At 43.8% G+C, this 1,153,433-nt stretch overlaps 8 protein-coding genes, 7 long non-coding RNA genes, 1 other non-coding gene and 1 pseudogene across 54 annotated transcripts in view; 12 read left to right on the forward strand and 5 right to left on the reverse strand.

Moving 5' to 3' along the window:
- The first annotated feature begins 70,097 nt into the window (after positions 1 to 70,097).
- On the forward strand, positions 70,098 to 71,197 carry LOC131520133 (G-protein coupled receptor 183-like). The gene is given in 3 exon segments (XM_058743944.1): positions 70,098 to 70,275; positions 70,278 to 70,540; positions 70,543 to 71,197. Coding segments are annotated over 3 exon segments (930 nt in total). The 5' UTR covers positions 70,098 to 70,151; the 3' UTR covers positions 71,086 to 71,197.
- A 7,122-nt stretch (positions 71,198 to 78,319) lies between these two features.
- Positions 78,320 to 345,291, reverse strand: UBAC2 (UBA domain containing 2). 7 transcript variants are annotated; one of them, XM_058744171.1, is made up of 12 exons: positions 344,938 to 345,291; positions 303,376 to 303,496; positions 272,975 to 273,544; positions 230,268 to 230,395; positions 227,949 to 228,068; positions 226,893 to 227,002; positions 150,940 to 151,063; positions 146,359 to 146,406; positions 123,299 to 123,541; positions 102,101 to 102,223; positions 90,142 to 90,227; positions 87,345 to 88,510 (listed from the first exon to the last, which is right to left on the reverse strand). In XM_058744171.1, the coding sequence occupies exons 3-12, from the start codon at positions 273,087 to 273,089 to the stop codon at positions 88,465 to 88,467; spliced, it is 1,143 nt and encodes a 380-aa protein (XP_058600154.1). In that variant the 5' UTR covers positions 273,090 to 273,544; positions 303,376 to 303,496; positions 344,938 to 345,291; the 3' UTR covers positions 87,345 to 88,464. The 7 variants fall into 7 exon arrangements, with proteins under 7 accessions (XP_058600165.1, XP_058600154.1, XP_058600128.1 ...); XM_058744145.1 differs by lacking the exons at positions 272,975 to 273,544; positions 303,376 to 303,496; positions 344,938 to 345,291 and adding an exon at positions 262,327 to 262,807; XM_058744193.1 differs by lacking the exons at positions 272,975 to 273,544; positions 303,376 to 303,496; positions 344,938 to 345,291 and adding an exon at positions 232,175 to 232,220.
- On the forward strand, positions 158,640 to 174,073 carry LOC131520212 (G-protein coupled receptor 183). Of its 3 annotated transcripts, none has more exons than XM_058744233.1 (3): positions 158,645 to 158,762; positions 166,918 to 167,086; positions 172,431 to 174,073. In XM_058744233.1, the coding sequence occupies exon 3, from the start codon at positions 172,444 to 172,446 to the stop codon at positions 173,530 to 173,532; it is 1,089 nt and encodes a 362-aa protein (XP_058600216.1). In that variant the 5' UTR covers positions 158,645 to 158,762; positions 166,918 to 167,086; positions 172,431 to 172,443; the 3' UTR covers positions 173,533 to 174,073. The 3 variants fall into 3 exon arrangements, with proteins under 3 accessions (XP_058600204.1, XP_058600216.1, XP_058600214.1); XM_058744231.1 differs by lacking the exon at positions 166,918 to 167,086 and adding an exon at positions 171,611 to 171,648 and having other exon boundaries at positions 172,429 to 174,073; XM_058744221.1 differs by lacking the exon at positions 166,918 to 167,086 and having other exon boundaries at positions 158,640 to 158,762.
- GPR18 (G protein-coupled receptor 18) lies at positions 216,570 to 220,525 on the forward strand. The gene is made up of 2 exons (XM_058744243.1): positions 216,570 to 216,813; positions 219,313 to 220,525. Exon 2 carries the CDS (start codon positions 219,346 to 219,348, stop codon positions 220,339 to 220,341), a length of 996 nt encoding a protein of 331 aa, XP_058600226.1. The 5' UTR covers positions 216,570 to 216,813; positions 219,313 to 219,345; the 3' UTR covers positions 220,342 to 220,525.
- A 999-nt stretch (positions 345,292 to 346,290) lies between the features above and the next one.
- On the forward strand, positions 346,291 to 636,905 carry DOCK9 (dedicator of cytokinesis 9). Of its 21 annotated transcripts, none has more exons than XM_058743962.1 (55): positions 346,291 to 346,732; positions 476,995 to 477,111; positions 499,291 to 499,380; positions 503,410 to 503,492; positions 505,222 to 505,291; positions 507,129 to 507,224; positions 508,226 to 508,360; positions 513,979 to 514,153; positions 515,054 to 515,121; positions 524,911 to 524,985; positions 526,250 to 526,390; positions 526,697 to 526,900; positions 527,289 to 527,411; positions 531,163 to 531,245; positions 531,870 to 531,992; positions 542,761 to 542,840; positions 542,920 to 543,107; positions 543,240 to 543,305; positions 544,714 to 544,806; positions 546,080 to 546,203; positions 546,744 to 546,865; positions 547,958 to 548,044; positions 548,404 to 548,493; positions 549,879 to 549,994; positions 550,267 to 550,336; positions 551,146 to 551,271; positions 552,017 to 552,088; positions 560,663 to 560,809; positions 561,224 to 561,307; positions 561,973 to 562,084; positions 565,228 to 565,406; positions 565,650 to 565,763; positions 567,651 to 567,771; positions 573,501 to 573,634; positions 575,673 to 575,787; positions 581,164 to 581,230; positions 583,099 to 583,146; positions 585,959 to 586,095; positions 593,841 to 593,956; positions 599,963 to 600,100; positions 600,217 to 600,399; positions 601,981 to 602,094; positions 602,189 to 602,404; positions 604,121 to 604,178; positions 605,121 to 605,198; positions 606,619 to 606,725; positions 616,907 to 617,029; positions 617,739 to 617,852; positions 618,538 to 618,573; positions 619,432 to 619,578; positions 624,047 to 624,257; positions 629,692 to 629,882; positions 633,205 to 633,305; positions 633,441 to 633,579; positions 635,618 to 636,905. In XM_058743962.1, the coding sequence occupies exons 1-55, from the start codon at positions 346,604 to 346,606 to the stop codon at positions 635,738 to 635,740; spliced, it is 6,399 nt and encodes a 2,132-aa protein (XP_058599945.1). In that variant the 5' UTR covers positions 346,291 to 346,603; the 3' UTR covers positions 635,741 to 636,905. The 21 variants fall into 21 exon arrangements, with proteins under 21 accessions (XP_058599945.1, XP_058600006.1, XP_058600083.1 ...); XM_058744023.1 differs by having other exon boundaries at positions 586,028 to 586,095; XM_058744043.1 differs by lacking the exons at positions 346,291 to 346,732; positions 635,618 to 636,905 and adding exons at positions 413,876 to 414,189; positions 634,537 to 635,605.
- On the forward strand, positions 359,839 to 364,449 carry LOC131520232 (uncharacterized). Its single transcript, XR_009265999.1, has 2 exons — positions 359,839 to 363,723; positions 364,092 to 364,449. It is a non-coding gene; the product is annotated as an uncharacterized LOC131520232 (long non-coding RNA).
- On the reverse strand, positions 518,176 to 519,989 carry LOC131520230 (uncharacterized). 2 transcript variants are annotated; one of them, XR_009265998.1, is made up of 4 exons: positions 519,659 to 519,976; positions 518,868 to 519,056; positions 518,680 to 518,755; positions 518,176 to 518,343 (listed from the first exon to the last, which is right to left on the reverse strand). It is a non-coding gene; the product is annotated as an uncharacterized LOC131520230 (long non-coding RNA). The 2 variants fall into 2 exon arrangements; XR_009265997.1 differs by having other exon boundaries at positions 518,680 to 519,056; positions 519,659 to 519,989.
- A 9,966-nt stretch (positions 636,906 to 646,871) lies between the features above and the next one.
- LOC131520238 (uncharacterized) lies at positions 646,872 to 653,231 on the forward strand. Its single transcript, XR_009266001.1, has 2 exons — positions 646,872 to 647,299; positions 650,714 to 653,231. It is a non-coding gene; the product is annotated as an uncharacterized LOC131520238 (long non-coding RNA).
- Positions 653,232 to 698,463: 45,232 nt separating this feature from the next.
- SLC15A1 (solute carrier family 15 member 1) lies at positions 698,464 to 755,497 on the forward strand. Its single transcript, XM_058744287.1, has 23 exons — positions 698,464 to 698,684; positions 715,845 to 715,861; positions 716,478 to 716,559; positions 716,661 to 716,802; positions 718,180 to 718,299; positions 725,193 to 725,292; positions 725,469 to 725,559; positions 728,235 to 728,318; positions 730,800 to 730,882; positions 733,898 to 733,984; positions 734,773 to 734,862; positions 736,931 to 736,975; positions 737,135 to 737,167; positions 737,252 to 737,340; positions 737,842 to 737,923; positions 739,743 to 739,862; positions 741,313 to 741,459; positions 742,314 to 742,363; positions 751,396 to 751,503; positions 751,617 to 751,728; positions 752,272 to 752,415; positions 753,388 to 753,495; positions 754,416 to 755,497. The coding sequence occupies exons 1-23, from the start codon at positions 698,681 to 698,683 to the stop codon at positions 754,599 to 754,601; spliced, it is 2,124 nt and encodes a 707-aa protein (XP_058600270.1). The 5' UTR covers positions 698,464 to 698,680; the 3' UTR covers positions 754,602 to 755,497.
- Positions 755,498 to 764,175: 8,678 nt separating this feature from the next.
- Positions 764,176 to 781,670, forward strand: LOC131520244 (uncharacterized). Of its 2 annotated transcripts, none has more exons than XR_009266005.1 (4): positions 764,176 to 764,310; positions 779,923 to 780,071; positions 780,917 to 780,953; positions 781,337 to 781,670. It is a non-coding gene; the product is annotated as an uncharacterized LOC131520244 (long non-coding RNA). The 2 variants fall into 2 exon arrangements; XR_009266007.1 differs by having other exon boundaries at positions 781,369 to 781,670.
- A 21,070-nt stretch (positions 781,671 to 802,740) lies between these two features.
- TRNAE-CUC (transfer RNA glutamic acid (anticodon CUC)) lies at positions 802,741 to 802,813 on the forward strand. The gene has a single exon. It is a non-coding gene; the product is annotated as a tRNA-Glu (tRNA).
- Positions 802,814 to 804,297: 1,484 nt separating this feature from the next.
- On the reverse strand, positions 804,298 to 815,306 carry LOC131483403 (uncharacterized). Its single transcript, XR_009247640.1, has 3 exons — positions 815,167 to 815,306; positions 807,118 to 807,386; positions 804,298 to 804,484 (listed from the first exon to the last, which is right to left on the reverse strand). It is a non-coding gene; the product is annotated as an uncharacterized LOC131483403 (long non-coding RNA).
- Positions 815,307 to 834,563: 19,257 nt separating this feature from the next.
- On the forward strand, positions 834,564 to 960,264 carry STK24 (serine/threonine kinase 24). Of its 2 annotated transcripts, none has more exons than XM_058744321.1 (11): positions 834,564 to 834,939; positions 882,228 to 882,458; positions 926,200 to 926,256; positions 936,057 to 936,165; positions 936,467 to 936,624; positions 946,399 to 946,584; positions 948,879 to 949,024; positions 950,752 to 950,881; positions 952,153 to 952,221; positions 954,870 to 955,006; positions 959,227 to 960,264. In XM_058744321.1, exons 1-11 carry the CDS (start codon positions 834,898 to 834,900, stop codon positions 959,261 to 959,263), a joined length of 1,302 nt encoding a protein of 433 aa, XP_058600304.1. In that variant the 5' UTR covers positions 834,564 to 834,897; the 3' UTR covers positions 959,264 to 960,264. The 2 variants fall into 2 exon arrangements, with proteins under 2 accessions (XP_058600304.1, XP_058600293.1); XM_058744310.1 differs by lacking the exon at positions 834,564 to 834,939 and adding an exon at positions 880,626 to 880,718.
- On the reverse strand, positions 941,323 to 943,744 carry LOC131489206 (small ribosomal subunit protein eS1-like; annotated as a pseudogene).
- Positions 960,265 to 963,533: 3,269 nt separating the features above from the next.
- FARP1 (FERM, ARH/RhoGEF and pleckstrin domain protein 1) overlaps positions 963,534 to 1,153,433 on the reverse strand; it is a 294,480-nt gene continuing 104,580 nt past the window's right edge. For 3 of the 4 annotated variants that reach the window (XM_058681516.1, XM_058681505.1, XM_058681494.1), the window contains exons 3-27: positions 1,063,814 to 1,063,918; positions 1,044,534 to 1,044,576; positions 1,041,951 to 1,042,029; positions 1,033,413 to 1,033,510; positions 1,031,357 to 1,031,471; positions 1,030,321 to 1,030,468; positions 1,027,681 to 1,027,776; positions 1,025,660 to 1,025,823; positions 1,024,886 to 1,024,954; positions 1,022,272 to 1,022,347; positions 1,020,952 to 1,021,192; positions 1,007,636 to 1,007,823; positions 1,006,451 to 1,006,540; positions 1,005,278 to 1,005,411; positions 986,611 to 986,692; positions 980,234 to 980,471; positions 977,159 to 977,289; positions 972,752 to 972,820; positions 972,466 to 972,555; positions 971,742 to 971,824; positions 971,554 to 971,666; positions 970,853 to 971,019; positions 967,128 to 967,235; positions 966,452 to 966,603; positions 963,534 to 965,020 (exon numbers count right to left, since the gene is read on the reverse strand). In XM_058681516.1, the coding sequence (XP_058537499.1) occupies positions 964,939 to 965,020; positions 966,452 to 966,603; positions 967,128 to 967,235; positions 970,853 to 971,019; positions 971,554 to 971,666; positions 971,742 to 971,824; positions 972,466 to 972,555; positions 972,752 to 972,820; positions 977,159 to 977,289; positions 980,234 to 980,471; positions 986,611 to 986,692; positions 1,005,278 to 1,005,411; positions 1,006,451 to 1,006,540; positions 1,007,636 to 1,007,823; positions 1,020,952 to 1,021,192; positions 1,022,272 to 1,022,347; positions 1,024,886 to 1,024,954; positions 1,025,660 to 1,025,823; positions 1,027,681 to 1,027,776; positions 1,030,321 to 1,030,468; positions 1,031,357 to 1,031,471; positions 1,033,413 to 1,033,510; positions 1,041,951 to 1,042,029; positions 1,044,534 to 1,044,576; positions 1,063,814 to 1,063,918 (2,961 nt within the window). In that variant the 3' untranslated portion in view covers positions 963,534 to 964,938. The remainder of the gene's footprint in view (positions 965,021 to 966,451; positions 966,604 to 967,127; positions 967,236 to 970,852; positions 971,020 to 971,553; positions 971,667 to 971,741; positions 971,825 to 972,465; positions 972,556 to 972,751; positions 972,821 to 977,158; positions 977,290 to 980,233; positions 980,472 to 986,610; positions 986,693 to 1,005,277; positions 1,005,412 to 1,006,450; positions 1,006,541 to 1,007,635; positions 1,007,824 to 1,020,951; positions 1,021,193 to 1,022,271; positions 1,022,348 to 1,024,885; positions 1,024,955 to 1,025,659; positions 1,025,824 to 1,027,680; positions 1,027,777 to 1,030,320; positions 1,030,469 to 1,031,356; positions 1,031,472 to 1,033,412; positions 1,033,511 to 1,041,950; positions 1,042,030 to 1,044,533; positions 1,044,577 to 1,063,813; positions 1,063,919 to 1,153,433) is intronic. The other variant, XM_058681520.1, reaches the window with a different exon arrangement.
- LOC131483427 (uncharacterized) lies at positions 980,468 to 981,876 on the forward strand. Its single transcript, XR_009247667.1, has 2 exons — positions 980,468 to 980,694; positions 980,975 to 981,876. It is a non-coding gene; the product is annotated as an uncharacterized LOC131483427 (long non-coding RNA).
- On the forward strand, positions 983,054 to 1,004,173 carry LOC131483414 (uncharacterized). Of its 5 annotated transcripts, none has more exons than XR_009247655.1 (6): positions 983,054 to 983,141; positions 983,239 to 983,334; positions 983,630 to 983,724; positions 997,179 to 998,203; positions 999,308 to 1,003,080; positions 1,003,659 to 1,004,173. It is a non-coding gene; the product is annotated as an uncharacterized LOC131483414 (long non-coding RNA). The 5 variants fall into 5 exon arrangements; XR_009247664.1 differs by having other exon boundaries at positions 997,464 to 998,203; XR_009247658.1 differs by lacking the exon at positions 997,179 to 998,203.

The raw sequence follows: 1,153,433 nt of genomic DNA on the forward strand, positions 1-1,153,433 counted from the left end.
ATTTGCTTTCTTTCAGGACCCTGCAGCTTTCAAATGCAGTTTATCAACATTTGCTGTGCATATAACCAACAAAGGGTTCCTACCCAGGATATAAGAATTCTTAAAAATCAATTTTTTTCAAAGACAACTCAGTAGAAAAATGGACAAGAGACAGAACATCACAAGAGTAAATCATCAGTGGTCAACATAAATGAAAACATGTTCAACTTCGTTACTTACAAGGAAATTGCAAATTAAAACTTCATTGAGAGGGGTGCCTGGGTACCTCAGTCAGTTAAGCATCCCATTCTTGATTTTGGCTCAGTTCATGATCTCACACTTGTGAGACTGAGCCCCACATTGGGTTCTACGCTGGGTATAGAGCCTGCTTGAGATTCTCTCTCCTTCTCCCTCTGCCCCTCCCGGGCTTGTGTGCTCTCTCTCTCTCTAAAAAAAGAAAACAAAAAACAAAAAACCTTCAATGATTCAATGAGATACAGCTACACAGCAGAAGAGCTAAGATTTAAGAGACTGACAAGATCAAGTGTTGGCAAGGATGTGGAACAACTGGAAGGCACATACACTGCCAGTGGGAGTGTAAAGTGATGGGAAATTGTTTGGCACACATATTCTGTAGCCCAGAAATGTCACTTCTAGAACCAAATGCCTATTTACATTCACCAAAAGATGTGTTCACCAAAACAGAGCTCTAATGTTAATCTACAGTAATATGGATAAATATAGTAGAATTCTACCATAGAATACCACACAACAATGGAAACAAATTACTATAAAACACAACAACATGCATTAATGTCACAAATACAATATTAAGTTAAAGAAAGAGAAAGAACACCGGCAGGATTCCATTTACATAAAGTTCAAAAACAGACAAAAGTAATCTATGATGTTAGAGGTCAGGATTGTGGTTACCTTTTGGGAGCTATAAAGAGGTGGTGATTAGGAGGGCATGTGATAGGGACTGCCGCAGTGCTGGTAATGTTCCGTACCTTGATCTGAGTGGTAGTTACCTGGGTGCAGTGACTTTGTAATGATTCATAGAGCTGTACACATATGATCTGTGCACTTTTTAATATGTATGCTGTAATTTCAAAAAAGCTTATTAAAATATTTATCATTGTGAAAAAGTTGGTAATCATTGAAGTTGGGTGTTGGGTACAGAGGTTGATTATACCATTTTCTCCACTTTTGTGCATTTGAAATTTTCCACAATAAAAAGTTTAAATATATATATACACATACACACATGTTTGTGTGTATGTATATGTATATGTGCATGTATATTTATGTATGTATATTTTTATGTTTATTTATAAATGTTTGAGTTTCACCCTGACCTGCCAGTCTATTCAAAAATGAACGTTATTTCCCAGAGACCACGGCAACATGAATAGAGCCGTGTGGTTTCTTTATAATGTGTTAGATTTGGAAATTAGCATATAAAGAGAAAGTTTGTGTGCTTAGATGGTACTAGCCAACAAAAACAATGTATCTAATGTGTAAAACAACAATCTGACTGAACCTTTTCATATATATTATTAAATATATATTATTTTATTATAAATAATAAAGCATATTATTTTTATATTATAGAATAGATATAAATATATGGAAGAGAACACAGACAATATGACAGAGCCACTTATCACAGGCCAAATCATATTAAAATGAATTTAGGCTAGGATGACACATTTTTTATTTCATAGGAATATTTTGAATATACTAGAAATACATGAGATTTGAATGTCATTCATGAATTGTTTGAGAAAAATGAATACATATTTTTTTTTAATTTGAGAGAGAGAGAGAGAGAGAGGTGGGGAGAGGGTCAGATGGAGAGAGATTGAGAATCTCAAGCAGACTCCACAATCAGTATGGAATCCGATGTGGGGCTTGATCCCACAACCCTGGGATCGTGACCTGAGCCTAAATCAAGAGTCGGATGCTCAACCAAGTGAGCCACCCGCCCCAAAATGAATACCTCTTTCTATAAATTTTGCTTTGGACTTCTGGCTAATGATTGATTTGAAACTTTTGAGCATCAATACGTATATTACACTAAAATGTAATGTTGGGCAAAGTTTTTAGAAAAACATCCATAAGAGAAATAAAGACAAAGGATGCCTGAAACAGCACACGATTGCATAACTAGCGATACAAGGCCCATCGCCATGATTACTGTTCAGTAGCTGCTGAATGGGCCAAAATATACACGTTCCCCCAGAAGAAAAATATTTGAGTAGTTTGGGGTCAGAATGTTTATTGAAAATACAATTTGGACTGGGAGAGTTGGGGAACATGGACTGAAGGGTAACTGTATAAAAATAATTCAGTGGAGTCACAGCCTAGTCATGTTTTCCTTGAGAGCTAACTTTAGAACATAATACCCATGTGAGATGAACTTTGCTACTGTATCTTGTTGAATTACAACTACCAATAAATAGTTGTTTCAACATTTTAGAAACATAGAAAACAGAAAAAGTTTGTAGGCAATCAGGAGCACGTTAGCTTCCTTACCTTTTTCCTCCCATTCTTCGTTACACAGAGTGAAGTGGTTTAAATGACCAACCATCTGCCCAGGGACTTTCTTTCTGTTCCTGAGAAGTTCTCAACTTCACTGAGCCTAAGTATTACTATATTACTATATAAGGTAGAAGATAGAACCCTTGAATACTGATTTTGGAAAGCTTTCTTTCTTTTTTCTTTCTTTCTTTCTTTCTTTCTTTCTTTCTTTCTTTTTTTTTTTTATTAATTTTTTTTAAAGTTAACATGTGCATAAAAGGAAACTGAAAAACACAAGAAGCAAAGAACAAAGTCATCCATAATCACAAGCAGTTTACAGTTTGACTTCTAGGTCCCATGTGTATCTATACATCTAAGCATTTTCATGTAATTAAGATCATATAGTTATGTGCCATGCTTTTTTACACACCATGAATATTTCCTATTTCAAAGTCCCAAAATTATGAATGTCTTGATAACCAAGAATACACTACACCAATACCATCAGAAAGAAAAAAATGTAATCCCTGTCTTTCTTGGCAACAAAAACGGCAACAGTCCTAAAGATATTGGCAGATACTGGAAGAGTTACAATTAAAATACTGCGTTTCCTTAATGTTCAATTAAAAATGAAACATAAAGTAACAGAGTACACAAAATATAATGCTTCTAAAAGAATTCATTATCCAATCTATACTATTCAAATATTAGCAAGGAGGTATGTTTCCACTGAATCACTTACTGTTTTCCTAAAGTACAGCCAAAGAGATGCACACACATTAACAGTTATCATTAGCATGTAAATGTGAACACATCCACACATGTCTCTCCCACTATACTTCCTTCTGTCCCTCTGCTGCCAGTCTAATGAGTAAGTCCTGACATACATCCCTCAGAGACAGCTTAACACTTCCATGCCCAAGGTGCTTCCTTTGATTTTGGAAAGCTTCTTAAAGGACTTTTGAAGGCACCTTTGGCTGTACACAATTTTTGCCAAATGTGCTGAGTTTAGAACCGAACACTCAATTCAGCCATTGCTTTACTATAGTGGTGACCCCTGGCTGGGTTGCCAGATTACATCCTCAGATAAATGAAGAATAATTTTTTTAGTATAAGTACATCCCAAGTCTATTTGGGGCATAATTATTAAAAATTATTTGTTTATTTTTATTTGCTAAATCTGGCAACCCTCACACTGATGGATCCTTCACTCACAAGGATTCCAACAAGGCCACAAAGGGGCTTTGCACAATTAAGGTACATTGAAATGAAACTCTGGGGAAAAACATTTGCCATAAAAGAGTTATTATAGAATACTAGGAAAAAGATGAACCTCCCCCATATAAAAATGCACAAAGGACATGAAGAGACAATTTACATACACAAAAAGATATGCAAATGGCAAAAAGGATGTAAATAAATATTCAGCCTTATTGGTAATGAAAGAATGGCATATTTTTAAAAATCAGTGAGATACATGGGAATGCAAGTATCAGAGTGCAGCCACTCTGGATAACATATAGAGGTTCCTCAAAAAATTAAAAATAGGGGCGCCTGGGTGGCGCAGTCGGTTAAGCGTCCGACTTCAGCCAGGTCACGATCTCGCGGTCCGTGAGTTCGAGCCCCGCGTCAGGCTCTGGGCCGATGGCTCGGAGCCTGGAGCCTGTTTCCGATTCTGTGTCTCCCTCTCTCTCTGCCCCTCCCCCGTTCATGCTCTGTCTCTCTCTGTCCCAAAAATAAATTAAAAAAAAAAAAATTAAAAATAGAACTACCCTATGACCCAGCAATTGCACTACTAGGTATTTATCCAAGGGATACAGGTGTGCTGTTACCAAGGGGCACATGCACCCCAATGTTTATAGCAGCACTATCGACAATAGCCAAAGTATGGAAAGAGCCCAAATGCCCATAAATGGATGAATGGATAAAGAAGATGTGGTATACACACACACACACACACACACACACACACACACACGCACAGTGGATTATTACTCGGCAATCAAAAAGAATGAAATCTGGCCATTTGCAACTACATGGATGGAACTAGAGGGTATTATGCTAAGCAAAATTAGTCAGAGAAAGACAAATATCAAATGACTTCACTCATATGAGGACTTTAAGAACAAAACAGATGAACATAAGGGAAGGGAAGCAAAAATAACATAAAAACAGGGAGGGGGACAAAACATAAAAGACAAATATAGAGAACAGAGGGTTGCTGGAGGGGTTGTGGGAGGGGGGATGGGCTGAATGGGTAAGGGGCACTAAGGAATCTACTCCTGAAATCATTGTTGCACTATATGCTAACCAACTTGGATGTAAATTTAAAAGATAAATTAAATTTTAAAAAAGCTACCAAGGAAGCAAAGCTAAAAAGTAACAATAGCACCTGGTCTTATTCCATACCTTGACAATGGGAGTTAAATAGCCTTTCTGGAGGAAAATTCAGCATTGTGTATTTTTTTTTCAAAGCCTAGAAGTGTATATAATCAGAAAGAATAATTCCACTTCTCAGGATCTGTTCTAGGGAAATACGTTGAATGTGGGAAAAGACTGAACTTTAAGGATATTCCCCAGTGTAATGTTTTTAACAGTAAAAAATAGAAAACAACTTCAATGTTCAACAGATGAGTTTGTTAAATAGATTATGGTTCTATATGCACACAGTGGAATACTGTGCAACCACTGGAAGAATGTTGGGAAGAACTAATCACATAGAAAGCTATCTAAGACACATTGCTAAATGCAAAAAGCACATTAGGGGCACCTGGGTGGCTTAGTTGGTTAAGCAGCCAACTTTGGCTCAGGTCATGATCTCGCGGTCCGTGAGTTCGAGCCCTGCGTTGGGCTCTGTGCTGACAGCTCAGAGCCTGGAGCCTGTTTCGGATTCTGTGTCTCCCTCTCTCTGACCCTCCCCTGTTCATGTTCTGTCTCTCCCTGTCTCAAAAATAAATAAAACAACGTTAAAAAAATTTAAATGCAAAAAGTACATTATAAAATAGCATGCACATTCTGATTTCAGGGTTTCTTACAAAATTTTTTAAATGTTTATTTATTATTTATTTTTTAGAGGGGCAGGGGCAGAGGGGGGGGAGAGAGAGAATCCCAAGCAGGCTCCACACTGTCAGTACAGAGCCCAACGTGGGGTTCAAACTCATGAACCCATGAGATCATGACCTGAGCCAAGATCAAGAGTCAAATGCTCAACCGACTGAGCCACCCAGACGCCCCTGATTTCAGTTTTATTAAAAAATATATATACACGCTGTCACAGGAATACAAAGATAAACTACAGATGGGGAGAAAATATTTGTAAATCACCTAGTCAACAATATATAAATATTTCAATATATAAAGTGCTCTCAAAACTCAACAATAAGAAAAAAAAATTTTTAAATGGTGAAACACAGACACTTTATCTAAGGAGTATATGTGGACAGCAAATAAGTATGTATGTTTAACATCATTAGCCAATAAGAATATGCAAATTAAAACCATGCTGAAATATCACTATGCACCTATTAGAATAACTAAAATTAAATACGGTGATAATAACAAGTCTGACAAAGATGTAGGGCACCTGGAACTCTCATATATTGCTGTTGAGAACGTAACATGATACAGCCACTCTGGAAAACAGTTCGACAGTTTCTTACAAAGTAAACATACACTTACCATATAACCCAGTAATGTTACTCCTAGGTACTTAAACTTTACTTGTACACAAATATTTATAGCAGCTCCATTCACAGTTATCAGAATTGGAGACAACCCAAATGTCTTTCAACCTGGAAATGTATAAACAAACCATGGTACATTCATACAGTGGAATACTCAGCAGTAGAAAGTAATGAGCTAGTGACACACAAAACATCTTGGATGAATCTCATACATGCTGATTGAAAAAAGCCAATCTCAAAGATTACACACTCCATGATTCTATTTATGTGAAATTTCAAAACCCCAAATCCTGTGTGAGAGAGAAGTGCTTGCTAGTGCCAAGGGTTAGGGGTAACGGGAAATACGACCATGAAGGGATAACAAGAGGAATTTTGGGGGTGATAGAACTGTGCGTATCCTGATTTTGGTGAGTGTAACATAAATCCATGTATGTGTTAAAACTCATAGAAATGTTTAAAAATTTAAAAATATGTATAAACACAGAAAAAAGAATGAAAAGGGGCACTTGGATGGCTCAGTCAATTAAGCCTCTGACTTGATACCGGCTCAAGTCATGATCTCATAGTTTGTGAGATTGACCCCTTAGTTGGGCTTTGTGCTGACAGCACAGAGCCTGCTTGGGATTCTCTGTCTCCCTCTCTCTCTCCCCTCCCCGGCTCATGCACACACGTGTAATCTCTCTCTCTCAAAATAAATAAATGAACATTAAAAAAAAAGATTCTCTGCCCCTCCCCCACTCACGCGCGCACGCTCTCTCTCTCTCAAGACAAAAATAGGGGCACCTGGATGGCTCAGTCAGTTAAGCGTCCGACTTCAGCTCAAGTCATTATCTCACAGTCTGTGAGTTCGATCCCTGAGTCGGGCTCTGTGCTGACAGCTCAGAACCTGGAGCCTACTTCGGATTCTGTGTCACCCTCTCTCTCTGCCTTCCCCAACTCATGCTCTGTCTGTCTGTCTTTTTCTCTCTCAAAAATAAATAAACCTTAAAAAAAATAAAGAAAAGACACAGGTACCATTTTTACAGTGGGTTATTTCCATGCAGGCAAATACAGGTGATATCTTCCCTCTTGATTGTGGAGTATTTCTAGATTTAAAAATAATGAACATTTGTTCACTTATGAAGAGACTTTCTTTAGATAGGTAATATATACGTACATAAAAATTGTTATAGGAAAACTTGAGTGATGTCTGCCATTATTTCCTATTGGCTCAGCCTTTTGGAGGTAAAGAAGCTTCACTGAGTTGTTAGAAAAAAACGATCTTTTGGATAAGATATTTCTTTTCCTTACGAAAGAACTGGCAGTGCTATCTTTGCTCCATAAATCTTGTGCTTTTCCATGAGCCACAGCACAAAGTGTCCCGGCCTTCTGTGGCACCATTAGGTGTCCCATTAGCATCCATTAACAGACAGATTCCACTTCCTGGTATGTAGCCAGAATTCCTTATGAAATGGAAAATGTAGGGGTACTGATGCAATACCATAGATGAGGTATTTGCTTCTCTTTCTCATCAATTCTAGTTTGTCTTACAAACAGATGAGAATTCTCATCAATGATTAAGCATTAGGAAACCAGGAGTTCCCAAGTGAGGGTTGCTGGAGGGGTTGTGGGTGGGCAGATAGCTAAATGGGCAAGGGGTACTTGTTGAGATGAGCACTGGGTGTTATATGTAGGGGATGAATCACTGGATTCTGCTCCTGAAATCATTATTGCACTGTATGCTAACTAACTTGAATGTGAATTAAAAAATAAAAATAAATTTTTAAAAAAGGGGGAAACCAGGAGTTCCAATAGCACTTGGATTCTTTGATTTTGCTTGAGGACACTAACCAAAGTTATGCTAGAAAAAATTGTTCAATGGTTTTATTCACAAACCAAGAAGGAAAATTTAAACCATGTTTCAGGTAGGCATTTGGCATGCTTGCTCATTATTTGCCACCTGTATGCAGGAGCCTGAGGTTCCAACAAGAGAAGGTTCTCGTCCTGAGAGCAGACGCCTCCTGGACCATGGCAACTAATACTTCCATCCACTCCCTGAGGGGGTCCAGCCTCTCTCATTTCTGTCTGCCATGGGTCCCAGCAGGAAGTGAGACTATAGGCATCCTATAGGCCAGTTTGTTTCTCAAAAATCCACAGTTATTATCGGGCATTATGCTTTAGTTTGGTAGTTTGACAGTGAGTAAAATGGCTGCCTTGAGAGCTATACCACCACTCAGGGCAAGGGTATTACCAAAGGCTAGAACAGACATGTTGTAATTTCTTAGGGTTTGGCCTTGACTCCCATGAATAGTTGCATAACTCCAACAAAAGCCAAAATGTTACAAATTTCCACAGCTACCGAAACATATATGTGCATGTATAGGAAATACCTAGAGGGGTTCACACCAGCCTGGTGACAATTGTGAAGATTGGAAACGGGGCATTTTAAATTTGTCCATAACTATTGAAGTTTTTACATATTATATTATCTGCGTGCTTTAAAGTTAAATCTTAGGACCCTTTTGGGGGGAGAAGAGAGACGGATAAATTCACCATGTTGTCATTTTATAAGAGCAGGTGTTCTGAAGGAATTGAGGACAGATGAGTTTGACAGGAACAAGGTCTTCCATTCTTTCCTTAACAGAAGTCTGGAGGAGTATACACGACACCAAAAGAAAGAATTGTGACTTGAATAACACTGAATAGAGAAGGTAGTGTCAGAGTTGGGAAAAGAACCTTAGAGGAAGTACACAGATGGATTTGATGGTCTAGTAATACTCAAACAGTTCTCAGATTGGATTATTTTTGTTTTTACTGCTGAATGAATGTGAAGTGTTAGAATATCCAGAAACAAAGAGTGACCACATGACAGAAGAAAAGAGATGAGATCTGGAAGGGAACATATGGTGAATAGCTTCTGGAGACAGGAGAGTGAGCTGGGGATGAGGGTAGGAGGAACAGGTTCAGAACCATCCACACCATATGAGTGTCCAGAGCTCATGTCACGGGCCATGCGAGGCCAGGAGAGGCCTTTTGAGAAAGAGCCTCACTGAATCTGTGTCTCAGCTTAAGAGGAAGATTTTCCTGCGTAGAAAGTGAAAACAAAGGGTTTTCACCAAGTCCCCACCGAGGGGGGATTTCAAAGGTTCTTATTCCTGAGGAGTTCCCTGTTCAATGAGGAAGCCAGACAAGAGAATGGTGATAATTCAGTGTGACAAATTACTCATTATTCGGGAGCTGAGAAGTTGTGACAGAGTATCTGGGGAAGGTTTTTAGAGGACTTGGTGATTGGGAGGGACCAGCAGGGTGTGTGTGAACGGGGCACAGAGGACACAGCCTAAAGAGGAGGAAAACCAGGACCACTAGGATGAGAAATTTAGATCTGGGGGGCAGAGAAGGTTTTGGAGGATCAGCACAATGACGAGTGGCCGGAGGTCTGCCTAGAGGAACATCTTAGAGGAACAAGAGGTGTTGTGTACAGTATTAATAACTCCCACAGAAAAGAGAAGAGTGAATTAAAGAGTCAGTCTTGAGAAAAAGCTGAAAGGGGCACAGCACAGGGAATATGGTCAACGGTATTGTAACAGTGCTGTGTGTGACAGATGGCAGCTACATTTGTGGTGAGTTTGTGCTGTGACAACCCACAGAGTTGTCGAGTCACTGTATTGTACACCTGAAACTAACGTAAGATGGTGTGTCAACTATACTTCAATAATAATAATAATAAAAGCATAGATACCACAACAGACGGAATGCAGAAGCAGGTAAGAGAATTGAGCTTTCCGTTAAATCAGATATTAAAGAGACCTGCAAAGGTATTTTAAAAAAAGAAAAAGAAATAGCTGAAGGGTTGAGTCACTGTATAGGTTTTTTGAGAAGCTTGCTTCTGAATCGGGTTCAGTGATGAGTAACAGCAGAAAAAGCAGAAGGCTCTTCTTTTCTCTTTTTCCTCCCTCCCTTCTTCTTTCCCTCTCTTCTTTCATTGTCTCCTTCCTTCCTACCATCATTAAGGAATTCTTCAGGAGAATCAAGAATGAGAATGTTTCAAAGGGACCATAACAGATAAAAGACCATTATCTTTTATTAGGAAGTTACAGTATGTGATTCGGTACAGGAAAGTGAGTCACCATGTTAGGTTAAAAGCAATGGAAGTTCACAGAAGTTACAGGGATAAATGTTCTACCAGGGAGGGAACAAGTCACTAAAATAAAACACTGTAGTTATTAATATATCCCACATTTAAGTATTCAGAATTTCCAAGTAAGAGAATTAGACTCCTTGATGATTGCCCTTAAATTCTATCCTTATTTTATTCTGGGTACAGTCTGACATGTTTTGATAAGAAAATAAGTAATTGAATAATAATGTGCCTCTCTTTTATGTATACATTATTATACTTTTCCCTTTACTAAAATTTAAGATATTATTGTCCAAGACATTACTAAAATTATACATATCCTCAGTGTCTCTCAGAAAATAGTTACAAGAATAGCGATAGATCATTTAATATTTGAAGAAAAACACCTGTTTTTAGAGAGAATGTCCTTCTCTAATGTATTTATTCATTTAATTAATTCATTCTTTCAGATTCTTTGCATCTTGTTCTTCAGTAATAAAGTAAAGGAAATTTGCATGAAGATGAAGATTTTCTTGTTGGTTGCACTGGCATAATAAAGCTGAATAGAGACCCAGAGTCTCCAGTGGAGCTGAGGGCACAGAACCTAAGAGAGAGCCTTGTATGGTGGGCAACAGAAGAGGACAAAGCCAGCTCAGAAGAATCACTTATCTACGATTCCCCAAAGTGACTCTCTCCAGCTCCCTGAACTGCTTTCTGTCCAATTGTAAAGGTTTCCATTCTGTTGAGTGGAAAACATGAACTAAGCGAGGAACTTTGCTGGGAAGCTATGGGGCACACCAAGCGGACAGGATAGTCATTGTCTTCTAAGGGCTTACGATAAAAATGGAGGAAGGAGACTTCTGATTAAAACTATCATTACAGACAAGAGTTGGGAAGTACAGTAATCAGGGGCACAAAGTATAATGGCCAGTGAAGATGAAGTGATACATTCTGACCAGAATCTAGGAAGCCAATGACAGTAGAATGTCAGCAAGGCCTTCAATGGTGATTAGGATGTTGACTGCTGGAATATTGGGAAAAAGGGGGAAGAGACTGGTCCCACACTGGACCAGGTATGGGGCTGAAGAACACAGGATGTATTAAAATACGGCTTGTCCAGTATGTCCAGCTGTGGGTGCAAGATGGTGTGAAAAGGGAAAGGTATAGTGGACAGTAGTGCTGAGAAAACTAACGGGAGCCAGATTATGAAGAGCACTGAAGTCAGTTTGGCTTTTATTCTTTTTTTTTTTTTTTTTTTTTTTAAATTTTTTTTTTAACGTTTTTATTTATTTTTGAGACAGAGAGAGACAGAGCATGAATGGGGGAGGGTCAGAGAGAGGGAGACACAGAATCTGAAACAGGCTCCGGGCTCTGAGCTGTCAGCACAGGGGCCCGATGCGGGGCTCGAACTCACGGACCGCGAGATCGTGACCTGAGCCGAAGTTGGCGCTCAATCGACTGAGCCACCCAGGCGCCCCATTGGCTTTTATTCTTTATTGTAATGGAGAGCCATTGAAGATTTTCAAGGAATGAGGTGGCATGTTGATACACACAGACACAGCTTTCTTCAGACAGCTAACTCTAACAGTGGGGTAGAGAACAAATTGGCATGATAGGGCCATTTCTTGCACAATGTCAAGGCACCATTCACAGCTCAAAAGGATGCAGTACCAATGGCACCTTCTGGAGTTGGGCAGTGCAGAGCCCTTCAGAGCGGAGGCAGGAGAGGCCGAGTGGTATCAAGTAGGATGTTTTGGTTGCAAGCAGCAGAAAGTGATTCTAACTTAGGATTCAGGCAGCTCAAAGAATTAAAAGAAAACACTTATAGGAGTCAGAACTACTTCATGGGTCTAAGAGTCAAGTTACAGAGAAAGAGGATGTGATGGGCCCATCTAAGTCAAGTATTTACTTTTTGACCAAGAGAACATAGTGGCATCTGGACTGAGAGTCCCACCAAGACTTCAGGCAATGGGGAGGGAAAACTGAGGTGCTGTCACCAAAGGAAGGGGTACAGATGCTGGACCAGACAGTCAAAACCAAGGGTGTGAGTTATAATAATCATGGCAGAGACTGCTACTTGCCCAGCAAATAACCAGTCTATTTCTCTTCCTTAGTAAAAGACACTAATTATATGCAGGTAACACTATGTCTAGCTAAAAGGCTTTATTTCCTAAGCTTCTTTATAGCTAGGTATGGCCATGTGACTCAATTTTCTGTGAGTCCCAAAGTTGGATGGGAACTCATCAAGAGCTCCTTAAGAAGGTGGGGGGGGGGGTGCCTGGGTGGCTCGGTCGGTTGAGCGTCCGACTTCAGCTCAGGTCATGATCTAGCGGTCCGTGAGTTCGAGCCCCGCGTCGGGCTCTGTGCTGACAGCTCAGAGCCTGGAGCCTGTTTCGGATTCTGTGTCTCCCTCTCTCTCTGCCCCTCCCCCATTCATGCTCTGTCTCTCTCTGTCTCAAAAATAAATAAACATTAAAAAAAATTAAAAAAAAAAAGAAGGCGGGCAGACACGTGCTAGTACCTTTTTTCCTCCCCTCACTCCTTCCTCTTTTAAAAGAATTTTTTTAATGTTTATTTATTTTTGGAGGAGAAAGAGAGAGAGAGAGAGCATGTGGAAGCAAGGGAAGGGACAGGGGATCTGAAGCAGGCTCTGCACTGAGAGTGGAGAGCCTGGCGAAGGGCTCAAACCCACAAACTGTGAGATCAGGAGCTAACCCAAAGTCAGATGCTTAACCGACTGAGCCACCCTGGTGTGCCTCCCTCACTCCTTCCTCTTATCTTCTTCCTGAAAAGCAGAGATGAAGCACCAGCAGCAGTTCTTCAATTGCAGAGCAGAAAGACAAAAGCTTGGGTCCTTGATGACATTCGGAATGGCTGTATTGGCACTGGATCTGCTTCCCCTGGACTTCATTTATAAGAGAGAGAAAAATACTTCTGTATTTTGAAGCTTTTCTTATTTCCAGCCTTTGTTAGTAATGGCCTATTTCTCTCAGGAGCCTAGGATAATAAAGATGCTTATGACTGTGAGGAAAGCTGAAATTGAAGAGATATGTGGATAAAAGATGAGGGAGACCAAACAGGAATAGCTAGATCAAATAGCAAACCAGAAGAGGACAAGGTTATGGAAGTTAAGGGAAGTGAGAATTTCCAGAGTTTAGAACAAAAGCCAGGAATAGAAAGTGGTTTGGATGATTTATACCTCTTAGAAAGATAAATTTGGTACTTGAGGGGCGCCTGGGTGGCTCCATCAGTTAAGTGTCCAATTCTTGATTTTGGCTCAGATCATGATCTCACAGCCCAGCATGGAGATCTCATGCCCAGCATGGAGCCTACTTAAGATTCTCTCCCTCTCCTGCTGCCCGTCCTGTGCTCTTTCTTTCTCTCTCTCTCTCACTAAAAAGAAAAAGGAGGAGGAGGAAGAAGTGGAGGAGGAGGAGGAGGAGGAGGAGGAGGAGGAGGAGGAGGAAGGGAAGAAGAAGAAGGGGGAGGGTGAGGAGGAGAGGGAGAAGAAGGAGAAACTCAACTGATTTCTGTATGTATGACCAATAGAGTTTGGAAGAAAAATTAATATAGATACATGGAAAACTAAACAAATGGAAATATAATTTTTTGTTAATTCTAGAGCAATCAGTTCTGTAGTAAAGGAATTTATTACAGTATTCTACGTGGTTCAACATGAAGGAATACTTATTTTATCCTAATGTAAAGTTCATATATTAATTTCAGTAATGTCAAACTGTTATTCTGGGAGGGTTGTGAAGTGTATGTGTTTGTGATGATATAAGGAAGAATAATACTCATTGATCATAACAGGAGCCAATTGATGTCATCTTGTGATAAAAAGATTTAATTTATTATAAACATACTGTTTAGAAACTTGGGCATATATACCAGATAAAATAATTAGGAAAGTTGAAAGTGGCTGCCTCTGGGAATTTGGAATACAATGATAACCAAGCCAGACAAGGCAAGAGTTCTTGCCCTTGTATATAATGGAAGTTAGTGGGAATTGCACACAACTGAATGAGCAACTATTTTAAAAAGTGTAATAGTGTTATAAGAGAAGTACAGGAAGCAAATGGGCCACTTGGGATATGGCTGATCTGTTTTACTGGGTTTTATGTTAAACTGGGCTTTGTCAGGAAACTATTTGTTTCTATCCTTACTTCTAGAAGACCTCAAAACTATCTGTTGCGGGGCACCTGGGTGCCTCAATGGTTAAGCGTCTAACTCTTGATTTCAGCTCAGGTCATGATTTCACAGTTGTGAGATCGAGTCCTGTGTTGGGCTCCATGCTGATCGTGGACACTGCTTGGGATTTTCTTTGTCCCTCTCTTTCTGTCCCTCCCCCACTTGTGTTTACTCTGTCTCTCTCTCTCTCTCTCTCAAATAAATACATAAACAAACAAACAAACAAACATAAAACTTGTCATTGAAAATCTTGACTGTGGTGATATATACACACACTGGTGATAAAATTGAGTAGAACTAAACACCCACAGGAGCATAACTAAGACAAAACTGAATAATATGGATGGGTTGTATCTGTGTCAATATCCTGATGCTGATATTGTACTCTAGTTTTGCAAAATATTACCTCTAAACCTGGGTAAAGTGTATACTGGATCTCTCTGTCTTATTTCTTACATGTGAGTTACTACCACTATCTCAATAAAATTTTCAACCAGAAAAACATATTATTGGTTGCACAGATTCAAGATCTTTCAGGTTACAGGGAACAAAGGCATATTCAGAGTAGATCAGAGGGTGCCTGGGTGGCTCAGTCAGTTGGGCGTCCCAACAGGTCATGATCTCACAGTCTGTGAGTTTGAGCCCCATGTTGGGTTCTGTGCTGACAGCTCAGAGCCTGGAGCCTGCTTCAGATTCTGTGTCTCCCTTTCTCTCTGCCCCTCCCCCACTCATACTCTGTCTGTCTCTCTCTCTCTCTCTCTGTCTCTCAAAAATAAACATTAAAAAAGTATTGAAAGTAGCTCAGGAAATAGGGAATACAATAAGAATGAGGGAAAGTGTTTCAATATCAAAGATAGCTGGCTTGAAAGGAAATCACAACAGTACTCAAATCATCTGATAATAACTTAGAAGACACAAACGTTGAGTCTGTTGTCCCCTAGGTTAGGGTCCTGTCCCTGTGAATAATTATCCGTGTCTCCATATCTAGTGCTCCTGCCACTATTGATCAACCAATTCATTGAGCCTTGTCATTCCAGCTCCCTAAGAGAAAGCTGAATTGATTTATTCCTCACTGTCCATGAGAGGGTGCTCATGGTAATCAGAAGTTTGGTTGCACGTAACAAACTCTATTAATTTTCTAGGGCAGCCATCACAAAGCACTACAAACTGGGTTGTTTAAATAACAAAAATGTATTATCTCACAGTTCTGGAGTCTAGAAGTCCTGGATAAGATAGGGTCGTATCCTTCTGAGCTCTGACAGGGAAGGATCTGTTCCAGGCCTTTCTCCCAGCCTTATAGTTGGCTGTTTTCATGTTCACATGGTATTCTCTCTGTAAATTTAATCACAAATTGAATTTTTAGAAGAACCCTTTCATAGGGATGCCAGTCATATTTGATTAGGGCCTACCCTAATGATGTCATTTTAACTAATTACATCTGCAATAACACTATTTCCAAATAAGGTTACATTCTGAAGTCTGGGTATTTGGGCTTTGACACGTGAATTTGGGGTAGAAATTTGGGTGGATCGGAATTCAGCTGATAACACAAACCCAAGTCAAAAAGAGTTTAAGTTAAGGGGTTCCTGGGTGGCTCAGTTGGTTAAATGTCTGATTTTGGCTCAGGTCATGATATCACAGTTCATGGGCTCAAGCCCTGCATCGGGCTCTGTGCTGATGGCTCAGAGCCTAGAGCTACTTCAGATTCTGTCTCCCTCTCTCTATGCTCCTCCCCCACTTGCACTCTGTCTCTCTCTCTCTCAATGTTAAGAAAAAAAGAGTTTAAGTTAAAAGGGGATATAACTGTACATCTACAGGAAGGACAGGGGTCTCAGGAACAGTGGGAATCAGGGCCTGGAAGACCACCTTGACTCTTGCTTCTACTTGATGAGCTTCATCTCTCTTTCAAAGAGTTTACTTGCACAGGGCAGGGAATGTGATAACTGACAGCTCCAGAGATCCACGTTTCCATCATCAGAGAGGCAATGAATCTAGACTCACTGGTTCTGAATTAAAATGTTTCAGGATAAAGACTGTGATTGGTCCAACATGGTTTTGGAACCCACCCATAGACTAATTGCTGTGGTCACAAGTCTTGCCAAATATGTTCCATATGGTCTGAAGGAATGTTTTTCAAAAGAAGGGAGTATTTTTCTTGGTAGAACAAACTAAAGATCCCTATTATCTTGGTGGGTAAAGGCCACTTCCAAAGCTACTTGCTGCTGTTGGACCAGGCCCCTGATAATGTTTTAATCAGCGTGGCCAGGGTCACAATGTGGTATGAAACCATGCGGTGCCAAGCATGGCATACTATACATATCAAAGATAAACAAGGCTGGATGCTAGCTGGCATGGTAAGGACAGATTTCAAAGAATTGCAATAGGGAAACGAATCCAGAGTGGACTGAACTTAACCCTGATCTATGCGGAGGAGATTGGTGTTTTAAGGGGGGAAGGGCAGGGGAGGGAAGTGAAAATTTACAAAAAGCATGAATGGGGGTGGGGGTCGGTCCATATAAAACCCAGTTGTGTTTGCTAACCCGCATTTGTAAAAGTTAGGCTCCTACTCTTCCCACAAAGGCAGGTGGACAAAGGCCCTATCTTCAGGTGTCAGCTAGAACAGTCAATTCTCTGGGAAGCCTTGTGCTTTCTCAGGCAGGTACCTTGAGGGGGCTGGGGTCATCCTTGGGCTGCTGCTGTGAGCCCTTAACAATTACGTTAGTGTTTGTTCAAGTCTTCCTAGGCCAACGTTGAGGCCTAGTGAAGAAAAAGCTCAGAGGAGCCTGGATAAGGTTACTGTCAGTGGTTACCAGGGGTTTGTTGGTGGGAGGGAAGGAGGCATAAATAGGTGGGAACCAGGGGACTTTTAGGGCCGTGAAATTCTTCTGTATGATACTGTCATGATAGATACCTGTCATTATGTATTTGTTAAAACCCACGGAAAGTACACCAAGAGGGAACCTAATGTAAACCAAAGAGTTCATCTGATATTAATGTATCAGCACTGGTTCATCAACTGTAAGAAATGTACCACCCTGTGCAGGATGTTAATACAGGGAAAGGATGTATGGGGAAGAGGGAGATATATGGGAACCGTAGGTACTGCTGCTAATTTTTTCTATAAGCTAAAACTGCTCTAAAAATAAGTCTATTTATAAAAAAAGATTTTTTTCAGATGGTATTTTTTTTCATTTTTCATTAGGTTTGAAATGACTCATTAAATGGGAAGTGAAGGCTACTAATTGTCCTATTTATATAATAAAGTACAGACTCAAAGACACTTTAACACACTCTGTGTAAAATAAAAGTAATTATTGAAAAGTTGATCGTTTCAAAAGTAATGCATAATGTTAAAAATGTCTAAAGGGGCACCTGGGGGGCTCAGTCAGTTAAATGTCTGACTCTTGGTTTTAGCTCAGGTCATGATCTCATGGTTGGTGGGATTGAGCCCTGTGTCGGGGTCTACGCTGATGGCACGGAACCTGCTAGGGATTCTCTCTCTCCCTCCCTCTCTGCCCCTTCCCTGCTCCTGTTCTCTCTCTCTCTCTCAAAATAAATAAACTTAAAAAAAAAAAGTCTAAAGTAGAAGGTAGCATCCTACCCCACACAAGTAATCGCTCTTAGGAGTTTGAAGTACCCTCTCCCAACCCCATCCTACCCCAACTACCTTCATTCATTTTGTCCTCACAAAAACTTTGTGATAAAAAGTTGTGATACAAGTAGGGAAGCTATTATAGTGTCTGCTCAGAGAACCAGTGCTATGGAGCCTCTGGGGACAGTTTTCAGTATGTGGTTTGGCCGAGTTTCCACTAGAAACACCCAGAAGGCACATACTCAGCACCTGGCAAGAGGAAGCCTTGAAGAAAAGATGTTTTCCCTCTGTTCTCTGTAACGAATATTTGGAAACAGACCCCTGTATGTGAGGTAAAGCTTTTTTAAATGTGCTCGAACAAAAAGATGAAAGGTTCTATAAGGAGAAAAAAAAGTGTTTTTCCAAAAACTGAGAGAAGTTGCTGAGGAGACAGCTGACTTCCTGCCTTATTTCCAGAGACTAACTTTCTTAAGGTATTAGCAAACCCGGTCCCAGGAAAACTGCCTTTGAATGAAAATCTCCAGTATTTGGTGAACATTAAGTAGGGCGCCCTATTTGGGTAATGACTCAGATTCGATATCCAGCTGTCAGTAATGTTAGCATTTGTCGGGTTTCATGAAATCTTTTATTGACTTAGGCATCCTGATTCAGGTTTTGCTTGTTTTTGTTTTTGTTTCCTATTCTCCACCTGTTTGTGGGTAGGTTTTTATGACCAGTGTGGAATTCCTAATTTTACACATTTACTTATAGTTCATGCTTGAAATTTGATGAAGGAAATTGAGCTGTTCTATCTACTGCCTTACAAGCGGGAGATCCTAGGGTAAATGTGTGTGTGACAAACCAGGACCGCAGAAGTAGTGTAGAAACAAGCTTGGAAAAGAGAGGTAATTATCTAAAATTAGATCAAGTAAAAACCGCTCTGTTAGGTAAATCCTGTTGCTAAATTACCTACAGCAAGCTAAGCATGTAATACTGTGTTCCACGAAAAAAGAATTCGAAAGCCTTAGCAACAAGAAAGTGTTTGGAATACCTAGTGTTAGCAAGTCCTTTCCTGTTTTTCTTTATTACTTTCCCAGCTTGCAAAAGGACATGGGGAAGTTTATGGAGCATTGATTTAGGGCATGGAAAAGGGCCCAATTTTTATAAATGTCCTTATAAATAAACAAATTAATCACTCTGAGGTCAAGGGATGTTCCTAAGCAATCAGTGATATTTTTCTAGAACTTAATGGATACGCTATGTTTTCACAATTACCATTTGTTCTAGTTGCCCTCTTTTAATTGTAGTCTTACGCCTTCGACAAAAAGCTTTGCGGTGTCATGGGGATTGAGCTCCCCAAGAAAAAGGTCATAAAACAAGTAATGCTGAACCAAAGAGCCAGGTATCTTGACGAATTTGTAATTACAGCTGTTTGTAAAGTTCCACTTTCTCCTCCAGAGCTATCAATTCAGCCCCGTAGGAGAAATTTGAACAATATACTTTGTCTAGCTGTCTTGACACCTGTTGGGAAAAATCTGCAGTGACTAGGGAGAGAGGACATTGTATCGTCTTTCCTTTCTCTCTCTCTTCCCCCCACACCTACCACACATAATTTTCATAGACAGGTGTCTGCTCTAAATCAAACTAGGATCTAATAAATCATTAAAACAGGACGTTTGAAGACCGATGTAATGATTTGGGGGAAATTCTTATGAGGTAATGTTACTCAAAAGAAGCAAGACGCAAAAATGAACTTTGCTGTGATCACAACTGTGTAATAACTGTGCGTGTATACACACAAGGTCTCCGAGATAGCAGGTAAAAATGAAAAACATCTGATCTCTGGGGAGATTTAAACAAATCTTTTAGGTGGATTTGCTTTCATCTTGCTGTGGTTAGTGCAAACTGAAAAGGAAAAGGAAAAGAAAGGCAGGTGTGACATTCAAAATATCAAATAAGGGGCGCCTGGGTGGCTCAGTCGGTTAAGCGTCCGACTTCAGCTCAGGTCAAGATCTCGCGGTCCGTGAGTTCGAGCCCCGCGTCCGGCTCTGGACTGATGGCTCAGAGCCTGGAACCTGCTTCAGATTCTGTGTCTCCCTCTCTCTCTCTGCCCCTCCCCCATTCATGCTCTCTCTCTGTCTCAAAAATAAATAAACGTTAAAAAAATTTTTTAAATTATCAAATAACCTGTGTTATAGGCTATGGAGGCTGTTCCACCAAGCAGCTGCCGTAATTTTGGAGGGTTCCAGATGGTGGGAGGTAAATACGGCCCTCGCAAAGCCATGTCGGCGATGGTCATTTTTCCGTGGGTCTGGGGCCCACGAATGAGGTGGGAGCTGTGGCTGCCCTAGCAGGATGCTGGGGCAGTTACCAAGGCAGCCCCTCTGGATGCCTTACCTGGAGCCCGAGTGGTGGATGGACGGAGGCACCAGGTGCTCAAACTTCACCTGGTTACCAGCCAGTCCCGTAGTCTTTCCGTGTTTGAAAAACTGGCCCAACTGCGACAGTGCCCACGAGCTGACAGGAGCCCTGCTTAAGGACTATCCTGAAAGAGAGGAAATGAGATAATGCCCATAAAAGCTTTTATTATAATGCCTAGCACGTGGGATATACTCCATAAATGTTGGCTGTTGTAATCATGTAGCATTCTTCGTTATGTTTTCTTTTTTAAATGTTTATTCATTTTTGAGAGACAGAGAGTGACAGAATGTGAGCGGGGAAGGGTCAGAGAAAGAGGGAGACACAGAATCTGAAGCAGGCTCCAGGCTCCAAGCTAGCACAGAGCCTGACGCGGGGCTCAAATCCACAAACTGTGAGATCATGACCTGAGCAGAAGTCAGATGCTTAACCGACTGAGCCACCCAGGCACCCCTCCTGCTTATGCTTTTATTCTTATTAATAAGCAAAAATCACACATGCATATGGAAAGAGAGAGAAAGCCCCAGTGACTCTTCCTTTTCTTAAATGGGTAATAATTCTATCATGAGGATCCTACCTTCCTAAATTAATCTAATCCCAATTACTCCCCAAAAGGTGCCACCTCCAGATACATCACATTGGAGGTTAGGGCTTCAAACTATGAATTTTGTGATACACAAACATTCATCCCATAATACAGATCCTATACAGAAATCTTAGAGGGATAGCTACATAGATTAAAGTGGGCTCTAACCATCCCTCCATAGACCCATGCAGTCATTTACTCACCCACATACCCATCCTTCATCCATCCATGCATGCATCCATCCACTTAATGTTTATTTATTCATTTTGAGGGGGGAGGGGCAAAAAGAGGGAGGGGGGAATCGCAAGCAGGTTCTGTGCTGTCAGCACAGAGCCCAACGTGGGGCTCAATCTTATGAACCATGAGATCATGACCTGAGCTAAAATCAAGAGTCAGACACTTAACCCACTGAGCCACCAGGCATCCTCCTGCATCCATTTAATAAACATTTACTGATCATCTATCATATCTCAGAAGAACACACTAACAGGGAAAATAAATGATACACTATATCTAAATGCTACAACAGGACATTCTAAATGCTAAACAAGATCTATGGGAAATCAATGAGATAGAAAACTCATATTGATTGAGAATGGCATCAAGTTCTTTACCAATTTATTTGCCCTAGTCTGAATTAAGAAATACTCTTCTAGGGGTGCTTAGGTGGCTCAGTCTAAGTGTCTGACTTCAGCCCAGGTCATGATCTTATAGTTTGTGGGTTTGGGCTCTGCATCGGGCTCTGTGCTGACAACTCAGAGCCTGGAGCCTGCTTTGGATTCTGTGTCTCTCTCTCCATCCCTCTCCCACTTGTGCTCTCTCTCTCTCTCAAAAATAAATACATAAACATTAAAAAATATATATTTCTGGGGCACCTGGGTAGCTCATTGATTAAGTCTGACTTTGGTTCAGGTCATGATCTCATGGTTTGTGGGTTCAAGCCCCGTGTCTGGCTCTGTGCTGACAGCTCAGAGGCCGGAGCCTGCTTCGGATTCTGTGTCTCCCTCTGTCTCTGCCCCTCCCCTGCTCACTCTGTCTGTCTGTCTCTCAAAAATAAATAAACATTAAAAAAATTTTTTTAAACACGTTTCTAGTTCCAAAGTGAAATTAGAATCAGGTTCTTTTTCCTCCAAAGTGCCTTTCATCCTAAGATTCAGCGGGAAAGAAGGGATGAATTCATCTCCAGCCAAAGAAGGTGATAAAGATCACAACTCCTAACCATCCATGTATGCCAGCGGTGGGGGGGGGGGGGCGGGGGACGGAGGTATTCTCAGGGAACCCACTTCTGTTCTCTGGTTAGTGGAGGAATGCTGCACTCAGCAGGTTCCAGTAGCAACACAGGTAACTTGGGTTGTACTGCCAGGATGGACTTCGGGTCTTCACTCTTCAGGGTCAGCAGGGAGGAGCCCTGGGTCTTCTAAGGAGTGATCCACGAGGCAGTCTAGTTGGCATTATGAATCCATAGAGAATAGGCAGGCAATTAGAGGCTGCCCAGGCAAAAATATCCACCCAGCCCCTTAAAATATTTAGCTAAAAGCTAATCATATATTTATATTTTAAAAAGTACTGCGGCCAAATCTAAGTGCTTTATTATAACCAAGTTGTAACAGCAAACTTTCTTTTAAATTTTTTAAAAAATTTATTTCTGAGAGACAGAAAGAGCGAGCAAAGGAGGGACAGAGAGAGGGAGAAAGAGAATCCCAAACAGGCTCTGCACTGTCAGCACAGAGCCCGACGTGGGGCTCAAACTCACAAACTGTGAAGTCATGACCCGAGCCAAAGTCAGACCCTTAAGCAACTGAGCCACCCAGGAGCCCCTGTAACAACAAACTTTCTACTTAGAGATTTGAAATACTTTGAGGATTACTTTAGTAACCAGAGGGCAAACATCTCATTACAAACAGGTATCTATTTTGTGGACATAAGGGTGTTATCCTTGGAAACCCTTGCTAAGACCCTATTCTATGAGAGAGATGATTTTTTTTAAGTTCATTTATTTATTTTTGAGGGAGAGAGAGAGCCTGAGCAGAGGAGGGGCAGAGAGAGGGGGAGAGAGAGACAGAATCCCAAGCAGGCTCTGTACTGTCAGTGCAGAGCCTGACGTGGGGCTTGAACTCACAAACTGTGAGATCATGACCTGAGCCGAAACCAAGAGTCAGATGCTCAACTGGCTGAGCCACTCAGGCACCCTAAGAGAGGTATTCTTAATCCCATATCATGGATGAAGAAATTAAGTCTCAGCAAATTAATTTGCTAAGTTGTTTTAAACACTTGCTAAAGTTAGGTGACCCTCTTCTCTGGAATAAGCCTATTTTGATTCTCGCTCTTTCTCTCTCTCAACTTTTTATTTATGAAAAGAATCATATTACACATAGATTGGGAGACAGTACAAGAAATTTCCATGTACCCATCACCTAGATACATCAGTCACCAACTGGGGGTATCTCTTGTTTCATAAAGTGGTAGCCAGCCAAATGGGGAGTCTCATATTATGTCTCTTATTTTTTCTCTCAAACAACTTGCTTAACAAAATCTAGGAATATCTACATGATTCTCCAGCCCCTTGCTCTGAGATGAATTTTCCAAATGCCTGAGCATTTCTGGGACTCTATTTGATCTTAGGGGCTGGTACAGAAGTGCTGTGTGTGACCCACAGGCAACCTCTGTGGAGAGGGGAAAATGCAAGCTTCAGGAAGCTGAGGACCTCAGCTCCTTTTGATGACCTCTCCTGGGACAGTCATGATGGACCAGTCCTAATTCTAAATGGGAATTTCAAGCACATTTAATGGACACTTCCTTCTTTATTCTTTAATAGAAACATTAAAACAGTAAGGAAGAATAATTTATAGACAGGTTTCTCACGGGGATTTGGCAAATATTATCCAACCTGTTTTCTCACTGCAATATGTATAATTTATCTTCTGAAAAAGAAGATGTGTAACTGTGACTTAATACCAGTATACGACAGTCGCGATTTCTTCACCCTATTTTTTTTACAAGAAAGACAAAATCATTAACTATATTCAATTTATAAGACTATAAAGGAACATTTGACCAGGAGTCTTCCAGAACATAAGCTTCCTCTAGCAAATGGTACTGACACAATCAGAAACTCAGGCCTGCCAGTCTGTATTAATCAGCTTTGTTACAGTACACAATGGCCCATATAGAGGAGGAAAAACTTTTCCTCTGTGTTCTGTACCCAAAGCCCATGAATTAAACTGACAAAAACCAGGGGTGCCTGGGTGGCTCAGTCAGTTAAGCGTCTGGCTTCAGCTCAAGTCACGATCTCATAGTTCGTGGGTCGAGCCCCGTATGGAGCTCTGTGCTGACAACTCAGAGCCTGGAACACGCTTCAGATTCTGTGACTCCCTCTCTCTCTGCCCCTCCCCCACTCACACTCTGTTTCTCTCTGTCTCTCAAAAATAAATACATGTTAAAAATAATTTTAAAAAATAAGCTAGCAAAAACCAGGTTAACAGGGGAAAACCCCAGTTTACCTACATGTGTAACACACATACACATGTGGGTCAACAATGATGAGTAACACAAAAGGATGGCTAGAATTTGGGGCTTATACACCATCTTCAAAAGTGAAAGAGAAGGGGAGAAATGCACTTGCAGGGAAACAAATGAGTTTTTGGAAAGGTAAGTAGATTTCCAGGAGAACAAAGAGGAGATGAGAAAGTTATTGATAGTGTTTGTCTATACAGCTACAGTGATCTTTCTGTTTCCTTCAGAGCCATATATCTCCCCTGGAGAAGGGATTTGGGATAGGTTTTACTTTTTTTCTCCCTTCCTGGAAGAGATCTGCCCTAAAGAGAAATCTACGGCAGCATTATTTCCCAGAAGTTGCTTTTAGTTAGCTTCCTGTAACAATCTTGTAATAATTTTGTTAGCTTCTTATGATAATTATACCAACTCTGGGGTTCTGAGTTGGTTCCCACACCCCAAAACCTCAGTAGCTTATGAGAACAAAGATTTACTTCCCAATCATGTCACACCTCAGCTGTACAATGGTGACAGTTCTCTTCCATGGGTCTTCTTCACTCCAGAATCCAGAATGGGGGTCTGAAAGAGCAGCCCCCAATGGGAATGTGCTGTTTTCCAGTGGCAGAAAGAAAACAGAAGAGCCTTGCAGTGTCTCTGAGAACTTCTATTTGGATGTAGCGTTTGTTACTTCTGTTCAAGTCCATTTGCCAAAGGCAAGCCATATGGCCAACCTGGCTATTGGTGAGGCATGAAAATCATAGTCCTTCCACAGAGAGGTCACTGCAAGTCACAGAGCAACAAATAAGGGACTATTACTGGTAAGGGGGGGGGTGATTAACTGGGAACAATACTGTTGATCAGAGTCTGCAAAGATATGCTCCGAGGTTCTGAAAATCATCTGTAAAGGTTTGAGTGCCGCCTTAAAAAATAATGAGAAGTTTGCATTCTGCATCAGAAATACTCCTCTCTCTCCACCAAAAAACTACTGGAACTGATTCATGAATTCAATAAAGTCACAGGATATAAAATCAATGCACAGAAATCAGTTGCATTCCTATACACCAATAATGAAGTGACAGAAAGAGAAATCAAGGAATCAATCCCATTTACAATTGCACCAAAACCCGTAAAATACCTAGGAATAAATCTAACCAAAGAGGTGAAAAATCTATATACTGGAAACTATAGAAAGGTTATGAAAGAAATTGAGGAAGACACACAAAAAAAATGGAAAAATATTCCATGCTCCTGGATAGGAAGAACAAGTATTTCTAAAATGTCAACACTACCCAAAGCAATCTACATATTTAATGCAATACCTATCAAAATGACACCAGCATTCTTCACAGAGTTAGAACAAATAATCCTAAAATTTATATGGAACCAGAAGAGATCCCAAATAGCCAAAGCAATCTTGAAAAAGAAAACCAAAGCTGGAGGCATCACAATCCCGGACTTCAAGCTGTATTACAAAGCTGTAATCATCATGATAGTATGGTACTGGCACAAAAACAGACACTCAGATCAATGGAACAGAATAGAGAACCCAGAAATGGACCCACAAATGTATGGCCAACTAATCTTTGACAAAGCAGGAAAGACTATCCAATGGAATAAAGACAGTCTCTTCAGCAACATGCAGAAGACATGCAGGGGGACAGTGACATGCAGAAGAATGAACCTGGACCACTTTCTTACACCAGACACAAAAATAAACTCAAAATGAATGAAAGACCTAAAAGTAAGACAGGAAGCCATCAAAATCCTAGAGGAGAAAGCAGGCAAAAACCTCTTTGACCACGGCCACAGCAACTTCTTACTCAACACGTCTTTGGGGGCAAGGGAAACCAAAGCAAAAATGAATTCTTGGGACCTCATCAAAATAAAAAGCTTTTGCACAGTGAAGAAACAATCAGCAAAACTAAAAGGCAACTGACAGAATGGGAGAAGATATTTGCAAACAACATATCAGATAAAGGTTTAGTATCCAAAATCTATAGAGAACTTATCAAACTCAACACAACAAATAATCCAGTGAAGAAATAGGCAAAAGACATGAATAGACATTTCTCCAAAGAAGACATCCAGATGGCCAACCAACACATGAAAAAATGCTCAACATCACTCATCATCAGGGAGATACAAATCAAAACTACAATGAGATACCACCTCACACCTGTCAGAATGACTAGCATTAACAACTCAGGCAACAACAGATATTGGCGAGAATGGGGAGAAAGAGGATCTCTTTTGCATTGTTGGTGGGAATGCAAACTGGTGCAGCTACTCTGGAGAACAGTATGGAGGTTCCTCAAAAAATTAAAAATAGAACTACCCTACAACCCAACAATTGTATTACTAGGTATTTACCCAAGGGATACAGGTATGTTGTTTCGAAGGGGCACATGAACCCCAATGTTTATAGTAACACTATCAACAATAGCCAAAGTATGGAAAGAGGAAAGAGCCCAAATGTACATCGACGGATGAATGGATAAAGAAGATGTGGTATACACACACACACACACACACACACACACACACAATGGAGTATTACTCAGCAATCAAAAAGAATGAAATCTGGCCATTTGCAAGTACGTGGCTGGAACTAGAGGGTATTATGCTAAGTGAAATTAGTCATTCGGAGAAAGACAAATATCTTATGATTTCACTCATATGACGACTTTAAGATACAAAACAAATGAACATAAGCAAAGGGAAGCAAAAATAATATAAAAACAGGGAGGGGGACAAAATATAAGAGACTCTTAAATCTGGAGAACAAACATAGGGTTGTTCTAGGTGTTGTGGGAGGGGGGATGGGCTGAATGGGTAAGGGGCACTAAGGAATCTACTCCTGAAATCATTGTTGGACCATATGCTAACTAACTTGGATGTAAATTAAAAAGTAAATAAACTATTAATAAAAAATACTCCTCTCTCAAAAATAAATAACTCTTTCAAAAATAAATAAACATTTAAAAAAATTTTTAAAAGTCGGTGCGGGGGACCTGGGTGGCTCAGTCGGTTAAGCATCAGACTTCAGCTTAGGTCATGTTCTCACAGTTTGTGAGTTCGAGCCCTGTATTGGGCTCTGTGCTAACAGGTCAGAGTCTGGAGCCTGCTTCTGATTCTGTGCCTTCCTCTGCCTCTGCCCCTCCACTGCTCATGCTCTGTCTTTCTCTCTCAAAAATAAACATTAAAAAAATTAAGAAATACTCAAGGTGGCAATAATAATAATAATAATAATAATGTTATATTCCCCTGAGAATCTTCAAAGAAAATAGCCCCCCCTGGAGGCAGCACTACTCTCAGCCATGCCTGTGCTTGGATTCCTGCTCCCTGGCACCAGACCAAGCATCCCAGTGAAGACTGTGTCTCTCGCTTCCCTCCAAGTTTAAACCTTTCCAAATAAAAGCCTGGGAAAAGGAAATCCTATAACTCCTTGTGGCATACAGTTAGTTCCTGTATGACTGATTAGTTTGTCTTATTAACTATATTGTTCAGACCCTTTGTCTCTATAGTGATTTATTTCGATTTGATCACATTAAAAATGAAGGATTAAACTTTACTATTACAACCTTATTTCTATAGATCTATTTCTCCCTACATTCACCTATGTTTTCTGTTTGGAATGTGTTTGCATGGTGACCTCTGCTCAACCCCTTTCCTCCCAAACCAATTCCTGCTCATCTTTTAAAGGCAACTTACCACTTCTGTGGAAACTTCCCTGATCCTAGTGGTTCATGCTCTCATCCTGGGAATGACGTCTGTGCTTTGCATACATCTTTCTTTGGAGAAAAGAGACTTTATGGTGACAGAAATTTTAGTGTTATCCAAAGGAAGGTAAAGATGGATGAGAGAGGAGGAGATGGGGAGAGAGTGTTTCAAGAATGAGCTGAAGGTCAAGGATAGAAACTTGAGGAATTCTCTAGCAGAAAAAGGAAGAAGAAAAATACTAGATCTCACAAGAGCAGGAACCTGCAGAGTGAGGGAAACAATCTGCTCCCTATTCTCACGAGCAGGTTGATAGTTCATTTCTCAAACCAGTTTCCAGGATACTGCTGGCACTGTAAGCAATTCACACTGCAGCCAAACTGACTTGGCATGGGTCATGTTTTCTATTTCTAACAGTCGCTCAGTGCATTCGCCATACCTGGGTTCTGTGCCCACTGCTGGGACTGAGGATGAGGGTGAGGGCAAGGAGCCCAGCCCACCCAAACTCCACCGCTTGAAAGGCTCTCGGTTTCTCTGGAAATATAACCCTGATAAACCTGTGGTATCCTCTCATCCAGTTTGCACTTCATCAAACGCTTGAATTAGTAATGCTGAGTCATTCATTCAACAAACACTAAGTGTTTACAGGTACCTGCTTACACAATATAGCAATGAAAAAGATAAAGTCCCTGTCCCAAGGACCTCACGTTCTAATGACCCTTGGCTCCTTAAGTTCACTCGTGGTTGGTCATGGTGATGATCCTAAAACCTCGACATAGAAACTGATGGATTTGGTCTTTGAGAAACAGGCATAGATGCCCCCTTCCCTTTTCCCTCCAGGGCTCTCTTTTATTTCAAAGCTTGCCTCTTTCTGGTAAGATGCTACTAAAAGCCTCAAGGAATAGCCAAGACATGACATCCGTTCTCAAGTGCCCTAAAGCTCTAGCTACAGAAGATACATGGACAGAATTCCAGGATACAGCAGAATCTACATAGCCAGGAATTTCTAACCACTTTGTGGGAATCTCTAACTTCCCAGTGAAGAATGGGAACTTCTCTTGTCTTATCTTGACTCAGCCAATTCTAGGTGGTGGAGTTTGTCCCTTGCAGTATCCCCCTTGGAGGCACTTGCTCCGGCTTCTCTGAGTATAAGCAATAGAATCCAACCTTGGTTAACCTAAGTAAAAATGGAATTTATTCAAAGTACATGGCATAGCTTGCCGAGTCAAAGAAGCCAGCATGATGCCTGGTATGCAGATAAATGAAAGATATATATACATATATATAGTGGTGCCTGAGTGCTCAGTTGGTTGAGCATTCAACTCTGGATTTTGGCTCAGGTCACGATCTCATGGTTCAGAAGACCGGGGCCCGCCTTGGGCTCTGCACTGACAGCGTGGATCCTGCTTGGGATTCTCTCTCTGCCCCTCCCCCACTCATTCTCTCTTTCTCTCTCAAAATAAATAAATTGACATTAATACACACACACACACACACACACACACACACATTTAAAGAACATCCAGACTCCTACTAGCACAAAAGGTAAGTCACAAAGTCACAACACAAAATATAACCAAAACATATAATACCATGAAAACTACATATGAGTATAAATAAATAAATTATTAGCAGGGTGCACATTAAACTGTCACAGTTGCTAAAGCTACAGCAAAAACACAGTTGGGGTTAGTGGTGGGTGACAGTAGCAAGGTAGGACTTCATGTTTTACTCCAGAGTCTTCTGGGTTGTTTGAATCTTTTATGAACAGAATATATTCATGTATTATTTGGCATAGTTAAATTAAAATTCCTACAATTAAAGTAAGACAATACCAACATATTTTAGAATATTTGTAAAGTTCAGAGAAAAATATTATCTTCCAAAAAGATAATAATAAAAATCATCAGTAGAGTCATTATCTTCCAGGAGCAAAGTCATTTGGAAGATTGGCCATACACAGGATTCTCTTGTTTTGATAAACTTTCTGAAAATTAGACACCCATAAGATAACATTTTGTGAAACCCACCTACAAATAGCTTTAAGCAGTTGGTTTAATTTTGTTAGCAGCTAATAAAATTCAACCTCAAAATACTTAGAGTAACCACAACTGATTGCAAAAGGATTGAGGGAAAATTGCGATAGAAAACTGAGCTACTAAAAGGTGTCTAATGCGAGAGAAGTTTCTGGATTGGTGTTTGTTTAAAAGAGAGTTTGACTAAATCCCATGACTGTGTGGCTTAATTCAACCAATCCCATGTGGCCCTGCTGCCAAGTTTATTACCTGCTCAAATCAAATCAATATTCTTGGTGCCTTATATAAGGCACGCTTCAGTGGTTTCCATTTTCTTTTGTCATCAGAAGGACTGAATAAGAGCTGACGTAACTAATGGAAATTCTTTTCATTCTTCATCAAGCTGAGTTAGAGGTTTCCTGAAGCCAGATTTTCTCCCAACCATATAAATCATTAAAAGCCTCACACCCCGAAAGCCACGCACTGCTGTTTTCATCCTCAATGCACTTTTCCCTAGGCCTTATGCTGTACTCTTCTTTTTTTTTTTTTAATTTTTTTTTAACGTTTATTTTTGAGACAGAGAGAGACAGACCATGAACGGGGGAGGGTCAGAGAGAGGGAGACACAGAATCTGAAACAGGCTCCAGGCTCTGAGCTGTCAGCACAGAGCCCGACGCAGGGCTCGAACTCACGGACCGCGAGATCATGACCTGAGCTGAAGTCGGCCGCTTAACTGACTGAGCCACCCAGGTGCCCCACTGTACTCTTCTGTATTAGCACTGCTACATCATTCATTCTAAAAGTCCCATTCATTTTATAAAGTGTCCTGGGGCTAGAATGCTTTTCCAATCCACTTTTGTTTTGATGACTATCCCATTACTGTATTTATGCCTCATAGTGCCAAGAAACCATCCCTAATGGCATTATGTAACAAATATAATACTATTAGATTTTGAGGTGCTAGGTACTCCTGTGATTTTTGGAAACCACTGAACACTGTCCATACGAAGACAGTGCAGCCCGGGGAGATTAGGTGACTTGTCCAGCTCATAGCCATCAATATCTGATGGATTTCCAACAGCAAAGTTGTTTTGCCCAGCACCACCTGGATTCTGATTCAGGAGCAGCAAGGGTCCTGGTATGCAGACAGACAAAGGATGAAGGCAGGCCCCGAATCCCTGTGCCTGTGGGCAGTTTTAAGTCTCTTGTGGCATTTTTTAAAAGCAGCTTTCTTGAGGGACACTTGGGTGGCTCAGTCAGTCAAGCGTCTGACTTTGGCTCAGGTCATGATCTCACAGCTTGTGAGTTCAAGCCCCACAACAGGCTCTGTGCTGATAGCTCAGAACCTGGAGCCTGCTTTGGACTCTGTGTCTCCCTCTCTCTCTGCCCATCCACTACTCATGCTCTATCTCTGTATCAAAAATAAATAAACCTTAAAATAGTTTTTTAAATAAGAAAGACACTTTTATTGAGGTATAATCTGCATACCATAAAATTCATTTAAGTGTATGATTCAGTGATTTTTACATTTACAGAATTGTGCAGACATCACCACAATCCAATTTGAGAATGTTTCCATCACTGCAAAAGAGCCTTGGAGTCCATTTACTGTCACTCCCTGGTCCCACCCCCTAGCCCCAGGTGACCATGAATCTGCCTTCAGTTTCTAGAGATTTGCCTTTTCCGGACATCTCCTGTAAATGGACTCTTTCAATATGTGGCCATTTCTCTGTGCCATTTTTTTGTCTTTCTGACTACAAGTTCAGATTGTCACTTGGCATGGTAGTGCATTCCATTGATTGCTCTCTGTCTCTGTCAGGTGTTCACATCTTCCCTTGATGAGACTTAAGGCACAGTTTCATACCCCCTATAGTATACTTTCCCAGTGACCTGCCTATATCTCCTTGTTCAAACCATTTCAGGCACACCAGCCCGACTTCAAACTGCCAGAACCCCCCTTTTTCTGTTTTAGTGTTGAGCTGTCTTTGGCTATCTTTATGGCAGGGGCAGGGAATTAATATCCCTCAAGAGTTGTCTCAACCAATGGCTGAAGGAAGAAGAGTATAAATACCCCAGATCCCTGGTCTCTCAGGAGACCTGAAAGGTTATGTGCTCTGTAGTGACTCAGAGTTTCCCAAGGGGGACCAAGTTCTCCTTGTCCACCCACAGTAGTACCTGGCTTGATTGCTGACCCTACACTAGTTGCTTTGCCTTCCAGTTCTCACTTCCCTACTCCCTTTCCAGTGTTTTCTTTTCCTTCAAAATAAGCTACTTGCACTGGGATTCCTGTTTCAGTGTCTAATTCTGAGGAAATGCAAATTAATTCCATCCCCATCATGGGCTCGATACATACTGAGCCTAATGTAGATGTCTGTTCCACCCTTGACCTTCTTAATTTGGTACTTTCATTAATCTATCCTGGACACCCCAAAACCAGCTGCTAAAGGATGGCTATCACAAAAAAGACAAATAATAACTACTGGTGGCAAGGATGTGGAGAAATTGAAACCCCCATACCCTGGTGGGAATGTAAAATTCCACTGTGGAAAATGATCTAGTGGTTCCTGAAAAGGTTTAACATAAAACTGATATATGATCCAACAGTCCCAATCCTAGATATATCTGCAAGAGAAATGAGAACACATATCCACACAAAAACTTCTAAATGCATGTTCACAGCAGCATATACCTAATGGTCAAAAGGCAGAAACAATCCAAGTATCTATTAGCTGTTAAATGAATAAATGAAATGTATCATATCCATACAATGGAACATCACTCAGCTATAAAAAGGAATGAGGTACCGACACATGCTACAACACGGATGGACCTTGAAAACTGCATGCTGCATGAAAGAAGCCGGTCCAAAAAGCCACATATGGTACACTTCCATTTATATGAAATATTCAGAACAGGCAAATCTATAGAGACAGAGAATAAATAAATGGTTGCCTCAGTTGAGGGAGTGCAGATATAAAGTTTGGGAGATGCTGGCTACAGGGCATGGTGTTTCTTTGTGGGATGATGACAATGTTCTAAAATTTATGTGGTGATGGATGAACAACTGTGAATATACTAAATTTACATTGAATTGTATACTTTAAATAGGCAAATCTGAGCGTACGTGAATTATATCTCAATAATGCTTTTATTAGAAAAACAAACAAAACAGCTGCTAACTAGTGTGGTTATTTAGGAAATTACCCAGGCCGTACTCTGCTTCTATTCACCAATACACCTTTGTATCTTGGCTTTCAGATTTCTGGCAGCAAACGCAAAACTTCAAGACATATGGATGGCAAATATGTGCAAGAGAAACACAGACAGAAGTTTACTAACCTGTAAACTTCACGTATACAGGAGACACACACACACACACACACACACACACATGGAAAAAATGAGTAACTCTCAGAGGTGGCTTAGAACTCAGGCTTAAAGGGGAGGTGCCTGCGTGGCTCAGTTGGTTTAGTGTTCGACTTTGGCTCAGGTCATGGTCTCACAGTTTGTCAGCACAGATCTCACTGTTGTCAGCATGGAGCCCACTTCAGAACCTCTGTCCCCCTCTCTCTCTCTGCCCCTCCCCTGCTCACGCTCTCTCAAAAATAAATAAACATTAACAAAATAATTCAGGCTTAAATATTATCTTCAGCTAAAGACACAAGAAAGATTTAGGAAGGCCAGTTATGGGGAGGTGCTCAGGAAAAGTAGGTTAACAGGGTAAGGTTTGTTCTGTAGCTTTCAGTTGGTACCATCTCAAGTGATAAGGGTTTAAAGTTGTCTCTGGAGGTTAACCTTTGTCCTTCTTGGTAAGAAGGGAAGAGTGACACCTTTATCAATTTATGTCCTGCTATTAGGCAAATAGGGAAGGATAGAGAGCTTTTTTAGTATTTGTTTCTTCTCTGTTGCCTTCAGCTCAAAATAATCCTTATGCCAAAGTGGCATATTTTGGGATGGCATATTCTTTCTCCCCTTCAATAGCTAACAATCATTAGATATTGACAAAGTGCTGTGCAGTACTAAGGGCATGACATAGTGTAAATGCTCCTGAAAGCAGAAACTCACTCTTTGTTGGATTATCACATACTAGGTGATATCAGGACTTCAGAAAAAAAAAAAGTGGTTATTCTTACACAGACATTGGAGACTTCTGCCAAACAGTACTGGGTATGATCTAACACACATCACTGAAGACAGTTAATTGGTTCACTAAGAGTCAAAACCTTAACAATCCCTACTCATTAAAGGACAGAAAAAATGACAAGTCCAATATCCCCTAACTTGGGACCTAGTGATCCTACATTTATTGCAGCAGACATGATTACTTTTTTCCCCCTAATTTTTAAAATTTCTAAAACTATTTTGAAAATTTTCAAGCATACAGCAAACTTGAAAGAATTTTGTAGTGAGCACCTATACACTTACCCCTAGATTGTACAGTGAACATTTTACTATATTTTATCAATATCTGTCCCTCTATCCTTTTCTCTACTCATCCATAACCCATCCATTTTTTTTGAACAAAGTAAATTTGCAAACATCAGTACAATTACCCTTAAATATTTAATTAATCAGAATTCAATATCTGCTTAGTTTTTTTTTCCTTTAGTGTAAAACTTACTTTCAATGAAATGCAAATCTTAAATGTATGTTTGCTATTATGAAAATGCCATTATACCTGCAAGAGCAGTGCAGCCTGATTTGCCTTTGCCTGGTGAGGTTGCATGGCCAGGACTCACCCTCAGGGTCCTGCATGTACAGGGTTGAGTCCTCTTTTCATTTAAAATGTTTACACTTTGTTCATCATAGATTTTTTTTTTTAATTTAAAAAAAAATTTTTTTTAACGTTTATTTATTTTTGAGACAGAGAGAGACAGAGCATGAACGGGGGAGGGGCAGAGAGAGAGGGAGACACAGAATCGGAAGCAGGCTCCAGGCTCCCAGCCATCAGCCCAGAGCCCGACGCGGGGATTGAACTCACGGACCACGAGATCGTGACCTGAGTTGAAGTCGGACGCTCAACCGACTGAGCCACCCAGGCGCCCCCATCATAGATTTTTTAACCCACTTGCTCTTCAGCATAGAAGTCAGGTAATTCAATCAATAAACATCATGATTTTGGGTCACTTCCCTTGTGCATGTAACTACTAACCCTGAGTGATAAGCAAGGCACTATCTAACAATGACAGATGACCAAACTGACCAATGCAGACCAAATGCTGACCCATTAGCAACGTGATGGAACCGCGCTGGGACTAACATCCTCCTGAGCTGATGAGTGGAGGTGGGAGGGTCTCAAATTGGGGTGAGTTTCAAAAATGTGAGGTGTTGGTGAAAGAATTTGTTTTGTGTTAGTAAGCAGACTGCTTGAAAATGGAAGCTAGTGGTGCTGCTCTGCTAGGTAGAGAGCTTTAGCTGAACAACTGCTGGATATGAAATTGAGTAGAAGACCACCAAGCTAGTCAATTCCCCCCCCCCCCGGCCCCCTCACAGGCAGCCCACCTGCCCTGGCTGCGGTCTGGGAGGGGGATGTCAGCTTTGGGGCCAAGAGGGGCTGTGTGTGCACTGCTGGTACTTTCTTTGCAGCAATGCATGGATTCTTAGCAAACAGCTAAGAGCAGATAACTTTGCTCTATGACTAGGTCCTTGATTTTTAGTGCTTTCACAACAGACTTGGGCCAAAGCAGGGTGGTATCTGTATGATCTAATTCTAGGAAGAAGGAAATAATAAAGGAGCCCATTGTTACCACACATATCTTCAGTGGTAGAAAAAAAAATGTTTCCCAATGGAAAATTATGCATACTCTTCTGCCTTATCTGATTCTGATTTTTCCCCCTTCTGATTCTGGGCTGTTTTATAACTCTATGAGCTGCAGATAACTAGTATCCATGTGAATTCTGCCTGTCTAGGAGAATTCTAATGGACTCTCCTCCCCAACTTCTGGAAAAAAAGCAGCTTTGCCTCCTTTCAATTCATTTCAATATTTCCTTTACTCCATATACATTTTTGCTTTAGATTTCTTTATTGGACTTAGTGTTATAAAATCTGTCTGGTTCCTGAATTGAATGGAGGAGCTAAATAATACCGTTAGCACATGTCCATTCTTATATTTGAATGAGAGTCATGATTTTATCTTTTCCTGAAATTTACCTTTTAACAGCCCCCACCCTGCCTCTTTCTAAGTCTTTCGGGATCATGAAGTAACATGCATCTTGTTCTGTGTAGCTCTTCCAAGGAGAAGGAGGCATGTGTTTCAGGGGAACAGGAGTGGATTGGGGCTCACATTGATGGAATACGTACTCTGCTACTTTACAAACAAAACTGAATCCAATTTTCACAACAACCCCATAAAACAGTAATTGCTACCCCATTGTATGGAGGAGACAACGCACGTTCAGATTATTTCAAAGATGCACATTGTTCAGAGATAAGTATTAATGGAGATAAGTATTCAGAGTATTCAGAGATAACTTCATTATTCAGAGATAGTGTTCAAAGACAAATAATTTGAGGGTGCCTGGGTGGCTCAGTTGGTTAAGCATCTGACTTCAGCTCAGGTCATGATCTCACGGTTTGTGAGTTCGAACCCCACATCAGGCGAGCTCGAGCCCCACTTCAGATGAATCTGGCTTCTCTCTCTCTCTCTCTCTCTCTCTCTCTCTCTCTCCCCCTCGTGGGATTCTCTCTCTCTTTCCCTCTCTCTCTCTGCCCCTCAGTCACTTATGCCTCTCTCTCTCTCAAAAAAAAAAAAAGATAAGTAATTTGACCAACATCACTTATGTTGTACAGTTAGGATTTGAAGTCATATTTGTCTAAACCCAAAGTTATGTGATACTATTGCCCTACGATGTAAGGAGGTGGCCCTGCCCTGGATAGAGTTTTTAGGCTTGGGGAATATTTCTCCCTGGTCCACAAAGATACACAGGATATCCTCCTGGAATGTTAAGTTGTTAATCAGAGGACTTATCGATGTCAAAGGAAGAAATGGGTGGTGCTTACCCGCCACAGCATTTCCCTTATTCTCTGGTCCTGTTCCACCAGAAAACCCAGGCAGAAAGAAGTCTGTGAAGAGCAATCATTTGGGGGTTAGACTGGTCTCCCAGTCAAAACTATTGTGTAAGATAAGCAACTGAATAGCCCAGCACCCAGTTCATTCGGATAACTTAACAAATATCAAAGTGATCACACCCTCTGAGAAAAAGCATTCTGAAAGGGTTTCATTTGCTAAGAGAAAAGAAGACTATGTTAGGTATACTAGGAAGCCTTTAGATAATGTTCTAGTTGGGTTAGGCAAAGACTTAGAAGCCCCTTTCAAACTGTTATCACTATGAATCACATTATTTGGTGTTTTGTCACCCTATTTTTTAAAGTAGGCTCTACTCCCAAGGTGGGGCTTGAACTCATGACCCCAAGACCAAGAGTAGCATGCTCTGCTGAATAAGACAGCCAGGCCCCCGGTCAGGCTATTCTTTATATTAATTTATATTTTATGCTCATTGCATACTTTCATACAGGACATATAAATTACAAAGTAGTGCCAGCTATAGGAGACAATTTAAAAATAACTTCAGTACCAACTGTTCATTTAAGCATTTAAAAAAATGGTATGGAAATTTTAAGAATCAATAAATAGGATAGCAGGCATGAAAATATTTCCATATTCTGATCACAGTGCATACATTATTAATAGTCTAAAAATAATATGAATTTAAAGAGAGTTCTGTTTCTGCAATGAAGGAAAATACAGTAAAATAGGCAGCATTAAGGTAGATGAAGCTTTGCATAGGTGCTCTAGTGCCCTCTGCTGGAAATGTTTTAGTACTGCAACTCACGCTGACCACAGGGCCATGGAGCCTTCAGCATTCTGGTGAAGTCTTCTCAGAATAATGGTTTTAAATGCATAAAGTAGATGGGGCGCCTAGATGGGTCAGTCAGTTGAGCGTGTGACTCTTGATTTTGGCTCAGGTCATGATTTCACGGTTCATGAGTTTAAGCCCCGTGTCAGGCTCCACACTGACAGTGTGGAACCTGTTTGGGATTTTCTTTCTCTCTCTCTCAAAAAAATAAGTAAACTTAAAAAAAAATAAATAAATAAGTGAATAAAATAAAATAAAGAAAATAATTATGTTTAAACACGGTTATAGGAATATCAAAATATCTTAAGACAAATATATAAGTTATTTATTGCCTCATTAAATAAAAAGATCTAGCTTTGGGCCTAATTACTGTAATTTCAAAGTTACTGATGCACTTAAACAACGTTTCAAGATGTTGTGACAATGATAATCTTGCATGAAAATATCTGTGATTTCTGAGGTGCGTTGGTGGCTCAGTCGGTTGGGCATCTTCAGTCTTGATTTCTGTTCAGGTCTTGATCTCAAAGTCTTGGGTTCAGGCCAAGTCGTGGGTTCAGGCCTTATGCTGGGCACTGTGCTGGGTAGGAAGCCTACTGTAAAAAAAAGAAAAAGAAAAAGAAAAAATGTGTGATTTCTATTGATGATGAAATTTAAGATAGTGTGTGTATTTGTTTCCTGGGGCTGCCATCATGAAGTAACACAAACTGAGTGGTTAAACAACAGAAATGTATTGTCTCACAGTTCTAGAGGCTAGATGTCTACAATCAAGGTGTCGGCAAAACCACATTCCCTCTGAAGCCTCTAGAAGAGGATCCTTCTTTTCTTCCAGCTTGTGGTGGCCCCAAGTCTTTCCTTGGCTGGTGGCAGGTCTCTGGACATCTGCCTTGCATACCTGGAAATTACTTTTGTGAAAGGTAATTAACTACTCCACTGTTTGAAAAAGACTGAATACAATGGAAACGTCCATTAATAGACCAGATTAAGTAACCAAAGGCACATCTATACAGTGACGTGGAGAAGGAGGCAGGGGTGGGGGGGGGGGGGGGTGGCTCCAAGCCCAGGAAGGGCAGTAGAAGCCGGAGAAGGCAGGGAATGGATTCTCCCCTACAGCCTCCGGAAGGAGCAGGGCATTTTGATATTGGCCCAGAGCAACTGATACTGGACTTCTGGTCCCCAAAAGTGCGAGAGAATTAATGTTTTTGGTTTTTTTAAGGTACCCAGTATGTGGTAATTTGTGATGGTCGTTCAGCACACAGCCCAGCAGGGCTGGGTTACTGCCCCCGCTCCACCAGTGCGGGCGGGATAATGAGCTCAGCCAGGGCGGACAGCCCCCCTTGGGCGGGTAGACAACCTTGACATCACTCTACACACTTTGCAGAGGGCTCTGGTGGCGACTTGGCAGCACGGCTTGTGTGACTCTCCTTTGTCTCCCCCTCCTTCACTCCTGCCTCCTGGGGTCACTTCCTGGTCAACCAGATGAACTGAGGCCCAGGCTTTGTCTCAGCTCTGCCCTGGCAGGGGTGGGGGTGGGATGGGGACTGTGCCCAAGGCAGGTCCATCCCTTCAAGACTCAGATTCAAATGAAATCCAAGAAAAGACTTATAGAATTTTTAAAAATATAGCAATTAAAGGGCCACCTACTTAGGAAGTGTTAAAGGGGCCCTGTGGCACCACTGCTTTGTTCTTTACCCATACTCTCAACCAGTTCCCAGACTGGGGCTTTTAAAAATGGTTGGCAGAGTGGATGGGGGTAGGCAGTGCCTTGCCCACATGCCCCTTGAGAATTAAATTTAGCTATGTTTTCATTTCAGTGATAATCTAGAAAAATGGGTGGGAGGGGCGCCTGGGTGGCGCAGTCGGTTAAGCGTCCGACTTCAGCCAGGTCACGATCTCGCGGTCCGTGAGTTCGAGCCCCGCGTCAGGCTCTGGGCTGATGGCTCGGAGCCTGGAGCCTGTTTCCGATTCTGTGTCTCCCTCTCTCTCTGCCCCTCCCCCGTTCATGCTCTGTCTCTCTCTGTCCCAAAAATAAAATTAAAAAAAAAAAAAAAAAAAAAAAGAAAAATGGGTGGGTTTACTCTGCACCAACTAGATGACGCCATCCAGGAAAGCCCCTGGCAGGTGGGCCTTGGTGCCATATGGATGGCTGTGGTGGCATCAGGGAAATCGCCTGTGGTTACAGAGCTCTACTTCCAGTGAAGTTTCCCAAGAGTCTCAATTTTCTTTGGTTCATAAAGAAGTATTATCTCTTAGGGGCGCCTGGGCGGCTCAGTCAGTTGAGCATCCGACTCTTGATTTCAGCTCAGGTCATGATCCCAGGGTGGTGGGATCAAGCCCCACATCAGGCTCTGTGCTGAGCATGGAGCCTGCTTGGGATTCTCCTTCTCTCTCTCTCCCTCTGCCCTTCTCCCTGCTCATACACACACTCTCTCTCTCTCTCAAAATTAAATAATAATTAAAATAAAGTCATTTGAGAAGCACTGTTGTAACCAGATGTGGTGTATGGTGGGGCTTGCTGCAATGGGTAAGTGGTCAAGGGCAGGGGTTAGGCCTGGGTTTAAGACCCACTGTTTATGAGTTGTGTGTTGCTGGACAAGTTTTACTCAACCTGTCTGAGCTAGAGCTTCCTGCTCAATCATTTGCAGTGCTAACAATAGTTACACCATAGGATTGTTATAAATCTTTCATGAAATGAAGTATGAGAAGTACATAACACGGTGCCAGGATATAGGGCTAATAGTGTCCTCATAAATAATAACAGGCAGAGGAAAATAGAGTGGTAACAACAATGATGATGATGATAATAATAATAATAAAATAGGGACAACTGACATTCATGCAAAGGAAACATTTTCAGAGCCGCAGACCAGTCACCCTGTCTTGCTCTCTTTCCACCACAAGGGGGCGGAGGCATAAACTCAAGCTATTTTATGAGAAAAGCCCCTAGGCTTACCCTCTGGCAGCAGTTTGATATATAAAGGAAGAGTCCTCGGTCCTGGGTGCCTTAGGTCCATACTCCCAGGGCCTCCATTTTTGTTCACACTCCATTCTAAAGGCTACAACAAAGTAACAAAGTAACAATAATAGAACAAATATAATAAGAATAATATAATAAAAAATAATGGAACAAAGTAAGAAAAGGAATAATAGCTGTCATTTATTGCCTGCAGGGCACTGAATAAAACTGTATGTGTGCATGCACATACACACATAGATGCACACACACACACACACACTCAAATATATTCTAGGAATTTGGTATGTTTCAGGGTGAAGGGTAGAGTTTAAATACTATGAAAAAATTGTGTAGAGAAGCAGATATTCTCAAATCAAAATATTTTAAAAGCTACTCGTAACCAAGAAGAAATTGTGCAAGGCTGAACTTGAAGCGGTTCCCCCTTTCTGTCCCTTCATACACACATGCACACACACACACACACACATACACACACATCACACACATATACAAACATACAGTTACATGTCCCCTTATATATCAAGGGTAGTTGGGCTCATTAGCACAGAGGTGGAGGGGCTCAATTATCAAGGGAAGATGTCAAGGCTTGAGAGGCTCTCACCTGTGGAGCCTACAGCTGTGATGACTGGTGTGAATCACCCACCAAAGCTATGGTTCTGCTTATACTTCTGGTGCGAAATTGTGGACCCTGCCCCACATCAGAAGAGGTGTTTGACAGCCCAGCGGGACTCCACAAATCTCTCACACCTGAGCCAAAGAATCTCAGCATTGCTATTTCCTAAAAATGCTTTGGATCAGATTAAGTTACCCAGACTTGCAAACCCACTTGACCTCCTGGCTGAGCGCCCGGCTGACTTTGGCCAAGCGAGGAATTAACAGCCGTTTGACAGTTGAGAGGCACCCTGTACTGGCTCTCAGATTGTCTCTGTGAATCTTTGATCTGGGGAAAGGATCCGGCTTGGGGGGCCCACAGTTAGGTTCTCCTCAACCAGAATAAAACCAAGATTACTATATTTCTTCATTTAAATGACAAAGCACAGGACAACCTGGAGAAATGCATCCCTTTCCATCATTTGCTTTTCTCAAACAGGTACTCATTACAAGCTGACAGCCTGGAAACACCCCTGGAGGCAGCTTTCCTGATTGTATTGTTGATACAGGGAGCAGACTTTGCTATCCGCAAGGCAGAAACGTGAGACTCTAGGTACCGCCATGCAGACAAGTCAACTGTCGACTTTAGGTCTGCGATCAGTGAGGTCTTTTCTCTGAGGCTTGGAAGTGGGGCAGTTGTTCCTCCAGGAACCCTGGGGCAAAACTCCCTGGAAGGCTCAGGCCACTGTGTAAGACAGATGTGAGCACGCATAGAAGAAAGACTGGAAAGAAATATCGCAACATATTAACCAACAATGAACTCTGGGGGTTGGAGGTGGCTATGATATTTATTTCCTTTTTTATTCTTATAAACACAGTTCAGACTGACTCTGAGGAGCATGGGTTACTTTTATCAGAAATTCACATTCTTCAAAGAGGGTCCCGGGGGAGCCAAAGCAGATGAGAGACATGTGGAATGTGATGGAGACCAGGAAAGCGATTCATCAACACTCTTTATTGGGATCTCAGGGAGAGTGGAGTGTGGTGCCATGGGGACGTGGGGGACACTGAGTAGAAGCCACAGTCCTGCCCTCGAGGAGGGACGGGAAGAAAGGGAACAGACATCGGGGCTCGCCAGATCCCTGACAAGTCCTTACATGCGTCAGTCCCTTAATTCTCTGAGGCCCCTGAGGGGCTGTTTTTATGATTCTCACTTTACAAGGAGCACACAGAAGCCCAGAAAGTGGGGCAGCTGGGCCAGGTTGCCTGGGCCCGTGAGGAATTAATTCGCTAATGTCCCGCAGTGTGGATGGCGGGTGGGGGCACCCAGCCACGGTTTCACGCAGGAGTTTTGGCCATCGGTCGAAACAGTTTTGGAAACTGTGGAAGGGGCTCTCTCTCTCGGGAGGCAGAGGGGGCTGGTCTTACTAAAGTGGAGCCCAGCTGGCAGCCCTCATTTGTGGGGCAATTTGCAGCAGGGGGAGTAAGCGGGGGTTGGGGGTGGGCTGCATTTCCAGAGTCTTCTGAGGCTTTTCCGGGTAATCAGTGATGTGAAATGCATTTAAAACTTAAAGGCTGGCTGCCAAGTACCTTATGAAACTTCAAAGTTGGACTTATTTTTATTATTCTCTTTGTGCTGTAAATTCAGACACATTTCTAATAAACCTAGCAAAAGACTAAGGCATGGCATGAGTTTTGTTTTTGTTTTTGTTTTTTTTAACATCAAACCCCACTAACCTCCCTACAGATATGGGCCATTTATGCTTACTCAGGGCCTGTGGTTCTCCTTCTCAGCATGCAAAATTGACGTTAGCAAACATCAGCATCTCTCATGCGTGGGTCCTCTGACGTCAGCAAGGAGTGGCTTGTCCTTCTGGGACATTTGAGCTCTGAAACCCTGATTTTCTTACTAAATAAGCCTTAAGGTCACCAAATAACCAAATAACCATTCCTTGAGTCAAGAGGCCTTTCTGGCCTATGAGACTTTGAAGGATATTTCTGTTTATTTCTCCTTTCTGGTGACAGAAAGTGTGGGTGTGATCTCTGAAAGCCCGTTGAAAAAAAAATTCATGCAGTGGAATTATTTGTATGCGTTTGCTAGGGTTGTTGTAACAAAGTATCACAGGCTAGGGGGCTTAAACAATAGAAATGTATTTCCTTACAGTTCCGAGGCTGAAGTCTAAGACCAGGAGTTGGGAGGGGTGGTTTCCCAAGGCCTCTCTCCTGGGCTTGTAGATGGCTGTCTTCTCCCAGTCTTTGCTCGGCCTTCCCCGTGTATATGTTCTGACCTCCTCTTCTTAAAAGGACTCCACATCGCAGAGTACTATTGAATTAAGGCGATCCTAAATACCTCATTTTTAACTTATTTCTTTAAAGACCCTACCTCCAAATGTAGTCATATTCTCAGGTGTTAGGGGTTAGAACTTCAACAGATGAATTTGGGGATTGACAGCCTGTAACATCACTGGAGGGAGCAGAAATGGGGTGGAAATGCTCTGCTGTATCCTTCATGGGCCCCATGGGGAGATGACCTTCCTCACCCACTGTGAACTCAAAGATGAAGTTTCCATTGGGGATGATACCAGCCCTCTGCCCCCCCTCACCTGGGACCTCAACCTTCCAGCTTCTACTGAGGTGAGGAAAGGGATCCCCGTGACAACGCCTTGCAGTCCCAGAAGCGGGCAGAGATGATTCGCACCTGAGCAGCACAGGTGTCGGGCTTTCCACCTGTTCAATGCAGCAAAACAGCAAAACGCATAGGAACCCACGGGAGTTTCGCTGGGGGATCTTCCTAGGTCACCTAGAGTGCAGGGCAACGCGGGGATTGGAGACACAATTGTCAGACAGATAGGCAGAGTCATGGCCTGCCCCCCCACCAGCTGTGGAAGGATGTGGCTTTATTTATTCACCCACTAAACAAATATTGCAGGGGTCAGATCTGTGCTAGGTGCCCGTGCTTGGGATTCATCAGCAAACAAAACAGGCAAGGACGTGTGAGCTCCCGAGCTCAGAAGCTTCCATTCCAAGGAGGGGGTGGGGACAGATGCAGACTGCCCCCCTCCCAGGTGCTTCCTGGGAAAATGTCCACTCAGTCCTGGGGAGCTGGGAATCCCCGCCCTCCTGCTTCTGAGGGTTTCTGGGTGGTTTCCTGTTTCAGCCCCACAGCCAGGGGAAATTTCTGCTTTCTACTCTTCTGAACTGTAAGCTAAGATTGGCACACGCTCCAGGAGGGATTTTTCTGGTTAAAGGAGAATCTTATGTCCCTGCACACACTTCTTAATACATCCTGAAAAAGTCAGTTTAAATGTCATTTCCCGTGAGAAGCCTTGTCTGACCCTCCAGGCTTTCTTCTAAGCTCTCAAAGCGTGAGTCACTGAGTCATGCTGCATCGCATTACAGCTCTAGGCCGGGTCTCCACCTCATCCTGTACCTGCTCTAGGCCACTAGTGTCCAGCTCTGAGAATGTGCTGGGCCGCAGGAAAAACCCGAAGACCCAGCTGGAACTGCCTTCAGTCTGGTCCTTAAGGGTCCGTCCCTATCAACTCTGAAGCCCACGGGTCTATGACCATGTGATTCCAAAGTAGCCACAAACATAAACGATATTTTATTATCGGCAACAACTAAAGTGTGGTATGAAAATCTGTTATTTTTCCTGTATTTTTTTCTTTTGAAGATTTTTTTTTAATTTTTTAAGTTTATTTTGAGAGAGAGAGAGAGAACAGGAGTGCGGGAGGAATAGGGAGAGAGAGAGAATCCCAAGCAGGATCCGCACTGCCAGCACAGAGCCTTATGTGGGGCTCGAACCCACAAACCACGAGATCATGACCTGAGCCAAAGTCAAGAACCGGACACTTAACTGACTGAGCCACCCAGGAGCCCCAAGATATTGTTTTAAGTAATCTCTACACCCAACATGGGGCTCGAATTCATGCCCCTCTGTTATTTTTCTTGATGAGGGTAAAATGAAATGTTTGTTGCCTCTGTTCATAATAGAAGGAAATGCTAAATGTCAGTTATAGATTAGTAAAAATAAAGAGGTAACTTTTTCCTATTTAAATTCATGGATCTGGGGCTCTTGGCTGGCTAAGTCAGTAGAGTGTGTGATTCTTGATCTCAGGGTTGTGAGTTCAAGCCTCACATGGGGAGCAGAGATTACTTAAAAAATGATAAAGTTTGGGGCACCTGGATGGCTCAGCTGGTTAAGCATCTGACTCTTGGTTTTGGTTCAGGTCACGATCTCATGATTCGTGAGTTTGAGCTCCATGTCGGGCTCTGTGCTGACAGTGCAGAGCCTGCTTGGGATTCTCTCTCTCTCTCTCTCTCTCTCTCTCTCTCTGTCTCTCTCTCTGCCCCACTCTGCCTCCCCCTCCCACCTCTCGAGATAAATAAATAAACTCAAAAAAAATTTTAATAAAAAATTTTTTTAAACTTCTTTAAAAAATAAATTTGTGGACCCCTTAAATTCTATTCACAGACTCCTTAAAGGACCTGCCTGTACTTGTTTAACAGCCTCCAGACTAGACCTTTCTTCTCCCAAGTTGTACTGAGCTCAGGCACCATGCAACCCCCAGTAAGCTCAAGTGCAAGTTTCCACCACCTCCTAAACCTTGGGGTGGTCTGAAGTCAGGTGCCGTCAGTTCCTACCCTCTACATGTACAGTGTCCTCCATGCAGAGAGAACTCGGCCCTTGTTCCTGCCCACCCCCCACCACCAGTGCATCAGCATCATAAGCCCCAGGGAATTACAGCAAATAGCCCATGAGTCCAGTAGACCTTCCCTTCTCCCCACTGGTGTTCCTTGGCTGCCCCAATGCCAGAGTTTGCTTCATTTTCTCTTGCTCCTTTCTCCCAAGCACTTCCTGGTCTCTCTGGCTTCCCCCTTCTTCCTTTACTTCCTCTCCTTTTCATTCATATAGAAAGCTCAGCTACAGTCCTGCCCATCCCAGCAATTCAGGCTCTTAGACTAACACAGGCTAACTAAGGCTCTCTTTGGGTAGGCAGGTCAACAATTGCAAGCTGTTAGACTCTCTTTGGGTAGGCAGGTCAACAATTGCAAGCTATTTACCCAAGTGTTTCTTCCAAACACATCCAGACCTCTTTTTAAGATTAACTTTGATAAATAAAATCTTCTTCATCCTGTTACAACAGGTAAGGTCTTGGGGCACCTGGATGGCTCAGTCAATTAAGCATCCAAATCTTGATCTTGACTCAGATCATGATCTCACAGTGAGATCAAGCCCCATGTCAGGCTCTGTGATGACAGTGTGGAGACTGCTTAGGATCCTCTCTCTCCCTCTCTCTCTGGTTCCCCTCCCCCCCTCAAAAATAAATAAATAAATAAATAAATAAATAAATAAATAAACTTTAAAAAAAAATTTTTTTTTCAACGTTTTTTATTTATTTTTGGGACAGAGAGAGACAGAGCATGAACGGGGGAGGGTCAGAGAGAGAGGGAGACACAGAATCGGAAACAGGTTCCAGGCTCCGAGCCATCAGCCCAGAGCCTGACGCGGGGCTCGAACTCACGGACCTCGAGATCGTGACCTGGCTGAAGTCAGACGCTTAACCGACTGTGCCACCCAGGCGCCCCAACAAATAAACTTTTAAAAAAGACGGATCAGGTCTTTGAAAAAACCTTGCTCCTTTGGGATTTCCCCTGACTAATGTGCCCTCCTCAGGGCAAGGACATGATCCATTTTCATCACTACCTCTTCTTTTCTTTAACCATTGGCCACTTGTTCATTTGGGCTCATAGTCTAGTGTAGTCCAGGGACTCTACATAAACACAAATACTTTATGACAAGTAGGTTTATTCAACAAATGCAAGAATGGGTTATCATTAGGGGATCGATCAGTGTAGTTCACTGCATTGATCCATACAGTTATCGCAATAGACTCCCAAAAAAGCACTTGACAAGGTTGAATACTGTTGATAAAACTCTTAGCAATCCAGGCGTAGAAGGCCACACCAACCCTAACCAGGTGTCTACCAGAAAGTTGCAAAAATCACGACATGTAATAGTGAAATACTATAAAGAAGGGATTACCTGCCATCCTTGCTTCTCTTCAACCTTGTAATGTGGGTCCTTGACAACAAAGTAAGAAAATGGGGCCTGAGTCTAACGTGGGAAAAAATATATTGTCGCTATGGCAGGTGATGTGATGAACTACCTAGAAAATGCAAGACACCAAATGAAAAGCTAATAGAATTTGGTAAGGTGGTGGAATACAAGATCAGCATATACATATCAGTGGCTTTCACAATTATTTGGATGGCTATTAAGAAAAAAAAAACAGAAAATAGGTATTGGTGAGGGTGTGGAGAAATTGGAACCCTGCTGCATTGCTGATGGGAATGTGAAATGGTGCAGCCACTGTGGCAAACAGTATGGCAAGTCCTCAAAAAATTAAACATGGAATTGTCCTAGGACCCAGCCATCCCACTTCTGGATATATATCCAAAGAAGTGAAAGCAGGGACTCCAACAGATATTTGTACACTGGGTATTCATCACGTCCATGGCACCATTATTCCCAACAGCAAAAAAGTTGAAGCCGCCCAAGTGTCCATTGCCAGATGAATGTATAAACAAGACGTGACATATATGTACAGTGGGATGTTGAAACATAAAAAGAAACGAAATACTGACACATGCTACAATATGGATGAAACGTGAAGACATTAAGTGGAAGAGTCAGTCACAAAAGAACAAATATTCTGTGAGATTCCTAGAGGGGCCAAAGTCATAAAGACACAAGGTAGAATGGGGGATGCCAAGGGCTGGAGGTAGGGCAGCCTGGGGAGTTACCATTTAATGGGTGCAGAATCTACCTGGGAAGATGAAAAGGTTCTGGAAATGAGTGGTGACGATCGATGGGCAACAATGTGAATTTACCTGATGCCACCGAACCATTGGTCAAAATGGTAAATTTTATGTGTGTGTTATCATAATATAAAAATCAATGGTTTTCTTAATCACTAACTATAGTCAATTAGAAAATGTAAGGGGGAATGGAATCTACTCACAAAAGCGACCGAATCCATAACATGATTACAAATAAAAGCCCCGATGCTAGTGTTATAATAGTCACCAAAATGCTATAGGCTCGGGAACAGGCAAATGAATGAACAAAACTGAATGGAGAGTTCCCAGACATACCTTGGCTAAGAATGGACCTTATTAACAGAAAAGTAGACATGTGCATAGAGACAAAGAGGCTCACAGAAATGACATTTGAAAGAGCAAACAACGTTAACAATGTACATTTTCGGTGGTGGGGCATGGTTGAAGGAGGAATGTCAGTCACCTCGCCTTTTGTGGCTGGTTTAGAAAGGAAGCACAGACGTCAGTTCTGACATGAAATTATCTTGGTGATCTGTTGAGAAGCATGTTTTCACATAACACCTCAAGCATTGGACATAATCTCATTTGTTTATGAACCAAATAAAAACTACACATTTGTATATTCATCTATGGAGGTAAATGCATCGAAAAATGTCTAGGAGTATACATATCAAACTGTTATGATTGACTGCGGGGGACATTTTTTTAATGTTTTATTTACTTTTGAGAGACAGAGAGAGACTGACAGCTCAGAGCCTGACGAAGGGCTCGAGCTCATGAGCTGTGAGATCATGATCCAGGCTGAAGTCGGATGCTTAACCGATTGAGCCACCCAGGGGCCCCCCTTTTTTTGTGGGGGACATTTCCTTTATGAATTTTCTATGAGAAAGTATTCATGTTGTACTGTGAAATTTTCTTCTTCAATAAAACAGGAGGAATTGGCCTTCTCTGTCCTGTGACAAGCTGGTCTTGGCTATGTCTCCACCGGGGGAAGTATGGGTGGTGGCTCAGGACTCCAGAGGTGCTTGCCTCAGGCCCTCTCTGTGGGGATAAGCTTTAGGGCAGGTAAGGGCAATAACCACACCCTCCTTCCAGAAGAGGAGGTCTGCATGGGGCTGTTGGGGAAGGACCAGGATCTCTTCCCCTGGAAAGGAGGGCACAGGACCCTACCTCCTTGTACAGTTGGGTCAGTTATTTTGGGTGCCTAGTAACCTTTAGGGCAGTCATCCACGACTTTGACCTTGGCTGTACATTGGATCACATAGCTCCTGATGCCTAATCTATGCTGGGAGATTCTCATTTATTTGATCCTGGGATGGCCCTAGCCTTGGGCCATGCTGATATGCAGCCCTAAGGCCATCTCTCTGAATTCAGGGCTCTTCTGTTCTCCCATTGGAGCCCTCCTTTAGTGTGTTTTAGCACACTTCTGGCACTTACACACTTGGTATTTGAAGACGTTTTTGGCATTTGCCCTAACTGGTTTCTGCTTATCCTTCTCTCCCCTGAAGATTTCTTTGCGTCTTTTCCATCCCGTGTACTTTCCATGTCTCCATGGTTATGACAGGATGTTCTCTCTGTCTCCCAGGCACTGAAGTCTTGCACTGGCCAACCTCCTTATAGTTGAGTTCTTGAAGGAAGGGATGGTTTCTTTCTTCCCTTTTTTTTTTTTTTTAAGTTTATTTATTTATTTTGAGAGAGAGAGAGAGAGAGCAGAAGAAGGGCAGAGAGATAGAGGGGGAGAGAGAGAATCCCAAGCAAGCTCCACACTGTCAGCGGCAGAGCCCGATGTGGGGCTTGAACTCACATCACGAACTGTGAGATCATAACCTCAGCCGAAATCAAGAGTTGGACGCTTAACCAAGACACCCAGGTGCCCAAGGTATGGTTTCTGCATTACTGAAAATATCTTTCCCTTTTGTTGATAAGAAACCAAGACCCAGGAATACTCTTCAGCAATAAAAAGAAACAAACCGCTGATACATGCTCCGTGAAAGAAGCCAGACCCCAAAGGCCACATACTGTATGAATCTATCTGTAATAAACATCCAGAAAAGGTAAATCTATTTCCAGAGAGAGAAGATTAGAGGTTGGCTGGGTGTGGATGGCAGGAAGAAGGACCCCAAAAGACACATGAAGAATCTTTTTGGGGTGATGTGGATGTTCTAGAAGCAGATTGTGGTGATGGCTGCACAACTCTAAATTTACTAAGAATCACTGACTCGCTCTTAAAAAGTGTGAATTCTATGGTATGTCAATCATATCTCCATAAAGTGCACCAGGCAGACTAGAATTAAGCCCTCTCTCCAACAGATACTCACTCTTTGACAATGGTCGACAGGTACGGCTGGACCACTGCTTGGGTGAAGTGGTTTCGAACAGCTCAGCTTTGGCTCCCAAATCATAACACCTCAGTACACCAAACCAAAGCCCCTAGGTCAATTGCTCCCACCCACCTCTAAAATTTTTTTTAATGTTTTATTTGTTTTTGAGAGAGAGAGAATACAAGCAGGGGAAGGGCAGAAAGAGAGGGAGACACAGAATCTGAAGCAGGCTCCGGGCTCTGAGCTGTCAGCACAGAGCCCGACGTGGGGCTCGAACTCACGGACTGTGAGATCACGACCTGGGCCAAAAGTCGGATGCTTAACTGACTGAGCCACCTAGGCATCCCTCTCTCATGCACCTTTTTACACTGGGCTGGGCCTTCCCTCTGCACCTGGTCACCTTGGCCAAGGCCCCCTCCTAACCTTGGACAGGACTGCCCCTGAGGGCTGCAGACTCGCCCGTCCACCAGGTCTGTGCACTGCCTACTGGCCTCTCTCTGCTCTCCAGCAGGCTGCTCACTGGCTCTCCGCTGAAAGGGTACACGCCGCCTCGTTAGAGCCAGGGACACTGTCAAACCTTTTTTGTGGAGTGACAGAACTGCTCGGGCCTTGCTGATAATTGACCCTCTCCCCTTCTTTCTCCCTGCCATCCTCTCCCTTCTCCCCTGTATCCCTCCTTCTCTCCTCCCTTTCCCCTCCCCCACCCGCCCCCTCCCCCGCCCCCCACCCCCCCCTCCGCCCTGTCTCCCACACACAGCATACTGGGCACCATGTCTGGTGCAGACACTGTGCTGGAAGGTGGGCACACAGCAGTGAACAAAACTAAGTTGGACCTGTCTTACAGAGTTCACAGTTTATTGGGAGGGAGAGATATCACCCTAATAATAGCACAAATCAAAACCTGTCTTGCAACACATAAGGTGTTTGAAGGAAGGGCCTATCACCAACAGGGGTCCTTCCAGCCCACTTAATCAACCAAGATGCTACTGAGGTAGAGGCTTGAAAGGCAAGAGCAGCTCTGGGTGAGGAGTAGGGAGGGCCGGGGGAGGCCCAGGTGGTGGCCTTGGGCCTGGGAGGAGCAGAAAGTGATCAGTGAGTGGAAAGGGGCTAGAAGGGGGAGTCTGGCCCCTCCCCAACAGTGTCCTTGGCCTTTTCACCTCCTCTCATCAAAGCCAGCCCCCAATGGAGAGAACACGATCATTGGAAATTGTTGCTGTGCAAGCCAAGTCCCCAGCTGCTGCTCCCGCCACCCCACCCCCCATGCTGTGCCCACTTGGTTAAAAGGGCCCCATCTGCTGCCAAGGGGCAGTGGGTGGGATTTCGGGAAGGTGTTGCTGGGCTTTTACTAGGATGAGACTGAGCTGAACTGTTGTTCTGACACGGCAGCAGGTGAAGAAGGGCTAATGCCACGCGAGACCTTTTGAGCTGAATGACCCCGGGGACTCAGGTCCAAGGCGGGATGGGTCCCCTTCCTCCTCAGGGGGCTGTCTTGGGTGGACTTGGGTGGTGACTGGCTGGGGCCGGGCTGTGGAGACCAGGCCAGAGCACTTGATGCCAGCTCTGGTTTTGATGGGCTGAATAGGAGGCGGGGCGGGGCGTGGGGAGGGGCCCCCTGAAAAGCCCCGCCAGGGGCCTGGATGTGGAGGCAAGCAGGTGTTCTGAACACACTTCCTCCTCCCCCACTGCTCCCCCCTGTGGCCCCTTCTATTTATAGTGCTTCCTCTCCAGAGCTCCTCACTTGAAAAGTGCCCTTAACACACACAAACACACAAGAAAAAAAATTCTGAAAAATGTCAAACCACAGGTCCTTTCCCCACTTTTCTTTTAAGTTTCTAGGTTTGCACTGTTCCTGGTTGACCCTACAGCAGACAGGGTCAAATGGGTGCCCTGGGTTTGAAGAGGTTCAGAAGGTGCTGGTAGTTGAGGCCAGGCTCCTTCTGCAAAAGTTGCTAGGGACCAACTCAAGGGGCAGAGAATAGGAGGTCCTTTCTCCCCAGTGAAATAGGAGGCCTTGAAGATGAGACCACTAGTAGCTGGAATGTTTGCCTAGATCAGCTGGAAATTTATTGTATGTATTTCATCATAACTAAAAAAAAAAAGTTTTTAAACCCTTTGTGGATTTCAACTGAATGGTTAAAAAATACCGCACGACACAGTATCTAACTTCTCCAAATACTATTTGAAAACTCTAATTGTGCAATCACAGAGGAAACGTTTCTTTTGACAAAGAGTTATTTTTTTTTTTAATCTTTTTAATGTTTATTTATTTTTGAGAGAGAGAAGGGGCAGAGAGAGAATCCGAAGCAGGCTCCGGGCTCTGAGCTGTCAGCACAGAGCCCGATGTGGGGTTCTAACTCACAAACCACAAGCTCATGACCTGAACTGAAGTTGGACGTTTCACTGACTGAGCCACCCAGCACCCCTCGTTTTGACAGAGTTTAAAGTTTTTTTCAGATAATTAAAATTTTTGTCACCCTTGGTCTCTTTTTCTCTTTGAATATCCAAAAAGGGTGGTGTGGACTAAAGCTAACTACACACAAACCCTGTGGCCCAGGAATCCTGCTCTGGGCATTTACGACCAGAAATTAGTACTTAGGTTCATTAAAAGATGTGCTCAGGGATGTTCACAACACCACTGTTTGTAATATGCTCAGTCTGGATACAGCTCAGATGCTCATCAACTGGAAAAATGAACACACAAGCACTGGCTCACCCAAAGGAATGTGTGCAGCAACGGGCCTGAGTGAGCTGTGACTATTAGCAATATGGAGGAAGCGCTCCGAAATAACGTTGAGCACGAGAAGATGGAGTTGGAAGCAAGCATACCATGTGATTCCATTTACATAAAGCTCAAAACCAGGCAAGAGCAATCTGGGGCACAGTGCTAACCTTGGGAGGTAGTGATTGGAAGGGGCTTCTGGGTTCATGGAACATTCAGGATTTTTTATCTAGGTGATAGTACATGGGTGTGTTTGCTGTATGAAAAATTCATTGAGTTTATGATTTTTGCTCTCTTCTGTAAGGATGTTATATTTCCAAAGAAAAGCTTAGGTAAAGAACAATGGGGGCCCCTGTATGGCTCAGTCTGTTGAGCATTCGAGTCTTGATTTCAGCTCAGGTTGTGGACCTTGGGTTGTGGGATTGAGCCCTGCGTCAGGCTCCATGCTGAGCGTGGAGCCTGCTTAAAATTCTCTCTGTCCCTACTGCTCTCTGTCTGGTTTTCTGTCTCTAAATAAGTAAATAAGGAAAGAAAGAAAGAAAGAAAGAAAGAAAGAAAGAAAGAAAGAAAGAAAGGAGGGAGGGAGGGAGGGAGGGAGGAAGGAAGGAAGGAAGGAAGGAAGGAAGGAAGGAAGGAAGAAGAAAGAAAGAAAGAAAGAAAGAAAGAAAGAAAGAAAGAAAGAAAGAAAGAAAGAAAGAAAGAAAGAAAAGAAAGAAAGAAAGAGAAATGGAAAAAAAGAACAATGAACTGATACTCCTTTTAGGAGATACTCCTTTTACATTCAACTTCTGCAGTGGAAAAACCAGAAAGAAGAATGCATGTGTTCATGAATGGATTTTTGGTGACTGACCTGGGCACACGTGGATTCTTGGTGACTGACTTGGGCACCGTGTGGGTCCCAGGGAAGGACGGCATCCCCTTCTTCCTGGAAAAGCATGGGTCTGGGAGAAAGTCTAACACAGTGATTACAGTTTTTAATCTCATTTCATTGATTCTGTGCTTTTTCAGCTATAGGCTCCTCGGCGAAGTCAGGCAGCCCAGTATGGCCATGCACAGAGGTGGATCAGGGGTGGGAATGGAGGGGAGCCCAGGGATGTCCCCGGAGTTGTTTTTCTGACTAAATCTCTCCTTGGGGCATTTTCCTGTGAAGTTTTTGCAAACTGTCTTCCTTGCCTGAACCACCCATTTGGCCTTTCCCTTGCATTCTTGGTATTGTGCAGGCTCATGTGCCTTGTTCCCACGGCTTGAAAAGCAAGGGTGGGTTTTTCTCTCGAATCTTCAGCTGTGCCCAGCACAGTGCCTTGAGCATGAAAAGAGCTTAAACCACAATTATTGACTGAAAGAGAGGAAAAAAAGAGATAATTCAATTATTTTATTTTATTTTATTTTTTAATTTTTTTTTCAATGTTTTTAATTTATTTTTGGGACAGAGAGAGACAGAGCATGAATGGGGGAGGGGCAGAGAGAGAGAGGGAGACACAGAATCGGAAACAGGCTCCAGGCTCCGAGCCGTCAGCCCAGAGCCTGACGCGGGGCTCGAACTCACGGACCGCGAGATCGTGACCTGGCTGAAGTCGGACGCTTAACCGACTGCGCCACCCAGGCGCCCCTAGAGATAACTCAATTAAATTGTGACTTCCTCTTGAAGAAAGAGTAGAGGAGAGAAAATACAGGTTGGTTCTAGTGAACTGAGGGTTTGCTTGCATTCTTGGTGTGTGTTGGGTGAAGTGGGAGGTGCCCACACCTTCTTTGTATTTTATGTATGTATGTATGTATGTATTTTGAGAGGGAGAGAGGGAAAGAGAGAGCGTGCACACACACACACACACACACACACACACACACATGAGCGGGGAAGGGGCAGAGGGAGAGAGAGAATCATAAGCAGACTCTACACTCAGTGCAGAGCCCAGCTCAGGGCTTGATCCCACGACCCTGGGATCATGACCTGAGCCAAAAGCAAGAGTCAGACGCTCTCAACCGACTGAGCCACCCAAGTGCCCCTATACCTTCTTTTTCTTAAAGAGCGTTTGGGAAGCCCCAGGCTGCTCTAGGCTTCAGTGTCATCTGTAGCTCCCTGTGTGACTATGGCTGACTCACTTTACCCCTCCGGGTCTCTCTTCCACATCTGGAATGTGGGCGGATCAGACAGGAGCCTCTGTCGAGTTCCTCTGTCTGGGGACCCTGTGAGGCGAAGGAAGACAGAAGGGGTCTGGCTTCTCACCCCAGGCCGTCACCCCCGCGTGCAGCACCGCTCGGCTCTCAGTGACCTGCCGGGTCTCCACTTCTCACTCAAACCAAAAGCTCCCTTGGTGTGGATGTTTCTCGGACTATGCTGCATCCCCACCCCGCTGGCTGACTCAGGATACAAAGTAGATGCTGGATGAATCCTTGAGGGAAGAAGGCTTTGGATGAGGTGGGAAGACAAGCCAGCGGGATCTGTGGCAGACGGGTTTGGAAAGCAGCACCTCGCCACCGCTCCACCGTATAGTAATCGCTCACCACGCACGTCTTCCATGCCTGGCCCCTCTGTCGGACCCTCGGGGGACCCAGATGCATGAGAGCCCATCACTTGCCTCGACGGCTCTGACAGATGGTAGTCATTCATCTAGCTAGCAGAGATGTGCAGATACACAAGAGGAGTATCTAACTTAGGTGGGGGGCAAGAGCAGTCTCAGGAGACTGCCTGGAGGAGATCGTGCCAGAGCGTTCTTGAACCAGGAGGAGTGAAGTAAAGTAACCAGGATGTGTGGTAGAGGCAAGATGCATTCCAGCAGAGAGAGTCTCAAATGCCAGGTCATGGAATTAGGGTTGTGTTCTGAAAGGAAAGTAGGGCAGGGGCGCCTGCCTGGCCCAGTCAATATAGCATGTGACTCTTGATATCAGGGTCATGAGTTCAAGCCTCATTTGGGGGTAGCACTTATGTAGACCAGACAAACAGGGTCACTGTGCATTTGAGCAAACTCAGTCTGGCAGCAGGGTGGAGAGGGGGATAGGATTCAGTGTCAGGACTGACGGCCAAGACTGGGGCGCAAAGCTGGTGTTGCCTTTCCCGAGACGGGTGTCAACGCCTCGGCTACAGTGACTGCCTTGAGCCTGTCGTGGAGGAGACTTGGGGTGGATGGCACATGGAGGCGGGAGGGAGGCTTGCAGGACGCCCCTGGGTGTGTGCCTTGTGGAGATGGGCCAACCCAGGGGGGCAGTGGGTCTGAGGGGTTGAATACAGCAGTCTGATCCCAGCGTACCCAGGAGGTGGCCGGGAGACAGCCGGACACGTGAGTCCTGGCTGGAGAGACAGACACAGCTGGTGGCGTGGGAGTCTGGTTTTCTGGTGTTTCTCCCCAGCATATGGCAGCATTCCACCCCTTCCCTCTGGAACTTAGGTGTGGCCAGGTGACTTGTGTGCGTCAACGAAATATGAGTGAAAGTGACCCAGTGCACAATCACCACTCTTTCCCTCTGCTTTGCTGGGGGGAAATGTTTAGCAAACTGCTTCTCAGCCTCATCATTATCTCTGGGAAACGACTCTGACTACTCAAGACTGGAAAGAACCTCTTTCTGGATGTTTTCGTAGTGCCCAGAACTCACTGGCATTGGCATCTGTCTCCACAGACGTCTTGTCTGCCCGCTTTCCTGTCTGCTTCACCAGAAGGGAGGGGTTTGTCACTGTCGTGTCCCTACCTAGCTCTGGGAGTTCAGCATATGGCAGACATTCACTGCGGATGAGTTGTCGGGAAGCGAGAATCCCTGTCCTCTTACAGGTCCTTCTAGCTGGACTAAGAAACAAATCAACATGAGACTGATTAACAGGAGAAAATCAAATTTAATAGGCGTACGTGTGAGGAATCCACATAGACATGGCAATTCCAAAGACAGGCAAAAGGAGGTATATATGTTACTCTGAACTGAGGACAGGGGTAAGGGTTGGGACTTCAGAGGAAAAGAAGGCATTTCACAGGGCCATAGAAAGAGCAGATGTATGGTAATTAGATGTTTGCCCTACTATGCCGATGGTCACTCAGATAAAATTTATCTCTGCTACTAACACTTATTCTGGAAAAGGCCCTCAATTTACACTCTTCCATGTGGTTAAGGGAGGAAAAAAGTTTCTCTTGGGCCCACAGGGTCTCAAGTGCCTTCAGCTCAAAATAATCTACATGCCAAGTGGCACGTTTAAGGTGGAGGGTCTGTCCTGTACCTATAAGTGAAAGAATATGTTATTCAAGTGTCTGAAGTGAGATCGAAAATTAAATGTATAAAAAGAAGAAACAAATACATCTGTACCAATCCTTTTCCTCCTTACCATTTAAAAACAAAAGGAAAAAAAAGGGATTGGCTTTACAGACCCCACCCCCCCAGCCCCAGCCCCGGACAGCAGCTGAACCCTGTCTCCCACGGTGGCTGTACCCGGAACTAAACCACACTGGGCCTCTCCGCTTACGCCTGGGGCTGAAGACGCTCACGGAGCATAGATGTGCAAACCACAGATGAGATAGGGTGCCATCTCTGCCTTCCCCGGGCAGGCACAGATTGTGTCAGAAATCAGTGCCTGGTGAAGCTGCTCTAAGGGTAAAAATACCCAGGATGGCCGCCGAGCTGAGACGTCACCAGCCACAGCTGCAGTGGTTCCACCTGCCGCGGGAAGAGCAACACCAACTTCTTCAGATCTGGGTGACACTGTCCCTTGGCCACCTCTCTCCAGCCCCAGCTACAACCTCCTTGTAACGGAACCTGTCAGAAACACCTGCTCTTCGATGCAAGTGGCTGTGTGGCCTTGGACAAATCACTTAACCTCTCTGACCCTCATTTTCCTCATCTATAAAATGGGGATAACAATGCCTCTTTGGGGACAAAGGGAGGCATATATAAGTATAGCTACGCGTGGCTGACATAAAGCAGGTCTTCAATTAAGGATGCCATTATTGTTACTGTCATGCTATTGGTTTCCTGGGCCTGAGTGAGCAGAGAAGCCACTGTGCTCCATTCAGGGCAAGGTGGGACATGACAAGTGGATGATGAGGAAAGAGGCTTGTTGGGGCACCTCACTGGCTCAGTTGATAGAGCAGGTGACTCTTGATCTCGGGGTTGTAGGTTTGAGTCCCACTTTGGGTCTAGAGATTACTTTAAAAAATAAAATCTTAAAAACAAAACAAAAAAGGAGCGCCTGGTGGCTCAGTTGGTTGAACATTCGACTCTATTTCAGCTCAGGTCATGATCTCGAGCCCTGTGTCGGGCTCTGCACTAATAGAACGGAGCCTGCTTAGGATTCTCTCTCTCTCTCTCTCTCTCTCTCTGCCCCTCCTTTGCTCATGCTCTCTCTCAAAATAAATAAATAAACTTAAAAACAAAACAAACAAACAAGTAAAGAGGCTTCTCAAGCCATCAGAAGAAGAAATCAGGACAGTGAGTGGGTTAGGGAGCCACACCTTAGGTCCAAATCCCAATTTTGGGGAACAAGATTTGCTGAGTCATCCTGTGTTTGGTCCTGAGGGGAAGTAGGGTGTAGGGAATAAAGGGCCCTGCCTTGCAAGGGGAGATCCAAAGAGGAACCGGGAACCAAGGGTTCAGGTCCCCGCCTGGATGCAGAAGATGGGAGGCTTTGGGGGTGGGGGGAATCTGGTGCCTCTTTCCCCATTTGGAAGACAAAAGCGTTACACTAGATCAAAGGCTCTCCACCTTTCCTTGTGCCACGGACCCCTCAGGTGAAGCCTAAAGACCCTTTTCAGAGCGGTGGTGCATGAGGTAAAATATATACAATTAACAAAAAGTTCGTATTAAAATACAGTTAAGAAAATGTTAAAAAACTGGCCGCCGCCCCTCACGAACGCCTGCACCGCCTCTAGCTTGCAGAGCTCCAGCCCAAGGAGAAGCAGTGGGGGGGAGTAAGGAGGTCTCCCGGACCGTGGCTGGGACAAGCAGGCGCCGGCAAATCCCCCCGCCCCAGGCAAAGCCCCCGGGAAGCCACGGGTTACAAAAGCTGCGGGCCAGAGCGCCCTCTGCTGAAGGGTGAAGAAGCCGCATCGGTTCAAGCGCTCGGCTGCGGCCCTGGGGAAGCTGCACGCGGGCAGAGGTCGGAGCTTAGAATCCGCCAATTGCCTTTCGAGAGCGTTGGGGCGAGAAACGGCTCGGGACCTACTGATCTGCGCTTCCAGAGCGCAGCTACTGGTTCTTTGCGGGAGGCAAGCGAGGCCTACCTGGTGCGTCTCTTTGAAGACACCGACGCGTGTGGGATCCAGGTCGAACGTGTCGTGATTATTCCAGAAGACGTCCGGCTAGCACGCCGCGTGTGTAGAGAACGTGCTTAAAAATCCACTACTGTGGAAAACATTTCATTCTTAAAAAAATTTTTTTTACCTCTTTTTCCTGTTACTGGGAGCTCTGAACGTTAGATTTTTTTCTCCGTGGGGTCAAAAGGTACCTAAGTTTATGACTGCAAGTAGAAAAATAGGGGACAGAAACCAGGTATTGGCAGTTTTTCCATTTCCATTGTGTGTGATTTTTTTAAAGTGTATTTATTTTGAGAGAAAGAGAAAAGGAGAGAGCGCATGTGCAAGGGCGGGGGTGGGGGGTGGGGGTGGGGGGGTGGAGAGAGAGAATCCCAAGTAGGCTCCACTGTCAGCACAGAGCCCCACAGGGGGCTCCAACTCACCAACTGTGAGATCATGACCTGAGCTGAAATCAAGAGCTGGATGCTTAACCTACTGAGCCCCTAGGCACCCCAATTTGTGTATGAAGTAAAACAAAATTTTTTTAATGTCTATTTATTTTTGAGAGAGAGACACACAGTGCGAGTGAGGGGAGGGGCAGAGAGAGGGAGACACAGCATTGGAAGCAGGCTCCAGGCTCCGAACTGTTAGCACAGAGCCAGACACGGGGCTCCAACTCACAAACTGTGAGATCAAGATCTGAGCTGAAGGCGGGTGCTTAACCCACTGAGCCCCCAGGTGCCCCGATTTGTGTGTGAATTTTTAATATAAATATGGAGGCATAAATCATTGATGCAAATAAAAATGTTTCAGTGAACAGAGCTCAGCAGGTCAACTTTATAACAATTATAAATAAATCTGTTAAAATGTTCTGGACAATGCCAGCATTTAGATTTTTTTAAACACGTAAATTTCCTATTTCTGGCAATTAAGTGGTGCTTGTGGCTTTTTTTTTAATCACATGTTGGATTCCATCCATTCACTGCACTTCTCCAACTGGGTTGTCCTACATGCAAGTACCTGTTTTTAAAGCTGTCTGTTTTCTGTGCTGTTCCTCTAAGTTTGCTATTAAAATACATTAAACTATTTTTAAAAGTAGATTTTGGACATAATGTTACAAATGATTCTTTTTTTAAAGATTTTATTAATCTCTACACCTAACGTGGGGCTCAAACCCAAACCCCAAGATCAAGAGTCAACATGCTCTACCGACCGAGCCCGCCAGGCGCCCCACATATAATTCTTTATTAACTAATAACGACTATATTTTCTAAGTAGTGATGAGCATACATCATATTTTGAGGTTCCTAAATCGTCTGTAATGGGCTATGAAAAGATCCATGATTTCTATCAGTGATGCGGTCACGGGTACATGTCACATCACTGTGGCTGACTGCCCACGTACATAACTGTGGTACCACATTGCAGTCAGAACCTAGTGAAAACACAGCTGTCATTGTTTCCCATCCAGGTTCACAGACCTCCCAAGTTCTGGCCCCCATGGACTAGATGATGTCTCTGGCACTTTCCATTCTAGCAGCCACTTTTGATAAGGTTTTGGAGTGACAGTGGGGTTTGGAGCTGATGGCCAAGAAAGAATTCTTGAAGACATCTTTGGTGCAAAAAGGGTGATTTTATTAAAGCACGGGGACAAGACCCGTGGGCAGGAAGAGCTGCACTGGGGTTGTGTAGAATGACTGGTTGTATACTATGGACTAGGGGGAGGTAAACTCAAAAGGGAAGTTTCTAAAGACACTTTCATATGCTGAAGACTCACAGATTACTGGAGCCCTAGCTGTTGTCAAGCTAAGGTGGTTTTTCCCTCTAGCAAAGCATTAACATTAGGAAGGTAAGGGGTTCCTGGAGAAATGTTATACTCTATGTTTGCCTCAAGTATTTGTCAATGGGTTGCAGGTTATGAGGAAATTTAATTTTACCTGCCATTTTCTTCTGCCTTTGTTCCCCACATCACTATGGAGGGGTGATGTTGGGGCTTCAGGAAACGGAGTCTATTGCTTTCTGGAGATTAGGCTATGGATAAGATTGCCTTTTTCTTGTAATTTACTAAGATATTTGTGAACTGATGGAGACTCTATCAGTTTAACCATTTGTTTTCTGTCCTTTCCTTTGTCCTTGGGCAGCCAGGAGTGCCTGAGGAATATCACACATATCCCACCCTGTGCGTGTGCGTGTGTGTGTGTGTGTGTGTGTGCTGGCTTGTACCTTGCCCTCAGCCTGCCTTATGCTCCCTCATCAGCATTGATAAAAGAGCCCGCTGCAGGCCTTACCCCTAGGTTGCTGGCTGACATGCAGTCGCCCCCGCCCCCACCACAAGGAACAACTGGACAACGGCCCAAAGACATCGGGAAGTCCAGGGCACTGTATAGGCGATCAGCACAGAAGGGGAATGGAAAGGAGACAGTGGCTGATGAGGGAGCGTGCGACGAGCTAAGGACAAAGTACAGGCTGACACCACTGGCCCCTCACCCCCAGGCGGATTATGTGTGATGTTCCGCAGACACTCCTGGCTGCTCTTACAAAGGAAAGGAGTTTAAGTGCTTGCCACAGTGATGTACGGAACTTAAGCAAATGAAAAATGAAATTCCCTTACTGCCTACAGCCCATTGATGAGTCCTTCAAACCTGCAGAGTGATCTCCCTCCAGGAGCTCAGCTGCCTCCAGGAGGACACTTTGCTGGAGGCAAAAGGGAATCTTAGCTTAACTTTATCCCAGCCTTGAGGACCCTGTAAGTCTACTTCCTTTATCTCAACTCCCCCAAGATATATGCTGGCAATCATACTCCAAGCTTATGGCCCCCAATGTGCATCTGAAGGGTCTCATGACTGAGGTTTTATTAAATGGTAATAAATGGCATTTCCCTAGCAACAGCTAGCCCTTCAAGGTCTTGGAAACCTTGCTTCCAAAATTCCTTAGAGACCTGCTCCTATCCCTGACCCCCTCCCAACCTGAGGGTATGTAATAATGAGTTACCAGTCACGACCCCAGGGCAGCTCTTCCTGCCCATGGGTGCTGTCCCCAAGCTTTAATAACATCACCTTTTTGCACGAAAGACGTCTTCAAGAATCCTTTCTTGGCCATCGGCTCTGGACCCCACCATCACCCTAAAACTTCATCAGTGGGGGCTGCTGCTTAGACAAGCGGGAGAGAGGGGCTCCTGGTGAGGATCAGCCAGATCCCAGGGCAAGCATGTGTGCAGTGACTCATCTGTGTGTTCGTATGGCCCAGTGAGGGCCTGCCACATACTCCCAGTCTCACATACCCACGAAGGTGACCAGAATGTGGCACCCAGATGAGCCACCGTAGCAGAAGGATTACTTTGGGTTGAAGGCCATTAAGAAATGGAAGAAACAGAAGGAGAAGGCTCTCTGTCCCCCTCCATCTGTCTCCAAGCAGGACATAAATCTACACTTATAAAGGTGTTTCACTCTCCACACCAGGAGAGGATTGCCTGAAGCCCAGAGCCCACAGAGAGCTCTCTGCATGACAGAACTCAGAACAGGCCTTATCTCCCATTCCTTTCCCTGCACAGTTACCCCCTCCCTTCCTCTGTCTTGACACCCTCCACAATGCATCGCTTTTGTGAAAGTGCTTTGCCAACGCTGAGGTCTGACTCCTTATTTGGGTCCCCACTACTTTTCAATGAAGGTTCCCATGCCACTTAAAATGATTAATATCAAATAAAATGCATATGCCTTTTCTGTTCATCTGTCTTTTGTCAGTTTAATCAGCAGAGCCCAGCTGCTACCTGCCCTGGGGAGGGTGGAGGACAGCTTTCCCCCCCCCCCCCCCCCCATGTGTACTTTGCCCTGCCTGGCTCCAAGCTGGCACTCAGTTTATGCTTTTTCTTTTAAGTTTATTTATTTTGAGAGAGAGAGAGAGAGCTGAGGAGGGGCAGAGAGAGAGAGAGAGGGAATCCCAAGCAGGTCTGTGCTTCCCGTGTGGAGAACCCACAGACTGTGAGGTCATGACCTGAGCCGAAATCAAGAGTCAGGCCCTTAACCAACTGAGCCACCTGGGTGCCGCCAGCATATGCTTATTGAATGAATCCTGAGTGAACAACAGTGCAGGAGATATTTTATATTGTGTTGCCCTTCTTAGGCCTTCTATGTCCTTTTTCTAGGAGAATCTTAAATTCTTGAGGACTCGGAGGAAGGTTCTCCTAGGGCTCATGACCTGTGTATACGTCAGGCACCTCTGGAAACTGCCTTAGCTCTTCCTCCTGAGGGTGGAGGGGGGAAGTTTCTCGTAAAAGTTTCTGGTAAGATAAGGCTTCTTTATGCAAGTTCTCCAACAGATCAGGAGATTTGGGGGACATGTTTTGGGGCCCAATATATACATGGGAAAAATTGGGTCCCATGGCCTTTGTCAGTGGGAGGCCAGGTAGGGGAGCCCGTTGACCCACATTCTGGACTCAGGAAACCCAGGCACGTGGGTTGCCATGCGGGAGACACAGGGGTCTGGGAGCAAATGTCTCAGGCTGGGCTGGATGGCCTCACAGGGTGTTCAGAGAGAGCCTCAGGAACAATGCACACACTGACATCCCTGTGGCGGCAATTTAGGAACGAGGCATGATGGGTTTGATGCCTCATTTACTAGACTGCTGTGCGGTGAGGAAAACCGTTCTCCAGAAATGAGAGGAAGAAAAGAGCAGTAGCAAGGGACACCGGGCCTCGCCCTGCTGGGGGACATCCCGGCTTCAGCTGTGATCCGGCAGGTCCTGCCCCAGCTGGATGCAGCCCTTGGGGGCACGGCCTCCGAGGGCTGCAAATTCGGCTTTCAGGCTCCATCAAAGCATCTCGCTGGGATCACAAGGCCCAGGGAATCCCGACAAGGTGCGGCCCCCCTCCACTTTCCGAGGCTGAGTGTGTTCAAGTCCCCAGATGGCACTTCTTGCTTTCCCCAGCTCACCGCTCCCAGTCAGGAGGGAGAATGGTGGCCGCTTTTGAATTTCCTGACTGTGGTGGTTCGATAGTCACAAATATGGCTTAAACCCCAGCCTGTGGGGGGCACAGAAATGGAACAGAAAGGGAACTGGCTTCCCAGAGCGACTTTCCTCCCCTCCCTCCTTCTCAGCAGCTGCCGGGAGCCCTGTGGCTGAGCGTGTACATCCTGTGCAGGAAGATCACCTTGTCTGCCACCCTTGGGTTTTGTGTTTTTTCTCCCGTTTCTTCTTTTTTCTGCAGGAGTGGGTGAAGGGAGGTAGGGCGTGGAGTGGAGTGCGTTGATCTGAGTCAATTCTGCAGCGGGGAGAGGGCACCTCCCGGCTGCTTGGGAAGGCATCTGGGCCCGGCCAAGGCTCTGCTGGGCTCCCTGTGTGCTGGCCTTGGTCAGCAGGTAAGTGGGCCAGAGGTGAGTCTTCTCGGGGCGCGAGGAAGGCACTGGGCTCCGAGAGAAAGGCTCAGATTGTAACTGCTCCTCACCGCTTTCTGCTCTGCAATCAATAGGTCCAGCATCCCAGCAGATCCCAGCTCAGCAGCGGGACCCCTGCCATTTCTCGTCTGAGCAGAAGCACAGCTCGGGACAGAAGGTACGAAGGCCAGGGTCACCTTCAAGTCACTGAGTGAAACCCGTTGATGGGACCGAGTTGCCTTCACTGGGCCAGACCTGGGGGTAACCCTCTGGAAGCACTTTCCATAACTCTCCCCTATGATTGCACTAACTGACAATCCCTTAACAGCGGCACACCTTGCCCTTTACAATCACCACTCTGTGAGTCTCAAAAGGCAAACACACTTGTGAGAGGGAAATGCATTAGTAACTTCATGTTAAGGCATAAATGACCAGTATTGGGTCATTTCCTATGATCAGAAGGGATGGGGTAGGAGGAATGGGGTGCTTTGTGCCTGTCGGGGAGGGGGGAGGTCCCATGGGGTGGGGATGACGGGCACAGAGAGGGGCCTCCCCTCCTCCCCCTTCCCTTCCTCCCCTTCCCTTCCTCCCCTTCCCTTCCTCCCCTTCCCCTCCTCCTCCTTCCTCTCTCCCTCCTTCCCCTCCTTCTCCCTCTCCTCCTTCTCCCTCTCCTCCTCCTTCCCCTCCTCCTTCCCCTCTCCCTCCTTCCCCTCCTCCTTCTCCCTCTCCTTCTCCTTCCCCTCCTCCTTCCCCTGGTCCTCCTTCTCTTCCTTCCCCTCCCCCTTTCCCCTCCTCCTTCCCCTCCCCCTTCTTCCCCTTCTCCCTCTCCTTCCCCTTCCCCTCCCCTTCCTCCCCCTCCTCCTCCTTCTCTCTCTCCTTCTCCTACTCCTTTAGCAATTTTTAACTGCATACCTTATCTTTCCAACCAGACCGTAAGGCTCAAGTAATAAAAACTTGATTCTTTTGCATCTTCTGAATATAACCAGTAGCTGGCACAGCACTTGGGAATTACTTGATAAAATCAAAAATATGTTTGAATTCGTCTTTTAGGGAGACTGATCATACATCTCTCAATGGGATCATCTATCTATCATGTTGAGATCTGGCCAGCTAGCCTTCTGAGGTTCGAAGGGCTTTTCAGTGCTCCTCTTTCTCTCTTTCAGCCTGACTTCTATTTTCCATTAGAACTGAGGCCCCTTCTCCCATCTGTAGGGACTAGACAAAATCTTCTTTTTTAAATTTTTTTTTTTTTTCAACATTTTTTATTTATTTTTGGGACAGAGAGAGACAGAGCATGAACGGGGGAGGGGCAGAGAGAGAGGGAGACACAGAATCGGAAACAGGCTCCAGGCTCCGAGCCATCGGCCCAGAGCCTGACGCGGGGCTCGAACTCACGGACCGCGAGATCGTGACCTGGCTGAAGTCGGACGCTTAACCGACTGCGCCACCCAGGCGCCCCTTTTTTTTTTTTTTTTTTTTTTTTTTAATTTTTTTTTTTTTTCAACATTTTTTATTTATTTTTGGGACAGAGAGAGACAGAGCATGAACGGGGGAGGGGCAGAGAGAGAGGGAGACACAGAATCGGAAACAGGCTCCAGGCTCCGAGCCATCGGCCCAGAGCCTGTAAAATCTTCTATGCCTAGGTTAAAATAAGCCACAACCTACAGCAGGCTCCCCACCAGCCAGCCCCAAATTGATCAAGGAGGGGACAGCTGTGTCCTGATGCAAGTGAGATTTGGGGGCTCAGGGAGCTGGTGCCCCTCGAGTCAGCATCTGACTGCAGACGCGCAGCATTCTCCAACTGGGTCTGTGATCCTCGTTCTATGAGCTACTGTGGTCCTGGGGCAAACTACACGCCCCCTGCAACCTCAGTGCTTACGTGTGCACCACAGGGACAGCCCCTCAGGCCCCACCTGCTAGGCAGGGAGCTTTGGGTAGACCTGCCCCAGCTCTTCCCCTTACCATCATGGTATAGAAATTAAAAGTTAAAGGATGATCAGAACGCAGATAATAAAAATGGAGGTGTGCATATCAAAGGCATGGCTAAGTTAGCAGATTGGGGGAAATGGATTGGAAAAAGGAAATCATAAACTTTTTTTTTTTTTAACATTTACTCATTTTTTTTCTTTCTTTCTTTTTTTAACATTTATTTATTTTTGAGACAGAGAGAGACAGAGCATGAACGGGGAGGTTCAGAGAGAGGGAGACACAGAATCCAAAACAGGCTCCAGGCTATAAGCCATCAGCACAGAGCCCAACACGGGGCTTGAACTCACAAACCGCAAGATCATGACCTGAGCCAAAGTCGGCCGCTTAACCGACTGAGCCACCCAGGCGCCCCAAACATTTACTCATTTTTGAGAGATGGAGAGACAGCATGGGTGGAGGAGAGGCAGAGAGAGAGAGACACACACACACAGAATCGGAAGCAGGCTTCAGGCTCTGGGCTGTCAGCACAGAGCCCGACGCAGGGCTCAAACCCACGGACACGAGATCATGACCTGAGCTGAAGTTGGATGCTTAACTGACTGGGCCACCCAGGCGCCCCAATCATAAACATTTTTGACAGACAATCCAATAGAAAAAGGGACAAAATATTCATACAGGCACCTCATAAAGAAGGTATAAACACAGCCAGTAAACATGTGACTATGTTAGTAGTCATTAGGGAAATGCTAATTAAAACCACAAGAAGATACCCCTACAGACCCATCAGAACGGTTCACTTGACAAAGACTGCCAACACCAAGTGTTGGTGAGAACGAGGGGCTGCAGGAACCCCCACACATTTTGGGGAGCATGAAGAGCAGCTCCTTTGATGAACTATTTGCCAGACCATACCAAAACCATACCAAAACCAAGCACGCACAGAACCGGGGACTCACCAGCTATATACTCCCGGCTGGTGCAGAGAGGGGCAGAGAGAGAGAGAGAGGAAGACACAGAATTCGAAGCAGGTTCCAGGCTCTAAGCTGTCATTACAGAGCCCAACACGGGGCTCGAACTCGTGAACCTGAGTTCACGACCTGAGCTGAGATCAGACCTGAGCTGAAGTCAGACACTTTACCGACGGAGCCACTCAGGCCCCCTGAGCAGTCTGCAAAGTGAAAACGATTTGGATGTTCCTCAACAGTAGGATGGACAAATTGATGGTGATGCATTCATACAAGGGAATATCTTATAGCAGTGAGAACATAAAGAGCTTCAACCACACCCAACAATATGGGTAAAACCCACAAACTAATGTTGACTCAAAAACGCTACCTGTGTGAGAATACACATATACATTGTGATTTCATTGGTTTAAAGTTCAGAAGCAGGTGTGCAACTGAGTTGTGATTTTTAAATTTTATTATTAATTTTCTTTGAGAGAGAGAGAGAATGTGCGCGAGCAGGGGAGAGGGGCAGAGGGAGACAGAGAAAGAGAGAGAATCCCAAGCAGGCTCTACACTCAGCACGGAGCCTGAGGCAGGGCTCAATCCCACGACCCTGGGATTATGACCCGAGCCGAAATCAAGAGTCAGACGCTCAACCGAGCCACCCAGGCATCCCTGAGTTGTGATTTTAGAAGTGAGGACAGTAGTTACCCTGGTGTGGAGGCAGAGGACACAGGGCACAAAGGTGAGCTTTGGGGAGGCTGGTGAGGTATGTTTCCCAATCTGGGTGCTGATCCCTTGGAGGTATTCACTTTGTGAAAATCATCAAACTGTACCTGTATGACTTGTGCACACTTTTGCATGTACGTGTTGGGATTTTTAAGTGGGTATGAATTCTTTGCTGTTCCTCCTATCGAGAGGTGGGAGCTATGTCCCTTTCTCTTGCTTCTGCGTGGGCTTGTGACTCACTTGTAGCCAAGTGGAGGTGGTGGGGGTGATGACGTCATTCTTCTGTGGCCAGGTCAGAAAAGGTGCTGTAAAATACAGCATATTAATAGAAAAACTGACGTTCAGAAAGGCCAACGGATCAGAAGACGACTGCCATCGGTAAAGACAGTTTGTCACTCACCGATCCCGAGAAGAGGGGACAGGCCACATCACAGGGGTCACAGGGGAAGCACCAGCATCAGCCGGGAGACAGAGAGAGGCAGAAAGGTGGGCAAGAACTGCTGGCGTGATTTCTGCAGGACGAAACCCACGTGAGGTGGGGCAAAGCAGACTTGGACTGGCTAGTTTGGATCATTTCAGGGGGCTCCGGGACACAGGGGCTGCCCTGGTCATCTGGCATCTGGCCCTGTGGGTGATTAAGGCAGGTGGAGAGTGGCCCAGACAGTCTGATAAAGGAGGTGGTTGGGGTGTGACTGCGGACTGGCTGGTTTACCCTCGAAAAGCACACTCAAGGAATTGGCTGACCCAGGAAGAGACAGTTCCTTGAGGGTCAGCAAGGCCCCAAGACATGAAAGCATCAAAAGTCAGAAAATAACAGAAGTGGTTAATGCATGGAGCGTCCACGTCGCTTCCAGGGCACTTTTCAAGCCTAAGGCGGCCGTGAAAGAAATGCAGTTCCCTTCGGGCTGCTATGCTGAGGAAGCCCAGTCTCGTGAGGAGTGCACGTGAGGGACCTTTAGTTGTGACACCCCTAGCTGAGGTTCCAGCCAGAAGCCAGCACCAACTGCCGTTCATCTGAGGGAAGTCACCCCCACATGGTCCCAGGCTCTGCCATCGAGTAAGCCCCCGTTGTGACTTCCCAGCTGAGGCTCCCAACACAGAGGAGCGGAGAAAAGCCATTCTTACTCTGTCCTCTTCAAATCCTGACTGTGAACATAACGAAGTGTGTTTCAAGCTGCTAAATTTTGGGGGGTAACATGTTACACAGCAATAGCTGCACAGAGCCCGACGTGGGGCTGGAACCCACGAACCGCGAGGTCATGACCTGAGCCGAAGTTGGGCCCTTAACAACTGAGCCAGCCAGGAGCCCCAAAGTTTACCTAAAAAGACATAGGTTTTTCATTTGCGTGTTGTTTCAGCAAATTTATTACTACTACAGAGGCATAGCCCCACAGATGCCATATTATGTTTTCTTTTCTTTTTGTCTCCCCAAGGACCTCAGTGACATGACCGCCAGCATGGCTGACCCAAGCCGCCTCCTCCACAATGCCAGCTCCTGCCTTCCTCACTCCCCACCCCGGCAGTCAGTGTGACCCTCTCTCTGTTCTACACAGCCCTCTTGGTCTTCAGTGCTCTGGGAAACATCCTTGCCCTACGCCTTGCCCGTCAAAAGGGCAAGAAGATCAACTCAACGGGCGTCTACTTGGTCCAGCTGGCAGCGTCTGACCTCCTGTTCACGCTGGCCCTGCCTGGAAGGATCACTTACTACCCGCTGGACTTCAGCTGGCCTTTTGGTGAAGGGCTCTGCAGGCTGACGGCGTTCATCCTCTACGTGAACACCTACGGGGGGGGATCTACCTCATGACGTGTGTGAGCGTGGACCGTTACCTGGCTGTGGTCCGCACCCACCGGTGCCCCCAGTTCCGCGATGCTGGCCGAGTGCGGCTCGTCGGTGTGGCTCTCTGGGCCCTGGCGTCGCTGCAGACGGCACCCCTGCTCTTCATCCCCGTGACCAACCCCGTGGCAGGCAAGCCGACCTGCATGGAGTATGACAGTGTTGAGGGAATCCTCAGGCTGCCCCTCGTGGTCCTGGTGGCCTGTGCCATAAGCTTCTGTGGGCCAGCGGGGATCATACTGTTCTGTTACATGAAGATCGCCTTGAAGCTGTGCAGGATGGCCCGGGAAAACCCTCTGAGGAGCCAGAAAGGCTGCCACCGGAGGGCCCGCCCGCTCACCCTGGTGGTGCTGGTGGCCGTGCTCGTGTGTTTCAGCCCCTACCACCTCACCATCATCTGGTTCATGCTGAGAGAGATGCTCCATCCGCCATCTTGCCCGGGGACTGTCCCTTCAGCTCACCATGCCCCTCATGAACATGAACGGTGGCAATGACCCCATCATTTACTTCTTTGCTTCCGCACGGTACAGGAAATGGCTCCTCAGCTTCTTAAAACTCAGAGCGTCAGCGTCTTCCTCCTCCCCCACCCAGGGAAAAGCTTCCTCAGAAACACGGACTATCAACCAGGCTGGGGGCTCAGTGCCCTTAGAAGAGAATAAGGTCTAATGACTCACCGGCTTTGAGACTTTATCTAGGGAGGGGGGCAGGACTGAGGGCCTGAAGCTTATATAATTTGAGGGGTGGGTTCTTTAAGAAAAAGAATACAGGGGAATAAATACAAAATTAGGTACAGAGTCTTGGATGGTTAGGTGGGGGCCCCAGAGCTTGAACTTGACAGCTTCAGGATGTAGCACCTCTCATGGACTGAAATAAAGAACAGGGGGCTCCTGGGCCTCTGAAGGTGGGGGGGGGGGGAGAGAATTTGCATAATAAATGCAGAAAAGACCAAAAGAACGAGGCTTCGAGTTTGGGGACGCAAATGTTGTAAAGAGCAACAGTGCCCCTCCCTCCGAGGCAGAATTTGTAAAAGCTTAAAGTTAACATTCACAAAACGCCAAGGTTTCCCCGGAAATGTCAGAAAGCTCTGGGGACGCACCCGAGCTCCGGACCTGGGGGCGCGCGGGTTCGGACGGAGAGGAGTGACAGGGGCGCGGGCGCCGGGCTCCCTGTGCGGACCAACCTCGTCCCCATTACCCGTGCGGCGGGGACACGACAAAGCCCGGGAAAGCGCACGGGTTTCTCACTAGCTGAATGCCTGTGTGGAAGCGCTTATCCAAGGGAGCGTTGTTGACAGGCGATCCAGACGAACCTTTCATTGCACCTTCCCGACTTGAGAGCGACTTGCGGCGCGTTTGGACTGGGGCGATTTGCGCAGGGCCCTGCTCGGCGGCGCGTCAGCCGCCCCCGCCCATCCCTAGGGTCCCCGCCCCCAAGCCGCAGCAGGGTCTCTCCGCGGAGTCGTCAGTCCCTATCCCACAGTGACCTTCCGCTCCCGATGCGCCGCTTCGTGCATCTCGCAGTTTCTGACGTCTGGGGCACGTGTCTCTCCTCCGCCTCCAGTCTCGGGCTCTGCTCTCTGGAAGGGGTGTTACTTGTCACCTGGGCCGGGCGCTCCTGAGCCCGGCTGTGGCTGAGCCCCCTTGTCGCTGTCCCCCCACAGTGCAGGGCGCCTCCACCTGTAAGGAGAGGTGGTGCTCAGTCCGTTCTCACTGGTTTAGGCCACGAGGATAATTCCTCTCTTGCAGTCGGATACACTGCACCCCATCAAGAGGCCCCAGGTGGGGCGGGGGGCGCTCAGGGCACAGTTCAGGGTTGCTTTTCCTCCATTCTGCCTCGGTGTCTGGCTCCACTGGGCTCCGAGCAAGGAGGACACTCAGCTTTTGAGTTACCCTCGGACACGATGGCCGTGTGACCCTCCGGACAGACAGGTCCGGGCATAGATGTCACCCTGGGGACACGACGGCCAAGTGCTCAGTGGAGGCGCTTCTGGCCTGCTGAGGTAGGGAGTGGGGGTGGGGGGTTACCACAGGCCTAAAGAATTTGGAACTCTGCCCTTGGGGTCCTGTGCATTCACCATGCAAGAGCTCCCCTGAGAGCCCCCCCCCCCCCATGTTGAGTAGATCCCAGCTGCCCACAGTGTGTGCCCACACCTGGCTGGAGTGCAAAGCTTCCATTTCCACGCTGTTTGCACTAACCCACACTTATCAAAGCGGGGGGAGGAGGCGGCAAGAGGGGGCCTGGCTAGCCAGCAGTGTGATGAGGCGGTGGGAGCTTGGTAACTAGGAGGCCTCCTCCTTGGAGACCGGCTGCCCAGACCTGCCTGACTTCGGCCCTTTCTAGTCCTTCTTGCCATTCTCTGGAGTTTCTCATAACCGGTCCGCCCTGACACCGGGCTTCTCAGCTCCAAACTGCTCAGGTGGTTTACTGGGGCACATGGAAGCAGGACGAAGGCACAGCCAGAGGGCACTGGGGAATAAAACAAGATCAGAAAGGAGGACCAGGGTTGAGAGATGCAGTGGCAAAGAGGCGGGGACAATGGGTGGGGGGAGGGAGCCGGGCTGAGATGCACCTTTGGTTTGCAAAGCCAGCCACAGGTGGACAGGGATGGCTTGCTCTTCAGAGGTGGTTTACTAAGTGGGACATGTGAGTTCTGAGGGCTGGACTCGCCAGGGGTGCTCCCAGGCCAGGCTCTGAGTGGGAATCCTGAGCTCAGGGAGTCAGGAGGGCAAAGTGTCCTGTTGAGGACTCCTACCCTCACCTGGGCCTCCTTTTCCTGTCTGTAAACATTGGGACCCCAGCACCTATCACATGGGGTTATTACTGGTGGGGGGTGGGGGAGGTCCACGAACCAACTCATGTGTAAATCACTTAAAACTAAAGAGATGGAAGGTACATGGGCAGCCCTGTCGGCTAGGTGACCGACCTCAACTCACGTCAGGATCTCACCGTTTGGGGGGTCAAGCCCCTCGTCGGGCTGTGTGCTGACATCTCAGAGCCTGGAGCCTGCTTCAGATCCTGTGTCTCCCTCTGTCTCTGCCCCTCCCACTCTCATGCTCTTGCTCTCTCTCTCTCTCTCTCTCACAAAAATAAATATTAAAAAAAAGAAAAAAGCTAAAGAGATGATTTAAAATGAAAATGGACTGTGGCCACTGCAGTGTTCTAAGTGGGCTGGCACAAGTCACAGTAGTGGGGATATACGTCCCATCATTACTGGGGCTGGAAGGTTGCAATGCCTAGGTCACATCCTGCTCCCTAGTGCAGTGGTTCTCAAAGTGTGGTCTCTGGACCAGCAGCACCTACAGCCTTGTTAGAAATGCACATTCTCAGGCCCCACCCCAGACCCACCAAAGCAGCCCCTCTATGGCAGGGGCCCAGCACTGTGTGTCTGAACAAACTCTCTGGGCAATCTCCCCCCACCCCCCTCCCGGGAGACTTCAGGCGTCATCCTTCTTGCCCACAGTGTTACTTTGCTAAAGCTACTGTTACAAAGTACCATCAACTGGGTGGATTAAAACAACAGAAACTTACCCTCTCACCCTTCTACAGGCTAAAAGCCCCAAACTGGTAGGGCTGGTTCCTTCTGAGCCTGTGGGGGAGAATCTGTTCCAGCCTCTCCCCAGCTTCTGGGGGCTATCTGGCGATATTTGGGGGTTCTTGGCTTGTAAAGCATCACCCAGATCTCTGTCTCCATTTCCACGTGGCATTCTCCTGGTACGTCTCTGTCTTTACTGAGGTCTTTTCATAAGGACACCAGTCATCTTGGGTTAGGCCTACCCTAATGACCTCATTCATTTTACCTGGATTATACCTGCCAAGAACCTGCTGCCAATTGTGGTCACATACCCAGGTACTGGGACTTCATCCTATACTCGTGGGAGAACAAAATTCAACCTGTAACACCCATTTCTGAACACCCCTGTTTCCAGACTCTTCTGAGCCCCACCTCCATCCCTAACTTCTCCCCAGCTCTAAGCCCTCACACTCACTGTGAAGGTGAGGTTCGGCAGAAGGGGTGAGAGGGTCCTGTTTTAAACCCCCATTGGAGTTTAGCTATCATGGTTTATTTTCCAGGCCCTATCAGGATAACCCCATGCCAAGATGGAAACATCAGAGTCTCCTCACCCTCCACATGGGAGGCCAGTCCAGAGTATGCCAGGAGGCCCAGGGCAGCCCTGAAGGTCAAGGCCCTGTGATAAGGTCACCGGGTCCCATTCCCTGGGGGTGGACAAAGGGTGTCCAACCAGCAGAGGTGTGCAGGGGTTTCTGCCACTGGGTGGAGGGTTTCATGATGACTTCTAGGAATCTTAATCACTTGACATTTTAAGGGGGAAGAGCAGAGTTTCGTAAATCAAGTTTGTAGATACCCAAATGTTCCTATGGCCTCTTGGCTTTCTCCAGAAAACATGTTTTCACTGAGAATCACATTTCCTTGGGATTTTGCTGCATACCACAAGTTACCCACGATTTGGCTTTCACTACAGTTTTCTTTCTCACTTCACCAAGTGACTGTGTACGGGACAGACACGGAGACTGAGAAGCTCGTCTGGCGGGTGAGGGTTGTGGGCAGCTGGGCTCAGGGCCAGGCCTCGGCCCCCTCAGACACCCCAACCCTGTAGTGCACAAGTCAGATCACACTTCAGGCCATAGGAATCCCTCGTGACATGGATGTCCTGGTTCCTCTGTAACCACTGAAGTCTCAAAAGCCTTGTTTTCTAATGCCAAAGGTCTACACCACCTTCCTGTACCCACATTCTTTGATCCCAAGAGGCCCTGAGATGTGTTCTGTTGCCTTAACAGCCCTGCAATGGCTGTGGGAGGCGGTCTGTCCTCGGGAGGCAAGGAACCCTCTGTTTGCTAATGCCTGACATTATTCCCTTTGCTAGGCTGCACATAGGGGGTGAACTGCTGGAAACTTTGCCAGAAAGTCCCAGTAAACACTCATCAGCTGAATCCACAAGTGACTTCTCTCCCAGCACACGGAGATGATGGTGAGCCCGTGCAGAAAGGGCAGGCTGTTGGGAGTGGGGCGGTGGGGAGGCGTCTGGGAGGCTCAGTCGGTTAAGCATCCAACTCTTGATTTCGGCTCAGGTCATGATCTCACAGTCTGTGGGTTCAAGCCCCACAAGAAACGGCAGGGGACACCCCACTTCTGCAGTGAGTTCCAATTCTGTCTCTGGGCCAGTACTCCGCTTCATTAGTTCACACATTTATCAAGTATTAGCCCAGGGGAATATGGGGACATGGCCCTTCAACCTCATGGATTGTGTAGACCAGCAGGTGCCCACACAACTGCAATCAGACGACGACAGGAGAATGTGTTCAGTGTTAAGTGGAGACTCAGACAATGGGAGAAGAGAATGGGGAGGCTGTCTGGGAGGGCTCCCAGGTTTGGGGCTGGAAGATCAGACGGATGGTGGTATCATTCCCGATAGGGAATCTGGGGTAAGATATAGTGTGGGGGTGGGAGAAGGTGGGCAGGCATATGGAGGTGTCCAGTACAGAGCAGGACATATGAGGCCTGAGGCCGAGAAGACAGATTTAGGGAGATTTGGGAGGCCTGAGGTGGACAATATTCTTAGAGTTGAGGGAGGCTGTTGTACAACGTAGGCTTTATTACTGTTCAGGAATGGTGGGGCTGACAGGTCAGCAGACGCTTGCCATTGAAAAGCTAGTTACGTACGGTTCCCAAGAGGAGGGGGTGCGAGGCCACATGCAGATGCACCGGTGTGTGTGTGGGGGTCAGGGGTCAGAGGGAACAAGGGGAAAAGAAGCAGGAGCCTTTGCTGTGCTTCCCAGAGGCACAGTAAGGAGATTTGGGACAGGCCAGCTTGAATCACCATGCATCTGATTGTGGCCCTGCAGGGTGATGCCAGGGCCCAGAGTGGCCAGAAGCCAGATGCTAGCAGGCTGAGGAGGTGGGGTCAGCAGGTGTCCAAGCATGCCTCAAGAGACTGGTCTCTAAGGATGAATTGGAAGATGGGGTAGGGAATGAGGGATGGGATTTTTGTTTAAACATTTATCACTCTTTTTGTTGTTGCTGTTATTTGTTTTTGAGAGAGAGAGAGAGAGAGAGAGAGCAGAGGAGGGGCAGAGAGAGAGGGAGAGAGAGAGTCCCAAGCAGGCTCTGCACTGAGAGCAGGTGAGCCCGATGTGGGGCTCAAATTCACAAACTGTGAGATCATGACCTGAGCTGAAATCAAGAGTCAGACGCTCAACTGAGCCACCCAGGTGCCTTGGGATTTTTTTTTTTGGGGGGGTAATCATAGAGAAATTGTTATGGTTTCAGTCTCGAAAAGGAAGGAGTCAGAGAAGAGGCTGAAGGTGAGGACACACAGAAGGAAGAAGACAGTGGAGAAAGTCTCTGGTGACCATTTTAAAACAAAACCTTTTTTCAGGAGGAGAGAAGGACGGGGTTTGGAGGCACAGGCACAGATGGTTTCCAGGTTCATGGGAACAGCTCTTGACTAAGGTCGGCCAGTGCAGTCACATGACATTAAAGATGCCAGAATCTTCAGCATCCAGTCAAAATCAGGTGGTAGCTTATTATTAGTATCATAACACATGAAGAATATTCCACAAATATGCTATTTCACAGTTTAGGAAGCAGGTCCACACTCCCATGGGGACTGCCAGCCAAAGCAACCCTCTGAGGTGCCTGGAGCTGGGCAGGTAACACTCTCACTGCATGGGAAGGCCATGGCCATTGGCAGTCACACAGCTGATGGGGCCCGCTGAGTCCCGCCTGGAAAGGCCGCATTTCTTACACACTGGGCTGCCTCTGCAGCGTATTTGTTGGCCCAGTTATAACCAAGCTGGGAAGCAATGGCTGCCCCAGCGATCATCGTCATGGAGTGGAGTATGGAGGGTCATGTCGTCAGCAGTAGCATCCTTCATTCTGTCCTTGAGAAATTTGTTATGGGATGATTTGCATCCAGCCAGAATTCATGGTGAGGTCCCAACCTCCAAATGGGACTGCATTTGGAGACAGAGTCTTTATTTTTATTTTTTTTAATGTTTATTTATTTTTGAGAAAGAGAGACAGTGGGGGAGGGGCAGAAAGAGAGGGAGAGAGAGAGAATCCCAAGCAGGCTCCAGTGCAGAGCCCGACGTGGGGCTTGATCCCACCAACTGTCAGATCACGACCTGAGGCGAAACCAAGAGTCGGACGTTTAACTGACTGAGCCACCCAGGCGCCTCTGAGACAGTCTTTAAAATGAGGTCGTTTGGGGCACCTGGGTGGCTCAGTCGGTTGGGTGGCCAACTTCGGCTCAGGTCATGATCTCGCGGTCCATGAGTTTGAGCCCCGCGTCGGGCTCTGTGCTGACAGCTCGGAGCCTGGAGCCTGTTTCAGATTCTATGTCTCCCTCTCTCTGACCCTCCCCCATTCATGCTCTGTCTCTCTCTGTCTCAAAAATAAATAAATGTTAAAAAATAAAAATAAAAAAAAATAAAATGAGGTCGTTAGAATAGGCCCTAATCCAACAGACTGGTGTCCTTATAAGATGAAATTGGGACACAGGAACACACAGAAGCAAGACCACTCAAAGACACAGAAGGTGGCCGTCTGCAAGCCAAGGAGAGAGGCCTCAGAAGAAACCAACCTAGCTCACCTCTTGGTCTCAGACTCCCAGTCTCCAAACTGTGAGGACAAAACTTTTGTTGTTTAAGCTGCCCCAGTCTGTGGTACTTTGCTACGGCAGCCCCAGAAGACTCATATGGTATTTTTAACCTTTCTACTCGATTTCAGGAAAGGATATGGATCCTGCTCTTTTCTGCAAACTTCACACCTCCTACCACCTGTTGAAAGAAAAGGAGAAGCCCAAATACAGCAAATGTTATTTTTCCCACTTATTTTTTTTAGGCACCTCTAAGAGCTAACAATGTGTCACATCTGATGTGAGCATGGCGTTTATGCCGGAGAGTGAGCCTGCTTTTGCGTCTCGCAGGGCCGATGACACGCAGTGTGAGGTTAACTGGCGGCTGGAGCTGGAGGAGGTGCAGGCACCACACACAGTACCGTCTGCTCACATTCTCTCCCTGGGTCAAGTGGATGTCCCGGATTTACTGAGAAGCTTTCATGCAGAGCCCCTGCTCATCCTACAGCCTAAAGATTATGTTTCCGACGCCCAACTGCCCTACTCCTTTAAGCACTTCTGCGGAAGTCTATTAATCTTATCTGTTGTTTTATCCATGCACTCATCTTTTATATTTGCAGAGTTCTGGTACGTGTGTGGGGATGTGACTGAGAAGGGGAAAGGTAACCACCGTAGCCTCTGATGTCACCTGCCCGGGCAGAGCTGGTGGAACCGGCTTCCACTTGGCTAGAAGAGGAGAGAGGCCAAGGACCCGGAGGCACCTTCCTTGGGAAGTGCAGTCTTGAGAGCTCTGTTACCTCCACCCTTATGGCAAAAGCCCACCACAGCTGGTGGGGACAAAGGGGACTCGTCAGATGGGGACCTCATGAGGTGCGGGTTCCATGCCTGCTGGGCCCCAAGGAGCCTTGGTGAGTCACTGGCAGTTCTGGAACCTGGTTTCATGTGCAAACAGAGAACATCAGTCACGATGATCACTGATGTCCTTCCAGCTCCGAGATCTGTGTGATTTCTGTATCCGAGACTTTAAGATGGGTAAGTGCAGCCTGGTTTTCCATGAGTTCATGGGTTTTGCTGTATCTTTAGGGGTTTTCTGTGTGTGTTCTATGTGGGTGGCTTGACTTTGATCACCTGTTTAGCCTCTGGCTGGTGTCTACTTCCTCATCTAGGAAAAGAGTGAATGGTGTGGGGCCGGGCTCACACAATGCTGGGGACAGAAACCTGAAGAAAGAGGGGAGGGGACGGCAGGTGGCGGAGCCAGGGAGAACAAGATAGGGATGTGGGCTCAGGAGCTAACAAGTCAGCTACCGTGCAGCCGTGAGGACGTCCTGCCTTGAACCCCATGTGGGAGGCAGGGAGACCAGGCACGCTGCTCCCCGGGGCCCAGCAAGATCTTGGTGTTGGAGCTGGTGAGACGCTGTTACTCATTCAGTGAGGCCAGGGCAGTGGGGTGCGGGCAGGCATCTAAGAAGCAGAATAAGAAATCAGGGACAGAGGCCCCTCAACATCCTAATGCTGCCTTTTGGGGGACCTCTTTGGTGACTCTCCCTTATCTGAATGACTTTCTGCACTGTTCGCGGTGATTGTAGCTATGATGGAAATTCTCTCGGCAGATTGCACTCAGCTTGGGGGAAGCGTGGGTCTGAGGGTCGCCCACACCACACGTGTGCCAGTGGCCGGTGGCCTCTCCTAGCCCCTGTTCCTATGTCCCCAGTGGTGTGTCATGCTCACAGAGACACAGCTGTGGTTGTTCCCAAAGCTTCGCGTGTCAGTTGTTATTGAAATTAAATAATTTAAGTAATTATTATGTAAACTGATAAAGTACACAGGTGAAAAGAGCTTTATTTATATGTTTGTTTGTTTGTTTATTTATTTATTTATTTATTTATTTATTTATTTATTTATTTAACAGAGGGAGAGAGAGAGAGAGAGGCAGAGAGGGAGAGAGAGAGAGAGAGAGAGAGAGAGAGAGAATCCCATACAGCCTCCACACTGTCAGCACAGAGCCTAACGTGGGGCTCAAACTCATGAACCATGAGATCGTGACCTGAGCTAAAGTCGGATGCTTAACCAATTGAGCCACCCAGGCACCCCAAGATTTTTTCACTCTTATTTTTTTAATTTTAATTTTTTTATGTGTGAGACAGAGAGAGAGTGAGGGTGAGAGGGGCAAAGGGAGAGAGAGAATTTTTTTTAATGTGTATTTATTTTTGAGAGAGAGACAGAGCATGAGCAGGGGAGAGGCAGAGAGAGAGGGAGATACATGTCTGAAGCAGGCTCCAGGCTCTGAGCTGTTAGCACAGAGCCCAACGCGGGGCTTGAACCCATGAACCGTGAGATCATGACCTGGGCCGAAGTCAGACACTCAACCGACTTAGCCACCCAGGTGCCCCGGGAGAGAGAGACTCTTAAGCAGGCCCCACATTTGTGGAATCGGGGCTCAATCTCACAACTGTGAGACCATGACCTGATTGGAAATCAAGAGTCAGACGCTCAACTGACTGAGCCACCCAGGCACCCCAGGAGCTGTTTTTATAAGAACTAAGTGCAATGCTTTGGAAAGTTTCATGGATGTAAACTGCTAACAGAACCAAATCTGCTGTAAAAATAGGTGTGAGTGTGACAACTACGAGACATCAGAAAAATGTAAAAACCCAGGATGAAATGCACTCCTCTCTGATTGCTTCACTGAGTTCCCATGCTAGCTGTGATAGAGATCCAAAGTGGGACCTGTAATCCGTGCAATATGGGTGTGGATTTTGAAAGGTACAAGCTTCTAATCAGCACAACTATCATTAAAAATAAAAAGGCCTTAGCTCCAGCAACACCAGAAGATTGATGAATTAATTACACTGTCATGCTCTAACTTAAAGTATTTAATATATGGGTTCTATATACATATACATGGGCATATATATTCACATCCAACATTAACTGAGTTAGTACCAGTCCCCAGCTTAAGGTAGGAGAGCTTCTGGGGCGCCTGGGTGGCTCAGTTCATTAAGCGTCTGACTCTTTATTTTGGCTTGTGTCGTGATCTCATGGTTTCTGAGTTTGGGCCCCACATGGGGCTCTGCACTGACAGCTCAGAGCCTGGTTAGGATTCTCTTTCTCCCTCTCTCTGCCCCTCCCCCACTCCCACTGTCTCTCTCTCCCTCTCTCTCTCTCAAAATAAATAAACGTAAAAAAAAAAAAAAAAGACAGGTGGGCACCTGGGTGGCTCGGTTGGTTAAGCATCTGACTTTGGCTCAGGTCATGATCTTGTGGTTCATCGGTTTGGGCCCCGGCTCCAGATTCTGTGCTGACAGCTCAGAGCCTAGAGCCTGCTTCAGATTCTGTGTCTCCCTCTTTCTCTGCTCTTTCCCCCATCGTGCTCTGTTTCTCAAAAGTAAATAAATGTGAAAAAAAAAAAGAGATAAGAGAGCTTCTGCCATGTGCCGTTTCTATTAAAGATAGTGGCCATTCTTTTAGAGGCTAGAGATTTATTTTATTTTATTTTATTTTATTTTATTTTATTTTATTATATTTTTATTTTATTTTATTTACGTGAATAAATTAAGCAATATATCCTTTTTTAAGATTAGAAAAATAATTTTTTAAGTTTATTTAGACAGAGAGAGACTGTGGGTGCATGTGAGCGGTGGGAAAGGCGGGGGCGGGGGGAGAATCTCAAGCAAGCTCCACACTGTCAGGGCAGAGCTGATGCAGGGGCTCGAACCCACAAACCATGAGATCATGACCTGAGCCGAAACCAAGAGTTGGACCCCCAACAGACTGAGCCACCCTAAGACTGAGCCAGGTGCCCTAAGACTGTAGTTTTAAGTCATCTCTATATCCAGCATGGGGCTCCAACTTACAAGCCTGAGATCAAGAGTCACCTGCTCCACTGACTGAGCCCGCCAGGCGCCACCTTATTGTGTCCTCTCTCACTCACTCACTCACTCACTCACCCATTGGATGCCTGGCGCATGCGAGGAAAGCACAGCTTTTGCCCACAGGGGACTTATTACGGTTATTCCAGCCCTTGCAGGGAGGCACCCAGCAGAGAATCACTGGCGGTAGCAGAATCGCTGGTTAGCTGTCAGGTACACCAGGAGCATCTCTTAGCTCGGCTTCTAGGAGGGTCCCCTTAGAGGGCTGGGCCTGTGCTGAATGCTGCCTCCTGTTCTGTCAGGTGCTGGCTACGGGTCCCTGGCCCCTGACGCCAGGCCTGAGGAACCAGCCCCTCCCTTAGTCCCAGCAGATCCGTACCCTGCACCTCCATGAGGTGGAAGGCTCTAGACCCCATGTGGCTGCAGCATATGCAAGGATCAAGGTGGGTTAATTTCCACCCGAACCACAAGCCCAGGCTGGACATCACAGTCCAGGGGTGGCCTGGGTCTGGTGCTCCTTAAGGACATCTCTACCAGCTTTGGGCAGGAGGGATAAGGTTTGAGCCCATGCAGGAATCTCCTGGAAAGCATCAGAATTCCTGGGTGAGTCCTGAGGAAATGCTGTGCTCTGCACCCAGCCCCAGCAGGGGCTTGGCCAGAAGTGTCCTCATGGTAATGAGGGTGGGGGTGTGTGAGAAGTTCCCTTGGTGCTGTTCCTCTGGGCTGCAGCCACACTCCACTGGCGGGGGCACTCCCAATGTAGGGGTGCACTAAGCCTCCTTGTCTGAACCCCCAGAAGTCTGCAAGCCCTGAAGAGGGATGCAAGATTTGTTTGGAGGGTTTGAACTTCGTATCGAGGATTTTATAATACAGAGGTGTACATATAACAGCATCTATGTAAGATGTTAAAAACAGACCCTCCTTTGCTCCATACCTTCTCCACTTCCTTCCCCTGCCCCCAAAATAATGATAACCCCCGAATTTGTTTCTATCATTTTGGAGTGGTTTTGAACTCTGAATTTAGAAATGTCGTAAGTATTTAACATGGCTCCTCATACAAACAATCAGGATCAAGAGGCTGGGAGTGGGTATTTGGCTCTATTTGTTGTTCTGTTCACATTCAGCCTGTCTCTTCCCAGACGGGAAAAGGGCTGGCCTTGGCCTGCTGGCTTTTCCAAGTATTTCCTTGACTTTTTTTTGCTTAAACAAAATAAGTGCGCTTCCTCCTTTTAAACAGGTGCTCAAGGCAGAGGCGGATGTGGACATCACATTCATCTTTGTGCAGATTTAAACACAACCTGGTCCCCACCTGCTGAGGAAGCAACATCTTAGCCACCACACCCCCTGGTGTGCAGATGTGGCCTGTTCTGGAAAGACTTCTGTGATTCTTGCAGCTTTATGCATATGAAAGACGGGTTAGTTCATAGGGACAGAAACAAGGGTTTTACAAGATCTGCACACATAGTAGGAGGCCGGACAGTTTTCAGATATAATGCAGCACTTCTGTCGAACATCATTACAAAATCTCACAATAAAACCTCTATACAAACAGCTGTTGAGACAGCAAAAGAGCAAAACCGACCACGGTCCCCTGCGAACAGGATGACAGAAAAGTCAGCTAGCTGGGCTGTTGGGGCACCTGGGGGCACAGCACATCTCTGAAGGTGCAGGGGGGACAGGAGAGGAGCTAGGAGCTGGGACCCCCTTTCCCACCGTGAAACAGCCCCTCAGCTTTGGTGTTCCCTGTGGCTTTCTGATACATTCTCCTCTTTACAGCCCAGCCTAGCGAGGAATTACCTGACATCTGCACTCTCAGTACTTAATTCAAGTGCTAAATTTAGAATAAGTCTCTAGAGACTGGCACCACAGGAAATCACAGCCTCTGTTTAAAGATTCCAAAGGCATCAGGAGTGCCTGGGTGGCTCAGTCGGTTAAGTGTCCGACTCTTGACTTTGGCTCAGGTCATGATGTCATGGTTCCTGAGTTGGAGCCCTGACTCCGCCTCTGTGCTGATAGCTCGGAGCCTCCTTAGGATTCTCTCTCTCTGCTCCTACCCTGCTCTCTCTCTCTCTTGCTCACTCTCAGACTAAATCAACTTAAAAAAATGTTAAAAAAAAAAAAGATCTCAAAGGCATCAAATCCAGTCTGCCACTTGGGTTCCACCTGGCCACCATGGAAAAGATAGCACACTCAGCTTTGCTGGTGGAAGCCACGTCAGCCGGGGCACTGAAGACTGAGCAAAGTGGCAGAAATCCGACTGAATGGGGTTCTCACATGCCTGGGCTGAGCACTGGGGATTGTGGAGGTTTTCTCTGGTGTGAACCACTGTGGGTGGCTGGGTTACCCTGCAATCTTTTTGCTGATGCTCCTTTTGCAGCAGCCAAGTGGAAGCCCTGGGATGTCTGGGTCCGGCCACGGCAGGGGGCAGGGTGGGGTGGGGTGGGGGGAATAGGGGGGTGGAGGGCGATACCCTCCTGGACAGCCTTGGAGCAGTCCCAGGGTCCCTAAGGCACTCTTGTATTTGGGTGAGAACCAGGGCGGGTCAGGGACCCCTGTGCCCTACGCCTTCTCGGGAGCGGCCTGCTCTCTCTGCCCTCTCCCGCCAAGTCTCTCCTTAGACCTCAGGGCAGCTCAGAACAGAGAGAAAGGGCACAGTGTGGGTTGGCCTGAAGGTACTACGAGGGGCGGTGTGTGCTGCTAGTTCCTGGGACCGTCTGAATTTGTCTAAATCTCTCAGGGCTCTGAAACTCCCACGACATATGGGGTCAGCAGACCAAAACACTGCAGCTGATCAGCAAAAGTGGCCAACAAGCCTTTATCCACCTCTGGTTGGCCCCACGTCATCCACTCTCCTCAAGCTCCCGGCCCCTCGCCTTCCTGCTTTATTAAGAAGCCAGAAACTAGCACTTGAACTTCTTCACCTTTGCTCAAAGTTTATAACTCACCTCTAACTTCCTTAACTATCTCTGGTTCTGGAGGACAGAAGCCTTCTTCTTCGTTCCCAAGGCCAACCTCTCTTCACAGTTCTGATTATACCCCTTCCAGGGCCTACAGCTCCGGTCTCTCATCACCAATTTGGTTACCTTGACCCACAAGCTAACCCAGGAACAGTGTCCCTGCCCTGTCTCCTCCCTCCACACATTTCCCGGACCAGTGCACACAGCCGACCTCTGCTCTCTCTCCTGTTCTCTGTTCCAGCTCTTGTTGCTGGCATCCGCCATCGCTGTGCTGACACTAACCCCCCTTTCCCTGCAGCACTGCAGATGGGCCCCCTATGCTCACCTCCTCCACTAGAAATGCAGGAAACTAACCCTCTTCTTTCCTCTCTCCATATTCTGTCACCTGCCTTCCTCTGTGATCCCCAGAGCAGGACTCCGGATCTTTCCCCTCTTTCCAGATTCATTTTTCACATCTGGTGCCCACTCTTCCAGCCCCCAGGCTCCCAAGCCTTGTCTTGAAATCCCAACTCTACTGGGGCACAGCCATTTAGCTAGTGTGGGTTCTCCATGAGATAGCAAGCAGGTTAGCAAATTCACATGATTCTGGTAAGTCTTCTTACATGAGAGACTGAAGTTTGGGAACTAAAATTTTAGTCTGAGCCAGAGGCAATTTTGATATTCTTGGTCTGTCCCTTTACAAACACACTACAGGGGTTAGGGGATTCTGAAAAATAAACTTTGATTCTCCCAAATTAAATATCACTTCAGCTACCTGAGTAAAACAAAACAAAACAAAACAAAACAAAAAAACAAAAAAAAAAACCCAAAAACCCCTCAAGTTTATGATTCAGACCCTGTCATTTGCACTTGAGAAGCACTGTGGCAGAAATCTATACTCAGGGACTCAAAGTTCTAGGTGCTACTGTGGAATGCGTGCATTCACAATTTTATGCTCAATTTCCTTGAAATTATTTTCCTTTTGGAATCCCAAACCAGGTCCAAGCTGATGAATCAGAACTCCAAAGGCAGAGTCTCCTTAATTTGAGGAAGAGGGCGGGGGGGTTCACAACAGACAACAACTTTTTCCTTCTTCCTCTTGTCAAGTGGAACTGGCTTACTTGAAAATGAGGCCCGATCTGTTGCTGCCATTTGCACAAAGTCAAGTGTCTACATGAACTTTTCTAGACGTCAGGAAACCAAGCCAACGGCTCGCTGATGCCCCCGCCTGGCACGCGTCACTATGCATCAAACACAAAAGGTTTCTCTTTGCGGGGGTGGGGGGTTGGGGGGGCGTCCCATCAGCCCCAAAGATTTCTGGGGGTCTTGACAGGATGCGGGGTATTTTTGGGTATTCAAACCTGCAACCGGTGGCTGTTGGGTCAAAATCTGCAGGAAGCAGCAGTGGGCCAGCGATGGGAACTCCAGCCAGGTCAAGGGGACGTGCCCAAGACTGAAGAGTCGGATGTGTGTGGGGTTGGGGAGTGGTCGGGATCGGGATGATCTGGGGGGTGGTGACTAGGAAGGTGGCAAAGGCCGGGCAGTCATATGAAAAGGATGGAAGCTAATGGAAACTTGGCAACTACAGGCAGCTGGTAAAGAGGCTGGAAGTCAGGAAAAGCCTGAGGGGGTCTCCCAGCTCTGCCAGTTAGGTGCAGGGCTGTGGCCACACGGCCAGCACTGCCTCAATTTACACTAAATTATACTTCCTGCTGTGGAAGGGTGCTTGGGCTCCTTGGGCAGGATGAGGGTCTCTGAGGTGTGATCACCTCTGCTTGAGGCCTCACACTGGGCTCCTCCCCGTGGGGCTCTCTGCCCCCATCCTCTGTGAGATGCATGGAGAAGCCTCAGGTGAGTGAGCACTACGCCGGTGGTTTGGTGTGACTTTGCTCAGTGCTGTTTGAGAAAAGGGGCATCGAAGATGGCGGATCTCTGGACGCGGGGCACTGTCTCCTGGGACCCCTGCACCGGAAGGTCAGGGGTGGATCCAGATGGGCTCAGAGGTTAGTACTTGCATACACCTCTGTGCTGGGAGCCACTGGCCTGGAATGCAGCTGCAGATGCCCGCTGCCGTCCCTTCAAGCTGACAAGAGACACTTGGAACCACCTGGGCTCCCAAGTCATCCCAACTCCCCGTTCTGAGCAGCCTGATGCCCTAACAAGCCTACGGATGAGGCCTCACGGGGCCAGCGTTACAGGAACAAAGGGGCCTTTTCTCTCACTTCCAAAGAAAAAAAAAGCACCCAAATCTTCTGAAGAATGATGAGCATTGGCAAAAAAAATGTTTTATATTTGATAAATTACACAGCTTAGGACAAAGATTTAGGTAAGTCGAATAAAAAATACCGCAAAGTAAAACACATTAAAAACTTTATTATAAGTATTACACTTGTCCAAATTTGCATCAATTTGATACATTTCTGCTCATTTTGCAGAACGTAGGAGTCACACAATTGCCTTTCCCACCTCTGCCTCCCTTCGGCCTGGGCCCGTGTCCTCCGCTGTGTGCCCTGCCTGCAGCGGAAGTCCTGATGTGCCTGGGCCGGGGAGGACGCGCCTCCAGCGCAGTGGGCCCTGTGGCTGTTCCAGGGCTGAGCCCCTGCTCTCTCCATCCTGTTTCCACGTCCAGCCTGAGAGGCTAACTGTAGATGTTCTGAGCAAAAGGAACCCCAGCTAAGTTTCACAGAGTTTTCCAGAACCTTGAATCAGTACTTGATGATCATTATTTCTTAATGGAGGTGAGGGAAAGGGAGTTGGAAAGATTCCCTGGACTGAAATGGGCCGGAACAGTGTGGATAGGGTTTGGTTCTCTGTTTCTCCCTTCACACTCAGGCCTGGCCAAGACTGTGTGCAGCAGACATGCCCTGCTCACCCCCTAGGAAAGGTGGACACCAGACAGCCACTGAGGCTTGAAAGCAAATTTGAGGAAAAAAACAGTGATGAGAAAAAGTCCATAAGGAATATTTTGCCATGTTCTTCCTGAATAACATTCCCCTTTGTCCAGTGGTAGCATTTATGATCGGATATAATGTAGGAGGATCCATTATAGTAAAAAGAATATTACAGTAACTTCCCATCAGCGGTGCTATTCAATTGCTTACAGAAACCTGCAACTTTAATGTATTTTAAACACATCAGGAATGAGTGATGATTTTCCAAACTAAGGAAAATGCCCAATAAAAAAATACAGAAAATACATGCTAGTTTAATGGCAAACTTATTTTCGATACTCTTTTAACAGCAGTGATCTTGGAATTAAGGGAGGAGCAGCGGGGACCGCCCTTTGCCCACGAGAACATGGGAGACCGTCAGCGCCAGAGAGCGTGACCTCAGGCTGATTCAGTAGCGGGGCCGGTGCCCGCCCGCTGTGGGCGGCAGCTTGGCCAGTCTGTGTGTCGCTGCCCAGGACCCTCAGTGCTGCAGCAGGAAGTTGGTAGCCACATTCAGGTCATTATTTGAAGCTCTCAGGGCTTCTAAAGCATCACCCCTGGAAAATCCCATCTCCATGAGCCTCGCAACCTGAAAACAAACAAAACCAGAAACCTGATGAGGCTGAGGACCCTGCTACTAATCCATCAGCCCCCCAGGTGTTCTTCAGGAGAGTTTTGCAGAGAAGGTTAAAAAAAAAAAACAACCCTAATTTTCATTTCAGTGTGAAATAGGATTAAAAAAATTTTTTTTAACAGGCACATTTTAAAGTGCTTAACGTACGGCTAATAAGTGTAAGTGTAATTATCTCATTTAACTCTCATTTGAGAGACCAGGAATGAGTCTCCAAGGGTCAAGCGACCCGCCAGGACCAGCAGAGGGTGGACGAGCCCGTGGGGTGTGGCCTGGAAACCCAGTCTGCACAGCAGCCCTGCTCACACGACTCTGCACGCCCTTTCAGCGTCAGGTGGGATTCCCGCGAACAACTTCTCCAAGTCACGTTTCCTTGTGCGTGTGAACAATCGCTTAGTTGAACATTAATTTCTGATGCTGGCAGACACCGATGACAAAAATGTGTGTAGGTTCTTGGAATCACACGGCCAGGGAAGGAAAACCTGCCATGTGAGGTGCAGCATTTGCTAAGGTCCTGGCTGCGGGGGCTCTCCAGGCAGCAGCCGTGCGCACCGGGAGGTGAAGCCTGGGGCAGAACCAGGGGGAAGGACGTAGCGAAAGTCACCAAGGGTAGGATGAGGCTTGCATTTTCGTGACCACAAATCCTGAATCTGTAAACACAGAGGTTTCCTGCACTTTCAACATAGGATTTCCATGAAGCAGGCAGTGCCACTGAAATTTAGGCATAACCTATTTTCCCATTTACAAATGTATTATAAATAGATCTATGACGCCAGACCAGCCAAAGGAAGCTATTCTTTGTACGTATGTTGAAACATACTTTTGTAAGTTTTGTAACACATGTTGAGATTTTCCCCACGTGTGGGTTAAAGAGGCTCTTGTGGACTGAGGACTTGGTCACCACTTCTGATCCTTCCTGTAGAAAATAGTGCCCTTGGTGCAAAGTGTACGGAAAACGCCTGATGCTGCGGGGGTCAGGGTGGGTTGTGGGCAGGGCTGGGGGAAAGGAGTGAGGAGGAGGCCGGGGCCGGGGGGGGGGGGGGGGGGGGGAGGGGGGAGGGAGGAAGGTGGGGAGCCCAGTGGGTGGCAGGGGAGGAGATGGGAGTAAGCTCTCTGCCCTGCCCACACCCAGACCCCTCGTCCCTCAAGGAGCCTCAGGGAGACAGATGCTAACCGAGCTGAGCAGAGGCAGACATGCAGGCAACACTTCTGAGAGGCGGGTTCTAGCTCGTGTTTTCCAAACCGAGGCTGTGATCCCTCACGAATGCGTCATGAACACTCAGTGGGTTAAGAGGAGCATTAAAAAATGTATGCAGCAAGGGCCCTCCTTCCAGAAAGCTTCCTTTCCGTTCTCCACACGCACACACGTGTCTGCTGCAGGCATCTCTTGCTGTGGGCTGTGGTGAGACACCTGACAGCTGTTTTCTGAAGGGACGCTCGGTGCCTGGGAAAAAGGCCGTCACATGTGGGAGACCCACTCCCCGGGCTGGGGGACAGTGTGGACAGAACGGCAAGAATCTTCTGCTTTCATTTCCTGCTCAAGGAAAGAACCACCTTTCCCAGAGTATCACAAACACTCCCTCACTTACTGGCCAAGATGGACAGTTCTTCCTCCACAGAAGCAGAATCTGCCTCTCGCTGTCATCCGTGGGACTTCAAAGGTCCTAATTTCACCCTTTCAAGTAACAGAAAACAATCCTAGCCCCTTTCCTGGGTGAAGCACTTTGAAGGTCTGAAGGCCGTCCTCCCCCATCTTTCTTGCTCCAGGCCAGTGCCCCAGCTCCTGGTCTGGCTCAGGTGCCGTGGAACCCTCTCCTGCCTTTACTGCCAGGGTCCCTCTACCAGAAGGCTCTTTTCCTCTGCCCTTGGCCTCGGCAGCTCCTCTTCATCCACTGACTCTGGGGGCACCTGGCCCTTTCCCATTCTCCCAGACCAGAAGGAAGCCCAGACAAAAAGTTCTGTGGCTCCACTGACCTGTGTCCTGGGCTCCTTGTCACTGTGTTGTGAGTCTCCTGAGAACAGGGGCCGGGGCTGCTTTCTTCATTCCTGTGCTCCAGGATCCATCTCTGTCCAGTGAAGTGCCCCACCCCCCCACCGCTCTCCCGTTGCTGCTGTACTGTGCTCGCAGCCCTTGTCACAGCAGTGGAACACTTCGGTAGCGTGCACACGTGTGTATGGGCATGTGCCTGTGCTCGTGTGCATAACCACACCATCCCAGTGTGGCCAGTTACCCTGACGCCTACTGAAAACACTCCCTGGGCTTCTCAAATCCTACTCTGTAAGTTTATATTTGATCTTCTGGGTTTAGGACTGCACACATCTGTTAAATTCCCTCTGGTCATTTTCTAGCCAACCAAAACGAAATTTCAGTTTATTTATTTTTAATTTATTATTATTTTTTTAATGTTTATTTATCTTTGAGAGACAGAGTGAGTGTGAGCAGGGGAGGGACAGAGAGAGGGAGACACAGAATCCGAAGCAGGCTCCAGGCTCTGAGCTGTCAGCACAGAGCCCGATGCAGGGCTCGAACCCATGAACCATTGTGATCATAACCTGGGCTGAAGTTGGATGCTTAACCAACAGAGCCACCCAGACACCCCTAATTTCAGTTTCAATTCTGTTGTCTCCTAGGTTATTCAGATCCCTCAAAATTTTATCACCCCCGAACTGGAGTAGCAAACCTCTATAATGTCCCCGTCAAATGACTGATGAAAATGTCAAGCAGGCAAAAATCAAAGGTAGGGCCCCAAACTCACTACAGACCTTTCTATTCAAGTGGCTGACCAACTTTTTTTTTGGTCTTTTCAGAGATTTTTAACTGGTTTAAAGCCCACTTCATATTATTATCCATTCCACATGTCACCAATGTATCTCTTACAGTCGTCAGATGTCTTGATGACATCCTGTGTGAGCAGGAGTAGGGTGGTGTCGACAGACCACAACACTCTTCTTAACACTCAAGTCATCTGATGCTCTATTTTAGGCTCTGCCAGACGTGAAACATCAATTTTGCCATTTGATTATGAGGATCCACATTTTCCTCTTTCCTTGGGGGGATTTCAAACAGTATGACCCGCCCTGCTTTCTCTACCCCGAGCAGCATACTTGAGGACCTGGGCTGGGCACACGTCAAATCCAGGTGATCCTTCCTAGGTCATTTTCTGGACTGAAATAACCTTTAATGACGTTTATTCCAGTAACTGACAGTTAAGAACCACTATCTTTAGTGGAACTAATGTGGCCCAGGAGGAGGTGGGCAGCTCCACCTGCCTTCTCTCTGTTACCACAAACACGATGCTACCACCCAGCAATGTGGCGGTCCTTAACGACTTCAGTTTGGCTCACGCGACATTCACGATCACCGCTTTGTCACCGTTAGTGCTTCAAGCACAGCTAAAGACTGGCTGCTTCTTGGCACCTCGCCAGCAGGAATAAAAGTATCTATCTGCCAAATCGTGATTCATACCAGAGCTGATGGCGTGTGAGCCAGACCCCCACTGCCAGAAGGTGAGGGTGCTAGGCCACAACTTCCAGCTGGTGCTTGAGTCTTCCCTCCATGGACTCTGAATTTGGCTTGGAGGCTGATGATGGGCTGGCCACATAGGCCACCAAGGCACAGCTCCAGCATGGGCTGCACCACCTTGGAGGGGACCCCTCAGGCCTTCGACGGCCGGGTCGTGTCCTACGTACATACGCGATGTCGGTGTGGAGAAGCCTTCTCTGCACGTGAGGCTTCCTCCCGAGTTCACTCAGTCTCTCAGAAACGAACAACCACACGTGCACCATTGCTGGTTTTGGCAACTGGGCCGTGTTTTTCACAGGTTTTGCTGAGAAGCGTGTTTGCTGTACTTAGAAGCTTGCGGCAGGCCGCTGGCTGTCCATCCTCTGGAGGCCGGCAACCGTGCCCCTCTAGCCAAAGCTGGCTTTCTGCATTGTTTAGGGGTGAGAAGAAAAGTGTGACTGCAGAATTTTCACGGCGGAACCACCTGGTGCTTTAACCAGATGAAAAAACAAAGTAGAAATAATGTTAACAATTCTTTTTAAAAACTGAACAATTACACTAAGAAAGTGTATCTGTATTGAGAGGGCACCTGTTGGGATGAGCACTGGGTGTTGTATGGAAACCAATTTGACAATAAATTTCATATATTAAAAAAAAAAAAAAAAAGAAAGTGTATCTGTACGTTTCCTCTGGTGTCCCAAATAGTAAACATCTAAGGAAAAATGAAATTGTATGCTTGGGCTTAGGAATGTGGACAATAATCAGCCAGAAAAGACGAGAAGCAGAGAGACAGCAGGTTCAACAGGTGTTTTCTAACTGCTGGCATCTCTCAGTGGAGGCTGCCTGGAAGGGGGCTGTGCACCCCACTGCTGTCCTTTCTTGGGAGCTGGTTCAAAGCTCACATCCAGATATAAGAACTGGAGCCGAACTGGGGATCTCCAGCTCCCCTGGGTGGCAGAACAATCTCGTTGTCATGTAACAATTGTAACAATGCAGCCTTTACTTGTCGCGGACTTATAGTTCCCTGTGCGGAGAAGCCCAACTTGCCCAGTGCTAGCGCACTCTGTCATTGTCTCTGTGTGAAGGTTGCATTAGCACGTGAAGCATGAACTCCTGTGCTCAAATGGCAGAAAGAGAAAACCGAGACCTATGCAGACCTGTGGTCAGATGCACAAATACACACAGGCTTCCCAAAGTGCCCAATTCCTTCAAAGAAAAACACAGAGGAGGCTGGCAGCCATTTTAGATGTTACCCAAGTGCCAGAGAGTCATCCCAGCCACCACTGCTGGGAGGAGTGAGCCTGTCAGTGGGCAGGGAGAGTCTGAGCTCTGGGCTCAGGCCCCCATACGCCATGTATTCACCACGTGAGTCAGGTGGGCCACTACACCGTGGGCTCTCAGTGCTCCCACAGTCTGGCGATAAGAGACGTGAGTGAAGGACCTGGCCTGGTCGCCTGGTAGCTGGCGCCTGACAGGTGCTCAGTGAGCACGGCCCCCTGTCATAATTCTCACCCTGCTGAAGACTGACTGGCCCAGGTGTGCGAGTCCTTCCCTGTGACCCTTGCGGCCTCAGTTCAGAGGTTCCCACAGCCTGACAAAACCACCCCTGGCTTTGGTTTTCAGCATTCACTTGAGCTGCTTTCACTTTACTTGCTTTATATCCTTTGTTGGTCGAAACACTGATGTGTGTTTTACAATGATCAAGCGGATGCGTGTTCTCAGGGAGCCCCAGCGAGCACTGAGCGGCTGGAAGGAGAGTGTTGGGCAGAAAATCGGCCCTCCCGGGACGCTCAGTCAAACACGGGGTTCAAGGTGAAATTCGCCCTCATGTACACATCCTGCCACAGTTAAACACAGCCACGCTTAAAACCAACGCCAGAATGATTTGTTACATATTTCCAGTGTTTAAATGGCACATGCAAGAACTGGCCTAAGAAAACTAACATGGTGAGCCCAGATGAAGTAGAAAAGATAGGAAAAATCTTTTCTTAAAAGGTGAGCATAAAATTCTAAAAGCCCACATTATTTTAGTGACTCTTAGAAAACTTTATATTTGTATACATTCTAGCAAATATTCAGCTGTGATGATTATATAAATAATGGTATTTACAGATACTCAGTTCACCTCCCTCCCCATCCAAGGCATATATATTAGCCACATAACACATCAAATCACACTGGAAACCTAATTTCTTTCCTCTACAGGCTGTTTCTTGTCTTTTCAGTTCAGCTCTTGGAATGAGAGCCATCTGTTACCTGATCAGATAGAACGTCCATGGGAAGAGAAAAGTCCATGGTCTTGACTATAAGATAAAAATACAAAAACACCTCCTGATCGGTTTAAGTCAAGTTGTGGACAGTATAGGAATGTCATTCATTCACCGAACGTTCACAGACTCCCCGAGGGTCTGTGTGAAGTATCCGCGGTGAGCTGGGATGAGTGATTTCCGTGTTGCCTGTCTTCCCCGGCAGGCAGACGGTGAGCTCTGTGGGGGCTGGGACTGTGCCTGCTGTGTCCCCCACCTGACACAGAGCCTGGCACTAAGAACGTGCCCAGCAGTGGCTAGAGAAGGAGTTTCAGTTTAGTGATGTAAGTTCTTTAAGTAACTGACCGTCTGCTGGGGGAAGACCACCAATAAACAGCTTGGAGCCGGAATGATAAAGCTGGTAAAACACTCAGGACGCTGCACACACCCGCTGCCACCATGAGACCTGCAGATGCACACCTGGTGTCTCAGTCAGTCTCGGACTGGCTGGCTTTGCAGTGGTCTGTCTGGGAAACTTACCAAAAAAAAAAAAAAAAGGGCCCATAGAATTTTCTGAAAAGCATTTCTTTCAACATTCCTTCTCCATCTTGGAGCACAGTTAAGTCCCCTCCTTCTGCTCATGCATCACAGGGAATCTTCTGTCTAAACATTCTCACCACAGAACATCAGAATAGAGTTCATCTGGGTTTCTAGTCTAAACAAAATAATCCTTTTCTCTATTTGCTTTAAACAGTAATTGGGTTATAACATGCAGAGTGTTAGGCCCTCCTGTCTCCCACATCCCTCATTCATAAAAACAGAAGGTGCCTGAGTGTAACCCCAGATGCCTGTCTTCTGTAACTGAAGACTTGGCTTTCTAGAGGAAGGTTCAGAGGTATCTCTGCATAAGGGTCGGCAATGAGGGGCGGGCACTGGAATTCTAGCCTAGCCGTGTGGCACATCCGCCCAGCGACCTGTGACTCTGCTGGCAGCTCTTGGTCAAGGGCCCGTGGCCCCCCGTGTGCCAGCCCCACACAAGGCAGGGAACGCGGACAGGAGCAGGTGCCGCAGGTGAGCTCTCCCACCACCGATGGCAGTGCTCTGAAGACAGACAAGGCAGAATGAGTTTTTCCTAGAATACGTTTTCCAAAGAAAGACCCTGTTGAATAAGAAAAGAAACCTATAGGCATGGAAATAAATCCCTATCAGTTTTCCTTTCCTTAGAAAAAACAAAAAACAAAAATAAAAAACAAAAAACAATCCTCGATGATTTGGGACATGTGGGCCTCCGATCTCGAGGTAATTCTCACTCAAGAAAATAAATGAAGTCCTACTTTGCCTTCTACCGACGATGCAACTACTCTCTGGCACCAGTGAATCAGGATGTTCATCCCAATGAAACATGGCAATTCCTCTCAGTGACATACTCCTCTTGTTTTGTTCAAGTGAAGACTGTGGTTTTCTTTAACTTCCCTTTAGCTAAGGGTGTCAAAAACAAACGGTTTTTGGGTTCTACTTCCCAAATTCTGACGCTTGCAGGAAGTGATGCCCACCTGAATGATGCCCGCCCCAATCCTACGCTGGTTGCCCCCTCACGGCACAACACCATCTGGGCCACACGCAGGCCCTGACGGGAGGAGCACCCCAGCAGAAGTCTTGGGGATGTGGCTCACCCTTCCCTCCCCTTCATTATAACAACCATGTTGCCGCTCAGGGCAAGCTGACTCTCCTACCTCATGGCTTCCCCACTGCAAGTGCACGGTCAGGTCACCTGTGGTTCAGTGTGCTTCTCTCCCCTGGATACCTGGCCATTCCCCTCCTCCTCAGAAATGCTGAACCCCTTTGATCACACACATTGGGGGAGTGGATGGTTTCTGGTTATTTTATGCTCCTGTCTGGCTACAGGCTGCTCAGAGGCCCCTTATTTTTGCATTTCTGCTTTGCTCAGGCTTTGGTACTGAGAAGGCCCTCACAACAGACTGGATGAGCTCCACTGCTTATATCTTTTAGAAGACACAGCAGAATGAGGCACCCCCCCCCCCCCCGGAGTTGGTTATTTGACTGCCACACAATATTTCATTCTAACACAGTTAGCTTTGCTATTCTCTGAGAAAACCTATTTCCAGCCTACAGATGGAAAAGTCTGACATAATACCACTCTCACACCTTCACGTTTAGCCCTGCTCTAACCACGGTCGGGCACCTTCTGTGTGTCAGGCTCCGTGTGGCATGGGAAACAGGAAGAGATGGGATTAGCCCTCATGGAGCTCGCCATCACCAGGGAAATAAAAGCTGAGTCACTGCTGGACCAATTCCCAACTCACAATTATAAATACACAGAAGTACAAAGTGTACCCCAAAATACATACATGTTAGTGAGGGGGAACTGTTTGTTATCAGGTGAGTTTTTATGGTGACAGTGGTGAAGATTCTGGAGAAGGGAAGAGAGAAGAAAACCTCACTAAGATTAAGATTCTCCTGACTAAATGCATTTTGCTATTTATCAGCTAAGACTGAAAGTGTTCTGTGTGCTGAAGGCCATTCTCTCTCTAGTTGGGTCAATGAATATTTTGGACGACATGAGTGGAATCCACAGGACGGGCCTCACGTATTATCAACTTACTAAGCAAGAGTCTCATAAGCACTCATAAGCATATTTCCTGGGCAGGGATGGAATAAGTTACATTATGGTTATAATACGCCCCTTCCTCCATGGGTAGTCCACCCTCCAGGGGAACCCCGTGATGTGACTCCCGGTTTAAGATCCTGCCATGGTTCCTCAGGGCCTACAGCATAGAAGTGGGAGTTCACACCCGGTGGCAGGACTATGGGAGCTGGCCCCGCCCCCTGCACTGGCGGTCCTTTCTTAGTTTCAGTGGCACTGGAATACTTCTGCACAGTTGACTAGAGATGTCGCTGAGCCTGGCTCCCCATACCGGGCTCTGCACCACTTGAGGTCAGGAAATTATGCCTTATTTATCTCTGTATTTCAAGAACCTAGCCCAGTGGCCAGCCTGATGCAGAACAGACAGCTGGTAATTCTTGGCTGATTAGGAGGTAAAGAAGTGTGACAGGAAGGCAGGAAGCTGGAATCTGTACCAGTCCATTTATCTTCCCTCTGTCGAGCCCTAGCTTGGTTTAGTCCTGCTTAATTTCCTTGTCCGTTTTTACCTATGTATTCCATTAAGGATAAACTTAAGGGTCATTTTCTAAGCATAGAAGGGTTCAAGAAAGACAAACTTGGTAAGTTTTTTCCTCCTTTGATTAAAAAAAAAAGTAGGAGGCTAATGACAGAAGTTCATTGTTATTTTTTTTTTTTTTAATTTTTTTTTTCAACGCTTTTTATTTATTTTTGGGACAGAGAGAGACAGAGCATGAACGGGGGAGGGGCAGAGAGAGAGGGAGACACAGAATCGGAAACAGGCTCCAGGCTCCGAGCCATCAGCCCAGAGCCTGACGCGGGGCTCGAACTCACAGACCGCGAGATCGTGACCTGGCTGAAGTCGGACGCTTAACCGACTGCGCCACCCAGGCGCCCCAAGTTCATTGTTATTTTTGACTATAGGTGTAATATTAAAATCCCTGTTTAAAAAGAAAAGAAGAAAGAGAAATGGAATAACGTATATATTTCTTTTTAAGATATTAGACATTTGAGCACATTTTATTATTAGAAAGAGTTTTTATAGGGTGGCACTTGGTTTTGACAGATTCTTAAAAGGGGCTGGGGCTGGGGGCACCTGGGTGGTTCAGTCGGTTAAGCATCTGACTTCAGCTCAGGCCATGATCTCATGGTTTATGAGTTCGAGACCCACATTGGGCTCTCTGCTGTCAGCACAGAGCCTGCTTCGGATCCTCTGTCTCTTTCTCTCAGCCCCTCACTCACTTGCTCTCTCTCTCAGAAATAAATAAACATTAAAAAAATTGTTTTAAAACGGGGGTTGGCTGGGGACGGCATCTTCAAGGGACATTAAACTGGCAAAGGTGTTGAGTCCACTTGTTGAAAAACAGTAGACTCTGAATACCCAAAAATTCAGGAACTTACCAACAGCAGAAGTACAAAAAGTGGCAAAATTTTTCTATGGCTGTATGTTAGACTATTATGAGATGTAATAAGAGATGCACATTCATTCTTAGAATATTCTTTGTTTTCCGAACTGAAAGAACTCTCACTAAAATTCCTTAAGTACTTTTTTTACATCAGAAAAACGGAAAACAATAGTTTTCATTGTTCTTGACTTAGAAAATTATTAAGTTCCCTAATGCATTAAAATTGCATGACTCTGATATTTAAAAGATACAGCACATTTAATTGAAGAATTAAGCATCGAGAGGTTTTGTCCATCCAAGCTATCTTACTACGTTACTAATAGATAATATTTTAGATAGTGTCTAGCCTCAACAAACTAACCAAGAGATTATATATTAACTATACATTTCTAAACATTGTTGTCAATGTCCTGAGGGCAAGAACATTTTTTCCCCTCTTTTAAAGCTTGGCTAGCACCTATCGCAAATATTGCCAAGGGTCTACATAATAAACAATGCCAGGGAAGAACCTGGGTTTTAGGGCAATGACAGTCTGTAATGACCATTTTCAGGAAAATTAATAAACACAAGAAACAAGGTTTAGAAAATCAATGATGAATAAGGAAGCATATGTTAAAAACAGCTTCTCACATATTTACATCTTTTCATACCAGAGCAAGGAAGAAGTTAATGCTGTTTAAACTGATAATGACAACATGTTAACCTGCTGTCATTCTGGGAGGATCAAGGAAAATGATTCATTAAAAAACCCTGAAGACTTCAGTTACACACATTCTCCTTATTGTTATTTTTGACACTTTTTTTTTTTTGAAAGTGCCAACACAAAGAGCTATCTCACCTTAAATACCTCATATCCTTAACGGTCTGTGAGGAATGTGACTTGTGGTTCTAGCACAAGTAAGTAAACAGTAATATAACAGAACTCTTTCTTTTTACCTGAATTTGAGAGCATTAGCTTATTTTTGAATCTGTTATCATAAATATCTTACAAAATGAGTTACTGGGCTTTATTTTCATAGCTACAGGGATAACATTTTTCTAGAAATTCTCTAAGGGCACCAAGGTGGCTCAGTCAGTTAAGTGTCCGACTCTTGGTTTCCTCTCAGGTCATGATCTCACGGTTTCATGAGTTGAAGCCCCACATCAGGCTCTGTGGGGATTCTCTGTCTCCTCTCTCTGTCCCTCCCCTACTCATGCTGTCTCTGTCTCTCTCAAAATAAATAAATAAACTTAAAAAAAAATTCTCTAATGGACGTGGAAGAAAACTGGCTCCTTCCTGCACCTCTTACAGTCCTGAGGAGCCATGAAAATGATCAGTCTGAGTGAGAAATTGTGAGGGGGCAAGCCGGATCAATTCATCAGGCACATTCAACTGGGTTCTTTCCAAGGCGTTTACGGTGGCCTAATCCAGGGTGGCCGTGGGAGCTCTGACCAGAGGCCCCTCATGAATTCCAGAAAAAGTCAGGATACAGCTTTGCCACACAGACTGGGTGCCCTGGGTCCAACTGACCTTTATGTCCTCTGGGGACAGGGGTGGTGATGGCCTGGACGGTGTGACCAGCTATGAAATGCTGCACCTGATTTATTTGATGAGTAGACAACAATGTATGTAGAAGGAAATTTAAAAGTGCAATGCTTCTCTACAATGCTCTAAACTTCTTTCACAGATTTTTTTTTAACTTTCTAGTTTGAAATAATCTCACACTTCTAGAAAAGTTTCAAGAACAGTACCTAGAACCAATTACTTTTCATCCAGATTCGCTGTTACTTTGCCACAGCTGCGTTCCCTCTCTCTCTCCCTTGGTCTATATGCTCTCTCACTTATTCTTCCTGAAACATTTGAGATTAAGTTGCACATACCATGTCCCTTTACCTCTAAGTACTTCAGTGTGTATTTTTCAAGAATAAGAATATTCTCTTTCCTAATCACAGTCCATATAGATACCAAATCGCAGACACTGAACATTAATATAAAACTATGATCTAATCCACAGTCCAATTTCATCAACTGGCTCTAAAATGTTTGTTCACCAAAAATGTTTGCACTGCATTTCAGGACAGAATGGACTGCATTTCTGGACCACATCTGACATTTCGTTAACATGCCTCTTTGTCCCCTTTAATCTGGAACAGCTTGCGGCATGAGTATTGTTGAAGAATATGGGTCAGATATTTTATAGAATGTCCCTCAAACTGGTTTATCTGCTTTCTCTTTATGATCAAAGTTACGGATTTTTTATTGTAAGACATAACTGATGTGTCCTTCCAGGACATGCCAGCAGCCTCTCTGTTCCATTACCGGTATACTGATTCTGATGATGTGGTTAAGCTGGTGCCCAGTTTCTCCACTATATAGTTAACTATTTTCCTTTTGTAATTAATAAGCAACTTTTGGGGAGATACCTAGAGATTATATAAATAGCCTGTTCTTCAGATATTGATGATTTGTCCCTGAGTTGACTTTTACTCTGATAGTTGCAAAATTATGATTTTCTAATACCATCCACAATCCTCTCTACTTATTTCTTTACATTCCTTTTCCCTGTGGATGCATATACCTATATAAAAATTTATCTCCTAACATCAGTATGAGCTCATGGATTACCCCCCTGCCCAGTGGATTATATTAAGTACTGTCCTTACTTACTTTGATACCCAAATCTGATGTCCCAAATTTGGTCACTGGGACACCCTCAAGCTGGCTCTGGTGTCCTTGGGACCTGAACCCTTAGTTATGAGAGTACTTTCTTAATTCCTTGCATGGTGGTCCAGGGTCATCTTGTTCCTTCCCAACCCTGGGCCTGGGACCCACCATTTCTCTCAAGAAGCTTGTTTCTGTCAGTGGGCCAACATATTTGGAGATGAGATCTGGGCAGCAGGTGTGGTCAGTGTTACTGGGATGCCACTGCTTCTGATTCCTTTAGGTTGACAGAGCTAAAACACATGTACACACACACACACACACACACACACACACACACACACTCTTATTAAATCACGAGTTTATGCTGATACCTCTAATTCCAATCCAACCCTACAGGGTTCTTCCTTGCTCTCCCTTTTCTGTATTTGTATTATCCTTCTTCTACAGTAAGATCAACCTATTTCCTCATCTGCTTAAATCTATAATACAACCAACATAATTTCAGAATTGCTATACTCATACTCCCGTGAAAATAAACCTAGGAAGAGCTTAAGATTTCTTTGCAATCCTTTTTTTTTCTTTAGAATGAGGGCATGTTATGTTCAAAAGTTACAAAAATTAATTTTTCCCTCTCTCCTATGTTATTCATTTAAAATACAGTTGGATCTTTTATTTGTTTCTTTTTAGTTTTACAGCACTCCCTATTGTTGATTTGCTTTCTGTGAAACATTGTGAAACATTAACCTGATTCCTAAGTCAAAACCATACAAAAGGTTCTCTCAGAGAAGCACCACCCCTCCTGTCCTCCAGTCCTGTTGTCTCCTACCCCTTACGGAGAACAAACCTCAGTAGTTTCTTATATGTATAAAGTATTATAGATTTCAAAATAAGTGATCACAATGCATTTTTTTTTTTCAAATTATGCCTTCCTCAAACTTATAAGATCCTCAGTAGCTAATAAAGGCCCAAGTGTCATCACTGTTAGCAGTGGTTTAACTGTTCTCAAAATCTTTGCATTCATATGCTTGATTTCTTTCAAGTCTTGTTCACCAAAACTCTTTTTAAATTTGAAACACAGGTTTAGGGTAAGTACCAGTGTTACTGATTACCTGTTCCTCAGAAACCTCTAGAGGAGGAGATGCTTGTTGTTCAGACCGCCGATCGTCCTGATAGTTTACATTTCGTCGCTGACGTAAAGGAGGGAAAAGACGATTCCAATTGATCATTCCTCCCTAAAAAGAGACCAATACACAATCATCAGACACAGAAGAGAACCATCTTATTAATACTTGGAAGTGCCTTTTCTTGCCATGAGGTCACATGTAGAGACTGGGAAATAAAAGACTGGTTGCTGAATGCAAGCCGTCCAAACCCTACAGCATCACACCACTATAGTAAAATAAAATAAAATAAAATAAAATAAAATAAAATAAAATAAAATAAAATAACCCATGTTTTTAGCTATCTGCCAATATTTTATCAATTTATATCTTCTCTATTTCTAGATTTAGGAAAAATTACAGACTAAGACAACATGAAAATTTTCCTACTATGAACATCTAAAAATGCTAGACAAAATAAAAGAATATTTCACATGCGTAGTTGAACATAGAAGGAACAAATGGAGGCCCCAACATCCCCAAAACAAGTGCTGGAAAACCAGAACAGTAAGCAAGCAAGCTGCCAGGGGTGGGGCTGTATGGGCGAGCACATCCTGCTAACCTAGAACCACTTGGGTTTCATCATCTATTTGGGTTCAGGTGCTGAGACCTCGAGTATGAAAGAGGTAGTGACTCTGAGCTTATTACCTACGTAGAGGCACAACCCTCAAATGGCAACAACACCCTCAGTGAAAGAGAAGATGAGAAAAAAACAAACCCGAAAGGTAGTTTCTCTGAGGGAGAGGGCAGTAATCTTGGCCTGCCTGAGAATTAAGAAATAAGAAATGAGAAATCTGAGGTTGAAGTTACATGAAAAATGTGTTTTAAAAACCCATCAAAACTGACACAAGAATTGGTTCCGGGATAGAGTTGGGATATATCTAAGGAGCCAAGCAAAAGGAAATGTAAAATTACTCTAGAGGGCCACTCTCTTACCCTGGGATTACATGGGATTTATAGCTAAAACTCCAGTTGGGAAATACCTAGAATTCCAAATTCAAAACCCACGAGGAAAAAACCCATCATAAGCAAGGCTCAGTGTGTAAAATAAATAGAAGGATTAGATCCTTAGTGTCTAGGAATCAAAAGCACTGGCACTTGGTCTATGATAAAGGAGACATTACAAGTCAGAAGGAAGAGGACACATCATTTAATAAACAGCAATGGGACACATGGCTACATGGAAAAAGATAAAATTAGACTTTACTTCATACCATATACAAAAAGAAGTTTATTGAAAAAATAAACTTAAAGATTTAGATTACACCAATACATGGAAAGACATTCTATGCTCATGGATTGGAAGAACAAATATTGTTAACATGTCTATACTACCCATAGCAATCTACATATTTAATGCAATCCCTATCAAACTACCAATGGCATTTTTCACAGAACTAGACCAAACAATCCTAAAATTTGTATGGAACCACGAAAGACCCCAAATAGTCAAAGCAATCGTGAAAAACAAAACAAAAGAAAACAAAACCAAACAAAACTGGAGGCATCACAATTTCATACTTCAAGTGCTATTACAAAGTTGTAGTAATCAAAACAGTATAGTACCAGCACAAAAATGGACACAGAGATCAACGGAACAGAACAGAAAGCCCAGAAATGAACCCAAAGTTATACAGTCAATTAATCTTTGACAAAGGAGTTAAGAATATATGATGGGAAAAAGGCAGTCTCTTCAACAAATGGTGCTGGGAAAATCGTTCAGCTACATGCAAAAGAATGAAACTGGACCATTTTCTTACTCCATACACAAAAATAAACTCAAAATGGATTAAAGACCTGAATGTGAGACTTGAAATCATAAAAATCCTAGAACAGAGCATAGGCAGTAATTTCTCTGACACTGGCTGCAGCAACATTTTTCTAGGTATGTCTCCTGAGGCAAGGGAAATAAAAGCAAAAATAAACTGTTGGGACTATATCAAAAACAACCTCTGCACAACGAAGGAAACAATCAACAAAACTAAAAGGCAACCAACTGAATGGGAGAAGATATTTACAAATGACATATCCAATAAAGGGGTAGTATTAAGAACTAATACAACCCAACACCCAAAAGACAATTAAAAAATGGGCACAAGGCATGAAGAGAAATTTCCCCAAGGAAAACATACAGATGATCAATAGACACATGAAAAGATGTTCAGCATTACTCATCACCAAGGATATGCAAATCAAAACTACAGTGAGATATCACCTCACACCTGTCAGAATGGCTGAAATCAAAAACACAAGAAACAAGTGTTGGTAAGGATGTGGAGAAAAAGGAACCCTCGTGCACTACAAATTGGTACAACCACTGTGCAAAATAGTATGGAGGTTCCTCAAAGTTAAAAATAGAACTACCTTACGATCCAGTAATTGCACTACTGGGTATTTACCCAAAAAAATACAAAATCACTAACTCAAAGGGATACATGAACTTCTATGTTTACAGCAGCATTATTTATAATAGCTAAATTATGGAAGCAGCCCAGTGTCCACTGATAGATGAAAAGATAAAGAAGATGTGGATGTGTGTATATATATATGTGTGTGTGTGTGTATGTGTGTGTAGACACATATGTGTGTGTATCTATATCTATAATAACCAATAACCAGAATATATAAAGAATCAATGAGAAAAAATAAATGACTCAAGAGAGAAATGAATAATGTACAGCTAAGCCTTGAACATGGATTTGAGCTGTGTAGATCCACTTATATTCACATTAAAAAAATTTTTTTTTATGTTTATTTATTTCTGAGACAGAGACAGAGCATGAATGGGGGAGGGTGAGAGAGAGAGGGAGACACAGAATCTGAAACAGGCTCAGGCTCTGAGCAGTCAGCACAGAGCCCCACGCGGCGCTGGAACTCACAGACTGCGAGATCATGACCTGAGCCGAAGTCAGACGCTTAACCGACTGAGCCACCCAGGCACCCCAGAACAGTTATTTTGTGGATATATACCGGTGGTGATTTTGCTCCCCAGGCAGTATGTGGAAATGTCTTAGGGGCATTTTTGGTAGGGGCTGGGAGGCGGGGGACAAGACAGTGGTGATGCTGTGTGTAGCGAGCAGGGATGCTGCAGGGACGTCCTATAATGCTCAGGACAGACTCCACCACAAAGAATGGTCTGGACCAAAATGCCCATAGTGTCTAGGTTGAGGTACTCTACCACAAAAACGTGCTAAAGACACAAGCAGGCACAGGCCTTAGACACCACCTGCCGGCTGCAGGACAGCAGGAAGGGCAATGAACCTTTGGTTGAAACTGCAACATTTTATTTCTTCAAAGGGAGTGACAGTGGAAGAGCAGCAAAGCAAAACTGAACCCTAATCCCTCTGCTCCTGTGATGGTGAAAAAGTGCTTAAAAAGCAGAAAGTTACAGGAGCTCTAGGCTCTAGGATGTTTTGACACTAATCTGCTCTCGATGCAGGTTAACTATGAGCTTCTACAAACAGGAAACATTTCCTTCACTTTGTCTTCTTCAAAAGCAATAACCACATATTTAAAAGAGGAAAAAGGAAACAGCTTGCATTTTGAACAACCGTTTTATGAAATATCTGTTATTAGTTGGTAAGGAGATTTTCAAATAAAATAAAATTTCTTGTAAAAAAAAAAAAAAAAGACTAACTTTCCAGTCGAGAACAGTAAAGTTTGTAACGTTTTATTAAGTGGACATCACATGGAATAGAACTGCACCTCAAAAGGCTTTGGCAGGTTTCAGGATGGGATGATCAGGTGGTGTGTATACTGAGAAGCGTCTACACTGAGAAGCTGGGTTGGAGGAGCGCACTAGTGGCTTTCTGTGGGCAGCTCCCAAGGGAGGGCACGAGCCAGGTGCATGTGGAGCCCATGCCCTCCTCAGGGGAGGGCAAGACATGCAGAAATGGGAAAAATCAGGAGGCAAGGTGGTATATAATTAAGAAGGAAGCTGAGTGGCATCAGCTAAAGGGCTCGGAAGGTGCAGGGTGGGCACCGACCAGTCAAAGCACGGGGGTCAAACTTCAAAGAGGATGGGGGCTCAGTTGAATTTTAAAGGATGAGGATGATCTCAACAATGGAGAGGAGAACCACTGTCAACCTGTTCAAAAACAGGGCGCTGAGCATAGGTTTACACCTACTTCAAGGGGCAAAGCGGTGCTAAGGAGTCATGACAGATGAGCAAAAAGGCAGAGGAAGCTGAGTGACTGAGAGCGGTCTCTAAAGCCAAATTACCTGGGTTTAAATCCCAGCTCTGCCACTTACCTTAGGCCTTAGTTTAAAACAAAATTCCTCTGAGCCTCAGTTTTCACATCTGGAAGATGGAAATAATAACTGCACTTATCTCATAATGATATTATAAGAAGTAAATGAGTTAATACAAGTAAAGCATTTATTTTTAAAATTTTTTTTTTTCAACGTTTTTTATTTATTTTTGGGACAGAGAGAGACAGAGCATGAACGGGGAAGGGGCAGAGAGAGAGGGAGACACAGAATCGGAAACAGGCTCCAGGCTCCGAGCCATCAACCCAGAGCCTGACGCGGGGCTCGAACTCACAGACCGCGAGATCGTGACCTGGTTGAAGTCGGACGCTTAACCGACTGCGCCACCCAGGCGCCCCTACAAGTAAAGCATTTAAAACACAGTCTGAGAACTTCTAAAAGTTTATTATATATTGGCTATTACTACCATCTAATATTTGCATTATGTCTTACAGTGTTACTTCTGGTCTTCCCAACTCGACTATGGGATCCTACAGGGTTGCGATGGGGTAAGAATGGAACTCCCTACGACCTTCCTAGGTGGCTGGCACAGCTCTAGGCTCAGTGCAGCCTAAACTCAATTCTCCAGCCAAGGAGGTGTTTTGTTAAAGAGCAAAATGAAGACCAATTACAGAGTGGACACTGTCAGTGTGATGGTTTAGAACAATTAAAATTCTTTCCAGAAGCATCATCATCTTATTTTAAAAAGGCTGGTCACTGGATGGGGCGCCTGGGTGGCTCAGTTGGTTAAGTGTCTCATTTGTGATTTCGGCTCGGGTCCCAATCTCACAGTCGTGAGATGGAGCCCCACGTAGGGCTCCCTCTTTCCTTCTGCCCTTCCCCCACTATGTGTGAGGGCATACCTTCTCTCTCAAAAAAGAAAAATAAAAAAAGGTTGGTCACTGGGAAAAAAAAATGCATCCTTTGGTGATCTGAAAGGCTTTACCACCGGTGTGCTGGGTTTTGAAGAGTAAAACAGGCAGCAGGACCACCTCTCTCTACTGTGCTGTCTGTAGCTGCCTGGGGACCGGTGTCAGGAAGATTCAGAGGGAGGGTGTGGGTTCAGCAGGGAGAGTGATGACACTGTGAGGTGACGTCTGCCTCAGGCAGACAGGTGAGGCAGCACCCATACAAGGAATTACTAACCCTGTTACAGACCGAGACTTTCCATGGCACACAGAGATCAATCTGCATGACACACAGGACAGACAGCCAAAGTTGCTTGCCACCAGCTGCCCTGTGGGCTGAGGGGATCAATATCTCAGCCCATCTGTGACCATAACCCAGTGGCTGGGAAGTTCTACTGCAGATGCTCAGGAAACCCCTATTCATTTAATGTGAGCAATTTACAATGGGGATGACCTACCGTGAGGTTCAAGGACAGAAAAGACCAGTCTGTTTTAGTAGCACCAGTGAAGGTAAAATCAACAGAACTGACTAGTGTCTGCTAATGTACCTGCTAGTACCTTAGGCAAAGAGGCCAGAAAGAGAAGACAACGCCCTGCTTTCTAGAAGCTCAGTCTGGTCTTCTATCCATTAGTTTTTTCCTTTTTCTTGCAGGGTACCAATTACACTCTTTGCTTGACCCAACGGAGCCACTTCCGCTTCCTGCCGGAAATCCCAGAGGGACTGAACCCTACAGCCATTCCCTCTTCGGCTCCTGTGGCACCCCACTTTCTTGGGCTTTCTAGCTCTCTAGTCAGGCCTTCTCTCTTCTCTCAGAGCCATCTTCTCCTGCTTATATCCTTTAAATACAAGTGTCCCTTAAGGTTCCGTTTAGGATTACTTCTCTTTCCACGTTCTGTCCCTAGGTGCTTGTGCACTCCTAGGGCTTTAGTGCACCCCACAGCCACATACCCAACTGTTGCCTGGACACTTCCACTCAGATGTTTCAGAGACATCTAAAATGACACATCGCTTGGGACGCCCAGGTGGTTCAGCCGGTTAAGCCTCTGACTGCAGCTCAGGTCACGACCTCACGGTTCGTGGGCTCGAGCCCCACATCGGGCTCTGTGCTGACAGCTCAGAGCCTGGAGCCTGCTTCGGATTCTGTATCTCTCTCTCTCCGCCCCTCCCCTGCTCATATTCACTCTCTCTCTCTCAAATTAAAATAAACATTAAAAAAAAACTTTTAAATGACACATGTCCCAAATAACACTCACCTTCAATCCCACCCCTCTGCCTGTGTCCCCAATCCTGGGGAATGCCGTCAATACCCACCCCACCCACTTGCAGAAGGCAGACCACTAGGCTCTGTCAACTGTAACTCCTCAGTGTCTTTGACTCCATTCATTTCTCTCCACCCCACTTTTGCTGCCTTATTTCACACTTGCATCAACAGTAGTTTCCTAAGACACAAATCTCATCATGTCACTCTTCTACTTAAAAACCCTTCAATGGTTCCCCGTTGCCTTTTCATCAGTCTTAAAATATTTACTAACTCATTAATAACAATCACAAACTTATCACTTGCTAACATAATGTATTTTTACAAAAAATAACAATGTGTTCCAAAACCTGTTTTCTATGAGGGCTGATACATTCTTTAGGGACATGAAAAAGAAATCAATTCACAAAAAGAAAGCCACTGTTTTCTTTTGCTGCGAATCTTTTAAAGGTCGGACCTAACAGAAGATAGTTGGAATCTCATATTGGCTCCTGCATTCAATTCTGTTACATGTTACTTTGGCCTTTTTTAAAAAAAATATTTTTGAGAGAGACAGAGACAGAGAGCATGTGCAGGGGAAGGGCAGAGACAGAGCAAGACAGAAAATTCAAAGCAGGCTCCGGACTCTGAGCTGTCAGCACAGAGCCCGATGCGGCACTTGAACTCATGAGCCCTGAGCTGAAGGTGGATGCTTAACCGAAGTGCTACACCCCTGAGCCTGTCCGCAGTGTGTTACGGTGTCACCCCCCTGCGTCTGCCCACAGTGTGTTAGTGTCTTCCCGTGCTGTCCAGCAGCAAGCAGTCTTAGCAGGTGTTGGGAAAAATAACAAGCTGGAGGGAGAGACACTCGATGAAAACTTGCACAAAATCCCAGGCTAGTTTCACAGCTCTTGGTTTTCCTTTTTCTTTGTGGTTTATGCTATTGACCAGTTTTGGGGGCTCAGATACTTCATTTCATACCACTCTTCTCAGCAAAACAGAGAGCACTTTCCACACTAGTAAGATCAGGAGACAAAACACATCGTTCTGCTCAGTTTCCAGAGCCTCTGGCTCGGAAGGCAGAAGTTCCTGAGGTACGCTCCTTTCTGCCCATCTCCCCCTTCTGTTCTTGCCCCGGCCTCACTGCCCGCCACGTTCTCGGGTCGGGGCGGGGGGCAGGCCCAGGGGTGTCGGCCTGGGTGTCAGTGAGGGGAAGGGCACTTCCCCAGTGAGGGGAGGGGCTGCCATCAGGAAGGGCTGCGAGGAGCAACGTCCCTGGGGCACGAGCCACCGAGCCACCAGACGTGCGCCCCAGGTCTCGTGTGTTCCACACAGTGACATTTCTCTCAGGAGGCCCCGGGCTCCCACCCCAGCCACTCTTACTTATCCTGAGACACGGGTACAGTTTTAATAACAGTTAGTTTCAACTTTAGCTGCAAACTCAAGAGACGTATTCTCCCTCTGCTGCCACAAAGCAAGGCTCCCGACGGGGCAGGGGGAGGACTTGGGAAGCAGAACAGCAGGATCTGAATTCGGCTTGGCCGTCCGCCCTGCTGCCTGCCCTCCACGGCAAGGGTCCGGTGTGGCCTGGGAGTGCTCAGCCCGGCATCATTTCCGAAGGCCAGTGTGCCGACCCCTCTCTTCGGATGGACACCTTTTCCTCCAGGGAAAGCCAGGATCAGAGCTGTCCCCAGTTTTCTGCGGGGTGGGGGTTCTGATTTTGGCAGAGCATGAGAACGCTCCACCTGGGCTGGGAGGAGGAGGCAGTGGTGAGGGCGGTATGAGGGAGACAACACATTCCCCCTCACACCCTGGGCACATCTGGCGCAGGAAGAGGACATCTAGCTCTCGTTGTACCAGTTTTCTCTTAGTTTTATTTACATGCTTGAGAGCACCAAGCACAAGTTACGGTAAGGGCCGCACAGGGCAAGGACTTCAGTGAGGCTTCCTTGAACACAGGACTAAAAGCATCTTTCGGTATGGAAATTACTCACCTCTGCATTCTAGCTCTTGTTTTCCCCCTTCTTTGTCTGCAGAAGTTCTGGTCATTATTTTTAATCCTTCACTTAAGCTCTCAACAAAAATTATTAAGTAAAAGTCAAAATTAAAATTAGTGCTGGTGCTTGTTACCATAAGTATTTTGATAGAAGAGGTGAAACTCATTATTAAAAATGAGATCGGGTGTTACTCAAGATTTCCCCTCTTTCTACATTTACCTCCACAGAGAAGCCATCCATTTTCATGTCTTCAGTGATCACCTCTCGCTCCCCTGCCTGTCCTTCAACGAGCTGTGAGCCAGGGCGGCGGCAACCGTCCCTCCTAATTTTAGCGTCGCATCCTGAAAGCCTGGTGACTCTTGGACCCAACTCTTTTCTTTGTACAGAAAATCCAGCCAGTTCTCAAGTATGCTGATTTTTCCTTCAGAGGGGATCTGCCACTTTTAAATCCTTGTTGTTCCACTGAGATTAAGCCAACAGCCTCTTGGATGACATCACTGTCACCAACTTTGACCCCATCCAAAACACACGATCTGGCAGGTGAGTGACATCACTGTCACCAACTTCGACCCCATCCAAAACGCAAGCTGGGCAGGTGAGTGACATCACTGTCACCAACTTTGACCCCATCCAATATGCGCAGCCGGGCAGGTGAGTGACATCACTGTCACCAACTTTGACCCATCCAATATGCACCCGGGCAGGTGAGTGACATCACTGTCACCAATGCTGCTCCCCTCCAATTGGTACACCAGGTGAAACTTCCTTATTTTCACAATGCCACTGCTTCAACTGAAAATCTTACTGTATCATATCTCAACTATTCTGTCCTGTTTGAAGGTCCTCCAAAACCAGACCCATCCTAAATTATTTCCTACTCTCTCCTGCATGTTCCCTCCACTCAGTGTTCTTTGAGACAATGTCTGCTCAAAGTGTGTATGTCCCTGAAACGCCCTCCCCTGGTCCCTCTATCCTCCCCCCAGCAGTCTGTACAGTGCCCAGCCCTTGTTTTGTGTCTGTAACTGGCCTCTTTCTTGACAATCCAAGTCCTTACTGTTCTCTCTCTCTCTGCTCAACTTCCAGAGAACTCAGTCAAGTTGCCAATTTTAGAGAATATAATAGAGTCTAAGTTTCCTCATCTGTAAAATGGGAAGCTGGACTAAATGATCCTCAAACTAATTATGAGTTGCCTCTTCCTAATCAATATATTAAAGAATATCTTGAAGCCAAGCAGTTCTCACTCAAAGTGAGCCCATTGGCCACCTGCCAGAGCTGCTGCAGGAGGGATTCCTGGGCAGACAGACACTGGTCCAGAGCCTCCATTTTATACTCTCCTGTACTACTCTCGAGTGTCACCGTACTGATCAAGGACCTGGAATGAACTGTGAGCTCCTTGAGCAACCACACCTACCAGAACTGCAGCGTGGACAGTCTCCGAGTGAGGAAAGCCCATGCAGAGAATCGCTCCCAACCCAGAGCCCATGCTTTGAGCCACCAACTATGCCTGTTGCCCAGCGTCCTTCCACCCTGGGAATCCAGCCTCCATAAATGCGTGCATAAATCTCTATCATTTTTAAAAGTACGATTTAAAAAAATCTCGGTATCACTCATCTATGTTATGATCTCAGATGAGAGTCATTACTCACCACTCTGGAAATTCCTGGCCTCCTGCTACTTTATTCACAAAACCACATCTGTCACCCGCAGAATCAGGCTGCTGGGTCTGAACCTGGAGTGGGTTCCATGAAATTCAAGCCCTTTCAAGATGATCAGAAGGATTTTTCCTGAGAAACTTCTGGGTACCCCAAGGATCCTTCCTGACTAGAATCATTTTCTGGTTTCAAAAACCCAAGGGGATGGCTTTCTTGGGGGAGGAAAAATTTGTCAAATGATTAGGAGGATGATATTTCTAATATGCCCCTGCTTAACATTATGTCTGCTTCAGGGTTCATCTCTAAATTCATTTGTGGTCTGAAAAAGTGATTGATAAGAGATAAAAGAAAAAAGTTATAAAAAAGACTAGGATTGCTGATACCTTCTGTCTCTCCAAAATACTGAGTATGTCATCATGAGACTGTCCCACATTCTTCTTTCTCATGAAGACACAAGGCAGAATGGAAAATAGAAATGATTTTCTCGAGGTCACTTAATGAGTCAGTCTTGGAAAGGGATTAGAATTTGGCTTGATCCTATCTTTCTCTTCTGAATTTTGTCAAAAAGGTCAGTGTGATCAGCTAGAAGAACACCAAAACCGTGACAGCAGTTTCTGCAAGGAGGTACAGATTGACATCAACAGCTTAGCTTTAATTTCACTTGAAAATAGAGTTCTTGCACCTAATTTTCATTTAATTTGCAGATTTTTATCAGCTAAGCCCTAGTAACTTATCCTACACCTGATGCTGTACACTTCATACTCATAAAAGAAAAAAGTCATAAAAGAACTAGCTCTAACTGATTAGATTGCTTGGTTGACAAGGCAGCACAGCAACCTTACAAGAATGGTTTTTAAATCAAATTGCACCAAAAAGTGAAAGAGCAAAGCTAAAAAGGAAAAGTGCTGAGAAGTATGCCACATGCTGTCTTTAAAGTGGCCTGGGTTCATCTAGGTTGAGAACTTGCTCCCTCTGGATTCAAGGTGGACCCCTCAGCTGCGCGCGCGCGCACACACACACACACACACACACACACACACACACACATTCTCACACACATGTGAAGGTACAGGTATATAGTTTTCAGGGCTCCATGCAGAATGTTCCTCCTCCAGAAACTATTTAACCCCCACAGGTGAGGCTAGGTGCTTCTCCTATAAGAGTGCTCATGACATTTTATTATAATTGTCTTTGTTCTACTCTCAGCTCAGGGAGAGGAAGGATCATGCTGTCTTGGTCACTGTGACACTCCCCAGAGCCTGGCTGGACTACTAAATATATTTTGTGGAAAGTAAGTGTTAATGGAAACTGTAGTGCTGGTGGGGCCAAGAGATGAGTAAGAAGCTTAGAGACCCAGCCAGATGAAGGGGCAATGACAGAAACTCATTCGATGGAATGGCACCTGCCAGCATAAAGGTCTACTAGATGGGTCCTGCTATTTAAATACATCAAGCATGCATACTGCAATATGGATGAGCTGGTCACAAAGCACCAGATAGTGTATGAACTGTCCAGAATAGGCAATTTTTTTTTTTTTTTTTTATTAAGTAAACTCTGCCCCCAACATGGGGCTTGAACTCATGACCCTGAGATCAAGAGTCTCATGTTCTACTGACTGACTGAGTCAGGCACCCCCAGAATAGGCAAATCTATAGAGAACAGACTACCAAATATGCCTAGGCCTAGGGATATGGGAAGATTGGCAAGTGACTTCTACTGGGCAGTTTCTTTTGGGGGTAAAAAAAATGGTCTCAACTTGAATGTGGTGATGGTTGTACAACTCTGTGCATATACTAAAAATCACTGAATTGTATACTTTAAGTAGATGAATCATAATGTATGTGAAGTTGACCTCCATAAAGCTATTAAAACTTAAAAAACACATTGAGAACTTGAGGGCACTTTTAATAAACTAAATATATTTTACTAAATAAAAAATACTTGATTAATGATAGAAACTACCATGATTTACAAGGCAGATATGAGTCATAATAACGCATATGTTAGATGTTGCCTAACAACTGTCGCTGGGGTGGATAACGAGAGAAACAATCTTCACAGCCACAAAAGGTAACTAAGCGAGGGTGAGAGAATGTATCTAGTTCAGTTTAACTGAACACCACGAAAATAACTGAAATGCATGAGTGAATAATGGGGAGCTGCTGTAGGCACCAACATCTTCTCTCCTTGCAGGTCAAACAGACTGCTTGTTACCGAAAACAGAGGTGCTAATCATCCAGGAAACACTGGAAGCCAAAAGAAGTGAAGAGCTAATGAAGAAATTAGTGCCAACTGACTGACTCCATTGTGTTGCTGACAAAACTCCCACTTGGCTTCCACCAAGCATGATGCATTCATAGCGGGCCTCACCTTAACTCTGCTTCTAAGGGAAATGGAGATTTTACAGAGGTACCTTCTGGAAAGTTCAATCACCAAGTTTACATTGTGGCATATAATGGTATTATCATCATCAGCCAAGAGAGAAAATGGTGGTCACACAAATAACAGACGATCAAGATCCAGACAGAATGAAGACTTCTTGGTAAAACTTTGCTTTGAAAGCTATTGGCTACGTAATCTTCTAGAGCAGTGGGCTGGCAAAGTTTTTTGTCTGTTTGTTTGCTTTTAATGACAGGTCAGACAGTAAATGTTTTAGGCTTTGAAGACCCAGAGGCAAAACTGAAGACACTATGCAGGTACTTACAGAACCAGTGAAAATGCAAAAACCATTCTTAGCGTTGGGTTTGGCCCAGGGGCCATGGCCTACTGACTCTTGTTCTAAAGGTTCCAAGTTTTTAAGAGTTGGAACTATCAGCTTAGCTGCTGAATCAGAACTCTCTCTCCAAACTTCCTGAGAGCCAGAAAGCAGAGGTCCAATGAATAAGATCATAACAACTAATATCTGATAGATCTTTCTGGTACGTGAAGTAATTTTGTAGAAATTACTTTATTCTCATGACAACGCTATTAGGTAGATAGTGTACAGAGCTTCCTGTCACCCAGGGCTGATCCCTTAACTGCAAATTCCTTGCTCCTTCATTTACATTCCGAGGATTTTCTATTGTGAGCACGTGGGTTTCTTCTCTCATGACTGCAGAGAGGGAACGATAAGCCCAAAAGCCATGGGGACACGTGCAGCAACCCTGTTCAGATGCTCATGACTGTAGGAATTTCAGTGACTTCCCTGGAGGTGTGAACACACAGAGGCCCTGTAAAGCTTAACTGTGGCCATTCACTAGCGTTCAGTGAGGCTGCTCTGTTTCGCCACCATGAATACCCTGAAAACACAGAGTCCTCATCACCTCCCCGCTGGTCTTCTTCCTCCAGCATCACCTTTTCCACTGATCGCTCAGATTTTGGCCCAAATAATCCTCCTTAAAAACAAACCTAGGGGCGCCTGGGTGGCTCAGTTGAGCGTCCGACTTTGGCTCGGGTCATGGTCTCGCGGTTTGTGAGTTGGAGTCCCGAGTCGGGCTCTGTGCCGACAGCTTGGAGCCTGGAGCCTGCTTCAGATTCCATGTCTTCCTCTCTCTGCCCCTGCCCTACTCGCACTCTCTCTCTCTCCCTCTCAAACATAAACATTAAAAGCAAAAACAAAAACAAAACAAAAAAACCCCTAACCTGCTCTTCTGCTTAAAAGGCTTCATGGACTCATTACTTCTAGAACAAAAGGAAAAATAACTTTTCGTGTGGCCCAAGACCCCCTCTCTCCCGGCCTCTGCGTTCTCCCCAGCCTCACCTTTCACTGCCTCTTAGGGAAACCTGTGCTCAGGCAAATGCAATTGCTTTTTGCTCCCACAGCTGTTTTGAGCCCCTCTGATTTCTCACAAGGTTCCCTGGGCCTGAAACGCCTACCTGAAAGTGGGCGTCTTCAAGATTCCCTCAGCCACACAGGGAGGTCAGGACTCTTGCTTTGCTGCATACAAACTCCAGCAGTAGCTCAGCACCTGGGACTGAGTCATCTACCCTCTCCTGGTGGAGCTGCAGACCTCTTAAGGGTCAGAGGAGTGTCCTTTAGTCCCTCGGGGCTACACGCTCCAGTAGGACCAAGAGAGACAAAAATACGTAAAACACACAGCTCCTGGCCTTCAAGAATTCACCCTACTATTGGATGAATGAATAAAAGACAAACTTGTGAAAAGTTATGTGATGGCCCCTAATGGAAAAATGATCTGCAGCTGTAGGTACCAAAATGACTAGGAGCTGTCACCAGCCACACGGCCAGCGCCTCTGTGGCGCAGGGGGAGAGGAGAGAATCTGAGAGTGGAGTCACGGCGGACCTAACACCCTGGCCCACACGGACGCACGCAGAAGTGGGAAGGCTATGGTGTGGGTGGCAAGGAGAACCACAAGGAAGGACTGGGGCCTTACCATGTGGTGAACTCAGCAATCACAGCTACAAGTCCTCGAGACCATCATCCAGGGGCTTTTTGGCAGTAACCACCATGGCAGGGTCCAGAAAGATCACATCGTAAGGACATAAGGACACTACACACTTGACCCCCTGAGTGCTCGGGTCTCAATCTTTAGATGAAGCAAGGTCTACAGTCTCCCCACTGTTCGTTGTCCTTTAGAGCCGTGCAATCTGTAGACACTATGGAGCATTCTAAAAGCGTTTTCAGTGGTGTAAACTTGGGTGAATGGAGCTGTGATGACCACAGCTGTGTCCTGGAATTAGGCCAGTGGATCAGACGGAAGGGATGCTGTTTCTCCAATCCACAGGTGGCTGCTCTGTGCTGCATTCCCAAGGACACTCCTTTCAAAAGTGAACCAATTCTTTCTGAGTCTCGTGGTCTTTTTCTCCTATCTCTGCTTGGATTTTTAAAAAAAAAAAAAAAAAAAAAAAAGTTTATTTTTGGGAGAAAGAGAGCACGAGTGGGGGAGGGACACAGAGAGAGAGGAAGACACAGAATCTGAAGCAGGCTCCAGGCTCTGAGCTGTCAGCACAGAGCCTGATGCAGGGCTTGAACCCACAGACCGTGAGATCATGGCCTGAGCTGAAGTTGGATGCTCAACTGACTGAGCCACCCAGATGTCCCTCTGCTTGGCTTTTAATTTGCAGGGGTGGGGGTGGGTGGCACCTGAATCTGAACACCCGCTCTCCCATGACCCCTCAAACACTGTCTTCTCTCTGGTTTTCTCCTTACCTCCCTGGAAATGCTTTCCTTCTTCCTCTCCTCTCTGTGCTCTGGGCACATGGATCTCAGGATATCTTTTTTTTTTTTAATAAGTGAGTCACATTTTTATTTATTTATGTTTTTAAAGTTTATTTTATTTTTTGAGAGAGAGAGCACACACACGAGCCTAGGAGGGGTGGAGGGACAGGGAGAGAGAATCCCAGGCAGGCTCTGAGCTGTCAGCAGAGCCCCATCCAGGGCTCAAACTAACGAAACACGAGACCAGGACCTGAGCCAAAATCAAGAGTTGGATGCTTAACCGACTGAGCCACCCAGACACCCTGTGTCAGGGTGTCTTTAATGGTTTGCTTCACACTTGTCCTCTTAGAGGTTATTTGTATACTTTCCAACCCTAATTCACCTGTATTCAGCTGGCCTCAGTACATTAATTCTGTAAATACTGATTATACACATATTTAGTCATTAATTCCCTAAATATGTGAGTTCCCAACATGTGCCCAGCATTATTCACATACTGGAGATACAAAGAAAAAGTCTCCACCCACCCCTGAGACACACTACTGAGACAGGGAAGTCACCCAAGAGTGAGGTTGAGCGCCATGAAAGAGACACCCAGAGGCTGTAGGAACAGAGAGAGGATAATCAGAGCCGACAGGGGAGGCTCAACAGGTTTCCCAGAGAAGGTGATATCTGCAAGGGACACGGGGGTAAAAGGAGTTAGGCAGGCAGACCTTGTGTGTGTGCTGGGGTGGGGAAGCTGGCGTGGGGATGTCTGTTGTAGGCAGAGCGAGGGGCAGAAGTGAAGGCAGGCAGTGAGAAACAGTGGGGCTCTGACACACTGCAAGCAGCTGAGCAAGGTTACCCTAAGGCTGCGTGTGGGGCCGGGGGAGGCCATGGAAGGGCTCTGGATAATGAGTGTTAATGACCTTAAAAGCCATAAAGGGCTTCAGGAGTTGGGTGGAGCAAAACGGTCAGATTGGTGGCGTCAAAGAGATCACTCTGGGGAACGAGTGGGGCTGGGTGGGGACAGGGAGGTGATCGTGGCAAGACTCCAGGTGGGATGCAGAGAGGGAGTGACAGCTTTCCTTCTCTCGGGTGAAGCCAGATGTCCTGGCTCAGGTCTTTGGGCAGGTGATGGTGCTCTCTGTGAGGGGAAGGAGTGAGGAGGAGAAGCCAGTTCAGCAAAGAAATGGAAGGCATCAGGTGCCTGTGGAGCATGTGAGTGGAGATGCCCAGTAGGCGGTGGGAGGTTTAGGTGTGGAGCCCAGGAGAGAAGAGTCTGGTCCTAATCTAGATCTGAGCTGGAGCTTAGTGGGGTGGACTGGAGGGACTGGGGGTCCCCTACTGGGATGACTGAGCCTCAGGCAATAAGAGGGAGTCAGAGGAGCTCAATGAGGAGACTACCCTCATCCTGGCCGTGGCGCTCACAGAGCTGAATTTCAAGATGGCCTCCTATCTGTCTCCTCCTCCCTGCTCTCCCCTTTCTCCCTTCCACCATATGCACTGCAAGAAGATGGATTTTTCTAGAACACTGTCTACCTTTACTACCAGCTAAACTGCTTTTCACAGCCTCCTATGTCAAAACCCAAATCTGCTGTCAGGTGTAAACAGCCCTCCCTCCATTACAGGTGCAGCATGACTTCCCATTTCTCACTATGTGCCCTCCACGCCTCAGTCAAGGGGCCTCTATCATGTGCATGCTGGTCCTCTGCTCAGGGGATAATCTGCCTCGTGTCAGCCCACCCAGTCCTGCCGATCCTTCCAGGCCCTGAACCCACACAGTCTCAGGCTGCACTGACGGCACTTCTTCTCAGACACCTTACTGCTCCGGGAACTCAGGCCAGTGTACCGTTGTTCCCGGGTTTTATCTCATTCAGTCTGTCTGCCCAAGCTCCCTGAAGTTGATCACAAATTCGTTAAGGGAAAGGACATGTTTTTCACTTCGCTTGTGCCCACAGAGTACCCACCAGTCTTGCTCAGAGTTTCCAGTAATGACCGACCGACTCTAACCCCAGAGCCAAGTGAGGCCCACAGGGGGTGGGTGACAGAGAGAACTAAGCCACTGCCAGGCAGTGAGAGGAAATATGACAGAACAAGGCAAAAGAAATAAAAATGAATACACTGAAACAAACATTCCAAAATAATGCTGAAGTCTTATCTATCAGAAACCTCCACCACAGAAGAGGGGGACAGAGTGACTCAGCCAACAGACATGAGCCAGCCTCTATCACCGGCCACCCCAGGGTTGGCACATGGACACAGAGGCCATGAGGGCAGAGATAGAGGCCCTGTCTCGCTTCAAGGGTGAACCAGCTACTGACGGCAACAGACACCAACACTGAGCCCTCATACACCATCCCTCGAGAAGAAGCAAGTCGGTGCGAGACTGACTGCACCGGGCCCTTCTCTCTGGAATGTGCCCACCCCCAAATTCATAGTTGAAGTTCCTAACCCCCCATGTGACTGTATTTGGAGACAGGGCTTTTACAGAGGTAATTAAGGTTAAATGAGGTCCTAAGGGTGGGACCCTGATCCAACAGGACTCATGTCCTCATAAGAAGAGATGCCAGGAGCACACATACTCTGGGGCAAGGCCACATGAGGACAGAATAGGAAGGTTGCCATCTGCAAGCCAGGGAGAATCCTCTCCAAATACCAAACTTCCAGCACCTTGTCCTTGGACTTCTAGTTTCCAGAACAATAAGAAAAAAAATTTTCTGTTGTTTAAACCACTTAGTCTGTGGTACTCGGTTATGGCAGCCTGAGCAACTATAATAAAGGCAGCAAATCTTTTTTTTTTTTAATTTTTTTTTAACGTTTTATTTATTTTTGAGACAGGGAGAGACAGAGCATGAACAGGGGAGGGTCAGAGAGAGGGAGACACAGAATCCGAAACAGGCTCCAGGCTCTGAGCTGTCAGCACAGAGCCCGACGCGGGGCTCGAACTCACGGACCGCGAGATCATGACCTGAGCCGAAGTCGGCCGCTTAACCGACTGAGCCACCCAGGCGCCCCAAAGGCAGCAAATCTTAACTGAAATCGACACATATTCAGGTTATAGGTCTGTCTGCCTTTTCTGTCAACCACCATCACTAACTGTGGGGTTTACAGAAGTTTCATCTACTGACCAGGGTTCCAACTAACATCACATCAGACCACAAGGCCACTTACAACAAAGTATGCACAGCAGCAAAAAGACCACGGGATGTAGTGACCCTCACGTATCATATGACCTGGGAGCTGCCACCTTGCCAGATCAATGAGACAGCCAGTTGAAGGTGTAAGCGAAATGCCAGTTTGGAGAGGATGCCCCACAAGGACAGCACTCTTGGCCCCAGCATACAGTGCAGACCCTAAATCAACAACCGCTATCCGGGGCTGCATCCCCAACAGTTGGATCTTGGAAATAAGAGACAGGAGGGGATGGGACCCTGATTACCCTCTTACCCAGTGACCCACTTGGGAATCCGGCTTCCTGCCCCTGAAACTCTAGACTCAGTGGGTTTAGAGAATGTGCCTCCCAGGAGTGGAATGCTTCCACCAGGGACACAGTAAGAGGCCATTACATCTGGAGTTACAGCTGTGGCCCAGTCATTCTGGGCTTGTGTGCCAAAAGACCAGCAGGCAAGGAAATAGATCACCACCATGGCAGGATTAATTAGCCCTAATCCTCAGGAAAAGGCACAGACAGGGGGACAAAAAGTAGGAGGGAAAAATATGTGCAGCACCAGGTGCTGCACTAGGACATCACTTGGTACTCCCCTGCCCCGAGGTTTACAGTAAATAGATAGACAAGGGCAGCAGACACAGCCCGAGAAAGGCATGGTGACAGGGACTCAGACCCCACAGGGATGAGGCTCCATGTCACTTCACCAAGTGTGCCTTTCAGCTGAGAGTGGAATGGGAAGTAGTGGAGGGAGACGATGACCAGTGTGGCCTGGAGACCAGCTGCAGCAGAAGGGGGTGAAGTATGTCCTGCTAACACTCCTCTTGAAGGTTTCTCCTGGGAAAAGAGCATCGCTGGAATCTGGGAAGAGCCGCTCCGAGAACTTATTACGTGAACCAGGAGGATGCAAACGGCACAGGGGGTGGATACTTTGGTCCCCCCTCCCCCCCCGAGCCGCACCTCCCCCAGGACTGAAGGCTCCACCTTCCTGCTGCTGTGGGGGTGCCGGCAGCTGACACCTCTCCAGGGATGCCCCCTCTGTGGATGGTGTGCATCTGACAGCCAGTTGGCCCAAGACCTGCAATCTGTACCCAGTGACTGACCGGTGGAGGTTCCATGGTTCAGCTCCTGGGCCGGATCTGGGGTTCTCTCTGTTCCACAGCTCTCTGTAAGGCTGGCTCAGACCCTCTTCATAACTGCTGTTCAGCCACCCTGTGTCCTTCGCCACCCCTCCCCCAAAAGATGCCGATCCTGACAATGTTGTCTGAGAAACTTCATGCACAAAAATGTGCCTGGGGACGCCCAGCTGAGCAATGTAACTTCCCCGGCTTGCTCATGAGTACAAGGTCCACAGCTACCTGACAGGGAGTCCAGGCATACTGAAGGCACCTCAGTCAATCTATTTCCCCCAAATCTGCTCTTCAGATGTTGGTGAAATGGTGCTGTCATCGATCTATTATATCCCATCACCTAAGCCAGAAACCTCAGAATCATACCCTCAGAATGGTACCCTATGTCTTTCTCTCCCTCACAGCTCTGCCCGTTCTGCCTGGAACATATTTATACTCACAATGACTTCATTTTTGGGACACTGATTATTCTTAGTTCCCATACTTTTCATTCTTCCTTCTGTTTCCTTGAAGGATCCAGCTCCTCCTCTTGCTACATACAAAGCTTTGTCTATAGCCTATGTTCATCGTGGACGTAATTCTCTTAAAGAACTCATCTAGCACCTTGCTAGATGCATCTCTCGACCCTACAGAGCTGACTCCAGATCTATACCTCCAGCTCTGACCTCTCTAAGAGGGAGGTCTGTTCTCCGCATTTAGCACACAGATACATCGCAGGTATCTTTGTTGTATGCTTCAGAGTCATCTCAAGTTCAAATACATCTCTGGGGAACAACCTGTGCTTCCCTCTTTCACCAGTGGACTCAGCCTGTTAATAAGGGGCCCCTTCTTCTACCCCAGATACAGACTTTGGGACTGACATCTCCAATGGGACACCAGATGCCACACTCGATCTCACTTCTCCAGACCAGTGTGAGGCCTGCAGACCTAATTCTCACACCCAGGGAAGGCAGGAGCTAGAGAGATGGCAGGAGAGAACAGTATCCTCTCTCATACCCCAGATGGTAAAGATGGAGACAAGAAATGAAGAGCCCACTCACTGCGCTGGCTCACAGAATGGCGAAGAAAGATCAGGTATGAGGTTTTGGCTGATAGATAGTAACCCTTGGAAGACAAGTGTGCTAAGAGAGTGTTTGAATACAGCAGTGTTTGTAGATAAATGCTCAATATTCCCTGATGATTGATACCAAGCCTACAAAAACTGCATTTATTTGATTCACTGGTTGTTCCCCTGAAATTTTCTTACCTCCGTCTTCTCTCCATTTCAACCAAGGAAAATCAAGAAGTTTTAAATGTGCTCTTCACCCCAGAGCACATGATAATAAGCACTTTAACAGGAAGACATTGTGGCTTTTACAAGATCATAAGAACAGATAAATATCACGTCTTGTTAACTAGGTTGGTGTTTCTCTAAGAAATAACGTTTATCTAATAGAAGTGGAACAAGAATGTCCAGTTTGACCAGTCTTTCAGCTGCCATTTATTTTTTTACCTTTAAAAAACCCCGAGAATAGCCACTATCAGAGACCTACATCCCACCTGGGAAAACGTCAAATTATCCACACTTTGACCTGCAGGACTGAAATATCCTCTCTCCTGCACACACAGCCATAGAGGCAAGCATACCCAGGCCTCTGAGAGCTTCTGCGGATCCCTATCTTGTCGCTCACCTGCTGCCTCTGTCTTCTCACTTGGGCAAACTGAGACAGCATCAGCTGCCGGTCCAGCAACTCCATTGTCTGCTGTCTCTGGATGTCCACTGTGGCCCCCATTCCGACTCTGGCTTCGGCCGTGGGTTCTGAAGATGAGAAGATGGGCTCAAGTGTCCGGGAAAAGAACTGTGCCATCCAGCTGGGAACGTAGAGAACCCGGTGAACTTGAAACATTTTGCTGTTGTAGCAGATGCCTGATATCTGAAAGAGGAAAGTCCAGCTGGGTTGTTTCACTGTAACAATGTTAAAGAACATATTTAACACAGAAATCAATAACCACAAGGTATTTCAGATCGTATTTTTCATCATTTTAGCAGTGTCAGGTGATAACCAAAATCCTACCAAGTTGCTGAATGATAAGCAGCACAAATCAACAAAAATTTATTCAGTAAACAAATTTGTTTTTTTAAAGCTAGAAGAGACAGCAAAATTCTAACCACGTAACACTCAAAGTACTGGTAAAATATTTAAAAAGCAATATTTTCTTTTAAAAAAAGAAGCTATCTAAGACCTGGTTATCAAAACACTTTCACACTATACTAGCACTGTGGTTACTCTTATTGGCAGATGGCCATCAAAGAGAGACACTGGCAGAAAACAACTTTAAGGGTGTAATCCAGCCATGTAATACATTGATCAGAAAATAGGGGCGGCTGGTGGTTCAGTTGGTTGAGCGTCTAACTCTTCATTTTGGCTCAGGTCATGATCCTAGGGTCATGGGATCGGGTGCCCGCATGAAGCTCAGTGCTGAGCATGGAGCCTGCTTAAGATTCTCTCTTTCCTCTCTCTCTCTCCCTTCCTTTCTCTCTATCCCTCTCCCCAGCTTCTGCATGTGTTCTTTAAAATAAAATTTAAAAAATTATCAGAAAATAAAGACAATTTAAAATTTACATAGTGTTCTAGTACATTTTTCAAGTACTGATTTTTCTAGTTTTAAAATCCTCGCCAATAGTTAGTAATTAATAATTCTATTTACAGCCAAGCCTACAAAACTCATATCTTTAAGGTAATTCATATGGTAATAGATGTCTAAAGACTCTTGGTTTTCTAGGTTAAGTGAGTATGGCAATTCCTTTGTAAAAAAAAAAAAAAATCTTTAGGGGCTCCTGGACAACTCAGTCGGTGAAGTGTCCAACTACGGCTCAGGTCATGATTTCACAGTTTGTGAGTTCAAGCCCACGTTGGGCTCTGTGCTGACAGCTCAGAGCCTGGAACCTGCTTCAAATTCTGTCTCCCTCTCTCTCTGTCCCTCCCCTGCTCGTGCTCTGTTTCTCTCTGTCAAAAATAAGTACATATTAAAAAATTTTTAGTGAAAAAAATATTCTGTGAATTTGATTCTTAGGATAAGAGATTATTCACACCAAATTAGAACATAACTGATAATATGCTAATAGGAGAAAAGTACACTTTAATATTTTCTTAATAAAATTTAAATCAAGTAGGCAAGACTTGTTGAGCATCTAGTATACACCAGGCACTGTTCTAGGCACTCAGGGGACAGCAGAAGACAAGGTAAACAAGATCGTACTCTCAAGGAGGCAACAGTGGCCAACATGGAGAATACACAGTAAATGAGCAAACAACAATTCCAGATATGTTCTGTGAAGGAGACAAAATAAAGTGGCTTGGAGAAGGGACCATCTTTAGGTCAGATGTCAGGGAAGCTTTGGAGAAAGTGACATTTGAGCAAATATCTTCAGGATAATGGGATGCCAGTGATTCGAAGAACTGGAGGAAGAACATTTTAGGCAGTGAAAACAGCAAATGTGATGCAGGAGTGAGCCTGGGAACATCTATTAGAAATCTTAGTGGTGATATCGACTGGGCAGTTAGATAGACAGACCTGGAACTTAGGGGGGAAACTTAGCACAGCTAAAGATTTAGAGGTCACAGGCACCGACAGCGGTTAAAGCAATGGGACTAGATGAGATAACAGCAAGGGTGCGGGACGAACAAAAGGGCGAAGAGGACTTAGGATTCAACCCAGCAACATTCTGTGGATGGACAGAGTAGGAGAAGCGAGTGACGTGATCTGAGAAGGGCTTTCAGGGGACAGGAGGAAAACCAGGAGGGCTCAGCATCACTGAAGCAAAGAGAACAGTGTTTTAGGCTGGGAACAGCTGGTGATGAACCACACAGCTCCGCCACGTTCAAGCAGGACAGGGAGGAAAATGACCGCTGGACTTGGCAAAATGGAGGCGTCTGATAACCTTCTAGGAACAGCTGTGGTGCAGTGGTAGGAGCCAAAGACAGACTGGAGTAGAGGGAAGAGTGAAGGTAGAGGAGCTCTGGTTTCAAATAATTTCCATGTCACTTTTCTCAACAACGGTACAGAACATAGAAAATGAAAACAAACAAATTCCACGTTCAGTGAAACTAGAAAGCATCTGTAATCCTGAACTACACTAAACCAAATGGAAAACACATTGAGGAATTATAAAATACCTTGGCATATGGGGAAAAAAGGTAAATCCAAATGCTGGCAAGGTGGCTCAGAGCTCAGACAGGCTCAGGGATCAGAGGCAGGCGGGGGTGAAATGGGGCACTACTTCACTCTGTGGGAGAAGCGGTCTGGCCTCCTGCCCCCACCCAGCATGGTGCATGCCACCCCTACCCCCCCCCCCCCCCCCCCCGCCGCCTCAGTGTGGCTCGTGCCTACTCTCCTCCACAGGGAGAAGGTAAGAGCTCTGTGGGGCACGAATCAAAGAGGCTCTAAAGTGGGCAGAGCAAGACCAGAGGGGAGGCCTGGGGTTCTACCCATGAGATTCCACACAGAGGAGACAGGTCCTCGCAGAGGGCCCAGAAGAAGACAACAGAGCAGGTGCAGGGAGAGGGGGACTCTACTTCAAGAGATAATAGTTAAAAGAGTTTTCCAGAATTAATAAAGAATACAAATCTCAGATTGGAAATGTTCAAGAAGGACAACAAAAGGAAATTGATATCTAGATTCACTGTAGTGAAACAAAGAAAGAAGTCCTTAAAAATAACTGGAGATAAAATATAGACAGCCTAGAAAGGAGAAACAATGAACTCTCTGCAGAACAGCAAACTGTTATAAAGAAAACTAAAAAACTATAAAAAGGCACATAAAAAAAAACGCTAGTAATAAATAAAGGCATCATATCCATGAATAGGAATTTACCAAATTGTTAATATACTAATTTTCACCAAATTAAGATATAAATTCAATATAGTTTGAAATAAAATCTTTTTTTTAAAAGTTTATTCATTTTGAGACACTGAAAGAGCAGCATGAGGAGGGAAGGGCAGAGAGAGAGGGAGAGAGAGCATCCCAAGCAGGCTCCTTGCTGTTAGCACATGATGCCCCACGTGGGGCTCGATCACACAAACCGTGAGATCACGACCTCAGCCGAAATCAAGAGTCAGACGCTTAACTGACTGAGCCACCCAAGTGTCCCCAAAATAAAATCTTACTAGGGTTTTTTGTTGGAACTTAAATAACAACTCTAAAAGGCATTTGGAATATTTAAAGGTTAAGTGTTAAAAACATAATGTTGGGAGAAACAATGCAGACAAAAAAATGTATACATTATATGATTCCACTTTTGTAAATGGATTGATCTGAACTATATATAAATAAAGTGGGAAAACCAGGAAGGGAGCATGAGGGTGATGACCATATGTCCTAGGAGAGGAGTCACAGGAGGGAGGGGCGCCAAGAGGCTTCAGAGACTGCTAGGACTCTAGCATGCATGGGTCTCAGGTGTGTTCACTTTACACTGATTTGTTGGTTTCATGACATTTATGGTTTAGGCACATTTAGTATACCATATATATATATGGCATACTATATATACTATATATATATATATATATATATATATAAATATTTTAAACATATATAGTATATATAGGCTATATATATATATATATATATATATATATATATATATATATATAAACATATTTTAAAATAAAAAAGAAAGGATCCAGAATGGCCAAAGTAATTTTAAAGAGACATAATAAGGCTTATCAGATTTTAAGATCTGATCTAAAGGTGGAATAACTAAAATAATATGGTCTTTATGTAGAGCTACCCAATCTACCTAAGGAACAAGAGCACAGAAGGAGACTCTGGAGTCCCTTATGGTAAGGGCATGTGGTACACAGCAGGAAAGGGTAAGTGGAGGGAAAGACCAGCTGAACTCAACATGGGGATAAAGACAAAACAGACCCCCTCTCTCCAACACCATGCATCAACTCCCAATGCATTAAGGAAACAGATAATTCACCGTACTTTAAATCTCTCTGCACAAAATATGGAAGGCACATCTTTTTGACACTGGGATGGGGAAGGATTTTTAAATATGGATCAGAGAGCACAAACTATAAAAGAAAACATACATTTATTTAGTTTACAATTCAAAAGCTACAGTGTGCCAAAAAGTCACCATAAATGAAGGGACAAGAGCCTAAGGAAAGTACTCAGAATCCTCGAAGTCAATCAACAAAGGTAGTATTCAAAATAAAGAGTCTCTATACATTTATCAGAAAAAGACAATCAACCAAACTTAAAAAGCAGGTGAACAGGCAATTTCAGAAGAGGAAGTTCACAAGGGCAACAAACACATGAAAAGATTTTATTCTCACTCGTTTTTAGGGAAATGCAATGTTAACTATTATAATAATTTGGAAAAAATGGGAAAAATCTGGGATCAAGTTTTGGTGAGGACGAGGAGACCTGACAACCCTCACAGTCCTGAGGACAAGTAAAATGGTGGTTCAAGCTCTCTGGAGATCAATGTGGCTGTGACCAGACCTGAGCTGAGCTGAAGGCTTGCCTCAGGGAATGCTCTACTGCAGTGCTGTATTTAACAGTTAGGAAATGAAACAAAGTGTCTCCAGGAGATGAATGGTAAAAGACCGGCTTATTCATCCAAGGGATCACTAAACAGCAGTTAAAATAAATTGGGTGTATGTGTGTTCATATATTTTTTATTTAATTTATTCTTTAAATTAATTAATTAATTTTAATATTTATTTACTTTTGAGAAAAAGAGAAAGCGTGTGAGCAGGGGAGGGGCAGAGAGAAAGTGAGACACAGAACCGGAAGCAGGCTCTGGGCTCTGAGCTGTCAGCACGCCGCTTGACGTGAGGCTTGAACCATGAACCGTGAGATCATGACCTGAGCCAAAGTTGGATGCTTAACCGACTGAGCCACCCAGACTCCCCTTAATATATTTTTTAAATGTATCATACATTGTAGCCATCTTTCCCCATGATTTCAAAATTAAAATAATAGTATAGGCTATTTATGGACACATATAGTAAGTACAGAACCACAGAGAGTGTCTTCTTCTACAGCAGGATGGGGAAGAGGGGAGTTGTGGGGGTAGCACTATCCGTGTGTGTGTGTGTGTGTGTGTGTGTGTGTGTGTGTGTGTAATTTTTTTTTAACAAGGAAAGAGATAGGAAGTGTTATGGCAAAAACATATAATGGATTGGAGGCAAGGAATTAGAAATGCCTTTTCTAAAGATCTGGGTAGGAAGGAAAACAGAAAATAGGGCTGTATTGCATTGATTTTGCTGAAGATAGCAATGTGATGTTATAAACATAACAAAATAGGAAAATAATTGACCAAATTAGAACTGTGAGATTTGAATTAAATAAAAAATTTAAAATGTTTGCTTTTTCGATTCAAAGCCTCAACCATGATTGTGAGTTTGTCTATTTCTCCCTTTATTTCCCTTTTAATGTCTTGTATGTATTTGGAAACTGTTATTAGGCACACATATACTTATAATTGACCCTTATCATAACAAAGTATCCCTTTTTGTTTTTAGTAATACTCCTATAGCAACCTACTTTGTCTGATATGAATGTGGCATTTCAGCTTTCTGTTTCCATGATATATCTTTCTTTATCATTTGACTTTCAACCTTTGTGTGTGTGTGTGTTTACAGTGTGTTCTGTAGGTTGTATATAGCAGTTTCTGACTTTTAATTCCAGTCTGACCATTTCTGCCTTTTGATTAGAGTGTTGAACTCTTCATACTTAATGTACTTACTTTGATATATAGTTGGATTTTGCTATTTGGTTTCTATTTGTCTCATCTGTTTTTTGTTGTGTCTCCTATTTTTCTTTTGTGTTAAAACAATAGTTTTTAGTACTTCATTTTAATTAATTAATTTTTTTAGCAATATCTCACTGCATATTTTTCTTGTGTTTGCTATAGGGATCTTACAGAATCCATCTTTAACTTACCACAATGTGTTTAGAGTTAATATTGAATTACTTCAAGTAAAATATAGGAAACTTGCAAGAGTTTAGTCCCACTTAACATCACCCCTATCCAATGCCACTTTTTTGTCTTATATAGTACACCTATATACTTCATACTATCAATATGGTGTCATTTTTGCTTTATGTAATCATGTTTTTTACAGAAATTAGGTAAAATAATAAAAATCCACAGCTTTTGCCTCTATTTAAAGAGATCACAATTTAGCAGAGGTTCTTAATTTGCAGAGTAGGGGAGTAATCGATTCTTTCAAGGAACTGATGAAAGCTAAAGATTTTCACTCTCTTGCCCATGTCTATGCCTGCCCCCCACCATCATGGAAACACTCACCAAAATTGTGTGTTCAGTTTCAGTAAGGCCATCCTGTGAACAATTAGGATAATTTATAACCCATTAATAAATAAGTATACTACTGTAAATTCTGGCAGGGATAAAACAGGGCTTTTGTGCTCATTTGCTTAAATTTCATCGGAAGGGTTCGCTTCCTATTTGAATGTGTGCTCTGGAAGAGGAAGAAATGTGGTTGGTTTTGATCCGTTTGACCACTGTACCTAGAACAGTGTCTGGCACATAGTAAGAATCCTTTAAGTATTTTCTGAGAGAATGGCTCTACAAAAATAAATACGTTATTTTAGATTCACCTGTCTATGCCTCTGGTACACCAGTATGACCTCAAGTTGTCAAATAAATAAAATGCTATTCATAAATGTTTTAGCTATTCATAAAGGATTAAAATATGAAGAGCTCAGGCAGTTTAGTTTCCTATTAATATTTGATAATCACCACCCTTTTCTACGACAAGATGGGGAAGTTAAGAACACTTGCATTAAATTCTAAGTTATATACCTCATTACTACCATGAGCTTTCAGAGTGTATTATTATTACACCACATTTAGACATTACTTTTTTTAATGTTTACTTATTTTGAGAGAGAGTGTGGGCACTTAAGCACGAGAGGGGCAGAGAGAGAGGGGGACAGAGGATCTGAAGCAGGCTCCAGGCTCTGAGCTGACAGCATAGAGCCCCATGTAGGGCTTGAACCCACGAACTGTGAGATCATGACCTGAGCTGAAGTTGGACACCAACTGAGCCACCCAGGTGCCCCTTTACACATTACTTTTAACTTTAATTTTCATAATCGCATAACCCTATCACATACTGGGACTTCTGAATGAGAGTTTTCTCGAAACACACAGTTTGTGGGGGGGAAAAAGACAAAGAGGCTTTAAAAATAGACCAGATGCTCAAATTTGCATGTCGAGAGGCCAGGGGAAACACTAACAGAGGGGCTCCGGTTAGGCCCTCAGAGCGGGAAGCCCAAGATCAAGCTGACAGGCCCAATGACAAGGGACAAAGCAGTAGCACTGGTCTCGGGAAGGCCGGGACTGAGGTCCAGGATGACCAGATATGGAACAAGTGGCTTGGTCCTGGGAAGGCCAGCTAGAGCCAGAATCAGAGCATTCAAGCCACAGGAATCAGGAATCCTGGCCCAGGAAAAGAAACCCAGAGGTCAGGAGAGCATTCTAGGCCACGTGCAGTTGAAAGCACAGACCAAAGAGCCAGGCCACAGCCCTGGATTAGTGCTAGGAGCTCCCCATAAGCTAACAGAAGCTATTACCTCATAAATCTAACTGAGAATGTAAAACTCAGGCAATGCTTTTCTTTTAGGCCATTAGTAAACATGGGCATCAATTACACTTATGCTGATTTTTCAGGTTAGTAGTCCTTTTAGAAAGGGAACCATGAAATAATGCTCATCGGGCAAATAAAGAATTTAATTTGCCGGGCATACAGTAGGTGAAACCCTCTTGATCATAGACAGTAAACCTCAAGTGTCCTCTGGTCCTGCTCAATATTAGCATGAAACCACAGCCGACAAAGGTGAGAAACCATGACTGGGCAAGGACACCCACCCAGGTGTTTAATGATCTCTTTCTGCAGGCAGCTGTGGCTGAACAGAAACCTACAAAGCAAACTGCACCTTGGGGTCCTGTGAGCCATGGTCCCAACATTCAGAAACCTATCCTCTAATGGGACAATAGGATAAACACCAGGAGCTGCTCTTCTGGGGAGAAAGCGCTGCATTCACAAGACAGGGACGAACCAAGGGAACAAACGTCCCTTGGCACCGGGACCCTGTCATAAGGACTTCATATGCACTCAGGTCCTAAAGAAACCAGACTGACTGAGGTTTTTCATCCAGCATTTATTCTCTCAACACATACTTAACATTTACAATGTGCCAGGCTGTGTTCTAAATGCTGGGATACATCAGGGAGCAAAACAAAATCTTTTCTCTTAACAGAACTTACATCTACCTATTCCCTTTCTTCATTAAAAGAAACAAAGGAGGGGGGCGCCTGGGTGGCTCAGTCGGTTGAGCGGCCGACTTCGGCTCAGGTCACGGTCTCGCAGTCCGTGAGTTCGAGCCCCACGTCGGGCTCTGTGCTGATGGCTCAGAGCCTGGAGCCTGTTTCAGATTCTGTGTCTCCCTCTCTCTGACCCTCCCCCGTTCATGCTCTGTCTCTCTCTGTCTCTCAAAAATAAATAAACGTTAAAAAAAAAATTAAAAAAAAAATTAAAAAAAATAAAAGAAACAGAGGAGGAAACTTTGGAATTACTTTTTTTTTAACCCAAAGAATATGTATGCAAATTAGAATTGCCTAAAGTTATTTCTGCCATTTGTGATTAATTATGAAATGATTATTCTTTTCATAACAGACTGAATCATGGGACTTTTGCATTTATTGAAAGAGTCTTGCAATCTTGCTCTTTGTCAAGTGCAAAAATGATTCAGATGAACTTCTTGTAGCTTTCCTCTCTTTTAACATCACTTAAAAAAATTTTTTTTTAAACGTTTATTTATTTTTGAGACAGAGAGAGACAGAGCATGAACACGGGAGGGGCAGAGAGAGAGGGAGACACAGAATCTGAAACAGGCTCCAGGCTCTGAGCGGTCAGCACAGAGTGAGATCATGACCTGAGTCGAAGTCGGACGCTTAACCGACCAAGCCACCCAGGCGCCCCTAATATCACTTTCAAGTATCTGATTAAAGCACTGGGTATCCTGATTCTTGGGGAGTTAAACTGGAAAAGGGATGGAATTAGATTGATCACAGAATTTTTCTTTTCTTTTCTGTTCTTTGCTTTGAGGAAAGAGGGGAAAGGGACAGAGGGAGAGAGAGAATCCCAAGCAGGCTCCACCCTCATCATGGAGCACAACACAGGGCTCAATCCGACAACTCTGGGATCGTGACCCAAGCCAAAATCAAGAGTTGGATGCTCAACTGACTGAGCCACCCAGGTGCCCCACAGATTGTTTCTAAATAAACTGTCTTAGGAGGCTGCTCTAAACTTCTCCTTTTGGAAAACCACAAATAACAATGCTTATATACAGAAGTTTATTCTCCTTCATGTTATAAAAGCTCTAACTAACTTAACTGCATTCCAGGCAGCAGAGGGAAGAAAATGAGGGAGGACAGAAGGACAAACGCTACTTTAAGGAGCCTTTCCAGAAGTCCCACCAACATGTGGGTTTACAGCTCACTGGCCAGGATGCCAGGATTTAATGTGATGGCAATACCCAGACGCAATGGAAACTGGGAAATGTGATATTTATTTAGTTGGAGGCAATATTGACCCAAATGAGATGAAGGTTCTGCTACTAAGGAAAAAGTATGTCAGGAGACGAGCGTCTTCAGCACATGGGAAAAGCTTAATCAGGTATACTAACATAAATCCCTTTCAATACTCCTTTTAACAAGGATATCATCCCCCTTTAAAATTACATTCACTTTCATAAACTGATTTAAGAAAATAAAGAGAAAAGAGACTTATATTGAAACTTGTTTCCTAAATAAACTAAAAATGAATGTGAAGATGTAGGACGAATTATGCGTTTACAGATATAGACTCAATGGTAAAAAACCCAATGCTTTCTAAGGCAAGAACAAGACAAGGATATCCATTCACCACTTTTATTTAACACTGTATCAGAGGTCTTAGCTAATGCAGTAAGAAAAAAAAATAGGCACAGAATGGAAAGGAAGAAGTAAAACATATAAACAAAATGTATTTCTTAATGACATGATCATGTATGTAGAAAACTCTAAGGAATCCATTGAAAAGCTACCAGAAATAATAAATTTAGCAAAACTGCAGGATACAATAGCAATATATAGAAATCAATTGCATTTCTATATACCAGCAACAAATAATTAGAAAAGAAGTTATAAAAACAACTCCATTTAAAATAGTATCAAAACCCACAAATACTTAGGAATACATTTACTAAAAGAAGTGCAGGGCCTATATATACTGAAAATTTAAAAACTGTAATGGGGACTTAAAGGCTTGCTAAATAAATGTAGAAATATACCATATTCATGGATTGGAAGACCCAATATTGTTGAAATGTTTATATTAGTTATTTATTGCTGAGTAACAAATTGCCCAAAACTTAGTGGCTTAAAAACAATAAGCAGTCGTTATACACACAGTATATATGGGTCAGAAATCTGAGGGCAGATTCATTAGGTGACTGTGGTTCAAGATCTCTCACAGGCTGTAGTTAAGATGTTAGACTACCTGTGCTCATATGATGACTGGACATGAAGGATCAGCTTCCATGGTAGTTCAAAAACACAACTGGCAAGTTAGTGCTGATTGCTGGCAGGAGGCCACAGTTCTTTGCCATGTGGACCTGTCCATATTGCTGCTTCAGTGTCCTTGGGACATGGCAGCTGGCTTCCCCCAGAGCAAATAATCTGAGGGAGCAAGACAGAAGCATCTGTGTCTTTTATGACCTGTTCTTTGGAGTCACACACCATCATTTCTGCCATAGTGAACTGTTAAGTACAGGCCACACTCTAGGAGAGGGGAATTAAACTCCATTTCTTGAATTCTGAAAGGATTTGTGGGCACATTTTCAAATAATCTCAATGGCAATTCTCCCCAACTAATCTATAGTTTCAGTGAAATCTCAAACAAAAACTTAATTTGTTTTTGAAATCTTAATTTCTTTTTTTTTTTTTAATTTTTTTTTCAACGTTTTTTATTTATTTTTGGAACAGAGAGAGACAGAGCATGAACGGGGGAGGGGCAGAGAGAGAGGGAGACACAGAATCGGAAACAGGCTCCAGGCTCCGAGCCATCAGCCCAGAGCCTGACGCGGGGCTCGAACTCACGGACCGCGAGATCGTGACCTGGCTGAAGTCGGACGCTTAACCGACTGTGCCACCCAGGCACCCCTTAATTTCTTTTTTTTAAAAGAAATTATAAGCTGATTTAAAAATGCATATGGAAAGTAAACATTCCAAAAACAGCTAAACAAGTTTTGAAAAAGAACAACACTGGAAGACCGACATTATGTGATTTCAACTTAACATAAAGCAAAATTACTCAAGACAGTATGGTACTATGACATATGACAGTATTGGCGTAAAGATATGCATATAAATCACTGGGACAGAAAAGAAACTCAAGAAAGAGACCCACACTGGTTAACTGATTTTCAACAAAGGTGCCAAGGTAATGCAAAGGAGCAAAGAGTCTCTTCAACAAATGGTGATGGAATGATACTAGATAACTGTATGGAAGAAAATATACCTCAGCTCTTACTTCACAAGAATGACACTCAAATGGGATCACAAACCTAAATGCAACAGCAGAAAGTATAAATTCTAGAAGAAAATATCGAATAAAAATCTTTGTGGAATTGGATTAGCACAGATTTCTTAAATAAGGCACCAAAGGCTCAAACTATTTTAAAAACTGAAACACTGAATTAAATCAAGATTAAAAACTTTTGCTCACTGAAAGACATAATTCAGGAAACAAAGAGGCAAGCCACAGACTGGGATAAAATTTTTACAAAATATATCCAACAAAGGGCTTATGTCCAGAATATAAAAAGAATCCTTTTAACTATTATAAGACAAATGTAACCCAATGAAAAAGTGTGTAAAATATTTGAACAGATACCCCACAAAGGAAGATACACAAATGGCCAGCAGGCAGAAGATGTTCAAACCATTAGTCATTAGAGAAATGAAAATTAAAACCCAAGGTATCACTACATGCCAACTAGAATGGCTAAAGTTAAAAGAGCTGACAAAACCAAATGCTAGCAAGGATGTGGAGCAACTGGAACTCTCACGTATTGATGGTGGAAATGGACAACAGACAGCCACGGTAAATCATATTGTACTACTTTATAATGTTTAACATACATTTATCACATGACTCAGCAATTCTCCTCCCAGATATTCACTCAAGAGAAGTGGAAACATGTCCAACACAGCATTATTCCTAACAACTCAAACCTGGAAGCAATCCAAATGTCTATCAACTGGTGAATGGACAAACTGGTACAACCATACCACAGGTTAATACAGTAACAAGGACTGAGAGTAATAAGACCAATCTTAAAAACATCATGTTACCTGAAAGAAGTAAAATACAAAAGAGTTCACACTGTACAATTCCAATTATATGAAATTTTAGAAAAGGCAAAACTAAAATGACATAAAGAATATGAGTGGTTACCTGGGCATGGCAGTTGGTAAGAGGACAGAGAGCAAAAGCAAAAGAAATGAAAAAATGATCAAGGTGAGGGGGCTGTTTTCTACCTTGATGGTAGTGTTCATTACCTGACCATATATAATTATCTTGATTGTTACACGGCTGTATACAATTACCAAAATTTACCAAAATTTACACTTAAAACTGAATTTTATTGTATATAAATAACACTTTAATAAAAGTTTTGGAGAAAAAGAAGTTTTCATAAGAAAGTGAATGTGAAGATCTAGAAAGATCTAGACATTTCTAGATACATTAATCTTCTTTTCAATTTTATAAGAGGTGGGACGTTGGTAAACTAAAAACAATCTTCAGCAACAAAAACTTCTGATATATTGAAAATGTTCCCAGCTAACATGAACTAACAGAACTTTTTGGGAGTAAGCTATGCCACTGTTTATAATTAATAAATTCAAAATCACATGCATTGATTTTACCATAGTCCTTTCCCACAGGCTATCATTAGGATAGAAGAGAAATATCAACACAATCAGTCCCAAAAAGGAAGGAACATTGGACACTTCTATTTAAAAAAAGCAACCAAGAAACAGTTTAAAGAGATAATCAAAAGTGATTGAAGGGTTTCCATCTGTTGATAGGAAAACAATGAGAAGACTGTGGGAAACTGCTCTGTGCTGCAACTGACATGATAATCTACCAGTAATCATCTAAAATTTACAAGTACGGGTGTTTTCTTGGTAATCTCGTCCTTATCTTCATTTCTTTCTCCTTTGACCAGTAGCACTACATTATACACATGCACGCGCACACACATACACACACATATTTAAAATATATATATTTAAAATATACACGTGCATATATATTTTTTAATTTTTTTTAATGTTTGTTTATTTTTTGAAAGAGAGCGTGAGTGGGGGAGGGGCAGAGAGAGAGAGAGAGAGAGAGAGAGAGAGAGAGAGAGAGAGAGAGAGAGAGGAGACACAGAATCCGAAGCAGGCTCCAGTCTCCGAGCTGTCAGCACAAAGCCCCTGATGCAGGGCGCAAACTCACGAACCGTGAGATCATGACCTGAGTCAAAGTTGGACGCTTAATCCACTGAGCCACCCAGGCACCCCAATATATATACATATATATATGTTTAAATGTTTATTTATTTATTAAAGTTTATTTATTTTTGGGGAGAGAGAGAGAGAGAGAGAGAGAGCGCGCATGAGCGGGCCTGGGGCATACAGAGTGGGAGAGAGAGAGAATCCTAAGCAGGCTCCACACTGCCAGTGCTGAGCCCCCTATGGGGCTCAAACTCATGAACCGAGAGATGATGACCTGAGCTAAAATCAGGAGTTGAATGCTCAACTGAGTCACCCAGGTGCCTCCAGGTTAATATATTTTATTTTTTTTAAAAAAAAAATTTTTTTTTCAACGTTTTTTATTTATTTTTGGGACAGAGAGAGACAGAGCATGAACAGGGGAGGTGCAGAGAGAGGGAGACACAGAATCGGAAACAGGCTCCAGGCTCCGAGCCATCAGCCCAGAGCCTGACGCGGGGCTCAAACTCACGGACCGCGAGATCGTGACCTGGCTGAAGTCGGACGCTTAACCGACTGCGCCACCCAGGCGCCCCTCCAGGTTAATATATTTTAAATTATCCTTTCAGCTTTTTCAAAGCCTTTTAAATTTCATTTTCTTGTACATGACAATGCCAGAAACACAAAGCAAGGAACTATTTGTTGAAAGGTGGGGTTTCAGCTGTAATTTTTTTTTTTTTTTTTTTAGTATTTCTTTGAGAGGGAGGTGCAGAAAGTGAGGGAGAGAGAGTAGGCTCATGCTCAGTGTGGAGCCTGATGTGGGGCTTGATCTACAACTGTGAGATCATGACCTAAGCCGATATCAAGAGCTGGACACCCGGGGAGCCTGGGTGGCTTAGTTGGTTAAGTGTCCGATTCTGCTCAGGTCATGATCTCATGGTTCTGGAGTTCAAGCCCCGTACTGGGCTCTGTGCTGTCAGCTGGGAGCCTGCAGCCTGCTTCAGATTCTGTGTCTCCCTCTCTCTCTGCCCCTCCCTACTCATGCTCTGTCAGTCTGTCTCTCTCAAAAATCAACATTAAAAAAAAACAAAAAACAGAAAAGAGTCTGACACTCAACTGACTGAGCCACCCAGGTGCCCCTGAGCTACACCTTTAACCCATTATATGGACGACCAGTTAAATATCTTAATCCTAGAAGAACAAGTATAGCAATAGGCTGGATTCTTTTTTTTTTTTTTTAATTTTTTTTTTTTTTTTATTACGTTTCTTTATTTTTGAGAGGCAGAGAGAGACAGAGCCTGAGCAGGGGAGGGGCAGAGAGAGAGGGAGACACAGAATCCGAAGCAGGCTCCAGGCTCTGAGCTGTCAGCCCAGAGCCTGACATGGGGCTTGACAAAACGTGAGATCATGACCTGAGCCGAAGTTGGACACTCAACTGACTGAGCCACCTAGGCGCCCCTGCTGGGTTCTTCACATCAGGATAGTAGGGGCTGCCAATGGGATAAGCCCACAAAATTCACAACAAAGGTTACAGAAAGTTGTTGACATGTGTCTTTCAGCACTGCTGGGTACTTTTAAAATTTCTTTATATCCAGGATCTCCCTCCTGATTCATGTCTACAACTGACAATGAACAGGGCCCCATGTTAGTGGTGTAGTCTAGGGAGGATCTAACAGTAACTTTGTGCATGTCTTGTGGTTGAAACTGACATAGATGAGAGCCCTGAAAGGAGCAATGGGAGGCCCTGGACCCACTGGACTAGGACAAAACGTCTGGCCGTTGGTCCTGGCACTACCACACATCAGTTGTGCAGTCAGAACTTCAGCTGCCCCATCTCTGAAATCTTTGATTTCCCATTTGGGAAGCCCGGTTTCTCCACCACTGCAGAGCTTGTGTTAACAACTTAGTATGGTAGTACACACTGAAAGCACCCTGACAGTCACAAAGCATTACAAAGTAATGCTTCGTAGCACAGAAACTATTTTGTGAATTCTGTGAATAGTGAATTTTGGAACTCAATAATTATTTATAGATTATTTTGGGATTATAAAGAATACTGTCTAATTCCTAAACTGAAAGACAAGATGACTCAGAAAAAGCTTCAGAGTCAGGACCTAAATGAGTGAGATTTTGCTCGGAAAAGAAGGGACCTAAGGGTGAAAGGAGGGATATAGTTGGAAGAAACTGCATGTGGTTATATAAATCTACCTCTTAGGAGCACAGACACTGAAGCTAGACTACCTGCATTTGAACTCTGTCTTCACTACTTATTAGCTTGTATTTTTAACAAGTTACTTAATCCTCTGTGCCTTTGTTTGTTTCATCTATAAAATGGGGATAACAGTCCCTATTTCATCAGGTTTTTATAAATGCTAATTAAGATAATATTTATAGGGGCGCCTGGGTGGCTCAGTCGGTTAAGCGTCTGACTTCAGCTCAGGTCACGATCTCGCGGTTCGTGAGTTCAATCCTCACATTGGGCTCTCTGCTGATAGCTCAGAGCCTGGAGCCTGCTTCAGATTCTGTGTCTCCCTCTCTCTCTGCTCCTCCCACCACTCACTCACTGTTTCTCTCAAAAACAAATAAACATTAAACAAAAAATATATAATATTTATAAAGTGCTTGGAAAAGAGCTGTATTAGTCTTTCTCTAGGCTGTCTATGCTGTGGGAACAGACCATCCCAAATTTCAGCAGCTTACAGCAAACATTTATTTTTCACTCATTTTATATGTCGGCACAGCCATGCTCCATGTGTCCCCTTCATTCTGAGGTTTGGGCTGAAGGAGTAGCTTCTGTCTGGCACGTGCTTTTCTCATGGCAAAGGGAACAGAGGAATGGTGGAGCTGTGCAGTGGTTCTCAGAACTTCTGCTTGAGAAGCATACATCACTTCTGCTCACAGTTTAGTGGCTAACCTGAGTCACAGAGTAGAGGCTGATGTTGACAGAGCACGGGGAGGCCCTGCAGGGCAGCCCCCACTAGAGAAGGGCAGCACATACTTCGAGCAAGCAAAAGTATCTGAAGAAATAACATAATCTCCTACAAGCGCATGGTACGAAGTAAAGAATAAGTGGCGACTTAATGGCACAGAATCCCAAGATAGGACAAGATGTTCGGGAAGAGTCAAACTTAGCCAGTTTCTCTGAAATATATGGCACATAGGGGACAGACTGGTACATGAGGCCAAATTTTGAAAGGAGGCTGGGTGTTTGCCTACAGGTGAAAGATAAAGTGCAGCAATAAAAATTTAACACCTGTATTTTATAAGCACTTCTGTGACAGCTTTATCAAGACACTGGTGACAATAAGTTCACTGATTCTACACTGAGCATGTAAAAATCAAGCCTACTGGACATTCCCTCCCTGTGGACGCCTGTCTAACAGGACCTTCGTACTGTCAGCCTTGAACTCAGTGACAACTGTCACGCCATGGTAGAGGACAAAAGGGTTCTTTCAGTAGGTCCTGGCTACATGCAGTCAGGATGGGTGAGAGGGGCAGAGAGAGGAAGGGGAGGAAAGGGGGCTAAAGGAGGAGGAACAAATGAATCCATACGAGAGAGACAACGTGTGCTTGTGATGTGCGATATGCCGATAAGCACTCCATCTGGTGTTGGGATTATAAGCACCATGTTAACTGCAAGAAGGTGAAGGCACCCTGTACGTCTGGATGTTCCTGGGAAGTCACTACCGTCTTACACTTCTACACATGGCCCTTCCACAAGCCCAGCCAACTTCCCAGCTCTATCCAGCCTTGACTTCTCTCTGCTGGGTCTGCCCTCAGTTCAATGAACTGAAAACCTCAGGCATCAGGTGAGTTTTTGGACCCACTCTATTGTACCATTCTTTGGTCAATCCAGAGAAGAAACAGAAGGGAAGAAAGAAAAAAAGGAAGCATGAAGAGAAGAAAAAGACACGAAAAGGAGGAAAAGGAACAGAGGACCCAACACACCATTCTCATTCACCAGGGAGTAGTCAGGGCTCCAAACTTAACTCCAAAGAGTTTAGATCTCCACAGATTATGCTAGTTCCATAAGCTTTCCCCTTAATGTTATACCATGACTTGGAAAGCCAATCAACATATGGTTCTGGGGACGCTTCACTGGCTCAGGTGGTTAAGCATTCAACTCTTCATTTCGGCTCAGGTCATGATCTCACATTTGTGGGATCGAGTGCTGCGTCACTGCTTGGGATTCTCTCTCTCTCTCTCTCTCTCTCTCTCTCTCTCTCTCTCTCAAATAAGTAAATAAACATTGTTTTTTAAAAAAATCCATAAGGTTCTGTCTGATGCTTTTTCTTTTTCAGCTACCATAAGACAATGTCTTATATTTTTTCTTTAAAACTATTGTGGATGGATGAGTAAAAAAGCAATCATAGCCCACAAATGAGGCATCCTGACTTCTACAGGATTGCTCACTTTTCCCTTCCTCTTTTTCATGATTTACAAACCCTAATGAGACTTCTGTAATCTCCCACCATTGTGAGGCTTTTTTGTTTTGTTTGAAAAGCTTTAAAGATCCCCAATGCCTACAGAAGGAAATACAAACTCAAACCACATTCAAAGTTCTAAATAATCTGCCATCAATCTATGTTTCTAATCTTATTTTTGGGTAGGGCAGATTTTTTTTTTTTCTCCCATTAGGTTGCTTGATCATAAGCTAATCAAAGTCTGACATATTGTAGAGAACAGGGAAAGAACGCAGGAAACAGGCAAAGGATAGCTGAAAGGGGATAAGCCTGGAGTCTGAAAAAGATAGGCCTGTCTCTTAATTTGTCCCCAGAGAGTTCAAAAGAGGACCAAATGACGATAAATATATGAATTGTAAAAAGAAAATTGGCGAAAGCAGGCTCTTTCTGTTTTAATCATTCCAGAATCAGCTCAGGCCCGAGACTTCAGCTTTTGAGAATTAGGGTACATCCCAGTGGTGATGACTCACTACTCTATGATTCATAAAATGGCAGAAAATGAAGAAGTACAGGGATATGGATGGCCCAAAGGCTCTCTGCAGAAGCACAGAAAGAACTTAAATAAAGTTCAGTAAGGAAATAACATGGTCTCTAAGGAGAAAAAGTATTAATGTGTAACAAGACCAGAGAACTTGTTACTATATAAAAAATGCCCCCAATTTCTGAAGGCCGCTCACCAGAGACCTTAAGAAGACAGTCAAATATGACAGTGAAAATGTGATGGAAGCAGGTGGGCACTAACACCTCGAAGTTCCTGCTTGCACTGAGATATTTCACTTGGCTATTGTAGCCAAGCTTTCCAATTACAATTTTGTGACCTTTCATGGAAACAGTTGTTATTTTAAATATTAAATGTTGGTTTTAAAAACCAGAATTAACAAAGGAGAAACAATACAACATAAAATACGTATTCATGACACATGTGAATAATCTCGAAGTAATCTTTAAGCAAACCTGAATGCCCCTGACCCTTTCTGGGCAGCAGGTGGAATCTGGGCTGGATCACAAAACAGAACTGAAGAGTGACAGCTGTCCTAGGCAACTGACTTAGTACTGCCCCTGGAAAGCTAAATACTCTTCCCCTCTGAACCTAGGAAAAAAATTTAGTCCTCCTTTTCTCTGTGACATCACTGAAGACAGAAAGCAGGCTCCTACTTAAGTAAGTGCTGTCCTGACTCAACTCTATCAACCACTCTCCTTTCAGTCAGTGAGGTATTTTAAAGTTTTATATTCAGAAACATTTATAATCATGCAAGAATAAATAACACACGGAGAGATTAAAAACTAGCCTACCCAAAATAAACCCACCAGTAACTAAATAAAATAAATCTGAAGTTGGCAGCTTTCCAGAAAAGCATGAGTAAAGTTTGTGGTTTCTATGACAGCAGATACACATGACTTATGTTTTACACAAATGTCTTTTTCAAAAAAAAGCTCCTTCTCCTAAACAACACAGAATGGCCAGATTGAAATAAAATCGCTTCCTTAACACACACAGTATGTCAGGAGAACTATTGGTTTCAATGCTGGAAGGTGAAATTTCATTAACAGGTTTCCTAATATGCCCCCAGAACACTCAATACCATCTGTGCAGTTCTTTTTGTAGTAAGAATTTTATTTTATTTTTTAGCATTTGATGTAGGATTAAGAAAAAAAAAAAAAAGGGAAGTCACTTGATATACATGGGAGAGAAGTCACGTTGAGCAACAGACATCTGGGACAAGCTGTGGCTTTGTGAATCTCAGACCCTGATTCTATAATCAAGTAATGTGTAAACCGAACATTCACAAATAATTTTAATATCCTTTATAATTATCCGTATCTAAAGTATACTATATTATATTAAATGTTTCATAATAAAAACATGTTTTTTTGGAAAAAGTCAGAAATAAAATATTCATTAAATTCAATACAAGCACCAACATTACTGTAAGGCATGAAGGAAAGGAACACTGGCTATGATTATCACTGATGCTAATCACTGTAAATAAACATAATATCACCTAATTATGATGGAATAATAATGAAGAACAAAACTGAAATGAATATTTGTCAGATTTGTGTTCATTGTAGGTCAACATAGGCTGAATTAATTATTGTTAAAAGTGAAAATTCAATGGGCTCAGAGGTGTTCATGAATAGGTAGACTGTTTAAATGCTAAATTCTGGGAATTATATTCCAAATACTGTGCAATGCTATTTACTCTTCTTCTTCCTCTTTTTTTTTTTTAAGTTTATTTATTTTTGAGAGAGACAGAGATAAAGAAAGCACAAGCTGGGGAGGGGCAGAAATAGAGGGGGACAGAGGATCCAAAGCAGGCTCTGTGCTGACAGCAGAGAGCCTGATACAGGGGTCAAACCCACAAACCGTGAGATCATGACCTGAGCTGAAGTCGGATGCTTAACCGACTGAGCCACCCAGGTGCCCCTCTATTTACTCTTCTTAAGGGATTTTTATGTTAAAAATTTGTTAAACTTCTGACTCTTAAAAAGAAAAAATCCAACAATTCCATACATCACACAGTTCTTATCACGACAAGACACCCCAAAACTAATATAACACTATGTTTACTATACTGGAATTAAAAACTTAACTGTAAGAAATTTAAACAAGTACCTACTACCTGTTAAACATGTACTGGAAAAGACTGTGATCACAACACGCATATTTTAGATTTTAAAAAGACTACAAAGAAATGAAAAAATGCAACCTCCAATTCTAGAGCACTGAATGCCACAAAATGAAACTTTCTGGGGTGATAGCAAGCACTTGATTTAAAACCAGAAGTCTGAAAACAATAAAGAAACAAAATGAAATGTTTCAAAACAAATGTCACATAATGAGTGATTAAAGAAGGGTTTGGATAATACGACCCAATCAATAGTAAACCAGCACAGTGAAATAGCATATAGTCAGTCCGGTACTTCTCAAATTCTTGAATGCTTCAGGAAAATACTGAAAACAGGACTCAAGACCATTTACTGCTAAAAGAAACAAAATGTATCAGGAAAGAAATAGTAGACCATCATGCTGCTCTTATTATGAGAGCATGGCACTATCTATTGTTTGCAGGCTAGTGAAGTAGCTGTTAATCAAACTGACAGTTCAAGTGGGAGGAGATTAGGAGATTAAGAGACAGCTTGGTGACCATGCCCCACAGATGCAGTCTGATCCCACACTGTCACCAGTCACTATGAAGTCTTAGGAACACAAGAGGCTTGGATGGTTTGAAGACCACCTAATGGAGGTCAGCTCTGTGGGCCTGTGTTATCTGGGTGCCTGAGACAGGTATTTCTGGAGGCGGAAACAAAGTGACTTCAACCCTCAGGATGTGGGCTGGCAGCCTGGAGAACGAAGGACTAAATTGTAAATGAAAAGAATGAGCACACAGAAGAAACTGTACAGAGTGCATAAAGGAAGGAGAGGTGAGCAGGTCTAAAGTAACAACACAGGGGCCCAAATCCCACCCACCAGGAAATAAGACTAAATCATAACACTGAAAAAGTCTGCAGGGACTGAGTGCATGGTTATTTCCAAATCCTTTCCCGGTGATGCTATATATATCACGATGAATCCCTACTTCATCAATCTTCCCCAAGAAAAAAATTAAAACTATATTCCATACACACTAATTATAAACTTATTTTTATATAAGCTTGGGAGTACAAATTTAAGTTATGGATGAAAAATAAAACAACTTCACGTTCTAGATTTCTTTTTAAATATCTCATGAATACAGTTTAAGACAAATGCTTGATAAAATAGCACAGCAGGGGACGGGTGGGATGAAGCCATTCCAGTGCACAGGTGAGGACGCAGCCCAAACCCTTCAGCTCATCTCTGCCGCCTTCTCTGGCCACCACCCAGACGATTCTCCTGCCAGTTCTAGTCCACCTGACTTTCCATTTTGCCTTATTTTCCCCTTGCATGACAATGTCTCTTCACAAAACAAGAACATCTCTGGTTATTTTTAGTAAGTCCAACTTCAATTTTTTCTGTCATTTTTTTTCTACTCTGAGTTCGACTGCTAAGGTAATTTTAAAAAACAGTAACAAGAGGGGCACTGGGGTGACTTAGTCAGTTAAAGGTCCAACTCTTGATTTCAGCTCAGGTCACGATCTCACCGTTTATGAATTCGAGCCCTGCATCGGGCTCCACGCTGACAGTACAGAGCCTGCATCTGATTCTCTCTCTTCCTCTCTCCCTGCACCTCCCCTGCTCACACTCTCTCAAAATAAATAAATAGACTTAAAAAAATTTGAGGGGCGCCTGGGTGGCTCAGTCGGTTAGGCGTCCAACTTAGGCTCAAGTCATGATCTCAAGGTTTGTGAGTTCGAGCCCCGCACTGGGCTCTCTTCTGTCAGCACAGAGCCTGCTTCGGATCCTCTGTCTCTCTCTCTCTCTCTGCCCCTCCCCTGCTTGTTCTCTGTCTCAAATAAATTAATTAATTAAAAAATTTTTTTTGAAAAAAAAAATTAACAAGAAACTCAGCTAAAACTTTCATCAAAATTACCTTGAAAACTGAGACAAACTGGCCCCCTTCATCTTAACTGTTGATGTAACTGGCCCCTCTGCATTACTAAGGAAGCAGCACTGAGATGGAGCTGACACAGTTAAAAGAATGTTGGAGACCAGTGAATATACCCATAATCCAAGGGTGACATTTTCCCTAAAGTTGCTTCAGAAAAGTGAGTTTAGGGGGAGGGAAATCACACTTACAAGTCCACTTATGGCTATAATCCAGATGTAGGAACCAGAGGTGAAAAGCTATAAAAGAAAAAAAAAAGGCAACTAAAAATTAAATTCAACTGCCAGTCACAGCATACTTCTGTTTACGTAACTACAGTGATATCCATTTAAATAGTAATTGTATATCTCTTAATATAAACAAGTAGAAAATTAATAAGTATCAATTCTGTCATTCAAAAGAAAATGATATACTTTTTCTTTTTTTTAAACCAAGCTCTTAGCCTTCCCATAGCCTAAAATAGACTGGTTGCACCTAATCCACTCCTGTGCAAAGAAAAATAAGTTAAATTCAAGTATATTCTTATTTATAAATGGACACTAATTGATTTAAACAAAGCAAAATGCCACATACCAAGCAATTATTACAATCAACAACATACAAAATGCGTAGTCACCATCCCATGCCTGGTGCTGAGTAATGGCAGGTGACATTAGTTTCCACAGTTCTCTCATTTTAATTTCTCATCACTGTCACTCTAATTTTGGACGGGCCGACTTGTGTGAGCACACAGGCATGTCCAAGGCTGCTCGACTTACCTGCTGTGCCTCTCATTCCAGACCACTCAGGGAAGAGCAAACTAGACAATGACACTGAAGTTAATCCATGCAAAAGTAATCAGAATTAAGCCTCATAAAATCTCTCCCTTTGTTTTCCAAATCATTTACATAGGAGAGTTGTGCTGAGGTTAAACAAAAAAAAGTCGTAAGACATTCAAAGTGTTGCTGTGAGAAGGGAAAGATCTAGAACCTACTGTTTGTTCATATTTATACCATTATATTGGGTGTATGAGGACTTCTGCTCCTAGACAAAGAAGCATGACCAGGGGTTAAGTACAGACACTGTGCTAAATGGAAATCTCAAAGTTCTGCACATTTATCAAGGATCTATAAAAAGAGAGAGAGAGAGAGAGAGAGAGAGAGAGAGAGAGAGAGAGAGAGAGAGAAACATAAACAGAAGAGAGATACAAAGGTAAGAGAAGACAAAGTACAGGCAAAAAGGAGGCTGACAAATTTTGTTCTTAGTGCTACCTTACAGAGAAAGGAGCACTGGTTGCAAATTTAAATTTAATCCCTTGATCTAAAATTTAATCCTTTTACCTAGTGTAAACGACTTTGAAAATAAAAAGGATGGGGCGCCTGGGTGGCTCAGTCGGTTGAGCGGCCGACTTCGGCTCAGGTCACGATCTCGCGGTATGTGAGTTCGAGCCCCGCGTCGGGCTCTGTGCTGACTGCTCAGAGCCTGGAGCCTGTTTCAGATTCTGTGTCTCCCTCTCCCTCTGACCCTCCCCCGTTCATGCTCTGTCTCTCTCTGTCTCAAAAATAAATAAACGTTAAAAAAAAAAAAAAGAAAAGAAAAAGGATGAAAACTATGTGGAAAAATATTTTTCTGTAGTTTTATTCTAAAAATATAAAGAATAATAAAATAGCTAACACTTTTTTGCCATTGTTTTATTTTGTTTTTGTTTGTTCGCTTTTAGCTAACACTTTTTTTTTTTTTTAATTTTTTTTTTTTTCAACGTTTTTTATTTATTTTTGGGACAGAGAGAGACAGAGCATGAACAGGGGAGGTGCAGAGAGAGGGAGACACAGAATCGGAAACAGGCTCCAGGCTCCGAGCCATCAGCCCAGAGCCTGACGCGGGGCTCGAACTCACGGACCGCGAGATCGTGACCTGGTTGAAGTCGGACGCTTAACCGACTGCGCCACCCAGGCGCCCCAGCTAACACTTTCATAGCACTTACTATGTGCCAAGCATCGATCTTAACGCTTTTCATATATTAAAGTTATTGAATCCTCCTAATCACCCTACAAGGTAAGTTCTATTATTAACTCTATTTTAATCATAAAAACGGAGAGGTTAAGTAACCTGCTAAGATCAGAGAGCTGGCAGTGTACCCAACAGGTCTGGCTCTGCCGCCCAGTGATCATGACCTCCAAGCTGTCATGTCTCATACACGAGTAAGAAGAGTGTATCATTAATTCCGTCAATAAAAAATTATTTCCTTTGGACTCTTAAGCCCCTCATCTTATTGCATGTTTGGTCCCAATTGTGTCTGGTCATGTTTTAACAGTAGGTATGTTTTTTCTCACTGCTGGGCTCCTTGAGGACAAGGGTGCTAAATCTCATACTTCATTTTATCTTCCACAGCCCCCAGCATAGGGCATTACGTGACTGGCTCTCAAGCCATCTGATACCTTCAGAAACATTTTTGCTCTTCTGATAATAATTAAAATCATTCAATCATTCATTCATTCATTCATTCATTCATCCAATGTCCCTGGCTTCAAAAAGTGTTATGCAGGAGACAGAAAGACACAGAAACATATGTGAAGGTCAAGGGAGGAGGGAGGTAGGGAGAGAATAGAAACTTAGAGAAAAAGGGGTCCCCATTCACATCAAGGTGGGGAGTGGTGGGAGTTGATACTGAATAGGCAAAAAGAACCCTGGATGCCATTTATGGTAAGGATTTTAGATGTTATCAAAAGCCAATGAGGCATCTCCACCTCTATTTCCCAATACTAACTTCTACCTCACCAAAAAAAAAAAAAAAAAAAAAAAAAAAAAAAAAAAAAGATAACATTCACAATCTCAGAAAAACCAATAGAGACAGAAATTATTAATTAATATTGGAACCAAATGACTTAGTTCTTACTATCTGTTTGGATTATCTTGACCAACCAACAGTATTATCTCTAATCCTTCAAGGAACCTTGTAAGATAGACATTATCATCCCCACTTTATGGATGGGCAAATGGAAGCTCAGAAAAGTGACAAAGCAAATAACTACCAAAACAAGTAATCAAACCAAAGTCCATTTGGCTCCAAAGACCTTCCATAATGCTCCACTTAATGCCTACACCATAATTAATAAAACAACATTTTTCACCCTCAAGGATGCTCTATAACTTTAGTTATATAAGGCACTATAGAGTCAACAAGAGGCTCCGAGGGTTTTCAAAACTGACCCAAGTCTCATCTCCTTGCTAAACTAGAACTTGGGTCTCCTGCCCCAGGTCCAGGGTACTCTTCTATCACCGCATTCTGCCTTCTGCTGTAACTCTTTTTAAAAAGTAAACATGCGGGGCGCGTGGGTGGCTCACTCAGTTAAGCATCTGACTCTTGATTTTGGCTCAGGTCATGATCTCATGGTCCTGAGACTGAACTCCATGTTGGGCTCTGCACTGGGTATGCAGCCTGCTTAAGATTCTCTCTCTCTCTCTCTCTCTATGGGGCACCAGGGTGGCTCAATCGGTTGAGTATCTGACTTGAGCTCAGGTCATGATCTCACAGTTCGTGGGTTTGAGCTCCACGTTGAGCCCTGTGCTAACAGCTCTGAGTCTGGAGCCTGCTTTGGATTCTATGTCTTCCTCTCACTCTCTACCCCTCCCCCTGCTCATACTCTGTGTCTGTCAAAAATAAATACACATTTTTTTTTTTAAAGATTCTCTCTCTTTCTTTCTCTCTGCCCCTCTCCCTCTCTCTCTCTCTCTCGCTCAAAAAAAAAACCCAAAAACCCACAAACTAAAATCTTTAAAAAAGTAAACTGCCACCGCAAATCCTAGCAGTAAGAATAAACTGCAGAAAAGTGCTATTAGGTGATACATTAGGAAGGATAAGGGAGAGTGACTGTATGCAGGCTGAGAGACGAAGAATATACATTTCATGAGAAACAGTTGTAAAAGTGGTGAGGAAACACTCACCCCAGATGAACCATTGATAACACCTGACAGCACGCTAGACAGGTTGGAGGAAATATCAAAGGTTAAAAGGGGAGGGAGGAGGGCATTTGACAGAGACACTAGTATCCGGTTTGATATATGTGGGATAAGGAATGTTATGAGTATTAACAGTGGATCAAAAGGCCATGGTGCTGCAGGGAACAGCAGAATAAAAGTTCACATCAAAAGCTCTGAGAATGAAAGAAAAGTGAGGAGTATTACAGGGAGAAAATGAAAATCCTGTTATCTTCTGTCACTTGGCCTGGAACCCAGCAGAGGTAGGTCAATGGCACTGGATATTGGTGAACATAACCTTTTCCAATTTAGATCAAACAATAGGAACTCTCGAAGGTCTTCGAATCAAATCACTTAGCAAAGTGGCCATACAGCACAGAAGTTATAAAGTTGGTAAGGCATGTCTGGTTTCTTCTTCAGCGCTCTATTTGTAACACTGTACTCATTAATTTTGACAGTGAATTTCCACTTTCCACCTTTTGACGGGTCTCATTTGTTTCCACTTCATACTGTGATTTGTAAAAGGTACTTACACGGAATTGTACAATGAAATTAAAATATTTTCCACTGATACAAATTACAGTGAAAGCTCTTATCAGATTTCTAAAGACTATGAAAGTATTCTAGTACATTATATACCTTGATGTTCTTGTTCTGTAACACTTCCTTTGAACATTTGATATAGATCATGAAGCCAAACTTATGGGGAAAAGAACATTGTTTTCAAGGAGATCAAATGAGAAAAAGACATCCCCCCCCATACCAAAAAAAAAGATCTGGTTAAAGAAACATGAACATAAAAATGCATACTGTACCTGTAGTCCCAATATATAAATCAATGTCTTGTTTGTGATGGACAATGGGCCCAGAATTTGTGCCACTTGGACTCTCGGTATGGAGCAGTAAAATGGTACAAACAGAGCAAACACAGGTGCCAGGCTATGCAAACAAACAAACAAACAAAAAATCACTATAGTATAATACTCAACTTAAAATACCAATAGCAAATATATATTTGAAGCAACACTGCTTATTTCTATCTGAAAGCATGGTCTTAGATATACAAACTAGATTCTACATGTGCATCACATCTGAAATAATTTGTACTTATATAATATATAACACTTTATGAAAACTCTAACTATCTAAACACTTATTGACTCTCCTAAAACTATTGCAGAGGTGGTTTAGCATCTACTAATTGTCGGGCATTGTGAGAAAATTTAAAGTTGCCACTGTGTTTTCTTCCCATGAATGACTTAAATCTAATGAAAGAGATTTTCACAAAAGCAACAAACGTAATCTATCATGGTCACATCCCAAAGTCTCCTCTCACACTGTCCAACTATATCACCACAGCGCTTGACACTCTTCCCACTCCTGCCTTTCCTTCCTCAAACCCCTTCTTCCCCCTACCTTAAAACCTGTTCTTGCTGGTCCCCCAGATTTCTCCTGCCACTCTTCTTCTACCCTCTCCAGGGCTCGCCATAGCCTCTTCTTACTCCAGTGTCTCCTTGTTATCGTCTCGAGCCATTCCATGGCATGGATTACAAAAATGGAGTCCCCAAACTGTCAGCCTGTCCTTCCCCTTGGTTATGAAACTCAATTTGATACCTTCAACTTGACATACTCAAAAGTCACGAAGTGTCTTTCTAATTAAAGTCTTGTTTCTCTCCAGTCTATCTCTTAACACTGTTGACACACAAAACATAACACTGATCATGTCACACCCCTATTTAAACCCATCCTTCCACAGGCACCCCAGATCCAAAAAGGAAATATGAATATTAGCATGAAATAGCAACGCCCTCCAATTCGTGCTTGTAAGTGTAGTTTCTTATTAGTATAATGTAGTGTAGTCTTTCTCTCCCTTCACCCAGTCTGGCTCCTCCCCACTATCTCAACCCCCAAAGATGCTCCCGGGGCACAGTAGGCTCTTTTGACTATTCACTGACACAAGTTATTCTTTCAACCTAAATGTCCTTTCTACTTTTCTGCTTAGGAAACACTTCTGGCACGTGACAGCCCAATTCTTTCCTGTAGCCACCACTCCAGCTCCTCTGGGCAGCCCGAAGCTCCCTCCTCTGACCTACAGGCTCCCTCAGTTTCACTGTTTCAGTCAATCAGTGAATCTCCTGTGCACTACATGAGGCAGCAGCCCAGCTACAGGAGCTCCATCTATGTCTACGAGTAAGAAGCAGTCTCTAACCTCCAGGAACTAGCTCCAGGATTGCACACTCACATTCCTGCAAGGGCTAGGCAGGAAACACGAATGAGGAGAGTGGTCTGGAAACACGCTCACACCCATTCATCATTAGACGCTTGGCGTAATGACTCAATATAGCCTTTATTTTTCCTTTGTAGTTTTGTTGTTGTTGTTTTGTGTGTTTGGTGAGTGGCATGAGTACACCTTTACCATAAAAAAAAAAAATGCAAGAAACGTTTTCATTTCCACTTTTGTGGAAACACAGAATGCTCTTGACCTCTTGCACAAAATTTTCCCTTCTCTGATAGAGATCATTAAAAAAAAAAAATCACTCATTGTCCTCTCAATTCTGCTTCCAAAAACAGAGTGAAAGCAAACATACAGTACAAATCTGAAAGATGGCAGCAGCATCTATAGGCATCTACAAGAATACAGCAAATACTAGAAGAGGGAAAACCCTAACTAGTGAGCACCTAAGTGTCAGACACTGGATAAGGACTGGAGACACAGACGCAATCTTTCTCAGTCTTGCAAGAAGGACAGTGGAGACAGGGCAGCCAATGTATGTAGGCAGAACAGTGGATCAGCTTCAAATGCCTCACTCATGGGGCGCCTGGGTGGCTCAGTTGGTTGAGCATCCGACTTCGGCTCAGGTCATGATCTCGCGGTCTGTGAGTTCAAGCCATGCATCGGGCTCTGTGCTGATAGCTTGGAGCCTGGAGCCTGCTTTAGATTCTGTGTCTCCCTCTCTCTCTGCCCCTCCCCCGCTCATGCTCTTTCTCCCTCTGTCAAAAATAAACATTAAAAAAAATATATGCCTCCTTCATCTGGCTCTCCTCCTAGACAGAGTACCTCCCATAGCAGGGAAGGAAATGCACCTTCCTGGATCCTCCAGCATGTGCCACAGTGCTTGGCATAGCATGGCAGCCTCATCCAATTGAAGGCCATAAAATAATCCTTATTCTTGAACAGCTGTATGATCATTTATTTCAAAATGGGATAGTAATTATGAGAAGAATAACCTAGTGGCTATAATTCTAGTCTTTTTTATTTACTTTTATCTGAAGTAGTATAATTAACATATGGTGTTATATCAGTTTCAGATGTACAATACAGTGATTCAACATTTCTATACATTACTCAGTGCTCATCATATGTACTCCCTTTTTTATCTAGGGTTAGAGTTAAGGTTAGAATTAAGGCATGTGCTTAGTATCCTACAGTTCAGAGACCTCTCCAGGGGATCAGGGTTAGGGTGTTAGGGATAGGGGTTAGGGGTTAGGGTATGCCTAGTATTCTGCAGTTCAGGGATCTCTCCAGAGACTAAAACCCCAGACTTCTGCTGGGTTGAGAACAGACTAGGCATCCATCTACCCAGCTGATACTCTAGTACTCTTTAAACAGATATTTAATTAGTCCTTCTGCATTTATGTCTACCTTCACACTCATTTACAGAAATACTACCTATTCTTAACTGTTTCAGTTCTTCTCCAGGATAACTAGGCTGGTTCTCAGTTTTTCTTCTTGTGTGTTCTGGAAGCCACTTTCTCAGATCTAGGGTAGGGTTAGGGCTTTCTTTTTTTCCCACATTCCTGCCAACACTTGTTATTTCTTGTCTTTTTGATTGTAGTCATTCTGACAGATTAAGATATCTCAATTGTGGTTTTGATTTGCATGTCCCTGACAACTGAGCATCTTTTCATGTGTCTGTTGGCTATTCGTAGGTCTTCTTTGGCAAAATGTCTATTCAGGTTGTCTGTCCATTTTTAAATTGAATTATTTGTGGGGCTTTTTGGTGTTGTGTTATAGAAGTTCTTTACATATTTTGGATATTAACCCCATATCAGATAAATCATTTGCAGGATCTTCTCCCATTTGGTAGGTTGCCTTATTGTTTTATTGATGGTTTCCTTCACTGTGCAAAAGCTGTTTATTTTGGTGTAGTCCCAAAAGTTTATTTTTGCTTTTGTTTCCCTTCCCTGAGAAGACATATTTAGAAAAAAGTTTGTATAGCCCATGTGAAAGAGGTTACTGCTTATGTCTTCTAGGAGTTTTATACTTTCAGCCCTCACATTCAGGTCTAATCCATTTTGAGCTTATTTTTATGATCACATTTTAACTATACAGTGTTTTAAAAAGTCTATTAAATTGTCAGAAAGCACAGTATTTTATTTAGCATTGCATCCTCCTAATACCTAATGTAAATCCTTACACATAATTGACTCTCAATATTTGTCTGATTATAAAAAAACTGACAAAGCAATTTTAATGAACACAGACTTATTTTTTAATTTTCAATTTTTTTTTTTTTTAATTTTTGAGAGAGAAAGTGTGTGCAAATGGGGGAGAGGGGCAGAGGGAGAAAGAGGGAGAGAATCTTAGGCAGGCTCCACATAGGGCTTGATCCCACAACCCTGGGATCATGACCTGAGCCGAAATCAAGAGTCTGACGCTCAACCAACTGAACCACCTACACGTCCCCATCACCAGGTTTAGAATGGTTTGTTAGGGAACGAAAACTATCTGATCTACTTTGTAACCATCACCTCTGCTGATCTCTCAACTCTGCACACTCAGCAGTCTTAAGAATTATTCAGCAAAGATGCAAAGTTTACTAATTCCACAAGAGAAAATAATTTTATTCTCCATGAAATTTCAAGCTTTGAAATGTAAAATAATAGAGGAAATAGCTTAAAATGTTGGCAATAGCTTTCTATAAACAAACTTCCTCTTTGTGACTGTAGTTGAATGAGACATACGTCCAAGAGCAAATCCAAGCAAATATGTAGTCGTCTTTCCTGAAAGAATATTCTGGTTGTTGTGTAGAAAATTCTTCTCTTCCTCATCCGGTAAATGTTAATTGACCTCCTTTCCTATTCCATGCCAGACCCTGAGCTACACATTCCCTCTCAGAATTAATCTCTGCAACAGAGACTTATTTAAACTGCCATTCTAAATAATACACAAAAACTGTTTTGTTCCAATTCAACTTACTTAACTCAAACAAAGTTGACTAAGTAGCTGTGTATTCTTTCTGTTAAAAAGTGCAAGTTAATCACTCCTGGGCATAAAATCCTCCAGTGAGTCCCCAGACAAGAGTAAAAGCCCAAGCCTTTACAAAGACCTACATGGCCCTGCATTCCAGATCTCAGACTTGGTCTTCTACTCCTACTTGTACTTGACCTCCCCACCACTCGCTGTCGCTGTCCCAGCCATGCTGGACAAGGTATGTCTCACTCCGGCACCAGCAGGCACTTGGTGCCCCAGGGTGCGTGCCTGTCCTGGCCACCTTCCCATAGACGTGGTGCCATTTACTCCCTCACACCCTTCCGGTCTTTACTCAAAGAGCTCCTTCTCAGAGAGGCCCTTCTTGGCTGCCTCATTCCAAAGTGCACCCCTTACCCCACCTCACAGACCCATCCCCACTCTGCATTCTCTATTTCCTTTCCCCACAGCACCTATAAGCTCCTAATCTGCTGTGTGACTTATTTATCCTCTATCTCCCCAACTGGAGGGAAACTCCACAGAGGCTGGGATTTCTGCCCGTTCTGCCCGTTTTGTTCATTGCTTTATCACCACTCTCTAAAACCATGCCTGGCAGAGAGGAGTTGCTTAAAAAATATTTGCTGAATAAATGAGTTTCTCTTTAAAATGGCAAACTACCCAGAATTTGCCTTTTATTTAAAAAAGCATCTTGTTTTATTATTTTTAGTGGGATTAAAACATACAGTTTCATATATACACGCAAAATATGGCCTGTGGGTCTCTTGGTAATAAGAAGAAAGCTCTATTTTGGTTGTACTTGAGAGATCTCACCACAGAACATATTCTTTGAGGTACTTAATTTATAGAAGTTCCAAAAAAGTGTAAAGGATGATGTTACAATAGACAATCCGAAACCACGTTCTTATTTGAGGTTACATTTCAATGTAAACTAAGACAAAACTGATAGGAATTTTTAATGACCACAGTTCATGTCTTATATACCAATAAAAGAAGTTTAAAAATTCCTTAGAAGTTATTAATCACTGTATAGTTTTAAATGATGACTAAGTACTAGACCACATACACCCATAATACAAAAGCACACATTTCAGACCACGAATATACAGGTTGTTTTGTAGAAATTTCCGTTGCTATTTCTATACACACAGACTTCACAAAATATCATAATGTTATTAGTCACTGACCAGTTTTTCTCTTTTCCTTATTTTATGACACAACATATGTTCTGTATATTGTCAACAATAATTCAGTTTGATCCTTTCCAAACTGTGAATAGCTAACTTCTGGAAGCCCTATCTGACTTAAGCATATGAAGGTGAAGTAAAGAAAAGAGGAAAACAGGATATAATTCATTCATTCACTATTTCAACTGATGTCACTAATATTTATTATCTATTGTATACTCACAATTGTACTTGAAAGAAGAAAATAATAAAACACAGTTCAGGTCACGAATGTCCATCTTATCTCTTCTACAGAAAAGTACATTGACTGCACTTTTATAGTACAGCAAAAGAAATCCTGGTAACTTTCAATAACAATAAAAATAAGGTTTGTGGGCTCATGAAGTTAACGCACACTAAACCCTCACAGCATCTCACAGGACAATCAGCCTGCACCCTTTTCTTTATATATTCAAACACCCTAATACCAAATAGGGGTAGATCCAGTTCGCTAGAACATTTACTTTACCTAGTTGAGTTCTTCATCATATAACAATGCTTTACTTAATAAAAACTCTTTCAAAAATTAAAAACCAAAACACCGCACCAGGATGTTCTTTCAACAAATCGAGAAGCTTCTCAACACTGTCTTCTTCAAATATTCTTCAATCCAAGTTTTAAATAAATTCTAGAATATTTTATCATATTTATCACCAAATCATAAAATATCTATATTGCCCCCTCAGGATTTTTGCACTAGGAATTATCTTGGCGATCATTTACTTCAGTACCTTTATTTTACAGACAGTGAGGTGGAGGCACAAAGAATTGGGTAAGTTGTTGCTCTTCTGTTTGACAGTGTTCGACATCTCCAGCATTTTAGAGCTTAGAAGAACCTAGTAAGCTTCTAGATGGAATGATACCACTGAGGGGCTGAAGCCCCTTGGCCCTTCTGACAGATTCTGGAGTGGAAGATGTGAAGTCAGAGTTACAAATTCCTACCAAATGATTCAATTCTCCCTGTGTCATCCCTCAAGACAGTCAACCAGTTTATGTAGGCACCTAAATAAGAAAGAGCCTCTTCCATTTTTTTTTTTTTATGACCCTAACTTTTGGGAACTACCTTCATATTTTGACTTGAAAGCTGTCTCTAGTGGGTTCCTCTTACTGGCCTTCTTTCTATTCTCTGGAGTTGGAAGGACTGACATACACAACTAAATCCTTCTCTATGGGACAGCTTCCAGTGCATGAGGAAGATGATCACATCTTGGCCAAGCCTAAACATTCTCGGTGTATTCAATCATTTCTCCTAAGACCTGGGATCCAGACCCCTCACCAGCCCTATCACATGGTCATCTATGCCCTTCGTAAAATGCAGCACACAGAACTGACTGGGAATGGCCAGGTCAGTTCTGGGTAAGTGTAACTATCACCTCTCTCATTCTGACCACTACACTGCTATTCATTAGCCTACACAGAAGTTGCATTTGGATAGCTAATGCTGGTTTAAACTGAGCCACCTAGAACTGAAAGGTGAATAGCACAGGTCTCCATCCTCTGCAAAGGACTGGGCTATCAGCTGTAAGATGTCCCCCTTCAACTCTTCGCTTGTCATCCATGTGTCCATGCAGTCACTGATCCTGTCAGCTGGGCTCCTGCCTGAAAACATCCACCTGTCCCTGTACAATGCAAAAGAGCATCGTTCTCCCACTCACCACAGAAACCTTTGTTTCTTTCTCATTGAGATAGAGAATGAGTAAACTGCTCTCTGCATCAAGTTTCCAGGTAGACAAAACTGTCACAGTTGACGTTTTTTTCTTTAAAGCATTAAAAACTCATACTTTTATACAGAATCTAGATACAAAATTATCAGTAATTATCTTCTTTTTTTTTTTCTGGTTAAGGTTTATTGCTTTAGTCTTCCTTTCAAAGAATTTTTTTTAATACTGATTTAAATCTTTATTTAAAAAACTTATAAAGTTCCACAGATATTGGCAATGCATAAATTCCTAGGGGTTTTTGGATAACTGGTAAAAAAAAAAATCACTAACAGAAAAATTTCACTTCCCATTTAAAAAAAAAAAGTGCACACGCATATATGAGGGTAACTAATCATTGCTATGCTCAGTCACAGCGTGACAAAAAAAGCCACCACCATAAAAGGATGTCTGCATAATCTCTCAAGCAACATGCCAAAGTAACCTACTTCAGTTGGGCAAACACGGACTGCTACCGCACAGAGGTCCCAACAAGTCACCGAGAGGTGAGTACTAGATATTTCATTTCTTTTAAATATTTTGTAAAACTTTAAAAGCCTAATTAAGGTATAAAGTAAAGAAAACAATCTATTCAATGACAACTATAAATATTTCTAACAAAAATCGTATCAATATAGTTTAGTCTCCGCTGACTGGCAGTTCTAATTAGCTAATACCGAGGTAGGTGAGAACAAGGGACCATGACAGAAATCTGTGCCAAAATACGGGGCTTACTTTGTACTTCTGTGTGAACTCACAGTTACAGAAAACAGCATCAAGTGTAAGTCAGCAAATAATGCCAATATTTCAGGGTACTTTAGTATGAAGGGAAAGGAACAAAATTATTTTAAAATGGAGTATTCCTACACTTAAATGCATGTGTATAGAAGTTATTTAGCACAATTTGAAACAAAAAAAGTTGTCACATTCTACTATTTGACCATGTCTATATACCTAAAGGTCTTTTCTATACACTATTACTTCTATACTTTCTAATATTTTTCCAGACAGAGTGCCAATACTAGAATTCATTAGGCAAAGGGCATAAATGTTTCTAAAGGTTTATATATAAACTGGTAGTCTTTGGTTTACAAAAATATTTTACCAATTTGCTGCCCACCCCCCTCCCCACCAACCAGTGACAGTTTGGGCTTCACTGCTTCTTAGCCAACACGAGTATTTTAATTCTAAATATAAACAATTAATTTGATAAGTGTAAATTGAATCTGTTGCTTGCTTTATATTTATTTGATGATCACTAAAGCTAAACAGGTCTATTTTTTCTAGAATTTCCATGTGTCTAAAAAAATGTCACAAAACAATGAAGTACATGTAATGATTTGCAACATTTATGTCCAGGGTGGGAATGGAAGTAACAGAAATTCTTGGCAAAATGTAAGCTATGAGGAGAGTTCCTCTAAAGGAAGGCGTGTCTGGGAGCTCTAGGGGGTATCAGTCCAAGTACAATACAGGGCATTGGTTCAGGGCATGGGCTCTGGAATCAGGTTTAGACCTGGGTTCGATTATTCCTAAACTGTGTGGCCTCGCGGGAGTAATAATACTGCCAAAACCTTGTCACATTGGCTGTCATAGGTAAGCGCCAGAAAACTGTCTGCTATCATTCTCTCCTCCCTCTACCCATTAAACTACCAAAGGATGAATCCAATAAGTTTCCTTGCCCTATCATTTTGTGAGAATTATTTTTCTTACACTTATTTGCAGATCTTCACAGAATATTTTACATAAAGACTGAGTCTATGGAGGGTAAACATCTATCTGTGCTTGCTGTCTGGATCCACTTGCTTCTGCTACTACTTCAACTTATGCTTTCTCCCCAGGACTCAATCATACTTTGGAGACATAATGCTACAAAGAACACACTGCTGCACAAAGCCTGCTCACTCACTGGCTCACCTTTCATGAGGTGGGGGTGGGCGTAGGGGTGGGGGTGGGAATGCCTCTTATAAATTACTTTAACTGGCTTCCAAGAACTTATTAGTAACATGACCAATCATTTACTAGAATAAACACTACCTCAGATCACTATATGACTTTCCTTCGCTTAAGAAATCCACAGACATTTACTAGGTATCTACTGTAGGATCGTTCTGAAACACTCTATGGGGTAAAATGTTGTAGGGGAGAAAGCCACCATCCTTAAGAAGAGTGCATTTTAAAAAAAGAGCTTCCCACCCAGCAGAGGAGTTTACAAGTAATGCCTCCCTCCCTGCCACGGGTAAGGGCCTACTGCAGGGTTCAAGGCCACAGAGCATGGAGTGTGCTAACGGTGTGCAAGTCCTTCCAGCCCATGTAGTTCCTGAGCTTTCCAAGAAATGTGTAAAGCCCAGGGCTTCAATATCAGATGAGATAATGCATGTGAAAACCATCTGAAAACTGTAGAGTTAACAAAGATCCTTGTGGTGTCTTGAAAGCTCAAAGAGAAGAATAAAAAATATTTTGTTAACAGTCTACAAACACCTAAAAAGTAGCGTAAATATAAATTAATAGCATCAAAGCTATCCTAGGTAGTCACCATTTTCTTTCAGTCTAAATTGTTTTATGCAAATATTGTTAAAAATGGTAAAATCTAAATTCATTTGTAAAAACTTTTACTTACTTTAAAATATAAGTAAATTAATGAGTGCCTTTATTTAAATCAACATATTTCCCTCCTCCTCTCCCTCCTTCCAGCTCCCCAGTTCTCCTCTTCTCTCTAGTTCAGACAGGATGAGTTGGTACATGTTAAACTTTTGAGATGTTTTCCTATTTTTAACCTGTTTTCTACCAGTAACATCAGATCGATTTGGTAACAGGAGCCAGGGATAAAACACTTTGCACGAAATACGATTTTAGGAGCCAAACTGCCAGGATTGAATCCTGACATTTAACAGCTATGTCTTTAAGACAAGTCATGAAAGTGCTCTGTGTCTTAGTTTCACCACTGGACATGGGTTTGTGAAAGTTCTATGATGATTCAGTGAGTGAATATACGTAGAGTGCCCAGAACAGTGCCTGGAGGAGAGTCTGCGCTTAATGATACTGGTTCCTACTACTAATCAAGAATTCTGATAAAGAGCCTTTGCCTAAGGATCTAGAAAGCTGGGACTCTGTCATTCTCTAGTGGGTGTTTATTGTGCCTCAGTCATGGGTCAGCTGGAGATAAACAAAATTAACACAGTTCCCACGCACAGGACTCCACAGGCTAGTGGGAAACAGAAAAATAACAATACAGGTGCTAGTAGAGAACACAGTGCCCTCACGAGGACACTGCACGCTGTCTTTCTGGAGGGTGCTCCAACAGAGCAGGACAGGATAAGATCAGGGAAGCTTCCAGGCACAGCGGACTCTGAACTAAGTCTTGGAGGAAAGTAAGAGCTGAAGATACAGGACAAAGAAGAGGAGGCGTCCGAAAGAAGGAAAAGCGCCAGAAAGGCACAGAGCTGTGACAGAACACAGAACGTCAAGAAACTGCACATAATTTAGGAAAGCTGGAGCCAGGGCATCACAGGGAGAAGATGGCCAGAGAGCCAGCTGAAGAGTAAGGCAGAACCCAGCCACAGGGAGTCAGAGAGCTTCCCATCAGCCCAGGGTTCAACATGCGTCATTTGAAAGGCACTATGAAAGGTGTGGCAGGAGCTCCAGAGAGATGGGAGAGAGGCCTGAAGGCAGGCAGTGGGAGTGAGAGTAGTATACAGACAGGCAGATGGACCGACAAACACATGGTGTAGAGGCGAGGCCGAGTGTGGGAGACAGTCAGGAGGCTGCAGGCACAGGAACCGCTGACTTGATAGGAGTTAGCAAGTGAGGGACGGCATGGAGTCCCAGACACCTTTGTGACTCCTGACTTGGTACCTATACTGATGGAGGACCCTGAGCAAATGATCTAATCTCTCTGAAATTCTGCTTATCCACAAAATAAGGATATTTAATGTTTCTGACTAATTTCCATGAGATGAGTCAAAAAACAAAACCTGAAACTCCCTTGAACTTTAAGGAGAAAAGGCACATAGAGATAACACAGACTGAGATCTTTACTACAAAGAATCTTTTTATGGGGCGCCTGGGTGGCTCAGTCGGTTAAGTGTCCGACTTCAGCTCAGGTCATGATCTCGTAGTTCGTGAGTTTGAGCCCTGCATCGGGCTCTGTGCTGACAGCTCGGAGCCTGGAGCCTGCTTCGGATTCTGTGTCTCTCTCTTTCTCTGCCCCTCCCCTGCTTGCACTCTGTCTCTATCTCTCAAAAATAAGTAAACATTAAAAAAAAATTTTTTTTTAAAGAATCTTTTTATATTATCCAGTTATTGTACTTATAGGTCAAATCATGCCACATGGAAACACAGTATTTGTCTTCCTCACTGAAATGTGTATTATAGCGGGATTGTTTTCTTACAGTTCCTAAACATTATGTGATGTAACTCCTGTCCTTAGTATTACCACCTCCTTTGTCTTCATGTTGGTAACTTTCACATCAACCTACTCAGTTTGTTAAAGCTGCCAAAAGCCACACAAAGAAAATCAGTGAAAGTGGAAAGAAAAATAGCTGGAATATATGAAACCCTAAATGGGCAAGTAGGTGTTTAATCAAGTAATTCAAATGTCAGGCCCCTTTCACCTTTGCATCAATGCCAATGCATGTGTTTATGGAAGGCAACGTGGTCTTCCTCAGTCAGTGCCTATCAGGTCAGGATGCTGCAGAGGCACTAAAAGTAAACTACAAACTGGCGAACACGTTTTTTTGTTTTTTGTTTTTTCTGTCTTCAAGAGGTTCTCAGGGCACCTGGGTGGCTCAGTATGTTCAGTGTCTGACTCCTGATTTCGGCTCATATCATGACACTAGGGTGGTGGGATCAAGTGCCGCAAGCCCCAGACTCAGCTCGGGGCCTGCTTAGGATCTCTCTCCCTTCCTCCCTCCCTCCCTCCCTCTCACTCTCTCTGCCCCTCACCCCTGCTCACACACTCCCCCTCTCTCTAAAATTTAAAAAAAAAAAAAAAAAGCAAAGAAGTAGTTCTCTGTGCACTGTCCTGTAAGTGACCCTCTGCAGACCTACTGAGAGGTGGTCAGAAGCAGCCTGTGCCATGGGGTCAGCAGGAGAGTCACACTTCCACAAACCCAGAGGCAGGGTAGGGAGGTCCCCTCAGACAGGCCAACCGCAGACAACCACAGACAACCGCACTCTGAACATAAACACTCTGGCAGGTGTGAGATTCTATCCTGAGAAAGTTCAGGCAGCTGTCAGTGTCCCACCTTCCTGGACAACGTTCCCTATATCCTTCCAAAAATGAATCCTGACCATAGACATAGTGAGCCATCAACTTAGGACTCAAAGCTGGCTGGGGAAAAAAAATCAGCTGACAGTGTAGAAAGACTTATTTCACTAAGTGAACGGGGGCGCATACTGACTGTGAAACAAACAGCCGAGTGGCAGCTTACTGGAACACACAACCTGACTTTGCCAATGGAGTGAAGAGAGGCTGTGCCAGTGCTGGTCACAACCCGGCTGTGCCTCAGGTTTCTTTCCCACAATTAAGGAATTAATGTTTCCCACCTGCCCCCTTTATGGGCAAATGGCCCACACAACTGCCCAGGTGGTGGTTGTTTAGCCAACTAAAAAGAAGGTGGGCAAAAAATCACTGGTTGAATGGTAGGCCATGACATGTGCGACACTGGACCGAACTTACAAGTCCCTGTGTGAGTCAGAGCAAGAAGGTTTTTTCCAAGTAACTGACAAATACTCATAAAACCAGGTAACCAGGGGAAGAAGCAACGATTCCTTTCTTCCGTGGAGTAGGTTTCCTCTCAAGGGCACCGACCAGCTTCTGCCTGCTATCGTGATACATCTGTGCTCGCCTAGTTCCTCAGCACACCGAATTCTTGCTCTTCTACTGAACCCAAGCTTTCGCCCACCCCCTCCTTTCTCAATGATTTCATTTTTTCCCACTCCAGAAACTTTCCCTCAACCTTACCTCTCCTCAACAACACAGCCAAAGGACAGTGTCTCCAGAGAAATCAGAGAAAGAATCAGATCAATCAATACTCCTCATTTAATAATATGCAAATACTATTCATATCTCTAAGTCCACATTTTTGCGGCTCTTATTTTTTTTTAATTTTTTAATGTTTATGTATTCTTTTTTTTTTTTTTTTTTTTTTTTTTTTTTAAATTTTTTTTTCAACTTTTTTTTATTATTTATTTTTGGGACAGAGAGAGACAGAGCATGAACGGGGGAGGGGCAGACAGAGAGGGAGACACAGAATCGGAAACAGGCTCCAGGCTCCGAGCCATCAGCCCAGAGCCTGACGCGGGGCTCGAACTCACGGACCGCGAGATCGTGACCTGGCTGAAGTCGGACGCTTAACCGACTGCGCCACCCAGGCGCCCCAATGTTTATGTATTCTTGAGACAGAGACAGAGCATGAACAGGGGAGGGGCAGAGAGAGAGGGAGACACAGAATCTGAAACAGGCTCCAAGCTCTGAGCTGTCAGCACAGAGCCCGATGCGGGGCTTGAACCCACAAACTGTGAGATCGTGACCTGAGCCGAAGTCGGACGCTCAACCAACTGAGCCACCCAGGCGCCCCTTCGGCTCTTATTTTTGAAAGTGCGCTCCTAGAACTTCCTTTTTGGTGCATGCCACCATGGGCACTTTGAGTCAGATCGTCTTGAAGTGTAAACATGGCCTTCAGTAGACTTGGCCTTATAGAGAAGCCACCTCTTACAGCTTATCATTTCACATGACTTGAACCATTCAACCCATTGCTAAGGCCTAACTTTAAACAAAATTACTAAAAGTTTAACTCCTTTTCATTTAAGGCTGTTGATGCTTATTAAGTGAATAAATATTAGGGGTAAAGGTGACATTTCAGAATCTTAAAGCAAAAACTAAAAGCCAATATTCTAGTTCACACTAAATCTACAAGTACAGTGAAGGTTTTATTTTGTTTCTGCCACAAATAAAATCTAAGAAAATAATTATCCAAGCAAGTAAATTGGGACCGCAGATCTGTGAACAATCACAAATGCCTCCAAGTCGGTAGCCAGGGCAAATATTTCCAGAGAACAAATTACATTAGCGCTCAATTTTCTTAAATACTAATAGATGAGTTTTTTTTGGGGGGAGCCTTTTATTTTCCTCCTTTCTGTGGCTAGAAAGAACTTGTCAGTTCATGTCAACACGTCCGGTTATGCAAAAATGAGATGATAATGTCTTAAGATATGTTAGCTACTCTAGCAGCAATGAAATCAACTCTAGAGAAACACACACAGACCCACTTCCGAAAATATAAGTAAAAATACGGTGGAGGATATTTTGCTACGGAAGAGCTTGCTGTTTTGCATATGTTAGAATGGCAGTAGAGTTATCATTACTGCATTACAGAGACAAAACTGGGATAGACCCCTTTGCTCAGTGACATAATTGGTAAGAGAACTGGCGCAGATGGCTGCCAGGGTGGCTGCAGCCAGCTGTCAGGAGGTAAGGGGGTTCCTCAGGTGGAATCTGAATGCGGCCCCCACGCTCCATGCAGCCCAGTTACTAACTGTGCCCACAGGGCAAAGGCTTCAGTCCTCATTCATGTTCCTCAGGGTGTGGGGCACTAAGGACAGTTTAGTGGCCACACATACCTTGTCATTAGAAAGCATTATAAGGGAATTAGAATTCTTATAGATAAAAGTATTCTAAGGAAAAAAGATGAAGAACAAACACTTCGTGTTTTTCTCTAGGCAGTGAAATGATAAGTCATAGTACCTCCAAGTACAACTCAGTATATTTATCCTAATAACATGACAGAGCTGTCGTCTAAAGATTATAAAAATGTAAAATACTTAAGGGGTGCTTGGCTGGCTCAGTCAGTAGAGCATGCAACTCTTGATCTCAGGGTCATGAGTTCAGGCCCCATGTTGGGCATAGAGCTAACTTTAAAAAAAAAAAAAAAAAGGATGAACTTATTTTAAAAACTGTAAAATACTTAAGATGTATTAAAAAATAAACAGATAAAGGAAGAAAAGGAAGAAGGGAGGGTGAGAGGAAGTTAGTTATACCTGAAAAAATGATTAAAAGAACAACTGGCCATCCAAAGGTTGGTAAGGAACACAGTAATCCAAACAGCAAGCAGAACCCTAGTATGTGTGAGTAGGAGTCCTTTAAACAACAGTGAGACAATGCTCCCTCACTCAGATAACAGCACATTCCCAACATCATACATTCATCCTTCCGTTTCAGGCCCTCCCATATTGAAAGATATCATCTCGGTAATTTCAGGACCTAGCATATGAAGGCACTGAAAACAATTTTTGCTGAATAAAAGAATGGTGTAAGTCAAGGTTCAAGAAAGTAATCTTGAGTCCTCAATGATTAAAGGAGGATATAAAATAATATCTCAGGGATGATGATAATAAACTGGGATTGATTCAGGTAAGAATGGGATAACAGTCAAGTACATGAAAGAATATTTCTCTTAATTTGGAAAAGATAAAAATGACTAAAACTATAGCATGAATAGCCCAGGATAGATATAATCAAGAACTAAGGTAACATACTAGTGCCATTAACAGAATCAACCTTTGAGAGGGTACTGAAACATCACCAGATTTCAAGACAGCCTAGATTCATCTTTACCAAAGACCATTTCTGAGCCATCCCATTTACTTGTCCGCACTGTGCAGGTGTCTTTCTCTGACTGACTCAGGACAAGGGTGGGCAGTAAGCGGTCCCTCAAGAGTCTTCCCATCAGGGATCTACACTGTCCTAGAAGTGGGGACCCCACTGTCCTTAGGAAGTATCGTTGCCTGGCTCTGCAGCGGAGGGGACACCTTGTTCCCAGGCTATTTACAGGTAAAGATGCTTCTTAAAGCTTAGACCACTTCAAAACCACAAACTCTCAGTTCTTCAAGGGCAATATGAACCAGCTGCCCTTGCCAAGAATTGGACAGGGTAGGAGACCTGAAGCCAGATCACCAGAGAGAAGGATCTAGCATGACCTTTTAAGCTCTATGGCACTTGCTTTCCTCATATGGCAAGTAGGGAGTGGACAGCAGTACTTAGCCCACAAGGGTCAATACAAGTGTTCTTCCAGATAGGACTTAAAGGTAGGCACCTAATAAAAATTAATGCATCAATCTGAGTAAAAGGCACTAAAGGGCTAGCTTTGAAATGTATGTCAGATGACAAGATTTTTGAAAGAACTGAATTAAAAAAATGTTTTTCCTCACATGAAGTTATTTGCCCATTTACTCATTTCATAGTCAATTCATGTTCAGTATTAAAAATTTAAATTCATGTTTAATATTAAAAATTTAAGCATATATTCAGGCACCTGGGTGGCTCAGCTGGTTGAGCAACCAACTCTTAATTTCTACTCAGGTCATGATCTCATGGTTCATGAGGTTGAGCCCCACATTGGGCTCTGTGCTGACAGTGCAGAGCCTGTTTGAGGTTCTCTCTTTCTCTCTGCCCCTCTCCTGCTCTGTCTCAAAATAAATAAATAAATATTTTTTAAAAAGAACAAAAGTTTAAGAGTTTATGGATGAAATTCAAAAGTTACTTATACAAAATTATGTCCTGGCATACATATCCATGCAGATGTGTGTACATGTATGTATACATAATTGCTTTTCCTCCAAAGTGGCATGTTGTATAATCTGCTTTCCTTACTGAACATTATTCCCTGTCAAGAAACAGGCATCCACAATGTCATTTCCACTCTATGGCTATACCATAAAATATTTAGCCAATGTCCTGATGATGGACATTTGATTTGCTTGCAAATGTGCATCTTTATAATTAACACTGTGTTAAATATTCTTGAGCATCAGATGTTCTGAAACCCCTGCCATTTCTGGCTCTACCAAGTGCCATACTTCAGTAAAGAAGCTGGACACACATTTACAACATGGCAAGCAATGGGACATTCTTCTCTGAGTCTTATGTTAATGTGACTTTCCTAATCTCTACAATGGCATTTATTCATATGGAGAATTTCTATCCTAATATTTGTTTTAGAAGCATTTCCCGAACCTGTTGAGAAATATTCCTCAAAATAAAGCATACACATTGAGGTTTTCAGAAAAAAAAAAATTCACAGAAAGTACAAAAATAAAAGAAGTTCTTGCTATCTGTTCCCAAGTCGCAAGCCCTGCCTGAAATTTTCACCTCTCCATGTCTAGTCTCAGTTCTTGAAAAGTTACTTCTCACAAGAAGCCTTTCTCAACTCACTGGATAAGGTTTTTCTACTTTCATTCCACAACTGCAATTCCCATGATTTCCCTTTCAAGAATCACTCTATTTTTTTTTTCTGCACAAAAGAGAAATTCCATATTTATTAGGTGTTTGTTTTGCTTTCTATTTTATTAATTTCTGTAATCATGTTTATTATTACTTTCTTCTACTTTCTTTGGGCAAACAATTTTCTTCTAGCTTCCTGAACTGTATATTTATCTATTTTCAATTAAATAAATTCAATTAAAAAATAAATGCATTCACAAGCATATAGAGATGTTGAATCACTATGCTGTACACCTGAAACTAATGTAGCATTATGTTAATTATACTCAAATAAAAATTATTTCAAAATAAAAAATCTGCAAATAAAATAAATGCATTCAAGGCTCTATATCTATCTTAGATTAACACTTCAGCTGCATCCCATTGTTTGGCATATAGTATTTTAGTCATTTTGTTCTAACTGCTTCAATATCCTATAGTGATTTCTTAACCCAAGAGTTCCTTAGAAACATATTTTTTTTAGATTCTAAATGTATCCTTTATCTCTGTATTGTTCATTTCTAATTTAGTTGCACTGTAGTCACTGGAATGTCAGCTGCTAGGTAACATATTTTCTTTTTTTTCTTTTTTATTTTTTTTATTTATTTATTTTTGGGACAGAGAGAGACAGAGCATGAACGGGGGAGGGGCAGAGAGAGAGGGAGACACAGAATCGGAAACAGGCTCCAGGCTCCGAGCCATCAGCCCAGAGCCCGACGCGGGGCTCGAACTCATGGACCGCGAGATCGTGACCTGGCTGAAGTCGGACGCTTAACCGACTGCGCCACCCAGGCGCCCGGTAACATATTTTCTAAAAGCTCTGAGGTCCTGTGATGACCTAGTACACAAACTTGCAAAAAATGTTCATGTACCTTCAGCACAAATTCTGTGAAGTCTCACTGGGTAAATCTTTTAAGTCTTTAATCTTTATCTGACATATTCTAATGAAGATGTGTTAAAATCTCCAATTTCTCCTTTAAATTTTGCTGTTACATGCACAGTTCAAAATTGTTTTTATATTCTGGGTGAACTCCTCTTTTTATCTTCTGTAGTGACCCTGTTCATCCCTATTAATATTGAATTTGCCTTCAATTCTGTTTTTTTCTGATGTTAGTATTGCTAACTCTAGCTTTCTACTGGTTGGGATTTGCCTGATACATGTTTTCCCATATCTTTATTTTCAACTTTTCTGAGTCACTTTTTTGAGCCCTCTCTCTTCTAAACAGCATACAGCTGGATTTTTTTTTTTTTTAAATCCAAACCAATAGTCTCTTTTAATAGGTGAGTTCAATCTATTTATATTTCTTTCTCATAGTCTCTTTTCCTATATTTTCTTGATTAACAGAAAGTACTACTTCCAGTTTTGTTCCCTTTTACTTTAGGTTGTATTTCCATATTTTAACAATTAACCTATGAACACTGTATGTAACACACACCTATAACATTAGAGCAATGCTCTGAAAACCCCCACTCTCTGTTGCTATCACTGTTTAAGACTGTTAGAAGTAAGTTAGCAGAGATGCAGTTCATTTAATACAGCGGTCAGAGTAGTAGTTGGTGTTTTGATATGGCTAGGGAGAGAGTTGTTTTCTTTTAACATAAACCATCGTCACTAGATATATAGACATTTTCCCTAATTTTGGTGACTTTCAGATGAGATTTGTGCACACAGTCCTATCAGAGTATCATTTTTCTTCTAAAGATAACATCACAGAATTTACTACTCTGCTCTTCCTAAGTTTTATCAAAGCTCAGCCTCCTATAAGGAGTTTTATTATTGTTTTCTACTTTTCAACGTAGGAGTTTAAATTTCGTCTTAACATTATTTATAACAAGAAAAGAATTGGAAATAACCCAACTATGCATCAAGGAAATAGCTAAGCAAATTATGCACTAACACACTGGAATACTGCAGAAATATCTATAAAATGTCTACGTAAGATCTACACATGACAAATAGATGACACTGATCCATGAACACGTGAGGTGAATAAAGCAGAGCACAAGACACCACAATGTGTAATGCTTACAAGCACGCAAAACGTAGGAACGCACACTGCACGCATCAGTGGCATACTTGTGGAACAATCTAGTTCAGAATTAATCTTAACATTTCCCCTGAAATGGCTTCAGTTTTTTCTTTCTTTTTCGTCGTTTTTGTCGTGGTTGTCGTGGTCATCATCTTCTTCTTTTTTAAAAGAAAACCTAACTTTCAGTTCCTAACAAGGCCTTAGCCTGTTTCTCATACTTTTTAGGTTAACACAAATCAGATCACTGTGGTAAGTTCGTATTTCACTAAATAAATGTGTGACTGATTTCATTTCCTGGCAGTGATATGCATTTAGAAAAAAAAAAAAATCCAACTGAAGTTCAATTTAAAAGCAAAGTTTTGCTCCCATCTGAAATGTGGGGTGCCACACATGATTTTGTTCTTAACCAGACAATAATTCTGAAAAAAGGCGGGGCAGGAGGGAATTTCTGCCTAAAAAGTTAGCATGTTCCCTCTTGTCACAAAAATACACTTGCTCTATTTAGATGGTTCTTATTTCCTCTGCCAGGGCTTTGCCAAAATCACCAAGTTGTAAGTAAAAACATAAATTTTATTCTCTGTTCTTGTTACTATATATGTAAACATATTACATTTCATAGATTTTGTTTTTCTTTTGGAGGGGTGCTTCTTTTATTTTAAAGAAAAAAATTAAAAAAAATTTTTAATGTTTATTTTTGAGAGGGAGAGACAGAGTGCGAGTGGGGGAGGGGTAGCGAGAGACGGAGACAGAATCCGAAGCAGGCTCCAGGTTCTGAGCTGTCAGCACAGAACCTAATGTGGGCCTTGAACTCACAGTGAGATCAAGACCTAAGCTGAAATCAGATGCTTAACCAACTGAGCCACCCAGGTGCCCCTGGAGGTATGCTTCTTAATAATCCCCTTTATCTAGTTCACCTATTCCCTCCCACTCATTTCTCCTCTGGTAACTACCAGCTTATTCTCTGTATTTATGGATCTGTTCCTGCTTTTTTTTTTGGTTTGTTTTGCTTTTTAGCTCCATGTATAAGAGAAATCATCTGGTATTTGTCTTTCTCTGTCTTACTTAGCATAATACCCTCTAGATCCATCCACGTTGTTGCAAATGGTAAGACCTCCTTTCTATGGCTGAGTAATATTCGTGTGTGTGTGTGTGTGTGTGTGTGTGTGTGTGGTATCTACTGACCTACCAATGGACACTTGGGTTGCTTCCATATCCTGGCTATTACAAATAATGCTAAAATGGTACATATTAACTCTTTGAATATGTGTTTTTGTTTTCTTTAAATACCCGGTAGTGAAATTAGTGAATCATGTGGTATTTCCATTTTTGATTTTTTAAGGAAGCTCCATACTGCTTTCCACAGTGGCTGAACCAATTTACATTCCCACCAACAATGCAAGAGGGTTCCCTATTCTCTGCATCCAGGGCAACACTTGTTATTTCTTGTCTTTTTGATATTAGCCATCTGACAGGTGTGAGGTGATACCTCACTGTGGTTTTGATTTGCATTTCCCTGATGATTAGGGATGTTGAACATCTTTTCATGTGTCTGCCAGCCATTTGTAGGTCTTCTTTAGAAAAATGCCTATTCAGGTACTGTGCTCATTTTTAATCAAGATTATTTTTGTTTTGAGTCATAAAAGTTCCTCATATATTTTGGATACGAACCCCTCACTGGATATATCATTTGCAAATATCTCCTCCAGTTTACTAGGTTACCTTTTTAAGGTTTTGTTGATAGTTTCTTTACTGTGTAAAATATCACAGATTTTAAAAAATTCTATAAATTTTCACAAATTTTAAGTTTGATCTATAAAAGGCAGTTTATATTACTTTTAGTTAAATGCACTTCTAATTAAAAGTACTCTCCCTGGTTCTCTCTAGAGACTTTGAACACCAATGATGGATACAAAAATGGACAACAATTTTACTACAGCCTCTGCAGCAACTCAGGAAAGTGACTGTGACCTCTATTCACACCACAACACAGCCAGGATACTAATGCCTCTGCATTACAGCATTGTCTTCATAATCGGGCTTGTGGGAAATGTGCTAGCCTTGGTTGTTATTGTTCAAAACAGGAAAAAAATCAACTCTACCACCCTATATTCAACAAATCTGGTGATTTCTGACATACTTTTTACCACTGCTTTGCCTACACGGATAGCCTACTATGCACTGGGCTTTGACTGGAGAATGGGTGAAGCTTTGTGTAGGATAACTGCTCTTGTGTTTTACATCAACACATACGCAGGTGTGAACTTCATGACCTGCTTGAGCATTGACCGGTTCTTTGCTGTGGTGCACCCTCTGCGATACAACAAGATGAAAAGAATTGAACATGCAAAAGGCATTTGCATATTTGTCTGGATTGTAGTATTCGCTCAAACACTCCCACTACTCATAAAACCTATGTCAAAGCAGGAGGAAGAAAGGACTACATGCATGGAGTATCCGAACTTTGAAGAAACAAAATCTCTTCCCTGGATTCTGCTGGGTGCGTGTTTCATAGGATACGTGCTCCCTCTCCTAGTCATTCTCATCTGCTATTCTCAAATCTGTTGCAAACTCTTTAAAACTGCCAAACAAAACCCACTGACTGAGAAATCTGGTGTAAACAAAAAGGCTCTCAACACAATTATTTTTATAATTGTTGTGTTTGTTCTCTGTTTCACACCTTACCATGTTGCAATTATTCAACACATGATTAAGAAGCTTCAGTCTCCTGATTTACTGGAATGTAGCCAAAAACATTCGTTCCAGATTTCTCTGCACTTTACGGTATGTCTGATGAACTTCAATTGCTGCATGGACCCTTTCATATATTTCTTTGCATGTAAAGGGTACAAGAGAAAGGTTATGAAGATGTTGAAGCGTCAGGTCAGTGTATCAATTTCCAGTGCCGTGAAGTCAGCTCCTGAAGAAAACTCACGTGAAATGACAGAAACTCAAACAATGATACATTCCAAGTCTTTAAATGGAAAGTAAAAACGAATTAAATCTTGAGTTTATAGCAAAGAGACCGCATGATGAACTTTGGTGGACTTTTCTTATAAAGCAAAACGATTGTTCAACTTCCAATTAGGATTCTTGTAAATTCCTTTCATGGGGCATGAGCTCCCACCTCCAAATTGGAAGTAAACTGGTATATATTATTTTTTGTACTCAAGAAAACAACATAAAGCAAAGTTCTAATGTGTAAATAAAATACTATACCAAAAGGGAGGTTATTTTAGTATCTCTCAGTATAAAAAGCTTTTTATGTTAATGAAAAATTTAAACATCAGTATTTCCTACCAATAATTTGGCAAAAGAAAAAAAGACTGTAGGATTGTATATTGTCAGTGTAAAAATGTCAATATTGTAACATGTTTCTTTTTGTTAACATATTTCTTTGACCCATACTTCTTTCAATCTTAGACTTTAATTTCCTTGATAACATCAGCATTTTCTTTTCTTCTGTTCTGAGTCATAAAATTTTGTTTCAAGGAACTCTTTTGGAATAAAGAGCAGGATGCTACAAAATTAAGAGTGTGTCTTTCAATGCTTACTTAAGGAGAGAATAGAACTAGCAGTGGATAGATTCGGATGGCAACATTATGATGGTGACTGAGGCAGATGAGAGCACTGAGCTCTCTTCCCAAGCAGCCAGTAGCTAAGGGTCCACAGCTCAGGAATATGACAAGGATTTTATGTGGAGGTACACACTGAGAGGAGTGTCATCCACTTGCTGAATTCTGGTTGGGAATAAAAAAATTTGCAAATATGCTTGGTTTTTCTTGGGTTTAGGGGATCATTCCTCTTTTATTCATAGGTTGGTAGTTCCCTCCTCTGCATTTCAATGGTCTGGGTTACCAGAAAGGGTAAGGATGAGCAGCAGGAGGTATAGCTACTGCTTGCCTAAATAAGATAGGGGGAAATGCAAAATTATAAACTTGAGCTCCCAGGACTCTTTACAACATTATACATTTGCTCACATAAACACCTGAGCATGAGTAGCATGACCTTTTGCAAGTGCAGTCACCCTGTCTGCCGGTTCAAATTTGTTTTACTGAATCCTCAAGTTGCCCCAATGCAGCATTTATGTTAGTAATGATACCAATTTTGATAATGGAACATACAGAAATTAAGTGCTACATCGTAAGTCATGCTTAAAATTTTTATTAGGCTTTATATCCTGGAAACCTTTTCTTTTGAATTTTTTTTAAAATTTTTTTTAACATTTATTTATTTTTGAGACAGAGAGAGACAGAGCATGAACGGGGAAGGGTCAGAGAGAGGGAGACACAGAATCTGAAACAGGCTCCAGGCTCTGAGCTGTCAGCACAGAGCCCGACGCGGGGCTCAAACTCATGGACTGTGAGATCATGACCTGAGCCGAAGTCGGCCGCTTAACCAACTGAGCCACCCAGGCACCCCTTAAATTCTTATCTTACTCATTTTCAACTTTGATCCAGTAAGAAAATTTATCTCTATGGTTACACCATTTACTGAGTACTTTCGGATTTGTATTATGTGAATTTCACAAAGAACTGCTGACCTTGAAGCCTCTGACTAAACGGGGGCACTGATCTTTGTAACAGCTGATGGAGACAGGTGAGACAACATGGATGGAAGTCAGGATGTGAGGGCCTTTTCCTCACTCCACACATAAACCTCCAAACGTGAAGTGTAAGAAAGAGCAGAAGACTACATGTATGTAAGGTGGCACTTCACGGTCATTTGCATTGGATCCCAAAACAATTATGAAAGCAACTGAAGGAAAACCTGAAACAAAGCCTCCTTAACTTCAGAGCGTCTGTATGGTGCACAAATTCTGTGACAACATTTGAGCACAGACCAGCTTATGTATGAGCCGACGGGCGGCTTTGCAGCAGATGAGAAAGTCCTCTCTGTGCTGAGGATCTTAAGATCCTTCAAACAAGGAAGTAAACATCTATGTCACTCAGCCAAGAAATACCACACTCTTTTATCTGTTTAGTTTTCTGCTTCCTGCCTCAAATATACCGCAAATCCATATAAATGATTTTCCCCAATCAGTAGTCATATTGCCAAAAAGGGAAACTTTAAACCTATCTCCAACTAATCTTAAAAAAAAAAAAAAAAAAAAAAAAAAAGCTGGTACTCAGGCAAATTCAACTATTCACTCTCCTCCAAAAGGCCCTTATTGCCTATTTTATTCATGAAGCCATAGTTTACCCATGGCCTCTGGGCACCCTTTCACTGTCTTGTATTATTAGTTGGCTTTACATTTATTTCCCTCATGGAGTAGGTAAACTTGGAGAACAGGGACAGTGTTGTATAATTTTTGTATTCTGCTACAGAACAAAGGAGTGGCCTTATATACAACACATTGTTTGAAAATCACAAACCTGTAAGTATTTTCTGTATGAATCAGGTGATGTTATTAACAACTTTAAATTATCATCTCGAACTAGAAAAACTCATCTAGGAAAGCTGACAGTTTTACAGCAGCTAATCATATTTATCTCTCCATAATTTTTTTTCCTAAAAGGATATTTGGTTAGTTTAAAATAAAAAACCTCAAAGCTATTTAGTTTGAATCAGTATAAATGCATTAACTCTTCAATGACAGTATAGAATAGTAAATGTTAGATGTTAGAAACAATATTGGTTATACGTCACAAGCTCAATAATTTACAAAACAGTCCATACTTTATGTCTTCCTTTTCATATTCCTGTGAAACAGGATGAGCACATAGTATCACTCAGACTTTATAAAGAAACCCAAGTTCAGAAAAGGCACCTGGTAAATGAGAGGCAACATTGGAAATGTAACCCTAAGTCTATATCCTAGCCACAAAGTAGACAGAACTGCATCACACAGACCCTGAAAAAGTATTAGAAGGCTTAACTGTTTTATTATATGCCAGGAGATCATCTAATTCCTAAATAGGACAAAAAGTCAGCAGTAGGTAGATTATAAACTTGTTTGGGCTGTGAGTTCCATGAAGACAAGGATACCATCTGTTATGTGCACAGCACCTGGAATAGAGCCTGGCTCACAAAAAATTCTCAAATATCCATCTAACTGAATAGCACCTGTTTTGTACTATTACCAACAAAATTCTAAAGCTCTACTGAAATATCTGTGAAGTTCTTAATTTTCAATGAAAAGACATGCCTTACATGCTTAATTACATGTACTAAAGTATATATACTAGAGCATATGTGTAATTGAAGACAGTGATCCTCTAAGACTCTGAATTTAAATTAGGCATATTAAAAAATAGAGCTGATTACTCAACAAGCCAATTTAAATCTAGATACAGAATACATTCTGTTTGGAAATAATTTTATATTTCAAGAGGCAAGGGCAGTGACTCCTACCAATCAGTAAAAAGTACCAGACAATTTTAAAAGGGGAAGCACTGATCTTAAATTGGTTTTTAAAATGGTCTATTTTGATCACTCTTTAGCCCATTGTAATTTGTTATTCTTTGCAAAGTTAAAAACATTTGCCTATTGACCATTCAGGGCAGAATGAAAAATTGAAAAGCTGATGTGGTGACAACACGGCCCATTCTTTTGAATCCAGGGAGGGCTAAAAGCACTCGTGAGAACTCCTGCCAGTGCAGGTCTGTTTAGATCAAACTCTGAGAAAATGGTCATTTAAAAGATAATCCCTAAATTTTTTAAAATAAAAGCTCCATTAGCTAAAAAGGACATTTATTGAGTCCTTCTTCATGCCACGTTTCCAAGCATTTGACAGGCATTATTTATTTCACTTACTTCTCATTGCCCTAAGAGATGGGGACAATTATTATCTCCATTTTGGTGATGAGGGACATCAAGTGCCAGGTCACATGGAGAGGTGGAGTCAGGAATGAAATCCACAGCATCCAACCCCCATGCCTGGAGGTTGACTCTGAGTGCAAGCATGTCCCCGCTTACAGAAGCAGGTCCATTAAGAGATGGCTCTCCCCCCCACCGCCTTGTGTGCCTTCCTGTGGCTCTGGCATCCTCCACCAGAACATCAGGGCTTCCATGCACCCTCTTTCCTGCAGGGCTTCCAATTTCTCTGCAAACTCAAGCTTCATTCTCTCAGACACCCACTCCCGATGGCCCTCCTGTCATCTGTAGGATCTAGCCAGTGACTGCTGCTTGAGTGTCCCTCTATGCATGTTCCTTTGCCCATCTCTTCTGGGATGAAAAGATGCTGGCATCTCACACCTAAATTTACTACAGCGTCTTTCCCCCAGCCCCTCAACTACAGTTAGAAACTAGCCTTCCTTTCAGATGCTATACTGGAAGCCAGCAGAGTAGTAACAACAACAAATGCTTGCTAACAGTTACATGGCATAATACTCTGAACAATATACATACATATATATCATCTCTCTCTCTCTCTCTCTCTCTCTCTCTCTCTCCACACACACACACACACACACACACACACACACACACACACACACACACACACCTCATTCAAGCCTCATAATATTTCTGTGAGGCTCATCTCATTACTATCCCTGTTTTACAGACAAGAAAATTATGTCCCAGAGAAACTGAGTACGGTGCCCAAAGTCACACAGCTATAAGCGGGGAAGCCAGGCTCTAGACCCTGGCAGTCAAATTCCAGGGTCTGCCCTCTTAATTACTGTATTATTTCTCTTAAACAAGTAAAGTTATACCGTCCAGATCTTCAAAGAGTTGTGGGAAAGAAGAGACACTGTCGATGAAATACCCTCAAATTCCCTTAGGGGAATATGTGTGACTACTTCTGGCCAATGGGTTGGGGGCAAAAGTGACATATGTCACTTCCAGGCTGAAGTGTTAGAGAGCAGTGAGAGATATTCCATTCCCCTCTTGTTTCCTGCCACAGTGACCAAAGATGTTCTAGATGGTGGGAATCTTTGTTAGCCTAGATCCCTGAATGAGTAAATGGAGAACTTCTCACCTCATACCCCACCCACCTGTGCTGGCCAAGGATTGCAAGTAAGAAATACACTTATGTATTTAGCCACCGAGATTTCAGGTTAATTTGTGGCTGTAACATAAGCTGGTTTTCTGACTAATACAGTACTTAATCTACTTAGAATGAAACAGACCAATAACAGAGCATAAGAAAAGAAAAATACAGACACTATCCAGTTCTCCTGGCAAACAAATATAATCTTCCTTAATCCCACTTTCATTGTGTCATTTCATGCTCCAGGACTGAGAACAGTTCCCCATGATCTACCACACGAAGTCCAGGTTCCTCTCCCACACTTGCAAGCCCCTGCAACCTAATTTCCCTCTATTTCCCAACATGTGCCTTTCAAGTTAATGGAGTTGGTTTTGTTTCTGTACCATGAACACAACAAATATTTGGTTCTCAATCACTGAATTATTCTGCTTCCTCTATTTATTCTTTATTTCACATCCCAATCATAACTCCTCCTTAAATTCTTCTTGGACTGCTGACAGCCACCCATCTTCCTTTTCTCAACTTATTTGGATTTTATATAGCCAATACCACAGAGTTTTAACTTTAGATGTATATTATCCTATAATAAAAGAAAAGAGAAAACATACTGGCCTGGAAGCCTGGGGCCTCGTTCTGGTTTGACTGCTAATCAGCTAACTACCTCTGTCCAGTCTTTTAGCCTTTCTAGATTTCAGTTTTCTTATCAGTGAAACAACAGCACTAGATAACATGGAAGGGCGCCTGGGTGGCTCAGTCGATTAAATGTCTGACTTTGGCTCAGGTCATGATCTCAGGGTTCCTGAGTTCAAGCCCCTCATCGGGTTCTCTACGGTCAGCGCAGAGCCTGCTTCAGGTCCTCTGTCCCCCACTCTCTGCCCCTCCCCCACTCATGTGCACACATGGGCTCACTCGTTCTCAAAAATAAAAATAAACATTTCAAAAAAAAAAAAGATAATGTGTAAACTCTTTGCCAACATCACACTGCCCATGATCTATTATTTCATGTGCATTATGCTTACATTCCTCAAAGGAAACACAAGCTCCTCTGGGGCAGAGACCTTGAATTTTCCTTCTTTCTATTCTGAGTAACTCCAAGCACAGCATCTTGCACATTGATAATGCTCATAAAATGTATGTTGACTACAGGTCATCAAATATTAGCTGAACTTACTATATGATTTGTACTATTAAAGTATGATGCACGAGGAGTTTTATTATTGCCTGTCATAACTTACTAGACAGCAATGATAATACATGCTTCATATTGAAATATTAACCATGAAAAGTATACTAAATTGGAAACTGGAATGACACTGAAATCAGTCAGGATTCCCTTTCCAAAAATAAAGGTTTTCCGTTGGGAGTACGAGGAGTGCCCTAGCTTTTCCTCTTCCTTCCACATACAAGGAAGCAATGTATGACACATACATTTGTTTAATGTCTCCCTGATAATACACATCCAGATAATACTCTACCTCAAAGAAATCTCTGCCACACTGCAGCTGTTAGAAAGAAGAAACCATATAAGAGGGTAACGTATATAGGAAAATACATGATCTTATTCTTCAATAGTTTATCTTCCTCAAAAGTTTTAAAGACTTTCTTTTTGTCTTTATTTGCATACCTACTCTGTGGCTTCTTGCTGCTAATAATGCTTTTTCAATGTCTTGTCTAGTCAACTACACAGCAAGCCACTCACGGGCACCTTAGTCTTCGGCCCCACATGGCTACCTACTACAATGGATCCAAACTAAGAATTCAAGTAGCATTTGATTGGCTTTTATCAGTTTTCTCAGAGTGTGAGAATATTTATTCCTGATTTCTATACTTTTAAGAAAGACTTTTCCCATGCAGGTTTTGAGAAGAAAACAAAATGTGTCAGAATGAAACTACAAGGAGGCTACAAAAGGTTTAATCGAGCTCTAAAAATGGTAACATCGTGATGTGTTCTTATTGCGGGAGGGCACCAGTTCTACAATTTTTCCCCTTACGTCTGTGAAACACAGGCATTTTTTTTAAACATATATAGTGAAAATATATGAGGTTACTGCCTGCATTCGGGTTTGAAAAATGATATAACAACTAGATTACACACTGGCTTACCATACACATATTACAACTCAAGAGGGTAAGGAAAATATCACAGGTGCTTGTGTATTACTGCCTCTTTTCCCTGTTAAAGGATCAAGAGCAAGGAAAGGTCATGAATTTTGAGTGTTATTAGCTTTACCTAAAGAAGAGCTGTTAAGAAGACATCATCAAAACAGACCCATACACACAATACTCACAGAACAAGGAAATCAAAGCATCCCTGTTTGTAGTCCCACAACCTGGTAAATGCTCTACCTGGGACATGGCCTTCAACTGTGCCTGTACCCATGCACTCAGGTCTCTGGAGACACCCAGGAAGAGACCAGTCAGTCGGAGGCAGGGGCAGGGCTGAAAGATGCTGTAGGTCTTGGCCATGCAGAACTGAGGAAGCAAATGATAAAATGGCACATGGAAAGAAAAAAAGTATCCCATTAAGGATCCAGTTGTCATACAATTTGAAACTTGTGTGTTTGGCAAAATGCCAATAAGGTGATGCATACATGCTAATCATAGTATTCTCTCTGCATTTGTGTATGTTTGAAACCTTTTTGTAATATATTTTAAAACCTGGTAAGTGTAGTCTCCAACACATTCCCATACTCTTGGTATGTTAAGGGTGGAAGCAGAAAATAAGGGACTGACCAAGGATTGAGAGAGAAAGATGGTGGCATATATCAAGTGGCTATGTTGTCTCTAATCAAGTGAGCTGCACAACCCAAATCATACAAAAAAAAAAAAAAAAAAAAAGACAGGAATGGGACACATGGAGTCACATTCATATTTTAAGATCACATGGAAGAATGGTCTCAACAGCCCTTCAAGAAGTCCTAGTAAGAGATGGCTTTTGGTGACAAAGTCACCAGCAAAGAACAGGCTATACTAGAAATCCACATGAAAAGACTGTGTTTCATAAAAATACACACATGCACACACATAATGCTCCATTGATCTCCTAACACAAAGGGCCACTTCCTTTTCCTTAAACCATGTTCCAGTTCAAATCTAGGTATTTTAGAGTCAGGTACACCACTTTGTATACATACATTTGAAGTCAAATGTAAAAGTTGAATTTTCTTGATTACTAGTCCTATCAGCAAAGATTTACTTACAGATGACAGAATAGCTCTCAAGATGTCTTGGGCAAAAAAAAGACTTAGTACACAGATTTAGGTACTTATAAAACTACTGAAAGGGCTAGAAGGGCAGGTCCAGACTGTGCCTCCAGAAGCAACACAGAACAATTGGTCTACCTGGAAGACTGCTTCCTCTGCCACATTCAGGACCCTGGGAAATCAGGAAGTCATTACATCATTACAATAGAATCTAGGAACCAGGAAGTTGTATGAACTATAACCTCGAGAGCTCTGTTGGGTCTGTAGAACTAGACCACAAAGTTGGTATCTATATGCTCCTGCTTTGGCTCACACTGAACTCGATAAGCACCATACAAGTTCTTCTGACTGGTAGAGCCTAAATCATACCCAGAACTCTGGATGCAAGGGGGCTTAAGAAATAAAGCATTCAGCTTTCCACCCTCTGCTTTATGTGCAGGTACCCTAGGAGGACCATGCAACAGATAATGAGCAAGCCAATCTCAGTGTATCCCTCATACCATAGAAAATACCAAAATACTCTACCAAAAGGGAGGAAGGGGTATTTAACTTTAAAAAGAAGAAATGAGACATCACAGTCAAGTGCAAAACCAAGTATAAAAGGGCTTCTAAGTAACAAGATATCTGAACATAGTTTTTGCAGTATATAATATTAAGAAATTACAAATAATTTTGTTAGGTAAAATAATATAGTTATACAAGAAAATTTTATTTTTTAGAACTCACTATTTTTAGAACATGAAAGAAAATATTATGATGTCTTGAAATTGCTTCAAAATACTTAAATTACTTTGTTTTTGGGGGAACAGATGTTAATTATTAAATCTGGGTAAGCGGGCTCATTTCTTATTCTCTCTGTTTTTGTGACTGAAATTTTTCATAATAAAAAGCTTTAACAGGTTATACCAAAATAAACACGGGAAGTACAAATTATTTTTGCTTCATTTTTAAATGAAATTTTAAATAAAAATGCTTCATTTTTAAAACTTTAATTTTAACGCATTATTAAAATAAGGTCCATCTTCTGTAAAGTAACTGGCTTATACTCCTTAAAATGTCAAGGTCATAAAAGACAAAGACAGAATGGGAAATGTTCCAGATTAAAGAATTAAGGGACATTACAACTAAATGCACAATGTAATAACGGACTGGACCACAGACCAGATTTTTTTTTCTTTTTGCCATAAAATAGGACGTTATTTGGACAATTGCCAAATATGAATAAAGTAATACATACTGATGTATTTAGGCATAAAGGGGCATTACATCTACAACTTGCTCTCAAATGATTCGGGGAAAATACCATAGATAGATAGAAAATGACAAAGCAAATGTAAACAATGTTAACAATGAGGACATCCGGGTTTATGGGCTAAGGGAGTTCTTTGTCCTCTTCCTGTAACTTTTCTATAAGCCAGAATTACTTCATAAATGTTTGGGGGGTGCCTGAGTGGCTCAGTCGGGTGACGGGCTGACTTCGGCTCAGGTCATGATCTCATGGCGTGAGTTTCAGCCCCGCAATGGGCTCTGTGCTGACAGAGAGAAGCCTGCTTCATATCCTCTCTCTCTCTCCCTCTCTCTCTGCCCCACCCCTGCTCTCTTTCTCCCTGTGACAAATAAATAAGCATTAAAAAAAAATGGTTTTTAAGTATAAAATGTAGTGGCAGCACTGGGGAGCTTGAAGAGGAATAGCACAGTTTCTTCTATTAAATGAAAATTAATAGGGGTGCTTGGGTGGCTAAGTCATCCGGATAAACGTCCAAACTTTGGTTCGTCATGTTGAGGTTCACGAGTTTGAGCCCCATGCCAGGCTCTGTGCAGACAGCTCAGAACCTGGAGCCTGCTTCAGATTCTGTGTGTGTATTTGTGTGTGTGTGTGTGTGTGTGTGTGTGTGTGTGTGTGTGTGTCTGCCCCTCCCCTGCTCGCACTCTGTCTCTCTCTCAAAAATATAAAAATAAATAAAACATAAATTAAAAGAAAATTAATAGCCAAATAACTGGAGTGCCATGTAGTTAGTACTTTTTCAGAACCTGTTCCATGGGGCATAGTCTCCCAATCTGAAAAGTTTCTTGCAGCATGTGCTTATTTTGTACTTCTCATTTTAGCAACAAAATTTGAATACAATCTAACAGCTGTCTTTAGACACTTAACATCTACTTTTATAAACATCTGCAACACTGCAGTTGAAAATGTATATAGGAAGTGCCAGTTTGGTGAATTTACACACTCAAATTACTTTCTAGTTCAGCAAAGAGAGAACCATGAACTACATTTTTTACCTTAAAAAATGCATTAAAACTGTGTTACACAAAAGGAAATGTCTGAGTTAAGAGTCAGACAGGCATGAATTTCAATCTAGGCTCTGCCTGTTAAATACGCAGACATGACCCTAGTGACTCAATCAATTCTCAGAACCTCTGCTTTCTCACGGACACAGTGAGACTAACATCTACTCTTGTAAGATTGTTGTGGACGTTCATTTAAATCAGGAACATACGGACAGTAAGACTCTAGGGTACAAAATAGTTATTCAATATGTATTTATCAAGATTCCTTAAAAAAAAAAAAAAAAGTAAATTCTGCTATCCAAAAAAATCTCCAAATAGAATATATAATATTAACATTTCATAATGCTACTCTGTATTTTTTCTCCATGTTGTTGCTAACATTAACATATCCTTACGTTAACTTATTTATACAACAAATGTTTACTTAGGGCTTACTATGAACCTAGCACTGTTCCAGGCACCAGCACGAGAGCTGAAATTAATACAGACCAACTTGTCCTGGTGAATTCATCTTAGGTTCTACAAGCCACCATTAACCATTGAGTAAACAAATAGTATCAGTTTAGGGGAGGGGATTATTTTGAGTGTTATTCTGGCTTCCTTGCATCCATGACTGGTTCTTTTGCCCTTCCAGACATTCTCTGAACTGCATTAATTACAAACTCCCTTTCCGCTAAATAAACCCGAGTTGATTCTATTACTTCAACTGGCAGGCATGCCTGTGCTCTCCTAACTGAGAAAGCCTTTTTCCCTTTGACGTCAAATAATAAAAGCACATCAGATACTTCAGAATTCAGCATAGATCGCATACAAAAAAAATTCAACCCTAAGATAGGTATAGATTATTTTTGTGTGCTGTATATTTTGCTATGGTTACCAAGACGTGGTTAGCATTTTGACTTTTTTTTTTCTTAGAATAATGCAATGATCTGAATCTCAAATCTTTCATAAGGTGCAACTTTCCAATGATAAACAAGAACAGGAAGTAAATCTTGAATACACCAGACTTCAAGTTCCCTTCACTATTATCTACTCTGCTGTCATCTCAGCTTAACTTAACATTAAACTTTCCACTGTCCTACCCTAAGTTGATGTTACTAATATTTTTTATTTCTGCTCAAATAAAACATTTCCCATTAAACTGGAAATTCTGACATATACTCAAATATTTTAAGTTCTAAGAGGAAGACATCTAAAATAAAGGAATTGAGTAGCAAAGCAAGTTACAAAAGCAGAAATGAAAACAGATGTTAAACTTCTTTGAAACAAATTTTTACTAATAGCCTCAACCAAAGCTATTTCAGTCACCTACTAGAAATATTGTATCTAGTCAAAAGATCTCAACAAGCTTCACAGGCCATCAGCAACTCAAGGGTGTGGGCTCTCTTCAAGGTTCTATTTACCACTCAGCACCATGCATGTTATGGGATTTCAAAACAGAGGTGGGAAGTGCTGTAAAAGCTCAGTTTAGATCAGCGGCTGTCCATCAGGGGTAATTTTGCCCCCACCCCAAGCATCATCTGGAAAGATCTGGAGGCATTTCTAGCTGTGATGATTGGGTGGGGGGAGGGGTTGCTACTGGCATCTGGTGGGTGGAGTCTAGGGATGTCGCTGAACACCCCGAAGTTCACAACACAGCCCCCTATAGCAAAGAACTATGCAGCTAAAAGTGCTGACCAAAGTTGAGAAAACTGGGTTAACTATGCCTCACACAGGTTAACTTTGTCCTCACGTTCATATATAAAATCAATGCTCATGTGGCTTCTCATAACCTCTGATGACAGCCTACAGACCCTTTCAAACAGGATACATTAAATCCATCCTCTGGAAAGCCGCTCTGACCACTGAAACTGTCAATGAAATCCCTGCAGTGTGAAAAGCCCAAGTCTCCTTCCATAATTAACCAACAATCTCCAAGGTAAGAAACTCTGAATGCCATTTTATTGGACTCTGAAGACATTGGGCTTCAAACATTACTAATATCTGGATTACACAGAGTAGCAACTTTGTTTCCTAATCGCTCCTGGGACAGTATCAAATGCATAAGTGAGGCAACAGAAGCCGCTTCCTCTCCTTACTTATCTTCTAACGTCACGATTTTACTTTCATCACTTTACAGAAAATGGTGCTCAAGTTTCTGAGCCTGTTTTCTCAAAGGAGAGGATAGTAGTTCCTACTGTACAGGATTCTTCTGTTGTTGTTTTTTAATGTTTTCCATTATTTATTTTTGAGAGAGAGAGCAGGGAAGGGGCAGAAAGAGGGGGGGAACAAAGGACCCAAAGTGGGCTCTGTGCCGACAGCAGTGAGCCCACATGGGGCTTGAACTCACGAACCATGAGATCATGACCTGAGCAGAAGTCACACACTCAACCGACTGAGCCACCCAGGTGCCCCTGTAGAGGATTATTCTGAAGATTAAAGTGACATCAAGGTGGCACACAGTGCCTGGGATACGAATGGGTGTCCTCACTGACTCCTAACAGATGATGTTAGACACAGGGCATTACACACCCAAATACTGAACCAATGGAGAGATGGAAACTTTGGTTAGGAAAAAAGATACCCTGAGAACCTAAGAATTAATTAATTCTATGTTTCTCTTTAGATAAGATGTTGGAAATAATTCTATAAATCCATGTTTTAATCCTTTAAAAATACCACTAAACTTAAATTTGAAATTCAATACTTATATTTTTCTGAGTAACAGGTTTGAGGTGACTCACTGAAAGAGAGAAAGAAAAAGAAAGGGGATTAGTACAAAAGAATAATTCAAGTAACTAGCATGTGGCCGACCAAAATTTCAATCATAGCCATATCTCTCTGGTATTAAAGAACACTCTTTTCACTAATCCATGCTGTCTCCCAGACACTCCATACTGAGAGCCATAAAAGAGAGGAAGAGCCTGATCTTTAGAAAGCATCAAGTTGAGAGGGGGGTCAATTAGGTAAATAATTACAAAACTAAATAATAAGTGTTATGTGTAACTTGTAAGGATAAAGTCACCCGTGATCACAAAGGAAGGAGTGACGGATTCTGGCTGGCGTAGGGTTCCACAGAGTAGAGATATCCAAGGTAAGTCTTGAAGGATAATCAGAATCTGCCAAGCAAGGGAGAAAGGACACTTCAAGCAGACTGTCTACATACGTAAATTCAGTGAGATGTGAGATGACACAGGAGTGATAGGTTGTGGTGAATAATGCTCTGTAGCTGGTGTGTAGAGTATAAAGGGGGTAATGAGAGAAAACGAGACTACAGAAGTTGGTTGGAACTCAACTCTGAGATGCCTTACTAACAAACAGCAGTGGGAAGTCACAGGTTTCTGAAGGCGGAAAGGAATAAGATAAGATCTCCTTTGGTGATAACCTAGGGGAGTGTGGAACAATACAGATAATAGCTTTGAGATGGTAACACTGAGAACAGTTAGGAAGCTCCTGCAATAGTCCAAACAAAAGCAGAAGAAATGCAATCAAAAGACCAATGTCTTTTCATCCATTTATTTACTCTGTGCATCCATCCACCATCCAGTCACCCATCCAGCTAACACAGGTGCTCACTATGTGGAGCCAATAAGCTAAATGAAGCATGATCAGCAGTGAGACTGACATGGTCTGCTTGCATAAAGCTTATATTCTAGTGGAGGAGACGATTAAACCATTCATGATACAATGAATTATTCAATTTCAATGGTAGTGAGTGCTGTGAGAAGTGTTCTAGGAAAGAATCTCTCAAGAGACTGTGACCTAGTCTGAGGTCAAGCTGCTCAAAAAAAGCTTCTGCAAGAAGTCACCTTTAAGCTTAAGTCACCTTTGAGCTGAGGCTATTATCTCATATCTCTCATTCTAAATAACTGTTCAGAAACTTCTCTTTCATTAGTCAACTTTGCTTGGTGTAATCACATTTTAGTATCTACTTATTAAAATCTCTGGTAAGTCCAGCCATGCCAGTAGGTATTGCTGGAAGGGGGGAAGAAAGACTAGGGGTGAGCAAAGAAGGGTGGGAAAAAGTTAAAGGGTGAGGGGGGTGAGAGGAATAGAAGGGGGAGAGAGACTGGGAAGGAAACAGGACTGAAATTCCAAAGGCTTTAGTTACACAGTAGACTTTATAAAGAGAAATTCATTAGGAGAGAAGCCTAAACATTTCTTGTGATCAATACTCAGAAACATAATCCTCTGCAAACTGATAAACAGGATGAACCATCAACCTGTCAACTTCTACTTCTACTCTGTTTTTTTAGATCTAGGAGTGATCTAGGTCAAAATTCCAACTCTGTCAACTGAATCTCATACTCCTGGGCAGATTTCTTAGTCTCTCCGAGAATCTGTTTTCTTACCAATAAGACAGATATAACCAAACCAATTTCACAAAGTATTTTTTAATAAGAAGCAAAGAAGAGAAGAGATTTAAAATATCTATTCATTCAATTCAGTTAATCTATCATTCTAAACACATTAATGTGATCACTTCGAATCTGGAGGTCCTGGTGGCTCTATCTTTATCTTGAGAAATATAGCTTTTCTTCTAAAATAAAGGTACTGATAGGGGTGCCTGGGTGGCTCAGCCGGTTCAGTGTCCAACTTCAGCTCAGGTCATGATCTCACGGCTTGGGAGTTTGAGCCCCACCTCAGGCTCTCTGCTGACAGCTCAGAGCCTGGAGCCTGCTTCAGATTCTGTATCTCCCTCTCTCTCTGCCCTCCCCTGCTCGCGCGCTCTCTCTCTCTTTCTCTCTCTCTCAAAATAAATAAAAATTAAAAAAAAAATTTAAATAAAGCCATTGATCATCATTCAAGATATGATGACTATTTATATGTTAAATATTCAGCCCAAGTTCAAGACAGAGGGACAAAAAATTTAGAAAGTTAACTGTCACTTATTGTTAACTTTGCCCACAATACCCACTTCCCTTAAAATATCCCAACGGTTGATATTGAAGATGACCACAGATGATTATAGGTGTGCTGCTACTCTCCACTTGGCCCTCAGCTATAGAGAACCCGATCCCTCAGCACTTTTAAGATTAGAAGTTAACACCACCTCTTGGCACCAACACTTTTTTATCACAGTAACACCACAGCCCAACTGAAAATCTTAACAAAGGACTACAAAATTCAAAATTACATTTAAATATCCATGGCTGATTCTTTTAAATAGGTCCAAATAACCAAATTGGTCCATCAAATAATTATGGTGGCATGACAGTATTTGTTACTTAACCTGAATCATCTGTGCCCAGTCCTGGAAAGTTTTATCCCTTGCAGTGCCAAAAAGCAGATTTAGAAAACTGGATAAAGCAAGATCTGTGTTACATGTGTGATCATCAAGAACATGAAAGGTCCTTCTATGATGAGGTTAGTAGGAAATTTATCCTGCTAGAAATGGGGTATTTGCAGAAATGAATAGAACACTAAATTCCTGGAGATGGATCCTGAGACCAAGAATGTTTCTCCTTGCTCCCTTCACCTTCACCACCACCCCTCCAGCAGATTACAGAGAACACTAGGTCAATGCCTAAAACACAATCTGCAAAGAAACAAAGAATGAGCCTTAAAGAAATGCTCATGCTTGCTGTGACGGGGTGAGAACTGGGATGAAACAGGACTTTAAATACCATTTCTGAATGCCTGTAGATGTATCTGATACAATCAATGGAGAAAAAAGAAGCTGATTCCACAATTTTAAGTGTTCTTAAAATACACACACACTTTTAAACAATACTGCCAGTTAAAGATGGTGGATTGAACACATGTACTTGCCTCCTCTGCTGTCTCCTAAAACCTTGTAAGAATGGAATTAAAAGATTTCCTTAAAGGCATAAACCCACAAAGATAGAGAAGAGTTAATGAATGTAAAAATTTCTCAAAGTGGGAAAACAGGAACAGAGTGCTAACTTGGCATATCTGAGAAAACGAAATACTAAACCAGCAACAGTGAGGTCTGAGAAGCCAGGTTTGCCTGGAACTGTGAAGAGGCAGTCTGAGCACTGATCCTCCCCCAAAAGTCTGCCTATCTGCTGAGGGCTCCTTCCTATCCCAGTGGATGACTAACGTTTCTTACCTAGAAATGGTAACAAGGAATATCTTGCAACTGGGGGGCTCCCATGCCCAGTTGAGAGTGCAAACAGAATACTAAAAACCAATGTTTATATACTAAATGTTAAGGCTCCCAGGCTTACATCTTACAGAGAGTAGATGAGAGAGTATGCTTTGGGCAATTTGACAATTCATGAGGGGGGAAAAAAAAGACACAAATGTCCAGATCCTAATACTGAGAGTTAGTTCATAGTGAAACCACGAGGCCCTACAATGAAGTCCATGGTCATTCGGTGCCTTGCATACTTCCATCAGCCCCTTTTAGAAGCTGGCTCTTAAATATAAACAGCCAAAGGCTCAGAGAAAACCCTTAAGATCAGAAGCAGACAACGAGGAGGAAAAGAAGGAACTCAGAAGAAACAGAAACTGTGGAGGGAAATGAAAACCTTGGCGGGGGGTGGGCAGGGGCAGGGATTCTCCTTAATATCATGAGAGATGTAAGAAAAAATACTAGGTGCATGAAAAAAAAAAAAAACCAAGATGCCAGCCAAAATGGATATTCCAAAAATAAAAAGGAACTACTGGATATTAAAACTAGGAGAGCAAAAGTATAAGTACTCAATATTTGAAAAGACACTTCATCTCATTAGTCATCAAGGAAATGCAAACTAAAGCCACAATAAGATATTACAATATACCCTCCAGAATGACTAAAAGGACTGCTAACTCTCTTGGATCACTTGCTCTGGGGGAAGTCAGCTGCCATGTCATGTTGATATCTAGGCAGTTTCGCGGTGAGGAACTGAGGCTTCCTGCCAATAGCCATGTGAGTGAGCCATTTTGGAAGAGGCCTTCAGATGACTGTGGTCCCTGCTGGTATTCTGACTATTACCTTGTGAAAGACTCTGGGCCAGAATCACCAAACCAAGCTGCTCCCAAATGCCCGACCCACAGGAAAACTGGCAATACATTCTCTAAGGGAGTCTGAAGGTAAACATATGCACACCCTGATTCAGCTTCCGACTCCCAGGTTCATACCCAACAGAGGTGTGTACATATACACACAAATGACGTTTGAGGACGTCCGCAGCAAAAGTATTTGTAATAGTCCCAAATCAGAAACAACTCCAATGTCCACTAACAGTCAAACGGATAAACGGTAGTGACTCACATGACAGAGCACTACACAGTAATGACACAGTAAGATCTACTAAGAGGTGCAGCAACATGGATGAAACCGAGAGAAAGATACTAGACACAGAGTCTACATTTCCATTTATACCAAGTTCAAAACCAGACAAAAATAAACCAGGTGTTAAAAGTCAGTACAGACTTTGGGGAGGAAGTAGTGGTTGGGAGGCGGCAAAAGTGCAGGAGATGCTCTACTTCATCTGGATGGTGTTTAAAAGGATGTCACTTTGTAAAAATTCAATGCGCTCCAAACTTAGGATATACTTTTCCATGTACATGCTGCCCTTCATAAGAGTTTATTTTAAAACATTAATTAGAAAAGTTAGAAGACAGAACTGAAGTAGTTTTCCAGCAAGGAGTGCAAAATTACAAAAAGGAAAAGGAGAAAAAAAGGCTTAAAGATAACAGGATCTTTGGAAAGAGAGAACCAAGAAAATGAAAGGGGAGATAATCAAAATAATTCAGGAAAAATTCAAGAAGAGAAATTCATGAGTTCCTTGATTGACAGGGCCTGCCAAGTGTACAACCAAGAGAGATGAAAACCAGAACCAATCCAAAGCGCCTCATCACAAACTGTCACGGAGTATTCACAGTAAGATCGCCACCACATTTGTCAACAGCATCGCAAGGCTGGTACTGGCACAGCATTTCCTCACCTACTTCTTCCTCTACATCCTTCTGCACCTCCCTCCCCGGACACATTATCATATAAAGAAACTAGTCCTTCCCAATACTATCTATCTATCTATCTATCTATCTATCTATCTATTTATTTATTTATTTTCCAATACTATTTATTTAGAAGAATGTGACGGTGAATTCCCAACTAGCCTACATGCCTGATGGAACATCAGTCAACAAGAGTGGGTGACAAATGGTTCTGTGGTGACTGTGGGTTCTCTATCCTGGGGGGCTCAGAGGATAGAGGGGGGCCCCTCTTATCTGATCTGTCATTGCCAAAATAACTTAATATGTCCCAAGGGAACATGAGTGAGAGGCCCAAATAGCTAGACATCCTTAGAATACAACCACAACGAAAGAGAAACAACAAATTGCACAGTATTACTAATGAAGCAGAATTTTTGGAAGAACCCCAAGTTATAATCTGTATTAATATTTATACTAATTTAAGAACAAAGAAAAAATATTAACAATATGAAATCAGACTATGTGGAAACACATTAAATGTGAAAAACATAGCAGATGGGATAAATATAGTTAAGGAACAAATTACCAAGCCAGAAAAAAAAAAAAAAAAAACCCCACAAAACAACAACTAAGGAACTTTCCTGGGAGTCAGCATAAAAGGCTGATTGGGAAGGAGAGGGGATGGAAAGAATATATTTAAAGAACACGAAAATATTTCAATTAAAGGTTAGCCATACAATTCAGATAACGATAACCTATATGTAGATGCATCACAGTGATATTTAAGAAAGTCAAGGGTAATTCAATAACCTCCAAAGGCAAAGACTAATAAAGGACAAAAGAACAAGATCAACCTTAGATATCTCAAGACAGAGGAGATTCAATAAGCTTGTGGGGGAATACCACAAAAATACTGAAGAAAAAGAACTCTGACCTAAAGTTTTTATCCATACAAATCATTATTATTTAGAAGTGACAGCAAATGAAAAAATATCTTCATTTATATGAGGGGTCATAGCTTTGCCATGTACAAAGACTACCTTTGAAAATACTTGTGGAGGAAGTACTCCATTAAGAATTAAAGAGGAAACTATAGAAAGCTGAAATTAAGGATGATCAGAAAGGAGAAATAAACAAACCCACAATTAGGAGCAACTAGGTGGCTCAGTCGGTTAAGCATCTGACTCTTGATTTCGGCTCAGGTCATGATCTCACGGGTTCTGAGTTCAAGTCCCGCATCAGGCTCTGCACTGACAGCACAGAGCCTGCTTGGATTCTCTCTCTCTGTCCCTCCTTGCCTCTCTCTCTCTCAAAATAAATAAATAAACATTTTTAAAAATCCACAATTAGTGCTCAAGTATTCAACATTCCTCACTCCTTAACAGAACAAGTGGACAGAAAACCAGTAGGGAGAAGACATAAAACATATCAACCAACTTGACTGAAGTGATATTCACAGAACATACCATTCAACAACATCAGAATACATACTCTTTTTAAAAATTGTTTATTTATTTTGAGAGACAGAGGGAGCAGGCACAAGCGGGGGTAGGGGGGCAAAGAGAGAGGAGGAAGAGGAGAGACAGAGAGAGAGAGAGAGAGAGAGAGAGAGAGAGAGAGAGAGAATCCCAAGCAGGCTCCATGCTCAGTGTGGAGCCCAACACAGGCTCAATCCCACGACTATGAGATCATGACCTGAGCCAAAACCAAAAGTCAGATGCTTAACCAACTGAGCCACCCAAGTGCCCTAGAATACATACTCTTTTTAAGTGTATATGTAATAGTCAGCAAGACAGACCGAAAAACAAACTTCAATAACTGAAATGAACTGGAATCATACAAAACAGGTTCTCTGAATACACAGAATTAAATTAGCAACCAGTAATAGAAATATATTTGGGAAGTCCTGGAAATTAAACAACACACTATTGAATAATTCATGAATCAAACAGGAATTCACAAGGGTTGTCAGAAAACACACACACACATACACACACATTCTTTTTTAAGTAGCCTCCATGCCCAGTGCAGAGCTCTCAACACAGTGCTTGAATTCACTCACCACCCTGAGATCAAGACCTGAGCTGAGAGCAAGAGCTGGATGTTTAATTGAATGAACCACCCAGGCACCCCCAAAAATGTTTTTAATTGAACGAAAACAAAACATGACATAAAACTTGTGGGATGCAGCTAAAGCAGCGCTTAAAGAGAAATGTATAGCATTGAATACTTATACTAAAAGAGAAAGGTTTCAAATCAATGATGTAGGCCTCTACCCTAAGGAAGGATGAAGATGATCAAATTAATGTCAAAGTAAGAAGGAAGGAAATATCAATGATGGGGCAAAAAATCAGTGACACTGAAAATAGAGAATAGGAAAAAAAACATTAAACTGGTTTTTTCATTTGAATATTTTATTCTTTCTAGAGCAGTTTTAGGTTCACAGTATAATGGATATCACAGAGATATCACCCACACATGCATAGTCTCCTCCATTATCAACATCCTCCACCAGCGTGGTATACTTGTTACAGCTGACGGACTTACACTGCCATATTATCACTCAGTCCACGGCTTACAGGACAGGTCACTCTTGTATATTCAATGGACTTGGACAAATGTATGATGACAGACACTCACCATTCCAGTATCATAAAGAATATTTTCACTGACCTAAAAATCCTCTGTGTTCTACCTATTCATCCCACCCTCCCCCTTAACCCCTAGCAACCACTGATTTTTTTTACTCTTTTCACAGTTTTGCCTTTTCCAGAATGTTATATAGTTAAAAATCATACAGTATGTAACCTTCTCAAATTACCTTCTTTCACTTAGTAATATGTTTTTAAGGTTCCTCCATGTCTTTTCGTGGCTTGATATCTCACTTCTTTTTAGCACTGAATAATATTCCATTGTCTGGATGTAACCAAGTTTGTTTATCCACTCACCTACTGAAGGACATGTTGGGTGCTTTCAAATTTTGGCAATTATAAGTAAACACCCATGTTTGTGTGTAAACATCCAAATAATTTTTTTATAGTTGTTAATATGTAAAAGAAACTGAAGTCATGGAGAAAAAAAAAGATACCTACAAAAACAAACAAACAAACAAAAAAAAAACAAAAAAAGAAACTCTAGGCCCACATGGCTTCACTGGCCAAAACTGTCAAATATTTAAGGAAGAAATGATACTAATTCTACAGAAATACTTTAAAAAAATAGAAGAGAAGGTAACAAGTCCCAACTAATTTTATCAGACCAGCATTACCTTAATACCAAAAGTACACAAAGATATTACAAGAAAACTATGGACCAATATAACACATAAGTATAGAAATAAAAATTCTCAACAAAATATCAACAAATCAAATCTGCAAATATATATATCTCAAGATCATAAAAGCCAAATATGAAAGACCCACCGCTAATATCATCCTCAATGGGGAAAAACTGAGAGCTTTCCCCCTAAGGTCAGGAACACAACATGGATATCCACTCTCACCACTGTCGTTCAACATACTATTGAAAATCTTAGCCTCAGCAATCAGACAACACAGAGGAATAAAAGGCATTCAAATTGGCAAGGAGGAAGTCAAACTTTCACTCTTTCACTCGCAGATGACACAATTCTCTATATGGAAAACCCAATAGATTCCACCAAAAACCTGCTAGAAGTGATCCATGAATTCAGCAAAGTCACAGGAATCGATGCATAAAATCAATGCACAGAAATCAGCTGCATTCCTATACACCAATAATGAAGCAACAGAAAGAGAAATCAAAGAATCGACCCATTTACAATTGCACCAAAAAACATAAAATACCTAGGAATAAACCTAACCTAAGAGGTGAAAAAATCTATACACTGAAAAGTATAGAAAGGTTATGAAAGAAATTGAAGACACAAAAAAATTGAAAAATATTACATGCTCGTGGATAGGAAGAACTAATATTGTTAAAATGTTGATACTACTCAAAGCAATCTACATATTCAATGCAATCCCTATCATAATAACACCAGCATTCTTCACAGAGCTAGAACAAACAATCCTAAAATTTGTATGGAACCAGAAAAAAACCCGAATAGCCAAAGCAATCCTAAACAAAATAAAACAAAACAAAACAAAACAAAACAAAACAAAACAAAACAAAACAAAACCCAAAGCTAGAGGTATCACAATCCTGGACTTCAAGCTGTATTACAAAGCTGTAATCATCAAGGCAGTATGGTACAGGCACAAACACAGACACTCAGATCAATGGAACAGAATAGAGAACCCAGAAATGGACCCACAAACGTATGGCCAACTAATCTTTGACAAAGCAGGAAAGAATATCCAATGGAATAAAGACAGTCTCTTCAGCAAATGCAGTGAAAATTGGACAGAGACATGCAGAAGAATGAACCTGGACCACTTTCTTATACCAAACACAAAAATAAAACGGATGAAAGACTAAGACAGGAAGCCATCAAAATCCTTAAGGAGAAAGCAGGCAAAAACCTCTTTGACCTCAGCTGCAGCAACTTCTTACTCAACACGTCTCTGGAAGCAAGGGAACCAAAAGCAAAATGAACTATTGGGACCTCATCAAAATAAAAAGCTTCTCACAGCAAAGGAAACAATCAGCAAAACTAAAAGGCAACTGATAGAATGGGAGAAGATATTTGCAAATGACATATCAGATAAAGGGTTAGTATCCAAAATCTATAAATAACTTATCAAACTCAACACCCAAAAAACAAATAATCCAGTGAAGAAATGGGCAAAAGACATGAATAGACACTTCTCCAAAGAAGACATCCAGATGGCTAACAGACACATGAAAAAACGCTCAACATCACTCATCATCAGGGAAATACAAATTAAAACTACAATGAGATACCATCTCACACCTGTCAGAATAGCTAAAATTAACAATTCAGACAACAACAGATGTTGGGCAAGGATGTGGAGAAAGAGGATCTCTTTTGCACTGCTGGTGGGAATGCAAACTGGTGCAGCCACTCTGGAAAACAATATGGAGGTTCCTCAAAAAATTAAAAATAGAACTACCCTATGACCCAGCAATTGCACTACTAGGTATTTATCCAAGGGATACAGGTGTGCTGTTTCAAAGGGGCACACGCACCCCAATGTTTATAGCAGTGCTATCGACAATAGCTAAAGTATGGGAACAGCCCAAATGTCCACTGATGGATGAATGGATAAAGAAGATGTGGTGTGTGTGTGTGTGTGTGTATGTATATGTATATATATGTACATATATATGGTATGTATACACACATTTATATACATATACACACACATATATATGGTATGTATACAATACATATGTACATATATATATGGTATGTATACACACACAGACACACACACAAGGGAGTATTACTCGACAACCAAAAAGAATGAAATCTTGCCATCTGCAACAATGTGGATGGAACTAGAGGGAATTATGCTACATGAAATTAGTCAGAAAAAGACAAATCATATGACTTCACTCATATGAGGAACTTAAGATACAAAACAGATGAACATAAAGGAAGGGAAGCAAATATAATATAAAAACAGAGAAGGGGACAAAACATAAGAGGCTCTTAAATACAGAGAACAAACAGAGGGTTGCTGGAGGGGTTGTGGGTGGGCGGAATGGGCTAAGTGGGTAAGGGGCACTAAGGAAGACACTTGTTGAGATGAGGAGTGGGGGTTATACATAGGGGATGAATCATTGGAGTCTACTCCTGAAATTATTGTTGCACTATATGCCAACTAATTTGGATGTAAATTAAAAAATAAATTACATAAATAAATAAATAATCTGCGAATATATAGAGAGTATACCTCAGGTGCAGTTCATCACAGGAATGACCGGGATGTTTGACATTGAAATATCAAGGTAACACCACAGAAGCAGTCTGAGTAAATCATATCAGTAGATGAAAAAAAATTATTTGACAAAATTCAGCTTACTCATGATAAAAACTCTAGGCCAACTATAAATTAAAAAAGACTTCCTCAATCTGATAAAGAGAACGTAAGAAATATCTGTGCTAACATACTTAATGATGAAAGCTGAATGTTTCCCCACAAAAATCTGGAACAAGACAAAGTACGTCAACTCTCCCCACCTATGTAACATCACACACTGGGTGTCCTTGCCAGTGCAAGAGGCAAGAAAATGCATAAAACGCATATTGATTGAAAAGGCACAAAAATGTCTCTATTCTCAGACAACACAAATATCTATGCAGAAAAAGAAGAGCTAAAAGGATCAATAACAACAACAAAAAGCTACTAGAACAGATTGGTGAGAAAGCAGAATAGTGGTACAAAGGGCTAGGAAGACTGGGAAAGGGGTGTTACTGCTTAATGAGTACAGTGTTGGTTTTGCAAGATGAAAAGTTCTGGTGAGATGTTGCACAACAATGTGAATATATTTAACATTACTTACCTGAACACTTAAAAACAGTTATAATGATAAATTTATACTATGTTGGATTTTTTTTTACCACAATTAAAAATAAAATAAAATTGGGGCACCTGTGTGGCTCAGTCAGTTAAGCATCCGACTCTTGATTTTGGCTCAGGTCATGAGCTCACGGTCATGACGCTGAGCCCAGCATCGGGCTCTGCGCTTAATTAACATGGATCCTGCTTGGGATCTTCTCTCTCCCTCTCACTCTGTCCCTCCCTGCTCATGCGCAAGCACACAAGCACACTCTCTCTTTCTTAAAATAAATATTGAAATCAGTAAATTAAATTAAAAAGCAATAGAAAGCTATGGTTTTGTTTTAAGCATGGGCATGACTTGATTATATCTGAACTGTCAAATGACCACCTTTGCTGCCTTTGACCTACTGATGTAAACACATACACGATATTTGCTAATAGATGTTTATACTGAATTATATCGACTTTCCTGGAGTAAACCCCACTGGAAAAACTACTGTATTTCTATATACTAGCAAATCACTAAAATTGTTTCAACATGCAAATACCATTTGCCATAACACCAAACACCATGAAATACTCAGATATGGATCTAGCAAAATTTGCTGAAAACTAGAATTCCAGAAGAGAGAAATTTTTTAAAAACAGACCTTAATATATGGAGATAATCCATATGCATGGATTTAAATGCCAATTTTCCTCAAATTGATGTATAAAGTCAGCTGCATCCCAGTGAATTTCCGAAATTCATAATAAAAAGCAAAAGAATTAGAATAGCCAAAGCAATTTTCAAACAAAAAAGTTTGAAGATTTGACAATATCTGACCTCAAGATTTAGAAAGTTACAATAATCAAGACAGTGCACTATTGAGAAAAGGAGAAACATTCATGTCAATGAGACTGAAGAGAATCCAGAAATAAACCCGTATATACTTGGGCAAGTAATTTTCAACAAAGGTTCCAAGATAATCTATTAAAGAAGATACTCTTTTCAAAAACAAGGGCTAGAACAATTGCATATCCATATATAAACATATGACCTTCAACTCATAATTCATATCATACATGAAAATTAACTTAAAATGAGTCATACACCTAAATTAAAAAAAAAAAACCTAATACTGTCAAATTTCTGTACCTATAAGTTAGGTAAAGTTTCTTAGAATGAACACAATAAACATGAGCTATTAAAAAAACCCCTCAAACTGATAGATTAGATTTCACCAAAATTTATGCTATGCTCTTCAAAGATCTATTCAGAAAATGAAAAGACAAGCCAGACTGGGAGAAAATATTTTCAGAATACACATTTGATAAAAAAACAAAACAAAACAAAAAAACAATCCTCATGTCCAAAATTTAATGAACTCTCACAATTCGATAATAAGAAAAAAAAACCCCACAATTTAAACAGGAAGGATTTGAAAGAGGTACCAACAGCAAATAAGCATAGGAAGAAATGCTCAACACATCACTAATCTTTAAAATGCAAAATAAGATAATAGTAGGCAGTACATACCACTGTACATCCACCGGAATGGCATTTTTTTTAAATTTTCTTTTTTAACGTTTATTTATTTTTGAGACAGAGAGAGACAGAACATGAACAGAGGAGGGTCAGAGAGAGGCAGACACAGAATCCGAAAGGCTCCAGGCTCTGAGCTGTCAGCACAGAGCCTGACACGGGGCTCGAACTCACAGACTGTGAGATCATGACCTGAGCCGAAGTCAGAGGCTCAACCAACTGAGCCGCCCAGGCTCAATTAAAAAAATGGCATTTTTTTAATTGATACTGCCAAATGACCTGAGGATGAAGAGCAACTGACTCTAATACATTGCTGACCAGAGTGCACAATGTTATAGACACTTTGAAAACAGTTTGGCGGTTTCCTAAAAAGTAAAACATCCACTTATCACGCCACCTAGAAAAATGAACAGAATCAGTAAACAGGAGGGTTCAATATGGCTGCTAAATACAAGATCAACTTACAAAAATCAGTAACTAGAATTCTGTGTCAGCAATAAAACAGCTACACTTAGGAAATGTAATAAATACAATAGCACTCACCATAACAAAAACTACGTGGTATCTAAAAATACAAAAGATCTGTACAAAACATGTGTAAATCTAATAAACATGTTATAAATAAATGGAGCAATAGTGCTTGTTCTTGGATGAGAAAACTTAACAAAGGTATCAGTTCTCTCCCAAATCAATCTATAAATTAAACACCATCTCAAAGTGATTAACTTACTCTAAATCTTATATGGAAGAATAAAAGTACATGAATAGTTAGGTTACTTTTTAAAAGCAATTTTTAAAAAATATTTATTTTTCAGAGAGAGAGCCCATGTGCTCAGGGAGGGGTAGAGAGACAGGGAGACAGGATCTGAAGTGGGCTCTGTGCTGACAGCAGGGAGCCGGATGCGGAGCTCAAACTCACTAACTGAACTGCAAGATCATGACCTGAGCCCAAGTCAGACGCTTAACCGACTGAGCCACCCAGGTGCCCCAGGTTATTTTTAAAAAGATGAGGGGCGCCTGGGTGGCTCAGTTGGTTAAGCGTCCAACTTCGGCTTAGGTCATGATCTCGCAGTCCGTGGGTTCGAGCCCCGTGTCGGGCTCTGTGCTGACAGCTCAGAGCCTGGAGCTTGTTTCAGATTCCGTGTCTCCCTCTTTCTCTGACGCTCCCCTGTTCATGCTCTCTCTCTGTCTCAAAAATAAATAAATGTTAAAAAAAAAAAAATTAAAAAAAAAAAAGATGAACAAAAAAGTGGCCTGTTCTACTAGATATTAACAGATACTTCAAAAGCAAAATAATTTAGAGATATTAGAATATGGAACACATGAACAGATAAACAGACCAATGGCATAGAATAAGGACCAAACAAGCAGGCATGTATGAATACACACAACACACACACACACACACACACACACACACATCCTATGACGCTACAGATAAAACAAGATGGCTGTGAGTTGGTCACTGTTGAAAGTAGGTGAAGTTGAAACTCGGTTTCAGGGGCACCTGGGTGGCTCAGCCAGTTAAGCGTCCAACTTCAACTCAGGTCACGATCTCGCGGTCCGTGAGTTCGAGCCCCGCGTCAGGCTCTGGGCTGATGGCTCAGAGCCTGGAGCCTGCTTCAGATTCTGTGTCTCCCTCTCTCTTTGCCCCCCCCCCCCACCCCCGTTCATGCTCTGTGTCTCTCTGTCTCAAAAATAAACATTGAAAAAAAAATTAAAAAAAAAAAAAAAAAGAAACTCGGTTTCATACAGTATTCTCTCCACTTCTGTATATGCTTAAAAAGTTCTGTAATAAACCCAAATTCAGAACAAAGACAAAAATCAAAGCATATACTGCTTCTGTGACCCCAAGGTACTTAGATATGAGCCCCCCAGGACTTGGGGCTGGATTTTTAGGCCTAGTCAGAGATAGAAGACATGGCCTCAGGTTGCTTAAGGAGGAATACTTGGGACTGAGCCCAGATGCTCAAAGACCTGTTATACCTTAGAGAAGGCTAAAAATACTCCATTTAGGGACACCTGGGTGGCTCAGTTGGTTGAGTGTCTGACTCTTGATTTTAGCGCAGGTCACAGTCTCACAGTTCTTGAGTTTGAGCCCCACATCAGGCTCTGAGCCGAAAGCAGAGAGCCTGCTTGGGATTCTCTCTCCTTCTTTCTCTGCCCCACACCCTTGCCCCCAATAAATAAATAAACATAAAAAATAAAATAAAAATATATTCCATTTAGCCAAATGAAGCAGTGAAGACATTTAGCTCACATCAAAAGAAAAGATAAACAGGTCCAACAAATACTTAAAATCCACAGCCTGTATCATACCTAAATTTGTGGTCTAGATTTAATGGTATGGAATGGTATGGAAACTCTAAGGTAAGAAAATAAAATAAGTTAGTCCAGGACAACAAAAATGCCTAGGGACTCAGCAGTAGTAAAATACAAAGTCCTTCTGTAGGGATACTTCCATGAGAGGGCACATGGGAGCTCCAACAGCACACAAAATCCACTGAAAATGAGTTCACAATCAAAAAATCACAAACCACAAGAGGCAACAGCCTGCCCTGTGGGAGAATCTGATCACTGGAGAACTACAAGTAACTAGCGTTACTAGAAGTTAATGTGTAAAACAATTACATACCTTCTTAAGGAAACAGGAACAATAATGGCAAACATAGTACAGACCAATGTGCCTCCAACTCCTGAAGAATCATAAATGATCCCCAATGCCCTCTGAGTAAACACCAAAGCTTGCACAATGGCCTGTAAGGCCCTGTGACCTCTCCTATCTCCGTGACTTCATCTCCTACTAATCCCCCTGGCTTACTCTGCTACAGCTACACAGTTGCCTAAGTCAGTCCTCCACCTGAGGGCCTTTGCACTGACAGTTCCTTATGCATGAAATATACTTCCCCCAGATTGCCACATGGCTCACTCCTTGACTCCTCCATGTTTCCATTCAAATGTCACCTGCTCACTGAGGCCATTTCTGACCATACTGTTTAAAACTGCAACTCGACTCATGCCCTGCTATTCCCTGCACTGGCTGACTGGTTAGTTGATTTTTACACAGTGTGTACCATCATCTCTCTCTCTCTCTCTCTCTCTCTCTCTCTCTCTCTCTCTCTCTCTCTCTCTCTCACACACACACACACACACACACACACACACTACACATATATTATCTTGTTTACTGCCTTCCACCCCAATTAAACTGTAAATTCAATGAGAAATACTGTGTCTGTTTTGATCAGTTCAGGATCCTTAGAGCCCAGAAGAGTGTCTATCATAAAGTTGGTGTTCAACAAATACTTATCGAATGAAAAAAATGAGGAAATTAGAGAGAGATGATCATTCTTGCAAAATATGTGGTAGAATTCTCTCATTAATTCATGCAAATACACATGCATGCTCAAACATTAACTAAGTAGTTACTTTATACAAGGGAGGATCAAGATAAGGGTATTCCTTTCTCTACTGTGGAAGTTCTTTCTTCTTTTCCTAAAAAAAAAAAAATGACTAAAACTGACTTTTCTAAAATATAATTTACCATAAAACATTAGGATATTTTCTAAGTTATGATAAGTACACAGACAGTATAATAAAAATCACCTTTCACAGTTCAGCTTCCTGTTCCTTATTTTTATCCTTCCTTAGAACTAACTCGTGTATGTCCACACCAACAACACCAATTTCTATATGACTACGTGTCTAAGTGCAAGTTCTTGTCTCCTACTTTCTCAGTTTATGGGTTTTGAGCATTTCTACTTATTGTTGATACCTATACCCTTGGAGATATATACAGAAATGCTAGAGGTAGGTATCAAAATCTACTACTCCATCTGTGCTCAAGGTACATTATTTGGAAAGACAAAAGCCAAGGATTATAATACGGTATTGTAATATCCACCTCTGCTAAATTCCAACTGTTTTCTTACTAACAGTTATACACACGTGCATTCTGGTAACAATACAGCTTGTGCCTCATCCAAGACTTCAGAGATACAGAACACTGAACAGAATACTGTATCCCTCTGACAAAAATCTCTGCTCATTATTCTCTTCGGCTAGTCTAATAATTTTCAGATGATACAGAGTATTTTTTTTCCTTAAGGTTCCTATTGGAGCCAAGAAGGATGTTCCCTCACCTTGTTTAGGGATAAATTTGGATTTTTGCTGTATTGAGCCCACTAATAATCAGAACCTAAAATTATTAGATGCATATCACAGGAGTTTCACAATTACTATACCTATGGCATTTGAAATCCTTTGTCATGGGGGCATCTGGGTGACTCTGTCGGTTAAGCATCGGACTTCGGTTCAGGTCATGACCTCGAGGTTCACGAGTTTGAGCCCCATGTCGGGCTCAAACAGTTCACAGCCTGCAGCCTGCTTCAGATTCTGTGTCTCCCTCTCTCTCTCTGCCCCTCCCTCGTTGGCACTCGCTCTCTCTCTCTCTCTCTCTCTCTCTCAAAAAATAAACATTAAAGATATTTTTTTTAAATGTCAGCATACACTATTAAAAAAAAGAAATACTTTGTCATGTCGTTTAGGAAAAGCTAAGCACACTTACACAATACCTATTTTAAATTCTATGGTATACATGCTCTAAAAAGTACTTACAGTGTATCCAAGCTGTTCAAATGTTTGTACAATTATGCAACAGGTCTCTCTCTTATTTGATTACAAAACTATTTTGCCTTTTGGGCCACAGTTAATAACTTTCAGAAAAGGGTTACAGCTTCTATTATCAAGTTCTGCCTAACGCTGCCATCTAGTGATTCACAGTGTGACTGCAGGCAAAATACATTAAATTGCTGAGGTGCTCTTTCAGAAAAAGAGCTTTAACACCGAAGTGTAAATAGTCCTTATTAAAGTTCTGTAACAATTGTTAGTAATATATTAAAAATATAAATTATTTTGTACATTTTATTTTACAAATGTTTCAAAGATGTCACCTTACCAATCCCTTATTTAGGTCTTGTCATTTTGCCCTTATTTTAAAGGAGTCAAGATTTCTTTCATTCTGTTCCTCTTTAAGAATTTAACGTTTTCATTTATTTTTGAGAGGCAGAGCATGAGTGGGGGAGGGACAGAAAGAGAGGGAGATAGAGAATCCAAAGAAGGCTCCAGGCTCTGAACTTTAAGCACAGAGCCTGATGTGGGGCTCGAACTCACAACTGTGAGATCATTACCTGAGCCAAAGTCGGATGCTTAACCAACTGAGTCACCCAGGTGCCCACTCTTTAAGAATTTTTAAAGTATTTTCTGGAACCCATGGGGGAGGGGAAGGAAGGAAAAAAAAAAGAGGTTAGAGTGGAAGAGAGCCAAAGCATAAGAGACTCTTAAAAACTGAGAACAAACAGGGTTGATTGGGGGGTGGGGGGGAGGGCAGGTGATGGGTATTGAGGAGGGCACCTTTTGGGATGAGCACTGGGTGTTGTATGGAAACCAATTTGACAATAAACTTCATATACTGAAAAAAATAAATATTTTCTGGAAGTATATATTTCAAAAAATTTTAAATACTCTCTGCTCATAAGAAAGTCAAGTCAACCATTCAGACTATGTCAAAAAATAATAGACCCTTTTCATTTTACAGTTTATTTCAATAGTGTAATAATTCTATATTGCACTGAATTATGGCCTTGTTATTTTATTTTTATTGAGGTAGAACTGATATAAAAATTATATTAGTTTCAGATGCACAACTTAATTATTTGGTAGTCATATGTATTGCAAAATGATCACCATGGCAAGTCTAGTTAATACCTGTAACCATATATAGTTACAGAATTTTCTTTCTTATGAGAACTTTAAGATCTACTCTCTTAGCAACTCTGATATATGCAATATAGTATTTTTTAATGCTTAATGAATCTGTGTGTCTTCCTTGCATGGGGGTCATGCTAATCTCTGTACCCTCCTGATCTTTGTGTATGTGCTGCCAAAGTGATGTGCAATATCACTGCAATATAATCACTATGGTGTACATTCTATCGCCAGGAGTTATTTTTATCCTATAACTGAAGTCTGTACTATTGGCTCCCTTGAGCCATTTTCCCCACCCCCTCGGCCCCTGCCTCTGGCAACCATCAACTGTTCTCTTATCTATAAACTTGGTTTTGTTTGGTTTAAAATTTCACATTAATAAGTGAGATCATACAGTATCTTTCTCTGTCTGACTTATCTCACCTAGCATAATGCCCTCAATGTCCATCCATATTGTCACAAATGACTGGCTTTCTTTACTCTTAAATGAATATTCCGGGGGGGGGAGGGTGTGCACGCAATGAACCCCACAGTAAAGAAGAACATGGAATCAGAGATGCTCAGGGTTTAAAGGGCTTTCACAGGGACTTCATTCTTGCTACCTACTCAGTGTGTGGATTTTCTAGACAACAGCCCTGCCCCGTGCTTTCACTGCTAGAGTATCTTCAGTGTCCAAAGTGCAGCACCTCCCAAGAGAATCACTTTGCCTTGAGACAGTGAGTGCCAGAGTTATTGCTTACCAAGTCCAATAGCTTCCTGTAACATCCCTCTGTAGTCTTAATTCACCCTTGGCCATTTCTCTGCCCCCAAGTTTTAACTCTGCATTTTTTTGAGAAGGGGGGCAGAGGGAGAGGGAGAGAGAGAATCTTAAGCAGGCTTCACACCCAGTGTGGAGCCCGACGTGGGGCTAGATCTTACAACTATGAGATTGTGACCTGAGCCGAAATCAAGAGTTGGATGCCCAACCAACCAAGCCCCGCCCCCCAGGCGCCCCTGACTCCACGTTCATAAAGCAGCCAGTAACTGAAGACTGTTCTCTTGCCCCCACCTTCTCCTCTCCTGCTCTCTCAACAATTTCTCACATGGCAGGTCTGCTTCCTCACCCATTCCTGATGTCGACCAGGACCATCAGATCCATACTTGTTGCCCTGGAATACCACGCATGGCATCTACAAGTACATAAACGTTAACTGGCAGTCACATCTTGATGCTATTTCATTGGCTTCCCATGGCTTTTCCAAACGTGACTGCCAAAACAATTATGACATTCAGTGCTCCACAGTTGATTTCTATAGGTTGAACAGAAAACCCGATGTTCTCTCTTCAGTGTTTTATATGTTCATTTTGAGCCCATGACTCCAGTTTGCTAAACCAGCTAATGTGTCATAGCTATTGCTCTTTGAAGACATGACCAGCAGTTCCCCCCAAAACCCATTTATCCCAAGTATCTCTAGGGATTTGGCTGCCTTGCTAAGGACTGTTTCCCAGCCTCCCCTATGGCTAGGTGCGACTACATAACCAAGTTCTTGCCAGTGATGTGTGAGCAGTAGTGACATTTACAATTTCCAAAGCACCTGGTGAAAAAGCAATCCCTCATCCTGGACTTCCCTTCTAATTCCTCAATGCTGGCTAGAAATGGAAACATTGACAGTCACCTTGGAGGATGACTGAGTCCCACCACCTCAATCCCTTAATGACTTCTTAGAACAGAGTTCACTTACCTACCAGGTATGTTACAAAGAGAAAACATATCTGTTCCCTGAGTCCCTGCATTCAGAGTTTCTTTGTTACAAGAGCTTAGCCTAAAGATACTAAAACATCTTCCCAGCTTCTGTAATTTGAAAATATGATGAGCAGACATGCTATATTTTTAAAGCAATCATGGATAAACATCAGTCAGGACAAGCACAGAACAAGAACACTGTAAGAAGGTAAATGTTATTCTTCATTTTCATATTATTATAATAGCAGAGACAAACAATTCTCAGAGCATAAGAAAAAGGCACTAGCAAGTGGGAGGCTCTGAAGTAAGCCAATTCTGGAGCACAGCTGGTTTCTGCCTACCCTATTTTACACCCTCCTGGATGATGGAGAGATGTTAAATACTCAAGGTACTCTTCAGATTAAATCACTGGGAAAGGTCCTTTAAAACCACATGGATTTTACTTGAAAATCTACCCTACCCTACCATTTAAAAACTTAAAGCTTTTCAATTAATCCTTACATGAGAATATGACAAAATGAACAGACTTAAAACCAAGCCAAAAAAATTTCTGTGTATCACAGGGAACACTCAGAGTAAAAAGACAACCTACGGAATAAGAGGAAATATTTGCAACCATACATCTGATAAGGGGTTACTATCTGGAAAATATAAAGAACTCCTACAATTCAACAAAAAACAAACTGATTTAAAAATGGACAATGGAAGGGTGCCAGGTGAACGTCCGACTTCAGCTCAGGTCATGATCTCACAGTTCAGGAGTTGGAGTTCCACATCAGGCTCACTGCTGTCAGCACAGAGCCCACTTCAGATCCTCTGTCCCCCCTCTCTGTCCCTCCCTTGCTCACACTCTCTCAAAACTAAAACAAACAAAAAAATGGACAATGGACATGAATAGGCATTTTTCCAAAGAAGACATACAAATGGCCAACAAGCACATGAAAAGATGTTCAACATCAATAATCACCAGGGAAATGGAAATCAAACCCACAATGAGATACTGCCTCACACCCATTAGAATCACTATTATCAAAACAAAACAAAATAACAAGTGTTGACAAGGCTGTAGAGAAATTTGTACCCTTGCACATTACTGGTAGAAACAAAATGGTGTAGCCATTATGGAAAACAGTATGGTGGTTTCTCAAAAACTAAAAATAGAATTAACATATAGTCTAGCAATTCTACTTCTGGGTATATACCCAAAAGAACTGGAAGCAGGGTCTTGAAGAGATAGTTGTAACCCATGTTCACAGCAGCATTAGTCCTAAGAGCCACAAGGTGGAAGCAACCCAAGTGTCCACCAGCAGCCAAATGGACAAAATCTGCTGTAACGCAACAGAATAGTACTTAGCCTTAAAAAGGGAGGAAACTCAGCCACATACTGCAACATGGATGAACCTTGAGGACATCGTGCTCAGTGAAATAAGCCAGGCACAAAGGACAAACATGTAGGATTCCACCTACATGAGGTATCTGAGGTATCTAGAATGTAGAGCGGTTGCCAGGGGCTGAAGGGAGGGATGAGAGTTGCTGTTTAATGCGTACACAGTTTCAGTTTGGGAGGAGGAAAGAAGTTCTGGAGCTTGGTTGCTCCTCACGTGAATGTACTTAACACTACTGCACTGTATTTCATGTTGTTTCATTTTCCTGCAATTAAAACATTTAAGAAACCATATCAAATTTGTTCCAAGGCCACCTTTATGTTGAACTCTTAGTAGAATATCAGGCACAAATAACATTTAAAATGGAATCTTCTCAAGGCCCTCGCCCAGGGATACCATGTTCTACAGAGGAAAATGGTTTCCTAAAAAAAAAAAAACTGCGATGAAGGCAGATCTGGTCTATAAGCAAAAATGTTTTATCAGAGGAATGAGGACATGTCCACTACTGAATACTACCCAATACAGGAATATTTAGAAATTAGCATGAAAATATTTTCATTACCTTCTACCGATTAACGGCTTTCTAAAAATTTTATTTCAATCTCAACAAGACTTCTGATCAGATAAAAGTGAAGAACCCCAAAGCCAGCTAATCACCTCTAGGGGGCAGTAAAAGTACAGAGTTTGTTGATGAGCCTTGCCATGTGGGTCTGTAAGGCAGAATGACATACAGGAGTGATCTAACACTACTTCCAGCACTACTAGCTGGGCCGGTTCTCCTCCAATAGTAAATTGCAAGGATGTCTCTGATACTCTAATAATATTTCTCCTGCTCAAACAGTTTGACCCCAGGGCTGGTACTCCACCATTTGTGGTCTCATTCTTTGGCTTACTATGTCTTTGTGATCATAGAAACATGAGGTATTCAATTCTGGGGACATGCATAGTTTTCTTTCTTACAGAAAAATAAACACATAGACACTAATCAAATCAACAGCCTATTTACTAAGGGCCCTGATTGTGAAGCAGTCTGTTAGGTGCTCTGAAATCCCTGAAGATGGATGTGGCAGGTCCTTGTTAGCCAGACACACACAAAACGTGATGAACAATACGAGAGAGGAGTGTGCCATCGAGGGAAAAACAGCCTCACAACCGTAAGCACAGACATCAGGCACCTTTAACTCCCAGTTCTGAGAACCTCCGAGGACTATGAAGAGAAGAGGCAGGATGAAGCAGCTCCAGAGTCTGTGTCCCTGGGTACCAACACACACCCCTGCTGGCTGCCTTCTGAGGGTGGTAGCACCCACTTCCTTCTCTTGTCTGTTAAGATTCTATTTACACCATGTGGCTCGCTGATGGCAAGAGGATGTATGAGCCAAAGGTCATCAAGACTATCCATGTGAAAATATAAGCAATAAGAAGATAACATCAATGCAAAAGTGTAACTGACTTGTCACTGGGGCCACATTAATTTTTCAGCATAAGAAAAAGAGTTCTGGCAAATAGCTCTTCTGAGTAAGCCAGATCAGTGCAGTTCTATTACCAAGGAAACAAAAGCCCGCACAACTTTTCTGTCTTCCTCTGCAGGCTGATTATAATGCCTCCAAGAGGTTCTCTACTATCAAGAACGACAGCTCTTCTCAGAGAGAATAGGAGACCAAGTGACTGAGAGAGGGCAGTGTGGACCTGGCGTGTTCTCACGGCCGCACCTCCTGTCTGCTGCATATAAAAGGAATGGTTACAGGAGAAAGGTAGAAACAGATAAGCAAATCAGCTGGAACCATGGAACAATCTCCTAGAAATGGATAACCAAGTAAAGAATAAATAAAATAAAATCTGTTCAGAAGAGTAAGTTAACCTAAAGGTAAAGGAAAAACGAGTCAAACACACACACACTGAAAACCACCACCACGACACAAGGCATGAACAGAGGGCAAAGGCCAGGAATGTGCAGGACCCCTTGGGGCTCTGGGTGCTTTGGTTCAGAGGAGGCCCCAGGCATCTATCTACACACACATTCAAGGCTCTCTGGGATGAGGTTTCCCCAAATTAATCCCGGACACATTGAGGTTTCCGTGCAGAGATGTGAGGGCACAAAGCCCCAGGTCCACATCTCTCATCTGCGGGCCTACAAAAATTCAGAGGGAGACCAAGATAAATGACTCATCGCTGAGGGAAGAGTGTCTTAGAGCTGTACAGTGCCGCAGGTGGGAGACCCTTGCAGAAAGCCTCATCCCACATCCCCTTTCTTCCAGGTGGGGAGAGTGAGAAACAGAGAAATAAACTTTTTTTTTTTTTTAAGATAACTCAACTAATCAGTTAGTGGCGGAGGCAGAGCTCCCATACTAACCACTCCTCGTCTGAAAATTCCCAGGAAAAATTTATATGCGCCACCAAGAAAAAAAAGAGACATCTCAGGCAGGAGAGAGACCAAGAGAACTAGTATTTTGGTGTCTAAAACCATAAGCTCTAACGAATGAGATGATTCACAGGTAAGAACTGAGACAAGGTGTTTAAAAAAATTACTCCTAGAAACAGCTTCCAAGAGGCAGAGACAGTCAACCCATTCTTTGCCAAGTCAAAGCTCAAGCTTTTTTAAAAACAAAAACAAAAATAGACACAACTGGGTGGCTCGGTCGATTTAAGCGTCAGACTTTAGCTCAGGTCTTGATCTCATAGCTCATGAGTTTGAGCCTTGCTTTGGGCTCTGTGCTGACAGCTCAGAGCCTGGAGCCTGCTTCGGATTCTGTTTCCCTGTCTCTCTCTGCATACGCCCCCCTCCCCAACCCCACCCCCCGCCTGGCTCACACTCTGTCTCTGTCTCAAAAAATAAACAAACAATAAAAAAATTTTTTTAATTAAAAAAAAATGAAAATAACCTTTTTGAATATGAAATGTAACACACATACAAAAAAGTGCAGCACACCCTGGAAAATCCATATGCTTCTATTCCCTTCTCCATCCTGCTCTGCCCAGGAGGCCGAGGGCACAGATTCCATCCCAAGGCTCAAGGCACCCCCCACCCCTACCCCCAGCTTCTGCTGTGTTCTGCTAATGGGGCCTCACAGCAGGTTTAAGTGAAGAGAAGCCTGAGTTGGGGTACTTATGGCGTGGTTCCCTCAGGCTTACTGTCCCTCAGCAGAAAGTCATTACTGTTCTCCCGACAGCTGACTATAAGGGGCTTCTCCCTCCAGGTTCTAGTAACCTCCCCCTCGCTGGATCTCTTTGGGACTGAGCGGGGCGAGCACAAGGCAAAAGTCCCACCAGTTTCCCCTTTTCTCATAAAGCTCCGTTCTTTTGTCATGAGACCCTTACAAACAAGCACTCCTTGACTAACCTTACTTTATTTTTCCTTGACTTATTTTAAATGTTTTCTATTGATATCCTTACAGATACAAGGACAAAACAAAGATATACAGCTTAATGAATCACCACAAAACACACACTAGGGTTATTAGCAGGTGGGTCAATAAACAGAACTTGCCAGCCCTGGAATCTCTCCCGGTGTGCCCTCCTTCAAATTACAGGCTCTCATAACCTTCCAGAAAGTTTCAGCACCTAAGCATGAATCCCTAAAACATGTTATTTCCATTCTGTCTGCTTCTTGAACTTCATATAAATGAAATCATACAATATAAATTCCTTCATGTCTGGCTTTTTTCACTTAACACTGTATACGTAAGACTTACCCACGTTGTTGCACGCACCTTCTATAGGATTCATTCTGATTGTAAAAAGCATTCACCTGTATGTCTACACAATTGATTTATCCATTCTATAGCTGAACAATGGGGTTGTTCCTACATCTACTGGAAATAATACTACTATGAACATTCTTATCTAGGTTTTCTGATACATAGGAGCATGCATTTCTACCTACGAGTGGAATCTGAGTCATAGGGTATATGTATCTTCATTTTACTACTTAATAACCAACGGTTTTCCAAATTTAAACTCTCACCATCAATGACCAAGAGGTCCCGGTTGCTGGAATGCACTATTTCCTTTAACTGTGAGACCAGAGTCTATAGAAGGCCGCTATGTACCTCACGATAACCACAGAGTTCTACTCAATCAGCTGTCCTCAGGACTCCAACTGGAACTCTAGTCAATTAGTGAAATGTCACACTGCCAACTCTTGGCCTGGGGTCCTGCAGGATTTCACTAGGTCCAGGACTAATGTCACTGTCACGCAGCAGCCTTCTCCTAAGATCCTCTAAGTGAGAGAATCCTTAACATCTTTAAGGAACTCTACTTTCATTGCTGATTTAGATCTACTCTACCTAGAATTATATACCACTTTGGTTTTCTGGGTTCAATTTGTTTGCTGTAAGTAACTACCTGTCTATATGTCTGTAAAATTTTTAAACTGCACAAAAGTTGCCAGGGAAAAGGAATTTGAGAATTGCTAAATTTATAATACAATTTAGGGAATCAAAAGAAAAGGAGGATGGCTGTAAGGTGCTGAAATTTTTCTTAAAAACAGATTTAGACAAATAGTATCTCAATATTCTTTATCCAGAAAACACTATTCGATATAGCTCCCTAATTAAAACAAAAAACAAACAAACAAACAAACAAACAAAAAGCCAAAGAAGTCTGTTAGATACAAGTTTGAAAAAGAGAGAGGTAGGGGAACAGAAATTCCATAACCTCAAAGTGGGAAACCATTAAGGCCACACAGTAAGAGCTACCCCCGCCCCCCGCACTAGTTCAGAGCACCCCTCACTTCCCTCACAACCCTCTTCTTGAGGACAGGCTATCCACTATCCACCCCAGTCTTCTGTAGCAATGGCCTGATGGTCACCCACACAGGGAAAAACAAACAAGTACAGTGATCCCCTCATTGCAATACTGGGGTACGCAATTAGAACAAGACTCCCCCTGTTAGAGTGGGAGAGAGCCAAAGCATAAGAGACTGTTAAAAACTGAGAACAGACTGAGGGTTGATGGGGGGTGGGAGGGAGGGGAGGGTGGGTGATGGGTATTGAGGAGGGCACCTTTTGGGATGAGCACTGGGTGTTGTATGGAAAGCAATTTGACAATAAATTTCATATATTGAAAAAAAAAAAAAGAACAAGACTCCCCCTTACACGTGCTGTGATAAACAGAAATACGTCAAGAACAGGAAATACAATTCTGTGGTATAGACAACCCTCTAATGCAGAGCATGTTTTATAGGGATTTACTGTATAAATCTAATAACTACATCCTTTCTATATGAAATTGGCCTAACTAAACTACATTCGCTCAAAACCTGGGCTCCAGTGCTAAAATACTCACTGAAGGCTTATAACATCTAAACCAGAATTCAAAAATGGAACTGAAAAAGACTATTTCATAAAATGAAGGGAAGTGAATCCCCTAGGATATGTGAAATCCCTCTTTTGCAAGGTGAAAAAGTTCTCTTTCACTCCTATTCCGAAATAAGTGAGGAAATCATAGCTGCGTGAATAGTCCCTGAATGAGGTAAATTCTTCTATCTGAATAAAAAACTCATAAGGCTCAAGTATTAAAGAAGCGAGCTAGACACTACGGAAGCTTAATTCTTGATCCATTGTTAACTTGTTGCCAATTGGTTTGGGGGCATTTTTTTTCACTGTGAGACTTTTCTAGCGTAAAGGTATTGTTAAGGGCCAGGAAAGGCCAGGAACAGAGAATGATGAAGCACTGCAGGGGTCACAGAGAGGAGAGGAGGGTCACTGCCCAGTGCCTGAGTCTCCAAATCTGCCTTGTGATTGGCAAGTTCCCTCCCATAAGTTGGCCAAAGTGTCCCTGATGCCATCACTGGGCTCAGTGATCCACCCACGACTCCCTTAAAACTCCCATTTCTTCACCTACTACTGTTTCAGTCACATGTTCAACCAATATTTTTATTTTTTTAAACTTTTTAATTTAATTTTATTTTTTAAACACAGCGCGAGGAGGGAGGGGTAGAGAGAGAGGGAAAGAGAGAATCCCAAGCAGGCTCCACGTGTAGCACAGAGCCCAATGCAGGGCTTGATCCTACAACCCTGGGATCATGACCCAAGCCAAAATCAAGAGTCAGACGCTCGGGGCACCTGGGTGGCTCAGTTGGTTAAGCATCTGACTTTGGCTCAGGTCACGATGTCGCGGTCTGTGTGTTTGAGCCCGGCATCGGGCTCTGTGCTGACAGCTCAGAGCCTAGAGCCTGCTTCTGATTCTGTCTCCATCTCTCTGCCCCTCCCCCACTTAAGTTCTGTCTCTCTCTCTCAAAAATAAATAAAATTAAAAAAAAAAATCAGATGCTCAACTGACAGCCACCTAGGTGACCCTCAACCAATATTTATTAAATGCTTGCTACACGTGCACATCTACAACATATGCCAACCCCCAGAAAGCTCAATGTAGTGGAGGTTAAAAGGCAAGGAAATACTCAGCAACAATACAAACACAAGCCACTACAGGGGGAAATACCAAGCACTAAAGAAGCTTACTGGGGTGAAGAACCGACCCAGCTTCAGAGGTCAGAGAAAATCTCCTGGAAAAGGCAGCACCGAAACTAAGACCTGAAGGCTGAACGACAGCTGGCCAAGCCAAGAGATGGGAGTGCAGTGGTAAGGGCATCTCGGGCTGGCAGGACAGCACGGGAAAGGCAAGAAGAGCAAACGCAACAGGCCTCCTATGATTGAAACGAGAGGAAGAGGGAAAGGAGCTGATCCACCCTCAAGTCACAGACTTACTACAGTTTTTATCTAAGGACAAAAAGCACACGGGCCCTCAAACTGTCTTAAATTAAAAAAATAAAAATAAAAATAAAAAATTAAGTTCATGTACGTTTCAAAACCTGACAAATCATGCATAACCAAAAATAATGTAAAATTTTAAGACAAGCAAATGAGATGATGACTTTTTTTTAAGAAAAAAGAAAGTAAAAAATTTAATGTAATGAAGCAGGCGACAATTGGGGTTGCTCACTTCCCTTTCCATTGGTTTCACTTCCCTTCCTAGATTAAAATACTCCCAATATGTAAATTAATCCACTAAAGAATTCCAGTCCTTTCTTAGTAATTTTAAAATTTCTTAGTAATGTTTATACAAAAGGAATTATTTCTAGACTTCCATGTGACAGAAAAGGGATATGATGTACTGCGGACCAAAAAACAAACAAACCTATGTGGATAAATGTATATGCAAAGCAGAAGCAAATAAATGAGATTCCAATTTTAACCACTTAGAAATATTTTAACAGCAAAAGTGGATATTTTATGATTTCAAGAACTTTGTAGAAAAGGGTTAACTCTGTTTAGGAATATCTAAATTAGTACTAAGTGCCAGGTACTATGTTAAACACTTGGGATTTTTCTGGTTTAGAGTCATCACAATCCTACCAGATGAGTATTATCTCTATCCTAACTGTACAGAAACTAAGGAGGAGCAAAGACTCAGAGGGATTAGGTAACTAGACAAAGTCACACAGCTTAAAAAGAGAAGAAGCTACACTATGAATCCCATCTTAGTCAACATCAAATCTCATTCTTGGGGCGCCTGGGTGGCTTGGTCAGTTAAGCGTCTGGACTCTTGATTTCAGCTCAGGTCATGATCTCGCAGTTTGTTAAGATGGAGTCCTGCATTGGACTCTGTGCTAACAGTGTGGAGCCTGCTTGGGATTTCTCTCCTCTCTCTCTGCCTCCCCCCGCCTCTCTAAAAATATTTTTAAAATCTCATTCTCTTTCAATAGATGATGCAGACTTTAAACATTAAAGTAAATGAACCAAATATATTTTCCTCTTTTTGTTTGATTCTCTTAAATATATGCCATCATTTCAAAGGGAGCTTATGCTAAGCATGACTTCATAAACAAATCACTTGTGAAAGAGAGAAACCACATCCAGGGTAAAGTCATAAGTTGAAAAAGGCTTATTTCAGACACTACTTCCTGAAAGAGACAAAGCAGCAACTACAGCCGAACAAGTACCAACTCCTTTACCAGGCATGATATTTGAAACAAGTTTGTGAAGCAACAGAAGGGCCTAAGACAAAAGAAATACTGCATTTCTTAGACACACCATTTCCAGAAAGAGCGATTTTAACACAAGATTTCTCTTTTACATTACTGGATATAATGAAAAATGTTCCTCTCCAACACAGCCTTTTGATGGGCAGAAGGTAAGTAGCATTTAATTTCATCACAGATTATCACCAAGTAATGCTATACTTCAGAGGTATACGCTTCCAGGTGTAAAATAAGTCATGGGGATGAAAAGTACAGCATGGGAAACATGGTCAATAATATTGTAATAAATCTGTATGGTGGTGACAGAAAAAAAAAGTAAGCTGTACTTACTAAATTTCAAAATCATTTGTCTCATTTTAATAATACATTATGGAAACTATGTTGGCAAAGGACCTTGAAATGGGTTGTGCTGTCATCTTCCTGCATTATTAATGATTTATTTAACAGTAAATGTAATTTTTTTCAACTTAAGGAACATGCTAAGATGATAAATCATTAAGTATATTTACAAGCCTTTGTCACCTGGTTCCACACTGTTGTCACACTGTTTCATAAAATGTACTCAAATGCTTTTTAAAAAAGAAAGACTAGAGATAATCACTGAATCTAAAGTTTTTGAAATGCTGACTTGAAAGCCAATCACTTTTTAATATTTATCCAAAAATGTATCTGTGTGTACAGAGCATGACCTATCTGGTAATGCCTTTAAAACAACGCATCACACGTAGTTTTTTCAACCTTAAGCAAATGGATACAAGTGTTGGTGACATATGAGCAGCTTGAGCCCAACGAGAGCTAAAAGATTTACTCAAAAAGGCTTTGTAACTATGAAATTTATGTGACAAAATTCAGGGATGAGGACAAGGGAAGTGAGTCCTGAAACAATATCAAAAGAGAAAAAAAAGATACAAATTTTCATTTACATTACAATTGCTACCATTTTTAAAAATACAATGAAAAGTAAAAATAAGAGTCAAGACTCCAAAGTTATTCTTCTTTGTATGATACTGGAGCTTTAATTTCTCTCTGTAGTGCTTTTCTCATTTGACAGAAATTAATATTCTAGTCACACCAATATTTGGAAATTTTAGTATAGGCTATTAATACACAGAATTCCATTCCAAAATCATATCTAACTTAGATACTTGGCAAACTAGCTGTAGTCAGGAAGGAAGGAAAGAAGGAAGGAAAAAAGGGAGGGAGGGTGGGAACGGAAAAACAAACTCATACCTTGTATGTGTCCACAGCAATTGCTCAAATTCATTTTAAATTATCAACAGCCCATGATGCCACTAACTGGACTGCTCACCACCCCCACAGCTCTCACTGAAGAGAGACTCGGGGCTGAATCAGAGACAGCCCACTGTGCAAAGTGACATTTCTGAAGGAAACTTTTCTTACACCTCCATGTTTCAAGGGGAGACCACAAGATTCCATTTCTTTGCAAGGGAGCTTATTTTTAAATCACTGCTGTTGACGTTGCACTGAGGATGATCGAAGTCTCACTCTGACGGGCATCCCATCAATGATATTTACAATCACATCTAAACTCCTTTCCATTAGAAATGGGTCCTCTTTTTGCATACACATAAAGTTATTGAGTGACTTCTAATTAATAACTATTTGTCTCTGATATTCCTTTTTACATTTAATTTGACAAATATGCTTAAGTTTCTGTATCTAGATAGAGTGAGGGCAGGAAAGCTACTACACTAGCTTCCGTGCACATCAACAACATCCACTTCTAGGATGCTGGTAATAAACACCATCTGGAGGACAGCATTAGGGACTCCCAGCTGTGCATTAAAAACGAGCTTATCTATTGTTCTAAGAGGTTCCTGATCTGTAGACCGTGGCACAAAACACTGCTGTTTCTAGAGCTACAATAACTGAGACAGCGTAATACTATGAAGAAATGTTTCCACTTAAAAAAAAAATAGGTGTAATGACCAACCAAGCAAGTCTTCACTGACATACTGGAAAGTAGCTGTTGTGGGTCCTTCCTTCACTCCATCAATTCAGCAAACATTTTCTTATCGAGCACTTCCGGTGGGCTCATAAGCAGTGGGAATACAGCAATGAAAAGTCCCTGCTCTCAAATGAGAATTCCTGTGAATTAGATACTTACATGGTTCCTTTATATTGGTTTTCTAATGCACATTTTATATATTAAGACTATATTTAATGAGTAAAAATTCATTATTTGTACATTATTAACCTGGGTCACAAAATATTTAAACAATGGTAAAAAGTAGCAAACTATTTTCAAAATTCAGAATGGCCTTCTCCCAGTTAGTCCCAATCAAAGAATGTTTATTATAAGAATACTTGCTACCCAATTTCACACTACAGGAAAAAATCATTTTTAAAAAGGTTATTTTTTAGGGGAGACGCGAGGTGAGCAGAGAGAAAAAATAAATTTGCCAGTGCATTATAACACACCAGACCATTTTAATAGGTTGGTGCATATTAGTAATAATATCTAAGACATGAATTTCTTAATAAATACTAAGACACATATATTGTCTCTACAACATAAAATACTCACACAGTTAAAATCCATTGACATGCCAAGTCAAGTATGAGAGTTTTAAGCATTTACTTTTCAACAAAGGGTTTTATTCCTCCTATTCTTCTTAACTATTTTGCAGTTTCTAGGTGCCATTCCCCCAACAAGCTATAAGATGACCACTCCTCATGATCAAGCTCAACCTGGCCCTTATAACACCTCACACCCAGAAGAATACAAGATCGCAGCCCTTGTCTTCTACAGCTGTATCTTCATAATCGGATTATTTGTTAATGCCACTGCCTTATGGGTTTTTAGTTGTACCACCAAGAAGAGAACCACTGTAACCATCTATATGATGAATGTGGCATTACTGGACTTAATATTTATAATGAGCTTACCCTTTCGGATGTTTTATTACGCAAGAGGCGAGTGGCCATTTGGAGAGTACTTCTGCCAGATTCTTGGGGCTCTGACGGTGTTTTATCCAAGTATTGCTCTATGGCTTTTTGCTTTTATTAGTGCTGACAGATACATGGCCATTGTACAGCCAAAATATGCCAAAGAACTTAAAAACACAGGCAAAGCCGTGCTAACATGTGTGGGAATCTGGATAATGACCCTGACGACCACCATCCCGCTCCTACTGCTCTATGAAGACCCAGATAAAGCCTCCACCCCCGCCACCTGCCTGAAGATTTCTGACATCATCCACTTAAAAGCTATTAACATGTTGAACTTCACTCGGCTCATATTTTTTTTCTTGATTCCTCTGTTCATCATGATTGGGTGCTATTTGATCATTATTCACAGTCTCCTTCATGGGAAGACATCTAAGCTGAAACCAAAAGTCAAGGAGAAGTCTATAAGGATCATCATCACACTCGTGGTGCAGGTGCTCGTGTGCTTTATGCCTTTCCACATCTGTTTTGCTTTCCTGATGCTGGAAGGGGAGGAGAACAGTTACAATCCCTGGGGGGCCTTTACCACCTTCCTCATGAACCTCAGCACCTGTCTGGATGTGATTCTCTACTACATCGTTTCAAAACAATTTCAGGCTCGAGTTATTAGTGTCATGCTCTACCGCAATTACCTTCGGAGTGTGCGCAGAAAAAGCTTCCGATCAGGTAGTTTACGGTCACTAAGCAACGTCAACAGTGAAATGTTATGAATGAAAAGAAGGTTTTGGTCTTTAATTTCTTTATATTCACTTTACTAACTACTCTAAGGCCAGTGGATATTCTGTATGATACTACCAAGTCCCTTCCCTCCTGAAAAAAAAACCACACATAACACTTTTGCGAGATCTTACTACTGTGGCAACATAATTAAATATTCTGAAGTATTCTCATGAACTCATTATTTTTATTTTCAAAACTTGTATAAAACATATTCTTGAGTTACTGGGAGAAAAATATCCAATTTGTATTTCATATTCAAGCCTTATCTAAATACATAGTTGACAACTTTTTGGATTTAATTCTACATGCAAGGGAATCGTGATTTCTACAAAGTCAGTAGGAAAAAAAAAATCCACCTTCTTTTCAAAATACTTCAAATTTTCTTTTTGAGGGGGGAGAGTGCAAGTGAGGGAGGGGCAGAGAGGGGAACAGAGCATCCGAAGCAGGCAATGCGCTTACACACTGACAGCGGCAAGCCTGATGTGAGGCTCCAACTCACAAACCACAACATCATGACCTGACCTGAAATCAGATGATCAACAGACTGAGCCTCCCAGGTGCCCCCAAAATGGTTTAAATTATTAAATTATAATTTGATTAGGGGCACCTGGGTGGCTCAGTCGGTTAAGTGGCCAGCTCTTGATTTCGGCTCAGGTCACGATCTCACGGTTCGTGAGTTTGAGCCCCACTTGGGGCTCTGTGCTGACAATGTAGAGCCTGCTTGGGATTCTCTCTCACCCCATCTCTCTCTGCCCCTCCCACATGCTCTTGGCTCTCTTTCTCTCTCAAAATAAATAAATAAACTTAAAGACTTTTTTTTTTTTTTTAATTGTAATTTTATGGGCACTTGGGTGGCTCAGTCGGTTGAGCATCCGACTTCAGCTCAGGTCATGATCTTGTGGTTTGTGAGTTGGAGCCCCGCATCAGGCTCTGTGCTGACAGCTCTGAGCCTGAAGCCTGCTTCGGATTCTGTGTCTCCCTCTCTCTCTGCCCCTCCCGCACTCATGCTGCCTCTCTCTCTCAAAAATAAACAAACATTGAAAATAAAAAATTTTTAGATTATAATTTTATTAAACCAAAACCAAAGCTTCATTTGATTTAATCTATATTCAGGACTGGTGGTCTAAATTTTACAACGTTTTGTGTTCTAAACACCAAACTTCCAGGATTCCTACACAAACAACTATGTTCAACCCATCACTGTTACTTGCCACAGACCAAAATCAGCAGGAACAATCACCTGAAGGGGCCTGCAAAGGCAAGTGTCAGCAGCCCTCCCCTACTCGGAATTTTTTTTCTTTTGGAAACAGGCTATAGTCATTCAGTAAACACTGAGAGCCTACCATGCACCATACTCTACCTACAACTAATGCAGGAGACCTAATCCGAGACCCTGTTTTTGCCCAATAACCCAAGTTCATTCCTATGACATGAAATTTCTGCTGTATGGTGAACTATCATTCTCCAATATAGTTTAAGCTTCTTACGTGATCAAACATCACACTATAGGAGAATGATTTTTTTTCCTGGGCTGTGTATCACAGTATAACAGCACAAGTCAGGGACCTTGGATTCTCGTCCTAGCCTTGCCATTTAATTTCCCCTAATAAAGTAACAACCAAGTAACTTCCCATTAAAAAAAATTTTTTTTAATATTTTATTTATTTCTGAGACAGAGAGAGAGCATGAGCAAGGGAGGGGCAGAGAGAGAGGGAGACACAGAATCCAAAGCAGGCTCCAGGCTCTGAGCTGTCAGCACAGAACACAACACGGGGCTCGAACCCACGAACTGTGAGATCATGACCTGAGCCGAAGTTGGACGCTTAACCAACTGAGCCACCCAGGTGCCCGTAACTTCCCCATTTAAAAAGAAAAGGAAGTGAACCATCATCTGTAAAGTGTATATTATTCTAAATATTATGGAAGTACGCAAATAAGCCAGCCATAACTTCCTCCCTGCTAAATCACCTTCATTACTCTTTTTTTTTTTATTTTTTAAATTTTTTTTTTTCAACGTTTTTTATTTATTTTTGGGACAGAGAGAGACATAGCATGAACGGGGGAGGGGCAGAGAGAGAGGGAGACACAGAATCGGAAACAGGCTCCAGGCTCTGAGCCATCAGCCCAGAGCCTGACGCGGGGCTCGAACTCACGGACCGCGAGATCGTGACCTGGCTGAAGTCGGACGCTTAACCGACTGCGCCACCCAGGCGCCCCACCTTCATTACTCTTAAGATGATCACCTCCTATTGGGACTAAGAATCAAATAAATGCTTTAGTTATAAATGGATTTCTATAATTAACATGGGTAAATTAATATTCTTTAAAAAAAGATAAGCACAAAGGAGTCTAATCATAAAAAAGAGTTTTAATACTAGAAGATCCTTTAGATGATCTTCTAGTCTTATATATAAAGAAACTAAAGTCCAATGAGGTTAGGTGACTTGCTCAGCTGAAGAACCAGGCCTACAAACCAAGTTCCTGTTATGTCAACCACCAATTTTTCAGTAATAAAAAGCAAACAAGCTCACAGAACATAAACATTCTCAAAGCTACATAAGATAAAGGAATCAAGGTGATAACTGAGATGTAGTTTCTCAACAAAGAGACAACTACTTGAAGTTTTTGGTTTGGACAGTCAAGTGAGCAAGATACCTTAACAAATATCTTAAAGATAGTAAGTATCTTTAAACAAATAATTATTTCTGGAAAAAAGGAAGTAACTCCTGTAACTTATGTATAGGTTTATAGGTTTATAGTCATAGCCTACTCTCAACTATACAGTCTAATCTGTTCTTATGTATTTATCATTTTTAAATTTTATTTTTAAAGATATTATTTTTAAGTACACCCAACATGGGACTCAAACCTACAACCCCCAAATCAAGAGTCACATGCTCCACTGACTGAGCCAGCCAAGTGCCACTTATATAATTTATTAAATGGCAAGTTCTCTGCAATGGCTTTTCTCAATGAGAAGAACTTAATTTGGGAGCACAAAATACAACAAAAGAGGTGTCTGGCTGTCTCAGTGAGTAGAGCATCCAACTCTTGATCTCAGGGTCATGAGTTCTAGCCCCACATTGGGTGTGGAACCCAGTTTAAAAAAAAATACAGTGAAAAACTTTGTTGATACAAAGTGAAAATGTATGTTATGGTTTCCACAGTAAAACTAAATAATCTACAACACAATTACAAAATAATTTTATTAAGTGATGTGATCAGATACATTTTAACATGATGTGTAAAAACTCACGTATTCTGGAGGGATTTGATTCTGAGAAACAATATAATGTCCACATGTAAATACTAACAACTAAAAAATAATGGGTATACAAGGACAGGTGTGTGATGGGCAAGGAGTACTAGAAGCATCTGACATACATAGCTTTTAATGGACCTATCTTTACTTTCAAAACATAATGGTCACATTTTCTGAATTTCAAACAACACTCATGAGAATGTATCAGATGCTATGTATAATTTCTATGCAGAGCACTAGAAAAAGAAATGTACAGGCCTATGGTTCAAAGACCTTACTTTATAGTCTTGTGGGGCTACACTGTAATCAAGACTAGCCCTTCCACATTACAGAACGTGAGGCCATGAGTACATCAAGTAAAACCAGTCCTCCCTCAAACAGCCAGAAGGATGGCATGGAAGGCCCAGGTAATAATGACAATGACAATGACAACGTAATGTAATAAATGCTAGGGATCTTAATAAAGTTATTGGAATACACATAAAAGGACAATTACTCATGCCAAAGGGCAGCAGGGTGCAGAAAGAAAACCAAGCAGGCATGAGTGTACGTATACACAGCATGTTAAGAAAGCTGAGTGACTGACGAAGTGACCTGAAACACAGGACTGGGGCCAGACTATGAGGGATTTGAAGAGAAAGAAGAAAATCAGTGTGAGGTTGTTACTGCTAGGATGTTTGCATGAAAGAGCTTACTTAATTCTTTCCACTGCCTGGGAAGTATACAGTACTGACCCTCAATTTACACGAGGGTCATCTATAAACTGAGCTTAGGAAATGGAACTTAAGAGAAGTAACTTGCTCTAGATTACACACACGTAATAACGTGAGACAGGTGGAATCTTAAATCTGGCATATCTGATGGCAAAGTCTCTGCATTCCCACTATTCCAGGCTGCTGCGATGCCATCTTGGAGGAGTCTGATTTTTATTTTGAAGGAAATGAGGATTTAAAGGATCTTAAAAGGAAGACTGGCATGGTCAAACTTGCATTTTGGAAGGATTAACTTCTGACAACATTGCATGGGATGCTTTGAAGTGAATAGGAAGACTAGTTAGAGAATTGCTACAAAAATCTAGGCAGGAAAAGATTTGAGTTTAGACTGACCTGACAGAAGGAGGAGAGAAGATGGGGTGAATGAGTGATTTACACAGGACTTCGAACTAACAGGACCCGGGCCCTATGCTGTCAACAGGGATGGAAGCCCAGAGATGAGAGCTCCAGAACAGGACAAATTTTCTCTGAGTTGTAGAAGGCACCAGGAAATATAACTCTAGCAAGGTCAGGAGAGGAACATGGACTGGAAATAGAGAGCTGGGAAACAAACAACAGATGTTAACTGTGAAGGAAGTCATGGGAGTGGGCAAGAAAGCCCGGAGTGAGCCGCAAGCAGTAGAGGAGGTCAAAAAGGACCAGGAGAGAACAGTGTGCTGGGGCTCGAGGGAGTAGGTTAGTTCATGAAATAATGGGAGGTCAAAACCATGTATGAGCTACTGAAAGGTCAAATAAAACAACTGAAAATAAGCCACTGCTTTTAAAAATTAGTCAGTTACACAGGGGATAAATCACTGCAATCTATTCCCGAAATCATTATTGCACTGTATGCTAACTTGGATGTAAATTAAAAAAAAAAAAACATACATACGTAAAATTAAAAAATAAAAAAAATTAGTTACTGGTGACATTTATAGGAGAAGTTTTAATAATAGGTTAAAAAAGAGAGAATTAAATAGAAATGAAGAATTGTAGAGAGTGCAGATAAATTTGGCATTGGTGGAAAAGAAAAAGGGTAACAAGATGTTACGTGAAAAATACTGCAAATTATAAAGCAGGCTGACAACAAAAAGAGAAGTTTCCTCTCCTGAGCTTTTGATGCTTCGCTACCATCAAATGAAAGATGTATTTACAAAATACAGAGTTTGTTGAAATAAAGATTTATGTTCCAAGAAGTCTGTTTGAGAAAGCTTTCAAGACTCTAAAAAGCCATACTGTAATGTCTCCTGATTTGAAAAGAGAAATATGTTCTCATTCAGGTGATGGCAAAATTAACATTCATGCTGTCTTCCAATATATTTCCGTAACTCAGGAGGCTGTATAAAGAACCAAAAAGAACTGGCCTAGATAAGAAATGTTTGGGGAAAACTAATGATTTAGTAACACTGCTGCTTTTCTGAATCAACATGGAATCATCCCTGATGACTACACTATTGTCTGCAAAAGCAGAAGAATCACTTCAAACCTCTCAGTGTGATCATAATTACAACCCCTGGAACTCAACAAAACTGTGTAACAATCTGACTCTGACACAGAACTTTACCTGTCTCCATTCAGATATCATTCAGAATCACACATTATTAAAATAGCTAATTTAATGAGCTCATTTAATGACTATGACTATAATTAAGTAAATCCCATAAAGGCTACACTGTAAATAGTAACAACATATGCATGAAGGCCATTTAGATCACTAGCTGTATTTTTAATGTAAAGAAGCAAAGCAAATCTGAATTAAGATATATACAATATCCAAACAGTCCTCAAAAACATGCATCTAAATTAAAATAAGGCAGAAGTTAATACCCACAGAATTTTAAATATCTGATCTTTATTTCACAGTATCTCATCTCTCAGATACTTAATTCCACAACAGTCTAAGGTTATCTATATGTGCTAACTCTACTTTTAGATACTAGTTACTTCATAAATGATTTTTTTGTTTTGTTTTTAAAGAAGATCAATACAATATGAAAGCATATATATATATATATATATATATATATATATATATACACACATACATACATACATACATACACACATACAAACTCTGAGTTAGGTTAGACATTGCAGTCTGGCTACAAAGTTGTAAACTTTGCTTTCTCTTTGGCATAAGTATCTAAATAATATAAATTTTTAAAAACATCATTCTTCAGAAGCTTAACTTCAGACAAATTATTTCCTAATCTAATTAAATTCTGTATTTTTGTGTTTAATTACTTCACAAATCTACAAACAAAATTTCACGATAAAAATACAAAATTAATTCTCTCTTCTGGACCAGGACAGGAAATTCATTTAAAATTCCCTAAAAAAAGACTATAAAACAGATTCTGTTTCAAGAACATAATGAAAATGTGACTAAGTATACATTGGATTTTTTTTACCCATAAAATTAATTTTACTACATCTGTGAGTTTAAAATATTATTTTACTGATTTACAGTAACTTAACTTAAATCAGATTTAAGTAATTATTAAGCTAATCTTTGAGAGCTACTTACAATCCAGAAGGCAAATTCCCGGCTGCAGCAATACCAAAGGAATACCACACAGCCTCAACGAGGATGAAGTCAACCAAGGCCGACAAAACCCAGGAACCCAGCAAAAAGGACTAAAAATAAAACAGGAAGAACATTATTGAAAGGAGTCTTTCCGGGGGCACCAATGTGGCTCAGTCAGCTAAGCGTTTGACTCTTGATCTCCACTCAGGTCTTGAACTCAGGGTCATGAGTTCAAGCCCCGCATTGGGCTCCACTCTGAGCGTGAAGCCTACTTTAAAAAAATAAATTAAAAGTAAATTAAAAAAAAAATTTTTAAGTGGTGTTGAAAGGAGTCTTTGAAAAATAAACTAACATTTATTTAATTAGAACCAGCTCTATATTACTTTTTAATATTTGTTTTTATTAGAACAGTGTTTTCAGAACAGGGGAGTAAAGCCATATTGGTCAAATGAATTAACACTTCCATAATTTCCAATATGGTAAAAAAAATAGATATTTATAGCATGATTTATTTTTAACAAGTAACATACAAACCATTAAGCAAAATAAGTGATTAAAATGTTATTAAAGTCAGAATCCTAATAAAAATTTTTATTGCCCACACACATCTGATATTATCTATTATCATTATCATTTTATTATGTTAGTGGCTTAAATTTAAAATTCCTGGGGCGCCTGGGTGGCGCAGTCGGTTAAGCGTCCGACTTCAGCCAGGTCACGATCTCGCGGTCTGTGAGTTCGAGCCCCACGTCAGGCTCTGGGCTGATGGCTCGGAGCCTGGAGCCTGTTTCCGATTCTGTGTCTCCCTCTCTCTGCCCCTCCCCCGTTCATGCTCTGTCTCTCTCTGTCCCAAAAATAAATAAAAAACGTTGAAAAAAAAAAATTTAAAATTAAAATTCCTTGGTTAATAGTCATGCTCCAAATCAGATAGATAATTAAAAGATAACTGTTAATAATAACACCAAGCTAAACAAAATAAAACTATTTAAAAGTAAGAAAACAAAAACATTTTTTTCCAGTACCTAAGTAGCAAAGGAAAAATACATAAAAACTTACTGCAAATTTTCTGCTTCCATATCTTCTTTCAAATATCCTAAAATTATAAATAAGCAGACTACTGCAGAAAGTATCTTTCAAATCAAGGCAAATTATTCTTCCACATATCAACCTCCAAATCTAAATGGGGATTTAAAACAGAGTAAGAGTAAGATTTGTTTAGATCTCTGCCTTACCAAATTTATTACATTTACTTTATACTGCTTATTTTCAATGCTCTAATTTAATAAAAATAATGACGTACACACAAATGGAAAACTCCTCCATGTAGGCGGTCGCCACCTTTAGAGCACAGATGCCCATAAAGTGGAGCATCAGAAGGGGACTTTTGCCTACTTGGCCAGATAAACCAAATCAATCCTGCAAATCAGAAAGGTACCAACTGAGGGCCAAAGGGACCTTCCGTTCCCTTGCAACAGTGGTTCTCAGGGCTGGCCATACACTAGAATCCCCTGGGGGGGTCTTATTAAAAAGCACACCAAGGCCCAGGCCTACCGCTAGATTTTTCAACTCAGTTGGTCTAGGGTGAGGACTTGGCATCAGTATATGTGAGTACATGCGTGTGTACGTGTGTTTGTGGGGAGAGGGTTAGTTTATTCAGGTGATTGTAGCCAGGGTCAAGAACCAGTGCATTATAGCAACTGAAACAATACAGAGGCTGTATTGTATTCTAACAGAAAGCAGTGGTTTGGATAAATAACTGAAAGACTTTCAGAGGAACTTGACAGCTCCAACATTTGCAAAGGTATTAATTATACCACTATGAAGAAAAGTTTCAGTGTTCCAGAAGTAGAGTGTTATGCTTAAAATGGCTATTCAAGTATGTAGCAAAGAAAAGGTGGTAGGTTATATACCATAATTTGCACTAACACTGTGATATTGTGATTTATGATAAGAAATACAGATTTGGTCTTGTACTCTCATTTCTGGCACACAGCCCTTAAACCCTTGGAATTTCCTAAGCGATGAAAGCCATAAAGGGTGTCTTTTATTATGTCAATGTGTGACTTTTAGATGCACCTAAGAATGGGGCTGGCTGCCAGGGGAATCAACCTCAGGATTAGGGGGTTGTAACTCTCAGTCCCACCCTCTGACCTCCCAGGGAAGAGGCAGGGGCTGGAATCTGGATCAACTGCCAATGGCCAATGATTTAATGAAGCTTCTTCCATTAATACCCAAAAGGCCAGGGTTCAGAGAGCTTCCGGGTTGGCGAGCACAAGGTGCCTGAGAGAGACCAAGGAAGCTCTGTGCCCCTTCCCCATCCCTTGCCCATTGCATTTCTTCTATCTGGATGTTTATCTGTGTCTTTTATCCTATCCTTTTGTAACAAACAAGTAATTCAAAGGTAAAAATGTTTCTCTGAGTTCTGTGAGCCATTCTAGCAGATTAATCAAACCTGAGGAGGGGGTCATGGGAACCTCTGATTTAAAGCCAGCCAGTCTTAAGTACTAGTAACAATTTAGACTTGCAACTGGCATCTGGTGTCCAAAGGGGAGATCATGGTAACCCCTAATCTGTTGCCACTTGGTCAGAAGCACAGGTAACAATCTGGGCTTTGCATGGTGGAGGAGGAGGAGGCAGCCTTGTGGGACTGAATCCTTAACCCGTGAGATACGACACTATCTCCAGCCAGTTATCAGGAGTTGGCTGAATTAGAGGACACCTAATTGGTGTCCAAGAATTGCCTGGTGGTATGGGGAAAGCTCCTCCATTGGAACTGGTGCGAGAACGTCCCTTTCACACTCCCAACTCACACACAAGACCCAGCAGCAGCATTTTCAATGAGACCAGCCCATAAATCTCAAAAGCCATAGAGTTCTGCTCTTCCCAGAAGCAAAAACCCAAGGGAAATTTCCTACTTGATATAACCACCACTATAAAAGTATTTCATAGATTCACAATCTGTTAGACCTGGAAGAGCTTCAATCATCTGATCAATACTCAAACGTTGAATATAAAATTTTGAAATGTTAAGTATGAAAATGTTTCCAAAAATGTTAAAAATGCATACTAATGATTTAAAAAACCCAGATTTAACATTGTTTTTTCTTTTGAAATTGTAAATTGCATTTCCATGAGTAAGAAGTGAGAAGGGACATGCCTAGTAGTAAAAGGATATACTGCAACTGCTTCATTATAATCTGCTTTCCTGAATAGCAATATAAAACTAGAAAATTTACTTGCTAATGGAATATTAATAAACAATCATTTGTTAAAAATTTAGAGGCTTCAAGGGACTAAGAATAGCAGAAAAGAAATAGCAAGTCAAGAAAAAGGTCCATCTCCTCTCCTCCCACGGGCCAGTAGAACAGAGCTCACCTGGAAGTCATCCTTGATGGCTTGGAGGTCATACACGAAGAACCTCTGACAGTGCGGTAGGAGGAGGGCCAGCAAGAGGGACAGGGCACTGGGGACCAGCAAAAGACCCTTGGACAGAGGGGCCTTATCTAGGAGAAAGAAAACTTCTTTCAGAATGATTGATTCTAAGATTTAAAAAACTACCTGGGTGAAAAGTAAGAGAATTCACTTCTATTACAATGAAGACCAAGTTTGCAAACTCTGGAATTTAGTTCTTATTAACATGTATTTTCAAAACCTGTACCTGCAGAGGTAAGTGATCAAAGGGCACTGGAAAACACGTGGAATTTGCTGGCAGGGGTTCACTGTTCTTTGGCTTTTACATGAGACCAAACCAAGTTTACAGCCAGTAACTTCCACCATTAAGAAAAGTCACCGAAGTGTGAAGAAATTGAGGAGGATGTCTTCTATTAAATTGACCAGTTAGCTCCGAGCATGCATGGGGTTCACAACACATCAACATTTATTTAAAAAATTTAAAGGGCAGTTAAAAGTGCTGCCACTTCTGACTACAGTGGCATGCTGAGATTTTCCCCCATGGGTACTACCGGGGCCCAAGTCAGTTTCTCATCTGAGAGCCGCATCTGAGTCTTATACGGCCTTCACGTTACAGCTCAATGGCCACTTCCTCCATCAGCCCCAGTGAACCATTTAACCCTCAGGGGCTTTTCCCCACTCTGCACCCTTGTTTCCAGGTACAGCCTGTCACAGCTCCTTGGACGTATGAAATGTTCAGATCATCAACAGGTAAGGCCAAGGGAAAGTATCACCGATGGCAACATTCTCAGATTGTGCCAAGTATACTTTAACTGTATTCATGAGAAATTCCTGGGAGTGAATCTACTAGTTACAGTTGGTAATGTGGTTATTGCACCCATTTAAGCATATAAAAATAGACCAACTGTTTCCTTTCTGGTAAGGTCTTGCACACATCTGAATTGGAACCATTAGTAAAAGGAGCTACGTGCTGTCTTCGTGACCCAGCTGCAATCAAAGCTCCAGGGAATCTAAAAATTGAGAGCTCGTCATTGCCTAGCATCTCAAAAGTATGGAAGAGCACTGTGGCTATGAGCATGACCAACCTAAATTCTATCCTGAGCCATTTAAGCTTTTATCTGCTCACCTACAAAATGAAGGGAAGACAATCTATCTTAAAAGTATATGAGGAGCAAGTGAAACGAAGAATGCAGAGAGGGGAGACGGCTCTTGCCACCACACTCTCACCACCCAGGAGAAAGGGCTTCCTCTGCCCCAGAGAAGCTCCGTCATCTTTCTGACGGGGCAAAAGACGGAGTAGGGGTGATAGAGTTGCACCCTGAAGGGGCAGTGAGGATCCTGTTTCCTTCTTCAACTTGGGTTTCCACCTATCCTCATGAAATGGGCCTGACAGTCATTCCTGCCCCTACCTTGCCAGCTCAGGAGCAGCTTGATGTTACTGGAGGAAATGGTACGGCTGAGCTGCAACATTTCCCTGCAGGTGCACGGTCTCAAACCTCAGTGGACGCTCTCCACCAACCAGCAATCTACTGCTTTTCTCCAACTTCTCATTTTCATAGGACCTCCTCCCCTCTCCTCAAACCTCCCTGTTCCACACTCCTGACTTGACTCACATGTCACCAAGTGAAGAAATAAATAATGACCTCTGATTATTTCAACCATGCCCTAAAATTAATAAGCACCTCTTATAAACACACATTATCCGACACCCTGGGGTGCAATAATTAATGATGGACAAAGTCACACTCCTTTGTGGCCTAGACAGGATAAAAAAGAAAATACACAAAGCTAGGTGATAATGTATTGTGTCAGAGGGAAACAAATGCTATAGAAAAATGAAGCAGGATAAAAAGTGTGGTGGTGTTACCCACCGTGGATTTCCTGGTCTCTTTCCAGATACATGATAAGACTGCTTAGCCACTCATACCTGCTCCTAGCTGAAGTTAGGTATGACAACATGACTTGCTTTGGCCAAGTAAACGTGACAGATGTCACTCCTGTGGAGATACTTGAAGAGCAGTGAATGGTGTTTCCCTCTGCCAGTGCTCAAGATGGCAGCTAGACTATGAGACGGATCCCAGAGTGAAGACAGTGTGGAGCAGACCTCCCAGGTGACAGAGGAGTACCTTCAGTGGGAAACAAAACTTGTCATTAAAACGACAAGGTCCCCAATATTTTGCAGTTGTTTGCCACCGCAGCATGACCTAACCTATCCTGATTTAGGGGAAAGCACAGTACTGATGGGAAAGAGGGGCGTTGTTTTACATAAGGTGATTCAAAGGCCCTTCTGATATGGTGACATTTGAGCAGGGACCTGAGGAAGTGGGCCTTGCAGGTATCTGGGGAACTGTATTTCTGGCAGAGAAACAGCAAGCTTGAGACAGGAACATGCTCAGTACGATTAAGTAGCAGTAAGGATGCCAAAGGCAGCTGAGAGCAAAAGAAGCAAAAGGCAGACAGGCAGGATATAAGGTCAAAGAAATGGGGTAGTGGACAGTGCAGAGCCCTGTAAGCCAGCATAAGGACTTTAACCTTTCCTCTAGGAGTGAAAGAATATTTGGGGGGATTTAAGGAGAGGAATAACATTATCAGACATGTTTTCAAAGAATCATTTTGGTGGCTATACTGAGAAGAGATTATGGGAAGGCAAGTGTAGAAGAAAGGAGACCATTTAGGAGGCTATCATGATAATCCAGGAAGGGGTAAGGATGGCCTGCACCATGGTGGTTTAGGTAGGGGTGGTAAGACTGGCAGAACTAGGATATGCTTTGAAGGTACAGCAGGCAAGATTTGCTGGCTGACTGGGTGTAAAGTATGGGCAAAATGGAGAAGTCAACGTTTTTGTTCTGAGCAACTGGAAAAACTGCTGCCAGTTACTAAGATGGAAAATCCCAGGGCTCCTGGGTGGCTCAGTCATTGGGCGTCCAACTCTTGATTTTGGCTCAGGTAGGTCATGATCTCACAATTCATGGGATCAAACCCTATGTCAGATTCTGCACTGACAGCACAGAGCCTTCTTGGGATTCTCTCTCTCTCTCTCTCTCTCTCTCTCCCTCTGCTCCCTACCTCAAAATAAATAAATGAACGAATGAATGAATGAATGAATGAGAAGAGAGAGAGAGAAAGGAAGGAAATTCCATCATCCTTGCCTTTCCTATGTGTACAAGACCTAGGCCCATCTTGAGAATATTCCCAAACCCCCATCCCTATCCCCACTTGGCCAGCGCTTTACCCTCTACACCAATGCTACCCAAAGTAACCAGTCCACGAACTGCCAGCAGTCACACAGTTAGGTATGAAGTTTGCAGCAGAATGTGAACCAGCACACTGCATCCTTCAGGAAGTCTCACTTTGAAGAAAAAAAAAAAAATCAACTGAACTGAACATGTGCTTTGCTCAAATGTCACCTTATCTGTGAATACCCCATGTAACTAACTTTCTATCCCCTTTGTTCTGGATTATTTTTTTCATAGCACTTATCAACAACTGACTTATTAAACAGTGATTCATCAAATCTATGATTCAAACTGTAAGATAAACCATTATTTTAGGTGTCACTAAAAAAGAAACACTGCCTTACAAAATTCTAAGATGGCATCAATTATAAAATTCACCCAATTTTAGAAACACTAAAATGTGAAAAATGCAACTTAGAATCAAGAAATAGGTTTCTTTGTGTGTTGCTTCTTCAAGGCAGCAACTTTGATATATTCACTGCTGCAGTATCCCCCTTGCCTGGAACAAGCCCTGGCCCATTAAGGCAGTCAACAAATGTCTGTTTAATTAAAGGTGACTGATGTATAAGAGGTGCTCAATAAATACTGGTGGAAGCCACCCAGTGTCCATCGATGGATAAGTGGATAAACAAAATGTGTTCTACACATTTTTTTTTAATTTTTTTTTTTCGTTTTCAACGTTTTTTATTTATTTTTGGGACAGAGAGAGACAGAGCATGAACGGGGGAGGGGCAGAGAGAGAGGGAGACACAGAATCGGAAACAGGCTCCAGGCTCTGAGCCATCAGCCCAGAGCCTGACGCGGGGCTCGAACTCACGGACCGCGAGATCGTGACCTGGCTGAAGTCGGACGCTTAACCGACTGCGCCACCCAGGTGCCCCGTGTTCTACACATTTAACAGAATAGTATTCCCTCTTGAAAAGGAAGGAAATTCTGACACAAGCTACAAGAGGGACAACCTTTCACACATTATGCTGAGTGAAATAAGCCAGAGACAAAAAGATAAATACCATATAACTCCACTTATATGAAGTACCTAACTAGTCAAACTCATAGAAACAGGATGTAGAATGGTGGTTGCCAGGTGGTGGGGGAGGGAGGAATAGGGAGTTGTTCAATGGTTACAGAGTTTCAGTTTTACAACATGAAAAGAGTTCTAGAGATAGATGCACAACAACGTGAGTGTACTTAATGCCACAGAACTGTACCCTTAAAAATGGCTGAGATGTTGATTTTATGTTATGTATATTTTACAACAATTAAACATCAAGACAAAAATAAATAAAATACTTACTGAATTAATAACTGATCCTACTTATACAATCATTTTAATTCTGGCCTGAACAAACCCCCAAAAATACAAATCTGATAACTTAAATCAGGTAACTCTATCTGTAAGTCCTCCTCTTAAGATGAGCAATATCAGGATCCCAAAAGTCTATGCACAAAGCAACAATGTACAAATGTCCCAGAAATCCCACATCATAGGACTATGGACAGCAAGATGTACAACCAACTCACGATGTGTACATTTCACTATATGAAAATTTTAATCCCCCCCAAAAGAACTTTAAACAATTATTAAATTCAAATTAATGACATGTTTAAGAGTGTTTAGTGTGTTTAGAGATACAGTGCTACAACTTACTTTGAAATACATACAAAAATAAGATGGACTGATGAAATAAACAGAGGGATGGATATGTGATAAAGCAAATACAAGAAAATGTTGTAGAATCTAAGTTGGTAGGTCCATGGTGTTAACTGTACCATTCTTTCAACATTTAAGCATGTTTGAAAATCTTCATAATAAAACGTGGCAGTTGGGGGGGGGGGAGGCGCACACAGTGAATCACAGAATTTGAAAGCTGAGAAGAACCTCAAAATACATACAACAAAAACTGATAGAACTGAAAACAGCAACAGATAAATCCCAGGTTGGATGCTTCAGCACTCCTCTCTTGGTATCGATAATAAAAGACAGAAAATCAGTGTTACGGACTGAATTGTGTCCCCCCAAAATTCATATACCCCAACCCTCAATGTGACTCTATGTGGAAACAGGGCCTTTAAAGAGGTATAAAAGAAGCCATAAAAGTCGGGACCTAAGAAGACGAGACACCAGGGATGCACACATACAAAGAAAGACCATGTGAACCCACAGGGAAACAGCCACCTACAAGCCCCGGAGGAAGGCCTCAGGAAAAACCAAACTCGCCAACATCTTGAGCTTAGACTTCCTCCAGCCTCTCAACTTGTGAGAATATAAATTTCTGTTGTTTAAGCTATGCCGTCTGCGATATGCTCTTATGGCAATCAGTGAAAATACATAAGACTTGAAAAACAACATCGACCAATTTGACCTGAATGACTTTTATTGAACACTCCACCCAACAACAGCAAATTACATTTTTTTTTTCGACTGCATTTAGAACATTCCCCAAGAAAGATCATGTTCCAGGTCATAAAACTCACTTCAATAAATATAAAGAAATTAAAATCATACAAAGTATGTTCTCCAACTATAAGAGAATTAAACGAGAAAATAACAGGGGGCGAATGGAAGGCTTAGTTGAGTGTCTTGGGTCATGGGATCGAGCCCCACATGGGGCTCCATAGTGAGCATGGACATTCTCTTAACATTCTGCTTATCATTCTCTCTTTTCCTCTGACCCTCTCCCTTTCTCTTCCTCTCTGAAATGAAATGAAATGAAATGAAATAAAAAAACAACAGAAAGATGGATGGAAAATCTCCCCCAAATTAGAAAATAACATATATAGTATCTAGGTCAAAGAGGGGAGTCACAAGGAAAATTAGAATATATGTTAACGACAATGAAAAGTGAAAGTACAATCAAGCAAAATTTGTGGCCTGAAAATAAAGCAGTATTTAGAGGGAAATTTATAGCATTAAATGCTTATACAGGAAGAGAAAGTTCTCAGATAATGATATAGGCTGCAAACTTAAAAAAAAAAAAGGAAAAAGAAGAGCAAATTAAACCCTAAGCAAGTAGATCAAAAGAAATAATACATGGGCAGGTCAATGAAATAGAAAACCAAAATATAACAGAAAAAAAAATCAATAAAACTAAAAGTGATTCTTTGAGATCAATGAAATTCATACAACTCTAGGAAGACTGATCAGAAAAAAAAAAAAAAAAAAAAGGAGACACAAGTACCAATATCAGGAATGAAGGAGAGGGCATCACTACAGATCCCTTGGACATTCATAGGATAATAAAAAGTTGCACAACATTGTAAAATGTACATAATGTCAGTGGACTGTACACCTAAAAATGTTTAGAATAGTAAATTTCATCTATGTACTTTTTAGCACAAATAATTTTTAAAAAAATAAGGGGATAGTAGAAATGATATTTTGTCCCTTTATTTGACAACTTAGATGAAATCGACAAATTTCTTGAGAGATACAATCTACCAAAGCTCACTCAAAAAGAATTGGGTAACTTGAATAGTTCTATAGAACTACAGAAATGAAGAAATTTAATTTCTTAGTTAAAAGTCTTCCAACAAAGAAAACTCCAGACCTGATGGCTTCACTGGAAAATTCTATCAAGTATTTAAGGGAAAAAGAGTACCAATTCTGCACAAATTCTTCCACCACAAAAAAGAGGACAGAACAGTTCCCAATTCATTTTATGAAAACATTACACTGATACCAAAACCAGACACACATTAAAACAAAAGACGGTATCTCAGGAACAGAGATGCAAAATTCTCAACAAAATGTCAGCAAACTGAATTCAGCTACACAGAAAAAGGATAAAACATCAGAACCAAGTGAAGTTTATACCAGGAATGCAAAGCAACTCAATGTACTTCACCATATCAATAAAGAAAAATATACCACATAACTCTGTTCACATCCTGTACAACTATCTGCTTATTTTACGAAGTCACTTTTTGTCAATTCATGAGACAAAACTGGCCACATACTGCTGTGTAGTTAATGACAGGCTGTCTCCTTGATCAAATCTTACTACTAATTCTATCCAACATGTATTGAGCACTTACTAAGAGCAAAGTACTATACACAGCACTTTATGTGTACTACCTCGCTCCTGACACTCGCACCTCAGGACCTCTACAGCTGCTACTCCCTCTACCCAAAATGTTCTTCCCAAGTCCAGTGTATCCTCATCATTCAGTCCCCATTTCAAATAGCATCTCCTCAGACTGGCTTTCTCTTATAACTCATATATTGCTCTGGAGCACATCATCCTGTTTTATTTATTTTATAGCATTTTTCACTATTTGAAATCCTTCTTTGCTTACTTCTTGGTCTCCTTCACCGGAATATAAACTCTATGAAGGTAGGGTCCTTGTTTGTCTTGCTCTCTGATATATTCCCACGCCCAGAACAGCACCTGGCACACGGTCATGTTTCAGTGTATTTGGTGAATGAATTATGTGAGGTAGAAACCACCCTCTCTAAATGTAGATACACGAGAAAACCGTGACTCAAAGAGAAGCTACCTGTCCATGTCTTGGAGTTCCACTGAAAGTAAAGGTCAAGACAAAGGGTTATAGACAGGTGGTGTATTTTGGAATGTGATCCCAGGGAGCAGGAATTAAGGACATGGGGAATCAAATAGGGAGGGAGAGTCAGTGCAAGGATTCATTATCAAATTGGGCACCACTACAAGCGATAGATGTTTCTGACCAGTGTTTGATCCGCAGTTTTTTCTAAGAAGCCTTGCGAATGTATCTCAGAACCATGACCAAGGGAAGACAGAAAAGCATTTTTATCCATCATCCTTCAATAGTCTCGAGTGGCCACAGAAAAGAAGCCCTGTGGGAGGAACAGACAAATACACTTTGCCAAACCAGACCAACTAATCCAAATAAGACTGTAGAAAAACATGGAATAAGAGGTGAGGACCAGTGCGCTGAAATGCTGTGCGAGGTGTCTGCTATACTGGCTAGGGAGAGGCAGAGCCAGGTTCAAACCCTGATGATCTGACTGCAAATAAAACTGCTTCCTATGCTGCACTGACACCGAGCTCCAGGGATAAAAGGGACTTTCACCTGCATGGTAGGTTTTAAGTGAAAGACATATACAGTGACAAACGTCGGTACTAGAAATCAAAGTGGTGCCCTATATACTAAAGTCAATGCAACTGTGACTAGAGACATAAAGACTGCAGCTCTGCAACACAGAGCAGTGGACACTTATTAAATGCTGAACTGATCAAAAGTTTTAAAAAATACATAAACCCTCTCATCTAAAAAATATATATATTTATCTAGGAATTTAGCCCAAAGTAATTATCATGGATGTGCACAAAGATTTTGCTACAAAGATACTCATCACAGCAACGTTTATAATAGTGAAAAGACTAGAAACGACATGAATTTCCAGCAGGAAAATGGATAAATTATGTTCTATCCGTAAATTGGAATAATATTCGATTTTAAGTAGCAGAAAACTATTTCATGCATTGGGAAGATGTTCCTAAATAGTAAGTACGCAACATTTCTGGCAGATTTATTATATAATATTTTTAAAAATAGTACATGAGTTTAAGAAGCATCTATCAAAATATTACAAGTGGTAATCTCTGAATGATCTGTTCATAAGATATTCAAGTTTTTTTAATAAAAAATAATTTTTGTTTAGTTAGCTACTAATTCAGTAAAAAGTTTCATGAAATCGCTATGCACTGAGGTAAGGCAAGTCACTAGCAATCTTCTGGCCTCCCTGTGAGTAGAGCCAGGAAGTGGTTCATACATGAAGTAACCAAGCAGTGATCAAATTAAACTTTAAAAAAAAGTCACTTCTCTGCAACAGGTCCTTCCACCTCTGAAAATAGAGATGTTATAAATTTTGAGAACAGACAATGCATTAATCTAAAAGTAAAGCTGCAAAACATCTATGCCCAAGATAATATAAAACAGCAAAGATTAAGATACTTTCTTTTGGGTCATTCACCTCTTTGGTACAACCAAAGTACACAGCCATGTCTTTGTGGCAGTGCATAGCAATCAGGCTTTGTTGACTATGTATCATCCTAAAATAATTATTACAGTATATGTGGATTACTTCACACCAGGCACTGTGCTTAAAAAAACACTTTCTGCATACTGCCGTCTCAGTGAATGTTTAACGTAACCATGCGGCAGCAATTACTTATCTGCATACTCTAGGTGAAAAATAGGCTTAAAAAGGTTAAATTACTTGCCCAAGGTCACAGCTAGTTAGTTGAGGGGCTGAGATTAAACCTAGTTCTGCCTTGACTCTAAAGAAAAAAAGGTTTTCTAATGTAGAACAAGGAAATATGATTATCTTGATATCATGGTCCATGGTCCAAAAAGATTTTCATTATTACTATTTTTAGTGCTTTGCATATTATATTTTTGGTTCCTCAAAAAATTAAACACAGAATTACCATCTGAACCAGCATATCTACTCTTTGTTATACACCCAAGAGAACTGAGAACAGATGTTCAAACTAAAATTTAAATATGCACAGCAGCACTATCATAATAGCCAAAAAAGTGAAAACGCCCCCCAAATGTTCATCAGCAGATGAACGGACAAACAAAATGTGGTCTATCCTTACAACAGAAAATCATTCAGTCAGAAAGGGACTGTAGTGCTGATACCTGCTACAGTATGGATGGACCTTGAAAACATGTTAAGTGAATGAAAGCAGCCACAAAAGCCACATACTGCATGATTCCATTTACATGTAATGCTCAGAATTTAAAAATCCATACAGACAAGAAGCAGATTAGTGGCTGTCAGGGGAAGGGAAGAGAAGGGAATGGTGAGTGGCTGCTTAATGTGGGTACTGGGTTTCTTTTTGGGGTGATAAAAGTTCTGGAATGGGACAGTGATAGGTAATGATTGCACAACAACGTGAATGTACTAGAAGACAACGACTGAACACTTTAAAATGGTGAATTTTGTCTTATGTGAATTCTACCTGAATAAAACTACATGACTTTTCCGTACTGAGGACACTAACCACAGATCTTGCAAAGCTTAGCCATGTGGGCTGTAACAGAAGCATCACAGCTAATGAGAGAGAGAAGGGCTGGGACTGGGGGGAAGAAGGCAGCAACCCAGCAACTCCACCGTCCCCACAAGGCGCCCATGTAAAAATACACTCGTCAAAAACCCCAGTGTGGTTCACACCCCAGAGAGGAGAGGCCGCCATATCCTATCATATTGGTTTTCCTATTTCTGACCACCTGACTATTTGGTAAACTTCTCAGGGTTCCACAAGAATACTGTCTCATGAAGTAACTTCCTGAAAGTTTTCATCAGAAAGAGGCTAAAGCAAAAATAAGTGTAGAAGTCCAAAAAAGTGCAATAACCCGGGCACCACCAGGGACACCTCCTGCTTCCGTTATGATTTTTTCTTTGGGCCTCCAGGCTTCCCAGAAGAAAACTCAATGAAACTTATCTTCAGTGACCAAGTTAGGGAGGAACGAGAGTGCCTTCTGGTGTAATCTCAACAAAGACTTCCATAAAACTGCCTGGGAATCAAAAGGTCTCAAGTTTATTTTTGTTACATTCATTTCCCTATGGTGTTCAAAAGTAAAATGCTGTAAGCCACCCACAAATCCACTCCTGTTCCTCATGTACCAAAGACAATTCACTGACACCGGGTTCCTGCCACACTGACTGACTCCTCCTCAAAGAGGTCACCAAACAACTGGGCAGAGTGCCTGGCTCACAAGGGCAGCCAACACATGCTGGTTACCGGACCGGTGCTTGTAAAATGTATCAGGGAAGCAAACAAGAGAAAAGACTAATAACAATTTCAAAAAAACAAGAACAAAGAGGCAAGGAGGAGAACGTGGCTTTTGTATATTGATACAAAAATATATTCTGTACCTAAAATGTTTAGAGAGTGTGAGTTAGGTGCGAAAAAACGGCAATAAAATTTGAAAAGAAGTTCTAAAACAGGGCATAACACAGCAGCTTGCATGCCAGAGAAAAGTGTGTCATATCTGCAACTCATCAACAATGGCATCAGTCACTTTTATTTTGGTCCTGCCACTATGCTGGACACTACTCAGGTTTATCCTTCTTAGGAAGATTTTATACAAACATTAAGCTTTTCGTTAAGCATAAAAAGTAGTAATTGTTAAAAATGCTAATTAGACAGGGAATACAATTATAATAAAATAATAATTTAATTTTTTTTTAATTTTTACATTTATTTATTTTTGAGAGACACAGAGAGACAGAGCACAAGTGGGGGAGGGGCAGAGAAAGAAGGAGACACAGAACCCGAAGCAGGCTCCAGGCTCCAAGCTGACGGCACAGAGCCCGATGCAGGGCTCGAACTCACAAAGCCCAAAGAAGAAAACTATGAATGTTACACATAAATAGAGAATAAATTATCCAACAGTAAGAACAACTCTGAAAAAGTGAATGAAGAGGTTTGTGCATAGTTCTGAACTCTGCAATAAACTCTGAGAGAGAGAGAGAGAAAAAAAAGTAATTTTAAAAAAGGGAAAAATGTGTGGTTATTGGCAAGGAAATCTGTTCAAGTCCTAAAAAGGTCAGGCAGGAATCAGTGAAACAGGGGAAGTAGACGGCATAAAGTACATGATCAGTAGACTTCTGTCACTTAACAATTCAGCCCGACGTTGCCACACTGTCATCTTAAGACATAATCAAACGCTGGATTTCAGTCTTTAATACTCCAACTTTAAAACGTTAGAAAGTCGGGCACCTGGGTGGCTCAGGGGGTTAAGCATATGGCTTTGGCTCAGGTCATGATCTCATGGTTCACGAGTTCAAGTCCTGCACTGGATGAGCTTGAGCCCAGCTTCAGGAGAGCATGAGCCCTGCTTTTCTCTTTCTCTCTCTCTCTCTCTCTCTCTCTCTCTCTCTCTCTCTCTCTCTCTCTCTGTCTCTCTCTCTCCTTCCCTCCCTCCCTCCCTATCTCTGTGCCCCTCATGGGATTCTCTCTCCATCTTTCTCTCACTTGCCCCCTAACCTGAAAGAAAGAAAGAAAGAAAGAAAGAAAGAAAGAAAGAAAGAAAGAAAGAAAGAAAGAAAGAAAGAAAGAAAAAGTCGGGTGCTTTGGGTGGCTCAGTGTGTTAAGTATCCGACTCTTGATTTCAGCTCAGGTCAAGATCTCACAGTCATGAGACTGAGCCCCCGTTTTGGGATTGTCTCTCCCTCCTCTCTCTGACCCTACGAGTGCGCACATGCACCCGTGCTTTCTTTCAAAATAAACATGTAAAAATAAGTAAATAAAATGTTGCACATTAACTTTCCTCCTCACCCCCAAAAGCCTCACTACCAACACACGAATCAAACAAAACATATCTGTGTGGGCTGCCCCTTTTCAAAGCCTGGCCTAGAGAATCGCCAGAGAGGGAATGTCTATCAGAGAGATGTTAATTTAAGAGAGGGCTGAGCTGAGGGGTGCCTGGGTGGCTCAGGTGCTTAAGTGTCCAACTGGATCTTGGCTCAGGTCATGATCTCGCAGTTTGTGGGATCAAGCCCTGCATCGGGCTCCGTGTTGATGATGTGGAGCCTGCTTGGGATTCTGTGTCTCCCTCTCTGTGCCCCTCCCTGGCTCCGTACTCTCTCTCTGCCTCTCTCTCTCAAAATAAATAAACTTAAAAAAAAAAACCAAACTTTTTAAGAGAGGGCTGAGCTGTAAAGGCCAAGTACAGGGAAAGTGCGGCCAGTAACAGCTTCATGACAAACCATAGATGGTTCTCCATGTTCAAAGACCTAATGAATCTTTGAATGAACAATGGATGACAAATAAGGATACCACAGCTACAAAGATAGACACTAGAACATCTGATTAAGACAAATGGGAGAGGCAGTAACCTATTCAGCAGATGTTTAATGTAGACTAAATGGGCCTATTTTGGGAAAAGATGCAGACAGAACATATTTCTGCAAGGTAGAGAAATCCAAGTCTGATTTGAAAGTTTTGAGGATCCAAGGAACCTCTCCCTTTTGGGTCTGGTGGAAAAGCATAAGAGAACCAAACTTAAAATCTATTTGTTTGGACTTGTATGTGGCGTTTGGGCACCTACTCTGTGTGTGAGCATGCTACTGACATCTCTAATCCCCAGGGGCTGAAACTGGCTAGCTGATGGGGACAAAAGCCCCACTTAAACTCTACGTACTAAAATTAATTCTAAAAGGATTAAAGCATCAAATAAAAGCAAGGAAAATAAAAAGACAGCTAGATGAAAGTTCAAGGTGACAGACTCATACACCTGTCCACTTTTCCTCCCTTCTAAAGTTATACTGAAATAAGAACTCTCAAAACACCAGAGAAATGTCTCCTTCCAGAGTCCAGGGAACTAATCAATAAATACCAAGACCTCGGGAGAAGTATGACCAACAAGAATTACTCATCAGAATAATTTAGAGTATTTCTCAAACTTCAGTCATTCCCACTGTAGCACCACAATTTTGCTATATCCCAGTATCACCTATCATTTAATATTTTCTTTAAATCATTTATGATTTAATTAAATAAGCATATTTTAATTGAAATTTAGTATTACCACAGTAAATGGAAAATGAGTGTCAGTCTGTCATCAGTAGGTGGTAACTACAAAAATAAACACACTTTACTAAATTCTTACTAATATTATTGCTGATAGGAAGACCTGGGCCTGCCTCCTGTTCTCTGCTACCATAGGAAATGAGCTGCTATGAGAGAGGTTTTCAGACTAGTATCTGAGACTTGCTCTTTGATACAATCAAGACGAAAAAGAACTTTCTGAAAGGGAGTCATTATCTTACCTTTGTGTCAATGGCACTTCACGTTGGGCCCACATCCTGTTTAAACCATCTCTGTACCGTAAACACCACACGTGCACAGGTGACAGCTGGGCCAGTAGGCCCTTCCACCAAACCCTGCCCTGAGACACACTTTCTCACATTTCTTCCCACACACGGCCATTCATTCATTCCAACACTCCAGATAGAAAAAAATCTTTACCCCAAAATAAAATCTAAGAAACGCTCTCTGAAGAAAGGGGGCAAAGTAATTTGGGAAGACATTGAGAGGGTCAGAAAAAAAGTAGAAAAGAGCTTGGGGCAACATCAAACTCCCAAAGCAGATGGCAGCCTGGGTGACAGGCAATGGGGGGAAGGGGTAGCAAGAGAGTTTACTCAGGAGTAAAGCTCAGAGAAAGTGCCAACCCCACCTAATTTTGCTAACTGAACAGGATTCTCACCATCCCTTGCCTCAAATAGGGAAACCAGCCTATCCACGTGCTACACACACTTGAACACGGCCTACAATCAGCCCCGACATTTAAGGTTTGGGCCTGATGGAGACAAAGACCTACCCACAAATAATGAGGAAACCCATACTAGCTACTTACGAATTCAGTCTTTCACTACGTACAAGAACGGCCAAGCAAGTATCCAGAAAGTTCACTACCTGTGTCCTCTATATGAAAGTTTACTCTGGGAGAATGTCCCTAGCCATCAGGGAAAAAAGACAAAGCCAAGAAGAAAATGATGCAAGAGTCAAGAAACAAATGTAGTTGAGTTTAACTTAATTTTTTCTTTTTTTTTTAAGAGTCTATTTTGAGAGAGAGAGAGAAAAAGCATGAAGGAAGGGCAGACAGGGAGAGAATCCCAACTAGGGTCCACACTGTCGGCGCAGATGCAGGGCTCAATCCCACGAACTGTGAGATGATCTGCGCTGAGATCAAGAGTTGGGCGCTTAACCAACTGAGCCACCCAGGGACCCCAAGCTGAACTTAAAGTAGTGAAGACCACCAAAAGAAATTAAACTCCTTGAAAAAGCACATGTTTTCTGACCTAGGGCTCTATGTCCTTCTGACTCTAATTACACATCCTGGTTCTACCATAAATATACAATCATAATAACATAAATAGAACTATTGGCTTTGATTTTCTATATAAAAATTAACTTACTGATAAAGCATGGAAGACTTCATTACCATTACAGAACAGACTGTAAGCACACACGGCATACAGAGAACACAAATCAGGAATTAGAGTACAGAAGAGGAACCCATGTTCTTGGTCCAATTTCTCATTTTCATAGTGGAGTCTACTGATAGTTCAAAAATTGGTAAATCAAAAAAGGGAGTTTCCTCCATTATTTAAAATCATAAAGGTAACCACTTCAAGGAATAACCAAACCAAAACTAAAAGATGAAGGAAATGTTGGAGGTATGCAAATTCCTTATCTTTCACAACGAGGAATCTATAAACGGAACAAGTCGTTGACAAATCAGTAGAGGCATAAATATATCACTTAAAGCTATAATAGTAGCTATAATATAAGCAGCAAAGAAACAGGAACTTAAAAGTAGTTCCTCCTACTGAGGAGAATTCATATTATATACTTACTTATTGTTACCATACACTTATATTACCCATATTAATTACACGCGCACATGTGTGCGCCCAAGCGCGCGCGTGCATGCGCGCGCGCACACACACACACACACACACACTCATAGGGAAAAACAATCTACAAGAATACACTCCAAACTGTTGTTGGCATTGAGAGAAAACTTCACATTTCACTTCCTCCTCCTCTGGGCTATTTGAATTTGTACCAGCAGTATATAGTATCTTCCTAATTAGGAAAAAAGATACAAAAAATGTTAGATGAAAATTCAACAGATCTCAGAGGCCTAGGACTCGATTAAGAATAAATTTGGCCTAATAAAATTTATGAGCTAAATCCCTTTATTTTAATGACTTATTTATAAATGAAAAACTTTATATGAAAAAACTTCATGAACAAAATTAAAAAGCAATTGACAAGTGGTTAAAATATTCGTAACATACACCAAGACAATAGCCAAAACCCTTAAAGGCTTTTATAAATGAACTTAATAAAACTATAATATTCCAGTAGAAAAAAAAATGGGCAAAGTACATGAACAATCAAATCTGTTCAAAAATATATTAAAATGGCCAGTAAGGGGCGCCTGAGTGGTTCAGTCGGTTAAGCTTCCGACTTCAGCTCAGGTCATGATCTCCTGGTTTGTGAGTTCGAGCCCTGGGTTGGGCTCTGTGCTGACAGCTCAGAGCCTAGAGCTTGCTTCACATTGTGGCTCCCTCTCTCTCTGCCCCTCCCCTGCTCGCGTGCTGTCTCCCTCTCCCAAAAATAAGTGTTAAAAAATTTTTTTTTTAAATGGCCACTAAATATGAAAGGAGAAGAAAGTTCACTCTCTCAAAGAAATGCAGATTAAGACAACAATAAAATGCCATTTTTTTCATCTCTTAAGTGGCAAAAATTATTTTAACTTATCATGCTCAACTGTTACAAGTGTGGTCAGACAGATATGCTCCTAAGCTGATAAAAAGGATGTGATACATCCTTTCTGGAAGGATTCAGGAATACAGAGCAGAGCTTTAAAATGTTCCTCTTCTTTCTTTGATCCTGTAATTCCACATCTGTGATCATTTCTTTAGGATGAAGTCAAAGATATGATCAATAACTTAGTGATAAAGATGTTCACCACTGTTTAAATGGGGAAATGCTGGAGAAAAACGTTTTTTTTTTTAATTTTTTTTTTTTTAACGTTTATTTATTTTTTGAGACAGAGAGAGACAAAGCATGAACGGGGGAAGGTCAGAGAGAGGGAGATACAGAATCTGAAACAGGCTCCAGGCTCTGAGCTGTCAGCACAGAGCCCGACGCGGGGCTCGAACTCACGGACCGCGAGATTGTGTCCTGAGCCGAAGTCGGCCGCCCAACCGACTGAGCCACCCAGGCGCCCCTGGAGAAAAACATTTTAATACAACCTTTTAGGATATTTCAAAGTTATGATTCTGTATTCTGTATCCAAGACCATTTCAGGGAAGCATATTTGAATGCCATGTCTGTGTAAAGCCACATACACACACATGTAGGCATGTACACATGTGTGAGAGAGAAAAGAATGCTCAGGTAAACACTGCACAGAAGAAGTCTAAGGGAAGGAGCACTAAGCTGTCAGGGGTGGTTTGTCAGTGGGGGAGTCATTATGTGGGACCACTCCTTTCTCCATCTGTATTTGTATAATGTCCGAATTTTCTGCCAGCAGGCATGTTTCAGTTTTGTAATAATGCAAAACAAAACAAAGTTAAAAGCCAGCTTTGAACACTATTAACGACACAAGGCAAATTCATTTAAAAAGATTAAGTGCAGCAATCAGACAACAAAAGGAAATCAAAGGCATCAAAATTGGCAAAGATGAAGTCAAGCTTTCGCTTTTTGCAGATGACATGATATTATACATGGAAAATCCGATAGACTCCACCAAAAGTCTGCTAGAACTGATACATGAATTCAGCAAAGTTGCAGGATACAAAATCAATGTACAGAAATCAGTTGCATTCTTATACACTAACAATGAAGCAACAGAAAGACAAATAAAGAAACTGATCCCATTCACAATTGCACCAAGAAGCATAAAATACCTAGGAATAAATCTAACCAAAGATGTAAAAGATCTGTATGCTGAAAACTATAGAAAGCTTATGCAGGTAATTGAAGAAGATATAAAGAAATGGAAAGACATTCCCTGCTCATGGATTGGAAGAATAAATATTGTCAAAATGTCAATACTACCCAAAGCTATCTACACATTCAATGCAATCCCAATCAAAATTGCACCAGCATTCTTCTCGAAACTAGAACAAGCAATCCTAAAATTCATATGGAACCACAAAAGGCCCCAAATAGCCAAAGTAATTTTGAAGAAGAAGACCAAAGCAGGAGGCATCACAATCCCAGACTTTAGCCTCTACTACAAAGTTGTCATCATCAAGACAGCATGGTATTGGCATAAAAACAGACACATAGACCAATGGAATAGAATAGAAACCCCAGAACTAGACCCACAAACGTATGGCCAACTCATCTTTGACAAAGCAGGAAAGAACATCCAATGGAAAAAAGACAGTCTCTTTAACAAATGGTGCTGGGAGAACTGGACAGCAACATGCAGAAGGTTGAAACTAGACCACTTTCTCACACCATTCACAAAAATAAACTCAAAATGGATAAAGGACCTGAATGTGAGACAGGAAACCATCAAAACCTTAGAGGAGAAAGCAGGAAAAGACCTCTCTGACCTCAGCCGTAGCAATCTCTTACTCGACACATCCCCAAAGGCAAGGGAATTAAAAGCAAAAGTGAATTACTGGGACCTTATGAAGATAAAAAGCTTCTGCACAGCAAAGGAAACAACCAACAAAACTAAAAGGCAACCAACGGAATGGGAAAAGATATTTGCAAATGACACATCGGACAAAGGGCTAGTATCCAAAATCTATAAAGAGCTCATCAAACTCCACACCCGAAAAACAAATAACCCAGTGAAGAAATGGGCAGAAAACATGAATAGACACTTCTCTAAAGAAGAAATCCGGATGGCCAACAGGCACATGAAAAGATGTTCAACGTCGCTCCTTATCAGGGAAATACAAATCAAAACCACACTCAGATACCACCTCACGCCAGTCAGAGTGGCCAAAATGAAGAAATCAGGAGACTATAGATGCTGGAGAGGATGTGGAGAAACAGGAACCCTCTTGCACTGTTGGTGGGAATGCAAATTGGTGCAGCCGCTCTGGAAAGCAGTGTGGAGGTTCCTCAGAAAATTAAAAATAGACCTACCCTATGACCCAGCAATAGCACTGCTAGGAATTTATCCAAGGGATACAGGAGTACTGATGCATAGGGGCACTTGTACCCCAATGTTTATAGCAGCACTCTCAACAATAGCCAAATTATGGAAAGAGCCTAAATGTCCATCAACTGATGAATGGATAAAGAAATTGTGGTTTATATATACAATGGAATACTATTTGGCAATGAGAAAGGATGAAATATGGCCTTTTGTAGCAACGTGGATGGAACTGGAGAGTGTGATGCTAAGTGAAATAAGCCATACAGAGAAAGACAGATACCATATGGTTTCACTCTTATGTGGGTCCTGAGAAACGTAACAGAAACCCATGGGGGAGGGGAAGGAAAAAAAAAAAAAAGAGGTTAGAGTGGGAGAGAGCCAAAGCATAAGAGACTGTTAAAAACTGAGAACAAACTGAGGGTTGATGGGGGGTGGGAGGGAGGGCAGGGTGGGTGATGGGTATTGAGGAGGGCACCTTTTGGGATGAGCACTGGGTGTTGTATGGAAACCAATTTGACAGTAAATTTCATATATTAAAAAAAAAAAAATTCCAAAAAAAAAAAAGATTAAGTGAAAAAAGCAAAATACGAAACTGTACACAGGTCCAACTTTACTTTTAAACTTGTTTCTATACATACATATAGGTGACAAAATTTACACAACACCAATATGTAAACAGGAATGAAGTCTGAGCAGTACCGTGACATGGAATTTTATGTTTCTTCCTTATAGTTCCCAAATTTTATTCAGTGAAAACCATCTCCAGTAAGTCTTAGAATCAAAGAGTTGATAAAATCAAATTTCTTTGTTGCAGGGCCACTAAAGGTCTCAGAAGTACTAGTTTGCCTTCTCAGTCTAAAAAAAACAGTACGGCTGACAACATTAGGACCATACTCAGCTACAGAACCCTTGCCAAAAAGTAATACTGTGCTCTTTGCACTCTATGGTGCTACATTCAAGGGACCAAAATAACATCAACACTGGAAAACGTCTGAGAACAATGGCAACATAACTTAAAAACTCTTAAGAAACATATCTGGGAAAGAGAACAATGATTTAAATGAGGGTTAAATTTTAACTCTCATTTATAGTCATAATTTAAATGAAGGTTAAAACTTAAGCAACATACAGAATAACTATAGATAAAAACATTGTATTGTATACTTGAAATTTGTTGAGAGTAGATCCTTACATGTCTTCACCACACATATACATACACAAAAAGATAACTATGTGAGGTGATGGATATATTAATTTACTTGATTTCAATATCATTTCACAACAGGTACATATAACAAAAGGTCACATATAATATAAATATATAATACTTTTATTTGTCAACTGTATCTTAATAAAGCTAATAAAAATAAACTAAACAAGTGGTACCTCACTGGCTCAGTCAGAAGAGCAGTCAACTGTTGATCTCAGGGTCCTAAGTACAAGCCCCACATTACATGTAGAGATTATTAAAAAAAAGAGTTGGTTAAGGATCCAACTCTTCATTTCAGCTCAGGTCATGATTTCATGGTTGTGAGATCAAGCCCCACGGAGCCTGCTTGGGATTCTCTGTCTCTCCCTCTTCCTCTGCCCCTCCCTGCTCATGTGCACTCGTGCTCTCTCAAAAACAAATAAACTTTTAAAAAATCAGCTAAACAGGGGCGCCTGGGTGGCGCAGTCGGTTAAGCGTCCGACTTCAGCCAGGTCACGATCTTGCGGTCTGTGAGTTCGAGCCCCGCGTCAGGCTCTGGGCTGATGGCTTGGAGCCTGTTTCTGATTCTGTGTCTCCCTCTCTCTCTGCCCCTCCCCCGTTCATGCTCTGTCTCTCTCTGTCCCAAAAATAAATAAAAAATGTTAAAAAAAAAAAATCAGCTAAACATTATATTATTTGACTTAAAAATAAACTTAAAGCAATTTTTTAATTAAAAAAAAAAATGGAGCACCTGGGTGGCTCAGCTGGTTGAGTATCGACTCTTGATTTTGGCTCAGGTCATGATCCCAGGGTCGTCGGACTGAGCCCCACACTGGGCTCCATTCCAAGCATGGAGCCTGCTTGAGATTCTCTCTTTCTCTCCCTTTGCCCCTCTCCCCTGCTCAGCTCTCTCTAAAATAAATAAATAAAATAAACACAGGCCCAAGGGAGACATTTAAAAACAAAACAACAACAAAAAACTTAAGCAGCTCCTCACTCTACCAGAGTTCCACAAGGCACACTTTAAAAATGCTGGAGTAAATTATTTACAAGATATTCTTTATCAGATTGTACTTACTTATTAAAATTCTATAGAAATGCATTTTTTAAGTTTATTTATTTTGAGAAAGAGAGAGAGCATGCATGCACGAGGAAGAAGGGGCAGAGAGGGAGAAAGAGAAAGAGAATCCCCAGCAGACTCCATATACAGTGTGGAGCCCGATGCAGGGCTCGAACCCACAAACCATGAGATCATGACCTGAGATGAAGTCGGACGCTTAACCGACTGAGCCACCCAGGCACCCCTAGAAATGCATTTTTAACACAGCCTGATTTAAGGTAGGCTCCATCATCATTAATATGACTGATACTGACACAACCTGAGAATGGAAGAAGATAATAACTTGACTAATAAGGGACGAAGAGAGAAAAAAGAAAATGCAAATAACTATAGTGTATTAGCTATGACAAAAAGATCCTAATTAGGACATAAAACATCCCAACTGAAAGCAAAACAGGATCTTGGTTCCTACTTAGAAAGAAAGAGGGAGACGCGGGGGTTGAAAGGAACATAGTAGAACACAGGAGCACATCTACAGCAGTCAGGACACAGCAATGCAGTTTTCCAGGACTCGGAAAAGAGCTCCACTGCAAAGCTGAGCTATTACGTTCATCACTAGACTACAACTATCTCAGTGGTCAAGAGAGAGAAGTGTAAATAATACTTCCTTAAGTCTGGGAAGCAGTACTGTGCATTCGTTTCAGAACACAGCAAGTGGACTCATATTGACTAGGTTCAAATTCTCATCATGCTTCTTACCAGCTATGTGATCTTGGGAAAGCCACTTAAATGTCTGTGCCGAAGCTTCTTCATCTGCAAACTGGGAAGAATAATCCCACTACCTCATCAGGTTGTTCTGAGAATTAAATGAGTTAATAGACGGAAACTGCTTAGAACAGAGCCTAGCAGTAACTGTTACATGATATGTTACACAAACAAAATTTACAGTTATAGTGTGACATAAGTAAAACTAACAATAACTCACACTTAATAGTCATTAATTGAAAATTTTTAAGAAATCATATAGATATGTAGACCCCTCATTTAGGTTATGGCTCTTTCTCTCAGGAATTTTTCCTAAGGCTTAGAAGTTATATTGCCATAGCTCCTAGCCGTTTTCCTTCAAGGGAAAGGGGAATAAATTTACATTAGTTTTGGAAGTAGGCAAACCTGGGTTCAAATCCTAGCTCTTCTTTTAAAAAAAAAAAAAAAAATTTTTTTTTACATTTATTTATTTTTGAGAAACAGAGTGAGACAAAGCGTGAGTGGGGGAAGGACAGAGAGAAGGAGACACAGAATCTGAAGCAGGCTCCAAGCAAGCGGTCAGCACAGAGACTGATGTGGGGCTCGAGCCCACAAACCGTGAGATGATGACCTGAGCCAAAGTTGGACACTCAACTGACTGAGCCACCCAGGTGCCCCCAAATCCTAGCTCTTCTACATATATACTAGTTATGTGATTTTGGATGAGTTATGTTCTGAGCTTCAAAGTATTCATTTGTGGCAAAGATAATAATCCCTAGCATTACTCTGAAAATTAAATATAATAACTTAAGGAAAACAATCTTTTCTCCTTTAAATTGTGGTGAAGTTATACCATCCTTTGGGGTTGGAATTTGGCAGCATGCATCAAAAATTATAAAATAATACAGTTTATTTATTCTTCTTGCATCTCTAGAAACATCTGAAAATTAAGATGCTCTAAGCATCACTATAATAGAAAAAAAAAAAGAAAGGAGAGAAGCACAAACCTAATTCTGTAAGAACAGCATACTTGGAAAATGCTTATGACAAAGGAGAGAAAAGCAGAATACACACATAGTCACTGTGATTGTTTTTTAAAAGTATTTTGTGTGAAATAAACGCAAGTTACAAAATAGCATTTGAGTGTGATAAATTTATTTTTAATTATTTATTTGGATATTTACTTTTGCATTAGAAAAAGTATGAAGATAAATACCAAAATGTCAATAAGTGCTATTTTTATTTCTTTCTACTACTTTCCCATCTTTCAGAGTTTTCTAAAATGAACTTTATTCAATTTATCGTAACAAAATCAGTTCATTTAAAACAAGACTATAAGGAGCGCCTAGGTGGCTCAATTGGCTAAGCATCCGTCTGACTCTTGGTTTCGACTTAGGTCACGATCTCATGGTTTGTGAGATCAAGCCCCACACTGGGCTCTGTGCTCACAGCACACAGCCTGCTCAGGATTCTCTCCCCCATCTCTCTCTGCCCCTCCCCCTCCCCCACTTGCTCGCTCTCTCAAAATAAGTATTAAAATTTAAATATAAAAAACCAATTACATAAATATCTTGAGGAAAATATGAAGAAAAAAGAAGAAAAAGATGAAAAAATTAACGGAAATGCTTAACAGTGGTTTTTCTCTATCTTTCAAACTTTCTATAATGTGATTAATTACTTTGAGACTGAAAAAGAAACACTTTTTAAAATCATTCTCCCTTGGGGCGACTGGGTGGCTCAGTAGGAAGGGCATGCAACTCTTGACCTCAGGGTCATGAATTTGAGCCCCATGTTAGGTGTAGAGATTACTTAAGTAAATAAATATTTTAAAAAATAAAAAATAAAGCATCCTCCCTCAAGCTTGTCCTTCCTTAATTAATACCTGTCTTTCCTTCTCAGTTAAAATTCTTTTTTTTTTTTTTTTAACATTTATTTATTATTGAGAGACAGAGACAGAGCATGAGCAGGGGAGGGACAGAGAAAGGAGGAGACACAGAATTCAAAGCAGGCTCCAGGCTCTGAGCTGTCAGCACAAGGCCCGACTTGGGGCTTGAACTCAAGAACTCATGAGTTGATCATGAGTTGAACTCATAAGAGATCATGACCTGAGCCAAAGTCAGACCCTTAACCGACTGAGCCACCCAGGCGCCCTCAGTTAAAATTCTTAAATAATATCTTCCTTAAGAGTTTCAAGGATATACTGTACTCCCCAAAAACTTAAGAAATGTAGGAAATAGCTTATCCCCAAGAGTCGAGCATTAAAGGCAACTGTGCAGGGTTTGGGCAACCCAAACCTGATGAATTAATCCTTTACTGCAACAAATAATGAAATCAGAGCAGAAAATATAAATTCTAATGTCACCTTTCAAGGGCCAGCCAAAATGATTCTTGGCCCCCAAAAGAGAAACACAACTAGAACAAGATGATAAAACTAGAGTTTCCATTAAGGTACCAAATACAAGGGCTGCTGCACACCAAAGGGAAGTTCTACACCAAAATGCAGGATTTACAAAGAAAACTAATCTAATGCAATCCCATGGCTGTTAAGACTCCTCTCAGCCTTATTATGAAGATAGAAAGAGTGGGTGGAACAGCAAGAGTTCTCTGCTGAACAGAGGGCATGAGGAAAAAGATCTGTGGAGTGCGTATCCAAGTGCGGTGAGTACAACTACACCTTCACATCGAGCTGAGTCGGGGGCTCAGGGGGCCTATTCAGTGAGCTAAATATGTGATGTCTGAGGTGACATGGTGGCTTTCCACCTCGGTAAACCAGAGTAGAAGAAGAAGAAGCCAAGTTGATCACAGGGTTCACGTGCACAACCAAGGCAAAGAACCCAGCAATTCTAGAGAAGCAGAGATGCACCGCATGCAATGGTCAGTAATGGGGTCAAGTCTGTTTCAGTCCGACAGTGCTCTTAAGCAAGCCAAAAGGACTCCAGAAGGAGGAAACTGCAGGTGGACCTAAGTTCCTAGGAACTAAGGAAGAGTCATGAAATAAAGTCCACCAACATAAAGATGCGTCCCCCTGCCCCAACCCAAGCCCAGGGGAGTAGCGGGGATGGTAGGCTCACAGTAATCTAAAGAACCCACAAGAGGGTCAGCTTTAACTAAAGAACTATCCTGTTTTCCTATTCCTTCCTCCTCCCACACCACTCAGTCTAGAACCTAATAAGATCAGAAACAGAAAATCTGAGACAGAGGGGAACACAAAAAGAGTAGAAGCCAATCACAGCCTTTTCTCTCACAGCAAGTGGTTGCCAAGTACAAGTCTTAACTGGGAGAAAGGAGAAAACGTCTTACCTTTGAATGAAGACTGAAGTGCTGACTAAAATGTTCAACTGCATTTTTTTTTAATGTAGGCCCCATGTCCAACATGGAGCTGGAACTCACAACCCTGAGATCAAGAGATCAAGATCAAGCTCTACCAACTGAGCCAGCCAGGTGCCCTTAACTACATATTTTTAAATTTAAGTTGAGCCTGTATTTTGTGACTTTTATTTCATAAGATTAGCGCCACCTGAATGTATCTTTCGTCTTTTATTTACGACTGAATTCCAAGCATCTGGAAGACAGGCTGGCCCACAGAAGTGCTCATTAAACAACTGATGAATCAATAACTTGAAGAGTGAATAAAAAAGTCATAGATCTGATACCTTTTCATAAAGACAAAAAGCTTTCCAAGCTGCATACACTTTTTTTTAATTTTTTTTTTTTTAACGTTTGTTTATTTTTGAGACAGAGAGAGACAGAGCATGAACGGGGGAGGGTCACAGAGAGAGGGAGACACAGAATCTGAAACAGGCTCCAGGCTCTGAGCCATCAGCACAGAGCCCGACGCGGGGCTCGAACTCACGGACCACGAGATCATGACCTGAGCCGAAGTGGGCCGCCTAACCGACTGAGCCACCCAGGCGCCCCCCAAGCTGCATACACTTTAAAGGGATGGTGAGGGGGGCGCCTGGGTGGCGCAGTAGGTTAAGCGTCCGACTTCAGCCAGGTCACGATCTCGCGGTCCGTGAGTTCGAGCCCCGCGTCAGGCTCTGGGCTGATGGCTCGGAGCCTGGAGCCTGTTTCCGATTCTGTGTCTCCCTCTCTCTCTGCCCCTCCCCCGTTCATGCTCTGTCTCTCTCTGTCCCAAAAATAAATAAAAAACGTTGAAAAAAAAAATTTAAAGGGATGGTGAGAGACAAAAATATTTGATCATCTCCCACAAATATTTAACACACTGAATACGTAAAGAAAGAATATGTCAGTAACAACACAGCTTGGTACTTCTTTAGAGCAAAAAACAGCTGCAGTGGTAAATTGTCAAGGTGTCCATTTCAGCATTTTGCAGGGGACAGAGTATGCAGACCCTGAATGACCCCACCCATCACTATAGCTTGCCCATCTCCAGAGTGAGATAAGTATCCTTACAGTCACTGACACTACTGGACGTTGTATGCATCTAACTCCCCTAACCACATCTGACTCCAAGCTCCCTAACTGGTGGTTTTGGATCAAAACCAGTTTCACTGGTTCCACCTCAGCTCAAAACTGTATTTCTCAGTCTAATAAATTTGTACTGGCTCCCACCTCAGTGCTGTGTGAATTTAGTTATAGCAAGATACCCAAGCACCTAAGTCTTCAAAGAGCCAAACTCAGCTGTGTCTCCCCCAGATTCCCTCCCCAGCTGTGTGTCCCTATGGTCCACTCTCCCTATTTCTACTCTCCACCTCTGGTTCACTCCTTACCTCAACTAAGCAGGTTTCGACCCTAATGAGCCACTGAAACTGCCCTCTTTACAGTAACCATACCCACTAATGCCAAATCCAGCAAACGCTGAGGATATGAGACAACCAGGTGAGTATGGAATTTAAAAATAAAAGTCAAGGAGTAAAGAAGTTTAGAAAGAAATGTTCACCAAAGCCAATGCAAGAAAACATTCCACTAAGACAGGGACTGGGAAGTACCCAGTAGATTCGCAGGTGTGGAAGTCCCTGGTCACCTGGTCCACGGTAGTTTTCATGGAGAGGTGGGGTGGATTCCAGCTGTGGTGGGTGGAGTACAAAGCCAGTGGGCAAACCCCGAAGAACAGCTGATGAACTGTAGAGGGCTAAAGAGTGCAGGGATGTGAGAAAGGAAATCAAGCAAAGGTCATCTTTCAAGGACTGTGGTTGGGAAGAAGAAACAGCAGTCAGCAGCTGGAAGGTGCAGGATAGACAGGTGGGTTAGGCTTTTGCATTTTTCAGAACACATTCAGGAGAAAGATCCAGTTGAAAATCCCTAACGCTTGGGTGCCTGGGTAGCTCAGTGGGTTAAGCGTCTGACTCTTGATATCAGCTCAGGTCATGATCTCATGATTCATGAGATCGAGCCCTGCATTGGGCTCTGCACTGACAATGCAGAGCCTGCTTGGGATTCTCTCTCTCTGTCCCTCCCCTACTCATGCTCTTCCTCTCTCTCAAAAAAAATAAGCTTAAAAAGAAACAAAAAACAAAACCCTAACCCTGATCTAGGAGCTTTACATACACTAACTTTTTAAATTTTTTTTTAATGTTTATTATTTTTGAGAGAGACAGAGAGCAAGCAGGGAAGGGGCAGAGAGAGAGGGAGACACAGAATCGGAAGCAGGCTCCAGGTTCTGAACTGTCAGCACAGAGCCTGATGTGGGGCTTGAACTCACAGACCTCAAGATCATGACCTGAGCTGTAGTCCGGCCGCCCAACCAACTCAGCCACCCAGGAGCCCCTACACACACTTTAAATCTTCGCAACAACTCAATAAAACAGATACTAATATTCTCTCCTTTCCACAGGCAGGGGATCTGAAGCACTCTGGGAGTCTCTGAAAAGCCCCCTACAGTATCAACAAGAAAAAGCGCCAGATTTAACCACGTGCCGGGCTCATGCTCTCAGAGGAGAGAAAGAAGAAGTGGCAATCGGCAAAGGCAGTAAAGAATGAATTACCAAGAGATGGAGGGTGGGCTAGGGGAAGGGGCTTCATTCTTTTAGCCTGGGGAAAAGGGAAAGGAACAAAGTCTGTATGCCAAACCAACTCACTCATCCCTCAAAACTCAACCAGAGTATCACCCACTACACGTGAAGTCTCTGACAACTATTAAAGTGTGGATATAAACAAGATAGAGAGAGACCGTGCCCAGGTGACAGCCCTTATTTTGCGGGTCTTTTAAGAGTGATATGGGTAGAGACTGGGAAGAGTCTTGAGGATAGGGATGAAAGGGTAAGGGCCCAGGGAGACGACTGAATTCAAGGACTCAGCTCAGATCAGGTGCCACACGTGAACATGAGCTGGGGTTTTACCAGATGACTGTAGCGGAACAGGAGCACCAGGTCTCTGAGAGTCTTGCTGAGAAGTCAACTCCAGACTTGATATGGAAGTTGCCAGAAATGGGCTGTAAACTGGCGACAACGAGGAGAATGGAGAGTCTGGGGATCAGAGTCACTGTGGTGAGAGTATAGAAGCTGCAAGAGTTTGTTTACAACAAAAGACAAATCAAATTGAACTGGGGGTAAAAGGCAGGTTTCTTCCATGGAAACACTCACCTCTGCCTACTCGGCCATCTCCTCTTTCCCTACCATCCCGGCTACTAGAATTGCCTGAGGTCCTGTCCTCGGCCTTCTAACTCTACACTGCTTCCGGTGCCCTCACTCATGTCCACGGCAGAGCTCCCACCTAACTATCCATGTCCAGCCCAGCTCTCTCTCTCCAAATGTCCCCCGGGAAATCTCTGGGCACTACAGCCCCCCCGCCCCGCTCCCCCCTCCCCGCATTAAATGTGTCCACAGCTGAACTCATCTTTCTCCCAAAATGAGCTCCCCCTTTCTGCATCCCCTACCTTAGTGAATGGTGCCACCATCTGTCTCCCCAGAGCCACCTTTAACTCCTTTTTATGCCCCAAATCCAACAAGTTTTAATGACACAATCCACTTAATCACACATCTTTAGAACCTTTCTTCACTGTCATATTCATTCTTACCGCTACCACCTGACCTGGGCCTTCAGCATTTCCCACTGGACTCTATTTTCTCTGCCCTTCTGCTGGCCACCCTTTCGTTTTGATCTAAATCTCTTTGTCCACTAGAATCTCCTGGGGATAACTTTGAAAATTCAGATTTCTGATGCCCACACTGGCCTTTCTCAATCTCTCTGTGGATGAGACCCAGGACTATGGACATTCAGAAAGCTTGATGTTGATTTTTTTGCAGCCAGGCCTCAGGCAGCATCTAGAAAATACTGCTCCCATCACCAACAATAATCTCCCATCTTCCCTCCCACAGCAACATGAAGCATTCACAAGTGGTGCTCTAGACCATCACCTCCTTCCGCGTCTCCGGACTTTGCCCTATCAGTCATGCCTATCTGTGTACCTGAACAGGAGGAGCCTTAGCCATTCCTCCACCTTCTTCCCCAGGGCCTCCTCTTCTCTCTCGTCAGGTGGGTGATTTCACCACACCCCTCTTAAACTGCTCAGTGCAGCCATAACTGTCAATCCTCTAATTCAAAGACAGAGTCACAAACGCCCTGCCCTGGCAGCACCAGTGTTCTTCAGCACCTTGAAAATGCCCAGCTGTGCCTGGTGCCGTCTTTGCGTTTGCTGTTCCCTTTTTGCAAAATGCACGTTTTTCGATAAATTCTGACATGGCTGGCTCCTTCATACCATTTGGGTCTCCTCTCAAAGTCACCCTCCCAGATATCCTCCCACACCACACTTGCTAAAGCAGTCATCCACCATAACCTCAATCTATTACACTCGTATTTTCTTCATGACACTTATCACTATGTGAAATCACATCGTTAACTTACTTGATCCTGTTTACCACTCTATCTTCTGTACACAAACAGTATGTGGCTTACATGGGTACCCAACAGATACTGCTGAATAAATAAATGAGAGGAAAGCAAATGCAGCACTAAATCACCACTATCTACTAATCACAAAATGAGGGAAATATGCAGGTGGTAGGAAATGGCAGGTACTTTTCCTTTGAAAAGAGAATGTTACTCATCATCCAAGGGGTCATGGGCAGATTACTCTTCCTCAGGATACTTACTCAAGATCAGAACTTTGACTTACCAAAGAGCCACACAACTTACCTAGATGAAATCAATTCCCTGTCAGCAGGTAGCCTTGCAAAGAAAAATGTTAAAGTAGATAACTACTGATACCCAGCCTTGCCAAAAACCAGTCCTGGAAAAACTGCCCCAACTCCACTGCAAACAGGGACCCAGACTTGTTCAACATTGCAATCCCAGCACCTAGCAGTTTCCAGCCCACAATAGATGGTCAAAATGTTTGTTAAATGGGCACAGAAGACATAGCCTTCTGAGGAATGGCCATCCCATCAAGTCTTACCCTGAGGACACACTTATTTTAGAAACAGCGCAAGACAGCTGAGAAGTCTTGGCCTATGCCTCTCCCTGAGCAGGAGTTTGGTCCCTAGAATTCAGTACTCATCAACTCTGTGCCATAGGTAATCAAGTATTACCTTCTCCATTGTCACCGTGTATCAAATCTGAATAAACTTTGCCAATACAATGGCTAATACAGTATAGTAACCAGTGACAGTAATCAGTAACCCAGTAATACAGTACAGTGACCTTTCTAACTTTTTCATGTATTCTGGTCAGCAAGAAAGGATGGCTCGGAATGTTGAAACAACTAAAATTAAAGACTCTATCATTAATTTTACATCCACCAGTGTATGGCTCACTGTGTGATCCCAAGAAAAATCACACCCCCTTCTTGACCAACAGTGTCAACAATCTCATGTTCTTTAACCAAAGGGTAGTTTGGGGATGATTAACTAGCCAGTACTTGTAACCTACTCTGAGGCCAATGAGTATCGTAAGTCAAATCAATTATAAAACAAAGGAAATCAGGGGTGCCTGGATGCTCAGTTAATCGAGCACCCGACTCTTGATTTCGGCTCAGGTCATGATTTCACAGTTCTTCAGATCAAGCCCCACATCAGCTCTGCGTTGACAGCACGGAGCCTGCTTGGGATTCTCTCCCTCTCTCTGCCCCTCCCCTATGTGCGTGCTCTCTCTCTCTCAAAATAAATAAATAAATAAACATTTTTTTAAAAAAGGGAAATCATAAATATTCAATCTACTCCAAAACCAGAAGTTGGGAAGTGAGGAAGGTTTTAAATTAGGCCTGTGGCTCTGATACTCTCAGACGGAGACCTGTATTCTCAGAAAAGATTTCCAACAATCAAAACAGATCTTTAAGCTTTGGAAATGTCAACTGCTCCCATACTCTGGCAAGATTAAGCTCACATGTAGAGAGATATGAAGTACTAACAGTGACAAGCAATCGCAAAATTATGCCTGTTTAACAGTTCACTGTTGATGTACCAGTGCCTAACCCTAGGCTGTTTACTTAACACACAGCCCACCTCACCAAAAGCCAACTAAACAATTTCAGTGAAAAAAATAAAGTTGTCTAAAAGGTTGCATATACTCCATTGCCCTCTCTCTGCTGACCACCGCTGACGTTCAAGGAAAAGATCACAGCAACATCCAGGAGCAATGTCCGCGCCTTCCTGCCAAATGACTTCTTAACTTCCTTCCACCTTAATGGACTTTCATCAGTTTTTATTTGTCTAAAAACTCTTAAGGGACACCGAGTTAGAAAGAAACCTAAGTAAACCTGAGGAGTCAGCTCCTGAGACGGAGGCTGGAATTTGCATCTGGGGGAGAGCCAGTTCGGTCCCTCTGTAGCCCAAATGGAGCAAGGTGACTGGGAAGGGAGCAGTCTTCCAGCATCGATTCTACCAGGGCAAGCCTCTTCTGGCACAGGCGCCGACGAGCGCCAACGGGTCGAGCCTGGAACACATCAGGACTCCCAGCCCAACCCTAACCGTCCAGCCCACCTGCGGCAGCCCCTGGACACCTGAGCATCGCACCTGGGGTTCATAGATGGGGACCGGGGCTGACGGCGGAACTCAGTCCCCACTCGCACCGCCAGTCTGAGGTGGGGGCGGTGCCCGCTGCCCCTCACGGGCAGGAACCACTAAGGTTCGGGCGCGGGGATGAAGGGTCGGCCCCCAAACCTCCAGCAACCCCGAGGGTCCCCGCTGCCCCGAGGCTTCTCAAGGAGGTGCCTAGGGTGGCGCGTAGGGAACAGCCATGAAAGCGGCAGCCGGTACTCACAAAGCCCACTGGAGCCGGTGCTGGTGAACATGGTCCCGCCGGACCCGGAGCCCCGCGGGGGGACAGGGGGAGGGGAAGTGGAGGTGGAGGGACCCGGCGACAACGCAGGCGCACTCCTGGCGTGGCGGCGAATCTGGCAACTGGATTCCACTCCAGGGGCTGCCTGTGAGCGGCGCATGCGCGGCCCGTGGGGCGCACTGCTTCTCCCGCCCCCTCCCTTCCTGCCTGGGAAGGGAAGTCGGTCCGCAGCTGGGGTGATCCGTGTGTCCGGGTTTTCCGACTGCCGCGGGCCCCCTTTAGAAAAGGAACGGGAATAAACGGGAAGAGTGTAACTCCTGGAAGCTGCACTAAAATACTCAGCGCCGCCCCACGCCCGGTGGAGCCGCGTGGCAGCGGATTCCTCCAGAGTGCCGGCGTCGGGATATTCCTCGCGACCTCTAACCTCTCCACGGACGGGACGCCCGGCGCGTTCCACGCATGCTCAGTCTTTCCGGACAGACCCCCCCCCCCCCCTCCCCCCGCCGTCCCCTCTTGAAGTTCGCTCCCGCGAGGACTGTAGACAATAAATGTCTCGAGTTCCGGTGTCCAGCCAAGTGCTGGAGGCCGCTGGGTCGCGGGGAGCAACGCTGCCTAGGGTCCTCCCTTTCCTACGTCGATCCTGCGCGGAATCCCCTGAAAAGGCGCCGAGTGTCGTGGTCCCCAGATACACCCTACCACACCGCGCCGGCCGGTGACGAGGATCCTGGGACTGACGAGTCTATGGCTGAACGACCTTGCTCCCTAAACTTCTGCTTTGGCGTCCTTCTCAGACATGGGCCATTTCTTTTTTTTTTTTTTTTTTTTTTTTTTTCGAAATGAAATTAATCTTTGCTAAAGCAAAGTCATGTTTTTTTTAAATGAGTTTGAGCCTGAAAACTTTTATATTCTGTATAACTTATAGTCTGTATAATTTTATATTCTGTAGTTATTAAAGAATATGTATTATGGAGAAATTGACCAACTACAATGCTAAATGAAAAAGGCTGAAAAACTGCATGGCATACTTTAAAAAGAAAATACTTTTTGGGGACGTCTGTGTGGTTGAGCCTCCTCGCACGGTTTGTGAGTTCAAGCCCTGCATCCAGCTCTGTGTGGACAGTGCAGAGCTCGCTTCAGATCCTCTGTCCCTCTCTCTCTGCCTCTCCCCTACTCATGCTCTCCCTCTCACAAATAAACATTTTGAAAAAATAAGAAGAAAAAGAAAATACTGTTTGAGTGCTTGAGAGGTGCCAGTGGCTCAAAATATTAACACTGATTTATTGCTAGAAGGCAAAAGTAGAAGTGACTTATTTTCCTTAGGCTCTTCTTTAAGTTTGTTTAAGTTTGTTTACAGTCTTGAAATAGATTTTACATTTCACTTCAGATTCATCTAATTGAATTATTTTGCAGTAAAATGATACTGTAAAGGCCCTTTAAGTTTTGCAGAAACTGCTAGCTGGCAACAAAACTGATAGCCAACATAGCTGAATGCTTCTCAAAGTAGGTGTGGCGACTGCCCCCACCCCAATTTAGGGAATCCGGAAGGCCAAAACTGTTTTCGTGATGATGCTAAAACCCTTTTTTTAAACTCTTATTCACTCAGAAGTACTGGAATTTGCCACCATGCATTTGGAAGGGCTGCATAACTTAGTAAACCGATATTTTCCAGTTGATCAATGCATTGTGTTACAATTATGCAATTCAAGCTTCAAGATAAACCAATAAATTTTAGTGAAACAGTACAAAGAGTTCATTGATAGGGTTTCAGATTTCTCACTGCCAATAATCTTTTAAGAAACTACTGTTGCAGACTTTTTTTTACCTCAATATCCAAGATTTGTTGTCTTGCCACTTTGAAGAATGAAGAGGTGGACACAAAATAAAATGAGCAGCAGGCAAAAGTTGATTAAAGTATAAGATCTGAAAGTAAGAATAGTATGAAAGCTTTCTTTACAGAGAGGGGTTATTCAAAAGTGAATACCTGCAGACTATACACAAGGGACTGTCTTACAGGGTTTTGGTGAGCCCCTTCCCTTCTTGTTCCTTCTCAGGTTCTACCCTTACTAGCTAGGTGATTCTAAATGCCTGTCATTCCTTTTTGATTGGTTAATTTCCACTGTACCAAGGGTAATCTCTGACCATACTGTTCCTTGTGGGTCATAGGTTTTATGGTCTACTTATTTTTAGTCGGGCCTTTTGTCACATTCTTAAAAGGAACTTTATGCCTGAGGGAGCTTGCTCAAGGCCGGATGTTCCCAGAAAAAATGTTTTAAAATATGAATGTTTCCCACCCAGGAACCTTCAAGCCTTAGCCTCTCCCTTTCTGCTTACTGAATCCTATCTTTCCCTATCATACTACCATTTAAGGGGTGCCTGAGTGGCTCAGTTAGTCAAGCATCCAACTCTTTATTTTGGCTCAGGTCATGATCTCACAGTCATGGAATCAAGACCAGTGTCAGCTCTGTGCTGGGCATGGAGCTTGCTTGGGATTCTCCCTCTCTCTGCCCCTCCCCTGTTCATGCTCCCTCTCTCTCAAATAAACATTAAATAAAGAAACTACCATTTAAGTTGTGCTGTAGTATCAAAAAAAGCACAAATGATCTGAAACGACTATTAAAATGCTTCCTTTTCCAACTGCAAAGCTGTGCGAGGCCACATTCTCTTCATATATTTCAACCTAAACCGTGTATCACAACAAACTGTAAGCAGAAGCAGACATGAGGATCCAGCTGTCTTCTATAAAGCCAAACAGCAGACATTGGCAAAAATGTGCAATAACGTTATTCTTCCCCATAATTTTTTGCTTGAGAAAGTGCAGTAATTTTTCATAAAAATACATTAGTTATGTTACGTGCAATGGATATGTTACTGTTATTTTAAAATTAGTTTCCGTTTTATTTTTTTATAATTTTTTAAATATTTATTTTTGAAAGAGAGAGAAAGAGCAGGGAAGGGGCAGAGAGAGAGACAGACAGATAGAGAGGGAGACACAGAATCCGAAGCAGGCTCCAGACTCCAAGCTGTCAGCACAGAGCCAGTGCAGGGCTCAAACCCACGAACCGTGAGATCATGACCTGAGCTGAAGTCGGACGCTTAACCAACTGAGCCACCTAGTGCCCCTAATTTCAAACAGTTTTACATTTTTCTGTTTCTTAGTTAATTTCTAAAATGGTAAGTACTGATAAATGTAAACCCATGTTAGCAAAAGCTTTTGCATTATCTTTGAGAGTTCTAAAGAGATTTCAGGATCGAGATCAAAAGGTTTGAGAACTGTTGAAATAGGAGATAAAACACTCTGAAGTTTAAAAAAAAAGACAAAACCTTTCTCCTATTTATGTTCAATTTTTCAACATTCTTAACTAAATGCACAATAACTTAACATGGTACACAGACCTTGATTGAGAGTATTTTCAAAGATCCATACTTTGCACATGTACTCTACATTCTGAACCTGTACATATTGAAAGCTGTAGGTTTATCCTCCAAGAAGCAAGCACTGTCCTTGTATGGGCAGCATTGGCTTCAGCTGGGATCTTGTTTGGACTAAAGAGTGCCAGGCCCTACCCCCAGACTTATTAAAGCAGCATTTAACAAGACTCTCAGCTGATTTGAATGCAAAAGTCTGAGAAGCACAAGTGCAGTGATTCTCAACAAGGGGCGATATTTATCCTCCAGAGGACGCTTGCCAATACTTGGAGACATTTTTGGTGTTACAGTCATGAGAGGGGGCCACTACTGGCATCTAATGGGCAGATGGGAAGCTGCTAAACAATGCGAAGGACCACCTCCCACAATGAAGAATTCTCCTGCCCCAAATGTCCATTGTGCAAAGTTGAAAATTCCTATGTTAGTGTGATTTAACCAACCTTTATCACGCAGTCCCAGATCGCTCAGTGTATATCATTTCTAATGTCCTTGCCTATATTTCCACCTTGTCACTTCTCTAGTTTGTATTATGGAGAACTAATTCTGTCAATTACTAGCAATCATCATTTGCCTTGCTATGTCTTGCTAAATCTGCTTTCTACACTGGGGTAGTAGTGATAGGCTTGAAAGAGTAAGCCCCTAGCAGGCCGGGGAGGTGTTTTACTAAATGTTGTATCCTCCCCATTTTGAGTCTCTTGGTGTGAAGGCATTGTCTTCCTTTCATAAAATAAAACACAGCATCTCTAAGGGTTTAGCATTAGAAAGCAAATCTCCAGGGGGAGTCCTGGGGGAAGGCTGTTGACCAAACATCACTGATGTGTGCCTTTCCTGTATATTTCAACTTGCCTTTAACACAATGTTCTTCTCATAGAACAGAGCTAGAAAGAATTTTTCCTAAAGATTAATAAGCAGCAGAGGGGGCCAATAACAACAACCAAAATAAGAACCACAAACTTCAAAGTACCAAATTCTGATCAGATGATGGCTACAGTGCATTAAGTTTGTAAGTCACATGCTACTTCCATATTCTGGCTGAGGACCCCCTTTCCAAATTCCCAGGGATTCTAGTCAGCAACCTTTTGGAGGAATCAGTAGATAATGTCTAGAGTTGACAGTCAATCCTTGGACAAAGCAGCCTTTAAGTGTTTTAAATGCATTTTCAGCATATGATATCTATGAAACTAATATTTATGAAAAAATAGGTCTGGAAGCTTTTTAAAGTGTAGTTACATCTTTTTACTGATTTAATAATGTTCTTAATAGATGTTTACTGAGCAAGGAGCCTTTTGGGAATCCGTTAAGTGTATTTTTGTTTGTCACAATGACAACCTCCAATACTGCATGGGGTCCAGTAAATGCCAGACGCAATCCTTTTACCAAAAACAAAAATACTTGTTCTCCTTCCTAATGTATTTTTAAAAATAATTTTAATGTTTATTTTTGAGAGAGAGAGAGAGAGAGAGAGAGAGAGAGAGAAAGACAGAGTACAAGCAGGGGACACAGAATCCAAAGCTGGCTCCAGGCTCCGAGCTGTCAGCACAGAGCCCAATGCAGGGCTTGAACCCACGAAACATGAGATCGTGACCTGAGTAGAAGTGGGAAGCTTAACTGACTGAGCCACCCAGGCACCCCCCAACCTATTTTTTTAATGTTTATTTATTTTGAGAGAGAGAGAGAACATGTGTGCTTGGGGGAGGGACAGAGAGAGAGAGAGAGAGAGAGAGAGAGAGAACAGCAGACTCCATGCTATCAGTGCAGAGCCCAACGCAGGGCTTGAACTCACGAATCCTGAGATCATGGCCTGAGCCGAAATCAAGAGTCGGACACCTAACCAACTGAGCCGCCCAGGCACCCCTTTTTTAGCCTCTTTTTCACTCTCCAACTTATGCTTCTTATGCAGGTAAAAGTCTACTTGTATTTATGTGAATCTAGAACCAATTCCATTTTACATGTAAACATGTGCTTGGCAGAGCTTTCCAGGAATGCAACTATTTACTGCTTTGATTGTTATTTGAAATTTACTTAAGAGTTGTTCACCAATTCAAAATGCCAGGCCACCTGCAACAACTCTGCTTATTGCATTGAAGTCACCAGGACCAGTTTCTGTGTATGGCTAATGCACTCAGTGATTCTATAGCTTTCCCAAAGTGTACAAATCTAGCCTGATTTTCAAATATTAAAAATATTCTTATATACGTGAAATATTTTTTACAAAGGTGTTGAGAATACTCCATTGAATATTTGAAAGTGTCCATACTGAAAACATAGGTTTTTTTTTTTTTCTAATTTATCTAGGTGAACTCATCAAGATTAAGTGAATATTTTATAAAGAAAGACACAGAGTTGGCAAAGGTAGAAACTTCAGAGATTTAGGGAAAGTTTGAAAATCATAGTATTGTCCCTGAAATGTTTCTTTCAAATCTAATCTGAAAGATACAGTTACCGTTTTTTTTTTTTTGTTTTTTTCTCTTCTTTTTCTTAAAGAAGGCAGACTGCCACGTGCAGCACCTCATTTGGATGTGTCTGGAGTCTTGGAAGCTGGACTCCCCTATGTTCTCCCACAAATAGACCTTGAGAGTTTGTCTGGAGGTTCCAGCAGGGAAGTGCAGTAACCGTATACCCTTGACCCAAGAACGGTCCTCCTCTGTCAGGGAAGGTCATCCTCATGGACCAAGCACAAAGCTTCAGGAGGGACGCACATGGAGCAGTGGAGACAGCCACCTAGCCAGCCAAATCAGCGAATCAACCCTGGTCATCCATGGGGTGACAGATGTCAGATTACCCTCACATCCTATAGGTACCATTTCTTAACTGAACTGCACACACGATAGCAATCTGTGGTCATCCGAACAATATAAGAGAAAAATTAATTTTACCAGTTGCATAAGAGGTTATAAATTATGACAGTAAGAAATTTTAAAGATTTCTTCTGTTCTGTTGAGCAACAATATTGTATGTAGAAGAATCTGTGAGAAATCCCAAGCGATAGAAAATGGGCTGTGACATGATCTACAGACAGAAGAGTGTCTGTTGCATGTGAGTGGAAGTAACCTGCATGATAATAAATTCTGCTAACCACAAATGCAAGATTGATGGGAGTAAAAACACTGAGTAGAAAATGTACTTGCATATACACAGACAAGAGATACTCAGAGTTGTGAAAATTTTAAATGCTTAAACATTATTTCACAGGACACATTTTTCCTTTTGCAATGTCCTTGCACAACAAATGCAGCAGTAGCCACGGTCAGTGACAACATGGGTTGATAAACAACTGAAAAGTAGCAACAGCCATGTTAGCAAGTCATTGAATTATTCACTGACAGCCTCAGTCACCAAAAATCTCAGTGAAAGACCCACACATCAATGAATCCTATACGTGCTATCGAATAAAAGATTATTTTGCAATCTTGGCAGTGCCTGAAAAGGAGTTTGACTGCCTTGTACTACATATGGAAATAAGACAGTATTCCAAAGAAAATTGTTTTAAAATATTTTATTTCGGGGCGCCTGGGTGGCTAGGTCGGTTAAGCGTCCGACTTCAGCTCAGGTCATGATCTCGTGGTCCGTGAGTTGGAGCCCTGCGTTGGGCTCTGTGCTGACAGCTCAGAGCCTGGAGACTGTTTCAGATTGTGTCTCCCTCTCTCTCTGCCCCTCCCCTGTTCATGCTCTGTCTCTCTCTGTCTCAAAAATAAATAAACGTTAAAAAAATTTTTTTTAAAGTTTATTTCTTCTTTGATACGAACATGCAATCTTTATTTCAATCAATGAAAAATTAAATAGTGATATCAAAATATCACAAAGTGATTTGATACATATCACATGTATCAGAAATGTTAAATAAAAGTGTTTAAACTGTAAGCAAATGAGATTGAGATTACTAAAGAGGAAGGAATTATCATGAGATTTTTCTTTCAATTTATTTTATTTTTATTTTTTATTTCAATTTATTTTTTAAATCTTTTTAGTGTTTATTTATTTTTGAGAGAGAGAGAAAAAAAAGAGTGTAAGTGGGGGAGGGGCAGACAGAGAGGGAAACACAGAATCTGAAGCAGGCTCCAGGCTCCAAACTGTCAGCCCAGAGCTTGATGAGGGGCTTGAACTCAAGAACCATGAGATCATGACCTGAGCTGAAGTCAGATGCTTAGCCAACTGAACCACCCAGGTGTCCCAACAAACTTATCATTTTAAGAGATGCTTTCTTGCCCAGAATTTTTACAGTTCCAGTATCTGTGGCAGCTAAGGCTAGGTAGGTCTGAAATACTGGTTTGAGACTGTATTGTTAATTTTCATGCTGCTTAAAAACATATAATGATTATATCTAAAGATCAGTGTGGATTTGTAATATCAGATTAGATGATTAATCCACTTAAAAATGATGCAACATATTAGCCAGTTTGTAGGAAATGTTAAATGAGCTAAAACGTGATTTTAATGTGGGACATCCTTGTTTAACATGATTATTACCATATTCCCAACCGCATATTTAGGTGCAGAGGGGTTCAGTGCAGTGGGGCAATTCCTGCAAAAGCAACAAAATGTAATGGAAAGTTTGAGATTTCTTTTAACAGAATCAGAACTTCATTAAGTTTCATCAATTAATTTAAAAAAACCACACACACATTTCAGATTACCACCATCTGTTTTTAGCTTGGGTCTCACCAAAAGCAGACTTGGAGACAAAGTTTCAAGTTCAAAGCTCAAGTCGTCTGGAAGTTGTCCTAGGGAAGACCAGTGGGAGGGTGGAAGCCAGTAGAGACGAATTATACGACCGTGGGCAAGTGGAGCCAGTGCCCCCAGGTCAATCCCACCAGAGGAAGAGGTGGCTGGGGTAATTGCCCCAGACCCCATCACTCACCGTCTGCTCCGTGCAAGTAGCAAGTAGCGCGGGTTCTCGGGTTCTCCACGTGCAGGCCACCAGGTGAGCGAGCGAGCCAGCCGAGTGGAGCCGTGGTGGCAGGGCCAGCCTATATGGGTTTCACGTTTTCACGGCCCAATGAGGAGGAAGCTCCGCTGAGGAATTTGCATATGGAAATGATGGTGTGGGGCTTTACTTGGGAAATGATAAGAGTTGGTTTGCCTGTTTGTCCCCTGGTCTTCCTCCAGTACCCCTGCTAGTCCACCACCTTATTTCTGTAGAGCTTTTTCTTTTTCTGATTCACCTCTGTTTCCCATCACATATGAAAGGCTGTGGTCTCCTGGATCTAAGTCCTAGAGATGGGGCACATGCCCTACCATGTGGTGGCATTTCAGAACAGGAGATCAGTTTTCTGTCAAACTGCATCACTACCCCTTCCAAACAAACATAGGAAAGTATTTTTAAATCATTCATCTAGAACCTGTCACATTTGTGAGACAATCACACCTCCTCCTCATCTTTCCCACCCAGACCACCTTCTCTTTCTCAGGGGCTACGTTAAGGTTACTTCTCTTTCTTATGTCCATATAAGCATATCAGGTCTGGTGGTACCAGACGTGGACTTACTTGCCCTGCACTAGCTTTTATTCTGCTGTGCCTCTGTGCCTCATCCTTCTGCCCTCGCATTTTTCTATACATCCTGTGTGGCATCATTTCTGATCTCCTTCCTTCCTTTTTCTTTTTTTTTAATGTTTATTTATTTTTGAAGGAGAAAGAGACAGAGCATGAGCAGAGGCAGGGCAGAGAGAGAGGGAGACACAGAGTCCAAAGGGGCTCCAGGCTCTGAGCCATCAGCCCAGAGCCTGACTCGGGGCTCAAACTCACGGACCTCGAGATCATGACCTGAGCTGAAGTCAGACGCTTAACCGACTGAGCCACCCAGGCGCCCCTGTCACTTTTAAGACCTACTCAGGCATGTGATGGTCATTGTTGGGTTAAACACTTAAGTTGTGCTTGCTTGTGTGTCTTTATGGGCCATTCATGCTGACCAGTAGTAGCACATTGATTCAAATTGATTCATGTTCATGTTTTCAACATAATGCCCTAAAACAAAATGCATCCACATGATCTTTTAATTCTCCTTTTTCCGAGGCAAGATCATCATAAAAATAAGTGTAGGAAATTTTTTATCATTCTTATTTCCATTATTGGCAATATTATTGCAAATCTGTGGAAAAGCAATCGAAATGTGCATACACAAGGAGTGTCACCACCACAGCAGCCAATGAAAGAAGAACACGTGAAAGTATTTCCTAAATTTCAGAAAATAAGCCGGCAATATGAAGCAAAGTACTCAAATTGGCTATCAGATATCAAATGCCACTTTTTAATTTTGCTTGTTGACCTTAGCCCTTCTAGTTTTCATGGAAAACTTAAGTCTGGGGCTCTGGACTAGTTGGATTAGTTGTAGTTATCTACATCTTCAGCTCCCTCAGTGTTGTTAGTTGAATTGTGTAACCAAAAAAAAAAACCATATCGAATTTCTACCCCTAGTACCTCAGAATGTGACCTTATTTGCAAATAGGGTCATTCAGATGTAATCCGTTATGAGGAAGTCATTATGGAGCAGGGTAGGACCCGATCCAGTATGACTGCTCTCCTTATAGGAAGGCACTCATACAGACCCAGGGACACCACCATGTAATAATGGAAGCAGAAGTTGAGAAGCTGGGTCTGCAAGTCAGGGAACACCCAGGATGGCCAGCAAAACCTCAGAAGCTGGAAAAGGCAAGGAAGGGTCTTGCCCTGCAGATTTCAGTGGGAGCACAGCCCTGCTGACTCCTGGATTTGGGACTGATAGCCTCTAGGATTGTGAGGCACCGAAGTTCTGTTGTTTGAAGCCACCCAGTTTGTGTGCTTTGTATGGCAGCCCTAGGCAACACTCAGCTTTTCTCTTTAATTCACATTTAAAATTTCTTCTTTCATCTGCAATTCACCTGTTTCCCTTTGTACTTTCTTAATTTCTACCTAGGGAAAAGCTATGCTGAGATTTTACATCTGCCCGGCAACCATAGGGACTCAGTTTGTCATGCTCTTTATAGCACCACCATTGTCGGAAGGTGACAATTTCTCTGATCTCCTATGCCATGTATATGGTGATAAAATCAGGAGCCAAAAGCTGCACTGTTACAATCTTTCCGCCCATGACATCCACCAAATCTAAAATTGCTTCAAGTTAAGGCTATGGAGCATCTCCATCCAGGATCAAGGAGAAACTGTCAGTCACTCACCTGGCTCCAACCTCCCCCTTCCCCGGTACCAATCTCTTTCATAGTCACAACTCACCTTGAACTCTGTGCAGATGCATCTGTGGTCCAGTCACTAGGACCAATTCTGATGTTAGGTAAGAGGAATTTGAGAGGTTCCAGTCCACTGCTCCGTGATGGGGGCTGAATTCCATGCATTTGGGTTCCTGTCGCACCTTGGGCCTTGCATTCCTTTATCAAAGCAGGGACACATTACTTTATGGTCATTGTATAACTGCCTGTCCTTTTCACACAACGCAAGCAGGGCCCGTTTCTCTTCTTTGTTTCCCCAAGGCTTGGCACAGCGATTGGAGCACAGTAGGGCTTCAATATGTATTCAATTGAATGCGATAAATGAGGGGAAGAAAGCATCAAGCCGCACTTGCTCCTTACTTGCTTCTGATGAGGGGATGGGCTTCGCATTGTCCATATCCAGCATCTACCTCGTGCCCCAGTGAATGGGTAGTGTCACACAAGTGTGAATAAAGGATTTCCAAAACCATTGCGAGATGAATTATGTTCCGGGGTGCCTGGCTGGCTCAGTCGGTAGAGCATGTGACTCTTGATCTTGGGGTCGTGAGTCCAAGCCCCATGTTGGGTGTAGAGATGACTAAAAATAAATAAAATAAATAAACTTTTTAAAAAAGATAAATTATGTTCTAGGAAAATCTCAGAACTTCTACTGGTAGAACCACATAAATAAGGGGCTTTAACATTCCCCTTTATGTTGGTTCAGAGATATTACGTATGATAGAAACTGAGGTTGGTAACAAGGTTAAAGTGAGGTGATTGTCCCGATTTGGCAATTGTTTATGTCCTTATGGATATAAACATGGGATTGGAATACTTATTTATCAGGGATTATTCAGCAACGAGTGACCCACCAATGGCCAAAAAGACACAAAAGAATAGCAACCTGAGTTTTCTGAACCAGCAGATAGTAGTGTGTCCTCATGTGCAGGCCAGGAAGGTTCTACCCTGTGCCGACATGCCAGGCCAACTGGGACTCAGATGGACCCTGCATGAGCGAGCCTGACTCTGAGGAGGAAGGAATGCTCATCGAAGTGGGGACATCCTGACACCAAGCTTGGAAAATCCCTACGACCCTATGTCCCTCTGGGCTGAGTGTCCTTTAATAAACCCGGCCTTTGTGCTCCTACATTCTCCCAATGAAAACATGCACCAGTGTTCATTATAACAGTGCTCTCTGGTGCTGGTACCTCTGTTTTATTCCCCTACAGTTGCTCTGTGTAGTATCCTTAACCAGACCTGCTCCACCAGCCACCAAATGCTAGAACATCTGTTCACTATCCTCCTGATTTGTTATTCATCTCAGAAGTGAGTTTTTCAAACACCTTTAGCCTTCTTTTCTCCAGACTAAATATTTCTGTAGTTTTTCAACCCTTTGATTATTTTTGTTCTTTTTTTTGAATTCTCGCCAATTTTCCATATATTCTTACACCATAGAATTTAAAAGGTGTATGTGACTCTATGTATAAAACAGAGGCATAAAATATCAACGGTCACGACATATTTGTGATGAAAACAGACAAGGTCTAATCTCTTATTCCAGACTTCCTAAAGGAAAAGAAAAGAGATTCTAACACAATCTGCTAATAAACCACAGAGTTAGATCGATAAGGAAAACAATCCACATGAGTCCTTAAGATAAAAGATATCATTAAAAATTTTTTTTAACATTTATTTATTATTGAGAGATAGAGACAGAGCATGATCATGAGAGGGGCAGACACAGAATCTGAAGCAGGCTCCAGGCTCTGAGCTGTCAGCACAGAGCCCGACGAGGGGCTCGAACCCACCAACCGTGAGATCATGACCTGAGCCGAAGTTGGACGCCCAACCGACTGAGCCACCCAGGCGCCCCTAAAAAGTATCATTTTAAAAATTATTTCATACTATCACTCAGCCATCAAAAAAGAATTAAATTTTGCCATTTGCAATGACGTGGGTGGAACTAGAGGGTATCATGCTAAGCGAAATAAGTCAGTTAGAGAAAGACAAATATCATATGATTTCACTGATATGTGGAATTTAAGAAACAAAACCATGAACATAGGGGAAGGGAAGGAAAAATAAAATCAGACGAAAACAGTGAGGGAGGCATACCATGAGAGAGACTCTTAACTCTGGAGAACAAACTGAGGGTTGCTGGAGGGGAGGTGGGGGGATGGGCTACATGGGTGATGGGCATGAAGGAGGGCACGTGTGATGAGCACTGGGTGTTTAGTCATGAATCACTAAGTTCTACCCTGAAACAAATACTACCCTATATGTTAACTAACTTGAACTTAGATAAAATCTTGAAAGGAAAAAAAATAAAATAAATAAAAACAAAAAATTATTCCAAGCTACTTAATAGAACAACTTTTTATTCCTGGTAGTTTATATAAATTCCAGCTAATGGTCCATCATGCCAAATATGAAAAGATCAGGGCCTTTTATCAACAATTCTATTTTAATTTTTTTTAACATTTATTTATTTTTGAGACAGAGAGAGACAGAGCATGAACAGGGGAGGGTCAGAGAGAGAGGGAGACACAGAATCTGAAACAGGCTCCAGGCTCTGAGCTGTCAGCACAGAGCTCAACGCGGGGCCCGAACTCACAGACCGCGAGATCATGACCTGAGCTGAAGTCGGATGCTTAACCTACTGGGCCACCCAGGCACCCCAACAATTCTATTTTTAAAAAATGATTTGGGGATGCCTGGGTGGCCCAGTTAAGCATCTGACTTCGGCTCAGGTCATGATCTCACGGTTCATGGGTTCCAGCCCCGCATTGGGTTCTGTGCAGCCTGCTTCGGAGTCTGCCTCTCTCTCTGCTCTTCTCCTACTCACGTTCTCTCTCTCTCTTTCTCTCTCTCTCTCTCTCTCTCTCTCTCTCTCAAAAATAAATAAACAGGGGCACCTGGGTGGCTCAGTCAGTTAGGCATCTGACTTTGACTCAGGTCATTGACCTCATAGTCCATGAGTTCGAGCCCCATGTCAGGCTCTATGCTGACAGCTCGGAGCCTGGAGCCTGCTTTGGATTCTGTGTCTCCCTCTCTCTGTGTCCCTCCCCCACTCATACTCTGTCTTTCAAAAATGAATAAATGTTAAAATTTTTTTTAAAATAAATAAATAAACATTAAAAAGAAAAAGGAATGATTTGTATACTGTTATCGTTTGTTATACATTATCATCTTAAAATGTGAACACGAAAATGTTATGTACATAAAATCGAAATAGGTAATTGTGTCTTCTATGTGTTTTATGGCATGTCGATACACTGGAGTTGTTGAATGACTCTAGGTATTTGCTCAAGTTCTCAAGAGAGCTGGGTGGTGTGTGCAGCTGGGAAGCTCCCAGAGCCTGGGGCCTGGCTTCAAATCCCAGCTCTCTTCTCGACTAAGTGTACACCCCCAGACCCTTAACTACCTTCCTTTCCTCATCTGTGAACAGGGAGTGATGGTAGTAATAATACCTGCCTCTAGGGGTCTTCTGAGCAGTAAATAACTTAATACATTAAAAACAACAAGTGTCCAACTTTAGCTCGGGTCATGATGTCAATGTTCACGAATTCGAGCCCCCGCGTCGGGCTCTGTGCTGACAGTTCAGAGCCTGGATCCTGCTTCAGTTTCTGTGTCTCCCTTTCTCTCTGTCCCTTCCCCATTCATGCTTTGTCTCTCTTTCTCTCTCAAAAATAAATAAACATTAAAAACAATTAAAAACAACAACAACGCCACTTAGGACAGGCCCTGCCCATGGTAAGTTCTTGCAATTATTGCCATGATCATTTTAGTAATTATACTCTGAACATTAGCAAGGAGGCTAAAAAAGTTCTCAACATTGAGCCTGTCTATTTGTGCCAGAACTCTCATGAGACAGTTGGTTCCTAAAGCAGCAATTAGAAATGAAGAATCAGAACAGTGTGATCATGCTGTTTGATGAAGGTCCCAGGGATGCAGGTTGTGGCTTAGCTCAGCTGCTCTCTCTGTTCCCGGGGTGTGCTAACAGCAAACAGAGGGAGAGGAGAGTTCTCCTGCTCCTCCTTCCTCCAGGCCCCACCTCTGGTCTGCTTATCTCTGCAGCATCTCTCACTGGCCTGAGATCCAAATGATGCCTCAAGTGTCCACAGGAGCCTCATTTAGGGAAGCAGCTGGGCATAAACCGTCAACAGACACACCTAGCTTGCACACTAATCACACGGCAATATTCTCCCATGGACACAAATGAAAGTGCTTTTTTCCCTGTGTTAAAAAACACAGGCTCAGTCGGTTAAGCATCTGACTTCAGCTTAGGTCATGACCTCACCATTCATGAGTCTGAGTCCTGCATCGGGTGAGTTCATCCTCCGCTTCAGGCAAGCCCCCGCTTCTCTCTCTCTCTCTCTCTCCCTCTCTCTCTGCCCTTTGCTCACTTGCACCCCACCCCTCTCAAAAAGTGAAACAAAAATTAAAAAAAATAAAAACACAGACTTACTTGATTTGTCTTTCCTCTTCACTCTTTTGGTAGTGACCCAGATACACAGAACTGTTTTTGGTTGGTTGTTTTCATAAAAAAAAAGTCAACAATACAGGCATCTAATAACAGTCTCTGAAGAGTTAGGAACAAGAGGGATTGGTAGAGATCACGTTGAACTGACCAGCACGTGTCCCATCTAAAGGGTTGAGTATTCCTAAGCTCTGCTCAGGATGCCATGAGGAAATGGGGAAAACAGAAATGCAGCCCAGACTTTTGGACTTTAGTAAGGAATTTCCCAATTGTTTAATGTTGGCTCCCATTAATGTATGTAGACTGATCAAAATCATGCTGCAGAAAGGCCACAGATGCAGGATGTCGACTCCACAGTGCCATGGGGGTGCCATTACCATTGTAACGTGGACATGATATCAATGGTGACCCTGGAGTTGTGCAACACGGTGGCATGGGTCCAAACCACAGTAAGCAAGGGCTCTCTATATCTCTAAGCAGAGAGTCTCTAAGACACTTTTTCAGACATTAGTGTGCACGAAACCAGTGAGATGCCTGTTTACAATTAGAGTCCTGAGGCTCGTTACCTGAGATTCTGAGGGGAGGCCCAGGAATTTGCATTTAAAAAAACAAACATTTTTAGTAGTCTTAATTTTTTAGAAAAGCTTTAGATTTACAGGAAAATTGGAAAGATAGTTCAAAGAATTCTCATAACCCCTACAGCCAGTTCTCCTGTCATTAACGTCTTATGTTACTATGGTCCATTTGTGGCAAACCAATATTGATACATTATATGAAATAAAGGCCATACTTCATTTAGGTTTCCTTAGTTTTTACCAACTGTCCTTTTTCTGTTCCAGGATCCCATCCAAGTGCCACATTACATTTAGTTGTCATGTCTCTTTAGGCTTTTCTTGACCGTGACAGTTAAAAAAAATTTTTTTTAATGTTTATTTATTTTTTAGAAAGAGAGGGAGACACAGAATCTGAAGCAGGCTCCAGGCTCCGTGGGGCTCAAACCCATGAACAGTGAGACCGTGACGTGAGCCAAAGTCAGACACTTAACTGACTGAGCCACCCAGGAGCCCCTTGACCATGACAGTTTTATGTCTTTCTTTGTTTTCTATGACCTTAACAGTTTTGAGGACTACTGGTCAAGAAGCTTGCGGGGTATTATACCTTTATTAGAACTTGTGTGGTGTTTTTCTCATGATAAGATTGAGGTCATGGATTGTTGGGGAAAATACCACAAAGGTAAAAATGCTATTTTCATCACACAATGTCAAGTATACACACTATCAACCTGACTCATTACTGCTCTTCTTGACCTTGATCACCTGGTTGAGGTCGTATCAGTCAGGCTTCTCCACTATAGATGTACCCGCCACTCCTTTCATACTCTCCTTTTTGGAAGGAAGTCACTATGGGCAGCCCACACTTGAGCAGGAAGTTCTGTTCCACCTCTCTGAGGATGTACTGAGGATGTAGTATGTATATAAATTACTTGGAATTCTTCTGCATGGGAAATTTGTCTTTTCTCCCACATTTATGTATTCAACCATTTGTTTATATCGGTATAGACTCATGGACATTTATTTTATACTTCAAGTTATAACCCAATACTACTTTATTTGTTTTGTTGCTCAAATTATTTCAGCGTTGGCCCCTGGGGGCTGGTTCAGTTGGCTCCTCTGTCCCTTTGATGTACCCTAATCAATGTGGGTTTTGAGTCAGCATTTTTATAAAGCTCCCAAGTGACTCTGGTGCAGGTGGTCCAAGGACCGCATGGCCCCCGGCATGTGCCATGAGTTCTGCTAACCACAGAATCCCACCCAGTCATCGATGCCTTCAACAAGCGGTAAAGAATAACCCCTCTGTCTGCTGTACCCATTTAGCAAACACTTACTGAATGTCATCCCCGTGCCTCCTCCCTGCCAGGCACTGTGCTAGATTCTAGAAATGCAGAGCTTGCCCAGGAATTCAGACCTGGGTGGACATGATCTGGGGGAAATATGGATGTGGTTAACAAGAGAGAGGAAAAGAGTACCGGTCAACACTTTCACCCGTCCCTAGAAAAGGACATATTAAGAATTGAGAGAATAGGGGACATCGGAGGGGTTGGGCTGAAAAGCACCTATAGAAGATTTGGAATTAAGCAGAAAGAAAAAGCCTTATCCTCTGAGACTGGAGAAGAGGAAATCGGCTCCAGAAATTTTTACAGATTGGTTGGTGTTGGGGGGGCGGCATGTTTGAGGTCACCTAACCAGCTTTAATTTTCCGGATGAAACAGGAGGCCAGGTCACCCTTTCTAGAGGGAGGCTCTGGAGACACAGTGCTGGAAGGCATTAAAGTTTTGAAATCGTGGTTGGCGGGGAGGGGTGCATTGGTTGCAATCCAGTCAGAAGACAAAACTACAGCAAAAACTTGGAAAGAGAGAGTTAAATATAGAATTGATAACCTACTCCAGGACAACTCCAAGATATCACAGAGGAGGCGGCTACCTCCTCTCAGGCTACACAAACAAAGGAAAGAGGTTGGAGTGATTAAAACCTTACCACTTAGAGGGGTGCTCCCAGCCCTCAGAGGAGGGTGTACTGGCCAGTTGGTGATGGTGGGGAGCAATAAAACTGCGTCTGCAAATGTTGGAGCCCCTGGAAACTGGATTCGGCTGCTCTTACAGGAAGGCACTGCCCCTTCTGGGTGAAGAGACATTTGTTGGGGTGTTGCTCAGAGGAATCACAAGCAGAAAGAAGGTCACAGGGCCCTCCTTCTCCCTCTAGTCTTGAAGCCTTCCTGTAGCACTTCTAATTAATTGGTAGAGCCCAATGTGTGGTGTGCAGGGTCTCAGCCTAGCATCACGAAGCCACGTTGAGAGGCACGGGTTTGGAACTGAGAGGCAATGACCGTGATGGGTCACCTCTCAACCATGTGAATGACATTTAGGAAGTGTATACACCTGTGGGTCTGGACACTGGCTGAATTTCTTTCCTCCCTTGCCTGCAAATCGTTTCTTGTTTTCCTAGGCCTTTTTCCATATTGGAGATTTCTTCTCTTCCCAGGGGTCAGCCACGGATTCCCTTGGTTGTTAAACTTCTCCCAGAAAAGTCCTGATGGATCATCTGGTTCAAAAGGAACCAAAAGTTTACTCAATCGACCCAGCAAGTGGATAAACAAAATGTGGTATATACATGTCATGGGCTATTATTCAGCCTTAAAAATGAAGGAAATTCTGACACATGCTACAACATGAATGAACCATGAGGACATTATATAAGCCAGTCATAAAAAAAGACAAATACTCTATGATTCTGTTTATATGAGGCCCCTAGAGTAGTCAAATTTGTAGAGACAGAAAATAGAATGCGGTTGCCAGGGACGACACGGAGGGGAAGTGGGAAACTATTGTTGAATGGGTACAGCGTTTCAGTTCTGTGGGGGGCACCTGGGTGGTTCAGTCAGTTAAGCCTCCAACTCTCACGGGTTCTTGAGTTCAAGCCCAGCATCAGGATCCGTGCTGACAGTGTGGAGCCTGCTTGGGATTCTCCTTCTCTCTCTCTCTCTCTCTCTCTCTGCCCTTCCCCTGGATTGTGCTCTCACTCTCTTTCATTCTCTCTCTCTCTCTCTCAAAATAAATAAACTTAAAAAGTAAGAAAAATGCAGATGGACTTTGGTGATGAATGTACGTTATGCCACCGAATGTACACTTAAACATGATGAAGATGGTGAATTTTATATTATGTGTATTTTACCACAGTGAAATCTTTTTTCGAAAGACCGAAAACAAGGTTACAGCTGGAAGGAATGGGTAGGTGGCCCTTGGCCTGGTGTGTCACATGTCTCTACTTGGTGATTCATTCCTCAACTCAACTTCGTGAGCAGCAGTTTCCAGGCCTCGCCCGGAAGTTCCAGTGAGCCTGCGTCCCCATTTGCCCTGCTGCACACATACCCTGAGATGCACAGGTGCAGAGGCAGCCCTCCCCCCTCTATCAGTGGATGATAATTCTAGCTAATATTAACCCAGTATTTACAATATGCCACATGTGTTAACCAGGAACACACTCTGTTCTCATCCCCATATTACTGACGAGGAAACGAAAGCTCAGAGAGGTGACTAGCTTTAGGTCACCTAACTGCTGAGTGGAGAAGCCAGGACTGATCCAGGGCTCCTAGACAGAGCCTGTGCCCTCATCGCTGCACTCTACCGCCCCCTAGTGGACTCTGGTCTCGCCTTGTCTCACCAACACTGTGCTCGGGTCCGGGTCCGAGCACCGGTTTCTCTCGCCCTGGGTAACGAGTCATTTCACAGTAGTTATTTTATGCTTCCGGTGCGGTGTAGAGATCCGGGCAGGGCACGCCCCGCCTTTCGGCCCTGACACCACACTGGCTGTGTACGGCAAGTGGCTGAGTTAGGCTGCATGCCTGGTGAGGCTCCCCAGGTCCTCACCTCCCAGGAACAGCCCTGCCCGCCCCTGAGGCTTGCGGGGGGGGGGGGGGGGGGGAGGATTGTCCTAAGTTGGTCATAAGGTTCCATCACTCCCTGCAGGAACCTCTCTGATAGATTTTAGAGTTTTCTTAAGCCTCTCTGGTTGTATTGATACTTGGAACTGTAAAGAAAACTGCTGGATTGGGGTGCCTGGCAGGCTTAGTCCAAGGAGCATGCTAGTATTGATCTTGGTGTCCTGAGTTTGAGCAGCACAAGGGGTGTAGAGATTACTTGCACAAACAAAACTTAAAAAAAACAAAAAACAAAAACAAACAAAAAAAACCCCACAAAACCTCCTGGATTTTTATATCCCAGCCATACAAAGTGTTTTCAAACCAACAGCTCTCCAAGCTTCTCTCTTGATCTGAGTGGTCTGCATGGGATTGTGCATGGGGTATCTATCCCTTGAGAAATGCCTTTTCTACACCACACAGGCCGCTATTGGGTGCCTTCAGGATTTCAGGCAGGTAAGTCCAGGTATCTTGGGTGACCCCGATATCTTTTGTTGTTGGATCCAGGATTCAGCTGAGGTTCCACACATTGCATTTGGTTGTGATGTTGTCTGGTCTTTTTAAATCCAGAATAATCCCCCACCTTATTGTTTACTGTTTTGTCTCCTGGAACTTTCTGGAAGAGTTCAGGTGAGTTGTTTTAGATTGTCTCCTAGGCTGAATTTGTTGAATAATTTCTCCATGATTGGATTCACTTTAAATCTTTTTGGCAAGATTACTTCGTAGATGACGTTTTGTACTTATTGCCTCCTATCACAAGGCACAAAAAACTTCCTTTGGGAATTGCACATTCGACAATTATATATTGACGGTGTATCCCGTGGTGGGCTGAGAACTCTGCTGTGCAATGAGTATGTACGGGTGCCATTGGTATGATTGTGAGGTGACAGATCAAAAAAAACCCAGAACGGCAGGCTTATCAATTGGAAATAGGCTTGGCTACACACAACAGAAAATTCAGCTCACGGTAGCTACCAAATAGAGGTTTGGGTTTTGTTTTTGATTTTCATTTTGTTTTTTTGCACAGCTGCAAGTCCAGAGCTGATATGATAGCTTCACCACGTTCAGGATCTCTTTCTCTCTTTCTATCTGCCATCATTAGGGTGTCACTTTGGTTTCCATGGAGCCAAGATGGCTTCTGCCCCTCCGACATTTGCCTTCCTTCCAGGCAGGAAGGAGAAAAGGGGCATACCTACTGATTCTGCTTTCCTTTGAAGGTCGCCCAATGATTCTGCTCACATCTCGCTGAAAGCAGCATCCAATGATTCTGCTCACATCTCACTGGTTAGGACTGTGTCACATCGTCCACCTAATATGCAAGTTTGTCTGGGAACACTGCTACCGTGAACTAAAACAGGGCTCTATTAGTAAGGCAGGAGGGGAGAATGGCTATTAGGTAGGCAACTGGCAGTCTTTGCCATGGAGGATAACAAAGATATTTAATGGCCGGAAAGACAGCGACACAGATTAAACATGAGAATTTAAAAGTTCCTACCAACCTAGGGAAAACCTGATTGTTCTGCAGGCATGGTAACAAGTAGCCATCAGAACTGGTGTTATATCCACTCGATCGATCAATGACAACTTGCCTCGGTGAACATGGAATTACAAGCTGACCAATTAGTTCAACCCCTATCTTTTGAAAATAAGTCAATCAGAGATGGACTCACTTTAATAAACACACCGAGTGCCAACCAATCAATAATAACTCAGCCAGTGACCACACTTCTCCGGATGATGTTAATCCACTTACGCCTCTGAAAGTGTCCCAATCCCTGACTCATGTTCCCAAAACCCATTGTAAGTCAACACTGTATTCTGCACAGGGAGGCAGAGTCTAGCCAGCATAGCTCTCCCTTGTTGTGTAAGCAATGATTTCAGCTTTGTTTCTCATTTCAGATATTAAGTGTGGTCCCATTATAATAAAACCAGAATCATGCTTTTTAATTTGTTTGTATCCTCCATGGAGGACTCATTTCCCAAGCAAAGACTTCACACATCTCCATCCATAGCTTTAGTGGACGAAGCCCTAAAGCATCCAGAGATGTCTGCATGCATTCAGCAACACAGGGTGATGGAGAAAAGTAAAACCATGACCCAGAGCACCTCACATTGGGGAATCCAGATGTTGACAGCTACCGGTGATCTGTCTGTTTAGAGCAGACCTCCTGCTTACCATCAAGAAATAGAGAATAGAGGTGAGACACCAGCTGAACAGGTTAGGGCAGGAGTAGTCACGCTATGATCTGGGGGCCAGTCTGCCTCCCATCTGATCCACATGCACCCCACCCTTACCCTTGATTTAATATTTTTATTCATGTTTTTTTTTTAATTTTTGAGAGAGAGAGAGAGAGAGAGATAGAGAGCAAATGTGAATGGGGGAGGGGCAGAGAGAGAGGGAGACACAGAATCTGAAGCAGGCTCCAGGCTCTGAGTTGTCAGCCCCATGAACCATGAGATCAAAACCTGATCTGAAGTCAGGAGCTTAACCGACTGAGCCATCCAGGTGCCCCTGTATTTAATATTTTTAAATCGTTACATTTGGGGGAAGGGGAATAACCTTTTTTTGTTGTTGTAGTGGTGGTAGTAAACTATACCTAACATGAAATTCACAGTTTAACTATTTTTATGTGTACAGTTCAGTGGCATTAAGTATGTTCACAATGCTGTGTAACAAATACTACTCTGCATTTCTGGAACCTTTTCATCATCCTCAACAGAAACTCTTATACCCATTAAACACTAACTCTCCATTTCCTCCTCCCTCCAGCCCCTAGTAACCACTGCTCTACTGTCTGTCTACAAATTTGCCTATCTTAAGTACCTCATAGAAGTGGAATGACACAATATTTGTCTTTTTGTGTCTGGCTTATGACATAATAAGCTTATGGCTTATTGTGCCCTTAGCGTAATATTTTCAAGATTTACCCATGTTGTAGCATGTGTCAGAATTTCCTTCCTCTTAAGGAAGGCTGAATACTAGTCCATTGTGTGCATATACCACATTTTGTTTGTCCATTTGTCTTATTGATGAATATTGATGAACCTTTGGGTTGTTTTCACCTTTTGGCTGTTGGGACTATCGCTGCTATGAACATTTGTGTACAAGTGTAAGTGTAACATTTTACATTTATATTAGCAACTACATCATCTTCTCTCTCTTTTGCCTCTTGGCATTCCAAGTTTAAAATAGTTCCTCTCTGGCCCTCTCCAGGCAAAGTATGCCAAGTCCTAGTATAAGGGATGGGTGCAGGACAGAGAGCCATCCTGGGCCGTGGTCTACTCACACTGGCTTGTTGAATGAGGAGGAGAGAAGAGCTGGTATTTGGTGGGAATGAGTGTGTGGAGTTTGTCTCTGTTTGTTAGGGCCACCATAGCAAAGTACCACAGACTAGGTGATGTGAAACAACAAAAATTTATTTCCTCCCAGTTCTGGAAGCTGGAAGCCAAAGATTAAGAGGACAGTAGGATTGGTTTCTTCTGGGGCCTCCCTCCTTGGTTTGTCAATGACTGTTTTCTCCCTGTATCTTGACATGGTCTTCCCCTGTGTGTGCCTGTGTCATAATCTCCTGTTCTTACAAAGACTCAAATCTTGTTGGGATTAGGACCTACCTTCATGACCTTATTCAGACTTAATTACATCTTTAAAAGCCCTGTCTCCAAATATAGCCACATTCTGAGCTCCTGGAAGGTAGAGCTTCAACCCAAACATTTTGAGGGAACACAATGTAACCTGTAACAGGGCCCATACTCCACCCAGGAGGGAGCAGGCCTTTAAAAGACCAACACCTTCTTGACTCAACCTGCTGGTGATGATGTTGGGAGTGAGGAAAGATACACAGATGTACTCCTGCCCTCATAAATATTGGTTCAGAAACTGGGTAGGTCTGAGTCTGCTAGTGGAGAAAACTCACTGCCCTAAAGATTTGCTGAGGACAAGTGCAAAGAACTTACTTTTTTGACAGAATGTGTTTTTTTTTTTTTAATTTTTTTTTTTTAACGTTTATTTATTTTTGAGACAGAGAGAGACAGAGCATGAACAGGGGAGGGGCAGAGAGAGAGGGAGACACAGAATCGGAAACAGGCTCCAGGCTCTGAGCTGTCAGCACAGAGCCCGACGCGGGGCTCAAACTCATGGACCGTGAGATCATGACCTGAGCCGAAGTCGGACGCTTAACCGACCAAGCCACCCAGGCGCCCCTTGACAGAATGTGTTTTTATAAAATTTCCTAGATTTTTTTCTTGTGACAATAAAGAGTACAAAAAAAAAAAAAGAAGAAGAAGAAGAAGAAGAAGAAGAAGGAAAGAAAAAATCCAGTATAATTTTAGCAGCAATTAACCTGAATTCACGGAGGGGTGCTTTTGCCCTGCTGCAAGCTGGGCTATGGCAAAGCTGTCCAGTTTGGTTTTCTGCTGGGAATTCTGCTCTCAGAACTTTCTCTGCCCTGAAGACACCGTTACCACCCTCACCCCTGTCCATATTTACCTCGTCTCTATTCCAAAAAAATCACGACCAGAGGACACTTTAAAGGAACATGACCAGATACACTTTGGTGCCATTAAGTGACCCTGCCACTCAGTGGAGGTAGCGGGGGCCAAACTCGTGTCACATTTTTCTTTCCTCCCTTGGCTCAGAGGCAGAAAATACTACAATTTCTGACCTATGAAATGAATAAAAAAAAAAAAAAAAACTCAGCCCACACGTCCCCACACTTCAACTCCCCACTGACAGAACAAGAATAGAAACTTTGAAATGTTTAGAACAAAAATTTTCACACAGACTGACCTTGTTTCCTTTTAGGACACTGGAGCGGATTCTGGTCAGATGAATTTGAAACAGCAGCGATAAAAGATCCAATGCAAGACAATCCTTTTGAAGTATCGTAAAACCAGCAAATATCTCCAGTGCCCCCAAAACTGGTTTGGAAAATGTAGCATGGTTTGTTTTAGGGAGTGGTTCTTGAAGAACCACTTAGAAGAAGCTACTTACCTACCAGCTAGATTTAAAAAAAATTTTTTTTAATGTTTATTTATTTTTGAGAGAGACAGAGACAGAGCACGAGTCGGGGAGGGGCAGAGAGAGAGAGGGAGACACAGAATGCGAAGTGGGCTCCAGGCTCTGAGCTGTCAGCACAGAGCCTGATGTGGGGCTCGAACTCATGAACCGTGAGATCATGACCTGAGCCGAAGTCGGATGCTTAACTGACTGAGCCACCCAGGTGCCCCTACCAGCTAGATTTAAGTACAGTGGATTAGATATTAAACATGAAAGATCCAGGGGTGCCTGGTTGGCTCAGTCAAAAGAGAATGTAACTCTTGATCTCTGGGGTGTGAGTTCGAGCCCTGTGTTGGGTGTAGAGATTACATACATACATGCATACGTACATACAAATAAACTTAAAAAATAAAAAGACTCAGTCAGCCAGTGTATAATTTCACACACCTAATGCCATTAGTATACTGTTCATTCTACTTAGATGAGCAATGCGCTCCTTTCCTGAATTTCCTCTGGGCTCTGTTTCCTGTAACCGCTGTTTTCAGCAGCATTTCTCATTTCCTTCTTTGGATATGTTTTCTCAGACCTTCCTTTTCTCACCAGTTTTTCCTAGTTGGGACCTTCTTTGCTTCTGTCAACTTTCACATTCTGTATCGTCTCCTATTTGGACCTCCCATCCCCTATGGAAGGAAGGACCAATGCCTCCAGAAGTTAGTCCTAGAATCAGAAGCTGGTGCATCACTGGGGCTGATCTAGGTCTAACCCATGTGTGTGTGGGGGGGGGTCTCTCACCTTGTCAGGTGACTTTATCTAGTGCATGGCACATAGTTTGGGTTTGTGCCCAGTAAGGTTGGATTCTGTTACTGCAGAGACAGGCTGGACCTAGCAAGACGTTGGTGGGTGCCAGCAGAGATGAACAGGTAACTAAACACAGGAAATACCAGGAATATAAATACAGTCTGTCTTAGAAATAAACTCTAGGGGCACCTGCGTGCTTCAGTTGGTTGAGCGTCTGACTCTTGATTTCAGCTCAGGTCATGATCTCACGGTTTTGGGGGTTCAAGGCCTGCGTCGGGCTCCATACTGAGCATGAAGCCTGCATGGGATTCTCTCTCTCTCCTGCCCCCTCTCTGCCCATCCTCCGCTCACTCTGTCTGTCTCAAAATACATAAATAAATAAACTAAAAAAAAAAAATTAAAAAAAAAGATCACGTATGTCTGTGTGGTCTGCTCTCTTGCATGAAGACCACCACCCACCCAGCCTTGGTAATACTGTTATTGCATCAATAATATGAATATACAATTCTCACACTCTCACCTAAGACCAGCTCCTTCACTTTTGAATTGTCTGTCAACTATGCAAGAATAGATGTTGTTCTTAGAGTCTCTCCTGAAAGAACTATTTTCACTTCTTATTAGATGCTTTAAAAATATTTTGCTCAAGAATATATACCTTTTTATTCTTTTCCTGCTTTCCCACTATTTTCTGTTCCCCATGATGAAGAATCTCAAGCTGGCCCTTGCTGTGTGCATTTCCTCACCTCCCGTCCTCTCTTCATTCCAATCCATTCCAGGCAGACTTTTGACCCACGACTCACTGGAATTGTGCTCAGTCGAGTCATTAGTGACACATACCTGGCAAGATCCAATGGTCAGTCCTTTGTCCTTAGCACAGTTGACCTCTTAGCAATGTTGGACATTCATTCCCATCTTCTTTAAAAAAAAAAAAAATCGGGGCACCTGGGTGGCTCAGTCGGTTGAGCATCCAACTTTGGCTCAGGTCATGATCTCACGGCTGGTGAGTTACAGCCTGGCGTTGGTCTCTGTGCTGACAGTTCAGAGCCTGGGGCCTGCTTCGGATTCTGTGTCTCCCTCTCTCTCTTCCCCTGTCCCACTCATACTCTGTCTCTGTCTCTGTCTCTCTCTCTCTCTCAAAAATAAATAAAATATTTTTTTTATTTTAATAAAAAATAATATTATTATTTTATATTATATTTTATATTATATTTTATAATAAAATATATATTAAAATATATATATATAAATATATATATATATTTATATATAAATATATATATATTATATTATATAATATATTATATTATATATAATATATAATATATAATATATAATATATATATAATATATAATAATATATAAATATATTATTATTTATATAATATATATATAATATATATATAATATATAATATATATAATAATATATAATATATAATAATATATAATATATATATAATAATATATAATAATATATAATATATAATAATATATAATATATAATATATATATATAATAATTATAAATATATAATTATATAAATATATATAAATATATATTATATTATATATATATAATATATAATATATTATAATATATTATATTATATATAATATATAATATATATATAATATATAATAATATATAATATATTATATTATATATAAAATATAATATAATAAAATATTATATTATATTTTATAATAAAAAATATTATTTTTATTTTAATAAAAAATAATAAAATATTTAACTTGTGCTAAAAAAAATAAAAAAATAATTATCATGACACTTTCCTTGCGTTCAGAAAATATAATGATTACTATAATACACACCAGTGTACCCATCAGTCAGCTTCAAAAGTAGAACATTTCCACTAGAAGCTCCATGTGTCTTTCCCTCTTTTTTTTTCATGGATCCAGCAATAATTTTATTTGACCCAAGTTTTATTAGATGTAATTTATCTCTTACTACCCATCATTTACATTAAAAAATTTTTTTTTAGTTTTCTTTTTTTAATTTACATCCAAGTTAGTTAGCATATAGTGCAACAGTGATTTCAGGAGTAGATTCCTTAATGCCCCTTACCCATGTAGCCCAGCCCCCCTCCCTGGTGTGTCTTTCTCTGATTGCTTGTCCCTTCCTACTCCCTGGACATCACCACTCTCCTTTTGGGTTTTTTATTCCCTTGCTATCCTACATTGTTTTGCTACATATGTGTATATCTCTAATAATGTATTAGTATTAGTTTTATAAAATTTACATTAATAGCAACTTAGTGCACATATTTTTGTGATTATCTTTTTTCTGTCAACATTGTTTTTATGAGATTTATTCATGACGCTACTTGTAAGCATCGCTTGTTTACACCTGCCATGCTGTGTTCCAGCACTGTATTAGTTATCTACTGCTATGTGACAAATTACTCTAAAATTTAGCAGCTCAAAACAATAATGAACAGTTTCTGTAGGTCAGGAGCTTAGGAGAATCTTAGCTGGGTTGTTCTAGTACAGGGTCTCTCATGAGGTTGCAGTCAAGATACTGGCTAGGTATGTAGTTATCTAGAGGCTCAACATGGGCTGGAGAATTCACTTCCAACATGGCTCACTCATAAGACTTAGAGTTGGTGCTGGTTGCCACTAAGAGGCCTCAGCTCCTAGCTGTGTGGATATCTCCATAGGGCTGCTTGAGTATCCTTGTAACATAGCAGCTGGCTTCCTCCAGAGAGAACGAACCAGGAAAGTAAGAGAGAAGTCACAGTGACTCTTATGACGTGGTCTTAGAAGCCACACACCATCATTTCTGAAATATCCCATTGGTTATATAGGTCAACTCTGGTCAGTGTAGGAGGGAACCACAAAGAGTACATGAATACCAGGAAGAGATATTGAAGGTGCCCTACAAGCTGGCTACCACAATGACCTTGCCAGAATCGATCTATTTTCTTGTTAATGCCATTAATGTTATTTCCACTTTATTTTGTTATATTTGTTTGCTATCACAAACATAACTGGTATGATGCATTCTTCTTTATGATTTCTGGTGCACATGGAAAACAGTTTCTCTAGAGAAACGCTGCTGGGCCATAGGGAATGTGCATCTTCAAATTTATTAGAAAATACCAAATTGCTTCAAAACTGCCCCAAAGTATTACCAATTTACACTCCCACCAGTAAATAATTTTTCCCGTTTTCTATATCCTTGTCAATACTTGGTATCATTAGATTTTAAAATTTATGCCAGTCTGGGGGTATAAAATGATATCTTTTGCAGATTAAAATTTGCATTTTTCTACATTATTAATGAAGTTGAACATCTTTTCATATGTTTATTGTCCATTGAGCCTTCTTCTAATAAAAAAATGCCTATTTATGTCATCTGCCCATTTTTCTATTGGGTTATGTGTCATTGTCTTAGTAATCTGTAGGAGTTTTTTTTAAAATACATTCTGAATTATTAAGAGGCTTTTTGGTCCTTATATACATTGCAAATATTTCCTCCCAGTTCATAATTTGTCTTTTTACTTTTTAATATTGGTTTTCAATGAATAGAAATGTAAAATTTATTCATTTTCCTCCTCCATGGTATGTGCTATTTATGTCTTTTTTAAAAAGACATTCTTGGGCGCCTGGGTGGCGCAGTCGGTTAAGCGTCCGACTTCAGCCAGGTCACGATCTCGCGGTCCGTGAGTTCGAGCCCCGCGTCAGGCTCTGGGCCCATGGCTGGGAGCCTGGAGCTTGTTTCCGGTTCTGTGTCTCCCTCTCTCTCTGCCCCTCCCCCGTTCATGCTCTGTCTCTCTCTGTCCCAAAAATAAATAAAAAACGTTGAAAAAAAAATTTTAAAAATAAAAAAATAAAAAGACATTTTTTCATTGCTGAGGTCATAAAATTATTTGTCTATACTTCCTTCAAAAAATTTTTAAGGTTTGCTCTTCACATGTAGGTCTTTTTTTTTTTTTTTTTTAAAGTAGGCTCCATGCCCAGCATGGCTTGAACTCACGACCCTGAGATCAAGACTTGAGCTGAGATCAAGAGTCAGACATTTAAGGGGTGCCTGGATGGCTCAGTCGGTTGAGCGACCGGCTCAGGTCACGATCTCATAGTTTGTGGGTTTGAACCCCGTGTCAGTCTCTGTGCTGACAGCTTGGAGCCTGGATCCTGTTTCTGGATTCTGTGTCTCCCTCTCTTTCTCTGCCCCTCCACCACTTGCAGTCTGCCTCTCTCTCTCTCTCAAAAATAAACATTAAAAAAAATTTTTAAAAAAGAGACATTTAACCGACTTAGCCACCCAGGTCTGATCATGTAGGTCTTTAATCCAAGTGGAACCTGTTTTTGTAGGTTAAGTGAGATGGGAATTTAATTATAATATTTGTTTCTGTATAGATAACCACCAGCTCAAGCTTCTTTCTGAAAACACTTTCTTCACTTGGCTTCGGGACATCACACACTCCCCATCTTCCTTCCACCCAACTCATTGCTTCTTGGTCTTCACTGCTGGCTCTTCTTCCTCTCTGCACTCTTTAACTGATGGAGTGACCCGGGAGTACCCCTCTCCTCTTGTCTGTCTAAATTTCTCTCAACATTCTCTCTCTAGATAATCTCATCCAAGTCAATGGCTATGAATAACATAGCCATGGATGCTGAACACTCCCAAGTTCCCATCCTCACCCTCTTCTTTCATATCTCCACATGGCTCACTCCTTCCCATCTCCCGGGGTTCCCATCAACGTCACCTCCTCAGAGAGGCCTTCCCTGACCATACGAGGCAAATATCATTACCTGTAACTCTCTCTGTACTGACCTTGCTTTATTTTATATCAACACATCATCAGTTACCTCCAGACCTTATATTAGAAATCTGTCCTATACTGTCTGTCCAGCACTCAGGTATATATGTCATGGGCTTTGAACTGTTTGCTGATGCATCCAAATGTCTAGGCACAGTGCCTGGTGCATTATAGATGCACAGTAAACATTTGCAGTAAAAGAAACAATGATAATCATTTAATACAGCACTGCATAGTCTGTGAGGATCATTTGTATGGATCATGTTCTCCTAGCATCAATTTAATCCTTATGGGGGATAGTTTTCCCCCATATTTGTGAATATCAGCAATAATCTCTCTTCCTTCAGAGGCATCTTAAAATTGTTTGCTCAGAATGCTTAGCATTGTCCCCAGTTCTATGCATTATTAGGTGTGTGACTGTCACTGGAGGAGATTGAACTGTAACATCTCGTCAATGACTTCAGGCTATGACAGCTGTCATTCAGCTTTTCATACAAAAGGGATGTAGTTCTAAGAAAGCCACAAGCAATTTAAATGAAGGCACCTTCAAAGGTGTTTGAATGTTAAATCTAAAAAAAAAAAAACAACAGGGTTATTAGATTAGTGGTTCTCAATAATTTCTTTTCAGGCAGAATACAAGCCCATGGGCTGCTCTGATTTTTATACAATCATAAACATTTTTGCTGGAAGCAAAATACTATGGTCTTTGAATAATACTACAGAACATTTTTATTCGCCACAACTGCCAGAATCACATTCCACATTTACACACGGGGTTATCTAGCAGGCATGGTCTTCATGTCAAAGCCACTCCAGGAGATGTAAAGACAATATCCAGACCTCTATCCACCTTACATTATTGCTAAGCCAGTAAACATAGGTAGCAAAACCATAAAAACACCTATGTGGCAGATTTGAGCCGCCAGATAAATTTATTCACTTACTATGTCTATTGAGGGTTTTTGAACCTAAGACACAAGAACTTGGTCACTTTGGTCAAATTACTAGTTCGCACTCTGACTTGTTCCACAACACAAATAGAATGTATTTGTACATATCTCTCCCTGAGGACACAAAAAGGGAGCTTGAGGCCGATATTAAAATAGATTTCTCATTCTCTAAGAACTTAGTGGGCTGTTTCTGTTATCAAAAGTTCTGGCACCACGGGTCAGGCTTTACTGGGTGCTGACAGCTCATAATATCTAAGCGCACATTCAAGACAATGTGGGAAAGACTCTGACACTTCGCAGGGAGGCAGTGAAGCTCTAAGGCCTGTTGACAGAGCTGTCGAAGGTGGGTGACAAATTGTAAAACAGGGGGCCCTGAACAGTCAAAGCTTCTTCCCGGCAACAGCAAACCGTCCTCACAGAAATCTCTGGCAGAGGTGGTTGGACTGAATGACACTCACAGACAGTGAAACAGAAACTGAATCAAGAGGAATGACTTGCTTGGGGCGCTAAAGAAACACAACACTAGTCTTAAATAAATCCAAAAACAGCAGTGTGTCCAGTGGTCTGGACATTCGGGGTTCAGATACAAAATACGTATCACCCGGAAAGTCTCAGGAGCTCCCTCAGATTCTAAGAGGCGTGATGCACATTAGTCAGGGGAGGCTCACTGCCATAACATGTAATCGACAAAGCTAACTGGCTTCAGCACAGAAGAGTCGCAACCCATGATGGGCAGGTGTGGGCCAGGAGGCTGTTCCACATGGTCGCTCAAGGACTCTGTGGCTCTTGTCTTCTGGACCCCGAGAGTCCTCAGAAGATTCTCTGCATCCAACCAACAGACAAGGGGAGAGAGACTCTTAGAAAATCTGAAGATGGATTAGGGACCACATTCTGCTGGCCACGACAAGTTGCATAGACTACCTCTAGACAGCGGGGACTTGGGAAGCACAGTCTAGCTGTGTGACCGGGAAGGAGAGGATTAGTTTGAGATCTGTGAGCACTAGCACCCTCCGGTACAAACTTTTGGTGAAAGAATAAAACTCTGTTTTGAAAACAAACTTGTTAAATTTGAGAAAAACCAAAAAAAAAAAAAAAAAAAAAAAGACTGAACCTCAAAGCAGATTCTATAAGAGGTCATATATTGAATTTGAGTAATGCTGTCTGTTTTCAAAAATGTTCTTTGGGCCACCACTTTTGGAATTTCCCTCAGAAGCAGCACAGAAATTCAGTTCTACTCAGTCACCCTGGTATAAGCCAATCCTCAAAAGATTGAATTTATTCATCATATGACTGACATCCATCAATTTGAGTTTTGATTCTGAAGAAAATGCCTTGAATTGTTTCGATTTTACAGACTCAGAAAGTATAAAAAAAAATAATTCTCAGGGCACCTGGGTGGCTGGGTTTGAGTATCCGACTTCGTCCCAGGTCATAATCTCATGGTTCATGAGTTTGAGCCCTGCATCAGGCTCCCTGCTGTCAGTGTGGAGCCTGCTTTGGAGGCTCGGTCTCCCTCTCTCTTTGCCCCTCCCTGACTTGTGCATGTGCTGTCTCAAAAATCAATAAGCATTAAAAAAAAATTCTCTGCGAGGTGTGAATGAACAAAGAAATCTTCCCAGAATTAATCTTTATTCTTTGAAAGGAGATCTGCAAAGTGATGGCAGCAACATGGTGGAATAAGAGTTTTCCACAGCTGCCCCCCCTGAGGAACACCAATTTTGACAGTTGCCCACGCATGACGTTGGTTTTTGGGAAGTCCAGGAGTTTCGGGAGTTTAGCAGAGAAGCTCCAGCACATCACTGAAGGGGGAAAAAAAATCAGGAGTGGACCCAATGAAAATGGTAAGAGGAAAAGTTTTATTTTACCAACATTGCTTGCCTCACAAAGTCTGTCTCTCTCTCTCAGGAGAGACTTCTCTCAGCTGGATGGCAGCTTCTGCCACGGGGGAAAGTGATAGTATGTGAGAGCTGGCTCCCTCAGCTGTGTGGAGAGACCCACTCCTTTCTCGCCCCATCCAGAAAACTGAGGTAGGCTGTATGACTTGGGGCAGGGGCAGGGGCTGGGACAACAGCAGCCTGGGCTCTGTGAGGGCCACAGAGGGATATGGATCCCTCTAAGCTCCTAACCACTTGTAGAAGTCCATCAGGAAGCCCACCCGGGAGCCACTGAGGGCACCTCACCTGCAGATCCATACAGATACAGCAGTATGGGCAAGATCTCTTAAAGTGCTGGAAAGCATGCAAAAACAGTGCACTTCAAGTCTGAAAACCAAGGGTTGGCTCTGTGCTAAGGCAAGCCAGTGCCCACCTATGAAATGAGAGCCAATCATTTTCCTTTCTTTCAACACAGCAGGAGCAGAATGCTTGTAGATTCATCTTCTTAAAACTTCCTCTAGCCATGTTCTTTTGTGTACCTGCAGCTTCAGGGGGTCTCTTTCTCTCAGAATCTGAGATCTCTGTGCTCTGACCCCAACCAGCCTCTCCAGGCTGACCTCCAAGAACTCTCCTGTAGTGTCTGGTGTTCCGAATACATCCGATACCCTGTTTCTACGCTCACTCCTCCCCCGCTGCCTCTATGCTCTCCCTCCTCCTTCCTCACCACCCTCTTTCACATTCACCAGTGGAAATCCTTCTATTCAAGGTCCAGGAAAAATGCCTCTTCCTCTGCGAAATTTCCCCTGATCTATCTGAATCTCCATAACACTTGGGTATCCTTTCTTATGTCAGTTACTTCGTTACTTATGTTAATTGTCTTCTCCCCATCCCCAGAAGAAGTGATGATTCTCTCAATGTTGTATGTATCTCCTTCAACTTTCTGTTCCCTCATACAGCCTATAATATGCCTTTTACCTAGTAAAAACACACTAAGCAGTTATTACATACTTGATGGACTTAAAATGAAGCAAATTAAAGATATCAATATTTGGGGCGCCTGGGTGGCGCAGTCGGTTAAGCGTCCGACTTCAGCCAGGTCACGATCTCGCGGTCCGTGAGTTCGAGCCCCGCGTCAGGCTCTGGGCTGATGGCTCGGAGCCTGGAGCCTGTTTCCGATTCTGTGTCTCCCTCTCTCTCTGCCCCTCCCCCGTTCATGCTCTGTCTCTCTCTGTCCCAAAAATAAATAAAAAATGTTGAAAAAAAAAAAAGATATCAATATTTGTCAACAAAAAAGTTTTAGTTAAAACACTCAACTACGTGCTAGACTCTGTCTTAAGAACTTTTCATGTATTATTATATCATGTAATTGTCATGTAGATATTTCTGTATAAATAATACTTATATTTATTTTCAGTTTACTTGGCTATTTTATAACTACTTTATATTTGGCTACTTTAGGTATAACATCATAATTCACTGATTTGTAATGTGTAAGTTCCAAAATTAAAATTAAGTAAAGTATCAGAGGAAATACAATATAAACTTTCCCATTTAAGTAGACTCATATTTAGGAATTTTACATTTTTTTAATTAAAAAAGGCTGATTTAGGGGCATCTGGTGGCTTAGTCAGTTGAGCATCCAACTCTTGATTTCGGGTCAGGTCATGATCTTATGGGTTCGTGGGTTCAAACCCCGCGTCGGGCTCTGTGCTGACAAAGCAGAGTCTGCTTGGGATTTTCTCTCTCTCCTTCTCTCTCTGCCCCTCCCTCCCCCCATAAATAAACTTCCTAAAAAAAAGTCTAAAAAAGGCTTTGATTTAAAGTACATTGGTTGTGGGGTCTTGGCTGGTTCAGTTGGTAGAGCACTTGACTCTTGATCTCAGAGTTGTGAGTTCATGTCCCATGCTGGGTGTAGAGTTTACTTTAAAAAAAAAAAAAGTACATTGGTAGTTAAAAGAATCAGTGTATATTAGTTAAATGATAACACATAAGGGAGGACAATTAATAAAATCAAGGAATGGATTGTACCCATAACAACAACAAAAAAAACACCAGTATTTTTTCTCATTAGAATCATGATAATCCTATGCTTTAAAAGTGGCTTTTAAGGAGAAAATGTAGTGAATTCCTGCTCTGTGAGAAGAATTCTTTTCCTGCCCTATGCTTCCCATTGCTAGCATAGGGCACAGGCCACATTTTTGACCTCTCATCCTTGAAAGCATTCTCTTAATCACATTCTTAGTTATTCTGTCAGCAAGTCAGAAAATGGATTTCTATTTTATCAGACAAGCCACAGCAATACTCCTTGAAACTGTTGATTTTGTATAGCCAGTCAGGCCTAATCACCAAGTTCACTGTCTGGTCATTGCCACGGAAGTGGTGTAACCCTCTTACTCACCCATTGTAGCTACGTGTCTGCAGAAAATATTTCTTCTATTTAGTGAAATATATATAAAATAAAACTTACTGGTTTGAACCATTTCTAGGTATAGAATTTCGTGGCAGTAATCACATCCGTATTGTTCTGCAGTCATCCCCACCATCCGTCCCAACATGTTCATCTGCCCAAACTCTGTACCCATCAAACAATAATTCCCTATTCTCCCTCCCATTAGGGAGCAGCTTGGCATCCCTGGTGACCACCACTCAGCTTTCTATCTCTCTGAATGTGACTATTTAGGTACCTCATGTAAGTAGAATCAAGCACAGAATATTTTTAAATCATCTCCTTCCTTAAAAACAAACAAACAAAAAACCCAACAGGGGGGACTGAGTGGCTCCTTTGGTGAAGCAACTGACTCTTGAGTTTGGCTTAGGTCAGGATCTCACAGTTCGAAAGTTCGAGCCCCATGTGTTGGGCTCTGCGCTGATAGCGTGGAGCCTGCTTGGGATTCTCTCTCTCTCCCTCTCTTCTCACTCTCTCTCTCTCTCTCTGCCCCTCCCCTGCTTGCTCTCTTTCTCAAAAATAAATAAACATTTTAAAACAAAACCAAAAAAACCTCATGGTGTTACATAAATCTTAACATCTTTGATTAAATGAATTGGTTGAGTTTCTTGAAAAGTCTAAATAAATCCCCTCCATCCCTCAAAAAAGAATTACAGATGAGGAGTTATTTAACCTGGGTGTGTATCAAAGTTTCAACAACATAGGCTAGCACCACTTGGAGTTTCTAGAAATGTTTCACTCCTTGGTCATAGGGAGCTATCCCAAGAATTCTGGGATTTCCCCAATCTCTAAGAAAGAAGAAATGTATGCTGCTTAATGTTAAAGTAAGAGGTTTTGCTTTTGTTATTTTCCCACTGCATATCAATTTGGAAGAATATTTGCTGAGGGGAAACACATTTTTTTTTTTCCACATCAAATCCAATGGCTGATCTTAACTGGTTAAAAATTTCAGTGTTCTTTTATAGGTAGTCTAGTTTTACTAAAAATGAGTGGTTGGTTTTAGTTTGCCTCCAAAATATCATTAGAAAATCCATAGTTTTTCCTTATTTTAGGTAACAATTGTTGGTATATGGACTCCCTTTTAGTTTCTAAATGTAAATTTAGACAAAGGGAACGATTTATTTTGGTTCAAACACCTTTTTTTCCCTTCCGCATTGAAGAAGAAAGTATACTATGTGGTTATCAGACCTCATGAACGTGGTCTGACATCTCAGCTGCCCTTTGACCTCTGCAGCCACTGCAGCACAAACCGGCTGGCTTCTGGCAGGTGTAAACTGGCAGCTTCCTGCCTCAGTGACTTCCAGCACTTCCTGTTTTCTGCCCTGAAAATGTCTACTTGGCACTTAGGTGTGTGCGACCTGGAAGTGTGGAGAGGTGTCATGGGTAATTTTCTGTGTCAGCCTGGTGGGGCTATAGTGCCCTGATACTTGTTGATCAACACGTTGTGTTTCCCAACACCATCTGAGTGTCCTACAATTCACTTCTGACACTAACTACCCAGAGTTAGCATAGACCCCACAGATTAAGAAAGGCTCGGTTCTACGAGACTGCTTCCCCTTCAGACACCAGCTTGAGGTCTTGGGGGCCACTTGAACTTCTGTTCAACTCAGCTGCAAATTCAGGGGTTCTAACAATGCCCCCCTCGTGTTTGATAATTCACTAGAACAACCCACAGAACTCAAGAAAGTGTTATAATTACCATTTTATTATAAAGGATTCAAATGAACAGCCAGATGAAGGGGAACTACAGGGTGAGGTCTGGGGGGTCCAGAGTGCAGGAGTTTCTGTCCCTGTAGAGTTGGGGTATGCCACCCAACTGTTACATAAGTAGGTCACCATCCAGGAAGCTCCTCTAAACCTTCGTTTTCAGTTTTTAAAATCAAGGTTTCATTACACAGGCACAATTGATTAAATTATTGGCTATTGGTGATTAAACTCAATCTCCAGCCTCTCTCCTCTCCCCAGTGGTTGGAGGTAGGGTTGAAAGTTCTAACACTCTAATCATAAGGTTGGGTTTTCCAGCAACTGTCCCCCATTCTGAAGCTAACAAGCTCCCCCACTGACCCTGGTTTCATCATTAGCATAACAAAGACATGTCTCAAAATTCTAAAGGTTTTTGAAGCTCTGTGCCAGAAACCTGGGACAAAGACCAAATCTTATTTTTATTATACCCTACCCTTCTTTCAGGACTGTCTGCCTCATGACCCACCACTTGCCATCCAGAGGAAGATTCTAGCTGCAGAGGGATGGGGATGGTGGGCTCCAGACTCTTGTATTGGGAACCCCATTTTTGCCAATGATCAATGAGACTGATTTCCTTTTTTAAAGTAAATAAGCAGACACACTGACCGAAGTAAGCATTGGTCTTATTGATGAGGGATAGAAGCAGAAAAATCTCCACCTTCAGCCCAGAAGGCTGACCTGTATGTAGCCTGCATAGTTTCAATAAGGATCAGATAAGTGCTGGTTGCTATATCCTTAAAGGGTCTCAAGATGACCTGTAAATTTCATCGATAGTTAATTTCAAACTGAATGGTAAGCACCAGAAGTAGTTTTAGGAGTAGAGATTCGAAGAAACATTTATGATCAAATACTCCATGCATGTTCTCTCCCCCTTGAGCACTAAGCATATAACCACCAGCCTCACACAGCCACGGTACAGCTCTTTCTGCCCGTTAAGTCCTGTCTCCATGCTGCTTAAATAAACTTACTAAGCTGCCTGGTGAAATGTCTCAAGAATTCTTTCTTGACTGTCTCGCTCAGCAATCCTGCAATATTACTAACTTTATTAGGTTCATGAAAGAAAAGTATATTCTCACTAATGTGACTTTGAGCTTGGTTACCCCTTTGTGCTAGCCATGGAGAGTCAGATCCTCCTTCTACCACTTCAAGGAAGGGCTTGATGCCCAGATGTGGGGAGCAGAGTCAGCAAGCAGCTGTTTGAGTCTGTCTCAAATGCAGAGGGTCACCTCCCTTGACCTGAAGTCACGTCCTTCCTGGGCAGTGCACAGCCAGTGATGAGCAATGTGAGAATAAAGGCCCACTCATTTCAGCTCAATGCAAGACAACCCTAAATTCACTCCAAAGCCACCCACCAGGTTGGCCAAGGTTTTGATGGGTTTACACTGCATTTCAACTTCTTTCCTTTCTGCCTAACCCGATCTTCTCTCCTTAGAGTAGGTGTCATAAACATCTTGCCCTCTGAACTCCATCTCAGCATCTTCTTCTGGAACCCCCCCTCCACCCCCCGGTGACACATCTGCAAAAACATAAATTTGGTGTATGGGCTAAGAAGGGTGTGGCTCCTTCCTGACAGTGGCTTCAACGGTAATGGAAATAATGAGAATGGTCCTGTCCTACCATCTGGTATCAGTGATCTCAGCTCCAATTAGATTCCTTCGACCCCCAATTTTCTCCTTTAGGATGAAACCCTCAAGATTATTGCCATCCTCCTTAACAAAGCTAATCTTAAGTGATTCTCCTTCCTTGAATGGCTCTCCTTCCTTTTCCTACCCAGTGTGGAGTTGTTTTTGAGGAAATTGGATTTTTAAAAAAGTAATTAATGACTGATTTAAAGGATTATACTCTCTCTACAAAGTATTGTTTGGGGTTGTTTTTCTTGGAGACCTTCACACCTTGGTCTCCCCTCTCACCTAAACACAGAAGCTCCTCAACCTAAAACTCTTGCGCTCACCTTTCTCTTCAAAGACAGCCTGTTATTCAAGGTCCATCTCCAACGTCATCACCTGTTGCACACATACATAAATTCTGTGTTCTGGGATGCCTGAGTGGCTGAGTTGGTTACGCATCTGACTTTGGCTCAAGTCATGATCTCACAGTTTGTGAGTTCGAGCCCCACATCGGGCTCTGTGCTGACAGCTCAGAGCCTGGAATCTGCTTCAGATTCTGTCTCTCTCTCTCTCTCTCTGCTCCTCCCCCTCTCTGTGTCTCACTCTCTCTCAAAAATAAATAAACATTGAAAAAAATGTATAAAAAAAAATTCTGTCTTCCAGCCACATCAAGCTGTTTGATCTTTGAGCATTAGGCACATTTCTAAAACCATACCTATATCCATGCTATCCTATATCCAGGCTGCCTGCGTGTACTCCCCCTTCTTAATTCCTTAATTCACACTTCTAGTCCCTCTTCCTGCACAAAGACTCTCAGCTTTCACTTACTTCTTTGTGCCCTGAACACCTATATTTGGGAGTCATGTGCTACCTTGAACTGTTATTGAACTGTCCTTTCTTCCATCTCAACTGCATACGTACTCCTGTACTCTTGTCTTCTGGAGAGTCTTATGCTCAATGTGTGTTTGTTACTTTCTCTGACCCCCTATGTCACCTGCATGGCAGATGTTTCAGTTGCTATTGCTACATGAGGAGCCATCCACAGCCCTGTGGTTTGAGCTCAACTGGAAGTTCTCTCATGCAGATGCAATCAGATATCAGCTGGGCTCTCAGCCATCTGAGGTCCCCTTCCCCCCTGCATTATAACTTTCAGGGGATCACATGCTTGGTCTACCTAAGGTAGGGCTTGCTGCTCATGTTAATCAATGTGGTTACTCCTATACTTTATCTCACTTCAAATATCAGCATATTTGATTTGCATCCAGAAGTAAAATAGGTTTCATGAGAACAACCGGGGACCAGGTAGGCTTGGTAATTCATCTCAGTCGTTGAACTAAGTTCTTAGCCAGCAGCTGCTCTCCCTCATGGCTAGTAATGCTCTGCACTAATTTTACTGTCAAAGGGATACGTGAAGAAGACAGATTCAAACAGATTTCCTTGAGATTGGCTTAAATTTCCAGGGGAAATCATTCTATCACATAGTTTTTTTCCCTTTCAATAACATTTTCTTCCCATTCATTGTGTGCCAACACCCATTATGTGGCATAGAAATGTTAATCATCCATGTGGAATTTTATGTTTTAAGAGTCTCTGAAAAAATCAACCCTCTCCCCCTGCCCCCACCAACTGAGCTCACAGACCACGGCCCTCTGGACATGTACAAACCAGTCTGGTTTTTTTGTTATTAGGTTACCAGCCAAGTTGCTAAACTGATTCAACTCGGTGGTTAAATACCTGTGAACTCAGGGAAAACTAGTCAAACTCATTTAAATCAGTCCCAGACACAGAGATGGGCCAGTGTTTCTCCGTGTATCCCATAGTGTGTGTTGAAGTCCCCAGCAGAGAGGACGAGCAGACACTGGGTGAGGTGATGACACTGCAGGTGTTGTTAGTGCTCTTGCTCTCGAAGTCACTACCTGTGAATATACGCCACGTAGTAATGACTGCTTCAGACATGCCAACTGGATAGTTTGACTCAGCTTTTCACTTTGATGGGAGGAACCTCAGAAGAAGATGAATGAATAAGACCTGAATATGTATCACATTCTGAAACCAGGCATGTGGAAGCATGTCTCCAAAGCAGGCTAGAGACTTGCTCCCCCTAAAATCTCGTCCATCTCAGTCAGCGGCACCACCGTCCACCTAGTCACTCAGGCCAAAGCCTCAGAGGCAACATCTCTTTCCCTCACCTTACCCACCTCATGGCGCCCCTGCTGCCATGTTTACAGGAACAACATCAACCGAGCTCTAGCCTTACAATTCCTACATTCTCATACCTACCACTCATCACCACGTCCACCAACATCACGTCAGCCCGAGCCACCTGGCTTTCCTACTGGGACAACTGCAGTAGTCTTCTACCTCCTTCAGGGATTCAACCAAAAAATATATTTTTTCATTTCTGCAAGAAAAAAAATACCATAACAAAATCAACGGCAAATGACTAAGCAGGAAAAATCCCTCTCTCTCTCACACACAAAACCAAGTTTAGGTGCCTTAATATATAAAGAGTTAACACAGTTTATTATTTAAAAATAAATATTAAACAAAATTTTTTTTTGAACCTTTATTTATTTTTGAGACAGGGAGAGACAGAGCATGAATGGGGAATGTCAGAGAGAGAGGGAGACACAGAATCCGAAACAGGCTCCAGGCTCTGAGCTGTCAGCACAGAGCCCAACGCGGGGCTGGAACTCATGGACTGCGAGATCATGACCCGAGCCGAAGCCGGATGCTTAACCGACTGAGCCACCCAGGCGCCCCTTAAAAATAAATATTTGAGGGGTGCCGTGGTGGTTCAGTCAGTTAAGTTTCCAACTTTGACTCAGATCATGATCTCGCAGTTCATGAGTTTGAGCCCTGTGTCGGGCTGTGTGCTGACAGGTCAGAACCTGGATCCTGCTTCAAATTCTGTGTCTCCTTCTCTCTCTGCTCTTCCCCGCTCATGCACTGTCTCTCTGTCTCTCAAAAATGAATAAATGTTAAAAAAATTATAAAAATAAATATTGGAATAGAAAAATAGGCAAATTATTTGAACAGTTTATAATAAAGGAAATATAAATAATTCATGAATAAATGATAAGATGCTCAATCTCACCCTAACAAGAACAATGAAATTCAAGGATTAATGAGATGCTGTTGACACTTATAAGATTGGAAAAATTCAAAATATTTATTAATGTCCTCATGTTGATGAGACAACTAATGTGAGTGGGAAGGCAAATTGGTCCATTCTCTTTGGAGGAGAATTTAAAAAGTAATAGTGAACTTTCATATGCATTTACTTTCTTTGACTTGGAAATTCTACATCTAGGAGTTCATTTTACAGATATATTTGCACATGAGCTTAAACATGTAAATACATATTGCAGTAACAACAACAACAACAACAAAAAACCAGCCAAATGCCCATTGGCAGAGAGCTGGTTAAGTAAGTTCTAGAACAACCATGGAGTGCAATACTATGCAACAGGGAAAAAGAATAAAACAAAATGACTTGGTATTGATAAGAGAAAATTTCCTAGAAATATTATTAAATTGTAAAAATCAAGATGCAGAAGACCATACATAATACAGTATTATGTTTTAAAATATGGGTTGGGGGGGCGCCTGTGTGGCTTAGTTGGTTAAGCGTCAGACTTCAGCTGGGGTCATGATCTCATGGTTTGTGAGTGTTTATATGTAATAATTCTGAAAACAGAAAGACATAAAACAAGTGAAATTTCTTATTATTTCTTTAGGTAAAACCTCATGCTTTTCCAAGTTGGAAAAGCGTCGGGCTTTGTGCTGACAGCTCAGAGCCTGGAGCCTGCTTCAGATTCTGTGTCTCCTCCTGTCTCCCTGTCCCTCCCATGCTCATGCTCTGTCTCTGTCTCTCAATAATAAATAAACGTTAAAAAATTAAAAAAATATATGGGTGGGGAAATAGACATATATTACGTATATTTCTTGCATATGCATAAATTATTTCTGGAAGGATATACAAGACAAGGGTAACGGGGGGAGCCTGGGTGGCTCAGTTAGTTAAGTGTCTGACTTTGGCTCAAGTCATAATCTCGCGGTTTGTAGTTTGAGCCCTGTGTCAGACTCTGTGCTAACAGCTCAGAGCCTGGAACCTGCTTCAGATTCTGTGTCTCCCTCTCTCTCTGCCTCTCCCCTGCTGTACTCTCTCTCTCTCTCTCTAGAAAATAAATAAACATTAAAAAAAAAAAAAAAAAGACAACGGTAACAGTGATTGCCTCTCAAAATGAGACGTGAGAATTAGGGGTAAGAAAGAGGAGACTTACTTTTTACTATGTTTCCTTTATGACTTTTGAAAATTTGTACTACCTTACAGGGTTACCTATTTTTTTTTAAACTCCCTATTATATAGTTAAAATGTTTTTCCCATAAAAGGAGTTCAAATGATAATTTTATTTTGGTAATGTAAAGTTAAATTCTGAAAGATAAATAGAAAAGAATTAGTTGTATCCTGTCATTTTAAAGGAAACCATTAGCGATGTTTCCTGGAAAAACATGAGGTTTTACCTAAAGAAATAATAAGAAATTTCACTTATTTTATGTCTTTCTGTTTTCAGAATTATTACTATAAACTAATATTCAGACAAAATAATAGCTAATGATAACAGTGTTTATTTACTATGAGCAAATACTGTGTGAAGTGCTTCAGAATAACACTACTGTTCTCATCTCCCTATAATAGATGAAGGAATGAAAAGCTCAGGGAGATTAATTAACTTGCCTAAGGTCACAGAGCTAGAAGGTTACAGAGCTGATGTAAACCTACACAGTCAGATGCCGGAGCCCACATTCTCACCCACCGTACAGTTTATTAATGACTCATTTGTTTCACACAAAACAACACTTAAGGGTACATAATTTCCAATTCAAAACAAATACTTATGAGAAATAAGCATCTAAGACTCTTAAAAACTGAGAACAAACTGAGGGTTGATGGGGGGTGGGAGGGAGGGGAGGGTGGATGATGGGTATTGAGGAGGGCACCTGTTGGGATGAGCACTGGGTGTTGTATGGAAACCAATTTGACAATAAATTTCATATATTGAAGAAAAAAAAAGAGAATAAAAAAAATCAATTATGTAACCAAAAAAAAAAGAATAAATTAATGTTCAGATAGAAAAAAAAAAAGAAATAAGCATCTAAACTTGACTGTAGTAAATAAAAACACAAATGTTATAAATTCACAAGTCCCATTAATAAGGCCATAATATTGTTCCTGATTTTATGGTCGATGATTCAGAAAAATAAAAATATTGTATTTGAAGACATTTGAATAACAATTGGGAAATATGACTGCTGGATTATATATACAGTGCACATGATTTTCTGTGCTTATATTCCTGATCTTCATGAAATCTTTTTAAAAAGTTTTTTATTTTGAGTTAATATTTGTTTATATCAGTGTAATATCAGTTTCAGGTGTACAATACAGTGATTCAACAATTCCATGCATCACCCAGTGCTCATCACAAGTACTCCTTAATCCCCATTAGGTATTTCATCCATCCCTCCAACCCTCCCCCCTGGTAACCATCAGTGTGTTCTCTATAGCTAAGAGTCTGTTTCTTAGTTATAGCTTAGTCTTAGCTACAGCTTAGTTATAGCTTGGTCTGTTTTTTGGCTTGTCTCTCTCTCTCTCTCTCTCTCTCTCTCTCTTTTTCCCCCTTTGCTCATTTGTTTTGTTTCTCATGAAATCTTGAAGTAATAAAATGTTTTAGGTCAGTGTTGAAGATTGAATTGTGCACCCCTCCCCCATACGTTGAAATCCTGACTTCCTATTATGGGTTGAATTGTGTTCCCTTAAAATTCTTATATTGAAGTCCTAATTCCCATTACCTCAGAATGTGACAATATCTGGAGAAAGGGTCTTTACAACGGTAATAAAATTAGGGTGGTAATCCAATATGACTGGTATCCTTCTAAAAAGGGGAAATAGGAGGGACACCTGGGTGGCTCAGTCAGTTGAGCATCAGACTTCAGCTCAGGCCAAGATCTCATGGTTTGTGGGTTTGAGTCCCACATTGGGCTCACTGCTGTGGACACAGAGTCTGCTTCCGATCTTCTGTCCTCCTCTCTCTGGCCCTCCCCCGCTTCTGCTGGCTTAAAAATACACATTTTAAAAAATGTGGGGGGGGGGGGGAATAGGACACAGAGACAGACATGCACAGAAGGAAGATGGTATGAAAAGACACAGGGAGAAGACATCCATCTACAAGCCCAGAGAGAGAGGCCTGAAACTAATCCTTCCTTCACCGCCCTAAGCAAACACTGGCCTCCCAACCCACGAACGTCACCAAATTTGAAAACAGAGCCTTTGCAGATACAATCAACTTAAAATGAAGCCATCCTCATTTGGGGATGGGCCCTAATCCAATATGACTGGTATCCTTATAGGAAGAAGAAACAACACAGACACAGGAGAACCCCATGCGAAGACAGAGGTGGAGCCTGAGGTCATGTGTTTTCAAACCAAGGCACACCAGGGACTGTGGCAACCCCAGAAGCTAAGAGAAAGGTGTGGAGCAGATTCTCCCCTAGAGCCTTCAGAGGCAGCACAACCTTGCCTGGCCCCTTGATTCCAGGCTTGTGGCCTCCGGAACTGGGAGAGAACACATTTCATTTGTACTGCATTGGGCTCCCCAGTACTTGCTGCAGCAGCCCCAGGAAGCACATACAGTTGGGTTTCCTCCCATTGGGTTGGTATGGGAGGGACTTGTTAAGGAAGTGCTCCCGGAAGACCATTAAGGAAGGGTGAGGGGAGCAGACCTCAGAGTGCTCAGCCAGGTTCCCTGGGCTGTGCTGATATCACCTGGCCCCCGGGGGACTTTGGAGTGTAAATGATGCTTCATGGTGAACTCACCCTAGTCAAGGGGGCTAGAGTTCCTGAGCCAGCACCCCACCGGTCACAGGTTATAGACCACGCCCAAGGGACTTCACCGCAGGCTAGTGGGATTCAGGAACTACAAGGTAGTTCTCCATAAAAACACAGCCCATGTTGCTTATTGAAATTGAAAGCACTCCCAGAGAGGGGAAGAAAGTAATGGTAGACAGGGATCCAGGCAGAGCGACAGCATCATCCAACCCATCAAATTATCTGCCTGTGATATCTGGAGTCCAGAAAGCTAGATGCTGATTTCCAGTCCTCCTATTAACCTGGGTAACTTTGGGGCATACATTTGCATCTTGGATCTCAGTTGACTCTTTTGTTAAGAGGAGCTAATGTTCATACTTTTACAATTTTTTCTTTTCACAAAATGTTTGCTCTTCGGATGGTGTAGCTACATATCAATTGCTAAAACATAAATGGTTTTGTATTGGGTGATAAATAGCCACTCCCTTTACTACTTTGGTCCCCTCCCTGGAACCCCTGGATTTCCCTAAGATCCAGCAATAAAAATGCTAGGTACAGCTGGGGATCTCTACAGCGCTATGGCCAACGTTCTAACCAGCCGGCTGTTGAAGATTTTGACTATCACCCCCAGATCAAGCACTTGCTGTGTATCTAATTCAGTGGTCATGACTGTGAGGGGCAGAAAAGAATTAGACCATCTCTGCCTTTAAAAAGGTTTAACTTGGGCACTTGGGCGGCTCAGTCAGAAGAGCATGCAACTCTTGATCTTGGGGCAGTGAGTTCAAGCCCCATGTTAGGTGTAGAGATTGCTTAAAAATAAAGTCTTTAAAAAAACAGTTTACACTTAATTGAGGTGGGAACAAACACAGTTTAAATACTTAGGAATAATTATGCGCTAAACTCTGTGCCTTAATCCATTCACGCTACTATAACAAAAATACCATAGACTGGGTGGGTGGCTTAAACTATTATTTCTCATAATTCTGGAGACTGGGAAGTCCAAAGTCAAGACATCAGCAGATACAGAGACTGGTAAGAACCCACTTCCAGGTTAATAGATGCCTGCCTCCTGTGTCATCGCATGGCAGAAGGGGTGGGTTGCTCTCTGGGGTCCCTTTTATAGGGGCACTAATCCCAGTGATGAGGACAGAGTCTTCACCTCCCAAAGGCCCCACCTGCTAATACCATCACACTGGGCATCTATACTTTGACATATGAATTTTGGAGAGGCACATTCGGTCCATAGAACTCTGCAATTCTGACATGAAACAGTGAGCGTTTTCTGGGGAAAAAAATTGTAAAAACATTTTACAAGGGCACGGTATTAATCTTTGACTTTCCCAACGGATTGAGTTCACTGATGACCCTTAGGTTTCAGTAAGTCTCCAGGATATTCAAATTAAAAATTCATCAGTCAGTGGTTTTGTTAATGCAGTTCCTACCATTTCATTACATTTTTTTTCACAAATTAATGGGCTCTTTTCACATTGTGTAAATGGACACAACTAAATATAATACACAAGGAACCTGGAAAATTCTGTAACCAATATTTTCTGTAACGGGGTCTGTGGCATGTTAGTTTCCAGCAAAAAGAAGCTTTCTCAGAGGAAAAATAAAATGGCCAGTGCAAAGACATCTCTGATTTCTTTCAGTGTATTCCAAGCCACATGGGTGCAAAAGGGAAGAGGTGATGATGGAAGAGATACCATCTTCCCAGTGCAAGGCTTTGAAATGTAAGTTCATATCCACTAGACCACAGACTGAGAAGATGAGTGTTTCATGACACCACATTGATTGACCATCTGGACTGTATTTGGTCCAAGTCCTCACCTCAGTTTCAGTAATTCTGAGGCATAGAATATGACCAAGACCTCCCTGTGGATGCTGCCTGACTGGTAGTGTTATGCCCAGAATTCGTGATCCCCAAAGACCACCAGGGAGCCGAGTCAGATGCAAAAGCAAAGAGCCTTTATTCGAGCTAGCTCCAGCTCAATCCCCTACCTGCACGAGGCAGCGGTGAGACACCGGAGAGAGAGAGAGAGAACGGGTTTCAAGAGCACAAAGGTTTTATAGGGATCATGCCTGGGGAAGGGTCGTGGCCTCAACCAATTGGCTGGGGAAGGACCAGAGTCCCGTCATGCAGGTTTTGGGGCATGGTTTGAAAGGTTTAAAGTAGAGTGATTACAAAGAGAAAAGCCCATCCCCCTCCTGTCCTTGAGCTCCTGCTCTCAGAGTGTCAGTGGTCTTGGGCCTGCTCCCCCAAATCAGAAGAGTCTGGCCCTCAGGTCACCCAGCCTCTTTCTCAGGGGTGCAGAGAGAGTAAGTGCTGGATTGTAGGGTTTTCTTGCCATCTTTCCACCTTCATCTGAGCTCTCCTTTCCCCAGTGACTCATCCCAGCCCACCCCCAGGTGAAACAAGGAAACTCAAGGCTTTCCTCCACCTGTTCTACATCCTCAGGATGGCTCCCTGACCACAGATCTATGCCTAGGCCCCAACTCATGTTGAACGGATGAGCGGGAAGTTACTCAAGGGGAGGAGGCATGTTCTGAGGTTTGAGCAGACAGAACAAGATGGAGTCGGCCGGCCTAGGTCTGCTCTCTCAGTAGTGTTCTCAAGGCCCAGTGAGATTCAAAGATGGCAATTGGAGCTGGAGAGTGATGAGGTGAATCCAGGACCCAAGTCTGCTGAAGCAGCAGGCATTGGGGAAAACTTCAGTTCTTTTTCCTGGTATTTTGAATAGGGCTTGGAAAATAATTTGAGAACATTGTGAACCTCTTCATAATTCTATGTTGGCATCTAATTGTTTTCATCATAAATTTGCCATTACTGGAGTATTATAAATACTGAATGTTAAAATTTTTAATATGAAAATATTTTTAAACTGTCACATTACTCTTTTGAGTAAACAAACACAGGGCATCTAAGCGCCATAGCAATTTATAGGTCGTGATCTCACAGTTCATGAGATCAAGCCCTGTGTTGGGCTTTGTGCTGGATGTGGAGCCTGCTTAGGATTCTCTCCCTCCCTCTTCCTCTGCCCCTCCTCTGCTCTCTCACACACACGCACGCATACACACACATACACACACACTCTCTCTCTCTCAAAATAAATAAATAAGTCTTAAAAAATGCCATAGCAATTTGATAGTCACATCATTCATTTAAAAACACAGATAATTTTTTTCCCCCAATTTTTTTTAACTTTTTTTTTAATTTTGAGAGAGAGAGGGACAGAGCAAGAGTGGGGGAAGGGCAGAGAGAGACAGAGACAGAAACCAAAGCAGGCTCCAGGCTCTGAGCTGTCAGCACAGAGCCTGATGCTGGGCTTGAACTCACAGACTGCTAGATCAGAGCCTGAGATGAAGTCGGACACTTAACTGACTGAGCCACCCAGGCACCCCTAAAGCACAGATCATCTTTACAGATGAACAGTTCACATTATTTCTTGTTTCTCCTCAGACTTCTATTTCTTTTCTACTTCTTCCTTAGTGGTTTATCCTCATGTAATTTTTTATGATTGAAAGTTTTTTATTACTCACCCTTTCATGATGCTTTGCAATAAAAAATGTATATATAAACTTAACTTTCTGTGACCATAAAATTGAAAGTGATAAACATTTCTTTTGTATTGAGTTGATATTATAATTACTCTTAGTCCATAATTGATTAATACAACAAAAATACATTACAAACTTTGATGAATGATGAAGTATAGAGTTTTATTGAAAATATTGCCCAAAACTAGAAACAGCCTAGATGCCCATTGATAGAAGAATGGATAAACCAACTGTGGTATATTTATACAGTAGAAACTTAACAATAGAAAGGGACAAACTACTTATTCATGAAACAACATGGCTGCCATCTTGAAAGCCTTATTCTGACTAAAAGAATCTACACATACAATAGCACAGATTATGTGATTCCCATTTATATAACGTTCTAAAACAGGCAAAACTAATCTATGGTCGAAGAGCATCAGAACAGTGGTTGCCTCCGGAGTGGATTTGGGACAGGCGCCAGCAAGGAAATGATGCCAGGGAACTTTCTGGGTGATTGTAATGCTCTGTAACTTGATGGGATTTGAGTTACACATGTGTATGCATTTGTTGAAACACACAGAGTAGTTTCCTTAAGATCTGAGCATCTCATTGTTTGTTCATTTTGCCTCAAAAGAAAAAGAAACAACTGGTAACAAATATTGAGTTCTAACTATGGCGTGTTTGCTGAAGTATTTCCGGTGAAAACACACGGAGGCCTGCAATTTATTTTGAAACATAGCTGGATTGATAGATGGGTAGAGGAAAGGACAGATGGAAAGATACGTGATATAGGCTTAGTAAAATGATTCTGGAATCTAGGCAGTGGGTATATGCACATTTACTGCAAAATTCTTTCAACTTTTCTATATGCTTGAAATTTTTTATAACAAAATATTGGAAAAAATTTACTGAAAATGCACCTCTTACTGAGATGGGTGAAATATATTCAGCCACATATTTCCCCTTCATGTACCCAGGGAATGTTGACTCTTGCTAGAATTCACGCTAGGTCTAGCATCCGCTTCATCCATATTTTCCTCTTCTTAAAATGTAAGCACTATGAAAACATGTAAGTCGATGGGGAAAATGGAGGCAGGTGGAGAGAAGGCCTCCAGTTGAGAGCGAAAGAGAATCTGACCTGTGTTGGTGGTGTGGAAGGGGGGCCCTCATATCAGAGACAGTGCAGAGGTAGAATCAAATGGACTTACTGCAGAGAGAATGATACAGATCGTAGATCTTGATACAGAACCAAGTTCTTGTTTAGGGAGAGAAGACAAAGCTGTTTCAGAATTGTTTTTTTTTTTTTTTTTTAAGTTTATTTATTTTGAGAGAGAAAGGCAGAGAGAGAGGGAGAGAAAGAAACCCAAACAGGCTCTGCACCTTCAGCACAGAGCCCAACACAGACTCATGCACTGTGAGATCATGACCTGAATCAAAATAAAGAGTTGAACCTCAACCGACTGAGACACCCGGGGGCCCGTTTCAGAGCTTTCTAACCCCAAGGACAGTAAAACTGAAGATCCCATCAATGAAAATAGGAAACACAGTCCAGAGCAGAGAGAAGTCATTTCTGAACAGTTTTATCTTCAGTCACCAAAGGGATACACCAAAGTCTGAGCAGAAATTTAGAAGTGTGTGTATGTAGTTTAGAAGCAAGTTCAGGGGCAAAGATGGATATTCGCACGATGGATATTTAGCTGATTTCACGGCTCCAGTCACCCAGCAAGTGCTCATGCTGTACCAGGAGCCATTGCTTTGGAATATCACCTGTGGGCCTGGGAGTTAGGTACTTTGAGGAAGGAAGCAGTTCGTGAAATCAGATTAAATCACTAAAAGATGGAGAAGGGCATCTGGGTGACTCAGTTGGTTAAGTGTCTGACTTTGGCTCAGGTCATGATTCGCAGTCTGTGAGTTCAAGCCCCACATTGGGCTCTGTGCTGACAGCTCAGAGCCTGGAGCCTGCTTCAGATTCTGTGTCTCCCTCTCTCTCTGTCTCTCCCCCACTCATGCACGTGCGCTCTCTCTCTCAAAAATAAATAAACTTAAAAAAAATGGAAGGATAGTTAACAAAGAGTAGACAGTGAAGAGGGAGGGGAATAAAGCCTCACTGAGCCAAGAGAAGGGGGAGTTTACAAAAGGAAGGCATGGTCAGATAATACGATAAATGCCGTAAAACCTAAGTAGGACGAGCAGTGAAATGGGGCCGCTGTATATTACGGACAAAGCAGTTACTCTCAACCAGGGCAATTTGACCCTTACACCTGGGAGGATGGTGCTACTGGTATCTGGTGGATAGGAGCCAGGGACACTTGCTTAACATCCTGCAACGCACAGGACAGCCCTTCCCACGATGCCCACCCCAAATGTCAATAGTGCAGAGGGTGAAAACCCCGCTGATTCAGCAGCCATAATAGTTCCTGGATTTTCTGGCATAAATCCATTTTCAAGATTCATATCAGAGTATGTGTCTCAAATATGGGCTTAGAAGACGTGTCCCCCAGTGTCAGGAACCTTGAGATGAATCATCCCTCAAATTTTAGCCAGAGGGATGAAATCTGCCTTCTACCTTATTTTGGAGCCTACTTCCCATTGGCTGGCCTCTTCTCCACTCTCGTTTGTTAAATTCTTAGTCTGGTGCTCCTCAATGATTCTTAATCTTCCACGATCTCCGGGAACCATGCCTTATCCTGCTTTCTACCTTTGCACAAAAATTCTCACGTACCTACCTACACACACACGCACACACACAGGAGTGTGTCATTTTGCACACAGTCCTTATTTTCCTCGACATATCTAACTTCTTCTACTCATTCAGTTGGACTAGCTCTTGCCGCTTCTCTGCTCCTCCGGCTCCACCCTCTACACTCGGGAGCCTTTGGTGTCCCACATATTTTAAGGTTTGAAAATTATGTGCTGGCCCTGACTCCTTGATGAGAATTAGAGCTGACAGTTTTCTGGAAAACAAACAAAATTTGTTCCTTCTCACCTGGTCCTTCACATCTTCTCCCCATAGAACCTTTCCAGCGAATTCCTAAATTGGTTAAAATCTACTGGGCTAAATTCCATATTCTTCATAGTGCCAATTTTTCTCTTTCCTTACCCGGAATTTCACTTTCCTGCTTTCTCTATGAGACTAAAGGGTCAAATAGTTTTAAAAATGAAAGAATTAGGGACGCCTGGGAGGCTCAGTTGATTAATCGTCCGACTCTTGATTTTGGCCCAGGTCATGATCTCACAGTTTGTGAGATTGAGCCCTGTGTTGGGCTCTGCGTGGACAGCATGGAGCCTGCTTAGGATTCTCTCTCTCAAAATAAATAAACACTTAAAATAAAAAGGAAAGAATTACATTCAATAGCTCTCTCCTCTTAGCACACTCCGTAGCACCTCTTCATTTCTCCTCTTCCTCCACCTCCCGTTTGTATTGGCTGGAAGAGCTTCCCTTGCATTTTGACCCCAAAGCTTTGACTTCTTCTGGGGCTTTATTCAGAGTTACTTTCATTCTGAGTTTTCCAGGGAGTTAGAGGAAATAGGCGCTGGTGGCTGTGGTCTATTCTCCCCTAGACAATGTGTCACATGTGTACACCCTGAGTGTCCTTTGGCTTGAAAGCCAGGAGGACCAAAGGTTAAAACTGAACTTCTTATAATCAGTCTGAGCAATTGGCAAAAAAGGATGTGCACAGTTTCTTTTCTTTTCTTTTAAATATGTTACGGTTTACCTAAGTTATTCTCTTCCTTTGAAAATGCTCTAGAAAATAAGACAACAATAAAAATTGATTTTCCAAACTGTTATTGGATACATCAATCTGTTACTTTTAAGTTCACCTCCTACTCCTCTTGTTAATACTTTAATGAGTTTATGTTAATCAGATCAGTAAGGACTAAATTTTTAATGATGGATATTTTATTGCTGGTCTCCTAGTGGTCAGCTTTAATTTTTAATCTGTTTTATTTATTTAGACATTGGCCGTTTTGATCGTTTGTATATTTGGTCTGTGACTCATTTCTGTAAGGCTGGTTTCATGTAAAATGCTGAAGCACAAATAAGACAGTTATATAAACAAATGATGGTTTGATAACAGGCTCAATGGGCATCAGCCATGAAATACTGCATTCAAAGATCAGGTAGCAAGAAAGAGAAAAAGTAGACTGAAAAAAAAAAAAAAAGAGTGAGCAGAGGCTCAGGGACCTGTCGGACAATAACTAACCATCTAACATCCATGTCATTGGAGTCCCCAACCTTTGACTAGTGAGAGACAGGAAGCCAAGAGGAACCAGAGAGTAAATTCTACTCCTTCTAGAAGACATTCTGAGATGCAGTAGTTTATACCCCCTCCCTTCCCCCCATCTGAACACATTCTGCAAATCCAGGCTTTCAGCCCATGCTTGTCATGAAGCTGTAGCCTCCCCTATGCACCCCTTTGTGACGACTCTCCCTCCGTCCAGCCTCCTTCCTGCTTCCCTCCCCACTGCTGCCTGGAGCACGTACTCTCATTAGCACGATATCACAGAAGGTCAGATTCTATTTTCTAGCAAACCATATCTTTTCATCCTTCTGGAATCCTGTTGTTTATGTTACTTCTTCTACTTACGTCTTTCAAGTTTTTAATTTTTCTCTCTTGCGATTTCCATTCCTTTATGTATTTGGTCTGTCTTTTAAGCTTTTTTTCTATTTGCTTTTGGTACCACCAACTTGGGTCTTAACAGTGACTATTTTATCTTTTAATAGTTTTTAATATCTTTTTTTTTTTTTTTAAATTTTTTTAACGTTTATTTATTTTTGAGACAGAGAGAGACAGAGCATGAACAGGAGAGGAGCAGAGAGAGAGGGAGACACAGAATCTGAAACAGGCTCCAGGCTCTGAGCTGTCAGCACAGAGCCTCATGCGGGGCTCGAACTCACGGACCGTGAGATCATGACCTGAGCCGAAGTCGGACGCTTAACCGATGAGCCACCCAGGTGCCCCAGTTTTTAATATCTTTTAATAATAAATGTTCCAGAAAGTTCATGTGCGTGTGCATGTGCTGTGATTGAATCTTCTTATGTGCTTTTTTACATTTTAATTCAGCTTTTGTCTGACTCCTTCAACAATGTTATTTCCCTGAAACCTATTACGAGTCTTCTGATGGTTGTTTCTCTGTGGCCACTGGGTCCCTTCAAGGTACTAAATTAGCTTCTTATTGCTACTGTAGCAAATTACCTTATTACCTTGTGGCTTGACACCATGCAAATGTATTCTCTTACAGTTCTGGAGGTCAGAAGTCCTAAAATCAAGATGTCAGTAGAACTTCATTCCTTCTGGAGGCTCTAGGGAAGAATCCATTTCCATATTTTCTCCAACTTTTAGAGCTGCCTGCATTACTTGACTTGTGGCCCCATCCTCCATCTTGAAAACACAGCACTCCAACCTCTGCTTCTGTGGTCATGTCACCTTTTCTGGCTCTAGCCCCGTGCCTTCCTCTTATAAGAGTTTTTTTCTAATTATATTGGGCCCACTTGGATAGTCCAAGATCATCTCCCTTTCCAGATCCATAACCATATCTGCAAAGTCCCTTTTGCCACACAAGGTAATATAGTCAGAGGTTCCTGGGATTGGGATGTGAATGTATTTGGAGGGGTGTTATTCTATCTACCACCTTACTTAAAGGGAAGCCACTCTGCGAAAGATGAAAGCAAGATGGTGCCTGCCCTGCATGCCTGCAGTGTGACAGCTGATATGTCATCCGTTCCCCACTGTGACACTGGGAGGAAGGCTCCTTGACCCTTCATCTTCTCAGCTACATGGGCTTATACGTTCTAGCCCTGCATAAAAACACATTCTCTCCCTCCCTCCATCTCCAGCTTCTTGAAATTCAGGAAGGCCAGTGGGATCCTACCAAGATACCATCAGGGACCAGAATTACCCTTCCTTTGGGGGTTCTATGATAGTTAATTTTTAAAAAATACTATTATTTTTTTAAATGTTTATTTATTTTTGGAACAGAGAGAGAGAGCAGGAGCAGGGGAGGGACAGAGAGAGAGGGAGACACAGAATCTGAAGCAGGCTCCAGACTGAGCTGTCAGCACAGAGCCCGATGCAGGGTCGAACTCACAAATTGTGAGATCATGATCTGAGCCGAAGTCAGAGGCTTAACTGACTGAGCCACCCAGGCACCCCTCGATGATAGTTAATTTTATGTGCCGACTTGGCTAGGCCATGGTACCCACATATTTGGTTAAACACCAGCCTAGAGGTTGATTTGAAGGTATTTTTCAAGTGAAATTACATTTATTTTATTTTTTCAAAAGTTTTTACCTATTTATTTTGAGACAGAGAAAGAGCATGTGAGCGAGGGAGGGACAGAGAGACAGAGTAAGAGTACATGAAGAAGAAGGAGGGACAGAGAGGGGGAGAGTGAGAATCCCAAACAGGCTCAGCACAGAGCCTGACACTGGGCTCAATCCCACAAACCGTGAGATCATGACCTGAGCCAAAATCAAGAGTTGGACACTTAACTTACTGAACCACCCAAGCACCCCTGAAATTGCATTTGAATGAGTAGACTTTGAGTGAAGCAAAATACCTTCAATAATGTGGGTGGGCCTCATCTAATCCGTTGAAGGCTTTAAGAGAAAAAAGAATGAAGTCCCTCAACAAAGAGGAAATTCTGCCTCCAGACTGCCTTCAGACTCAAGGTGCAACATCAGTTCTTTCCTGGGTCTTCAGCCTGTTGGCTTGCCCTGCAGACTTTGGACTTACAAGAACCCACAATTGTGTGACCAATTCCTTAAAATCAATCAATCTCTCTGTACACACACACACACACACACACACACACACACACACACACACACACCTTATTGATTCCATCTCTCTGAAGAACCCTGACTAACACAGGAGAATAGATCTCCACAGGCCAAACCCTCTTCAAGAAGGCTTCTCCAATCTTATTCCAGGACTTAGCTGTGGGTCTCACAGCACCTCTCAGGTCCAGTGGGGGAAGGTCATGAGTTTGGCTAGCTTCCCAGAATTTTGTCATTGTCTTATTTGGTAACTCTGCATCTTATGTCTTGATCCATGACATTGATAAAAACGTAAAATAGATGAGAGCCAAAGATACCCATCCCAGAAACTCCCTCTTTAGGATCCAATTATTTTTTCACTCATTCCCTTATTTTCCTAAGACTCTATTTTTTAGGAATTAAGTTTACTTTTCTTTTCAGTCTCCCGTGGGGAACTTGGGTAGGTCCCAAGTTTTAAAGAGAGGGCAACTTCCTCCCTTTACTTCTTAGAAATCACTGTTTTCCTTCCTGGGGATTATTTGTAGTGTGGTCTGCCAGATCCCCTGCCTTTGTACCTGCGCCCCCCCCCCCCCGCCCCCGTTCCCCCCCCCAATGGACTAATACCCAAGCTCAGGAAACAACTTCAGTCCCCTACTCTCAGCTCTGGGGCTAACCCTGTGCCTGACTGTGGGGAATTTCTAAAGCCTCTGTCGGTAGATCCAGTGAGTCCTGATCATCAAGTCTGCCATGTTGCTGCGTGTTCTTGACCGTTGGTAGTTCTAGAGGCTGGGCTCCTCGCCCTCACCTAGTACTCAGTTCCAGAGTCTCTTGACTCTTCTCAGTTTATTTTTGCAGCCTGACAAGTGATTGTCCCTTTCAACCAGTCCTGCGGCTGCCAGACACTATTGCTGGTCTGTTTGGATTTCATGTATTATCCACTCCCTGCTGCCATGCATCAGTGGTCTGCACAACACCCACCTATGACTTCTTTTCTGGACATCTGAGGTGCTAATCACCGCCCGGGGCCATTGCCAGCCAACTCTCCTCCAGGCGGGTGATGTTCTGTCTGCTCGTGGATCTCTTTCCTCCCAGCATCTGTCTGTGCCCCATGAGTGTGTCTAGACTTCAGGGGCAGACCCCTCCTGGACTGTCCTGTCCCACCCACCCCCTCCCTAAGCCCCTATTCTGGTAGAGAAGATGTGGAATTCAGAGACTTCCTAGCAGGACAGCTCCATGGAGGTGGGAGCAGGGGGAACCTCATTTTGCACCTGTTCCACTATATTAAACTTTTAGTTGTTATGAAAAAAAAATCTGATTTTGCTCAATCATATTAGACTCTGAGTTGTTATGGAAAAAAATGTGATTTTTCATGTTCTCATTTTACCCCCCCCCCCAATATATAATATCATTAAATTCCTCGTCACAAATGGCTCTTCTATAGCTCACTAGCCACAAGGTTTGTTCCCTCGTAAAACTATATCAGATAGATTTGAGAATCTGAACCTATGCTGGAAAGCTCGTTTCAGTCTGACCGTATGAGGAGAGGGTTCAGGAACATTTTCTTCCAGCCCTCCTCAGACAGCAGCCGGAAAGTCTTCAGCACATTCTCTCTACAGTTTTGTGACTCATTTCCTCACTTGTAACACAGAAATATGAACACGCTGCCAACCAACCATAAAAGAGTGTTATGAAAATTCCAGTCATAGAGTAATTAAAACTTTATTTCATATATGATTTTGACATTATATATTTATTTATTTATAATGCAATACTCTTGGGTTTGAGTATCTTCTATTATTTCTGGCTCTGCTTGTTGTGACTAGAAGCTGTGAACGCTATAGACTGGATGGAAAATCACTCCCTGCACAGCACCCTGGGCTGCAGTGTCCATAAAACGCAATGTGCTGGCTCAAGAAACTGCATGATTTCATAACCAACCTGTGATCCTCGTTGCCCCCCTTCACATCTGAAAGCACACTGGCACAGAGGGGAGAAAAGTCTCTTTTTTTTTCACATCTTTTCATCTCCCAGGTCCTTTTCTAGGACTTCTAGTTATAAAGAGATTTATTTCTCCCTAGGAGTATTATCGCTTCTGGAAGCATCTTTCATGGTCACAGAGTGCAGCCTCTCTCGTAATGCAGAAACCCCACCTACAAAACTGATAGATGAATTCATTAATCTACGCTCTGAGTGCTTACTGTGTGCTAGACACTGTGCCTCGCTCATTGGCAACCCCCGAGAGGAAGATTCAAGTGCAAGTAGTTTATTTGAGAGAGGAAGATGCCAGAAAATACAGGACATGGTCAATGTGTGACAGGGTAGGGGAGGAAGGCAACAAAGCATCCAATTCCAAGCAACTTACCACTGTGGGCAAATAGAGCTCAGTACCACTGGGGAACATGAAAACCATGGCTCAGAAATGACCCACCCAAGGGGCCAGGGAGCTGGGGTACTTATTCACCAGTTCTCTCTTTGTCACTGTCTCAGGGTGCTTCCAGGGCAATTAATTGTCCAACACTTCCGACTTCCCTGTGCATACTTCCCAAGGCCAAAAAAAGCCTTCAAGCGGATATTTCTGGGAGTCAGTGGTAAGTAGCCTTTGACTTTGGAAATAAATGCCAAGGGGTTTGGCATGGGGAACACCAGTTGTTTCTGCTGCATACACGAAGACAGAATGCCGATCCCCTCTTTGCCTCCCTACTTTGGACCTGAAGGAGGGAACAGGACATACAGTCCTTGAACCCATAAGTGTCCTAGGTAGGGAGGGCTGCAAGAGAATAGGGGGAAACACTGGAGTCGTGGAGGTGACCAGTCTGAGGAAACATGTGCAAGATCCGAGTCAAATTGTGGTGAGGATGAGCGGTGAGAGGATCAACAGCTCTGGATGACATCAGGCCATGACTAATGGCCAGGAGCCCAAAGGATGAGACTGGAATGATGGAAATACTGGTCTTCCCAAGAGGGTCGGGCTGAAGTATGTGGCTGGCTGTGCCACATACTTTTCTCCACACGGGGAGAAAAACCTGATGCAGAGTGAAATCTTGGGCAAGGGGGTTGGAAGGAAGCAAGTGAGGTGGACAGGGTTTCCAGCGCCTCCTCCTTCCCCAGGGAGAGCTAGTTGAAAATATGAGTGTCGGGGGAGCCAGGCAGCAGGGCCAGCAGGGCAGGCTAACCAGGGGCATGAAAAGTGCAAAAGTGGACATCAGGGCTCTCACTGGGCCTGCACCATTTCCTGCCGGCTCCCTAGGCCAATGCAGGGGATGCCAAGACTGGCCCAAGCCCACAGGCTTGGCCGTATCCAACAGGGCTGGGCTGTAAGTTCTTTTGGCTGGGACACATGTGAGGGCTTAATGTGTATAAAGTTTTGGGTGCTGGGTCGAGTTGGGGTGACTTTCAAGGTAAGGCAGCTTGGAGCGAAGCACTCCAATTTGGGGATGTTTTTCTCTGGGTTGGACTGAAATTTACCTCCTTTGAACTTTCCCCTGGTCCTTGTGTTCCCCTCTGGAATTCTTCGATCAGTCCCAAGAAAGTTTGTGTCAATATAGCATCTGGTCCATGGCAGCCGATAAAAACTCCCGTTTGGGTTTGGGCAGGTGCTTGTGCTTTGTGAGATATCAGGAAGGTTATGGCAAGAATGTGCCCGATATCCACCCCCGGTTTCAGCTAGCCTGTTCTATTCCAGATATTTCCAGGGAAAGCAACTCTGCCGTGGACACAGGTAAGGTCTGTTGCACTTTCCTTCCAAGCTCCTCATCCCCAGCCTTCTATGCCCCGTCTCAGGCTTACAATTCATGGCACCGCCTCAAACAGCAAGGTCTTTCTCCTTTCCTTTGGTCTGCCGTTACAAACCCACCACTGAGATTTCTCCCCATTGCGATGCTCATCCTCTCACAGAATTTTAAACACACTCAACATTCGTTCGAGTTATGTCTCATTGAAAGAAATGTATTTTGCTCCCCTATGAACCTGCCATGTGGATCCAGAAGGGCTTTAATTCATTTTATGTGAACGGAAACTTAAAGCATAAGGAATTTTTAGCCTGAAATGCTGTATATGTTAGGTGACAAAGCACAGTAACAACGTACAAAGCTGCCATCTCATTCAGCCCAAACCAAAAGCAAAACAAGCAAAAAGAATTCCCATCGTTGTTTTGCCCAGAGCAGCATCTTTAAGAATGAGCAACAGCGATGCGCACATAATGGCAAGTCAGCCTGTGGTCACCGGCAAATTTGTACAAATGATACTCTGACATCCCAATTAGGATTTGAAACATTGCTCCTTTTAAAACTGAAACAAGCCTTTTATTGTTCACTCTGCTTTATAGTACCACTCAACTACAGACAGGAGACAATTAGAATAACCTAGAAGTTACAGGAGGGAATTGGAAAGTTTGGCTAACAGAGCTTCTCCCCTTTGAGCCAAACATTCTCTATATCATTTTAGTTGCATGTTTATGGATTTCTGAGAAATTAAAAATAATGTGCTCTTAGTACAGCAGGCACCCACACCAAAGAGAAGGAACAAGCCACACCAGAGACAGAAAAAGAGCAAGAATGAAAATTCCACAAAAAAGAACCCAGAGGGAGGGACAGGATTGTTTTTCCTGCCCAGTCAAGAAGGAGTCAGAAAAAAGGGGATTTTCTCAGTCTAGAGAATAATCTTTGTTTTCAGTTCACGGGTAGTTTTCCTCATTTCTCTTCATTTTACTAGAATTTCTCATCATGTTCAATATCTCAGCAGTGAATTTCCAGTCATAGTTTCCATTAACAATATAGTTAAAAAACTTCTACCTGGAGGATCACCTGGTAGCTCAGTTGGTTAAGCATCTGACTCTTGATTTTGGCTCAGGTCATGACCCCAGGGTCAGGGGATCGAATCCCACCACAGGCTCCACACTCAGCTTAAGATTTCTACCTGGAGAATTTACATACACATACATCTTCTCTAAGTTTAAGTATATGTATTATATAATATTTATATATTTATATTTTATAATATATTTATCTTTTATATATTGTATATATTGCAAATTCTGCATTTACAATATATATAATATATACACTATATATTATACAATATATATTTATATAAAATATATATTTGTATATTATATATTGTAAATGTATAAACATAAATGTATATATTTGACAAATACTTTCTTTTTCCTTAATATTACTGATCCTGAATCTGTGTGTTTAATGAGCATATATTTCTTTTACAAACAACCTTTTTTTGTTTTCCATTTTCATTGGGAACTCCATTTCCATTAATTTCATTCTACCAAAAAAGAAACTATTTTTAAGGTTAGGCTAAACATATTTTTTCTTTACTTTTGACGTCTTAATAACATACAAGTAGGTTATGTCCTACTTCTGCCTAGACCAGAAGGCAGCCTGTGCACACTGAGGAATACACAGAAGGGAGTTGACTTTAAAAAAAGGCCCTCGTCCTTTTCTATTTTCTGAAGTATTGAAAATATTAAAGCTAAAATCATTGCCTACACATGATTTTATTTCTTCTGGAGTTCATGGTGAAGCCTAACTCTTAAAGGAAAGGTAACGATGATTTGAAAGGAAAAACATGTTTTCCAAAACATAAACGGAGTGAACTATGGTAGATCTATAAATTAGGTCAAAAGAGAAGCATCTGTCACTAATATTCCTTTAATGCCTACAGCAAACCTTTCCAAATTAAGTTTAGATTTTAAAAACTTGCTTTCTGAACATCTATGGATAGATAGAAGGGAAAGAGATCAGGAATCTCAGCAAACTATTCCCGTTTCATAATTTTCCTCATTCTTTTTGAGAAAGGTGAGATTTTTCTTTGACCTTCACAACACAGTCTAATAAATCTTATTTAGATTTTCTAGAGCAGGAGTTTAGCAGGCAGAGAGGCCTGGAATGGAAGCATCAGGGAGGTTGCGGGAATGTTAATTGCATCTATTATCTCTAAATGCCTCCCAGGTATTACTTTCTTAATTCTTCCAAACAATCCTATAAAGCAGTTATTATTATCCCCATTTTACAGAGAAGGAAAAGTGAGTCCTACAGGGAGATTCAACAACTTGTTGAACGTGGAACTGGGATTCAAGCAGAGATTTGCTTGTCTCTAAAGCTAAGGCACCAAATGACTCCCATGTAGGGTTGAACAAGCTGATGGAGATAAAGGTGGAGAATTTGATGAGAAAATTGGGCTAAAAATGGAACCTTTTCCTCAGAGGTGTTAATGAATGGATTTGGGAGTTAAAATTTGAAGTAGGTGTTAGGGTGAGAATTGCAGTAATTATTAGGGTAGGATTCAGTACAGGGCTGGCATTGGATTTTATGGGGTTTCGAGGGGAGGATGGTCCCTGTATTTGAGGTTAAGGTAGAGGTTAGCATCAGAGTGAAATTTGCATTCAGCACTGGGAAGGAATTGGAACACGGCACTGTCACCTAAACTTCTCTAATGACAAGAATCATCTGGGCAATTGTTGAAACTACAAATTCCTAGTTTATATATTAGACCTTCTCAGACCTGTCTCTCTGTCTCCCAGAGGAAATGATACTGCTTACAAAGGAACCCACTGGAGTCCAATTATCAGAAAAGCAGAGAAACACTGGGCACTGGTCAGTTCTGGCTTCCCATTGGAATCATTTGGAGGAGGATGGCTGGCTGGCTCAGTTGGTGGAGCACACAATTCTTCACCTCGGGGTTGTGAGTTGGAGCTTCACGTTGGGTGTAGGGATTACTTAAAAATAAAATCTTTTCAAAAATTTAAAAAGAATCACTTGAAAAGCTCTTTATAAATACTAATGCCTGGGTTCCACCCTTCAATTAAATCATAATCTGAGGCAAGGGTAGGGTAGAGGAGGGTGGATTATTATGCTTAAAAAGTTTCCCAAGTGATGCCAATGAGAGGAGTCTGGCTGGCTCCCTCAGGAGAGCATGCAACCCTTGATCTTGGGGTCATGAATTTGAGCCCCATGTGGGGTGTAGCGATTACCTAAATAAACAAAACTTAAAAAAAAAGTCAGGGTTGACATCACAGATGCACAGTTTAGAGATGAAAATAGATACTTCTCTTTTCTGGATTCATGAAGCTCTTCAATTTTACATACTACTTTTATGGCAATTTTTATACACTATTTGATTTGTAAATATTTGTATATTGATTTTTTATAACAGCATTGTAGCCTTGAAGGGCAGACATTATTAACTTTATCACCCACATACTTAGCACTGTGATATTGAATAAATATGTATTTGCTCTGTGCATACAGGCATTCAAAGGATATCCTTGGCAACTCTGTTCAAGGACAAGAAATATAGACCATGGATACTACATGCAGATTCACCCAACAGGGACTTCCCTCTCTATTTGTTTTAGGACTCAACAAGACTCACACTAATGCCTAGCAGTTTGTTCCCTGATGGAGTCTGGGGAGTCCTGGTCCTCCAGGTCGTTATCTTACCTACAAGCCACTCCTGGCACTGGCCCTTTCTGAGTAACTCCTGCCTAAGCTTCCCCTGAATCCAGGCTGGGCCTTCGTGGTTGCAAGCTTAGTAGAATGTGGCATTTGGGTACTTCCAGTGCTAGGTCATGAGAATTCTTGTAGCTACCTTCTGGAGCTCTGGGAGCATTCATGGAGCCCTGAAATGCCATGTATGAAGTCCAACTACCCTGAGACCACCACGCTGGAGAGAACACAGGGAGAGTCCCTGAAATAACATGAAGAGACGACCTGGCCAGCTGCCAAAGCATCTCTAGACAAGAAGGATGTCAAAAGATTTAAGGCCCTCCTCCTTAATTTGCCAAAGCACATCATTTCAAAAATGTTACTCCATGCCTCATCTATAAAATAAGGAAAAATAAAAACTAAGTTATTGATAACAAAATAATATGTATTTTACTGTTTAATGCCTCAGGCAAAGCACGAAATGCCTGAGGCAAAGCACAAAACTACAAATGCAGGCATGTGATGCTGGCAGTGCAAATGCCATGGGTAGGATGGCCTTTGGTGACATTTGGAGAGCATAAACATGGTTTCATAAAGTTCGAAACAAAATCAAATACACTATCTCTTGATTTTACATTTAGGTGCATTCCTCAAAAATTCAGTATGTATTTAAAATGGTATAAAAACTGTCTTGTGTTTAGTTCTGGTCCTGGGTAAATGGGAGCAGATGGAATGGGAAAGACCAGAATTTGAACTACCACCAAACTACCAGTGAGTTTCCCATTTTTGTCCCTTCCAGTACTCCTCCTACCTGGACTCAAGGTAGTCTGAAATGTGGGGGTGGGCCCTGGAAAGAGCTCCAAGAAAATCTCTCTAGTTCTGGCTGAAGCAACTAGAAGGGGGATTGTGAACAGTCAGAATTGGAGGGGAAAACACCCTATTTTCCTTTTTTCCTTCTTTCGCTATTCTCTTGAGTCCCAGCACCCAGGCAATCCCAACCACAAAGCAGCAGTGTGTGGCTACAAGTATCTAAAACCTTAGGGTGGGAAACCCTATCTCTTTTAATCAGAGAAGGTGTGATCCCACCACAGGGAGCAAATTTCCAATGCTTTCTCTCCCTTTGCCCTCCCGTCTCTTGGTCCTGCAGATAGGTGCTGTTCTGTGAAGTGTGCAGCACAGGGGGATAACTAATGCCCCAGCTTCCAAAATGGAGGACTAAAAAAGGGAGCTGCCGGGAACTAGAAAGTACTAGCGTCATGGCAGACAGGGAACACTTCAGGAAAGTTCCAGAACTACTGGGCTCACCTCTAGCTACACATGCATGAATGTGACCTGAGACCTAAGAACTTTGAGAACTGAACTATGGGGTAGAAACCACTCAGGTCCCAGACTGGCCACTATGTGATGTACACGTAGGACAGATCCAAATAGCACAGCAAAGATTTTGAAAATGAAAACTGACATTGGAAAAACTACATACAGAATAAACAATGAAACAAAAAAGAGAGTTTATAAGTAGACTCATACAAATATGGTCATTTGATTTTCAGCAAAGGAGGAAAGGCAAGTCAGTGGAGAAAAGTTCGTCTTCTTAGTAAGTAGTATTGGTTCAATTGGTCATCCAAATGCAAAAAAAAAAAAAAAAAAAAAAAAAAAAGCAAAGCAAAGCAAAGAAAGAAAGAAATAAAGAGAGAAAGACTCAGCCTAAACCTCACAACTTATACAAAAATTAGCTCAAAATGGATTATAAATCTAAATATAAAACACAAAACTATGAAAATCCTAGAAGGGAACTTGTATAATGATCTTTGTGATTTGGAGTTAGGCAGAGTTCTTTTACATGACATTAAAAACATAATCCATTAAATAAAAAGTTAGTAAATTAGACTTCATCAAAATTCTATGAATGACACTATTAAGAGATGAAAAGATAACCTACACAGTTGGAAAAAATATTTTCTAATCACACATCCAACGAAGGACCTCTATCCAGAATATATAAAGAACTCTCAAAACTCAACAGTAAGAAAATGAAAAACCCAACTTACACATGCACAAAAGACTTGAACACTTCACTAAAGAGGATACATGCAGATAGCAAATAAGCATATGAAAATCTACATATGTTTTAAAACTATATACCCTCAAAAATCATGTTAATGTTAATTTAAAAAATAAGATTAAAAAAATACCTTGCTGTTTATATGGAAAACAGAGTTAGAGTCTGGGCTTAGATAATTACAAACCTTGCTGAGTGCTTTTGTTTGGTACAAAAATTAACGCCTATGTGGCACAGCTCTGAACCTAGCATCCCTGGCTCCTGACTTCAAAATGCCAATGGCAGCCCCAATCCTTCTGTCAAAATGTACAAACAAACTCAACACTCCATGATTTCCCAAAAAGCCCTTCAAGCTGGCATAGCTCCTCTTTAAACTTTTTTTTTTAATGTTTATTTATTTTTGACAGAGAGAGAGAGAGAGAGAGAGAGAGAGAGAGAGAGAGAGAGAGAATGAACGGGGGAGGAGTACAGAGAGAGGGAGACACAGAATCCAAAGCAGGCTCCAGGCTCTGAGCTGTCAGCACAGAGCCCGACGCGGGGCTCAAACTCAGACCGTGAGATCATGACCTAAGTAGGCTCAACTGACTGAGCCACCCAGGCGCCCCTGGCATAGCTCCTCTTAAGAACAACTATCCTAGTCTCCCAGGGTCTTGCACATAAATAGTTACTAAGTTAGAAAACTGTTTCTTGAACTAAATCACGATAACCCTTTTTTTGGGTTACGTGCACTTTACCTGTAAAACACCCAGCCGAGGGGTTGGTACACAGTGAACTTTTAATAAATACAAGTTGTAAAAGTTATAGCATTAGGAAACTGAGATGTCTTACAGGCAAATGGCATTGCTTAAAGAAGTAAACAGCATTTCAGGCCAACAGGAGCTAGTTCTGAAGAGGTGAGGAGGAGCAGGGGAAGGACTGTCCCACCTCTCTGCAAAATCCATTACCACCTCCTGTAGGGCTGGTTGTCCATCTTTTTTTCTCCTCATTTCCGGAAGTGGCTAGAATCTATTACATACCAGCTTCAAAGGTCAACGAATGTTTGATGAACTGCAGATAATTGAGTATTGAAAGGACTAGGTCCCAGGGTTGATTTTAACCAAGTGTGTTTAAAGAGATAAAACTAAAGTATTTCTCTCTTTAACAAGTTCACTATAATAGCAACCCCAAATGAAGAAATCACAACCCTGTAAATGAATAATGATAATGTATATGTAAAATACACATTTATTTGTATTTATGTTTGTTACACACAATTATTTGTAATTGTATCTTAGACTCAAGCAGCACTTTTATTAGTTAATTGGTTAATTAGTAAGTGTTTTATGGAAGACTACATACCTTCTCTATTTACAAGATGGAGCACTCCCTGAACAACTGAATGTGGGTATGGTAAAATATTCTACTACCGGATCCCCTAAAGGACCTTCAATTCATTCATATCACTCATCATGCTTTGAAAAGGGCACACTAGACCCAAACAGCAATAGGATCTACAGAATTGCACATTCCCCCATCTTAATATTTTTATAACTCTGAAATGCAAATCTGTCTTAAAATTATTGACAAAGTGTCCACAGTGATGGTCATTATCTTCAAATACATGACACTGGTCATTTCTAGTTGAACAACTGGACAACTGAAATCCATGATATTCAGTCAGTAAGCCATTTAAGGTCCAACTGCAGGGAGAATATGAGTCCTGCTATTATCAGAAAACATTCATGATACCAGATCCTATCAAGAAAGTGTCAGCAATGTATGAGTGAAGTCCAATTTATGAAATTTTCCTTATATGTATCACACTTTTGATGTCAAGTATGTGAACTCTGTGCCCAGTCTTAGATCCCAAAGATCTTCTCTCATGTTTTTTTCTAAGCTTTTAATAGTTTTATGTTTTGCATTTATGTCTTTGATTCATTTTGAGGTAATTTTACATAAGGTATGAGACTGAGAACGAGGTTCATTTTTGATGGTGTCCAACTTCTTGCTCCAGCACTATTTGTTGAAAAGACTATCTTTCCATTGAATTGCTTTTGCACTTCTGTCAAAAATCAGTCGGGCATGTTTGTGTGGGCCTATTTCTGGGTTGATTCCATTTCACTGATCTTTTTGTCTCTCTTCCCCCAGTTCTACACAGTCTCAATTACTATATCGTGCTGCTATGTAAGTCTAAAAGTTGGGTAAGCTGATTCCTCCTGTTTTATTCCTCTTTTTTCAAAATAGTTTTAGTTATTCTGGTTTCCTTCCATTTCTTTTTCTTTTCTTTTCTTTTTTTTTTTTTTAATTTATTTATTTAGAGAGAACAAGCACGTGCATGAGCAGGGGAGGGGCAGAGAGAGAGAGAGAGAGAGAGAGAGAGAGAGAATCCCAGGCCAGGTAGGCTTGGTGCTATCAGCACAGATCCTGACACAGAGCCTGACACAGGACTTGATTTCATGAGCCGTGAGATCATGACCTGAGCTGAAATCAACAGTTCGATGCTTAATCGACTGAGTCACCCAGGCACCCCTCCCTTGCATTTCTATTTAAATTCTAAAATAATCTCATCTATAGGTACAAAAACTCTTGCTGGTTTTTTTAATAGGAATTTTATTAGCCATATACATCAATTTGGGGAGAACTGACATCTTTACTATGTTTGGTCTTCTATTCTATAAACACATTTATTTAGATAGGTGGTTTCTTTCACCAGCATTGTGTAGTCTTCAGCATAAACCTGCACATGTCCTACTAGATTTGTATTTAAGTGTTATATCTTTTTCGGGCAATTGTAAATAGTTCTGTATTTTAGTTTTGGTATCTATGTTTTCATTGCAGGTATACAGCAATACAAATGATTTTGTATATGTATCTTGCATTCTGAGACCTTACCAAACTTACTTATTCTAAGAGTATATTTGTAGGTTCCTTGTGATTTTATATGAAGACAATTATGAAATACAAAGCAGGCAGGGATAGTTTTGTTCCTTCCTTTTTCATTTATATGACTTTTATTTCCTTTTCTTGCCTTATTGCACTGGCCGAGAGCAACCAGAACCATGTTGAATGAAGTGCTAAGAGTAGGCAACCTTGCCTTGTTCCCAACTTTATAAAGACAACATTCAGTCTTCTACACAAAGTATAATGTTAGCAGTAGCTTTTTAAAAAAAAAAAAATTTTTTTTAACGTTTATTTATTTTTGAGACAGAGAGAGACAGAGCATGAACGGGGAAGGGTCAGAGAGAGAGGGAGACACAGAATCTGAAACAGGCTCCAGGCTCTGAGCTGTCAGCACAGAGCCCGACGCGGGGCTCGAACTCACGGACTGCGAGATCATGACCTGAGCCGAAGTCGGACACTTAACCGACTGAGCCACCCAGGTGCCCCAGCAGTAGCTTTTTTGTAGATGCTCTTTATCAAGTTGAGGAAGCTCCCTTATATTTATATTTTTCTGAGAGGTTTTTTTTTTTTTTAATCATGAATAAGTGTTGGCTTTGCCACTTTTTTTTGTATCAGTTGGTACTATCATGTGATTTTTCTTTTATTATGTCAATATGACAGATTACAGTGATCAATTTTCAGATATTGAACCAGTCTTGTACCCTTGGAATAGACCTCAATTTGTCATGGTGTCTCTGGTTCTCTTTACTGATATTTTTAAAGATTTCTTACATCTGTATTAATTAGGAATAGTGGTCTGTAATTTTTTTTTTTTTTGGCAATGTGTTTATCCATCCTTATGCCAATACCACATAGCCTTGTTTACTGTAACTTTGTAGTAGTGTGTTTTAAGTATTGAGTTGGGAAATATGAATCTTCCTGCTTTGTTGTTTTCAAGATTATTTTGGTTATTCTGGAGCCCTTGAATTTCCATATGAGTTTAGGGTTAGCTTGTCAATTTCTGCAAAAGCAGTAGCTGTAATTTAGGTTACATGAATTTAGATGAAATTAGATTTGAAATCTGTACTGCCACGTGTGTTTGTACAGCCTGTAAACTTGGAATGGATGTTATGTTTTCAAATTTTCAAAAAGAAAAGTAGTATTTCATGTCAAATGAAAATTATATAAAATTCAAATATCTGAGTACATAAATAAAGTTTTGCTGGAATACAGCCATGCTCACTAATTTACATACTGTCTATGGCAGTTTTAGCAATACAATGTCAAAGTTACAGCAGAGATTGTGTGGCCTACAAAGCCTAAAACACTTACTACCTGGTCCTTCACAAAAAAATCTGGGGGACTCCTGCTTTAGACTACAGCAAAGACTGAGCAGTAATTATTGCCTCAAGGTTCCACAAAAACTGAGGCCTAGGACTATGACCATGGGCTGGGATTTCCCATTTCCAAGCCTTTTTGTTGAAATAGGTCTACACCTGATGGAACTTGGTCTTTAATTTTTTTTGCCTACTGTGGTATATAAATATAGAAAGTGAAAGACCAAGCCCATAGGTAGAAAGGAAAGAAAAAGAAAGGAGGAAGAAAGGAAGGAAGGAAGGAAGGAAGGAAGGAAGGAAGGAAGGAAGGAAGGAAGAAAGAAAAGATGAACTTTGAGGCATCAATAGAGCAGTATGGAATTCAAATATTGGAGGTGGAGGGGTCTTAGCAATCCTCACCTTTTTACAGTTGAGGATAATGTGACTCAGGAAGCCTTCCCCCAAGTTGTACAGTTGTTGATTCCTGCTACTCCACATTAGCAAAAGGCAGTGTGCTCATTTTTCTCCAGAAAGTGTTCAGAGCATCGGCTTAGGAGGCCTGTGGAAGCCTAAGGAGAGAATAATGTTCTTCCGTGAGCAGACTGCCTTTTGAAACTATCATTCCTGGCATTGAAAGTGTAATTCTATTTTTCATATGTGGAAAGCTGTAATTATGAGGCATTGATAATGCACCTGACGGCTTGGCTGTCACCACATTTTAAAGCCCGGAGGCCGATGAATCTCCAGTTTATTTTTGTGATTTCAGAGACATGTGAGGAGCAAAGAGTAGTCAAAGAATAGAGATACAGTGCAGGGCATTTGAAGTTGTATTGTTATTTTCATTGGTCAAAACATACTCTTTCTTTGCGTGAACTGAAGGGCATGGCCCATGGTTGGATTTTCACTGACTACCACACTGCATCACACAGACATCACCGCAGCAGCTCGGGGTCAGCGTGGACCTGAGCTGAGACTCGCCACACTGACAGGATGAGAGAAATTCGGCAGTTGCCAAAAGAGGGCCTGAGGAGGAGAAACATTTCCATCAGGCTAATGAAACCTGTCAGCGACAGCAGGGATCCAGAGCATGATCTCCCAGAATGCAAGAGGAGCGGAAAAGCAGCCAGCAAGAGAAGGAGGGGGAGGGATAGGAAGAAACAAAGAATTCATCATCACACCCAATTCTAGCAGGAGGAACTGGAGTCTGATAGGAGGCTGTCATGAAACAAGATAAATTCAACTGTGGCACAACAATTGGCAAACTGCTGACTTTGTTCTCTGGACATTACTTCTAGAAGCACCTTCTATTGGGACTGGTGGCAGAAGAGGGTTTGCCTAAGCTTCAGGGTCCCTCTGTGCATTGCCCCTTCCAAGGCCTTGGGAAGGTCCTAGCATCGTGCTCATCTGGTCTTAAGTTTTTACAAAACTTGTGCAAGTAGGATACTTAACTGCAGCCCATTAAGCCCACTTATGTCTTTCCACCTCGGCTTCCTTTGCGGGTGGTTTTGGGATTTGCTAAGGGAATGTTGAGTTGGGGATACACCATATTAACTTCAATTTAGAAAGATGTTTTAGGGGCATCTGGGTGGCTCAGGTGGTTCAGCATCTGACTCTTGATTTCAGCTCAGGTCATAATCTCATGGTTTATGGGCTTGGGCCCGCTTGGGATTCTTTCTCTTTCTCTGACTCACCCCCATTCACGCATACTCCCTCTCAAAATAAATAAATAAACAACATCAAAAAAAGAAAGATGTTTTAGAACATTTCAATAAAAACACACAAGCAACTATAAACTATTTAGATGTATATAAAGGGTAGCTTATTTTATGTTCCTTAAACTAATTTATTTAAAAAATGAGAAAAATTTCAGCTAAAAATTAATGGAATATGAACCTAAACAGTTAAGATGAGTGATTAAGTCAATAGAAGTTATTCTGACATTGAGAAGGAAAGCATAACACAAAACGTTCAGATCATATTGAATCCAGTCATTCGCTATGAGGAGGGGACATTCTATCAAGAGAAATAAATGGCATTTGGATTGTTTGGAAATCGGATTAATGAAGAGCTGTGAATTATATGAACTCATTAGAAAAGAATTGTAAATTCTTATGGATCAAACATGAAATTTTGACATTGATAAGGAGGAGAGCATACTCCTAATACTCCAATATAATGAGGTCACCAATGACAGGCCGGCTATTGAAGATTGTCAGTTCAAAGACATTGACACAGAAAAACCCCTCAAAATACCTTGAGATCTTATAGAGTATATATGGAAGAAACTCATCAGTGCTTCCTCTAAATCTGATGAAATCCAAGAGAGTTCTAAGATGTGACTAACAACTAATTGCAAAGTTGAAAAGGACTTCTCTAAATCATCAAGGATAAAAGGATTTCAATGAAGGATGCTTAAGAGAAGACTGAATTTTCCTTCTGTCCTCACTATAAAATATATCACAAAATCATTGTCTTTTGAAGACACTATCAGAGTGTATGCTGACAAAAGCGTAGGAAAAAAAAGCATTCTAGAGTCGCAGGAGGAAGTTAATTAAGTTGAAACATTGTTATTTTTCTGAATTTTGTGGTGTTTGTGGTGCTTAGTATCTTTAAAAATTATAATCTGTGTGATTTTTCTGCTACTAAATATCCATTTTTGTGCCCAATATATTTATCATTTTGTATTCTTTTTCTAAAAAAGTACTTCTTGAAATTCTGTAAGCTTTACACACACACACACACACACACACACACACACAAATTGTGGCAACATATACATAACATAAAATGTACCATCTTAAACATTTAAAACGCACAGGTCAGTGGCATTAAGTGCAGTCACACTATTGTACGCCATCACCACCATCCATCTCTAGAACTCTTCTCATCTTTCCAAACTGAAACTCTGTACTTGTTCAACACTTACTCGACAATTACTTGTTAATTCCTTACTCCTCACTTCAGTTCCTGGCAACTACCATCCTACTTTCTGTTTCTGTGAATTTGACCACTCTACACATCTCATAAAGTGGAATTATACAATGCTTGCCTTCTTTGAGTGGTTCATTTAACATAATGTCCTCAAGGTTTATTCCTGTTACCTGTGTCAGAATTTCCTTCTTTCTTAAAGGCTGAATATTCCGTTGTGTGGATATAGCACATTCTGTTTATCCATTCATCTATCACTGGACCTTTGAGTTGTTTCCACCTTTTGGCTATCGTGAATAATTCTGCTATGAACTTCGGGCTACAAATACCACTTTGAAACCCTGTTTTCAATTCTTTTGGATATTTACCCAGATGTGGAATTGATGGATCATAGGGTAGTTCTATTTTTAATTTTTCAAGATCTCAGATTTGTGGTTTCTTGTTTATTTCCATTTTAGAATTTACTTTATAGACATACATTTATCTATCCTATTAGTCAAGAGGATCTATTCTGCGTATGTATTTATTCTCCCCTGTGCTGGAAGACTTTTAAAATCCATTTGTGTAACGTCTGGCTGACGTGAAAGCTAGTACAGCTGTTACCACACCTGTTGCTAAAACATTGAACATTGTCTTCTCTGGCCATTGATGGTAATTCTGAGCATCTCCCTACGCCCTGGGATCATTTAAAAGTTAATGGCTGATGGTGAAGGGGGCCTCCAGGACTGTGCTTAGAAGGGTCCCTGGACTCTGAAATTCTTTTTGAACAAGAGGCTCCACACTTTCATTTTCCACTGGGCTCTGCAAATTATGTAGCCAGTCCTCAACAGAATCATTGCCCTTTTAGACACCGAGGCTTTTTCCCAAGTGAAAGGGGGATTCTGCCTTAAGGTTTCCTCCAGGTGCAATGCAGGGGGTGCCACACCAGATTCCCTAGGGTTTTGCTCTTTCGCTATTTACCCTGGCTCATGTTCTTCTGGAGCCCAAGCCTGAAAAAGGGATTTAGAGATCAACATTTTTCTTCAGTGAGAAGTGGTGTACTTTTAAGAGACATAATCCTTTTCTAAGTTCAATTTTCCCCGATTGTCACTTATTTTGTTGTTGAAGATGTCTCCCCATCTGTTTAAACTCTGCATTTTTATTCTTACTATGTTTTTTTAAAAATTGTGTAAATTGTGCCAAATCAATCTTTTTCAAAGGAAACTGGCTTTTGGATCCTATTTCAGCTGGTCAATTCAGGTGGACTCTTAAAACTTTTGCAGAATTCCTGCCTGATTTCTGCTGTATTGGTTCATTGAAAAGCCGTACCTACAATGGAAATAACTGAGGACAGAACTCTAGTTACTTCCTCAGATATAGCCTTTGATACCCAAGTCCTGTTTTACCCTGTTTGAAGAGATAAGAAGTTACTTAGCGATACATCTCTATTTGTGTAGATACACTTCATCTGTGACATGAACTTTAACTTACTCATCTTGCAGGAATATTATGGGAATTCATTTGATAAGATCAGAATGGCTTCAACAGCAGCACTTTTAATCCAAACTAATGGTTACGCATTTACTGTTATTATATATGATCATTATGTGATTATATCTACAATAGCAATAGTAAGTTGTTGATATTCGATGACATTAAAGACAGTTGGACTCAACATCAGTCACCAACTCTCTTTTATTTTAAATTCTTTTTCTTTTTTTAATGTTTATTTATTTTTGAGAGAGAGAGAGACACAGAGTGCAAGTGGGGGTGGGGTGGGGCAGAGAGCGAGGGAGACACAGAATCTGAAGCAGGCTCCAGGCTCTGAGCTGTCAGCACAGAGTCCACTGTGGGGCTCAAACTCACTGGCCGCAGGGCTCAAACTCAGGAGCCGTGAGATCATGACCTGGGCTGAAGTCGGGCGCTTAACTGACTGAGCCACTTAGGTGGCCACCAACTCTCTTTTATTAAATGATGACACGACAAGCTTAAGTTTTGAAACACAAACCCTACAAAGGATATTAATTGTATCCTGGACTACACGTTACAGACCAAAAAATGAAATGAACAGACAATTTGCTCTTTTGATTTCACTTAATCTTTGTAGATTATGCAACAATGTTTACAAATAAAAGCAAAACTGCTGGTGGTGAGCAGTTAAAAGAGGATAAAAATCTGCGGATGATTCAAAGAGAAAAAGAGAGAGAAGTTGGTGATGCAAATATCTCCTTAGCCTTGGGATAGGCAGTTTCATTTCACCATCTAGACCCTCTTTGTGTGTAAAGTAAACTGCTCTGACAAGTTCTTGAAACATTCATAATTATTTATTAGCTAATAATAATTGATCATTTAGTCCCTCTATTGCTTTAACATTTTTTTTTAATTTATTTTTTTGAGAGAGAGACAGACCAAATGGGGGAGGGGCAGAGGGAGAATCCCAAGCAGGCTCCACGCTGTCAGCACAGAGCCCAGTGTGGGGCTCGAACTCACGAACTGTGAGATCATGACCTGAGCTGAAACCAAGAGTCGGACGCCTAAGCGACTGAGCCACCCAGGTGCCCCATAATTACTTGGTACTTGTCCTTATCAAAGTATTCTACCTTTTCCTTATTCGACTTCCATACTGACTGTCTCCTGCACTAGAATATAAGCTCCACAAGGGCAGAAATTCCAATCTTAAAAAAATCGTGTTATATATTCAGTGCTTAGAATTGTACCTAGCCCATAGTAGACGCTCAATAAATATTGTTGACTGAATAAATTTGTGTCAATTAACAAAAGATGAGGATAAATGTAAAGTGCTCTAGAAATAGTTGTTTCCTAATGATATGTCTAATTATCATGTTAAGACTATTCCATACACATGACAATAAAAAGAGTAAACAATTTGTATTTTGGTGTAAGAAAACGACAGATCATTCTAAATGATCTAAGCAGTATTTCAATGACTGAGAAGACTAAAAAGTCAAAATAGGATAAAAGGAAAAAATATGAACCAAGAAATCCCACATGGTTGCCCCTTTCTCTAACCCAGATCAATGACTTGAAAAAACAATCTACATAAGTTAGAATAGAATTATTTTACTAACAATTCCTTACATTTTCATTCTGTATTATAGCTCAACTATTCCTTCGTCTTTAATGACAAATTTTCATTTATTCAAAAGGGATGTTGATGCAGCTGGATATTTTTTTCTCTGTTTGTTGGGTGGCAGAAATATTGAGGTTGGGGTGTCAAGGTAAGTGAGGAGAAAATGCTGGTTAACACTTCCAGCAGCCTGCAGTTTTTGCTGGGAGGAGGACAGGCGAGGACAAGAAGTTCGGTTGTGACACTGAGAGCTAAGTCAGTGTTTTACTCCATACTCTCACAATGCTACATAACGGGGAAGAATTTGTGGGTTCAGAATTTTATAAAGGGAAACTACGGGAGGTGCCAGAGCTGTTACTGGGTCTACTGTTTGGGAAACTACCATGTTGAATGACACCACTTTACAATAAATGCGGTTTAAACATTTAAAAATACAAGTGGTGGGCTGGCTCGATTGGTGAAGCGTGTGACTCTTGATCTTGGGGTTGTGAGTTTGAGCCCCGAGTTGGGAATAGAGATTACTTAAAAATAAAATTAAAACAAAAAACAAGTGCTAAGATAAAAATATTTGGTCACATTTTCTTTCAGAACAACACTACTGTACTTACCATAGTTACTGAGGTCATGGGATGCAATCAGCTGAATACAAATATAGTAAAACCTTGGTTTGCAAGCATAATTAATTTCGGAAACATGCTTGTAATCCAAAGCACTTGTATATCAAAGTGGATTTCCCCATAAGAAATAATGGAAACTCAGATGATTCGTTCCATAACTCAAAAGTATTCATATAAAAATGATGACAGAGGTGCCTGGGGTGGCTCATTGGTTAAGTGTCCAACTTTAGCTCAGGTCCTCATCTTGCCATTTGTGGGTTCGAGCCCTGCATCGGGCTCTGTGCTGACAGCTCAGAGCCTGGAGCCTGCTTCAGATTCTGTCTCCCTCTCTCTCTGCCCCTCCTCTGCTCACACTCTGTCTCTCTCTCTCTCTCAAAAATAAATAAACATTAGATTTTGTATTTTCTTTATTATTTGTATTTGGATTATATTACAGTATTGTAATCACTAAAAATTTTTTTAAAGAAAAATAAACAAATTAACTTGTACTTAACCTTTGAAAAACTTCATGGCTGGTGTGAGGGAGACAAGAGAGAGGAGGGTTATTGGGTAGGACCACTTTCACCACTAATGAACCACAAATGGAATCACTGCTGTCAGTTCAATGGAATCTTTTTCTGCACGGGGGCCATTGTACACGCTTGCATGGATGTTGACTACAGCACAATATTAATAAGTTCTCGTCACAAACTGTATTTAATGTAACTGGCAATAAGGCAGCAGAGGAAAGGATCTCTATCTGCAGGCAGTCTGACCTAGAGTGAAGCAAAGCATTCCTAAGCTTACTCTTGTATGGAAAAGCAAAGGACTGTGCATAAGTGCTTTGAAGTGACAAAAAATACACTAGTGCCAGTTGGGGGCACCTTCCAATGTTCTGAAAAATCACTGATTACTGCCAAACACCATGGCCTGAGACCAAGCATCCAAGCATGGGAGATGATCATTCACAATCCTGCAGAGAGAGGGAGAGAGAGAGAGGGAGACAGAGAGAAGAACCATTGGCTCAGTTGTGATCATGTGATGTTCAGCGTCATGCACTACTTGTATTATAAGACACGGCTAATTTGTCAAGTTAAAATTTATCAGAAATGTTTGCTTATCTTGTGGAACACTTGCAGAACAAGTTACTCACAATCCAAGGTTTTACTGTATTTGGTTGCAAATGGACACCGTCTTGGGTAGTTTGACAAATATGACTCTACTAATCAGACTGGTCTGTGCTAGGTTCTTTTTCCCATCTCTTATGTAAAATATCTGTATTTTCTGATTTAATATATGGAAATTCCTCTTCACTCTTTCTTTCTTCTGTCTTCTCTAGTGTTTTCCCATGGTTTATCCTTTGTGTTATTGGACAAAACTGAGCCAGACTCACAACTCTGATTGTCTTCAAAGAGCTAGGAAGACCATTTCATTAAACTCCAGTGTGTAAGAAGCTGCAGCTTTGATATTTACTGGTGTTTCCAGTCTGTAAAGTGCTCCCACACTGGAATAATGAACACACAGTAGGGTATGCATCCAGGTCCCCCGGCACTGTGAGTCTTCCCCACCAGTCAGACCAGCCCCCGAAGTTCAGAAATGAGACAAGTTCATTCTAGTGGAATTTTGCTTTATTATCCACCACTTCCTGTAATATGAGGTATAGTAAATTGGGAAGAGCTGATAATGAACTGTGACTCTTCATTTTTTCTGAGCTATTTTATTTCTGGAGAGAAGATGAAGCTCTAAATGCTTGAGGACAAAGTCTCCATTTCTCTGGAATCATCAGGTTACCCCCCCACCCCCCACCCCCAATATTTAGACTGGGCTAGAAGAGTGTTGAACCTAGACTAGATTAATTTCTGGTTGTTTATTACAAAGGTCTAGGGTAGGATCTGGCATTTTCCTCAGAATCTCAGGGTAATAAATGGTTAATAGTTTTCCAAACTTTGGAAAACCCATATTTTGATACATTATTCCCTAAAGAGTGTTAATAGAGTATTTGGGGATTTAGATGGAAGTGAGATAATATCATCTCTTGAAATGATTTCTGCAAACTTTTTTTAAAATGCAATTTGGATTCTCTGTCCTAGAAAAATAATGGCAAACTATTAATGCTGTCCTTTAAAGAAAGGTGAATAGAATGAATCTGGCTGGTAACAAATTCTATTTAAAAAATTTTTTTTAATGTTTTTTTTTATTTTTGAGAGAGAGAGACAAGACAGAGTGTGAGTGGGGGAGGAGCAGAGAGAGAGGGAGACACAGAATCTGAAGCAGGCTCCAGGCTCTGAGTTGTCAGCACAGAGCCCGATGCAGGGTTCGAACTCATGGACCACAAGATCATGACCTGAGCTGCAGTCGGACACTTACCAACTAAGCCACCCAGGCGCCCCAACAAATTCTATTTTAAAAACATGTATCTTCTCTTTTTCCTAGCTAAATTATTAGTCCCTCTTTATTATTAGTTTTATAGCAAAGCAACTAATTATTATAAAAAGAACAGTTCAAACATAACATGAAATGATGCTATATGTTATAGTCTAAAACAGTTGAATTATAAATATTAATGATTATAATAAATACAGAAAACAACTAGGTACGGTAATAATGACTTCATATTTGAAAGGATATTGAACGATACTCTTTTAAGTGTACATTATGAACATTTTGACACAAAAAACTCAGTCTTTTCACCAACTTCATAATTTTAAAAATTTTAAATATTTAACATTTTTTAAATGTTTATTATTCTTGAGAGAGAAAGAGAGAGACAGCATGAGCAAGCGAGGGGCAGAGAGAGAGGGAAACACAGAATCCGAAGCAGGTTCCAGGCTTTGAGCTATCAGTGCAGAGACCAATATGGGGTTCAAACCCATGAACTGTGAGATCATAACCTGAACTAATGTCAGACACTTTACCAACTGAGCCACCCAGATGTCCCTAAAATTTTTTTTTAATGTTTATTTTTGAGAGAGAGAGAGAGAGAGAGAGACACCAAATGTGAGCAGGGGAGGGGCAGAGAGTGAGGGGGGCAGAGAGTGAGGGAGACAGAGAATCTGAAGCAGGCTCCAGGCTCTGAGCAGTCAGCACAGAGCCTGATGCGGGGGTCGAACCCACAAACGGCGAGATCATGACCTGAGTTTAAGTCAGATGCTTAACTGACTGAGCCACCTACATGCCCCTCATAATTTTATTATTATATTGATCTCTAGTAGTGCCTTGTATATGACAGTGTTCAACGTATTTGGTAAAAGAAAATGTCCAGCTTTAGTAAGAAAAAAAAAAAAAAGTACAACAGTCACAGATGCTTAATTTTAAAAATTCAATCAATGCAAGGATAAAATAAAAAAATGAAAGCCCCCTTCCTACTTCCTTGGATGCTACAATCCACAGGACTGGCTACTCTTTACAGGATACTTTTTATGTATACTAAAAAGAGCTATGTTCTTTCAAGATTTACCTGAAAAAGATTTTAAACTAATTATGCATCATTAAGACACATACAAATCCTGGGGCGCCTGGGTGGCGCAGTCGGTTGAGCGTCCGACTTCAGCCAGGTCACGATCTCGCGGTCCGTGAGTTCGAGCCCCGCGTCGGGCTCTGGGCTGATGGCTGGGAGCCTGGAGCCTGTTTCCGATTCTGTGTCTCCCTCTCTCTCTGCCCCTCCCCCGTTCATGCTCTGTCTCTCTCTGTCCCAAAAATAAATAAATAAAAAACAAACAAACAAACAAACAAAAAAAAAACGTTGGAAAGACACATACAAATCCTAAAAGCAAACCTAACAAGGAAATGATGCAGTAAGAAGTTATCATTAAAAGATGGCTAATGCTTGAACTATAAGTACTTGGGTGTGGCCCAGTCACTTATATGCAAATTTCCAAAACTGGCTGCAATTATATTTCATCTCCATTACCTACTAGTATCATCCTCAATAGAAAGGAAAGCTTTCTTCTTATAGTTTTGGAAAACTAGTGATGGGTTACTCCCTCAAGCTAAAATAGATGGCTATATCTTAAACACCTTAACACCTTAAACATACCTTAACACACCTTAAACACCACCTATCTCCACTCCATGCAGTACCCTTGCCTGGAGGTGATGCTCGTTCTCCTAGAAAGGTGTGACACTTCTCATGAGAGTTGATGCAGTAAAAACTTAGATAATTCTAAGTCCGCTCTGGTGGAGACTTAAAAAAAATAGCCTTTGGTAAGTATGTTAGTCTCCAAGGTTGCTGTAGTGAAGTATCATAAACTGGGTAGCTTAGCTTAGCACAGCAGAATTTCTTCTCTCACAGGAGGCTAGAAATCTAAAGTCTAGGTGTCAGTAGGCTCACTCTGCTCCACCAAAGGCTCAAGGGAAGAATCCTTCTTTGTCCCATCCAGCTTCTGGTGGTTGCCAACAATCTTCGGCATTCCTTGGCGTGTAGATGCATCATTCCAATCTCTGCCTCTTTTTGTCACAGGGTCTTCTGCTTGTGTATCTGTGTCTCTTCTCTTCTCAAAAGGGCATCAGTCACATTGGTCCAGTATCCAGTATGCCAGTATGACCTCCCTTTTTTTTTTTTTTTTTTTTTAGTAGGCTTTACACCCAACGTGGGGCTCAAACTCAAGACGCTGGGATCAAGAGTCCCATGCTCTTACCAACTGTGCCAGGCAGGCACCCCCAGTATGACCTCATTTTAACTTGATGCCATCCACAAAGATCCTATTTGCAAATTAAGGTCACATTCACAGGTACCAGTGTTAGGACTCCAATATGTCTTTTTAGGGGACACAATTCAACGCGTAACAGAAGGAACAAGTTTCTGCTCAAACTTAAACATGAGAAATGTCCCATTTGTTAATGACACACTTCATCAGGAAATAAAGGCTCAGCTCTGGGTTGCTGGGAAAATCGATATTCCTAGCTCACATGTTCCATGCCTCCTTCTCTATTAGAACTTGCACTTGAAGGGCACTTGGCTGGCTCAGTGAGTAGAGCATGAGTCTCTTGATATTGGGCTTGTGAGTTTGAGCTCCAGGTTGGGTGTAGAGATTATTTAAAAATAAAATCTTAAAAAAAAAAAAATTTGCACTTGATTATACATTGTCAGTGACTACTGTCAGCACTTTACACATCATCCTCTGTTTCCTAAATGAAAAGCTGCCTGTTCTAGAATCTATTGAATTAGTAAGCAAGCAAAGAATTCAGAACTGATATACACATGGATGAAATTAGGAGAAGGTTTGGGGAACTCCTCACTTTCTGGACATGTTCTTTTCTTTAAAAAATTTTTAAAACATTTATTTATTTTTGAGACAGAGCATAAGTAGGGGAGGAGCAGAGTGAGAGGGAGACACAGAATCTGAAGCAGGCTCCAGGCTCCCAGCTGTCAGCACAGAGCCCCTTGTGAGTCTTGAAATCACAAACTGTGAGATCATAACCTAAGCCAAAGTTGGACGCTTAACCGACTGAGCCACCCAGGCACCCCTGTTCTTTTCTTTATTTATATGTCTCTTAAAACAAAAAGGGGAAGAAAGAAAAAAAAGAAAACCCCATAACCTTGCATGCTTTTGCTGTTTTTTTTTTTTTTTTTTTTTTTAACATTTATTTATTATTGAGAGAGAGAGAGGCAGAGCGTGAGCAGGGGAGGGGCAGAGTGAGAGGGAGACACAGAATCTGAAGCAGGTTCCAGGCTCTGTGCTGACAGCTCAGAGCCCGATGTGGGGCTGGAACCCACAAACCGCGAGATCATGACCTGAGGCGAAGTCTGATGCCGAACCGACAGAGCCACCCAGGCGCCCCCTTTTCCTGTTTTTAATAAACAAAAATATGATCTGTTTGCCTTCTTTGGAAGTAGAAATGGTCTAGAGAGCCAAGGTAACATAGTGGGGTGAAGGTTTGTGCTGTCTGGGACTACTTCAGGAGTCAGAAGCCGAAAGGGAAATCTTAATTTAGGATTCTCAGACTAGCATCTAATAGTTTAGGTAAGAACAGAGCTGACATACCCCAGTGTAGACCAGACGATGTGCACGCTCATACAGAACAGCACAAGTTTTCCCCAAGGGCTGGAAGATACGGGCCTGCATCTCCCCGACTTTGTTGGGGTCACCCAGTTCTACTCTTGGAACAGGAGAGGACTGGGAAATGTCTAGGCTATTCCCTTATTTCGCGGAGGAGGAAATGGGTTAGTGTGTAATTGTTTTTGTTATCACACATGACTTGTTTTGTGTATCTTTCAGCCAGTTAGGCTCACTCAAGTGCCACATCCTGCATTCCAACCTCCTAGGAAAACAATCCAATTCAGCAAGCTTCTATTGGGCGCTAACTGCATGCCTAACCTCCAGTTTTATTATATGCTAGACCCGCCCATTAAGTCCTGAACGGTGGTGTTTTGCTTTCTGCACGAGATTGCTAGTTTTTCCTACCGCTTTAAGATTCCGATGTAGGCCAGTGTTTGGCTTTCTGGTGGGGTGGGACGCAACGGGCAGCCTCCTTCGTCGCGATGACGGCGGTTAGGACGCCTCCAGGCACTTAGGCTTGAACGCCGGCGGCGATTCCTCCCGAGGCCTGTTCCAAGCTACCACCTCGCGCTGCGGAATCCGACCCGGCAGGTAAGGGGCTGTCCATCAGCAGGCAATGGGCGTGGCCTGAAAAGACCGGCCAATCAGAGGGGCCGCCTTTAAGATGGGCTCCCCGCCGCGGGAACCCGCCCAAACCCAAACCACTGAGCATGCGCTCTGGGCCCAGCGCAAATTCCCTCCTCCCTGGGCGCCCTCTCTCCGGCGGGGTCAGAGTTAGGCTGCTCGGGATTTCCTCAGAAAAGAGGGGAAAAGGGAGACACGGCGGTGGGGCCCCTTAGGGACGAGAAAGTGGGAAAGTCTGTGAGAGGAAGCTCCTCAGATCGATGGCTGTCGCTAGCAGCCGCCAGCTCCTGGGTCTCGTGGGGCTAGCAGGCCGGCGCTTCTGGGTTTCCCGGGCTCCGCGCCTCGCGTTCCCGTCCCGCCGCGGAAGGGCGGCAGGAACGCTCGTGCTGTCACTTCAGCCTCTTGCAGGTTATATTCCTCAGTTTACACAAGAGATAGGCCAGCCTCAGAAGTTTTGATCCCGCCCAAGGTGACGCAGCAGGTCGCCGTTGCGGGGCCGGGGTCTGCGGGACTAGCAGCGGCTGTACCGGCCTGCGCCGCCCCTCACCCGGGGACGCTCCCTTCGGTTCGCAAAGGCTCCTCGCCGTTCGCACCACGCTTCCGGGGGCGGAATGGTGGTTTTAGGCCGAGAAGCGCCAATGCGAGTGCGTGTGGCGCTCCAGGCAGGGTCCCAGACAGGGCGCTCCCTCCGGGCCCGCACGACCGCTTTTCTGTCCAACGGCCCTGTGCTCTCTAGGTGCAGCATAAAGTCCACCTTCCTGAGACCCCAGAGGCCCCCGGCCCACAGGGGGCGTGGTGCCACGGAGCCCGCACCCTGCCGCTGGCCGCAGGGTCCCATTAGACAGGCGCTGGTTTCGGGAACTCCGTCCCGCTCCAGCCCCGGATTGTGCGCCCAGTCGGCGGCGTGCGCGGCCCTCACCTCGGGTCTTCGGACGTGCGGCCCGAGAAGCGCAGGCGCCCCCACCTGTCCCGCAGCCCAGCGTCCCGCCACCTCGCTCCCGCCGTGCGGCGCCTACCGGGCCGACCTGCCGGGCCCGCCGTCCCGCCGCGCCGGCCCCTCCTCCGTCCGCCCCGCCCCGCCCCGCGCCGCGCCGGACACCCCGCCCCGAGGAGGCGGCCCGGCAAGCGGCCGCCGAGGGAGGCTGGTGGCATGGGGGAGCCGCCGCCGCCGCCGCCGCCACACTCACGGTCGCGCCTAGCGAGCCCGGGCGTTGCTCTGAGCGCGGGGGACCGCGGACGCCTGGGGGGGCGCCTCGGGGCGTGACACGGTGCGGAGGGCGCGGCCCTGGTTGCCCCGCCAGGACGAGCGGCGAACGGCAGGGGGAGCGGGCGGGCGGCAGCGCCGGGAGCTGCCTGCGGGCCAGGCCCGGCGCCCAAGGCGCACCTGGCGGCGGCGCGGCCGGGCCGGACCGCGGGAGCAGGCGCGGCGGCGGCAGAGGCGGCGAGGATGTCGCAGCCGCCGCTGCTCTCTGCCTCGGCGGAGACTCGGAAGTTCACCCGGGCGCTGAGTAAGCCGGGCACGGCGGCCGAGCTGCGGCAGAGCGTGTCGGAGGTGGTGCGCGGCTCGGTGCTCCTGGTGAGTGCGGGACCACAGATGGTGGGAGGCGGGCGGGCGGCCACCTCCTCCACGCTCCTCTAAGTCGGTCGGGCCCAGGCCGAGCTGCCCGACTCAGCTAGGACCGCAGGATTAAGAGGTGGTGGATGCTGCATAGGGGAGAAGGGAAGGTCCCGGAGGGGCAGCAACTTCCACATCCCCACCCTGAGTCCGGGGTTCCTCCCCACTACTGCTGCCCCTTCCCTCCTGGGAATTTCCTGCGAGTGAGATCGCCATCTCCCTCAACTAGTCCCCTCCCACCCCCAAGTTTACCTCCTTCTGCCAAATGGGGCTTTACTCTCCTTTGCCCCCGTTTCTCCCGCAGTCCCCTGCTCTTCCGGTATTCAGGAGGGGCTTGACACCTGTGGCCTGGAGGGACGCAGGGGACTGGAGGTGGGGGCTTCCTTTTTCAGTCCAAAACCCAGGGAAAGAGGTGGCCCTGCGTACCCTTTGGGTGGGCTGAGCTCCAGAAGGGAAGCGGTTCCGCCCCCTCCCCTTAAGCCGGCTTCCTGAGGTTTGGCCTCCTCTTCGGAAGGGTTAGGGGGCGTGATAGAAACCCTTGGTAATTTCAGCACTGGTGCAAATTACTATGCAGTTTGGGGATTTGAAGCAAGCGAAGCAATGAGGTCCGAGATTAATCGGGTTGTAGCAGAACATCTTTAAAGAATAGGCCCCTGGGTGTAGGAAGATGAAGTTTTAAATCGACTTCTCCACAGCCAGGGCTGGTCCTGCTATATTTGGAAACGCAGTACATCCAGATCACTCAGATGGCTCGGGAGAGGAGCGACTTTTGATGGCAGCATGTTCTCTGGGGCAGCTGGAAACTTTTAGCTGCTCCTTACATTGTCGTTGGCATTTGTTTTCTGGAAAGGGGCTTGTTTGTGGGTGGGTGACACGTGTTTGTTGGAACGATGAGGGAAGATGGGCTTTGGAAGTGATTGTCTGTGCTTTGTGGCCCTCTGTGTGGGGTATTGTCCAGTGGAGTGCAGGTCCCTTGACACAGGAGCTGGGGCATCTTTCTTGTGGCAGATAGATGCCCTTCCTGGGCAGACACAGGATGACATGAATGACGTTTGTGGAGATTGGAGATGAAACTTTGCTGATTTCCGTGTCCAGCTTGCTTAGCTTGATTTTTCTCTCAGTTGACAGCTCTGCCAGATCACCCCAGATTCCTCAAACTCCAACCAGTCCGTCCGTAATAAAATAGGGATTTTATTTTGCTTTTCTACTGCACTTGATCAGTGGGTGGTAAGAGTAGAGTAGGAGTTGGGAATAGACTAGAACCTGGCTTCTCCTCCATAACCCAAACTGACTTCTCTTCCTTTCGTCTAAGGAGGACTTCCTGCATCCTCTTGATTTTTGCCATTGTATGTGTGTTAAGGATAAAGCCTGCAACATCTGTGGCGTCTTTTCTGTTCTCATGTGAAATTTAGTTCTTTGAACCGGGAGCCACTGCCCTCAGCAGGGATTTGAGGCAAAAGAAGAGTAAGTAAAACATGACTGTGCCATGATTTCCAAAGTTCTGGCAGACTTGAACTGAAGAGGAGGTTCTAGTTTAATGACCATCAGGTTGAGCACAGAAGTGCCAATATAGGCACAACCTTGCAACAGACGTAGATGTGCAACATTCCTTGAGTATCTGCCCTTCCCACTGGAGGATGGCCTACTGATAGTGACCTGGTAGTGTCCATTCCCATGTCTGACACACTTCCGTGGTACCTCATGACACTTTACCGGTACATCTGTTTTCCCTGGCGCCCTCCGGCACGGACCGTCAGATGCCTGGCTGGTGTCTCAACTCTTAGTGTCCTCTGTGGGTGGTCACTTGTATGATGAAACAAATACAAATTGCAGGAAAGCCGGTGTCCTCGCTGGGGCATTTGAGGGGCTCCCAAGCTGAATGGGAAGTGCATTGCAGTGGTTCTGCGTTGCAGAAGGAGGAATTGGAGACAGTTTATAGATCCTAAAAATAACCCATTAACCTCACTCTTTTCATCTCCTCCCAGGCACTCTGCTACTGCCTTCTTCTTCATGCTCCCCAGTGTCCATCAGGAAGCCACAGTAGGTGCTCCTGCCAAATAAGTTCTGGTCTGGCTTTGGTCTAGGAGGACATAAGGAGGTGCCTCTGATCCTTGCAGGAGGCAGAATAGCAACCAAGCCAGGGTTTGGAGTCCCATGGTCTAATGATCCATGCTTAGATGGAAGTATTACTCTGCTCTGCCTTTTTTTTTTTTTTTTTTTTTAAATGTTTTTATTTTTGAGAAAGCACAAGCTGGGGAGGAACAGAGACAGCAGGACAGAGAGGATCTGAAGCCAGCTCTGTGCTGACAGCAGCGAGCCCCATGTGGGGCTTGAACTCACAAACCGTGAGATCATGACCTGAGCCGAAGTCAGACATTCAACCAGTTCAGCCCCCCAGGCACCCCTCTTTTTTTTTTTTTTTTTAATGTTTTATTTATTTTTGAGAAAGTGCAAGTGGGAGACCGGCAGAGAGAGAGGGACAGAGGATTGCTCTGTCTTTGACAACTTGGGTCAGTGCTAACACAATGCCTACAGCATAGTAAATGCTCAATAAATACTCTTAACTAGCTGACTAATAAAGCAATTTTGCAGATGGGCTAAGATTAGTTAAAAATGTGCTGGGAGAACTGGACAGCAGCATGCAGAAGAATGAAAATAGACCACTTTCTTACACCATTCACAAAAATAAACTCAAAATGGATAAAGGACCTGAATGTGAGACAGGAAACCATCAAAACCCTAGAGGAGAAAGCAGGAAAAAACCTCTCTGACCTCAGCCTCAGCAATTTCTTACTTGACACATCCCCAAGGGCAAGGGAATTAAAAGCAAAAATGAACTATTGGGACCTCATGAAGATAAAAATGAAGGGAATATGGATATAACTAGTTCTTCCCTTGCTTCTAGTACTGGTGAGTGGCTGGTAGTGAGATCAGAAACAACAAAATTAAATAGTTTAGTGGGTACTAAAGGCTGCTGTTTAAAAACAAGCTTTAAAATGTGAAAGTGAGACGTGCTCATAAGTTTTTCATTGTTTGATAGCTTCATTTTTCATAGGCTCAGGTTTGCGGGCCTTTAAAAATGATTTTGTATTAATTCGAAGAGCTTGAAAATAAACATACAAAAAAGTGGAGAGAATAGTATAATGAACCCTCATAGTCCACCACACAGATTCAATAATTATCAAGATTTTACCTAACTTTGCTTCAACTGTCCACTTTTTATTTTGTGTATGTGTGTATGTTTGTGAATTCCGGGTCTCTTGTCCTTTCTCCCCATACCTCTAGTACGTATTGTTAAAAATAGGGATATTTTGTATGGAAGTATAATGCCATCATGCCATCAACATAATGCCATCAACAGTAATTGTTGATATACTCTTCAGGTTTCCAAGATTGCTTAAAAAACATCTTTGATAGGTAGTTTGTTCTAATCAGGATTTAAATAAGGTTTGCAGACCTTTTCAAATGTGGTTAGCTCTTTCTTTTTTCGTCTTTCTTTCTTTCTTTCTTTCTTTCTTTCTTTCTTTCTTTCTTTCTTTCTTTCTTTCTTTCCTTCTTTCTTTCTTTCTTAAGGTGGGTTCCACACCCAATGTGGGGCTTGAACTCATGACTCTGAGATCAAGAGTCACATGCTCTACTGAGTCAGCCAGCTGCTCTGGTTCTCTCTTTCATGAGGCTTAGAATTATGATAGTGAGGACCCTATCTGGGGTTAGGAGTCCTGGGTTTTAATCCTAAACACTTAGTAGTTTAGACCATGGGCTCTGGAGGCAGAGCATGTGGTTTGTAAGTCAAGCTCTGCCCCTTACCAGCTGGGCAGTCTTACGCATATAACTTAAACTTGCTGTGCCTCAGTTTCCTTATCTGTGGAGTAGAGATAATAACCATACTTATTTTTTTAGGGTTGGTTAGGAGGATTAAATGAGTAATATAGAGAAAGCTCTTTGACAATGCCTGGCATATATTTGACCAATCACTTAAGTCACGCTGTGCTGTTGTGTAACTTATCTGAACTTTAGGGCTCCATTATATTAAATGAGGTGCTGTACTAGATTGCTCCTAGAGGCTCTTTCCTTATCAACAGGCTTGAATTCTAAGTTGCTTTTTATGAGTAGTAGATGTATTGCTAGTAATCATCTTGGTTGTGGGAAAAGTAATTTATGAGTTTGGCTAATGAAGGAAGAGTCCTCACAATTCCAGAATTAGTTTTCCATGATTTAGAATAGTTGGGAGGGCAGGGCAGTACATTCAAAATATATGCAAGCTCAGAAGAAAACCTTCCCCGAGACAGGCTGAGTTGTGATTGCTTTTGGAGCTCCTGAAAGCATTTTACCTTGCTTGAGTCTTTCAGATTTATTAAAGATAGCATCATAATGGCCTAGATCTAACGGACTGTATCACCCAAGGCCTAAAAATACCCTTTCTCTGAAAGATTTGTGTAAATATTGTGACATGGGCCTTTGTGTGGGTTTACCAGGTATATGAACTTGGGTATTGATGCCTGCCTGGGTCACCTGGCTGCCAACTTCCTTTATTGATCTTATCTCTGTATGTTCAGCTTCAAACTCTCCTTCCATGTCAAGCCCCTGCCAGTGATACTATTCCATGCCCTTCATCCAGCATTATGGAATGAAATGAAACCAAGTCAGGTCACTAAATTTTCCTTTGTGTAACTGGCAGAGGATGGACAGAAGGTGTGGGATGATTCTCTCCTGGAATATGTGCTTGAGGCCTTCCTCACCCTCTTAGGTCAGTCAGCTCAAAGTTCCAGTATTATCTCAGGTAATGTGAGACCCGAGTGGTGGTGGTCTTTGAAATCCTCAGGTACGGTAAAACCTCATTTTGGCTGTAATTTCAAATCAGATATGTTAGTAAATCGGCAACTGAACTGGCCTGAGCATCACCTCACTGTCTTTCTCCACCCTCTGGTGGAGTCCTAACAAACAGAAATGTCCCCAAACACAGGAAGTAGGGTGGAGGCCCATCTCTAAGTAGATAATCAACAACAGGTTCTATTTCTTTGGTTTCTAGTCCATTTGAATATTAGGAGACAGGAGGGCATTAGTAATGCCTTGAGTTTGAAAAGGGAGGGAAGGAATTGTAAAATCTTTCTCCACGTGGATTGAGGGCCTTCTCTGTGCTAGGACTGTTTGCTGACTGGTGGAGATACGCTGCTGTGTTAGAGCGAGCCCTCGCCCTGGGGGTTTATGATCTAAACAGGTGGACAGGTCAGTAGTCCACAGAAAGGTGGATCACAGTACAAGGGAGCACATTTAAAAGGTCAAATGGTTGGTTCAGCGCATAGAGGAAGATGAGATGGCGGAACTGGTGCACGTGGGAAAGTGTTCTGAGGAACTAAACAGGACCTGGAAGAGGCAGAGATGAGGGGGACTTTTTTCCTAGAAAAGAATGAGAGATTGAACAAATGCTTGGAATGCCCGGCTAGGCCAAGAAGGAGCAAGCAGCAGCTTAGACAAAGAGGGACAAGTTTTAGGAGGAAGGGGGAGAAATTTTGAGAGGTACGTTTGCTAATTTGGAGAACAATTTCAATGATTGGCTGAGAGTACATCACAAAATATATATATATTTTTTTCCCTTGTCTCTTTGAAACCTATTTAGGTTTATTTTATTTTAATTTATTTATTTTTGAGGGAGAGTGAGAAGGTGAGCAGGGGAAAGGTAGACAGAGAAGAAGACAGAGAATCCCAAGCAGGCTCCGCACTGTTAGTGCAGAGCCCAGTGCAGGGCTCGAACTCACAAACTGTGAGATCATGACCTGAGCTGAAATCAAAAGTAGGATGCTCAACCGACCGTGCCACCCAGACGTCCCTGAATATATGCTTCTTAGAGACATCTTTTCCTAAGTGTAACCTTGGGGGTAAATAATGTGATGGTTTTATGTCATGCCCAAGGACAGGGAGAAAGGTCTGTGGCATGAAGAGAAAACCCAGAAATAGGACTCAGTGTGTGTAATCATTTAGGGTATCATGGAAGGAGTAGTCAAATGTGGTGAGTGTGCTCCATTCAGTAAATGGTGTTGCAAAGAAACAGTGTTGGGGCCCTGCCTTTTATACTAAAATAAATTATAACTAAATATAAGAGTTGCATGTGAAATAAATAAAAGAAGCAGCACAAAACATCGATGAATAATCACGTAAGGGTGGAGAGGCATTAAAGTAAAGGGAAAAACCAGTTTTGTCTGCATTTACGAAGTGAGCTGTGGCTTTGCCACTGGTGAGCTGAGGCCTTGGAGTAGGTTACTTCACCTAAGCCTCAGTTTGCTCATCTGAGAGTTCGGATTACTAGATATTATTATCTTAGTTTTTAAAATAAAGATCAAATAAGGTATTTAAATCACTTAATATGTTTAACAGAAGTAAGGTCATGTTATGTTAATAAAGTAAGAAGTAAGGTCATGTTATCTTGACTAAATATATCCGCATCCAGCATTTATTGAGCACTTACTATGCCCTAGGATATACGTTAGAGCTTTACATGTGGGAGAGTGAGTCACAAGGTGACCCGGCTGTAAGTGGAGGGCCTGGGTCTTGAACCTGGGCACTGTGGCTTCAGACCATGTGTTCCTAACCACTCTTCCTATTGCCTTCCCATGTGAACACTCAAACCTCTGTTCTATGTGTAACAAGTACTATAAATTTAAAAGTCATTAAGCTGCCTCCGACTTGATTTCAGCTCAGGTCATGATCCCAGGGTCACGGGATCGAGCCCCATGTCAGACTCTGCACTGAATGTGGAGCCTGCTTAGGATTCTCTCTCACTTCCCTCTGTCTCTCTCTCCTGCTCTCACTCTTTCTCTTTCTAAGAAAAATCCATGCTGTCCATATAGAGACGCCCAAAATATAAAGAAAATAAGTTCTGCGCGCTCTCTCTCTCTCTCTCTCCCTAAAATAAAATGAAAAAGAAAATTTTTTTAAAGGAGTGCCTGGGTGGCTCAGTCAGTTGAGCATCCCACTCTTGATTTTCATTCAGGCCATCATCCAGGGTCATGGGATCAAGCCCCGGGTTGGGCTCTGCACTGAGTATGGAGTCTGCTTAAGATTCCCTCTCTCTGCCCACCTCCCCAAATAAATAAAACAAAATAAAATAAAAAGTCATAAGCTTAGAAACACTAAGCACTTTATTTATCTATATCCATATCTAATAGTATTACGTTTTTAAAAATATATTGAGAGTTCTTGTAAATCAATTACAAAAAGAAAAACACTCCAGTAGAAAAATAGGAAAGGACATTAATACACAATTTCTCAAAGAAAGGAGTATAATTAGCCAATAAGGAGCAGACAAAAATGTTCAACCTTGCTAATAACTAGAGAAACATTAATCAAAACAAGATGCCATTTTTGCCTGATAAATTTGCAAATTTGCCAAGATAGAAAAGACATTTGCAAGGATGGGTGAACTCCTGTTTGCAGGACTACCCTGTCCCCAACTCCGGGGACTCTCATTTGCATAGCATTTAGTGAGAATTGTGCCTCCTGGATTTTATGACATGATGAATGGTATAATCTTTTTGCATTTGGGCTTCATATCAAAAACTTTAACACACTCCCTTTTTTTGGTCCAGTACTTATAACTGTGGGAATTTCTCCTGAGGATCAACCTGAAATGTGCATTTAAGTTCAGTGTCTGAAGTCACAGTGCTGACTGCTCAGGGCAGAAAATGTAAAATACCGACCAACTGCAAACTATCGAAAGATCTTGACAGTAATCTAAATAAGTTGTGGAATGTGGAATATTTATGATACCATTATGTTTTGTTTTAGAAGAATATTGTTGAGAAAATTTTTCCATTGCATCACTGGAAGGCAGGGAGGCTTGTGTTTAAGTTCAGGGGCTTGGGCCCGGCTGTTTGGGTTCTAGTACCTCTTTGCTACTAAGCATGGTGTAACCTTGGATTGCGCCCTTGAAGTCTGACTTATCCTTGGTGTGGGGTGGCCTCTCAACTTGTTGGTCCGCAGCATTTGATGCCGTTCAGCCCCTCTCCTTCCCCTTCTCTGGTTCTCTTCCATGCTCCAGTCTTCACTCTGTCCCCTTGCTACCCAGACACCTGGGGGCATTCCTGACGGGTCCCTTCTCCACCATTGGCTCATGGCATTTAATCTCTGCTCTTTACTCTGAAGGGAGCTCTCCACCTTCACTTGGACTTCTGAATCTTTATCTCAGTTTCCCCAGCTTAGACCTGCTTGTCCATGTGTACTTGGACCTGTCTGACACGTGTACTTGGCTGTCCTACCAGTCCCTTATGTTCAGCATCTGTGAAACATAATGCCACTTTTCATCCCAAACCAGCCATCCTCTTTGCGTTCTTTTCCTTAGCAATAGGCATTATTGTCATGGCCACCAACTTTGAAATCTCTCATTCCTCCTTTATCTCTTCTTTTCATCTTCTTTTGCCTTCCTCTTTCCGTCATCACTACATCCATTATGTCCTATTTCTGCTTCTGTGTGGGCAAATGAGTCTCAAACCTTAGTGGCTCAGAAGGGTTTTTTTTCCCTCCCAGTGCTGCCTGTCTGTTGAGGATGGCTGGGGCCATGTTATCCACATCCTGGGACCTGGGTTGGGGACAGCCACCATCTTGAATATGGTGTGTCCTTGTTGGGGGGAAAGAGTGTGGGGACTCCCTCATAGACTCTTACTCTTCCACACACTTTTGCTTCCGGTCCATTGGCCACACCTAGCTCCAAGAGCTGGGAAGTCCATTCTTATCTATGTGCCTGGAAGGAGAGCTAAGATCTTTGGTGAGCTGTACTCCTGACTGCTGTGACCTATTGTCCCCTTCCCTCTGTCTCCTGTCCTTCCATTGGTCCCCGCCATAGTCCCTCCTATCTGGTCTCCTTGCTGCCTTTCTTCCTCTATTCTTAAGGCTTTTTCTGAATCCTTAACACAACAGTGCTTCCCACTGCCCTTGGAATAGGAGCTTGGACTTTAAGGTGCTCTCCTTGTCAGGCACCACTCTGCCGTTGCTCACTGGCTCGGCTTTAATGTTCTCCGGATGCCAGGCTCTCTCATACCCCAGGACCTTGGCAGGAGTGCTTACCTCTGCCTGGGATAATAATCACCTCTTGCCTCTTTCCTCATCTGCCAGGCCACTCCCCTAGGTTTCTGGAACTGTACTTACATGCCCTTGCCTCACAGAGGCCTTGCCTACCCACCCAAACCCGAACAGGCCTTGCCTGTTCTTTTCCTCTGTTCCGCTTAGCACAATTTAGATATTTATTTGTGTGTACGTTTGTTTAATGTCTGTTTCCCTCACTGAACTGTTTGTTGACCACAGTTTCTCCAGGGCCTGTCAGATAGCGGGGCTTCGACCAATATTTTATGTGTGAATAAATGAATCCTGAAGACTACATCTTACGCTTTCAGTTTTTCATCTTTTTTTTTTTTGATTCCCCCTTGCCCTTAATCTCACTTCCCTGTACCCATTTCTATTTACTTCATTCTAGCCCATCTCCCTCTGCCAGATTAATTTTCCTAATGCTCAGTTCCGTTATGTCATTAATTTTTCATTGCCACCTGACAGATTTGGTTATCTTCTTGCACGTAAGAATATCACTTTGGGGCTGGCCCTGTGTTTGTTTTAGTTTAGAAAAAAACTGGTCAGGTTGTCAGTAAATCTGCATGATCTCTGCATAGTTTTTGAAAGCAGCCACACGTTTTGGTACAAATCAGATTAATTTTCTTTTTTAGGACAATTTATCTTCACCAACTCTTTAGAGCTTCAGTGTATAAAATAACACACTGATCTAATTCTTGTATTAGCTATTTATTAGCTAACTGATCTGAAAACAAAACAAAATAAAACAAAAATACAACCAATAAAAACCACTGGAAGTGCCTTCCATTCAGTTGAATCTGAGTCTTGCAAACCATGCAGAAGTACGTGGATGGTGAAGTTGTTTCTGTTTCTTTTACATCTCTGGCACTTTTTCTCTTACAGACTCCTTGAGTGCTTATCAGTGAATTGATAGCAAGGAAACATACTATCTGATCAGAACTCTAATGCCAAATGGTGTGTTTGAATCTCCCCACCTCCTTTCTTTGAATTTGGCAGGGATAAATACCATGAAGATAGTACTTGGGTCTGTCTACTTTGGGAGGCAGGCTGGGCCAGTGCTTGTGTTAGAGACATGGCCATTTATTTATTATAGATTAACATTTATTGAATGTTAGCTAGATTCACTGAGAGTTAATCTGGAAGCTGATGTCCACAAACTACCTATGGTCTCCACTGACCACTTTATTCTCAAGTTTATTCTGAAACTTGTATGTTCTTAGTTTGAGATTCACATGCTCTATTTTCATACGTTTCGTCTTGACAGAAAATACATGTTCTGTCGTGTGGCTATAGTAATGTTCTGTGGAAAGATGTTTACTGTGCTAAGTTAAAAAAGAGATTATAAGCAGTCTATACAGAATGATTCACTGAAAAAAGTAGAGGTAGTATTTTGTCCATGAGAAAGGTTTATGACCTTACAGATGCTATGATAAACCATGCTCTTTTGTTTCAGGAATAAGTTAAATATCAGATGTTTAGTTCCTGAATTCTAGAACACAGAAAAGGTTGGTAGTATAACCAAGATGATGTTGATGGGGGATTGTTCTTTCTAGGGATGCAGTGGAATATAACGGATAAGAACTTGGGCTCCGGACATTCGAAACCCGAGCTCTGCTGAGAAAGCTCTTTACCCTGAGAATGGACACTATGACGGCCCGCCCTTGTCTTGTAGATCTTTGTGATGATTAAGTGAGCACGTGCATGTAAAGCACTTAGAGTAGGGTTTGGCACACGGTAAATACCCAGTAAGTACAAGCTTTTATTACTTATGAGAGCAACCTGTAAGAATATCATATGACCCTTAAAAGTGCCATTTAGGGAGAATTTATAACATGGAAAAATTACAATGTTGGGGGAAAAAGAAGCAAAATACGGAAATATGTATGATCACAACTGTGTAAGAAATAGCCTGTTTAAGAAAAACGTTGGAAGGAAATACATGAAAAGTAGGCATATAGTTCGTTCTTTATATATTCTGTTTCCTAATTGCATTACTTTCACAAATGGATAGTAATAATCTATTAAGGAATACAAAACACAATCAACGTAGGAGGAAAATTTTGGTGTTGCATATAAAATTAGGACTCTGAAAATTGCACGTGTGTATCTTAGTGCTTAAACAAGTGTGTATCTTGATGTAAAATGTGCTCCTGAAGTGAGACAGACACTTGCATCTTGGTAGCAAAAAACCCTGTCAATCAGTTTAAGATCCTACATTAAATGCTTATAGAAGAAGGCCCATGTGAAATAGTGAAACTTTGCATTCGACAGTTTTATAAAATTCTTTCAAAAAACTGTCTTGCTTGAGCCTTCGGAAAATCCAGTCAGACAGGGATAGTTACTTTACTTCTGTTTTTTGATGAGGAAACTGAAGACAGGAGAAATCAAATGACTCACTTAAGGTCATCTGACTAATATTTAGCAGTTTTTCCATGGCAGGGATTGTCTAAATGATATAATTTGAGTTTCTTGGAAACTTTTTTTTTTTAATGTTTATTTTTGAGAGAGAGAGGGAGGGAGCATGAGTGGGGGAGGGGCAGAGGGAATGGGAGACAGAATCTGAAGCAGGCTCCAGGCTCTGAGCTGTCAGCACAGAGCCTGATGCAGGGCTTGAACCATGAACTGTGAGATCATGACCTGAGCTGAAGTTGGACTCTCAACCAACTGAGCCACCCAGGCGCCCCTGAAAACTTTTTTTTAAATTTAAATTTAAAATTTTTAAAAGTAATCTCTATGCCCCATGTGGGGCTTGAACTCATGGCCCCAAGATCAAGAGTTGCATATTCTGACTGAGCCAGCCAGGTGCCCCGAGTATGTTAGAACTTTTAAATTGTTAACTTGAATCATTAAACACCTTTCAGGAAAGTACCATGAATTCTCTGGGTTGGGAGAAATTTGTGACATGGAAATGAAATCATATTGTTTTGGAGGTGAAAGTTATCTTTGAGGTCATCTGGTCCAGTTTCCTAATTTTACAGATGAAGAAGATTAAGATCTATCATGGTTAAGCGATTAGTCTGTGCTCATACAGCTAGTTAGTATTATAGACAAGAACAAAATTGAGTTTACTGACTCTGGGTCCAGTGTACTTTCCACTGACCACAGGAAATAATTGAGTTTACTCTGTTTACACTTACATTTCATTGACTATCTTTACAGACCATGATAATCAGATTATATCAGACTATGATACATCCATTTGCACCATGGATCTTCTGCTTGTATATTTCATCAGTCTCAGGCCAGTTGGTAGGTGAAATTGACATTCATTTTTCTACAAGCCAAGAAAGGAGTTCTACATTTCTGTTAAGGGGTTAGGAGGAAAGAGAGAAGGAATTAAAAGGCAAGAATTACAAGATTAATCTAAAAAAGGTCTCAATAGAAACTTATTGAGGAATGAAGAATTAATTTAGTAGTCAAATAATGTTATTTAAGGGGTAGAAAATCATGGTTTTATGTGTACTTTGGTTCAAATCTTATTTGGCTTGAGAAAAAGACTTTCCTGGGCCTATTAACCTAAAATTCTTTACTGTAGAATAAGGTCTGTTAATGTAGGTCATTTTACCTTTCAGGCTGCTTTGCCTTGGCTAAAATAAATATTCAGCTATAAATGGCATTTTGGTTCAAGTTGTATTATTACAGGAAAAGTTGCATTTTTAAAATTGTTCAGTGAATTTATTTAATCTGTCATTCTAACATATTGCTGTTTTCTTAAGTAGAAAGCAGAGTTCCTATGGTGAGAGCGAGGTGCCATAATATTTATAGTATGTTAGACTCATTTATAAACTATTATACTAGCTAGAATTTGCAGAATATTTAATCTTGTAGGTTACAATTTTTTTCCTCTGGCTTTTAATATATTCATTTAGCCATTTTGATTTTCTTTATTCTTTGAAGAAAAACTCAGAGAATGCTATTTTTTTTTCTAGAAGATTAGTAATAACTACTGTTATAGGATTCTTTTTTTTTTTTTTTTTTCCGAACTGAAGAATGCGTGTGCGCCTTACTGTCTTATCTGGAGGTAATTTTGTGAAAAACCAATTAACACATCAAGTTTTTAATGGAACATAAAACTTAAAACCGCTCAAAACTGAGAGAGGCAAAGATTGGTGACACAGCGTTAGTTTCTCCTGGAAGAGTTAATATATCCAGGCAAACTTTAGTAAACACATTGGTGTTGAGATTTCTGCACTGTGTAAGAGGAGGTGAGGGAGAAGAGGGATGATCAGTAGAAGATGATGGTTTCTTGAACTGGGGACAGTCACTTTTTATAAATCAATTATTATGGTCTGGAGTTTTGAAGCTGGAAAGGAGGAGTGAAGATTATGGGCTCTGGGTACCCCACAGGTTGGGTGGTGAGGATAGGCTCCTTTGGTAGACATTATAGAGAGCTCCATTTGAGGAAAGGAATTTCAGAATAGCTTCTAGAATTTGAGAGAATCGCAGCTGTCTTTTCCCGTGGCTTCATTTGTTAGAAATTGTCATAAAGAAGCCCAATTTCTGTTGTTGACAGTATGGAGTCTTGGTGTTTTGGACATCCTCCATTCTGGGAAATAAGTCCCAAACCAGCCCTACTCCATAATATCCCAGCATATTCCAGTGAGCAGTATACTACTTGTCAGGAGAACTGGGTTCTGCCTGTGACACTTACAACTTTGTATCCTGGCCTAGGGCCTGCACTGTGTCACCTGTACAGTAGGGGAGGCACTAACCAGCCCAGAATGGATTTAAGCTGATTCTTTCTGACCAGATCTTGAGGTTTGGAGCCTGGCCTGGTGCAGCCTGGAGCTCATTTCCATCCGCAGGGACCTTTGAGAAGGGAGGGGCAGAGGCCTGATGGAGCCCAGGCTTTTCTGTTCCAGGCTTCCCTGTCATCTTCCATATTATCAGCCTAGGGCATCTTGCCCTAGAGCCTCCTGAGGATTCACTGTCCGCTTGTTTATCTTTCAGTGAGGATCTTAGCAGATCTTGAGTCATTTTTGAGTTTTTAATGATGACATTAGCAGATAAAAATGCAGTGTTAGTACAGTTTTTTAAGTTCTTACGCTTCAGTGTTCAGTAGATCCCCGGTTATTATCTGTCGTTCATTTACTCAACAAACACTGAAGGATAAACATTTGATTAAGACACAGACCTTGTCTTCAAGAAGGGTGTTAGAGGGAAGGAGGAGCATAGATGAGACCCGGGGAGTTTTGGGGTTGGTGTTCCCCTTTGGGAGTCCTCTGCCTCTTGGCTCTCTGGCTTCCTGCAAGGAAGAAAGAAGGCTGTGACTAGTGCAGATCAAATTTGCAGGAAGGTGCTGAGACTCAAGTCAGCTTTTAGGGAAGTAGAAATATACCAGGACCTCCACATCTGTTACTCTGCTTCCGTGACACCCAGGAAACTTGAAGCTTGATGTACATGCTCGTGGCAGCATGGTGGTAGACTGTTTCCTCATGAAGCTGTTGGGTGAGGGTGGAGGAAACTCACATCAGTGATAATGGTGCAGTGGGAATCGTGGGTTAGGGCTCAAAGGAGTGGGCTAAAGAGGTGGGAGGGAAGGCTTTTTGTTTTTATGGTAATGTAGCTGTTAACCTTACAGAGAGTCCTAAAATTAAGATTTTTTTAGCTATATACATGTGATTTACTTTGAGGCTAACTAGGGAAAATAGGGCATTTATGAGATTAATTTCTTTGGGCAGCTAGAATGTGTCTCCTAGGTGCAAAGACCCCAAACATGCAGGGATTTGGATCTTGATTATGTCCTTACTTAACTCCACAAGTAGTGTGAAGTTTAATAACAGTATCATATTAGTATTTTAAGCTTATATTAAATAATATGGTAGTATATTACAGTAGTTTGTTTTCAACTATCTAGTTGATAGTGCAAGAACTGTAAAGCCTCTCTTTTCTTCAGAACTGAAAATGAAACTAATTTTTGTGAAGCTCCAGATTAAAAATAATCTGAGTTGATTTTAAGAACTGTGCATGAAAAGAAAATTAAGTTTTTTATGCAAAATCGTTAGGATCTTTAGGCTCCATGGAACACAGATTTGCATGGTGCTGTTACCTGGGTTTTTACTGATTGTAAAAGATACTGAGTACTTAACATGGGGGTTTTTGGAAGCAAGGTGACATCCTGCTCATTGCAGTTAGGCTAATGATAGCATAAATAGTAAGGTACCGGTCACTATTTCAAGTGCAGAGAAACATCTGTTCATAAAGTACTAAAAATGGTTCTTATATGAAGGTGCTTGCATTTGGTTTAGGCTTGGTTTTTGTTTGGTTTTATCTTAATTAATTATTTTGCTTCCTGCCATTAAGGATATGTGTCGATCATGTTAATAATACCCTGGGAAAAGAAATGAGCAAGTATTTGATTGACAGATAAATATGGATGCACAGGTATATTGTAGATGCTTTCACATCTGTGTTTCCATGTATATCTGAATAGATAGATTTTTAATCTCACATATGCACCAAATTAGTTGAGCACGTTTTTTGAGTCCTTACATGTGCCAACCACTGTCCTCAGTGATTTGCGGAACCAGGATGAGTAAGGCAGATCCTATCCTAAGGTGTTGACACACTAATAGGGGAGAGAAGATTGCAAAATAAGCTTTATGCACATTTAAATAGAAGATTGTATCGTTGGAGAGTTATAAGTAAAGCCCTAAAGAGTCCTCAGGAAGGCGAGTACTCCTAGTCTAGGGAATCAGAAAAAGCTTAATGAAGGAGATGGCATTTTGAGCTGAAAGTAGACTTGAATTGTTGTAGATGGAGGGTCCTGCACAGGTGAAGGCTCCTGGAGAGGAAATCATGGGCTGTACCTGGGGAGCAGTGAGTAGTTAAGACTGGTGAAGTGTAGAGAGAGTTAGGGATATATGGATCTGGGTCACGCGGGATGGTGTGGAGAAGGTGGACAAGGGCCAGGTTGTGGAGTATTGACTTTATTCTTTGTTTTGGGTTTTTGACCTGGAAGGTGCCCTGATTAGAGTTTTGCTGCAGGAATATGGTGACTGTGTGGTTGGAGCCTAGAGGCTGGGACATGGATGGGCATGGGGGCAGAGAGCTGTGGTCTTAGATATTACTTAGGAGACTTTTGCCATAATTTAGACAGGAAGTAATGAGGAGGGCATAAAGTAAAAAGGTGATGTGTAAAAGAAGTATTTTGGGATAAACTGGATGGGTATTTGGACCTGATTAGTTTAGGTTATTTATTTATTCAATAAATATTTACCAATAATCTTCTTCTGCCCCACACTAAGGTGAGCTTAGTGTTCCCTGGCTGGGTGAGATTGAGAAGCTGGAGGTATTAAATATAGCTTTAGGTTTCAGCCCTGGGAGACCAGGAAAGTGGTGATGCAGAAATCTGAGAACACCCTCCTTTTTACGTGGGTCTTGAGGGGAGTGTAAATTTATCTGGTCTCCTGCTTTCAGATAAACCATTGCAGACAGATGAGAATCTCATCTCGCATTATAAACTACCACCAGAGAAAAGGATTAGCAGTGAGCTGTTAGTGGCCTTCATTTTTTAGAGTGTTTAGGGTAGAGCAGACAGCTTTAAAAACCATCTATCTAGCTAGTCCTCTTTAAAATACTCCGTCATGATCAGTGTGTGTTTAACCGTGGGGCCCCAACCAGCTGCCTTCTCTGCTATGGTCTGCAAGCCTGACATTCTGACTTCCTATCAGTTTTTTGGAACGAACTTTCCTGTCTCCCCTTTTCAGGGAAAAATTAAAGAAGCCTTTAAAAATGGTAGGATCATAATTATTTAGAGTCAAGATAGTCAGGTAATTAATTTTACCACTCTTTGTGCAGAGTTCTAAAGTTTACTTGTTTTAGGTAAGAGAAAATGTGGCTGCTTTGTACCAGAAGGCCCCAATTCAGTTTTGGAGGTGAGCTTCTCTAACATTTCTAAATACAAGCTAAGTCACTGCATGGATTGATAAATTATAGATGGAAAAAGGTTCTCAGTTTTCCTCTTCTTGGATTTCTTTCCTTCCTATGGCCATAGATCTCTTTTCTTTGAAATCCCATCTTCCTTTGATATCTAAATACTGTTATGTTACCTGGTTATTAGTCAATATGGTGAATGATAATACTAATTTTTTTTCACATCTCTCTGTTACTGTTTTCCCATTCAGATTCCCACTGTAGCCATCCCTTAGGAGAATGAGTACCTGTTGTTTTCTTCCTTCTACTTTCCAGAGAGTTTATCTGCTACTTCTATTTCTGTGACTCATTCCCATGTCTTTATTTCCAGCCTTGACCAAGAGATTTGTGAAGGGCAGAAGGAAGCCCATTGGTGAAGGCATATGATAAAAGAAAAAGGAGGAGGATACAAGGAGAATTTACCCTAAATGGAAGAAGATCTGCAGGTCTCAGTGGGGGGGCTTCAGAATAGAGAAACACAGTAGGAAGCAAAAATGTGAAGGTGTTGAACCTCCATTTCTTACTGTAAGGTAGTGCAGCTCAACGTGATACCCACAGACAGGGATTTGCCTGTGAATCGTTTATAGCTGACCTGTGATGAACTATATACAGAGGAGAATAAGGGTGTAGAAACTTTAACAATTTGACAGGCCAACTTTATTCAATCTAATAAAAAATTGGGACTTTTATTTTGTGGATCTTTTTTTTCCCTTTTTTTAAATTTCACTTAGTAGTTACTATTATTCTTTTGCATTTTATAAAAGTATTGGTCCCAGATAGGTTGGGGGAGGAAGGGCACCTTCACTGCGGGGAGTTTGAGAAGGCATGTTGTAGGTTGTGGAGATGGTAGTTGGGGAGGTTTTACTCCAAGTGCTTGGTTTGGGCAGTGGGAACGATGCGTGCACAGGCCAGGAGCAGGTGGGATCTCATCTTAGCGCCTGAAGAAAAGGGGCATGACTGAGACAGAGTCTTGTGACTCTGGGGAGTTACGGGTTGGAGGATGGTGTTTGGACACAGGGTGCCCACACTCGAGTGAGGCCCAGTCCCAGTGTTTAGTAGGAATGTGCATATCGCCCTGCTGGGGACTTTGAGGCTGGTCAGGGGCTTCCTGCAGCCTGAGTAGGGGCTGTGGGACCATCACCAGTAGCGTCGTCTTTGGCTCACAGGACACGAATAGGGTTATGTCATCTTCTGTGCTCTGAGCTTGCTTTTCATCCTTTATTGGTCTCTGTTCTTTCCCACCTCGACTCTGCCTAGACAGACGTATTGCACAAACCTTAATGTTGATTTTTCCCTGTTTACTGAACCTTTCTTTAAAATTCTTCTAACATGTGGGCATCTGGGTGGTTCAGTCAGTTAAGCATCGGACTTCAGCTCAGGTCGTGATCTCATAGTTCGTGGGTTCTAGCCCTGTGTCAGGCTCTGTGCTGACAGCTCAGAGCCTGGAGCTGCTTCAGATTCTGTGTCTCCTTCTCTCTGCCCCTCCCCCATTCACACTCTGCTCTCTTTCAGTAAAATAAACATTAAAAGAAAATTAAAATTCTTCTAACATGAAGAGTGATTCCTTCTGTTGATATTTTTCCTGGACCCCTTGTATTCAAAGCTATGCACCTTTCCATAGGCCTTTTCTTAACAGTGTAACTTATCTGACAGTGGCTGTTTTTCCTTTCCTGTGAAAGGTGGTGTCATGATGAATGCCCTACACATATTAACACCAGCAAAGCAAATTCTGGGATCCTGGGATGGCAATTTTATAATTTTTTCTATCTTTTCCGCTTTGCTGGAAGCGACAGGATATTAAACCACCAAACTGGCGTGGTCCTCGGCTGCCTGCCAATGGAATATTTGGGGAAAGAATGGACCAGCTTTTGTTTCTCTTGCCTTCTGTGTAGCCTTGGGGTGGATTCTGAGGGGATGTTCCCCCCCGCCCCCCCACAGAACTAACCCATTTGGTATTGAGAAAGCAGGAAAGCGAGTTTTCCTGTTACGAGCAGTGAACAAAAAGCAAGCAGCGGATGGAGATATCCTGTTGGAGAAGGCTTGGGGGAGAGAATGCAGACAAATGCACCTCATTCTTTCTGCGTCTTTAAGGGATCTGAGGGGATGGGAAGGAAATCAGTCACTGCGGCCAAGTCAAATGCTTTTCTTTTTATTTATGGTGCTTAATAAGACGGTTATAAGTTTATGCTTTGTGATTTAAAAACTTGTCAGACACAGAGATCTATAGCACATGACAGATTAGAAAAATGAAACAATTATTCTGTTTCTCATGAGGTCATTCTAAGTTTGCCTGCAAGGGGTCAATGAACTGAAACTCTATCCAAGTTATATTTATTTTTAGGTTTAAAAATCACATAAAAAAGGCAAATTCTTAGGGCAAGTGGGTGGCTCAGTCGATTGAGTGTCCAACTCTTGATGTTGGTTTAAGTCATAAACCTAGGGTTGTGGGATCGAGCCCTGTGTTGGGCTCTATGTTGAACGTTGAGCATGCTTAGGATACTCTCTCTCTCTCTCTCTTTCTTTCTCTGTCTCCCCCCCACCACCTCACTCACGTGCTCTTTCCCTCTCTCTCTGTCTCTCTCAAAACAAAAACAAAAAAACTCCAATTCTTCCAAATTAGATTTATAGGATGGTTTGTCATAACCTCCTAGGGAATCACTTGTTGGTTCTTTTTAAAAAGAACTAACTTTTGCCTCTCTTATTACAGGAGCAGTTCATGTTTATTATAGGAAAATTAGAAAACACCTATGGGCAACTGAATGGTACAGGAATGGGCTGGAAAGACTTAGACGTGGAAAATTAGAGCAGTGTGGCGAAGGAGAGAAAACCAGGGTTTTCTGGCAGCTGTGGGAGTGGAGACAGGGTCAGGGAAGATCCTCCTGAAAACTCTCCATGGAAGCTGTCTTGCCTGCATGCCACATGTTCACTGGTGACTTTTTACCTTTGAGGTTGGCCTTCCATTCTGCCATGGGTTTTAGACCTGATGATTTCCAAGTTTGTTTGGAGCTAGAAAACTGTGTAGTGGTCAGTTGAGAAGCTGGTCAACTCAGGGTATTTCATATCTTGTCAGTCAAGGAGAAGGAGTGCTGGGCAAGAAGGAAGTCTGAAGATAGATTTATATTAGTGAGTGGTGTGTGTGTGTGTGTGTGTGTGTGTGTGTGTGTTTGCGTGTGTGTGTGTGTTTGCGTGTGTGAGGGAGGGAGAGAGGATATCTTTGAGAGACTTGGTTGTAAGAGAGATAAAGAAAATATAAAAGAGAAGATACAGGAGAATACAACAATTTTTTGAGGGGGAAAGAGGAAATGTACATTGGCTTCTGCCCTTTTGCATTATCTTCTTGACCTTCCCATTCCCTCCATGTTTTGCCATATTGACAAATGCTTAGGTGTTTTGTGGGATGACACTTCTCCTTTTATCTCAGTAAACATTTATAGAGCAGCTATCAGTAAGTCATACTTTCAGTCCATTTTAGTTTATAAAGATAGTGTGAGAAATCCTTATAAGGCATAGGATTAAATTGTCTTGAGAAATCCTTATAAGGCATGGGATTAAATTGTTTTGAGAAATCTTTATAAGGCATGGGATTAAATTGTCTTGGGCTGGGGTGCCTGGGTGGCTCAGTCAGTTAAGCAGCCGACTTGATTTCTGCTCAGGTCATGGTCTCATGGTCTCATGGTTCATGGGATCGAGCTGCATGTAGGGCTCTGTGCTGACAGGGTGGAGTCTGCTTGGTGTTCTCTCTCTGTCTCAAAATAAATAAACATTTAAACAGATAAATTGTCTTGGGCTTTTTTTTTTTTAATCTGTCTACTAGCTATTTTATCATAGGTAAGGCAGGATTAACATGTAAAATGGAAGGTGTAGAAGCTTGGACTAGATAACACGTTGCTTTTGGTAGGTTCTGTAATAAATAGTCATTGACTACTGTTACATAGCAGCCACTGGGCTAGAAGCTGGGAAAGAATTATAAATTGGACAGATATGGTGCTTGATCTCACAGACCTTCCTTGATCAGGAGATTAACAGGTAATCCAACATAGTGGGATAGGAATTCTGAAAAGAAACATGTGGGATGTTCTGTGATGACATAGGAAAGATGCCTGTTCTGGACTAGAAGGAGTGACATCTAGGCTGAGACCTGAATGATAGGAAGAAATGGGCCAGATAAAGGGAGATATTTTATTCTAACCTTAGGGAACAGTGTGTGCAAAGGCCTGGAGGCAAGAAAAAGCATGGAATCATCCAGGAGCTAAAAGCTGGTCAATATGACCAAAGCCTATAGTCCCAGATGAGGGCGATAAGAGAGAGCTCTGAAGAGGTAAGTTGGAGCCCAACACAAAGGGCCGTCTAGGGCATGTGTGAACTTAGGAATTCAACAAAGATTCAGGACATAAGATTAATATAGAAAAATCAATTGTGTTTGTCTACACTAGCAGTGAATAAACCAAAAATTAAATTAAGAAAGCAATTCCATTTTACAATAGCATGAAAAAGAATAAAATACTTGGAACTGAATTTAACAAAAAAATCGCAAGATTTGTCTACCAAAAAAATTGTTAAAAGAAAGAATACTAAATAAATGGAAGGACATCCAGTGTTCATAGATTGGAAGACTTATATTGTTAAGATGTCCAGTTCACAAATCTGTCTACAGATTTAAAACAATTTCTGTTAAAATTCTAGCATCCTTTTTTGTGGGTATTGATAAGCTGATCCTAAAATTCATATGGAAATGCAAGGAACCCAGAATAGTGAAAATAATTTTGAAAAAAGAACAAAGTTGGAAGACTTACACTTGCTGCTTTTAAAACTTACTATAAAGCTACAGTAATCAAAATAGAGTGATTCTGGCATAGGATAGACATATATTTCAATGGACTAGAATTGAGAGTCCAGAAATAAATTGATACATTTATAGTACATTGATTTTCGACAAGAGTGCCAAGACCATTCAACGGAAATAGAGCAGTGTTTTCAACATACAGTGCTGGGACAACTGCATATCTGTTGCAAAAGAATGAAGTTGGGTCCTAATGTCATGCCATATGTAAAAACTAACTTATGATTGATCAAAGACTTAAATGTAAGATCTAAAACTATAAAACTCTTTGAAAAAGAACATAGGTTATAAATCTTCATGACTTTGGATTAGGCATTAATTTCTTAGGTATGACACTAAAAGCACAAGCAACAAAAGAAAAAAAATAGATAAATTGAACATTATGAAAATGAAAACTTTTGTGTTTTAAAGGACACAATGAAGAAAGAGAAAAGGTAATACACCAATAAGAGAAAAGATATGTAAGTTGTTTATCTGATAAGGGAATTACATCTAGATGTATAAAGAACTCTTAAGCTTAATTAAAATAGAACTTAAAAAATGAACAAAGAATCTACACAAACATTTCTTTAAAGGAAATATACAAATGGCTCTGCTCAACTGTAGAAATCTGTTCGGGGAAATGTAACTCATAACCATGGTGAGGGGCACTTGGGTGGCTCAGTCAGTTGGGCTTCTGACTTTGGCTCAGATCATGATCTCACTGTTCATGAGTCTGAGCCCTCCATCGGGCTCTCTGCTAGTCAGCACAGAGCCCACTTCAGATCCTGTGTCACCCCTCTCTCTGCCCCTTCCCTGTTGTGTTCTCTTTCTATCTCTCTCAAAATAAACTTTCAAAAAAAAAAAAAAAAAAAAACAAAAACACAAACCCACACCACAGTGAGATACCAGTTTACACATACTAGGATGGCTGTAACATAAAGACAGGCAATAAGTCTTCTCTGTTATTGTCATATTGGTGAGGATGTGGAGAGATTTGAGCCTCATGCATTGCTGGTGGGAATGTAAAATGGCACAGCCACTTTGGAAAAGTGTTTGCACTTTTTTGTTTGAAGACCTTGTTGTCAGGTCTTCAAAAAGCTAAATATAGAGTCACTCTATGACCCAGCTATTCCACTAGTAGGCATATAGCTAAGAGAATTGAGAATATATGTCCACACAAAAATTTTTACGTGGATGTATTACTCAGGATTCTCCAGAGAAGCAGAAGCAACGGGAGATTTATTATAAGGAATTGTCCCCCACAATTATGGAGGCTGAAAAGTCTCACATTTTACCATTTGTAGACTGGAGACCCAGGAACACCAGTGGTATAATCCAGTCCAAGTCTGAAGGCTTGAGAACCGGCAACACCAAGGGCAGAGGAAGATTGATGTCCCAGCTTAAGAAACGAGGCAGGAAGGACCAAATTCTTCCTTCCTTGGCCTTTTTGTCTTATTCAGATTGTCAACGAATTGGACGATGCACACCCAGACTGGAGAGGGTGAACTGCTTTCTTGAGTCCACTGATTCAAATTCTAATTTTATCCCCAAACACTCTCACAGACATACCCAGACATAATATTTAGCTAAATATCTGGGCATCTGGTGGTCCAGTCAATCTGATACATAAAATTAGATATCACAATGGATGTTCATAGTGGCATTATGAATAATTGCCCAAAAATAGAGAACCCGAATGTCCATAACAGATGAATAGATAAACAAAATGTATATTCACACAGTGGAATATTATTTAGCTATAAAAAGAGGTGAGGTACTGATATATCTCCTCAATATGGATGAAGCTTGAAAACATGCTAAGTGGAGGAAGCCAGACACAAAAGGTCACATATTGCTTGATTCCATTTTTTTTGGAATGTCCAGAATAGGCAAATCCACAGGAACAGAAACTAGATTAGTGGTTACCAGGTCCTGGCGAAGGGAGAGTGTCTGCTAATGGGTGCAGGGTATCTTTTTGGAATGGTGAATATTAGATTGTTATGATGGTTGCACAACCCTGGGGATATATTAGCATCACTGAATTATACACTTTTTTTTTTAAGTTTACTTTTGAGAAAGAGAGCGCAAGTAGAGGAGGGGCAGAGAGAGAGGGAAAGAGAGAATCCCAAGCAGGCTCTGTGAAGTCAGGGCAGGATCCCATGATCCGTGAGACCATAACCTGAGCCGAAGTCAAGAGGTGGCTGGTTAACCAGCTGAGCCACGCAGGCACCCCACTGAATTGTATACTTCAAAGCAATTTTGTGGTATGTGTATTACATTAAAAAGTGAATGTTATCCTAAGGTTGTTTGGGAGTCCTTGAAGGATTTTAAACAGGGTGGTGGACACAGTTGGATCTGTGTTTTTGGAAAATTAGTCTGGCTGTGGCGAAAGTGGTTTAAAAGGGGCAAGACCAGAGGCAGGGAGCACATCAAGAGGCTGTTTGAGTAATACGTGTCAGACATGGATGGTTTAAACTAGGGAAATAGCAGTGGGAGTGACAGGACATAGACAATTCAAAATACAAAATGTGGTGGGGTTTGGTGATTCATTAGATGAGGAATTGAGGATGATGCCTGAAGGCCCATCTGGAGCTGTGGATGGAGGAGAGAGCAGGGTAGAGAAGAAAGGTGACCTCAGCATGAATATAGTCTGACCTGCTGGGATGTCCCCGGACCAGGCACATGGCTGTATCAAGTAGATAGTTGATACAGAGCTCAGGAATCCAAATAATCAGGGTTCTTATTAAAAATGCAAATTCTTGGGACACCTGGGTGGCTCAGTCGGTTGAGCGTCAGACTTCGGCCTAGGTCATGATCTTGTGGTCTGTGAGTTCGAGCCCCGCATCGGGCTCTGCACTGACAGCTCAGAGCCTGGAGCCTGTTTCAGATTCTGTGTCTCCGTCTCTCTCTGACCCTCCCCTGTTCATGCTCTGTCTCTCTCTGTCTCAAAAATAAATAGACATTAAAAAAAAATTTAAAAAAAATGCAAATTCTTAGGCTTCACTCCAGACATATGGAGTCAGAATCTCTGATTGTGGTGGACCTACCTAAAATTTGAGGCTTCCTGTGGACATGCCTGGAAACTGTGGGGGTAGCTGTGATTCCCTAGGGAGAAGGGTGTGGCAGCGAGGAGAAGTGGCCCCATCACTCTTTTACAGGTCCAGTAGTGGAAGAGGAGACCTCATGGGTGTCTGGACCTGTAGACCAGAGAAGTAAGAGGGTGGGGTATAGACCAGAGAGGGTAAGACCAGGAGGGTGGGGTGTCAGAGAAGCCAAGGAAGGAGGTGTCCCAGGGTGTCCTAAGCTTCTGAGAAGGAACGTAAGAGTTGCAAAGTGCGCTTTGGGTTTACCCACAAAGTGGTCTTCGGTCAGGGCCTGGATGGTAGAGACGTGTCTCCAGAGTGGGGCTGGCATGGCGCTGCCGCATGTGACCCATGGGTCCTCCAAGGGGTTGAGATGCTACCCCAAACATTTTCCTTGGCTCTGCCTCATTCCTCAGCCTTGTTGAAATATGCTGAGTGCTTCTAAGGCCTCCGCTGGGGAGTGTTTGGCCAAGGTGTGTGGGGCACCCTCAGTAAATGGCCTAGGCTTACGGGACATGTGGAGCTGGGTGGGGGAGGGGCGATGTGGTGTTAGAGCAGGGGGTCTTGGGGCTGCTGACACTAGCAGATGGCCCGTCTGGTTCTTCACTTGGCCTGGTAGAGCCCGGGCTCTGCTCCGTGACCTGCACGGTACCTATGTCAAGATATCCAGTACTGCTGAGCTGGGGGTTTGAATCACTAAGGCCAGGTTTTTGAAGTTGCCACCATTTCACATTTTTCTTGGTTTGCTAGTCATGTACGGTTTTGGGAGAGGTAATGTACAAGTACTTGGAAGTGGTAGCCCCCCCCGCCCCCTGGGATTTTGGCACATCTTTTGCCTTTTGAAATATTGTCTAATAAAAGGTACACAGTTCTCTTAGAGTTGTAAATCTGGTCTCCGCAGTTCTGTGTAATAAGGAAAATCGGTGTGAATGACAGTATCTTCAAATCCACTTAAATGCGTGTCAGTTCACTAAGTAGTATGCCTGCCATTCTTTTAGAGTGTTGTCAGGCCCCGTGGAGCTCCGGGTCTGCTTATCTGTGTTTTTGAAGCCACTGCACTTTAAGGAGGGTTTAGTTATTGTTTCAAAGAGCTTTGAAGCTGTTCCACTTTTAAATTTATAATTTGCACTTTTAACCTTTATAAGTTGCAGTTGCTTTTTTCTTTGTTAAAGGCAGAATATTAGTGTTATGGAAACATTTAGGTGTCCAAATAACTATTATTTTATTTGGGGGACTCTTGTGCAACAGCGAGGTGTGGAAGTCCCCTAATGCAAAGCTGACGGCGAGTCAGTGGCCTATGGAAGAAATTCGAGGTGAGATGCAAGCAGTCATCTAGCTCAGCCAGGACTTTCCCTACTGAGTAGCAGGGTAATTGTTTAAAGATTGGGATTAAAAGTATCATTTTTTTTTCTTCTGTTCCATGGTTATTTGTTTTGTGCTGCAAGATTTCAGACCCAGTGTGTCAACTCCTAATATTTTGAGACCGCTTCTTTGGTGTGAATGCTAGAAATTCTGTGTATTGATTTAGAGTCTGGGTTTCAAGGGACAGAAACTCAATTCAAGCGATTTAAGTAAAAAGGGGAAATGGATTATAAGGACATAGAGTGTCTCCCCAAGCCCAAGGGCAGGGATGGCACCGGGTGTGTTGAGGGGTTTCCCAGCCTTCAAGAATCTCTCCCTTACCTCTGCTCTCCTTCAGTTTTGGGTCCTCCTCTACCGGGATATTGCCTTTCTTTGCTCCCAGTCTACGTGGTTGGAGACAGCACTCCGAGAGTCCAGCTACTTGGGAAGGGACCGGTCCTTCTCTTAGGCCCAGCTCTAAAACCCCCAGGGTGGGGATCTGGATTGGGTCTGATGTTTACCCTTAGAACCCTCCATTGTGGCCAGGGCTGTGGGTCATTGTAGGAATGTGGCTTCTGGCCACTCCCTCTCATCAGAGCTAGGGACTTCTTGGCCCCAGAGAAGAATGGGGCTGGGTGGCCTTACAGCCTTTGCTCCATGAAGTTTATTTTGACTTAGAAAAACAGAATCAGGGAGGCAAGTTTGTTGCCCCAAAACATAAATCCATTCAGAAATAACATTTGGATTGCTCATGTCTTTGTTCTGGGCCATTAGGAGCTGGTTTTATTCATGGCACAGCTTGAGCCACACCTAGTTGAATCATTGCAGACATAACATCTTTTTCTCCCCCGGAGTTAATAATGTACAAAATAATGTGTTATCTTTTATAAGGATGACAACGTATACGTATCTTTATACTTTTGAATATTTAGTATTAACTCTCACTCTGGTGATACTTTCCATTAAGATTTATTGTTTTATTATTATTTTTTTAAGATTGTTTTAAAAGACAAGCTCAGAAACAACTTCATCGGCACCATTTATGTGCCAAGACAATGCCAAAAATCTAGTAATTGGTTGCCCAGAGAAGCTGAATTGCTTGTTATTAGACTCTGTGGCAAAACAGTTCTCACAGTTGTATTTTCGGAAATATATTTTACATGTATATGCTAAAAATTACCCCAAAATATATTTAGTGTACACTTTATCAGAGAGACACTATATTCACTAAACTGGACGAAGGCTTTCTGAAATTTAAATTTGTTATCTTCACAGCATTTGGTACAGAATACAATAACCAGACTCGGTTCTGTTTCATTCAGCTACAAAGACACTTTGTTAAAATTCCATGTCCCTGTGATGCTAGTGTAGCTGATATTTGCTTCTGACAGTGCTTTTGGGAAGTTTGGCTTATTTCAGAAAAAAGCCCAGATGCCTTGGGCTGGGAATTTACAATAGGCCTCAGATCCTGGATCTAGTCTCTGCAAACTTTTAGGGTCTGTTATGAGCTGTATCTGCTAGCTGTCTTAAATTTAATGCTGGACAGAGGCTGTATAGGCTTTTACCAGGCAGTCCTGTTAAAAGCCTGGAGAAAAGCTAAGGACAATGTGTATAGTAGTCATCAATATAATTAATCACATTATTTATGTCACCTATAATTGCATATCGTTTTCCCCTCAAACCCAAATCCAGATTCCTTGTGTTTCTTTTCCTGCTCTGCTCTGTTTCTACTGTGGCCACAGTTGACGGGGCACTTCCCAGGCTTCTCTTATCTCTGGCGTTTATCTAAGGACACCAGCATGGAGAGGCTCCAGCTTTCTCTACCAGGTGCACCATACCCCGCAGCTGTCTTCTTCCATCTCTAGAGCATCCACAGCCCCAAACAAACATTCTAGCTCCTAGCCTCCTAGAAGTTCCCTCCTTCCTTTCAGATCCCTCACAGGGAGTCTACTTTTCCTGCTTCTTTCTACACAGGGACACAGATTTTGCTCTTGGAAGTTTCTAGAAAGCTCCTTTAATGATGGTCTTCACTGGAAGGACTCCTATCCCATGCAAAGGCAGATTAATATTTTTTTCCCTTATTCTGTTTTTGGAACTTTTACCGAATTTTAAGCTTACACAAAAAGGTAAGAATAGAACCAGAAGTTCTCACATAGCGTTTACCCAGATACTCCAGTTGTTTATGTGAGGGCGGGTTATTATCGATCATCTTCCTGCAAGCACACGGAAAAATCATGAACAAGATACGATTTCTTCTCTACTCTGAAGTCCTGTGACTTCTCTGTACTTTTAGGTCTTGTACTCTCTCTGGTGTTTGTGTGCTTGTATCAAGCAGTATTTAATGGTGTATTTTTTTAAAGTCCCAGTGCAGTGCTATTGAGAACTTAGTAAGTCATTGAATGCAATTGCCATTTTTATCAAGTTCACTTTTTCCCACTCACTCATTCCATAAGCCATTTCCTGGGTTTCCTGTGTGTGTCAGGCTGTGAAAATAAGTGAAGACACTGTGGAGGGAGCGTCCTGGTGCTTCTTTTCTAGCTTACTCCCTGTGGTCTGGAACAGGGAGGAAGGTGAGGCACCCAGAAGTGGATGAGTTGGACAGCTGGCTTTGCAGCAGGGGTGATGGCTGACAGGTAGCCTAGTGGGGGCTGTCCCTTTCTCCTCCGGTTGTTTTTCTTTAACAGCTTTACTGAGGTTTAATTCACATACCGTGCAACTCACCTATTTAAAGTGTACAATTCCATAGTTTTTTATATTAGTTTTTTTTTTAAGTTTATTTATTTATTTTGAGAGAGAGAGAATGCACACGCGAGAAGGGAGAGAGAGGGAGACAGAGAGAATCCCAAGCAGGCTCTGTGCTGTCAGTGTAGAACCCCATGCAGGGCTCCATCCCATGAACCGTGAGCTCCTGACCTGAGACGAGATCAAGAGTCGGACTCTCAACCGACTGAGTCACCCAGGCTCCCCTGGTTTTCAAAAATTGTGGTAAAATATGTATAACACAAAATTTACTATTTGGCCATTTTTAAATTTTTAAAAATTGTGGTAAAATACACAAAACATAAAATTTGCCATCAGCCTGTTTTAAGTATACAGTCCGGTGGCATTGAATACGTTCACATTGCCGTCCACCGTCCACCCACCGAACTCTTTCATCCTGCAAAACTGAAACTCTGTACCTGGTAAGCAATAACTCCCTATTCTTCCCAACCCCCAAGCGACCACTCTTCTACTTTCTGTCCCTATAAACTTGACTTTTGTAGGTACCTCATATGGGTGAAATCATACAGTATTCGCCCCTTTGTGTCTGGCTTATTTCATTCAGCATACCATCTTCAGGGTCCATCCATTTTGTAGCATGTGTCAAAACTGCCTTCCTTCTTAAGGCTGAATAACTTTCCATTCTGTTATCGTCCACATTTTGTTTATTCATTCGTCTGTCAGACACGTGGGTTGCTTCTACGTTTTGGCTATCATGAATAACGCCGTTGTGGACCCGGCTGTACAGATATATTTTCAAGTTCCTGCTTTCAATTCTTTTGGGTATGTACACAGAAGTGGAATTGCCAGATCATGTGGTAGTTCTGTTTTTCACGTTCCGAGGATATTTAAACAATCTTTAAGCATGTAATTCAGTGGTATTAATTACATCTATTATGTTGTGTAACCATCATTACTATCCATTTCCAGAATTTTTCATTACTCCAAACAAACTCTGTACCCATAAACATTAAGTCCCCATTCTCCCTTCCCTGCCCCCAGTAACCTCTGTTCTACTTGCTGTATTTATGACTGCCTATTCTAGGTAACTCCCAATAAATGAAATCATATGTATTTGTGCTTTTGTTTCTGGCTTTTGTCACTCAAGCATAATGCTTTTAAGGTTATCCAACTTCATTCTTTTTTATGGCTGAATCATATTTCATTGTATGCATATGCCACATCCCCCTCCCACCTCCCATTCGTTTGTCTACGGACACTTGGGTCCTTCCACCTTTTGGTTCTTGTGAATAATGTTGCGGTGAACACGGGCGTACATGTATCTATCTATTCAAGTCCTGGCTTTCTGTTCCTTTGGGTATACTTGAGAGTGGCATTGTTCCTCTTCTAACTCTTGACATGTTTTCTGTGTAAGTTAAACAGAATCAGGTAAGCCACTGAATTCCCAAGTATGGGATAATGGGCCATTCATTCATTCATATGTTCCTTCAAGAAATTTTCATAGCAAGAGGCTTTTTAAAAAATGAATGAGTAGGCTGCTGGGTGGCTCAGTTGGGTGAGCATTTGACTCTTGATTTCGGCTCAAGTCATGATCCCACGGTTGTGGGATTGAGCCCCATGTGGGCTGTGCACTGAGTGTGGGGTCTGCTTAAGATTCTCTCTCTCTCTCTCTCTCTCTCTCTCTCAAATAAATTAAAAAACAAACAAGAAAACTTAAAAAAAAAGGATGGAAATGGAAAATGGAAAAAAATGGAGAGAAAAATGAATCTTTCTCTCCCTACTTTACAATAGCAAGTCATAACTGTAATTTAGTTTCTTGGTCTATAAAATGGACGAATGGAAATCTCTCTTCTCACTTGGAAAGGTAAATGGAAAAGTCTTTGTATAATTCTGAGACCATCTTCTTTGTCTTCTCTGCAGGATATTGGTTTTAGAAAGGGCTCATAGTAAAGGCAAGTTCAGATGCAAGGTGGTTTGATCTTTCCCTCCTCTCTCCTTTAGCCTCATCCCCTAACTTCAGGGTGGTGGGGTCTTTGATTGGGCTTGTGTCTGTACCACTTCTCAACGAGAGAGAACATACGCAGCACCAGTAAAAAAGAGGAGCAGGTTTTATCAAACCACAGTGCTTAATGCCTGGGGTAAAACAATAGCAATAAAAGTAATTTGCTGTTACCTGTGGCTGTGACTTCTCTCTTACTTGCCCTCAAACCCTGTCCAGCAAACCAATAAATGAAAAAAGCCCAGTTTTTAGGTTTGTCACAGTTAGGACCTTAACTGCGTGGGTTTTGTGTGGGTTTGGGTTGTTTTCTCTGGTTATTCAGTAAAACCTGCTTCATCATGATTTGTATCATTTCTGCTATTGTGAGCTCAGTGTTGGTGTCTGGTTTTCAGGATGTACTAAGGTGCGGGTTTAGCAATCGTGGCCTATAGTTCTAGGTGATAGTGGACCATTTGGGGCCCACCTTCTCTCAAGTCTTCAGCTAGGCTGGAAGTTAACCCACCTTAAGGGTCCCAGAACACCAAGGGTAACATTTCTATGTTATAATTACTCTGGAACTGAGGCTTCTTTTTTCTAGGTGAGAGCACTTATATTTATAAGTTTGCAGCCATTGGGTTTATAAATAGACCCGGATAATCCCAATGAACTAGATTTCAGACCAAGCCACCAGAAGAGTCAAATCCTTCAACATGTGGCAAAGCACTGCAACATCTTTTATGGTGGAAAAGGAATAAGGTAACATTGATCTATATAGAAATTCACCCCAGATTTTGACTTTATCTTCTCCGTGATTCTACCCTTTCTTGTTTAATGTGTTAGGGCAGATAATCTTCTTTGAGATGTGGTGTTTAAACTCTCACAGCACCCATCTGTTGTGTGTTTTTTCAATGCAGAATTAACCTTGGGAGTAGGGAGGTGGGTGAGGGGATGTGGAGGGTGTGGGGTACTTTACTCTCCTTGTTGGATAACTTTGGGTTTGTGCTATCTGATGGGCCCAGGCCACATGTTGTGCTATCTATCACCAGGGCCAGGTAACTGTTGGAGGTTTCTTCCTTACAGTAACTGATCCCAACTCCAGGCCCTGGCAGGAAGCAGAATCCTCTAGCAGTTACTGAAACCTGGGATCCTGTTTTTATTTCTTATTCCTTTGTACATGTATGTGAGTTACAGAGGTTTCTCTTTCTCTTAGAAAATTCTTGCCATTGGCCTTAAATAAAAACAGGTGACTTTCTTGGTTCACATGGCTTATAGAAAGAATATCTTTGAAAATAATTTAAATAATGTAATGCAATTACATTCAATTCAATTGAATTTGAATAATTAAATTTATATTCTAAATTTTTTCCTAAAAGCATAATATGTTATTTTGGAAATATGTATCAGAGTTTCTGTGGTTTTAACTCTCTTTTCAGCTTAGGTAATTTGTGTGGGAAGTTATAGTACCCATTGCTACAGTTTTGAAAAACATTACAGTGACAGAATTTTTCTTCTTAACTCTCTTTCCAACACATTTTATAGATATGTGAATTAAAAATTTTTTTAAAAAAATATTTATTGACTTTTGAGAGAGAGAGGGAGAGAGAGAGAGAGAGAGAGAGAGACAGAGCACGAGTGGGGGAGGGGCAGAAAGAGAGGGAGACACAGAATCTGAAGCAGGCTCCAGGCTCTGAGCTATCAGCACAGAGCCTGACGTAGGGCTTGAACCCACAAACCATGAAATCATGACCTGAGCTAAAGTCAGATGCTTAACCGGCTGAGCCACCGAGACACTGTTATAGACTTGTGAGTTTTTACTTTTCTCGTGTAACAAAGTCCTTGTAATCTACATGTGTTAAGTTATTATTGACATAATTCTTTCCTGTTTTCAATAGAAAAGATAGTAGGAGAGTGAACATAGTGGAAGTAGGGCAAGGGAATAGTTATGATATCAGTAGTAGTAATCCGTGTAGGGGGATGGTGTAGAGGGTGTTGCTCAGAAGTAGTATTTTCAGGGCTAGTTAGGAACTGGGCTCCTGGAGACAACTAAGAAACAGGCTAGTGGAATTGTTTTGATTGAAGGAGCAAAGGCAGCGACTTCACCCCACCACATAATCCTTACTGAGACCTGGAAAATCTACCATTAGTAATATATTGGTTTGGGTTGAGCACCTGTGTTCCTGTGGCCGCCTTTTGTTGAGTACATGTCTCTTAGAGCAATTATGTGTATTCACTAATAGCTTAGTGCGAATTGGTTTTTCTATGAGATTTTCTGATTACATTTTCTGTGAGATAACTCTCCTCCAAGATAAGGTGGGGCATAAAAGAGGGAAAGAGCACAGAATAGGAGAGTCACCGAGTGACTCTGGATGACGGCTGAGTTAGCAGTAAGATTGGGAAGTTCTCTAGCAGGGCAGTTGTTTCTGGCGAGAATGGATCAGCAATGATCCAGAGCACCTTTTATCTGTCACTGATTTTGTAGTCTGAACCCAGGATGGTGAAAGATGATGTGTATAAAATACCTGGCTTAAGCTTTGACACATGGTAGGCACTGAATTTACAAAACCTGTTAAAAATAGTATATTCATAGGTGGTTATGATACACTATAGTAATATAGTTCCACTCTCTTTAATAGCTTGCAGAATGAAGGGGCGCCTGGGTGGCTCAGTCGGTTAAGCGGCCGACTTCAGCTCAGGTCATGATCTCACGGTCCGTGAGTTCGAGCCCCGCGTCGGGCTCTGTGCTGACAGCTCAGAGCCTGGAGCCTGTTTCAGATTCTGTGTCTCCTTCTCTCTGACCCTCCCCCGTTCATGCTCTGTCTCTCTCTGTCTCAAAAATAAATAAATGTTAAAAAAATTTTTTTTTTTAAAAATTAAAAATAAAAAATTAAAAAAAATTAAAAAAAATAGCTTGCAGAATGAAAAGCAAAGGCCTTTTGGGTTAAAAAAAAAAAGTTACCATAAAGCCTATAGTCTTTCTTCCTTGGAGATTGTGGCAAGAGGGTGAATGGAGAAATTGATGCTTGCAAGTGTCTTAGGATAGAATACTTTGCATGTGGATTATCACTCCTTCAAGGAACCGAGGAAGCTGTGTGCTGGCACGTGTGTGACATGAGATTCTTCCCTCCCACTTCGTGCTCAGGTCATGGGTGGTAGACCAGGGTGGGGTCCCCGTGGAGGAGGGGATTGTGGCACTAGATGGAGCGCACCCCTTCCTTTGCTGGGGGTCCTCTTCGCCCACAGCTCCCTCGGTGTTTCCCTGCGGGCTGTGGAGCGGTGGGTTTGTGTCCCAAACTCCCAGTAGAAGTCCCACTTCTGCTGGTGTCCAGGCATTCCTAGCGAGAAAGCGATCATGCTGACATACCGAGAGCTAATGCCTTGTGGTTATTAAGGATGTTTTGAATCTTTAAACAGGAATGGTACCTTGGCTGGCTATCAATTTGGCTCCTGTTGCTCCTTGAATTTCTTCCCCATTTTCAAAAAGCCAGCTCGTTTCTCTTTCCTATGAGGTATTTCCTGTGGTTCTTGTGTTTTTTGTGGGCCAATGTATTAGGAGGGAAGTTTAGCAGATTGTGAGTTCCTACTTCTTCTTCTTCTTCTTTTTTTTTTTTTTTTTTGCCCCTCGAGGAGTGAGACATGTTCTTTATCTCCAAACTGGAAACATAGTTTTTATTTGCCAGATTTTGAGGGGGTTTTTATGTATTTTGTGGATCATTCTTAGCAGCTTAGGATCATTTTTATTTGAGTAGGGAGGTAACTGCAGGCAAAAAGTGTAAATATGGTGATGGCAAAAAACTCAGTTCTGCAGCTGGGTCAAGTCCCATATAGACTGCCTTCATCATTCCAGTTCCTGTTTTCTTTGAATGTGGGGTGCTTGGGAAATGTTTACTGAATGGACAGGAGAATAAGGGGAGTCATTCAAGATCATACTATTGGTCATTGATTCAGGTTTCTGCTCTCAGATCATTCTACTGGCATATTGCCCCAAACAAAGCTATTTTGTTTATGTTTCTCCTACAGGCCCTGAAATATGGGATGAACTGTAGGCACTGGATTATAATTAAAGCATTACTGACGTTTTATCTTCTGCTCTGTGACATATATAAACTACACATTCCATGTGTGTTTCTGATTTGTTTTTACTTGCTCTCTAGTGTTTGAAATTTTAGACAGGATTCAACATGTAATCAGGTGTCATCCTATGTTCCGAAACTTAAATATCTTATATAAACTGTGAAAGTATCACAGGTTATTTAAAATACATTCATATATTGGGTTATGGTTATTGTTTTTTTAATTGTGTCATAATTGTATTTTTAGCTGTGATGTTCACCTAGGAGAGTGTCAGCAGCATTGATTATCTAGAAAGACCAGTAATTTCCTAACCAATTCAATTTTATGTGTTAGGGATCATTACCTGGCCATGTAGTATGTGTCATGCCTTCAGAAATTTCCTTTAATTGGCCCCCTCAAATCAGATGTGTCTTTTCCTAGTATGTCGTTACTCCATGGCTACAGCCCCCTTCCTGAGGCTCTGGGCTGGCCAAGCCCCCCTCTGGTCTGATGAGCAGATTTTAGCATCACCGGCTATCTCTCCTTAGACATTGTGAGGTTGGAAAATGGGAGGGTGGGTAGGGTAGACAAGTTTGGAGGTATAGTAAACATGTTCAGATGAGCTCAGTGTTACTGTTGATGAAGTTTTGCTTCACATGTGGACTTCACCTCCAAAATCCTTAAGTAATGAGAGAATTGAGTGAGAATAGCTATTGATTACACACTGCCAGTTGGAACCAGGGAACAGAGTGATTTATTGGAGTTCATATAGTGCCAAAACATATTTTTAAATGTTCCTTCTCATTCATTCATTTCTCAGCTGATATTAGGGGCAAAGCTGCATTTTAGTGATTCAGATTTCACTTTTTGGTACTGACATCCTTACCTTACAAAGTGGGAAGTCATGATGGAATATATAATAAAGTCTATTACTTCAAGTTAAACAGGTAATTAAGGAGACCTAAAAATAGTGACATTGTGAGGCTGGGAGTATTTGTTTATGTACTATTCTCATCTCTCATAGCATGAAGTTAAAAATGTTTTGAAAGGCTAAATTTAGGAAATCTATATATTAGAGATACAGAGGAAACAACTAGGAGGAAAACCAAAATCATTGAAAGGATTTTTCTCTGAGAAGCAAGGCTGGGAGTGGAGCAGGGTGAACCAGGCTCCATTTGCTTTTCATTTAAAGGTCTTTGGTTATATTTATATTTTTAGTTATGTGCATATGTTACCTTCATAAACGCAAAACACACGTTATTAAAAATTCCATCTTACCTTGTTTTCCATGGTAGGGGCCAGACGGTAGAGTGGTGGACATGAAGCAGTGGGGAGTGACGGGTGAACTTGGGGACGCCTAGAGTCCTCATCACCGACAGGCTGACGTCACTTTTGCTTCTTTCTCCAAAACTCCGTTTGATGAAAATCTTGCCAGAGCTTTGAACTGTGAAAAAAACAAAACAAAACAGTAAACTAAGAAATGGACCATGATGAATCATTTTTAACACCATTCGCATATCTTCTGAGCCTTGCAGCACAATGGAATAAATTATCTATGAGCACTGACATTGAGCATCAGTGTTGGGTTAATGCTTTTGCTGCCGTTGTGATCCCTGGTGCTGCCCCAGGGCCAGGGGCCTTGCCAGGCTGGAAATCTATGTCAGAGCCAATTATTTGCCTGGGGGAGCTGTGCTGTTTAGAAATACTATACAGGAAAGCAGGAACTGAGTTCCAAATAGGCTAGGAAAAAAAGAGGAGAGCAAAATACTGAGTTTGTGTCCAGGGACACTTTGTAGGAAAGGCCGTTGCTTAAGGCTGGTGCTTCTGAGAATCACTAATTCTTTCTTTCTTCCTTTCTTTCTTTCTTTCTTTCTTTCTTTCTTTCTTTCTTTCTTTCTTTCTTTCTTATTTAAATTTTTTTTAACATTTATTTATTTTTGAGAGAGACAGACAGACAGACAGAGAGAGACAGAGTGTGAGCAGGGGAGGGGCAGAGAGAGAGGGAGACATAGAATCTGAAACAGGCTCCAGGCTCTGAGCTGTCAGCACAGACCCCGACTTGGGGCTTAACTCACGGACTGTGAGATCATGACCTGAGCTGAAGTTGGATGCCGACTGAGCCACCCAGGCACCCCTAGAATCACTAATTCTCAGAACAAATGTGACTGTGAAGTTTCATGTTTAATTTTTGATTTGATTACTTTCAGGCAATACCCCGGGAGTGAAAAACAGTGCAACAGTGGAACTGAACCAAAAAAGTTTAAAAGTAGAAGAATAATTCCCTAATTCTTGTTGTCTAATTCCAGGGCCTTGACAGAAACTGAAATGCTCATTTGGAACCTGTGTGTGTGGCTAGCAGGGGCATCCATTCAGCCCCATATTTCTTGGTCGGGTGGCTTTCTGCCCCGTCTAGGAAGTCCCATAGGAAAGGCTGTATTTTCTGGGATATCAAGGACATCTACTTTTTTGTGGGTAGGTAGGCCATACTTTACTTCCAAGGTCAACTAGAATGTATCTTAATTAGCACTTCATCTTGGGAAATTTTACTATTGAGAAAAGATTACTAATAGGCTTGGTTTTTTTTATTTATTTGGCCCCCACCTGTGAGCCCAACTCACCCACCAAGAATGGCACAGATTTCAGTGGCTGTTTGACATTATTTTAAACAAACATTTTGTTCATTAATTACTAGGGATAGAAGAGATTAAACTTTGACTCATCAACATTTGCTCTCTCTTCGTTTTCACCCTATGGGAGAGGAAATGTCAAGGTGGATTTTCATTTGAAGCATAACCTAAGAAGGAGCCCTTAGGAAACATCCAGGGCTACATTTTGTAGCATCACTGCATGCATGAGATGTTTCTGGGAATATCTTTAGGAGAGGTGGGGGTCAGGAGTTGAATATAAGAATTAAAAAAAAGTAAGTGGTAGATTCAGGCAGAGACAGATATCAGTATCTGAGTTGAATAAAACAGGTTTCGAGGGGTGCCTGGGTGGCTCAGCCGGTTAAGCGTCTGACTCCTGGTCTTGGCTCAGGTCAGGATCTCATGGTTTGTGAGATTGAGCCCCGCGTGGGGCTCTGTGCTGATGGCGCGGAGCCTGGTTGGGATACTCTACCCCACCCCCCCGCCCCTCCCTCACCCCCGCCCCCCAAATAAATAAATAAAAACTTAAAAAAACAACAGGTTTTGAGGGTGTGTATGAAATACACTGAAGGTATTTAACACAACAGTGGTTCAGAATGGCTCTCTAGGACCACCCCGTGGGCCCTCTGCTTGCCTGTCAGGTATGTCTCTTAGTAACTGGGCAAGTCCGATGGGATGTTTGCTGCCAGGACCAGACCGGAAAGTTGAGCAACCTTCTAATTGCTGTTTTCCAGAACAGAGCAAAGGGGTTTAGCACACTGGGTGTAAAGTCCTTCCTCCTTTTGAAAACCTCAAAACCAACAAATGACTTCCTCTCTTGATCTCTGTTGGGATGAGTAAGGAGGCTGAGCCTTTAGTTATGTAATGTGTGTGGCCCTAGAGGTCAGGATCCTCCTACTCAGATCAGAGCGCGGGAGAACCTGCTGTGAGCACCCCACCTCCCGCCTGGTTCTGCAAGTCTGGGGTGGCGGTGTCACAGCAAGAGTTCCTGTCTTTTCTGTCTGCTTTGGATATATTCTGGTTGTTTTGTTAGTGAAACACACTTGGACATGGTTTCAAAAATGCCAATTAACATACTGAGGCATCTTGGGGCGCCTGGGTGGCTCAGTCAGTTAAGTGTCCGACTCTTGATATCAACCTAGGTCATGATCTCACGTTTGTGAATTCGAGCCCCGCGTCGGGCTCCGTGCTGACAGCGCCGAGCCAGCTTTGGATTCTCTCTCTCCCTCTCTCTCTTCCCCTCCCCTGCTTGCACATGCATGCACTCTCTCAAAATAAATAGATAAACTTTAAAAAACAAAACAAAAACATAGTGAGGCATCTCTTGCAAAATGTCTGTCTACCTGGCTGCTACTAAATGGTTCATGGGTAGGTATTTTTATGGGTTGAATTAGGGTTGGAGTTTCTCCCCTTTTTACTCAGTATGATAAAAATCCCAACCTGTCCCTAAAAACCATAGGAAAAAATGAAGTAGCATGTGTGTGATGTAAGCAGCTGTGTTTATAATCAGGTGATAGTTGTTTTAGTTTCACTTATGGTTTTAAAAACTTTGTTGTAGGGAAATGGTGGCTCTTGTCTTCAGCCCATAGTCCATATGGAAACGATTTCTAAGGTGGCCCAAAGTGTGTGTCCTTTAAATTCACTGTTTGCTTTTTGTCCTAAGCTTTTGGATTTCCACATTCTTTTGTGTGTGTGGGTGTATGTGGGAAAATTTACACTTTCATAAAGGATCAGTGAGTAGTATTCTGTATTACTTTTAAATAAGGAAGTAGGAAGTCATCATAAGATGTCTGTTGTTGCGTGGCGGTCCTGAGTGGTGTGGGTGTGCTGGGGCCCTCGGCCGGTGAGGGGACATCTGTTGTCTCTAGAGGTTGAAACATCTCAGCTACCCGAAGCATCTGCTGCTGCAGGAAAGCTCACGAGAAGCATGTGTTGGTGACCTACTGTCTACTACTCATCCTGCTGGCTGCTGAGGGAACATAAGTGAGACCCACTGTCTGGGGCTGAGTTGCCTGAGGGCTTCTTGTTTCTGGAGTCAGGGATTGCAGGAGGGCTGGTCAGTTGTTTCTCTGTCTGTGTTCAAGAACAATTCCTGTAGTGAAACTGGGACCTGTGAACAAACAGGGGTGGCCCCGGCTTTCTACTTAATGGGTGTTTGGCAATGTTGTAGGAGCAGTTGAACATGCTTTGTGACCAGCGAACCATAACTGAGCCTTCCTGAGCGACCCTTAGTACATAACTTTATAGCAGAGTTAATTTGTCATATAAATAAGAATCACAATTGGTTTATACTACAATTAAATGTAAATGATGAGTTAGCGCTTACGTTCATTCATTCGGCAAACATTTACCAGTAGCCTCTGGTGCCAGGCAGTGTCCCGCGCCCTCTCCCCTGCTCAGTAGAGGGAGGGGTCACCCCAGTGCTGTTGGATGCAGCAGTGGCCGGTCCAGAGGCCAGTGGGGCAGGAGTGAGTGAACACTGACATCTGCCATGTGTGGTCTTGGAGGGCTTCGTAGTGGGCCTGAGCTGAGTGTGGGCGGGCATATGGACAAGATGACTCTGGTAAAAGGGTCTGTTCTCCATTATTACCACAGCCTAGCTGGAACCCCCAGCTCCCTCTGGGGTACCCTCAGCTCCTCTACCTGACTCTCGGTGGATAAGGAATAGAGGCAGCCCTTGGCAGCCACTTTGCTGCCTCATCTCATTCTTGGGTCCTGTTTGTGTACCCGTGTGGCAGACCTCTCCCTCCCCCTCCACGTACCTGAAGGGTCCCTGAGTCCCTTGTGCCCAGGTTGTTTGTTGTAAGTGATGGAAAGCTAAAGGGGCTGATAGGATGTGAGACTGTAGGACGGATGACCCTTCTGTACTTGGGGAGAAGAGAGCCTGTCCAGGATTGCTGGGGCAGGGGCAGGGGTACCTTGAGGGAGGCCCCTCAGAGGTCTAGGGCAGAGCAATGGGTGTATGTGTGCCCCCCACCCCATCGTCCCCGGCTAAGGACACACACCCCAGGCACCTGCAATTGAGGGTAGGTTGCCTTCAGGGCCCACTCCGAGGGAAGTTTGATTTCTTTCTTTCTTGTTTAGTTTTGAGAGAGAGAGAGAGACAGACACACACACACACACACACACACACACACACACACACAGAATCCGAAGCAGGCTCTAGGCTCTGAGCTGTCAGCACATAACCCGATGTGGGGCTCGAACCCGTGAACCATGAGATGATGGCCTAGGCCAAAGTCAGATGCTTAACCAACTGAGCCACCCAGGTGCCCCAAGTTTGATTTCTAAGGCAAGCAAGACAAAGACAGGATGATACCTTCCCCAGGTTCTTCTTATTGCCTATAGTCCTGTTGTGGTGACTGTAGGGGGTTTGAAGCAATTAAGGAAACGTGCAACCAAGACAGGGAGTAGTAACACACGGGCTTTATTGGATGGCACTTGGAAGGGATTGTAAGAGAGTGGCCAGAGGCTTACAGCAAAGGGACCACTATTCAGAGTGGAAGGAGGCTGCTGCCGTGAGGGGGCCTGGAGGGAGCACAGGTATCTAGGGATGTTGCTCAGCTGCAGAGAGCTCCCAAGGGCCTAGCAGCTTAGAGCCTTCGAAATATAAGACCCTGTCTTTTCAGTATCAGGTGAGGTTCATGGGGTATGTAAAGCAGGCTAAATGGCTAAAAATCTGCTTGCTTGTGCTGTTTAAAAATTTTTTTTAATTTAATTTGTGTTATTTAATTGAATGTGTAAAAATTTGAGTTTTGTGCCCATGGGCTTTTGAGCTAACTGGTCTGTCTCAGCCTACAGTGAAAAAATAAACTACCTAGGGGTCAATGCATAGAGGCCATCTTTGGTCCGTTTATATAACAGTGACAGATTTTTCTGTTCCACAGTTGAAAGCAAAATGTCTAAAAATGTAAACGCTTGGGGAGTAGTAACTCATTGGTGTTAATATATTTCAATCAAAGTTTAAAAATACTTCCAGGTTCCTTCCTCGTTTGACGGGGATCTAGAAGTCTGGGAAGCATCACTGCCCAGCAGGACTGAGGGGGTGGGTAGCTGAGGTGCAGGAGGAGGAGGCTGGAGAGTGTGCAAAACTACTTTTTGGGAGGAAGGCATGGAGATATAGGAAAAAGACCACATTTAGTGGAGTCCAGGACATGAACTGCTTCTCTACCACATCTTACTGCATAATCTCAAGCAAGTTAGCTTTTGGGGCATGCTTGAGTAGAATGGAGGTCACACCTACCTTGGCAGTTTCTAAGAGTTTTTGGCAACGCTCTTGGCCTTGGCGCCATCTTCTTGGAAACTTCTGCAACATGAGCACCAAGTGGAGGAAGAAGCAAAAAAAGAAGAAAGATGAGGCCGAGGGCCAACTAAACCTCTAGCTCGTGCACCCGTGGAAGCCACAGGAGCAGAAATGAGGAAAGCGAGAGGCCACAGATGCTGGTACAAATTGTCGGACTGCATGCCTACTTTCTAGAGCTTGATTCAATGGATCTGGAACATCCATCGCCATCTGGTCGCAACGACCACCTTTGAGAGACCTACCTTGCTCATACCAAAACAGTCCCTTTTGGTCCTTTGCCCTGTACCTGTGACTTTCAGGACTAATTCTGTTTTAATTTGTGGCTGAATGTAATAGTGTACAATAAATCATCTCTTCTGTCTTAGCTAAAAAAAAAAAAAAAAAAAAAAGAATATTGACTACAACAGAAATAAAGGTGCCTGACTGTCAGCTGCCAATAAAAGGCTACCAGAAAATTCTTACAACCACAGAATTTCCTGTATCAATCATATTATTCTCTGTATTATTTCTTGGGTCTGCTGTGACAAATTATCACAACTTTGGCAGCTTAAAGCAACAGTTTCTGCCTCTGTGTTCGTGTGGCCCTCCCCCCTGGGTCTGTGTCTCCTGTCTTCTGTCTCTTATGAGGACACTTGTTATTGGATTTAGGGTCCACCTGGGTAATCCAGGATGATCTCATTTCAATATTCTTCATTACGGCTGCAGAGACTCTTTTTCATAGGTTTTGGGGATAGGACAGGGACATATCGTTTTGGGGGATATCATTCAACACACCATACTCTCCATCTGTATACTGATGATTAGAAAGCATACTAGGCACCTCATTGCCTGCACTAGGGGACCAACTCTTGGGGGACTGATGCTTTTTAGACATTAAGGTAGTTCATTCTTAGCTTATTGTAGAAGCTATTTGAAACATTCAGAAGAATGTAAAGAAACCAGGGGAAAAATGTATCTGCTTACCAGTATGTATTATCTCTAGCAGAGTAAGAGAAAGTGGCTTATTTTTACTTGATGTCCTGCTTGAAAACCTTCATGCCTCCCTGTACTTCTTTCAACGATGCCCTGGCTACAGATGCTCAGTCCTCTGTGTTATGGGCTAAGATGTTTTCTACTCCCACCCCAAGTCCACATATTGAAGTCTTAACCTCCAGAACTTCAGAATGTGACCATGTTTGGAGATCACGTTTTTAAAGAAGTAATGAGGTCATGGTGGTGGGCCTCAATCTGATATGATGGGTATCTTTGCAAGAAGAGATCATGTGATTCCTTCCTACAGAAGGAAGACCATGTGAAGACACAGGGAGAAGACGGCCATGTACATGCTGAGGAGGGAGGCCTCAGAAGAAACCAACCCTGCTGACATCTTAATTTCAGACTTTCAGCCTCTAGAATTGTGAGATAGTAATTTCTGTTGTGTAAGCCACCCTGTCCGTGGTCCTTTGTTATGGCAGCCCTAGTGGGCTAATACCGAAGCACACCCACTGCCACCCAACAGCCCCACACTGTTGCCTGACGGCACTTGGATGCTTGTGGACAGACAGGGCCCAGCTTGGGTATGAGTTGAATGCCTGGCAATAGGAAAACCAACTCTGCAGACAAATGTTTGTGTGGGTTTCCAAACCAGTCTCCATTCTGTAAACCCAATCTGTTATACTGCTGGCTTGGGGAGCATTGTCTCCTGCAGTGATGGTCTGGGGGGTTCTGGGAGGAGCTGTTGGTCAGTACGTTGTCTTCTGAGTTGTACCCTCCCTCTAGTCTCCCCACCTTGTGTCATCATGGGCTCCTGTAGGGATGGAGCATGTCTTCTCTCTGTGTTTCCTCTCCCTGGAGTCTGGAACAGAGGAGGAGCCCTCCACAGATGTTTAGTGAATGATTACCTGAATTCTGGGGATCCATGAATGCTTTATGCTGCCACTAAATTTCTGGTACAATATTTGGATTGAATTTTGAAGCAGAACACTTTATTTACACAATCACCATGTACATATTTTCCTGAAATTTATATATTTCTACAAATGATCTCTTTGGTTTCCCAGAAAGTACCATTAAAAAAGTGTTTTTTTTTTTTCCTTTTTTCTACTCAGATCTCAGCAATACTTTAGGTGGCCCTTCTGCTGACTGTGATATAAAAAGAACTCTATAGTAATAAACTAGTGTTCATGGAATACTCACTATGCTAGAGGAAGGTAATGTTTGTGTCCCCCTTTAACAGATGGGAAAACTGAGCCTTTGAGACACTAAGTAACTTGTTCAGAGTTAGATGACAGTGAGACATGTGGATGGAGCTCCTCAAGCCAGGGCTGTCTGACTCCAAGGCCCCTCTGAATTTGAACACCCTCTCAGTACTATCTGAAAATTCTAACTCCCAAAAGGCAATCAAGGCAGGAATTTATAATCAAAGTCTAATGCTACTCAGCCTCCTTAACGATGTTGCTGTGCTAATGATTGAGTGAATATGGAGGAAACAGGAAGGGGCTGGTCCTCCCCTCTTGTAGAAAACTCCGCTAGACAGAAACTTGTGGGATTGAATTACTTCCCCACCAAATTTCCTCCACCAAGCGTAGTGCTTGTGGAAAGAACGCTAACCCAATGGCATCATTTTGCAGAGAATAACCGCTATGCTTTGTTATTATTATCAGGATTCAATTAAAGTATTACATGTATTACTTTCTATTGAGGTTTCTTCTTTGTTAACATTTTCCCACAGTTTCATTTGAGAATGAGGTTTTATTTTCATAGTTAAAAATAAAGTAACTCCCAAGTGTTAAGAAATGAAAAACATTTTTTTTCTTCCCATGAGTCATGGTTGACAATAATATCACTTAAAAGTTAGATTGTACAGCCATTTTAACACCCATAAATTACAGGGTTTCTTTTGTGAGCTGCAGTGTTAAGACATTTTAAGATCCTGTCTTATGTATTGGAGAGTTTATTAACATAATTATTATGTGTACAAAACAATAAATTTTCTAACTTCAAAAAATGTTTACTGGGTCTACTGCTCAAGCAGATGTTGTTTTTAAAATAATACATTATTTACTGGATGGATCTATTGCCCCAACAGATGTTGTTTTTTAAATGATGCATTAAAATTAATCTATAAAAGATGTTTCCTGAAAGGTTTTAGTATTTTATGCTAGATATAACAAATGCAATAGCACTGATTTTTATTTAGAAATTATCTAAGAAAGTAAGTAGGTATAAACCACGTGGATTAAAAAGTTAAACTATTTTACAGTCATTCAGAAGATGATGTGAAACAATAATGGTCCTGCGGCAGATGTGTATAGCTCCCAAGCTATCAAATAGATACTGTATTTGTGAGTTTTTCATTGTGTTTGGAGAAATTCTCAAGGTGGAATTAAGAACTTCAGTTCATCGATTAATGCTCAATAATTTCTAGGCACTTCTTATCCTTTCCTTTTTAAGTCCCCCTTTGAAGAATGCACACATGCACAGGCTTGAGTGTAAATGTACTTTCCCGTGGGAGAAGCCAAAAGTGGCATGTGGGAAAACTGGAATCCTGTTAATTTCCAAAGGACAGAGAGTGTGAAATGCACTCTCTTCTTCCCTTTTCTCAGAAGTCAGTTTTGTTTTGAGTTGAAAGTGGTATTATATCAGCTTTTCAGATTAATAGTTAGTAATACCAGGGTATATTGATAACTTTAGAGCAGAGTCTGAATTAGATTGATGGAAGCTAAGAACAAGAGAGCATGCATTTGAATCTGTGTGAAAATGTTACCATAAAAACTCCCCCCCCCCTTAAATAGCTCTATTGAGGATAATTGACATATATTAAAAAATATATACTTCAAATGTCAAATATGGTAAGTTTCAACCTCTGTAAAATCATCACAGCATTCAAGATGATAAACATATCCATCACTCCTGAAAGTGTCCCTGTGCCCTTCTGTAATCCATCCCTCTTGTTCCTTCCTCAACCCTACATAATCGCAGATCTGCTTTCTGTTTCTATAAATTAGTTTTTATAAAAATGCAGTCATATGTTACAAACCTTTTTTGGTCTAGCACCTTTCATTCAGCATAATTATTTTGTGATTCATACGTGTGTATATCAATAATTCATTCTTTTTTATTGAGTGACATTTGATTGTGTCGATATACTATAATTTATCCATCCATCAATCAATTCACTTGACACTTGGGTTGCTTTCATTCTTTGGTTATTACAGATAAAATTGACATGACTATTTGTATATAAGCTTTTGTCTGGATGCATGTTTTAATTTCTCTTGGGTAAATATCATAGCAGTAGAATGGTTGGGTCATATGGTTGGTGAATGTTTACTTTTCAGAAACGGCCAGAATATTTTCCAAGGTAGTTGTAGCATTTTACATTCTCCCAACAGCTTATCTTTGTGTTAGAGTTCCTTTCCTCCACATCCATGTCAACACTTGCTATGGGCTGTCTTTGATTTTCGCCATTCTAAAATGGTATGTATAGGTAGCTCATTGAGCTTTAAAATAATTTTTGCTGATTGCTAACGAAGTTGAGCATCTTTTCATGTACTACCTTTTGTATGTCATTTTGGGCAAGTGTTTGTTCATATCTTTTGTCTATTTTTAGTTTTTTTTCTTATTGAGTTTTGAAAGTTATATATCTGGATAAATTTTTTTAATCAGATATATGACTTGAAAACAAATTGCTGTTAAAATCTGTTTCTTCTACAGTTTTCTTTTTTGTAACATTTTGTTTTTATTGTGGTAAAATGTACATAAAATGTACTGTTTAAACACTGTTTATGTGGGGCACCTGGCTGGCTCAGTCAGTAGAGCATGTGACTCTTGATCTCAGGGTTGTGAGTTCAAGTACCACATTGGGCATGATTACTTATTTAAAAAAAAGTAAAACAAACATTGTGTAACTGTATAGTTTGGTGGCATTATATGTTCACATTGTCCTTTTCTTTTAATCTATAGTCCAAAGTCTTAAAAAGCCCATCTGAGTATGAGCTCTTAGAGGGCAGAAGCTAAATCTTATTCTCAGTTGTATTTCTAGAGTCTATAATATGCTTGGCACATAGTAGGTCCCCAATAAATATTCATGGAATGGACAAAATGTTTGTTTTCAGGTTTGTAGATGTTTTAGTACTAGTTAGGATTTAACTTTAACGAAGACCAAAAAACAGTGACTTATAAAGGATAGAAATTAAGTTCTCATTTACATAATAGTCCAAGTGCAAACAGTTTCGTCTTGACTGATGACTCTACCATTTTGGGACCCCAGCCTGCTTCTGTCTGGTTGTTGTGTTATCTTCCACGTGGTCGTTCTTCTTATAGTTTAAATTTTTTTTAATTTTTATTTTAGAGAGAGAGAGGCAGAGCATGAGTGGGGGAGGGGCAGAGAGAGAGGGAGACACAGAATCTGAAGCAGGCTCCAGGCTCTGAGCTGTCCGCACAGAGCCCAATGCGGGGCTCGAACTCACAAACTGTGAGATCATGACCTGAGCTGAAACGTGAAGCTTAGCTGACTGAGCCACCCTGGCACCCCTAAGTGCACGATTGTAGAGTGTACACATCACTTCTGCCTACATCCCATTAGCCAGAACCTAGTCATGTAGCCATGCCTCCCTGCAAGAGAGGCTGAGAAATGTAGTCTTTGGCTGGGAGGTCATAAGCTCACAAATACTGCTATTATTATATTGATAGGGGAGGGCAGATACCAGAGTGAAGGAGGCAGTCAGCAGTCTGACAGTGCTCATTCATATTTTGTGTAAGGTTACAGTTAATAGTTTAATTGAGTTGAGGGTGTTTACTGCTAATATTCAGTATGCCCACTTAAAAGTGGGAGGTTGAGGGGCACCTGGGTGGCTCAGTTGGTTAATCATCTGACTTTGGCTCAGGTCATGATCTCAAGGTCTGTGAATTCGAGCCGCACGTAGGGCTCTGTGCTGAGAGCTCAGAACCTGGAGCCTGCTTCAAATTCTGTGTCTCCTTCTCTCTCTGCTCTTCCTCCACTCATGCACTGTTTCTCTGTCTCTCAAAAATGAATAAACATTAAAAAGTTTTAAAAAAGAACATTCTACTTCACTCTTTAGGGAATGGGTTGACTTCAAGTTTTGGGGCAGTGTAGGGAAGTGATAGATGTGGGTCAAGGAAAGATAATCTGGTGGCCCCCCATTCATGCTGGATGAAATCTAAACACATTAATATGGTTTACAAGGACCTACGTTCTTGTGATAACTCAACTGTTGGCATCTACAGGTATCACCTATCTCCTAGTCATACAGTTTCTTGACTGTTCCTTATTATTGTGATGTGTCTCCATATTTTCTAGCAACCATACTAGCCATTTTATTACCTCTTTAAAATAGAAGTTTGGAGCTGAAGATAAGGTCCTCACGGCACCCGCTTAGGGATACGTTATTGTCCATATTTTACAGATGAGGAATCGAGGCAGAGGTTAGATGACTTACTTAAGGTTGCAACATTCAGAAACTTGGCAGGACCAGGGATGTTGGCTGACTTCTAAGCCTGGATTTTTCCTACCACATCTTGTTCTTTTCTCTGAGAGGAATGTCTGCTCTTGAGCTTAAGATGATGAGTAGTCAGTCACTGCAGTAATATGAAGAGGCTATGGAACGTCTGTGAGCTTCAGAGTCAGGTATGAGTTACACCTGCCGGGCATGTGCCCACGGAGAGCTTTTACCTTGATTACCAGTGACATGACCCACCTCACTGACTTACGTTGGGGAAAACTGGGCAAGTGGGGGGAGGAAGCAAATTTGAAGTGTAGTTTTAACCAGCTGGAATGAGTTCAGCCTTGACTCCTGCAAACGAATGCTTCAGGGTTGTGTGAATTGAACAGTATTAAAAATGTGCATTTCCCTCATCCTGAGGATCTTCCATTAATCCACTAGATGGAGCACATGGTTTGAATATATTTCATGATTTGAAGTTGGAAAAAAAGATCTGGTCTTCACACTGGAGCGATATTGTAGACCCCTGAAGCTGGCCAAGCATTTGGATTTGTGTATTTTTTTTTTTTTTTCTGTATAAGTGTAAATGTTTCTTTTGCTTAGTGCTTCTGTGTGTCAGGAATGTATGCGGTTTTTTGGAGGCCTGACAGGGAAGCATCGTGGTAGAGTAGAAAGAGGTCTAATCTGGAAGTCTGAGGATGAGGGACTAGATATCCAGTACTTTGTGACTTTGGTCATTGTTAATTGTCTCTGAGCCTCTGTGCCTTCACTTGTAACATTGTTGTACTAGGCAATGATATATGAAATGTACCTTATACATTGGGGATATTGTGTCCTCTGTGCCATCCCTTTAGGCCACCCATGTGACCAAAGACACACAAGCTCTCATTTTGCCTGACTGAACTTGCAGTTACAGCTAAGGTCTATAAAGTGGAGAACCCATCAAATTGCAGGACCCAAAGTGCCCTCTGATGCCATTTTAGTGCAGTCGCCATTGCAATGCTTCTGTTACTCACTGGCATTCCCACTCCTGTGTGAGTACATCCAGGGGCTGGAGTTTCATTTTCTCCCAAATAGCCTATTCTGTCTTAGGGCAACACTGGTGATTAGAGACTTTTTATGTATTGGTCCTGTGTCCCTTCCAGAGCAGCCCGGATCTGGTCATCTAGTCTGCTTTCCATATTCAGATTTTCTGTGTAGAGCCAAGGTGGAATATTTGTCTTTGCCTTCTGTACTACTGGGCCTGGCTGAATTAAATGATCTTCCTATAGGAGCGCCTGGGTGGCTCAGTCAGTTAAGCGTCTGACTCTTGATCTCGGCTCCAGTCATGATCTCAGGGTTTGTGAGTTTGAGCCCTGTGCTGATGGTGCAGAGCCTGCTTGGGATTCTGTCTCTCCTTCTCTGTGTCCCGCCGCCCCCCATTTGTGTTCTCTCTCTCAAAATAAGTAAATAAAACTTAAAAAAAAAAGATTTATCTATAAGAAATAAAAAAGTATCATCAAAATGTTTCCTGGTCTTTAGTTCTTACCTGATGGATAGAAAGGCAGACATATATCTATTTCAATCTGTTATCTGTGCTCAGATATATTAAAACATCACATGTCCTAAAATTTTTAGCTTTTATAGCAAGGAACTACCCCCCCCCCCTTTTTTTTAAGTAGGTTCCACGCCTAGCATGGAGCCCAATGTGGGGCTTGAACTCAGGACCCTAAGATCAAGATCTGAGCTGAGATCAAGAGTCAGACATTTAACAGACTGAGCCACCCAGGTGTCCCTAGCAAGGAACTATTCTTTAACAGTTATTGACACATTTGTTCCTAAAAGCCAATAATATCTTAGACTACTGGAATCTGTTATTAATTTTTAATGGAGTAAAATGAAAACTTTCACTTTTAGGCAGCTTTGAACTTTCTATGGGAATATGTAATTTCATTTCATAATTTCTGTTAATTAAAAAAATTTTTTAACATTTATTTATTTTTGAGAGAGAGGGAGAGAGAGAGAGAGAGAGAGAGAGCATGCAGGGAAGGGGCAGAGAAAGAGGGAGACACAGAATCTGAAGCAGGCTCCAGGCTCCGAGCTGTCAGCACAAGAGCCCGATGTGGGGCTTGAACGCACGAACCCGGAGATCATGACCTGAGCCGAAGTCGGATGGTTACTGACTGACCCACCCAGGCTCCCCCTGTTAATGTTTAATTAGACACACATCTGCTGAATAAAGACTTTCACATAAGTTGACATTCTTGTTGGTTGCCAAGTACAAAAAAGTTTGTGATATTTTGAAGCAGACTCTTCAGAATTCCTTTAAAATTATACAGGTTTGGTATCCTCAATGGAGAAGCAACAAAATACCAAGCTCACTTTAATTTATAGCACATAAATTAATAAATTTTTATAGTTCCTCCCCTTTTGGTTGATAAAGAGGACGTGGCCGCCATCCTCTCGAGGAGTTTCAGGGGTTTGTATAGTTGGATGGATTTTGGAATCAGTTTTAACATTAGTGTGTCATCCTCATTGTGTCTTCGTTGGCACTGATAACAGATTACATGGCCATCTTCCCATTTAATGGGTGGGAACTATAAACTGAGAACCTTCCTTGGACTGAGGCCACTTAGCATAAGGATGTACCATGATCTCCTGGTGACCTCTAGCCAGTGACCTTCCTTGGTGACTCTGACGGGTTAAAAGAAGGAAATGCATCATGAGTTTTTCCCAGCAAATACTGAATCATCAAGACATTTCTTTGGTCACATAATAGATGTGATCAAGCTGTTGGCTATTATGAAGTTAACAAACATGTCTTCCCAGAGTTTGTTGCTTTGTGGAAGTTGGAGCATTCTAATATCACCCACCCATTGGGGGTGTGTCCTAAGCAGGTAGCTATGACATCAGCTCTTGAATTCTCTGTTGTTCTCATCAGGAACAGAAGGAATGATTCCTTACCTTTCATACAAGTGAGGGATTTATGTTGCAAGTAGATCATGAAGCAGGCCCTTCAAATAGAGACTTTCCATTGGCTGTGCATGAATCACCTTTGCTATTTTAGGAGTTTTAGTGGGGTCCTGGGGTAATTAAAATGATACCTTGCCACTTACTGAGCATCTTTTTGGATGTTCTTTGGCTCTGAGTATATACCTCTCCTTTCAGTTGATGAAAAGGACCTAACCCCAGCCCTTCCCCTTCCCAAATAGAGGACCAGATCTATTTTAAGGAACTAATGTAACTGAATAAAGCACTGGAACCTCATGTGTCCTTTCAGGTATAATATATATTATGTTCATAATAAATATGAATATGAGTAAATATATATTATGTTCATAAATACTATATAATTTTTTTATTTGTCTATGTAAATAACATTATTATTATTTTTAAAAATCGGGGCATAGAGTCCAATGTGGGTCTTGAACTCATGATCCTGAGATCAAGACCTGAGCTGAGATCAAGAGTAGGATGCTTAACCGACTGAGCCACCCAGGCACCCCATAATCAACATTATTTTTAGTGGGATTTGTGACATGCTGGAAACAGTAGGTGTTAGGGTCAGGGGTAAGGCAGGGTAAAGATAGGAGTCAGAGGCTAAAAAATTTTAGCAGTCAAAGGCTTTATTTGGGAACTAAGGTCTCGGGCGAGGTTCCGTGCCTCAGGGAGAGAGAGAGAGAGGAGTCAGGGAAGTCCCCCCCAGGTGTGGTGGGGTGGGGTTTTTAAGCTGCAGCGGTTCCGGGTTTAGGCCCAGGTGGGCCTTTTTTGCATCAGGTCGTGCTGTCGCTCGGTGATTGGTTGACCTTCAATTCGTCTGGCACCCTACTAGGGGGCTTTTCATTGGGTTGCGCTGGCAAGATGGCCGTCCCCTCTACTGTGGTTCCAAGGACATCCTAACAGTAGAGACTTAGGAGCCAGAGAGCCTTGGTTTATATTCTGTATGCCAGCTGTGTGACTTTGGTCAAATTAGTTTACTTCTCTGAGCCTTGATCTTATCATCTATAATGGGAAAGTCATACAGGTGACCCATGTCTTATAGGTTAATTAGTTCCTGTGTAACATTTGAAGCAATGTCTGTTAAATTTCTCTTTTATTTTCCTTAAGCACAATGTTACAAATTGGGATTCTATGGCAGAAAAAATTTTTATTAAAAACTAATAAAAATACCAAATATTATTTTTAAAAAGTTATAGTCATAAATACTTTTTAAAACACTAATTTTGAAAAACAAGATATTTATTATAAAGCGTATGTTATCATTATATTCCTTTTTGAGATATTCTACGTGCATTTTGGGGGAAGAGTCTTCTTCAAATATGAATGCCCTGAACATTGGGCTAAAGAATAGTTCTTTGTATCAAGCATAGACAGACACCATCCAGGAACCAACATATAAGCTCAAAATTTAAGCCATTCGTTTTAAGAAAAATTAATTGCCTGTCTGAATGGCTAGTCTAGCCATTCTAGCTATTTCTATCTTTAGAAATACCTTACTTTTACATTATAATGCTCTCTGATTTCAAGCACAATTTCAGTGATGTACTTATTTTGTATTGGTTGCCTATGGTCAGTTGGTCTTTGCTATTTTGTAAATGAGGCATCATCAGCCTGTCTTCCTTAGCAATGTCACTGTCATTGTTAAGAGGCATTCCTTAAAACAAACAAAATAAATAAAAAAGCCTGCCCCTTCACATGAGAGAATTTTCTCACCTTCAAAATAGTATCTTCCTCTTTAATGACATTAGCGAGACGTGAATGCTTATGGTACCCCACATGTTCAGTTTTGAACAAACCATCTTTTAACTCAAGCTGGGCATGTCTTTAATGCTGCACAACCAGATCTATTCTTAAGCATTTGGAAGAAAGATCATTCTGTTTGCTGAAATGGTTTGGTCCGTAGGCATGCTGTATTTATCACATGCAATTATATGTATGTCTAGACAAATGTTTCATTTTACTTATCAGGGCATTGTGGTTTCTTATCATGATTTATTTCATTTGTCTCCAGCACTAGATTTTCTAGGGTCATATTCTTCAAAGATTTTCCCTAGTCTTTTGTTTCACAGCTTCGTTGAGGTATAATTTATATGCCATGAAGTTCAATTCAACAAGTTTTAGTAAATTTGCAGATTTGTGCAATCAGCACCATGATCTAATTGTAGAACATTTCTGTCACCCCCAAAAGAAATCTCGTGACCATTTTCAGTTCCCATCCCCAGCTCCAGGCAACCACTAATCTGCTTTCTGTCTCTATAGATTCACATTTTCTAAAGTTACAAATAGAATCAGACAATATATGCCTTTCTGTCTGGCTCCTTTTACTTAGCTCGATATTTCTGGGGTTCATCCATGCGGTAGCTATGTGTCAGTACGTCATTCCTTTTTATTGCCAAATAGTATTCCATTCCAAACAAAACACATTTTGTGTATCCAGTCACCAGTTGATGGACATTTGGGTTATTGCCCCCTTTTTGGTTATCACGAATAATGTTGCTGTGAACATGCATCCCAGTGTGAACATGTGCTTTCATTTTTCTTGGGAGAATACCTAGGAGTGGAGCTGCTAGGTCAGATGGTAACTCTCTGACAGTTTTAGGCACTGTTAAACGGTTTCCCACATTATTAGGGTTCCAGTTATTCCACATCCTTGCCGACACTCCGTATGGCTAGTCTGCCAAAATTTTAGCCATCCTATTAGATGTGTAGTGGGATGTCACTGTAGTTTTAATTTGCTCCCTAAGGATGTTGAGCATCTTTTTCTGCACTTATTGACCGTTTTCTTCCTTTGGTGATGTAGTCCTTTAAAACCGTTTAGACCCCAGGGTGCCCTAGTCCATTGAGTGTAGAACTTCGGCTCAGATCATGATCTCGCAGTTCGTGAGTTTGAGCCCTGCATCGGGCTCTGTGCTGACAGGGAGGAGTCTGCTTGGGATTCTCTTTCCTCCTCTCTCTCTGCCCCTCCCCCACTTGTGCTTTCTCTCTCTCAAAATAAATAAATAAACTAAAAAAACCCCACAACTGTTTAGACCCTAGTATAGTATAATAGTTAGGGTCCAGCCAGGAAACACAAATCACACCAGTTATTTTAACTGAGAGAGTTAAATATAAAGAATTGTTACTAGGTATAAAGCTGTTGAGTAGGTATTGAAAACGTGAAAAGAAAATGTTAACATGTCATAGAGGTAGTGGCCGCAGGAAGCAGCCATCCGCTGGGCTTGGGTGGACAAGGAAGGAGATTGTGATACTAAATCTTAGAAGCTTGGAGGGGCTGCCCACAGAGCTGAAACCAAGACCTGGAGGGTGCTGGGCAGCTGGTGATGGTTTCTGTGGGGGTGTGATGAGGATGGGTCTGTAAGTGCTGGGAAAATGGCAGACCTGATTCAGGCGCTTCACAGGAAGGACCTGCTGCTGCCAGGTGAAGGAGCGTTGCAGGGTGACAGGAGCAATCAAAGCCCGCAGGAAGCAGGCACCAAGGAGCATGCTCCCTTTCCTCCCGCAGCTTTGTGTCTCTCTCTGGTGCCTCCTGGTGGTGAGCCCAACAAGGAGCCAACTGGTAAAGCGGAACGTGGTGTTCGGAGCCAGCATCACAGAGTTGAGTATGGAAGGCTGGGGCTGGAGCTGGGAGACAATAGCTTAATAACTGGCACAGTCCACCCCTTTGAGCACTCAGTATGCACACCCACCCCCTGTGCGTGTATGAGCTTCCTCACAACAAGAACAACTATGTTTCAGCCTAACAGAACACAGATACCCTTAACTCAGAGGAAGATGCTTTCACTAGCTCCTCAAAACAAGAAGTCACATTTCATTAGTCATCGTATCTGTCTTTGGGAGAAAGTCACATTATCCATTTCTGGAGTTTTTTCATTAGCCCTTAAAATTCAGTTGCAATCTCATAGGAATATGTGCCACCCAAAGTTTAAATTGTAGAGTCAAGTTTCAATCACAGTGTTTATATAAAATAGTATGAGAGGAAGGAGAAGGAATCGGTACCTACGCCCACCCTCAAGCAGCAAGCAAGTGGGAAATAGGCGATGCTGTTGCGGTGTTTGCTTCCCTAAATGGCTATTTGGCAGTAGTTGATATTTAGATCTTTATTCTCCTATTACTCATTCCATATTTCCTTTGCCCCCAGCCAGGACCTCAACTGATTAGAATTCTTCACCTGAGTGCCTGAATCCTCAGTGGCCCCACCTTTCTGTTGGTTGCTGTGGTTTTTCATGGACTTGGACTTAGAGATAGAAATGCTAAGAGATGCCCTGAAGAACTGTCCTTTGGAACAGCCACCCAGTTTTCTCTTGCCCCGGTGGGTAGCATCTCCTCATCTTTTGCCTCTTGGTTCAGTGGCTTGAGGAGCCTCCAAAAGGCCAGATGGCAGTCAGACCTGATTCATTGTACACTGTGGTCTTGCTTTAATGAGAACATTCTTCCCTTTAAAACCAGGATGTCTGTACTAGCAGGGATGGAGTGTGTTCTTGGGGTACTAGAGAGGGGTCACTTCTACTTCAACCCCTCGATTCCTGGACCAGTGTCTTCTGACTTGGGGAGAGACAGCTGATGGAGAGTATATGCAATGAACACCATCCCTTCAGAGTGTTGTTTTACAAATTCCCTCTTCATTCTTCTCCTGGGCCAGCCGCTTGTAGGTAATGAGAGCATGTGGTGAGACTGGGGACTTCCAAGAGCCGACAGACCCTATGTAATAACTGATATGTGTGGTGTTTTCAAACTGCAGGCCAGGAGCCATACTGGTCCTGAAAACAGTTGAGTGGGCTATGACCGATTTCCTCCCTCCCTCCCTTCTTTTCTTCTCTCTAGTGAGCTAGAATAGATTAGAGAGTCTGGAATAGAACATAATAAAGTGTAGGGGTACCTGGTTGGCTCAGTAGGTTAAGCGTCCGACTTTGGCTCAGGTCATGATTTCACGGTTTGTGAGTTCGAGCCCCAAATCGGGCTCTCTGCTGTCAGCATGGAGCCTGCTTGAGAACCTCTGTTTCCCTCTCTCGCTGCCCCTTCCCTCCCAAATAAATAAACATTAAAAAAAAAAAGAAAATAATATAGTGTAATATATGTTCTATGGGTACATTTTTTGGGGGGGAATGTTCTTATACACATTTACTGTATCATTTACAATTCACTTAAAAATTTTTTTTTAATGTTTATATTTGAGAGAGAGAGAGAGAGGGAGAGACAGTGTGCAAGCAGGGGAGGGGAAGGGAGAGAGAGACAGAGACAGAATTTGAAGCAGGCTCCAGTCTCCGAACTGTCAGCACAGAGTCCGACTCGGGGCTTGAACCCCACGAGCCGTGAGATCATGACCTGAGCCAAAGTTGGATACTTAACTGACTGAGCCATCCAGGTGCCCCTACAAGTCACTTCTTGATATAATTCATGGTGACAGTACTTTGAAAGCTGTTGGTCTAAGGATGCATTTGAACTTGTGGGTTACTTATCTCCAACCCTCTGTGGTTTGTCAGTCATCTCACCCCACTTGATGTTGGTGTTGGTTGCAGTCCTTTAGTGGTCCTATGAAGATGGGTTTCTCTGGAAATCTTGTTTACTTGTAACAAGGTCAAGGGGTGTCAATCATGAGTGAGATCACCTATAAAACTTCACTTTTAGAGTTGTTTAGAAGATTAGGTGAGATCTCGTGACTGTCTCAGTGTCTGGCATAGGTCCATGTAACATACTCTGTTAAGGATGTGCCCAGCACTATTTATATAATGTTTTCCTTTAAATTTTACCTTAAAATTTACATTTAAAGTGTTAATCTCCTATGTAGTTCAGGTGACTGGAATGACCTAAATAGACCCAATTCTGTGATTTGAATAAAATTTCAGATCCCCTGTTAATAATCTCTTTTCCTCCCTCCTCTTTTTCTCTCCATGCAGTTTTTTTCCCCTTGGATTTTGAGAGCCTTGTGGTTAAAGCAGAGATGAAAAAATTGTGGGAAAAGATCTATAAATGAAATTTCTTTATTTTTGGGATAAGTGAATTGGGATAGATGGCTCAACCCAGACCCAGACCTTGCCTAACAAAATGTATGAGCCAAAGTTATAGAGCAGACAAAAGGTTTCCCTTGCGTGCGCTGTGAATATAAAGCAGATAGATAGCTTGCTTGCTGAAGAAATCATCTTACCTTTATCTTCTGTACTTTTGGGAATTCACTGTGTTGGGGATAGTGGTATGTTTTGGAAAGATAACAGTGTTAAGGAGAGAGTGCTTTCTAGATAAATTCAGCTTTTTATAGGTGTGCCTGATAGGTCCTGTGTTTTTCTTAAACAGCTTTATCAAGATACGATTCACGTACTATACAGTTCACCCATTTAAAGTGTACAATCCAGTGGTTTTCAGTATACTCACAGTGTTGTGTATCTACCACTATAATTAATTTTAGAACGCTTCTGTTACCCCCAAATGAAACCCTGTACCCCTCAGCTGTTACCCTCCTGTTCCACCTTACCCGTTCCCCTAGCCCAAGGCAACCACTGATCTATTTTTTGTCTCTGAAGATTTGCCTGTTCTGGACATTTCATACCAACAGAATCATATAATATGTGATCCTTTGTGACTGGCTTCTTTCACTCAACATGATATTTTCAAGGTTCATCTACGTTGTAGCATGTATCAGTACTTCATTCCTTTTTATTACTGGACAATCCATCCGTTGCATGGATATACCACATTTTATATATCATTCATCAGTTGATGACATTTGGGTTGTTTCTGCTTTGGGGCTATCATGAATGATACTGTTAAGAACATCCATGTACGAGCTTTTGTATGGACATATATTTCAACTCTCTTGGGTATATAGCTAGGAGTAGAATTGTTGGTTCATATGGTAACTCTGTATTTGAGTGAGGAATTGCCAGATTGTTTTCTAAAGTAGCTGCCCTATTTTACATCCCCACCGACAGTGTATGAGGAGTCCAATTTGTCCATATCCTCACCAACACTTATAATTATCTTTTTTAGCTATCCTAGTAGATACGAAGTGCTATATGATAGTTTTGATTTATACTTCTCTGATGACTTTTCATTTACTTATTGCTCAATTGTATATCTTATTTGGGTCCTATTTTTAGTTGGCATGGAGGGATGCAGTATCTGTGATCTGTCCAAGTCTCAGGTGGAGAGTGTTTTCCCGGAAAGTTTCTCACATCTCTGACTGAGTGAAATTCACTTACACATCAGGAAATGTTTCTTCGAAGTAACATTCTTTTTTTTTTTTTTTTAAGTGTTTGTTTGTTTGTTTATTTATTTATTTATTTTAAGAGGAGAGAGACCGGGGGCGGGGGGCAGAGAGAGAGGAAGAGAGAGAATCCCAAGCAGGCTCTGTGGTGTCAGAGCAGAGCCTGACACGGGGCTCGATCTCATGAACCATGAGATCATGACCTGAATCAAAATCAGGAGTCAGATGCTCAACTGACTGAGCCGCCCAGGTGTCCCCCAAAGTACCATTCTTTTAAAACACAGTTACAGTTAAGTATAGCCCAACCATAGGCTATATATAAATCATATGAAGTCCTGAATTTTGTGTCTTTGCAAAAAGAAATAAAAAACTCACAAGGGCTCAGAGATTAGAGCTTCCGGAGCCTTATGAGCAGGGACATAGCATATGTCTAGTTCCTTCTGACTTGACCAGAAGCCTTGACAAAGGAGTATGTATTTTACTTTGAGTCTGTTTACTCTGTTTTTTCAAAGTCATAGGAATATTTTGAAAAGTTGTATTTTCCCTCCTATAATTTGGGAAGGTAACCATTGCAGTATCTTTATTTCTCATTATTTACCTTTGGATTAATCTAACTGAACATCTGACTATATTAGTTCTAAAAATGATAAATTCAGATTGCCTGTTTATGTTTTCCTGTTTACCCCTCAAGAAGTTTTTAATCATGTTTGAGGCAGTATTTCTATATTGACACAATGACAGCAAAAGATGTAAAATACTCAGCTGCTAAAATGTGAGATACGAGGAGTTGAGGTGTGTAGATTCTGAATTTTAGTCTCTCTCTTCGCATTTAAGAACAACTTTCCCACAACCGTAACTCCGTATTTGAAGCACACAAGCTGTTTCCTGAGTACCTTTGTTGTACATAAATTATGCTGTGTATCTTTTCTGTCGTTTACATTCAGTATACCTTGCCGCTAAGTGATCTTTTCAGATGTTTGCCTAAAATAGAATTTCCTTGGAAGAGGCTGGTAGAGGCCAGGAGGAGGTCACTGCGAGTTCTGATTTCATTATTCCATTTTGAGTTTGCTCAGCTTCCTTGTTTTTCACTCAGTATTTCATTTACAGTTGGACGTTGGTGCTTATTGCATTCATTACGATCTGTGCCATCATCGGTCCCCCTCTGTGGAGGCTCCCCCCCAACCCCCCTGTGGTTTCAGTGGGGATAGAAAGCTTTGCAAATAGGTGAGCTCTTCTGGCAGCTTCTCATATTTGACAGGATCAACACTTATGGATTTATTGCTTTTTCTTCAAAGAACTGAGCTCCCTCGCCAACTGTGATTTTGCTTCATAACCTCCCATAATGGTCATTGAAGTTTTGACTTTGCCTGAAGCTACCTGAGCTGAGGGATAAATAAATCGGAACCCTCAGCTGTGTTGGTTCTCCATTTCGTAGTTCTCTGTGAAACATGTAGAAGTTGTCTATGAATCGGGATTTTAAATCTTGGCTCTCTTGTTTCTGTTCTGGTTCATAGCTGGAAGGTTTTTCTAAGAGGTTCATAAGCAAGTGGAATGAGGAAATAATTAGAATATAAATATTATGAAGCCTATTCCTTGGACTCCTCTGCCTTTTGTGAGGGCCAGGGTCAGACATGGGGAGAGACTGGTACCCTCCTGGTTTTCTGTCATTTCACCTGGTCCCGGAAGTTATAGGAATGCAGTGTCTAGTAAGTACATTGTTTTTTTTTTTTTTTCTATAACAGTAAAAAAAAAAAAAAAAAATATATATATATATAAAATAAAATTTACCATTTTAACGATTTTTAAATAGTTCAGTGGCATTAAGTACATGCACACTGTTGTTCAACCATCCATTTCCACCATCTATCTCCAGACCTTTTTCGTCATCTAAAACTGAAACTATACCTTTTGAACAGTAATTCCTCATTCCTCCTTCTTTCCAGCCCCTGGTAACCACCATTCCATTTTCTGTCTCCAGGAAAGTATCTATTCTAGCTGTGTCATTTAAGCACCATCGTACGGTATTTGTTCTTTTGTGTCTGGCTTATTTCACTGAGCATAATGTCCTCAAGTTTCATCCATATTGTAGCATGTGTAAGAATGTCCTTACTTTTATTTATGTATGTATGTACGTATGTATATTTATTTTTGATAGAAAGAGAGACAGCACGCGAGTGGGGCAGGGGCAGAGAGAGAGGGAGACACAGAATCTGAAACAGGCTCCAGGCTCTGAGCTGTCAGCACAGAGCCCGACGCGGGGCTCGAACCCACAAACCGTGAGATCATGACCTGAGCCGAAGTCGGACGCTTAACTGACTGAGCCACCCAGGCGCCCCTTTTTAATTAATTAATTTATTTTTGAGAGAGACAGAGTGAGCAGAGGAGGGGCAGAGAGAGAGGGAGAGAGAGAGAATCCCCAGCAGGCTCCACCCTGCCAGCATAGAGCCCATGAAACCATGAGATCATGACCCGAGCGAAAACCAATAGTCGGACGCTTGACTGGAGCCACCCAGGCGCCCCAGAATGTCCTTCCTTTTTAAGACTGAATAATATCCCATTGTATGTATGTATGTGTGTATATATATATATATATATATATATATATACCACATTCTGTCTATTCATTTGTAGATGGACACTTAGGTTGTTTCCACCTCTTGATTATTTGAGTGATGCCGCTATGGACATGGGTGTTCAAATACCTCCTCAGACCTCTGCTTTCACTCCTGTTGGACATTTACTGAGAAGTGTAATGGCTGGGTCACATGGTAATTCTTCATTTAGTTTTGTGAGGAATCACCATACTCTATTTCACAGTGGCTATTTTATATTCATTTTATATTCCTACTAGCAAAGTAAGTTGGTCTTCTTAACCCCACCTTTTCTTCCTTTAGGAGTTCTGTTGTATTTTAAAATCTGTTTAACTCAGTCTCCTGCAGGTACTGAAAAGGAAGATTCTCTAATTTTTTAAAAAAATGTTTGTTTATGTTTTTGAGAGAGACAGAGCATGAGTGTGGAAGGGTCAGAGAGAGAGGGAGACACACAATCCGAAGCAGGCTCCAGGCTCTGAGCTGTCAGCACAGAGCCCGACGTGGGGCTTGAACTCATGAGCCATGAGGTCATGACCTGAGCTGAAGTTGGATGCTCAGCCCACTGAGCCACCCAGGCACCCCTCTAATTTCTTTTGAGAGAGTCTGCTCATCTCTGGAGGACCACTGCCCTCTGTTCTGGAGAGCCAGTCTGGTTGCGTCCACTCTACTTTGTCACTCTATGTTCAGAGCACCCCACAGGGACCTGTCACCTTCCTAATAGTCTCTCTAATATTCTAGCGCCAACATGGAGACACATGTGTAACTTTGTGTTGTCTACTTTTGGGAACATTTAATTACCACTGTTAGCAGCAGGCTTGGTTCAAATATTTTGTGTGGGTATGACTTTAGAGATACATTTTTACCAAAATTAGTTTGTTTCACTGAGCTCTTTGAGGGTCTAAAACTCCTGTCTGTGCCATTGGCCGTGAGGCCCACCTGCCATCTTTGTTCATCCCACGGTGACTGATAGTGGCACTTCCGTGTGTTTTGGAGGTGGGGATGATAAATGATGGATAAATTTAGATATGCTGTAAGTCTACCTTTTTTCCCACAATTTTGAGGTTTATGTTCCTGAAATACACAATGGTCGGAGAGTTCACCTTTTCCTTATTTTTAAAAAGGTCCTTATGTAATAAAACTTCCTTGATTTCCCTTACTTAAAAAAACAACAAACTTTTTCTAATGATCATTGCTAAAACCTCCACTCCTTCTTCACTATTTTAACTCCTTTTTCTTGTTCCCTGACACTCCCTTTCTGTCTTTGAGTCATATTTTACCAATATAAAGAATTTGTAGTTTGAATTTATTAGATCTTAAATTCTCATATGCCTGAGTTTTGTGTAAGAAGTGCTTGTATTTTTAGAAGAACTATCTCACTGTATAACGGGGAAGAAAAAACTTTAATCTGGGGCAAACGTGGAGAGACCACCATTTATCGAGCATGTGGTATATACTAGGCCCTATGCTAGACACACTACTTAACTTTGATTATACTGTTGAATATAAAATGAATAAGGAGTAATAGGCCAACTTACATAAGGTTTCTTTGTTCAGCAGAATTCACTGCAATGAGGAATGTAGTATGGACTGTCAGGGATGAAGATTACCTCTTCTTGTGGACTGGCCACTGTAATGGCAGTTAGATAGAGTGTGATGTATTATCATTACATGAGATCTTCATTTTAGCCACTGCAGAATGGACAGAATTTCCCTCCCTTCCTGGTCTCCTCGTAAGGTAGGGCCCAAGGTCTGACCGAGGTAGAAGACTTCTATCTGTTTGAGATATGATATTAATTCTAGCTTGTAGTTCCTGATGTTTTGGTGTTATTTAAAATTCTTCTTTATGCACAGTTTTCTGAGAGAGTATGAAGTAAATCTACTTGTCAAACTAACCCGACTTTTAGAACATATTTCAAACACAAAGGCTGTTGGCAAGGAGAGGCTTGCACATGGGAACAGCAGTTCTAGATGGATATTCTTTCGGGTGGGGGCTCAGAGCTTGAGACTTGCTTGCTGTGGTCTCTGTGGCCAAATGGCTGAGGTTAGCTGTGATTGTTGAGTGGGGCAGCACGTCTTACCTGAACTTACTGTTTGTTCAGGTTCCTGGTGGTTTGTACAGGCTGGAGCTCCTTTCCTAGGTTAAAATGCACCCCCTGGGGCACCTGGGTAGTTCAGTTAGTGAGCAGCTGACTCTTGATTATGGCTCAGGTCATGATCCCAGAGTCAGGGGATCGAGCCCTGCATAGGGCTCTGCACTGAGTGTGGAACCTGCTTCAGATTCTCTATCACTTTCTCTCTTTCTCTCTCTCTCTCTCTCTCTCCCTCTCTCCCTCCCTCCCTCTGTCCCTCTCCCCCATGCACGCTTGCTCTCTCTCTCTCTCTCTCTCTCTCTCAAATTAAAAAAAAAAGAAGGAAAAAAATGCACACGCGGAGGGCAGCCCCAGGCACTCCCTGGTCCCTGGCTTCTGTATTCCTGTATTCCCTGTATTTGGGCCAGAGCAACATTCCGAAGTTGTAAATTCATTAAGCAAGGTGGCTGTTTCGAGCTACACAGTAAGTCTTTTGTGCAGTACAAAACAATAGTTACTGACATGTTTACAGCAATTTCTTCGTTGAGTTCTCACCTATTATTTTATTTGAACTTGACAACCTTCCAGGGTGGGCAGGGTAGATGTTATCTCCCTCCCCTCTCCCATTTTTAGTAACAGCTTTATTGAGATATATGTCACTGTTGGGGCCATTCCACAGAAACAGGATGGATCCTCCCCTGGCCCCCTTGCACCCCAAATTTGCTTTGGATGTTGACACTAATGACACCGCACTCAGGAGAAGGGTGTCAAGAGGTTTATTACTCATGTAATGAGCTCTCTGAGGAGAGCAGGGCAGCTCCCAAGCAGGTCCTGAGCCTGGTTTGGGGTTTTTGTGGCAGTTAGCGGGTGGGGCCAGGGTGAGGGTTCCTGAGGGGTTTGAATTTCCTGCTGGGACCACAGGAAGGAGCCACCTGGAACCTCCTTTCAAGTTTGTCCAGATGTGGGACAGAAGGGGGAAAAGAGCAGGGAGGCTTAAAGCTGTCGGTAGTAAAAGACCAATGGTGGCGTCAGGCTCTTTATTACATTCACAAACCATAGAACTCACCTGTATAAAGTGTTCAGTCCAGTGTTTTTTAGTATATTCTCAGACAGTGTATATGTTAGAAACACTGTCCAATATCTGAACATTTTTTTTTTCTCCTAAAAGAAGTTCTGTGCCCATTAGCAATCACTCCCCATTCCCTGGCACCCACTCATCTACTTTCATTCTCTACGGATTCGCCTATTCTAGACATTTCATTTAAATAGAAGCCTATGATAGGAGGTCTTTTGTGACTGGCTTTTTTCACTCTGCATAACATTTTCCAGGTTCATCCATACTGTAGCCTAAATCACTACTTCATTCCTTCCTGTGGCTTAAAAATCTGACATTGTGCCGACATACCATCCCAGGGTGTCATACTAAAAGATGATTGATTTGGAACATCTGAGGGTGAGGTGGTGCTAGGAGAGTTGGGTGTCATTGTCAGCAGGGGAGGAAGACATGGGCTTGGGGCTCCAGATAGAGTCAGGGGCAGACTTTCAGTCTTGGGAATTGTGAAAATTAGAAGTCACGTTTAAAGACGAGAGAGCAAATGTGATCCCCAAGTTGAAACACATACTCCGTAGGTGGCTGAACTGGTTGCCACAATCTCTGTGTCCTCTGATGGAATTCATGGTAATTATCCTTTGAGACTAATCCAAGATCATTCTGACGCAGAAAAATCAGTGAAACCAACATCACATTTGAATGATTCATTTTGTCATGCTTCTATCAGCATGAAACTCATTTTTAGCCTTGTCGAACCCTTTGCTCTAAATATTTTCTGTTGTTTTTCTTGCCCACTGATTTTGTTGGTTGGAAAATGATTAATATTTAAAATTAATACAAGTTGCTTAAATGCCTGTTAGTTGGTCCCTAAGAAATATTTCTTTTTCCTCTGAATGATTGTTGGGAAGTTGTTCCATTCTGTCCCCTTGTTTTAAATATTAACTTAGGAGTTTTTAAAGTAATTCAAATAGAACATACCAGCAGCTTTAAAATTTGTTTGGTTATCATTTATAATCCTTTGTAAAGTTCAAGCATAATCTTTTGTATCTCAAATAATATTCCCTGGCTTCTGCACCCAGGATGTCTAAAATAGGTAGTAACAATAATAAATTAATTTTAAATTTCTAGGTATCATCTTTATTTATATTCAGTGAACTTTATTTTTTTTAATTGTTTTCCTTGCAGTATAGAAGTTAAGATTGATGGTGAGTATTTGGAATTCTCAAGATAGGTAATTTAACCCATGTGTTGAGGGTTTTATAGTCCACAATATTCAGTTTCTGTGTAGATGAGTTTTCATGTTATTTATCTGCCAGCATTGTGATGTCACATGAAGACTTGGCTGTTCTGATGTCAGGACTTGAGTGTAATCTTGAACGCGGTAGCTCTGTTTTAACAGAATTGCAATTCTGAAGCTGAATGCTCTGGACCACGTATAGTTACTCTGGTGTTTTGTTTTTTTTTTCATGTGGCCAGTATCTTTACTCCTTTGATCTCTGTGGCTGTTCGAGAAAGTTTGCATAAAAATGCAGGAGAAAGAAGGCTAGATTTTTGCTTATCTGTGAGGTCTAATAGGTAAACTAACCATAAAAAACAGAAATTTTGAGATTATGTGACCACATAGTATTCTCTAAAGATCTGCTTTTATTACATTACACTGGTCTCTGTTACCAACCAGTAGGTACTCAGTCATTATAATTCACTCTAACTTTGAAATCTGTAGATAGAAAATGAAAACCATCTGTTGCCTTGTGAAATAAGGAAGAATTCAGAACAGATCTTAAAAGAGCAGTAACTTTTTTCTAGATACAGATTGTAGGTGGGAGGGGTTTTCCTGTGAGTTCATCATAGTCTTTTTACATAATTTACTTTTCAGTTTTCGGAAGGGGAATGCAAGGGTCAATTTAGTATTTTATCAGTGACAAGATTCCCTATTCGCCATCACCAAAGACACACATACGGTAGTATAGTGTTAGCGAGTTCATTCTGCAGTGCAGGGACCTGGATTAATTTATGCACCCCAGATAATAGCCCTGTTGACTGTGGGACTTCTGTGTGTATGTACCGTCGCATATTAGAGTGCTGCTTCAGAAAGTGTATGTCCAGCCCGATCAGGTGGCTTTATGCACGTTCTCATTTGCGTCTTTGGGTACCAGAGATGGGAGAATGTATTAAGCAGTGCAAAGTTGCTAGTCCTCTCTCTAGCAGAGTGGAAGTGGGCAGAAGTCAAGATTGACACAGCAATTTTGTGCTCCCTTGTGATTTGCTGTCAGCAAGCTGTTACCCACACATGCAAAAGGTTGTTTGAAGTGGGCTTACACATGTTTCCATAGCAGCAGTCATCTTAGTGATTTCTCTCATTTTGGGGCTTTTTTTTTTTTTTCCTTTTGCTTCTCTGTTCCTCACGGATGCAGGATTAAACAAACAGCATATTTAGGTCAAGGAAAGAGATGTTTGCTAATATAGATGCTGGGCTAAGCATTCTGGGAGAGTGATTCCTTGCAGCAGATGAACATTCTTTGTGCCTTCCAGCAGCATCTGCAGCAGGGTGGCTGTCTGGCACCATTTTTTTCATTTTGGGCAGGTTCTGAGATTCCGAACAATCCTAAGCAAATCACAGGAGCCGGCAGTTTCCCAGTAACCACATGTAAATCTCTTGCTTATTTGTTCTTTGGTATTAACAGGGAAGCAATCTACTGGAAAAAACGATACCTTAAAGATTTTGGTGCATCCGAAGTGTGTCATCTGGTTTTTGCACCACCCCTCCTGTTTGACACTCGGAGCCTGTTTTTTTTTTTTTTTTTTTTTTTTTTTGTCAGGCAGTTGGGCAGGAGCAGATTCTAGTGCAACAGCTCAGAGCTTCCCTTCTGTTCTGGTGCCGGCAACTGCCTGTCATGAGGATGGTACAGTGGAAGCCTGCTCAGAAGAGCCAAGGAAGATGATGTCGAGATGGAGTAGAGATTGCTAGAAATCTGAACATCTACACCTTGGGGATGGGTTGCACGACTAGTGTAATTCTGTTTAAAGGCATCCGCACCGTGTTTGAAAGAAACTGTGCTTATATGTGCAAACAGCAAGGAGAGAATAATGCCCTTGAATATACAGCATACAATTGGACAAAAGAAGACTCAGAATTATTGATCTCCTCCTGTCTGGTAAATGCTGTCTTGCTTAATTAACAAGGAGTTTGGTGGTGTTAGAATAAACTTGTCTTTACTTATAAAGCAAATGTATTTATTTACTTCAGTGTGCTTGTGTATCTGTAGCCTGGGTGTGTAAATGAGTAATTAAGTGGCCTTAAGTTTAATTATGAGGTGCCTGTTTGTATGTGCGAGAATGCCCTGCATTCATCAGAGCTTAAATGCATACAGAGAGAGAAGCTGGAGTACGGTAATTGATTACAGATTAGTTTTCTAAGTTAGCTTTATGAGTTTACACGTTCTCGGTGTAGTCTCAGAAATAATGCGTGGCAAAGTGTGTATTTAGGGCACTGTATTTTGAACCCTCTACCAGTGATAGTGAATTATTCAGTTCCTTTACATCTTAGTCTTTTCCCTGGCGAAATTTTCTCACTAATGGCCTGTGGTTGGTCCTTCCATTCTGGGAGACATTGAAAGGGAGCTTGAAAGAAAACTGTAATGGGTGTGAGAGAAATGTTTACAGTTTTATTATTTTAAATCTGACTATTTATACTGTCTTTGGGTGAAGGCTCTTGAGAGTTAATAGGAAGCTTAGGTGACACTTCGGTGTTCTTTCCTCCCGGGTACAACGCATGAGGAGGTGACAGGTCACAGATGGGTGTGCCTCTCTGGGGCCTTCTCACAAATACCAGGCTCATGAGGAGGCTGCATGCTGGTCTCCTCCACCCTCAGGAGGCCTTGCCATTTTCCCTTCTGTTCTTATCACAGTTTTTTGTTGAAACGAGTGAGAATAACACACGTGGGAGTCTCTGTGTGTGTGTGTGTGTGTGTCTGGTCAGCAGCCACTCAGTAAGGCGAGGGCGAGGTGCGTGGAAACCCCAAAGCTGTTCCTGGTCGTTAGGCTGCCATCTGACGCGGGGAGGGGGTGCCGGCAGGCCATTTGCACCCCGGGATCAGATCAGGTTGCCCAGCCTCGCATCTTGTAGAGGGTCTTATGTGACATTAGCTCTCAAAGCCCTTGGGAGGAAGGGCAGGAGGGCATCATTGGGGCATCATATGCATTTTGGAAGGCAGTATTATGTGTGGGCGTGGAACTGAAGTGGATGTATTAACTGTTAAATATTTTAAACCCTAATGTATTTTGGAATATGCGTTGGAGAACAACTGGGATTCGAGATTGGAAGGACTGGCCCATTACAGAGTCTGCTCCATGAGCTGTAATCCCCAACCCCGACAGCCCTGGGACTGCTTGGCCAGTAAGGGCCCCACCTCCCCCATTCCGCCTGCTTCTCCTCCCTTCGGTCGCGCTGACTTGTCTTGGGTTAAGCCATCTTCAAGAGACTCTGCTTGTTTTCCTTTTTCCTTGGTTGCATGAGGGAGTAATAACCAGCCGGGGGCTCTGTCGGCACTCGGGGGCTGGATTGTGAAGCACTGCTCCTGTGTGTTGGGTCAGGTGCTCCTGCCTGCCACGGTCGCCTGTACCTGCAGACTGAGAAAGGCGTGGCTGTGCATGTGTGTGGCTGAGGTGCTGTGGGTGGAAAGATGCACCCTCTCCCTCCAAACTGCTCTCCCTGCTTCTGTCCTTGACCCCGTGGCCTCTCCTCAGTTGGCCAACAGTGCTCCTTTGAAAAGGAAGGTCCAGTGGTCGCTCCTCTACTCAGAGGCAGATCCAGAATCCTTCCTGTGGCCTCGGGGTCTGCCCCTACCCACCTGCTGCCCCCTGCTTGTTCCCGGAGACCCCCATTTTCTTCTCACTCTCTCCTCATTCCACACTTCCCGCTGGCTTTTCAGGATGCCTTGCTGTTCTCACCTAGACCTCTCCAGCCAGGCGTTTGCCCGGTCCATCCCTGGCCTCCTGCAGGGCTCGCTCTGATTTCCCCTTCTAAGTGAGGCTTCCTTGGCCACCAGTATAATCTTGTAGCCCCTGCAGGGCACCCTTCTCTGATTCTCTGCCATGGTCTCTTCATTATTTATCTCCACCTGACACTGTTAGTCAAGTATAGTAAGAGTAGTTAGCAGTAAGTGTTGCTTATCAGACTTACAAGAAGAATAAGTTTTTGGGGGGACCTGGCTGGCTCAGTCATTTGCGCATCTAATTTTGCCTCAGGTTATGATCTCTCAGTTTGTGAGTTTGAGCTCACATCGGGCTCTCTGCTCGATGACCCACTTTGGATCCTCTGTCCCCCTCTCTCTGCCCCTTTCCCACTTGTGCTCTCCCCAAAATAAATAAATATTATAAAAAAAAAAAAGAATAAGCTTTCGGATAGCTGGGATTTTTGTCTGTTTTATTTGCTGTTCTGCCCCAACAGCAAGAGCAGTGTCTGATTCGTAGTTGGGTGCTTAGTTAATGAGTGAATTCTAATGAAATGTTTTTAATGGTCCTGAACTTGAGCTTGGAGAAGCTGTTGAGAAGTCAGGTTATGATCACTTATAATAAAGCCAACGTCTTTTATCAAAAATTTTTGTAGTGTCCCCCAAACAATAACTGGCTCATTTTCAGTAATCTGCCCTAGAGTGATACTTTTCAACCCTCCTGTCCTGAAGCCACATAAAGAAATTCTGTGGTTCAAAGCCGAACATTCCATGGGTTTGCTGTGGTCACGACTGACAATTGATGACACCGTCTTTGGGCAGTACCCAGACCATCTCTGTTGAGACCTGTCCTATGACACAGGCATGTGAGGGCCTTTTCCTCCTTTGCTTTGAGCCCGCCAAACCCTTTCTTAGGGAAGCCCTGCCCGATGGTGTTCCTTTGAGCCCCCTCCGGGCAAGGGCAGGGCGGACCTGCTCTTCAGGCAGATGTGGGCCTGTTGGCTCCTCAACCTTAGTAGGGTGTCTGTTCTTCCTTCAGCTCAGGAGACTTGTCCAGCCTGTGGCTGTGCCTGAACTGTCAGCAGGTCAGAGCTGGATTTCACCTGCTCCTCACGTATAACCCCCATCCTGGCCGCTCACTGTGCACCGGATCTTGTGGAGGAGAAGTAATAATGTTTATGAGGATTAGCCAGAAGGGCTTGAGGCCACCCATTCTTCGAGAGACTCTACATCTTCCAGATATCTGCCCATGTGTCAGAAACCCACATGGATGGATTGCCTCATTCTGGCCTCAGTGGAATTGCTGCTACAGAGCAAAGCTTTGTGTTTTTCTCTTGGCCGAACGGAAGGGCAGCATGAGAAACATCCTTACAAAAGTGACGTCTACTATAAGGGTTTTGTTGAGGGCATTGCTCAGTTGATTTTGGATGAGGTGGAGGCACTGGTGTGGTAGTGAAGAGTGCCGACTCTGGAGCCAGCCTGCAGGGCCTGAATCCCCAGTCCACATTTGCTAGCTGGTGACCTTGGGCAATTTACTTAACTGCTTGGTTCCTCATTTTCACTATTAATGAATAATGAAATAAATCTGCATTTAATGAAATGCAGATAATCATAATTCCTACCTCATGGGATTATTAAATGAGTGAGTATGTCTAGAGCCCTTAAGACAGTGTTTTATATAAAAGTTAGTGCTAATTGTTAGCTATTAGCATAATGATTTCTATTTTTTACTGTTCTTTTCATGAGGTAAATTATGAAGTAAGTTTTTCTGTCCCTACTCTGAATGGTTGTGCTCTTCCTGAGGAACTTCGTATTTTATGTACATTAAGATTCATGTAACTGATCTCAGCCACCTCTTCAGTTGCCTGGTAAAAGAAAGCTTAGTCCCAAATCTGCGACCGATACATAGGCTCTTTCAAAATGATTTTTTTTTTTTTTGCCCTTAAACTTTGTTCCTTATTTTCCTGTATGACTGTTTTATCACCATCTGCTCTTTCTCATGTGCTTATTAAATACTTTTTGTCTTATTTTATATGTATTTATATAAATCACTTTAAATCCTTTTACAACAGGCAGAGTGTAATAAGCTAATAGAGAACTTTGTGGTGAAGAAAAAGCATTTTTATCATCATTAAAGTTGGCTCTGAAGCAAAAATCAGATGTCTCTAGTGCAGACTTTAACTTTGCAAGGCTGCAGCTGTGTGATCTTGTACAGGAAGGCTCTTTTTATATCTAAATGGCATGAATCAGCCCCATGGTGGGTAGGACACTGGGAAGTGGCTCATCTGGCCTCTGGGGACTGAGTGAATTTCAACTGTACCACCCTTAAATTTTGAGTAGTAATCCTACCACAGTGGAGGGCCAAGGCTGAGTTGGGACAGTTTCTATACCTGAATATAGATTTTTCCTAACGTCTTCCTTTTCTAAGTAATTGAATGGATTATTTCAGCTCATTCCAGACACAACCTTGAATGCTCCTTTGTGCTGAGCGCTGGGTGTACAGAAGTGATGAGGAAGCTCACGTCCCCGTCAGGGAGAGGCCGACAGAAGGCACAAGGGCACTGTCCGAGGACATGAAGGCCTAGCTCAGCCCAGGCCCCTTCTGTGACAAGGGGCAGTGTGAGGTGACACAATACACCTGTCTGTGAGGGTTTGTGATGGGCACAGCCTTGTGGCTAGGACTTGACCTGTTTTACTCAATAACTTATTATAATATAATATAATATTCTCTTAAAAAATTTTTTTTTACATTTATTTATTTTTGATAGAGATAGAGCACAAGTGGGGGAGGGGCAGAGAGAGAAGGAGACAAAGAATCGGAAACAGGCTCCAGGCTCTGAGCTGTCAGCACAAAGCCAGATGTGGGGCTCAAACCCACAAACTGCGAGATCATGACCTGAGCCTAAGTCAGACGTTTAACCGATTGAGCCACCCAGACGCCCCAATATATATAATATTCTCTTAACACGTCTGTGGAAGAACGGAGGAGCCGTGGGATTATTCTGTACCATGCTCTCTTTTTGCCAGTTACTAGTGAAGTGGAAGAAATCGCTCAGTTATAACTGCGACAGCAGCTAGGATCCTGTCAGCAGCCTCCTAGAGAGTGGCCATGAAGGCAAACTGCTGGAAGCCACAAGGGGAGAAAATAAACTTCCTGTCTTCGATTTCTTTTGTGACATGACTGGATAATAAGTGACAATTTTACCCATTGTAAATTAATATTTAATTTTTTTCTTACCTCCTTAAAGGTGTGAAGTTTCTCATGGTTCTTTTATTATAAGATTTGCTACATGTCTTCAACATGTTGTCAGCCTTTATAATGGTACAGAATTTCACCAGACCGCTGTGGTCTCCCCAGGCTAACCAGTCCTTCCTAACAGAAAACGCCTACTGGCTATGAAAATCCTCCGATTTGTCATGTGTACTGTGCACAGAGAATGGACTTGAGGGTGATATGTGCTCCTAAGAGCCTGCAGTCCTCCTTGTGCATGTCTGTGTGTCTGTTTGGAGGTGGGGGATGGGTGGGGGGGGAGGGGAGAGAACTGGTGAATCTGCCACAGGTGATAAGTGAAACATGGTCTGATACCTGTCAGCTTGAGGCAGTGGGGAAAGTACAGGCTGGATCTTGCTTATTTTAGGTGTTCCCTCATAATTTTTTTCTTGCACCATGAGAACTGTCTTGAGGTATAAGAAAGCAGAAACCTGCGTGGCTGCCTTCTGGAACACTGCCTTGGTCCTGAGTCCGAGAACACTGCCTTGGTCCTGAGTCCGATCGCTGCAGTATGGCTTTTGGGTAGGCTGTTTTCCATTTTATTTCAAATATCCTTCCTAATGATGCCCTGTGGGCTTTGTTGCCTATTTAGATCACATTAGTAAATTGGAGGTGTTTTCAAGGAACTGTCTGCTCTGATTCCTGGATCCATTTCCTGTGTCTTGAGATTGCCCTGCTCTGTTGATGCTGCTTTCTGTGAGCACAGCCAGTGAGACCAGCCTGAAAGACTACTGTACCTTTCCCCCAATGCTTTATTAAAATGTACTATCTTATTAATATTTATGAAATTTTAAACAGGTAATTAACATTTATTGTAGAAACCAAGCATGCTGTGTTCGGTACATAGACGTAACCCACCAATTTAAACATTTTGAGGCAAAACCTTCCAGAATTTCATCCAAGTACAGCATTGTTCATAAAAAAATATAATTGTTGTGAGTTTCTCTGGATTCAGTTGGACTCCCAAAATCCATATGTCAAAGCCCTGACCCCCAATGTGATGAATCTGGAGATGGGGGTCTTTAGGAAATATTAAGTTAAATGAAGTCATAAAGGTGAGGGCTTAATTTGATAGGGCTGTGGCCTTACAGGAAGAGTAAGAGAGTCCTAACTCCCTCACCGTGTGAGCACATAGCAGGAAGGCAGCTTGTCTGCTGCAAGACAAGAGTCTTTACCAGGCACTGACCTTACTGGAACCCTAACCTAGGATTTTAGCCTCCAGAACTGTGAGAAAATAAATTTCTGTTGTGTAAGCCACCTGGTCTATGGTATTTTGTTATGGCAGTCCAAGCTAATACATACATATAATAAGCATATTATTTTGTTATGTAGTCTATAACTAGCTTTAAATAGTCTCCACAGTATATTACACATATCTTTACATGTTAATAAGTATACATTTATGTCTCAATCTTATTGGCGGCATTTCATTGTATGGATGTGTCTGAGTTCATTTCAGGCTGCCATCACAAAATGCCATAGACTGGGTTTCTTGTAAATAACAAATATTTATGTCTCCCAGTTCTGGAGGCTGAGAAGTCCAAGATTCAGGCACCTGCAGATTCAGTATCAGGAGCCCGCTTCCTGGCTCCTTGAGGGCAGTCTTCTCGATGTAACCTCATATGGAAGAGGGGCAGTGGATCTCTGTGGGGTCTCTTTTATAAGAGCACTATAGTCTCTTCCTGGTTAAAGGGGGCTTCATGAGTGCTCTACCCTCATGACCTAATAATCCCATCCCAAAGGCCTCACCGCCACCTTCCATCCCATCGGGAATTAGGCCTCTGCATATGCATTTTGAGAGGACACACACATTCACATTGCAGGATGTGACATTTTGTTTAACCTATACCCACTGTTTCACTGTTCTATTTTTGTGCCAACAATAAATGCTGTGATAAACATCCTTGCATATATGGTTTAGACATTTGTCAAATTGTCTTAGCACAGATTTTTAGACCTGGAAGAGTGAGGCAAAAGCGTATTTGCTTTTTTTTTTTTTTTTTTTTAGTATGAAATTTATTGTCAAATTGGTTTCCATACAACACCCAGTGCTCATCCCAACAGGTGCCCTCCTCAATGCCTATCACCAACCCTCCCCTCCTTCCCACCCCCATCAACCCTCAGTTTATTCTCAGTTTTTAAGAGTCTCTTATGGTTTGCCTCCCTCCCTAAGTTTTTTTACCCCCTTCCCCTCCCCCATGGTCTTCTGTTAAGTTTCTCAGGATCCACATAAGAGTGAAAACATATGGTATCTGTCTTTCTCTGCATGACTTATTTCACTTAGCATAACACTCTCCAGTTCCATCCACGTTGCTACAAAAGGCCAGATTTCATTCTTTCTCATTGCCAAATAGTATTCCATTGTATATATAAACCACACCTTCTTTATCCATTCATCAGTTGATGGACATTTAGGCTCTTTCCATAATTTGGCTATTGTTGAAAGCGCTGCTATAAACATTGGGGTACAAGTGGCCCTATGCATCAACATTCCTGTATCCCTTGGGTAAATTCCTAGCAGTGCTATTGCTGGGTCATAGGATAGATCTATTTTTAATTTTTTGAGGAACCTCCACACTGTTTTCCAGAGTGGCTCCACCAGTTTGCATTCCCACCAACAGTGCAGGAGGGTTCCCGTTTTCTCTACATCCTCTCCAGCATCTATAGTCTACTGATTTGTTCATTTTAGCCACTCTGACTGGCGTGAGGTGGTATCTGAGTGTGGTTTTGATTTGTATTTTCCTGATGAGGAGTGACATTGAGCATCTTTTCATGTGCCTGTTGGCCATCTGGATGTCTTCTTTAGAGAAGTGTCTATTCATGTCTTCTGCCCATTTCTTCACTGGATTATTTGTTTTTTGGGTGTGGAGTTTGGTGAGTTCTTTATAGATTTTGGATACTAGCCCTTTGTCCAATAGTCATTTGCAAATATCTTTTCCCATTCCCTCGGTTGCCTTTTAGTTTTGTTGATTGTTTCCTTTGCAGTGCAGAAGCTTTTGCTTTTTAAAGGATTTTGATACATACTTAGCCAGATTGCCCTCCAGAAAGATTCTTTTGAGATTTTTAAAAGTTGAAGACAAGAACATTTGTTTTCTCTCCTTGTGACTTCAAGCAGTCTGCCTTCCTTATTGCTCTTTATTTCTTAAGCTATTGACGGAGTTATTTATGAACAGAATAACCGCCTTAGAATTGCTGTAGGTAGACTTAGGTCAATAACATGGTTGTATGGGGATTCAAATTAGCACTCATTTTGCCTCAACTGTTGGAGGCATGACCACAGGCTTTCTCAGATATCCCAGGGGAATTCTGAACCGTTCTGTTGTAGGGGCTGGAATGTGTCTGTTCCGGGAGGTCTTCACCCTTTTAGAGCTGGTAGCTGTTTCTTAGATATTAAAGAGGAAAGCAGCAGAAATACTGAGTAGAAACAGATGAGGAAAGCTGTTGTTGCTTCGCTCAAGTCTCACTTTTTAGATATTCCAAGTAGCTGATTTATGTTTCTCTCACAGATTTAGTGAGAAGCAACAATTCTTTTGCTTTGTAAAAGTAGCATTGTCTTTCATACTTAGAATATATAATTATTAGAGGAAACTTAAGAGACTATAGAGAAGAATAAAGAGGAAAATAAAAATCACCCATAATCCCATAGCTGAGAGATAATTACTGCTGAATATGTAGTGTGTTTTCTAATATTTTTCTCTGCTTATACAAATATAAAAATAGCATATTTCATAAATCATTTCTTATGGCTTTCTGTTAAAGAAAGGTTTTATTTTTAAGTAATCTCTACACCCAAAGTGGGGCTCAAACTCAGCCCCAAGATCCAGAGTTGCATGTTCCACCAATGGATCCAGCCAGGTGCCATTCCTGACGCCTTTTTAAAATTTTCTTATGGCCCATAATGTTCCACTAAAATGCTAGTATGTGCATAATATTCTACTGCCATGTATATTCTAGAATTTATTTGAATGCTTCTCTGTTATTAGGAATTTAGGTTATTATACATTAAAATTATAGAGGACATCTTCACCCAAAAATCTTTCTATGGATCTTGAATATTTTCATAGGCTAGATAGTTCATGAACATGAACTTACTAAGGCAAGAATGAATTTTTTTTTTTTTTTTTTCAACGTTTTTTTTTTTTTAATTTATTTTTGGGACAGAGAGAGACAGAGCATGAACGGGGGAGGGGCAGAGAGAGAGGGAGACACAGAATCGGAAACAGGCTCCAGGCTCCGAGCCGTCGGCCCAGAGCCTGACGCGGGGCTCGAACTCATGGACCGCGAGATCGTGACCTGGCTGAAGTCGGACGCTTAACCGACTGCGCCACCCAGGCGCCCCAAGAATGAATTTTTAAAAGTCCCTTTAAGGCATATTCTTTTATTGCTTGATAATTGATTCCATTTACATTCCAAGAGCAGTGAATATTAGTCATTTCATAAAAATGCCAGCATCATTTTTGCCAATTTGTGAGACAAAGGATAATTTTCTTTCTTTTTTTTTTCCACATTAATTCATTGTTGAGAGACTGAGAGAAAGAGTGTGAGTGGGGGAGGGGCAGAGAGAGAGAGAGGGAGACACAGAATCCGAAGCAGGCTCCAGGCTCTGAGCTGTCAGCACAGAGCTCGATGTGGGGCTCGAACTCACGAATCACAAGATCATTACCTGAGCTGAAGTCGGATGCTTAACCACCTGAGCCACCCAGGCACCCCGAAGAGATAATTTTCAAGCTCCAAATCCTTTGTCATATTTATTTAATTTTATTTTTTTGAATGTTTATTTATTTTGAGAGAGAGAGAGAGCACGAGTAGGGGAGGGACAGAGAGAAAGAGGCAGAGAGAATCCCAAGGAGGCTCTGCTTTGACAGCACAGAGCCCCACATGGGGCTCGGTCTCATGAAAGGTGAGATCATGAACTAAACCAAAATCAAGAGTTGGACACTTACTGACTGAGTCACCCAGGTGGCCTTTTCATATTTATTTCAAATATTTTTCCATTTTGTCATTTGCCTTTTGATTACTTTCTTTATATACTTGCTTTACTAACAAAAGTTTAAATGTATGTGATAAGCATAATCATCTTTCCTCTATGATTTTTCCCATTGCTTTTATGCTTAGAAATTCTTCCCTAGATCAGATATTCCCACTATTTTCTTTTGGAATTATTTGTTTGTTTACTATTTGGGTTTTTCATCCAAAGGTCCTGTCACCTGTTTTTGTAAATAAAGTTTTATTGGCATAGCCATACTTATTTGTTCATAATGCTGTCACACTGGCATGGTTGAATAGTTGTGACAGAAACCTGTAATATTTAGTAGCTGGTCGTTTATAGTTTGCCAACTCCTGCTTTGTTGCTTCACAGTTTATTTGGATATATAGTTTAGTTGAGGCCCTAATTTGACTCCCTCCTTGTCCCCAACACTCATTTCCCCCAATCTTGTTTGTTGAATTCATTCATTCCTTACTCACTGACTTGTGATGCTGCCTTTATTATATTTTATGTTCTTCTATATACTAGCCTTTATTTTGGTACCACTCTGTGTCCTTTACAGAGGCAAAATTCTTCTCCAGCTGTCAGTTCAATTGCAATTTAGTAAAAATAAAACAAATAGAGAGAGAGAGAAACATAAACTACATTTTAATGTTTATTTTTTTTAAACTACATTTTTAAGATAGAATATGTAGACTGTCCTCCATAAGTTGCCGAATGAAAGAGTCCTCTAAAGCATATATTGGTAAAGATTCAGAGTTAAGGGTTAAGGTTTGAGTGTAGAGTTAAGTATATTTGTAAATTTGTTTCCTTGTGAAATAGCCTGTTCATAAAGCAGATCAAGCTTGTCTTTGTAAGGACTCTCTGGTGCATTCTGATGAAGGAAAAATTCCAGTCTGGCAGCTGCATCCTCAAGTAACCTTGATTTGAATCTGCATATTTTCTATATCCGCTCTTTGCTAACAAAAGGAGTCCCAGCAAAATATAAGCAGGGGTACTCCTAGAGTTTCCAAACCCAGTGTATTCATGTCTACGGGAAATACATCTGTATCTTAATAGATGGAGAGTAAATTCTAGCCTTTCTGTTACATGAGGCTGATTTTCCTCCTTACCCTCATTTTACATGCGTGTAAGGTTTGGATATGTGTATGTTTGTGTGTGTGGCTGTGTATTTGTGTAAGTGTGTGTGTGTGTTTTATTGTTATCTCAGTCCTGGAATGTTGGATAAAGGAGTACTTTACATTTTCTCCAATGTCAGTGAACAATCAGAGGCTTTATCTTAGGATGCATTTCAATAAACATCTGTTTCTCTGCCAAGGAAAAACCCGTGTCCTAGGGACTGAGGTAGATGTGACCTGTAAACCCAAGCAGAGCGACTACATGGAGCTGGTTGCCCGCTGGTAGGCTTTCTCTTCTCTCTCAAGTTCGTTCTGTCTTTACAGAGTCTCTGTGATGAGAGTGTGTTTATGGAATCCTAAGATGTGCACTTGGTGGCAGTCCTATATGCCGCATAAATTTACCCTTATGCGCTTTTGGAATTCCTTGTATGTTTTCTAGATTGATGACATAGGCAACAGCTATATCAAAGAATCAGTCTTACAAATTACTCTTATTTCTCTCTGCTTTCTTTATTGTTGAAGAGCAGTTCAGAAAGAACCCTGAAACCTTTTCCTTGTTTTTTTTCCCTTCTGCTGTGAAGAACTATTTCCTGTACTTACAACATTTCTGACAATAAATGTGTGGGTTTCCCCACTGCCCCCCACATTAAACAATTTGGGCACTAACTACCTAGAGTTAGTACAGGACCCAGAGGTTGAGGGTTCAGTCCCGTGAGACAGCCCCCATTTCAGACGCTGGTCTGAAGTCCTAGTTTGTCACCTACACATCTGACTGGCCAGCTGTAAATCTGGGGTTCCCATGACCCCTTCCTTGGGTTAGATAATTTGCTGGAAATGCTCACAGTACTCAGGAAAATACTTGTTATAACTGGCTAATTAAAAAGGATATAATTCAGGAACAGTCAAATGGAAGTGACACATAGGGCAATGTGTGGGAAAAGGATACAGAGCTTCCATACCCTCTCTGGGCACATCACATTCCTGACACCTCTATGTGTTCACCGACCCAGAAGCTCTTGGAACCTCTTTATTTAGGGTGTTTATGGAGGCCCCATTATGTGGGCATGCTCGATTAAATAATTGGTCATTGGCTATTGGACTCAGTCTCCTGCCCTTCTCCCCTCCCTTGAGGTCAGGCTTCAGATCTGGAAGATCCTACCCTCTAATCACTTGGTTGGTTCCTCTGACAACCAACCTCCAAGAGTCATCTCATTAACATAAACTCAGATAAGGTTGAATGGGGCTTATTATGAATAACAAAAGATGCTCCTCTATCACTCGTGGAATTCTAAGAGTTTTAGAAGCTTTGTACCAGAAACTGGGGCCGAGACCAAATATATATTTCTTATTATGTTACGCCTCCTCATTTTCTCTTTAATTTTCAAGTATTCATTGGATGCCTGCTAATACAGTTTGTGCTGTCAGAGAGCCGGTAGGAGCTCCTAAGTGGGATGCAAGCTGTGACGGGGTAAGTTACGTGTAATTACCATGATAGTATCTATGAGGCGCTCCTAGTTCACCTTTGGAGCAGAGTCAGGGAATGTTCCTGGTGGAGGTGATGTCTAACTTGAGTCTTGAAGGAAGAGAAGAATGTACCAGGTGAAGGGGTAGGTGAGGGGCATTTCTGCCAAGGGGCATTTCTGTCAAGGAAGGGGTAGGTGAGGGGCTTTTCTCCCTCCCAGGGAAGGAGAGCTGAGACCTCCTTGGAGCTGCTAGTAATTCCACAAGGCTGGAGGGAGCTTATGGAGCTGGACAACTGTGGGAGTACATTGGCGGCCAGTGGGCTGGAGAGGTAGGCAGGGAAGTAACCAGATCCCGGTGGGTCTTTTGGAACTGTATTCCAGTATTGGAGAGGAGCCATTTACTGAAGATTTTAGACAAGGCAACTAACTCATGGTCAGACTGATGTTTTAGCAAAATCACTCAGACTGCAGAGTGGATGATGGATTGTTGAAAGGGAGGTCTGAAGGTGGAGGCACTAAGGAGGGGGTCCTTGCAACAGAGTGACAGGTGATGTTGGCCTCATTAAAGTAGATGGTAGTGCAGATGGAGAGAAGTATCTGGATGTAAGAGACAGTTAAGTCCAGAAGAGAGAGGGGAAAGAGTCAAGAGTGTTCAGATGTTTGAAGTGCATACCTCCAGGGCATCTGCTGAAGGAATGGGACAGAGGGGGTTGGAATGGAGGGGAGGATTTTGGTTTGGGGCATCCCTAGTTTGAGGTTAGGAGACATCCGTAGATCAGTGTGTCGTGACCATTGAGGCTGCAGGTAGAGCTGTGGGTTCCAGCATGGGAATGGGTGTGCTGTCCTAGCTACAGTGCCCTGGGAAGTGCAAAGGAAAAGGAGCTGGAATCGCTCTCTGGAGTTGAGTGGTCAGGGGGGTAGAGGATAGCCTGGTTTGCATTTGGAAACGGAAGTATAGCCGGCTGAATCCTCAGAGCTTGAAGAACTTTGCCTGTGTGTGTTTGTGCATGTGCCTCTTGCTTCCAGTGCCCTGACAGCGTCATCTTTATTATTCACAGAAACATTTAGGAAATATGTGCACAGTGTCCTTCTCGGCACAACAGACTTTCACGTTAAGTATCCTCTCTGTTCTTTGGAAGGGGCTTATATAGTGGGGTGGGGGAAACAGTGGGTCACTCTCCACCTCCTCCCTTCCCTCTCCTCCATCAGACTAGCTGACGCTTACTGAGTATTCGCTAGTTATCATGTGCTGTTCTAAGCTCTTTATGTCCATTTACTTATTTAATTCTTAGGACAACCTGATGAGGTAGATACTCTTGTTACCTTTACTTTATAGATGGGGAAATGGAGGAACCCGAATAAAGTAAATATTGTCTACAGCCACATAGTGAGTAGGACAGCTGGGATTCAAACCAGCGATTTAGTTCCAGAGCCCTGTGTTCCTAACCATGGTACCCTGAAATCCTGTCTTTCAGTACAGCAGACACAAGTATTAAGGTGAAATCACGATGGGATGTGGAAAAGCACTCAGAAATGAATGAACCCCACAACAATGGAAGAATGGAGAAAAGATGAGACAAAGATGAACAGGGAGCCCCATCTAGCTTGGGAGACAAAAGCAAACATTAGTAGAAAAAAGGGCTGGATCCACAAGAAATCAAAGGATGATCTGAACCAGTAACCAGGGGCAATCGGTCAAGAAGGATTGAAGAGAAGGTGGCATCTGAGCTGGGTGTGAAGGATGAACACAAACCCTGAAGGGGTTAGGGTGTAGGCATGGCTGGGGGGAATCTGTGTTGATCAGAAGGGAAAGGTGAGTTCAGAGGTGTGCAGGGGAGGGAGGGAAGCTCAGAGCTGCGTGTGAAGTGAGGTGGCCAGTTCCTGAAGAGCTGCCTCATGTGCCCAGCACCCTGTGTTCCAGTCTGGAAACTTGTGGAGCCACTGTAAGGTATTTTAGACCATCCTTCTTATGGCAGAGTGGGGTCAGAGGCAGAAAGGAAGAGATTGGAGGCAGGGGGACCAGGGGTGAAAGCTCTGGGCCCCCAAGCAAACCCTCTGATTGAGGGGATGGGGGGAAAGGGTCAGACTGCAGCGGTTTTTTATGGAGCTAGAACTTGCTCAACGCTGCACACTGGAAGTAGGCGAGAGAGTGGGAATAACAACACCCGGTCTCCTGACTTGGGAGGTGGTGATGCCATTAATCAAATGCAGGCGCTGCAGGGGTGGGGCAGAGCGGGCCTCCGTGCAGCTGGTGAGAGCAGAGAGGGGAGATCAGGACTTCACTCCTGGTCTTGGTGAGTTCCGATGCCTGAGAAACCTTCAGGTCGGGGACAGATCCAGCTTCTGGAGGGCCCCAAAGCATTTACAATTTCGAGCCCCTCTTTAAGAAAACTACTAGAAAATTGCAAATACCAAGGGGCGCCTGGGTGGCTCAGTCAGTTACACCTCTGACTCGATTTCAGCTCAGGTCATTTCTCACGGAGAAATTGTGAGATGGAGCCCCGAATGGGGCTCACTGCTGGGCATGGAGCCTGCTTAAGATTCTCTCTCTCCCCCTCCTTCTCCTTAAAAAAAAAAGGAAAGAAAATTATAAATACCAGGTTAGATGCAAGACCTTGGGCGGGGCCCCTATGAGGGGGGTCCTGGAGCTTAACCCTGCTCCTGCTTCATGGTAGATGTCTGAGGCTCCCTGTCTCCTTCCCTGTCTACATCTTCCTGGAGGTCCAGATGTCCCCAGGCTCTTCTCTCTGAGCCAAAGGCTGGTTGTCATCCTGTTAAGACTGTTAGAGCTAATTAAAGTTAATCCAGGGGTTACCTTAATGTGGTGTTCATGCTTTCAGACTTTTCTGAAGAAGAGATACCCTGCTTCCACTGTCTTCTTAACAAGAGAAACAGAAAAAAAAAAAAAAAAAGCTACAAAGGGCTTTAATGGGGTGAGGGGTTTGGTATATTAGCCCTCTCCGTGACCAAAAGAGGATAACAATATGAAAGTATATTCTACTTGGATTATCAACAGGAAATGGTAGCCATGTAGACAATGAACTATTTTTTTTTTTAATTTTTTAAGGTTTATTTATTTTTGAGAGAGAGACAGCAGGAGTGGGGGAGGGGCAGAGAGAGAGAGGGAGAGAGAGAATCCCAAGGGGCTCTGCATTGTCAGCTCAGAGCCCGACTTGGTCTCGAACCCACAAAACCGTGAAATCATGACCTGAGCTGAAACCAAGAGTTGGACCCTCAGCTGACTGAGCCAGCCAGGTGCCCCTAGACAACGAACTGCTAACACTTCCAGCTTTTCCTGTGAAGAAAGAGTTTCAGGGAGCTGTTTTACCTATAGCCTCTTACCAAGAATGAAACCTTTTCAACCAAGTTTATGTGGTTTCCTAATAGGGATTAAAAGTGGTTTTATAATAGCCGGGAAATGTAAGGCAAAAGACAGCACATTTAGATAATTCTCCCGATACTACTTACAAAATGAGTTTTGTAGCAGGAAGATGGGCGTGGAGAACAGGACCCTAGAATCATTGTTTAGTCTGTGTCTTTGATCATTCTGGCTGGAAAGCCTCTCCTTGCAGGGAGGTGGTTGCCGACACTGCCAAGGACAAGGTTATATTTGGGCAAAATGTCCTCCCTCCTCCTCCTGCGCTTGGCCGTGGAACCCCTACTGAAGTCCTCATCCTCAGTGAGGCCACCCGCCCACCCCTAAGCCTCGGTGTTCCAGAATTCCACCCCCACTTCCTTTTTCTGTCAGTCTCTGCCTGTGAATGATCTCAGCTAGATGTTGGGCTCTTATCTGATTAAAACACTCACACATGGTATAAATAGCTAACAATTCTATCTGCCAAAGGGTATTTGCATTTGAGAGGGGAGTTTGCTAACTAAGGGTAGTGCTGGAGGTGATGATGAAGGATTTGGGAGCAGCCTGTCATTTATTTCCAAACTGTGGAGTGAATGGGGTTTGGATGCCACTGAGTCTCCGAGTTTGGGTTTGGGTTTTGATCACAGAAGGAGAATATTTTTTACCTCATTTTTCTTCTTTTCCAAGAAGGCGAGTTTTCTGGGTATGGTTATCTAGGGCAAATTTCAGATGTTTAATTAGGGAGGGCATGAGATTTTTGGCAGGGGACCCTCTCTGCTGTGACTTGCCACCTGCAGGCCACCCAGTTCCTCTCCTAAGCTCCCAGAAAGATGAGCTTGGGAACCCAGCACCTGGCTTTGGAAAGACAGCTCCTGCTCTTGTGAACTGAAAATATCTGTAATCTGCAACTGCATCAAGGGCCTCAAATGCTGGGGCCTTGTAAAGAGAGAGGATGAAGATTTTACTTTCCCATTAAATGCATGGCCTGCTCGTGCTCTGAGTCTGTGTTTAGAACTGAGTGCTGCATCTTAAGAAGGACGCATCAGGGCAGGAGAAAATCCATTTATAGCAAAGTTGGTAGGTAGGAGCCCCTTCTATGTGTGTTCTCTCCCAGAGTCTTAAGTCAGACCAGATCATCCTACTTTTATAACTCTGGCTGGGGGGTCGGGTGGGATGAGGACTGAAAAGAGGCAGAGCCCTGAACATTTTAGCCAGTCTTGGAAAGTGGTCATCGTTGTCTTATTTTTGGTTTCTCTTTTCTACTAACTGGACTAAGATTTCACCAGATCTTTTTGCCAAATTGATAAACGCAGGTGCATTGATGATTTCTGGGAACTTTGATACAAGAGAGTTCATGCTGAATTTCCGTTTTCACTTTTCACCCTTAGAATTCAGCCACCTTTTCGAATGGGCTGTTGTGGTTTGGAAGGATGCAGGCTGCTGCCCAGATCATACTCTTGTGACCGGTGTTGTAAAACAAGCGGAAACTCTGATAGTTTCTGCAGATGCGTGTTTATCAAAAAAGCTGGGCACTGTCCAAAGGAAAGCAGGCAGTAATGCTCTTAATTTTGAAAACAACCTCTAGCTACACCAGAACATTAAAAACCTTTTGATTTCTTATAATGTCTAACCACCCTCTGTTGAAAAAGAGAAATGTGAAGAAAAACGTTGAGGATAAGCTTTAAGACTGCTTAAGTTGTCTGAGCTACAACCCCAGACATGTAGGACTTGGCTGGACGCAGACAATTAGAGAATTCTGGAGAAAGCCACACAGTCTTGAAACAAGAGAGTTCATCGTGTAAGAATTCCTTCTATTGGGAAATGAATTTTAAAAAACCCTTAAAGCTATTTTTGTTTTTCTTATTAAAAAATGTTGTTTTGCTATCCTGTCTTTGGCCACCTTCTAGCATGTGTGTGTGTTTATGTGTGTGTGTTCGTAAGCTGCTATGAACCTTTGTTTCAGGCCACATACCCACCCTCTGAGTCTGTGAACAACAGGATTAGTGATTGGAAAGACTGTTGAAGGAACGCAGAGAATTGCCACACTAGGTTTTGGGAGAGTACTTAGGCCATTTGTTTCCAACATACACAAAATGTATGAGCCTCTAATGCCGAACTCTGAGTTTGGGTTAGGTCTTTTTATCACGAAAGTAAAAGGGGGAGTTGATGCCAATCTTTCTTTGACTTCCTATCTACCCTCTTATGTGTGGTTGATCTGTGTCACAAAATCATGATTCTAAGGTTGGTCCTCCTTCTCCCTCTCTTTCCCCCTTGACCTTCCAGGGACATTGTGGCTGTCTTTCTCCACCACCCACTCACCGTGTGTTTGGGATTATATAAACTAATTTTGATAATAGCCCTAAAGATTAATCTGGTTGCTTAAATCCATAAGCAAATATAGATGGCTTTGGATTGTCCCAACATGACGGCCTGCCCCATCACCTCTCTCCAGTACTATTTTGGAAGTAATAGGAAGTAATCTGATCTAGAAGAGTTGTGTGCCCTGAGTTTCAGCTGGATTATTAGCAGTCAGGGAACCTTCTTTTAGAGGGTGTTGTCACTACACTAGGTAAGAGAGAGACTAAGAGCTCATTTGGGAGGGGGTTAGGGAGGTTGGTTTAGAAGGAGGCAGTGCTGACTAAGAGCGTACTCCCTGAATCACACTTCTCCTTTATGGATTTTACCAAGTCTCTTGGATTGGAAACTGAAATATTTTGGCAGCTCGGCTTGGGACTCTGCCTGCGTGATTCAGATGGAAACCGAGGCCAGGAGTGCTGGAAGTGCACTCGAGGTTAAAATGGGCCTTCAAGCTCTCATCACATAATTGGTGACAGGCTTTTTCCATTTGTCTGTCTGCCAGGACCAATGATCAGCCCTTAGCTGATACCCTAAGGGGAGCACATTGGAACCATGAAGGTGGGGCGATTCCTACCTTTACAGGCTTCTGCTTCGTTTAGTGACGTGGGACTCATATGCGGAAGTGTGTGTATGTCCCATCTTGTCACACCCTGTGTGGCTTTTGTCTGTGATGCATCCCCTCACCCCTGCCCTGTGGCTCCGTCGTCTGCGCAGGCCCTGTGTTAGCTGTTCTCATCTGTGACTCACCCACAGAGGGCCAACCACATTCAAAGGAAAAGTGGAGTTTGTCAGGGTGGGCACTGTGGTGTGGCCTTTTTCCCATCTGGGACGTTTTTAGGTGAGCAGCTTACCTTGGAAAAGCAGACTGGCCTCTGCCTCACAGTCTGAGAAACTCCTTGGGGCTTTTGCAAAGAGGATTGTGGGGATTTAGCAGGGCTTTGTCATGTTGGCAGAGGGTAGACTGGGCCGGTACCACACCTAGGCGGAGTAAAGGCCTCTCTAATTATGAGGTTAGAAAGTGTTTTCTGTGATATAACAGAGATGTTCCAAATCTGGAGTATTCCTGACCATTCAGGACTTTACACTTCATCCTGATGAGCTGTGAATCAGCAAAGCACAGAGACAGGGAAAGTGAATTCCCAGGAAGAAACCCTGGTGGCTGAGCCCAGCACACCCTGGAAAATAGTCTAAGGACAAAGAGGTGGGCCCTGTGGATGGAGTGCTGAGAGAGTGATGGAAGTTGTCAGAGGAGTGGAGGACAGCTGTGGAATGAGTGGGTGGCGTGAAATCCTCCATGGAGGGCCTCAGCTAAGTGCATTTGCTGTGTGTTCCCTAAGTTACCCAGATGTGTGGCACCTCAGGCAGCTTGGGCAGACCCCCCCCCCCCCCAACGCCCATCCCCCAAACAGATGTATTCTAGAGTAAGTGCCCCCATGCAGGCCTCTTTTCCTGTTCAGAGGTGGTAGAAATACATCTTGTCTTCTTTCTGTTCAGCCATCTGAGAAATGGGTACAGATCCGGCTTGGCATGGGTGGAGTTTCCAACAGGCTTGTGCTGTTAGCTTTCCCATTGGCAGAGCAATTGAGGTCCAAGTTACTAAGATAAAATAGAAAAATTTACACTGGAAATTAGGCAGTGGCCATAGTCATCCTTCTGCAACACAACAGCCTGTGACCAGAGTGGACAGACCTTGGCCAGCTTGCTTAATGAGCTACCCTTTCCTCTTGTGGAAAGGAAGATTTGCATTAGATTATCTCTTCCAGGTCAGAAATTCGTTGGTTTTGAAATAGGTTGTTGGAATATATAGAGATCATTAAGGAACTATAAAGCACAGTTCAGTTGGAGTATGAGGTAGAAATATATGAAAAGTTAAGTAACTAGGTAATACTAGTCTTGATCTTAGCTCAGGATGACTTTAGAAGGTATAAGTCAGCTTAGGTGAATTGCTGTCGGTACTCAGGATCTGGAAAAAGATGTGTGATCGTGGTCGTAGTAGTGTTGGTTTGCACCGTGGATACAGATGGGGAGGGTGTGTAGTGATTATTAGTAGCACCCGTGTTGCTCAGGGCTCTGTCCTTGGTGAGCATCTTCTTAAGTGATGTCATTCACTTTGATTGTTTCAACTACCACCTGCTGGTTTGTGGTCTCCTACCGTATCTGCATCTGAAGCTCAGTTCTCATCCTCATGTACCTATGGCCATGTGACATTTTCTGCTTAAAGCCCTTCAATGGCTTCTCATTTAGCTCAGGCTAAAACAAAAATCCTTAATACATCTATCAGTGTATCTGCAGTCTGTTTACCCTACCAGGTTCAGCATATGCTATTCTCCCCTGGACCATTGCGCTGAAACTGCATGGGCTACGTTTCAGCTCCCCAAAAGGGTGAGCTCTTTTGTGCCCCAGAACCTTTGCACATATACCCCCAACTCATACTAATTCAGTCATTCTTTTATTTTATTTTGTTATTTTATTTTAATTTATTTTTTACAGTAGGCTTCATGCCCAGTGTGGAGTCCAACGTGGGGCTTGAACTCTCGACCCTGAGATCCCGACCTGAACTGAGATCAAGAGTCAGAGGCTCATGGGGCACTTTCGTGGTGCAGTTGGTTAAGCGTCCGACTCTTGATCTCTGCTCAGGTTATGATCTCACAGTTCTTGGGTTCGAGCCCCACAGTGACCTCTGTGCTGATGGCGTGGAGCCTGCTTGGGATTTGTCTCTCCTCTCTGCTCCTCCCCTGCTTGTGCTCTCTCTCAAAATAAATAAATACACTTAAAAAAAAAAAAAAGGAGTCGGAAACTTAACTGAATGAGCCACCCAGGCACCCCTAATTTAGTCATTCTTTATTCAAATTCACTCTTCTTTCTAGCCACAGCTTAAGAGTATCTTCCACAGAGAAGGCTTTTTTCACCCCAGATTGGTTAAACATCTTCTTCTTTTCTTCTAGTCTAATTCTGTGGCTAGTTGCTTTCTGGATGATTCCATTGTGAGCTCTAGGTATGCTTGTAGAAATCCTGGGCAGTTAACAGGTCCCCCTGACCTCCTTTTTTTCCAGCCTACTTGGTGGCATTATATGATGATCCCTTGTAATGTTATCACTTGACACAGTACCCTGGCATTAGCTTTATATAAATGAATGATATTAATAGAATGTCTACAGATAAATGCCCGCCTGGGAAAAGATGTTTCTGTCATGATTGGACTTGGTATCCTTGATAGTTTGGTGACCTGCACATTGAACCCCATGGTAGATGACCATTGCCCATCTAGCAGATAGATTTCTAACAGCATGATTCAGATTCTAGTGACTTTTTTTCTATGCATACATTTCCTTAGAACACAATTTCCTATTTATAAAGTGGTAGTCACCATATCTCACTAGCTTCTTATAGGTTTTTGCTTATTTATGATTTAAAGTGAATGGAAACAGGGCACCTGGCTGGTGCAGTTGGTAGAACATGCGACTCTCAATCTCAGGGTCATGATTTCAAACCCCATGTTGGGTGTGGAGCCTACTTAAAAAAAGTTAAAGTGAACAGAAACATGAAACTTAATGTGGAATATTGTTGGGCTTCTAGAATATACTATTCTAAAATGTAATAATTATATATTTTTAAATGCAAAAAATTGGTTACCATGTATAATAATCCATTGGTTACCATGGATTTTTGCTAAGCGTGTCCTAGTTCTTTTCCAGAAGTCATGCAAAAGAAGGTATGAAAAGAACAGGAAAGAACTACCACTTGATATGTAGAAAGAAAAGACATTATGGTATTAGGTGCACAACTGGGAAGAAGGAACATAGATAATTAATCAACCTTGACCAGGGACATAGTTGTAAATATATTTACATATATAATATGATTTTATATAATTATGATTATATAAAAGTGTGATGATAAGATGAATATACTGAACTCTTGAGGTGAATGTTTTCTTGTTGCAGAAGGAGGTCTGTGCATTTGAGAACTAATTTTTCTGAGAAGATTAGTATAGGGTTTCTTAGTCTCAGCACTAAACATTTTGGGTGGATAAATCTTTGTTGTAGAGACTGACTTGTTGTAGAGACTGATTGTAGGATATTTAGCAGAGTCCCTGGCCTCTACCCACTAGATACCAGTATCAACCCCCTTTCTTCCACAAAACAGAACTAAAATCGTCTCCAGATATTGCCAGGTGCTCCCCAGAAGAGGGTAAGATTGCTCCTGTTTGAAAACCACTAGATTAGACTATCTGATGCTTTGGGTTCAGTCTGTAGTTCGAAGGGTAAGTGCTGCAGACACGGCCGAGACGGGCGGCAGCGGGCGCCCGGGCGCCTGTCAGCATCGGAGTTCTGCCCCAGGAGATGGTGGGCACACCCCAGCTTCTGCTGAGACTCAGGCCAGCAGCACTTCACCTGCCTTGGGCATTTCATTTTGGATGTTTCTGAAGTAAATGAAGTTTGGCTCATTGTTGTTTTTTTGTTTTTGTTTTTTAAATTTAATTTTGAAGCAACAGTCCAGTTTTAAATTATTTTTTATTTTATTGTTATTTTTTAATGTTTATTTATTTTTAGACACCCCCCCCCCCCCCCCACACACACACAGAGTGAGTTGGGAAGGGGTAGAGAGAGAGGGAGACACAGAATCCAAAACAGGCTTCAAGCTCTGAGCTGTCAGCACAGAGCCCGATGCAGGGCTTGAACTCAGGAATGGCAAGATCATGCCCTAGGCCAAAGTTGGACACTTAGCCGACTGAGCCACCCAGGTGGTCATTTTTTAGTTAAAAATAACCACGTGGTTAGTTTTAGTTTTTTTAAAGGAGCTCTGTGTCAGAAAGGGAATAAAGACCAAATATATAGTGAAATATATATTTATTTAATTTTTTAAAAGTTTATTTATTTATTTTTGAGAGAGAGAGAGAGACAGAGCGAGCATGAGCAGGGGAGGGGCAGAGAGAGGGAGAGACAGAATCCCAAGCAGGTTCTGCGCTGTCAGTGCAGAGCCTGACATGGGGCTAGAACTCACGAACCATGAGATCATGACCTAAGCTGAAACCAAGAGTCGGACACTTAACTGACTGAGCCACCCAGGGGCCCCGCAAATATATATTTCTTATTATAATCTGCGATATCACAGTTCACCTCCTGGGCTTTGAACAAGGATCTCTTCTAAGAAAACATTCCTAAAGGTCAAAGGGTCCTGGCACATTACTGGAATCTTGTTCAGTCATTAGTAACCATCCAGTCCATCAGCACATCCTATGAAAATGCCCCCGGGGCAAGGCCACTCAGGTTTTCAGGCTTCTATTCTTGTCAGGTTCCAAGAGCAGGAGTGGTGTCAGCAATATATGGCTTTGCCCTTTCCAGCATCTGAACTGAAGAACGGCCCGAGGGAAGAGATGCACAGGGCAAGGTTGTGGGGAAGGGCAAGCTGTGGGGAAGGCGCCACGGAGCTTCCATGCTCTCTCTGAGCACACCACTCTCCGCCCCTCTCACATGCCACCAGCCCGGAAACTCCCTTAATTCTACTTTTAGAGCCAGTGCAAACCTCCCTTTGCAGGGAGCTAGGTGATCCCCGTCAACTCCTGTGAGCATTTGATTACCTCCCTCCTTGGTTCCCAAGTGCTGGTCCTCAGACCGTGACAAAGCTTTTTCTGATCTGTGTGGAAGTGAGGAGAATAAGGAAAATGTAGTGAGCTCTTACAAATTTAAAATCTTTTTAAAGGGGTGCTTGGGCGACTCAGTTGGTTAAGTGTTTGACTCAATTTTGGCTCAGGTCATGGTCTCACAGTTCATAGGTTCAAGTCCCATGTCTGGCTCTGTGCTGACAGCACAGAGCCTGCTTGGGATTCTCTCTCTCTCCCTCTCTCTCTGCCCTGCTCCTGTTCATGCTCTCTCTCTCTCTCTCTCTCTCTCTCTCTCTGTCTCAAAAATAAACATTAAAAAAATAAAAGCTTTTTAAAAAAAAAGTTCTAAGATTGTCATTTCTGGTTTTAAGTGTGTTTATGTGTGTGTTTTCAATAACTCTTCTTTATGAAATGTTGGTAGTGATTAATGTTATTTGGGTTTTTTTTTTTTGTATTTTTGTATTGTTACTTGACACAACAAATATTGGGAACCTATGACAATGCCCTGATAAAAAGTTGACAATATATGTGAAACTTGTTTGACAAAGCTGTGAATTAAGGATATCAAAAAAGTATCTTCTCATATTGCAGCTTGTTGGTATTAAGGTATATTGCTGAAAGTAATATGCTTTTTTTTCCTCTTTGAGGTAAAAGCATTATGTATTTTTGACATAAGCAAATTCCATGTATCATCCATCTGGTTCTAACTGCAGTGAGAGAAAACATTTAATAAACTGTTTTTTTAAACAAACTGCTTTAATCACTTTCACCACCTCTAAATGATCACAAAGGGACCATTAGATTTCTATACTGAGCCAAGAATATATTTAGCTCAAACAGAACTCTCCCTTCTTACGCTGTTAGAAAGAAAAACACTTACTAAAATCTTTTCACCAGCATTCATTTGGGTGCGGTACAAATGGTGACTTTGGAGGTTCTCTCTTCCACCGCCATATTTTATAGCTACTCAGAGGGCGCCAACATCTGGCTTTTAATCCAGTTGAGTGAGTTGGGAACTGCTCCCCCCCCCAGTCTGTCCTGAACAGTGGGAAGGAGGGCACAGGCACTTGAGATGGTACCACTGGAAAGGATTCCTAGTGAAGTTATGCTGTTCCTCATGGTCCCTGCCTTCATTGTCTTCAATGAACTGCAATGTTCATTGCAGAACATTGTCAGTTCTGGTTGCTTCTTTCCACAACAGCCATTTGTATCTCCCCAGCTTGGGTAGTACCTGGTTAAAATAATAGACGCTCTTTGCATGTCAATCATATACCTTTTCCTAGGAATGCATATTTTTTTTTATTTCCACATCTAATCTCCCAAATGTTTCTGTGAAGTAGGTTGAAGGCAAGTGTTACTCTGCTTATGGCGCAAACATGGCAGCTAGATAGTGGTGACATCGTTTCTCAGGTAACATAACAAGATTATACTAGCTAGGTGGTTGGCCCAAGAATTAGGAATTTGGAGTCTCACATTTGGCCCACAGGGGTAAAATTACTGTACTGTACCCCTGTCATTTTCCCGGGAATTTGGTAGGAAATTGAAGTATTAGCAGTTACTCATATTTATGTTAATTATTTTTATTACTGCATATGCTGTGGAAAGGAAAGCTCTGCTTTATTGAGGAAGTGGGGGGTGCCCGGTGGGGGGGGTCTCAGTCGGTTCAGCGTCTGACTTCGGCTCAGGTCATGATCTCACTGTTTGTGGGTTTGAGCCCCCCCGTCGGACTCTGTGCTGACAGCTCAGAGCCTGGAGCCTGCTTTGGATGCTGTGTGTGTCTCTTTCTCTGCCCCTTCCCCTCTCATGCTCTGTCTCTGTCTCTTGAAAATAAACATTAACAAAAAATGCAATGTTATTAAGGAGGGAGAATTCAAACTCCTGACCACGGAATGGAAGTCTCTGCTTTTCTCCATGCCCCCCTCCCCCCAGGCCCTATGATGTTTCTTCACTTCAGGTCTTACTGTTCTCCAACCCACCATGTTCCTCCAACCCTCCGAACCTTTCTGTATACGTGGTTCCTTTCCCTGGAATGCCTCTTGTAATCTTCACTGCTTGACGAAGGCTTGCTTACCTTTTAAGACCCTGGTTTTTAAGGTGCTTCCCCAGATGAGCAGCATCAGGAGCCCCTCCAGACCTGCTGCATTGGAGGCAGCCGTGGGACAGTGAGGCTGTGGCAGCCCCTCAGTCCCGGAGGAGGGCCAACACAGGTCTCCCTCCCAGCTCCAGCAGCCTAGAGAGCATAGAACAGGGCCGGGCAGTCTGTTGTAACAGCTCTCTGAGTGATTCTGACACAACGGAGTTTGAGACCCACATGTGTAGGCGCCTTTCACATGCACCTCATCTCTGAAGCTTATCCGGAGAGTTCTTGAGAGGTTGTCTTTCCTCAACTCTTCCTGCAGCCAAATGGCAGTAGCTTAATGCTGTCTGAGGAAATTGGAAACGGTGGTCTTTCTGTCTGACCAGGAAAAGAACCCAGGATTGGGAGCATCTAGCCCAGCAACTGTTCAATAAAAAAATAATGCCAATCACATATGGAATTTTACACTAAAAAACAGTAAAAAGAAACAGATGAAATTAATTTTAATAGTATGCTTTATTTAACCCAGTATATTCAAAGTCTTATCCAACATGTATCAGTAAAAACTTATGAATAGGATACTTTACGTTTTTTCTCATACAAAGCCTTTGAAATCCAGTGTGTATTTTATATGTAGAGCTTATCTCAGTTTGATTAGTCGAATGTCAAATGCTCAGTAGCCCCATGTGGCCAATGGCTGTCATACTGGCCAACACAGGCCTAGCCTGTTTCTTCTGCCACTCGTGGTATTGAAGTTACTTGCTCCCCACTGGATTGTGTGTTCCTCACCTCTCAGTCCTGCACAGTGCCCTGTGGTTAGCAAATGCCTGCTGAGTGATTAATTGAGCAGACAGGGGAGTTAATGCATGAATCAGCTCATTCACAAATGGATTAATGAGTAAATACAGAGAGCGTTCCATTGACTACTTTCACGAATGTTCCTAAGAAGTTCTCTTATGTAATAAATGCCGGCTCGCTCAGAATGTGACAAAATTACTGTCATAGTAGAAGGTTGAAGGAAGCCCAGCTAGCCACAGTGGTAATATGTATCACTGAATTACAGAAAATCTGAGCCGAAAAGAACTTGACCATCAGACAGTTTGGTGTCCTAATTTGATGAGCCTGTGTCCCCAAGACAAGTAGAGACTTGGAGGTGGCATGTCAGGTCTGGGGAGCTGGATCTGCTGACCCTTTTGGTTGATTTAAATCTATTGCAATAAACCCAGGAGTCCTATGTTTGCCCCGAAATCAGTGAACACACATTGTAGTATATGCTGCAGTTATTTCAAAATGAGATGTTGGGGAAGTGTTAACATAGTCTCCATTTAAAAATGCTGCCAAACAAAACTTGTTTGAGATTTTTTGTTTATTTTACTGCCTTCAGGTCTTAAATCAGCATTGAAGGCTCATGAAAGTTGTCATCAATCTAATGTACACATCTGAGTAAGAGATTCTGTTTAAAAGGGGAACATAATAGTGTGTTGAACCTATAATATTGGGTAAGGGGTATATTTTTCATTACTGGCCTAATTGCAGTGAATTGTGGAGGATACATATGGAGGATGTAACTTTGGCATCTTATTCCTCTAATGGCGGGAGAAAGGAAATCCTTACACATGCAGTTGCCTTTCTCTAAAGTGATTGCTTCATTGCTTTCAGTTAGCAACCGTAGGGTCACAAATTTGAACTCGAATGAGAGCTTCTAACTCAGCTGGCAAACAAGGTGTTTGAGAAGGGATTCCAGGCAACAAAACCCTAGGGTTGGTTTTGTTCTGTGTTCTCTTTGGGAAACTATCCTGCTAATAAGCAGTGTTTCAGTCTGTGATCATACTGTTAAAAGTATTTCAGAGACGTGTGAAGCTTGCCCTGCTCTGTAGGTTCTTTCTCATTGGCTCGAAATTGAAAGGCATTTCATTCTGATAGGGGCCCAGGGGAAAAGGAGAGAGGAAGGTGAGTGAAGGGTAATTCTGGTGGAAGAATCTACGCACAAATTTGTGTTTTTCCCCAAAGTCCAGGTAAATAGAAATGATCAGTCACTAATGAGTCAAAGCCTGCCATGGCATCTTGATAAGGCCAAGGGTGTGTGTTCCATCCTGTGGAGAATAGTAAGCGTTTTGGCCTCATCCTTACGCCACCCCTTGCTTTCAGCCAAGGACAATCATCTGTGTCATACCTGCACAGAGACATATCCGGGAACCCATCCACATTTCCTTGTTATGGATCTGTGTTTAAACATCGTGGGTGTTCTTGTCTCTTTTAAGTTAATAAATGAGGATCTGTGATTCTCAGACATAGATGGATGAATGCCTCTAAGAGGTCTCACCTGGGTGCTGCGCAGGCCCACAGGTCTCAGCTCAAGATTCCAACTGAGCAGTTTGGGGTGTTTTCTGGAATCTGCATCATACAGAGGTGAGCAAGCATTTGACAGGTTAAGATCAGGAGGTGGTAAGGGAATATTCCAGATTAACGGGTAGCATTTCTGGAGGCATGGGGAGGCATTACAGACAATCAGTGGTCTTTGTAAGGTCTTGGGCAGGCAGTGGTGAGGAGGGCAAGGAGACCACAAGGGCCTCTGCGCCTTGTTGCCCTACAGGTTCGGGGTGGGGGGAGTGGGGGGGGGGGAGCAAGGGTTGTCTCTGGGGCTCATCACAGTTCAGCACATGGAGAGACTGCCCTGCCTCAGGAGGCAGATCTCCAAGTTATACTGCCTGTTTCTAGTGTCTTTCCTGTGGGGAATTAGAGCGAGAGGAAAGTCTTTGCTCTCACATTTTCCCTTTCCCTCCCTCTGTTCCAAACTTTGAATGATTAGGAGGTTTCACCTCTGTGTGAACAATTAAACAAAAGAAAAGAGGTTTTAGTAGATGGGGGTTTGGTTCTTTGCCCAAATTGCCACTGAATCACTTAATCATCTAAGGAAGAAGAATGTGTGTTGAGCTTGAGTTTAAATCTTTATCTGACAAGCTGCTTGCTTGGAGAGCAGTTTTTTTAAAAAAAAAATTTTTTTTTTTACATTTATTTTTGAGAAACAGAGTGAGACAAAGTGTGAGTGGGGGAGGGGCAGAGAGACAGGGAGACACAGAATCTGAAGCAGGCTCCAGGCTCTGAGCTGTCAGCACAGAGCCTGATGCGGGGCTCGAACCCACAGACTGTGAGATCATGACCTGAGCCGAAGTTGGACACTCAACCGACTGAGCCACGCAGGTGCCCCAAGAGCAGTTTTAAACAGACTTTGATTTTATGTTTATGCTCCAGGAAAGTACAAATGACCCCTTATTACCCTGTTTAAAGTGGTTTTGCCATGTACCAGCTCTGTGACCTTGAACTAGTTCTGTGACCTTGGACTAACTCCTTAACTTTCGTGCCTCAGTTTCCTCCTCTGTAAAATAAGAGTACCTGTCTCAGGGTTGATGGAGGAATAACTATCCTGTGTATCACAGTGGTGGGCCCAGAGTAAGCCCTCGCTGAGCAGAGCCGTGCTGGAGCCTGAGGCAATAAAGTTCATTTATACCGAACCCATTTTCATTTCAAGTTTTATTTATCGTGGCATTTTTTTGGGGGTATTATTTTTGATTTTTTGAGAATTTCATTGAATTTTATCTATATTAATTACTGAGTTTTGGTGCTTTCTTAAATTCTATTCCTGAATTGGATACCTCACTAACGTCCCCACAAGTTGTGCCCCTGGAGGAACATGTTATGTGCATTAGCTACTTTGTGGACATGAATTTTTAAAAATTTCCCAAATACTAAATAAATGGCTTTAAAAAAGTTTTTGAATGTGTTTAAAGTAACACATGCTTGAGAGAAGTTTTGAATATATAGATAAGTAGAAAGAAAGGAAAATAAAAGCATTAGTTCCATAGTTCAGACACAACTGCTATTAACATTAAATTTAAGTGGCTCCCCTAAGGAGATTTCTGTTCAAAAGGGAGATGAAATTATGTTTGAAATAAAACTTAAATAAAAATTTTGATCTATTTAGTTACCAGATTTAAGATTGATTTTGAAACATAGCTCCAAAGCATAGTAACTAATGCAAACTTAAGGTAAGTTATTAACTTTATAGGAACACCAGTTTCTATAAACAAAAACACCTAATATAGTGTTACTATTATAAGGGTTAAATTGAACCAGTCAGTTGGTTGAGTGTTCAACTCCTGATTTCGGCTCAGGTCATGATTCCAGGGTTGTGGGATCGAGCCCCGACTCTGGCTCTGTGCTGAGCATGGAGCCTGCTTGGGGTTCTCTCCCCCCCACCCCCGCTGCCCCTCTCCACTACTCACTCTCTCTCTAAAATAACATACCATAACATAACATAAAATAAAATATTGATCTGAATTAAATGAGAATGTATGTTGGGGGCCTAGTACCCAGTAGGGACTCGGGTAATGGTTTCCTTGCCCACCTCTGCCATCCCCCAGGTTACTCATTATCTTCCCTTTCCTCTTCTCCCTGTGTTGAGATTCTTGTGTGACAGTTATAAAATAATAATAATAATAAGTATTGGCTTATAGATTTTGGTCTTGGCAAAGCATAAATGGAAGTGTGTGCCTGGAGAGTTCCTAAGTGCTCTGTGTGACATGGAAGCCTTGTTTGTTTTGTGTTTACCCTATTTTTGAATCATCAGAGGGACTTCAAGACCTGGGCTCTTTTTATGAAAGGGCCAGTGGAAGAATATTCACAGCCACTAGTGTTCCAGTATTCAGAACCTGATTAAACATCACTTTATTTCTTTTAACCATATTCTTCCCCTTGTTTGAGTTTTTCCCCTTGTTTGAGAGGGGGCAGCTGAAATAAAATAAAACCACCGAAATGTAGCAGAAGTAACAGGACTATTCAAACAACTTTAGTAAAGGAGCAAAGGTGGCTACAGCTCTGTCACCATTCCTGTCACCATCCCTGTCACCACCACTGCCACCATCAGTTTCTAAGTGTGTGTGTTTTGATTTGGCAGGTGCAGAGGAGGCAAACCTTGGTGTCTTCCTTGGCATGTGACCCTTCCCATGCACTGTGTTTGTATCTCCTGCCCTGGTCCCTTTATTTGTAGCTTATCTATGAAGAAATTGATTTAAATTAGTTCCATATTTTTGCAAGCACGCATGGGGGAAAGTTTGACGTGTCAGGATGTGTTGTCCAGGAATGACGTTTGAGTCCCCTAAAACTGGGTTTGTTTTCTATTCCTTGGCAGTCTCTTGATTTCACATAGGAAATCAATCACAATGAGCTTGGAAGAAGTGGAAAACCATCCTTTAGGCAGCAGGATGAGAAGGGATACATCATCTTTGCTGCTGATGAGTTTATCTTATGCAGGGCACGTAATCTGCTTTTTAAAGGTGGGGATTTCCCAATTATTGTTAGGGAACCGGTATTATTGTAAATGGTCACTGTCTTTTAAACGCAAGCTAAATTAGGCCAGAAGCACTAGGGTACTCCATAACTCACTTTGCCAAATTTCCTCCTGGTGGACTTTCCCCTTGCAGCTGGGGGGTGTTTTCCTTTTTGCAGAAGTAGGTGTCCTGCTTTTGCCTGGAGGCCTGTCCTCTCTCCTGCCCCCAGAATAGGTGGCTGATGGCCATGAACTATGACACCAGGGAGTAATCAGAGCCCTGTGCCCTCTGCCAGCTAGCCCCATCCCCATCATCTATAAATCAAGGTGGTCGACCAGTTTTGTGTTGTTTTTTTTTTAACATTTGCTTATTTATTTTGAGAGAGAGTGGGTGTGCTTGTGTGCGTGGGGGAGGGGCAGAGAGAGGGAGCAAGAATCCCAAGAAGGCTCCTCGAGGTCAGGCAGAGCCCAACATGGGGCTTGATCGCACGAACCACGAGCTCATGATCTGAGCTGAAATCAAGAGTTGGGTGCTTAACCGACCAAGCCACCCAGGCGCCCTGGTCCACCAGTTTTGAGCCTTAGTAGCACTGATGGAACTCTCTTTAAGTGAAGTTAACCTACACAAAGATTTTACAGAACCAATAAACTTGGAGGGTGGTCATTTGCAGTTTTCATTAGGTTGCTTTGGGGGGTGGATATGGGGAGAAGTGAAAGAATGGACGTTTGTCTTCCATTTATAACCGAATAAAGCATTTTATTTAGAAGGAAAAACTTTAGTGCTTAAAAAAAAAAAGCTTTTGGTTGTTTTTCTCACCAAGCATACATTATCTGGCCCTTAACCTCAACCTTTGGCACGTAGGGAGGAAAGTTAGAAAATTCTTCATTTGAACTTCCGTGAGGCTTGGGTCTGTGATGAATCAAACCAAGATGAGGCAATTTCTTCATTTATTCTATGAGCAAACATTTATGGATCGCCTGCTGTGTACACACCACATACCCGCCACCCTTTCTGCAGTGCTTAAAGCTGACAAGGGTAGATAAAATATGCTGGGACACCTCCGTCAGGGGTGACGCTGTGTGGCTGGCCAGACCTCCGTAACTCGGGCCAGGAGTTTCGTTTCTTGAGAAAAATCCCAGGAACATTATGTTTTCCTTTGCTTTGTAAATTTCCACCTCTAAACCAAATCTTTGACACTGCTGGCTGAGGTATCATTATTGTGATTAAAATAAACTGACAGTTTACAGAAAAACTATTGGTGTGCAGAGTGTAAAAGTTCCATTTCCAGACTGTGGGGATCCTGACTCTTCTAAATCCATTCAAGAAATATCTTTTGAGCATCTACTCTGTTTTAGGACCTGGGAATAGAGCAGTGAACAAAATAGACAAAAATCTCTGCCCTCACAGAGCTTCTTTGCCTTTGATTTTTTTTTTTAAATTGGGATTAGACAGACATGGAACAAATAAGGAAAATAGAATACAGAATGCCAGATAGTGATAGAGGCTGTGGAAAAATGGAAGCAGGGGAAAGGGGATGTCATGGGCGGAGGTGAGGCTGTCTTTACTGGGAGGCTTCTTGAATATTTGTGGCTGCGTGCAGTACTCCTGCACACAGTGGGACACATCCATTACCCACTTGGGTCTTGGGAATGTACTCAATCTGGTTAGAATTTTAATGGTGGACATTGATCCCTCTTTTCCAGGTGAGGGACCTGGGGCCCCCAGGGTGGTGAAGTTGCTGTCCTAAATTCACACCCCCAGTACCAGAGAGCAGTCTCTAGAAATGAAGGACTCTCCATCTTAATTGCCTCATCTGAAAACAGAGCCCTCTTCAGAGCCTGTGGTCTGCTGTCCCAGTACTGTGGGCTTATCCCAGAGCTGTGTGGAGAGGGCAGCTGGCCTCCCCGTGACATCCTTCCTCACTGATAGAACATCCTGTGGTCCTTGTCATCTGCCAGCCCCTCACCTCTGTCCCTGCTCCTCTGGAGAAGGGTCCTCTGCATTTAGAAACATTTACTATTTAGTCTTTGTGTTTTTCTTTTGTGTGTAGTGGGGAAATGAGATATTGAAATGTTTATCATTCATTGTAGTGGTTTATTTTCCCTGAAACTAATCAATAAAGGAAGTTTTAGTGGTTAGTATAGACCTGTAGAGCTGTAAGATTTTTTAGTGTAAGTCCTTCGTTTTATAGGTGAAGTTTGTGGGACCCAGACAGGTGAAATGACTTTTTTTTCTCTTTTTTAAGTTTATTTATTTATTTTGACGGAGAGAGAGAGAGAGAGAGAGAGAGAGAGAGAGAGAGAGAGAGAAAGAGAAAGAGAAAGAGAATCCCAAGCAGGCTCCATGCTATCAGCGCATAGCCTGACGTGGGGCTGGATATCACAAACCATGAGATCATGACCTCAACCGAAATCAAGAGTCAGTTGCTCAACTGACTCAGCCACCCAGGTGCCCCTGAAGTGACTTTTCTAATATCACACAGCTGTTGAGTGGTATAGTGGGGGCTAAAACCTCAATGTGAGCTTTTTCTATACCATTATCTTGCAATACAGCATATTCATTTTTTTTTCTGAATATAGAGGTAATAAGTGCTTTTGATGAAAATTTGGGAAGGGTTTAGAGAAAAAAAATTACTGATAGTCTCACATACCAGAGTTAATCAGCAGTCATATGTTTATTTTGAGTCTTGTATGTGTGTATTACTGTGGGCATTTTCTCAATGTCATTAAAAGTTCTCAGAAAATAGTTTGGATTGGTGATTTGACCTGTTTTGGAGGTATACTTTATTGGCCTTGGGTTGTGCATCTGGCATGACATTTCATGTAATGACCCACTTGCTGACTGGCCATCACTCAACAAATGAGCAGACTGTAGGTGTTGACAGTGGTGATTGCCATTGGATGGCTTGTTTTTTTAACTGGTGCCTGGTGTTTAAATTGCTGTTGTTGTCTCTACTTAAATAGAATTTGAACCTGCTAAAGTGAAGAGCTTTGTATCCCCAAACTTTGGTTGGCTCTCTAGCTCATTTCTCTGGACCTCAGTTTCCTTATTCTGTGAGTGGATGATCTTCCCTTGGCCCCTCCTCTGAATGTTAGATAAACTCTGGTGGCCTCTCCTCAGAAAAATCACAAACACACGAAATTTTGAATGTGATTTTTGAGGGTTCATGGACCGCCCCCCGCCAAGTTCAGCCTTGAGTTCCAGGCTAAGAACCACTAGACTAGATGATGATGCATATTCTATTTCTGTGATCATTTGATTAGATCTCTGATGACAAAAAAAAAAAGTTGAGGTGAGCATCAGAATTTATATCAGATTTTTAAATGTTTATTTATTTTGAGAGAGAGAGCAAGAGAGAGCACATGAGTGCATGGGAGGGGGCAGAGAGAGAGAATCCCAATACTGCCAGCACAGAGCCCTGCATGGGGCTCGATCCCACAAACTGTTGAGATTATGACCTGAGCTGAAATCAAGAGTCCGATGCTTAACTGACTGAGCCACCCAGTGCCCCTATCAGATTTTTTTTTTTATTTTAATTTTCAAAGAGGCCCCAAGGGTCTGATGCAGAAAACCTGTTCCTCTCCCATCTCTACCTGCTCCCACATCTGTTGCCCTTTTCATCACTATATCCCTCTTCCACCTCTTCCAAATTATCACTTTGTGTCCTGCATCTGTGACTTCCACTCCCTGTTGTTTTGCTGCTTCTTGTGCCTTCTGTATCCTATATTTTTGTTTCTCTCAGGAGGGCAGATAATTTTCCTGACACCCTTTCTTTTCTTTGGCCCGCGATCTGACCAGGGACAATACACTGGAAAATCTATCATTTGCTCCTTTTTGCAATTTTTCTTAATTTGTGCTTGCTGTTTCACTGTCCCAGAACAAGAGAAAACAGATGATTACTTTGGAGTAGAGACTACGTGTGTGTGTGTGTGTGTGTGTGTGTGTGTGTGTGTGTAGTCTATATGTATATATGTACATATACATATATAGTTGTTTAATATTTAGACATATGTTTAATATATATGTAAATCTACCCCAAATTATGTTTATGTCTTTATATGTATATATTTTATTTAAATATACTTTATACATACCTTAAAGGTGTGTGTATGTATGTGTATGTATATATATATATATATATATATATATATATATATATAGCCTTTAAAGTTAATTGTTCTGTTTTAAATATCCTTCTGATATGCCAAGAGCCCCTAATAGAAGAGTGGGAAATTTTCTTGAGGTAATTGATATTTATTCCTCGTATGGGTTACTCCTTATGTGATTATTAGCTACAGCAAAATGCAGTTTTAAATTTTATATAATTCATTGCTAAAAAAATTATTTGCATTCTTAAAGGTTCAATTATACTGTTTCCAAGTATACCTTTGTCTGAAAAGTGTCTAGCAAGTTTTGCAGGATAATATTTTCTTAGCTGGGAGAAAGGAACATTTTAATTAGTAAATGGTCTGTTGGGTTTCAGTTTATTAACAGTTAAATGCTTTTGCCTTAATTTGGGCCATTAACAAATGAAAATGTTTGCATATTTCTACAACCACTAAATTTTACTTTAGAACTAAAGATAACCAGTGACACAAAACTAACATGAGCACTGAATTCAGCAAATGCATTTGAGTGCCTGCAGTACTTAAGACGCTGGAGATGCAAAGGTGGTTAAGATCTAGTTCTTGCCCTCATGAATGTATAGTCTCACTGAAGAGTGTGACACATACAAAGTTAATAAAAGGTGGACTGTGAAAAGCTCCAAAATAGAGGTAAATAAAAGCAATGCCCACAGGGTTGCTAGAAGAGGAGCTAATCAATCCTGGCTAGCAGGAACAAGGTGGCATTTAAACTGGTCTTAAGGCATGTGTAGGAATCCTGGGTGAGAGGGTTGTAAACTCTTTGCTTTTCAAAATATGACGGAGCTTGATCTTACAAGTGGGAGGGGGAAGTTGGGAGCTGTAGAATCTAAAGTTAGCCTTCTTTATGGTAAAAAATTGCCCTTGGAAATTTCCATAAATCTCCTCTAAAGTTTTCATGGTTTTGTGTACCTAATCTGTATTTGAATAAATATTAAAATCTGAGAACTGAAACTCATTATACAGAAGCATTCATTCCATCCTTCTTCTGAAGTGTTCCTACTTTCCCACAGGGTTTACTCTGTTCTGTTTAAACAGTAAAACTCTATACCTTTGATAATGTTAGTAGATGGGTTTTTCTGTGTTTTTGTTTTTGTTTTTGTTTTTTCTTGTAAGAGTTAAACCAGGTAACATATGAAAGAACTAGAGGCTGCTGGATAGTAGGAGCTCAGTAAATGTTGATGGACTTGAATCCAGAGGTCCAGCATATACCTTGTTCTTTGAAATGTTCCAAAGAACACCTTGGCCACCTACTTCCCATCCTTCTAAGATGGCATTTCCTCTTGTGACTGCTCTGACCGGATGTCACTCTCACGTCCTTAGATATCGATCTCACAAACCCTTTAGAGAAACCACATCCTACTTGGAGGTTTAGGTTATGGACTTAAATACTATACCATGTAACTCTTCTAGACTGGCAGACTTCTAAAGTATTTGGTTGTCCCAAATGAGCAGAACAGAACCAGGGTACTTGACATAGCCTGAGAAGTTATGTAGCAGGAAAGCTGGCAATAGTAACTCCATTCCTCTAAGTCCTGAGAATTTCCTTCTCATAAATTGGACCATTTGAAGGTGATAGATTACAAGACCATCTTGCTCTTAGAATTGCTTTCCTTTACCCAGGATTTAAGTATAATGCTCTGAGATCATGGTGAGAAAGCATTGTGAACTTTGCGGCTGCATTTCCTATACACATGTTGAGAACCTAGTATATTAATCAGTCCCTTTTTATGCAAATCTCTGCATGAGAAGCTTAAAAAAAAATTTTTTTTTCTTGCCTTACAGCTTGGTACATTTTCTCCTTTTGGTGATATGAATTAGGGAACTGATGGTGTTTGCCGTAATGTCCTGGCTACCTGGAAGCTCAGAGCCAATTTAAAGTTTTTTCCTTGATTACAAAAGAAATATCAATTTATTGCTAAAATTTTGAAAAATACAGGAAAACTGTAAGAAGGAGATGCCTGGCTCATCGGATGAGTATGTGGGGTTCAAGATGACTGTTAGAAGGCAGCTTTCATAATCAAGCAGCAAAGAGTAAAGAACAGTTGATTTTATTAATTTTTAAAAAAATGTTTATTTATTTTTGAAAGAGAGAGTGCCAGTGGGGGGGTGGGGGGGTGGACAGAGGATCCAAAGTGGGCTCTGCGCTGACAACAACAAGCCCAATATGGGGTTGAACTCGTGAACTGCGAGATCATGACCTGAGCGGAAGTCAGATGCTCAACTGACTGAGCTGCCTAGGCACCCCAAGAGCAGTTGATTCAAGAAATGTTTTAATTAACAAATTTTAATTAAAATTTAATTAATTATTTAACTTAATTGAATTAAAAATTTTTTAAAAGACTTTTTAGTGTTTATTTATTATTTTTGAGAGAGAGAGACAGAGATAGAGCACAAGTCGGGGAGGGGCAGAGACAGAAGGAGACACAGAATCGGAAGCAGGCTCCAGGCTCTGAGCTGTCAGCACAGAGCCTAATGTGGGGCTGGAACTCATGGACTGTGAGAGCATGACCTGAGATGCAGTCGGACACTTAACCGACTGAGCCACCCAGGCATCCCAAGAGCAATTGATTTTAAATTGAAGCACTTTGTAATGTATTGTCACAATATGGTTGGTGAAACTGTCATTTTAGATCACATAGCCAAAGCCCTGAATTTAAGATGAAGGCTAATTTCTTCAGCTGGGAATAACAACAATAACAGTAATTACCATTAAATGAATACCTCCTATGTACCTGGCACTGTGCTATGCCATTTTTACCTTTTTACCTCTTCACTACATTACCTTGATGGGACTAAACCCAGATGCTGCCTTTATCTTTAATTGCTGATCAGTAGCTTTTCCATATTTTGCTTTTTAACAGTTGGCATAATTGGAATAGACAATTGGTGCATAGTATCTTGGTTAACAGTGTGTACACTGGATCCATATTGTCCCCGTTCACTGTAGCACCTTCTGCACATGTGGAACCCCTCTGTACATCAGTTTCTGCATCTGTAAAATAGGGATAATCATGTTACCTGCTTGGTTGTTACAAAGATTACTTAAATTATCCATGCTGGACACTTGTAGTGTTCATACAACAAACAACCGTTTAAGTTCCTATTCATTACTTACAGAATGTCAGAGTATTTTTTTTTTTAATGTTTATTCATTTTTGAGAGAGGGAGGGAGAAGACAGAACACGTGTGCTCACATGAGTGGGGGTGGGGCAGGGACAGAGGATCCAAAGCAGGCTCCAGGCCCTGTGCTGTCAGCACAGGGCCCGATTCGGGGCTGGAACTCATGATCTGTGAGATCATGACCTGAGTTGAAGTCGGACATTCAACCCACTGAGCCACCCAGACACCCAGAATGTCAGAGTATTTTAACTAAATACACAGGGTAGCATTTCTCTCAAAGTCCTGATCTGCCAGTGAATTAAGGAAGATGGGGAATTGAGGAAGAATTGGGCTATTTACAACTTCTCAAGCGAATTCAAAAAGTTGCTCAAGTTGTTGGTTATGCTGTACTTAACTGAGACTCAGTGGCTTCAGACTTTCTTGCCTCTTCTGATTTATAGGACATTTATAAGTTTTTATTTAACTGCTACTTTAATTCTGTATTTATGTAACTGAAGCTCTGTGTTTTGGGTTTTTTTTTTTTTGTCCTCTTGTAACTTTATGAAGATAGAGTTTTAAAATTCATATATCATATTATTTTGGAACCTAGATTTGGCAAGTGGGTGTATATTTACCCTGAAAGATGAGCCAAGGTTGAGAAATGGAGTAGTTAAAAAAATTATTGTAGGGGAGCCTGGGTGGCTCAGTCAGTTGAGTGTTCAACTCTTGATTTTGGTTCGGGTCACAATACCAGGGTCGTGAGATTGTGCCCCAAGTTGGGCTCTGCGCTGAGCATGAAGCCTGTTTGGGATTCTCTGTCTCTCTCTCTCTTTCTCTCTCTCTCTCTCTCTCTTCCTCTCCCTCCCTCCCTCTGCCCCTCTCCCCTACCCATGCTCTCTCTCTAAAATAAAATATAAAAAAAAAATAATTGTAGAAACTTAATTTTTTAATGGACTAGTTGAACCCTTGTGACTGACTACACAATTAATGTTCACACTCAGGATTCCTGGTGTTTGAGTGATATAGACTGGCGTGGCTCGGCAGGCCATGGTGGGAAAAAAAGAGGACACGGGGGTGTAGAGCACCGTCTTGGCTCTGGTGATGCCCCTCTGAGCCCTTCCTGCCTCAAATACTTAGCCTGGAAAGCGGGAGCCTTGTACCTGTATCTTTTATGATAGTTTATGCATTTCCTTGGGTAGTATACCTTATGGCACCTATTTTTGCTAAATAACACTTAGTTCCATTGTTTACTTATTACTACTACTTCTATTATCTACTGTTACTAAATTCTCTGATTTCAAGGAAATAAGCAGAGTAACTGGGAGAAGTTTTGCAGGATCCCAAGATGTGCAGATTAGTATCAATCCCATTTTAACGCTCATTTTCCGTGTAATTTTTAAATAAATTCCTTAAGACTTCTGTTTTAGTTTTTCCTTTAGATTTTTAAATGATTAAAAACTTATTCCACTAATAATGTGAAGAAATAGCAGGCTTTGGGAAAACACATTTTGGGTGCTATCACCGTTGAAGCATGGGATGGTGGTGACCCAGCTACTCTCCTGTGCTTTTGTGTAACTCTGTATTAATTATATGAATCTGTCATATATGATGTGTATTCACCTTGCCTTCCCAACTAGTTTTGACTTTTCTTGAAGGGAGAGACCCTGCCTTGTATTTTTACTGTGATCCTCTCAGTTTTCAATCCTGGGCTCATTACCCATGCACCTGTTGATTTAAAGTAATATTCTGTTTAAGAAAAGCATTTACCATGATATGTAGCATCCCATGAAACTGTTTGATGACCTCGTCTTTGTGGCATAAAATAGATAAATTAAGTTTCACGTGCTGAGGTCTATCTTGCGGGGGAAACTCTTTCCTTACACCTGCACACCTACACATGCAGGTTATGGGAACCCCTCACTCTTTGCCCTTCCCTGTTTTGGTCATCAGCCAAGCATTTGGTGTTTAGCCCTAACCGTGGAGGAAAGCATCCAGAAACGACAGGAATTTTAGAACGCCCAGACAACCTAGCTGTGTCTTCAACTCCAGGAGCTTCAGATTTGAAGTAATCATGAAAGAGTCTAACTGTGACTTATTTTCTTTTAAACACTGCACTGTTTTGATTCGGCTCCATGTGGCCCACGCCGTGCGGAACCGACACAATGAGGCCGGTCTTTATCAGAGAGGCAGCACACTGTGTGTTGTACAGTTCGGGTTTGTTTTCCTGCGGCCGGCGTGTGGGAACCTCCCATTTTCTGAGCAGTAGTAACAGCCCTGGGGGCCGGCCCTCACTGGCCTGCCCTCCTACCCCCGCGGGCCCTGCCGACCCAGCCAGCCGGCTGACCACTGCGCTCGGGAAGCCAGCTTCCTTTCCTTCCTCGGGCCGGTGGCATGCGTGTGCCTCCCACTGCCAGGGACTCGCAGCTGTCCCTGTTGCAGACTGTCTGATTTGCGTTTCCAGCCGAGAATGCAGGCTGATAAATGCAGGACAAGCAGTCGAAGCGTCAAAAAGGAGCTGGTGATTGAATCCCCCCTGCAGCGCAAGGATGCGGCTCCCGGGGAAGTGGAAGCGGAGAGCCCAGGGCCAGTGCTGGTGAGAGGGGTCGTCTGTTGTCTTCTCCACCGGGTGCTTTTCCCGTGGGTGCGCACCCACTGCCTTCTGGCACTCTGGTTTTAAAACTTGCTCTGTTCTGCCTGTCTCTCGCGAACTCTCTCCTTCCTTCTGCAGATTCACTTTGGTTGCACTTTGATTTTTCTTTGGGAGGAAAGATAATGTTGACATTTTCTGGGCGAATGTGGTTTCCAGGAGGCTGCTTTGTATAGAACAACTTTGTATTGTTCAAAATTATGTCCCACCTAGCAGCAGCGTGGCCAAACATAAACCCAGGGAGGCGCATTGCAAATGCTTTCCACAGGGTTGGCAAAGAAGTCCTTTGCAAGATGAAAACGTGTTTACATTATGTATTTATATGGTTGTGAAAATTAAGATGACATGGGGGTGGTGGTTTAAGGAACATAATGAAGTCACATGCGTTCTCAGTCACGCATTTTAATAGGGTAGCCTTGAACAAAGTAAGAAATAACCTAAACTTTGAACCAATTGCTGGAAAAGTTTCTGTTCCCTTCTTATCATTAGCTAAACTCCGGGTAGTTGGGATAAATTCAAAGCGCTCTGGGTAGACTGTGTAAGGCAGGAATGTGAAAAATGGTTGTGTTGTTATCATCAATGAGTAGGCTGTGCTCCCTCTCGGAATTTCTTTAGTACAATAAAGGCACATAATTTTTTAAGCAAACTGCAAAAAACCACCAGCATGCACTGCAGAGGGGACAATTGAGCCTTTCAAATGACCTGTTAAAGGGATTGTTAAACAAGTACTTAGTGATTTTATATAGTGATTTTTTTTTTAACAGAGGTTCGATTGCTATAGTTAATTAACTTAATTTTCAATTAGTGTCTTTAGTAATCTGAACTTAACCTTCCCTGTAATGGGTTGGATTTGAATTAAATTGTTTTCTTCGGTGACCTGTGAGGCTGCCTTATACTGTTTGGCTTTGAAAATTATACTGCTAACTATGAACTGAGAAAGTCAGTAGATATGATGAGCTTTTTCACTGTAGATTTTCATCCGAGGGATTTAGTTTTCTTCCCCCTGGTATATTGTTTAGAGATGTTACTCATTATCTTGGATTTCTTTCTGCCAGCACAATAGTTCATTTATCTATTGAGCAGCTCGAGCCCCTTCCATGCTGGATATATTTAACTGGTTAAAGCTCCTAGCTGATGTAGCTTATGATTTCTTGGAGGAAGTGGTGTGGTTTAGGTTCCCTTGTGAATATTCTTAAAAGTCTTTTGTCAGTGTTTCTCCAGATGTGTGGAAATATTTATCCAGAGGCTTAAATACACTACAGAAAGACGCTGTGTGATTTTTTTTTTTTTTTTAATCAGACAAGTGATTTTTAAAATATTTCCTTCTCGGATCACCTGGCTGGCTCAGTGGAAAGAGTATGTGGCTCTTTTTTTTTTTTTTTTTTTTTAATGTTTATTTATTTTTAGAAGGGGACTGAGGGGCAGAGAGAGAGGGAGACACAGAATCTGAAGCAGGCTCCAGGCTCTGAGCTGTCGGCCCAGAGCCTGACATGGCACTTGGACTCTTTAACTGAGAGATCATGACCTGAGCCGAAGTTGGATGCTTAACCGACTGAGCCACCCGGCGTCCTGAGCATGTGGCTCTTGATCTTGGCGTCCTGAGTGGGAACCCTACGGTGGGCGTAGGGATTACTTAATAAAAAACTTCCTTCTCTTTCTAGCCCAGTTACTTGTTTATGTCAATCTCACCCCAGGCAGTTATACTGGGAGTTCTTTTTCCACTGCAAAGGGTGTGCAGGCTGCTGCTGGTGGGCCCAGAAGCTGCTGGCAGCATGGGGAGCTTGGGCTCTGTGCACTTGCAGAGAGATGTGAGGGAAAGGTGAAGGCAACAGTGATACAACAAGGAACTGTTTCTTATCTGATAGTGTTTTTTTTCTCTTCTTCCACTGCCTGAGCAAGATAAAAAGAGCTAACATCGGATAAGAGAGGCAAGGATATTTAAGCCTTTGCCCAGGGCAGATCTTCTTACTTGTGATTATCGCTGCTCACTGCAAATGAAAATTCAACAAACTGCTTGGAATACAGCCTTTTTTCAAGATGTTTTTTAAAAAGTATGCCAGCACAGTCATGAGATCTATTTGTTGTAGCGCTGTTGTTCTGCATTATTATGTTAGTAGCCCACGTACTTGGTGAGAATGCATTTGTAACATTTGAATGTAAGTAACTTACTTTATCCCAGGCAAAGCATTTTGAAATCAACTTTTGCCGATTTTAGTTATGTACGAATCAGTCCTTGGGGAAAATGTTACCTAATTTAGAAGGCACAAAATCAATTAATGCATGTAATAAGAAATATAATGTAGAAATAGGGAAAAACAAAGTGCCCTTACCTTTACTCCAAAAGTGCCCCAAATTAATTATTTGGTTTATACACTTTCTTTTTCGTTTTGTCTATTTTTTTAGTAATCTTTACACCCAACATGGGGCTTGAACTCACGACCCTGAGATCGAGTATCACATGCTCTACTGACTGAGCCAGCCAGGTGCCCCTGGTGTATATACTTTCAGACTTTCTCCTGTGTGTATAAAAATATAACATTGTGGTATGTGTGTTTGGAAAATGTACTATACTATAGATTTCTGCATTAATATTCTCCCAGAACATATCAAAAACACATTTGTCACCATCTATAGATTTATGTCATTATTAATGGCTGTATGGTACTCAGTTCTATAGCAGTATCATAATTTGATGGTTATTTGTTTCCAATTCTTTGCAATTAGTACAAGGTACAGTCATTGAAAAATGACTTTGCGGGCTGACTATAAATATGTCTTACAGTATTTGTTCTGTAAAACTTCTATCAGAAGTGTCCTCTTGCTGCTTTTCTTTGGCAATAATGTTTGTTTCTCCTCTGCCAGGGCAGCAGTTAAGGGCTCCCTTAGTAGTGTCGCTGCTTGTTCGGTGCTAGGTAAAGCCGGTGCTTCTTAGAGAAGCATTGGACGTTATGAAGTTTCCGAGGCTGCAAGGTGCAACTTCCAGACACCTTCATAAGCGGGCCTCGTCCCCTCATTGGGACAGTAAGCGGGGGAGGCAGCGCCTGGTGAAACTTCTCCACGCCTGAGCAGGCTCACTGCCAACCCCATTGGAAAATGACTTCGTGGGCTGTGTGAATGGCTAACAGGGGAGCAATCAGGATGTTCTTGACGTCGGCAGGTTAGTTACCCTGCTTCCATTTGAATACGTATTTTTGCCCACCCATCCCCTCCCAACTCTAAATTCCTGGAACTAATTTATTCTCATTGTTACTGCTCAGTAATTTAGAGGAACAGGATGTGGCATCAGAGTCAGAAGTGGCCGGGGTATGTCGTTTGTGGTGCCCTTTTGCTGGGTTACTTTCGAGAGGCGTCGGAGGACTGCAGCACAGGTCTTATTTGGGGACTTGGGGAGGTTGAAAGATGTGAAGATGAAGAAGAGCTGAATTTTCATGTGTTAGCCATACTCATGAAGTATTTTCTGAAACATGTCTTCTTAGAGACAGCTTTTCTCTGTGTTATTTTTTCTGGGCTCTTCAGGTATTCAAAACCCAGCCTGAGTTCTCACTTCTGATACCTGAATAAACACATGATTAGCTGACTGCTTGAGAAACCCTGAGGGCAGGAGGCCCAGCTTCTGGCTGGATGAGTAGGTGTATTGCCTGGGAAAACCTTCTCTCTCCCTGAAGTTCTGTTTACTCTAGAAATAGCCAAAGGAGTGAATTAAGACACAGACCCCGGGGTGCACCTGGGTGGCCCAGTCGGTTGAGCTACCAACTTCAGCTCAGGGCATGATCTCACAGGTTTGTGAGTTCGAGCCCTGCGTCGGGCTCTGTGCTGACAGCTCAGAGCCTGGGTCCTGCTTCGGATTGTGTCATCCTCTCTCTCTGCCCCCCCCCCCCCCCCGCTCAGGCTCTCTCTCTGTCTCAGAAATAAATAAACATTAAAAAAAAAATTAAAAAAAAAAAAGACACAGACGCTGAAGTTGAAGGTTATGGGCCATGATCATGTTGTTGTACAGATCCTATAAAACTTCAGATGGCTGTAACTGAGTTAATTCAATTATGCTTATAAAGTCCTTCGGCCCTATAGGCATCTTTAGAAATGATTAATGATATTAATTACATTGGTGATACTTTGTAAGTAGTTTTTTTGTTTTTAAAATACTGAGTGCTGAAGGAAAGAAGTTCCTGTACGCTTTGTGTAGTGAGGTATTCCCGGATGACGAAATCAGGAACGTTCACTTATTCAGAGCCATAAGCCTTCACTACGCTTGTTGGTTTTCCCCTTGATTTGTTTATTCATTTTTTTATTCAGCCCACATTTACAAGCCCTACGATGTGCCAGACTTACACTTACCAGCAGCCTTCCTTTCGCCAAGAGGCAAGGTCTAGCTAATGAGGGGCTTTCACCTGGTATTTATTAGGCACAGTGAGTGCTAATCTCACCCATCCTTTTCCACTTAGGCAGACAGCACTTAAATCATCATCAGCTCCAGGAAGGACATGTCCTCGAAGTTTTAGCATCCAAAGCAGGCCTAGCCCCGTTTTACAGAAGGCATAGAGGCCCCTGACCATTCAGGTGAACAGTTAGCATGAATGAGGCCCCGAAGATGCCACATGTTTTGCGGTGCCGTAGGGGAAGGAATCTTTGGAGCGTGCATGCTTAAAAAGGACCGGGGTGGATTGACTAACCTTGCAGGCATGGAAAACTGTCACAGAGAAGGGGCTTTTACAACCGTGTCACTATCCATTACAGCACAGCCACTCTTACTTTCTGAGATTCTTGCTTATCTAGAACACACAAAACCACCCTGCTTCTTATGTTGTTCATCAACATGGAGGCAGAGTGGCCAATCACTGGTTTTTTTATGACAAGGTAGTACCAATTGCTTTCTTCTGTTTTTTGTAGTAATAACAAAAATATTTATATAGTGCTCTGCTCTGTGCCAGGCATGGTTTTAAGCCTGTTAAACAGATTATTTCAATTCTCACAATTCTAGGAGGCAAGTACTATTATTGTGGGGTTTTTTGCCTTTTTTTTTTTTTTTTACACAAATGAGGACACCAAGCACAGAGAGGTTGGGTAACTTGGTTAAAGTTACGTCTACGTCTTTACTAAGTGGCAGAGCCAGGGTTTTTGGCTTTCAGTCAGGTTTTTCAAAATTCACACCTGGACACTGACATACAATTCATTAACAAAAATGAACATATTTACTTAAGCTTAGCATTGGTATAAAGATGAAAAACAAAGGTTCAAAAACTCCTTGCCCTTAAAAAATTTAAAAATCTTTAGAGAAATAAGAACTTACAAGTGACAGAACAACAATGGTTGAGTGGTGCAGACGAAGAGAAGGATGGCTGTGCCCAAAGGAGCTGGAAACATGAACAAAATAGGATTAATTGGTATTGGGAGTCCCTCTTATTTTGGGTGCCACATTTTATCACCTTCCCAGAAAGTTATATAGAAATTTCGATTAGTCGAATACCTAAGAGTCTGGAGACATCTTATTTCCTTCCCGAGATTTGTTTTTTATTAATTTACAGCATGATCCTGTGTAACCCTGAAATGCTTATTCCCTGACCAGTAAGATGGGCACTATGGTCCCTGTAGTGTTTAGAGGAGGCTGCTCTTTGCCCTGTGTGCTGACAGGTAATGGCTAAATACAAGGCAGCTGGACTTAGTCACAGGTAGCAGGTGGCATGGGTGGCCTAACAGAAGGTACTGTGGAGGCCAGAGACATATTTTTCCCTGCTGATCATCACGCTTCCCTCCCCATCCCCTGCCCCAGACATGGCTTTCATAGTTTTCTCCTCTGTAGAATGAGAAACATGTAGCAGATAATCTCATAGTTGTCTTCTGGGGCTAAAACTCCAGGGTTCCAGGTTATTAGCTTTGATCTCAGAATAACCTGTGATGGAGTCAGGTCAAGACCTGGAGTTTTAGTTTCAAGTTCTACGTTTAGTTTATTCAAAACCGGTTGGACTGTGAGTTATAGGAGCTGCAGAACAGGGGATATTGGATTGCTACCCAACGTAATGAGTGAGATGAGTGAAATGGAAAGAAAGAAGAGTGGCCGTGGAATTTGGAGTTGTTAGGGAGAACTATGCAGGAGATTCACAAAGGCCTGACAGGCCTACAGATGACATATTACTGTGAGTATAATTTTAGAACCAAGAAAGCTTGGAAATTACAGTTCTGAAATATCTCTGTAATGTGATATAGCTAGTCCCAAGTGTCTCTTAGAGTAACATTTTGAAGCTTTAGAAGTTTTTAGTGCTCACTTTCCAGACGAGTATGTGCCACTTACCATTGGATCTCTGAGGGTTTTGCCAGGTTCCCTGGGAGGAGACAGGCCCCAGTTCTGTTTTGGGATCTCCTTGCTATGGAGAATTGTCCCTACCAAGGGAGAAGCAGAAGTGACTGGTGCAAAGAGCCCTGAACTCAGTCATGAGACCTGGGTCCTGTGTTGTTTAAACCTACTTGACATTTCTAAATCAAGATTGCATTTCTATCAGATGGAGATAGTAGTAGTGACTGCCCTCCAGACGGCTCATCTCCAAAGGTTTTCTAGACTGCCCCGGTCACCTTACCACGTTCAGTCTTCCCTTGCTCTGAGCCGTGCTCCAACATGCTGCCAGACTGCGCTTTCCAAAACACAGATAAACTCCTTTGCTAACTTTCCTTTGCACAGAAGGCAAAGCATGGCTTCTCTGATTCTTGGCGGCCAGCCCCGAACTTGCTTGCTGGCCTCCTCTTCCGCACCTTCCAAAATGCATCCTGACGAGGCTCTGTGTTCTCTCATTGAGGGCGCTTTTATACCTGGCATGCTTCACTGCCAGAGAATTCCTGTGTGCCCTTCGAGTCCCGACTCCCAAGCCAGCTCCTCCAAGAAGCCTTTTGAAACCGTCTCCGCACTTTCTCCCACAGGCCGTGTGCTCCTGGGGCCCATCATGGCCTTGTTATTCTGGCATGTTTAATTATTATACGGCTTTGCTGTACTGTAGCTCAGGCTTATACTCCAGCCTCCCTCACATGGGGCGGGGGGGGGGGGGGGTGGTTCTATGCCCCGGTGGCACCCGTGAGTGGTTTTGCTTTCTTTATATTCCATCTCTGACATAGTATCAATAACGCCCCCACCCCATCCTTTTTTCTTTTTTTGGCACCGTCCTGGTCATTCTTTGGGGAATGTAGTAGCAAAGAATGGGTTGTGGAAAGGGCCCTCCAGGAGAGACTGGATCTGGGGATTCTTCTTCAGTCTCCCAGCCCCCAACCCCCTCAAAGGTGTAGCCCCCAGTATCCAAATGAGTTGAATGAATTTCCAAAAGTAAAAAGGGACACATCTAGAGGAACATGCTCAACTAAATGTGATGCGGGTACTATTCCCTGAAACACTCCAGTTCTTCTGTTATTATTAATCTAAACTGTTAGCTAACATTTTATGTGAGTACTTACTTGAGGACAGAAGGGCAAACTTAGGTGAACAAAGTCAAACCCCTTTCTCTTTGGAAAAAACATTTGGAAAAAACTCATTGTGGGACCTTTTTACCGGCATCCAGTAAATTGACTTTATGTGGAAAAGGTAGTGGAGACGCCGTAAGATGTAGGGCAAGGAAGATACCTCTTTCTGGGGGAGAAACGGAAGAGAGGTGGAGGCTGTTAGCAGCCCTGAACAATGCAGGCCTCCTCCTTTATTAACCAGGACTAGACCTGACTGTTTTGTCTCTAGTGCGGTATGGTAGTTTTTCCAAAATATGTCTTGTTCCCCACTCCCCCCACAAAGTAACAGTTTTAAAAAGCGGTTTGTCCTTTGTTTTGCCTCGAAGTTTTAAAAATTACCAGTATCTTAAAGTTTCCTACAGTCTATAGTAGTACTGTTTAATAGAAATACAATTTGAGCTACATATGTAATTAAAAATTTTTTGGAAGCCAAATTAAAATAAAAAGAAGTGGGTGTGATTAATTTTAACAATGTAATTAATTATAACCCATTATTGTGGAAATATTATCAGTTTAGCATTTGATCTTTATAGAGATATAAGGCATTGTACATTCTTTTATTCCTTCCAAATCTTTGAAATTTTATGCCTATAGCATTTCTGAATTCAGAATGGCCACATGTGGCTAGTGACTACTAGGCACTGTATTGAACAGTGCAGGTCTATAGACTTACATATTCCAAAACTTATACACGTCAAACCAGAAAGTTGTCATTTGAGTGGGGTGAGCCATTGGATGGGGTACCATATTTATGAATCTGTGGAGGAAAAATGACTATTTAAGTGTAAAGTTGGGCTTTCCTTATAAAGATAATCCTTGAACTATTTATTGGTAAAGTATAAATACCATTTATATGCTTATAAATGACATTGATATATGCCCCAGCATTCAAACCTGGTTCTTCTGGAGGATTTAGTATTTTGCAGTGTGATTTTTAATGTTCTTGAGGCTGAAAATGAGTATCTTTCATGGAAAGGACTCTTTCTGTGTCTTGTATCTCTCCCTTGGTGAGATCACGGAGCCTGGGCAGTTCAATGGGGTTTACATTTCTAGATGTCAGAGATGGTCAGAAAGCCTCAGGCATCTGCCTCCCTGGAGGTGTGGTGGCTGAGGCAGCACAGGGGGGAGCGGTGCTATGAAGTTCTCATACAAAGGGAAGTGGAGACACTGGGGAAGCATTTCCGGTTCTAGAACTCTGACATTCCATCGTGCTTGTTGCAGGTGGGTCATGGGAAAGGTCCTGGGCTTGGAGCCAGGAGATCCAAGGGGCACCATCTGTGTGACCTTCACTAGTTGATGTAACCCCTCTGAGCTGCAGTTTCCTCATCTGTGAAGTGGTGATGATACATACAATTTGGGAGGAGGTTTAGTGAGATAAGGACACACATATGTTGCAGCCACTAAAATCCTCTTGTGTGTGAATGACACAACTTTGTATGATTCCCCACGACCACCATTTCATTCATGCTCTGAAGAGGCACTATGTATTGAAATCCTTTAGTAACCCTGTGATGATGGTAGAGAACTTGTTACTTTTTCCATTTTCCATTGTAGATAGGGAGATTTAGCAACTTGCCCCAAGGCCACATAGCCAGTAAGCAGTGGAGCTAGGGTTTCTTGAAAATACTTTTTTGTTTGATGTTTATTTATTTATTTTGAGAGAGAGAGGGAGAATGTGTGTGTGTGTGCGTGCATGCATGTGCACAAGCAGGGGAGAGGCAGAGAGAGAGAGAGAGAGAGAATCCCAAGGAGGCCCAATCTGTCAGCACAGAGCCCAACATGGGGCTTGATCTTACAAACCATTAGGTCATGATCTGAGCTGAAATCAAGAGTCCCTTAACCCACTGAGCCACCCAAGTGTCCTGAAAACACTTTTTAATGTGAAATTCTCAAACATACACAAAAGCAAACTAGTAAAGGGTTTCTCAAACTAGGATGAGCATTAGAATCACCTGGGGGCTTTGTTAAAACCCAGATTGCTGGGCTCTACCCCCAAAATTTCTGGTTCAGGAAGTTTGGGGTGAATTTGCATTTCAAATGAGTTCCAGATATTGCTGAAGCTGCTGGTCTGGGACTCACCTTGAGAACCATTGGACTGCTAGAATGCACTCCCTTCTGCCTGGCACTCCCTCCACCAATGGATCCTAACTCTCCACACCTGCCTTTAGCAGGTCTCTGAACAGCCTTTCTGGTGATGAGGTCTACAGAAACTCTTCTGAGAACAAAATACGTGTTATGAATGTTCCATCCCTTGCTCCCAGTATCATCAAATAAGTGGCTTAAAGTTGTTTTGAAATCTGACTGTATTGGGCCTTTAGAGCCTTTTAGCTTACTTACTTGACCTGTTCATTTCAGAGTTCCAAAAACAGCTTTTGTTGACATAAGCAAGTATTAAGAATTTCAAGCAAAATGCTAGAAAGGAGGGAAATTATTGGCCGGAAAAGACTCTGTAGTTCAGGTTTCCGATAGAATTATTTATACAATTACCATGGTGCCTCTTTTTCTTTTTTTGCTTTCGTTATTGCTTTTAACTTGTGCAAAAATGGCAGGCAGAATTTGCGGCTGAGACGGATGTGTGCGTGAGAGACACATGCTGAGCTCCCCCCGCTGGCTATCAGTCTCTCTTCTCTGTACACTCTTCTCTGCCTCCCTTAGCCCATGCCCCATGTCAGGGTAGAATCTTCTCTGCCTCTCTTAGCCCATGCCCCACGTCAGGGTAGAAAGCCCTAGGTACTGTCTTTGCAAGGATGAGATCCCAATGCCACTTGCTCTCCTCTTGGGTGCCTGGCGGGCACTGAGCAGAGGAGTCCCCGCCATCCCTGTCTGGCCCATCCTTCATTAGCATTCTCCGCACACCCCCACTGAGCACAGCTGACTGAGTGCAGGCAGCTCTGTGGGTCTTCATTAATTGCTATTATCTTTATTACCTCAATTTGCATCATTATGTTTCTCTTATCCCATTTTCTAGATGTTACTGATTTGACAGTTTGCACTGAGTCTTTTAATTCTGTTTATTTTAGTAATAGGATAATAATTTTTGGAAAACCACAGTTATTTATAAACCTGACAAATACAAAAGCCAGACTCTTCCTTCCATCAGACTGATATTGAGTGTCCAAGTTTTGCTAATGCTGACATGCCTAATTAAATGAAATCTTCATTCAGTGACAATGTCTCTCATTTGAGTGCTTTTTTTAGTGTCGTGTGAAAAGGGAACTCAACATCTTATCAGTGTTTATAATATAAAAAAACTGTATTCACAAGTGTGTCATTCTTGCTGTAATTCTGCTCTCAGGATTACACCACACTTAAGCGTGAGAAATATATTTAGATGTCTGCGACTTTGGTGTCTGTGATGCATTCTTCTAAACATTTGCCAGTTAATTAACTGTGTGGGAATGCTCAGGTTTGAGCTTGCTTGTCAGTCTGAGCTTAGATGAGGTTCTCTTTCTCCTCCAGTGTTTTATATCGTGTGCTTGTGCATGTTGTTAGTGAAAGTACAAAAAATCAGAATGAAGAGGCCGAGGGGAAGAGCATGTACCAGGGGTCAGGACCTGGGATCCAGACCCAGCCTCACCAGCAACTCCTCCTGGGCCCCAGGACAGTCATGGAACCCCCACGCTTCCGGGTGTCCCTATCTGTAAGACGAGAGGCTTAGACCAGATATTCTCAGGTTCTGATGTTTGCACATTGTGGTTCCAATGTTATCGAACCTCCTGCTCCTTTTAAACAAGCTTGTGCTTCTAAGCCACTGCTGAGACCATTGTTCCTGCACACACTGATGAACATGTATTACTGAAGGGGAATGTGATGATATTTGGATTGTCATGATCTCCTCTAAGTTTATATGTCCTGGGTTGAGGGAAGGAAGAGCATGTCTATGACAACACAATGGGAGGTCGCTTTCCAGGGCTGGAGGATGGTAGGGGACCTAGTGCTGTGCCCGCTCAGCCCCCTTCCTCACACACCAGTTTCTTTTCTTAGGGCCCTTCTCCTTGTGGCCCACCTGCCACTGTGGCCTCCTCTTCCAGTGCAGGCTGCAGTTCAGGGACATGTGGGCACCCCAGGCGAGCCAATCACTGGTTTGGCCTCAAACAGATGCTATTCAAATTGTGTACTATTTTAGGGAGACTGAGGGCCACTCGGGGCAGATGTGGGGCAGGGACTGCTGCGCAGGGCTGTTCCGCTCTGACTCCAGCATTGGCCACCTAGTCAGAGAAACCAGGCTTCTACAGTTAAGCATCCAAGGTTTCTCAGCCTCGTCCGTTGCAGAGTCCCAGTGCTCACTTCTGGGTACCTTATTCGTGTGCTCTGGGCAGCCACACAGAGTACCCTTTCAGAAAGGAGTTCTCATAAATGTAGGATTTCCAGTGATGGTGTAGCACTCCTAGGGACTGGTGCCCCAGGGCCTCGACCTGCCACCCTGGCCCCCTTGTGTACCTCTCCCCCAGGTATCCTGAATTGCTTGCTGCTTCCAGAACTCACCGTGTTCAGAGGAGGATTTATCCTGCAGCTAAGAAAGCTTCAGTTTCAAGATCCCTTCCAAGGCCCTGGGAGGGCCTCCTGCAACTTTATATTCATAATTTTGATTTTTTTCAACCCCTTCTTCCCCCAAATATGCAAATTTCAGGCCCCACAAAATGTGGTTCTATTCGGGAGCATTGGTGTCTTCATTTTCTCTCCAAGGAATCCCCAGTCCACCCTGAATCCTGGCTGACTCATTCTTTTCCTAGACTTGACTCTAATAGCCTCCTCGAAGAAGCACCCCACATTGTCAGGTTCCTTCACTCAACCAACACGTGTTTATTGGGTGCCTACCCCATGCCAGGTCCTGTTCTAGGCGTTGGGGAGAGCAGTAAATAAAATGGAAATCTTTGCCTCTATGGAGCTTATACTGTAACTAGGGGGGAGCAGGTTCATTCTAGGGGGTCAGACGCCTTTCCTAGGTTCCCATTGCTGTCCGTCATTCTGCTCCCGTCGTTCACATGTCTGTCTCCCCTCTGGATTGTGAGCTCTCTGGGGTGGGGGCCACGTCCCCGCTATCTTGGTGTCCTGAAGACCCGGGCACAGTGCATCTGGACAGGCTCAGTATAAGTCTGTAGAGAGAAGGAACATATAACCGCTAACAATATTTGCATGTGAGGAAGGGAGGCAGCCGCTAATTTCCTGTGCCCACCCCTAATTATAGGATAATGAGGATTCTTCCTTCAAATTTAACCACTTTGTGCAGTTCCTGGCAGGAGTAGGTATGTAGTGAGAGTCGTGTGCAGGACAGGAGTTCAAGAGGTCTTGCTGGGCCACACTGGTTAACTTCTGGCTTCAGAAGCCCCTTCTGTTTTATTGCAAGCTGCACTGTCTTTCCCCCTTCCCCCCACCCCCCAGCAACAGTGCCGGGGGCCTATTGGCAATGTTGAGAAGTGCACCATTTTGAAAATGGACTAAAAGTTCTGTGAAGAATTTTTATCTCAGCCTATCAAACAGCTTTTATAGCCATGCAGATAAATCAAGGAAGTTTTAAATTCTTTATAAGCAGAAACAATGAATTTCTCGTTTCTTAAAATAGAATGCTCCAAGAGTTGCTCCAAGAGTTGTTTCCTTAGTTTGCTATTTCAAGAAGTGGTATTCGGGGTTTCAGCCTGTGTTAACATTTAATTACCAGAGACTCAAAGTCAAGAAATGACTAGAAAGTTTGCAGGAAGCTGTCATGGCAGAGAGAAAAGCAATGAAATCAGTAAGCCTTCCTGCTTAGCTCTTCCCATGGTTTTCGAGGCTTCATACATGTTTGGCTAAAACTGAACTCATTTGTAGGCCTATGCTCTCCAGTTATGCTGGATTCCAGAGGAATCTCATTTTCCTGGCACTGGGAAGATTCCCTAGCTTCTGTTTGCCTGCAGATCTGGAATTTCAATTTGCATGGGTATTGGGCAGCCAGACCCATGGCAACAAATGCTAGAGGAGGAAGGAGTGAGGTGGGAGAGCCTTGAAGGGGAAGTTAATGGGGAGGGCCCTGAGGGTCATGCCTTTTGGCACCTGTGACAGCCACGTGATCACTGGGGGGTTCATCATGCTGTCCCAGGTTCAACCAGTAGAGGGGACTGATGGGGCCTTGGTGTCAGGGGCTAATCTGTGCCCGCGTTGTTCCTTATGGTGCAGCCCCTTCTTCCCACCGTCCTGCTTACATGGCCCTGACCTCAGGTCTTGCCTGCAGATCTCCTGCAAGGAAGCCAAGATATATGAAGGGTTTTTTGGCAAGGAAGCCAAGGTTTTGATTCATGTTATGAAAATGTCTGTGGGCCCTGGGCCTCTCAGACTCCCCAGTAGGGTCGGCCTCCATTTTTCTCCCCTGAAGTGCCGCATAACTGCCTGCCCCTCTCGCCTCCTCTGGGACCTTCAGTCCCACTGTTCTTGTGGGGCTGCCCTGGTGGCAGTGGGTCTGAATTGCTCCTGTATACCCTCTGACCCCCCCAACTGTTGTTCTTCTCGGTCCTGCCTGACACAGACTGCATCAATACTCAGTTCAGTTTTTAATGTAAGCATCTATTTATGTTTATTTTGGGCCCAGTCCCTGAATTCCAGTGTCATCTCTATTATTATACAGTTTCCTCTGTTGGGCCTTTTGTTTTTCTTTCTTTGTGAATGTCCCTGCCATTGTTGTCTGTTTTATTTCATATGTTCTTGGAGAGGACAGGAAAGTTTTTGTAAACAGATTGGTAAAACTGAATGTACGCCGAACATTCACCACTGTCCTTTTTTTTTTTTTATCACTGTCATGTAAGCAACACATTAAATAATAATGAAGTTGATGATAATGGCGGTACTAACAACAGCTACATTTGTTGTGTGCTTACAGTTTGCCAGGCTCTTTCAATCATTTCACATGCATGCACTCAGTGGAGTCCGATAATGGCCCCACACAACCACACAGCTCAGCTTTCTAACCACTGTGCGGTACTTTCTTTGATGTGATTCACATCTGTGTGCTATCTTTGGCCCTATCAGAGCAGATCCAAGTTTTGTGAGTAATGAAGCTTAGAATATGGAGGGCCTTGGGGCTCCTGGGTGCCTCCGTCAGTTGAGCGTCTGACTCATGGTTTCAGCTCAGGTCATAATCTCATGGTTTGTGGGTTCGAGCCCCGCGTCAGGCTCTGTGCTGACAGTGTGGTGCCTGCTTGGGATTTCTCTCTTCCTCTCTCTTTCTGCGCCTCCCTGGCTTGCTCGCTCCCTCCCTCTCTCTTTCTCTCAAAATAAATAAATAAACATTAAAAAAAAAAAAAGAATATGGGGGCCTTGTCTAAACAAAGAATTCAAAATTATAAATACAAAATGAGGCCTGGAAGTTAATACTCCTTTAGAATGTGAAAAGTAATTATAAATTACAAATTTCAAAAAGCTAACCGAAATGATAAACATGAGAAATACAGGAGAACGACACATTTTTATCAACAAATCTCCTAATACTTTCTTCCCTATGTTTTTTTGGTTTCATGCTGTTATCACCTCTTCATATGTTCATGGTTTGGTTTTATCACTCTGTATTGCACAGATAGGTCATTTAGTCTTTCCTATAGCATTAGTCAACATTTGTATTTAACTCATTATAGTTTAGGGATGTTTCTTCTAGCTTTCCAACCTTTGGCAATGTCATATAAATTTTTAGGATTGAAAAAAAAGACCCCTCTGTTTGGTTTCTTTTCATATATGAGCTGAATAATTTGGGGGCATCCTTGATGACTAACCTCAGATTATCTTCCAAGTAGTTCTGGGGCCGAACTCCTTGAAATATACCTATATTGCAATGCGGCCCCTCCTGCTGCACCTGTGTGTCATGAGTCATGACATTGGGTGGACCTACACAGCGGGCAGGGTCCTGTGGGTCTTCCTAGTTAAGCCAAGATGCCGAGTGACAACTGAACTTTACACAGCTATGGGGCCTGAAGAGGGGTCCGTGCAAGCGAGGGGCGCTAAGCTTTGTTAGCGCGCAGTCCATCTGTATGTCTCTGGGTGCTGGGCTAGATGCTAAAGGGTGCAGAGGTAAGGAGACCCAGCTGTCCCAAGGCACTAATAGTCAAGGAGGTAAGATGTTCATAGGTCATTTCAGTCCCAGGCTGAATGAACCACACTCTAGGACTGCTACTCACTAGGCATGCTGCTGTCCGAGCAGGGCAAGGCTACCTTTGATGGGTTGAGAGAGGTGAGCTCCAGGTACAGGGCCAAGTACCAAGTGCCCTGGGGCTAGAGCTACTGTGCTTTCACTCCTTTGGCGAATTTGCCTAGGTGAGATTTGTTTTTTTAGAGGAAGGATTCTGCTAGAATAGAACATTTGTCGACCGCAGCCTGCAGGGCTGTAGGCCTGTGACAGGTGCAGAGGTGCGAGCGAGTGACAGGAGCAGTCTTGTGTCAGAAGCAGAGCCGCATCGCGTCTGTCCTGGGCCTGGGGGTTAGAGACCTGGCCGGACCCCGCACCGCTGCCTCGATAGGAGAGCTGTGTTGCCCGTTAAGGAGTTCGGGTCTTTGCGCCATCCATGACCATTGGTTGATTCAGGTAACCTGGGCCCAGAATCTTGCTTTTTGACAGTGGAAAATCAACAACCTGGCTCTTGTAGCTATGTCACTGGGGGAATGATTAAACTTCAAGTGTGTTGACGGCTTTGAAGCCAGGGACGTGTATGTGCCAGGTCTACATGAAGCCTCTTTCTGCTAACCCGGGAGTGGGGTAGTGGCAGTCTGGTAATTGGTTAATTTCATTTTGCTGTCAGTGTGACGTTCCTGTGACCAGTCATGCTGCAGCCCAGTCAGTTTCCTACCCTAGTGGGCTGTCCCCCACTCATGTGACCACTTGGAAAAGCTTAGTGGAGCTAAAGAACAGTGAACAGCTGTAAGCAGTGAATCATCAGTTTAAAGAAGAGTAGAAAATAGTCAGTTATGCTCTAAGTAGACACAGAGGTGTGACTTCCCACGGGCCCACCACAAGTCGCCAATCCCCTCTCCTGTCTTTTCTGTTTGTATCTTCTTCTGCTTCTGTCTTTATCCTTCTCCTTTATTTTCTCCACTCTGTGTCTCCTGCCTGCCTCACCCCGGGCATCTACCCTTTTTGTTTCTTCCTCCCCCAACCCCTCCTTGTCTCTTTTCCTGTCCCCTCACCATTCTCCATTCTCACCCTTATCTCCTCCTGAGAACCGCGTGTAGAAGGGAGGCATGGTGCCAATTGTTTGTATTTGAAGCAAGAGCTTCTGCCCCGTTCTAAGGTAACAAATGAGTCACTCTCAGTTGACCCCTTTTCCTTGGGGTCAGTGGTTCTGTCCTGGAAAGAGCTCCCTGCAGCTGCTGAAGTCAGCTGCCCAGTCAGGCCTCTAGGAGTCATTTCAAAGCAGTGTACGGTTCTGTACGTGTTTCACATCTTCACAGTCCTTGAGACCAGAGAAGACATGTCCTTCCTCCACGACATTTCTCTTATCGTTGAAATCAACCCCGTGGGCTTTCCTGTTACCTGTATCATCATTCTTTAAGAGAAGCATTGTCTTAGAAACTCTCCACACGCCTACTGTGGTTGAGCATTGATGGGCACAGACCATTAATAGGGCAGTGTGGAGAAGAAATAGTTCAGTGTGACAGAGACTGTGTTCTAATCCAGCCTGAGAGTTACCTGGCGCATTTCTGGCAATTAACGTGTGATCCTCAGTTTGCAGCCTAAGTAAAATGGAATATCTTTTCCATGCCTACCTTACAGTGGCACTAAGATACGTTAAAAAATAAGCTGAAGTGTATTGGGGCGCCTGGGTGGCTCAGTTGGTTAAGCGTCCAACTTCAGCTCAGGTCATGATCTCGCCATCTGTGGGCCCGAGCCCCGTGTCGGGCCCTGTGCTGACAGCTTGGAGCCTGGAGCCTGCTTTAGAGTCTGTGTCTCCCTCCCTCTCTGCCCCTCCCCCACCGGCATTCTGTTCCTCAAAAATGAATAAACATTAAAAAAAAAAAGATAAACTGAGGTGTATTAAACATTTATAGAATTTGGACAAAAATCATTTTGAATTGGGTGACACCAAAACAGATGTTGTCAGGAATTGTTAGGAGCTTGGAGAGACTCATGTAGAAAAAATGTGCGGAAGCAAAGAGAGGAAATTATTTGATTGGCTATAGCCTAAAGCCTAGTTGGCTGTCTCTGATTGGTTGTCTTTAGCATTTTGATTTTGTAACCTTGAGACATTCACAGGCTTAGAATGTGGCTTGCTTACATAGCCCACCAGGGCGGTGCAGCTACCTCAGTCACAGGGCCACCTTATTTAATTAATTTCACAGTTGATTAAGTGTGACCATCTGTGTGAAAACACAGTCCAGGTTACACAGTGAAACACAAAAGCAAGGTAATTGTAACAGCCATAACATTACACTGATTCATTACATACTTCCAAGAGACGGACAGAGGAACACAGTACTCCACCTGATTAACAAAAGTGTATCATAAACAGGCAAAACTGACCTATGAGTAGTTTTATGGTTTTATTTATTAAACCTTTAAAACAGTCTAAGGTTTGTCAAATTTGTGGGAAATAATCATTAAGTACATTTAAGAACATGTAAACCTGTTGTGTGTATCAGTCCAGAGACAGGCAACATGATGAGTTAGTTGCAGATGAAAAATTAACATGAAGAATTATTAAATTGGGTAAAGGGAACTGACTGCTAAGAGGTAAAGGTAACTCTAAAGCGTAAATCAGCAGACGATGGCTGTTGGGCCAGATCTGGCTGTTGCCTGTTTCTCTGTAGTTTTGACGCCACTGTTCCCATTTGTTTAGTTATTGTCTTTAGCTACTTTTTGCGCTACAGAATCAGAGTTTAGTTGTTGTGACACCCTAAAGCTGACGAAGCCTGAAGTATTTACTCTCTGGCTTTTTATGGAAAATGTTCGCCAACCCCTGCTCTAAGAACACAAGAATAGTCTATCCAGGGAGCTGTGCCATGGGAGCAAGGCAAAAACCTCCGAAACATAGGCTAAGAAAAACCCCTTTCTCAGCAGGTCCCTCCAGCATGCTGTGTGACAAGGGCTCACATTGTGGCACTGTTTTCTGACAAGCACACCGACCTTGCCTTGTGGCCTGGAGGGAGTGCACTTCTGGCAATGTTGGAAGGGGCGGGAAGGGAACACACCCACTAGTGCCTTTGGAGGGCCCCAGGGCTGGCATAGAGGACCAGCTCACCCCCTCTGAGCGTACCGGGTCACATTCATGCACTGGACACCACGTGGGGTGGGGAGAATGCAGAGTCTTTCCCGTCCTGCAGTATCTTTCCATCGGACCTCTTTGTAACGGAGGTGTAGCTGTCAGAATCCAGAACTCTAGTCACTGTATCAAGCTATGAGCATCTTTGTTTTTTGTTTTTGTTTTTAATGTTTATTCATTTTTGAGAGAGAGAGCATGAGTGGGGTAGAGAGGGGAACAGAGGATCCCAAGTGGGCTCTGAGCTGACAGCAACAAGCTTGACGTGGACTCAGACTCACAAACCGTGAGATCATGACCTGAGCCGAAGTCAAGAGTCGGATGTTTAACCTATTGAGCCACCCAGGTACCCAGAGCATCTTTGGGTTTTATTTGGAATGTAGTCCTGGTTCCCAAGGAAAATGTTAACTAATCGTGACACCTATCCATTCTGCCAACAAGCACTTACAAACTGATTGCTTTGTACAGTGCAACAAACTAAAATAAAGGAGGGTATTATTTAAATTGAATTAAAAATATTTCAGATGGGGTGCCTGGGTGACTCCATCGGTTTAGCATCTGACTTGATTTTGGCTCAGGTCATGATCTCATGGTTTGTGGGATTGAGCCCTACATTGGGCTCTGCACTGACAGCTTGGAGCCTGCTTGGGACTCTCTCTGTCCCTCTCTCCCTGCCCCTCCCCCGCTCACATGTGCACGCTCTCTCTCCAAATATACAGTTAAAAAAACATTTTGGAGAGTATTTTTATTATTTTCAGTTCTTTCTTTGAAAATAGTTTGTGTCAATCTCTCTTTTTTTGAACCACTTTTTGACTGTAGAAATAGTTTAACATTTTGAGTATCCTATAGGAAGAAATTATCTACACTTCCATTATGATAGCTTTAATTTTTGTGTATATTTTTTGTCTCCGCCCATAAATGTATATTTTGCTTAATTATAATAACCACGTCCTTGTTTGGTCATTGCATTTTTTTTTTAGCATGTCAGAACATCTTTGCAGCATCCACTTAAATCAAGTAATTGAGGTTAAATATGAACATTTATATGTATGTTAGGTAGAGCAAGCTTGCTGCCTCTTTAAACAACTCTAGAATCACAGTGGCTTAACACAGTAGGTGCTTTAGTTCTTGCTCACAAGGTATTTCAGCACCTGTTTTAAGCAGGCAGACTTCTGCTGGGTGATTCAGGATCCAGATTCCTTCTATCTTGGGGCTTTATCCTGTCCTCAGGCCTCCTGAGTCCTGCGCTGGATCCGGTGGATCCTGATGGCAGAGGGGAGAAGGGAGGGAGGCTCTCTCAGTCACTTAGAGCAGCTGGGACGGAATATAATGGAGTAGGTGGTGTAAAGAACGTATTTATTTCTCACAGTTCTAGAGGCTGGGAAGTCTACAGTCAAGGCACAAGCAGACTTGGTGTCTGGGGAGAGAGCCCACTTCTTGGTTCATAGACGGCTGTCCCCTCCCTGTGTTTTTATATGGCAGAAGGGAGCTCTGGGGTCTCCTAGAAGATTATTAATTGAAATTCATGAGGCCTCTACCATTATGACTTAATTGCCTCCCAAAGGTCCCATTTCCTAAAACCATCACATTGGGGATTCGGTTTCAACATACGAATTTTGCTAAAGGACACACCATTCAGTCTCTAGCAGAGAGCTTTTACGGTCTAGGCTTGGCAGTGGCCAGACCCCTTCCCCTCACGTGCCACTGGCCAGAAGGCACAGGGCCACACCTAACCATGGGGAGGCCTGGAAATGTAGTTCAGTTGTACTAGAAGGAAGGGAGACCGATTTGGGGAACATATAGCACCCTCAGTCGCAATTCCCAATGTGATGCCACATACCAGATGTCCTTAATACATTTCCTATGTATTTATTGTCATTTAAATATATATACCACGTGTTGAGATTATGCAGTCACATGATTTTCGTTAATAGTTTAAAAAAATAATGTTGAAGTAACCGTTGATATAATGGACTTAGTTACTTCTGAGAACATTGTGTGTGTGTGCGTGCATGCCTGCTTTATCACTTGGTGTACTGTGATATAGCTGAATATGTATCTATATCCCGGACCTAGCCCTGTTAGTAGTGCCTTCCATGTAGGAAGTGATCAGTAAAGACTGTGGCAAGGACTGGCAATCGATAGAGGAGATTTTTACTGAGAAGGCTAACTTTGGAAATGGTCACAAAAGGCCTATTCTTTCATTTCTGTACCCACCTGCTTATTGCCTCTTTCTTCTGCTCAGTGCATGGTATGGATGCTCATCCCTACCCGCCGAGGGGGCACCCACAAGCCCTGGTTTAAGTGATGCCATCCTCCTGCCCCTACTTGCTTGGTTTGGGTCCAGCTCACGCTTTTATATATTTAGGTATTAGATAATAAGTGTATAGATACTTCAGGAGACAGGGATATTTTGATCCTCTGAGAAGAGTTCCATGGAGCCTTATGTGAAGCAGTGAGCCCTGTGGATGCTTTAAACCTGGGCCAAGAAGCATGCCACTATGGACCTCCAGCCTTCACCATCAGACCACGGTTGGACCCCTAAGCAGGGCATTTATGGCAGAGTCTAAGGCTTGGAAAGGGACTGACCTAGGCAGGGGTGACCTAAGACACAACTGGAAGTTCCAGCAGACTTCATAGCCTTCTCTGTGCTTCAGTAACTGAATTAGCATGACTGTAGCTAGGATCCCAGAAAGTGTCTTCTGTTCCTTTGAAAGTGACTTTTATCTCTTGTTTCTGATTCTTCCTTGTAGCAAAATTAACATTGAAGCAGGGTTGGAAAGTACAAAAACATGTAGGAAGTTCTTTAATTTCAAGAAATTGTATTTGTCTATAAGAATGTTTCAGTTGCTTATGTTTTCACCTTTTAGGCAAAGCCGAAGCTGATTGAACCACTTGACTATGAAAATGTCATCGTCCAAAAGAAGACACAGATCCTGAACGATGGCTTAAGGGAGATGCTGCTCTTCCCTTATGATGACTTCCAGGTAGATACCTTTCAAATCGAGCCGTGTGGTCAATGTTTACAGTTCTTTTTTATCTACTGATTTATTGTTTGGTTGTTTAATTTAGGATTTTTAAAAGATGAAGATATTATTTATGAGAGAAAAGTTATGTCATTCTGTTTTTCCAGGCATTCCTTTATGGGTTGATTTTTTAAAATGGTGTTATTTTTGCATATATATATATATATATATATATATATATATATATATGCAGATATGAATATGTATTACATATATTTACATAGGCCTACAGCAGATGTAAAAAACAAATGTGTGTGTGTGATTGTGTGTTATATTTTGCATACAAGTGCTATCTTCTGGGCTGATTTAATGGACACAAATGCCTCCTGTGTCTTACGAGCTTTGTTTGAAGAGAGGTTTAAGGTTTTTGCCAAGTGCCTTAGCCCTTAAGGAGGGGATTTGCTGGGGAGCAGTAGAGGATTTTGTCATGCGTCCTTTTAGAATGGCACTTTGGGAAACTGCCATGAGAGTGCCTGTACTGTGTGTGGGCTCCCAGAGAAGGGCTGGGGGTAGCCAGGAATGTCCTGAGGTCCTACCTCTCTGATGCGGTGCAGTTCTTGGATCCCGGCAGCTGCCAGCAGAGGACCTGGCATGGCTCCTTCCGTGAGCTGCTCTCTCGATTGTTGCTTTAAGTCTTTCAGATTGCGAACGGCCTGTGGCTGAGGGACCCACAAGAGCTTGGAGGATAGTGAGGAACGAGAATAGGGCCCCAATGGTGTTAGAGGCCTGGCAACCTGGAGTCATCTCAGTCTGTTTGGAGGCCCTGGTTACTTCCCTTGCTGTCCTGGGACCTCATCTTGGTCTTTCCCCCTTTTCTGCCCTGATGCTTCCCTACCCAGCGCTGTTACCACCCAAGCCCTGTCTTCTGCGACTTGAGCTGCCTTATTTATTTTAAAGCTTCATTGATTCTTTGTTGTTTAATTTAAAAAGTACTACGTACTTGTAGAACAAAACAGATTAGGCACTATTGAAATACTTGACGATTAAAAGCTTCCCCCACCACTTTCTTTCTAATCCTATTCCCCAGAACATAACCCACCACACATAGTTCTATGCCTACTGCATTGTCTTTAGAAACTTCTGTGTTAATAACAATTGTTAAATTATATTCCTTGAAGTTTTTTCTTCCACCAAATTTGAGAGACTCCAGTTTGTAAGAAAGGTGGGAATTCTCACAAATGTTTTTTTTCTTAACTCGTTACAGATACATGTGAAGAATTATTCTTTCATTCCTTCCTGAAAAACAAGGAAGGCCAGGGAAGTGGCATTGACCGTTAGCGTGATGCTGCTGCCAGAGTGTCCTCCAGTGATACATGGTTTCAAATCATGCCTAAAAATAGGATGCTTTGAAAACCTCCTCGCTGGAATAGACTATTCAGACAGCACAATTAGAAATGGAAACCTCAGAGTGATGTCTTTCGCCTGTGATCTTGGCAATAAATTTATTAGCATGAGAAGTTAAGCCAGATGATTACAAATTATACTTCACGTTGACATATTTTTCCTGTAGTGTGCTCCGAGGAAGCTAAAGGTTATCTCAAGTTTCTCTGAGCGTGAAGTACATATTCTTCGTATGAGTAACAAAGTTATCCCAAGTGTTTGCAACCTAGAATGCAAAGTTGTGTTTGCCGCCTGAGATAAAATTATTTAAGAAGCAAACAAACCAAAGAAACAAGATACAGTTAATTTATCTTAAATACAGAGAGCAAACTGAGGGTTGCTGGAGGGGTGTTGGGTGGGGGGGATGGGTAGATGGGGGATGGCATAAAGGAGGGCACTTGTGATGAATCACTAAATCCTACTCCTGAAACCAACATATTACACTGTATATTAACTGACTTGGATTTAAATAAAATAAAAGATACAGTTAATTAGTATCATCTCTTACCCCAGCGACAAGGAACTTGTATGTTCAAGTAATTGTAGAGTCAGATGATTGAAACTTTGAGAAAAACTCCTTTGTCCCTTTTGCCTGTAGCTATTTCTCTGGAGACATGAGGCATAAATATTCTGGAAAAGGCAAAGAATTTACTGACACTTTACTGGCCAAGATTGAGTAAGCAAGTGTTATTTTCTTTTTGGGGAAGTTTTTTCTGAAGATTAAGATTAAGGAGCTTGGATTTCAGCTTTCATCCCTATCACAGTAATTATGATGGGCTCCATTTAAATTTGGATACTGTTATTTATTATCCTGGAGATTCCTATATTCTATTTAGGTAAGAACATTTACACTGTGCTTTCTTGCTAGATTGTCTTGGTGATGTTAATAACTGTCTATTTAGCTGACTGAGCAGAATGTCTTAGAATGTCACAGATGCCCTCTGTCTGTCCCTCTATTTTTAGGTAGCATAGAGTAATACAAGGAATTATCCTTGTATTATTACAAGCAGAGGGAACAGTTAGATCAGGAGAAAGTATTTCATATGGAAAAAAAATAGCAAGTTGGTTAGGAAGTAGGTCAAATAGTGAACAAAATGCTGCTGGGGATTAATTTGCCATGCATTCTAGTTAAACAATATTAGTTAACTGTTAAAATAATAGAACTTTGTGCAAAATGAGAATTTGTTAAAATATAAGTATGGATAGTGATGAAACATTCATATAGTTCTAGAGCAGGACACGTGTTGATATTCGTCAGCCTCTAAAGATACCTGTGTTCTCTGAAAATGAGTCTTATGTGTGTGTGTATGTATATATATACGTATATATGTATTTATATGTACGTATATATATGTATGTATATATGTATTTATATGTATGTATATATGTATGTGTATATATGTATGTATATATATATGTATATATGTATTTATATGTATGTATATATATATGTATTTTTTTCTTAAATATACTTGCTGAAGGATGGGAGAAAAGTGTTTAAAACAGACAAAGTAACCTGAGAGACATGGAGTCAGTGTGGATTTTAAAAAGAAAAAATGGCAGTTCTCAGCCCTCAGAATATTTATGATGTCCAGTTTTACTTGCCAGGACCAGGGGCAGGAATGTGTGGCCACTACATCCCTCACTAGCTGGCTGAATTTCTTTTTTCAGAATCGGCCCTGTGCTTTACGGTCTGTTCTGTTCTGTGTCTGTCTTGGCTTCATGGTTCTCCTTGCCACCAATATCTTCTTTTCTTTTCCACCTTCTAGAACCTTCTCACCCCTCCCAGGCTGCTTCACATCCCATGTCCTCTGAAGCTTTTCAAGTCCACAGTGATTTTTTTCCCCATTTTCGTAATTCCTCTAATACTTACTGTCCATTATCAAGTTTCCTTGGTGAGAGTCTAGAAGTTACTTTTCCTTGGGTAAGTTGTAGGTAAACTTGAAAAGTCAGTTAGACACAGGTGTAACCTTTATTGTTAGGATGTTTTAGATCAAGAAATGTAAGCTGAGTTTTGCTGAAGAAACGACCCATCTCCGCATAACTCCAAAGTAACACCCAGGACTGCTCCTCTTCTTGTCAGATACATAGAACCCAGTGTGGCTTCGACCATTGGCTTCCAGTCATGGTTCCCCATCAGCTGGAAGTCCTTTACCAGGTGATGCTGGTGGCAGTGACATTCTTCACTGAATCTGCAGTTTGCTTGAGAACTGCCTGTATCCTGGCTTGTTACACAGCTCGCTAATGTGTGTGCAGTTATGTAAAGTGATAGGATATGGGAAAGGTAGTGATGAGTAAAAAAAAGGATGCTGGGAGGCAATTTATGGGTACTGTTTACATTTCACAAAAATTAGTCTTTGGTGTTTGATGTAAACTAACAAGGGGTAGAGTTTGTGTTGAAGAAATACAAAGAGCGTATCTTATTTCACTTCCAGGGATGTATGCAAAGGAATTGAAAGCAGAGACTTAGAGACACTTGCACACCCATGTTCCTGGCAGCATTAGTCCCAACAGCCAAGAGCTGGAAACAGCCCAAGTATCCATCTGTGGATGAATGGATAAACACACTGTGGTATATCCATATAATGGAATGTTATTCAGCCTTAAAAAGGAAGGAAATTCTGGGGCACCTGGTTGGCTCAGTTAGGTAAGGTCCGACTTTGGCTCATGTCATGATCTTGCCATTGGTGAGTTTGAGCCCCGAGTTGGGCTCTGGGCTGACAGCTCAGAGCCTGGAGCCTGCTCCAGATTCTGTGTCTCCTTCTCTTTCTCTCTCTCTCTGTCTCTCTCTGTCTCTGTCTGTCTGTCTCTCTCTGCCCCTCCCCCACTCATGCTCTGTCTCTCTCTCTCAAACTAAATAAACATTAAAAAATTTTTTTAAAAAGGAAGGAAATTCTGATGTGCTACAACATGGATGGACCTTGAGGACATTATGCTCAGGATGACAATCATTTAGGACAAATATTGTATGATTCCACTTACACAGGTACTTAGAATAGTCACGTTTGTAGAGACAAGAAGTAGAGTGGTGGTTGTCGGGGGCTGGGGAAAGGGGGACTCATTGTTTAGTAGGTACAGAGTTTTGGTTTTGCAGGATGAAAAGAGTTCTGTGGGTGGATGATGGGGACGGCTGCACCACAGTGAAAATGTTCTTAATGCTACTGAACTGGGCACTTAAAAATGGCTTAAATGGTAAATTTTATGTTATAGATAATTTATCACAGTTAAAAAAAAAACAAAACCGGAGCGTGTGGTTGCAGGATTCCTGTGCTATGTGGATGTGGCATTGTTGTCATCCTTCAAGTTGTTTGAAGTCAGGGTGAGGAGTAATTTCTCGGGTGCTCTTCCTGCTGATACTTCATGGTTTAGTATCAGTATCATACTCCCTAACAAGAGAATTTAAAAGGAAAGATAGGAGCACCAAGGAAAGGTGATTAATAATTGGCAATCCTAGAAATTTTCATTTTTGGAAATGTTTAGATACAGGAGAATCCTTGAGTGTTCTCAGCATTGTACAGAAAAATGTGGCTAATCCATTTCCCTTTAAATAACATCCTGATTTTTATTTGTCCTCTGTTTCTTTTCCTCTTCTACTTACATGAGACTGATAATGATCTACAAACCACTGGCCTGAAAAGGAAGCCAGGCCCCTTTACTTACAAAGGGCCTGGAAGTCACTGATCTCATTTCCCATCTGTCCTTTTGAAAAGAAAAAATTCTTTCCACAGTGTTTTGTCCTCACTTTTTATTATATGCTGCCAAAAAAATAATCTCAGTACTTTGTTTTGAGCTTTTTATTGAAAAATGTTCTTTTGACAAATTCCTCGAAATTTTTATCAGAGGGAATTCAGCGGCCGATAGTGTAACTTTCTGTGAACATTGTGGTTTCTGGGATATTAGTTCATGTCTAGGATTGAACCCACCTGAATAAAATCTGGATAAATAATATTTCTAAATTGACATTGGCCAGACCTTCAGGAGATGGGAATTTTAATTCTAGTTCAAGTGATGACTTTTACAGAAAACAGGGACAGATCATACTTTCATTATCAAATAGGTCTTAAAAGCTTATTTTTTGGCTGGAACCAACCAGTCGAGTTGAAGAGTATATTTGTTTAGCTTATAATTGAAAGTTCTCCTCCTAGTGCAAAGGGCTCAGCCTTGTGAGACGCTTAAGGTATAAATGTAAGACAGGTTTCCTGCTTTCAAATTGCTGCAAACTTAGAAGAGATAATAACTGAATATTTGTAATAAGAAAAATGTGACCAGTATCATGAGAGAGGTGGGGTCCCATAGGAATTTATTCTAGGAGTATGAAGTTGGAGATAGTATGACATGCAGGTGCTAAGAGTCCTTGAAGTGGTTAGAAATGCAGAAGTTCAGCCTGAGAGAGAAGCAGGGTATTCCCTTGGCTCACCCATAGAAATGTGAGTCAGCGGCCCAGAGGCCAAGGGCATGGGGGTGCCTCTGTGGGTACTGGATCTTGGGGGTGCCTTCACTTAGGAAGGAGGGAGGTGGGAAGCAGGGACAGAAAGTAGGGGAAGAGCCAGGAAACTACAGGGTCCTGGAAGGCAGTGAGAAGAGTTGAAGAAGGCAGGCAGAAAAGGCAGACAGTCTCAAGTCCCTCCTAATGAGCTGGGGAGTTGATACCTAGGACATCTTTCCCGTGAAGATAGTCTCTGACCAGGGCTGACAAAGTGAGCAGGTGGGGTGCAGAGGTTAGTGTTAAATGGTAGCAGAGAGAAGGAATCATCATGGCGCAGAGGGATAATAAGAGGTTTTATCAGGATTGGGAAGACGAGAGAATGAGCTAAGAAGGGAAGTCCAGGAATGGGGAAGACATTGAAGATGCCAGTGTCACAGGGATGTGCTTTGAAACAGGGCTCCCTGGGGGTTCTTGGGGATGGAATTAAGGGTCTTTGGGGGAAGAAGGAGAGAGTTCCATCTCTGAGCAGCAAGGAAAGGATTCGCTGTTGAGAGATTTAGAGGTGGGCTGGGCTGAAGGGCTAGTATCAGGCTGGCACAGAGGTGGTGCAGCTCAGTGGGGGAGGTGGGGCAGAAACGAGGGTTTGGAAACCTGGGGAATAGGATGGGGGGGGGTGACAGCAAGAGTAATGTGGTAGTAAGAGTCATTGATTAGTTCTTCCACTGCTGTAACCATGGCCACAGCCCTCATCCTTTCTCACCTTGGCTAACGCAAGAGTCTCCTATCAAGTCTTCCAGATCCTATCCTTGCCCCCTTCCAGTTTATCCTAAGAGAGTAGCAAGAGTAATTTAAAAAGTCAGTTTGGAAGGTAGGTCAGATGTCATCACTCCTGTGTTCACAGTCCTTCTATGAAGACCTTACAATGGCCCGAAGGGCTACTGTGGTCTTATCTACCCATGACCTCCCTGACTGTCTTCCCACTATCTCTGCTGCACCACCCTGGCCTCTGTGGGGGCTCTTTCTTCACTCTGGGCCGTCCCCTGCCTTAGGGCCCTTTCTCAGGCTTTCCCCTCTGCCAGTGCACCCTTTACCCAGCTGTCTCTCACCTCCTGCAAGCCTTTTGCCAAATATCACCTTCTTAGTGAGGTCCTCGATGACTGCCCTACTCTCCTGCCCCCTTTGACATTCCTAGTCTTATTTATGTTTAATTTTTTTTCTTACCACATTATTTATCCACTTCCAACATACTTACGTATCTATTCATGTGAGCTCTGTGGGAGCAGGGATCTGAGTCTCGTGCACGGATGTTTCCCAAGCACCTGGAAACACATGACACAGAGCGGGAATTCAACACTTGAGTGGAATGAATGAGTGAGAGGGAGGGAGAGAATGAGAATATATGAATCACCAACTGAGAGTGGGCTCCTTCCACCTAAGATTTTGTTGAAAACAGCCTTTTAGGGAATGTCAGTGCTTGAGAACTAAGAAGAGAAAACAAGGTGGGAGTGTGGCAAGGTGGAGTGTGTGGGAGGTGGTGAATCACTGCAGGGCCCAAGAGTGAGGCATCTGAGGTCCTAAAATGGCTTCCCATGGACTCTTGGCCGGATGGGGAATCTTTAGAGGTGCGTGTTAGACTGAGAAAAGAAGGCAGTAGAGGACCTGATGGGTAAACGAGCAGAAATGCTTGGTGTGGGACAGTTGGAGGGATAGAAAGTAGCAGTTGGAGAAGGGGCACTTTGGTGTTTGAGATCACACAGGTGGGCATTTGGTAGTCAGCATGGGTCATGGCATGGGTGACCTTGGACAGCTCATGGGTAAGGTGAATCAACATGTAACAAAGCACTAAATCGTTTGATAGAAATTTGAACAGTTTAAGAATAAACACATTCAGCCTAACTGCTGGGGCTATTGAACTTACGTGATACATAAAGTCAAATAGAAATAAGAAGTAAAGGGCACCTGGGTGGCTCAGTCAGTTAAGCGTCCAACTTCGTCAGGTCACAATCTCGAGGTTCGTGATTTCAAGCCCCAAGTCGGGCTCTGCGCAGACAGCTCAGAACCTGGAACCTGCTTCGGATTCTGTGTCTCCTTCTCTCTGCCTCTCTTGCACTTGCAGTTTGTCTGTCTGTCTCTCTCTCCAAAATAAATAAACATTAAAAAAATTAATAAAAAAAAGAAATAAGAATTAAGTTATAGGTATAGGTCAAATGACTATTTTGAGCATTTAATCTAAGCTTGAGATGGATCCCTTGGCCCTTTGAAGATACATATTGTAACTTTTATTTCTTATTGGAAATGCAACAGGAAAAGAAAATGCTTTAGGAACATTTGGTTGTTATTATTACCTTGACTATCACATTTGTTCCTTGATTTGTTTAAAATCTTGCTCAGCACTCTTAAAAACTGAGAACAAACTGAGGGTTGATGGGGGGTGGGAGGGAGGGGAGGGTGGGTGATGGGTATTGAGGAGGGCACCTTTTGGGATGAGCACTGGGTGTTGTATAGAAACCAATTTGACAATAAATTTCATATATTGAAAAATAAAATAAAATAAAATCTTGCTCAGCTAAACAAACTTAAAGGGATATCAGTCTTGGAACTGTGCCAATTCAGTATTATATCGGTGAAGGTGAAAATCACTTGTGAAAAGTAGCTTCTCTACCAGATTCTCCATTTGCAACCATAGAGATATATTGAGGAACCATAATGAACTTTGATTTGTGCCATGCTTTCTAAATGAAGGTGGCAGCCTTGTATGATAGGAGGCTGATCTGGCTGTGACCACTGCTGCTTCTCAGTGAGGTTCAGCTGATGTGACACCATGGTGGGTATCCCAGTCTTCCTCTCTGACCACGGGTATCCCTCTGGATCCCCATGCTCTTTTATGGGCAGAGCAGGCCCATTCATCCATCAGTGGAGGGTACATGCTGTGCTCTGTGGCATTTGATACTAGGACACATGATGGACATGTCATCCCATGTTATAGTGCGGGATGGGAACATTCATGCAGAACACAGTGTGACAGTGTCCCAGGTGCTGGGGAACTCTGGGAACTGTGGTACCTGCTGCAAAACCACTCACGTCAAAGCTTGCCAGATTGATTTCTGTATTTACAAAGCACGTTAGCTATTTTCTTCATTGTTCCTCAATACAGCCTGGCGAGGGAAGTAGCTTTTGTTCACCGAGGCACACACAATATGACGCGACTTTTATTAAAAATACTGCACAGTGCTTAGGAAAGCATTGATCAAATAGGGCGTGATGTTAACTACGTTACTAACTAGATGAAAGAGGATATACACACACACACACACCTGCATAGGTGAATCTAAGATTTTATTCTCTTATGTAGAGGAAAAGATACCAGATAAATCTAGTAGTCCACCATTATGTGTGTGTATTCCCCACGTCAGATCACATTTCTTCCCTCCCTCCCTTCCTCAAATCTTCTTCTTTGCTTTTTTAAAAAGAATGTTTAGCTCACATTTTACATAGGCCGGAGAGAATGGTGAATGTCCCACAATTGGTAGAAATGGATAAGCACACACCAGACTTGTAAGCAATGAATGGTAGGGGGGCAGTATTATCTATGTGGTTAATGTATTTGTCCTAGGTTATTAAACACAACTAACAGACACAGAGGAAGTTCTAAGCCCAGGCGATATCCTAAGAGCGTGTAAGCAGATGGAGATTTATTTATACTGTACCTCTAACATTCCCTGAATATCATTCTTTGTCATAATTATCTTAACTGTAAAACTATCTTAAGGTAGCAGATCAGGGGAGTAGAAGGGAAGGAGACACAATATGATTGAGTACAAAACCAAAAGGTTCTTAAAGAGAAGATCTAGGTTTTTGGCGTCAGAATTGCCAGATGCCATTGACCATACTATTAGGTTCAAAATCTGTGTGGTTCCTACAACCCAAAAGGGTCCTGCCGTGTCCATTGCTCTGCCCTTTTCCAGAAGGGCTGCCTGGCCGAGCCTGGACACTGCCAAGTGTGTCCTGCTCGGAGTGCCCAGCGGCACCCTGAGCGTGCATGTGAGCGTGTGTGTGAGATCTAGAGAGGACAGAGTAAGGAAGCTCAGCGCAGTGCCCTGATGCCAGATGTCATCGAGTCAGGACTTCCTCATCTGGGCAGCATTTAATCTGCAAAGCGTCATGTCTGCTCCACTTGTTTAAAATAAGACTTTGGGTGGCATTTCAGGAGGAGCGCAAGTGCGGAGGCCTGATGCTCTGACATGACCAGAGCACCGCACTGGCAAATGCATGGAGGGACTTGAGAGGAACCCTCCTTGATGCATAAGTGAAACTTTACACCTGAGCAGCGAGGAGAGCGTGAGGGAGGAAAGCTCACCAGTATCTTGGAATATGTAATTAAGGGCATATTCACTATGCCAGGTGTTCACACAAACATATGGTCTGTTTAGCTAGCAATTAAAATTGCATTCTAGAGGAGGACCTACAGAGCCATACACAGAGAGCTCGGAAACAAGAAACTGGAATGGCTTGTACCTTCCTCAAGGTAATGTTACCAAATGGAAAACAAGTCAATCAGAGGGATGGTAGGTGCACTCCAGGCAAGACCCAAGATTTAGTCATGTGACCCAAGGTTTTAGCCCCACGTCTCTCTTACTAATCTGGGTGTTGGAGTAAGTGATAAGCCTTATTTTTTCTTTAAAAAATTTTTTTAGTTTATTTATTTTGACAGAGAGCATGTGGGGAGGGAGAGAGAGAATTATGAGCAGGCTCTGTGATGTCAGCGCAGAACTCGACATGGGGCTTGAACCCACAAGCCATGAGATCGTGACCTTAGCCAAAACCAAGAGTCGGGCACTTAGCTGACTGAGCCACCCAGGTGCCCCCGTGATAAGCCTTCTTAATACTCACTTTTCTTAATCTGTTGTTCAGGGATAACATTTGCCCCAAAATTTGGGTTCTCATAGATATACAAGAATCCAAAGAGACACCACCATTCGGGAAAGCTCTTTGTACACATGGCTGACGTCCCTCAGTTGGCAGGGAGGGAGGTGAGGGCCTAGGAAGCAGCCTCCTTCCTGTTTATGTAACATCGTTCAGTTTTGAGGATGGCCATGTCTTCAAAGTCATGTGATGTGGGGCAGGTGGAGCCCCTTACTCATGGACCTGCTACATGTCCCCCAAATGACCCAAGCCCCCCCTTGTTTTCTGGATTACCCCTCTCCCCTTCTTCATTCTCTCTTATGCATTGGTATGTAAGAGCGATGGAAAACAAGCTTCAAATACCAAACCAAACATAAGCCAAACAAAATCTCTAAAAACTGAACTTAACGGATGAGTCTGGTCACGAAGGATGAACATTTCACTTGTTTAGTTATAGTTTACTGCATTTGGGCAGTTATGTAATGTATAATTTTGGGGGTTTGAGAAGGTAGCAGAATGAAATTTTTATGGCTCTCAAAGGTCTACGGACACTTACAAATGTATGTGACATTTTAGGGAACGGGACATTATGTGGTGACAGAAGCTACCTGATGTCTCACCAGTTCTGAGACACTGTCTCATTTGGAACCCTGAGAGATCTTGCAATTGAATAAAACAATCCCCATTTTAAAATCTCTGCTGCCCATTCACTCAGCAAACATTTATGATGTGCCAGATGTTCTGCTGGGTGTTGGAGAAGCAAAGATGAGTAGCTTAGTCTGGGCATCTCCAGCCTGGTGGGAGATGTGGGTGGTGGGAACAGCTCCACAGCCAGGCGGATGGTCTGGTGCCTGAGGGAGTCAGAAGTCCCCATGTGCTACAGGGCTGAAGAAGGGTAGGTGAGCCCAGAAAAGACATCACAGCGGCTCGGCCGTGGTCTTAGGTTCTGCTGAGGAGCTTGGACTCGATTCTGGTGGCAGCGAGGAGTCATGGAAAGGTTTTAAGTGGAGGCCTGGTGCTATCAGATGAGAGTTTTGGAGAGACGACTGGCAGGTGGTACGAGGGACTACGGAGGCGAGCTGGGCATAGTGGTATGGGTGCTACACTGAGGCGCACACGAGAGCACCCCAGATCAGTGCACTGTTTGGGGGTGTCCAGCAAGGAAAGTCACTGACAGCACACGGGGTGGTACTGTTGAGTGAGCGGAGACAGGCAGTGCAGGGTGGGAGCCCGGGGAGCTTGCAGGGGCAGCGAAGAGGAGCTGAGAGGGAGAGGCGTCCCTCAGCGTGTCTCAGCCCTCGTAGGGTTTTAATGGGTTCCTATGGAGTGGTCTTTTGTTAAATCCCTCCAGAAACCTAAATGGGGTTCCTTCTCCAGACCCTTGTCCTGTCCCATGCTTTGTCCATTTTCTTAATTATTAGTGAGTTAGGCATTGAGAGTTCTCAGGAAACTGAAAACGGGATTGTCTGATGTTACTAGAACACTGTGGGTCAGCCGCCAAGAGGTGATCTCTGCAGTGAGATGTGGGGAACGCCCTGCTTGAGTTCTAGTTTCCAGCCTGGCTTGGGACTGAATCCTCTCAAAGTAAGTCATCTGCTCTGAAACAAATGCGTCTGCCAGACATGTGGAAAGGTGCCATTACGCTGTGCTCGATAAGTCACCGAAACGTCCCCAGAGTTGTCTAGTAGTGACGTTTCATGCACAGACAGATGCAACCAAGGCCAGTTTCCAGCATATGATATAAAGGAACCTAACTTCACAGACGCGTGAGGTACCCTGCAGTTTGGCTCAGGGCTAGAGACGAAAGGAAGGAGGTGTTGAGAGCTGCCTGTCTGACAGGGAATAGTTGAAAAGCCAAGATAACTTTAGAACATCGAAGTGGATGCTGTCCATTTGGCCCAGTCGAGCACAATATAAATTCAACCCAGGGCTTACTTGTTTAGTAAAGGAGATGGGCCAGGCTGAGGGATGCCAGCCTGAAGAGCTGTCTTCCCTAGGCTGCCTGGGCTTTGATTTCTGGCAGCATCCACTTCCCTCCCCTCACCGAGTGCTGGCCCCCTCCCACCACACCCCAAGGTCACCCTTCTCCTGGAAGATCAAAGTACTATTTCTCTGCAAATGCATCAAGCCCTCAAAGGTTTCAAGGTATAGTTCTACTAGGTGAATTAAAACAAACACAAAAATGAATACAAGCATAGGATGCTTTGCATAGAATTACAAACCAGGTAGGTTAACTGCTAAGCAGAGTGAGTCCACTTTTTTGTGTAAGGGCAGATGGGAGCTGACCAGCCCCTGAGACCTGGTGGGCTTCTCTGGCCAGCAGGTCATGTCTGTTGGAGTGCGTCTTGGGCCCCCTTCTCTGACCTCAGGCTGTCCGCAGGCCTCGGAGCCCATCTTAGAGGTAAGACCCCAGGCACCTAGGAAATTTCCCTCACTCTCAACTTCCTGCAGCCATGTGCCTAACTGACCCATTACTTCCTCTTGAAGAGAACCTTTTTCACCTCTTGTAACTCTTCGGAGTCGTTCTGCTCAGAGACTCGAGGAGCCATCTCTTCCTGATTGAAGGCCGGCACTGCCTTCTGGGCTGCCTGTGATGTTTGTTTTTTCTGTCCGAGGGAGGACACTCCCAGCCCTATGCTCCTTTGAACAGGAGAGATGGGGAGACAGTGTCGGTGGACACACGCAGTGAGCTCAGGTTGCAGCCCACCCACTTCTCTGGGATCTATCCTCCGGCTCATTGTTCACAGGGCCCAGGGGAAGGGTGGGCCTTTTGTTTCAGCCTCTTCATTAAAATCTTATAAAATAGGATATTTTGAGCAGCCGCAGCTATGCTTGCTTCCCACGAGGAATTAAGAGAGTTGTTTTGTTACAGTTTTAATGCCCATTCTAAAGTGATTAATATAAAGTCCCGTGCCATATGGGTTGGGAGGGTCAGAAGAGTAAAGAAATAAGGACACGAAAGCATGTCTCCGTTAAGACTCGCCCTATATTTATTTAAGTCTACAAAGTGATTCTGTCCTCCTTCTCATCCAGCAATTCCTTTCATAAAAATAAATGGGGTAGTCAATCAAAGCAGACATAGTATTCATCTTATTTTCTTGGATATCTTTTAGTTTCTCTCCAAACACAGATAATAAGCCATTTGAGAGATATAGACTTAGAATTCCATGTTCACAGAACTGTGGAATTTTTAAATTACAAAGGAAGCCTGGAGATCCTTAGAAAACTCTCTATTTTACAGATGTGGAAAGTTAAAACTTTCCCCCCAAGATCACACAGCTAATTAGCGGCTGAGCTCAGATGAGCACTCAGGTTTCCTGGCTCTCACTTCAAAACCCTTTCCAATATCACTTCTCAGATTCTTCTGTAGGAAGTTTAATTACATTATTCACCTCACATTTCTTGTGGGTTGAAACAAGAGCTTCTCGGTGCCCCAGCCTCAGTGGGGTCGGGGTGGTGGGGTGGCTGGCCCTGATGGAGAGAACCGTGGCCAGGTTGGGGGCCAAGAATTCCATTCGTAGAGAGAGGTGCCAAGTTGAAGATGCAGAACCAAGGTTATAGCAGGCCATCAGGGAACAGCTGTGAGTGATGAAGAAGAGGGTTGGGAAATGCCAGGATGCCCCAGGGCTGGCCCAGATGAGCAGACCCACTGTGTGGTTTGCCCGTATGTCCCTTTAGGTGGTGCACAGCCCTGCCTCCCTGGGCCATGCATCCAGATATGGCTCAGAGCCGCTGAAGTGACCCCAGTCTTTGCAGGGAGTCATTTCAACCAAGAGAGAAAAAAGTTTTTAAAGTAAAAGAGGATCTATTTGACATTTGTCCTTCCATTAAATTAAGCTGAGAGATACTTATAAGTTCTGCTGTTTCTGTTCAGGTCTGGGGGCAACCTGAACTCCTTCAACTCATTCCATTAAAAGAAAAGTCCCCTAAAGACTGACCTGGGCTCTCAGGTGTCCTTGTGCCACCTTCTAAGCCTTTTGGGTGAGGACTTCACCACTTTCTCTTCCTTTAGCAGTTCTAAATTGTTCTTTTTAGTTACTCCATTCTTTGGAATTCCTCATAAGACTCCTGTCCCTACTTGGCCAAGGTAATAAAGGGTCTCCATGTGTCCAAGACTACCAGCATTTAACCTAAGTCACAGTAACTCACTGAAAATAATTTAGACTATTTTAGTAGCTAGAAGAGGGCTTTTGTTTTAAATTGTGCTTTGTGCCATGAGATTTCTATTCAAAATGGTTGCTGGAGATGCTAGCTGTGTTTAGATTTAATTTGCAAATCTTATCACGCTTCATAGTGAAATGCTTCTCCCCTCCCCCTTGCAAATGTAGAGATCTACTGAGGAGAAAGCTACTGCTGAGCTCTCTCAGTGGCATGGGAATAATTTATTTCCAAACATAAAAATGGGACTGATATTCTTTGAATGTCCACCTTGATGTTGATTTATATAAAGTGGATACAGACCCATCTTTTAGCAGGAATATGATTTTAACTGATAAAAAAGGAGAAAAGAATGCCACAGCTGTGGAAAAGAAAATTAAGTCCACTTTTGAGGAGGGCTTTAGTGTTCACTGAGTATAAATCTCCAGGTATTGATTGGGACTCTGTTATAAGCCAGATAAATAAAACTGCAGAAATTTAATGTGAATCGATTTGGCATACAGTAGACTATTACCCAAATATGACTTTTAATAAAAAAGTCTTTGGAGAAATTAGAGCATTCACTTATGCTGTAGTCTTCCCTTGTCAGTTTTTATAATGGACTGGAGAAGTTTTTGTAATAACAGGAAAAAAGTTATATACAAGTAATCGATGATTTTCAGTAGAGTCCTATTTCTGTCTCCATTGACTATTTTATTCATTCATTCTTGAAAGATTGATTACCTAGCCCAGAGATACAGATAGGAAGATCTGCTCCTGCCCTTAGAGGAATCCACAATCTGATAGGAGGAAGTAGGACATGTGCCTGGAGGAGAGTTTTGGATTACGGAGTCAGAGATTGATGAGCTACCAGACAGGGCCTCATGGGCTGTGGTTGATAAGTCACCAAGGTCTGGGGTCAGCTCTTAGCTTTGCAAGTCCAGAGACTGAGTTTGGTCAATGTGACCAGAGTTGTTTGAGCTCAGAGAACTGACTTGTAACAGATAGCTTCACAAGAGGACAAACCAAATAGCATTTAATAATGAGCATTGAGAACTAGAATTAATAAGCAGATCAGAATACATTCATTGGCTGTGTCAGTTCTCTGTAATTAGGAAAGTCTAAATGGGAATCCCTTTATAAACAAGTGGATTCATGAAGCTGGATTCAGTGAGTGGGAAGACCTTGGGAACAGAGGACATCAAGTGGTGGCTCCTCATTGGTGCCAAGTCCAGGAGTCAGTGGTGCCTCAGGCCCACCCCCCCACCCCGGCCTGATGGGATTCCAGCCTTTCCTTTTAAATGGTGATAAAGACACTGACAAAATTGCTCTGGTCATACAAGCCCTGTTCTTTCTGTTGGCCCATTCTTTCCCCAGATGAGTTAAAACTATTGATTAGGCTATAGGTTGGTAGGGTTTTTAATTCTTAGGTGTTCTTTAATTAGTGTTCTGGGCAGTTTTTCCTTTGGGGTAAGGTATATTTATAGTTCTAGGATTTAACGGGTCTCTTCTGTGTGTGCAAAGAGATAATCTCATTTATTATGTCTTGATTTTGCTCTTTTAACTTTACAAGGGTAAGCTTGTCTCCCAAGCTTCTCCCCCTTTTGTACTGAATACAACTTGTACTCATCCTGCACAATTTAGCTTGAGTGTTTTTGCCTTGGTGCACATCTTCCCGATGTTCTTTTCCCCTCCCCGTTGGATTTAGATTCCCCCATTCTTTCCTTTCATGCCAGCTTGTGCTTCTGTGCCCCTTTCTCTCGTACTCCTCTGTAGTACTTGTGGCTCTCTGATAATTTATTTCCTCATCTTCCTCTGTCTTCAGACTGTAAGCTTTATAGGAACAGCAACTACATTTCATTAAAGTTGGTGTCTTGACTGCTAGTTCAGTGTCTGGTGGTAGAAAGTGACACAGCAGATGGTTGGATGGGTGGGTGGATGGATGGATGGATGGATGGATGGATGAAGTGATATTTATGCTGAACTGTAAAATGGTCAGTACAATGTTTTGGAGGACGATAAACCATTGATAACTACTCTCAAAGTGTAACAGACATTTTTTTTTTTTTTTCTATTTTGCTTGTCTACTCTTAGGACATTGACACATGTCCCAAGAAAGGTAAATGAAGAAACCAAGTTGCGGTTTCATGTATCCCTTCAGTGCTTCTGTCCTACCTCTATATTGTGATTAGTATTTGAAAACATTTTCATGAAAACAGCAGTATTCTTCACTACGTTAATTAAGACGTGTTCCTAATCTCTTAGCATCTTGTTACAGTTAGTTATTGCTGAGTAACAAACCACTCCAAAGCCTAGTTAATTCAGGACAATAATTTTTCATTTCCCACGATTCTGAAATCTGATCCAGGCTAAGCGGTGTAGTTCTGCTTGACTTGCCGTCGGCAGAGCCTGGAATGTCCAAGAAGGCTTCCTTACTTACACTGTGGTACCTCAACCAGGATGGCTGGAACCAGCTGTGGGCAGGTGGGGCATCTTTCTATATGTGGTCTCTCCATATAGCTAGTTTGGACTTGCTCATAGCATAGTGGTCTCAAGTAGTAGAACTTTTTTTGTGGCTTTTTATGTCCGCGTCTTTTAAGAAGGAGGAACAGAGCTGCTAGTTCTCCTAAAGGCTAAGTTTGGAACTGCCACAGTGCCATTTCTGCCTCATCTGATTGGTCAAAGCCAGCCCGGGTTTAAGGAGAGGAAAATTGTCTGCACCTTTTGGTGTGAGGGACAGCAGTCATATATACGGAAGGATAACAGCCAGCTATATAGAAAAGAGGTTATCTAAAACATCCAATTTTGTATACAACAAGAATTAGACATAAAAATAACATGAAGCTAGATGTGTACTACAGAAGTGTGTCTCATGTAAGTGAATGGTTTTTTAAAAATTTGCTGTTTATTTGGATGAAGTCTCCAGAGGAAAAAGGGCTCTTGTGGGAAAACTAAACTTTGTCAAAATCAGAGCTAGGACTTGATCAGTAATGGACTCAAACCTAGCATTCTGGTACTGGTGGGTGGTGGTAAGTACACAGATGATTGGTTTATTTATGCCCAGTGCTGTCTTATCTGCTAAAGGCCAGGTCTCTCCTTAAGGATCAAAGTTTCTTTCTTTTTAAAGTGAGAACATAATGGCATTGTCTCTGATCCATATCTCTTTCTCTCACCTTAGAGGAGTATTTGGAAAAGTGTCACATAATTAAAGTTTCTTGAGGGGCACCTGACTGGCTCATTCATTAGAGTGTGCAACTCTTGATCTTGGGATTGTGAATTCAAGCCCCACTTTGGGGTGGAGATTACTTAAAAATAAAACCTTAAACAAAAAGTTTCTTGAGTTGGTAATCCCACTGGAAAAAACATAATACATTTTGTCTTTTGACTAGTGGTGTGATGGGAAATGGGCTGGAAGTGACTCTAATAGTCCATTTCTTGAACTGAGCATTTCCTGAACATTTTAAAAGTGTAACAATTCGTTTCAAAAATCATGGTAGATCAAAATACATCAAGTAGGGATATAGAATGTATCCTTCTTTGAAGCATACACAAGTTTCTTAAACAATTTCCCTTTTCTTAATCCTGATTTTTAACAGTTCTGACAATCTGTTAATAATCACTGTGTTACTTGGAAACGTTTTGAATAGATTATGCCTCTTCAGTGCTTATCGTCACACATCTCTATGGCATTTCTTGGGAACAGGTGAGAGTAATAAGATTCACCATTTATGATAGTTGCAAAAAAACCAAGACCAAGGGCCTTCAGAGCGCTTTTGGAGGCTGAATGAATTAAGAATTCACCCATGAAGGACTTCAGTGGAGAATGGAGTTCCTTCTTTCCTTTCCTTTAGAATAAGGAGGCTTATTCTAAAAACAGGGTTTGAGATTACTTTCAAAGACTGACACCATCCAAAAAAGAGTTAAATAGGTGAAGGAGACACAACATTGAGAAAATAGGGGCAGGAAATAAAATTAAATTATATACAAAATATATGCACTGAAGTTTTCAACCTGTGCCGGAGGGGAGGGAGATCACACATTTGATCCAAGCTTCCTCCAGCCAAAGGAAGAAAAACATCTGGGACAGATGCTAGGGGATCCCAGTTTAGTAAGTAGCCATGAAGAGCTACCACAGGGTAGACTCTCTTTGCAAAATATTTTCCATGTATGCTGTTTTTGTAACTATGATCTGTTAATACTATCCAAGGATTACAGTCCATGGGAGAAAACATCTAGAACATTTCTTTCTGAAGCCTGAGGTCCGGTTTCCTCATATTGGCAAAATAGTCCCTTCCAAATGATGTTAGAGTGGATTTGCTCCTGCCTAAAGTCATGAGGCATTTTATTATTTAAAGTAAGCATTTGAGCCTCTTGAGGGGAGGTAGCATTCACAATTCATAGAGATCCATTCAACGAATAGTGATTGAGCACCTTCTACTTGCCTGGTTACCATGCTGTGAGGCACTGTGAGGCACTGCTGTGAGGCAGTGACCAAGCATGGACATAAAAGGCAAGTAAGAGATGAATGTGAAGTAGAAAAAATAGTCCTAAAGCTCATTTGGAACCACAAAAGACCTCAAAGAGCTGAAGAAATCTTTAGAAAGAAGAACACAGCAGGAAGCATCACACATCCTGATTTCAAGCTCTGCTATAAAGCTGTAGTCATCAAAATAGTATGGTATAGGCATAAGAACGGACAAGTAGAACAGTGGAACAGAATTGAGAGCCCCAAATAAACCCAAGCATATACAGTCAACTAATATTTGACAAGGGAGCCAATAATACTAAATGGAGAAAAGGCAATAAATGTTGCTGGGATAATTGGCTATTCCCATGTAAAAGGATGAAACTGGACCCACGTCTTCTACTACTTGTGAAAATGAACTCAAAATGGATTAAAGACTTATATGTAAGATCTGAAATCATGAAACTCCTAGAAGAGAACATAGGAATAAAGCTGCTTAACATGGGTCTTGATAATTATTTTGGGGGGCTTTGATACCTAAAACACAAGAAACACAATTTAAAAAAAAACACAAAAAAACAAGTGTGACCACACCAAACTCAAAAGCTTCTGCACAGCAAAATAAATCATCAATAATGTGAAGAGACAACCTATGGAATGGGAAAAAAATATTTGCAAACCACATATCTGGGGGTTAATATCCAAAATATATGAAGAACTCATAGAACTCAATAACAACAACAACAACAACAAAAATAACCCAGATTAAAAATGGCAAAGGACCTGAAAAGACAATTTTCTGAAGAAGTTATACAAAAAGCCAACAAGTACATGAAAAGATGTTCACCATCACTAGTTGTTAGGGAAATGCAAATTAAAATCACAATGAGATATCACCTCATGCCTGCTAGAATGGCTGTCATCAAAAAGATAAGAGAGAACAGATGCTGGCACAGATGTGGAGACAACGAAACCCATGTGCACTGTTGGTAGGATTGTGGTTTAGTGCAGCCACTGTGGAAAACAGTATGGAAGACCTCAAAAGATTAAAAATAGAGGGCTTCTGGGTGGCTCAGCTGGTTAAGCGTCTGACTCTTGGTTTTGGCTCAGGTCATGATACCATGGTTGGGGATTCTGGCCCAGCGTTGGGGTCTGCAGCTGGCAGCTGGCAGTCTGTTTGGAATTCTCTCACTCTCTGCCCCTCCCCCACTCATGTTGTCTCTCTCAAAAAACTTAAAAAAAAAAAGAAATACTTAAAAAAATTAAAAGTAGAATTACAGTATGATCCAGTAATCCCACTTATGGGACTGTATCCAAAGGAAATAAAAACACTAACTTGAAAAGATATCTGTACCCCAGTGTTTATAGCAGCATTGTTTACAGTAGCCAAGACAGGGAAACAACTTAAGCATCCATTGTTAGATGAATGGGTAAAGAAGTTGTGATATATATCTACAATGGAATAATATTAAGCCATAAAAAATGAGGAAATCCTACCATTTTTAAAAACATGATGGACCTTACAGGCATCATGCTAAGTGAAATGAATCAAACACAAAGACAAATACTGTGTGATCTCACGTATATGTGGAACAAAACAGAACAAGACAAAAAGGCATAGAAAAAGAGATCAGCCTTGTGGTTACCAAAGATGGAGGGAATGGGGAGGAAGAATTGGATGCAGGAGATCAAAAGGTCCAACTTCCAGTCATAAGATAAATAAGGACTAGGGATGTGAGGTCCAACCTGGAGACTGCAGTGAACATGGCTGTGTGGTATCTAGGACAGTTCTTAAGCGAGCAAATCCTATCACAAGGAGAAAGGTTTTTTTTTTTCCCTTTTCCCTTTCTTCTTATTGTATTTGAGTAAGAGAATAGACATTAGCTGAACCTATCGTGGTCCTCATTTCACAATAGATGTAAATCAAACCATCATGCTGTATATGCCTTAAACTTATACAGTGATGTATGTCCATTATTTCTCAATAGAACTGGAAAAAAGAAAACATGGATGTGATGATGGTTGCACAGCAATGTGAATGTACTTAATGCCACTGAAATGCACACTTTTTGAAAGTGGTTAAAATGGGGGTGCCTGGCTGGCTCAGTAGGTAGAGCATGTGACTCTTGGTCTCAAGGTCATGAGTTCGAGCCCATATTGGGTGTAGAGTTTGCTTAAAAAAAATAAAATTGGGCCGCCTGGTTGGTTCAGTTCATTAAGTGTCTGACTCTAGATTTTGGCGTAGGTCATGAGCTCACAGCTCATGAGTTCCAGTCCCGCATTGGGCTCTGCACTGGCAGTGTGGAGCCTGCTTGGGATTTTCTCTCCCCCTCTCTCTTCCCCTCCCCAGCTCTTGCTCTCACTCTCTTTCAAAGTAAAGAAATAAACTTTAAAAAAAATGAAATAAAATCTGGAAAAAAGTTAAAATGGTAAATTTTATGGTATGTCTATTTTACACTAGAAAAAGGCAATTAAGACAAGTAAAAGGCAATGTAGTGGGACTAGCTCAAGCACTTGGGGCTGGCGAGGGTTAGGGTTTCTGAAAGGGGGCCTACCCTGCCTGGTGGGAGTGGAAGGACTCCCTGGAGGGCTCACTGGGCCTCTGACTCAGAAAGAAGTGGGAGCCATTGCCCCATGCCCATCTTTGAACTTTCTGGCACCAAAAGGGATCCGTGGTGTGTGACCCAAGGAGGAAGGAGAAGGGCTGTCTCTGCAGGACTGGCGGAGACTGAAGAAGGGACTGTCTCCATGCGAGGCCCGGCTGCACCCCGAGGCTGGCGCCTTTCCATCTTCCAGTAACCAAACCCTCTCCCCACGCTTTCCTTCACAGACGGCCACTCTGAGACGACAGGGTCGCTACATGTGCTCCACGGTCCCCGCAGATGCGCAAGAGGAAGCACAGAGCTTATTTGTTACGGAGGTAATGTGCCTTTTCTACGTTAATGTACACGTTATCTTAGAGTCACTTTTTGCCTACACCCCCCCTTTCTGTAAATTTCAATGATATTTTCAAGGAAGTATCAGAGAGGTAATTACATTTTTATAATGGAAAATAGGAGAACAGTATGGGGTTTTCAGAGTCTGAAATGTGGACAGAAATGTTAATAGGGGTCATTTCTGATGGCTGTTTAAAGCATGAATGCTACAGAACTTACAGGCATGGAATACGGGTAACTTAGGAACTCGCTGGAAATCTTTGGCTGAGGTTTTGTTGTTGACATTGTTTTTAATGGAGACTCAGCACACACATTTATGTATTCATTTACATGTTTCTACTTATAACTTATTTTCAAGACTAGTTCAGTCTTTATGAGATGCCAGGTGATAATGAGCAGAGCGTGAATATTCCTGATCAGTATATGATTATTATCACTCTTATTTGAACATACAGATACTGATTACCTGTTAAAGAGGAAAGAAAAATTATTGCATTTGGATTGCATTTTTTTTAGATTGGTGTTTGTTTCTTCTTCCAGGTGCGTTTAGATGAACTAATTAGGTATTTTAATTTTGTTTCTTGAAGCGCTCTTTCATTTAAAAATGATGGGTCTTTAACCCTATTTTTCTAGTTGATTTTTAGATGATAAACATGGCCAACCCCCACAAGGAATCTATGCTTTTTAAAGTGAAGACTAATTAAAATAACAATATTGTAGTAACAGTATTTAGTTTCCATTGAGATTTTCAAAAAATTAAATATGTATTGAAAGTCGTAAAAGTGTGATCTCTCATCCTTCTGGAAAGGTAATTTCTTGCCTTACCTCCTTTGCTACTATATTAGTAAAAATAATTCTGGACAAATAGAGCCAGATACGTTTGTGTAGTCTTAAATGTTTAGTATCAAGCAGGATGCAGACGCAGTGTGACTGACCCACGGGCAACTGTCTGGCCTGCAGCCTGTTTTTGTAAATAAAGTTTCATTGTAGTACCGCCACACCCTTTTGTTTACGTGTCACCTGTGACCTACTTTCACGTGATAACTCAGAGTTGAATGTTTGCAGCAAAGATCACGTGACCCTCAAAGCTGAAAATACTTACCTATCCGGACTTTTCCAGAAAGAGTTTGTTCACCTCCAAACTTATTAATTAATAATTCAGTTCTCCCAGTTGCTTAAAAAATATGACTTTTGAGGCACAGTTCTCCACTCAGTTCTTTGACTGCTGTAGGTTGAGCAATAACAACTTCATGCTGTGCTGCCCGAGCCAATGGAACGAGCCCTCTTGGGACGCGGCCACAAGGGTGGAGTGGAACAGCCAGCACTTCCTCTCCATCCTCTTGTCCAGCGGAGAATGACCTAACGGCTGTTTTAAAAAACAACTTCAAAAACCTTTCAGTATTAACTTGAAAATATGATTGAATTTCACGAGTCTGAAAGGTCACTGATGAAATGAGCCAGTCAGATCCCTGTCTTTCTGGAGATCCAGTTCTCCAGAGACTGATTTCTGATGTAGCCCCTCATCTCCTAGACTTTCTGCATCCCCGGAGGGGTGGGGGTTGCTTGTCTTATTCCAGGCTTCAGCCTTGGAATTCAGCTGGTGCCTGCCATGTGGAGAGTCAACCGGGGCTTATCAAATGAATGACTCTCTGGCCACTTAACCTGGTCAACTATGTTTCCTTACAGTTTCTTATAATTTAAAACATTTAAACGTAAGTATCTTTCTGACCCATTTTACCTAAGATATTAAAAATCTGGGCAGTCAGGTGTTTCATTCATAAATGCCCTGATTGTATGCAAGTGCTTGCTCGTTGATCTTTTTAACTGGGCAGGTGCATGTTATACTTCAGAATAGGTTTAATATCCTGAAAGAGACTTCGGTGGTATGACTTTGGTTGCTGTGCTTGTTCGAAAACCTGAACAGAGTAGGAGCATGTGCACAAGACTGTGTCATACCTAGTCAGACCTAAAATTGCTGTGCTAACGGACCTAGGGATACAGGTAATTCTGCAATCACACTTGGTTTGGAATGTAATTTTGAGTATGGATGTCAGATGTTCTGAATGTGAAAATGCTTTGAAAATATTTTTGAGAAGAATTTACAAGAGTAAAATAGTCTTCAAAAACATTTGTAACTACATGGCAAAGAGATCGGAAACTTGTTCAGTTCCACCATCCAACTCTGTTCCTAACCCTTCTCTGCTATTTAGTCCACCTTTCAGAACAATAATGTAAAATCTTACACTATCTGTCTGTCGCCACCTTGCCCATAGAGTGCTTATCATAGAGTCTGGCACAAGGGAAGCATTCATTATCGTTGTTGTAGTTCTATTCATGACTTTGGGGTAGAGGAGAGTTTGCCTCAGAAGGCCTTTGGGCATAAGCCATGAAACAGATAAAAGGTTGACCATAAAAATGGTGAAGTAGAGTGAGCAGAATAGAGACTTTGATCACAGTTAGTTAGTTAGTTATATAGTTATAACTATAGCTATAGTTAGTTATAGCCGGAGTCAAGTCAACCAGGTAAGACATAAATACATTCAACTACATCTTCACTTATTCATTTTTTTTTTCCACACTGAAGTTTACATATGTGTAGCCAAGAGCTGACTATATAGAAAATCAATGTAGCTGTTGGTAACTCAATCAAATGCTTCCCCTATTGATTCTGACTCATTTGTGTTGAGGATCTGGTGGACGCAGCCTTATAATCTTTAGTCTACACACTATTCAGTGCTTCCTCCTGGATAGATGAATGAAAGACACCGTGCTGGTCCGTTGAGTCTATTGGATAGTGAGGTAGTTTAATGCAGTGTAGGGAGTATAGAAATGTCTTTTTTTTCCCTCCGGGGTTCCTTCTAGTTGGCTTAGGAATTAAATTGATATAAGGCAGATTAATAGGAAAAAACCCAAAGTTTTATTATGTGCACATGGAGGTCAAAAAATGAAACTGAGACCCCAAGAAATGAGTAAGGCAGGCAGTTTTTATACATTTTAGACAAAGAGACAATAAATTTGGGAGGAATTGACAGGACAAAGAAAACAGGTGTTTGGGAGCCTTAATTAGTAAGGAATTCTAAACAGAATTTAGCCTGCAGTAGGAGATTAGAAAAAAATAACAAGGTTTATTTCCGTAGCTTTCTCAACTTTCAAGTCCCTACCTCTGGTGATAAGGATTTTGTTTTGTTATGGTTTTATTTTGTTTTGTTTTTTTTAACTTCTTAGTCCAGGAGAGTATTTTTCATATGGGAGATTTGTTTCCAGCCTCCAGGGGATGGAGGATGGTCTTAGTGTCCTTGCACAGTTATTTCCCAAGTGGCTTCATTCAGAATAATCACCATGGCGTTGTTGTGCATGGGATGGGCCCTGGGCCCCACAGCAGTCTGTGTAGGTTGGTATCATAGAACGTAAAGCTCCCTACTTTGTACATCCTGTTCACACATGCACGTGCGTGCACGTGATGATGTCACGGTGCCACTGAATTGGAATCTAAATCTTTTCTCCTAATAATCTCACTCTGGCCCCTATAAATAGAAGGAAAAGCCAAGGGCAGATTTGTATTATACTTGGTAACAGATCTAGTTGTCAATTTATTAAACACCATGAAAGTGTCTTTTAGGTTCACACTTTCCACCTACTCTCATGTTCTAGTAGAGGGCACAAGGCTTCCTAAACAAGTGCTTTTAACTCAGAAGCAGTACATTGTTTGTTATGTAAATGCAGCAACATGAGGTGCAGTTTTTCCTCTTGTAAAAATCTGCTCTCTGATCATGAATGATGGGCACTTAAAGGGACCCATCCCCAAGGGTAAGGCTTTAAGTGTTTTTAAGCTTTATAGGAACCTCTGATAGTGGAATTTCAGGCAAGGGAGGGTCGAAGTAAAAGAATTGTTTTGATGTTTGTGTGGCTGCACATTCGTAAACCTTCCCAAACGTTCTCCTAAAGCCATCACATATCTTTTTTCTTTACCTCTTATGCTTTCTATTTTTTATACCCTTCCCCTCACCCCGTAGTGCATCAAAACCTATAACTCTGACTGGCATCTTGTGAACTATAAATATGAAGATTACTCGGGAGAGTTTCGACAACTTCCAAAGTGAGTAAATGGTCAGACCACACAAGGTGGGGTGATACACGTGGGCAGTGTTTTTTGTGCTCGAGAGGCTTAAGGAGGTATGTAACTTCACATGCAATCAGAGTAATTGGAGAACATATTTCTAGATGGTTTGTATGTATATGGAGTAGCTATTGCTTCCAGGGTATTTGATAATAGGACTCAAACCTAGTACTCTGGGATTGGCAAATGGTATAAACATGGATGGTTTAGTTATGGCCGGTGATTCTTTCCAGGGCACCACTGATAGAACAGGTAGAGTACTTTCAGCGAGATATAGAAAACAAAGAAAATGTAAATGCTACAGTGTGTCTTACCTTTAAAAGAATACTTTGGAGAAATATAAAAAGCATGTCATATTGAATAAATTTTATGTTTAAAAAAAGTAAATCAAAGACAAGCATTCCCCAGACGATTTTCTTACTTTCTTTGAAGTATTAATGGGTTCTGGAATACACCCAAAACAAGTGTGTTTAGATTGATTAGTGGTCATTATAGTGAACCAGGTGGAGGTAGGTCTTGCCTCGAGGGGACATGTTCCATTTCAGGATATCCTGAAATGATGCAGTTGGTAAATTTAGGTAATAGTTGATTATGAAAATTGAAATCAAATAATGATGGATTGTATTGTATCAAAAGTAACCATCACCAATGAAAATTTTACTTGCATCCCTATTAATATATTTTTCTCTATGTTTGTTGCATCTGTGAGTTTGAACCATTGAAACTATTCTCAGTGGACCTAGATGTTTGTTTTTCCTCTTTGTGTGGTTCAGCCACTCCTTGGGAGTGTTTAGCCAAGTTCCCCATTGACTCTTTTTAAACTTCAGCTGAAGACACTCCCTTCCAGCATTATCTTCTCCAGATGGGGTGTGCTCCTTAGTTCTGTATTTACCCAGTACTTATTTGGGGACTTCTAAATTCTGTCCATTTGATTGCCTGAACCTGTCTTCACGGATAGTCTGGTTCATACTATTCTCATGGCTTTCTTAGAACATACTGCGAGCTGTAGCACACTGACTGCATGATATACTTTCACTGCTGGTAGATTTTACCTTTGGCATTAATAATTTTGCAGTTGTGTGATAAGAAAGAGAGGGAGGATACTAACAGTGATTAAGAACATAGATTCTATAGTCTACCTTCATCATCTGCTCTCTCTGCCCTCTGTGAACCTCAGTTTCCTCATCTATTAAATGGTCCTACTACCACCAGTCCCCACCGTCTAAAGGACTGAACGAGGTAATACATGGGAAACGCAGTGCCTAGAACATACTGTTTAATATACATGCTGGCCGCTGTTTCAGTATTTTTGTTGTTAACACCATCATCATTAACACTGTGGTTCCCACTCTGAAGACCATGACCCCAGTTCCCATTTTTTTCTCATAAACTTCATCTTAAAAGTTATTCTACCAAGTCTTTTTTCCCCCCTGTTCTACCAAGTCTTTATTAATTAACGCACTTTCCCATTTTTAGTATACCTATCTAACTCCCAACAACCTAGCCCAGCTCTTCTACATGGCTTCCGCGAGCTCTCTAACTCTTGGATCACCCACTTTGCAAAGCAGTAGTGTGTCGATTATTTTTATTCTTCAGCCGAGTGGACCAGCTTTGAGTTTGTTAAATGTCTGTTCCTCTAATGGGGGAAGAAGTGCATCTCTTCATGGATTAGGTAATTATAAAACAAGTTTCTTTCTTCTTTTTAAAGCAAAGTGGCCAAGTTGGATAAACTTCCAGTTCACGTCTATGAAGTCGATGAGGAAGTTGATAAAGATGAGGTAAGGTTATCGCTTGCGGATCTTGAAACTGGTTTAGTTTACAGACTTTACAAGATCGGTTGGAAAATTACCAACATTTAAGCCAAAAGGGGAATTGGAATGTTTCTTGAAACAGGGAAAGAATTTTTATTCGATGTATTACTGGATTGATTGAAATAAGGTCTCCATTTCAACTTGACTGCTTAGCATTGCAAGTTCTTCCTGTCTTGTTTATTTGTTCCGAGATCATTTTCAAAGGCCTGGATAAGATTTGGGTACATTGTTAAGAGACACCAAGATTACTTAGACCTTAAGTTTAAGTTGTTTTTCAGCAGACTATCTTGAAACGAACCGCCAGTAGACTTTAAATGGCTCTTTCTTTCAATGATGGGTTTGAGTGATGCATATGGTATCAGGAAGCTTTTTTCTTTCTTTTATTCTTAAACAAGGGCACTCCCCCTTCTCTTGAAGAAATCTATAGAGAGAGCTGGGCATTAAGGTGACTAGCCACTGAGCAAGGGAGACCTAATAACAAGTCAGGGCTAGCTGTCCTCTGTGTTTCTCATCTCCCCTGCTCAGTATTGGCTGCCTCATTGTGAGTTTAAGGGGGAGAGGTTCCTTTTTTTTTTTTAATCATCAGGTAAGCTGTAACACCAGCCATTCAAGAATGTGAACAATGCCCATGGTGGGAAATTATTTTAGAAACCACTTTTAAAATAATTCTGGAAGAGTAAGTGACCATCCAAAGTGAGAAACAAGATAGTAAAAACACTTGGTGCTGATTAGTAGTAAGAGTAGGACCAATGGAAATAATGCATGCGAAGGGCACACTGAAAACTGTCAAATCCTAGACAGATGAGTTATTTCTGTTCTTACGAATAATAAGAACAGTAAAACCACCAACATTACATTGAGATGGTCTAAAACAAAACAGAAGACGGGTCTTTCTGCAGTTGTCTCTTTGATTACAAAAATAAAGATCATAATTGGAGATTGGTCTTATGGGATGTGAGTTGGGTAACATGATGGTGCGTGGCCCTCTTGTCCTCCTGTACCTACTGAACGTCCATCAGGTACCGCCTTAGAGGGGCAGGGACCCACAGGGCCAGGGCCAGCTGCAGCCTGCCAGATCGTGTGTGTGTGCGTGTGTGTGTGTGTGTGTGTGTGTGTGTGTACGTACACACCTGTCATCCGTCTGTTACATGTACGAGTGTTTGCCTGACATATTTTCAGCAGCAACTGGCAACCCCATGCCCGCCTCCCTGCACCAGAGCCCACAGCTGGAGCTGGAACATGCAGAAGCATATTTCTTTATTTTTCTAGCCACGTCCCTTCTCTTTCCTAACTCTCCCCCTCTCCTCTCTCTCTTTCGTTCTTTTCCATTGCCCAATCCTTTTCTCTCATCCCTCCTTTCTCTGTTGCCTCACATTTCCTTCTTTTCTTTGTTCACCCTCCCCTGAACTGAGCCTCTGGGAAGTTTTCCAGGAATTTGCTTTTGTCCTCCAATTATAGGGGAGTGTAATTTGAAAATATTTTTCATGAAACCCAGCAGGACCTTACAACCTGAGTGGTCAAGTATGGTATGTACTTTCTGTGGCTCATTAAATACTCAAAAATAAAAAATTTGGACTGGAACTAGCTTTGCCTTTTAATGGACTAGAGCTTTCAGGGATTGATGCTTCTCCCTCTCTTTTCCTGCCGAGCCGGCTCTAAAGTGACTTGTGGCAGATGGTAACTCCAGTAATGGGGCACGATGGGGCAAGCTGGCACCAGTTGAATGATTTTCCTTTTGACCAGAGTCACAGCAGATAAGATTAGTAGTGACTGGAGATCAATTGTGGTTTTCCTTCTCTCCTAGGATGCTGCCTCCCTCGGCTCTCAGAAGGGTGGGATCACCAAGCATGGGTGGCTGTACAAAGGCAACATGAACAGTGCAATAAGCGTAACCATGAGGGTAAGGCAGTCCATCACCCTGCACTCCCCTCTCATGAAACCCTTTTTGCTGTAGGTCTTGGGAATCATGCTCAAAATGAATGAGCATGTTGTTCTTCCTGACAAAAGTGACATTGTCTGGTCAATAAGATGCCTCCCTGGTGATCAACCTCCATTGGTACCGTCCTGCTCGCACCCACTTCCCCTGCTTCATGCCCGACCACCAGCGTGACGAGATCTTCATCATTGGGCTGGTGCGAAGGCACATTTGCCGACGGAGGCTTTCTTCTCTGTACCCACGACAAAAGCGATCGTGGCACCTGCAAGCACATCACCCAGGGGCTAAGTCTAAGCACTTTTGGGAGGTCTACTGTGGCAAGGTGAACAAGAGCAAAGCTGGAGGACTGGAAGGAAAATGGTTTGATTGGAAGGGGGTTGGAAAGAGAAGAGCAAAACTAGTATAAAAAGCCATTCAGGAAAGAGGTAGGAGCAGAGGAAGAGCAGCATGAATACTGAAGAGAAGAGCCATAATGGAAGGGAGGGAGGGTGGACGGGGAGAGAAAAAGGAAATCCAGGGAAATGCGGACTGTCATAATCCTGAGGCTGGAAAATCGTTCAGTGTCACGAGGCAGAGAAAAGTTCCTATTCTGCGTGAGCAAGAAACCCTGGGGATTTGAGAAAGTTTCCATCCTTCTGTGCTGCATCCCAAACTGGAGCTCATTGCACTGCTTTTGGGTGGTTATGTAAAAATATCAAATGCTGTGGGTAAGAAAAAATGACCCATGAATGTTAAGTGAACCATCTCCTCAGAATTTAAACGCACTGAAATTATTAGACGTGATGGAGAGTCTTAACTTACCCTTACCTGGGGCGTTGGCCAGGATTAGATTGGTTTTAGAGAGAATAGAAACGGTTTTTACACATGTGTACTGTGTAAAAACACGTGTGTAGCTGTGAGTGATTGGGAGCGACTGTGACTCTTTTCGTTTTGAAACAAGAGCTGTGTATGTATTTTTCTCCCAGTCATTTAAAAGACGGTTTTTCCACCTGATTCAACTTGGTGACGGATCCTACAATTTGAATTTTTATAAAGATGAAAAGATCTCCAAGGAACCAAAAGGATCGATATTTCTGGATTCCTGTATGGGTGTGGTTCAGGTAAATATGAGTAGAGTTCTATCATCAAGTTTTCTGATCTGTAAAAGTACCATCTGTGAATTTGCAGATTTAAGCAAATACTTCCAAGAATGGCAGTATCTGGGGAGGAGGTAGAACAGCTGTCAGGTAAGTAAAGGCTCGTTTTTCATCAGATACATGTGAAACAGGCAGACTTCTATTGTAGTCGGCTGAGCACCATGGGGCTGAGCTCCAGTGTTTAAGGCTCAACCACCTTATACCTGTGTGACCTTGGCCAGGCTATTACCAAAAGTTTCTTCATGTGCAAAATGTGGGTAATGATCATGTTTCCTTAGTAGAGTAAATTGAGGGGACTGGATGAATTCATTTGGAAATATTCAGAACAGTTCTTAGCATCTCCGTGATGAGTTTTATCATTTCTCTCATAGTACCAATAACAGGATTAGTCAAGAGACTGGGTTTCAGATCCAGACTGAGTTCAAATCCCTGCTCTACCACTACCAACTGTGTAGCTTTGGAGACACTGATCCTCTCTGTGCCTCAGTTTCCTCATTTGTTAAATTGGGATAATTGTATTGAATATGGTTATTGAGAGGATTAATTAATATATGAAAAAAGAGCTTGGAACAGTGCTGGCACATGGTAAGAATTCAGCCAGTATTGAATATTTTTGTTAGTGCTATTGAAGTTGTAGAGTTATTCTTAAAAATTACTATTATTTTTTTTTTTTTGAGAGAACAAGAGCGAGCAGGTGAGAGGGGGAGAGAGAGAGAGAGACAGAAAGAGGGGGGGGGAGAGGGAGAGAGGGAGAGGGAGAGAGAATCTTAAGCAGGCTCCATGCTCAGCATGGAACCTGACTCAGGGCTCAATCCCATGACTGTGGGATTATGACCTGAGGCAAAATCAAGAGTCAGACTCAACCAACTGAGCCACTCAGGTGCCCCTTATTTTTAGGTCATGACCTAATGGTTCAGTGAGTTCAAGCCCCTCATCGGGCTCACTGCTGTCAGCACAGAGCCTGCTTAGGATCCTCTGTTTCCCTGTCTCTCTGTGCCCCTCTCCTACTGGTTCTCTTTCTCTCTCAAAATAAATAAATACACTTAAAAATTAATTTTAATCATACATAATGCACAACTGTACTCACATTATAAAAAAAATCAGACCATTACAAACTGGAGGTCCCTGTTGATCCCTATCTCTCCCTTTCCCAGGGAGCTGCTGTTACCAGTTTCGGTGTAGGACCGAAAGCTGCTGTTTTGGTGTAGGACCTTCCAAACCTTAACAGAATTTTCTCTGAAAGCAAGTTGCCAGATTCTCCATCTGTCCGTCTATCTCCCCACCCCCCTGCCACTTTCCAGAAAGGTCTAAGGCAATAACTTACAAGGAAACATAAAACACAGGATAGCACAGATTTAAAGTGTGTTTGAAGGTAGGAGAGGTGAACAAGGAGTCAAGGTAAGGAGGAGATGAACAGGAATTAAACTAAGAAAGAAGCATAGGTGTTCAAGAGACCTAACACCTGCTGTGGGTGGGTGACAAACTGGGCTCTGTGCTTCCTAGCTTGGAGACCCGTTCAATCCAGTTAGCCAGAAGCTGCCTGAGTAATCTCAGAATGAAGATCATTCAGGCATTTCTCATGGGGGCCCTGAGACAGAGGGCACTGTGTGGTTAATGAACAATCTCCCTGACAACTCCTCACAATAGATGCAGTCACCATTATCAGAGAATTCTTCCTAAAATGACTCAGTGTTGGCTGATGACATTGGCCCGAAGCTCAGTTCTAATCAGAAAGGTCGTTTTGTGGGGCCAGTGTGATTGAGGTTAGAGACACAGCTCTCCGGCCTGACCTTCAGGTGTGTACTTGTTTATGTACTCACATGTTGAAAATTACATTGCATTTTCATCCCAAGTAATTCATTCATCTGGTTTAAACCGTCAAGCAGTGCAGGAAGGCAACCCTGCGAGCACCTTGTTGCCCGAGTGTCTTCCACCTCACCCACTCCCCACTCCCCTGACGTGATCGTTTTCAGCTGTTTTCACTCTTCTTTCTGGGATGTGCCTCCATAATGCTGGAAAAGGCACGTCCGCTGCTTTTTATTCATCACTTCTGGACATTATGGAAGGTAGGATTTTAGTTCCTGCAGCCCTCCTTCCTGCTCTAATCTAGGTGAATTGCTGTCTCAGCCTCTGGATAGCCATCATTCTGGAAACTCTTTGCCTTCCTGCCTGCGTCGGATTCCCTGTTTCTGAGATCCCATGTCTTCTTTCTTGTTCCACTTTCTTATTTTGGAGGAGCACATCCTCCAAGTAGCTTCCTGAGAAAGAATGTCGAAGTTGTTAATTTCTTGAGAGTTAGCTTATCTGCCAATATTTTTGGTTTTGCATTCAAACTTGATGGATAGTTTGGGTGTATATAGAAATCCAAGGTGAAATTTACCTTCGAATTTGAAGACACCCCATTATGTTGTTGTTTTGGGGGTCTGATGTCCCTGCTCTTCTTAATCTTCTCTTTATCTCTAGTGACTTGCAATTTGGGTTATTTTGTCTTCATTTTGATGTGGGGTTTTTTTTGTTTTTTTTTTTTTTTTGTAAACTGTTTGTTAAGGCAGAACCTACAAACAGAACATGGACACGTCATGAATGCATGACTCAGAATTTTTACTACTAGATTTGGATCTGTTTTGTCTTACGTGCGGAGAACTCTGGAAGAGCTCTCATTCTGGAAACTGTGTCCTGTGTAATATAGCCACCTTGGTCTTCTGGAGCTCTGCTCAGTCTCTTTAACTTAGGGGGACTGCAGGGCTCTGTCGGGCTCCCCTTCCCAGGCCACAACCCAGTCACCGCCTCCAGCAGAAAGCTTAAGGGCTGCTAGGGTGCAGCTCATCTATGTCCCGTCCAGCAGGGGTCATGGTCCTGCCCTACCTGTGGTCAAATATCCGCAAATAGCTGTTTCATCTCTTCTGTTCAGTTTTCTAGTGGTTGTGATGGGAGAGCGAGTCCAGACCCTGTTCCTCCATCAAGCCAGCAGTGGAAATTAGGGGTCCAAACTCAGACACCTGCAGGAACCGAGCAGGAAAATTAAGTAAAAGAACAGGCCTGTGTGGAAAGCAAGAGGGAATGCATCACATTCTGTGACAAACTGGAGCACGAATGGTCCCGTCTCGTGGGGCCGCCAGCCGCCTCCCCGCTGTGGCTGATGCTGGGCGGAGCTACCAGTTCAAGGGGGCCAGATGATCTGTTTTTGTCTTGTTTTTAGCAAAAAAATCCAGAAATACAAAATTTTACTTAAATCTTGGTATTTTTGATTACCAGAAACCAATTTAAAAACAGCCCCAGGGATGCCTGGGTGGCTCAGTCAGTTAAGTGTCCGACATTGGCTCAGGTCATGATCTTGCAGTTTGTGAGTTTGAGACCTGCGTCGGGCTCTGTGCTGACAGCTTGGAGCCTGGAGCCTGTTTCAGATTCTGTGTCTCTCTGTCTCTCTCAGCCCCTCCCCTGCTCATGCTCTGTGTCTCTCTGTCTCTCAATACATCAAAGTACGTTTCTTCACAGTGTAAAATAGGCAGGACCAGAAACGGTCAATGACGGTGAATTAACTTCTTGTGTGGGATTTCCAAGTAGGGGTTTCATTTGTATTCTTGAGCTAGGAGACCTTTCAAGTTACTTTCTAGTTAAATCTTCAGGCATTTCTTTTAAAGAAAAGTTTAAAGCAAAACTATTAAGAGTTTTGTCGCCTGTGTTCGGCACAGCGTGTAGGTGATTTGTGCGTCCGGCATCCCCGGGCTGTTGGTCAGCCTATGCAGTGTTCTCCGTGACCTTAGGTCCTGACTTTAAGGGACATCTCTTCCTTCATATTCTTCATATTCTCTTCCTTCATATTCTTTCTTCATCGGATGTGGCTGATGGTGTTTAACATTTAATGAATTGTATCCAAGGCTTCAAAAAGTTAAATAATTTGTTTTTATCCACATCTGTTTGGAAGCTAAGCACCAACACTGTGGTTTGTTTGTTTTTGAATTGTTTTTGGACATTGTGGAAAAAAAAAAGTAGTTGATTAATGCTATGGGTTCAAAGAAATGCATAAACTGAAAATTTTAAATAAACCTGCAAGTTATCCAGTGTAGAATCTTAATGCCTAAAAGCATTTTAGAACCTTGAAGTTGATTACGTTTATTTCCAGATCAGGAAGATCAGGCTGAGAAAGAGGAATAACTTAGAACCAAGGCCTGATGTCTCCCCCACTTTTAACTTATTTTCACAGTTGTGACTGGGACAGAAAACATATTTCGTACCTAGCCTTTTGACTCCTGTCTGATTCTGGCCCTGATGTGAAGTGAGGCGCCCGCAGCGGGCAGTATGTACGTAGCTTGTGTGGCCTGCGTGTTTCTGAGAAGCACGCTGCCAAGAACACGGCCACCTTGGGGAGGGTCAGGGCGTCCCTGCCACCTACGCCGAGGAGCCTCTCAGGGACTGCGGCTAGCCAGCCAGCTGCTAGTGGGTGAGGGCTACTCTGCCCCCTACAGGTTGCCCTCAGCCTGTACATGCAAGGAATCTTGGGCTGTGGTCCTTAGAGCCGAACTTCTTTCTAGTGCTGTTCCCTGGAGGCGATTGTGCTCACCAGGGGAGGTTTGGTACTGTCTGGAGATGTGTTTTAATCTTCACAACTGGGGTTATGTTCCCTGCATCTAGTGGGTAAGGCCAGCGATGCTGCTAAACATCTTGCAGTGCACAGGCCGACTCCCACAACACTTACCAGCCTTAAGCATCAGCAGTGCCAAGGCTGAGAAACCCTGGTCTAGGGCACTTTCATCCTCCATCATTTAATGCATGTGACTACTGTCTTTGTACTTGGAGCTGGACACTCTTTGACAGGTGTAAAAACTAGAGGAATGAGGGAAGGCTGTAGACATGGTGTCCAAATACCTCTGGGGACTCACAAATGATGGGAAAGTTCCAGATGAGGAGGTCAAACACACTGAGAGATAATGTTTGCTTTATAAAATGGGATACCATGCACTACTTCATCAAAAGAAAAAAAGGAGCTGGAGGAGTTGAAAATTTTCAGTGAAATTTCATTCATTCAGTAAATTTTTTTTCCAGAGCTTATTGTGTACCAGGCAATGTTCTAGAAATCTGGATGTAGCATTGAACAAAAGTAATATCTACCCTAAGGAGCTCTCATTCCATTTGAGGAGACAGACAACAAGTAAAATCCATGATGTGTCAGATGGGAAAATAAAATTATGGAGAAAATAAAGCAGGGAAGGTAGAGACTGATGAGGGTTTGTGGGGTAGGGACTTGCATTTTTTTTAAGTTTATTTATTTGTTTTGAGGGGGGAGGGGTGGGGGGGCAGAGAGAGAGAGTATTCTAAGCAGGCTCTGCAGAGCCTTACACGGGGCTCGATTCTGCAGAGCCTGATGGCGGGGCTCGAACTCACGAACCACAAGATCATGACCTGAGTCAAAGTCAGGTGCTCAACCAACTGAGCCACCCAGGTGCCCCAGGGGCGTGCATTTTTAAATAGCTTGGCCCCAAACGCCAATGAGATAGCATCAGTCAGCAAATAATAAAGAGGAAAAATTTTAAGGCCATTCTAGTTCTCTTAAAATGTGTCTCTGTACTCCTTTTCCATTTCAGAACAACAAAGTTAGACGTTTTGCTTTTGAGCTCAAGATGCAGGACAAAAGTAGCTACCTTTTGGCTGCAGACAGCGAAGTCGAAATGGAAGAATGGATCACAACTCTCAACAAGATTCTCCAGCTCAACTTTGAGGCTGCAATGCAAGAAAAGCGAAACGGAGACTCTCATGAGGGTAAGCAGACCTCGCTTTCTCCAGGGACATGGATACTTCAGGGCATAGGGAGCCTGTGTATCGCCAGGTACGCGAGCAATGGGGCAGATGTGAGCTCTTCACAGAGAGCTTGTGAGCAAAGATTTCATCACATTAGAATTTACTACCCTGACAACATTTTTATCAGGAAACCTTAAATGGGAAGAGCCACAGCTTCGGGGCAGAAAGGAAGACTGAGTTCAAGTCTTCGCAATATCATTTTTCAGCTGTGAGACCTTGGGCAAGCTACTTACATATTCTGAGCCTCGGTATTCCCATCTGTGAAGTAAGAATAAAACAGAACTTGCTGGTCGATGGGAAGATTAAATAAGATTATGTGTCTCGAGTACCTGGCACAAAATCAGCACTTAAAATACTGTGGTTATACTGTCATTAATCCTATCCTTTAGATTTTTTAAGACAAAGTTAAGATGGGCAGAAGCCTCATTGGTGGGAAGAATCTGGCTATGTTCTTGACAATTCATGTTTTGTTTCAAGCTCTTAGCCCAGTGAATCTCAACCCTGGCTGTACCTTAGAAATTCTGTGAAACTTTTTAAAAAATTCTCTTTCTTATTTAGTTGGCCTGGGGTGGGACCTGGGCAGGCATTTTAGTGGGTCTGATGGATGTGGCCATGCAGACTGGTGTTCATAACTAATATCAGTTCTTTTTAGACAGTGTCCATACTGTATCAATTATTAAATATTTGGTTCTCAACCCTGGGTGTAAGTATTTTTTTTTAAAAGCTCTGCGTGTTTTTAATGGGCATTTAGAGTTGGAAACCACTGCATTCAAGGGTGAATATAAGAGGCCTTTGACCTCCTGCTTTAAATAAAATACGTTCAATTACAAGTAACTCAGGTCATCTGTTTTGCCATTTTAGATGATGAACAAAGCAAATTGGAAGGTTCTGGTTCCGGTTTAGATAGCTACCTGCCTGAACTTGCCAAGGTAATAATCATCTTCAGTCTTCTGCCCTTCATAGAATGATACTGAAATATTTCTCATTTCCTAGCTTGTCCAGGATGGAATCTATTGAAATGAGTAACAATTACATTGTAGTAAATCGTTAAAAAAGACATTGTGGTTACTGCTCTCTATTTTCTGTCCGAAATGTGAGGGGAGGTAAAATACTCACCTGAGTCAGATTTTAGTCTTGTTTTCTGGAAAGTGCCTTACAGATTATTTTTTTTATTATTCTGTGTCCCTGCCCTTCCATAATGTTTACTACCAGATTACGAGTATTGAAATAACCAAAACGCACAGGTAAAGTTTCCCACGTTAACATGGTACCTACTATGTTCACACATACGCTCTCCCTATTCACGTTAATAGACACACTTCCAAAGAGGGTGGTCTGTGACAGTCCTACTGCTAAACCAAACAGGGGTTGCCTGAGTTTTGTAAATTGCCTCTGGGTCACTCTGAATGAAAAAAAAAAAGTTATACTTGTCTTTAATAATTTTGAGAAACCTTAAAGTTACTGAAAATCACAAAGATCAAAACAGCCGACCTCATTCCCATGACCCAGATTCAACCCTGTTACTCTGTGGTCCTTTTAGCTTCCATATTTTTTAAAGAAATAAAACATCAACTATAGTTAAAGTTCTTTTTAAACACCATCCTTACTCCATTCCCTTCCTCCTCCACAGCCTCAAGCGGTGACAGACACTGTTACGAGTTTCCTGGGATTACTTCCATTTTATCTCTGTATCTTTCCCAGTGTATCTATCATAATGATCTACATGGTTGTGTTCCTTTCATATGTTTAAAAATGTGGGGCGCCTGGGTGGCTCAGTCGTTTAAGCGCCCAACTTTGGCTCAGGTCACGATCTCGCGGTCTGTGAGTTCGAGCCCCCACGTCAGGCGCTGTGCTCACTGGAGCCTGCTTCAGATTCTGTGTCTCCCTCTCTTTCTGCCCCTCCCCTGCTCGTGCTCTGTCTCTTACTCAAAAATTAAATTAAAAGAAACATTAAAAAAATTTTTTTTAAATGTTATATAAATGCTAACATATTATTCTGTACTTTTCTTTCTTAATTCAACTTTGATTTTGAGATCTGTCCAAGCTGGTATATAGATCTAGTTCATCCCTTTGATTGCACCATGTAAGCATTTTATTTTAGCTGTTCTGTTATTTCCAATTTTTTTTCCATTACAAACAATGCTACAATGAATATCCTTGTACTTGTCTCCTTGTGTGCATCTATGAATGATTCTCTTTTAAATGAGAGAAATATCTTTGTCTTCTCCAGCCATTTCCATTCTTGCTCTGTTACTGCCTTTTTCTTCTTCTTCTCTGCGAATACAGTGTAATAGAGACCCTACACACCCACATCTTAAACACTGTAATAGAAAACATGGTTTATCCATATACGATTATAAATAGACTGGCATTCAGCATTGACCTTTACTTTGAGACAACATGGCTGTTCTAAAATATAAAATCTCCCTCCCTGGCTAGGACTTGAGAGTATTGTTTTTCTTCAAGACTTGACTGTTACCACAGTATCTTTTTAGCACCTGCCTATTAAAGCTAATTTTAGTGTCACCATTGTAACCGCCTACTAAGCTGGGACGGCTTTTGGCTTGTGTGTATGTGTTTTTGTGCTATGAACTTCTATGCATCGTATTTTGCATTGAGATTCACTTTTTTTGTTTCTGGATATTTGGGGGGCTCGTAATTTCTCAAAGCAGAATGTTTAAACCCATTTTATTTATTGAAGCAGATAATATATGCAATGCAATCCAGAACTTGGAAAGTAACTTTCTACACTTACTGGGTGAACACCGTGGACACCTAGGAGAAGACTCATATTGTTTGAGCCTAATGTTGATTAATTAGAAATCTGTATTTTTTTCCTCCCTGTGAAGACATTCAGGAGTTGTGCCCTCCTTTCTTCTCTCACTGACTACCTGTAGCTGACCAGCATAATAATTCAATATTTCTCAATCCTAAGACCTAGGAAAACTTTTATTTACTTTATTTTTTTAAGTTCATTTATTTTGAGAGAAAGAGCTCACATGCAGGGGAAGAGCAAAGAGGGAGAGGGAGAGGGAGAGAGAGAGGGAGAGAGAGAATGAATTCCAAGCAGCCTCTGCACTGTCAGTGTGGAGCCTAGCGCGGGTCTCGAACTCATGAACCATGAGATCATGACCTGAGCCGAAGTCAGGAGCTGGATTCCCAACTGACTGAGCTACCCAGGCACTCCCTAGGAAAGTTTTTAAACTTTCCTTAGTTTACTTATATGAGATAACATATATAAGAGAGTTAACGCACACACACACAAAGATATTTAGAGCTATTTTCAAACTGTGTGTAACAGGTTAGTTGAAGCAGTTTTGGTTGGTTAAATCAGATTAATTAGTTTAAACCCCCCATTTCTTTTTATTTTGCTTTGCTTAATTAATTAATTAATTAATTAATTTAATGGAAGTAGAACTTATATGGAACACTAGTTGGATAGCTCAGTGGATTTCACATTTGGGCACCTGTATAACCACCACGCAGATCAATGCATAGAACGCTTCTAGCACTCCAGCAGACTATCCTGTCCTCCCCTCCCAGCTGATATGCCTGCTGTTTTTATGTCTGTCACTGTAGATTAGTTGTGACTGTTCCAGACCTTCTTATCAGTGGGATCATACAGTATGCGCTTTTTACGTGAGGCTTCTGTAACTTAACATTATACGACCCAGACATTTTAAAAATATAAATGGGGGACGCCTGGGTGGCGCAGTCGGTTAAGCGTCCGACTTCAGCCAGGTCACGATCTCGCGGTCCGTGAGTTCGAGCCCCGCGTCAGGCTCTGGGCTGATGGCTCGGAGCCTGGAGCCTGCTTCCGATTCTGTGTCTCCCTCTCTCTCTGCCCCTCCCCCGTTCATGCTCTGTCTCTCTCTGTCCCAAAAATAAATAAAAAACGTTGAAAAAAAAATTTAAAAATATAAATGGAATAGAACTGAATAGAGAATATTAAATACACTCCCCTTAATAATGACAGATATTATTTAAGAACTTTTTTTATTAAGTAATCTCTGTGTCCAACATGTGGCTCGAACTCACTACCCTGAGTCTCATGCTCTACCAGTTGAGCCAGCCAGGCAGCCCAATGTAGTATGTGTATATGTATTGGGTTGTGATATAAACGTATTTCTTACTGTGGTCATGGTCAAAGCCTGAAAAAGAAAGCATCATAAGGGGCTTCGCTGTTGTTGTTTCTGCCCCCGACCCCAGCTCTTAAGTGTTTTAAAAATATTTTTATTTCAGAAGATAGAAAAAGGGCAGCAAGTAACTTTTCAAAGGGAAAAAAAAAGAAGAATGAAGATGTATTGCCATGCAGTCAGCGTGCTGCTGGTACACTTGTGATGCTTGTGTGGTGTTGCGGGGCGGGTGAGCCCAGGCCTGACTGTGCGGGACTCTCAGCCCTTCACAGTCCAGGGCTCCAAGCACCAATGTGGTCTCAGCTTAGTTTATAACCTTCTCCACTGTGTCCGGGTGGGGACCATTTGTACCTGTTAAGGAAGCAGGGAGTTGACTGACTGCTGGTCCTCTTGATCTTGAGAGGAATGGATTCCATAGTTGTGTAATCTGCAGTTGAAGTAGAGGTGGGGGGGTCGGGGTGAAGGAGAAAGAGACTGTGTGCATAGCCACTTGGGAGAGGGGAGTTTAATCAGGGATGAAGAGGCCAAGAAGTCAATACCAGGGATGGAGGTGTAAGGAAGGGTCCAGCGGGAGGTCAGGCCACAGGTAAATAAGTTGCAGAGAAAAGACGAGCGGTGGAGTCAGGCAGGAGGTACTGACTGTGTGATTTAATGGCAGGCTCCTCTCTGGTCAGCTCCTCTTTCTGCTGCATTCATCCTGTTGCCCCGGCTTTTGTCTTCCACTGTGACTGAGACATAACAAACAGGATATGAGTGACAGGAAGTTGTTTCGGTACAAAAATAACTGATGTCTCATTTTGGAATATAATGGAGGGGGGCCCTTGACATATGACAAGGGTGGTTTGGGCCTAGGTTTTCAGAATATGTTGTACATTCTCGGCCCTTAGATTGCTTGTACATTTAGTACTGAACGTCTTTGTTGTTTTCATATTGAAGACACGCTGTATCTACCCTAAAATCTCTTCTTTTCCTCCTGTTGTCTAATATGGAACCAAATACGTGTTTGTTGTAAATGTAACAGCACTTATAGTATTAGAGCACATGGTCTTATAAACATTTTTATTAACTACACAAACTGTAGTTAAAGTTAGTCAATTGGTTTCTTTTCTACAAAGTCAAGGGGTAAGGCAATCAGGCTGTAAACCCGAGTATGATTCATTTAATAATGTTTTTCACTGGTTATGTTTATCCTAGGTGTCATTGGTACATATATGTCACCTCCTTGTGTAAAGAAAGTATGAAGAAAACCCTCATGCTCCCACCCTATATTTTCCTTCACAGCTTTTCTATTTTTGTGGGTTTCTTTGGTACTCAGAGAACAGCAACTCACCTTAATTTGGTCTCCCCAAGTGGTTCTGAAAGAAAAGCATTGCTTCCTGTTAATCCAAAATTGCTCACATTCAGTTACTTTATAACTTTTTAGCGAGTGAACTTAATCTTTCTAGGTAAACCTTGTGTTGAATACAAGATGAATTACTGTGTCTCAAACTTTATAGTCTCACTGAGGTTGAGTAAGGGTCAGTCGACCAGGCTTAGCAGTATTTGTTGGAACCCAAACAGTTTCACAGATACCTTTTCTGACTTTTTTAAACCAAGTCTGTAATAGATGCTTCCTTCCCTGTATCCTAATCCAGAAAACTATGTCATTGTGTTATGATACAACGGAGGTGGCTGGGGTTTTGTTTATGAGGTCAGCAGGCATTCCAGCATTCCATCTCTTGAGCCTCCTTATTCTCTGTGCTTTATTATTGGTTTGTGACACAGAGGACGAGATAGTGGTCCCGGAGCATTAGATACCTTGCAAGTAGTGGAAACAAATCATGACAGCTCTTTAAATTAAGAAATATACGTTCTGGCCTCAAAGGAATTTGCTAAGTCTTCTTGTTCCAACCTATTCTGTTTAAGCCAACAGCCAGCACAATGTTTTTCTGATAACTCATCCTCAAAATAAGATGCTGTTGGCCACGGTCTCTGGCATTTAATTGTTTTGCTTGCTCAGAGATGAACTTAAGACACAGAGTATCCTCGAAGCCTGTGGCAGTCCTTCTGGAAACCCTTTGAATGTTTGGTCCATAATTGCATCTTAGGTGAGGAAGAAAGCATTGTCAGGGTGTGTCTTTAGTGGTTAAAGGTAGGGCTCACAGGAGTGAGGGGAACAGCCTTTGTTTTAGACGAATCATTCTCTTGACTTCTAAGCAAGTACCAGTTTTTACAGATGACGGCTCTGTCATTGTCCATTTTCTTCATGTGTTCCTTTCTGCTGAACCCAAAGTATTAGACGGGTTGTGAGCAGGACAGCAGCAGCAGCAGGGTCCGGGGAAAAGCCAGTCCAGTTCTTCCTACCTCCACGGTATGGACCAACCACAGGTTATTTTAAGAGGAAGGCTGGTTTCTGTCACTTTGAGAAGTGCTGGGTGGCATAGGCTGTGGGATAATGTTTTTTTTACAGCTATGTTTTGTGGGTCCTTAGACTGTGAAAGTATTCATTACAGGAAATTATTTTATCGTCTTTACTGAAACTTAAGTAAAAATAAGTGTGTTTGCTATAATAAGTGAAAATATCCAAAGTTATATAGAGTTAATCTTTCCCCTTCATCCTCCACCCCGACACCCAGAGAGCATTAGTGTTACTAACCTGTTGTAATTCCCCTGGCGTCAAACCGATTGCTCGTGGAAACACACACACATATATAGCGTTTGTAGTTTTTTAAAAAATATGTTCGTGATATATATACATGACTCTGAAACTTGTTCCATGACTTAAAAGTATCTTGTAGATGTCCCTCTGGGGCCGTAGAGGGTCTAGTTTACTCATTTTTCATAGCTGCGTGGTATTACAGATATGGATATTATGCACTTTATTTAACATCTCCATATTCATGAACATTTTGGGTTATTTTCCTTTTTTTAGTCTCTACAATCTGTGCACAGTAAACAACGTGGCTTCTTTACAAAATACTTGTGTTCTAGGGATGTTCCCCAAAGTGGGACCTCTGGGTCAGAGGTTATTGTGTTTTTAATGTTTTAAATATTGCCAGGTTGCTTCCCCAAAAAGTTGGAACAACTGACATTTCCATTTCTCTGTGTCCTCACCAGAGGAGTGAAAATGGTATTTCCCTGCTTTAATTTGTGTTTTGCTGCTTAGTGGTGAGATTTTCCTACTATCATATATTTGGGTTTCTTCCTCTCTGACTTGCATGCTCATATTCTTTGCCTCTTTTCTTTTCTTTTCTTTCTTTCTTTTTTTTTTTTTTACTTTTTTTATGTCTTTATTTTGAGAGAGAGACAGAGAGTGCGAGTGGGGGGAGGGGCAGAGAGAGGGAGAGACACACAATCCGAAGCAGGCTCCAGGCTCTGAGCTATCAGCACAGAGCCCGACGTGGGAGCTCGAACTCACAGACTGTGAGATCGTGACCTGAGCTGAAGGCCGATGCTTTTAACCAACTAAGCCATGCAAGTGCCCCCTTTTTTTCTTTTCTAATAGTTGAAGGCCAGACAGCCTCAGTTAGAAGTCAGGCTTCTATTGAATGTGTTGAGGTCTTAGGCAAAGTATTAATTCCTTGTGCCTTAGTGTCTCCTCTTTTAAACAAGGAAAATACTAGGACCCACCTCCTATCGTGGTATAAGATTTAAATGTGCACTTAGGATAATAACATAGAAATGTTGGCTGTTGTCCATAGAAATTTGCTTTTATCATTATGATACTTCCAGATATTTGTTATTCCCTGACTCTAGGGCAAAGCCCTGCCCTTCCCAAGCCACGTTTTCTTTCTGCCTAGGTTTTACTTGGTAATTCCTTCAAATACCATTTGTTAGGCATCCCCTCTGTTTAATGCATCGTAGGCCACAGAAGGAATGGGGGAAGGAGCTGAGTTTGCTTTTAATCAGCATCATCACAGCTGTCAATGTATGTAAGGTAGACTGTAAGCTTTTAGGTTATTTTTACATCTAAAGGTGTCGCTTCTTTCCCATTAAATGGTTTCTCTAGTGAAGAATATATCCCCTGGATATTAGTGGCAACATCAGGATGCTTTGAGTCTCTTTTGGCTCGTTGTTGATTTTTTTTTTCTTTTAATGTGTCTGCATCCCTGGTTGTCCTCTGATTATACAGACCTCCTAGCAGTCGTCCGTGCCGTGTTCATTTCTCATCTTGTCTCATAGTCAGTGTGAGACAACAAGCATCTTTCAAAAAGGCACCAGGGATTGTATCTACATTAAGAATCCGTTGCTCTGCGGTGGTGTCTGAGATCACAGGACTTGCCTTTGTTGAAGGACTCCAGAGGAAATTCAGAAGTAGAATGCATTACTGTTGGTGGTGGCTTACAGCACCTGGTACTGATGTTTTTGTTGGGAAACATCATGGATTGGGCACAAAGTAAAGCAAATTCTCTTGGGTACAGTTAAGTATACTCCACACGCCACAGGTTCTGGCTCTTGTGATGTGAAAAAATAGGAACGGTGACAGGTAAGATGGAGTTAAAAAGTTGTCCCATCCCCCATAGGGCATCAGCTCAAATCACACGATTTGCAGGAGTGTTCCTTACCCCTAGAAGCCTTAAAGCTCCCATAGAGAACGGTGAGATAAACCTTGTTGTGCAGAGAGACTTTAGCCATCATCTTATTCAACATTTTTACTCAGAAATGAAAGTGGAGTCCAGAGAGGCTACGCAGCTTGCTCACATTTACATAACTAGTGAACGAGTGGACTAGAACTAGAACACAGTTGCTTAGTGTTCTGGTGGTCATTTCATTTTGCCAGAGAAAGATGGTTTTTAAGTAGAGTTATGATAGAGTTTGGGTCATTGCTAAGAACCAACCTGTTACGACAACCGCATGGCTGAGAATATTAGGAAGATGTTCAGTCTTATTAGTGGTGATCTAGAAATGTAATAGACCGTGTTTAGCCACCAGCAGAGATGGTAAGTCACCCCTTCCACTGTGGCTGTCGCTGCCCACATCACATGCTGAGATGTGAGTCGGTCTGTGGGGAAAGAACAGATGAGAGAGGACCCTCCATTCTGACTCTATAGACTTAACCATGGAGATTGAGAGTCATAAGAGTGGATACAAATTTAGAGGAACCAAGCACGAAAAATAATGTGGTTGGCAATGACTTCCACCTTGTGAATGTCTTAGAAGCTTCTTTCTGTTCCCAAATTCCTCTTCTCCAGCCCCTTTGTCTGTCTCCCTCCATGGCTTCTCTTCTTGCCATCCCTTCAGTGTTGGGAATTTCAACTACTCTCAAGGCTCCTCTGTCCCCACCTCTAGACTGATGTTCTCCAAGTCTGTAATTTCAGCCTTCCTCCCTACCTCGTGCTCAAGTTCCATCTCTCTGTCCACAGGCATCTCCACACTCCACTTTATCACCCTCTCCACAAACCTATCTCAATTAATGGGTTCACTGGACAGCAGGCTACCCACATGGGGACTGTGGGCTCTGTGATGGACTCTGCTGTGGGATGGGAGGCAGGTGTGATAAAGAGCCCATGTGGGTCTTCCCCTTAACCCACCTCCTCAGCCCTACCCAAGGGGTTCTTCTAAAATGCAGAACTGGTTATTTTGTTCCCTTGCTTAAAATAGTGCCGGGTGTTTTTGGCTTCTGAAGGAAATCCACAGTCCCTAACACACAAATCCCAGCTTCATTTCTCTCTACTTTTCCCGTCATGCCCAATGAATGACTTGATCATTGCTCAAGTGTGACTATACCTTTGTACCTGCAGTACCTCCTCCCAGAACTCCCTTCTCCCCTTTTCTGCCAAATGTTTTTGTAATGCAAGGTGGGTCTTCTTCTGGGAACTCTTTTCCGACTGCCACCTCCTGGTCCAGGTTAGTGGTCACTGTGCCTTACACTTTCTTTGCCATTCTTACCACCTGTTTATATTGTCTTCGCTAGTATTCCTTGGGTGTAGAGGCTTTGTTTCATTCACGTGTGTGTCCCTGGTGCCTGACACATACTGGGTGCTCAGTAAATATCTATTGACTAGACCAGCAATGCTGCCTCCTGCCTGCCACAAACACCAATGGCAATCCTTCAAGATCTGCCATAGGTTCTCTGGCCCACCATTGCAGACCTATTCCTTTCTCTTCCTGGGCTTCTACCTCAATCTTAGATGGACTCAAAATTCTCCTTACCATCTGGGCTCATTTCCCACTCAGCGTCTGTCTGTGCTGTGTGTCCTTTTCATTCAGCCCCAAATATTCATGTTTTCTTACTTTTTGCTGTTCTACTCCTGCATTCATAGCCCGTCCCCTCTTCCATCACTTTATGAAACCTTTCTTGAAAGTAATGGTTAATTATTTTCTTTTGCGTTCTTTGACTGCTTTTGACCCTGAAGTTGACTGTAGTTTCATAAGGGCAGGATTAGGTCTTCTTTTCCCCCGTGGCACTCTGGTGTGCTACCTCCTTTGATGGTCTCACCTTGTTCAACATGCAGTTGACTCTCCAGGATGACAGGAGAGTTGTCTGGTAGCCTGGATCTTCAGGATGGGACAAACATGTTTGGACACCTCTGTAAGAAGAGGTTTGTTTGTTTGTTTGTTTGTTTTACCGTAATTTTTATTTTTTGTTTATCTTGTTATCAGAGTACCAGAGAAGCTGAAATCAAACTGAAAAGTGAAAGCAGAGTTAAGCTTTTTTACTTGGACCCAGACGCCCAGGTATGAACTATTTTAATGTTTACATTTTTAAACTAAGTCGGGGAAAGAAAACAGACAGATGATACGTTTGTTTTATTTCTGTATTTGCTTGTTTGTTTACTTTGGACTGGTAAGCAACATAACAACAATACAGAACATTCAGGGGAAAAGGAAAAATAAAAAATAACCATAGTCTCATCCCCATTACCACTTCCATTGTGAGTGTTCCATATTCAATAGACTGTGGAAAACTGAGGGATTTACCCAAAGACACTCTCAATCCATAGAGAGCATATAATTTACCCCATAGAAAGACCATCAGACAATAATAAGCATCACTGAAGATGCCCAGTTGGCAGTGGTATTTCCTGACTCACCCAAGGTGCATGTGATCCACATCTGTGCCCTCAAAATCCACACTTGGTGTGGTGGGGCGGGGGTGGGGGTGGGGGGCCCAGGGCAGCTGGGAGGGGATGAAGGTTCTGCTGTATTTTCTCCCATATTTTTCCCCTTTTCATTTGTGATCTTTTTTATAGAACTTCTTTACCCCATTTACTTTAATAATAAATGTCTTTTTTGCTTTACAGATTTCATAACCATGTATATGTTTTTGCTTTTTTGACAACTTTTTGTTGTGATAAAATATACATAACATAAATTTACCATTTTAACCATTTTTAAGTGTGCAGTTCAGTGGCATTAAGTACGTTCATGATGTTGCGCAACCATCACCACTACCCATTCCAGAACTTTTTCATCATCCCAAGCAGAAACTCTATCCACTAAACACTTACTTCCCATTCCTCCCTCCCCTCATTCCCTGGTGACCTCCATTGTCCCTGTCTTTATCAATTTGCCTGCTCTAGGAACCACATTTATGTGAAACAATATATATCCTTTTGTGTCTGGCTTATTGCACTCAGCATGATGTTTTCAAGGTCCATCCATGTTGTAGCATGTGTCAAAATTTCCTTCCTTTTTATGGCTGAATAATATTCCACTGTATGTATATACCAGATTTTGTTTGTTTATTTAGTTGTTGATGGACACTTGAGGTATTCCTAACCATAATTTTTAAGCTTGGCATAATAATCCATGGAGTAGATATACCATCATTTATTTGACCACTGTTATAAACTATATAAACTTATAAAATAGTAGCACTATTGTGAGTTAAGTGAGTTTAGCCTTTTCGTATTTTATGGAGTTTCCTCAGGATACATTTATTATATGTTTGTTTTAATGTGAACATAATATATTTATGTATTTACATTTTCTTTTAAAGAAGCTTGACTTCACATCAGCTGAACCAGAAGTGAAGCCATTTGAAGAGAAATTTGGAAAAAGAATTCTCGTCAAGTGCAATGATTTATCTTTCAATTTGCAATGCTGTGTTGCAGAAAATGAAGAAGGACCCACTACAAATGTAATTTTCCTCTTAAAAAAGTATTTTAAGAAATAGAGATTGCAGATGTACCAGTTGCAATGCAGTCTGGACAGAAAATCCTAGTCTCTGATCAGAGAAGTGCAGTGTTTAGATCAGGATGCGGAGGGTTGTTTAGCCTCAGGGACAGGATATTTGTGACAAATGAAAGGGGTGGAGACTTCTTTCTCTTGAGCTATCATAAATAGGTTTTGTAATTTCTTCTTCGATAGCAGCATTCTCTTTTCCAGACAGTTTGAGCTGTAGTGACGGTCTAGATTGATTTTTTGTTTTTTGTTTTTTGTTCAGGTCGAGCCTTTCTTTGTCACTCTATCCCTGTTTGACATAAAATACAACCGAAAGATTTCTGCCGATTTCCACGTGGACCTGAACCATTTCTCCGTGAGGCAGATGCTGGCCACCACGTCCCCAGCTCTGGTGAACGGTGGCAGGAAGAGCTCACCTGCCCTTCAGGACATCCTTCACGAAGCTGCCATGCAGTATCCGAAGCAGGTGGGAGACAGAGCCCAGCAGTCGTCCCTACTGAGACTTATCTTGCACCTGCTGTGTGAATGCATAATGAGACTCCACAGCACGCAGCTAGGGGAAATGAGACTGTTGGTTATATCGACAGCATATATAAGCAGGCAGGAAAGGCAAGCTGAGAGAAGAAGAAGCAGTATTTGATTTCTCATTTTTTTTTTTCTAAACTTTCTGCTAGTTGCCCACCCCCCTGACCAAATTGCCTTTTTGATCAGATGATAAACTAGCGATAAAGCACTGAGTGCCTCTGAATAGCGTGTTTTAGCACTCTTTGTTGCTTCAGAACGTTTCATGTTCAGGGGATTTGTTTAACGTGGGTGTGAATTTTACTCACTACAGAAAATCTTTTGTTCCCTAGGGAATATTTTCGGTCACGTGTCCTCATCCTGATATATTTCTGGTGGCTAGAATTGAAAAAGTGCTTCAGGGGAGCATCACACACGGTGCCGAGCCATACATGAAAAGTTCAGACTCTTCTAAGGTATGAGTGACTTTTATGCTTTATGATGATAAACATCAATTCAATAAAAGGGCCCTCTGTGAAAATAGAAACGCTTAAAGAAATCAGAGTTAAGCCTTATGTATTCAGCGAGAGGTATTTATACTTTTTATATTTTAAAATACGTGCACTCTTCACATAGATTTACTCCTAACCTCATGTGTCCAATTTTCATTGAAAAGTAGTCCTGTATGTAAATAAAATCCTTCATTTGTCTAGACAATCCTAACATCCTAAAATAATTGGCAAAACTGGAATTATGAGCTTAACAGTAAACTTCCTATCATTAAAAAGGACATATATTCTATTCAAATAGAGTGCATTCCACTTGTTGACGTTTCTCTCAGGTTCTGGAATTATCTTTGGGTCCATTTACACTTAAATGTGAGGCTGGAGACTAGGGGATGGTCTGACCAGTGAGGTCAGTGCTTCAGGTGCCCTGTTTGGTCACACGGGGCAGGTCATGGTGGCAGAGGTGACCTTGGGTAGAAGAGGGAAGGGAAACATACAAGCTGTCTGGTGTGTTTCCCTTACTTTGGCGTAGTGCTCACTACTGGGGAGTGCCTTGGTGGACACACACAGATGTGAATGTTAGAGGTTATCTAGTCAAGAGCTCTTCTCAGGCATCAGAAAACTGAGGTTTACTAAGGTTTAGTTACCTGCTCAGTGCCCTACAGCTAGAGTGACCAGAGGCACCTGACTGTCACTTTCCAGCACGTTGAGCTACCTGGTAGGGTGAGCTAATAGAATTCTGTCTCTGCTGGCTTTACAGTATTTGTAAGTGCTCGTCTGGGAGATGGCCCTGATACACTGACAAGGACTGGTCAGCAGCAGGAGGGGACACCTCCAAAGGCTCTAAGGGACATTTCCTGAGCTGAATCAGAGCTTCCCCTCATGCTGTCTGTGGCCGGCCATACACCACAGGTGTGTCCACGAGCTGCAGGGTGGTTGTTAAAGAATAGGTTGTAGGAGTCAGAGACCTGGGTGCTGAGTGCCTAGGTACTTTGGAGAAGTCATGTCACCTCTCTGGGCTCTGGTGTCCCATCTGTTGTTGAAGGATGATATTGCTACCTGCCCCACCTCCTCTCAGGAACAGCGCTGAGATCAGATAATATACAAGACATTGCTGGGTACCTGCGTGGCTCAGTCGGTTGAGCGTCTGACTTGAGCTCAGGTGATGATCTCATGGTTCACAGGTTTGAGCCCCATGTCAGGCTCTATATTAACAGCCCAGAGACTGGAGCCTGCTTTGGATTTTGGTTCTCCCTCTCTCTCTGTCCCTCCCCCATTCATGTTCTGTCTCTCTGTCTCAAAAATAAAAATAAAACATAAAAAAAAAATTTTTAAATATACAAGACATTGCCAGAGATGCTGCAAATCACTGACACATGTAGGACAACGTTATCATCTATCCCAGCCCCAGCCAGGGGAGAACCCATAGCCCCAGGCACACTGCCTCCAACAGTATGCCTTTCTGGCTGATAACAGCTAGGTCAAGTTTGGTCTCTGGAGAAGAAGCGATTTTATTTTTTAAATCAAGTTTGTAAAACCTTAGATAAGAAGCTCTTTCAGCTCTTCAGTGTTTTGATTAATAATCAATGAAGGCCCAGGATGAGATCGGCTCCCCTGACTGTATGTGATACGTTTCCAGGGCCTAAATGCACCGTCTTTGCTCTTCTGCCTGCCACATGCATGGTTTGAAATTTGGCAGCTCGTGATGGTGCAAAATCACATTTCACTTTGGGCTAGACTTGATGCTCTCCTCCACACTTCCCAGTGGCCGCCGAGCATCTATGGAAGTCGGCTCTTCCCTCCTTACGTGTGGGATGCACAGCTCAGCCATGTGTACGTTACTCCATACGTTCACACTTCCAAAGTAATAAATTAAGGCAGAGATTAACCTTTTTATATCAGAATAGGTTTTATATCTCTCTGCTCTCAAGCATGTTGTATCAGAATAGAACTTTTGGCAGAGATATTACCGAAAGATGATTTTCTCATGTATGTCAGAATTGTTTCTTTCCTGTTTTCCAAGATGGTCTAGAACATCATTTAGAGTAAATTTTGTCTTGGAGGAAGAAACTGTTATAAGAAGTCTCTGTTAGTGTAGATCATGAATAGATTAAAAAAGAGGAAGAAAGAAAGAAAAGGGGCAGGGGAGACCAAAGACAAAATTGAGTTTTTCAGTCTTACATACCTTATGTTCCCTGTGCACCCTCAGTAAGTCTGTGGGCTCGGACCCTGTTCGCCACAGGAAACCGTGAAACTTATTTGAAATCTGGGTTTTAGTTTTAAGTTTTATGCAAATATTGTGTTTTACTCCACAGTATAGTCATTATTGTTAGAAATCTAAAAATGATAGTTTCTATCTGAAAATAGAAGGTAGGCCATTTTACCCTGTGACTGTGTGCCCCCAGTGCCCACAGGATCATGCCCTTCCGGAAGAAGAAATGAAGGAACTGGAGGTGCTCCTGACATGTTTCGGTCAAGACATGTTTCTAATTCATTCGTGAGGGTAGCAATTCTCACAGCATGACTGTGGTAGAATCATAATGTCTGGTAACTGGAAGGGATAGTGAAAAGTACTGTGGCTCACGCCCTTCATTTCTCAGGTGGGGAAAATGGAGCCCAGAGAGGGCTAATGGCCTAGACTCACACCGCTGGTTTCAGTTTGACCGAGAGACAAACAGCTCTATCATCTCAGTTTTCGCAAACCTGATACGCACAGGTCACCGAAGGTCTGGTCAGAAGGCAGGTTCTGACCCAGGGGGTCTGGGGTGGGGCCCGAGACTGCATTCCTGATAAGCTCCCAGGTGCTGCTGATGCTGCCGCTCTGACGCACATTGGTTCACAGGCGCTGGATCACAGTTCCCAAAACTGGTTGACTTTGGTGTGCTTCAGTAATGTAAAAGGCCCTTGAACATACCACTCTAACTGAATCAAACTTTTTATCGGGAGCCGTGCAGGATCCCGGTACAAGCACATTCGGGGCACTTGTCCTCCGCTGTAGCGGTAGGGGTACAGTTGATTGATAGACATGTCATGCACACATCTTAGGCCAAAGCGGATCTGCTTCACTGTGCACTATGGGCTTCATAAGTCAAGCCACAACAAATGAAAATTCATCATCAAGAAGTGAAAATAGCAGTAATTTATACCTAGAAAGTAAGAATATAACTAACAGTTGAAAACCCTGGCCTAACTTAAGTCAGCACCTATATAATGTCTTACAGAACGAATATCTATCCCCCAAATTGTGGGAATCTGCATGAGCTGGAACACATTAGGAGCTATGCTGGCTTAGCATTTTCGTTAGTATTCTCATTTAAACTTTAAGTATTGCCATATATTTTGGCACGAATACCAAGAATTAACAATTGTTAATAACCCACTGGACTTATAAGTAGCCCTTAGTCATAAAGAACTATGAAAGCCTATGAAATGTCATGCTTGCGGCCTATGAAAGCAACGTTTTAGAAAAGAAAAGACTTAACATTTTGGAAACGGTCCTCATTCTATATTCTTTGAAAGTCACTGCCATAAAGATTGCATTAAACAGAATACTCTGCACCTAGTGTAAGTCCGGCCAGATTTCCTTAGAGTGACCCGTGCTTTTCCATGCATCTGATACTAGGGTAGGAGCTTGTTTAACGAACGTGTGATGACGGCTCTTTAGATCATAATTCTGTCAATGGGGTACAGCACCTCATATCTTTATTCTCCTATCTTCAAGGTTGCTCAGAAGGTGCTGAAGAATGCCAAGCAGGCTTGCCAAAGACTAGGACAGTACAGAATGCCATTTGCATGGGCAGCAAGGTAACGACAATATCTTTTATGCTTTTGATGTAGCTAGAGATACACGGAGATAGATAGATAGATAGATAGATAGATAGATAGATAGATAGATAGATAGGTAGATAGACAGACAGACTGACTCATCTCTTTTGTCTTTATTGCCCAGAGACAAAGAGGATTTAAATGTGTAAAGTTAAAACATAAGTAAGCCCCCTATGTGAATAATCTTTCGTTAGAATCACAGACGGGGAAGATGCTGGCTGGGAGAGCCGTGCAGGGGCCGGTAGGACGGACGGGAGCTCTTGTTGCAGAGCTGCTGTTCTGGCCACGTGTCCCAAGCCCAGCTTGGACAGTGGCCCAGGGTGGGGGCCTGCACATCACCCTTGTTTGTGAGCTCTGCTTCCTAAGCATCTGACTGTGGATGTTGTTGCCTAAGCACGAGCCATTTGCTGGAAATGTTCTCTGTGTAAATTGAGTTAGTTGTGTTCATCGGCGTAAATGTCTTCCATGTTTTCAGATAATGAAATTTCTGTTAGTACAGCCAATGGAATAATAATTAGGCTTCACATAGAAACCAAAGTTAAGCTGTGGATTTATTTTCATCTTTTGGAAGCTCAGTTTAGAACTGTTGTTTGGCTATTTCAGGACGTTGTTTAAGGATGCATCTGGAAACCTTGACAAAAATGCCAGATTCTCTGCTCTGTACAGGCAAGACAGCAATAAGCTCTCCAATGACGACATGCTCAAGTTACTTGCGGACTTTCGGAAGTGAGTCTCAAAGTGTTACTTATTTGCACACCTGAAAAACAGAAGGTGTTTTCTGTGGGGGGGGTGGGGCGGGAGGGCATCGGGCTCCACTCAAACATCATAGGGGCTGTTGGGTGAGCGTGGAACTTTACCTTGAGTCCTTGCGAGGGAAGAGAAGGTCTAACATTGAAGAGTGTCCTGGTTAATTTGAATGACGTTTTCAGTGGTGCTGTGAGGGCGGGGTGAGGGTAGAGATGGGCCTAGGGAGGAAGGAGACAGCTGAGGAACCTTTGGCAAGAGATGGGAAAGGACACAGCAAAGGCAGTGCAAGTGGAAATGGGAGGAAGGAACTAATTCAGGTCACATCAGGGAAGCACCTGTACTCTGCCTGGGGTTCCTGATTGGGAGAAGGATGGGAGGAGAGAGAAGTGGGTGGTAGTCTCGGATAAGCAACCTCCCAGTTTCTGACCTGCACAGTGGAGTGACTCATGTACCATTAACTGGATGATGGAAGGGAAAAACAATAACTTATATCGTACTTACTGTTTACCACCATTGTTCCAAATGCTTTACCTGTGTTAACAATTGTATTTTTTTCCTAGGGCTGCCATAATAAAGCACCGTAAACTAGGGGGCTTAAAACAATGGAAATTTGTTCTCTCACAATTTTGGAGGCTAGATGTCCAAAACCAAGATATTGGTGGGGTCATCCTTGCTCCAGAATCTCAAGGGGAGGGTCCTTCCTTATTTCCTCCAACTTCCCGTGGCTCCAGGCATTCCTTGGGCTTATGGCAGCATCGCTCTAGTCTCTGTTTCTTGCTTCACATGGCCACCTTCCTGTGTGTTTCTGTTGAAATATCCTTCTTATAAAAGAACTTGTCAGGTTGGATTAGGGCCAACCCCAGTGACCTCGTCTTCCCTTGATTGCATCTGCAAAGACCCTATTTCCAAATAAAGACACATCCATAGGTACCAGGGATTAGGACTTTAACATATGTGTTTGGGAACACCATCCAGCCCACAGCAACGTGGTAAAGAGAGGGAACGCACTGGCGGGGTCGTTCTGACTGAGAACCTGCTCCTATCACCGTGCTGTTGCGGTGTTCCATCATGACGGTCCACTTCCGAACTCACACAACTGATTTCCTTTGCTAGGGACATGGGTTTTAGAGCTTTTCTGGGAAAATTCTGGGAATGAGAAAGAACTGAGGCTATTAGAAGGTAATGAAATGAAAATCATGGGGACGCCTGGGCGACTCCGTCAGTTGGGTGTCCAACTCTTGATTTCGGCACAGGTCATGATCTCACAGTTTGTGAAATCAAGCCCCTCTTCGGGTTCTGCACTAATAGCACAGAGCCTGCTTAGGATTCTCTCTTTCTTCTCTCTGTCTCTTCTCCTCTCTTTCTCTCAAAATAAATGTTAAAAAAAGAAAAGAAATTAAAAAAGAAAGAAAAAAAAAAGAATGGTGAAGAACCAGCCACTATTCTATACCATAGGAAACCTTAGTCTTGTTTTTTTATTTGGGAAAAAAACACATATCAAAGTAACAATGTCACTTGGCTTAGAACTCAGGACTGGCGGTTTAGCTTTTGGTTCATTTTTACTTTTACTTCTCTCTCTTCTGATTTTTCAGCATTCTTATTAGAGCCATAATTAACATCTCTAAAAAACCTTTACTTACTGATAGTAGTATATTGTCATCTGTAACGTGTTTACATACAGTAACTATTGTCATGTTTCACCCTTGCTTATAGAATAAAAACTCATTTTACTCTGTTTTGTTTTTTGAAAACTCCAGTCGCCTTTAGTTAAATAGATTACAATTTTCCTGCACTAGCCCACCGCGCAGTTCTTAGTAATCATGATGTGGGTCCAAACGTAATCACTTAGGACGGGGTACACACTATATTGTTAAGGAGGAGAAAGTGTATCTGTATGACCTCATTTTTTTTAAAATATATGAAATTTATTGTCAAATTGGTTTCCATACAACACCCAGTGCTCATCCTAACAGGTGCCCTCCTCAATACCCATCACCCACCCTCCACCCCCATCAGCTCTCACTTTGTTCTCAGTTTTTAAGAGTCTCTTATGCTTTGGCTCTCTCCCACTCTAACCTCTTTTTTTTGTTTTCCTTCCCCTCCCCCATGGGTTCCTGTTTAGTTTCTCAGGATCCACCTAAGAGTGAACACATGTGGTATCTGTCTTTCTCTGTATGGCTTATTTCACTTAGCATAACACTCTCCAGTTCCATCCAAGTTGCTACAAAGGACCGTATTTCATTCTTTCTCATTGCCACGTAGTATTCCATTGTGTATATAAACTACAATTTCTTTATCCATTCATCAGTTGATGGACATTTAGTCTCTTTCCATAATTTGCTATTGTTGAGAGCGCTGCTATAAACATTGGGGTAGAAGTGCCCCTATGCATCAGCACTCCTGTATCCCTTGGGTAAATTCCTAGCAGTGCTACTGCTGGGTCATAGGGTAGATCTATTTTTAATTTTTTGAGGAACCTCCACATTGTTTTCCAGAGCGGCTGCACCAGTTTGCATTCCCACGAACAGTGCAAGAGGGTTCCTGTTTCTCCACATCCTCTCCAGCATCTATAGTCACCTGATTTGTTCATTTTATCCACTCTGACTGGCATGAGGTGATAATCTCAGTGTGGTTTTGATTTGTATTTCCCTGATGAGGATGTGACGTTGAGCATCTTTTCATGTGCCTGTTGGCCATCCGGATGTCTTCTTTAGAGAAGTGTCTATTCATGTTTTCTGCCCATTTCTTCACTGGATTATTTGTTTTTCGGGTGTGGAGTTTGGTGAGCTCTTTATAGATTTTGGATACTAGCCCTTTGTCCGCTATGTCATTTGCAAATATCTTTTCCCATTCCGTTGGTTGCCTTTTAGTTTTGTTGGTTGTTTCTTTTGCTGTGCAGAAGCTTTCTATCTTTGTAAGGTCCCAGTAGTTCATTTTTGCTTTCAGTTCCCTTGCCTTTGGGGATGTGTCAAGTAAGAAATTGCTACGGCTGAGGTGTATGACCTCATTTTTGAGAAGAAAACATTTTATATGCTTTTTGTGTGTAAATGAAGAAATGGATAGGCAAACAGCTAGCCATGTAGAAAGATAGTCATCAAATAGCCATGTCGGGTGTATACCAAAATGGTGGGCATGGTTGTCTCTGAGGGCTAGGTGTATGGATGACTTTTAACTTATACTTGATAGCTTTCCATGATTTTATGTGGACTTTTTTTTTTTTTAACCAACATTTACTTTCATATTCTGACAAACAAACAATGAGGTTTTCTACATGTGGCGGTGGTTGGAAGCCCTGTCTTGGAAGTTGTGTGCCAGGCAGGCTAGCTGGAGACTGCTCTGGCGGGGGTGGGTCTTTGGTGGCAGCTCCAGCTTACTGTTCTGTTCCTCAGCGGAGGTGAAGGGTAGGCTCTACAGGGTCTTTAATGAAAAAGTGATCTGAGTGGAGAGCCGATGGCCAGGAGAAGCACAAGCCTTCGCTGCTTCAGAGCACAGCGGTAGCCTCCCCAGCATACTGGGCTTTCATGGGTGTGCTCAGTAGGAAGGATCTTGTGGGAGGAGCGTGTTCTAGAGGGCCAGCCAGAGAAACCCACCAATAGGGATGTGATGCTGTCAGCCTCAGAAGATGCAAAGGGAAGCCTTTGTTCTTCCTTCTCAGCAAAATCCAAAGAAATGCCCGTGTCCGCTCCCTGTGCTTTTCACAGTGGAGCTAGGGAAGTGGAGGTTTCCTTTTTTTTTTTTTTTCTTTTTAACCTTGGCATTGTTCTTTTCCTTTTCCCTTTAATTAATTTAATTTGTTTGTTTGTTTGTTTGTTCGTTTTCTTACAGAGAATAATCTCATGTCACTGACCTGGGCACCAGCCAGGTGCAAAACTATTGTTACTGCTCCCGTGATTGTCTCAAAATGTCATTTAAAAATGGATGGGAAAAATTTTCTCGAGCTGCCCCCAGTCTTTAGAAAACAGCCAGCACATCTATCTCATAGGCCACTCCTCCCTCTCCTTTGCAATAAGTACCAGGGGTGTTTTCCAAGACTTAATAGAAAATAGTTCTGTCAGATAGATGGTATTGCTGACACGTATGCTTCCAGAAACATTTACCTAAGAAGAAACACTTGGTATTTTATCCTTGTTTGATTTGCTCACGGTGGTGTCTTTTCTAACTTCTGCAGGCAATCTGAAAGCATGAAGGCAAAGTATAAAAACAGATCATTTTCTTTCCTTTTCTTTTCAAATTTTTTTTTTAATTCTAGTTAGTTAGGATACAGTGCAATATTGGTTTCAGGAATAGAATTCAGTAATTCCTCACTTACATACAACACCCAGTGCTCATCATAGCAAGTGCCCTCCTTAGTACCCATCACCAGTCCAGCCCATCCCCCACCTACCTCCGCTCCAGCAGCCCTCAGTTTGTTCTCTATACTTAAGAGTCTCTTACAGTTCGTTTGCCTCTTTTTTCTCTTTTCTCCCTTCCCATATGTTTGTCTATTTCTTAAGTTCCACAAATCATATGGTATTTGTCTTTCTCTGACTGAGTTATTTCACTTAGCATAATACTCTCTAACTCTATGTCACTGCAAATGGCAGGATTTCATTCTTTTAGATGGGTGAATAATATTCCACTGGGTATATATGCCACATCTTCTTTATCCGTGCATCAGTTGATGGATACTGGGTTCTTTCCATTGTTTGGCTATTGTTGATAATGCTGCTGTAACCATTGGGGTGCACGTACCCCTTCGAGTCTGTATTTCTGTACCTTTGGGTAAATACCTAGTAGTGTGGTTGCTGGATCGTATTTTTAACTTTTTGAGGAACTTCCATACTGTTTTCCAGAGTGACTGCACCAGTTTGCATTCCCATCAGCGGTACAAGAGGGTTCCCTTTCTCCCTATGCTCGCCAACACCTGTTGTTCCTTGTGTTGTTAATTTTAGCCATTCTGACAGGTGTGAGGTGGTACCTCATCATGGTTTTGATTTGTATTTCCCTGATGGTGAGTGATATTGCGCATCTTTTCAAGAATATTTTCTTTCTTTCCTTCTTTTAAAAATTGTTAATGTTTATTTTTGAGGGAGAGAGCGTGAGCTGGGGAGGGGCATAGAGAGGGGGACAGAGGATCCAAAGCAGGCTCTGAGCTGTCAGCACAGAGCCCACTGTGGGGCTTCAACCCACGAACTGCAAGATCATGACCTGAGCTGAAGTCAGACGCTCAACTGACTGAGCCACCCAAGTGCCCCAAGAATATCTTCTTTTAAATGTACTTTATTCTTTTTTTTTTTTTTTTTTTGGTCTGGTGCAAAAGGTGTTTTTATTAAAGCACAGAGACAGGACCGTGGGCAGGAAGGGCTATCTAAATGTAAACGTTTTTAAGGCTACCACATTGGGTAGGTTTTGGTTTTTGTTTGTTTTTGTTTTGTTTCATTTTGTTTTGTTTTTGTAATGCTTATTTATTTATTTATTTATTTTTGAGGGAGAGAGAGAGAGAAGCATGAGTGGGCAGGGGCGGGGGGTGGGGGGCATAGCAGAGGATCTGAAGCAGGCTCAGCACTGACGCGGAGCTCGAACTCACAAGCTGTGAGATCATGACCTGAGCCAAAGTCAGATGCTTAACTGACTGAGCCTCTTCGGTGCCTCCACATTGGGTAGTTTAGGCAATAATATTATTAAGGTTTGTGCATGAGACTTACGCATATATGTTTATTTGTACCTTTATGTTCTTTGTGCCCAAGTTTGACATTCTTCTCTCCATTTCCCTCCGGTTACATTGCACTGAAGCCAGGTGGGGCTATTGCCTTTCTCTGAAGCCATTGTGTACTTGCACTCCACCATGCTTTGCCGTCTGCCTAAATCATATCCCCATCTGCTTTTGTCTCTCCGAGGGACCTCTGTCCTCTTTCAAGTCCAGTCTGTAACTTATGTCCATGTTGGGAAGCTGGGCCAGGTTGTGTGGCTTCTCTGCTTGAGTCCCCTCTTCTTTTTAAGGGGGAGCCCTAACAGCCCTACGTCCTATAGCTATGGTGGGGAGTAAATGAAAATGCATGTCAGGGTGATGTCTGTCACTGAGAAGACTCGTCTCTTAGCCTTCCTTCTCCACACTCTAGACACTCGCCTCCCCGTGGAGGTTTGCACACACTGTATGCATGTGTTTGTCATCATCTGTCTGCTTGAGCACAGGAGTCATGTCACATTAGTATTCTGCCTGTGGTGCCTAGTCTAGTGTGTGTCATATCACCATGAGCACTTGATAAATGCTTATTGAAATTTCTCCTAGACATAAATTCAGTGATTTTGTGTAAGCAAAAACATCTCAAATTTCTTTCAATCACAGACACATTTCTTTAAGTGACTCCAAAGCTTTTAGGGGCTATTTCCTTTTACAAAATGCATTTAGAAGATTAGACTCACCACCAACAGACCCACACATGCCAATATTGCCCGTTAATCCCTTTAATGGGTCAGTACAGAAAATAGAGAAGGGAGGACCAGACTGCAGAGACACAGAGGTGAGGACACCAACTCTGTTGGCCTGGGATGATTGCTGGTTTGTGATACTCCCCTTGCTTCCGGGAGTTGTCAAGTCAGCAGGATTGTATGGGCAGTGGGAAGAAAAACCTTTCCTTTGCCTAAGAGTAAGAGTTTGAGCCTCATTCCTACACTGATATGTAGACAAAAGCAGTTCCCAAATTCCAGATGCCCTATGTGTGTCTACTTTATACATTCATTTAATGCAGTTTTAGGATGGGCTTTCATGCTCAAGGTATTATAAGTTGTGCATGGAATATATACATTTTTCAGCATTAAAAAAAAACTAACCCCAGTTAGAGAATTCACTTTGTGTGATACACACACACACACACACACACACACACCATCACTTTGGAAATGCATATAAAAAAGGGCAGTAGAATTTTCATTGTTTGTAAGGTTTTGATGTGTATTGAGCCAGGTTCCATAAAAGCCCTGAAGTTTTGAAGTAAGTTTAAGACTATATTTAAAAAACCAAGTTGGTAGAAACAGCTTCCACAAAGCCCATGTGCCATGTGCTGTGGAACTAAGCTCAGATCTGTGCTTTCTTGGAAATACATGGACATAATGCCTCTATAGAAATAGCAGCCAGAACTGAAAGCTTTCATCAGGGAAGAGAAACAAGTATAGTTAGACACAGAAGAATATAACACATTGTGCAAAGAGTTCCAGTGAGGATTGTTTAATTAAAACTTGTTGCTTAGAAATCCAGTTATCATAAGTTTATATGAGGATGATGGCAGAGTAATAGAAAAAGTGGTGAAGGGACATACTCACTTATTGGCAGAAATAACCAGCAAGGGATGAAACACAGCGCTCTTGGACACTTACATTTGGAAACATTCTTTGCAATAAGCAGGATATTTCTGATTCCAGGAAGCAGAAACAACTTCCTAGGTGTCTGTAAGATTTGTGGGATGCAGGGTTCTGTGGTAAGGGGCAGTGTTGAGGTGTTTGAATGAAGAGGTGGAGCAAGGCACTGTACGTCAGGCGAATTTATAGCTGCACAGAAACCCATGGGTCTCGGGGTCGATATCCCCGAAGAGCTCTATGTAAAGTGGAGAGTGACTCCGACAGTATAGCATCGTGGGAGCACGCAACGTGTGGGAGGCCTGGTTGCAACAGCAACCAGGAGATGACTGTCGAAGGCACAGTCTTCTAGCTACTAGGAAAGAATACTGTGGGGGTGCCCGGGTGGCTCAGCTGGTTAGGTGGCTGACTTCGGCTCAGGTCATGATCTCAAGGCTCAAAGGGTCGTGAGTTCGAGGCCCATGTCGGGCTCTGTGCTGGCAGCTCAGAGCCCGGAGCCTGCTTCCGATTCTGTGTCTCCCTCTCTCTCTCTCTGCTCCTCTCCTGCTTGCATTCTCTCTCTCTCTCAAAAATAAATATTAAAAAAAATTTAAGGGCGCCTGGGTGGCGCAGTCGGTTAAGCGTCCGACTTCAGCCAGGTCACGATCTCACGGTCTGTGAGTTCGAGCCCCGCGTCAGGCTCTGGGCTGATAGCTCAGAGCCTGGAGCCTGCTTCCGATTCTGTGTCTCCCTCTCTCTCTGTCCCTCCCCCGTTCATGCTCTGTCTCTCTCTGTCCCAAAAATAAATAAACGTTGAAAAAAAAATTAAAAAAAAAAAAAAAATTTAAAAGAAAAGCATATTATGTTTTTGCATAAATCACACAGTAGGCACAGGGACAAGATAGAGCGGTGATGCTGAGCTGTACCTAGACATCTTTTGGCCAGAAATCTTTAAAAAAATTTTTTTTAAGTTTATTTATTTTGAGAGAGAGAGAGAAAGAGCAGGGGAGGGGCAGAGAGAGGGAGAGAGAGAAAGAATCCCAAGCAAGCCACACTGACAGCACGTAGGGCTCAAACTCATGACCTGCAAGATCATAACCTGAGCTGAAATCAAGAGTCAGACGCTTAACTGACTGAGCCACCTAGGAGCCCCGGCCAGCAATTTTTTTAACTGAAAACAGAATGTGTGAAAAATTGTTGACTTGTCTTCCTGATAGTTATCTCTTTCAGGATTTCAAGGAATTGCTCATTTAAACTCTGATATAAATAAAAGACAAGTGGAAAAAAGAGAAACCCTAGGAGAAAGCAATTCCACACATTGGAGCTGGCAGTGGGCAAAGCTCAGAATGTGCTCAACATGGGCTGTTGTCATCAGGAAGCGAGGATTCAGGACTGTTAGGAAATCCTGACGCAAATGAACAGTACCCCAGGTTAGACTGACACGGTACATGTGAGGCTGCTTATTATTAACACGTAACAGTAACGTCTGAGGAATCTTCAAGACAGGAGCTAGGAACTTTTCAAAAACAGGAATAAAACCAAATGCAGAATCTGGAGGCCAGTGAGCTTTGATGGGTTTTTTTTTGGCAGTGTTTTAAAAGGCATTATTAAACAGGTGGCTTGTGAAGAACCACGAGGCAGCATTCTGTTTTCTTAGGAATAAGTCATGTCATGTCGAACTTGTCGTCCTAACCACATTGCGGCTTTTCTTTTTTTAATTGGGTTGCTAAACTGATGCCACAGAGGAATGTAAGACCTTTAACAAGCGTATGTTCCAAGATGTCCTGTGAACGAGTCAGGGAAGTGTAGTGTGCACGAGTGGACAGGTGTTCCAGGAACAGCGGTGACTGGATTAGCATCAGTCTGGTGACGGACCTTTAGGGGTTTGAGAAGGAACCTGTTCTTGGCCACATTCTGTGCAGTATCATCATCCATGACTTTTTTGAGGACGTAACATGCTGGCGAAGTGTCCTCATGACATCAGGCTGTTAGGGATATCTCATACATTAGATGTCAGAATCTGGATTTGGAAGGGTTTTGATCAACTCGAAATGGCTCAGATGTAAAAAGGTGAAACTTCCGCAAGGCAAAAATCAAATCCTGTTCTGAGTTCCCGAACCATAATTGTATGAATATAGGAGAGGGATGTAGCATGAAAGTAAAGCCTATGGAAAAAGATTCCAGGATTGTAGGTGATTTAAATGTAATGTACATCACTAGGGTGGTGTGGCTACCACAAAATAATAGAATCTGGCTACGTCGGTAGAAGGGTGTATGGTTCAAAACCAGCTAGCTCCTATGCCCCCACCTGGTCAGACCTTACTGGGCCTGATCTATGCAGTTTGGGCACCTTGATGTAAATGGAGCATTGTTCTAGGGGAGAAATGGCATTGGAGGAAGGTCTAAAAGGGCTGAAAACGGAGGCCTTCAGCATGGTGTGGTTGCCATTCATAGACGGTGGAAAGGTGTGCCACAAAGAATGTAACCAGGCCCCTTGGTGAGTGCAGGTTTCAGGGAGGTGAGATGAGGAAGCACAGTCTGGGTGTGAAAACCGCTATACTGAGCTTCCTCGCAGCTAGGAGGGGTGACACGGGAGCAGTCCTGTCAGGAACATCGCACAGGAGGTTCTTATACTGGGTTGAGTTACACCAGATACAAACACCAAACGTTTCATTCAGTACTTACTTTGTGTCCAGCATTTTACTAGATACTGGAGCCTAAGATGGAGTCTAGCTCTATTTTCATGATTGTAAATGAGCCAAGAATGTGTGGGTAAGGATGGAGTGGTTCATGAAAGCTAACTGTAACACCTTGCTGATACTCTTGACTAGATTTGTGCAGTCCAGCACGGTAGCTACTGGCCATGGGTGACTATTGAGCAGGTGAAATACAGCCAAGTCCAAAATGAGATGAGCTGTAAGTGTAATACACATCTGCATTTGAACAATTAGAGTAACTTTTTACACTGATTACATATTAAAGTAATAATAGTTGGGATATATTAGGTTAAATCAAATGTATTCTTTCAACGTTTTTTTTTTTTTTTTTTTTTTAATTTATTTTTGGGACAGAGAGAGACAGAGCATGAACGGGGAGGGACAGAGAGAGAGGGAGACACAGAATCGGAAACAGGCTCCAGGCTCTGAGCCATCAGCCCAGAGCCTGACGCGGGGCTCGAACTCACGGACCGTGAGATCGTGACCTGGCTGAAGTCGGACGCTTAACCGACTGCGCCACCCAGGCGCCCCAAATCAAATGTATTCTTAAAACTGATTTTACCTGTTTTGTTTTTTTTTTTTAACTTTTTAAAATGTGGCGCCTAGGAGGTTTACTGTGTGGCTCACATTATATTTCTCTGGAAGTGCTGCTCCAGAACTTAGGTTTTAGAGCTAACCTGACTTAGACACGTGTGATTTTTCTTTTTTTCTGTTTACAGACCTGAGAAGATGGCTAAGCTCCCGGTGATTTTGGGCAACCTAGACATTACAATTGATAATGTTTCCTCAGACTTTCCTAGTAAGTGTTAGTTCTTTGTAATAACCAGACAAAATTCTGTTTGGTTTTTACTTCAACTTGTTTATTGTTAATTTTCCAGATTATGTGAATTCGTCATACATTCCCATGAAGCAATTTGAAACCTGTAGTAAAACTCCAATCACATTTGAAGTGGAAGAATTTGTGCCCTGCATACCAAAACACACTCAGCCTTACACCATCTACAACAACCACCTGTATGTTTACCCTAAGTACTTGAAATACGACAGTCAAAAGTCTTTTGCCAAGGTGAGCGCAGAGATGGAGGTTTCAGTTTTGAGATCAGTCTCTCTTGGCTTCTCATGTTCTTTTATATACATTTACATATTCTGGCTTCTTGCCTTATTTTCTTCTTCTTTTTTTCTTTAAATATTGCTACAGGCCAGAAACATTGCTATTTGCATTGAATTCAAAGATTCAGATGAGGAAGACTCTCAGCCTCTGAAGGTTTGTTTTGTTTTGTTTTGTTTTGTTTTTAACATTTATTCATTTTTGAAAGGCAGAGAGAGACAGAGCGCGAATGGGGGAGGGGCAGAGAGAGAGAGGGAGACATAGAAACAGAAGCAGGCTCCAGGCTCTGAGCTGTCAGCACGGAGCCCGACGCGGTGCTCAAACTCACGGACCATGAGATCATGACCTGAGCCAAAGTCGGCCGCTTAACTGACTGAGCCACCCAGGCGCCCCTGAAGGTTTGTTTTTTATATATGTCCGCATTTTTCCATTTTAAAAGTGGACCTGAGTGGCAAATTGCACAACTAAAGGAATTTAGCACGTTATAGTTAGACGCAAACACGAAGATATGTGACATCATAATATATAACCAGATGTGTCAAACCTTATAGAATATGGAGTAAATGAGTTCTTGTTCCTCATTGACTGTTTCCGTTTTGTTACACTCTTTGGGGATGAAGGTTTCTTAGGCATGTTCAATTTGGTAAATACATCACGTCTGACTATGAGCCAGGGTGTGTGGGTGCTAAGAATTGTATTAGTAAGATTGATAATAGAAATAATAATAAGGATAGATTGATATCTGTTAAGTATTATAATATGGTAATAATAACAGTAGTAGAGTATTGGTGGTGTTTATTGAGTGCTTATTATGACCCAGACTCTGCTCATAGAGCCTTACAGTTATTAAACTCCTTTAATTCTCCTAACAGTAATTTTTAGATGAGACTAATGCATAAAATTTAAATAAAATTGTTTAGGGCTGTCCATTAGTGGCACCAGTGTTCAGATCTAGGTGGTCTGGCTCCAGACCCCAAATTCTTTACTGTAACTATGTGAAAATGACTTTCCAAGAAAGGAAGGAGACAAAGGTGTAAAGAAGAATGTAATAGTTTTTGCCCTCAAGAAAAAAAAAAAATCATGGTTTACTGAGAAAGCTAGTCATGGAGAAAAAGCTCCTGGCACATAGAAGGTCCTGAAATGGCTTTTTGCCAAAACTGAATAATTAGTCTACAAAATGCTTAGGGGACCCAGAGGAAGGAGTTAATCATTTCTTGATGGACACATGGGAGTGTGGTGCACATAGAAGGGAAGGTCGTTCAGGCAGAGGGATTGCATGAGCACAGGTGTGGAGGTGAGAAAGGGAGTTGTGGGCAAGCTGTTGTCTGGTTATAGCGTGGACGGGTGTCTGTGCTCAGGTGGGGGAGCTGGGAGAGGGGCTGAAGGAAGGGTTGGACCCAGGAGTAAGGGGACGTAGGGGTCTCTTAGGCAGAAGAAATCCATCCATCAGAGGTGGTTATTATAAGTTTATGCTGCAGGGAGGCCTCTTTACAACACATCTGAGTTTAATTTCTGACTCTGTTAATTAAATACTGGTGTTTTTCTTTGCTAACTCTTGCTTTAGTGCATTTACGGCAGGCCCGGTGGGCCAGTGTTCACAAGAAGCGCCTTTGCTGCGGTTTTACACCATCACCAAAACCCAGAATTTTATGATGAGGTAAGTGAGGAGGTTTTCAAGGGAAATCCCAGTTAACCAGTTTTAAAGAAAACTCCAAGTTGTTTGCTTTGTAAAGCAAAATTCAGGAGAAACTGCATACTACACTGCAGTTACAGTGCTAGAACTAAATGTTGACGTATTTATTTTACATCATCTTTTCTAATTACAAAAGTAACATTTATTTTGAAAACTTGGGAAAAAGCAGATCATAGAAGAGGAAAAGTCAAAAAGCTCTCCTCTATTACTACCACAATTAATATTCTGACGTACTTTCTTTCAAATTCACACTTGTGTGGTTATGTTTGTTGGATCCGAGAATCTTTTTTCTGTATTGTTTCTTTATGTAGAATGATAATGTAGTTCATTAAAACTACTATATGAATCCTACTTTAAAAAAAAAATTGTTAATGTTTAGTTTTGAGAGAGAGGTGGGGGGGCAGAGAGAGAGGGAGACACAGAATCCGTAGCAGGCTCCATTCTCTGAGCTGTCAGCACAGAGCCCAACTCGGGCTCAAACTCATGAGCCGCGAGATCATGACCTGAGCCAAGTCTGATGCTTGACTGACTGAACCACCCAGGCGCCCATGTATGAATTCTACTTTCAGATGTTCTATCCTGGTTTTTCATCATGCCTTGGCTGTGTTAGGTTAATGTAGGGGTTGATGTCACGTGTTTTCTAGTTCTTTCTAGAGTTGACATACCAACTCTCCCATTTCTGGTCAGTGAATGTCTTGGTCTGTTCAGGCGACAGCAGAACCACAGAATAGGTAGATTGGAAACAGCAGGTATTTATTGCTTACAGTTCTGGAGGCTGAAGTCCTAGATCAGGGGGCCAGCGTGGCCCAGTGAGGGCCATCTCTAGGTCACACACTTCTCAGTTGTACCCTCACATGATGGAATGGGCAGGGAGGGCTCTGTTGGATCTCTTGTAAGAGCATCAGTCCCATTCATGAGGCCTCCACCCTCATGACTTAGTCACCCCCACAAGGCCATACATCCTAATACCATTACCTTGGGGGTAATACGAATTTCAACATAAGAATTTGGGGGTGGGAGTGGGGACACACACATTCAGATCACAGCAGTGGATTATGGATCCATTTCTTCTTTGGCACAGTTTACGTTCTTTGATTTCTTCGACTGCAAATATTAATGCTAGTTTGGAGACCAAATGCAGGTTTGTGCAATGGGTGACGTGTTGTGTGCCTGCTCTCATCAGGAATTCTTGTTGTTTTAAAATATAAGAGAGATTGTTATTTTGTCTTCCTTGCAGATTAAAATAGAACTGCCCACCCAGCTACACGAAAAGCACCACTTGTTGTTCACGTTTTTCCACGTCAGCTGCGATAATTCTAGTAAAGGGAGCACAAAGAAGAAGGATGTTGTTGAAACACAAGGTTTGGGGTCTCATCAATCCTTTCATTGTTTACAGGTTACATAGTAGGTTCTTAAATTTTATTTATTTTTTAAGTTTTATTTATTTATTTTGAGAGAGAGAGCATGTGTGTGCAAGTGGGGAAGGGGCACAGAGAGAGGGAGAAAGGGAGAATCTCAAGCGGGCTCTCCACTGCCAGTGCGGAGCCTGATGAGGGGCTTGAACTCACAAACCGTGAGATCGTGACCTGAGCCGAAGTCGGACACTTAACCAACTGAGCCACCCAGGCGCCCCTTAAATTTTATTTTGATTCTGAATTCTCATCCTTCTGTGGAGTTTTTAGATGACGTTTGTGAAGGTAGCATGCCTGGCTTGCATATGTAAGTTTTTATGAAAGATCATTTTAGAATTGTAATCCCAAAGAGGCCAAAGTACATTGTAGACAGTGCTCGGCAGAGACTAGATTCAGGGCCTTAAAGATCAGGCCATTTCATAGCACTGACTTTCTTTCATATGTTTTCGAACAACCTGCCGTGAAATTTTTTGTGTTTTGTTTCAACAGTTGGATATTCCTGGCTTCCTCTGCTGAAGGATGGAAGGGTAGTGACTAGTGAGCAGCATGTTCCTGTCGCGGCCAATCTCCCTTCTGGCTACCTTGGCTACCAGGAGCTCGGAATGGGCAGGGTATAGGACTTTAAGACTGATTTATCCCTGTACCTTCAGAAAACATGAAAGATCGGCTAACGCAAGAATAACACAAGAATGCACACAGTATTTTTGCCGGTCCCAACATTTTGGTTTTAGTTATTCATTTCCAAGTAAACATAGGCCGGTGGAAGACAGTGCTATTAACAGCACAATCTAGAATTCTAGCTTGGGCATTTTATAAGTCCTGAACTAGCAGCGCCTCATCAGGGAAACAGAGACTTAGAGATACTGGATGAGGTAAAAGTTTTTCACTGCAAATCAGCCATGCTCAAATAAGGACGTGTTCTTAGAGTCACGCAAACTATTAGGAATTGTCTTTCCATTTAGCGTAAATGTAGCAACTCGTGCCCACAGGGTGGCTGGTTCTGATACCTTTGCTGATCCATGAAAGCCTGAATTTTCTCCCATTTCTCCCATTGGTTAACTGATTTTGCAGTTTGTTTGGCCATCTTAAATTTTATAGATTTCAGTTTTATAACGCACTCAGGTAAGGTCTGCTTTATTTCATTTTGCAGGGCTTTTAATATTTCTCAGCATTGAAGTAGTGCCAAATTTGGGTCCATGTTATGGACAAATGGTTAAAATATTCCAAAATCAGGAGAAATCCTCTACCACTCAGTTATAATTCCTAATCTGAATGTAAGAAAAAATGGAGGAGTCAGAAATCAAAGCAAGCACACACAGAGTATTGACCCTTTACCCATGTAGGACTTCATACTGTCCCATTTGCTGGACAATCTTCTGCCATCACTGTCAGGATCCTAAAATCCAGTTTGGTCAAGTCATTGGTGAAATAGGATTCTTTCCCTCTCAAACAGATAGTAACTCATACAACTGCAACTAAAAGGTAACTTAGAAAATCCAGTGAGGAGAGCTTTGTACCTGGGGGAAGAGAGTGGGCAGAAATTAGTACTGCTTGCATTCTTGCAGTGAGCCAGCGGTAGCTGTTGAGCCACTGACGCTGTTTGGGCCTGTGACACCTCACCAGCCCTCTCGGTGAACATGGTGTTTGAAGCCAAGAGCACTCATCTGTTGGGATGGTTTTTTTTTCCCTTCCATATTTTCTAGCATTATGGTCCAGAAATTAAATGGGTAGATGGAAGCAAGCCACTGCTGAAAGTTTCAACTCATCTGGTTTCTACCGTGTATGCTCAGGTACGGGCTGTTCCATTAGCGTTAGTTAGCAATGATTGCTCAGTGAACGAATTTGCATGATCTTTTTGGCAAAAAAAACAAACAAAAAAAATCCTAATTGATATGTTATACGTACATATAAGGCGCTCATATGTACTGACATAAATGAATAGTACAAGTAACGTTTCTCAACTATTTCCTCTTTTGTTGGAGGTTCTTGGAAATCTTTTAAAAATTTTTATCTCTTTTGATGTTTTCATTTTTATATGATCAGTTTCTTAGCCTAAATAAAACATGCATGCTGTAAGAAGCAGGTACTCCTATTTCCACAACATTATGCTAATAGGCCTTCTTTCTTTCTCTTCTTTTTTTTCTCCCAGGATCAGCATTTACATAATTTTTTCCAGTACTGTCAGAAAACCGAATCTGGAGCCCAGGCCTTAGGGAGTGAACTTGTAAAATACCTTAAGGTATCAGATGGCTTTCTTAGTAACCCCTTTTTAATGAGATTGGAGTAGGTTGGGTTTTCCTTTTGCTGGCGAGGGTCGTTCTTACCTCTCGGGAACCTTATAAGGATGCTCTTAGCTGGATACTCTCGCTTCTCTGTGGTTTTAGATGGTGGCAAGAAGCAGCCTCATAAATAGGACAACTCCAGAGTGCTATACATCAACTCTACTGAAATTAAAATTAAGAATTTAATTAGAAAGAAAAGACGAAAAAGAAAAGAAATAGGACAACTGCTCTGCCTCCATCTTTGTCCCACATGTACTGTTTTTAGGCCCAACCCAAAATACATTGTTCTCTGCCTACAAAATCACACACATACGCAGGCCCTGTCCTCTGAGTGCTCACTGGGTGCAGGGCACAGGGACAAGCACATAAGAAGGAGGGACTTCAGTCCTGCCATTAAGGCATTTCGAGCTCACTGTAGGAGATAACATAACCGTGGCAAATGGTGCTAGGTGGGCAAAAAACAAAACAGAACAGAACAGAAAAGAGTGCATGTGACCATCCTCAGTGTTGTGCAGGCTCCCTGTATCATGAAACAGTGATAGCAAGGTGGCGTTTCTCTAGGGGAGTTTTATCCAGAATGTGGTTCAAGGGGAACATTTTAAAAAAGGAGAGTAGTTCAAAGAGCACCTGAGGCGTGGGGACAAAATACCAGACATTTGAGAAATGGAATACGAGTTTGTTTGATTTCAGCAAGGAAAATGGAATGGGGACTTCTGAAGTCACTGCTTTGCCAAGTGTCCTTTCATGGTACCTCATGGAGAGCCGTGTGACTTTAGGAAGAGACTTTGTGTCGGTTTTCTATTGCTGCTGTAACGAATGCTACAGATTTGGTGGCTTCCAATAGCACAAATTTATTTTCTTACACCTCCATAGGCTGAGTTCCTTTCTGGAAACTCTGGGGGTGAACCTGTTTCCTTGCCCTTTCCCAGCTTCTGAAGGCTGTCCTCATTCCTTTGCTTGTAATCCCTTCCTCCATCTCAAAGCCAACTGTTTTACACCTCTGGCCATTCTTTCCTTAGGCACGTCTCCCCTGACCCTCCCCTTCTGCCTCCCTCTTCTGATTATGAAGACCTTTGTGGTGACTTCATGCCCACCTGGATAATCCAGAAGAGTCCCCCCATCTTATGGCCAGCCGATTAGCAGCCCGAATTCCCTTTTGCCCTGTAACATCGTCACAGGTTCTGGGAATTAGGATGTGAACATCTTTGTCCCTTATTCTGCCCACCACAGGTTCCCATTGTTTTAGATATACTTCTTCCATCCTTATTTGGAACTGGGTGGAAATTTGTTGGGGTTGGTCTACTTTTGAGAAGAAAACACAAGTGCCATTCCTTGTCTGTAGAGCTTGCATGCAATGGAAGGCCACGTGATGATCGCCTTCTTGCCCACCATCCTGAACCAGCTATTCCGCGTCCTCACCAGAGCGACCCAGGAGGAAGTTGCTGTCAACGTGACACGGTAAGAGAGGCGGAGAGGTGGATACCTTCTCCCCTTTCAGTCTGTCCTCATCTGGAGCACGGTCGTACATATCTGGGATGCTAGTATGTGTTGACCATTATAGTTAAGAAATTTCTTTTGATCCCATGTAGAGGGACCCCATCTAATTCCTCGTTTCCTTGTTTCCTGTGGTGCCAGTAGCATCATCATTGTTCTACTACTACTGTTTAATAATGAAATGTTTTCATTTTCACATTACTATTCATTGCTTTATTCATTCCTGTGGTGTGTAGGGTCATTATTCATGTGGTTGCCCAGTGCCATGAGGAAGGATTGGAGAGCCACTTGAGGTCATATGTTAAGGTATGTAAAATAAACTGTCCCAATCACTTCAATCTGTGGCTCTCCAATTTTCCTTCTAAGGACTCATTTAAAAAAAAAAATCTAGTTATTTGGGGGTGCAACTTAATACTTCTGCCTTCTCTTCTATACCTAAAGCCAGTGCTTGTACCTGGACGAGAGGAGGTCCAAAGAGGGGCAGCCATTCATTTATTTATTTAATTTTATTTTTTTCAACTACATTTCTCTTAATGGGTTTTGCAAATAATGATGATGTGGAATTTCAAAGAATTTTAAGTCGCTCTAGGAAGGCCTTTGGTATAGCCTGTTGTCATTTTTCTTTTTCCCAACTAAAATCTGCAGTAAAACTGCTTCTCCCGAGATGAGAAGGGTAGCTCTGTCTGCCATCAAATTAGATAACTACGTGGGATAGCAAGAGATGCCATGGGGCTGAGTAGCAGCAAGTTCTTTGTTCGTGTAACACAGTTCCGTAAACAAGCGGCAGTTACCCTTCGGAAAAGTTACACACTTCTGTTTAGTCTTAGACACCTCTGTAAATTATGGCTGTGGGATCAGTCCCCCAGGGTCAGGGGACACATTCCTCCAAGTCCTTGGGAGGTCGAGTCATGGGCTGGAAGACCACTGACCTGAGCCAGGTGGTTCCCTAACTGATGGGTTCCCTGGGGGAACCCCTCCCACCTTCTGTTTCCACACCTTCCTCTTCCCGCTGCACTTGCACCTGGGTCCCTGACCGCCATCCCCCTGGGCCTCCCCTGCTTTCAGCCCACCTCCAATAACTGGGGCATTAAAGTATCTCTCCCTTTTCTTCAAAGTATGCGTACAAGGCTGAGCCGTACGTTGCTTCCGAATACAAGACAGTGCACGAAGAACTGACAAAAGCCATGACCACAATTCTCAAGCCTTCTGCCGACTTCCTCACCAGCAACAAACTACTTAAGGTATATCGAGGGGCCAGGGTGGCTCTGCGATATGGAAACTGATGAGAGAGAATCCAAAATGCCACAGCCAGGGGGTACCTGGGTGGCTCAGTGGGTTAAGCGTCCGACTTCTGCTAGGGTCATGATCTCACTGTTCATGAGTTTGAGCCCTGAATCTAGCTCTCTGCTCTCAGCACTAAGCCCCCTTTGGATTCTCTGACCCTCCTCAGCTTGCTTTCTCGCAAAATGCCACAGCCGGATCAGTTCACCTTCCTGGTGTGCTTTTAGAGACCATCACCAACTCCTGAAAAGGGGTAAAGAGTTAGTTCTCAGGGACCAACTTTGCTGCGTATACTTGGGTTTCTGATGGAGCTGCAAAATATTACCATATTCAAAGTTCCATGGGCTCTTAAATTTTAAGAAGTCATTATATTGAAATGGGCAGAGGACACTGAGAGATTACAAAGGTGGCATCAGCAGGCGAGGCTCAGCAGAGAGGCGAGATCACAAATCTAATCCAGTGGTGCCTCTTTCTGGCTTGTGCCGTGCTGAGCAGATGCACCCAGCTTCCTGGACACGCAAAAGCCAGAAAACAGCTGCCTGCCACTCACCTCTGGTCCCATAATAATTTATTTACCGAGAGGTTCAGCCCTGCTTTTGAGTTACACCTGTTTTGTGTCTGTAACATTGTCGGCCTAAGGGGGTAAACATCTTACCTTCTAAGTTGTTGTTTTTCTTACCAGCATCTTTTTTTGTTTTCTTTCAGTATTCATGGTTTTTCTTTGACGTTTTGATAAAATCCATGGCTCAGCATTTGATAGAGAACTCCAAAGTTAAGGTATGTGCTTTCGTATCGGGCCTTGTGTGGCGGCTCTTAAGGGAGTCTTTTCGTTGGGTTTGTGGCCAGTGTTCATTAGCCCTTTCTGTGTGCCAGTTACAGTACTAACGACTTTCCAAGTGAGAAAGTGGTTTATTCCATGTGACAAAGCCATCAGGCTATAATAAAGTTCTACCCTTCATTTTATAGATGAAGATACTGAGGACAGAGCGAGTTCCTTGCCCAAGGCCACGCTGCCAGCGAATGGAGGGGGTCAGGTTTTGAGACCAGTCTGCCTCCAAAGCTCACTCTCCTGAAACATGTGTTAAAAAGTCCAAAGTCTTTTCCTTTGAATAGCTCAGAAATCTTCAAGTCTGTTAAAATGAGAGTAATAGTTTACACATTTATTTTAAATGTAATTACCCAGTCTTGAACATTGTACACCTTTCTCAGGGACTAAGCTGAGCATGTCAGATGCATGTCCTCTAAGCATTGAATGGACTCTGAGATAACTCAGTCTCCCCCCACCAGCCCTTCTCTCTGAGGTGCCTGGGTGTGTGTGACACTCTGGGTCCCTACGTGTTCTCTCTGGACTGATGCCTGTCTGGCTGTGACCGGCTGTTTCTGGCTGTCTGAGGCTCATTGTAGATACATTTTTGTAAGATTCTAATAGGCAAACGCAGTGGCCAAGTCACTGAGTCCCTTTTGAGATGTGCATCCTCTTGAAGTTGCCATAACGACTCCGAATTCTCTCTGCATCGCAATTATGCAGAAGCAGGGCATTGAGCCCATTGAGCCCCATGGAGAGCAGGAGGCCCTGGGGCAGGGAGCTGGTGCCCAACTTTCTCTCACAGTGAATGAGGGGAGGAGAGGGGAACCACAGGGAGGGAGGGTGAAGTTCTAGGCCACCTGGACCAGGGATCTGGACTCTCAGAGAAAGCCTGGGGAAAGGCTGCTGGATTTTGTCAGGCAGAAGGTTGGCGGCTCAGCACCGAGAGCCACACTTTCCTCTAGTGGAGCAGGCATTAGTGCCTGACCAGGTGGTTTCCTTTTTATTTTTCCCTTTTTATTCCGGTTTTAATGCCCAGGGAAATGCCAGATGGAAGTGGGCCCTGCTTTCCACAGAGTAATGCACAACTAAATCATGCCAGAATAGCCTGCCAAATAAAAACCTAGCAGATTGTCTGCTTGGCAGTATGCAGCTCAGTGTGTGTGCACGCACACACATGCACACACACATTCATGAATGCACACACATGCACTTTTGCATGCATGCACACATGCATGCATGAATGCACACCCATGCACTTATGCATGCATGCACACACACGCATATGCACGCATCTGCATGCACACACGCTCACATATGCACGCATGTGCATGCACACATGCATGCACTCATACACACATTCATGAATGCACACACATGACTTATGCATGTATGTACGCACGCGCACACATGCATGCACACATGCTCACACATGCACGCATGTGCACACACATGCATACACACATTCATGAATGCACACACATGCGCTTATGCATGCATGCATGCACACACATGCACACATGCACACACACACTTACACATGCGTGCGTGCACTCACATATGCACGCATGTACACGCATGAGTGTGCACATGCTTACACATACCTGCACACACACGTGCATACACACACACATGCACACACATGGGCCATTTGGATATAGTACTTTTCTGTTAAAAATGTTGTCATATGCAGGATAGGTTGTTGGCCTGTCTTAGTTTGCTTGGGCTTCCATAGCAAGTACCACAGCCTGGGTGGCTTTAACAATAGAAGTTTATTTCTGCACACTTCCAGAGGCTGGAAATCTGACATCAAGTGCACGTCTCCTCTTCTTGTAAGGACATCAGTCTTGTTGGTTAAGGCCCACTTTAATGACCTTATAGTAACTTAATTACCTCTTTAAAGACCCTATCTCCAAATACGGTCAAATTCTAAGAGATTGTGGGTTAGGATTTCAACATATGAATTTTGTTGTTGTTGTTGTTGTTGTTGTTGTTGTTGTTGTTGTTGTTTTTAGAGAGAGAGAGTGGAGGAAGGGCAGAAAGACAGAGAGAGAGAGAGAGAGGGAGAGAGAGAGAGAGACAATCTTAAGCAGGCTCTATGCTCAGCACAGAATTGGGCACGGGGCTTTGTCTCATGACCTGAGCCAAAATCAAGAGTCAGATGCTTAACTGACTGAGCTACCCAGGTACCCCAACATACAAATTTTAGGGACACAATTCAGTCCATAACAAGGCCCCACTATATTTTTCATTATTTTTGGTTTCAAATAAATGTAATCACTTCAGAAAGATTGGTGGCTTGATTATATTTAAAAATAGAACTGATTTGTTCAGAAACTATTCATTGAGAGTCCTTATTTATATGGAGGCTCACAGGTTACAAAGTTAAATGTGGCGTGGTTTGTGCCCTCACAAAGTTTAGGTGGGAAAGTGTCCGAATGGACTACAGGAGCGATTGACAAAGAGGTAATGTACACTTCTGAAACACCCACAGAAGCATAAGTACCCAATAACATCTCTTTCCAAGAACTGTGATAGAAAATTAATAGAGTAATTAAATGGCATGTGGTTTTTTCTCAAGGTGCCAAATTAAACCATAGAATCTCAGGGATGGTAGGGGCCTGAAAGCTGCCTCCTGGTCCAGCTCCTCCCATATGTCCCAGAGGTCGAGGTGGAGTATAGACCCGTGAGGTGCCCTGCCCAGGGTCACACAGCTGAGCAGAGCCAAGAACTCGTGCTCGAGTCAGAATCATCCTCTCCCAGATGTTCTGCTGTTTCCAGCCTTATAACCTGATTCTTCCAGCAACTCTGGGAAACAGTTTGTTTTTGGAACTCTTTAGAACAGACTGCTCAAATGCTACCATGCACAACCTTTTCTGTAAGTTAATTATATCTTGGTCCTAAAACAGTATTCAGAGAGTTTTTAGAAGTAGTTTGTTTAAAACTTGTTATCCAGCATAAAAAGAAACGCTGGTATCCAAAAGGAGAAAGTTTAACCATAAGATAATTTACTATAAAAAGAGATTCAAAATACCTGCTTGCCACTTTGGAGAGTTTAACATTTCACTTTTCCTCTGACTTCTTCTGTGTCACCTGATCCATGCTGTTCCTTCCTTGAGTCACACGTTATTGATCTAGGGACTTCTCACGTATTTTGAAGGATTTATTCATTTTGCTTCGTATCTTAGGAGTAATGAGTTTTATGTGTTTGAATTAGTTATTTTCATGTTCGTCTTTATTTATACCTTAAGAGTTGTATGCCCTAGTCCCTGATCCCAGTGTTCTGAATTTAGGGAACAATTTCATATTCACCGTGCCTGTGCCATTTGTGATTTCCAAAATCATAATCAAATTCCCTCAGAGTTTTTATACTTTTAGACTGATGATTATTAGTATAATCCAATGTGCTTATAATCCTGACCCTAATTTTTTTTGCCCCCATGGGTGAGTCTTTCTTAAAACGCCATGACCAGGCACGCATTTGTCTAGTAGGGGTACATGGGCCACAGATTCATGTAAGAGCCAGGTAATGCTTTCACTGGAGCTGAAAGTGCCCTACCCAAAGAATATTTAGCATCAATCAGCATTTAGAGGCATAGTCTATGTTGAGCTGCAGCCTTCAGTGTGCACTCTCGATGTTAACGGGGTCCTTCCATCTGGTGCATATTTACGTAGACGGATAAATTTGATGCTGGTAGGCTTGCTTCTAATGCTGCATTCTTGCTGAAGATGGAGGTGGCCCCGTGTGCCCACCTCCCCATCCCAGCCAGTGTCTGTAGGTGACACGTGCTTGGAATTGACAATTAGCAGTTTTCAAGGAGAATATAAAACAGACCTCATCAAGGCCCACTAAGGAGTTCCCAACTCTGAACCCCACTCTGCCTCTGTGCTCGACACATTTTAGGTGATTTCTTTTCTATCACTTATATTTAACAGCTATAATTTCAGCAGACTCTTTTTGAATTTCCTCTCCTCCCACGTTGAATCAAGCCAAATTGCTAGCATTCCACAGGTGTACTTCAAGGAAGTTGGAAAATGTGGCATAGGATAGGATGAGTATATCACCTTAGTTAGGTGTTTAGCCTTCAGCCAGTTTTTTTCTGGCTTAATTGAGCAAGGAAAGAGTGTTTACTTGAAACGTAGGCAAAGAATGGGATGGTTCCTGTTTTAGATGGGCTGCCTGGACTTCCCCTCAACTATATTTGTAAACACTGTGAACACATGACGGCAGAATGTACAGAATGTCAGTATCCATACTTATGTACATGAGCACGTATTTGGAATAGTTGTTTGCTGTGTACAGAGCACTGAGGAGGTCTGCAGGTGGTGTAGATGGTGCATCGTCAGCCTTGAAGTTGATGTACTCCTGGGAGAAAGAAGACATTCAGCCGGGAACCGTTAGAGCACAGGGAAGAAGGTGTATGTGTGAGCTCCAAAATGCTAGATCACTGTAGAGATAGAGGCTTCTCCTGGGCCTATAAGGATGCCACATTTAGGGAGAAGAGAATGAACATGAGGCAGAAGAAAGAGCTGATGCCCAGGTAAGGCCAGGAAAACGAAGTTTATTAGCTAATAGTCTTTTTTAGTACATCTCATTGAACCATAATGTAGCCTGTAGAAAAGAGTTCTCTAACCCCTAGGAAGTAGATGAACACAATAAGGAGAAGAGAACCAAACATTTGAATACCGGTGTGACCCCCTTGTACATGAAGCAGTGATTTGGGCGGCAGCCACTGTCGGAGCCCAGACGGGACATGTAGGACACGGTGGATCCCGTCGCTGGTGTCTGCAGACATGGCTGCTAGCGGTGGGGCTCACAGGGTCCTTCGCAGCACGGCCGAATGTGGCTCATCAAGAAGATCCCACTCAGGCTGGGGGCCGGGTGGCAGGAGCTGAGCAGCCAACAGGATGGCACAGAGGTGTCGGGCCCACAGCAGGGTTGGGGGGCACGGGACACAGCATGTCTGCCGGAGGAGGCTGATCTGGTGTGGACAGCAACTGGGCAGGCAGACCCCACACTGGCAGCAGGTGTCAGAGGAGCAGATGGGGGGTGGCTGGGCCACTGGGGACGCTGCAGCAGTGCTGAGAGGAGATCCCACAGCAGGACAAGGTCAGGAGTTGGGGTTTTGTTTGGTCTAGAAGTCTCAGTGTCTCATCGTCCTCTCATCTGAGCTGGCACTTGAATACCCACCACCCTGGACAGCAGCCCATTATCCTAGATCATTTTCTTCCATTTCAGTGTAGAGTAATCTCTGTAAAAACATCTAATTGCTTTGGTCTTTATCACCTGTTGATGTGTCTTTCCTCACTGTTTTGTTGGCAAATTAGGACTCTTGACAATAGCTGTTTGTCACTGCAAGGAGAGCTCCATTTCAGTCTGCAGAGGCACTGAGTTGACCTCTTATCACCGAGCAGCATTGTTGGTTGGTTGGTATGTTAATCATCCACCATTCATCACCACATTTTCTTTCTTTTTCATAAAAACCTCTTATTGTAGAAATTTTTAAGTAAACATAAAAAGGGAAGAGAATAGTTTGCTGAATCTCATGTCTAAAGCTGTCACTCCCCTTCAACAGTTATATATCCACTTCCACACTTTTTTTAGAGTATGTTAAAAGCAATTACCAAATATTTTATCATTTATTTTTTTAAGATTATTTATTTATTTTTGAGAGAGAATGAGCAGGGAAGGGACAGAGAGAGAGAGAGAGAGAGAGAGAGAGAGAGAACCCCAAGCAGACTCCAGGCTGTCAGCGAGCAGCCCCACCTGGGGCTCGATCCCACGAACCATGAGATCATGACCTGAACCGAAATCAAGAGTCAGACGCTTAACCAACTGAGCCACCCAGTTGCCCCTATTTTATCATTTCATCTGTAAAAACTTGAATGTGTTATCTCTAACTGATAAAGCCTTCAAAAAAGATGTAAGCAGTGTACCATTATGACACTCAACAAAGTCAGCAACATTTCTTCATTATCATCTGACACCCTGTCTGTATTCACTTTTCCCCAGGTGTCTCTGAAATGTCATGTTACAGTTGGCTGGTCTGAGTCAGGATCTAAACATAGTCTGCACATTGCATGTGGTTGATATGTCTCTGAAGTCTCCTGGATTTTCAAACTGTTCCTTGTCATTTGTTTGCTTTTTAATGCAGTGTTTTTGTTGAAGAAAGTGGGCCATTTATCCTGCAGAATTTCCCACACTATAACCTCTCAGTGTTACGTGACATGGGCCTTTGTCCCCTGTGGTTCCTGTAAACTTGTAGTGATGTTGAGGCTCAATTCAATTTGGGTTTGATTTGCTCTTTAGCAAGGATACTTCATAATTGGTGCTACTGCATCATATCGGGGGGCATTCAGTGTCTGGTTGTCCCATTCTGAGATTTGATAACAGTGGCTAATAGGTTAAGAGGTGCCCATACATTATTGAGTTCCCTGTCCACTTTTAATGGTTTAAGCAGCCATTGACTGAGACGCGTTATGAAGGCCTCAGCGATTTCTTGAGAGACCTTTTTTCAGGAGTAGGCAGCTTGGGTGTCAGGCAGTCAGGCCTGGTGGCTCGAGTGGGCCTGGCTTGGAGTCCAGGAAGCTGATCATCTACTGAGGCTGACACCTCAGGATATAGAGTTATTGGCTGTACATATGGAAGAAAATCCCTTTGGAATTTCTAATTTTACTGTTCTGTTTTGGAAGGAAAGTAAACTTTAAATACTTACTATTATTACTTGATCCTTCCCTCACTGGATTCTTGAGTTTAAAGAAGTTTACAAAGATTGTCTTATTATTAGTTTGAGAATTAAGATTATTATAAAACTATTGATATTTCAAAATTCACAATAGATTCTGGGATTTAATGCATAAAATAATGCGTGCTTTCATGTCAGAAATACCTAGATTTCTAGTTTTAGAAAATACTGTTTCTTTGGTTTGGCTGCTGCAGAAAACCACAAAATAATGGCTTAAGTAAGACAAAAGTTTCATTTTTCTCTTTTGGAAATTTATTAGCCAGTAGGCAGCTCTGAGAGTGGGGGAGATCGTCCCCCCAAGGTCGTTCAGGGACTCAAGCTCCTGTCCAATTATCCAGCCCAGGTGTTAACCTCATCTGCATGGTTGAAGCGCTGGCCCTCATTCCAGACAGTGGTAAAGAAGAAGACTTGGAAGGCAAGCAAGCCCTTTTATGGACATGGCTGAGAAAGCACACAGTCTTTCTCTTACAGCCCATTGGCCAGAACTCAGTCACATGGCCCTTCTCTGGCCTCAAGTTAGGCTGGGAAATGTAGTCGCTAGCTGGGCAGCAGCATGCTGGAGGGGTTCCTCCATTAAGAGGGAGAAGGAAAGGAGGGATACTGGAGTTCAGGTAGTACTTACTGAGTCTCTCTAAGCTTAATTTTCTCATTTGTAAAATGGGGATGAAAATACACCCCAGTTGTGACTTTTAGAATCACACGCATGAGTGGATAAATGTCATGGAACATCTAATTCAGTCCCTTCACATTTCAGGCTCTTAGTAAATTGTTCCATTTATTGGGCACGTGGGTGGGGAACCAAAGCATCAAAGAGCGGAAAGAATACAGGCCTTGGACTCATGGTAGATCTGGGTTTGAATCTTTGTTACTTGTTAGTTGTGTGACTAAAGACTCACTTACCTGGCCTCTCTAACCATCTGTAAAATGATGGTTAAAACTTACAAGAATTGAATGAAAAAGCACATAAAAATATGTACTATCGTGATGCCTGATGGGTAGAAGGTACACAGTCCGTGATAGGTAGTTGCTGAGATCTGTGTATAATTTTGTAGGTAAGCATTCCTGATGGGGAAGAATTGTTATGTAAAGTTATTTTGAAGAGGACTGTTTCTTTTTCTTTTTCAATATTTATTTATTATTTTGAGAGAGTGAGAGAGAATTCACGAGTGTGCACACAAGCAGGGGAAGGGCAGAGAGAGAGGGAGAGAGAGAATCTCAAGCAGGCTCCTCACTGTCAGTACAGAGCCTGACTTGGAGCTCGATCTCTCGAATCATGAGATCATGACCTGAGCAGAAATCAAGGGTCAGATGCTTAACAGACTGAGCCACCCAGGTGCCCCTGAAAAGGACTGTTTCTAAGCAGAGTCAGCTGTTGACATACAGTCTCTGATCTGTTTATTTTCAGTTTGAATACTTGAAGCTTAAACCTGAGCCATTATTTTCTAAAGAGATCTCTGAGAGGTATAGGTATTCAAGCCACCAAAAGTACTCAGTAAAAACGCAGCTCTGATGAGAATTTCTGGGAGTAGAGGCACATCTCCACATTTTTAGAAGTACCTCCAAGGGGATCTTCATCACCCCAAAGTTTAGGATCTCTAGTCTAATCCACAGTGCTTTATGAAGTATTAGAATACCTGTATACAGTATTTTGAGAGAAGAAAGAATAATTTCTCTTATCTAATTTTAGATAAAGAAGATTTGAGCTCTGGGTTTTTTAAAATGGACTCAGGAATGAGATTTTTTTTCCCCAGAGGGTTGCAACTTTAGAAATAATTAGTGTTTGCTCTAAACTCTTTTTAGTTATTGCGAAACCAGAGATTCCCCGCATCTTATCACCATGCTGTGGAAACTGTTGTGAATATGCTGACGCCACACATCACTCAGAAGTTTCGAGATAACCCAGAGGCATCTAAACATGCAAACCACAGTCTTGCTGTGTTCATCAAGGTGAGGGCAGAAGGGCACAGGGCGTCAAGTGGCTAAAATGTTCATTCTAGCACTGACCAATATATGGTAGGTGCTCAGTAGATGTCAATGGTATGTTTTTATGCTAAAGGATAAACTTATTAACAGTAAATGCTGATTTCAACCCAACATTTTTTTTTTTTTTTTTTTTTTTTTAGAGAGTAACAGAGAGCAAGCAGGGGAGGGGCAGAGAGAGAGGGAGAGAGAGAGAATCCTAAGCAGGCTCCATGCTCAGCACAGAGGCTAGCTTGGGGCTCCGATCTCATGACCTGAGCTGAAATCAAGATTCAGATACTCAACCCACTGAGCCACCCAGGTGCCCCTCAACCCAACTTAAAAAAAAAAAAAAAAAGTTGGTGCCTAAATACTTACCTTTCTGGGATGTTTTCTCCACAGAGATGTTTCACCTTCATGGACAGGGGCTTCGTCTTTAAACAGATCAACAACTACATCAGCTGCTTTGCTCCTGGAGACCCGAAGGTAGCTTGTGTGTTACAGGCTGCTCTTACAGACATCCAGAAACCCACCTGTTTCTCTGGGCTCACATGACAATTTTCTTTCAGTCCCGCCAGAGGCACTATTGTCCCCTCTTTTGGAGTTACTATCTAGTACTAACTAGTACTTGTATTAATGTGTGGGGTGTTAGGAATACAGTAATTCTGAATATAAAATACATATACTTCTTGATTTTCTCATAAATATCCAAGATGACTCCTCCACTGCAAAATTAAAAGTATAAGGGTTGGAAATCATAGTTTACTTAACAAGGTAATGGAAGTAAGCACATAGACTTTGTCTAGAATTATCTGTCTCTTCCCTAGTGTGTCTATTTTAAAGCTCTGCCTTACTCATTTTTTAATGGTGTTAAGTCTGTGTCTATAATTATAAGCTGCCTGAAATCCTTTTTGAAGTAGGAGAAGCATAAAGAATAAATGTCCTAAGAGTCAGTTGAGGACATTGTTTAATGAAATACATTCTCAGTTTTCAAACAAATCCCTACAGCCGTTCTAAAATCTGTAACATAGCATAGAACATGCGGTTTTAAGAGGGTCATGAAGCTAAAGACTGGGTGTATGATTTCTAACAGGTTTTTAGGGTGCTGTGTATTCGGTGAGGTATTTATCTTTGACCATTGTTTCCTGCAGACTCTCTTTGAATACAAGTTTGAATTTCTCCGTGTGGTGTGCAATCACGAACACTATATACCTTTGAATCTCCCCATGCCATTCGGAAAAGGCAGGATCCAAAGATACCAAGGTAATCTATCTCTACATACATTAATCTGAGTCTTTTCACAAAAAGAGCCATTCATTTTTAATAAGAAAAGAGAATGGACTCAAATGTGACCTTGGAATTTTCTAATTTTTTTTTATTGATGAGTTCATTTTTTTCTTGTTAAATTCCCATTAAAAAAAAAAAAAACTATTGGTAAAGTGTTGTGTGGGAACTTACTCGCCAGCAAACTTACTAGACTGCAGGTCATGTCGGTGAGGCCCTATTTCGCTGAAAAATTCCTTTGCTTAAATAAAAATCCATTTTACTTAACTGTAGTTTATTTTTTGATTTGTTTCACTTTTCCTTTTTTCTTATGAATTAGCTTTTCTTTCACCAACTGTGGAGTCAAATGACACTCCTGTAGGTAGGTGTGGGTGTGACCGCTTGCTTTCTTGCATTTTCCTCCTTCAAAAGAAAGAGAATGCAAGTCATTGCCGAGATGCTTACGTATGCTCTCCATTTCGGCGGTTCCCATATGCTATTTGGATTAGTTCTCAAATTCACGATAAACCAGTGGATTTACTCTCACCGTGGCTAAGATATTGCTGTAACACCCCCGGGGTGGGCATCTGGGTTTTTGCTCCTGGGGTCCCTAGGTCCTCTAGGATACCTCTTTAAGAAGTCATACAAACAAAAAGCCCTGCTTTACTCCAGAAATGTCCTGTTCCGCCATTTTCATAGTCCTTGTCCGTAGTGGTGGCAGGGACCTGAATCAGGAGCCACACGGCTTGTCACATGCGTTTTACGTTTGCATGTTGAGTCTTTAACTGTCGTGTATCTTCTTAAAGTTCGAAGAGAGGAAACTCATCGAGATTTCTTTGTCTTCACTAAGCCAAACGAAAATAATTAGTCTGTCAAGTCTGTCAAGTGGTATTACTGAGTTTAGTGTCTTGTGTGTGCTGGGGATGACTTATGCTAAAAGGGAGAAAAAGCAGAAGGATGTCGCCAAACTATTAATGACACCTAAATCAACGGCCTCGGGAACTCAGAAACACACAAAAGCATTCGTTCCGACACATAAATGTCTTTCCCCAAGACAGACTTGGACTGCCTTTTAAGGAGCAAGCAGGGGGATCGGGGCCCTGGTGTGGGCATTCATGCATTCAACAAATATTTAGCTGGCACCAAGGGTGGCTAGGGTACCCATGACTTTGGGATGCAGTCATGGACTAGGGGGATGAAAATGCCTGGCTGTTTTACCGAAGTGAAATATGTGGCATGTTAGTGATGAGCGCTAAGGAGAGAAAACTAAACCAAGGAGGGGGGGGAGGGTATGAAATGGGCAGGGGTCATCTGAGAGAGGGTGACCAGGAAAAGCCTCACTGCGAAGGTGACTTTGGGGTGATAATTGGCAGAAAGCTGGGTGAGGCGGGGGTGAGCATCCTGGGTCAAGGGTCAGGTGCCCAGCAGACTCAGACAAGCTCTTAGTAGATTGTCAGAGTATTTGGGACCAAGAGGGGCTACCCTGGCAGGTGGATGTGGGTCACCTACAGATAATATACCTTATGACACTGATAGGAGTCCATGTTTTGAGCATTCTCCTTCCTTTCCCTTCTCACCTGTTTCCCCCTTCTCTGTACACATGCACACACACATATGCAGTTAAACCCACAGCTTTCTCCTAAGGCTTTTATGTGAATTCAAGCTATGAACTGTCATTTGAGTAAACAGAGCTTAAAACAGTTGTAAACAGTGGACATGATTATTCTGGAAAGATGGATACTTTTTCCCTGGCCTTCTGCATAGGACTTGGGTCGGTAGTTTGGATAGGTTTAGAAGTAACTAATATAGAATCAAAGTCAAAGAAGGGGTCTATAGATTTTCCTCTAATAATGGATTCAATATAAGAATTGAGATTCTAGCTACAGCTTACTGAAAGGTGTATTTCAACTTGAGAGTGATGTGTAGCCACTTTTTAAAAATTTTTTTTTATTTTAATGTTTATTTTTAAGAGAGAGAGACAGAGTGAGCAGGGGAGGGGCAGAAAGAGAGGGAGACACAGAATCTGAAGCAGGCACCAGGCTCTGAGCTGTCAGCACAGAGCCCGATGCGGGGCTCGAACTCACGGACTGTGAGATCATGACCTGAGCCGAAGTCGGCCACCCAACCGACTGAGCCCCCAGGTGCCCCTGAGTTGCTTTTATTTACCCTCCTTCAGTAGATTTCACATTTCCTCCTATTTGTTCTCCATAAGAGATACCAGTTTTATCACTTACCTTGCTGATGAGTTACTAGTTTAGCTTGGTGCTTTGTGTATTTCAGTTTTAGTTTATATTAGTTTTTTAAACTTACTTATAGAGGTGTAGAAGTACTGAGTAAATTTTTAAAAATTCTATGTTAAGGAAGTTCTTCATTCAGTTATAGCAGAATAAATAGGTTATATGCTAACATGTTCTTTTTAAACACATTGGGTTTTAATGAGAGCATATAGGCTTTAATGACCAGAAAATGGATTGATGAACTCAAGTAGTAAAGAACAAATATTTTAATAGACTATGTGTATTTATTCTTTCTTTAGTGACATGTTTGTTAGGTACAAATTACTTCTCCATAATGTCAGTTAGACAATAACTTTATTTTCTATTTCACATCGATAACCAAATTTCATTTGTAGTATAACATGTTGTGTATTCCAAAAATTAGTACTAAAACTATTCACTAACTTAATATTTATGCAAGATGTAACATCTTCTAAAATCAAAGTCCAGTACAATTATCTGTATTTAAATTTTGTTTAAGAGTTTGATGTGATAACTAGAGCAGTATGTTTTTTTTAAAGTTAATTTATCTTTGAGAGGGAGGGAGAGGCAGAGGGCAAGTAGGGGAGGGAGGGACAGAGAGAGAGGGAGATAGAGAATACGAAACAGTCTCCTGGCTCTGAGCTGTCAGCACAGAGACCGACCGGGGCTCGATCTCACAAACTGTGAGATCATGACCTGAGCCACCCAGGAGCCCCAGGAATTAGAGCAGTATTTTAGATAATCACCCTTTTCCCAAGTGAAGTTGAGTTTAATCATCTGTTGACACACAGGGTGGGCTAAATGCAGAGGGTGGGTTTGGCTTCTGTTTTATTCAAAGTGCATTATAGCCTCTGGAACTAAAGCAGTTTCTGTCCCTCATTTCAGATCTCCAGCTTGACTACTCATTAACAGACGAGTTCTGTAGAAACCACTTCTTGGTGGGGCTGTTGCTGAGGGAGGTGGGGACCGCCCTCCAAGAGTTTAGGGAGGTCCGACTGATTGCCATCAGCGTGCTCAAGAACCTGCTGATAAAGCATTCTTTTGATGACAGATATGCTTCGAGGGTGAGTGGACCCCAGTGGAAGGAAATATGGATTGGTAAATGTCCTTCATTTTAAGCATTACAGAGAAAGTAACCAATTAGAAAATTAACGGTAACCTCACTAAGACCCTTCGCTGTTTACACAGTAAAATCTAATAGTCTTCATAGCAAGGATCCCAATACAGGAGGTGGCCAGTGCCAGCTTGGTCCATCGTGAAATTCTCAGAGCCTTGGGGTAAACTTGCACTGTGTGCCTTTGTTTCAGAGCCATCAAGCAAGGATAGCCACTCTCTACCTGCCTCTGTTTGGTCTGCTAATCGAGAACGTGCAGCGGATCAACGTGAGGGATGTGTCACCCTTCCCCGTGAACCCCGGCAGTGTACGTAAGCACATACATCTAGGTACAGTCTGCATTCATCCCTGTGGCTGCCCTAACCAAGTCACATGAACTGGGTGGCCAAAAACAACAGAATTTCATTCTTTCACAGTCAGGAGGCCAGAAGTCTGAAATCAAGGTATCCGCAGGATTGGTCCCTTCTGGAGGCTCCGTGTGAAACGTCTGTTCCATGCCTCTCTCACAGCTTCTGGTGGTTGCCCCAAATCCTTGCATTCTTTGGCTGTGGCCACGTTGTTACAGTCTCGGCCTCTGCCTTCACAGGGCCTCCCCGCTGGCGTGTATCTGGGTCTCTGATGTCCTCTTCTTTTCTCATAAGAACACAGTGATTGGATGTAGGCCTCCTAATCCAGGATGACTTCATTTTACCTTCCATCGTCATCACATCTACAAATAAGGTCACATTCCGAGGTTCTGGGCGGGTATGAATTTGCAGGGGACACATCCATTCTTTTTTTTTTTTTTTTTTCCTCCACCCAAACCATAATAGTCCATAGTACTCTTGTTTAATTGCATTTCTGGCTAAGATGGAGCCAGTCTATTAACCTTCAACTGTTAGGTTGAAAATCATTATTCAAATCATGCTTTCCTGCTGGACCATATCTTGTAAGATATAAGGACCTTCACTGTGTATTCAACAAAAATTTTTGGGGAGAGGAGGTTAAAAGAAAAAAGCATAGTTCTAACCTGTGTACTATGAGAGCTCAGTGCTAGTAGCCCTAATTCTGATGGTAACATGCTGGCAAGTCGTGGAAAAGCCACGTCTTGGGGCTAGAGTTTCTCAGTGTCTGTAAAACCAGAAAGTCAGACTAGATGTTAGGGAGGCCAACCTGAGTGATACAAGGCCCAACCTCCAAGAATAGGCATCTTAATTTATATTATCCTCATGCAGTCATTGGAAGATGTATTGGAAATTAAGTTGATTGAAGGATGATCCCAGAGATGATCTCAAAATGTTTGGGTTGGGGACTGTCTACCATTCATTTGCACACATACTACCAGTGCAGCGATCTTCTTTTCACTTTTATTCTGGACCCGTGAACTGGCTCAGGTGTTAGTCTTGCCACTTTGTGATTATGGCATACCCTGGGGGAATTGTCGTGTGTGTTTCTGTCCCTTTCCCCCCCCACTGCTGCACCGTCCCATTTTTTATACTGTCTGTCCTCTTCTGGACACATCTCCTAAATCAAGGCATGCTGAGATACCCCGTATGTGTAGAATGGGTTCTGTAGTTCCAAAGGGCACTGTCCTTAAATAAAATGCCCCGCACTAATCTTACGCTGTATGTACAACATTGTATTCACACGTGCATCCTCTGAACCTGTCTGCTTTTCTGATCTGGATAAGTCACTCAGGGTATAATGCTATCTCTCTGTACTGCTTCAATCCTGAGAAAATCAGTAAAATCCCTTTTATCACATGACTTCAAAATTAACATAATTCATCCACTGACTGGGAGTTCACACGAAGCTGCAAGCTTGCAGAGCTTTCCAGTGCTGCTCATTTGGGAGGATTTCCCATGTTCCAGTTAGAAGGGGCATGTGAGGCTTTTTTCCCTGAGGAAGTAACATTCCACAACAATCTAAAGAAATGCTGGGCATCGGAGGTCTGGAAAGGGAACGTGCTAGACATTTTGGGGAAACAAATAGTGACTTTATGGGCCGAGGCTGCGCTGTCCCCAGTTTCGTGCCTGGTCTGCTGCCTCTGCCAACCTCCTCCCTCCGCTGCACGCGGTGCACCTGCTTCTCCCACGCAGCGTGTCCGTCTCAGCCACGTGTCCCCTGCTGGCATGTGCCTTCACACTTCCAAGAACAGCCAACAACTCTTCTAACGTCGTCTTCAACTATTTCTTTTCCCTCTCCCCTTGGGCAGACTGTGAAGGAGGAATCGCTTCCGCTGCCAGCTGCGAACCCGCTGGTGACTCCTCAGAAGCCTGGGATCGCTCTGGACAACAGCCTGCACAAGGACCTGTTCGGCGCCATCTCTGGCATCGGTAACGTTTCGTGCTCTGTTTGCTTCTCCCTGGTCTCATTCTGAAAGTGCCTTCATCCTGCAGTGTGGGAGCCACTCCGACTTTCAAATTAGAACCTTAAAGTCTGAGTTTCTCCCTTGAATGTTCTTCTTCTGGTTTTAATATTTAATGAATAAAACCCTCAACTCTACACTGAAATACAGACCCTCCAAATTCTCCTGCACTGCAAATTCAGTATACTTAATCACATATCTGTGCTGTTTGCTTTTTGTTTTTGTTAATGCTTAAGTTATCATTTAAAACTTTCAGGGGCACCTGGGTGGCTCAGTCAGTTAAGGATCTGACTTTTGGTATTTGGCTCAGGTCATGATCTCCTGGTTTTGTGGGCTCAAGCCCCGTATGGGGCTCTGTTCTGGCAGCACTGGAGCCTGCTTGGGATTTTCTCTTTCTCTTTCTCTCTGCTGCCTACCGCCCCCCCCCCCCCCACCCCTCACCCCAACTCCCACTGTCTCTGTCTCAAAAAAAACCCCAAAAAACAAAAACTTAAAACTTTCAAATTGGATTATGTTTCTAGAAAAGGAGGATCTTTGCAGATTTTGGGGGGGTGGTGGTGCTGTGGGTAGGATATATTTGTGGTGATAGTGATTTTGATGAACTATGATAGAATAATTACGGAGGAGATAGTGGTCTCTGGTGAGAATGCAGTTCTAAAATCAGTTTTCTAAAATCGTTTCTAGAAGATTATTTTCTCTCTGACATATTGTAAGAGCCATTCCCATGGAGAAGAAAGCAGCTGGGATAGATCGAGATTCAAACTGAGTAGTTCTGTGTAAGAAAATACCTGAGAAATGTACTTATTTTTTTTATTTATTCACTGTATACGTTGTTTTCTTTTTTATATATAGGTTTTTTTTATTTTATTATTTTTTTTATAATTTACATCCAAATTAGCATATAGTGCAACAGTGATTTCAGGAGTAGATTCCTTCGTGCCCCTTACCCATTCAGCCCATCCCCCCTCCCACAACCCCTCCAGTAATCCTCAGTTTGTTCTCCATATATATAAGTCTCTTATGTTTTGTCCCCCTCCCTGTTTTTATATTATTTTTGCTTCCCCTCCCTTATGTTCTTCTGTTTTGTCCCTGAGAAATGTACTTATTAAAACTCTGACTAACTGAGCACCTGCACCAGCCCCTTCCTAAAGATAATGTTACGAAACATAGATGTGTCTTCGTACCATTGTCACGGATAATCACTTTATTCCGTCTTCATTTCTCTCTTTCACTATGCTTTGAATAAATACAGCATCCTGCCGTGACCAGTGCTGGGAACACCCAGGAATGGAATTAACTCACAGGACAGAATAAAGGGCAGTCCTCTCAGCAAATTAATTTTCAGGAGTGTAGTTCATTCTAAATTTATGTCTTTACCTTTTGTGTTGATCTTTAAAAAAAAAAAAAAGTTTATTTATTTATTTTGAGAGAGGGAGAGAAGGGGAGGGGCAGAGAGAGAGGGAGAGAGAGAATCCGAGCAGGCCCGGTGCTGTCAGCGCAGAGCCCGACTCGGGGCTCAATCCCATGAACCTCGAGATCATGACCTGAGCTGAAATCAAGAGTCATTCAACTGACTGAGCCACCCAGGCACCCTTGTGTTTGATGTGAAGATGCTGTTTCATGTAGATGATGAAACTGAGCAGAACATAAAGTCAGAAACCCCACACCATGCCCAGATTTATCCTACAGTACCCAACCCTTAATCTTATTTATGCTTATGTATATATTTTTAATTTTTTTAATGTTTATTTTATTTTTGAGAGAGAGACACAGAGAGCGAGCAGGCGAGGGGCAGAGAGAGAGAGGGAGACACAGAATCTGAAGCAGGCTCCAGGCTCTGAGCTGTCAGCACAGAGTCCAACGTGGGGCTCGAACTCACAAAGTGTAAGATCATGACCTGAGCTGACGTCAGGCGTTTAACCGACTGAGCCACGCAGGTGCCCTATATTTTTCATAGTTATAGTTGTCTCATTAGGTGTCATAAAGATTAAATGAGTTAATTCATGCAGAATGCTCAGAATAGAGACTGGCATGTGATGTTTGCACTTGCCTCTCTCCTGGGGCCTTCACTCTGTCTTCTTTGCCCTGTTCTGCCCACACACCCAGCCACTGCTTCAGGAGCGGGAAAGGGTCTTTCCTGGGAAGATTTGGTCTGCAAGAGTTCACAGCACTGGCTTTAAAGTCACACAGAGGCGGTTTTGAATCCATACTCTGTCATGTACTAATTGCCCTGGGCACTGTGTCTCTCCTCTTCACCATCAGTGTCCACATCAACAGAGTCGCGGCGAGGGGTGGGAAGCTCATAGATGTGCACAGTGCTCGGCATGGTGACACTCGGTGTTGTCATCTGCCTGCATTATAACAAACACATTTCTTCAGTGTCATGCACGCTTTGGGATATACTCTCAGTAGCCAGTTTCAGGACTCTCGGGGCCCAGGAATGTGTTGAAATCTTACCTCCTTGACCAGTACTCTGTAGGATTCAAGACTTTATGGAAATGACCAAACTCGAATGAAGTGACGCTTTGACTCTGCATTTATTCTCCAATTCCGCATTCACCTTGTTAGGGTGTGGGATGCCTTGAGAATGTAAAAATGAGCCATTGGGTATCATTAGCAAGACTCAAATGGCATTAATGACCTTCAGTTGCTCTGTGTTCATGATGAAGTTGTGAAAAGTATTTGAGACTAATTTAATCCCTTTCTCTTTCTTAAATTTAAAGATCTGAATCCACTTTTCGTAGCAATTCACCATAACAGACTTACTTATACTCAAGCTTCATGTCTATTACCCCCATCTTTAAATACTTAAATCTTTGTTCCTTATAGGAATGCCTTCCAAAAAAGCCCCCACCTTTGAACTGAGTTTGCTAATTGTTTTCTGGTAGCTTGAGCAACTCTTCTTTTATTCTTCAAGGAGTTTCCAGTTAACTTTAGTCCTAGTACCTATCCTTTGAGAGCAGACTTTCTCCTTACATCTCTATTTAGTAGAAATCCTTGAGAAAGCACCTTCCGCAGTTGTTTTTAAATGCCTTTGGAATGTGGTGCGTGAAGATTTCTAGAACAGATTCATTGCCTGGATGAAAACTGCTCTGAGATTACATTTGCTTTAAATGGTACACATTCTCTGGGTGCCTGGGTGGCTCAATCAGTTGAGCATCTGACTTGATTTTGGCTCAGGTCACGATCTCATGGTTGTGCGATCAAGTCCCTTGTCAGATTCTGCACTGGGCGTGGAGTCTGCTTGAGATTCTGTCTCTCCCTTTGCCCCTCCCCCACTTGCACACTCTCTAAAAAAATTAAAATTTTAAAAATAAAATAAAAGACACGCCTCTTAGACTCAGGGTTTCTTTTTCCATCTACTCAGTGTTTTGCACTGGGCTGTCTGTACAAAGAAGACAGAGGTGAATTAAACTTCTTTCCATTTCACTTACATGTTGTTTAAGATTTTTAAAGGTTATGCACTGGACTGAGATATTAAACACACACACATGCACACACACACACACACACACACACGCACACACACACACAATGGGAACATAGTTCTACTAAGCATGCTGATTTTGATTTATTGCATTTCCATCTGTTTGCCTTAGATTAGGACTCCGTTTCTGGAACTGATCCTAAAACTCTGGGAATTTAGAGTCTAATTTTGCTTTACTGAGGACCTCTTTCTCATGATCATTATGTTCTACATTAAATATGAAGCCTGGTTATATTAGGAGGACTATAATTAAAATTCAGTCATAATGTGTGTTTTATCTCTAAGTATAGAAAAAGGCTCTAAATTTTTCATAGATTTTTGCCTTTTCCCCATGACAGTCAATCACACAGCTTCTGCTCTGGGATGGGGCAGCGGGGGGCCAATGGTTTACATATTCCAGCCATCACTTGCATGTTCCAATTCCCCTGGCTCTTTTCTTAATTTTAATATGATGAGTCAGTTTCAGGGATGGCCCTAGTGTCAGGTGAAGGGCCCGATTAACTTAGAAGCAGCTCATTCCGGCAGCTCATTTGCATCTGGAAATCTGAAAACCCCGGCCTGTTCCTAGCGTGTTAGGGAATGGCATCTTCAGCCTGGGTGTGGGAGGCTGTGCTCGCTCATGCAGTGTGCACAACCAGCCAGGCCGTTTGGGTTCAGCACGAATGTGGAAGTTTGACAGTTGTTTTAAATTATGTGAGTGAGGTACTTAAATCTTATCTAAGCAGGAAGTCCATCCATTACTTTTAAAAATTCCATAGTAATGAGGTGTAGGGGCTGATTTCTGCCTTCAAATGCTATTTTTTCACGGATGTCACAAATTTTACTTCTAAGTTAAATGTCATTTCTGCTCGTAACTGTTGCAGAGATTCCCAACCATTCTCAGTTTGCAGCATGCTTACCGTCACAGTGAGTTTTCTGTGGAGTCCCCAGGCCAGAATGAAACACCCAGCAGTTCTGTTGATAAGGTGCTTACAGCCAAAAAAAACCTAAAAAGGTTTTTTTTTTTTTTAATGTTTATTTATTTATTTTGAGAGAGAACATGAGCCGGGAGGGGCAGAGTAAGGGAAAGAGCGAGAGTCCCAAACAGGCTCCACACTGTCAGCACCGAGTCCTGTGCAGGACTCGATCTCACAAACTGTGAGATCATGATGTAAGCCAAAACCAAGAGTCAGATGCTTAACTGACTGAGCCACTCAGGTGCCCCAAAATAACCTAATAAGTTCCCATATCTGAACAACTTAGTAGGCATTTGAAAAGTACATAAATTTAAGGGAAAATTATTTTAATTTTAATAACCACACCACAGCCATGACCAATGGGATGTGTATGCCTGGTGGGCACTGGCCAGCTTCTCAGCTGGAGTCAGACTGCTCACCACCATCTTCACGTTCCTGGTCCACAGTGATTTTTCGCCCAGTACTTGCTTTTAATCACAGCAGCCGCCACATACCTAGCTTCACAAAGACACGACATCATCGAAAGGAATGTAGCATGATCTAACATGGAAACTACAGTTTAGCAGATGTCATGTATCACTGTGTTTTTCTTGAAAATGTAAAATGTCCCCAGACACCCCTCTGGGTTTCTTAGGTCACCTTAGCACCCAGTTTGAATACTGTGGTTTTATTGAATTGGTTTAGTTTTTTGATTTGATAGTTGCAGGTGGATTTGCCTTTTTAGTATGTATATTTTTTGAGCCTTTATCTCATTCTGAAACCGCGTATGCTCCTTTAGCCTGAAGAAATCAGAGGTGGCTTCTCACAAGCCATGGAACTGATGGTTCCGTCTGAGCGTTTCAGATGATGGTCTGGTTCTTTCTTTATTTTTTTTAAATTTTTTTGAATGTTTATTTATTTTTGAGACAGAGAGAGAGACACAGCATAAGCAGGGAAGGGGTAGAGAGAGAGGGAGACACAGAATGTGAAGCAGGCTCCAGACTCCTAGCTGTCAGCACAGAGCCCAATGCAGGGCTCGAACTCACGAACCGTGAGATCATGACCTGAGCCAAAGTCGGACGCTTAACCGACTGAGCCACCCAGGCGCCCCGTGGTCTGGTCCTTTAAAGGTGAGGTAGTTGAATGCAGTGCTTGAGCCAGCTTCCTAACAGAAGAAACAAGGGCCATAAAAGCAATTTCCCTTAAAGTTCAGCACTTACCTTTATTTTGTTCTGTCTCACCATATCTTTGGTCTTGGCTTAAATTTCCCTTTAGCTTCTCCATATACGACGTCAACTCCAAACATCAATAGTGTGAGAAATGCTGATTCGAGAGGATCCCTCATAAGCACAGATTCGGGGAACAGCCTTCCAGAAAGGAATAGTGAGAAAAGCAATTCCCTGGATAAGGTAATTTCTTGTCATTTAACTTAAATATTTCTTAAAACTAATGGATTTAGCACAAAGTAAACCTTGCTTCGTGTTCTAGTGTTCAATAAGTGTGACTTTTTTTTTTTTTAATAAGTCAGTTAACCTGGAGTAGATGATCAGAGTATTATCTAAGGATGGAGCCCATTTCCTGAAACCCCAATTCCTGTTTCCAGGAGTTCAGATGAGGGCAGTGTTTATAGTGGAGGACCTTGAGCAAATAGTTTTGGCAGGTTGGACAGGTAGGGAGATCAAAATGCCACTCATTTAAAATGCCCATGGCCTGTGAGAGAATACCATTTATACACAGTTTTCCATACAAATGAGTATTGAGTCCAAAGCCAGCTCCAGAAAAGTTAATTCATCATATAGGTGATTCAGGGGTAAGGCTTTATTGAAAACCGTCTCACACTGGTACCCCCAACATAACGCATCCTCCTCGTATTTAACTTTTTTTTCTTGAAATAACAAGGGTCAAGCTATTTGGAACTTTGTGGGAATGAATAAAGCTTGACTTTAAACCCGGGACAATGGTAGATTGGTTTTGCCTTCGCCACCGTTTTCCTGAGTTATTTCAAGTTCTAGGCAAGCGCACCACTAAACAGGTGAACCGCTTAGGGATGTACTTCTAGCTCTCAGGCACGTGGAAAATCAGGGTTGTAACCATACCTCCACTTCTGTGGCTGGCATCGACACGATTATCCTCCAGTGCCATTCTGTAGAGACGCCAGCATTTCAGTGTGCGTCATGACATACTGACCTTCTCCCTTGACCATGACTTGCCTTCACGTGTAGAGTGAGAAGCCGCTCAGGAGGCATTCCGCTTGCATCATACGCAGTGCTGGAGAGGAGGAAGAGAGCTGCCAGTCAGCCAGGAAAAACCGGGTCACTGTGGATTTTTCCCTCCTAACGATTCCACCTTTGCCAGAGAAAACTCTGCATGCCGCTCCTTCCCTCCCACTGCAAGAAGTCCTGGGTTCTCCTTGTGGCCCTGGCGAAGTGGGTGGGCGAGACGATGCACCCGCACGACACTTTTGCCACTAACTGCACCTGTGTTTCTTCCTATAATAGAAATACTCACACGTGTGTGGTTAGTTAAGCCCATTTATCGTTATTTTTTTTCAATTGCCCCCCAATGCCTTGAATGAAAGATATTTTTAATTGATCTTTCTGCTTTGGTATTTGGCAAAAAAAAAAAAATAATAAAATCCTGATTTCGATTGGAAATGTTAACTTTGAAGATTTTAAAATCTCCTGTGTTTTTATCAGGAGATGAGATTCTTGTTCTTTTTTTTTTTTTTTTTTTTTTTTTTAACGTGAACCTGCTGTCTAGTGGCAAAACTGCTCTCACCCTGTGCCCTGTGTGTTCGGAAGTTTGCGGTGTTGGGCTAAGCTGGTGAGGGGATGATCTCATCAATTTAGGGTCTTTGGCCACACTCTGCTGAGCTGTCCCTATTTGGCCCTATTGGCTACCTGCCTATCGCTTTTCCCCAAGGGTGCCCCACGTTGTCAGCTGAATGCCAGTGACTCAGCACCAGGCTTTCGTGGCTGGTACACAGGAGCAGGATAGATTTTATTTGCTCTTTCAGCCACTGGCGTTCTCCTGAGGATATGGTTCCCAACCATATCCTGCAGTGTCTTCTGAAGCATCATTTCTGTGTCTGATCCTAGCACGCATACTTTCTGCATGAGGTTGTGCTTGGCATTTCAGAACTAAGCTGGTAGCCACAACTATAGTTACCCAATTTGAAAAGTCCGCGCCTTCTGGCTTGTCTCTTAGGAAAGTATGTGAAAGGAGACGAGTCAGAGCTCCTATGCACCAGCACCTGTGTGTGTATTTGGTGAAGGTGTGCCTGTAGTTTGTTGACAAAGGAGTTATACCTTCCGATTTGTGTGATTTGACTCAGTTCTAAGAGTCTTTCTCTTTCAAGGGAGAAAAATGAACCTAGTTTTGTTTTCCCTGTAATAAAGGATAAAAAAATCACCTGTCCTTCCTTTTTTTTTTTTTTTTTTTTTTTAGCACCAGCAAGGTGGCGCTTTGGGAAATTCTGTGGTTCGCTGTGACAAACTTGACCAGTCTGAGATTAAGAGCCTGCTGATGTGTTTCCTCTACATCTTAAAAAGCATGTCTGATGGTAGGTTAAAAGAAGGATGTCAGTTTTACTTTCTTCGTGTAGTATTTAGTTTAATTTTTAAAACTTGTAATCGCTTGAAAGGATATAAGGATTTAAAAGGCTTTTCTTCCATGTTTGAAATACATGTTAATTTACGAAATGTAGTAGAAATAAAAGTCTTAATTTGGAAAAAGATTTTTACTAATTGTTCTAGAAAATGAGTTCTAAAATGTGCATGGTCCATTTAAAAATATTTTTTATTAAACTCAGACGTACCATCTTAAATTAAATGAGACAGAAGCAGATAAATGAGGTAGCTTTTGATTTTTTTTTTTTTTTAATTTTATTTGTCCAAACAAACGTACTGGCAACTTGCATAACTTTCTAGTCAGGCTCTTGAATTGGAATATGTAGTATTGAGGCATCTAAGCATCAACTCCATTTAGAGAGTGTGTGACATTCCTGGCTTTAACTGGAAGTGAGATGTGAGTTTTTCGTTTTCTAGTGGAAATAGTAGTATCATAGTAGATTAAGTTTTTTTTTAAGTTTAGTTATTTATTTTTGGAGAGAGCACACGTGTGCATGGGTCAAGGAAGGGCAGGGAGATGGAGAGAGAGAGAATCCTAAGAAGGCTCTGTGCTGTCAGTGGGCTTGAATTCATGAACTGTGAGATCAAGACCTGGGCTCAAATCAAGAGTCAAGGGGCACCTGGGTGGCTCAGTCAGTTAAGCATCTGACTTCAGCTCCGGTCATGATCTCACAGTTTTTGAGTTCAACCTGACAGTTCAGAGCCTGGAGGCTGTGTCTCCCTCTCCTCCTGACTGAGCTGCCCAGCCACCCCAGTAGGTTAAGTTTCTGAAGGCTTTGACAACCATATTTTTTTAATAGAATAAAGTTTTAAATATCTGTGATAGACATTTCAACTCTGGTTTTGTCATACAAGCAATCACATGAAATCATGTCATGGTACAAGGTCACTTTTCTTAACTTGTTCAAAAATCTTATCCTACTTTCCCTACAACATATCAGAAAGTTTACTGTGAAGCATATTGAGTGAGCAAAGTCTTTTGAAAACAAAACGTTGAAGGCATCTCGTGCTGCCTGTGTGTGGTGGCAGTAGGTATGGGCGTTAAACACCCAGGGGAAGACATTTCTGCCTAAAAAATCGTATTACTTTGGGGCGCCTGGGTGGCTCGGTCGGTTAAGTGGCCGACTTCGGCTCAGGTCATGATCTCGCGGTCCGTGGGTTTGAGCCCCGCGTCGGGCTCTGTGCTGACAGCACAGAGCCTGGAGCCTGTTTCAGATTCTGTGTCTCCCTCTCTCTGACCCTCCCCTGTTCATGCTCTGTCTCTCCCTGTCTCAAAAATAAATAAAACGTTAAAAAAATTAAAAAAAAAATAGTATTACTTTTATATCAAGCTTCCATTTCCATAGCATTAACAGCCTGACCTTAGTACTCAGATGTTAGGAACAGCATACTGTCCTTAAAGTGCTTCAGGACTGGTCTGTTTTATTTTTCCATCACCTTTATTTTAAAATAGCTTTAAATAAACAACAGACAAGATTTTCCTTGAGTGATGACCAAATAGCAAAGCACTGGGCACTTACTCTGATATTTGAGCTATAAAATTGAAATTCTTCCCTTAATATCAAAAGTCCTGAACTTTACATCATGGTGGTGAGTGAATCTTATTAGCCAGCCTTGTAATTCTGTTTTTTCCTTTGCTGAAAATTTTCTTTAAAACATTTCAAGTTTCAAATAATAAATATGATATATAACCAGAACGGAACTACTTTTTAAAACTAGAGTATCCAAAATTTTGCATCCAAGTGAAAGTTTTCCTTTAAAGTCAGCACTTTGGAAGGCCTTTTGCATACTTGAAAAATGCAACCGTCTCTTCAAAAACAGTTTTAGAGCATCTTTTCTAAAAAATTACCTTCAACTTATCAATTTCTTTCCTTTTATAATTTGAATGTTTGTGTGTGTCCTGTTTAAAAAATCCTCATCTACCCTCAGAGTATGAAGATATTCTTCTACATTTTCTTTAACAGTGGTATTTTATTTAAACTTTCACATTGAAATCTTAACGTCTACCTGGACTTGATTCTTGTGTATGGTATGGGGTGGGGAAGAAATTGCCTTTGGAGTATTCTGCCAGACAGACAACCACAGTCAACTGTGTAACTCTATAGCTACTCTTTTCCTTATTCCACATTCAAGGAGCACCTTCTATATGTTGGCCCCTTCCCTCCTTCATAGAGGTTAGTTGTCCTCCCCCCTTTCCTTGGCCAGTAGCCTCAGCCTCAGCCTCAGCCAATAGCCAAAAGGAAAGGCGGCTTGGTGCCTCTTGGCTAGCCAGCCGGTTTTGTCTGATATGTGCTGGGGTTACCAAAGATGTCTGCAGGTTGACCCTGAGAGCCACCCTCCCCCTCCTCCCATGTTCACTTGGCTCTTGGTTCTCACCACATGAGGGTGGTCAACCTCAAGTAACCAGAATCTGTCCCTCTGGAATCTAAACTCAGAATCCCTGAACCAACCTACTCATTTTACTTGTCTAGTAGACTAAACATGGCTTTTTTAAAAATTAATTTTATTTATTTAAGTGATCTCTGTATCCAGCATGGTGCTTGAACTCAAGCCTCTGAGATCAAGAGTCACATACTCCTTCGACTGAGCCAGCCCAGGCACCCCTTAACGTGGCTTTTAAAATTAGGTGTACTTGGGGCACCTGGATGGCTCAGTTGCTTGAGCGTTCAACTCTTGATTTTGGCTTAGGTCACGATCTCATGGTTTGTGGGATCAAGCCCTAGGTCAGACTACAGACAACGTGAAGCCAGCTTGGGATTCTCTGCCCCTCCCCTGCTTGCACCCTCTGTCTCGTTCTCAAAATAGATAAATAAACATTTTTAAAAAACCATGAAAATCAGGTATACTTGATTTAAATCCCCATCCCACCATGATTCTTCAAGTTGGTAATTGGGAGAATTACTTGACTTCTCTAAGCCTTCATTAGCTTATCTATAAATTGGAATTCTTCCTCTGGCCATGGTGAGAATTCAGATGTGATAGGTATGCAATCATGAGACCACCCAGGAGAGAGCCGCAAGAGAACAGAGTCGCGATATATATATATATATATATATATATATATATATATATATATATATATATATCTCCCATGGCTTCCCCTGCCTGTCACCATTCTAGACAAGTGTGTAGTAAAAAGTCTGCGGCCATGCACCTTCAGGAGCCATCAGCATCTCTGCAGACATGCTCTCGCTCACCTCAGGACCCAAGACTCACTGGCTTTTTTTCCTGAGAGAAATCTCTTCACCAATTTCCCAACCGAGACAAAATATAAGAAGCAAAAGTGTTTGGGGCTCCTGGGTGGCTTAGTCGGTTAAGTTTCTGACTTTGACTCAGATCTTGATCTCACAGTTTGTGAGTTCAGGTGCCATGTCAGGCTCTCTGCTGTCCACACAGAGCCCAGAGCCTGCTCCAGATCCTTTGATCCCCTCCTCTTTCTCTCCCCTTCCCCCACTCATGTTCTTGCACTCTCTCTCTCAAAAATAAACAGTAAAAAAAAGAATGCAAACGTGTTTAACTATCCAGTGATAACACTCTTTGTGCAATGCTAAAAAGCTAAGGGTCATACACAGAGAATGCTTCCTATAAATATATTTATAGGATTTGCCTTCACTAAAAATATGCCAGGTCATCTTGATGCAGAGCAGGTATGAGTGTGACTTCTTAATTGAGAGGATACTGAATCATCATGCTGAGAAACAGGAAATTGCATACATTGCATGTTTGGAAAACTATTTGGCAATATCTGTCAAAATTTTAAATGCACATAACATTTGACATGGCTGTTTCACTTCTAGAATATTTGTCCTATGGATGTAGTTGGACAAGTATGCAAACATCCATGTAAAAGGATGTTCTTCAAACCATAATATAAGGTGGCAAAAGATTAGGGAGAAAAAAACAAGTAAATATCTATCAGTAAGAGACTGGCTAACTCAATCACAGTGCTTTCATGGAGAGGAATATGATGCAACTTGGAAAAGATTGGAATTGATCTAGACTATGTTGTTGAATTAAAACCCAAAGGAGAAACAGTGTGTGCAGCATGTATGCCTCCATTTCTGCATGTATGTGCTAGGAAGAGGGTACTGAAGTACATACAAGAATTTTCAACAGATTCCTTACTAGAGAGAGATTGTGTAGTAAGCAAAGAGAGAGCCTAACTTGAGATTATATGCCTACTTGTATTCTTTGAAATTTCTGGTCCATTTAAGAGCACATTATATATAACTTAAATGTGTACTATAGAGGAAACTGGGTGGCTGAGTCGTTTGAACATCCAACTCTTGATTTTAGCTCAGGTCGTGATCCCAGCGTTGTGGGATCAAGCCCTGTGTCAGGCTCAGTGTGGAGCCTGGTTAAAACTTTCTCTCTCTCTCTGCCCCTCTCCCTCACTCGTGCTCTCTCTCTCAAATGAAAAAAAAAGGGATGTGAGGGTTATCTGGCTGTGACATCTGTCACCCCATTGATCGCCAGGATTGATTTGGCCAATCTGGCTGGCTAGGTGGGTGTCCCCTTCCTCCCTCCCTGCTCCATGTGTGTCCCTCCCAAAGCTGTGCGCTTGGTCAAAGAGGATGACCCTCCCTGACAGAGGAGGACCATTCTTGGGTCAAAGGTATATGATAGCTGTGCTTCCCTGCTGGAACCTCCAGACAAGCTCTCAAGGTCTATTTGTGGGAGAATGTAGGAGAGTCCAGCTTCCAAGACTCCAGACACATCCAAATGAGGTGCTGCACATGGCAGTCAACCTTTGGGGGGGGAAAAAAAAAATATATATATATATATATATATATACACACACACACACACACACACACACACACACACACGTGTGTGTGTGTGTGTGTGTGTGTGTGTGTGTACTATATGGTGCTGAGTGATGCAGGATGAGGTTAAAATTCAGTTATTTTTTTAAAGTTTTTATTTATTTATTTTGAGAGAGACTGATAGCACAAGTGGGGGCAGGGCAGAGAGAGAGGGTGAGAAAGAATCCCAAGCAGGTTCCACACTGTCAGCACAGAGCCCAGTGCGGGAATCGAACTCAGGAAACCGTGAGATCATGACCTGAGCTGAAACCAAGAGTCAGACACTTAACCGACTGAGGCACCCAGGTGCTCCCACATGTAGCTTCTTTAAATTGAATGTGCATGTTGTATATGTTACCAGTATAGATGGGTCACTGTGGTTTGTTCTTTGATTAGCTGTAAAAGCAGGAGGGTTTGGGGGTTTATGCTCCAAAATCTTTCCACCATCCCCTAATGCATGTAATACACATCGTGATTCTGACCAAATTAATGTTTATCTTCTAGATGCTTTGTTTACGTATTGGAACAAGGCTTCAACATCTGAACTTATGGATTTTTTTACAATATCTGAGTGAGTAGTTTTGTTTTGCTCATTGATTTTTTTTTAATCTTTATTTTTCCTGGCTGATTAAGAGGTGTGAGCAATACGATGTAGTTGAACCTGGAATGCTGTGTACTCACACTTAGTTTTGAGCTCTTTCTCCTGGACCCGACCCCAGCACTTGCTCTCAGGAGCACATGACTCAGTGGGCAGTGACCAAACCTGAATTATTAGAGATATTGTTGTTACAGATGAGAGCTAACTGTGTGTATAAGCCATTTTAATAAGATAGCACAATTTATTAGCCGAATTGGGTGGATGCTACATTTCTAAATTGAATCTAATTTAGCTCAAGCAGTTGTGAAAATTGAGACAGAAAAATAACTATGATTTTGAAATATAAGTGAAATCTCACATTTTATCTATATTATCTCATTTTATCTCTTTAATTTACATTTCTGATGTCCTTTAAACTCTACTTTAAAAAACACAGATTCACAGTCCCTTGTCCAAATGATTTTCCAAATCCAGAATTTATTAGATTTTTAGAAAATGTACATATACAGCATATTCTGTAACACCCCAGCGGGGTCTCAGACAGCACCCCACAATTAAACACATTATTGCTTCTGCAGTAAAAAAACTGTTTCTGCAGTACAATGATTGTTCACAATAATGGGGTAAGTTATAACTATAAGTAGCTTTAGATCTTTTTAGTTGGGGTCATGATTTTGCTACAAATGTATTTGCATAAACTCAGGTGTTCATGTGTTTATTTGCATAAACCTATGGTGTTCAGAACTTTGTGCATTTTGGATTGTGGCCTTGGTTCATAGTCTCGTGATTGTTCTCTCTGCTGAGTTAAAGGTGGGAGAGACAGATGGGATTCAGCACCAGAAGAACTTACTGGACATTATTGTGGCTGCTTGTTATTAAATACATGATTTTTAAAACTGTCAGTGTTGTGGATATACTACAACAAACCAAAAAACTGGATACTGGGTGTCTGTAAGGGACTAGTCCATTTACAAAAGCCAAAAGAGGGAGCTCCTTACTCAGAGGACAAATACGCAGTTTAGAAGAGTGCACCAGTGTCTAGGTTTTCCATCCTGATTTCTTTTTTTTTTTTTTTAATTTTTTTCAATGTTTATTTATTTTTGAGAGAGACAGATACAGAGACAGAGCATGAGCGGGGGAGGGGCAGAGAGAGAGGGAGACACAGAATCCGAAGCAGGCTCCAGGCTCCAAGCTGTCAGCACATAGCCTGATGTAGGGCATGAACCCATGAAGTGAGAGATCATGACCTGAGCCGAAGTCAGACGCTTAAGTGACTGAGCCCCCCCAGGCGCCCCTCCGTTGTGATTTCTATGGCAAACTGCCTGAGTCAGTGTTCAGACCCTGAGTCTGTGGACAGCCCTGTTGGTCCCAGACTCTCTGTGGCTCTGACCATGCAGCACAGTACCGACAGCAGCAAAACAAGGGTAGGTTAGTAACCGTCTCTGGGTGAGAGGGACCTTCCTGAGAATTTCTGAGCCCCAGAAGCAAGACGCTAGTGGTAGGTGTAAGAGTTTAGTAAATGTTCTTGTTGATAGGTTTTTTTTTTTAATTTTTTTTTTTAGATGTTTTTATTTATTTTTGAAGGAGAGACAGAGCATGAGCTGGGGAGGAGCAGAGAGAGAGAGGGAGACATAGAATTTGAAGCAGGCTCCAGGCTCTAAGCTGTCAGCACAGAGCCCGATGCGGGGCTCGAACTCACGAGCTGTGAGATCATGACCTGAGCTGAAGTCAGACGCTTAACTGACTGAGCCACCCAGGCGCCCCTGATGGGTTTAACTAAAACAACGTATTGACGACAGTTATTTTCCCGTTTTCCTAATAATCTTTCATCCCGTCTGCAGAGTCTGCTTGCACCAGTTCCAGTACATGGGGAAGCGATACATAGCCAGGTACTGTGGGGGTTTGGTCTGAACTGTGTATCATTCTCCGTGTCACTTGGATCTGAATGTGTGGGAATCATCATCTGTGATGATTGGCAGTTGGAATTCTCATAAACAGCCATGATGTCTTTGGATTGCTGCCATCAAATCTGGTAGCATCTTCCGCCTACATTCCCACACTCCTTCTGTCTCATTTTGCCTCATGCACATCTCTTGGAAGGATTTCCCTTCATGGCCTGCTGCTGCTCTCGTACACTTCCTTCCAAGTTCTACCCCCCACCCCCGCCATGTTCTCTTCCTTCCATGTCCCCTTTCTCTTCTCCCAGCCCCTCCTGGTGTGTCTCCTTGCTCTTTTCTTCTTCTTCAGCGGTGTCCCTTTCCCTGTTTGACTTTCAAAAGGTCATTTTTTACCATTCCTTCTCCCGACTACAAAGATGTTAATTTCTCATATAACCACTCCCTTTTTTAAAAATTTTATTAAATGCTTATTCTTTATTTTTGAGAGAGAGAGAGACAGACAGAGTGCAAGCAGGGGAGGGGCAGAGAGAGAGGGAGACACAGAATCGGAAGCAGGCTCTAGGCTCCGAGCTGTCAGCACAGAGCCCGACGCGGGGCTCGAACTCATGAACCACGAGATAATGACCTAAACCGAAGTCAGACACTTACGTGACTGAGCCACCCAGGTGCGCCCCGCCTTTTTTTCTTAATGAAAGAGTGTTTTCAGTCCATCTCAGATTTGTTTGGACTTCCACAAAAACCATCTCTAAAATTTTTTTCTCCAACTAAGCTGACCATGCTCTACTTTTGTCCGGCCGGGGCTCTTTGCTGAGTATCATACATCCTCATTGCCCTGCCCCACACCATACTCTCAGATCCATCCTGAACTCGAGGAGAGCTGGAAACTCTGCTCAGGGACAGCCACGCAGGTCCTTCTTGGAAGCATTTCCTCAGAGCACATCTTGTCATTACCAAGTTCTTACTCCCGCCCTATACCCACTCTCCATGTGTCTGTGTTTGTTTTTGTCTGTGTTGCGTATTCCGTGATAAAAGTATCCTATTTTTCTATTGTTACTGTTTTTAGCAGCTTATTTAAAGTAAACATATTTACATTGTAAGAAAAACTTTAAAATTTAGTAGTAATTGAGGGTTTTTTCTCTTATCTATGATTCTGTTTTACAGCAATGAAATGGGAAAGAGATTTTTAAGAACTGTTTGAATGTGAAGATTTTACTTTTTATGTTAACATTGTTCTTTTCTTGGGATATTTTAGAAATTTCCAGAATTATGTTTTATGTTCATTGAAAGGTTGTGTTTTTTTTTTTTAAAGAAAACTTAGCATATTTTATTCTTTTATCCTATTAATATTTTTTATTTTTAACTGAAATGCAGTGGCACTTACAAGTTCTCTAATTTTAGCTGTTATTTTTTATCGTAACAGTAATTTTTACATTTGCACTTTTGAGTACCAAAAGCAAGTATATACAAGGTGACCTTATACAGTAATGCCTCCCACCTTGATTTTATTCGCTTTGACTTTGTCCTGTGAAAATGGGCAGACACATATATTGCTGGCACTGTGCCCAGCAAGCTTCACAGCCTCCTTGAAGTAACTGTCACCTACATCACAAGATGGCATTTGGAGAGTGTTGTGCAAAATAGGATGAAATGCCACAGAACTGAACATGGTGAATGTGGGAAGCCGAAGATTTCTGTCCCAACAAAATATTTTAGAATTTGGTTTTGTGTAACTGTTAACTTGTAATGGCTGTAAATTTAATTAAGAAAAAAAAAAAAAAAAGGTCTTCTGACTTTATAAGCACCCTGTATATATTTGCATATAGAAGTATGCTTCCTCGGATTATCCTAAAACCAGATGGGCATAGGAAGGCAGGAGTGGAAGGTAGTGTTACTTGTTACGTGCCCTGTGGCGAGCTGTGTGCCCTGCCGTATGGAAAATTTTGCCGTGGTCTCTGCTACACGTGAAAAAGGTCCTGAGCAGTAGTGTAAACGCTCTCGGTGTCTGCTCTCCGTGGCAGTCCGGTCTGATGACTACTGTGCCTTCTCATCACGTCAGTCTGAAATCACCCAGCAGCATGTTGCCCGATGATGCTCCGTGCATGCCCTGTCCTACTCCACACAATAACACAGGGAGGGAGACCGTTGGCTACGGGATGGGCGACAGGTGTCATTCCAGCACGGGTCTCATTTTTCATCTGCTCTGGTGATGGTACACAGTAGGAAGTTTTAGCTGTTTGATTGCTAACCCAGATCACTTTTCTATTTTCTTTACTTGACTGCTGACAAGTTTAACAAAGTGTGTGGCTCTTCTCCTTCCTGCCTGGGTAAGAATAAAGGTGTTAAAACCGCCTCATATAATCCTTCTCATTGCATGTTTGTTCTCTGCTTCTTCCAATGCATTATTTTCATTAAAGATTTTTTTTTTTTTTGCTCTTTAATAACCTATTTAACCCGAAAAGGTTCGTGGTGTTTGGCAGTTGTCAGAACGCTAATCTTTAGCACCACCTCAGACAGATGCTCAAATTTTTTAAAAGCAGCATCTCTAAAGTACTTTCTAGAACTGGAAAGTTCCTTGCTTCAGCTTGGTTTTTGCTTCTTTGTCGTCAGGTGCTTTGCTGTGAACCCTTTTAGAGCTGAGGCCTGTGTGTGCGTCTCTGGCTCCTCTGGCCCCAGAAGGCTGCGCTGCACGTGGCTGGCGTGTGGCCGTCCCTTGTGCTGTGTCCTGGCCTCACTAACCCTCCTCGTCCTGCTGCAGTGTAACAAGTCTAACTTTTGCTTCTATCCCATTTCACTCATGTTGCAGGAACCAGGAGGGGTTGGGACCCATAGTTCATGATCGAAAGTCTCAGACATTGCCTGTTTCCCGTAACAGAACAGGAATGATGCATGCCAGATTGCAGCAGCTGGGCAGCCTGGATAACTCTCTCACTTTTAACCACAGTAAGTCCCATGACATGCCATCGTAACAGCCAGCCATCTCATGTGACACCTCAGAGGGGAGAGCCCCAGGCCGCACTGCGCCACATCACCAACCTGACTTTTCTTCCAGCTCAGAGCAAGTGGGATGAAGAGTTCATGGCGAAATCCCCTTCTTTGGAGGAGAGTGACATAATGCGGAACGTGGTCAGCTACGGCATTAGACCTGAAAGTGTCCCATCCCCTCCGTTCAGTATTTTTTAACGTAAAATTTGGCAGGTTTGACAGCCAAACATTCTCTTGCTGTTTTTAACTTAATACTTGCATTTTCCCTCTGGAAGTCCTGAGGGCATCTGGAACAGGTCCCTTTCACTCTTCTGAGCCCATGCATGTAACTGATCACGTGTCCACATTCTGACATTCCAGCTTTGAATGTATGTTAATCCTTAAACTGCTGTGAAAACATAAAGCCCATGAATCAATTTGTGAGGGTGTGGAAAAGCCAATAACAAAGTGACTTTTTCTGTGTTTTCAGTGTGAGAAAGATATCAAGTGTGCTTGGAATTTCTGTAGACAATGGTAAGATTTAATCAGGTTGGAGTCTGCTTATGAGGCCGCTTCACTTGCAAACTGAGACCTTTTCGTTCATCTTGCCTTCCTAACTTTGGGGCTTTCTAACTTCACAGTAGAGATTCTACCAAAAAGGGGGAGCATAGTTTTAATTTACTTTTTTCAAATCATCAGAGGGGACATGGCGTCATGTACTAGTTCTAGAAACATGTACATGTTTCATCTTTCTAAGGGTTTCTCAAAGCAGAAAACCTAAAAGAATATCAGCCATGCAGTATTTTAAAAACTAATGGCGATCATTTATAATAAATACCATTTCTGTTAGTGACATGTTCTCTGAATTGTTTCATCTTTTCTCCAGGTATAATGTAGCTAGTTGTTTGATCTAGACGATTACTTGTTCTCATTCCATGTCTTTAATGTAGTTATTAATTAATATCTTCTCATCATTTCTAATCATAGGAATTGCACTCATTATGATCTTCATACCTCTTTCTTAATATAGGCTAAGAGTAAAGACAATATTCTCAATACTTTAAGTTGGTAGTAGTTCAGAGTAAGAAGGCCAAGGAATCGAAATATATAACAGCTGTCCCCTCTTCCACCCCTACGAAGTTAAATGCAATGGGCATAGACTCTCTATAAAATTCTAAGCTTAATATAGATCCATATTATGTTTGCCTGCCACACACTGAATTGGTAGCTTTCAAGAGCTAGTTCTGAGTCCTATACTCAGCTGCAGGACATATGTTAGTAACACATCTAAGGCCACAGCACTTCATTTTTTCACCTCTTGTCTGTTAGGGCTTTTTCTAGCTCTGTAGCCAAGGGGTTGAAACAAACAAAACAAAAAATTTTGTTGTTTTTCGTTTTCATTTCCCATTTAGCAAACAGAAATTAAATTCCCATTGTTCTGCAGAAGTTGCTACACGGCCTTTGTGCAGATTATAACACAGGAACTACCTCGCCATCAGTTGAAATAAATACTTAAACTTTAAAGCACTTTAAAAAATAAATCAACAGACCAAGTCCCCACCTCCAAAGAATCATTCAGGAAACACAGAAAACAAAAGTCAAGTGAATGATCGGCACATGAATAAATAACCTTAATCCACTAAGAACTACGGCAGCTTCTCCCACTGCAAACAGATTTTGCAATGGTGGCTTGAAGTGGAGGGGAGAGACAGCTGGCTGTGTTTTGCAGCCAAGGACCATATTGCTAACGTGGTTGATATCCATCCTCTCTTCCTGCTACCCACGGAGAGCCCGTCCTTCCTGCCTCTCTCCTCTTTGTTCCCATAGTTACTGCTTCAGTCAGTTTTCAGTGACACCATCCTCCATCAGAGCTTCTCCTTCTGCCTTCCCAATAAACAGTGTGTAACTGATTCTTTGAGCCTTCTCCTGTATTCCTACAATTCCTGCTCATCCCAAATTGGTTCTGGTGTCTCACAGTCCTTGCATCTTCTTCAAGAACTCAGTCTTCATTTACATCTCTAAATCTGATGATGTATTTGGGTGGTGTCAGCCTTTCCCTCTGTTAGCTTTTTGAGCTCCAAATTGTCAGTTTGCCCAGAAGCCACAGAGAAGTATGTGCTATATGTATACATGTGTATGTGTGTGAGCATGTATATGTATATATACATACATGATTATTTTCACACCTGTACCTGGGTGTTCTGTGGGAAGTCTGTAAGTATATATGTCTTCCTAAAAAATTCTTCTTTAACAATGAATACAGTACCTTCTGTTGGACCATCCAATATATGACATAGATCCAGTATGTGAGAGATTTGTAGGGTGCCAGGGTCTACAATGAATTTCTTTTAGAAAAGAATAAAAATAGAAAGAGTCCCCCATACACCACCTGCATTTTTTGTTTTGCCTTTTTCTTTGAGTAGGAAAGGCTTTGCCAGGCCTCAGCTTGACCAGCAGGGAGCAGCAGAAGACCACAGGAAATTTAATTCAATGGAGGCCAACTTTCATGCCCCCATTAGCACATCCATGTAGGATGTGGGAAGGGACACCATATGCATTACACATGTCACCGTGGCAGGTTCTTACTCTTGGATTTTGATAGGAAACAATGAAAATTACAAATCCTACTGTGCTCAAAATAGTCTTTAACTATTTCAAAAAAAAAAAAAAACACTCAAAAGATACAGAGAGGTTCATTAACTTTGAGTCATTACCCAGGTACATGAAAAGTAAATGTGTATAACATTAACACATTGACCTTTTTATTGTAAAGTACCTCCATTGTGTGTCAACAGAAGACATTTGTGTCAAATGGTATATTGAGAGTGATAGCTGGATATAGAGTATTTTATATAAGCCAAGCTATGAGAGGGAAGCTAAGTGAAACACGTTTGCAAATAGGTGATACATGTGCAAAACATATAAAATAACACCTTGCATGTACTTTGATGTTATATGTTGCCCTAGGAATATATTAAATCTATTTGTATGAGAATTCATATTTCCCACTGGTATGAGGGGGGGAAAGCCAGCAAGAGGTAGAAACACTTCAAGAAAACCTGTGTTTCATATAATCCAGTATAAGAGAGAGTTCAAGGTCATGGAGTAAGTTGCAGAGAATTAGATTTCAGGTTATTATGCAAAAGCATTTTCTAACTGAACTGCCCATTAGCTAGCGTGGGCACTTGGAGCTGGAGGTGTGAAAACAGAGACTGGATGAAGACCCACTGGGGGTATTGTCCAGGTCACTTAAACATCACAAGAGAAGGTGAGGAGTTGGACGAGTGGGTTTGTAAGACCCCATCTAACTCTGGAATTCTTTGATGTCTATGAAGTACAAGTAAGAAAATGAGTATCAGTGATAAAGTTCCTTGATATAATATTGAATTAATAGGAAAGATACAGAGAATGCATATATCCTCTGAAGTAAAATTAATATTTTTCAAAAGGTTTTAAGCCTGGCAATATATTTTTTAAAATAGGTAAAAATGGACTTGGATGCTTTGAAGGCATACATATACTCAAGATAGTAAATGAAATGTTTGTTTATAAAGCCACTTTTTTTGATTCTGAGACAGGTTCCTTTATTGAGAAATACATTTTTGCACATTTTCTAGCATTTATAATATCAGGGTATATCTTTGAGTTATAACAGACCTATCTTACACCTGTATCTTACCTAGTACATCTAATATGGCAGCCAGTCATTGGTACTTCTTGTAATTGATGGGGTTTCAGAACTCAAAGTCTGGCAAAATGCCTGTTCAAAGTCAGTCATGTTTATGTTTTTAATACCCTTAAAAAGGACTTTAAATTAAAATGTACACATAAACCAAGTGTTTTCCCAGTTTGGGATGTAAATCCCATAACAGGTACTATTTTCAGACAATGCTCAACATTAGGTTGAGGCATTGGTCAGAGAGAGCAGATGGCATAACCATTTCCTTGAGTATAAACTGAGATTTTAGACTCATTCCACAAATCATTTTGAGCATATTTGTTTGTGTGTGTGTGTGTGTGTGTGTGTGAATCAGAGGACAGACAGCAAGATCACGTAAGTTTTGCCTGGGAATATTATTCCTTATTTCTCCTGTTTCCTCTCTGCTCATTTGTGAGGAAAACCTTTTTAGCAGTAAAAATGGGATGGAGATGAACAATAGATGATGTAGGGGTTGGTCCACCTGCTACATTGCAAAAATACATGCAGTTAGTAAATGCTGGAGACCATGAGTTAATAAACCTGGGAGACTGGATCTTCCACATTTGGGGACTTCTTTTTTTTAATTAATCAGTTAATTTATTTTTAAATTTACATCTAAGTTAGCAAACAGTGCAAAATGATTTCAGGAGTAGATTCCAGTGATTCATTCCCTGTGTATAACACCCAGTGCTCCTCCCAAGTGTCTTCTTTAATGCCCCTTACCCATTTAGCCCATCCCCCTACCCACAACCCCTCCAGCAACCCTCAGCTTGTTCTCTGTATTTTAGAGTCTCTTGTGAACATTTGGGGACTTCTTTTAGCAAGAAGATTCCTTGTCATTTAGTAGTATTTACATTTTTCTCATAAAATGTATTGTTTTCTGGATTTCTATTATATGGGCCAGAGGGGAAAAAATTAACAATAAAAACAAGAATTCTGGTTTCATAAAGGCTAAGGGCAGCTGTTGAAAAGAAAGTGCCCCCTATGAGAATACATATCTGACTTCTTCGAGCTCGAATGTCCTCTCATGTTTGGAAAAGGCATGTAGCTGTGTCCCTCCCACCACATCACCTCTGATGTCATGGCAGTGGAGTGGGGGAGACAGTTTACAGATGTGGTCAGCATTATTCAGTCGAGCTGTTCTGGTAACAGTTTATTAAACAGAGCAAGGTTAATTAAGTCTAACATAGCAGATGACATTAGATAGGGGAAGAAATCTCATCCCTGGCCTCTGAGTGTTTAAAAGATTTGGGGATTCTAGAATAAATCCTTTATCATAGAGTGACATCAGAACAAAAAGTGTGTACATAAGAGCAGTCCATGATGTGCATGCCAAAGATGGCACACTGGGAAAGGGAGGAAGTCCTCCTCTCCCTGACCAGCCTGGCTGAAGACAGTCAGTGCCCCAAGCGCTGTCCCCTAGGGAAAATCAGTAGGGTTGGTTAACACAGCACTTCTTGCTTGCTGGGGTCAGAATCCACTTAATCAGCTTCAGTGAGTTGCTGACCAATACCTTAAGAACTTGCTTTTTCTCTTACGATCACTTTTTGGATATGCCAAGTCAGTTCATTTCCTATGGTGACCGCTGACTGAAGCCTTCCCTCGTGCACGGCTTTGTTCCAGGTGTTGAGACAAGCCTTCTCCACCGGAGCATCTCTCAGTAAACTGTCCCTGCATTGTCTACCACTTACATAACCTCTCCATGCTGCCCTTTACTTTTAGGGGCTTTTTAATAACACCAGCTCAGGAATCCTGCTGATTTCTTGTTTCTTTTTTCTTTTTTTAATTTACATCCAAGTTAGTTAGCATATAGTGCAACAATGATTTCAGGAGTAGATTCCTTAATGCCCCTTACCCATTTAGCCCAGCCCCCCTCCCACAACCCTTCCAATAATCCTCTGTTTTGAGATGAGGGCTTAACAAAAAGCAAAATTATAACCAACTGTGGCTTAAAAAGATCATTTCTTTTATTCTTAGATAATTCAGACACAGGCAGACAGACTCCATATGAATCTGACTGTGCCCCTTAAGGAGATCAGATAGACAAGGTCAAGATTCATGGATGGTGTAAGAGTTTAGAGAAATTTGTCATTGTCATGTTTCCATACATGGATACGTAATTATATAAAAACTTAACTAGCATGGCCATCGATTATATGTTTTAAAGACAACACATGGCCCAATTTCAGTCCTGGATTGGTCTAGACCTCTAGCTGAAAGTAAACACAGTGGAAATCCTTGAGCGTGTAGGTGATCGCATCTGCATACACGTAGCCAAGAAGTTACCTAGAAAAAGAAAATGTCAGTTTTGTGCCAAGAAAAAAATTAAAGTAATCACCAAAGCCAGTTCTTGGGACAATTTAACCCAGATCATTACCCATCAGTAGGGGTAAACGGCAGCCCTCAACAAAGGGTCTTTGTGACCTGTGATAATTTTGGTTGATCTAACAAAAGGTGCTGTATTTATTTGTTCCCCTCTTGCCCCATTTTATGATCACTTTAACAATAATTAACAGTCCGTTTTCCTCTTTCATCATCTCTGTGTCTTACCAAACAAACCATGCCAAACGGGGTGATGCCTTGGCTGACCTTATTACCAAAATATATCCATCTTTCTCAGTAACTTGGAAAGTCTGTTTTGTAGTCTTTTAAAAATCATTCTGTAACTCTGACATTTGCTCAAGCGAGAATAACATCGGGCTAGTTACTTTACTTTGTCCTAGTAACAGGTACTATGATATGGTGACCTGGATCAGGAATTTAGGGTACAGTTTCTGGGGTTTTTTTCCCCCCATTAATGGCCTCAAGAAAATTCTCTAGGTTTTCCGCACTTCATTTTCCTGATCTGTATACAAAATGTCCTCCTCTCTGGAGTATAAAGAAAATTACCTACATAGTAAGTGTTGATTTGCTTACGCTCCTGGGAGAAAGACATTACATGATGTTTTATTATAGTGCCATCTTTCTTTGTCATCTAGATCAGTCCTGTAACATCTTTGCACCCCTGTATGTATTTCTGCTAATGCATATCATTTCATAATGTAATATCTCAAATTGTATGTCAAGCTACATTTATGTCAGTACTAAATTGAAGTTTATAGCCACGTATAGTAGATATCAGTTTGTATTTAAATTAGGATTCTTCAAGTCCTTTCCTTTTCTTAAACGTTTCCTTCAGACATACTGGCTTTCATGCTTTTTGATAAAACAAGTAGAATACTATTAGCAGTGCAGTCAACTCTTGATTATCATGCCTAGTTCTTCACCTTAACGATTCAGCACTTACGTAGCATTCACCATGCGCCGGGCACTATTCTAAGAATTTCACAAATTGTAACCAACTTAATGCTCACTGCAACCCTTTGAGGTAGATACTATTATTGTCCCCGTTCTACAGGCCAGGACACAGAGGTATAAAGAGGCCGAATAACTTGCCCACGGTCACACAGCTAGCACGTGGCTGAGCTGGATTCAGGGACCAGCAGGCTGACCCTGGGCTCATTTTCTTAACCCCTGTGCTCCTCTGCTGCCTGTGTCCATGTGGGAAGCTTGGGAAGCCTCAGCCTCCTTCACCGCCCCTCCCGTCCCAGCAGCTCAGCCAAGTACTCGGTGGGTTGGCGCCCACTGTGGGCTAACTGTGCAACTTAAGGCAAGCTGTTTAGCCTTCCTCTGCCTCTGTCTCCTTATCTGCAGAAAGGGTTTAATAATGTACATACTTCATAGGGCCATTGAGGGATTAAATGAGCGAATACATGTAAAGTTCATAGAATGATTGCTGGCACGTGGCCAATGCAAAATAAATGGTTGCTGCCATTCTTTCCCTTCCGGAATCGTAGAGTCATAACCCAACAGATGCATTATTAATTACCTATCCCCTGCCCCACCACCGATGAAAAGAGCAAACAGGGAGACAAAGCCCCAAAGGAAGCCTTCCCTAAATAATCAAAAGTTGACTGCGTGATTGTATCGGGCCACCCCCCTCTCTGCAGCCCCCTGCAGTAACCTCATGTTGTAATTCACGCAGGCTATGGCCACTCAGACGCTGACGTCCTTCACCAGTCCCTACTTGAAGCCAACATTGCTACGGAGGTGTGCCTTACAGCTCTGGACACTCTGTCTCTGTTTACACTGGCATTTAAGGTTGGTATTGAACAGCTGTTCGTGGTCAGAGCTTTTACCTTGTAAATTCATTGTGCGTGTTTAATTGAACCGGCAAGAGCTTCCTATATTGTATTTTTTGTCTCAGCGACTGTTTTTGCCCCTGTAAAGAAACCATAAACCCTTACAATCCCTTAATGAAACCGTTCCGTAGCTAATGACTCGAATTCCCTGAAATAAAATAAAGCTTACCAGTCAGGGTGTGACAGAACCAGTTCCTGGAGGTGGTTACCTCTTGGCCAGAAGAAAGCATCCATCTGGGGAACACGGTTTGCTGTGCCCTCAAGGGTGATAATATGGGAACCTGATCAGACATTGCCACCCCTACCACCTTTGAACATATCCAAATGTAGCGGCAGTTAAAATAAGTACACACGCATTCACCTTTTACAGTTTTTAAAAATCTGTCAGTAACTTCAGTGATAGAAACGTTTCAAGGATAGACAATAAAAGGTGGTGTTTGTCTTATTTGTAGGTTTTAGCAAGTAACAGTCAAGTAGGTAGAGATGGTCTCTCAAGCCACTCGCTTGATTTTAGGAACTTAACACTTACCTAGTCTTGCTAAACGATTTCTTCCATTTCTAGCGTGGAAGGAGGAAATTGAATTAGTGTTAATATGCCACGAATACCAAAACAGTGTGTTTGTTTCCAAGGATATTTGGAAAATGCAGCCAGAGTCGTTCTCTGCTTTACTTATCTCTGCTTCTCATAAAGCGCATTACTTTATTAGGATAAAAATAGTTGCCCTGATATCATGTCACTTTATTATAATATACCTTTATTCTTCTTAGCAGCCACACCACTCGTGTCCCCACGAAATGTCATTACTAGGAACCCAGATGAGAGACCAGGAAATGCGGACTCTAATCGAATATGTGTGAGGACAGCAGTGTCTTATTACACGGAGCCTCCACTCCTGTGGCTCTCAGAGTGTGGTCCCCTGGGTGGCAGCAGCTGGAAACCCTGGGAGCATGTTAGAAAGGCAGGTTCTCAGGCCCTCACCTAGACTGGCTGAATCCGAAAGTCTCGGGGTGAGACCTGAATGCTACCACTTGAGAGCCTCTGCTCTACCAGAACCACGTTTGGAACCTCTTTCCATTTTCTTTTGAGTGTTTTTAGTTAAAAACTGTTGTCCAAATAGGCAATGACATGTTTAATGTGAGTGTTGGCCAGGGTATGCCTGTACCACTGCTAACTGAGAATCCTTAAGTTCGGAACAGTAGTTGGGACACGGCTTTTTGCCCTCTGCCTGGGCCCCACCGTGCCAACGAGCAGGAAAGCCTGGTGCTGTGTGGCCGGGGGTAAGGGCACATGCAGCAGAGGTGTGTCTGCGGGCACGTGAGAACAGTGACAGTTTCTTCACTGCACAGCCTACAGTCCATACTTAGCCCCCTTGAAAATGCTTGCCTCATATTAAAGAAGAGGTTTCATCAAAGTTCCCAGGTCTCCAGCGTCTGGCCACCAGGTAGGTTCTGCCCGATTCTTGAGAGAGAAACAACATCTGATGGTCCCTGCTTGTGACATTTATTGTCTGAATGTCTTTGGGAAAATTACCTCATGTCTCCAGACCTAAGATTTCTCATTTGTAAGGTTAGAAGAAAACGATCTGTCGCTCGTTGTTTGGTTAAAGTAGGATGGCCTTTGAAAGAATCTGCCACTTTGTGGATACAGACCAGGCTTTACCTCCCAGCTCCACCATTAGCCAGATTCTAAGCCTCGGCTGGGTCTGCTGGACATCTGGAAACCCTGGTTTCCTTACCTAGAACTTGGCAGTTATGCCTACTGTATCATGGATCGATAAGAAGTATCCCAAAACGTCTACCCTGTGTTCATGACTTCCTGGGCCCATGACAAAGGGTCTAACTCCTGAGACCCACAGAGAAGACTGAGCTTTAGTGCAGAGGTGGTCTCTGTCGAAGTCTACACGCCTGTGTGCAAAAACGTTTAATGCTCTGCACCCCCATTAGGAAGTGGAAAGATGGGCAGATGTTACGGCATTATTGGGTGCCATGCCACACTGCAGGCTTGCTGGTCTGGATTCGCAGGTTCATGAGGCCCCTGGCACGGCAGCCACTAGGATCTTCCTCTGCAGATATTTACTCAGCTGACTCACCATTTGGAGCGTATCAGAAAAATTAAATTCTTACACTGAGTTAACTGACATAATTGGAAAAAAATCATCTTCCACAGATACAGCACCATCGTTACTGAGTCTCTTAATTGACCGCATCTAATAAGTTGCCAAGGATAGTCAAGAAATCATATTCTTTTTTTTTTAAATTTTTTTAGTGTTTATCCATTTTTGAGAGAGAGAAAGAGTGTGAGCGCATGAGCGGGTGCGGGGCCAGAGAGAGGGAGATACAACAGCTCCAGGCTCCGAGCTGTCAGCACAGAGCCCTACTCGGGGCTCAAACTCTTGAACCGTGAGGTCATGACCTCAGCGGAAGTCTGACGCTTAACCAACTGAGCCACCCAGGCCCAAGAAATCGTAGTGTTAATGAAAGAAAATGTTTGAAAAGACTTAAACCCTTAATAATAACGTTGTTGTTGTTGTTATTAGTTTCCTGCTATTTATTGAATGAAATTCCTGCTATTTATTTATTTATTATTATTCTGTGCCTCAAGCATTAATCTTCACGTTAGCCTGCCCTGGTGGATCTTCTTATCACTCATTTCACAGATGAGGAGATTGAGACTGAGACAGGTTAAAAGATTTGCCCAAGATCACTGCACATTTGACCAGACGAAGTTCTTGTTCTCCATTAAGCCAGGCATGGCAGGGAGGTGGTGATAGGGGAGGGAAAGAGGGAGAAAGAGAGAAAAGCTAAGCTGAGTTATATCAAGGTAATTGAATGATCTCTCATGTAGAAAAAAAGAAGAGAATTACCAAATGCTTACCAGTTGCCGGTCCTGTGCTGGATGCTTTCACATGTGTTGTCTCATTTAATACATAAAAGGATGTGTTTTGTAAGCCAAGGTAGTTACATGCAGAAAAATAGTGTTCTTCTCTGGCTATTTCACAATGTCTATGATTAACACAACCCCAAGTCAATGCTGGCCTTTAATGATCTTTGATGATCTTTTTGATGGGTTTATAGATTTAATCTGATAATGTATTTTTAGCAATTCCACGTAGTGCCTTTTCTTGATTTGAGCTGCATGGGGAGAATCAGTATGCGATGTTGGAGGGCGCTTGGATCATTGGGTTCTTCTAGGAAGTTTCTGGTCTGGTTCACACAACCGTGAGCCTGGTCTGCAAGAACGCATGAAATCAGGTCACCTTAGTGATTGTTGAGCGTTTGCAACTGACACAGCTCTTCTCTAAACTGGATTTTTAAAGCAATGTCTAAATAAAACTAAACGCTGTATGCCTAGGAAAGGTACATCTATTTTAAATAACATGGTTTTAGACCTCTCACTTTGGTACCCAAGGTTTAAGTTTGTTTTTATCCTGTTTCTGGATCTTTAAAAATTTGATTTTGAGCGTTCGTTCTCTGAAAGGCTCATTCTGCCAAGGAGGACGCGTTACAACAGTCAAACCTGCATGCACATCCGACAGCTCCTGAGATTTATTTACAACCTATTCTCCACCTTGTTGCTAGAGAATAGCCGTGCCCTCCATATTGTTGCAACGTCTCATTTAATTTCCTGAATGAAATTCTCCTATTTTCAGGACAAGTCCATAGGGATAAAAAGGTGGACATGAGATACACTCTGTTGCTACCTGTGGTTACTTCTGAGTGGAAAAGTGAAGGGTGGTTCTGTTTTGCTTCCCACTTCCCAACCCCCGTCCTTTTTGAATGTTCAAACATTTTTTTTACATTTGTGTATATTACTTTCTAATTAGTGAAAAGAGACAGACATGCAGAGAGACCAAGAGAGGGAGAGAAGAAGATTGATTGGAAGTTGGCAGATGGCAGCTGGTACATGGGGTTGTGTCTGGGTTGAGAGGTCCTCTATCCCTTTACATGAGGGATTTTTTTATATTTTCGTGTGAGTGAGTTTTAACTGCATTCTTGCAATTGGGTTTTGAGACCAGAACCCACGAAGACTAAATCCTGAAAATAGGAACACACACCTTGACGAGAAAGTGCGAGGAAGGAAAATTTAACTCCAGGGGGAAGAACTTGGAGACAGGCCAGTTCCATCAGCAAGACTAGGCTCCTGGCGATTTTTGTCCACACTATCTCTTCTGGATATCCTCCCCCAAAGAGTGCTGAGAGGAGGAAAGCTTACATCCAGATCTGTGCAAACCTTAATCCAGCCATAAGTAGGGAGGATGGTGGGCCCTGGAAAAAGTAATGTTCACAGACAACAAGCCATGTGAGCAGTTCCCGGGACACTGGAACCACCCTTTCTTTTTTCCAGTTGGTAAACAGCTGCTCTTGGTTGAGAGTATATCATATTCAGTTAATTAAGTCATATTTTCTACTCATTAAATTGCTTCTCTTTCACATGATGGAATTCAGTACTGTGCTCAGTATTTCATGTTGTAAAGATCACTGTGGATTCCAGGTGTCCTACCAGCTGGGAGTACATCTGTGAGTCACTGGACCAACGAAAACAAAATTTATTCCTTGAGTAAAAATTTTTCTCCCCAAATAAGGTGAGGTCAATCTTAGAACTAACACCCCAGCCATAATTGGCTATTTAACAGAAATACTTGGACATAAGTTATCTCCAGTCATTTGGAAAAATTGTAAGATTGGTTTGAGACACTGGCCTCTTGACTTTTTTTATCATCATGTTTGCCTACTTGTCCCAAACACACACACCTTTGTGCAGACAGGCTTATCTGTACTTGAAGATGTAGCTCTTTAGTGTCACATACGTTAAGGCACAATGGTTGCATGCTGGCCTCTAGCTCGGTGACATCTATATCTACCTGTGTGTTCAGCAGTTGAGAGTTTTGAACAAAGTGTTCAATTAGTATGAATTTACTGCTGGTGTGAAAAGCCCTTGCAGAATGATGAGAGGTATGAATTGTGGCCCTGCTGTTTTGCTTTGTCAAGTAGAATCCATGATATTTAAAATCCTGCCGGCACCACTTACTGAGCCTGATCAAGGACGCATCAGACACTTTCTGTACTTGACTCACGTCTTTGCAGTGTCTGCGCAAGGTCAGTTCTAGGGCTGCCATTTACAGGTGGGAAGAGGAAGACTCAGTTTACCTGTGCAGATCCCTGCACATGATCAATGGGGCCTGATCAAAGCCTGTATGTTTTCCCACCTTACCAAGCTGTCTGGTTATTATTCATCACTTAACAGGGTCCCCTGAGAAGCCTGGAAAAAAACAAACTTACTTTTAGGGGACCTCACTTCAGTGGTTTTTTCCAGCCCACTAATCAGCCAAAACCTGTAATGGCACTTCTTTGTTGGAATTAAGATGTCACAAAGATTACCTCTGTATTGGTGGCTGATAAACAGTAAAAATAAGTAAATAAATAGAAGCCAAATCAGTACTGAGGAATAGTTGTCCTTTAAACCACGTTACGGTATGCTAGGAAGTTTTATGATTAGTCCCTCCCTTATTAGAAAAAAGCAGGGGCGCCTGGTTGGCTCAGTTGGTTAAGCGTCCGACTTCGGCTCAGGTCATGATCTCACAGTTCATGGGTTCAAGCCCCATGTCGGGCTCTGTGCTGACAGCTCTGCTTCGGATTCTGGTCTCCCTCTCTCTCTGTCATTTCCCTGCTCGTGTTCTTTCTCTCTCTCTCTCTCTCTCTCTCTCTCTCAAAAATAAACATTAAAAACATTTAATTAAAAGAGAAAAAAGAAAAAAAGCAGACTCTCCAAAGCATGAATTTGTTGTAGGCTTATTTGTATCACAAGAGGATTCTGTGTTTTCCTAGAGATTCATGGCAGAGTTTGTTTAAATTGTAAGTTGTCTTAGTACCTAGAAAATTGAACCTTTGAGTCTGAAAATTGTGTGCAACCTAGCTGAGGTGTCCAGTGGGTCTCACTAACCAAGCTGTCCTTCTATGTTTTAAGAACCAGCTCCTGGCCGACCACGGACATAATCCTCTCATGAAAAAAGTTTTTGACGTCTACCTGTGTTTTCTTCAAAAACATCAGTCTGAAACGGCTTTGAAAAATGTCTTCACTGCCTTAAGGTCATTCATTTATAAGGTGAGCTGCTTCCCCGGGGGATGTCCTCGTCGATGACCATACTTGTCTGCCTTGCACCTGGTGTTGAAGGGAGCACTGATCACCAGGTGGGCCTCGCTCTCTGCTGTTCCCCCCAGTTTCCCTCGACGTTCTATGAAGGGAGGGCCGACATGTGTGCTGCTCTGTGCTACGAGATCCTGAAATGCTGCAACTCCAAGCTGAGCTCCATCAGAACCGAGGCCTCCCAGCTGCTGTACTTCCTCATGAGGAACAACTTCGACTACACTGGAAAGAAGTCCTTTGTCCGGACGCATTTGCAAGTGCGTGTAGTTTCACTTTTCAACGCGGGTGTACCCTATGGGGTTCTGTTTTAGCAGGAAGATTTTGTCGTGCTTACCGATAGACCTCAGTGTAAGCACAACAAGGTATGGCCTTGCAATGGAAAATTGGAAAGTCACGTTCACTGGTTTGGTTTGTTTCATTCTCCACATTGTAAGATTTGGGCCCAGAATGTGTTTCTGTCGGTAAAGGGACATTTGAAAATTGACTCGGTATTGGACCGACTGAAATTCCATTGAATCACAATCTATTAGAATCTACGTGAGGATGCCCAATAGCGAACATCTTAGCTGAAAAACATAGAAAGTCCATAGTGGTTCTTTTCTGTCTTCCATCTACTGACATACCTACCATCCCTCCAGAGTTAACACGTCTCAGATGCTCTGCTCTAGGAACCGTGCAAGATATGGAAAAGTCTTAAGTATTTTTATAGACTCCCTTTTTCTACAAAATCATGTAGGAGTGCCTTTTCTATCTCTGTTTATTCCTTTTTTAAGTAAATACTTATTGTTTGCAAACTACATGCTAGAATTCACAGATACAACCATGAACCAAACAACCCTCCCCTGGCCCTCATGGAGTGTACAGTCCACTGGAAGACAGACCCCATTGTCGGTGCGCTGTCCCCAGTGCCGTGATAGAGGAACTTGAGTGCACCACGGAGGGGAGGGGCATCTGGCCGGGGCAGGGAGGCTTCTCAGAAGATGGGAAGGAGCAACAGAGGTTAGCACATCTAGAGGGTGAGCATGTGTCAGGCCATGGATGCACCAGGGGAAGGGCCTATCCAGGGAGCTGGACGACGTCCTCATGGTGAATTAAGAATACGGGTGAGAGCAAGTCAAGAAGACATCATTGCATATTTGGAGGGATCACCTGCACCTAGAGCTGACAATGGATCAGGGGAGTCGAGGGCTCAGCTGGAGAGACTTTGGGGAAACCTTGGTCAAATCCAGGCCAGAGAGGATGGTGCCCTAGACTAGGCATGGTAAGGTTAGAAGAAGAGCATGAGTTCACAGTGCTTAGAGACTGATTGTGAAGGAATGGAGGGGATGGTGAAGGAAAAGGAGGGAATAAGGATGACACCCGTTTTTTTACTTTGTATAACTGGGTAAAGGCAGAGCACTTCACAGACCCCAGTAAAGACAGGTGCTCCCCCCCCCCTGCATAGTTAATATGTAAATGTTTTAATAAAAAAATATAAAGGACAGTCCACTTATTGAATATTTAGTGTGTATAAGCTCAAACCAGTAACTGATGGGGTAAGTGATAAGGTCTCCCTTTTTATTAGAGAAAGCGAGTAACTATCCAAGTGATAAGGTCTTATCTGATTCTCGTGCCTAGGTCCTCCTGATTAGCATTTTGCTGTGCAAACAAAATACTTAAGGATAGCAAAGTCACCTTCTGGAATGATTCTTGGAAGGGGAAAAAGATGACTCAGGCATTGTTTCCTGCACTGAAATGATCTGTGCTCAAAACTTTGCACATCCTAACTGAAGACAAGAGCCAAGTTTAGGGAGTCATTTGAAGGTGAAATGATCTGTTCACATTTGTGTGTCCCTAAGGTCATTATTTCTGTCAGCCAGCTGATAGCAGACGTTGTTGGGATAGGGGGAACCAGATTCCAGCAGTCCTTGTCCATCATCAACAACTGTGCCAACAGTGACAGGCTCATCAAGGTGGGTGGCCCCCAAGACTGCCTCATCATCTGGTGTGTATGCGGACAGGCAGAACACAGCTGAACCCGTGTGTCCTTCTTCCACCTTGCTTTAGCACACCACCTTCTCCTCGGACGTGAAGGACTTGACCAAAAGGATCCGCACAGTTCTGATGGCCACCGCCCAAATGAAGGAGCACGAGAATGACCCAGAGATGCTGGTAGACCTCCAGTACAGTCTGGCCAAGTCCTATGCCAGCACTCCCGAGCTCAGGAAGACGTGGCTGGACAGCATGGCCAGGATCCACGTCAAAAATGGGGATCTCTCTGAGGTAGTCCTGCAAGCCTCTCAATCTCAGATTTTGGGAGAAACTAGTTATGTCTCATTCGCTAGAAGAAGCCAATTTTAATGGGGCACCTGTGTCTCTCAGTCGGTCAAGCATCTGACTTCGGCTCAGGTCACGATTTCACAATTCATGAATTCAAACCCCACATCAGGCTTTCTGCTGTCAGCGCAGAGCCTGCTTCAGATCCTCTACCCCACCCCACCCCTGCACCCCCTCCCCGCTCACTCAAAAATAAATAAACATTAAAAAAAAAAGAAAAGAAACCAATTTTAAGAAAATATCCCAGTAATTAAAGAAGTGATACTTCATAGTCTTCTAAGCATCTCGGTAGTTTACAGCACGGTAGAGGCATGTTCCTGCCACAAGAGAGCATTTTCTGAAAGCTCTTAGCACCTATGTTCACATAGATGGCCTGCTGATTCCAGTGTGTTCAGCTCCTGCATCGAAACTTCTGTCTAGTCCTAAAATCCAGCTCTTTTATGATGAAGTTTAATTTTCCTGTTCTTAAAACAATGATAGGACATTGCTGTTTCCTTTTTGAGGTGGTCTGTTGTCTGTGGATGTGGTAGGTGTGAGAGCACTACCCTTGTACAGAGGGGCCACGTTTCCCTAAGTAGACAGAGTGGCAGCAGGGAGCTAGGTGCGCAGGCCCCGGGGACAGACCGAATCTCACGTCCAACTCTCACTAAGTCTGTGACATTGAGTCCATTGTTAACCCCTCTGGGTCTCCATGACATCGTCTGTAAAAGGGGCAAAATCAAAGAAAACAGTAGGCTGTATGGCAGGTTCTTTGTTCCCCCAAAAACTGTGTTTACGATTTGTGCCTAAGACATTTAGGTATGATCAACAGTATTACCAAAGAAGCATGCTTTTACTTTTAAACTTCTGTTAATTGTCTAAATTAGTAAAATTATGTTCTACATCTGAAAGTTTCATGTAGCTATTTTTATGTATTGATTATTCAAGAAGTCCATTCTGTTTGACCATAAATTTATTCTGAACTATATTTTAGCTGTGATAACAGTGAATTACGTATTACTGGTAGGAGTGATTTTTCTGTCATTCTGACAAGAACCAGGGGTTCAGGCATCAGAATCAGGTTCATTTCCAACAGCTATTTGTGATTTTTTTTTTTTTATCACACTGTGGCAACTTAGTAAAAAAAAAAAAAAAAAAGAGATTATTTTTATTTTTCTTTCATTTTAAGGTGTTCATAATGTTATCTAACATTAACATTAATTATAACATTAAGTTATAATTTTGGTTTATAATTCTATGTCGGGAAGTAGTTACTACATTTTCTTAAGTTGAGAGAAAAATATATTAGCTGCTGAAATATGAGAACTTCTCCCAGAATCTAGGAAGACACACACCTTTTCTTCAAATGGGCCTCTTTTTACCTTAAGAGAAATGATGCAGGAATTTTCAATAGTATAAGAAAAAATGCTTTTTTTATCTTTTATGTTAAAATTCAGTAATTCAAAATAGAAATGAGACTTAGTATATTTACTACCATTTGTCTCAATTTGCAATTTGTTTCAAAATTTCATTTTATGTGAAGTGTTCCACCTTTTTCAAAAGGTAAGATGTCAGCCATTAGAACCCTAGTTCCCTTGAGACCTATTGTAAGTACGTGCAGTCATTAGATTCCTGTCCGTGAGCATTATGACATGATTCTGAAGCATGTGTCTTTTATTGTAGGCAGCGATGTGTTATGTCCATGTCACAGCCCTGGTGGCAGAATATCTCACGCGGAAAGGTAAGGAATGATTCCTGTGTTTTGTGAAATGAATACAGAACTGTACAAAGCAGCAAAGACAAGTGAGAGCCGTTCAGAAAGATCGGGAGGTGGGAGGTTTGGATATGTGTGTGTGTGTGTGTGTGTCTGTGTGTCTGTGTGTGTGTGTGTCTGTGTGTCTGTACGCTATATTCATTATTTTATTCACATTTGCTTGGCTTGGTAGGCACAGCAGAAATGCTAGTATCAAAAACAAAACTGTATGGCATGTTATTGTATAACCTTTAACTAATGGCTCTGTCTTGCAAAAAACTAGTTAATGAGCTTTGCATCTGGGTGTCCTTGACTGGCCAATCTCAAGCTGAGATTTATTTTCCCTTAAGATTCCCACTGGAACTGTTTATCAATCAAATGGCAATTGTAACAGGAGATTATTTGACAGTGTTTTCTGGAACCGCGGCCCAGTTGGCTTTACTATGTGGGAAGGCAGCCTTGCTGGCTAGAAACCTCGCCTCCCCAGGGAAGGAGGAGAAGGCAGGAGCGTGTGGGTGCTGCTCATTTGTGCATTATGTGTTTGTTCCCAGATGAGCAGGCCATGAATTCGTTCACAGGTTCTTTTGGTTAAACACCAGTCGTTCATTTCCAGTTTGAAATCAAGAACACCAAGGTTTCTAGAAAAGCTGGTCACGTGTGCCTGTGTCCTAGAGCACAGCAGCACCAGATCTGGCCAACAAGAAGTACATTTACAAAGTGAGAAATGATATAAAGTCATGTGCCAAGGCCAGGGAATTTCTGTATTTCTGGGACAGCTGGCTGTTTGGAATGGAATTTAAGGGAGTCTAGGCTTATCCTACATCAGAGCCCAAACGAGAAAGAAATTAAAGAAGGGCTCCATATTCTCTTGCTACTAGCATGATTTCCTGTTGAGACCTTTTGTCAGGTAACACATTTCCTCGTGTTTAGAAGCAGACATAGCCCTCCGTCCGGAGCTGCCCCTCTTCCCCTACAGCCACAGCACCTGCCAGAGGAGGCGCCGGGGAGGTGAGCCTGAGGGTGGGCCCGGCCCCCAGGGCCCCCGCTGCCCCATCCACATGACACTTAGAGGTGTGGGGGTTTTCTCTTGCAACGCTGCATGGATAGGCTCGGCTCTCCTTCCCTCCCTTCCTTTCCTCTCCGGTTTCCATGGCAATCTCTTCCTGTGCAAGGACTGGAGGCACTTGGGCCACCCTTGTAGTTGTCCCCCTGGAGCTGAGGTGCATATTTAAACGTATTCTCTACTGGAAACCTGGGTGGTTGGCTTCTGTAGTTTTGCTTTCTGTACATTAACATAGCCTCAAGCTCCTAGATTAATGCTTGCCATAGTGGAAGCTTTTGTCTCCAAAGAATAAGAGCAAGTCTCCAGTGGGACAGTGGCAGAGACCTCAGACAACCCGTGAATGGCTCCGAAACCCTGACCATCGTGTCGCAGAAAAATACCTGACGTCACAATCTACTCTTTTGGGACTTGATTTCAAAATACTCTATACTCCTCTTTTTTCTGAATTAGGGGAGGTCTCCATTCAAGTTTTGACTTCTGTTTTGTTTTATTGTAAAGTGATCTCAAAATAGAGTGGCAAAGACATTTGAGGTCCTTTCTGTACTTGATCACCTTTGCCCAGCTGGCATTGTCCAACTGACACAGAACTTTTCCCCAGTGACTCCCAAGTTGAGTGAAGGCCCCAAATGGGCCATTATCGCTTGAGGCCTTTATCCTTATCCCGGTTGTTTATCCCAGCTCCAGCCTTCTACCATCTCCCCCAGAGAATCTGAGCGCACAGGCCCCTGAAGCATTCATGCTGTACGGGCTCCTGCTCTTCTGTTTTGGGGAAGAAAGAAGGCCTCTCCTTACCCCTCGGGCAGCAGATATGGAACCAGCTAAGACAAGCTCTCCACTCATGGCTGCAGCTCTTGAGTTACATCTTGGTAGAATGCTTTGTGAAAGAGAAGAGCGAGTTCTAATCTGAGTTCTGGGTTACCCCCAGCCAGAGTTGGGGAGGTGACAGCTTGAAGGAAACAGTCCTTTTTGAGTCCTGTGTTTCGCTTTGATTGGCTTTGGCTTTATTTTTCTTGGTATCTGAGCATGGTCCATCTTACCAAATCAAATTAAAGTTACTTTTTTAACTATTAATTGGATCCAATACGTGTTTCCATTTATTTACGGTTTGTTTAAGGATTACATATATTTTAATAAAGGTGGGTGAAAAATTAAAATGAGCAAAGAATTGAGGGAGGTGAGGTGAACTATGAGGAAGCAGATGAAAAGTACCCAGTGGCTCCCTGTGAGAATGGGAGCCTGAGACATAAGAGGTTTCAAAGTCAGTCGTGTCATTCAGCACAGAAACGTGGCAGGCGGGGAGAGCCCTCCAGGTCCAACCAATTGCAGGCCAGTGACCAGCTCTCTCCCCTGCTGTCTCCATTCTAGGCATGTTTAGACAAGGATGCACAGCTTTCAGGGTCATTACCCCAAACATAGACGAGGAGGCCTCCATGATGGAAGATGTCGGAATGCAGGACGTCCATTTCAACGAGGTGAGCGCCTTGGCGAGCGTGGGCTTGTTGGGTCATGGAGTGTCTCAGGGCTGGCTGTGCTCTGCACACGAGGGTTTTCTCTGGGCAGCTGCTGGCTGCACACTTCGCTCTGACCAAAATAATGCTCCAGACGGCTGACACAGAGCAGCGAAAGCTACGCCATCCCCCTGTCTAGGATTTCCTCCTTGTCTCTGGAAAGAGCTTGAGCAGCTCATTTAGGAGGGAAGTGAAGCCGAGAGCTCAAACAGTTGTGGTAATAGGTGCAGTATTCTGACCAGAAGGTTTCTCATTCTTTCCAGCCATTAATTTCTCCAGTTGATGGGTTTTATTGCTATTTTAATCTGACTTTTATTAGCACCACACTCTGCCCAACTGAACTAACCGGCCACTCTGACTTTTAAATCAGTGTCTCCGACACTGACCTCTCCCCCATGTCCACAGACACTCAAAGCCATGAGAGGCCAGACTGGGCTCCAGGGCAGAGCAGACCTGGTTCCCTGCCTCCACTGGAGTGCCTTAGTCCAGATTCTTCTCACCATTAGTAAAGAAGACCACCCCGTCCTACCCCCAATAGAGATCAGAAAGTTTGACCTAAGATCATCATGGCAATTTCTGTAATTTTCTTGCCAAAACAGGATCACCTTGCAGCCACTTATCTGGAACCAGAAAGCTTTGAAATAAAGCTAGGAATTTGAACAAATGCCAGTTGTCTGCTTATGTTCCCTGAATTTCCTCTTTGATCAATGTCTGCCAGAAAGGTTTTTCATGTGTGCCCGCCTCTCCTCAGCTCAGGACAGAATGAAACAGTCAAGGGAAAGCTAGTTGATCCTGCCTGTTTTTTAAATAAAGAAAAATAAAATTGTCTGTTTCTTCATGTAGAGAGAAAGAACAGAGAAAGAAAGAAATACATTCTTCCTCTGTTGTATTTGTTTTTATGATGTGGAGGTCCTACGATTAATATTATGACTTTTAATCGTGTTCTTGCCCAGTAAGTAGAGCCATGATCAGACATCCTCAGTGACATTAACCAGGACATGTTAGCAGATCACACTTTGAGTCAGTTCTCAAAGTGTGGTTGAGGGAACCCCGGACCTTTTAGGAAGTCTTTGAGGTCCTTCCTTTTCCAACTGGATGTGTGTGTGAGGCTGGACTTTCTTTGTATACATCGTCCAGAACAGCATATTGAACAGATTGAAAGCAGAAGCAAATATGAGAATTCAGGTTTCTCCTATGACATCAGATGTTAAAGAGAGTTGCAAAAACGTAAAATAGTGCTACTTTTTCCTCTAATTTTTTTTGGGGGGGAGGGGTGAAATTTTTTTCATAAAAAATGTTATTTTTTCATTAACATAGAATAGGTTTATTATTTTAATTAAATAAACCTTTTAGCATTTTCCAGTTTCCAGTCCCTATAATATATGTAAATATTGACAGATAACACCCATATACATAAAAGTTCTCAGTAATTTTTAAGGAATTCTCAATAATTTCAGTGATATATAAAGGGGTCTTAAGCCCCCAGAGTTTAAGAACCACTGTCCTAAATTGGTCTCAAATGAACCTCTCAATTAAAAAGTAAGCATGAAAAAGAAAGATAATATATTGAATGCATTTCACATGTAAATATTAAAATAACTTTAACCACAATAAAGTTTTCTGAGTAGCCCGAAGGATTAAAAAAAAAAAAAAAAACAGCAACAACAAAAAAAAAGGCCAGTTATTACATGGCATTAATAGTTCAGCTGCCTCTCTACCTTGAAATGCCTGGACAAAAGGTAATTTTTAATTTTTGCTCTGAAGTGTGCGACCTGTCACTGAGGTAATAAGGCTTGCACGCTCTTGGCTTTGAACTCCTCCTTCAAGGTGTTTGGGTTCTTCTCTGAGAAGAGGCTTGAATGTATTGTCTCCTTGCAGAAAGCACCCTTGTCCCCCGTGCCTAAACAGACCTCTGGAGTCCAGCATTTTGTTTAGAATTTGGTAAGGAAAGCAACTATGCCACGAACAACTAAGGAGTTGAAAGTAAACAGTTCTCAGTAACCTGTCCCGCGGGGATGATAAATGAAGCTCAGGTCAGCCCATCTGACTAAGTATCAGGCTGGAGTAGTCACTGCCAGCGAGGGAATCAGCCTAGGAAATCACATGCAGGCTTTCCTGAGGAAATTTGTGAATGGCATCCAGTCTGATAACTAAACATGTGAGGGGGTAACTTTATCAATTATTTCCAGAATATGGATTTTCCACCCTGTCCTTGAAGCATAAAGTTGGTAAATATTTAACAAGGTCCATAGTACGTGACGATCTATAATGATTAGGGTATGACTTGGTGGGGTTATAAAGTCGTGTGCAACCCCTGCACATCAAGACTGAAACTAGCTGGGAGTTGAAAGAATAACATGTTCTGAACAAATTTTTTTTAATGTTTGTTTACTTGAGAGAGAGACAGAGAGACAGAGAGACAGAGCATGAGTGGGGGAGGGGCAGAAAGAGAGAGAGACACAGAATCGGAAGCAGGCTCCAGGCTCTGAGCTACCAGCACAGAGCCTGACGTGGGGCTTGAACTCACAAACTGAGAGATCATGACCTGAGCCGAAGCCGGAGGCTTTACTGACTGAGCCACCCAGGCACCCCAAGAATAATGTTCTAAAAGCCAGGAAAACAGAAGTTGCCACACACATTTTTGCTTTGGCTATCAGGACATTTCAAGAAAAAGAGAAAGTTGAACATTTCTCTCCCAGGAGTTTTGGGAAAAGCTGATGGGAATAGGGGTGTAACATATAGCTTAATAAAGATCATTGCCCTTTTAATCTGTGTTATTAGATGTACTTAAATGCCTCGTGCTCTCCTAGTAGGATTTTCTTGGAGCTGCATAAAAATACACAGTTCTCCTAGCAGCAGACCACAGATGGGTTTTTATTGATCGCAGTTCATCTTCCCGGACTCTGATCTAAAGAGCAGACTCCCTCCCAGCAGCTTTTGATTAGATAAAAAGAAACATCCCATCCTGTTTACAATTATGTTATGCAATTTGGAGTCCGTGCAGATTGAAGAATTCCGAGTCCCCTGTGATGTCAAAATTCCACACAGCCCGTGAAGTTTTGGGGATCCCTCATGCAGGATCCCATGAAGAAATAGGTATCATACTCAGGACATTGAAGAAAGGCTAATCAAGGGACTATTTTGAAAAGTTTGGACAGGGTATAGAGAAACCAGTAAGTAATATCTCAGTACCCTTGAGGTGAGCAACAGCCGGCTTACCACCCGACACTCTGTGGGCCAGGGGAGGAGAGAGAAACCACATGGAGGGGGCACCTGACAAATTTTAGGGGTGAGCTCAGTCCTGCACCCTGGCAGAGAGGGGCAAGTGCATAGCCACCCCATCCTCCCTCTCCTCCTGCCCTCTAGGCTTCTACTGAGCCTTCCATGTTCTGAACTCAGCCAGGAGCAGAGGACAGGGAGCCCAGCATGCAGGCCAGTGGTCTGGTGCTTTGACCTCCCAAAGCACAGAGCGAGGAAGGACAGGGCCAAGAGGGACTCTAGAAGGGGAAATAGAAAATACAGTTCATCCTGACCAGTTGCCCACTTGTTGAAATTTCTTTGTAACCCCAAAATCAATATCCGTGGAGGCACTTTTGTAGTCCTTCAGGTCATTGCAGTAGTGACTGGTGAACTTCACCCATACAACTTGTCTAATTGCTCTACCCTTGGCTCACACCAGGATGTATATGTCCCGCTTCATTTTGCAAATATTTACCGAGCTTCCTTGGCACTGAACAGGGTACTGGAGATAGCAGTGTGAGCAAGGTATGGTCCCTGCCCTGGGACACTGGACTGCGTGTGATGCTTTCTTCCCATTGAGGAGAAACACCAAAACCACAGTCCCTTACAGTCTCAGCTAGAAGTTGTCTGAGTTCTTTGTGACCTGGAAATTTCTAATTTTTAATTTATTTTATTTTTGGGACGGGGGAGGGAGAGAGAGAGGGCAGAGGAGAGGCAGAGAAAAGGAAGACAGAGAATCCCAAGCAGGCTCCACGCTGTCAGCACAGAGCCTGATGCAGGGCTCAAACTCCCGAACATTGAGATCGTGACCCGAACCAAAGTGAAGAGTTGGATGCTTAACTAAAATTAAGAGTCAGCTCGGTTGGCTGAGCCACTCAAGCTCCCCATGGAAATTTCTATATTTACATACATTGATTCATTCTATAAACTAGCTCTGTGCCATGTGTTAGCTTGAGGATGTATAACTGATGTACCTGCCTCAGAAGGCTTCACCTGGTACAGTGGCCCTCAAATTTTAGTGTGCTTAGTTAGAAATTACTTAGATTCCCAAGCTCCCCTGCTCTGCTAATCCCCATATTCGGTGGGTGGGTGTGGTGTCTGAAATCTGGTTTGGTTTTGGTTTGGGTTTTGGTTTTGGTTTGTTTATTTTGGGAATCTGTATTTTAACAAGCATCCCAAGTGATTATTCTGCTGTAAGGGATTCTCAACTGTAACTTGAGAAGAATAATATGGTGGAGATGTGAATTAAGCCATGAAGTATGCCATTGCTCAAGCCCAGTCACGCATTTACTTTCTTTCTAAATGGCAGATAATAGGGACAACATTTAGTTTCATAGGAATTATGATTAGATTAAATTAATGCCAGATGGAACAAGTGACATTTAAATGAAAACGTTTAAATATGCTGCACATACACAGGCTACTATAGGCTTTTTTGTGCACACACACCCCCATACACAGCATTAGTGTGCTAATTCCACAGACAGACAGGTCCTTGGTGACCTCAGTTGCATTGCTATGGCACACTTAAAAACGGAACTGGCTAATTACATTTTAAACAGCTGTCTCAGTGGCTTATGAGCTTAGGGTACTGAGATCTTCTTAAGGTCAGTCTAATAACATAAAAAGTGAGATTTCCAGATGCATTAAGTTCATTGAGGATTTTTTTTCCAACCAGTAATTACTTACACTTCTTTGCATGGATTGGCAATTTAGAAGATATATCTTGGCATTTAAATTTTAAGCGAGGTGATAAAACCATTAGGCTTTCTGTATAACCACCTTTCAAGGTCATCACTGTCCAGCCATTGTCTGGATTAGCTCTGGTTTTCAGGTGCTGTGATTGCTGAGAATCCTAAGTAAATTAATACATGGAATTATATTGAGACTATTACTCATATATGTCCCAGTGTTTAATTACTATGACATCATAGTTTCTACGACTCTACAATTTTGTATTGACATATGGTCTCTCAAAATGAACTATCTATGATTACTGGTTCTTTCTTTTCTTTTTTTTTTTTTTTTCTTACTGGTTATTCCTACTCAAAATACTATGTCTATAAATGTCTATAAATGTCTAGGTATTTGTAGACTTGACATTGGCTTGAATAATTTACCTGACTAAATTAAACTTTGATGTTCAGTAATCCACACTCTATTTTAATGAGAGGACTTATCTTTTTTTTATAGAAGCCATTTTTAGTTTGTTTTTGAGTAAAATCTATACAGACTTTGCTTTTATAGTACATATCACCATTTCTTTGTAATAATAACTGATATCAGAGTGATAAACTACAGATCTGCCTCCTGAATCAGAAAAAAAAGATAAAATAACATCCAGTAGCATATAAAAAATTGATGGCATGTTATTTTCTTTTTTTTTTAAATTTTTTTAAATGTTTATTTATTTCTGAGACAGAAACAGAGCATGAGTGGGGGAGGTGCGGAGAGAGAGGGAGACACAGAATCCGAAGCAGGCTCCAGGCTCCGAGCTGTCAGCACAGAGCCCGACGTGGGGCTGGAACTCACAAACTGTGAGATCATGACCTGAGCCGAAGTTAGACGCTCAACCAACTGAGCCACCCAGGCGCCCCAATGGCATGTTATTTTCTAATTGCCGGTTGCCATCAGATTGTGATACTTACTTCAATTATTTACTAAGCTCTATTCACTTTATCAAATGTTCCCATTTTCCAACCATTCTAGAGAGTTTCCCTGGTTGAAGTCCATCTTTTTTAACCAAATATGACAGATTTTTCCATCATTAACTCAGCTGTCCATTGATACGCTGCTTGAATTCAGGTTTCATCGTTATTAAATTTTCTGTATGTTTCCAGTTTGACTAAACAGGAGTAAGAACAGTATTCAAATCTTAGTCTCCCAGTCTGGGGAATTTGGTACAGGAGATTACCCAAAAACTCTATTGTGCAACTCTAATGCACAAGGGGAAGAGAGGGAGTTAGAACCTTTTCTGATTTCTTCTTTGTCTATAGCTGTTACTATGTAGTAACATAGTACTACATACTAGTGCTAGTACCGTAGTTACTAGACAATATTTAATGTTTGCAGTTAAAAGACTTGCAACAAAAGTTTGAGGCAACTGGTATACCTCTTTATAAGCACCGGCTCAGAGTTTCATCACACTGATGACAGTTTTACGATTGGTATGTTGTAAACATGACAGAAGAGGTAAATGTCTTGCTTTAAAGATTTTTTTTTTTTTTTAAGTCTGACATTACTTTCCGGTAAATTGATTCACAACTACTTTAAATGTATTTATTTTCTGTGGGTCTGTTAACTGTTGGCATTAGGCCTGAAGTGAAACATTAGACTACTAGTGAAAACCATAGGTCCTACCTTTCATTTACAGTATAATAGAGGATACAAACATGTGTAAAGGCAACTGGCCTTAAGAGATATATTAGCAAATTTAATCTAGCAATATAGAAACAAGAAAAATAAAGCATGACCAAGTGGGCTTTGCCCTAGGATTGCACTGTGGACTCAACATTGGAAAACCAATCAATATAATTCACTATATTAACAGAATAAATAAAGAAAATTGTATGATCATCTCAATAGATGTGGATAAATCATTTGAAAAAATTCAACATCCATTCATGGTCTAAAAAGAAACAACAAAACTAAGAAGAGAAAAGAACTTCCTCAACCTAAAAAGGATTATCTACAGGACACCTGGGTGGCTCAGTCGGTTAAGCAGCCAACTTCAGCTCAGGTCATGATCTCACAGTCCATGGGTTTGAGCCCCACTTCAGGCTCTGTCCTGACAGCTCAGAGCCGGGGGCCTGCTTTGGATTCTGTGTCTCCCTCTCTCTCTCTGCCCCTCCCCAGCTCGCGCTCTGTCCCTGTCTCTCTCAAAAATAAAAATAAAAAAGATTATCTACAAAAATCCGGCAGCTAACATTATACTTAGTGGTGAAAGACTGAGTGCTTTTCCCTAAAATTGGAAACAAAACAAGAATATCTGCTTTTGCAACACTCCTATTCAACATCGTGCTGGATGTCCTAGCCAGTGCAATAAGGCAAGAAAAAGAAATAAAACTGCCTGTATTCATATTAGATACGGTTGTCTTTGTGACAGAGAAAATCCCAAAGAATTTACCAAAAAAATTACTAACATTGGGTTTAACAAGATAACAGGATACAAAATCAATATTCAAAAAGCATTCAACCTTTTTCACGTTTAGAGATTCTTATACCATGGTTTCACCTATCAGTGATTGTTTTATATTATTCCTAGGGTGCTGGATGACTTTAAATCTTACTCAGTAAAGCACTTTCCTTGAAAGAAACCCTCAAAATTAAAAAACATTACTATTTATAATGACATCAAAAACTTAGATATAAATCTATATAGGTTTCTATGCTAAACACTACAAAACAGTGATGAAAAAAATGAAAGACCTAAATATATGGAGTGGAAGATTCCATATTGTTAAGGTATCAATTCTCCCTAAACTGATTTATGGATTCAGAGCAGTTCTGATCAAACTCCCATCTGGAGTTTTGGTAGAAATTAACAAAGTGGATTCAAAATGTATATGGAAAAGCAAAGGAAGAGACTAGCCACAACAGTTTTGAAAAAATTCGATGAGTCATACTATCTGACTTTTAAGGTTACTATAAATTAGCATTAGTTCTCAATTGGGATCATTTTGTCCCCATCTCCTGGGGGACTTATGGTAATTTGTAGCTAGAAACGTTTTTAATGTCACATTTAGGAGAAAGGGGGAAAGGAGAGGGTACTGCTACTGGCATCTAGTAGGTAGAGGCTTTGGATGTTGCCATAGATTCTGTAGTGCACAGGACAGACCCCCAGAACAAGGAATTGTGTGGCTCAAAATATCATTACTGTCACTGTGGAGACACCCTTCTCTAAAGCTGTAGTAGTAATCAAAACTGTGGTATTGAATGGCACAAGGATGGACACCTCTATCAATGGAACAAAATAGGGAAACCAGAAATAGATTCACACACATACGGTTCAGTTGACTTTTGATAAGGATTCAAAGGCAATTCAATGAAGAAAGGATAGTCTTCATCAAATGGTGTTGGAACAATAGGACATTTGTATAAAAAAATTGATCCGTACTTTATACTATATTCAGAAATTACTTCATGGATCATAAACTTACATGTGAAACTATTAAACTTCTGGAAGAAAACATAGGAGAAAATCTTTACCAACTTGTGTTAGAAATTTCTTCAATATAATATGTCACAATCCAGAAAAGAATAACTTGCTACATTGAACTTCATCAGAATTAGAAACCTCTGCTCTTCAAAAGACACTGATCAGAAATTCCAGACACAAACTACAGATTGGGAGAAAAGTACAGACATGTCTGGTAAAGGACTTTTATGCAAAATATGTAAAGAACTCTCAAAAGTCAATAATAATAACCCAGTGGAAAAATGAGTCAAAGATTTGAATAGACACTTTGCCAAAGCTATACAGATGACAGATAAGCACATGAAAATTTGCTCAACATCATTCATGAAACCCCACTCAAATGGGCTTAAATAATAAAGATCAAGTAAATTGTCTTCCATTAGGAAATTACAGAGAGATTGACAGCAATCGATGCAAATGTTTTACAGAGTTATCTATGACATAGTTGTTTTGGGAGGGAGGGGGAGCTCTCCACTGTGTTACTAAGGCAGACGGGCCCCTGGTTGGCCATGAAATGGATGTCAGCCCCTGTCATGTTCCCTGCCGCCTCTCCTGTCTGGGCTGGTGAGAAAACTTCTCTCACTTCAGTCCTAAGATTCACCCTGATTGGTCTGTTTAGGTTCCATGTCCACTTTGGAAACAGTGTGGCCAAGAGGTGCCTGGGTGTCTGAGTCGGTTAAGTGTTCGACTTCGGCTCAGGTCATGATCTCACTGTCACTGAGTTCGAGCCCCACGTCAGGCTCTGTGCTGACAGCTCAGAGCCTGGAGCCTGCTTCAAATTCTGTGTCTCCCTCTCTCTACCCTACCCTACTCTCTCTCTCTCTCTCTCAGAAATAAACATTAAAAAAATATATTTAAAATGAAACAGTGTGGCCAGGAAGTAGATTTATGCTGATTAGTTTACACCTGAGCCACATGCCCCAGCCCTTGTGTCATGGCAAGTGTTAGCTTCCTTCAAAGTTCAAGGACTTTAATAGAGGTGGGCTGACTACCCAAACTCCAGTAGGTAGAAACTTCCAAGGAAAGGAGGAAAGGATGTTGGTGTGGCAGGCATCATGCCCACTACGTGCCATTACTAAATTGCTCTGAGGTGTCTAATTGGGTTTAAAGCCACAGTTAAATAACTTTATGTTTCAGCATTGTCATTGTTTCTCAGAAAGGAAAAAAATTGAAATTCTAATTATAAAACGAGAACTCAACAAAAATTGAGAGACTGTGTGAAGTGGTCAATGTCAGTTTTTCCCATGGTATTAACTATTACACGGTCATACATTGTGACCCTGCATTTCTGCTTGTAAATGACTGAAAAATGGCTCATTAAAGAACATAGTGGGGGCACCTGGGGGGCGCAGTCAGTTAAGCATCCAACTTCAGCTCAGGTCATGATCTCACTTTTTGTGAGTTCGAACCCCACATCAGGCTTTCTGCTGTCAGTGCAGAGCCCGCTTCGGATCCTCTGTCCCCCTCTCTCTCTACCCCTCCTCTGCTCGCACTCTTTCTCTCGCTCTCAAAAATAAACATAAAAGATTTTTTTAGAAAAAGAGCATAGTGATGAGCTATAACAAGTGTGGAAGTTAGTGTTTAGAAATATTATGTGTTTTGAAATTTTCTTCCTAACCCTCTTAACCGGTTAAGCATTCTGCAAAGAATACGATGTCATGTTTCCTGTAACACTGTTCTCTGGCCGGTGGCCTTTTTCTTTGATCAGGATGTGCTCATGGAGCTTCTAGAGCAGTGTGCAGATGGACTCTGGAAGGCTGAACGCTATGAGCTAATCGCTGACATCTATAAACTCATCATCCCCATTTATGAGAAGCGGAGAGATTTTGAGGTATCAGAGTGGTTTGTTTCTTCCTCTTTGAGAGGATGGTGGGACAACACATATACCCAGACCGTCTTGTATGCAAAGAGAGCAAGCAGACCCCAGTCAGAGATGACCATGTGGCCTCTGACCCTCTGTGTGATGCTGGAGGTCACCACCCTCAAGCCATTATACGACACCAAATCTCAAAAAACAAGGATTGGTAACTGTGGCACTCTACTTTTGAAAGGTTGCCAAAAACAGAGTTTTATGATCATCAGGTGCCTTCTTCCTCAGAGCTCTTCCTTGCTCCCCTGCATGGAAAGCCGGTGTCCCTGTCATCCTTCCTGGGCTGGGGGGGTGCAGGGTGGGGAGTTGTCCAGCTTCTTTGAGCTTATCAAAGAAAGTAGGAAAAGCAGAGACTAAAAATGTCACCGTAGGGCTCTACCATCTCCAACATGTCACATTAACTTGAAAACAAGTTGCTTACCACAATGTGGAGATACGATGGGTCCTTGGTACGCAAGGTGGCTTTCTGGGTAGAAAACATGGTAATCGAAAAAATGGTCATTACCATTGTGCATTACCATTGGTTTTTGGTCTTTTGGTTTTTTGTTTGTTTTTGTTTCTTTTACTCAAGTCCAAGGAATTTTTACTTATTCATTCTCATTTAATTATTTTACAATTGATCCTACTAGTTACAAGTGGGAAGAAATGGGTTTTTTGTCCTGTTTTCCAGAGGCTAGCCCATCTGTATGATACACTACACCGGGCCTACAGCAAAGTAACTGAGGTCATGCACTCTGGCCGCAGGCTCCTGGGGACATATTTCCGAGTGGCCTTCTTTGGACAGGTGAGGCTCCTCTCTGTTCCGCAGACCGTCCTTCTAAATCCTTGGGGTTTTTTGTTTGTTTGTTTTTTAATTCTATAAAGTTGTATTTTGTAAGTGTTCTGTTTTCTATAAATGCTAATTTGATGAATTTGTCATATTTAGTATGGTTCTTATCTTCCTCAGTAGTAAACTTTCTGCTTTTTTTCTTTCTTCCTGTCTTTTCTTTATTACTTTCTTAAGGCAGCGGTAAGTTCTCCCTCCATAAGACATTTTTAGTGGCATCTTTGGTACTTCCGTGTGACTTGCAAGTTTCCTTTTCAAGTCTGTATGTATATCTGTCCAATCATTACAAACTCCAAAAAAAAAAAACTTAACATTTTATTCCATTTACAGAAATAAATCACTTGTTTCCTTACACATCTACACTGCATGTTTAAAATCAAAATTAAGACTTTCTGGTTTCCTTTGTTCCCTGTGCATCTCTATATTTTGTAATATAATATCTCCACAAGTATATTTACTGTTGTAATATTTCAGAAGCCCTGTATAAAAGGGTTTATTTAAATTTAACTGAGAATTTAACCTCCAAAGTCTCTAACATGATTAAATGATATAAATTATAATCCATTTATTTAGGGTGTGTGGTTTTCTGTGAGCACTATATAACCTTCAATTTATCCTGTTATTGTCTTTTATAACTTTATAGCAATACCAGTTTACAGACAGTGAAACAGATGTGGAGGTAATTACAGTAAATGCTTAAAAAGCAAGTAATGTAGTGAAATTACTGCATCTACACTAGTTTGATGTGGGTGTTATTTGTCTCATGTTAGCCTGCATTTTTTTTTTAATATACTGTGTTTTTTGCACCATTTTCTCTCTTTTATTTTTAGACGAGAAACTTTTTTTTTTTTTTAATTTCAAGTATTAACCCCAATCTGGACTTTAAAATTTTCAACCTTTTTCACTTCCCATGCAATTCTAAGCCTTGCTGTGTTCAGCAGACATGATTGGTGCTAAACCACATGATAATCAACTGGTGATAATGAAAATCTTTGCTCATGCCATGCTCCAGCCCTTTCATATTTTTCTCATAAGTAAAGCAAACTAGAATTTATACAAACTTCAGGTAACGTTTGCCATAACATTTGCCAGAGCTGCTCCAGACTGGAATGTTTCTGTTTATGCCGTAAAATCCTGTGAAAATGGGGGAGGCATGAGATGGGAGGTGTGTACATTTCCTGCCGAATCATTTCATAGTGAGCTCTGCTTCTTGGGAATGTGAAACAGGCTTGAATCCCATCATTAGATCATGAGAGAACAGTCTCGAGTCCCCAATCTTTCATTTCACTCAACACTTAATGACAGCATTCTTGAATGAGTTTGCAGTTTTGTGTTTTCTTTTTATCTTTGCAACCTGATTTCACATTATTATCATTTTCCTTCCTATTCAGAAAGCCTGTTTAAGTAGGACTTTATTTTAGAATCATTCCCTCCCACCTTTTTTTTTTTTTTTAACCCCTATAACACAAGAACCCTTCCTGGGTGGTAAGCCTGGGGCTATACCTGGGAACAGCTCTAATTGTGCTTTATGTCACAGGGATTCTTTGAAGATGAAGATGGAAAAGAGTATATTTACAAAGAACCCAAACTCACGCCTCTGTCAGAAATTTCCCAGAGACTCCTTAAACTTTACTCAGATAAATTTGGTTCTGAAAATGTGAAAATGATACAGGATTCTGGCAAGGTATGACCATGTTTGGAAATGTTTCATAGTCAAGATATTGTATTGATTGATTATGTATGCTTGATCATATATGTTCATAAATGTAGATGGGGGGAAAAAACAGGAAAAGTTAAGAATGGTTGGCTTTGAGGGGCGCCTGGGTGGCTCAGTCGGTTAAGCGTCGACTTCAGCTCAGGTCATGATCTCGCGGTTCGTGAGTTTGAGCCCCGCATGAGGCCTTGTGCTGACAGCTCAGAGCCTGGAGCCTGCTTTGGATTCTGTGTCCCCTCATTGTGCCTCCCCCACTTGTGCTCTGACTTGCTCTGTCTCTCAAAAATAAACAAATGTTTAAAAAAAAATTTTTTTAAAGGATAGTTGGCCTTGAGTGGCAAGTATAATTTTTTTTCTTCTTGATAGCTTTCTGTGCTTTCCAGATGTCCGTCATTAAGTAAATATTTCATGATTTTAAAAAGATATTCTTTTACAAAATAATTAACATCTGATATACCATTTCAGTATGATGATGGACAGATGGACAGGCAGATAGGTAGATCAAGGAAGGACCTAACTAGCCAGCACATTTGTAGGAGTGAGATCTACTTTCTATTTAGGAAGGCTGTCCTCTGCTGTATTGCTCTTACAAAGACCCTTTGAGAAAGTACACATTTCTATGTACGTGTGTATGTGTGTGTGTGTATATGTGTATGTATCTATATATGTGTGTGTGCATGTATGTATGTGTGTATGTGTATGTGGCAGGGGGGTGTGTGTATGTGAGTATGTGTTCCACACTGTCTTCAGGATATCTCCAGGAAGGTCGGTATCCCTTTGCTTCCTGAAATTCAGGCCAAGATAGAGTTCCTGTTTTTTGCATTAAAAATGTCCTCCTGCTATCTAAAAAACCAACCAAATGAATAAACAAACAAAAAACAGAGTCAGACCTATAAGTTCAGAGAACAAACTGATGGTTGCCGGAAGGGAGGGGAGTGGAGGGACAGACAGAATGGGTGAAGGGGAGTAGGAGATGTGGGCTCCCAGTTATGGAGTGGAGAACTCGTGAAAGACACAGCATAGGAAATAAAGTCGAATGACACTGTAATAGCGTTGCGTGATGACAAACAGTAGCTGCATTCACGGTGAGCACAGCGTGAGGTATGGAGATGTTGAATCACTATGTTGTATGCTTGAAACTAATGTAATATTGTATGTCAGTTATACTTCAATTTAAAAATAATAAAAATAGGGGCGCCTGGGTGGCTCAGTCGGTTAAGCGTCCAACTCTTGATCTCGGCTCAGAGCGTGGTCTCCTAGCTCATGAGATCGAGCCCCACATTGGGCTCTGCACTGTTGGCGTGGAGCCTGCTTGGGATTCTCCCTCTCCCTCCCTCCCTGTCCCTCCCTCTCTCTTCCTCAAAACTAAAATAAACTTTTATAAAAAGATAAATAAAAATAATAAAAATAAATATTAAATATTAAGCAAATAAAAATGTCCTGCTCAGTTTCAACAGTGATAAGCTCTATATCTTTCTAAGTTCACCCTTTTGGAGACTCCCTACTTCATTTTCCTTCCTGAGCCCTGCTTTGGAGTCCCTATTCTCTGAAATCTGTTTCCTTGAGGGCCTACATTTTCTCCAGCGAAGAGTTTTCCGTCTCCTGTCTAAGTGGTAGAGAGGACAAGGAATCAGGTATTACTGGATTCTGGTTTCAGGAGACCGGCAAGGGCTGAAGGTCCCACATTCAGCCCGCAGGCTTTGACCTGCTTGTCCCGTATTCCACTTCATACTTTGCCCCCAGTTTCCACTGAAACTGGTGGACCCCTTTAGACTTCTTCCAGACCACTTCCTCTAAGGAACAACCTCTCCTCTCTTGTGCAGCAGGGATGATGGAAGGGAGCCTGGGGCCTCACCACTCCAAATAGACTTTGATGCTCACCCTGATTTCCACCCCACACCTCTCCTGGCCACCCGAATCCTATTGCTGGTCCCTTATGGGCATCAGTGCATTCGGGCTGATGTAACAAACACCGCAGACTGAGCAGCTTATCAACAACACGAATTTCTCATAGTTATGGTGGTTGGGAAAGCCTAGGTCAAGACACCAGCAGTTTCTGTGTCTGGTGAGGTCCTCCTTCCTGGTTCAAAGATGAGTATCTCCTCCCTGTGTCCTCACATGGTGGAGGGGGTGAGGGGTCTCTGTGGGGCCCCTGTTAGAAGGGCATGAATCCCATTCATGGGGGCTCTGCCCTCATGACCTGGTCACCTCCTGCCTCAGTGCCATCACACTGGACGTTAAGATTTCACCCTATGAGGGGCGCCTAGGTGACCCAGCTGGTTAAGCATCTGACTCTTGGTTCAGCTCAGGTCACCATCTCACGGTTTGTGAGTTTGAGCCCCGAGTTGGGCTCTGTGCTGATGGTGGGCTCTGTGCAGCTCTGTGCTGGTGGTGCAGAGCCTGTTTGGGATTCTCTCCCCTCCTTCTCTCTCTGTCCCTCCTCCACTTGTGCTCTTTCACTCTCTGTCTCTCAAAATAAATAAATAATCTGTAAAAAAAATGATTTCACCCTATGAATTTGGAGGGGACAGACGTTCAGTCCATAGCAGCAAGCTTCAGAGAGATACCCTGACTCACTGGTTATCCCTCTGTGGGAACTTAGATTAGAACCTCTGTCATCACCAGGTGCCGTTTTCCTCAGAAACCTTCCTTGCCCCACCTGCATGGGAAAACGGTGTCTCTGCCACGTTGGGTAGCATACCTCCTTGCACCTGCCTTCCAGAAATTCATTAAACTCTCTCACCCACTGCTGTCTTCTGTCCTCATTCCTTGGTCCTCACAGGTGAATTCTATACCAGAGAGTTGCGTGAAGGAAAGGGATAAACACACATTGTTGGTCTGTTTTTAACCAGAACCCTTAACACGACCTTTTGAAGGCCTACTTTTTTCCTAAACCAAACTACCCAGGTCCAATTTGCCTCTTTCTCTGAAACTGAAACCTTTGTCTGTGTCAAGCTGTGGCTTCAACGTGACAACCTCTCCTCAGGACCCTCATGTGCATTCTTCTTCCCCCTCAATCCGCTGTCCTTGCAGCAGCTGGAACACCTTCCCGACCTTCTCCCCTTCCCCCAAACACCAGTCCTCCGTTGCTCCTGTTTCGCACGTACAACTTCGGAAATGACAACTAGGGAAATACCACTGAGAACTAGGCAAGCATGTGCATTTCCACTGCTTTTACATTGCTTCTGCTAAGGAGAGTCACATTTCGTGGGTTTGAACACAGTTGTAGCGATTGGCCGGATGGCTATTTCTAAAGTAGAAGTTAATAACTCATGATTTTATGTTTTTTCTTAACTTACAAAGTTTTAGGCACGTCCATACCCATTTTTCATTTTTCTTCACAAACATTCCTGTTGAGAGGACAGTGGCGCATGATAACTAGAGGCTTTTAAGCAAAACCTTCTTGGCCTCATTGATTTGTCAGCCCAGTTCCAGAATTGTCTCCAAATTCTTTGCCCTCATTTCTTTCACACCCTTCCCCTTTTATTGCTCTACAAGCTTAAATACAATTCATTTGTGCAAAATTCATTTGTCTCCCTAATATATTAGCTATTGGGCTTGTATGGGGAAATATCTATGTTTAATGTTCTATCTAGCACGTCACAGATGTTAGAGCACTGCTAATTGAATTGTAGCAATGCAGTTTTAAAAGCGTTTATGTGCTGAGTTAATCAGGAGCTAAACTTATGGTTAGATTAGTCTTAGACTAGTCTGTACCTGTATTAATTCGTCCACTTCTATTTACATATAATCTGTGGATTAACTATAATTTGAGGTTCTAGGTATTAAACATTATTACTAAAATAAACATTTTTCTCTCTAAGCCAAATATGTAAAAATGCAGTTCAGGAACCCAGCAGGAAAATCCAGACAGGGAGTCACTCAGCAAGAAAACTAACATGTCTTAAAAAAAATTCAGTGTCAGGAAAAAAAAAGTGGAGAATTTTAGATTAAATATGATCGTTTATTAGATTCTGGTTCAAACACAAATAGTGATAAATAACATTCTGGGGACATTTGAGAAACTTTAATGGACTGGGTGTTGAAATTAAGTTAGTTTTATTGGGTATGATATACATTATGGTCATGGAGTAGAATGTCCTCCTGTTTAAGAGATGCTGGTGGAAGTGCCATGATGGATACCACTTACTTTGAAATGGCTCAACAACAACAACAACAACAAAAAGTCTATACGTACATGTGTAAGTGTGCATCCACGTATGCGTGTGTGTGTGTGTGTGTGTGTGTATGCTTGAACAAAGCATTAGCAATTGTTCTAAGTGGTGGGTATGTGGGTGTTTGTTGTACTATTTTTTTTTCCACTTTTCTAAACTTTTCCAAATCTTGTATTAGTAAGAAGTGGAAAGACAAGCTTAGGGATGCTTTGAAAGAGTCCTTCAAATAGCACGAATCTCCCCTTTTGTTTATTCCCTTAAAGGTCAACCCTAAGGATCTGGATTCCAAGTATGCATACATCCAGGTGACTCACGTGATTCCATTCTTTGATGAAAAAGAATTGCAAGAAAGGAAAACGGAATTTGAGAGATCTCATAACATTCGCCGCTTCATGTTTGAGATGCCCTTCACTCAGACCGGGAAGAGGCAGGGCGGGGTTGAGGAGCAGTGCAAACGGCGAACCATATTGACAGGTACCGTTGCCCTGGCTTCTCTTCACTTCTTTTCTTTTTTTTCTTTTCTTTTCTCTTTTCTTTTTTCTTTTCTTTTCTTTTCTTTTCTTTTCTTTTCTTTTCTTTTCTTTTCTTTTCTTTTCTTTCCTTTCCTTTCCTTTCCTTTCCTTTCCTTCTCTTTTCTCTTCTTTTTTCTTTTCCTTTCTTTTCTTTTCCTTTCTTTGCTTTTCTTTTCTTTGCCTTTCTTTTTTTATTAATATATTTTCGAGTTAAATAACATACAGTGTAGTCTTGGCTTCAGGAGTAGAGCCCAGTGATTCATCTCTTACATATGACACCCAGTGCTGATCCCAACAAGTGTCCTCCTTAATGTCCATCACCCATTTACCCCACCCCCTCCAGCAACCCTCAGCTTGTTCTCTGTATTTAAGAGTCTCTTATAGTTTGTCTCCCTCTCTGTTTTCATCTTATTTTTCCTTCCCTTCCCCTGTGTTCATCTGTTGAGTTTCTCAAATTCCACTTAGGAGTGAAATCATATGATCTCTTTTTCTAACTGACTTATTTCGCTTAGCATAATACCTTCCAGAATCCCATACAGACATTAGCCTGGACACCGAGGTAAAGACTTCTCTGGAAGGGATCCAGAAGCTTCTAGAAGGAAGGGCCCTTCAGGCTTAGTTAACTTTCCCCAGATATCTATTTCATTTTAACATTTATCTAATGCTTACTTTTGAATACTCCTGACATTTTTCTATTTATCTGTTAACATTTTCTTCTTCTGCTCAACCAGAAGTTCATACCCGAAGTCAAGTCACTGACCCTTTTTTAGAATCTGATGAAACCAGTGGGCCCTTATCTCCTCAGAGAGCTTTTGCACACAATTTCAGGTGACTTACAGACACCTTCTGAAACCCACGCAGACCCCTCTCCAGGCCCAGGGCCTCAAGAGCCCCTGCACACAGTTCTGTGTCTCCTTCACAGGAAGAGACCCCTACATGTCTTTCTCACACAGGTCCCGGCCTGAACCTGCTCAGGGATTTTAGGCTGAGTGAATAAATGGGATATGAGGTTGGATCCCTTGTGTCTCATCTCTGAGAGTGGCTGGCCAACCTCAGCTTGGATACCGGCCCTACCAGGAAGCTCACTGCCTTCACAGGCTCTCCGTTCAGCTGTGACAGGAGCTTTAATAGATCCTTGGACCCTGTTTAGCCATTGATAACCCATTCTCAGAAATGTGTTTTGCATCATTTCCTAGTTCCTGACAGTGTAGACTCTTACCTTCTCTGGGGGAACCTGACCTTGTCCACTCTTGGGTTGGGGTCAGCAGCGTGACTAGGGTAACGTAAAATAGAACACTTTTCTTGACCTCAAAAAAAGCCGGTGAGAGGTCTGCTCAGAAAGCCAGGTGTGTCTACATCCGCTGTTTCAAAGAGTGATAGTTCAGTAGAACCAGAAAGGTGTCCATTGCTCTGTCTAGAAGCTGATGTTGCCGGGCAATAATAGGGAACAGTGTGATGATGAGTGAAAGGACCCCTGTTAAGATGCCACATTTCACATGGGCTCCACTCTCACCACTGAACTGGACACTTTCAGTGGGTGAGTCTGTATCTCAGTAAAGCTATTACCAAAGAAAGAACATGACTCATTGTAAAATAGCTCAGAACAGCATATTACAGAGAATTCTTCACCCTTCCTAGGAAGGAACTGAGATAAAAGTTAAAATTTTAAAAACAAAAAACACTCCTGCTTTCTTAAAGAAAGAGCCCCTACTACTTTTAGAGTAATGATAACACGTGAAATTCAAACAGTATTGTCCTCAAAAATGGTAGTCCCTCCCCATAGGGAGAGGAGTTGTTTTTCTCATGGACACAGTAGCAAATTCTTCTTCTTAGACAAGATAACTACATTTCTAGGTGGGGTCACTATGCCAGCTTGGGGCATTTATCTCTACAGTCATGACCTTAAGTCCGTGCTTATCACACTGCTCCTGGACCTGCAGCATAAGCATCATCTGGGAACTTGGGAGAAATTCAGATTTGTGGGCCCCACCCAGCCCTGCTGAATCAGAAACTCTGGGCGTGGGGCCCAGCTAGTTGTGTTGAACAAGCCCCCCCAGGTGACTCTGGTGCCGCTCCAGTTTAAGCACTGCGCTTAAAATAAACCCAGTTCCCTGATGAGTCAGGGACAGGATTTTTTATTAGGATTATTCTGCTCAGGTAGCATTATCGATTCAGAAACAGTGTTTTCCCTGGCCAGATTTCCTTCAGGGTCACAGTTTATCATTTTGTCACAGAAATGTTTTTGATCAGCTAGAGAACAAGAGCAAAGCTCTGTACCTGCCGGAACAGAGGAGACAGAGTATCACCGCTGCAGAGAGAGGCAGAGTTAACACAGGGGTGTCAGCTCATCTGTGGGGATGGGAAAGTATGGGCAGTACAGAGCCCAGGCCTTGCCCTGCAGACCCAGGGCAGTGCTCACTGTGATCCCGGGCAAGTCACCTAACCTCTCTCTATGCCTTAGTTTCCCCATCTGTAAAATGGATAGACTTACACTATCCATCTTGTGTTGAAGAACATCATAAATGATACCCAGGAGGGACAAGAATGTACTTTATCACTGGATCTTATCCACCAGTGGTCCCCTTGCCTTTTGAGGTTGCTAATGAGCCAAAGGGGATTACAGTACAACAAAATACCCAAAAAAGGTATAGTTTTCACCCTGAAAGATCTCCAAATATCAAAAGGATAGTTACTGGGTAGCATAAAGATTTAGAGAAAGGGTTGTAAAAATGTTACTAAAAACACGTGAGCTCCATATCAACCTTTACAGGCACACAGACCAGGATATTCCAAAGACTTTGAACTTGAGAGTTTTCCCTTATGTTATTAATCCTTCAGGCTCTTCTTCCATTGCTTTCCTTCAAACCAGACCTTTGACCATTCAAGTTGTGGGGGAGCCCCGGCCCTGCCTGCCCTCTGAACCCGGCAAAGGCTCACTTCCCTGGGTAGGTCAGTCAGTTTGCTGCAATTGTGGGATCATTTGGAAAACCAGGAAAACCTCCACACCCCTTCTGTGTAAATTTCTGAGCCTGCCTCCTAACTTAACCCCCTCCTCTCTTCCTGTCATGGAACTCCTGCCATGGAGCTTCTTCCCAATCACTATTCCAGAGTCTTCCAAATCCTGCCCAGACTCCCACTCAGGGGAGAAATATTCTCCTGCTCTTCACCTTCTATTCAGTCTCACCAGACTGTACAGGCACCCATGCCCCTCAGCCCCTTCTTCCTCACCTTCCTTCCTGAAAGGCCGCACAGCATGAGGTCCGGCCATTTTATAGTAACATGATGCTTCACTCAGTCAGTCACCTAACCTTCCACCCTCCAGGCCACTTTGCTCTTTCATTTAGCCATTTGGACACTAATGCATTAATTGATTCCACAACATTTATGGAGCACAGGCAGTATTCCATCCTGACTTTGTAACAAAACACACACGTCTGCATTAGGCAGTCTCCTTCTAGCAGAAGGAGACAGACAATAACCAGTAAACATAATGGGTAAACATACCTGTGTTGGAAGGTAATACGTGTTCTGGACAAAAGCAAAAGGAGATCAGAAAGGTGGGACTGAAGGGGTAGGGTTGCAATTTAAAATGGAGTAGCCCAGAGGGGCCTCACTTGAGGAGGTGACACTTTAGTCCAGACTTGAAGGAGGTGAGGGAGTAGGCCATGCAAACATCTGGAGGAAGAAGGAGCTGTCTGGGCAAAAGCCAATGGGTAGGGGTGCTTGTGCCCAGCACATTCAGGGGACAACCAGCAGGCCGGCATGGCTGGAGCTGAGTGAGTCTGAGGGAGAGGAAGAAAGATGGGGCCAGCAAGGAAGGCAGGGGGATCCCAGCTCACGTGGACCTGGTGGGCTCATGCACAGGCTCTGAGTTTTCTGTATCATTATACTCTCCCTTGCTTCTCTAAGTCTCCACTTACCATCGCAAGACTCAGGACTTTTACGCTGAATGAAATCCGTATAGTCCGCGTATATCTCACAGACATCCGTGGAATGAACTGTTCTCTCTGAAATACTCAAAAATAACTGTGATTACGCTAATCACCTGTGTTTTGACACCGCTGTTAGCCTCATGAAATGCTTCCATGGCACTTCTTACTCATGGCAGTGCAGTGGCAGTCTGTAAAGCGCTTTCTGTCCACCCCCGGGTGCACCTCTGGCTCCCCGGCTGCAGAGCAGCGAGGCCCAGGTCTTGCCACGCTACCAAAGAAGCGTCAGGTTCCAAGAGGATTGATCAATCCCACTGCTGCCACTTAAAAACCATCCACAAGGAATGCAAAAGAAATAGGAGACACAGACCTTTGGTCTGTGATTGATAAAACATTGAGGGACTAGAACAGGCCTGTCAGGGTGTGACTTGAGGCTGCAGCAGGCTGAACACCTCCTGCTTTGTGCAGACTTTGGGTGACCCACCTGGACTCTGTGCTGCATGGTGCTGGCCCTGTTTTCTCACTGAGGCCTTTCTAAGTAAACTCTCCCTAGCCACTTACTAAACAGCAATGATCCAAGCGTAACACTCCCGTCTTACTTTTGCTTGTTAAAAAATAAAATTAGCTTTTAAGCATTTACACTCATGTCTATTCATAAATATATATTAAGTAAAGATATTAGAGATATTTATATGCCATGTAAAGCAAAAAGGTAGAAATTTAAAACAGACCCAAATTAGAACTGGCTGTTTTTCTATTCATTTTGTTGATACGTTCAGGCATCTTATTATGATAAGTGAAAACAATACTATTGGTTGGTTTTTTTGTAGGGGAGAAAAAAGTATAAGAAAATGTAAATATTCTTATTTCTGTTTTTTATTCACTTCTGTTTCAAAATATCTTTATGATTAGTGTGACTTCAACAGCCTGAATATCTGGTTTATAAAATACTTGGAAATATGTTCTCACTTGTTATTTTTCACTGATTTCTCTGATTTGTGCAAATTCAAGCATATAATTCAAAATTCTCTAGAGAAGTGAATTTTCTCAAGGATGTGTTTATGGAACTATTTTCTGGACTTAAAATCTGGTCTGTTGATATCTCAAAACTCTGTACCGTTCTTAATGTTTTCAAAGCCCTCTTAACACCTACTAGTCTTTCAGATCTCACAACTTCCAAGGAAGGTAAGGCATTTGTGGTTAAGAAAACTGAGCAGGAAACGATAGTAATTTCTTCAAACATACACACAAAGACCCAGCTCTCTTGACTTTGCACGATACAACCTGTCATTAAACATGCGCAGTGATAAAGGAAGACAGTGCTGTGGTTCCACGAAACCCTGGCATGTGACTTTAGCAAGACTTGGGTTCCTTATCTATAAAATGGGAATAATAAGTACTTCTACCTCAATAGTAGTAAAGACGGTACAAGCTGCGGCATCATTTCTGGGACTCGTTCCTCCACAGCAATACACTGCTTCCCTTATGTGAAGAAGCGGATCCCCGTCATGTACCAGCACCACACCGACCTGAACCCCATCGAAGTAGCCATTGACGAGATGAGTAAGAAGGTGGCCGAGCTCCGGCAGCTGTGTTCCTCAGCCGAAGTAGACATGATCAAGCTGCAGCTCAAACTCCAAGGCAGCGTGAGCGTTCAGGTGAGCCCGGCGCTGTCAAAGCAAACCACAGGGCAACAGACGCAGGGACTCATTTGGACCTTGGTAAATTTCAAGCCCAGCAAGGTCTAGTGTAGATCCCTACTTGACCTGGTCATCCCAGTTACCTTCCAGTATCTGTGCAGTGTCTCCTGATACCAGAAGGGGGCGGTAGACTTGGGGCCCCCACCCAACCCCACCTGGAGGAGTGTCTTTTTAGTACTTTGGGGAATTCTAGGTGCCTAACTGGAAACATCAAGACTCTTCTAAATATAAAGAAGTATGAATAGCTGTAGGGTTCCTTACAAAACTGTTGTTTTCTGGTTTCTATGAAAATTGTATCTGAAAAAGTACCTTAAGTTTCACTCTCTTAATGGTATGTTTTGATTAACAGAAATTTATTCATTTTATGGTAAATTAATTAATTTTTCCTTAATTCGTAACATTTTTGCGCCCTATTTATTTATTTATTTTTATAATTCATGTTTTTAAATTTTTTTTTAATGTTTTTATTTATTTTTGAGACAGAGAGAGACAGAGCATGAACAGGGGAAGGGCAGAGAGAGAGGGAGACACAGAATCTGAAGCAGGCTCCAGGCTCTGAGCTGTCAGCACAGAGCCCGACACGGGGCTCGAACTCACAAACTGTGAGATCATGACCTGAGCCGAAGTCGGACGCTCAACCGACTGAGCCACCCAGGCGCCCCTTTTGCGCCCTCTTTAAAAACTTCATTCTTAAATCTGTTTCAAAAATGTTCTTCTATGTTTTCTTCCTTTGTTTAGTATTCCTGTATAGATCTGCAATCCAGCTGGAATCTATTGTATGTGATAACAGATAGGGGTCAAGATACATTTTTTCCATATAGTTATCCAAGCAATGTGCACCATTTAGTGAAAAGATAATTTTTTATCTACTGATTATATATGTATGTTCAGTTGTGAAAATTCAATAAGGTATGACCTCATGGTATATGTACCTTTTTGTTTGTATATTATACTTCAAAATAATTGGTTTTTAAAAGGTATCTTACTTACATGATTTCCAAGGTAATTGGCAAATCACCTCCTTCCGTGATTTGTATGCTTCTTGCTTTAGAGATTTTTTAAGTATATATAGTTAATTCTAGCACATGTTTTACACACACACACACACACACACACACACACACACACATCCTTATATCCAATTCCTTTCTTCAAAGAAGGTTACATTTGGGGCACCTGGGTAGCCCAATTGGTTAAGCCCCACATCAGGCTCTCTGCTAACAGCTCAGAGCCTGGAGCCTGCTTCAGATTCTGTGTCTCCCTCTCTGCGCCTCCCCCACTTATGTTCTATCTCATAAATGTCTTACATTTATGAAAGTTGCATGTAGATGTAATATGTAAGTTTTAAGGGTTTTTTTCGTTTATTTTCTGGAATCAGTTCTTGTTACCTTTCTAATCAAATACACACTAGATTGTTGCCTAACATTTTCTAAATGTCATTCACCACAAAAGGGCTTGTAGATGTTTCAGCCTCTTCCCTCATGACCTGAAAGACTTATGTACCAAAATAAGTTATCAAGTGAATATGATAAATATTCTAACAACATGAGCAATTACATAATGGGTCCAGAGGCCACACTTTTCTGCAACTATAAAAACAAAACCACTCATTAACATAGCCTGGGAACATCCAGCCTCTATCAGAACACCAGCGGAGAGGTATTGGCGCCAGTAAAGGGTGGGGCTGGACAGGTTGAGCTTTCTAAAGGGCATAATGTGCCCTTCCATTTGACAGCGACCTTAGAGATTTATAAATACCCAATCATCTTTAAGAAGCAAATATCATTATTCCATGATGATGAGTTTCTTTTTAAAGTTTATTTCTTTATTTTGAGAGAGACAGACACAACGTGAGCAGGGGAGGGGTAGAGAGAGAGGGAGAGAGAGAATCCTAAGCAGGCTCTTGAGCCAATGTGGGGCTCGAACTCACCAACCATGAGATCATGACCTGAGCTGAAACCAAGACTCAGACGCTTAAATGACTGAGCCAACCAGGTGACCTGAGGAGATTTTTTTTTTTTTATACGTGTGTGCCCACCAAGGTAACAGTGAAGTTGCAGCTATAGGAAATTAACTTTACCATTTTATTTAGGTATTTCTGTAATTCTTATACCAAGAACCTCACTGGGGTTGCTCTTGTATAGGACAGAGCCATCATGGTGGCTATATGACTCTGTACTCCAAGATCTGGTTATGTGAGTCCTCATGAAATCATATCAGCTTTCCTGTTTGCATATCCTTAAAATTGAGTATATTGTGTCATTTTAGGTAATTGGTCATTTGGGTCATGTCCAGATCATTAGCATAGTTCCCCATGCAACACCAGTATGATGATACCTGGAGTCATCACAGGTTAACTAGTTGTTCCTGACTTGGAGGCCCACCTCCCACCACTGTGGCCCTCTGTCTCCCCACCTCTGGTATGAATTCCCACACCTCAGCTCTCCTGCCATTACTGCACAGGTCATGCCTACCGTGGGTCAGAACCACAGCCCAGCTCCTTCACCAACAGTGACAGACCCTCCCTACTTACTTACCTTCCAAGCCCGCCAGACCTCCCAGGGAAAATGATGTGATAATCACATGTCAAGTTCTTTCTCACGCCATCTCAGATGCCTAGGACTTTCTCTTTCCCACCTAGTGTATCTGACCTTCTTTTTCTCCACATTCCCATGTATCCTGACTATCCAACTTCAAGGAACTCTTCTTGGCTAATCAAGAGATGCAGGGTTCTGGTTCACTCACCCTGTTGCTAAATGCCCTAATCTTTGGCATTCCAGCACACCTCAGCTGGTTACTTCATTTGAAGATAGCAAATCGATTTGCCCATGGCTGTCTACACAGTTCAAAGAGGTGAACAGTTTTTAAAAAATTGGCCAATATACTATATTCTTTAGTTTTTCACTGAACTCACACATGGACCTTCAGTCAGTGTAGAGTAGCACAAATACCAATTGGAAGACTTGGGCTCTGACCTCAGGTGTTTTGCTTATTGGCTGTTCAACCTTGAACAAGTCCTTCAGTTTTCCAAACTCTGCTTCCTCCTTCGTAAGATGAGCCATCATCTCAAACACCCTGATGATGTCTGAGGTGATAAAATCAAATGACATATAATAATATAAGCTTTGTTCATGGTTTCCTCTTTCAGGTTGTCAGTTCCTGGAGGGCAGGAGTCATGACTAGCTTGAACAGCGTTGTTAGCACATGCCAACTGAAACCAAATCAATGAGAATGGTCATTTTTATAATAACATACTTTAAAATCTTTGTTCTTGATCTAGGTCAACGCAGGTCCACTAGCATATGCCCGAGCTTTCCTAGATGACACAAACACAAAAAGATACCCTGACAACAAAGTGAAGTTGCTTAAAGAAGTTTTCAGGTAAAGTACACTGGAAATGTCTCTTTCTCTTCAAGTAGCCATCATATCTGTGCTCATTCAAGAAAGAGAAGCTACCAGTTGGACTCTCTCTTTGTCCTCAACATGCCTTTATTTCCCTCTCTCTTACCATTTCAGGCAATTTGTGGAAGCTTGCGGTCAAGCCTTAGCGGTAAATGAGCGGCTGATCAAAGAGGACCAGCTAGAGTACCAGGAAGAAATGAAGGCCAACTACAGGGAGATGGCGAAAGAGCTTTCCGAGATCATGCACGAGCAGGTAAGTGCCACGCTTGGTTCTTGTCATTTTTAGCAAGCACGTGCTAGTCGGGTTCTCACATGCGCCCTGGGATGGCCTAAACCTTCTGATGTCCTTCCAGAATTTTGGTATCTGAAGAGTAATGTAGCATGCTACACGCTGCTGCCCTCTGAGCGCGGGTTACCTGGGGAAGGGCTAAGAGCTAGCTCACCTGTTAACATCCAACACAACCAGAGGAGAGCAGCACCCACCTCCTTTTTGTCACTCTTAGAGGTGGTTGTGGTTCGAAGCTCTGTCCCTCCCCACCCTAATCTAGCTCAAAGCAAAACAAAACTCACATAAAAAAGAAATACCTAGCTTGTTCCTAGAAATCTTTTTATTCACCCAATCCTTTGAAAGACCAAGACTTGCCAGCCTAGTTTAAAGAATTTTCTGTTAACATTAAATGTCTTTCGCCACTTAGAAGAACAGGGTTGTTCAGTTTTTGACTGTTCACAGCTGACTTGGGTCCCCCAATGGATTCTTCATGGTGACTTCTCTAGTCCTTGTTAGTTTGGGCATCTTTCCTGGTTACATGGCTACTATCACCTTCCTGTATGAGCTCCTTTCAGTAGGATCATGTATGTGGGCTCAGTAGTCAGAGGGGCAGCTACCCAGGCAACTAAGTGCATGTCAAAGAGCAGCTTCCAGAGTATTGATTTTGTAGGGGTCCATTCTCCATCGGCCACAGTAACTTCTTCCAAATCACAGTGCCACTCTTCACAAGCAACATGAGTACTTCCATTGCACGTAACTCCTCTTCTGGTTTCCTACACGATTATCGTTCAGTCTCTCAAATGAAAGCCAGGACCACTTATATCAGTTAACATATCATGTGACGATCCAGTTAGGAAATTTCTTTTGCAGGAAACTAACTGAAATGTCTGATCTTTAACTTGCTTGCTTTTTTTTCCTCCTCTTCCATGCTAACACATTCAGATGGGATGGTAATGTCATTTTTTAATTTTATTTTTCTGAACCTCGATAAACTGCTTCACGTAAAGTTATGACTGAGTTTGAATAACTGCAGACATTGGCATAAAGTGTGTGCAGAGGGAGGCACCCTCTTCCGGGCATGTAGAAAAGTAGAAAAAAATTGAACTGATGACAGAAATACATGTGTAAATGATAAAGCAGAAAAGGGATGGTCTCATGAAAATAAGTTTTTGGAGAAAGCCCAAGGTCTTTTCCATGGAGCTTACAGACTGCTGTGTAACAGAGAGTTTGATCAGTGGGTGTCAGCATTTGGCACTAGAAGAGAAGAAAGTAGGAAAACAATGTGGACTGATAATGTTAGAATAAGCTCCCATATCATATGGACATTTCTCGCAGTGCCGTGCTCTAAACTGCACCTTGAACTTTCCATTATCTCAACAACTGTGAAGATTAAACTCTTTTGAATCCTTAAGCAAAAAGGGTTGTGACCTGGAGTAGACTTGCTTTTGGTTTTCCCAGGGGAGGCTCTGACTGTGTATGTTCCTCTCAATTTCCACCTGGCAGTAGGTCAAGTCTCGCCCCTAGAATTCTCCCCCGCGTTACCGAGTGTGAAGAGAGACCTGTTCAGGGTCATAGGGGCAGCTGCTGTCTCTTTCCCAGGATGGAAATCTGTAAGACCCTGAGAGAAGGAGCCAGTGGAAAAACAGAGATGCTCAGGACTCATTTTAAAAGACTTTTCCAAGCGACAGGGCTAGGTCGTGTCCCTGGCAAGTACGTGTAAGATAGACTTCACCACCTTATAATCTGGTGAGTCTAGAAGAGAAGGCTCCATTCAGTACTTTATAAAGGAAACAAAACCCATTGTACTTGACTTTCCCTTAAAATCCTGATCTGAAAAAGGCCATTTTCTAGATGAGCTGACACAATCCCTCTGCAAACCGCCAAAGCCGAGCTCTCTGAGCATACCATCATTCAGAGTAACAGTGACCATTGGATGATAAATTGTGTTACATGAAACACGCCATTTTGAGAAATGTCTTTAGGGGCATTCCACTTCAGTAATGTTGTGTTTCTGTGCCTCAAGATTTGCCCGCTGGAGGAGAAGACGAGCGTTTTACCGAATTCCCTTCACATCTTCAATGCCATCAGTGGGACTCCAACAAGCACCCTGGTTCACGGAATGACCAGCTCATCCTCAGTTGTGTGATTTCGCCTCACGGACCGTATGTGGGGCTTTGTCATTTGCAAACTCAGGATGATTTCCAAAGTTAATCACTGGGCTCGTGCAAGACACAGGGAGGACCGAGCACAAGAAGAAGTGAAGGGGAATGGGAGAGAAAGGAACTCAAGAACGGTGTTATTTCATAGCCGATTTTCTAGAAGAGTCATAAGAGGGTACACATATTTTTTTAAATCTTGCTGGCAATATTCGAACTTTTCATTATGTCTTAACGGGGGTGTGTGGCGAACTCTCTTAAGCTGGAGTGAGATTTTATTCTTCCTTACAGAGTAGTATTAAAATAAATGGCCTAGAGAAAACACGTGTTCTGGAATGTACAGAGCAGGGACAGTAGCACTGAAATGGAGGCTGGAGTAACGTTTGCCTCTAGGCTAAGCTGGAAAACCTTGAAAATATTTTTTTTTTCCTGTGGCACATTCAGGTTGAATACAAGAACTATTTTTGTGACTAGTTTTTGATGACCTAAGGGAACTGATCATTGTAACTTTTGTACCAGTGAGCCAGAAGGTTGAGTGCTTTTATACTCATATACTCGCATCTAAAAAATAGGAAAGCTTAAGAAACTATGTGAGCTTAAAACTAGTCAAGCAGTTTAGAACCAAAGGCCTCTATTAATAAACAAAACTATGCTAAAAAATTTAAAAGTAGTACAGTATATTGTAATGTACATATGAGTTTGTTAATACAGTCTCCACACTCTGTACATACATGGATTACATTTCTACATTTTTTAATACTCCTCACATCCGCTTCTGCATTAAGTTTCGTTGTGACAAATTTGTGCCGTTCTTAGCATATGCAATACACTTGACTTTACTGTTTTATCCTTGTACATAAAAAAAGTGCAATATGGAGGTGTATACAGTCTTTGCTATGTTAGGTTTATAAACTTTTAAAAAATCTCATCCTTTTGCCAAAGTGGTGGAGTATGTAATTGGTAAACCATAAATCCTGTGGTGAATCGTGGTGTGATTTAAAGCTTTCACCATGTTATATTTTCTTTTGAGACATTAATTTAGTAATTTTATATTTGGGAAAATAAAGGTTTTTAATTTTATTTAACTAGAATCTCTGCCCTGCTGTAAGTAAACATTCTGTACCACATCTGTATTAAAAATAACATTGCTGATTTTCTGGTAGTGAATATTGGGTATTTATTATTATTAGCCATTCCCAAGAGGGCCAGGATATTGGAATACTTGGGGGTGAACTAACATGGTATATGAAATTTGCTTTAAAAGTTGAGGAAAAGAAAGGGGCTGGGTGGAGGAGACAAGACTGACAAACGTTGGCAGTTGTTGAAGCTGAGGTTGGGTACATGGGGAATCGTGGTACCATTTTGTCTGCCCCCGCGTATGTCTCCGTGGTACAGATTTCAGGAGGCAGGTCTAGACCTCAGATCTGCCAGTTGCCTTGGATAAATGCGCTGCTGCACCGTGTCCTGGCTCTGAATTCTACTAGCTGTTGCCGAGCCTGCACAGACACCTGTGCCCTCTGGCTTTTCCTCTTCGGCTCTGTCGAGAGTTCCATCTTCATCAGTTTCCTTGCTTGCTTTTGAGATGACTACTCGGAGACAAGCTGGTCACTGAGCCAGCCGTGCGCTGGCAGCCATGTGTGCACACGCCCTGCGATCTGTGTCATCCCAAAGAAAGCCAAGTCAAGTGACAGCTCTGATTGCAGGTGCCGGTCCTGCCTCTGATATACCCGGTGGCTGGCAGGTGAGTTCATTGTCACCCAGCCCCGTGAAGTCACAGTGATGAAAGGAAGAGGAGTCTTTCCCCAAGAAGTAAAATGGCTGCTTTTCCTACTTGAAGGCTTTTAAAAGGCTGTTTTTCACATAACCAGTTGAGGAAAGAAAGTGTGATGTACATCTTGAACACCCAGACGCCAAGGATCTTTTGGCGTCTTTGAAACGTTCTTAGTCAGTGGTAAGTCCGTATTTTATAGGTGGAGACAAGGTCATGAAGAAGAGACGGTGAAGCATGATGGCAATTCACCAGAGTCGACAGCCCGTCCATTAGCGGATCCAGATTTAGGGCTAAACACAATTCTCCATGAAGGTTTGCCCTGAGTCTCTGACCTCCCCAGTGCAGTGTAATAAACCTTGACTCCAACATCAGCAGGAATGGATATAGCAGTATGTCTCCTTTGTCACTGAGCTGGATTTCCTGGTCATAAATGCCTTATTTAGAAACCATAAAACTCAAGTCACCGTGTAGTAAAATAAATATAAGTCTGGAAAGTGCTAACTTGCTATCTCTTCATTAGACTTGGAGAGTAATTTGTACAGATGCCATGTCAGATATGATTCAGCTTGGAAGGTGACCAACCCTCATTTATTACAGCAGTGGAGAAAGGAGCCATCTCCTTGTTGAAGACATCTACTGTTGACCCCGTGACAGAGCACATTCGTACCAATTAAAAATATCATTTAGTTTACATATAAAATTCTCATTTTGGTATAAAGTCACACAATAAAGTAACAGTGTATTGGGGAAATTTTTTTAACATTAAAAATTTTTTATTGCTATTTTTAAGTAATTTGTTTATACTTCCCATACATCTTTCCCTTTTTTATTGAGGTAAGAGAAACATATAAAATTTATCACTTTAACAATTTCTTTGTTTTAATTTTTTCATTTAAAATGTTTAGTTTTTGAGAGAGACAGAATGTGAGTGGGGGAGGGAGGGAGAGAGGGAGACACAGAATCCGAAGAAGATTCCAGGCTCTGAGCTGTCAGCACAGAGCCCAATGCGGGACTCGCGCTCACAAGCAGTGAGATCATGACCTGACCCCAAGTCGGATGCTTACCCAACTAAACCCCACAGGCGTCCCCCATTTTAACTATTTTCAAGTGTACAATTCAGTGGCATTAAGTCCAATGTTGTGCAATCACCACCACCATCCATCTGCAGAACTTCTTCATCATCCCAAACAGAAACTATACCTGGTAAATAATAACTCCTTATTCTCCCTTCAATAAGATTTTTTTGAAGTAACTTTCAGAATCAGAGTGTAGTTAGTATCTTATCAGGAATATTTGCTACCTGGGAAGTAACCAGCTCTAGGTACTGTACATAAACAGAGCCAGCTCCTTGGTGTGGAGGAGGCTGCTGAGAATTGGGACGTAACTTGAAAGGTAGCTTGAAAGGTCCCTCCGTAGGGACTTGTTTAACCGTGTGACAGAGTTACTCAGTATAGAAACTCCATTGATAAAAGCATTTAATTTCCATCAACAGGGGATCGCTTGAATAAACGACAATACATGCACACAATAGAGTACTATATACTTATAAAAAGGAATTAAGAATATCTCTGTACACTGCCAAGGAGTGATTTTCAGAATACTGTAAGTAAAAATCACAAGACAGGGAAAAGTGAATGGTATGCTACCCGTTATTTAAGAAAGGAAGAATATATACATAAGTAGATTTTGCTTCTGTTTTTTTATATGGAAAGGAAAACAAACAAAAACTTTAAAGTATTACCTGTGGGGGAAGAGAGAGAATGATAGGTAGAGGACGAGGTTAGATGATAGGCTTGTCCAAATATAATTTGCTTTATAGATTTGGCTTTAGAACCAGGTGAATATTACATTAAAATAATTTTTTAATTCCTAAAAATTGAAAGCAAAATGACATGAATGAGCATAACCATATATCAAGTTGATGCCATAAACACAAAGGAATTATTTCAAATGACTTTACCATATAGGAATTTCACTGCGCCTTCCTAGTGGGATATACCCAAAGGACAAAAACTGCGGCAACAAATAAGTACATGATTGACTAATAAACAAAGACCATTTTCAGTAATTGTGGAAGTGGTGTATTGTTTTTGTGAGATTGTATTGTTCTTCTGAGACTCGTATGTTTATTCCTGGTGAAAGTAAGTGAGTTATTATGTTGATATCCTTGGGAACCAAGTTTTTGGCATGAGAGGAAAAAAACTTACATCTTTAAGACCAAAGAGGTTAAATTAAAATTTTTTCATTCTGGAGGCACCTGGGTGGCTTAGTCATTTGAGCATCTGACTCTTGATTTCGGTTCAGGTCATGATCCTAGGCTCGTGGGATTGAGCCCTGCATCGGGTTCCATGCTGAGCATAAAGCCTGCTGGTGATTCTGTCCCTCTCTCTCCTTCTGCCCCTCTCTCTCACTCACATGCTTTCTTTCTCTCCAAAAATAATAATAATAGTTAAATTTAAAAATTAAAAAATAAAAATTAAAAACTCTTTCATTCTGAATTTGATGTGGAAATGCCAACTTGAATTCATGATATATTTATCTTAAACACACATTGATTAAACACTTATTTCCTAACTTGTTTCACAGAAGATGCCTAAAAACAATGACAAAGCCAATAGCTACTGAGCACCCCTCAGTGCCCAAATTGTGCTCTCCAAATACCTTTTCTACTAGAAGGATCCAGGGCTCCCCAAAGAATTGCTGATTCCAGATTTAGGGCAGAAATAGTCCAAGATGAATCTGGAACATCTTTTCATACCAGACAACCAGGGTGCTGGCAAAAAAACACCTGAGCCCTGTCAAAAGAGTTTAAAGAAGCTCCTTCTAGCTAGTAGCCAGGCATGGAGAGAATATCAGCAAGAATAATAATAGAAATGGATTGGAAATATAAAGTTAAACTTATGAATTCATGATGCTACTAGAAAGATTTAAGAAAAGAAAACTGGTAACTATTGAAGGAGTTAATATCACCAAAGAAAGACAAAAAGACAAAAAGTGCACAACCCACCTATGATGGAGTCTTGCCAGAAACTCTAACCTGAATCTGATCATGTCTCTACCAACTCTCCAGGAAATAGAGGGCACAGAGGAACATGTTAAATGATACCACAGGAAATGCAGTCAGCAAAATCTAATTCTGTGGAAAGCTTTTAAGACACACAGTCTGGTTTCTTTAGTAAATTTTAAGAAAAAAGAGAAGACCTGTGTATTCTTTGATTCTGGGTTCTCTTGATATGGCATATCTACTATATAAAGTACATAGAGTTTTCCTATCCCTTCCTCTGAATACAACTAAAAACCCTGGATGTTAAGTCTATTAAAAGAAGAAGAAGAAGAAGAAGAAGAAGAAGAAGAAGAAGAAGAAGAAGAAGAAGAAGAAGAAGAAGGAGAAGAAGAAAAAGATGATGATGATGGGGAAGGAGTGGTAAGGTGAGGGGAGGAGGAGAAGAAGAAGGTAAGACTCTGAAAGGTAGAGTGAAGAAAGCAGATCAGCTAGGGACCTTGGGAGCCAAAGAATGATACAGTGTTAAGTTTTCCATTATTTTTCCTCCTATATCTCATACTTGGAGCCAAAGAAAATAGCAACATGGAAACTCCTACGGGCACAGACAAAAAAAGACCAACAACACTTTGCACCCATTATGGTGGCTATTATTTAAAAAAAAAAAAAAGGTGAAGATGCAAAGAAATCGGGATGCTTTGCTTTGCTGGTTGGAATGTGAAACTGTGTGGCTGCTGTGGAAACAGTACGGTGGTTCCTCACAAATTAAACCTAGAATTACCAGATGATCCAGCAATTCCACTTTCTGACGTATGCCCAAAAGAACTGAAAGGAGGGACTTGAGCAGATTTTGTACATCCGTGTCCATAGCAGCACTGTTCACAGCAGCCAGAAGGTGGAAGCTATGCAAGTATCCATCGATGGATGAATGAATAAACAAAACGTGATACACACATACAACAGAATATTACTCAGCCTTAAAAAGGAAGGACATTCTGACCCGTGCTACAACATGGATGAACCTCGAGGACATTATGCTCAGTGAAATAAGCCAGACACAAAAGGACAAATACTGTGGGATCCCACTTATATGAGGTACTGAGAGTGGTCAAGTTCATAGAGACAGAAAGTAGAAGGGAAATTGCCAGGGGCTGGGTGGAGGGGAAGTGGGGAGTAGTGTTGAACTGGCACTGAGTTTCAGTTGACTAAGATGAAGACATTGTGATGGAGGGTGGTGAAGGCTGCACAGAACACTGTGAATGTACTTAATGCCACAGAACTGTATGAATTAAAACGGTTGAGATGGTAACTTACGTGCCTGCTCTGTCCAGCCAAAGGAAGAAGAAAAGAGCAGCCTACCAAGACAGATCTTTTGGGTGACGCTGGCTCTCCTCTAACCAACACCGTAGAAATCCAACCAGCAGTGGCTGAATGGGCAGCAAGGCTCCCACCCTCCCAAGGCTCAACACCCCTGCTGGGTGGTGTCAGAGAAGGTCTGAAAGGAGCCAGGACTTTCTTCCAGACTGGCCTAGGGACAGACTGGCCTAATGGACACCACTGGAGACCCTAGACTTGACAGCAAAAGCGTGATCTGTAAAAGGACAAAGTGATAGACTGAAGCTCACCAAAAGTAAACACTTTTGCTCTGAGAGAATTCTGTTAAGAGGATGGAAATACAGACTGGGAGAAAATATTTGCAAACTAATAGAGCTGACAAAGGACTTAATCTAGAACACGTAAACACTCAAGACTCAAAAGTAAAAAAAAACAAAAAAACAAAAAAACAGCAACAATCCAACGAGAACATGGCCAGGAAACTTGAAACATTTCCTGGTAGGGGATATGCAGGTGGCAAATAAGCCCATGAAAAGATGCTCAACGTTATATTAGCCGTTAGGGGAACGCAAATCAGAGCCCCCATGAGAATTCACTGCCACCTATCAGAATGACTAAACTCAAACACAGTGACAACGCCAAGTGCCAGTGAGAATGAGGATGAACTAGATCACTCGTAAATTGCTGCTGGGCATGTAAAATGGCACAGCCATTCTGCGAAAACAGCGTGGCAGTTTTTTGTTTTTGTTTTTTAATGTTTATGTATATTTGAGACAATGCAAGAGACAGAGTGCAAGCAGCGGAGGGGCAGACAGAGGGAGACACAGAATCCAAAGCAGGCTCCAGGCTCCAAGCTGTCAGCCCAGAACCCGACGCGGGGCTGGAACTCACGAACCATGAGATCATGACCTGAGCCAAGGTCGGATGCTTAACCGACTGAGACACTCAGGCACCCCAAGCGTGGCAGTTTCTTAAAAAGCCACGTATGTAACTACCATTTGACCCAGAAATGGCACTCTTAGGTGTTCATCCCAGAGAAATGAAACCTTACATCTACACAAAAACACATGTACAAATGTTTGTATCAGCTTTTGTATGTAACAGCCCCAGACCGGAAACAACCTGGACGCTCTTCAGCGGGCAAATGGGTAACTGGGTGGCGGTGCCTCCATGCATCTGGGCCAGGGGGTGCTCCTCAGTGGTAACCCAGACCGGGGTGCTATGCATCTCGAGAATTCTGCTGAGTGCAAAGAGCCAGCTCTAAAGGTTACTTACGGTAAGATTCCATTTATGTAACGTTCTTGAAATGACAAAACTATAGAAACGGAGAGCCACCAGATTAGTGATTGATTAAAGGGGCAGGATGGGGCGCCTGGGTGGCTCAGTTGGTTAAGCATCTGACTTTGGCTCAGATCATGCATGATCTTGCAGTTTGTGGGTTCAAGCGTGTCAAGCTCTGCCAACAGCTTGGAGCCTGGAGTCTGCTTCGGATTCTGTGTCTCCCTCTCTCTCTGCCCCTGCCTCTCTCTCTCCCTCTCTCTCTCTCCCTTTCTCTCTCTCTCAAAAATAAATAAACATTAAAAAATTTAAAGATAAATGGATAAATAGGCAAGATGGGAAGGCCATGCAGAGTGAGGGGCACCGAAGCTGCTCGCTGCCTGCCCTGTCCTGTCTCCTGTTGGCCAAGCACCCCCATTGCTGCCACAGCCTGTGTTGTTGCCTTTAGCGGGGTTGTCTGAGCCAGGACCACAGCTGGACAGCAGCAGAATGTGTGTCAAAGTGACCGGGCTCCACTTAGAGCCACGGACACGAACGCCCATCACATGTGGCAGTGAAGCTCAATCCTGCTCTGAGAAAGCTGGTCTCACACTGGGAGGAAAGTAATGAAGTGACCTTCTCCCAATTCCATCGTAGCTCTTCCCATGCGCACAGGGCCCGCACGCGTGTCCCCATTCTCCTGTCTGACTTAACCCTGTGTGACAAGTCTGGAGCCACAGAGTTTGGAGGGCACGTTTGTCATTCCCTCGGCACTCACGTAGTTTGCAGCTGTGTCAGTGCGATCTGACCTAGCAGGTGTTTTGGTGACACTGGCCTTGGGACAATGTCTGAGAACCTGCCCTGGAGTCCTGTGGTCACCCACACAGCCCCCCCAGCCCAAAGTACCCATCACTTCACATCCCTCTTTAGCAACTGATGGGATCGAAGGCTAGACTTTTGGTACCTTAATACTGTGTGTTGCTCATTGTCCACAGGAAACCACAGGCTCTCTGTCACCCGGTGTGGTCATCTGAATAACAGTCTCTGAGGGACACTGCCCTAGATTGTCGGATGGGCCAGTGTAGTCAGCAGTTCCTATAAGAGGCACGCAGTGGGAGTGAGAGAGGAGACGGTGATGGGGGGATAGCGGTAGATGCTAGCTTAACGCACCTGCGAGATAGGGGAAGGGCCACAGCCCAAGGAATGCAGACAGCTTCTAGAAGCTGGAAAAGACGAGGAAAGGAATTCAGTTCTAGAGACTCTGGCAGGAAACCTGCCAACGCCATAATGTTGGCCCAGTGAAACTGATTCCGGACTTCAGACCTCCAGAAGTGTGAGATAATAAATCTGTGTTGTTCTAAGTCTCTAAGTTCGTGGTGACTTATTACAGCAGCAACGGGAAACGAATCCACCTGGTATCGTTTTAACTAGCACTCACTCAAAACGAACCAGCGAATGGAGTCTCACCTCCAGAGACGGTCAAGTTCCCTAAAGCCACCTTTTCTCCCCCTGCGTCCCAGTTTGCTCTGGGGGGAGCTCTTGCATGTGAATGGACTGCCATTTCTCAGCCGGCCAGACGGCCTCTGTCCTGGGATGTCACCCCAGCAGACAGATGATGTCTGTTCTAGAAAGCTGCAGCACAGGCCTGAACAGCAGAACTCAGTGCCTTCCCCCGTGGTTTGGACATAACCACCTCATCTGGGCAGGAACCATCCCCTTTGCCCTCCCCCTTGCAGACCTCCCCTTGGACCTCCAGCTGGAGTCCAGAGCACTCTGTCATTGTATTCCTGTTTGCAAGGACAAGAGCTGCGCCTCGTAGAAAATCCAAACAGCACGTATATAAAAGACAAGTAAAACAGCAGCAGCTCGCCCAAGAAAAGCAGCCTTCTCTCCGGGTATTTATCTGCACGTGGCCATGTAGATGGTCAGGTGGAATTTTACATTAATGAGACCTCATTCATGTTGTCTGTTAGCCTGTTTTCATCTCCCATATCTTGGAAAGCCTCCGAAGCCATCCACCTAAATCCAAATCCTAGGAAAACAAACCCTGTACCGCCTACATGATGTTCCGGTAGGCAGGTCCACAATTCTTTTTGATCAGTCTGCTTCTATGAAACTTTTGGGTTCATAAGCCACATAAAAATGAAACAAATCATTTACTCAGCATGTATATGCCGGGTGCCTCCTGGGCCCAGCACTCTTTTAAGCTCTGGGGATTCAGCCATGATCAAAATAAAGTTCCACCTTGTGGAGCCTGTGTTCTAGAGAAAGGAGACACGACGGCCAGACAGACATTTACTGTGCCTTATGGGGCCGTGGGCATGACATAAAGCAAGGTACAGGGCTGTGCCGGGCCCAGGGGTGACTATTCAGGAAAGGCCTCTCTGACTGAGGAATATCTGAGATACCCGAGCGACAGGCAAGACTGGAGAGCACGAAGGGGCAGGGCATCTGGGACAGGAGGAACAGAAGTGTGTGTGGCCTGGTCCTGGAGCAGCACAGAAGCCCTGGGGCTGCGGCAGGGTGAGCCAGGATGACAAGATGAGGCGGGAGACAAGAGCTGGGTCCTGCGGGACCCTGTTGGCCTCAGGAGCGCTGGCTGCATCTGATGCTAAAATAAGCAGTTGGGAGGCTTTGGACACAGACTTGACATGACCAGACTTCTGTTTTCTGCAGATCAGTTTGGCTGCTCTGTGAAGAAGAAGGGATTGTTGAAAGCAGGCAGATCCTTGTAGGCTGCACCCTTGACCTAGGGAGGCCTCACAAGGGGATGACTGGGTGGGAGCAGAGCAGGAAAGGAGAAGCAAGGGTGTTCTGAAGATACAGGGGATGGGGAGCTGACGGCACTTGCCGGAAGACTGAATCAGGGTCAAGAGAGAAAGAGAGGTGCCAAGGGGGACTCCAGAGTGTTAAGCCTCAACCCTTGGGTGACTGGAGTGGCCGAGTGAGGAAGACGGAAGACACAGTGGGAGGGCTTCTGTTTTGGACATGTTAAGTTTGAGAGGTTTTTATAAGTGATGCTACCAGAAGCACAGTTGGCTGTAGCATTTGAATCCAGGGGAGAGTCCTGGCTCAGGAGAGCTACTGTCTAGATGGTAGCTAGCATCGTGGAGGCTGGGTAAGACCATCTCACCGGGTGAGTGTGGATGGAGAATAAGCCCAAGGACTGAGTCGTGGGGCCCTCCAGTGATAAGAGGTCCCAGAAATGAGGATGAATGGATAAGGAAGGCCATGAAGGAGCAGCCAGGGTCACAGGCGGACCAAGAGAGCGGAATCCCAACAGCTAAGTGAACGAAGTATGCCAAGAAGGAGGGTGCAATTGGCAGAGTCCAGTGAGAATAAAGTGAGGCCCGAGAATTGGCCATTGGCTTTGGCAAAGTGGAAGTGATTGTACCTTGATGGAGGGGGACAGGCCACCTGATTGGAGTAGACTGGGGAGAGGGTAAAGGAGACAAATGGGAGAGTGTGAGTATGGGCAGTTACTGCGTGTTTAGCATAAGGGGAAGCAGAGAAATTGGATGATAGCTAGAAAAACCAGATGTGGAGCCAAGGGAGGGTTTGGGGGGTGTTTGATGGCACAATCACAACGTGTTTGTGTGCTGTGAAAATAGTCCAGTAGAGAGGGGGAGAGATGATAAAGAGGGGTGCCCTCAGACAAGAGGGAAGAGCTCCAGGTGTGGGGAGGGAGGGGGCGAGGCTGGCTGCAGGACAGCAGGACTGGGTTGGGGGGTACGGGCTGGTTGGGGCAGGGGGGAGGTGAGCTGAGCGTGTGTGCCCTTTTGTGGCTGCTTCCGTTTCCTCAGGGCCATGTACTGAGAGATAAAGGGAAAGGTGTCACAGTTTCTAGAGAGAGGACATCTCCATGATTTCATTTTTGCACATGTCCCTGTCTCTGAAAATCTTAGGAAGGAATCACTGGGTCAAAAGGGAACTTGCATCTTAAATTCAGCCGGCATCACCAAATTGCTCTCCAACAAACGACGTGAGGTCAAGGGCAGTCTCATTATTTTGCTCCTTTAAAACATAGCCTCTTTCTTGGGCTGGTGGTGGAATTTCAAAGTTTTCTGACGAATGTTCCAATTACAATTTGCTTTGGACTTACAGCCTGGTGTAGCTTGATGGTAGTTTTGGGGACTCGAGCAAATAGGAAAAGACAAGGAAATGAAGCCACCAGAGGTGAGTTGTGTCTTAATGCAGTCCATACTTAATAGCGCTTTGGCCTTGGGCAAACTTTCCTTTGCCTCATTTTCCTCATCTGTAAAATGGGGCTGGTAATAGTTCCCAACATGTTGAGTGGTCCTGAGGATTGCATGAGTGAAGCACTTATTACTGACTGGCTCTTGGTAAGCCCTCGGTAAATGTCGCTTTTAAAAATATAAGCAGATTCAGGGCAGCTGGGTAGCTCAGTCGGTTAAGCGTCTGACTCTTGAATTCACTTCAGGTCATGATCCCAGAGTCTTGGGATCAAGCCTCCAGTCAAGTTCCATGCTGTGGGTGGATTCTGTTTAAAATTCTCTCTCGCTCTCGCTCTCGCTCTCTCTGCCCCTACCCCCCCCCACCCCGCCACTCTCTTGCTTTCTTCTAAAATAAAAAGTAAATAATTTTTTTTTAAAAGTTAAGCAGATTCCTATTACAGCACTTCTCCGAGCCTTTTTTTTTTTTTAATAGACTTTTGCTTCCAAGATAGGTCTCTACTGAGTGTTTCCCCAAATTAACTGATTGAGGCACTCCCAGGACACTGTCCCACAGAGCCCACTCTGGCGACTGTCCCTTTAGACCACATGAAATCTGCCCTCTGTCCTTCTGTCTCTCTGTTCCGTGTGGAGGAGTGGCCCAGACAGGGTTGCAGAGATGTGAGCCGGGAGCACAGTTGCAGCGGTTACCCCCTCCACTGGGCAGCCATCTGTGGTAGGGCAGGACACACAGTGACCGAAGAGGGGGAGCCCCTCCCAGGAGACCAAGCCCATGCTCTTGGCGTATGAGGCAACTTGCCACAGGCGGGTGTGATGCCCAGCAAGGGCCTGGGGCTTGTCATACGGCACAGACGTTGGGCAGCACGACGGGCAACAAAGTGTGGAGCTTGCTCTTCCTTGTCTGCATGTGACTGGAGCAAATTCATTTTTCACCCTCTGTGCCTCCCTGTGCAAGGGCTCAGCCACACCACCAGGGGTAAAGCCATCAAGTCAGGGGTGAGGCCACACCACCCCTGCCTCGGATGCAGGTGATGTGTACGTATTAGAGGCAGACCATCAAGGCTAAGGAGAAACACCTTCCTCTTGTTTGGAGGAAGTAAGAACAATGGTTACAGTAGTTCCTTGAAGTCAGTGTCAACTAGAATTTGCTGGAATGTGGACCCACTGGTTAGGATGGGGTGGTGGCACCTACAGGTATGCTGATGGCAATCACTGGGAATTGAAGTTAGAAACAGAGCCACTAGGGTGTACGTGTGTGATGTACGTATGTATATGTTTATACATACATAGACATAAAGATATACATACATATAGATATACATAGATGTATAAAGACATATATACATAAAGATTTATTTTAAGGAGCTGGCTCACACAATTATGGAAGCTGGCAAGTCCCAAGATCTGCAAGGTGGGTTGGCAAGCAAGAGACCCTAGAGAGCTTATGGTGTAGTTCTTCTCTAAATGTCAGTAGGCTTGAGATCCAGAAATAACCAGTGTTTCATTTTGAGTCCAAAATCAGGGAAAAGTTGATGTCCCAGTTGAAAAGGCTGTCAGGCAGGAAAAATTCTCTCTTATTCAGAGGTGGGTCAGCCTTTTGTACTACTCAGGCCTTCAACTGATTAGATGAGGCCCACCCACATTAGGGAGGTCAAGCTGCTTAACCGAGTCTATTGATTTAAATGTTAATCTTATTCAAAAGCGCCCTCATAGACACACCCAGGATAATGTTTAGCCAAATATTTGGGCACCCCGTGGCCCAGGCAAATTAACACATAAAATCATCCATCACACCTACGATTTGTAAAGGGAACCATGGCCAAAAAAACAAAAAACAACACAAAACAAACAAAAGAACAAAACACAAAAGAGGCTTAATTGTTAAACTTTAAAACTTGGAGCAGCAGTATCCAAGACCTAAACCCACCATTAGGGTGTTGAAGTCACCAGGTGCAAGAGAAGTTGAGAAAGAACTTTCTCTCTTTGGACATAAGACATTGAGCCGAGCTCTGAAAGATGCCCAGCGAAGGAGGATGTATCTCTCAGGGAGGAGGCCCAGAGACTGTCATGGTCAGACTCTGTTCTCGGTGTGACTGACCCATCAGCTCAGGGGTAGAACAGGCCTTGTGTCTTGTTGTGTGAGCTGGCGATTTGCTCAGTCTTCAGCCATAGCCTCTTCTCATCCAGCTCCTCCCAGGAGGCAGCACTTTCCAGACCTTGTTATTCTTAATCTTCATGGCACCTTGCTATAAAGAAGGAGGTGGTTTCATCTGATGAAATCAATCCTCAGAGAAATGGAGGAAATTGCCAAAGGTCACATGGCAAGTGGTGGAGCTGGGATGCTAGTCAAGATGTGTCTGACCAGGGAGCATGGTCAGCTACTGGTTCAAGAAGGGTGGGCATTCCCTGGCCAGCCTGATGCCTAGGGCCACCCTCTGCAAAAGCCATTACCCAAACCAGGAGGCGGAGAGTGAGCATGTGAGCTAAATCGTGCCCATTCCCCAAATTCATATGTTGAAGTCCTAACGTCCAGTACTTTAGAATGTGACTTTATTTGGAGATGGGGGTCTTTACAGAGGTGATTAAATCAAAATAAGGCCTTCAGGGTGGGCCCTAATCCAATGTTATGGGCATCCTTATAAGAAGAGGTTAGGGAGAGCCTGGGTGGCTCACTCCATTAAGCATCCGACCTTGGCTCAGGTCATGATCTCACAGTTCGTGGGTTCGAGCTCTACATCAGGCTCTGTGCTGACAACTCAGAGCCTGGAGCCCGCTTCGGAGTCTGTGTCTCCCTCTCTCTCTGCCCTTCCCCTGCTTGTGCTCTCTCTCTCTCTCTCTCTCTCTCTCTCTCTCTCTCTCTCAAAAATAAACGTTTAAAAAATTGTTTTTTGGGGTCTGGGTGGCCCAGTCCATTAAGCGTCCAACTTTGGCTCAGGTCATGATCTCGCAGTTCACGAGTTCAAGCGCCACATCAGGCTCTGTGCTGACAACTCAGAGCCTGGAGCCTGCTTCAAATTTTGTGTCTCCTTCTCTCTCTGCCCTTCCCTTGCTCGTATTCTGTTTCTCTGTCTCTTAAAAATAAATAAAACATTAAAAATGTAAAAAAGTGGGGCGCCTGGGTGGCTCAGTCGGTTAAGCGTCCGACTTCAGCTCAGGTCACAATCTTGCGGTCCATGGGTTTGAGCCCCGCGTCGGGCTCTGGGCTGATGGCTCAGAGCCTGGAGCCTGCTTCGGATTCTGTGTCTCCCTCTCTCTCTGCCCCTCCCCCATTCATGCTCTGTCTCTGTCTCAAAAATAAATAAAACGTTAAAAAAAATTAAATAAAAAAATTTTTTTAAATAAAAAAAATAAAAATGTAAAAAAGTAAAATAAAAATTAAAAAATTGTTTTTAATTTAAAGAAGAAGAAGAAGAATTTAGGACATAGACAGGCACAAAGGGAAGACAATGCGAGACACAGGAAGAAGACGGCCGTCTGCAAGCCAAGGAGCGAGGCCTCAGAAGAAACCAACCTTGCCAACACCTTGATCTCTGGCTTCCCACCTCCAGAACTGTGAGGAAATAAATTTGTTGTGTAAGCCTCCAGTCCATGGTGCCTTGTTACAGAAGTGTGAGGAAACTAAACCACAAGATTCCAAGCAATGAGGGAAGAGAACAGGGGCTTCCCCAGCCGCATAGAGAGACTCAGGACCCTCGGTAAAACAACAGTTTGAACAAAAATGTCACCAAACCAGGACAGAAATGAGGGCAGCACGCCTTTGGAGGAACTAGCCTTTGCTCTGAAAGCAAGATTGGGAAATATTAATTGCCACCATTGGCTTTGGCGGTCTTGTGTGACTGGTTCTTAACGACACGCTTCCTAGGAGTGGACAAACAGCAATGTGGGCATGTCACTGGGTCACCTACTTTCCACCCTTCTAGATAGGGGGTAACCAGGAATGGAAGGCAGTATGCCTTTCCTGTCACCATCTCTGACGTGGTCACAAAGAGCCATCCTCAAGCCCCACTACTTAGCTTAGCAGTGAAAGAAGGACTGAGGAGTCTGAAAAGTTAGGTTCTAGCTCAAGCAGATCAATCACGGAATCACATCACTATCTCTGCAAATCAGCCTCGTTATCTGTGAGAAAAATTCCTATTCCTCTTGATATCACAGAGGTTTTCTCTCAAGTAAGACCATTCATGACTATTATACCCCCACCTGCTCCCCAGAACTGTAGTGGGCTTGTTATAAAGACATAAAATAGGATATCTAAGCAAGCATAATATAATTGAAGTTGAGAAATGGAGGGAGGATATGGCTGTATATTATACTGTGCCATATGGACTAAGCCCAAAATTTAGCTCTGGGCATCCTGGCAGCCAAGAGGAAAAGTGGAACACTTTCAGAAATAGGAAAAAGAGGGGCGCTTGGATGGCTCAGCCAGTTAAGCCTCTGACTTCAGCTCAGGTCACGATCCCATGGTTCTCGAGTTTGAGCCCCGCATTGGGCTCTGTGCGGACAGCGTGGAGCCTGCTTCAGATCCTGTCTCCCTCTCCCTCTGCCCCTTCCCCACTCACGTGTGCTCTTTCTATCTCAAAAGTAAATAAACATTAAAAAAATAGGAAAAAGAAAACTGTAAAGTATAAGATACTACAGTTTCACTTACTATACTTTTTTAAAGTAAACATTATACATATTTAAAATGATAGTTTTATTTTAATGTGCAGATTCCAAACATGAACAGAATGCATCCAGGTTGTAAACTCGCATTCCTTGCATTTCTAGACATTTTAGGCTTTTGAGACTTGTTGAGTTTAGGACAGATTCACTTATCCCTTGTAGCCTCTTCCCAATCACAATCTCATGTTCTAGGCAAATCCAATCAACTTTTTTTTTCTCTCCTTCTCTCTTTATAAAAATAGCATCTATACTTTTTTCTAAGTATGAGAGCAATCCCTGCTCCTAGTAGAAATGCATAAAATATTGAAAACTATAAATGAGAATTAAAATATCCGTGGTCCCCCCGTCCCATCCCTTCCAGATGACCGCCACCAACATTTCTGTGGATTTCATCGCAGTATCTTCTTTATGTTTGCTGACTCTCCTAGTACTTCTTGACCCACAGATTTTTGCTTGCCTCTACCTTAGAAATGTTGGCACTGGATAAACACTGTGTAGGAGCCTCTAGATTTACCAGCTTGTCAGCGCCTCCCGGACTTGGAGTTTGTTTCCTTTAAAAGAAAAGTGAGCAGCCCGTTCCTGGTGCCAGTCTCGCCTCTCCCGCCTGCGGAGCCTTGGGCAGCAGCTGCCTCCACGGGGCCGAGGCGTGGACGTGTCATCGTGGACAGCTGGTGTGACCAAGTCCCACTCTGTGCTGCAGATTGCCAGCAACCCCAGTCTAGTGGCAAACTGAGTTCCAAGCCACTATAATTGTCTTTGTCCAATATTCCTAATCTTCTCAGTGAAATTTACCTGAAGGCAGAGTGGGCTTTGAGAAAGGGCTTCTCATCACCGCCCCACTCCATTTAAAAAAAAAAAAAAATCCACAGCACGATTCTGAACTTTCTTGCCCCTTCTCTTTATATTATTGATTCATCATTGACATAGAACGTTGTATTTGTTTCAGGTGTGCAATATAATGATTCCGTATTTGTGTATATGGTGAAATGATCAGCACAGTAAGTCTTGTTACCATCCGTCACCGTCTGCCCCTTCTCAGTCCACTGTTGAAATTCCAAATGGATACAGATTAACACACATCATTTAAAAGTACCACTCCAGAGGCGCTTTGGTGGGCGGTTGAGCACCCAACTCTGGATCTCAGCTCAGATCATGATCTCACAGTTCTTGTGTTGGAGCCCCACATCGGGTTTTACACTGAGAGCGTGGAGCCTGCTTGGGATTCTCTCTCTCCCTTTCTCTGACCCTCCCCCACTCTCTCTCTCTCTCTCAAAATAAATAAATAAACATTTAAAAAGAATCCCACACCAAGAAATCTGATCAGCCAGTCTTTGTGAGAATTACGCTAACCTGTGATTTTCCTTTTCATACATGATTCTAACTGCACCAAGGGGTGGAGAACTGATTGCAGGGAGTAAAAGAAGCCATTTTATTTCATTTTTTTAAATGTTATTTATGGGGGATGATGGTGGGGCAGAGAGAGAGAGAGAGAGAGAGAGAGAGAGAGAGAGAGAGAGGAGAGAGGAGAGAAGCCCAAGCTGGCTCCATGCTGACAGCAGAGAACCTGATGTGGGCTTCAACTCGTGAACTGTGAGATCACGACCTGAGCCAGGATCAAGAGTCGGACACCCAACTGACTGAGCCACTCAGGCCCCCTCTGTCTTCCATTTTTCTATTTCCTTTCTTCCACATCAACAGCCCTAGTTTTCAGAACATCAAGAATGGTGGAATCAGGGGTGCCTGGCTGGCTCAGTTGGTAGAGCTTGGGACTCTTGATCTCAGGGTCATGCGTTTAAACCCTGCATTGGGAGTAGAGATTATTTAAAAAAAAAAAAAGAATGGTAGAATTAGAATATAATTACCTATTTGCTTTATTCCACATTACATATCTGACAACCTCAGAATAGTAAAACCAACATTATCTCAAAAAGAAAAAAAAAGAACTGAATAATACCAAGTGTTGAAAAACATTTAAAACCACTTTTGCAATCCCTATCAAAATAACACCAGCATTCTTCACAGAGCTCGAAGAAACAATCCTAAAATTTGTATGGAACCAGAAAAGACCCTGAATAGCCAAAGCAGTCCTAAAAAAGAAAACCAAAGCTAGAAGCATCACAATCCTGGACTTCAAGCTGTATTACAAAGCTGTAATCATCAAGACAGTATGGTACTGGCACAAAAACAGACACTCAGATCAATGGAACAGAACAGAGAACCCAGAAATGGACCCACAAACGTATGGTCAACTAATCTTTGACAAAGCAGGAAAGAATATCCAATGGAATAAAGACAGTTTCTTCAGCAAGTGGTGCTGGGAAAACTGGACAGCGACATGCAGAAGAATGAACCTGGACCACTTTTTCACACCATACACAAAAATAAACTCAAAATGCATGAAAGACCTAAATGTAAGACAAGAAAATGTCAAAATCCTAGGGGAGAAAGCAGGCAAAAACCTCTTTGACCTTAGCCACAACAACTTCTTACTCAACACATCTCCAGAGGCAAGAGAAACAAAAGCAAACCTCAACTATTAGGACCTCATCAAAATAAAAAGTTTCTACACAGTGAAGGAAACAATCAGAAAAACTAAAAGGCAACTGACAGAATGGGAGAAGATATTTGCAAACGACATATCAGATAAAGGGTTAGTATCCAAAATCTATAAAGAACTTCTCAAACTCAACACCCGAAAAACATATAATCCAGTGAAGAAATAGGCAAAAGACATGAATAGACACTTCTCCAAAGAAGACATCCAGATGGCCAACTGACACATGAAAAAATGCTCAACACACTCATCATCAGGGGAATACAAATCAAAACCACAATGAGATACACCTCACACCTGTCAGAATGACTAACATTAACAACATAGACAACAACAGATGTTTACGAGGATGTGGAGAAAGAGGATCTCTTTTGCACTGCTGGTGGGAATGCAAACTGGTGCAGCCACTCTGGAAAACAGTATGGAGGTTCCTCAAAAAATTAAAAATAGAACTACCCTACGACCCAGCAATTGCACTACTAGGTATTTATCCAAGGGATACAGGTGTGCTTTTTCGAAGGGGCATATGCACCCCCATGTATATAGCAGCACTATCGACAATAGCCAAAGTATGGAAAGAGCCCAAATGCCCATCAATGGATGAATGGATAAAGAAGATGTGGTGTACACACACACACACACACACACACACACACACACACACACACACAGTGGAGTATTACTCGGCAATCAAAAAGAATGAAATCTGGCCATTTGCAACTATGTGGATGGAACTAGAGGGTGTTATGCTAAGCAAAATTAGTCAGAGAAAAACAAATATCATATGACTTCACTCATATGAGGACTTTAAGACGTAAAACAGATGAACATAAGGGAAGGGAAGCAAAAATAATATAAAAACAGGGAGGGAGACAAAACATAAAAGACTCTTAAATACGGAGAACAAATAGAGTGTTGCTGGAGGGGTTGTGGGAAGGGGGATGGGCTAAAAGGGTAACGGGCATCAAGGAATCTACTCCTGAAATCATTGTTGTACTATAAGCTAACTAACTTGGATGTAAATTTAAAAATTAAAAAAAACAAACAAACGATTTTTGCAGTTATTTTGTCTTTAGGGTTCATCCAACTAGGGATATCCAGTCAAATTAGTGTACATTAAAGTCACTTGGGATAGTCAAGGTATCTGTATCACTTTGTTTCTGATTTGTAGAGATTGTTCTTTTCAAATTTAATTTTGTTTATGACTTGGGAAAACATTCACATAGCACAAAAAGACATGGAATGAACTCAAATGCATACTGATAAGTGAAGAAGCCAGCCTGAAAAGTCAACCTACTGTGTCATTCCAACTAAGTGACATTCTAGAAAAGGCAAACCTATGCAGATAATAAAAACATCAGTTGGTTGCCATGGGGCTAAGGGGGGGGGGTTGAATAGGTGGAGCACAGAGGATTTTTAGGGCAGTGAAACTGTTCTGTAAAATACTGTAGCAGGGGATGCACGCCATTATGAATTTGTCAAAACCCACAGAACATACATCATCAAGAGCCCTAATGTAACCTCCGGACTTTGGGTGATAACGACATGTCAGTGTTGGTTCACAGAGTGTGACAATTGTCTTACCCTGGTGCAGGATGTCCATGGGGGGGAGGACGTGCTGCATGAAATCTCTCTGTACTTCCCACTCAATTGTGTTGTGAGCCTAAAACTATTCTAAAAAATAACGTGTATTTTTATTTTGTCAGTTTCCAATGTTCCAAGTTCAAACATCTAAGAAAAAAAGGTACATTTAAAGAAGTTTAACTTCTACACTTGGACCTTCTATTCTTTCCTGTTCCTTAAAGAAAATCAATTTTAAGTGTTTTGGATTATCCTTTGGGTTTTTTTTTTTTTCAGTCTGTCTGTCTGTCTGTCTCTCTCTCTCTCTCTCTCTCACACACACACACACACACACACACACACACACACACACACACACCCCTCCTCCACTTCCTTAGATAATGGCGGCATGATTCTCCTACTTAGCACTCTTTCTGGAGCTTTCCCTATAGTAGTTGTGTAGGTAACTTTCTATCCCAAGAGTCATCATCCCTGTTACTTGTGAAGCACAGTAGTTTATCCAACTGCTTAAATTCTGTCTTGTTTTTCCTTCGGAGCCATTAAAGCTATTAATGCATTTTCAAATCCATGGGCATCCAGTTGTGCAGTGGCCTTTGCTTGCTCTCTCTGTGGCTTTCAACCTCACTAGCTCCTCATCCATGGCAGGGGCTGGAGCACCTCTCTCTCAGGTTAGCATTGGACCTCTGCCTCTGTCCCAGTGGGTGCTGAGTCATTGGCTTCTCATCCAATTCCATTTAAAGCCCTCTTACCCTCCTGGGTCCTGCAGATAAGGGGAGCAAAGTCCCCTTGTAAAGAAAGGGACACATTCTGCTGATCTAGATGAATCTGAAACCCTTGCCTCTCTGGGAAGGCTCCATTGCTGAGCCAGAGGGGACAGCACTTGTCCCACTGGGTAGGCTCACACTCATTCCTGTCGTGGGGCCCCCGTGTGGCATCCCCTCCCTGTCACCCCCGCTGCCGTCATGCCACACACCAGGGTCTCTTTCAGAGTGCAAATGCCATTGTACTCAGCCTTTTGGGGGAGCAGTCACTGCTGTTGTGAAGACAGGTGGATCCATGACTTTGTACCTTCAAAAGGGCATCTAGAGATCAGCTTTGGGGCCAAATCTTTCCCAGGCTTGGTGGCATGCATGTTTTCAGACTGAGAGGTTTTGATATGGGTTTTTGAGCCAAGAAACCTGGACTCAAGCCTTTGAGAATCATCTAATCCAGTAGTTCTCAACTCGGGATGATTTTTGCCCCTCAGAACATTTGGCAATATTTGGAGATACCTTTTTGATTGTCACAAGTAGGGGAAGAGGTTGATTGCTACTGGGATCTAGTGGGTAGAGACCAGGAGTGTTGCTAAGGGCCTGCAGTGCAAGGGACTGTCCCACAATAAGCGTTACCTGGCCCAGAATAACAGTCGTGCCATAGTTAGAGGCCTTGATCTAAATCCTTGCTGGTGACGAAGGAGGCAGTTACAGCCTGGAGTAGAGGAGCTTGTTGGAGGGTCTCGGCCCCCATCCCAGACCTACTGACCCAGAACCTGCATTCCAACAAGACCCCAGGTGGTTCATCATTCATTACAGTTTGGGGATCGCTTCTTTAAGTGATTCCCGATCTCCAGCCCAAAATCCAGAGGGGCCTGATAGCAAAAGTCAAATTTCCCCACAAATGTAGCGCTCAACAGAAGCTGTCTCAAAAGAGCCAACTCATGTAATATCTTCAAGACACTGATTTCAAGAAATGATCTAGCCTAATCATTTTTATTTCTAACTGGAGATAAGAAGACTTCACAAACCTGGCAGTGATGTGTCCCAGTGCCTCTAAAGCCCCCTTAGGTCTCATGATCAGAGCACTTGCTGCTCAGTTACAGAGGCTGCAGCTCTGAAGCCCTCCACCCACTGCAGCCCCGGTTATTTCCTGAACATCCGAACAACCTTCTTGGAAATCAAGCCTCACAAGAGCAGACTCAGTCTTTCCTAGTGCTGAGCACAGTGCCTGGCTACTAGTAAACTCTCCATGTGTTGGGTTCATGGAATTGAGAGAAGCCAAGAGAGAGAGAGGAGAGCGAGGGAGAGAGGGAAGAAGGGGGCAGGCCGGCCAGCTCCTGCACAAGGCATTCGGGACACAGAATCTGGGGTCCGGGAGAAGGAAGCCCAGAAGCACGGCTTTCAAGGAGGCCGTCTCCATCTTTCAGAGGGCAGCAGGGGAAGCGCTGAGAAGGCAGGGCTGACAGCTCCCATCCGCCCCCTCTCAGGCCTCAGAATTGCTCCAGAATGTTTTTCTATTTGAAGGTCATCAGCTTGAAGCCTTTCCCTCCCCCCTGTGCACCCACACCACCACACCACTTCCAGAACGATAATCTCTGTGACCCGCCAAAGAGCCCGGAGACCAGCAGCAACTTGGACCCGACCCCCGAGCTGCCTGCCCGCTCTCAATGGCCTCTCGGTGGACACGTGAACAGAATTCCCTGGGGCCAGGCGCACCACTGCAGCAAGAGACCTATTGCCATGATTAGGCGCCACCGTGCTGATGAAGCACTGACCCAAGTGTTTTGTGCTTATCTTGTTTTTCTGCATCACTTCACAGTGAGCCACCTACCAGGAAAAGGAGGCTCAAAGGGTACAGTGATTTGCTGGCAGAGTCAGGACCAAACTCCAAGTCCCCTGGGCCAATGTTCCCCGAGCCAGAACTGGCAACGGTAGCTCTAGCTCGTGGGCGGCTGGAGAGATAAGGCAAAAAAAGAGAGGCCTTTTCTTATTCATATTAAGTCTTCAATGTGTTTAGCCAAGTTCTTTGTATTTCACATTGTGCCGTAAATAATTTCAGGAGATCATAAGGTAGAAAGCGGAAAAACGGGTAGAACATAAACAGAGGCAAGAGAGGGGCCAAGACAAAACCTATGTAATCAAAGACCCGGACGCTCTCCCACAGGAGGCACGCACCTTTGCTTTTCAGTGGAAAAGAAACTCAGCTTTCAATAGATAAGTAAAACAATTACAGGAGAAAAACCCAAGTGGTCCTGAAACCAGGGTAAGACGCGAACTTCTCCTTAGGGTCCCTGAAGAATGACCATCTCAGCCACAAGCTTCCAGTGGACCTTGTGCATCAAAAAGCCAAGGGCAGCATATGAAAGGGCAGTTGGGTAGAAGCAGGCCTGCCGGGGGCATCGGCACACAGCCCGGCCCCAGTCCCTGCGGGGCTGCCCCATTCCAGGGGCACACCTCCGTCACCAAGTGCGCCTCCAGACATGGCGGCCACCTGCCTCCCAGCACCCGGCTCTTGAGCCTGATGGCCGAGACTCAATCTTCCAACTACCAAGAACAGCTCACCCTTAAGTGTCCATCTTCCCAGCGGCTCCAGTACCCTCCTTTCACTGGTAGCCCAGTAAAAACTTTGGCAGGACTAGAGGCCATCAGAGACACTGAGGTTGTGACTTTGGATAGGAGCTCATTTTAGTCCATTCTATTCGAGTGGCACACAGTGGCCAGGACAGCTAGGGGACACACCTTAGCGCTAATGCATGGTAACTAACGGGACAAGTTTTCACCGTCTTGGGTAACTTGGGGGAGGATGATGCTCTGATCAAGGCCAGAGGATCCACTCCCAAAGCCAAGCCATTCCATTCTGGCATTGCTTCTGTCTTATCACCCTCTCGCAAAGCAATCAAGGAAACTAGGAGGGGCGCACATTCTTGGTCGTCGTGAGACTGGACCACCCACCCTGGTGCAGCCACAAGCTGACCACACGATTACGTCAGAAGTCAGCCCATTCTTTTTACTCATTGCACGAACGCATGCTGGCCACCCGCCTTGTGCCACACCCTGTGCTGTGTTTTGGGGACCCCCTCAGGACAACACCATGTTATCAGCGTCTGATCCAGGACAATGTACACAGCACCAGGGACAGTTAGGCCAGCTTAACAAAGACAGACGTTTCAAAGCAGGGGAGGATATTTCAGCCTAGAGGGACTGGTGCTATAGGGAGTTTTCTACAAAGATCTAGAAAACATGGTTGTGTTTGGGGAACTTCTCACATGGAGTCTGAGGTGATAAGAACTGGTCCTGGACACAGAGCTGGCATTGGAGAGTGAAGGATCTTATGTGCCACATTAGAGTTTGGAATTTATCCTGTAGCCATTGAGAAGTCCCAGAAGGTTCTGTTAAGGTGGTGGGTACAGAAGACAGAGACATGACCAGCTCTGAGGTCTGAAAAATAATTTGAGTAGCCGAGCAGAGGCGAGGCCTTCGAGAAGCTGGATCCATCATGGCATTTAAATTATCTTTCCTGGGGTGCCTGGGTGGCTCAGTCAGTGAAGCATCAGAGTTCAGCTCAGGTCATGATCTCACAGTTCATGGGTTCGAGCCCCACATCAGGCTCTGTGCTGACAAATAAGATTTATTTTATTTATTATTAAAATAAAATAAATATTTTTAAAAGGTTTTTTTAAATCCTATTTCCTGAGGTTTTACGGAATGGCTTAGTTATAATAAATAGCCAAAAAAAACACTGTGGTCATTCAAAAAGTAAAACACTTTCTTTTCTAGAGTGTTTGTTATTTTCAGACTGAGTGATCCCTCCGTGTGCCCTTTAGGTTTCTAGAGATCACTCACCTTGTAAACTCACTATCAAGTGATAAATAGCCCTGCTTTGTGCTTGAAATTGAAATCTAGGGGCATCTGGCTGGCTCAGTCGATGGAACACGTCACTCTTGATCTCGGGGTTGTGGGTTCCAGCTCCACATTGGGTGTAGAAATTACTTAAACATAAAATCTTACAAAAAGAAACTGAAACCTGAAGCCTAAATTTTCCATTTGTATGTTGCTCAAATATTAGAAGGTCTTGAACTGAGCCACCAAAATGCTTACAGGAACAAATCTGTAAGTATCAGGACAGAAGGCTCAAAGGTCAGCAAAATGGAGGCTACCAATTGCAAAGTACTCACTGGGTCCCCGGACCAGGTGAGTCTGTCCTAAAAGCAAGAAGATTCTAGTTCAACTGTCTTAAGTAAGAGCACTTCAAGAAAACTTCATGCTTCAAGCATTTCATTTAAAGAGTCCTTCGACTCCCCAAATCAGCTATTTATTCAAGATGTAACTATTAAAATCCTCTCTGCTAAGGAATGCCTAAAATAGATTTTTGGTGGGATCTTCAGGGTTTCCTATTTATAATATCATGCCATCTGCAAATAGAGATAATTTTACTTCAAGAAAAAGTAAAATAAAAAATAAAATAAAATAAAATAAAATAAAATAGATGTTCACGCAATACATGTTTCTCTGGCTTGGTTATTCTGGACGCCTAGGCCAGAATTTCCCAAAATTTATCATATCGTGTGTGATCATATTTCATCACATCGTGTGTAAATTTTGCCTCCAGAAAGGCGGAGCAGGGGAGGACGCTGCCCTCTTCTGAGGAGTCTCAGCTGGCTGTGCTCCCAGTTGACATCCTCCGTGTGCACACCTGTGGGACGGAGGTGCAGGCTGCTACCAACCCCACAGGAGCTTGTATGGGGGTGTCTTTGAAACCACCTGCCACAGCACCTGACCCACGGTTCCCTTGAAATGACGGCCATGCACAGAGACGTTAGAAAGACGTATTTTCTCCCTAAGAATTTTCAAAGACTGTTTAGACCAGTGCACATTGCTAAATGTTGTTTCTCTACGTACGGATCTACCTTTATTCGTGCCCGTTTGGGATGTGACATTTTCTATCCTGGTCTCCATCTGATAGGCCAGAGAACAGGGCAGAGGCATGACACAAGTGGGAATTCAGGTCAGGTGGCTTTCCCGGGGCACTCAGGACCGGATCACCATCCTCTGGGCTGCTCAGCTTTGCCACGCTCCTGATTATAGTTCGCCACCAGACCCCTCCTGGGTCGCTCACTGTTCCTCACGTGTGCTGAAACCAAGACAGGAGCCCCATAAACACTTTGCAATTACCTGGACCCAGGGAGAAGAAGGGCACGAGGCAAATTCTACCCAAAGACACAGATAACACGAGAAATTTTTGTATCCAGAGAAGAACCTGGAAGTCTGTCTTCACCACGAAGGGATCTACTGCAGAGACCGGACGAGGCAGGTGTGGCCAACACGGCACTGGCGGGTGACGTCCTGTGTTCATCTCTATTTCCCCCAGAGATGATGCCCTCCTTTCCTGCCTGGCACCTCCAGGCAGATGTCATCTTTGAGCCCAAGAGGAGAAGTGGACCATTCTGTTCTCTCCGTTGTCCCTCAGAAATCTAACTGGGGCTACGCTGCTTCTTCCTGGGGGCTGCTGCTGAAGGCACCTTGCACTGATGGCCACTGTCGCTGCAGGGGCTCCACCCGGCTGCGGGTCCTCTGTCTTCCCATCGGAAAAAGCTGAACCGCACCTGGCCGGCCAGTTTGCTTTTACTTGTGGTTTTTGGTTTTGCTCTTTTTAAAAGTCTTACAAACAACGTGAATGCTTTTGGTCTTGCCTCTCTCCTTTCTTCATCCTCCAGGAAGCTGACAACTGCAGCTGTGGCCACACGTCCAGCACCGTTTTTTTTGTTTGTTTGTTTGTTTGTTTTCTCACAAGGTTCATTGTTTCCCTAGGTGTATTTTCCCTTCGTGCTGACTTCTGTCTTCTACACTTGTTTCGGAATGAGGACAGGTCACTGGATACGCCGATAAATAGATGAGGTATATGAACGGAAGATGCTAAGAAGTCCAAGGAGGGCTTCTTTTTGTTGAAGCATTGACACTACCCAGCTCCCCCCACCACGAGGATGGGCCACAGAGTGGCCAGTGGCTCCGCCCAGACAGACATTAGCAAAGGACAGCTGGACGCAGTGTGAGGCTACCTCCAAGTCCTTCTCAGGTAGGACCAGTTTGTCTGCTCCCCTGCCTTTCCTGAAAGCGTTCCCTCACTCAGTGCAGCACAGGGGATTCTCTCCAGTGAAGGCAGCTAAGAAAGAGGCTCGGTAATGGGGGATACTGACAAGGAATTGGGATCTTTTTGTCCTCGTAGGGCAGCCTGAGAGACGACAAGGAAAAATAGTGTCAGTGGTGCTGTAGGCTCATTCACATAAAATATATGGGTGGAAGCCCTGCCTTTCCCGACATGCTGGTGACCACATATTTTTAATATTTTTGCCTTTATATAAAAACCTGGAACTCTCATACTGTGCTGTCTGGAGTATAAGTTGGTTCAAACACTTAGAAAAACCATTTGGCATAAACTCAAATGGATCGCACCCATACCTCAAGACCCAGCATTCTGCAGCATTCTTAGATAGTCTCTTCCACATTCAAGAAATATGTTTTATTGAGAGCAAAAGACATAGAAAAATGTTCACAACACTAATAGCCAAAAGCTAGACGCCACCGGAAATGTCCATCATTAGTAGAAGGAACAAATAAACTCTTGAGTATTGACACACTGGAATACTGTCCCTCAAAGAGAAATGGACATGTTACAGGTGCACAACTGTGTGTGTGAATCTCATGAGCATAATGTTGGAAGAAAGAAGCCAGACACAGAGAATGTGAACCTTAGGAGTCCATGACCTGAAGTTCAAAAGTCACTTCAGGGTTGGCAGTCAGAAGAGTGTTTGCTCTGGGAGGAGTAGTGACTGGGACGGGGCACAAGGGATGCTTCTGGAATGCTTCTGGGAATGTTCTATATTTTATGTGGATGGCGCTTATCTGAATATGGCCATGTGGGTGAAAAACCTCTTAAGCTGTATGCTTATGATCTGATTAGAAGCCCCAGTAAAGTTTTGTTTGCTCACAAATTTTTTAAATTAAGATATAAATCACCCTCTAAAGTACAAAATTCATGGGTTTTAGTATCTTCATTGTGCCATATCACCCCTACATAATTGCAGAACGTTTCTGTGACTCCAAGAAGAAACCCTGAACCCATTAACCGTAACTCCCCACACCATTCCCCTGCTCCTGACAGCTGTTCAGGTACTTTCTATCTCTTGGCATAAGAGCTTTCAAGGGCTCGCCCATGGGGCAGCACGGATCAGTACTTCATTCCTTTTTGCGGCTGAGTAACATGCCAGTGTATGGATAGACCACATTTTGTTTATCCATTTATCAGATGACGGACCTTGGAGGTGTTTCACTTTTTGGTTATTACAACTATTCGTGTACAAGTTTTTGTGTTTTCGGTTCTCTTGTGATGCGTCTAGTAGTGGAATTGCTGGATACAATGTTGAATAGAAGTGGCAAGAGCAGACATCCCTGTATTATTTCTGATCATAGGGGGGAAATGGCCTTTATCAAGTTGAAAAAGTTCCCTTCTGTCCCTAGTTTGTTTCCTGCTTTTAGCATGAGAACGTGTTGGATTTCGTTGAATGCTTTTTCTGTGTCTACTGAAATGTTAATGTGGTTTTGTCCTTTAGTCTATGAATATGGGGTGATACGTGGATTCTTGGTATGTTAAATCTTGCATGCTTGAGATAAATCACACTTAGTCATGATGTAGAATCTTTTTCATATGTGGCTAGATTCAGTTTAGTAGTATTTTGTAGAGAAACTGCTTCTATTTCTATAGGGGATATTGGCCTTTTCCTGCGACGTCTGTCCAGCTTTGGTGTTCAGGAAATGCTAGCCTCACAGAATGAGTTGGGAACTGGTTCCTCCTCTTCTGTTTTTCCCAAGAGTCTGTAAAGGTTTGGTATTTATTCTTCTTTAAATGTTTGGTAAAATTCATCCACGAGGTCCTCTGGGCCTAGGCTTTCCTCTGGGGGAAGTTTTGTTGACTAGTTCAATCTCTTTATTTGTTATAGGTCTATTCAGACTTACTATTTTTTTCTTGAATCAGTTTCAGTAGTTTGTGTCTTTCTAGGAATTTGTCCTTTTCATTTAGATTATTGATTATCAAATAGTTGCCATATAACTGCTCATATGACCTCCTTGTAATTCTATTAATTTTTGCAAGGTCAGTAATGGTGCTGTCCCTCGTTTATTCTTGATGTTAGTACTTTGAATCGTTCTTTCTCACTCTCCCCTTCTCTCCCTCAATCAGCTAAAGATCTGTCCATTTTGTTGCTCTTTTCAAGGAACCAACTTTTGGTTTCATTGATTATCTCTATTGTTTTTCTATTCTCTATTTCATTTTTCTCCCCACTCTAGCCTTTATAAATTTCTTCCTTCTCCTTGCTCTGGATTCAGTTTGCTCTTCTATTTCTGGTTTCTAAAGGTAGAAGTTTAAGTTATTGATTTGAGATATTTCCACTTTTTAAATATGGAAATTACAGCTATACATTTCCCTCCAAGAAATGCTTTAGCCACATCCCATAAATTTTAGTACATTGTGTTTCCATGTGCTGTGACTATTCTGCTTTTGGTAGGTGGACTGTTACTTAGATATTAGTTAGGTCCAGTTGGTTGAAGTTTTGTTCCAATCTTCTATGTCTTTACTTTCTTCTACAAACAATTGAGAATAAGATATTGAAGTTTTGAACAATACTTGTTCAATTGTCTATTTTATTCAATTTGATTAGTTTTTCCTTCATACATCTTAGAACTGTGATTAAATGTGTATACATTTATAATTATTATATGTTCCTATTATAGTGATCCTTTTATCATAATGAAATGCCCCTTTTTGTCTCTGCTAATATTTGATTTATTTTGTCAGATTTTTATATAGCGATTCCAGCTTTCTTATGTTTTTATTTCTCATTTTCCAAAGCATATATTTTTTTCATTCTTTTCCTTTGAACCTATTTGTGATTTTAATATAAAATGTGACTCTTCTAAACAACATACAGCAGGATCTTGGCTTTTTTTAATTCAACTTGATAATCTCTGGCCTAATTAGTCAATTCCCATTAATATGGTTATTAATGTGGCTGGATTTCCATCTGCTATTTTACTATTTGTTTTCTATATGTCTCATGTTCTTTTTTGTCCCTCTTTACATCCTTTATTGCTTTCTTTTGTGTTAAACAATGTTTTAGCATATTATTTAATTCCTCTGTTGATTTTGTAACTATGTAGTTTAAGGTTTTTTTAATTTATTTTTACATATATATATTTTTTTTTTTTTAAGTTTTTTTCTAAGAAGTCGCTCTAGGAATTACAGTAAGCAAAATCTGCTGTAGGTGAATACTGACTTAATACCAGTAAAATATAGCAACTTTGTTCAAATGTAGTTTCATTTCTTTCCCTCCTTTTTGCAATTTCTATTGCAAAAACATACTGACACTATATTATTATCTTTATATTATATCTATAAATGTTACAAACCAAACAATACAATTTATTGATTTATACAATTTTATGTTTTCTTAAAGAGATTAGAGTAGAAAATTAAAGAAATCTACTCATACAGTCTTCTGTATTTACCCATAAATGGACATTCCCAGTATTTTTCATCCTTTTGAATTACCATCTGGAGTCACTTCCTTTCAGCCGGAAGGACTTCCTTCAGTATTTCTTGTAAGGCAGGTCTCTTAGCAGCAAATTATTTCAGTCTTTGTTTAACTGGGGACTTTTTTTTAATGCCTTCATTTTTTTAAGAATTGTTTTGCTAGATCTAGCTATCTAAAATCTATTGTTGAGCCCATTTAGTGACTTTTTCATTTTGGTTATTGTTCTTTTCATCTATAGGATTTCCATTTGGTTCTTTTTTATAGTTTCAATTTCTTTGTCTTTATGTTTCTTATTTGTTAAGTCACCAGCCACATATTTTCCTTCAGTTCTCTACACATGGTTTCCTTTAATTTTTTGGACACAATTATAGTAGCTGTTATATTATAACATAATATAATATATATAATATATATATTAATTATATAGCTGTTCAAATCCAGTATTTGAACCCATTCAGAGTTAATTTCTATTGACTGTGTTCTCTGGAATATGAGGTCATACTTCCCTGCTTCTTTGCCTGCTCCATATTTTTTTATTGAAAATTGGACATTTTAAATAATATTTTGTAGCAACTCTGAGTTCTAGTTTTTTTTTTTAAAATTTTTTTTTTTTTTCAACGTTTTTTATTTATTTTTTTGGGACAGAGAGAGACAGAGCATGAACGGGGGAGGGGCACAGAGAGAGGGAGACACAGAATCGGAAACAGGCTCCAGGCTCCGAGCCATCAGCCCAGAGCCTGACGCGGGGCTCGAACTCACGGACCGCGAGATCGTGACCTGGCTGAAGTCGGACGCTTAACCGACTGCGCCACCCAGGCGCCCCTGAGTTCTAGTTTTTATCCTGAGATCCATATGTCATTTCTATTTTTCTGGAATTGGCCATTTCACATACATTTTTAATTTTTTGCCACATAGTTAAGGTAACCACAATTTCTTTTTTGAATATTAAAATTTAAGAGTATAAGACAATAAAAATTCTCCCAGCTTGAAATAAAGTGTTTTATTATTTTCTAAAAGGTACCCTTTTAAAGGGTACTGGTTGCAGAGGAATGAATTAATGATCTTTTAAAGGAGTTTGTAAGGTAATTTATGATACATCCATGAAACAGAAAAAAATTCAATACCACCAAAAAAAAAAAAAAAAGAATAAGAAACTTCTATGTGTACTGATTTGGAAAGATAATGACTTGGAAAAAAATCTATCTGAGATAAATTTTTAAGTTTAAAAAACCAAGGTCCAGAATGATGTGTAAAGTATGCTCCCACTTGTATAATATGTGCTATCATTTACGTATATGTACTTAAATTACCTCTGGAAGACAGTTTGGCTGTTGGGAGAAGAAGTGGGTAGCTGAGGAATAGGAATGGGAGGAAGAATATACACTCTCTTATACCCTTTTGAATTTTAATATTTAAAAAGAAATTTTGGATAACGCCTTCTAACTTATAATAATGAACGTTTAGTAAGTATGCATAACCTGCAATCATTTACTAACTCATTGAGTCCTCACCGTAATTTTAAGACATAAGTTAATTTTTTATTTAATTTTTTATTTTGTAAATGACGTAAGTTTATCTGAAGCCCCATTTTATAGATGAGAAAACTGAGACACAGAGACCCCACAAAGCTGGGTGTCCAAGATCCCAAAGCTGGTAAGTGATGGAAATTGTTTCTAGGGCCCACACGCTTAAGATCCCATGTGCTAAGTGGTGTCATACGCAGCTTTCTCTTCTTCATGTGCCTCTTTGAACACAAAAAGTCCCTCATTAATGTGCAAAACTTGTCGGTCTTGTGTGACTGTAAATTCTATGAGAGGAAGGGCCTCTTGTTTTCAAGGTGACTCACATAATGGATGTTCAGTAAATATTTCTGAACAAAAGAACTAATCCTCCTCAGGGTATTTTTTTATGCACTGGAGTGTAAAATCTGTATTCCCTGAAGTCTCCCCCAAAAAGTGGTAAAACGCATTTCAAAAGTTAGAGACACTCTAGGACAGTTTAAAAGTCAGAAAGTTTAAGACAAAATGTTCTGACAGCCTCTTACGCCCCATCTGTGAGCACCCAGCCTTCTCATCATTGGGAAACATAGCTTGCAGCTCAGGCACATTCATGCATGTGTGAAATATTAAAAACCACCCAGTCCTTCCCGCTCCCATCCTCTTGTCCTGGCTTTATGCTCAGAGTCTTCTCACCTGCCTATGCCCATCTTTTTCCCCAGCTCCCTGCCCCAGAGTCCAAACATCACAAAGATTATGTAGTAAAACACAGTGAACCAGCTCTCACTGATTTTAAGACACACATTTTGCCATTTAAACATCTCTAAAATCAGGATGACTCATACATCCAATGATAAGAAAGCCTGGGTCCTGGTTTAACTGTAGTGTATTTCTTCCTCAGTGATCCATGCAGTCTCCTGCAATAGTTGGCATCTTAGGTTTGACGAAATGCAGTTGGCAAAAGGACAGGCAGATGTTCAGTTCCTCTGAGAGCTGGTGTGAACTCAATTTAGATTCTACACTTGCATTTCTGGACATCCCAGAGTCACTTGACTAATAATAATGATTAAAAATACTAGCAATAGTCAAGGAGGAGAAGATAACAGTGGAATAGGAGGACCCTAGGCTCACCTTATCCCATGAACACACAAGATACCTATCATATCATCCTAAATACCCCAGAAATCTATCTGAAGACCGGCAGAACAAACTCCACAACTAAAGGTAGAGAAGAGGCCACATCAAAGAAGATAGGAAGTGTGGAAACACAGCTTGGGAGAGAAAAGTATCATGGTCACTGCCATAGGGAGGGAGCTGTGGTCACAGAGAAGGGTGAGAGACAGATTAACATACAGGGGAGTCAACACTGGGAAGAGGAATCCCCATAGCAATTGGCTTGGAAAGTGAGAGGGCCTGAATTTCATGAGTTCTTGCAACCAGTAAGGCTTAAACCTGGAGTTTTAAAGGTCAGTGTGCTTGGCTCTGGGAGAGCTCAGAGGCACTGAGGCTGTTCTTGGAGAAAATGCAGGGCAAACAGCCCACACACATACAGCATGGAAACAGTGATATGATGAATGCCTAGGGCACATAGTGGGGAAGCTAGTTTCTCATCCTGGAATGTGTTGTGAGAAGCAGCATTCATGGAGAGACCCCTCCAGGAACAAAGGAACTGGCCAGTGCCATTTCCCTCCTCCACCCCTCAGTATAAACACAGAGTCACCCGTGGGAACCAGTGGAGCACCAACACTCACTACCTAACATGCTTACACCAAGCCTCACCCACCAAACTCCAGAAGAACCTCCCTTCCCAGTCACACTTGCTTCAATCCCAGTATAGTGGGCCTCCTCCCCCAGAAGACCAACCCAAACCCCTGACAACACTGTGTCTCCTAACCTGGGAGTTTTGGGAGGCCTTGGTTCTGGTGGTGGCAGTGACAGGTTTCATTTCACAAGCAGACCAGGGCACACCTAGTTAAAACATGCCACATTCAGACCAGGGACCAAACACTGCCCACAGCAGGCAAAGAGTACCTCTACAGACAACTGACCTGAAGGATAAAGCAGCTGGGACACACCAGTAGAGCACACACAGAACACATTGGAGACACTCCTGGAAGCACCAGGCCCTGGGGAACAGGGGAGGCTACACTGTAGGGCACTACAGGGCCTCTTTTTCATAAAGCCATTACCCTCAAGAACAGGAGATATAACCGACTTTCCTAACAGAGGGAAACAGACACAGAGACTTAGACAAAATGAGAAAACAGAAGAATTTGTCCCAAATGAAAGAACAAGACAAGGTCATGGCCAGAGATCTAAGTGAAACAGATGTAATTAACATGCCTGATAGAGAATTTAAAGCAATGATCATAAGGATACTAACCGGACTTAAAGAAAAAAAAAAAGAGTTGAAGACGTGAGTAAGACCATTAACACAGAGGTAAGGAATAACAGAGCAGAGCTAAAGGGCTCAATAAACTAAATGAGAAACACACTTGACACAGGGAAAGAACAGCAGACTGGAAGAAGCAGAGGAATAAATTAATGACCTAGAAGACAGAGTAATCAAGTAATCAAGCTGAACAAATAGGGAGGAAAAAAAGAATTATGCAAAGTGAGAATAGACTTAGGGAACTCAGTGACTCCATCAAATGTAATAACACTCATATTGTAGGAATCCCAGTTATTATTTAAATAAATAATAACTGAAAACTTCCTGAATCTGGAAAAGGAAACAGATATCCAATCCAGGAGACACAGAGAGCCCCCAACAAAATGACAAAAGCAGATCCACACCAAGATATATTGTGATTAAATTGGCAAAATATAGTGATAAGGAAAAGATATTAAAAGCAGCAAGATGAAAGAAGACAGTAACATATAAGGGAAAACCCATAGGGGTAGCAGGGGATTTTTCAGCAAAACTTTCCAGTCCAGAAGGGAGTGGCATGATATATTCAAAGTGCTGAATGGCAAAAATCTGCAGCCAAGCACACTCTTTCCAGCAAGGCTATCATTAATTATAGAAAGAGAGAGAAGGAGTTTCTCAGAAAACAAAACCTGAAGAGTTCATGACCACTAAACCAGCCCTGTGAGAAATATTAAAAGCAACACTTTGAATGTAAGGGAGAGACCAAAAGTGACAGTATAAAGGTAGGAAACACAAAAGCAATAAAAATGAATATTTCTGTAAAAAATAAGTCAAAGAACGATAAAAGAATGTAAAATATGACAACATTTACCTAAAACATGGGGAAGACAGGAATAAAGAATAGATTCAGGGGCGCCTGGGTGGCTCAGTCGGTTGAGCGTCCGACTTCGGCTCAGGTCATGACCTCACAGTTTGTGGGTTCGAGCCCCGCATCAGGCTCTGTGCTAACCGCTTGCTCAGAGCCTGGAGCCTGCTTCAGATTCTGTGTCTCCTTCTCTCTCTGCCCCTCCCCTGCTCACGCTTTGTCTCACTCTGTTTCTCAAAAATAAATCAATGTAAAAAAATTAAAAAAAAAATCTTTAAAGAATAGATTCAAACTTAAAAGACCATCAACTTAATATAGATTGTTATATGCAGGAGAGGTTATATATAAACCTAACGGTAACCATATATCAAAACCCACTAATAAATATGCAAAGAGGGAAAAATCCAAATATACCACTAAAGAAAACCAGTAAACCATGAAAGAAAGACAAGAAAGGATCAGAGAAAAATCTCCAAAACCAACCACAAAACAAATAATAAAGTGACAATAAATACATACCTATCAATAATTACTTTAAATGTAAATAGACTAAATGCTCCAATCAAAAACTCTAGAGTGACATAATGGATACAAAAACCAAGACCCATGTATATGCTGCCTACAAGAGACTCATTTCAGACCTAAAGACACCTGCAGATTGAAAATGAGGGGATGGAGAAATAGCTATGATGCAAATGGATGTCAAAAGAAATCCAGAATAGCAGTATTTATATCAGACAAAATCAACTTTAAAATAAAGTCTGTAACAAGAGAAAAAGAAAGACATTATATAATAATAAGGAGGGCAATCCAACAAAAAGATATAACAATTATAAATATTTATGCACCCAATATGGAAGCACCCAAATACATAAACCAGTTAATAACAGACATAAAGCAACTAATTGATATTAATATAATGATAGTAGGGGACTTTAATACCCCACTTACATTAATGGACAGATCATCTAAATAACAAGGAAACTGGTTTTAAATGACACACTGAACCAGATGTATTTAACAGATATATTCAGGACACTACATAAAACATCAGAATACACATTCTTTTCAAGTGCTTAAGGAACATTCTCCAGCATAGAGCACATATAGGCCACAAAACAAGTCTCAACAAATTAAAAAATATTGAAGTCATACCATGCATGTTTTTTGACCATAACACTATGAAACTAGAAGTCAACCTCAAGAAAAAATCTGGGAAGACCACAAATATGGGGAAGTTAAATAACATGCTCCTAAACAAGGAATATGTCAACGAGGAAGTCAAAGGAAAAGTTAAAAATACTTGGAAACAGATGACAATGAAAACACAATGGTTCAAAACCTTTGGGACACAGCAAAAGCAGTTCTGAGAGGGAAGTTTATAGGAATAGAGGTGTACTTCAAGAAGAAAAAAAAATCTCCTTCTACCTAAAGGAGCTAAAAAAAAATAACAACAAACAAAACCTAAAACCAACAGAAGAAAGAGAATAAGATTAGAGCAAAAATACATGATATAGAAAAAACTAAAAACAGAACAGATCCATGAAACTAGCAGCTGGTACTTTGCAAAAAAAAAATCAAATTGATAAACCCCTACCCAGACTTATCAGGAAAAAATGAGAAAGGACCCTAAAAAATAAAATCACAAGTGACAGAGGAGAAATCTACAAACACCACAGTAATACAAACAATTATAAGAGAATATTAGGAAAAAACTATATGCCAACAAATGGGGCAACTTAGAAGAAATGGATAAATTCTTAGAAACATATAACCTACCAAAACTGAAGCAGGAATAAAAAGAAAATTTAAACAGACTGATTTCCAGCAAAGAAATTGAATCGGTAATTTAAAAAAAACACACAAAAAAAACTTCCAGCAAATGAAAGTCCAGGAACAGATGGCTTTACAGATGAATTCTACCAATCATTTAAAGAGGAATTAATACCTATTCTTCTCAGACTTTTCCAAAAATTAGAAAAGGAAGGAAAACTTGCAAATTCTTTCTATGAGGCCAGTATCATCCTGATACTAAAACCAGATAAAGACACTACAAAACGGGGTACCTGGGTGGCTCAGTCGGTTGAGCATCTGGCTCTTGATTTTGGCTTAGGTCATGATCTCACAGGTTCCTGAGTTTGAGTCCCGCATCAGGCTCCGTGCTGATGGCACAAGGCCTGCTTGGGATTCTCTCTCTCTTTCTGTTCCTTTCCCACTCGTGTGCTCTGTCTCTCTCAAAATAAATAAATAAACTTTAAAAAAAAAGACACCACAAAAAAAGAGAACTACAGGCCAATATCTCTCATGAAGATAGATGCAAAAGCCCTCAACAAATGCAAACTGAATCCAACAATACATTTAAAGAACTCATTCACCATGATCAAGTGGGATTTATTCCTGGGATGTAAAGATGGTTCAATATTTGCAAACCAATCAATGTCACACATCACAACAATAAGAGGATTAAAAAAAATCATATGATATTTCAATAGATGCAGAAAGAGCATTTGACACAAAGAACAACATCCATTCATGATCAAAACCCTCAATGAAGTAGGTTTAGAGGGAACACACCTCAACATAATAAAGGCTGTGTATGAAACACCCACAGCTAACATCATCCTCAATGAATGAAAACTGAGAGCCCTTCCCCTAAGGTCAGAAACAAAATATAGATGTCCACTCTCACCACTTTCATTCAACATAGCACCAGAAGTCCTAGCCATGGCAATCAGACAACAAAAAGTAATAAAAGGTATCCAAATCAGTAAAGAAGAAGTAAAACTCACTATTTGCAGACAATATGATACTAGGTATAGAAAGCCTGAAAGATTCCACCAGAAAGCTCCTAGAACTGATTAGTGAATTCAGTAATGTCGTAGGATACAAAATTCATATAGAGAAATCTGTTGCATTTCTACACACCACCAATGAAACAACAGGAAGAGAAATTTAAAAAAAATAATCCCATTTGGGGCACCTGGGTGGCTCGGTTGGTTAAGCATCCAACTTGGTTTTGGCTCAGGTCATGATCTCACAGTTTTATGAGCTCAGACCCCACATAGGCCTCTGCACTGACAGCACAGAGCCTGTTTGGAATTCTCTCTCTCCCTCTCTTTCTGCCCCTCCCTCACTTGTGCTGTCTCTGTCTCTCTCAAAATAAATAAATAAACTTTAAAAACAAGGAAAGAAAATAATCCCATTTACAATTACACCAAAAATAAAAAGATACTGAGGAATAAACCTGACCAAAACGCTGTATGAAAACTGTAAAACACAGGAGCGCTTGGGTGGTTCAGTCAGTATAGTGTCCAACTTAAGCTCAGGTGATGCTCTCATGGCTCGTGAGTTTGAGTCCCTGCATCAGGCTCTGTGCTGACTGCTCAGAGCCTGGAACCTGCTTCAGATTCTGTCTCCATCCTTCTCTACCTTTCCCCCACTAATACTCTGTGTCTCTTTCTCAAAAATGAATAAACACTAAAAAAATTAAAATTAAAAAAAACTGTAAAACACTGATGAAAGAAATTGAAAATACACAAAGGAAAGATATTCCATGCTCATGGATTGGAAGAGCAAATATTGTTAAAATGTCCATACTACCCAAAGCAACCTACACATTTAATGTAATCCCTATCAAAATACCAACAGCATTTTTTACAGAACTAGAACAAACAATCGTAAATGTGTATGGAACCACAAAAGACTCTGAATAGCCAAAGAAATCTTAAAGAAAAGCAAAAATGGAGGCATCAAAGCAATATGGACTTCTAGTTATATTACAAAGCTGTAGTAATCAAAGCAGTATGGTACTGGCACAAAAATAGACACAGAGATCAATAAATAGAACAGGATAGAAAATCCAGAAAAAAACCCACAATTATATGGTCAATTAACCTTTGACAAAGCAGGAAAGACTATCCAATGGGAAAAAGACAGTCTCTTCAACAAGTGGTGTTGGGAACTGGACAGCCACGTGCAAAAGAATGAAACTGGACCACTTTCTTGCACCATACACAAAAATAAACTCAAAATGGACTAAAGACTTAAATGTGAGACATAAAACCATAAAAATCATAGAAGAGAACACAAGCACCAAGCTCTTTGTCATTAGTGGTAGTAACTTTCTTCCAGACATGTGCCCTGAGGCAAGGGAAACAAAAGCAAAACTAAACTATTGGGACTACATCAAAATAAAAAGCTTCTGCATAGCAAAGGAAGCAATCAACAAAACTAAAAGGCAACCTACCAATATTTGCAAATGACATATCCAATAGAGGGTTCGTATCCCAAATATATAAAGAACTTATACAGCTCAACAACCAAAAAAACCCAAATAATCCAATTTAAAAAATGGACAGAAGACATGAATAGACATTTCTCCAAAAAGACATACAGATGGCCAACAGACACATGAATAGATGCCCATCATTACTTATCATCAGGGAAATGTAAGTCAAAGAAAGCTATAATGAGATACCACCTCACACCTGTCATAATAGCTAAAACACAAGAAATAACAGGTGTTGGCAAGGATATGGAGAAACAGGACCCTCTTGCACTGTTGGAGGGAATGCAAACTGGAGCAGCCACTCTGGAAAATTGTATGGAGGTTCCTCAGAAAGTTAAAAATAGACTGCCTCATCATCCAGCAATCACACTACTAGGTATTTGCCCAAAGAATACAAAAACACTGATTCAAAGGAATACATGCACCCCAGTATTTATAGAGCCATTATCTATTAAGCCAAATTATGGAAAGAGCCCAAGTGTCCACTGACTGATGCATGAATAGAGAAGATGTGGTGTGTATATATAAAATGGAATATCACTCAGCCATCAAAAAGAGTGAAATCTTGGGGCACCTGGGTGGCTCAGTCAGTTAAACATCTGACCTTGGGTTAGGTCATGATCCCATGATTCATGGGTTCGAGCCCCATGTTGGGCTCTGTGCTGCCAGCTCAGAGTCTCGAGCCTTCTTTGGATTCTGTGTGTGTCTCTCTCTGCCCCTCCCCACTTGCACTGTCTCTCTCACTCTCAAAAATAAGTAAAATTAAACATTGAAATATTTTTAAAACCTTATTTAAAAAAGAGTGAAACCTTGCCATTTGCAATGATGTAGATGAACCTAGAGGGTGAAATGCTAAGTGAAATAAGTCAGTCAGAGAAAGACAAATACCATATGATTTGGAATTTAAGAAACAAAACAAGAAAAGAGAAAGAGAGAGACAAACCAAGAAACAGACTCTTAACTCTAGAGAACAAACTGATGGTTACCAGAGAGGATATGGGTGGGGGGATGGGTAAAATAGGTGATAGGGATTAAGGAGGGCACCTTATGCTAAGCACTGGGTGATAAAATGAAAACTTTAATAAATAAATAAATAAATAAATAAATAAATAAATAAATAAATACAAACAGTAGCTATACTCCAAAGAAGATTTATACATGGCTAATAGGCACATGAAAAGGCTGGCATCACTAATTATTAGAAAAATGCATATCAAAACCATAATGAGATATCATCTCACACCTGTCAGATTGGCTATTATCAAAAAGACAAGAAATAACAAGTATTGTTATTGGCCTTGCTGCTTGTGTGTATGATATTCAAAGAGTAGAATCCCCAAAGTAATAGAATATTCTAACGTTTGTTCCAGAAAACCTTGTTTTCAGAGATCAGTAACACAGTGGATGTGGACAAATGGAAACCCTCATCCACTACTGGTGGGAATGTAAGTTGGTGCACCCACCATGGAGAACATTATGGAAATTCCTCAAAAAAATGAAGAATAGAACTACCATATGGCCCAGCTATTCCACTTCTGGGTATTTACCCAAAGAAAATGAAAATACATTCCAAAAGATGTGTGCACCCTCTTGTTCACTGCAACATTATTTACAATAGCCAAGATATGGAAACAACCTAAGTGTCCATTGATAGATGAACAAATAAAGAAGAGGTGGTATATATACAATGATAAAAAACAATGAAATCTTGACCATTTGTGATAACATGGGTTGACCTTGAGGGTATTATGCTAAGCACAACATGTCGGACAGAGAAAGACAAGTATCTTACGATCTCATTCATATGTGGAATCTTAAAAACAAACAAACAAACGAAAAAACAAAATAAAACAAAACAAACTCATAGATACAGAAAACAAACTAGTGGTTACCATAGGGGAAGAGGGTTGAGGAATGGGCAAAATGAATGAGGGGGGTCAACTATAAGGTTACGGATGGTAACTAGATTTGTGGTGGCAATCGCTTTGTAGTGTGTGCAGATGTCGAGTTGTAAAGCTGTACATCTGAAGCTTCTGCCGATAGAGTTCTAGATACAGATAGAAAGAGAGAGGGGTAGCTATATAGCCCTTGTTTTATTCCACACACTGAACATAGACTACCTCTCCTCTTTACAATAACCCAGAAAGATAAGTTTCTCTGTGTATAGATGGAAAAAACTGAGGTTTAGAGATACCTTGCTTACATGCTCCCCTTCAGCCCCATGTGTGGTCCGTCTGCCCTTCTCTTATTTAAAAACATGCTCCCGAGGGGCGCCTGGGTGGCGCAGTCGGTTAAGCGTCCGACTTCAGCCAGGTCACGATCTCGCGGTCCGTGAGTTCGAGCCCCGCGTCAGGCTCTGGGCCGATGGCTCGGAGCCTGGAGCCTGTTTCCGATTCTGTGTCTCCCTCTCTCTCTGCCCCTCCCCCGTTCATGCTCTGTCTCTCTCTGTCCCAAAAATAAAAAAAAAAATAAAAATAAATAAAAACATGCTCCCGAGACTGAAGAGCACACATGGATTCCTCCTGAAGTCCTCCATCCAGGACTCCCTTCCTCATTCTGACTCACTTGTTGTTACAGCAAACAATAACCAATGACTACTTTACCAACTGCCCTGAGATTACCAGCCTGAGACCCAGATCTGAGGACACATGTAGACGTGGCTGTGTGTGTTGCACAAATCGTTATAAAATACTGTGAGACCTGCACCTTCAGGGCAAGTGGAGGGCGGCAGATGGATGCAAGCTCAGATGTCAGAGGATGGGATGGGGATAAGAAAGAAAGCAGGCGGATGGCAGCAGCCCACCCCACCCCCCACCCCCCCGGCCCCAGCCACAGAAGAAGTTTCCTCAGGCGAGTGGATGTGTACCTGCACGTGGTGGACCAGTGGCCCATGACCTATGAAATGCTGCCTGGGCCGTTCTTGTCAGCAGGTGCCGATAGCAATCTTGGAAACGGATCCTCTAAAATAGTATTGACATGGAATATTCTTCTGATGTTTATAAGATTGTTTTTTTCATATTCAATACATTTGGCTCATTACTTTCACCCACTGCTGGGGAGACAAGAGTGTTTCCGGAAGGCAACTTGGCAATGTGTACAGAGGGCCTAAAATTGCTTTCCTTCCCTTTGCCAAGAAATTCCAAGTTCTAGGAACTTATACTGGAGAAGTCATTGGAGAGACACACAAATATTCCTGTACTAGAGTGCTTATTACCATGTTATTAAAATAGCCCCAAACAAGGGGAGCCTGGGTGGCTCAGTCAGTTGAGCATCCAACATCAGCTCAGGTCCTGGTCTCGCAGTTCATGGGTTTGAGCCCCACATCGGACTCTGTGCTAACCTACAGCTCAGAGCCTGGAGCCTGCTTCAGATCCTGTATCTCCCTCTCTCTCTCCCCCTCCCCTGCTCATGCTCTGCCTCTCTCTGTATCTCAAAAATAAATAAATGTTAAAAAAATTTTTTTAAATAAATAAAATAGCCCCAAACAAGAAACCAATCTAAAGCCCCTACCCGCTCAAGAGAATAATTATGGTACCTATTTACAATGAAGTACTTGCAGACATTAAAAAGCATTTTTTTAATGTTTATATTATTTCTGAGAGAGAGAGAGAAACAGAGTGTGAGCAGGGGAGGGGCAGGGGGAGAGACACACACACAGAATCAGAAGCAGGCTCCCAGCTCTGAGCTGTCGGCACAGAGCCCGATGTGGGGCTCAAACTCACAAACCGCAAGATCATGACCTGAGCCAAGGTTGGACACTTAACTGACTGAGCCACCCAGGCACCCCTAAAAAATCATTTTAAGACAACGTTGTGACAAGGAAAAATTTCATAAGGCTGAGTGAAAATAGATTATAAAACACATATGAGTTATAAAACATGTAGTGTTGGTAAGCTTATTTATGTGTAAAGAAAAAGTCTGCAAAGAAATGCAATAAAATATGAACACTAGCTATCTCTAGATTTTTTTCCTATATACTTGTCAGAATTTTCAAAAAGAAAAACTGTAGTGAAAACGTATTACTTTTGCATTCATCTGAAAAACAAAAATTGTCCACTTGATTTTGCTGATAATGTGGGAGTGAGTTTCTTACCTTCAGGAAGGATGTTAGGTCTTCTCGGTTACCAGGTTTAGAGAAATAGCTGATGTGATTAAAAAGAGAATCTCCCAGTGTACTTACTGTGGAGAGCAAACACACCTCAGTAAATAGACTAGGGAAGGGAGAGTTCATGCATATCTAATCTGCGCAGACCCACTCCGATCTCACTGACAGTAACACACTAGGACCTTAGGACACAGTCTCCCAGACGATGAGAAATGAGCATTATTTGGTCTGTTTTACAGATAAGAAAACTTCCGTGCAGAGAACAGCTTTTTTCTCTGGACTTATCAGCTCAATAAAATCAAGAGTAAAACGTATCCTTTGAGTTTCTGGTCCACTGTGTTGATCTTGTTGCTTAAGCGTAGAAGATTCAGAGAGTAGAACCCCCAAAGTAGTAAAACACTCTAATGTCTGTTCCAGAAGATCTTGTTTTCAGAGATCAGTAACACGCTGAGTTAATGGAAGCTATTTTTCTTCTAGTCAAAAACTCTTGAAGGGAAATTATGCTTTATAGCTTTATATCGTCCCCACTGAAGTGACACAATTCATCTTGCTAGAAGAATATTTTGGGGGAACATTGTTCCCATGAACCCTTCAGGAATTATCAGTGTATGACATCTATTCACCAAAAGGTCACTGGGACATTATGGCAAAAGCGTATATGGTGGGCACTGAATATATGTAAAAATAAAATCGAGGCTAAAACAAATATGAGAGAAAAGGGATGGACCAGAATGTAACATTTTGAGACTTGAGAAGCTAGAAAGGACACAACTGGTAGGTCTCAGGGAAAGAGGGCAAGGTTGTGGAGAGTCAGTAAAGCTTCTCTCATGATCCGCACCCACTGTAACTTGACAAATGGGTCAGTCTGCCGAGTAGTGACTAACATTTGATGACATTTTACGGAGCACTTCCATATATAACATCTCAATTAAACTTCGCTATGACTTGATGAGCTAGGTCGTGTCACAGTCTTTCAGGTAAGGGACTCACACCTGAAGAGTGAAGCGACTTAACCAAGTTCACACAGCTGTTGCTTGATGAAACTGGAATCAGGCCTGGGTTTGCGGGTCACTCGTCCCGGACGAGCAGGCCATGATGCTTACCCAAGTCATTCTCCCCCTTTATGATAAAAACTGCTCCCGTTTTTGAACGCTTCCTTGTTCTGTGGGACTCTTAGGACTAGGCATTTTAAGTGTTATGCCTTTAATCCCTACAGCACGGCCATGATTTCAATGTCATTATCTGCATTCGATCCCTTGTGGCTGCCCGCTTACACACACAATAAGCAACAAACCTGAGATGCCAAGTCAGGTGTGTCTGACTCCAGAGCTTGAGGGACGTCCAGTGTGTTACCTACAGTGATGTTAGTAAGGTTGGGGCTGGGGGTGGGTATAAAAGTACTTAAACTGAACCATCGGCCCTTAAACATTGTTTAATACTTTGTGAAAGCAAATAAAACCAGAGCTGGCTTTACGGGCATACGACCTGTGCAGTCACCCGGGGCCTTGAGCTCAGAACGGCCCCGTACTTCATTTAATGCTCTGCTGTCACCATCTTGAAATGCTTAATAATTTTATCTTTGCATTTGCGTTTCCTAAGTGACGTCTGATGGAGCGCTGGAGCACATGCGTGAGCAGGTGGAGATGCACTCGTGTGCCTCGTCTGCCGCCTTTCCTTGCTGCCAGTTGGCATAGAATGTTCACGATGCCCCAAGAGCACAGGATTCTGGCAGACCCGGGATGTGTGGAAGTCCGGTGAGACCCACAGTGAGCACAAGGTAATGGGGGACGTCCATGACTGAGGAAGCAGGGGTGTGACAGCCCCAGGAGGCCACACTTCCGTCTCCAAGGAGAAGGTGCTTCCAGTGCAGAACGAAGGCAATGGTGTTCTAAGAAACACAACCAAGGAACCCTATCGTATCCTTTCTTAGACATGTGTTAATTCCCTGTGTTAGCCAGTGACTTATATTGAAGATGATGACAGGGGCACCTGGGTGGCTCAGTCGGTTGAGTGTCCCACTTCGGCTCAGGTCACGATCCCATGGTTCGTGAGTTCGAGCCCCACATTGTGCTCACCGCTGTCAGCACAGAGCCTACTTTGGATCGTCTGTCCTTCTCTGTCCCCCCCCCCCCTGCCCCTTCCCCCACTCATGCTGTCTCTCCCAAAAATAAATAAAAACATTCAAAAAAAAAAAAAGATGACCACATAGAGGGGAAAAGAAAGAAAGGACTACCTACAATTCCTCATCATTTCAGGCCTCCTTCCGCATCAGTGTTGGTAGAACATGGGTGTCAAGACGTGAAATAAAAACAGTTGAGTTGGTTTCATGCAGTGTTGCCACTGTTCTGGTGAGAACAAAATAGATACATGTTTATGAGCTATGACATGCAAATGATGTAGTTTTTGATGATTCAGCATATGAGTTAGATGCACTTACATTTGCTGACATCACATATATAAAGAGGAACAATAAAATTCTTGCTAATAATTAAATTTCTTTCCTTCAAATCACATTACGTAGCAAATAAACAGTATGACGAGTCAAGACAGACACCATGGAGGAAGGAAAAGGCTATGTGTTTCAGTACCTTCCATAGCACTTGCGTCCTGCCTTTTGAACAGGGGGCACTGTGTTTTCATTTTGTACCAGGCCCTGCAAATTCTGTGGTCGGCCTGAGTGTGGAATGCACACACATACACACGTGCACAAATATGCAAATACATTTTTTGAGGAACAACTGTCCAATACATTTACCCTGTAAATATTTTGCGCTCTGGAAATGCCAGTGGCATCTCCAGCTTCAGAGAATAGCGGGTCCCAGTCTTCATCAATTCAGCCCAATTCCACAGTCACACAGTATAGCCTAGAATGACTTTTCCTTGCCACTGACTGAGTCTGAGACCATATCCGTCATGCCACGTGTGGCAACCCCTGTCACGTGTCACTGAGGTGATGTCTCAGTTGCTGCATGTTCTACCAATGACCTTGCCCAAAGGAAGTGGGGGATTCAGAGGCTGACTAGCAACCGTAAAAAAAAAAAAAAGAGTAGGTATGTAGATGAGGTAGGGAGAGTAATGGCTTCCCCCAAAATAGGTCCCAATCCCTGGAGATTATGAATGTTAGTTATATGGAAACAAGATCTTGGCAGATGTGATTGAGTTACAATGGACTTGGTTTGCCAGGGTAAGCCCACAATGCAATCACACATATCCTCATAAAAGTGAGGCAGAAGAAATTTGAGGACCTACAGAAAAAGAGTCAGAGAAGAGACTGTGAAAAGATTGTGAAGACAGAGGCACAGATTGGGGTGCAGTGCTCACAAGCCAAGGAACACTGGCAGCCACCAGAGCTGGAAGAGAGAAGGGAGGGTCCTCCCTGCAAGCCTGCAGGAGTGGGGATCCACTGACACTTTGATTTTGGACTTCCGGTCTCCAGACGTGTCAGAGATTAAATCTCTGTTGTTTTGAGTCACCAAGTTTGTGATCGTTCATTAGCCCACTTCTTCAAAACAAAGAAAACAAAACCTTGCTCTTAAAGGTAGAAAATTAAGACTTTAACAGCAGTTTCTCACATATGAAGAGTTAAATTATTTAAAGGCCTGGAGGAGACTGAACACCCCAGCTAACAATGGTCTTGTCTCCTCCCCTCCTGTCCACAAAGTCCATGGGCCACGTGTAGTGGAACATGAGAATCAAAACACAGTCTCACGTGGTCATATTAAGCTATTCTTGATAGCTTGTCATCACAAAGAAAAGCTTCAAATCGTTCACTAAAGTGCATTGGTCTTTTGGAAGGACATAGTTTTTAGAGAGAAGACATTTTCACAAACATGTTTTATATATAATTTTGTGATTGTGGGGCTTAATCATTAGGAAGAAATATGTATCATGAACCTTGTAACAAAATAGCGCTTCCTATCACATTACTCATTTACAACCTTACTTCTGCTACACTTGCTTCCTTCTGAGTGTGCAATTTTCTCCCTGCTTGGTACAAAGATTTGTGCCTTGGAGAAGCTGATTCCATCTGGCAATTGTGAGTGCTTTGCAGGCTTGTTAGGTTCATACCATTCACCCTGTGTTTTCCTTTTTTAAGAAAGAAATTTACACAATATAGTCTGAGCAGATATTAGAGGACAATACTGAGTATAGTAGGCTTTTGTTAGAATTCAATATGTCAGCCCTCAGTTCTTCTTCGGGAAGAATTGCTCTATAAATAGATGTAGATTTGGTCTGTCAGTGGAGGAGGTGAGGCCAGGGTCTCCCTGAGTTGCCATCTTGGACCAGAAACCAGTTGTAGAATTAAGTGTGAATAATCAACTTTATATCATTTGAAACAGAAAACAGAAAAGGAAACAGAAAAACGTTTGGTTTTAAGATGATCTGACATGTAAAAATTATGTTATTGGTATTTACAATGATATGCTTACCAGTTAGTTCCCTTCCCCACCCCTCTCCTCTCTCTGTTTTAGCTGACCCTAAAATTTATCTGTAAATACAGAAAGCCTGGGATAGCCAAAATCATCTTAGAAATGAAGAACAAAGTTGGACCATTTGCACTACCAGATTTCAAGATTACCGTAAAGCTACAGTAATCAAGAGAGTGTGGCATTAGCATTAAGAATAGAAATATAGATCAATGAGACAGAAGAGAAAGTCCAGAAATGATGCCTCATACTTATGAGCAATTGCTTTCTGACAAAGATTCCAAGGCAGTTTACTGGGGGAGAGAATAATCTTTTCAACATTTGGTGATGGGACAATTGGATATGCATATGCAAAAAATAAACTTTGACCTTTACCTCATACCATACACTGAGATTAAAATATGGATCATGCGTCTAAATGTAAGAATTATATAAACCTTTTAGAACACATAATAGCAAATTTTTTCTTTGTTTTTTAAGTTTATTTATTTATTTTGAGAAGACAGAGGGCGTGCATGCAAGCAGGGGAGGGGCAGAGACAGAGAGAGAGAATCCCAAGTGGGTCAGTGCAGAGCCTGATGCAGGGCTCAATCTCACAAACTGTGGGATCATGACCTGAGCTGAAATCAAGAGTCGGTCGCTTAACTGACTGAGCCACCCAGGTGGCCCTGTAATGCCAAATTTTTGTGATCTTGGAAAAGGATAAGAAAACCCATGAATATTAACTAACTAGAATTTAAATAAAAACTTGGGGGGGAAAAGAATAGCTATAAATAACTATGACAACAAAAGCATGATCCATTAAAAATTGATATTAATTTTAACAAAATTTAAAATTTTTGCCTAGCAAAAGAGAATTAAAAGATAAGCAGCATACTGGGGAGAAATATTTGCAAATCATATTTCTAAAAAAGGACTTGTATTCAGAATATATAAAGAATCCTCACAACTCAATAACAAGACCAACACCCAAATTTAAAAATGGGCAGAAGGTTTAAAGAGACATTTCTTTTGGGGTGCCTGGGTGGCTCAGTCAGTTAAGTGTTTGACTTCGGCTCAGGTCATGATCTCGACGTTCATGAGTTCAAGCCCCACATTGGACTCTGTGCTGACAGTTCAGAGCCTGGAGCCTGCTTTGGATTCTGCCCCCTTCTCTCTCTGCCCCTCCCCCACTCATGCTCAGTCTCTCTCTCTCTCTCTATCTCTCTCTCTCTCTCTCTCTCTCTCTCTCTCAAAAATAAACATTTAAAAAAAATTTTTTAAGAGACATTTCCCCAAAGAAGATATACAAATAGCTATCAGGTACATAGAAAAGTGTTCAATACTATTGGTCATTGGGAAAATGCTGATTAACCCCCCACCCACACACTCCTAAAGTGAAACCCATCTATCAACCTTCCTGACCAGTGATGTGTTGGCAAATATTTAACAATGGGCTCTCTGTGGAGGAAAAACAGCCCTGATGAGTAGCATTGGCCAATTTCCTTGGCATCAGGACTCCCACACTGGCTGATATCAGGCCACCCACCTGAAGTGTGAAGGTGGGGGATGGGAAGAGATGTGCACACTTGACTCTCGTGAGTCAGGGTGAGCCTCCATCCCGGTGCACCACTGCTCTGTGCTCACATGCCAGAATTGCTACCACCAGCCTCTACATTCAGAGGAAAGGCCCACTGAGGACCTTGATTTACCCACCCAACTGCTGGGGAAACCCTTGCCAGCTGCCTAGAAAACTTCACGTATTCCTTCGTTCTTTAAAGGAGCAAATAAAGAAGGTTCTCCGCATCTAGAAGGAATCCGACAACTTAAAAGAGAAGGCCCTGGATGAGCAAATGGGACCTCGATAGGGAGCTGAAATGATTTAGGGATGGGAAGGGGATTCTATTTTGAAATTCCAATTCATATCCTCCAGGAGATTCAAGAAGATATTCCATCTTTAAATAAATCAAGAAAGAGCTCTTAGAGATTAAAAACTATTTTTTGCTAAATAAAAATTCAAAGGATGAAAAATAAATCTCCCTTTATACGAAGACTCAGAAAATGTGAAAGAAAAGATAGGATCAGGAGGCCAACATCTGACTAACGGTTTTTGAGAAAAGGAGAACCAAACAAATGGAGGAAAGAAAATAATGTAAGGCATAACAGAAGACAGTTTCTCAGAGCTCAAGATGTCTCCAAATTAAAAATAGTCAAGAAAATGAAAGATGGGGTGCCTGGGTGGCTCAGTCGGTTGAGTGGCTGACTGTTGATTTCAGCTCAGGTCATGATCCCAGGGTCGTGGGATCAAGCCCCACACTGGGCTCCACACTGATCATGGAGCCTGCTTAAGATTCTCTCTCTCTCTCTCTCTCTCTCTCTGCCCCTCTCCCCAACTGGCTCTCTCTCTCTCTCTCTCTCTCTCTCTCTCTCTCTCTCTCTCTCTCAAATAAAAACAAAAGAAAATGAAAGATAAAAGGCCCAAAACTTTACACATTCTCATGAGCAAAGTAAAAAAAAAAACTGAAAAAAAAAAACTACAATGAAAGAACAAACTCACCAGCAACACTGATGCTAAAACACAAGAGACAATATTTTCATAATTCTGAGAGCAATTTAATTCCAACGGAGAAATTTATTCAGATATAAGAACAAAATAAAGGTATTTTCAGGCACACAGAAAATTTGTTTGCCAAGCACTCTTTCTGATGATGTGCTCCAAGGGAAAGAGAGAAGGAAGGGAGAGAATTAAGGAGGGAAGAAGTCAGTCTGTCCTGGGGTCCAGTAGTGGAAGTCCTAGCTGGGGGAGCACTAAAAGGAAGTCCCAGGATAATGGTTGTACCCCAGGCCCATGGGGCAATCAACCCTAATGGGAACAGGATGTAAGAATGACTCTTCTAGAAGAAAGTGTATTCCATGTAATGGATAACATGATTGAAGGGTTGGATAATTTCAGAATGTAAAGGTATATATTCTGTCAGAAAAAAATAAATGCAATTATTTTTTTAAAAAAGCAATACAGCAGTTATGTAAAGCAAACTAAATGTTCCTCAAATGGAACCATTGGTGGAGCATTAGAAAAGAAATCCATTTGACACTGACATTTCTGCTTGGCATGGCACAGGAATGTTAACACTGAGTGAATGTAATCAGAAAACCTACCAAGAAAATGTAATCAGATTCTATTACTTGTCTCTGCAGTGAACATCTATGATTCTAATAGGATAGTGCCTTTTATTGGATTTTGATTTATATAATCAACCTATAGGCCATTCTCAGAAGACTATTCCAGAACAGAATGTATATGTTATCAGGCTGGACTACACAACGGGAAAATTATAGCAGTCAGATCTTGGGTGATGTAAGAGGAGAGATCAGGTTGGTTTGTTTGTTTAAAAAGGAGCACAAAGGCCTAATATCCTACCTTGGGAAATAAATGCTATCTAAGACAAATAAATAATTACAGACATTATGTAAAGTTATTGGGGTAACCAATCAACCAACTAAAAGGTTTTTAAAGTTATCTGAAATTGAGAAGAGGAGGAGGGAGGTATGATAAGAGCGGTGTTATAAGTGAGCTACATTCTCATTTTTCACGCTGGGGAGTCTATAAATATAATTTAGAGTTAATTCGTCATGTTATAGACGTGTAATTATATTATTTAGAATTATGGAGATTAATTTCCAAAAGAACTAAAACACAAATGACTAAAACTACTGTAAAAGAAACCAGTTACAAAGGACTCCACCTTGTATGACTCTGTTTCGATGGAATGCCCAGAATAAGCAAATTCATAGAGACAAAGAGTGGACTGGTGGTTGCCCAGGGCTGGGGGGAAGACAGGAGAATTGGAGAATAACAGAGAATATGTACAGGGTTTCTTTTGGGGCTGATGAAAATGTTCTGATTGTGGTAATAGTTGCAAACCTCTGTGAATATGCTAAAAACCAATGAAGTGCACCCTTTAGAATTGTATGGTCTGTAAATTACATCTCAGTAAAACTTACTTTAAAAAAGGTCTGGGATGCTAGGGAAAACAGTATGAAGGGTCTTCAAAAAGTTAAAAATAGGGGCACCTGGGTGGCTTATTAGGTTAAGCATCAGACTCTTGACTTGGGCTCAGGTCATGATCTTGAGGTTTGTGAGTTCGAGCCCTGCATTGGGATTCTGTCTCTCCCTCTCTCTCTGCCCCTCCCCCACTTGCTCTCTCTGCCTCAAAATACATAAAGATAAACTTTAAAAAAAGTTAAAAATAGAATTCCCGTCTGATCCAGCAATCCCCACTTCTGGGTATAGTTCCGAAGAATTGAAAAACGATCTCAAAGATATATTTGCATACCTCTGTTCATTACAGTATCATTCACGATAGCTAAGAGGTGGAAGCAACCTAAATGCCCACGGACAGATGAATGGAGAAAGAAATGTGGTACATCCGCGTAACAGAATATTCAGCCTTGAAAAGAATGAAGTCCCATCATAGGCTAAGACATGGATGAAACTTGAGGATATAATGCTGAGCGAAATAAGCAAGTCATAAAAAGACGAATAAGGTATGAATCCCCTTATTTGAAGAACTTTGCCTAATCAGACCCATAGAAACAGGAAGCAGAATAGAATGGTCGTTACCAGGAGCTGGAGAGGGGGAAAAGGAGACTCGTTCAATGAGTGTTGGGTTTTGGTTTCACAAGATGAAAAAGTTCTAAAGATCTGTTACACAACAAGGTGTACATAGTTAACACTACTGGACTGTACACTTAAAAATGATTAAGATGGTAAGTTTTGTGTTACGTGTTTTTTAACACACACACACACACACACACACACACACACACACACACACTCACACACACACAAAGTCTGGGGACTGGACCAAAGGTAGGAACAGCAGACTTTGTCTTTTCTTTGTAAGCTGTTCTGTACTGTTTGGTGGGTTTTGCTTTTTTTATTTCTTTTTTGTTGATGTTTTCATTTATTTTTGAGAGAGAGAGCATGCACGCGCAAGCAGGGGAGGGGCAGAGAGAGGGGGTCAGAGGATCCGAAGTAGGCCCTACGCTGACAGCAGCGAGCCTGATCTAGGGCCGGAACTCACGAATAGGACCACAAGATCACAACCTGAAGGGAAATCAGACGCTCAACCAACTGAGTCACCCAGGCATCCCAGCAGTATTTTTCTTATTGTACTTGAGTCCTTAGCTATTATAAAAATGGGTTTCATACCTTGATGTACACTGTTTCCAAGTTCACACATGGGGGGGGGGGGTAATCTCTCCTACATGACAAAGCGAGCATTGAGATCATAGCCTCACCAATTATTTGCTAATAAATTTTATGTACATTTGTAATATAAATTTCAGTCACACAGATGAAACATTTGGATATATGTTTTACTTATGGAAATCATTTACAAATGCTGATGTTGATGGTACAAAAAAGTATTCCATATAAATTTGTATAATTTTATATCCAATATAAAATTATTCCTTCTATAGGAGATCATTTTTTACAGACCTTTTTTTAAACCTTATTTTATTTTCACTGATTTTTCCCACTAACCCCTTTTTTTTCTTTTCCAGGATCCCACATTGCATTTAGTTGTCATATGTTGTCAATCTCTTCTAATCTGTGATGGTTCCCCCGTCTTCCTTGTTTTTCATGACCTTCACATTTTTGAAGGATTCAATTCAGTTATCATGTAGCATTTTGCTCAGTTTGGGTCTGTCTGATGTTTTCTGGTGATAAAGTCATATATTTTGGGCAAGAAATCTACAGAAGTGATGTTTTGTGCCCTTCTCAATACATCGTATCAGGGGTATGTGATGCTGGTGTGTCTTATTCTTGGTGATGTTGACCTTGATCTCTTGACCAAGGTGGTATCTGTTGGGTTTCTCATGAAGTTACTATTTTTCCCTTGGTAATAAATATCATGGGGAGACACTTGGAGGCTAGATGCAATATCCTTTGGTTGCTCATCCCTATTGGCTATCAATTTCTTACCATTCCCAGATGCTTTGTTGGGTGCCTAGGTAGTGACTGTAAATAACAAAAGGTCTAATTTATAAATATCCATACCATAATATTGAAATAGTCTCCAGTTTCCCTCTTACTTCTTTCCTGGTGAGATTTCATCCTCTTTCTAACCACACGAGGAAGGCTAATGAAGTGCATTGGTCCTCCACATTTGAAGGTTTATATACATTTAGAACTTTTATATACATTGGACAGTCAATGCTTGGGATTCTTTACATGTTTATTGCCTTTTTGTTTGTTCCATGCATTAATTATGAATTTGAGGGATGGACTTGATGCAATCCAAACATGCTTCTTTATCTTGTTTGCCATACTGATTCCTTCTAAAGAAACATTAGTTCATGCTAGCAGGATTCAGTTAAATGTGTTACCCCTTCAGCTAATATTAAGAAATAATCTGAGCTTGTCAGTCACCATGGTAAAACCCAGTACTCCAGCCTGCCCATGTCCTTCATGCCCACGTCCAAATCCCCCGAATCTGAGTGAATATGCTACCTTGAATGGCAGAAAGGACTTTGCAGATGTGATTATGTTGAGGAGTTTGAGATGGGAAGATGATTCTGAATTATCCAGGTTGGACTAGTGGAATCATAAGGGTCTTTATAAGAGGAAGGCAAGAGGGTCAGCGTCAGAGAAGGACAAGTGACGAGAGAAGCAGAGGTCAAGGAGAGCGAGAAAGAGTTGAAGATGCCCCGTGCTGCTGGCTTTGATGATGGAGGAAGGGCCACACAACACAGAAAGCAGGCAGCTTCTGGGAGCTGGGAAAGGCAAGGAAGTAGATTCTAGTCTAGAGCCTTCAGAAGGAACTCAGCCCTGCCAGCACCTGGATTTTAGCCCCAAACAACCCCTGTTGGACTTCTGACCTCTAGAACTGTAATACATTTGTGAGTCTGTGGTAACTTGTTACAGCAGCAATAAGAAACCAATACACCACCTTGAAAAAATGATCCTTCCTCTTTTTTTTGCCAGTAATACAGATTTGAGTGATATAAAATGGGAAAGATAAATTAAGTGATGTGTTCTAGAAATACTTGCATTTTTAAAATCTGTGCCATCCATGGCATTTGGAGAGATGATATGTCTTTATTAATTCTATAAAAGAAAATTGAATAATTGTATATGAGTGAATCACATGTCAAAAGTATGTATTTACTCACAATGAATTCCCAGATTTCACCACTTACATATTATTTTAAATGCATAGTAATGCAGTTTGATAAATTCTAGGTTTGTGTAATTAAACCTGAAGTAAATAATTGGGGCATTTGTGTCCGTATTTCGGATATCAGATGATAAATAAGTTATAATGTTGTTGGCACGTAAACCAATAATGCATGAGATAGTCAATTAACTTTGGGAGAATTTCTGAAAGCAACTACTCATGAGTTTATTTTTTTTAATAGTGAAAAGAGCACATGGGGAAGCAAAAGGATCTCTGCTTCCTTTTTTATTTTGATATGTCCCCGGGATTTTATAATAATAATTGGAAGAAATGTTTCCAGAATAAATTGTTTGAACACTTTCGGAAGTAGTGACATCCCAGATAATGATAAGCCTCCAGCATCTATAGCTGGGCACATGGAATGCTTTTTAGTTCCCTTCTAGGTGTCTAAGGAAGATAAACTTTATTTGAGAACAACAAATGTGTTATTTAATTATGTCATTTGGTCTCGCAACATATGGAGGCAAAGAATCATTTGACGGCCTTTATTCCCCCCTCTCCCCACCCCCCCCCACCCCCGCCAAAAAGTGATGTGTTTCTTAATTTGAAGGAAGACAGTTGTGTGCCCCTTGGGTCACGACAGATAAGGCTGTTCAGCACCCCTAGGTAAGTCCCCCCACTTTCTCTCTTTGCCGGGCAACCTGAGAGCTCCAGTTCTGGGTTAAATACCCTCGTCTTCCCGGGCTTTGCCCGTGATCCGATTTCCTATAACTTTCCAGTCAGCACCTAGTAAACCAGGCTTGTAGTAAGGATGAAAGAGGAAGCCAACGAGAAACCAGGACTCAGACCACACCTTGGCCACTCCACCCAGTGTCGTGGGACAAGCCAGTCTTGCATATAGGAGGTGGCTGGCGTGGTCGAATCTCCTACGTGCTGGGAAGGAACTCTTGCTTCTAAAAGCTTCTTCCCTTCTCTCAATTTCACAACTAGAGTTTCCTTTGTTTTGTTTAAATAGGTGGCTTCCCCCACCCCCAATTCTGTTAAAATGCAGATATTCCAAGAAAAAGTAACACTTTAAGCTTATCAGGCATTTATTTCATCGTGTGAGTCAGTTATCGCGCTCCTTCCTGAGAGTAGATTTTGTTGGAGAGAGAGAATATGAAGACCTCAACAGCTAAGGAACAGGAGGCACTTGTGGGAGGAAAATCAAAAGAGCAGGCTGTTCCTAGAGAATCAACATTTCATAGATTATCCTAAAATACACCTTTTGTTCAAAGTATAATGATCTGTTCATTCTTTATCCTTCATCACGTGTAAATCTGGACGCTGCTTTCTCCACCCCATGGCCACTGTCTCCCATCATCCTCATGTTCCATAGCTACCCCACCCCACCTCAGGTAAGGATATAACCCAGTAACTGCCAATACAGATGTCCACACTTGCAATACAGTTTGGGGAAATAGAGGTACCTGCTTTGCTCTAAAGAAAATAGGTTGAGGGCGCCTGGGTGGCTCTGTCGGTTAAGCGTCCGACTTCAGCTCAGGTCATGATCCGTGGGTTCAAGCCCCGCATCGGGCTCTGTGCTGGCAGCTCAGAGCCTGGAGCCTGCTTCGAATTCTGTGTCTCCCTCTCTCTCTGACCCTCCCCCGTTCATGCTCTGTCTCTCTCTGTCTCAAAAATAAATAAACAAAAAAAAAAAAAAGAAAAGAAAACAGGTTGAAGAAATCTTTCAAATGCTTTCATTAACATTGAAGTATATTAAGTATGTTTAAAATTTTATGTAAATACATGAAAGCATATGTAAAGATGTTTAAAAATATTAAAAATAAATAATATCATTTCACACCCATTAGGATGGCTATAATCAAAAAGATAATAACAAGGGTTGGTGAGGACGTCAGGAAATTTGAACCCTAATGCACTGGGGGTGGGGTTGTGAAAGGGTGCAGCTGTTTTGGAAAACAGTATGCTTATTCCTTAAATGATTGAATATAGAGTTACCATATGACCAGCAGTTCCACTCTGAGGTGTGTGCAAGAAAACAAATGAGAATATACATCCACACAAAATCTTGTACGCTAATTTTCATCACAGCAAAAAATTCATAATTACAAAAATATGGAAAGAACCCCAGTGTCCACCAAGTGATGAGTGGGTAAACAGAATGTGGCTTACCCATACCACGGAATACCTTCAGCACGTGCTACAACATGGATGAATCTTGAGGACATTATGTCGCATGGCAGAAGCCAGGCACAGAGGACCACAGCTGGTATGATTCCACTTCTATATGAACTGTGCAAAGTAGGCAGGTCCATAGAAACAGAATGCAGAGTAGTGATGACCTAGGACGAGGGTAGGAGGGTGACTGTGAGTGGGGTACAGTGTTTCTTTTCAAGGACGATGAAAATGTTCTAAAATTTATTGTGGTGATGACTGCCCAACTTTGTGAATATACTAGAAACTATTGCGTTACACACTTTAACTATGTGGATTGTATGGTATGTGAACTCTATCTCAATAAAACTATTACAAAGAAAAAAATAATAACATGACCACAGAGGCTACAATCTATGCATCCTGTTGAGGAATTCACAAACTATGTTAATTCCCATTAGAACTCAGTCAACTCAGAGATGCTGGGTCCTCACTCCTGCCTTCTGCTCTCACACTACCCCAAGATTCTAGAGAATCCCATCAATCCAGGTAGCATCTAACCCAGGGGCCTGGGACCACCTCCACCCTTACCTGCAAATACCATGGACCTGCTCATGTTATAGCTGTTGCTGAAGATCATCTTGTAAGGTTTTTATTAAAATGAAAAATTCTTATTTAGAGAACACATCTTTTTTTTTTTTAAGTTTATTTATTTTGAGAAAGAGAGAGAGCACGAGCAGGGGAGGGAAAGAGAGAAGGGGAGAGAGAGAATCCCAAGCAGGCTCCACACTGTCAGTGCAGAGCCCGATGCGGGGCTCGAACTCACGAACTGTGAGATCATGACCTGAGCTGAAATCAAGAGTCAGACACTTAATGGACTGAGCCACCCCAGCACTCCAGAGAATACATCTATAATCATATATATATATGTATATATGTGTGTGTGTGTATAAAATATTATTATATTACATATATATAATATGTATTATATACATATACATATATACACACATTTTAAAAATATATATAGTTTTTAGTGTGGTAAGAGATTGATCCACATCATTGTAAAAATGAGTCTGTCAGTCACACAGCAAATGTCTGTTGAGCATTTACTAAGCACCAGACACCGTGCTTATGGCGGGAGACACGGACGAAAAGAAGTCAGCATTTGTGATGATTTTAGATCATAAATAATTACCTTCCAACAGTGACAGTAATCTCTCTTCCCCACAATAACCCTAATGCCACAATCAGCCTCTACTGTGGAAGAACCTTTGTGAGGAAATAAACCTAGTTTTAGAGGAGAGATCTCTCTTTCTGAGAGGAAAATAAAACCCAGCAAGAGAAGGCAATGTGCTCAAGGTCACGCAGGTGATGCCATTGAACCAGCAACTCTCTTGAATCAGCTGTGAGGCCCTTGAAACCATGGGAGTGTACCGCTCCCTGACCCACGGAAGATGCTCACAGAACATTCTATGTTGTTGTCTAGGCCTTTCTAATTAGCGCAATGAACAACACGAGTCCACCTCCCACCTCCGCACTGGGATGTTGTCGAAAGCTTGTGTTTACCATGTTGTTCTCCGCCCACTCTCCAGGCTATGCCCTCACAGCTCAGGCACCCACACCCTGAATGGTGAGTCCGTCATTCCCTTGCTTTTAGCAAGAATTTGACCAGATATAAATACGAACAGCTAAAGCTGTTTTGGAAAGTTCTAAAGAGAGACATTTTAAATAAGAGGAAATCATCGTTTTTTTTTTTAATGTTTATTTTTTTTTGAGAAAGAGAGAGAGAGAGACAGAGTCAAGTGGGGGGGGGGGGGGGAGGCAGAGAGAGAGGGAGACACAGAATTTGAAACAGGCTCCAGACTCTGAACTGTCAGCACAGAGCCTGATGCAGGGCTCAAACCCGCAAACCGTGCGATCATGACCTGAGCCGAAGTCAGACACTTAACCGGCTGAGCCCCCCAGGTGCCCCGAGGAAATCATTTTCTTATATTTGTACATATTCCCCACACTGCCCAACAGGTGCATCACAGCACAACAGTGCTCAGAGCCAGGTGTACCACACTCCTGTCCAGCAGAAATGGCGTGGGCTGGGGACTCCAGACAAGCATCTCTGAATGCATTTGAACCAGTTGCTGGTTCTCTTTTCCAGGCACCTGTCAAACAAATGGCCTTTTGTAGATCTTTATATTTCAAATTCCTCCTTCCCCCGTCCCTTGCCATTTCTCAGAATCTCTCTTCTCAGAGAGATGGCATGGGACCCACTTTTGTTGTTTATTCCTAAATTCTTTCCCTTACCCATGAGTATTCCACCTTGGTTCTAGGTGCTTTACAGGAAAACTACTCAATTTTCCTCTGAGATGAAATTAAAAGGTCTTTATGGCCAAGCAATCTGAGGGACAGAGCTGGAGAAAATGACACTGTTCCTCCATAAAGTTCACAAGCTGCCTTTTCAAGGCAGTGTTTTTACTAGAATAGAGTACTACAAAACTTTGTGCAGTTTAAGGGCTTTGATGAGTAGAAAATAAGAAAGAATCTAAGTCTGGATGACTCCCCCTGCCGCCATTTTGTGCTGATCTCATTGTTACCACTAACATCCACTTCTCCCAGAAGTTTTCATAAGGCCAGTCCCCCGAGGCCAAGCCATGGTTCTGTTTCTCAAGGACCAGTTTGCCAATTCTACACACTCAACATCTAGACTTGGCGCCCTTTGAGGAGTTATCATGGGTTCAATGGTGCCTCCTTTCTTCCCCCAAAGATATACCCCCTTGGAAACTTATTATTGTGGCCCTATTTGGAAAAAAAAAGAGTTTTGCAAACGGAATAAAGAATCTTGAGATCATCTTGCTTTAGGGTGGGCCCTGAATCCAGTGACAAGTGTCCTAATAAGAAAAGAAAAGAGAAGACACAGGGGAGCAGGCCATGTAAAGCCACTGGCAGAGACTGGAGCGATGCCTCCATAAGCCAAGGAACACCTGGAGCCCCTGGAAGCTGGGAGAGGCAAGGAAGGGTCCTCCCCCGAGAGTCTCCCCAGGGAGTGCACTGTCAACACCTTGATTTCGGACTCCCCGCCTCCAGAACTGTGAGAGAACACATCTGTTATTTATCAGCTGTGTGGTCATGTGTTATGGCAGCCTCGGAAAACCGGCACATGGAGGGCTGAGAGGAAGGGAGAGTTACAGAGGGGCTGGTGCAGTGTCACTGTCCCCTGAGACAGAGAGGAAGTGAGGGAAGCTCCCAGGGCTGTTATTCCCTTAAATACACAAATGCCAAGGAGGCTCAGGTGAGAAATACCTGGCCTCCACCTCTATCTCAGAAATTCGAGTGGATCCTAGGGATTTGCTGATCCGTCTCAGGACTAGTAGAGCTCATCTCTTGTACCCCCTTAGTTTTTTGTCCTTTATTCATGCTTCTCCATCTCGTACCTTGCCCCTTTGCGCCAGGCTGAGAAGATAAAGAACTCACACTGTGAGCACAGGGCTGTTGCAGGTGCCTGTGGCTACCACAGTAGTTTGTACTTAGAGGTGATAAATAAACAACGGCTGAATGAAGGATTCAGTAGACACGTGGTAGAAAACGCATTTGCCTCACAACTACTAAGAAGTCAGCCGCACCCCACCCACAGGGTTCCTGATTCCGTAGGTCTGGGATGGGGCCAGAGAATTTGCATTTGTCACAAGTGCTGCTGACGCTGCTGGTCTGGGGACCCCACTTTGAGAACCACCAGCCTGCTGAAAGAGTGGCTTTCCGGTGGCTCAGGATTCCAAGCTTCGGGAGCTCAAGGGAAATACCACCCCACAGAGAAAACTCTGGTCCAAATACACGATCGATCGCAATCTTCAGCTTTCCACCCGGGGCTTATCTGATGGCAGGATCACAGCTATGAACATGCTCCTGCAGATCCCGAGTCCTGTCCCTCAGTCCCTGCTGCATTTCCCCACTTGATGCTGTCCCTCTACCTGCAGCCCGGGGCTTCCAGTTAACATCAGCCGCTGCCCCATGAGTCTCAACTGAGCCACCACCTGGGGAGGTTTCTCCTTCTCGAGCCTTGGGGAAGAAAGCCCGAGAAGGGCGGGTCCAGCTGCCTCTGGGGAAGAGCTGCCCCAGGGTGGGGGGTTTCTCCCTCTACACCACGGTCTTCCAGCCAGTGGGTGGGGGGAGGGGCATTGCTGAGACTCAAAAGACAATAGAGACCGATGAATGGATGAAGGAAATGGGGTGCAAACGCGCAGCAGAGTATCATTCAGCCTTAACAGGGAAGGAAATTCTGACATAGGAGCCGACGTGGAGGGATCTTGAAGACATTTTTAACAAGTGAAAGAAGCCAGACACAGAGGACAAACAGTGTATGATTCCACCTACATGCGGTACTTAGAGCCCCAAAATTCCACAAGTCCGAAAGTAGAATGGTGGCCGCCGGGGAGGGAGAACAGAGAGGACGTGTGCAGTGGGCACAGAGTTTCAGGCTGGCACGGGGACAGAGTCCTGGAAACGGGGGGTGGTGATGGCTGTGTGAAGGTGTGAGCGTGCCAGTCAGCGCACACTTCCCAGGTAACGTGTACGTTTTTATGTTATGTGTGTTTCACCACAATTTTAAAAAAGTAGAAACTCCCTTCATTTGCCACCTTCATGTTCTCAGTACTGGCAAAGCACAACCCCGCTCCCCCTCAAGTCAGACAGCGAAACCGAAAAAGGACCTGGAGATAATGGCTGTATCACTTGTGCTCTTGTGAGTACAGAAGAATAACGTGGGGCCTTCCAGAACTGCTTTGGCCGGTTCACCTTGCAGGCAGAGCCACGCACGCACGCAGGCACGCGCACACGTACAACTGACCAACGCTGCATCCGGCTTTGCTTCCCCGCACACAGGTGGCGTTCTCCCAGCTCAGTGGTCTCCAAAGCGGGGGGCCCCGGAGCATCACCTCAGAAGTTGCTGGAAATGCACATTCACGGGCCCCACCCAGACCTACTGAGCCAGCCAATCCGGGGTGAGGCCAGGGAGCCTGCATTTTAACGAGGCCGCCCAGGAGCTCAGGTGGCCGCTCACGTTGGGGCCCAGGTCTGGCCCAGGTCTCCCGCCGCCGCTCCTGTCCTGCCGAGGGCCCCGGGGCGGGACGGCGGAGCCCGGGCGCGGCCCGGACAGGTAGCCTCCCGCCGGGGCTCAAGGGGCGCTACCCTCTGCTCCCTGCGGTTCCACCGCCTCCAAGGGTGGAGCCCGGCCGCCCCGCCTGCACACCTCCAGCGGCACAGGTGGCTGGGCAGGGCCTGGAAACAAAGTCATAAGAGCAGCACCTTGAAAAAAAAAGTCCTCTCTCCTGGACTCCCCGCTCGCTAGTCGCAGGGAGCCCTCGGAGCCGCCACCATGGGTAGGTCCCGGGGCCGGGCCGGCGTCGTCGGGGCGCAGAGGGGAGCCCGGGGCGCTGTGGGGGGCGGGGGCGGGCCGGGGTCGTCGGGGCGCAGAGGGGAGCCCGGGGCGCTGGGGAGCTGCGCGCGGGGCCGAGAGGGCTGGCGCCGCGGACGGGCGGGAAGCGGCTGCGGGGTCAGTGGAAGCGGGTCCCGCGGGCTCCGGGGAAGTGGCCGAAGCCAGATCTGGGTCTCCGCGCGAGGACGGAGAGCCCCGAGGCGCCCAGGCTCAGAGGCTGCGAGAATGAATGCAGTGAGCTCGCCCTGCCCACCGTGTTCCCAGCCGGTGGGCTGAAACGACTGGGGCGTGCCGGTGTCGGCGGGGCCCCAAAGCTCCGTCTCTCCGGTGGGCGCTTAGTGGCCGCCTTGGCATGTCCCTTGCCGCTGGCCGGCCAGGTGACCCCGGAGCTCCAGTGGGGGCTGGAGACGGCCCTTTGTGGCCCTTATCGTCCTGCCGCTGCCCTCAAGCTTCAGGAGAAGGCACTCAGGGAGAACAGCTGGTCCTCCACAGGCATGGAGTGTAGGCAGAGCATCTCGGGAACAACTCGATCCTGCCTGCTTCCCGATAGACCACTCTGGAATGAATGCAGAAGCAGAGAGCAGAGCTGAAAGAGACCAGAGGTCATCCCAGCCCTCTCCTCCCTGAAAGAAGGGGAACCAAGTCAAGTGACTCCCCCAAAGTCATGCCATGGACCAGCCCGTGAGGGCACAAGCCGACCACATGGTTAAGAGAACCAGGTCTGGCTTTGGCTCTCCTGCCGTCCTATTCCTGTCGACCGCTTCCTGCCTGGATGATTTTGCATCAGTAAATTAAACTCTTTGGGCTTCAGTGTCCTCTGCCCTTAGGAGTCCTGGGACTGCCCTCAGTGGTTGTGTGTGGGGGGGGGGGGGGAGGGGGGGGTTCGAGCACATGCCCGGTGTGCAGCCCTCATCGAATTACCTCGCTGCACCGCACCGTGGGGTGGGCCTGAAGCAGCACTGAGTGGTTCATTCTTGGGGCTTCTAGCTGTAAACACCTGTGCCTTTTCCAGAAAGATGCTACAGCCTCCCTCCGAGGTGGGGGCCGTCCACAGTGCATGCCTCACAGGCAGACAAACTCCTGGGCTGCAGTTCTGGACCCCTCCTCACACATCATTCGCCTATCACTCTGCATGACTTCTCTGGGAGGTGCTCTGAGGGTGGATTGATTCGGTTTTCAGATACCAAATACCTTGGTAGCATCTGTGTTGTGAGGACTTTCCTGGAATAGTTCCAATCCCGCTAGCTGCCAGCAGCCTGATCGTTGGTGAGCAAACACAGGTCGCTTCTGAAGTGTAGTCCCGAATGAACTGATTCCTTCCAGTTTGCAAATTGGTCCTTGAGTGGTGGCTTTGGTTTTTGGTTGTTTTTTGCGTTTTGCTTTTTGTTTTTGTTTTGTTTTGTTTTGCGGCTAAGGTCAGCATAGCACATGAGTAGCATTATATCCAGACACCAGTTTTGTGTTTATCCAAGCCCTAAAGTTGCAATATCTGAGTTTAGTTAGTAAGTAGAACAAACGATTTTTGAAGTTTTTTTTTTTTTTAATGTTTATGTATTTATTTTTGAGACAGAGAGGGAGAACACGAGCAGGGGAGGAGCAGAGAGAGAGGGAGACCGAGAATCCCAAGCAGGCTCCGCACCGTCAGCGCAGAACTGAACAGGGTTTCTTGCAAACTGTGAGATCATGACCTGAGCTTGAATCAAGAGTCGGACGCTTAACTGACTGAGCCACCCAGGTGCCCCTGAAGGGTTTTTTAACCAAGGGGAGCAGTAACTTCTCTTGAGAACAGATCTTTGGCCTCAGATGGTGCCAAAGTTGCTTTAGAGCCCCACATGACTGAATGGGCACTACGTGGGATGCTTGGTGAATGCAGCAGGGGGGTAAGGAAGCAAGACAGAGGGTCTTCGAGACACGTTTGCTTCGAGCTGATTCTGTCCCGTGTGTGACTGGAACTAATGTTCACACCAGCTTCTGCTGGCCCGTGGAATGGGAGTAAATGTTGGGGTGGAGTAGGAAAGCAAGGGTTGTGATCGGCATCAAATGTACCAATTACTAGACTCAGTAACACAGCAAGGGGGAATCCACAAGGATAAACTGGATAAAAAGTTGCTTTGGGCGTGACAGTGCATAGCTAAACCTGGCTGTGGTATCCAGTTAGAATCATGAGCTGCAAACCCTTTGCTCTAAAGAGGGCTTTTCCTGTAAAGGGCCAGATAATAAATATTTTCGGCTTTGGGAAGTAGCAGTGTCTCTGTGGCAACACTCAACTCCGCCCTTGTAATCCAAAATACGTAAACAAATGCACAGAGCTGTGTTCCAATAAAACTTTACGGGCACAGAAATTTGAATTTTATGTAATCATCATGTGTCACAAAATAGTGGGGGTTTTTTGTGTGTGTGTTTTTAAAGAGTGTGAGCAGGGGAGAGAGAGAGAGAATCTCAAGCAGACTCCACTGCAGAATAACAAGCAGAAGACTGACACAGGGCTCGATCCCACAACCCTGGGATCATGACCTGAGCAGAAATCAAGAGTCAGACACTCAACTGACTGAGCCACCCAGGCGCCCCACAAAATAGTTTTTAAACATTGTTTTTCCATCATCTAAACATAGAAAGCATTCTTAACTTGCAAGCTACAGAAAAGCAGGTGGTGGGGCCAGATTTGGCCCATGAGCCATTGTTCTCCTACCCTTGCCTTTTTAAAAACATTTTTTAAAGTAATTTTTTAAATGTTTGTTTATCTTTGAGAGATAGAGCATGAGTGGGGGAGGGGCAGAGAGAGAGGCAGACACAGAATCCGAAGCAGGGTCCAGGCTCTGAGCTATCAGAACAGAGCCCAGTGCGGGGCTTGAACTCACCGCGAGATCATGACCTGAGCTGAAGTCGGACACTTAACCAGCTGAGCCACCCAGGCGCCCCTCACCTACCCTTGCTTTAAAGTCTGGGTGTGCTTGTCAGAGTTAGGGGTGGAGAGGAAGCCCCCCTCTCAAGAGCTATCTTGTGGAGTTAGGTTCCAAATGGCAGGGAACCTCTCAGCTGAGGCTTTCGTGTGGCTAGGGATGGTTTTGCTGAAGATTTCAAATATTCCCTCCTTCCCCCCTCATCCCATTCCCATTCTTACCCAGAGCTGAGCAAGTCTGCGCTAAAGTTGCTGCTCTTACAAATTACTTCCCGTACTTTGGTCCTGGAGAACCATAGGTCCTGCTGTCATTTGCCATGTATCTGACTTTGGAAATGAAGCATGGAGAGGCTCCAGGTTCTATGAAGCAAGCTCCCGCCTCCCTCCGCCAGGACCTCCAGACTGTTTTGAGGAATTCGCTCATTTAATGAAGGATAGTTGATTATATTCCTGAATCCCCTACTCGGTCTCCTGCTGGCCTTGTGGGATTCTGATGAGTTTTTCTAGTCAGCTTCCTGCCTGAGCATAAAATGACGGACTGGTTTTGAAGGTGCCACAAACCCGGCCACTTAAAAGTTCTTACACATTCTTGTTTCTTTCTAGAAGTTCTTGGGTAAACCAAAGAACAGCGCTGAAGTCCCAGGGAAGCTGGAAACCCTTTTCTAGGCTGGAAGTGTCCAGCTAGAGTTGCTACCAAAGGGGGCCTTGGGCATCTTACCCTTGGGAGAATTGTCTTCCCCTCAGACAGCAGGAAGAGAGAACTTTTTTTTTTAACATTTATTTATTTTTGAGAGAGAGAGAGAGAGAGAGAGAGAGAGCATGAATGGAGAAGGGGCAGAGAGAGACAGGAACAGAGGATCCAAAGCAGGCTCTGCACTCACAGCAGCGAGCCCGATGCAGGGCTTGAACTCCCGAACTGTGAACTTACCAACAGTGAGGTCGTGACCTGAGCCGAAGTCAGATGCTCAACCAACTGAGCTACCCAGGCACCCCAGAGATTTTGGCACTGGATTCTTTCAGGCTGACATTGCTGTAGGGCAGTGGTATTAGTCTGTAGTGTACATCAGGATCATCCGAGTGAGGGTTTATCCCAACAGGTTGCTGGGCCCCACCCCTCGAGTCTCTCTGCTTTAGTGGGTCTGGGGCAGCACTCAAGGATTAGCAGTTACCAAATTCCCAGGTGCTGCTGCTGCTGGTCCCAAGACCCTGATTAGAAAACCACTGCTCTAAATGACTAAATGACAGGCTTTGTTCCATGACCCTCACCCACATCCAAATATTGCTACTGTGCCCCCCAGATGAGATCGTGGCAGCAGGATGTAGTGTAATCTGGTCCCTGGCTTGCCCGTGATGATCAATTTTGCAGTAAATTAGTAGCTAGAATTTGAAAATTCGCTTGCATGGGTTAAGAACAGGGTAGAAACAAGCAGGAGTGAAGAATCCATATGGTCCAGCTATGGCTTGTGGGAGGTGGGCCTAAATCACTTATTTATGCAGGTATTTATTTACCACCCGTCATGAAGAAACCCATATCCTCAGAGGCCAGGAACATTGGCTTATAAACAACATTTTTCCACACCAAGGGATACCTGAGGAAAATAAAGTATCAAGAGACAAAGCCATAGCTAACGGTGTCTTGTCAAAGTTGGAGGATTTTCCATCTTTTTTTTTTTTTTTTTTCAACGTTTTTTATTTATTTCTGGGACAGAGAGAGACAGAGCATGAACAGGGGAGGGGCAGAGAGAGAGGGAGACACAGAGTCGGAAACAGGCTCCAGGCTCCGAGCCATCAGCCCAGAGCCTGACGCGGGGCTCGAACTCACGGACCGCGAGATCGTGACCTGGCTGAAGTCGGACGCTTAACCGACTGCGCCACCCAGGCGCCCCGGATTTTCCATCTTAATACTAAATTTTTGCCTCATCCTTCATGCCTCTACAAAATGTCCTGAGTGGAATTATTCCAGGTTTGATTTATTTGGATTTTTTAAATTAATAATTGTCCTGCTGCTCTTTGAATTACTAAAGAACAGGGAGCACATGGAGGGCCCACTAGTTGGCTAGCTCACTAGTGAGAGGGACAGCTGTCCATTCTCCAGGGTCGAGCTGCTCACGACAGAAGCCATGATGGGACCGCAGGGACGGACCATCCAGCTGACCGTGCTCCTACCTCCCTGGGCACAGCTGCCCCGGACACAAAGGCATCTTGACCCTGTCCCTGGCAGGAGAGAAAGTGGGTAGGTGTCTCAGGTGAGCTATGATAAGGAAATAAAAACAAGGGTGGACTCTGAGGAACATTCCACATTCCTGCATGATGATAGTGAAAGAACAGAAGTAGTATTATCAGGAGATGAATGAGAACCACTGACTCATAATCCTAGGGTTGCAACATACAGAACCCAGGAACCTCTGTTTTGTAACTTGGTCTCTCGGTTTCAGAGGCCGGGAATGCATCACTGAAGAAGCAGGACAGCAGGGTCATCTCATGGGGATGATGGGAACAGGGCCATGTCAGCTGGCCAGGCTGTGCCTCTGCTCACCGCCGGGCATCAGCACGGGTGCTGTTAGCATCTGCTGGCGGTGCAGAGTTACAGGGCGGTCTCGGCAGCCGGAAGGTTGTACAGCCAAAGGGAAGGGATAGCGTCTTCCACAGACTTTCCGCAGAAGGAGGAAGGCCTGGTTCCTCTGAGACTCGACATCAGCCAGGGCTTTCCCATTGGGCTCCTGAAAGGAGCCTGTCGTCGGAGAGAGGATTTGGAGCCAGCCAGCTGTGGTGTGGGGATGTGTGAAACTGAGCACACACCCAAAGGCAAATTTGGTTCAAGAATCAGACTAGAGGCCGGAAAATTCACAGAATGTACTCACACAAGAAGACCCGTTAAAAGCTCACAGACTAAGCATTTGCAGATCGTACGATCTGCTTCAAGAGGCAAGAATTTTATTGTAAGCTCCATCGGGACGTATCAGAAGGTACAGTTGAGATGTTCTTGGAGAAACAGACCTTTTTCCTAGTGGATCAAAACATATCCCCTCGGGGGCGCCTGGGTGGCGCAGTCGGTTAAGCGTCCGACTTCAGCCAGGTCACGATCTCGCGGTCCGTGAGTTCGAGCCCCGCGTCAGGCTCTGGGCTGATGGCTCAGAGCCTGGAGCCTGTTTCCGATTCTGTGTCTCCCTCTCTCTCTCTGCCCCTCCCCCGTTCATGCTATGTCTCTCTCTGTCCCAAAAATAAAAAAAAATAAAAAAATAAAAAAAACATATCCCCTCACACCGTGTATTAGTTTCCTGTAGCTGTAACAAAAGTATCACAAACTGGGTCGCTTAAAACAGCAGAAATGTGTTCTCTCACAGTTCTGGAGGCTGTTAAGTCCAAACTCAAGGTGTCTGCAGGACCATGCTCCCCCTGAAGTTTCTAGAAGAGAATCTGTCTGATACCTTTCTCTTAGCTTTTGATGCTGCTGGCGATTCTTAGCATTCCTTGGCTTTATAGATGCATCACTCCAATCCATTCCCAGCATCACATGGTCATTTCCTTCTTTGTGCCTTCACATCACCTCCTGTCTGCGCGTATCTGTCTGTCTGCACAGAGCTGTCTTCTTAGAAGAACACCAGTCCTGTGGGGTTAAGGACCCCCCCTTCTCCAACATGACCTCATCCTAACTCATTATATCTGCAAAGACCCCATTTTCTTTTCGTGTCTTATTTTTTTAAGTTTATTTATTTTGAGAGAGAGAGAGAGAGGGTGTGTGTGAGCAGGGGAGGGACAGAGAGAGAGGGAGACAGAGAATCCCAAGCAGGCTCCCCACTCAGCGCAAAGCCCGACACGGGGCTTGAACCCGTGAACCGTGAGCCAAAATCGAGAGGCGGGGGCTTAACCACCTGAGCCACCCAGGTGTCCCAAGACCCCATGTGCAGATAAAGTCACATTCTGCGATTCTAGGAAGGACGCAAGTTTTGGGGGGCACTATTCAACCCAGTGCACATGGTAGTAGAAAATGTTCTCTCTGAAAGATGTATATCACTTATACGTGACATTAGGTAGGAAAACTCCTTGATGTGTAAAGATGACTCCACTGCGGCCAGAATCCTCAGCTTAGGTACCACACGTGATGCCTAGTATCTTTCCCCAGCAAGATGGATGGATTTTCTGGGTATACCTCTAGTCAGTTCCAAACAGCGATCTACGTGATAACAGAATTGGTATGTAGAAAACACTCCCCATGTAGAATATTAGGTGAATCAGAAATGCTCACAGTGATGTCATAGACATTTATCTTAAAGTAATTCTAAAAATTATGCTCATACTCCATTGATACTGTACCTAGGTGCTGTACTACGGATCTGTGGGTAAAGTTTTCAAGCGCTGTTGTTGGACCTCTGAACCGTGATTCACTTTCCTTCTGCGATAGCTGTTCCTATGCATGTTCACCCTAAAATTATAAGACTGGAAAAAAGTCACCTAACACTTCCTTTTTATGTATATATGTTTTTATGTGTGTATGTATGTATGTATGTATGTACGTATGTATTTACTTATTTATTTTTGAGGGAGACAGAAACAGTGCACGTGGGGGAGGGCCAGAGAGAGAGAAGGAGAGAGAGAGAGAATCCCAAGCAGGCTCCACACTGCCTGTGCAGAGCCCCACGCCCGGCATGAATCCATGAAACCATGAGCTCATGACCTGAGCTGAAACCAAGATTCTGACACTTAACTGGCTGAGCCACCCAGGCGCCCTTGTCTCCTAACACTCCTGTGGAGACTCCTACCGTCTAAATATCAATCGGGGGGAATTGTGCTTTCTGTAGACTGTTTCACAGCCTAACTTCACACTTACCATGATCATAAGCATTTTTTCTAGTCACGATTTACCATCTAAGAGCAAAAGATCTTTGTGTCTAAAATTTAAGATTTCCAAAAAAAATTAATTAAAGATAAATAACATTTCACATCTCTAACTCAATTGGCTCCAAAAGAAACCCCCAACAGACCAGGGGATTAGTTCCTTTTGATTTGGTGACACTCGTCTGCCTTTGGCGTTGTTTTTGCCTGTGACATGATAACAGTATTTCAGAGAGGGTGCTATGGACTCGTTTCTGTCGCCTGTTCTGCATGTGCAGTTTGCTCTTGGACCCCGCCGTGCTCTCTCCCTTCTTGTCTCCTCGTAGAGCCTGCTCCGGGGGTAGGTCTGTCTTAGCCCTAGCCTATGAACAGATGCATTTACTGACTCTCAGCAGGAGAGCATTTAACTTTTTTAAATGTTTATTTTTGAGAGAGAGAGAGAGAGAGAGGGATCTCATGCAGGAGAGCAGGGGAGGGACACAAACAGAAAGAGAATCTCATGCAGGCTTCACACTGTCAGCATGGAGCCCCACGCGGGGCTTGAACCCAAGAACTGTGAGATCATGACCTGAACCGAAGTCGGACGCTCAACCAACTGAGCCACCCAGGCACCCCAGCAGTAGAGCATGTAAAGCAAGCCTCACTCTAAGTTCAGAATGAAGGCTGTTCTTCCAGAATAATAGAACATCCAGGTGTAGATGAAGGAAATACCTAGGAGAGCAAGGGCCACCTTCCTGACACCCAGGAAATTCTCTCACCTGAGATGACTGATCCTGTCTATGCCGCCAGAGGCAGAACTTAGGCCTAGCCCTGGCCCTTTCTGTTTTGCATAATAGCTTACTACATATTAACTCTGTGGCACCCTCTGGCCTGCCTGCACTTCCCATGCAATTGAGAAGTAAATAGTCTCTGGCATGTCCAAAGGCGGGCGGATCCTGGGCCTGTAGAGATCATTTCTCTCTGAAGGAAAATAGGAATGGCAGTCAGTGATTCACGTCTATGGTTACAGACATGAGACGCTAAAAGTCACAGGTTATTTATAAAACCATCAGAGGTGGCCACAGTGGGCCTCTTAATGCCCATGATTTTGTATTTTTAATGTTTGTTTATTTGAGAGAAAGAGAGTGCAAATGGGAGGCGGGCAGAGAGAGAGAGGGAGACAGAGGATCTGAAGCAGGCTCTGTGCTGACAGCAGAGAGCCTGACGTGGTGCTTGAACTCACAAACCATCAGCTCATGACCTGAGCTGAAGTCAAGACCCAGACGCTCAGCCAACTGAGCCACCCAAGTGTCCCTGAATGCACGTGATTTTAGACAATCGTGTGTAGAAATCTTTGTAAAAGATAGGATATCTGTAGCCTACAGCAATAGGTTGTACACCACAAATGCTCTCTGACTGTTACGGGTTGAATTGTGTCCCACTCCCTGCCCCCCAACTCAAATTCATATATATGCTGTAGTCCTGACCCCAGGTACCTCAGAATGTGACCTTGTTTGGAGATAGGGCCCTCACAGATGTAATTAGTTCCATTGAGGTCATTTTGGAGTAAGGGAGCCCGCAATCCAGTACGACCGGTGACCTTGTATGAATGGGACGTCTGGACACGGCCACCACAGAGAGAAGACCGTGTGGAGATGGCAGCAAGGATCTAGGTAATGCTATCATGAGCCGAAGAACGTCTACGATGGCCAGTGACCCCCAGAAGCTGGGGAGAGGCCGGAACAGATTCCCTCTTATAGTCTCAAAAGGAGCCAACCAGGGGGCGCCTGGGTGGCTCAGTCGGTTGAGCGTCCCACTTCGGCTCAGGTCGTGATCTCACGGTCCGTGAGTTTGAGCCCCGCGTCGGGCTCCCTTTCTCTCTGCCCCTTCCCTGCTCATGCTCTGATCTCAAAAATAAAGAAACATTATAAAAATTAAAAAACAAAAAAGGAGCCACCGAGGTCAACACCCTGATCTCAGCCTCCCAGCTCCCAACTCAGAGATGATAAATTTCTCTTGTTTTAAGGATCAGTTTGTAGGATGTTGTTATGGCAACTGCCCCAAACTAATGCGCAGACCGCGAGCTGCCTCCCTCACTCCTGACCAGGGGATCCCCAGGCTGAGGGAGAAGGTGGCGAAGCCATGTGTCAGACACACAGTACAAGGTGAGGGCAAGGCCTGGCTGCCGGACGGTTAAAGATACGAGGCTGTGTGTTACTCACTTGGCGAAGGCAGACCAGCCACAGGTGCCATTCCCATGGTCCCTGCCCCACACAAAGGGGTGACGTGGTTGTGAGGTACCCCATTGCTAAGGAGCTACACTGCAGCTAAGAGATTTTATGCTCTGTGTCTGTCTTCTCACCAGCTGGGCGCATGCCTTCGGCCCCTGTGGCTGTGTTCCCAGTGCTCCCAGACCGAGCCGGTCCCTGCCCCATGCCAGAGCCACTTAATAAAACCTATACTGTCCCATTAGCCCTGGTTTCCCTGTATTTCTAAAGTAGCTTTACGTGCTTAGGCTGATTGGTGTTCTGGGACCTCAAAGGACTGATAACTCATTTGCTTTGAGCAGGGGTAACTTGATCAAACTGGCATTTTGAAAGCCAGTCACACCACTGTATTCTGTTTAGGTAGCTATTTGCTGACATGTCAAAGGCAAAACAGATTCCCTCCCAGTGGGGAAGAAAGTATTTGTGGAAAGGGGCTATTTCTTTAAGAGCAGTGGAAGGATGGGCAGGGCACCGGCTGGAGATGTGCAAGCTGCCCGCTGCATGAAGGCCCCAGCAAGGGAGCCCCCGGGGGCTGGAATGCAGCCAGGCTCCGTGGCCAAGCTGTACATGCGCCCAGGGACCAAGCTGCTGTCCGCTCGTCGAGCCGTGCCTCCCCGGGCAGCATCCGGCCTGAATGATCACAATTCTCTGATGCGCACAGATGTGCCTTAGGCACCAGCAGGGGCCCCGAGGGTGGAAAATGTGGCGAAACCCCCAAGTAAGAAAAATAGTCATCAAGTTGGGCAAGAGACAGCTCCAGAAGAGCCACTCCAGAAACTGGGGCCTGGATTACAGGTGCAAAACTTGTTCTACAGCTCACCTAACATCGACCGCCCCACTTAAGAAAGTGGAGTAGCCCACTTAAGAAAACCAGGTGCTGATTTCAGCTCAGGTCAAGATCCCGTGATGCATGAGTTCTGGCCCTGCATTGGGCTCCACGCTGGCAGCACAGAGCCTGCTTGGGATTCTCTCTCTCTGCCCCTTCCCTGCTCTCTCTCTCTCTCTCTCAAAATAAATAAATAAACTTAAGAAAAGAAAACAAGAGGTGCTTCTCACTTCTTAAGTTGATCAGTTTTTGAAAAAAAAAAAAATCAAACCAATTGTGCCCCAAGGCGCTCAGGCCCCTTCCCCTCCTCCCATGTCCCCTGCCCCCTCGCCTCAGGCCAACCGCTGTTTTGCTGGGTGCGTATTCTGTGTGGCTCTTTTTGAAGTGGCATACCCTTTATTTCCTCACCAAAAATGGGGGAAGGGGGATCATATGACATGTGAGGCTCTGTAACATTTTCAGAAGTCAGAACAACTCGCTCTGTGAGCACAGTCATAAAAAGACTAAAGAAATGTACTAGGGGCAGAGAATACCTTGGAGGCCAAGGGGAGAGATGAGACGCTAAGTGCCCTACTGGCTCGGGGAGTTCTGAAGGAGCCTGGTGTGGGAATCAGAAGTCGTGGCCTGACGGTGGGGGGGAGGGGGGAGAGTCAGATCCTGGGGGGATCTTGGAACGCTGTGCTGAGCAGCGGGTCTGACCTTGCAGGGAGCAGGGAGCCAGCCAGGTTGGGGAGCCGTCCTGATTTGCTCCATGTGGGGAAGCTCAGGTCCGGTTGGGTGGATGGGAGACGGGAGGTGAGACAGGGCATCCGCTTGTCACCGTCATCCCGGTGAACAATGAGCGCATCCAGAATCGCATCAGAGGAGCTGATCGCCTGGCCCGGAGCCGCCACGTGGGATGCACACCCTCTCGCCAGACCCCTTTCTTGCCTGCTCCTCAGCACCACTGCAGTGGCCAGGGGCTCCCAGGAGGGCTCGAGAGCCTGAAGACAGCTGGGCCTTACCCTGGGAGCTGCCGATTCGGTAGGTCTGGGATGGACCTGAGAGTGTGCATTTTTAAAAACATGTTTTTACACATTTATTCATTTTCGAGAGACAGACAATGAGTGGGGGAGGGGCAGAGAGAGAGAGGGAGACACAGAATCCAAAGCAGGCTCCAGGCTCTGAGCTGTCAGCACAGAGCCTGACGTGGGGCTCAAACTCACGGACGGCGAGATCATGACCTGAGCTGAAGTCGGACACTTAACCGACTTGAGCCACCCAGGAGCCCCTTTGATGAGTTCCCAGGTGCCGCTGCTTCTGGGACAGAGACCACACATTGAGAACCATTGCAATAGAGGATGAAACACGATCCTTAAAGCTCTGCAGCCACATGCATGCAGGACACTATAGTGCTGCCCGTTTAAAAAGCAGCTTAATTGAAAATCAGTGCTTGCCGCTGTGGCTGTGTCTAAGAAGACTGACTTTCACCTGTCCACAACTTTTTCATTCCTATGGCCTAATTTCCCAGGCCGATGTCATAGGGACCCTCTTCTTTTGGTCAGCGTGAGCAACCCTGGATGGAACCGCCTCTTCCTTTGAGGGCCCCTCTCAGCCCTGCCAGGGGCCCCCATCGCAAATTCTTGCCCGTATTTCAATCTTAAGTCATTCCGTTCCAAACATTTATCTGCACTACTCAGCTGTCATCATGGGCTGCAGTGAGTAGCAAGTTCTGTAGCAATTCCTGTAGATCTGATCTTATCAACCAACTTGCAAAGAGGTGTTAGCATCTCTAGGTGAAGGAATGGCGGTCCAAAGGTTAAGTGCTTTGAATCTTTAAAGCCACATGATCAGGAAGGATGTCCCCAAGCAGAGGCTTAATCTCCTGCCCCCAAGGCCTGCCTTTCCACCTAAAAGAACCCAATGTTCAACTTAACTCGTCTTCCTCCTGGTTTATGAAACCATTTTCAGACCACCTGATTCCTTGTAGCAGCTCTGGAAGGCAGCACCCTCACTTTACAGACGGCTAACGGAGAGTAACCCGCAGAAGGCACCAGAGCCAAGGCAGATCCTACCAGATCCCATTTAAGAGGCATGGAATAGGACTCCTAAGCCCCAAGTAGAAAATGTAGCTTAGGGGAAAAAATTATTTAAAAAAGAACACTTTGGGGCGCCTGGGTGGCTCAGTCGGTTAAGCATCTGACTCTTGATCTCAGCTCAGGTCATGATCTCACGATTTGTGAGTTCGAGCCCCACGTTGGGCTCTGTGCTGACAGCTCAGAGCCTGGAGCCTGCTTCAGATTCTGTGTCTCCCTCTCTCTCTCTGCCCCTCCCCTGCTTGCACTCTCTCTCTGTCTCTCTCAAAAATGAATAAACTTAGTTAAAAAAAAAAAAAAGAAAAGAAATGCTAACTGCAGTACACAACCAGCAAATAGCTCTGAATTCAGTAACAGAGGAGGTTAGCAACCTCTGCCCCTCAGTAATAGAAGTGGCTTTTTGGAATGCACACTTTTCGGAAAATAACAAACTTCCTGGGTGATGACTGGGTACTAAATCTCAGATTTTTACCTGAGTGAGCTTGGGAATTTCATTTTCCACAATGTAGTTCTGAGTGTGATGGTTGTTAGAACAGGATCTAAGCTCTCGTTTCTGGAACCCTGTCTATGTTCCAAGTAAGCAAAATCTTTACCATTGTTAGCTGGTATACAATAAGCACTAAACAGTATTTTGCAACAGAAATTATAGGTGCTACCTCAGCCAGATGAAATCTTTTCTTGCAAACCCAAGTCCTGAGAAACATGCGGCAGGAACTACTGCAGTGAAGCTCCAGGCCATCCCATTGGGTCTGGGTTTTCATACCTCCCTCCTGCTTTTCAGTAAAGGCCTGGTGCAAGGACCAGCCTGAGCCCTGTGCAGCTGGCACTCAGCTCGCTTTGCTGGGTCTTTGGGAGACAGTAGTAAGAGCACTTTATCTGAAGGATAAGTAGGCAGAGCATCGTTTGGTCCTGCTGTTTCTTCTAGAAGGCAGGGCACCACTGCAGTGAAACAGGGCTTCGAATACTGCAAACAGGCCTGTTTGTGTGTTCTCCAAAAGCATGTGTTCCTGAGTGGGTTTTGTATTTCACTGGAGAGTGGCTGTCCCCAGTCTGGTGATGAAAGCTGGTGTGTGGGCTACATCAGGCAGGGTCCCATCTGGACACAGAAGGCATACTTGGAATAGAAGCGATTATTCAAACACAACACACCGTTTAGAACAGGACAGAGCCAGGGGCGCCTGGGTGGCTCAGTTGGTTAAGTGTCCGACCTCGGCTCAGGTCATGATCTCACGGTCTGTGAGTTCAAGCCCCGAGTCGGGCTCTGTGCTGACAGCTCAGAGCCTGGAGTCTGCTTTGGATTCTGTGTCTCCCTCTCTGTCTGCCTCTACCCCACACATGCTCTCTCTCTCTCAAAAATAAATAAACATTAAAAAAAAAAAAAAAGAAAAGGTGGGTCAGGGCGCCTGGGTGGCTCAGTTGGTTGAGCCTCGGACTCTTGATTTTGGCTTAGGTCATGATCTCTGGTTCATGAGTTTGAGCCCTGCATCAGGCTCTGCACTGACAGTGTGGAGCTAGCTTGGGATTCTCTCTCCCCTCTGCCCCTTCCCCCCCTCCCTCTTTCTCTCCCTGAAAATAAGTAAATAAACTTATTTTAAAAAATTTTTAAGGTTTATTCATTTTTCAGAGACAGAGAGAGAGTGTGAGTAAGAGAGGCGCAGAGAGAGAGGGAGACACAGAATCAGAAGCAGTTTCCAGGCTCTGAGCTGTCAGCACAGGGCCCGACACGGGGCTCGAACTCACAGACCATGAGATCATGACCTGAGCTGAAGTCAGACGCTTAACTGACTGAGCCACCCAGGCGTCCCTAAATAAACTTGTTTTTTAAATAAAAAAAAAAAAACCAGGGGGAGGCAGGGAGGCATAAATGACAGTGCAGGTACCCGGAGTAATGACTTCAGTTGTCTCCCCCATGGGAAGTGGTATAAAACTGACCAGAACCTGGGAGGAGAGTTGTGTGGGAGGGCCTCCTTCGGAGGAGTCTCCACTGTCCCCTGAGGATGGAGCAGTCTGAGGTGACATATGGGGAAGGAGGCAGGGAGAGGAACACCCTGACCCTCTGGTCTCCTGCCTAGGCTTCCCATTGGCCAAGCCACGTGGGGGGTCGGGAACCCGGGAGAGACTGATGAAGCGCGCGTAGGGCAGCGTCTCTGGCAGAAGGAGGTTAGAGCCTGGACGGGCAGGTGGAACTAATGAGGGGCAGGGCTGGGATCCAAACACTGGACTTGGTGATGGCTACGACCGCGGCTTGTGAGCACTTGTTCGATCAACAAACATTTGATTCCCACCCTGTGGGAGGCAGCAGCATCTTCCCTGAATGATGCGTCAGACCTGGGCGGGGGCCCCGACAGGTGGGCTGTCGGAGGGAGGCTGGCTCACCCTCGGTCACAGCTGGAAAGCAACAGGTGCAAGGTTCAATCACACGTCTGCCCCCCCCCCCATGCCCACGTTCTGCCCCTCAAAGCAGCCCCTTCCCACCAGCAAGTCTAACTGGGGAGAAAATCAGGCTATTTGTGGAACAATGTCCTTCCAGAACTTTACAGATGGCAGGAGTTGGGACCGGAGCCCTGTGAGGCCAGCACAGGTCATTTCCCGCGTTAGGACAAGGATTGAAATAGCACCCCTGATCCTAAGTGGGCGACAGTGAGACCGTCTGGCGCGTGGTTGGGGAAGTGCCAACGACCACGGCACAGCGTGACCAGAATCAGGAAGCGAGGCCCCCGCCCATGAAGGAGGGGGGTCTCAACCACCGCATGGGTCTGGGCCAAGAGTGGAGTTCCTCAGGCAGGGCTGCGGTTTTGTTTATTGTGGGCTGGGGCTCGGGGCTTGCACAGAATGAAAATCCAAGGCGGCAGGGCCAGCGTCTGTGATGGGACAGCAGGCACGGAGTGTCTCTGCGGAGCTCGGGGCCAGCGAGGTGATCAGAACTACTCATGCAGATCAGTCTGGCAACTGGACATCACAGCCTGCGGGTGGTTCTCACGGGGATGTCCCTGAACCGGCGGGGACATCAGCTTGGGACTTGGGAGAAATGCAGGCTCAGGGGGCCGCCCCAGAGTCAGCAGCTGTGGGCATGGGGCTCGGCGACCTGTTCTCCCGAGGAGGTCGATTCTGAGGCACACTGAAGTTTGAGGACCATTTGTGGGGTCACAGATTCAGAATAGAGGTGTGGGGGGGGTGCTCGCGGGCCCCTGAAAACAAAGGACTCTAAGATGCGGTCAGTGGAAGCCAGGGAGGGGGAGGGATGATTCCCCATGGAGAGAGGCCCTGCATGTGACAGACACAGATAAGAACGGGCCGTGCGTAGGTGCAGGGAGCGGTGCCACACGGCATGAAGACTCGAACCCGGGTATGGGTCAGCTCTCCTCAAAATTCAGGGGAGGCCAGGGCAGGGCATGAAGGGTTCGCCTAAGATCTAGAAAGTCGAGTCAACGGCCCTTGGTTTGCACTGGCTTACTTGGATTCTCACCTTTTTTTCTTCCTGCTCTTCTAATTCCTTCTTCTGACAATAAGGCCCCGCAATGTGGTAGGTCCTGGGAAAGATGCTGGGGATGGGGAGGTGGACACCCCTGGAGGGGAGGCAGAAATACAAACTGGTATTGCACTCTGGGAGAATCGGGAGGCAGAGGGGGCTAGTGCGGGTCGTGTCGTGGCAAGAGTTACAACAGGTGTAGGAAGGGGCAGGGGCCGTTCCTGGAGTGACTGTCTCGTGCGTTACCGTCTTTGAGTGGGCGCCCAACGTGCTCAGCAAACGGGTAGCTGGGTGTCATGCGAGCCCTGCCCCGTGCATGCGGAAGGGGCTGGAAGAGAGGCCGGAACAGGTAATGGGAATGGTGGCTGAGTCCTCACTGTGTTAGACACCCTGAAGCATTTCATATTCCCACTATTTAATCCTCACCCAACCCCACTGACCTCCTGAGATAGTAAAGGACAAGCGGAAATGTTTGGTCTTCACCCTGTGGGCGATGGGCAGCCTTTGAAGTGTTTTCAGGAGGAAATGGTCTTGGCGCTATTCTCGAAGCCTCTGACTCTCAATTCTGACCACAATGAAGCTGCCTGAGGAGCTAATTAAAAGAAAATCTGATGCCAGGTCCCGCTCCCAGAGAAGGCTGGAGCTGTCTGGACAGCACATCTGACCTCCCCGAAAAGTCAGAGGGTCTGAGTTGAGACTCTGCAGGAAGTGTTTTCATTACTTGACTTTAATAGTGGCATTTTGTTTTTCTTTCAGGAATGTCCAGATCACAGGTGAGTGTTTTTTTCCTTCTCTACAGAGCTTTGTTTTGTCTGATATGCTCCTAAATGTTCACAGCTGTCCTTCCTTCGCTTAAAAATGCCCGTCACAGGGGCACCTGGTTGGCTCAGTCGGATAAGCGCCTGACTTCGGCTCAGGTCGTGATCCCACGGTTCGTGGGTTCAAGCCCTGCGTCGAGCTCTGTGCTGAGAGCTCAGAGCCTGGAGCCTGCTTTGGATTCTGTGTGTGTCTCTCTCTCTCTGCCCCTCTCCTGCTCATGCTGTGTCTCTCTCTGTCTCTCAAAAATGAATAAACATTTAAAAAAAAATTTTTTTTAATTCCTATTATATACTTGTGTCATTGGTGCGGGGACAATCCTGAGTTTTTTCTTTAGGACATGGTGTGTCTCGTTTTTCTCAAAATAACAATAAAACCAGATGCTTTATTTCACTGTTGTCTGTGTGTGGAGTGCAAGGGGTGAAACGTTTTTTAAATTCTTGATTCCACCTCTGGACAGTCACTGACAAGTTGCTAAATGTGCATCAGCTACTTTCCATGCTGTTAGTGCTCACTCGTGAACACGGGCCAGTGGGGGGCGTGTTTCAATCCCACACCGTTTGTTTTCATCAGGGCTGCTTCGGTTACCCCCTGAGCATCTTCTTCATCGTGGTCAATGAGTTCTGTGAAAGATTTTCCTACTATGGAATGAGAGGTAACCATCCTCACCCACCCTCCCCGGAGTGAAGAGCCTGACTTACCACAGCTCCTGACTTTGTCTCCCCTCTCGCCCCGTCCCCTGCCCTCTGCAAAAAGCGCTCCTGATTCTGTACTTCAGACGGTTCATCGGATGGGACGATAATCTGTCCACGGCCATCTACCACACGTTTGTGGCTCTGTGCTACCTGACGCCCATCCTTGGCGCGCTGATCGCGGACTCCTGGCTGGGAAAGTTCAAGTGAGTATTTGCAGCTTCCTTGTTAAGAAACAAGCCAAGAAGTAATTGCAGCTTTGTGGTTTGGGATGACGGACGGTGGGAACAAGGAATCAAGGCCCATAAAACTCTTAGGAGAGCGTGTCAGGCGCTGTTTCTGCTCAGATCGTATCCCGGGTCTAGCACCGTGCCTGGCGTTTGGCAGTGTGAATGCAGGCAGCACTGGTAGGTTCTTTCCTTCCTCCAAACAGTGGTGACATCTCTGTCTCCTGTTGAAATAGTAGCAGGGATACTGTCTATCATTAATCACGTGTGAGTCGCAGAGTTAAGGTCTAGAGAACGAAGAAGCTCCCTAATGTATGTGCCGGCTGCCGAAAGGCTCACACTGCTCTCTGGGCGGGGAGGATGTGGGGCATTCATCCAATTCTACAGGATCAGCTCCACGAGTGCCCCCAATAGAGGGTTACTGAGAAGTCCCCAGAACTTAATGAGCAAGGAAGTGGAGGTTCTTCTGGGCCAAATTCACTGATTCTCTCTCTCTCTCTGCTCCCCCCCCCCCCCAGCTCGCACACTCTCTCTCCCTTTCTCTCAAAATAAATAAACTTAAAAAAATTGTTTTTAACTTGAAATTTGTAGTACCTGCTATAAATCTAACAAAACCACAAAATCAGAGTTGGTAAATCCTAGGAGTGATTTTCTTTTTTTCAATTCAGGAGGTAAAATACTTAGATAACTTGGAAAACACAAATGAACTCACTGTACATTCAATACAATATAAAAATGACTGGGGCGCCTGGGTGGCTCAGTCGGTTAAGCATCCGACTTCGGCTCAGGTCATGATCTCGCAGTTTGTGAGTTCGAGCCCTGCGTAGGGGGCTCAGAACCTGGAGCCTGCTTCAGATCCTGTGTCTCCCTCTGTCTCTGCCCCAACCCACTCACACTCTGTCTCTGTCTCTCTTAAAATTAAACATTAAAAATTTTTTTGGTAAATAATTAATGGCCCACTCCTGGCCAAATATTGTTACCAGCCACAAGATAAGTATCTCTTCCTTTTGAAGATAGACGGACTCAGCAGTTAGGTAAAAGGAAACACTGAGTTTTTCAAGTAATTCAGAGATGAAACCGATCTTCCGCCCCTTCCCCTGGCTCCAGCCGATGTGACTTACACGTGCAGGCTGGGCAACAAATTCTCCAGCAGGCTGCCTTTCTAGGAGTTAGCAGTTCTTGTTTTTGTTTTTTGTTCTGTTGTTTGAAGAGTTCCCAGTGGTACTCAAGTTTGAAAAACAAGTACACAATGGCTGGCGTCTTGCCTTTTGAAGCAGGAGGCCTTTCTGTGGGAGGGAAGGAAGTGGGCTCCTACCGTGCAGTTAACTGAGGTTCTCTTAACTCCTCTTAACACAGGACGATCGTGTCGCTGTCCATCGTATACACAATCGGACAGGCGGTGATTTCAGTCAGTTCCATTAATGACCTCACAGACTTCGACCATGACGGAATCCCTGACAACCTCCCCACACATGTGTGAGTTGACACCTGCTGCCCTCCCCCACCCCCACCCCCCCGCCACTGGTGGCTTACTCCGCGCTCTAATTTTTCATCTTTTTTCCTTGAACTTCACCGTAAGTGCAAGGAGGTCTTTCCTCCCTCATCAGCCTAGAGGAAGCTTTTTAGTTGACTAAGAGTTGGGTCTATGTATGTCACCATCCTAGCAGCTGTCTGGAGCCACTGCTCACTCGACGCCTGGCTGTCTCGGGTGCATGTCACATGACACACGGTCAGCGCCCGGAATACTTGTGTTAATCTTGATCTTCCTCACAGGGACAAAACTCCCACAGACCTTGATCCCTAATCGTGCCAGGTTTCCTCAAGACTCTGTGCCTTTGGGTGTCTCCTCGTACCACACTTCCGCTTATTTTTCAGTAATTCAGTTTCAGAAATATTTATTGCAGCCCTGTGTTCTGAGTTCTTGATGGAAAGTGCCGTTGACAAACGCTCCTCTGTGAGACTAATTTCCCATCACTACAGTCTGGCCTTATAAAAATGTATTTTGTTCCCGGTTCTTGTGCTTCCGTGCCTTGATCTATGAGTAACGTATCGTATGGGTTGGGGAAATATCACGGAAATTCAAATTGGTATCTGCAGTTCTGGCGTTTCTGGTTTACTAGCCAATCAGATTGCTGTTTAGACCCGGTCCCTTGCTGCAACACCCTCGGTGCCCACAGAGAACTGCGCTGGTGGAAGGGAGTGGTTGTATGACCGGGTCAGGAGCTCACACTTCCAATGTCTGAGTCCCAGCTACTCACAAAGGAGCTGTAAGACCTGGGCAGCTCACCTTCCCCAGGCCTCAGTTTTCTCTTCTATGGTATCAATTAAGAACATGGACTTTGGAGCCAGGCTAACTGGTTCAAATGCTGGCTATGCCCTTTACTAGTTGTGGGATCTTGAGCACATTTCTTAACCTCTGTGCCTAGGTTTCCTCACTTTAACTAGTGCCTACCTCATGTGGCAGTTTTGTGCCTTAATCTGGGTAAGGGACCCACAGCATGGCCTGGCAAGTGGTAAGTATTCAAGAAAGCTTAGTCTCTTAGGGTATTTCATGGAGTTCATATTCAAGCATACCTACAGCTCTCACTAGAGGGCCTGGTACACCATATCCAACTGGCCATGTTTTGTTGTCATTTCAAATGTTTGGGGGTGCCTGAGTGGCTCAGTTGGTTAAGCTTCCAACTTCAGCTCGGGTCATGATCTCACTGCTGGTGAGTTCGAGTCCTGCGTCAGGCTCTGTGCTGACAGCTCAGAGCCTGGAGCCTGTTTCAGATTCTGTGTCTCCCTCTCTCTGCCCCTCCCCCGTTCATGCTCTGTCTCTCTCTCTCTCTCTCTCTCTCTCAAAAATAATAAACATAAAAAAAATTAAAAATTTTTTTGAATATTTGTTTATTTTTGAGACGGAGAGAGACAGAGCACGAGTGGGGAAGGGGCAGAGAGGGAAACACAGAATCTGAAGCAGGCTCCAGGCTCTGAGCTGTCAGCACAGAGCCCAACATGGGGCTCGAACCCATGAACCAGTAGATCATGACCTGAGCCTAAGTTAGACAACTGATTGAGCCCCCCAGGTACCTCTAAACATAAAAAAATTTTTAAAATAAATAAAAATAAAAGAGTGATAGCACTAAGCACAAGTTTATTAACAGGCAAACAAAAAAAGTGCTTCAGCCAGTTAATTCAAGAAGAGGAGCATGATTTTTTTTAAGTTTTATTTATTTAACTAAACTCTACACCCAACATGGGGCGTGAACTCACAACCCCGAGATCCAGGGTCACACACTCTTCTGACTGAGCCAGCCAGGAGCCCTAAGATGAGCAGATTTAAAAAAATTTTTTTTAACGTTTATTTATTTTTGAGACAGAGAGAGACAGAGCATGAACAGGGGAGGGTCAGAGAGAGGGAGACACAGAATCTGAAATGGGCTCCAGGCTCTGAGCTGTCAACACAGAGCCCGATGCGGGGCTCAAACTCACGGACTGTGAGATCATGACCTGAGCCGAAGTTGGACGCTTCACCCTCTAAGCCACCCAGGCGCCCCTGAGCAGATTTTTTAAAGGAATTTTTCAATGTGCAGTATCTTCCTTGACTTTATAGTTTCCTAAAATATTTGTTAGAACTTTAAAGTAATATTTGCAAACAAGAAGATTTGGAGTAAACCCTTATAAAACTTGAAATTTGGGGTGCTTGGGTAGCTCAGTCAGTTCAGTGTCCAACTCTTGATTTCAGCTCAGGTCATATCTCATGGTTTGTGAGTTCAAACCCCCCACTGGGCTCTGTGCTGACAGCATGGAGCCTGCTTGGGATTCTCTCTCTCTCTGTCTCTCTCTCTCTCTCTCTGCCCCTCCCCAGCTTGTGCATGTGCTCATGCTCTCTCTCTCTCTCAAAATAAATAAATAAACTTAAAAAAATTTTTTTAAAAACCTGAAATTTGTAGTACCTACTATAAATCTAACAAAACTACAAAATGGGAGTTGGTAAGTTCCATGAGTGATTTTTTTTTTCAATTCAGGAGGTAAAATACATAGACTTGGAAAATACAAGGGAAGTAAAAGTAACTAAGCCTTAATTCCCTCCATTATTACAAATATCTCTTCTATCATTGTAAAAGATTATAGTAGTAAATCTTTCGTTCTGCTTCTTTCCAGTCTTCTGTACTTTGTAAACAAGTTAAGATCATACCACATAACCTGATACTCTGCTTTGCATTTAAATTGTCTTTTTCCATGGCTTTTCATGACTATTATGATTCTATTATGATTGTACTAGACACAGTGCACACAAACACATTTTACCTACCCATTCTTTTACTGAAAACGGTAAGAGGTACAAAAGAATTCCATACATAAATCCTTGTCCAGTATTCAAGCGGTTGCTTTAAGTTTTTTAAATATACATACAAGTTTGTTAACAGAGAGAGTAATAATGATTTCAGGAATAGAATGCAGTGATTCATCACTTACATGTAACACCCAGTGCTCATCCCAACAAGTGCCCTTCTTAATGCCCCTCACCCATTTAGCCCATCCCTCCCACAACCCCTCCAGCAACCCCCAGTTTGTTCTCTGTATTTAAGAGTCTCTTATGGTTTGTCTCCCTCTCTGTTTTCGTATTATTTTTTGCTTCTCTTCCCTTACGTTCATCTGTTTTGTATCTTAAATTCCACATATGAGTGAAGTCGTATGATACTTGTCTTTCTCTGACTAATGTCACGTAGCATAATACCCTCTAGCTCCATCCACATTGTTGCAAATGGCAAGATTTCATTCTTTTGGATTGAGTACTCCATGACTTCTTTATCCAGTCATCCGTCGATGGACATTTGGGCTCTTTCTATACTTTGGCTATTGTCGATAGTGCTGCTATGAACATTAGGGTGCATGAGCCCCTCCAAAACAGCACACCTATGTCCTTTGGATAAATACTTAGTAGTGTAATTGCTGGGTTGCAAGGTAGTTCTATTTTTAACTTTTTGAGGAACCTCCATGCTGTTTTCCAGAGTGGCTGCACCAGTTTGCATTCCCCCCAGCAGTGCAAAAGTGTTCTCTTTCTCTGCATCCTCACCAACATCTGTCATTTCCTGAGTTGTTAATTTTAGCCATTCTGACAGGTGTGAGCTGGTATCTCATTGTGGATTTGATTTGTATCTCCCTGCTAATGAGTTTGTTGAACATTTTTTCATGTGTCAGTTGGCCATCTGGATGTCTTCTTTAGAAAAATGTCTATTCATGTCTTTTGCCCATTTCTTCACTGGATTATTTGGTGTTAGGATGTTGAGTTTGATAAGTTCTTTATAGATTTTGGATACTAACCCTTTATCTGATGTGTCATTTGTAAATATCTTCTCCCATTCCCTTGGTTGCCTTTTAGGTTTGCTGATTGTTTCTTTCACCGTGCAGAAACTTTTTATCTTGATGAGGTCCCAATAGTTCATTTTTGCTTTTGTTTCCCTTGCCTCTGGAGACATGTCAAGTAAGAAGTTGCTGCGGCCAAGATCAAAGAGGTTGTTGCCTGTTTTCTCCTCTAGGATTTTGATGGCTTCAAGACTTATGTTTAGGTCTTTCATGCATTTTGACTTTATTTTTGTGTCTGGTATAATAAAGTGGTTCAGGTTCATTCTTCTGCGTGTCACCGTCCAGTTTTCCCAATACCATTTGCTGAAGAGCCCATCTTTTTTCCATTGGATATTCTTTCCTCTTTGTCAAAGATTAGTTGGCCAAACGTTTGTGGGTGTATTATGGGTTCTGTATTCTGTTCCATTGATCTGTGTGTCTTTTTTGTGCCAGTACCATACGGTCTTGATGATTACAGCTTTGTAATATGGCTTGAAATCCAGAATTGTGATACCTCCAGCTTTGGTTTTCTTTTTCAGGATAGCTTTGGCTATTCAGGGTTTATTCTGGTTCCATACAAATTTAGGATTGTTTGTTCTAGCTCTGTGAAGAATGCTGGTGTTATTTTGATAGGGATTGCATTGAATATGTAGATTGCTTTGGGCAGAATCGACATTTTAACAATATTTGTTCTTCCAGTCCATGAGCATGGAATGTTTTTCCATTTTTTTGTGTCTTCTTCAGTTTATTTCACAAGCTTTCTAAAATTTTCAGTGTATAGATTTTTCACCTCTGTGGTTAACTCTATTCCTAGGTATTTTATGGTTTTTGGTGCAGTTGTAAATAGAATAGATTCCTTAATTTTTCCTTCTGCTGTTTCATTATTGGTGTATAGAAATGCAACCAATTTCTGTGCATTGATCTTATGTCCTGTGACTTTGCTGAGTTCATGGATCAGTTCTAGCAGTTTGTGGAGTCTTTTGGGTTTTCCACATAGAGTATCATGTCATCTGCAAAGAGTGAGAGTTTGACTTCCTCCTTGCGAATTTGGATGCCTTTTATTTCTTTGTGTTGTCTGAATGCTGAGGCTAGGATTTCCAACACTATGTTGAATAACAGTGGTGAGCGTGGACATCCTTGTCATGTTCCTGACCTTAGGGGGAAAGCTCTCAGTTTTTCCCCGTTGAGGATGATATTAGCGGTGGATCTTTTGTGAATAGCTTTTATGATCTTGGGTTTTTATCAAGAAAGGATGCTGTATTTTGTCAAATGCTTTCTCTGCATCTCTTGAGAGGATCAAAAGATAGTAGGTTATGATAGTAATGTTAAGGCCCATGAATTCAAATTTCATTCTGCTATCAAGACTGTATTCCTGTGAATTATCTTCTCAAACAGGTTGAGTCCCTTCTCTGTGTTTAACTACTGTGAGATTGTGATTTATAATAAGAAATACGTGTTCAATCTTCCCTGTTTTGGGAACAGAGCTCCTAAAACCCTTGGAATTCCCTAAGTGATGAGAGTGGTGAACTGTCTCTTGTTATGTTGATGAGGTGACTTTGGGGACCTGGCTAAGGATGGAGCCTGGTTGCCAAAAGAACCAATCATGTGACTAGAGAGTTGGAACTTTCATTCCCACCCCCTGACCTCCAGGGAGGGGGAGAGGGCCTGGAGATTGAGTTAATATCCAGCGGCCAATGGTTTAATCAACCATGCCTATGTAAGGAAGCCTCCATAAAAACCCAAAAGGACAGGGTTGGAAGAGCTTCCAGGTTGGTAGGCACAGGGAGGTACGGGGGACAGAGGCACCCTGGAGAGGGCGTGGGAGCTCCGTGCCCCTTCCCACCTATTTTGTCCTGTGCATTTCTTCCACCTGAGTGCTCCCAAGTTATATCCTTTTATGATAAATTGGTGATCTAGTAAGTTAAGTGTTTCCTGAGTTCTGTGAGCAGTTCCAGCAAGTTAATTGAACCCTACAAGGAGGTCATTTATACTGATTTATAACCAGTAGGTCAGAAGTACAGGCAACAACCTGGGATTGTGACTGGTATCTGAAGTTCAAGGAGATGGTCTTTGGAACTTCCAGTTTGTAGCTCATCAGTCAGAAGCACAGGTGACAACCTAGGCTTGCCTGTGGTGCCTGAAGTCGGGGGGGAAGGCAGTCTTATAGGACTGAGCCCTTAACCTGTGGAATTTTTTTTTAATTATTTTTTTTAGTATTATTTTTTGTCAAGTTAGCTAACATACAGTGTGTACAGTGTGCTGTTGGCCTCAGGAGTAGATTCCCATGATACATCACTTACATAAAACACCCAGTGCTTATCCCAACAAGTGCCACCTTTGATGCCCATCACCCATTTCACTCTCTTTCACCCTCAGTTTGTTCTCTGTTTTTAAAAGTCTCTTCTGGGTTTCCTCCCTCTCTGTAACCATATGGTTTTTTTCTTTCCCTTCCCCCATGGTCTTCCGTGAAGTTTCTCAACTTCCACATATGAGTGAAAACATGATATCTGTTTTTCTATGACTGACTTATTTCACTCAGCATGATACCCTCCAGTTCCATCCATGTAGTTGCAGATGGCAAGACTTCATTCTTTTTCATTGCTCAGTAGTACTCCATTGTATATATGTACCACATCTTTATCCAGTCATCATTTGATGGACATTTGGGCTCTTTCCATGATTTGGCTGTTGTTGAAAGCGCTGCTATAAACATTGGGGTACATGTGTCCCTATGCATCAGGACTCCTGTATCCCTTGGATAAATTCCCAGCAGTGCTGTTGCTGGGTCGTATGAGCTGTGGAATCTGATACTGTCTCTGGGTAGAGAGTGTCAGAATTGCTTTGAATTGTAGGACACCCAGCCGGTGGCCGTGAATTGTTTATTGTTAGTATGGGGATTCCCCTCCCTACACTGGAAATTGGGCCCAGGAACCCAAATAGAACCACTGTCCCTGGTCCTCTGAGGGAAATTAGAGGACAGAGAGACTCCTGCTTTGAAGAATCTCACATTTCTGCAATATCCCCTCTCCTTTCCCTAGGGCACTGTCCATGATTGGCCTGGCCCTGATAGCTCTGGGAACCGGAGGAATAAAGCCCTGTGTGTCTGCATTTGGTGGAGACCAGTTCGAAGAGGGCCAGGTGAGATCATGTGCCTTCACAGAAACTACATAAAACAAATATAAGCATCCAGGAATTATTGCACGGACACCAAGTCTGTTCTCCATTTGATTCTTTTCAAGGACCGATCATCAGCCACATTTGATCAGTTGATATATAACCAAAGTCATATTGTAACCTTATCCTTTTAATTACAGGAAAAACAAAGAAACCGATTCTTTTCCATCTTTTATTTGGCCATTAATGCTGGAAGCTTGCTTTCTACTATCATCACTCCCATGCTCAGAGGTAAGACATATCCGGTTTTCTTTTTTTGAATTATGGGGAGAAAGTCAGGTGGCAAGTTTAAGTCCTTGTTTTGTTTGTTCGTTTTGTCCCTCTTTTCTCCCATTACGCTTCTGCTGTCGGATACTTCGAAATCCAGAAAATGAGCTTCGTGTCATCTCTAATCCTATTTGACTCCCTTATCCCAAAGACCACTGAAGAATCTAGTGGCACCCCTAGCATGGCAATCATTTTTTCTAAGTTTTTATTAATGCAAAGTTTTTATTCACGGTAAGAGAGAAGGCAAGAAAGAGGTGCTGTTTGGCAACCAGACCTGGATGGGTCGTACTTGGCATTTGTGCCTTTGGGCACAAATTTGTGCTCCCCAGCGATATGCAGTGAGTTAGGAAGAATTTAGTGGCAACATTTTATTCTTCTGCTTCCTCTCATCTCAACTATTTCTTGTTGGTTTTTTTTTTAATTTTTTAAATGTTTATTTAGTTTTGAGAGAGAGAGAGAGAGAGAGAGAGAGAGAGAGTAAGCAGGGGCAGGACAGAGAGAGAGGGAGACACAGAATCCGAAGCAGGCTCCAGGTTCTGAGCTGTCAGCACAGGACCCGACGCAGGGCTCAAACCCACAAACCGTGAAATCATGACCTGAGCGGAAGTTGGATGTTTAATCGACTGAGCCACCCAGGCACCCCTTAGCTATTTCTAAAAGAACTGCCCGGGAAGGAGAAGGAGACAGCGGCTGTCAAGAGCGCTCAGATATTTGTGTTTGCTGACACTCCACTGAGAGTCTGTGAATTTCCCACCTGAAGGGACTATCCGGGGACAGATTAGACCAAAACAACCCTGTGGTGTCCACACTGCGAATCAGATTCAATGATGAAAAAAAATATTTTGTGGGGATTTATGTATTTCTGCCTGGAGTAGTAGTTTGAAGATGACCCTTAAATCCCATTCCAACTTGTTTTGTATAAACATTTAATAGCTTTGGGGCACCTGGCTGGCTCAGTCCATAGAACATCCGACTTTTGACCTCAGGGTTGTGAGTTCAAGCCCCACATTGGGCATGGAGCCTACTTAAAAAAATAATAATAAAGATACTTTATTCTTTCATTATGTTCCCTCACCTCCCCCACTTCCAGCTTCTAGTAGAATATGTACTTATGCATGTTTGAATTACAGAATGTGTTAAAGGATAATTTTAAAGGTAAAATCCTGGCTCTCACACAAATATAAAATGAGCATGTGCTGAGATTTTATATGACTGATTAATTAGTGAAGAAACTGGAGGAACACTGCTACAATCAGCTCCAATAAGGATTTGAATAACAGAGATGTACGCTCTTCCCAGAGGGAAGAGTGAGTTTGCATTGCCACGAACAGAATCATTTGGACAGCTATGAACAGGAAACATTTGCGTGACTATCAATTTTCTACGAGTTAACTTCTTTCTCTACCGAATTGTGAAGTGGTTAGTCAGTCAAAGACAAAGTCAAACCCCTTTCGGTCAGATTATTCCTGGAGGCTCCATTTCATTGAAAGAATTTCTAGGAGACCCTGGGTGGCTCAGTCGGTTAAATGTCCAACTCTTGATATTAGCTCAGGTCGTGATCTCATGGTCATGAGATCGAGTCCCATGTCAGGCTGAGCATGAAGCCTGCTTGGGATTTTCTCCCTCCCTCTCTCTCTGCTCCTCCCCCACTCGTGCTCATGCTCTCTCTCAAAATAAATAAATAAACATTTTTTAAAAAAAGAAAAAGAAGGAATGTCCAATAATCTCTACTTCTCCTTCCAGAGTCTTAATTTTTTTTTCTCACCAATCCTAGGATTTCGGAGCTAGAATGGATCTGCAGTCAGAGGTTAGAAAACTATGGCTGATGGGCCAAATCCAGAAATCTGGACAAGACCATCAATTTGTCTATTGTCCATGACTGCTTTCACCTTACAAAGTCAAGGTTGAGTAGTTGGGACAGAGACTGAATGGTCCACAAAGCCTAGAATATTTACTTCCAGCTCTTCACAGAAAACTTTGTTGACCCCTGCCCTGGGCCATCTAATTGTTTTTTAAATAGCATGAATTCAGGAACACACAATCTTGATTTTCCAGGGTACTTTTGATTTTATTTACTGGGTCCCCTCTCTTCAAGTTATTGTATCCAGGTCACTTTTATCTCTCCCACCAAGAAAATCCATATAAGGATTCCCACTGATTTTGGCTTGGCCAGTGTCAGACATCTATTTAGGGGCTAAGATTAGAACCTATGTTCGTCTCTTGCTCTTTCTACTACAAAGCTGCTGGGCTCAGCAGGCAATGAAATCGATAAAGCAAATGGATAAGTCTAGAACATCAAGTAAAAACAATATGTAATAACCAGTTAGGGATTTTTAAAAAAATGATAACCATATATGAGCATTAAAAATGCCATAATGAGGGGCACCTGGGTAGTTCAGTTGGTTAAGCATCCAAGTTCTGCTCAGGTCATGATCTCACAGTTTGTGAGTTCGAGTCCTACATCAGGCTCTGTACTGACAGCTCAGAGCCCGGAGCCTGCTTCAGATTCTGTGTCTCCTTCTCTCTCTGCCCCTCCCCTGATCATGCTCTTTCTCTCTGTCTCAAAAATAAATAAACATTAAAAAATAAGATTATAAAAAAATGCTATAATGAATTTTAATCTTATAATTTCTCCCCAGTTCAACAATGTGGAATTCACAGTAAACAAGCTTGCTACCCACTGGCATTTGGGGTCCCTGCTGCTCTCATGGCTGTAGCTCTGAGTAAGTAGAAATCAGTTGAATTAGTACAATCCTATAATCAGGTCAGACCCTCACATTAATTATTGTGACCAATTTTTTAAAACTTCATGGAATAAATTGTAATAATAATTCCCATGCTCTGAACATTCAAACAAAGTAGAGTTGGCATATTACTTCAGAGGAAATAAGATCAAAAAAGAGTTTACAGGAAATGGGATCAACCGAGTTGGGCTCTGAAAAGTTTGACACTATTTAGGCAGATTTAAGGAGAAAAGTGACAGAATCTATTAGACTAGATGACCCCATGACCGAACGCTTTTGCTCTTATCAGCGTGTGCTCGTCTCCAGCTTGCCTCAAGACCGGCAGCCTGGTCCAGTTAGCGTTTAAATACTTCCAGAGAACATCCAGATTTCCATAATACATCATCTCGAAATGGTTCTACCAGAGTATCTTCCCGTTGGGAGGAATATATGTGTCTATTAGATACATTCATTCACACATTAGTTCTTGGCACTGGCTTTTTAGGAAGTGTGGACAGTTTTCGCCCTAGGATAGTCTACATTGAAAGATGGCAGGTGTCTTCGTTTCCTGGGACTACCGTGACAAAACACTACAGACTGGGTGGCTTCATTAGAAATTTATTTATCATCTCACAGCTCTGGAGGTGGGGAATCCAAAATCAACATGGCGAGAGGGCCCTGCTCCCTCTGAAGTTACTGAGAGGGATCTCTTCCAGGCCTCTCTTCTGCCTCTGGTAGTTCCCTGGCCTGATGCAGCACAATGCCAATGTGCCTGTGGCCTTCCCCTGTGTGCACATCTGTGTCCAAATTTGCGCTTTTTTGTAAGGCCACCAGTCATATTGGAGTAGGAGCCCCCTGAATGACCTCATCTTAACTCGATCTTCTGCAAAGGCTGTATTTCCAAATGAGGTCACATTCTGAGGTCCTGGGGGCAAGGACTTCAGCATCTTCTGGGGGCGGGGGGTGGTGGGGGTCGGGGACACGATTCAACCTGTAACGGTAGTACAAGCAGGAAACAGAGCCCAATACGCATCTCAGGCCTTTGCAGCTTCCCACTCAAATGAGAAAGTGCTGGCACTATTACTTCCTCTGACTTTTTTTCAGTTCTTCATAGTGTCAGTTATGCCCCCTCTTAACCCTGTTTGTTCAGCTTGTAGCAAATTAGCTTCACCCTTACATCCAAGCCAGAATTCCGTATTTTCCCTTTTTTTCTGTGTCCATTTCCTTCCATAATTGTTTAAATACTGCCACACTCCCCTAAAAAGCCCATATATACCTACTCCTCTCCGATTCTGCGTAAGGAGATAAAAAAAGGATCTCAAAAGCTGTTGTTCGAGGCCAGACGCTGTAGTCAGTTGGCATTAGGTAAATTGTCATTTAGTTTGCATGGGTCATTCTTACATCATACAATGTTTCTCGAATGGAAGAATTGAGAATAGGCCAAATTCTATGCATCAGTGCTGTCTCTTGAAGTTTCTTTCAGCAGCAATCTCATGCTTGAATTAGGCTTAAGTTAATCAGAAGCTTAAAGATTAAAATATTTGTTGGCAAAACAGAGTAGACTCCATCTATGAGTATCTCTGCCATCTCTGTCTGGATTAAGGAAGATTGGCATCGGGTGAGGATTCAAGTATATTTCTCTTTATTCAACCATAAAGAACACCTATAACACAGGCACATACTTGGACATATGCTTTGAGAGGTAGCACTTCTCAAAATCTCAGGCCCTCTTAAATTGAGGAAATTAAGTGGCATTCCATCAACCCATGGGTGCTTTTAAATGATTAAACTGTGGTATTGGACAGTCAGAAATCCTCATACGGTACTGGGTTTCCAGAGTCTCCTGAAGGAATGCTTTTTCTATTTTTACAATATGCCTTTTCTAGGAAGATCCATGGAAGAATTGCCTTATTGTAAAAGTGCTTTAACTTTGTAAAACTGTAGCCGCAGATGCAAAAATTCACCACTGTTTTTCTGTACCGTGACCACGGAATGAACTCTGCCACACATGATTAAGTAAGGTTTTAACAAACTAGTTTCTTCCTTTTTCTGAAGATTTATTAAAAAAGAAGAAACTCTTCTGCCATTGCAATCAGAAAATTAAAGCTGTTTTTTGTCTTTATAGAATTATGCGCTGATCTGTTACGTGAAAGCACTTACTCCTTTGTCTCCCTATGCTTAAGAATAAACCTTGCACTTAAATAGCCGCATGGAGCGTCTGTGAGCCACCCCAAAATGTGGGAAGTGGACAGTAATAGGCTCCAATGTTGGTATATGACAGCACAAATATACCACCGCTCAAAGCTTCTGTGATTGTTAGCATCAAAAGCACTTTCCAAACTGGGACATAGGAAGGCAAGCCCATTCTGTGAGTAATCCCAGTATTTCCAAAACAAGGTTGTAACTCAAATAAAAGCACATCTTCTAGGTCACGGGTAGTTCTGTCAAACGCCTTGTTAACGTCTTCTTTTGCCTTCCCAGTTGTGTTCGTCATTGGCAGTGGAATGTACAAGAAGTTTCAGCCCCAGGGTAATGTCATGGCTAAAGTTGTCAAGTGCATTGGTGTAAGTATTTCAGTAGCTTTCTCTGTCAGTGATATATAGTCACCCCAGAACCTTCTACCTCCTTCAAATTAAAATGCAATGAAGCATTGACTTTTCTTTATTTTTTTAAGTTTATTTATTTATTTTGAGAGAGAGAGAGACAGAGACAGAGACAGAGAGCATGAGCGGGGAGGAGCAGAGAGAGGGAAAGAGAGCTTCCCAAGCAGGCTCCTCACTGTCAGTACAGACCCTGACGCAGGGCTCAAACTCACGAACTGTGAGATCATGACCTGAGCCAATACCAAGAGTCACACACTTAGCCGACTGAGCCACCCAGGTACCCCAACATTGACTTCTCTTTAAACATTTCTTAATGTTCTTAACTATTTTGGTAATTAAAGTTTCTTATAAAACTGACCAAATGGAAAAGGACACAAACTGAACTCAAAAAGGGAGGGATAGAAAAGGCTCTTGAACTTTCGAATTAGATCGGTAGTCAAAGAAAGGCAAAGCAGAGTGACTGTTCAGCTATCACGCTGGCTAACCATGGCTGATGCGGGTCGGGAAGAGTGAAACGGAAGTGGAGAGGCGCGGTTTGATGCTGCATCTCAAGGGTCTGGAGTGTCAGTAATGCTACTTTCAGAATTAAGACTAAGAAAAATCACTTTTTAAAATGAACACACAAAATGAACACAGATTCATGTAGAAGATTATCAATGTAATATTTATAACAGCAAAATTTTATAACACAAAATTGCAGGAGAACAGTGCTTAACTTCTAGTAGATGTAGCCATGCTATGCAGCCATCGGAAGTCTTGTTTCCAAAGACAATTTGGTGACAGGAACATGCAGAATATGGTTTCTTCCATGTGCATCAATGTGCTGTACATGCATACAGGCACATTTAAAGGTAGGAAAGGGGTACCTGGGTGTCTCAGTCGGCTAAGCATCTGAATTCAGATCAGGTCATAATCTCAAGGCTCATGAGTTTGAGCCCCACATCAGGCTCCGTGCTGACAGCTCAGAGCCTAGAGCCTGCTTCAGATTCTGTGTCTTCTTCTCTTTCTGCCCCTTCCCCACTAGCATTCTGTCTCTCTCTCAAAAATAAACATTAAAAATTTTTTAATAATAATAAATTAATTTTAAAAAAATAAAGGCAGGAAATAAATGTTACTGTCGATCTATACCGTCCAGCATGATAGCCACTAGCCTCATGTGGCTCTCAAACATTTGAAATGTGTCGTGTGCAACTGGGAACAGAATTTTAAATTAGATTTCATTCAAATTAATTTAAATTACACAATTTCCTATTGCTATATTATATTGTGAGTTCTCACTTTTTTTTTAATGTTTATTTTTGAAGAGTGCAAGTGGGGTAGGGGCAGAGAGAGAGGGAGACACAGAATCCGAAGCAGACTCCAGGCTCTGAGCTGTCAGCACAGAGCCCGACGCGGGGCTCGAACCCACAGACCGCGAGATCATGACCTGAGCCGAAGTTGGACGCTTAACCGACTGAGCCACCCAGGTGCTCCTTCACTCTTAAATTTTAATGGGACACCTGGCTGGCTCAGTCTGTGCAGCATGCGACTCTTGGATTCAGGGTTGTAAGTTTGAGCCCCATGTTGGGTGTATTACTTAAAAAAAAAATTTTTTTTTAATTTATTTTATTATTATTACTTTCACTCTTACACTTTAAAACTGATACTCAGTTCAGTGAGTGGAAAACTTTTAAGTATATTTGGAACAACTTAGGTATATAAATTTAGTTTTTCAAACATAAATTTATGAAAAGTAAATACAAATCAAATAGTTCTGATAAAAATTGATCATGTTCTGTAAGTATAAAATATGCCCCGGGTTTTGAAGACTTGGTATGAAAAAAGAAATATAGAAATTCTCATCGATTGTAATATTTAATATTATTAATTTATTAATAATTGTTTAAATAATTATTGATTTAATATTAATGTTATTCTTATTACATATTAAGATCATATGTAAGATCATTTGGATTTATTGGATTAAATAATATATAACATATTTAAAATGAATTTTACCTGTTTCCCTGTTACTTTTTTTTTTACATTTATATATATCTTTTTTATTTTAATTCTAGTACAGTTAACATAGTGTTATATTAGTTTCAGGTGTATCCCTGTTATTTTTTTTCAAATTTTTATTTAAATTCTAGTTAGTTAACATATAGTGTAATTTGGGTTTCCACAATAGGATTTGGTGACTCGTAACTTACATACAACACCCAGTGCTCGTCACAATACCCTTACTACCCATTACCATTTAGCCCATCCCCCTGCCCACCTCCCCTCCAACAACCCTCAGTTTGTTCTCTATCTTTAGGAGTCTCTCCAGGGGCGCCTGGGTGGCTCAGTCGGTTAAGTGTGTGACTTCAGCTCAGGTCATGATCTCAGGGTTTGTAAGTTCGAGCCCCGCATCAGGCTCTGTGATGACAGCTCAGAACCTGGAGCTTGCCTCAGATTCTGTGTCTCCCTCTGTCTCTGCCCCTCCCCTACTCATGCTCTGTCTCTCTCTGTCTCAAAAATAAATAAACATTAAAAAGAAAATTAAAAATAAAGAGTCTCTCCTGGTTTATTTCCCTCTCCCTCCCCCCATATGTTCATCTGTTTTGTTCTTAAATTCCACAGATGAGCGAAATCATATGGTGTTTGTCTTTCTCTGATTGACTTAGATCCCTGTTACTTTGTACTATGGCCAGCCGAAAACTGAAATCACAAATGGCATACATTATTTTTCTCTTGAATGCTCCTCTCTAGAGGGCCCAGAGAGTAAAGTAGTAAGAATATGACTTTGTTTACCCCACTCAAAGGCTCATAGTTAGAAAGAGATTAGGAATAAATGCAGGTTCTTTTAGCATCATCATTACACGAGTTTATACGATATATACGTTGCTTCTCTCACAAACACAGCTTTCCATTAAAGGCAGTTGTATTGAAATGTGTTTCCCTCATAAAGTAATCGGTTCTGTTTTGAAATGTGATTTTTCTTCCTTCCTTCAGTTTGCCCTCAAAAATAGGTTTAAGCATCGGAGTAAGGAGTTTCCCAAGAGGGAGCACTGGCTGGACTGGGCTAAAGAGAAATATGATGTGAGTGACCGTTATCGCTGCAGTTTTCTTGAGGTCTTCCTCCAGCATGGGGACAGCCACAGTGGCGGTTCGTATGATTAAGGCCACGTGGACAAAATTATCAGTTGTATCCTTGTAAACCTGACTAGTGTTTTGAACAAGACTATGCAAGAATGTGTGTTAATGTTGAGAAGAACTTGATAAACGGTGGGTATAGCTGGAAACAACATTATCTTTTCATAGGTTTTCATTTGGTAGAATCGGTTATTAATTATGCGTGATTGTGGTCACGTAACCAGTGTGAAAACAGAAGAATCAGTGAACAGTGGTGGTGGGATTACATTTATTGGAATTACATTTAAATTCTAGTACTATGCCTTTTATTTATTTATTTATTTATTTATTTATTTAATAGTTTATTTTTATTTATTTTGAGAGAGAGAGAGAGAGCAAGTGGGGGAGGGGCACAGAGAGAGGAAGACAGAATCCCAAGCAGGCTCCATGCTGTCAGCGCATGGATGCGGGGCTCGAACTCACAAACTGTGAGATCATGACCTGAGCTGAAGTCTAGTTGGACGCTTATCCGACTGAGCCACCCAGGTGCCCCTAGTAAGATGCCTTTTAAACTGACATTCGCACTCATTTTAAATAGCTGAGGAATTCTGGGTTTTCTAAAAAAATTTGAGGGAGGATTCTTTGGAACAATTAGTCACCTCCCCGCTTGTCTCTGGTTGCACATGTCTATACTGAAACAACACTGCTGACAGCTGTGAATGACACTGATTCATCCTTCCCCATTTCATCCACAGGAGAGGCTCATCTCTCAAATTAAGATGGTTACGAGGGTGATGTTCCTGTATATCCCGCTCCCAATGTTCTGGGCCTTGTTTGACCAGCAGGTAATGTAAAGCTGTGTGTGTTTCTTTACATCTTTATTTAGCAAAATTCCTTGGGGACTACCATGGACGGGGCAGTACTTAGTATTTAGCTTCTAAAAACGTTTTCTTCCAGTTTCTTTTTTATACTTCGTTTATTTACTAAGTGTTAGATCACACTGAGTTTCTTTAAAAAAAAAACAACAACACAACTCTAGATGGTTCTATCCACATTTCTGTTGCAAAACAATGAAGAAAATCAGGTGTGGTCAGCTTACAGAGCCTTGGGAAAGACTTGATCAAAGTATCTAGGACTCTTACCAGTTAAACCAAGAATAAAGAGCTTTTCTACTGATACAGTGTGCTCAGAGGATGTACAGTATTGCCTTTTATGGGATCCACAGAACATTTAAGCTGAAAAAGGCCTTGATACCTTCTGCTCTAAAATGGAATGCTTGAGCTAGAAGTACCATCCAAGGATGTGAAATGACTACCTAAGTCATTCTGACCAGAGCAAGGAACTCAAACCCAGATCAGTGCCTTGTCACCCTCCTCTTGCTCCCGCAACCGGAAGACATGTGCCTAGGAAGTGTTCAGATTTGGGTTAAACAACTCAATGCGTGAATACTCCGTTGCCAGAGTAATGAGATAGTGTTTCTTCTAGAAACTGCAGCTTTAAAAAAAATTATAAACGCAGGTCCTTTTATTGTACAGGAAGGGTTATTAGAAGGACAAAACAACTCTTGGAAAAAATTTGAGTGAACACATTAATCTCCTTAGTTGTAAATATGGGATTTAGACCAGCATCTTAAGCACAGGGAGGCAGCTTTGCGTGTTGAATAGGAACCAGCTGAATAGGAATCAGATTTGCTCTAGAAGTACACTCATCACCTTCTAGCTGTATGACTGGGGCGGGGGGCGGATTCTGTAATGCTCCTGGAAGGGTAATCGCCCATGGCAAGGCTGTGCGGATCAAATTAGAGACTGTGCATAAAGTGATCCGTGCCTGACATCTCTTAAGAGCTCAAGCAGTGGTGTACTTCTTGACTTTCCATAATGCCTTCTAAACGGAGTTGACAGATTGAAAACTTTATGTGTTCAGTCCTCCATGGAAATAATCACATGTACCTGTATACAGCTCTGAATCCTCTTTATATAAAATAAGTTGAATGTAACTAGGCTGCAGGGTTAAATCCATCAGTCTTTTTTAAAATGTTTATTTATTTATTTGAAGGGGGGGGCAAGGGGAAGGGGCAGAGAGAGAGAGGGAGAGAGAGAATCCCAAGCAGGCTCTGTGCCGTCAGCATGGAGCCCAAGGTGGGGCTCGATCACACAAACCATGAGATCATGACCTGAGCCAAAATCAAGAGTTGGATCCCTAACCAACTGAGCCACCCAGGCGCCCCTGAACCATCACTCTGTTGGTGGATTTCTACTTCAGGACAATCTAGACTGTCAAACATGGCTCTTAACAATAATGATGTTCTTGGAGCGCCTGGTGGCTCAGTCAGTTAAGTGTCTCACTCTTGGTTTCTGTTCAGGTCATGATATTGTGATTCGTGGAATTGAGCCCCACATTGGGCTCTGCACTGACAATGCAGAGCTCGCTTGGGGTTCTCTCTCTCTCCCCCTCACCCACTCATGCTCGCTTTCCCTCTATCTCCCAAAATAAATAAATAAACTTAAAAAAAAAAAAAAGATGTTCTTGAAACTGTGATGCCAGTGAATGTAGAATATCTTACGTGTACATAGCTGCCTCCACCTTATAGGTGATGCCATGCTTTCCAACAGGCCCCAGCCTGTGTCTTTGTATTTCCTAAGGATGGCTGTCTCTCAGAAGAGCGCTTTCTAGATTCTTCCCTGGGCTTGAGAACTATATGTTGTGTTAACCTGTGCAGCAGAAATGCAAGTTGTTTGGTTTTACCCAGCGTGACAATGGAGCTGGAAGATAAACTTGAGGTTTAAATCCCATAACATTTAAATCCCATAACATTTCAGACCTCCTTCCTGCTCTGGAAGAGACGCAACATTGACTTGTAAAACGTTTAAAACTCATGTTCCCAAATGATGCAGTGAACATATTCATTTTTAGGGCTCCAGGTGGACGCTGCAAGCCACAGCTATGAGTGGGAAAATTGTAAGTTCGGGATGTCCAGCTATTCTCCCTCCCCTGGTCACCGCTCCTCTGTTTTAGTCCCTTCACCCTCTTTCCCTTCCCTGTCACGACATTCTTCAACCTCCCCAACTGATCACCTCTGGGAACTGATCAGTGAGAATCTCCCCCCGCTCTTTTCAGGGACTTCTTGAAATTCAGCCGGACCAGATGCAGGTAGGAGAAGATGTTTAAGTTGCTTTCTGAGATCAAAGTACCTTTGAGACAACAGCTAATGGTTCCTCTCCACTCCACCCACAGACCGTGAACGCCATCTTGATCGTCATCATGGTCCCCATTGTGGATGCCGTGATATATCCTCTGATTGCAAAATGTGGCTTCAATTTCACGTAGGTTCTCGGCAGGTTGGGGGTGGGGGTGAGGCCCTGTCAGTCCCAGGGCTTTGCAAATAGACCGCACTCCATCAGCTGGAAAGAATGTCTCCCCTCCCAGCACACCACCTATATGATGGGGTTTTTAAAGAGTTATATTTGAATGAGAGGTCTCTGTTCTGATGTTTCTGGAAATTTGCCCTTAACATAAAAGTGCTGTAAAAGGCAGCCTGAAAAGCTTCTAGTTAAAGCTTTCATGTATGTAGATGATAGAAATGTTAACTGTCATCCAACGTATCGCCTAAGCCACAGTTTCTAGAAATTAAATGTGAAAATGCAAATAAGCTGCGTTATATATATCCTTCCTCATCTCAATCAGAAATAAGAGAGGAAGAGATACTTTTGAACAGTATTTCACAGGGAAGTTAGTTTTGTTTGGGTGGATGGCGGGAAAAGAATGTTATCATTAGCTCGCTTGTGTCTGAGGCTTGTTGAGAGTCACTCTTACTTACGTCTCAGCTCTTTGAAGAAGATGACAGTTGGAATGTTCCTGGCTTCCATGGCTTTCGTGGTGGCGGCAATTGTGCAAGTGGAAATTGATGTGAGTTGCCCTCTGGTCCCCCAGTGGCTTTTCCTGCGGGTCAGGTGGAACGTTCGGAAGGCTTCTTTCTCCGGGGCTGTGGGGATCAGGGGAGGCCAGGGTCTCTGCCGACAGACTGTCCTGGAGCCAGAGAAAATGTGGATGTGTTGCAGGGGCAAAATGGTCCTTTTCAGGCAGTGCGCACTACAGGTTCTCATCACTGTGAAGGGGGCAGCCTGCAGTAGAGTCAGATGGGTGTGCTTCACTTGAGAAGTATGCATGGCGGTGACACGGGGGGTTTCCACTGACACGGTTTATGTAAGGGGAGCGGGAGTTCATGGAACTTGTTTTTCGCAATCTGAACTCCTAGGAAGTCTGGTTAGAAGTTCATTACTCAACAAACAAGAAGCACTTTGAAAATATGTAAATTGTCTTTGGGAAGACGCCTCTGTAATCTCAAGTTTCTAGTGATGTTAGTCCCCACTCCAGTCCACACTCAGTCTGTTGGACCCACAGGGGCACTAAACCAGGTTTCTAGTGCTGTTAGTTTGAGACCAGGCCCCGGAAACGGGCGTTACGTAGTGTGTAAAACAGGAGGTAAACACTCTCCTCCCACCTCTCTCCCCTCCTCCTTTCTCTGTCTCGGTCTGTCTCCTCCCCTCTGTCTCTGTGTGTCTCTCTCTCTGTCTGTCTCTCTCTGTTTCTGTCTTTATCTCTCCCTCCCTCCCTCATTCTCTCTTTTTAAATTTTTTTAAAATTTGGAATTGTGATAAAACATACATTAAAAAATTCACCATCTTAACCATTTCTAAGTATACAGTCCAGTCATGTTAAATACATTCACAGCGTCGTGCAATCAATCTCCAGAATGCTTTTCATCTTGCAACACTAAAGCTCTGGGCCCATTAAAAACAGCTCCCCATCTCCCCTCCCCCAGCCCCTGGCAACCACCATCCCACTTACTGTCTCTATGAGTTCGTGCACTCTTGGTACCTCATCTAAGTGTATTCATACACCAAGTGTTCTTTGCTGGGTGGCTTGTTTCACCAAGCATAATGTCCCCAAGCTTCTTCCATGCGGTAGCAGGTGTCAGAATCTCCTTCTTTGGTAAAGTAGAATCATAGTCCACTGTTGGATGGACCACGTTTTGTTTATCCATTCGTCCGTCAGTGGACATTTGCATTGCTTTCATGTTTTGGCTACCATGCGTCGTGTTCCTGTGAACGTGCGTGTACTCACTTGCTCTGGAACATAGCTAGCTTTGTGCAAAATGAACTGTGGGACTAGTGTAGGCTTCTAGACTAGAGTAGAAAGGATTGCTCCTGGGACGCCAGGATTTGAGAGAGAGCACTACAGGGAAAAGGCAGAAGCCCTGAAGGAACGTGTGGAGGCAGGAGGGCATAGGATACCTACGGAAGGATGTCGAGAGCAGTGTCAGGGCTGTGGTCCAGGCTCCCAAAGTTAGAGGGGATGATGGTGGCCTCCAGGAGAGTAGATCTTACGTGTCACAACAAGATAAACATTCACTTGGGCTGTGGTTACTCTGACCTCCTCAGATAGCAGTCTTCATAACCTGGTATCCTTTGACTTGGAGGTGGCTAGGTAAGACCCAGAGCAGCCTCTTTGTGATTTCTTCCATGTTTTGTACAAGCATCATTTTCTGTGGGTGCCATGAGGTGAACAACTGAAGACTTCACAGGGGAGTTTTGTATCTCAGCCGGTGCGGCTTTCTGTGCTGTAGCAGGGGTGGGGGTGGGGGGATGGTGACTGTCGTGCTAGGACAAGCTTATCTTCAATATGCATGGAGACATCGCTGCTAATCTTCTTTTATTTTGCTCAGAAAACTCTTCCAGTCTTCCCCAAACAAAACGAAGTCCAGATTAAAGTACTGAATATAGGAAATGATAACATGACTGTATATTTTCCTGGAAGCGCAGTGACACTTGACCAAATGTCCCAAGTAAGTAGAAGGGAACTTAACTTCCTTTTTTATCTTCTGACCTGAATTACAATAGGATTTGAAAAAACTGATCTTCTTGACCCTTATGTAATTCCTACAACAAGTCCAGAAGTAAAATGTCTTGTTATCTTGGTCTCATTTTGGCCTCACTCCAGACCAGTGTGCCTCAAACTTTAATGTACATGTGAATCACCTGGGGAGCTTATGAAATGCAGAGTCTTAATTAGTAGGTCTGAAATGCTGCATTTTTAACATGCTCTCTCGTGCATGTATCCACATTTTAAACAGCAAGGATCTGGCAATGGTTCTCTACTAGGGGCTATTTTTCCCCCAAAGGGGACATTTAGTAATTTCTGGAAACATTTTTCATTGGCACAACTGAGAGTGTGCTCTTGGCATTTCATATGTAAGAAGCCAGAGATGCTGACACACAGTCCCACAACAAAGAATTATCTGGCCTCAAATGTCAATAGTGCCAAGGTTGGAAAACCCTAATCTGGATGGTCGCTGGTCTCAATTAGAGGTTCTCATCCTTGGGTCCATACTGGAATCGCCTAGAGAGCTTTGAAAATTCTGATACCTCATAGATTTTGATTTAACTGGTCTCACTCCTGTTCAGCCACGGTTGAGAACCGCTCCCTTATAGCTTATGAAACTGACAATCTCGAAGAAAAAAGAAAATTTGACTTCTGAGTGCTCAGAGCAGCCCAGTACTGATTGTCACCAGGGTTATGGCTTTTCCCCTAAAACTACTCTTTGACCAATGGTAGAAATGATTTCCAGAACATTTATTTTCATAAAATGAAATAATAGTAAAATGCTGTACAAAAAGTATAATTATTGTGTAACACTAAAGAAGTTCATGACAGAGTTCAAAAGAGTGGGTGGGAGGCTGAGACAAACCAATGCCAGCTTCTGCAAGGCTTTTCTTTCTTCCTTCCTCCCTCCCTCCCTCCCTCCCTCCCTCTCTCTCTCTTTCTTCATTCCTTTCTTCTTTCCTCCCTCCCTCTTTCTTTCTTTCTTTCTTTCTTTCTTTCTTTCTTTCTTTCTTTCTTTCTTTCTTCCTTCCTTCCTTCCTTCCTTCCTTCCTTCCTTCCTTCCTTCCTTCCTTCCTTCTTTTCTTTTCTTTCTTTCTTTCTTTCTTTCTTTCTTTCTTTCTTTCTTTCTTTCTTTCTTTCTTTCTTTCTTTCTTTCTTTCTTTCTTTCTTTCTTTCTAAGTAGCTTCTGTGTCCAATGTGGAGCTTGAACTCACCTGAGATTAAGAGTCACATGCTCTACTGACAGAACTAGCCAAGCACCCCCGCCCCGCCCCTCAAGGCATTTTTTTGATGTGTATGAACGTCAACTGGGGATGTCAAATGATATGCCATGGCAGTGTGCGGTTATTCTGCGTGACAGTACAGAATAAGATGCTATGGTATTAACTTTGACTCCTTTTCTCCCGTTATAGACAAATGAATTTATGACGTTTGATGTAGACAAACTGACAAGTATAAACATCACTTCTACTGGATTACCCATCACTCCAGTAACTCATAAGTTTGAGCAGGGCCATCGCCATACCCTGCTAGTGTGGGCCCCCAATAACTACCGCGTGGTAAGTAGTTAGACACCTACAGCTGATTCTTTACTATTTGTGATGTTGGAAACAGCCTGTGAATGGTGTGACTTTCTTTTACCCCATGTAGTATAATTATAATTATATAAGATCATCTTCAAGTCTTCCTTCTTCAAGGGTACAAGTCATTTGACTTCCAATAAAAGTTTGAGTGATAGATGGGAAGGATTAATATTAATTAAAATGTTTAAAAAGAACTTTGGGGCATGATATAGTGGGGGGGGGGCGAGTGCATACAAGTCACACAGAATACATATATGCATTCTTAGCAACTTTTTGAGATAAAATTTTAAATATATCTTTAATTGTATTGGTTATAAAATTCACACTGAGTAATTGGAAAATTAAAGCAGTCCCTTAAAAATGTAGTAAATATATCAGGTAAAAGCAATAAAAATATACACAAAATATTTCATGACAAAACACAAGTTCTTATAAGCCAATCCACATATAAAGAAACTATGAAGGTATAGTTGAACCAAGTGAAGGAGTTGTGGGTATTCTATAAGGTAAATTTAGGTGACCTTCTATAAAACTGCAATATGGAATTAAGACTTCTTGGTCATGTGTTTTATTAGGGAGTTCTTGAGTGACTCATTCCAAATTCTTGGACAGTAGGGTTCTGTGGAACCTCCAGAAAGCAAGCATCAAAAATTGTGGAGGCTCATGTTAACCTTAAAGAAAACCAAGGCCAAAGGTTGGAGCCCTGCACATATAATCATTATGCCCGTGGCTCCTAGGATATATGTCAACGTCATTCTCCTTCTCAAAGGCTGAAATGGTAATCTGAACTTATTCAAGTGGATAAGATTTGAAAATGCTTTCTTTCTCAGGTAAAGGATGGCCTTAACCAGAAGCCAGAAAAAGGAGAAAATGGCATCAGGTATGTATATTTCTTTAAAACTTAAGTTTTATCAGCTTCTTATGGAAGTGATGATTCCCATAATAAAATCCAGCTGTAACAAGGAGAGTATGGGAATTTATCCAAAGAATGTAAGGCTGGTTCAATATTCAAAAAAAAAAAAAATCAATCAAGATAAACTGTCATCTGAATAAAGAAAAAAATCCATATCATCATATCAATGGATGCAGAAAAAGCATTTAATAAACTTCAGTGTCCATTCATGATTTAAAAAAAAAAAAAAACAACTTCAACAAACTAGTAGTTGAAGAGAACTTCCTTACTCTGAAAAAGGACATCTAAAAAACCGAAGCTATCGTTACACTTAACGGTGAAAGTCTGAATGCTCTTCCCGTAAGATCATCCGCACTCTCCACTCCTGTTCAGTATCCTTCTAGACACCAGTGCAATGAGACTAGAAAAAGAAGCATCTTGACTGGAAAGGAAGAAATAAACTATTCCTACTCACAGATGACATAAGTATCTGCACAGAATGTCCCAAAGACTACCAAAAAAGCTCATAGAATCAGTAAGTGAGTTTAGGAACAAGTGTAGAAATGGCACAAAATACAAGGGCAACACAACAAAGCATCACATTTCTATATGCCAGTAATGATTGGAAACTGAAACTCTAAAACTATGCAATAGCTCCAAAAAAAGATAAAATACTAGTTGCAAATCTAATAAAACATGCTGTACAGTTCTATGCATTTTAACACAGGTCTAGATTCATATAAACACCATTACAACCAGAATACAGACCAGTTCCCCAAATCTCCCTCGTGCTGCCGATAGCCAAACCTCTCCTCCACTCCTAGCCCAAGGCAACCACTGATCTGTTCCCACATCTTTATCATTTTTTTGACTATTGCCATATACAAGATTTGAGAACTAAAACTACAAAAGGCTTATGAAAGAAACTAAGAGTGAGTGAAATAAATGGAGAGATATGCTGGATTCATGGATTAGAAGACTTAATATAGGGGTACCAAGTTGGCTCTGTCGATTGAGTGACCGATTCTCGATTTTGGTTCAGGTCATGATCTCAGGGTTGTGGTACTGAGCCCCGCATTGGGCGTTGTGCTGAGGATGGAGCCTGCTTGAGATTCTCTTTCCCTTTCCCTCTGCCCCTCCCTGCTTGTGCACGTGTGCACACAAGCCCTCTCTCTAAAATATAAATGAATGAATGAATGAATGAATGAATGAATAAAATAATTTTTTTAAGTTAGAAAAAAGGGGGGCCTGGTTCACTCAGTTGATTGAGTGTCCAACTTCAGCTCAGATCATGATCTTTGCAGTTCAGTTGGTTAGTTTGAGCCCCGTGTTGGGCTCTGTGCTGACAGCTTAGAGCCTGGATGGAGCCTGCTTTGGATTCTGTGTCTCCCTCTCTCTCTGTCCCTCCCCCGCTCGCAGTCTCACAAAAATAAGTAAACTTTAAAAGGCTTTTAAAAAAATAAAATAATAAAAATAAATTTAAGAAATAAAAGTTAAAAGAAAAGAAGACTTAATATAGTGACAATGTCAATTCTCCCCAAACTGGCCCCTCGGTTTAGTGCAATTCCTATCAAAATCATAGCAGTATTTTTCTATGACTTTTTCCACTTTTATTGAGGTATAAAATGACAAATAAAATCGTATACATTTAAAGCATTCAACATGATGATTCAATATATGTATACATTGTGAAGTATTTACTACAATCAAATCAACACAATCACCTTAGTTACCTTTTGTGTGTGTGGTAAGAATGCTTAAGATCTAATCAGTGCACTTGAAGTATACAATATGGTGTTACAAATTATAGTCCCCATTTGTACATTAGAACCTCGAAACTTATTCCTCTTGGAACTAAGTTTGTGCTCTTTAACCCAACGTGTCCCTGTTCCCCACCCCCAGTCCCTGGCGACCACCATTCATTCTACCCTCTGCTTCTATGAGTTCAACTTTTTTTTTTTTTTTTAAGATTCCATATATATGTGATGCAATGCAGTATTTGTCTTTTTCTGTCTGGCTCGTTTCACTTGGCATGATGTTTCTAGGTTCATCCATGTTGTCACAATGGCAGGAGTGCCTTCTTTTTAATGGCTGAATAATATTTCATTTTAATATAGATATATAGACATAGGTAAATTAGAGTTCATCCAAACTAAAACCCTTTGTTCTGTAAATCTCACTGTGAAGAGAATGAAAAGGTAAGCTACATTCTGGCGTAAAATATTTACAAATCATATATCTAAGTATTTGTATCCAGAATATATAAAGTACTCTCTAAACTCAATAATAAGAAAATAACCCAGTTAAAAAACAGCAAAAGATTTTGACTTTACAACAGAGAAGATATATCCATTGCAAATAAACATGTGAAAAGATGTTCAACATCATTGGCCATTAAAAAAATTAAAATTAAAACCACAGTGAGTTGCATGACATACCTATTAGACGGCTCTAATAATCTTTTTTTAACTGATAATACCAAATGCTGGTGAGGAGACAGAGTAACCATGCTTTGTTGAAAAACAGTGAGGCAGTTTCTTATAAAGTCAAATGTATACTTACCATACAACCCAGCCATCCATTCTCAGATATTTATCCTAAAGAAATGCAAACTTGGGGCACCAGGGTGGCTCAGTCAGTTGAGCATCTGACTCTTGATTTTGGTTCAGGTCATGATCCCAGGTTCATGGGATTGAGCCCTGCAACAGGCTCTGAGCCGAGCATGGTGCCTGCTTAAGATTCTCTCTCTCTCTCTCTCTCTCTCTCTCTCTCTCTCTCTCTTTTTCTCTTTCTCTCTCTCTCCCCCTCCCTCTGCCCCTCTTCTGCTTGTGCTCTTGTGCTCTTTCTCTCTCTCAAATTAAAAATAATTTAAATTTTAAAAATATCTTAATTAAAAATATATGCAAACTTACGTTCACATAAAAACTTATACACAAATGTTCATAGAACCTCTAATCATAATCACCAAAGACTGGAAGTCACCCAAATGACCTTCAGTGGGTAATGGATAAACAGACAATAGACTATAGTACATCCACATAAAAGAATATTACTCAAAAAAGGAACAAACTATTGACATATACAATAATATAAATGAATGTCAAATGCATCATGCCATGAAGGAAGCCGATCTCAAAAAAGTTAGATGCGTACTATATAATTCCATTCACATGGCATTCTGGCAATGGTCAAAACAATTATAAGGATGTGGAAACAGATCAGTGGTTGGGAGTGGAGGAGAGGTTTGGCTATGGGCAGCGCGAGGGAGATTTGGGGAACTGGTCTGTATTCTGGTTGTAGTGGTATTTATATGAATCTAGACATGTGTTAAAATTCATAGAACTGGGGGTGCCTGGGTGGCTCAGTCGGTTAAGCATCTGACTTCGGCTTAGGTCATGATCTCATGGTCCGTAAGTTCAAGCCCCGCGTCGGGCTCTGTGCTGACAGCTCAGAGCCTGGACCCCGTTTCAGATTCTGTGTCTCCCTCTCTCTCTGCCCCTCCCCTGTTCATGCTCTGTCTCTCTCTGTCTCAAAAATAAATGAATGTTAAAAAAAAATTCATAGAACTGTACACCAAAAAGCCAACTTTCTGTAAATACGCTTTTTAAGTAAGATGGAAAAATAAGAATAAGTTGGGGGAGAAATGAGAGTAGGTCTCCTATTTGGCTGAACTCCTACCACCAATCCCTGTTTCCTTGTGGCCACACATTAACAATTTTGGATTTTTGTTTTTACCAGTTACCACTAAAACATGAACTAATGGAGGGAAAAGGTAATATGATTAGTATGATGACTATTAATTATCTAATAGAAATGGTAAAGAAATGGAATTAACTTTTCATGTCTCCTTACCTCTGGTTTATTTCACATCGTTAATATTTGTAATATTTATCATTGCGTGTATTCCATGTGCTAGGTCAATTCTAAAAATAGATTAATATACAGGGTTTCCAGGTTGACTATATAAATATTAGCCACAATGTAATAGAAGTCTGAAAGAGAAGGAAACGTAACTTTATATCCTTGAAAATATATCCTCGGGGCGCCTGGGTGGCTCAGTCGGTTGGGCAACCGACTTTGGCTCAGGTCATAATCTCGCGGTCCGTGAGTTCAAGCCCCGCATCGGGCTCTGTGCTGACAGCTCAGAGCCTAGAGCCTGTTTCAGATTCTGTGTCTTCCTCTCTCTCTGACCTTCCCCCATTCATGCTCTGTCTCTCTCTGTCTCTAAAATGAATAAACGTTAAAAAAAAAAAATATGTCCTCAAATGCAAACGTTCTGAATGTCAAGATTAATTGGAATATTCTGTTATATACCTTGAATTGTTCGGTGGTACTACATCTTGATTGTTTTAATTTTAATTCTTTTTTTTTTTAATGTTTATTTTTGAGAGAGAGAGAGAGAGCGTGGGAAGGGGCAGGGAGGGAGGGGGACAGAGGATCTGAAGCAGGCTCTGTGCTGACAGAGAGCCTGATGTGGGGCTCGAACTCACAAACTGTGAGATCATGACCGGAGCTGAAGTCAGACACTCAACTGACTGAGACACCCAGGTGCCCCTGACTGCTTTAATTTTAAACTAAGGTTTTCCTGCACAACCTTTGTTTTTTCCTGTAACTCACTTGGCCTCTTGTTGACAAAAGGATAAACCTTTATCTCCAGGGATTGGATCAAGGGAATTCACTTTCCTCTTTGAGAACCAACTCTCGAGCATGCTCTTTCATCTAACTAGGGCATTTGCTCTGTAGTCCTGAGATGCCGCTGTCCTCCTAGAATTGTCTGTTTGCCCAGGTTAGCGCCTTTCTTTCTTGAACTCCGTATCATCTTTCTTGGACACCTTTCTTGTTTTGCTAAGACCGTGCTCAAATATCTGACCAAGAAAAGCTGTGAGGTAAATTGCGAGTCCCTGCTTGCCTGGGAGTGCTTTTCTGTTCTCACACTTGGTCACAGGTTAGCCGCCATTGTCTTCCCAGAACTCTAGAATCTTATCTCTGTTGGCATCTAGCACTTAACTGTACTCACGATAGATAGATAGACAGACAGACAGACAGCGTCTGCCACTCTCTGTAGTTGATTTAATTTCGTTTCACCAAGCCGTATCTTCTTTCTCCTTGGTGTGCTCAGGTTTCTCTGCAGTGTAACTGCATGTGGGTAGTAGCCAGCCCTAGGCCCTTTCGATCTTTGGCTCTTCCTCTCTTTCTTTGTTCTCTTCTGTATGAGTTTGCTAAGGCTGCCATAACAAAGTACCACAGGCTGGAAGGCTTAAACAACAGAAAATTATTTCCTCATAGTTCTGGAGGCTGGAAGTCCAATATCAAAGCATTGGCAGGGCTGGTTTTCTCTGAGGCCTCTCCCCTTGGCTTAGAGATGGCCATCTTCTCTCTGTGTCTTCATATGGTCTTTCTTTTGTGGGTCTGTATCCTAATTGCCTCTTCTTAAAAGGACACCAGTGATCTTGGATTAAGGCCCACCCTAATGACCTCATTTTACCTCTTGAAAGACCCAGTCTCCAAATACGGTCACATTCTGAGGTACTGAGGGTTAGGACCTCAACATGTGAATTGGAGAGAGGGGGCAGGGAGACATAGTTAAGTCCATGACATCTTCTTTTGTGTCTTCTAGATCGTTCCTCCATCCCTCACGCATGCACATACACACAACTGTCCTAGCAAACCCGGAAGGAAATCTTCTGATGATGGTCACTTGGCCCTTTCCTGATCTTCATATTTCGTCTGAGCTGGAAGTGCCTCTGGTATTTCCTTTGTGCCTCAGAATCATCATTTTCATTTCTTCAAAAATGTCTCCTAACTTTGGAAACTTTGAACAGTTTAAATCGTGGTGTCCTTTCTCATTCTGGTGCTATGCTAAAGCTTCATTCTTTTTCTCTTTCTTTAAATCGTCTTTATGGAGATACATAAAACCAGCAACATTTTACCCCACCAACCCACCCAGGGTGGTAAAAAGAGAAGCCAGGAACTTGTTTTCTTTTCACTGGCAACATTAAATCCTTAGTGGATCAAAGGATTTGCTATTTCAGCATTGTCTAGGAGACAACCCATTAAAAAGGGAAGTTCTGAAAAACTAATGTCAGAAACTGATAAATAGGACAACTCCAAGAATTTCGGGAGGTCAGATTTCTGAGTAATGCATGAATTAAAGAAAGAATACACCAAAAGAATACATAATTAAAATGGAATCCTTTTAATTATGTGGTATCAGTAAGTTAGTTGCAATACATACCTGGACTACCTTCAAAGAGTCCTTTACATGAAGTAATGATGCTTTGTTCAAAAGTTGGTTGAGAATTTGATATGGATCTTTCTCATGAATTTTTTAGCATTACATATTGCTATATATGTACATATTTACAAGTAATGTTTTTGAGCCTTTTTAAACTTAATATGTTATTTTCCTGCTTATGTTCTATAATATTATAAAATAGTATTTTAATATTTAACCATATGGCTATATGTATCCCTTATCTCCACTCACTTAAACCACTATATAAAATTCCACTGCATAATTTATTTACCCATTCTCTTCTTTAAGGAAATTTAGGTTACTGCCATTTTTCCAAACAGCCATAATTCACATTCATACATGTATTTTTGTCCCCATGTGCAAAGTTTCCCTAGAGAGGTAGGCTTCAAAACTTTTATCACATCCAATAAAAATATTTTGAACATATACCCAAAATGTATGAATATGGTATCTGTTATTAAGTATATACATAAATTATTATACCAAATTAATAAATAATTTTAAAATATATTAAAAGAACGAGCAAAGTAAAAAGCCCAATATTTTGCAAGCATTTTTATTTACTGGTGGTACAAAAATTGAAAATAAATCTTTGTGACCTTAGGTTAGGCAGTGGTTTCCTGGATATGAAGTCAGAAGGACAAGCAACAAAAGAAAAAAATAGTAACTTGGGCTTCATCATATGGAAAGCTTTTTTTACTACCAATGAAATCATCAAGAAAGTAAAACACCCATAGAATGAGAGAAAATATTTGCAATTCATATATTTGATGAGAGATTCTGAATATATAAAGAATTCTCACAGGTCAAGAGTAAAAACACAAATAACCCAATTTTTAAATGGGACTCTTTTTTTTAATATATAATGTATTGTCAAGTTAGCTACCACACAATGTATACAGTGTGCTCTTGTTTTGGGGCATAGATTCCGGTGATTCGTCGCTTACATAGAACACCCAGTGCTCATCCCAACAAGCGCCCTCCTCAATGCCCATTACCCATTTCCCCTCTCCCCTGCCCTAAATGGGACATTTTTAGAGAGATGTTTCTCCAAAGAAAATATACAAACAGCCTAAAAACAGAGGAGGAGATGCTCAGCATCATTAATTATGAGGGCAATGCAAATCAAAACCACAGAGATACCATTTCACACTCACTGGGCTCTAGCCAAAAACAAAAACAAAAGCAACGAAAAAGGCAATCACAAGTGTTGGTGAGGATGTGGACAAGTCGGAATCCTTCAGCAGTGCTGGTGGAAATGTAAAATGACAACATGATGCAGACACTTTGAAAAACTGTTCCTCAAAATGTTAAACAGAGAGTGACCATATGACCCAGCCATTTCACTCCTAGGTGTCTACCTAGGACCTAGGGTCCTGCTGACCGGTGTCACATTCTGTGTTCTATGTTAAGCACCTGTCAAACTACATCAAATCCAATGCCCAGGGACTTCAGCACCTGAGCTTAATTCAGAGAAATGTTCTCCCAGTACCTAGAATTTGACCAACATTACTTGTTGCCACAAAGCTGATGAAATTCGGCCATATGTTTTAGGAATGTACAGGTTAAATTGTTCTCTACAGTACTTAGGTATATAATCTCATTACTTCCCATTCTTTAAATTGGATAACCTGCTGAAAGCTTTCACTCACCTATCTGGTAGGAAAAATCAGCTGGTCTTATTTGGGGCAGCACCCTCCTCTCCTGTGTAGGACAAGAGCATCAGTGTCTTTCTGCAGCCCGGAACATTTAAGGATGGGATCTAATCATCTGTCTACACTGTCACCATCTATATGGTCCTTTGAAGGCAAACAACTCAACTGGCTCCATGTGTAGCTTAGGCATAGGGGATTTTGCAGAACCCGGAAGCCTTGGAACCTAGCAGCAAGTCCTGTGGGTGCTGCCCTCCTGTCTGTTTTCTAGTGGGGTGCCAGTCACCATCACTCGAGGACCTGCAGACCTGAAGGGAGCTCCCCCAAAACTGTCTCTGGTTGCTGAACTGGCCCACTTCTTCCTCTCCACTCCCTGGAGCCTGTCCCTGCTCAGGCTCTAAGAGGTAAAGGACAGGAAATGGCCTTCCATCCCCACCCCCCAAAAAGAAGCCCCCGATGGAGACTGTCTGTTAGGGTACCAGGCAACTTCTACTTTTCACGCTGACCGGTATTTGATGCTTCTTCATGGACCATTTACATGGGCTTCACTGCTTTAGCTCTAAAGCTTCTGAGCAAGGAACATAGAGACAGGCTGCCTTCTTGAAGAGGGTGCTCGGCACCTATTTCAATCCATACTAATATCCTAACATACCATTAAAATAGTTCCCAGTGGGGCACCCGGGGGACTCAGTCCATTAAGCGTCCGACTCTTGATTTCAGCTCAGGTCATGATCTCACAGTTGTAACATCAAGCCCCAAGTTGGGGCTGGTTGGGATGCTCTTTCTCCCTCTCTCTCTGCCCCTCCCCCGTTCATCATTCCCCCTCCCCAAAATAAATAAATAAACTTAAGAAAAGAAATGGTACCTAGTTATAAAGTACTTAGAACAGCTGTGGGGAGAGAACTGTGGTAAATTCTTTGGGGTGTGTTTTCATGAGCAGGTGAACAAGGACCAACCTAGGGTCACTTCTTTCTGCCTTTATAGTCTAGAAATCTGTAAACATCTTAAACTCCTTCCAAAAGAGAGCATAGCCCAAGTTCAGGTGCACAAACTATGACCTAAAGCCAAGTATCCCATAGTCCAGTCACAAGACAGATGGTTTTCTGTTTCAGATTTATAAATAGTTTCGATGACAGCTTCAACATCACAATGGATGGAAAAGTGTATGTGAACGTCACCAGTCACAATGCCAGCGAATATCAGTTTTTTCCTTTGGGCGTGTAAGTACCGGTCACTGTGCTCTAAAGTTCAAGGGTTTCGAGTCTTCTTTAAACAACACATCGAAGCTGTTAAAACCAGGAATGTTTACCTATGTTACTCTTTCTCTTTGTAGAAAAAGCTTTACGCTAAGCCCAACACAACAGACTCCACCACAGTGTAAGAATGATTTCCAATCATCCAACCTGGAATTCGGTAGTGCCTATACCTATGTAATCAGAAGGAAGGTCAGTAACTCATTCTGTTGTTATCAGAACTTCTACGCAAACACTTAGGTCATGCTAATGGTTTAACTGGGGTAATATTAGTGTCTGTATTTTAAATGGGCTTAGAATTCATTCAGTTCTCCACTGATCCTTTAACTTAGCATTGACTTAAGTTCACTGTCCTTTTTAGAGTAAAAATAAACAGACCAATTAACTCTAAAAGTTCATGCTGGCTAGTATTTGCTGCTGCTTCATAATCTATTTACATGGACTTATGAACTTTTAGTCCAAAGAGATGGCAACATTTTAAACAAACCCGACTTCCAATGTGCTCTCTGATTTAAGAGAAAAACACCAGTGAACAGATTTTCAAATCTCACCAAGGCCGTTTCATCACGAGCATAAAATGCACTGTTGCATATTTACGTTTAAAATGTGTACTTGCTTGACAAATCATATGACATGATCCTAGAAGTCCAGACTCCATTTGCCTGTTTGAACAATTTTTATTTTAGAAGCAATCTCCATTTTAATTTCTTCTCACTTTTTGCCTTACTGGTTTAGAGTGACGGCTGTGCTGAATTGCACATGTTTGAAGATATTGCACCCAACACAGTTAACATGGCTCTACAGATCCCACAGTATTTCCTGATCACCTGCGGTGAAGTGGTTTTCTCTGTCACGGGATTGGAGTTCTCATATTCTCAGGTCTCTTGGTCACTGTTTCTACCATCCCTCCCCCAGGCTCCTGCCTTCAAAAAATGCTGCCGGGACTTAATTTAAATAAGCTCTCCGTTCATAGTTCAGAAAATGCGAGAAAGCATTATGGTAAATTCCACCAAACAAGGCTTTTGAGATGACCAAGTCGTCGAATAGTATTATGACTCTGTTTAGCTTCTTGGGGGTATATATCATATGATGCTGAATTCCCATATCATATACTAGAGATTTAGAGTCCTATGTGGGAAGAACTGTATTAATGACCGTGACCAGGGTCATGATAGGCAGCGAATCCTATACTCTGAAACAACTAAGATGTCAGCCATTCCTACTGGCGTTCACTTCCAGGTCCGTGTCTTTGAGATCATTAAGGCTCAGTTGAGATGTCTTCATAACTACCAGTAAACACACTGATTAAGGCCTAGCTTTTATTTATTTATTTTTTTAATATTTATTTATTTATGAGAGAGAGAGAGAGACAGAGTGTGAGCAGGGGAGGGGCAGAGAGAGAGAGGGAGATACAGAATCTGAAGCAGGCTCCCGGCTCTGAGCTGTCAGTACAGAGCCCGACACAGGGCCCAAATTCACAGGACTACAAGATCATGACCTGAGCCAAAGTTGGATGCCTGACCGAATGAGCTCCCCAGGCACCCCAATGTGCATTTTTAAAAATATTTATTTACTTTTTAGAGGGGGAAGGGGCAAAGGGAGAGGGAAACGGAATCCCAAGTAGGCTCTGTGCTGTCCACGCAGGGCCCCACATGGGGCTCGATCCCACGAACCGTGGGATCATGACCTGAGCTGAAACCAAGAGCTGGACGCTCAACTGACTGAGCCACCCAGGCGCCCCCTCAGTGTGCATTTTTAGGGTGAACTGCCTAATTAAAGAATCAGTAAGTTGTGTTCTCCAGCTCTGTGACTGCAGCTTAGATCGGGATTCACTTTGTTTTGTTTCCTCAGGCCCCCTCCAACATGAAGTCGGTGCTTCAGGCGGGATGGCTGTTGACAGTGGCTGTCGGCAACATCATTGTGCTTATTGTAGCAGGAGCAGGCCAGTTCAGCGAACAGGTACAGAGTGGACAAAGAGATCGTACGAGCCTCTGTCTTATGTGTCACTGGTCGTCATGATGACTCTAATGATTGGGTAATGATTGGATAAAACCAGCCAGAGAGGGTGATGAACAAACAGTCTTTGGGCCGAGCGTGTGCTGATTCTCCATATTTACCCTTGGTGTTGCACAGTTGGAAAGTGACAACCAAAATAACTAGGTTGGGTTAACATACCTACATCCTAGTGTGATTTACTGCCAAAGGAAAGATCTTTCCTAGCTTCTGTGAATGCAGCTTAATGGCCCCAAGCCACACATATTTTCCAGAAAGCTTCATAATATCTAAAGGTGGAGCCATTCTAAAGGCGATTGTAATTTTTCCAGCTAACATAAAACGAGGGCTTTTCTGATACTGAAACCGTTCCCTTCCACACTTCAGCATGTGTACCTCATAAGGGGGTCGTCCCTTACCCTGTCTGTTTCTCTACTTCTCTCTCTGGTCCCATCGGAGCATACGTTAATGCTGTGTGCTCATAACCTCAAGATCCTGCCGAAAGATAACGTGGGGGTCTTAGAACAATTCAGCACATTATTTTTCCCTCAAGGGTACTGTGTGGTGTTCTCTGGGCCCCCATCCTTCTAGGGGCCAGCTATGTCCCTTAACGCGGGTTTTTCAGAAATTTTCTCTCATCTCCCCAAACTCTTGATTTTTGCACTCCAGCTGCTGCTAAAAAAATGTTATCTTTATACCTGGGCACTCAAGCAAAGCGGGCCATTCTGTATCTATGGTAATAGCTGCCAATTGTCCGTAACGATTTAATCACAAAGCACCTCTTACCTAGACATAGCAAGAAAATGTGCTCCCGATGCGTACCTTACCATAACCTGTATCGTTTCTGTTGTTTTTTTTTTCTTGCTCCAACTCCAATCCCTTTAAAGTGGGCTGAGTACATTCTGTTTGCGGCCTTGCTTCTGGTTGTCTGCGTGATATTTGCCATCATGGCCCGTTTCTATACTTACATCAATCCAGCAGAGATCGAGGCTCAGTTTGACGATGATGACAAGAAAAAGAGCCTGGAAAATATCTATTCCACGGTGACTCCCGTCTCACAGACGCAGATGTAAATGTCAGGAAGCAAGTGGAAGATGGACTGGGTCCGGAACATGCCCTGGCTTCTGTCCCCTGGTGGCAGGACACTCTGATGGGGAAGACTTCAGAATTGCGAACCAAGAAAGCTCTTTTCTAAAAGCTGCCAGCGGTGAACCTAAAAGTCTGGAAGAAGTCTTTTTTTTTTTTTTTTTTTAAAGAAAAGTCATATTTAAAAGCATGCACACATACACACATACATATACTTCTACAACCATGAGTCTATATCCTGCCTTTAACTCCTTTTCTACCACATAAATGAAGTTATTTTGGACTAAACTTTTTGAAAGGGTGGCAAAGTTCCATATTGTTTGCATTCCAGCACTCTTTGAAAACACTGTTCGATGCGGCAGGAACCAATGTGAAAAAGTGAATTTACAGGCTTTAGAATGGTATATAATAAGCACCGGCTAGTATTAACTGATAACTTTACCTTTTGTTTTTTGTTTTGTTTTTTCCATTCCCTACCTCTTTAAATTTTGTGTGACTCAAAAGACCACTCAGGTAAAGGCCAGTAATGACTTTTGGAGTTTCAGGAATGTATGAAATACCTTCCTGTTCTTAAGAGTAAGTGTCTGTGTGTTCTGGGGGTAGGATAAGAAATCCTTAACATGGGTCCTGATTCTAAAAGTCATGTGCACTCAATAAAATATCATCAGAGGTTGATAAAAGTATGAACAAAAGCAATGCCCACATACAATAAATTCCAGGAACATGAAATATAAGGTTTATTTCTTCCCAGTCCTATTTTTCCCAGGGATATAGAGGTTTCTACATGCATATTTATGCACCATCTTGTTTTTCTTGATACTCATAAGCATTTTTCTGCTGGAACAAAAATTCTTGTGGAGCGTTATAAAGACTTCGTGCTTGATTCATCCTGTAAGTATTTATCTCAGGTTATCAGACCCAGAAAATTCTGCTTTGTCACTCCTACAAAAACAAACTTGTGTACAGCTCTGAATGTTGGAACTTGCCCCTGTAATTGATTAGGAGGAAGGGCCTGGGCCAGGCTTCCAAGATGCTTGGTGCACAAGCTCATCATTGCACGACGGACACTGAAGGAAGGGGAGGCTCAAAAACCCAGAGTGAGAAATAATGTGACTCTCAAACCTTGCTGAAGACCCTTAGGATCAAGTCCTCCTTCTTTAATTGAGGCCCACGAGGCTTTTTCTTCTCATGACACATCTCCTTTCTCTCTGATCACTCCAATCCAACCAACAATGACCCTCTTCTGGAAAGCGTCAAGTTCTCATTTCCAGGTCAGAAGAAAACTCAGGTCCTGAGACACGTATTCTCTAACCACCCTTTCCCCACCCCCGGCTGAATCCTCTTGATTTTCAGGATCCAGGCCACTTCCCCCAGGAGTTTTCCCATCCCCAGCCCGGCTGTCCACCCACTGCACTCACACCGTTCGCCCTGTCCAACTCTGCCTAGGCTGAAAGCTCTTGTGTGTATCTCATTCTCCATTCATTCTCTGCAACATAGTGGGCCTCAACGTGCTCCCCTCAGGCAGGGAGGGGTATGCTGGTAGAGGCGGGGAACTGAATGTTCAACAGTGAGGGGAATGAGCCTAATGAATGAAGTCTGGCATGAAAGAGTAGCTATGAGGAACTACTAATTTTGCCTCCCTGATCATTCTGCCCTTTGACTCACATGTGGTGCCTTTGATGGAGCAGACCAGTAGCTACAGTGACGAGGGCTCAGTTGTCATTACCTGCTCTGGCCAATCATTGAAAGAGAACTAATTCTAAATCCTCCAGGGGCGCCTGGGTGGCTCGGTCGGTTGGGCGTCCGACTTCGGCTCAGGTCATGATCTCGCGGTCCGTGGGTTCGAGCCCCGCGTCAGGCTCTGTGCTGACCGCTCAGAGCCTGGAGCCTGTTTCAGATTCTGTGTCTCCCTCTCTCTCTGCCCCTCCCCTGTTCATGCTCTCTCTCTGTCTCAAAAATAAATAAACGTTAAAAAAAAAATTTAAAAAAATAATAAATCCTCCAAAGATATTCTAGTCGTAAGTGTCCTTTCAGATTTTTAGTGGACCTTTTAGATTTCATTTCTCCTACAAGGCAAAGAATACCATACAATCTGAAGCTTTGAAAATCCTTCGTTTGAAGGTATCTGGCCCACAATAGACTCCCCAATGTTTGAATGAAACCCCCTTGACTCTGATATGAACACTGGGGTATGCTTTGCATATGAGGAGATGATGCCTACGTGGTCTCTATTGACCTTTAAATGATATGAGGAGAGCACAGATGGAAGTAGGCCACTGTGCTGCTCAGGGCTGAGTTTCCAGAGTCATCCTCCCTGTAACTATTATTAGCCACTTCTCCAAACATCATCAAGACTGCCAGGTGACAGCATGGGTGTTGTAGATGCAAGGTATTGGACGATAGCAAACGTCATGGCGCGGGGACAGTGGAGGGGACACATCCAGCTAAGTCAATAACGCAGTGTCTTTTGGTCCTCATGTTTTCTTGCTTTATGCCTTTCTCTTAAGTTCTGAGCTGATCAGTGTGAAACCAAATGGTACACTGACTCGGTTGTTGGCTGACTGCTAAATACGCTTCAGCATGGATTGGGGAGAGCACCCGCACTGGAAGTGCTTTTGTTGAAAATAGCAGGACTTCATCACTTACACAGGTTTTGCCCGCTCTCTGAAAGTGGGGTGTTCCCGTGAAGCCTTCTGTGAGCTCAAATGGCGGAAAGCAAAGAAGCCATTACCATTATGCCCCCAGACCCCCAAAATTACCTCTCTCAGGCTCTTCTGATACAACACATCTTGCTAATAGATGCACAAAGGAAATGGAGGTAAAGTCCAGATACTCAAAGACACGGTTCAAAGCTCTTCCGGCTTGATGCCGAGAGGCTGAGTGTGGTTCTCGGGGAAGGAGCTTGGCTGCACGGCTCTCGCTGCTCAGGGCATGTGCAGCCGCTACGACACTGGCCTCAAAACCAGCACTAAATGCTATTTTGGTTTCCACCCCCCTCTTTTTTTGTAAGAGTAAAAATGCTCGTTGGATTTCTTTCTGCTAGCAACAACAGGCACTAATGTAGGTTTCCGTAAAAGTCAAGTGGCATAAGGCGAATTTTCAGAAAGTGGGGAACACCTGCCCCTAAAAGCCAAACTATTTTGAGAAGTGTTTATAATATACACGTGAATCTTTTTCATAATAGCTTATTCTTGTTTTGTTTCCATATCTCTCTTGCTATTGTTTTTACTTTTGTGGATGTTCTTTTTCTTGGGGGTACTAAATATGTAGCTTACAGTCTATTTTAGACTTTACAGAATTACTTTATTTTCCTTTTTAAGTTTATTTATTTTGAGAGAGAGAGAGCATGTGAGCTGGGGAGGGGCAGAGAGAGAGGGGAGAGAGACAATCCCAAGTAGGCTCCGCGCTGTCAGCACAGAGCCCAACTCAGGGCTCAATCTCATGAACAGTGAGACCATGACCTTGAGCCGAAAACAAGAATAGGACACTTAATCGACTGAGCCACCCAGGCACCCCTATAAAATTACTTCATTAAATGTATGTTCAGGTTTGATTTTTGTTGACCACTTTGCATGCATTTCATCACGCATTATAGCATTTTTTTGCAGCGTCATTGTTTTAAATGGCAAACAGTAGTCAACATTTATGGGACACTGTAGGCACGTTATTGCATGAAGTTTACAAGCATCAATCCTTACTACTGCCCTATAATGTAGATTATTATTATTCCCATTCCAAAGAGGGGGAAACAGCCACAGAGAAATCAAGTAACCTGCCCAAGGTCGTATCCACAGTCTGGCTCCAGGGCCCAGGCTTCCAGCCACTGTGCCAACCTGCCTCTCGCAGCCAATGTTTAATGGGCGGTGTGGGATTAACTCTAACAATACTAAAGAAAGTCTTCTTGCCCCCATTTCAGAGATAAGAAAACTGAGGAGTAACTGGCTTAAGTTACTTGCTCCAGGCCATATACCTAGCAGAGGGCTGAGCCAGGATTTGAACCCAAGCAAGTCTGAGCAGAGAGAAAGACCTGCCTCTTAACCACCTGGCTATTCTGTCTTCTTTAAACACGTGCTGGTGAGGGCATTGTAAAGGGGGCACCAGAGAGCTTCAGAGAGGCAGCAGTTCCCTTGAAACCCAGGATGGACAACCCAGGGCTGGGCTAGATGGACAGGAGGGAGATATGAAGGGAGGAGAGACTGGTAAGCCCTGTTCTCAAAGCATGAAACAGAAAAGATTAAACACATTTACCATCTCAGAGGGAGCCAGGACCTCCTCTAAGGACCTTGTGGTGCTCTGAAAACACCAGAAGCCCCTCCCTTGGATCCGAGTTCTGCGTCCCATTGCCAGTGGGGGTCCCAGCAGTGGCTCCTCCGGTCGGTCGGTCCGTGTGCTTAGCTCTGAGGACCTGCAGGGGCCAGCGTCTCACCCTGAGGAGCAGCGGCTTGGGGCGAGGGGAGAGGCGTGAGCCGCAGAAGGAGTGGTAGCCGTGACAGTACTGGAGAGAAAAGGAGACCGGAAGTGACAGCAGGCGGAGGACAGCAGAGAATGTGCAAGCTGTTTGGGTTTTTTTTAACTGTGGTAAAATGTACGTGACAAAACTTGCCACGTAGCCCTCTTGAGGTGGCATGAAGGGCACTCGAACTGCTGTGCAAGCGTCACTACCCTCCGTCCCCAGGACTTTTCCCACCTTGCAGAACTGGATCTTCATACTCATGAAACAGTAACTCCCCATTCCCTAAACCTCTCAGAGGCCTCCAGAAAACAAATAAATAAATAAAAAGTCCTTCTACTTGGCTCCAGGCCGTGATGTCAGAGGGACTGCAGGCTTTCTAGAGAAAGCCCGTGTGTCTGGGGCCTCTGACTCCAACCTGATCAAAGTCAGTAAACAGTGGTGACAGAGCGCCGGCCTCTGAGCTCTGAGGTGTCTCAGCTAGGACGCAGCCCCTCCCACGCCCACCCCCATCCACTGCAGTGTGACCAGAATGGCTTTCGATCTTGCTTGCTTTCTCTCACCCCGCTAACCTCTGACAATTCAGAGCCACTGGAGTTTTTATTGGATGTAACATCTAGCTTGTTCTAACGAGACTTGTAGGCTCCTATATGTGTTGAAAAGCTCCAAAGGAACAGGGGCTAGATCTGTCGGGCTGCTGGTCTGGAACCCCTGCAACAAAGATTCATGCATTTCTTAGAGCTGACTGTCCTGGAGGCCAGTGTGGAGGCCTAAGAGCTTTCAGTGAGTGTTGGGAGTCAGGGGATTGGTCCCGGGCAGCAAGCCTGTGGGCCTGGGGACTGTCCTGTCCTCAGTGCTGAGCCAAGAATGCGTTTCCCTTAACAGTTTCCATTTCAAAGGTGGCTCTCAACCCATTCTCTGCCCCCCCCCCCGTCAGCACAGGAAAGAGAGAGAAGGGAGTTTCAGGCACCCCCCCCTCTCCCTTAAGGAACTCAGTTTGACAGGTTTCCCCAGCCTTGTGGTCACGGGCAAAGGATGCCAAGAGCCCTTCCCTAAAGTGTACTTTTGGGCAGAGATGGTATTCACAGCTGCCCCCTGCCGTTCAGCCAGGATTTTAGTCATGGGGAAGACTGAACTTTAGTAAGAATAACCTTCAGTAAGTCATTAAACTTACTTGGGTCCTTGGATTGGTTTACAAACCTGAAAGGAATCCTTATTATGGCCCACTCAACTCCCAAAAGTCACGCCCATGTGTATCCAATAAGCATTAAGGACCTCAAGCGGGCATCCCAGGAGCAAGTGAGGGAGCCCTCATGGAATTTGTGCCCTCCTAAGAAGAGGAAGCGAGAGATTTCTCTCTCACTCTGTGGACACAGCAAGAAAGCACTGTCTGCAAGCTAGGAAGCGTGGTCTCACCAGAAGCCAGCCCTCATGGCATCTTGATTTTGGACTTCCAACTTCCAGAACTGTGAGCAAATTAATTTCTGTCATCTAAGCCCCGGGTCTGTGGCATTTGTTCTGGCTGCCCAAGCCGACTAATTCGGGCACTGACTGTCCTTGTCTTTCAGGGACTAAGCAAGTTCCAGGGCCACTCCTAGGAATATTGACACATGATTTATAAGACTGTGCATGGAAAGTGCTTGGGCTTCATATAGTGCATGGCATGTAGTAAGTGCTCTATTAAGTGCTCTAGCAATTTTTATTTTATGCCTGTAACAACTGTTTAGTGAGCACCTGTTCTGTGCTAAATATGGTTTAATATACCGGGGGTACAAAATAGATAAATAAACTTGTGAAGTTTACAAGCCTTTAGTGAGTAGCCAGACAAAATCATGGGGGTCTGGGTGTGACCAGGGTCATGGTAGAGGCAGTGTCAGAATAGGAGGACAAAGGCCAGGCAAGGTTCGGCTCTGGGGGAAGTGACCCTTAGGCATTCCTCTCAGCTGTCCCCCAGCAAAAGCTACCCAAACAAGCAGTCACCTCCATTGCTTTCTGTTTCTAAACATTGGGAGCCTAAGAAGATTGGTAGCACCGGGGCCTGATCAAATGTCCACAGGTGTTTTGCCAAATGGCTCTAGCCAAGCCCAGCTGCGGGAAATTTCCTTTGACTAAGTGAGGTTATGACACACTGTTTGTCTGGAAGTTCCCCAGATTGGCCACAAGATGGCGGAAGAGAACATGCTCGCGAATATGTAGTGCCAACAAAAGGCTTTTTTTGTGAATGTCAGAAATATTTATTATGAATCTTTCATGCATACACAACGAAAGCCTCATCAGATAATGAATATCTATTTCTCTCTTTTTTAGTTTTTTTAAATGTTTATTTTTGAGAGAGAGAGAGAGAGAGAGACAGACAAAGCGTGAGCAGTGGAGGGGCAGAGAAAGAGGGAGACACAGAATCTGAAGCAGGCTCCAGGCGGGGCTCGAATTCATAAAATGTGAGATCACGACCTGAGCCGAAGTCAGACACTTAATCAGCTGAGTCATCCAAGTACCCCAATGAATATCTATTTCTAGAAGCTTCTTTCTTGGGACTGGCATTAGTGGACTTCCATCCTGTCTGGGACTCAGGTACAAATTCCAGCAGGGGTCGCTGTTCCTCAGGATGGCACTAGGCAGTCGGAGGAAGCAGCTGGCTTTTTGCGTGTTGGCAAAGAAACCTAGTCATCAAGCACTTCCTACCTGCCGGAGTTTGCATTATTTTACATATATCCTCATCCATTCATTGATTCATTCAACAAATATTTATTAAGCTTCTACTGTTTTCCAGGCACTGATGTAAGCCAGATTAATATATAACATAATGGCAGATGTTGATAAGTGCTATGAAGCAAAAATAAGCAGAGTAAGGAGACAGAGCCTGGTGAAGGCTGGTATCTTATTTTTTTTTAATGTTTATTTATTTTTGAGACAGAGACAGACAGAGCATGAACAGGGGAGGGTCAGAGAGAGAGGGAGACACAGAATCTGAAGCAGGCTCCAGGCTCTGAGCTGTCAGCACAGAGCCCGACATGGGGCTCCAACTCACGAACCGCGAGATCGTGACCTGAGCCGAAGTAGGAGGCTCAACCGACTGAGCCACCCAGGCGCCCCATGGCTGGTATCTTAAATGGAGTGGTCAAGGAGGGTGTCTCTGAGGAGGCGACATTTGAGCAGAGATGTGAATGGAGTAAGGAAGCAAGACAGTCAAATGTCTAGGGGAAGAACATTCCAGAAGGGGCCCTAACAAGGGGCATATGTCCTGAGATGGGAATACAGTGGGTGTGTTTGAGAACAGAGTGTGGTAAGCAAGGAATGAGGGAGGGGTGACCGGATTGATCACGCAGGGCCTTGTGGGCCACAACAGGGACCTCTGCATGTTAGGAAGCTGTCAGTACAGTGGTTTCTCAACACTGGCTGCTTTTTAGAATCATCTTAGGATTAAACCATTCTTTAATATCACACATGGGTCTCACTCTAGACCACTGAAATCAGAACTCTGGGGTTGCAGGGGCACCTGGGTGGTTCAGTTGGTTGAGCATCCAACTTCAGCTCAGCTCATCGTCTCATGGTTCATGGGTTCGAGCCCCACATCAGGCTTGCTGCCGTCAGCGTGGAGCCTGCTTCAGATCCTCTGTCCCCTCTCTCCCCCTGCCCCTCCTCCACTTGTGCTCTTTCAAAAATAAATAAACATTAAAAAAAAAAAAAAACTGGGGTTGCAGCCTGGGCATCTGTTTTGTTTTGTTTTTTTTCTGAATGCCCCCGGGGACTCTAATAAAGAACCAAGGTTGAAAACCACAGCATTTGGTACCGTGTGAAAACACAATAGAGACTGTAAAACCATGCAAACACTATGATTAATGATAATATGTGCCTTTCTGGAACAACAACTTTTAGATCTAGCAAGTGCACGGAAATGTACTGTGGTTCATTAAAGACAACTATTTAAAACTATGAACTTTCCGTTGGAACTCCCGCCTCCCATCAGCAGGAATGAATCTTTCCTGGGGAAAATGCAATTTCGAAAGCATCGTGAGTCACTCGAAGCTGTGATGGCTGGCATAATAATATCAGCATGGCGACAGAGCTAACACACAGGTGTGTTTCTCTTCCTGTACACTTTGCAGGTGTGTGTGGATAGAAATATCTGCAAGCCAAGGTTTGGAGTCCCTCCATGCTATTGTTGTAACAGGTGTAATGAGATGCGGGTGGTCACACGTCTGTGAACCACAAAACACCTCTCACATCCTTTGCCCTTCCTCTTGGCCCTTTGCTCTCTGGTTCTGTTCACGTTAGCATGTGACCTGCCAAAGGAATCCCCGGAAAAGAGAAGACTAGTTTATTTGAGCAAACACGTGTTAACTTCCCCTGGGTGGTGGAAAATGCGTCAGGGGGTCTCCTACAGAACATTCTCAGTGGTGCTTAGAACCTCTGGCACAGGCATGTATAATTTTTAGATCATTTTTGCAAGCAAGGGATGCCAGCCTAGGTCACTGTGCATTTTCTTCGATGTATCACCACATCTGCCCAGAGCAGCTACGAATAATCTATACAAATGTCCTGCTTGGACCTCATTTTGTTAGAAAATAAAGTGTGATGTGATTCCCTCACGGCCTGAGTTGGGCTCCCCATCTTTGCCCTGGAGAGATTACCAACAGGTTAGAATATTCCCTCCATTTGCTGGAACTCTGTTTTCTTGGCCATCCTCCTTCCCGACCGTCAACTGTCACTGCGCCAGCAACAGCGGCCCAGGCCCACAAAGCCTGAGGTGTAGATGGCATTGACGTGGCCCACCCGCAGGCTGAAGGTTGAAATCCATGTGGATAAAAAGCAACTATCCGTTGGGTGTGGCATTTATTAGAGACTAAAGTACAGCCTTCTGACTGGTCTCTGAAATTGCTGTCTCCTTGCAATGACAAAAACTTAAAAAACAAACCCCAAAGAATGGTGGGCCCTAAAGCAAGGGGGTTTGGGCAGCAGAAATAGAAAACCGCACCTAGGGAGGTGGGAGAAGCAGAGTCCGGCTCTCACATCACTGTTCCCTTGATCGCTAGTCTGGCAAGACTGAATGCAGAAGGGCGGGGCTCCTCCTACCTCATAAGGAGACAGATAACTTTTACGAGACAGATGAATGCCCCCGGGGTCCCCAGTCGGCTTCTAGAGGACTGCGTGCATGAAATTCATCTACACCCACCTCGACGAAAATGTCCAAACCCGCTCCGCCATCCTGAATACTCTGTACGCGTACAGTGTATTTTTAAAAGTAAGTTTTTACCTTTTATCAAGCCAGTACCTGCAAAGTCTAAAAAGGCAAAGATTCGTTTGGAAAAATCATAGTCTTCTGGTTTTTCTGCCCGGGCCGCTTCACGCTCCCCAGGGGCAACCGCCTTGAACCCTTCCGCCTCGCTGCTTACCTCCAAATGGCAGGCTTCGCCAGCTCCTGGTGGGTTTCTGGGTTTTAAGCTGCGTTCACTTCCTACAGCAGAGAATGAGAATTTAGCTCTTCCTTACGAACACCCTGCGGTTCGTGGCAGCTACAAACGCACGCTGCGTGAGCCGTGTGGTGATTTCAGTTAGACTAATAGGCGCTGTTCCATTACTGCGCTCATGTCAGTGTGATTCCGCAGAAGCCACACGGTACGCCGTGATTCGTTGTCCCTTCCAGGCACGATATCGCAGTTTGTTTGCTCTGGCGTTAATCATTCCTTTTCAAATTTGTTTATTTTTCCACATATTTTTACAAATTAAACCTCCAGGGGCCCCCTGGGTGGCTGAGGCTGTTCAGCAGCTGACCGACTCTTGATTTTGGCTCAGGTCATGACCTCAGGTCCGTGAGTTCAAGCCCCACGTGGGGCTCTGCACCGGCAGTGCAGATCTCCCGTCTTCTTTCTCAGCGCCCCCCCTCTCCACTCGGGCACGTGTGTGCGCGTGTGCCCGCATGTGCTCTCTCAAAAATAAAAACTGAAAGAAAAACACAAATTCAACCTCCAAAACTCCCTCAGTTTAGTAAATCTCTTCGCAATATGACCAAATACACTAAGTGTTCTATCAATTTCATCATCTGAAAGAGGTTTCTTCTAGGGACACCTGGGTGGCTCAATTGGTTGAGCGTCTGACTCTTGATTTCAGCTTAGGTCATGATCTCATGGTCCATGGGATCGAGCCCTGTGCTCTTGAGCGCCTGCATGCACTCTCACTTGTGCTCTCGCTCTCTCTCTCTCTCTCTCTCAAAAATAAACATTAAAAAGGTTTTTTCTGGAACCTCCTGAAGGATTTGTTACCAGAGAAACACAGGCCCAAGATGGAGCCACTTGCGCTCAGGACAGCAAACCAAGACTTAATTGCAATTTCAACCTCTGCAGTGGAATTTTAAGCCAATTAATCTGGAATTTTCTGGTCAGCACCTGTGAGGTAATCTGTGCCTGGGCCCTCTCCATCCCCTGAAGGAAGATGAGGTCATCTGCACGATAAGACCCTCTGAAGGAAGTTGACTTTGCCAGAAACAGTTCTTTCATTTCTTGAGCTAATAACTTTTTGCCTGCCTTCGCTTCCATTTTGTACACCGCCTTGGGGAGCCCCTCCCCTCCTTGCTGGATGGATGCTGCCTGATTCTGAATCTCTTAATAAAGCCAATTAGATTTGCAAATTCACTTGGTTGAATTTTGTTTTTTAACAGATGCCAATCTGTAGGCCAAAAAGATCCTTGTTAGAGGGTCTTAAAATTGCCATCACCTCTTTGTTACCTCCCATGTCGTGTATTTCATAGCCTCTTTTCTCTTATTCCTTTTTTTTTGGTTGGGCACTTTTCTATGGTTGATTCCTAAGAAGTGGCCATGTGAAGTAAATTTTTTCTAGGGTTTTGCATGTCTGTCTGAAAGCCTTTTTTAAGTTATTTATTTTGAGAGAGAGAGAGAGTGAGTAAGAGGGTGTGTGTGTATGTGTGTGTGTGTGCATGTGCATCAGGGAGGGGCAGAGAGAGAGAGAGGGAGAATCCCAAGCAGGCCCCCCACTGTCAGAACGGAGCCTGATGAGGGGCTCAATATCATGTCCATGAGATTATGACCTGAGCTGAAACCAAAACCTGGATGCTTAACCAACTGAGCCACTCAGGGGCACCCCACATGTCTGAAAGCTTTTTATTCTACTCTGCTGTTTGCTTCACATTTGGCTGGGTGTGGAGTTCCAATTGGGAGCCATTTTCCCTGGTAATGGGAATTCTGGGACCATCTCCATGTCTCTGAGCTTTTCAGTGTCACTATTGAAAAGCTGAAGCTAGGGGTGCCTGGGTGGCTCAGTCAGTTAAGCGTCCGACTTCGGCTCAGGTCATGATCTCGCGGTCCATGAGTTCAAGCCCCGCGTCGGGTTCTGTGCTGACAGCTCAGAGCCTGGAGCCTGTTTCAGATTCTGTGTCTCCCTCTCCCTGACCCTCCCCCGTTCATGCTGTGTCTCTCTCTGTCTCAAAAATAAAAAAAAAAGTTCAAGCTATTCTGATTATTGACCTTTCCTATGAAAACTATTTTCTCTAGAAGCTTGTAGGATTGTCTCTTGGCTTCTAGGAATTTGAAATTTCATGGTGCTGTAGGAGTCTATTTAGGTATTTATTTATTTACATCCAAGTTAGTTAGCATATAGTGCAACAATGATTTCAGGAGTAGATTCCTTAATGCCCCTTACCCATGTAGCCCATTCCCCTTTCCACAACCCCACCAGCAACCCTCTGTTTGTTCTCTATATTTAAAAGTCTCTTATGTTTTGTCCCCCTCCCTGTTTTTATATTATTTTTGCTTCCCTTCCCTTATATTCACCTGTTTTGTATTTTAAATTCCTCGTACGAGTGAAGTCATATGATATTTATTTTTCTCTGACTAATTTCGCTTAGCATAATACCCTCTAGTTCCATCCACATAGTTGCAAATGGCAAGATTTCATTCTCTTTGATTGCTGAGTAAAACTCCATTGTATGTATATATACCATCTCTTCTTTATCCATTCATCCATCGATGGACATTTGGGCTCTTTCCATACTTTGACTATTGTTGATAGTGCTGCTATAAATATGGGGGTGCATGTGTCCCTTCGAAACAGCACACTTGTATCCCTTAGATAAATACCTAGTAGTGCAATTGCTGGGTCGTAGGGTAGTTCTATTTTTAATTTTTTGAGGAAACTCCATACTGTTTTCCAGAGTGGCTGCACCAGTTTGCCTTCCCACCAGTAGTGCAAAAGAGATCCTCTTTCCTCCACATCCTCACCAACATCTGTTGTTACCTGAGTTGTTAATGTTAGTCATTCTGACAGGTGTGAGGTGGTATCTCATTGTGGTTCTGATTTGTATTTCCCTAATAATGAGTGTGTTGAGCATTTTTTCACGTGTCTATTAGCCATCTGGATGTCATCTTTGGAGAAGTGTCTATTGTTGTCTTTTTTCCCATTTCTTCGCTGGATTATTTGGTTTTTGGGTGTTGAGTTTGATAAATTCTTTATAGATTTTGAATACGAATCCTTTATCTGATATGTCGTTTGCGAATATCTTCTCCCATTCCGTCAATTGCCTTTTAGTTTTGCTGATTGTTTCCTTCGCTGTGAGAAGCTTTTTATTTTGATGAGGTCCCAATAGTTCATTTTTGCTGTGGTTTCCCTGGCCTCCAGAGATATATTGAGTAGGAAATTGCTGCGGCCAAGGTCAAAGAGGTTTTTGCCTGCTTTCTCCTCTAGGATTTAGATGGCTTCCTGTCTTATGTTTAGGTCTTTCATCCATTTTGAGCTTATTTTTGTGTATGGTGTAAGAAAGTGGTCCAGGCTTATTCTTCTGAAAGTCGCTGTCCAGTTTTCCCAGCACCACTTGCTGAAGAAACTGTCTTTATTCCATTGGATATTCTTTCCTGCTTTGTCAAAGATTAGTTGACCATACGTTTGTGGGTCCATTTCTGGGTTCTCTGTTCTGTTCCATTGATCTGAGTGTCTGTTTTTGTGCCAGTACCATACTGTCTTGATGATTACAGCTTTGTAATACATCTTGAAGTCTGGGATTGCGATGCATCCAGCTTTGGTTTTCTTTTTCAGGTTTGCTTTGGCTATTCAGGATCTTTTCTGGTTCCATACAAATTTTAGGATTGTTTGTTCTAGCTCTGTGGAGAACACTGGTGTTATGTTGATAGGGATTGCGAGTCCATCTTTTAAATTTTAATTCCAGTTAACACAGTGTTATATTACTTTCAGGTGTACAATATAGTGATTCAGCACGACAGGTGCACCCCCAAATCCCCATCACCTAATTAACCCATCCCTCCCAGGTGTGGGTCTATTTTTATCTGTTGTGCTGGATGCTCTGTGGGCCCTTTTGATCTGGAAACTCCTGTCCTTTGATTCTGGGTCATTTTCATAAATTGTTTAAAATCCTCTTCTCTCCATTTCCTCTGCTCTCTCTAGAACTCCTGTTATTTAGATTTTCCTCCTCTTTGACCAGACTCTAGGGTGTTTTTTTTTTATCCTTTGTCTCCTACTTTTTTGTTTTGTTTTACTTTTGAGAAATCCTCAGTTTATGTTCCAAACTCTCTCATGCATTTTTTCCTCAATTTCTGCCATCATGTCTTTAACCCAGAGTCTTCCCAATGAGTGGACTTGTCACGATCAGATCCAGCTTCTGTTTCACGATGGCTGCTCTTCTCCCAACTTCTAGACTACCACTCTGGGTATCTTGAAGTCTTCTTCCCCTGTATTGTGTCTCTTCCTTCCCTCCAAGTTGGTTTTTTCTGAGTTGCTTGTTTCTTAGCCTGTTTCTCAAATGGCACATTTCCTCAAATACCTTCTGATTCTTGGCTGTCTGCTCGGATTTAAGAGAAGAGCCCTAAAGCGCTGATTGGAAGCTCCATGCACGTGACTGTGATCTCCACATAGGGAAATCTGGATGAGCCATTTTATTGCAGAAACCCAGAAGGTGGCATTTTTAGATTTTTTTTTCCCTTCAGCTGATCCAAACCAGAGGGTGGAAGCATGACAGGAAGGAGGGAGGAGGAGGACGTGCCCACATTCAGTATGGAAACCTTCATTTACGCCGCCCCATTGTTTGTTATCCAGTACTCTACCCAATGGTCCGTGTATCCCCTGAGCCTGTGACCCTTGGTTTTATCCCCTCCAGAGACTACACCACCACACAGAAGCATCCATCTGTGTAGCGGGAGGAGGACTTAAGGATCAAATTCCTACCTGTTGCCCTATCGTCACCTCAACTTCCTAAGGTGCTGGTGCTGCTGACTCCTCAGATGCATGTGCGTGTGTGTGCATGTGTAAACGTGTGTGTGTGTGTACGCATGCAATTTGAGTTGTTCTGTAGCTTCCCTACTACTGGCTTTGGATCTTGCTTTCTGAAGTCGGCTAAGTTACCATTCATCTATCTGCTGTTCGGCTTCCAAAATTGTCAATATTGTCTTCTCTCCAATTCTTGTGAGTTTATACATTTAAAAATATATATTTTACCATCTTTACTGTCATTTAGTGAGTTTAAGGAGGGAGTAGATATAAATATTTGTATTCAGTCCCTGTCTCTATCCAGAAGTCCTAATTGCAGCCTTCTTTTTATTGAATATGCTTTCTGTCTCTACTCTTTCCAACAGTCTGTTCACAACACTTGGAAAAGCTGCCTTGTCCCCCCGGTGTGGTTCCCTGACCTGTTTTCCCCAAAGCCATCTTCCAGACCCTCACAGTTTAGCTTGCCACACGCTCTCCTTCCGTGGGACTTCTAGGCACACGCCAGCTTGTGGCATCTACTCGGGACAGACCTGATGGGGCTGAAAACCCAGGGGTCTAGGAAGAGAGGAAGTATTCCCCATCGACATCCTGACACTGAGAACCAGACAGCCTCCAGTTCTCACCTGGCCATCTTGTATCCAAGAAAACTGCTTTCTGATTTTGTTTTGGGTTTTTTTTGTTCTATCTTCTTAGTCATTTAGAAACAAGAGAAAGGAAAAAAAAAACACAACCCAGCTGCAAGTGACAGAAACCCAAACCCAAACCAACTTAGGTCACATAAGCATGGTTAGGCTTACATGATTCAAAGTCTGAGGTGGGCCAGCCTTCAGGGCTCATTGACCCAGTTGTTCTATGATGTCATCAGTGGCCAAGTCTTTTCATTTTATTTCAGTTTCCTGTCCACATTATTCTCTCTCTCTCTCTTTCTCTCTTTCTCTTTTTGAGAGGGAGACAGACAGTCAGAGAATCTTAAGCAGTCTCCATGCTCAGCACAGAGCCCAGTGTGGGGCTCGATTCCATGACCCTGGGATCAGGACCTGAACAGAAATCAAGAGTCAGACACTCAACCAGTGACTCAACCAGAGTCAGGCACCCCTATCCACATTATTCTTGTCTTATTTGGAAACCAGCTCCGGTCATGGTTATAGGAAGGCTATGCCAGTAGTAGACCTTCCTTTGTCATGGTCAATGTGAGCGTGCATGCATGGGGGTGGAGTGAGGGGAGAAGGAAAGGAACGGAGGGAGAGGGAGAGGGGCACAAAGGAGGAGACTTTTCCCCAAATTCCACCCCTTCATGGTTGGGTGGACATATGTCACATGCCATCTGTGTTAACAGGGAATGCCAGGCATAGTTGGCTCTGTTCTAGGAGGTGGGGAGAGTCTACCAGGAGACCAGAGCAGAACAGGGCAAAGGAAATGAATACCTTAAAACTGGAGTGGTGACTGGGGCGCCTGGCTGGCTCAGTTAGTAGGCTGATCTCAGAACTGTGGGTTCGAGTCCCACATTGGGTATTGAGATTACTTACAAATATATATAAAATCTTGAAAAAGAAAACAACAACACAGAACTGTAGTGGTGGCAATGTTACCAAGACAGAAAGAAGAATTTCTGGGGGATAGTGTTTGAGGTCATTGGGAAATCAAGTAGGAGAACAACGTGAAGAAAGTGAAGCAAGCAGGAGGACTAATGGAGGAGAACAGGGGGGCCTGAGAACCTGGAGGGAGAGAAGAGCCCACTCGGGACACCATATCCATTGAGCCCTGTTGTGGGTTGAGCTGTACCCTCCAAAAATATATATTGACATCCTAACCCCTTGTGCCTATGAATGTGACCTTATTTGGAAATAGGGTCTTTGCAGATGTCCTCAAATTAAGATGAAGTCACACTGGGGAACCTGAGTGGCTCAGTCAGTGAAGTGTCTGACTCTTGATTTTGGCTCAGGTCGTGATCTACAATTTGTGAGTTCAAGCCCCGAGTTGTGCTCCATGCTGATGGTGTGGAGCCTGCTTGGGATTCTCTCTCCCTCTCGCTCTGCCCCTCCCCCACAGAGAGGAGCCTGCCTGTGAAGAGGGAGCAGAGATTGGAGTCACACAGCTGCAGGCCAAGGGCTTCTGGCCGCACCAGAAGCTGAGAGAAGTGCCCAGAGGAGTCTCCCCTAGGGCCTCCCAAGAGAGCACAAGAGAGCACAGCCCTGTCGGCAGCCGACACCTTGATTTTAGAGTCCAAGACTCCAGATTGTAAGGGAACAAATCTCTGCTGTGTAAAGTCACTCTGCCATGGATATTTGTCACAGCAGTCCTAGGAAATGAGCACAGGCCCCCAGCAGAAAACAGATGGCACGCTCAAACGGGAAATGAGAAGCGTCTCTACAGTGTGGGTAAAGTTGGTGGGACCAACATGACACGAGTAAGCACTGGACCTAGGAAAGACCTCACCAGTGCCAGAATTCAGGGGCAAGGTGGGAGCTGTCACTGACAGCCAGAAGGAGCACTCAGCTGTAGGAGATGCAGCCAACCAAGGCAGTCTGGAAAGGGGACTTCTGGACTTCCTTTGCCGCCTCTCTGTCCTTGGCTGAATCCACCAGAAGCCAGAGCAAGGAAGACACTGATGCTGTTCCGATAGACCAGCTTCCTGAGTCAGAGAACAGAATGGAGAGGGGTGGGGACTGGACCCAGGAGGACCTATGGAAAATACCCCTGGGGAAAAAAGAAGAAAACAAGAAATGTGGTTTCAGCTAGAATGTTCTTAGAGAACCAGTCCATACATTTGAAGCTGTTCCCAAAAGTAAGGTGTCCAAGAAAGAGAGCCAATGAATATGACAATAAGGGATGTTAGCCACATTTCCATGTGTCTATGCAGACTTCAGATTACCACAGTGTCTGGTTCTCTAAACTATCAAAAGGCGGGGGGAGGGATACTGAGGGGATAGACAGGCTTCAAACCAGAGCTTTCATCAGGGCTGGCTTTGATGTTAGCGCCTTTCTCCTGTTTGTCTCCATAACTCCTCATAAGCCATGTGTCTTCTGGAGAAATGTGTTCATCAGGTTTTCTCATCCCTGCCAACCAGCTGATGGTAATTAGCTTCTTGGTTTCCCTACCTGGAATGGGCCTTAAGCAGCCATAAGAATGGGGTGGGGGTGGTTTAGGAGCTGGGAGCCAGTGCTTCCTTCAGACCCCAACTGGCTGCTCCAAGCAACCCACCTGGCCTTGCCTGGGTTTTGGTCCTGCCCCTGGAAATGGTCACTACAGCCGCCAGTAGCTTATTCTTAACAACTCAGGACTCATTCACATCTCAGACTTAGGCTAGCATATTATCATGGAAATCATTCAGGTACTTTATTATAGCATAGAAGGCAGGACTTTTAATATCTAAATGAAATAATGAGAACTGAAAAAATATACATTAGAATAAAGCAAATAACCAAATTCCAGTAAAAACTGGATTGCTGTGCCTTCTATCAGTTTAAATTTATGAACCCAACATTTCCAAGGACAGAGGACTCAGAATTATCATAATGGCTCTGATACAGAACAAAACCATCCATTACTATCTCTTCCTGCATAAGCTGGGCTTTCATCCTCATTAAATTGTAAAAATGATGAAGTAGTGGCCTCCATGAGAAATGTAAAATGTTTTCAATTAAAAGATACACTTGAGGGAGAGGATTTTATTTATAGATGATCATTACCGTGTTAGTCAAATTCATGTATCCATGTCCGGCACCCAATAAATCATAATTCTATATTATAAGAATTCTTTCAGGGCACCTGGGTGGACCTATTGGTTGAGCGTCTGACTCTTCATTTGGGCTCAGGTCATGATCCCAGGGTCATGGGATCGAGCCCCAAGTCAGAATCCACTCTGAACGCAGAGCCTGCTTCAGGTTCTCTCTCTCTCCCCCTGCCCTTCTTCCCCGCTTGCGTGCACGCTCGCTCTCTCTCAAAAAAGAATACATAAAATAAAAATCTTAAAAAATAAATGATCTTGAGCTTCCTCACCACAGAGATTCACACATATGAAAATGGTCAGAACTGGGATTTTTTTTGTTCATGTGAGATGAAAGATCACTGCTACCAAAAGAAATAATTATAACAATCACTAACATTTAATGACTTCTTATCGTGCTTGACCCACGTGCATGACTTCATTTAATCTTCAGGGCAGCCCTCTGGGGTGTGTTCTTTTTTTTTTTTTTTTAATGTTTATTTTTGAGAGGGATAGAGCGAGCGGGAGTGGGGGAGGGGCAGAGAGAGAGGAAGACACAGAATCTAAAGCAGGGTCCGGGCTTCGAGCTGTCAGCACAGAGCCCAATGCGGGGCTGAAACCACGAACCTTGAGATCATGACCTGAGTCAAAGTCAGCCACTCAACCAACTGAGCCACCCAGGAGCCCTGGGGTGTGTTCTATTTTAATGACAGGCCATGTTTTGGCTACTATGCTTTTCATCCCAAGGTTTAATAGGGTTTTCCTTTCATTTATTTAAACAAAATCCAAAATTTGGTTTTAAGAAGACATGTAGTTCGGCTGTAAATTACTAAAGACCTGGATTACAAGTTTGGCCATGAGAACCTAGAAAAAGGGAACATTCACCAATGAAGTTATAGATTCTCTTGAAATTGATTTGTAAAATTAGCATGTTCCATATAAAATACAAGGTTTTGTCTGATTGATTGACTTTGAGAACTAGATTAATTCTAAAGGTTACATGGACAAATAAGCATGTAAGAACACCAGGAAAAGTCTAATCAAGAGGGGCATTGAGGAAGGACTCCCCTATGAAGTGATGTCAACAACCAGGAAGGGTCAGAGATTTTAACCTTCCTGCAAGCTTACAAGTTAGCCCCCTACAGGTTCATGATATGATAGAAGATACAAGATTCCTGGCTAAAGCAAAGTGTCAGCATTATCAACATTTTCCTGGATGTGTTCCCTAAACCCTAGTTTCCACAGGTGACATGAATACAGCCATGTAGGTTGCCTGACAGGGGAGAAACTCTGAACTTAGGGAGCCCAAATCTTTTATAACAGACGGGAACATGCCTGCCCTTTGCTTCCGGGAGACATGATCTCTGTCTTCCAACACTGTTTGTTATACACATATCCTTTAAAGGAAGCCCAGAACAAAGGCATCATCAGCTCAAAGGATGTGCAAATTTTTTTTAAGGTTTTTTTTTTTTTAATTTTTTTAATGTTTGTTTATTCTTGAGAGAGAGACAGACAGACCACAAGTGAGGGAGGGGCAGAGGGAGAGGGAGACACAGAATCCAAAGCAGGCTCCCGGCTCTGAGCTGTCAGCACAGAGCCAGACATAGGGCTCAAACTCATGAGCCGTGAGATCGTGACTTGAGTAGAAATCAGACGCCCAACTGACTGAGCCGCCCAGGCCCCGCCCCCCCCAAGTTTCTTTATTTTTCAGGGAGAGAGCACAAGCTGGGAAGGGGCAGAGTGAAAGGGAGGGATACAGAATCCAAACCAGGCTCCAGGCTCTGAGCTGCCAGCACAGAGCCCGATGTGGGGCTTGAACCCATGAGCTATGAGATCATGACCTGAGCCAAAGTCAGATGCTCAACCAACTGAGCCTCCCAGGCACCCCTCAAAAAATGTGCAAAAATGCAAGAAACACACAGACAATTGTCTCCAGGAGATAGCACAAGATATTATGGAAGCCCTATAATTAAACAGGGACTATGGGCCATGAAAAGACAAATAAATGGAATAGAATACAAAAATCAAAGTGGAGCCAGATTATATGGGAATTTAGAATTTGATAAAGGTATCATATCAAATCATTGGGAGAAAACATGGACTTTTGACAAATGGTGATAAGAAAATAAAGTCATCTGGGAAAAAATCAGGTTGGCTCCATATGTCACAATGTACTTGGTATAAGTTCCAAATGAAGCAAAGACTTACAAAATGAAATTATGTGGAATTGATGAGATATTACACCAAAATAATAATTATATATCATACTTCTGGGAAACAGTGGAAGAATTTAGCTTTATCTGCATTTTCCTGGTTGTTGTTTTTTTTTTAATTTTTTTTTCAACGTTTTTTATTTATTTTTGGGACAGAGAGAGACAGAGCATGAACGGGGGAGGGGCAGAGAGAGAGGGAAATACAGAATCGGAAACAGGCTCCAGGCTCCGAGCCCTCAGCCCAGAGCCCGACGCGGGGCTCGAACTCACGGACCGCGAGATCGTGACCTGGCTGAAGTCGGATGCTTAACCGACTGCGCCACCCAGGCGCCCCCCTGGTTTTTTTTTTTTTAACGGCTGACAAATGTAGAAGGAATGATAGAGTTAGAACACTGCCATTTTGAATCATCACGGTCATGATCAATTAAAGCTAAAATAATCAATGTATGGTCAAACCATTGGATAGAAGTTTGAGGAGTGTGATAGTTAATTGTATGTCAACTTGGCTAGGCCAGTCTGAATGTCCCTGTAAAGGTATTTTTTAGATGAGATTGACATTGAAATCACTAGACTAAGTAAAGCAGATTGTCCTCCATGATATGGGTGGGCCTCATCCAACCCTTTGAAGGCCGTAAAAGAAAAAGACGGAAGTCTCCCAAAGAAGTGGGAATTCTGTCTCCAGCCTTCCAGCCTATCCTGCAGATTTTGGACTCAACAACTACCATGACTGTGTGAGCCAACTTCTTAAAATCAATCTTTCCTCCCTCTTTCTCTCTCCATACATATACATGCACATCATTGGTTTTATTTCCCCAGAAAACCCTGACAAATACAATGGATTACAGGCTATTCACATATCTCAAAGTATATCCTGCAGTTAACTTATTAACTGCAAAGGGAAAAAAGGGAACTTTGCTGTGGAGACATCTGAAGGGGATTACCTTAACTGAGTGATCCCAGTAACGGGATGAACAAACATCATCATGTGCCCCCTAATGCAATGCACTGAGAAAGATCCAATATCACTGATGTAGGAGCCCTTCCAAAAATGAACCAACTGATTCTAATCAAGAGGAAAGCTTGATTTGATTGTTCCCTGGAACATAGTACAAAGCAAATGGCCTCTACTCTTTAATACAAAACGTCAATGTCATTGAAGAGGGAAAAAAAGAAGAAGAAGAAGAGGAAGAAGAAGCCTGAGGAACTGGTCTTGATTAAAGGAAAGAAGGACAAGAGAACTAAATACAAAGTACAAAGTACAATCCTGGAGTAGAGGCTTAGAAAAAAATTGCCTATAAAATACATTACTGGACAAGTGGTTAGCTAATAGAATAGCATTATTATGGTATCCCCTGACTTGGACTAATTGTACTATAATTAGGTAAGAGAATGTCTTTGCTCTTATGAGATACTGTGAGTGAGAGAGAAGGAGGGGCTGGGGAGAGCAGAGAATGAGAGCAAGAAAGCAGTGCGTAAAAATGGCTAAGATCCGTGAACTCAGGTGAAGGTTATATGGAGTTTATCATATTCTATTGTAATCTTATAACTTTTCTGACATCCAAGGGCTTTTTTTTCTTCAGAATAAAAAGTTTAAATTAAAAAAGGAAAATATAAGCATTAGAAATGTTTAAATCAGAGGCATCTGGGTGGCACAGTCGGTTAAGTAACCAACTCTTGATTTTGGCTCAGGTCATGATCTCACGGTTCATGAGTTTGAGCTCCATGTCAGGCTCTGGGCTGAGAACCTGCTTGGGACTCTCTCTCTCCCTCTCTCTGCCCCTCCCCTGCTCATGATCTCTTTCTCTCAAAATAAATAAATTAAACTTAAAAAAAAGAGAAATATTTAAATCAAATATTAAGCATGCTTTGGAAAGACAGACATGGAAGAGTTTCCAATTCATTTAATTATATGGTACATTTTTTTACCTCTACTCCCCACACATATAATCATGATGAACTAAGATATTGTAGCAGTAAGCGGTCCATTTGCACCCCCCCCCCCCAATTTTCCTGGTGTGAGTCCTCCTGGGGTCCTCACTCCCTATTGTATAATCAGTATTATTTCAAGGCCACCTATTATGTGGCTTGGTACAGGACCTATTTTTTAAAATGCTGGTAGCTATGGTATGTTTTTCTTCCTTTACCTGTTTATTCTAAAGATTTCTTAAATTCTGGTGTATTATGTCTTAAAGCTCTGATCAAGTACATTTCTATACTTAATAATATGGCAGCTGTGCCACTGTTATGGGGCTTCAGCTCATGCCAGGTCAGGAGCAGAAGCAGCCTGTGCTGGACAGTTAGCGGTCAGTGCCGGATGGGACAGGCAGTGGGGTCACAGGTTAGGCTCTGAGAGATGGAATCTGGTGATGGTCAGCAGGGGCAGAGCTACAAGGCCCGGTTTTCAAGAGCGGGCTTTGGAGAAACCAAGGCCTCTGGACAAAGGGTGGGGACAAGATGGGGGTCTAGGTGCTAAAATGCTTGTACCAAACGGGGTATTGGCCTCAAAAAAGAAATGCAGATGTTCCTTCCTTGAGAAGGAAGTGGGCGTCAATGACCCCCTCCTGCAAGACTCCTCCCACACAAGCTCTTGAGCTCACAACTTCTTCAGCTTTTTGGTTACCTTTCATCTCTGCCTTCATTGGCCTTCACTCATCACCCACCCCCACTCTGACTTCCCTATAAATCACTCATTTAGAACCATGTAGATTCAGCTGAAGGGTGTCCCCTGTGACTACAGATGCACTGAATGTTTCTTTTGGGTGAATGGAAATGACCAACTGTTAAAATCGATATCCAGGGGCACCTGGGTGGCTCAGTTGGTCAAGCGTCTGACTTCGGCTCAGGTCATGATCTCAGGGTTTGTGAATTTTAGGTCCACATCAGGCTCTGTGGTGTGACCTGATCAGGTGGAGGCCGGTGGTGCCGGCGGTGAAAGAATTCACCCAAGGCAGAACAAAGGAGATGGAAGTTGATTGAATACACGGCAAGGGAGCGTTGGGCATGGTAGCAAGGGAGAGACTATGCCAAGAGGCAGTGGTCGGGGGCTATAGTTAAGGGGGAAGGTGAGCAGGTATGGGAATGTATAGAATTTTCCTTTTTTGGTACCTGTGTCTAGGTGTAAGTAGCACATTGGTCAGCTAGGGCGTATGGATATTTTGAGGTGGGTTGCCTAATGGACCTGTTTGTATTTAGCCGGGGGGTAAGGGTCACTGTGGGCCCTTCTGCCTTACTCAGGTTTCCATTGTTCAGGTTGGTTGCCTAAAACTGTCCTCTACAGTCACCGGGTTATGAAGCTTCCCATCCCCTCCAGTGGCAAGTGACAAAGGTTAAGCTTTATCTATTCTTTAACTCCTAAACTTAATAAAGATTGATCAGTGGTAACAATGCAAGTTCTTTGAAGTAATCCTGCAAACTAAGACTTGTGCCATGCTTTAAAACACAGTGTCTGAGAGTTTTTATTACACATCGATGTTTACTCAAGTTGAAAGTAAGTATTCAGGTATAACAATAAAGGTGAATGGCATGGTTTATATTACTGGCATCACTATGCTGGTCAGAGTTCATGGCAACCTAGGTGCTCAAGGTGTGGGTTCCCGAAAAGACAAAGGAGTTGGCTTCTTGACCTTCCACGGGCACACCTGACTGCACAGCTGAATCACAGATTTTAGCCAAAAGCCGAGACCACAGTTAAGCGTCTTTGCAGCCTTATCTACTACCAGGTATTTTTCAAGAAAGGTTTCCTGGTCTTCCTGCTGAACATTTTTCCAGAAGGCTGAAGCCACCGCCTTGGCCCTCTGCCAACTCAGTAGTCTTTAAGTTTTAGCAAGCACCTGTAGCCCACGTGATTGCTTAACTAAACCTTTCTTTGTATAGATCATGAGTTGTTTCCTAGAAAGACTCAGAACCCAGCCGTCTTACCCAACTTCCCCCCCAGGGCACCAGGACACAACCTCAGAGCACCACGATAATGCCTGTAGCTGGCACCATTGAGTCTGCAGGCAATCAAGTGTGACAGACCACTGTGCTCCCCTTTTACTGATTAACTGCCCTAAAATTCCTTTACAAAATTATTGGGCCAGACAGAAACCTAGGAGTTGGTTTTTGGACAAGAGCTGGCCTTCCCCAGGCAGTCGGCCTCCTAAATAAAGCTCCTATTCCTTTCCAATCAAAACTCATCTCTTGAGTATTGGCTTTTCTCCCTCCCTCCCTCCCTCTCCCTCTCCCTCTCCCTCTCTCCCTTTCTTTTCTTTTCTTTTCTTTTCTTTTCTTTTCTTTTCTTTTCTTTTCTTTTCTTTTCTTTTCTCTTCTCTTCTCTTCTCTCTTCTCTTCTCTTCTCTTCTCTTCTCTTCTCTTCTTTTCTTTTCTTTTTTCTTTCTAGAGAGTATGATCACAAACAGGAGAAGGGCAGAGGGAGAGAGAGAATCTTAAGCAGGCTCTACACCCACCATGGAGAGGCTCTCTTTCAGGAACCATAAGATCATGACCTGAGCTGAAATCAAAAGCAGATGCTTAACTCACTGAACCACCTGGGCACCCCTTGAGTACTGGCCTTTCGAGGGATGGGCAGCCGAACTTGGGTTTTTGGTGGCAAGGTGAGGTACAACAGGATTCAGACCACATGTCAGGTGACACTGCCAGAGCTCACTTCTCTGGGGGGAATGGATGGCTCAGACCCCACATCTTGATGCATTTGTCCTCTCTGTAGGGACAGAGGCAGAGGCAGAATCTGTTCTTTGTCCACACACCGTCGGAGCAATGCCCAACACAAAGCTGGCCATCAATCCTTTCTCGTTGAAGAGGCGAATGAGGTGAACAAGCAAATGAGCAGGAACCTGTAGCAACATCAGCATTTAATTCAAGGTAAGACCAGCAGTTATTTGCCCCGAGGACATCAGGTCATGACCTTTCTGGAGGCAGACGGTTTGACCTTATGATATAATTAAGATCTTTTTCTTTTACTTTTTCTTTTTTTTTTTTTTTTTTTTTTTTTGAGAGAGTGTGCGCACCAGTTTGGGAGGGGAGGAACAGAAAGAGGGGAGATTTTTTTTTTAATTGGGTTTTACTTTTTTTTTTAAGTTTACTTATTTATTTTGAGAGAGGTGGGGGAAGAGCAGAGAGAAAGGGAGAGAATCCCAAGCACAGTGCAGAGCCCAACATGGGGCTCGAACCCACAAACAGTGAGATCATGACCTGAACCAAGGGCTCAGAGTCAGATCTTAATTAACTGAGCCACCCAAGTGCCCTGGGGAGAATATTAAGCAGGCTCTGCGCTCATCTCATGGTGGATCTCATCTCATGACCTTGAGATCATGACCTGAGCCAAAATGGAGTCTGCTTAACTCACTGACCACCCAGGTGTCCCTGGAGATCTTTTTCAACCTCGGATGGCTTTGCTAGAAACCCACCATAGGTGCTTGGGCCTCTGAGGGAATGTTTCAGACACCACAGGATGTCCACTCCTCCAGAGCCCTGGAAGCAATAGCAGGACAGGCAGCGTTTCCAGAGAGGGCCAGGTTCGAGGATCACTCCTTGGAGGGAGGGGGAAGGAATGTGCGCGCAAGGATTGTGATGTTCTGGCGGGTCGCTGTGCTCTGCTTCACAAGCTGCAGCCCCAGCGTCAGCCTTTAGAGCAGGCTTCTTAAATTGCTGGCTGAATTGGCTCTGACTCACCACCTGACTGTTCTTGCTCTTTTTTTCCATTATAGAAACCTTATCTTGTGCGTCAAGATCAGAGATAAAGATGTGAGAATCTAACAGGGTGGGGGCGGGGAGGAGGTTGGGCTGTATGGGGGAGAAGGAAGGGGGGACAGAAGCCCTTATAAATGCCCCCTTCGCCAGGGAGGGTGTCTCTAGCCATCAAAGGAGAGCCCGGTTCCCTCACTGTGGCCGCAGACAGCACAGGGAAGACAGAAACTCACCTGAAATGAGAGCTGCTCCCAGAGCCTGGTGCCATCCCCAGGCTCGCTGGCTGCAGGGCTCCAGCCCAGTCCCTCTAGACCCTGACTCCTGACTCCTGACACAGGGGTAACTTTTGTAAGGGCAAATATAAATTAAAAATTAAAGGCTTAATTCTCCCAGTTGAAAGGAAGGGGGGAAAACACTCCCCTGCCTCACTTTTCTTTCAGAATTCCTTTCTCCATCCTTTCCAAATGCACAGGAATCTTTTTAATGGCCACAGAAGCCACTTGCCAGTCTTACAGCTCAAAGACCCAGGGGGCATCTCTTTGTGTGTGATCATCTAGGAAGGTGACGCCCCAGCTTCCAGTTTTCCTTTTGGGGGAGATGCGCCTAACTTCACCTGACTCCACATCGTGGAACCCACCTGACATAAACGAGTTATCCACTTAGGTGCCCAAGAGAGATGCTTTCTGTCTTTGCAGCCCCTCCAGCTGGTTGCCTGTGATGCTCACACATTCTGGTTTAACGCTGTTCAGTAATAAACCTGTTTTCTTTCTCTTCTACCTTTGTGGAGGGGGTTTGGGGGGTTAGGAGTGGATTTCGTTTCTAATTATATTCCCCGCACTTTGTCCAGCACCAGGGACATGGTTTTCACAACAAGAACAAGTAGGGAGACATGGAATCCTGTCTGTTGACCCAACAAAGGTGGCCCAGGCCCAGCCCTCTGCAGTTTCTCTGCCAGATTCCTAGCCACTGATTTTCCCTTGCGGGCTTTGAACTGCGGGCGGAACACACTCCATGAGCAGCAGAATATTGAGCCCGAAGCTATGGAGACAGAATGTCATAAGTGACCTGAGAGGGCCGGTGATGGTCCACACTCACCGATTCCGCCTCCAACCTGAGAGGCCAGGGAACATTCCAGTGTGGTGATAGGCCTCTGAATTGCGTCACCCCAGGATGGCATCACATCCCTTGTTCATTCCTTGTTTTGTGGCTTGCCCGGGGGTGTGGCTGTTCTCTCACCCTCGCCCTGGGCAATTAAAGAGGCCCTCCCACTGCACAGGACATAATTACCCGCTTCAGGATACTCCCCTCCCTTATTGCCAGGGATCCTTTCCCTGAGTCACACCCCAGAACTTGCACGAATTGGAGCTGCTTTAGCTTTAACCAGCATCTTCTATAGAGATACAGAAGCATCGGGGAAGGCGCTGCAGGCATATTCGCACCTTAATCAGTCCCCTTTTTGCAAACGTCCACCAAGACCTCACACTTTGAGATGGGGTTTCATTTTTTATTTTTTATTTTAGTAATATACACCATTTATTTTGTTATTTTTTTGAGAAAGAGAGAGAGAGAAAGGGGTCACAAGTGAGAGAGAGGAAGCAGGGCTCGAGCTCACCCAATGTGGGACTTGAACTCACCGTGAGGTGATGACCTGAGCGGAAGTCAGATAGTTAACGACTAAGCCACCCAGGCACCCTGAGACGGAGTTTTAGAAAGAGAAGATGAGGCCTGAAGAAAGACTGATTAAGGAAGAAGAAGCTATTTTAGAACTGGGCACGTAAGCAGAGCATACCAGCAGGGAGAAGCATCTCAGGAGATTTACATACAGCCCAGAAGCCAGCCTGCCGTACAAGTTAGTCCTGTAGGCGGTCAGACCGGTATCTCTACCCATCAGTCCCTCGACCTACATAACCACACCAGCAGTTGGGCAAACATGGCCAGGACTTGATAAATAACTGGCAGCTTCCCTAATTTTTTTTTTTTTTTGAAGCTTATTTATTTTTAAGAGAGCACAAGCAGGGGAGGGGCAGAGAGAGGGAGAGAGCGAGAATCCCAAGAGACTCCACACCGTTAGCACAGAGCACAATGCGGGGCTCGAACTCATGAACCGTGAGATCATGTCCTGAGCTGAAGCTGGACGCTTAACCGACTGAGCCACCCAGACGCCCACCCCTCCTAGTTTTGGACCCACTTCCGACTTAGCGCCGATCGGGGAAAACCAAGTGTGCGCCTCACTCCGTCACATAGGACACCCCAGTTCTAGTTGGCCTGCCTGCAGCTTCCCAAGGCCAGCAGCCTCCAATCAGGGCACGCCTAGAGACTTCCCTTTGAACTCTGTGAAGCTCTCCCATGCTCTGCCTGCTTCTGAGTCTCTGCCAAACCCCAGTGGTGGTGTCCAGTTCCCTTGCTCCAGCAAGCTCTGAATAAGCAGCCTCTGCTTGTCGCATTTGGTTGGTCTTCATTTATTTCCCCGGAGGTAAGACCACCTTCTTTTGTCTTGGAAGAGAGAAGGTGCTGTCCAGGCTGGGGGATGGGTGGGAGAGTGACAGGGCAATGTCCTCCCCTCTTGCCAAGGTGAGTCTGTGTGACATGTCCAGGAGGCCAGAGATGCTTTTTAGGATAGGCAGAGGCTTGTGAAAGATGTCATGCCTTGTGCCAGCATGAAGTAGGAAAGCCGTCATCCTTCCAGAATCCTTACATTGCCTTACCTGACAGGCCTGCCACCTCATCCCAGCCTGCCCTCCCCAAGGGGGAGAGGATCAGACAGGAGTCTGAGGTGGTTACCACGTGTTCTGGAAGCGCCTCCCCCACACAGACACTCCAGTTACCCAGGCATCAGACCTGGGGGTATTGTTGTGGAGCTTCATGGGAAGTGACCCTCTGGCCTGTCTCCTTTGGGAGGCAAGCAGGAGGTCATGTGGGCAGAGACATGGGCAGTGTGGCAAGAGACAGCATGGGCTGGAAACAGGAAACCATTCTGGAAGACCCCGACGGAATCAGCACGACTCTGCGTGGCAACCCCTTGGGGTTATGTGATGACAGCTGATAGGGGTGATCAGATACAAAACTCAGGCAGCCTCTTTTCTCCCAACCCAACCTCCGCCTCAGACAAAGACTGAGTCAGCTTCCCAACAGAAAACAGTGACTCAGACCCCAAGGGATAGAGTTTCGTGTACTTTCTCCAGCTCTTCCTTCATGAAATGGAATAACTTTCCATGAAAATATCCAGAGGAGATGTCCCTTGCCTTCATCCTTTATGCTAAAGCCTTCAGGGAAAGACTCCTGTTTCACTAAAAGTGATTCTCCCACCTTCTGAGAGAGTGTTAACTCAGCCGTGTGGGATACTACGGGGATTATAAACATATGAGACCAGACCCCCAAACGTCTGAACCTATCAGAGATTGGATTGGGCCAGACGTCCTTGCTAACTCCAGTATTGTTCATCTTTTGTGTGTTTTTGTTACTGTCCTCAAAAATCCCATAGGCCTTCCAGAATTGAGGCACCGGGTGAAAACAAAGATGAGGACAAAGCAACACCAGCAAGCATCTATGTGGCTGACACCACTGCGTAAAATGGTCATGTTCAGATTTCATCTTGTCTTCAAAATGCAGCCAAAAAATGGATTGAGGGCTGTCCCAGTTGACCGGTGACAGCAGTAACGTCTGCTTGGTCTGAGAACGTTCTCAAAATGACACCCGTGTGAATCCTCAGCCCGGCAAATGCACTGAAATCCACTGTGCAGACCTTTTGTGAGTTAGGAGAGAAATGCTTTCAAAAATCCCTCCTAGGAGACGTGTTGAGCATTATTATCAAACTCCCCATCTCTCTCATTCTGTGCCAAGCCCCACTTAGTACAAGCACAATGTTGGAACTATTATCCGCCCTGGGAGAGTTTCTCAGTCTTGCTCATTTGTAACTGTCAGTCTCCACACTGGGATTCTTTCACTTCCTGTTCCATCCTTGTGCTTATGCATCCTAATGCTTCCTATCTATCACCGAACCTTATTTTCACCAATACAGTTTGCGATGGAATTGAAACTCCATCAGGAAGAAGACAGAGGGGAGAGACCAAAAGAATACGTGTGACCCCTGGAGAATGGTAAGCATTTGGATCCTGGGATTCTCTCGCTCCAAAGGAGGAGCCTCCTCTGACCTGGATACCAGCACCTTTGGAGCACCTGCCGGTCTAATGATATTAAGATGCTCCGATAGAAACGAGTTACCAACTAATGGGCGGTTAGTGGAAAATGGCTTTTTTATTGTAATGAGGCAGTGTAGCTTTCTGTTAAGAAAAAAAAATGATTACTCCTAGGCTAGGTCATATTCGTTCTTCATTTAAGGCAGCGTGTCCTCATTTGGTCTGGAAATGTCAAAGGGAGCCTGAATGATTAATGGAAGAGCCTGGGAGAGACTCAGGCTCTGCGGGCGCTTTGCCGTGTACCACAGGGAAACCGTTAACCATTCCTGACCTCAGCTTTGCCACCTCGCTTGCTCTTAATCATTCTGTAAAAGAACACAGTGCAATTTCCAAGTGAATGAAGGTGACGTCTGGGGTTGGGACAGGACCAGCAGATACAAAGCAGTGGCCAGTTCTAGATCGACCCGAAAGAGACCTTAGTGTTAATCATCTATACTGTGCAAAAGCCATCCACGTCAGACTCTGCTACCAAAACGGTTTCTCAAGATCAATGTCTTGCAACCTCCAAAGAATTCTTTTTAGGGTTCCCATGGCAACAGGCATGTGTCCATCACATGGGGTTTTTCACATGTCTCTGCCAGAGTTGCTTCCTGAGACTCCGAGCCCCTCTGTCTCAGCCCTAGTCAGGAGCAGAGTACCATAGTCTCCTGAGTCTCCCTTCAGTATGACATGTTCCCCTGAGAGCACAGGACAATGCCCACCTTTCTGCTGCCTTCATACCCAGAGTGTAAAGCATGCAGAATATCGAGTCCTTCTGCTCAAGGATCAGTTTTGGGGGTGGCCTCCCCATTCCTCAGCGTTGCAATCCCAGTCTGCCGTTATTTGTAAGACGTTCTTGATGTTTGAGCCCTGCACTTCTCCCTGGACTTTGATATCACTATCACTACCAGCACGTAAGACTTCCTTAGCTGCAGACCATCCCTGTCCAGCCTTGGGTGTCAGTGCACTCGAGTTCCTAGCCTCCTGGTCCTGGTCTGCACAACATCACTGCCTCCTGCGCCTCCCTAGTGGCTTCTGGCCTCAGTATGACCAGGGGAGGAGGAGCCCCTGGGCCAGGCCAGCCATGAGGTTGCCTCAGAACCATTGTTGGCATCTGCAAGAGGCAGCCTCACAAAGCCAGGCAATCATGACGGCTGTCTCTCTAGTTCAGTGGGTCACAAAGTGTGGTCCTTGGATCAGCAGCATCTGAGAACAGGTTCAAAATGCACAGCTGTACTCAATCAAGCTCTGGGGCCGCCTGGGTGGCTCAGTCAGTGGAATGTCCAACTCTTGATTTCCACTCAGGTCATGATCTCACAGTTTGTGGGATCAAGCCCCAGGTAGGGCTCTGCACTGACAGTGGGAAGCCAGCTTGGGATTCTTTCTCTCCCTCTCTCTCTCTCTGTGCCACCCCCCCGCCCCCGCTTCTCACTCAAAATAAATAAACAAACACTAAAAAAAAAAAAAAAAAAAAAGAAGAAGGAGAAGAAGGAAACTCTCGGCATGGGGCCAGAAATGGGTGCTTTAACAAGCTCTGCAGGTGATTCTGAGGCACGCAGGTGATGTGTGCTGGGGAGAAGGGGGTGATGTTTCAAGGAAGGTTTATTGACACATTGTGCCCTTTACATGCCTGCTCATGATCCAGATGGTCACCGGGAGGGTTCACAGCCCTCAGCTGGCCCACTGGGCTGACAGGCCATGACCATAGCCTTGGATTTCTGTCCTGCATCAGGAAGTCATTGCAGATACTCGGATCACCAAAGACAAGAGGCCAACATTTCCTGAAACAAGAGCCACACGAAGACGAAGGGGGTACGGCACAGGCTGCATGGGGTCACCACCACTTCCAAGCACCCCCACCCTTCTGGAAGGCCAATGTGTTCTACTCCAGGAAACAGACCATGTTGTAGTGGCCCCAAAGGACCACCCAAGTCAGACTGTGGCTGAGCAAAATTGGCCTGGGAAATCCTGGTTTGGAGGTAAGTTCCCTGATTTTGAATTTTACGCAGCTAGTGATCACTGAAGAGGAACGCATTGCCTTGCCTTAAAAAAAAAAAAAAATAGAGCACTCCAAGAGATCTGGGAAGATGTAGGTTAAAATAAATTCCCATCTCAAGTTACTAATTAAGTATTTTACATTTGTTGGCTTATGTGTCACGCATTGTGCCGGGAGTTTCTTGGCTAATACTCAGAACAACTGTGTGCGAGAAATACATGTTGATAGATGTCAGGCGTGGAAAGAATTGTGTTAGTGGCTGAACAGTTGGGTTTGGGGCTCGGTTCTGCCACTAAGCAGAGACTCGGCGTGAAATAGGGGATATGTGGGGCTGGATTCCTGGGCTTTTCCTGGGAGATATGTGAGAAAATGCCCAACAGGTACTCATGAAATAAGTTTGGATTATAAGTGGTTCCTCTCATTTTACACGTAAGGAACGAAAAGTTGGGAGCGAGTGTCAATGCTAGCTGGACATTAGAATCCCCTGCAGGGCTTTTGAAAGACCCAGGCATCCCCAAGAACAGCAAGCATGGCAGGTAGATGGATTCAACGAGTGGGTTCAGGTTCAACTCGTGGGTTGAACGAGATGCCTCACGGCCGGCAGGTGGCTGGGCTGGGACTGGAGCCCAGCTGTGCCGACACTGTAACCCGAGCTCTGGCTGAAGAGCAGGTAATACCTCAGAGTCACAGGGCAGATGTGGCGTGAGGATGCTGGCTTCTACGGGGCTTCCCTGTGACCATACTTTCCTGTCACCCGGAGGGATGGCATTTTCCCAGCGGAGCCAGTTCGGAGTCTGTCTCAGGCGGTGTCGATCTCAGAGAAAGCAGCCCTTTGGGAAGAGAGCGGATGATAGTGCAGAGAAGGGGCCAAAAGGATCAAGGGAATTACTCGGCCACTAGGAAAACACTGGCTGCCTCCTGACATGCAGCCCTGTGAGCTTCCCGAAGCACATTCCTACTTATTTCCCGGCACTGGCACTTCCTAGGGTCTCTGGGCAAGTTACTCTCTGTCTCTCGCTTCCTTATCTGGAAAACTGGATGATAATTGCATCGATCGCAACATGTTTCTGCGATGCTCGGATGAGAGGATGTGGGTAAAGCACTGAGGACAGGGGCTGGCATGACGCCAGCAGGCATTAAATTCGGATTTCACAAAAACCTGAGGCTCAGCGTCTCACCTCAAGATAATAGCTGGTAGCACAGAGCTGGCATCCAACCCAGGTGTCGTAAGTCTGGATCTAAAGTTCCTCCCCTTCTCTGGCTGCCCCTGGCAGGTCCTGTCTTCATCAGGCTGCCTACCTATGCCCCTTTCTCTAGGTCTTTATTTTCTTTTAAGTGTTTTTATTTATTTTTGAGAGAGAGACAGAGAAAGGAGAAGGTGCAGAGAGAGTGGGGGACAGAGGACCCTAAGTGGGCTCTGCTCTGACAGAAGTGAGTCCAACACGGGGCTTGAACTCAGGAACCGTAAGATCATGACCTGAGCTGAGCTCCAACCCTTGACCGACTGAGCCACCCAGGTGCCCCTCTAGGTCCTTCTCCATCCAATTCCTCATTTCCTCCTTTTTGTTTACATATCTTAACTCTTTACTTATTTATTTTTGTTTTCACTTATTTTATTTTTCATTGTAAAAGTAAAATAATTTTCACTGGAAAGGTAAAATAGCAGTAGCAAAAAAGTGTGCGGTAAGAAAAACCCATCATTAATCCCACAAATCTGATACAACTCTTTGGTGCAGGGTTATGTCCCAAGCGTACGGTGCTTTCCCCTGTGGCTCTCATTCTTTAGGGTCACTGAGAACCATTAGGAAACCTTGGTTCAAGTTCAGGCTGCCGGACTCTCACCTCCAATGTCAGCAGAACTAGGACTGGAGACTCCAGTACAGCGCAGGCTCTGAGACATGTGTCTGTGGTGTCGTGCACATTCCTGTGCTATTTCATGGAGACACTTGGCTACACGTACCCCTTCCCGGTTGCTGTGCAGGCTTCGTACCACAATGCATGCCTTTCACGGGCTCTCTGGGGCCTTAAGATTCGCCTGTCACCGTACAGGTGGTATTTTCCTACCGACCCAGCTCAGACTCCTTCTCTCTGTTGCACTGATCTCAGATTAAGCATGTGGGATCTGGCGGAAGGAACAAAACATTCAGTCATTTACCTCTGGTGAGGCCTGGGCATTGAATCCGTCTAAGCCTTCCAGGCAGGTCTGGATGGGACAAAGCCAGTTGGGGGATCCAGACTGGAGAAGCATCCCCGGAATCTGAAAAGGCCCAATCCACTGGGTGAAGTCAAAGTCCTGAGCAGAAGCTCCGAAAGTGCAGAAATCCAGAAGCTGGTGGTCAGGGCAGCTAGAAGAAGGCCTAAACCAGCGGGGGAGGCATGTGCACAGGGCTCAGAATGTCAGGGGCCTTTCCCTGCACAAGCCTGAGAAAGGATGCCTCACCTGGTCCCTGCTCGGTTAACCACTTTGGCCTTGCCAACCGCCCACGAGATTTTGCCGAGTTCTAACACTAGGAAAACCTTTCGTGCCTACTGACCTGCTCAGGTTCATCCATCTGTCCCTTTCCTCTGTATTTAAAAGCCTCTCCCTTTTCCTTACCCCTAACTGTCTTGATTAATGAATAAGATTTGGCTGGACTCATGGGAATGCCAAATCTCTTCCACGGAAGAGGAAGAGCCACATGACCTGGTGGTACAGAGGCCTTATTCTCTATCTTCCCTCCACGATGTCATCAACCACAAGGGATTAACAAGGGCCTATGTGTGCACAGAGAGCCACTCGTGCTGAAAACCATTTATAATGCCTTGAGAATGAAGGACTCCCCCGTCCCTCAACCGGAAGCAAGATGGCCCCTCATCTTGTCACCACGGGGGTTGCCAAAGGCCTCTGGCTCTGTTTCCAGGAGACTCGGCCACACAGGTCCTGTGATTCGGACTCCCCCCGAAGGGTAAATGGGTGGGACTCAACAAAACCAAAATACTCATTTATTAACCAGCAATAAAAGCAGCCAAGTCTTCATTTTACCTGGTCGACAGAGAAGCATGACCTCAAACACACACACACATTGAGGTCAGAGTTGTACTGTAAATACAGAATTAAAGTAAAAGGAGCCAGATGGCGAGGCACCTGGCTGGCTCAGTGAGAAGAGCATGTGACCCTTGATCTCGGGCTGTGAGTTTGAGCCCCACGTTGGGTACAGAGTTTACGGAAAAAATAAAATAAAGGGAGCCAGATGGTGTAAGAAGTATTTTCACCAAGCTGTGTGTGGTCAGGTAGTCAGTTCCCTTTCTTGGCTCTCCAGACAGGGCCATTATTTTATCCTGTTGGTGGGCCCTTTTCTTCTTTGATCCCACAGTCTCTGCCCAACTGCTTCCTCTGTCTTTCTCTTCTCGGTGCAACGAGCCACCTCTAAATCCCCAGAGCTGTTATGTTATCGCCATCCTTTGGGGGGAGTTGGTGCTGGGGTTAGTTGCACTTCCTCATTATGGCTTGATTGTTTTATGAGCATTTCTGATAGCTTCTCCTCTTAGCCAGTTTCCCCTCACCTGGTACTGGGGCCTGCCCACACGCCCTCTTGTGCCACATAATCAAGGAAGAGAGATTTTGAAGCGGTTGGGGCTCAGCCGCCCAGCTTGGGAAACTGGTTTTGCAGGAAGCTTACTGTGTTGAGAAACAGGTGTCACAGAAAGGGCGAATGGCAGGAAGAAGCAGGAATGTATGTCACAGGCACTTTTTCGGGGCAAGGTCCAACTCCCTGTGTCCACAGGTGGGCAGATTCCAGCGAGATCAGTCTTCATCAGGACAAAGCCTCCGACACTAGATTTCTAGGAGCTGATGTCACTGGGGTGGAACTAAAGGACTGGCCCGTGACCCTTTGCTTACTTCCTGTGCCCTGGGCAAATGACAGCCAGCCACAGGGGACGAGGCCAGAGCCCACACCCTAGCTTCACTTCTCTTAGCCCGAAATCACAGTTCCTCAACCTCAGCACTGACATTTTGGGCTGGATCATTCTCTGCTGTGGGGCCTGTCCCATGCATTGTTTATGACACCCCAAAATGTCTCCAGACATTGATAAATACCCCTTGGGGTGGGAGGTGGAGGTATCAACCACCCCTGAATGAGAACCACGGGTGTTTTCAGAATCACAGCGCAGAGGTGGGGTGGGGTGAGCCGCTGACATGAATTGCCTCTGATTTCAGGTGGGTGCAGAGAGAGAATGAGACGGGAGTGAGGGCGGTGTTGGAAGAAGTGGGCGTCTCCTCAGAGGGCTTAGGTGCCTCCCTGCTGCTCCATCCCCAAAACCTGTTGATGCAGCAAATTTTTTAAATGTGCCCTATGCAGAAATCTTCCCATCTTACAGGCTGGCAGTTTCAGAGAAAGCTACACACATCTATTATGTTTACCCACCCAGACTCAAACTAATCAGAATTTCAAGAATATTAAAAAAAAAAAAAAAAAAAAACAGAATAAGACTTTACTGTTTTAAAGTCCCCAAGGCAAAGTTCTCAAAGCCAGAATTTGCCACCAGCATCTTAGGAAGTTTTATTATTATTGTTGTTGGCATTGCATAAACAACACTGAGGGTAATTGAAAGAAAAGAGGGGTGGCTGGGTGGCTGTTGGTTAAGTGTTCAACTCTTGGTTTCAGCTCCGGTCATGATCTCACGGTCCTGAGAATGAGCCCCAAGTCCGGCTCTGCACTGGCAGCAGGGAGCCTGCTTAGGATTCTCTCCCTCTCTCTCTCTGCGCTTCCCCTGCCCATGGGTGTGCATGCGCACATTCTCTCTAAATAAATAAACTTAAAAAAAAGAAAAGAAAATTCTACTCTTATGCCATCCCCCAAATTCCATGGCTTTCTTATTTTCATTTTCTTCTAATCCTTACACAAATACGTTTTTCTTAAATGGAGTGGAAAGTTGAGTAGATCCAACTTCAAATCCTCGACACATTTATGGGATATGCATAAATGTGCATATCCTCTCTTGGAGTCTGAGTGTATTTTGAAAGAAAATGTGAACAAATATACGTACATTTGCAACTGTTAATTCAGCTGTGGCATAATATTTAGTAAAAGGTATTTTACTAAAAAATAGGAAAAAGTAGGAAGACTGCTTCAGTCTTGATTACCCAGATTTGTCCACATCACCCTGCTTAACGATAGGACTTTAAACAAGAAGTGACCTTCTGGAATTACCCAGAGTTCTTCTTGTTTTTACAGATAAGTTAACTGTCACCCGGATATATTGACTGTTCTGCCAAGATAACATGAGGAGTAAATGACGAGGCTGGGAAGAGTCCCCGATTCCCTGACCGATGCTGCTGACTTTCTACCACATCCCCTCCCTTGCTACACACCCATAAAAGTTTGCTGAGAGGATGGGTCAGAATGAGTAATGATATTATAATGTCCAGTGATATTACACAGCTGATTTTCACAAACAGTTTTAATTCCGTTTCTCACAGTGCAAAGATTAGGGCTCTGGGTCTATGACACTTCGTAGAAATTGCCCAAGACCAGAAGTTAGAAGACACGGGTTTAATATGGTCTCTACCATTTATGAGCCCTAAAACCCTAACTGAACTGCTTTACTTCTCTGAGCCTTGGTTTCTTTTTTATTTTTTTTAAGTTTATTTATTTATTTTGAGAGAGAGAGAGAGAGAGAGAGAGCAGAAAAGGGCAGAGAGAGAGAGAGAGAGAGAGAGAATTCCAAGCAGGCTCCATGCTGTCAGCACAGAGCCCAGTTCAGGGCTGGATCCCATGAACCTAGGATCATGACCTGAGCCTACATCAAGAGTCAGATGCTCAACCAACTGAGCCACCCAGGCCCCCCTGAGCCTTGGTTTCTTACTTTGAAAAATGTCAGTGATAAGTCCTACCAAGTGTGAATCAAGGGTCTAAAAAACATTCTATCCTTTGAACCAATAATCCCCCACTGCAGGATTCTTATCATTTAAGAAAAATGCCAGTATGCAGAAATAGCATTATTGTACAGCAATGTACCACCACCACCCCTTTGTTGAACCTGCTATGTGGGAGTGCTATCGTGCTAGCTGACTTATCTCTAACCTTCGTGACAAATCAGAGAGATGGGTATTGTAGTGTTTATTAAACAAACAAGAAAATGGAAGGCCAGGGAGGGGAAATGATTTGCTCAAAATCACGGTTGGTGAACGGTTAAGAGTGGAAGTCAATGGGTGCCTGGGTGGCTCAGTCGGTTAAGTGTCAGCTTTGGCTCGTGGCTTGTGGGTTCGAACCCAGCATCAGGCTCTGTGATGACAGCTTGGAATGTGGAGCCTGCTTCAGATTCTGTGTCTCCTCCTCTCTCTGCCCCTCCCTCATTCATGCTCCGTCTCTCTCAAAAATAAACGTTAAAAAATTTTTTTTTAAAAGAGTGGAAGTCAAAGTCACACCTGCCCTTCCTGCTGCCCATTTTCTTTCTACCATGGCTTGTTATTCTCTCTAATGGTAAACAATATCCAATGATAGTGGTTGATTTAAACATTATAGAATGGGGGATGCCTGGTTGGCTCAGTCAATCGAGCGACCGACTTCGGCTCAGGTCATTATCTCACGGTTCATGGGTTTGAGCCCTGCATTGGGTTCTGTGCAGATCCCAATGGGCAGATCCTGTTTGGGATTCTCTCTGCCCCTCTCTCTCTGCCCCTCTCCAACTCCATGCTTTCTTTCTCTCTCTCCAAAATAAATAAATAAATAAATAAATAAATAAATAAATAAATAAACAAACTTAAAAAAAATACTTTTAGGGGTGCCTGAGTGGCTCAGTCTGTTAAGCATCTAACTTCAGCTCAGGTCATGATCTCATGGCTGTTCTGACAGCTCAGAGCCTGGAGCCTGCTTTGGATTCTGTGTCTCCCTCTCTCTCTGCCCCTCCCTGCTCACTCTCTGTCTCTCTCTGTCTCTCTCTCTCAAAAATAAATAATCATTAAAAAATACTTTTAAAAAGTATAGAATGGAATCTTTCCAGTCATTAAAATATGGGTTTTGGGGGGGGGCACCTGGGTGGCACAATCGGTTGAGCATCAAACTCTTTAATTTGGCTCAGGTCATGGGATCAAGCTCTGTGTCCCGCTCTGTGCTGAGCAGGAAACTGCTTGAGATTCTCTCTCTCCCTCTGCCCTTCTCCTTTGCTCATGTTCTCTCTCTCTCTCTCTCTCAAATAAAAAAAGGGTTTTAAGCTTTTTAATCATTTTTATTTAAATGCTTAATAGACTCTTCCGCCTGATAGAGTTAGGGAGGCGCTGGGGTAGGAGGAAAGGACCTCCGTGGCCAGCACCTGGATGGGGATGGGAGCATATGGGCTTGGGCCGAGGATGTGGCAGCACGGATGGAGGTCAGCCTCCTTTGTATGATAAGGCATTCACCAAGATGCCAGGTCAGTGGATCACAGAACAGAGTGAACATAAGGCCAACGAGGACTGAGTATAAACTTGTGAGAAGATGTGTTGTTAGGATTTAGATTTGGCTGTGCTAACAGAGAAACGTTTATTTAACTAGACGGAAGTATAATTTTCTTGCAGAGAAACCTAGGCAGGGTGTCTGGAACTGGATTCCCAGAACCAGGGACCCAGCTTCCTTCTATTCTGCCATCCTAGGCATAGCTTCCATCTTGCTGTCCAAGAAGACAATTCTAGTTCCCACATTCTAGTATATTCTAGTTACGACGGATGGGGAAAGAAAAGGAAACACTCTCTTTAGGGCCACACTCTGCAAGTTATGTGCGTCACTTTAAGACACGCCCCATTGGCGAGAAGGTGGTCACAGTGCTACACCAAATGCAAGGGAGTCTGGGAAATGTCGTCTTTAGAAGAACTGCCATAGCCAAACTGATAATCTCATGGGTATCGATTAGGGGAGAAGGGGATGTTGAAGGACAGCACAGAAGACAAACGAGAAGGGTTGTTATCCTGTTACCATCTGTAGAGACTGGGAAGGAAATATTAATCATGAAAACACAACAAAACATCCAAAATCCATTTTACAATGCTCGAACTTTCCTTCGAGTTCTCATTGTACCTGCTTCAATTTTCCCCCATCACAATACCCTTCAGAGACATCGAGTAAAGTCTTACCTTATTTCTCTGGGCTACTTAGAGTCACATATGTGTTGGACGGACCCCATTCTGAGACTGATCTGTACAGGATAAGTCATTTTTATTATATTCAGTTTAAGAGTCAGGACACAAGTTTGCATACAAAATGAAATTACAGTTTTGATTCTTAAATGCATAGGAAAAAAATTTGGAAGGAGGGGAAAATACCACTATGTGAGTGCTTTTTTGTTGTTGTTAGGATTTTAAATTTTTTCACTTTTGAAAAAATTATTTTGCAAATGTCTAAAATTTTTTCAATGAGCATCTGTGCATTTTACATTCAGAAAAAAATTTAATGTTTCTTTATAAACCACTGCCTTCTTCTCAGTTCTTACATAAAACCAATGAATATGGTATACATGAAGTTACTTTAAAACTATAAGGAAAGGGGCACCTGTGTGGCTCAGTTGGTGGGCGTGGGACTTCAGCTCAGGTCATGATCTCACATTTCATGAGTTCAAGCCCTATGTTGTTCTCTGTGCTGACAGCTCAGAGCCTAGAGCCCGCTTCGGATTCTGTGTCTCCCTCGCTCTCTGCCCGCCCCTCCCCCCGCCCCCACTCATGTGCGCTCTCTCTCTCTCTCTCTCTCTCTCTCTCTCTGTCTCAGAAATAAATACACATTAAAAAAATTAAAAAGGGGCACCTAGGTGGCTCAGTCAGTTGTGTCTGACTTCTGCTCGGCATGATCTTGTGGTTCTTGAGTTCAAGCTCCCCATCAGGCTCTGTGCTGACAGCTGGGAGCCTGGAACCTGTTTCAGATTCTGTCTCTCCCCCTCTCTTCCCCTTTCAGGCTCATTCTCTCTCTCTCTCTCTCTCTCTCTCTCTCTCTCTCTCTCTCTCTCTCTCCCTCTCCTCTCCCACTCCTGCCCTCCCTCTCTCTCTCTCTCTCAAAAAAAAAAATATTTAAAAAAATTTTAAACTATAAGGAAAATTAGAAAAGCAAAGTTCTTAGTATGTGTCATAACCGGTTATTTTCCAAGGAAATGACGTTACCAGCAAGACAGTAGATTTAGGTGTTACTGGTTCTTCTAATACCAAGGCAGAGCAATTGTGTTTTACAAGGTATTTTTTCTGTCTTAAAGTTTGTTAGTACACTGGCTCATATTTACTAAGCACTTACCATTTACCAGTCAGAAATTTTTCCCATATGAAGGAGGTTCTATCATTATCTCCTTTTTTCAGACCAAGAAACTGAGGCTTCTGGTGATGAGGTAACTAACCTGAGATAACACAGTTAGTGATCTAATGTATAATTTAAAAAAAATGTTTTTTAATGTTAATTTTGAGAGAGAGAGAGAGACAACAGGGGACAGGCAGAGAGAAAGGGAGACACAGAATCTGAAGCAGGCTCCAGGCTCCAGGCTCCGAGCTGTCAGCACAGAGCCCGACGTGGCCCTCGAACCCACGAACTGCAAGATCATGACCTGTGCTGAAGCCAGATGCCTAACTGACTGAGCCCCCCAGGCGCCCCTCTAATGTATAATTTTTAAGAAAAATTCTACTTCTCAAAATTAACCTGTCTAAACAGACTACCAGTGAAGAAATAGAGGAAGTCACCCCAGGTCCAGATTAGAAAGGGGAATTCTGTCTTCTGTCCACCTTTAAAGATCAGGTAGTCCCAGTGCTATTTTAACATAAGCCAGCACATAGAAAAAGAAGGAAAACTTCCAAGCTGATTGTATGAAACAAGTGTTCTATTGATCCCAGTCCTTGACAAAGATGGCACTCAGAAAAAAAACTATAGACCAATTTCACTTATGAATAACAGTGCAAAACTTTTAAGTAAAACATTAGCCAACAGAACCCTACAACACATTAATGGTAATGGATCGTGTGGTTGGATTTTGATGCCAGTTGTGTTATATTCCGCTATCGTGCCCACTAAATACAAACACTGAATTTTTTTCTAAAGTAGTTTCCATGCCCAACATGGAGCTTGAATGCATGACCCTGAGATCAAGGGTCACATGCTCTGTTGAGCCAGCCAGATGCTGGCTCAAAACCAGCCTATAGGCCTATAGGATCAAAACACACCCTATTTTTAAAACAGTGTTAAATACATACAGGAATGTGTATGACAAATTTTCACAACTGAACACACTTATGTAGTAGCACTCATGTTAAGAAACAGAACATTATTGGGGCAGCTGGTGGCTCAGTCAGCTAAGCGTCTGAGTTCGGCTCAGGTCATGACTGCTCAGTTCGTGAGTTTGAACCTGCATGGGGCTGGGCTCTCTGCTGCAGAGCCTGCTTTGGATCCTCTGTCTCCCTCTTTCTCTGCCCCTCCCCTATCTTGCATATGCTTGCCCTCTCTCTCTCTTTCTCAAAAATAAACGGGGGTGCCTGGGTGGCTCAGTCGTTTCAGCATCCGACTTCAGCCCAGGTCATGATCTCACGGTTCATGGGTTCAAGTCCTGTGTCAGGCTCTGAGCACAGAGTCTGGAGCCTGCTTCAGATTCTGTGTCTTCCTCTCTCTGCTCCTCCCCTGCTTGTTCGCTCTCTCTTCCTCTCTCTCTCTCTCTCTCTCTCAAAAATAAACATTAAAAAAAAAACTAAAGAGAAAAGAAAAGAAAAAAATTATTAATTTGACTTCACCAAAATGATGCAGTTTTGTATAGCACACACAAAGTTTTATCTGCAGAGATACTGCTAAGAGAACAAAAAGACAAAGGACACAGTGAGACAAAATAGTTCCAGATCAAGTATCAGACAGAGGAGTTACATGTACAGTATCTGAAGAGTTCTCTGAATAGTAAGAAAACAATGTAATTTTAAAACAGGCAAAAGGCTTGAACAGATACTCTGCCAAAAAGACATCATCATCAAGCCCATGAAAATATAGTTGGTATCATAACCATTAGGGAAATGCAAATTTAAAACCACAATGAGCTATTGTTACATACCTATTAAAATGGTTGAAAGAGGGGCGCCTCGGTGACTCAGTTGAGCATCCAACTCTTGATTTTTGGCTCAGGTCATGATCCCAGGTTGTGGGATTGAGCCCCATGTCCGGCTCCATGCTGAGCGTGGAGCCTGCTTAAGACAGACTCTCTCTCTCTCTCTCTCTGTCTGTCTGTCTCTCTCTCTCTCTCTCTCTCTCCCTCTCTCTCTCTCTCTCCCTCTCTCTCCCTCTCCCTCCCTCTGTCTCTTTCCCCGGCTCACATGCGTGCTTTCTAAAATAAATTAACATTAAAAAAATTTTTTTAAATACATAAAATGGCTGAAATGAAAATGATACTGTCAGCACCAATTGCTGGGGAGGATGGAAAGCAATTTTGCTGGTGGGAACGCAAAATAATACAGCCACTCTAGAAAATAATTTGCAGCTTCCTATACATTCCAACAAAGGGCGACTGGATGGCTGTGGGTTAAGCATTGACTCTTGATTTCGGCTCAGGTCACCATCCCAGGGTGGTGAGATCAAGCCCCTCAACATGTTTTGCACTGGACGTAGAGCCTGCTGAAGATTCTCTCTCTTCCTCTCCTTCTGCCCCTTCCTTCCTTGCGCACGCGCACGTGCATGCTTTCTCCCTCTCGGAAATAATTAATTAAAAAATAAAGTTAAACATACAACCAAGAAACCCCACTCCTCTGTATCTACTCTATATTCACACAAAAAACCCTGTACGTAAGTACTTATCCAGCTCTATTCATAATTGCCCCAAACTGGAAACTAGTCAAATGTCCTTCCAAGGCTGAATGGATAAACCAAATGTGACACATCCTGTAAAATGGGCTACTACTCAGCAATTGAAAGGAACAAGCGGATGCTACGGTCTCACTTTGGATGAATCTTAGAGGCATTATGCTGAGATAAGGCAGTCTCAAAAGCTTATGTACTATGCGATTCCATTTATAAAATATTCTTAAAAAGAAAAAAAAATGTTAGGGAGAACATATCAGTGGTTTCTAGGCGGGGGGAGAGCATGACTACAAACAGCACCACAGCATTTTTGGGTGTTGGCACCGTTCTGTATCTTGATTGTGATGGTGATTCCATGGATCTACACGTGTGTGGATCTGTACACTTCCCCCACCCCAAAAGTGAATCTCCAGTCTTTAAGAAGAAAACTACATTTTGCTTGGCAAAAAAGCATCCTAAGCAAATTCAAAAGATCAACGTCAAATGGGGCGCCTGGGTGGCTCAGTCGGTTAAGCGTCTGACTTTGGCTCAGGCCATGATCTCGCAGTTCGTGAGTTCAAGCCCCGCGTCGGGCTCTGTGCTGACAGCTCAGAGCCTGGAGCCTGCTTCGGATTCTGTGTCTCCTTCTCTCTCTGCCCCTCCCCTGCTCACACTCTGTCTCTCTCTCTCACTCTCAAAAATAAATAAACATTAAAAAATTAAAAAAGATAAACATCAAAGATGGGAAGAATATTCATATGACTCATATCACAAAGCACTACCCTCCTCAATGTATAAACAGCTCCTAAATGTCAATAGCAAGGCCAAAACACCTACTCTCTGAAAGATCAAATGATATGAGCGGACAATTCACATTAAAGGAAATACAAATGACTTTTAAAATATGAATAGACAGTCCCCTTACACATAAGCAAAATGCACATTAAAGCTACAGGGATATGCTGCCATTTGTCTATAAGATTGGCAAAAATATCAAAGTTCAACAGCATGGACTGCTGACCAAGCACTGTCATTCATTGCTGGGGTGAATGTATATTAACGTATATTAGAAGATTTGGCACTTTCTATCAAATATTTTCTCTGACTCAGGCATATTTGTGCTATGTGTGCAAAATGAGGTATATCCAAGGTTATTCCAGCACGGTTTTGTAATACTTAAAGAATGGAAACTAGCCAAATTCTATCACTAGGGAACAAGTTAAATCAATCATGGAATATCTCCATCCGTTGAACTACTCTGCAGCTATCAAAAAGAATGAGGGAACTTTCCGTGCCCTGATAATGGACGATTTCCAGTATACATTATCGTTAAGGGAAAAAAAGCAAGGTGCAGAATGGTGCATGAGGTGTGCAGCACTCCGTGCAAAACACAAAGAATATAAGCATTGACGTCGGTACTTGTGTCGCACAAAGAAACTCTGGAAAACTAAGCAAGGAAATAACAGAAGTGGTTATTGGTGGGGAAGAGAAGAGGGGGGACAGAAAGACAGAGAGTAACAGCAGAAACACAATGACCATGGCCTGCCTCACTGTATGCTTAATTTTTGAGCCATTTGTGTAAATTACTTGGCCCCCAAAATTAGATTTTCAAATAAGAAGATGCATTTTCTGTGGCAGATCGCCGTCAGCCCCGTGGAACACAGAGGGGCAGAAGAGCACGGAACGCTGAGACAGGAAACCAGAAGAAACACTTCCCTGGCAACAGAATTTAAAATGCAGAAGGAAGTAGGGCTGCTGAGACAGTGGGTATGTCGGAGAAAGAGGAGCCAAGGAGCAGAGGGAGTGGAAGAACAAAAATATTGCTTCGGATGTGGAAGACTTGAAAGTAGGTCCTCTCTGTGCTGACTGGGGGGCTGGGGGCAAGCGTTTTAAGTTCTCCAAACCTGTGTGCTCATCCATAAAATGGAAATCACAACCAAACCCAGCTCACAAAGTTAAATAAGGCAAAGGTTAGATGAAAGGAAAATGTTAGGGCACCCTGCGACAGGGAGCGGAGCTGTGTGCAAACAACGTTGCGTTAAGAAATAAAAGGAAAACAGAAAAGCGGCCCTACACCTTCCTGATGCCCCTTTCCTCCAGAGACCTGGAGTCTTGCACCAAGGAAGCCGGGGAGGAGCGGGCCTGGGAGGACCGGGAGACGGCAGGGCTGGAGGGGCAGAGTCACAATCCCCCTGGAGGCAGGGAGGAAGAGGAGAGGTCAGCCGGCCCCAAAGGATTCTGCTTCCCAACCAACTCCTCCTGAGTTTGCTAACTTGGTCGTCAACAGGCTGCCTACTGCAGACCATTCTGGAGAACTTCTGGCATCCTGAGAGCAAGGGCAAGCCATTTCTGAGGGCTTTGCGTAGGGTGTGGAGGGCGCACCGGCCAAATTTGTTCCGTGCAGAGAGTGGGAAGGTGGGTTGCGGGAAGGCAAGTCTGGGGGCCAGGACCTCTTTGGGAGGTAGCAGTCCAGGGGAGACATGATGGTGGCCAGAACTGAAGGAGCGGAGAGACGTGGATGGAACCGAGAGGGTGTCAAAGATACACGTGGCTGGACATTAAAGCAGTGGGAACAGACCTCACTCAGTAACTGCTGACAACAGAGGCCACCACTGAGCTTCTGAGTTTCTTTCCCATCTGAGCAGAGGCGACTGGGCGTTTTAAAGGGAGAAGGAAGAAGGGGGTAGGGGCACAGGGGTTTGAGAAGGGTCAGGGAAGTCAAAAGTTACAAAAAGCAGGAAGAGCAGGAAGGCAGTGCTGGTCCCCGTGAAACCGCCTGGCTTTGCTAACTGACCTTTGTGGAAGTTAGGCTCCCACGCTCCCCCAGAGGCGGGGAGTCGGGCCCTGCCGGCAGGTTTGGCTGGGACCGTCAGTTATTTGGGCAGCCTTGAGTTTTCTCAGAGAGGCACTTCCAGTGGGAGGTGGGGGGCCCTAGGGTCATCTAGAGGATGTGGCTGCAAACTGTTAACAACTGTGTTAGCGTCTGTTCAAGTCTTCATAGGCCAAGGTTGAGGCCTAGTCAAGGAAGGGCTCAAAGGAGCCTGGCTATGGTTTGGTCAAGGAGAGAATCTTTACCAAGGCTCTGGTGAGTGTCTGGTTGTATACTGTGGGCAAGGGAGGGAGAAGCAGCAAGGGTGACCCCCTGCTTTGCCTGTGGAGCCTGCAGGGTGGGATGTTGTTGGTGTTCAGAGAAACCGGAAAGGAGAAAAGATTCATAAGGAAAGATGGTCGTCAATCCTGACCGTGGTGAGTCTGAACGCCTATGTTTGGGCGCCCAGTGAAGGTGATTAGTGGACAGCTGGATGTTAGGGTCCGGTCTCAGCAAAGGTGCCCGGGCTGGAGACCTCTATCTCCAAGTACCAACCGAGGGTATGTGAGCTGGGGCTGGACAATGAATGCAGAAGGAAAGAGAAGGCCCTGAGACACAACCCTCAAGAATATTACTTAATCCCCTTGGGGTGCCTGGGTGGCTCAGTCCGACTCTTGATTTCCGCTCAGGTCATGATCTCGCGGTTCATGAGACTGAGCCCCAAGTCAGCCTCTGCGCTGACAGCGTGGATCTTGCTTGGGATTCTCTTTCCCTCTCCCTCTGTCCCTCTCCCCACTCTCTCCCCACCCCCTCAAAATAAGTAAATAAACATTAAAAAAATATATCACTAATCCCCCAAATGCCACGTGGGGTTAGGAAAGTAGGCACGATATCCCCATTTGTCAAAGAACAACACTGGATTGGAGACTGAGGTTGTGACAAAAGTCATCCAGGCACTCTAGAATCACAGCTCTTAATTAATTATTGATCCAATAATTAATTAATAATTAATCGCATCAGAATACACTTCTCCTCTCAAATAAATAAATAAAATGACCAGACAATTGTGTATTTTCTTTTTATGGATTTTGATTATTTTAATATTAAAAAAAATTTACTGACTAGGAGGGGTGCCTGGCTGGCTCAGTCAGTAGAGCATGTGACTCTCGATCTCAGGGTCATGGGTTCGAGGCCCACGCTGGGCATAAAGTTTATTTAAAAAAAAAAAAATTGCCGGGGTGCCTGGGTGTCTCAGTCAGTCAAGTGTCCGACTTGGGTTCAGGTCATGATCTCACAGTTCATGGGTTCGAGCCCCACGTCGGGCTCTGTGCTGACAGCTCAGAGCCTGGAGCCTGCTTCGGATTCTGTGTCTCCCTCTCTCTGCCCCTCCCCTGCTCATGCTCTGTCTGTCTCTCTCTCTCTCTCTCAAAAATGAATAAATAAATAAACATTAAAAAAATTCTTTTTTTACAAATTTACCCTCAAGGAGCAAGGAATAGGAAATGATGTAGGAGCAGTCATGTGCTCACCCAGAACTAATAAATACGTCCCCTTGTCATGTGCCACACCTCAAACACACATGCTCTCTCTCTTTCAGAGACATTGACCCAACCAAGGCCATCCGTAATCTCTGCAGGGGGCAAGCTCTCAGAGCACACACCCAAGGGAGGAAAGATCTGAAACTTCTCAACGGCCACTGAACTCAGCACCCAAGCTCCATACAACCCTCAAACACACTGTATATCAAGAGAGATAATTAGCCCACTGTTGCCTTTCTCTTGGCTGTCACTTGCTAAGTTCCTTTTTCAGAATGGTTTTGCCATTTACTGTTTTATTTATTTATTTTTCATGTTTATTTATTTTGAGAGAGAGAGAGCACAGGCATGCATGAGCGTGAGCGGGGGAGGAGCAGAGAACAAGGGAGAGAGAGAGAGAGAGAATCCCAAGCCAGCCGCATGCTGTCAGCACAGAGCCCAGCTCGGGGCTCAGTCTCATGAACCATGAGATCATGACCAGAGCAGAAATCAATATTCACACGCCTAACTGACTGAGCTACCCAGGCACCCTGCAATTTATTATTTTTTACTTTATTTTTGTTGTTTTATTAAATGTTTGTTCTTGAGAGAGAGGGAGAGAGAGCGTGAGTTGGGGAGAGGCAGAGGGAGAGGGAGACAGAGGATCCAAAGCGGGCCCTGCACTGAAAGCAGAGAGCCTAATGTGGGGCTCAAACTCTCAGACCATGAGATCAGGACACTTAACCGACTGAGCCACACAGGCTTCCCCTGTTTTTTTTTATTTTTTTTAAATGTTTATTTAACTTTGAGAAGAGAGAGCATGTGAGCAGGGGAGGAGCAGAGTGAGAGAGGGACATAGGATCCTAAGCAGGTTCAGAGCTGACAGCAGTGAGCCTGATGTGGGTCTCGAACTCACGAACCATGAGATCGTGACCTGAGCCAAAGTCCAGTGCTTAACTGACTGAGCCACCCAGGCACTATTTTAAACCCATGATAAATAGATATCCATTTTTCAGTCAGGTTGGTTAGTTCAACACTGTTTTCTTCCATAACAGACAACAATTCAGCCATGAACATGAGGAAAACATTATTGATTTCTGTCCTTTAACCTCCATCATTACTCAGATTCAAAGTTATACATAAGAGTCTATCTTTGGTAAATGTTATTTCTGGGAACTGTGCTCTTTAATCGCACTCTGCCTAAGGGAAAGCCTCTTTACCACAGGACAGGGTTTCATAGAGTCCCTCCTACCTTCAAATTCTTGTCCTTCCTGGAACCTCAGAACGTGACCTTGCTTGCCAATAGGATCTTCGCAAATGCAATTAGTTAGGATGAGGTCATGCTCGTACCCATTAGGACGGCTATTATGGAGAAAAGAGAAAACAGCAAGTTGGTGAGGATGTGGAAAAACTGGAACCCTTGTGCATTGCTGATGGGAACATAAAATGGTGCAACCACTGTGGCAAACAGGTTGGCGGTTCCTCAAAAATCAAACATAGAATCGCCGCGTGATTCGGCAATTCTGATTCTAGCCACATATTCAGAAGAATTGAAAGCGGGCACTCAGACAGATTCTTACACAATGGTACGCATAGCAGCATCACTCACAATCGCCAAAGGATGGAAACAGCCCCAATGCCCATCGTCAGATGAATGGATCGACAAAATGCACCATATACATCCAATGGGATATTATTAAGCCTTGAAAAAGATTGAAAGTGTGCCCCATGCTACCACATGGGGGAACCTTAAAAACATACTATGATGAAATAAGCCAGACACAAAAGGTTAAATATTTGTAAGACTCCACTTATAAGAAGTTCCTAGGAACAGACAAATGGGTAGAGACACAAAGTAGAACAGAGGCCACCAGGAGATGAAAGGAGGGCACATGGGAGCTATTCTTTAATGGGAGTACACAGATTCAGTTTGGGACATTAAAAACGTTCTGGAAATGGATAGTGGAGATGATCAAATGACAATGGGAATGTACTTACTGCTACAGAATTGTATACTAGAAGCTCGTTAAAATGGTAAGTTTTATGTTATGTGTATTTTAAGCGCAATACGAAAATAATGATAATAAGAGAAAAAAAGATGGAGAGGAGGCCCTTAATCCAGGGTGACTGGGGTCCTAAAGAAGAGAAGAGACTACAGGGGAGGAAGCCGTGTGATGAGATGAGATATACTGGGAAGACCTCACGAAGGTGGAAGCAGGCATTGCCGTGAGGTTTCTAGAAGCCAAAGGAAGCCAAGGATTAATGGCGGCCAGAAGTGAGGAAGGATCCTACCCCAGAGTCTTCAGGGTGGACACGGCCTTGTCGACACCTTGAATTTGGACTTGTAGCTCCAACTGTGAGAGAATCAATTTTTGTTGTTGTAGGCCACCCAGTTTGTGGTGCTTTGTTACCTCACCCCTGGGGATCTGATGTGTCCTATTTCACATAAACACAAAAAAGATGCCTTTGCTTTGGGAGGTTGGGGCAGGGGCAGGAAGGGAGGATCTCAAGGGGACACGCAGAAAACCGTTTTCTGGGGCACCTGGGTGGCTCAGTCGGTTAAGTGGGTGACTCTTGATCTCGGCGCAGGTCATGAGCTCAGTTTGTGAGATCGAGTCCCTTGTTGGGCTCTGCACAGACAGTGAGGAGCCTCCTTGGAATTCACTCTCTCCTTCTCTCTGCCCCTCACCTGCTCACAGATGTGGGTGCTCTCTTTCTCTCTCTCTAAATAAATAAATAAACATTTAAAAAAAAAGAGAGTTTTCCATCCATTCATTTTCAAAAACCAGCTACATTTAACTCTTGTCGGATGAAATCCCATTGTCTATTTACGGCTTATTACACACACGGTAAACCTTATCTAAATAATATTTCTACTTTGTAGATGTTTAAGAGTTAAAAATGACAATATTTGCTTGATGGAATACTATGTTTTAGATGGTTGATATACGGAAAGGTATTTACAAAATATACTAAGTCAAAGAAAAGGTTACAAAAGCAACTTGATTCAAAACGTGAAGATGCGTGTATGCCAGGGAGTTAACAGTGGCTACTGTTTCCTCGGGAATTTTTCAAAATGTTTTTGAATGAGTTACTTTAGTAATCAGAAAAAGAAATTAATGTTATTACAAAATAACAAGTCAAAGTCAAATAGTTGAGTTGATGGGTTGAAGTTAGCCTTTGGTGGCGGGGGGCGGGGGGGGGGTAGCTCTTACAAACTCTGAGCCAGGGGTCCAAGAGCATGCTTTTGTCCATGGACCCAAGCCCTTGACATCTGGTTCACACCCCTGGTGTTCCCCCCTCAGTCATCTGAGTTACGTGGAGATCTGAGGTTACGTGGAGAATGTAGTCCTTCGAGGTTCCCCAGTTACCCCTGGGCTCAGAGCTTTGGAAGCAACTGAATTATTCTCCCACAAGAATGATGATGTTTCCATGTTTAGAGACATTCTCTACATATTTGATTATTTTTCTTGCTGAGAATAACAGTTTCATTATTTAAACAGTTTAGTTTATATTGACAAATATTTATTTTACCAGGCACCGTGTTAAATGTTGTGGAGGGTGTGTGGGGGGATGGGGGCGTGGTGTAGTTTTGTGATCAGAATCATGAGATCTAGAATCCAACTGGCTGGAATTTGAATCCTGGCTCTCTAATTTCCTCACACGGTGAAATGGGGAAATTATTTAATTTCTTCTTCAATCTGCAAAATGGAGATAATATACTTAATCAAACCTAAGATGCTTTTGATTAGAAACAGACATTATTTACTTCTAATAAAGACAAATATTACCCATTAAGCTTTGACATGTTGCTTTGAACAATATCCCTGTACAGCGCATGGACTGGTTACACCAGCCTCTCGTGGCGCTGAAATTTCTTTCATCTAGGCCAGAAATCTGGCAATTTCTCCCACCTCCTATGGCATTGTTTGGCAGAAAATGGGCAGTCCCTTTGTGCACATCTTGGTAACTGAAGATAACACAGCTTCACCTACCTGTAGGGGAGTTTTCTTTCCTTAGGTCCATGAAGCCCTTGGGGCTTTGCAAGAAGTGTGATCATTTCTCTAGGAGCAAATTTCCAGCTCTATTTTCATGATTTTCTGGGCTCACACATAGTCCCAACAATGCACATAGCTCAGGCAAAATGCAAACTTCACCAGCAATGACCAAGGCTGGGTATGCGGAGGCAAAGACAACTATGTGCGGGCTGCTTCTGGCCCATACTGATTGCAGAAGGCCATCAATTGTACGGTGCATCAGGATGCTGAGATGTTAGTGAAAGAAAAAAAAATTCTTTTAAATATATATTAGAATTAATTAAATCAGCGATACTTCCCTCTTGGAGTTTTGTGATGGTTACTTATGTGGTTATAACACAATCCCAGCTATCCTGAAGGGTGTCGGTCCTGAGGTTTAGATCTAAACTGGGCTCCAAAAGAACGAATACTCTGTGATCGTTAAGTAGAACCCTGGGGCCCTCGCTTTCTTTCCCAGGGGATTTCTATATCCTCTCTCTGCTTCTTGGATCCAGCCACTTAGCAAGCATGGACCGACATTGCACATTCGGTGCTGTGTAAAGGGCTCTCCAGATTCGTGGTCGGCATTCAACAAAAGCAAGTCCAGTGACCCATGGGATGAAAATATTTGGAGCTCCTAAGCATTGCTCATGCGTTTAAAGGTGGACAGTGATCAGGGCGTCGAAAGAGCAGCTGAAAACAAAGCAGTCTGGGGAGAAAGCGGAAAAGCACAAAGCCTTAAAGATGGAAAAACGAAAATCGGGGGCACCTGGCTGGCTCAGTCAGTGAGCACGCCGCTCTTGACCTCAAGGTTGTGGATTCAAGCCCCACGTTGGCTGCAGAGATCACTTAAAAATAAAATCATTTTTTTTTAAAAAGGGGTACCTGGGTGTCTCAGTCTGTTAAACATCCGACTCTTGATTTCGGCTCAGGTCATGATCTCATTGTTTGTGAGTTCGAGCCCAGCATCGGTGTCAGTGTGGAGCCTGCTTGGGATTCTCTCTCTCTCCCTCTCTCGCTGCCCCTCCCCAACTCTTGCATGTTCTCTCTCTCTCAAAATAAATAAATAAACTGTTTTCAAAAATCTTTAAAAAGAAAATTGGTGAATGAGGAATGAGAACTAATTTCTGATCCTTGCTTCTCCGAGTCTATTGGGCTGACATTTCCTTTCTATGTTTCCCTTTTAAGCACTATGAGAATCAAGGTCCTTCACATCCACTTCACAATTTCATCAAGGAGCAAATGGAAGCCTGGGAGGGGAGGTGACCTGAGGGACCTGGGTTCTGGTAGGTCCGTGGAGACTGCCCTCCCCTCCTCCTTCATTCGTTTCCTACACTTATCAATTGTTGTAAAATGTATTCTCAGTACGATGGAAATACCTAATTCATTGACAGAGACGTCTGTTAAACAGCACTCCTTCCATCATGGCCACGGAGGAACTTGATAACTAATATACAAAGAAGTACCTGGCATTTAGGAAAGAAACGTAAAGAAAAAAATTAAGAAATTCCGTATCAACAACAAAAATATCGTTGTTAGGCTATAGTAAAAGGAAGACAAAAACACCAAATAAGGGACCTGAGCTTGTGTTTTTTTTCCTATAAATAGACTTTTGGAAAAAGACATGAATTTTCCACTAAAATAATACTTTTAAGGCTGTTAATTACAGTAAAAAATTATTTCTCAGATCAGAGTGACACAAATATAATTATACACATATGTGTGTATATATATGTATATACATCATCTTTACATATATTAAATATGTATTTTGTAATAAATAAATATGTTTTTATTTAGTGTTTAAAGGTCTAGAAATAAATATAAAAGCATCAGCATGGCCAAACACGGCAGTGATTTTCTAGACTTAAAGGTCTAGAAATTCTGCCAGAAGCCCCTTTCCAGTAAAAGCGGAGCCTCTGGTAAATTACAAACTTGTCTTGCTGATAAATTCATCTCCCAGATGCTGACCAACTGGAAAAAAACATCGATCCCAGTGGAAGTCCGAGAAATTTGGAGGACAGTAACTCTGTCAGTAGCCAAGAAATGCTAGATGCCCAAGTAAGGTGTTTTGGGTAATACATCAGAGAGACTGGCTGGTTCGGGCTTAACCCCAAGGGAGAAGTGAGTGAAGTTCAGGAGTAGGCCAAAGCACCCACAGAGGAGAAAGCCTGGGCGTCCCGAGGGACCCAGACCAGGACCTAACCTCTCAGGCTCAAGGCTTTTTTGGTTTCTATTTCCCTGGGCTGCATGGCTTCCCATCTATTCTGTCAGGTTCTCCCAAACACCAAGGATTAGGGTGTAAGTCAGGTGCTCCGAGGGGAATGGCGAGGTCAAGAGTGCAAATTAGACCTCAGACCTTGTTCTGCCTCAAGCAAAGGTACTGGACTTTTGTGCTTGTGCCACTCAGTTGATGATTATAGTCTGTGGGGCTGGGCATGAGCATGGGGGAAGAATAGAAACTCCCAGGGGCTTCAGGCTCTCTAAATGGATGGGTGGCCCCAGCGCCCAAGGGCACTCCTCAGAGAGTCACTCACAGAGGCTGGCAATGGGCACGCTCAGAACTGGTGAAAGGAACCCACAGGGGTCTGGGCAGGGCCACAGCTGTGTCTGCTGTAGTCTTTCTGCTTCCTTCCCTGTGCCTGCTTCCTCCCCCCATCCCACCCTCTCTCTCTCTCTCTCTTACTCACTCACTGCCCAACCTTCTCTGCTATCTCTTGCATTTGGGTCAGGTACGGCTGCTCCAAGCTCTGTGTCCTATCACTTCCCATGAGAGTTTCTGGAAGAGACTGATAGTCTCTGCATCTCTGTTCCATCCTCCCAGGAGAGAGAATCTCTTGACTTAATTTGAAGCAGGTGTCTCCACCTCAGTCCAACTGACTGTGGTCATGGAGCCTAGGAGTGCAGGATCTTAACGTGTGTGTGTGTGTGTGTGTGTGAGAGAGAGAGAGAGAGAGAGAGAGACAGAGAGAGAGACAGAGAGAGAGAGAGACAGAGACAGAGAGAAATATTGGGGTGGACAGACCAACAGGTTCTCAGAAAAGCTCAGGATGGACCTGGCCAACTTCACCTTGGATCTCCTGGTCTGGGCTCATTCAACTACATACCTTGGATTTTAGGACAACAGATGTCACAAATGTCCAGAGAGAAAAAAATATGTCTGACTTCAAGGCCAGAGGCTCTAAAAGCTTAGTTTGTTCAAGAGGGATGGGGGCTTAACAAGAGCAAAGTTCTGGACAAGCAATTACAAAGGATGCTCGTGTTTTGAGGAAGAAATGGGAAGATCTTAAGAAAGTCGGGTGGTGCCTGGGTGGTGACATCAACACACACAGACTATAAACAATTGTGCACAACATGGCAGGGTGTTTACAGAGTCATGTCAATGACAGTTATAGAACTAAAATAACTAGTAGAAGGAATTCAGAGAACAAAATATTCAGGAGCCTTTAAAAATAGATATAATTGAAATAATAACAAAGAGGTAACTCAGTGCTTGAGACTGGGGTGTAATGATAAATGACTAGCGTGAGAACACAGGCCTTTTCAAGACCTTTAAGTGGAGAAAGCAAGTTTAAAACAGCAGAGCCAGCGAGATAAGTGGTAAATATAGAATTATGTTTATCTTCATGCATTTAAAGAAAACAAGAGCAAGCTGAATGTTGAGTTTATGGGTAAATTTTTCTTCTTTTTTCCCCCCTGTTTTGTAGACTATGAACTACCATTGCCATTGTTTATATCATGAGAATAAAATTAAGTCAATGAGAGAAAAGAGTAGAACTATTTCAATTTAGTTTCTTTTCTTTTTTTTTTTTTTAACAAGAAAATTTTCTTTTTTTTTTTTTTTTTTTTTTTTAAATTTTTTTTTCAACGTTTTTTATTTATTTTTGGGACAGAGAGAGACAAAGCATGAACGGGGCAGGGGCAGAGAGAGAGGGAGACACAGAATCGGAAACAGGCTCCAGGCTCCGAGCCATCAGCCCAGAGCCTGACGCGGGGCTCGAACTCACGGACCGCGAGATCGTGACCTGGCTGAAGTCGGACACTTAACCGACTGCGCCACCCAGGCGCCCCACAAGAAAATTTTCTAATGGAACAGGGAAAGCACACATCCTTAAGAGGGTACCAATGTCTGGATGGAAGGGGAGTTAAGGGACGATCTAGATGCTTTAAATGAGTTTAAGAGCCCAGGTCCAGGCAGATTATTCCCCAGAGCCTTGCAAAAACGTTACAATGATGTGCCTGGAACCACTGCTAGCAAACCAGACAAATTCAAGGCAGCTACAAAATGTGAAAGCAGTATCATCGAAAAGGTGAAGAATCAGAGTTGCCTTAGATGAGAGTTGTTCCGGGAAGGCATCATTTGACCTTGGGAGGCAGCTGTTTCCTGTGCCCACCATCTTTGGGCAGCTGTTGGGTGATGCCCCATGATGATGGTATCACCGTGTCCTCCATGGACGGGAGGCTGGGCCAGGTCACAGTTCCTGAGGAAAGCTGGGTGGCCCCTCAGTGGACTACAAAGTACCCCCCCTCCCTAAAAACTAAAGCTGATCTAAAAAGGCAAGTCCTCTCTTGGCTCTTATGAGTAATTGTCGCAAAGGTCACAGGTTCTCATTTTACAAACAACCCAGGGTCACTTACACATAATCTATGTGTCAGGGTAATTTATTGGGGTGTTTCTTCTGACAGTCTCCCCCCCCCCCCACCATTGCACCAAGGTGAACCAGCTCTTTGTGCTTCCCCCACCTTTCCCACTAACCTTGTGCTCAGGGGAAGTTGAGCTCAGAGGACTCTGCACCAAAAATGAAACTACACAAAAGATGCGTTTCTTCCTGGCTTTATTTTCCTAAAACCAGAGCTCATTGGAGAACCAATGTTCTTGTTCTTTGAGGACACCAATGGGGAGAGGAGCACCTTGGAGACAAACGAAGGCAGCTGGAGGGATTTCTTCTTACCTATAGGAGCCGAGAGGTAAGAGATATGCATCTTTTGCACAAAGATATACGGTTGTCAGGTCATTTACTATCTGCCTCACTCACACTTGTCACTCTCCCGGGCAGAGATGGAGTCTTATGTAAACACATAAAAACATAACAGGTGTTCCGCAAACATTTATGAATCAGAGAATGGTGGACAGCAAGGAAAAGGGAAACAGGAAATTGAAGTCAGTTTTGGAAGTAGAACTCTGGGAAGCAGATACTTAGTAAAAGACTGGAAGAGGAAAGGCAATCAGCTTGAACCCCAGGGGCCATGAATAAAGGAAGAAGACATGTAAGGAGCAAGGCCAGTACCAAGAAGTAGCCTCACCAGTGAGAGACCTAGGGCGGAGGGCTTCTCCTGAACTTGCTCCTTCATTGGAAGGTGATGGTCAAGAGTCTAATAGCCTCAGCAAAAACAAATGCTGTTGCCACTATCTCCTTCTTAGAATTTCAGAGGGAAATAGGCTCAAAAGATTATTTGAATAAGCACGCTTCCTAAATTAGCTTATAGCAACTTTCCTAGAATTCCTTCCAGTGCTGCTTCTGTAATCCATGAAACAAATTCTGTATCTCAATTCCTGGTGACACTACTTCCTAGATAACATACTTGGATTTATAGATTAAGACGATTACTGTGGATTAAGAGAATAATAGCCAGATCAAGAATGTCATGCTAATTAGGAGCAGAGCCATTTGCAAACCTAAAGAAACAGATATTAAGACATCCAAAGGGTGGCCCCAGCACGTGGGCCTCAGTGTCTCTTTGGAGAGTTGTTTGTTCCCCAAGTTAGGCCCCCAAGAAGGCTGCAAATGCTTGGGTAAGAAACCAGAGAAGGGTTATAGCTGTAGGGACTACTTTAGGAAAAAGAGCAGGTGTTTCCCTCCTCTCCTCATTAAGGAAAGCAGAGCTGGATTTGCTTTAGGGGACTTTAGAATGGGTAGAAAAATATTCTAGAGTCCTCATCCCATGTATAAGGCAATGGTGGGGACTTCTGTTTATCAGGGTGAAAGAAATCTGCATTGGAGAGTGTTACACATTTAGCAGGTAAACGCTGAGTTGTTTCCATGATTGCTGTTTTAAATGTAGGTTTAATCTACCTAGCCCTTCCAGAAAACTACAGATAATAGGCATTAGGCTTGTGTGCTTAGGTCACAGACTAGTTGGGGACAAACTGGATTTACTGGTTCAGGAATCTCACCATGACTGATGTCTCTGCAGTGCAATGGGGAGCCACTGGAGGCTTTGAAGCAGAAGAGTGATGTGATCCAACCTTTATTTTAACTGGACCATTCTGTTGAAAATCGATCAAGGGACTAAGGGTGGAAGTGAGAAAACCAACAGAGAGGCCATTGCAGTCATTCAAGAGAGAAGTGATGGTGTCTTGGACCAGGGTGGGTATCATGGAGGTGGTGAGGAGGTGTCAGATCCTGGATCTATTTTGACAGGAGAGCCAGATGGATTTGTTGATACTCAGATACGGGATGGGAGAGTAAAAGTGAAGTCAAAGATGGCCCTGGGGTTTTTTGCTCGGGGGTTGACCAGCACGCTGGACCTCGGCGAATGGCACTGCCATTTACTAAGATGGGAAAGGCAGAGAGAAGCAGGTTTTGGAGGGGGGGAGTAAGAGCTGTTTTAGACAAAAAGTTCTAGAGGCCTATTAGATATTATAGATGTTTAGTAAGCATTTGGATGTGGTCCAGACCCCAGAAAGAACTCTATTGGAGATAATAAATTTGAGAGTCATCAATGCTGAATATTGATCTTACCAAAAATTACAATACAGCTGTACTGGGAGGAAGGTGGGAGGAAAAAGTTTATGCGTGCGTGGGGGAGGGCTGTATCAGAAGGCAAGACTTCATCTTGCATAGAAGGAACTCAGTGGTAAGTAGCTAATGGGGGGGGGGGGCGGGATTCAAGAAATAGCTGTATAAGCATCACGAGACGCTATTATCCCTATCACGTCTGCTCCGTATCCTTAAAATTTCCTTCCTCATCTTTTTTAGGATGGGTGTTTTTAAGAGTTTATTTTTCTTTCTTTCTTTCTTTCTTTTTTTAATTATTTGTTGTCTACCACATGGAGGCATTCAACAGCCATGTGATTTTTTTAAGTAATCTCCACACCCAAAGCGGGGCTCCAGTTCACGACCCCGAGATCAGTCAGATACTCATCTGACTGAGCTAGCCAGGCACCCTTTTTTTTAAATCTCCTTTTTAACAGCTTTATCAGACACGAGTCACAAACTATACAATTCATCCATTTAAAATGTACAGCGCGGTACGTTTTAGTATATTCATAGAATTGTGCAACCATCGCTACAATTAATTTTAGAATTTTTTTATTATGCCAAAAAGAAACCCTGTGCCCCTTAGCCATCAACCCTCAATCCCCTACCCCTCTCCCCCAGCCTAGGCAGCCAATATTCTACTTTATGTCTCTGTGGACTGGCCTATTCTCCATGTTTCATATAAACGGAATCACGCGATATGTGGTTCACTTTGCTGGTTTGGGTTTTTCTACTCTCCTCTTCCTCTCTCCTAAGTTCTGTCTTTTCAAGCCGCCTGCACCCCCACAGCCAAGCTTCGGGTTCTTTGGTCCCTACTTTGCAGAAGCCCCTGTCATCACTCCTGAATTCAGCTGTTCTTAGAAAATCCTTCCTTTGCCGTGGCCCTCCATGACAAGAACATGCATACCTCCCTACAGCCCTACCAATGACTGTCATTCAGTGCTGTGAATGAATCAGAAACATTCCAGAGTATCTTGGACTGTGTTGCCTGAGAGCAGGGCTGCCTGATGATTTCAGGCAACATTCTAGGCAGCCTAATCAGAGTTTATCAGCAGCACCGTTTACCCTACTGCAAATTATAAGGCATAGAAAGTTTTTGAGGGGAAACTACATTGCAGTTTATATTTTGGATTGGATTCCACAGCCTTGTGAAACATTTCTATCCCCCATTCTTCTTTTATACTTAAACAAGGGAAAGGGGTATTTTTTACATTGAATTTTACAGACTCAACAATAGCGCTTTTGCTTGTAAAGCTCCATGGGTTACCTGTGACAACAAAACCTTTTTCCACACTGGCATTTGCTGGGGAATTGAAGCAGAGTGCTGAACCTGGTTTCAACACATATAGGTATATCAGAGGATGTTCTCTGGATTTGTTCAAGAAGTGGCCATATGTCCAGAATACTGTCTTCCTCATAAAAAAAAAAAAAAAAAATTAGAAAGAGTTTTGTTCTTCATGCTTACAACATTCAGATTTTAATCCTGTTCATCCAAAGGGGTTTCTCTCAAGCTTTCAGAGCATAATTTATAGCATTTTGCAAAGAAAAACACTTCTTCAATCCTTGCGGGCTTTTTCTATGCATTTATTATGTGAATTAGCTAACTGCGAGAACTGAGAAATAGTCCCATTTACAATGCAAATATAACATTTGAACCCCTCGCAAAAGGACAAAATTAAATAAAACATTTCTTGATTTAAGGTAGTTAAAAAAAATAAAGCTGTCAAATACTTCTTATGTTAAAAGAGGTGCAGTAAAGATGTAAAGTAGACAAAGGACCACAGTATCTCGAGTCACAGCAAACAAAAGGAACACTGTACAGAATACACTTTATTCTAAGGAAAATCGGAGGCTATTGAAAGGCTTTTAGTACAGGAGTGACGTGATTTGATTTGCTGTGTGGAGAATCCATTGGAAGGAGCCAGAGTAGAAACAGGGAGCCCAGGTGGAAAAATTACTTTGGTTGGAGAGGCGCTTCTCGAGCTTCCATGTACATGCAAATCACGGGGTGAGGGGGGTGTGTCTTAGCAAACTTCTAGATGTATATGACACTCCTGGTCATGGGCCGCACTTTAAGTAGTGGGGTTCAGAGTAGGGCAGTACCAGTAGTGATGGAGGAAACGGGTGGATACCCAAGGAATTTAGACAATAGGTTTATAAGACTAGCTGATTAATCAGGAGAAGGAGAAACCTAAAAGAGGGGCCTAGGAATGTGTGATGCAGATGCCAACACAAGAAAATGCTGCAAGAAGGCAGCATAGGCAACCATGTCAGATGCTCAGATGAAAAAACAAAAGACCGCAAATGGCCCATGAGACACAAGTGCCCACCTAAGTCACCGGTGAATTTAGCACGGTTCAGGCTGAGTGGTGGTGGTATCCTCGATGGAGGGATCTGAGAGGGGATACTGAGACAAGGAACTAGAACACACTTTGAAGAAGGGGGTGGAGGTAAGGAGATGGTTGGGATGGTAGCTGGAGAGCATGTGATATAGGGGGAAGGTTGTGTTTTATCTTTCAAAATAGAAAAGACATCAGTGTGTTTAAATGCTGACAGGGAAGACTGGGTGAAAAAGAGACCAGAGCTCCAGAAGTGACAGAAACTGAGAGGTATCATGAGGTCCCTGAAAACAGAGGAGGGTTGCAAGGAATGGACTTAGATGCAAGGAAAGGGCTTGCGCCATATTGTGGCAAGAAGAGAGGGTCAAGACCAATGTCAGTAGGTTTGTAGACATGGAGGTGAGAGATGAGACATCTGTCATCTGATGGCTTCTGTTCTCGGTGATGCAGGAGGGAATGTCGTCTACTAAGAGCAATAAGGCAGCAGTAGTGTGCTGGGCTGTGAGGGGAGCAGGAAGGATGACCATCCAGAGTAGAACAGGTGGTTCCCAGCGAGCGCTGGGGGTCTGTATGCGGCGGGCGATTTCACACCCAGTCTGCAATTTGCTGCAGGTGCTCCGCCTCCAAGGTACAGGAGAGTGAAGGTGAACCTTTGGTCCATCTGGGGTCGGCCATTTGCTGAGTGAATGTGTAAGGAAAGTCCAAAGAGAAACAGAGTTTGGTTTAAGCTAGCGAAAAGAGTGTTCTATAGGCTATAGGGCCTGGCACCCGGTAGGTTTACAAGAATTGTACTCATTATCACAGGAGAAGAGAGACAATTCCCAGCCTCTCCTCAGCCTCCCCACAGCCCTCCACCCCTCCTTCAAGACCACCCTCACCTACATTCCCCACCCCCATGATATCTGTACTGAATATGAAGGTACTTTTGGAAGTAGCTGTGATACTTATTTTATATGATCATTTATTTTTCAGTCATTTTATGTGTCCCCACTTCATCATTATCTAGATGAGAATGCAGAGTCTCAGAAATCAGGTTCTTTGTTCAGTTGTTCAGTTTACCGCTGGAATAGTGTTCTGTGTAGCTAGTTCTGAGTTTCAACAAATGATACTACTTAAGGAAAGTAATCATCGGATGAGCCACAGTATATAATTTATCATCATCATCATCATTTTTTATTGAGAAAATCACATTTTTCTAAATATAGTGGCACATAAGGTCCCCCCCCGCCCTGCTTAAAGTGGTTTATTACTGTTACTGGTCTGTAAGGATTGCATTTGGTCTGTGATCTGGAAATTAAAAGTTTCTACGGAAGAAATAGATTTCAACATAAAGGTCACATTAGGAATGAGTAGTGACAAAATCAGAAACATGTTTCAGTACAAGGAATTAGGAAGTTGGGCAAACAATGTTGCTTCTTTTAAGACTGAGTTTCTTCATCTGTGAAGTAAGGAAATTAGAAAATATGACTCCCAGTAGACTCTATGACTGTATGATCCAAACAGTAGCCACTCCCCACGTGTGGTTACTTAAATTTAAGTTTAGGGGCGCCTGGGTGGCTCAGTTGGTGAAGTATCTGACTCTTGACTTTGGCTCAGGTCACGATCTCGCAGTTCATGAGCTCGAGCCCCACATGAGGTTCTGTGCTGATAGCACAGAGCCTGCTTAGGATTCCGTCTCCCTCTCTCTCTGCTCCTCTTCTGCTTGTTCTCAAAATAAAAATAAAAATAAACTTTAAGTTAAATTCATTAAATTAAATAAAAAATTCAGTTCCTCAGTCACACCTGCCACATTTCAAGTGTTCAAAGGCCATATGCATCTAAGTAGTCTACTGGACAGCATGGATATAGAACATTTCCATCACTGCAGAAAGCTTTATTGGACCGTTCTGGTCTATAATTTCAGTGTTTGTACAATTGCAACAGAGGGAAGATGTTAAGATGCTTCCATAAGTCATCGTGTTGTAATTTTCCATTTAATCATACGACACTACATTGCTAGACTACACCTACATCTCACGTGGCCCAGTGGATTGGTGGGAAACTAAGGTAAAGTGAACCTAGTGCAATGAAATAATCTCTACGTAATGGAGAGAAAATACATTCTAAACCCCTCTTGCTTTCCTCTCCTCCCTGCCCTTCTTCCTTCCTTTGCCGCATTTTTTATTAAGTGCCGAGACTTGAGTCAGCTATTGAGTATTCAAAAATAATTCAATCTGTCCACTTGGTCAGGGAGAGAAATAGATGATGACAATACAAGGTATTTGGTAAGAAACATGATAAAATGATCTTTGGGGTTCTTTAGAAATCTATGGGAAGAGTATCTAACCCTAACTAATGAGTCAAGGGAAAGCTTTTCAGAAAGGGTGATACTTAAGGTTCGTGGTAAAAGATATATATTAGTTATATGCTAACTAATTTGGTTGTAAATTAAAAAAAATAAAATTAATAAAATAAAAAAAGAGATGTATATGAGTTAAAATGGTTCCCAGGTGTGGATATTATGGTTTGCCATTAATTATGACCCTGTTAAAATGCAGCATCTGAAAGAAAGCAATTTGAGCAAAATGAATAACAAATAGTTTGTGAAAGTATTAGCATTATGAACTCTGTGGTATGTATAATTTGCAAAATCACTATCAAAATGTGAGAATGGTTCTTTTCATCCATTCTGAAGGAGTACCTGCCTAACACAGTCTTTTTAGCTGCTTCCTCCTGTGTAAGAAACAAACGGTGAGTTGATTCAGCTAATATGGTCCTATTCCCCTCCCCAACTGTATTTCTCAAGACTTTTACCATTTCAATGAATGTTGCCTCTTATATCTCTTAGTTTCTCAGGCTAAAATCTTTGGAGTTATTCTTTTTTTTTTTTTTTCAAGTTTATTTATTTCTTTTGAGAGAGAGCGCACGCATGCACGTGCATACAAGTGGGGGAGGGGCCACGAGAGGGGAGAGAGAAGCCCAAGCAGACTCGGTACTGTCAGACACGGGGCTCGAACCCACAACCGTGAGATCATGACCTGAGCCGAAATCAAGAGTCAGACGCTTAGCCGACTGAGCCACCCAGGAGCGCCAGTTGGAGTTATTCTTGATTTCTCTATTTTTCTTACATTCTACATCTATTCCTTCAACAGATCCTATAGTCTTTGCCTTCAAAATACATTCAGAATCACCTCCCCTTTCCCTAGGTCCTGTAATACCTTTGTGGTCCAAACCACCGCCCTGTCTTGCCTGGAGAAGAACAAGGGACTTCTCGTGGTCTCTTTCTACTGCTGCCTTTTCACTCTCAATTCTCTTCTTGGCAGCCAGAGTAACACATTTCAAATTTGTCAGATCACACCATGCCTCTGTTGAAATTCTTCAAAGCTTCCCATTTCAGAAAGATAAAGTCAAAAGTCCTCATCATAGACCATAAGTCCCTACATGATCTGTTCAAGCTACTTCATCCCTCACAATTCTCTCCTGCCTACTCAGACTGCGCTAGCCCCACCGGCACCTGGCGGGCTCAGTCAGTAGAATGTGTGACTCTTGATCTCGGGGTTGTAAGTTGGAGCCCCACGTTGGGTGTGGAGACTACTTTAAAAAAATCTTTAAAATTTTTTTTAATGTTTATTTATTTTTGAGAGAGAGAGAGTGAGAGAGAGAGAGAGAGTATGAGCAGGGGAAGGGCAGAGAGAGACTGAGACACAGAATCCAAAGCAGGCTTCAGGTTCTGAGCTGTCAGCACAGAGCCCAATGTGGGGCTCGAACCCATGAGACGAGTCGTAAGATCATGACCTGAACTGAAGTCGGACACTCAACCGACTGTGCCACCCAGGCGCTCCTACTTAAAAAAATCTTTAAAATTGCTCACTCTGTACAACCATCTCCACGATCATTCTTTTCTTTCTTTCTTTTTTTAACGTTTATTATCAAGAGACAGAGAGAGACAGAGATGAGTGGGGGAGGGGCAAAGAGAGGGGGAGACACACAATCCAAAGCAGGCTCCAGGCTCTGAGCTGTCAGCCCAGAGCCTGACGCGGGGCTCGAACTCACAAACCGAGAGATCATTGGCCTGAGCTGAAGTTGGACACTTAACCGACTGAGCCACCCAGGCACCCATCCACGATCATTCTTATTCTGCTTTTTCTTCAGTGCTCTTATTACTACTTGATATGTTATATATTTGCTGGTTTACTAGAATATAAACTCCACAAGAGCATAGATTTTGTCATGTTTACTGCAATATCTCAGTCCCTTGAATCTGACTCAGACATACGCAGTTCGTAACTGTTAATGAATGAGTGAATGGAATTCACATTTCATCTATAATTATATGACCTCCGTGGACCGTGAGTTCCTAACGACATGATTGTATGTTATTTCCTGCCACCGGCTCATCACGTGGAAGGTAAACTCACTATAAATGAAGTTCCTTAAATATACCTCCCTCATATTGAAAGCTATAGGATCATAGGCCCAAAATGAATCTTTTTTAAAAAAGTGTTTATTTATTTATTTATTTATTTTGAGAAAGAGGGAGAAAGCACAAACCCGCACAAGTGAGAGGGGGAGGGGCAGAGAGAGGGAGAGAGAGAATCCCTCTGTGTGATAGCACAGAGCCTGACACGGGGCTCGATGTAACAAAACGTGAGATCATGACCTGAGACAAAATCAAGAATCGGACACTTAATCGACTGAGCCACCCAGATGCCCCCAAAATGAATCTTAAACAGTATTCTAACCTATAGCCATGCCTTCAGGGAAGACCTCACTTAACAGTTACACTATTTTGAAAGGCTACCAGGGAAGAAGAATCCATCGTTTTCTCTGTTTAACAACTTTTAGTTCCGGGAGATTCTTTCTTAAGCCAAATCTAAATCTCATTTACTTTTATTCTGGGATTAGAAGAATTTTAATAAATAAAACTTGTCAGTTATATCTTAATTATACCTCAGTTTTTAAACAAAAACAACTGGGGGTGACTGAAATTCTCTCTCTCTCTTTCTCTCTCTAGCTCTGCTTGAAATTCTCTCTCTCCCTCTGCCCCTCTCCCTTGCTTGTGTGTGCTCTCTCTTTCTCTAAAAAAAAATAATAATTAAATAAATAAAAACAATAGGTCAGTATATTTTTTTCTCCTTTTTATTTCCTTAAAAAAATTTTTTTTTATGTTTATTTTTGAGAGAGACAGAGACAGAGTTAGAGCAGGGGAAGGACAGAGAGAGAGAGGGAGACACAGAATCTGAAGCAGGCTCCAGACTCTGAGCTGTCAGTACAGAGCCCCACACGGGGCTCAAACCCAGGAACTGTGACCATGACCATGAGCTGAAGTCAGATGCTTAACCGACTTAAGCCACCCAGGTGCCTCTTGTTTCCTTTTTCATAAGGAATCCATAATTGTTGCAGAAAACACAAAGAAAAAAATTATCCATAATGCTCAAAGATAACCTATATAAATAGCCTTTTATATTTACATGTGTGTATATACATATGTTAATATTTTATTGACATATACATAGAAAGAAGTACACAAATCAAAAATAGCTTGATGAATAATTCAAAGTGTAACCACCAGTATAGCAACTCAGGTCAAGAAATAGCCCCCTCATTCCCACAACTAATCATTATTCCTTTTATCTTCTCAGATTTAACTACTCTGGATGTCTAACACTGTAGATTAGTTTCATCTGTTTTTAAACTTCATGTAAGTGGAACCATATAGTACTCCATATGTGCAGTACTCTATTTGCCTTCTTTTACTGAACTTTATGTTCTGAGCTTCAGTGTGTACACACACATGTACACACACATTACTTCCCTTTATTAAATCTATCTTCAGGGGACCTAGGTGGCTTGGTCAGTTAAGTGTCTGACTTCAGTTCAGGTCATGATCTTACAGTTTGTGGGTTTGAGTCCCGCTTCGGGCTCTGTGCTGACAGCTCAGGACCTGGAGCCGGATTTGGATTCTGTGTCTCCCTCTCTCTTTCTGTCCCTCCCCCCACTTGGGCTCTCTCTCTCTCTCTCTCAAAAATAAATAAACATTTAAAAATAAATAAATCTTCAGTTGTATTTGATCAGCTCTTAAACTCATCAAAAATTTTAAAATTTTAAAAAAAAATTTTTTTTTTGAGAGACAGAGAGACAGAGCATGAGTAGGGAAGGGGCAGAGACAGACAGAGACACAGAATCCAAAGCAGGCTCCAGGCTCCGAGCTGTCAGCCCAGAGCCCAATGTGGGGCTCGAACCCACAAACTGTGAGATCATGACCTGACCCAAAGTCTGACGCTCAACTGACTGAGCCACCCAGGTGCCCCATAAACTCATCAAATTTTTAAGAATTTCAATTATATTTTTTATTTCTAGGATTTTCACTTGATTATTTTTTATAGTTTCCATTTTTTCTAGAAAAGTCTCCATCTCATCATTTAATTTCTTAAATATATTCATCATATTTATTTTACTGTTTCTTCTGATCACCTAGATACCTCCTATGAATATGTTTCTATTATATATTTTTTCTCTTGGTCTTCTGTCCTATCTTGCCTTCTTGTATGCCTGGTTATTTTTTTATAGCGTGTCATACATTGTTTATGAAAAAATGTAGAGATGGATTGAGACTCGAGATGATGGTATCTTCTTCCAGAAAGGATTAAGGTTTATTTGTGGTATAGCATAAGGCTAGGACAGACAGGTCATCTTAGTCTAACTTATTGGGCTGATTTGAAGGTAGATTTATTTCTTGTGAGATTCACCTTCATTTTTAGGATCTAGTGCTTTGTGGTCCCAACCAAAAGTCTGGGTTGTTTGCCAAAACTTCTCTTCCTTAGAGAGTCCTGAAATCACAACTTTGCCTGCTTAGCGCTGTCAAAGTGCAAAACCTCTCTTTTACTCTTTTGCCACTCAGTTGTCTCTTTCAAATTAGCAGTCGCCTCAAGGAGGAAAGCAGCCCCACATACCAGGCCCACCTCTTCCCTCTCTTCTAGATCTTAGCTCCACAAATTGCCGGGCTAACTCTCTGGTAACGTCAAACACGTGGGTTTTTAAAAATTTTATTGATGTATCTATTAATTAATTTATCTAGTTTTTCTAGTTATACTTGGTGGCATTGTTCTGAAATACCCTAGGCCAGAATTCAGCCATTGCCAGAAGCAGAAGGTAGTACATATGAATTTTACATACATTTTACATATATGTATGTATATACATAACATACATTCCTATAACTTGTTTTTCCCACTTATCCTTGTTTGAGCCATGAATATCTTCAGTAAGTGTCTCAGTATTAATTTACACAATAATTTTAAGTTGCTACATAGAATTTATACCATTCTATGAGTGAACCATAATCTTTTAGCCAAACCTTTATAATAGGACATTTCAACTGTTTTTATTTTTTCTTTGTTATAAATAGCAATGTGATGCTCATCTTCACATTACATTTCTAAAAAGTTGTACTCATTTCTTAAACATAATATCTTGACATAAAAATATAATAGGAAAAAAGTATGAATATTTTAAGGCTTTTGTTACATGACTAAAAGTCCCTCTAAGAAATGCATACCAAATTACATTTCCATCAGCAGTGTGTAAGCCCCAGTTTTCTCATATTTTTAAGCACTTTCTAAATAATAGAATTTTTATTTTTAAACTTACCTGTTTCTGACATGCATAAACAAATATTTATTATATTCTTCTGTATCCCCACACCAGAAACACTCTTGGGGTCACAAGGTAAAAAATTACACTTGGATCCTCACCTTAAGGAGTTCATGACTCTTCATAGGTATTCCTTTTTAAATATTTTATTTATTTATTTTGAGAGAGATAAAGAGTGAGAGAGTGGGGGAGGGACAGAGAGAGAGAGAGAGAGAGAGAGAGAGAGAGAGAGAAATCCCAAGCAGGCTCCACGCTGCCAGCACAGAGCCCAATGTGGATCTCGAACCCAAAAAGCCATGAGATCATCACTTGAGCTGAAACAAAGAGTCGGACGCTTAGCCGACTGAGCCACCCAAGTTCAGCATATTCTTTTTTTTTTTTTTTTTTTTTTAAGTAGGCTTCATGCTCAGCACAGAGCCCAACATGGGGCTTCAAGCTACAACCCTGACATCAAGACCTAAGCTGAGATAAAAAATCGGACACTTACTCACAGACAGAGCCACGCAGGCACCCCGATAGTTACTCTTGGTATGACTCAATTTTCATTGTGAAGGTCCACTGGTAATATTCCCAGAGGGCCTGAATCCTGCCTACAAAAACTTGCTTCCTTGTGTTCTTTCCAGTTATACATGTATTTTGGACCCTGCCTTTATCTTTAGTTACAATTATGTATTAAGGACTTACTTACAATATATGGTCCAGGATAGCTCCTTGGTCTCTTTCTGTGAACTCTACATATCCATGTAGTGTCACTGTACTTTCTTTTTCCTCCTTTGTGTACTCCCCTAAACTTGTCCTGTTTGAACTCTCTGCAATGGTCTGACCATACACCCAACTTTCCAAGGTCACTTATCCAGAGCAGGGGTCAACAAACTACTGCCCAGGGAGCAAATCTAACTTACCAGCTGTGTTTGTAAACAGAGTTTCCGCTATGCTCACTTGAATTCATATTGTGTGTGGTTACTTTGTTGATACAACAGTGGAGTTGAGTAACTGTGACAGAGATCACATGTTCCACGAACCTAAAATATTGACTGTCCCACCCTTTACAGGAAAAGTTTGCCAGTCCCTGATGCTTACAACTCTCTGAGAAGATCCTGAACTTAATAAGAAAGGTTTCCCCACTGCCAGATTAAGCAGCTACTCAGAACAAACCTCCAGTTCCCCCCCTCTAGGGGGTATAGGGCAGTCTGTTCACTGTCACTTTATTTAGAGTACTGCCACCCACAAAAAAACCTGTCCTCTGTCCCTGGATTCTGATGGGATAATTCTGTCCCTCCCACTGCTCCAGCCAATCAGAATCCTCCCTATGAGTTCTGGGCAGAGCTCTCATGAAGGATGCTCCCTTTAATCTGGGCTCTTAAACCCTTAGGATGATGAAGGTCTAAGGCTGACATAATCATCCTGCTATCCTATGGAAAGAGCCTGTCTGATAAGCAACACAAGCAGGAACCAATGAGCCAAAATACCAAGACACACAGAGTCCTGGGGTGCCTGGGGTGCTCAGTCAGTTAAGCGTCAGACTCTCGGCTTCTGCTCAGGTCGTGATCTCATGGTTCGTGAGTTTGAGCCCTGTGTTGGGCTCCTTGCTGTCAGCGCAGAGCCTGCTTGGGATTCTCTGTCTCCCTCTCTCTCTGCCCATTCCCAGCTCGTGCTCTCTCTCTCTCTCTCTCAAAATAAATACATATTTCTTTAAAAAAGGCACACAGAGTCCTGATCACCTTCTTTGAATCCCCAAACTGAGTTGTCAGCAGCTACCTTGACCTTTTACAATTTTACTCTCTCAACTTGACTGTGACTGGCTTATAGAGACTGGATTTCCCCGTTAAATGAGATAACTTACTTCTTGTTTAAGCTCATTTTAACTGGGTTTCTGTGGCGTGAAACCAACAGAGTCCAGACAAGTAAAAAACTGGAACCAGGAATGGAAGATGTGAGAGAAAAATTGGCATGGGTGAGACAGAATGGGAGGCTGTAGGAGTTCCTGTACTGGAGAAGCTGGTGCCCCCTGACCTGTTGGATGCTTGATTTGGAGCTGGCCGAATTGTTCTTCTTTGTACTTCAGAACCCGGATCATTTGTAGAATTTGGACGTAACAGGTACTGAGAATGAATATTTGTAACATCCATATCTACGTAAAGATAGTGTTTGTAAGGTGAACTGGTCTGAACAGAAGACAGTGCTCCTCCCTCCAGAGGCCACCGGCCGGGGGCTCTGGATGCCTTGGGACTGCCCATTTGCCAGGGACCATGGGCATGCACTTTCACCATACTGGTGTGACACAGCCCAACACTCAGGAGGCTCTTGGTATAAAAAGGCCAGAAAATGCAATGAAAAGGTTCAGATTCCAAGACCCTGACTCAACAGGTTTGTGGCTTTGGTCTCCTACTCAGTTTTCAAGGGACTTCTATCACAAGGGCAAACATAAACCTGTTATTGCTAAATTGTTAAAACCATGGTTCCCAAACTCTGCCCCCAGGTGTCCTGAGTACTGCAAAGAATTCACAGAGGCACCACAGGGTATTTAAAATTTTCAAGAAATACAGCAGATTAAGCATCTGTTGGACATCAAGCTGGCAGGTGGTCCACAGTTTCAACATGAGATCATGCTACATTCTTTTCAATGATGTCGTATATCATCCAAGCAACTGCTTATATTTTGGCAGCTGCTATGATAAAAAATCAGTGTGTAACAAGAATTGAAGAACTGAAGAAATATGTCCAATCTCATTCTGAGGTCTGAGAAGCTGTACAGTGTCCAAAAGGAACATATGTCCCCTTAGCAAGTAATGGTGGTAATTTAAGACTGAAATTAACAGATTATTTTCTAATTTACTGTGTTCTTTTTTCAAAGGGCTACTAAGTTACTAAGACAGAAATATTTATTAAGTTGCTTGTACATAGCTTCTTAGTTAATTGGATGGACTGTTGAGTGTTTCCTTTGGCTCAGGGTTCCTATGAAAAATTACTGAGATACTAAGGGTGTTGGGAAGGAGAAAGTTGGGAAGGAGAAAGTCTACACTTAAGACCATCCCTGGGACCCCAAATCCTCAGCAATAAGAGGTGGGCTGCTGAAGCCGTGCACACTCCAGAAGGCCAGCCTATATATATGCTCCTCTCCAGGGTGGCCATGGAAGGCCACAGAATATGGAGAACCTTTCAAAGAACAGAGACAAGTACAGTGCCAGTGGCTGACCCGGCCCTCTCCTGACCACCTCATTTACCAAGAAAATATCATGTATTTTACAGACTCATGATGACATCTGCTTATTTTTTCCCCTTCTTTTCAGAGAAGAGTTTTTAAGGTGGTTATCAATTTTTTTTCTCATGTTAAACACATTAAGCGTGCTAACATTTACGATGTAGATATACAGTAGATTGCTGACCTGTGAAAAGCTACATCCAGACTTGACAGAGAGGAATACATATTATCCAGAGCCCCCAGAGTAGGAATGGTTGACCTAATTAGAAGGCACTTGGCTTGCTTCGGAGAAGAGAAAAGCACATGAATAGTTATGCATGGGTTGGCTGTATTATGTTGGGGAGAGGCGTGCATAAAAGAAATCATAAATGGGAAAAGAGAACATCTGGGTGCATATAAGTGTGTGTGTGTGTGTGTGTGTGTGTGTGTGTGTGCGCGCGCGCACATGTGCGTGGATATACATGTGCTGGGCAGCCAAAGGTGGAATGTCTCAGGCCAGGAGTCTTTCTTTCTTTCTTTCTTTCTTTCTTTCTTTCTTTCTTTCTTTCTTTCTTTCTTTTTTTAAGTTTACTTATTTATTTTGAGAGAGACAGAGACAGTGCAAGTGGGGGAGGGGCAGGGAGGGAGGGGTGATGGGCAGAGGAGAGGGAGAGAGAAAGAATCCCAAGTAGGCTCCGTGCTGCCAGCCGTGGTGCCCGACGTGGGGCTTGAACTCACGAACGGTGAGATCATGACCTGAGTTGAAACCGATAGCAGGTTGCTTACCTGACTGTGCCATCCAGGTGCCCTAGACATCTTTCTATCCAGGAACTGCCTCTTGCACACTACCTGGACTAGACTGTTCCATCCCTGTGTCTTCTATACAGGGATGGGACATATCTTCTATACAGGAATAGGGACATGTCCTGTATGTCCATTCCATACTATCTGGACTAGAAAGGACCATCCCTGCGTCTTCTCTTGCCTTCTGGTCACAAGAACGTACACCAATTTGAGTCCCTCCACTAGCTTTGGTATATGACATTGGATGAGAGAAAATTACTCTTTTCTCTCTGGGATTACAAAGACCATATAGAGAGATTCTTGACACCTGGTCTAGAAAACCCACATGAGGATGAAGCAGAGGCTAGCAAAGAAGAGAGTCAGGGCAAGACAGAGTTCTGATCTCATCATTGAACACACCCTCCTGGATTTATCCTCACTTAGGAAGCTTGGATTTCCATCACTGAGATAAAATTTCCCTTTCGTGGTTACGAAGGTCTGAGCTAGGTTTCTGTCACTTGTTCAAAGAGCTCTAATAGTCTCACTAACATAGCTTCTTAGGAAACCAAATAAAACCGGGCTGGAAAATCAAGGTATGAAGCTACATGCTTAAATCTTTTTTTTTCCGGTGGATCCTTGATGACAGGGCTGTGTTGGGTCAGTATTTTCATGAGGATTCCACCAATAGTTGTTTGTGTGCATTCTGGAACCGATGCCTACCACTCAGAGGCACATTTTACCTTTGTGTGGTGATACAACGTTCCTTAAACACGTAATTCCCTAGTCTCCTTGAAGTGAAAATTAAAATCACTTTCTACAATTTGTCTTCCTTGTCAGAAAACAGGGCCAAGGGCTTTTAAGAACTGGCACTGTAGTTCCGAGACTGGGGGATAGATGACATCACCCTTCTGGGGATGATTTCATTTATGCCCTTTCTGGATACATTTGCATGCAAACACAGCCTCAGGAGGGAGAGAAATCCACACACACACAGCGCTTGATGAGGCTTTGTGTACTGAAGCCTTTATGAGCTGATTGGCAGGGTCAAGTGGCCGCTGCTCAGAGGGTGACAAGCTCTGTTAATTGGCTTTTTGCCAGGCAAAATTGCACATGAGAATTTTCCTAGTGAGCCTGTGCTAATGCTCCCTTCTAAACAGCTTAAACTTCCCCGGTGTGAGCCCCCAGAATTGCCACCCCAGGAATGTAGAACAAAAAGTCCCTGCCTGGGATGGGCTCAGTCCCCAAACATCCTGTACCTTCAAGTGCAGCGATCCTCAGGGGCCGAGGAGGCACCAGAGAGAAAAAGAGACTTTATTAGAGTATAACCTTTGGGCTGAAATGAGTATTTATTACTTTTGAACTCTCTTCTGGCAGATTCTGCCATGCATTCCAGGTAATTTCTTCTAACTAGAAATGTTTTACCAAGTAAATACGTGCTTCTGTTCCCTGCGTCTGCCCTCGGTCGTTCAGTGGTTGGGGATTAATGCTCTAGTTTCTGCATGAGAAAAAGTTTAGGGACTACGCCCACGGAAATATGAAGCAATTTCTATTAGCATAAATGTGAAATGTGAACTGTGTAGAATGGTCCCCAGGCCTTGGGAGAGGAGAAAGGAAGCCCTCACTCATGGAGCTGAGCCTGAAGGAACCAGATAAAGTGAGTGGCCAGAACAGCAGTGAAAGGGCGATGTTGTCGCTGAGTGGTGCCCCACCCCCTTCCTATGTTGGGGTCTTAACCTTCAGTGTCTCAGCATGTGACTGTAGATGCAGATGGAGTCTTTATTTCTTAAAATTTTTTTTAGCGTATGTTCATTTTTGAGAGACAAAGTGAGAGCGGGGGAGGGGCAGAGAGAGAGGGAGACACAGAATTGGAAGCAGGCTCCAGGCTCTGAGCTGTCAGCACAGAGCCTGACCTGGGGCTCGAAACGAACCGGGAGATCATGACCTGAGCCAAAGTTGGACCCTTAACCGACTGAGCCACCCAGACACCCCAGCAGATGAAGTCTTTAGAGATGTAATTAAGTTTGGGGCACCCGGCTGGCTCAGTTGGAAGAGCATGTGACTCTTGATGCCAGGCTTGTGAGTTTGAGTGCCGCCTTGGGTGCAGAGATGACTCAAAAAATAAAATTTTAGGGGCACCTGGGTGGCTCAGTCGGTGAAGCATCTGACTTCCGCTCAGGTCATGACCTCACGGTTCCTGAGTTTCAGCCCAGCATCAGGCTCTGCACTGGTGGGATTCTCTCTCTCTCTTCTCTCTCTGCTCCTTCCCCCCGTGCATGCACTCTCTCTCTCTCTCTCAAAAATAAATAAATGAACTTTTAAAAAATAAATAAAATCTTAAAAACAGAAAAAAGAGGGAATGAAGTTAAAATGAAGTCATTAGGGTGAGCCCTAATCAAATATGGCAGGCGTCCTTCTAAAAATAAATCAGGATGCACAGGGAAGATGATGTGCAGACAGAGGGAGACGATGGGCACCTCCAAGCCAAGGAGAGAGGCCTCAGAAGAATCAACCTTGGTGACACCCCCGACCTCCAGCCTTCATAATTGTGAGGAGATACATTTCTGTCAAGCCACCCGGCCCAGGGTGCTTTTTCATGGCGGCCCTGGCAGACAAATGCAGGGCCTCAAACTGACTTCCAGTCATATGTTGCTGTGAGAGCTCGCGGTCCTATCTCCACACCCAGAGAATGACATTTCCTTTGCACCAATGTGGCTGGATCTTTCCCTGGGGCTCTAGCGTATATTTTCTTGCTGTCATGTCATCAACTATGGCTAACCATGCTTCTTTATACCAGTCTTAATAATCTGCCTTCCTCTTTTGTGTCTTCACCTGCTGAACATGTGTAGAAATTTGTCAAGCCTTCTGTTAGTTACTTATCCAAGTTACTCATATTTCTCTCTTTAAAGTTCATCATGTAAGTCCCTTTCTTTAATCTGTACATTTAAATTGCTAATGTGCTACTTGCCTAGCTGCTCTTTATAAAGTGGCATTTGGGGGTGTTTATCTTTTCAACTCAGAAGGAGAATTGAAGGGACTGATTGTTGAATTCTTGTTTTCGGCTGCGCTCTTTGAGCTTGGCTAAGACTACTCACTGGCTTAGGGGGAATCAACAACCAAGGGTTCTGTATTCAGAGGGGTTCTATCTAGGGGTATGGAAATGTCCTTTGTGGTCCTGAATATGTGTCAGATCACAATTCATTGCCCTATTCTTATCCTTAAGTCAACACAAAAGACAAAGAGGGCCGGGGGATGAAAATAATTCCATCGGTTAGTAAGTATCTCCATGGAGACCAGAAAATGCATAATCTCTATGGAGACCCTCAAAATCTTTCCTTCGGAAATTACAGTAGTAGATGATCTGTTGTAATTATATGTTGAGAGTGGAGAGACAAAGTGACAAGACGCAGAGGACGACAGGATAATGCTCCTCTTTCCTTGGTGGAAATTAGAGCTATTTCGACTCTAAATGTAATCAATTGTGTTACTGTAGTAAAATTCTGAAGTTTGGATTCTGGGAGATTATTTCCCTAGAATGGGATAAGAGGTACCTGAGGAGCCAGTGTTCATGGACCCAACGCCGAACCAGATGTCTGACTTGTACTTGGCATTCAAAAAATGTGTTAATGGATGAATGGATGCAATAAGCAATTGGGCAGGATCTCATCCTGGGGGATGTCAGTCATCTGCTCTGTTAAAACAGAGGGACAGGACCACTGCCCCGGGGATCCTGGGTAATGTCTGTATATGACTGAGTACGACCAGGAACTTTTGGTTTGCTTCTTTCCTTTCTTTCAAGGAGAATCGTGCTCAGTGGTATAAACATGGTCCAAGGAGGAAATGAAGTTCAGTCATGGTGAGGAGATAAACAGGGAAAATAACAGGGAAAAATAAATAGGGAAATAGACCAGCTAATGAATGCAAGCCACTGTTTCCAGATAAGTCGTATCCCATTATAACCTACATGCCCTCGGCCTCTCTAGCCTCTGGATATGAAATGGAATTCTGATTACTTTTTATACAAGGTTATTGTGGTCCAATGTTCCCCTCCCCCCCACCACGGCTTATTTGTTGGAAAACATTATTTGTTATGCAATTTGGGCTCCAATGTTTGAGAGTTTTCCAATGGTAATGCCTCAGTTCAGTGCCCAAACATTTCTGTCCACTGCCCTGTTTCTTCGTCCTTGTCTTGCTGTCATGTTATTGCCCTGACAGCTAACCCAAAAGAGTTTTAGCATGATGGTCTTTATTGCTTGATTACAAACTGAAAACAAATCATCTTTAATTCCAAGGATAGCCACTGTTAAATCTTGGTGTATATATTTCCAGGTTTTTCTCTGGTTATGCATCTACACATAACATTATATAAATATGTAAATTATATACTTAAATATAACTTCATATATATGAAGTAGCTTGAGGTCAGGGTATACATGTGTTTTGTACCCTGTGTTTTTCTTTCTTAACAATGGATAATGAAAATACTTTTGCATGCTACTAAATATTGTAATACATCATTTTTAATGACTATGTAGTACTTGCTGCATAAAAATACTGTCATTTACTTAAAAATCTGTTAAAATTTTAATCTGTTCCTAGTTTTCCCACAATTATAGCTATCCCGACATGCATCTTTTCGTATCCATTCTAATATACTTTTTGGTTGTAACTTTAGGATACGTGACTTCAAGTAGCCTTTCTGGGTTGAGGAATATGAACATTTTAATACTTATTTATAAATTTTTGGCAGAGCGCACACAGGGGAGGGGCAGAGAGAGGGGGACAGAAGATCCAAAGCAGGCTCTGCACTGACAGGCGGGCAGCAGGAAGCCCGATGTGGGGCTTGAACTCATGAACCGTGAGATCATGACCCGAGCTGAAGTTAGTCGATCAACTGACTGCGCCATCCAGGTGCCCCAGGAGTATGAACATTAAAAAAATTTTTTTTAAAGATTTATTTATTTTTGAGAGAGAGACAGCACGAGCAGGGAAGGGGCCGAGAGAGAGAGGGAGACACAGAATCTGAAGCAGGCTCCAGGCTCCGAGCTGTCAGTGCAGCTGACAGTACCATTTACTAGGTACACAAAATTTACACAAGATGGTAAGCTCTTAGGTTATCAGGGCTCACGCTTTTCTAAACTTTGTATTTGCCACATTCTCCTAGCAGTGCTTGGGGAAGGCAGGGCTTCATAACTCAGTGAAGATGATGTACCAGTGACAACCATGAAGGTATCTGGAGGTATCCTGGAGGACCCTGAGGAAAAACATGCACATTTCCAAAGGGAATGTGGGGATTAAGCTTTAGCACCTCACTCTGCCTGATCCAGAGCACCAGAGGGAACAGAAATTCTCAGGATACCGGGACACATCAGAGGATAAACACCCCTTACCTCGGTGGAGGACTTTAGAGTTTCCTCCAATTATTCGTGATCTCCGGGGGACTCACTTTTTGTACTCCAACCTCGTACAGCAATATGGGCGTTCACGCGCATGAATGAATGCCTGGTCCCAACAACCTGAGGTGCAGCCGATCACGTCAGTGGCTGCCACTGTTTGTCACTGTAAGTGAAATACTTTCTGGAGCTTCTTTTCTCTGCAGTCACTAAAAAGTGAAGGCAGTACTGGTCCCCAGAGGGGACCTGGGGCTTTTGCGGGCAGCGGAGAGAGGGGGAGAGAGGGAGGGAGGGAGGGAGGGAGAGAGAGAGGGAGGGAGGGAGGGAGGAAGGGAGGGAGGGGGGGGGAGAGAGAGAGAGAGAGAGAGAGAGAGAGAGAGAGAGAGAGAGAGAGAGAGAGAGACAAAGGGCGAGAGGGCTCGGGATAAGTCTAGACACGGGTTTCCTTCGATTGTCTTCCCTTCCTCCTTGCCCCTCCGGCCCCCATTTTCCCCTTTCTCCTGGGTCGACGCTCCCGCCTGGGACTGGAGCCCGGAGATAGTGGGGTTCAGCCCCCCAGTGATTAAGTTTCAGCGCCTAGCATTCCAAGTGGGGCTGTTTTCAAGCAGCAAAAGCACTGGGAATTAACAGCTCTCGACCTCTTCCCTCTCGCTTTCCTCCTGGGGTTGGTCGAAAACTTCACCCAGACACCGAAGCAGCTCCGCCCTGGTAGTTTTGAACTGACCCGGCGGGGCACTCTTCTCCCGAGGTCTCCTAGCCCCAGACTCTGTCCTCGGGGAGGTCGCCTGGAGCCCATTTCCCTGGGGGTAGATGGAGCGGGGTGGGCTCGTTTGCAGCAGGAAGAAGATGGCAGAGTTCAGAGCTGGCACTCACCGCTCCCTCGCCGCCCGGGCCCCCTGCCCGCTGGGCCGGACCGGGCCGGGGTGGGGGCGAGATCGGGGGGTGGGGGGGGAGGAGGGTTGGGTACGCGGCCAAACCCCAGCTCCGACTCGGTCTCTTCCTCCCCACGCCGGGCGCCGGGGCCGAGGCCCCTTCCCCGCACCCGCCTGCCGGCCTCCTCTCCGCTCCGCTCGGCCGGCTGGGCGCCGGGCACGGCCCGCGGGAGGCGCTCGGACCCCCGCCAGGACCCCCGCCCGCCCGGCAGGCGGCGGCGCAGGCGGCTGCGGCCTAGGGCGCCGGGCGGCCGCGAGCCTCCTCCCCCTCCCGGAAGCGCGGGGCGGGGTCCCCGGCCGGGCCGCGGGGGCGGGCGCGGGGGCCGGGCCGGGGCGGGGCGCGCTGGGCTCGGCGCTCGCGGGCTCGGCGGGCTGTGCGCGCCCACTCCGGCTCCAGGCGGCCAGCGCGCGCGGGCCCAGGCCGCCGGGCTCCAGCCGAGCAGCTGCGGCGGCGGCGATAGCGGCAGCTCGGCGGCGAGTCCCCGCGCCCCTCGCAGCCCCTCCCCGGCGCGGTGCATGGAGACGCGGCCCGCCGCTCGCTGCTGAGCCCGCCGCCCGGCCCGGGACCCGCCGGGGCTGGGGTGGCCTCGGACTCAGGCCGGTCCCCGCGCCGAAGCCGGACTCGAGCTCGGCCGGCCGCCCCCGCCGCCCGAGGGCTGCGCGCGGCCCGCGGGCCTCGTTGCCCGCGTGGATCGCCGCGGCCCGGCCGTCCCGTCCCAGGAAGTGGCCGTCCTGACCGCCATGGCTCATTCCCCGGTGCAGTCGGGCCTGCCCGGCATGCAGGTAGGCAGGAGCCGGGCCGCGAGGGGAGGGAGGGATGCGCGGGCCGGGGCGGAAGCGGGGAACTTGGCGGTGTAAACACGGCCCCCCCACGCTGCCCCTTCCGGGGTCGCGCCGGCCTCCCGCGCCGCGCTCCAGCCCTCAGGGCGCCCCTGCCCGGCGCCGCGGCCCGGGAGCTCGGAGGCTCAGGGGCTCGGGGACTGGGGAGCGTGGGGGGTGTGTGTGTGTGTGTGTGCAGGGACATAGGGGCCGCGGCCTGGAGGCGCCCTCGCTGGCCGGGAGCCGGGGCAGTCGGGCAGGGATGTGGGGGAGCCGGCCGCCTCGCCCTCCCCGCTGGCCTCTCCGCACGCCGCCTCCCGAGCCGCAGGCCTGGCGCCGGCCCGGTCCCTGGGAGAAGTGATGGGGGGGAAATGCCCTTGGAGGCCCCGTTCGGGTCTGTGGGCCCTGCGCGCGGGCGGGGGGCGGTGGAGGCCCCGTTCCCCGCGAGCAGGCGATAAAGTTGAGAGATGGGAGGGGAGCCCCGGGCGCGCCCGGACTCGTCCTGGGCCGGGCCGGGCGGAGGAGGCAGGGCGGGGTGCGGGAAGGTGTGACCGCCAGCCCCGCTTCCCAGCGCCTTTGCTCCGCGCCTTTCCTTCTGGGGCCAATTGAGGGGAAAGTGCGAGCCTGCAAACCTTCTGGAAGGAGGAATCAGTCGGACAGCGTGTACTCCGGTTGTCCCGAGCCGAGGCTGACCCGCCCGATCTCGGGACACTGGGCTTTCACTTGGGGACTTGATTGGATCCAGACGAGCTCCTTCCCAGTAAATCTCTCCGTTGCTACTCTGTGGTATCTTGGCTTACCAGTGACTTTTTTGGACGGGGGAGAAGTTGAATTTCAAAAGTACGCGAACACAGTAAAGTTTTTTTCGCCTTTGGGGACTGTTTTTAGCCTTTTGAAAAACAAAACCACTTGGCTCTCGTTAATTTATCTTATTTGTAGGCACATAAATGGTGGCAAAATAATTAGGATTAAAATCTCATGATAACAGTGAGAGTAGGTCTTTAAAGTATTGCTGCCCCAGTTTTAGTTTAGCGAGTGAGCATAAAGAGCTTTAAAAAAACAACCACGGTATCCAAGTGGATTATTTGTTATTTTACAGACATCCGCGGGCTCATTTTTTCTTCTTTCCTTGCTTGTTAGGGCTGAGAAGTGCGGTGTTTGGACCTGGCATGTTAGGGGCTGAGAATTGAATCTGCCCCATCTTATGAGACCTATCATCCCCACCCTCTTTCTGTAACGATAAAAAGAAAGCTGGATTTCATTGTTCAGGTTTGAAATCTAGAAAACTAGGAACACGAAGCTACCAGAATTTTAGCGTGAGGTATGTGTGTGTTTTGTTTTTTTTTTTCTTTAGAGTAACAAAGTTTAATATTTTAAGAGTGTACTGGAAGAAAACTGTCCTTGAATCTCACTTAAAGATCTTTTAAACTCAGCAGGCATTTAAAATCTAGGCTTCTGCTGACTGCTAGGTAAAAATCAGATGTGGTTTTTTTTGGTATTTCCTAAAGTTCCTGCTTTAGTTTGGTTGGAATTGAGAGGCAGGAAGGCAGGGTGAACTGGGTGAAAAATTATTCCTGACCAGTAGAGCAAGAAGGACCTCTTGAGTTAAACACGTTTTTTTTTTTCATCAGTATTTCCTTTAGACTGACAGTGTTAATCAGGTTGTAATCTGGTAGAGATGCCTTACTTAGAATTTACAGTGGAGGCATGGGGCCTTTGTGGAAAGCGAATCAGTTTAAAGAGGTACTTAAAAGCCCTGCTGGCTGGTGCCGTGAAGTCAGTATCAGATGGTCCCCCAAGGCTGTCTGTTCTCAACACTTCTTTTTGTCAGTTTTTCCTTTTTTTGTCTTCGAGAGTGTGGGCCAACATCTTGGAAAGAGAAGGTAAATTCTGTTACAAGGAAACTGTTTTTGTTTGGTGGAGACCACCGAATTTTCAGCTGTCACAGTTTTGGGGGGTGTGCAGAGGTGGCCTGTGACATTTAGGTACTTAAGTACATTTGCAAACTGTGTAATTGTTTTTAGTGTGCCTTTTGGGGAAGAACATTCCTTTCCTCTCCCTTCTCCCAAGAAGAAAAACAACAAACACATTTAGTTTCTACTTTGAATTAGCCTGTTGCGGCTGCCCAGGGAGGCTTTCCTTAAATTGTTGAGGATTAAGGGAAAGGCACACCCGCCTTTGACTGTTCTCTGGGATAAAACAAGAGAGAAGTACTAACCCCTCTGTGCCCTGTCCTGATACATCCCATTCCTCCCTTTTCTTCTCTCTCATCTTGTGAACAGGGCTTATAAGGAGTTGGGTTAAACATTTCAGAGAGGGGTCAGTTGGTTTAAGTGTCCAACTCTTGATCTCAGCTCAGGTCTTGATCTCATGGTGGTGAGTTCAACCCCCAATTTGGACCCCACACTGAGCGTGGAACCTACTGAAAAAAAAAATTCAGACTGCCGAGTGAATTCAGGCAGCCTGAATTTAAGTATCATAAAGATACTTAAAAAGTAAACCTGAATGAAAGGACGTTTTAGTGTAAACATCATCTTTCCTTGTCTTGCAAATCGTTTTTGTGCCTTCTAGATTTTTATTGGAACCTCTTGAGGCATAGGTATTATTTATGCCATTTTTCTAGAGGTGGAGGCCAACAGAGACTAATTGAACTGACCAAGGTGAGGTAGTATATTATCTGGCAAATGTGTGATTTGAAACGAGATCTTTCCTGTCTCCACGACCATACTTCTGCTCATCATGCTGTATTGTTGCTTTGTTATTTTTTTTATTAAAAATATTGTTTTAAATGTTTATTTGAGAGAGAGAGACACACACACACATGCATATGTGCGAGTGGGGGAGGGGCAGAGAGAGAGGGAGACACAGAATGTGAAGCCGGCTCCAGGCTCTGAGCTGTCAGCACAGAGCCTGATGTGGAGCTCGAACTCTTGGACCATGAGATCATGACCTGAGCTGAAGTCGGATGGTTAACCGACTGAGCCCCCCAGCTGCCCCTGTATTGTTGTTTTATTATTAACTTTGCAAGCATTAAAGGTTATTTTCATTTCGATTTGGGTTTGCTGAAGAAATACGAGAAATTAGAAATACGAGGTTGATATTTTATTCATTTAGGAACCGTTATTGAACACGCATGTGCCAGGTCCCAGGTGAGGAGTTGAGGACTGGACATCTGAATGAGTTAATATTTTCAATGTGTTTCATGAAGGTTGCTAGGGTTTCCTTTTTTACCTCCTACACCCCAGTTTCCTATTAGCATAGGGGAGAAAATAAGAAGTCATGAACTGAATGTAGTAACTACAAATAGACATAAAGAAATTAGGTTGATTTGTGGATGAATGTACTCCGTGTCCTTGAACATTTGTTGTTTCAATCAGTGTAATTCAGATTTGAAGAAAAACAAGCTTTAGTTAGCCTAAGTGGATAAAAAAGAATTAGATTTTGAATTACAGATTTATATCTGTATTCCAAGCTTTTCTGTTTTGTGATGCACATAAGAAGTATATATATTTTTTATTTAAAAAATCTTTTTTAATGTTTATTTTTTGAGAGAGAGAGCACAAGTTGGGGAGGGGCAGAGAGAGACACACACAGAATCTGATTTTTTTTTTAATGTTTGTTTTTGTTTAATTTTTGAGAGCGAGAGAGAGAGACAGACACAGAATCTGAAGCAGGCTCCAGGCTCTGAGCTGTCAGCACGGAGCCTGACTCGGGGCTCCAGCCCACGGACTGTGAGATCTTGACCTGAGCTGAAGTTGGATGCTTAACCAAATGAGCCACCCAGGCGCCCCAGAAGTATATTTTATGTCAAGATCTGAAACAAAAGTTTCAGGAGACAGTGTCCTGATCCTTACTACTTGTGATACACTGTTGTGTGATGTATTTTGTTAAAAAAAAAAAAAAAAGAAAAGAAAAGAAAACAAAACCTGGTTGCAACACTAAGTTGATTTCACAGCTGATTGGTTTGACCCAGGTTTGAAAAATACTGAATTAGGTAGGGTCACGTGTAGGAGAGCTGAGTTAACTTATGCACGTTTTGAGGATGTTGTTAATTTAAGGTATTTCCATATTTGAAAGTATAGACGGTTTACAGGAGTAGCCTGAAAACTTAGTTTCTACTCGTCAACGTCATCCTGCTTCCCTCTCTCCCTCTCCTTTGCTGAGAATGCTCCTTTATGTTGGGATAGTGAGCAGAACAGTTAATTGTCAGTTTGGATGAGTTGGGAGCTTTTCTGCAGTGCTCTTGCTTACCCCTGGGGAAACCTGTGTGCCCTGGAAATCTGGGAAATGAAGGAAAACAGAAGGACAGCTGCATTTAATTGTGGCTTAAGTGCTCTTGCATTTTTTTTCTTGTTAGTGTCACATTTCCATAGTTATTTTTTATTTTTTATTTTTTTTCCTGTTTCCATGGAAGAGGCCTCTCCACGTTCAGCCTGTTGCCATCTGTACCGTGGGGAAAGGTTGGCTTGTTACAGTGTGCGGACATTCAGGGTATTTATGAGAGTGAGCTTCTGAAAGCACCTTGAGCAAGATGCTGAAGTGTGCAATGTGGTCTAGGGCCTTGGAACGCTGGACTAGATAGGGAGCCCACATTCGTGCAACACGTTTCTCTGGAGTGTGGTGCCAGGAGTTGTGGGAGGGGGTGGTGAGAACCTCCTTCGGCCATGTCCTTGGGAAGTCAGCAGCTTAGGGGGAGCTGATCTGGGTGGTGTGCCTGCAAAGGTTCACACTCCCTTGTTCACACACAAAGGGCACAGACAGGCGTGGGGATGGAAAGCGGGCTCATGTGGGCTAGCCTGAACTCCAGAGCTGGGGAAGCAGCGGGCCCTGGGGTAGGGGGCCTGCGTTCTGGCTGTAGTAGGGAAAGTGCTGTCCCAAGCTTGAGGAATCCTTCTCTCCTGCAGGTTGGAGGGTTTAGGTTTTGCGGCATGCCGGTTGCCACTTGGAAGGCTGGCCAGAGTTGGGGTGGATAGGACTGAGCGATGGGAGTCCAGGTGGCAACAGGATAGCCATGGTGGACTTTTTTTTTTTTTTTTTTTTTTTTAACATTTTTTATTTTGGGAGTGCCTGGGTGACTCAGTCGGTTGAGCGTCTGACTCTTGCTGGCTCTTGATTTCCGCTCAGGTCATGATCTCAGGGTCGTGCGATTGAGCCGACCTCAATCGGTCTCTTCCTCGCTGAGTGTGGAGCCTGCTTAAGATTCTCTGTCCTTCTCCCCACCTTGTGGGTGTTTCTCTCTCAAAATAAACCAGCAAACATTTTTTTTTTAAATATGTTTTTTTTAGTAATCTCTACTCCCACCATGGGGCTTGAACTCACAACCCTAAGAGCAAGAGTTGCACACTCCACTGACTGCACCCGCCAGGTGCCCATCAAGGTGTACTTCTTTTTTTTTAGCAAGATTGATCTCAAATCTTGGTAATTTGAACTCTCAGTGAACATTTAATAGTTTTTTTTTTTTTTAAATTTTTTTTTTTTCAACGTTTTTTATTTATTTTTGGGACAGAGAGAGACAAAGCATGAACGGGGCAGGGGCAGAGAGAGAGGGAGACACAGAATCGGAAACAGGCTCCAGGCTCCGAGCCATCAGCCCAGAGCCTGACGCGGGGCTCGAACTCACGGACCGCGAGATCGTGACCTGGCTGAAGTCGGACGCTTAACCGACTGCGCCACCCAGGCGCCCCGACATTTAATAGTTTTTTATTGTCTCTCATCCCTCCTGCTTTTGATCCTTTTTTCTGTTCTATGCTAACGGTAATAATGAAAATAAAGCCAGTTTTCTGTTACTGTTAGTTGCCTAAATGTGTTTTTTTTTAATACCCATTTGAATATTTTATATTCCCTCTTTTCCTCTCTCACCAGGATTGAACAACGTTAAGGATTTGTTTTGTTTAAAAATGTATTTTGGGTGGGCAGTGTCGTAAGAAGATTTTTAAAAATTAAAATTAAATATATAGCTGGGAGGAGCCCAGGACATCTTGGTTGTAATTACAGGTAGGGGAACGTTCCTGATAGTATTTCACATAGAACCAAATGACCTTCCAGTAGAAATTGGTCAGGTTGGGTTTTTCTAGGCTGCTAACACGCACAGCGTCCCCTCTGTTGCACGGGCAGGCGGCCGCCATCCTTGCTTTCTTGCTCCTTTATGTAATAGAACTCTTCTGCTCCTCTTGGAGCCCCTCATGTGCACAGCCGAGCGCGCGTATTTGATGCGGGTTGACATTGCTTTCCAGTTGAATGGTATTTCTAGGACCTTGGTGCAAGATGTAGTGTAAGGAGTGACTGAAGAAATGAGCCCATTGGCAGTTGCTGCTTTTTTCTAGTGTATTTTTACAGACATCCTGAAGCCAGGGTCCAGGATCCTGAGGGTCTCTTGAGAAACATGCCCCTTGGCGCTCCATGTGCAGTCTCCCAGTGATTCAGAGTTGCCTGCTTGGGAATTCTGTACCTGCAGGAAATGGAGCACACCCACCCAACCCTTGTGGTTTTTTTTTTTTTTTTTTTTTTTTTTTTTTAATGCTTTAGCCCCGCATTGTTATCATTAATGGAACCTTGTAGCAGGACTGAGTGCCGGAAACAGGTTGCACTCTCTTATTCCTCTATTGCTGTTTAGGGTCAACTGCTGTCCTTGGGCCAGTCATTTCCCATCATTCATCTTTTTGCAGTGCAATATGTTTAAAACTCTTAGTGCCAAATGCTTTTGGGAAAAAGAACATGGCTACTATAATACCTGGTTCCTGGAGTGAGTATGGAGTTTCCTAGTCATAAATGGCTCCCTGGCTTCCAAGGTTCAGATTAAGAAAAATAAAACAAGATGTACCTTTGCTTGCCACAAAGTATAAAAACATCCCAGATTATGGATTACAAAGGCACTGGTTTGCCCTACCCCTGGGAACAGCATTGTTGACTTTAGAGACCTTCCATTATGTTTTCTTGAGGGTTGTTATGTTTTCTTGAGGGTTCATGGTCAGTACAAGGAACCTTATCTGTGCAAGTGCCCATTGGTATCTGAATAAACTGTGGGAACATTTTGAGTTTTGTATTAATGCTTACGAAATACGTAGCTGGTGTTTGTGTTCCTATTATTTTAAGCCTCTTACTATTTTTAAAAAGATTTTTAGGCCCTGAGATTCGAAAGGACCGTATAGGTCCAGATTCTTTCTTTCATTTTTAGTTATTTAGGGTTTTTGTTTAGTTTTTATTTAAAAGGTTGTGCACATGATTTCGAGTCAAATGGCTTTATAAGGTTTATTTGGGAAGACAGCACTTCGCTGCCCCTGGCCTTCCCCTCCCCCCCCCCCCCCCCCCCCACCAGGCAGCCCTTTTGATCTCTCTTAGCTGATTGTTGTTTCCACTTTGTTTATAAAGAACATTTAAAAATTGCTGTTACTTTTTTTTTCCCTTCCAGTTTTGGGCATTATCTGTGGACTTTGGACTTGAAGTGAGGCTTTAGTTTTTGCCTCCTTCAGGCACCTGTGCACCTCTCTCCCGGCTCCCCAGTGTAGTTACATTGTAACTTTGCTTAGAGTAGTGTGACTGGAACCCCATTCCCAGCCCAGCCATTAGGAAACCAGGATTCTTTTTCAAATCTTTTCTGAAAGTTTTTTTTTTTTCTTTTTTTTAAATAATCGCTTTAGTTTGGGCTGCTGTAACAACGTACTGTACTGTACATAGACTGGGTGGCTTAAACAACAAACATTTATTTCTCACAGTTCTGGAGCCTTGGAAGTCCCAGGTCAAGGCTCTGGAAGATTCTGTGTCTGGTGAGGGCCCCTTCCTGGGTCATGGACGGTCTGTCTGGCTGTGTCCTCACGTGGCAGAGGGGGTGAGGGAGCTAGCTGTCTGGGCTCTTCTCTAAGGGCACTTGTCCCAATTCTGGGGGCTCTCCCTTCATGATCTAATCACCCCAAAGACCCCCCACCTCCTAGAACCATCCCATAGGGCACTGGGGCTCAACATATGCATTTTGGGAGGACACGGACATTGAGTCTGTAGCAGTATTTATAGCTTATTCAACCAGCACTCGCACAGTTGTTGAAATCTTCCCTGCGGAAGTTCAAGTAGAGCAGACGGACAGGCTATCCATGTCACCTTCCTGGAGAACTCTTCCTGAGAGCCTTCTGACCTCCCTGTAGACTGGTGGTCTTCCATACTTGGTCCTCTGCTGGTATCGCGGGTCTTCTCTCCCTTCATACGTGGGACTCCCCGCGCTGCTTCCGGCGGCCTGTTTTCTGTGTCTCCTGTCATTGTCTGTCCTGGTTCATGCTGTGGGTGGAACATATCTTGAGGGGCCTTTCTGTGACTATGGTACAAGGGAGATGGGTTTTTTGAGGTCCTGGGTATCTGAAAGTTTCTTTTTCTTTTCCTCTCCGTTTGTATTTTGGCATGGTCATAGGGTGGAAATTATTTTCCTCCAGGATCTTGAAAGCATTTCTCCACTGTGTTTTAGCTTTCATTGTTGCTGTCGAAGAACTCAGTGCCGCACCAGTACTGGATTCTGTGTAGGTGAGCTCTTCGGTTCTTCCTGAGCCTAATAGGATCTGAATTTTTTCTTGGTGATCTCAGTTTTCACAAATAACATGCCTTCGTGCAGGAAGCCCTTTAAATCCGGCAGCTCATATCTTTCTGTGTTCTCTTGTCCTTAAATTCTTATCTGGATGTTGGACCTCCTGGACTGGTAGTTTTACCCTTTTAAACCTATTTTCTATTTCTTTGTCTTTTTACTTGGCTTTCTGGGAGACTGTTTCAGCTTTTTCTTCTAGCTCTTTTATTTTTTATTTATTTATTTATTTTTTTTAAAATTTTTTTTTTCAACGTTTTTTATTTATTTTTGGGACAGAGAGAGACATAGCATGAACGGGGGAGGGGCAGAGAGAGAGGGAGACACAGAACCGGAAACAGGCTCCAGGCTCCGAGCCATCAGCCCAGAGCCTGACGCGGGGCTTGAACTCACGGACCGCGAGATCGTGACCTGGCTGAAGTCGGACGCTTAACCGACTGCGCCACCCAGGCGCCCCTCTTCTAGCTCTTTTAAATGAGTATTTCTGCTCTTGTTTTTTAAATTCTAAGAGCTCTTTTTGGTTCTCTGAATGTTCTTTTATTGTTTCAGTTGAAATATTTGCTCTTACCTCCTTGGGTATGTTAAGTGCAGTTACGTTGTCTCTGCTCAGAATAGATCTTCCTCCACAGCCCTTTCTCCCCTCTTGGTTGTGGTCTTTAGTTTTTTTTTTTTAATATTTTTTTAAAATTAATTTATTTTTTACGAGGGGTGGTATGGAGAGAGAATCCCAAGCAGGCTCTACACTGTCGGCATGGAGCCTCATACAGAGCCCAGAGTTATGAGCCCTGAGATTGTGACCTGAGCTGAAATCAAGCGTCAGATGCTTAACCGACTGAGCCACGCAGGTGCCCCTTTTGTGGTCTTTCTTTCCTTTTTTAGTGTTTATTTTTGAGAGAGAGAGAGAGAGAACACAGAAGCAGTGGAGGGGCAGACACAGAAGCCAAAGCTCCAGGCTCTGAGGTGTCAGCACAGAACCTGACGGGGGGCTCGAACTCATGAACTGCAAGATCACGGCCTGAGCTGAAGTCAGACCCTTAACCAACTGAGCCACCCAGGTGCCTCTTGTGGTCTTTATTTCTAATGGTAGAGGTCACCCTCCAATGTATTTACGAGTGGGGGAACAATTGAGCTGGTTGGAAATCTGAGCCCTTGAATGGAACTTTTCCAACCTCAGTGATACCAGGTGGTTCTATTGACGCGAGAGGTAAGGAATGGCTGATGTCAGTTTCTTTCAGCTTTTTATGCAGTTCACCTTCCGGGAGAAGCCTCTGACCTGCTCCTGTCTGCACCGTTTATTGCCCACACCTGATGCTCCCCTGGGCCGACCCCCTTCTCCCTCCCGAGGCCTGATGCCCACGGAGCACTGGGCGGAGGGGAAGGACTGCGTGTGGGTGCAGGTAGCTTGGATCCCCCGTTTTTTAGCACAACGCCTCTGTCCTCAGCTGTGTCTGCTGCTGCTGGCTCCAGACACCCTCAGCTTACTTTCTGGGGACTGTGCTTTCCCTAGTTCCTTGATTGGGAAGGCGTGGCAGCTGCCTGGCTCCGAGCGAGGAAGGCCTTCTGGGTGTCTAACCACTTCGTTAATTGACTTTGATTCCTTGTTTTAGATGCTGCCGGTTCCTGAGTTGTGGGGATTCAGCGCTGCGAATGGGCTTGGTTCTCTGCTCTCTCCACCTCAAGTTTAGCATCTCCCCCTCCTTCTATCTTTCTTCCCACTTCTGGAATTTCATTGCTTTTGGTCTTCTTTCCCCTCCTCGTAGGCAAGAGTCTTAGCCTTTTAAGAAAACTCCTTTCATTATGGTTTTAGTGGGATTTCAGAATTGACCAGAGTAGACGCTCTCTACCTGGACGTCCCTCTCTCCAGTTGTTACAGATGAATGAATGAACAGGAAGAGTACAATGTGAATTCCACGGTCAGGACTTCGCAGCACCCTGGCGCCGGGAAGGACTCCCGAGGCCCTGTTCCCTTCAGGAGAGTGTGCCTTCTGTTCTCTCTCTGTAAGTCAGTGATGATGTAAATACATGCCTGTTTTTCCATATCCCCAACAGTGACCTCCACTTCCCTAACTCGGGCTGCCAACCTGCTTGTCTCCACTTTGTGCCCCATTTTCTAGTCTTAGGATCGTGTGGGCATAGAAACATTGCTGGGAGCCTCCGTGTAACTCTTGGGAGAAGCGTTTTATTTGGTGGCTGTAGGTTTGGGGGGCCCAGCCCGCGGCCTGGAATTGAGTGCGTGCCACCTGGGGGAGGGGGCAGGTGGGGGCAGTGTCCGTTAAGGCCATGGGTTCTGTGGTGGTCGGCCAGGTCGTGGGGGGAGACGGGCAGGTGTTGAATGGCCGCCGGGGTGTTGTGGCGACACATGGCAGAGCCCCACATTAGAGAATCGTGTGCTGGGGACTGAGGGCCATGGGGGGGTCCCCGCTCGCTCCCTGCCCCTTGCAGCCTTGACGCCTGGCCCGACGCTGCTCCTTAAGTACCCCGCGTTATGAACAGGGAAGGCAGCTCTTTGGGACGTTCCCCTAGAATGATTTCCTACTTAAGAACCAAGTACTTTCTTCGGGTAGGAATTTACAGTGATAAATCACTGAGGAAAAATGAAAAGTAACCCGGAACTTGGGGGCTGGATGTTGGTTAGCAGTTATCTTGAGCAGTTTCTCGTAGGATAATTTTTGAAGTTATGTGTAGCGTGGTTATAGTTGTTAAATTGCCTCTTGAACTCCTGATGAACTGAGAGCCAGGCGAAGAAAGGTATTGTTTGAGTTTCCTTGTGTTTGATGCACTCTCATCATAGCAAACATTACTTGAGAGGTAATTCGAAAAGAAAAAAAGAGAAGAAAAGGCGTCACGTACAAAGAGTTACTCACTTCCTCAGTGGCTCCTACCGGTAGGCGGCTTTTCTTTCTCCTCTTGCTCCTGTCCCTGAATAGTAAAGGTGCCTTTGGCTTTGCTGTATTGATCAGTTGAGAAAGTAAATATTTGTTGCTCTTCGTGGAAGGAAGCCTTGAAGGAGTAGGACGAACCTATCTGGCCTTCCTCTCAAGGGTAGGGCTCTGGTGGGCAGCTTAGGCCCTCGGGCAACCCTCAAGGCCCTTGCCCGGCATGGAAGGGCTCGGACACCGGTTTTACAGATGGGAAAACTGAGGTTCAGGAGGCTTAACCAGGGCCCCTCAGCTTGAAAACAGCCCTGTTGGGGGTAGAGTCCTAACTTTTGATGCCAGCATTGGTGGTGGTAGTGGTCTTCCTTACACCAGAAGTCCTGCCACCGAGCCTCTCAGGTCCTGCCCTGGAGGCCCCTGTTTCCCTAAGGGTCAAATTGTGTTTATGGCTTCTATGAAACCAGTCCAGGCCTGATAAGAGATGGTACCTTGGGCACTTTGATTCCCACTTTTTTTTTTCTTTTGGACTTTTAAAGATTTTGTCCATGCTCCAGTATTATTTTTAAGTGGCTTCCTAGCATTCTGGATTGTGGCTGTGGGGGGTGGTGACTTTTTTGTCTGACTTGGTGTCAGGAAGGGTAGTTGTGGTGTTTGGGTTCCTCTCTCTCATTTGTCAGTGAAGAATCTGAAGTCTTTCTAAAAGTAGACTTTGTGTCATTCTGAGGGCTTTTCTCCATCAGCGAGGTGCTTACGTGGCCTTGCCTCATTGTAGTTACCTAGGCTGCCTGTATTTGTCTCCCAAGTGTGGGGGGGGAGGTGGAATGTGGCTGGAGGGGGACACACCTGACGGTGGTGGTGGTCTCAGCTCACACTCCCAAAGGGGCCTGGGGTCATTAGCACCAGCAGCCCAGGGTGTGACTGTAGATATTGGGGGCTGCAATTTCATTTCTGCTTAGGCATGAAGCAGGGTCATTTTTTTTTTTTTTTTAACCCTTATTTATTTTCAAGAGAGAGCATGCAAGCAGGGAAGGGGCAGAGAGAGGGGGAGAGAGGATCCCAAGTAGCATCTATGCTGTCAGCACAGAGCCCAGATGCGGGGCTTGAACTCATGAACTGTGACCTCATGACTTGAGCTGAAGTCAGACGCTCAAGTGCCTGAGCCACCCAGGAGCCCCAGGCCATGTTTTTAAGTGATTACATAGGTTAAAACAGTTTTGAGTTGAAAAGCAGTTTTGCCAAGGATCCACCTGATCCCTCCCTTCAGCCCACCACCAACATAAACGTGTGTGTATGTTTATGTTAATGAATGTGTGGGCCGGTAACGTGTGTTAATTTCTTTTTTCTTTGTTGTAATCTATCAGTAAGTAGCCTTTAAAAAGCTTGTGCTGTAGCACTCCTGGTCAGAAGTTGTTTTTCCTCTTTGTAGTTGCAAAAAAACCCCCACAATTTAGATTTTATTTCCAAAAGGAGCAAACTCTTTGACTCCTGAAAAAGAAGAGTGAAAGTGACTTTAAATGATAAAATATGTAAAGCCCTTTTAAGTGGCATAGGGGAAGGGAAGAGAGGGAGGCAAACTGTAAGAGACTCAAATACAGAAAACAACCGGAGGGTTGCTGGAGGGGTGGGGGTGGGGGGGTTGGCTAAATGGATGATGGGTACTCAGGAGGGCACTTGTGATGAACACTGGGTGTTATATGTAAGTGATGAATCACTAAATTCTACTCTTGAAACCATTATTACACTTCATGTTAACTAACTTGGATTTAAATTAAAAGATAACATAAAAAAATAAGATGGTGAAGTTCTCAGTATTTTTCTACAGGGTGTGTTGCACATATTATTTCTTCATGTTTTAGCCATAGAAGTCAAGGCTGGTCTTGAAACCCCATGGAAATGATTCTTCACTTTGTCCTCTGTGTCAGAGTAGCGATAATTGTGTTTGTTTCTGCTGAGCAGTCTGTGATCATAAAGCTCTTTGAAAACCAGTGGAAGGCCTTCACTTGGTGATCCACTGTAGTGTGAGAGCCCCACCGCTAACTCTGGCCACGTTTCCTGTGTGTAGTCTATTAAAAAGTAATGTGAAACGTGGGGTTGAAGATGGGTCCAGAAATAGGACCCCCCCCCCCCGCCGCCTCTGGGAAAATACTCTCACTCTCTCCCCCATTGAATTATTATTATTATTAAAAATGTTTTAAAGGCTTTTATTTTTATTTATCTATTAAATTTTTTTTTAATGTTTATTTTTGAGAGAGAGGGAGACACAGAATCCAAAGCAGGCTCAAGGCTCTGAGCTGTCTGCACAGAGCCTAACGCAGGGCTCAAACCTATAAACCGTGAGATCATGACCTGAGCCGAAGTCGAACTCTTAACCGACTGAGCCGCTCAGGCACCCTTAATTTTATTTATTTTGAGGGATATAGAGAGCAAGCAGGGGAAGGGCAGAGAGGGAGGGAGAGAGAGAATCCCAAGCAGGCTCCGCACTGTCAGTTCAGAGCCCAGTGCAGGGTGCAAACCCACAAATCGCGAGATCATGACCTGAGTCGAAATCAGGAGTCAGACGCCCAACCGACTGAGACGCCCAACCGACTGAGCCGCCCAGGAGCCCTGGTCCCCCATTAAATTATTGTTAAAGCGAAAGCATATTTGGTCCCACTACTTGAATATAGCTGGGGTTTTTTTTGGTGCCTTTTTTTTTTTTTTTTTTTTGCTTATTTTCTTTTATCTGTGCATACATATATTTAAGACATTGCAGTTATACATACACAGGTGCACATTTTATATTTTCCATTCAGAAATGGATCATAGATATCGTCCCCCATTTCCACGTGATTTGTTTTATCACCTTAACAGACTTACCCTTGCCTCCTCCGTGTAAGGCATGCCTCTTCTGTGGGACACAGAGCTCCAGCCAGAAAGCACAGTCCTGTTTGGCTCTGCTGGTTTGAGTAATCTTGCCACTTTCTTTTACCTTTGGAGAAAGAAAAGCTTATTCATCATTCCTTCTCCTTTAACTGGATTATTGGAGAGCACTGTTATTGTTATTTAATGTTTTTGTGGTTAATTGCTTTGCTTACATTGATAAGCTGGACCACTGATGAGGTGGTATTGCAAATTCCTGCTGGGCTCCTTATCCCCTGCTGGAGGAGGAGGAGGACAGTGCATATGGACTGGAGCTCCCGCAAAGACTGTGCGTGTGTGTGCATGCCTACACTGGTGTGCACAGTAACTCGACCACAAAACCACTCTCCTTTCTGGGCGCCCTCTAGTCAGTGGGTCAGGCAAATTGTAGGGACCTGAGGGAGGTGAACGGCAGGAATTCTGCCTGGCTGAATTGTATTTTCCTTAGTTGTTCTTCAGATGAAGACTTTATATATGTGATAAGCTTTTCTAGTTTTAAGGTAGCTTTAATATCATGTATGTTTCTTTCTGGTCTTTTGCTTTAACGAAAGGTAATAGATGATATGGAAACTGGCAGGACCACGGGAGGTACAAACATGGTGACTTAAGATCACTGCTCTGAACAAACATTCACCCCGAATAGGACCAGTCTACTTTTTAGCAGTTTCATAGCATATGATTCATGCTGGGTATTCGTGTTTCCTTCCTGTACATGGTGCACACATGAGCGAGGGGCTGCTGGCAGCAGTGGTCTCAGTGTTGAAGTCTGGATGCCTGGCCGCATGGAGTGGCCACGGGGCGGGGGCCACCACAGTCTGTTAGTGCAAAGAGGGGATCGCGCCATGTCACTTGCCCTTGTCCTGCCATGCCAGCTGGTTTCAGGTCAGTTTAGATCTTCCCTCTAAAGGAGTTAGGAAAAACGGTTGCGTTTCAGAGACTTGGGGGTTTTGGAACTTGGGATAAGAGACATGAACCTGTACTAGTACCCTTCTATGATACGTATGTTTTTAACGAATAGAAAAATTTGAGAAATACAAGGGAAACGATTAGAGAATTTAGCATTACCGAATTCTGCCGGAACTCGTTTGCCTTTTCTCTTTATTCAAATTTAGAAATTTTTCTTTATTGTATGATTGATTGTCTTTATTTGTTTAGCTCTTATGAGCGTGGGCACAAAAATGGGTATTGGTGGATGGGCATGCAATTAAAGAAGAGGAGGAAGTAGGGACGCCTGGGTGGCTCTGTCGGTTGAGCGTCCGACTTTGGCTCAGGTCATAATCTCACAGTTTGTGAGTTCGAGCCCCGTGGCAGGTTCTGTGCTCACAGCTCGGAGCCAGGAGCCTGTTTCAGATTCTCTGTCTCCCTCTGACCCTCCCCCACTTGTGCTCTTCCTCTCTCTATCAAAAATAAAAATAAAAACATTTAAAAAGAAGAGGAAGTGCTGTCAGATACTGTGTGGTAAAAGTTTTTGCTATTTTAAGATGAAACATTGAAAGTGTAGACTGGCTGGCCATTTGCCTTACAGCATTTAAAATTTTTTTAAAGTTTCTTAAAAAATTTTTTTTAATGTTTATTTTTCAGAGAGAGAAGGAGAACGTGAGTGAGAGAGGGGCAGAGAGACAGGAAGTCAGAGGATCTGAAGTGGGCTCGGCACTGATAGCATAGAGCCCAATGTGGGGCTTGAGCCCAGGAACTGTGATATCATGACCTGAACCAAAGTCAGATGTTTAACCGATTGAGCCACCCAGATGCTCCAAGTTTATTTATTTTGAGAGACAGAGAGAGAGAGGGGGAGAGAATCCCAAGCAGGCCCCACTGTGTCAGCACAGAGCCCGATGCAGGGCTCGAACGCATGAACCACGAGATCACGACCTGAGCTGAGATCAAGAGTTGGATGCTTAACTGACTGAGCCACCCAGGCGCCCCATGCGTTGTAGTATTTTATAAAACAGAAAAATTTGGTAAGGGATATATTAATATTTTGATTGTAATTTATTGCCATAATCACCACGGTTACAGTTTGATGCAAACAGAAGCAAAATTTTTCATGTGTCAGAAATAAAGTTTAAAATACAGATCTTCACCAAATGCATTTCTGATTTCATTTGTAAGTTTGCTGGTTAGAACGCCTACGTGTTTTCTAATAGAAATGAGTTTATAAATGGTGGGTAAATTGTGAGGCTAGGCTAGATAAGCCTAACTGAGCTAAAATTTAAGGGTCAAAGTCCTGGTTCTGAAGGCAGGAAGCCAGTTGGTAGAAGACAGCTGGAGGAGAGGGAAGCCTTTTCCTTTCTTTTCTTGGCGTAGGACTGCACCTTGGCGCAGGACTGCACCTTGGCGCAGGCCAGGGTGGCCTCTTGCAGGGTGCTGGCTCTGTTACTCCCAGGCCCTTTGTCCTCCATCTGTTAATGCCTCCTTGGTACTATGGCTCTGGTATGGGACCTCTTTACTGCACCCCCTGCAATAGGTTTCAGTAGTTTCCAATTAAAGATCCGATTCCTTGTTTTAAAACTGATTTTAGCTGGCTGTTGGGAAAGCATCTATACTAGTTGCTACAAGCAGTAGTCCTTGATTGTAGGGAGAAAGTGTGTTACTCTAAGTAGGTACCTAAAATGCAGAGTGTCAGGCAGTGAAAGGTCGATGGCATCTGTAGGCGAAGACGTATGTGCTTGAGGAAGATGGCTCTGCCATGTCATGCGCCGTGCTGGCACTGGAATTGGGAAGGTAAATGATAAGCCCTGTCTTCAGGGAGCTTACATTCTAATAGCAGGGGGCATGTATGTACACATGCTTGTCAGTGGGCTCAAGGCAGCTGTAGAAGTGTCAGGCACGGAAACAGCACAGAGGAGGGAGTAATGAAAAACCAGAAGGTGGCAGCTTGAAAATCGATCAAGGAAATGGTGCCCGAGCTCTGTTTGAGACCTGTGAGTCGTTGTGCTCTGAGCTCTGCTGTCCCGGCATCAGAGTATTGCCACAAGGCTCCAGGGTGGAGGAATGGGTGTTAATCCGCTGTCAGTGGGCAGAGTTCACGAGCTGATTGCCCTGAAGTCAGGAGCAGCTTGCAGTTTTCTGAGGTGGCAGGAGTTTCTTTTGAAAACGTTGTAATAGATTAAATCCTAAGCCAGAGCTCCAAGTACCTAGCATTTGTTTAATTTTTGACTCTGAATCTCTTTCATGGGTGGTTTAATGGATGTGGCTCCTGGGGTGGATCAGAAAGCAGCTTTCCAATGAGCTGGAGAGCAGAATTCAACAAGCATGTTCACACATTTTAGTCTTTAGTTACACCTGGAAAAATCGGTGTAGAAGCCTCTAGATCAACTAAACAAAGAGCTTTCGTTTTAATCCCCATCGATGATGCTGATTTTCCTGCGGGGCTCCTTACTCCACCTGGTTCAACCTGACAGGGAATTGGGAAGAATGAAAGCAGTGTTGGGGTGGGTTGTTTGTGGTGATTGCATTGTTAAAATCCTTTTCTTTAATAAGTGTAAAACTTAAGCATGGTAAGATGCCAGTTCCCATGAGAAAAGGATTTTGGAGTTTTATCTAGTTGGTTTACTTAAATCTCTAAGGCTTGATGGTTTAGGTAACTTGGGGGTCTGGAGATGACAATTTATGAAAGTTGCTGGGTTAAATCAGAACTGCTCAGTTTTTTTACTCTATTAGCCAGAACTAATTTTAATAAAGTGAAATGGCTCATTTTGCAGTTCTGTAAAGAGCGGTGGGCAATACGTGTTTTGGGAAAGTGTGGACTCTGGGGGGAGTGACTGGAACAACAAAGAGACTCATGTTCACAACAAAATTGAGCAGAGGATACAGAGATTTTCCCTTCTGTCTGCTCCCCTCCTCACCGCTGTACTATCCTGCACCAGATTATATTGGTTGTGATTGATGAGCCTACACTGGGACATCATTATCATCCAAAGTCCTTAGTTGATGTTAGGGCTCGAATAACCATTGCACATCCTATAGGTTTTAACAAAATGTAATGACATGCATCCGCACTTAGAGTAGAAAGAATAGTTTCCCTGCCCTGAAAGCCTCTGTATTTTAAAAACATGTCTTTTTTGGTTCACTGGAATATTTTTTTTATCTGTACCCCATTGTCTTCTCATTGGCTTTTTTATTTTCCAACTTGACCAAATAGTTTCTCTCAGTGTGGGGGAGCCTGGGTTCCTTGGTCTCTGTCATTGTGAAAGCTGCGTGCATTTGGAGTTGTTAAGATGCATGCATCCAAAATTATGTCTTGAGAAGTTAGTGGCTCTTGGCAGCCATCCAGAAACCCAACCCCGGGGAGATTCTAATGGGGGGGGGGGCATTCTGCACACTTCCTTTTTGGTTCTCTGCTCCTTCAATTATCTCGTGACTGTTAACAGACATGTTAAGTTAAAGGACACTGAACATGGAGGTATGTATGTCATACCTTCTCTAAGTAGATCTCCCTTTTTGTTTTGACTCCCTGAAATTTCCCTCATCCCCTCCTTTCCCAGCAGGGTAGGGTGGAAGGACATCTCGACCCAGGGATGGAATTAGGTGCTTTGCAGGTGATTTGCTTCTGAGCCTGTCCTGCCTCCACCTGTGGCCTCACGCCTTCATGTCCTGAGGCTCCGTGAAGCTGCCCTCACACTGACCTGTCCTCAGCGTCTCTCATGCTTCTGACCTCGGTTTGGTAGTTAGGGTTTAAACCCCTTCCTATAACTCAGTTTCTGTGGAAGGCTGTTGGGATTGGTACGGAGGGAAAAAAGCCACGGGGTACCCCCCTTCTCCCCCCCCCCCCCAAACTAATGTAGATTCCTTTTAAAAAAATTGAGCTATTACAAAATTTAATTTATTTAAAATATTACAGAAGGAATACATAATTAACTGTAAAAAAAAATCAAACAATGCAGAATTGTATGGTTTTTATTCCCCCGGGGGTAGCTAATGTTGAGGGTTAGGATTCTGTGGTTGCGTTAATTACAAAGGCGGGGCGGGGTGTTCACTCTTCTCCATTCAGAACTGAAGGGGAAGGCTGGGAGTGCCATTTGATGTTTTTTCTTCCCAATCTCAGCAGCTCCATCAGAAATGTCACCAACCGCTAACTAAGACCTCTTAAGCAATCCAGTTTCTGCCAGCACTTAAGTGCTTTTCATAGTCTTGTTGAGACGGGAAACTCCTTCCTCAACAGATTTACTGGATGTCTGAGATGTTGAAGCCCCATGCTGGAGGCTGGGGAAGTGGATGAGCTATGCCTGCTCTTAATGTGCTCGCAGCCCATTGTCCTGCAGACATTCTGACATGCCCAGCAAACGCTGGGAGTGCGAGGTGATACTAGTCAAAGTGGGTGAAAGGAAGGAAGCCTTCCTGGAGGAGGTGGCATTTGAGCATGTATCTGAGTAGTTTTTTAAAGTGCTAGTGGGTGAAGGGCATTCCAAGCAGATGGGGTCTTTTCATAGAATTGGCTGTAGTCTGGGGTAACTGGTGTAGATGAGTTAGATTAATGTTTTTTTCTTCTTCCTACCTAAGAAAATGGGAAAGAAAAGGCATTGGAAAGATTTCAGTTTGGAGTAGGGTAAGAGTGCTAAAAAAGGTGACATCTGGGGGTTTCGAGTCAGGTGGTGTCTCCTTAATGTATTGGATAATCCAGATTATCCAAAACTGGCCTAAAGTGGCTTAGGTGGCTTCCTAGTTTATTTCTGATTTGCTTGGAGGACAGATAACAAGTCGAGATTGGAAAACCTAGGTAGGTCTTGATTTCTACAGGCTGGTCCCAGTATATTACATACATACACGTTTTTGAAAGTTGAACTTAGTCTTTTTTCCTAATTCAGAAGTGTTTTGTTTTGTTTTGTTTTGTTTTAAATTGGGCTAAAAACACATTGAGGACAGAAGGCTGTATATTTTGCATGCTTACAGTTGGGCCTCTGGAACTAAGCAAAAATACCATGCAAATGAGCATTTTTACCTTTTAAAAAAAATGTTTATTTATTTATTTGGAGAGAGAGGAGACGCAGGATCCCAAGCGGGCTCCGCACTGTCATCGCAAAGCCTGACGTGGGGTCTGATCCCACAAACCGTGAGATGATGACCTAAGCTGAAACCAAGAGTTGGGCACTTGGCCACCTGAGCCACCCAGGCGCCCCCAGTGTTTTTACTTCTGAGCCCAGACCTTTGGGTTGCGTTCACCTGGAAGAAGGCTGGCTGTGTCCCTGAGCTTTCTCAGGAGGCTGGCGTGTGAGGACGCTCAGGTGGATTTCAGCAACAGTTACGGGTGGCTTGTCTTTTGAGGAGACACAACTATGGGACGGAGGCAGCTCCTATTAAAAAAAAAAAAAAAAGAAGAAGAAACAAGGAAACTTTCGCCTTCTCTGAAGAGTCTCTTCAGTTGGCAACGACCGTCAGCGTTAGCGATGTGTCATGACTTGGGATGAGAACCGCTTTGAGGTTAGCTGCTGAGGGGGGACCTGCTGCTGTGAGATTCCTGTAGAAAAGTCCAGATCATTAAGTTGAAGAGTTGTAAGAGGTGACTGCCTGCTCTGTGAGGTTACACTAGGCTTTGTGGGGAACAGTGGGTGGCATCAGGCTGATATAGGAAGTTGATCATCTTAGTTTGTGATTAGCTGAAGATATTTCACGTGGTTGGGGTGAAAAACTCCCTTTACCCGAAACCTTTGTGTGTCGCATTGTGGTCATCTACACGGTGTCAGGGCGGGGTTGCCAGTGCAGTTGTGTTAGCAACAGTCCAGTTGCAGAGGCCTCTGAATCGTGACCATTGTGGTCCTAGCCCTGGCTAACAATGGGGGCTTCTCTACTTATCGTTACTTGGGGCTTACCCGAGAGATCCAGATGCGGATTGAAGGCCATACAGTGGATTGAATAGTTTTATTAAGGGGATTAAGCAGTTTATTCATTTTTCTTAGAGAAAGATGTGGCATGCGGGGGCGTGGTGGCATGTGTATGTGGCTACTGTGTGTGATTTGAGGATAAGCCCTTGGGACGGGTCAGCTCCTTGACACCTGCGTGATTTATCTTCCCATCTCTAGCCATTAGTGAAGTTCACTGAGTGCCTGTCATCTGCGTTTCAACTACTGCATGTAATTTTAGCAGTTGCGACTCAGAAGAAAAACTCGAGTAGGGCTTCAGGTCAGACTGTAATGGGAACACAGGAGCATTTGTTATATACTGGTTTAAAAAAATTTTTTTTCATCTGTTATTCTCAGGAAAACTATATTTATGCATTTGTCGTTCCTTTTACAGATGAGTAAACTTAGGCCTGCAGAAATGAGTAGCTAGCAAGAAGCGGAGATGGCTTTGAACCCACGTGCATCTGGCCGTGGGCGCCATATTCTTTTCTTTCCACTATGCCAAGTTCTCTAGTGGATTGGCCTACTGATCTGGAGAGTTAGGGTTTTCAGTTGAGTTCTCAAGGGAGAAGGGAGGAATTGGTGACCAGGCTCCATTAATGGCATCACCTACTCTGAGGGCTTAGCAGTGGACCGTTGTTCTGTATGACGAATAATTACAGTTTGGGATGGGTTTATTGGAATATTTGGATAGGTGATGGAGGCTGTGATATTGAGATTTAGAAAAGGTTACTTGTACGTGTTATGCATTTTTTCAGTTTGTTCAGTTGGTCAGAAAGAGTTGGTAATAAGGCCAAGGTTTCTGGGTTGATTGCTGAGTGTATCTGGGACCCTTGCAGAGAAAACGGTGATTCACAATTACGATTTCATCTCCTCCTTTTACCTCCCACCCCTGTGGCAGACCTATGCAGGAATCAGTGAAGAGGGGTCTCAGTATCAATACTGGGAAAACAACACACAGCCAGCGCTCTATTGATGTAAAAAAAAAAAAAAAAATCTGTATCTTTTAAATTTTTTCAATTAAAAAGTGCGTTAAAAAGGGGAGCTGAGACACATGAAGAGTTATTCATGTGTTATGTCAGTTTTGAGTTGAGAAAATCCATCTTGTTGCTTATTTGAGCCTGCTGCTTTGTTCTGGACACATTGTAGAAAGTGAAAAATGGGAATTTGACTTTCCATGATGGCGTGTGTGCTGCCTGCATTTGTGGGATCAGAGATGGGAAGCCCTGTTGTGGGTGCTCATGAGGAAGGTGAGCAAGCAGCCTGCTTACCTTTGGGTTGGTTGAAAGGAGGCCGAGGAGGAGGACGGCAGGCAGCGGGGTGGTGGGTGAGGCCTTCACTGCCCGTGAGCAGTGGTGTTGGCCAGTGGATGGAAGAAAGCCTCTGTTCACCATACTCTTGGCAAACTTAGTCACTTTATAGCAATATCACCCATAGTTTAAGCTTTTTGACAGGTCTGATAATTTTCATCATTCAAAAAAGGAAAGCAAAACCAAAAATACAAAAAAGTCTTTTATAAAATGAATTACTCCAGGGGCGCCTAGGTGGCTCAGTCGGTTAGGCGTCTGACTCTCGGTTTCGGCTCAGGTGATGATCGCAGGGTTCGTGAGTTAGAGTCCCACATCGGGCTTCGCGCTGACAATGCAGAGCCTACTTGGGATTCTCTCTTTCCCCCCCTCTCTCTTTGCCCCTTCCCCGTGCTCGCTCTCTCTCTTGTGTGCACGCTCTCTTTCAAAATAATAAAAACAAAGTTAAAAAATGAATTACTCCACCATTTGGTTTTTGTAACATTGAGTGGAAAGAAGAGAAGTAGGCCTTTGATAGTGAAGGGTCTCAGATGAGCCATCTGAGATCTGGGACATCTCTGGTGGGAGAACCCAGCGTCACTGGGCAAGGTGATCCGTGCCCTGTGCAGGCCTGCCCTTTATCAGGGGTTCATTGGGAAAGGGGCGTCATACTCCACCTGGGCCCTGCAGCCTCTGAAGCCTTTGCTGCCACTGTTACCTTGCTCTCTGCCTGCAAGTGAGGAGCCACTGTCCTTTTAACTGATCGATTTCGTATATTGAAACTATTTCATTCTTCAGTGGAACCTAGAATGACAAAGATTTTGAGGGGGGTATTGAATCACACCCATTTCTTAAGAAATTCCTGTGATTTTTCCCGGTTTCTTTCAACTTTCATGTTTCCTTTTTTAGCTTCAGAAGAAACATTGTAATGGGCTTTAAATGCAAATATAGCAGAAATTAAGTTTTCTTCTTTCAGATGATTTATCTTTTTTAGCCTTTTGCTTTTGTTTATTGGTTCTTTTGGAGAGAATTGTTTAAGAGGAATGGAGTAATTACAGTGTTTGGTGTAATACAGTTCAGGATGTTTAATGTATTATAGGAGCACATTTGCTGCTTTTAGCTTCTTGATTATTGTCCACATTGATTTAGGGTAATGGATTAGAGATGCCCAAAAACTGACCTCTCCCAACCAGAATGGTTTGAGCCAAGCATTCTGGACCATAAACTTAAAATCACCCTAAAGTCAAGTCTGGACTTTCAAAATTAAAAAAAAAAATCTTTTAGGTTATGTATGTGTTTGTCTGTATTCATTAGAAATGGAAATGTTACAGCTCTGCTTTTTTCTTAGTATAAATTTGTAAAATAAGCTTACTTGTTTTAAGACTTGGGACAATGCAGAAAAACATCAATAAAACCCATAAACATCCATTGTTAACATTTTAATGTACGTTCTTCTGAAGTCCTGTGAATCACCCACCCGTCCTGCCACATACAACAAAACCAGAACCATTCTGTATGTACTGTTCTGTAATGTTCTCTTTTTCATATTAAACCGTGGAATGTTTCTGCAGGTGAGCAAACCATTATTTTGAGTGGCTGCTCGGTATTTCATTGTAAGGCTGCAGAATAATTCCTGAAATTAATCCTACGTTGATAACTGCTCAGGTAGTTTGCAACTTAAAAAAAAAAAAAGGGAAATGCCAATGATTATATGAATCTTTCCACTTACCTAGTTATTTCCTTAGGATATATTGATAGAAGGACTTTCATTTCTTTCTTTTTTTTTTTTTAATATTTTTAAATGTTTTTATTTAGTTTTGAGAGAGAGAGAGACAGATACCATGTGAGTAGGGGAGGGGCAGAGAGAGAGAGAGAGAGAGAGAGAGAGAGAGACAGACAGAGAATCCAAAGCAGGTTCCAGGCTCTGAGCTGTTAGCACAGAGCCCGACGTGGGGCTGGAACCCACAAACCGTGAGATCATGACCTGAGCCGAGGTCAGATGCTTAACAGGCGCCCTGTATTTACTTCTGTTTTTAGGTATGGTTCATGTATGTTGTTGCTTCCCTAGCTAGCACCTTCTCTGATCACGTGTATCTTCTTAGTTCTTCTTTTTAGGTGATTTTTGTTCTCTTTTTCATTGTTTGCCAGCAGTATTTTACTTTTTCTGCTTTTAACACGGATGTTTATTAGGATAATGGCTTTTATTACCTTCAACTGTGGTGACTAGATTTTTTTGGGGGGGGGGACTAAAAAATCTTTAAAGGAGTGTTCTGATTTTCTTTAGTTTTTTTTTTTTTAATTTTTAATGTTTATTTATTTTTGAGAGAGACAGAGAGCACGAGTGGGGGAGGGGCAGAGAGAGGGAGACACAGAATCTGAAACAGGCTCCAGGCTCTGAGCTGTCAGCACAGAGCCTGACATGGGGCTCGAACCCACGGACCTGAGCTGAAGTCGGACACTTAACTGACTGAGCCACCCAGGTGCCCCCCCCCTCACTTTTTTTTTTTAAATTTAATTTGACTTAATTTGCAATTCCAGTTAACATACAGTGTCAGTTTCAGGTGTACAGCATAGTAATTCAGCACTTCCATACATCAGCCCCGTCTAGTTTCTTTGAGTCAAGAGAAGTCTTTGAAACGATTCCCCTGCCCGCAGCCTTGGCCCCTGCCATTCCTAGAAAAGAATCTCATGTTCAGAGAAGCCGCTGCTTGCCTGGGGCCCCGTAAGTTTTGGATTGGGTCCCTCCTCTTCCCGCAGCTTGGCTCAGGTGTCCCTCTACTTGGCAGGCAGTCTTCAGCGTGATGGCTCTTTCCTCCTTCTGTTGGAGGCGGACTTCTCGTGGCATCCTTCATTACCTTCAGTGTGGATCGGAGGAGAGCGGCATAGATGGGCCTTTCGTGGGCTTTGTTTCTCTGGGAGTCTTGTTGCAGTGAGGGTGTGAAGCTTGGGTTCCGTCAGTGTAATCGACCGTGAATTGACGCCCAGATATTCACACTTGGCCAGTCTGCCTGCTGAGCTGTTCTCCTTGGGCATAGGGCCAAGGAGGACCCCGGAGGAAAATGAAGCTTTTGTGTAGCACGTGGTTTGTGTGGCCTAGACAGGTGCGCGGGTGACTGGGTCTCCCAGGTATCCAGCAGGAGATGGCTCACTGCTCTGGTGATGTCCTTTGAAGATGTGCCTGTTGGTTTAAAGCTTCCTTCCATAGTGTTTATTGATGACTTATTCTTTTCCGCTGGCAGGAGACGACAGTATGTCACCGTGGTCTGTAGGGATGGCAGGAGCCCGCCTGACCCAGCTCCGTCCCTGCAACGGGAGCACAACAACTTCCTTATGGAAGGGACCTCGCAGAGGTTACCTCCCTGACTGCAGTCAGAGAATTGAAGAAATACTGAAAAGAAGATAATTTTAAGGAGAAACTTATCATTGGTGCAAGTCTGGAATCTTTCTGTGTCAGAAGCGCAGAAACACTTTTGTATTTCATTTTTTTTAAGTTTATTCGTTTTTTGAGAGAGACAGAGCATGAGTGGGGGAGGGGCCGAGAGAGAGGGAGACACAGAATCTGAAGCAGGCTCCAGGCTGCGAGCTGTCAGCACAGAGCCCGACGCGGAGCTCGAACCCACGAACCCCGAAATCATGACCTGAGCTGAAGTCGGACACTTAAACTGCCGAGCCACCCAGGCGTCTCAGGGCATCCTCTTCATTATTTCAGCATAGTATTTTCAGACTTCACCCTCGGAGGTGGGGGATGGCTGGCATTTTCTGTCAGTTGGGAGGTCTGTAAGTCAGGGGTGTCCTTGGACGTGACCTTGGGAATGGAGGGGTGGCTCCTCTCTGCCTTTTCCCTCTTTCCACTGCGAGCAAAGCCACTTCTTTGACCCCCCTTCTCCCGGGCTGCTGCGTCTAATCTGCTGTGGGTTAGGGACCTTTCACAGAGTGTGTGTTGTGGACCAGAACGTTCTGAGAGAGGGACTGAGGTCCCCTCCTGGGCAGAGCGGTGCAGGTGAATTCAGGGCTTAGCATTCGTGACCACTATTTCTGTGCTCGGAGGCCTTTTTGCGCTTGGAAGCGGAAGGCATTGTGCTTCCTCAGGGTTGAGGTTTCTAAAACCTGACCTCTGAATCAAAAGTGGAGTTGCTCTATGGGAACAAGCATCAAGCATCATGCGAGCGTCCCTTAAATCTATGCCCCCTTCATGCCGCAGTCCAGCCCAGGGTGGGGGTGGGGGACTTTGTTGCATTATTCATTTGATTTGCTTTTCAAGTGTTTAGTTCTCTTTTTTGGGAATGCAGCAGCTCTGTAGTATCCTTGGGTAGGGACGGATTTCGCTGAAGTGGTGAACTTGTGGAGGGTGGTGTGACTGGCCATTTCTTCTCACTCAGCCAGGGAGCAGAGCCCGGCCCATCTTTTCTCTCCTCTTACCCTGGTGGCCTTCTGGTGAGGTGACTTTTCCCTCACGCCCCGAGTATTTCCCCTCCTTGAAAAGGGGGTTTGATACACAAAGGTGCCGTGGAAATTAGGAGCCAGGAAACCTGAGTATTTACTTATTGTTAAAATTTGTTTTTTAATGTTTATTTTTGAGAGAGAGAGTGAGCGAGTGAGCACGAGTAGGGGAGGGGCAGAGAGAGGGAGAGAGAGAGAGTCCCAAGCAGGCTCTGCACCGTCAACGCAGAGCCTGATGCTGGGTTTGAACTCACAAACTGTGAGATCATGAACTGAACCGAAGCCAAGAGTCGGACGCTTAACCGACTGAGCCACCCAGGTGCCCCTCAGCTATGTGAGATTTAATGTGTCCGTTTCTTAATCTGAAGTGAACTATTTTTTGTACTCTTGTCTGGAGTCTAAGATGCCGTCTGTATGAGGGGTGTGTGGGATTACTGTGTTATAGTTGAATTGAGCCCAGAACCTATGAGGTGGGCTCGATTTTAGTCACAGTCAATAAAATGCAGGGTGGAGGTTGGAGGAAGTTGGAACCAGCCTCCTTATTTAGTAGAGATTGTTTCTGAGACTATGCAAAGGGTAAGTGTGTTGTTTTTTGTCAGACTTGCTGCCCTTACCTCCTCGACCCCGAGGGTTGGCTGGGAGCGGTCCTTATTCAGCAGCATCGATGTAGGTTTGCATACCTTCCAGAGGGTTGCCTGTTGTAGTCCCTGTTTATACTATTTGAGAATGGCTGACATACCTGCCTCCGCTGGGGTTGGCGGAACGTGGTGCCGGAAAATATTAAATCATGAGAGTTGATCACCTTGTCCAGAAAATAAGGCAGTTTTGTGAACCACCTGAGTCTTCCAGGTGCGATAAGTGGCCTATGATTAGAGGAAATGAACTCATTGAATCTTTATCCCCTCAAAAGATACGGAAACCACAACACAAAGGTTAGGTGAGTCGCCCAAGATCATTAGGCAAATGTGTGGTAGAGGCGGGCAGGCTTTGAACGAGTTTGTCTCAAAAGCCTACACCCTTAACCACTCACTTCACGTTTCTACCACGAGGAAGTATGTGGTATTTCTGTGTTCAACAACAGGTCGTGGTATGAGATGGTAGGAAGTACATGAGTTCTAGGCCGTGTGGGATACAGTGAGCAAAAACATTTTTCCTCACTGCTGCACTACTTTTGCTACTGTACTGGTTGAGAAAATAAACTCTTGCATTTCCAAGGCAAGGTTAATGTAGTTCTTCCTTAATAATTACGGTCTTTTGAAGCATCCCCTTCTTGGGGACTGTTCACTAGGCAGATAAAATGGCGCAGAGCGCAAGTGAGCCCACGACTTACTTTATCGCTTTGCTTGCCGTGTTTAATCCTCTTGGGACAGTATCTGGTGTGTTTATTAAATTGGCTGCTTCTGAGCCAAAAATAAATCTTTCCTGAAGGACGTTAAGATTTTATTTTAGATTCGATTGTAAGTTCCCTGAGCCGCCATCTTTTCGGAATCTGATCCTAAAGATCATGCTCTTCTCCTCTTAACGATCCCGGAAGTTTTCGTGATAATGCCATAATGAAGACATAAGACAGCCTCTTCTTCTTTTTTTTTTTTAACTTCTTTTTTATTTTTTTAATGTTTAGAGTGCGCACATGTGCGAGCAGGGGAGGGACAGAGACGGGGTTAGAGGATCTGAAGTGGGCTGTGCGCCGACAGCAGAGAGCCCAGTGTGGGGCTCGAACTCACGAACCCGTGAGATCACGACCGAAGTCAGACACTTAACCGCCTGAGCCACCCAGGCGCCAAAACCTCTTCTTCTTCTTAAGTTTGGAACAGAGACCGACACTGCTCTTCATAGAGTTGATCAGGATACATCTTGCTGTTGAGCAGCTTAAAGCTTCATGGATACCCTTGCTTTGTGGCCTGCCGTGGCCCTTGTGTTTGGGGGCAGGTTGGGTTGGGAAGAGTAGACAGCAGTGTGAAGTTTTGGGGGATCTGTGGAAGCTATGGAAAACCCCAAAGCTTGTTTGTTTTGTTTTCCAAAAAACCATTCATTTATGGACATCGCCGCGCTCCCCTCATGCCAGGTATTGCGCTAGCTGATGAGAGAAGACGAACCATGGGAAGTCCTTGCCCTCGTAGGCCTCACAGTCCTTTGGGGGACACACGTGAATACAGGTACGCGGTGTGCGATGTGCCTGCGGGATGGTGGTGTGTTGTATTTGATCACAAAATGTACTCCTTCGGGTGTACAGTTCAGTGATTTTTTTAGGAACTTTCCTGAGCGGTGCAGCCCTCCCAGTAAGTCAGTAGAGAACATTGTCCTCTCCCCAATATGACCCCTTGTGCTTGATTTACAGTTGACCTCTGTTCCCAGCAGCCCCTACTCTCCTTCGTCTCCATCGCTTTGACTTTTCCGGACACTTCATAGAAGAGAATGCGTACAGTCTGTGGTTTCTTGTGACTGTCTCCTTTCACTTAGCATGTTTTCGAGGTTCGTGATGTGGCATGTGTTGTCAGTAGCTTGGTCCCTTTTATTGCCGCATAGTGTCCCATTGTATGGATGTGCCTCATTTTGTCTGTCCCTTCACCAGCTGAGGAACATCTAAGCTGTTTCCAGTGTTCCAGTGAACATTCGCGTGTATGTCTTTGTGTGGACCCTTAGGATTTCCACTTCTCTTGGGAGTGGGATTGCTGGGTCGTATGGTGGTCTTGTGTTTAATTTATTGAGAACCTGCCAAACTGCTTTCTGAAGTGGCCATACCATTTTATATCCAACTGGCAATTTAGGGAGGGGCGACCTATTTCCAATAGATTTAATAGACTTACCAGTACATCCAATATAATAATATTGATATTGTTCCATTAACATGGCAAAATGGAGAAAAGCAACAAAAAAATTGTTACATTATTTACCCTTTTAGAGGCATTTTATGGTTGTAGCCCTCTGTACCTACTGAAGAGGTGTGTGCTTCAGGGCAGTGTGATTGGAGTGAACAGAATGGAAATTCAGGGGCATCTGGGTGGCTCATTCGGTTAAGCATCCGACTCTTGATTTCAGCTCAGGTCATGATCTCATGGTTCGTGGGTTTGAGCCCCTCATCGTGCTCCGCGCTGACAATGCTGAGCCAGCTTGAGATATTCCCCCTCTCTCTCTGTCTCTCTCTCCCCCCTCTCTCTCCCTCTCTCCCTGCCCCTCCCCGACTCGTGCTCGCTTTCAAAATAAATAAACAAACAAAAAAAAAATAATAGAAATTGAGACCAGTGTGCCAGGTGGACTGCAGGCTGAGTTAATATAAACATCTTGTCCTTTCTGTTTCGTTTGGTGGGCGTGAGGATCTGTGGAGCAACTCTTTCTGTAAGTTTTAGTTATTACAGCTTTCCTTTCAGTCACCGCCCAGCCCTGGACTCCTGCGTCTCCTCATTTAATGTTTCTTCTGATATCGTCCAGGAGTCGTGACAGCCGTTGGTAGGACAGAACAAAGTAATACCTTTGCTGTGGTTTCCTCAGTGCTCATGAGTTTTTTTTTTACCTCACCTCGGGTCTGGTGAAGGAGCGAGAAGGGAGGGAGGGCAGGGGCTGTGTGGGAGGGAAGAAAGGTCCACGGAGGGGACAGAGGATGACACAGCGCAGAAAGTGAATAGGATAGGCAACATCTCTGCTCTGGAGCCCAAGGCCAACTTAAGGTGCAGGTAACTGGATAAAGGATGAGAAATATCACCTGGGCCAGACACTGTGCTTTAGGGTCTAACACTTCTTTGTTTACTAAAACCTGAAGTCTGGTGTGGTCCTCCGGAAGGAGATTCTGGAAGTGATGAGGATTTGCTGCATCTCTGTGGATTCGTGACGTTGATGAGGGGCGATGGAAAGCACGTATCTGATGTGACGCTGGAAAACCAGGATGCAGGCTGCCAGTAAAATCTGCATGGTAGGGTCTGCCGGTTGTGAACTTGAACTGAACCTGCAACCAAGTAGTGAGGTATGATGCTGCTGGCTCTCACGCAGCTGGGTACCAAGTCCCTTCGTGCCGGTGAACCCACTTAACCTCCCACCGCCCCCAATGCAACTGCTTTTATTGTCCCCATTTACAGAAGAGGAAACAGAGGTCCACAGCAACTCAGCAGCTTGTTCAGGGTCCCTCCTCAGAGCGGGGGGTCAGATCCAGGCGATCGGTCTCCACGGTCTGTTAACCGCTGTCGGGATGCAAGGCAGTGGAAATGGACCCAGACGAGGACTAGAAATAGTTATGCTCCTTCTCGCTCCCTGTTGAACATTCCCCAGCAGGGACCGCAGAGTACAGAGCTGACTGCCCGAAAGCCACCGATGGTCTCCACCTTTAGCATGCAAGCCGGATGGGAGCCGTTGCCTTGTGGCCGGTGACGCCAGGCCCCCCGGCGTGCGTCAGCTGCTGCTTTAACTTAGGAGGGCCTGTCTGCTGCCCCTCTGCTGGCACAGCAGCTGCGGCCTCAAGACCTCTAGGTTGTGCGTTGCTTTCCCTGTTAATTCATGCAGTGGACACGTACGAGGGTCTGCTCCATGCCAGGCAGTGGGCTGCTGTGACCGTCTCCTTCTGTACAGCAGGGGAGGCCGATACAGACTCATGGCCTTGCGCGCTGTTCAGGGCGGGCTGTGCAGCGGAGCGGAGCTGAGAGCTGGCCTACGGTAGAGAAATTGCATGCTAGGTTAAAGGTGTTTGTGTTTGTTATTAGAGGGTGGTTCGAAGATGGGTAGTTCTTTTCCCTTCTCAGCAGTTGTCCCTGACAGGCCTATCTCCCTGGGACCCTGCCTGGGGACCACGACCCAAAGAGATGCCATCACTGGCACTAACTGTAGAAGTAAATGTCCTTACCGGGTAGTCTGTCCGTCTGAGATGCATCTTTAGGGGTCATGGTGTAGGGCAATAGAACTTGGGCTTTAGAGCTAAACACCACCCCTCTGGCTCTGAGAGCACAAACTCTTTGAGCCTCCGTTGTCTCACCTGTAGGAGTATTTTCTTCAGAGGGTGTGGTGAGGAGATGAGACTAGCCCAAGAGAACAGAGCTCTGGGTACAACGTTACAGGTGCTCACAGGTCATATGTCTCCCTTTCTTTGCCTTTGGGAAGCTAGAGGACCAGCGAAGGGGCATGGCAGTGAGGAGATGGGAGGGTGGGTGTTTCTTGGTTCTGTTGAGGGAGGCATGGAAGTTATCTCTGAGGCCACAGCTTCTGTCCTGCACTGGGAGCACACAGTGGGCAGTAGACAAAGTCTTATGTATTAACTGTTCTTGGAGGTCTGACGTGGGGATGGGCAGACTACAGCTGCCCTTGGCCCATTAAAAAAATTTTTTTAAATGTTTGTTTTTGAGAGAGAGAGAGAGAGAGAGAGAGAGGGGAAATGAGAACACAGGGAAGGGGCAGAGAGAGAGGGAGACACAGAATCTGAAGCAAGCTCTGGGCTCCAAGCTGTCAACACAGAGCCCGACGTGGGGCTCGAATTCACTAGCCATGAGATCATGACCTGAGCTGAAGTCGGATGCCCAAACGACTAAGCCACCCAGGCGCCCCTAAAAAAATTTTTTTTTAATGTTTGTTTATTTTTGAGAGAGAGAGACCGAGTGAGAGTGGGGCAGGGGCAGAGAGAGAGGGAGACACAGAATTGGAAGCATGCTCCACGGTCTGAGCTGCTGGCACAGATCCAGGTGTGAGGCTTTAACCTATGAACCGTGAGATCATGACCTGAGCCAGAGTCTTGAGCCAGAGGCTCAACTGACTGAGCCACCCAAGTGCCCGCCACTCCTCTTGGCCCATTTTTGTCAGCTCCTGAGCCAAGATGGTTTTTACATTTTTAAAGAGTTGTTTAAAGAAAAAGGGAAAAGAAGAATATGCAACAGAGACTGGCCTCCAAAGCTGAGGTGTTTACTGTCTCCTCCTGGAAGCGGTTTGCTGTCCCTGCTCTAGCAAGCTGCCCGCCATCAGGGCCTGAACCCTCCTCAGGATCACACAGGACAGCTGACCTGACTGTTGTCTTACCGGTTGAGTGGGAGCAGCAGGGCTTCTGAGAAACGGGAGATTGGCCAACACTGAATGCATCCTCTGTCACCCTTGCCACCCCTCGTAGGGCTAGAAGAATGCTCGGAGATGCCTTCTGTGTCTCTGGTGGTGGGGTGCCTGTATTCCTACTCGTGACAGATCAACCTTGCTCTTTGCGTTAGCGTTTTTATTTCATCCATTTTCCCCTTCATGCCTCACTCTAAAAGCTGAGGATTTTCAAGTAAGAGGAAATGTGATTATTGATTGAAATATAAATACACCGACAACTATTTGATCTGGTTTTTAGACCAGTCCCCGATGCTAGTTACTGCAAATCTTCTGTAAAATACAGGCAGGGGGGGATCACCTGCAGAGAATTGGAGGTGACTTCGGATTGCACTCCTCCTGCTCATTGTAGTATTCCGTGGTGACAACCCGAGGGTACACCTTGCCAGCTGGGTTCTGCTCAGCCAGGCATGCTGCCAGCGTGCACTTTCCCACACGGAGGATGACCCTTGATGCGTAGGTAGTGGGGCTTAAGCTGCTTATTAGCTGTGGGGGACTGCGCACAAGTGACTTCGCTTCAGCACCCAACTGCGCTCAGCTGCGTCACGAGGATCATGTTCTCTTTCTCCCTGGGGTGGTGGTGAGGTCTGGAAAGGCATAGTTAGGCGGACCACTTAGCACAGAGCCTGGGGAGTGGGGGAGCTTTGGAAACTGGAGGAGCTGCTGTTTGTCATGGCTTCCAGTAGGGCGCAAGCTTGTTTGCATGGGTCGGTTTCAGTAAAGGAGGTGCCAGCACCCATTCCTCAGTGAGCTCTAGATCATTTATTTGGAATGCATTGTGTGTTTCTCATCGAGTGCTTGCCCAATAAAGCCGTCCTGATTTCAGTCTTTGCCTGGGTGTCTGGGCCTGCTCACCATCCCAGAGAAACCCTAGGCCATCATTGGTCAGCAGGGAGCCTTTGATGGGAGGGAAGTATACCCAGTAACCCCTGGAGGGGGTCAGAGGTTTGTTTTGTGGGGATTCTGGGCCGTAGAGAAGCTCAGCCAGGCCAGGGCTGGCACAAAGATCTGTGACCTGGGCCCTTGTGACCTCAGCTCCCTCTGCGATCAGTCCCCCGGTGGTCCATGGGGTTGTGGATGAGCATTTGGCCCTGGGCAGGTGGTCAGAGCCTCAGACCCTTTTGCTCAGTCTGCACTGAGAAACAGCATGAGCCCAAGTGGTCTTTTTGGCCTGGACCCCTTCCCCTCCCTGGCACACGGGTCTCAGCTTGCCCTCCCTTTCCTAAAAGTGGCATCTCCCTGAGCTCTGAGCTCAGAGTTTCAGACAGTGTTTTCCTAAGGGACAAGTGAGGAGGGATTATTAGGTACTGAGGCCAAAACAGTAGATTCAACTAGGTGGTACATTTCCCCCCCCTCATTTATAATGTTAAAAAAAAAACCCAAACTGGTATTTGCGTTTTTAAAACTTAAGTAGTTTCTACCTTAAGCAAACATCCATTTAAAGAAGAGTAGATACTTGGAACTAGGATTCCCTAAAACTCCTGGTGGTATGGACATGTAGGCCTAGACATGAAAATTCATAGGATTTAACATCTCTTTTTCTCAATTTTCTTTTTTTGCCAAATACTGTAGAATATTTACTCAGTTTCTTCTAGAATATGTGGTTTTTGCAGGGTTGAAATGAAGTGTACAGAATGGGGGAGTAGTGTTTCCCAAGCCAGGCTGTGGGGTAGTTAGTGGCTTTGTGATGGCTTCAGAGAGCTCAGGGGGAGAAGGCCAGGGCTCCCGCCGAGAGAAGGAGGTTCTCTGTTCTGTTCCTGGAGCCAGGCCCCTGAGCGGCTCCTCCTGTGCGTGTTAGTGGATTCAGCGTCATTTCTGCATAAACCTGGGACTCAGGCCTCCGATGACAAAATGGTCTTTCATCAGTTAGCCAGGAATGAGACTTCTTACGAGGATTGGAAAACTCTGTCCGTTCTTTGAGCTGATTGAAACCATTTGCTGTCTAAAGGTCTTTGTGCGGTAAATAAAGGTTTTTATTTTGGAGACCTTAAATTAACCAGCTAGCTAATACACAGAACACCCTTGGGGGCTACAGGTGGAGAAGGGGTTTGCAGGGTTGGCTAGTTACTAGGAGGCTGAAGTCCATGGAGGCTGGGGTGCCAGGGGTGGGGAAGATTGAAAAGCTGAGCCTCGGCGAGATAGCCCAGCCCTGATTGTGTCCCTAGTCACCCTGATGTGATTGCTTCCCGGGTAGGGAAAAGCAGATGGGTGAGGTGAAAGTTCTCCAGGTCGTTTGTGCTGTCCCTGCCCCAGACCACTGGTTCTCAGCCTTGGGGGCGCGGTAGAACCTTCTGAGGAGCTTAAAATGTACTGAGGCTGGGGCCCCATCCCCAGAGATTCGGATTTCATGGTCTGGGGCCGGGCTGGCGTGCAGCCCCTGCTGGGATCTTCACCCACATGCAGCGGGGAGGGCCACTGCCTGGAACTCACTGTGGGCTTGCAGGGCAAGGGGGGGTGGCTGGTCATCTTCACGTCCTTCCCCACCCGCTCTCCTGGCCCTATGTCCTGGTTGGTGTGGCTTTTGCTCCCTTCTGAAGGAGGCTCAGGCCATCTTGGCCCCATTGGGTGGTGAGTCGTTCCTTCCGGCCACAACCTGTTACTTAAGTGGGACACCGTTGTGCAAATTTGTCCTTCCCCCTGCAGAGGAGCCTGGTGTCCTGAATCAGCATTGGGTGTGAAAACCAGAGTCCTAACCAGATACTTCCCTTATCGAGTCAGAGAGGGGAGCTCAAAATTTCCCTCGTTCTGTTTGTGTCAGAACGCGTCCAGAGTTGGCTGCAGGGGGATCCCCAGTGATCTGATTGTGGGGGGATCTACTAATGTGTGACGATTCAGTTCCTTGAACCAGGATACCCTTCCCAGCAGCGTGCAGGGGGCTTCCTGGGCAAGGGAGCAGGCCAGGCGTGTACCACCAAGTTTCTTTGCTGCTTCCACTTCCAGAATTGAAGGGGATTCAGACATCTCAGAGACTTCTGGTGACAGGATTTCTGGGAAAATACTCATGAAAAGGCATTGGCTTTTTGGGGTCTTTTTTGGGGGGGGCGGTTGGGAGGTTATAGATACTATAGTGGCTTCGTACATATATATTCCTGTATGCATTCCATAAAAAGGGCAGCTTTTTTCAGATGGGGAGGCATGGGAAAGACCCCGATAAAGAACGAGCTTTAAACTTGATACAAGGGGGAAAGCTTTTACAGGTTAATGGGCGTGAGTAGACAAATTGGCGCATCTTACTCTCCATGCAGAAGGCCTCTTGAAATGTAACGGCTAGATTAATCTGAGGAGATGGGCATTCGGGGCATTTTATTTGCTGGTAATCAGCTCTCAGAGGTCTTATTTGTGAGAAGAATGATTTGTACTAAAAATAGGCTTGTGCAGGTAAGCCATGCTTAAACATGACAGGTTTTCCATCTCTCTTTGGGACCGTGTTGCGTTGTGTTATAAATGGTATGTTTTCAGTAAGTGTTTTGGCCCGTGTTTTCAGTGATTTCTAAAAAGGTCTCCAAAATCGAGTGTTGTCAGGATGACCTCGCTCGTTCTTCGAAGTGCTCGCGCGCAGCCCACGCCAGCTCCAGCAGAGGGAGCACTAGTCAGCCACCCGTGTGCCACCCTCTCCCTGTTACTTAGGCTAATTTGATCCTCTGACACGGTGGGGAGGTAAATAAATGCTCAAGGCACCGCTGTTCTGTTTTCCTGAGAAGTGAAGAACTTGCTCAAGGTCATGGAGTCACATTGCTGCAGGGGGACATTAGGGTCTTTTTATGCTCTAGGTATTTTGCCACCAGAGCTTGGGAGACAGGGCTGGAAGTGCTCAAACCTCAGAATCAGGTGGCCTTGAGTTCCAGTTCAGGGTTTGTCACATACCCTGTGTCCTTGGACTAATCACATGACTGCTGCACACCGGTGGGGATACCTCTTTGGGTGCTTAAGTTTTATTTAAAAAATTTTTTTAAATTTATTAGAACGGTTGCAGAGGAGCTGACAGCAGCGAGCCTGATGCGGGGCTCTAACTCACAGAACCGTGAGATCGTGACCTTAGCCGAAGTTGGACGCTCAAGCAGCTGAGTCACCCAGGTGCCCCGGAGTGGGTGCTTACTTTTTCTTAGGGCTTCATTCTGCCCAGGGCACATCCAAGACCAAAGAGTTTCACAGCCTGCGTCTGCAGCTTTCATCTGATCTGCGAAATGAGGGGAGGCCAGGAACTCTGGGATTCTGGTTCCTCTCTGGGTGTCAGAATACAGCTGCCTTATGTGTTCAAATCTTCTGCAGATTGTTTTGCAAGACAGTCTCTTAGGTTCAAGGTTCTGCTCAGGAATTATTAGAATGTCTCATAAATTGTCTAAAAGTAGGTTTCTGTCTGGGAACCACATGAACCTGTTGACAAGCTTCCTGGGCGTGCTGTGTCCCCCGGGGCAGTGCCTTTTGCGTCTTTCCTACATTGCAGTATTTCTTCTTTTCCATTTAAAGTTGCTTATGCTCATCTAACTTCGAGTCCCTTCTCCTGAGACTGCCTGTGGAGCAGAGCCAGCCTTCTAGGGTGTCCCATTTTACGGGATTTAGTAGCCACCATTGTAGGGAACTTAAGGTCTTCAGAAGGTTCTCATTGTTGATAGTTCCTAGCACATTTCTTAGACCTCCGAGCCTTTTAATGCTTATTTTGTTAAATTTTTTTTAACGTTTATTCACTTTTGAGAGAGACAGACAGACAACACAAGCAGGGAGGGGCAGAGAGTGAGGGAGGCACAAAATCCAAAGCAGGCCCCAGGCTCTCTGAGCTGTCAGCACAAAGACCTACGTGGAGCTTGGACCCATGAACTGTGAGATCATGACCTGAGCTAAAGTCAGACTCTTAACCGACTGAGCCACCCAGCTACCCTTTTAATGTTTTTTATTTTTTGAGAGAGGGAGGGAGGGAGGGAGGGAGGGAGGGAGAGGGAAAGATTGAGAGAGAGAGAGAGAGAGAGAGAGAGAGAGAGAGATTGTGAGTGGGCAAAGGGCAGAGAAGAGAGGGAGACAGAGAATCCCAAGTAGGTGCTGCACCATCAGTGCAGAGCCTGAGGTGGGGGCTCGAACTCACCTGTGAAATCATGACCTGAACTGAAATCAAGAGTCTGACAACACTTAACTAACTGAGCCCCTCAGGTGGTTGGACCCTCTGGCCTCCTTGGTCAGTGGTTCATTGACCTCCAGGGGGCTGGCCTCCACGCCTTAGGATTTTTGCAGATGCTGCCTTCTCCCTTTCTGACGATGAGCCCTCAGGCCTCCTAGGATTCCCCTGGTCCCTTTCCTGAAGGAGGAGAGGACTGATTCATTACTTTAGTTGATTTTAGCGTAGTGCAGTGGAATGTGCCCTGGTCTGTGAGGTAGGTGATCTGGGCTTTACTTCTGTCTCTAGCTCAAGTGAAAGGCCTCTAAGTAAGATACTACTGAATCGTGACCAAGTGTTGTCCGAAAGAGTAGCTCAGGATTAACTACAACAAAAGTGGTTTCTATGAAGTATTTACTGTTCAGCAGATTCATACAAGAAGTTTTTCTTAGGTTCTTTTCTCAGCACCTTAAATGGTGTAGTATTGCCTCATTTTACAGATGTGGAAACAGGCTTGGGTGGTTCAGTAACTTGCTAGTTAGTAATTTGGCAGAGCAGAGGTCTGAACTGTGTTTGGCCTCCCAAGTGCTTATGGCCCCCTAGGAACCATAGGTTTTGGCAGACGATTTATGTATTGAGAAGGACAGTATCGAGTACCTGTCCGGTAGTTTATTTTGGGTCTCCTCTCTCCAGATCTCCGATAGCTGCCGCCCCAGATGAGAGATTTTGCGAAACAAGCGCAAAGCAGCTGTTCGGCTCATACTGGGTGCGTTCCAAGGCTGTGCCTACACTTCCCTTGTCTCCTCCCTGTAATGCTCTGGATCTGGGCTGGGCTTTTCGAGTGTTTGAGGGTGGCCGAGGCTGCTTTCTAAGGAAGTGTGGATGCTGTCTTGCTGCTCACCTCTTGGCCCGGTTAGTTGGCAAGATTATAAGATACATTCTTCAGCGGTTGATCACAATCTCGAGCAGGAAAACAACCTGTAAAATGTCGTTAATACAGTTTTCAACCCACAGCCTAAAAAAAAAAAAAATGTGCTCCCTGGACAAGGAGACCGCTGCCTTTGCTGGAGGGAGCGGTGGGCTTTGAGGGGCACGAAGCAGTAAATGGGAATTTCCTGCCTAGAGCCTGGAAATAGGGGTGGCCTCTCTGGGGCACAAGGAAGAAGGTGTAGAAAGACACAGATTTGAGATTGGGCTTTTTTTTTTCCTTCTTCTCAAATATTTTAAGAATTTTTAATAACTTGATTTTTAAATGGCTTAAGACTTACAAGAAGTTGCCGAAAACGCTGTGTAGTCCCAGTGTGCCCTTCACCTCGCCTTCCCAGGTGACTGAATCTTCCAGTGTCAAAACCAGTTAGTTGTTGGCACAGCTGTTCACTCAGGTGCAGGCCTAATTCACTGGTTTTTGCTTGGACTATTTTCTTTTGGGGTGTATAGTTCTGTGAAATTTCATCACCACAGTCGCGATGCAGGACTGTTCCATTGCCGCGGAGAGTCTGCCTGTCCCTTCTTTCCCAGCAACCCCGCAGCTATTCTGCGTCACTCTTAATTCTGTCGCTTCCAGGAATGCTCTGTAAGTGGAATCATACACTATGCAGCCCTTGGTGTTTGTATACCGTGTTGAGAAGGTGGGCGATGGGAGGATCGGTGGGGGTGGGGGCGGAAAAGTGGGGTAAGGAAGGAGCCGTGAGGTTCAGATTTCACAGTTGAGTGTGACTTCGGTCTCCAGATGACGCGTTGTCCTCAGCTGTTCTAAGCGGCAGAGGAAAACTGTGGGCTGTCTGGAAGCTGAAGTCTGCCAACAGGTTTTGGAAGGTTGCGTAGTGGGTCAGTGGGAAGCACACCCGCTGTCGAGCCGGGCAGGGGGCTCCGAGCGGAGAGACGTCTCAGGAGGGTGATGTGTACGGTTTGGAGGGAGGGATGGGAGAGGAGTTGGGGTGCTGGAATTTGCAGCTTTGGCAATGGTAGGCGGTAACACTAGTGGCACTGGAGCACGGGGTGGCAGAGCTGGGCAGATAGGGAAGGGAAGTGACAGCAGCCAGGGCGGAGGCGGGTTGGGGGTGGGGTGCATCTGGCTGGCACGTAGGTGCGGCTGAGTGCCTGTCAGCTGCCTTAGTGGTGGCCGCCTGGGGTGGTAGTGGGGTGGGGGTGGGGAGTAGGACTCCGAGGCCGAGCTCAGCTGCCAGATGGATGCTTCCCTGGTCCAGAGGTGGGGACGGGGCACGCCTGCCACTGACTCCCCCTCCCCATCCAGCGTTCCCTCTGCCGCTGCACGGGTAGTAATGTAACAAGTAGCAAGCGTTCGAACATATCAAACTTGGCTCCTTTTTCTCTTTCTGGAGAAACAAAGAGAAAAGCTTGGCTTTAACCCAGAGCGGTGTAGTACGGCACGGCTGTGCGAGCGGTCCGTCTAAAGCCAAGGAGCTTTGAAAGTTGATTAGTAATGCCAGATGCGTGTTTTGTTGCCAGAAACGATCCAAATAAAACAGCAAGAGCTATTCAGGTTTAAAAATACAGAATACTTGTCATCGTAGAACTATTTTAATGAATTCTCTCGAGGGATTATGAAATACAGTGAATTGTTGCAGAAGCCTGAACTTCAGAAGGACACAGCCCTGCAGCGTCTCAGAGTCTTGGAGTGGGGAGGACGTTGCCCACGTGGCATTTCTTTCCAGAGGAATCTTGAAGGTGCAGGTGGCCTGTGCGACACTACTGCTGTGGACGTGTTTGTTCGTTACAAACCGGGGCTGGTAGGAGATCCTGGCTTTTGGGGTAGCTGGTCACCCTGCAACTTCCAGGTCTTGATCAGTGAGAAACTTCAGTGAAACCATTGACTCTGGATTCACCTGGGGCACTTTCCCTGGTGGCTTTTTGGCTCTTCCCACAATCCTCGAGCCTGAAGGTTTTCTGGGCTTGTGGGGGTAGGGCTTTGGAGCATTTTTGGAGTCCAGACTTGTGTCCAATCCTTGCATCTGAGGGAATGTGTCTTCCAGTTATTTCGGTCCGTTCTCCGGGATCCTGACCTAATATGAGGAAGTACAACACAGGCTCCGGTTTCCCTAGATCTTGTAATTAAAAACAGGCAAGCCGAGGCGTGAGTGCCCAGGAAGGTCCAGGATTTAGCTAAGGTTTAATGGGGCAGGCGGCCTGGTGTCGTTAGGAAGGAAGGGTGATGGGAAAGAGAATAAAGCAGCCAGAAGTGGAATCCAAGTGTGGTTTCCCGGACGTTTCTGGACGCAGCGGTGGAGGTTTCGAGGGGGCTGGAGAGCCGGGCCTGGAGAAGAGCCCTCTGCTGGAGAACCTAAGTGCAGGCCTCGTGCTCTCCGTGAGTCACAGTAGTGCTTGTATCTGGAGACGCTGTCATTTCTGCTGTTACTTTTCTATCCCCTTGACCCCTCCCTCAGGAGGAAACAGACTTTTAGATGCTGCTAATGGGGTCATAGGGTTTAGCAAACATGTAAATGAGATTCTTGCTCTTCCATCAGGAGAAGCCTCGCCTTCCTTCATTCCCTCAGAATGAGGGTCTCTAGGTCAGCATCGTGGGTGGGAATTTTCCTGGACACACCTAACTGGTCTTTCTGAGCGATGAGTCCAGGAGCTGAGGGGTGGGATGTTTCTGTGCAGGCAGGACCCCACCTGGGGCTCCCGGCCCCCCCCCCCCCCCCCCCCGCCATGTTGATCCAGGAGAGGCGAGTGCTGGCAGGAGGGTCCCGACCTGCCTCTGCTTCAGAGAAGGCTGTGCCACTGCGTGTTCTGGCTCCTGCCCGCGACCTGGCTGGAACTCCAGCAGTGGGGGCCCTGCTGCCTGTCAGGCAGGTGGCATAGGTGGGTTGAGGCTCTGGCAGGCCTTTCTCGTCTGGGATGAAGGCCAGCGCTTTGTTCATCATAAACCTTTCTGAACAGAAAGTCCTCAAGGCGGCTGGCAGAGTGGGCACCTCTTCTACCAGAGAAAGCCACTTTGCTCATAGAACAGATGCTGGCAACAGAATCTTGACGTTCCTCTTTGAACTAGGCCATCGTTGCCACTGGTTTTCTTCTGACTGCGTGATAATGAATTGCCAAAGGGCAAGGAACCCTGCTCGTGTAGTCCCCTGCTGTCACCGAATTAGCAGATGTCTTCCTTCTTACCAGGAACGGTTTGTAGCCTGGTTTACAGCTGCCGACACTGTGGCAGAGAGTGGGGAATGACACCCCACCCTCGAGCAGATGTGAGACAAAGCAGCTGCCTCGGACAGTACGGGCTTCGGGGAAAAGGGCTTTGGGGAAGGTGGTCGAAGTGCGGTGTGAAGAGCCGTCTTAAACGAGGCCATAGGGAGTTCAGGCGGTGTATTACAATGAAACATCCTCCAGAGTATAGAACATCCATCTGTACCTGCTTCCCTCTCCCAGGATGGACACTTTTCTCCTGCAGTGATCTGTGATCTCTGTTGACTTTGTCACCTATCGTTGTGTGACATCACCCTAGAACTTTGGTCCTAAAACAGCGATGATTTAGTGTTTCTCATGATTCCTGGCATTGACTAGGGGTGGCGGTGGGCCAGGGGGTGGGGGTGGGGGGGGTCCTGCAGGCCTCGTCTGGGCTCATTCACATGTCTGTGGTCAGCTGGAGAACTGGCTGGCTGCAGTTGGCCTGGGTGTGAGGCTAGTGACTTCTTCATGTGACCTCTTCCGCAGGCTAGCCCAGGCCCGTTTTTGTGCTGACGGAGGCATTGCAAGAGGGCAAGGCAAACACTGCAGGGCCTCTTAAGGTTTGACCTTGGAAATAGCACAGCATCACAGGAAATCCTCAAGGCCAGTCCCGGTTCAAGCCACCTCTTGGTGGGAGCGAGTGGTATAATGGCTTTGGGGTGTGGACATAGGAGGATGGAGTTGTTACTGGAATTACCAGCTTGCCTCTGTCCCTAAGGATTCGTGTCCCTCACACCTGTAGGACATATTCCTCTCCCATTTTTGCTCGTCCTTTGTGGCACAGCATCGGCCTGAAAATCTGTGCCCTGCCTGCCTCAGCTAAGGATGGCTGCAGCAGGGCCACTAGGTTATAGTTCCTTAGGTATGGTTCCTCTTTTTTTTTTTTTAAGTTTATTTTTGAGAGAGATAGAGCACAAGCAGGGGAGGGGCAGAGAGAGGGGGAGACACGGAATCTGAAGCAGGCTCCAGGCTCTGAGCGGTCAGCACAGAGCCTGACACAGGACTTGAACTCACGAACTGCGAGGTCACGACTTGAGCCGAAGTCAGATGCTCAACCGACTGAGTCCCCCAGGTGCCCCTAGGTCTGGCTCCTCTTGATTCAGAGAGCTGTGAATTGAAAAGACACCCCCCAAAAACAAACACACAAACATGGCAAGGTGGGAACAAGGTAACTGTTCAAAGAGGAGGGGGGCGGTAGTGAGCAGCATACAGCAGTAAACTGTCCCCATCAGCTCTGGGGTCTAGCCCAGCACATGCCGTCTGGGCATCAGTTGTGGTGTCAGTCATTGGTGGTGAGTAATCAGCCCACCAAAGCTGGTTGGTTCAAAACAGCAGATTTATTACATCTCATGATTCTGTGGGTTGACTGGGCAATGGACTGGCCTCTACTGGGTGCTGTCAGGTGGTTGCAGGGAGCAGGTGGCCGGGGCTGAGGCTGGATGGCGGAGGGTGATCTGACCTTGTCTGCGTGCAGAGGCTGAAGCGGGTCCCTCCCACATGCTTCCATTCCCAGCCTCGCTGGCCGGCCCTTTTGGGGCCTAGGTTTAGAAATCACATTCTGTTGCCAGAACACGGGTCTGGATCCGCCCAGATTCCGGGATGGGGATGTGGGCTCTCTCTTGCTGGGAGGAGTGCCAGTCACATCGTAGAGGGGCGTGAACATAGACGTGATGAATTGTTTGGTTATTTTGGTAGTAGGCTCCCACGCCATCATCCCTTCCATTGTAGGAGTTTGGATACGTTTTTGTTGGCTTCGTTTTCTATTAATTCTTGAAAAGGAAATGTCACTGTTTTTTCTTAGTCTGGGGGTGGGAGACTTAGCAGAGGGTTGTCAGGTTAGATAACCTAAAACAAGTCACATCTTCGTGGCACATCACCTTGTCAAGGCTGCTCTCCTTCTTTCCCCAGATTTCCTGACCGTTGTGGTTCTGTATCACCTGGGCACACTCTGATTCTTGGGCCCTACACCAGATTTGCTGAACCAGAAATTCCAGGGGTGGGCCAGACAGCCTGTGCTCTAACACGCCTGCCAGGTGATTCTGATGCCCCTGAGACTTGAGAATCACTGTTCCTGCAGATTCGTTTTTGTTTTTTAATTTTTAAAAAATGTTTATTTATTTTTGAGAGAGAGAGAGAGTGTGTGTGTGTGTGTGTGAGAGAGAGAGAGAGAGAGAGAGAGCAGGGGAGGGGCAGAGAGAGAGGGAGACACAGAGTCTGAAGCAGGCTCCAGACTCTGAGGTGTCAGCACAGAGCCTGATGTGGGGATGCGGGGCTCGAACTCACCAACCGTGAGATCATGACCTGAGCTGAAGTCGGCCGCTTAACTGAGGCACCCAGGTGCCCCCATTCCTGCAAATTCTTACTGCCACTTCCTTACCCTTGTAAGCCAGAGATATGGCCCCCCTCCCCTACTTTCTTGGACTCTCTGTCCCTGTCCGAATTAGGGTATTCTTCGTGGTATCTACTCCCCCTAGATTGTGTTTGTGTCAGTGTAAGGCTGGGGCTTTCTTATTACTCAGGGGACCTTTATTGGCCAACAGTCATTGTGCCCGGGCATGTGGGCACAGCAGTGAAAAACATGGTCCCTCAGTTCCCTCAGCTTATGGTCTGGTGAAGGAGCTAGTGTGCTCTGGGGGGATGGCCAGTTCAGTAGGGCGATGACTCATTCAGTTCACGTATGTTGTGCTTGAGATGTCCAGGTAGAAATATGTATCTAGTAACTGATCCGAGGAATTAAAATTCAAAAGGCGAGGCTGGCGCTAGCAATTGGAAAGTTACCGTATACACGATAGTTTAAAAACAGCTCTTCCTCAAAGGTGTTGGGGTTTTTTAAAAACATGGATTGTGTACTCTTGCCCCCGTGTATGACTGAGAATGTTTTGGGGATCTCCCAAGCATCCCAGGTAATTCTGACCAGCCGGATTTGGGGAACCTGGTATCAAACCTTGAAACTATACTGGGAGAACGAGTAGAGAAGGGCTGGGAGGCCAGCGTGGAGCCACGGAGAGAATACCTGTGATTCGGCCGCGTGGGTAGAGTCTGTGGGAAGACTCCTCTGGAACTAGGGCCTGGGGAGGAGACGAGTGGAGGGCAGGGTTTAGATGCCAGGGGACTGGAAAGTTCCCAGAGGGAGGGCTTCGTGGAGGAGGTTCAGATCCGGCACTGCGCCACCCGAAGCCAGAGCCAGACTGCAGCGGTGACCCGCGAGGGGTGGGGCGCCTGGCTGGCCCGGGGACTTGCAGGGAACTCTCAAGGAAGGAGAGAGTGGAGGAGGAGGGTGACCAGAGAAGCCAGGTGGTTTTGTTTTTGTTTTTGTTTTCTTTTAATGGGAGAAACTGGATCCGTCCGCCAAGGGCGAAGGGTCTGTAGAGAGGGCTGAACGGAAGAGGGAGCGACGAAGGGGGCTGCTGATGAAGCCACATCCTGGGGGACAGAAGGATGGACTCAAAAGCTCAGCGTTTAGGATTGGCCTTGAGGAAAAGGAGGGCCACCCCCCCTCATCGTGGAGGGAAGGAGGTAAGGGAGGGGTTTGCAAACGGGTTTCTAGCTGCTGTAAATGGACGTGGTCTCTGTCCTGTTCCTTTTTCCTGGTGACCGCAGGATGCGTTTCTTGCTTCCTTTGCTCATTTTTACTGAGAGGGTTGGTGGGTTTTGTGAGCTTTTACAGTTTGGTGTGCATTCTCAGAAACGGGACCTCTCTGGGGTCCCTGAGACCACCCACGACCGTCAGTTTGCCCAGGCGTTACTGGGGTACGTGATTTCCACAGGGCTCACGCTGGCACAGCAGCATCTCCACATCGGGGCCCAGCTGGATGGGCTCCAGCTCGTGCTTGGAACTCTTTGTGTTTCCCCGTGGGAACAAGTTACTGGTTAGCGCCTGGTTAGCCCGCAGAGCTCGTCCGACAGTGCCGCCGAAATGCTGTGATTCTGTGTCTCCCCTCTTTACTCACTGCCCCCCCCCCATACGTCCTCTCCTTGTGCCTGTTACTCTCCCGCCTCTTTAGCCCCCCTCCTTCCCCATCTTACTCCCTTTTCCATATTTCAGTTTCTTACAAGGACTGGGAGACTTTGAGGGGGAGCCCGGTGTCCTCTTGCTCACGTACACCGAGGGAAGGTGTGTAAGGTGGCGGCTGGCCCGGTCCTCTCCTGCTCTGTGGGGTTTCAGGTGATGCCAGCAGCGTTTTGGGCTTGGCAGTTCCTTGTGCCAAGATATGCAGCATCCTCAGGTCTCCTTGCTGAATGTCAGTCTCGCCCCTCGGTTTGTGACAAACACTGCCTCATACCATTTCCAGACATCCCCTGGGGATGACAGTGTGTTGCCCATTGAGAATTCAGCTGCTCATACCTCTGTGGTCAGGAAGCCGTTAGGATGGGTGCCAGAGTCCCTACATCTGGGCCCCTTGGAAACGTACGCTGTGTGTGTTCGTGCGATCCTGTTGGTGGTTAAGAGCTTTCGCAGCGATTTCAAGGAGGTAATGTTAACAAGACAAAAGAAATCAGGTTCTTTGTGTTTTCTGGGATCTGGTTAAAATATTTAGGCTATAAGTGAAGATGCATAGGACTGTGTTTGTTGGACTTTAAAACATGGCCTCTTAGGAAACGATTAAGTACTACTTAACCTAAATTTAGTATATACCAACCTGCACTTAGAAATTTTGAGCGGGGGGGAAGGAAGGAAGAAAAGTGGAATATTTGCTTAAACAAGAGTGTTTTTCAATAAATCCATATATCATAATATGTTCAAATAAGTGTTTGGGTTTTTATTTAATTATGCAAATGCTGGAGCCTTTCCCAGTTACTATAATCTGGGTTATTCTTATTTGCACACTTGCCGTGTTTCGTAGAGGTGAGGCTTAGAAGTCTCTGTGTCCCGAATGTGAGGAACTGTGGTCACAACCAGCGTGACCCTTAAGAAAATGGATCAGTCCTTGGAAGACCGTGTTGTGTATGTTATGAGTAAAAGGAAAAATCAGTCCCCATACTGTGAGTTATTGAAGTCTCCCTTCTTTTCCTTCTCTTCTACAGAACCTGAAAGCAGATCCAGAAGAGCTTTTTACAAAACTGGAGAAAATTGGAAAGGGCTCTTTTGGTGAGGTGTTCAAAGGCATTGACCTTCGGACTCAGAAAGTGGTTGCCATAAAAATCATTGATCTGGAAGAAGCTGAAGATGAGATAGAGGACATTCAACAAGAAATCACAGTGCTGAGTCAGTGTGACAGTCCATACGTAACCAAATATTATGGATCCTACCTGAAGGTAAGGCCTGAAAATAAGAGCGTGATTTTCCGTGATGCAGCGCTTGACCGAGCTGGAGTGGCGTACATAAAGGTCGTCAGTAGCACAGCAGGCTTTCAGAGGAAGGAGAAATGTTCTGACCTTAGCAGTCAAAAGAACCTGGCGTCGACAGTTTTATCATCTTAAATGTCACCTATAGAAATATATTCTGGTTAAAGCATGTGTTGAAATTCCCTTTCAAACAGGAAAGCGTATTTTTGAGCAGGACTTGGTCACCAGAGACACATTGATTATGAAGGTATTGTAACTGACAACCATGAATTTACCTAATTTTAGCATGGTGAAAACTCGTGCTAACCTAAGAATATTAGCCTTTTGATAGTCTCACTGATCAACTGTAGTTTAATGCTGTTTTAAATAACTGCTGGAACTGATAATATTTTGTGAACTACTTTATCTATATTTGACTTTGAAGAATTCTAGGGAAGTAAATAATTACTTAAAAGAGTTGTGATACAGTACTACAAATTGTCCTTGATTTCACCTTGTTCTGTAAGTAGGAAAAAGAAGAGCATTAAAAATCGTTTTCCAGTCTGGCATGGAACCATTTTAGATGTTGTAGGGCACTCCTGCCACCCCGCTGAGAAAGTAGAAGACTGTCACTTGTGTTTCGGCTTCCTTGGCCTGTGCCTGTTTACTGACCTTAGCAGAATCTTCCCAGACGGAGTTTTGGAAATGTTTGAGAATTGGTGAACAAAAATTCTAAAATAACCCTTGGGGAAACCAACACTTCCTAGGTAGAAAGAACTACTTCCTGAGAGAGGCAGCGGTGAGCCCAGATAATGCACGGCTGTGCTTCCTCCTGCCCTGGGTTTATCCTCTAAAATCTTCATGGGGTAGCGTGCACAGTACACGCTTTGATTTTGCGGAAATGTGATAATAAGGTATAAGCGGAAGGATGGCCAACTTGAGAACCATCGATTCACTTAAAATGAATATTTAATGAAATAAAAATTGAGCAGTAATCCAGTTTTCTTATTTTGGCAATATGGCGTAAGTCCAATGGCAAAGGATGGCCCGGAGGATGGTCGTAGGTTAAATGCAGCATTTTGAAATGGAAAGATTTAAGTTTTGGAGTCCTATGTCTTAGACTTGTATCTTGTCTTCGTGTATGGCCTTGAGCAAGTTTGTTTGTTTTTTAAAAAAATTCCCTGCTTCCTCCTTTGTAAAATGGAAAATTATGGTATATACATTTCACAGTTGCAAAGATTAAATGGTATCAAGACCGTGTAAAAATAACCTACCATGTGGTAGGTACTTAATGAGTGTTCGTTTCCTTCCTTAATTGATGAATTTATTCATACCTCATCTCTGAAGTAATCTAGCAGTGAAGGACATGCTCACTGAGGTCAAAGCAAGGAGGAGGAAGGACCCCAGTGATGGCAGTGAATGTTGTATGTGTGTGTGTGGGGGGGTGCACATCCATTTTCGGTCTCGAGAGGGCAGGAAGGGAAGCACTATATGTTTTGATTCTCTTCCAAGAGAACACATGTGACTTGCATACGAGAAAGCAAAGGTCTTCTTGATCTTAAATTTCTACTGCGAAAAAACAAATAGTTAAAGAAACTCAACTTGAACTCTGCTGTATCACATAATATCCTTTGTGAAATGACTTCAACAGTAGTTTTATAGTAAATTCAGAGTTGGGTTTCCTGTGGTATGCTGGTATTGTATTTTAATATGAAGATTCTCACAGATTTTTGGTGGTTTATGCCAGCTATGGAAATAAAGGATCAGTGGTTCAAAAGTTATCTTTTCAACCTCAGTTCTCCAGCAAAATTTTTACTGGAATAGATTGCTTTATTATGGCCAAACATGGTGTTCACTGTACATATTTAGAGATTCCATCTGGTATGTCCTGTTCTTGCCTGAGTCACTAATTCTAGAGCATCCATTCCAAGTCAGCCTAACCTTGATCTAGAGTTGCCCAGTAAATTTGTTTGGTTAGCATAATGCCAGCTGCTAGAATAACCTCCCACATTTCTAATAGCGCACATCTGACAGAAGTTTATTTCTTGTTCCCTGGTAGTCCTGATTGATGAGTGGTTTTCTTCCAGTTTTGTAGGAATCCTAGTTTCTTCTGTCTTGTTCTTCCTTCCGTCTTCCATACATGGCTGTGCTCGTCTGCCTTAAGTCATCGTGAGGGCCAAAATGGAGGCTCCCGTGAGAAGTGTCCATGTGCCCAGGCCTAGATAAAGAGCACATTCTTCCTGCCCACATTCCCCTGGCCAGAGCGCCACCACGCTGCCACACCTGACTCTGGAGAGGCTGGCAAATGGCGTCTCATCATGTGCGTCATGGAACAGGCAGTGGGCTTGGTGCTCAAAGTCACTTACTCTGTAAAGGAAGTGGAGTAACTCATGGAGTGATTTTTTCCACTGACTGTCTTCAGACAGGATGAAAAATTTGGATAACTTTGTCTAGAGTGTCTTATATTTTACTAGGCAGATTGTCTTTTAGAGACTATAACTGCCTCAAGAATGCCAAAAATAATAATCACCACCATGAAACCTTGATTTCTTAAACCGTATAAAAGATGGATGATTCTGTCTAATTAAAAACATAAGGGACTTCTCTAGTTGAACAGTATTGGCTGTTGTAAGTTGGGCAGAACACGAGTCCAGACCTGTGACTCTGTCCGCTGGTTCTCATATAACAGAGTTTCATGAAGTTCTTTGGCCCAGGGAAGACGCTCAGTGACAAGCCAGAGGCTCTTCTATCATCTCGGTAGGCTCATGAAGTTTAAGTTTGTATAGTCCTAACTGTCCAGTCAGATACAAAATAAATCGACACAAAAGACGAATGGGTCGATGGGTCTTTGACACTAAGTTGAAAATTCCTGTGCTCTCTGGTTTTTGTTGCCCTTTTAAAAGCTCCCCATGGCATTCAGAGGTAATATTCTTATTAGTTCCTTAAGTGGTGATGGGAGAGAGGGCCTTCGACTTCACCTGGTGTGAAGGACTTTCACATACCAAGATGGGACAAAGAAGAAATGAGCAGAAACTAGTTTCTTCCTACTGGGTTAGCATTCAGAGGTCTCTCACTGTGTCAGTTTCAATCATCCGGTCCAGAAAAAGAGATTAAGAACAATAGGTAAGTAGTGGTCTGAATATACTGAATGTTACCGAAGATGAGGTGAGTGGAGTTGATTTCCACTTGGTGGCTGGGATCAAATCACAGAGCTTCAGTGTGGTGTGGTAAGTTTTCCCCCAAAGATTAAAAACAAAAACAAGGTCAGATGAAGGAGCAGAGGGAATTAATTTCAGCAGTGAGAACTTGAGTTTCTTTTGATGAATCTGACGCCTGGATGGGTCCTTAAAGGGTATTACTACACACCAAAGAAGATCTTCCTTTGTTGTAGTTTAGGGGTTTAATGTTAGGGAGATTAAACCAGTGAGGATATTTAATTAACCAGAAGCTTCTGTGTCCCAGCCATAAACCACTGGAATCTTATGTCACAAAAATACTATCCTCAAGGTCATAATAAAACTGTGTGTGTGCATGCATATGTGTGTGTGCAAGGGGTGATCTGGTTGGTGTGCAGAGAGAGAATTGTTTGGTTTTTTAGTTAGGCAGTAAGGGCACAGTAGGATCTTAACAGGGCATGATGATGTCACATAGGATTCTAAGCCTCTTTTCTTCTTTTGCAGTGGTTACAAATTCTACTTATTCTGTTTAGCTGTACAGATCTCTCAGGTGTTTTGTTTTGTTTTGCAGAGATAGGCAGATTATTAAAATCTCCACTTTGAGATTCACTTGGAATCAAAGCCAGGATTTTAGTCTTGGATCCTAGCATAGGTACTCGACTGTCAGGGTTTTTTTCTCCAGGCTGCTGACTTCCTGAGGATGAAAGACAGAAACATAACAGTTATCTTGCAGGATTACTGATCAAGATTGAGAACATATAGATAAAGTGCCTGGCATATAGGAGACTTTTAGCAAGTGATGACTTAATTATTTTTTATTATTTAAAATTTTTTTAAATGTGTATTCATTTTTGAGGGAGGGAGGGAAGGAGGCAGGTGCTGAGAGACAGGGAGGCATAGAATCTGAAGCAGGCTCCAGGCTTGAGGTATCAGCACAGAGCCCGATGTGGGGCTCGAACTCTCAAACTGCGAGATCATGACCTGAGCTGAAGTCAGACGCTTAACCGACTGAGCCACCCAGGCGCCCCTTAATTATTTTTTTAATAAGAGATAAGATATCTGTGCCAGATGCTTCAAAATTCTAAAAATCAGTTTTGTCATTTTCTTTTATAATAAATTAGTACTCTCAAACATCAAGCCAGCGTAACCAGAGCAAATCAAGTGCAAGGCAAAAAAATCTAGAAAACAGAAAAGCTGTGTTTATCTTAGTTGTTTTTGTTGTAGTATTGATGCTAAGGAAACGTGTCCATGGAGTAGTCGTCTAATGTGGATTCAGATCCCCAACAGAAGAGTTAGGTTTTTCTTCAGTTCCTAAAATTTTTTTGGGTAGTTTTACTCATCAGATTCACTAGAAAACTAATATGGAAAAGTCCCCTGATGAGTTTTAGAAAATTGACTACTCTGTGTAAATACAAATTCTGCTGGTAAAAGGATTGGCTGTGTCATGTACCTTACAAGTACACTTTGCAGTAATTTTTTAAGGGTTAAATTATTTTGACTTAAAATTTTTTTTATTAAAATTTCTAAAAATATTTATTTACTTTTGAGAAGGGGGGGAGGTACAGAGAGCGAGAGAGAGGGAGACACGGAATCCGAAGCAGGCTCCAGGCTCTGAGCTGTCAGCGCAGCCTGACTCGGGGTTCGAACCCACAAACTGAGATCATGACCTGAGCCAAAGTCGTCGGATGCTCGACTGACTGAGCCACCCGGGCACCCCATTTTGATTTCTCATGTCTCTTTTTTTCCTTCTTTCTTTTCCAAGGGGCGAATAGTAGCTCCTGATGAAATAGAAAAACCAGTCATTTTGCCTTTAGGAAAAGAAGTAAAAGAAAAACGCATATTAATGGCGGTGTGTTTGTGAATGAGGCTGCTGGGTAGGCTACCATCCACCCACTTCTTAGGACTCCTTGTCCCAGTGTGACTGCTAATTGCCTCTCCCTTGACTTTCAGACACATCCAAGTTTAGATAACATAATCAGCCCATTACGCTTTATCTCCAGAAAGAAAACAAAACAAAACTGCAGTCTCTTGCTTCCCTGTATTGTATTATAATTTCATGATCTTTTTATCTCAGAGAAGAAATATTAATGTTGCTACATGATAATAAACATACCTGTTGGGACAGGTCCGAATTTATCTTTACTCACACTTTTTCCCAAACTGCCCCATGGTAGATCCTGCTTTTGTTTTGACCTGGTTTCTGACATAGTTAGGAACACAGATGGGTTATTCAGTTTTGGGAAGCATTTGCGTTCAACATATATGCCTGGTACGGGTACAAACTCTCCTGCGCTGCAGGAATTCTCATTCAAGTGCATGGATTCCTTCTCGCTCATGTCTTCCCCACCCCTGAAGGCAGACGGTCCTGGCACATTCTCCTGGAGGTACAGAAAATAAGATACTATTGGTACAGTATGTGAGACGTGATTTGCAGCTTAATTGAACTTGAGTCAAAAAGGCAGATTTAAAGGGCCAGAGAAAAGAGCCAGGACTCCTGTTTGGAGAAGTCCCTACAGAGCGCGGGACTTTCTGTGGTTGTGACAAAGAGCATGTGACATTGGGGCCCAGCCACCTAAATACGGTTCTTGCTATACCTCTCACCAGCTGCCCCATCATGTACCCGCCCACACTTGACGGTACCTGTGGCCATGTCTGGAGATGTTTTAGTTGTTGTTACTGGGGGATGCTGCTGCTGGCCTCTGGCAGGGGGTGTGCACCAGGGATGCTGCTACATGCCCTGCACTGCACGGGGACAGCCCCCACGGCAAAGAATCACATGGCCCATGCGCCCATAGTGCCAGTGGTGAGAAAATGCTGCCCCGTGGAATGAACAGCCATCTTTTGTCTCCGGATGTATAGGTAGAAGGGATGGTATTTCTAGGGCTGGCACTGAGATTCTTGGAAATATCCTAAGGGGCATTTTGGACAGAGAGTCTCAGAGACCGTGATTATGCCTGTGTGATTTTTATGGCCAGACCAGATTTTTGGGTTTTGTGAGCATCACCAGCAGGAGGTGTCCAAATTCGGGACAGTGACTTTATACGGCTTTGTATGCTAGGCTAAACTGTGCAGTGTCAGTGTTTTGGGGACAGTGGTATCCGAAAGATGCTTTTCTGGGTGACTTTTGTTCTGATAGAAGACAGGACAAAGGCTGTAGGATTCCTCAGGACATTATGGGCCAAAGAAGCTTGTTCCCAGCAGGTATCATTTACCTAAATACTGTCTCTGAGCCTTTCTAGTCCAGTGTCCATTATATAAACTCTGCTGTTTTTAAACAAAGCAGTGGAGAGCAGTGCTGGTCTGGTTTCCCAGGGATGCAGTTCACCAGAGTGAGAGGGAGAAGTCCTTCCCCTCACTGACGGGTGTCTTCATGGGAAGTGTGAGTCTTCCTTGAGCACTTGCGGGCTTACTGCAAAATTCATATCCCTGGGACATTAATTAATATCTGGACTAGTGCTGGATAACAGGAGGCCCTCATCTTTTTAACATTTTCCATGTTTTCTGGCAGATTGATGACAACCAAGGTCAGAAGTTAATGCATGGAAAAGCAAGTGAGATGCTGTTATCTTGGTTACTTTCTTTCCTTTTTTATTGGTGTATCGTAAGATATTTTTAATTTTTTAATGCTTTTTGGTCACTTCTTTAAAGTTTATTTGTTTTTGAGAGAGAGAGAGATCACATAAGCGAGGGAAGAACAGACACACACACACACACACACACACACACACACACAGAATCCGAAGCAGGCTCCAGGCTCTGAGCTGTCACTGCAGAACCCAATATGGGGCTCGAACCCAGGAACTGCAAGACCATGACCTGAGCTGAAGTCGGATGTCTAACCGACTGAGTCACCCAGGCGCTCTTTGGCCTCTGTTGTTTTTAAACCAGGAGCATCATTCTTGGTGCTAAGGCAGAGATCTTACTATAGCCTCTCTGAGCTTTAGGCTAACTGCCTAACCAATCAAGTGGCCTGTTTTATTCTGTTAAATCAAGCTTTGGTCATTTTCTTACTGGACTTCTTTTCACCTTTTCCATTTGGAGCTTTTTTTCCCCCCTATTTTTCAGTTTGTGGCACCATCATCATTGATCTGTGTAAGACCCTGGTCTGTTCTGATTTGCTACGTTTCCTCCTTCATCCCCACTGCCTTTTTCTTTTGTAGCATAGGTTTTGATATGTCTTAGGATACATGTGTCTTCAATAGATAAACATTTTGTGTACTGTGTATGAGTTTATTTTTCCCGATCACAGTTATTTTTCAAAATTTGCACAGTGAAAACTTTTTTGGATGTATGATTCTTACAGTTCTGTGCATCTTTACAGGCATATGGCTTCTTACAACCACCACGCATGGGACACAGAACAATCCCAGTATCCCAAAGAATTCCCGACCCATCCCTCACCTCAACTCCTGGCATCCATTGATCTGTTTGTTGCCCCTGTGATTTGCATTTTCCAGAGCATCATATAAATGGAATCACACACCTTTGTTACTGGCTTCTTGCAGTTATCATAATGCATTTGGGATTAATCCGTGTTTGTGCATGTTATCAGTTGTTTGTGCTTCTGTATTGTTGAGTGGCATACTATTGTAATGATGTGCCATATTGGCCTGTCGAAGGGCAGTTGGGTGGTTTCCAGATTTTGGCGGTTGTGAATAACATTGTTGTAAACATTCACATACAGTTTTTATATGAACATAAGTTTTCCTTTCACAAGGGTAAATACTAGAAGTAGGATTGCTGGGTCATATGGTAAGTGTATGTTTGATTTTCTACAGTGACTGTACCTTTTTGCGTTGGCATTATCAGCATTTTTTATGTTAGCCATTTTTGTAAGTGTGTAATGGTATCTCCTTGTGGGGTTTTTTTTTTTTTTTTTAAGAATATCTAAACCCAGCATGATGCTTGAACTCAACCCCAAGATCATGAGTTGCATGCTCTTCCGACCGAACCAGCCAGGTGTCCCTCATTGTGGTTTTAATTTGCATTTCTCCAATGACTTAGGATTTTGAGTATCTTTTCATGTGGCTCTTATTCCCGTCAGCCCTCGGGACTGCATATTCTGGAGTGGGATACTTATTTAGTTAATACCAGCATGTTCTGAATAGCTTTACTACCTTATTCTCTGCGTTTTTCTGGTTTCTCTATTTTTTGTTTTTCCTTTTTAAAAACAGCTTTATGGAGATAGACTGCACATGCCACGTAGTTCATCCATTTAAAAAATGCACCATGCAGTGGTTTCTGGTGTATTCACAGAGTTGTGCAGCCATCACCATAGTGAACTTTAGAATGTTGTCATCACCCCAGAAAGAAGCCTTTCCCATTACTGGTCACCCTGTGTTTCCTCCCAACTTCCCCAGCCCTAGGCACCACCGATGTACTTCCTGTCTGTATCGATTTGCCTATTCTGAAAGCTTCATATAAATGGGATCCTATGGTCTGTGCTTTTTGTAACTGGCTTCTTTCACTCCTTTTACAAGCAGCGTGGAGCCTGGGCTTGAACTCATGAACCGTGATCATGGCCCGAGCCGAAGCCACCAGTCAGACATTCAACCAACTGAGCCACCCAGGTGCCCATAGCATACTGTTTTCAAAGTTCATCCTTATTATAGGATATGTTGATAATTCATTCCTTTTTATTGCTGAATAGCAGTGCATTGCACGTATATATCACATACACATTCCTGTTTTTTAGGGTTTGATATGTATATTTTGGTTACTGATTTTTTTAAAATCCATTTTAGATATCATGAAGTATCTTCTTGGACTCTTTTGTACTTTTAACTGAGAGTATCCTTTGTTGAAAGAAATCCTTAGTTCTGATATGGTTCAATCCATCAAGTTTTCACGTTCTGGTTTCTGCTTTTGGGATCCTTTTTAAGGAATCTGCGAATTCACTAAGGTGATAAAGTGTTTAAATTTTTTTTTCTTCTTTTAGCCTAACTTCCTATTAGATTTTTAATCTGTCGGTATATAGTAGGAAGGAGGGGTTTTATTTTTCCCCATGTAGTGGTACAGGCTGTCCATTACTATTTGTAAACGATCTGTCCTTCCCCCATACAGGTATGAGTCTTCTGTATTTCTAGACCTGTTTATGGATTTTCTATTCCCTTGCAAGACTGGTATCATTCATGGTTTGTGTGTGTTTGAGTGTGTGATTATTGGCTTGGCTTTAAGTCTTAATATCCGGAAGGGATAACCCACTTCACCTTTCCCACATGCAACAAAATCATTTGCATGAGTTGTTTGAAGGTCTTTATTTTTCCATACAGTGTTTAGAATGAATTTGTACATTTTCTGTTTAAGATCCTACTGGAATTTAAAAATTTATTTTTGAGAATTGATGTCTTAAGCCATTCTATCCTTGAATGCAAACACCTGCCTTTTTTGGGGGGTTGTCTTCTGTGAACTTTAATAAAGTTAAATTTTCTGCCATAAAGATCTTGTGGATTTGTAGGTCAGTTCCTGGACATAAACTTTTTATGGCTATTTGGCATGATATATTTTTGGGTTGCTTAGTTTAGGGAACTGTGAAGATTTTTTTTTTCCACGTTGTTTTCTGTAATCTTGCTGAATTCCTGTTTTCTATGCGTATGCTTGCATCTATAAATAATGAGTTTTCTGTCTTCCCTTACACCACCTCATCAGTGTCTTACGTCTTAGGTTTTGGCCATGGCCTCTAGTACTGTGTTGACTATGTAGGGATAGGAAGGATATACCTGTCTTGTTCTTGATCTTAAAGAGAATGCATCTTAAAGTTTTCTTTAACAGGTTTGGTGTTTCGTATAGAATTTTGGTGTATAAACTTTTGTTTTTGTCTTTTTAAAGTCAGCCTCTTTTCCTAGTTAGAGGGCTATTTTATTTTATTTTATTTTATTTATTTATTTTATATGAAATTTATTGTCAAATGGGTTTCCATACAACACCCAGTGCTCATCCCAAAAGGTGCCCTCCTCAATACCCATCACCCACCCTTCCCTCCCTCCCACCCCCCATCAACCCTCAGTTTGTTCTCAGTTTTTAACAGTCTCTTATGCTTTGGCCCTCTCCCACTCTAACCTCTTTTTTTTTTTTTTTCTTTTTCCTTCCCCTCCCCCATGGGTTTCTGTTAAGTTTCTCAGGATCCACATAAGAGTGAAACCATATGGTATCTGTCTTTCTCTGTATGGCTTATTTCACTTAGCATCACACTCTCCAGTTCCATCCACGTTGCTACAAAAGGCCATATTTCATTCTTTCTCATTGCCACGTAGTATTCCATTGTGTGTATAAACCACAATTTCTTTATCCATCAGTTGATGGACATTTAGGCTCTTTCCATGATTTGGCTATTGTTGAGAGTGCTGCTATAAACATTGGGGTACAAGTGCCCCTATGCATCAGTACTCCTGTATCCCTTGGATAAATTCCTAGCAGTGCTATTGCTGGGTCATAGGGTAGGTCTATTTTTAATTTTCTGAGGAACCTCCACACTGCTTTCCAGAGCAGCTGCACCAATTGGCATTCCCACCAACAGTGCAAGAGGGTTCCCGTTTCTCCACAGCTCTCCAGCATCTATAGTCTCCTGATTTGTTCATTTTGGCCACTCTGACTGGCGTGAGGTGATATCTGAGTGTGGTTTTGATTTGTATTTCCCTGATAAGGAGCGACGTTGAACATCTTTTCATGTGCCTTTTGGCCATCCGGATGTCTTCTTTAGAGAAGTGTCTATTCATGTTTTCTGCCCATTTCTTCACTGGGTTATTCGTTTTTCGGGTGTGGAGTTTGGTGAGCTCTTTATAGATTTTGGATACTAGCCCTTTGTCCGATATGTCATTTGCAAATATCTTTTCCCATTCCGTTCGTTGGTTTTAGTTTTGTTGGTTGTTTCCTTTGCTGTGCAGAAGCTTTTTATCTTCATAAGGTCCCAGTAATTCACTTTTGCTTTTAATTCCCTTGCCTTGGGGGATGTGTCGAGTAAGAGATTGCTACGGCTGAGGTCAGAGAGGTCTTTTCCTGCTTTCTCCTCTAAGGTTTTGATGGTTTCCTGTCTCACATTCAGGTCCTTTATCCATTTTGAGTTTATTTTTGTGAATGGTGTGAGAAAGTGGTCTAGTTTCAACCTTCTGCATGTTGCTGTCCAGTTCTCCCAGCACCATTTGTTGAAGAGACTGTCTTTTTTCCATTGGATGTTCTTTCCTGCTTTGTCAAAGATGAGTTGGCCATACGTTTGTGGGTCTAGTTCTGGGGTTTCGATTCTATTCCATTGGTCTGTGTGTCTGTTTTTGTGCCAATACCATGCTGTCTTGATGATGACAGCTTTGTAGTAGAGGCTAAAGTCTGGGATTGTGATGCCTCCTGCTTTGGTCTTCTTCTTCAAAATTACTTTGGCTATTTGGGGCCTTTTGTGGTTCCATATGAATTTTAGGATTGCTTGTTCTAGTTTCGAGAAGAATGCTGGTGCAATTTTGATTGGGATTGCATTGAATATGTAGATAGCTTTGGGTAGTAGTATTGACATTTTGACAATATTTATTCTTCCAATCCATGGGCAGGGAATGCCTTTCCATTTCTTTATATCTTCTTCAATTACCTTCATAAGCTTTCTATAGTTTTCAGCATACAGATCTTTTACATCTTTGGTTAGATTTATTCCTAGGTATTTTATGCTTCTTGGTGCAATTGTGAATGGGATCAGTTTCTTTATTTGTCTTTCGGTTGCTTCATTGTTAGTGTATAAGAATGCAACAGATTTCTGTACATTGATTTTGTATCCTGCAACTTTGCTGAATTCATGTATCAGTTCTAGCAGACTTTTGGTGGAGTCTGTCGGATTTTCCATGTATAATATCATGTCATCTGCAAAAAGCGAAAGCTTGACTTCATCTTTGCCAATTTTGATGCCTTTGATTTCCTTTTGTTGTCTGATTGCTGATGCTAGAACTTCCAGCACTATGTTAAACAACAGCGGTGAGAGTGGGCATCCCTGTCTTGTTCCTGATCTCAGGGAAAAAGCTCTCAGTTTTTCCCAATTGAGGATGATGTTAGCTGTGGGCTTTTCATAAATGGCTTTTATGATCTTTAAGTATGTTCCTTTTATCCTGACTTTCTCAAGGGTTTTTATTAAGAAAGGGTGCTGGATTTTGTCAAAGGCCTTTTCTGCATCGATTGACAGGATCATATGGTTCTTCTCTTTTTTTTTGTTAATGTGATGTATCACGTTGATCGATTTGTGAATGTTGAACCAGCCCTGCATCCCAGGAATGAATCCCACTTGATCATGGTGAATAATTCTTTTTATATGCCGTTGAATTCGATTTGCTAGTATCTTATTGAGAATTTTTGCATCCATATTCATCAGGGATATTGGCCTGTAGTTCTCTTTTTTTACTGGGTCTCTGTCTGGTTTAGGAATCAAAGTAATACTGGCTTCATAGAATGAGTCTGGAAGTTTTCCTTCCCTTTCTATTTCTTGGAATAGCTTGAGAAGGATAGGTATTATCTCTGCTTTAAACGTCTGGTAGAACTCCCCTGGGAAGCCATCTGGTCCTGGACTCTTATTTGTTGGGAGATTTTTGATAACCGATTCAATTTCTTCACTGGTTATGGGTCTGTTCAAGCTTTCTATTTCCTCCTGATTGAGTTTTGGAAGAGTGTGGGTGTTCAGGAATTTGTCCATTTCTTCCAGGTTGTCCAATTTGTTGGCATATAATTTTTCATAGTATTCCCTGATAATTGTTTGTATCTCTGAGGGATTGGTTGTAATAATTCCATTTTCATTCATGATTTTATCTATTTGGGTCATCTCTCTTTTCTTTTTGAGAAGCCTGGCTAGAGGTTTGTCAATTTTGTTTATTTTTTCAAAAAACCAACTCTTGGTTTCGTTGATCTGCTCTACCGTTTTTTTAGATTCTATATTGTTTATTTCTGCTCTGATCTTTATTATTTCTCTTCTTCTGCTGGGTTTAGGCTGCCTTTGCTGTTCTGCTTCTATTTCCTTTAGGTGTGCTGTTAGATTTTGTATTTGGGAGTCTTGTTTCTTGAGATAGGCCTGGATTGCAATGTATTTTCCTCTCAGGATTGCCTTGGCTGCGTCCCAAAGCGTTTGGATTGTTGTATTTTCATTTTCGTTTGTTTCCATATATTTTTTAATTTCTTCTCTAATTGCCTGGTTGACCCACTCATTCGTTAGTAGGGTGTTCTTTAACCTCCACGCTTTTGGAGGTTTTCCAGACTTTTTCCTGTGGTTGATTTCAAGCTTCATAGCATTGTGGCCTGAAAGTATGCATGGTATAATTTCAATTCTTGTAAACTTATGAAGGGCTGTTTTGTGACCCAGTATATGATCTATCTTGGAGAATGTTCCATGTGCACTTGAGAAGAAAGTATATTCTGTTGCTTTGGGATGCAGAGTTCTAAATATATCTGTCAAGTCCATCTGATCCAATGTATCATTCAGGGCCCTTGTTTCTTTATTGACCGTGTGTCTAGATGATCTATCCATTTCGGTAAGTGGGGTGTTAAAGTCCCCTGCAATGACCACATTCTTATCAATAAGGTTGCTTATGTTTATGAGTAATTGTTTTATATATCTGGGGGCTCCGGTATTCGGCGCATAGACATTTATAATTGTTAGCTCTTCCTGATGGATAGACCCTGTAATTATTATATAATGCCCTTCTTCATCTCTTGTTACAGCCTTTAATTTAAAGTCTAGTTTGTCTGATATAAGTATGGCTACTCCAGCTTTCTTTTGGCTTCCAGTAGCATGATAAATAGTTCTCCATCCCCTCACTCTCAATCTAAAGGTGTCCTCAGATCTAAAATGAGTCTCTTGTAGACAGCAAATAGATGGGTCTTGTTTTTTTATCCATTCTGATACCCTATGTCTTTTGGTTGGCGCATTTAATCCATTTACATTCAGTGTTATTATAGAAAGATACGGGTTTAGAGTCATTGTGATGTCTGTATGTTTTATGCTTGTAGTGATGTCTCTGGTACTTTGTGTCTCACAGGCTCCCCCTTAGGATCTCTTGTAGGGCTGGTTTAGTGGTGACAAATTCCTTCAGTTTTTGTTTGTTTGGGAAGATCTTTATCTCTCCTTCTATTCTAAATGACAGACTTGCTGGATAAAGGATTCTCGGCTGCATATTTTTTCTGTTTAGCACACTGAAGATATTGTGCCAAGCCTTTCTGGCCTGCCAAGTTTCAAAAGAGAGATCAGTCACGAGTCTTATAGGTCTCCCTTTATATGTGAGGGCACGTGTATCCCTTGCTGCTTTCAGAATTTTCTCTTTATCCTTGTATTTTGCCAGTTTCACTATGATATGTCGTGCAGAAGATCGATTCAAGTTACGTCTGAAGGGAGTTCTCTGTGCCTCTTGGATTTCAATGCCTTTTTCCTTCCCCAGTTCAGGGAAGTTCTCAGCTATAATTTCTTCAAGTACCCCTTCAGCACCTTTCCCTCTCTCTTCCTCCTCTGGGATACCGATTATGCGTATATTATTTCTTTTTAGTGTATCACTTAGTTCTCTAACTTTCCCCTCATACTCCTGGATTTTTTTAGCTCTCTTTCTATCAGCTTCCTCTTTTTCCATAACTTTATCTTCTAGTTCACCTATTCTCTCTGCCTCTTCAATCCGAGCCGTCGTCGTTTCCATTTTGTTTTGCATTTCGTTTAAAGCACTTTTCAGCCCCTCGTGACTGTTCCTTAGTCCCTTGATCTCTGTAGCAAGAGATTCTCTGCTGTCCTCTATACTGTTTTCAAGCCCAGCGATTAATTTTATGACTATTATTCTAAATTCACTTTCTGTTATATTATTTAAATCCTTTTTGATCAGTTCATTAGCTGTAGTTATTTCCTGGAGATTCTTCTGAGGGGAATTCTTCCGTTTGGTCATTTTGGATAGTCCCTGGAGTGGTGAGACCTGCAGGGCACTTCCCCTGTGCTGTGGTGTATAACTGGCGTTGGTGGGCGGGGCCGCAGTCCAACCTGATGTCTGCCACCAGCCCACCGCTGGGGCCACAGTCAGACTGGTGTGTGCCTTCTCTTCCCCTCTCCTAGGGGCGGAATTCACCGTGGGGTGGTGTGGCCCGTCTGGGCTACTTGCACACTGCCAGGCTTGTGGTGCTGGGGATCTGGCGTATTAGCTGGGGTGGGTAGGCAAAGTGCACGGGGGCAGGAGGGGCAGGCTTAGCTCGCTTCTCCTTAGGTGATCCACTTCAGGAGGGGCCCTGTGGCAGCGGGAGGGAGTCAGATCCGCTTCCGGAGGTTTGGCTCCGAAGAAGCACAGAGTTGGGTGTTTGTGCGGAGCGGAGCGAGCAAGTTCCCTGGCAGGAACTGGTTCCCTTTGGGATTTTGGCTGGGGGATGGGCGGGGGAGATGGCGCTGGCGAGCGCCTTTGTTCCCCACCAGACTGAGCTCTGTCTTCCGGGGGCTCAGCAACTCTCCCTCCCTTTGTCCTCCAGTCTTCGCACTTTCTGAGCAGAGCTGTTAACTTCTGACCTCCCAGACGCTAAGTCGCGCTTGCTGTCGGAACACAGTCCGTCCGGCCCCTCCGCTTTTGCCAGCCCGACTCGGGGGCTCTGCTTGGCCGGCGAGCCGCCCCTCCGCCCCGGCTCCCTCCCGCCAGTCCGTGGAGCGCGCACTGCCTCGCCGCCCTTCCTACCCTCTTCCGTGGGCCTCTCGTCTGCGCTTGGCTCCGGAGACTGTTCTGCTAATCCTCTGGCGGTTTTCTGGGTTATTTAGGCAGGTGTAGGTGGAATCTAAGCCATCAGCAGGACGTGCGGTGAGCCCAGCGTCCTCCTATGCCGCCATCTTCTAAAGGGCTTTTTAAAAACAAAGTAACAAACAATACCACCTGTGTTTTTTTTTTTTTTTTTTTTTCCTGTAGTTTTTTAAGATAGTTGCTTGATTTTTCTGTCTTCAGTTTTGGTGTAAACAGATAGCAGTTGGCTAGATCTAAGGTGTGCCCTGACTTCTCAGAGAGAAATTTGGCTTCACACAGGAAGAAGGTCTCTATCTAGCTGACGCTTCCAGAAGACCAGAGTTGCCTTTCTTGGTGGAGACTGGTAGGATCCGCTTCTCAGGCAGTTTGTTACATTTGGTCTGCAGTTTTGCAGAGAAGTAGAACCTGACCTTGCCTTGGATGATGGGCTGTGGCAGAGACCCCATTACTGATCCCCTCCCCAGTGTTTCCTTCCTGGTCATGGGTTAGGAATGATGCTCACACAGGGAATTTTAGCTGACTGTTCAATTGATGACTGAGTGATGTACTCAACATCTGTGCTGGCAGTTACTGTGCATCTTGGCTCCTGAGTCTTCTGTGGGTTCCTGGTGTGGTGGGTAACCTGGCTCAAAGCACCTGAACTGAAAACACTTTGTACTGGCTTGCAGTGTTGAATTTGAGGAGATGTTTCCAGGTTGCAGAAAACATTTGTCTTTGAAACTGGCAACGACGGATTACTTGTGGGGTGACACCTTGGCAGATTTGTCTCTTTCAGAATCCTTCAGATGGTGTCTGGAAGGTCTGGGTGGTCATCATTTCAACTTGGAATTGTTTTCTCCCTTTGCTGGGGACCATCCAAGACAAAACAGGAGTATTTTAGGTGGTGGGCAGCTGTGGAGAGGAAGGATGGATCCTGGGTGGTTTGACCTGCCCTGGGGAGCCACATGTCTTTACATTTTTTAATTTACTGTAACACTAAATATTCTTCATCCGTTGGTTTTAGATTCCACTTTGGTCATTTCTTTCTGCATTTTGAGGTAGGTAGGTTTGTAAGCTAATAACAGCTCCAACTTGACGTGGGATAGAGGCTTGGGGATTGGGGAAAAGGTCTGCAAATTTGCTTTTGGGCAGTATTCTACAGGAGCTAGAGAAGAGACCTAGTTAGAAAGGGAGAGGTCGCCTTTCCCATCACCTTTCTGTTTTCTAGCCCCTCTGACCCCATGCTCTAGGGAGCTAGAGTCTTATCTCTGAAGATGTAGCCCTGGCCCTGAATTAAACCAGCGGTGTGGTCACCTTGTCTTGGACCTGTGTCCTCATTTGCAAAATGAGGTTCCTTCCTGTCTCTAATTCAGCTTCACTTGCCATTTAATAAGTATTCCTTACATATAGGCAGGGAAATTAGAACCATAGATTATCAGAGCAGGAAAGGACTTTGGGGGCTCCTGACACACTCTCTATATTGTCTGGATTAGAAAACCAAGGCACAGACAAGCTGATTGGTTTCATTTTCTCCCGGTATCACAGTTAAGCTGGGTTCAGGACTCACTCCTGCGGGTTCCTCATTCCTTGTCCCCCGGTGGCCTCCCTGCACCTGACAGTTGTCCTGTCACATCCTTCTTTCCCATTCTCCTTGTTGGGCTTCCTCTCCCTGGTGGCTTGTTCTTCCCCCTTCTACCAGGGAGATTTCAGATATCTAGCCATTTTTGCATGAGCTGAGCCATTCAGCCCCAAGGAAGGGGTGCCTCACTGTTGCTTAATTAGGCACCACCCTGTTCTCCCCCTGGGGTGGGGTGATCAGTCACCTGCAGAGGTGTGATGATGGGTGGGAGCATCACCTGTGTCTGTGTGTGTGTGTGGGGGGGGGGGGGGGCTTACAAACCCCTGAGGCCTGGCTGCACCTGGAGATTCTGATTTCTTTGTTCTCAACTGTGGTCTAGACCTAGGGAATTTTAAAAGCTCCCCGGGTGATTTCACCAGGGGTGAAAAGCATCAGCATCAGCAGAGAGCAGCACACAGAAGGTAAACGACCTCTAAGGATGCTTTCAATGTCAGAGAAAAAACTGACTCAGAAGGTTTATACAAGAAGGGTGTGCGTTTCCTTATACCACACAAATTCCAGAAGGGCAGTGCCAGGTGTAGTGCAGCTGGTGGTAACTGGTGCCATCGAGGATCCAGGTTCCTTTTCATACTGTAGTCCTTAGGGTCTTGGCTTTGCCTGTGGGCAGATGAAGGGGCATTTTTCCCCCCTCTGTTAGAGTTTTCTTCAGGTACAGGAAACCTTTCTCAGACAGCCTCCCCAGGCCACCTCCTTACGTATTTTGACTCCTCAGAACTGGTTCATAGGCTGATGCTTCAGTCACCTCCTGGTTGGAGGGATGGGGCCACCTTGTTGGCTCCCACCAAATAGGACTTACTGTTTTGTTTTTGAAGTTTACCTACTATTATTTTTATTTTTGGTAATCTGTACAGCCAGCGTGGGGCTCGAACTCACAACCCTTGGATCAGGAGTGGCATGCTCCTCCCACTGAGCCAGCCAGGTGCCCCTAGGATTTACTTCTTACACTGGAGAAGAGTGGGCGTAGCCAGAGGCACAAAATCAAGGGAGGGAGAATGGGGAGGTGTTGGTTGAGTAGGTCAACCATCAGAGCCTCTGAAAAGGGATTCTGTTAGTTCCTGCCCTGGATGCCCTCATTTGTGGAGCTGTCTGCTGCCACCGTCTTGTGGAATCTGGTATTTGCTTACCTGTGAGCACTCCCTTTGCTTGTGGCTGTTGAGATCCAATTGGAAGCTTGATCAAATGAGCCAGACACTGGATTTGCTGGCACCTGGCCCTAGGTCATCTTTTCACACCTGCCTTGAATCTGAGACTGAGATATCATCTTTAAAAGATGTCCTAGTGCTGAGTTTTTACTTAGCACCGCCTTATTTCTTGGGTAGTTCAGCAAGGGAAATTCTTGCCCAATGTGTTGACCTTAAAAGTAGAACAGCCTGTTATTTTACCAGTAAAGTGTATTTATTTGGGAATAGAAGAGGAATTGCAACTCCACACAACCAAGCTGTAGCAAAAGCCAAAGTCAAGTCCAGAGAACAAAGGAGAAGACTGACCTTTTTTTTGTTTTTAATTTTTTAATATTTATTTTTGAGAGAGAGCGGGCGACAGAGCAGGAGTGGGGGAAGGGCAGAGAGAGAGAGGGAAACACAGAATCTGAAGCAGGCTCCAGACTTGGAGCTGGTTAGCACAGAGCTGGGGCTGGGGTGGGGGGGGTGGGGGGGGTGGGCTTGAACTCCGTAACCGCAGAGATCATGACTTGAGCCAAAGCTTAACCGACAGAGCCATCCAGGTGCCCAATGACCCACTCTTTTATAGAGGGAAGGGAAGCTGGGCGGGACTGCTATAAACCGAAAGGCCGCTGGAGCGAACTGGAAGTTGAAGTGTAGTCGCTTCTCATTGGCTGGGGTGTTGCTGGGGGGAGGGGAAAGCCTTCCCCTTGCGGGAGTGGTATAGGCTGCTTTCTGTTGGGTCTGTAAAAGGCCGCAAAGAGTGGTCTCCTAGCCTCCGAACTCCCATTTTAAACGGGATTTCCTTTACTCCCTTTCACACGTTTAAATGGTTTCTTCACTCTTCGGTGCCTAGATGATGGACACCTCTGTAGCTCCTGTGTGTTGAATGGGTGAATTTGAATTTGTTTCAGTAGCTGTGGCCCACTTTGAAGTAGATCCAGAGGCCTAGCCAACACCTAGAAAGTCTTCTGTGGCTGGTAACTGGACTCCCTTGCAATAATGAGGAGCTGCCTGGCTGCTAGAACTGGCTGTCACATGAGCCATGCAGGGCAGCCCTGTCCCTCCTTTGCTTACACCCAGTCTCTGCCAGGAATCCCATTTTGGTTTTGTGGTCCTGTAGCTTTCTTTGTTAGCACCACCTTCCTTGTTCCTCACCTGTGGATGATTCTGTGGTCGCCCATAAAATGATCTGGCAGAGTTTACGTTCCTTCTTCTTCTTTTTTTTTTTTTAATGTTTATTTATTTTTGACACAGAGAGAGAGACAGAGCATGAGCGGGGGAGGGGTAGAGAGAGAGGAAGACACAGAATCCGAAGCAGGCTCCAGGCTCTGAGCTGTCAGCACAGAGCCCGACGTGGGGCTCGAACTCACAAACTGTGAGATCATGACCTGAGCCAAAGTCGGACGCTCAACCGACTGAGCCACCCAGGCGCCCCGAGTTTACGTTCCTTCTTGCAGTGGTTGGTACCAGTTACTTCAGGTAGCCTGCCCTTATCCATGGGGGTAAGTTCCAGACCCCCAGGGGATGCCTGGAACTGCGATAGTACCAAGCCTTGTATATACTATGTTTTTTCTTAAATGTACATACATGATTTATACATTAAGCACAGTAAGAGATTACCAACAATAGCTAAAAATAGAACAACCGTAGTAATATAGAAATAATAGTTATGTAAATGTGGGCTCTCTCTCTCCCTCAAAATATTTTACTGTACTGTGCTCATCCTCCCCCCCCCCCCCCCCCCCCCCCCCGTGATGATGTGAGAGAATAAAATGCCTACATGCTGAGATGAAGTGACATCAGTGACGTAGGCATTGACCTTTTGGGACTGTTCATCAGGAGGAAGATCATTTGCTCCCGGACTGTGGTTTAGTGCCGGTAAATAACTAAAACTGCCAAGAACAAAACCATGGATGAGGGGGAATTACTGTATTAGCCAACCTGCTTTCTGCAGAGTCGAGTTCTTCCAGATAACTTGCCTTTTTCCTTCTTCACCTATACGTCCCAGGGCAGGTCCTTTGTGTTAACATTGCTTTTTTGGCCTGACATCTGAGACCCTTTGGGCTCTGGAAGATTGACTGATGTGGAGCTGGTTTCTAGTCCTTTGGGGCAGGGGAGAAGTGGTTTAGAAGCTTGCCTTTTGAGAACCCACCGGACCTAATGGTTTTATTGGTATGTTTAAGACTTCTTTTGTGATGCTTCATCTTTAGAGAAGCAAATTAATTTAAAGGTGACTTTTCTCCCTGCCCTTTAAATAGATGTCTACAACATGCATTTGAAAAAAAACAAAAAACATTTGAGTCAAATTTTTAAAACACAGAAACATTCTCATAAAACTATGAGTAGGTTGTTTTTTCCTTCTTTTCTTGGTGTGCTTGATGCACAGATAACTGTAAACAGAATATTCTGATTTCTGTTTATTTGCATTATTGCAGTGGCAGGGATCACATATCTTGAGGCATTTCTTTGCCTGAGGGAAAGGATTTTTTAAGAAAGGAAATTGTGAGATGATACATAATAGAACATACACAAATGGCTTTGCTGGTTATGCAGTTAGTTGAGAAGTGTTGCTGTTTTGGCTTTGGAGTGCTATTGGCTTAGTGCAGATGGAATTGCTAAAAACAATTTAACCTTTTAAGTAGACCAAGAATTGTTACACCGGATTAGTTCACTGAATTCTCATGATTTTCGGTTGACTTGGAATGAGATAGGCTTTCTGGTTATATGGTTTGATTGGATCTAATGACTTTTCCCTGTCATTATAAGTGAAAATCAGTAGAGACGGGACAATGGCAAGGTTGATGATAGACGGGACAATGGCAAGGCAAGTGCTTACGGAAGAGACGGGACAATGGCAAGGTTGATGATAGATGGGACAATGGCAAGGCAAGTGCTTACGGAAGCTAAACACCTCCGTTTCTTGTTTATGTACAAGTCTTTCCTCTTGCCTCTAGCAAAGGCCGGTATAGGGTAACACACGGATTTTGCAGTCATTACTGCTCACATATTTTGAACAGACCTAATGAGGTACAGTTGGCTTGTGGTTGGTAGCACGAAGACTTCTTGCCTTTCTCTCGTGCCTTTGGTGGATCTGTATTCCTGGATTCTTTTCTTTTCTGAAAGTTGAGGTCCATTCAGAGGCTGACAGGCTTGTTCCTAGAAGAAAGGGGGCATAAATATGCCAAGTGCAAAACCACAATGATTTCTTTGATTGCAGGGACCTTTGGGCCAGCTTGCAGTAAGAACTTGCCTTTAGAAGACCTTTGGTTCCCATCAATGTCTCCCTCTTCTCAAAGGGATGGCAGCCCGATGGACAGTGGGCACATGACCCTGGCATCGACAGCCTTCCACCGAGGTAAGCTGCTCTGCCAATGCTGCCCAGACAGGCAGGTGCCTTCCTCGGCAGCCCTGAGCCCAGCCTCCGTCCACACCTTGTACACTTGTGGTCGAGGACTGGAGGCTTTTTTTTCTTCCTCAGGTGACAGGTAGCCCTTCCACAGAGGTTAGAAATGAATGGAGTGAGAGACAGCTGTGGCAGTTTTCTCTTGGTTGAGGACAAAGAACTTGCAAGTTGGTGGCCTTGAACTCATGGTCAGTCCTTGATGGCTTCGTGTCTGTCTCTCACCATGCTTTGGGCGTAATTCTGGTCACTGTGAGCAGCTGTTGCTATTTGGGGACAGGTCGCACAGAGTATGTCTCTTCCTGTTTCCGTTAGGGGAGATACTGTTGATGGAGTTGCTGGTAACCACTGTGGTGAGTACCCTGGCCTCTGGTGTAAGCGTGTGCAATTTCAGAGACCAAGCTTGGAACTTTCTAGAAGATGATGCTCCAAGTCTTGACCCAGGGAGGGCATGGTGCACCAGACGTTCACGTTTCCTTAGAAAGTGGATTGCAACCCTAGTCAGGCGTGATTGTCGTTGGTAGGGATTCTGCTTCCTCTTGCTGTACTGTTTTTTTTCTTAAAGGACTAGCTATATCAGAATGAATTAGTGTGTTTCTTAGCATATTTCTGTTGTTTTAATTATTTTCTGCCTTCAATTAAAGGCTTCAGTTACAGGGTTGAAATGAGGACAGATTTTCACTTCATCTCCTTGAGAAAAGCTGCTGGGAGCAAAGTCTCATTCTGACTGTTCCAGTGTGAAGCTTGAAAAGCTTCAGTGTGGCTGTTGAAATTGATTTTGACCCAAGTGTGATCTGACTTTCTTAATAGACCTCCCGTTCCCCTTGTTGACAGTGACTGGGAGAGGAGTGTGTTTGGGTGTTTCGGGACTTGCTGGCCCTTGCAGGTGTGAGAAGGGACACCGGCTGTTGTGTGGCTGTGCCCCGGGGAGCACACCAGGCGCTGTGCAGAGTGGCTGTGTGTTGGCTGCCTGACGACTGTGGTCAGTGGGAGCCCGTGCAGTTCTAGTGACCTTGGTGAACCATTTCCTTTATGACAACGTGGATGCATTTTGACAAAAGGAAAAAAACTGGGGCGTCTGGGTGGCTCAGTCAGTTGAGCGCCTGACATCGGCTTAGGTGGTGATCTCACGGTGCTGACAGCTCAAAGCCTGCTTCACATCTTCCGTCCTCCCCCCACCCCGCCCCTGCTCGTGCTGTCTCAAAAATGAATAAACATTAAAAAAAAAAAAAAAAGACACCCAACTGAAGGAGGGAGAAAGGAAAACATCCTGGAGCTTTGGGCCATAGAAAGGAGTCATTCTGTGACTGCTGTGTTGTGCCTGTCATACTGTGGGGGTCGTAGGTAAGTGTGTTGTTCAGTGACAGGCAACTTGAGTTTGAACTGGATTTGATCACACCAGTCACTTCTATACATGCGCCCAGTTTTTGTAGTTTATTATCCAGATAGCGTGGTTTTCTGTTCCTAAATTCAAATAAAATTTTCACTTGACAAGCAAAATGCTTAAAAAAAATTTTTTTTAATGTTTGTTTATTTTTGAGAGCGAGATTGCAAACGGGGGAGAGGCAGAGGGAGGGAGACACAGAATCCGAAGCAGGCTCCAGGCTCCGAGCTGTCAGCACAGAGCCCGATGCGGGGCTCAAACCCACCAACCGTGACATCATGACCTGAGCCGAAGACAGATGCTGAACCGACTGAGCCACCCAGGGGCCCCCGACAGGTGAAAGTTTGACAGTTGTCCTGAGTCTCTTCCTGTCTCTCTTGGCTGTTGCCAGTGCTCTGCCCACCCCTGGCTGGCTGAGGAAGAGGAGGGGTCATCAGGGCCTGCGAGGAGGGCTATGCAGACCCAGCATGACCCTTGCCTGGGGTTGTTCTGCTCCTGGGAGACTGTGCAGGCCACCCCCTCTTCAGTTCCTGAAGTCTGAACTGTTTTCACTCATTTGGGTAATTAATTAGAGACTCACGAGTTTCAGAGCACACATGCGAGGTGTGAATGATGGTATATAAATACTGTTGGAAACCTCTGTTGTGCTTTCCCTTTCTTTTTTTCTTGTCTCCTGATTTCAGAGTTTAAGCAGTAACTCGAATGACCAGATTGGTTCTGGAACGACAGTGTTTGCTGGCCTGCCGTGGATATGCATGTTTTACTTATCGTATATTACAGGAGAAGGTGTGGGCGCTTGAGGACATGGAGGTGTGAGACTTTCAAAGTCTAGATGTGTAATTAAAAATGCAAGCAGCCTATTGTTCTCACAGTCTCTTGAATAATGACAATTTGCCACCAATAGCACTTACACTATATTTCATTGGGTTGGGCCCATGCAGCCTTTGTCTTTATGCTGAACCTATTATCATCACTGTAACTGGGCTCCATGGGTGGAGAGAAGGGAGTCTAGTGAGGTGTGAGAGGAAAGAGGTGTTGCCTAATGCTTGAATCTTAATGAGCTGCCAGGGTGGGTCCCTATGTTGGGGTGTGGAGTGCAGCTAAGGGCATGGCAGAGGTGACTGGCTTGGGGAATGTGACAGTTCCTGATGTTTGATCGGAATTTCTACCATCTGTTGGCCATTCTTTACCTTGGCGACCATCAGTGATTGGCTTGCTTTTCCTGCTTGTTCTTTGCATACTCCTTTAGTCCAGGCTCTTGAGTCCTGCCCAAGCTTCAGTGTCTGGCCTGAACCCTCCTCAGGCCTCAGATCCATTTAATGGGAGCATCTGCCAGATAGTCCTCTAGAACGTCCCATGGGAACTTTGCAGTTGACATGCCCAAAGCAGTGGATTTTTCTCTCTGATGGGCGTGCTAGGTTTGTGTGAAATCAGAAGTTACCATTAGGGAGGCATCTGGGTGGCTCAGTTGGTTGAGAGTCCAACTCGTGACTTTGGCTCAGGTCACAATCCCAGGATTGTGCGATCGAGCCCCATGTCAGGTTCTGCACCTGAGCCTGGAGCCTGCTTAAGATTCTCTGTCTTCTCTGCCCCTCTCCTCTCGTGTGTGCACTCCCCCCCGCCCCCCAAAAAAACAAACAAAAATTAGAAAAGAAGTTCCCATTAGGTAGGAAGGGATTGATTAGAAGGAACTTATTTAAGGCAGAGATAGCAACTTAAAGCAGGAACATTTGAAAGGGCTTGGAAAACTGCAGATGCCCCACCCCATCCCTCACCTGGGGTCTGGAGACAGTGACCTGGCTGCGTTGATGAACAACTCAATTTAAATTTCTGAAGTGCAGGATCCCCCTTAGGCCATGCATTGGAAGATACCTTAGAAATGTGGCCAGTGCTTTTATAAGGGTGAACGTGTCAAGAATATTAGGCCCTTATATGAAGCTGTGTTTTTTTTGTTTTTTTTTTTTTTAACGTTTATTTATTTTTGAGACAGAGAGAGACAGAGCATGAATGGGGGAGGGTCAGAGAGAGGGAGACACAGAATCTGAAACAGGCTCCAGGCTCTGAGCTGTCAGCACAGAGCCCGACGCGGGGCTCAAACCCATGGACCGTGAGATCATGACCTGAGCTGAAGTTGGCCGCTTAACCGACTGAGCCACCCAGGCGCCCCTGAAGCTGTGTTTTTAAGGGCACTGTGTTGAAGGCCCTCATGAAATCACCAGTGGTCTCTAGGACACACAGTTACCAGAACATTTCTCACCAGTGGCTGTCTCATTGCTCCTGTGGTGGGAGCACACAGGGGGTTGCTGAGCAGGTGGCTAATTTGGAGGAAGAGTGCTGTGGGCAGGGGAGCCAGGAGCAGCCTGCCTGGCAGCTAAGGAATGCTTCTGTGCGAGACTTGCTTGCTTCCCTGGCCTGTGCCAGAACCTGGTAGAAGAATCTGGAATATGCTGGTTGCTTCTAGAAATGCCTGACCTAACATTGTTACACTCACTCTAAGTAAATTAAAACTTGGAAGGAAGAGTAGAATGTGTGCCAGGAAATGATATGACTTGTCCATTTTATCGTTTTGTGATTCCTCTGTGTTGTTTTCTTAGATTTTTGGCTCGTTACTTTAAACAAAACTGATTTTGGAGTCACTTCCAAATATCTGTGCTGCTGCTTTCTCTTTTTGCTCTTTGTTGGATTCAGTTAATCTACTTTACGGAGAATTGGTTTTGGAAATATTCCATTTAAGTACACAAATATAATAAGTTGAATCTCCAAAAAAAAGAAAATTCATGTGCAGTTTCTATACATGGTCAGATGCACAGCTCTTTAAAAGACTTATTTGAGCGGTAATTTCCCAGATGTTGGTAAATTGGATTTTTTATGTTGTGGAGGAGGAGGTACAGTGTTCTTTAAGAACGGCCAGATTGTTGATAGAGCACCCAGAGGAGACACTGATACTGGCCTAGGCAGAGCCTGTCCTGGGGACACCGAGGGTTTGAGTTTGCTGGGGGCTGAGTGGTTTCACCCGTTGTTTCTGGGTTTCTGGTTGCACAGAGAACTGCCTCAGTAACCTGTTGGGTCCTCCCAACACTGGGGGCAGCTTTTTCCTTGGGCAGTGGCGTCCTGTCCTCTTTTTTATTTTTATTTTTTTTTAAAAATTTTTTTTTTTTTTCAACGTTTTTTATTTATTTTTGAGACAGAGAGAGACAGAGCATGAACGGGGGAGGGGCAGAGAGAGAGGGAGACACAGAATCGGAAACAGGCTCCAGGCTCCGAGCCATCAGCCCAGAGCCTGACGCGGGGCTCGAACTCACGGACCGCGAGATCGTGACCTGGCTGAAGTCGGACGCTTAACCGACTGCGCCACCCAGGCGCCCCTGTCCTCTTTGATATACTGTCACACTGCTTTTTTTCCATGAGAATTCCCTTTCCCTGAGCAATAAACAAAAGCTTTTTCTTTGTGACTCAAATAGAATTTTAACAGTTCTCTTTTCCACTTTTGCTGCCTTGTCGAGGTTGGGAGATCATCCGTGTTGATTCCGGAAGTCCTCTCCTTGTGAGCGAGCTCGGATGTCTCCCCCTCTCCCCCTGTACCATGAGCCCGAGGCTCTGCTGCCCCTCCCCCGCTCCCTGCAGAGGGGTCCTTCCCCTGCTTTAATGGGTACCCATCTGCACTGTGGTTCAGCCGAAGGGGAAGGGGCCCTCAGTGGGACAGCAGGCTCCATGCCCACGCCCATCCCCCACAGGCAGCACGTGCTGGAGGCCTCCTTCCTTCTACTGCCATTTGGAAGGCATCAGCTGCATCCCCCAGAACAGCCCAGAACAGCTGCAGCTTCTGGGAGAGGGAGCAGCACATGTGTTTTCTCTGAGAGTGATTCTCACTTTGCAAGTGTCCGTCCTTGCATTTCTTGGGAAAACAGACACGGTACGTTGAGTCCCCAGTTATCAGACTCCAGGCTGATCGTGGGCAAAAACAAAACTTTTCTTTCGGGCGGATTGAACAGATCTGAAAGTAAATCTGGCTTTCAAATCACAAGGGAATACATTTCATTTTGCAATCAGTCACGGGGGAAAGTCGTAGGCTCAGTGCCAAAGATAATATAAAAGATGTGCTTTGAAATGTTTCTGAGGATGGGGACTGGATCCCTTTCTCTCTCCTGAACACACTGTCCTAGTGTAATTGAAGAAAGTCCCCGAAGACATTTGGCAGCTCCTTTTTCTGTTTTTCTTTTTTTTTTTTTTTATTTTTTTTTATTTTTAAAAATTTTTTTTTTTTTTAATGTTTTTTTTTTTTATTTATTTTTGGGACAGAGAGAGACAGAGCATGAACGGGGGAGGGGCAGAGAGAGAGGGAGACACAGAATCGGAAACAGGCTCCAGGCTCCGAGCCATCAGCCCAGAGCCTGACGCGGGGCTCGAACTCACGGACCGCGAGATCGTGACCTGGCTGAAGTCGGACGCTTAACCGACTGCGCCACCCAGGCGCCCCGCTTTTTCTGTTTTTCTATCCAGAAAGTTGAATGAATTAAAATTCCAATTAGGCTAAATATTTTGCTTCACCAAAAAAGAAACTCAACTCTGTTTTTTTGGCTAATGCTACCTATAAATTAAAATAAGTATTAATTGCATTTCTCGTTCTGTCTCAACATCCTTGTTCTGCATATTTAAACTTCCATCTGGAGGATGAAAACGCAGCTGAGGCATTAGATAAAATAATTATGCCATACGCTTTCTTTTCTAAAACTTACATATTTCTGAGTAAACTTCTAAAAAATGGTATGATATATGATATCACAGATCTTAGATTATGTAAAGCGAGGCTGTTTGGTATGTAATTAAAGGGAAGACTCATTCCCAGGGAGCTAAGTATACTCTTTCCTCGTTCAGTAGTTCATGCAGCCCAGCAGGACTTTTAGGCATTTGAGTAAATAAAGACATCTGCTTCAAAATAAGGAAAATGGACTGTCAGAACCCATCCTTTTATTGAATCCCGCCCAGGAGGAACATATTTTGCCAGGTGCCAGCCAGAGCAACGAGGTGGGCTCTTTTGTATGAGTCTGTGATCGCGCTGTGTGCATTTTCACATGCGGCAACAGGGTCTTCCTCGTGGGGGGCGGACACAGGGCTGGGGATGGGGCTGGTGCTGGTGCCGTTTCGTGCCATGGTGGGATGTGGGGGCAGAAAGCACTAGTCTGTGCCCTCAGCCGTGGGTCACCTGACCTCTGAGCCCCAGGGCTGCTCGGTGAGGGCACCTGGGATTTGCACACCTGATCCAAGCACAGCTTGAGTGTTTTCAGGAGCTCATCATTAACAAACTTGGTATAGCTTGAGAACGCATGCGTGCGTCTAACTGTTCACTCAGAACAGGACTGTGCAGAAAATAGCGACGGCTTGAAGCAGCCCGCAGGTTGGAAGGAAGAAGCAGAGGCTGTACAATCAGGCACTGAAGAGACCAGCACAGTGCAGAGTCCTTTGCGTCAGAAGCCACTTGCCTTGAGGTTAAACTCCACGCATGACAATAAGAGTCTAAATATGAACTTGCATTCCCGCATTTTAAAATACAGCATTTGTTTTTTGTGAATCTACCAAATCCATAAATTATCTTGTAACACTAAAGGCACTTCCTTAAAAATTTGCAGTACACAGTAAAGTTTTTATTCTTTCTCAGCCATACTCACCTGACTCGGTCTTGTCTCTTTGGGCTCAGTCTTTCTCAAATACTCAATACGCTAAGTCTTCAGTAAAAATAATCACTGCTTTTGGGGTGCCTGGATGGCTCAGTAAAGTGCCTGACTGACTCGTGGTTTCAGCTCAGGCCATAATCTCACGGTCTGTGGGTTCAAGCCCTGAATGGGGCTCTGCATGGACATGTCGGAGCCTGCTTGGGATTTTCTCTCTCTCGTTCGCTCTCTTTCTCTCTCCCTCTTTCTCTGCCCCTCTCCCACTTAAGTGCTAGCATGCTCTCTCTCTCTCTCTCTCTAAGTAAACTTAAATAATTATTGCTTCTGATTTTATGGTTTTTGTGGTCGGTATTTCTGACATATGTCACATAATGGCTGCTAAGATTTTCACCTAGTGGAAGGATAATCTTGTGATTACTAGAAATGTTTCCTTTGCAGAAGGAACACATTCATGGCATGGTTATGGCATAGAACTTGTTCAACCTGGCAGTTGATGAGTCTCGACTGTGGTGTTTGCTGTCTTATTAGGATAGATGCAAGGGAGGAAAGAGCCTTTTACCTTCCAGGGAACTTTTTTCGTGCTTCTTTTCTCTGATGTAGAATATTTGTGAATGTATATCCCTGATTACCTTGTAAGTGTCTTTAAATGTAAGCAGAATGGTTTTATTCATCTCATTACCCACGAGCATTCAGCACAGGAACTTCCTATTTGGTATCAAGTCGTGTCAACTTTGTGTTGATGGTAAAGAGAGGAATATCTCAGTACCTATCTGGGGAGACTTAACTACTAAAACACACAAACGCGCGCGCGCACACACACATACACACACACACACACACACACAGTTACAAGGCAGCCCTTTTGGAAAGAGACAACCCTGTGACATAAGCCCTAAGACGACCATTTTCAGGACTGCCCAGTGTTCTTTCCAATTTACTAAAGGATATTAGGACAAGAATTCTTCAACTGGACATGATGGAGTGGGGCATGTGAATCCCTCAAATTATAGGCAGCTGTTTTGTAAATCAGCGTATTTTCCCAGCAATCAGTTTAGAATTCACTGGTTTATAAAAGGAAACCAGTTAACCAGTTAAATATTAAGGATAGTTATATTAGATACTTTCCTCACTGGACTCCTTTAGAAATTGCTGAAGTCTGTGCATTCACTACAGTGCTTCTTGTTTGGGTCCTGCCTCAGCCAGAATACCTAGATAGTGGCCCCAGCTCCTCACCATTCTTGTCATTGGCCCGACATCTCAACTTCTACAAGGGCAGAAGACAGATTACCTGAGCAGATAGAATTATCGGGAGAATTAAGTGAAAAACTCCATATGAAGTACCTGGCTTTGCACTAATGTGAAATGATGGTGGGGACCCTGCTTCCTTGACCAGGAGGAAGACACTAGAAGTTCTCGGGGCTGTTCCTTCCTAAGGGAGCCTGTGGCTGCCCCCACTGAAAGAGAATGTGGCTGACCCGCTCTCCCCTCCTTCGCCCAATGTCGTCTGGTCACAAGGGAGTCACTGCAGGGATGGAGGAGAGCTCAGCGTCCCAGAGAGCACTGTAGATGTGGCAGGCAGGCAGGCAGGTGAGCGAATCCTGAGAGTTGGTAGGGGGGCAGGTGGTATTAGTGTGCAAGATGAAAGTGTTACATATGTGGAGACTCATACTTCATATTCATCTATTTCCAAGTGCATCTTTTATTCTTTAGAAATGACTTTTGGGGCCAGTGCCTCTTGTTAGATGACAGCTCCTCTCCCAGGCATCGCGGGCCCTGAGAGGTAGATGGGTTGCCCCAGCGCTGTCCCCTTCCTGCTGCCCTCTATTCCTCGGTAGGGACCACCGCTGCTTTCCTGACCCTGACCCTGACCTCTTGCAGGTGCTGGGATTGTGTGGTGAGGTCATGAAAAGTCCCGTGCCTCAGGATGGTGCTAGAACCTACACTGTTCTTCCAAGGTTTGAAATTATTCAAAGGCAAAACCATTTGACCTCCTTGCTTGCTATCTTTATGTAGATATTAAAAAAAAATTTTTAATGTTTATTTAATTTTGAGAGAGAGGGACAGAGCAAGAGTTGGGGAGGGGCACAGAGATAGAGAGGAAGACAGAATCTGAAGCAGGCTCTAGGCTCTGAGCTGTCAGCACAGAGCCCGATGCAGGGCATGAACTGCAAAATCATGACCTGAGCCAAAGTCGGACGCTTAACCGACTGAGCCACCCAGGTGCCCCTTTATGTAGATATTTTTAGAGGAAGTTAATTGATCTATTTCTTCACCCTCCCCACCCCCCCCACCAACTTTCTGCCTGTAGTTCTTGTTCTTTTTTTTTTTTTTTTTTAATTTTTTAACATTTATTTGTTTTTGAGAGAGGGGGAGAGAGAGAGAGAGAGAGAGAGAGAGAGAGAGAGAGAGCGAGCGAGAGAGAGCGAGCACGCGCGCGGCAGGCACAGAATCTGAAGCAGGCTCCAGGCTCTGAGCTGTCAGCACAGAGCCCGATGCGGAGCTTGAACCCAAACACTGTGAGATAATGATCTGAGCTGAAGTTGGACTTTAATTGACTGAACCACCCAGATGCCCTGTTCTTGTTCTTTCTTGAGTAAATTTTAATTCGTACAAAGAAATGATCTTTTTCATTGCAGATTTTCAAATTTGCTATCATGAAATATTTTGATGTGTTTTATTTGCATTTAAAAAATTTTGTGTGGGGTGCCTTGGCTCAGGTCATAAATTTCACGGTTTGTGAGATGGTGCCCCACGTCGGGTTCTGCGCTAATGGTGTGGAGCCTGCTTGGGATTTGCTCTCTCTCTTTTTCTGTCTCTCTGCTCCTGCCCCGCTTGTGCTCTCTCTCAAAATATTTTTTTGTCTATAATTTTCTTTCTTTATTGTTATATTTGCAAATTAGTGTGAACTTGTTTTTTCTTGATTACAGTAATTGGAAGTTAACTGTCATTTAAAAAATAATTTCTCATTCTACTGTTTTCCATTGATTATACATGTACCTTTAGCTTTCTTCTTTGCCTTTCTTAGGTTAATGTTTTTCCTTCCTGGTTTGTGGGTTGAACTCTTTCAATATTTTTTTTTTTTAATTTTTTTTGCTTGGTAATGAGAATATATTGTGCTGTTGAGTTTTCCTCTGAGTAAATTTTTGGCTGTATTGTATAGCTTTCGGTGTCCAGGCATACCTCAGAGATGCTGCGGGTTTGGTTCCAGACCACTGCAATAAAGCAAATACCGCAGTAAAGGTAGTTGAATGCATTTTTTTGGTTTGCAAGTGCATATAAAAGTTAGGCTTTAAAAAATGTTATGTTTATACTGTAGTCTACTAAGTGTGCCATAATAGCATCATGTCTAAAAAAGCAACATACTACACTTTAATTAAAAAAGGCGGACATCTGGGTGGCTAAGTCGGTCGGGTGTCTGACTTCAGCTCAGGTCATGATCTCATGGTTTGTGGGTTCGAGCCCCGCATCGGGCTCTGTGCTGACAGCTCAGAGCCTGGGGCCTGTTTCAGTTTCTGTGTCCTTTCTCTCTACCTGTCCCCTGCTTGCACGCTCTCTCTTTCTCTCTCTGTCTCTCTCTCTCTCAAAAATTAACATTAAAAAGATTAGAAAAATACTTTATTGCTAATAAACACTAACCATCTTCTGGGTTTTCAGCAAGCTGTAATGTTTTTGTTCGTGGATGGTCTTACCTCGAATTTGATGGTGTTGATGACTGCTCACTGATCAGGGTGGTGGTTGCTGCAGGTTGGGGTGGCTGTGGCAGTTTTTTAATACAACATTGGAGTTTGCTGCATTGATTGACTCTTCCTTTTACGAACGATTTGTTTGTAGCACGCCATGCTGTTTAATAGTATTTTACCTAATCGGAAATTTGGAAATTTGCCTCTCAAATCATGCTGCTTTGCCAACCACATACTATCCTAAATCCTCTGTTGTCATTTCAGCAATCCTCACAGCATTTTCATCAGGAATAGATTCAAGAAACCACGTTCTTTGCTCCTCCATGAAAACCAACCCCTCATCCATTAAATGAGATGGCAGCAATTCCGTCCCTTCTTCGGGCTCCTCTTTCAGTTCTGGTTCTCTTGCTGTTTCCACCACACTTGCAGTGACTCCCTCCCCTCAAGTCTTGAACCCACAGTGTCATCCATGAGGGTTGGAATCCACTTCTTCCAAACTCCAGTTTGTGTTGGTAATTTTGACTTCTTCCCGTGAATCATGAATGTTCTTAGTGGCATTTAGAATGGTGAATCCTTTCCAGGTTTTCAGTTTATTTTGCCTAGATCCATGAGAGGAGTTACTACCTCTGGTAGCTACAACCTTACAAACTGTATTTGATTATTAAGACTTGAAAGTCAGAACTGATCCATTCCATGGCTTCCAGAATGAATGTTGTTAACATAACATGAAAACACTATGAATCTCACTGTCTGTCTCTATCAGAGCTCTTGAGTGACCAGGTGCATCATCAGTGAGCGGTAATATTTTAAAAGGAATCTGTATGTGTGTGTGTGTGTGTGTGTGTGTGTGTGTGTGTGTGTGTGTGTAGGTCTCAACAGTGGGCAAAAGTGAACCACGTTCTAAACAGATGTGTTATCACTCAGGCCTGGTTGATCCATGTACAGAGGACAGCCAGAGTAGATAGCAAATTCTTAAGGGCGCTAGGATTTTCAGAATCCTGTTTTTGGAATAGTCAGTGAGCACTGGCTTCACTCTAAAGTCATCAGCTACATTAGCCCCTAACACAAGAGTCACCTCGTCCTTTGAAGCCAGCAGCGACTTCTCCTCTCTTATCTATGAAGGTCCATTGTGGCATCTTCTTCCAATAGAAGGCTGTTTCATCCACATGGAAAATCTGTTGTTCGATGCAGCACCTTCTGTAGAGATCTTAGCCTGGGTTCGGGATAACGTGCAGCTTCAACGTCCGCACTTGCTGCTTCACCCGGTACTTTCATTTATGGAGACGGCCTCTTTCCTTAAACCCCATGAACTTCCCCCTGCTAGCTTCGGACTTGGCTTCTGCAGCTGCCTTACCTCTTCAGTTCTTGTAGAATTGAAGAGAGTTAGGGTCTTGCTCTGGATGAGGTTTTGGCTTAATATGGGAATGTTGTTTGTGGTTGGATCTTCTATCTGGACTGCTCAAACCTTCTCCAGACTGCTAATCAGCAGTAAGGCTGTTTTGCCCTCTTATCATTTGTGTATTCACTGGAGCAACACGTTGAATTTCCTTCGAGAGGGTTCTGTTGCATTCACGAGTTGGCTCACTGGGACAAGAGACCTAACTTTAAGCCTGTGTTGGCTTTTCACATGCCTTCTTCACTAAGCTTAATCATTTCTAGCTTTTGATTAAAAGTGAGAGATGCATGGCTCTTTCATTCATTTGAACACTTAGAGGCCGTTGCAGGGTTATGGATTGCCCTAATGTCAATATTGTCGTGTCTCAAGGAATGGGGAGGCCAGAGGAGACCGGGAAATGGCAGGTCGGTGGAGCAGTCAGAACGCACCACATGCACTTGCTGAGCTCCTTGTCCTATGTTGGAATGTTTGATGCTCCAAAACAATGACAGTGGTAACATCACAGATCACAGACCCTCATAAGAAATAACGGTAATAATGAGAAAGTTTGAAAGATTGTGAGCATTACCAAAATGTGACACAGAGACATGGAGGGAGCAGATGCTGTTGGAGAAATGGCGCCAGTGGACCTGCTGGACGCAGGGTCCCACGGGCCTTCCGTTTGTGAGATCGCTGTATCTGCGAAGTGCCGTAAAATGAGGGATGCCTGTATGTAGTTTCCAACATCATTTTTGGCATATTTGTGGTGGTGGTGGTTTTGATTTTTTTTTCCTTTGATCTGAGGATTTGATCCAATAATTTTTAGTTGATTTGTTGTTTTTTCTTTTCTGTTTGTGCTGTTTCTGGGTTTTATTGTGCAACCTTACTTTTAGTTAATATTTATGTGTAGGGGCCTTTCTCCCAGTTCATTCTTGTTTCCAACACTAGAGGACCCTCCTTGCTTTTGTCCTCCTTTTAGGGCCTGGAGGAGAGAAGCCTGGATTCTCACTCCTTCCCCTGTCCTCGTCAAGATGACCCCTTCGTGCTCCCCATGGATGTGGTGAATGATTCCCACTGCACTGTGATGGCCAGTGATCATGTCGGGTGAGCAGGGAAGGGAGTCTTGCTCACAAAGGAAGCACGAGGTGGAGAGGCTGAGTGAGGGCCCCGGGGCCTGCTGCATGCTAGGATCCGGCAAGTTCTCCTGCGCCTTTCTTAGAACAGGAGCCAGCTACAAGTGCCTTGTAGGAAGGTGGTGAGAACTGGTGGAAATAATGTAACGCATCTAGTACGGTGCCTAATGCACCTAAGATACATAGCAGGTGGTGCTGTTCCAGTCCTACTCTACTAGCCAGGCAAATCACAGGCTTTCTGTCCTACAGTATGCTTCCTGTGCAACTGTCCTGTGTCGCCTCACAGGTCTTTCTTGTTCCCTCCAAGAAGACTTCCTCCTGCTGGTCCCTGCTCTCCCCTTTAATCCGGCCAGTCTCTAGACAGTATTGACAGAAGCAATTTGCTACAGAACTTCTGTTTTGGAAATGTAAGACCTTCTTCCCTCTTGAAGCAAATTTGAGATGCTGCACTTGAGTTGGATGTGTTCGAGTACACACAGAGGATGAAGGGGACGTCATGGGAGAGTCCGCATGCTTCCCGGTGTACTGCCCTACACCGAGTTGGGTTGGTTTTCATAATGATCACCTGGGAGAACTGAAGGCCTGAGTGACCCAAGGGACTCTCCTATGATGGTAGGGTCAGTTTACTATCTAAAGTGCAATAGGGGGGTAGGGGCTGAACTTTATGAACTGGGGTAGCTTGCCCGTGTTCTGAGTGCCCTTCAGGTAAAAATTTGGCAGTGTCTCACTTGTGGGGAAGAAAACCCTTTCCGCTGCTCCCTTCTTGATTAGGGAGACTGCAAATCAAAGTGGTAAAGGACAGATTCACAGGAGAAGGAGGTTTATAAGTGCGTGCACATTAAGTGATTGGAGGTGGCGGCTCATAGAGCTGACTTTGTAGGAAAAGTGGGGGTGGGGAGGACAGTGGGTTTATTTAGGAAAGACTATGGGTGTTTAGAAGAGCAAACAGGAGATAAGAAAGTTTGCGATAAGGTTTCTCTATAGACATGAATAGTCTTTCCTCCTCTGTCAGGACCAGAGTTGGGTTTTATGGGATTTGTGGTAGGTTTATGCCCTTCCTCCCTCCTGAGAGCGGACCCACCCCAAAGAGGGACTCTGAGGGCAGCCTCATTTCTCTGAAGTTGCTGCCTCGGTCAGGTAAGGGAAAGCTGGGAAGCCTTCATTCTGTACATGTTGAATCTGCAATCTTCTTCAGCTTCAAATAATCTTGACACCAGCTCCAGGGCCCGGGTGAGTCCCCACGCACTGCTTTGCTCTGTGCCGATGCTCGCCTCTTTGCTGGTCTCAGTCTCCATCTTGAACTTCAAAACCGCATTGCCAGCTGCTGATCAGCCATGTCTCCCAGAGTTTCCTGCCAGCGCCGCAGGAGTGCGAAGGGCCGTCTCTGCTTCCCTCCCCCGTTCACCTAGTTGTCCTCTTGCCGACGTGTGTCTTCCTGGAGCCCTCATTCAGCGGGGCTCAGAATTGTGGAGCATCTTTGATTTGCTCTTGGTGAAAGGTCATCAGTGACACTTCTAGAATGCCTATTAAGTCTGGCCCTGACCTTCCACTCTGATTGATCTTTCTTTCCTTCTCTCTCCATTTATTGTCGTGTAGGTAGTTGCTGGTTATTTTCTGCTGTCCAGAAAGTTTGGTGATTTCCCATTATTGATTAAAATGAGTCGAAACTCCCATCAACTGGCATTCAAGGACGTTGGCCTCATTCTGGGCTGCTTTAGTGGTACAGGGTCTCTTGTTGGTTCCTGACCATCTACTTCTCCTCCCCATCCGCGCCTGCTGGAAACACACGCCCTGCCACCCCTGTCCTGGGCCACCTGTCACAGTCCTTCAGAGCAGTGCAGGCACCTCTTCTCTTCTGGATCCCATCAGAACCTTCTTTTCATTCTGAGCAGGCGGCATCTCCCGAAATCCCACCGCATCTCGTGTCTCTATTGTGGTAGACACCACGGACTGTCTTATCATGGTTATTTGCCCACTTGTCTGTTATGTAAAGGTCCTTAAAGTCAGAACTCAGGTCTAACTCGTTTGTGCCGCCTCAGTGACACCGTGCGCACGGTAGGTGTCTGCATCACTTAAGAAATACTCGCATCTATGAGGCAGAGGCAGAATTACATGAGCTTTTAGGTCAGGTGCCGCGCTCTGAACCTTGAGTACCACTGGAAGGTGGCGTGAATGTCTAAAGCAAGGTAGGGCTTGGACTTAGATGCCAGTTTCACAGCCTCCCAGTGGGTGTGGTTGAAGTGGGGGCACTCTGAAGTTACTGTGGTAACAATAGCTAAAACGTGGGGGCACAGATTATGTACTAGGCACACCCCTCCAAGACAGATGTGCAGATGGGGAAATAGAGTCTCACAGCAGCCAGGGGACTAGACTCAGGGTCATAGTGCTGGTAAGGGTCAGAGGCAGGATTCAGATCCTCTCTCACCATTCTGTGTTCATGCACACCATCTTAGCAAGGAGGGTGCCTTTGCTTTAAAAACCATATTCTCAATCCCGTGTGTTCTGTGACTCCCACTTTTTTAAAGTTTATTTATTAGATGCCAGAGAAAGAAAACACATGCATGTGAGCCAGGGAGGGGCAGAGAGAGCAGGAGAGAGAGAGAATCTCAAGCAGGCTCCCAGCTGCCAGCCCAGAGCGGGACTCAGGGCTCAAACTCATGAACCGTGAGATCATGACCTTGAATGGACACCAAGAGCTGGATGCTTAACCGACTGAGCCACCCAGGCGCCCTGACCCCAGTTGTTTTAATAAAACCTGCTGTGTTGTTGATGTCTTTGGGCTCAGCCTTTATTATGGCTCATGGATCTGGAGGCCTCTGAATGCAGTGCAGGTGCAGAACAGAAGTTTGTTTTAGAATTCCTGCTGTAAAAATCCTGTTAGCTGAGCGAGGTCCACCCCTTCACTGCCTTGTTTTTTTCTTTCTTTCTTTTTTTTTTTAAATTTTTTTTAACGTTTATTTATTTTGAGACAGAGAGAGAGACGGAGTATGAACGGGGGAGGGTCAGAGAGAGAGGGAGACACAGAATCTGAAACAGGCTCCAGGCTCTGAGCTGTCAGCACAGAGCCCAACGTGGGGCTTGAACTCACGGACAGCGAGATCATGACCTGAGCTGAAGTCGGATGCTCAACCAACTGAGCCACTCAGGCTCCCCTTCACTGCCTTGTTTTAACCTTTTTTCTGGGTATCTGAGGGTTGTTAACATGGGGAGCCCTCAGTGTGGGGACCAGCTAGGTCACTGATCAGATGCTTAGGAAGTGGTTACAAATAGTTCCGAGCAAGCTTGCCTGTAAGTGGTATCATGACTGATGTGTTGACACCAAATTACTTTCTGCAAGCAGAAACTGCCTAAAGCAGACTCAAAGCCAAATGAGGAAAGTGCTGTGTTTGCGGCTCATTATGAGAGGCTAATTTCCCTAATATGTTAAAAGTTACTACATCTGAAAAAAAGTCGGAAACCCAGTAGAAAAATGGACAAAGGATATGAATAGATGGTTCACAGAAAAGAAAATAATACGTGGCTCTTCAGTATATGAATGTGTTCAAGCCACAGTAAAAGAAACTCTCCTTTTTTATTTTTTCTACTTAACGGATTCTGTCTTCATTTTCTAGGGCTGCCCTAACAAAGTAGCACAGCCCTGGTGCCTTCAGCAGAAAAATGTGTTTCCTCGAAGTTCTGGAGGCTGCAAGTCTGAGTTCAAGGCATCAATTGACAGGATTGGTCCCCTCTGAGGCCTCTCTCCTGCCTTGTAGACACCTGACTTCTCCCTTCTTCACACCGTGTGCACCTGTGTCCTGTCTTAGAAGGGCGCCAGTCACATTGGATTAGGGTCCACCCTAATGACTTGATTTTTAACTTCATTACCTGTCTAAATACCCAGTCTCCAAATAGAGTTGACCCTTTGAACTGCTGAGGTCTGCTTACAGGCAGAGTTTTTACAGTTCTGTAAATTTATTGCCCGAATAACCTTTTCGCTAGCTTTATTGTAAGACTGCAGTGTGTACTACATGTAACATACATGTTATGTTATGCCTGTTAACAGTGACCAGTTAGTTGACTGTTCATGTTCCTGGTAAGGCTTCTAGTTAGCAGCAGGCTGTTAGGAGTGAGGTTTTTGAGGTGGATTCATGACTTCAGGAGGGTGTGTGGGAGGGTGGTACTTCCCCAGTCCCTGTGTTGTTCAGGGCTCACCATTACAGATCTGAGGTCCTGGGGCTTAGGGCTTCAGCATATGAATTTGGGGAGGGGAGCAAAATTCAGTTTATAAAAATGACAGAAAAACATTACACCTAATTGGCAAAGGAAGGAAGAAATTAGTACTCCTTTGTTCTTTGAATTGTAATTTGTCATTATTTGGTGAAATTCTAGGGGATTCCTTTGATCTCAAAATTTGCCTTCCAGGAACTTCTCAAAATGATAGCATGTTAGGGTTCTTCTTGACGCTTGGCTCATGACAGCAAAAGACTGGGAACAACTCAATGTTGTCACTATGGCATGCGTTAGTTATGGTTTAAGAAAAGAGGAATTTTTTTTTTTTAAGTTTATTTATTTTGAGAGGCAGAGAGAGCAGAAGAGGGACAGAGGAGAGAGAGGGAGAGAGAATCTCAGGCAGGCTCTGTGCTGTCAGTGCGTCGTAGCCCGATGCGGGGCTTGAACCCACGCACTGTGAGATCACGTCCTGAGTTGAAACCAAGAGTCGGATGCTTAACCGACTGAGCCACCCAGGCGCCCCAAGGGGGATTTCTTGATGGACAGATAGCGAATGCTCTAAGAAGAAGCAAGGTAGAGAGCCGTGTATAGAATGTTGCCATCTGCGTAGAAGGGGAGAAAGAATTCATGGGTATTTGGGTAAAATATTTCTCTGAGGTTACACCAGATGTGGGGGTGGAGGCTGGACAGCTGGGGGCCAGGGGTGAGAGGGAAAGTTCTCAATGTATACGTTCTGGTACCTTTTAAATTTTGAATCTTGAATTTATTAGAGGAACTATTTTCTTTTGTTTAGGAGAAAATTGTATCACAAGGTTGTTTATAATTTACGTTTTTTGAGGTGGTTTTTAAAAGTTTATTTATTTATTTTTAGAGCAAGGAAGGGCACATGAGCAGGGTAGGGGTGGAGAGAGGGAGAGAGAATCCCAGGCAGGGTCTGCACTGTCAGCACAGAGCCCCACATGGGGCTTGAACTCATGAACTGTGTGGTAGTGACCTGAGCCAAAACTAAGAGTTGGATGCTTAATGAATTGAGCCACCTGTGTACCCTTTGAGGTGAGTTTTAAAAAATGAATTTATTCTGATTAAAATCATTCTTAAGAAGCTGATTTATTTTTTTCCCCCACAAGTCATGGTTTGGAAGGGCCGTGATTCCACATCTGAGCAGTGACAGTGCTTGATCACTTGATCACAGAGAATGGGTCAGGTGTGTCCCTTGAACCGACCATCCTTCCTAGACATCCTTGCCTCAGAGTTTGTAGGGCAATAATTATTTTTTTTTTTTCATTGTGGTGTAGAATGTGTATGAATCATTGTTGCAGATTTTATTTTGCTCAGATCCTCCCATGCAGAGAACTACTATTTAGTCTTGTTAATTGGGCTCTTTTGGTTTTACCAGGTTATTTTAAGGCATTTATGGGCGATGGTGTTGATAAAGCTAATAGCACTTTGTATGTGTTTAGTACCTTGAACTTTGCAAAGTGCTTTCACATTCATTATTTCATTATATTGTCAGTTGAATTGTGAGGTTTCGAAACAGAGAGATTATTACCATCTTTTTCTGGATGAAGAATTCGAAAGCTTCAATGCCTTGCAGTGAGTGATAACCTTCGAGCTGGAGGTTTCATTCAGGGTTATAAACTGGCTCTGCTAAGAATAAGGAGAGAATTAATGGTTAGAGTTGGTGGTCCAGTCATACTTCAGGCTTATTGACATTGATCGTGTAGTTCAGGGGTTTTCAGTGGGGGTGGTTTTGGCCCCCAGAAGACATTGGTGATGTCTGGAGACATTTTAGGTTGTCAGGACTGGGGATGTGCTGTTGGCCTCTAGTGGGTAGAGGGGCAAGGGTGCTGCTGACCAACCCCCAGGGCTTGGGACTGCCCCCACCGGCTCACCCAGCCTCGAATGCCGAGGATGAGAGAGCCCTGCTGTAGTCCAGAGGCAGTGAGTATGCCCTGCCCACCACTCTCAAAGCCTGTCTTTTTTTTAATGTTTGTTTATTTTTGAAGGAGAGAGAGACAGAGTGTGAGCAGGGGTGAGGCAGAGAGGGAGGGGGACACAGAATCCGAAGCGGGCTCCAGGCTCTGAGCTGTCAGCACAGAGCCTGATGCGGGGCTCGAACTCACCAGCTGTGAGATCATGACCTGAGCTGAAGTCAGGCACTGAACTGACTGAGCCACCCAGGCAGCCCTCAAAGCCTGTCTTACCTTCCCCCAGCTCATCCATTTACTGCTCCCTTTTGAATGTTTCTTTTAGGGTTGGTGGAGGTAGAAATTATCGGGAATCCTGACTGACGGGCCAGGTTAAGAGACCTTTTCTGTCTTGGGTTGCGTACGCGTGCATTGGAGGCATGATGCTGCCTGCGGGGTGTGCTGCCCAAGGCGGCACAAGTTACACCTGCACCAGGGGCTTCTCTGTATCTGGAGATCTGTCCTTCACTCTGTCCCTGGTTTTCATACTATGCACAGCATCTCTGTCCTGATCCAGGTGGGGAGGTAGCACAGTTTTTCTTAGCACCCTTCTCTTCTGCTGGGAAAGAGAAACCAGCAGCTGGGGGTTCTGGTTTGGGAATTCTAGCCAGGAGGGGAGGAGCGAGGCAGAACCCACAGCTTTTAGGGCTCATCAGGACCATGGGGGAAGAGTCAGCCTACAGAAAGGGACAGTGATTGAACACAGGATGGGAGCTGTGGAGGAGAACGAGCATCCAAGGGAAGGTGGCCACTGAATGATGGCGTCGGTGGGACTGGGGGTCGCTGGTGGGAAAGGGCTGTGCTGGGTCACGCATCCCTAGAATTACTCACGGGTTCCTCGCCACCAGAGCCGTGACCAGTATCCACATCACTAGTGGGCCTTCTTGCCTGCCTGCTCGCTGTGGGTCAGCCACTGTTGACAGCAGAGGCTTGGAGAGGAAATACCTGCCTGGGCCCCTCAGGTTGTAGGAGGGCTCAGGACCCACACCCTGGTCTGGATTGTCCCCGAGCCCAGGGGGCTCCTCACCACCTCATGGATGCTCCCTATCCAAGTGCGGTGTGGAAATTGGCTTACTTGTTGGTTTTCAAGTGAGTATCGCTTTAGGATTTGTGTTTAAAAAAAGAACTCTGGGGGCGCCTGAGTGGCGCAGTCGGTTAAGCGTCCGACTTCAGCCAGGTCACGATCTCGCGGTCCGTGAGTTCGAGCCCCGCGTCAGGCTCTGGGCTGATGGCTCGGAGCCTGGAGCCTGTTTCCGATTCTGTGTCTCCCTCTCTCTGCCCCTCCCCCGTTCATGCTCTGTCTCTCTCTCTGTCCCAAAAATAAATAAACGTTGAAAAAAAAAAAAATTAAAAAAAAAAAAAAAAAAAAAAAGAACTCTGGGGGGCCTGGGTTGCTCAGTAGGTTAAGTGTCTGCCTCTTGATCTCAGCCCAGGCCTTGATCTCAGGATTGTGAGTTCAAGCCCTGTGTTGGGATTTGCACTGGGTGTGAAGCCTACTTAAAAACCAACAAACAAACTCTGGAAGTCATGGGGGCCTGGTGGCTTCAGGAGAGACAAAGGGAAAAGTCACGGAGTGGACAGTGGTGAGGACACAGACACAAGCATTAGGCTGGGCCTGCTTTCCTGGAAAGCTCCCTGAAGATTACGGTAGCCTTTGGGCTGTCGGAAATTGGCTGCCTTGCAAGGGGGTGGATGAAAGGCTGCACTGCTGTCCGTCCTCCCCTTCCCCCCAGGAGTCCTCACCTTTGCTCAGCTCCCAGGGAACCTGGGCCCTGCACATCCCAGGGCTGCAGGCAGAGAGAGGGCAGGGACCTGTTCCCGCGGCTGCATGCTCTGGGCGCCTCCTAGCTGACACTGGGGTGTGCCACGTGTGACGCTGCGGTCCCTGATCCCCACATCCAGCTGTTCTTGAGGATCACCACCTGAGGTTCTTAAGAAGGGGAGCCCCCTACTCCGACCCCCGTGCCTTCCATCCGCTCCTTGAGAGATTCTGGTTCAGTAGGCCCTGAACCTGCTGCTTCTGCGTGGCTGCCGCAGGCTGGGACGAACTGGGCCAGCCCCGCCCCTGTCTGCACCGGGAGGGCTTTTTCCCTGCACGGGACTCATGTGCACGCGCTTTCTTGCTGTTACGCATTTATGAAATTTTCCAGTTCCAAGATAACAGTGAAAAATACCCTGAGGTTATTTAAAATCTTTCCTAGTTTTGCTTTTGAAAAATAATTTCCTTTTTTTGTTTTCTTTTTTTCTGTAGGACACTAAATTGTGGATAATAATGGAATATCTTGGTGGAGGCTCTGCACTAGATCTAGTAAGTATCACACCTGACACCTAAACACGCCTGAGTTCTTCTCACTAAATCTGGGCTGTAGAGATGATTGTCTTTATCCGTTTCAGTTTCCCCCTTCAGTTGCATGAAAAAGGGACCAATATATATCCTTATAACATATATTTCTGCTTCTAATAATATTACTGAAGATTTAAGGTCTGCTTTTGAAGCCAGTTGTGTTGTTTCCTGGGAAGCCAGCGCATTCGTCCATGGAAGTCATGAAGGATTTTGCTTGTCATTATCTTACATAAGAACAGTTTGTTAGCTTGTCTTCCAGAACTGGTTTTAACTTCCGTGGAGCTGATACCCCATTGCTCTTCCTTATTTCAGATGATAGTTTAGCTTCCAAAATATGTGTGTCACATTTTCATTTATAACTAATTAGAATCAGGAATTTGAAAACTTAAAAAAATTCATTTCAGGAGTAAGACAGGCAGGCAGAGGAGGATGATCACAGAACAGTGTCACGTGTCGGAGCCGTGGCCAGACCAGGCAGGAGTGCACACTTCTGTTCTCGGGTGCACACTCAGAGCCCTTGCTAGCACTCACTGCGCGTGGATGGCGGAGCCGGCCCCGCACCCGTGGTCTTGTCCCCGGCCTGGCCCGGACCTCCCGTGCCAGTAGTGGGTGCCAGCCCATGTGCAAGATAGTGGAATCTAGGGATGGGTTGACTTCCCAGCCGTGGTCTGCAGCTTGCTTCTCTTGGTAGAACATGGTCACGTGTTGGCCTCTGACAAGGTGCTTACAAATAACTAGTGAATCATAAGCATTGCGTAGGTTGTCCTTGAAACACACTATGTGCAAAACAAGTTTTTAAAAAATGGACACAGTGGTTTTACCACTTGACATTTCGTCCCCACTGTGGTCGCACAGTGACACCTATGTCCGTGGCACTCTTTTCTTACCTGTCCTGGAAGGGCTGATTTTTGGGTGACTGGTAGTTTCTGGGACAGGCCTCATTTACCATTTTAGTGTTAGTAGGTGGGTCCTGTCTGGTGGACGCTTGGAGGATGATGGGTCTGCCCTTCTCCCTGCCCTCAGAGGGATTGCCGGAAGAAGCTGTGTGTCAGGGGTTACAGTCTTACATAGGTTTTATCCACTAAGGAAAGAGATGTCCTGTGGTTAAAAGATTTCTTTTTTACAGTGGGAGTAGGAGTTAGTAGTTTTGGGGGAAGGTAAGCCTCTAAAACTTGATGTATTTCCAAAGGTATTATGTACCCAATTTTATAATATCACATAATGTTATAAACCATAAAAGCAATTGGTCAGAGTAGTGTTCAAAAGGAAGTTTCCAGAAGATTTTTTTTTTTAATGTTTGTTTATTTATTTTGAAGGGAGAGAGCAGGGGAGGGGCAGAGAGGAGGGAGAGAGAAAATCCCAAGCAGGTTTCGCACTGTCGGTGCAGAGTCCGACTTGGGGCTCGAACCCACAAACCGTGAGATCGTGACCTGACCTGAAATCAAGAGTCAGATGTTTAACTGCCTGAGCCACCCAGGTGCCCCGCAAGAAGAAAATTTAATGTGATATCAACAATTCTGTTAAAATGAGAAAAGCAATAGAAGAGCCAGATAAACTGTTTTGACTTGCTTTGCATCTTTTCCATAAATTCACGCATGACACAAAGAGCTTTTCATTTTTGACTCTTTTGGGAAATACTACAGGAATGTAGAAAATTTTCTCATTTTGTATAATTAGATTTACTGTTACCTTGAGTGCATCTCGTTTGTGACATACATGAAATTGTTTGCGAGGACTCTTCCCTCCAATGTGGAGACCTTCAGGATGGCAGTTCTGGTCTCTCAGTGCTCTGGTTTATTCATTTTTAATGCCATGGTAATTGAATTTATTTAGTGGTAACTGTGTTTGGAAATTTGAAGTCTGTGAAATTTTAGACATTACAATTGGAAAGAGGTATAGAGTTCTCCATTTAAAAAATATCTCCTATATTAGGGCTCCTGGGTGGCCCAGTTGGTTGAGGGTCTGACTCTTGATTTTGGCCCAGGTCATGATCTCATGGGTCATGGAGTTGAGGCATGCTCAGCGAGCAGCCTGCTTAAGATTCTCTTGTGCGCTCTCTCTCTAAAATTAAAAAAAAAAAAAAAAAATTAAAAAATCTCCTGTAGTATCAGTCCCAGCAAACTGCCATCCACCTTCCACATTAATGGTCCTGGTGACAAGAACCAGGCACCCTTTGTTGGACATCCCTAATCATCTCATTTTAATTGATGGACAAATGGAAACACTCAGAACTTTGGTGTCCCACCTAGCAAATACAGCTGGACTTTGGGCCTCGTTGTGTCCAGTGGCAAAGCTTGTGGCCTTCCCTGACCCCACATGTCCTTCCTGTCCCTCTTACTTCATTGTACCTTTCTCGTATCCCCTTGCTGTTGGCATGTCCCCAACCTACAAAGATGAGGATATTTTAATAATAGGATACAAGAACTATTTTTTTTGAATGTTGAAAACCATTAGGATTATTTTGAGAGGGTCTATTATTTGTTTATAAAGGTTTTAAGAATGAGAATATTGTAGCATATACAGTTTGATACCGTATAGCTGAATGTACGGATTTGGGGCATTTCTCTGAAAAATTAAGCTTTTATTAAGTGTCTCTCTCTGTTAAGAGGCATAGTGCTAATATATGTATGTGCGACTTCGGAGGAGCCCCACAGGTGGGGTGTGTGGAGGGAAAGGAGACCAGGCAAGGACAGGGCTGTGCCACCCCCAGAGCATGAAGATCTTACTTGGCTCTTTCTTCACCTTTTGCCCTCCAGATGCCTCTTGTCTCTTCACGCGCTTAGTAACTGAGTCCGCTTGGGCTGCCATAACCAATTACACAGGCTGGGGGCTTCAACAGCAAACATCGATTTCTCATAGTTCTGGAGGCTAGGAAGTTCAAGGTCAAGGCACAGGCAGATCTGGTGTCTTATGATATGAGACAGATTTCAGCATTTGAATTTTGGGTAGAGGGGTGGACACGCAGTTCAGTCCCTAACACTAATGAAAACTAAGGTTTCAGTGTGGTCACAGGTATACAGCTGTCTCTCTGTTAACCCCTCCCTGTTCTTGGCCATGAGCATGTTGAAGTGTGTGTGCAGATTTTGTTTTTTGCTGTTTTACTCTGCATTGTGGTTAACAGGTCTTTTTACTTAGGCTCTGAGATATTAGTTAAATTTCTCTCATTGTATCTTTTTTTTTTTTTTTTTAAGTTTATTTATTTAGAGAGTGTGTGTGAGTGTGAGCAGGGTTGGGAGGGTCGGGAGGGGGGCGGCGGACAGAGGGAGATGGAGAGAGAGAATCCCAAGCAGGCTCCACGCCCGACTCGGGGGCTCAAACCCACAAACTGCGAGATCATGACCTGAGCCTTAATCAAAAGTCAAGAGCTGGACGCCCAGCCAGCTGAGCCACCAGGCACCCCACCTCGCGTTGACTCTTAATGACACTTTAGCCCGGGGCAGGAAGGTGGCCACCTGCCTTTAAGATTGCCTTTTAGCATGTCTGATAGTTAATTTTGGGGGGCTTGCTTTTAATTCTGGAATTGAGGTTCCAGGTAGAGGCCGGCTCCAGGTCAGGATGCGGGATAAAGAATTGCCTGGATGTTCCCTGGTGGGAAGTGGGGTGTTTTGGATGTAGGTAGGGAGCTGTCTGGGTGCTGAGAGGGCTTCCTCAGGTCCAGGCCACTGAGCCCTGACATACCAGCAGCGTCAGCTGTCGGAGCCCAAGAGAACTGCAGACCTGATCCTCTCTTGCTGTTCTGTACATTCAGAGGGGGCCCAAGAGAGGAAAGTGACTTTGCCCCAGGCTAAAGATGGTGGCTTCAAGACCAGGTTGAGATTTCTAGTCTGCAGCACGGCCTATAAGTAAATCTTGGGCTTTGCGGATGAGACAAATTAAAGGACACAACCGAAAGACTTCATTACTTCAGCTTTTGTTAACACAGATCTGCTCTTTGTGAATTACTGAGAGGCTGGCCCGTGCATGAACTCCCGGTCCTGTTGTCTTTGCCTGGGCATCTCTGTATCTGGTGGAAAATAAGCTGATGCTGTTGGAGCATGTGTGTCCCTTGGAGACTTCTCTTCCTCTTTCCTGGGGATGCATCCTTTTTGACTTTTGAAAAAAAATGCAATTGATTTTAACCTGTTAGAGCAGTAAAATATGGTATCTGGCATGAAGAATAATATTAGACACAATATGGCTTAGTTTTCTTTAAGTTTATTGTTATTATTATTTTTAGTAACCTCTACACCCAGTGTAGGGCTCGAACTCACGACCCTGAGATCGAGTCGCATGCTCTTCCCACTGAGCCAGCCAGGTGTCCCCAATGTAGCTTAGTTTTTAAGAGTCATGAATGTTAGAGTAAAATAGGCATATGTTTTATTTTGAATGCATGTGTGTGAAAGTGTTCAACCTGTTGAATTTTTTTTTAATTTGAAAGATAATTAAATAATAAATTGGAATTAAATGTTTGTAGGATCCTAAGCAGACTCTGTGCAGACAGCAGAGTCTGATGTGGGGCTCAAACCCATGAACCGTGAGATCATGTCCTGATAGATCATGTCCTGATGGAAGCCCTAGAAGCCACTGTGAGAAAACGCTGGGTTCTAGTTTGAAAACTAGTAAATGTAGATAATTTCTCAAGCTCCATCTTCTTCTGGGGTGCCGTGACTCGTGAATGTAATGGGTATCATGCAGTTAAAGACTTTGTAACTTAAAACGGGATAGGTTTCGAGTGAATTCATTTTTCATTCAGATAATATTTGTTGTGTGCCTGCCACGTGTCAGGCGTTGTGCTAGCCCCTGGGAGTTAGTGCAGTGGACGAGGCAGAAGGCAGTCCCACTGGCCCGGAGCCGTGCTCTAATGGGAGAAGACGGCTTGTTATATTGTATGTGGGAAAGTGCCATCAGGGGAAGAAAGCCAGGTGGGGTGGATTGGGAGGATTGGTGTGAGGATTAGGCCCGGACGGCCAGAGCCCAGAAGATCTGTAGGTGGTTAGGTCAGTCTGTGCTGCAGGAGAGCATCAGGGATGGGCTTGGAGTCTAATGAAGAAGGAACTGTGCTCCACAAAGTAGTCACTCTATCAGGCACACATGTTTGACAAACTTAAAAATGAATATGCAACATGATTTTATTTTACTTTAATTTTTTAAATATTTATTTGTGAGCAAGTGTGAGCGGGGGTGGGGCAGGGAGAGGTGGGGACAGAGGATCCTAAGCAGACTCTGCAGACAGCAGAGAGCCTGATGTGGGGCTCGAACCCATGTACCGTGAGATCCTGTCCTGAGCCGAAGTCAGACCCTCGACTGACTGAGCCACCCAGGCACCCCATGCAACATGGTTTTAAACGATCAGATGGTGTATTCATTAGTGTTAGGCCGAGCTGCTGTTGTAGTGGTCCCCAAACAGCATCTCACACAAGAGAGAAAAGTACAGTTGACCTTTTAACAACATGGGTTTTAACTGCACATGTCCACTTAACATGCCGATTTTTCTTCCTAGACAGGACAGTACTGTAAATGTGTTTTCTCTTCCTTACGATTTTCTTACTACCATTTTCTCTGGCTTACTTTATTGTAAGAATACAGTACATGATACACAGAACATACAAAATGTGTGTTAAGGGACTGTATGTTATTATTAAGGCTTCCAGGCAACAGTAGTTAAGATTTTGGGGAGACCAAAGCTGTATGCCGATTTTCAAGTACACAGGGGCCGGTGCCCCTAACCCCTACTTTGTTCCAGGGTCAACTCTCTTTCCGTCCCACATGTGGGGTCACTGGGCTCCAGTCCACATGGTCATCAGGGCCCTGCCCTGGAGGGTAGCTCTGCCATCTGTTACCCATGGCTTCCTGTGTCTTCGGTCACTGTCTTCTCTGGCTGCCAGTGTTTTCAGGGCCAAGACCAGGAAGGGGCAGTCGCTTCTGTGCATATTCCACGGGTGAGAACTTAGTCACCCGGCCAAGCCTGCTGAGCTGCTGCAGGAGCTGGCACGTGTGGCCTTGTTGGGTGGCCGTGTGCCTGGCAAATCATCTCTGTTGGAGTGGAGACGGGAGAACAGACCTGGGGGAGAGGGAGTTCAAAGTCACCCAGAGATGAGACTCCCAGAGTTTTTTCCTGGGAGTCTTTCTTTTATAAAGATTATGTGAAGAGTGCGCAGTCCTCCTACTGAGAGAGAGCACCTTGTTTATATTGCTTGGACATGTTAATGGTGGAGGGTGCTAATCTAGGACTCTGAGAACTTAGCCGGGCCTTCCCCACCAGTGAAGAACTCTGGTGCAGAGAACAGCCGAATACCTTTTACAGCAAACTTTGACACCATCGATCCTCTCCCTGTAAATAGACTGTCTCTCTTTGTCCCCTTCCCCCACTGCCCCCCCCCGCCCATGGCATATAAATCATTGGTGGGTAGTGTTTAGGTCAGATTTAAAAGGGCATGGCCAGACACACATTAGTCAGAGAGCCAGCTCCTAATGATTCAGGGGAAGATTTTTAAATTAGTTTTCTCTGTTCTTCTTATCTACCCTTGGTGGTGACACCAGGTGACTTTGCTGTTTCTTTCCTGAGACTTGATAACAGAAGGGAGGTGGTGGTTACCTCCAAGTGGCACCAAATGTTACTGATTACCTGCTTGGGTAGATACCTGCCGGAGGAGGGAATGGAACCCATGCTCTGAGGTGGGGTTTTGCAGGACTGGGTTACCCTTGTACATTGCGGTGCATTCCGGGCCAGCAGCCCTGCCTTCCCTGCCCTGTTCTCCCGGGTTACCAGAAAAGTGCCTTTCCTCTTTTTGAGTCTTAAAAATGTGTCTGACCCGTGAAGACTCAAATATATGTGGAGAAGACAGACCAGGCAGGGTTTTCAGATTGTGTTCTTTGGAACAGTAGTTCTGATGTGTATTTCTTGAAAATAAGACTCTTGGCCAGATAATTGTGGGGGAAAATTAGGTTCCGTGGAACAAAGTATGCAGCATGCTACCTTCGTCTGAGGTAATCTTTGGCAATCGTAATTAGAAATTGGGGGGCACCTCGGTGGCTCAGTCTCTTAAGCGGCCGACTCTTGATTTAAGCTCAGGTCGTGTTCTCATGGTCGTGAGATTGAGCCCTACATCGGGCTCTGCTTAACAGTGCAGAGCCGGCTTGGGATTCTCTCTCTCTGCCCCTCCCTCACTCTCACTCACTCTCTCAAAATAAAGGAAAATAAAATAGAAAAAGGAGATTGGGATCCTCCTTGGCAGGTTAGTTGACCCACGAGTGTGACCTCCGAGCGTGTAACACGCGGTAGGACCAGAGTGACTGGTGCGTCGTCCTGTTTGTGCATTGTGCACGGGGGACTGCCGAGGGGGACGGCTTGGTCCGGGCACGCGGCTGCCACTGCCAGAGTCCCCTGAGGCCCGCGGGTTAGGAGAGGCAGCCCGGCTGCCCCCCACCTTCCCTCTTTCATGCACGCAAGGGGGGTTCCCGGAGCCTCCAGCGGGGCCTGCAGCAGGGGCGGCCCAGCTCGCCCGATGGCTGGAAAGCAGCGCCAGTGGGAGTCCAGCCATCATGAAGGGAAATGGGGTGCCTCACTTGCCCCCATCTTGGGCGCCATCTAACAGCTGTTCGGTTACCATCATCCTGCAAAGGCCCTGAGACACGTCTGAGAAAGGGTACGTGTGTCTGTTGGAACGCTGCTCTAGAGAGGGTCTTAGCTGCCCTTCCCTTTGGATTAAAGCACATCTCTCTCTCTGTGTCTTTTTTTTTTTTTTTTTTTTTTTTTTTTGAGTAAATCTGTCAGCTTTAGAATTCCTTCACCTTTTTTTGTTTTTTTTTAGTTTTTTGTTATTTTTAAGGTTATTTATTTTGAGGGAGAGAGAGAGGGAGGGAGGGAGAGAGAGAGTCAGTCCCAAGCAGGCTCCATGCTGTCAGCACAGACCCCAACACAGGGCTTGATCCCACGAACCCTGAGCTCACTACCTGAGCCGAAATCAAGAATCAGACCCTCAACTTCCTGAACCACCCAGGCGCCCCACTTTTTTGTTTTTGGTTTTGGTTTTTTTTGAGTGTAGTTGACACACGATGTTACGTTAGTTTCAGGCATACATCATAGCGATTTGACCAGCGTGTTCCATACGCTGTACTCCCCGCACATGTGGCCACCATTTGGCAAAGTACATCACTGTTGCAACACCACTGAGTGCGTTCCCTGCGCCGTGGCTTTTATCCTTGTGGCATACATTCATTCCACACCTGGAATCCTGTCCCTCCCTCGCCCCTTCACCGTCTTGCCCAGCACTTCCCTCCTCCGGCAGTCACTAGCTTGTTCTCTGTATTTACAGGTCTGATCCTGTATAGCTCATCTGTCTTTTTAAAATTTATGCAGGGAAGGTCACGGGGTGGTGGCTTCCTTCCACGAAGTGTGAGGATTTGGGTGATGATAGCATCCCTGTCAGATCTAAAATGTGATTCTGAGGATTATCATATGGATAAAAAATTAACATAAATTATGAGAATTCTGTCCCTCTCTCTGAGGGCACCATTATTGGTCCTGTAGGGAGTGTTAGATTGTTGTGCTGATTTGTGGAACTATTAGGTGTGGTTGAATTCCCTGCTCTGAAGTAATGGTGGACTATTTACCTTGTCTGAGCTGCACTCTAGAACCTAATTTTTCCTTTTAACAGAGGATATATGAATTTGGCATTTCTTCCTTACATCTTCATACAATTATAATTTTAAGGCATCAGTATTAATTCTTTTGAGTTTCTCACAGTAAAGGTTTTCAGAGGTGATTATATCTTATTCTTATTTGGGATAATAGACTAACATATTTATTATGTGACCAAAAAAAAAAAATATCCCGCATCACTGGAATTGAGCCCTTTTCAGCTCTCTTCCCCCAGGTCTTAAAATTCAGATTGGAGGGGCGCCTCGCCTCTGTGGCTCAGTTGGTTAAGTGTCTGACTTTGGCTCAGGTCATGATTTCAAGGTTTGTAAGTTCAAGCCCCACGCTGGCCTCTGTGCTGACAGCCCAGAGCCTGAAGCCTGATTCAGGTTCTGTGTGTCTCCCTTTCTCTGCCTCTTCCCCGCTCATGCTTGATCTCTCTCTCTCAAAAATAAATACACATTTAAAAAAACTTCAGATTTGAAAAGTTCTGGTGCATGGGTAGCCTCAGACGGCAGTCGGCCCCCAGGCCACGACCACGGGTGTGGTGATGACCATGGTATGTGTTAGGATGGGGTACCCTAACTGTGAGCTCCCAGGCTTTGGTCTCTGGACTGAAGTCCCTCCCAAGCTTAGCTTGTTGGCACGACTGGGCTGACCACAGGCTTTCTCACTGGCCCTGCTTTGATTCTTAGCCAGATTTGCTTTAATTGGCAAACTCTTTTTTTCTTTGCTGCTTTCTTTACTTTTTGGGGGAGGGGTCTTTTAAATAGGTTTTCATTGTTCAGGCAAAATAGCTATTTGGAGTGAAGAAATTTTTATTTGATTTTTAAAAAATGTTTATTTACTTATTTTGAGAGAGCAGGGGAGGGGCAGAGAGAGAGGGAGACAGAGAATCCCAAGTAGGTTCCCAGTTGCCTGCACAGAGCCCGATGCGGGACTCGAACCCACAAACCATGAGGTCATGACCTGAGTCAAAACCAAGAGTCGGACACTTAACCGGCTGAGCCACCTAGGCAACCCTGGAGTGAAGATGTTTTTAGATTTGAATATTGTTCATTTAACATGGGTATTGACTGTGTTTGATCATCTCAAACTTCTCCTAAAATGATCATTTGAGTAACTTTAATAACTCTTTTCTTACTAGTTAGAACCTGGCCCTTTAGATGAAACTCAGATTGCTACTATATTAAGAGAAATACTGAAAGGACTTGATTATTTGCATTCGGAGAAGAAAATTCATAGAGATATTAAAGGTAAGAAAACATGTTGCTTTCCATGCCTCTGAAATCCTAAGGTGGGTGGGAAGGCCCAGTACAGGGGAAGCTTGTACTTCTTCTCAAAGGGAGGTTGTCCTGCACGTGTTCGAGGAGTGCCTTCAACCTGCCTGGGGTGGGGTGGGGTGGGGTGGGGCGGCTTTGAGGGGGATCCCACCGATCCTGCCCGCGTTGAGCACGAGATCTCGAAGACAAGAGACTGTACGTGTTCCGGAAGCACTAACGGGTGAAGCCGAGCAGCACGGAGCGTCAGGAGGTGTCTTGGGGTCTGTTTTTGCAGCTGCCAACGTTCTGCTCTCTGAACACGGAGAGGTGAAGCTGGCTGATTTCGGGGTGGCGGGGCAGCTGACAGATACCCAGATCAAAAGAAACACCTTCGTGGGTACCCCCTTCTGGATGGCGCCCGAAGTCATTAAGCAGTCAGCCTACGACTCCAAGGTAAGGGCCGACTCTTCCTGTTTTCTGGGTCCAGAGAGTTGTCTTTTGTGACCCAACCTCACAGCTCTTCCAGGTGGACCAAAGCAGGTTCCTTGAAGCAGGACATGAAGGTAGTTCTCTCCGACCCCGGTTAGAAACAGATTTCATCTCTGTCTCCTACATCGTTTAATACCCTTTATTTATCCAGCCCACAGTTACTGAGTTGTTTTTTTTTTTGTTTTTTGACTTAAACAATGTGTGCTCAATGGTGGTGGGGACCAGAGAAGGAGCCCATTGGAAGGTAGGTGTGGCAGAACAGAGGACCAAGGTGGCCAGAATGGGTTCAGGCCTCCTGAGACGGCCAGGTAGAGGCATATGGGTCCACAGAGAGGGGTGGAGATTATCTGTCTATAGGTGGTGCTCGAAGCCTGAGCGGGAGTGGATGAGGGAAGGGGGCCCTGGACAGAGCTCTAAGCATAGTTAAGGGGCAAGCATAGAAGGAGGCTCCCACGAAAGAAATGGAGAGTTCATAGAAATGTTAAGACCAGAGTCTGGAAAGAATATGCTTTTAGTTGGTGCTACAGGTTCTTCCTCTCATTATTTTTAATTCTTAGTTAGGATCATTTATTCTCAGAGGCTCCTTCCCAACAGGAGGCAAACCATAATTCTTCTTTTCCACCTTTTTTACCTGTCAAACGTCCTCTCCCAGTTTTTCCTGGGTTGTTTTCCCTGGTACCTTCAACTTTCTTAAACTTATATAAATCCTAGGCACCTTGCCTCGGGAATCTTTGATTTAACTCCCCTCTCCCCCAGGCTGCTCATTCTCAGGTTGTACACAGAATAATCGTCACACGGTCCACAGAGAATTAATTGGTTCTTCAGAAGTTTCTAGGAAAACAAATATTTAACTCACGTACATTTACATGCCAGGCGTTGTTTCGTCTTTTTAAAATGGGAGTCTTGTCAGCAGACAGTAAGTAGACTTTTCCTAGGCACAGAACCTTCCGTCCGGCCCTTTGGGCATCGGTGGGAGCCATCAGCTGTTTAAAGAGCAGATATTGTATCAGAGTGGCAGGTGTACCTGCTTCTAGCATGGCAGGGACCCACCTAGCTGTCTCACTTTTAAGTTGTGGTGTGGCTGTGACTGCCATGGTCATGCTGATGGCTTTGGTAGCCACTGGCCGGTAGGTGACTGGTGGGTTTTCAACCCCTAGCGTAACAGAGCTCTGTGGGCTTCATCGTGCTTTTTGCCCTGTGGATGGATTCCCTCCATCCAGAGTCCTCTCTGCAGCCACCTTTGCTGATGGGGTCATAGCATTTTAGGGCTTGACCGGTCCTCTCTCTTTATTTTAGGCTGAGGCCCTTTTATCGGAGTTCATAAGTCTAGATTTTGGTAGGGACCAGAACCCAAGTTTCTGAACTCATCTGATTACACCACACTGATGGCTTTCTTCTCTTCCTTTCTAGTAAATGAGCTGATCAATCATGGCGCTTGTGACTCTGGATTCAGTTATTGTATTTTCAGTATTAAGACACCCATCACTGGTCACTTCACATTTTTTCCTCAGGGAGTGGCCTGGTTATCCAGGACCTTCCCCTTCCTCTCTTTCTTCCTTTTGCAGGGCCACTCTGGACTTTTGCCCAAGATGTGGCCTCTGGCAGCAGAGGTTTTACTGCATCATAAAGCTTTGCCACCTTTTTTCCCCTGGAGTTCTTGTCCTGATCCAAATGCTCTTATCTGATCAGTAGGTGTTGCAGTGTTCTTAGGTAGATTTAAAGATACTGGTCTCCAGCTGTGGGGACGCCCGCTTGGCTGGGGAGCTTGAGAACGTAGATGCCACTCTTCTCCCTAACCTTTCACTATACCTCTTACTCTGGCTTGTCAGAAGTGAATTCTTTCATTTGCCTGGGTCATAGCCAACCCCTCTCAACTGGAAATCATGTGCGAAAATTACATTTATGTGAACTTGGCTTCCCAGATTTGTTGACCCAGGAGGTGTGGAAAGTGCAGATAAGGCTAATCTCTATGTCTGAGTCTGGGGCCTCGGGGGGATAATGTGACATTAGTTCCCTCCCAGTAGTTGTGGCTCTGGGCTAGCAGCTTTTGTCTGGAACAATGCCTGATTTACAGATCCTCTTCCAGTGACTGCCTCCCTTCTCAGAGGCTGGCCTGGCCCCCTGGCCGGGAGCTCTGTGCTCTTGGAGGGGCTTTGTGGTTACTCTGCTCTCCTGATACACAAACTTATTTGGTTTGTTTTTCATGGGCCCCTTCCGGTCTTCCTCAGGTGTCCATCCAGGCATTTTCTCCATCAGCCTTTGCATTCCAGAAAGGAGCGCACAGCCCCGGTGGGTGGTTCTGTTCCCATCACTTTCATTTTTGGTACACTCCCTGTTGTTCAAAGGAAGGTCTGGTTGGGCCAAGGATAGCATGCACCTGCCTTCCTGGGATCTTCATCTTACTGGACCAAAGTTTTATTAGTTAATTAACTAATTAAAATTTTTATTCGTTTTATGTGTATGTCTAGAACCTTGTTTAACGTAATGACCTCTTGAACCCGTATCTTTGACTGCTTGTCATTTGTCCAGACTCCTTAGGTGTCCTGAATGTGTTTGTACACAGAGGACGTACATATAGGACGTCTTATGTTGATCTTAGTTCATAATCTAAGTACGACATTATTAGGTCATGATTACCCATGTGTCTTAAGAGCCTTATTTCTGTTACTTTTAAGGTGAAGTAGGGTAGCTTGGTTTATTTAAGACGCCTTGAGACCTAGAAGATGTGCCAAGGGAGATAACTCTGCTCTCCCATAAGGAAGCCTTTGCTTTCAACACTGAGCAGGGGCTTGGGCTGGAGAACATTAATCTTTCTCCCTCCACCCCCCCTCCCCCCTGCCCTTTGTTTATAAGGTTATGGTGATGGCATGTTAGCAAATGGATTGGACTTGTGTAAAGACATAGTCCGTGTTCCATGTCCCTTTTGTGTATTCATTCATTTGGTTATTGCTGTAGTTGTGCCCAGTGCTAAATAGTTGTATCTCCCATGAGTAATTGCATTACTGGGCAGGTAGCTCTAACAGGGAGCGGGGGCGCAGGGAGCTGAGTGAGGAATGCCAGAGCGAGCTGGGGAAGGCTTCACAGACCCCTTAGAGATGAGGGAGGGATGTTCGACCCAAGTCCAGTGTGGGAACGGAGAGACCTATGTATCTGGATTGTAGATTGTGAAGAATGTAAATGAGGCTGGAGAAATTGACTTGCCTATTAACTGAAATATCCTGTAGACCCTGAGAGGCTGGTGTCTGTATTCTCTTGTAAATGACTTTTCCCTTTTTATGGCCTCAAAAGCAGTACATACTGGAAAATACGGGGCGGGGTGGTGGCGGGTGATGGGAAAAGAAAAACATCTGTAGACCTATCACCCCAGCACAGGCTTAAGTTATTTTGATGTCTGGTCTCCAAAATAACCATATATTGTCTAACCATGGTGAAAAATGGCAATAGGTGATAGATGCGTTGGTGAAAAAAAATTGTTAAAGATGAGTGAAAAGCAGCAGTATTAGCCCATCAGTTTTTGGAATCTGTGTGGTTGGCCTGTTCACTGCAGCGTGTGATTGGCTCTCCCTGTCTGGTGCTGATCCGCTGGCTTCCTCTGGTTCCAGCACAGGATCAGGAATTACCACAGACCCCGCTGCGAGTGATGAGTCCTGGAGGTGGGGGCAGGATAGGATGTGAGCCAGAAGGGAAAACATGCAGCTAGGAGAGTAAACAGTAGGCTCTCAGCACGAAGTAGTGATTGGGGCTTTTCTAATCAGCCGTGTGTTGATGTTTGGTGCTGAAAGGATTTTTATACCTTTATATGCTGCTTATAAATGTGTTCCTCAGTACTGGATCTAAGTAAATAGTTTCTGTCAAATCCTTTTTTGACCTATGTTTTGACTAGTTATAACTGATTTGGGATTCGTATTTTTTTCTTTTCTTTCTTCCTCTTTTTTTTTTTTTTTTAAAGATTTCCTAAAAAAAATTTTTTTTTAAACGTTTGCTTATTTTTGAGAGAGAGAAGGAGACAGAGTGTGAGCGGGGAAGGGGCAGAGAGAGAAGGAGACACAGAACCTGAAGCAGGTTCCAGGCTCTGAACTGTCAACACAGAGCCCGACTTGGGGCTTGAACCCAGGAATTGTGAGATCATGATCTAAGCGGAAGCTGGGTGCTGAACCAACTGAGCCATCCAGGTGCCCCAGAAAAGATTTCCTTTTATTAACCACCTATATAACACTTCTAGTCCAGATCACTGCGGCTTAACAGATCACTTCCAATTCACAGCTATTTATTAACTAAGAGCAATGGATAAAATCCATACGCTAATTCAGAAAACTTCACATCACCACCAGTTTAGAACATCTGATTCACCAAGTGTAGATGATTTAAAAACAACAATCAGAAATTAAACATCTTTGGGGTGGCTGGGTGGCTCAGTTGGTTGAGCTTCTGATGCTGGCTCAGGTCATGATCTCATGGTCTGTGAGTTCGAGCCCCGCATCAGGCTCTGTGCTGACAGCTCAGAGCCTGAAGCCTGTTTCAGATTCTGTATCTCCCTCTCTCTCTCTGACCCTTCCCCGTTCATGCTCTGTCTCTCTCTGTCTCAAAAATAAATAAACATTAAAAAAGAAATTAAACATCACAAATAAGATTTTTTATTTGTTAGCATTAAATGTCTGAATTTTAAACAGATTCTCAGACTGGTGGCTCCTATCCATCAGCTCGTTCAAGTTTAGCACTGGTTTCATCCCCAGTAGTTTTTCCAGAACTACTGCCTTCAGCATGAATCTGCAGGAGTTTTCCTAATTCAGACGTGGGCTTCTTCAGCATTTTTACTTTTCTAACAAAGACCTCACGGAGCGGATAAATAGACTGATAAGTCTTTTCTGTATCTTTTCTGATGCAGTCTAGAATGAGTTTATAAACTGAAAAAAAAATTCCTTAATGTTTATTTTTGAGAGAGAGAGAGAGATAGAGCACAGTCAGGGGAGGGGCAGACACACACACACACACACACACACACACACACACAATCGGAAGCAGGCTCCAGGCTCCCAGCTGTCAGCACAAAGCCCAACAACACAGGGCTTGAACTCGTGAACTGTGAGATCATAACCTGAGCCAAAGTCAGACGCTTAACTGACTGAGCCCCCCCAGGCACCCCTGTTTAGAATCAGTTTATTGGCCACTTCTTTCAAGTCATTTATCTGTACCTCTTGGGTCGTGATTTCTATCACCTTTTTCCAATTTTGTCGGACCTGTTGGTGTTGACCATAAGTGGTCTTCTGCATCTGGTGGTTGCATTTTTTAGTAAAACCAACACAACACAGACGAAGCAAATAACCATCGGTAATCATGACATCACCATGAGCTTCAGTCCTGGTCTGCTGTGTTTTGACCATGGAGCACATTTTAGTACAGCTAAGATCCATGTCATGGAAATTAGGCAGTTTTTGCCCTGAACATCCTCACTAAACAGCTTGACTTTCTAAATGCAGTTTTATCGTTCCTGCAAATCAACAAGGCTCACTTCAAAAATACAACCCTTGAGGCCATCAGATGTGACTTTGGTTCCTTGATTTCTCCTGATGAGTGTTTTTCCAGTATTTCTTATATTGACAATAGCTGGTGCTTTCACATTGTATGCATCTTACTTAGAAAATGGACCAACCACTTTCTTCCTGGCTCCCTTTTTGTCACCTTTCATAAGGCACTTGTTCTGACCACCACCATCGTGCTGCTCAGGGAGCCAAAAGGCAGGATTCTTGTTTTGTTTTGTTTTTCTCCCCGCTCCTCTTCCTCGTGATTATAGACAGTTGACTGTGGTTCCTTCTAGAATATTTTCTGTTCATAAATTTTTCATACCACTTACAGTGTGTTGTATCTGCAGATTTGTAGTCAGCTTACTTTTACTTAATTAACATGGTATTACAAGGGTTTAGAATGTTGTATTTTAGTAGCAACCCCAGCCTCACTGGCAAGAGTCTCTGATCATCAATACCAGGTAACTCTGTGGTCACTTAGGAGCATGCCTCTAGAACTGTGCGTGTAGGAAAAAAAGTCCGTTCACAGATACGTATCTGCATTTCAAAGTGCCTGCCCTTACAACTGTTGACTTGGGTTTATATTGAAAACCCGTTTGTTTTCTTTTAATATCTAGTTTCGTGTTTTTCCCAGATGGCAGTAAAACAGGTCTCTTCTGATGCCTCAGTTTTAATTGCTTTGGAAAATGACCGCCCTTCCCCCAGATAACTTTTATTTTAAAACCCAGACACGTGTTCCCATGTGATGCCACATTTACTAAATACGGTAATAGATAGACTCTGGTGTTATTTCTGATTCTCTGTCAACAACGTCGTCACATGTGCAGTATTTCCATAAATATGTTAGAGCAACTTAATCATTCCTCCCAGGTTTAGTGTGAGAAGTGCTGCTGTTGAATGTTTTGGGCAGCATACACCATTTTCTAAATCTAAAATTACTTATTTAGGATAGATTCCTGGAAGTGGAATTAATTGGTTTTAGCAAGTGTGGATATTTTTATGGCTTTTGATACATAATGCCAGATTCCTTGCCATGTGTTCAAGTGTCCATCAAGTTTTCCACATTAGTCAGCAGGGTGTGAGATGTCTAGAGAGGGAGTCCCCAGGGAGGAAGATGCTCGGGAGCCCCCCCAGAGAAGCCCAGGGAACAAAGGATAGAGGGGGATAGAGGGGGACCAGGTGCCCAGAGGCCAGGAGCCACACACCTGGCACCTGGCTGATCTAGGAGGATCCAAAGAGGAATTCAAGAGCTGGCGTGACACACGGGCTCCTGGCTCGGCTGCCTGGCTGGATGGCACATGTTTTGCCATGACAAAGCTGTATTGGCCGGCCCTCCCGGGGGACGCAGGAGGGTGATGCCTGTGCCTCTCTGAAGACCTTGGCAATGTCTTATGGGTGGGGCTGAGAAGGCGGCTTCCTTGGCCGACCTTTGGCCTGTACTGGCGTTGTGGAAGCAGGGGCTGGGTCCTTGAAATGTTGTGGCTGTCTGCTTATTGTCCGGCCTGGAGCCTGAGGGAAGTAAGTGCACGGGCATGCCACGAGAGGCCGCCAGCAAAGACCATCGTCAGTCTGGCCTTCCAATTACCAAGTTTTTAAGTGGTTGTGGAATGCTTGGGGGCCTGGAGGTGGTCCCAGGGGTCAGTGGGACTAAGGCCCTGTGTCTGTATGGCCGGGAGGCAGATGGGTGCCAAGCAGCAGGCTTTGCAAAGAGCAGCAGTTCTCATGAAGTCCAGGAAGGCGGGAGTGGCAGCTGGACATTGAGGGGAAAGAGCTGCCGCCATGTGAGGGCTGAGTGCTGCCCCGCGCTCGCATCCCTCCCTCCCTGCACCCCTGCTCTCGTCCTGCCGCACACCCCCGTGACCCAGCTTCCCCCTCCTGGAGGCAGGCACTCTGCGGTCAGTCACCTTCTTGCTGATTTTATTTATTTTTTATTTAAAAAAAAATTTTTTTTGAGACACAGAGAGACAGAGCATGAACAGGGGAGGGTCAGAGAGAGGGAGACACAGAATCTGAAACAGGCTCCAGGCTCTGAGCTGTCGGCACAAAGCCCGATGCGGGGCTCGAACTCACGAACCGTGAGATCATGACCTGAGCCGAAGTCGGACGCTTAACGACTGAGCCACCCAGGCGCCCCCTTGCTGATTTTAAAAGCAACTACACATGTGAACCGAAGCAGAATCCGGGCTGCCAAGGGAAGGCAAGTGGGAATATGGCTCCCGTGCCGACTCTTCCAGTCCGATCCCTGTAGGACGAGGAATTTAGAATGGGGCTTGCCACCTGTTGCACCCATTTTCACTGAGAACAGAAGAAATGGAGCGTGTGGTTGGCCCTGACCGCACGGGCTGCCAGGCGGGGAGATAGCCGTGAGGGTCTCTGTCACTCACTAGGGTTGTGAGGACACGGCGGGTCTTGAAGGTCAGAAATGTCTGTGTCCTGCCGTGACCCGAACGGTGTCTCAGCCTTTCCGTTTCCTTGCCGTAGAGTGAGTGTGAGGGATCGGTTAGATTCTGATCTGCCATGGGTTTCCAGTGCCCGGTGAACAGAGCACCAAAGGTGTGGTAATTGCCGTGGGCCAGAGGCCACCCTGCCTCCTCCCCTGCTTTACTGGCCCCTCAGTCCTGCTGTGTCCTTACAGCGGCTGTCCCCTTTGCCAGGGGCTGCTAGCAACTGCCGAGGGAGCCTCCTTAACTGCTTTCTCCAAGACTACCTGCTTTTTTTTTTTTTTTTTACTTGCCTCCCGTGGCCATGGGGTTCGGCTCCCCCCAGCTGACCCCCTGTGGCCACAGCAGGTGCTGGGCAGGAGTGGGACTGGGCAGCTGGACCCTGTGTGAGGCCTCCTGCTTCCTGCCAGCGGTGGATCTAACCAAGCCCCTAGAGCCAATTAACCTGTCATTTGACAGGAAATACAGGAGCTTGAAAAACAGCAGTAATTGACTCCAGGAAGAAACCAGACAAATCCATAATTTGGGGGCCTGTTTCTTCCTCGAGACAGTGGCACTGGGGAGATGGGGCAGGGTGCAGACTGTTGTACATTAAAAGAGCCTTAGGTGACCTGCCGGCTGATAGCAAGGTATGGGCTTCCTTTGGATCCTGATTCCAGCAAGCTGACCGTGAAAATACTTTTTTAAGAATTGAGAAGATTTAACTATTGTTGCAGCATATTAAATTATTGTTAATTTTTAAGTTTACTTATTTATTTTGAGAGAGAGCACGAGCAGGGGAGCAGTAGAAAGAAGGAGAGAGAGGATCCCAAGGGGACTCTATGCTGTCCGTGCAGAGCCCGACATGGGGCTCGAACTCACTAACTGTGAGATCATGACCTGAGCTGAAACCAAGAGTCGGATGCTTAACCGACTGAGCCACCCAGGTGCCCCATATTATTGTCAGTTTTAAAATTACTGTTAATTTTAGGTGTTGATAGGTAGTAAAAAACCCTTGCAAAGCTGAAGCAAAGGGTGCACGTCACGGTGTGTGTGATGTCCTTTACAAGGCACTGTGGCAAAAAATAGACAAAGCCCATGTGGCAAATTGTTAATAATTAGTAACTTCATGTGATGAGTCTGGGGGGGGGTACATTCAGTTAATATTCTCCATTTCTATGTGCGTTTGAACATTTTCATAAGAAACCCATTTCCTTTAAGTTCTAGGCACTATGTGAGGCACCTTGCTCAACCACCCTGGTATTATTCCCATTTTACAGATGAGAGAACTGGGCTCACAGGCTAGATATTTTGTGTAATGTCATAAGGCTTTGGTTGTAGAATTGGCGTTTAAACCCAAGTCTCTGGGACCAGTGTGCCTGCTCTCGACCTCACAGCTGTGCTTAGTCGTAAGCTGGCTTGATGGGATGAGTCGCAGAACCCCTCCACGCCCCCAGTGTGCCCTCTCTGCTCACCTCTCCTTACCCATCCTACAACTCCGGGGACTTCAGTTAACACGGAGTGCCTTGTACTTCCAGCAGTAAATGGAGGATGAATAATTGTAAAAGCTGCCTAGGTGCAGGGCCAGAGGATGTTTTATGTATTAAATTTTCTCCTATGTGTCGCCTATTTTGAAATTATTCCAAAGCCTTTTTTCTGCTCACTTAAAAACAATGATCTTCAAAACCTCAGAAGTACACTGAGATGTGTGTGAATTTTTTTTCCCTTCCTTAAGAAATCTATTTATTTGAATTTATTCACTTCCCGGTGTCTCTAAAGATGCTCTGTTGTTGCAGGCAGACATCTGGTCCCTGGGCATAACAGCCATCGAGCTCGCAAAAGGGGAGCCCCCTCACTCCGAGCTGCATCCCATGAAGGTTTTATTCCTCATTCCAAAGAACAATCCCCCGACGCTGGAAGGCAACTACAGCAAAGCCCTCAAGGAGTTCGTTGAAGCCTGTTTGAACAAGGAGCCAAGCTTTGTGAGTCTTGCAACCTCGGGGCGGGTGTCTCTTCCTGTGCGGCCACACTTGGTCTAGATACATCTTCTTGGAATTTCTGTAATCGCTCCTGTCCTAGTCACCATTGTCTTCACGATCTCGTTGATTTTTTTTTTCTAATTTTTTTTTTTTAACATTTATTTATTTTTGAGAGAGCACAAGCGGGGGGAGGGGGAGAGAGAGAGGGAGACGCAGAATCTGAAGCAGGCTTCAGGCTCCGAGTTGTCAGCACAGAGCCCAATGCAGGGCCTGAACTCACGAAACGTGAGATTGTGACCTGAGCCAAAGTTGGAAGCTTAACCGACCGAGCCACCTAGGCGCCCCACATTAATTTTTTTTCTACATGGCTATGATTGATTTGAGTTGCAAATTTTTTATTTATTGTTTATCTTGCAAGAAACAGAAATCGACTTATTTCCTTTCAGATTGTCTACCATCTCATAACCTCATTGAGCCCGAAGACTGTTCTCCGTAATATTATATGTGGAATCATAAATTTTTAATATTTATAGTGAAAGGTCAGGCTATTTTAAGCCGTTTTTAGTAATCGCGAAGTCTGGCCAAAAAAATAATGGCTAAATGTGTCTTTAAAGTAGATGTTTTCAGTTTCTTCTTGGTGTGTGTTAGGAAAGAAAAGGCAAATAAAAAAACAGAAGTGAATCACCCACCTTGCCCTCCTATCCTTTCCTTTTTACTCTTTTTTTGGGTACAGTTGACCCTGGCAGAGTCATATGGCAGTAACCCTATACAGCGTTAGCCGAATTGTCTCTCAATCAGGATATATCTTTGAAAGTTACCTTTGTATTTCGGTGTTGTGTATAGCACCGTATGCCCTTGATTTGTTTCTGAGTTTTGCAGCAGCATTGGCTGAAGGCCAAGCCGAAGCCCTTTTTTAATGAACTCCTATCTGAAAAGGGGTGACTAAGTTTACAAGAGCACCATGGTTCTCTAATATGCCAGCTTTGTGAAGGAATGCGATGGGGAAATGCAACATTTTCTCCGAACCTCTGGGGGTGCAGCCTGAGGCCACACAAGCCGGCATCTCAGGAAAGCATCAGGTGTCAGGGGTGTGGACTGTTCCTCTCTCTGTCGACACCACTCTGGACGTGCTGTCTTGATGTGAGCCCCCCGCCACGGTGCAGCAGCACTTAAGAAGATACACCCGCGATGTGGACTAACCTTCCCATTCCAAGTCGACTTCTAGTATCTGCCTACTTGCCCAGTGCACACATCCCCATCCCTGCCTGGTCCCCACGCGCATGGAGGGAAAGGACGAGAAGCTGAGGGTTTGAGCACCTCTGACACACGTGGAGCTTCACAATCAGGGAAACTGACAGGGAGGGAGACATAACCTGAGGTGACCCAGGTTTTCTGTAAGCTTGAATTTGAGACACCTGCCCAGCTCTCATGAATAAAGCTTTAGTAACTCGGAGTAAGTGGGACCTTAGTCTAACTGGTGTTGTTTGTGTGTTCTTGCTGTTTGCCCCGGTTTGGGCCACATTCGTTTCTCCCTGGGAAGCCATGCTCCCCGTAATGATTGGGTTTGCCATCCTCAAAAGCGGTTGCCAAGTTCCAAGTATGCTGTGTGGCTGTGGCCAGGCTGAACCCAGGCCCTGGGTGAGGGCCTCGCCCCAATCCTAGGGGAAGAGACAGACTAAGGAAACCAGTATTTCTGAATTGGGGAAGCTGATGAGCCAGGGAACTTGGGTTCTGTTTTGGTATCAAAGAAAAGGGAATCTCTAGGCTCCTCTCTAGTTTCCTCTAGATGTAGCCAAATGAACATTTATCTTACTGTGTTGGGGAGAAGGAGCCAAACGTTAACATAGAAGATCACCAAGGTAATACAGAATATATATTTTCTCTCCTGCCGGCATTTGTAATAACATGTCATGTGAACACCAGAAGGTATGTATTCTGGGTGTCTTGAATGATCTCTGAAATTCTCTGACACGTTTCCTGTGTAAATGTGTTTTTCTAGAGGAAGGTTGTTTGCTTTCATCAGATGGTTACCTGTAGAATGTTCAGGACCGCATTAGATACTAAGTGCTGTGTGTCCACACTGAACGTGGACTCCACCCACGGGTGCCCAAGGACTGTTGTTTGAATAATGGCTTTGTTACGGAAACAAACTCTGAAGCAGAACTTGATCTTTAGTTTTAGTTTAGTTTTAGCAGGCTTGTTTGACATTTTGAGGCAGAAGTCTGTCCTTCAGGAGAGAATCAGAATGCAGGGAACTTCATCTTATGCTTTCTCTCGTTTGGTGGTTTGTTTCCCAGAGACCCACTGCTAAGGAGTTACTGAAGCACAAGTTTATAATACGCAACTCAAAGAAGACCTCCTACCTGACCGAGCTCATCGACAGGTACAAGAGATGGAGGGCCGAGCAGAGCCACGAAGACTCCGGTTCCGAAGACTCAGACACGTGAGTCGGCTCCCCCGGATTGTAGGGTGCACATGAGCCGGGCTGCTGTGGGGGTGGGGGGTGCCTGTGAGCCCTGGGCACGCGTCACGTTCGTGTGTGTTCTTGTCTCTTGTTTGGGTGTTGTGGGGGGTGGGGAGTGGTTGTTACTGCCTTGCTTGTGAATTCGATATGTCTTTAGATAATCCGGCTTGATGGGGATTCTTGTGTTTGCACGGGACAGTTTGGGAGCCTATTAGCCTCTTTTTGTTGCCAGTGGAGTCTGTCCAGGAAAAATCTGTATGGCGGAATTGCTCTTAAAGGACCAGAACTGGCCTCCTTCTCCTTTTCTTCTTCCTGCTGTTAAAAATATTAATCAGGGGCGCCTGGGTGGCGCAGTCGGTTAAGCGTCCGACTTCAGCCAGGTCACGATCTCGCGGTCCGTGAGTTTGAGCCCCGCGTCAGGCTCTGGGCTGATGGCTCGGAGCCTGGAGCCTGTTTCCGATTCTGTGTCTCCCTCTCTCTGCACCTCCCCTGTTCATGCTCTGTCTCTCTCTGTCCCAAAAATAAATAAAAAACGTTGAAAAAAAATTAAAAAAAAAAAAATATTAATCAAACTGCCTTAAAAGTATTTTTTAAAAGATAGAAACGTATGTTTTTACGATCTCGTGTTGTGTTGTGGTAGACACTTGGGTTGTGCAAGCTCTGTGGGAAGCTGCTTACTAAAAACTGGCATCAAGTTAAGCCTGTTGGAATTCCGTTAGCTGAAGATACGAACGAGGTGTTGGGGGAAGCTAGACCACCTGCTCTGACGTGAACGTGGGGGCCGTTAGGACAGTGTCCTGAATACAGGCTGTGAGTCGCTGACAAGACATCCAAGAGGATGTGTCCAGTGTAGAGTGGCATCCAGGCTCAGGAGGCGTGTAGGCGAGGGTCATGGATTTTAAGTCATCACACTCTAAATGGTCGTTGGAGCCACGAGAGTGAGTGGTGCTGCCCAGATTCCATCTGCAGAGTGCGAAGGACCCGAGGCCTAGGGCCGAGTGCTGGGAAGCACCTAGAGTAGAGGACGATCCTGTGGATGACCCGGGTCAGGGGTGATCTGGGTGCAGAGAGCCTGCAGGGGAAGGGTGATGAGCAGGAACATTGAGGCTCAGGGCTCAAGCAGGTGAAGGACTGAGCAGTAACCCCCTTGTCCAGTGGTGTGCTGGGCATCAGTGGCCTTTGGGCATCAGTGCAGGGGCGAGGTTGGTTCTGGCGTGAGTAGAAGGTAAGGAACGGAGGCAGTGAGTGTAGGTAACACATCCAAGAATTCAGACTGAGACATGGCCGTAGCTCGAGGGGCGGGTGTGTTGAGGGAGCCACAGGCCTGGCTACTTGTTCATGGGAAGGAGACCAAGAGGAGAAAAGTGCCCTCCGGGAGAGGGGTTGTCACGCAGCGGGGGATTGTCTTGCAGAAGAGACGCCTCTCTCCCTTTCAGGAGGCGGGATGGAAAGTGTGGGTGCGGCTGGCACTGTGGGAAGTTATGGGAGCCTCAGTCTGATGGTCTGTCCTTTTCTCTGAGGCAGGAGGCAAGGTCCTCTTCTGAAAGGGGGGTCAGGGGGGTGTGGTGGTGGAGATGGGAGGTAGGGGTGGAGTCTGGGGGGTGGCTGGGCAGTGCACAGTGCTCGGTTGGAGCAGGAGAGCATGGGTCTCCTTGGGACGGAGCTGTGCGCTGGCTCACGGAGTTGGCCTGAATTTCTCTACAAAGGGAAACAGATACCGACAGCCAGGCATCTGGAGGCAGCGACTCTGGGGACTGGATCTTCACTATCCGGGAGAAAGATCCAAAGAATCTTGAGAATGGAGCCCTTCAGCCTTCAGACTTAGAAAGGAATAAGGTAACGTTGGCTCAGCGACTAACACCTGTCATCATCAGCCAGTGGTGGTCCTGTGAGTCCCTTTTGTGTGGAGCCTGCTCCTTTACTGGGCAGGCTTTTTTGGAATCTCGCTGTCCCTGAATTGACAGATAAGAGGTTATGTTGTCTGGTATCCTATGATTTCACTCCTATGTGGAATTTGAGAAACAAAACAGGTGAACATAGGGGAAGGGAAGGAAAAGATAAAAACTGAGAGGGTGGCAAGCAGCAAGAGACTCTTAAATACAGAGAACAAATTGAGGATTGCTGGAGGGGACGTGGGTGGGGGGTGGGCTAAATGGGTGATGGGCATTAAGGAGGGCACTTGTTGGAATGAGCGCTGGGTGTTATATGGAAGTGACAAATCACTGGGTTCTACTCCTGAAGCCAGGATTGCACTGTATGTTAACTAACTTGAATTTAAATTAAAAAACAAAAGAAAAAAAAGAAAAAGATTCTGTCTCATGACCCAGAGAGTCAGACCTGAGAATCTGGCCTCAGGTCTGCTCTGCAGAGGCTGCTGCTGTCTCCCCACCCCCAGCCCTGCACCACCACTGTGGAATCCGTTTCCTGACACTTGCACATTAGCAGGGGTCAGAGTATTGCTTTGTGTATTGGGGTTACTCATAAAAGGTACCAGAATTTTGGGATGAAGTTTTTGTTTAAGATCTTAAAAACAAATGTAGTGCTTTTGGTACATATATAAAACCTTACTTTGATTAATTGGTTTTATGCCTATTTAAGTTTATGAAAAACTGTATTTTTAAAATCTTTTTACAGCACAGTGGCGTAGTCCCTCTCCGGCAGTGTAGACCAGGGGCTGCCCCCTGGTGATCCTATAAGTCTGGCTTTGATAAGCAGATAGGAGTTATTATAGAGGTTGCAAAAGTAGAAAATAGGCCGCTGTCCTACGACAGTCACTTGGCAACAGTCAGCTTCGGTTCTGGTTTCTGTAGTCAAGTCCCACTACATAGGTAGCACAGTGTTGGAATACAGATGCCACTTTTGGGACCTCGTGGGTCTTTCCATTTGGAATCCGGACCCCGGTTTCCCCACCTGCGTGCTTGTTGCGCACTGCTGCAAATGAAACATTGTAGTCTGGTGAAAGACAGCAAGACAGACCCATTGGGTATCCCTGCAAACAGACAGCATTTCAGATTTGATGTGATGCATGTCTGAAGTCTACAGTTGGAATTGTTGCAGTATGAATGTTAAACTACTTCCCTCTGATTACCTTTTCTTTCTTCCCTAAGATGAAAGACATCCCAAAGAGGCCTTTCTCTCAGTGTTTATCTACAATTATTTCTCCTCTGTTTGCAGAGGTAAGATCCCCAGTTGACTTTGGGGGGGGATGTGGCGGGGGAAGTAGTGGGGAGCAGGGTCCTCTTTCTGTGACATGTTGCCCGTAGCATTTGGGAGGTTAGAAGAAGTTGGCACAAGCAGGAGGAGAGTCCGCACCGTGGTCCCCTGAGGCCGGCCGGGATTGGGCACGGCCTTCCCGGCGCCCCTCCTGGGAAACGTCCCTGTGATGTCACCTCAAGTGTTCTGGCCCAGCCCAAGTCTCTGTGTGACCAGGGTGATTTTCAGCCTCAGTTATACTACCTTCTACAAAATCCGTTTGGCTGTAGCGTGGTTGCTTTGCCGCAGACAAGTGTATGGTGATGTAAAAAGTAGAATTTTATTTGAAAGGAGAAATCGGATTCCCTGGAGACCTCAGTTGTCCTAGAGTGCCCCCATATTTCACTGGGATCCTCCTGTAGTCACTTAACCCAGCAGGCCACCAGTGTCCCCAGTGAGCAGCCCCTGTCCCTCCTTCGTTCTGGGACTACACCCATGTGCTGGTTCCCTGTTCCTTCCCCGGGGAGCCCCCCACGTCCCCACCCCTGACTCATGTAGGTACCTATATGTATATGGCATTTTGAGATGTTCTCAACAATAGATTTTGAAACTGAAGATTATTCTTCATCCAGTTAGTAGGTGATTTGAAAATAAAGTTGGAGATCTCCCTGTCCTTTTTTTTTGAGACCCGTCCCCCCCCCCCCACGCATGCACACACACACACACACACACACACACACACACACACACACACACACAGGCTGCCTGTAAGATAATTCAGAACGAGTCGCACTCTAGTACCTTCTGTTTGGTGATTCAGAGCTCCCCAGGGGAGCCTCCATGCACACAGGCTCCCCGCCCTGCTCACTCCACTTGGCCTGAACCTCAGTCACACAGTGACTCCCCCTTGGCAAGGTCCCCCCCCCCCCCCCCCCCCCCCCCCCCCCGCCGCCCGGTGTCCGGGCTGGCTTCGTCCAGCTCCTAGTCCTTCCCCTGCCCAGGGTCTGCCCTCTCGAGCTTGCCTGAGGGGCCATGCTGGAGCCTGGAGTGTGGAGTTGAAACCACTGAACGCACGGGTTTCCCACAGGGCAGGTGGAGGCCTCTCTGTGTCCCTCTTTGGCTCTCATCCTGGCTGATTTTTCTGGGTACCTGCACTCTTCCTCTTCTGTCCATAAGACACCATCTTGCTCATTATTGTGTAGTTTGGGAGAGTGGTCCTTCAGGCTTTCTGGATGTTCCCTTGCTCCCCTGTGATTTGCCATTGGCGCTCCACCAGCATCAGGCAGTTTGGGAAAATGGCATAGGTATTTCCTGTTTGTCTGAAGCCATGTATTTTTCGTGGGGCGTATGAAGAAACTGTTCTGGAATCATTATTTGGAATTAATGAATTAATCCTAAATGGAATACTGCTTTGATTTTGATTTTTTTTCCTGCTAGCCTGAAGGTAAAGTCCCAGGTATCTTTTCTTTGTTTTTATCAGTAGTACTTGGTAACCACATGTTTGAAGTGTTCAGTGTGTGTCATTTTACATCATACTCCAAAACTCCTCAACCCCGTGTCTGCGGATGCGCGTGTTCCTGACATCAGTGGGTGCAGGTGGCTCACTCCGGTCGGGGGCTGATCAAGCAAGGGAGGAAAACTGAGTGGGAAACAGGGGAAGGCAGAGGTTACACACTCAGGACTTGTAAATGCTGTTCTCTGTGGTTGTTAAGTGATGGGGAGTCCTAGACAGACACAGGTGGCCACCTCCCGGTCTGCCGCACTACAGTCTGTGACCAGCAGGAGCCCAGCGAGCGAACCCCCTCCCGCGGCCCCTCCAACGCCACGGCTTCCAGTTCCCTTGTGTGTCCCTTCAGCCGGCGGAAGGGGGAAGTGTGGTCAGGATGGGGTTGGTGCCGGGAGTGATGTGTTCCCAGCAGCTTGAAAGCCGAAACTAAAGGTGAATGATTTCCTAAAGGTGAAATCGAGGAGGGGGCTCTTGTTTGGAGAGGCTCAGCCGTGCACCTGCTGCCTGTTGCTGGAACAGCTTTCCTTGTCACAGGGCACGTCTTGGTCGCATCCATCCCAGAGAGGGCTTACGAGTCATCAGCCTCACGTGAGGCGGTGCTGAGGACACCGTCGTGATTTCTTATGGGGGCAGAGGGGCCGATAGGGACGCCAGCTTCCCAGAACTTAGGGGTGCCAGTTGGTTGCACGAAAGAGAATGTTTTGATAGCCCCTGGGTCCAGAAAGGCCATTTGCTGGAGCCTTCAGAGCCAGCCCCTTACCACCAGGATCTAAGCCACAGTGCACACTGCAGCTTTGCTGTGGAAGCCAGAGCTGAGTGACTTCGGGATTGCTTTTCTGGTAGAGATTAAGGTCGAAGTGGAACGAGCAGAGGGATGGATGCCTCGATCAGATCTTGAAAAGATGCACAGAAGGCTAGCTGTCTCTGTTCCTTGCTAGCAGAGGTGGTGACGTAGGTCTGACTCCTGCCCTTCCTGTACAGAGTGCTGTCACGGAGCTGTTCCTGGAAAGGAACGGAAGTGGGCAGCGGTCTGGGCTGGCACGTTGTGTAACCCTGTATAGGAGGCGCTCGGCGATCCCGGTGCCCATGTGGGTCATGCTGCTCTTCGTGTTTGTGTGTTTCCAGTTGAAGGAGAAGAGCCAGTCGTGTGGCGGGAACACGGGGCCCATAGAGGAACTGCGCGGGGCCATCTACCTGGCAGAAGAGGCCTGCCCTGGGATCTCAGACACCATGGTGGCCCAGCTCGTCCAGCGGCTGCAGAGGTAACTGCGTCCAGGGAGGAGGGCCCTGCCGTGTCTGCCCTGTGGCTCTCTCTGCCCTTCCAAGGGACTGCTGGTCAGCCCTCTCTGTCCCTGGGGCGCTTCGTTCCCGGTCGGGTGCTGTTAGCTTCCCGCCACACGGTTGAAACAGAATCAAGTTTCAGAATGTTCTGAGTTCTAGAACTCAATCACTGTAAAAGAATGATAGGAATCTGGAAAGACCACAGACTTTGTGAGACTGTAGCTCTTACCATGTAAATGCCCAGTGCCTTTAAAAGGCCCCTGTCTGCTCCTAGTGAGGCAGCCTGACCCTCCGCCAGAGAGGTGTGCTCCTTACCCACGTGTTTGTAATGCGCTTGGTTTTCTGCTTTCAAAGTCAGGCCCACGGTGCCAGAAGTTGGGGCTCGGTGAGTTAGGACATGGGCGTGTTCGCTTCCTCGGGTGCCTAGGCCACTTCTACCCGCCCTGGTGCCCGGGAGCCCTGCTGTGTCGGCAGGTGTGGTCTGCCCTGCCTGTGGCCCTGGGGTGGGGGTAGGGGGGACGGCCTGGGCTTCCCCACCCACTCTCAGACTTGCGATAGCCTCCTTGTAAAGGTCGCTTCGATGTCACTCCCGCGGAAGGGCAGTCATTTGGGGGGGTTGGAGAGAGTGGAGAGGTGTGCTGTGACCCAGGCTCTGCTCTGCACCCCCAAACCTTTGCCACTCTCCCAAAAGCCAGCCACGTCATGGCTTTGAAATTCACCTCCTTTGGGGCACCTGGGTGGCTCAGTTGCTTAAGCGTCTGACTTTGGCTCAGGTCGTGATCTTATGGCTCGTGGGTTTGAGCCCCCACATCGGGCTCTCTGCTGTCAGTGCAGAGCCTACTTCGGATCCTCTGCCCCCCCCTCCTCTGCCCCTCCCCCACTTGCAATCGGTCGCTCACTCTCAAAAATAAACATTTAAAAAATTTAAAAAAGAAAACAAAAAATACCTTCCAGGTGAATTGTGAGTTGTCCAGGCTCCCGAGCCCCTTCCAGAGCAAGGCCAGGCCTCAGTGACAAGAACATTTCAGCTCTTTCCAGAGAGGCTGCCTTGACAACACATAAAGAAGTTGGGGGCACATTGGGTTCCTTTTGCCACTTGGAAGTGATGGCCGAGGGGCTGCCCTCTGGCAGGGGCCGAGCCCTGGTGAAGGGGGACGTAGGGACCCGGCCTCACTCCTCCCTGCAGGTTTGTCCCCGCGGCCACAGGCTCCTTTGTAGAAGGTGTCTGGCCTTCCCAGCCGGTGCTTGAGGGCTGCTGGAGAATGAGGCCTGTTTACGTGGCCGCTGCCTATTCTGAGGCTGGAAGGACTCTGTTACGCTTTCGGGTTTACCCCCCTCCCCCCTGTTGACAGGAACAAATCTGAGGCATAAAGGAACAGAGAGCTGCAGTCACCCGTCTGCTCACCCGCACAGGGGCTGACAGGTCTGCGTGTGCCGTCCCGTGTGCACGTGCAGGGACGGTCATGTGGCATTGTTAGAGGGCTCACCGGCTGTTGGTCGTGAGATGATCCTTCTCAGCTCCTCGGCTGCCCCCTGTTCCTTCATAATAACTTAATGGCCACTTTTCTCATTTCTCGGAGCAGTTTGGACTCCCTTCGCTCCCCATTCTAGCTGTGTTTGGTCTAGCTGTGTGCGTGGTCTTGGTTTGGTTTGCTGCTTTCCTAGTGTCCCTTTTAGGACTCTTTTCCACGTTGTCTCAAACTGCCTGAGATGGTTAGCAGGGATGCCCGCACGTGACCCAATTTCCCCGAGGCTCTGGGGCACCGGGGTGTGGCCTGTGCATTTTTGTTGATCTCTCTGCTCCCTCCTTGGCACTGTGGACCCAGGGGATCTCCACTCGTGCTCTCCAGTAGACAGTGTGAGCCACGCACAGAGCTTCAGGTTTTCTAGTTACCTCATGAGAAAACTGGAAGAGTGGAACAGGTAAAGTTAGTTGTAATAATAGATTTTTTAACCCACTGCTTGCCACATCTTTTCATCATCGACACGTGGTCGGTGCACACTGTTACTGGGGAGGCGTTTCGCATCTGTTTTTTACCAGGTCTTTGGAGTCTGGTGTGTTTTACGCTTCACAGCACGTCTCAGTGTGAACTGGCCACATTTTGGGGTCTCGGCCGCCACTGGTGTGAGCGTTGAGCATCTGTAAGTCAGATGTGATTGCCGCTGTCCACATCACGTTTAAATTTGTACTTGCGGGGCGCCTGGGTGGCTCAGTCGGTTGAGCGTCCGACTTCGGCTCAGGTCATGATCTCGTAGTTTTGTGAGTTCAAGCCCTGCGTCGGGCTCTGTGCTGTCAGCTCAGAGCCTGGAGCCTGTTTCGGATTCTGTGTCTCCCTCTCTCTCTGACCCTGCCCCGTTCATGCTGTGTCTCTCTGTCTCAAAAATAAATAAATGTTAAAAAAAAAAATTAAAAAAAAAATAAATTTGTACTCTCCAAACACTAGTCCACGTTCTTTCTTCTGGCCTGCAGACCATTCTGTCTTGTTTTCCTTTCCTTTGTCATGTGCAGACACACTCTCCTCTGCAACCAGCAGAGGACCCTGCTCCTGGGGGGCCCTTAGCTGGGTCCCCACAGGCTTTTTAGCAGGTGCTGTCCATTCACTCCTTGGAGGCTCCCCGAGCTCTTGCTGTGTGTTCCCCACCCAGATGCCACCATGCCACAGTGGCCACTGCTGCTGCCTCGTTCCCGTTTAGCTCCATAAAGGCGGTCCCTCAGTGGATCACCTCAGAAAAAATAAACGATTTTTGTCTAAAGCATTTCAGAGACTTCTGTGTCTTAATTTGAATTAATGCGTGGCTCTTTTTGCATGGCATCAACTCCTCCCATGGCTTAGGCATTTATATTTCTTGGAAAATGAGTTTTAGGATCTGTGGCTGGAGCCTGCTTTTCAAGATCTTCCGTGATCCTTTCTCTGGGAGGGTGCCAAGTATTTTAATGCCTTAAAAGAGGAGCCAGAGGTTGGAATGTTTGAGATTCTCTCCATTGAACAGGTCCTCAGCCCTCTCCTGTGACTTGGGCTCTGTTTTGAGGTAGCCGAGGGGATCTTGGCCATAAGAGGACCCCGCTCCTTTTTTGTTTTTATTCCAGAGCAAGATAGTACTGCAGAACTAACAGAAACCAGAAGAAAGTGCCATGACCCCACCAGTGCAGCCCAGTTAGGAATATCAGTTTTGTTCATTGGCTTCCATTGTTCTATACAGATCATAAATTTACCCAACTTTTTACATGTCTCCAAATTAGTGCACATATAAGTTTTTGATGTTCTATAGTATTTAGAATAAATTGTGCATGTGAAACTATACATGTGTACTGCCTGTATAATTTTATGTACATATTAATTTGTGCGTATTTCTCATGTTGCTAAATGTAATTACAATTTTTTTAATTTAAAAAAGTGTTTTTAATGTTTATTTTAGAGAGAGAGAGAGAGAGCAGGGAAGGGGCAGAGAGAGAGGGAGACACAGAATCCGAAGCAGGTTCCAGGCTCTGAGCTGTCAGAGCCCAACGCGGGGCCCGAACCCATGAACTATGAGATCATGACTTGAGCCGAAGTTGCATGCTTAACCGACTGAGCCACCCAGGCACCCCTATAATTACAATTTTTAATCAGTTTAAAAATTTGGTTAGTCTGTCTAACCATTTCTCTACAGTTGGACATCAAAGTTGTTCCCTGTTTTACAATTACAAAAAATCTAAGAGGCAACTTTGTGCAAAATATACGGCTCCTTCTTTGGACTCCATTTCTGAAACAGTTCTAGGAAGTGGATTACGTGAATGAGCATCGATATTTTTGTGGCCAAAATGGGTTTTCTTGTGCCCATCTGTAATCTAGCCATGTGTATGTGTTTGGGTTTTACTGATTCCTTAATTTTAAAAAATGGACTGTAAGCGAAGCCACGCCATTTATTGTTCTGTTCTTCAATTCTTTCCTGAAGAGACCAAACGTGTTCTCACTTTCCGTTATAGACTTTCAGTTCTTCCATGGACTGAATTTAACCTGTGAAAAGTTGTGTCGAAATCACAGTTTTCTTAGTTTTTATGCATTGTTTAGTGATTAACCTGCTGATATTTGCCTAATTTTTTTTATGACTTGGGCTTGCCCAGCAAAAGTAGGATTTGGGTGGTGGTTTGGATTTTTGCACGGGAGGTTACAGAAATGACATTCACTTCTGTTTCTCTTTTTTTTTTCTCCCCCTCTAGATATTCTCTAAGTGGTGGAGGAACTTCATCCCACTGAAATTCCTTTGGCATTTGGGGTTTTGTTTTTCTTTTTTTCCTCTTCATCCTCCTCGTACAAAGTCAACGAGAGCCTTTGCTGACTCGGCTGCAGTGGTGCGCCATCCGGGGGCCGTCCCCCCACCCCGAGCCGCCCGTCCCGGGGCCCCGCGCCGCCCTTTCTCCCGGCCTGCACCGCGTGAAGTCTCCGGGGGGGTGGGTCAGGTCGGCTCCTTCAAGCGATCATTTTATTTTATGGTTCTTGTTTTTAATTTTAGCCAGTGTGCACATATCAAGGAAAGTGTCTTTAAAAACAAAAACAGGCCCTGAAATGTATATGTGGGATCACGATAAGGCCACATCCGAAATGAAACCTCAGGTATCCTGCTTTAAGTTGATCACTCCCCTCCCCGGGAGATGGGGAATCGCTCTGGTGGGTCAGTGTACAGATTGTATATAGTGTCGTTTTTACGGAAACCCTTCTGGCGTGTGTCAGGAGTCACCGTGTACAAATTGGCCGAGTGCTTCTGTAGATAATGTCAGTGGAGTAAATATTTGACAGGCCGTAACTCGAGTCTCTTGCCTTGCCTTTATTACATGTAAATTTTGAATTATGTGATCAGTGATTTGGGTTTTCTTTTGTATCTGCAGGGTTTGCCATTAATGATAATAAGCACCCCTCCTGCGAACACTCTTTGTACCTCCACACACGCACACCGCCCTCTCGTCTGCCCGACAGCCCTCTTGGTCCCCGTAGAGGTTAATTTCCTTTCATTTGATGGTACTATTTCTTAGTGTTTTAAATCGGAACATATCTGGCCTCATGAAGCTTTAATTATTTTAAGTTGCTCCCCGATGAAGTGCTCTCGTCTTAACATTTGTTTGAAATTGTGCCACTGCCAGCCCCGCGCCCGCTGCACCGTCCTTTCTGGTAGGATCTCCTGTCGCTCCTTGTGAAACCCGCGTATCATCCTGCCCACCTACAAGTGTCTGAATGCTTACACGAATAAATTTTATAACGCACTTGTTCTGCAGTGTGACTCTTGAAACGTGACTCTTCAGAGGGCAGTGCACCTGTCGTGGAGGTGTGTGAGTTTGTGTGCGCGAGTGTGTGTGAAGAGGGTGAGACACTTCAGCACTTCCAGAAAGAAGAGCCCACCGTGAACCTGCCGCATGTCCAGGTCTGCTCCCTCTGCACCGTTCAGAAAAGATTGGTCATTGAGAAGGTAGAGCTAAATATTGCTCATTGTCAAATCGCTCTCTCTTCCCAGGGACCTTAAGGGTTTTCTTTTCTTCAAGGAGCCCGGGTCTGCTCTTTGTCAGCCGGAGGGGTCCGTATTTTTCTGGGCTTGTGGCAGGACCTGGCTTTGCCAAGGTGGGAGGCAGGAGGAAAAATTTCTGGGTCTCTGGGATGGGACATCGAGTTCCTGCAGTAATACTTGACCAGGTGCACGTGGCACTGTTCTGCGTTTGTTGATACAAATCGTTGTCCTCTCTTGCTGGCGTAGCAGTTCTCGAAGGGGAAGACACAGGATTTTGGGAGCAAGGAAGGTACCGGCTAAACTTTGGGATGGAAGGTCTGGCAGGTGCCGACACAGCGGCCTGGAAGTCCCAGGGGAGAGCAGAGGCCCTGAGCCGGAAACGTTTGGGCATGTGCTGCTTGTCTAGATGTGCTGATGGAGTGTAGATTTCAGAGTCTAAAATTAAATCATGATTTCTTAATTAGGAATGGAATGATTGGTTTCTATGAGGGATGCATTTTGGTGGGGGGAAATAGAACTGAATGAATTGCTGACTCTCTGTGTGGGTTTCTGCATCAGGAATATTATTAACTTGGGTGACGGAACTTGAGAATGTTTCATTCCGTGTTTCAGCAGAATGTTTTGTACGAGCAAACGGTTTGTTTCCCTATGTGAGGCATAAGCCAAAGATCCGTTTTGTCCACCGCGGGAGAATCGCTCAAAGAAGCGAAGCGGTGTTCCCCCGGAGCGGGCGGCTTGTCTGATTGTCAGCCAGCCGGTGCAGACGGCAGCTTTCTGATTTAGAGTTCACTTTGCAGGTGGACAGTGACCTCAAGATCACACGCAAAGCCAGTCTCAGATGGAAGCGGTGGTCCTGCTGACTGGGAGACTGGATTATTCCAGGGAAGCGAATCGGTGTGAAGGGTCAGCACGTGTTCCAGTTGCTAGACCGTAACACACCGAGCCGTCTCCCAGGCAAAGATTAGTCTTTTAGACCTTAAGTGAGTGTCTTCTGTTGATTGAGCTTCTGGGGGGAGATGGGGTTTGGGAGGGTGTGAAAAGTGGCTCTCTTCCCCACGTTCTGGCTGGCTGCTTTCTGTGCACACACAAGCTGAGGTCTGTGCCTCTGAGGGCATGTGGGACCTGTGCCCCCTCAAGGGCCTCGTGACCGGGGGAGGCCGGCGCTGGCGGAGCCACTTAAGTCTTTGTAGGACCAGGGACTGGAGCTACAGCGGAACCCGGCTCAGACAACATCACCTCTGCTGCCCATTAGACCCTCGAGCCCAGCGTCCAGGATGGATTTGCTAGCTCTTGGAGGCCTGTTGATGCCAAGGCCCTGTGGCCACAGCTTGTCCACTTACAGACTGTAGACGGCCGCGGCGCGCCTAGCGTGGGAGAGGCCTGCGTGGAACCCAGCGGCTGCCTTTTGGAAACAGGCAGTGGGCTGTGTCCGGCTGGGTTTTTACGCCTTCTCGAAATCGTCTTTTCTGCGTCCCTGCTGGCCGCGCTAATAAGCAAGGTAGCTGCGACTATCTCGATGTAACCACATGCCACACACCTGAATCCAACAGTTTTGTTGTCCAGTTAGTCTTGTGAAGTGTCTAGTTCGTTCTTCATGTGGCATTTGTACCTTGCTTTTGGCAAAACGTGGTCCGTTTATAAACATTTTTATATTTCCTTAAAATATGGCTTGTATATTTCTGCTATAAAACATGGCAATAAACGGGGAGAGTACTGCAGGGCATGTTAAGCACAGGTACTGTATCCCGCAAGGGTCAATAAAGTTCACAGAAAATTGTGTAACTCGGTCTCGTGTGTGTAGAGGGGACAGGCTGAATGGCTCCCCCAGAATTTATGTTAAAGCCCTAGTCCTGCCTGTCCCGCCTCCCCCCCCCCCCCCCCCCCCCCCCCCCCCCCCCGCCGCCGCCGCCGCCGCCGCCGCCGATGGTATTTGGAGGTGGGGCCTTTGGGAGGGAGTTAGGTCACGAGGAGGGTGGAACCCCCATGATGGGATTAGGGACTTTCCAAGAGAGATCCGCCCCCCCCCCCTTTGCCCTGCGAGGACACAGCGAGAAGACAGCTGGCCCGTGAACCATGCAGGCTCTCGCCAGACACCGGATCTGCCGGCGCCCTGATCTTCCGCTTTCCCGCCTCCAGAACCGTGAGATACATTTGTTTTTTAATGTTTATTTTTTTTTTTTACCTTTGAGAGAAAACACAAGCCGGGGCAGACAGAGGCTTTGAAGCTGACGGCAGCAAGCCCTGTGGGGCTCGACCTCGTGAACCCCCAGATGGTGACCTGAGCTGACGTCAGATACTCAGCCGACTGAGCCACCCAGGTGCCCCTACGTTCCCGTTTGTAGGCCAGTTTTTGTTACAGGCTGGACTCAGGTACAGTTTGTCTCTGAAACTCCCCATATGTTCCTGGCAGCTTGGGAGCGGTCTCACTTGCCCACGTGACTTGGACCTAACGTTTGCTTTGATGTCACGGGGACACAGAGGTGCTGACGGAACCAGTTGTACCACGGACACGGTTTGGGCTCTTCGCTCGGAGACCCTGAACTAGACCACCTCATCCTGACGCCCCGTAGGGTTTAGTGACGGGTGATTGCTACAGAGCATTTTCCTGATCTTGCCTGTGCCCTGTCGGCAGCCTGGTGACGGCTTCACCTTCCCAGGGAGTTGGTCCTACCCCTGGGGTGTGGGAGAAACAGCTGGTCTCCAGGGGGCCGCTTGTCACAAAGGAAGTGGAAGCCAGCCCCTCTGTCCCCTGGGGGCCGCTTGTCACAAAGGAAGTGGAAGCCAGCCCCTCTGTCCCCTTTGCTTCCATCCCTTGGGTTCTAGTCCTTTTATAGCCACGGACCGGCTCCTCACGAGGTTCTGTCCCCCCAGTTTGGCGGCCACAGACAGACGGTCACAGACCAAGATTCCCGCACGCTCTGTTTGTCTGTTTCGCACCCACCCCTGCGGGACCAGCCACGTCTGCGCCTCGATGGCTCCCTCCCCGCAACCCGCCCACCTTAGGCGAAAAGAAAGACCGGACGAGGTTGGTTATGTTTTGCCTTAAAACTTCAATATGCTGGATTGTGGCGTGAGGTATTTTTATTCCCTTTTGTTAGTACTTAAAACCATCTGGTACATGTCGTAAGGCAAATGATTAACATGTCTCGGGCTACTGGTCCATTTGCACGTTGATTTGCACATCGCCGTTGCCACGCACGCCAGTCACGGCTCCCCCGCGTCGGGTCGTCCTGTGTTTCTTAGGTAAGGGGCTTTCCCAGCTGTGGTGCGGGCACTGGGAGATACTGGTTGGATTTGTCGCCCCCTCTGGACTGTGTCAGAAAGGGTTTAACTAGGGGATAGCAGCCCCGCCCTCCACGGAGAACAGGCACACGGACTCTGCCTCGTGGGCACCAGCCGTGTCCCCTGTGCGGTCTGTCGAGGATGCGCAGTGTCCTACTGGTGATACCCCATGCGGGCGGCGGGGGGGCAGTGAGTATAAAAAGGAGGAAAGAATGTTTTCTGAAGACAGGCACGATATATACTACTATTGAATGTGCAATTCCAAACCACAGTTGCAGGATACAGGTATGACGGGGGCCGCACCCACCCTCCGGACGTCACATCTCACAAATGGCCCTGATTACGGACATACGGGTTCTCATGCTTATGAAACAGCAAACACACGGCTTAGCATCTTCGGTCGGACACACCACAGCGAGACCGTGGACGTCGTGCTCGGTTTCTGCTTCTCTGAACAGAGCACAACCCGCTACGGTCTGTAAAGAGGAACCGCTTCAACAATTTGGTCAACTTGTGCCAAGAACAGCGTTTCCTTGGAGCGTAAGACCCCAAAGGGGAACGTACTTCGTGTGCTGCAAATTGCTTATTAATCGAAGTAAATCCTACTAACTTGCTACTATTATAAAAGTAGAAAGATTGAAAAAACGAAATCGGAAAATGATCTCATTTTGCTTAAGACTGTGCCATATGTATCACAAACATTGGAAAATCCATTTGTTTTTAAAATGCACCAGCCTATAAGTCAAAAGAATTTTCTTTTTTAAGAAAAAGGAGAGCACTTGCCCTGTCTTTTTTGGTTGAACGGATGTGGTTGTCCTGCTTTTAAGGTGCAGTTTGTGGAAGAAAAACCGTCATTTGGCACTACATCAATGACAACGTTTTAATACTGGCACAAGCTAGAAAGAGCCCACCAGGACAAGGACGGACGAGCCACCAGCGTCCGAGGTGGGAGCACGGTTCCGTTCAGACGACACGAACAGCTTGAAAAGACAAGGTTAAAAACGGTTTTGCGGAGATAGAGGAGAGTTGCTGTGAAACCATGTTTCTGTTTTCCAGACAGGTGTTAATTTTACTAGGCTTCATTAATACAGAGGGAAAGTAAGTGTCTCCCGGGAAAGCAGCCACCGCTCACACCAGCAAACGGGTCCTGCCATCAGTACACGTGGGATTCTTTGTGACTCAGGATGTGGGTGCGGGAAGCCGAGCTGGTCGCGCTGCGGATCACCTCCATCCACCTAAGGCCAGAAAGCGAAATGACGGTCAAGGGTCACTTGGTCTCGTAAGAGCGTCCCGATACTCAGCGTGCGTCGTGACTTACGTGACGTGCAACTCCAGCAGAAGAGTTCCTGAACGAACTCCTGCTATCCAAGTGAACGGAAGCAAGGCTAAGGGTTCCTCTAGGTGCTCCTGAGGAACGGTTTGAGGACCACCGGCCTGGGCGCTCATTTTGTAGACCACAGGAAGTGCCCAGGTGACGTGGCAGCACGCTCCACGTGAAGCAGTTGGAGGGGAGGTGGCTTCCTGTTCTCCCTCCTGGACGGTGACGAGCAGCCCGTTATATGCGTTTGGGTAGTTGCGGTGTATTGGCAGCTCTCAACCACCCAGGTGGACAGTGTCTGGAGGTGTTTTGGGTTGTCACAGAGGAGGGGGTGCAAGTGGCCTCTAGTAGGAGGGGCCGGGATGCTGCTGGGCATCCTCTAATGCACAGGACAGGACCCCCCACCCCTCTGGACAGCCGAATGGACTCCAGGGTCGGCAGTGTTGAGGGGAGGAGGCCTTGCCTCCGTGGAACTGGTAGCAGGGCTTTCAAAAGTCTCTAATCACTGGTCTTTTTAGGATCAGCCCCCTAGTCTAGGTTCTCTGGGCCAGGCTCAGATTTGAGAAGAGTTCTCTGCTGGGCTCACTTTTCGAGCAGCGTACCTTACGGGGAGGCTTTGACTTGGGTTTTCAACCACCGTGTGGTTGCCACTGAACTAACGTCGTAACCTATGGGCTCATGGAACCCATGGGGATGAAGGAACACACCTTGTGTGATCAGCATGGCCAAGAGAGACCGTCCTTCTTAAGCGGGCGGGTGACTGTTAACTCTGCCCGGACTATGGCCCGAGGACCCCACCACCTGCCCAAGTGGCAGGATGCCATTCCTGGGGGCCTAGAATTCCTACCTGAAATTTTGGGAAAAGTCTGAGGATTGTGGCTCCTGGGCCTCCTTACACCACGTGTTAGTCTTACTAAGAAGGTAACCCTGAGAAACATTAGGATTTCTTCTTTCCTCAAGTGGTCTTCCGGCCCTAGCACAGTCCGGCATATTCTGACTCAATACTCCAGAGACTAAAACAACACGCTCGCTAGATATTTAAAAGCACACCATGTGTGGCCCTGACACGGTACAGACTAAGGACTGATGTTACTACCCAGGGAAGTCTGTTTTACTTGCTTCTATGAAAACAGAAGTGGATTATGATGTTAGGCAAAGGGGACAGCCTTCCCTGCCCCCACCAAAGGTCAGGGACATTTTGGAAGTGAGTAAATGCCCAGGCCTGCGGTGGGCAGGGAGTGGCTGCTGCTATAAACCTCGTCCACTTGGCTCACGTGGGAGAAGCCCCGTGGCTCAGGAGAGGGTGGCCTTTTCCTGCGGCCGCCTGTGCGGAAGGAAGCGTCATTACCTTTCAAACGTGTACTCGCTTTCGGCCCTGAAGTAGTACACGTGAGACTTGAAATGCAGCTTGAACACGTAGTCTTTGTGGATGTCCTCAGACTCAGAGGGAATGGTGAGTGAGTAGCCGAGCAGAGGCAGGCTTGCCAGGGGGTGATGGTCCTGGACAGAGGCAACAGAAGGGGCTGCAGGTGCTTGGGCCTGAGCAGTGGCTGCCTTCCTCACAGGCCAGCTAGTGGGACCCTGCGCCTTCATAAGTTTTTTTTTTTTTTCCATTTTACTGATTTTGAGAGAGGCAGATAGAGAATCCCCAGCAGGCTCTGTATTGTCAGTGCAGAGCCCAATGCAGGGCTCGAACTCGTGATTTTGGCTCCAGTCAGGATCTCCCAGTTCAGGGTGGGGCCCCCAACCGACCGAGCCATGCAGGAACCTTCAGTGAAGTCTTCCCCCCTCCCTCGCTCAACCAACCAGGCTTCGGCTGGATTGCTGCAGATTGAGGTCAGACCAGTTAGAACTGAGGCTCTCCGGGCCACCGCGCAGGGCCAGACCCCTTCTCACACACCGTGCCCCTCCCTCCATGCCCGGGCGGGTGGCTCAAGGGCCCCGTCGTTCTCCCTTCCAGAGGAAGGCCCCCCCCCCCCCCCCCCCGCAGGTGTACTGTCCCCACTGTCCCATGTGGTACTTACCTGGTGGGACTTGTAGAAGAACAGGCAGAAGTTCGTGAACACCACCCACAGCTTCTGCCACCCGTTGCTGTTTTTGAATTTCCTCAGCAGGTTCCCGGACAACTGATTCTGAAAGACAAGCACGCACGTAAGGAGCACGAGTGGGGGGCGCCCTTGCTGGCAGCGCGCCGCCTGGTCTTCGCGGTCTGCGGGACTCCTGGGCGGGGCTTCCCGAATGTGACTGAGGGAGAGCTGTTCTCCCTGCTGGTGGATTCTCGGAGCCTTATTTAATTCTTGGCTACGGGTTGATTTGCACTGCTCCCCACGCCCAGCTGTGACCTCAGGTGTTCATGGGGGTTGTCATCACAGGTATAAGGCAGGAGCACATCAGGCTCCGTCCACTGGCCCTGCTGTCCCTCGGTGAGACGGGGAAAGGATCCGACACCCTGGGTGACGTGCTGGTGGGCCTTGTGCGCCATCTAGTGGCCTTGGCGGGAACGCTGGCCTGCAGTGGAATGTGTCCTGGCAGGGGGCTGCCTGTGACTCCCCGGAGCTGAAGGAAGAGTAACCATGGGTACGGAGGGGCGTTGCGCGGCCGGCCGTCCTGCCCGAACTCTCTAGCTCTGAGGCCCGGGTGTAGAAGGCCCGCTGCTCGTTACTGGGGAGACTAAAGCAGGAAAGGATGCTGGGCACAGTCCCACAGTTGTGTGTCAAACGGGCAAATTACTACATTTAAAAAAAATTTATAAATAATACCTGAGTCTGTTTTATTCTATCCCTCCAGTACTCTCCCTATAAAGCATTATTAAATGACCTATATAAGCAAGGTCCCCGCGGCAGCAGGAGAGAGAAGTGTAAACATCTCTGCCCTCGAGTGGCTCACAGTCTGATGGGGAGACTGACTCAGGGTGAAAGGAGGTGGAAAGAGCCCACCCCGGACTTAGCTGACCCGAGGGGGACACTGCAAACAGCAGTGCCCGATAGAGCTCCCCATCCCCCCGCATCACTCTATCCAGCTGCCATCCAGCCATGGGCAGAAAGTGACAAGAACACAGGGTATTCGGAGTTACAGGCAGAACTGGGGAGCATCACACGATTACAAGTCACCCGGAGGCAAGGAGGGAGCACACCTGCCTTCTACTGAACCTAGTTCTTCCAGCTGTTGGCGTCCAGAAGATCTCCTAACGCTGGTCCTGCAGTGTGTACACGCCTTGCCCCAATTCTAGGCAGGTCCACGGGGAGGTGCTAACTTCCCACGGCCACCTTTCTGGAACATGCCACGTTCAGACTCTCTGAAAGCTCCCCGCTGTCCTAGTGGCCCCTGTGGTCACGAACTGCACTCAAACTCCTCTCCCCGTGGCTTCACTTGGGTACACGTCTGTCTCCTCAGGTCACGCGGCCCCGAAACTCTGCCATGGCTCTCTAGAGGCTGAACCCACTGGGTCAGATGACTCAGGTCTGCCTCCAACGTGGGCCAGTCCCCTTCTGCTGCCTTTACCGGGCAGGACAACATCCGTGACCCAGATGCCCCGTTTCCTCACTTTCACAGTGGCCCCCTCTCCTGGACTCCCCCAATCCCCAGTGGAGGAAAGGCCTCTGCTCTGCCCTCTTCCTGGCTCACATCACTGCTCAGTCTTTATTCCGGACCGGATTGTGTCTCCTGCAAAGATAGGTTCAAATCCAAAGCCCTGGTACCTGTGGATGTGACCTGATTTGGAAATAGGGTGTGTGTGGATGTCAAGGTGAAGATGAGGTCGTACTGGGGTAGGGTGGGCCCTGATGTGGTAACCGGCGCCTTTTTTATAACACACACCGGGGAGACCTCCAGGCGGGATGGAGGCAGGGGTGATGCATCTACCAGCCAAGAAACACCCAAGGAGTTCTGGCCGTTCCTGGGGCTGGAGCCTCCCTCAGCTTCACAGCACCACAAGGGACGAACTTCCCATTAACCAGTCCGTGGCAATGCATTCTGGCAGCCCGGCAAGCCCACAGAGACCCCCCACCCCACAGATCCCCTGTCAGTGCTGTCCCTTCCATCCTGGTCCTCCCCTGCATCCAGACTGCCCACCCCTCCCCAGGCCTCCGGCACCTGCCAACTCCAGTCTAGGACACGAGAACGCTCCACTGGCCTTCCTACGTGGACCACCCCTATCCCGCATGCTCCTGGCTTGCCCATAACCCTGGGGGCACACCTTGCCTTCCCCAGCTGTCCCCAGGACACGTCTCCACCTGCACGGGTCCTGCAGGAGATGGGACGGGAAGAGGTTCCGGGCATGGGGCTCAGCAACCGTCAGGAGGGGAACGAACTGCCTGCTCCCCGCCCCTATCACCCAGCGGGATCAGAGGACCTGGGAGAAGCGGGGGGGGGGGGGGGGGGGGGGGGGCGGCACGTGCCTGGCACTGAAGGGGCCCATCACAGACACTAAACTGATGCCATGTGCCCGTGGTGAGGCCGGGGGCACCTGCAGAGGAACAGACCAGCCAATTCCATGAGTATTCAGCCCACATTACTGCTCCTTAAACCCACACGCCCAGGGGCTGTGGCGGCTGCCAGACTTCCTCAAAGGGCCAGATAGTGTATAGTGAGGCTCGTCAGACAGGCAAAATCAGATACGTGTAGTAGCCATTTAAAAACGTCCAACCCCGTTCTCAGTTCCTGCACTGCGAACAGCCAAGGGTGGGCGGGGCCGGCCTGAGGGCCGCTTTGCTGACCGGGTTCTGTACACTCACCTGATGATGCACACGGGACTGACTGCGCAGGCCCGTCACCCGGAAGAGCTGGCCTTGAGGACGTGTCCGGGACCCACCTGACTTCAGTGTCTGCTGCACCTGAGCGGCCTAAGTGCCTCCAGGGCTTAAAAAGGGGGCTCCAGTCCTACCAACCTCCCACGCTTCGTTCTGCCCACACCCCTCGGAGGTCCGTCTAAAGTGGCACAACGACCACCCCTCAGTGACGCACCTCCGCCTGCTTCCCTGGACCGGCTGGACAGACTCGATTCCTTCCCGCTCCGGGGAGAATTCTCCAGCCCCACAGTGGGAAGGGGGCCGGGCAGGAGGACCAAGTCCGGCCCTGTGGGGTCGAAGGAGAGGGGACGTCCGCTGCCAGCCAACAGGAGGGCCTGGGCCTCGGACGTGTCCTCTTGAGGATGTGTTCAGACAGGCTCGGGTTTCAGGACACTCTCTGTGGCAGGGAACTCCACAAAAGCAGCTCTGTGGAGCCGTGAAGGTCACTTCCGGAGAACAATCCCAGACAGTCCCCACAGACTAGCCATCAAGAAGGGTTTGGCACGTTCCCAACACTGTTGCTTCAAAAAGCAAAACAAACCGCCGTTCTCGGCCCACGGCCTCCCGGGACATTTTCTCGGGCCAGGCCCGGTTGGGAATTCAGTTTTTGGGTTTAACAAGATACTCCGGCGCCTCTGCTAGATGGCACCCCCGGAAGGAGGTTTGGGGGCAGCAGCCCGGCATCGGAGGGGACCATGTGCCGTGTCCTAGGGTTTCATCCGTGAACCGCGGCCCGCATGGCCCTGGCTGGCACCAGCTTTCTGACCCCACTGCCTCCCTGGACACCTGCCTGGGGGGACGGGGGGTTCCCGACACCTGCACCCCGCCCGCGCCGGGGCCTCTGTCCACGCTCCGGTGCGCATGGATAGAGGCCGCCCCACAGCCAGCTCCGCGAGAGGAGGGACGGCGCGGCGACGGCCTGGAGAACGAGAGTGAGTGAGCACCGCGCGGGCGGCCTGTACCTCCACGGCGACGCTGAAGTCCACCATGGACACGCTGGTGTTGCGGTGCCAGCACACGTGCACCATGGTGTTGCCGCGGTGCGGGGCCTGGCGCTCCAGCGACGTGCGCGACGCGCTCAGGTCGTCCTCCGACTCCTGGTCAGCCACCGCGGCCTCATCGGGGGACTCTGTGGGAGGCGGCAAAAGGCAGTGCTTCAGACGTCTGCTGGCCAGGAAAGGACCCCTTGGGGACCCTCCCTGGTGCTGAGTGGGACTGGACGGCCAGGAGCACTCCCCTGGGGAGCCCTGTGCGCCCCCAGAGAAGAAGCCACGTTAGCAGCCATCTCTTGTTGGGGTCCCACCCCAGGTGTGCGTGCCGGGGAGCCCCTAACACACTTGAGCGCTGGGGTTGGGGTTCTCTCCCTGCACGCGGACCTTCTGGACCACGAGCCGCCGTGCCGGCCCAGAAGAGAGGACTTCCCTGCTCCCTCGCACTGTTCTGAGGGGCTTTTTTACTCTTAGGAACTGGAAGTTCCTTGATTATTAGCTTTAAACACAAATGTCAACCACAGATAGGAGCCCACCTGGTTGGGTGATTTTTAAGTGCAGCGGGATACCCTCCCTCCATCAGCCAGAGCTGTCCCCCGCACTCCCCCGAGGCTAGTGCCTGGAGGTGACGTGCCTTGGGGGGGCACCAGGGAAGCCTCTCCCTCCACACTCACTGTGGTCTGGGGGGCTGCTGGCCAGGAACTCGGGAGTGGGGCCACTGCTTTTCTCTGCCAAGTCGATGGCCATTTGTATATCCTCGACCCACTTTTCCATCTCGGATCTAGAGCTGAAGAAGAGGCAGACGTCAGGTCTTCAGACCACAGCAGGTGGAAGGAGAAGCAGGTGAGAGGTCAGGAGTTACCTGGCCGCCACGACGAGGGACTGTCGCTGGCCCCGCAGGGTCAGGCAGTGGGGGACACCCCACTCGTCTTCGCTTTCCTCTATCTGTGGGATGAGTGTGCAGAATGTTACTGCCAGAGGCAGGGGGACACGCGGTGCATTTCCAAACGTTCGCTAAACTGGCTATAGCTCAGAGGAACCATGTCCGAAAAATCACATCCGGAACATCAAAAGTGTTTTTGTTTTTTTTGTTTTTTTGGTTGAGCCCATAAACTTCCTTTCATCCAAACACTGAGGGGAGTGAGAGTTTAAGCCAGGGAAATAATCCTGGGCAGACTGGCATTCTGTCTGCATCTGCCAAACAAGGGTCACAGATCATGGAGACCTGTCCACTGGCACATGTCTGGGGAAAGACAGGTGGCTGCTCGATTGGGCGGGGGCTCCGCCTTTCCATGTGGATGGGGAGGATGGTCTTTCAGGGCCCCCAGAGCCAGGCAAGAGGAAGTAAAAGGCAGATTCAGACCTCATGGCCATGTCAGCTCGCTTCCTCACTTGATTCTAGAAGAAATGTACGCAGGCATCCTGCATGCGGGACGAGCCATGTCCTGAGCCCCTCTTGGGGAGCCCGAACAAGGCCCAAGGTGCCTGCCTCACGTTATGGGCTCCTGCTCCCGTTATCGGGCCTGAGAACTGCCTGCAGCCCGCAGGGAGGGGCCCCCGATCTTATGCCCACGGCACATACTCACAGTCATGCCGTACAGCGGGAGCTGCCCGTGCACTTTAAACTGATTCGAGGCCGTCAGCCCCCTGCTCGTGTACAGCAAGACATCGTTGAACTAGAGGAGCAAGGACAAGTGCGGATGAGACGGGCGGGCCGCACTGAAACAGCAGGTGCCCAGAGCAGGTTTTCGGAACCTCCCCGGCAACTCCCTGGTCTCGGCAGCTCCAGTCTGAGCAGCGCAGGCTGCTCCTCCCTCCTCCCAGGTGGCCCAGGGTCAGCCCGGGACCCGACCAACGGCCATCAGCACTCACCAGGAAAAACATGCGTTGCTGGAGCCCCTTGCCGGAGAGCTTGCTGAGGCTGCCCAGGCGGATGAATTCCTGCGGACGAAACAGACCCCGAGGCTCGGCTGGGAGCACGCACACCTGCGTCCACATGGAGACTGTGGCTGCCTCGTGCCAGGGTCCCCGTCCCGGTGCAAACTATAGCGGTCGTGGTTACAGTTTACTGAATGCCATGCTGAGCTTCCCAGGAGCCCACGAGGCAGGGACGATGGTCAGTTCCACTCGCAGAGAAAGCAGTGCTCAGAGGCCCCCTTGCGAGCCTGGGACTCTGCCCTTAATCCCCAGGCCCCGGGTTTCCAGCTGCGAGGGGAGGGGACAGGGGCCACAGAGTGGCAGCAGGGGGCTGGGGAGATAGATGAGCCACAGGAGAGTAAGGGACAGAGAACCTGCTCCATGACTCAGCTCTGGTTCTTAGAAACAAGTGAACTGTGTTCTGGGATCAAACAAGAAGCGGCAAATGGGTGTCAGGAACTCCTCCCCCCAAGACTAATAAGCCCCGGAGGCCATGCGTCATTTGGGGCACTTAAAACCCCACAAAACTATTTTTTAAATTGTGATAAAATACACATAAAATGTACCATTTGTGACCTTTGTGCACTCAGCATACCCACTACTCCTCTAGGTGGGGAAATTTTCATCACCCAAGAGGAAACCCCGCGCCCGATCAGTGGTCACTCTCTCTCTCCCCTTTCCCCAGCGCCTGGCTCCCACCAGTCTGTCTTCTTTCTTTATGGATTTGCCTATTTGGATATTTCATGTAAACTGAATCTCGTCATATGTGACCTTTTGTGTGTCTGGCTTCATTCACTTCTCCTGTCTTCAAGTTCCATCCACATTGTAGTATGTACCAGAAGTTCCCTCCTTCCTGGGGCTATTTTGTCATATGGACATATCACATTGTGTTTATAGGCTCACCAGAGGGATGATGGACATTCACGTTCAAGTGTTTGTTTAAACACCCGTGTCAGTTCTGGGTCTACATGGAGGACCAGAATGGCTGGGTCATGGGGAAATTCTATGGCTAACTTATTAAGGAACCGCCTAACTTCTCCATAGTGTTGCTTCTAAAATGTGGCTGCAGGTCTGTTAACATTTTTCCGGCGGGGTCTCTGTCCCCTTCCCTTGGATGTGGGTGGGCTGGGGACTGATCTGACCAACAGAGTGTGGAACAGACACTATGTGACTTCCAAGACTAGGTCATAAAACCACATGTGGCCTACGCTTTGTCCCTGGGAACACTTGCTCACAGAGCCCTGAGCTGCACATAGAAGAAGGAGCACGCTGAACACAGGGTCAGCCAGCAAGGCCTCTCATGGATGGGCTCTGTGGTACACGGTCCCAGCTGAGCCTCCAGAGGTCCCTGCCAGGTGTCCGCCTTGAACCCTCCAGACTAACCCATCTGGGACCCCCGTCAATGTCACAGGGAGCAGAAGAATCACCTGGCTGAACCCTGTCCAACTGCTGACTCACAAAACCATGACATATACTGAAAAGTTGTTTCCAGCCACCAAGTACTGGAGTAGTTTGTTACTTAGCAACAGATTTCTAGAGCACCTGCCAGCAGCTTTCTCTGTGCTCACGGCAGCTACTGAGCCAAGGACTCAGCCAACTCATTTTGATCCTATAGACTTTTGCACAGCCTGATTCAATGCTCTGTTTTTCATGAAATGTGGATCAAAGACCGTGTCTGCCCACAATTTAACGGATGTGTTTTGGGGACCAACAAAGGAACACATAATAAATCCCTTCAGGACCCCGGGATGGATGCTGTCGGACATCAACAAGGCGATACGAGGAGATGATATCTGGGGGGCCGCTTTCATCACCGAAAGGCGGTGAGAGCGGGATGGGGGCCCTAACCTGCTCTCCTGCCGCACATTTGGAACACGTGTGTCTCCCAACAAATCTTGAGGGAGCTCAGCTGTTGCCTGTGTGGAACACAGGGTGGCCTGGGACACTCACTGCAAAAAAGACAAGGGAGCACGTCTGCATGTCTGGCAGGCCTCAGCGGCATGGAGCAGAAGGGCTGTGGACTCAGACGTCAGTGTCTGGGGCTGGAGATGGAAAAGTTCTCGCGTCTAGAATTTTTTTTAAACCACAGAAGAGGGTGGGGGAAAAGGCCCCTAATGTCCTTAAGAGCGAGCTGCTTCCTTCTGGAGGGAAATCCAGTCCACATCTGTGAGTTTTAACCAAACAAAGCCCCCCCACCCCCACCCCTCCAGTCCCTGCTGCTCTACCGGGAAGGCGGCCCACAGCACATTGTTCTATGGGGTGGGGGGGGCTGACTCAGGCCCAAAGTGCTGTGGCATTTCTGTCTCAAGGAAAACGCCTGCCCTCCTGGACGTGGTGCAATCTCAGGCTGACCCCTGTAGGAGGGTGAGCAGGATTACTTCGAACGCCAAGCTAGGAATCACACTGCCACTGCGTGTAGCCCAGGGGGCGTCTCCAAAATTATGTGCTCACGTTCAAATCTCAATTTTTAAAATTCTACCTATAGACAAACCAGAGCCTTCCCCCCCCACCCCTTAGGTTCTTTGGTAATTTAAATTAATGATAATCAATTAGCTTTGGTACATGGAATGATACCCCATTTTAGAACTTGTTCCCCTGAAGGCCTGTGACTCCCTCCTTCCCATTTCATTCAGAGTTGACTTGAGGCTGGTTGATGAACACAAGAATATGGAAATAAGGTGGTTACCTTTATAAGCAATAATGACCTCTATTTATTAAAAAATACTTTTTAAAATAATTGTTTACTTTTGAAAGAGAGCAGGGGAGGGCAGAGAGAGGGAGACAGGGAATCCAAAGCAAGCTCTGTACTGACAGCTCAGAGCCTGACATGGGGCTAGAACCCACGAACCGTGAGATCATGACCTGAGCCGAAGTCGGACGCTCAACCGACTGAGCCACCCAGGTGCCCCAGCTATATATTTTAGAACATCCAAAGTTAAGAAAAAAATCATACCGATTCCAGTGGCCTTTACTAAGGCTTCTGCGTGGATGGGTAAACGTGGTCATTGTGTGCTGAGGCCTGGGAGAATGTTCTCACCAGCAGAGCCGAAGTAAATCCCCACTTTCACCGCCCCCTCCTCCCCCAGCATTTACCACATACACCTGTTCTGACAATCTTTCACAAACAGTTTTCCGGTCAGTCTTGTCATTAGGCTCCCTGGCAGAAACACCCAGACACACACAGGGTTCCCTCATCTTCCCTGCCTTACAGACTTCAAGTCTCCGGGGCAGCTGCCTGTCGAACAAGACTGAAAGCCCCTGGCAAACCGGACATGGCACCTGTCTGAAGACTAAGGCAGATACGCGGCAGATCAAAGACGCTAAAATTTTCTCTGGAACCTGGGTGATGTGAACTTTGAAATGGGGGAGCCCTAGAGATAAAGATCCCATGGAGAGAGTTGATGAGTTGTACCCCCTAATATCTTTGATCCCTGGGCAATGATTGTTTCCTGGGAAAAGAACTGAAAGCAGGCTGCTGCTATGTGTTTTCACATTCCCCTCGGCCTGGAAGGAGCGTGTGTGCCCCACGAGGCCCCACTTCACTGTGGGTGGCCTACGTTTCATGAAGGGTGCTGGGTAGGTGAACGTTAATGGCCTAAGTGAACGTGCATCTCTCCTAGGATCACGTTTTGGCTAAAATGTTATTTTAATTCTGAATTAAAATCATATGCACAGAAAATTGCATCTTTTAAAAATTCTTTTCATACATACGGAACTTATGTGCTTTTGTGCACGAATTTTCCTCTGCCTTTGTATCACCATTCTACCCGATTGTTTTAAAAAAGTATTTTTCGGGGTGCCTGGGTGCCTCAGTCGGTTTAGTGTCTGACTTCGGCTCAGGTCATGATCGCATGGTTTGTGGGTTTGAGCCCCACGTTGAGCTCTGTGTTGAACACCTGCTCAGAGCCTGGAGCCTGCTTTGGATTCTGTGTCTCCCTTTCTCTCTGCCCCTGCCCCACTCATGCTCTGTCTCTCAAAAATAAATGTTAAAAAAAAAAAAAAAAAAAATTAAACAAGTATTGCTCCTTGGCTTCCGTTTTCATTTACCTAACTTTAAAAAAGTAAAATAAGATGTCTCCAATCCTGTCAGAATACGGTAGGAAAAAAGTAAATTAGCAAATCAGCCAGGAAGGAGAAAAAGGAGGTCATAGCCTTGCTTTATCTCCTTCTGACCCAAAATTGGGGAGTGATAGTGAGGCCGTCATGTTCAAGGCGTTGTCCCAACTGTCTCACAGCTGGAAGGAAGCCACTTCACTCAGAAGGGGGAGATCTTAAACTGGAGAGCCCGTATTCAAAAGGTTCACATTTAAGTCACTTAAACATTGCCTTTCTGGCTTCACCTCTAACAGCTTGCTTACTTACCCTTCCCGGAATCACAAGATTGTCGATGCCAATCAAGTCTTTCTTGAGTTCATGCAGCTTCTGGAAATTCTCCATCTTGATCATCGTACCGTGAAGCTGTGCCACCATTTCGGTAACCTCTGCCAGAGCAGCTGACCAAGGGAACAGAACCGGAAATGGCAGCATTAATGGCGGACGAGGGTCTGTTTTCCCATCAGACTTCCGGGGGGGTTATCCTCCAGTAGCCGCCCTAAGATAGAGGCTGTCCTTCTAGGGGAAAACACTGCTATTTCTAATAAAAATCTCTAGCAAATAAAAATTTGCAATATGAATTTATTTGCTTGAGTTTCCCCAAAGCATCTTGGAAATGAAAATGGCCCCTTTGTGGCTATGTGGTGGATAGCTGTCTTTCCACTGGAATCACTTGGCACAGAGGGGATCGCAGTGGAATACGAACTAGAATTTTGTCCTCAGGGCACAAGTTTCTATCCACCTCCTGTTACCTGGGAAGGACAGAGAGGATAGAGAGGCCACATAAAAATCTGGGGCAGACAGGGGATCTTTCTGTGAGAGAGTCTCCTTGATAGTGTGATGCTTCTGGGCAACTAACATTCCAGCACACCCCAGTCCTTCCTTCTGCAGAAATCACATTTTGCCAAGACGATCTGGAAAAGGAGCTCCTGTCCCCTTAGGACACATTTGGGTGACATGTAAACCCACAGTAGCTATTTAGGTATTTTCGTCAAGCAATACTTGTCAACTGAACGCCAGTCTTCAGAACACTAAACACCTCCTCGCCCCCAGCACTTCAACATTGGAAGGGAAGTGATCCTTGCTTTCTCCCTGGGGATGCAAATTAAATTCTTCCCGGCTTATCACAGAATGCCTTGTCCCAGCCTTAGTGACAAAACCCAGGACTTGCTCAATCTTCAGACATTTACTGGCCAGCTTAGTCCAATAAACAGTCACTGGGCACTGAATGCTTAGTGGGGGTGTGGGGGGGGCACTGAGGAGGCTCTAAGAGGAAAAAGATGGCACCCTGGTCCCTGAGCGCTCATGGGGAGGCATCTCGAGAATGGCTCTTGACACACTACATCCCTCAAGAGTAGTAAACATATTCCCCCAGCCTTTTCACAACCATGCTACCTTAGGTCTTAAGCTAGGTAACCGATGCTTTTTCCATTTAGTTGTCAACGACAGACTTTTTTTTTTTTTTTTTTTACCGGGATTGTTCTGTAAAATGCCAGCTGGGCAAGCCAGCCAAGGACAGTACATGTGGAATGAAAGATATCCTTCACCTTTCTGGCTGATCCAGCCATACAATTCTAAGTCCTCCCACCCGGGTGTGGCCAACTGGCAACTGCTATATAAGACAAGGCAGGCGGGTGGAGAGGGTCACCCGACCTCGAGGGTCAGGCGCAACCTCCAGGCTCCTAGGAGGAGGAACCCTGTGCCAGGAGAGGGCGAGTAGTGGCAGTAACGACTCCAAGCAGAAGGAACAGACTATACCGAGGTGCAGAGGCACAAAGCACCATGGTCTTAAAGACTAACGACCTATGTGTGACAAACCAAAACCACGTCACCAGCCGTTTCTGTCCCCTTCCGTGAACTGCCAATGTCTTCATCATTTCACCAAAACTTCTCTGGGTTATCTTTTAAGAAATGAACCTGTACGATTCCTCTACATATCCTACATACCAAAGGATTGACTTTCTGCAACAAGCCCACGTCTCCATTTCCTTCCTTAAAGCCCTTCCTATCTTCCCTTTGCTCATGACTGCGGTCTTCTGGGGTTTATGAGACCCCACGGGATCTGAGTCTGCTTACTTTGGCAGTCTCAGTTCTGCTGCTATCCCTCTGAGTTCCATACAGAACTTCTACTTTCTGGGGTGTTCCCACAGTCTCTGTTCCCCTTGGACCTCTGTATGTGCCGTTCCCAGCTTCATACTGCACACCCTCCCCCCGACTGGGAAAACTCCTATTTATACCTTAGCTGTAAAGATAAGATATCCTTTCCCTCAGAGAGCTCCCCCTAAGCCCTGAAGGCCAGGTCAAATCACAGGGCAGTCACTGTCCAGGTGTCTTCCCGTCTGTGCCCACCAGCGGGTCCCACGCGTGGGGGCCACATCTGCGTCATTCACTTTCATATGCCCAATACACAGCAGGTGCTCGATGTTGTTCGGGGGCAACAGGAAGTTTTGACGGTAGCCCAAGGGAATTTGGTGTTACCCAGGTTTTAAACAAAACAGTAAGAGGTGCATTTAGAAAAAGAGAATGCAGATGGGAGGCGTTTATAATAAGAGAGAGATAGGAGTGGCCCAGGTATCTTATCTGTAAAGTGGGGAAACAATATTTATCGTGGTTGGAATTGTTGGTTATTAAAGGAGTCAAGGTGTTAATATTGGTAAGATACCTGGCCCAGGGCTGAGTGAGCGACAGTGGGTAATATCGTCATGACAGGAGGATAGGATGGTCAAGCATGTGGGCTCTGGGTTTAGGTTCCAAGTCATTTGCTTTCTAGCTGTGTGACTCTGGGCATGTTCCTTAACCTCTCTGGTCTCAGTAGCCTCTATATGTAAAATGAGCTCACCCCTGCCTTTTGTAGGCTGGTCGTGAAAATTATGAGTCAATACAGGTGAGGCTCTTCTTTTTGTTTTTGAGAGAGAGAGAGAGAGAGAGAGAGCAAGTGAGCAAGGGGAGACAGAGAGAGAATGAATCAGGTGAGGTGCTTCTTAAGGTGACTGGCACACGACAGACGCCCAGCGGTAATTAGCTGAAGCACTTATTACAGGCTGTTTTCCTGTAGCTGAGGAATCGCAAGGTAGCTGATCCCAGGAGGGTCAAAGGTTTCAACCACCTAGGGAGAGGGATGCTTCCTAGTGGGGGTGGGGGAGCCGACTCTAAGTGGGCCTTCCCCAGGGTTCTTTGCGCTAAACTACCCAGGACCAAAGGAGGAGAGAGGTCCTAATGACCGTTATCACTTCCGTTATGGAAAGACCAAGAGGTAACAGAAAGTGCTGGGGGCCCTGTGCTAAAAAGCAGCACGCGCCCCCCCCCCCCCCGCCACGTGATCGCAAGGCCCCGCCCCTCGCTCACCACGGCAGTCCCTGAAGTCTGCGTGGCTGGGCGGGTGGTGCTTGCACAGGCGCTCCAGGACCTGCTTGTAGTGCATGAGCCGGTGCAGCGGGCGCAGGAGGAAGGTGTTGAGCGGCAGGTAGCACACCTTCTGCAGCTCGAAGTCTCTGCACAGGCTCTCCAGCCGCCGCGAGCTCCTGATGCCCGTCTCCAGCGCCTCCAAAGCTTCACTGTGCTTCCACAGGTGAGCCGCCAGTTGCTGGTGGGGGCGAGACACGAGCGCACACGCGTTCCACCGGGCCCGACTCTCAGAAGTGAACATCACCCTGGCCTTTCGTGGCTTCCTTTCATTCTACTTCGAGCTTTCCCATTCGCTATTGATTTCATTATTTCCGTTAGGCTCTCGGGATGAAGAAAAAACCTCTAGGGAAGCATCATTATGCGTTTTAATTGGCATAGGAGACGTATATGCCATATTTGAGGTGAGGCTGGCAAAACTGAGGGGAATTAATAGACAGGAGCTCCTTCAGGGGGCTGTGCTTTCCTTCTAAATGTCAGAAGAGCCCAGGGCCAATTCAATAGGTGTCATATAGTTACAGCTACGCATTTCTGTTAAACGCCTCCCTTCTGCTTCTCGGTAAGGAAGCATCTGCCATGAGCCACCTGCCCTGCTCCATTCCGGAGCGCTGGGTGAGAATTAGACACAGAGCCTACCCTATGGGGGTCTGACAAAGATACTTTACTTGACCATGTTTTCTGCAGGCTCCTGAGGCTTCTCCTTGACTGGTCTGGGAGCTTCCTTATGAAAAGCCAGTTTTAGCAAAAATCCCACTAAGCCTAACTGGAACCCCTGGCCCTTGACGTCTGGCCACCCTTGACATTGGGTTCCTCATCTCTTACCATCCCCAGGTGATGTGCGATCACCTTGCCTTCAGCAAAGAATCCTGTCTGGTTGGTTCAGCCAGAACCCGATTTATCCCCGATGTTTCCTCTTTGTACCTTCCCATCCTCTGACCCCCACCCCGCCCCTTGGCTAGAAGTCCCCGCTTGCCCACGCTGTATTCAGAGTTGAGCCCAGTCTCTCTCCCCCACAGCAGTGGACCCTACCCAGTCCCAATGGTCCTGAATAAAGTCTGCTTTACCATATTTAACACATGCTGTTGAATATTCCCTTCCTGTAATAGCTGGTGGTAGAGACTGACGAGGGTAAGAGGATAGAGGGTTTGAGAATAGAGCATTAAAGGAGGAATTATGTCCTTACGGGAGGTGGGGAATCGCAAGGTAAGGGTAGATTCCCTTACCTTACAGGCAAGGGTAACAAGATGGCACAAGAACATCCAGGACAAGAGAACAGCAGTTGTCCTCAAGACTTCCTTCCCGGGAGTGGGCTTGCCGTCCATGTGCTGACCACCCCACATCTACATTTCCACGCTCCCCAAAGGCTTCACAAAGAGTCTGAAACGCGGTGAGTCCAGGTGGAAACCCAATACCACCTGCCTCAAGTGGGGCCGCCCCATGATTCTGTAACCTGAGGATGGATGCCGCCACCAGCTGGTTATCCAGGACGGAAAAACCAGGAAAACATTCCGGATTCCATTTTTTTTTGAATCCTTCACCAAGTCCTTCTGATTCTACCTCCTAAAAACGTCAAGGCTGTTACCATCTTTCTCTGCACAGTCACTGCCCTCGTTCTGGCTTTGTGTTCCCCCCTCCCCCAACCTACTGTGGTGGTGTCTCCATCGGGACCTCTGCCTCCACGCCTCACCCCTCCACGCCTCCAGAGTCCTCAGCAGGGCACATGGGGCCCTTAGGATATAACCCTCCCCGCCTCCATGTGCTTCTTGCCACCTCACCCCAGGTGAGCAACCTGAACAACTTACACTTGACTGCCCGGCTCATGCCCAGAGCCTCTGCACGTGACACACCCCTTAGGAGCCCTGCCCGGCCTCAGCAACCCCCTCAACACCCACCCGCCTCCACCAGTTAGGGACTCCTCTACCTTCTGTACTTCTGCCGTATGTGTCCATCTCAGCCCTTGTCACGTGGTGTCCCCTGCTGGGTTTAGTGACTACTTTTATTTTGAAATACAGATTCATAGGAGCTTACACAGGAATGTACAGGGAGGTCCTGCACCCAGCCTCCCCCAGGGCTAACATCTCGTGTAACTATAGCACAGCATCAACACCAGGAAATTGACACTGGTATGATCCGGAGTTTACTTGGACTCTACCAGTTAAATGTGCCCCCGTGCGTGTGTGTACACGTGCAGCTCCAGGCCGTGTTACCACATGCGCTGTTCCCGAGTTGACCTTAAGAGTGCACATCGGTCGTGCTCCTGCATCCTCGGGGCCTGATACACACATAGGCACTCAGTAAATGTCTGCTGCCTGCATGCCTTAATGAGCAAATGAAGGGTGCCTGGTTGGCTCAGTTGGCAGCATGTGACCCTTGATCTTGGGGTTGTGAGCTGGAGCCCCGCGTTGGGAGTAGAGGTCACTTCAAACAAAACAAGAAAAAACAACCATGCATGCACCCAGCCAAGGCAGGAGTCTTGCAAGAACCTTGAGTGCCTGGAGAGGTGAGTTCATGGTCACTAGAGCACAGAGAAGCATGTGAAGGACATGGGGAAGGGCCTGGAAAGATCATCCAGGGCTAGAACACGAAGGCCTTTGTCAGGTTTGGGTTTGGACTGTATTCTACCCGCCAGAGAGACACAGGAGGGTCGTGAGCCTCGGCAGTCTGGCGGTACCATCCGGGCTGACTGGGAGGACGGCTCGCCAGGAGGCAGGGCAACACCAGGAAGCTGGTCGGGTCCTCCAGCAGACAGCCAGCTGAGAGCCAGAAGGAGGAGAGGGGGCAGGAGGTGGGCACCTGAGGAGACAGACGGGTCGAGTGAAGGTCCCAGCCTGGATGAAAGATGGATCTTTGGGTGGGTTTTGAAGTGCCTTTGTGCATCTGAGCAGATGTCTCCAGTTGGAAGTTTGCAGCATAAGCAAGAGATCCTAATTTGGGTATCTGACTTTCAGGCAGGGATTGGAGCCCCTGGCCCAGCTCCCTCGGTCATGGTCATGAGTGGAGGGTCTGGGAACCGCCCCAGTCTGGCTGAGCCCCTGCCAATGCAGGTAAAAACACAGGGGTCTGTGGGGGTAGGGGACAGGAAGGACACTGCAAGATGTAGATCACTGTAAGCATTTTGGACAAGAGTGGTATCCTGGGCTTCTACATCTCTCGAACCTTCTGCTGGCTCTCCTTCATACTTCATAAAAATTCTTTAAAACCAGCTATAACCACCACAAGAAAAAGCAACCCAAACAAATGCTAAAAACGGCAGCCAGTGGCTCTCTGAGCCTCTCCACCTATTTTTATTTTGCTTGCACGGAGCTCCATGCTATAAATATGCTCATGGCATCCGCACAGGAACTCAAATGCCAGCACAGCCGACGAAGCTGACTAACCACAAAAATGCCAACTCACCAGACTGAGGAGAAAGAGCTGCTCTGAGCGAAAATCAGGTATGTTCTAGGAGGTCTCAGGCGCTAGGTAAACAGAGAGGAGGGTGGGTACCACTGCCTGTCAGCTTTCCGTGGACGAGGCACAAAGGACAGCTGGTGATGCTGGGGACTGTCCCCAAGGGGGCAAGGAATGGGCTGGCAGGTCTCCAACTGCCGTCTCTGGAGGCCCATGGTGGAGTCCAAGCCTCCTTGAAGGGAGTCTGTGAAGGCAGGAGCCCTCCCTGGGCAGGATTATACAGCTGTCCCTTGAACAACCCTGGGATGAGGGGCACTGACTCCCCCACGCAATTAAAAATCAGCATTTAGGGGTGACTAGGTGGCTCAGTCGGTTGAACGTCTAACTTTGGCTCAGGTCATGGTCTCACGATTTGTGGGTTCGAGCCCCGCGTCGGGCTCTGTGCTGACAGCTCAGAGCCCAGAGCCTGCTTTGGATTCTGTGTATGTCTCTCTCTGCCCTTCCCCCACTCGTGCTCTGTCTCAAAAATAAATATAAATGTGAAAAAAAAATATTTTTTTAAAAAATCGGCATGTAACTTTTAACTCTCCCAAAACTGAACTATTAATAATAGCCTAATGTTGACTAGAAACCTTATGGTTAACATTGATTAACATGTAGTGGTATATGTAATATCACAGGGAAGACAAAATACATTCATGGTATCCTGTATTTATGGGAAACGTTCTACATGTAAGTGGACCCACGCAGTTCAAACCCATGTCATTCCAGAGTCAGCTGCCATCTCAGATGAAGGGAATACTGAGAGAAAAGAGGGAAAACCCAACTGGGCCAAAAAAACAGGCGGACATAGGAAAATAACTGGAAAGTCCAACAGTAACAAAAACATGTTACAAAAAAAAGAAAAAAAGAGTACTTTAACAAGTGTTAAAGAGTCTGATAAGGCTGCCTGCTGTGTGATTCCAACTATAGGACATTCTGGAAAAGACAAAACTATGCAGACAGGAAAGGGTCGGGGGTTGCCAGGGGGTGGGGGAGGGGAGGGATGAACAGGCAGAGCCTGGAGGAATTTTAGGCCAGTGACCCTGTCCTGTGTCATCCTGTCATGGCAGGTACATGACATTCTGCATTTGGCAGAACCCCACAGAATGTACCACTCCAAGAGTGATCCCTAACGGGAACTATGGATTTAGATAATAATAATGCTCATCAGTTGTAGCAAAGATCCCACACCCATGCAAGATGTTAGTACCAGGGCACTGTGTGTGTGTGTGTGTGTGTGTGTGTGTGTGTGTGTGTGTGTGTACGCACAAGTATGCACATAGGACATCTCTGTGGGCTTTCTGCTCAGTTTTTCTGTAAACCTAAAACTGCTTTAGAAAAGAAAATACACTAATAAAAAATACTATGGAAAGCACAAGGAGGTCTGTAACTGTTACATCTGAGTTTTGTGGATCAGCCTTACTTAAAGCATTAAAAACGCTGTGGCTGTAGAACATCTTAGATAATTCTTTGCATTTATTGCATGGGATTCTGCAATCCGGATAGCTTTCATGGCCTCTCTCTTGTCTTGCCCAGAGGGCGGTGTTGCTTTTTGAAGACTGTAAAAAAGTGTGCTCAAGGCCTGTTAAATAGTATCTTGATCTTTGTTAAGAGAAACAGGAAATCTCTGGAGTGGCTTTAGATCTTGTCTTTTCTGTGTACCACCCCCCGCTCCACCATCCCCTTGTCCTGCCTCATGAGATAGATCATTCTAAGGGGGAAAAATAAAGCCTTAAACAACTTAGTAAGATTCTTGGGAATTAATTCAAACTCCAACAGTAACTTTTATTGTACAAGCGTCTTATACATTGTGGGTGCTCAGCTAATCCTGGAGGGAGGGATGGGGGAGGTAGATGGATGGTTGGTTGGATGGGGGGAAATGGTGGCAGGAGCAACCTTCCTTCTTTAGGGGTTGCTCTGAGTTATTAGTAAAGGTATTAGAGAGGCTTTGTTGGGCCAGTTGAAATGTAGGAAGATCACTTTAAAATGTAAATAGAGAGGTATTTGTCTTCAAAAGGTAAACTGTGAATTAAAATATTCTATGTTAAAGGCATTAATAGATTAAGATGAAAATGTAAAAATGAAAATTTCACTGCTAAGAGATGGGGCAGATTTCAAAAACGAGGTAGAATATTGGTTCAATATGTCTGGTGGTATACTCTTACTCTTGTATCATTGCAGATATTGCTGGCTGGTTAGAAATATCTTTGCCTGGTACAGTGACTTCAAGTCATAGGATTGATTAGAATTCCTACCTGGGTCTAAATCCAATGTTTTCATCACACTTGCAAGAAGCCAAAACGAGTGATGAAAAGTGCAATGTTAAGTCGACCAAACCATGTTTTGTCTACATTGGTTTTTTTTTTTTAATTTTTTTTTAACTTTTTTTTTTTTTTTTTTTTTTTTTGAGACAGAGACAGAGACAGAGCATGAATGGGGGAGGGGCAGAGAGAGAGGGAGACACAGAATCGGAAGCAGGCTCCAGGCTCTGAGCCATCAGCCCAGAGCCCGACTCGGGGCTCGAACTCACGGACCGTGAGATCGTGACCTGAGCTGAAGTCGGCCGCTCAACCGACTGAGCCACCCAGGTGCCCCCATCGTTTTTTAAAATGAGTGCTGAATGATTTATTCAGATAATACCTATTGTTTTGATTACAGCACAGAGCTTTTAAGGAGGAAAAGTACTACAAGTACTTCCCCCAAAGGGGCTGCATTTTCCTTCCAAACACGATTGTCTGTGAGGACAGAGGAATTCACCCTGCGTTTACCTGTATTTAGTCAAATCAGGTCATGTGTGGTTATGCACTGGGATTGAAGCCCAGGCCTCTGGGAGGCCCAGCCTGTTTTCCCTAGGGAACTCATTCCACCGGAATCCCAAAGCAGCTCACCTTCATACCCTGAATGTTCTTCAGTAGGACATCTCCGATTCTTTGGTAATCCCCTCTGATGTGGGCATTTGAGCGGCCTTCCCTGAAAGCAAAGGCAAAGGGGTTGGAAACAAAAGCATTAGCAGTGGAAACATAACCGGAAAACATCTGGCCTCAGATCACAAAACAGCAAGCTTTATGGCTTCCTTTCCAATCCCCTATTATTTGCACCTCTCCCTTCTCCGGGCGTCACACAATGTTAGCGCCGGAAAGAGACTATGAAATCACCCCATTTCAAAGAATTCCCCTTGTACTTCGAAAGAGACAGGGAAGAACCATTGTGCTATCATTTTAATTTGGTGTCATTTCAAATTTTTTCCCCGTTCACGCTTGGGTGATTTGGGCGTCATTACAAGAGCTTGGAAATCACTAACAGACAAGGTTTCTGGTCCCAAGAGCCCTGAGCTTAAAGCAGACAAAGAGCTGCCTGGACAGCCCTGGGGAAAAGAAAAACATAACTGAGGAGGTACAGGAGCCCCATGTGTGGAGGTGGGAACAGGGGCAGAAGTGGGCAGGATGGGTGTCCCAGGTACAGAGAGGGGCAGGGAAGGGAGGTTCCAGACTCCCCCCAGCCAGAGATGCTGGGTGAAAGATGACAAAGATGTGGGCCCTTTCAGCAGAGTTTTGGGTCTACTGTATTCTCATTTCTTATGGCTCTGGGCTGTAGCCAATGTTGATAAGCTAAGAGCTTAAGCAGCAGAGAGGAAAGGAATATCAATAACGGTAGGTGGTTATTAAGCACGGTCCACTGTGCTGAGCACATTATAAGCACTAGTTCATTTACCCCTCATGACGGCCTTATGAGGCAGGTACCATCATCAGCACCATTAAACAGCTGAAGAAACCGAGGCACAAAGAAACCACGCGGCTTGCCTAATGTCAGCTATCGTGAGACCGTGGGCCTGAACTTGAGTCCAGGGGGTCCAGCCCACACCCCTCCAACCATGGCACCGGTGTGTATCTGTGAATTTACCCACTGATGGCTAATATCTTCAAACGAACTGTTCAGGAGAGCTAGAAGCTAACTTAAATGAGAGGGATGCATGAAAAAGAAAAAAGGTAAAAATCCGGGCATGGGGCTTCCAGTCAGAAGTGAGAGCCCCAGCTCGGGGCTTCCCGCAGGAGGCAGTGAAATGACACATTCCCCTGGTTCTAACTCAGCAGACACGTAGATTACATCACCAGGGAGACAGAGCACCCAGACCCACAGGGTAGTTAAAGCTGCTCCGGAATAAAGGGACAGACAACGTACTTATGCTCCCAGCCTGGGTCAGCTTCTGGGAGCTTTCTTTATTGTATTCCTTTCCCCTCCCCCCACACAGAATTCCCCAATCCTTCTGCTTCCTCTCAGCTGCCCAAACAAAGGGTGTTGGCAGATTGCCTTAATCACTGCTCCTCTTCCAATTGAGTCTGGATTCTGTCCTCCACTCCCTGAAGTGCTTCTGTGAAGGAATACCACCAACCTCCTAATTGCCTAAACCCTGCCCCTAGGCAGCTTCTCTGGGCCTGGGGGCCCCAAACTCCAGGCACTTGGCTCTCCAGCTTTGGGAGGCCTCTGGAGGTCAGTTCTCAGTCCTCGTGGCCACCTCCCCCTCTTCAGGCTACTCCTGAGAGGTCTGTGTTCTTTGGGAATGCATCTGTGCTTATGTGCTCTCTTCACTTCCTACTTCGTCCTGTATAATCCCTGGATTCCCCACGGGTTCTATGCATGATGCCAGATCTGTACCCAAATGCCCCTTGTCCAAATGACCCAGGGACTGTATTTCTTACACCCACCAGAGGGTTCTACATGAATGACCCTGCAAGTATCTCAAACTCAAGAGGTTCCAGAGTTAATTATCTTACTGCCCAAACTCAATCCCCTTCCTATGTTAACCCCCTTGATGATGTAACTGTTCTGCCCCCCGCTCAAACCGGGAACCTCAGGTATCCTCCCTTGTCTGTCTCTTCTATCCCCCACCCAGTGGATCAAATTCCTCCCAAAATGGGGTCACCGGAGAATGTTTAAGTGACAGACTTAAACCCAGGCTCTGCTTTAGAGACGGTGCTCAGTCTATTGCTAATCACCGCATATTATTCTGCCCTGTCAACCGCAGGGTGGAGGCATCTCCGGAATTTTAGCAAATGGTTATTAATCCAATCTCTATTGAGAAGTTTATTGTTTGGCCATTCTGTTGATCCTGATGTGTGCCTACTTTTAGTTGAGAGTTTACTGGTTGCTCTCTTCCTTATACACTTGGAGAAGGGAGCTCTGGCCTCAAACGGAAGCTTTCTGCTTTATAGAACCCCTCCTTCAAGCCTGCACCTTCACCATCACATGATGCTCTGGAAGGAGCTGGAAAGCTCCCCTTCCCTTTCCCCGCTGCTCACCCCCCCACTCCCGCTCCAACACCTGAACAAAATAAGCTACTGAGCCAGAATGTCCTGATTTTGACTAAATTAATTAATTTAGTCAAATTAATTTATTTAATTTAATTAATTTAATAAATTAATTAATGTCCACACATTAATAAGAGAAGGCAAGGCACAATTGAAACTCGATTTGTGGGTATGTAGATATGACCTGAAACTTATGTAAGTGATCCCAAAACTTTCAAATGGGCATACCATTTGACAAATGCAGTTAAGGAAGGTCTTTAGTTAGTTCAAAGGACATAATTTAGATATTTTAGCCAAAGTCCTCCGGATTGGATGGGCAAGGGGAGAACTGGGGGGGCTTTATTAATAACAAGCAATTTCCTCCTTCTCGCAGATAACGCCCAAGGGAAAATGAAGTGCTGGGAAGCGACATGGGGGTGGGGTGGAGCATGTAAGTGGAAGTCAGATTTTATTGACTGCACATCCTTCTTCCCACTGTTAAAAGAAAACGTACTGATGTTAAAGCCCCAAACTCAAGGGGACATTTTCCCGCATCAGCTGGCTAGCAGAGTCCTGTTTCTCTGTCTTTGGCATCTTTACTTTCATTTTAGAAATAGCACAGTGCCCTGTGCCCCGGGGAAGACAGTGATGTGGATAAATTCAAACAGGGCCAGCTCTAGGTGGTGTGGGGACAGAAGGCTGGGGCCCCAGAAGTCAATGCATCCGGTCCAGGCAGCGCTGCCCGCCTCCCAAGACCTCCCCCCTCAGTAGCACACATGGCCAGTCCCAACCCCTGTGTGGTTCCAGAACATAGCGCCAGTCCATGAGAATAGGGCAAACCAAAACTGCTGCTTCCTATAGAAATACTGTCATGTTTTTACTTCCTTTGCATGTTAATGCCACCAAATCCACAAGTTCAAAGCATTTGCTTTGTTATTCAGAACTAAAAGGTCATTTTATTATTAAGAACATGAAAAAAGTAATTATAATTCTTCCAGAACATCCTCTGGATGTTAACCTCACAAGAAAAGGGTCCTTGTTTAGAAGACAGGGCCACATAGTTGTTGTCCGTGTAATTACCGCGCGGCAACAAAGCTGAAAATTCTTTTGACAATTTCACTTTGGAAACCCATGTACTCAGAAGCTTCCCAGAAGCTAAATTCTGCCCCGCGCACCATGATTAATACACTCCCTGGAGCAACGACACGTTAGCTCAGCGCTGGGCCCAACACACCCCCCCACCCCCCACCATGAATCTCCCAAGTCTTCCTGCCCCTCGGTAGACACTTTACTCACGACTATGTGAGCTGGTCACTAACTCTGCAGCAGACAGACCACGAAGAGGAGGAAAAGGCTAGAAGGGCCAGTTCTCTGTGGGAGAGACCAGTAACGAGGCTGTCTCCAAGGGGCACAAGGAGCCCTTGCACCTGAGGGCTTTGACTCTGACTGTCGGGAAATACAACACTGAAAGTAGGTGCAGGTGGGCAAGGCCAATGGGAGAGATCACCACTCTGCTCCCCTCCTTCCCACGCCCAATCCCGGGTCAACATGAAATCTTCATGGAACCCTAGGACAGTCTACAGCGTGTCCATGGTCTCATGCATTGGTGATACAACCCCCAGCTATCCCACATGGTACTACGCACCCCAGGATGCCATCTCCCAACCGTGAGTGTTTTCTGGGGAGCGGGACATCAGGCCTGGCTTCAGTCGAGTGTCTGAGATTCTTTACCATGGAAAGCAGGTAGTGACTGACCCACTGGGCATTTCGAGTAGCCTAGTATTAATGCAAGCATGTTTACCACTCAGCCCTTCCCTTCTCCTCCCGACAAATGAAGCATCATCTCATTAGACTGAAACATAAAGCCAACTGCCGATTGGAGCTGGGGGGGCGGCCCTCCCACCTCACTCTGTGTCTGGGCGCTCCCTGACCCCGCAAGATGGACTGAACTTTTGTGAGCCTCATTCTCAGGCCTCATTTGCAAATCAGACATCACATCTTTGCTCTTACTAGTCCCTGTGGTTTCTAGGATCTTAAATGAAAACGGTCTGTGATCATATGTATTTGTGTATACGTGTAAGTAGAAAGATAATGTATAAATAAGTAAATGAATAAAGACATGTCTTCCATGAACGTGTGGGTGAGGGACGGTGGCTGGGTTCAACGCAAACAATTTAGCCAGAGTAATACATTGTATTTATATCATATACCTAATATTTAGATATTTATCTTTTTTCTATTCATTATGTTTATATGTTATATATACTACACACATCTAACATATATATTAGCCACAGGTAATCTATGTTGATTTCAATATTCTTTGATGGATTCCAATATCCTTTGAGATCCCTGGAGAAGAAAATCCGATTCATTTGAATTTTAATTCACATCCCCAGAAAGACGTTCGGGCCGGAGGCATCCTCACTAGGCACATGGTGCTTGAGTGTTTCCCTTTGGTAGCTACAGATAAGGGATTCACTCTCTGAGCGGTACCTGCAGCTGGGAGATGCCTCCCGTTCTTGGTGACATCATGCCCGTCAGTTACAATGCTAGGATGCTTACATCAGCTTTTCTTCTGGGTTTAAGGCCAGGTCCCGTTTAATAAGAGGAGCACAAGTCACAGCCCCACTCACAGGCAGGCTTGATAGCACCCAGATGAGACCTGAAGTGGTCACCTGGGTTCAGTCCTGTTCATGAGCCACACATGAAAATGCAGGGGAACAGAAAAGCCATTTAAAACTCATCAGCGGCCTAGAGAATGTTCGCTCTCAAGTGCTTTCCAGCAGAAACCCGCCTGCGGTTCAGGTGATTGGAAAAACTGTTTTCCTTTTTCTAGGAAAGCAGCTTGGTCTCAAAGCACAGTGGGCTGTCCAGTCAGGAACAAGGCAGATAATTCAGGGAAAACTAGCTCCCACATGTGACTGAGAACATGTCATGCTACTCATGGGTTAACAGGAAACAGTCACCAACAACATTGTCCCTGGAACCCTGGGTGGACAGTGGAAAGCCAGCTGGGGCAGAATATAATGAATTCAGTGTCCTTGTAGTGTCTTTCTTGGCTTTGAATCAAACATAAAATTTTAAACTTAAATTTATATAAATAAGTGTGTAAGTGACCCCCCCCCTCGCATGGTATACAGGTATACCCCATAAATTCTTTTCCATTGTTCATGCTAATTTTTCAAAACTTTCCTCCATTGCTTATGCTTCCAGGCTGTTTTCTAGGTAGACCACACTGCCTTATCTCCAATGAGTTTCACTGCTGTTTACCTTGACAGCAATGGTTTTAAACACTTTTTGCATGGTCTTATTTTTTTAAACCAATGAAAATCGTCAAACTAAAGCTGTGACACACAAGAAGTAGCCTGATTTTGCTGAAGGGTCAGGGGGCGGCACTCAGAGAACCACCCCGAGTCTTGCCTTTTGACAACGATCTCGAAGATTCTGAATTCCAGGGAAGTGGATGGAGAGGAACGTCAGGTGCTGTGACACTCACGCATGACTGGAAAGGAAGGCTGCATTCTCCTATCTTCCACTCCAGAGTCCTTTCCCCTTTAAAGCCTCTAAAACTGCCACCCAGTATAGTATCCACATATGGCTGCTTACATCTTAACTCCTCTTAAAATGAACTTTTAAAATTCAATTCCTCACCCATACGAGCCCTATGTGAAGTGCTCACCAGCCACATGCGGCCAGTGGCTATTACTGAACAACGCAGACACAGAGTATTTCCATCACTGCCGAAAGTGCTACTTGACAGCATCGTTCTAGATAGAAAGAGAACACGTTTACAGCTACCTCCCTGCCCCCAGGTTCATGGGCTCCAGGGAAAGCAAGAAATGTGGTGTAGTCCTACCTGGTTTTATACCAACCAACTTTCAGAGCTCATTTTCCATGGGGGGTGGGGTGGAAGATGGGCAGAAGGCAACAAGATTGTTTTGTCAAATGAGACAATTTTTTTTTTCAACGTTTTTTATTTATTTTTGGGACAGAGAGAGACAGAGCATGAACGGGGGAGGGGCAGAGAGAGAGGGAGACACAGAATCGGAAACAGGCTCCAGGCTCCGAGCCATCAGCCCAGAGCCCGACGCGGGGCTCGAACTCACGGACCGTGAGATCGTGACCTGGCCGAAGTCGGACGCTCAACCGACTGTGCCACCCAGGCGCCCCTCAAATGAGACAATTTAACAGACAGTGTTTTGTAAGATGTTGTAGAAATGCAAGGTGCTTTCTTTTTTTTATTATTTAATTAAAAAAAAATTTTTTTAATGTTTATTTGTTTCTGAGACAGAGAGACACAGAGCATGAGAGGGGGAGGGGCAGAGAGAGAGGGAGACACAGAACCCGAAGCAGGGCTCCAGGCCACGAGCTGTCAGCAGAGAGCCCGACACAGGGCTTGAACTCACAAACCGTGAGATCATGACCTGAGCCGAAGTCGGTCGCTCAACCGACTGAGCCACCCAGGTGCCCCACAAGGTGCTTTCTCATAGCAATGTGGCCAGTCTTAAAGCTATCATTTTTAACACCTCTAGAATACGGACAGGGATTTCTGTTCTGAGAAAAGGGTCAGAGGCCCCCTGATCTCTTGGCGTGGCCTAAGTAGGAAAGAGAGCAGGCGCTCTTAAGTACCCCTCCCCCACAAGGATACCCCTTTCAAATCTTATCCGGCTGGTCTGGCTGCCTCCTTGACACAGAACAGAGCGAAGGATGAAACCAGAATACAAGCTCTAGGAGAGTGATAACTGTGTCGTGTTTTGTTCACTGAACATTGAGGAGAATGACTGATTTATAATAGGGACGCAATAAATATTTGTCCAAGTCTGTGGACACGGGGATTCACACACACACAGCTCAAGGTTCTGAAGTAGAGAGATGGCCCTGCCACCAGAGCCCCAAATGTGTGACTTGGAAGGAAAAGAGTGTGTCACATCTTTACCCCATCACGTGTGCACGTGTGTGTGTGTTTGTGTGTGTGTGCGTGTGTGTGTGCATGTGTGTGGCCAGGAACAGCCTGAACAGCATGAGCAGCACAGGGGGGCAGGCAGGGGCTATTTCAGATCATGCCTGGGGCTGGGGTTTCCCGGGGGCCAGAAGCTGTTCTCAGGTTAGTTACAAGTGAACAGCAACGAACCAGCTTCTTTGTGGAGTTCTTCCCCTCTAAACGTTACGCCTCAAGCCTCTGGTGCTAAAGGCATAGTGACAGCAGACCAGCTGGTTTCAAAATCCAGTCGTGCCCTTAACCAGCTGTGTGACATCTGCCAAGCAACTTACCCTCTCTGTGCCTCATTTCCTCACCTGTGAGGTAAGGAGATAACAACAGTATCTACCTAATGATGTGCTTGTAAATATTAAAAGACATGATACACAAGCAGCATTTAACAGTGTCTGGAACACAGGGAATGTTCAGTTCACGTTAGCCAAAACTCTCACCAACAAAATCGGCAAGCAACCTCTATTCTTTTTTTTCAGTCAAAGAGATAAAATAAAGTCCTCCTGACGGTAACATACAGAAGGAGGCTTGTCTCAGATTGTAATGGTCTTAACATCTCTGTTGACCTAAACCAGAGCAAAAGAGATACCACAGATGATGCTCTCTGCTCTAGGGTCCCATAGCCGTGTACCCACCTTGTGTCCGATTCAGCCAGAGCCAAAAACACCACCGCTCAAGATTTCCCAGCCACCACGGGGAGTAGTGGAGTAGTGAAATACGGGTCCTCCAAAGTTCCTAGCACGTCACATATATGTGTTAATGAGCAAGCAAATAGAAAAGCTTCCCTAAGACCCAAACAGGAAAGGAGGCAGTTAGCAGTTTATACTTGTTGAAGAGAACAATGCCCGACAGCCCATGTGGTTTGAGAAAAGGTAGCCTGTGGAGGAAGGTCTACTCTCCTTCCTCCTTTTGTTCCCTCAGTAAATAGTCGGCACATTTGGTGCGAAACTAAGGCCCCTGAGAAATTCCACAGGGAGGGGGCAGAAGGCCCCGTCAGCAAATCCAAGGACAAGGTTAAGAGGCGGTTGAGTAAGATATGGAGGGCAGGACCTGGAGGCCATGCTGCCTGGGTTCAAGTCCAGCGTTAACTCTCCCACCTGGGCAGGCTGTCCATCCACCCTATTGACCGAGGCTGAGTCCCCTCATCCGAACCTGCCTCTTTGCACCGTGCGGACGGAACAAAGTGTGTAAGGGCTTGGAAGGAGCCTTGCTGTTGTTTCTGTTGCAATCCCTTGGGAGCGGACAGAGAGGCTCCGAGGATATGCTGCGACACAGCTAAATTCCACAGGAGTCACCTCGGATATTACCATCTCAGTGGTGGCCACTTCACCATTAGTCTCTTAGTGGATTAGAAAAAAATCTGAATCCATTTTCTCAGATTTGAGCCCTACAGGTGATATTCCTGTAGACAAAGCCATCACAGGGCCAGTGTTGGCCAGATGCCATGTACTTCCTGCCCCTTTTGAGAGAACAGCACAGGAGGGTGTCCGGAGCAGAAGGACCTCTCGGTGAGCACAGCTGACATCCCAAAGCCAGGAGCAGAAAGAAAGGATGCAAGGGTTGGGGGCACAGGTGCTGGCTGGGGCTCTGCCGGGTTCCTGCTGTGTGGCCCAGGGCAAGGCACACTCTCCTTTTCTCCTGTGACGAATGAGGAATCTGGGGCACCTGGGTGGCTCAGCTGGGTAAGTGACTGACTCTCAATTTCAGCTCAGGTGGTAATCTCATGGTTTGTGAGATCAAGTCCCACGTCAGGCTCTGTGCAGACGGTGCAGAGCCTGCTTAGGATTCTCTCTCCCTCTCTCTCTCTGCCCTGCCCCCCTGCCCAGACACTCTCTAAATAAATAAATAAACATTAAAGAAAGAGAGAGAGAATGAGGAATCCACGGCAGATGCACTCTCAGCCACTTTCCAGGTGTAAAGCCTTGTGCCTCAACAACACAGCTGCAAAGCCACAAGCTGAAGATCAGATCAGACCCAAGTTCAAGTTGTACCTCTGTCACTTATGGGTTGTATGTCGGGGGTCTCACCTCTCTGGGCCTTATGTTCCCAATCATACAATGGGAATGACACCTACACCTAGGGAAGTGTTTTTCAACAAGGATCAACAAGTTTTAATAAAGGGCCAGATAGTAAATACCGTAGGCTTTTCAGGCCACACGGTCTGTGTCATGAGTATTCACCTGTGAAAGGCAGCCATAGACAATGGGTAAAAAAAAAACCCAAAAACACGTGTGGCTATGTTCCAAAAAAAATTTATTAGCAGGAACAGGTAGCAGGCCAGATCTGGCCAAGGGTTGGTCAACCTGGTTTTGAAGATCAAATGGGAAAATCCTGGTGGTCATTTTAATTTTTATCAATAACACCAACTTTACAACAGTACCAGGTGTCTCAAGAGTCTGCACACAGTAAATGCGCATTAACGGTACTTGATTATTAATATTAATGCCACGACTCTGCACGTGAATCAGACTTTGTAAAAGCACTGTCCATCCACATTTGCCAGACCCCCTTCTGCTTTACAAAAGATCAATCCTTGACCCTTGGAGACATGACATAAATGAACTTATTACTCTTCGAGATTTACCATGAACCAAACCAAGGCATTTTCACGCATTTGTTTTATAGATATTTTCAGCAACTTGTGTCCAAGGGCCTGTGTTTCTTATAGTAATGTGTACTATTCCTTCTTCATTTTTAGACCAATATTGTCCAAAAGATCTTTTTCTGTGATGACGAAGACGTGTTTTATATCTGCCATCCAATATGATAGCCACTAGCCACATGTGGCTAATGAGCCTTGAAATGTGGCCAGTGTTACTGAGAAAATGAATCTTTAATTTAATAGATTATTCAAATCTGTTTATTTATTTTGAGAGAGAGAGAGAGTGTGTGTTTGAGCGAGCAGGGCAGGGGGCAGTGAGAGAGGGAGAGACTCCCAAGCAGGCTCCATGCTGTCAGCACAGAGCCCAATGCGGGGCTCAAACTCACTGTGAGACCACAACCTGAGCCAAAATCAAGACTCGGAGGGACACTTAACCAACTGACCCACCCAGGAACCCCTTGATTATTTTAAATTGAGATTGCTGTCAGTGGCTAGTAGCTGCCATATTGGACAGTGCAGCTTTATAGGTCTTTATCCTTTTCTTACATTGTTTTCCATTTGTAAACCATCTCAAAGTCATTGCAGAAGATGAGGCACAAAAGGATTTGAAACCACAATAAAAATGAGCCTTAACCAGTTATGAAGCAGTTGACAAGCAAACAATCAGGCATTCAACCAAGCCAACACCATTCCCGAGCTCCAGTCTAGACTAAGTGGCACAGAAACGACTGGCCAAGCGCTAAGGCAGGTGTGTGAGGAACTGAGATGCCAGGTGGACTGTGCTGGAGTAAAGCCTCTCAGGATTCCTGACACAGGGTTGTAACCTAGACTTCCTGCTCACAACCAAACTCATCGCTGCAGGGACCCTGGGAGGCAGTGGGATACGTCACACAAGAATGTTCCACAAGAAAAGGCATGGCAGCTGATTTTGCTCTAGAAGAAGGAAAACAGTTTTCACGGACTCTAGTAAATGTCCTACGGTGAAGACAGGAGACCTCCCCACGGGACTGGTCTGGTAAGGATTAGGCAATTGTGAACAACGCTTGGGGGACAGTCATTATTACTCCATAAGATAACTGCAGGCGTGGTCTGCAGTGAGCCTTATCTTGGGAAATAACATAGAAATCAGATCCCTTCCTTATGTACACGTGGGAAACAGACTACAGATGTCTACTTCGGGTGGGGGTTGGTGTGGAGGAGCCGACGCGCACAGAGGACAGGAGGGCAGATGTGGATGTGTGTGTGCGCACCCACGTGGAACGTGTGCTCATGCCAGGTTCGAAGGCCTGCATCCACCACAAGGGGAGAGGACGCTGGGAGAAATTGCCTGTCGTTGAGGTACGTTTCTGGGGAGTGGAGGGAGGTGCAGTGTCCCCACCCGCCCTGCGTACAGGACGCACTCAGGTGTGTGATGAGCTCAGGACACAGGCTGTCCAACCTCAGGGCTCCTTTCTAGCATTTCCCAACACGGTCCCAAATTCAAACCAGGCCAGAGAAGCAAGGAGCTTAACCACCGCAGGCCTCCACGTCAGGGGAAAACCACGGCATCCGGCTGATTGGCATGATCGCCAACTGCATCCCCTTCTGGGTCACTTAAAAAGGTAATGAGTCTGTTTTCACCTCCCATGGCTTCAGTCGGGAGCCCCATCGACCTCACGGAGCAGCTGGGTGATATGGGGAAACAATAATGGGAAATGAAAGAGGCTCCAAGAATGAGGAACATGGTAGAAAGTGGAATGTGTGCACCGTGCGGTCTGTATTCCCAGGAAAAGGCACCTCGAAAAGGCACCGCTCGAGCATGAGTGGGGGAGGAGCAGAGAGAGAGGGAGACACAGAATCCGAAGCAGCTCCAGGCTCTGAGCGGTCAGCACAGAGCCCGACGCGGGGCTCGAACTCACAAGCCGTGAGATCAAGACGGGCTGAAGTCGGCTGCTCAACCGACTTGAGCCACCCAGGCGCCCCCATCCCCACATTTCATCTTGCCCAACTCTGGACAGCCGAACACTAGCTGTTTCCTCAACCCCAGGCGTTGGCAACCTCCGTTTTATTTTCTGTCTCTCTGAATCTGATTGCTCTAAGTAGCTCATGAGTGGAATTGTACACTGTTTGTTCTGGTTTTTATTTCATTTAGCATGTCTTTAAGGTGCATCTGTGTCGTAGCATGTATCAGCATATCCTTCCTTTTTAAAGTTTATTTAGTGTGAGGGAGAGAGAGAGAGAAAGTGCAGGGGAGTGAGAAGATCCCAAGCAGGCTCCGTGCTGTCAGTTTGGAGCCCGGCACGGGGCTTGAACTCACAAACCTCAAGATCATGACCTGAGCCGAAACGAAGAGTCAGATGCTTACCTGACTAAACCACTCAGGCGCCCCTAGCATCCCCTTCTTTTTAAGGATATTATTCCATTGTACGATGTACCACATTTTGTTTATCCATTAATGATTCACGCATCAGAGGGCACGGGGTTCCTTCCAAACCAAACCTTTTGGCTCCCGTGAATAATGATGCTATGAGCGTGGGTGTAGAAGTATCTGTCTGGGCCTGTTTCTCTCAATTCTTCTGAACATACAGCTAGGATTGGACACTATTGGGTGCCATGGTAAATCTAGATTTAATTTTTTGAGGAATTCCTAGGATTTTCTTTTAAGGATGACCAGCTTCAAAGAGTGGGTAGGATGAAAAGATTTATTACTCATTTTTTTGTTTTAGGATTGCTCACCGTGAAGCTACTATGAAGATGTGCACTCCGGGGGAGGGCTGCAAATCATTGTCTCGCCCACACGGTCACCCCCCACTCCTCTTCAGCCCCTGGAGCATCCTGGCAGGACAACACTGCTCCACGGGTGAAATCCCTGATCACAGTCCTCCTGAGAGAGGAGCTTCCTTTCTGCTCCGGACAGACACCCTCCTGTCTCTCAACCCCCTAGGGTCCGAGCCTGCTCCTGCCCCCACACCCCAGGGACCCTGCCTCAATCTTCTCTGCACGTCGTCCCGCCACTCTTCAGACGTGCTCTCCTCGGGGACGCTCCACCCCTGCTCACCCCTCGTGGCTTCTTCCATTTCCTCTGCTGGTTCTTGCTCTGCCGTGAGCTACACGTTTATGGAAAGTTGACAATAAGGTGTATTTGGCACGATTCTGTCCCTGGCTCTCCTCTGCCTCACTGTTGTTTCTTGCAGGACAGGATTCTTCTTGTGGGTAACTCCCATATCTACGTCACTGCACCGGATTTCTTTCCCAAGCCTGAGACCTGCGTTTCCAACTGCCGGGAGGACTTCATTACTGACCCCTCAAAGCTGATGTGACCCAGAGCAAACTCAGCTTCCTTCTGTTATATTTGCTTCTTCCTTTCTTCTTTCGGCTTCCTAATTTTGTGAGCATCCTCCCAGGTAACCAGGATCAAAGTTCTCAGGGCTTCCCCCTGGACTTTTCCTTGGTCCCGTGGGCCTGACTTGTCTGCTCGGCGACATCTCAACCTCCGGTCTCCCCACCCCTCCCAGCTAGACTTCTGCACCCCTTCCAAGTGAATCTGCTGCCAAGCTTCTAATAAATGCAGCAGACCCTTCTTGAGAACTGTGTGTGCCCACAGCTGATCCCACATGCCTCTCTGCAGGCCTCTTGCCCAGACCCCAGCTCCCTGCAGGCTGATGTTGCACGGGGCACAGCCTACCGAGGAGCATCGTGCTAGAGAATCCAGGTCTGGGGAACGAGTTGGCTGGTGTTCACTCTGCCTTCCAGGCCTTTCGGGGCTGGAATTTGGGACACAGCTCCGAAAGCCAAAGGTTGTAAGAGGCTTTCTCTGAGTGCATTTGAACAGCTGGGCAAAATATCCTGGCTTTCAAAAAGAAAGGCATTCTTCCTGTTTTCAGAAGTCACCAAACCTGTTTCCCGGTTTTTGAAGAAACAGGGTCACCTGGGCTTTGGCCAGGCTGAAACAGCCCATCCCTTCATCAGGTGGGTTTACTCAGGAGGACGCAACATTTGGATGTGGGCAGGTGTGTTTACTGAGCAGGGGTTCAAGCCTCCTCATTCAGGGAAATTCCTGGTAACTTTTCTGCCTTAAGACTTCCCACTGCTGATCGAAGCATAGCACTGCCTCATGTAAAACCATGGTGGCCGTGTCCTTTAAGTACCAAATTTGGGGGAGTTTTAGGTGCATAGTAAACTTTAGATTTCTTTCCATTAACAGTAGTAATTTAAAGAGTATCACCAAATAAAGCCTGGAGTTTAGTTGATGGTAACTTAGCCACGTTAGTTTCCTAGCTGACAGACGTGCCCAGCGATGGAAGAAGCTGACGTGAGGGCAGAAACCCTACTGTCGTGGCAACTTTTTTCTAAATCTAAAGTTATTTCAAAATAAACAATATAAAGAAAGATCAGCTCCTCTCCCGCCTTCTGCAAATGGGACAGAAGGCTAAGCCCTTCACAAATACTGTCTCATTTCGTCCATGTAACAGGCCTATGAGGTACACATACTACAGATGACACAGTGTAGCTCCACAAGGGCCAGAGGCAGCCAGAGATGTCTGGTGGGGGTGTGGCCGGGAGCGTGGACACAGCCAGAGCGCAGCCATCCCCCTCGGCACGGGCCAGCCGGGTTTCCCATACCCCAGACTGAATAGACACATACACGCATCCACATCTACTTCCATCTGGCCTGGTGGTCCAGAACTCGGTGTGAACTCCTTTCTTCACGAACCTCCCTGCGTTCCATTCTTTTCCTTAAATATATTCACTCACACAGGCTGCCTATGCCGTGCAGGCACCAATGGCCCAGACGTCCTTCAAGGCAGAACTGGCCAGTGATGCCCCATGCCCACACTGGACATGGCCCACTCATCCATGACAGGGCCTGGCCCTCCTTTTCCATGCCTTTCTGTTCCGGAGACCACAAGCCCCCAGCGGGCAAAGCCTTATACTTGAGCTAGCTCGCTCGCTCCCCCACCCACCTGTGCATGCATTCACTGCTTGTAGAAGAAACAAGAGTTATAGCCAAAATGCAACTCAGAGAATCATAGAATCTTAGGTTTGTCACAGGAGCTCCGTATCAGTTGTTCCGGAAAAGGTATTCATCACAGTCATCTCAAGAAGCACTTTAGAAATACACACGTCTGGGACTCCTCCCAGTGTTCTGATTCAGGAGGGCTGGATGGGGCCTGGCAATCTGTATTTTTTCAAAACTCCCCCATCCCCAATCCCAGGTGACCGTGTTGCAGTGCCAGGTTTGGGGTTTCACCCAACAGATAAATGCCTTCTAGAAATAGTCCACCTCTGCTCAAGAAACCCCAAGGTGGAGGAACTCATTACCTCCTAAGGCAGCCTCTCATCGCCAAGTGTTAGTGCTAGGGAATCCTCTATATTTAGACACAATGTGCCTCTTTGGAAATTCACTGTTTAGATTCTGTTCTCTGATACAACTAAGAAGACACTTACTCCCTTTTCACATGACCAGACTAAACAGAGCCATCAGATTTTCTAGAATCTTCTCTCTCCTAGGACAAATGCCCATAGTTTCAACAACTTTTTTTTTTTTTTTTAATGGAATGCATTCTCTATTCCATTTCAAAAGTGAAACTCAGAATTGCGCCTAGTGTTCTGAAGGAGCCCTGAGCATTTTTGGTGCTCTGGTCGCTTTCGTGAGGCAGTCTAGGACAAGCATTCTCGACCCTGGCTACACACGGGAATCATCAGGGAAGTTTTAGGTCCAACCTCTCAGAAATTCTGATATGACTGGTCTGGGGTTCTGCCTGGCTATCAAGATTTTGTAAAGGTTCCAGGTGATTCTGCTGAGCAGCTGATGTTGAGAGCTACAGATACAGACGCGGGGTCCTCTCTGTGTTATTCTGTTGACTCACACACTTATTCACTCAGCCTTTTTGCCTTGAATCCCTGCCAATTCCTCATCATGCACTTGAGGAAGTGACTAGTTGAACTTAGCAGACTTTTACATTTATTCCTGATAAATGTCATCAATTTGATTTGGATCCATTGTTGCAAGGTCAAGTCATGTCCTTGAGCTTCATACTGACTGCTCTCTTTCTAGCTTTGAGTCTTTTACATGCTTCTGGTATCGTCATGTAAAACATGGATAAAATTACAGATCTTTGAAAGATCTCCTGAAAATCCTCTGGGAAATAAATGACAGCAGCTGCTTTTTAGGCAAGTGGATATTCTTTCACAGTGAAGGACCAGATGCAAAAGATTTATGGTCACAGATAATAAAGAGTGTGGCGTTTATTCCTAGTATGAAATGTTCCCTACAGCTCCCTGAAGCTCTCTCTGGTGGCAGGGGCCAGCTGAAGCCACCATGCTGAGCTGCCAGGGTACAGCTGATGACATTTCCTGTGTGTGGCCTCCCCAACATTATTTAGGTCACCTGCCACATGGACCAGAGCTGCCACAGTGACATCTGCTCAAGACGCCCCAGCCTACGGGAAGATTTAAGACTGCATTCGCACACATCTCACTGGCCAGACAACAAACTGTGAGTGGATTTCTCCAGAGTTGTAAGTTCTCTGACTCCATTACGAAAGCATCGTCTCACTTTGTAGGAATGATGAGGCAACAGAACATGGCAGAATGCAACCGAGCGTTTCCAGGTAGACTTTGGGAGGTAAAATAAGAAGTTAGATCCTGTGGAATCTTTTTTAATTTTGAAAAGTGGCATTTCTCTTACATTCACAGTCCCAACCTACAGTGTGGCCCTAAAGTGGGGTTTCCAACCTTTCTCCATTTTCTTTTTTTTTTTTAAATTTTTTTTTTTTTAACGTTTATTTATTTTTGAGACAGACAGAGACAGAGCATGAATGGGGGAGGGGCAGAGAGAGAGGGAGACACAGAATCGGAAACAGGCTCCAGGCTCTGAGCCATCTGCCCAGAGCCTGACGCGGGGCTCGAACTCACGGACCGCGAGATCATGACCTGAGCCGAAGTCGGACGCTTAACCGACTGAGCCACCCAGGTGCCCCCTTTCTCCATTTTCAATGAGGCGGTTTCTCAACCCTGGCTCTGCTCTCCTCCCTGGGGCATCTTGGCAATGCCTCCCACCTCCTTCTCATGCAGGGCGAGAACGGCATGTGAATCATCCTAAAGCACACACATGAAGTCGGACACCAGAGCACGTTCATGTCACTACGCAGAAGAGCAGCCCCGTGAACCTGTTCAACGGACACTTGCATCCCACTGTCTGGATCACCTGGGGCAAGAGCAGCTCATCGGCAGCTCCTTTAGGCCCCTGAGCCGTTAAATGCCCCGAGACCGCCTTAAAGTAAATTCCCACCTCCAGTGAGGATACAGTATACAATGGCTCCCACCTCTGCCTAAAACACAGAAAGTTTTTGCTATTTTCTCCTGGAGTTTTTCAAATGTATGTTTAGTAGAAGGTCAACTCCCTAAGAGTCTGCATAGAATGGTCTTAAAACAACAACAACAACAACCCTAATAATTTTCTGGAAAGGTTCTAATTTTACAGAAGGGTACACTGGATTTTGCATCCTATGGCACATGAGGTGTTTCCTGATTTCTTGCACCAGGTTAATGTTTTATTCAGTATTAAACGGACTTAATATTATTTTGAACCAATCTGTTCACGGACATTTAGATCATTTACAATCTTTCAATTCTAACATGGCTATCTCTGTTGTACATCATTTCACATTATAAATGTATCCTTAAGGTACATTCCTAGATGCGGGATTCAAGGACAAGTGTGTGCGTGGTATGTAGGGTTCTACATTTTTCCAAGCACTTCCTCAACATAGTGTAACAGAATACTGAAAACTGCATGAGAGGTACAGATACTTCACAGATGACTATAAAGCAAGAGCCAGTGACTACCGTCAACTCCCCCTGGGAATCCCTCAGTACGCCTGTTCTTTAGAACCCTCGTTGGCTTTCCAGAAGTACCTACTATCTTTATTTTGTGATATTCACTGAATTATAAGAAAACATGCATTTTGAAGAATTATAAACCAAAGGGGGGGGGGAATCCAGGATGAGATCTAAATATACATAGAATTTAACTGGGAAATTTTTTTCTTTTTAGTTTATTTATTTGAGAGAGAGAGAGAGAGAGAGAGAGAGCGAGCACGCACACAAGCAGGGGAGGGGCAGAGAGAGACACAGAATCTGAAGCAGTCTTCAGGCTCTGAGCTGTCAGTGCAGAGCCTGATACAGGGGCTTGAACTCACAAACGGTGAGATCATGACCTGAGCTGAAGTCAGATGCTTAGCCACCCAGGTGCTCCTAACCGGGAAATCATCTTAAGGTTGGCTTATCTCAAGCCAGTTTCTTGCCTTTATCTTTGGCTGTGACAGCTGTTTAGAAGGCATGACACAAAAATAACATTAGGGAGTCGGAGAAAGAGGAGGGTGTGGGGACAAAATGTAATATTTTTTATTTATTTGAAAAAAATTGTTTTAATCCTTATTTATTTTGGAGACAGAACGAGAGAGACAGAGCATGAGCCAAGGAGGGGCAGAGAGAGATAGAGACACAGAATCTGAAACAGGCTCCAGGCTCTGAGCTCCCCACCCAGAGCCTGACACGGGGCTTGATCCCACGAACTGTGAGATCATGACCTGAGCCAAAACCAAGAGTCGGACACGTAACTGACTGAGCCACCCAGATGCCCCCTCCCCCCTCCCCCAAATATAACTGCTAAACGTAACTGCTGTACTCACCACAGGGCTAGTCGTTGTTCAGTCTCCTTGAGAAAACTTGTATGAAATTTGTGCAAAGGTTCAAAATTAGGGAATATGAGACTTTTCAAGGCTTCGGGCATGACATCCTCTTTGCTGACTGTGCTCTGAAACCACTGGAATAAAAAGAAGACACACTTAGAGGTGTAAAGTTGAATGAGGTGATCCTTCAGAGGTGATGCTGCGGCCCAGTGTGCCTGGCGCCCCCAGGGCTTTACTGCTCGGTAGGCAGTGCTCAGCACCAGCGTGGGCTTCTGAGCCTTACTGCTTTTCCAGTCTTCAATTACACGGGGTGAGAGGCACCCGTCTGTTACCAATCAGCCGTGGAGGCCAGGAGGAATCTCCAAAGTGGGCAGCTACTTCGAATCAAAACTTCCACTTTGGCCAACTCCCTGGTAACCACTGATTTAGACCACTGCACCCGCTCTGGTTCAGTCCTTCTGGAACATCTAACTCTGTTGCCTTGTGAAAACGCTGAGCACCCATGAGGCTGCACCAGAGAGAGGGAGAGCCACGGCCTGTACATGCAGTCGCTCGCGAGGCAGGGCTATCCCACAATGTTTACTGAGCACCTTCTGGGGGGCGGGCAGGCACCATTCATGCCCCAGAGGTGCAGAAGCCCAGTGATCCCTACTGACCTCCAATGTTTAGTTCTTTCCCAGAATCCAGGTGCCATAAAGACATCTACAATGCTTTGAATTTGTTTCTCAGACTGAACAGGACTGATTAAAATAATTAAAGGTGGTCTCCTGTCAGGTTTGCTGACAGGGCTCGATTTATTATCAAGGATGAAACGAGGCTTCCATTCACCTCTGGGGTCTTCCTCAAGCAAAAGCAGCTACCTTGGATGACGGGCCAAACACAAACTGCTCTGCCCTGGTGCACGCACACAGCAAAATGCTCAACTTTCATTTTCTCCACTTCAGAAACTTCCTTCTTTTGCACTTAAAAATCACAATTATACAAATTTTTGTAGAGCATGTTCCAAATTAAATATTCTCTTACCGTCTAATTTCTATCACCCAGAAAACCAAATCCTTTTAATTGGAGTCAGAGAACCCAACATTTTAATTAGATCCAGCTTCTCTCTGAAAGCTGCATATGAGTGGAGGTAAATTATGTAATTGGATGCTTTAGGGGAAAGGCTACACATACCGAAGTGATGACCTCAAGATCCTTCAGATAAGTTCTCTCGGTGGTGGAGACTTCCTTAGCGATGAAGTATGCCTTGTCAGTCGGGAATCTCTGCAAAAGCGATACATTACTAATTCATGATGTTTTATTAACTGGGCTACAGACTAAATCAACTCTTATTTGTCCCCTTTTTTGTGCGAGGAACTAGCAGAAGAAAATGGAGGTTCCCTTCCACATAAACATTACCCTCAGTAAAAGGCCTCCAGTGAACATGTAGCCACCGTGGAGAACAATCCATTCAAAATTGGGCATCGGAAAACCTAATCAACTAGTAAAATATGCAGTCTTCCAGGAACTAAAAGCAACAGAAACCACAGCGGCCTTTGTCCTGGGTGCCGGGAGCTGGTGGTGTTGGGTGTTCAGGAAACAGAAGCTACAGTGTTTGTGGGAATATGTAGGGTGGCCAATCTGAGGGGACAAAGTGAAAGCAGATGGTGACAGACACCATTGGGACTCGATTCTCTGGAGTCTGTCACTTAGGTGAGCAGGCACCTCTCGACAGTGGACCAGTCAGGGGTTTTGCTTTCTGTTTCAACAGTGAGACGCAATCCCTTGTCGCTAGCGATCTCGCTTGCTTCCACAAGAGTCCACCTGACGCCACCTTTGGGGACACACATGACAACACTGAACGTGGAGACTCGAACGGACCCTTGTGTGCCCATGTTTCCGGCAACGGGTTTTGGGTAAACAACCCAACCATCCATCACCAGAGGTACGTGAACACAATGTCCTCGACCCATACGGTGGGGTATCATTCTACCTTAAAAAGGAAACGGACACGCGCTACAACATGGATGAATCCTGACGACATTTCGCCAAGTGAAAGAAGCCGGACACAAAAGGACAAATATTGTATGATTCCTCCTGTACGAGGTACCTAAGCGGTCAAATCCATAGATGCAGAAAGTAGAAAGGAGGTTGCCAGGGGCTGGGGAAGGGGGAGGGAGATTTAGTGTTTAATGGGGGCAGTTTCAGTCTGGAACAACGAAAGAGTTCTGGAAACGGACGATGATGACGGTTAGACAACACTGTGAATGTACTTAGCGTCACTGAGCAGCACGCTTAAAAATGGTTAAAATGGCAAATATTTACTACTGCCTTTAAAAAAGAAAAAAGTAACGCGCGCATGCACGCAGGTCCCCACACCTTTCTCCGGCCTTCCTCCTCGTCGTCGGTGCGTGGGCACACCTGGTCGTTCAGCAGCGGGCTGACCAAGGGAGAGGCCTGCTTGGTGTCAGGGCTCAGGTTGGGAGACAGGATCACGTTGGTGGGCGCGGCTCCTCCCTGCGAGTTGATGGACAGCTCTGAAAGGTGAGGGCTACCAGTCAGGGAGCCTATTTGGGGATGAGAAGTATTAAAGAAAAAAAAAAAAGTAATTCCTTCTGGGACCGGATTTCTACTTACAATTCCCCCCCGTATCAAATCTTTAGAACCTAAAGTGCTTGACTATTTTCTAGATTTCCTGTGAGTTGCAGCTGCCTTAATACTAAAGATACCATAGTATGAATGATTCAATGGAGCCAGAATCACGCAATTAATGGTAAGACAGAGAACTCCGTTTAGGGGGCAGTAATAGTAGTTGAGGAGCACAGTGTATCCCCCCAAATACGATCTTCATCTCCTAACTTCTGCCTTAGCTTCTAAGAATTGCTCGAGAAAGACAGTGTCTATACCACCAGGAGACGGGAGAAAGGACTAGAAAACAGAGCTATACTAAAAGGAAACTAAATGGCTGATGCACCCAGGACAGACTACACCTTATAACAACCACGGCTAAGTAAAGGACACAAGCAGCTAACTCCCCATTCTACAAAGAACAGAAGCAAGCTTATTATACCTGGTGGCGGGCCTTCCATGTCTCTCTCACTGTTTGGGACAGAAACACTAGCATCACATTTACATGCAAAGGTGATCATTTACAAATGCAAAGCTGGAGGTCATTACAGTATCACAGTTCCCCTTTAAGAGTCAAAAAGTGACAGGCAATTAATGACTCCTCTGAAAAGGAGATATTAAATCATACGAAAATGTAGAATTACCCATTATGAGTCAGCCAAAGGACATGATGTGTGCATGAAACTCTTTCTTTGCCAAGAGAATTTTGCAAATATCCAAGCCTCACCCCGTGGAACTCAGTGGGATGTTTCAAAATATACTTCTACTTAAGCGTTTGCACCTAACACATTTGTAATTCGAATGCAGGTTTGCTAGGACTGGCACTGCGGTAAACAAACTTAAAGTAGCCTGCAGGCTCGTCTGTTACCAGCATGAGGAAAGACGATGGAAATGCTTTCTCATTTTCCGATAGGCGGTTTCAGCTCATGGCTATTCCGCAAACTCGACAAGCATCTTGGAGAGGAAGGTGAAGTGCGATTTTCTGGGGCCACACCCCGTTTTCTTGACATCTATCCTCTCCCTCTGAATTCGTTCATATCCACTTTGAAATTACAAGATGGGATGGCCTTGAATGGAGGGTCGTGAACTTGATCACATTATGAATGAACCAGCCATGAAACACCACCAGCCCCCACCCCGGCCCTGCTGGACCAGCTAGCTGAGTCACTAACACGTGCGTGAAAAGCCACCACACCCGGAAATAACAGCAAAAAGCAGACATCCTGCTACTGATTATTGGTCAGGACAATGATCCTTGAAGAATGAGATTAGAAAACATGAGGAAGAGACAGATTCAAGAAGTTTGTGTTTTAAAAATCCCTCCATTGAAATCCTTGCATTTTAAACACACATCATTGAAACGAAGTCCTGGTGTTCGACAAAGACCCATTCACCCCACACACCACCAGACCCAGTGAAACCCGGAGAAAAAGGCCAGAAATTGCTTCACAAATGTCAATTTTATTGACACTAGTGCACAACCGAATACAATAACTTGGAAAGAATCGGAACTTGTCAAATAGAAATAGTGACAACAATTAGAACTGCAAATGTTTCAAGGTACTACACTATTCTCTTCTTTAAAAAAGAAATCACAAAAAGGCAAATGTCATCACTACAAATAGGAAATTAGAAAAGAGAAATTCTGGCAGTCTGTCTAGAGATCAAAACATTTCATGCATTGTGAGTCACTGTATCAGAATCACTTTTTATTTGTCCACCGTAATCTGGCAAAATTTGGGGCTTACCTTCAGCTCTCACGCTGTGCATGAGGTCAGGTGAGGTGGTTATTAAGTGAGCACATGCGGGGCCTCGATTTTGCAGTGACGTGGAACAGAAAAAGCACTCACTTCATCAGTGAGAGTTGGAGTCAAGAATAAAAAAGCAGTTAGAAGGCTGGCTTGCAGGAGGCGTGGGGAGTGGGGGAACAGTACCCGTTAGGCCCTGGACAGCATCCAGGAGCAGATGAAAAACCAACCACCCCACTGTGGGGGAGAAAACGTGCGTGTACACCCTCAGGTACAACCACTTCCACCCTCCGAAAGTCAAAAGCTATTGCCCCGGTGAATTCCTCCTGGGGACATTTCTATAGGAGAACACAGACCAGGGCTCCAGAAGAGGTCTGTCCTGCCACGAACGCAGGGCACGTTTCAAAGAATACAGCCATCTAGAAGAATCCACACTGAACCACATCACAGACGGGATTGAGAAAGTGGGGCACTGGGAGCGAACTTCAGGACAACCCATGTTCTTTGCAGGTAGAGGAAGGGACAGCCCCGGGTTGGCTACAGGTTGCTGGGTGACAACCTGCTGGATTCACTCATGTAGCCCAAAGATGTGGTGACCAGCAACATTACATGTGCAACACAGACTCGGGGAATGATCAAGGTTAGGGTCGTCGATTTCTGTTTCCAGAGAGGCTACTTCAGCAGGCTTTGTTGTCTACTCTTAGGACCTAGGAGAGGAAGGCTGATGGGTGTATTTAACAGTAGGACCAATAAATCAATAAATACCAAGCAGCCTGGTCTAGAAATCTGTCAGCAATTCTCTGGAAGGGAAAGGTCCAAACTCTGAAGTTCAAGTTTGCTCATTTGAGTTGTGCCCCTTTCTCCCCTTGCAAGAGAAACAACTCTTGAAAATTTATAGGAGACATGGTCCAAACAAAAGTATGTAGCTCATTTACCATTCGGCAATCAATGAAATATGCTGATAAGGGTAATCAGTAGAATTTGGCAGCTTGATGAGGAATTAAAATTCTCTTTTGACTCTGAGCCAGAGTGCTGTGACAACTATCTGTACAAAGTGGTGATCCTGTTAAGTCCACCCTCTGGCAAGCGTGAAGAGCTGGGCCTTTAAGTCAGTGTTTAAGGTTACAGTTATTAGAACTACATGTAACTAATTTTCAGCGAAGTAGTCCATTTTACAGAAACAAACGTGTTTCTTATGTAAGATAAAACGAGCCCGCTCATCACTCTAGCCTTAGCAAGCCTGTCCAAATCATGCAGCTGGTTACTGGCTTTGAAGGCACAGCCCCAGGAGACATGGAGAGGAAATTGTGACCCACCTACACTGCTACTCAGTGAACTCATTAATGCCTAGTTTTATCACGTTTTTTTTTTTTTTTAATCTGTGACAAATTGACAAGAAGTAATTTCTTTCAGCAACAGGCTCTAGGTAAATAATTTGGGGGGATCTTTTGAGAAAGCACCTGGATATTAAGGCAATAACGTGGAAAGAAGGCTAAAGAGATTAGAAAAAGATCAGTTACACTCCAAAAGTCTGGAAGCTTTGGATTTTTTAAAAAATTATTTTGTCTATTTCTAGAAATTGCCCCGCATTTTTAAAGGTATGCAGTTATATTTCCATTTAATAACTCTCAAATCCTTCACCTCTTCCAAAGGATTTCCTGCCCCTGCTGTGTCCCACCCCCCACCTGCCACCATTAATCTGTATCAGGAGGGCTGAGTTTATGTCACCCCCATGGATTGGAGATGCCATCATGAATACTGCTCTCAAGGGAGGCATTTCTGGTAATTGCTTTTAAAAATCCTTTTACGTATACACATTCTCACGGCACAAACAATTATGGAACTTCAAATCAGCATAGCTGTATTTGTGGATTCAATTTATCACCCCGCTGAGAAATTTGCTTACCTTCTCTTTTTAATGTAAAATACATTAATTCTTCCCTCCTCTGCAGCCCAGACTGTGGCGTCTCCTGACCAGCCCCTTGTCACAGGTACATAACCTGCGGGAACGTGGTCTATGATCAACCGGGCAAACTCGACGCCTGACCCCCCCTTTTTGGGATTGGGCATAGCCACACCTCCTCTGATCGTATTCAAGGTTTAAGGACAAACTCACAAAAGTCTGGGAAAACAGAATTTTCTAGTCTATCTTTCAAGTAATATACAATGGCATTTCAAACACGTGGCTGTACCTGTCCTGTTTTTTAAGCTGGTCAATCCATTGGTAATTTCCTTTTTTAAAGAAGTTATTTGTCCTATACGGTGTTTAGAAAACCTGATAATCATTTTAAAAATAGTAATCCATGGCAGGATTGTCAAATATTTGAGAATACGGATTGCTTTCTGAGTTCCTCTTTTCAAAATCTTAAGAAGTACAACTTCGAAAGTATCTATGCTGATTCTTCCACATTACCCCCAAAGAAAGTTACCTGGCGAGCTTCTATATATGCCACTCACCTATCATGATTTGTCTGCTGGTATTTGGTTCTAAAATATAGATTTTATCTCTGCATACGCAGAATATGTTCCAAAGGCACACGTAGAAAATACATTATAGATGTAGGTTTTCATGGATCTTTAAAAAGGCTCTTTTTAAATCCATCATCTCCCTCTAAAAAAGAATACAATGAACTCTCTCTTGAGGTTGTCTGCATGTGAAAGCCAGTTATCAAAAAAGGTCAGTACTCAGTTGGAAAACGGATCGTCTCCTGCGTGGACAAGATTCACTCTATGATAATTCAGCTGGGTCCCACCCCAGTGGAGTAGGTGAAAGCAGCTGACGATGCTTTATTAAAATGACAAGGCTCCACAGGAAAAGCTAGTTTATAGGATTACCAACCACAGCGGTGCTGTCCGTTTCTTGATCACGGAGGGTGTTGAGGGCAATGTGTGTATGTGCTTCTTATTCTCAGACCAAGGTCCTTTAAACAAAGTTTTGCAAGCAGCTAAGCACCAACCTCAACGTTCATCATCCAGCAACTCAGAGAAGCAACAGAAATGCAACGTGCAAATAGAGATGGAAATGCTACCAATGGAGGAATGACAGAGAATGTTCTAGCGTGCTCTTCCTTATGGGGAAAAGAAAAAGGAGAATTTCCCTTTGTTCGAACATGGTGGCGGTGGCAGGGTTTGGGTTGGGGAACGTGGTGCTTCATACCAATGAAAAATACCACCTTGTACTCAGGACAAAGCTTCAGCCATCAGTGGTAAAGAACAGTTACAATTGACAGTTTTTACAGCAAGATACCTGTTAGGACAAGTAAAAGCCTCTTCAGTTTAGATTAACAAGAGATATTAATATCGTGCATACATCGTTACAGGAGTCTGGCCTTCCGTGCTGAAAGACCCACCAAGCTCATGGTTATTGGAGAAGCCAGCACCCTTCCCGGGGTATACATCCATGCTTTGTTGAGATGCTGTGCTCTTAGGCCGTGGAGAGAAGATGAAACCAGACAGTATCTGTGAGAGCTTACGTTTTGGGGACACGTCAAAACTAAAAACAGCTTACTGGCAACGACCAGCCAACTGGGGCTGAGCGGGATGGGGTTTTCTCCACATGCCCACTGACCCCCACACCCGCCAAAACAAGTGCACATCTAAATTCTCTTACAGACGCCAACTATGGAAGGCGTTCTATTCCCGTGTCAGTTGATGTGCCCAATGAAAACATGAAGCCAATCCCGTGGTTAGGTGTCTGAGCTCCCCTATGTAAGCTCCACCGCAGATGCTTTCTGTTTCCATGAGACCTCTCCCCCAACGACAGTGATCCTGCTGGCTTCCAAAAACCTCCCTACCCCCAGGCACCCATGGTGCAAAGTACAGGCTGGTTAGCAGGTGAAATAAGAGAGGTCAAGTCTTCCCTTCACCTTCTATTCCCCACCCTCAGTGAACTAGGGTAGCACCCCGCATGCCTCCGTGTTAAAGCCTGCTGTTGAGTGAACAGGATCACTGTGTTCTAGAGGAGACCAGGATTTCAGGTACAAACTGGTATTCAGCAGTGTTAAAAAAAAAAAAAAAAAAAAAAAAAAAAAAAGACATCAGACAGTGCTCCAACAATGCAGGGAACAGAATGCACCATGCTCTGAGGATAAAGACAGAACATTGGGGGGGAAGAAAGCTCTCTCCTAGATAGGTACATGCTGACAAAACAGTGCATACAATGGAACAACAGAAAAATGTTTTCTCAGATTTATTAAACAAATGACAAAAATGAGAATGAAATCCCCAGCCTTTTCTGTTTTAAAATTTGGTGTATTAGAAATTTTTAATGAAGTATTTTGTCTATAGGATTAAATATACACACAGAAAGAACAGAAGGGAACTGGATTAATAATATAGGCCAAGCTTGTGAAATCTGGTTAGTTAGGTTTTCACGGCAACTTTCCAGGCAGAAAGGGGGTAAGCGTGAGGGACTGGGTCTGGGTGCGGACGTGGGAAGAGCAGCAGGTGTGTGGTCTTCACAGAGGAAGGCCTGTCTTCGGGCCGTCTACACATCAGTGCAGGCTGAGTGGCAAATGCTTGCTTTCTTTACAAAGGGAATCTGAGGCCCGGGAAGAAGGAGTTGTTAGCCTAGTTTCGTGAGCCAAAAAGCTTGTCCGTGTGGTTAATGACACACGAGGCATACCACTGCAGGTTCCAAAACGGACCTCCTCCTGTTTCCTATTTGAGAGCCAGTTAACAACCCAAATTCATAATAAAGCGGAACTTTGCCTGCAGACTCTGCATACCACTTACTACCTCCAACTCTCACTCAAAAGTAGAACGAATCCCTCTTTGATGCTTTTTACTAAACACGTACACATGTGCACGAACACACACACAGTCCTCACTCCGTCCTCAGTGCCCCTGGTTTGTGTTGCATGTTGCAGCGATTTGTAATTACTCTTCAATGTTCTGAGACCGTCGTGCCTGGCCCAGCAGCAGCAAGCTCAAGGATCTTTCAGGGCCATTTCCACAATGGCATTAACGGCACCAGCCTTGCAGTTAACCTTTCCCACCGGCTCTCCGCTCCACATATAGATCTGATGTCTCCTGTCAACAGCTGATTTTTAATCCTTCCCTACTTGCAAAGATAAAGCCACCCAAGACATTCCAGAGTAACCTGATCTAGATCATGTATAAAGACACAAATTAGCTGCCTTCCCCGGGAAGCTACAATCAGACACCAGAGGCCAATGAGATGCCCAAGGCTGTTTCCAGGCTCAGCTGCAGTGTCTGTAATCCACACTGAAAATGACCCTGAACAAATCAGTCTATTCCATTTTGAAAGCTTTCAGGAAATGATTTCCTACTTCTTTCCCAGCTTCCACCGGGGTATATTTAATTGCTTTCACTGGAAAAGAAGAAAAAATTCCTTGTGCTAGAAGTGTCAATTATGTTTTTTGGAATGGTGTACTTTTTTTTTTTTTTTTTTTTTTTGGTGAAAACAAGACTCTACCCACCAGCTCCCAAACATATGCATGGCATACAAATCAGCATTTGTGACTTTTGCTCATAAGGGAATTACTTGGAAATCTCTAGGTGATTCAAGGGAATCAATAAGTAGCCCTCTTCAAGGATGGCTCTAAACAAATGGCAAACAGACCACTTTTAATCTTGGATACCTACAACACAAGGCCAAATCAAAGTGCATTTCTTCTTTTTTGCTTTTCATTATTATTATTAATAAAAACAGAACCGCAACATTAAGTGGCATGCTTGTTTCGATCTAAAAGTCTTGGCTTCATTTTAAAAACCAGCAACTGGTGCCTTTCAAGGTATGCATAAGTCTGCACGACAGACCCCGTTTCCCTGTATTGAATTTCGCTTAGCTCAACAGAAACAGAATTAAACTAACAAGGAAAAAGGAGCGCCAGTAAATTCCCTAATGTCGCCAGAGTCAAGTTTGTTAATCACTTTCTGCTCCAGAGGTTTATGACCAGAACTTCCAGATGTGCTTATGGTTTTGGCTAACATGGCTGAACATAAAACTCATCAGAGGGCTACCGGCAGTGGATTATTTTGAAACGATCACGTCTTTCAGGTTCAAAAGAAACTTACTCTGCATTCCAGGGATTGCAGAGAAAGATTCTTTTGCAGTTTGATTTGTGAAATTTGCAGCAATGAAGTGGACTCATCCCATGAAACCAGAGGAAGGCCAGCCAGTCTTGGGGTAATTAAGCTCCTAACTATCAGAGAAGGAAGGTTTCCAGGCTACAAGAGGGAAGATCCAGAAAAGAGAGTCTTTCTTGGGAATGCGACTCTGAGATCTCTAAATTCTTGCTAATAAGAATTAAGGGCCTAAGAAAAGAGTAATTAAAATAGAATAAACTCAAAATAAACCCAATGATGTAGGGGGCCCCCAAATTTCTTAGTTTAAGGCTGGGTCAATTATTGACTAATGACAACTGTACCTAACCCATTCTGTGCTGAATATGGGATAACATTTTAAGCACAGAAAATGGACTGAAAGCATGTGAACACTGATTATAGACACAAAAAGGAAGCTGTATGCACATCCACAAGTTTTAACAAAATTTGAAAGGAATTTAATCTTACTAATTTTTCTTTCTTTTGGATACTGCTTCACAATACAATCAAAAAGATTCCAAGGTTAATGTGCAAGTTGAGTTTCTGATTCAACTGAGGACAGAACAGATTTTGTACACTTAGTGCAAATTTCAAGAGGCTCACGCTGTTATTTTAGTTTTGCGGCCTGGCTTTTTTAGCATTGCTTGGTTTGAATCTTCAAAGAAGTTCTTGAGATTAAAATCAGAATTATTCACATTGTAAGTGCAGGCCACGTGGCACACTGGAGATAAATCTGTGAGAAATTCCCAAATATGAGTCACATATGTGGGGAAGAATCTGGCCCACAGACTTCCTTTAATTAAATGCCTAATAAAATATCGTCAATAGCATACAGATGCCTGTCAAAGGAGCTGGCGCAGTTCACTTTAAGTTCCGGAACTCATTAAATGTATTTCTTCATGCTAAAAGAATTTCTTGCATTTTATTTTGCCCTGAACCAGCAGCAACAAAAATCAACCACAAAAGGGGCTACACTCTACATACTTTGAAATACCATCTAAGGAAAGATATTAATGCGCGGAGGCCCTGGGGAGGCCTGGTGGCTTGGAGATTTGTTTCAATAGATGGTTGGTCTTCTCTCCCAGGCCTTCCGGTATCATTGCATGGAGCAGCTATCGCCTGCCTAAAGACCTGGCCCTCCTTAGTGATTCAGGAGACCTCTACACTACCTTAGAGAAACAGATGGACAGGTCTTGGGAAACCCTTTGGAACCCGCAATGAATTCACAGGTCACCTATTCTTTATACCCAACTCCACTGCTGGTCTTGCTCCACTCTCAGTTCAACTTTGTGCACATGCGTGTCCTTCTCTGCCACAGAGGGAGACTCCGGACGCCAGGTAAAGACACAGGGAACTAGAGTCTGACAACAGGCAGAGGGCACGGAAGGTGGGAGGCTGTGGGCTTTCCCTGACCTCTGCGCAGTGAGAGACCACATCACCTCTGCGGAACTGACTCCACCAGGCTCAAAGAATGCTTAAATATTTACTCCCTCGCCGATACTTAGAATCTTTAGTAGGGCAGGGCAAACTCCCCCAGAGGCAACTGGTGAATATTCTCAGCACTTTAGGCTACTGTGGCCTTTGAACAAATCACACCCCTTCCCTTTTAAGCACCATTAATCACATCGGGATTGCTGCTTTCATAAATAGTGGCCAACCAGCAGAAATGGAGTTGCTTGGCTGGTACAAAACCAACCAGAGAAAAACTTTATGAGCAACCCTAAAAGGGGAAAGTTTATCAATACAGAACTGAGTACACTATCATTGATCAGCTGTTTTTAAGACACTTCAGATAAAAAAAAAAATCACCACTCCTTTAGCAAAAAGCAAAACAAAGTAATTCCTGGAGCATGTTTTGCTCTAGAGGTTTACGTTTTGATGATTCACATTATATGCTGGGTAAGTTAACACCCCATTGCTCATTCATACTTCATCATCAGACTGCTGTGCAATTAGAGGTAAAAAGAAAACTCATTTGAACAAATCACCTTCACAAATAAACGACAGGATTCCAAATGTGACTCTGCTGAACTCACATTTGACTAAATATTTATATAGCAAATCAACATCTTTTCCTAAGTCCAAAACAGAATACGCAAAAACATGTCCTAAGTGCAAAAACCCCACAATAGAAAAAGCGGTTCTTCCTACGTTTTATGTATGGACTGTAAGTGTCTAAGTCTACATGATCCCTGGTCTCCACATCCGATTTTAATTATTAATCTGTACAAGATTCTCCAAAATTAAAGTACTGAATCAAAAGGGTCCTAATGCACCAAGATGTCACATAGACTAAAGCTGAAGACTAGAGGTCAAAGTTCTAGTTTTAGCTTTGTCAGGCAGCAGCTGTAGGAGTAACTGAAGTCTCTTGATTTCAACAGAACAAGGTTTGTCATCCATAAAAATGAAGGTTTACCCTAAATGATCTCAAAGGTCCCTTCTAGTTTTAAAATTCTGTGACTCTGTTAAATATATATCTAAGGTAAGACATCAATAGACTACTTCAATGAACATCTTTCAAACTATCCAGTACTCAGTTTGATTCATCAATCATGCACTGAATCAAACGATCAGGAAAAGAACACCAAAAAAAAAAAAAAAAAAAAAAAAAAAAAAAGTTTGTGTAGAAAGGATTAAGTTTTCGGTCTTTAAAATTCAACTTGTCGACATTCCTGTGGACCGATAATCACTTGTGAGCCACAAGGTCAGTCAATACTTGTATTTGTTGCATATGGCTGCCAAATTCTACCCCACTTCCTAAGCATGCGTAGTAGCTCTTCCCTTGTGACAACATCACACGATGAGTTTAGTAAGGCCGTAGGCATGGTGGCACGCCAGGGATGTGTCACTGTTAGAACTCTTTCCAATAATTTGGTAGTTACTTAGGATCTAAAAATTTGATTCTACAAGTCATCTTCTTAAAAAAAGTACCAAAGACTGAAAAGTACCAAAGAACAGGCACTAATTAATCAAAGTATTTCATGTGTGATGCTTTCCTTACTCTGCAAGCGAGCCAGAAATTTATTCCACTAGATTCTAGAAGGCAACTGTGTCAGGCTGAGGGGTGACCCTGACTGTCCAGCAGAACCATCTGGGGACCCCAGGTGGCACCCCAGACCAATGAGATAAAAAATTTCTAAGGTCAGGGCCCAGGCATCACTGATTTTTAAAATGTGGCAGCTGAGACCCTTTGATCTACAATGTAGGAGTGCTGAGTGAAAGGCACGGGCAGAGGTGGGCAAGATTTAAAAAGAAATCAAACCTCTCACTCCTTACACTTTTTTCCTGCACACAGAAACATCTAGAAGTCACTGTTTCCAAGAGAAGACCCTGTTCACACAAGTGTGAACGTTAAGAATGTACACAATAACCAAGGGGCAGCAATTCTGGAAAATGGTTCTTCTCTATGCTGCTCATGATTCAAAAGAGGGCCTTTAGTTTGCCAGCCTGGTGACAACAGTGCCTTTTGTGAGGTCTTACTTTGCCCTGAATCACCACTCAATAGCATTTCTGTGTTTCAATTAGAAGTTCTGACAGCCAGAGTTATAGCTTCTTAAAACACAGCTAATGATTTGACCCAGGATGCAAACCCAAACCAGACCAGCAATCCCTTGTAAATTACAGTTCCACTATAATTGACATCTTTTACATTGTTTCACATGAAATCTGGAAAGAAGAAATAACTCCAAATTCTTCCTATTAAAATATCCATTATTCTTGACTAAGATTTCACCAACACTTAATCTCAACCAGCAATCAACTTACATTTGGTCTTGAATTTTGTCAATCCCTCATTTTCTAAGGCTCAGAAAAGCAGCACCTCCTTTTAAAGAAGGGGAACAAAGTAAAACCAACACCTTTCCTGGGATCTCAATACCTCAGTCCAAACATTCAATCAACAGCAGCGTGATCTGCATACAAACTCAACATACACAGAAAATTTCCACATAAATAACGACACACTATACACATGATCAGATCCATGATCAAGTATCTCTTCCTAGCCTTCAATGAGAAAGATAAACAAGGTTCTGGTAACCTGTCCTTCTTAACTATTTCTCTTGTCCACCTTTTTTGGAGAGCAAGCCACTGTGTGAAGTTTCATTTTTCTTCAAGATTTGAGAGTCGGGCATACCCTATCCAAAGGTTTCTGTCCAAAACTTCCTCTAACAAATGTTGATTAAAGATTAATGAGCCACTAGAACAGATAATCTCCACTGGAAACGTGGACTCAAGATTCCACGTTCCCAACACTTGGAAGTCTGGCCATCTACTCATCCTCCTCTTCTTCCTCCTCACTCACATGTAGGCCACCCAGGGGCTTCTTACTACTAAGCATGGAAGGGGAGCTCAGCACTGCTGCTGGGTTGCCAAATGTGAGTGGCTGGCTCAAATGGGCCACCATTTCAGAGTCTGAATCGCTGGATTCAGTCCCGCTGCTGGTGGAGCCCTCAGTCACCTGCAGGGGCGCCCGCAGGTCTGCCATGCCTCTGGCACACACTGACCGCACGACAGGGCTCTTTGAGGTGGGGCCCACCTGAGGTGCACCATTAGCCAGCATTCTACCTTCTGAAGCAGCCAGGCTGGCCAGTCCTCCCTTTTCACGGCCATCAAGCCCACCCATCGCCTCTGGGGTTGATGCTACCTGGCTAAGGATGAGGGGATCTGTCTCTGACTTATTGTAGCGACTGGGAAGATTCCGCAAGTATGGCCTTTGCAGGACGGGGGAAGAGTTTTCATAAGGAGGACCCTGGCTTGAGAGAGGACCTTCTCCTGTACTCTCCTCTCTTGGGTCATGCCCGTTTTCAGAAACATAGCCTTGAGACCCAGTCCTGTCCCAGCTCCTACTAGGACTCGACCGTCTGCTACTGGGAGACAATGGGGTGGCCGGGGGACTGCGACCGCCGGAGCCCCTGAACAGCTCATCTATCAGGGAGCTATGTCTTGGGAGTCTGGGGCTCCCACTCATATCAAAGGTTAGGTCTGCTGAATCATCATCGACGAATTCTCTGGAAGGAGGCCGGGAGGACTTCACGGAGGGAGGGGAAGCCCTGCGCCTAGCCTCTGTCCGCCTCTCATCCCCGGAGAGCAGATACACCCCACTGGTCAAATCACCCTCATAATTGTCATTTGTTTGGGACTGGGACTGGGACGCTTGCTCCCTGAGCAGGTCGGATTCACTATCTACGTCACTGCAGTCAATGAAAGGAATGGAAGAGCTGCTGCCTCTGGCAGCCCTGGATGCTGGACCTGTGCTCGGCTGCGGGGGCTGAGCTTTACTCTGCTGGGTCCTATCCTTAACGACCTCCTCCTCTTCGTCGGCCGGCGCCCGCGGGGCTCCGTCCGCCTTCCCGCCGCCCGCGGGGCTCCTGGGCGGCGCGGGGCTCTGGCGCTCTTCGGCCGCAGCGCTCGGCTCCGCTCCTTGCTGACCGCCCGCGCCACCTGCGGGCTCCGCACCTTCTCCGGGCGGAAGGCTGGCACTCTGCTGAGCCTGCGCGGGGCGGGGCGAGAAAGGGGGAGGGTTACACGGAGGCGGAGGGGCGGGGCTGCCAGAGCCCAATTCAGCAACAAGCGGGCCGAGAGGCTGCCCTCCACAGGGCTCGAACAGAACACCGCCAAGGAGCAGGCGCTCCCCAGTGCGTTTGGTCAGCATCCAGACCGTTCTCTGACCACGCACGGTCCCCAGCAGGCCAAGTGGGCCACAGCCTCTGCTCTCTAGGACCCACGGGCTCATACTGGCTTTCCAAAGTTTCCGTGGAGCAACAGAGTCTCCTTGCAACCCACAGGGAGGGTTGGGCGGGGTGAGGAAGAAAACACATCGCAGATCCCCGAAAGGCAACTTGATATGTATTTCAGACAAATGACAAAAAACGTCTTTGTTTATACTTCCAAGGGAGGAACAGGCAGGTTAAGCACTCTATTTTTAGGTGCACAAAGGAAATCTTCATGTTCTTCCCCAACAAAGTTCTTATTCTCTTGTAGAGAAAACCCTGAAAGCACAAGCACAAGCACAGGCCGATTCGAGAGAAAATGAGCTCTCACCACCCTCAGGGCAAGGGTGATAATGTCTCTTGTTGCCAACTGTGGTCACTGCCCCGTAACAGGAGCCCTGGGAACTCACCACCCAGTCTTGTGCCAATAAAGAGATCTGAGGTTGGCCCTGAAAATGGGAGCGACACCCATCAGGTGCTAGGGAGGTCCCAATCTCTCCACACGCATTTTGCTGGCAGGTGAGCTCCTCTCTGTAGACTCCCACGGATGGTTCCACTCCTAAGCTGAGATAGGGCCAACAGAGCAAACTTCTCTGGGCAAAGGCATGGGATGGAGGACAGGAACTCAGCTGAAAAAGGACCCAGTCTAGGGCCTGCGGAGCCCAGCCTGGGGTGCACAGAGCACAGCCTGTGTTTGCTCAAAGCCAGGGCACACAACTATACTCTCCTCTACTAAAACAAACCCCAAAGGTGAGGGGCAAATAACTCAGAAGCATACTATGAAACACAGGACTTAGCAGAGAAAGTTTGGTAAAACAAAACAAAAACACAGTTATAATAGTTGATCAGCATTACTGACTTGTTTTGGCACTTCTGAATTCGGCTCTGTGGGCTGTGTAGCAAGGCTTCTGATGGACTGGATCTTGCTATGTTTCCTGGGAGAAATCACGTAAGATAGCCATAGTGAGAAAAGCTGTTTTCTTAAATGAAAAATAACAGTCTTATGCCTTCCTCAATATGAAGACGAGTGAAGTAGTGTATATGGATGCTCCCTGGAAACAGTCATCCTTTTCATAGCACTTACAGGGTTCAGGGCATACTTAAACCCTGAAAACACTCTCAGCAATCCCCTGCTCCTGTTCGAGTGGTACAGCTGGTCAGGAACACTAGCCATTGAGCATTACCTTTCTAGTTGTAGGAGAGTCACTGGGAGGGAGAGTTGGCTGGGCCTGAGTATGCTCTGAATTGCAAATTCTGGCCTGACAATATGAAAGCAATTCATGTATTCTGGGCAATGATTTTCTAGATTAGTTCTATAACAGAGGTGACTACTACTCATCAGCTAACTCTTTCCCAGTGTTGAGTTCACAGAAGGCCTGCCCCATGAATGAATTTACAGATTCAACGGGACCAGGAACTGGCTTTCATGCCACTAACACTCTCCTTTATCTGTTCCCTCCCTTAGTCTCTGAGTGCCCTCCTTTTCCTCCGTGAACAGGCCTTAGAAATTTTCAGGTACTCAAATGATGAAACTATAAACACAGAGGGATTAAATGCTAATGTACATTCAGCTTTTCTTCAAAAGACTCCAAAAACACAAGGATGGTCACAGCAGCAGGTTTGTTTCAGCCAGAGTGAAACAAAATACCAACATTCGGGTTTGTTTATCAACAGAAAATCAGATAAATAAAATGAAATACTTTCACAATACCGAAGAACATCAACACAGATCTCCAAATCAGGTCAGGGTTTACAAAGCAGGATGCTGGGTGTCTCAGTCAGTTAAGCGTCTGACTTTGGCTCAGGTCATAACCTCACGGTTCATGAGTTTGAGTCCAACGTTGGACTCTGTGCTGACAGCTCAGAGCCTGGAGCCTGCCTCAAATTCTATGTCTCCCTCTCTCTCTGCCCCTCTCCCACTCATGCTCTCTCTTCAAAAATAAATAAACATTAAAAAAAAAAAGCAAGATGCAGAATTATGAACAGTGCGATACTAGTTAAATCAATGAAAAAGTACACCCGAGAGAAATGCTGCATATTTTTTTTTAAATGCATAAATATGTGTAAAAGAAATAATGTGAAGTTGGCAGTTGTTGCCTCTGGGAAGGAGAGAAGGGAAGTAACAAAGGTGGCTGTTCGTTAAGGGGGTTTTAGCCATATCTGTCATAACAGTAATTACACACAAAAAGGTAAAAACAAAGACAAAAACAAACAAAAAAAAACAAGCAGAAAGAAATATGGACGTTTGCTGTGATCTCTGTACTTCACAGTTATTTTAAGATATGTTAAAATATAAAAAAGAAAAATGTTTTTAAAAAATGCACATGCACCAAACAGCCCTCAGTGCACCACAGCTCCACCCTTTTACCCTTCTATTAAAAACAAATTGTTTTGATGTTTATTTATTTTTGAGAGACAGTAAGAGACAGTGTGTGAGCAGGGGAGGCACAGAGAGGGACAAACAGAATCCGAAGCAGGTTCCAGGCGCTGAGCTGTCAGCACAGAACCCGAACCAGGGCTCGAACTCACAAACCATCAGATCATGACCTGAGCTGAAGTCAGAGGCTTAACCGATTAAGCCACCCAGGTGTCCCAATTACCCTTTTATTTTAATCTCTGGATTCTCACCTTCTCCCCTCTCTGGCGACAGAGCCTTGCTCAGGGCATGGGGCTTTGATGCTGGTTGACCAGGGGCCACTTGTCAGTTCTGAGACCTGAGTTCTTTGAGCTTCAGTGTCTCCATCTTTATAAAGGGACCAGGAGAGGGGCACCTGGGTGGCTCAGTCAGTTAAACATCTGAGTCTCGGTTTCTGCTCAGGTCATGATCTCACGGTTCAGGAGTTCGGGCTGCGCGTCGGGCTGTGCACTGACAATACGGAGCCTGCTTTGGATTCTCGGTCTCCCCCTCTCTCTGTTCCTCCCCTGCTCACAACCTCTTTCCCTCAAAAATAAATAAATAAACATTGAAACAAAGGGACTAGGAGAGCACTGACCTCACAGAGCTGGTATGAAGACTGAGTTAATGTATGCAAAGTGCATGGAACTCAGCAAGAGCTGTAAGCACTTGCTAACAACAGCAATAAATCCTGCTTCTCATCCAAGCTGTATTTAATTTAAAAGTTTATAGAAATACTTTTGATTCAAATCCCAAGACACTTAAGGACAAAGAGAGGAGGAAGTTTTTACTGTGCTTTAGCCCCACTGCAATCTCCTTCCTGTTCCTCTTCCATCCCATCCCCTGCTGGTTTCCTCCTCTTCCTCACTTGGCCCTCCTGGTCTGTTTACATCTCATCTTATCCTTGAGGTGTGCCCCAGCCCTCGAATGTTCCTAACACTAAACTGGCCCAGGTTGACTGTGAGGCCCTGATTTGGTAATTCACCAGGCCTGGGTGAAGAGACAGTCAGGAGCAAAGCACTGTCACCTGGAGAGGATGACTCTTGTCAAGCCGAAGTAGCATCGAAGTTTCTCTTACCTTTCAAACTGCACTTTCTTATGTCCTCCTTCTTTAACAAAGTCGAGAACCTGCTTCTGAGTCCGACCGCTAAAGGGAAGACAATGAGAGGGAAGAAAAGGAGATGGCAAGGGATTCTCATTGAAACACACAACACCCCGTCTCTACCTCCCCTCCTTCCACAACTGGGAGACAGGTGGGCTTTCTCAGCTAGCTGAGGATAAAAGCAGTTCTGGGGGGAACTTGTGTTTCTCTGAGAAAAATGTGTGTCCATTGCATTTCTTGGCATTTTCCTTATAAATAATTGTTTGATTACGAAGCCACCATCCTGAGCAAGAGTCTACATGCTTCGGGGACACAGGGCTGTATATCCCCAGTGCTTAGAACAGGATTTGATACGCAGGAAACACTCAAATGTTTGTTGAAAGAGGGAGAAAGTGAAGCAGTGCTGGGCAAGTGCACACCACATTCCCGAAGGCTACACCAAATGTTAACAAGACACTTGCTTCTCCAGAGAAAAGAAATCCTTCTGAATTAGAGGGTCCTGTTTGGAGTTTACTGTGGCGGGGTGAAGGGCCTCTTGGCCAATGTTCGAGCAGAACATGACCTCCTGGTCATGCCAGGAGGCTGCTGGAATGACCGAGCAATCACCCCACCAGCCATAGCTCCCGGAGGCCAACTTTCCACTTAGCTCCCCACTGTACTGTGTAGCAGCAGCACCAGAGGGTAGGAGAAGGACGTCTCGGGACAAATGCTCCCGTGGCGGACACGAGAGGTATGCTATGGAATCCTTACCTGAACCGGAATGATGAGCCTCGACTAAAGAGAACAGGCTTTGGCTTTGGTTTGGGCTCTTCAAAAAGTCTAAAAAAGGCATGATGTTCAACACAGATTTTCCAGAACGACTTGCAAAAATCCCGACTGGCCATTAGAAATTCCAAGGTATCCTGGTACGAGCTCTAAAAAGAGAAAATACCATTTTTTTCCCCCTTGACCCACAGACATCAGGTTGAAACATGAGAAAAGGGCCAGAAAAGAAGTATGTCCAATAAAATTTCACTGGTGCATTTTATTATAGCACGACCACAAATTCACATAGTTAGTAAAATAGAGTTGTTCCTAATGACAAAATCTAGTCATCATTCAACCATTTTCCCCTCACAAAATTCCTTAGAGGAGCTAACAGAAAACAGGGGTAATTCACAGAACTCCTAACATTTCTTTTTTTTTTTTTTTTAATTTTTTAATGTTTTATTTATTTTTAAGACAGAGAGAGACAGAGCATGAGTGGGGATGGGGCAGAGAGAGAGGGAGACACAGAATCCGAAGCAGGCTCCAGGCTCTGAGCTGTCAGCACAGAGCCCGACGCGGGGCTCAACTCATGAACTGTGAGATCATGACCTGAGCCGAAGTCGGTCGCTCAACCGACTGAGCCACCCAGGGGCCCCTCCTAACATTTCTTGTGACAGAATTCACGAACAAATTTTGTTTACGTGGCTTATATTTCCTCCTCCTCCTTCTTTTTTTAGTTTATTTACTTTGAGAGAGATGGATAGTGAGCACAAGCTGGGAAGGGACAGAGAGAGAGAGAGAGAGAGAGAGAGAGAGAGAGAGGGAGAGAGAACCCAAAGCACACTCCACACTGTCAGTGCAGAGCCCAATGTGTGGCTTCATCCCATGAACCATGAGATCATGACCTGAGCTGAAACCAAGAGTCAGATGTTCAACTGACTGAGCCACCCAGGCACCCCCCTATTTCCTTCTTAAAAAAAAATCCAACTACTGAAATTCCTGTTTTGCCTCCTTAAAATAACTGAAACACACTCTTCTGTTTTCTCCCTCATGGCTCATGCCGACTTCGGATACTGGTCTTAAGTCTCTTCTCTGTCAAGTAGCATATGGCTCAAACCTCCAGGGGACCCCACAGGAAATGAACATTTTTTTTTCCTGGAACACAAAAGTATCACTCAAGGCTGAAAAAGTCATGTCCTTTGAGTCTGGAAAGGGGAGAGTGTAATTTTGTATTCCCAGGCTGAATGCTCTCAATGTAAGTGGCCCTATTATATAAACGGGAATTACTACAGCCTTAACGGTTCCCAGAACTTCCAACTCTTTTGGGGGGAATCTCACAGTTCTGGGCAGACCCAACTTACAAACAAGCTGAGGCAATTCTGCATTTGAAAGTGGCCTTTTAGAACTCCAAAAGCATTTTCCCATAGAAAACAACTTATAATGGGCGGTTGCTTCCTAGGTCAGGCCATAAAAGCTCATTTAATCCATTCGGTAGCTGAACGGTAAGGTTAGACTGCCATTTATCATCTTTTTTTTCCACGGGAACAAAACTCTCCCAAGTTCTGGTTGGGGACACCAGGATGAATCAGCCATCTCCGCCATTGCCATTTCCCGCGGGGGGGGGGGGGGGGGGGGCGGGGGGAAGGAGACGCTCCTTCTCTGATCCAGTCCTGGGGTGAGCGACATCCTCAGGGGTTCTCCAGAAAATGGGGTGGACCTGCTTAGCTTGCGAGAATGTGCTGTCAGAGGTCAGGGGACAAGAGTAGGGACGCGAGGGCTGGGGAGAGCTGGAGGCTTGTGCGGCCAGGGGTGCGCCCCGAATACTGCGGATGCTGAACGGGGTCTCGAGGGGATGGCCTGGAGGCTGGAGCCCAGCAAAGGCATGGGTTTGTCGGGAGGCGCTGAACATTCTCTACCCTCGCTGTGTCTACCCAGGTGACAGCACGGTGATTGAGCATCTGGGCAGGACACTGGGTACAGACCCTCAGACACCTGCCCGGCGTCATCCCGCCCCGCCCACTTACGTTTGCGTCTGGGCGGAGCTTGATGAGAAAGCGCTTCCTCTTGAAGCTCAGCTTGCGCACTTTCGCCCAGTTGAAGGCGTTGATCTTGGTGAAACCCTGCAAAGGAAGCGATCAGCCAGTGAGCCAGGAAACGCAGAAGAAGCAACATGGGAGGTGGCTTGCCTTGCATATAGGGACCTGCTTTTGACTGCTTGGGAAGAATGCCTTTTGCTAGAGAAGTTGCTAGGATTTGCAGCTGTGGGTGATGCCTGTTCCTGGAACATTATCTTTCACTAATTATATGCTTTGGTATTCAAACTAAGGTTGCCTCCAGGGAGGGAAGTGGCTGGCCAAAGGAAGGATGCTAAGAAAGATAAATAACAATAAAAACCATGGCAACCACAACAATTAGTGACCATCACTTTCCAGTGCCAGGGGAAGGACTTTACAGACCTTATCTTACCAAACCTTATACAAAACCCAGTGAGATGGGTTTGTTATCTCTCTTTCACAGATGTGGAAACTGCTGCATGAATTTATTTTAATTTGTCCAAAATCACACAGCTCACGTGGCAGAATGAGGTGCCCCACCATGTGCCTTCACCAGCAGCAACTGTTAATTTCCATAAAAGCAACACACCAGGCTGGTGGGTCAACCCCCATGGTGCACACTGGTCTGGCTCCCAGCAGCACAAGCAGGATGGGGAAGGGAGTCCCGGCCTGTGGTTTGTCTTCTAGACCAGAGAACAGTCTCTGGGAAGGACTCACACATCCTCGTTCTGAAAGTCAGGTGTGATGGAACAGGGTGTTCCTGTGTCCCTGTTCCTGTGAGGAACAGGGTGATGGAGAAGTAAGGGGAAGCGACCAGACACCAGCTCCCATCTGTCCTGTCATCTCCGCCTAAATTAGAATTCCTCCAGAGCTGCTGAAACACCAGGACCATGTATTGAAATTGGTAAGAATGAAGCAATTAGGCACTGGCGAGATTAATTCCAAGATACAGCCTTGGTACACGATTAAATTACTGCGTAATTCTCAATATTTCGATTGTATCAAATATAATCAAAGCACGTTAATTCAATTGTGAGGCACTTCTTCTCCCCCCCTCTATGATTTTTAAAAATGCTTAAGGGTTCTGATTTCAAAATTTAACGGTAGGACTGAAAGCTTTACATTTGGCTTATTGTCATTTTGCTCATCAAGTACTCCTATGTTATTCTGGCAGTTCAGAAATTGTTAAGAGCAATTGTTAAGATACCTCAAGTATCGTACACTGCTTTCAGACCTTCCCTTCTTACTCTCCCATATGAAACCTAACCTCGACTCCTCCTGGGACAGGATCTTATGATAATCAGTGTCCACCATAAACATCTGATACAGGAGCAGAGAAGCACTGAGACCAATTTGGTAAAATACGAAGGGACAATATAACCAAAACCAAATATAAACCAAAATGTTTTAGATTGTGTATGTATCTATGCCTTCAAAACTGGTGAAGATTACCCTACTTAAAGGCAGACACTTTCTCCATACCCCTATGAAACCAAAGTATGGATTACTCTCACTTTTGTTTAAAAGAAAAGCATTGAGGACACTTTTGGGGGTGATGAATATGTTCATTGTCTTGATTTCATTGATTGCTTCAGGATATACATATACAAGAACTTATGAAACTGCACACTTTAAATATGTGCATTTTATTCTATGTCAATAATACCTCAAAGGAGCTGTTAAGCACCAAAAAGAAGCACTGTCAGTAGAAGAATCTAACAGTGCAATCAAGAGAGCATACATTTCATGGGGAGCCTGGGTGGCTCAGTTGGTTAAGCGTTGGACTCTGGCTTAGGTCACGATCTCACGGTTCATGAGTTTGAGCCCCGCGTCCGGCTCTGTGCTGACAGCCTGGAGCCTGCTTCGGATTTTGTGTCCCCAGCCCCTCTGCCCCTCCCCCACTTATGCATGTGAGCGTGCGCTCTCTCACTCTCTCATAAACATTAAAAAAATATTTTAAAACTTTAAAAAAAAGACAGTACACATTTCAGAGTACAGAAAATTATGTCCTTAAGTAAAACACAGGTACGAATTCAAGTGCAGTGTTTTACTACAAAGTTACTATACTACGTGGCGTTGTAGAAATGTATAAAACTGCTGTATATTTAGAAGTACACATTACCCTTTTCAAGTATGTATATATGAAGTCACAAATAAGCTGACGTAGGTAAAACCTAAATTAGGTTTAAGAATCCCTAAATTTGGTTAAAAAAAACAACAACAACTCAACAGGTTAAAAAAGAGAGGGGGGAACCACATGACTATCATGTGCCAGTGTGAAGAAAGTGTTTATTTTGGGGGGGTCTGAAATCCTGATTCTATTATACTGTGTTTTGAGCACAGGTCCACTGACCGAGATTACCAAGTCAATAAACACAAGCAAATCTTTGTGCATTTCCCAACCAGAGCAAGGGCAAATGAAGTAGAATCTGGAAGTGGAGGGCCTAGAAAGAAATAGAAACCCTAAGGTGAGGTTAGTTTCTCCCTGTTCACCTAAAATTAACCATCAGAGGTCTTAACTTGGCCCACCCAACGTGCAATCAGAGTTGAAGGGCCAACTCTTATCTTTCCATCACCAGGGGAACTGAGCTGTGTTCTAAGTGCTCTTACCTGAAACACTAGAATTCCCGTGTTGGCAACAGCCAGGTTGATCTTCGTACCTTCCCTGTCCTTAGCTGGGTGCAACCGGACCCCATACATCTCCAGCCTACGGGCAATCTCCAGAAGTTGGAAATCTGATTCTGCTGGTGTTTGTCCGCTGACAAAACAAAAATTAAAGAGAAAGTCCAGGTGATTTGAATTGCCTGTGTCTATTAATTTGAGATTAGGCAACTCCTCTTGGGAAATAAAAAGGCATTTCATCACAAACAATGGAGCTACCTGATCAGATGACACCCAGCCTCCCATTCATTGCAACCCAAAGTCGAGCAGCTAGGACAAAAGCCCTATTGCCTGTGTAACACAACACCCCAAAAGTCTGTCTCACATTTGCCCAGTTTTTTTTGTTTTTTGTTTTTTTGAATCTCAAAGAGTTTCCTTTAAGGTCATATAAAAGCAAAATGCCATCGTGTTCAAACACGTTTTTAGTCGCTGACAATGGGCCTAAACTTGTAAGGGAAGTTCAAGGCAACACTCTGGCATACTATCACCAGGGCTCAAGTACCCTCCTTGAAAATAGCAACAAAATCAATAGGCACGGAGCATCTTTTGAAAATATTTTACTGATCAAAACAAAAAAATGGAGAGGATACAAAGGTGCTAGATCTTCATGACATTCCTACTTTGGCCCTAGTTTACCGTGTCCCTCTTCTGATTTCCTATTAACTGGTCTTACACTCTCCCTTTAATTCCACAGCATGGGTATCCTCAATTCCAGACATACCCCAGTATCACAGGAAATCAAGCAAGGATCCTAGAACTTTGGTCTTGAGCGGGGAACCTGCATTGAGAGTCCTAGGTGAGGAACAATGGCCCCCATGAACCTCTGTGTTCTCCCTCACACCTTGTGTCTTTCTTCCCAACAGTTACCGTGCGTGTGTGTGTGTGTGTGTGTGTGTGTGTGTGTGTGTGTGTCTGTCTACACCCACCTATGCTGGAAGGACAGAGAGAAGCTCAAGGGAAACATGAAGGGACCAGTGGGACTTACATGTGGTTATGGTGATACTCCACGATTTTGTCTTCTAGCGCATCTTGCTGAGGTATGTACTTGTTTTTTGCTAAATGCTCTCTGTCTGATGCTTCATCGAAATCCCCAATCTCGGCTACCAGGAAACAGAGAAAGAAAACCCAGCCACATACAATTAATACTTCACAGTCTGTTACATTCCTCGGGCAACATTCTCTGGCCAGCAAACCAGAAGGCAGCGGACAAGGCAATCCCAGCCTGTGGGTATCACAAGGGCTGGATGTCAGAAGGTACCCTGTGAGGACGGATTTAACAATCGTGCCAGCGTAACAGGATGGTCTCCACTCTCGTCTCTACCAGTTGGAAAGAAAACTTTGGCATCAACCAATTTCATCCATCCATGTTCCTGATTTGTTTCTTCCTCCCCACCCCACTGGGACCACTTCTGTTCTAGGCAGTCAATTCTAGACACGTGGACCATGACCTTATGACTTCTAAATAAGCACAGCATTTTTGGACTTTAAAAAATCAACTTCGAAACTCTTGTAGGTAATAATTATTACTGCAAACCCCAAATGCTTTACCATGTAGAGAAAAGGCAATGGTAAATAGGTATAAACATACATAATATAATTTGGTAAAATAAAATAATTAAAGTTCATGAAGTATCTCGCAGTCCTGGTGCCAGAAATGGCTGGTCAGATGGCAGCCTCTTACAAATTTCTCACCTATGAGGAACAGGAGGCCCATTTTTCTCATGTAACCTCTACATAGTCCCTAAATTGCTATGATCTGGAAATCTAAAGAAAAGACCTTTAAAGTAATAATTATACCTTAACACCACTAGCTCCAGCTCCGTTTCTGTCAATTTAATACCTCTGGGACAGCATGTCATTTTCTTTGAATCCTATGGTCTGTGTAACAACCAGAGAGCCCAGCTGTTTTGAGTAAAAGTGAGTGAATGGTTGCTATGACATCTCCCCTTCGTTTTGTCATGTGAAGCAGCCTGTCACACTTTGGGCAATACACCTCCACTCATCATGCAGCATATGGCCTACATGTTGCTATAAATCGCAAGCACTGAGAATATTTGCTCTGCACTGAAGAGCGCCAACTCATCTGGTTCCAGCTGGGCCAGTGGAAAAATCGATGGCTCTAGCTTCTTGCTGCCGTGGCAAATCAATAACATTACTTCCTAAGTCCGGTAGATCTTCAGTAAGACCCATATACAAAAAATAAGAAGATAAGCATGGTCTCTAGAAACACCTAATCCTATTAGGCTAAGTAATTTATTGACCACTAGGAGTGACACTTCCTACGAACCTTTGGAAATCATGTTAACTGGACGGTTATCCAAATGGGCTGATTATATGGGACTGCTTTGGATACAACGGAAACTGTAAAATGATACGACAGCACAATTTTTTTTTAATACTAGTGCTAATACGTGTGACATAATCACCTTCTTGAAACATAATGTGCATATTCGATTTCAAGTAACTTCAACAAGTTACTTCTGCCTTGGCCAAGAATAAAAAAAAAAATGCCCTGGTGGGTTGTCAATATGCCTTAGAATGAGTATAATCTAATTTATCCTTTGCCTAGATTAAGGAAGCACAATATCTAGTTTCAAGCATCACTAGGATTCAGTCCAGCTTCCTATGTCTTGGGGTTTACTAAACCTGGGACAGCAGAATACGAGAAGTGTCATCTTTGACAGGTTTATGTCTTAAGGCTAATGTACCATATTCAATAATGAATATTAAATCCAAGAACAGGACTGAACAAGTTTAGTTTCCTTGACCACCATCTGTCCAAGCTTCTTCTCTGCATCAACGGAGATATCAACAAGAGCACACTAGTCCTTGAAAAGGACACAGAATTCACAGGCCAGTGTTTGGGGGGCTACACCTGTTAAATGATGCTTTAGGGGTATTGTTTTCAATCCATGGGCACTCATATAACAAAATAACAAAAAGACATAATTATTGTTTTTCGTGGATGTGCTTATTTTCCCCCATTGACCGGATCACCGTCACTGCCAACGTGACTTCATCGAAAAACCAAGAGAACTTACATTGTACAATGTGTGAGATCAAGAGAGCCGCGCTGGTATCATTGCACGTCAGCCTGCCTTGAGCCAGATCCTGCTTCACCTGCAGAGCAAACAGGTACCTGCGGACGCAAATAAAAATGACGCGTCACACGCCTAGAGGCTGGCGCCATGCAAAGAGGGTGGGAGGTTTGGTGTCAAAGTCAGGCTCACTTCTGCCAGCTCGCCCACACTGTGAGGGACGAGAGAAAGGTACACAAACCAAGGAAAAGAAAGTCTGTGCCGGCTGGAATGAGTTCCCAGTACCACTGACTGCGGTCTAAATAGTCATACCTCATTCAAAGGACCAGGAAACACGCGGTAATCTTTTCACATGATGAGTAACACATTTTGTTCTATGGCTGTACCTCTCCATACAAAGACCTAAGACGGAGCACCTGAAGGGCTCAGTCAGTTAAGCTTCCACTTCTTAGTTTTGGCTCAGGTCATGATCTCATAGTTTGCAAGTTTGAGCCTTGAGTCCGGCTCTGCACTGATAGCATGGAGCCTGCTTGGGATTCTCTCTCTCCCTTGCTCACTGCCCCTCCCCCACTCACTCTTTTTCTCTCTCTCTCCAAATAAACTTAAAAAAAAAAAAAACACCCAAGGCTGTATCTTACCACTCTATAATTTTTTCAGGGTATAATTTTTTTTCCACAGATCAAATATACTAAACCATAAGGCTCAGATAATAACAATAGCTTATTATGGTTAGGAACAGCTTTTTTTGCCAATGGAATTGGAAAGACAAGAGTGTGTTTTTTTGTGTGGTGTAATATTCACTTAGGTTCTTCCAAAAGCCTCAGTTACCAGATCTGTAAAACTGAATTTAGTTTAAAGTTATATTTTCTTTACATTGCGGAATAAAGCAAGTAAACATTTTTTGGTGAAAGAGAAGAGGTACTTACTTATTTTGAGAGAGAGAAAAAGAGCGAGAGAGAGAGAGAGTATGCACAAGCAGGGGAGGAGGAGTAGAGAGAGAGAGGGAGAGAGAGAGAGAGAGCGAGAGCGAGAGGGAGAGGGAGAGGGAGAGGGAGAGGGAGAGGGAGAGGGAGAGAAGAGAGGAGAGAGGAGAGAGGAGAGAAGAGAGAGAGAGTGAGAGAGTCCCAAGTAGGCTCCCGGCTCAGCACAGAACCCTGTGCAAGGCTCATTCCCACAACCCTGGGATCATGACCTGAGCCAAAACTAAGAGTCAGACACACAACCAACTGAGCCCAGGTGTGGCAAGAGATAAGGTATTTATAAATAAAAGAAATTAAATAAAAAATAGTGCAATGTAAAAACTGATTTGAAAAAAATCAATATGAACTCCTAAATTTTCTCCATAGAGAAATGGTGGATTTCAGGTATCTGGTAAGGAGAGGTACAAAAGTGGGCCTGAAATATTGAGTGATGGCAGAAAGCAAGGTAGCTTTGAAATATACATGGGCTGTATTAAAGCAAAAGAAACATCTTGAAGGGATGTCCACTCGCCAATGCTGTGGCAACGTGAGTAGCAACAAGAATAATTAAAGTGACTCAAAACACATGGAATTGATGAAAATTCTTGAGTTCATTTCAGTATTCAATGAGAAAGCCAGAAAATGTATCACCATTGGAGACTACTGAAGCAATTCTTTTTTCAAAACTTGGTAACCTAACCAAAAACTTGAGTCTGGAATCTGCCTCTCTCAATAGAAGGGGTATTTCAGGATATACAGGAAAATGAGGCAAAGTTCTTTACAGAAGTATGCCAACTCATAATAACAGCAAGAATCCTCATTCCACAACATCTAAAGAAATTATGGACTCTGGCAAGCACTGTGAATCGCTGTAAAAACCATTCAGGAGATCAGACATTTGCATAAAGACAAAGTAACCTGACCTTGCCTCACAATGGCAAGATCAGAACATCACCACCCTAATTCAACGATGAATCTTAGCACCATTCATGAAATAGGAAGTTCACATCACTTCTGGTAGATTCTGGCCAAAAATATTCAACTTGATCCATCAGGCCTATGGAACTAACTTCCAGTTTTCTGGAAATGCAGAGGATAGAGGAAGAAACTAAGTGGCACCACAAGGAAGAAATCTGACAAATTTAGAAGGTAGGATATTTTAGAGTATAACTGGTCCTGTTTCTTCAACAAGAGGGTATCATGAAGAAAAAATAGGGAGGGACTCTGCTAGATTAAATGAGGTCCAAAGGACATAACCAAGTGTGACTATGGCCTACAGTGAATCTCATTTTATTTTTTAATGTTTATTTCTATTTTTGGGAGAGGGAGGGAAGGAGAGAGAGAGAGAGAGAGAGAGAGAGAGAGAGATTGATTGAGCACGAGCAGGGGAGGGGAAGAGAGGGAAAGAGACACAGAATCTGAAGCAGGCTCCAGGCTCCAAGCTGTCAGAATGGAGCCTGATGCGGTACTTGAACCCATGAACAATGAGATCATGACCTGAGCCTTAGTCAGACACTTAACCGACTGAGCCACCCAGGTGCCCCATGAATCTCATTTTAGATGAGTACATACAAATGACATTTATGGGACAAATTTGAGTATGGCCAAGATATTAGATGAAATGAAAAGTACATATATATGTGTAGAAAAAAATCAGAAAGGATATCACACTAATGTATTAACAATGATCACCTCTGGGGAACAGGAATACAGTATTTTATCTTCTTATACTTGCTTATCTGTATGTTCCAACTTTCTATACTGTACATTTGCTATTTTTGTAATAATGAAAGGTTATTTGTAATTTTAAAAAGGGGGGCTTTTTTAATTAGACCAACCACAGAGGGTTCTATAAAAATTAAATAAAGCAATATATAGAAAGCACAGTGACTAGAATAAAAACATTCAATAAATGTTAGCAAATTTTCTCTTATAAAAGAAAAACTAGGGGCAGCTGGCTGGATCAGCTGGTAGAGCATGAAACTTTTGATCTTAGGGTCGTGAGTTCAAGCCCCATGTTGGGTATAGAGCTTACTTAATTAAAAAAATAAATAAATAAAAGAAAAAGAAAAAGGGGTCCCTAGGTGGCTCAGTCCATAAAGCATCTGACTTCGGCTTAGGTCATGATCTGGCGGTCCGTGAGTTTGAGCTCCTCATCAGACTCTGTGCTGACAGCTCAGAGCCTGGAGCCTTTCGGATTCTGTGTCTCCTTCTCTCTCTGCCCCTCCCCCACTTGTGCTCTGTCTCTGTCTCTCTCTCAAAAATAAACATTAAAAAAAATATAGAAGAAAAAGAAAAATGAATTCTCTTTAAGTTATTTAAGAAATTCCATTGTTAACTAAAAAACTAAAACAAAACAAAACAACCTCAAGAACAAACAAACAAAAAAACCTACGAAAGCTACAAAGGCAATTCTGTAGCCAGACCCACAAAAAACCCAAAACAAAAAAACACCACAGATCCACTCGTTGATAACCGTTGGCCTTTACCCAGCCCCTTATATTTATTCTTGCTCTCACGTTCTCTGTCTCTGGAAAGTCAAAGGGAAGAAAGGCAGAGAATATAAAAGAACCAAAACATCAACATATTGGTTTACAAGGCAAGAGGCAGTATAAGCCATCTTTCTGGATTAGGCAAGGAGTACTATTTTTTGAGCTGAACACTTCTTACAGCTACAGGCTTTAATCTTCTATCTGGTTAATTTTTAAGTAGGCAGCATAAAAGCATCACACTGTGAATATTTTACCATCCACCAGTTCAAACACAGGGTCTTGTGTTTGCGGAGAAGCGTTCAGGGATGGATCAATGGTCAGAGTCTGACAGGCTCTGGGGACTTTGGCTGATGGGCTCATGTAGACTCTCAGTCAGCAGCGGTTCTGAAAGCCCACACATTTAGGCACAGGGGAAGTGGCATTTTGAAGACTGCAGTGAGCCTGCAGTCCCGAATCACACGGAGTCTCCCTGTTCAGAGGCCCCTGTAATACAAGGAAGACCTTCCTGGGTACTGACTGTTCACTTCCTAATGACAGCTATAAATCTTGAGCAAGCTGGCTTCGATGCTAACTTTAGAGATTCAGCAACACCTTTCGTATTATAAACGGAAACAATCCCCATCAAACACACAGGAGCTAAAGACTAGGTTGAACTCAGCAGGCACTAAATACAATTAAGTGAGTGAATGCTGAAAATGCAAAGCGCTCAAAGCAGAGTCAGTCCCTGGCACACGGGTGGGTGTCAGAAGAAGGGGATGATGGTGCCAGGGCTAACGAAGAGGGCTTTTGGTTTCCAGGGATCGTCAGAGTTACAAATGACACCAATCTGATGCCTTGCTTTAAATGGGTCTATTTTAATTTGTTTCATCTTAGCCTGGGAGGTCTTAGCCTTTCTTTTCGTATTCAATGGAAAGTAACTTACAATTTCTCTGCCAGCCTGAGGAACCACCTCAGGCCTTGCAAACACTGCAAGTTCTCAGAGGTCTCTCTCTCTCCACCCCTAGAAAGGGCAGAGCCAAGGAGGAATGGGATCCTACTGAAGATCCCATGCCCAGAGCAAAGTGTACCAAAGCCCTATAGCCCAACAAGAGTGACTCGGAACTCTGCGATGAGAAAATGTGGCGAGTTCTTTTCCGAAGACCCCTCCCTAGCTGTTTAAAACCTGCACCCATGACTCACTACTTTTCTCTTCCTCTGGAGGCCCGGGCCCTAGCAGCAATAGGACACAACAGCCGCTGAAAGTGCAGTTCAATAAATAGAAAGGAATTCAGCTTCTTGGTTAACAGCAAAGTGCAATTCAATCTGCTTTTTGTACAAGCAGGAAGCTGAAAGCTACTCCTGAGGCCCCAAGAATTAACCAGAGAGCTAGAGTCCCTTTTAGTCCGCTGAACTGTAGGCCTGCCTCTGTCCCCACATCCCTCGCCTGAACTGCTGTCCACACAGAGCTTCTCCCAAGCCCTCCTGCACTCCCCATCTGCTACAGGAAAGTGCCTGGACCTCAAAGGTCACATCATTCAATTTCTGCTTACACGGGAATTTGAGAATGAGGGAGGCAACACATCGGATCTGGAAGGTCTCCCTTCCCGCCACACCTCGTGACAAAGTCAAAAGCGATGGGGAGCTTCTAAGTTTCATATCAATTTCATTCGCCCTTGCACCAAAAGGATTCTCTCCTTGGAAAAGATTTTTAAAATGTCAGTTAACACCGGGAGCCAGAAAACAAAGACAACAACACAACCCTAAACAATCCATCCGTTGAGCCCGGGTTCCCTGAGGAATTGACAGATTCCACCAAGCAGCCGGCAATTTCCCGGGCACACTTGGCTCAATGGCCACAAGCGGTATGGAATTTTAGAAGAAAAACCCGAATAGTAGAAAACCATGGGGCGCCTGGGTGGCTCAGTCTGTTAAGCGTCCGACTTTGGCTCAGGTCACGATCTCGCGGTTCGTGAGTTCCAGCCCTGTGTCAGGCTGTGTGCTAACAGCTCAGAGCCTGGAGTCTGCTTCACATTCTGTGTCTGTCTCCCTCTCTCTCTGCCCCTCCCCTGCTCGTGCTGTCTCTCTCTCAAAAATAAACGAACACATACACACATAAAAAAGAAAACTACAAGCCTCTGCAGACAATGATTCACAAGAATTGAAAAGGTGCAAAACTCAAAGCAAAGTGTAATGGAGACGGGGAAAAAAGGATTTATGCCAACTTCATAAGCAGGACAGAGGCCCAGTGACATGGAGGATGCAAAGGCAGGCTGTTGACCAACAGCTGGACTTGCCTTTAGATTTATGTCAATAGTCTGAGCTTCAAGCAATGCACGTTACAATAAGAAACCCAGCCCAGAAACAGACACACAATAGCCCCAGCAGTGACACCACAGAAGACTCTGTTGCCACTGGCCTGTCTTATGCATCCTGGTGTAGCAGCCCAGCTGTGTCTCCTCTACGTGAACCGTTCTAGTCAACCGTGCATGCTTCCCAAAAGGCTGCTGGCTCCTGCAATCCCGGGCTACATAATGGCTTCATCGATTTGAGGATTATAAGTAGAGGGAAACAATTAGCAGCAAATCATTCAGAAAACTGAAAGCCACGGGAAGTCATGGCCTTCACTTCTTCCTGGAACTCCACATTCGTGTCCCCAGTGCCCTTCCGGACACCGCCACGTGATGTCTGGTTGGCATCTCAGACATAAGCCGGCAGAACCAACCTCCCGACTCTCCACCCCTCAGTCATCACCTACTTCCCTCCACCCTTTCCCATTTTAGTTGCCACCAAAATGGCCAGCCAGCTGCTTAAATCAAAATCTAAGCATCCCTCTGTCTCCTTGGCCTCCACTGCCAACCCATCACCACGACAGATGGACCCCGTCCCCAGCACGTAGTCCAGCATTTGCAGCCACCCTTCTCTGCTTCCACGCCTGCCACCTCCTTTGCTGCCACCACTGTGGCGTGGACAACAGCAATGGCTACCTCACTGGATTCCCAGCTGTCACTGTCCCCCAGCACCCACATGCCAGCTAGACTTTCAACCCCATGAAACATTTGGCCTCTGTCCCACTCACTGCACTTCACCCTCTCCGTTCCTGCCATGCCAGCCTTCTCTTAGGTACAGCTGAGCCTTGAACAACACAGAGATTAGGGCTCCAGCCCCCTGCACAGTCAGAAATCTGCATATAACTGTTGACTTCCCCAAAACTTAACTACTGTTGACTAGAAGGCTTGCCAATAACAAACACGATTAACACGTATTTTGTAAGTTCTATGTATTGTACACTGTATTCTTATGATAAAGTAGGCTAAAGAAACATGATGAAGAAAACCCTAAGGAAGACAAAATACATTCACAGTCCTTGTGTTGTATCTACATAAAAAAAATCTGCGTGTAAGTGGATGTGTGCGGTTCAAAGCTATGTCGTTCAAGGGTCAAGTGTATTTGAACATCTGGAACTTGTTCCTGCCTCAGTCACTGCCCAGCTGTTCCTTCTTTTTTTTTTTTTTTTAAATTTTTTTTTTTTTTAATGTTTATTTATTTTTGAGACAGAGAGAGACAGAGCATGAATGGGGGAGGGGCAGAGAGAGAGGGAGACACAGAATCAGAAGCAGGCTCCAGGCTCTGAGCCATCGGCCCAGAGCCCGACGCAGGGCTCGAACTCACGAACCGCGAGATCGTGACCTGAGCTGAAGTCGGATGCTCAACCGACTGAGCCCCCCAGGCGCCCCCCAGCTGTTCCTTCTACCTGGAAAGCTCTTCCTCCAAAAAGGAGGGACAGATTCTCATCCCTTCCTCAGAGAGGCACCGCAGACTGAGCCATCACAAGCGGTGCCCTGGTCACCTTCTATCACATCCTTCTCCTTCAGTTACCCATAGAGCCCTTACTGTTATCTGACAGTTCTTGCTTCATCAGTCATCTTGTCTGCTCCCCTGAGGGTCAGGCTTGTCTTTTCACCACTACGTTTCCGGTGCCTGGAACCGTGCTTTGCACACAGTGTCCACTTTGTAAGTACTACTGACTGAATGGCTTCACCCCTTTGCTAAATGATGGTCAACCACCCACAGTATCCAAGATCCTGTACCAAGAGTGCGGAGAAGGATGTGACACGCTTGGTCTAATCAGCTACGAGACTGAAAGCCACGGGGCGCCTGTGTGGCTCAGTCGGTTGAGTGTCCGACTTAGGCTCAGGTCATGAGCTCACGGTCTTTGAGTTCGAGCCCCACGTCGGGCTCTGTGCCGACAGCTCAGAGCCTGGAGCCTGCTTCAGATTCTGTGCCTTCCTCTCTCTCTGCCTCTCCCCTGCTTGTGCTCTCTCTCTCTCTCTCTCTCTCTCTCAAAAATAATAAACATTAAAAACAAAAAAGCCACGGGTGGCAGGGCTGTGGCTGGTCAGACTAATGTACCACTTGTAAGAGCACTCTTGAAAGGGAGGCATTGTGTGTTCACACATTCCCACCAGACTCTGTTCTCCTTTAGCATATGTGCGTCTTGTGCAAATTATAAAATTGGTAATAATAAGGGTGATGATGGTTATCATTCAGAGCATCCCTACTGGTTCTGGCCACTTTATGTATACGACTGCTTATCCTCAAAACAACCGTGGCCAAGCAACCAGTGTGGTCGCGCGGACACAGGGGCATTAGCAGAAGCGCAGAGGGAACAAGTAAATTGGCCAGTCACACAGGGACAAGGGCAGGCCTGACTCTGTGCTCACGCTTCTCCCACTTAGGCCAACTTTCAAAGAAATCGATCTTCAGCTCATGTCCAGTCACCCATGGCAGCAACAGAGAGAAACGGAGTTAACACCTTGGTCTCACAGGGTCTGACTTCCCCAAACTGTCTCGTGATGTGACAGACAGAAGAAGGGAAATATGACAGCAATAGTTTATAAGACCAGTTCACAGCACAGCTTTGCAGAAACCCAGGATTCAAGGAAAATGTGGTACATTCTTTCTCCCCATGTTGGTCAGCACCATCGGGAGCACGGAGCAGATGCGGGTCAGATAAATGCTGTGAAAATGCTGAATCAGTTGACGGAGAGCATTAACTTTCCCTTCTCCTTGGCACCCTGTGGCAATAAAGAGCAAGTTTCTAAACCACTAACCTTGTGAGTTCTTCCTGGAGTTGTGTGTGGTCAGGTGGAAAGAATTTCACCACAAACTTCACAACAACATGCTTTGGCCCTAAAAGGGGGCAAAAAACAGTAGAGCATTTTTGATTTGTTCCAAATGCAATTAAAGAAAAAGACTTCAGAAGGTATATTATACAGCAAATAATGGATCTCATTCCAAGCCATCAAGAGTCCATCTGTTGACGTCCAGGTCGCTGAACAGGTAGTTCAGTTCCTAATTCATACTTCCATATTGCAGGGAGACAGAGAGCCCTTATAAAATAACGTTTTGACAAAAATATTTCATTCAGGTATTACATTTTTTCTCTGAAGACTTAAACTGTACCCGGATTTTAAAAACAGGCATTCGTCTTCAAAAATTTATCAAATTGGCCCTTTCAGTCAAAACATGGGCTTTCGACAATGAGGAAATAATGAAAACGTAAATCGGTTATACAATTTAGTACTTTAAATGATCTACAAGGTACAGCTTCCACTGTGTTCATCAAATATGTATGAGCATCTATGTGTCAGGTGCTCCCCGAGCACTGGAGAAAAAAACATCAACACGACGTGACCCTGCCCTCGTCCAGTCAGCCGAAGCCCTTCATAGGTGTCTTATAAGCCATCTTACGGATGAGTTCAGGCAAAATCAGGAAGCAGATCTGGGGTGGGTGTACGGGGAGAAGATCAATGGGATGGGTCACTTGTCAGAATTAAAATGTCAAACAGATCATAATAATTTGTAACCCGCCTGAATCAGAGCTTGTTTTGAGGTACAGATCAAATTTTATACATATATCTACACACATATATATTTATGCTCAATGTAAGAGGAGTCTTGTAGGTTCTACCATTTGGAATGACAGCAATGAGTTTATGTTCTATGAAATATAAGGTACGATAATGAAATCCAAATTTTAACAGCAGCTGTCTAAAAGCAGAAAAAAAATTTTTTTTGCTCTGCCTTCGCTGTCACAAAAAACAGATGTTGTATTATCATTTCTATGATAACATATTTAAGTTTACGAAAAAAAACGCAAAAGCGACAGAAGGTGAAGATGTAGAAAATATATACAAAAAGAGGAGAAAAACAAGGCACAGAAATAATGAAGCCCGGAGACACTGGGCCCCCTTTCCCTGACCACTCACTCTAACAATTAATAGAAACCCTCGCCTGTCAACTCTGGATCATAAAGTAACAATAGCAAAATGGGGAAGAACAGGAAAAACCATGCTATATCCTCATATCCTCTCCACGGGGATCCCCTGAGGCCATGCAGATCCCTAGAAAACCTGAAAGTAGGAAGGTGCTATCCCCCAATGCACAATGACAGCTTCACACAGCTAGCCATAGCACGCGGAGACGGAAGGAGAATCCTCACTCCAGGGTGGACCCAGCAGTGACAGATGCGGTCTTCCGTCTGTATTTAGCAACGGGCTAAAAGACACCTTGCCACAGTGAGCATTTCCCAGGAGGTATTGCAGGGACACACGTCATCATTCTGGATGCTTCGCTACCTCCCCCGTCAGGCCTAGGGGCTTCTCCCAGCAATGTGCCCCTACCCTCCGGCCCCCCAACACGCTCAGGTCACTGGCCAGCCACCCTCGTAAATGTTAAACTAACAATGCCAGTTTCATTTTCGGCATCAATAATTGCTTAATTTAAATGACAGAAGCTCAACATCCATTTCGAGTGCACGGGGGCCATCCAGACACCGTGTGCCTGTTCAGTACAGCCACAAAAATTGCTAGAAGTGGCCCAGTGGGGCTTCTTAATCAGACATTAAAACGATCCCAGCAAAGTAGTGTGGAGCTTCAAGCTCAACTAATGGAATGCACCTCTGTTACTACCCTCAGACTTTTACCCGGGCTGTGGCTGCAGTGAGGGGGCATTTGGGATGAGTTGTCTGACTCTGCGCTTGACCTCAAAGTGGAGAGCAGGGAAACAGTCCTGGTCCTGGGGCACAATGAGAAGGGACAGAGAAAGCGAGCCTTCTTCCCTCACTCCTCTCCTAAATCCTCCTTAATCTTCCCCAACACATACTGTAAATGCAAGCCAGACTCCCTTCAGTTCTGCCTGCCATTCAGACACACACACACACACACACACACACACACACACGCTTTCAGGCACTTTATTTTTCCAAGCAACCAATACTTGCACTCTGATTTCACAGGCATTGAAGAGGCAGGACAGAAAACCTAACATCAATTTTATGAATACATGGTTGCACCTTCCCCTTCAACAGTGACAGTAACAACCTCGGACAGAGACCAGGCAAGCTCAATTAGTCTGGAGATTAACAGCATGCTCTAGTCGTTAATCAAAATGAGGTTTGATTTTCCAAGCAAGGTTTTGATTACCAAATTGTTAAATATTAATACTGCAGAGACATTTTAATGGCACATGGATTAGTGGATGAAAAGAAATCATGGGGCCAAAAAAGAAAAAAAAAAAAAAAAAAGAATCTGTGTCATCAGTGTGCTGGATGCCACAGGGCAAACAACATCTAGAGGAGGAAAATGTCTGGCTTTATATTTAACATCACTGTTAAACACATGGTGTATACTTACTTCTAATCTGCTTGACAATAGGTTTTAAGAGATCCAGCCACACCTACAAAGGAAAAAACAGATTGAGACAAATTCTCAATGAAAGGATGCAAGTATTTGGAGGCTTGACTTGGAGCTGTTTAAAATCAAAATACTTTTTGAGTATTCGAGACCGTCTGTTCCTATTCTCTGCAGGCCGGCGTATCTTACATCACTGACCGCTTTTATAGTACAGATCCAAATTTGCTGGCATTATCCCTGAGCTTCAAAGCTACAATCTCTCCCAGATTCAAATGGTTAACTATGAATGTGTCTCCTGTCATCTGCAGTGTTCCACCAAAGCTAGCCACTCAGGAAACTCGGATGCATGATTGCATGTGTGGCTACAAGCTGAGTGAAATATGCAGGCTCCTTAATGAAACAAAATACGTGTACATACACACATTTACAGAACAGCACGCCTTTGAGGGATATGGGAAGGGATGTTTAGAATATTACCTCTGCACTGGGTACTCTCCATAAGCTTTTACCTCTTAAAAAAAATTTTTTTTAATGTGTATTTTTGAGAGACAGAGATAGAGTATGAGCAGGGGAGGTGAAGAGAGAGAGGGAGACACAGAATCCGAAGCAGGTTGCAGGCTCTGAGCTGTCAGCACAGAGCCTGACCTGTGGTTTGAACTCACAGACCACGAGATCATGACATAAACCAAAGTCAGCCAAGCAACCGACTGAGCCACCCAGGCACCCCACTCTTGACCTTCTGACAAGGTCAGAAGGATTTCTGCTGCCCAGGAGAGTAACCTGAGACTTGTAGGGACCAGTAATTTGTCCCGGGCTGGCAGAGCCAGGCCTGAAGCCAGGTATATCCAGCTTCAAGGTCCAGACTCTTCACATACGTGCAGTTTAGGGGGCAAGATTAAAAGAGAGAGGAGATAAACCAGCTGCCCTTATTGATAAAACATAATTTAACCGTATTATCCCATTTCACACATGCTTTTCTCTCAATTCCTGGTCATTTGAAAAGGGTTCTACTGAAGCTCATATTTGCATGTATGACAAAAGCAAGGTTAACGTGCCTAATATAAAGAGGATTTATAATAAGAAAAACCAAATACTCCCAAACTATGCAAAGAATAACAGCTAAATGACAGAGAAAAAAAAGAACAATGGCTAATGGGAAAATGTTCAAATTCAGGAGTGATTTACCCTACAAACGCAAGTCTGAACAATCAAATACCACTTCTGCCCATTACATTTGCATCTAGATATGCCTCTATGTATGCACATATTTGCATTTTATAATTCTCAGATTTAGCAAAGGTAGCAGAAAATGTACACTGTCTTACCTCTATTGGCGAATAAATGAATTGGTATGTTTCTGGAGACTAATTAAGGAATAATTACGAATAACTATCTAAAGCCTAAAAAAACGGCTCCTATGCATATTCTTTCATCCAGTAATGCAACTTTGGTAAATCATACATTTATGCACAAAGATTTATGTAAAATAAAAATGTTGTGATTAGCATTGCTGATAGTAAAAAATTTTTACAATAATAAATGAAATAAAATAAGTCTACATTTATATGACACATTATCATGCAGGCATTAAAAATTATGTTCTTGGTGAATATTTAAGTACGTGGGAAAATGTGTTTGGGAGGTTGGAAGATGAGCGACTTCCTGTCTTCTGCCTTTCTCCATTATTCAAATTAGCCTTAAATTGAGCACTAAGAATTCTTATAATGCAAAAACTAAAAATTTTAAGTCTCTGCTTATTTAGGTTACTCTTCCCCCATCACCTTTTCAAATAAGTAAGATTTTGTTTAATTAAAAATTTTTTTTTAATGTTTATTTATTTTTGAGAGGGAGAGAGAGAGAGGGAGGGGCAGAGAGAGAGGGAGACACAGAATCTGAAGCAGGCTCCAGGCTATGAGCTGTCAGCACAGAGTCCAACATGGGGCTCGAACCCACCAACTGTAAGATTGTGACCAGAGCTGAAATTGGACACTTAACCAACTAAGCCACCTAGGCGTCCCGAACTTTTTTTAATTAAAAAAAATGTTAATGTTTATTTATTTCTGAGACAGAGAGAGGCAGAGCATGAGTAGGGGAGGGGCAGAGAAAGAAGGAGACACAGAATCTGAAGCAGGCTCCAGGCTCCAAGCTGTCAGCACAGAGCCTGATGCGGGGCTCGAACCCACAAACTATGAGATCATGATCTGAGCCAAAGTCAGCTCATCTCAACATGAGCTCAACTGACTGAGCCACCCAGGCACCCCAATGTTTTTTTAATTTTTAAAAAATGTTTATTTATTTTTGAGAGATTGGAGTGGGGGCAGAGAATGCATGTGAACGCATAAGAAAGGAAGGGGCAGAGAGAGGAGGATAAAGAGAAAATTCCAAGCAGGCTCCACACTGTCAGTGCAAAGCCCTACATGGGCCTCGAACTCACAAACCACGGGATCATGACCTGAGCAGAAACTGAGAGGCAGGATGCTCAACTGACTGAGCCACCCAGGCGCCCCCGATCAGTAAGATTTTATCATGAAATTCTCATTTCTGTATTTCCTATCCTCTGCTGCTCTCCTGCTTCATGGAGCTTCTGGTCTAGTGAGGAAGCGACAGGAACCAACTCCCCCAAACTGACAAAAGTGAAAACGTGCTGCCTGACCCAAAGGGAATGAAGGGAGGAGCAGAGGACTCCCAGGGTCTGGGGCAGAGCAGTCTGACCCAGGCATGGGGGCAGGGGGACCGGAGACCCGATACAAACAGGACATTGTGAAGGGAACACGTCCCTGAAGATGCTGTCATGTGGAGATCTGAAGGGAACAGAAGACACACAGGTAAAACCTTTGTCCAGGTGCCAGAGGTGCAAGGGGATAGCTGCAGAGCAGGGCTGGTGGGTCAGGAAGAGGTCAGCCTCCCCGGAGGCCATGTTGAGATTCTTCATCCTTATCCTAAGAGCAATGTAAAGGATTTAAGCACAGGGCTGATACATGCAGATGTGCACTGTAAAAAGACTGATCTGGCAGTGTGGGAACAGACAGAGGGGCTGGAGCAGAGGCAGGCTGACCACACAAATAGTGCAGGCAAGAGAGGATGGTATTTTGGACCAGGAATGCAAAAGCAGAGTCGGGGGAAGTGGGCGGATCTGAGAAAAATTTAAGAGGTAAAATCCCCAGGGATTTACTGATGGACTGGATATGGCGGCTGAGGCAGAAGACAATGACCAAAATGACACGAGAATTTCTGCTGAGGGTATCTGGACTGATGCTGGTACAATTCACAAAGATGGGAGTGCTGGAAGAGGGGCCAGGATGGAGGTTCTAGACACTTTGATTTTGTTGAGGTGCCCTTGGATTTCATGAGCAAGAGACAGTATGGAAAAGGCGGGATGCACTTGTCTGGAGCTCTGAGGTGAAGCCTGGACAGGAGATCTCACACTAGAAGTCACCACAAGGCGCCCAGGTGACTCAGTCATTTAAGCATCCAACTCTTGGTTTCAGCTCAGGTCATGATCTCATGGTTCAAGGGTTCGAGCCCCACGTCAACCTCTGCAAGGATAGTGCGTAGCCTGCTTGGGATTCTCTCTCCCTCCATCTCTGCTCCTCCGCTGCTCATGCCCTATCTCTTTCTCTCAAAATAAATAAAACATTTAAAAAAACTAAACAACAACAAAAACCTACTAAGAAAAAAAGGAGGAGGGGGAGGAGGGGAGGAGGGGGACAAGGGGGGGAGGAGGACGAGGTGGGGAGGAGGGGGAGGAGGAGGAAGGGAAGCAGAAGCAGAAGCCGCCACCATCCTGACTCCATAGAGGATAAGCGTCACAGAGACTCAGAGGATAAGGCTCACTGAGTCCAGAGGATGAAACCTATGAGCACCGATGGCACGTCCACCACAGACCAGCCAGGTGGAAGCAGATGAGAACAGAAGGAAAAAAGGAGAGTGGTGTCACAGAAGTCATGGGAAGGCAGTTTCCAGAAGGAAATATACCAAGAACTGTTCAAATAAGATGAGAACTAAAAGTTCTGCTGGTGAGTTGACTCAGAGGTGGGGCTGAAAGTCTGGCGGGTGGTGAAGAGGCAGGAAGGACACAGACTTTTCCAAGAAGCTTGGCTGAGAGGCAGGCAGCAAGAGACTAGGGCCACAGGGGGTGAGGGATCAGATAAGGGTATTGTTGAATTACCTGTTTTTATTATTCTGTTTTTCAAATGTTTTTAAGTAATCTCTATGCCTAATACGGGGCTGGAACTCACAATTCCAAGATCAAGAGTCGCATGCTCTACTGACTGAGCCAGCCAGACGCCCCTATTTGCTTGTGAGTCACAGAAAACTGGGTGCGTCTAAAAAAGTGGAGGGATTCAGGGGCACCTGGGTGGCTCAGGCGGTTGAGCGTCCAGCTTCGGCTCAGGTTTGTGAGTTCGAGACCTGCGTCGGGCTCTGTGCTGACTGTGTAGAGCCTGCTTGGGATCCTCTGACTCCCTCTCTCTCTGCCCTTCTCATGCTCTCTATGAAAAAATAATAAACATTAAAAAAAAATTTTTTTAAAGCGAAGGCATTGAGAATATGAGCAAGAAGGGTTAGTCACCAATGTCCTAAGGGATGTGAGAAGATGGCCCTAAAACCCAGGGCAACGGCCTGAGGTAGAAGGAAGAGCTATTCCACTGAGGGAGACAGAAAGGCCAGTGGCAGATGGGAGTTTACATTTCTGTGCTGGGAGCAGGGAAGTTCCTCGTGGAGGCTTTCTGCTTCCCCAGTCAAGTGGGAGGCCTGGAGGACTGAGGCAAGCAGGGAATACTGGAAATAGTCGCACCAGACAGCGCGTTAACTGGAGAACCCCGGTGGGATTTCCCAGGGCTGCCGAGCGGCCACTCACGAGCCTGTAGGCCGGCGCTCTCCCGGCCACCTCGGGGAACCATCTCCGTGAACCTTCCCCACTGCCAGCTCTTCCTCAACTTCCACAAGCCACTCAGGACAAAACAACTGTGCTCTGGCAACATAGCCGCCAATTTTATGAATTGTTTTAAAACATCTCTCATCTGTTTTTGGCATTTCTGTGGAAAGCATCGAATACAATCACCAACTGGAGCCAACTGAGCATGTGGTTTTACAACACGCAGGTCTGGGAACATCAGACCGGCCTGAATTAGCTTGTTTGGTCGAGCTCTGCAGCAAGAAGGCTACGAGCCATCGATCACGTCACAGCTGACCCGCTGGGTGAGAACTCAGGGCCTCCGGGAACCTCACCGTTTACCAGTTACATTGATGTTTGCGGGGCTCAGAGAAAAGGTCTTGCACACACAGGACTTAAACTACTATAAATGGGGGTCGCCTGGGTGGCTCAGTCAGTTAAACGGCCGACTTCGGCTCAGGTCATGATCTCGCGGTCCGTGAGTTTGAGCCCCGTGTCGGGCTCTGTGCTGACAGCTCGGAGCCTGGAGCCTGGAGCCTGATTCAGATTCTGTGTCTCCCTCTCTCTGACCCTCCCCCGTTCATGCTCTGTCTCTCTCTGTCTCAAAAATAAATAAATGTTAAAAAAAAAAAATTTAAACTACTATAAATGGATGAGCTACAGGGAACAAGAAAAATAAGGCTGCCGCCTGACCAGAGTTAAAGCGTTGAAGTTTGCTATATGGGGAAGGCGGCTGGGAAGCATCTAGACTAGACTAGGTCATCTTAGACCAATCACTTGTTCACTGAACCTAAGCAGGACAGAAACAAGTTCCAGACAAGTTAAAAAGGCAACAAAGGCACCATCACCTATCCTTCCCCACCGATGGATCTCCAGACGGTCACAACTGTAATGATCTCCATGTCTAATCACCCCGCCCACCCCTTCCACTAGGCCACACTTCCCTGTCTTCTCTAACACCATGCAGCTAGGCTCCAGAGCACATCCATGCTACCTGACTATACAGGGATTTGGTTTAAATGAATGGATTTCTAGAAACGTCATTCCAATCAGTACAACCCACTGAATCAGGGAACTTCCCTTGCTGGGGTTTGAAGGCCCATAGAAGAGGCTGCTGGGGCCACCATGCCCGACAACCACGGACTCGGTGGCTTGGACAACAGATCTGGAGGCTCATGGTGTCATGGGTTGGGTTTCTCCCGAGGCCTCCCTCGACTTGTAAATAAATGTCTGCCTTCCGGATGTGCACACCCACGACCATCCCACGACCATCGTTCTGTGTACACATACTCCAGGTGTCTCTCTGGTATGTCCAAATTTCCTCTTTGTAAAGTGACAAGTGTCAGTGGATTAGGGCCCACTCTAATGGCCTCATTTTAACTTAACCATCTCTCTTTTTTAAAAAAATCTTTATTTACTTTTGAAAGAGAGAGACAGAGACAGAGACAGACAGACAGACAAATAGACACAGGGAGATATAGAATCCGAAGCAGGCTCCAGCTGCTCTGTCAGCACAGAGCCTGATGGGGGCTCTGTGAACCACGAGATCACGACCTCAGCCGAAGTCAGATGCTTAACTGACTGAGCCACCTAGGCACCCATTAACCACCTCTTTAAAGGTCCTATCCTCAAGTACAGTTTCATTCTGAGGTACTGCGTGTTAGAGCTTCAACACAGAAATTTTAGGAGGCCACAACTCAGCCTATAACATCTATTTTCCACAATTTGCTATCAACACAGCTTCCCAGCCCAGTGTTCTCCCATTTGCCTACATTTCAGTCAGGTTCCCTTTTTTTCCTCTGATCTTCTTCTGTTAATGTTAGTGTTAAGTGAGAACAACACTTTACTGCCTAGTTATGAAAGGCAGGGCAAGATGAGCCACAGCTCCCCAAGCGGTTTCTGTTCTTTCCCTAAACCTTTTTAGCCCCTATCATGTTGGTGAGTGACATTTTAGGCAGATTTTGCAGGCAACTAAAATATTGGAGGTATTTTGGAAAGGTTCTTATTAAAAGAGACTCAGTTACTAGATATCTTTCAGGAAGGGCATTGGGAAGAGACTGTTTCTTGGGCACCTCCTGCGTGCCAGGCACTAAACAGGTGCTCTATAAATTCTCATTTAATGCTCCTAACAAGATGGTCATTTTACACAGGCAGAAAGCCAAGCTCAGAAAGCTTATTTAAGCTGCCCAAGGTCACACATAGCTGAGATTCAACATCAAGTCCATTTGACCCCAAACCTGTGCTTTTCTGTAACATAATATGCTGCCCCTCTAAAAGCTAACAGACTCAACAAAAGCTCAGCTCTCCTCTTCAGGTTTAAAAATCAAAACTGCGGGGTGCCTGGGAGGCTCAGTCAGTTGAGCATCCGACTTCGGCTCAGGTCATGATTTCACAGTTTGTGGGTTCTAGCCCCGCATCAGGCTCTGTGCTGACGGCTTGCTCAGAGCCTGGAGCCTGCTTCAGATTCTGTGTCTCCTTCTCTCTCTGCCCCTCCCCCGCTCACGCTTTGTCTCACTCTGTTTCTCAAAAATAAATAAATGTAAAAAAAAAATTTTTTTTTAAATAAAAATCAAAACTGCATACAACAGGGGCGCCTGGGTGGCTCAGTCAGCTAAGCGTCCGACTTCATCTCAGGTCATGATCTCGTGGCTCGTGAGTTCAAGCCTCACATCGGGTTCTGTGCTGACAGCTCAGGGCCTGGAGCCTGCTTCCGATTCTGTGTCTCCCTCTCTCTCTGCCCCTCCCTCACTCATGATCTCTCTTTCTCTCAAAAATAAACAAACATTAAAAAAATTTTTAAAAACTGCATACAAAAATATTTCATCACCTATAACATATATAGGAGCCAGATAAAATGTTATAGAAAATTATCTAGTGTCTAGAATTCATTGCAACAAAGTAGTCTTTCCACAAGCTAATTCCAACAAGAAATAACTTTACTTTGAATTTGTTTGTAATAATTTGTTTAAATGTAATTTTTAATATTAATGTTAAGTGTGGCTTTCTTTTTCAACCAATTAGAGATTTTTGATTCTGTCATAGATTTACAGAGACTGGATTTATCTTCCTACAGGAAAAACAAATAAACAAAAATAAAAAAAGGGAAAAACATACTTAGCACAACATATCTGAAGGCTGAGGACAACAGACAATGAGAAACTGTGATCCCTCAGAGACAAAATAAAATCACGATCCCTACACTTGCCCTAGACTTCTGTGTACATTAGGTTTCCAGGCTGTGGTACAGAGAAGAAAAACCCGGAAAAATCCATGAGTTGAAAAGGTGGGGCTGACAGATCACCGGGGGGGGGGGGGGGGGGAGGGGGTTAAGGGGGGGCGAGTAATAAAGAGTAGGAAGCTCCCTCCAGAAAGATCATTTAGAAGAGTATAGAAGGTTCCCATTGAGTAATCAGCTGAATACTGATCAATGTCAACTTGTGAAGAAAGTACCCAAGATTTGGGAGAAAGAACCAATGAAAAGATTCAAGGTATCAGTGCCTGGTGCTCACAGAGTCAGGAACACTACCAATTCTCACCAGCAATATCAGACAACCCGAGGATTCTGGGCACTGGGCAGAGTACTGAAGAGTCATCCCTTAGCACTGAGGAATAATTAACCCCGGACTATACAGTACATGAGACCCATTTAATGTGCTTAAAAGCCAGATATGAGAGGATTAAATGGTTTCCAAATAACTTAATTGCATCCCAGAACACTCAATAAAAATTTATAGGAATATAAAACTATCCAGTACTCAACAAGGTAAAATTTACAATATCTGACATCCAATAAAGAAAAATCACCAGACACACAAGGAAGCAGGAAAACAGGACCCATAATCAGACAAAACACTCTGACCTGGAATGCAGGCATTATAATTAGCAGAAGAAGGACATAAAGACAGTTATTATAACTGTATTCCTTATGTTCAAAGTTGAGATATAGAAAACATAAAAAGACCCAGATGAAACCTCTAGAGATAAAAACCACATTGGGAGATTAACACACACACACACACACACACACACACACACACACACAATAAGATGAAAATCAGATTAGACCTTGCAGAAAAAATACTAATGAACTTGAGGATGCAGCAATAGAAACAATTCAAAATGAAATAGAAAGATAACCAAGACATTAATAGCGCATCACAGAACTGTAGAACACTTTAGGCATCCTAACATGCATGGCACTGGAGTCACAAAGGACAGGAGGTGGCAGTGGAGGGGGCAAAAAACAGAACAAAAAATGAAAAGAAAGAACAGCTGAAAATTTTCCAAATTTGGTGAAAACTGTAAACCCAACAGATTCAAAAAGCTCAGAAAATCTCCAGCCTAAGAAATGTGAAGAAAAGTGCATGGAAGCACATCATCACCAAACTGCTCAAAAACAGCAGTAAAGAGGCAATCTTAAAATCAGCCAGATATGGGGCACCTGGGTGGCTCAGTCGATTGATTTCAGCTCAGGTCATGATCCCAAGGTCATGGGATCAAGCCCCAAGCTTACGATTCTCTCTCTCTTTCCCTCTGCCTCTCTTCCCTGCTTGCAATCTCTCTCTCTAAATAAATAATATAAATAAACAGCCAAAGAAGATTATGCACAAAGGAACAAAGGTAAAAATGACAGCAGACTTCTTGTCAGAAACAATGCAAGTGGGAATGCAATGGGGCAAGATTTTAATGCCCTTGAAGAACAAAATTATTAGAATTTTATACCCAGCAAAAATGTCTTTCAAAACGGAAGGCAAAATAAGGACTCAAACATATGAAAGCTGAGAGAAGTCATTGCCAGCAGGGCTGTACAAGAAGAAATGTTAAAGGAAGTCCTTCAGGCAGAAAGAAAATAATATCAGATGGAAATCTGTGTCTACACAAAGGAACGAGGGACACCAAAATGTCAATTGTGTGGTTAATATATACAATATCTGAGACATTTTTAATATTATTCATAGACAACTGACTGGTAAAAATAACAATGTAGTGTGGGATTCCTAACTTTTGTAAAAGAAAATAATATGACAAAAATAGCAAAAAAATCAGAAAAGGGAAAATGGAAGTATACTACTGTAAGTTCTTATACTGTAGGTGAAGTGGCATAATCTCTCTTAAAGGCAGGCCCTGATAAGTTAAAAGTGTGTATTATGAACCCAAAAGCAACTATGAAAGTTACAAATGAAAGAGTTATAGATTATAAGCCAACAAAGAAGGTAAAATGGAATCACTGAAATATTTAATTAATCAAAAGACAGGCCAAAAAAAGGAAGAATGGGTAAGATGAATAGAAAATAGCAAGATGCCCCATTTAAATCATATCAGCAATCACATTAAATGTAAATGTTCTAAACACCCCCAATTAAAAAGCAGGATTGTTAGACTGGACAAAAAGGCAAGGCCCAAATGTATGCTACCTTTAAGAAACACACTGCAATATAAAGATGCAAAAAAGTTAAAAGGAAAAGAATGAAAAACGTATATTATGCAACCAGTAATTTAAAAAAATTACAGCAGCTATATTAGTATCAAGGTAAATATCAGAACAAAGAATATCACCAGGGATAAAGAAGGAATTTTTTTCATAACAAAGGTGTCAATTAATTCAGAAGGTAGGAAAATCTTAAGTATTTATACACTTAAAAACAGAACTTCAAAATACATGAAGCAAAAAGTGATGTAATAGCAAAGAGAAATAGAAAAATCCACAGAGTCTGAGATTTTAATAGTTCTCACTAGTCCTGGGAAGGGCACTCTCTTCCCAGTCAGCAAGGCCCAGATGCCAAAGCATCAAGAATACAGAAAATAAAAAAAAAACTGAAGGATATGATCAGTGGTTGTGAGGGCCTCAGAGAGGAGGGAGGGATCGGTAGGTAGAGCAGAGGACATTTTTAGGGAAGAGAAACTATTCTTTATGATACTTTGATGGTGGACACATGTCAAAGACATTTGTCAAAACTGATAGCATATACAACACAAAGAACGGACACTAATGTAAACTTTGGACTGTAATATGTTAATACTTGCTCAACAATTATAATACACATATCACACGACTGCAAGATGTTAAAAAATAAGGGACCCTGTGCATTTGGGGGGGTCAGTATACGGTACCTCTCTTTACTTTCTGTCCAGTTTTTCTGTAAAGTTAACCTTTTTTTTAAAAAGTCAATTAATTAAAAAACAAATGAGAACAAAAAACCCCACGTATCTCTCCAGCTTAAGAAATGGAAGGTTACCCATTGCTCTATTTTTCCCGTGATCCATCCTTCTCCCAGACTCTCTGCTCAAGGAAAGCTTTGCCTCCTCTGAGAACTGCCCCATCGACCCAGCCATCGTGGCCTCACACCACGGTGCTGCTGGTGATGTGTTATGACAGAGGCACCCCACGGCCTCATTTCTGCTGGGTTCCCAAACTTCCATCTGTCTGTGGCTCAGCAAGTCTTCATCCTTTACACCTGGCATGTGTCCACAAAGACCCCCTCTGGGATGTAGATGCCCTCAGACCCCCGGGGGAAGAAGCAACGTCAGGACAGGAGGCTGCTACTAAGCATACGGGAGGGAAATCTGGCCAACGCCAGTGGGGCTGGGAAACCACCGACAAGGGATGTAGCCATGGTTTCTATGGCTTCAAGCCCCTAGAAAGCAAGTCTGCAACTACAGAGTGAAATGCGTCCCTCCAAAATTCTTATGTTGAAGCCCTAACCTCGCTATGTGACTGTCTCTGGAGAAAAGGTGTTCAGAAGTTAATTAAAGTTGAATAAAGTCATAAAAAGATAGAACTGTGGCCTTATAAGAGGAGGAAGATCTCGGTCTCTGTCATGTGAGGACACCGTGAGAAGGTAAACCTCTACAAGCCAGAAAGAGTGTCCTCACCGAAAGTGACCATATAAAATATAAATATAAAATATAAACTAAACAATAAGATGCCCATCTTCTTCCTGAGCTTTATCAGCACGTATTAGACACTGGAACCATTTTATCAGATCAGTAAGCACTGTGGCTTTAACAAAACACTGGTGGGCCAACTTCTCTGGTTTCTGAGTTAGAAGGCAAGCACAAGATACAACAGATATCCGAGTACCTCCCACGCGCAAGAATCCTGCTGGGCTTGTGACTGTAAAGTATCAGAATTAATCCTCATGACAATCTTGTAAAATCACCACTTATTAATCCCATTTTCCAGATAAAGTACAAAATCAAAGAGGTTCAGTATCTGCCCAGCTGCTATACGACAAAACAAATGTTCAAACAGAGATTTACAAGCCACGATGCATGCCCTTCCCGGGATCCTCAACAGGCTGATGAGATAAATCTTATTATACACCTATCTCTACCACTGAGGCTCACACAGCTCTCTGGGAGGGACCAGTGTGAGGAAAGGCAGCCAAGTGTAGCAGAGAGCGGCTTGCTGAGACAGGCTTGTGTGAAAATCCTGGTTATAAAGATCATTGTCAAGTATCGGGCAAGTTACCTCTCTGAACCTTCTCACTGTAACATGGAGATGATAAAACACCCACCTCAGAGAAATATTTTAAAGCAGAGATTGGCCAACTAAGGCTCATGGGCCAAATCCTGACTATCATGTGTTTTGGTACAGCCAAGACCGGCCTTTACACTTCTCGTGACTGGAAAGAAAAAAAACCAAAAACCAAAAACCAAAAAACAAAGGAGTGTATTTCATGATGTGAAAACTCTGAAATTCAAATATCCATGCCCCTAAGTAAAGTTTTATTGGGACACAACCATGCACATCTATTTAGATATTGTCCATGGCCGTTTTTGTGCTGTGATGGCAGTGTTGGGTGGTTGCCATGGAGACGGTATGGCCCGCAAAACCTAATCCATTTACTGTCTGGCTTTTTGCCAACCTCTCGTAAGAAGAACAAATGAGATGCATTCAGGTGTGCAGCAGAGTCCAAGGGCAGCCAGGCCAAGGTCTCTGAGTTCACTCCAATGGCAAGCTACTGTTTTTCTGGCCTTTTACCAGCCCTTACAGTCTAGCTACCAATTAGCTGGCATATTAAGGACAGAGTCTTGACTCCTAGGATCAATAGCATTTCTGCCACGGAAAAGACCAATCCATAAAAAAAAGCTGATGAAAAGATTTCTCTGCTCCTGTGGGGCAATCTCCCGGGCACGGCTTCCTGGACTCAAAGCCAAGGGCAGGCCAAACTTGCATGTAAACACAGCAACCAACTCTATTAACTGGCAAGCCACGGGACAAGTCTAATTAAGGGTAGAGCGCAATTGATTACTAATTATCACTAGTTTATTTCCCATCCTGAGAAACACATCTTAGACCACAGAAAGTACTCCTTCTCCCCGAGGCTTTTTTCAAACCCTTGCAGAATGGCCTGCCCTGACGTGGGTGTTTCATGTGATGGAAACGAGACAAGGGGCGGAAGGCTGGGCTCAGACGTGAGCCTACCGTCTAGGCACAAAGGTCCACAATTCCGTGTGCCAGGGACTCTGGGGATCCTAGTTTCCCCCGTAACAGGCACAGGCCCATGGGCAAGGCCAGCTGTGACGGCCCACGTTCAGACATTTTGAGACCCACCAGGCTTCCCCTTGGTTTGGCAGACAAGTAAACGGCCTCCCAGAGGAAGCCCGGTAAAGGTAATAATCACAACAGTAGCATTTAAAAAACGATAATATGTCTGTGTGCACCGCAGCGTTTTTCACAACCCCTGAGGGGTGGAAACAACCTCAACGTCCACCAACAGATGAACGGGCACACACAACGTGGGACAGCCATACAACAGAATATCACCGAGCCTCAAAAAGCACGGATACCCTGTCATATGCTACACCGTGGGGGAACCTCACATCATGCTCCGTGAAACAAGCCAGTCGCAAAAAGACAAACACTATGGGAGTCCACTTAGAGGGATCTAGAGTAGTCAAACTCACAGAGATGGAAAGTAGGTTGGTGACTGCCAGGGGCTGGGGGGAGGACAAGAGAGCTGTATCACGGGCACGGAATTTCAGGTTTTTAAGATGTGGCACAATGTGGATACAGTTAACACTATCGTACTGTCCACTCAAAGGTGGTTAACACGCTAACACTTACGTTAGCTGCTCTTGGCAATTTAAAAAATGGGAATGATCAGAGTTTCTGTAACTAACACTTTCTGAACACTCAAGTAGGTCCCAGACACAGGGATTACATGTGCTGATTGACATTATCACATATGAGCCTTTCAAAAACTCCACAAGTTGGGCACTCTTCCCTCATTTCTACCCACGAGCAGAGCGAGTATCAGCGAGGCCAGCCCCCTGCTCCTGTCACCCTGCTCCAGGGACTTGAGGGCTGACAGTTGGACCTGCAGAGCTCCTTTCCTGGGCTGCTACAAAACACCACCCCACTAGAAATCGACAGAATCTCAGAAGGCAACAGAAACTACCGGATACCTATCTTAAATTCCCAAGCACCTTTACTAAGAGCAGAGATGAAAACCCAGCCAGACCCCTCCGTTCAACAAAGTCAAGACCTGTCCTTGGCTCTTCCAAAATAGATTGTCAGTCAGCCTCTGGACACTTTTTGGTCATTATTTCTGCTCCTCTGTGCTTTTATTTCATTGCGTTTTGGGGATAAAGTTTAACTGATGTCCTATTTTTATTTTTTTAATGTTCATTTATTTTGGGGGAGGGAGGGGCAGAGTGACGAGGACAGAGGATCTGAAGCGAGCTGCACGCTGACATCAGCACAGAGCCCGTTATGAGGCTCAGACTCACGAACCCTGAGATCACGACCTGAGCCAAAGTGGGATGCTTAACATACTGAGCCAACCAGGTGCCCCTTATTGACGTTTTATACACACACGGTACACACGTAGTAAGCTTACAGCTCACTGATTTTTTACATGCTGATTGCACGCGTAGAACCAGCACCCAGATTAAGAAACAGAGCACGGCCAACGGCCCCAGAATCCCTCCTCGTACCCTTCTCCAGTCACCTCTACTGCCTCACCTAACAATGACAGGTTAATTGTCGCAAAAAACAACTTCTTTCTTAAATTTTATAAAATTAACTGTTGGGTTGGGATTTTGTAATTGACAGAGAATAAAATATGGAAATATTGTCAGAATGGAAGGATGATGGACAGCATGGGCTTGTGTTTAGACAGAACTGAACTTGAATCAAAGCTATGGCATTTCCTAGCTGTGAACCTCTGGACGAGGACTTAACCCCTTTAAGCTTTAGCTTCCTCATCAGAAAAAGGGTATATGATGGGCGCTTCCTGGAATGAATGAAATACTGTAGGCAAAATTAATATGATGCCTTGCAACGAGGTATTACTCTCCAGGGCACGTGTTAGCAAACTGTGGCTTCCTGTATCCTAAATAAAGTTTTATTGGAACAAAGCCCATCTATTCATTTACATATCGCCCAGGGCTGCTTCCGCACTATAAGGGCAGACTTGAGTAGCGGCAACAGAGACCCTACAGCCTGCAAAGCCTTAATATAGTATTTATTATCTGGCCCTTTGTAAAGTGTACTGATCCTTGCTTTAGAATATGGGCCATGTTAGCTGTTGTGTCCACAGGGACCAGAACAGTCTGGCACATGGTAAGCACTCACGTGGTGGCTTTTTTTGTGTGTTACATGCGACAAATAAACACCTGTTTTTTTGGTCATCGTTACTAGGTTTTCTGTATTTTGCAGGTGAACAGATTACAAGAAAGCAGTGAGATCATAAAAATCAAGCACGATAAAACTTAAAAGTCACCAGCACAGGTGCTGGTGCACAGGAAGATGAACAGGTTTGTAAATTCTAGAAAGGCACTGAACTTGGGGTCAGAAGAACATAGTTAGAATCTCAGCTCCACCATTAGCTAGTTGGCTGACCCAGATACGGAACAGTTATGAGAATCTTAATGCCCTCAACACTACTATTTTTCGTTTAGAAAGGCCTCTCCAGCTGGCTCAAACAGGGCAAGAATGGAGTCAGGGAAGCCATTAGGACCTTGTAGTAATTCAGGCAAAGGTGTTAGAAATAATGAGATAGCATATCCTCCAGTGTTCTGAGAATCATTATGTTAACACAAAAAAAGTTTATGAAACAATGTTCCATAGAACTTACAACACGGTATTGTAATTATTTGTTTCCTTGTCTCTCTTACCAAGCTGTGCACTTTTTTTTTCTCTTTCAAGCTGTGCACTTCTAATGAATGGAAACCATAACCTCCTCTTGCTGTCACTTTGTATCACGTGTCTTCCATGATATAAAGTATGAGGACTGAGGCAGTGTAGGCACAAGAAATTTGTTGGATAAATAGAATGCAGAATTAGATTTGGCCCATCTGTGGTCATGCGCCATATGAAAAAGGACTGGGAGTCAGGGAGGCTTAAAGTTTAATTTAAGTACGAGGAAATGGCGAAGAGTATTTGGAGACAGGAATAAGCTGAGAAAACACTATTCACACCCACTTTTAGGTATGTGACAGATTGGTTCATTCACCACCTACCCACTCGCCTCCTGTGTATGTCTTCCTCGCAACACTCTCTTCCTCTGCTGTGACGAGTCCCTCTCCTGGTTTTCCTCCTCCCCATCTGCACCTCCTCTGAGTTCTTCTCTGTCCATCCCTTAAATGCTGGTGTTCCATGCTGGCTTCCTTTCTACTCTCTATGCTCTCATCCAGTTTCAGAACTTCAACTAATATTTAAAATAATCTTGCGGGGGAGCCTGAGTGGCTCAGTCAGTTAAGCGTCCAACTCTTGATTTCGGCTCAGGTCATGTCTCACAGTTTATGAGATTGAGCCCTGCATCGGGCTCCGTGCTGACGCTGAGGAGCATGGTTGGGATTCTCTCTCTCCCTCTCTCTCTGCCTCTCCCCTGCTTGCGTGCACACACACGCACTCTCTCAAAATAAACAAACAATTAAAAAAAAATAGTTCTATGAGTCTTAAATCTCCATTTCAGCTCACATCTCTTTCCTGTGCTCTGGAAAATACACCCACAGGCCCTGCCCACTGGATGTCTCCACTGGGATGTCCACTGACACCCCCAAGTCCTCATGTCTGGGATGGAAATCATTGTCTTTATCCCTTCGCAGACATGGTGAGGCTTTCATCCCCAGCGATTGGTACCACTGTCCCCCAGATGGCAAAGCTGGAAAACCCAGCTGCTCTGAGCCTGCTTTGTCTCACAAGCCCATCCATTCAGTCACATCCCCAACTACCTCCTCCTCCAAAACCTCTTGAATCCACCCATCTCGCTCCAGCCCACCACCTCAGTTCTCCCGTAATCCCTTGCCGCTACGCCTCCAAGCCAGAAACACAGCAAACCCCTAACGGCCTTCCTGATTCTAGTCTTTTCCTATTGCAGTCCAGCCCAGTCCTCTTTCTAAGCCATAAATCAGATCATACCATGTTCCCTTTAAAACACACTGACAGCTTCCCAAACACACGAGCTTGGTACAGAACTGTGCTGTCCCACACAATAGCCGCTAGCTACACGTGTCTCCTGAGCACCTGCAATGCGGATGGCATGAATCAAGAGGGTCTGTGTTGGATGCACACCAGACTCAAAGGCTCCGCATGAAAAAAATGTGAAATAGTTTATTCATAGTCTTTGCTCCTGATCACATGTTGAAATGGTAATGGTTTTGGACGTATTACATTAAGTTATACGTACTTTTAATTTCATTTTTTTTTTTTTTAAACAAGACTGCTAGAAAATGTGTAATTACATACGTGTCTCATATTTTATTTTTACTGGATGGCAATGGTATAAAAGTCCTTCGAGATGTGGCTCCCTGCCTACTTTTCAGCTTCCTCTTTCTCACCTCCTTCACCTAAGCCTCTCTCCTCCTTATCTGTCACCCCCAGCCTTCCTTGCACGTTCCTGTAGGTTGTTTTCTGCTCTTTATACATGGGTCCCCCCTCTCACTGGAACATTCTATTATTTTTAATGTTTATTTATTCTTGAGAGAGAGACAGAGAGCACGAGTGGGGAAAGGGCAGAGAGAGAGGGGGAGACACAGAACCCGAAGCAAGCTCTGGGCTCTGAGCTGTCAACACAGAGCCCGACACGGGGCTCGAACCCACGAACCGTGAGATCATGACCTGAGCCAAAGTTGGATGCTTAACCAACTGAGACACCTAGGCTTCCATGGAACACTCTTTCTATTAGGTCAACTCCTACTGGCCTCATGGGACTCAGCTTTGTAGTATCTGGGAAGGATTTCCTGAACACCAATGTTATTTGTTACCCCCACTGCCCAATGCTCCCTGGCTCCAATGGAAAACACCTGTCACATGCCCTGTGCTGGTCACTGACTAAGCTTGACACCCCGCCCGGATCATACATTCCCTGCACCTTAATTACCGGATCCCTGGAGCAGTGGCTAGCAAGTCCTAGCTACTCTGTATACAGAATGGAAGAATAAATAGAAATACAGTCAATGAACTTATAGTTGCATAGAGTGTCTAATACAAGAATCAGATACAGCCTTAAGAAAGTGCCATTAGCCAAAACACAAAAGGAACAATAAGCTATGTTCTAACTTTTGGGTTCAAATGGGCGAAACCTTTGTAAAGAGCATGACATATTTTTCAAATTTTACAATGATCAAACCTATGGATTAGGCAACCCCATGCCCTTGGATCTCACATACTGAAACTTGAACGTAAGCTTCAGTGTACTTGCGGTAGCTTCCTTTGTTGTAAAAGCAAGAGACTAGAAACAAACTAAGTACCCCATCGTCTACAACAGATGTAAATCACGGTCATGTCTATTCAGCGGAATAGCGTGCAATGGAGAAGAAGGCAGGGGATTCTATGCATGGGAAAGAAGAGATCTTCATGATAAATTAACTGAAGTAGAGTGTAAGGTACATGACATTATATGTTGTTTCCACACATTAGCGTGTTTCAAAAGTATGCGTGTGGGGCTCCTGGGTGGCTCAGTCAGTTAAGCGTCAGACTCTTGATTTTAGCTCAGGTCATGATCTTGAGGTTCATGGGATCCAGCCCAGTACTGGGCTCTGCACTGAGAGTTCAGAGCTTGGAATTCTCCCTCTGCACCTTCTCTGCTCTCTTTCTCTCTCTCTCTCTCTCTCAAGAAAAAAAAATAATAAACTTAAAAACAATGTGTGTGTACAGACACATACGCAGACTTTTATTAGAAGGGTACAGAAGCAACTGGTAATGGTGGTTTCTGGAGGGACAGGCAAGGGAAAAGGGTCAGAGGGAGCTGGTGTTCATCAAGCTCTTTGAACTTGCTAATCCTATGTACATAGTACTTTCAAAACAGTTTAACAAGGGCTTTCTGGCTGTTTTTCTTCTAGGACATGTATGCATGGCCAAAGAACCAGACTGATTCCTCTCCTTTCCCAAGCTGAACAGATGGTAAAATATCAACATTAATTTCCCATCACTTACCGTGATCTTTTTGTGGTCGGGAAACTCGAGGCCAAAATAGTCCCCTTCCACGAGGTTGAGGTGGTTGCAAACTGCATCCAGCAACACTTTCCCAGGGGCTCTTTGCTGGAAACAGAAACAACAGGAGTCACCCCCTCTGAGACAGGCAGATATGAAAACAAACCATGGCTCCCACCACCAGAAGCCTCTTCATTCCTGAATCTTCAGCCCTTCTCAGCTTGCCGCCATCCACCTTCCAGAACGCTGACCGCCTGATCACCAGACCCCCGGCCGCATACCTCTGAGCCTTTTCCAAGCTGTTTTCACACTTAGATGATAATTCTCTGCCATTTTCTCCCCAGCACGGTCCCAGGCACCACCCCCTTTTTAGAAATAGACTTTATTTTTTAGGGAAGTTTTAGATTCACAGAAAACTGAAGACAAAGTACAGAGAATTCCAACATCGCTCTTCTCACCACACACATAGAATCCCTTATTCTTTTTTTTTTTAATTTTTTTTTTCAACATTTTTAATTTATTTTTGGGACAGAGAGAGACAGAGCATGAATGGGGGAGGGGCAGAGAGAGAGGGAGACACAGAATCGGAAACAGGCTCCAGGCTCTGAGCCATCAGCCCAGAGCCTGACGCGGGGCTCGAACTCACGGACCGCGAGATCGTGACCTGGCTGAAGTCGGACGCTTAACCGACTGCGCCACCCAGGCGCCCCAAGAATCCCTTATTCTTAATCTTGCATCCATGTGGTACAGTGGTTACAAATATTGAGCCAACACTGACACATTATCATCACCCAGAGTCCACAGTTGACATTAGGGTTCACTCTGCATTGTATGGTTCTATACTTCCTGACAAACATGTGATATTGTGTATCCTAACATGTAGTATCATGGAGCCACCATCACAGGATCAAGGAGGATAGTTTCACCATCCTAAGAATCCACCATGTGCCATCTAGTCAACCCTCCCCCGCTTCTCCGAACTCCTGGCTACCACTGGTCTTCCTACTGTCTCCAGTCTCACTTCTTCCAGAACGTCATACGTTTGGAATCGTACGGTACGTAACCTTTTCCTATTGGCTTCTGTTGCTCAGCAGCACGCACATAGGTCCCTAGATGTCTTTTCGTGGCTTCCTAGTTCATTTCTCTTATTGCTGAATAATATTCCCTTGTGTGAATGTACCACAGGTTATTTATCCATTCACCCACTGAACGACATCTTGGTTACCACCCCAGTTTAGGCAATTAAGAAGAAAGCTGCTAAAATAGGCATTGGGGAGGGCACTTGTTGGGATGAGCGTTGGGTGTCGTATGTAAGCGGTGAATCTCAGGAATCTACCCCCAAAACCACGAGCACCCTATACACACTGTATGGTAGCTAACTTGACAATAAATTATATTTAGGAGGAGGAGGAGGAGGAGGAGGAGGAGAAAGCTGCCATAAATATTTATGTGTGGGTTTTGTATGGACAGAAGTTTTCAGCTCACGATTCTGTGTTCTTTTTGTGGAAGTGGAACCCCAGTCCCTGTTCCTTTTCCCTTCCTCCACAAATAAGGCAGAAATTATGGCTTTCTTTCTTAGGTTCCCCTAGCACTTTGCGCAAATTCTCATCCATACGACACCCACGCTGAAGATAAGAGCGCATTTTATTAATCTCTGTATCCGCAGAGCCTAAAGACTGACCAATTTTGAAGTGGATGAACAGATGAATAAAACTTACTCACTCCACAGTATTATATATGGTTAAGTATATACAAGCCTGTCTCTCCAATTAAATTCTGGGCTACTTTATAGTTCACCTTTATATTCTTATTGGCCAGCAAAGCACCTGACACTCAAATGCCAGCTGAAATCAATACTATACATGCATTTTCTATATACTGAACCTACAGGAAAAGGGAATATGATATATAAGACCCCAATTTCTACCCTAAATGCCTTGGTTTCTCTTCACTGCCCGGTGGATTCCTAATGACCCGCTAGTAAAATGGATCCAATTCCATCACACGGATCAAACGCTGGAAGAAAAATGTTTCAAAAACACAGTCCTCTACAGTTACTGCTTTTATACTTCCACCTTCCCTCTGAGAAGAGCAGAACATGTTAGGAACCAATTAGCAACTCAGGAGACCAATGGTCAGTAAGAGAGCCTGACTAATACAGTGATGGGCATGTCCATTAGCCCGGCTAGGCATGACCCGAGGAGGCGTCAAAGATGCTTCAGTATCCAGAGGTTTAGCATTTTTTTAAACAGATGCCACTTTATATATTCCCATATTCCTCATCACGGAAATCCAGAAGATAGCCAGAGCTATCTGAAGGTATACAATATTCTCCATGGATATCCCAAACTCACTAGGCTCTTTGAGTGCCTGGTTTAAGGGTCTCTGGCAGAATCGTTTCACGTGAACTGATGGCAGGAAATGTGAAAAACAGTAACGTCTAATGAAGAAGGAAAAGGGGTGCCTGGGTGGCTCAGTCGGTTGGTTGAGCATCCGACTCTTGATTTTGGCTGAGGTCATAGTCCCAGGGTTGTGGGATCGAGCCCAAATCCGGCTCTGCACTGAGCATGGAGCCTGCTTAAGATTCTCTCTCTCTTTCCCTCTGGCCCTCCTCTCTGCTCACACACTCTCTAAAATAAAAAAGTAAATAAAAGGAGGAAGAGATTTCACTTTCATTCTCTAAGAAAGATCATCCCTCCTTTACTTCCTGCGGTGAATTTACTCCTACAGTCTGCCCCATTGTTCCTCAATGCTTGTCTCCAATGCACGTTTTTGAACTTCACTCTAAGAGTAATTTTGTTCAGAATCACATCACAGTATGTAAAATGGATGGTCGTGTTGGTTGCATAGCACTGTGAATATACTTAATGCCGCTGAATTTGTATACTTAATGGCTAAAATGGTAAATGTTACGTTACATATATTTTATCACAATAAAAAAATGTAGGGATGCCTCAGTGGCTCAGTCGGTTGAGGATCCGACTCTTGATTTTGGCTCAGGTCATGATCCCGGGGTCATGGGATGGAACCCACACTGGGCTCCTCACTGAGCATGAAGCCCGCTTCAGATTCTCTTTGTCCCTCCACCCCTTCCCTGCTCATGCACGCTCTCTCTAAAACAAAACAAAAAAAAATGTTTTTTAAAAATGCAGAAGAGAAAAAACAGAAAAAGTAACTGAGGATGGGGTTCACATCCTTAAATAGCTGTGATGCACTGTAGAATCAGTTTCAACTTTTTTAAGAACAAGAAAATGAGTTCTTCTTAGAACGTTATATTGAGGGGCAGGACTAGCTCCTGGAAGAGTGGCTGCGAAGGCCTGATCACACGGGGTGGGGGAGGGGTGGGGGGGAGTGAACACCTATGTGTGTGCACCCAACGTTTGTTACAATTTCTCAGTGCAAAGAGACCTTTTATGTGTTTGGCATGAAATGAACGTTGCTGGAGTACCACAGATTTTGCATTTGGGTTAGGCTTTGTGCTGGAAGCCAGTGATGGGGTTCAAAGAGCTATAAAAGTGCAAGCCCTTTTGCTAACACAAATCTAGAAATAAGCTGATGAAGTGTGAAGAGGAGGAGGAGGCAACAGCATGGATAAAGCTAGCAAAGCATGAAGCAGAGACCTTGAGAAAGACTGAACCATAAAGGTATTTTCTCAAAGGGGGACTTACTTTAAGACACACACACACACAATTCGGGGTGCCTGGGTGGCTCAGTTGGTTAAGCGTCCAACTTTGGCTCAGGTCATGATCTTGCAGTTGGTGGGTTTGAGCCCCGCATCGGGGTCTGTGCTGATGGCTCAGAGCCTGGAGCCTGCTTTGGACTCTGTGTCTCACTCTCTCTTTCCCCCTCCTCCTCTCAGGCTCGGTATCTCTCAAAAATAAACATTAAAAGAATACAAAAGACATACACACACAATCCTATTCAATGCTGTACAAGCTACATTACACAAGGAAGGGAAACCAAGTAATTTACACATCGTTTGAAAACTTACATGTTAGGAAGTTTAACATGGAAAGGATCTTATGACAAATGAGTTGTGTTAATGATCACCAAGTGTTAGTATTGGAGGGGAGGAAACAGATCTCTAAGACTCCCACAGCCTCTAAGAAACTGTCAATCTGGCCAGCCCCATACTTAGCCAGTCTTGATTAAAGTATTCTAGACATGTGAGCCTTACAGAAAAGACACCAAATAGTAATTATATGTTTCATCCTGGAGAACAAATCAGCAATTAGTGAAACTACATAATCGCATTTTTCTTATTGGCTACTTTTAATGATGCTGCAAAAGGCATTTGAATTTTAGCCCAGCGCACAAACAATGTGGCTGATTTCAAACTTGGCGTCCATGTTCATTTTCTCCATTTTGAATGGGCTTTTCATAGAATCTATAAGAGTACATTTTTGGAAGAGGTTCGCATTCTTGGAGAATGTCTGGCCACTAGATATTGAATAACAAATAGTATGAACATTCACATTTGATTTTAAGGTACTAAAAACTGTGAATCAAAGCTGCTCTAGTTTATTGTACCTTTAAAAATATATCTATCCCCTCAGGCTATTTCTATTACATAAAGTTTTATGTGGGAGTATTTTTCTTCTCCAAAAGAATAAAGACAATTTTTTCTGGGGTGGGGGGGGGGGTGTGGTATTTTCTTCTCTCTCCCTAATTCCTCAAAGCATCTGAACAAATGATTTCCCCTATACTTGAGACAAGCTACGGTTCTAACCTCTCAGAAACAATCTCATAGACACAAATCTATAAAGATAATGTTTGACTAGGTTTTAAAATTTTTGCATCTGCTGAGGTTTCAGAAAGCTGTTTCTGGAAGTGTTTCCCCCCCCCCCCTTCCTGGTTTAGGATTAACGTAACCATAACAACCAGGGCACGCTCTGATCCAGCAGAGAATGGCTTCTCTCAAAGGCCTTCGGCCCCCTTTTTCTTACCATGAATACCTATTAGAATATTATCCAAAGTCCTATAACCCACCAACCCTCAACAAGTCTAATCTTAGGGCATCAGAACACTGCAGATTCCCTCATGGCCCGTTGCTAGTTTTTGGCCAGGTGGGGGGATGTACTAAGTACACGGGGCTTGAGAGACACACACACGCGCTGGGCTAAGTGCCGAAGGAACAGAAATCAATACAAGTATCCCTGAGTTGGGGCTACAGACAAACAACCAGCTAAATATATGGTAAGTGCTATGTGGGGAGGGGGAGGGGGAGAGGGGAGAGGGGAGAGGGAGACCTCTCCGGTGTCTCTTCCTAGAAAAACACTAGTCCTTTTCGATCAGGGTTTCACCTCTATGACTTCATTTGACCTTAATTACTACCTTACTCCAAATATGGCCACAATAAAAGTTAGGGCTTCAATTTATGAACTGAGGGCAGGGGAGCAGAATTCAGTCCACAGGACATGAGTCATGATAGGACTGGAGACATTATCATCCGTCTCCCAGGATCAATGTAAGACTCAAAACTGTGATTGCCAAGTGGTTATTAGCAAAGGCCCTGGCACATAAGAACAAGTTCTCAAGTATTGCTGCTTCTGCTGTGTAGGGAAAATGTTAATTTATAGAATTAACGGCAGGGGAGGGAGTTGACATTGAGAAGGAGGAGCCATTTTCCACCCCCCAAGGCATGCCTCTGCAATGTCATGCGATACAAAACTTGGCTACCACGTCAGCGGGCTGCGTGCCAATGTCCCCAAGGGCAGAGGCCATGCCAAGGATCCCTGCTGGAGGTGATTCAGAAGAGCACTTCTGACTTACGTGCCTGTCAATCACCTGCAGACATTAACAAGCTGCAGGTGCTGATTCTGGAGGCACGGGGTGAGGCCCGAGAATCTGCATTTCTAACAGGCCCCCAGGGCTGTTGCTGCTGCTGCTACAAAGACTATGCTTTGAGTAGCAAGGTGCCAGTCACCTGCCAGTCGATGAGTTGCTACTGAGTGACCTGTGGATCCTGCACACGTGGGGCAGGCAGGCTGGCTCCATGGTCTCTCTGACTTCTGCTCAAGGCTAACATCAAGGCTAAACTTGAGAGTCAACCATAGCCAAAAAAAAAAAAAAAAAAAAAAAAAAGCCAAACCTATGGGTATGGGTTGAATTGTGTCCCTCAAAAAGATATGCTGAAGTCCTATCTCCCAGCATCTGTGAACATGACCTTATTCGGAAACAGGGTCTTTGAGATAAAATCAAGTTAAGATGAGGCCATTAGCATGGGTTTTAACCCAATATGACTGGCTCCTTGAAAGAAAATGGTGTGAAGACAGACACTGGGAGAATGCCATGTGATAACAGAGGCAGAGACCGAATGATGTGGTTATGAGCAGGGAACATCAAGGATTAACATCCCCCTGCCCTGCCCCCCCCGTCAAAGCTGAAAAGAGGCAAAAAATGATTCTGCTCAGAGTCTTGGAGGGACCATGGCTCTGATGACACCTTGAGTTTGGACTTGTAGCCTCCAGAACTGTGGGAGAATCAATTAGTTGTTTTCAGCCACCCAGTTTGTGGGACTTTGTTACCGCAGCCCTAGCAAACTATGTATACAACCACCTTCTATAGGGCTGTTACTCCTCTCTTAGCCACAAGGGGGCGGGGACAATGCAGTCACATCCAGCCAGCATGGTCCCTTTGGAAGAGACTACAAGGAAACCACCACCCAATAAGTGGGTTTGGAATAACAAAGCCCCTGGCCTTCAAAATTTCTCTAACTTGATAATCAAATATATTCAGCAAGTGCTAGACGAATTATGGAAGGTAATTAATCTTTCTTGATGTTAAAAGAGGCTCCTCTTTTTACCGTGGTTGCTCTAGATGTGAGTGTTGTTCTAGAACTGAAATCCTTTTTAAGAAATACTCTCTTCTGAGACCCTTCCAGCCGTGAAGTCAGAGGGGCGGAGCCAGGTCCAAAGGGCACAGAGCTCACACGCATTCCCAACACCCCAGCAGCCCGCCCCGGGGTACCACCCCGTCCTAGCCCCTCTGCACACACTCAGGAGCTGCCAATGAGGCAGAAGTTCAAGGACAGTACAATTTGAGAAATTCCACAGGAACCCACCTAACTGTCCATAAATGCATGTTTTTCTTAGAAAATTTAGCACAAGGCCGCTGCCAGACACAGCTTAATATAAACGATGGAAAGAATGTCAGTCTGTGGCTAAAAATGGCCGACTGAACACATGTGTCTCCACTACACTCAGAAACCCCGCTTAAAAAAGAACAGTGAGAGGGGGAAAAAAAGGAAAAAGAGGAATAAATTCACAGAAAACAGAGAAAGTGAGACAAGAGACAGCAAGTGAGAGATTCCCCCCAAATTCTAGAAGATGACAGACAAGGATGCTAAAAATCTAATTACAGAGCAGAGGGAGACTCTGCAATAGGGAAACGGCTACATTACACAGAGTCCCGCAAAGGGTCCGAAGTGGGAGAGGCCAGGTACTTCTGATAATGCAGGCTAGAGGAAAACACTTGTTAAAACACTGTAATTTGGATCCCCATATAGCTAAGAGTTTGTAACTAAAACAACAACAACAACAACAACAACAACAACAAAAAGCCAACAAACCCAGAAGGTTATCATAAGGAATATTTGGATAACAAGAGCTCTTAGCAATAAAAAAAACAACAACAACACAGTGCAGAAATAAAAATTGCACTGGGAGAGTTTAAAGATATAGTTGAAAACCCCCCAAAACGAGACCTCATGGCCAAGAGATGGCAACGAGACACGGGCACGGGGCATTTGCGGGCTCAGTCCAAGAGTTCCAACCTCTGGGCGACGGGCCATCTAGACAGATCCAAGAGCAAAGCAAAATTATACAAGCACAAATGTAGGGAAATTCTCCAGAATGGAAGGGGAGAACTTTCTAGATTGCAAAGGGCCAGAGAGCATGTCCCAGAATGAATGAGCACTATCCATTTCAAGACAACTATCCGGATAATTATGGAACCCAAAGAGTGAAAAGAAGATTCCAAATGTCATGAGAGAGAAGCAAAGTATGGTATATCATAAGCAGGGCACAGAACTTCTTGATGGCACATGAGAAGCCAGAACAGAGTCCCTACCATTTCCCCTTACGGGACGGACATCAATAATAACGGCTGGATGAAGAGCTGGAGTAAACAAAGACACTGGCGGCCAGATGCAGCTCCCTGGGGACTCACCCCGGGGACGGAGGGAACACATTATTTGCACACCTGTAACTCCCTAAGCTGCAGGCCCTGAGGCATTCCAGGCAGAAGGACACAGACTTGCCAAGGTCAGGCTCTCTCACTGTGGAGCTGGGATTCAAACCCAGTCCTGAGAATCTGCTCCTAACCATGGAGTCCCCCAGGCTCTCCATTTCCCTCTCACCCCTTTCAAGACCTAGACTTGTAATTTTGAGGACTCAAATTGTCCTAGAGAAAACTTGCTGATAAAACCAAGGAAAGAGGCCCACACTTTACACGGGCCATAGCTGGTGGCACCAAAGAGGGTTGGGAGCCCACGTGATTGTTAACAGGACCGTGGTAGGACAGAGCCCCTGCAAGCTGGTGTGAGTGTCACATAAACCAACCATGATCTCCCACTGCAAAGGCAGGACTAACACAGAAATCAGACAACTGAAGTGTGGGAGAGGTTTCTCATGCTGTTTCTCCAGCCCTTGGATGACGCAGAGAGGCAGCATAATGTTCTTATCAAGAATGCAAACATCTGCCTTCTTGCAAATCCTGGATCTCCACTCCATGGCGGTGTGACCTGGGGCAAGTGACTCTCTGGGCCTCAGTTAGCTCTTCTGCAGAATGGGCCTGATGACCAAACCACTGTACAGGGCTGTGGTGAGGCTCACGTGACTCACTACACCCCAAGCGCTTAGGACGGGATCCGGTACTCACTAAACTCTACCGGGTAAGAACTATGATGATGGGGAGGGGAAGGAAGCAAAGGACTCAAACGCCCAACAGGAAACATGGCGGCAGCCTCATCAGCAGACAGCGTGATCACCATTGCTGTGAAACACCGGCCAGAGCAAGAACGGGAACTACAACTTTAAAAGCAAAGTCTGGGCACTGGGACAAAGCTTTCATTCTGGGAGAAAGGAGCTAAATGTTTAGGCCTGCCCATCTCCTTGTCCACAAACGCGGCGATTCTTCCTCCCTCGGTGGCTCCAAGGGTGGCCGCAACTGTCTGCGCGGGCACACTGTACTCGTTGTTCCCCTCCGCACTGAGCCTCAGTGATCAGAACGCTCATTAAACACACTTCAGATTGGATTTCAGAGTCCCGACGCCAGGCTGGGAAGAGAACGGGTGCTTTCAGCTCCCTGGCTGTAATTTAGCTACGTTGCAACCGCGGCGTCGTTAGTACAGAAGTCACTCCCCTTCTCCCTTGGCACCAAGACTTGATGTGCGCATGCACGGCGGAGGCTTTCTAGTGCTTTCTTGCAATCCCACAATGCAGTGAGCAAGATATGAAAAATGTTTGCGGAGAACTGGGCTCCTCCTAGTGCCAGGTTTCTCTGCTTTTGACCCTGGGCGATTTGTTGTTTTTTGATCACTTTCAGAAGTAGATGAATGGGGGCGCCTAGGTGGCTCAGTCAGTGAATTACTGGACTTGGGCGCAGGTCATGATCTCCCGATTGTGGGTTCAAGCCCCGCATCCAGCTCTGTGCTGACAGCTTAGAGCCTGGCGCCTGCTTCACATTCTGTGCCTATCTCTCTCTGCCCCTCCCCTGCTAGTGCTCTGTCTCTCAAGTATAAATAAACGTTAAAAAAAAAAAAAAGTAGACAAAAAAATTCCAAAATTTATTGAAATAAAATAATCTTGACTTAAAAAAAAACCCATTAGCCAGGGAATAAAATATCACACAAATAACGAATAAGGGAAGTACAAACCAGATCAGGACTGCTGGAGGAAAGCATTAGACCTTTCCCAGCAAAAAGAAAAATGCTTGCATTTTCCTTATGTCTATTTAGTTTGGCATCTTTCTCCTTGGGCTCAGTGGTCTAATTAAGCCTCAAAAGTACATTCAGTGCACGGAGCCTGAACTTTCTCAAAATACACCTGATACCATGCACTTAGCCTCTAAAATTATTATTCCGAAGTAAGATGGAAAGTAAATATTTTATTGAATTTAGCTTCACATTTGAACAGAAGGGTGAAGACTTTGTAAAACAAAGCCACCGAATAACATATGTGATTCTGGGTTCTCAATTCTCTTCACGTGCAGGCAGATTTCTTCTACCATGTTTTTTAAACACAGCCTTCCCCTCAAGAGCCAATGTCCAAGGTTCTTGGACAACCTCCAGGAACATTAAATGAAAGAAAAATTATTTTAAATCTTTGCAGATACTTTCAACAGAAAATATTTTTAATGTTTTTCAGTTAGGGGAGAATGGGAACATTTTCTCATCCTGAAAAAGGGTTTTATTTTTTTGTTAGATTTTTTTTTCTTAAGGGGGGAGGTGTGCAGGGGAGAGGCGTAGAGAGAGTGAGAGGATAGCAAGCAGGCTCCATGCTCAGCACAGAGCCTGATGCCAGGCTCAGTCCCACCACCCTGGGATCACAACCTGAGCTGAAATCAAGAGTTGGATGGTAAACAGACTGAGCCACCCAAGAGCCCCTGAAAAAGGGTTTTCAAATTATTTTTTATGCATAAGGCTTTTAAATTAAAAATATGTAAGCCGAAGTGTGATGTGAAAATTCAGCTTTCAGGACACTTGAAGAATTCTCAGCTCTGGAGTCCCCAGAAAACCTCCCAAATAGTACTATCTACTTTTCATTCTTTTTCAAGTACTTTTCAGGTTTAATATCCTATTAAGCACCTAAGAGATTGGGGGTATGAGTGAGCTCTGGCTCCAGGTTTGCCTATCTGCAGAAGAGGTCAGAATCAGTACGGGTGAGCTTTGAACAACTTGGGTTTGAATTTTGTGAGTGTACTTGTATGTAGACTTCCTCAATGAATACAGTGCAGTACTATATGTTTTTACGATTTTCTTACTTTTTTTCCTCTAGCTTACTTTATTATAATAATACAGTATATAGTACATAGAATATACAAAGTACATAACACCCAGTTGTTTGTTATCTGTAAGGCTTCTAGTCAACAGTAGGCTAGTAGTTAAGTTTTGGGGAAGTCAAAAGTCATAGGCAGATTTTCAATTATAGAGGGGGCTGGCGCCCCTAACCCCTGCATTGTTCAAGGGTCAACCGTACTTCTCCTCTTCTGAAAAACTGCAAAGCTCTGATTAAAGTAAGCACAGAGACTCCAGACTTAGGGAAAAGAAACTTACAAGTATATAACAAAGGTAACAAAAGGCATCCAACAGAGACAGAAAGTAGACTGAGAGTAGAATCGTGGCTCCCAGGGGTTGGAGGTGAAGTAGGGATGGAGAGCTATTGTTTTGGGGGTACAGAGTTCAGTTTGGGAAGATGAAGAGAGTTCTGGAGATGGCCGGTGGTGATAGTTGCACAGCAATGTGAATGCACTTAATGCCACTGAACTATACACTTAAAAATGCTTAAGATGGTGAATTTTAAGTCGTGTATTTTCAAACTAGAAAAATATGGGAAAATATCCAAAAGTACAAACAATCCACTATAGGGAGGGGCAAAATGGGGGGAGAAAAAGGCCCTATAGAGAGCATTTTCATGATAAACAAAGTATACATTATGATTATAAAGAAAGAAACCTAGCTTTTGCCTCATTTACAGCTGATGAAGCTATTACTACTAGGTATAAAAATGTGTGAGGGGGTGCTTGGGTGGCTCAGTTGGTTAAGTGCTTGGCTTCGGCTCAGGTCATGATCTCATGGTTTGTGAGTTTGAGCGCTCAATCTGCACTGTCAGTGCAGAGCCCACTTGAGATGTTTTGTTTCTTTCTCTCTGCCCCTCCCCTGCTCATGCTCTCTCTCAAAAATAAAATAAAAACATTTTTTAAAAAATGTGTGAGATTACATTTGAGAGCAGCACAGAATGGGGGAGGGATCCAGAGTCATCAAGACAGAACTTTAATGCTTGACTTGCCATTTACCAGTTACGTGGCCCAAGCTAGTTACATGGCCTGGGCACTGACTGTCCCATCTCGGTAATGGACTAATGATACCCCTTAATGAGGTGGTTCTGAGAATTTAATCAGGTTGACACATACAACGCCAGGCACCAATCCAGCACATAACATGAGGCTTCATTTGTAGTTGAAGGCTTCGCCAAGTTATTTCCAACTTTTGGTAGTCATGAAAACTCCCTTAAGTAGTTTTAAGCCTTACTACAAATTAACCACTGTAAGATAAAACATATACTTTCTGTTACATTCCAAAATCTTCTGAAGAGGGGATGAAGAATGAGATCATGGAAATAAGGGGAAGGGGGGGTGGAATTTTGCATGATGGACAAACTAGAAAGCCCTAAAAAGCACAACAGTTCTGTGTGTCCGCTGTTGATGACAGGTCCTTTCAGTCAGCAACTTGCTAGAGTAAGACAAAATACAAGCACACAGACCCTAGACCTAGGAAAAAGAAGCTCCTAATATACAGCAAAAGTATAGAGAGCATATCCTATTCTACTAGACGGACAGTTGACTAGAAAGACTGGAAGAATGTGAATTAAACATATTTCTCCTTTAAATTATCAGACAACAAGCTCCTTGGGTATTAATAAACCACAGTGCTGACAGACAAGATCGTTCTGCGTGGTTTATGTCAGATTCTTTAAGTTACTACAAACCTAGTGGAAAGAGAGGATGATCCCGTCAGGAATGGTTTCCAGAAGCGAATTCCAGTATCACAATGATTTTGAGGCTCACCTAGAAACTTGAAATCATCCACACCCTCTAACCCCATACATACCTGTAGTCTCACATGCATGAAGAGTTTGGAAAATAGCCCTCAAGTCTGATTCATGCACACACTCACAGTCCTTCATGACACTCAAGAACTTGGAAAACACACAGCTTTACCTTTCATGATATTCTTTTCAAATTCACCTGTTTGAGTATGTTGAGGAAATTTTTTTCTTTTTTTAAAAAGTTTGGTTGGTTATTTATTTATTTATTTATTTATTTATTTTTAAAGTATTTATTTACCTTGGGAGACAAGAGAGAGAGCGCAAGCAGGGGAGGGGCAGAGAGAGAGAGAGGAAGAATCCCAAGCAGGATTCACGCTGTCAGTGCAGAGCCTGTTGTGGGGCTCGAACCCATGCACCGTGAGATCATGACCTGAGCCGAAATCAAGATTCAGATGCTTAACCGACTGAGCCACCTAGGTGCCCTGAGGAAATTTCTTTCCATAACAACTTCTGGTTATTTCTCTGCTGCATTTGACCTCTGTACTTATGATTACCATTTGACTTACTATATAAACGGTTCTCACATCGTTTCTCAGGTCAGTTCTATCAGCAAGAGTCATCTTCTACTAAATCAGATTCTTCTTCAAAACTCAGAGTACGAGCCAAAGTCCTTACAATGGAAAACAAGGCCCCACAGGATCTGATCCTCCCTTGTGGTCTGTCTGAGGCCACAACCAAGTGTTCTCCCTCTTGCTCGTTCCACTCTAGCAACATGGGCCTCTTGCAGTTCTCAGCATATCAGGGAAAAGCCCACCTCAGGGCCTTTGCACTGGTTGCTCCCTCTACCTGGAATACCCTCTCCTCAGAAATCTTCAAGGATAATTCCCTCACCTCTTTCAAATCTTTACACAAATGTCACCTTCTCAACAGGACTGACCCGAACCCCTCTACTTAAATGTAATTTGCCCCCACACCTCCCTTTTTCCCCCTTTCTTTCCCCCACTTTCCCACTATCGGCATGATACACAGTAGGTGCCTGTAAAGATCTGCTGAATGGATGAGTGAATGAATCACTTCAAACTCATAATTCTCGGGGTGCCTGAGTGGCTCAGCCAGTTAAGCATCCGACTCTTGATTTCGGCTCAGGTCATGAGATGGAGCCCCACGTCTGGCTCTGCACTGGGCATGGCTCATAATTTTCATGGAGAGACGATAATAACATGATCTTTAACAAAAACAACTGTACGCTGGGGTCTAGATTCTAAGGCCAATTTGAGAATATGTTTTTCTTTCAAGAAACTGTTGCTCAAAGAATGGACATTTTCCAAAAGCCATAATGGGGAAACCACTCTGGAAAGGCCAACTGCGGTGAAAACATCAAAAGGGAAATAATAAAGGAAGACATTCCGTTGATGAGGAAACACGTCAGACTGTACCTCAGTGCACAACAAGGCTAGTCATGTGACCGTTACACACAGAAACGCCTACAGGGAGATGCACGGACGTGAAACTGTCCCACTGCCAATACTAAGTGGCCATGTGGCTTCTCTGCCTTATCCCTCAGACAGCTTTGATGAGTAAACTAAATATGAGAAATAAAAGGAGGGTCTGTGTTTTTTCAAATGTTGCTCAGAGAATCCACACCGTTGTGTGGCCTGCTGCTCCTGAAGCAGTGCTGTGGAACTGTCTGGAATGTCCGTTCTCTTTTGAGCTGGTTCACTAGTTTACTCTTACGCGATTATTTCAAAATCTGGTAAAAATACCCTGGAGTTAGCATGTTCTATTGATAATTCATACTGATCGCCAACTTTTGGCTCGCTCCACGCCCCTCATTCCAAAACCTCAAAGTTAGAACATCCCAGCGATTAGCTTCATTTTTCTGTAGTGTTACCGGTGCTCAGAGTGAGTGGTGGGAAAATGGAAGACAGATGTAAGGTATATAATAAAAAGCATGAGTATCGATTACATCTCTGAAATAAAATCCTGCCCAGTAACACGGGCAGCCTATGGTGTCCTAATATCAGCATTGGGAGAAAAGCAAAAGCAAGTAATAAGAATGATCTTTAAAAAACAATTCTCTACGATTTAATAGCACTCGAAATGTTCGTCTGCAGCAGCGACCTAGGCAACGGATGCGGCTGAAACCAGATCATGTTCCCTTTGCTCCAGAGTCTGGGTTATTCACAATGACCACATTGTCAGTACTGTGCACTCAGTTAAATGCACTTTGTCCCAACTTATACACAATTGCACTGATGCTAAAAACAAAATACTGGAAGGCAATAAGAACATTTTTTAAATTTAGTTTTTTATTTTAATTTTTTTAGTGTTTATTCATTTTCGAGAGAGAGAGAGAGAGAGAAAGAGAAAGAGCGTGCATGCATTGGGGGGGCGGGCAGAGAGAGAGGGAGACACAGAATCCAAAGCAGGCTCCAGGCTCCAAGCCGTCAGCAGAGCCCGATGTGAGGCTTGAACTCACCAACTGTGAGATCAGGACCTGAGCTGAAGTCGGACACTTAACCGACCAAGCCACCCAGATGCCCCAAGCACATTTTTTAAAAGTAGGCTCCATACCCAGCGTGGGGCTTGAACTCATGACACTGAGATTAAAGCCTGAGAGACGCTTAACCAACGGAACCACCCAAGCACCCCACTAAGAATCTTTTTGAAACAGATTCTGTCACCTGTTGAAAATTCAATATACCATGATAGGAGAAAGTGAGTTTACAGGTTTACCTAGAAAGTGGATCGTTAGACTCCAGGCTGGAGCACAGAGACAGGAAAACAATTTGAAAATGTATAGTGGCCTTTCATGGTCTAATTTCTTAATCACGCAAGGTGACTTTAACATGTTTTCAACTGTGATGCCACCAGGCCAAAAGAAATGCTCATCACAGCCCCCCACACGTGTGGGTACAGGCCTGCACTCTATTTCACACAACCACTGTGACAATTATGTGTTGTTCTTTCCCCCTTAACGACAGGATGAGCCCAAACTGCACTGAAACAGGACAGAAGACTTGGGGGGGGGGGGGGGGGGGGAGGGGTGGATCTGCTTGTAAAATAAAGGGGGGGAACAAATACAGAGCAACAGGAAGTATATTGGTGGTTATCAGGGCCTGGGGGATGGGGGGTTGGCAGGATTATTTAATGGGCACAGAGTTTCTGATCTGCAGGATGAAAAAGTTCGGGAGGTCTGTTTTACAACAACTTGAATATGCTTAACGCTACCAAACTGTAGACTTAAAAATGGGCGAGATGATAAGTTTTATGAGTTTCTAATCACAATTAAAAAAAAAAAAAAAAAAAAAGGAAAAGAAAGCAAGGAGGACTAAATCTCTAGGTCTGAGCCTGTGCAAAACAATCTTTCCCTAATGATACTACAGGACAAGCTGGTTTATTAATTTCATGGAACAGAAATAGAAGCCAGAAACAGAACATGACAGGGGCGCCTGGCTGGCTCAGTTGGTTAAGCATCCAACTCTTGATTTTGGTTCAGGTCCTGATCTCACGGTTCGTGGGTTCGAGCCCTGCACTGGGTTCTGCGCTGACGGCACAGGGCCTCCTGGAGATTCTTTTTCCCTTGCTCTGCCCCCTCCCCTAGTCCCACTCTCTACCTTCCAAGTAAATAAATAAACATTAAAAACATCACGACAGGCAACGCACGCACATGCCCATCAATGCCCTTCAGCATGTGCTTACTCATTACTGACGGAGCCATTCGTGACTTTATGTCTGATTTTCATTCATTTTTCAAAGCAGTCACCTACTGCTGGATTGCCCAATGGAAAACTTTCAAAAGCATTTATTGTATCATTAGCAGCTCCTTTTTAACTTGTCAACTCCATGTGCCCGGAAGCCAGTCAGGCGAGAACCCACGAAAAGCATTTCTCTGCCGAAATGCCCTGTGGCTGTTTCTGGAACACAGTCCAGCTTTGAGAGCCTGGTGGTTTCAGCTTTTTCTTTTCTTTTCTTTCTTTTTTAAACAGGAGCCATAACTGCAACCAACGGCTGCATCTACCAATGCCATCCCCTGCCACAAATTCTTTCTTGTAGGGCCGTTCTATCAAGACCACACCGGAAAAGCTACAAATATGAAGATAAACATTCTGAGAAATCTTCCCAGGATGTGTCGCAGAAGGTGCCTCTCCAGTTTATCAATGTCTCTTTGACGCACATGTGTAATTCTGAATTAAGGAGCTGATTTTGAGGTCCCAGGTACAAGATGGGTTAGCAAGACGGGGAAGGCCTGGCCTTTTCCCCCGGACTTCGGTGTGAGACCCTCCACCCGGAAGTCAGCAGCAGGCCACAGTGAAAAAGCTAGAAGCGTGTTGATAAGACCGCCCACTCCCACAACGACCAGCCCGCCCTAACTCTAACCGACAAGCCGAGGAGGCAGGCAAGAGCCTCCGTTTTTAGGAACAAGGCACGGATATTAAGCACGGGAACAGCACCCAAGAGACAGCTAGTACCAAAGGTCAACGGTTTTATTCATCAAACTGGTGGAAACCTGAGTGTAAACATGGATCCAGTGATGTTGTAAACAAATTAAATATGTATTCCTAGGAGTACTGTTCTCAGTACTCCTGGGAAGGCAATTGTTGAAACAGAGGAAAGAATTTCTCCCATTTTGGCATCAAATGTATCCACGCAGCATCACTGTGCCCTAGACTAAATGTTTGTGTCCTCCCCGAATCCACGTGCTGGAATCTAATCCCCAGTGTGATGGTGTTAGGAGGCAGGGCCTCTGGGAGGTGGGTAGGTCAGGAGGGTGAAGCCCTCAGGAATGGGATTAGTGCCCTTATATAAGAGATTCCCAAGAGCTGTCTTGTCCCTCCCACTATGTGGGGACACAGCAAGCACACAGCCGTCTCTCAATCAGCACTGGGCTCTCACCAGACCGCGTATACACCGGCACCTCGATCTTAGACTTCCTGGCCTCCAGAACTGTGAGGACTAATTTCTGGCGTTTATAAGCCACCCCGTTTATGGCATGCTCTTATTACAGCTCAAACTAACACTTCCGGTGACTACACCTAAGCAAATGCTACATTAGAAGAAAAACGGGAGGGGAACTTCACCCACGTTATCTGGAACCCCACCATCCAGGGGGAGCACCTATGCCACTGTCCTTCCACAGACAGGTAACAGCTGCCGTAGGGAGGGATTCAGGAAGAGAGGTAAGGGATGCCTAGATTTAGTAGAAACCAGCCCTAATCACATCTAGTTCGAGGATCATTCAAATGATGACGACTGGGGCTGATAACGGAGAGTCGTTCTCTTGTTTCAATGAGTGGACGCAGGACCGGGCTGGGGCCCGAAAGACTAAGGAAAAGTAGAAAATCACAAGAGAGGAGGCTTTTAGCTTAGAGACGGAATATTCTACAATAAAAAATAGTCAATAGCATAGCTGTTTGTCTTGGAAAGAGATGAGCGGTCCCCTCCAACAGGGTTTAAATATAAACTGAGAAGATGCTGGCTCTGGGGAGAAGGTTTCTCTTCCTACGTCATGGTGCTTCCTTCTCCCCACATCCCAGACGTCAGTTCTTGTCCTGCTTTGCCTTCTAGCTCTTTTCTTACTTCCTGGGGAGGCCCACGGTTAGATCTTTTTTAAAGGAAAATTAACAGATCCGAAACGTGAGGAAGGATATTCTGTATCTAGAGAAGCTCTCGGGTGTCATCAAACACTGAGATGCTGTGATCTGCTGGGAAAATGTAAAATCACTTGACACAACACGGCACAGTAGCTTAGAAGGAATAAAACAAATCTATAAATTAATGGTGATCTATATGCATGTGTGGGTTTCTATGTAACACGCCCACAAATTATTTGCACGACACAACTTATAGGTGGCCTAGCGATCTGTATCTTGCATAAGATCTTGTCTTGTGGGAGACAGCTGGTTGCCTACTATGGTCACTACAGGCTGCCTGTCTGGGGAGAACATGTGCTGATTCCAGGACCCAGGTCTTTCCACACCTCCTTCCACTCACAATCCCCCCTCCCCACAAATAAAACAATGTTATAGAACTATTTAAAGGATACCTGGAGAAGTTGGCCACTTTATATAAAAAAAGAAGTGGGGTGCCTGGTAGTTCAGTCAGTTAAGTGTCCGACTTCGGCTCAGGTCATGATCTCACAGTTCACGGTTCCAGCCCCGCGTCAGGCTCTGTGCTGACAGCTCGGAGCCTGGAGCCTGCTTCGGATTCTGTGTCTCCCCCTCTCTCTGCCCCTTCCCTGCTCATGCTCTGACTCTCTCTCTCAAAAATAAACAAACATTAAAAAAATTTTTATAATTAAAAAAGAAGAAAATTCTACAACAGGTTAGGTCCATTTAAATTCTACAAGAGGCGAAAGAACTGAAAACGTGATATTAAAGAGACGTCTGAACAAAAACTCTGAAGATCGGCGGGATTAGTTACAAAGGAAGTGAAGGACGGGGGTCTATGGTTTGGCATTTGTCATAAACTGGATCCAATTTTGGCCCAGAGGGAAAGGAAAGGAAACTACCAAGTGCATTGTTTTTATGAAAAGAACAAATGTCTTCTCTCTTTTCCAAATGAAGAATAAGGCACGTCAATTAATTACAGTCATTCTTACCAACACCGAAAAGTCGCTCTAAGTTTCCACTCTGATGGGACTCCTCAAGGCATCACACGCTACGTCAAGTGGTTTGGGTGCTCACAAATAACATGACTGAGTCTAACGAGATATCCTGCAATTCTATATTGCATGTGAGGCTGAACCCAAGTTACGTGCCCTGCATCCAACATAATGTTACCAGCTTCATAATGGGCAGGTAGATGTTATTCTGTAGAAGTATTTTACTGTCACAGAGACAAATACTGTATATATACTGTCTGATTACACTTCTGCAGTATCGAGTATAGTCAGGCTCAGAGAAACAGAAGGTAGAATGATGGTCTTTGCCAGGGGCTCAGGGAGGGGAAAAGGGGAGTTGTTGCTAAGTGGGTCCAGTTTGTTTTGCCAGATGAAAAAGTTCTGGAGACAGGCTGCACGTCAGTGTGAATGCACTTAATACTACTGACCTTCAGAAATGGTTAGGATGGTAAGTTTTATGCTACAGGTATTACATTACACTTTAAAAAATTGTAGCGTACATTATGAGAAAGACAATACCAACCATCAGAGAGGATATGACCCAACTAGCACCGCTAGGAGGTATGCTAACACCACTACTTTGGAAAACCGCGAGCAATTTCTAAGCTAAACACAGGTGTAGACTCAGCCGTTCCATAAACACGCGACAGAAATCCACTCCGAGACATGGGACAGCCCCAAGTTAGGAACGATCTGAATGACCATTGTCAGCAGAATAAACTGTGGCGTTCCAGCAACAAGGATGCATATGCATATACTATTGTCACACCACAGATGAACCTCTCCAACATAAGGAATTCCGAGCCAAAGAACCCATGCAGAAGAACGTGTATTTGATTCCACTGATCATGAATTCATTTATTACACTCACCCAGGGTACGAAAAATCAGGATAGTAGCTATCCTTGGCGAGAAGTCATAATAGGGGTGGGGAGAGGGGTCATCACTTCGGGGGGTGCTGAGAATCTTCTATCACTTGACTGGGTGGTGGACACCACGGTGTATTTACTTTGGGATCTGGGCATGTTTCTGTATGAAAATTATACTATAATAATGTTCTTTAGAAGTTACTGTTGTAACTCAATAGAACCCATTCACTTCCATGATTGACCGAACTCCACGCTCCCAAGATCTGAAACCATCCAGGTCCTGGTTTACTGCTCACCTAGCCAGGTTTCGACGTTAACACGGAACAGTTCTGACAGCGGTCTGCCACTCTGCCCCTACAAACTGCCTGCCTAAGGCACATATTCTGGGTATCCACAGGCCTGTTGATTCTGCCTGCATGTTCCCCTAAAGTAGACAGCTTTGCCTTGCTGCCTCCCCTCCCTTCCCTCCAGTGTCGGGTCTGGAGGAGGAGACAAAGAAAACCTATCTCTGTGGACTTCTGCCAGGATCCCTCCTAGGCCAGGAAAAGAGCAAAAAATGGGCAGAGAGGGAACCGCTCAGCCTGTGCCACGTCGTGGAAAGTCTATTTCCCGGTAAGAGGTGCTCTGAAAAGAGCCACCCTCCAGTACTGACTTCCTTAAGTGTTAAGTTTCATGGCAAGCAAAAATAATAGAAATCATGCACTTCAAGGATTTCTAGTATGAAAAGAAACCCCATAACATGATGAGGTTTCCAGGTAGTCGTTCATTATTCCATAATAATTTCCCCTGTGTAGCGAGCAAGTATTCATTTCTTGCCTTCACATGACTTCCCTACAAGTTGTCTTCCCATTGGGCTGGGAAATCTTCGTTATTTCTCAATGGTTCACCACAAAGTGTCCTGACTTGCTTTAACTAGCATCCATTTCATATTCTCTATCCAATTTGGCTAAGAAATTTCAATGTCCCAAAAAAGAGTGGCGGGTATGGACAATAAACAGAACCAGGCAATGCCCTCCCCAAGAGTAAGGAAGGCAGCCAAGAGTCACGAGGGTCAGGACACAGCGAGTCTTTGCTAGATGGCGAAAGGTGGAAACATGGCGCCTCAAGGACCCTTGGGATGCGACACAAGCTCATCAGGACCCAGCACTTCCAGGGGTCTTTACTGGTCCAAAGAGATAAAGGAAGAGAGTTTGGGAAGGGCTGATTATGAAGGTACAAGCTGTGCTACATGCTCAGAAACACATAGCAGGTTTGGGCAACAAATTTTGACCACGGAGAATAGACCAGGGAGGGCTTCGTTATTTTTTTCTGATGATGGTAAAATTTTTTTTCCTTTGAAGGCATTAATAAAAGAGTGCTGTAAAGGCACCAGAAAATAGATTCTTTCCAGAAAATGTCAAGTCATTCCATCAAGCTATTTAGACTCAATGAACAAATCATGAATTTCGGCTTGGTAATAATTTGCAGACGGTTATAAATAAATGTGAAAACTCTGAATACCAAGGTTACCCACTACAAAATAAATCTTATATAAGGAGCAGCAAGAACTGTACTCTCCTTGTCCCTATTGCCAAAACACACAAGCTGGATTAGATGTGGCAAGATTCCCTCATGAAAATGGGATTTCCTTCATGAAAGACTGGGTGATAAAGTATGGGGGGAACTTGGCTTTTTGTTTTTCTTTCCAAACCACAAAGTAAAACACAATGGAAACTAAGAGCCACCTGGAACTGAGAAAACATCTTCAAAACCAGCATTACACAAAAATTCAAATTTACAAATTAAATGAAGGATTGTTTTAGCCCTTAAATCACTGACCTTAGGAGCCAATTTTCCTACGACATTGACTGTATCAACCAAGTAACACAACTCTTTCTTTGGACATAGTTCAGTTGTGACATAGCTCAGAATGTACATTAGTTATAAATACAAAAGTGACTAAATTTTCTATTCTGGTCCCTGAGTATTTAATTGCTCTGAAGTTAACTTCCTTCCTTAAAGGCTGAAAAAAAAATTAAAACTGTTGACAGTCAATCAGAAGACAAAATTATAGAGCTGTGCAAATATTGTCTAAAACATTCTAGAAAAGGAGAGACCTTTCTTCCCTCTAAAGGCTGAATAAATTTATTGCAAATAGTAAAAACTTAAGTTTTTTTTGTTCTATATCTACTAGTAAAATAAGCTAGTCTTAATTTTTTTTTTGAAGACCTGGTTTTCTAGTTTCCTTGAAAAGCAAAAAATAACCAAAGATGGCCTTCAAGAATTTTCCTTTAAAATGGAAAGACCCAGAAAGAAGAGATAAACATGTAAATCAAAACAAGTATGTAACATTTTCATGTGTTAGGAAGAGGCTAGGAAATATTTCACAGGCACAAATTCAATATATTTATCGTTGATATAATAATAACGGAAGTCTTGGGGTGTCTGGATCAGTCTGTTAAGCATCTATCTGGCTCTTGGTTTTGGCTCAGGTCGTGATCTCACAGTCGAGAGTTCAAGCCCCATGTCTGGCTCTGTGCTGATGGTGCAGAGCCTGCATGAGATTCTCTCTCTCCCCAGCTCTCTGCCTTTCCCCTGTTCATGCTTGCTCTCTCTCAAAATAAATAAATAAACTTAAAAATAAATAATGGAAGTCTTAAGTGGGGGGGTGGAGGGAGCCTATCTTAACCACACCTTCAAAGCCAGCAACAGACATGACAAGATAAAGAAAAACTCATGATGAACCAATAAATTGTTCATTGTGGAGACTATCTGGACCCAATTTTAAATAAAATCTAGTAGGCTTTCTTATTTGCTACCTGGGAATACATGCTTAAACATACTAATGAGAATTACAACAGCAAGTTTAAAACCTTTTATGATCTATGTGGCAACTGCTCCCAACCACCAACCAAAAATCAACCCCCTCCCAAGGTGCTAATATACTGATCTTGTTGATTATATGCAACAAATGCTTTCTTTTACCACAGATTATCGCAGAGGCAATAAATATACCCATTTCTGGCCATGCAATTCTGTGCATTGCCAACCGTTCTGTGTGGTGCATATGCATGTGTACTCAGTCGGTTGAGTGTGGCCACCTCGTGTGCAAGATGGCCACCCCAATAAATTAAATTTTAAGATTGTAAATTCCATAGTACATAGAAATTCCTCCGTTGAGCTAGGATACTTGGATGATTCCCAGGCAACAGCCTCTACTCAAGTCAGTGCCTTCTTCCACCGTTCAAGAAGTCTGCCTCCTGTTCTCGGTAAGGGGCAACTATGCAACATCCTGCTCTTGGTCACTCGGCCTCAGAGAGGACCACATTTGGCCAAGGAGCACACACAACGAGGAGGAAGGTAGTGCAGTCAGTCCCGTGGCTACTGCCAAGCAGGGTGGGGAGTAGTCCAAATCCCAAACCAAGGGGTGTGCAGGCTGGGTCAGAGGCAGGCTGGCATTCATTCTGGGAGTCACTCTGTGTCACCGAAGATTCTGCACGTTGGCAGTATTTTTCATGAAGTGCCTTTCAGGTGTTGTTGACCATCAGCTAAACCCTATCCCGGGCACTTTCCAAACATTATCTAATGTCACCCTTGCGAAGGCCCCCACTAGGTCAGACTGCAGAAGAAACTGACGGCAGGGAAGGCAGTCTGCACCCCCAGGTCGCACAGCTATTGAGGGCAGGTCTACGACTGGAGTTCAGGTTTGCCCGACTCTAAAGCCTTGGCTGGGTAGCTGGAGAAATCTCATTCCCTCCGGGGAATAATGACATCAAGCATTCCTCTTTGCCTTAAGACTTCCAAACAGTAATGCGTAAACAAGCTATGGTTTTCTTCTAATAACTGAGAGGTTAAAACATGAAGGTTAACTGAGGCAAAGAAATATAACTGGTTTCTTAGAAGGGCCAGCTATTACCCATGGTTCATTTTCATGGTCTTCGACCTGCACTTCACATTAACATACCTCTTTCCTGCAAAAGTGGCATGTCATTTACCCCCTGGAATTTCCTGAGTATTGCTGCTTCAGCCGTACCTCTAAGAGCCCATCTGTCACCTGAAGAACATGACCACAAAAACCTTGGATGAATCAAGGGGTGACTCTTGTCCTTGCCCTAAAGCTGCTTTCCATTCTTAGAACCTTTTTTCAGACCCAAGAATGTCTAAGTGTGATTTTAACACACGCTTAGGTTAATGCACTTGGGTTTGCTTTCATGGTCTGCACTCATGAGTTTTAGGAAGTTAACTTGCGGGCCAAGGGCCGAGAGGAGTGTGTTTCTTGATGACTCGGTAGCAAGATCTTCAGCTTCAAGACACAGGGGAAGTAAGCCAACAGGTGCGAAATGATCAAAACAGAGACGAGGATCTTCTATTCCATGAGGGCAGTGGTGACGGTTCAGCTTTGCAGACCAGCGGTGGGACTGGAAGGTTTATCTGAAGCATTCACACATTTTAGCATTAAACAGTGTGAAAGGAGCCAGTGAGAGGCTGTGGTCACTTTCTTCTTAAATAATTCAAAGGGCTCCAAGTCTCAGGTCACAGACATTGAAAGGCACCTGCAGGGGGTCTCTGCACTTTCCCAAATTGGAGGTGACTCTCAGGGAGTGAATGATGGCTCCAGTTCTGCATTTAGATTCCCAGGCCTTGTACAGAGGACGCAGAGGAGACAGAGAGCAGACCCTGAATGCTCCAAAGAGCAACAGCGCTTTTGAAAACGGCCTTGGTTCTGGCAGCTCCTATTAACCCGCAGAGTTGGTGGCTCTTTAGAAAAGGGGACAAGAAGCGAGGTGCCCATATTTCTTCGTCACTGCTGGAGAAGTCCTGAAGACAAGGCTGCTTTAAGACAGGTGTATTTACAATTCAAATTGCAACAGCTCCTGAGGTTTATCTAACTGTCTAAGGTGTCACGTGGACCACAGGAAAGCAAGGTGAATCTGCTCATTCTTATCTGTCTCGAGAAAGTGCCATCGGCTGTGGGAGAAACCAGCGAAAAGAGGGGAGAATCCCTGTTCTCCTTTTCATTTCCTTTTAATCTTCTGAAGTGGATTCTAAAACTTCAGGCTCCTAAGGCTTAGGACAGCACAGGGGTCCTTGCCCAGCAGTGGCTGGCAAGCCGAGCAACCATCATCAGACAAACATCTGGCAGGAGGTGTACCGGCAGGTTGGGTGAGGGGCTCTGGAGGGAGCTGGGCAAACCTGTGCCAATCAGACCACCTTCTTGGCATCTCCCACCTTCTGCGAGGCCTGGAGAAGCAGGAATGCAGTCTGCTAATACAGGGAAGAAGGCGGGCCCGGGAGGGAAAAAGTGTGTCTGATCCGGGGGGTGGGTTTGGAAAACATCCTGGGCCTCGGATGCACTCTCGCCCTGGGGCCTGAGCTGCCCCTGTAGCCCAAGGATCTAATTCTATTTCCTGCTTACGTCATCTTAATAGGGTCTGTCATTGGGGCGCTGCCTGGGTGGCTCAGTCGGTTGCGCGTCCGACTTTGGCTCGGGTCACGATCTCACGGTCTGTGACTTTGAGCCCCAAGTCAGGCTCTGTGCTGACAGCTCAGAGCCTGGAACCTGCTTTGCAGTCTGTGTCTCCCTTTCTCTCTCTGCCCCTCCCCCACTCATGCTCTGTCTCTCTCTGTCAAAAAATAAACCTTTTTTAAAAATTTTTTTTAAAAAAGTCTCTGTCGTTTATAACCTAAGACATCCAGAGTCACTCAGAGATAAACGTAAATGCTTCTTTCCAACATATCTCAAGAAAGGAAGGTCTTTTTATTTTCCAGTGAATATAGGTATCCAGATGTCAAAAATAAAGACTGGGCCTGGATTAGCGCTTCATGCTAAGTAAAATAAGCCAGGCAGAGAAAGACAAATACTGCGTGGTATCACTTATACATGGAATCTTTTTAAAAGGCAAACTCTTAGCAGGAAAGTGGTTATCAGAGGCAGGGGCAGGGAGGGAGGGGTGGATAGGGAGAGGCTGGTAAAAGAACATAAACCTTCAGTTAGAAGATGAGTAAGGCCCAAGGATCGATGTGATAGACGTATAGCATGGTGACTACACTTAACACTGCATTGTCAACACTGGAATTTGCTAAGGGAGTAGAACTTAAATATCCTCATACACACAGAGATACACATGTGAGGCAATGAATGTATTAATTAACTATCTGGGGGGATTCTTTCATAATGTATACATCTAGCACACCACCACTACCACAGGCACTTTGAAAATCCTGCAACTTCTATGTCAATTATACCTTGATAAAGCTGAGGTTTTAAAAATATTCTACAACAGTGGATTATAACAGGTTATTTGAGACGAAGAAGAATCTGATCCTGCCAAATTGTACTTGAGAAGTTTTTTTCTTTAATTGCTCTCCTGTGGGCTGGGGAACGTAGAGAAACGAGACTTGATTTTCAAGAATGGATTGTGTTTTTTTCTCTTCCAGGTGTTTTACTAATCATTTATTTATTTTTTATTTTTTTTAAAGTTTATTTTTCACAGAGAGAGAGACAGAGACAGACAGAGACAGAGCATGGGTCGGGGAGGGGCAGAGAGAGGGAGACACAGAACCTGAAGCACGCTGCGGAGTCTGAGCCATCAGTACAGAGCCCAACGTGCGGCCCGAACTCACGGATTGTGAGATCATGACCTGAGCCGAAGTCGGACGCTCAACTGACTGAGCCACACAGGTGCCCCTTTACTAATCGTTTAAAAGCTAAACTCAACTGCTGAGGTGGAGGGGACAGGGGGTGCTCAATGAGCAGGGCAGAATTCTAGCCTCCGGAACCATGAGAAAACACACTGCATTTTTAAAAATATTTATTTATTTTTGAAAAAGAGAGAAAGAGAGAGAGAGAGAGTAAGTGAGTAGGGGAGGGGCAGAGAGAGAGGGTGACACAGATTGCGAAGCAGGCTCCAAGTTCTGAGCTGTCAGCATAGAGCCCGACGCAGGGCTCGAACTTGAGAACCAGGAGATCATGACGCTCAACTGATTGAGCCACCCAGGCGCTCCTAAACATTCTGCATTTTTTGGCCATTCAGTTGGTGGTATTTTGTTAGGGCGGTTTGAGCCGACCAACACCGCCACCCGTCCCCAAACATAAGAGGAAATCCAGTGAAATCTTCACTGTCTTTGGAAAACAAGCGGAGATAAACTGGACAATCACCTTGATCGCTGAAAGGGGCCTTAGAATACAAGGAAGGGGAATTTTGTCTCAAGAACAAATTTCCATTTCCAAATACGCATATGGAGTGGATGCATCAGGTCTAGGCAATGATGCAGACCATTCAAAACGAGGCTTCATTTTTAAATCTCTCCTGCCTTCTGTCCGGTAGCAGGTTTCTTTTATGCTTAGCCTTAGCCAAAAGAAGAGCCCACCTTTCCAGAGGTGATGGTGGGATCCGGGAGGGGGAACCAGAAGCAGACAGAAGCTTTCCTGAGCTCGATGTAGCCGTGAGGCCTCGACCTGGTGAGAAACGAGCTGCTTGCTTTCCACACAGACCCACAGAGCGCCTGCTGCAAAGGCTGTAATCCTGGGGGTATTTTTAGCATCAGTCTTACAGGTCTTCCTTCCCAGCTTTACCAATCGCAAGAACATGTAACCTAAATAGGATAGAAAGAACACTTCTATTTGCTTTCCATCTGGCTGCTTCCGTGCTGGAGTTGATTCTCGACAATGAACCTCCTGAGCGCACATGCTCAAATGTCAGGCCTAATTTTATCTCTGCCTACCTCACATCTGTGGCCACCCAAATGCCACTTGAGGGGACCAGACCCCTTCCACCTCAGTTTCCCAATAATGTAACCATCGGGTGAAATGACAAAATGCTTGCAGTGAGGGCTTTTGGAATCGGCGTGTTATTATTGAAATTTTAGCTGTGTGAACGGTCAACTTGGGCACTGAAACAGTCACTAGAAGGGGCCTGTGCGGGAAAAGAAGGATGAGGCAAATCTGGCTTGGGGGGCCCCAAAAAGCAAGAGAGCATGAGTGTACCCACGTGGGGCTGCTCCGGCTGGCTGCACCCTCAGAGGTGATGACCTTGCCTGTCGGGAGAGGGGACTCCAGCCCTGTGTCAGAGAAGGCACAGTGCCAGGAACTTCGGGGGGTTGGTTACAGCTGTTGGAGGACAGGGCCTGCCACGCATGAGCTGTGTGCCCTTGGGCAAGTTCCTCAAGCCCTCTGTGCCTTCATTTCCCATGGTAAAATTGGGAATGACAGAAGCACTGACGTAGCAGGATTCTTGTGAAGTTTAAATAGGGGCTCGGGACGCCTGGGTGGCTCAGTCGGTTGAGCACCCAACTTCGGCTCAGGTCAGGACCTTGCGGTTTGTGAGTTCAAGCCCCGCATGAGGCTCTCTGCTGTCAGTGCAGAGCCTGCTTTGGATCCTCTAGCTCCCCTGACCCCCATCTCTCTCTGCCCCTCCCTCACTTGTTCTCTTTTAAAAATAAGTAAATAGATAGGGGCTCACAGCAAATAAATAGTCGCTCATCAATGGTGTCAGGGCTGTCCTTTTACAAAGTCTGTGTCGGGAGCAGAATGGCTGTCAGAGCCCAGGTAGAAGAGAGTGTGAGGGTGTGGGATAGCTGCTCCAGCCAAAGGGGAAGGCCTTTCTCCTAGGCAGGAATCCCAAGTGCCAGAACAAAACCACGGCAAAGCCTCATCCTACAAACAGGACCAAAACAAAAACAGAACAAAACAAAAAAGATCCAGGAGAGGCTTTTAGGCTCCTGGACACAGAATTACCAAGCTGACCCCAGGGCTCTGGACGATCCCACAAGTGAGACCCTCAGGATGGAGCAGGTAAGATTCTGACTCTCTTGCTTTGCTCCAGGAGCAGTCGAGTCGGTGGCTGGAGGCTGCACGTGGCCCACAAACCCTTGGCCAGGTTCTGGGTTCCAAGTAGGAAATGTGGGGCCACTGCCTCTGCCCGAGAGTTCACCTTTCCACAAATCATCTACCTAGCCGGGAACTTCATCTAACTCACACAAGTACACCACACAGCCTCGCCTTCCTGATGCAGGAACGGCACAAATACTGAATGCAAGAACAGACTCCACTCGGTCACTGGCAACCAACAGGAACTCAATCACAGCCCGGAGAGTCCGTGTAATCCCACTGAAATGGTCGTCCACGGCCGCCCCCACGTGCCCCAGGCCCTTGCATGAGACAGCGTTTACTTTTGCAGTTGGAAAGGGTTGGCTGTGCGTGCTAGCTGTAGGAGGGAGAGGCCTGAATTTGCTCAATATCTGAAACTCTTTAAGATTATTAATGACAATGAGATGCTGAAAACCATAAAGTACTAAGAGCCATTGTATTTGAGGATAATTATGACTCAGACTTGAAACTGGAATCAGTTTGACATTTCTTACTCCCTGACTGCTCGTCTGCTGGATCGGAACTCAGAAAACCATTGGTGAATTAATTCTAATTGTAGTGAAGCAGACATTAAGAATAATGTTCCCACCCTCAATTCGCTGCCGCATGAGATAAAGGAAGGAAGGAATAGAGAGGGGGCGGGTATTACTAGGCACCTGAACCCGTGCCTATGTTCCATATCTTCACCTCCCCGACACACACGGATTCTTCTAGAACATGCAGTCCTTTTATCTCACATATCTCACATTTATCTCCCAAACTCCTTCTGGAGTGGAGAAGGATGGGGGTAAGTGAGGATATTGAGCTGTGAAGTTCACAGACTTCAATGGCACAAGCACTTGACCCGACATCAATCGTACTAATAGAACATCCTTGCTGCAAACATTTCATCGTTAATTTGCAATCAACTGTTGTTGTGCAACCATCTGAAGAGGCCCGTGGAGGCCTGCGGACGAGCCCCATCTGCTGCCCTGCCCTCAGCGCCGGCTCTCTGCGTCCCTTCCCATCACCCTGGTCCTTTTCCAGACTCCCCGCTCCAACTCGGGGAAACTGTCTGCTACCTCCAGAGTCCCCAGGAAAACAACATTTCTTGCCACAACACACGAACACAACAGGCAAATGATGGTCTCTTGCCGCCTGTTTCCTAATCTGGTCACATTCCTTCCAGAAGTGGCCTGGCAGCCCCAGGAACAGGAAGTGTCGCCCTCTATTGGAGATTTCGTTAGCGTAAACCCTGCTGTCACATCAAACTACATAGGATTCCAGCATAGGCTGTTTTTTTCCGTTTGTTTGAGCTGTCTTGAAATTATAAAACAACAATACTTTGGAAAGCATCATACCATTCATGCAGCGCTGCCCCCTACGTTATTTGATTCTTAAGTTTGTTAATGTGAAAAGGAAAACAAAAAAACAAAAAAAAAAAAACTGGCATTTATTGAGCACCTACTTACTGAATGCTGCAAATTACACTAGGTACATAATATATATTCCCTTGTTTAATCCTCCTAGTACCCTGAGAGGTAGGAATCACTGGGGGAAATTTTTATTATTATGAAGGCATGTCAGAAGCATTAGGATAAATCACTTACCTGGAAACGTATTTAAGCATGAAATGAAGCAATACATTTTGGTGCCCAGCAGAGTACCAGGTATATAGTAGGCTACTGGAAACAGGTTCGTCCTTCTGGTCTCTTGGCGAAAGTAACCTGAGTTATTCAAGTGCTTCCAAATAACACACGGTAGGCAAACGCTGGGGCTCAGCTCATGTCGACCTGCCTCTACCTGGCCCGACCTGGCTCCACCCACACACGTCCTTCTCACCACACGGGACCTTATACCCAGGTTAGACCATCGTACACATAAGGACATGGTGGCTTGGGGAGGCTTGATAACTTGCCCGAGGTCTCGGGGCAAATAAGTGAAGGTGTAGCCAGGATGTGACCTGCCTCCACACCGCCCCCTCAATCTTAAATCAGTCTTTGTTTAGACTATGAGGACTTTTTCAGGGTAGTTTTTTCTCGTGTACACCCTTTCTAAAAGTGAAATATTATGGGATCTTTGGTAGGGGCGGACGTGGGCAGAGTATAAGCAGAGAGAAGAGGCAGGTGTACTGGTTTCTTGGGGTGGCGGTGGCAAAGTAACAGAAACTGGGAGGCGTAACGCAACAGAAACGAAGCGTGCTCTCACACGGCTTAGGAGACCAGAAGTCTGAAATCAAGGTGCTGGTGGCTTGGTTCCTCTGGGAAGACTCTGAGGGAGTATGACCCTGGTCAATACTGGATCAAGGACCTACCCTCCTCCTGTGCGACCTCATCTGAACCTACTTCTTAATTACATCTCAAAGACCCCTCTTCCAAATACAGTCAGATTCACAGGAAGCAGGGGCAAGCATCCCAACACGCCTTCAGGTGGGGAGCACAATTCAGCCCCTATCACCCTGTCCTCCTGAGCGGCCATGGAAAGTCCTGTCCATTCCTCCTCCCGCCCCTTTATCCAACTTACGTTCACGATGAAGTCAGTGACAACAGGGTAAATATGTCAAGTAAGCTGGTGACACTGGCTGAGAGAGAAGGCCAAGAGCCCTGTGCGGGTCAGACCAGAGTTCACACAAGAAATGAATCAGGTCAACAGCACTCAGCTCTGATCTGTGTCAAAATCTACTCCTGCTGTCATGCAAGAGATGCTTGGCCCTTTTCAGTTTGCTTCTTATAAATAACATCCCTACTTGAAAAAACCACCCTGCCACAGCTGGCTGTACTAATTATTCCAGTGTTAGGCTGGCCTCTTTTCAAACGGAGAGCAGCATTCCAAAATTTCTTCATGCATCATCAAAATTAGAACTACAACGATAGAAGAAATCTACCTTTTCTCTATCTCCGATGTTTATAATGTGGAGAGCAAATGCAAACCTTGCCAGTAGAGCAAAGACCATCTTAAAAATGGTGCTTCTTTTGCAGGCAAGGCAAAGCCATAATTATGGAAGGCCAGTCCTGTTCATCACAGTGTAATTTTTAAAGTATAAGTTTTGGGGGCGCCTGGGTGGCTCAGTCAGCTGAGTGTCCGACTCCTGATTACAGCTCGAGTCATGATCCCAGGGCCGTGGGATTAAGCCCCGCATTGGGCTCCACACTGAGAGAGATTCTCTCTCTCCCTCTCCCCCTCTCCCCCACTTGTTTATGCTCTCTCTGAAAAAACAACCCCCCCCCCAAAACCAAAGAGGAGTTGCCAATAAAATTGTTTAAAAAATAATAAAGTATAAGTTTTCTCTGGTTGAGAGGTACATTCAAAGGCTTTTAAAATTTTTTCTAGAAAGATTTTTTTGTTAATGTTTACTTATTTTGAGAGACAGAGAGAGAACAGGGGAGGGGCAGAGAGAGAAGGAGAGAGAGAATCCCAAGCAGGCTCCATATTGCCAGCCCAGAGCCCGACACGGGGCTCTGTCCCATGAACCGCAAGATCATGACCTGAGCCGAAATCCAGAGTCGGACACTTAACCGACTGAGCCACCCCCCGAGAGGATTTTTAAAGTAGAAGAAGGATCACCCACCAAAACACTGAGAATGCATTTTAAAAGTCACTTTCCTAACACACACATGATTTGCTGTCCATTTCCCTTGCTCTCAGCTGTCAGTCACTAAAAGATGCTAAACATTTCAAAGGCTGAAATTCACCACCCGACCAGGAAGCAAACGGGTGGGAGTGCGGCTTTCGAATCTGCAATCACCAGGCCTTTTAATGAACACCTGGGATAAAACCCCACCCGACATTCCCATGCTGTGACCTTGAATAGGCATTGACCTTTTGGGGCTTCCGTGTCGGGGTCCATAAAGTGATGATGACACGACATCCCTGGCAGGTTTTAAGGTGAAAAACTAGTGGGGCACCTGGTGGCTCAATTGGTTAAACATCTGACTCTTGGTTTCGGCTCAGGTCATGATCTCCCGGTCTGTGAGTTCAAGCCCTACGTCAGGCTCTGCACGCACAGGACAGAGGCTGGTTGGGATTCTCTCTCTCTCCTTCTCTCTCTGCCCTCTCCCATGCTGGTGCTCTTTCTCTCAAAATAAATAAATAAACTTAAAAAAACCCAACTACCACATGTAAAAGTACACTGTGGGGCACCAGGCCCACAGTAGAAGTGCAACGCGGGACGGTGTTCTCTGCTTCTGGTACTGAAACGGTCACTGATGTCCACAAGTGCCAGATCCTAGGGTCAGTCTGTTGCTGAGCTTCCAGACTACCTCCCCCCTCGCGAATGGAACCCGCTTCTCACTCCAAGAACCCTGACAACGTCTGGGCCTGCCATCCCCAGCCATTTCACTTCTGCCTCGCAGGTAGTCAGGGAGAGGGATGAGCGGACCTGTGCCCCCCAGGATGACTTTGACTCCCTCTGCCAAGGGGGTGGAGCAGGAAGCAGAATGGAGATCCTTCTCAAATGGGAAATCTGAAACGAAATCTCCATAGACAGTTCCGATGTTCTTAAAAAATAATGCATTTCTTGGCAGGTAATGTTTCTGTTGGAAACAAATCATTAGGACCCATCTCACTGTTACCAGTTAAGCCGGTAGCCTAATCACACATCTCCCGGGGGTAAGGTTTCTTCCCAGCACCTAAAATCTACAAAATTTTCCTACTTGCACAGATATCCACCCCACCTTCGAATGGCAGATTAGAACCTCTATGATACAGAACCTATGCATTAGTAAAATAAGTTTTTTAAACCTCATCAAGAATAGCTTCAAATTCCTCAACGTGCTGAGTGACTGTAAGGCAGCGAGCGGCACCTGACATCCACACAGCTGTATGTAACGATGACCGTGTGTGCTTCAGCTTGAAGGCCAAATTACTGATATTCAGACTTATTCTAGCCTATAGCTAGAATCCTTAGAAGCTGTGGCATTGAGGAAATCGCAACTGGGCAATCCCTGGGGAAGCAGAGAGGCGACCTGCCTCTTTGGAGTCAAGCCAGTATCCCAGATCTAGGCCACCAATCTTAATGATGTAGAAATCAGGGCTGCTGTCACCCCAACAGAGGAAACCCTGGGATTTGGGGTGGGGTGGGGGTCGGGCTAGCACTCTGCATTCTGGAGATAACATTCATTCTCTATTTCCATCCTCCACATTAATTATCTTAAATTTAAGGTTACTATGGAAAAATAATTAATCTATTAAGTAAAACAAAAAAGCAGATTATATAAAGAGAATATACAAAGAATGGTGTGAGGCACCTGGGGGGCTCAGTCAGTTAAGCGTCAGACTTCGGCTCAGGTCATGATCTTGCAGTCCTGTGAGTTCGGGCCCCGCGTTGGGGTCCGTGCTGACAGCTCAGAGCCTAGACCCTGCTTCAGATTGTGTGTGTATGTGTGTGTGTGTGTGTGTGTGTGTGTGTGTGTGTGCCCCTCCCTTGCTCACACTCTCTCTCTCTCTCAAAAATAAACATTAAAAAAAAATTGGAAAAAAAAAAAGAATGGTGCCATTTGCATAAAATCCATACATAAATGCATGTGAATCCAGAAAGAGATCTGAAAGATGGTAATACACCAAGGTTTATGGGGGACTGTTCTCAACACTAGAACAATGGGTGATGAACAGGTTTTCCCCTTGTTTGCTCTAATTATGGTGCAATAAACAGGAATGACTTCCAAAGAAGAGAAAAACAATACAAATTTTCATCCACTGTTTGGATTCAAGTTCGCCTATTCTAGATTAAGAGCTGCCCACACAGGCTACACTCCTCATCCCTCTTCCTCTCGATGGTACCTATACTGTGTCTTCAGTCTTCCTTTTCACTTTCTGCAGTCCCTGCCTCTCCTTGCTCTTCCAAAGAAGGCAGCTCCCCTTCCTTTCTTTCCACATCTGCTTCTTTAAGCATTTGCCCTTTGCTTCCATCCTGTCGTCCCTGACCCCTTGGTTTCCTACAGCTTCTCTCTAGCCCAGCAGCCCAAGGGAAACCGTGTGAGCCACAATGAAATTTAAATCTTCCTAATAGCAACACTTTAGAAAGCAAAAAAAAACCCAAAAAACAAAAAACCTGTTGACATTAATCTTAACATTTTTCAATCCAATATACCCCCAAATATTATTTTCATATATAATCAATATTTTTAAATTGAGTTCTCTTACTTTTGGGGGAGGTGGTTTGGTACTACGTCTTTGAAATCGAGCGTGTATGTTCTACTAACAGCACATCTCAGCTTGAACTGGCCGCGGTGCCCGTGCTCTGTAGCCACACGTGGCTGGTTGGGATGGAGCTGGACAGTGAGGTTCTCGCCTTTTAGTCCGTTTTCTCTTTATCTTCCATACTTGCTTCGTGGTTCATTCAATACACCATCTGAGCAGGGACCAGAGTTGTCAGTCCTTCCAAGCCCCAGTTCTGAACCACCAGATCAATGAAGCATGTCCTCATAACTTGGTCCTTAGGCATAACGTGGCCCTGAATGAGCTCCAGATGAGCCATGATCTTGAAATCTATTTGATGACTATTTACCAAATACCCACCCTCTCATGAATGCAGATATGACCATGATTGTCCTCAAGGTCCTTACACAGAGCTTTGGGAAAAGGTACTTAAAGCAACTAGGATACATACTACAGTCAAGAAATGCATCTGTTATGGAACCACAGGGGGAGGGAAAGTTCTGTTGAATTCTGTGGGTTTCAGAGTCTAAGAAACCTTCAGAGATGAGTCCATCCACAAAAAGAGAGAGAGGGCGGTCCAAGGCAAGGGGTAGACAGCACAGAGGCTGAGAATCTTCCTGCCAAATGACACACAGCATACAATAAAGGGGGGATATCAGGTCAGACTAGAAAACATGATCCTGTAAGTAATTTGAGCCCTGTCCTGTGAGCACTGAAAAAAATCACTGAGAAGTGTTTTTGCAAGAGCCCAACGTTATCAAATTTGGGATCTATTAGCTCTGGCAGAAGAAGGGGGGTGACAAAAACCTAAGGGAAACAGGCCTCATCATTTCCGGTTAGCTGCTCTAAAGAACAGAGTGCCAGCAACAGAGATACAGGAGAGGAAACATGTGAGCACCAGGCCTTGAAGAAAAGCAGGTGCGGATGAATGAACATTGGTGTTAAATTCTTTGATGTGTATGCGGTGGAAATCTCTCAGAGGAGAGGTCTTTGGTGCTAGAACCAGAGTCAGGATAAAACCTCAGGGAGATCCACACTGTTGGGCATCTATGGTCCGAAGAGCCGGTCAAGGAGGCAGAGGTGGAGGGAAGGCAGGGAGACACTGACGGACCCAGGGCAAGGGACACGTTTCAGGGGGAAAGGGCACTTTTCATCAGGAATTAGTTCTATAGATTCCTTCCATCCATAACATGATCCATGTGAGGTATTCAAAGTCAATCTCTGACAGGTTTCGCAAAATTCCCAAGCTAATTGAGAAATCAACAGTTTATTAGCCAAAACTACCTACTGAGGAAAAAAGATCGATGGTTATAAGTAAAACCCCCAACCTTTGACTCTTCCACCTTTCTGATCTGAGCCACATTTTATAAATGAAGAATTAGCTGTAAAATAAAACCAGGGAACCACACATCAGTCGTCTGAGGAATGGCTAGTCTGTCTGTCCTTTGTAAAGCCTCACTCTCTACATTAAACAGCTGTGTTTCCAGGTTAGTCTTGTAGATTCTCTGAGGTTTGTACTGTTCCTTCCTCTGTACCATGGGGACGACAGAAGGGCTGTGAGGAACAGGAATGACCTAAGTACATGGTCCAAGCCCATTTGTTAGTGAATGTTGGCTTCCTTCTCTTCTCCTACCACAACATTTGGTTCCTTCCCCAAAGAGTGGTATAGTATAAAAAGCAGGGATTTTGAAGCAAGAAAGATCTGAGTTTGAACTGTAAAAGTTCAAAAGCCTTCCCGTTTTTTTAAAAATGTTTATTTATATTTGGGGGGGGGGGGGGCGCAAACAGGGGAGGGGCAGAGAGAGGAAGGGGACAGAGGATCTGAAGCGGGCTCTACCCTGACAGCAGAGAGCCCAATGTGAGGTTCGAACTCACAAGCTGTGAGATCATGACCTGAGCCGAAGTCGGATGCTTAACCGACCGAACCACCCAACTCCCCCTTCTAACTGCCTTCAAGCAAGTGACTAAAACTCCTGGCCTCCATTTTCTTCCCCGTAAAATGGAACATCTAGCAACATAAAGCATCCAGCACTGGAGATCCGAGAGAAGCGGACGAACTGTTCCTCCCCTTCCCTCTTCTTCCTAAGTTACAGAACTCCAGTGGGTCAGGCCATCTTCTCCTTTCCCACATTTCTGAGACTACCGGCTTTGCAGTCTGGTTAAATAACACCCGTGTCCTGACAACATGATCCGCCTTACAGTTATCTTGGTATGTTTCACGGCGAGTAACTAGACGCTAGGTCTTCAGGCCACAAAGCTCTCCGCAAAGAACAGACGTGCGTGGTGATCACCGACCAATCACACCGCGACTTCCCCAGTCTCGGGGCGACAGGCCACCGCACATCCACGACTCTGTTCCCACAGACAGCACAGCCCGCAGCCTCCCTGACTCCCGGCGAGAAACCCACAGAACATTTCACAAACACGGACTGGAAGAGACAGATGAAGGTGCAGCAGAGAGGAGAAAATGCAAACTGAAGGTAATTGGAGTCACAGGACAAAGAGCAGCGAACCACAGAATGTCAGCATTGCCACCCCTCCAGACACTCCGGGGGTGCAGCCGGAGAAACCCAGCGAAGATTCGGAGGCGAATGTCTCGGCATAAACGAGGAGAGTGAACGTGAAGAAAGGGTGAAGACATCCTCGAGGAAGGGAGGCTGGCAAAGGACTTCCCACCAATGGAATTCGGGGAGGTATCTCATGACATTGCAAACGCAAAGGAGAAAACACTGGAAGCGGACTGAAACTTAAGGAGTAGACAAGTGACCAAGCAAAGACGCTCACACCCCGTGTCATTAATTACGTGACAATTATTGTACAAACAGCTCTTGATAAGTTTTAACATTCACAGATGTTCCTGATGTTTTTTTAAATTTTTTTACATTTATTTATTTTTGAGAAACAAAGTGAGACAAAGCATGAGCGGGGGAGGGGCAGAGAGAGATGGAGACACAGAATCTGAAGCAGACTCCAGGCTCTGAGCAAGCGGTCAGCACACAGCCCGACGCGGGGCTCAAACCCATGAACCATGAGATCATGACCTGAGCCGAAGTCAGACACTCAACCGACTGAGCCACCCAGGTGCCCCATGTTCCTGATGTTTTAAATTATGGGGTACTACATAAATAACAGTTTCACTATTTTCTCCATTTCCCTATGCATTTGTAACTGACAGAGGTTTTTAAAAAATTTTTAATGTTTTTTAATGTTTATTCAATTTCGGGAGACAGAGCGTGAGCAGAGGAGGGGCAGAAAGAGGAGACACAGAGTCAGAAGTAGGCTCCAGGCTCTGAGCTGTCAGCACAGAGCCCAACGTGGGGCTCGAACTCACTAACCATGAGATCACGACCTGAGCTAAAGTCAGACACTTAACCAACTGAGCCACCCAGGTACCTGAGTTGTTGTTGTTGTTTTAAGTTTATTTATTTTATTTTGAGGCAGGGAGCAGGAAAGGGGCAGAGAGAGAGGGAGAGAGAGAGAATCCCAAGCAGACTCTGCACTGTCAGCACGGGGCCCAAGGCAGGGCTTGAACTCACAAACCTCAAGATCATGACCCAAAACCAAGAGTTGGGTGCTTAACTGACTGAGCCACCCAGGTGCCCCTATAACTGACAGAGCTTTTAATACTTTGACAAAAAGATTTAAAGGTCAGGGAACAACCATAATTTTAAATTCTGACTCTGCCTAGTTGTAGGACTTTGATCAAGTTACTCTACCTATGACAGCCCAAGTCAACTCTTCTCTGAAATGGGGACAGAACCAATGGATAAGGTTGGACATGACATGTTTACATGTTTAAAGCGACCAGCACTCTGCCTGGCACGTGGTCAGTCCCCAAATGGTGGTCAACACCGGGATTACACTTTGCCCTAGCAATACAAAGAATCCAATGATATTTGTGGATGAAGAAAGGATTTTTCCTGGGGGGGGAAGACATTTAAAAATTGTTACTTAGTAACTGCTTTCTTTTAATTGCAAAGCACAGTGAACTTTTACTTCTTTCTCTTGATAAATAAATTACGGTCATGCCTAAGAGTTCACTGCCCAACATGAAGAATATACTGGCCACAGAGAGGCAAGGTTTTAAAAAACGGCGACAAAATTAGAGAGCATTTCTTTGTGGCACATGTTTTATTTCTGAAGGTTAAATTGAAATATGGGGCTCCTGGGGGCTCAGTCGGTTAAGTGTCCGACTCTCGATTTCTGCTCAGGTCATGATCTGACAGTTTGTGAGTTCGAGCCCCATGTCAGGTATGGACAGCAAGAAGCCTGCATGGGATTCTCTCTCTCTCCCTCTCCTGCTTGTGTTCTCTCTCTCTCAAAATAAATAAATAAACTTGAAAGAAAGAAAGAAAGAGAAAGAAAGAAAGAAAGAAAGAAAGAAAGAAAGAAAGAAAGAAAGAAAGAAAGAAAGAAAGAAAGAAAGAAAGAAAGAAAAAGGAAGGAAGGAAGGAAGGAAGGAAGGAAGGAAGGAAGGAAGGAAGGAAGGAAGGAAGGAAGGAAGATACAAATACTATGTTCCAACTGGCTGACTGAGACACAAACCTGTTGACCTCTTATCCATGAATTTATGGCCAGGCTAGTGAGAGGTCATGACTTTTTAGTACTAGAAGGCAGGCTGGAAGGGGTGAACACTGAAAAGTAAATGAATGTAGGCCTTCGACTTGCAAGATGAATGTCAGCATCACAAAGCACTTCTCAGGTCATCACTTCAGTCTGTGAAAGTGACACCATTTAAAATCATGACGCCCACGGGCCTGAAAGCAGCAGACAGTACTGAGTATTCCAAGCCCCCACACAGGGCTGCTTTCTCGGTTTGTCTCTGGGCTCTGGCCCTCTGCCTGCCGTAGGCCCATCACCACCAGCCTGCAGCTACTCAAGGCAAGAAGTGTGTTACCCTTCTGGACCCATCGCCAGCAAAGCACATGGTTGTGACCCGAATTAATGAATGAAACCAAGCCATGTAAATCGCTTCAAAAGCTTTTTATAACCTATGACCTTTTTAAAAATAATTATCCTGCCCACCCGGCCCTTAGATAAAAATTACAGTTGAAAGAAAATCTTCTGATAAACACAGGTAAAAACAAGAGGCTTCAGGGGCGTCTGGGTGGCTCCGTCAGGTGAGCATCTGACTCTGGATTTCGGCTCAGGTCATGATCTCACGGTTTGTGGGATCCAGCCCCACATGGGGCTCTGAGCTGACAGTGTGGAGCCTGCTTGGGATTCTCTCTCTCCCTCTCTCTGCCCCTCCCCCACCGGTGCTCATGCTCGCTCTCTCTTAAAATAAATAAACTTTAACAACAACAACAACAACAACAAAACAAGAGGCTTCAATCTGACAGCTAGAAAGTCCTATCCCATTATGCATAATGTCGCTGACTTCCATAATCAAGCCCAGCAGAGTAAGAGAAACTTCTGGAAGTGGGGTTGGGTCCCCACTAGTTGCACACCAAGATGAAGCTACTGGGGGGGGGGGGGGTAGGGGAGCATAGTCTGTTTTCACCAGACTTAAATCAACTCTCAGCAGCCTTGCTAATAACCACAGCCTTTCCCAAAATAAACACAGGACTTTTAGGTATGGAGCTTTTTAAACACCAGGGGAGAAGGAGACTCACAATTAAATTCAGACCGCCATTACACTATGGTCAGATAATGAGTGCACTCTGATGAATGGAACTTTCTAATTAAAGGGGCATACGTGAACTGTGAGGTCTTTCAATCTGCTAGTCAAACACAGTCCAGAGTCTCTGAATTTCCTAATCGTCGGCTAGTCTTCACGCATGTGTCCTCAGCTCTTAACCTTTAAAGTCCTTTCCAATCCTGAGAGTCTGTAGGATTCCACTCCTTTTACACGTCTAGACGTTAGTAACTTGGCCTGAAGATTTTCTTGTGCATAGAAACGTATGTCCTGTATACATCAACTGTGAGTTCTTTCAAATTAAGCATTTTGGAAGATGCAATGAGTATTAGGCAGCGTCTCCTTATGAAAGCCGTGGGAGGAAGTTCAGAGAAGGACTTTGCTTAAGAAGTTGCCACTGTTAACAGCATCGTTCACAGACACATTTTCCCAAAGTGTGGTTAACATACTGGGGGACCAAGTCCATACCGTGCAAATCTTTTTGTAGGTACTCAACCCTCTCAACAAGACCCAAACAAAATCCAAGATAAAAAAATTTAACAGTTTCACCGAAGTGTAATTTACATTCTATAAAATTCAATCACTGTAAGCACCCAGTTCGATGACCTTCGGTGACTTTATAGGACTGTGCCAACACCACCACAATCCATTTGTAAGACGTCTCCACCTCTTCTAAACATTCCCTCAGGCCAGCCTGCAGTTGGTTCCTGCTCCCCCCTCACAGCTCCAGACAGCCTTCTGCTTTCCACCCCTGTAAGCCCACTTTATGTAAACAGAAACACCACCCAGTCATCTGTATCTGCCTTCCTTCACTTAGCATAACAGTTTCTGGGGTTTGTACATGTTGAACATGTCCCGTCAAGGTAAATTTCATTGATTTTTCAATGAAGACCTAGCCTTTCCAATCAAGAGCCGGCTACCCAGAGAACACATCCAAGGGAAATCAAAACCCCCACCGGGGCCAACTGGTCACCTCCAGCTGTGGAACAGATGACTCCCCAGCCACGCCCGGGGCCGACACCTCTCCCCTCGTTTACCAAAGAGAGCTATTTCACTCACCTTGATCCCAAGGCACGCTGGGCTGCAGGTGAAACTACTCCTGCTTCCACCCCATCCTGAGGGGTCAGTAAGAACCAGTTACCCAGCTCTCTTGCTCCCTCAGCAAGGAGGAATGTGCCCTGTAACTGAGAACGGTTAGATTTCTACCCTCGTGGGATCCTGAATTCCTCCTCCTCACCCTTCGCCTTACCTTCTCCCTTTCTAGAGGGCCCTATTACAGGGGAAAAAGATGGTGTTTGCCCAAGCATGTCCCTCAAGGACGAGGTCTGGCACACTACACCTGCCTGTGTTGGGGAGAAGTACCTCATGGAAGGAAAAATGACCACCTTTGGCCATTTCATAATTCCAGTGGTTAAAAAAAAAGTGTGTGCTGTAGGGGCGGGGAGGGAACGCAACAAGAGCATTCTTGGGAGTGAAGGAATGCTCATGAGATACAAATTAGTTCCCTAACAGAGGCAAGCAGACACTGGCCTCGGCCCTCACAGGCGGCCATACAGAGGCGGGGGAGCCACACTTCCCTAAGCACACTCGCCTTGTTATTCCAGAGGTGTGATCACAGCTCCCCATCCAACACTAGGCCAATTGCTTGCTGACTGGCCCGCCCCTGCTTTGTGCCAGAATGTGGCAGCTGAACCCAGAGTGTGGAGAGTTCCTTCTGGCCCTCCTCTTCAGCAGGGGACTTTAGGGTGGGTACAGAGAGGGTCTGCCTATGGGGTCAAGAGTGAGGTGTGTCTATGAGAAGTACTCCTTACAAGGAATCCGGCCTCCTTAAGGAAAAGAATGTCTGAGAGTCAATGGCTACCACCAGGCTGATGTATGTTATTTGTGAAATCTGGTCAGCCTAATGGATGAGGTTGCTCTGGGCGACCTTCCCGCCCCGGCCCCGGCTTTTGCTCAGAGGACAGTCTTCAGTTTCTGCTTTTCCGAGGTCCAAGCCATATGCCACTGGGTACATGCACCCTTAAAAAAATAAACAATGAAAACATTCGCTCCTCAAGGCAGGTTAAGTATTCTTCTGAGTGTTTTCAATGTACCGTCATTTTATAGCTTGTCCGTCACCACCCGTCCCATAACAGCCTACCAAAAAGTTGATACAGTCATGTTACTTTATTTCATTGTACTGCCTCCTCTTCAGGCATTAGCCCCTAGGAAACTCTAACCTTGCAATAAGAATCCGAGTACCAGGAATGTACTGGAAATATGGAAAAGTAAACAAAAATGCCAAGCTTCTAAGTCACTGCCAGGAAAATTCTAAGTAAGAGAATGAAATGAGCCTCACATCTTCACTGGGGCTCAGAAAACTGACGCCCTCCCCGCCCCACCCCTGCATACATGGGGACTCCAGGCTCCTCACGCTGGTCGCAGCCCCGCACAATAGAAGCACTGTTTCACCAGGCCCATCGCGCTTACCCCAGAAGCAAGTTCCTGCCTCTCCTGGCCTGGAGGGCTTTCAGGTGGGAAGGGAATGCTGAAGGGGACACACAGACCAGAGAAGAAACCCTGCAAGCCCAGCGGAGAGACAGAAAGTGCATCGAGAAGGCCAGGGGCCAGGTCCCCACACCTCCTACGGCTCCCTCCACATGGGAGCTTCTCTGCTGTGGCGCTTCTGACATTTTGGGGGGGTAATTCTTTGTTGTGGGAGCTGTTCTGTGTGTGGTCGGTCAGTCGGTGGCATCACTGGGTGTCATCAGAAGACAACCAACACAGTCTGCGCACATTGCCAGGTGGTCCCCAGGAGCAGACCCCTCATCTAGACGAACTACATAATCATCAATTGCAGGGTTGGAAAGACACAGGAGATCATCTAGGCCAAGAAGTCATCATTTAGGAGGAGTTACACCGAGTCCTTTAAAGAGTGACTCTCAGGGGCGCCTGGGCGGCTCAGTCGGTTGGGCGTCCGACTTCAGCTCAGGTCACGATCTCACGGTCGGTGAGTTCGAGCCCCACGTCGGGCTCTGGGCTGATGGCTCGGAGCCTGGAGCCCATTTCAGATTCTGTCTCCCTCTCTCTCTGCCCCTCCCCCGTTCATGCTCTGTGTCTCTCTGTCTCAAAAATAAAAAAGTTAAAAAAAAAAAAATTAAAAAAATTAAAAAAAAAAAAAAAAAGAGTGACTCTCAGGGCGTCTGGGTGGCTCAGTCAAATGTCTGCCTCTTGGTTTCGGCTCAGGTCACGATCTCATAGTTCTTGAGTTTGAGCCCTGCATCGGGCTCTGCGCTGACAGCATGGAGCCCATTTGGGATTCTCTGTCTCCTCTCTCTGCCCCTCCCCTAGCTCGCACGTGTGCACGTGCACACGGTCTCTCTCTAAAAAACATTAAAAAAAAATAATGATAAAGAGTGACTCTCCAAGGTTACTACCCCCCACTACTTATTGGCAGCACACAGGCCAGAAGCCATGGCACCTGAGCAGGCAAACACTTTCAGAGAAGCCTTTTTTCAAAGAAATGACTGAATACTAAGAGCATCATACATATTTCAAAACCATTACTTGGTAAATAAAATAGTATTAGTGATACTGTTCTGTCCCATTTTTGTAAGGGCAGAGAGAATAGGGGAGAGTGACCCCTTGGACAAGTGGGACCCCAGCGGCTGGGACAGCAGATCTGAGAAGGCCAACAGGCAGAAAAGCAAGAACAGTTTACATTTATAGGACACATTTTATATGGGTTTATAAAATTACTGTTTTATAGAATATAAAATGTCCTCTGGAAATCAACCCATTTAATAGAGAATTTAACACACACAGATCCTGGGTGCTCTACCAGGAAGGATCCCACTCATCTGCCCATCTCCCTTCAAAGAACAGCCATTCATAGAAGAGCCTGTAAAAATAAAATAATGATGTACTTTGGAGGGTTACTACCAAATCTGGAGACATACAGGGTCTGCACATCTGACAGTGGTCCAGGACCCGAAGGAAGTGTTCCCCGTGTTTGCCACATGACTTAGGGGAGAGCCTAAGCAGAAAGGTAGCACGGAGCGCTCTGTCCTTACTCAGGCACTTGCTACCTGAAGACTTGTTTCCTCTTGGGTTTTTTGTTTTGTTTTTAAGATTTTATTCTTGAGTAATCTCTACACCCAATATGGGGCTCGAACTTACAACCCTGAGATCAAGAGTCACATTGTCTACTGACTGAGCCAACCAGACTCCCCTCCTCTTGTCTTGATAAATATCTTAATGCAGATACAGTGCTCTCAGGGCAAGAGTGTGGTCAAAATCTGAGTTTGGTGGGGTTTATGGTAAACTACGGAGACCTAGAAGGAGTTGAAACAACAAATTCCTAAAAGATTATTTAGACTTAACATTAGACACTATTCAAAGGTGCCATCAGAACAAAAGAGCCATTTTCAGTGTTCCTGGAGCATTTTAGTCCCAACTGATTAGGACTATAGACAAAGCAGCAGATAATCTGGGGAACAGGAAATAGGCAAAAACATATAAACAAAGAAGTCTTCAAAGAACAGTAAAGAACAAGAGGGGCACCTGGGTGGCTCAGCAGGTTGAGCACCTGACTCCTGATTTCAGCTCAGGTCATGGTCTCATGGTTTGTGGGATCAAGCCCCAGAGGATGGCTCCTTGCTGTCAGCACAGAGCCTGTTTGGGATTCTCTCTTACCCTCTCTCTTTGCCCCTCCCCTGCTTGTACTCGGTCTCTCTCACTCTCTCTCAAAAATAAATACACATTAAAAAATTTTTTTTAAATAATAAAGAACTAAAATCAAATGCACTCATTATTAGCGACAATTTTACATGCACTCCTTGATTTACAGCCATACCACTCCAAACAGCTTTTTGTTACTGTTCATTTTCTTAAACACTCAAACAGAATCAAAGAATGACATGTCTCGCTAAGGTTATTATTCACAGAAAGAAAAAAAAAAAAAAGGAAAGAAAGATCTTCATAGACATCTTATAATTTGTGAATTCAGGTTTCCACCTTGATTATTGGAGTTAAAATCTTTAAAACAAAAATTTTTTTAAACATTTATTTATTTGTGAGAGACAAAGAGAGAGAGGAAGAGCAGGGAAGGGGCAGAGAGAGAAAGAGAGGGAGACACAGAATCCAAAGCAGGCTCCAGGCACTGAGCTGTTAGCACAGGGCCTGATGCGGGGCTCAAACTCCTGAACCGTGAGATGATGACCTGAGCTGAAGTCGGACGCTTAACTGACTGGGCCACCCACGCACCCCTGGAGTTAAAATCTTAATGTTGTGTTTGGAGGAGGGGGGCAAATCTTATCTTTATTAATATTTTTCTTTCTTTAGCAATTATGCGATCTTCCAGGAGAATAACCAGAAAGCTCAAAGCTTGGGAGTCTCTTGTCGAAGAGGCAAAGAAAGAAACAACTTGAACACATGATGTCAAAATCCTCACTGCAAATGACAGCCCTTATTTTCGTGCACTTCCACCTGCTAGGGTCCACCTTTCAAACAGAGCTGGCCAAAGCCTGCTTTTATGTCTCGTGACTGGTAACTGTTTAATTCTCAGTGCATGGCAGGGCTGGTGTGAAGAGAAAAGGCTGCTTTAAGCCAAGGTCCATATTAATAGGGTACCGCAAGCAGAGAAAAATAGACACCAAAATTTTAAAACAATGGTCAACTATGCATGGTAGAATTTCTTTTTCTTTGTGTTCAATTTTTTTTTTTTTCAAGGCAGAATAGGTATTACTTTCTTACTCAGAATTAAAATCAATTAATGTTTTGGGGCACCTGGGTGACACAGCCGGTTGAGCATCGGACTTCTGATTTCGGTTCAGGTCATGATCCCAGGGTGGTGGGAGAGAGCCCCTCATTGGGCTTATCCTGGGCATGGAGCCTGCTTAAGATTCTTTCTCTTTAGCACACTTGGGCAGCTCAGTCTGACTCTGGATTTCAGCTCAGGTCATGATCTCATGGTTCATGAGTTTGAGCCCTGAGTCAGGCTCTGTGTGGACAGCACAGAGACTGCTTGGGATTCTCTCTCTCTCTCCCTCTCCTCTCTCTGCCTCTCTCTCACTCACGCTCTCTCACAAAATAAATTTCAAAAAAAATTATAAAGGATTAAAGAAGAGTCTCTCTCTCTGTCCCTCACCTGCTAGCTCTCAAAAAAAGAAAGAGGAAAATCAAGTAATATTTTTTTTTAAATAACACATAACCAGTATTTTCTGAAGCTGGGAACTGCAGTGGCTGTAACACCTAGGCCTGTTACTGGAGCCCCAACCAAACCCATGCTTTCCCATTCTATCCCTTTAGCCAGACGACATCCACGCAGGACGCCTCTGCATTTGGCGACCCACTCTACTACAACGTGCCAGCTCCCTGACCACCAAGTCTGCAAACTCTGCTCGGAGCACACAGCTCAGTGCATGACCCAATCAATTTAAAGCCCGCTCACTACGTAGTTCCTTTATATTGCCACACCACGGCGAGAAACAGCACAGGCATTCATCAGCAGGCAGAACACCCCTCCCTCTGTAGCCCCACAGCACTACACACTCCCAGGTGCTAGAAGGACAGAAAGCTTCATTATGCTCCACGCTCCTAGAAGGCAGGGCTGTGTTTAACTCCTCTGTACAGTGCTTAGTTCCTACCCACAGAAGATTAATTAAATGTCTGACAAAGAAAAGACTCCACGTCAAAGGTCAACAGCATCAACACAGATAAAAGCAAGCCATTTACCTTCTTCCTGGGAACAGCTGGCAGAACTCACACCAATAATTGAAAACCACGGGCAAGCCAGAAGGAATTAAGCTGATTGCTGCGTCCAAACAAGATCTTTCCTACAAGCCGATGCAAAAAGAAACACGACGTGCAGTTCCACAAGAGGCTCTATTAGCTGCTCTAGGAATTGTGTTTTCTATGCTAGTCAGTTAAATTTGACAAACATCTCCTCTGTGCAGGTATGGGCCACTCCAGCGCAGTCCCCATATTGGAAGATGTCTGAACATGAGCCAGTTTAACTTTTCTTGGTAAAATGGGCAAAACGTGGCCTCCTTCAAGATGCCAAGATGATGGCTAAAAACCAGAGTCTATACCAAGTATATATGACAGGTGCTCAAAAACGTAGGGTAGACCCAACACCACTCTGTAATGCAGCTGGGGGTTGAATGGCCTTACACAGAAATCCTAATCACATTTTTCCTTGGCATCTGTTTTGTAGTTCATTTCATTTTCCACCTCTCTGCCTGTTCTCATCAGAAATGTCAAGGTCAAAAAGCAAATGCACGGGACAATGGCAAACAAGATACAGGAGAATGGATAACTGAGAAATGCACTGGCTTCTGATCTACTTCTAAGCCATAGAAGAAGACAAGGAATTCATTCAAGATCTGTCTTTAACTCCTAGATACAACTGACAACTTCAAAGAGACAGAAGACAACATTTGATACTCTCGTTCTTCAGTTGGTGGGGGAGGGATCCACAGATCCTTTTGAGAATTTGATGAAAGAAAGAGGCTTTCTTCTCCCAAATATACACATACACTGAAATTCTGCTTACGTTCCAGACAATTCAGAAACACACAACCCCACCCGAAGCCCCTCCCCCACAGCAGTAAGAAAAGAGAATCAGGCAGAGCTTCCTTAGGATTAAAATATGGAAGAAGCTGACTTTTTAAAATTATCGTGCACACAGCTGGCTGTGGTCCCAATAATTCTCTTGCTCTAGGTTGTGTTAAAATTCCAAAGAACTAAATAGCATGAAGCAAGCCTGGGACGTTTGTGAAGCCAGTCTCCGGTCCAAAATGCCTGCTGCTTCACCAAATAATTAAGCCATTACTTCATCTGTATTGCACACCTGCAATATAATTGCTTCACAAAACCACGCTCACAGATGGCTCTGAGAGAGGTGAGTCCACATAATAAAAGTCCGCAGGCAGCTTGCTTATTTGGACAAGGTTTTGGAATCATGGAAAAGCTGCCCATAGCAAACACAACATCTCATTAGCTGAGCTGCACTTTGCTCTGCGCTGTGTGTAGGAAAGCCCCACACCCAATCCTTCTGGAGGGGGACTATGCTGTGTGCCTGGAGGGCCACCAGACTGTATGCTACACAATAAATAAAGCACAGCGCCCCACATTTGGACTTGAACGAGAGTAGAGTCTACAGGAAAATGGCAAATATTCATTTGCTCTCATTTAAAGATCCAAACCAACACTAATGATAAACCACTTTATGTACAATGCTTTACAATTTCTAAGCACTTTCACATGGCTCAGAACCTAGGAAGGCAGGAATTATTGCCAGTGCACTCACTGATCAGCAAATGCTTTTTGACCATAGATTGCACTCGGTGTGGAGGAGTGAAGAGGGGTGGTCCCGGTCTTCCAGGGGCCATGAAAACCTAGAATGCCAAGTTGGCCTAGGGAGGAAGGGGTTTCCCTAAGGAAAAGAGCACAGAACTAGACTCTTAGGGAGCAGGTAATTTTTCACAGAGAACTGGGATGGAAGAGGCTGGGGAAGTAGCAGTCAGGGCAGAAAGAAGAGCCTGTGCAAATACAAAGGAGGAGAGGAGAGAACAGGCATGTTCTCACGGCTGGGGTGCCTGGAGTCTGCAGGGTGATGGGGGCTGATGATGGAGGGGGATGGGCCAGATCGAGGGAGATCTTACCTGCAGTGGATAACGGGGGTTTATAGGGAAGGACCTGAAGATCACACCTGTCTCTTGGAGCAGTGTTCTTAAACTACGATGCAGCTTTAAAAAAACAAAATGTATCTGGGCACCTGGGTGGCTCAGTCAGTCAAGCATCCAACTCTTGATCTCGGCTCAGGTCACGATCTCACGGGTTTGTGAGATCAAGCCCTGTGTTGGGCTCTGCTCTGAGCATGCAGAGCCTGCTTGGGATTCTCTCTCTCTCTCTTCCTCTCCATCCCTCCCCCACTCACGCACACACACGTGCTCTCTCTCTCTCAAAATAAACAATTAATTAATGTATCCATGTTTGGTTCCCACCCCCAAAAGATCCTGATTCAACTAGCCTGGTGTGGGACCTAGACATCAGTATTCTTTTTTTTTTTTTTTTTTTTTTTTTTTAAATTAGTACTCTTTTTAAAGAGCTCCCCAGGTGAGATTATTGTGCAGCTGGCGTGGACAAGCACTGGGCTAGAGGTCAAGCAGCCTTCAAGGCTCTTCCTTGGGCTTTGAACTGTAGCAATTATTTCCACTTAATTTTGTAGATCAATTTTAAGAATGCAAAAAAAAAAAAAAAAAAAAAAGGATGGGGATAAAGGCTCTCAGAACAACACATACCCACATACCCCTATCTTCCAGATACTAAAACACAAAGGATTCTAGCAATTGTTACTTGCTGTGATATGCAAATTGATATGCAAAGTGTCCTAATTAATGCTGATGCTAACAAATCCACAGTGACATTTATTTCTGGATTACCTGTTTGGACTGGGTAGGAAAACAATTCTGAAAGTCTCTTTATTACTTAAGTTATTCTTTTTTTTTTTAAGTTTATTTATTTTTGAGAGAGAGACAGCGTGTGTGCCAGTGGGGGTAGGGCAGAGAAAGAGGGGGACAGAGGATCTGAAGCAGGCTCCATGATGACAGCAGACAGCCCAATGTAGGGCTTGAACTCACGAACTGCAAGATCATGACCTGGGCCAAAGCTGGACACTTAACCAACTGAGCCACCCAGGTGCCCCTTAAATTATTCTTTAAGACCATGATTCTTTGCTGGACAAGATCATCAAGTCAAATAAACTTCATAAACTGATTCACCCAGCCAGCACACTATGGGGAGGAGGGAGGAAGTCCTGGATTATTACGTTTATCTGAAGAGCTTGATGCTTTCAAAGGTCATCTTATTGACAAATCTGGAGTTTGTAAGCAGAACAGGTGAACAAGAGGTAGTGACCCAGCAAAACTTCATAAATCTAAATGGCTGGCACTCCCCGGGGTCACAAGGTCAGCAAACCTTGGTCACCTCCACTGCCCCTTCGTCCTTCCCATGTCCCACAAGGACACCACTGATGGAAATTGCCTTTTCTCTTTCAACACAGTGCTCTGTCAGCCACCATGAATCAGACTAGGCAGCAGAATGAAAATCAATTTATGATTCCTGCCCCATAATTTACCACCACGTTAAAAAGAACCACTCACTAGGACTACTTTGAAAGAGTACCAATTTATACCAAGCAAGAAGCCCCAAACACTGATTCCATTCATTTAAACCAACAATATAGCCTTTTAGGTAAGCAGAAGTTGATTTACAAAAAAATGTCTGGGGACATAAATTTTGGGGGAAGAATGAAATGCTTTTTACCTTTGCCAGAAGAGAAAGAAAAAATAAGGGGGGGCGGGGAACCCCTCATCTTACAACAGCCTTTGGTACTCAACTTTGAACATCACAGCACAAATTCACCTTCACGCCAAGGGCTGGGTTTCTGTCTGTTTCATGACTTCCTGTACGACTCACATGTAAGAGTCATGAGGGGGCTGCCTTCACCCCGAGGGTTGTTTTTGTTTCTGTTTTTTAATTAAGCAATAGGACATCTAAGAAAACTCAACTGCATGGCATCTTACAAATAAAATTTATTAAAAAACATTGTATCTATATTTGCCAGTATTTGATCACAATTACCAACATTAGGTGAACGAGATGACTGTTGACTCTGAGGTTATCCAATCATCTGCCCTCTTTCAGTCAGTTGCTCTGAAAGTTTGTTGCTTTACGGGTGCTCACGACCAGTATCACATAAGTGTCCTGTGCTTCCCACAGCCCTCAACGGAGGAGGGGAACAAGGGTCGGAGGAGAGTTGAGAAGCAACCCTGTGGCCAAATGATGCCATCAAACATACACATTTATTCTGTCTTTTCAGGAGAGAAGATCAGCTTGCTGAGAATGTTCAAATCTGGGGGAAACAGCTCAAGGCCACAGAAATTTCATAAGATGGATTTCTACTATTCTTTACCAAGTAAATATATTTTTTTTTAATTTTTTTTTTCAACGTTTTTTATTTATTTTTGGGACAGAGAGAGACAGAGCATGAACGGGGGAGGGGCAGAGAGAGAGGGAGACACAGAATCGGAAACAGGCTCCAGGCTCCGAGCCATCAGCCCAGAGCCTGACGCGGGGCTCGAACTCACGGACCGTGAGATCGTGACCTGGCTGAAGTCAGACGCTTAACCGACTGCGCCACCCAGGCGCCCCCCGAGTAAATATATTTTAAGAGGCCAACATATCTTGAGGGATCATCACATTCAGCTCACAGTCAAAAAAAAAAAAAAAAAAAAAAAAAAAATTTGGAAACCCAGCCATGGTCAAAAGATTTGCTTGGGGTTCCTGGGTGGCTCAGTCAGTTGAGTGTCCGACTCTTGATTTCAGCTCAGGTCATGATTTCAAGGTTTGTGAGATCAAACCACCCACAGGCTCTGTGCTGACAGTGCCTGCTTGGGATTCTCTAGCTGTCCCTCTCTATCTCTCTTCTCCCTCTCTCTCTCTCTGCCCCTCTCCCACTCGTGCATGCTCTCTCTCAAAATAAATAAATAAACATTAAAAAAAAAAAAAGGATTTTCTGACTCCCCAGTGAAAACGACCTGGGTGAACAAAATGGCCGTCTTAGTGAAACGCCACGTTATGGCCCTTCTGCCGCGTGGACTGAAGGCTGCACAGGCTCCGTCTGGCCAGAGAAACGTCTCCGCTGGCCCAGGCTGACTTCATGACTCCTCGCCCGGCCTTCCTATTACTGTTTGTCATTACAACACCCCCCAGGCTTCATTTCAACCCACACTCTTGATAAGCTGTGAGCTCAGAAATTTCAATTACTTTTACTGACTACATTTCACAGTGTGGGGACTGTGCCATTTGGAGCCTGATTCCAAACCTCCCTGTGGGTGAACTGCATTATACCTGGAACATTTCCCTTGGGCTCTGGGGCCACCTGAGGCACGTAGCTTGGTACCTCAGAGAAGGGTCACGTTTCCTTAGTGGATTCGACTTGGAAGCCACCATACCTCCCACCAGGTAGCCTGCGGTCACCTCCTCTGAGGTATAACCTCAGGTGTCCCGGGGTGTCTGCCAGCAGTGAGGTGAGGCAGCTCTGTTATGAGGGGAATGTCGCCCACTCCTGAGCACCCCCAACCCAGACCTGCTCTCACAGGCCTACTCAGCTTAGTAAATATTTATCCAGCATGCCTGACCTAAGCAAACGCATGATAACCACCCTTGGCCTGCTCTTCACACTAGAAAAGAAAACAATCGGCTCTATTTAAACATAACTGGTAAGTAAGACAATAACGTGTCAGTAAGCCGAGAGAGTTAAGGAAAGATCCTTCCATCTGGTTAGCTTTTTTGCGAGTCGGATTCACACAATGCAAGTGGGACTTTCCAAATGTCTCCCACCTCTGCTTCCACTCTTGCTCCTGCATCTTATGGCCTCAGGGATGTCAACTACTCCATGACTTTCTTACCAGACCACGTTACCTTTCTACTTAAGTGTCTTGGAAAGAAGGGAGCATTTGCCTACATGAGCAACTCACCACCGTCCTCAACCAGAGCTCCAAGCAGGACAAAGGTCCAAACCGAAGGACGAAGGAAGGAGTCCCACACACAACACCAACCAAGACCACACCATGTTAGAAAAACAGATTTTCTTTGAGCCTCTTGGCACTTTTCCTCCCTCAGGCCTTGGGCGGATGGCAACGAGTGAAATGCATGAGAATTTATCAGAGACGGTTATTTTATAGTCTAGACCGGTACTATCTAATGCAAAGTTCTACAATGAAGGGAATGTTCCAGATCTGAGCTAATACAGTAGCCATGAGCCACATATGGCTACTGAGCCCTTGAATGTGGTGAGGGCAACTATTTTTAATTAGATTTCATTTCGATTTAAGCAGCCACATGTGGCTAATGACTACAATACTGGACGGTACGCTTATAGGCCATAGCACACACACAAAGGATTACTTTATTTCAGCGAACAAGTTTCAACAAATACCTTTCCCCCCACCCCATTTCATTCACGCCGAGGACTTACTAGCAACTCCTGTCACTTATAGTCCCCACCCCGCTAACTGAAGAAAATGTTGAGTCGATTCAATGGAAAAATGGGAAGCAGATTAAAATGTCAGATTTCAAGCTATAAGTATTGATGCTCTATTTGGAGTGAGCCTTCTTTCCCCCACCTGCACGACAAATGAGCAATTCTTGAATTATCCACAGCATGTAAAGTACGCTGAAACACGGCTGTGGGTTCTTCAACAACCACACACTTTGGGGCACACACTGTACTTTGTGAAGGAGCAGGAAATGTCAACAGAGAAGGCGTGACAGGGGAGGAGAATTATATTTTGCGTCCCACTCTCGGAAAAGCCTTTTCAATGTCCACCCACCCAAGTTTGTTTGCTCCCTTCTCCAGAGGTTCTTGTCAAGAACACAGAAGCTATTGTTCACCCCACAACAGCTCTTCTCAAACAAGGCTTTGTCTCCAGGCCTTCAGAGACGATCACTCTCCGAGGAAATGCTGCTGAAAAATTGGGCCAAACTGTGTCAACTTGGTGGTATTTACACAGATCAAGAGGGAGGTGGCAGGGTCACCTCTCCAAGAGTTGGGACGTGGAGGCAGGGTCAGTTGTCCCAAGTGGAGGGAGGAAGCAGATGGGGGTGAAGGGGACTCACCTGGAGAGCGGGGGTGTGGGTCACTAGCTCACTGGGATGGTCCAAGAGCGAGGCTCAGTATGGGGACACGGGACCTTGGTGAGCGGGAGGAGCACTCCGGCTGGTGTGGAAAGTGTCACTGGTAGAAACCTGACCATCGCGAGAGCTACCCTGTGAGCCTGGAACTCCACCCCCACGAGCCACACTGAACACACCGCACTGCGGGACCGGAGAACCCTGCCGAGGATGGAAAAAGCTGCTAAGGCCAACTTCACAGACCCAGATGATCTTGAAAATCAGGCAACGGTAATGTTTTTACTTCTACCTTCACAGATGCAAAGCATAGAGCAAAGAAAAAACAGAGGAGAATCAGGGGCCAACATTCTTCTCCCACTCACTGCCTGGTCTTCCCCCTTCCCCAAACCGGCAATTCCGTTTTGGCAGCCGCTCAGGTGACCCCTTTCGAGTCGTCCTTGACATCTTTTTCCGCTCGCACCCGAAATCCAATTCCTTAGCAAATCCAATCAGCTCTACCTTCAAAACATATCTGGGACCCAACCACTAAGTGCCACCACGGTCTCCTGGGTGACCACAGCAGCTTTCTAATTGGCCTCCTCACCCAGTCACTGTAGTCTGCTCACTCAGCAGCCGGCACAGTGCAAGCACAGGCCGAGGCCAATTGTATCACTCAGAACAAAATCTAAACCCCTTCTCCTGGCCTAGCAGACCCCTGATTGTTTCTCCAGGCACCTCACCTGTTTCACCGCTCACTCATTCTATTCCAGCGACTATGACCACCTTGGTGTTCCTCAAATACATGCAACACTCTTCCACCTCAGGGCCTCTGCACACCCTCCTCCCTCTCTCTGAAACGACTTTCACCCCAGAGTGTAGGACTTGTTCCCTCACTTCCCAGAGGCTTCTAAATGTCACATACTCAGAGGCTTCCTTTACAAGTTTATATAAAATATGGACCCAAAAGCATATACCGCTAACACTACATATTCGCTCTGGTCTCCCTTGCTTTGTTTTTCTTCTTTGCATTTAATACCACTTGACATATATTTAGCTGTTTCTATGTTTTTTTCTACTTGAACAGAAGATCCATGGGGGCAGAAGTAGTGTGTGTGTCTGGTTTACTGCTATATCCCCAGGGCCCGCCTAGCACATAGTAGGTGTTCAATAAATTTGTCTGTGGGTTGTCTCTCTGAATATTTGGGTTGGTCTTTTACAAAGCAAACTGCTCTCAAAATGAAATTCATGTGATTATGTAAACATCATGAGGAAGACTCAATTAAGTTATGGGCCATAAAATCACAACTTAATTCATACAAAGCAAATGGATTTCCTATAGTTCTGTGTGTTCGGCTGTGGACTACAGATCAGGGTCACTATTTTGTCAACCACTCTGTTCTCCCAGGCACTCCCTCGTGTTGCCTAAGGTAAGGGTACATCTTCCCCACTGGGCTGCTCTCATCAGAGGTGGGACTCTGGCTCCCCGTTAGTGGTATACGGTGAGGGGATCCCCAAATGGTTTGGGTCCTTGATCGTCCTCTCGCCCTTAAAACACAGAAATGCCTACCACACATGTATACATCAGAGGGCTTTATAGTAAGGTGTGAAAATGAGCGAGCGAGCGAGCGTGTGTGTGTGTGAGAGAGAGAGAGAGACAAACTTCACTTCTGTGTCAAGGAATTTATTCAACATGGGGCACTGGCTGGCTTAGTCAGTAGAGCATGCAACTCTTGATCTCAGGGTCATGAGTTCAAGCCCCATGTTGGGTGCAGAGATTATAAAAAAAATAGTTTATTCAACAGACACTGAATTCCCCTCTCCGCCAGGCCACCTCCCAAACTTAGTCACCCCTGGGGGGCTGTATGTTCCACATAGACACCCGTCTCTTGGTTCACCCATTACACACCCAGGGCCCTGCTCAGGGCCTGAAACATTGCAGAGGCTCAAATCAAAGTCTGCTGAGCCATAAAGATTCCAGACCAGCCACAGAGCTCCCAACGCCTGGGGACCTGTCCCCAGTAACCCTCGGGCTGAGTGGGCTCCATGGCACATTGGATATCATGCAGGACATGGTTGCTTTTACTTTTTGGAGAAAGTTGACCACATAGCAAAGTTTTCCCATTTACTTCAAGAACAGAAGTATGCATCTCACTGATGGTTCCCGTGCTCTTTCTGCACAGGCTAATTTTAATTCCATCTCACTGGGTCCCTTCGGTAATAGATGTTGACAGTCCCAGATGCCAGGCCCTCGGGATTAACCTAAACGACTTAACCTCCAGGACAGCAGGTCTCTTCCTCTCGAGTTTTGCAGAAGAAAAAGCATACAGCACAGTCCAGGCCAACAGCCCCACGAAAATCCCAATGCTGACAGCATCTATTTATCTGGACGGTTGCGTCCTCGAGAGCCAGACCTTACCTGATTCTTTGTTGGCCCGGGTGCCTCACCTAAGACCAAGCACAGTGAAAGTTCAATAAGAGCTTGGAGAAAGCGGCACCTGGGTGGCTCAATCGGTTAAGCATCCGACTTCAGCTCAGGTCATGATCTCACGGTTCGTGAGTTCAAGCCCCAAGTCGGGCTCTGTGCTGACAGCTTGGATTCTGTCTCCCTCTCTCTCTGCCCCTCCCCTACTTGTGTTCTCTTTCTCTCCAAAATAAACAAACATTAAATTAAAAAAAAAAAAAAAAAAAAAAAAGGCTTGGAGAAAGTCACCGGATGGTAAGTACATGACCTTAGACACCATACAATGCAGCCAGATTTGCACTCAGTAGGAAGGAGATTGTTTCCCATTTTATGGATAACTAACCTCTTAGAATTTCCTACGTTGTGCTTAATTTCAACATGCTGCATGGGCCAAAGTAACATTAAAGTCATTTTTTTTCCTCCTTTGGAGAAATACAGGACTGGATTTACTTGCCCACGTGTATATTTACCAGGCAAAGCACGTGGTTCCCGTCTGCCACTGGGTTCATCATGCGCCCTCATTTCTTGGCATGGGCCTAACACAGCAGGAAAGTGCATTCTAATGGTCTGTGGGATCAATTCCAGTGGTAGCTGACAGCTGATACTGAATATTTGAATACACAGGAGGACAAACATTAATGAGTTATAAAATAAAATACCCCACTGAGTCAAATTGCTCATATGCAGAAAAAAAGCATGGGGACGGCAGCTTCCAGAACACCCAGAAATAGAATTTGTAACACATGACAGGCCCAATGAAGACATTTGGGAGCTCGATAAAAATAAATAATTATGTAATGGAAAAGAAGCAGTGACAATTTAGAGTCAGAAAAAGTAAATGTCGCATAGGCCAATATCCCACCGAACACAAAAACCTCATTTGTCGGATCTCAGACACACTTGTGGAAACCAGGTGTTCCTACCTCCACCAAAACGACGTTTCCATCTGTAGACATATCTCTCCCTTAGATCTGCCGAGCATCTGTGACATAAAATCTAGCAATGCACACGACATGCAAGGATTAAATGGTAGGAGATATCATTTCTGTCCCCAAGAGTCTCAGAACCTACTGGAGGGAAAATGAATTGTGCAGGTGAAGTGGTCAGTGATGGGGCACAGACAGGCTACAGGAATGCAAAAGAGAAACATCACATGTCAGAAATCAGGAAAGGCTCACAAGAAGTAACAGTGCTTGGGGTGCCTGGATGGCTCAGTCAGTCGAGCATCTGACTATTGATTTTGGCTCAGGTCATGATCCTAGGGTCATGCGATCAAGCCCCACGTTGGGGTCTGTGCTGGGCGTAGAGCCTGCTTAAGATTTTCTCTCTCTCCCCCTCTGGGCACCTGGGTGGCTCAGTTGGTTAAGAGCCCACTTCAGCTCAGGTCATGATCTCACTGTTCATGAGTTCAAGCCCCACATCAGGCTCTGTGCTGACAGCTGGGAGTCTGCTTCCACTATGAATCCTCTGTGTCCCTCTCACTCTGCCCCTCCCCTGCTCGCTCGCTCTCTCTCTCTCTCTCTCTCTCTCTCAAAAATAAATGAACATTAAAGAATTTTTTTTAAAGATGATCTCTCCCTCCTCTGGCCCTCTCTCCTGCTCGCACATGCTCTCTCTCAAAAAAGAAAAAAAAAAAGTGGCAGTGCCTGAGCTCCACGTTGAAGTCCGCCCAAGAAAAAAGGGACCAAGACAATCCAAAGAAGCACAGACATAAAGACCAGGAAGGGCAGTCAACACCAGGGATCTGTAAGCATATTGACAGGTCCCAGTCAGTTCATGCAGAGTCTGGAGATCAGGCTAAGGAGTTTGGATTTTGTCCCCAAAATGAAGGGAAACCACTGAAGAATGACGTGCTTGGATACGCATAAATGTGGCTATAATACTGCTCACCATTCTTGACTGTGCTCCTCACCAGCTACATATCAGTCCTCCCCTGCACCCTTTAAGCTCCAGGAGGGCAGGGGTTGACTCTGTTTGGTTCACCACGTTCCCATGATCCAGTAAAGCACCTGGGGCAGAGCAGGTATCGAGTGAACAATGAAGGAAGGAACGAACAAACGAGCCCCATCAATCAATGAGCGGACTCTGGTGGGTGGACTGAAAGGGGATACGCAGGGAGGCGGGAAGACCAGCCCGTCACAGGATCCCTCTGAGCCTGGTTTCCGGAGAAACCAAAGTTGCCTCTGAAGATGGTCTGAGAGGCTAGGAAGAAGGGACAGTGAGGACAGGGATTTAAGAAATCGAAGAACAAGGTAATAGGGACAAGCGAGGGGGAGGAAATTCAGTTTCAGATATTCCGAGCTTGCGGTATCTGGCACCTGAGGACACAAAGCGGAGCTGTCCAATCATACATCCGTCTTACATACAGAGGGAGATGTGGCTGGAAACAAACACAGGCAGCCACGGGAAGGCCACTGACGGGGCCACGAGGCCATGGGTGAGGGGCCTCAATCCAGATGTTATGAAAACTGAATTGGTTTTTTGCCACATAATGACTCCCTTCAAGTTGACTATTAATACCACAAACAATGGTCATAAAGCAACAACTGATCTGACCAAGCTATTTGCTCTATGCATTTCATTTTCAACCTGTAAGAATGCTAGCTCAGTCGATTGAGCGTCCGACTCTTGATTTCAGCTCAGATCATGATTCCATGGTCATGGGATGGGCTCATACTCAGCATGGAGTCGGCCGAAGATTCTCTCTCTCTCCCTCCACCACCCATCTCCCCCGCCCCCAACCCCACCTCTTCTGCTTGTGCTCTCTCAAATAACATTTCAAAAAATTAAAGAAAAAAAGAAAGATGGCTAATAGCTGAAGCATGAACTAGACTATCTTCATAAGGGAAGATCGCAGTTTGAATGCTGGCTCTTGGGTTAAAAAGCAGTTGAGAACAAACATGCATAACAAAATTATCCCAACGTCAGATGTGAAAAGGACTGATGATCATTCTTTTCATTACAGCCAGGATCCACTTAGGTCTTGAGTTCCTGCGAGAACAAGGGAGCAGATTATAGGAAAGATAATGAGCGTGTCTTAATGTCTGGCACGCACCTGGCTTGCTCAGACTGACGGTGACATCACTGAGCAGCCTTGCATCTTCCCAGAGCCTCTTTGAGATGAAGAAAAGGCACTCAGGAAATTCTCAATGAAATCAAATGAATAGCCGATCCATCCAGTGGAAAGAGAAACGTAGCCATATAAAGAGGCTGGGATTCATGACCAGAAAGTCTAAATCAATCTGCTTTATTCCAATTTTGTTAACTCCCTACAAGTAAAAGAGTATTCAGATTTGGGGGGAGAGAGGAGACTTCTCTTCCACATTAGAACAACTTCAGGAAAAAATTTTAAAATGTGTACATGCTGCATTTTTTCCCCTTCAAAATTGTAACGGCTTTGCTACGTCTGACAAGGGGAAATATACATGGTTACAATCCGGATTACCTTCTTTATCGAATAACGTCAATGAGAACATTAGCGCTAACTTTTCAGATGCTAAAATAATGCAGGAATATTTTTGGAAAGTAGCGACATGGAAGCGGCTTTCAAAATCTTTCGTTCTGAAATCCGATCACAAGACAGACCACAATATCAGACAGAACCCCATGTGGCTTTCAGGTCCCAGGAGCTCGTCTCTGCTCTAGGAATGAAATGTTCCCATCTATCCAACAGGGAATGAGTACTTCTAAGCATTAGCAATACGCGGGGCCTTAGCTCAAGCGGAGTCCCTTGCCAGCAGCTGGCAATGAACGATGGATTCCTGGGCCTGGTTTTAATCTCATGCTTACTCAAATTACCCTGAGGCACACGGAGAGCCTCTGAATATTAAAAATTAACCTTCTCATTATGAGCCCAAACTTCACTTGCAAATACAGCCAGGAAAAGACACTGAGAGAGGGAGAGAATCAGCAATCCAGTCAAATAACTGGAATTCATAATTCTGAGAAGTCCAGGAATCTCTCACATAATTAGAATAATAAGGGCAATCTGTTCAGTCAACCAATTATTGAAGTTGTAAAGACTTAGGACTATTTTTTCCAAGTATCCTTGTGTCTGCTGAAGCCAGCTAAGCCCCCACCAAGTTTTGGGGGCTCAATTTCTAGCTCTGAGGTTGGTGTGAACATTTCTCATAGCATTAGTTTCACAGCCTGGGTGCTGGGAGGTGATAGCAGGGCTGAAGCAGGGCATAGGTAGGAAAGATCATCATGCATGTGTCATCTCTGACTTTTTAAGACATTTGTACATAGAGGGGAGGTGGTGGCAATGGTTATCCAAGTGGTTGCTAACAGTTTTCTTAGTCGGGAATGTTCTAGATGTCCAATATGGCAGCTACTAGCCATATGTGGCAACCGAGTAACTTTTTTTTTTTTTTTTTAAGTTTGTTTTGCAAGAGAGACTGAGCACACGAGCAGGGGAGGAGCAGAGAGAGAGGGAGAGAGAGAATCCCAAGCAGGCTCCATACCGTCAACACAGAGCCCGAGGTGGGGCTTGAATCCACGAACTGTGAGGTCATGACCTGAGCTGAAGTCAAGAGCCAGACACTTAACCAACTGAGCTACCCAGGCGTCCCACAACTGAGTAACATTTTAATTATTTAAATTTAAAGAGCCACTTGGGGCTGGGGGCTACCATACTGCACAATGTATACTTAGAAGACACAACCTAACTTCACTGCCAGTTGTCCATCCAAATACAAAATGCTAACCTTGGAAATTTTGGGATTTATTTTTAGGATTAAAGAAAGTGTACATCCCTAGGTATAAGTCAGCAAAAATGCATATTTGATGTAGTTTGTCACTAATCAAGCTTCGTCTTCAGAGACCTACAGACCAGCCACACTGAGCAAATTTTCAGTTAAGGGTGTATCAACGATATAAAAACACAAATCCTTAGTTTTTATTTTTCCAAAGAGTAAATACCTAGAAAAACAGAGAACCGGCTGATAAAACCAGAATGTGTTTTATCAAAAAAAATTTGGGGGGGGGGGGGGGGGAGCGGGGCACCTGGGTGGCTCAGCTGGACGAGTGCCCAAGTCTTGATTTTAGCTCAGGTCCTGACCTCATGGTTCTTGGGATCGAGCCCCACATTGGGCTCTGTGCTGACCTCAAGAAGCCTGTTTGGGATTTTTTTTTTCTCTCTCTCCCTCTGCTCCTCCCTGCCCTGCATGTGTACATGTGCATGCACGCTCTCCCTCCCTCCCCACCTCTCTCTTTAAATAAGCTTTAAAAAAACAATTTTAAGATAAAAACAAAAAACTTTAGAGTCCTGTAATGAATCTCAGACTTGGCTACCATCATGGCAAGTGACTTGGATTCTGTCCAGTTTGGTGGCCTAGCTCCTTATCATCTGCCTCTCTACACGGACTTCTGGGTGATTACACGGACACCACAGTTCCTTAGGCACCACTGGGTGTGCCATTTTCCAGAACAAATGCTTACTGCATTCTACCGTTCTGAAGAGCTTAAGGATAGGTCAAAAACCCCACCTAATTTTAGACTTTCTTGACACTCATTTTGCATAGATGGGTTCCTCTCAAACTCTCCTCTGGTTTTCTCCTCAGGATGGATAAAGATGTCCTCACTTTCCTTATGAAAATTTCAAGCTAAGTCAAATTACAGGAAAGCCAATTTTTTTTCCCCACCAAAGCACATACACAGACTACAGCATTTATGTAGAATTATCCTGTTTAATCAAGCCAAAATGATCCTTTTTAAAGTACAGAAAGACAAATTCTCTCAAGTACACATAAAGTCCTTCATTACAGAGAAATATGCATAATAACTTTGTGTGTACTTATCACCATAATTATTTTAGTAAAATGCATCTCCTAAGTAGGTACAAAATGACATCTTTTAGTTACAGCAATGTCAAAAAATAAAGCATTCGACACAATTTTCTAGAACTTCCCTTTTAAGATCAAATCCCTTAATCCTCTTTGATAGAAATCATTTCTCAGTATATTTATAATTCCTTGGGTTCTTAAACAGACAGGACTGAATTTAAAATTTTTTATTGAACATCCTTCAAAGCCAGAACATCAACTATCAATTCTCACAGCTTGCTTTGCCCAATCTCCTGGTTTATAGCTTCTAATTTCCTATGTACTAGAAGCAATAATTAAGCCTGTGTAGGTTAACTGAGTTAATCATGCTTTGAATGAGGAACCAAAGAGCAAAGTACACGGTTCTTGGGTGAAGGATTTCTGCCAAGTAAAGCATTCAGAGGTTCACCCCAGCATCCCCATCCACGTTAAAATCTTACATGTGCAGGAGAAGCTGAAGAGCCCAGAAGCATAGCCTCCAGATAATATCTAACATCCAAATTTCAATTATTATCAAATCAACCAGTTCATTTGCCTTTTGCCAGAATTAATAGGTAATTCTTGCAATAAACAGAGATGCGTCGCTCATCAACAACTTAAGGATGCCTCGGCCATAAATTTTCAAATCCTAAAGCCTTGCCATCTTTAATGATGACCGCACAGCAAATTTTCTGTTTGCAGATAGCACCTTTAATCTTTCCTGCTGAGATGGGCTAGTGCTTAATGCATTTAGGGGACGGCTTTTAGTGACTTTCTTGTGCTTATTTATAGGAGGGTGGGGCAAGAAGTGAATGTGGGCGGTACGTGGGGCAACAAGGAAATGCAAGCCAGAGGGGAGACTGGTGCAGGATGAAGACTGGTGAAGAGAAATGGTAATAACTAGACCATGAATGCCACTAGACAACGACTCCTCTGAAATCTTTGTAAACCAAAGGATTTTTTTTATCAGCTATTATCAATAAATGTAAATGTTCTCTTCCTTCTGTTGTTATTATTTACAATTATCAAAGTTTTTTCAGGGGTACCTGGGTGGCTCAGCCGGTTGAGCGTCCGACTTTTGATTTGGGCTCAGGTCATGATCCCAGGGTCCTGGGATCAAGCCCCACATAGACTCCCAGCTGAGCACAGAGCCTGTTTAAGATTCTCTCTCTCCCTCCCTCTGCCCCTCTGCCTGCTTGCTCTCCCTCTCAAAATTAATTAATTAAAAATAAAAAATTAAGACAGTATTACATGAAGTCCTTTAAAAATTCACTCATATCTTTACTTTCACTTTTCCTCGTGGGAACCCAGCCATCTACGGTCCATGAATAAAATACAATGGGCCTAAATGAGCAGGTCAACAGCACCCTGAGCAAGAATACTGTGTTCTCGTAAAAAAGAAAAACATGAAAGGAGTCAATGAAATTGAGCCATCCATGAACAAGTTTGAGGAATAAAATCCAAACAGTTGATTTTCTGTTAAAATTCCTTCACTTATCAAACCTGCGGTTTAAGGAAGCACACACAAACAGAAACGACCCAAGATCTGGGTTTAACAATTAACTTTTCAGGTTGCTCATTCACCAAACAGCCACCGAGTGTGGGCTGTGGGCTCCGTGTCCTGCCGGGCACTGCTCAGCTTTGCAGACGTAACATGGAAACAAGGTACAGCAGGAGCTAGAGGCATGCGGGAAGGACACGTGCCCACCCTGGAAGGGTCACAGGGTTTCCCGCAGTAAGAGACATCTTGGCCAACACAAGGCGTGAGCCTTGGATGAACCTTGGCAGGGTGCATCCAGGAAGGGGTGATGCCACATGTGTGCCAGAGCCCAGGTCCAGCAGTTTAGGGCACCACCGTGGCGGATCTGGGGGCTCGGGTAGGGGAGCGGAGGGGACGCTGGAGAGACGACTGTCCTGAGAGCCCCTGCGGCGTAGTGAGGAGCCTGTTTTCTCGGGAAAGCCATGGACAGTGGTCCAAGGGGGATGGGGCAGGAGAGAGAAGAGGAAGTTTCAGGCAACAGGTCTGAGGAAAAGAAGGGCGTGGGCAGGCAAAGGGGCAGAAAGTCTGGGGACCAGGACACTGATATGACAGTGGTTATATCCTGTAGGAAAGGAGCTAGCACAAAGGGAGAGGCCCAGAATACCTGAGAGGGCACCCCAGGCGTTAGAGCAAGTGACGGAGGATGTGGGTCGGGGAAGGCCCAGCGGCCGGGGCAAGATGGAGAGTTTTCTAGGAGCACCCCAGCTCTAACCCCAGAGTCGCAGCCTCCTCACTGTGGCCCTTCTCAAAATCACTCATCCCAGGCCTCTGTGGGTGCTACCACCAACGCAGGGGATGGTCGGAGTCATGCCCCCCACGGAAGAGAGGCCCCTAACACAGAACAGCCGTCACCTGCTTCTCAGCTCAGCCCAATCTCTTCTCAAGCTGCAAACAAGCCTCAAGACCTGCTCTGTCCACTCGGTAGCGCCCGGCCACGTTTGCCATTTGCGATTTAATCAAAATTAAATAAAATTAGCAGGGCGGCTGGGTGGCTCCATCAGTTGAACACCCGATTCTTGATTTTGGCTCAGGTCATGATTGCGTGGTTCCTGACTTTGAGCCCCACATCTGGCTCTATGCTGACAATGCAGAGCCTGCTTGGGATTCTCTCTCTCCCCCTGTCTCTCTGCCCCTCCTACGTGTTCTCTCTCTAATAATAGACCAAAAAGCATTTTTTTAATAAAAAAAAAGTTGAATCAGAAATTCAGTTCCTCAGACCTAAAAACCAACCACATCTTAAGTGGCTACCAAAAGTGGCAGACACAGACCGTCACCCTCATCACAGAAGTTCTGTCAGAACCCTGTGGAATTTGCTTCAAACAACATAGGCAAGAGGTAAAGAAGTTTTATTAGTAAGAAGGCAGAAATTTCACTTCATCACAGATTCCTTTAAAATTCTCAGTAAAAAGGGGCACCTGGCTGGCTCAGTACAGCATGCAACTGTTGATCTCAGGGTCTTGAGTTCGAGCCCCACAGTGGGCCTAGAGCTTACTTTAAAACAGAAAACAGGGGGCGCCTAGGTGGCTCAGTCGGTTGAGCATCCGACTTCGGCTCAGGTCACGATCTCACGGTCCGTGAGTTCGAGCCCTACGTCAGGCTCTGGGCTGATGGCTCAGAGCCTGGAGCCTGCTTCTGATTCTGTGTCTCCCTCTCTCTCTGCCCCTCCCCCATTCATGCTCTGTCTCTGTCTCAAAAATAAATAAACGTTAAAAAAAAAAAGTTAAAACAGGAAACAGGGGCACCTGGGTGGTTCAGTCAGTAAAGTGTCTGACCTCAGCTCAGCTCATGATCTCGCAGTTCGTGAGTTCGAGCCTGCATCAGGCTCTGTGCTGACAGCTCAGAGCCTGGAGCCTGCTTCGGATTCTGCGTCTCCTCCTCTCTGTCCCTCCCCTGCTCGTGTTCTGTCTCTTTCAAAGATAAATAAATATTTAAAAAAATAAAATACCAAAAAAAATAAAATTCTCGGTGGAGAGGATCAATGTGGAAAACAAATATACTGTGACATTCTCTTGAATACATAAACTATTCAAAGAACTATAATTGAAGCAATTTCAAATGTTGGCACAGTTCAGTAGGATATTTTTCTACTGTACATTTATAAACTTAATATTTATTTATTATGCCGTCAGTGTGGATAAATAATATGAAAATAGTAAGAAAAACATTGCAGCCTCGTCAGAGTAGGCGTCAAAAAGCCTTCAAAAATGTTCAAAATTCACGTTTTTATATTCATGACATAGTCCATGAAACCAGGAGGTAGAAAAACAGGATTGAAAGCAGCAGTTAGGAATCGTTCAATCTGGCAAGTCCTGTGGGCCTTCTACACAGGTTTATTGATGAATACTGGTAGTCATGCCAACAAATAAATGTTCAATATTCAAATACCACCCCAGGGAGGGTAGGGGCACTGCGGGAACACAGCGCTGGGTCGTTGGCGAGGCACTCACACCCTCGCACACGCACTCACACAACTACCCAGCTCCAGGCCACACCCATCAGAACGCAGTGCAGGGGAGGGGTGGTAGGGGCAAGCGCTTCTATTTTTTAAGGGCCACTATGGAGACACTAACATGCAGAGTTGGAAACAACTACTATGGATTAAACCAAACTTTCTCATAGTCTCTGCGCTCACAAGGAAGATGTCATAAGGGACCCATGGGAGAAAACACAGTCCTTTTAAATATTCACAATATTTTCTGTAAGCTCAATTTAAAACATCCTATTATCCAACAGGTCACTGGGTTTAAACCCACCTGTATGCTGCCATCACCTGGAAGGCTCTTAAAAAAACAAAAACCACTAATGCCCAGGCCCCCTTCAACCAACTGAATCAGAATTTCCGCCGGCAGAATTTGGGCATGTGTGTGTTTTACGAGATTCCTGGGTGATTCTAGAAAGCAGCCATGAGAACCTTTGTGCTGGATGGAACAAATGCCTTGTTCCCTGGGAAATTGAAATTGCAGCCATGTGCCTAAAATATAAGCCCTAGGGAATCAGACTCTCTCCACTGTATCTGTCTCAAGTTTTATCCCCAAGGCTACACACAGGAGGTGCTCACAATAGGCATTTGCTCAATCTCAGTACCACACCGCCCACCCTCCCCCCCCCCCCCAGCCCCCAGTAGAGGCCCAGTGGAATCAGCGCTCAAAAACTGCTTGTTGAACAAATGGGACCAATGTATGTAGTTATGGATAATCTTTTTATGAATGATGAGTGAACTTAAATGTTTCTTTCTACAGGAAATCCAAAAGCTCAGATACGGTCTGGGACCGTATCCTGATTTGATTTGACAAATCAGATTGAACAAAAGAAACACTTGTATTTATAATGTTGAGGCTTTTATATCAAGGAGCTTTTGCCATCGAAACAAATTATCAGAAAATCTTAAAATTAAGACCAGAGGAGCACATAAGCCTGCATGTGAACAGCCAAAAATCCTACCCTTCTTCTCATCTCTTCTCCCAGCCATGCCCCACTAGGCTGGACACATGCCCTGCGCCTGCAGTGGGAGCAGTAGCAGGAACCCCCCCACACACACACAGTGCTTGAGGGGTGTCGCTTGGGTCCCAGGAAAGGCATAAGGATTTGTTAAATCCTATCCAATTACATCATGGAGCCTAATCACTCCTTAAACCATTGCACTCTGATAGGAAAATTCCATCTTTGGGATTTTGAGTACTGGAACTGATTTATTTTAGTTCTTCTGTAAACCCAAATCCAACTGTAAAAACATTAAAGGCAATGTTGTTAAAGTTTATGTACTTATTTTGAGAGAGGGAGCACAAGTGCCAAAGGGGGAGGAGCAGAGAGAGGGAGAGAGAGAAAGGGAATCCCGAGCAGGATCCACGCTGTCATAGCACAGAGCCCAACATCGGGCTTGACCCCCAAACTGTGATCATGACCTGAGCTGAAATCAAGAGTCAGACGCTTAACCAACTGAGCCACCCAGGTGCCCCAAAGGCAATTTTAAACAAGGAGAAGTATTACCCATGTTCCCTAGACCCTAACACAATTATTTACAAATGTGTTTAGTATTCTACTTCACTGGCTCAGTCTCTTCATCTAGCTTTTGTCCTCAAGGCTTACTTACATACAATCTCATATTCTGCTTTCCCTCGGTTACTATTATGTTACAATAGAAGAATCAACAGCTCTATAAAATAGGCAGAGTAGAACACAGTGTCCAAGGAGGAATTCTTGTTCTACAACACTGGTTATAAATCCTAGACACCCGAGGCAAAATCTGCAGGCTCTGATGCTTTAAAATGTCTTTTTCAGAAACTCTGAACCACTCGGTAATCTAGAAACTGATCTCGTCCTTGGCATTTCGGGTCTTCATTCCATCAACTGCATTAATGAAAGGAAGGCTGAACACAGAGGTCTAGCCTCCAATTATGCTTAACGACAGCAATGACAGGCATGGAGCCATCAGTGCTGGCCAGACCTGCCATCCTGCGAGCCCCGCTCAGAATGTTCCACGGAGCTGTTAGCATCAAAGTGCGACTCTATCTGCCTTCGGGCCTTAGAAGGAGGAAGACTTCTGAGGATTAGATCTCATCCTGTCTCCCTGCCTCTGTTGGCTTCACATGCAGGTGGTTAACTTCTGCAGCTCCTCAGTGAAAACGCTTGTAAAAATGCATTAATCAACCCACGTGTGAAAGAGTGTTTTATGTTTCTCCACTAGGTTCAAACATTACGCAAATCACACTGCCTCCAACCCAGAAAGTGCCCAGGCGGGTTAAATGTCAGCCATTCATCAGTCTAAAGCTTTATTCTCTTCTCAGGCCAAAATGATCAGCCATTGGTGCCAACCACTCACTGGGAAAGTGGGACATTTTATATGAACTAATTGTCACCATAGTGTAGCTCAGTCTTTTCACAGATATAAAAAAAAAAAAAAAAAAGTCAGGGGGAATTTCCTTTTAAAATCTAAAAATGTTACGACTCTACTTGGCCAAGCATTTTCCTTCCTGGAAGCTTGTCAGATTTTGCATTTAGGGAAATAATTAAGTTCATTATTTTTGTGGTCATTGATTATAGATGATTTTTAGGACCTACCAAACTATCACCAACCTCAACCGTAATCAACTCATCGCCAGTGTTATTTCATTTATATTCCTAACAATGCTCATACACACTTATGTGGACGCATATCACAGACATCATTTATTTCATGCATCAATACTTGGGGTGTTACATGTACTTTAGTGACAAGAACCTGAATTCACGTGTTAGTGTTTATAAAATTCTGTGGCATTAGAGACAAAGTTAAAGCATTAACGTACTACACAATCACATGTAGGAAATTAAGGTAAACCGCCGCCTCTGACCACTCCTAGCCATAGAGTTCATTTGGACAGATGTTTGCTAGATGAATGCAGTCGCGGGTCACCAGCAAATTCACCGACCCACCCACAACAGCAAGAGAAAAACAGTTTCATGCGGCTAAGGTTCACTTTTTAATGAGATCATATTATTTGGGAACAAATCAGCCAAGTATCTATTATCTGACTTGAGTTTAAACTTCAAAAGAGAAAGGATTTATTTCTCAAATTTACTTGATGTGCAGATAAAAGCCTAACTTTTTTTTTTTTAAAGTAAGCTCTGTGCTCAGTGTGGGGCTCGAACTCATGGGCCTCATTTCAGGAATTACTTCTACCAACTGAGCCAGCCAAGCACCCCCAAATCCCGACATTTTTAAGGAGGCTTTTATTTATGTGAACGGTATTGGTACCTTTCTTCTGACATGTAAGATATCTGGATGGTCAAGACCAACATGGGAGCGGATTAGTAGCAATTTTGCTAGTATTTAATGTTGGAACCAAAATCCTCTCAATGGGATCTTCCAGGCCCTTCTGATTTTATGAAGTGAGAAATGGCAAAGGGGAGGGTGGGAGAGAGAAGGAATGGATTTTTAAAAGATTTGCTTCTGTGCTAATACAGTGTAAAACAAAGCAAAAATTTTCTGGTAAGCTCCTCCCCTACAAGTAGTGAATGAATAAGTAACAGCTCCTTTCCGCCCCTCCCCCACACCCGCCACCACCCCCACCAGTCTCTCTGGATCAGGAAAGGGAAACCCAAGGTCAGTTAGGAGCCCGTGAAACTCCCCATTTCAGACAAAGAGAACCTGACCGCCAGCACTGCATTTTCTAAACCAAGCATGTCTGTGTGCACACCAAAACTCCAGGGGATTTGTCTGAGTATCTTGGGGATATCTTGTATCCTCATTTATCATTTTTCAAGTCTTTTAAATCTTTCCCTACAGAGATCACACCGACAAAATGACCAAGCCTAATACAGGATGCCACCTGAATAAAGTGTGAGGAGGGAAAAAAAAAAAAAAAAAACCCCGACAAAGAAGCAAATGCATGTGTGTATTACTGGATGGTGTTCACACTGAGGGTATGCCTCCTTGGACGAGGCCAAGGTTAACAGCCACACCTAGCACACCTTTTTTTTTTTTTTTTTTTTTTCCTCCAAATCCTTGGCCATGCAAAACCATAGGTTTTGCCACTTTTTAAACAAAGGCTGATTATAAGTGGCTCAAATCTTTCACTAGCTACAGCATTCCAGCATTTCCTTTTGTAAAAGAAAGAAGATGGGTTTTGCCAGGAGACAAAGCTAGGTTCAATTCCCTGCTCTACTGGTCCCGGGATGGTTTAACCTTGAACTCCTCCCCTAGAAGTCAGAACCCATCTTCACAAAGCTTCGTGCGTGTGTGTGTGTGTGTGGGGGGGGGGGGGGGGGGGGGGTCTCTGAATTTCTAATTCCCTACACATAAAATAGTGCCCCCCAGGAGCTGTGTAAGCAACAAGCTTTACGATTTTATTCAACAGTAACAGATAAATATTTATTGAATGCCTACTGGATCAGATACTACTGTGGGCAAAATACTGGGCTGAGTCCTGGCCCTCGCATAACTTACACCTGAGCACGGCTGGGGCTCTTCTGGTTCTACCTAAAACTGAAAATATTTGTTTCTGGTGCACTCTCACAATTCAGCCAGCAGCTCCTTTCTGCTCCCATGGCTCCAGTCTGTGCCCAGTAATTATCACTAATTATGTCTGAAATGTGAGCTGATAAGAGCTCAAGTGTAAGAGTAGCAATTGTGGCTTCTCACCACCAGTCCAGCACAGTGCCTGCACCCCTGAACTCCAATGCCAACTCTCGGACAAGACACTCCAAGCAGCCACTGCCAGTTTCACAGCTGGCAAAACAGCAACCTATTCAGCGATTTAGTGATTTCCTCCCACATATGTGCACGTTCATCTGGGGCCCCTGAAGACTTCAACATAAAGATCCCGTGGGTTCTCAAACACAAAAGGAAGGTCAAGAATGGGAAATGAGAGGAAAAAACGAACAGAATACATTTCATGACTTGGTCCCCAAGTGAAAATTTCCTCTCTCTTACCTTCTAGCTTAATCATTCTCACCGTTGGGCTTTTCACTAGTGTGCAGAGAGCTATTTGTGGTACTTTAAAAATAACATACATTCGTGGGTGTAAGACGAACTAGACTCATGAGCGCAAGAGCCCAAGTGATCGCCTCGCCATCATGAAGACTCGCCGACTCGGCAAACCGGTAAGGGGAGCATTCGGCAGATGGCACCAAATGATGCCTTCACCGCTCACATCTGTATTTGCAAAACGTAAACACCTGCGTAACTGTTTGTAGAATGTCTTAATTCTTCTACACTCCAGGCCCCCTGAGGGCAGATCCTGGGTCTGTTTGTAACGTGTTTCCCCAACAGCCAGTACAGGGTCTAAACCACAGCAGACGCTGCAATATATATGAATGAAAGTAGTTTCTCCACTTCCTTGAGTAACTGTAAGAAGGCGGTTTATAACTTTTCTGCCACCCTCGCTTGTGAAATTGTGACACCAGCACAAGCGTATACTCACGTTCGCAGAAACGGAGCTTGAATAGCTGCAATCCGTCTTTTCTTACATCGTGATCTCCGATTCAGAGGACAAGAGTGTGAAGTGATAAGGAAATTCTGTGCCAATAACTACACGAAGAGAGTAGCTTTCTGGATGCAGACAACGGCCTTCTGATCTCAGGCCCCCATCTTGGCAGGTCACCATACGATCTCCACACGCTGCCTCAAAGGAGTGATTCACTAATGAAACAACACACAGACTCACTTCTGAGCCACCTCAACTCTCAGACTAAGAACACTGCTCTCACAGGGCACCTGGGTGGCTCACTTGGTGAAGCGTAAGACTCTTGATCTTGGCTCAGGTCATGGATCTCACAGTTCATGGGATCGAGCCCCATGCTGGGCTCTGTGCAGATGGTGTGGAGCCTGCTTGGGATTCTCTCTCTCTGCCTCTCTGCTGCTCATTCTGTCTCTTTCCCAAAATAAGTAAATAAACATTAAAAAAAAAAAATAGTGTTCTCATCAAATAGGAAAGTTGGCTATATAATGGATACAGACCATGACAATATTCACAATTCCTCATCTTTTCTGAGGCCCAGGATGGAGTCACCTGCCCCCAGGACTTCAGACCCAGACTTAGAGCAGTTTCAACCTCTCCAGAAGTAGAATTTTAAGCCAGTCAATTTGGAATTTTCTGGGCAACACCAATGAGGTAATCTGTCATGCAGGCCCTCTCCATCCCCCAAAGGACGATGAGAATCTACCTAATTAGACCCCCCTGCCCTTCCTCCTAAGGGAAGGTCACCTTGCCTGGAACAATCCTTTCCTTTTGCTAATAACTTCATTGACCTGCCCTCCTTCCTACAAAAACCTTCTATTTTGTGTACAAGTCCTCAGAGCTCCCCTGTACGTGCCAGGTGGGATGCTGCCTGATTCATGAATCGATTAAATAAAGCCCAATTACATCTTCAAACTCAGTCAGTTGAACTTTAAGATTCCCCAGCAGGCTTGGTTAGGCCATCGTGACGCTGGTATCTGTGAACTCATCAGTTTCACATCTACACAGCTGTTAATCCCAAAGCAACTCTCAAGACCCCATGTACCAGCCCACATCTAAGAGAGGGGCAAACATTGAGCAAAAAGGATTTTTCCAAGAAAAATACACTGAGGCTTTATAAATCACTAATAGTTTAAAAACCAAGATGCAACAAAGCCCCTGTACACACATCTGAAACCAGATGGGAAACCCTGCATTGCCCACATAAAGAATTTAGGACAGCCCACAAGAGCTCTTGGAAAATAAGCCACAAAACACATTTTGCCAGATTTACTAGTCATGTGTTACTGAAGATATGTGAACCGCTCAGTCTCCAGAGAGAACTGTGAGGGATCCTGACCAAATGGGAAAGGGTTATGATGGCTTATTACATGTCTTCCTGGCGGTCAAATGTGAAAGCTGCCATAGAAAATGGACTCAAAGTTTCTCCATGAATCACGATTATGTATTTGCTCTCCCATGCAATCACCTGTTCTCGAAGCTTTTCGATTAGATCCAGTATGGCTGGCTTGGTGGAAGTCTTAAATAAATGACCATGGACTTTGATTCCTGCCTAAAACCAGATTCTTAATAAACCCTCCACTCGGTCAATATGTGCCAAGCAATCAAGTTAAAAAAATTTTTAACTAAACTTTCCCCTCCCTGACCCCTCCCTTAACAAATAGCAACAAGGCAAGGAATCAAATAGTCACTGTAAGCACTATGTCGGCTCGTGAGAAGGACGAGACCCCTGCCCCTGATCACCCCACTGTCTCAAGAATTCAACACTAAAATAGGATGTCACGGTAAGGTGGCTACAAGAATATCCTTACCTTTGGAGATGCACTCCACAGTATTTAAGAGTAAAAGCTTTTTGGGGCGCCTGGGTGGCGCAGTCGGTTAAGCGTCCGACTTCAGCCAGGTCACGATCTCGCGGTCTGTGAGTTCGAGCCCCGCGTCAGGCTCTGGGCTGATGGCTCGGAGCTTGGAGCCTGTTTCCAATTCTGTGTGTCTCCCTCTCTCTCTGCCCCTTCCCCGTTCATGCTCTGTCTCTCTCTGTCCCAAAAATAAATTAAAAAACCGTTGAAAAAAAAAAAAAAAATTAAAAAAAAAAAAAAAAGAGTAAAAGCTTTTTGAAGACTTATCAGGCTGAACGCTTGTCATTTGTATAGTTTTCTGCATGTGTGTTATATACCTCAACTAAAATTTATTTTTTAAAAAGCAGAGTGACCGATCCTGATGTCATTTGTTTTTAAAAGGTTCAGCAAATAAACAGGTAGGATGGATAAGGGGGTAGATGAAGCAAATGTGGCAAATGTTAATTGCTGAGTACAAGGAATGGGTATATAGGGAGGGGTCTAGCTTCCTGTAGGTTTTAAATTCTTATAATAAGAAAATCTAGGGGCACCTGGGTGGCTCAGTAGATTAAGCATCTGACTTGGGCTCAGGTCATGATCTCACAGTTTGTGGGTTTGAGCCCCGCATCGGGCTCTGCACTGACAGTACGCAGCCTGCTTGGGATTCTCTCTCTGCCACTGGCTCTCTCTCTCCCCCTCTCTCAAAATAAATAAACAAACTTAAAGAGAGAAAGAGAGAAAGAAAGAGGAAAGAAAGAGGAAAGAAAGAGAAAGAAAGAAAAAGAAAGAAGGAAGGAAAGAGAGAAAGAAAGAAGGAAACCTAATTGGATTTCCTATATATTCACACACATGGTTTTGGCAAATTACGGGAAGAACGCTCATGTGCAGGCAGCAGGGGCTCTACTAAGAGGAAAGGAAAGTCTGATGTGACGTAAGGAGACACAAATGCCCCTAAATGACCATGAATTTTCTAAGCTCAGAAAGGGCTTAAAACAACCGCCACCTCTCCAAGCCCAAGGACAGAACTGGAATTTGAATTACACCAAAGTTGGAGACAAACAGGAGAAAAATGGGCAAGAGACAAAGAGTAACTCAAGCAGCTGTGACAATCAAGAGGCAGAGATGTGCATTGTCCAAGTCAAGACAATAGTAACAGAGTCTCCAGGGAAGGAAAAAGAATGATCCTTGAGGACTTGTGAGCCAAACACTCATGTCTCCATTCATCTTAGTTTTACAAAATAGAATTCTTGGGGCGAGGAGGGGTGGGGGTGGGGGGGTAATACCTATATCTGAGCCTTTGGGATCTTGATTGGAGTCCGAGTCCTGACTCGCCTAGATTTCCGAGTCAAATCCCTGTGGAACTCAAACAGCAGAGAACAGCCTCTGCTCCAGACACGCTGGAAAGAGCTGTGACGGTCAACCAGGCAGCACTTGGCTCGACCAACAGGAATGACTAGAATCATCTGGAGGGGGTGCCTAGCGTAACATCTGAACCTAATGAGTGCCGGGGGCTTTTAAATTCAAGCTCATTTTCCTCTTGTGTTGAAGGAATCTAATGGGATTTTACTGTTTACATTTGGGTGACCCACATAACTATGTACATCCCTTTTCACGGGTAATTAAAGAGTAAAAAAGTAGCTCGTGACATCTGCCTGCAATGATCATCATTAGAACTGCAAGTGAAGAAGATTCCCTTCTATGGGGTTGATTCAGACAAAGTAAGGGCAGCCTAGGTTACTATAATTTTAATATTAAAGCAAAGCCAAGAAGTCAGCAACATGGATTAGATACTATATACCCACCATAATGCCAGACACAGGGCCCCTTAAATCAATTCTAAGAAAGGATAAACAGAACCTATAGTCAACTAGGCTTGCAACCATTTCCTGGAAAGAGCCAGATAGTACATAGTTTATGGTCCACAGTCCATACGGTCTCATTGTAACCCCTCAGTTCTGCTGCTGCAACAGGAAAGCTGCCATAGACAACGTGTAATGAACGGGCCGGGGTGTGCTCCAATAAAAGTTTATTGATGGACACTGAAATGCGAATTTCCTGTCATGTTCACGTGTCACAAAGTACTCCCTTTTACTTTTCCAACCATTTCAAAATGCAAATGAATAACGAGTTTCAGTTTTACAAGATGAAAAAGTCCTGGTGATTGGTTGCCCCCAATGTGAATAGAATGAACACTGCTGAGTTATACACTGAAAAATGGTTTACACGGGACATTTTATGGTGTGTGTATTGTGCCATAATTAAAAATTGTTTTTGGGGCGCCTGGGTGGCTCAGTCGGTTAAGCGGCAGACTTCGGCTCAGGTCATGATCTTGTGGTCCGTGAGTTTGAGCCCCGCGTCGGGCTCTGTGCTGACAGTTCAGAGCCTGGAGCCTGTTTCCAATTCTGTGTCTCCCTCTCTCTGACCCTCCCCCATTCATGCTCTGTCTCTCTCTGTCTCAAAGATAAATAAACGTTAAAAAATTTTAAAAAAAAATTGTTTTCAGTTACAAAAATAAAAAAGTACAAGTACTCCTGTACTCCTGGCTGGTGGGCTGAATCTGGCCTACGAGCTATCATTTGGAGCTCCCGATATCACTTCTCAGTTTCATTTGGAAATAAGGTGTGAAATGTACTGCTGGTTAACCAAAAGTGACCAGAAACCTGCAATCACCAATCGCTGGATGGCAGTTTCCATCCCAGGCCATGGTTAACCAGAGAGCCCCAGAGTCCTTCGTGCGAGGGCACACACATTGCTTGGATTCCTGTCATATTTCTGTGGACCTTGTCTGAGGGCTTGTGAACAGAGACGCACGTCCCTTTAGGCTGTGAGTTAGCCGAACTGGACTCCTCCCCTGCAGAGGAAAACTGGATTTGATGAAGGGACCCACAGGTGCCCTCAGCAGCCATATGCTAGGCCCATGATGATGCACATCGAATGTCCTGGCATGGGAAGGGGGCAGAAAAGCCAAGAACAGAGCTGACCCAAAAAGTCTGGGGGCCGTGAGGCTGGTCTCTGAAAGCATTTACGTCACCATTAAAGGAAACGTGGGCTGCACTTACAAATCCCACACTTTCCTTGTCCACGCCATTACCCAGATAGAGGTGAGAGGCCAAGTTTTAAAGCAGTGACTGTGATACAGGAAGACACGTCCCAAGGACAACTGTGGCCTGTCTGGCCTAGGATGCCACAAAACCAAAGGGTCAGGTCAGAGTGCGAGAGATTCTGTAAGGAAACCTAGTGGCCCTTGCTTCGGGATCAGCCTGCGGCGAAAATTCAGATTACACAAACACGCTTTTTCTTACTAGGATATGAATTTGTCGGATGCCTCCATAAAACAATAACCCTATTCTCTGTGCCTCTACCCCGTCCTTTTATAGTTTTCAATGGTGGGTTTTATTAATAATTAAAGAGCAACTTGAAGCTGCTTTTATTCATTAATCTATGTGTAATATCTGGAAATTGTGGAAACCAGTTTTGAAATCTGGGACTTCAGCAAACTTTCCAAAGATGGCTGTTCCAAAGAGTGAGTCACGACTAACCTAAAATCCTCCCTTGCTAACCAGCCAGATGAGTAAGCTCTGTGTTAACGACCGGTTTCATTAACAGGAGCTGCGATTAATTTGGTGTAGACTGTGTGCTGGGCCCTCCACCTTATCTAGGTTTCCTTCACAGGACAGAGCTGGTATCGTCATTCCCATTTTACAGAGAAGGGCAACGAGGTCCAGACGGCGAGCCTGCCCACAACCACCCAGCCGGTAAGTGGTTGGACTGGGATTTGAGCCCAGATCTTTGACACCAAAATTAGTTTCCCTGCCTTCTCTCTCGCTGCCTTGCGGATAGATTAAACAGGAAATGAAGTCATTTCCTTCATTTGGGAAATCTTGGTGAAAATCACCCAAGTAAGCTGGAAAACCCTTTTAAGTAGTAACCTCTTGGTTAATTCTCACTAGGTCCCTCTGCTTATCCATCAAGGAATGAGTTGGTAAAAATGGCATCTATTAATTTCATGCCCCCTGACCCCAATGTTCCCCTCATTAGCCAGTCATGCTAGGAAAAAATGGAAAAAAAGCACTTAAGTCATTTGGCTGTTTTCACCTTATTTTTCCGATCACAGAGAATGATCACCATCACTCTTGGGAATCAAGGGATTATCCTGGCAGGGCGGAGAACCTTATAACCCGTCACAGAGAAAATCAGCCAGTGCCAGAGTACCTTCACACGCGGAGTTATTACATCACCTACCTCTGCCATCAGACTGAGTTCTGAGATGGCATCCCCACCCCCACAAGATCCAGAACCTCAAGCAGAGCAGGAGCCCAGTATACATGTGCTGTCAAAAATATGGTGGAAACAATCACCTTTAGAATGCAGCTTAAGAGCTGGGTGCAGCCCAGAGAAGCGGGATTAAAACCCCCAAACTTTATGTGCCAAAACAGCGAAGTATGAGCATATGCTCACCAGGAAGAATGTGTGTGCCACGTTGTATCCAGCACTAACGCGCAAAGCTCACATTCTATTGTCCAACACAATACCTGGACACACCCAGGGATTCAAAACACCACATTCAGATACATTCAGTGATACTTTTCATAGGCTTAGCCCTGTACACTTTTCAAAGGGCCTTGAATTCAGTACATTTCCACAATCCCTTTCTGAGCACCAAGTAAGTGCCAGGGCCCGTGTTTGGCACCTTTGAAGAGCTAGGACATTAACACAGACCAGCATCTTGCCTCTAATGAGCTGTATCTGGCAGTTATGGTGCTGAGTGAGCCAAGTACGGTTGAGTTGTGAACCCAGAATTAGGGGCACCAACCCCCATACAGTTGAGAAATCTGTATATAACTTCTGACTCCCCCAAAACTTAACCACTAATAGCCCCGATGTTGACTGGAAGCCTTACCGATAATACACCAACAATTTCTTATGCTATACGTATTATATACACCGTATTCTTACAATAAAGTAAGCTAGAGGAAAGAAATTGTGAAGAGAAACATAAGAAAAATACATTTACAGTATGTACTGTTTATCTTAAAAAACCCAACTCCACCTATAAGTTAACCCCCAGTTTCTATCCACATAGATAGAATGTTCAAGGGTTAACTGTACTCTCAATATTCTTTGTAAGGTTCAAGAACAAATCACATCTTAGATGTAGAGACAGCACCGACTTCCCAAATGAGATGATGTCTGAGCAAGGTTTAGAGGGGACTAGTTTTCAAAATGGGGGCAGGGAAGAGGGGGAGCATGAAAAAGGGATTCCAGAAGGAGAAAACAGCATATACAAAGGTCCTGCCCTAGCGCACTGGGTAAGGTATTCTGAGAACCAGAGATGAACAATTTTCGCTAGAGGGAACACTTGAGGGAAAGACAAAAACTGTGTTCTGAGGGGCACCTGGGTGGCTCAGTCAGTTAAGCGTCCAACTTCAGTTCAGGTCACGATCTCGCAGTGAGGTCAAGCCCCACGTCGGGCTCCGTGCTGACAGCTCAGAGCCTGGAGTCTGCTTTGCAATCTGTGACTCCCTCTCCTTCTGCCCCTTCCCTGGCTCATGTTTGTTTGCTCTCTCTCTCAAAAAATAAACATTAAAAAAAATTTTTTTAATAAAAAATTAAAAAGATAAAAATTTTTATAAAATGTGTTTTGACAAGACGTATAAATGCCAAGGGCATTTCCTCAGATGCTCCCTAAATCACATGTGGGAAATGAGGCAGGTATTATTAGGTCCATTTCACAGATCAGGAAACCAGGACAAAGGCAGGTAGACCAAGGGCTCAGTGAGAGTTGGGCTTATGGCCTGCCCCACACTCCACTGACCCTCCCCATCCAGGGCTTGCTTGGGGCTCCATGAATGGTAACTTATTGAAGAATGAAGGGAAGGGAAGTGATTTCCCCAAGGTCACCAGGGAATCAGTGACTAAGTCAAAGTTACAATCAAGGATGCACCAACACTTACAACAAAAGTCAATTTCTAAACCAAATAGAGACAATAAAAAAAAAAAAATCAGGGAAAAGCCCTAAAAAGAAATGGGAAAATGGCAACTAACAGGAGAATGTCACAGTAGAAAAGGTTCAGATTCATCATCAAACATGAGATCAACTCCAAGATAAATATCACAGAATGCTTGAAGGATATGGATTTACGGATGTGCTGTGATTTTCTCAATCCCATACTGCTGGACATCTATGAGGCTAGATTTCTGCACACAGACTGAACCATTCCTTAGAAGAAATTGCTTCAAAGAGCAATGACTAGCCAAAAACGTGTAAGGTTATGTACTTCTAAATGAGATCACAAGATTTTCTCTTTATATTATTTTATGACTTTTGAATAATGGGCACAGATTTTTTGAACACCTTTTGAGAACAGCTTTTAAAACAGAGTAAGCACAAAGAAAGGTAAAAGAGTAACCATATAGCCACCACCCAGAAATGACAACGTTTTGTCACATTTGGTTCAGGGTTTTTTAAGTAAAAATAAAACATAATAAAATTATTCCTACTCTATCTTCCTATTTGTCTATCTTTCCAGTATATTTTGCATACACGCATGCATACATCCCTAGGGAAATACAGAGAGCTCTTTGAAGATAGATTTTTAAATATAAAGTAAACCATACTATTATAACTTTCAAAATCACATTCTCGAGATCAGTCTATGTGGACTTCCAGAACCACAGTTTATTCCTTTAACTCTGGCATAGTACTGGTTTAAATATATCACCTTCTATTTATCCAGCCTCTTTATGGATATTTAAGTTGTTTCCAATTCTACTCTAGAAAATCAATTCAGTAATAACTACCCCTGTATTTACCTTCCTGAGAGATGGCCAAGAGATTCTCTCTAGATACCACACGGAAAACAAAAATAATGCTTAACGTGAAACTGTATCAGGAAAGTAACACGGTTACAGCACACAGAATGTTTAGTAAGAACACTTGGTTAACGCCTCTCCTCCTGAATGTTAAAATCCGTACTACGCCATGGTAACACCTGGCTTCTCCAAAAAAAAAAAAAAAAACAAAACAAAAAAAAAAATTACCCACAACCACCTCCTCAGCCTAATGAACAGTAATTGTATGATCCGGTAAATTAACTTGGGTCTGTCAGGTTATTGATTGTATTCTCACTGTCCCGGTTTTACTTGAAAAAGATTCCAACCAACATGCGTGTGCAACTAACATGAATGGCTATCACAATGCCATTGTAACACATTAATTCAACGCTGCTCAACGCCACCAGGTTGCTCCTGGTGAATACAAAGTGCACAACTTCCATGAAGTCCAATCTTTTCGTTTCATTTTAACTGGAGATCTTTTCTAGTCCCCTCACATGAGCTCAGTTTTCCATGATCTTAAGTGGAAAAACACTTGATCACCTAATGCAACACAGAGGGAAATCACAATCCTAAACTGCCCTCCGGCTGCCTAAGCGTCCCTAAAATAAGCCAAGTATGTCACGCGTTATGCGTTTGGAGCCTGGGGGAAGAGGAATCGTGGGCAAGTTGGCAAGTAAGAATAACGTGGTATCAACCTGTAGGAAGCAAAATCAGCACAAAGGAGGGCTGCTGAAGGAATCATCCACCCAGACAAATTCAAACCATGTGTTGCTTCCTTTTCCTTCTTTCCGCCCACTCCCATCCAAGCATGCTATGTATCAAAAAGACAGCATCTATATTACAGACTATATATATACATTTCTTCTAACAAACATCAATAAATGCTCTTCCTGTGACACCATAAACTACCCACACACGATTTTCCACCAGCCTCGTGCCATTCACAACAGAAAGCAAAGTTCCCCAGCACAGAAGCACACAGACATGTGGACTGATGGAAGAGGGTTTTAACTCCGTGAGGGAGGAACTTTGCCTGGTGAAGAAGGGAGGCAGTGAATAGGAGGGTGTGGAACAGCAGGTTGCATCCATGGGAGGCGAAGGCAGACAGACTCCTTCTGGAAGGCAGGAAATCCAGCCCGCTTCTCTCCAGGATGGGCCAGTTCACAGTAACTCCCCACCACTGCAGCCACCCCAGGTGAGGGCTGGCACCTCCCCAGGGGACCCCAGGCGAGACCCTCTCTCCCCCTGGGGTCTCACTTATAAAAACAAAGATAGGAGACCACACAAGTTCCATTAGCAACACAGTCCCTTAAGGTACGGGTCTCCGAACCCCATCTCCCAGAAAACTGCACACCCGTCCTGCCTGGAGTCCGAGATGGCCTCCTGAAATGCCCCCACAGCAGAGCAGGACTTAAATGTGAACATAAGCCTCGCATCGATCGTGCAGGTCCCTCCAGAGCCTTCCCATGCCGCCTGTGTTGAACTGATTAATATTGAGAGCCTGGACAGCGGGGCTCTCTCTGGCCAGCGGGGCTCTGGGATTGTGCCCGGCCCTTTTGTATCCTGTCTGTGGCCTCATTTAACACCACTCTTGGCCTGGTAAACCCGGCAAGTAGCAGAGGAGAAGTCAATTTCAAACGCTGGTCAGCTTCTTGGCAGAACAGGGGGATTAAAACCAGAACATAGTTTACGTGTCAGAACTCACTGCCTTGGGAGAACCATGAAAAACCAATTCTAGCAAAGCATCGGGGATCCAGAGAACAAGGGCTTCAAAAGGCAGGTGCAGAAGGAAGGAGTCCGGGCAGTTGTAAATGAACAAGCACTCGAAGGGCAGTTTGATGTTTACCAGCATTGTTTTGCTTTCGCAGGCCCAGGACTGAGCTGAGCCCCACACCTTTGGGTACCATAACCTTGACCTTTCAGATGCTTGGTTTATCCGGCAGGTAGTGAATACTTGTAATGGCTGAACCCAACAAGGTTGAAGGTGGCTACATGGGTTGAGCCTTGTATTTTAACAGAAAAAGCTGAAGGAAACAAACGTTTTCAGTGAAGCAGTGTTTCACCAATCCACCAGCAATAGGTTCCAACATGATTAAGAGCATCTTGAAAAGATGAGCTTTATACATTTTAGACAGCACATGAACAATAAGGGACTAAAAACACACAAAGTGGGGTGCCTGGGTGGCTCAGTGGTTAAGCATCTGACTCTTGATCTCAGCTCATGATCTCGCAATTCATGAGATCGAGCCCCCAATCGGACTCTGCACTGGCAGTACGGATTCTGTTTGGGATTCCCTCTTTCTTTCTCTTTTTCTCAAAATAATTAAAACACACACACACACAGAGCAAGAATATATTATGCCTTTTCCATGGTGTCCAGAACCACTGGGGGCAGCCAGTGTTCAAAGTCAAAAATAGTTAATTCCGTCAGGTAACATTAGAAGCAAAAATCCTCGAGCCGCCTAGGTGGCTCAGTCCATTAAACATCCAACTCTTAGTTTCCACTCAGCTCATGATCTCACAGTTTGTGAGTTCAAGCCTGCACTGGGCTCCACGCTAATAGTGCAGAGCCTGCTTGAGATTCTCTCTCTCCCCCTGTCTCTGCCCCTCCCCTACCCGCTCTCAAAAATAAATCTCTCTCTCAAAAATAAATAAACTTTAAAAAAAAATTTTTAAAAAAAAGCAAAAATTCTCAGGGGTAGAAGAGACCAATAATTTTATTAAAAGTTAAGTGTTCCCTCCCTGCAGCAGGCAGTAAGGCACTCAGAATGTGAGAGGATCATGAAGAAAAAACATGTGTTATGAAGTTTGCTGAGTGTTTAATTGTATTTACCCAATGTAAAGGCTGGTTATTCTTTTTTGTTTGGTTTTTGTTTGAGAGAAAGCACACTCACCTGCATGTAAGTAAGTAGGGGAGGGACAGAGGCTGGGGGGGGGGGGTGGTTGGAGAGGAGAGAGAGAATTCCAAGTAGACTGAGTGTGGAGCCTGACACAGGGCTCGATCCCACGACCCTGGGATCATGGCCTGAGCCGAAATCAAGAGTCAGACACTCAGCTGACTGAGCCACCCAAGCGTACCCCACCTTCCTCTTTTCTTTAAAGGATGTAAGAGATCAAGATTTCAAGAAACCATCTTGGAATATGAATTTTATTTTTTCTTTATTTCAAGTTTTTCTTTACATTCTAGTTAGTGAACACACATGGTAACATCAGTTTCGGAAGTAGGATTCATTGATTCATCACTTACATAGAACACCCAGTGCTCATCCCAACAAGCACCCTCCTTAATGCAGGTCACCCATCTAGCCCATCCCCCACCCACCTCCTTCCATCAACCCTCAGTTTGTTCTCTCTCCTTAAGGGTCTCTTGTTTGCTTCTCTCTTTCCCCTGCCCTTCCCCTACGTTCATCTGTTTTGTTTCTTAAACTCCACATGAGTGAAATCATATGGTATTTGTCTTTCTCTGACTTATTCCACTTAGCATAATACCCTCTAGCACCATCCACGTTGTTGCAAATGACAAGACTTCATTCTTTGTGATGGCTGAGTGCCATTCCATTATACATCTATGCTACATCTTCTTCTTTGTCCGTTGATCAGCCAATGGACATTTGGGCTCTTCCGGATATAAATTTTAAATGCTGCCATTTTTATAATCGAACACTATGAAACTTGGTCGAGAGGTTTGTCTGAGCTGCCAGCAGGCAGCAAACCTTGGGGACACAAACCTCCAGTCCTTCATGCCCTCTAGGGGGGCAAGTGGACACCAAGACAGGCTGCATGGTAGCTCCTCACCAAACAAAGGCTAATTATGGATGAGCAGATGTGTACGGCTTTTTTTTTTTAAAGGAAACCGGAAATGAAATTTTTAAATTCTTAATTACCAACTGAAATCACATAAATACACATGAAGAATCCCGCCAGGTAGCAATACTCCTGGGCTGCTTATCTAGAATCTGCCCCTTCATCGTGAGGCTGAGAAATGAGAGGCTGACAGAGAAGGAGCGGCCTAGCAGCCTGCTTTGGTGATTGACTTTGGCTTTCCTCTTGGCCTACCATCGTTGCAAACATTCGGGTTTTTCACTTCAACCTGTACTCTGGGAAGCTTTTACCTTCTCACACTAAATGATACCTGTTTAAGGCCACAAATTAGGAAGCATCATGCTCCGTGGTCTAATGCATTCATTACCAAGATGAATGGACACATTTCAACACAAAACCATACCGGTTGCTGATATTCTAGAGTTTTTAGAGGAAAAAGCAGATCAAGACCAGAAGGTTTCACAGTCTGCCCTTATCAAGTCTTACTCATTAGGTAAATACTGAATAAAACATCAATACCGGATAGAGTGAGTATTTTAGCTTGGATATCTTCTGAGCCACATATCACCTGGAGTTCTTCTTAAAGATTCAAATAGGTACATAAAGAACAAAAAGAAGGCAGAAGAGGAGGAGAAGGTAATGAAAGCCCAAAATGAAAAGGAAAATACATATTTTTAATCTGACATTGATCAGACTGTGTCAAGAAGAAAGATTAGCAAACCCTATCACATTCTTCCTCCCCCTTCAGAAAAATCCTACCATATTCAAAAGCTTCCAGAACACATTCCTATCATGTCAGATTACTGACATGGTCAAGGCTGGGGGAGTGTTCTAAATACTCAGATGATTCCGTCTCCAAAAAAGCTTGAGGAAGAACAAATATTGTCTTTTTTACTCAAAAGGTTTTCCCTTGTAGTCAATGATGTTAGGGAATTTTTGATAAGTATTTTCACTTGATGATGGTATGTTGGGGGGAAAAAACCGATCTTTGAAGTGATTCACACTAAAAATGTTTACAACTGGGACACCTGGGTGGCTCAGTCAGTTAAGCATCCAACTTCAGCTCAGGTCATGATCTCACTGCTTGTGAGTTCAAGCCCCATGTCAGGCTCTGTGCTGACAGCTCAGAGCCTGGAGCCTGCTTTGGATTCTTTCATTCATTCATTCATTCCTCTCTCTTTCTCTCTCCCCACCCCTCCACCACCGCTCATACTCTGTCTCTGTCTCAAAAATAAACATTAAAAAAACTTTTTAAAAAATGTTTACAACTATAAACAAAAAGCTCCTTCAAAAAGCAAAACTTTCCAAAACTTGGTGAGTGATGCCCACCCATACATTTTTTAAATCATTATTTTTCATCATTCCTTTTGTTATCACATTTCCTTTTTGGAAAAATTTGTGGTAAAATTACATAAACTTTACCATTTTTAAGCGTACAGTTCAGGTGGATTAAGCCCATTCTTACTGTTATGCAACCATCACCATCCGTCTCCAGAACTTTTTTCATCTTGCAAAATAGCACCTGTGCACCCGTTAAACACCAACTCCCTGACCCCTCCCCCACCCAGTCCCTGGCAACCACCACTCTTCTGTCTTCACCATGCAGTTTGCAAAGCTCCCTTGATTTCAAACTCAGAATAACACAATACCAAAAAACCTCCCTCAGATTTCAAATACTGATTCTTTACTTAAAATACAGTATGTATTTTATACAATATGTATTTAACTTGCAATAAAAATTCTCACCAACATTTTAACAGTTACAGAGAACTCTGTGTACAAATAAATCATTTAAGTGAATTTATGGTCTTATTTTATTATGATCGCTTTCAAGACATCGTTCGATGGGCTTGTATTTCTCTTCCTCTGTAAGAGTACTTCCTAGAAATGAAAGTGTTGGGGTAGAGCTTATGCACATTTTTAAGATTTTTGAACAGTTGCCAAATTGCCCACCAGAAGGGTTGTTGGTTTAACTTTTAGTGATGCTTCTGATATTCAGGTAGAATGTTCTGGATTTGGAGGGGTGGGGTGGGGAGGCTAGATGATACTCAAACAATGACTTACAGTTCCTGCTAAATGCCTGTACCACCCATCCTTTTCTTGGAGTTATAAGAGACCTTCTCCATGTGATCTCTGCCTGACATGGGGGAAGAAATCTACAAAGGTCACGAATGGTCATGAGCTGGGAATCAGATTTCATGAAGGAAGTTTCTTTTCTTTTTTTTTTTTTTTTCCATTAAAAAAGTTGAAGACCTAACTCTGAAAGAAATCTGCTACTTAGGACTGTAAAACAGACAACAAACCAAATACTGATTTCTCTTTTACTAATATTTTTCAAAACCAACGTCTGAAAGCAAATTCAGAAGAAGAATTTCTTTTATTCTTGAGAATAGCACAGTTTCGTAATATTTTACGTTATCAGCAAATGTGTGTATTTTAGGATTACACAGGCAACCATTTTGCATTTACAAGAAAAACTAGAAAACCAACCACATCTTCTTACATTTTAGGTCTTGCCGGTTAATTGAGCTTATTCAGGGAAGCTGAAAAAAGCCTAAAATGACCCCTGATCACTCTGGTTCCCCACCCCCCCATACACCCAAAAGCTCATTTCTCAAATCAAGCAGATAATCTCTGGTTTTAGAAATCCATTGTTTCAAAAATTTCCTCTAGAAATGAAAATGTCTTCCTTTGCTTTTCAATGCAAAGCCACCTTTTAATTTAAAAAAGGGGGGGAGGGGAATGCTATAAAAGCAACTTTGTACTCAATACAGCTTTTTTCTTTGCCCCAGCTGCAGGCAAGCCCCCAACTCTTGTCCATGAAGTGGTTCCTGAAAATCGCGTGGTTACTTTTCCCATCTCCCCACTGCCATCGGTTATGGGAACATATGTTTTCATTTATAGCATTATGGATATTCTCTAGACAGTCGGTCTGGTGAAAAGAAATTAATCCCAGCAGTGAGCTAAGATCCTGAATTCTCAGCAATTTCTTGTGAATTCATGGTAAGGCTATTTATGCTGAGACTGAATCTGAATGTGTAAACAGCTGACCGGGGCTAAACTATTATGCATTAGGCTTCTCTGGCTTAAATCTCACTCTGCATTTAGAGAAACACAGGCAGAAGAATACCTTTCTCAGTAATGGCTTCGATACAAATGAAACAGACAAAATTCCTATAAAAGCTTCGTGTCCAGATCGCTGAGACCAAATATCTCCTATTTACCGAGCACCTACTGGGTGCCAGGAATTGCCTAGCCCTTCCCGTGTGCCATCTAGGTGTCTTGCCAACTCAAAAGACCTACTGTCATGAACCAAGACTCATCATAGGTAAGTAGCTTGTTCAGAATCACAGTTGTAAGAGTGGGACTAAGGCCTGAATGTTCATCTCTCACTCCAGACCCAGAATGCTAATGCCAGTGATGGTCACATTAGTGTTTCATTGCAAGACAGCTGTTGGGGGACACGGAGGAGAGCCTAGTGCTTTTCAGGGATGGCCCCTCCAATCAACACTCTGCCCAGAGTCTCAGAAGTTTCCTGTAACAAGAGGTGAGTACGCTGAGGTGGTCTCAGGACACAAATAACGGGATGATCACGTGGATGAAACAGGAAGTTATTTTCCAAGATGTTCACAACCATCTGATAAGCCCCATTTTGGATTATGAAGAACGAGACAAAACTGACGATCAATGTGTTCCAAATCTCACTTCCAAAGGGCACACCCATACACTCACCCACATACAACAAGGAATTCAGAGCTCAAACCCAGAAATTCTGCCTCCACCCAGTACTGTATCTGTTACAGCAAACCAAAAAACCTACCACGTGGCCCAGTTTGCACAAAAATTTGCTGTGAATGGACCAGGATGGTCACGTGGAAAATGGGAAGAGCGACGCACACGGGGGCTTGGCAGTGAGCTCAACGTGCCCTTGTGCTGTGACCTTGGGTGCCAGCAGCAGCCGACACTGACCGAGGGCTTTGAAAGCTACGCGTCAGTATCACCTACATTAGCTCATTTAATCCCCACAGCCACGTCTGAGCGCGATGCTATACCCTCAACTTACCAATAGCAAAACTCAGGTCACAATTAAAAAGTGGCAGAAGCAGGATTTGAATCCAGTTTTGCCGAGCATCAAAATCTTCATGTCACCGATAAGGCGTATCATTGCTAAGCCAGACAGAAATATCGGATGCAGAGGGTTGCTGTGGTCATTTCCTGACACACAGCCCAAAAGCACTCTGCAGCAGCTACTGATGTTTTCATCACCCTTCATCATCATCATCATCATCATCATCATCATCATCTTCAGCAGCAGCAGCCAGGTTAGCGGGGCTAACGGCCTCAAACCCAGGGCTACTGCCAATAAACATTTAACAACATTCTTTAATGCTTCAGATCATTTTCATCTCCCTAAGCACCCGATCAAAGATCAGAAACTTCACATTTTTCCTTGCTGAAGTTGGCTTGAAAATCACTTTTGTTGCAGCCCAAATCCACACACAGCTATTAATTCATCACACTCTGCAAGGACAATGTCCATGCCAACCTCTGGAATTCTACCTACTCAGAACCCAGGAGCTGGTTTTATTTTGATAAAAGCTACTTTAAAATCTCAGGTCTGTGCCTGCCAAAATCAAGTTGAAAAAATGTTGGTGTCAAACGATTTGGAAGCGTTCTAAAACTAATACTCTGAGAATCGGGGGCAGTTAGATTTTTCCTCTGAAGTATAAATTATCACCACGGCTCCCTGAGTCATTGGACTTGCCTATCTGGGCGGGCTAAAAGAGAACTTTCTTTTAAGACCAACACCAAATGCTGCCTTTAACGCCAACTCACACACACAATTTCAGGCC

This window comes from Neofelis nebulosa, chromosome 1, assembly GCF_028018385.1.
Source record: "Neofelis nebulosa isolate mNeoNeb1 chromosome 1, mNeoNeb1.pri, whole genome shotgun sequence".
Taxonomy (NCBI): Eukaryota; Metazoa; Chordata; class Mammalia; order Carnivora; family Felidae; genus Neofelis; species Neofelis nebulosa.

Coding starts and splice junctions, on each gene's coding strand:
- LOC131520212 (XM_058744221.1), top strand. CDS start 172,444: ATGATGGATACAAAAATGGACAACAATTTTACTACAGCCTCTGCAGCA.
- GPR18 (XM_058744243.1), top strand. CDS start 219,346: ATGACCACTCCTCATGATCAAGCTCAACCTGGCCCTTATAACACCTCA.
- UBAC2 (XM_058744145.1), bottom strand. CDS start 262,504: ATGCGCCGCTCACAGGCAGCCCCTGGAGTGGAATCCAGTTGCCAGATT. Junction 228,069..230,267: donor CCATCAAGGATGACTTCCAG/GTGAGCTCTGTT, acceptor ATCCCCATTTAG/ATTTGGAGGTTGATATGTGG. Junction 123,542..146,358: donor TTATAGCCATAAGTGGACTT/GTAAGTGTGATT, acceptor TTCCTCTTTCAG/ATATCAGGCATCTGCTACAA.
- DOCK9 (XM_058743953.1), top strand. CDS start 414,028: ATGGGTTGCACGACTAGTGTAATTCTGTTTAAAGGCATCCGCACCGTG. Junction 542,841..542,919: donor TGTTTCCTCAGACTTTCCTA/GTAAGTGTTAGT, acceptor TTAATTTTCCAG/ATTATGTGAATTCGTCATAC. Junction 617,030..617,738: donor AGAAGCGGAGAGATTTTGAG/GTATCAGAGTGG, acceptor CCTGTTTTCCAG/AGGCTAGCCCATCTGTATGA.
- SLC15A1 (XM_058744287.1), top strand. Junction 716,560..716,660: donor TTCCTACTATGGAATGAGAG/GTAACCATCCTC, acceptor CTCTGCAAAAAG/CGCTCCTGATTCTGTACTTC. Junction 737,341..737,841: donor AAATGTGGCTTCAATTTCAC/GTAGGTTCTCGG, acceptor CTTACGTCTCAG/CTCTTTGAAGAAGATGACAG.
- STK24 (XM_058744310.1), top strand. CDS start 880,641: ATGGACTCAAAAGCTCAGCGTTTAGGATTGGCCTTGAGGAAAAGGAGG. Junction 936,625..946,398: donor AGTCAGCCTACGACTCCAAG/GTAAGGGCCGAC, acceptor CTGTTGTTGCAG/GCAGACATCTGGTCCCTGGG. Junction 955,007..959,226: donor CTCGTCCAGCGGCTGCAGAG/GTAACTGCGTCC, acceptor CTCCCCCTCTAG/ATATTCTCTAAGTGGTGGAG.